Source organism: Schistocerca americana, chromosome 1 (genome assembly GCF_021461395.2).
Source record: "Schistocerca americana isolate TAMUIC-IGC-003095 chromosome 1, iqSchAmer2.1, whole genome shotgun sequence".
In the NCBI taxonomy this organism is placed as follows: Eukaryota; Metazoa; Arthropoda; class Insecta; order Orthoptera; family Acrididae; genus Schistocerca; species Schistocerca americana.
This window is the reverse complement of record NC_060119.1, coordinates 1,264,986,193-1,266,139,625: the sequence shown is the minus strand read 5'-3', so window position 1 is coordinate 1,266,139,625 and position 1,153,433 is coordinate 1,264,986,193. Positions and strand designations below refer to the sequence as shown.

The 1,153,433-nt window shown below is 44.7% G+C and overlaps 1 protein-coding gene, 6 non-coding genes and 2 pseudogenes across 7 annotated transcripts; 8 read left to right on the top strand and 1 right to left on the bottom strand.

The window, feature by feature from the left end:
- The first annotated feature begins 25,729 nt into the window (after nt 1–25,729).
- Nucleotides 25,730–25,804, top strand: Trnap-cgg. The gene has a single exon. It is a non-coding gene; the product is annotated as a tRNA-Pro (tRNA).
- A 226-nt stretch (nt 25,805–26,030) lies between these two features.
- Trnal-caa lies at nt 26,031–26,105 on the top strand. Its single transcript has one exon. It is a non-coding gene; the product is annotated as a tRNA-Leu (tRNA).
- Nucleotides 26,106–26,331: 226 nt separating this feature from the next.
- Nucleotides 26,332–26,406, top strand: Trnal-caa. Its single transcript has one exon. It is a non-coding gene; the product is annotated as a tRNA-Leu (tRNA).
- Nucleotides 26,407–26,632: 226 nt separating this feature from the next.
- Trnap-cgg lies at nt 26,633–26,707 on the top strand. The gene has a single exon. It is a non-coding gene; the product is annotated as a tRNA-Pro (tRNA).
- Nucleotides 26,708–273,073: 246,366 nt separating this feature from the next.
- LOC124552246 lies at nt 273,074–273,190 on the top strand (annotated as a pseudogene).
- Nucleotides 273,191–351,104: 77,914 nt separating this feature from the next.
- Nucleotides 351,105–1,084,021, top strand: LOC124598913. Its single transcript, XM_047136035.1, has 7 exons — nt 351,105–351,158; nt 351,404–351,450; nt 351,505–351,589; nt 372,821–372,954; nt 382,608–382,701; nt 572,621–572,671; nt 1,083,878–1,084,021. Exons 1-7 carry the CDS (start codon nt 351,105–351,107, stop codon nt 1,084,019–1,084,021), a joined length of 609 nt encoding a protein of 202 aa, XP_046991991.1.
- LOC124557149 lies at nt 462,040–462,157 on the top strand (annotated as a pseudogene).
- Trnas-cga lies at nt 669,807–669,880 on the bottom strand. Its single transcript has one exon. It is a non-coding gene; the product is annotated as a tRNA-Ser (tRNA).
- Nucleotides 797,900–797,983, top strand: Trnas-gga. The gene is given in 2 exon segments: nt 797,900–797,939; nt 797,949–797,983. It is a non-coding gene; the product is annotated as a tRNA-Ser (tRNA).
- Nucleotides 1,084,022–1,153,433: the final 69,412 nt, after the last annotated feature.

Below are 1,153,433 nucleotides of genomic sequence, written 5' to 3'. Positions count from 1 at the left end.
GATTCTGCAGTCTAGGAAGTGCAGTCTTTCTTTAACTTTACTGGTGATTTTGCTCATATGTTTAGGACTTATTATTACTAACAAAACCAAACTGTTTTTATAATTATGTCCAACATTATTCACACTCAGGTAACTTTTGGGATTAGGAATCGGATCGTAACACAGGTTATGTGACTAAGGTCGATAACAGTCTTGGAACACAGGGAGATGAAATTCCGCAAATCTATTAGCGATAACAGCAAAGGAGACCACTGATTCGTGCACTTTTACAAATCTTACGAAACAGTGCACTGTATGGAAGTTACGGTGCGTTGAGCTGCGGCGAAGGTGGCGTTGACCAGTGCTGCAGAGGCGTAGATCAGCATACAGACTGACCTAATGTACACTACTGGCCATTGAAATTGCTACACCACGAAGATGACGTGCTACAGATGCGAAATTTTATCGACAGGAAGAAGATGCTGTGATATGCAACTTATTACCTTTTCAGAGCATTCATACAAGGTTGGCGCCGGTGGCAACACCTACAACGTGCTGACATGAGGAAAGTTTCCAACCGATTTCTCATACACAAACAGCAGCTGACTGGCGTTGCTTGGTGAAACGTTGTTGTGATGCCTCGTGTAAAGAGGAGAAATGCACACCATCGCGTTTCCGACTTTGATAAAGATCGGATTGTAGCCTATCGCGATTGCGGTTTATCGTATCGTGACATTGCTGCTCGTGTTGGTCGAGATCCAATGACTGTTAGCAGAATATGGAATTGGTGGGTTCAGTAGGGTAATACGGAACGCCGTGCTGGATCGCAACGGCCTCGTATCACTAGCACTCGAGATGACAGGCATCTTATCCGCATGGCTGTAAGGGATCGTGCAGTCACGTCTCGATCCCTGAGTCAACAGACGGGGACGTTTGCAAGACAACAACCATCTGCACGAACAGTTGGACGACGTTTGCAGCAGCATGGACTATCAACTAGGAGACCATGGCTGCGGTTACCCTTGACGCTGCATCACAAACAGGAGCGCCTGCGATGGTGTACTCAACTACGAACCTGGGTGCACGAATGGCAAAACGTCATTTTTTTCAGATGAATCCAGGTTCTGTTTACAACATCATGATGGTCGCATCCGTGTTTGGCGACATCGCAGTGAACGCAAATTGGAAGCGTGTATTCGTCATCGCCATACTGGCGTATCACCCGGCGTGATGGTATGGGGTGGCATTGGTTACAGGTCTCGGTCACCTCTTGTTCTCATTGACGGCACTTTGAACAGTGGACGTTACATTTCAGATGTGTTACGACCCATGGCTCTACCCTTCATTCGATCCCTGCGAGATCCTACATTTCAGCAGATTAATGCACGACCGCATGTTGCAGGTCCTGTACGGGCCTTTCTGGATACGGAAAATGTTCGACTGCTGCCCTGGCCAGCAAATTCTCCAGATCTCTCACCAATTGAAAACATCTGGTTAATGGTAGCCGAGCAACTGGCTCGTCACAATACGCCAGTCACTACTCTTGATGAACTGTGGTATCGTGTTGAAGCTGCATGGGCAGCTGTACCTGTACACGCCATCCAAGCTCTGTTTGACTCAATGCCCAGGCGTATCAAGGCCGTTATTACGGCCAGAGGTGGTTGTTCTGGGTACTGATTTCTCAGGATCTATGCACCCAAATTGCGTGAAAATGCAATCACATGTCAGTACTAGTATAATATATTTGTCCAATGAATACCCGTTTATCATCTGCATTTCTTCTTGTTGTAGCAATTTTAATGGCCAGTAGTGTAATTCTTTTTCTATGTCCAAAGACCATACAGCATTGCACATACACACCACGCTACAGTAATCTGGTTATGCATTGATCCGATACTTTGGTAAGTAAAATTGCAGGTAGTTTAGTCTCGCTTCCACTCCTGGCGCACTCACTACGCGCCCATAACCCTTTTACTTAGGTGCTCTAACCGTCTCCCACACACACAGAGGTACCTCCCTCCAGCTTTTATTTCCCTAACAATAAATTTTTGCTTCTCAATTCCTATGCGAAAATCAGTAATAGGAGCGACGCTTTCTCGTATGTAAAGCACATTAAGATATTCATCATTTCTACAATTACTCAAAAATATATGCGTTTTTGAGTAGACAATAATACTACAGCAACAGTTATATTAATGATACAAATTTTTGGTGTTATAAAGAGATCATAGTATATGTGAAACAATAAAAAGTACCCATTGCTGCATACTTCAATGGAGGTTCATAGACTACAGATTAATTTTGTGAACGAGTCTTCCCCCCATTTCTAAATCCGGCGGCTGTTCATCATCTCCTCCACCATCAGCAACAGCAGTGCCGTTTTTACGGTCACCATTACACAGCAAGCAAAGACGATGAAGAACACGCCTTTTTCATCTCTATTAATCTAGCACCTCCTCCATGCCGTCTCCTTAAACTCTCGTCTGAGTGAAGACATTTCTTTCCCCACACTTCCGACACAACCTTGGTCTGCCTGTGTGGTACTTATTCTGTTCTTCTCTCACCTTGAGAATTTCTTTTTCTGTCAGTCGTACCGCACACACCGTCACTGGAACCACTTGCTTCTAACAGTATCGGGAAATCGATCTTCACCAACACATAGTGTATCTCGGATGTCCGTTGTCCATCCTCCTCAATTTTTAACAGGCCCGAAAATACTCTTCAACGTTCTATCGAAGAACTCTATCTGAACTACTGACTCTGCAAGTACGAGGGAGTGCTGAGTAGTAATGCCTCCCATATTTTTTATGTAAAGAATATTAAAGCTTTTTACACAAAACAAACATTACGAACAATGCACATCTTCATTCTTCATGTCTTCATATTTATTTCTCAACATAGTCACCCTGGCGACGAAAGCATTTCACCCAACGTGAGACCAGTTTGTTGATACCGTCACTGTAGAATTTTTAACTTTGTTGACAGAGCCACAATCTCACCTCTGCCTGCACCGCTCCACCACTATCAAAGTCGAGTCTTCCAAAATGTTCCTTAAATTTTGAAAAGAGACGAAAGTCGAATGGGGCCAAGTCGGGACTGTATGGAGGGTGATCGATGACGGTGAGGCCAGGGTATCAAATGGCTCTGAGCACTATGGGACTTAACGTCTGATGTCATCAGTCCCCTAGAACTTAGAACTACTTAAACCTAACTAACCTAAGGACATCACACACATCCATGCCCGAGGCAGGATTCGAACCTGCGACCGTAGCAGTCGCGCGGTTCCGGACTGTAGCGCCTAGAACCGCACGCCCACCCCGGCCGGCGGCAGGGTATCGGATTGTTGCAGATGTCGCAGCGCTCGTGTGTGTTCTGGCATTCTCTTGCTGAAGGAGAGTGTGCTCCATGTGTGAACGAACTCTTCACATACGAAACTCGGCTACACCACGCTGTTTCAAAGCACCCTCGTAGTCGCGTTACACGCTGCCACGTTGCCAGCTAGCGACAGAGGGCTTCAAAGTTGTAAACAAGGATAATAAAGATGTAGACTGCTAAGAACGTTTGTTTTACTTAAGACTTTTCAGGTACAATATTCGAAGCCATAGCTTTCAGCATTCTCTCATTTTTATAAGGGATGGACAAAAATATGGAAACGCCAACCATATTGCCATTCTTAATAGGATTTACACTAGTGGCCATTAAAATTGCTACACCAAGAAGAAATGCAGATGATAAACGGGTATTCATTGGACAAATGTATTATACTAGAACTGACATGTCATTGCATTTTCACTCAATTTGGGTGCACAGATCCTGAGAAATCAGTACCCAGAACAACCACCTCTGTCCGTAATAACGGCCTTGATACGCCTGGCCATTGTCAAACAGAGCTTGGATGGCGTGTACAGGTATAGCTGCCAATGCAGCTTCAATACGATACCACAGTTCATCAAGAGTAGTGACTGTCGTATTGTGACGAGCCAGTTTCTCGGCCACTATTGACCAGATGTTTTCAATTGGTGAGAGATCTGGAGAATGTACTGGCTAGGGCAGCAGTCGAACATTTTCTGTATCCAGAAAGGCCCGTACAAGACCTGCAACATGCGGTCGTGCATTATCCTGCTGAAATGTAGGGTTTCGCAGGGATCGAATGAAGGGTAGTGCCACGGATCGTAACACAACTGAAATGTAACGTCCACTGTTCGAAGTGTCGTCAATGCGAACAAGAGGTGACCGAGACGTGTAACGCCGGGTGATACGCCAGTGTGGCGATGACGGTTACACGCTTCCAATTTGCATTCACCGCGATGTCGCCAAACACGGATGCGACCATCATGATGCTGCAAACAGAACCTGGATTCATCCCAAAAAATGACGTTTTGCCATTCGTGCACCCAGGTTCGTAGTTGAGTACACCGTCGCAGGCGCTCCTGTCTGTAATGCAGCGTCAAGGGTAACCGCAGCCGTGGTCTCCGAGCTGATAGTCCATGCTGCTGCAAACGTCGTCGAACTGTTCGTGCAGATGGTTGTTGTCTTGCAAACGTCCCCATCTGTTGAATCAGGGATCGAGACGTGGCTGCACGATCCGTTACAGCAATGCGAGTAAGATGCCTGTCATCTCGACTGCTAGTGAAACGAAGCCGTTGGGATCCATCACGGCGTTCCGTATTACCCTACTGAACCCACCGATTCCATATTGTGCTAACAGTCATTGGATCTCGACCAACGCGCGCAGCAATGTCGTGATGCGATAAACCACAATCGCGATAGGCTACAATCCGACCTTTATCAAAGTCGGAAACGTGATGGTACGCATTTCTCCTCCTTACACGAGGCATCACAACAACGTTTCACCAGGCAACGCCGGTCAACTGCTGTTTGTGTATGAGAAATCAGTTGGAAACTTTCCTCATGTCAGCACGTTGTAAGTGTCGCCACCGGCGCCAACCTTGAGTGAATGCTCTGAAAAGCTAATAATTTGCATATCACAGCATCTTCTTCCTGTCGCTTAAATTCCGCGTCTGTTAGCACGTCATCTTCGTGGTGTAGCAGTTTTAATGGCCAGTAGTGTAGAAGAACCGCCGGTATCCTAAACAGCTTCCAGTGGTCTCTCAATGGATAAATACATGTCCTGTTTAGACAATTCTACAAGGTAACGATAATGGAGGTCCTCAAATGTGACCACTGTGTGAGATCTGGTGAATATGGCGGCCAGGGCAGATGCAAGAACACACTCTCGTGCTCAGAAAACCAGTCCTGGACGATGAGAGGTGTTTGAACGGAAACCCTGTTGCCTCGGAAAACACTATCACCATTGGGGAACAATAATTTTACCATCAGATGGGCCTTACGAGCCAAAATGATCACATAATGCATGGGAACTATACGGCGTCCCAAATCATCACCGAACTCCGCCGTGCATCACTCTTGGAATGTAAACTCGACCAGAAACTGGAAGCAATGCGCAGAAAGACTCATACAACCAAATGACTTCCTTCCATTACTCCATAGTAGAGGTTTTGTGGCTTTGGCAACAGTCTTGCAGGTACGGGGCGTTTGCATCATTTATGGGTGGCTTTGGACGTCCAACTGGGCCCGCAGTTCCCAGCTTATGGAGTTCCCTTCCTCCTCTTTCCGAATGCGACATTCTCTTCTGCAGTGACTTTTGCAGCTGTCGTCCTCTTACTTTGCGTCATAATCCTCTTCAATAACCGTAGGTCGCTATCACTCAACATACAATTTCATCCGCCTTGTGACGTAGCGGATGATGTTTTTCCAGTTTCCCTGTACGCGGTATAAATTTTCGGTACGGTACCTCTTGAGACATCAAACTCTTCGGCTCCCGTTGGCTACATAACCGCCCACCATACGACTACCAGCGACTTGGCTACATTCGACCTCACTTAACTCCGACGTAATGCACTCAAAGCTACATGTAACACTCTTCTGACTATTTCAACATTTAAATGCTGTCAGGGCTACAAAGGTGATTCTTAATCTAATACTATTTGGTACTTTCCCTTTCTTATTGAGATTTTAAAATGCTGACCTTCGTGACTCCAAGTGATAATTCTGTCCAAGTACCGCATTTCCTACGTTCTAACATTACTTTCCTGTAGACTGTTGCTTCGTCATCTGACAATTTGATAGTGTTCTCTATTCCATCTGATAAACGGTACAGGGTGTTTTGATGATTCTCCACGTTTTGGAGCCGTGAAGAACATCTGGGGGAATAATGGTGTTATAGATCATTACTTGGTTTCGCAAGTCTTTGGGTGCAGTTTTTATTTCCACATTAACCGTTAACGAACTTGCGTCTGTGGGAAACGATTTTTGTTTGTTTCGGAAATCTTATTGGACTTAACTGGTAAGGTCATCAGTCCCTAAGCTTACATACTACTTAACCTAAATTATCCTAAGGTCAAACACACACACACACACACCCATGACCGAGGGAGAACTCGAACCTCCGCCGAGATCAGCCGCACAGTCAATGACTGCAGCGTCTAAGACCGCTCGGCTAATCCACTATATTTCTGATTTGTCCCTAAAGAACTCAGTTTAAATGTTTTACCAGTCCTTCGAAGATAACGCGAGAATATGAAACACGAAAAGTGAATATGCAAAGATATCTTATAGCAAAAGGACAATCTCGTCGGAGAATCGAATGACTAAAATAGAAGGGAGAGCTAAGGGGATAGCAGGCTTTGTTAAACCACTATCATGTATTCCCATCGAGGCAGACTTGATAACAGAGGTGCTATTTAGCTGGAGGAATTTTGATGTCTCGAAAGTAGAACAGATAAAGAAGCAAGACGTTCTAATAGGGATTGCACAAGACAAAAGCCCTTAAAAAAGTTGGTAACATCCAAAAATAGAAACTTAAGAGCCGGCAAATAGAGATGATAAGCTGTGTACAGGCATGAAAGTTAGTCAGTGACAACGACAGAAACTAAACCACTAAAATGGAATCGGATGTAAAGGAGATGTGAAGACCAAGGCGACTGATGGAAGAAGTAAAGAAGAAATCCTGCACCGACTCAGCGAGAAGAAATTTCTGGTAGAGTATATAATGTGTCGAAGAGGTAGTATACCTTGGTCCATATTACGACATGAAGTATTGCCGAAAATTGTGGCAGAGGGAACGGCGGGAGGAAACAGTCGCAGGGACGTACGTATAGAGGTCGTCCAACAGCCGACAGGAACGCAAGATTGCATCAGACCAGCACTGGGGCTGACGGCCGGCACAACAACAACTTGGGTACAGCCGTGATCTGCTTGATCGTTCACTCGTTCCTTCGTGTTTCATTCGTGCCTTGGGAACAAAGGGATGACCGTTGTAGGGGGCAGTGTGTTTTGGTGCGTCGTTATACAGTGGAGTCGGGCAGTGGGCCAGCAGGTTTTTGTGTCGCCTCTGTTTTTAGACGTCAGGGCGCCGGCTCCGACTGCCTCCACTTGCTGGAAATTCCCAGGCTGCCGCTCGGCTCCAGTTCTCTACTACCACTGGAGCAACAAGAGTTCCACCGCTAAACGTAGAGCAGAAAGCAGGTAAGTGGAAGGAGCCCGTTGATGGCTTCTACAGGGGGGAGGGGGGGGGGGGAATAGTTTACTAATGTGTTAGAAGTACAAACGACTGTTTATTTGGAGGACATACGAAGAATGGATAGGCAACACTCTTTCGGTATTTTTAAAATCATCAGGAAAGTAGGTAACCAAACGGTTACTCACATTAGCACGTAGAATTATACTGGAGAATACCGTCGTACTTCATGCAGATCTCCAGCTAAACAATTCACAAAATTTTTGTATCTTTAAAGTTTTTGAAAAGCTACTTGGCACTCATCTGTACAAACAAATGGAACATTCTTGGGACGCAGGCGCTGCAATGGAGCTGCGATTTGGGCCGCATTCAGTATGAACCGATTATAATAGCTCATTTTCCCTAAGACTGTGACATTGCCAAGAACTGCCAAATGTCGTATGGCTAACAAATGCGACTGAAGAGGATGTACAAAAAATGGCTCTGAGCACTATGGGACTTAACATCTGTGGTCGTCAGTCCCCTAGAACATAGAACTAGTTAAACCTAACTAACCTAAGGACATCACACACATCTATGTCCGAAGCAGGATTCGAACCTACGACCATATCGGTCGCGCGGTTCCAGACTGAAGCGCCTAGAACCGCACGGCCACACCGGCCGGCGAAGAGGATGTACACCTTGACTGTTTTATGACATGACCAAGATATTGCAACTCAGGTTCAAAAAAATCACACTTATCCAGTCTACAGTTTAGTCCTGCATCAGACAATACACGAAACAAAGCACGCAAATTTGCAGTATGATCTTCAGGTGTACGAACTGCTACGTCAATACTGTCCAAATACTTTGGACAGTTTCGCACTTGAACAATCAGCTGTTCCAGATACCACTGGAAAAATGGCGGGTGCTGAAGCAGTGCCAAGAGGCAAAGGCAAATATTTAAACAAGCTTAAATGAGTATTCACTACACACATTTTTTGAGATTTTTCATCGAGCGGTATTTGAAGACACGCGTCGCGCAAATCAGTTTTCGAAAAGTAGCGACCAGCGCCTAATCTGTCCATGAGATCCTCTAGGCGTGGGAATGGGTAAGTATCAATCACAGTTTGTGGGTTGACCGTAGACTTAAAGTCAATACAGTCGCGAATGCAACCTTAAGATTTGGGGAGCAAAACCAGTGGACTTGCCCATTGACTACTCGTAGCTTGCATGGGCGCAATAGCTTCGCTAACTTGCAATTCTTTACGTTCAGCAATGATTTTGTCCCGTAATGCAATGGGAGCAGGTGTCCCGGCAAAATTTCGGCATAGCATTGTCTTTCAGAGTAATATGTGCAACAAAATTGTTAGCCTTTCCTAAACCTTCAGAAAAGAGTTCGGGAATTCTTTCAGCAAGCTAGCTACACTGTCTTTTCCGCGGAATGCAGACGCTGACAGCACATTGTCATGAATGTTATAGCCAAACAAATCAAACCAATCAAAACCAAATATGTTCTCACAGTCGCGTGATTGTAGCACCGTAAAAGTCACTGTTGGAGTATGCGAGCGATACATGGCAGGCAAAGTACATTTTCCGAGAACGGACGTGTCTTGCCCATTATGAGACGTCAGCCAATAGTACGCTGACGAACTCGACCCCACGACTGGAGCGGCATTTACACCAAATGAATAAAAGCGCCGCGTCTCAAAACCGCGGCCGCAGTGGAAGACAAGTCGCCATACAACGCTCATGGACTATACTGTTTTGCATGCATTGAGATTGTATATACCGAAGGACATTGATTATTTGCATGTCGCGAGTTGCTCGCGACCCGCCTTTGTAATACGCAGAATTAATTACTGTCAGATTTAACTAACTGTAATAAAGTCCATAACACGATTTGCTTAAATTGTTGTCTATCGATCCGAGAAAATAGCTTCCTAGTCGCCCTATATTAGACGAGTGGACAGGAAAATACAAGAATAACATGGGCAGGTGAAGGCGAGAACTGTCTCACAATCGACTTAACAGCTCAAAACACTTCCAAACGGTTCTTCGACCTAGACAAAGCATTACACAACGTAAAATAGTTCAGGATGTTTAAAATCCTCTTAAAGATGGGTAATATTCAACATGTCCAAGAAACAAGGCGGAATAAATAAGAATACAATGAGTGAAGTGCTGGGGTTAAAAACTATGATAGGCAAGGATGCAGTTTTTCTTCTCTTCTGTTCAACCTGTATACGAAGAATCAATGGCGTAAATAACAAAAAAGGCTCCGACGTGAAACAAAAATTCAGGGTGATAAGATATCAACGTTACGGTTCGCTGATGACATTGCTATGCTATTTGAAAATGAGGAAAATTACAGAGCCTGTTGAATGGCAAGAACAGTCAACTGAGAACAGACTATCACCACCACTGCACCATTCTTTCCCCTCGGCGTCCGTGACTGGTGAATGAAATGGGGGGGATGACAGGGTTCCCGACGTACCCTCCGCCACACGTCGTAATGAGGTACCGTGTTGAGTACAGGAGGAGGCGTCGATCGTAGTCGTACACGATTTGGGTGTTTGTGAGAGCTGTCGCGCCGTGTAAGTTCGCTGAACTCCTCGGAGGTATCTGCTATTTCCACAATGCATGACGTCACAGGAGATCGCTCATAGAGATTTGTGCCTCTCCTTTTAGACGCTGCTTTCATTAAAACGTGTTACACTGATATACAAAAATTAACAAAAGTTGTTTATAATGAAAGAGTAGCAGGTATGCTATGTCCTGAAGTTCAACTACTTCAAGCTCTTTGGCAGGTGTAAAGTCTATAGTGGTAGAACTTCAGTCTAGTTTGACGTCGTAATTTATTTATTTTGAAAGTAATTCTCCTTTTCGAGACGGAACAAGACAAAGGTAATTCTGAAACCACGTCTTACATTTTGAGTGGTTATTATCTTTATAAAGCACGTCCTTAAGATATTTGAGAAAATCTGTCACTATTTGAGTTTTGGTGAACAAATTCCTCATTTTTGTGGCCATATTGTCTGTAATTGCTTTGTGCTTTTTGAAGTTATTTTAAATTCATCTTTGTAACTAAGAGAAAATGTATATTTTGTCACCAAACGCGTTTCGTTTTACTGAAATAAAGCATCACCATTGGTCTGTCATGAAATATATATGGAATTTAACTTGATTTTTTCATCGAAAAACTAGATCGTTACAAAAGACATAATTTACTTACGGTAGTTTATGTCAGATTTTCGCTCACATCACGAAACGCCGTGTACTTGTTCGTTTTTGAGACATTCCCTCCAGTCGCACTGCTGTTTTCCACCTAATCCCACATCGCTTTCTAGAACTATACATTTCTTTACGTGAAAGACAACACAATGTGCCCCCACTGTTTATTTGCGTCCTTCTGGGTGAACATGTATCTGTGTTTTTGTGTGAGCAGCGTTGTCAACTTAAACGCCAATCTTGGTTTTCCCTTGATCTAATAATGTTCTGTTCCTCTGCTATTCGTCATATGAACGTCGTTTAATTATGTTACTCTGTGTATATTTAGTAATTTAATGTGTGAGGTGAATGAAGCAGTAGTAATACAGTTGGAGATATAATAGTGAGTAGGTGGAGGTAGGTAAAGATGAATGAACAGTTGTTCAGTAGTATATAGTGCACATAATGTCCAGCCCAACAGGTGCAGCTCTTATTTTTCGCGCTTCGATACAGCTTCCAGTGAGATTGTAACATATCTGTAGTGTTAAGTGTTTTCTCTGAGGTTCTTTTTATCGTAGCCAGTTTTTTCCTAGTTTAGTTCCATATACATGTTTGATCTTTACATATCGAATAAATTAAACTGTTGGCAGTACCGAGTTGTTCTTAGCTGAACTTTGTATAACCTCTCGCCGTTTGGAATCACTTAATTGACTACATCATGCCGCACCGCTTTGACGATGGAACCGAGGATTGGATTGTTAACATTCATATGTACATTGTCCTAGTTCTTAGCTTGACATTTCATCTCGATAGAGTTCTTCCTTCCGTTTTTCGTTAGTGCGCTGCATTTCTTACTGATGATACTTTGTCACAAACTCGATTCTACGTTGTTGTTGTTGTGGTCTTCAGTCCTGAGACTGGTTTGATGCAGCTCTCCATGCTATTCTATCCTGTGCAAGCTTCTTCATATCCCAGTACTTACTGCAACCTACATCCTTCTCAATCTGCTTGGTGTATTCATCTCTTGGTCTCCCTCTACGATTTTTACCCTCCACGCTGCCCTCCAGTACTAAATTGGTGATCCCTTGGTGTCTCAGAACATGTCCTACCAACCGGTCCCTTATTCTTGTCAAGCTGCTGAAACCTGGAGCTTGGTCGAACTGCTCCAGTGGAGTGGTCTTCGTGCATCCTGTGACTAGCCTACAGATTTCGTTAGGGATTATTTCGATCTTCTTTGCATGCGCCGACCTAGGCCAGGCAGGACATGCGTATTCAGCTGCTGAATAGCAGTTCGGAAGAGGTGGTTCTAAGCACAGTAGGCTTAGTACACCACATACTGCCAGTTAGCTTTCTGAGGATAATGTTCCTTGCAGCTACGTTATTTCGTTTTTTTTCGCAGTGATTTTTGTATGTGAGGGACCTGTGAAGCGTCACTCCGAGGTATGTCGGCTGGTCTGTGTGTTGAAGGGTAGGCCCATTCCAGTTAAAGAGCAGCTTTCTACCTGCTAGGCTTGTGCGCAAGTGGGACTTGGTTTGAGAGAGTTGTCATCGTAATATGTCGAGATAGCTTCCAAGGTATTCCCCAACTTCACCTCTGCTTCCTCAAAGTATCTTCCTTGCGCTGTGATTCACAAATTGTCAGCAGAGAGAAAGTGTCTCGTATCTTTGGGTATTGGTTGATAGTTCGTATAGAATAGGATGGGAACTAGAACACATTACTCTGAGCAAGGCCGTTCTTCTGCTTCCTCCAGCGACTTTTTTCCCTTCTAGGATGATGTAGAATTTCTGCGTAATTCAAATCGGTATAGCATCTGCGCACATAATCCAGCGCAGAACGAACATAGCGCGCATTAAGTGGAAGAGACATGTCCGTGGGGGCTCAAGTAATAAAACGTTCTTCCGTGATTCCATTCTGATTCCGTACTAATCTAGACGTGCAAGTTGTAAACACTGCTAAAGGTTGCGACTGGACATCTTTTGATTCCTTCTTGTACCGGGGGACCGGAGCGTTGCAGCTGCATCCTGTGCCGTGACGTCACGCCTGAGTCACGTGGCAACTCGGCTCCCCTCACCTCACCTCACCACACCTCGGCTCCCCTCACCTCACCTCTCCTCCTCTCTTGTTACGCCGCGACAGCTGAGCTGAGCTGCCCTTTCCGGTGTGACGGCACACTCAGCCGACTGGACGAGAGTCTGCGGTGATTCACGGACGAGGCTTCAGCAGCCGCGGTACCTCTCGTTAAGCTGTGGGAAGGACACTTTCGTGACGAGTACAAAGGCAATGCTCCGGTTCTGGCCCCAGTGGGCCTATCGGGACCGATCGACCGCCGTGTCATCCTCTGCCAATGGCGTCATCGGCTGCGGTATGGAGGGGCGTGGGGTATAGATGTGAATCAAATAAACTGAAATGAGATGAATGCGGCGATGAGGATGAAATCAGTCACGATGCAGAGCCACTAAATAATTCACTTCAAATCGTTCTGGTATGCTGAGAGAGCGATATAATAAAACAGCAGTTACAATAAGAAAAAACTATAAATTTGTATTTGTGGGGCATCTACAACTGTTCTGCAACGTGATAATGGTAAACAAATCCCCCAAAGTTGTAAAATACTTCATTGACCGAAACCTTTCACAAAAATGGTTCAAATGGCTCTGAGCACTATGGGACTTAACTTTCCAGTAAGTGTGTGTCCGCGAACGAGGAGTTTGCAATATTGGCCAATGAGCTGTTACGAGCAGCCACTGACTTCATTTCTCATTACTACAAATTTCACCCATGGGCTACCTTTTTTTATTAATAATAATTATTATTATTACTTCGTCTGAGTCATCAGTCTTCTGATGAGATGCTGTCTGCCACGAATTACTCTCCTGTGCCAAACTTTTCATCTCAGACTAGCACTTGCAACGAATGTCCTCAATTATTTGCTGGTTGTCATTCCAACTATGTCTTCCTCTACAGTTTTTCCCGTCTACAGATCCCTCTAGTATCAAGCAAGTTATTCCGCGATACCGTGACAGGTGTCCTATTATCCTGTCCCTTCTTACTGTCACTGTTTTCCATAATTCATTTCCTGGACGACTCTGCCGAGAGACTCTTCACTCCATACCTAATCAGTCCACCTAATTTTTATCGTTCTTCTGTAGCACCAGATCTCAAATGCTTCGATTCTCTTCTGTTTCGGTTTTCCCACAGTCCAAGTTTCACTACCGAACAATGCTGTGCTGCAAAAGTACATTCTCAGAAATTTCTTCCTCAAATTGAGGCCTATGTTTGTTCCCAGTAGATTTTTCTTGGCCAGGAATACTCTTTTGCCAGTGCTACTCTCCTTTTTATGTCCTTCTTGCTCCGTCGGTCATGGATTATTTTGCTGCAGCGGAGTTCCTTAACTTCGTCTACTTCGTGATCCCCAATTCTGACGTTAAGTTTCTTTCTGTTCTCATTTCTCTTACTTCTCTTTACTTTCGTCCTTCTTCGATTTACTCTCAGTCCACATTCTGTACTCAATAGACCATACATTCCATTTCACAGATTCTGTAATCCTTCTTCGCTTTCACTGAGGATAACAATGTCATTAGTGAATCTTGTCATTGATATCCTTTGACCCAGAATTTTAAACCTACTATTGAACATTTCTTTTATATTTCCGTCATTGCTTCTTCGGCGTGTAGGTTGAACAGTAGGGGTGAAAGACTATATCCCTGTCGTGTACCCTTTTTAACTGAGCAATTCTTTCTGATAATCGAATCTTATTGTTCCACCTTGGTTCTTCTAAATATTGTACGTTGCCCGCCTTTCCCTAGATTTTTCTTCAGTCTAGCTTCCATTATCAAGCTCAACAATAGAACTGCCCCCCCCCCCCCCCCTGGTGCCTTTACGTTGCCTGAAGCCAAATCGGTCGTCGTCTAACAGTTCCTCAGGTTTCCATTCTTCTGTGTTTTACTCTTATCAGCAATTTGAATACCATAATCTGTTAAGCTGATTGTGCGATAGTTCTCGCTTTTATGAGATATTATCATCTTCAGAACCTACCTTAACAAGAAATACTATACTGCCTGACTGCGTTACATAGTAACGGTTTACTATAAACTCGTACCTGTCAAAGCAGGTGCTCCACGTGTCGTTTTCGCCTTTGGATGTAATACTGCACTCGTCTCTGAACTGAGTTATGATTTGTTTCAAACACCCTGAGGTCACATCGTAAAGCCTGACAACACTATACAGTTCGCTGCTCCAGTTCTTTAGTCGCATTGACGGGAGTGCTGTTCAAAAAATTGATCAAACGTGTCTGAGTTCTTAAGGGACCAAACTGCAGAGGTCATCGGTCCCTAGACTTACACATTACGTAAACTAACTTAAACTAACCTATGCCAAGAACAACACACGCATCCATGCCCTATGGAGGACTCGAACCTCCGGCGGGAGGGGCTACGCAGTCCGTGACGTGGCGCCTCAAACCGCGCGGCCACTCCGCGCGTCAGTGCTGTTCAGTTTTGAGCTGACCCTAGACAGGAAAATCCAGAAGTGTCAGGTGATTCTAGAGGCCAAGGTACCGGCTCTCTTATTTTTCCTGTGCCTTTGTCTCGCATCGGCGTGGGGTCGGCATGGTTATGAACGGATCTGGGGTGGTTAGTTTCTAAACGGGTGGCGTGATGCCCTTCATGTCCCACTCGCTTACCCCTGGACGGAATATGTGTACCCGAACTGTCAGCGTGAAGTGTTGTACATGTGAAAGCGAGTGAAAGTTTTGTAAATGTTTGCGAATCGTGTAACTGAGGCGGGACTCGGATGCCAGCCGGTAGTCACTTAGTTGGATGTGGGAAACCACCTAAAAACCACACCCAGGCTGTACGGAACACCGGGCCTCGACGCAAATCCACAGGACGGGTTCGATCCGGGGCTGGCGCACCTCCCGGCCCCGGAAATGGCGCTTTAACAGGCACGGCTATCCGGGCGGGTAGGTAGATCAAGGTACAGGCTCTGCTCAAAGCAATCGTGTTGAGCCACAATGACGCGTTAAGGTGTCGTCCTGCATCAGCAGCAAAATGTGCTTCTGCCCCTGCTCGGGTTTATATACAACTTTTGACAGAACAAGTCCGTTATGTCGAAGACCGCGCTGTGGTGAAGTACTGTATCACTTGTCTTGTTACTCTTATTGCTTAAATTAAAAGTTTGTACGCAATATGTCAAACACCCTGTATTTAAATGTTGTGTTTCTGCGCTGGCGTATGATGGATACTTTTAACGTGCCATGCTCACAACCACCTGCATTGCGTGACTGGTAGGTAACTACATAACAACATACATCTTATTTTTGTGCTTATGTGTTTTTATTTATGTGTGTAATTCTGCAGCATCTACATCCAACAATTTTCGCCAACGCAGCTACAGACGGTATATAATACAAAATTGCTGGAAATTCCCAACATCTGGTGGTGAGCCTAGGGTGCCCCGGAAGCTGGCTGGTGACGCAATAAAAGGATATGAAGGCGCTATAAAGCCGTTGGTGCCAGTTGTCTATGTCTACGTTTTAGTATCTCTCACATTTAGGAGCAGTGCTGGCTCGTGAGTATACATTCTACGTGTTCAAAAAATGTCAGGTTCAGATAAATATGAGAGTGTGACATTAATAGCATCTGTTGTACAACAATTATCCGTTGCCAATAATAATAATAATAATAATAACAGTAACAATAATAATAACAATAATAAAATGAATAACTTTTCTGAATACAGAAAGAATGGTGTTGTGGAATTTTGTTGTTTTGTACATAATTAAGTACAGTTTAGGGAAAGAACGAAATAATGTTTAAACTTTCGCTATTCCCCGTTTCGCGTTTTTATGTAAGTGGGAGATGTCGTGCATTCTTGTTTTCGGACAAATGTTCAAGACCCCTGACATCTGTATTAGTTAAAGAATTAACTTCTGGGCTGAAAATCAGACAATCGTACACTGCACCCACACAACAACTTACATGCTTGTTATTCATGCACTTCTTTGTTAAATGTTCACTTGTAGTCAAGCTTATTTGATTTCGTCACTTTTTCAGTCAACGGAGGCCCTTGTTCTTTTGCGCCTAACTTTTCCTGGTAATTTTCTTTTCTGTTAGCACATAAAGCAGATTTAACAGAGTTCAAATGGTTCAAATGGATCTGAGCACTATGGGACTTAACATCTTAGGTCATCGGTCCCCTAGAACTTATAACGACATGCTGACACTGCACAGTAGACAATGAACTCCCCCACCGAGCGAGGTGGCGCAGTGGTTAGCACACTGGACTCGCATCCGGGAGGACGACGGTTCAAACCCGCTTTCGACGATGCTGATTTAGGCTTTCCGTGATTTCCATAAATCACTCCAGGCAAAGGCCGGGACGGTTCCTTTGAAAGGGCACTTCCTTCCCCGTCCTGTCCTAATCCGACAAGACCGATGACCTCGCTGTTTGGTGTCTTCCCCCAAACAATCCAATCCAATCCAATGAACTCCAAACACAAACTTCCTTTGCCGTTTGTGGAAACGATCAAATTCAAGTAGTATTGTCTATCAACATGGTCGCTTGACTAGAATACAAATGAAACGCCGAAAACCATAAAGGCCGAAAGCACACCGTCGTCGATCCCACGTTTAAATTAGTATCAGAGAAACCAGGTTTTCGTGGCTGTTCACGTACACAGTGCGGGCCTACAGCACACATAAACCTGACACACCATGAGGTCAACAGACGTCAGAAGCGTGAATAAATGCTACAGTCTCACAATCGACGATAATATGCTTTCTGGTTCTGAGCGCCTCAAATGGATTACTGTATGCTAAAATCTGATGCTTAATGTACCACATCTCATACAGAATCCCACAAATAGGTTTTTCTATCAGTATAACTATAACATACATTGACGTCCGAAGTAATTTTGATATATAATGCGTGAATTGGCATATCTGAGGAGTGCGCTACTGTCGAGCGGGATTAATGTCAAGCGAACGCAGATAAAAATTTGCTGCAGTAAGCTACCAGCTGGTGGCATCGACATAAACTTGTAGTTGAGTGGTAAGAGCTAACGGTGCACCCTGTGAACTGTGCACATTGTTTATCAAATCTGTTGTGAACAAAATTCCGCTATGTACAGCGCGTACACAACTTTCCCACTAGAGCGCGCCCCGCTAAGCACAACAGCGCAGGCGCAGCGCTCGTCCGTCTCCGCTCTACGAGATGGCGCTGCCATAAAGACGGACCAAATTCTGCTTCCGCCGATCCGCGTATTACGAGGGCCGTTCAGAAAGTAACCTCCGGTTGATTTAAAAAAATACACCAAGTTAAATAAAAATATTTTAATATATACATCTTACAACTACATCTTTGCACTATTTTTCTACATAGTCCCCATAGCGATTGAGGCACTTATCGTATCTCTTCACAAGCTTTGAAATTCCTTCTGCATAAAAATCACCCGCTTGTGCCTGGAGCCAGCCTGTGACCGCATCTTTGAGCTCTTCGTCGTCATCAAACCGCTGTGACCCGAGCCATTTCTTCAAATGCATGAAGAGGTGATAATCACTTGGCGCCAGGTCTGGGCTGTAAGGTGGATGGTTGATAACGTCCCACTTGAAGGACTCAAGAAGGGCCGTTGTTCTGCGAGCAGAGTGAGGACGGGCGTTATCGTGCAAAAAAACGATACCGGAAGTCAGCATACCACGGCGTTTGTTCTGTATAGCCCGTCGTAACTTTTTTATTGTTTCACAGTACACGTCTTGATTAATGGTCGTACCACATTCCATGAATTCAACCAACAACACCCCTTTGGCATCCCAAAACACCGTTGCCATCAGTTTTCTGGCAGAAAAATCTTGCGAGGCTTTTCTTGGTTTGGTAGGCGAATTTGAATGTGCCCACATCTTTGATTGTTCTTTTGTCTCAGGGTTCATGTACTTAATCCAGGTTTCGTCACCGGTCACGATTCTGTTTAACAATGGTTCTCCTTCGTCCTCATAACATGACAGAAAGTCTAATGCAGAGGCCATTCTTTGAGTTTTGTGGTGGTCGGTAAGAATTTTGGGCACCCATCGTGCACAGAACTTACGGTAACCCAATCTTGCTGTCACTATCTCGTACAAGAGAGTCTTAGAAATCTGTGGAAAACCAGTAGACAACTCCGACATTGAGAAACGTCGATTTTCACGAACTTTTGCATCAACTGTCTGAACGAGTTCGTCAGTCACCAATGATGGTCTACCACTTCTCTCTTCATCATGAACGTTTTCTCGTCCGCTTTTAAATAAACGTACCCATTCACGGACAACTCCTTCACTCATAACTCTTGGTCCATACACGGCACAAAGCTCACGATGAATAGCTGCTGCAGAATATCCTTTGGCTGTAAAAAACCTTATGACAGCACGCACTTCACATTTCGCGGGGTTTTCTATTGCAGCACACATTTCAAACTGCCACAAAAACTAAACTAGCGCAGGTACGACGTTCACTCGACCACGGCTTGATGCCGACTGACCTGTTGAGTGCGTGAACGCACAGATGGCGTCGCTACTCCCCCCACAACCCGCACTGTGACCAATCGGAGGTTACTTTCTGAACCGCCCTCGTAATATGTAACGCAGCCAATGAGATTGCTGCTAACGTAGAACCTTTTCTCTTGGCAGATCACACTCGCGCAGTGATACCTGAACGCTCGAGATATTATAACGAGTGTACAGACCTACGATTAGTCTGTCTGCATCAGTCTGTATTAGTCTGCAATAGTCTGCATTAGTCTATAGTGAAGTTTCAGTCTGCGCCTAATAAGATTATCATATTCCTGTACATAGCCATGAAGATAAATGTATAGACACTTTGTCAAGTATCAGAGATATGTGAGAATAAGATTAACGTACCAAAACCAAAGGAACTTCAGATTGTCAATTGTAAACAGCATCCAGAATCAAGTTACGTAATGTCTATGATTTTTATTATTTTAATAAATGTGTGTGAAAATTAATCAAGTTCTGTTTAAAGTTGGTCACCGTCAATCTGCTACTCTAAGCGTGCAAGTGGCATTTCTATCGTCTGACCTAACGGCAGAAGATACACACGCCACGATAAGACCACGAGGCATATTGCTGACACTCGCCTACTTCGTTAGAGCGACAAGTCAAATAATCTGATGGTGTGTGTACCGAAGGTCTTACAGTACACACACCACAAAATCCGTATGTATTTGGCCCGTAAGGCACTTACGCACGCCAGTTGCGCATAAACAAAAGCTCCTTAAAACGTGCACAGCTGAAGGTGTGTCCGCGACCCTGTTGCCAAGTTTCGCGGAGTGTACAGGAGTAGCAAAGTAGGACAGCGCGATAAATTTAGTGAGTGCGTTTCAGATTACCGCATCTACATTTCGTTTAACAGCTTTCAAAGAAAGATAACCAGTAAACCCGCAAGGTGCCAGACGTTTGGGTGTTAACACGCAGCCGCCGCTGCGCCTGTCCGCCACGGTCGGCCGCCCTTTCTCGGACCTCCCCCAACGCTGCCACCGGCGATAACGCCGCGATCTGCCACGAGAGGTGCGCCCCGGGAACAATGGCACCTGCGGGCCGTGACGTCAGCGGCTTCCGCAGACTCGCTTTCGGCGGCCTTGGCGCGCGCAGCTCGCGGCAGAGTCCTTGGCCCTGTTCCCTGCGCCCTGGGCTCGCAACCCCGTGGGAACCGCCACTTCCCACAGTAGGCTGCCTGCAGTTGCACGCAACCGCCGCCGCCTCCTAGTAGCTCTCCTGGCTTTCCAGCTCGTTCATTTTCACCTTTCTTCCTGTTATTTAACGCTCCGATGAAAAGCGTCGTTCTGTTCGAAATTTAACACTAATTAGTGCAAACAGCAAAAAGTGATACAGGCATGGAGAAGTGAATCCTTAGAGTGGGACAAGACAACTGTTGAAGAAGGAAGTGAGAGTTCCAAGCAAAATATGACAGTGGCATGCAAGTTTACTATGTTAGTACACTGAAGAGCCAGAGAAACTGGTATCGGCATGCAGGTAGAATACGGTGCTGCTGTCGGCAACGCCTATATAAGACAAGTGTCTGGCGCAGTTGTTACATCGGCTACTGCTGCTACACTGGCAGGTTATCAAGATTGAAGTGAGTTTGAACGTGGTGTTATGGTCGGCGCACGAGCGATGGAACACAGCATCTCCGAGGTAGCGATGAAGTGGGGATTTTCCTGTACGACCATTTCACGAGTCCTCCGTGAATATCAAGAATCCGGTAAAACATCAAATCTCCGGCATCGCTGCCGCCGGAAAAAGATCCTGCAAGAACGGAACCAACGACGACTGAAGAGAATCGTTCAACGTGACAGAAGTGCAAGCCTTCCGTAAATTCCTGCAGATTTCAGTGCTGGGCTATCAACAAGTTTTAACTTGCGAAACAAAATGTTGAAATGTGTGTGAATTTCTAAGGGACCAAACTGCTAAGGTCATCATTCTATAGACTTACACACCATTTAAACTAACTTAAACTAACCTGCGCTAAAGACAGCACATATACCCATGCCCGAAGGAGGACTCGAACCTCTGGCAGGAGGGGCCGCGTGCGAAACATCATTGATATGGGCTTTCGGAGCTGAAGATCCATTCGTGTACCCTTGACGACTACACGACACAAAGCTTTACACCTGAGCCACGCGGGGCAGCCGCGCGGTCCGAGGCGCCTTGCCACAGTTCGTCCGGCTGCCCCCGTTGGATGTTCGAGTCCTCCCTCGGGCATGGATGTGTGTGTGTGTTGTCCATAGCGTAATTTAGTTTAAGTTAGGTTGCGTAGTGTCTAAGCCTAGGGACCGATGACCTTAGCAGTTTGATTCGATAGGAACTTACCACCACCACCACCACCACTTCTCCTGCGCCCATCAACATCGACATTGGACTGTGGATGACTGGAAACATGTTGCCTGCTCGGATGACTCTAGTTTCAAATTGTATCGAGCGAATGGCCATGTACGGGTATGGAGACAACCTCATGAATCCATGGACCCTGTATGTCAGCAGGGAACTGTTCAAGCTGGGGGAGGCTGTGTAATGCTGTGGAGTGTGTGCATATGGGATCCATGATACGTCTAGATACGACTCAGACAGGTGACACGTACGTAAGCATACTGTTTGATCAGCTGCATCCATTCATGTCCATTTTGCATTCCGAAGGACTTGGGAAATTCCAACAGGACAACGCGACACCTCACACGTCCGCAATTGCTACAGAGTGGCTCCGTGAACAGTCTTCTAAGTTTAAGCACTTCCGCTGGCCGCCAAGCTCCCCAGACATGAACATTATTGAGCATGTCTGGCATGCCTTGCAACGTGCTATTCAGAATAAATTTGGGAAGTTGTGATATGGCCTATGGGACCAAACTCCTGAGGTCATCGGTCCCTAGGTTTACACACTACTTAATCTATCTTAAACTAACTTACGCTAAGGACAACACACACACCCATGCCCGAGGGAGGACTCGAATCTCTGACGGGGGGAGCCGCGCGAACCGTGACAAGACGCCTGAGAACCCCTCGGCTACCCCGCGCGGCTCTTCAGAAGAGAAGAGAAGAGATACCCATCTCCTCGTACTATTACGGGTTTATGGACAGCCCTGCAAGACTCATGACGTCAGTTCCTCCAGCACCACTTCAGACATTAGTCGAGTCCATGCCACGTCGTGTTGCGGCATTCTGCGTGCTCGCGGGGGCCACACACGATATTAGGCAGGTGTACCAGTTTCTTTGGCTCTCAGAGTGTATACCTCATGGAATTATTGGCTCCTTCGGATACTCTGACGTAGCAATCGACCAAGGTCGCACTTGACTGACTTTGAATGTGTTTATACAGTGTTGCCAACCTACACCTGGATGGATAATGAAAGCTAGTAGGTCTATGTGACCTACCATAAAAGCAACAGTCCCTCAAGTAACGTTTTCCATCTACTTGAAATGTGTTTAAAGACATCACTCTCTCCACAAATTTACGGGTTGTTATGTTACAAAACCAAGTTTAAATGTGTATATAATAACAGAAAATGTACACTACTTGAAGGCTAGCTCTTTCTCTTTTGCCGGCCAGTGTGGCCGGGCGGTTCTAGGCGCTACAGTCTGGAACCGCGCGACCGCTACGGTCGCAGGTTCGAATCCTGCCTCGGGCATGGATGTGTGTGATGTCCTTAGGTTAGTTAGGTTCAAGTAGTTCGAAGTTCTAGGGGACTGATGACCATAGATGTTAAGTCCAATAGTGCTCAGAGCCATTTGAACCATTTTTTTTCTTTCTCTTTTTATTTTAGAAGTAACTGAGAAGAGTTTTTATGTTGCATACGAAATCTGTTTGTATATTAACGTGATAGCAATCATACTTGAGTTCACTATCATATGTTTAAGCGGAGGTACCATCAACGCAAATTAAAAGAAGCAAAATTTTTACCACATTTAGAAGATTGACACATTATCCGTGTAGCGGCTCATCTTAAAGGTATTTTCGTTCAAATGGCTCTGAGCACTATGGGACTTAACATCGGAGGTCATCAGTCCCCTAGAACTTAGAACCTTAAACCTAACTAACCTAAGGACATCACCCACATCTATGGCCGAGGCAGGATTCGAACCTGCGACCGTAGCGGTCGCGCGGTTCCAGACTGTAGTGCCTAAGTGCCTAGAACCGCTTGGCCGCCCCGCCCGGCTATGTTTTAGTAATATTAATTCTGTCTTTGGATTACAATTGTATGTGTAAATCAACATTCTTCGTCCTGCAGGCATCTGCTGAACAAATGTTACTTTTCCAAACGTGTTTAATTGAATGTGAGTGTTACACAACAGCTTTCTTTGTTCACATGTGATATACTTTTAGAATTAATCAATTGCTATCAGTGGTCAGCTCATGGTAGCAAAATATGGGAACGTGCTAAAGTTGTTCCAACATTCGAAGTATGAATTTCTTACAGGAATTCTACACCACGAATTCGGAAAATTCGGATCAGTGATCAATCGACAATATTGTACTGTTGCCATATATTAATTCATATGGTGTAAAATGTTTGGTCAGGTTCGAAGACCGACTTTGCTTCGATAATTGGTTATGAAACTGTATCACATGCTGTTGATCGTGATGATTATGGGATAGAAAGTTTGCAGAAGTACCCGACGGCGGAGGAGTGAGCACTCTTGCTTGGTTTTTTATTTTTTATTTTATTTTATTTATTTTTGAATATTGGCTTTCGGAACGTGCCCATACAACCATAGCAATATCTCAGTATTGGCATTTCAGTGTATACATTAGTTTAAGTTCTCTTGTTTCGTTCGTAGTGTGAATTTTACCCGATCACTACCAGTAAGAGAGAGGCATGAGAAATGGCCGACATGAATAAGGATGTAAGAAGCAAGGACTGACGCTCTCTCTCCGTGGAAACCTGTTGTTAGAAGTATTCAATAAGTGGCTTTTGAAATACGGCAGTCGGCTGTCTGATTTGAGCTTTAGAGGATAGATGATAATTGGAAAATATCATAACTGACGAATGTGGGTTATTTGTCACGCCCGCCTTTGTAAACTACTTGGAAATGGAGTCGTGTCCCTGGTTTAAACATGACATTACTTTCTCTGCCATGACCTTATTACAGATGGTATGCAATGCCTTCCCTCAATTTGCGACGTACTGCCTTACGCAAACTGATATGAAAGGGCAAATCACAGTACAGCAACATGTCTGGTGTCACATTCAAAACGCAATGTCAGAGATGTAATTCGCGTTTTGCCTCATAAGATAATCTTACGAGCAACCTATAATCTAGCAAAAATCTGTTGATTTCTAGTCTACCGTACTGACGAATTAGTCCACATCTTACATGAAGCTCCAACATCAGAAACAGGAAACAATGTTAATACCGAAAGAAATCTGATTCTGGCCTAAAGAACAGCAGATTATTTATGCGCGTCTTACTCTAATATTGCGACACGACTATATTGACTACGCGTGCTGTTGTCAATGGCTGTGTAACACTAGCAGAAGATACAAACGACAGTGCTACGTTACTCATTTCCATATCCTTTCTCCATTCGACCAGCTACATGGATTCCTTCAGTAGGATATTGTGGAAGAAACTCTAAAGGATTTAAGTCACAGTAATTAATGACGGATCAGAGAGTGTATTATTTTTATTGGAATTCTTCCTCCTTGTGCGACTATTTAAAACTACACTTTTGTTTAGAAAGATCTTGTAGGTCACAACGAATAACCAAATCCTTCACACAGAAACCTCAGAGATGATAGAAACGCGGCGAAAATTAGGCTCACCATACTCTGTAGATGAAGGCAATTTTATGCATATTATATCGAAACACACAATCATACTGAGGAATCAAAGTATGAATGTGTAGCCAGATGTAGCCGGGATGTAGCCAGAGAGAGACGTCTCGCTTTCTACGGACATAGCACAAGGATAGACCACTCAAGACTGACCAGCCGACTTCTCAACTACTGGAAGAGCAGGAAGATCGTGGCACCGTGACTGATAGAAGTCAAGAAAGACATCCACAGCCGGCCGGTGTGGCCGAGCGGTTCTAGGCGCTTCAGTCTGGACCCGCGCGACCGCTACGGTCGCAGGTTCGAATCCTGCCTCGGGCATGGATGTGTGTGATGTCCTTAGGTTAGTTAGGTTTAAGTATCCAGAATGAGATTTTCACTCTGCAGCGGAGTGTGCGCTGATATGAAACTTCCTGGCAGATTAAAACTGTGTGCCCGACCGAGACTCGAACTCGGGACCTTTGTCGAGTCTCGGTCGGGCACACAGTTTTAATCTGCCAGGAAGTTCCATATCAGCGCACACTCCGCTGCAGAGTGAAAATCTCATTCTGGAAACATCCCCTAGGCTGTGGCTAAGCCATGTCTCCGCAATATCCTTTCTTTCAGGAGTGCTAGTTCTGCAAGGTTCGCAGGAGAGCTTCTGTAAAGTTTGGAAGGTAGGAGACGAGGTACTGACAGAAGTAAAGCTGTGAGTACCGGGCGTGAGTCGTGCTTCGGTAGCTCAGTTGGTAGAGCACTTGCCCGCGGAAGGCAAAGGTCCCGAGTTCGAGTCTCGGTCGGGCACACAGTTTTAATCTGCCAGGAAGTTTCATATCAGCGCACACTCCGCTGCAGACTGAAAATCTCATTCTGGAAACATCCCCTAGGCTGTGGCTAAGCCATGTCTCCGCAATATCCTTTCTTTCAGGAGTGCTAGTTCTGCAAGGTTCGCAGGAGAGCTTCTGTAAAGTTTGGAAGGTAGGAGACGAGGTACTGACAGAAGTAAAGCTGTGAGTACCGGGCGTGAGTCGTGCTTCGGTAGCTCAGTTGGTAGAGCACTTGCCCGCAAAAGGCAAAGGTCCCGAGTTCGAGTCTCGGTCGGGCACACAGTTTTAATCTGCCAGGAAGTTTCATATCAGCGCACACTCCGCTGCAGAGTGAAAATCTCATTCTGGAAACATCCCCCAGGCTGTGGCTAAGCCATGTCTCCGCAATATCCTTTCTTTCAGGAGTGCTAGTTCTGCAAGGTTCGCAGGAGAGCTTCTGCAAAGTTTGGAAGGTAGGAGACGAGGTACTGACAGAAGTAAAGCTGTGAGTACCGGGCGTGAGTCGTGCTTCGGTAGCTCAGTTGGTAGAGCACTTGCCCGCAAAAGGCAAAGGTCCCGAGTTCGAGTCTCGGTCGGGCACACAGTTTTAATCTGCCAGGAAGTTTCATATCAGCGCACACTCCGCTGCAGAGTGAAAATCTCATTCTGGAAACATCCCCCAGGCTGTGGCTAAGCCATGTCTCCGCAATATCCTTTCTTTCAGGAGTGCTAGTTCTGCAAGGTTCGCAGGAGAGCTACCGTAAAGTTTGGAAGGTAGGAGACGAGGTACTGGCAGAAGTAAAGCTGTGAGTAGCGGGCGTGAGTCGTGCTTCGGTAGCTCAGTTGGTAGAGCACTTGCCCACGGAAGGCAAAGGTCCCGAGTTCGAGTCTCGGTCGGGCACACAGTTTTAATCTGCCAGGAAGTTTCAGGTTTAAGTAGTTCTAAGTTCTAGGGGACTGATGACCTCAGATCTTAAGTCCCATAGTGCTCTGAGCCATTTGAACCAAAGACATCCGGAAACTGAAAGTAACTGAAAGCAACATTAGAAACCGAGCACTTCTCAGGAGGATACCAAAAGAAAAGAGGTTTCATGACAGATCACCCCATAAAAAGATCTCAAGTCCCTGTCCAGGCTGAAAAGTTGGATATCGTGGTCCTGAGCTGGCCCATTCGAAAGAAGAACAACAAACACACATGTCTAAACGCTTCTTTATCTCAAGAAAGCTGCCGCCCAACTGGACTGACTTTACTAAAGATTTCCAGAACCTAAGGACAAGCTGGATAGAATAGCATAACGTATTAATTATTCAGTGGAAATGAATAAAAGTGCGGGAGCACGTTGCGGAAGGTGATCCTGTCAGCGCACAGTGTGCCGGAGTAAGCTGTCGCCAGCACACCAGTCGGCAGAGAGGTTGCAAGAAGATCGATAACAGGCGCTGAATCACGTGCGCCTATCAGGAGAGGGGCCAAAGGCAGACTCGCGAGCAACGCGCCGCCAACGCCCTCTCGACCGCCAGTATAGATCGCCGCCGCGGACCGCAGAGCCCAGTCTGCCACATACAGACAGCCGAGTCGCAGTCAGAGTCTCAGTCAGTACATAGCGACCAGTGTAGCGTTTATAGCGGGATTTGTGCTTCACCAGCAGAGAGGCTAACGTGGACTATTACAGAAGAGCTTGTACCACAACACACGGACTAGTTTAAGATAAGTAGCTTCTTGTTCTTGTGAATAAGGAGTCCTGTTAACATACGTGTGCAGTTGTGTTGTAGGAAGAGGATACCGGCCACCAAACAACATCCTCTCCGTGTCTCCTCCCGGTACAACATTCTACAGTGTCAACGACAGCACTAAACACGGGAAGTTGGACGTCAGATGGCCTGAGGACAACTTGACTATAGCGCCAACGTGGCTAGACCTGCAGCACGAGGACTCATGTCCATTATAATTATTTGGGCTGTTATGCCGTGGTCGGTTGATGAAGTCTGTGTCGATTCCCAACGTTTCGTCTCCGACTGCGGGAGACATCTTCAAGGGGATCCGTAGCTCGATAGAAGGTCCAACACACCCACTGGCTCGCTACTGACTGCCGCTAAATTCCGTGTCCGCGCGCTCCCACGTCGCTGCGTGACGCCACGTGTTTTGAAAACGTCAATGCAATTGGCCGCTGTCCGTCGCCGTCGATCGCCCCGTTTAATTTCACGCCCTCCTCCTTTCGGTTGAAATTATTTGGGTGTTTAGCGATTTCGATTGCCTCCCTGTAGAGCCTTTCGTAGTATCCGCTTGTGGCCGCTATTGCTTGCGTCTCCTCGAAACGAATATTGTGGTTCCCTGGCTGGAAAGCATGCTCCGCATCAGCTGATCGTTCCGCTTCTCCTCTTCTACAATTTCCCTTGTGCTCTTCCAAACGTTTAGAAACAGTTCTTTTAGTGGTACCCACATAAACATCACCACAGCTGCATGGGATCCTATACCCTCCAGCTTTTTCCCATGGTTTGCGAGCGTCCTTGGCAGGCTTAAGGTATTCCTGTATCTTCCTCGTGGGCTTGTAAATTACGGTAATATTCCGCTTCGTCAAGATCCTCCCAATTCTTTCCGTTACATTTTTAACAAACGGCAGGAAAACCTTAGATTTTGCAGTAGTCTGTACGTCAGTATGATTTCTGCGTGGCTGCCTCAACGCACGTTTTATTTCGGCGGACGAATATCCGTTCTTGATTAGTGCATTGTGGAGATGTTCCATCTCAGCGTCGAGCAATTCAGGTTCACAAATATTTCTAGCTCTCTCCGCTAACGTCTTGATAACACCCCGCTTCTGTTGTGGGTGGTGGTTCGAATCCCGGTGCAAATAACGGTCCGTGTGCGTGGGTTTGCGGTATACTGAGTGGCCCAAACTTCCATTTTCGTTTCTAAAAACAAGCACATCGAGGAAATGTAATTTGCCGTCTACCTCCTCCTCCATTGTAAACTGAATTCTCGTGTTTATACTGTTCAGATGTTCGTGGAACCGGCTTAGTTCCTCCCTACTATGTCTCCACAGCACAAACGTGTCATCCAGGTATCGGAACCATACATCTGGTTTTTTGCTGGGAGTACCTAAGGCCTGTTCGTCGTATTTCTCCATAAAGAAGTTTGCAATTACGGGACTTACGGGGCTTCCCATAGCCACGCCATCCGTTTGCTCATAAATCTGTTCATTCCACTTGAAATTTGTGGTCGTCAAACATCACTTAAACAGTTCTGAAATATCGGCAGGAAAAATTCGATCCAGCTGTTCCAATACATCATTAAGTCGAACCATGGTAAACAGCGATACCACATCGAAGCTGACCAATATGTCCTCCGGCTGGACCACTATGCCATTCATTCTGCTGATGAAATGCGTCGAATTCTTTATATAAGAGTCCGAACGGCCCACATGTGGTTTTAACAGCGTAGTCAAAAACTTGCCTAACGAGTAGGTGGGCGAACCAATGGCATTTAGTATCGGTTTTGACGGCACATTTTCTTTATGAATTTTGGGCAATCCATAAAGCCTCGGTGGTAGCGCAACCGAACTGCAGAGACCTTTCTGTACACTCTCTTCAATGAAGGACTTTTTTATTAACCGCGACACAGTTCTGAGAACGTTGTTAGTGGGGTCCTTATTCAGCTTCCTATATGCTTGCGGATCCAGTAGATCGGTGATTTTACTCTGATAGTCGGCCACATCCATAACCACCGTTGCGCTTCCTTTGTCAGCTGGGAGAACCAAAATACTATCATCTACATCTACATCTATACTCCGCAAGCCACCTTACGGTGTGTGGCGGAGGGTACTTATTGTACCACTATCTGATCCCCCCTTCCCTGTTCCATTCACGAATTGTGCGTGGGAAGATCGACTGCTTGTAAGTCTCCGTATTTGCTCTAATTTCTCGGATCTTTTCGTTGTGATCATTACGCGAGATATATGTGGGCGGTAGTAATATGTTGCCCATCTCTTCCCGGAATGTGCTCTCTCGTAATTTCGATAATAAACCTCTCCGTATTGCGTAACGCCTTTCTTGAAGTGTCCGCCACTGGAGCTTGTTCAGCATCTCCGTAACGCTCTCGCGCTGACTAAATGTCCCCATGACGAATCGCGCTGCTTTTCGCTGGATCATGTCTATCTCTTCTATTAATCCAACCTGGTAATGGTCCCATACTGATGAGCAATACTCAAGAATCGGACGAACAAGCGTTTTGTAAGCTACTTCTTTCGTCGATGAGTCACATTTTCTTAGAATTCTTCCTATGAATCTCAACCTGGCGCCTGCTTTTCCCACTATTTGTTTTATGTGATCATTCCACTTCAGATCGCTCCGGATAGTAACTCCTAAGTATTTTACGGTCGTTACCGCTTCCAATGATTTACCACCTATGGCATAATCGTACTGGAATGGATTTCTGCCCCTATGTATGCGCATTATATTACATTTATCTACGTTTAGGGAAAGCTGCCAGCTGTCGCACCATGCATTAATCCTCTGCAGGTCCTCCTGGAGTACGTACGAGTCTTCTGATGTTGCTACTTTCTTGTAGACAACCGTGTCATCTGCAAATAGCCTCACGGAGCTACCGATGTTGTCAACTAAGTCATTTATGTATATTGTAAACAATAAAGGTCCTATCACGCTTCCCTGCGGTACTCCCGAAATTACCTCTACATCTGCAGATTTTGAACCGTTAAGAATGACATGATGTGTTCTTTCTTCTAGGAAATCCTGAATCCAATCACAAACCTGGTCCGATATTCCGTAAGCTCGTATTTTTTTCACTAAACGTAAGTGCGGAACCGTATCAAATGCCTTCCTGAAGTCCAGGAATACGGCATCAATCTGCTCGCCAGTGTCTACGGCACTGTGAATTTCTTGGGCAAATAGGGCGAGCTGAGTTTCACATGATCTCTGTTTGCGGAATCCATGTTGGTTATGATGAAGGAGATTTGTATTATCTAAGAACGTCATAATACGAGAACACAAAACATGTTCCATTATTCTACAACAGATTGACGTAAGCGAAATAGGCCTATAATTATTCGCATCTGATTTATGACCCTTCTTGAAAATGGGAACGACCTGCGCTTTCTTCCAGTCGCTAGGTACTTTACGTTCTTCCAGCGATCTACGATAAATTGCTGATAGAAAGGGGGCAAGTTCTTTAGCCTAATCACTGTAGAATCTTAAGGGTATCTCGTCTGGTCCGGATGCTTTTCCGCTACTAAGTGATAGCAGTTGTTTTTCAATTCCGATATCGTTTATTTCAATATTTTCCATTTTGGCGTCCGTGCGACGGCTGAAGTCAGGGACCGTGTTACGATTTTCCGCAGTGAAACAGTTTCGGAACACTGAATTCAGTATTTCTGCCTTTCTTCGGTCGTCCTCTGTTTCGGTGCCATCGTGGTCAACGAGTGACTGAATAGGGGATTTAGATCCGCTTACCGATTTTACATATGACCAAAACTTTTTAGGGTTCTTGTTTAGATTGTTTGCCAATGTTTTATGTTCGAATTCGTTGAATGCTTCTCTCATTGCTCTCTTTACGCTCTTTTTCGCTTCGTTCAGCTTTTCCTTATCAGCTATGATTCGACTACTCTTAAACCTATGATGAAGCTTTCTTTGTTTCCGTAGTACCTTTCGTACATGATTGTTATACCACGGTGGATCTTTCCCCTCGCTTTGGACCTTAGTCGGTACGAACTTATCTAAGGCGTACTGGACGATGTTCCTGAATTTTTTCCATTTTTGTTCCACATCCTCTTCCTCAGAAATGAACGTTTGATGGTGGTCACTCAGATATTCTGCGATTTGTGCCCTATCACTCTTGTTAAGCAAATATATTTTCCTTCCTTTCTTGGCATTTCTTATTACACTTGTAGTCATTGATGCAACCACTGACTTATGATCACTGATACCCTCTTCTACATTCACGGAGTCGAAAAGTTCCGGTCTATTTGTTGCTGTGAGGTCTAAAACGTTAGCTTCACGAGTTGGTTCTCTAACTATCTGCTCGAAGTAATTCTCGGACAAGGCAGTCAGGATAATGTCACAAGAGTCTCTGTCCCTGGCTCCAGTTCTGATTGTGTGACTATCCCATTCTATACCTGGTAGATTGAAGTCTCCCCCTATTACAATAGTATGATCACGAAACTTCTTCACGACGTTCTGCAGGTTCTCTCTGAGGCGCTCAACTACTACGGTTGCTGATGCAGGTGGTCTATAGAAGCATCCGACTATCATATCTGACCCACCTTTGATACTTAACTTAACCCAGATTATTTCACATTCGCATTCGCTAATAACTTCACTGGATATTATTGAATTCTTTACTGCTATAAATACTCCTCCACCATTGGCGTTTATCCTATCCTTGCGGTATATATTCCATTCTGTGTCTAGGATTTCGTTACTGTTCACTTCCGGTTTTAACCAACTTTCCGTTCCTAATACTATATGCGCACTATTTCGTTCAATAAGAGATACTAATTCAGGAACCTTGCCCTGGATACTCCTGCAGTTTACCAATATTACGTTAACTTTTCCTGTTTTTGGTCTCTGAGGACGGACGTTCTTTATCAACGATGATAATGTCCTCTCTGGTAAGCCGTCAGGTATTTTATCGTTTCGCCCAAGGGGGGCCAAGGGGGGGTCCCTCTAACCTAAAAAACCCCCGTGTGCACGCCACACGTACTCTGCTACCCTAGTAGCTGCTTCCGGTGTGTAGTGCACGCCTGACCTGTCTAGGGGGGCCCTACAGTTCTCTACCCAATAACGGAGGTCGATGAATTTGCAACCATTATAGTCGCAGAGTCGTCTGAGCCTCTGGTTTAGACCCTCCACACGGCTCCAAACCAGAGGACCGCGATCGACTCTGGGCACTATGCTGCAGATATTAAGCTCAGCTTGCACTCCGCGTGCGATGCTGGTTGTCTTCACCAAATCAGCCAGCCGCCGGAAGGAACCAAGGATGGCCTCAGAACCCAAGCGGCAGGCGTCATTCGTTCCGACATGTGCTATTATCTGCAGCCGGTCACACCCAGTGCGTTCAATAGCTGCCGGAAGGGCCTCCTCCACATTACGGACGAGACCCCCCGGCAAGCACACCGAGTGCACACTGGCATTCTTCCCCGACCTACCCGCTATTTTCCTAAGGGGCTCCATAACCCGCCTAACGTTGGAGCTCCCTATAACTAATAGGCCCGCCCTCTGTGACTGTCGGGACCTTGCCGGAGAATCGGCCACTGGCCCAACAGGCGAGGCATCCTGTGGTGGCTCGGAAACGATGTCATCACCACTAGGAAGCACCCCGTACCTGTTGGAAAGGGGTAAGGCAGCTGCCACGCGGCCAGATCCCACCTTCGCCTTTCGGCCAGGCACGCGCGAGCCCACCACTGTCCGCCATTCACCCTGGAGTGATGGCTGACCGGTAAGATGCCCACTGCCGGAAGACGCAGCGACATCAGGGGTTCCATGTGATTCCAAGGCCACCGAAGTAGGCATAGGTCTCACCACAGTTGCCCCAACGCCACTACGAGCCGACGCCTGCGCCTCGAGCTCGATGAGCCTAACAGACAAAGCCTCCATCTGCCCCCGAAGAGTGGCCAATTCTCCTTGCGCCCGCTCACAACAACCACAGTCCCTACACATGACTATGTTTACCCTACTCTATACGGTGACAAATTCCCAAGATAATCTTCTGATGAGCTACTCTGATAATCAAGAAACACTCACTGAAATACGAGACGCGAAAACTACGCTAGGTTTTCCCAGAAAAACTATTTAAAAGCTAAGCGCAGCAAATAAGTACAAAAACGCTTTATACAAACAGTACTCGCTGCTGCTGGTGCTCTCGCTCTGGCTGTCACAAGACAACTGCTGATTCAAGTGACTAGTGGCTAACGGCCGCGAAACAAACAAAAGACGGTTTTAGGGCGCTTTCTGTTCTAAACGATCAAGAAAACACTAAGAAATCTAACACGAAAACTACGTAAAGTTTTATCAAGAACTGTTAGTTACTATGCAGAGCAGATAAACACAAATAGAATCCCTTCCTTAGTGGAAGGTCGTAAACAAAATGCAAAATAAACGCTTTATACAAACAGTACTCGCTGCTGCTGGTGCTCTCGCTCTGGCTGTCACAAGACAACTATCGTCGTCACTCAGGAGTTTTAAAGCTCTTCTCTCACCCACAGTGGGAATCGACACAGAATTCATCAACCGACGACGGCATAACAGCCCGGATAATTATAATGGACATGATATTTCCGGCCGTGAAAGTCTACATTTTAGTAGCACGAGGGCTGCAAGAAATTGGAAAAGCCAGTGCGTATCAATTAGCAGAGAATTGTGGTGCAGTGTTCTTCATGACAACGTGGTCCGCAGAAAATAGCTAGATGACTTCAGAAAAGGGAATAATCACCGGGAAACTGGAAAAGGACAAAGAGTGGCGACTCTAGTCCAGGAATCTGATATTGCTCACAGTATCGTTCCACGTGCGTGGGCAGTATTCCGAATCACAGGCACTGCTGGGCATAGAAGAGCACGTGTTCTGCAACAGGCAAGAAGGGAACCACGTCAAACAGCGGGTACAAGTTCAGCGACATTTCAAGTACCGAAAGGCACACAATCTCACCGTCGACAATGCCGCGGCAAATGCATGGGGGTGGTCTCCTTTCCCGAAGACCAGTACGTCGTGTTCCGTTGACACCCGCAAATCGGTGGCAAGAGCACGGCCAGTGGACCAACGAGGGGTCGGGTCGCGTGCTGTTCTCGGATAAGAGCAGATCCAATCTGAGTACTGATTCCGGACGTACTCTCATAGGGCGAGAGATGGGAACACGTAATACACCCAGGAATTTATATTTACTAAGATGGTATCTGTTCTTTCGGACATGTCCGAACCCGGGATCTCCTGCTTACATGGCAGACGCTCTATCCAGCTGAGCCATCGAGGACACAGAGAACAGCGCGACTGCAGGGACTTATCTCTGGCACGCCTCCCGTAAGCAGGAGATCCCGGGTTCGAGTCCCGGTCGCGGCACACATTTTCATCTGTCCCCGTTGACGTATGTCAACGCCTGTAAGCAGCTAAGGGTGTTCATTTCATTGTAATTACACCCAGGAATATTGGCTAACGTCACAGTTTTGGTGCCGGTCACAGTGGCCGATCGGTTCTAGGCGCTACAGCCGCAGGTCGCAGGTTCGAATCCTGCCTCAGGCACGGATGTGTGTGATGTCCTTAGGTTGGTTAGGTTTAAGTAGTTCTAAGTTCTAAGGGACCGATGACCTTGGACGTTAAGTCCCATAGTGCTCAGAGCCATTAGAACCATTTTGACAGTTTTGGTGGTCCAGGTGGTAGGTGTGGGAATATTTGAACATGGTACGTTCACCGGTCATGTGTATGACACTGTATTTCTTCCTCATGTGCTTCTTTTCAGGGATGCATCCAGCCCCGACTTCATTTTTATTGATGAGAATGTGCGACTGCATTGAACAGTGCAGGAGGACGAGCTTTTGGGACGAGAGGATACTCGGCGAACGGACTGGCCTCCCGTTCCCCCGATTTCAACCCCCATCGAGGACGTGCGTGGGGAGACGTACTACAGCGTTTCCGGGTGCACCAACGCCCGCACACCAGTTGTCAATCGCGCTGGTGAACTGAACTCCCTAGCACAGCCTTGTGACCAGTACGGGAGTACGTTGCAGAGCAGCGTTTCTGTCCGCGGTGATCATTTCCGGCCTTTTGTAATATGCAGGGAACCTTCATAAGTTGCGATGACTTCAGCATAATTATTGCCTGTTCGTCTCATTGGGTTTTTCTTCAGTTGCATTCTGTACTACACTACAGCAGTTCTTTCTATGCACGGTCCGTATATCGCGCTAAGTTACTTGGTACTGACACATCATGCAAAAGTTACCTTCGTCCTTAACTTTTGCACGTCAGTGTATTACGACCAGCATTTGCGTGAAACGACAGTAATAATAATTCATAAACCATTGTCAGCAGGCAAAAATTATTTTTTGCTGTTGGATACAGCTTAATCAGCTGTTACTGTATGACTCCCGATATTCCATATGCAGTCAAACTAAACAATAACCGTAGAAAATACTAAAAATGGTAAATGATAAGACGTATGAGGTCACTGAATCCAAATCCTTATATACAGTTTTGTCCCAATACGACCTCATTGTAAATTAGACAGTTAGTAAAACAAATGTAAATGAAATGATAAACAATTTAATATTTCAATTTGAACAAAGATTTTATTGGAGCGTAATCTATTGTTACATAAGAATTATGTCTTCATTGACTTATATTTCGTTTTTTTCTTGTACTTAAAACGCGTATTACATTTTTGTCTACGATGAATTGTCTTTTGTAAATGGTGACCACATTGTTCGTATTCCAACTGCTTTGATGCAGTATTTCTGTCATTCTGACATACTGAAGAAAGCGCACACCTTGTTCGTCACAGACATCACAGAAATTCCTGACAAATATCAATCTTCTACCAACACGCTTTCTGAAGCAAGCCTCGTAGATTTACTTCGCACAGCCTGCATCTTTAGGTAAGGTTTTCATGAACTGATTCATTAAGGGCAATTTGATGTATAGACATAGTAATAGCCAATTTTAGGATCTGTGGGAAGAGCCTAAGAGCTTCTCATACAAGTTACTATTTTCCTATGTACACTAATCAGCGCAACAGCTGCCACTGAACTGTCAACTTCATATTATCATTAATTAAAATTAGATAGAAAACATTTATAACGTAATATTTGTGAAGACACGTTAGCAATTACTGAAGACTTATGTGTTTTTCATCTTCAAAACTAAAAATGGCCAGCACAAAAGCAAAGTGAGTCGATTTCGGAGTTACTTAAAGCAATTTACAGCATTTTTATGTTAACCTACTGGATGTCGTTGTGCCTGACCAATGGTGCTCTGCACTTACTGCTGTTACATGTATTAGTGTTTTCAGTGTTTTCTGCTCGCTTGAGCAGGTATTATGGCGTTAAGTATCGTTTTAACGTTTTCAATTCATCAGTCGCGTAAACTTTCCTGGTTATGATATGTGAAGTTATGACAATAAATATTCTTCGAAGTACACTTAATTTTTCCTGCTAATTCTCATAAAAATGTGATTTGTGTTGATATTCACAGTTTTCACATGGTTTCCATTTTTGTGCTAGCACTGTGAAGATGATCCATGATCGAAACCTCCAATGAATACATATAAGCTGAAGCGCTAAAAGAAACCGGTATACGCATGCGTATTGAAATACAGATGTATGTAAACAGGCAGAATACGGCGCTGCAGTCGCAAACGTCTATATAAGGCAAGAAGTGTCTGGTGCAGTTGTTAGATCGGTTATCGCTGGTACAGCGGCAGGGTATCAAGATTTAAGTGAGCTTGGAAGTGGTGCTATAGTCGGTGCACGAGCGATGGGACATGGCATCTCCGAGGCAGCGACGGAATGGGCATTTTCCCGTACGACCATTTCACGAGTGTACAGTAGATATCAGGAATACGGCAAAACATAAAATCTCCCACATCGCAGTGGCCGGAAAAAGATCCTGCAAGAACGGCACTAACGAAGTTTGAAGAGAATCGTGACAACAAGTGTCAGCGTGCGAACCATTCAACCAATTCGAAGGCCCACTAGTGTACCTTTGATGACTGCACGACGCAAAGCTTTACACCTCACCTGGGCCCGTCAGCATCGCCATTGGAGTGTTGATGACTATAAACATGCTGCCTGGTAGGACCAGACCCGTTTCAAATTGTTTCTAGCGGATGAAGTGTACAGATATGGAGGCAGCCTCATGAATCCATAGACCGAGCATGTCAACAGTGGGCTGTTCAGGCTGGTGGAGTCTCTATAATGGTGTGCCGCGTGTGCAATTGGAGTGTTATAGGACCCCTGATACGCCTAGATACGACTCTGACAGGTGACACGTACGTAAGCATCCTGTCTGATCACCTGCATCCATTATGTCCATTGTGCATTCCGATGGACTTGAGCATTCCAGCAGGACAATGCGACGCTCCACACGTCCAGTCTTGCTACAGACTGGCTCCAGGAAGACGCTTCTGAATTTAAACACTTCCGCTGGCCACCAAACTCCCCAGACATGAATATTGTTGAGCATATCTGGGATACCTTGCAACGTGCTGTTCAACTCTTACGGACTTACTTGCAGATTTCATGGTGTCAGTCCCCTCCAGCACTACTTCACACATTAGTCGAGTCCCTGCGACATCGTGTTGCGGCACTTCTGCGTGCTCGGGGGGTGGGGGGTGGGGGTGGGGGGGGAGGGCCTACATGATGCTAAGCAGGTGTACCAATTTCTTTGGCTCTTCAGTGTATTTAAAGACAGCACAGGTGTATCAAGCATTTGCTGTTGACTGTCACCTGGAAAAAGTTTTTGTTTCTTTTGAACTCACGAGGCTGAGTACACCACGTTCCAGTCCCCACACCCTAGCAGTACCAAGAAGCGATCGCAGGTCCTTCGTGTGCCGGTCGACCAAGCTGACCACGTAGCTACGGAGGTGGATGGAGGTGGCTACAGTACAGTACAAATGTCGACCACATTCCCTGCGTGAATAAAAAATGGCCCTGAGCACTATGGGACTTAACAGCTATGGTCATCAGTCCCCTAGAACTTAGAACTACTTAAACCTAACTAACCTAAGGACATCACACAACACCCAGTCATCACGAGGCACCCTGCGTGAATGTCTGGAAACAAATTTGTCTAATTCGCACGAGGTATTTGCTGATGATAACAGTAGTGCCCATTCTACTCTTCGCCCTCAAGCTTGCATTCAGCACTGCTCGCTGCTGTCTCTTTTACTACCAAAGCAACAGAGATTACTTCTTCATATGGTGTCATGTGAAGAAATTGGTTTACGGTATTCGGTCGGTCCTCAATTGGACCTGGTTGCTAAGGTTGTCACGTTATGCCAAACTCGTCGGATTCTAAAGAGTGCAGGAGAGTCGATGATGGTTCACTGTACATTCTACCGTGATCTTGGTGGTCGATATTTAGAACAATACGTGTAAGGGAACAGCATTGCATTTTTTCACGTACTCTACGCTGACAAAATAGATTAAAGACACTGTCCCAGAAGTGTACGTGTTTCGATTGATGGTTGGTGCATTAATCTGTTTGTGTGTGTGTGTGTGTGGTACGTTTTCGTTTTTGCATATCAGATACTTTTTCTCTGTTGTGAAGGTATATCCACAGAAACAAAGTTAATTTAACAAAGTGGATAAATAGTAGTTATGTCATTTGTAACCAGCCGCTGAAGTGCACTGGTCTCTTAAACGAAATATTGAGAATATGATTCCCGAACAACAATCGAAATATTCCAGACTATTATGCCATGGTCGGTTGTATTCGCATCAGAAGCCAAAGTTTCACCTCCATCTGCGGAGGACATTTTCAACGCGGCTCGTAGCTTCTGTGGTTGCCCGGCTCGCTGCTGACTGCAGCAAAATTCCGTTCACGCGTGCTCCCACGGAGTGACGTGACGTCACATGCTTTGAATACCTGGGTGCAATTGGCCGTTATCCGCTGTTGCTACCACCCCAAGACTCGTACAGCAGCGGCATCCACATGTCATTCAATTTCACGCCCTACTCCTTCCTACTGAAATTCCTGCTGTGCTTTACAATCTCTACGGCCTCTCAGTATAACCTTTCATGGTATCCGGTTTTCGCTGCCAGTACTTGAGTCGTATCAAAATGAATTTGGTGGTCTTCTGGCAGCAAAGCATCTCCTACAACAGCTTCTACAGTTGCCCTTGTGCTCTTCTATTTTTTGAGCGTTCTTTTTGAAGTACCCAAGTACACCTCGCCACATGTACACGGCATCCCATAAATTCCTGCTTTTTACAGCGGCTTGCGAGCGTCGTTTTAGGTGACCCGTATGATCCGGGTGGGTTTGTAGACTACCGAGATGTTCCGTCTTGTCAAGATTTTTCCTGTGTTCTACATCTACATCTACATCGATACTCTGCAAATCACATTTAAGTGCCTGGCAGAGGGTTCATCGAACCATCTTCACAATTCTCATATAGCGCGCGGAAAAACGAACACCTATATCTTTCCGTACGAGCTCTGATTTCCCTTATTTTATCATGGTGATCGTTTCTCCCTATGTAGGTCGGCGTCAACAAAATATTTTCGTATTCTGAGGAGAAATTTCGTGAGAAGATTCCGTCGTAACGAAAAACGACTTTCTTTTAATGATGTCCAGCCCAAATCCTAATTTCAGTGAGACTCTCTCTTATATTTCGCGATAATGCAAAACGTGCTGCCCTTCTTTGAACTTTTTCGATGGACTGCGTCAGTCCTATCTGGTAAGGATCCCACATCGCACAACAGTATTCTAAAAGATGACGGACAAGTGTAGTGTAGGCAGTCTCCTTAGTAGACAGAGGATCTCAAGTTGATTCCGTATTTCTAGATTTCCGGAAAGCTTTCGACACCGTTCCTCACAAGCGACTTCTAATCAAGCTGCGGGCCTATGGAGTATCGTCTCAGTTGTGCGACTGGATTCGTGATTTCCTGTCAGGAAGGTCGCAGTTCCTAGTAATAGACGGCAAATCATCGAGTAAAACTGAAGTGATATGAGGTGTTCCCCAGGGAAGCGTCCTGGGACCTCTGCTGTTCCTGATCTATATAAATGACCTGGGGGACAATCTGAGCAGTTCTCTTAGATTGTTCGCGGATAATGCTGTAATTTACCGTCTAGTAAGGTCATCCGAAGACCAGTATCAGTTGCAAAGCGATTTAGAAAAGATTGCTGTATGGTGTGGCAGGTCGCAGTTGACGCTAAATAACGAAAAGTGTGAGGTGATCCACATGAGTCCCAAAATAAATCCGTTGGAATTCGAGTACTCGATAAATAGTACAATTCTCAAGGCTGTCAATTCAATTAAGTTCCTGCGTGTAACAATTACGAACAACTTCAGTTGGAAAGACCACATAGATAATATTGTGGGGAAGGCGAGCCAAAGGTTCCGTTTCATTGGCAGGACACTTAGAAGATGCAACAAGTCCACTAAAGAGACAGCTTACGCTACACTCGTTCGTCCTCTGTTAGAATACTGCTGCGCGGTGTGGGATCCTTACCAGGTGGGATTGACAGAGGACAACGAAAGGGTGCAAAAAAGGGCAGCTCGTTTTGTATTATCACGTAATAGGGGAGAGAGTGTGGCAGATATGATACGCGAATTTGGATGGAAGTCATTAAAGGAAAGACGTTTTTCGTCGCGGCGAGATCTATTTACGAAATTTCAGTCACCAACTTTCTCTTCCGAATGCGAAAATATTTTGCTGAGCCCAACCTACATAGGTAGGAATGATCACCAAAATAAAATAAGAGAAATCAGAGCTCGAACAGAAAGGTTTAGGTGTTCGTTTCTCCCGCGCGCTGTTCGGGAGTGGAATGGTAGAGAGATAGTATGATTGTGGTTCGATGAACCCTCTGCCAAGCACTTAAATGTGAATTGCAGAGTGGTCATGTAGATGTAGATCTGCTACATTTTCTAAGTGTCCTGCCAATAAAACGGAGTCTTAGGTTAGGCTTCCCCACAACATTTTCTGTGTGTTCCTTCCAATTTAAGTTGTTCGTAATTGTGAATCCTAGTATTTAGTTGAATTTACGGCCTTTATATTTGACTGATTTATCATGTAACCGAAGTTTAACGGATTCCTTTTAGCACTCATGTGGGTGACCTCACACTTTTCGTTATTTAGGGTCAACTGCCAACTTTTGCACCATTCACATATCTTTTCTAAATCGTTTTTCAATTTCTTATGACCTTCTGATGACTTTATGAATCCATAAACGACAGCGTCATCTCCAAACAACGTAGGACGGCTGCTCAGATTGTCTCCCAAATCATTTATATAGATAAGGAACAGCAAAGGGTCCGTAACACTAAGTTGAGGAACGCCAAAAATCACTTCTGTTTTACTCGATGACTTTCCGTCAATTACTGCGAACTGTGACCTCTCTGACCGGAAGTCAGTAGCGTCCTTAACGAAAGGTAGGAAAACAAACTCTCCTGGAAGATACAGGATCACCTAAAGTTTGACAAGGATACATGCAAACCGCTAGAAAGAGCAGGAATTTATAGAATCGGGAGGTGTCAGCGAGTATAAAAAGAATTGTCGAAAAACGAGTAGAAGAGTGCGAGGGCAACTGGAGAAGTGGAGAGACTGAAAGATCAGCTGTTGCGGAACATGCTTTGCAGCCAAGAGGCCACCAGATTCATTTTAATAGGACTCAGGTACCGGCAGCCGCAAACGGATATGATGAAAGACTATACAGAGAGGTTATAGAGATTGTTAAACACACCAGGACTGTCAGTAGAACGAAGGAGGGCACGCAGCTGAACGACAGCTGGATCCCAGTTCTGAAGAAAATGGGTGCGATTCTTCCACTATGGGGTGATAGCAACTGCGAACGACGGTAACGCATAAACGCCAGTTGTGTGACGGTATTCAAAACATGTGACGTCACGCCACCGCCAACTCGCGTGAACGGAATTTTGCCGCAGGCTGTGGCGAACCAGTGTGTGAATCGGACGCTCAAAGAATCTACGATCTCCGTCGAAAATGCCTTCCGCAGATGGGGAAAAAACATTGGGTTTTAATGTGACATCCATCCAACCACGGCATGTCGGTGCACTTCGGGTTTGCCCTATACACCACGTCATAATGTGGAACAGAAGCGGACGTGAATAGTGTTGGAATACAAGAGACCTGCTCTCGATGACGCACTGGACGACGGTTGGAGGTGTAGTCAGAATGTCGGCCACGTCGCGGTGTGGGCCCCTTCAGAGAGCGGCCGCCATTGTGCGCGGCGTGACGTGGCGTGACGCGCGTGTCCCGCCGGCGGCTGTTACAATACGCGCCTCCGCGGCTCCCGCCTTATCTGGCGTGTTTTGTGTCGCCAGCGCTGCAGCCCCATCTAATCGCAGCGGGCTAATTGTGTGGCCGAGCTATCTACGTCTAATTGCGGCCTCACTGCCAGGCTATCAGCTGGTGTTTTCCTCTCGCTTATCGGCCGCCCCCACTGCCCCCAGACGTCGCCGCCTCCGGGCGAGAGCGCTACTCTCCTGACTACACAGCGGCGTTTGCTTTGGCAGTAATTAAAACGTGAGATCTACCTGTGTTTACCGTTTGGCATATAATTCCGAGCCCACATTCAGTGATCCGTCATACCCGCAACTACTGCGGCTATACTTAGCTCGTGGTCGCTGGTTTAGTCCACCTACGTGTTGATTTGATGTTTGAGATGATAATAATGAATGAAAAACAAACAAGAAAGAACTATACGCATTGTTTGTCGATTGATTGGTTTGGGGGAGGGGACCAAACAGAGAGGTCATTGGTTCCATCGGATTAGGGACTGATGGGAAAGAAAGTGCCCTTTGAAAGGAACTACACCGGCATTTGACTGAAGCGATTTACGAAAATCATAGGCAACCTAAATCAGGATGGCCGGACGCGGGTTTGAACTCCCGAATGCGAGTCCAGTGTGCTAGCCACTGCGCCACATCGCTTGGTGATAGTTGATTATAGTCCCCAGTACACAATATAAACACATAGCAATTCTACTCCAATATAACTGTTGTCAGTGCAGCAGCCAACACACTATTTATCAGAGTCGAATACGAAGAGTCTCATGTCATACACCGCAAGAGGAAAAAAAAAGAACGACGCACCACGAAGGAATAATCCGAATGAGAAGGAAATCGGTAGATGTGATGTACATGTACAGACAAACAAATCGTTACAATTTCAGGGAAACTGAATGCTTTATTCAAGGGAAAGAGGTACGCAAATTTAGTAAATTAGTAACGCGTTGGCCCACGTCTGGCCCTTATGCAAACAGTTACTCGGCCTGGCATTGGCTGACAGAGTTGCTGGATATCCTCGTGAGGGGTGTCGGGCCAAATTCTGTCCAGTTGTTGCGTTAGATCGTCAAAATCCTCAGCTGGTTGCAGAGCGCTGCGCATAACATTACGAACATAAAAATGGTTCAAATGGCTCTCAGCACTATGGGACTTAACATCTGAGGTCATCAGCCCCCTAGAACTTAGAACTACTTAAACCTAACCAACCTAAGGGCATCACACACATCCATGCCCGAGGCAGGATTCGAACCTGCGACCGTAGCGGTCGCGCGGTTCCAGACTGTAGCACCTAGAACCGCTCGGCCACCCAGCCGGCACGACAAACAAATTCAGTTGGGGAAAAATCCGGTGATTTCGCTGGCCAAGGTATGGTCTGGCAACCAGGAAGACAAGCAATAGAAGCAATTGCCTTGTGTGGGTGGCCAACTGTCTTGCTGAAATTGAAGACCAGGATGGCTTACCACGAAGGGCAACAAAACGAGGCGTAGAATGTCGCCTTCGGCCTGGAATCTCACTGACTGGAGTAGAGCTGTGTTCAGCAATAGGTCCAGCTTTGAACCGAGCCCCGATGACCAGTGAAGACGTGTCTGGAAACTCCCCCGGCAGCCGTGGTTTGAATGAAGGTTATGTCGTCAAGGCATTGCCCTTACATGGAAATTTATGTACACTGTCGTTGTGTGGCAGGTTTCGTATTGATAACACCAATACCCATTACCTGGATCGCCAGGTGTTCGGTTTTTTACCGAACTGTTCGGTGTTTCAGCCCATGTTCGGTGTTCGGTACCGAATTATGAGGGATTCGCTATTTTCTAGAACTCCATTCATATCACTCATTTATTTCTTGAAATACAAAATCAAGACAATAAACATTTTGTGCGCTGTTGTCAGCTAGCGCGTGACCACTCGTGAATGATTGATCGTTGTCCGTCTTTTCCTGCATTCGGCTGACGCTGCCAGCACTAGGGGTGGCAGTTATCGCATGTACCGGTTTTCGGTTACATAGTTGTTTTTTTTTAACCTGCGTGTTAAAGAGACCACACCGAGGTTCTGGTCGAAAAAAATCTATTTTCGGTTTTCATCATATTTCGATATATGAAGGTTTTATTTAAGCACTCTGAAAAGGATTTTGCTGGAAAAAATTATTTTTCGAGCATTTAAAGAGCTTTTTCCTACCACGTGTGTTTATATGCCACGCCAACTTTTCTGTCACCCAGTTTTCTACATATATTTTACATCTTTATATCTCCCACATTGCACGTTAGGATTTTTTTTTTACTCCCGAGTGTGTTGGCCATCCTTGGAATGCAACGGTCGGTATTCTTTTGTTTCTGCTGTTTGTAAACAACACGCTTTCAAACAGGCGGTTAGTTTTGTTCAGGTGTGGTTGCGAGTAGTTGTTATAATTACGTTTGCAGTGTTTGTTTACGTTTGTAATATTGTGTTTTTTGAAGATGACGAAACGTAAAGGCATTTTCAAGAAACGAAAATTTAGAGGAAACAAGTTTAGAAAGCTTTCGGTTCAAGAGGTTATGTCGCCTGGCAACGATGTTTCTAATTGTAATTCTTCAACAAGTGCATCATCAAAGAAGCTCTCACCATTCCAAGAGAATTACAATGAATTTACTGTAAGCGACAAGGGGTGCAGTAACACTATTATAAATTTGAGAATATTATCAGATGTAGTTTGTAAATTTGTACAATGTAGACAGTGTGGGGAGTCACAGAGTGTGAAAATTTGTGATAGTGCCAGTGGGAGAAAAGGCCTAGCAATTGCTTTGGATTTAATTTGCACTAAATGCTCAGCTGTAAATTCATTTCCAGATGCAAGTGGCCCTTATGAAATCAATACTAGATTAGTTTATGCCTTACGATCCATTGGCAAGGGCATGGCTGCAGGGAGAACATTTTGTTCAGTGATGAACTTACATCAACCACCGAATCAATTTGAAAAACTGACTGCAATATTAGAGAAAGCTGTATGTGAGGTCAGTGAGCAAAGCATGAAACTGGCTGCTAGGGAAGCAGTGGAAGAAAATGAGGGATGTTCGGTTATTGCAGTTGCAATTGATGGAAGTTGGCAGAAAGGAGGACGTACTTTCTGAATAGAGCAGTGACTGCCACGAGTGTAGGCACCGGTAAAGTGTTAGATGTAGAGATAATGTCTTGTAAAGTCAATGAACTTAAAGAACATAACGGTGTGGCTATGGAAATTCATGGAGTACAATCAAATATTTCATCCCTCCGTAGAAACAAGAGGCGTACGGTACACCAAATATTTGGGCGACGGTCACTGTAAGGCATACAAGAATGTGGTGAACTCTGAGCCCCATGGAGGTGCCATCATATGCAGCAGGACAGTCTTAATTAACAGTAAGTAACAAGTTTCAAAAGTTTTTTCTTTAAAGTCAATTTCCCGCAAACTAAAATTATCAGTACATATCCCCCATTACATCAGAAACTATTATAGATAAATGAATGAAATTTTCAGAGACCCTGCACAACATAAAAAGCCACCTTACGTACTACATTCATTAATATTCCCCCATTACGAAGTTCACAAAAAATATTTTCTGCAGAAAAACTTAATTATTTTTGTTAATAAATTTAAAAAAGTATTTCTTAAAAACTGTAAAATGGATAAAGTAGATTTTGGTACGGTTGACTCCATTAGCATCATGTAACATACAGTAAAAAAAATTAAGATCTTGCATTAAATACTTTTTTCATTAATGGGTCAAATACTTGCCTAAATTAACATGAGTTAGATAGGCAGGGTATGGTCCCCTTAAAACAGCTCAAAATAACCAGTTTCTGAAACAAATGATTTTCGATTTTTTATTCTTAGTATTTCTTGTAATAAATATAGAAATCGAACAAAGACGGAAGAATGTTGACTTTCTCTGTTTCAAAATACATAGAATCAAAATATGAAATGGAATAAGCAAATGAAAGAAAACTTAGTCCGTCCACCGTTCGCTGCTTTTGTCGGAAAGTGATAAGTGGTTGAATACTACAAAAAATCGCAGTATTTTGCTATTCAGTCCAATTTTTTGAAACTCTGCACAAAAGTCAAGTTGTAATCGGGGATCATACCTCAATTTGGGCATTGTAAATAGTCAGTGTTGAAGGGTGAAAACTGTTTTTGAAGACTCTGTTTTTCGTTTAAATTTCTCCGTTTTCAAAGGCTACAAGCAATTGAAGGCGTATTATTTAGACACAGTCAGCATATCAGCTACTTTCTATTTTTACTGTATACTATGAATGAATTGTTGTTGTGTTTTTATTTATTACTGTTATAGTAATTTCCTTCCTATTTAATTATTTCATAGAAATTACAGACAATTTTTTGATCTTTTACAGGAAGTGACAAATTGTTCTTTATTGCTACGTCACTTCGTAAAAATATTTCGAGACTAGGTTTGGTGCCCTTCTGCAACAATGGATGTCCGGTGACGACAGCGAGAAAGTGTCTAATATAGAGCTGGTCGAGGCAAGTCTCGCACGCTGCGTGTACTCGCCTTCCTGAAGCCACGATACACGGCGACAAGGACTGTATTGTCTCAGCAATGCTTGTACCAATTCTTATGCCGTGTGTTTGTTGCTCGTTTCTGTCGGCATCGTTATTAAAATAGCCTTTTCCATTTTCTATAATAACGCAATATTTCCAACCAATGCAAATTTAACGCATATGAGTTACGCCTTTTGTAAGAATGATTTATTTAAAAAGGAAAAATTTTAGCACGGTGCTATGTCTAATTGATATTTCGATTTTTTACTCGGTTATTAGTAATAAATAAAAAAAAATCTGTTAGAGCCGAGAGCAAACAAATACCGAAAAATACCGGCTATTTTTCAAATGGGACGTTTCAAAGTTATTGCTACAGCGCACGTTCTTCTCCCGCTTCTGATTGTGCCGTCGGACTTCCTGAAGCGCACTTCGATTCAGGCACACTCCGCACAATAAATTTTGCTCTGCTGGTGTCATTTGCCTTTGGCGCACTGCCATAAGCAGTCACGTAGAGTTAGACATGCGTTCTTCAGCAGTATTTGCACTCTCTCTTCCGATGTATGTCACAGCGCGTGGTTGTGAGGAGAGAGGCAGACCGAATATCATCATCGATAAAATGCAGAGTACCTATAAAAGCTTCTGGCTTTGAGTTAAGACGCACTTACCAATCAGTCAATGCGAGAGGTTTTATGTGCTTCTACTAAAGTGGGGCGAGGCCCTGGAGTGCAGGTAATTACTGGCAGAGTGCACGAACAGACGATACGGCCCTCCGCCACGATGTTCGTGCGGTTTCCTTTTATGAGTACTTAGCGTCGTCACAATAGCATCATTAAACACATAACAGCCACGAGTCTTGGCCCGTTGTAGGAGTACTAATCGAAGTGTACGTCACTGTGGAGAGTTTACAAGACTCCCACTATAAACATGTACATTACTATTATTGTTATTGCTGTATACATGGGAATGTGTCCTCTATATTTTCTGTAATACGACGGAAGCCCACAAGGAAGAAACACTGCGTCGTATATCTAGGGATGCTTGGGGCACTTGAAGTAGAAGTGTGTTTACTAGCAACACGACTTTCAGCCGTCCCTTTAACATAGACATTGTTATAGACTCGGAAACGGAACTAACCCATAGGACCGTATACAGTACCCACTTCTCAGTCTGTGAATGAAAGGAGCCCTGTTGAACGAAACAGAGCAGAGCAGAGTCCTGAACCACGTTCTTTAGCCCTGGTACTAATTCTGACTACCTCTAAGCGATCTCTAAAAACATATGTCTACAAGATTTCTCCAGGGCGAGGTTGGGCAGTGGCAGCAGCTATCTGCATCGCGTGAGTTGTATTTCATGGATTCCGCCAATAGCGTACGCTTTCTTGCGGAAAGAACTCAAGAACGTACATTTTGTTGGAGAGAAATACAACTGAATGACTTAACGTCAAGAAAAAGCATTGTTTTATAGTGCTGACACAAATTTTTTAGAACTTTTGTTTAAGATACTCTTCAGTGGAGTAGAAGAAGTTGACCAGCAGAAACTTCTTTATTTCAGCCTTAAACTCCACCGCATTACCCACAAGACATTTAATATGCTCTGGCAGGGTGTTGAAAATATATTCACCCATACATGTGAATCCTTCCTATATTAACGTTAAAACGTAGATACTTTTGTGGAGGTTGTTTCGGCCGTAGTGTTACTCTGTATTCTCAGAATATTGACCCTCCAAACCGAATATACCTTCTAGACGATTCTGTAACTTATTAGTGAATGTAAATGTCTAAAATAAACTATTTTATTCATTTCTAAATCACCTTTGGCAGTAATCACGCTAAATCGTCTCATCAAACTGTACGCTAGTCGCTAAACAAAATAAAATGAAGAACATTATTTAAGAGATAAACCTTCTGAACCTTATGGTCTTACTCATTACTGAGAACTTCCCTAATGGTATTCACCAAACACCTGTCTCCAAGTTGTATGTACTACTGCTTACCTGAGGCTTTATTAAATCCAGAATGAATTTTTCGCTCTACAGTTGTGTGTATCCTGGTATGAAACTTCCTGGCAGATATGAAACTCTGTGCCAGGTGGGGAATAGAACCCGGGACCTTTGCCTTTCGCGGGCAAGTGCTCTGCCGACTGAATGACCTGAGCACGGCTCACGGCCTGTCGCTACAGATTTACTTCCGCCAGAACCTCATCTCCTACCTTCCAAACTTCACAAGCGTTCTTCTGCGAAACTTGGAGAACTGGCACTCCTGGGAGAAAGGGTATTGCGGAGAAATGGCTTAGCCACAGTGTGGGGGATGTTACCAGAATGAATTTTTTTCTCTTTAGCGGCGTGTGCGCTGATATGAAGCTTCTTGGCAGATTAAAACTGTGTGTCGGGCCGGAACTCGAACCCGGGACCGCTGACTTTCGTGGGAAAGTGCTCTAGCCCCTGAGGTATCCGAGAATGATTTAAGACCCGTTCTCACACCGCTACTTGCGTCAGTACCTTACCTCCTAGTCCTGCAAATTGCGCAAGGGGAATTCCGTGAAATTTCTGTGGTAGAAGATGAGGCACTGCCAGAAGTAAAGCTATGGGGATGGGTCTTGAGTCATGCTTGGGTAGCTCGGATGGGAGGTTACTTGGCCGCGAAAGACAAAGGTCTCGTGTCGATTCCCACTCCGGCACTCAATTTCAACTACCGGTAAGTTCCACTATGTTTGATGTTTATCAGATATTTACATACGACAGAGATTTCTATAAAAAATCATTATTCGCTCTAATTACATTCTACAAAGAAGCTTTTTTTCCAATTTATTGGCTTTCGGAACGTGCCCATTCAGCCATCTCAATAATGATATCAGTTATGACGATACGAAAGTAAGAACTTCACTTGACCATTCCTCGAGCGGAGAAAAGTCTCGGACCTCCGACACGCCCAGGAATCGAAACCGGGCCCCTCCGCTGACCAGTTCCCCGCTCTGAGCGGGCACCTACCGCGACGGCCGGGCTATCTCCGCCACTTGCAGTCTTCCAGCTATAATTAACACAACCTCGACGTCACTATATCTGTTTCTGGGTTCGCACATGGCAGACCACAGTTAAATGCATAGCAATAGGTATTTCCCATTGTGCCAACCATTAGGTTTCGTTCCTGTCCCATTCGCGTACGGAACGCTGGTAGAACGACTGCTCAAATCTCTTTGTCCCTCCGCGGCAATATACACTGAAGCGCCAAAAGAACTGTTGTAGGCATGCGTATTCAAATGTTGTTGTGGTCTTCAGTCCTGAGACTGGTTTGATGCAGCTCTCCGTGCTACTCTATCCTGTGCAAGCTTCTTCATCTCCCAGTACCTACTGCAACCTACATCCTTCTGAATCTGCTTAGTGTATTGATCTCTTGGTCTCCCTCTACGATTTTTACCCTCCACGCTGCCCTCCAATACTAAATTGGTGATCCCTTGATGTCTCAGAACATGTCCTACCAACCGATCCCTTCTTCTAGTCAAGTTATGCCACAAACTTCTCTTCTCCCCAATCCTATTCAATACCTCGTCATTAGTTATATGATCTACCCTTCTAATCTTCAGCATTCTCCTGTAGCACCACATTTCGAAAGCTTCTATTCTCTTCTTGTCCAAGCTAGTTATCGTCCATGTTTCACTTCCATACGCTCCATTCAAATACTTTCAGAAACGACTTCCTGACACTTAAATCTATACTCGATGTTAACAAATCTCTCTTCTTCAAAAACGCTTTCCTTGCCATTGCCACTCTACACTTCATATCCTCTCTACTTCGACCATCATCAGTTATTTTGCTCCCCAAATAGCAAAACTCATTTACTGCTTTAAGTGTCTCATTTCCTAATCTAATTCCCTCAGCATCACCCGATTTAATTCGACTACATTCCGTTATCCTCGTTTTACTTTTGTTGATGTTCATTTTATATCCTCCTTTCAAAACACTATCCATTCCGTTCAACTACTCTTCCAAGTTCTGTGCTGTCTCTGACAGAATTACAATGCCGTCGGCGAACCTCAAAGTTTTTATTTCTTCTCCATGGATTTTAATACCTACAACGAATTTTTCTGTTGTTTCCTTCACTGCTTGCTCAATATAGAGATTGAGTGACTTAACATTCAAATAAAGAGATGTAAAAAGGCAGAATACGTCGTGCGGTCGGCAACACCTATATAAGACAACAAGTACCTGGTGCAGTTGTTATATTGGTTACTGCTGCTACAGTGGCAGTGAGTTTGAAGGTGTTGTTATAGCCGGCGCACGAGCGATGGGACACAGGACCTCCGGCGTAGTGATGAAGTTGGGATTTTCCCGTACGACCATTTCACGAGTGTACCGTGACTATCAGGAAGCTAGTAAAACATCAAATCTCCGGCATCGCTTTGGCCGGAAGAAGATACTGCAAGAACAGGACCAACGACAACTGAAGAGAAACATTCAACTTGACAGAAATGCATACCTTCCGCAAACTGCTGCAGATTTCAATGATGGACCATCAATAAGTTGGTTGGTTGGTTTGGGGAAGGAGACCAGACAGCGTGGTCATCGGTCTCATCGGATTAGGGAAGGATGGGGAAGGAAGTCGGCCGTGCCCTTAGGAAGGAACCATCCCGGCATTTGCCTGAGTGATTAGGGAAATCACGGAAAACCTAAATCAGGATGACCGGACGCGGGATTGAACCGTCGTCCTTCCGAATGCGAGTCCAGTGTGCAACCACTGCGCCACCTCGCTCGGTATCAATAAGTGTCAGTATGCGAACCATTCAACGGAAAATCATCGGTATGGGCTTTCGGAGGCGAAGGCTCACTCGTGTACCCTTGATGACTGCACGACACAAAGGTCTACGCCTCGCCTGGGCCGTCAGCATCGAGATTGGAGTCTCGTTTCAAATAGTATCGAGCGGATGGACATGTACGGTATGGAGACAACCTCACGAATCCATCGACTCTGTTTGTCAGCAGGGGACTGTTCAAGGTCGTGGAGATCTGCAACGGCGTCGAGCGTGTGCAGTTGGAGTCGGAGTGATATGGGACCCATGATACGTCTAGATACGCCTCTGACAAGGTGACACGTACGTAAGCATCCTGTCTGATTACCTGCATCCATTCGTGTCCATTGTGAATTCCAACGGACTTGGACAATTATAGCAGGACAATGCGACACCTCCCACGTCCAGAATTGTTACAGAGTGGCTCCAGGAACAGTCTTTTGACTTTAAACACTTCCACTGGTCAGCAAACTCCCCAGACACGAACATTATTGAGCATATCTGGGATGGCTTGCAACATGCTGTTCAGAAGACATCTCCACGCCCTCGTACTCTTGGGGATTTATGGACAGCCCTGCAGGATTCATGGTGTCAGTTCCATCCAGCACTCTTTCAGACATCAGTCGGGTCCTTCCGACGTTGTGTTGCGCCAGTTGTGCGCGGTCGCGGGAGCCCTACACGATATTAGGCAGGTGTACGAGTTTCTTTGGCTCTTCAGTGGATAAGTCTCTGTGGTATATTCCAAGATTCTTCACTTAGTGCTGGATCTCGAAATTTTGTAAGTCGTCATTCTTGCGGTGATTTGCGTCTGTCTTCAGATCGCGAACAGGTGACAGTTCAAGTTTTTCAGCATTTCTGATTACTTAAAGTAAGCTGGAAACGTATGCGCCACTTTGAAATCTCCTCAAAACCAGACCGAATATTTGTGCCGTTCTTTGCAAATATTATTTCACTGGCGATAACTGTATCTCAAGCAGTAAATCTGAGGTGAGTATTAATATTGTCTGACAGGCCATTAATACACGATGTGGTAGGAAAGATTCCACACTTCCTTGGGGCAACCCTAAACTACACCTATCGACGTCTCTCGATGGAGGACAACATACTGCGTCCCGCCTACAAAGAAACCCTCAATCCAATCACGAAGTTCGTTTGATACGTCATAGGATCGTACTTAAGGTAACAAGCGATGGTGTGGTGCTGAGTCAAACACTTTCCGATCTGTCCCTGACACACACACTCAGACAGAAGTACAGAGAGAGAGGAAGAGAGAGAGAGACTCATGCGGATTAACTGTAACTTGTTATCCTGTCGCGGCCAGCATCGTGATACACATGTATAGTGGCACCTGCTGGTGAGCACGCGACGGTTTGCCGGCGAATGCAGCTCAGTCCAGTCCCTCGGGGCCAGCGCTGCAGCTGGCGGCTGCACGCGACGCAGCGGCGCCCCAGCTGCGTGCAGACACGTGGGCCTACCGTGCGCCAGTCGGCACCTGACTGACTCCTCCGTCCCCACTGCCAGCCGGCTGCTGGGGGAAGCCGCGGCCCACACAGCGGCGGCACAGGCCGCCTGCCAAGTGGGTGGAGGAGCGCGGAGGGAGTCCCGCGTTTGTGTCGGCTGTTCGTAAAACGTGCTCCTCTTCTTCTTCTGCTGACATAGGTTGCCCCTCTTTTTGTCTGCCTTATTCCGTGGATGTACCGGACGAACTGCTGACCCATCTCTTGGGGGGTCCTCCAAATGGTCGTTTCCCTCTCGGTCGTCCATGTTCACAAACATTATCAAGTACTGAGGGGTCCATTCCTTCCAAATGAGCCTTCCAAGCCGCCCGGGGTGGCCGAGCGCTTCTAGGCGCTACAGTCTGGAACCGCGCGACCGCTACGGCCGCAGGTTCGAATCCAGCCTCGGCCTTCCAATTTCTTTCCCTTGTCTTCATCCAGTTATTTATATTTCGTATTCCTCACTGTTCCCTGTTGTCGACACATTTGTCCTTTTGTCCCACATGCTTATTCCTTGGATCTGTCTTGGCACCTTAGTACCTATAGTTTCTGCTGCTTATGTCAAAACAGGATTCACCATTGTTTTAGGTGCTTTTATTTTCCCTTCAGTTGTCATAAATCTGCTTCTTCATACAGTATTTTACTGGCTTTGTCACTCGATTTTTCATTTCCGAAGTTAAGTCCATATAGCTGGTGATAACAATCCCTAAATAATTAAAGCTCATCACTTGTCCAGTTGACACACCATCCACTTCTAATTTACTTCGTACAGGTGCTTTTGATATTACCATACTCTTAGTTTTTTCTTAGATAATATTTCTACTTCATATTAGCTGTTTTACTGAATTGATGGAGTAGCCTTTGTAAATTACCCTCATTATTTGTCAGTACAGCATCATTAGTATAACATAAAATATTTACCAATTTATTTGCCATTCTATGACGTGTTAACTTTATTACGTCATCGACGACGTGGACTGTTATTAAGTTGAACAGGAGAGGGCGTAATGAGCGTCCTTGTCAAATTCCTTTATCTAGTATAATTTCATCTATGAATCCTTCGTATGTTTTAATTCTCGTTTATTACCTGTATATATATATCTGTTACGATTTTCACTAAACCCACTGATACTCTCTTGTCGATTTAGCTTTGAATTATATCCTTTTTTCTAATCCTATCAGAAGCTTGTGGCAAGTGATCGAAGCACAAGTAGGCTGGGACATTAAACTGTATGCACTTCGCCACAATCTGTCTTGAAGCGAAAGTAAGATCCATTGTGCTCCTGAATCCTTGCTGTTCTTCTGGTTTTCTATATTATTCTGCTTTCTGTCACTAATTACTAATGTAAACGGTCTTAAGGCGGTATCAAGCACGGTAATTTCCCGGTAGTTATCTAATATTTTCTTACTTCCTTTTTATACACTGGAATTGTAATACTTTCTTTCCGTTCTCATGGTAAACTTCATTCCTTCATGATACTGTTAAACAAAACGTGGAGCTGTTCATATAATCCCTGCCCGCCGTATTTTATTAATTCATTATATATGCTATTTAGTCGTGGAGATTGTTTTTAAATATTTTTAGTGCAGTGCATATTTCCTCAAAAGACAAGATTATCTGGTTGCATTTTCTTTGCTTTGGTGGTTTGTTTCAATTTCCACCATTGCTACGTCTTTATACTGTAATTTAAAGTAATTCTCCCACTGAATTTTGCTTTACATTGTTAGCCGAATGCGTTCATTAACAGTCCTTCTGTTGCTTTTGGAGCATCCACCATAGTTTCTTTTGTATAACGCTCCCAGTAATCCTGTTTTGTTTCCAGAATATCCGAGTTCATGCTATAACATGTTCATGGTCAGTATCACGTCACCGTGGTGTGGACACTAGATCCAGGTTTCAACCACTGTGTGGCTGTCATCATTGCCGTAAGATGCAAGTCGTCATTATTGCTTCTCTATACAAATAGCCCCTGCTAGACTGTCCATGTCAATAGTTTAATTCGTGAAGTGGTTGTCTAGCAGGGGCTGTCCGTATGGACAAGCAATGATGATGATTTGGCTTCATCTTACAGCACTGGTAATAGTCAGACGGCGGTTGAAATCGACATCTGCGATAAACAAATGGTTAGCGACTGAGGACGCACGTCTTTTCAACTTCAAACACAGTTCCTAGGAACATCCGTTCCATAAGGAGTCGAGCCTGATCACGTAGTTAGCCTATGTCTGCTGTAATATATACAAATGAAAACTTCAGTATTCATGAATATGGTAGAGAGATAAAGGAGGAAGTTCGGTGTCGAGCCAGTAAGGACATTAGCTTATAAAAGCTTTTCACAAAATCGCACAAATTCACTCCTTACTAATATTTATGTAACATCCAATATTACTGAAAATATGTTGTTGTTGTTGTGGTCTTCAGTCCTGAGACTGGTTTGATGCAGCTCTCCATGCTACTCTATCCTGTGCAAGCTTCTTCATCTCCCAGTACCCACTGCAGCCTACATCCTTCTGAATCTGCTTAGTGTACTCATCTCTTGGTCTCCCTCTACGATTTTTACCCTCCACGCTACCCTCCAGTACTAAATTGGTGATCCCTTGATGCCTCAGAACATATCCTACCAACCGATCCCTTCTTCTGGTCAAGTTGTGCCACAAACTTCTCTTCTCCCCAGTCCTATTCAACACCTCCTCATTAGTTATGTGATCTACCCATCTAATCTTCAGCATTCTTCTGTGGCACCACATTTCGAAAGCTTCTATTCTCTTCTTGTCCAAACTAGTTATCGTCCATGTTTCACTTTCATACATGGCTACACTCCATACAAATACTTTCAGAAACGACTTCCTGACACTCAAATCTATACTCGATGTTAAGAAATTTCTCTTCTTCAGAAACGCTTTCCTCGCCATTGCCAGTCTACATTTTATATCCTCTCTACTTCGACCATCATCAGTTATTTTACTCCCTAAATAGCAAAACTCCTTTACTACTTTAAGTGTCTCATTTCCTAATCTAATCCCCTCAGCATCACCCGATTTAATTTGACTACATTCCATTATCCTCGTGTTGCTTTTGTTGATGTTCATCTTATATCCTCCTTTCAAGACACTGTCCATTCCGTTCAACTGCTCTTCGAAGTCCTTTGCTGTCTCTGACAGAATTACAATGTCATCGGCGAACCTCAAAGTTTTTACTTCTTCTCCATGAATTTTAATACCTACTCCGAATTTTTCTTTTGTTTCCTTTACTGCTTGCTCAATATACAGATTGAATAACATCGGGGAGAGGCTACAACCCTGTCTCACTCCTTTCCCAACCACTGCTTCCCTTTCATGCCCCTCGACTCTTATAACTGCCATCTGGTTTCTGTACAAATTGTAAATAGCCTTTCGCTCCCTGTATTTTACCCCTGCCACCTTCAGAATTTGAAAGACAGTATTCCAGTTAACGTTGTCAAAAGCTTTCTCCAAGTCTACAAATGCTAGAAACGTAGGTTTGCCTTTTCTTAATCTTTCTTCTAAGATAAGTCGTAAGGTTAGTATTGCCTCACGTGTTCCAACATTTCTACGGAATCCAAACTGATCTTCTGAACTGAAAATATATCAATTAGTTTTATAAGCAGGTCACGTAATCTTTTAGAAAAACCAAAGGTGAAAAAAACTGGAGACAGCTAGGCGCCAGCCTACTACACACTGTCCAGTAACTCGGCAGCTCTATCACTGACGTCACACGACGTCGTATTTTATGTTACTGTCTTCTGAAGGCATTGATCGCCTGCATGTTGCATTGTATTGCATTGTCTTGAACTGGCGACCTAGAAACGACGGAGAGGCTTCCTCCCCGCCTAGCCCTCAGTGGTACACGATCCCACAACAGGCCACAGCAGTCCACCCACCCCGCCGCCGCCCCACACTAAACCCAGTGGACCCCCCCGGGAACGTCTCATTCCACACGAGTGTAACCTCAATGTTTGCGTGGTTGAGTAATTATGGTGTACGCATAAGTGGAGACAGTGTTTGCGCAGCAATCGCCGACATAGTGTAAGTGAGGCTGGATGCGGGGAACCAGCCCGCATTCGCCGAAGCAGATGGAAAACCGCCTTAAAAACCATCCACAGGCTGGCCGGCACACCGGACCTCGACACATATCCGCCGGGCGGATCAGTGCCGGGGACCAGGTACGCCTTCCCGCTCGGGAAGCAGCGCGTTAGAGCGTACGGCTAGCCGGGCAGGCGCCCGTATGTTACTAAATGACATTTAATTACAACAAATCCTTCCAAGAACGACGCGGTTTTGGTGTTCATTGTGTCGTGGCCTTAAAACGGCATACTTTCATAATAGGCGAGTTATAATACGAAAATAACTAAATTCTTTAACCATCGACATGACGTTTGTTCGTCGTTTTACTGCAACAAATCGTACCAATATGACGCTCTTTCGAAAGCTCCTGAGTGTGCTGGTGCTTACAGACACCGTATATTTATAGGATGTAAGTCATAATATAAAACCTACCTAATAGTGGCTTCAACTATACAATATGCATCTCGAAAGTTCTACTTGTGATGCAGACAGCGTTCTTGCCTCTTAATGTGCCAACGTTTCGTAGCAAGTTTTGAAATATCGCGGAACTTATTTTGTGTTGCATGCCAGGCAGTGGCTCTACAATGTGAAAGAACAGTAAGTGGCGTATCAAAACTCTTATTGTTCGACGTCCCGTGTGAGGATGGCTTTAAACGACGTAAACCTGTATGACGGCAGTCACCGAGTACTGTAATACGCGCTATTATTTATTGCTCTAATTTCAGTTTGACTGTAATCCAAACTCTTATTCAAGTCACAGTTTATACTGTCGAACTCGTGAAGAGTCAGTATGTGAATGACACAAAGTCCAAGCGAAATGATCATCTCCGATTCTTGTCCAAAATAAGAGAGTTAATGGCTCACTCAGACGCTTTGTCCAAAAACAAACAAGTGAAGGAAACGTAGTGGCTGGCTTCCCTATGACCATGGCTCTAATGCTCGCTGGAGCTGTGTGTGACCAGAACTGGCTCCACACACTGACCTGCGTTGCCTGTAGTCGTGCTGCCCCTTAAATACTGGTGAAGTGGAAGAATCCGTGACCAGCTCACTTGCCGGCACGTGGCCAGCGCAGGAAAAATAGCGCGGAGATTTTGGCGCCGCCGGTGGCGAAGTTGTCGCCACACGTCTCAGTGGCGTCTTCCTCAGGCCAGTCTACATCATTTGGCAGTTCTCTTCGATCACCTGATGGCATTACATGACAGCAAATGACAGCATCATCTGCAAACAGTACAAGAGAACTGCTCAGATTGTCTGTTAAAGCGTTTATGTAGACTAGGAACGCCAGATACTGCTTCTGTTTTACTCGATGACTTTCTGCGAGTTATTAAGAGCTGTGACCTTACTGACAGTGAATCACGAATCCAGCGACACAACTGATGCGACACTCCATAAGCACGCAGTTTAATTAGTAGTCGCACTATCACAAACGACCACAGTCGGCGAGTATCGTATATAATAGAAGAAGTGTGCCACAAGAAGCCTTTCAATTTACGTTTAAAAAATATACAGATTATCATTCACATTTAACGGTACTAGCGGACGTTGAAAATTAAACCTGTAGTACATTACAGTGCGACCCCTCTACAGAAAGATGGTATGAAAGTACAAATCGTTTTTCCCTCTAGTGCTTAATCAGTGATCGGCATTTCTTTTTCAATGAGTCCTTTGTATTAATCACAACTGAACGAATTTGAATAAGTCCAAATTACTAAACACAAAGCCCATAAGGCGGTAAATGTGCAGCGATGACAGGCTCAGAATTCGCCGAGGCTTCCAAAAGTCTAAGCGAACTGACGTGGCAGTTTACTGCCCTTTACTGGACCAACGAGGGGGCAAATTTTCTTTCTTTTTTTCATTAGTGACGTGCCCATAAGCCATCTCAGCAGTTGGGAGTCAATTATGACGATCCCAGTGTACGGACGACACAAAGCCCTGTCGCCGAGCGTAGAAAATTTTCAATTCGGCCGGGAATTGAACCCGGGCCCCTTTTCTTAGGAATCCGCCGGGCTGGCCGTGCAGCTACCGAGGGGGAGAAGGGAAGCAGTTGAGCTCCAACAATCGCATTTTCACCACAACCCGGTGAGGAATCACTCAAAGGTCCCTTATTGCACTGGTACGATCCGTTTACATGCAAACCTCTGCAGTCGTCCAATAGAGGCTTTGGGGTATGGCCATTCCGATTTCGACCTCTGCGTGCTGCTACACCAGTAGAGACCGGTAGGGACGATGCAGAGTCTATGTGGAGTTACGTTTTGTGAAGTTATCTGTGTAGGCAAGCATCATATGGGTTGGCGACTGGTAATGAAATCTACCACTGTATTGCGAGTCGTTGAAATTGAGTTAAGACGAACTCTTCTTCGTGAAGATGGTATTGATACAGAAGATTAATCATTCGCATATTTTCTGTTATCTGTTATAGAGAAAAAGTATTATCTCCGGTTTTAAACGGAAACGAACACGCAATTACGATGCTAGTGATGACAATGTCGATCGCCAGTTCGAGAAGACGCGATGGAAGCAGTGAAAGTGAATTCCGACCTTCTCCTGATAAGAAGTTTAAAATCGAAAGTCTCATCACAGTGTTTGATGATAATACATTAGAGAACAGATACGACGATTATCACTACAGAGGTCTGAACACGTATGACAGGCCCCTGAAAAGACGCCCTGTGGCAAAGAAACGAGAAGGTAATACAGTTATCAAAGGGAATCGTATGCTGCAATTCAATATCATCAAGCAGCGTGTAATGACGAAGTTTGATGAAGAGCGATAATTCGATTCAACTGTCCATCATTGGCATTTACAGCATTTGACAATGAACGTAGCCAGAAATCTCTGAAACCAATCCAAAATCCGTCCGAACAGGCCATGAAGGTGCAACGGTACTGACCAGCCGTCGTGTCATCCTCAGCCCCTAGGTGACACTGAATGCGGATATGGAGGGGCACGTGGTCTGCACACCGCTCTCCCGGCCGTATGTCAGTTTCCGAGGCCGCAGCCAATACTTCTCAAGCAAGTAGCTCCTCACTGGGATTTACTACTACGAGGGCAGTTCAATAAGTAATGCAACACATTCTTTTTTTCTGAAACAGGGGTTGTTTTATTCAGCATTGAAATACACCAGGTTATTCCCCAATCTTTTAGCTACACAACACTGTTTTTCAACGTAAACTCCATTCAATGCTACGGCCTTACGCCACCTTGAAATGAGGGCCTGTATGCCTGCGCGGTACCATTCCACTGGTCGATGTCGGAGCCAACGTCGTACTGCATCAATAACTTCTTCGTCATCCGCGTAGTGCCTCCCACGGATTGCGTCCTTCATTGGGCCAAACATATGGAAATCCGACGGTGCGAGATCGGGGCTGTAGGGTGCATGAGGAAGAAGAGTCCACTGAAGTTTTGTGAGCTCCTCTCGGGTGCGAAGACTTGTGTGAGGTCTTGCGTTGTCATGAAGAAGGAGAAGTTCGTTCAGATTTTTGTGCCTACGAACACGCTGAAGTCGTTTCTTCAATTTCTGAAGAGTAGCACAATACACTCCAGAGTTGATCGTTTGACCATGGGGAAGGACATCGAACAGAATAACCCCTTCAGCGTCCCAGAGGACTGTAACCATGACTTTACCGGCTGAGGGTATGGCTTTAAACTTTTTCTTGGTAGGGGAGTGGTGTGGCGCCACTCCATTGATTGCCGTTTTGTTTCACGTTCGAAGTGATGAACCCATGTTTCATCCCCTGTAACAATCTTTGACAAGAAATTGTCACCCTCAGCCACATGACGAGCAAGCAATTCCGCACAGATGGTTCTCCTTTGCTCTTTATGGTGTTCGGTTAGACAACGAGGGACCCAGCGGGAACAAACCTTTGAATATCCCAACTGGTGAACAATTGTGACAGCACTACCAACAGAGATGTCAAGTTGAGCACTGAGTTGTTTGATGGTGATCCGTCGATCATCTCGAACGAGTGTGTTCGCACGCTCCGCCATTGCAAGAGTCACAGCTGTGCACGGCCGGCCCGCACGCGGGAGATCAGACAGTCTTGCTTGACCTTGCGGCGATGATGTGACACGCTTTGCCCAACGACTCACCGTGCTTTTGTCCACTGCCAGATCACCGTAGACATTCTGCAAGCGCCTATGAATATCTGAGATGCCCTGGTTTTCCGCCAAAAGAAACTCGATCACTGCCCGTTGTTTGCAACGCACATCCGTTACAGACGCCATTTTAACAGCTCCGTACAGCGCTGCCACCTGTCGGAAGTCAATGAAACTATACGAGACGAAGCGGGAATGTTTGAAAATATTCCACAAGAAATTAGAAATTTCCGGTTTTTTCTACCAAAATAGGCCGAGAAAAAAAAATGTGTTGCATTACTTATTGAACTGCCCTCGTAGTTTGAAAAAGGAGCTTAAGATAACATCACAATTTATAACTATGCCCCAAGCACGACGAAGAAGAGATGATTCAAAGAGCTCACAAATTTGTTGCTGAAGTCAGTGCGCAAATCACGACACAAAACATCCAAATAGGTTCTGTGTGGAACTGTGATCAGAGTCAGTTCAACTAAAAGCTTTCTTCCGAAAGAAATCTATCCATGAAAGGGTCTCAGAAACACTGCGTCGACGATGGTATCAGATAACAGTGAAACACACAACTTCAGGATCAATGTTGCTATATCAATGGACGGAACACTGGCAGACAAACTCTGTATATGCTTCTAAGATCCTGTTGGGAAGTTTCGACACCGACTTTCAAGGGAATCAGAAAAATGGCGCCCTCCAAATGTCTTCGTAGGTGCAAGTATCAGCGGGAAGATGCCCAAAGAACATCTGGAGACGTTTTCTCTGTCAGTTTTGAATCGACCTTTGCCGGCAAAGTCCCTACCTAATACTTTGCGATTCCTGGTTTGGACATAAGTATGAGCAATTACTACTGGAAGTCTCGGGAGGGAAATATGCAGTTTTGAAAATCATTCCACCCCAAACTACAAAACATGCACAACCTCTGGACGAGTATTTCTTCAGGCAGTATAAAATATATGCCAAGAGAGTAACAGGCTCACTTAAACTGCGTTCCTGAAAAATGCAATCAAAATTGCGTGACAGGTTCCTTGTCATGAAAATGCAAGTATACAGACCAATGATTCGTTGCGCTTGTCGCTATCTTCAAAAGCGTCACTGACTTAGTGCTCAGCTCTGATATTGCAGAATGTGGAATTATGACACGTGATCAACTTGCTTTTCTTCACTGTGCGTTTTGTGGTAATTCATATTGCTTGGAGCATTGTGTTGAAAGTCCTCACTTGCGTGTATAGCTAAGATACGTGCATTGCGCGTGATTCTACAGTGACTTCCGCAGCGAGATCTAGAGCACGCTAGCAGAGCCTTGTAGGAAAACAGTACTCAACGGTACAATGAGAGGCACGTAACCAAAATTGTAACCAAAATTTCACACAGGTATGTTCGTTCGAACACAAATACTTTCACTGTAAGAAAAAAACCTCTGAATGCACAGAATCCCCAAAACATGATACTGTGGGAAGTAATAGATTGAAAGCATGGAAAGTAAAAAGCTTTCACGTATTAATGTCAGAGTCAGTGGAGATTATCCTTGTAGTAAACGTAGTAGCAATTACGCTACAGGAAATACTACAACCAGCCACAAGTTTCCTTGAAATGATTTTATTACACCGTTACAAGTTTCGAGCCTGAGCCAACCGTCAGATGGTATCGTTGACTTCCTTGCAAATTTTATATTTGTGTCTTCCTGAAAAGCACTCGTTTATATATTGCAGAACAGAGATTTGATTTTTTTTTGCAATCCATATTGATCAATGAACTGAGTTCAGTTCATCGATCAATATGGATTGTAAATAAAAATCGAACTTCTGTCCTATAATTTGTAAAGGAGGGCTTTTCAGGAAGATACAAATGTAAAATTTGCAAGGAAGTCAACGATACCATCTGACGGTTGGCTCAGGCCCTAAACTTGTAATGGTGTAATAAAATCATTTCAAGGAAACTTGTGGCTGGTTGCAGTATTTCCTGCAGCGTTATCTACGAAAATAGCTGCGATGATTTCTTAGTAATATGAATAAAATAATGTAATAAAAATTAGTTCCTCTACAAAGTCCTAAACGTGACAATGCCTAGAGAACTTTTCAAGTAACTTCCGCCTAAGAATTTAAAATGATGTAAGTCACTGACTATCTGCTTACCAAGTGACAACAACACTTCGTTTGTTCGAGAGTTCCGAGTCAGAACTATGTGCTCAGTGTTTTGTTGCGGTTGAGGTATGTTCCCTGAAAGCCACCAACTAATCCTGTCTACTTCCAGGTTTGCTAAATCATTTACATTGCCGTCCGTGTCTTTCTGTGAGCAATATTATTAACGCGTAAAAAGATTTTTGGTGCGAAACAGCTAAATATGTTAGTCTGTGTTCCTGGCAACGGCTGAAAACTTACATCTGCCTCTGTTTCTTCATCTGTGGTTCTGAAGTCTGACGTTGGATACTATGCGTGCCACAGTCATTTTTCACTTTTTGTTCAAGTCATGAAATGTGCAGGGAAAGAACGGCTGGCGGTAAGTCGCTCAATGACTTCTTCTTTGGCGGACTTCCACACCTCAAGATATTCCCTCCATGAACTCCGAGACTTTAACTTTCTAGTCACGTATAACTGAAACACAGACATGCAAGTTTCGTGTCGTGTGTCATAACCATTAGACTCTCTTCTGTTGTATCAAAAGTTTGCTGTGAACGGCGCTAGCTTGTACTGTTACTGTGTCATTTGATACTACTTTGCCTCCTACAAGTTCGTTGTATATGATTATAGCTTTCTTTTTCTCGCGTCTGGCTTTCTTTCTCTTATTTTCTGTGCGGTTATGCAAGAGTTACTTTACTTTTTGAGATAATTAATATTCAGCGCCAGATCCTGTTGCTTGCAACGTTAACATAATGCAAATTTACTGGAGAATAATATAGATACGAGAAGTCGCCAATTACGGGCGTAATTTGTCAGCATGCTGCCCCTTCAGTACACGGAGGCAACATATTAAGGGTGTGGTGAAAACTTGCCGGAGCCGAGGCACTCCGTTATTATGTAATGCACGCAGCGGGTGGGCAATCCAAACAGTACGAAATGTATCATGTATGTAGTTCTCGCGCTACTTGGCAAACAAAAAGAAAAAAATACAAAAACAAAAAGCATGCTATGCTTCATCCGAATTAGTCTGCCAACAGTATACATAGGTGTAACGGGAGAGCCGGCCGCTGTGGCCGAGCGGTTCTAGGCACTTCAGTCCAGAGCCGCGCTGCTGCTACGGTCGCAGGTTCGAATCAAATGGTTCAAATGGCTCTGAGCACTATGGGACTTAACTTCTGAGGTGATCAGTCCCCTAGAACTCTAGAACTACCTAAACCCAACTAACCTAAGGACATCACACACATCCATGCCCGAGGCAGGATTCGAACCTGAGACCGTAGCGGTCGCGCGGTTCCAGACTGTAGCGCCTAGAGCCGCTCGGCCACTCCGGCCGGCTGGTTCGAATCCTGCCTAGGGCATGGATGTGTATGATGTCCTTAGGTTAGTTGGGTTTAGGTAGTTCTAGAGTTCTAAGTCTAGGGGACTGTTGACCTCAGATGTTAAGTCCCATAGTGCTTAGAGACATTTGAACCATTTTGTAACGGGGGTATGTGTATTATGCTTGCAGCTAATGCAAGACTGTAAGCATGATTACAACTAGTTGTAGTGACCTGTAGACTCTATGTGCAGTGGATTCTACACGTACGTGTGTACTCTGTAAGCCACCTTATGGTGTGTGGCAGTGGGTGTTTCTGAAATCACTACCTCCACCATTTCTCCTCCTGCTTCTCTCTCCCGCCTTCCTCCTCCCCCCCCCCCCTCCCCCCTCCCCGCCGTTCCTTGGGAGGAAAGGCTATCAACAAACCTCTGTATCAGGCTCAGTTTCTCTGATTTTCTGGTCGTGGTAATATCACTAGATTTATGTGGAAGGAAGTGGTATGTTGCCCGACTCTTCTTGGACTTAACGCATCCGGAACTTCAACAGTAAACCTCTCCTTGATACACAATGTCTCTGTAGAAGTAGATATCTCTGTAGGTTTTTTTGAGCGTCTCCGAAACACTCTTGCGACGGCTGATAAATGGCACGACGAAACGCACCGCACTTCTTCGTACCCTCTCTGCCTCTTCTACACGGTCCAGCCACACTGACGTGACCGCCGCCTGCGTTCCACGTCAACGTGCAATAACCACTCACACACGTGCAATAAACAATAACCACCCAGACAGCAGGTGGCAGCAGTAGCAGCGGAGGGTATAAACGTGTGTCGCGGATGCCATAAATAGAGCAGTCGTTGTCGGAAACGGAGCTGTTTGTCTGACGTCGAAAAACGCATTTACTTTCGGACCGAGGGTGGAAGCATTTCCGAAACGGCTGCTTGTAAACACTTCGCGTGCCGCCGTGAAAAAAGTATAACGTGCGTGGAAAAATGACGTAATCCAGAACCGGCGCCGATGCAACTGTAGTGTATCACTGGCCATAGAGGACAAGACGGATGCAGAGATGTGTACGGGCAAGTAGACGTGTAACAGTTGAGCAATTAAGCATCCAGATGAACCAAGGGGCTACCAGGAGCGTCTTCTCAACGAACGTTCAGTGAACGTTGCTGGCATATGGGCGCCTGCAGCAGGCTCCTGGTTCGTGCACCTGTGCTGACTATTGTTTACTGGCGAAGGAGTATGGAATTTGCTCGTCAAGTGGACGTCCACTGAGGTGGCCTTTTCAGATGGATCCCGTATTATGCTCCATCAGACGGACGGCCGTTGGCATGCGTCGCCGAGCAACAATCTTAGTAAGTTTCCAGGTCGGAGGAGGGCGAGTTACGGTCTGGGAAATGTTTTTGTGGCGTTCCGTGGGTGATCTTGGAATTCTTGAAGGCGCAATGGATGATTTATCCTTGGGGACCACGTGCACCCCTACATGTACACTACTGGCCATTAAAATTGCTACACCAAGAAGAAATGCAGATGATAAACGGGTATTCATTGGACAAATATATTATACTACAACTGACATGTGATTACATTTTCACACAATTTGGGTGCATAGATCCTGAGAAATCAGTACCCAGAACAACCACCTCTGGCCGTAATAACGGCCTTGATTGCCTGGGCATTGAGTCAAACACAGCTTGGATGGCGTGTACAGGTACAGCTGCCCATGCAACTTCAACACGATACCACAGTTCATCAAGAGTAGTGACTGGCGTACTATGACGAGCCAGTTGCTCGGCCACCATTGACCAGACGTTTTCAGTTGGTTAGAGATCTGGAGAATATGCTGTCCAGGGCAGCAGTCGAACATTTTCTGTATCCAGAAAGGCCGGTACAGGAGCTGCAACATGTGGTCGTGCATTATCCTGCTGAAATGTAGGGTTTCGCAGAGATCGAATGAAGGGTAGAGCCACGAGTCGTAACACTTCTGAAATGTAACGTCCACTGTTCAAAGTGCCGTCAGTGCTAACAAGAGGTGACCGAGACGTGTAACCAATGGCACCCCATACCATTACGCCGGGCGATACGCCAGTATGGCGATGACGAATACACGCTTCCAATGTGCGTTCACCGTGATGTCGCCAAACACGGATGCGACCATCATGATGCTGTAAACAGAACCTGGCTTCATCCGAAAAGTGACGTTTAGCCATTCGTGCACCCAGGTTCGTCGTTGAGTACACCATCGCAGGCGCTCCTGTCTGTGACGCAGCGTCAAGGATAACCGCAGCCATGGTCTCCAAGCTGACGGTCCATGCTGCTGCAAACGTCAAACTGCTCGTGCAGATGGTTGTTGTCTTGCAAACCTCCCCATCTGTTGACTCAGTGATCGAGACGTAGCTGCACTATCCGTTACATCCATGCGGATAACATGCCTGTCATCTCGACTGTTAGTGATACGAGGCCGTTGGGATCCATCACGGCGTTCCGTATTACCCTCCTGAATCCACTGATTGCATATTCTGCTAACAGTCATTGGATCTCGACCAACGCGCGCAGCAATGTCGCGATACGATAAACCGCAATCGCGATAGGCTACAATGCGACCTTTATCAAAGTCGGAAACGTGATGGTACGCATTTCTCCTCCTTACACGAGGCATCACAACAACGTTTCACCAGGCAACGCAGGTCAACTGCTGTTTTTGTATGAGAAATCGCTGGAAACTTTCCTCATGTCAGCACGTTGTAGGTGTCGCCACCGGCGCCAACCTTGTGTGAATGCTCTGAAAAGCTAATCATTTGCATATCACAGCATCTTCTTTCTGTCGGTTAAACTTCGCGTCTGTATCACATCATCTTCGTGGTGTAGCAATTTTAATGGCCAGTGGTGTAGTTGGTTTTTTCCTCTGCCCGATGGAATCCACCACCAGGAAAACGCCGTTTGTCGCACAGCTTGCAGTGTATGTGGTTGTTTCGAAGGGCACCGGGGTGAGTTTGTCGACCGCCCTGGCCGCCAGCATCCCCGGATTTAAAACCAGCCGACAATCTGTGGGGTCACTTCACTTGTGCTGCTCGCAAACGGATCCTCAGTCAAGAAACCTAGCGCAGCTGGCCAAACACTGAAGTCGACATGGTTCCGCATCCCTGGCGGTAGCTTCCTGAACAGCACGTCTGCACTGCAAAAGTGGGTTGTTAAGGCTTCTAACAGGTGGTTGTAGACTGACACTCAATATTCACAAACAGGTCGAGCACTTCTTTTACAGGAGACTTCTTTTCTTGATGGAAATGAACCTCAGTTGGCATCTGCATTTCACAATATTTTTGTGTGGTCATTGTACGTTAGGTCACTCTGGACGGTCCGAGGAATGTTACAGTAGTTACCGTTTCCAGTGACCTATCTCCAATAGCGTAATCTAACGCTAATAGCTCTGTTGCTTTATTAATCGCAATACCTTACATTTATTTTCGTTCAGCGCCACCTTCCAGTACCTGCACCACATCCTCCACAATCTTCCTAATTTCGCTAGTCTTCTATACAGACAACAGCGTCGACTGCGAACAACTGACGCAGCTTCCGACGTTGTCGACCAGACCCTTCATACATATCGTAAACACTAGCGGCCTTATATCACTCCTTTGGGGCACACCAGAAGTCACATTTATATATTTCTGTTCTAATACAATGAAACAGTATTTTGTGTTTCTTTCATGGAAATGGGTAAGGAACAGTTTTATTACCTCAAAGAATCTTTCTTCGGATAGAAAGATTGTGGCGGCTTCTGAGAATCTTCCCATCTGTTACATTATTCAAAGTTGTCAGGGTAAAAACTGTGTATATTGTTCAACCGCCTACATTAAAACCTGTGGAAATTTAAATAATCTCAGCCGGCAGACACGTGAAAAAAGGAACCGTACGTCTCTGCAGAATCCGTTTAGATAAATTCAAGAATCGTGTGTCAGGTCGCCCCACATATCTACCCATCGAGGTCGTGTAGATAAATTTTTACAAATAACAGAGTCGTTCAAGTAGTCATTCTCGCCACAGTCCGTCTGTGAATGCATGGAGAAGGAATTGTAATTACGATACAGTGAGAAGTATACTCTGGCAAACACTTTCGACTGACCTACACAGTGTAGGTGTAGATGTAGATGAAGTATGAAAACTGACTTTGCTCATCCTCTTTGTGATTAACACCCTTCTTCCTGTTCTCTGATCCTGAACGCCCGTCTTTAATAATCCTCCTTTGACAGGATATCAAACGCTACTCTTCCTATTTTCGTCTTGGAGGACTATTTCTGAGTGGCTACACCAACCAGACTTCCGCCGGACGTATGATACACACGCACACACACACACACACACACACACACACACACACACACACACTCACTTGGCGTCCGCTTCCAGATTTTAAATGACTCCCTGTCGCGTGACGTTAATATTCTCCTCCAGCGGTGCCTCCTGTCCTTGAGGCACCGCCCACCAGCATCTCTGCTTAGTTCTGTCCCGTCCTCACTCACTGCTGTGCTGTGCATCTTAACTGTATTCATCGGAAGCAAGCACAACTCCAACAATCGCTGGCCATCACACTGACACTTTTTCAAAGAGGAGTAGGCAAAGCTTTTAGAGATTTCATCTGCTTATATCTACATCTACATCGATACTCTGCAGATCACATTTAAGTTTCTAATTCTCTATTATTCCAATGTCGTATAGTGCGCTGAAGAAACGAACACCTATCTCTTTCCGTACGAGCGCTGATTTCGCTTATTTTATTATGGTGATTGTTTCTTCCTATGTAGGTCGGCGTCAACAAAATATTTTCACGTTCGGAGGAGAAAGTTGGTCATTGAAATTTCGTGAGAAGATTCCACCGCAACGGAAAACGCCCATCTTTTAATGATGTCCACTCTAAATCCTGTATTATTTCAGTTACACTCTCTCCTCTATTTCGCCATAATACAAAACGTGCTGCCCTTCTTTGAAGTTTTTCGATGTACTCCGTCAATCCTATCTGGTAAGAATTCCACGCCGGGCAGCAGTACTCTAAAAGAGGACAGGGAAGAGTAGTGTAGGCAATCTCTTTGATAGATCTGTTACATTTTCTAAGTGTCCTGCCAATAAAACGCAGTCTTTGGTTAGCCTTCCCCATAACATTTGCTATGTGTCCTTTCCAATTTACGGCCTTTAGATCTGACTGATTTATCGTGTAACCGAAGTTTAACGGAATCCTTTTAGCACTCATGTGTATGACCTCATACTTTTCGTTATTTGGGGTCAATTGCCAATTTTTGCACCATACAGATACCTTTTCTAAATTGTTTTGGAATTTGTTTTGATCTTCTGATGCCTTTACTAGCCGATAAACGAAAGCGTAATCTGAAAACAACGTAAGACCACTGCTCAGATTGTCTCCCAAATCGTTTATATAGATAAGCAACAGGAAAGGGCCTATAGCACTACCTTGGGAAACGCCAGAAATCATTTCTGTTTTACTCGATGACTTTCCATCAATTACTACGAACTCTAACTTTCCTGAAAGGAAATCACGAATCCAGTCACATAACTGAGACGATATTCCAGAATCACGCAATTTCACTACAAGCCGCTTGTGTGGTACAGTGTCAAAAGCCTTCCGGGAATACAGAAATACGGAATCAATTTGAAATCCCTTGTCAATAGCACCCAACAATTCGTGCGAGTAAAGGGCTAGTTGTGTTCCACAAGAACCATGTTTTCTAAGTCCTTGTTGTCTGTGTGTCAATAGACCGTTTTTTCGAGGTAATTCATAATGTTCGAACACAATATATGTTCCAAAATCTTGATGCACTTTGACGTTAATGATATGGTCCTGTAATCTCGTGGAATTACTCCTTCTACCTTTCTTGAATGTTGGTGTGTCCTGTGCAAGTTTTCAGTCTTTGGGTACGGATCTTTCACCGAGCGATCGGCTATATATGATTATTAAGTATGGTGCATACTTTGAAAGGAACGCGCGTAACTGGTATATAATACGGACCGGAAGACTCGCTTTTGTTAAGTGATTTATGTTGCTTCACCACTCCGAAATTATCTACTTCTACGTTACTCATGTTCACTCGACTTCTGGAATATTTACTTCGTCTTCTTTGTTGAAGGAATTTGGGAAGGCTGTGTTTAGTAACTCTGCTTTGGCAGCGCTGTATTCTATAGTATCTCTATGGCTATCTCGCAGAGAAGGCATTGATTGCGTCTTGCCGCTAGCATACTTCACACACGACCAGAATCTTTTAGGATTTTCCGCCAGGTTTCGAGACAAACTTTCGTTGTGGAAACTGTTATAAGCATCTCGTATTGAAAGTCCGCGCTAAATTTCGAGATGCTGTAAAAGATCGCCAATCTTGGGGATTTTGTGTCTGTTTAAATTTGGCATGTTTTTTTCGTTGCTTCTGCAACAGTGTTCTGACCCATTTTGTGTACCAAGTAGGATCAGCTCCATCGTTTGTTAATTTATTCGGTGTAAATCTCTCAATTGCTGCCCATACTATTTCTTTGAATTGAACCCACATCTGGTTGACCCTTACATTGTTAATTTGGGAGGAGTGGAGATTGTCTCTCAGGAAGGCGTCAAGTGAATTTTTATCTGCTTTTTTGAATAGATATGTTTTTAGTTTACTTTTGGAGGATTTGGGGTTACATTATTTAATCTCGCTACGACAACCCTGTGTTCACTAATCCCCGTAACCGTTTTGATGCTCGTTATTAGTTCAGGATTATTTGTTGCTAAGAGGTCAGTGTGTTTTCACAACCGTTTACTTTTCGCGTGAGTTCATGAACTAATTCCTCGAGATAATTATCAGTTTAGCACGATTTCAGAAAACGTTTTACGCGTACCTGCGGAATTAAAAATGTATGTTCAAATGTGTGTGAATTCCTAAGGGACCAAACTGCTTAAGTCATCGGTCCCTAGACATACACACTACATAAACTAACTTATGCTAAGAACAGCACAAACACCCATGCCCGAGGAAGACACGAACCTCCGGCGGGAGGGGCCGTGCAGTCCGTGACATAACGCCTCAAACCGCGCGGCCACTCCGCGCGGCTTAAAAATGTATTTTCACCAACGTATCGAGGGTAAATTAAAGTCACCACCAACTGTAATTGTATGAGTCGGGTACGTGTTTGAAATCGAACTAAAGTTTTCTTTGAACCTTTCAGCAATTGTATCATCTGAATTGGGAGGTCGATAAAAGGATCCCATTATTATTTTGTTCCGGTTGCCACGAGTGATCTCTGCCCATACTAACTCACAGGAAGTATCTGCTTCAATTTCGCGACAAGGTAAACTACTTCTAACAGCAACAAACACGCCACCGCCAACAGTGTTTAGCCTATCCTTTAGGAACACCGTTAAGTTCTTCGCAACAATTTCGGCTGAGCTTATATCCGGCTTTAGCCAGCTTTCAATGCCTGTAACGATTTGAGCGTCAGTGCTTTCTATTAGCGCTTGAAGCTCTGGAACTTTCCCAACACAGCAACGACAATTTACAAGTGTTATACCAGTGGTTCCTGTAACTACGTTCTTCCTGTGTTCGGCCTGGACCCTTTGTGGCTCAAGCCCTTTTTGTGTTTCCCGAGACCCTGTAGCCTAAAAAACCGCCCAGTCCACGCCACACAGCCTCTGCTACCCGTGTAGCCGCCTCCTGCGTATAGTGGTCACCTTACCTATTCAGCGGAACCCGAAACCCAACCACCCTGAGGACCAAGGCAAGGAATGTGCAGCCTAGACGGTCGCAGAACCTTCTGAGCCTCTGATTCAGACCCTCCACTCGGCTCTGTACCAGAGGTCCGCAATCGGTCCTGTCGACTATGCTGCAAATGGTCAGCTCTGCATTCATCTCGCAAGCAAGAATGGCAGCCTATACCACTTCTGTTAGCCGCTCGTAACCAGAGAGAATCTCCTCCGATCCAAAGTGATACACATCATTGGTACTGACGAGAATCACCACCTGCAGTTGGCTGCACCCTTGCATATCTTATGGCAAACACCCATTTCTCTTATAATTAACACTTAGTTGCCGTACAGTTGTCCATTAGATCCTCTAGCCAGTGGAAGCTATTGAAATTCTGTTCTCCGTACCTGGGAACGCATCGTACTGGACCCTGTTCACAGACGTGAATCAAGCAGTCAACTGGCGCATTGATTAACCGAGGTGAGTCATGATGTACGTGAATAGGAGAGTCCATTCTTCAATCACAACTACATAAATACATCCAATTAGACGTTAAATACAATGTGAAGTCAATGTGTACATGTACTTCACGTCTTGCACTGCTTAGTTAAATCTTGAACATGGCAGCAATCAACACCTGTAGAGTTATGGATACAATGGGAATCATAGAGCCAACCAGTTACACGTCAAAACCTTATTAAAACTTTTATCTAGGTTTCTAGATGGGACAGGTGGGAAGAGGGGACGGAAACCTTCACGACTCTACTTAAGCCCAACATCTCATACAATATGCACACTCCTCTATTAAAATGAAAGACACGGTTATTTTGCATTGGCAAGATAAGGATTTTAGAATGGAATTGCCAGAGGATTCTCAGATTTTTAAGCAACATTTCAACTATAGGGACTTTATTCTTAATAATCTACTACAGTTTAAAAACAGAAACATTTTCGAACTTCCAGTATGTTGGAATAACTGTTGGTCAGCAATTTCCGTTAATCAGTACAACGAAAAACCAACCAAAGTTGCAATTTTTTCTCACTCGATGACTAGTTTCGCGCGGGAACCCATTTTCAAATCATTCTACAGGGCAGAAAATCAAATTTACACGTACTATCAATTGTTTTAAGCACGTACCTAAAATACAGAATATATCGTTTCAACGTAGTCAGAAATGGTATTTCAGAAAATGCAACCACGTCAAAAATGTGGAAACGAACGGTTACAGCGCGTGCGGATATCCGGCAATCGACCATAGTTCTTCCGCTGCTGTAAGGAAACATCGGAGAGGGGGGGCCGTATCAGGACGTAGGAAACCTTTTGTATTTGTTAAAATTTTATCCCGCCATCAGAAATAGAATATTTATTGAAATGTTCTGCAACCATCAAAAATAGAATGATTAATACAATAACATTTCAAGTCAACAATGAAAGTAATACTTTTAAACTTTTTACAAAAAAAAGTCAGATGCTTAAAATTACTGAACAGTAAAACACAGCAGCGCCACATCAGGCTGGTTTTTCGTTGCACTGAGAAACTTTTCCGATGGCTTTCGGCCTGTTCTTAAATTGATGCAGCAGGTGAATCGGGTTTTATGCGATGTTTAAAGATGCTATTTTTCTCAGAGGCGGGATCTATCGTTATCCTACTTCAATGAGCGTCGTAGTTTTGTTCACCGTTAGCACATGCTTATATGCCTTTTTATGTTACTGTTTCTGTAATTTTATTTTAATGCAATTTTATTAACATGTCAGGTGTCTCTTGTGGTCTGCACCGCTTTTTATGTGACCGACACATGGACGTAAGTTTCATGCTGGCTTGTCTCTTCTATCCTGTTAGTTGTCTGTCAGTGTGTACGATGCAAAATCTGCCTTAGACTTTACACAGATCATTTTTTACTGTTGATTAATCTTGATGGCTACGCGAAAGCTTTTATATGGATCATTTTACATGTGACAGCATTATGACTTCGTTTCTCTTTTAACACAATATGTGACATGTAAATTTACATATCCACTGCATGTAATGTTTGACGTTTCTTTTTGCTGGACACATGACTTCCATGTACTGGTTATAATATATTCTAATTTTGGTTTTATTACTTCTCCTGAGGAAGACAGGTTCATATCTGTCGAAAGCTAGGCAGAGTTTTGAATGAGCTTTTGACGTGCAACTGGTTGGCTGTATGATTCCCATTCTGTCAATAAAAATAAAATCAAAAAAGTTACAAAATTAAGAGTTTCTGATAAATAATCGGGCAAAATACGAGGTGCGCGTTTGAAAGACCACACTGGCCGCTTTGGGGTACTGCAGATAGTGTAGAAATGGTACTAGGCTTCCTTCACCGCTGTCGTAGGACGTGATAGACGTGGAGTTGTGAGTCGATTGCGTTGTGTAACCAGTGCAGTAAGACGTGTAGATGTGGGTGGGGGGGGGGGGGGGGGCGTGACAGAAAGGAGCTGTCATGTCTGCACGTACTGAAGACCACACTGTGAATAAGCTGCCCGATTTCTTTGTGTGTCAATACGGACTGTCCAACATGTATATGTGACATGGCTTAAGGAAGGTGTTCGGAAAATGGTCTTCACTAACAGGCATCGGAGAAGAGTATCGCGCCTTAATAATAACAACAGGATTCATATCCGACAGGAATCGCTGCTGTCAATGAATTCAAGCCCATCCTGAAGAGTGTTGGAGCCCGTGACGCACCAAGCAATACACATTTAGAGCCGGATACCCATGACGGTGGCTAGGGAATTGTGTAGGCCTAGTCTCTTAACCATAAACAAATCAATTTTGTTAAGCAATTTGAATCCTATAATAAATCAGAGCGCATGCCTAAGAAGTCACAAACCAAGAACTAGCGCTTAATTTATCAAATGACAATGATACCGAGAATAAAAGAATAATCATTTTACAAAAGGGACATAAAGATACAAAATAAGAAAGCCTGAACCCAATACATAACACTAAATATTAATATTTCGCCCGTCTATCAAAACTTTACAATATAGGGGATACGATTTATCACGTAGAATAACACCACATGTTTCAGTAAGAGAATATAAGGACTCCCAACCAAGGATCTTGTTCCAGAAACTAATCATAAAATTCTCCCAACCAAGGCCAACACCTTACGCAAGCACCAGTTAGACTACAGAAACAGATACACGCAGTCTACAAGCACATTTACCAGATTTACATCCTATAGGAAGTCCACAAACAACAGTAACGTCAGTAAAAGGCAAACCTATCCTTAAAACACAAATCAATCAGATGAAGCACTGCTGTACAATCTCTATGGCCAACATCGGCCTCAACGCGTTTCACTAAAAATGTAGTTCAGTGAGGTAAAACACTATGCTATTTCGTCGGAAACTGAGGTTTTGAGACCGTAGCTGTTGATTCTTGCGAGGAAGAAAACAGCAACCAGCCACTATTGATAATGCTGTTTACTTACACAATTAGCGCCGTTACCGGTTTCGAACCGACAGATGCTTCTTCAGACGGTTGTACACATGCAGATGCACATTTATTTACGTTTACGTCGATTTTTGGCTCTTTATTCCCCCTTGTGCTGACCGATCCTTGGGATCGTGGTGCCCTATATTAGAAAACGATTTTAGAAATATATATCAATCAAGTAAGTGCTTTATATTCTCTCAATTATTTCGCGAAGACAAATAGACAACATTGCAACAAAATGACGCAGGATTTTTGACGTAACCAAGTAAACTATAACTACAACAAAGCGCCTTAAAAATTTGCGTACATTGTGCTTAATCGCTATTAGGAACAGTCACTTTTAAACAGGTCGCTTCTAAAATTGTTTTTCACTGTAGGGCAACACCATGCCAGGGATCTTACACCACAAGGAGAACAAAGAATCAAAAACCAATTTATACATTAATAATCGTACATGTGGACGTGACCAATGTCTGAAGATGAACTGGTCGGTTCGAAACCGGTAACAGCGCTATTTGTGTAAATAAATAGCATTATCGATCGTGGCTGTTTGGTGTTTCTTCCTCACAGGAATCAACCTGTAGATAGAGCACTGGTCTACAAATTCCAGGTGTAACATCGTCATAATGGGTACGCTTTGGGAACTCCTGTTTTCTAGTATGTCAACAGTCGTGTTCGGAGGACTGCGTGACTGTGTTCTTGGTTTGACGAACACTCAGGTACCGCAAAAATGGTTCAAATGGCTCTGAGCACTATGGGACTCAACATCTGTGGTCATCAGTCCCCTAGAACTTAGAACTACTTAAACCTAACTAACCAAAGGACATCACACACATCCATGCCCGAGGCAGGATTCGAACCTGCGACCGTAGCGGTCACGCGATTCCAAACTGACGCGCCTAGAACCGCACGGCCACACCGGCCGGCTCAGGTACCGCAACAAACGCTGAGTGACCGCTAGATCACTCGATTTTAATCTAACAGAAAACAAATGGGATTGTGCCCGTAATATATTTTCGTCTTTGATGGAGTGCCTGATGATATGAAACGTATAGCAAATTAAAACTGTGTCTGGCACACACTCAGTTGCAAAGTCAGAGAGTCACTTTGCAGACTGTTTTCTAGTCTGTGGCTAAGCCGTCTTTCTGCAGTATCCTTTCTTCCAGAAGTGGTGTATGGCAGGACAGTTTTTGTGGGCAGATCGTGATTCGTGCTCGAATACCTCAGTCGGTTGAGCAATTGGGAGCGAAAGGCAACGTTCTGGATTCGAGTCGCAGCGCGAGATACACTTTCAATATGTCAGGGGTTGTATGGGACTACTGGGAAAATGTACGCTATCTTATCAGAAGTATCGAGACACTTGTTAGTGAACGTTAAGACGGGGTAATCGACCCTTTGCCTTTATGATGGCTTGACTGTACCTGGGACGCTTTCAGTGAGATGTCTGAAAGTCTGTGCGCGGATGGCAGCCAATCCTTCCTCAAGTCGTTGTACTAGCTGTACTGCTTGTAGCATTTTAGAACTCATTCCGCTGAATTCATGCGACTGTTTTTACGAACATGCTCCGTAATGATCGACCGTTCCTGTGCGTCAGTGCCTGGGGTTTGGGTGGTCGTAGTTCAGCTGTGGTCGGTCCCTCTGTTTTACCGCCACACCAGCAACGGTCGACCAGGGCAGCTTTCAAAGGGAAGAAATACCCCTGATGAATTTTCACACAGCACACAGGTGACATCTACGGGCTAATCATGTCCGAATTCACTGAGTTGTTCTGCTATTATTGCTTCCCTACAGGCAACACAGTACTCCCCTCCCCCTTTTATGCGGCCGGGTCACTTCTCGTAACATCTAGTTCAATTCCGGTTTACATAGGGGCCCCCGGCTACTTTGAATCAGATGATCTAGCAATCAACATCTGATAGATATACCGGAATATCAGCAATTAGTGTCTTCGGCTGGATACCTAAAGAAACTGGCGAGCTCTCTTCTTTGTCAAACTAAGGCTACTATTAAGGATGGAAGTGGCTACGTGGTATCGGCGTGGTGTCTCCTTTGCTTGGTGTGCTTAGCTAGAAGGTGAGAAAACGAAGACGGTGAAATGCGAGGAATGAGAAGTGACAGAGAGACATGGTGGTGTGTTGTGTGCCTGGCCTGTAGGGTAGACAGCAGCATCTCAATGTGCAGCTACAGACTGCGGGTCGGCGGTTCGAGTTCCGATCGCGTAAATTCGATAGTTTACGCGTCTGAGGCGGACACGGCCTATACTGAGAGCTAAAGAAACTGGTACACCTGCCTAATATCGCGTAGGGCCCCCGCGAGTGCGGAGAAGAGCCGCAACACGATATGGCATGGACTCGACTAATGTCTGAAGCAGTGCTGGAGGGAACTGACACCATGAGTCCTGCAGATCTGTCCATTAATCCGTAACAGTACGAAAGGGTGGAGATCTCTTTTGAGCACCACGTTGCAAGGCATCCCAGATATGCGCAATAATGTTCATGTTTGGGTACTTTGGTGGCCAGCGGAGGTTTTTAAACTCAGAAGAGTGTTCTCGGAGCCACTCTGTAATAATCCTGGACGTGTGGGCTGTCGCATTGTTCTGCTGCAATTTCTCAAGTCCGTCGGAGTACTCAGTGAACATGAATGGGTGAAGGGTATCAAATGGTTGAAATGGCTCTGACGTTATGGGACTTAACATCTGGGGTCATCAGTCCCCTAGAACTTAGAACTACTTAAACCTAATTAACCGAAAGACATCACACACATCCATGCCCGAGGCAGGATTCGAACCTGCGACCGTAGCGGTCGCGCGGTTCCAGACTGAAGCGCCTAGAACCGCTCGTCCGCTCTGGCCGGCCGAAAGGGATCAGACAGGATGCTTACGTACGTGTCATTCCTCAAAGAGTCGTATCTAGACGTGTCAGGGGTTCCATATCACTCCACCTGCACACGTCCCACACCATTACAGAACCTCCATCAGCTTGAACAATCCCCTGCTGACATGCAGGATTCATGGATGACGTTGTCTCCATATCTGTACACATCCATCCGCTCGATACAATTTGAAATGAGACTCGTCCAACCAGGCAACATGTTTCACGTTTCCTACAATCCGAAGTCGTCGTTGACGGGCTCAGGCGAGGCGTAAAGCTTTGTGTCGTGCAGTCATCAGCGGTATACGAGTGGGTCTTTGGCTCCGAAAGTCCATATCGGTGGTGTTTCGTTGAATGGCTCAGCATTGAAATCTGCAGCAATTTGCGGAAGTGTTGCACTTCTGTCACACTTAACGATTTCTTCAGTCGTCGTTGGTCCCGTTCTTGGAGGATCTTTTTCCGGCCGCAACGACGTCGGGGATTTGATGTTTTGCCGGATTCGTGATGTCCACGGTACACTCGCGAAAAGGTCGTACGGAAAATTCCCCGTTTCATCGCTACTTCGGAGATGCCCCTTCGCCGACTACAACACCACCTTCAGACTCACTTAAATCTTGCTAACCTGCCGTTGTAGCAGTAGTAACCGATATAAGAACTGCGCCAGACACTTCTATTATATAGGCGTATTCTTCCTATTTATATACCTCTGTATTTGGATACGCCAGTTCCTTTGGCGCTTCAGTGTATATTAGAGGACGCATTAGCAGCAACAATATGGCAGCTCGCCCGAGGTCCGTTGTGGATGATGCTGGCTGCACGACACGGGCGTTACTTGTTCACCGCTCAAGGAACACCAACAAAAACGAGGCTGAGTCATCCTGCTGGGACTGATTTTTATAGACTCAGTCCGAGCAAGAGACAGCACGACGTCGAAAGATTCCATTTTCTACGGATCTTTGTACAAAAAAGAGTAGGTCAATTTTAGAAGCGTGTTCAAAGGGAACTGCACAGATCAGTTAGACTGCATTACCTGGACGCTCCTAAGCGGGAACCACCTCCCAGCAGTTGCAACCTTGTACTTATTGCGTCCTCCTTCGTACACAGTAACCTACATATCGACGACCACCAACTACGCACTACGAGATGGCGATGCCTTAGAGACGGACTAAATTCTGCTTCCGCCGATCCGCGTATTAATATATAACGCAGCCAATGAGATTGCTGCTAACGTAGAACCTTTTCTCCTCGCGGATCACACTCGCGCAGTGATACCTGAACGCGCGAGGTATTATAACGAGTGTACACTTTGTCAAGTATCAGAGATATGTGAGAATAAGATTACCATACCAAGTCCAAAGGAACTTCAGATTGTTTAATTGTAAATAGCATCCAGAATCAAGTTAAGTAAGGTTTATGATTGTTATTATTTTAATAAATGTGTGTGAAACTTAATCAAGTTCTGTTTAAAGTTGGTCACTGTCAATCTGCTACTCTAAGCGTGCGAGTGGCATTTCTATCGTCTGACCTAACGGCAGAAGATACACACGCCACGATAACACCACGAGGCATATTGCTGACACTCGCCTACTTCGTTAGAGTGACAAGTCAAATAATCTGATGGTGTGTATACCGAAGGTCTTACAGTACGCGCACCACACGGGGTCCGTCTCCGCGTTGTACGTACGTTTCCTAGAGAGAGACACGGTGCCAGGCAGGTCCTCGTGCATCGCGACATTAATATGCCGGCCGCCTTCCAGCCGGAGCTACGGTCTACGCCTACGGTACCTGCTGCGCTGTGTACCTGCGCTACTGTACGGGACTGCTCGGCGACAGGTGCGCATGCGCCGCCATATGCTCGCGCCTCGAGAACGTCCACATGGCGCGTGTTTGTGCTGGAATTCTCACCGCCAAAGTAGTCCGCTGTCTGATGAATGGGACTGGCAACGGGCCGCACGTTCTAGTACGCTGCGCGGCCTCGGGATGGCGCGTTCACGCAACGAACGCACCGGGCAGGGTTCTTCACATGTGTGTCAGTCACTGCCTGGCTGTACTTGCGGGAAACGCACGAAGCTAGCGCCGTAGTTCCCTTGTCGTGACTTTTAAGTGCACGAAACGGAGCTGCTAGACAGTAAATTCAATACAATCTACCTGAAAATGGATTGCGCAGGTTCATCGTAGGCCTACCTCGAAGGGTACGATCTATTGATACGTAATCAGCATGGTTTCAGAAAACATCGTTCTTGTGCAACGCAGCTAGCTCTTTATTCGCACGAAGTAATGGCCGCTATCGACAGGGGATCTCAGATTGATTCCGTATTTCTAGATTTCCGGAAAGCTTTTGACACCGTTCTTCCCAAGCGACTTCTAATCGAGCTGCGGACCTATGGGGTATCGTCTCAGTTGTGCGACTAGATTCGTGATTTCCTGTCAGGAAGGTCGCAGTTCGTAGTAATAGACGGCAAATCATCGAGTACAACTGAAGTGATATCAGGTGTTCCCCAGGGAAGCGTCCTGGGACCTCTGCTGTTCCTGATCTGTATAAATGATCTGGGTGACAATCTGAGCAGTTCTCTTAGGTTGTTCGCAGATGATGCTGTAATTTACCGTCTAGTAAGGTCATCCGAAGATCAGTATGAGTTGCAAAGCGATTTAGAAAAGATTGCTGTATGGTGTGGCAGGTGGCAGTTGACGCTAAATAACGAAAAGTGTGAGGTGATCCACATGAGTTCCAAAAGAAATCCCTTGGAATTCGATTACTCGATAAATAGTACAATTCTCAAGGCTGTCAATTCAACTAAGTACGTGGGTGTTAAAATTACGAACAACTTCAGTTGGAAAGACCACATAGATAATATTGTGGGGAAGGCGAGCCAAAGGTTGCGTTTCATTGGCAGGACACTTAGAAGATGCAACAAATCTACTAAAGAGACAGCTTACACTACACTCGTTCGTCCTCTGTTAGAATATTGCTACGCGGTGTGGGATCCTTACCAGGTGGGATTGACGGAGGACATCGAAATGGTGCAAAAAAGGGCGGCTCGTTTTATATTATCACGTAATAGGGGAGAGAGTGTGGCAGATATGATACGCGAGTTGGGATGGAAGTCATTAAAGCAAAGACGTCTTTCGTCGCGGCGAGATCTATTTATGAAATTTCAGTCACCAACTTTCTCTTCCGAATGCGAAAATATTTTGTTGAGCCCAACCTACATAGGTAGGAATGATCACCAAAATAAAATAAGAGAAATCAGAGCTCGAACAGGAAGGTTTAGGTGTTCGTTTTTCCCGCACGCTGTTCGGGAGTGGAATGGTAGAGAGATAGTATGATTGTGGTTCGATGAACCCTCTGCCAAGCACTTAAATGTGAATTGCAGAGTAATCATGTAGATGTAGATGTAGATTTACGTGAAATCCGCTATTTACTCAACCTATTCTTTTCAGTAGACTGTGGATATAAAATATACAGGGTTTGTAAAAGAACTCCCTAGTTTTAATGCGTCCTAGAATCTGTACAAAGTGACGTACACTATTCTAGTTTGCGGTGTTTGATTCTTCACCTCTTCAAGTTTGGCTCCCCTGCAGTTGGCAGGCCTGCTTGCCCTCGAGACCGCACTAGTGCTGTTTTTCTTCCTCTGTTCCCTCAGTTGAGTCCGGGCGTGCGTGCAGTGCAGTGTAGACGTCAGTATGGTGGTGAACCACCTGCAGCAAAAACTGTCCGTCATGGGCTAAAATCTTTCAAGGAAACGGAAGTGTTTTAAAAGCAAAATCACCAGGTACACCGAGAACTTCTAAAGATGTTGTTGAACAGATCCGTGTTTCGTGTGTTCGGAGCCCGAAGAAGTCATTAGCCAGACGTAGTGTTCAATTAGGAGTGCCTAAAGGTACTGTGTATGATGTTGTGCACAAAAGACTTTAAGTTGCGCGCCCACCACGAAGCCCGGACTTAACCTCACTGGACTTTTTTTTGGCCACATAAAAATGTTGTGTACAGTGAGAAGCTCAGAGATATCAATCATTTACGGGAAATAATCGTCGCGGCGGTTGGGACAGCTACACCTGAAATGCTGGTCAATACGTGGCGAGAAGTGGACGTGTGCAGGGCAGCAAATGGAACCCCTCGTTGCCGTCTACTAGCACTAAACAAAACTTGAAGGACTTCTGTTTCATGATATGTACTCATTGATGTAATTTTTCATTAATTTCCCCACTAAATTTATACTTAAAACTAGGGAGTTATTTTTCAAACACCCTGTATTTTATGTTGGAATCTGTCCTTTGTTAAGCCTATGTAACTTCGTACCAGGGTACGACTTAAACTTATGAATAGTATGAATTGTCAAAAACAGCTGTTGTGTAACATATCTATTGGTGAGTTGATTGTATGGGTGAGTTCTGGAAGCCAATATATAAAAAAAGCCTCGGCTTCCATATAACGTTTACGTGGTTTTTGTAGTCTCGCACAGATCCATCCCTCCAATTGGCACTTCTGTCATCAGTCAGCAGTTTTTCTAATGAAAACAAAGAGTCACTGTGCGTACACGAAGTACTTCTAGTAGGAATCCTTTTTTAAAAAATTATTAAGTACGATTTTCATGCTTCAAAGCAATTTTTCTACACCAGATTGAATCTGCCATGGCCACAGTGGAGTGGGCGCCCCTATGAAACTTCCTGGCAGATAAAAACGGTGTGCCGGACAGTGCTGGTATCGGCTGAACCATCCAGCCACGAATCACCATCCGCCATCCCTCATTCACTTCTTCCTCCATCTCTTTCCGGTAAACAGTTTTAACCAGTCAAGGATTTTCGAAACCGAGTACCCTGCTAACTCCGCTACGGTGTGAAAATTCATTCCAGAAACAATTCCCTAGGAGTATTAGTCGAGCAGAATATGCGGGAGAACTTCCGTCAAGTATATGGTAGGTGACGACGTATCTAGTGGGGACTATGAAGCTGTAACGAGCTGTTGTGAGTCGTGACGGACAGCTCAGTCGGTAAGGCCATTGCCTGGAAGTAGGGAGGGTCCGATCCGACATCGGTTACGGCACACAGCTTTAACCTTCCAGCAAGTTTCAATTTGTACTTTGTCAAAAAGTATGTCACTTTTTATCTTAATCAGAATTAACTATTACAGAGACTCATGTAATACAAGTTGTACCTTAATTACTGTGACTTTTTCTTATGCAGTAACGAATTAGCGTTTTATTAAGAGCGTCAGCCGGCAGGGTGTCCGCGACGTTTAAGGGAAGCATATTTCTCTCGTTATCCTTCATTCTGAAGTTGTAAATAACGTGCAAATGCTATAACAGCCGTGGGCGTTCTTATTAACATTAACAAGAATCGCCTGTGGAGCAGAAAATGATACAGACTATTACAGTTGTATTTCTTCATACATTGTCTCTGTTGTATCCTAGCCAGTAATGCCAACCGAGCCCGCTGCCAAAAGGTTGGCAGCATCAAAGTACGGACGCCGTCCGCATAAGCAGCGCCAGCGAGACAGCAAATCGCCGCAAGTCTGCGCGCGCCACCGCTGGCTGCTGGCTTCTTAAGCGCTGGAGTCGCGAGCGCTAGGACAGTTCTGTATTCGCCGCTCAGTTGTATACTCGCCACCGAATTGTGTACTGACTAGTCAGTTGTGTGTTCATCGCGGCAGAGTTGTTGTTTGTCGTCAGCCGCCGCTGACCTAGCCGCTCCGACTCGGACAGATTTCTGTAGACACCGAGTTCACTATTGTGTTATTGTATCTTCATAAATAAAAGATAAGTACCGACTTTTATTTAATCTGAGTGTTTGGGCTTTCATCTTTCTGTTTACTGTTCCAGCGGACCGGTCGGCCCGCTATTAAAAGTGGCGGTGACTTCGTAAGCCATTTCTACAGCCAAGGTTTGTCGCTACGAACACCGCCACAAAAGTCTCTCTATCCCACTATTGTAACCAAAACTATTTAAAATGAGTTAATAGAAATCCTGATGTTTTCAAAAATCTTACCCGGATTATTTTTAAGTTTATTAGGTAGAGCAGTGAAAATTCCATTTATGGAAGTCTCTCGTAATGCATGAATCCAGTATTTTTCCTCGTGTTTGTACTGCTAACAACCGTGGACAACAGGAGATATGTGATACCAAATGACAGCTGCTATATATTCCTGGCATTGTCGCCATGGGGCGATATGCAGTGTATGGTGACTGAAGAAAACTTTACATCCAAAGATCGCTAAAATGCATTTTAATGATTGACCGGTTTCGAGAGAGCTAAGCTCTCATTATCGGCTATTACAACACATTGTCCACCAGTGTTACAAGTCTCTTCACATTGCGTACACAGTTCCAACTATCATGAAGATCACTACAAATCAGCACGTCTGATGTAAAACCCGATGATGAGAGCATAGCTGTGTCGAAACCAGCGATCTTGGCTAGTGAAGTTTTCTTCAGTTACAAAATGACAGCGTTCTTGTATATCATTCACATATTTTACTGACTTAGAAAAGAAAATATCGCAACCAACAGAATTGCCCTTGTGACTGTGGATCACGCATATCTAAATGAAATTCAACTAAATGTCGGGATTACAAACAACTTAAATTAGGACGGCCACATAGATAATGTTGTGGGGAAAGCGAACGTAACGCTGCGCTTTATTGGAAGAACTGTTAGAAGACGAAACTAAAGAGACTGCCTGCGCTAGTCTTATCCGATGCCCGCTGGGGATTGACGGAGCACATCGAAAAAATACAAAGAACGGCAGCTCGCTTTATGTTATTGCGAAACAGGGCAGATAGTGTTAGGGATATGACACACGAATTGAGGTGCCAACAATTACAACGCGTTTTAAATTTCAGTCTTAATCTTACTCCTCTGAATACGAAAATATTTTGTTGGCGGCCACCTGCGTAGGGAGAAATTTTCAGTGTAATAAAATAAGAGGAATCTGAGCTCGTACGGAAAGATTTAAGCGTTCCTTTTTCCCCCGCTGTCGGGGAATGGAACGGTAGAGAAACAAGTCTTAACGTATTTCGATTACCCCCCTGCCCGGTATTTAAATGCGAATTGCAGAGCAGTAGTGTAGATGTGCATGTGTACGTAGGTGTACGTCACGACACGTTACGTTATGGCCAACTCTTGCGACGCCGCGCATCTCGGTGGTTTCAGAGAGAGTAAAAGTCGACAATGGCTGAAAAGTATTTATTGTAGCGTATGTTGCGTGGAACAGATGCAGCGAGAACTAAGGTTCGTAACCAAGACTGTCGGTGCTGCCAGGCGATACACGCGGAGGCGGTGCGTGTCCTGGAAATGTGTCAGGCGGCCACCAGCGAGTGTGTGTGTGGTTGGTGTATGAGTAAGGGCGGGGGGGGGGGGGGGGGCGTGCGTGGGTGGAGACACCCGCATAGCCTGCCTGCTGCCCTGTGCCACATTATGAGTAGCGGCTGGGCTGCACTCCCTGCTCACTTCAGGCAGCTCTGCTCTCTCGGCTCACTGCTGTACACTGTACAGCTTACAAGTTCCATTCATAGCTGGAGTCTTATTTGACAACAATAGAAGCATAAACACAGCACTGCGAACAGTTATGTTGTCTCAACTACAGAAGACTTCCCCCTGGTCTCGCACGTAAAGCAAGACAGAATGCAGCCATATAAATACAATGAAGTGCCAAAGAAACTGGTATAGGCCTTCGTACTCAAATACAGATATCTGTAAACAGGCAGAATACGGCGCTGCGATCGGCAGCGCCTATACAGGCTGCTACAAAAAGGTACGGCCAAACTTTCAGGAAACATTCCTCACACACAAATAAAGAAAAGATGTTATGTGGACATGTGTCCGGAAACGCTTAATTTCCATGTTAGAGCTCATTTTAGTTTCGTCAGTATGTACTGTACTTCCTCGATTCACCGCCATGATTTCATACGGGATACTCTACCTGTGCTGCTAGAACATGTGCCTTTCCAAGTACGACACAACATGTGGTTCATGCACGATGGAGCTCCTGCACATTTCAGTCGAAGTGTTCGTACGCCTCTCAACAACAGATTCGGTGACCGATGGATTGGTAGAGGCGGACTAATTCCGTGGCCTCCACGCTCTCCTGACCTCAACCCTCTTGACTTTCATTTATGGGAGCATTTGAAAGCTCTTGTCTACGCAACCCCGGTACCAAATGTAGAGACTCTACGTGCTAATATTGTGGACGGCTGTGATACAATACGCCATTCTCCAGGGCTGCATCAGCGCATCAGGGATTCCATGCGACGGAGGGTGGATGCACGTATCCTCGCTAACGGAGGACATTTTGAACATTTTCTGTACAAAGTGTTTGAAGTCACGCTGGTACGCTCTGTTGCTGTGTGTTTCCATTCCATGATTAATGTGATTTGAAGAGAAGTAATAAATTGAACTCTAACATGGAAAGTAAGCGTTCCCGGACACATGTCCACATAACATGTTTTCTTTCTTTGTGTGTGAGGAATGTTTCCTGAAAGTTTGGCCGTACCTTTTTGTAACACCCTGCATAATACAACAAGTGTCTCATTCAGATGTTAGATCGCTTACTACTGCTACAGTGGCAGGTTATCAAGATTTAAGTGAGTTAGAGCGTGGTGTTACAGTCGGCGTACGAGCGATGGGTCACAGTATCTCCGAGGTAGCGATGAATTTGGGATTTTCGCGTACAACCATTTCACGAGTGCACCTTGAATATAAGGAATTCGGTAAAACATCAAATGTCGGACATCGCTGTGGCCGGACAAAAATTCCTGCAAGAACGGGACCAACGGCGACTGAAGTGTAACCCTTGCGCAGATTGCTGCGGGTTTCAGTGCTGGCCCATCAACAAGTGTCAGCGTGCGATCCTTTCAACGAAACATCGTCGATATGGGCTTTCGGAGCCGAAGACCCACTCGTGTACCCTTGATGACTGCAAGTCACAAACCTTTACGCCTCGCCTGTGCCTTTCAACACCGGCACTGGACTGTTGGTGACTGGAAACATGTCGCCTGGTCGGACGCGTCTCGTTTCAAATTGTATCGCGCGGGTGGATATGTACGGGTATGGAGCCAACGTCATGAATCCATGGACCCTGCATGTCAGCAGGGACTGTTAAAGTTGGTGGAGGCTCTGTAACAGTGTGGGGCGTGTGGAGTTGGAGTGATATGAGACCGTTGATACGTCTAGATACGACTGTGACAGGTGACACGCCGGCCGGGGTGGCCGAGCGGTTCTAGGCGCTTCAGTCTGGAACCGCGCGACCGCTACGGTCGCAGGTTCGAATCCTGCCTCGGGCATGGATGTGTGTAATGTCCTTAGGTTAGTTAGGTTTAAGTAGTTCTAAGTTCTAGGCGACTGATGACCTCAGCAGTCAAGTCCCATAGTGCTCAGAGCCATTTGAACCATTTGAACAGGTGACACGTGCGTGAGCACCCTGTCTGATCATCTCCATCCATTCATGTACATTGTGTACTCCGCCGGACTTGGGCAGTTCCAGCAGGGCAATGCGACACCCCACACGTATAGAACTGCTACAGAGTGGCTCAAGGAAGACTGTTCTGAATTTAAACACTATCGCCGGCGACCAAACTCCCCAGACATCTGGGATGGCTTGCAACGTGCTGTTCAGAAGACATCTCCACCTGCTCGTGCTGTTACGGATTTGTGGACAGCCCTGCAGGATTCATGGTGTCAGTTCCCTCCAGCACTACTCCAGACATTAGTCGAGTCCAGGCCACATCGTGTTGCGGCACTTCTGGCCGCTCGCAGGGGCCCTACACGATATGAGGCAAGTGTACCGGTCTTTGTGGCTCTTCAGTGTACTAGGGTTGCATAAAAAGTAGTTGCCACACTTATAATTCACACCAAACTTTACTGGCAGACGTTCAACGTGTTACATGCCCGCAATATAATCGGCCCGCATCTCGAACACAACGCCCCACAGAGATGGAAGGCGTCGTACACGGTCAGCTCGTTCGCCTCTGTCGAAGTCTCGCGAGGACCACCCTATGCCATGGTTGACGTCTTTTGTTATAGCACGTGCCTCGAAGAGGTTCCTTCATTTTGGTGAACAGGTCGTAATCGCACGGACTGATATCGGGTGAATACGGCGGGTGTTCCAGTATCCCCCATCCCCACGTACGCAGGAGCTCCTGCACGGGGTTCGCCGTGTGGCGCCGCACTTATCACGAAGAACGAGGGGACGCAGCGCCAGAAGGAGCCGTCGCTTTCTCCTCAGTGCGGTACGAAGGCGATGTGGCAAGGAACAGCGGTGGTGCGCTCCAGTCAGTGACCGTCTGCCCCTGCGGTGCAACGTGGTGCAGAATTAACCCATGGATATTTTAACCCACAATAACCATCACTCTGGTACCAGCTGGTTCACAGCGCAACGTTCTGTGTACGAGGGGAACCAGGGCGCCTCCATTCATTGGACTGCCGCTTTAACCGTGGTTCGTGCGACGCAGCCCTGGTTTCGCCCATAGTGATGACCCTTCCAAGGAAATCTTCAGGCTCTCTGTGGCAGCGGTTGGGCAATTCCTCTACAAATGCTTAACGATACCAATGTTGCACCTCAGGCGTTAGAAGCGGTACCCAACGCGAGAGAAGACATCATCCGTGCCATAGGGCAGTCCCTGCGAGACAACGACAGACATGGACGAGCTAACGGTGTACGATTCCTTCAATCTCTGTGGACCAATGTGTTCGTGAATTAAATGTAATATGGAGAGGTGAACGTCTCGAGCATTGTAAAACGCCAAAATATCTTGGTGTCACTTTGTATCGCACACTGACCTATAAACATCATTGTAATGCCACAAGGGAAAAAGTCTCACCTAGAAACAACATCATCAGGAAACTAACCAGCGGATCCTGGGGTGCAAACCCAAAAGTCCTGAGAACTTCAGCCCTTGCACTCAGTGTGTCAGCCGCGTAATACGCCGCTCCAGTATGGTCGGCATCAACACACGCGAGAAAAGTTGATGTCGCGGTGAATGAAGTGGCACGGATGCATGAGGCCAACCCCAGTGTACAAGATGTACTTAATCATGGGGATCGCACCGCCCAACATACGACGTGACATCACTGCCGGAGCCGAAAAAACCAAACAAGAAAAGGACATGCGTCACCCTTTATATGGACACCAGCCTGCTGGCCGACGGCTTCGTTCGAGGAAGAGTTTCCTGTCACGTATCCGAGCCATGGAAGGGTCGGCTGTAGAGAATCGTCTGAAAATGTAGGAAATCGACCTGAGAAACCCCCATAAAGATGTAAAAGAAGAACTGGCGCCTGGTGGAGACCTACCATACACCGTCTGGAGAACCCTAAACCGTATGAGGGTAGAAGTGCCAAAGTGCAAGACAAACCTGCAGCAATGGGGTTTTGCTAAAAGAGAATGAGAACACCCTCTGTCTGTGTGGTTCTGTCCAGGATCCTCAACACCTGCTTATCTGTCCATGTTTAGACCAGCCCTGCACAGTGAATGACTTATGGGAGGCAGATGACAAGGCCATATCGGCTGCTGATTTTTGCAAGTCTGAAGTCTAGTTCCGGACACGGAAAGTAAGTAAGTAATGTGTTCGAGATGCGTGGCGATTATACTGAGGGCATGTAATACGGCAAACGTCGCATGTAATACGGTAAACGCCTGCAGTAAAGTCTGGTATGAATTGTCACCGTGTTGCCACTACTTTTTATCCAACCCATATATTTTACTATGTAGAACGTGGATTAGAGGCAAAATAAAATAAATATTTTAAAAAATGAAATAATTTGGGCCTGACAACTCCCTCTGCTTCACAGAGGGCATCTGAATAGAGAGAGAACTGTTTTATTTGGTAAAAAAAACTTTCTATAGCTAAGATCGAATAAATTCCCTAAAATGCCAATATGGCATGAGGCTCACAATGAACAAATTTCGTAAGGAAAAATTTTAAAGGTATGTGAGTGTACAGTTTCCTCTTCCATTTCTTGTAATGACAAACAAAATACTTTTTTCTAAAATATTACGTCATAAATCATAATATGTATTCCTTGTATATGCACCAGAAGATGACAGCAAAGTCTGTCTAAACCGGTTTTCGAAAATGCAAAAGAATTTATGTGATACTGGCCATAGAAAGTTTTTTAGCAAGTAACACACATCGCTCCTTCAAATTCCTCATCGCAAAAAAATGTTCAAATGGCTCTGAGCACTATGGGACTCAACTGCTGAGGTCATTAGTCCCCTAGAACTTAGAACTAGTTAAACCTAACTAATCTAAGGACATCACGAACATCCATGCCCGAGGCAGGATTCGAACCTGCGACCGTAGCGGTCTTGCGGTTCCAGACTGCAGCGCCTTTAACCGCTCGGCCACTTCGGCCGGCCCTCATCGCAAGAAAATTCATTCTGATTAGAGAGTATCTGTGTGCGATTGGGTGAGACATATTAAATTTTAATTAGTTTGGTTGAACACCAAGCACCGTCCCGCCACCTGTTTACCTCTAATAACTACACAGACAGCAAACGGAATGAAAACGGCCAATAACGCAAAAACATACTAAGTTCATTTGCGTGTTTCTAAACGAGAACTATCGCCAGTCAGCATAGTAAACCCAATAATTACAGGTTCGCTACTGGTGTAGTATGTTTCCGATCGAAAGTTATGCTCGCACGCCATTGGTGTGTGTCGTGAGGATATTCCTGGTAACGCTTCCTCCCCTTCCCTATTCCATTCTCGAAAGGCGCGCAGGAAGAAGGATTGTCGACAAACCTCCTTACGAGCTCTAATCTTCCTGGTTTCCTCACTGTGGTCATTTCGCGAGACATGTGTTGGAGGAAGTAATGTGTTGCGCGATTCATCCTGGAACGTGCGCTGTCGGAATTTCAAAATTTCGTGTTCAGCCACCCGGCGGCATGAGAAGAATTCTGAAGAAGATCCCAGCAAAGGGATCGAAACGTCAAGCATTGTAGAAGTTTGCAAAGGAACATGCAGCGGTCTAACATTTCAGAAGATTTTAGCTCAATGACAAAGATCACGAAAGCGTGCAGGCTTGTACAGACCTGTCCGTGATTCACAAAGCACCTCTTGTTGCCACTGCAACTACAGTTTGCTGAGCATCTCCGTAGCGTCCTCACGCTTACTAAGCGATCCCGCGAAGAAACGCGCCGTTCTTCGTTGCATCTTCTCTTCTATTACTCCTACATGGTAAGGATCCCAGGATGACGAGCAATACTCAAGTATCAGTCAAACAAGTGTCTTGTAAGCCCCTTCTTTCATGGATGAATTACTCCAACATTCTTCCAATCAATGTGGACGTAGCATTTGTTGTTCTTACAATTAGTTTTTGTGGTCGTTCTACTTTGTCGATCCAGACTGTTGCTCGTGCTTTTTGTTGCTTTTTTCAGTTGTTCACCGGTAACAGTGTTTTAGAACGCAGTAATGGATCTGTTCGCCTACTTACGCGGAATATGTTGCATTTATTTACGTGCTGGGTCAGCTGCCAGTCCTGCACCAATGGTCGGTCTTCCTCACCATTTCGGTGCAGCCTTCTGGTGTTGCAATCTCCTTACACGCAGCAGCGTCGACTGTGAACAGCCTCACGGAACTACTGACGGTATCCACTAACTGGTTGGTACACGTGCACAACTTCCGCGTAGTTTCGGAATTAACTACACAATTGTCAATTTTGTTTCTTGGAGATAGAACGCAAGCTGTTCTTAAAGGAAGTCCTACATCTAGCCACGAAGATGGTGCAGTACTCCGTAACACAGTAGTGTGAAACTATATAATATGGCTTCCTGAAGTCAAGGAACCCGGCGTCTACCTGGACGCATCTGTCCTCCGCAGTGGTTCGCTAGCTGCGGATAATTACCCCATGAGTGGCAAAATGCAATTTTCTGAGGGGTGAAAGCAAAAGGATTTAATTGTGGTATGGTCATGAAATAAATTTTTAAAAAATCATCACCATTATCAGTATTCCGTAAGACTGACATACTGATTACGTAAGTTACTAATCATTACATTTTTTCATTGCATGACACAATGTGTTTGAAGTTACATCTGCCGCTGGTCCCGGCGGAGGTTCGAGTCCTCCCTCGGGTATGGGTGTGTGTGTGTTTGTCCTTAGGATGATTTAGGTTAAGTAGTGTGTAAGCTTAGGGACTGGTGACCTTAGCAGTTAAGTCCCATAAGATTTCACACACATTTGAACATTTTTGAATTATAGTGCATGAAATGACTGTGTGAACAAGTTCCTCACATAATTCACCCACTACACACGTAGTTTGGACTTTGCACCATGCATCTATGACAGTAAAAATGAGACACATACATCACATGTGCTTAAATATTTCACGAAAATGCCTTTTTCGAGTTGTAGGTAGTTCCCTCTATAGACTAGAAATTGCTTTACTATTCACTTTGCAATAAGAGGTGAACTAACTGTCAGCGCAACACAACAGTAACTATATGGTGCGTGCAACACTACTGTAGGGCCTATACATTATTATTACTATTATTATAATTATTAATGGTAGTGGTAATTTCTTTCAGTTCAGAAGTAGGTAGTCCAGCAGTCAAGTGATTCACACAATATGCCTAAGTATATTACACTTAAATGGGGGCGCCGGCTGCGGGTGAAGCAGATGTGCAGCAAGTATCGTGGCTTATCGACTCTCCTCCGAGGTTCCTACGGCCACCGCGAGCTGCGCTTTGGACATCGCCATCAGTCAGGAACTCCGACGCCGTCAGCCGACAAAGACCGAGAGGTCGGTGTTATGAGCGGCGGGCACGCGGGCGCCAGTCTTCTAGTTCAGGATTACTTCTAATTGCTAGTTGGTGCCGAACGTGACCCCAGTCTGTTGATAGCCAGCTACCTCTACCGGCAAACATTCAGGGTACATACACTGACGCTCTTGTGGGGTCTCTGCTTATAGCTAGCATTCCTTCACCCACAAGCTGAATACAATATACGTATTTAAAACGCAGTTGTGTCAACTAATCTGCTGCTTGTCTGTTCAGATTCCTACGGCGACAGCTTCCACCCGCTTATTATTGGCAGCAAGGACGTGGCATATGGCTCCTCGGAACATAACTGTTACCGACTCTCATCATAACAAAATGCAGCTACGAGAATGACGTACAGAACAGACACGTTTTGTGACAAGTGTCTACCTTCAATGTCGACAGTTATCTTTCTTTTCTGAGAAGGAGTTGTAGGTAGCACTCACGATGTACTGAAAATTGCTTCATCATGCCATAACAAAAGGTTATTAGAGACAGACAAACAGTAGTCTCATTGCCTCATTAGTTCGTGTTCTAATAATACACCAAAAAAATTAAATATCATCTATTTTTAGTTAGGTTACAGATGAAAATATTGATTAAAAAGACTTGTTCATTCTAAAGTTTATTTAGGCGTTAATGTTTATGCTGGTGGTGGAAGAAGGAGGGTAATAGCTAATATTTCATTGCACTCAGCGGTAATGATTTCTAAAACGTTGTTAAAACCACTGGTCTACAGCGTTATTAGTTCACTGAGGGACAGAGCGAGCCGCGTTACGCAAGACGTATGTTTAAAGAATCCGTGCTGACTTTTATAGATTTGCAGTCTCCGGAAAAGTCGTAATGTGTAAACATAAAACGTGTTTCATAATTCTTCAACAAACTGAAGTCAGTGGTATAGGCCTATAATTACACTGACAGAAAAATCCCAATACCAAGAAATAATTATGGTACAGTAACGAAATTTCGGGAATACATTTGTCTAGGTAACATATTTGAGTGATTAATGTTGCAAGATGACAGGTTAATGTGAGCGCGAGAAAAGGCATTGCAAATATGTGTTGCCGGTACATTAATAACCGGTGTAACATCCAGAATGTTGAATGCAAGCATAGCATGCGAACGTGCATGCATCGTGTCGTACAGGTGGCGCACGTCAGTCTGTGGGATGGAGTTGATGCTGGTTGTGGACGACGCTGGAGTTGTCGAGCAATGACGTCCCATACGTGCTCGACTGGAGGCAGGTCTGGTGTTCGAGTAACACATCCACTCTCTGTACAGTACTCTGGGTTACAACAGTTGAAACATACCATTTGAAAAATTAGTGAATTACTGTGCTGATAAACCTCTGCGTTATTTGATTGTCAAACAGCTGAGCAAAACTGAACATACTCAGACATTACACTCCTTACTTATTCTGACACACAATATTTTTAGCGCAACGCAATCTGACTTTCAAAAATCCCTACAAAAGAATGGTCTTGACTAACAATAACCTATATCTCTCATGAATCATTTACCTCACAAAAATCTTCCTTACTCGAACTACTGCAATACAGCGAGCGCCACTACTGCCAGCTAAATAAAAGATTCAAACTACTGAAGGCACTAAGTAGTGATAGGCATAGTTAACAAATGAAAGATTTCGATAGAGAACAAACAATGCATTTACTTTAATAATATTCAAAAGTCATCATATATATATATATATCAGTTTATGATATACAGTATTACAAATTTACTCTTTCTGGCGGACACACGTCCAGATCGTCCGCTCTCAAAATTCCGCCATCTCTCTCCCCACATCCAGCACTGCTGGCGGCTCACCTCCAACTGCGCAACGCTACGCGCTGATAACAGCCAACTGCCCAACACTGCAATAGCAAATATTCCAACAACACAAACCACCCACAGACTTCACACAGCACAGCCAGTGATTTTCATATAGAGCGCTACATGGCGCTACCAGCATAAAAACATAAACAGCCTACTTACACAGTGGCACGCGGGAGGCATCCGGTGGAATGCGCAGCAGATCGAATCCTCAGACTGACGTACAGATTTTCAGTCAGGGTGCGTGGGATTAGCATGAAATAGCACCCCACACTATAACTTCGGGTGTAGGTCCAGTGTTTCTAGGGCACAGACAGGTCGCTGTCAGCCAATACACGGCCATGACTGGTACTGACGAAGAATCGGCTTTGACCAGAAAACGCGAGACACCTCCACTCCGCCCTCCAGTTAGCTCTCGCTTGACATCACTGAAGTCGTAAACGGCGGTGGCTTGGGGTTCAAATGGCTCTGAGCACTATGGGACTTAACTTCTGAGCTCATCAGTCCACTAAAACTTAGAACTACTTAAACCTAACTAACCTAAGAACATGACACACATCCGTGCCTGAGGCAAGATTCGAACCTGCGACCGTAGCAGTCGCGCGGTTCCAGACTGTAGCGCCGTCAACCGCTCGCCGGCTGTGGCTAGGGGTCAGTGCAATGCACGCTACAGGGCGTCACTGAAGTAAACGGTTTGTAATAGCTCGTTATGTTACCGTGGTCGCCGGCCAGAGTGGCCGAGCGCATCTAGGCACTTCAGTCTGGAACCGCGCGACCGCTGCGGTCGCAGGTTCGAATCCTGCCTCGGGCATGGATGTGTGTGGTGTCCTTAGGTTAGTTAGGTTTAAGTAGTTCTAAGTTCTAGGGGACTAATGACCACAGCAGTTAAGTCAGAGCCATTTGAACCATTTGTTACTGTGGTCACAGCTGCTGCTGCAGACGCAGTTCGACGCATCACAGCCATTCACCGAACGCTATGATCTTCCCTCCCGGTAGCGCCACGTGGGCGTCCGGAAGCCACTCTTCTTGCGGCCGTATCTTTCCTTGATCGCCGCTGCGAGTAGTCACGTACAACGTCTACACTCCTGCCAGGTATTTCTGCAATGTCGCGCAAGGAACGTCCAGCTTCGAGTAATTCTATTGGCACGACCTCGTTCAAACTTAGTTAGCTGTTGATAGAGGCATCTTCGTCGTCTTAAAAGACACTCTTGACTAACATCTACTAACTACGTCCTATCTCAAATGTAACCAACGTTTACGACCGGTACATCGCATATTTGAAGCAAACCTGGTTTGCATCCTCGTAATGACGACTGGCGCGAAATTTCAATAGACATCGTCGAGATGTAGAAATACGCCTACCATCTTTCATTTATCTTGTAGAACTTCTCGTTGGTTATCGTATTTTTTCCCTTCAGTGTACCTGCGTATGTCCTAACACTCATCATGAAAACGGGAAACAGCTGCCCGTTTCTTCCAGTTTTCCAGTTGCTAGGAACCCATGGCGATATGCTTCCAAATCTTGGTCGAAACTGCTGCAAGCGTTTCAGATCTATGCTGAAAGAAAAAGGAACGCGCGCACGCACACACACACACACGCACACACACACGCACACGCACAGAGAGAGAGTGAGAATCGTGTTGCACGATGTGTTTTGACCTGGCGCCCTACCGGGAACCAATCAGCTCTAGATGCGACGGAGCGGCTGTCAGGAAGTCATTAGCCGAGTCGAGGGCAGCCTAGGGCGTGGCCACTGTGCTGTTTGACCAGCGATTAGGGCCGCCTGTTTGTCTTCGTGATGGTGGGTCGCCTCTCCCCTCAGACTGCGGCCCTCACGGCGTAATGTTTCTTTCCCCTCGTTGAGAGTTCGGAGTACCTATAAACAGTTTCGCGAAAATTTTAACACAAATTCCTAGCATCGTTTAGTTCCAAAGGAAAGCAAAGAACGCCAAACACCAAATACTGGTCACCCAGTGCTCCCTGTACCAACTGGATGCCTTGTCAGTCCGAATTGATGCACTTATTTGATATCCCCCAACCCAGTTTCAGATATAATTCACCATCTTCAGTGGTTTCTTATTCGAAAAAAAAAGGCATTGAATTTGGAGTGTTACAAAATGCAGTCACATTAACGTGGAAATTTTGTCATTACTTCAAGCTGATATTCAGAACTTTTTTTTTCCATTCTGTAAGGTACGAGGGCTGAAAGTAACGAGAACAGTCTGTTATAGTATTCTCTTTACGTTTAATATAAATCAAATTCATCATCTCAACTTCATACTTTCTAGTACTTTCATACATTGTCTCCGTTTACCTGCACACGTTTCTCATGATTCTGCAACTTTTAAAACGATGGAATTCCGTTGTAGTTTCCCGAAGACACTTACGCTCTACTTGCCGAACATCCTACCCCGTCTTGCAGTATTGGTCTCGCACCTATGCCTTAACAGAACCCAAAGGATGTACTCGCAGGATGCCGAGCCGGTACTGCAGGGAGAATGTGCAAGAGGTTCACACCCAAATGCCCTGATCTTCTCCATGGTGACACGAGCATAGAGAGAACGTGCGTTATCCTGTTCTTCTATGATCTTCTTCCCAGGCCGTTTATGGCGCAATGCACGACCAGCTTCAAACGTATCTCGATATAGCGGGCTCCATTTACGGGTGCCCGGGTTCCCGGGTTCGATTCTCGGCGGGGTCAGGGATTTTCTCTGCCTCGTGATGACTGGGTGTTGTGTGATGTCCTTAGGTTAGTTAGGTTTAAGTAGTTCTAAGTTCTAGGGGACTGATGACCATAGATGTTAAGTCCCATAGTGTTCAGAGCCATTTGAACCATTTACGGGTTGTTGACGTTCAAGGAAATCAATCAGAATGCAGCCCCTTTGCACCCTAGAGGCTAGTGCCTATAACTTCCGAGCAGATGGCACTTACTCTCTTGTTCGACTGCGAATCCAAATGGTGCCACTACATACTCTGGCGTTTTGTTTCGGTTTCGTAATGGCGGGCCATACTCAAAATACTCAACAAAAATAACATTAAAACATTATAAAGCTAGTGGAGGAGACCCTATTAGACAAAAACTTTTAAAATGGTCTCTACCAGAAGTAAAAAGAATGAGCTAAAATTAATGTTTGAGAAAACTTGGGAAACAGAAAAGCTCCCAGGAGAGTGGCAGTTGCGTGTAACATATTTTCTAAGATTGCACTAAACAGAATAGAAACGACATTGGAAAGTAATTTGAATGAATACCGAGGTGATTTTAGGAACGGCAGATCATGTTCTGAACAAATATTTAATCTAAAGACAATCATTTGCCACAGATAACAAAAATTGTCTTTGAAATTGCATGTAGTGTATTGTACACATAGAGTATGAGGGATTTTGAAAGTTCTGTTGTGATGAGTTCACTATGAGCGAATGCTCTAAAGTATGGCAATTTGTGGACCTGGATTCGATTTATGCAAATACCAACAATTTTATATATTCCTCGCAATGTTAAACCATTAACCATAAATTTAAATATATTCAAACAGTTCAATTTATATACGTTAAATTAATATATTCAGTTTAGTTAGATAACTACCATTGTTTGTCAATCGGTTATAGGACACTACATTGTAGCACACTGCTAGAATTTTGCACAAGCCACCTCTGATTCTACCTCAAATTTAGCAGCGGCTTCAGTCACTTTGACACGCCTATTTCTCTGATGAGCTCAGGAACTCTTTCCTTGTTGCGTCCTGTGGAGGCAGTTCGAGGACGACTGCTACAAGGCTGATCTTGGATACTCGTTTTTCCTTTCTTCGAAATGTTTCACCCCCCCCCCCCCCCCTTCTAATTCCTGGCGCTCGTGCAGCCATTTCCACAGGTACATTGCAGTCTGAGGTGAATTTCAGCAGCACATTTTACCTCTTTAAAAAGGAATTCAATACAGCACGCTGTCGAAACGAAACATTGATGTGCGGCCATTTTGGAAGCTATGTCTTTGGTCACGTGATAGATGCTAATGAAGTCACAGTAAAGATACATGTGCTGTAAAGTCTGTAGATTACTATCCAGCATTTATTTTTATTGCGTTGTTGGAACCGGAGTTCTAACAAAGGGTTACTCACGACTTTCATTATGGCCCTCGTAACATTTTGTGATCCTCACGCAGCGTGTCATCATCTGAACATTAGTGTCTGTTGTTCTGAAATATGCCAAATTTCCTTCTGCTGGTAATTATTGTTATTTCGTTTGGCCTTTCAACGAGCACACAGAACTCCTATTTAGTTTCATCCTTATTCTTATCTTCCGAAAACTTCTTTATCCTCTCACAGTGCATATTCCAGAATTCGAAACCAGAACAGCTGTTAGCATGAGTGACATAAAAGTAGATATCTTAGGTTTGCGAAAGAACTCAAATCACTAAAGAAAGGCAAGTCTTCTGGTCCAGATGGTATGCCAATCAGATTCCTTTCAGAGTACGCAGACACAATAGCGCCTTTCTTAGCAATCATATACAACCGCGTACTCGACGAAAGGTCTGTTCCTACAGACTGTAAAGAAGCACAGGTCACACCAGTATTCAAGAAAGAAAATAAGAGTAACACATTCAATTACAGACCCATATCACTGACCTCAATTTGCAGTAGGATTTTCCAGCATACACTGTACTCGAACATTATGTATCACCTCGAAGAAAATGACTTGTTGATACGTAAGCAACACAGATTCAGAAAATATCGTTCTTGTGCAACACAGGTAGCTCTTTGTTCCCATGACGTAATGAGTTCTGTCGACAAGGGATCTCAGATCGATTTCATATTTCTAGATTTCCAGAAGGCTTTTGATACCGTTCCCCTCAAGCGACTATTAATCAAATTGCGTGCATATGGAGTATCGTCTCAATTGTGTAACTGGATTCGTCATTTCCTCTCAGAGAGGACACGGTTCGTAGTGATATACGGTAAATCATCGAGTAGAACAAAAATTATATCTGGTGTTCCGCAAGGTAGTGTCATAGGCCCTCTGTCGTTCCTGATTTACATAAATGATTTAGGTGATAATCTGAGCAGCCCCCTTAGATTGTTTGCAGATGACGCTGTAGTTTGGCGTCTAGTAAAATCATGAGACGATCAATTCCAATTACAAAATGATCTAGAGAGAGTTTCCGTGTGGTGCGAAAAGTGGTAACTGGCACTAAACAAAGAAAAGTGCGGGGTCATCCACATGGGTACTAAAAGAAATCCGATAAATTTTGGGTATACGATAAATCTCACAAATCTAAGGGCTGACAATTCGACTAAATACCTAGGAATTACAATTACGAGCAACTTAAATTGGAGAGACCACACAGATAATATTGTGGGGAAGGCGAAACAAATACTGCGCTTTGTTGGCAGAACACTTAGAAGATGCGACAAACCCACTAAAGAGACAGCCTATTTTACACTTGTCCGTCCTCTGCTGGAATATTGCTGCGCGGTGTGGGATCCTTAACAGGTGGAATTGACAGAGGACATCGAATGGGTGCAAAGAGAGGCAGTGATTATGAACACTTAATTGTGCAACTGATTCCTGTTTGAGCACGTGCTCATGTCCTTTTTATTTTCTTTCTATTTACCTTTTCATGATATATCTGGAGGTTCGTTGTTTACTGCTGCTGTTTAGGAAAATTACAAGCATGAATTAGCTCATTTTTATTATTACAGACTTGTTTCCATAAAACTGTCACAGTGATTTTTAACCCATGATTATGTACAAATAACAAGGAAAGTGCTTTTTGCAAGGACGTATACCCTATGTTTCTTATCTTTTTACCTTTTTATTTTTGTCCTGAGTTGTCTCATGCCTGCTGTTGGTTAAGGAGAAAATAGGAGACTGGTTGTAATCTTGTATCTATTTATAACAGTCACGTAAATATTTGTTATTGTCAATAATTTCGTGGATACTTTCCTTCATTTGCTCACACTCCAAAGAAGGTGGATGGGAAGTTGCATATGTGTTTGTCGTATGTTTGTTATAGCGGATCTATATTATGTCAGAACTGTTCCAAAAATTTTATCACATTTCATTATTACAATAAGTACTTCCAGTTCCGATACTTATTTCCTTCCTAAGAGAAATTTTAAGGCCTGTCTATAAACCCTGCACACGGAATAAGGAAGTATTAATCTTTCTTCCCCTACCTGCCACGTACACATTGTATTATGTCACTTTAGTTGCAGAAAAAAGTTTGCTTTAACATTATTTGTGTATTTTGCTGCCCAAATTTACATTTGACCATATAGTACCAAATGGTATGTTACGTCACAGCTGGTCAAGAACACTTGGTGTCTTGCAGTTATAGTTCGGTAACGTGATAACTTCACTTACAGGCAGAAAAATGTGGTAGAGGACTGTATAAAATGGATAGACTTTCTAATTCTACTTCTTTTAAATTTTATTACATTCTAGGGGAACCTACGGCATTTTGACAATGTGAGACTAGAAAATCACTAGGCGAAAGTTTTGACTGCAGCCCAAATATGTCTGTTCGAGCCGGCCGCTGGTGGCCGAGCGGTTCTAGGCGCTTTAGTCTGGAACCGCACGACCGCTACGGTCGCAGGTTCGAATCCTGCCTCGGGCATGGATGTGTGTGATGTCCTTGGGTTAGTTAGGTTTAAGTAGTTCTAAGTTCTAGGGGACTGATGACCTGAGATGTTAAGTCCCATAGTGCTCAGAGCCATTTGAACCATTTTTTTTGTCTATTCGACGCGTTATATTTTTGTAGTTTTATTTTTTCGAGGAAACGACCAATGGTTGTTTTATATCCGTACTAGCTGAGTGCCCAGAGATGCCTGGATATGTATTTATTCCAACCTCCCCCCCCCCTCCCCCGCTCTTTGTCCTTCTCCTACTTCACCTCCTCTCTGTCCACTCCTGCACCCCCTCTCTCTCCCCATCCCCTCCTTCCCCCTCGCTGTCGGTCCATCTCCTCCTACCCTCCCTTTCCCCCATCTCTCTCCAAGTTATCACGCTCACTCCAGTACGAGTCTGGTGGTTCTTACCCGAACAGTATTTCTTTCCTGATTGTGACTAATATTTATACACCAAATTTGGTTGAAATTGTTCCACTGGTTTAAGATGAGCTATTTACCCACGTATTTGCGCTCGTACGCACATGTCAAATATTTTTCACCTATGTTTAACATATTTCACACGTACTTCTACGCATATTTTACCCGTATCTCTAGCGAATTTCGCCCTGCAGTTTCATTTTCAGGCAGCTCAGTGTTTATGATGTCGTATCTCACGAAGTATTTACTGTATAATATAACTTTGCAGCTACATACAGTGGTATATGTGGCTATTTTCCAAGAAATGTGTTGTGAATAGAGTTAGTAACAAAGAAATAATAAATTAATACGTCATGTATGATTCGGCAGATGTTCACGCGTCTCAGTGTTTACGACGCTATACATCCTGAAGTATGTGCCATAACAATGATGTCATTTTGCTGGTAGTTTCAGTGATATATGAGAATACTGCCTGCAAAATGTATCGCGAATGCAATTAGTAGGAAAGAGGTAATGCATGAAAACGTAATGCTTCAAGTAGCAGTTTTTCTGCATGGACAGTGAAACTGTAGTAAGCGATAACCTTCTTTCGTTTCATCAGTTCGTGGTGTCATCAGCGAGAATAAATGTCATAAAGGTTTGAAATTATGTGTACAGTTGGTTGCAAGTCTCTAAGTGTTCTCATTCTCAAATAATAAAGTGTGGGTATTAAGGCGTCATGGGCTACACTGCTTTTTCAATCCCAGCCCCACCGCTTTGATGATTGATAGGCAATAAGTGATATGTGTACCAAGTCTGGTTGAAATCAGTCTTGTGGTTTGGGCAGAACAGTGGACCATACATACATACATAGATATATACATACGAGGGCTATTCGGAAAGTAAGGAACGATCTGTAGCTAAATGGAAACCGCACTGAAAATCAAAACTGTTTTATTTGCAAAAGTTAGCTACACCTCCCAGCTACTTATTTACGTAGTCACTGATCCGACTTAGACATCTGTCGTAGCGTTGTACCAACTTTCCAATATCCTCGTCATAGAAGGCAGCCGCTTGTGGCCTCTGTCAATTTTCTGCATTGGACTGCAGCTCATTGTCTGTGCCAAAATGTTGCCTTCATAATCAGCGGTTTGTTTGAGCAGAGATGAAAATCAGAGGGGGCTGTAAGGTGTGTGATCACCCCCTTCCCATCGAGAACGCTACCGGACCGTCCTCATTCCCTCTGCAGTGTGCGGCGGATAGCTGCCGGGAAGAAGGAGAAGCATGGCAGTTACGTTATGTGGGGCTGCACGAAATCAGGTGAAAACTTTCCGAATAGTCGTCGTACATACATACATACGTAAGTACGTCCATTTTTATAATATGTATGGCTTTTAAATATCTTACTCCTGCTATGTATTTCAGACGCTTGCCGAAACTGACGAGGTGTGGAGAACACAAATTAATAATATATTCTGATCCAAATAGCGACAGACAGTGCGGTAAAGTCTTGTCATTCAGAGCATTTGTTTTACTTGTGAACCTCTCTGTAGCTAAAATATTGCTAGGAGAGTAGTAGTCACAAAACTGAAGCTGTGATGGCGGGTTGTGACTAGCGCTGCATAACATACTAACTGGCTACGGAACCTATCAGCCGTCAGAGTTCGAATGGGTGGTCAAGGGAACTAGGTATTCGGGTCACAGTTCAGTCCCTGCACTTAACGCGAAATAGAGCTCGCGAAGTGATAACAAGAGTTTAAGGAGTCGTGAGCAGAAAGAGCAGCTGCCTCTAGACGTGGGAAGGGGGGCAGAAGTCATAGACTTCCTGGAGGCTCGTCTGTGCAGAGACAGCAGTCAGTCAGTCAACAGCCAGAGGCACGCCAGCACTCCGGGAGGGAGGCGCGCGCTGTGGAGGAACGCGGGTGAACGTCGCAAGGTCAGGAGAAAGCACAGAGAGAGAGAGAGAGAGAGAGAGAGAGAGAGAAAAGCCAAGTGGGTCGCCACGGACACGAGGGGACGACGACCGCTCTATCCCATTCTCCGTCCCAGTGGTCCACTGGGCGTATTTTCAGCGCTACATGAACAAACCCAGCCGGCTTAGCTCTCAAAGATTGACAGGCGTGCACGTTCCACACCACTGATCATTCCCTGAGCTGGGGCAGCCGCCACTGTCTGCTGATCCCACCTGCTGACGTGGAGACGACGAATGCCTCAGGTGCGAATGCGTGTTTTGTTTTAAGGCGCAAAAACAGCCGAGGTCCTACGCGCTCATGTCACAACCTTTTTCTATGCATAAGATTGCATAATGTTGCGCTGTGGTGTCCGCAGCTCCTGGTCATGCGGTAGCGTTCTCGCTTCCCGCGCCCGGGTTCCCGGGTTCGATTCCCGGGGGCCTCGTGATGACTGGGTGTTGTGTGATGTCCTTAGGTTAGTTAGGTTTGGGTAGTTCTAAGTTCTAGGGGACTGATGACCATAGATGCTAAGTCCCATAGTGCTCAGAGCCATTTGAACCATTTTTTTTGCGCTGTGGTAGCCGACTCGGTTTACTGCAGAAGGGGCTGACTTAATCTTGAGTGACGTGTCACTATGCACAAGACGGCCAGGTGACGTGGCTGAGAGAAGCCGTATCACATACGGAGGCGAAGCGAATTCCAGACCTGATTGGTCGAGAGGATTATTTATTTACTTACTTATTTTGCGGCTGGCGGTCCAAGGAATGGCGACAGTGAGTCTAGCGGGAGCGTCCGATGCTGCTGGACGCTTGCCGAACGCGGTTGTCTAAGGAAGACTTAAATATTAAAAGACGATGCGGGAAATTACAATGTAATTGTGATAATGTCGAGAGAATCGGCCTCTAGTGTGTATTAACGATAGTACGGTCTTAATGTAGTGCTTAATTTGTGTATCGGATTGCGGCAACTGGTTTGAGGTCTGGGGCACACCTGGACCAGTAACCAGCAATAAACGTGTGGTATCTCTAAAGTGATTTGTGATGTTATTTAACAGCGAACAGTCCGTTCCTTGTCAGCGCCACGAGCCAACGGCCTGTGCCACCTTCAGCAACGGAGGGACAACCATCTATACAAAATTCCAGATAGGAACTTATATAGATACACTTTATGCGAAGTGTGAGAGATTTGCACAGTTCCAACAGCAAGCTCGCATGTACGGTCTTACTAATGTAGTGGAGGCTTGCATCGCGGCGACGTGAAATTCTAAGCTTTCCAGTCGCGTCAAATGGTTAACGTCCTACGTATGAGCTGTAGCACGAGTCATCCTCGATCATCGTCAAGCGGCAACTGAATGCCGTGCCACCGACGGCCTCGTCGTTCTGTAGCCGTGCTGGCTGCTGTCACGTCACTGGTGCCCAGCACACAGCCCCATAAGGCAATATTTACCTCCTGTGCCCACTTCGTATTCGCTATTGTAAAAACTTGTAATAAATTGCTGCCCTCCTTCATAGAGGTTGCTCTCCGATATTTTCAGTTTTAATCACTTGTTGTATTACGCTGTCTCGGAAACAGTTCCATCTCATAAGGACAGTTAGCGCCCAGTTCAGTCTGGTGTCTGTTTTGTATAGCACGTTCAGCCACGTCTGATTTTTCAGGACAGAGCCACACATGAGTTGTATCCGGCGTTGTTTCACAGTGCACGGGTGCTCTCTTTGACGACCGTAATTACAGCCACACTCACAACGTATCGTCCTTCGTACACGTCGTGAGCTATTATACTTTTGTCGCGGACCTCAAATGGTTCAAATGGCTCTGAGCACTATGGGACTTAACTACTGAGGTCATCAGTCCCCTACAACTTAGAAGTACTTAAACCTAACTAACCTAAGGACATCACACACATCCATGCCCGAGGCAGGATTCGAACCTGTGACCGTAGCGGTCACGCGGTTCCAAACTGACGCGCTTAGAACCGCACGGCCACACCGGCCGGCGTCGCGGACCTCAAAACTGGTTTAAGATTATAAACGTTTTCAGTAGGTCGCATCTTGCAGCCCTCAAATATTGAAGAAAATACATTTATTAACTGTCTGGACCAAAGGTGTTATTTATTTATTGCCTGTGTAGTTTCGCGCTCTAAAACTCCTCTCGAACAGGCCATGAAGGCCAAACGGTACCGACCGGCCGCCGTGTCATCCTCAGCCAATAGGCGTCACTGGATGCGGATATGGACGGGCATGTGGTCAGCACACCGCTCTCCCGGCCGTATGTCAGTCTGCGAGACCGGAGCCGCTACTTCTCAATCAAGTAGCTCCTCAGTCTGCCCCACAGGGGCTGAGTGCACGCCGCTTGCCAACAGCGCTCGGCAGACCGGATGGTCACCCATCCACGTGCTAGCCCAGCCCGACAGCGCTTAACTTCGGTAATCTGACGGGAACCGGTGTTACCATTGCGGCAAGTATCGAGCTCTGCCCATTCCATTTTCACAAGCCACCTGATAGAAGAAACAAAATTTTATAAATAGATTCGTCGAATGTGGGTAACACAGATATCGGAAATAATGCGGTCCAGATGATAACTACTTACATATTTTATATTTTGATATTCACTCTAAGAAGAAGAAAAAAGAAAAGAAAAAAAGGCGCGCCACGGAGAACTAATCTGAATGGGATGGAAATCGGAAGGTGTGATGTACATGTGCAGACAAACAAATGGTTACAGTTTCAGAAAAACTGAATGATTTGTCTACGAGAAACAGTTTCACACACTGAGCGGTCAATAATTCGTTGTTCCAGCTCTGGCCCTTATGCACACAGTTATTCGGCTTGACAATGATTGACAGAGTAACTGCATATCCTACTGAGGGATATGGTGGCAAATTCCGTCCAATTGGTGGGTCACGTCGTCAGAATCCCGCGCTATTTGGAGGGACCTGCTCATAATGCTCCAAACGTTCTCGACCGAGGAGAAACCGGCGATAAGGTGGTGGTCAGCTCCTGTGGGACCAAACTGCTGAGGTAAGGACAACACACACACCCATGCATGAGGGAGGACTCGAACCTCCGACGGGGAGGGGGGGGGGGGGGGCGATCCGTGAAAGTACGGTTTGGTAAGCACGAAGACAAACAGTAGAAACTCTCATCTTATGTGGGCGGGTAGTATCTTCAGGGAACATAAACCCAGGATAGCTTGTCATGAAGGACAACCAAACGGGCATAGAATATCTTCGACGTACCGCTGCGCTGTCCTGCTATGAAATGACATGCCACCCGAGACTATCACCTCTGGATGTCGGGCTGTCGTCCTGTCTTCTCTCTGGGTCGACCGCTTCCTTCTTGACGCTGTGTTCGGCCATGATCCACCCACTCCTACCAATATCGCATCGCTCCTATTCAAATGTCGGGCGATTTGCCGATTACTCACTACGGCTTCTTTGAGCCCATCTACATGTCGTCTCTCTGAGATGCTGATGTCTGCTCATATTGCTCACGCGCCTGTGTCCGAGCTACAGGTCACGTCCAACTGAGTACAAGGAATGGAATTCGCGAGGACTTTGCCCTGGTATCGCGGCGTCCCCTGTTTACTATCCTTTCCAGCTGCGCTGTGAAATCGCGCTGCGGCGTCACACATTCATCAATTGCCCGACAGAGTTTACAACTTCACATTTTCCTTCGATCCTGTATGAATATCAACTGGTGACCACAATGCATAACCCGCTGGTGTTACGTCTTTTTTTGTTTTAGAATGTACAGGGTGTGTATGGTTCTGTTTATGTCATCACACTTTAGATGTAACTGAGACCTGCGATAAACCATGTTACAATTGTAGTATTATGTCAATATATGAGCATCAGGTATCTTTGTCTTAATTGTGGTGCCCTCATAATCCAGCATGATCTGATCTATTTATATATAATAGAGAATTTGTTCTTGTTGGGGTACACTGTGTGTCTACCGTAACGATCCTGGGAGCCACGGAGTCGCACTGCGTTTCTCCCTCTCCCCCCCCCCCCCCCCCACACACACACACACAAACATACACAAAGGCAGTTCTCCGCTTCGTGACGTTGTCACCAACCGTGAACACGGTAGATAGATTGGGCTTAAAGATATGAAGTAGCTGTGTATAATGATGAGTCTGGACCATATTAAAAGATCCAAGAGGACTGGAAGAAGTGAATTACTGTATCTGTCTCCAAGAAAGGAAACAAGAACAAATGCCAAAACTATAGAGCAGTAGTTTGAATTTTGCCTTCAGTAACTTGTCTGCTGTCTGCGGGAATCCCGTTCACTGATCTTTCTGTTCAACGAATTGTTTGAGAGATTTATTACGTCGTTGCAACAAAACAATATTATCATATCAAACAGGATGAAATACTGTTCAGTCCAAAGGCCGGCTTGATGCAGCTCGCCACACTAGCCTATCTGTTCAGATCTTCTTTTCGGCAGAACTACGACAACCGCCATTCATGTGAATCTGCTTACCGCAGTCAGTCCTTGATATACCCCTGCAGTTCCCCCACACCTCCCCCACCCTCCACCCTCCACCCTCTTCGTCATCCCCCCCCCCCCCGCCCACACACATACACGCACGCACGAACACACTCCCCACCATTACCAAACTGACGATTACTTGATTTTGATGACTCAGGATGTGTTCTAATAACTGATTAGTTCTTTTAGTCAGATTGTGCCACAAAGTCCTTTCCTCTGCATTTCGATTCAGTACCTCGTCGTACATGATTCGATCTACCCATGTGATCTTCAGCATTCACTATAGCACCACTTCTGAAAAACTATTTTCATCTTGTCTGAACTGCTTATCGTCCATGTTTCACTTCCACACGACGCTACACTACAGACAGACACATTCAGAAAGGATTTTGTAACACTTAAATTTATAAGCTCTGTTAATAAACAAATATTTTTCATAAACATTTTTCTTTCTATTGTCAACCTGCATTTTGTATATATTCGGCCATCATCATTTATTTTACTACTCAGATGCCAAACACCTATACTTTGCTAAATGTAAAACCATCAATTACGACTGCTTGGTTTGACAAAGACGTAATCCACACGATATCGGCTCGATTTGCTTCTGCAAACCAATAAGAGGACAGATAGGTGACACTTATTGATAATTGGATAATTGTTACAAATAACTAGTATAGCAAAATAGCTTTACCTGCGGCAACTAGCATCGCAAAATAGCTGTTTGGCCTGTTACCGTGGAGACCCTCGGAAAGCTTCCGGCTTGTCAAGAAAAACTATGAGTAGCGCACTTTTTCGTTCAGAATAAATTCAGTCGCCAGTGGCACAATTAGGAAATTTATTTCGCTCAACTCGTTTCAATAGATTAATTTAGTCATCTTCAACGTTCTGGGATATTCTATATCATCAAAAGTTGGCCATACAAATATATATACCATAAGAAGTGTATTAGAAAAACTTACATAATACTTACATAATATTGATTTAACAGATGTCGACATCTTCATCATAAATGTACTACGTAGTCGGGTAAAAAAGAAGATGTTCCCACATACAGAAGCGTAAAGTTCGAAATCCTCAAAGCCAGCCAACATATTTTCTTTAAAAACAGTGCCTTCTACGAAATCTCTTTCCTGAATATGTGTTTACATATGTCAAAATTCAGAAACATTATTTAGCTTTTGGAGGTATGAAGAAATGTGTGTAGTAAATAATAATGGAGTATGTGATAATTATTACATACAATGTGTACATTTTTTTAAATGTCATGTTATTATGCTTCTCTCATGAAGATACTGACTTCTGCTAAAGCCAATATTAAGTAAGTGTTGTAGTACACTTGTTATAGTTTATACATGTGCATGGCCAAGTTCTAATATCATAAATTTAAATTTTTCCTGTACTATCACATTAGTATAAGACTCTGTAGTTACTGTCTTTCAGGACCAATTACGACAGGTGTCTCTGTTTTGTGTTGCAGGTAAAGATGGCTGACTGTAACGGCGCGACGTTCGCTGCCTCGAACGGAAACGACCGCAGTGCGCTGTCCGGGTTCCCGTTGACTCAGCGACAGGTAATGCTGCAGCAGCAGCAGCAGCAGCTGCCAGTTTTTGCTGGAATATTTCTGGAGCGTATCCCAGTTGCGGACCGGTCTGGCGGTAAGCGCCACGCAGCGTGGCTGGAAACGACGCACGGCTTGCGATCCGGCAGCCATGATATACGTACAGGGAAGGCGAGCCATCAGCTGGGGAGACGGGGCTGATCTTCCGTCTGCAGGTAGCCTGCGGGCTCCTCGGTTACGTTCGCCTTCCTTTGCCGCGCGGGGCCATCTTGCAACACGTAAGGGACAGCATTACTGCGACGACAACTCGCTGCTCGCCACGGGATATGAAAGATTGCTGTGCCTGCCCTGAGACTAGAGTGAACGCCTGAAAAGGGGATACGAATACTGTCTTCCTTTGATTTCAGTATATTTGCGACCAAAACTGTGCAAGATCGCCCTCTTAGAATTTATGCACGCCGAATAGACTTTCGAGACACACCCTGCAGAGATTTTAGCCCATTATGGCCGGATTAAAGAAAAAAATGTGAAATGACCATTAACAAATCGTTTAATTACGCAAAGGGTAACACGGATATTTATCAGCATGAAAAAATTACAGGCATCTAAGGAGTGGTGAAAGTGGTATCACAAGCGTGCGTGATTTTCCACCTCTCATTAATACAGGTAGTAAGCTCAAAAAAATGGTTCAAATGGCTCTGAGCACTATGCGACTCAACTTCTGAGGTCACCAGTCGCCTAGAACTTAGAACTAATTAAGCCTAACTAACCTAAGGACATCACACACATCCATGCCCGAGGCAGGATTCGAACCTGCGACCGTAGCAGTCGCTCGGTTCCAGACTGTAGCGCCCAGAACCGCACGGCCACTCCGGCCGGCCTAGTAAGCTCATTCTGTTAATTGTACTACGAATCACATCGTAACAAATAGTGCTTGTAAGGAAGGACATGATGAGGAAAGAAGGATTCGGATTCAGTAGCATCTAAACTGGCTTCATTCATTTGAACTATTTTATTATTTCAAAGAAAAACTAAACCTCACTTACGTTCTGTAATTTAATTTTCAATGCACAAAAATATTTATGATAAGGTAAATTTAAACACTCATACTAAATTTACCTAACCTTGCACAGTGTTGGTCGGGATGAGGAAGCGATAGATGTGCCTGGGTTCAAACACGAGGAAACATTGACTTTATCAAACTGCTAATGGTAAATTCACACTAAGTCACTAAACTTTACCATGCACCACGTCATGGGACACAAAAGCTATGGGGGCATCCGATATCGTTTCTGCTCAAGCAGGCTTCACCTGCAAACTTAATCTTGATACCGAGCATAGAAAAGAAAATACGGAGAAAGCGATTCAAACAGAAAAAGGTGAACCATTGATACACCGCTGAAAGAGAATCGTAGTAGTTCTCTCCTGATGCTCCGAAAACCAGCGTGATTGGGTCATGTATCAAAGTTAAAGCAACGTTCACAAAGAAAATTAATCGAAAATACGAGACTCCACACGCCAGTTGCCTATCATTACGCTTATACATACAGCACACGAAATCATTTTGTAATCGTTGTGCAGCGGTGGGATACAGACAAAGGGACCACGATGTTGGCTGAAGGCCATAATACCAAAGATGTGGATCACAAAGAAAACTAGTCAAAATCACAAAAATTCACAGGGAAATTGTTTATCGTCGTGCTTATTATAACACACGCAATCATTTTGTAATCGTTCCACAGTGGTAGGAGACGGATTAAGGAGCACGTGGTTGGCTGAAGGCCACAGTACTAAAGGTGTGGATCACAAAGAACACTAGTTAATATTACGAGATTTAACGAACATTGCTACCCAAAATATAACTTACGCAGTTGTCGAAAAGATATCATGAGTCGTACTGAAGTCTGCAATTCATGAGCTTGAAACTGAAAGAAACTACGTAACGACCACCGACCTTTGTTCGAAGAATGAAGAGAGCGCTTACCAGAGACCTACACACCTTACCTGTCCAGCTGCCTAGGCTCTCTACGCTGAGGTGAGAAAAGACGTGCCTACTAATATCGTGTCGGAGCTTTTCAACCGGCGGAGCGCAGCAGCTTGACGTGGGAGTCCCCTGCAGGAATACCGTGCCGTGCTGCATCTATAGCCGTCCATAACTGCGAAAGCGGTGCCGGTGCAGGATGTTGTACACGAACTGACCTCCCCATTGTGTCCCATAAACGTTCGGTGGCATTCATGTCGAGTGATCTGGGTGGCCATATCATTCGCTCGAATTGTCCAGAATGTTCATCAAACCAGTCGCCAACAATTATGACGCAGTAACATGGCGCATTGTCATCCATAAAATTTCATCGTTGTCTGGGAACACGAAGTCGATGAATGGCTGCATATGGTCTTCAAGTAGCCAAACATAAGCATTTCCAGTGCGTGGTTGGATCTGGAGCTGACTTTCAAAATACTGCTTATTTCAAGATGGAAGCGTTCTATCAATGAATGTAATAAAATGTAGTTGCCACATCCACTGCACCAGTCAAACTGTCGCGAGGTGCCGCGCGTCTGTCGCTGGCGCCAGTATTCCTTACATCTCCATACATTCCGTGTCCTTTCTCAGTCCTTTAAACCACCCTCCATTCCTAACCTATAAAAGTCCTGAGATGTAATAATCTTACCAGGTACCCTATCTCTTCCAATGCAAATGGAGGCACCACCCTACTCTTTACCTGCACACAGTTGTAATCACAACCTCCATACCACCAACATCCCCTCAGTATTCATCCCACTCCATTTCTCATCTGTATCAAAATCCTTTGCGGATAATTTATTACCAGGAGTCCACAGTATACAGGGTGGTCCATTGATCGTGACAGGGCCAAATATCTCACGAAATAAGCGTCAAACGAAAAAACTACAAAGAACGCTTGTCTAACTTGAAGGGGGAAACCAGATGGCGCTATGGTTGGCACGCTAGATGGCGCTGCCATAGGTCAAACGGATATCAACTGCGTTTCTTTAAATAGGAACCCCCACTTTTATTTCATATTCTTGTAGTACGTAAAGAAATATGAATGTTTTAGTTGGACCACTTTTTTTCGCTTTGTGGTAGATGGCGATGTAATAGTCACAAACATATTATGGCTCACAATTTTAGACGAACAGTTGGTAACAGGTAGGTTTTTTAAATTAAAATACAGAACGTAGATAGGTCTGAACATTTTATTTCGGTTGTTGCAATGTGATACATGTACCTTTGTGAACTTATCATTTCTGAGAACGCATGCTGTTACAGCGTGATTCCCTGTAAATACGACATTAATGCAATAAATGCTCAAAATGATGTCCGTCAACCTCAATGCATTTGACAGTACGTGTAACGACATTCCTCTCAACAGCGAGTAGTTCGCCTTCCGTAATGTTCGCACATGCATTGACAATGCAGTGACGCCCGCATCTCGTGGTCGTGCGGTAGCGTTCTCGCTTCCCACGCCCGGGTTCCCGGGTTCGATTCCCGGCGGGGTCAGGGATTTTCTCTGCCTCGTGATGGCTGGGTGTTGTGTGCTGTGCTTAGGTTAGTTAGGTTTAAGTAGTTCTACGTTCTAGGGGACTGATGACCATAGATGTTAAGTCCCATAGTGCTCAGAGCCATTTGAATGCGGTGACGCATGTTGTCAGGCGTTGCCGGTGGAGCACGATAGCAAATATCCTTCAACGTTCTCCACAGAAACAAATGCGGGGACGTCAGATCCGGTGAAAGTGCGGGTCATGGTATGGTGCTTCGATGACCAATCCATCTGTCATGAAATACGCTGTTCAATACCGCTTCAACCGGACGCGAGCTATGTGCCGGACATCCATCATGCTGGAAGTACATCGCCATTCTGTCATGCTGTGAAACATCTTGTAGCAACATCGGTAGAACATTACGTAGGAAATTTGCATACATTGCACCATTTACATTGCCATCGATAAAATGGGGGCCAATTATCCTTCCTCCCATAATGCCGCACCACACATTAACCCACCAAGGTCGCTGATGTTCCACTTGTCGCAGCCATCGTAGATTTTCCGTTGCCCAATAGTGCATATTATGCCGATTTACGTTTCCGCTGTTGGTGAATGACGCTTCGTCGCTAAATAGAACGCGTGCAAAAAATCTGTCATCATCCCGTAATTTCTCTTGTGCCCAGTGGCAGAACTGTACAAGACGTTCAAAGTCGTCGCCATGCAATTCCTGGTGCACATAAATATGGTACGGGTGCAATAGATGTTGATGTAGCATTCTTAACACCGAAGTTTTTGTGATTTCAGATTCTCGCGCAATTTGTCTGCTACTTATGTGCGAATTAGCCGCGACAGCAGCTGAAACACCTACTTGGGCATCATCATTTGTTGCAGGTCGTGGTTGACGTTTCACATGTGGCTGAACACTTCCTGTTTCCTTAAATAACGTAACTATCCGGCGAACGGTCCGGACACTTGGATGATGTCGTCTAGGATACCGAGCAGCATGCATAGCAGACGCCCGTTGGACATTTTGATCACAATAGCCATACATCAACACGATATCGACCTTTTCTGCAATTGGTAAACGGTCCATTGTAACACGGGTAGTGTATCACGAAGCAAATACCGTCCGCATTGGCGGAATGTTACGTGATACCACGTACTTAATACGTTTGTGACTATTACGGCGCCATCTGTCACGAAGCGAAAAAAGTGATCCAACAAAACATTCATATTTCTTGCCGTACTACACGAATACGTAATAAAAATGGGGGTTCCTATTTTAAAAAACGCAGTTGATATCCGTTTGACCTATGGCAGCGGCCGGCCGGTTTGGCCGAGCGGTTCTAGGCGCTGCAGTCTGGAACTGCGCTTCCGCTACGGTCGCCGGTCCGAATCCGGCCTCGGGCATGGATGTGTGTGATGTCCTTAGGTTAGTCAGGTTTAAGTAGTTATAAGTTCTAGGGGACTGATGACCTCAAAAGTTAAGTCCCATAGTGCTCAGAGCCATTTTAACCATCTTGAACCTATGGCAGCGCCATCTAGCGGGCCAACCATAGTGCCATCTGGTTTCCCCCTACAAACTAGACAAGTTTCGTTCTTTGCAGTTTTTTCGTTGACGCATATTTCGTGAGATATTTGGCCCGGTCACGATCGATGGGCTACCCTGTAGTCACCCTCATAGCACGCATCGCCAACACCTCGTCAAGTTTCACATCACCGTTTTCCTTTCCGTCACTGTACTTTATGTATGTCAGCCTCATTATTCGAAGGGTGAATGACGCCGTCGCCGCATGACCGCCCACTGCAACAACTAAGTATGAGACGTGAGTTTCTCCAGGCGTATACAGTGGTGAAACAACTTACGGGAATACAGCCGGGTGACACTGTCAACAGTTTAGCCTTGAAAATGGCTCTCTCAGAAATATCGGCGTTTATCGACGACGTCTTCCGTCTGCATCCCCGTAAATTATCTGAACAACAAATAAATAAATAATTTAAAAAACTTGCAAGATACCCTTCTGGTGCACCGTGAAGGTAACGTCATTGACACAGGTTGTGCAGGCCCATTTCTGATAAAAAATGCAACCCATTCTGGTCTTTTCTGGTCAAGGTAGTGATATCTGAAAGGAAAGAAGGAAGATTGGGTTTAATGTCCCGGCGACGTCTAGATCATTAGTTCGCCATTATCTTGGATGTGTCAAGGATGGGGAAGGAAATCGGCCGAGCCCTTTCAAAGGAACCACCGCAACATTTACCTGGAGCGATTCAGGGAAATCACTGAAAACTTAAATCTATATAGCAGGTCACGGGTTTGAATCTTCGTCCTCCAGAATGCGAGTCCAGTGTGCTAACTACTACCGCTTAGTAGTAGTAAGACGTGAATCACTATGGTCCCACAGTATGCCGCGTTTGTACGTTAAAGTAATGAACTTTCCTGCCTCATTGTACACAACTCATGACTATGCCTAGAAGTCCCAGCGCGGTGGGATCTGATCGTACGTCACACATGGGCTTACGACAGTTGTTTACGTAATGTGAGCGCCTCCTTTGTTGTGTCATCATTGGGATCGATGTTGTGCGACTTGGGACGGCTGAAATTGGTAGGAGCGAGCACCTCACGAAAAGCAGCGTCCGCCTACCTTGGTGTGTGTGTGGCTTCCTGTACAGCTGCGTCGGGCCACCTGCCGACGCGACAGCTGAGCCTTCCGAAAGGCGGAAACTCGCCAGCTGTCTGCGGGCTGGGGGAGGACGGCGCATGTCGAGGCTCACAGGTACACGACAAGTACTGGTGGGTGGACCACTGTGAGACGTGTCGTACAAGATAAGGCAGAAGGTGCCACCACACGAGCTGTGTCTGAGGGGCAAGTAACGGAAGGGACGCGAAGGACGCCGCAAGGAGAGGAAGTAGGACTCGAACTGGTCGGAAGGGATAGAAGTGAAGACGAGGGAAACGAGAAGAGGTCAACACAATAAAACATAACGACAAGAACCGCAGCAACAGAGAATTCTGTGTGTGTCTGTGTGTGTGTGTGTGTGTGTGTGTGTGCGCGCACTTAAACAGAAGATAGAATTTTCGTGCTCAATATGAATCTGTTGAGACATGAAAGGAATTTTAATAAACAGGCTGCTTATCTGGTCCGAGACTCTTCATACTCCGAGGTACTGTTTTGCGTTCTACAAACTATTCAAAACGTTTCAAGAGATGATTATATAGCATCATATCGGAGAAGCAACGCGTAGGAGATGTGGAGAGCTGGGTATCCGTGCAGAGTTGATATAGGTTTACACAGCTCTTCTAATGACACCATGACGTGGGCCTGAGCTATGTACTAGATAATAAGAAAATTTTTGCCTTAATGAACAAGACACAAAACTTACCGTTGGAATAGCAAATTTATATACAGGAAGCGGAAAAAGGACAAATTACACTGCCAGCAATTTTATGACGGTTATCATAGATTATTAAATAATGTAGTTTAGGATATCTGCGCGCCAGGGAAACAGTGACAGACGACGCGGTTAACTAGAGCAGTTGTACTCTGGCTGCTCTGCCCACACGCAACCGAGTCTGCTGGTACTAGGGCGCATTACAGATAATAACTGCAGACTTACTAAGTGGCAGTGTTATGGTACCCCTTGCCTAGAGCGGCATGGAAAACCAAAACATACAACTTTCGATAGAAATTAACACCTCCCCAGGAACCAGCAATGGTTGAGACTGAGAAGCAGGAATCTTGGAAGGACTGGCCAAGATAACTTAATCGAACATCATTTACCGTGACATTTTATTAACGCAATAACTTTAAGTTGTTGTAACTGTACGGAACATTAAATGTAGTACAATTTTTTTAACAATAGCAAGTAATAAAGAGAGCAAAAATAACAATGAGGCAATAGTTAAAATTAAAACAGTAAAACAAGAACCACGAACTATATAACCGTTTCCTGTTGATCGGAGCCACCTTTGCCATGAGGACAAGACCGTAGATAAAAGAGAAAACATACACACATCAAAAAAAGTTTTGCATCATCCCAGTTCCCAGAACTCCTGAAGACAGACGTTGACTGTGGATATTGTGTCACAGACGCAGTCCTTTAACTGTTCTGAGATGTCACTAAACTCGCTCAGAGATGTAAGAAACCATGCACGAGCAGCGCCTATTAGACGGGGTGGGTACGACAGCCAATCAATTCTAGTCATTCCACCAGGAAGGAGCTGCACGGCTCGTGTTGTCTGTAGTTCAACCATGCCTAGACGACCAGTACCGCGGTTCGATCGCGTCCGCTTTGTTACTTTGTGCCAGGAAGGGCTCTCAACAAGGGAAGTGTCCAGGCGTCTCGGAGTGAACCAAAGCGATGTTGATCTGACATGGAGGACATACAGAGAGACAGGAACTGCAGATGACATGCCTCGCTCAGGCTCAGCAAGGGTTACTACTGCAGTGGATGACCGCTATCTACGGATTATGGCTCGGAGGAACCCTGACAGCAGTGGCACCGTGTTGAATAATGCTTTTCGTGCAGCCACAGGACGTCGTGTTACGACTCAACTGTGCGCAATAGGCTGCATGAAGCGCAACTTCACTCCCGACGTCTATGGCGAGTTCCATCTTTGCAACCACGACACCAAGTAGCGCGTTACAGATGGGCCCAACAATAAGCCGAATGGACTGCTCAGGATTGGCATCGCATTCTCTTCACCGATGAGTGTCGAATGTGGCTTCAACCAGACAATCGCCGGAGACCTGTTTGGGGGCAACCCGGTCAGGCTGTACGCCTCGACACACTGTCCAGCGAGTGCACCAAGGTGGAGGTTCCCTGCTGTTTTGGGGTGCCATTATGTGGGGCCGACGTACGCCGCTGGTGGTCATGGAAGGCGCCGTAACGGCTGTACGATACATGAATGCTATCCTCCAACCGATAGTGCAACCGTATCGGCAGCATATTGGCGAGGCTTTCGTCTTCGTGGACGACAATTCGCGCCCCCATCGCGCACATCTTGTGAATGACTTCCTTCAGGATAACGACATCGCTCGACTAGAATGGCCAGCATGTTCTCCAGACATGAACCCTATCGAACATGCCTGGTATAGATTGAAAAGGATTGTTTATGGACGACGTGACCCGACAACAAGTGTGAGGGATCCGCGTGGAATCGCCGTTGAGGAGTGGGACCATCTGGATCAACAGTACCTTGATGAACTTGTGGATAGTACGCCACGATGAACACAGGCATGCGTCAATGCAAGAGGACGTGCTACTGAGTATTAGGCATACCGGTGTGTACAGCAATCTGGACCACCACCTCTGAAGGTCTCACTGTATGGTGATACAACATGCTGTGTGTGGTTTTCATGAACAATAAAAAGTGCGGAAATGGTGCTTATGTTGATGTTTATTCCAATTTTCTGTACAGGTTCCGGAACTCTCGGAAGCGAGGTGGTGCAAAAGTTTTTTGATGTGTGTAAAACCGGGCACCCCTCGAACATCAAAACAACAGAATTACGGTAGCTGCAGCAGTTAATACTCAAGGAATAAGAACGAAATACAAGTGAACAACATAACTTAATAAGTCTGCACCTAACGTCGCGTCCACAAACGTTCATTCAACGCATCTGTCCGGCACAACCACTGGGTTCAAATGGCTCTGAGCACTGTGCGACTCAACATCTGTGGTCATAGGTCCCCTAGAACTTAGAACTACTTAAACCTAACTAACCTAAGGACAGCACACAACAGCCAGTCATCAGGAGGCAGAGAAAATCCCTGACCCCGCCGGGAATCGAACCCGGGAACCGGGGCGTGGGAAGCGAGAACGCTACCGCACGACCACGAGCCGCGGACTACAACCACTGGGCCACACCCACGAAACACACGTGCCGGCGTGTGACAACAGACAGCAAAACCAGGATCCCCACACAATCGCCGAGCCAGAACAGCCACAAACCGCATGACAGCTGAACTCTATAGCAAACATACGTCATCGGTTTCTATACGGGTGATAATAAAGATGATTTTCCGCACATTCGAACGCTGCATATACTCAAGGGGCAGCCTACAAGAATTTACTAGCAAAAAAGTACCCTTCAAATATATACATATGTATTTGTATACATCTCTGCGAATAAGGAGGAAGCTGTTTTGAACTGCTGTGCTCATAAGTAAATGATAAGTTGCTTATACTTATTTTAAGACTATTAGTGGGAATAACAACGAATAAGCACAAGTAACGTGTAGACAGTAGAGACAATTTAAAGCTCGTTGGTACAAGTGAGGAAAAACAACCATACGGCTCAGTGATTACAACAAATTTCTTATCACAACTCAACTAAAATAGGCTAGCCTATACTATAAAATATTCCCCTTAAGTAAGACAGTTTACAGTACAGCCCACGGTTTGATAACCGATAACAGTTTGGGACTCAAACTTTATAAAAGTGGCTTAGGGTTAACAGTGAGAGGCTGAGCCGGTACCGAAGCGGCAAGCCTCACGCAGAGTAGATAACTAGCGAGCTTAATTGGTGATTGATTTGAAGCAATCGGAACTGCCAAAGACGGCCGCGAGCAGCAATGCAGCACTAGCAAGCTGTTGTGGCCGGAAACACTCAGTCAGTATCCGCAGTTTTACAGCTCTACGTCTGCGACTGACTACAGCAGAGGGTCACTTCGGGTTGAGTTTTCAGTTCCCTGCCGAGTCGTGCAGAGCTGCCCGTCCCCCTGCAGAAGGCGGCCAACCAGCGCCACACAGCCGCAACTCGGTCTGGAAAGCCAGCGGGCTTCCAGGTGCGGCACTCAGTGGCTGCCGTCTAGGTACACTGTTTACACGAAACGTGCTCCCTGTCCACCGTCCAAGTGCTCGCTGCTCGCTCCTTACCTCGCCGATTTCAAAACCAAAACCGGCCGAGGAGACAAGACCGTGAAGGCAGGACAACACCAAAGGTATCAGAGTAAGAATCGACCGGAATATGCGAACCGCACCGACTCAAACTAGAGGAGGTTTTAATTTCAATTTCATACAAATTATTTTCATGCATATCTTGTAGAAGATCACTGATGTATAATGCTGCATGCGAGATGCGAGTAGTGAGAAACTTTACTTTCAACTGGGAACCACGAAGCAATGAAATGAAGGAATTCTAATACCACGGAAGGAAAATAACACATGACAGCCGAAGCAAGGAGGACAAAAACGGCAGGCTAGCAAAAGCAAAGAGGGCATTCCTGGTCAAAAAAAAAAAAAGTTATGCTAGTGCCAGACACCAGTCTTAAAAAATTCTGAGAACGTCTGTTTGGAGAACAGAACTAAAGCAGAGTTATTAAACACGGTTTTCCGAAACTCCTTCACCAAAGAAGGCGAAGTAAATATTCTTGAGTTCCAATCAAGAACAACTGCCAACATGAGAAACATAGAAGTAGATATCCTCGGTGAAACAAAGCAGCTTAAATCACTCAATAAAGGCAACGCCTCCGGTCCACATTCTATACCAGTCAGGTTCCTCTCAGAATATGCTGATGAAATAGCTCCATATTTAGCAATTATATACAACCACTCTCTCACAGAAAGATACGTATCTAAAGGCTGGAAAATTGCTCAAGTCACACCAATACCCGAAACGGGAAGTAGGAGTAATCCGCTGAATTTCAGGCCTATATCACTAACGTCGATTTGCAGTAGGGTTTTAGAACATATACTGTATTCGAACATTATGAAGTACCTCGAGGAAACAACCGAACTAGGTTAATAATTGGCTCCTTTTACCGACCTCCCGACTCAGCAGCATTAGTGGCAGAACAACTGAGAGAAAATTTGGAATACATTTCACATAAATTTTCTTAGCATGTTATAGTCTTAGGTGGAGATTTCAATTTACCAGATATAGACTGGGACACTCAGATGTTTAGGACGGGTGGTAGGGACAGAGCATCGAGTGACATTATACTGAGTGCACTATCCGAAAATTACCTCGAGCAATTGAACAGAGAACCGACTCGTGGAGATAACATCTTGGACCTACTGATAACAAACAGACCCGAACTTTTCGACTCTGTATGTACAGAACAGGGAATCAGTGTTCATAAGACCGTTGCAGCATCCCTGAATATAGAAGTTAATAGGAATATAAAAAAAGGGAGGAAGGTTTATCTGTTTAGCAAGAGTAATAGAAAGCAGATTTCAGACTACCTAACAGATCAAAACGAAAATTTCTGTTCCGACACTGACAATGTTGAGTGTTTATGGAAAAAGTTCAAGGCAATCGTAAAATGCGTTTTAGACAGGTACGTGCCGAGTAAAACTGTGAGGGACGGGAAAAACCCACCGTGGTACAACAACAAAGTTAGGAAACTACTGCGAAAGCAAAGAGAGCTCCACTCCAAGTTTAAACGCAGCCAAAACCTCTCAGACAAACAGAAGCTAAACGATGTCAAAGTTAGCGTAAGGAGGGCTATGCGTGAAGCGTTCATTGAATTCGAAAGTAAAATTCTATGTACCGACTTGACAGAAAATCCTAGGAAGTTCTGGTCTTACGTTAAATCAGTAAGTGGCTCGAAACAGCATATCCAGACACTACGAGATGATGATGGCATTGAAACAGAGGATGACACGCGTAAAGCTGAAATACTAAACACCTTTTTCCAAAGCTGTTTCACAGAGGAAGACCGCACTGCAGTTCCTTCTCTAAATCCTCGCACAAACGAAAAAATGGCTCACATCGAAATAAGTGTCCAAGGAATAGAAAAGCAACTGGAATCACTCAATAGAGGAAAGTCCACTGGACCTGACGGGATACCAATTCGATTCTACACAGAGTACGCGAAAGAACTTGCCCCCCTTCTAACAGCCGTGTACCGCAAGTCTCTAGAGGAACGGAGGGTTCCAAATGATTGGAAAAGAGCACAGATAGTCCCAGTCTTCAAAAAGGGTCGTCGAGCAGATGCGCAAAACTATAGCCCTATATCTCTTACGTCGATCTCTTGTAGAATTTTAGAACATGTTTTTTGCTCGCGTATCATGTCATTTCTGGAAACCCAGAATTTACTATGTAGGAATCAACATGGATTCCGGAAACAGCGATCGTGTGAGACCCAACTCGCCTTATTTGTTCATGAGACCCAGAAAATATTAGATACAGGCTCCCAGGTAGATGCTATTTTTCTTGACTTCCGGAAGGCGTTCGATACAGTTCCGCACTGTCGCCTGATAAACAAAGTAAGAGCCTACGGAATATCAGACCAGCTGTGTGGCTGGATTGAAGAGTTTTTAGCAAACAGAACACAGCATGTTGTTATCAATGGAGAGACGTCTACAGACGTTAAAGTAACCTCTGGCGTGCCACAGGGGAGTGTTATGGGACCATTGCTTTTCACAATATATATAAATGACTTAGTAGATAGTGTCGGAAGTCCCATGCGGCTTTTCGCGGATGATGCTGTAGTATACAGAGAAGTTGCAGCATTAGAAAATTGTAGCGAAATGCAGGAAGATCTGCAGCGGATAGGCACTTGGTGCAGGGAGTGGCAACTGACCCATAACATAGACAAATGTAATGTATTGCGAATACATAGGAAGAAGGATCCTTTATTGTATGATTATATGATAGCGGAACAAACACTGGTAGCAATTACTTCTGTAAAATATCTGGGAGTATGCGTGCGGAACGATTTGAAGTGGAATGATCATATAAAATTAACTGTTGGTAAGGCGGGTACCAGGTTGAGATTCATTGGGAGAGTGCTTAGAAAATGTAGTCCATCAACAAAGGAGGTGGCTTACAAAACACTCGTTCGACCTATACTTGAGTATTGCTCATCAGTGTGGGATCCGTACCAGATCGGTCTGACGGAGGAGATAGAGAAGATCCAAAGAAGAGCGGCGCGTTTCGTCACAGGGTTATTTGGTAACCGTGATAGCGTTACGGAGATGTTTAATAGACTCAAGTGGCAGACTCTGCAAGAGAGGCGCTCTGCATCGCGGTGTAGCTTGCTCGCCAGGTTTCGAGAGGGTGCGTTTCTGGATGAGGTATCGAATATATTGCTTCCCCCTACTTATACCTCCCGAGGAGATTACGAATGTTAAATTAGAGAGATTCGAGCACGCACGGCAGCTTTGGGGCAGTCGTTCCTCCAGCGAACCATACGCGACTGGAACAGGAAAGGGAGGTAATGACAGTGGCACGTAAAGTGCCCTCCGCCACACACCGTTGGGTGGCTTGCGGAGTATCAATGTAGATGTAGATGTAGAAAACGATTTATTGATATAAAGTTAGCACGGATTCAGAAAATATCTTTCTTGTGAAACACAACTAGCTCTTTAAATTCATGGAGTAATAAGTGCTATCGTCAGGGGATGTCAAATTGATTCCATATTTTTAGATTTCCAGAAGGCTTTCGACACCGTTCCTCACAAGCGTCTTTTAATCAAACTGTGTGCCTACGGAGTATCGCCTCAGTTGTGCGACTGGATTCGTCATTTCCTGTCGGAAAGGTCACAGTTCGTAGTATTAGAGGGAAAGTCATCGAGTAAAACAGAAGTAACATCCGGTGTTCCCCAAGGAAGTGTTTCTGGTCCTGTATTGTTCCTGATCTATATTAACGACATAGGAGACAATCTGAGTAGCCCTCTTAGATTGTTTGGAGATGATGCTGTCATTTACCGTCTTGTAAACTCATCAGATGATTAAAACGACTTCTAAAATGAGTTAGATAACATATATGTATGGTGCGGAAAGTGGCAGTTGACCCTGGATAAAGAAAAGTGTGAAGTTATTCACATGAGTACTAAAAGAAATGAGCTAAATTTCGATTACGAGCTATGTCACACAAATCTGAAGGCTGTAAATTCAGCTATATACTTACGGATTACAATTACAAATAACCTAAATTGGAACATTCACGTAGATAATATTGTGGGTAGAGTAAACCAAAGACTGCGATTCATTGGCAGAACACTTAGAAGGTGCAACAGGTCTACCAAAGAGAGTGCTTACACCACGCTTGTCCGCCCTATTCTGGAGTATTGCTGTGCGGTGTGGGATCCGCATCAGGTGGGACTGACGGATGACATCGAAAAAGCGCAAAGAAGGGCAGCTCGTTTTGTATTATCGCGAAATAGGGGAGATAGTGTCACAGACATGAAACATGAATTGGAGTGGCGATCATTAAAACAAAGGCGTTTAGCGTTGCGACGGGATCTTCTCATGAAATTTCGATCACCAGTTTTCTCCTCCGATTGCGAAAACATTCTGTTGGCACCCACCTACATAGGGAGAAATGATAGTCACGATAAAATAAGAGAAATCAGGGCTCACATAGAAAATTTAAGTGTTCGTTTTTTCCGCGTGCCGTTCGAGAGTGGAACGGTACAGAGACAGCATGAAGGTGGTTCATTGAACCCTCTGCCAGGCACTTTATTGTGAATAGCAGAGTAATCACGTAGATGTAGATTGTGAAGAAATGAATCATAGACTGTACCAAAACCATGAAATAAAATCGAAGTGTTTCTCATATTGCTGTAGATAACGAGGAAGAACTTGTATAGAACTTAAGGGAGACATAAAAGGTAAAAGCTGTAGGAAAAGGCAGAGATTTGGATCCATCCAGCATATAACTGAGGACGCTGGGTGCATGCACTACCCTGAGATAAGATGAGGAGATTGGCATAAGAGATCAATTCCTGCAGGGCTGCATCAAGCTAGTCTGAAGAGAAAAGGAAGCACTACATTAAATCGACAGGTCTATAGTTCGGTGCTCCTGCGACCATTATTACACACTAGAGCGAGTTTCGCTTTCTTCCTGTACTGTGTTCCGGCGCTTTGTGGCACCGGCCTACGGCAGGGGACAGGACAGTCCATTCTGTACAGAACACAACGGCCACCCCATCAGGTCCTACGACCTTGCGTACACTGACGGAAAAGCAGGTACGTCAATATACAGTCGCTACTGCCTACACTCACGGCTCAGGATTACCACTACTTCTTCTATGCTGGTTCAAAATGGTTAAAATGGCTCTGAGCACTATGGGACTTAACATCTATGGTCATCAGTCCCCTAGAACTTAGAACTACTTAAACCTAACTAACCTAAGGACATCACACAACACCCAGTCATCACGAGGCAGAGAAACCTCTATGCTGCCAGAGGGGGATCCTATTTGTGGCCCACACTTCTTGTACTGTTCTGCAAAAAATGTATCCTAGTAGCGAACAGGGTTTTGAATCCACTTAATCAGTAAACCCCACGTACGTCGCGCATATGAATGTGAAGAAATGTAACAACTGTTATATGTCGCGCATATCAATTTGATGTTACTCCAGCATAAATCTATTATTATTTAATCTGAATCTCGTACTAGCAGCTGTGTCTTATAGCATCTGAATTGCCCACTGACCAAAAGAACGAGGTGTCTTTAGTAAGTTACAAGTACGTAGCCGAACTTATAAAGAGTAGAGAACACCTGCTACAGTTAAATGTTTTAAAGGACAATGCATTATCATCCGGTCTTTGCTTTCTTTTTCTGTGATGCAACACGCTGTGGTAAGCAATACGTTGAAATGTAACAAGACACCACACGAAACATTTGCCACGTATTATCTACTGATTCAAAGTAGACCTACCCCTTCATCAATTTCCTTTACGTATAGTCTATTATGTTACGTAAAACTACAGCTTCTCATTCCACGAATAAATGCCGGCCATTACAGACCAAAAAAGTAGTTAAACTCTTACCCAATGACGCATTTTTTTCGACAACGTTTCGCTCTGCTTTATTTCGATATAAAATAAGTGGTTTATAGTCTACGATGTCTTATTTTTCTTTCAAAAATATTATACCATGACATATATCCTTCGATACTAATTATCTACTAGAATAAATGTCGTTGCTTTTAAATCTCGTTTTTGTGCGCTTCACTAGTAGCAAACGAATAATATCTTTGTGTTAATATCTTTTCTCTTAAGAACTTTTCTAAAAGTTTCATTTACTTTACTTCAATTGAATATAATTCCTTTTCTTCATTCTTTAGGGATAAAATAGTATGGTTTGGGGACAACTTTTCTTTTTCTTTAAATATGACCGAGGACTTCTATATTTGCTTTATGTGCCCCACAGCTTTATCTAAGTTGTGCCGTCGGCGATAGTGGGTGAGTGCCAGTAAAAATTTATCCCCCAGTGAAGCGATTTAACATTCTCCCCCGACCACCCAAAAAAAAAAAAAAAAAACACAAAACCCACATGACACCACCACCACCACTTTAGGCCCCTGAAGTTATACAATCAAAGCAAAATTTAAGCCTCTTCGTGTATTGGCAAATCGCAAACCAATATCTGTACCCAACGGAATGGTCACTCGCTAGTTAAGCAAACGAAAGGAATGATAATGCAGTAACGTGCCTGTATCAATGATTCCAAGAGATTACTATTTTAGTTGCAGGAAACATCTGGTCAGTTTACAGACAGTCAACATTATATGACCAGTAATGGGCACACGAAACAGTGCAATGTAAGTATCGTAAAACATTACGACCGTTTTGTGAGCATTTCGGTAATGTTTTTTGTGCCTCCATTTTCGATATTTTCACCAGTACGACAACGCTAGCATCTACCTGCACGTGATCTGAAATTCTCCAGCATCAATTCAGTATCAACTATCACAAAATGAATCACTATCGCTCAAAGCGAAATAACTTTCCACTCCTTTATACCAACAATGCACTACAGTATTCTCTCAGTGTGTGTAAATCCTACAAGTCACCAATATGAACACTCGATTCTATCAGAGTTTACGAACCACATGCACCAAAACAATCTCTGCAACACTCAGTTAATCTGAGTTTGCAGCACCGGAAAACTAGTTAATTTACGGAGCAATCTAGATCGATACGCGACCCTAAATTATGACTCCACAAGCCGGTCGTTGTGGCCGAGCGGTCAGTCCGGAACCGCGCTGCTGCTACGGTCGCAGGTTCGAATCCTGCCTCGGGCATTGATGTGTGTGCTGTCCTTAGGTTAGTTAGGTTTAAGTAGTTCTAAGTCAAGGGGACTGATGACCTCAGATGTTAAGCCACATAGTGCTCAGAGCCATTTCATCCATTATGACTCCACAATAAAGACTTAGTCTCCGCACAGTCTCCACAACAAAATACGTCTACCTCCAATAAAATGTTTAACCCTCTCTTTACTACTGTGTAGCTAGATGTCCCTCAATATTACTACAGTGGTCCACAATGGGAACCACTTAATAGTATTTCACTGATGGAATTCGTACAGACGAACAAAACGTCTCTACCCAGTCGCTGCGAGTTCTACGTCTCCGCTGTGACTGACCGTACTACAGCTTGCTGAAACTGTCAGTACGTCACCTACACCGTGAATGTCCCAGTTTGAACTTGACAGTTCAACACATCTCTACGATAACTCCCTCTGTGAACTGGCCATAGAGTCCATGTTGAACCATTTTTGGAACGATTTACACAAAAAAACATGAAGCGATGCAACTACGTTTAACAGTTAGATGGCCGCCGACTCTTCTTTCCGTGGCGGATTGTGACTCTCGAAGCAACTTTGCCGTTCGAACTGCTCCTGCCGTGCACCACCATCGTAATTACGCTCTTTGCCGCTCGATGCGTGATTACAAGTTTTTGGTTCTGCGTGGGTATTCTTCAGCATACGAGTATCGAACACAGACAAAATGGTTCATATGGCACTGAGCACTATGGGACTTAACTTCTGAGGTCATCAGTCCCCTACAACTTAGAACTACTTAAACCTAACTAACCTAAGGACATCACACACGTCCACGCCCGAGGCAGGATTCGAACCTGCGGCCGTAGCGGTCGCGCTGTTCCAGACTGTAGCGCCTAGAACCGCTCGGCCACTCCGGCCGGCGAACACAGACACATATAAGTAACATTACAATAAATAACGATTAATATTCAACGGTTATCATCCCAAATTTCCACTACTTCACCAACAGGTTAAAAAGACAAGACTACCCTGACGAGAGCAGAACTAAAACAGCGCCTTTTGACCCGTTGCACTTGCCTCTAATCGATCAATTTGAGCTGTTTTTTTAGTTTCGTGCTCTGTCATTTTCGCATAAATTAGACATTAGTATCGTGGAGGCGCGGTTTGATCTCGTTCGATGATGCGTTTGGTTGCATTACATGTCTTTTCCTTATTTACAGTAATTTAATGAAGAATTTTTGCAGCGTTTTGTGAAAACTTAGGAACAAAATGGAGATAATTCTTTCATGTGCTACAAAAATCCATTTTTCACTAGAGATTCATGAATAATCGTTTTGGTGAACATTAACCACTTTTGAACTTCACCTGCTGATGTGTGATGCTATTTACGATATTAAAGCTTGCGTACTATTCTCGAATCGTTGCCAGGGAGTAGCCTTTATACAAGTAATATCAGTGATGGCTGTATTACGGAATATATATTGTGCTGTCGCATGACAGTTTTCCATTAGGTCGAAGAAGTCCTATGTAGAAATCAGCATAGGTTTCCCAAGCTCTCTCCGGCGGTATACACGTACGTAGGTTGTGTACAACCTGTGACATTCTGAATTTCATTCGATTCATTGTACCATTAATTATTTTTCAAGTTACTGCTGGCTCATCATCAGATGAAGTGTTACACGAACATTATTCTCTGGACCACGTGAAGCTAGATGCTAGCGTAGTGGTACTGACGAAAATAACGAAAATGGTGGCCTTAGGTAACTGAAATATTTACGAAACGAAAAGGTCGGTATGTTTTGGGATACTTAAATTGCACTGCCTCGTGGTATCCATGAAAAATTAATCCCGGTATCATACATTTCAACCAGCCTACAAGCAGTATTTATTCACACGCTCTTTCACAGGAAACAAACTTCAACGTTAAGTACAAAGAGAATGAAATCACTAGATAACACACCTCGCCACATTGCGACATTTGACATGAGGTGCATTAAATTGCCGTTAGTCATCCACAGCACTGGATTTACCAGCTCTCATGTTCGTTCTTGAGATCCAGAAGAGGCTCAGATTGACGTCGCTTTCTTGACTTCCAAATCCGCTTCGACACAGATCCGCAGCGTCACCTAATAAACAAAATAGTACAAACGTACAGAATATCCGAGGAGATATAATATTGGAGTAAAGACTTCTTAGTAGGCAGAACGTAGTACACTTTTATTGGCAGACGCAGTCTGATGTATTTGTTTTGTAAGTAAAAATCACCTTTTATTGCTGCACTGTATTTTATTTCTCCCAGACACGTTTCGCCTTTTTCACTTTAAGGCATTATCAATGGGATCTAGAATGATACGGTTTCGTTTTGTTGTGTATCATTCTAAGTGCAACTGATGATTGCTAACAGTGAAAAAGGGGAAACGCGTCTCGGAAAAAGAAAATGCAGTGGAGCAAGAAAAGGCCGTTTTTATTTAAAAAACAAATATTTCTGTGCTTGCTGCGGAGGATGGCCACGCAAACAAACTCGACAGTCAGATGTGAGGACAGAGTCTAGTATACAGTGATAGGACCACCTGCTGATCACCATCACACTGATGAGGCAAAATACACTACTGGCCATAAAATTTGCCACACCACGAAGATGACATGCTACAGACGCGAAATTTAACCGACAGGAAGAAGATGATGTGATATGCAAATGATTAGCTTTTCAGACCATTCACACAAGGTTGGCGCCGGTGGCGACACCTACAACGTGCTGACATGAGGAAAGTTTCCAACCGATTTCTCATACACAAACACAGTTGATCGGCGGTGGCTGGTGAAACGTTGTTGTGATGCCTTGTGTAAGGAGGAGAAATGCGTACCATCACGTTTCCGACTTTCATGACATCTACATCTACATCTACATCCATACACCGCAAGCCACCTGACGGTGTGTGGCGGAGGGTACCTTGAGTATCTCTATCGGTTCTCTCTTCCATTCCAGTCTCTTATTGTTCGTGGAAAGAAGGATTGTCGGTATGCCTCTGTGTGGGCTCTAATCTCTCTGATTTTATCCTCATGGTCTCTTCGCGAGATATACGTAGGAGGGAGCAATATACTGCTTGACTCTTCGGTGAAGGTATGTTCTCGAAGCTTCAACAAAAGCCCGTACCGAGCTACTGACCGTCTCTCGTGCAGAGTCTTCCACTGGAGTTTATCTATCATCTCCGTAACGCTTTCGCGATTACTAAATGATCCTGTAACGAAGCGCGCTGCTCTCCGTTGGATCTTCTCTATGTCTTCTATCAACCATATCTGGTACGGATCCCACACTGCTGAGCAATATTCAAGCAGCGGGCGAACAAGCGTACTGTAACCTACTTCCTTTGTTTTCGGATTGCATTTCCTTAGGATTCTTCCAATGAATCTCAGTCTGGCATCTGCTTTACCGACGATCAACTTTATATGGTCATTCCATTTTAAATCACTCCTAATGCGTACTCCTAGATAATTTATGGCATTAACTGCTTCCAGTCCCTTACCTGCTATATTGTAGCTAAATGATAAGGGATATTTCTTTCTATGTATTCGCAGCACATTACACTTGTGTACATTGAGATTCAATTGCCATTCCCTGCACCATGCGCCAATTCGCTGCAGATCCTCCTGCATTTCAGTACAATTTTCCATTGTTACAACCTCTCGATATACCACAGCATCATCCGCAAAAAGCCTCAGTGAACTTCTGATGTCATCCACAAGGTCATTTATGTATATTGTTAATACCAACGGTCCTATGACACTCCTCTGCAGCACACCTGAAATCACTCTTACTTCGGAAGACTTCTCTCCATTGAGAACGACATGCTACGTTCTGTTATCTAGGAACTCTTCAATCCAATCACACAATTGGTCTGACAGTCCATATGCTCTTACTTTGTTCATTAAACGACTGTGGGGAACTGTATCGAAAGCCTTGCGGAAGTCAAGAAACACGGCATCTACCTGTGAACCCGTCTCTATGGCCCTCTGAGTCTCGTGGACGAATAGCGCGAGCTGGGTTTCACACGACCGTCTTTTTCGAAACCCATGCTGATTCCTACAGAGTAGATTTCTAGTCTCCAGAAGAGTCATTATACTCGAACATAATACGTTTTCCAAAATTCTACAACTGATAGACGTTAGAGATATAAATCTATAGTTCTGCACATCTGTTCGACGTCCCTTCTTGAAAACGGGGATGACCTGTGCCCTTTTCCAATCCTTTGGAACGCTACGCTCTTCTAGAGACCTACGGTACACCGCTGCAAGAAGGTGGGCAAGTTCCTTCGCGTACACTGTGTAAAATCGAACTGGTATCCCATCAGGTCCAGCGGCCTTTCCTCTTTTGAGCGATTTTAATTGTTTCTCTATCCCTCTGTCGTCTATTTCGATATCTACCATTTTGTCATCTGTGCGACAATCTAGAGAAGGAACTACAGTGCAGTCTTCCTCTATGAAACAGCTTTGGAAAAAGACATTTAGTATTTCGGCCTTTAGTCTGTCATCCTCTGCTTTAGTACCATTTTGGTCACAGAGTGTCTGGACATTTTGTTTTGATCCACCTACCGCTTTGACATAAGACCAAAATTTGTTAGGATTTTCTGCCAAGTCAGTACATAGAACTTTACTTTCGAATTCATTGAACGCCTCTCGCATAGCCCTCCTCACACTACATTTCGCTTTGCGTAATTTTTATTTGTCTGCAAGGCTTCGGCTATGTTTATGTTTGCTGTGAAGTTCCCTTTGCTTCCGCAGCAGTTTTCTAACTCGGTTGTTGTACCACGGTGGCTCTTTTCCATCTCTTACGATCTATCTTGGCACATACTCATCTAACGCATATTGTACGATGGTTTTGAACTTTATCCACTGATCCTCGACACTATCTGTACTTGAGACAAAACTTTTGTGTTGAGCCATCAGGTACTCTTAAATCAGCTTTTTGTCACTTTTGCTAAACAGAAAAATCATCCTACCTTTTTAATATTTCTATTTACAGCTGAAATCATCGATGCAGTAACCGCTTTATGATCGCTGATTCCCCGTTTTGCGTTAACTGTTTCAAATAGTTCGGGTCTGTTTGTCACCAGAAGGTCTAATATGTTATCGCCACTAGTCGGTTCTCTGTTTAACTGCTCAAGGTTGTTGTCAGATAAAGCACTTAAAAAAGTTTCACTGGATTCTTCGTCCCTGCCACCCGTTATGGTCGGATTGTAGCCTGTCGCGATTGCGGTTTATCGTATCACGACATTGCTGGTCGCGTTGGTCGAGATCCAATGACTGTTAACAGAATATGGAATTGGTGGGTTCAGGAGGGTAATACGGAACGCCATGCTGGATCCCAACGGCCTCGTATCACTAGCAGTCGATATGACAGTCTTCTTATCCGCATGGCTGTAACGGAACGTGCTGCCACGTCTCGATCCCTGAGTCAACAGATGGGGACGTTTGCAAGACAACAACCTTCTGCACGAACAGTTCGACGACGTTTGCAGCAGCATGGACTATCAGCTCGGAGACCGTGGCTGCGGTTACCCTTGACGCTGCATCACAGACAGGAGCGGCTGCGATGGTGTACTCAACGACGAACCTGGGTGCACGAATGGCAAAACGTCATTTTTTCAGATGAAGCCAGGTTCTGTTTGCAGCATCGTGATGGTCGCATCCGTGTTTGGCGACATCGCGATGAACGCACATTGGAAGCGTGTATTCGTCATCGCCATTCTGGCGTATCACCCGGCGTGATGGTATAGGGTGCCATTGGTTACACGTCTCGGTCACCTCTTGTTCGCATTGACGGCACTTTGAACAGTGGGCGTCACATTACTGTTCGTTATTTCGGCCAGAGGTGGTTGTTCTCGGTACTGATTTCTCAGGATCTATGCACCCAAATTGCGTGAAAATGTAATCACATGTCAGTTGTAGTATAATGTATTTGTCCAATGAATACCCGTTTATCATCTGCATTTCTTGTTGGTGTAGCAATTTTAATGGCTAGTTGTGTATTATGGCCACTGCTCAACGTGAGATTGAATTTGAATGGTGTGGTGGTGTTCCGGTGACGTTACATGTTGAGGACACTACATAAGCGGAGCAGAGATGATTGGGAAGTCACTATATCGACGATACGGGCGGCAAATGGGGAAACGCGCTGAAATAAGAGACTTCGATAAAGGGCAGATTGTTGCTGCCAGGCTCCTGGAAAAGAGCATCGGAAACGGCGAAGTTGGCCGGTTGTTCGTGTGGTATTGCGTGAGAATCTATGGAAAGTGGTTGAAGGACGCTCAAATCGCGAGTAGACTACGATGTGTGGGACGTTGTCTAGTCACAGAACGCTACAGTCGGACGCTTGCCTTCTCCGTCAACAGGGTACAAATCTTGTGGAGGCGCAAGTAACTCGGAACAAGATGAGCAGCGAACATTGTTGAACATAGGGCACTGGAGCAGACGGCCGATACGTGATCCCACACTGACACAGCGACGATTTCGGTGAGCACGGGATATGGCGACTGAAACTTGTATCGGAGGAAAACTGTCGTCTGTTCGGATGAATTAAGTTCCTGGTTACACTATGTCTTCGTGTCCGCCCCTGGTAGCTGAACGGGTCCGGGTTCGATTCCCGGCTGGGACGTAGATTTTCTCCGCTCGAGTACTGGGTGTGGTGTTGTCCTAGTCATCGTCATTTCATCCCCATCGACGCGCAAGTCGCCTAAGTGGCGTCAAGTCGAAAGACTTGCACCCGGCGAACGGTCTACCCGACGGGAGGCCCTAGTCCAGGGCTTAACAACTGGCCGGTTTTGAGCGCGAGTACTCGCGTCTGCTCAGGCACGTGCTCGCGAGCAGGTGCAAGGTGGTGGAGCAGGGAGGGAGGGGAAATGCGCTCGCACGTCTGAATGTGATCTCGCGTTCTTAGCAGATTTAACTAGCCATCTGAATGCTTTGAACATTTTACTACAAGGTAAAGATCTGCTAATTACTCATTTCATAGATCGAATACGAGCTTTTAAAATGAAATTGACACTTTGGATGAGTCAGCTGGAAACAGGAAACCTAGCTCATTTTCCTAAATTACCATCCATGCAAGATGTTAACAAAGACTGTGAACGTTATTCACATAGTTTAGTTGATCAGCGCTTACAAGATCTGACAGCACTAGACAGTGATTTTGATCTGTTCTCTCCATATTCAGCGAATATTTGAGAGATTCGTCCTGAGCTGCAGCAAGAAATTATTGACTTGCAGTGTGACAGAGAATACAGAGACAAATTTCAGAACAAGAAAAACATTTTGGAATTCTACAGACACTTCCCTCAGGATAGATTTCCTCATTTGCACAAACTGGCGGCTACAATAATATCAGTGTTCTGTTCCACGTATGTTTGTGAACAACTGTTCTCTGCAATGAAATGTAACAAGACGCGCCTGAGAAACGCATTGTCTGATCGAAATTTTAACTGCAAGCTGCGCCTAAAATGCACAAGAACAATTACTCCGAACGTAGACGCAATTGTTAAGGGCAAAAAGTGCAAGATAACCGAGAATCCCACACTTCAGTGACACCTTTTATTGTGTAACAGTCCACAAATTAATGCGAATGTAGAGGCATACACTAAGCTAATAAAATTACGTGGCACGTGTACATTGTCCTTTATTTGTTTCATTTGTCGCAGTAATAATTCTTGAGTGATATCCCTGCAGGTGGCCGCGGATTTACATTGACTGGCGGCAGCTGTTGTGTGCCCCACGTGACTCTCCTCACTCCCCGCTCTGGTCCGGTAGTGGGGGTAGCGTGCTCGCGCTGCTCCGTGCTCGCGCCTTGCTGCTCACAGCTTGCTCCGCGAGCACGTATGTTGTGAAGCCCTGCCCTAGTCACACCATGTCTTGTTGATGTCCGCATGCACTGGTATCGTGGCGAACGAACAGCTGCTAGAAACATTCACCGCGTTACAGAAGCAGGCCGGCAAGATCAGCATTACGTATGGACGTTATTCACCTGGACTTCCGTGGGGGAAGCCGTAGTAATCGAAGATAGTAATCGAAGCTGTGGACTACGTAAACGTTACTGCGGACCACCTGCTTCCGTCCATGTTTGATGTCTTCTCCAGCTGCGATAGCATCTTCCCGCTGGATAAATGTCGTGCCACGAGACCAGAATCGTGCTTCAAAGGGCTGTGGACCATGACAGTGAACTCACTCTAGGCCACAAAATTTGCCTGATCTGAACCCAATGGAAAACGCGTGGGCCGACGGTATAGGACGCGATCTCCGCGCCCATAAATCACTTGCCCATAATCTGTGGGAATTACGCGAGCTGGACGTAGACAACCAGTGCAACACACCTTCCGGAAGTTAACAAGGTCTTGTCGATTACAATCCAAGCCAATACTGTGTTCCAAATCTAAATCTGTCTACATCTACATGGATACTCCGCAAATCACGTTTAAGTGCCTGGCAGAGGGTTCATCGAACCACCTTCACAATTCTCTATTATTCCAATGTCGTATAGCGCGCGGAAAGAATGAACACTTATATCTTTCCGTAAGAGCTCTGATTTCCCTTATTTTATCGTGGTGATCGTTCCTCCCTATGTAGGCCGGTGTCAAGAAAATATTTTCACATTCGGAGGAGAAAGTTGGTGATTGGAATTTCGTCAGAAGATTCCGTCGCAACGAAAAACACTCTTCCTTTAACGATTTCCAGCCCAAATCCTGCATGATTTCTGTGACACTCTCTCCCATATTTCGCGATAATACAAAACGTGCTGCCTTTCTTTGAACTTTTTCGATGTATTCCGTCAGTCCTATCTGGTAAGGATCCCACACTGCGCAGCGGTATTCTAGAAGAGGACGGACAAGCGTAGTGTAGGGAGTCTCCTTAGTAGGTCTGTTACATTTTCTAAGTGTCCTGCCAATAAAACACAGTCTTTGGTTAGCCTTCCCCACAACATTTTCTATGTGTTCCTTCCAATTTAAGTTGTTCGTAATTGTAATACCGAGGTATTTAGTTGAATTTACGGCTTTTAGATTAGACTGATTTATCGTGTAACCAAAGTGTAATGAGTTCCTTTTGGCACTCATGTGGATGACCTCACACTTTTCGTTATTCAGGGTCAACTGCCACTTTTTGCACCATTCAGATATCTTTTCTAAATCATTTTGGAGTTTGATTTGATCTTCTGAAGACTTTATTAGTCGATAAACGGCAGCGTCATCTGCAAACAACCGAAGACGGCTGCTCAGATTGTCTCCCAAATCGTTTATATAGATAATCGACAGGAAAGGGCCTATAACACTACCTTGGGAAACGCCAGAAATCACTTCTGTTTTACACGATGACTTTCCGTCATTTAGTACGAACTGTGACCTCTCTGACAGGAAATCACAAATCCAGTCACATAGCTGAGACGATATTCCACAAGCACGGAATTTCAATACGAGCCGCTTGTGTGTTACAGTGTCAAAAGCCTTCGGGAAATCCAGAAATACGGAATCGATGTGAAATCCCTTGTCAATAGCACTCAACACTTCATGTGAATAAAGAGCTAGTTGTGTTTCACAGGAACGAGCTTTTCTAAACCCATGTTGACTGTGTGTCCATAGACAGTTTTCTTCGAGGTAATTCATTACGTTCGAACACAATATATGTTCTAAAGTCCTGCTGCATATCGACGTTAACGATATGGGCCTGTAATTTGGTAGATTACTGCCACTGCCTTTTTGAATATTGGTGTGACCTGTGCAACTTTGCAGTCTTTGGGTACGGATCTTTCGTCGAGCGAACGGTTGTATATGATTGTCAAGTATGAAGCTAATGCATCAGCATACTCGGAAAGGAACCTAATTGGTCTGGACCAGAAGAAGTGATTTAAGTTGCTTGACTAGTCCGAGGATATTTAATTCTACGTTACTCATGTTGGCAGCTGTTCTTGATTGGAATTCTGGAATATCTACTTTGTCTTTTGTGAAGGCATTTCGGAAGACTCTGTTTAGTAACCGCTTTCTGTTTGTAAATGTGTATCAACATGCTATCAAGCGCTGGGCATAACGTTCTGTATCATGAATGTACACAGAATTAGAGTCTCATTACCGTATACTTAACACTCCGCTATAGATGTGTGGTATATAAAATTCTAGGCTTTCTTCTTGCATCTTGTGACCATGTGTGTCACAGGCTTAACTTATAGTAAATGTGCATCTGCGGTACAGGGTAGCCTGATTTTCAGTCGCTTTTCATGCGCCACATTGTAATCGTATATGACGCGTATCAGAGGCAGTGTTTGTAACTTAACTGCGGAAAGAACTGACCGCTGAGAGGCGGCGGAGACTCTTGAGAGAGGCGAGCGCTAGCAGCAGACGAGCGTGCTCCCAGATAGCAGAGAGGGGCGGAAGCAGCCTCGCATTCCTGCTCTGCTGGACCCGGCCGCAAGGACACCTGCCCGCCTCACCTGCGCGCTTTTATCGCCACCGACTCCCGGCGGCTTTCGCTAACGCCGGCCGTCACGCCTTGTCCAGGGGAACCACAAACAGCACAAGCAAGTTCCTACCGTACAAGGGGGAGGGGGGCCACCAGTCACGATCCTAGGGTGTGTGTGGCCGCAGCGCTGGTGACGCAATTTACCTGTCGTAGTTCTGGCGTGCTCTGTCTGCACGAAGAGAGACGAGTGCAACATATTAGGGCTTAGTGTTCCGTCATCCAAGAGATCCCTAGCCCCAGCGCGGGGTTTGGAAGCGTGTAAAAGGAGGGCGCCTGTCCCCTTTCGAAGGATCCATTCCGGTACTCGCCTTATGCGATTTAGCGAAGTCTGTAAAATGGAAATCTGGACGGCAAATTAGGGATTTGAACTGCCATTCCTCAAACACGCGTCCAGCGTGTTACCAAATTGACACCTAGCTCGGAATGTCTGTCCGAGTGGAACTCACGCCAAGTCTCGACGCAGAAATTCACCGAGTAGTACGGCTCGCAACGCCATTCGTATTTCTAGAGCACGTTACAGACTTGCAACGTCAGCGACACATGCACGGTGGACGAGTCTCCAGGTGACATGAGTAATGAGTAGATAAGAAAGGCAGTTTTCAGATGGCGGCTAAACTAAGAGTTAGGCAGGAGTGCTTTTGAAAAGTTACATTGTTGGCAGGTACGAATTTTTATAGGGGGAAAGAAAAGATGTAGACAACTGCACATAAACTTCCTAACAGATACATTGATTCGTAGGACGGAAGATCTAAGCTGGTCAATCAATAACAAAACACGAGAAAATTTTGAAGTTTGTTGAATACCAGACGGAGCAAGGTTGTACAGTGTTAAGACATTGGACTCAGATTCAGGACGACTGCACTTCAAACCGCTATCCAGCCATCCTGATTTGTGTTTTCTGCGATTCCCCTCAATCTCTCAAGGGAAATTGCAGGGTGGTTCTGTTGAGAGGGCACTATCGGCTTACTTCCTCAACCCAAGTTTGTACTCCGTCTCTTATAATCTCATTGCCGACAGGATGTTCCCCCTTTTTATTCTCTCTCCACAACGATCGCGTTGAGCAGGAGAAAGGTGTCCCTAAGGGCAGTGTTTTAAATGTGAGTCTTTTCATCGCTATTAGTAGTCTCAAGTCGGTTGTCAAACCTCCTGTCCAGTATTCTTTGTATGTTGACAACTTCTCAGTCTTTTGTTCTTCAAGGCAGCCGGGGTGGCCGAGCGGTTCTAGGCGCTACAGTCTGGAACCGCGCGACCGCTACGGTCGCAGTTTCGAATCCTGCCTCGGGCATGGATGTGTGTGATGTCCTTAGGTTGGTTAGGTTTAAGTAGTTCTAAGTTCTAGGGGACTGATGACCTCAGAAGTTAAGTCCCATAGTGCTCAGAGCCGTTTCGTTTTTGTTCTTCCTCGAACATTGCAACAACAGCTCGTCTGTTGCAACTGATTCCTCGTTAGTTGGAGAAAAAGTCGGAGAGGAGGGGTTTTACTTTTTCTCCCGAGCAGTCTCTGTGCGTTTCTTTTCAACTCCTCACGTTCTGTTTTAAGCTTTCTCGAGTTGCGGAAGGGGGCACTGTTATTAATTTTAAAGACTCGGTGAGGGTTGGCCTGACAATTGATGCTAAAGTCATATGATTGCCAAACCTTAGGGACCTGAAAGGACAGCACCTAAATGCACTTTCTATTTTAAAATGTCTCAGCCGCAATTCATGGGGAGCAGACCGAGCTTGTCTGCTACAGCGCCATCGTGCGATCTCGGCTTGATTGCCAGTGCACGGCGTATGGGTTTGCACGACCTTCTTACGTAAAGATGTTGGATTTGGTGCACCGTGATGGTGCCAATGGGGCGTTTGGTACCAGCCGCGTTCCGAGCCCTTGCGCTGAGGCCCGTGAGCTTCACATCAGGCGACATCTCCCTATGGTGGGACAGGCGTATAAAAGACTGGACATGCTGTGCACATCTGCATACCGTACCACCGCCTGGCCAACAATCAAAAGGCGTTGCCATAATGAACAACGACCGAAGAGGCCGTAGGGGATTCACGCGAAGTACTGCCTTTTGCAGATGGGTGTGGCCGGTTTAAACTTTTACTTCAATGTGGGAGCAAATCTCCATCTTGACTCCTACGAAGTCCGAGATTTATTTCAGTCCTGAGGTTGTGACGCTGTTGGTTCCAAACAAGGGTCCAGGTAAGCTGTTTCCTTATGTTCCTCGACAGGGTCTTTAGTACTCGGCTTCCCGCTGAATGCACTGTATTTCGGAGCACCGTGCTATCCCGATGGCACTCGAGGAGATGAAGCGTCTTCAGGATAAACAGTTTCCATCCAGTCCGACTCCTATAGTGCCCTACTATCAATGCAGCACACGTACCCAAAAGGGAAACTGGTACAGCTAATAGATGACTAATCGTTTTTCCTTCAAGGGTGGGGAAAGTAGGTATCTGGGTATTGGGGATCTTGGGAATTTAGATCAATGAACAGGTGGGCCGAGCCGTCAAGCAGACCTGGAGGGAACGTGAAGTGAAACAAGGCGCAGGCCGTCAGTCGGAGATCAAGGCAGCTGTGGGAGGAAGGGTGTCACGCAGTGAGAGACAATAAGTTGTAGTCGGTGAAGCCAAATACCCGGCTATGGCGTTCCTCGTGCGGATCACTCCAGCGGGATGAACTGACCCTGATCTGCTTTAGAATTGTGTACCGGCTCATAACACATGGCTTCCTGGTCCAGCGAGAAGGTTCTCCACTCTGTGATGCCTGTGGCGTGCAAATCATTTTTTTTTTCTGTCCTACTCTGTGTATGAATACTTTCACTGGTGGTAATGCAGAAACCGGAGAAACGAAACACGCGGTTCCTGAAGATCGATGACTGCGGAGTTTAACGAAGTGAACGAGTAAGCAAAGCAAGTCCAAAACGTAGCAAAGTCGTCTTGTAATATTTCTGGCTTAGCCAGCCATCATATTAGGCTCCAAGAAGCTGTTCCCAGAGGAGTGGAGATACAAGAAGTATATGGATGACGAAATGTGATGTGAGGTACCTGTGACAGATGTTAGATTCGGTACCCTTCCCGTGAGAAAGACCGCCTGCACAATACTACTGCTCTGTGATTGGCTGCTGTGTTCGGAGCAAGGGCGCCAAAACGTTAAAGTATAGTTATTATTATTAGTTAAATTACTCATTGGAATGGCTTCACTTTTTAATATAAATATCTCTCAACAGCTGACTATCAGTCAGTCATTTTAGAATTATTAAAAACAATTTAAATCAAAAACAAAAGACAGACGAAATTGCAGACGAAGCACTTCGGGAACGTTCGGGTCACGCCTTTTCTGGGGTGGCGCGCGAAGTGTTTCGGGCTGTTCGTCACTCTGGATTAGGCAGTCGTGAAGAACAGTCATGTTGTCTGTCGTAGGATGTGTTTCCAATTTTTATTTAAGTTCCTGTTCGTTACTCTGTACAGTCATGTTGTCTGCGACAGGATGTGTTTGCCAGTATTCAGTATTAAAAGATTCACTCCGGTAGCTATGAGGCACAGACACGTGCCACAAATAGTGTAAAGATACATTTTCGTAAACATTGTGTTTGATCATGTACTTTGCTGTATCAGAAGGTGTTGTGTTAAGATCATGTAGTCTTCTCGTGTGGCTATATTAAAATACGCGAGTGGCATCCCAAAGAAGTGACACATTATTTCAGAACAGAACCTCGTTAAAAGTCAGTTTCAGCCTCAAGATACAGAACCTAGGACCTGCGTGCTGTTTTCTGCGCTGGGGGACATCAACTTGAAGACATCAGGTTAGTGAACTGTAACAGAACCTTCGTATTGCACACAGTGCAGTGGAAACAACTAGGAGCCTCACGTGTACTGCATGCACAGAACAAACGTGCTCAGCGACACGTCATCTGCAGTAGTGCAGAGGAGGTAAAGGAGGATGGTCGTTATTGACACCAACGATCGATTCATTCTTCCTTTCTTGCCGTAGTCTTAGGCGTATGCAGCAGACGAGGGAGCATCCCAAACCACAAACGTAAGTAAAAGAAGGTGAAGACGCTACTGTTCGATGGCGCGTAACTGAAGTCATTAGCAAGAGACTGACCGGCGTAACGGTCCTCAGCATTTAGCGGCACACGCCAGCTAGCGGCGCGCGGTCTCCGCGTGACGTACTACAGCGGGCCGCAGCACTTAGCGGCGGCTGCCGTCTGCAGCACGAGCCTCTCTGACGTGATCTGCCTCCCGGTGCTCGGGCTAGGCGGGGAAGCCGAATCAACCCCGAAGACTGTAACTGTACGCCAAGTTTTAACTTAGAGCATTTGATATTGTAACGAGGCGCCAGAAACGAATTGCGATGAGGACACGTCCTCTGTTTTAGCTAACGACGTTATGACGAGTGTGTTAGAGGTTTTATAGTTTTGTGAAGTGTCTGCACTCCAGCGTAAGCTTTCAGGCTGGAGATTCTAATGTGTTGCTTAATAGCTTGCTCACTCTTTTTGTTTCAACGATTGGCCAGCCACTGCTATTCATTATACTTTTTTCCCTTGCTTTTTCTTTTTTTCAGTCTGCCAATGTACGTGATATTCGTCATCCTCTCTCTCTCTCTCTCTCTCTCTCTCTCTATATATATATATATATATATATATGTGTGTGTGTGTGTGTGTCAGGAGAGAGAGATAGAGATTCAGAGAAGGGGGGAGAGAAAGAGAGAGAGGGGCCACATTCTTAGGGCGTTATCTCCGTTTTTCCTTGTAGTTGAAGTTTTACTCATTTGGCGCCTTTTAACTGCTCTTCTCTCATAAAATATTAGTATAGGCAATAAAAACATTGCTATCGTGCACCCACACCGACGCATCATCATTACCATCATCATCATCCATATTTCAAGATTTCCGAAAAGCCTTTGACACTGTACCCCACTGCACACTGTTAACGAAGATATGGCCGTACGGATTTGGTTCCCAGATGTGTGCGTGGCTCAAAGGCTTGTTCAATAATAGAAGCCAGTGTGCTGTCCTCGACGGCGAGTCTTCATCAGAGACAAGGGTATCGTCAGGAGTGCCCCAGAAAAGTGTGGTAGGACCTCTATTATCTCTGTATGCGTGAATGATCTGGTGGGAAAGGATGGGCAGCAATCTGCCGTTATTTGCTGGTTTGCTGATGACGATGTGCTGTTCGGGGAGGTGCCGAAGTTGAGTGACGAGTGACTGTAGGATGGTAGAAGATTAGAAGATGACGTGGACAAAATTTCAAATTTCTGTTTGGTGTTATGAATAGTAGCTGGCTCCAAACTTAGGAAAAATGTTAGCCCTTGCAGATGAGTAAAAAAAAAAGTGTATTGTTCAGATACAGGATTCTACATCTACATCTACGTGATTACTCTGCTATTCACAATAAAATGCCTGGCAGAGGGTTCGATGAACCACCTTTAAGCTGTCTCTCTACCGTTCCAATCTCGAACGGCGCACGGGAAAAACGAGCACTTAATTTTTTCTATGCGAGCCCTGATTTGTCTTATTTTATCGTGACGATCATTTCTTCCTATGTAGGTGGGTGCCGACAGAATGTTTTCCCAATCGGAGGAGAAAACTGGTGATTGAAATTTCATGAGAAGGTCCCGTCGCAACGAAAAACGCCTTTGTTTTAATGATTTCCACTCCAATTCTAATAGTGTTCTGCTTGACACAGTCATGTCGTTTACATATCAGGACGTAACGTTGCAAAGCGACATGAAATGAAATGGGCACGTGAGCACTTTGGTACGGAAGTCGAATGGTTGACTGGGAGAAATTTGGGAAACTGTGGTTCGTCTGTAAAGGAGACCGCGTATCAGACGCTAGTGCGACTTATTCTCGACTACTGCTCAAGTGTTTGGGAACCGCATGAGGTAGGATTAAAGGAAGACAACGAAGCATTTCAGAGGCGGGCTGCTGGATATGTCACTTGTAAGTTCATACAACACAGAAGTGTTAGGGAGATGCTTAGAGATCACGAATAGCAAGCCTGGGTGGGAGGCTGCGTTATTTTCGAGGAGCACTACTGAGAACATTTATAGAACCAGCATTTGGAAGCTGAGTGCAGAACGGTCCTACTGCTGCCAACATACAGTTCGCATATGGACCACAAATATAAGATATGAGAAATTAGGGCTCATACGGAGACACATAGAAAGTCGTTTTCTCCTCTCTTTATCTGCGAGTAGAACAGGAAAGGAAACGGCAAGTAATGGTACTGCGTGCCGTCCGCCACGCGTCGCACGCAGTATGTATGTAGATGTAGACCATCTTAATGTCTTCAGAACGCTGTGGGAAGACACTTCTGCACCTTGGTCTGGCGTGAGGGCTTCTGACATTTCTTTTTCTTGGAAGGCTACTCGAGACTTTGTTTCCGAGCAGGAGGAACAACTGATCAGTGCGCGTCATTTCCAGCAGATGGGTGGCACAGTTCGGTTAAACTGATGCCAGATCTGCTGCCAAGTAGTCGTCTCACAAGTCACTCACTCACTCACTCAGACACAATCCAACACATCTGGTGGTAGTGAGATGACGTCTGCCTGCCAACGTTCCATTTCTTTCAAGGTACTTGAGGACATAATAGTCAATACCTAAGACAGTGATCCTCAGGTAATACAACAGCCAAATTGCTGTTTTATTTTTAAACTCATTGTGACGTAAATATGTTAATTGTTTCAGAATATGCCATGTAATGAGTAACAGCAGCCAGCATAACTATGAGGAAAAGGCAGTCTTTCATGTCATGTTGCGTACACAACTCGTAACGCCGTTGCCCTTGTGCTAGCTTTGCACTTATATGTCTGAAGATGGAAATAACTCCTAAACGCGTCATGCATATTTTGTGATTAAAAAAGTCAATCTTCACCTGCTCTATGACTAATTATGCCACCTAGACAGCTTAACTAAGGACCTATGCATATTTACTAGAATAGTCGATAGCTTCCTATCTGAGTTAATGTCACACCTTCTGTATTAATTAGTTTCTCGTGACGAATAATGTAAAAAAGAAACATATCAGAGTAGATGGAATCGAAACGTTTGACGTGTGGTGTTAGAGAAGAGTTCTTTATTTAAAATCATCACTAAAGGCTCTTGTGCTTACACGCCTGTTGCAGGGCGTGACTGCAGCGTTGTGTGACGGGTAGTTAGTTCGGCGAAGGCAAGACCTGCGGTTCACCATCAGTTATAGCTCCTCCAAGTTTTAACCGTGTACTACACTCTTCTGTCGACAGAGTGACGACGTATTAACTGAGGTACTTCGTTATAAGCGGGATAATGTCTCGCTGAGTCATTAGTTCAAAAGCAATCTTTGGTGACTCTTTGCATGTATGTTTGGGACACACAGAGTCGCAGTGAGATAATGCTCTCTTCTTTTGCTCAGCTTACTGTATATTTGTGGCGTGCGAATGACGGTGATGCGAGGTTCTGATCTCCCGTGTTAACTTTGTGTTTTTATAGATACTTTCTTTATTTACTTACCCCTCTTATTCCTACCTTCTTTCTCTTTTCCTTTCCTTCCAGCTTATCTCTGTTTTACTTTCTTCATTCCTTTACCATTTTCGTTTTTCTCCTTCTTTCACAGTGGCAAGATTCCAATGAATAGATGTGTCGCTTTAGATGGACATGAGCTTTGTAGCTAAAGAAAACCTTCGTAGTACAATTGTTCAAAAACTGCAATGAACTGGAGCAAAACTGTCCCTTAGAATATAAGAAGTTTTGTAGTTAAAGATAGCTTTCTTAGTATAATTGTTCAAAAATTGAAAGTTTAACTTATCCATACAATCTTCCAAGAGTATCCAAAATGAATGTTAAGTCAAAATATTGAAGTATATAATCGCAAGCGCTCCTTATTTTCAGCAAAGCACTACTTAGCGATACAGGAGAATCATCTTTCATACACATCGCTAACATCGTAGGACACTTGTCATGAACCGAATGGTAGAAATACAAATTTTATAAGGTGTCCAGACGTATGGTATTTTCACGTCCTGAAATTGAACTATATGCAGTCCTTAACCGTGCAGCGATCGCCAAAAAACTGTTTGGGGCAACAGTGAGACGTATAGCGGTTTGTCGTGTACCAGCAGCACGGCTGCTTTCAATTTAACATTTTTGTTCTCTTTCCGCATTGTATCGATATATTCATCTAGATTGACTCATCCCATGTCGACAGTGAGCGTTGCAGTCCACATGATGGAAGAAATTTTCATCCTCATTATTTTGCCCCAAAAGCAGACGTTGTGGTGGCCTGTTTCTGCTCACCAAACTGCGCTTATTTCCATTTGAAGTTAATTTTATTATCTATTACAGTCTTTACATCTTTGGTGATCAAAGATATACGGCTGAATGCCTCATTACTTTCTGTACCACTGTAAAGCTAAGTGATGGGCGCTGTAATTGATTTCTCCTTCAAGTACTGTATTTATGAATGTTACTGTTGTTGTCGACCTAAGATTGATTACAGGCACGAAACATCATAAAGGAGTTCTGTGAGGCTCCAATGCTTGAAGAACTGTCTAAATAGGTTCCACAGACGACACTACATATTACCCTCATTCTCGCTTCTGTGCAGTGAATAATTTCTCCCTCAATGAAGAGTTGCCCCAAACTACGATACGCAAGACATTAGAGAATAAAATAGCGAAAGTAAGCCAGTTTTTCGACATTTTCATCGTCGAAGTGTCCTATTATCCGTAATGCAAAAGTTGCTGATTTTAGAGGTTGAGAATATCCGTAAGACGTACATTCTAGTACACGTTTTTTATCAATATAACGCCCAAGAAACTGAAATAGTCTGTTTATTTCTCTTTACCCTCACTCGTTATTTCTGAGTAGACGGCCGTCATGCAGTACACAATTTCATTCATGTCTTTGGGTAAGTTCACTGGGAGGCCATTTGCAGAGAATGAGGTAATCCTTTTTAAGAATATGTTATTTACAATTTTAGGTGTAGAAGATCTCTGTTACAACACTTACATCATTAGCAAATAAAACTACTTCAGCTTCTTGGATGTATAATGGCATTTCATTTACGTACACACGCTGCTCAAAAGAATCAGAGGAACATGACATCGGGCGTCTGTCACAAATCATTCAGCAATAACTGAGGACTGGTTGTGTCACCAAATTATACATTATCTTTCAAAATTGACGTACACAACAAAACATTGTATCCTCGTTCATTTACATGATGAGAACTGAAATGTGCAACAGGTATCTGTAACAAAATGGAAACAATCATTTATCCCGTCATCCTGAGTGCATTTTATTGGAATTTTAAAGCTTCAATAATGTGTAGATGTGTACGCTCTCCGTCAGCGTTTATCACTGCCTGACATATACTCTTAAAGTCTATGGAGGTATCCTGTGCTATCCGTTCCCCCATGACAGAGCTCTTGAACAGTCTTTAGTGAAACTGAACGACCACGAACACTTCTGTCAGCCATGTCTAACACACGCACGATGGGGTTTAGGTCGGACACACTGCTGGCCAAGTCATTATTTCAATCTCCAGGCTTCGCAAGACATCCCTGCTGACGCTCACCACATAGGCACTGGCATTGGAAGAAATTCAGAGCCACCATCGAATACAGCAGCGACCAAATGGTCAGACAGGATCCGTTCGATGCACTGTCTGGAGTTAAGGCGACCATACAAAACGACAAGATCCAGCCTCCCCACAGCATCACAGAATATTGGAAATCGGTCGATTTCCTGGACGACATTTGGCAGGTACGGCTCGCTCATCATGGGTCTCTGTACACGAACACGGCCATCACCTTGCGTCAGAGGACATCTGGACTAGCCTGTGAATAACACGTTTCGCCAGTGACGACGTTGCCAGTTGGCGTGGGAACGGCACAACTGAAAGCGAGTTGCAACAGGCTGTACTTTCGAACGAGGTACTCGAACAGGAGTTCTGGGTTACATGGTCTTTTCTCGAAAAGTGTTCATGACAGTTTGACAGTACACAGCGGCTCCTGTGGCCCCTCCGAGACCGTCTTGCAGTGCTCTGGAGTTGTCCGTATGACGTCGCAATACAGAGATGGCCAGGTGTCGGACCGATGGCCCTAGTCGTCTGGTGCCTTCAATCCCACAACCTGCCAGACATCGATCTTTACATGTGCTTGAAGTGCGCCGGCGGCCTTTTACAACTCGTCTTGTGTGCTGACCTGTAGCGTGTCCTCAACCTGTGGGTGACACACGGAGAGAAATTGGCATCTGCACCAACACGATCGAAAGTCCACCCCTTTTGGATCCAACCGACGGCCATTGCAACTTGCACTGCATTAAGATGTAGCACTGCATGTGTTTGGGTTCATACGACGTCCCTCCAAATGACAGCTGCCATCTGCGTACCTGACCAGAAAACTCTGGGACACCGGTACTCATTTCTTTCTGAGCGGTCTCCTGACACCATAATGCATAAGAAAGCCAACTGATGCAAATGATTTTACTTGTTGCCTACTTTGAAAGCGAAGATTTCAAGCCATGCAATAAGACCACGGGAACCACTTGCATCCAAATGGGTCTAACATATTGGGTGTTGATATACGTGTCCCCTGAATTCTTTTGAGGAGTGTATAACAAATGCCGATTCAATATCGATCTCTGTGGTACGTCTGTACTGATTCTTCTCCACTTCAAAGTTGTTTCGTTGAGTAGTCTCTCTGAATTTGGTAATGCATGACTCTGGATTATTTTAGGAAGATCGGATGAAAATCAGTTCTCTGATACTATAGCATTTAAACTTCTTTGATAGAAAACTGTGAGCTGTAGAATCAAACACTTCTGACCACAGCCCCTCCCTCCTCCCTCTACCAGATAAAAACAGTTGACAATGTATTATGATTTAAACTTTGTGTTATCTGATCCGATAATTCAGAAACTGCATACTGTGTGGATCTGTAGAAATCCAAAATGAGATTTGCTGATTGTTTTAGATATCCAGTAAGGATGGGCCGAAAGACAAGGAGCGTGCGGCACAAATTTAACACCGCAACTGCGAGCATCAGCGGGCAGGGGCGTGTCTAAATGAGTAAGCAGCTCGCATAACAGGGAGAGCTACAGTCGGCTGTCGACGGTAGCTGCTTATTAAAATAATTAGCGGCTAATTGCCAGAGCACCAAAGCGAGGCTGCAAGGACAGCAGGGAAAGCAATCGGCGAGCAGGGAGTGGGCGTGGTGATTAGCCGGCCGTTGTTTCGGCCGTACACATGCACACGGAACGAGGAGTGGGCAGTAAACACCGCGTACTCAAGTGTTTGATGCGTGTGTGGGAGAGAAAAGTTACATGAGCTGCCGGCTAACACAAGTATTTTGGAAGGTACACGCTGCTTATCGGGTGTTCGTCGCGACATCGATTGTAAATGGAAACGTCGATTTGTCTCCTATTACGAGTAAAAGCTTTTTCAGTCTGGAATTTCCCATTCGGTATACAGAGATTTTAAATTCGTCTTACTGCTTGGCTGTCATTGTTAATATACTTGAATTGATTATCCCACAAGACAATTACATCCGTACTCTGAAGTAGTTCATGTTAAGTCCCATAGTGCTTAAAGCCATCTGAACCACTTGGTTGCTTTTACGTCTTCTTCCGAGCTGCAGCTAGCTCGAGTCGTGTGCGCGGTCTGATTAAGTGGCGGACTGCCTTAAATATTATGGTCGACAGCGGGCCTCATTCGCGCGTAAATTTTGCACAGAACTTTACACGGACTCTACCGGACCCCGAGACCTTACTAAGTTTCAGTGATGTAAAGCCAGTTACCTTATCTGCGGTACTGCTTCTTGTTGTCTTCGAGAAGGAAGTGTTGAAGACAGAAATAAATCTTGCGGCTTTTATTTTACTGTTTTCTATGTCGGTTCCTGTCTCGCGTACAAGAGCGTGCACAGCGATTTTTGTACCGTTGATAGCCTGAAGATAAGTCCAAAGTTTTTAGGGCTCTTGAGATATATCTTGTGATAATATTTTGCAGCGGCAGTTACTGAAAACTCCACTCATTGCCCTTCTGGTAACAGTGGAAGCTTCAATTAACATCTGCTTATCTATGGATGTATGCCTTCTTTCTTTTCTTTTAAAACAAGATAAACTTTCTTATATTTTCTCAGTACCAGCAGTGATCTCTGCAGTTTTAATTATTCTCTTATGCATATATTTTCCTAGAGCTAGTTCAACTACTCGTTCGGACTTGAGCCACAGTTACCCTAAGTATTTGTGGCCTGAATCAAATGGTTCAGGCCATGTCTCGGAGAAGAGAACCTCCTTCATATCCATTTTACTGAACACGAAGACTTTTCTGCTAAACTACGAGGCCCTTTGTACCGTGGCGTTCGTTGTTGCTGCAACTGCATCGTGATCGCTGACCCCAGCGAAAATATGAACATCCTCAAGAAGATCGCGTCTGTTGCCATCAAGTCCAGTTTATTTTCGTCACGTATTCTGACGTTGGTAATTTTCAGAGAAAGAATTTATTGTTGTTGGTGTTGATGTTGTCTCTCATCCGCCAGTTATGAAGTTGTAAATTCCCCAATCCATTGTGGGGGGATAAGAACCTCCAATAATATTATTACACCATGACTAGGAGGTCTGCTTGACTGACTGCGTGCATACGTTTCTAATTAAATGGTTTATTTATTTATTTGTTTATTTATGCATTTATTTCATCTGACAAGAATAGGGCCTTGAGGCCCTCTCTCACATGTAAAGACACATCCGTAGTAAGTCAGCATTACAAATTGCAATATATAATGATAATAATAATAATAATGACAGTACGTGTAGTAGGAATAACAGGAATTTAATAAATGTCAGTCTTTTTTCATTAAGCAATTTTTTCATTACGTTCTTGTCTGACGTGAATTGTGACAGCTAACAGAAACGAAGACATCGAGTATAGATTTAAGTGTCAGGAAGTCGTTTCTGAAAGTATTTGTATGGAGTGTAGCCATGTGTGGAAGTGAAACATGGACGATAACTAGTTTGGACAAGAAGAGAATAGAAGCTTTCGAAATGTGGTGCTACAGAAGAATGCTGAAGATTAGATTGGTAGATCACATAACTAATGAGGAGGTACAGAATAGAATTGGGGAGAAGAGAAGGTTGTGGCACAACTTGACTAGAAGAAGGGATCGGTTGGTAGGACATGTTCTGAGGCATCAAGGGATCACCAATTTAGTACTGGAGGGCAGCGTGGAGGGTAAAAATCTTAGAGGGAGACCAATAGATGTCACACACTATGCATATTCAGAGGGATGTAGGTTGCAGTAGGTACTGGGAGATGAAGAAACTTGCACAGGATAGAGTAGCATGGAGAGCTGCATCAAACCAGTCTCAGGACTGAAGACCACCACAACAACAACAACAACAACAACAGCAGAAACGAGTGACAACAGTTCAAAAGGAATCAATATGGAGTAGGAGTTGACTGGTCAGAGGAAGAAAAATGGCTCTGAGCACTATGGGACTTAACATCTGATGTCATCAGTCCCCTAGACGTAGAACTACTTAAACCTAACTAACCTAAGGACAACACACACATCCATGCCCGAGGCAGGATTCGAACCTGCGACCGTAGCAGCTGCGTGGTTCCGGACTGAAGCGCCTAGAACCGGTCGGTCACAACGGCCGGCGGTCAGAGGAAGAGTGAGAAATAAAAGTTTTAAACTGACAAATGAGATGGAAGCAAAACACAAAATAGATAGCGATGAGAAGAGAATAGTTTGTTTACAAATTGAAACAGATACTTGTTTCCCGTTGGCAGAAGGAAAACACCTGGAACATGCTGAGAGGGAAGATAAACCTTTAACCCCTTCTTGGATGCAGAGATGCTTCGGATAAGGCGGAGGTTACAGGGTGATATGTTCCACAGTCGTATGGCTAAAAGGGAGAAAGAGATAGAGCAAGATTTAGTGTTGTGCAAAAGTACAGCCAAGGGGCCTGGCGTAACTGGACTGATATTGGAGTTATGGAATGGTGATAGTTATCTGATACGCGAGGAGAGGTACCGGAGACTGCACTGGCTAAGAAAAGCGGCGAAGTGAAACCCCGCCGCGTATCCAGTCGCATCTAATCTGAGTATAGGAAGAACTGATAGTATCAAACAGTGTAGCACACGTGTCTTTCGCAAGCGTCCATAGCTATATCGAGTCGTCAGGACTACAGAATGGACCTTTTCTTTCTTTTTAATTTGAGGTGCAAATATTTTACCGAATTTCTGGACTGTATTAGGCAGGAGAGTGATTTCCGGCATCCCGCAACAACTTGTTCTTTGCAATTTAGAGCCGGCCGGAGTGGCCGAGCGGTTCCAGGCGCTACAGTCTGGAACCGCGCGACCGCTACGGTCTCTGGTTCGAATCCTGCTTCGTGCACGGATGTGTGTGATGTCCTTAGGTTAGTTAGGTTGTAAGTTCTAGGGGACTGATAACCACAGCAGTTAAGTCCCATAGTGCACAGAGCCATTTTTTCCAATTTAGACGCTCATCCAAGATTACTATTAGGAGTTTTACGGCTTTTTGAAACGGTGACTGGATACTATTAAAATTACTACAGAAAATATCTTCCCATCACTTTCGTTGAAATGTGAGAATGACCTGTAAGTCTTGGGCTTAGTTTAAGTGTCCCCGTTGTGACACTGCACATAGATCGTCATTCATACCTGACACGGCAGCAGCAATATTATTAAGCGGGGACTTGGGTACTGCTGGATAACGTCAACATATGTCTGGCGGTTACAAGAGGAAGCACACTTGAAGTATCGTTGAAATACAGCGAAAAATGCACTGGAGCAAGGTCGGGAACCTCTGGGGCACTCCAAAGAGCGCGTTTCCATGATGACTTCATTGACCTGAAGACGACTCGTTCACGCCTGTTTCAGAGATAATTGTCGAAGTACAGTATTGTCGAAGTACAGTATTGTCGAAGTACAGTATTGTCGAAGTACAGTATGTTAGTAAGTAACATAAGTAGAAATCAATAGTATCTAAAGCCTTGTTAAAAACAAGCAGGGTTAAAATGGTCGCTTTACGTCTGTCAGTGGCATATTGGATGTCGTCAGTCACTTTGAATGACGTTGTTGCTTTGCCATGGTGCTTTCGAAAGCGTAATTCATGTTCATCATTGATGTTATACGTAGGTTTTAAAGTAATCTGTCAGCTTTTCGTGAACAGTGTACTCTACAGCTTTAGATACTGATGTGCTGGTTGGCCTCTAGTTGCCTGGTGACTTACGATTACGATTCATGGGTACCGGTTTAATCCAGTTTTGTAATCACTCATGGGTAATGGTTGAATCAAGCATTGTTTCCACTCAGTAGGACATCCACCGCTAACAAGAGGGACTGAAGGTGTCTAAGAGAACTGGAATAATGGTAGCGTATCGAGAACTTTTTTAATCATACCTATTGTCAGTCCGTTACTGCCGACTGCCTCAGGAGATTTTCTCATGATTACATTCCGTATTATGTATGTGAGTGGAAAGATGTTTAAAAAAAATGCATACATCGAGGAGCTGCTATTGTGTGGCTGATAATTTACCGTAACTTGGTACTTTATCGCAACTTGGGCATTGACTACTGTTGAGAAGAAGCAGTTTAAATCGCCCGCAGCACAGTTTTTTTTTTTTTCCACAGTGCTGCAGCATTCGACACACGACATTCAACAGACGGGGCATTCCTAATTTTGGCATTCTGCATGTTCTGTAACGCTTTGTTCCGCAGCTCACTGAATAATTCATATAGCTCAGGTGATGGATTTCGCCTCAGTTTCCCCTGTGCGGAGTCTCTTTTATTCATTATCTATCGTAGCTCCATAGCCAGCCATAGATTAACTTGTTTTAAGGTGCTGTAGGCTACTAAATGAGATTTTCTCTTGTGATATGGGTTCAACAGAACTATTGTACCTGGTGTGAATTGTGAAGGGTTGGATCCAGACTTCTTTTTATACGAGTCATCAGTTTTCTCACTGGTTTGATACAGCCCACCACGAATTTCTCTTGTGTGTCAGCCTTTTCATCTTAGAGTAATATTTTTAACCTACGTCCTCAGTAATCTGTGGGATGTCGTTCCCTATCAGCCGGCCGGAGTGGCCGAGCGGTTCTAAGCGCTACAGTTTGGAACCGCGCGACCGCTACGGTCGCAGGTTCGAATCCTGCCTCGGGAATGGGTGTGTGTGATGTCCTTAGGTTAGTTAGGTTTAATTAGTTCTAAGTTCTAGGGTACTGATGACCTCAGCTGTTAAGTCCCATAGTGCTCAGAGCCATTTGAACCATTTGAACCATCGTTCCCTCTCCTCTACCGCTCCCTCTGGTGCCATGAAAATTATTCCGCGATGCCTTAACACGAGAGCTATCATTCTGTTTCTTCTTGTAGTAAGTGTTTGCCATTTGTTTCTTTTCTCGCTAATTGCGAGGAGAACCTCTTACCTTATGAGTCCACCTAATTTTCAATATTCGTCTGTTGCATCACATCTCAGATGCTTAGATTTTCTTCTGTTACGGTTTTCCCAAAGTCCATGTTTCACCACCATACAATGCCGTCCTCTAAACTTACATTCTCAGAAATTTCTTCCACAGATTAAGGCCTATGTTTGATACAAGTAGACTTCTCTTGGTCAGGAATGCCCTTTTTGCAGCGCTAGTCTGTTTTTTATGTCCTCCTTTCTTCATCCATCATGGGTTATTTGCTGCCTAGGTAGCAAAGTTACTTGACTTCATCTACTTCGACATTCCCATTTCTGATATCAAGTTGCTCGCTGCTCTCATTTCTGCTACTTCTCATTACTTTCGTCTTTTTTCGATTTACATTCAATTCATATTCTGTATTCATTAGACTATTCATTCCATTCAGCAGATCGCGTAATTCTTCTTCACTTTCATTGAGGCTAGTAATGTCATCAGCGAATCTTATCATTGCTTTTGCCAGGCACTTTATTTTGAATAGCAGAGTAATCACATAAAGGTAGATATAGATCCTTTCACCTTGAATTTTAATCTCTCTCTTGAACCGTTCTTTTATTTCCGACATTGCTTTTTCGAAGTACAGATTGAACAATAGAGGCGAAAGGCTGCATCCCTGCCTAACCCCCTTCTTAATCCGAGCACTTCGTTCTTGGTCTTTCGCTCTCATTTTCTCCACATATTGTGTATTAACCGTCTTTCCCTAAAGATTACCCCTACTTTTCTCAGAATTTCGAACATCTTCCTTCAGTTTACGATGTCTAACGCTTTCTGCAAGTCGATAAAATCTTATGAACGTGATTTGAATTTTTTCGCTCTTGTATCCACTATCAACCGCAACATCAGATCTGCCTTTGCCTTTCCGAAAGCCAAACTGATCGTCGGATATTTCTAATATCGTTCGACTGGAACAGTCTCCTAAAATTCTCTTCAGAGGTAGATTCCAACTGCAGAGTTGAACTTTTGTCTCCCATAACGATTACACGCTCGTACTGTGATACTAGCGAGGAGAAATTAAGTTGAGCTTAAATCAGTTTGCTAGTCGACGAAGCAATCGAACGTATGTGCCGGGTCTTACCCTGTGAAGGCTTAGAATATCCATGACAGTAAGGCCTACAGGTTAAAAGCCAAAGGAATAACGAGTAATACAGGGTGATTCAAAAAGAATACCACAACTTAAGGAATTTAAAACTCTGCAACGACAAAAGGCAGAGCTAAGCACTATCTGTCGGTGAATTAAGGGAGCTATAAAGTTTCATTTAGTTGTACATTTGTTCGCTTGAGGCGCTGTTGACTAGGCGTCAGCGTCAGTTGATGCTAAGATGGCGACCGCTCAACAGAAAGCTTTTTGTGTTATTGAGTACGGCAGAAGTGAATCGACGACAGTTGTTCAGCGTGCATTTCGAACGAAGTATGGTGTTAAACCTCCTGATAGGTGGTGTATTAAACGTTGGTATAAACAGTTTACAGAGAATGGGTGTTTGTGCAAAGGGAAAAGTTCTGGACGGCCGAGAACGAGTGATGAAAATGTAGCACGCTTCCAGCAAGCATTTGTTCGCAGCCCAGGAAAATCGAGTCGCAGAGCTAGCAGAGAGCTGCAAATTCCACAATCAACTGTATGGAGAGTCCTACCAAAAAGGTTAGTTATGAAACCTTATCGTCTGAAATTGGTTCAAGCACTGTCTGCAGCTGATAAGATTAAGAGAATCGATTTCTGTGATTTTTATCCTTGCTCAAATGGAAACAGATGAATCTTTCGTTTCAAAGATTGTGTTTAGTGATGAAGCAACTTTCCACACTAACGGGAAAGTCAACCGTCACAATGTCTGTATATGGGGCACTGAGAATCCGCGGGAAACAACTCAGTAGGAACGTGACTCGCCTAAGGTGAACGTTTTCTGTGCCATTTCAGCCAATAAAGTTTTTGGTCCCTTTTTCTTCGAAGGTGCTACTGTAACTGGACTACAGTATCTGGAGATGTTAGAGAATTGGCTGCTCCCTCAGCTCGAACAAGAAGCACAACAATTCATATTTCAGCAGGATGGAGCGCCACCACATTGGCACTTATCTGTCCGTAACTACCTGAACGTCAACTACCCGAGGCGATGGATCGGCCGCCAGGCAGCCCGTGACGGCACTTCATCACTGGCCTCCAAGAAGCCCTGATCTTACCCCCTGCGATTTTTTCTTATGAGGGTATGTTAAGGATATCGTGTTTCGGCCACCTCTCCCAGCCACCATTGATGATTTGAAACGAGAAATAACAGCAGCTATCCAAACTGTTACGCCTGATATGCTACAGAGAGTGTGGAACGAGTTGGAGTATCGGGTTGATATTGCTCGAGTGTCTGGAGGGGGCCATATTGAACATCTCTAAACTTGTTTTTGAGTGAAAAAAAACCTTTTTAAATAATCTTTGTAATGATATATAACAGAAGGTTATATTATGTTTCTTTCATTAAATACACATTTTTATAGTTGTGGTATTCTTTTTGAATCACCCTGTATAATTGCGTCGTGGACGGAAACATAACACGGTGACGACCAGACTGTACAGTTGACAGCAGATTCTCCGCCCCACGGCTCGGTCAGCTCTGCAGTTCCCGAGGCAGCTGAGAGGCGCTGTAAGCTGTTAGCCGTCAGCTGCAAGCGGACACCCACTGACTGCGGCGCATTTTCTGCCCAGCCGAGCGCGGACCTGCCTTCTCACGTGCGGCCATTGTGCTTTCACTCACAGCACGCCGGTCCGTCACTCTAAGCGCCTGCCTGGACACGCTTCGAGTGCGCACAGCGCCAGAGATCAATTCGACTCGCTCGGCTCTCAGTAGCTGCAAACCGCGAAATTCCGAGAATCCGCGATCCTCAAAGAGTCACTACTTCCTCCAACATTCGTCCTTCCAATTGAGTCATCGTCTCGGTCCTAATGTCTTGAAATCCACAAACAACTTCCTCGCTGCTTCTACCACCTCATCGTCCGGCTGCATTTGTCGTCTGCCTCCAATCCCTTTTCATTGCAACAAATAAGTCTATAGTTGGGGCAACCACAGATAAAATAATACGATTTCTGGTACTGGAACATTCGCGCCATAATATTACGCAAGGTGTTATTCGAAAATTAAAATTAAAATGAATGAAAGCCCTTATGGGGGTACTAGCAGTTCGCTGTAGTCCTTTCAAACACTTGCGGCCGGCTTCGTACCTTAAAGGTGCATTTTTGTATAAAAGAAACACAGTCTTTGTATAACACACAGTCATAAATGATTTTTTTTAAACTTCAAAATACTTTCAGCACGGATGTTATTCTGCATAGTTATTTCCAGAGGCCATTACGTTAAATAAACTTTAAAAACTTTTGTTACCAATATAATATTTTATGGTGCTGTTGTCGTCAATTTTCCTATTCGTCACTTACAAGTAATCACTTCATGCACGATGAGCTATGAACGAAAGTGAGTGATCCTTCAATGGTTGTTATCAAACTAATGATAGACTCTTCAAGCTTTCCCAGTACATAGTCTTGACGGGTTTGCCGCCGGATGAGGTTGTGCAAATTCCACAATATTTCCTCGGGGCAACTGTCCGACATCTTCAGGTGGTTCATCCTTGCTGGTGGCTACGTGCGACTGACGGTATTCGCACGCCGACGCCCTGTATATAGAACAGGTGGGCGAATAACGCTCAGGCGCGGAAATCACGCAAGCGCAATAATTTGCAGGTAGCTGGTGCCACGCTAAAACGCCCCCTGCCGAAAATCGCAGAGCGGCTCTCCTGCGCTTGCGCTATACGCAATGTTTACTAACAATGCTGCCAGACGTCACTCACTAAAGCTCTATACTAGACCATTGTTACCAACCAACAAGGTTGAACCACCTGAAGATGTCGCACAGTTGCCCCGAGGAAACATTGTGGAATTTGCACAACGTTAACTGGCGGCCAACCCGTGAAGACTATTCAAAGCTAATGACCCGCCAGGGTAGCCGAGAGCGCTAATGCGCTGCTTCCTGGAGTCAGGTAGGCGCGCCGGCTCCGGATCGAATCCGCCCGGCGGATTACCGATGAAGGCCGGTGTGCCGGCCAGGCTGCATGTGTTTTTAAGCGGTTTTCCACATCCCACTACGTAAATGCTGGGCTGGTCCCCACGTCCAGCCTCAGTTACACGACTCGCAGTCATCTGAACATGTTCACGCTTTTCGGGGGGGGGGGGGGAGGGGGGGGTACGGAGTGGCGATAGGAAGGGCATATGGCCATCCTTTAAATTAGCCTTGCCAAATCCGACCCTAACCATGCCGACCCTGTGAAACTGGGGGACATAGGCACACGCAAAAGATGAAGATTGTTAAACACCTAAAGGTGGGCGTCCCAAATAAAATCCGTAAGCTGAGGAAATGTCGGTGTGGAAGTCCCTATAGTGAAAAAACCTGAAACGATTCATTTGTAATTACATCTTCCACTCTAATCTGTTCCCTGACGCTTTTCTCTGTTTCCCCATTTTTCCTAGTAAGTCCACGAGTCATACAGGTGGAGAATGAAAAGTTCGCTGAATAGTCTCAGAAAACCAAGGAACAAGAGGGAGAAACAAAATACTCTACCTGGCCTTCAAAGTACTCACCATTAGCCATATAACACTTGTGGCATCTGTTGTCAAGCTGTTGGAAACTGTCAGCGAACGCACCTTGTGGAACCGCTCAAGGCAACGTTTTCACGCGTTGTTGGACATCCCCATCATTACAGGAGATGAGATGTCGTGCTGCCAATACCATACGGAGACCAAGCGACAGTCAATGGCATGGTGTTCATCGTCTCCCCACCTTCCTCAGATAGCAATTCTCGATGGATCAAGCCCGGATCAAGCCCTCGCTGTCTAAAAAGGCGATCAACATAGTCTTAATTGTGGTTTATGTCAGCCGACTCTTCTTTCTTTACAAGGCGCAGAAAACGACGAACGCCGTGCCATTGACTACCTCTTGACCTCCAGGTCGTGTAGGCAGCACCAGATCACCTGCGGAGCGGATGTTTAACAACGCGTGACCACGATGCTTCGAGGGACTCCACAAGAAGTGTTTGCTGACAATTTTCAACATCTTTGCATCTGATAACATGAGTGTGTTATCACTAATGGTGATTACTTCCAAGGCCAGTAAGAGTATTTTGTTTGTAACTCTTGTTTCCTGTATTTCCTGAGACCATTCACCCGACTGGTCAGAAGCACCTTGCACAAATTAAGTAAACGCTGCAAACATCCCTCTCTTGGAACACGTAGCCTTGATCATTCAGGAGACAAAATATAAGTTTTGCGAGTTAGCATCTTGTTTTACGAACTACGAATTTAATAAAAGAAATTACGACTGGAAACTGGAAGGAATGAGATGAACAAAGTTGATCAGGTTTGAGCAAAATACAGAAAAGGTCTGTAGCTCTGCAAGCTGGCGGTATGGCTCAGAAGTTAACGGAGCCCGCGGCTAACCCATTCAGAGGCCGCCGTCAACTTTCCGCCAAAGAGAATAGTAGTTGAGAGATGGTGACAGGGATAAAAAATAGACTCCACTGCACTCAACAGATGTCATCAAAGGGAGGAAGGAAAGAAGGAAGATTAAGACTTGATTGTCTGTCGACGATGAAGTCATTAGTGGTGAAACACAAGCTAGGAGTGGAAGGCAGTAGGCCGTGTCTCTTTTGAAGGTTTTTGCGTTGAGCAATTTAGGGAAACAATGTATGACCTTCATCGTGCTGACAATACTACAATACCAGTTTACGAAGGCCAGTCCCACAACTAGTACTTGAAGGTGAACAACTAGATTTCGTCTTCTTAAGAAAAACGCTGGACAATACGCTATATAGTCGACTAATAACCACTGTTCGTCATAAGGATTATCTTGCGCAGATATGTAGGTAGTTCGAGTAATAACTAACAGAACCCACAGGCAGACGTGGAATGCTCGACAGAAACAAAATTAATATCGAGAGTGTGTTAAGGAAGAGTGACAGGACCTCTAACGTTCTCAGTACAGGTAAACAAGTTATCGGACAGGATGGGTGGCGCTGTAAGATTGTTTGCTAACTGCAGTGTCGTCTACATGAATTTATCGACGTTCGACCATCGTAAGAAAATGCAGGAAGACTTGGAATAAATTTCGTGCAATGAATGACGGCAGTCTTTAAATGTGAATAAATTTTAGAATATGCCAATAATAAAGAGAAAGAACCCAATGATATTTGATTACAAGTTTAACGACGAGCATCTTGAGGACATCACATCGTAGAAATATTTAGTATAGTGGGAAAATATATCAAATGGGTCGAACTTATTAGTCATGGAAGGCGATTTATTGGAAGTGTTCTGGTTCAAAAATGGCTCTGAGCACTATGGGACTTAACATCTATGGTCATCAGTCCCCTAGAACTTAGAACTACTTAAACCTAACTAACCTAAGGACAGCACACAACACCCAGCCATCACGAGGCAGAGAAAATCCCTGACCCCGCCGGGAATCGAACCCGGGAACCCGGGCGTGGGAGGAAGTGTTCTGGGAAATTGCGGTGCATCTGTTGAGAAAATCACAAGGAATACGTTAGAGCGACCAATTGTAATGTATTGTTCCAGCGTTGAGATTCGTTATGGAGAAGGCATGACAGCAGACATCAAACAAGTTTAGAGACACGCTGCTAGGCTGGGTCCCAGAGACATTACAATATGCGGAAGTCAGTCGTGTTTCTACCTTGTACATGCATTCGGCCTGTTAAATATAAGAAACAGTAGGCAATTGAAATTATAACACAAAACCCAACGTTCTTAACTGGCATAAGTGTCTGTGCCGCTAACGACGAAACGCAAAACTCGAACACAGAATATACCTCACTAGTAAACGGAAAAACTGACTGGTTTACAAATGTTTACTAGCGGTCTTTCAGAACGCCGTATGTGCGCCTTGTGTTCTGCTGTGAGTGCCCGTACAAGTTAACGAGGCGTTGTTATCCTGCGGGAATTCACATCCCTCTGGCTGGCTGGCCCCGCCCACTTCCTGGAATCCCGTGGGAGCTCCTCGCTCCAGGAAACTCCTCACCTCTGATGCAATCAAGAGAGGCTGTTTACTCCTCACCGGCAGAGGTCAGTTCGTCCCTGCTTGCCATAACGACCTCCAGGAGCACGAACGTCTTCATGAATTTTCGAAGAATTTTTTCTAGTGGCGTCAGAAGCGCACGGATTACTTCGGTAGCCTCGTTTCAACATCTTGCCTCCCCTGTACTACAGCATCGCATTTACAAATTAATATTTATTTATCGCTGTGGTAAGAGTTCCATGTAGTGCAGCCAGAAGACCTGACCTTAACAGCAAACAGCACATATTAATTCAGTTTTCTGCTCTATTTTGTAGAAGACGACAAATGAAGTAATAGACATCTGCATGTAGTTGTGGTTTGTCATAGATAGAATACTAGCCTGATACGGTTCGTGGATGACCTAATAGTTTTGTCGAAAATGAACTCGAATTGATAGTGTGTTTAATGCAACGGAACGCTTGCGATCTTATAGCTGTAACAGCAGAGAAACGAAAACAATACTGAGCTGATAACGTGCAGTGCAGGCGGAAATGCTCGATAGATAAATTTTGAAGTTGGGCAAGAGATAGTTTTGAGAGAGCGACGAAATTTTGCCATCTCGGAGACACAACATATAAAGCAGAATGCTGCAACAAAGACGTAATAGCTAGGATTCCACAAGAACAGAGTTTTCTATCAACATAAAAAAGCATGGGCCTTGGGACAAAAAGAAGATTCATGAGAATCTACTTTTGGACAATAACTGCTTTTTGTTTTCTGAGTCACCAGTCAGATGCGGCCCGCCACGAATTCCTCTCCCGTGCCAACCTCACCAACTCAGAGTAGACAGTGAGGAAGACAGAAAAGAAACGGTAATGAAGATTTGATATTCAATGTTACAGCAGACTGTGGAGGCTCAGACTGATTGATCGAGTGAAGTGTGAAGACGTTCTGTAACAACTCAACAAAGAAGTCTACAATACAAAAAATCTTATGACACGAAGTCATGATAAGACAAAAAAAAAAATGGTTCAAATGGCTCTGAGCACTATGGGACTTAACAGCTGAGGTCATCAGTCCCATAGAACTTAGAACCACTTAAACCTAACTAACCTACGGACATCACACACATCCATGCCCGAGGCAGGATTGGAACCTGCGACCGTAACGGTCGCGCGGTTCCAGACTGAAGCGCCAAGAACCGCTCGGCCACTCCTACCGGCACATGATGAGACATTTTATTCTTATTTACACTACGAAACACCTGATTCCTACAGCCTATATAGTCCACCATTGTCGATCAACCCGGTAAACTCCGCAAGACTTCCAGTCGTCCTTGTGGACAAGTCTCCATTAAATCCTCCTATTTCGGAATCAAACACGGGAGTATGTCACAGCAGAAACAAATCCGTGAGGAAAGGCAAATAACTAGTCAGAGACGCAACACTTCAACCCCATTCATGAGAGAAGGAAAACTCTTTTTCTGCTGAGAAAGTCTTAGTAATAATAAATATGTAATGAAGAGAAAAATATCAGACAGATTTATGATTGGATTGAGACATGAGTTAGACAAGGCAACTGATTATCTTCAGACTCGTCTCCAGTGAGACTAGGTGACGAAACATGAAGAATGGAACGTCAAAAGTAAAATGCATAGTGGATGGAAATGAGAAAATCTCATAATTTACCGTCTGTAGATTATTTAAATATACTGCAGACAGTAGCACAAAAAGAGATAGAAATAAAGAGCCTAAAAAACAGGACTGAACATATTTTCTAAGAAACAGAAGTAATGACGAACAGCAAGGCTGCAGCATAAAAATAGCACGTAGTAATGACATCAGAACAGACAAAGTAAATTAGCTAGAAGAAATCATCAGGCCTAATGAGGGTTAAAAAGAAGCTGCTATAGTACGATTATGGAAAAATGAACTTAGCACTCCAGTGCGCAAGAGATCTTATTACTACAAAATCGGTCTCTCTAAACGCAAAACTTCACCGTCAGACGACATTTGTACAGACAGTGGGCGCATGTGCAGAGAAACACTAATCATAGGGTCAACGAAATCGTGAAAAAGGATAGAATCATAGTGAGAAAGATATCGGGTAATTGAGCAACCGTATAAATATTTAAACTAACGTCAGAAGTAACAGAGAAACACACAAACATGTTGGAAAAAAATACATGAAATTAGGAAAATAAGAATAAAATTCTATGGGCTCATCCACAGGAAGTGCGTTAGTACAGTGACAGGAAAAAATTATGAACATTTACAAAATCAAAAGGCAAACCTAACCGGTTAGAAGAAAGCGGCTCAAACACGGATTTGAAGAAATAACGAAACACATATAAAATTAAGAAGTGAGGTTTGCAGGACAGCCGGCCAGTGTGGACGAGCGGTTCTAGGCACTTCAGTCTGGAACCGCGCGACCATTACGGTCGCAGATTCGAATCCTGGTTCAGGCATGGATGTGTGTGATGTCCTTAGGTTAGTTAGGTTTAAGTAGTTCTAAGTTCTAGGGGACTGATGACCTCAGATGTTAAGTCCCATAGTGCTCAGAGCCATTTGAACCATTTTTTGTCATTCTTTCCTTATTTCATATAACTTCATTATTCATGGCTTAGTTCCTCAAACACTAACGATAATACTACGGTTAGTGTACCTAAAAATATTTCTTCTAAGGAAATAGCCATAGCTTACGATACAAAAAAAACACGTAGTTAAAGAGTTTTAATGAGCGAACAACTGTTTATTTCTAAACTGATATAGCTCATTTGAAATGTCAAGGATATCGGACGGTAGTTTTGTGGATCTCCTATTTTCAACAAATATTTTTCTTTTTCCATATTTTTCTTTTTCCAAAAAACTTGGTCGGCCGCGGTGGCCAAGCGGCTCTAGGCACTTCAGTCCGGAACCACGCGGCTGATACGGTCGCAGGTTCGAACCCTGCCTCGGGCATGGATGTGTGTGATGTCCTTAGGTTAGTTAGGTTTACGTAGTTCTAAGTCTAGGGGACTGATGACCTCAGATGTTAAGTCCCATAGCGCTTTGAACATTTGAACCAAAAACCTTGGTATTTAAAAAGTTATGCACATAAAAAAATTTCGTATTCTAGAAAATTAGAATTTTAAGTAGTGCCTGTTCCCAAAATTCCGTACCATAGTTTTGCAGCCTGAATTTTTCTGATTCAAAAAATGTCCAATTTCACTAGAACAACTTATTTGTTTGTTAATTATTCAATTTGAAAAATATCACTTCGTACAAATTATTGGCGGGCTTTGGAATCCCCGTGGCGGAAGTAGAGATCAGTTCCTTAAAATAGCACATATAATTTTTCCTTTTCCTGGTTTTACAGTTTATAATTAACATGCTTGCTCTTTTGTCTATTCCAATGTTGGGTCCTCTCATTTTGCTATCTGTTGTCTTAATACTCAACACTAAATTTTACTTTAAATCTAACACGTGTCTATAAGCAGGCGTGCACGACAATTACAGAGTCAGTCAGCGACAAACAGCTAAATCGTTGACATCATGTTGCCGGTATTCAAGTGATTCTATGATGATTCTATGATGAGTATCTAACTTGAGAACATATCTCGGTCGCTATCAGTCAAAACATGTAGTTACTTTGTGTAAGTCAGTAAAAGGGTATCAATCATTCTGTCAGAATCTCTGTGTCGCTGTGATTATCCAGTTTTAAGTAGTTAACTTGATAACATCACTCGGTCAATCAGTTCTTTGTTAGGTATCAAAATGTATTGTTAATTTGTGTAAGCCAGTCTGCTCATTAACATCATATTATCAGAGAGAGCATCTGTACGTCCCTGAAACTATTGCTTGCGACATTAGCTACAAATAATAAGAAGAAATCGAAAATTAATTGGTTCAAATGGCTCTGAGCACTATGGAACTTAACTTCTGAGGTCATCAGTCGCCAATACTTCGAACTAATTAAACCTACCTGACCTAAGGACATCACACACATCCATTCCCGAGGCAGGATTCGAACCTGCGACCGTAGCGGTCACTCTCGGCTCCAGACTGTAGCGCCCACCGAGCGAGGTGGCGCAGTGGTTAGCACACTGGACTCGCATTCGGGAGGACGACGGTTCAATCTCGTCTCCAGCCATCCTGATTTAGGTTTTCTGTGATTTCCCTAAAATCGTTTCAGGCAAATGCCGGGATGGTTCCTTTGAAAGGGCACGACCGATTTCCTTCCCCATCCTTCCCTAACACGAGCTTGTGCTCCGTCTCTAATGACCTCGTTGTCGACGGGGCGTTAAAAAGAAACACTAACCTAACTAACTGTAGCGCCTAGAACCGCACGGCCACGCCGGCCGGTGAAAATTAATTATTGCAGTGTGGTGTACATTTTTTGCGGTAAGTTCGTAAGCTATTTTCGTGATAGCGAGACCTTCAACACAGAACACTAGAGCAGCTACCGAGCGCAGAATACCAGGTGTGCGAACTTACAAACGGACGATGGAATGTTGGAGAGATCATTAAGTTAACTTAGCGGCTGAAGTGTGGTCCTTCGTGCCTTATAATGAAATAAGGAGAGGGATGAATGTATTAGCGGCGTACTATAAAACGACACGCTGTGGCAGCGAGACGTGACGTCCAGATGGGGGGCCAGATGCTGCCTGCTGCGGAGGGAGGGAGGCCTCGCTGCCGGAAACCACCGAAGGGGAACGGCAGACATCTCAGCGGGATTACGTCGACCGGCGTCGATTATCGACCAGTGAGTCACCGCTCTCGGCGGGCAATCGAGGAGAGCGGCGCGGCTGACCAAACGGAAAGAGAAAACAAACCCTGGGGCTCGCCTGGGGCAGACACCACGCCGGCCTGTGGCGAAACAGCGCGCCGCCTGGCCGCAGTTTCATGAACTTCGGTCAACTGGAGCCACGGTCACGACGGTAGCGTTACCCAAAGGCGGTGAACAAAACAAAAAAATGAAGAAAAATCTAGTGGGAACACGTGCAGTGATGGGGTTCGCAGGTGGCCATCACACCTCTCTGTTTCTAAGCATGATGGGAAACGTAAGTGTCAAACATCTACATCTAAGACTCATCAGGGCATCGACATGTGTCTAAGAATTACTGGAGCATAATTACGACTTCTTAGTATCCCAGTCTTAGAGAAAGCTTTTGACAATGTTGACTGGAATACTCTCTTTCAAATTCTGAAGGTGGCAGGTGTAAAATACAGAGAGCGAAAGGCTATTTACAATTTGTACAGAAACCAGGTGGCAGTTATAAGAGTCGAGGGACATGAAAGGGAAGCAGTGGTTGGGAAGGGAGTGAAACAGGGTTGTAGCCTCTCCCCGATGTTGTTCAATCTGTATATTGAGCAAGCAGTAAAAGAAACAAAAGAAAAGTTCGGAGTAGGCATTAAAACCCATGGAGAAGAAATAAAAACTTTGAGGTTCGCCGATGACATTGTACTTCTGTCAGAGACAGCAAAGGACTTGGAAGAGCAGTTGAACGGAATGGACAGTGTCTTGAAAGGAGGGTGTAAGATGAACATCAACAAAAGCAAAACGAGGATAATGGAATGTAGTCGCTTTAAGTCGGGCGATGCTGAGGGAATTAGATTAGGAAATGAGACACTTAAAGTAGTAAAGGAGTTTTGCTATTTGGGGAGCAAAATAACTGATGATGGTCGAAGTAGAGAAGATATAAAATGTAGATTGGCAATGGCAAGGAAAGCGTTTCTGAAGAAGAGAAATTTGTTAACATCGAGTATAGATTTAAGTGTCAGGAAGTCGTTTCTGAAAGTACACTCCTGGAAATTGAAATAAGAACACCGTGAATTCATTGTCCCAGGAAGGGGAAACTTTATTGACACATTCCTGGGGTCAGATACATCACATGATCACACTGACAGAACCACAGGCACATAGACACAGGCAACAGAGCATGCACAATGTCGGCACTAGTACAGTGTATATCCACCTTTCGCAGCAATGCAGGCTGCTATTCTCCCATGGAGACGATCGTAGAGATGCTGGATGTAGTCCTGTGGAACGGCTTGCCATGCCATTTCCACCTGGCGCCTCAGTTGGACCAGCGTTCGTGCTGGACGTGCAGACCGCGTGAGACGACGCTTCATCCAGTCCCAAACATGCTCAATGGGGGACAGATCCGGAGATCTTGCTGGCCAGGGTAGTTGACTTACACCTTCTAGAGCACGTTGGGTGGCATGGGATACATGCGGACGTGCGTTGTCCTGTTGGAACAGCAAGTTCCCTTGCCGGTCTAGGAATGGTAGAACGATGGGTTCGATGACGGTTTGGATGTACCGTGCACTATTCAGTGTCCCCTCGACGATCACCAGTGGTGTACGGCCAGTGTAGGAGATCGCTCCCCACACCATGATGCCGGGTGTTGGCCCTGTGTGCCTCGGTCGTATGCAGTCCTCATTGTGGCGCTCACCTGCACGGCGCCAAACACGCATACGACCATCATTGGCATCAAGGCAGAAGCGACTCTCATCGCTGAAGACGACACGTCTCCATTCGTCCCTCCATTCACGCCTGTCTCGACACCACTGGAGGCGGGCTGCACGATGTTGGGGCGTGAGCGGAAGACGGCCTAACGGTGTGCGGGACCGTAGCCCAGCTTCATGGAGACGGTTGCGAATGGTCCTCGCCGATACCCCAGGAGCAACAGTGTCCCTAATTTGCTGGGAAGTGGCGGTGCGGTCCCCTACGGCACTGCGTAGGATCCTACGGTCTTGGCGTGCATCCGTGCGTCGCTGCGGTCCGGTCCCAGGTCGACGGGCACGTGCACCTTCCGCCGACCACTGGCGACAACATCGATGTACTGTGGAGACCTCACGCCCCACGTGTTGAGCAATTCGGCGGTACGTCCACCCGGCCTCCCGCATGCCCACTATACGCCCTCGCTCAAAGTCCGTCAACTGCACATACGGTTCACGTCCACGCTGTCGCGGCATGCTACCAGTGTTAAAGACTGCGATGGAGCTCCGTATGCCACGGCAAACTGGCTGATACTGACGGCGGCGGTGCACAAATGCTGCGCAGCTAGCGCCATTCGACGGCCAACACCGCGGTTCCTGGTGTGTCCGCTGTGCCGTGCGTGTGATCATTGCTTGTACAGCCCTCTCGCAGTGTCCGGAGCAAGTATGGTGGGTCTGACACACCGGTGTCAATGTGTTCTTTTTTCCATTTCCAGGAGTGTATTTGTATGGAGTGTAGCCATGTATGGAAGTGAAACATGGACGATAAATAGTTTGGACAAGAAGATAATAGAAGCTTTCGAAATGTGGTGCTACAGAAGAATGCCGAAGATTAGATGGGTAGATCACATAACTAATGAGGAGATACTGAATAGTATTGGGGAGAAGAGGAGTTTGTGGCACAAGTTGACTAGAAGAAGGGATCGGTGGTAGGACATGTTCTGAGGCATCAAGGGATCGCCAATTTAGTATTGGAGGGCAGTGTGGAGGGTAAAAATCGTAGAGGGAGACCAAGAGATGAATTCACTAAGCAGATTCAGAAGGATGTAGGCTGCAATAGGTACTGGGAGATGAAGAAGCTTGCACAGGATAGAGTAGCATGGAGAGCTGCATCAAACCAGTCTCAGGACTGAAGACCACAACAACAACAGTATCCCAGTTTAATTCGCACACCACTGAGTGGATGATTAAAACAGATATTAGAGTCTGTGGCGTTGAGAAGTAGCCGAAATCGCTAGAACACTGAACAAAGCACCAGGGCCCGACGGAATTCCTGTCAGATTCTGCACTGGATTTGCGGCTATTAGCCCTTCTCTTAAATGCTGTCTACCGTTGATCCCTCGAACAAAAAACCGTGCCAGTAGTTGAAAAAAAGTACAGGTCACAGCCGTCCACAAAAAAGGTTAGCACAAGCAATCTACAACGGTTCCGTCCAATATCCTTGACATCTGTTTGTTGGAAAATCTTAGGAAATATCCTGGGCTCAAACGTATTAAAGTATCTGGATCAAGGGACGTCCTTCACGCCAACCTGCACGGATTCCGGAAACATAGGTCATTTGAAATCCAACTCACACTTTTCTCACACGACATTCTGAAAGCGATGGATGAAGGCAGACAAGTAGAAGTAATATTTCCAAAAAGCATTTGAATGACTTATTGATTGGCGACTCCATAGAGTGCAGTGTGCACTACGACCATATGATAAATAAAATTAGAAGGAAGGTCAGCATTGGCCGTAATTTTGATGATTTATTAACAGGAAAATCGATTTTCGATCACATAATGATCATCTTCAGTGCTTTAGCGTACAAATTAAAGCTCGTAGGCACTGGTGTCTAGTTACTAGCAGTAACAGAAGCTATGAAACGATCACAATTAAGGCCATCGCTGACCTTCCTTCTAATGTAATTTGACTCACCATTGCATCTACGCTTGTTATTCGATCGTATGGGGTGTAGAGTGAAATTTGTGACTGAACTGATCACTTTTTGGCAGGAAGTGTAGAGCAAGTTGTCCTGGTTAGAGTCATCGTCAGGTGTAGAAGTAACTTCGGTTGTCCTTCAGGGAAGCGTTTTGGAATCCTTGATGCTCGTGTTGTATATTAATAACCTCGCATACAGTATTAAACCATTGACTTAGTAATATTTTTCCTCAAAGTCGACCGTATACTTACTATTTACGTTTACGAAAATCAGCATATTTTGAATTACACACTTTTCTCAAACGTTTTTATAGGAATTCTTTATAAATCCATCCTTTTTATTGAAATGATGAGAAGTTAAGATAATACTGTTTTAGAAGTTTTTGTTGGTGTGGTACACCAGAAAAAATACAGGCATATACTTCGCCACTAGACGTTTCTTACACTCATACCGTGTATCACTTTTCTTGCTTTGCACGCTACACAATTTCTGAGGAATTTTTTCTTGATGGAATTTGGGGGGATAAAGCTAACAAAATGTGAAAACGATTGCTTATAACTCGCACAGTATCGAAATAAATCAAATGTTTTGTACACCGCTAAATAGATCGATTTCTCAGCTTTCCAATGGTGTATAACATATTATGCCATCTATTGACAGGGAAGAAGAAGCTATAGCTGCTCGGCCCGTCTCACAGGCGGCAGTGTAGTAGCGGACTTGTGCGACCGACCGTGGGCTGGCTGTATTAGCCGATGGGTGAACAGAAACTTCAGCGCTTTCGCAGACGATGCTGCTATGTATAATGTAGTGCTGTCTAACAGAAGCTACACAAATGTTGAGACACATCGTCATAAGATTTCATAGTGGTTCGCATCTTGCTTTAACTGTTCAGAAATGAAAAATTGTGCGTTTTAGAAAACGAAAAAAATCTAATACCCGAAGACTATACTGTGAATGAGTCACGACTGTGATCGGTCAGTTGATACAAACATCTATGTGTAATGGTTGAAGTTAAGAAATGGAACGATCCCATAGGCTCAGCCGTAGGTAAAGCGTACCATATTGCAGTGCCTGTGTTATGCTGAATTATGATACAAAGTTCCTTTGGAACACGTCGTCCTGTGGCTGCACGGAAAGCATTATTGAACATGGTGGCGTTGCTGTCAGGGTTCCTCCGAGCCATAATCCGTAGGTAGCGGTCATCCACTGCAGTAGTAACCCTTGGCCGGCCTGAGCGAGGCATGTCATCGACAGTCCCTGTCTCTCTGTATCTCCTGCATGTCCGAACAACATTGCTTTGGTTCACTCCGAGACGCCTGGACACTTCTCTTGTTGAGAGCCCTTCCCGGCACAAAGTAACAATGCGGACGCGATCGAACCGCGATATTTACCGTCTAGGCATGGTTGATCTACAGACAACACGTGCCGTGGATTGACTGGAACTGATCGGCTGTTGGACCTCCCTCCGTATAATATGCGCTGCTCATGCATGGTTGTTTACATCTTTGAGTGGGTTTAGTGACATCTCTGAACAGACAAAGGGACTGTGTTTGTGATACAATATCCACAGTCAACGCCATCTTCAGAGTTTTGGGAACGGGGCTGATGCATTTTTTTTTTTTTTTTGATGTTGTAAATGAAGGAGGATATAATGATGTTTTGTTGTGTATTTTATTTTTGAAAGCTAGAGGTATAATTTGGTAACGTGCTCAGTCCTGAATTACTGCTCAATGGAATACGGCAGATGCCCCTACTTCTTTTGAGCAGTGCATTTGTTTCCCAGTGCGGAAATCACGAATTGTGCGGTCATAAGGGTTGCGACTACGTGACGTGTGGAAGCTCGGATCGGTCCTGGGGGCGTGCTCGGATAGCCGAAGTGGTTACGGCAGCCGCTCGCGGTAAGTGCGAGACACGGGCTCGAGTCACAGTCCTGCACATGCGTCACAAAACAGCTGACGTCAGCGCACAGTGGCAGGTTGCGACTCTACTTCGTGATGTTTGCCACAGCTGTAATCGTCAGTGACAGTGACATCGTATCGTGAAGGTACAGTCACTGGATAAACACAGACATTGTAAAAATCAATGGCAGAAACATCAAGGAAGGAAAGGCAGTCATCTTTTCCAGTTCCGTCGTGAAACAATTATTCGGGCGGATAAAAATTCCATTGTTTTAAATTCCCTTGCATAGCATTTACTTGCTGCAGTTTTTCCTTGAAAATGACACGATTTATACATGTCGAAGTATCGGCGATTGTTGACGACGTTTCCCGCGTGCATTATCGTAAGTCACGTGAGCAGTGCAAAATGTGTCAACTGTGCGGCGCCAGCGGTGCACACGGCTTGTGACTTGAGTGACGTCACCTGGGGACTGACAGAGTGTAGAGGAGCGGAGGCAGCGGAGGGCGACGCCTGCGGAGCTCGGCCCGCGAGCGCCGGTTGGCCCGCTTCCGGGCTACCCTGGGGCCGGTGCGAGTGTCCTGCCGTCCGTCTCGCGTCTCGGTTGGTCGGTTTGGAGAGTAAAGGGACCAGAGTACAGGGTCGTCAGGCCCTCTTGTGTCTCGTTTGGCCGGTTTGGTGTAAGTCACAAAATCTGGAAAGTGGGCTGTCACCACTTGTCACTACTAGACAGGCAGATATTTGTGTGTCGACAAGTGGCGTAGTCCTGGTTTAATAGTTCGCTCGTACTGAACAAAACTGTTGAGCGATTTGGAAGTCGAATGGTGTACAACCAAATGTTAATGGAAGTCAGGTTTTTCGAAAAGGGGTGGAGGCCGTCCACACCCGCACCGGCATGGTGGCCAACACAAAGAGCCTACTGCCATCTCTGCATATTGATTAGTTTCCAGTGAGTGAGGTGTCGCAGGATGTGGGTACCGCGATGTTTGCGTACGTCTGGGTAAGGTTAACCATTAATACGCGCTCATCTGGAGATAGATTGGGTCGAAAGTTGGACGAAGGGTAGCTGTTTGAAGGGTGGAGGAGAGGGGAGGGGGAGGGTGCAAGGCAAGAGCCAAGGGAAAAAAAACCTCTGCGACAGTTGGGTAGGGTTGTGAGGACAGTAGCTGTTTTCTTGCTGCCTGCGACTGGTAATGCACGGGTAGGCATTGTTAGTAATGGGTATCCTGCAGATGGATACCTTTGATGTTGTGCAGAGGTGTTACTCGGCGACTGCAGCTGGGTGCCGGTATTGGTTCCTCGGTCACAGTCAGCATACCTGTAACAGTTAGATTTATCATCGTTTAGTGTCCCATAGGTCATATATCGGATTCACAGTGTAGAGTAGTGTTGGCGGTGTGTTTGTGCGTTAGTGTGCCAACTTGTCGGTTTCCTTACTGTAGCCTGTTGGTCGGCTTTAATAGCAGCTGGCATATCCAGTCAATGTTGATGATCTGCCGATGCTGTCCCTTGTGGGTGTGAGTCAGTTCCCCATAGGTGGTTACGCCCTAGCTAGCAGTGGAACTCAGGTCTGCTGCCACCGCCTAATAACGAATAGCTTTGTGGTTTATGAAATCGAATACTCAGGTATTGTGACAAAGACCTTCAAGAACGTGTTCCGAAGAAGGTAGGAAATGTTACTGGAAATGAGAGCAACTGGCTGAAAATGCGTGATGTGAGGTAAATGAAGATCGTGAAATGTGTTTTTTCGTAAATAAGCCCTAAATGTCAAGGTTGAATTCCAGGAGCTTGATTTGAGAAAAAAGGGCGTGCTTGTGGAAGTTGCCGGGCGCCTGTCGGTGTGCTTTGCTCGCCGTCAGTTTGGAAGAGTTTACCGAGATGGAAAATCCGTCACGCCGGCCGCGGTGACCGAGTGGTTCTAGGAGCTTCAGTCCGGAACCGCGCGACTGCAACGGACGCAGGTTCGAATCCTACCTCGGGCATGGATGTGTGTGATGTCTTTAGGTTAGCTAGGTTTAAGTAGTTCTAACGTCTAGGGGACTGATGACCACAGATGTTAAGTCCCATAGTGCTCAGAGCCAATCCGTCACGGAAGCACAGAAGAAAAATATGGCAGTCCTGCTGAACTTTTTATCTCCTTTCCAACATCATTTTTTTCTAGGTGTACAATGTGGTCGTGACAATGTTTGAAATAGTGGCGAACAATTTGATGAAACCATGACAGCACCGAAGTAATGACAATGTCTTCATTTTAGTTTTGTGTCTTTTCCATTCCTTCTTAATAGCGTTTCTTGACTTTAAATGATTGTTTTATAGGGTTCAGTACCTCAGTTTGAAAAACAGAACCCTTACAGGATCTGTTTGTTGCCCGTCTGTTTGTCTGTCTGTATATTAAGACTCCTTTTTCTCAAGAACGGAAAGAGGTATCAAGTTGAAATTTATGTCGCAGAGAAAGCTTTACGGCTCTTTGGTGGTGTGAAAACTATAAGCTTGTAAGTCAATGCAGTCAAAAGATTCGACCATTTATGTCACATACTTCCATACTGGCAAACTCACTCGTCAAAACTCATACGGTACTTCCCATTAACCTAGAATCATAAGCAAGGTTTCACATTCCAAGTAATTTTAAACTTGTTAATTTGTAATTAAATCACAAAAAAATATTTTTTGGCCATTTGTTGTCCGTCTGTCTGTCCGTTGACGCCTCTCTCAGGAACTGGTATGGGTGTCAAGTTGAAATTTATGTCAAAATCGTACTCAAGTCTACAGTCCCTTGGGAGTATAAATGCTTTAAGCTTGTAAGCCAGTTCATTCAAAAGATACGGTCGTATATGTCACATATTTTGATACTCGCTGACTCACTCATCAAAGACATGGATGAAGTGTATCCATACATGATGGACCTGGTGCTCTAGTGGTGAAAGCGCGTGCCTCGAATCCGAGAAGCCTCGGGATCGAATATCGGTCGGATCAAGCATATTTCAAGATTCATTTTAGCCCAGCCTTCGTCTCTCAACGATGGGATGAGTTGCCAAAAACAATACCGGGTTCGGATTGTATGTTAAAGCATAGGCCCCCGTCCCCCAGTTGGATAACTGGATAGGTTAGGGACACGCAAGTCGCCGAAGTTGTGCTCGGCAGAAAAGACATGTACCAGACGACTGAACCACACGAATATGTTATCGTCTATACACAGAATCAAGTTTGTACGGAACCCTCAGAGTGAGAGTCCTGCTAGCATCTGGCCGTTTTTTTGATAAGGTTGTTAACTTTTATTTAAGTTCATCCCTTTCCCAAATGATTCTTTTTAAGACAATAATTTTTTAAAGTTTTAATTTTGAGGTGGTTAAAAACACTCACCATTAGATTTAAACATTATTTCCATGCCCTAATTTACTCAACAAATATGTAATTACGAGCTGCAAACTTTAAAGTTTCTCTCCTCAGAAAGTTGAATTTTGGACGTACGCTACTTGGCAGCCAGCCCGCCCATTTGTAATACTACTGCAGTTTGTGCGCTATTTTCAACTGAATTCGCTATAAGTTTGCGATACTGGTTGTGCCGTCTTCAGGAAGTCAACTATGACAAAACCGCTGGTAAATAATTTAATGGCTTATGATGCAGTTGTTGGGAATGCAAGAGGACGGCATACGCTATCTTCAATCAGAAAGATTCCCAACAATCAGTAATAAAATGGTATTTATTAAATATGAAGAAATACTCAACTTAAATGGGGCTGCTTTGAAATTATTACAAGTCCTCTAAAATATTAAAGTACTGCCGCTGCGCTTCTGAGCTGGCCTATAATGCCTGCGGAGACGAAGGACGGCAGCGTTTACGTCGGCGGTAATTGGAGACTGCACAGGACTCGTCGTACTGAATATGTGGTGAGGTCTTATGGAACCAAACTGCTGAGGCAGTCGGTTCCTAAGCCTCCACACTACTTGATCTAACTTGAACTAACTTATTCTAAGGACAACACACACACCCATGTCCGACGAAGGACTCGAACCTCCGACGGGGCAAGCCACGCGGACCGTGACAAGGCGCCTTAAAGCGCGCGGCAAGAGAAGAGTTATTATTGCTGCTTATCTGACAAGCTTAAACACAGCAATCATAACACGAAATAGCTACCATTCTGCAAGGAAAAACCGCGAGGGATTAGCTGAGCGGTCTAAGGCGCTGCAGTCATGGACTGTGCGGCTGGCCCGGCGGAGGTTCGAGTCCTCCCTCGGGCATGGGTGTGTGTGTTTGTCCTTAGGATAATTTAGGTTAAGTAGTGTGTAAGCTTAGGACTGATGACTTTTCCGAAATTACGTCAAGTGGCTTCTTGTCACCTTTTCGAGTTGTTTCTATTATTACTGTACTTCAGTTCTCCCTTGTTATGTAAGGTTGATGAGATACTGCAGAATCCCTGTGTTAATGCGTTTGACCTCTGCCAGCTTTTCCTGATTTTTCCACTGGAAAGCTCCATTATAGTTATTGATTGTTAATCGTAAAAACTGGTGTAACCAACTTCTACAATGCTATATCTTTGTGATAGAAGTTAATATATTATAGTCTTAAAAAACCGTCAAATGTTTCTTGATATGTGAGAACGTAGGAAATAAGAATGATTGGAGAAAAATGTAGTTCAAAGTTTAATTCAGACTCTTTAAGAGTACTAGAGGATATTTGTCAGGTGGAATTTCCATCGGTAATGGGCAAACGTTTAGAAAAAAGGAGCGTTCTTGGCGCAGGCCAGCCGAAGCAGGAGCCGCTTATGTCTGCACAGCTCCCAAACAGCGGCTGACGCAGCAGAAAGAGTAAAGAACGGCAATCCGATGAGCGTGGGGGCGATTTGATCTGCGGAAACCTTTTGTTTTAACTTTCAATTTTCACTTTACTGACACTGGAACTAAACCGAAACAACGCTTAATATATCATAATTGTTAATACAATATATTTTTACGATAAATACTGAAATCCTTTATTTTACAAATCGATTTCGGTCACTGTGTGACCATATTCAGTGTTAAAAATACATAAGAACCATCAGACATCCGGTGTGGTCGAGCGGTTCTAGGCGCTTCAGTCTGGAACCGCGCGACCGCTACGGTCGCAGGTTCGAATCCTGCCTCGGGCATGGATGTGTGTGATGTCCTTAGGTTAGTTAGGTTTAAGTGGTTCTAAGTTCTAGGGGACTGGTGACTTCAGATGTTAAGTCCCATAGTGGTCAGAGCCATTTGAAGCATTTGAATAACCACCATCAGAAAATACAAAAACAGAAAAATATATACAAATATACAGTGTCTCATACATACTACATTATTCGAACCATACAGGTCCATATCACAAATGCACAACATTTTCTATGAGATGTAATATGTACTGTGATGATTACTTCCAACTGAGATCTTCACTTTTACTGCATACAATAATTTTTAAACTTAACCAAAACCCTATCTTGTAACCTTAGCAGCTGCCGATGCAACGTACAGTGAGCCGATAGCTTACACACCCAAGAAGATACGTTCAGTATTGCAAAAGCAAGCGTCATAGTGCCCTCTATATTCCAAGGCGTGCAACACGCAGACATCAAATGCAACAAATACCATCAATTGAAAAACCAAAAATTACATAAAAAACAACCTTTAAAATTACATGACGGTTTTTTACCGTCGTAGGTAATAATAATGATCGTATGGCATTGGTGGCCGGGAGACCCCTCGCGGGGCGGTTCGGCCGCCGCTCCACAAGTTCTTTAACGCCACTACGGCGACTTGCGAGTGAATGAGGATGAAATGATGATGAAAGACACAGAACACCCAGACATCTCGAGGCAGAGAACCCGGGACCTCGTGCGCGGGGAGCGAGAACGCTACGGCAAGACCACGAGCCGCGGGCACCGTCGTAGATAATAGCAAAATATTAAAACTGTAGCACAAGCGTAATAAAAAATTACGTATACGAAAATAACTAATTATTGAACCTATGTGGAAATTGTAAAATAATTTAAAAGCGTTATTCAAACTACTTATATTGTGATTTCCCTATGTATATGCAGCTGGCAGTAACATCTATTGAACCCACAGAAATAAAGAAAATATCACCTTCCGTTACTTTTGTATGAAATGGATGACAGCTTCCGCTTCGAAACTTCCTGGCAGATTAAAACTGTGTGCCGGACCGAGACTCGAACTCGGGACCTTTGCCTTTCGCGGGCAAGTGCTCTACCAACTGAGCTACCGAAGCACGACTCACGCCCGCTACCCACAGCTTTACTTCTGCCAGTATCTCGTCTCCTACCTTCCAGACTTTACAGAAGTTCTCCTGCGAACCTTGCAGAACTAGCACCCTGAAAGAAAGGATATAGCGGAGACATGGCTTAGCCACAGCCTGGGGGATGTTTCCAGAATGAGATTTTCACTCTGCAGCGGAGTGTGCGCTGATATGAAACTTCCTGGCAGATTAAAACTGTGTGCCCGACCGACACTCGAACTCGGGACCTTTGCCTTTCGCGGGCAAGTGCTCTACCAACTGAGCTACCGAAGCACGACTCACGCCCGCTACCCACAGCTTTACTTCTGCCAGTATCTCGTCTCCTACCTTCCAAACTTTACAGAAGTTCTCCTGCGAACCTTGCAGAACTAGCACTCCTGAAAGAAAGGATATAGTGGAGACATGGCTTAGCCACAGCCTGGGGAATGTTTCCAGAATGAGATTTTCACTCTGCAGCGGAGTGTGCGCTGATATGAAACTTCCTGGCAGATTAAAACTGTGTGCCCGACCGAGACTCGAACTCGGGACCTTTGCCTTTCGCGGGCAAGTGCTCTACGAACTGGCAGAAGTAAAGCTGTGGGTACCGGGCGTGAGTCGTGCTTCGGTAGCTCAGTTGGAAGCCGGCACGGTAGCTCAGCGTGTTCGGTCAGAGGGTTACGTGCCCTTTGTAATAAAAAAACTGAGTCAATCGATCAACAACGAACATAAATGGATGTCTTACGGCGTCCGCCCCGAGCAGACACAACGAACAATTGCGAACAAAATGAGATTTAAAAAAAATAAAAAATAAAAAAATAAAAGAAATAAAATTAAAAAATGTTGGTAGTGCACTTGCCCGCGAAAGGCAAAGGTCCCGAGTTCGAGTCTCGGTCGGGCACACAGTTTTAATCTGCCAGGAAGTTTCATATCAGCGCACACTCCGCTGCAGAGTGAAAATCTCATTCTGGAAACAGCTTCAGCTTTATTGATAGGTCTTATATAACTCATAGAGGGTCGATGCCCGCTGTGCTGGAGCTTGTTTCCTGCTTAGGGTGTGAACGGCGATAGGAGGTAGGGCAGACATAGTACCCTACTTCCCACCAGCGGTCTTGTTCGTGTACTGCCGCCCTTCACACCCGACGCAGGGAAGAAATTTCAGCACAGTGGACATCGACGCCCCGTGAGATGCATAGCGGTGAGTGCCCGGCATCCACTTGATCTCCTAGTGTAATGAAGCACCTGGAGGTGGTGTAATAGAACACGGAAAATCGATTGAAAATAAAATAAAACCGACAAATACAGCTGCAGGTACATCTTCTACGTAAAGATGCATGTTTAATTTGTTCAGGGAGTTTTAAAATACTGCATTTCCGATGAAGAGTGAAAAGTTTATTCAGCAAACTAATACAAATGTGTATTCCCCTTTGAGATCAAGGGAGACAAACTGATATTCCTTGATTTTCTAAAAACATCTGACTTTCTAATGTACCGACGCTCAAAGAAGAAAAAACATACACGTGGAGTATCTTCCAGGATCTGTAAGTGGCTTCTAGAGTTCTTATTTTGCACAACTCAGCGCACGTAACTTCTATCTACGCGCATCCACAGTCGTTGAAGCAACTCATAGGTCGTGCCAGCGATGTGTGCTCATTTGTGAAGGAATCTGAGTTCCTTATCTGTGTATACGGATAGCAAGCCGGAGTAAAAACGGTTGGAAGCCCTCTGTGTGAGACCCAACTGAGTAATTAAAATATCGTGGTCGGTGTGGGAAGCCGTGGGTCACGAAGGCTGGTAGCGTTGTTTGGCGACATTACAGACAGGTCTCTGGCGTCGCAAGTTAGTGATAGCCAGCGACAGAGAAAGTTATTTCTACAGAATTTGCACGGGTGGCCAGTTTAGACCTTTAAGTGTTGCAGCGAGGAAACTGACAGGTGGAGGCACTGTATTGGACCACTGAGCTTTTAGCTAACGAGAGATGTGAGTAATGGAAGCGACGGTTCTGTCGAGAATTATTTAACGCATATGAATCACATTTGTTTCCATAGAAATCTTAAGAGTCTAAATTTTGTCGTGACTACCTACTTAGGTATAAACTGTTAATATGTTTTGATTTCGTGGAGATTTTTGCAGAAATAATAGGAAACTATGACGGTATACGATGACCAATGAAATGATAGTATCTCGGAATGTTCTTGAAACAAGTTACATTGCTTAAGTTAAACGTGTGTGTTTAACGGTGTTTCTATCCCTTCTGTCACGCTAGTAAGCCGTTTTTTAGCATGTGTACCGTCTGCACGAAACTACTGGGAGACCATTATTGAAGTCTGCAGTCACCCGCGAGGTTGCATTTGCGATCAAGGAAATCGTACTTCCTTAAATTCAGTCATGACTTGGTGAACACATTTTTATTTGTTTGATGACATTACCGGTCTGACATACGGCTGGGAGAGTGATGTGCTCACCACATGCTCCCCCCCACCCCCTCCATGTCCGCATCCAGTGACACTTAGGGTCTGAGGATGACACGGCGGCCGGTCGGTGCCGTTGGGCGTTCAGTTTAGTTTAGTTTAGTTCGATCGCATTACGATAATACGCTCTGAGACTTAAAAAAAAAGACTCACTTTGAAAGCATTGTGCAAATTGGTCACAAATTGATATTCTAAAAGATATCGACGGAAAAAGCAAAATCGTAAACTTTGGCGGCCGATGAATGAATGTGTGACGCTGCAGCGCAATTTCACCGCTCAGCTGACATGGATAGTAAACAGCGGAAATGTCAATACCAGGGCTAAAGTCTTGCAAATTTCATTATGTGTAGCTGGCCGCTGTGACCGAGCGGTTCTAGGCGCTTCAGTCCGGAACCGCGCTGCTGCTACGGTCGCAGGTTCGAATCCTGCCTCGGGCATGGATGTGTGTGATGTCCTTAGGTTAGTTAGGTTTAAGTAGTTGTAAGTCTAGGAGACTGATGACCTCAGATGTTGAGTCCCGTAGTGCTCGGAGCCATTTTCATTTCGTGTACTCAACAGTAACTAAGCCTCACAGTCAGGCGCTTGAACGATATAATCAGATGTCAGCAATAGAGAGAGAGGACGTGTAATTGGGCCCAAAGAAGCGAGATGGAGTAGGGCGGGAATTATTCGACATTTGAGTATGCGCGACTCTACTATTCGACAACGATAGCAGAAATGGGTGAACCTAGAGAGACGACAGAACTTGAGGACCAAGTAATCGCCAGAGAGGCGTTCTGAGCCCCGTATTCGTCATTATCATCGATCCGATGTGCTAGTGGTGCTTCAGTGAGCACGAGGAGCAGTAATAGGCGGCTCACAGAATGCGCCGTCTGCTATGGACCACTGTGCACCAGCAGGCCTGTTTGCAGTGGTGTGGGGCACACTCGGCCTGGAGTGGAGTCGTCTCCAGTGATGAGTCCCGCTTCGAAACGGGCCCCGATGACCAGCGAAGACTCGTCTGGAGACGCCCCAGACAACGGTGAGATACCAGCCTGACTGTCGCCCCGCCAAACGGCGCGACAACCAGGAATGATGGTCTGGGGTACCATTTCAATTCTGGTTGTCATCTGCGGCACCCTTAAAGTACACCGGTACGGAGACGATACTCTGCGACGCACTTTATTGCCCTTCAGGCAAGCCAACCTGGGCTTACATTCCCGGAAGACAATACCCACCGACACCCATGCCAAACCCTTCTCGGCCGGTGAGGTCGCCAGCTGAGAAGGTTTGGAGCATTATGAACAGCGACGATCCAACGCAACAACTGGACAGAATTTGGGCATGACATCCCTCATGAGAACACCCCAAAACCGTATCAGTCGATACCAAGCAGAATAAATGCTCGAATAGAAGCCACAGCTGGACTAACGCGTGATTGGTAATTTATGGAGCTCTTTATCTTCAATAAATCATCCAGTTATTCTGAAATTTTAATTATTTCTTTGTACATGTACATCACACCTACCGATTTTCGTTCCATTCGGATAAACTTCGTGGTGCGTCATTTTCTTATTCATTTGTTTATTTTTTTTTGTCTTAAAGCGTGTGTGTATTTCAGAGTTGGCGCAGTATTTGACTTGGCGGTATTGCGCGACTACATTTCTACTATATTCATTTCCTTTCTACTCACCATATGCAATCAGCCTATGATTTCGTAAAATGATCTAAATTTTTACGCGACTGAAACCACACGAAAGTCATACTCGGCACTTAACAGAAACGCCACGTTGCTTTTATGCCGCTTTATTCTGATGGAGCTAGAAACATGGGGACAATCGCCAGCTACACTCAAGATTGTGGACGCCTAACGTCAAATGTTGTGAGGTAAGACTACACCGGGACGACGGCATACTTACGACAGGTTTATTTGTTATCGGTGCAAAGCAGTGCCTGTTTTTAACATCTCGCGGTTCAAAGTGTGGATGGCGATGCACATTAAGTCTGTTTTATGACAGTACTGAGAACTGATTGGGGTCCACCGATAAACGTTTACTTGCTCATCAGTGGTCCAATGCGTCGCTTGATTTGTCTAGAGCACCCACATTGCCAAAGGCGTGAGGTTTCGAGCCGGGGACGCTACGGAATGTCAGAGGACCCGATGAAGGACAGTTGCAGAGTAACTCCGTATGTACTAAACATTTTTACCCTCTGACTCTTTTCAAAAACAGTAAGATTGCTGTATCGGTACTCATTATGCCACTATGGTGTAACCTGTTTTAAAATCGGCTGCCTGCAAAGGTGAAATCTTTTCCTGGATACTTGTGAACAGGCAACATCCGTCAGAAAGAAGATATTTGATTCATTTATTGCTGGTACACCTATGGGTCTAGTACTTAGAAACTATCTTTGACTGTAACTTTTGGGCCGAGCGGTTCTAGGCGCTACAGTCTAGAACCGCATGGCCGCTACGGTCGCAGGTTCGAATCCTGTCTCGGCCATGGATGTGTGTGATGTCCTTAGGTTACTTAGTTTCTAAGTTCTAGGGGACTAATGTCCTCAGATGTTAAGTCCCATAGTGCTCAGAGCCATTTTTTGTAAGTTTTATTGTACAATATATTTTGTGACGATTTTCTCTTAAATTTGGAAACCCTGTTGCTCCGCCATCAGAGGCGTTCGTCCCCTGACACAGACCTATCCGTGATCACAAGGACAGACGCGGTACCACGGCGGGTGTTCACTCATTCCTTGAGTCCTGTTCTGGAAACTGTCGCAGCCGACCACCCCATGGTCGATATGCGGTTCAGCACACGTCTACGCCTCGGTATTCTTGTGTGTACATTATATTCACGTAATTAGTTTTTATGGTGACTCGTTCTATCTCCTGGATACCTTCTCGGGTACTTAGTTAAACCTGTGCCATAAAGATGCGTCCCACACGTTGCTGTACCGAGTGTAAAAAAGATAAGCGACTAATTTTGTGGACGTGCAGATGGTATCTTCAAGAACAAATTGAGGACAGGAGTTCAGGTCTAGGAACGTCGTCCAACAACACTACAGACTGTCGAAGTTGCAGGGTTCAAACATTAGTTTGTTCTTTCCACACTCGACAGTTCTGTTGAGGCAGGCCGGCCGGGATGACCGAGCGGTTCTCCTGCCTCGGGTATGGATGTCCTTAGATTACTTAGGTTTAAGTAGTTCTAAGTTCTAGGGGACTGATGACCTCAGATGTTAAGCCCCATAGTGCTCAGAGCCATTTTTGTTGAGGCAGGCGCGGACGTGTTCGAAGTCATCTATCTACCCATATATTACTATTATTATTATTATTATTATTATTATTATTATGTGCGAGTGTACCCTGTTCGATCACTCCTCTCATTTTTTCTGCATGCGCTCTCTTTCTTTCCTCTGTCCATTTTATTCCTGCTTTCTTCGGAGCTTCGTTCACTGACTTAACTTCCCATCTCTCAACTTTCTGTTTAAATACCTTTCTGTCCAAAATATGTGAATAATTTATCTGAGCTTTTTGTAGGTCCTTTTTGACGTCTTGTATCCAGGGCATAGCTTTAAGTTCTTCTATGTATTTAAGAATTTTGTGCGTAAGTCTTGTTTTGGGAAGAAGTGCCCATAAAATTTTAATTGCCTTTTTCTAATGTCTGCTGCAAGGTTGGAAAATTTCTCAGTTGTTTGACGAGATTGTAGTCTATAACCCTCTTCTGTTTTCTTTGGTCCTATCATCTTTCTGATGATTTTACGTTCTTCCTTTAATGAATTTTCTAGGTCACATTTATGTGGACTGTCAGGATTTCACCGGCATACACCACTTCAGGTTTTAATACTGTATTATAGTGCTTAACTTCAGTGTTTTTGGACAAGCAATTTTTATTCTGCACCTTGTAAGTTCTTCCTCAGGCTCTCTTTAGGTTTTGGGGGCGAATGTTTTGTGCTGTTTTCTCTCGCCTCGTAGGTTCAAGGACTTCACCTGAGTATTTAAAATATGGGACTCTACTGATATGACCATGTTTTGTAGTCAAGTTGTGGGTGTCAGTTTTCGTGCAGTGAACTCAGACTTTAGGAAAGATATTTGCAGACCAAGTTTCTCTGCACATTCTTCAATGGTTTCAACCTGTTCAAATGCTGTTATCTCATACTCTAGTAAGGCTAAGCCGTCAGCAAAAGCTAAACTTGAAAATCTTATGTCATCCTTGACTTTTCCAGTCTGTATAGGTCTACCCATATATACAGGGTGAGTCAGGAGGGAGGGTACGTGCTTTGAGGGGTGACAGTATTAGCGATTCTGAACAAAAAACTTCATAAGGACTATGCCCTATTCCGAATGGTTTCCGAGATAGAACACATTTAATACCACTTTTGTACGTTTTTCTTGAATAACTCGAAAAACGTACACTTCATCGAAAACGTGTCGCAGTACGAAATTAAACTGTATTAAATTTCCTACTAAGAAGCCCGTATTAATTATTTTCTCTAGAAGTAATGGTTTGTGCGAAGAGAGCGCGAGAATGTTGAAAAACTCGCGTATGCACTTAAGCTTGCGTAGTTTTTGTAGGCAATTTGAGGTAGTTTCCTGACTTGACAGACCACAGGTGTCCCGTATCAAACTGTTCGTCTCAACTTGCTACCTCAATATGCTACCTCAAACTGGCCTAAAAGAAACTACGCAAGCTACAGCGCATGCGCGTCAAGCGAGCTTTCAACATTCTCGCGCTCTCTTCGCACAAACCATTAGTTTTAGAGAAAAAATGAATAGGACCTTATTAGTAGGAAATGTAATATAGTTTAATTTTGTACTGCGACACGTTCCCAGTGGAGGGTGCGGTTTTCGAGTTATGCAAGAAAAACGTACAAAAGTGATATTAAATATGTTATATCTCGGAAACCATTCGGAATTGGGCAGACGTCTTATATATATAAGACAATGTTCTGACTGGTTGACTCATCCTCGACCAGCTCAAGCTCACATTGCTGGGGAGAGAAACTTGAAACTGGAGAGTGTGTTGATCTTATAATGTAGGCACCGATCTTTCTAAATTCCACCCCTAAGGAGGTGAAATAAGGAATGAAAGATTTTTTTGAAAATATGTCGTTATTAAGGCAATTTTGAAGCTAGAACTACTATAATTGGTGTTTGGTGCCTCGGTCAGAAATAAAGAACTACGTGTTTCAGTATTTTCGGAAATTTAGCCACTACGAGGGTGAAGTAGTGAGTGAAAGTTTAATTGAAAATAAATCATTATGTAATTACTACTAAAGCATTTTTAAAGCTAAATCTATTAAAACTGGCACTTGACATAAAGAATGAACGTCGTTATGGAAGTGTCACCACAAGAACCCAAAAGACATTATTAACGGAGACCTCTGACTCAAACTACCAGAATCACTGTTTGGTCCTAAGTACATCCGCAGAAGGCCGTGCTTCTACGGCCTTAATCAACGTGAAAAGTTTAGATGATATTGCAGTTTGTGAACAATATAAAAAATTATGTTAAAGAAAAACAAAAAAAAACAATATCTGTGCAGACCATACAGTCAGTGCGAGCGGAGTAGTGGGCGCTAAGCTAGTCTTCCATAAAAGCGAACTGCTTCGAGTTTCGCCTACTCTCCATCACCGTAGAAACTCACAGTTTATTCCTCAAAGTGCCATATACAAACCGTTCCCGTTCTTCGGTATATTTCTGTTGCACCATGTATATTGCTGCACCCCTGTTTGAGCACTTTCGTGTTGAACGATATGTCTGAAGTGAATACAGCCATCGCTAAGTCGTCGACCCATTTTGTCTAGATACTTGAGGTAAGGCCCATGTCCGCTAAGAAAATGAGGGGTAACCTAAAAGCTAGACGATAACCAAGGCAAGTGCAGGGACGACAGCGTCGGAGGCGCGCTGTCTGCGAAAAACGTCTGCACCTGGAAAGCCCGCCACGGACGACCGACTCACGTAACTGTACGTCGCTCCTTAGCGCTAAAAACGTCGCGCCCCAGACTGCGACTGCTGTCTCTGCCAGCGGCTTCCTGGTGTACTTAATGTGAGCGTATGCTGAGGTCCATGTGCAACTTCTGTGGGGTAAGTCTGGGAGAGTTGGACCACTGGGTGAGACTTAACAGTGGCGTATTTCACAAACGCGCCTCTACAGAGCATCTCCCGCTACTTGTAAGGAAGCTTTTTTCTGAACACACGCAGTGAGAGATTGTTGCTGTTGTTTTCGTGTTAGTGTTGAAGAAAAATCAGATTCTCTGTTTTGGTACACCGAAAAGTTTTATCGTATAATTACACAACTTTAGTATTAAGGCTTAGTTTGCGAGATACTGATGCAGATTTTTTTACTAAAGGCTTGACAAATGTGTAAGCAGGAAAGCAAACTAAGGTGGCCGCCTTGTTCGCTATCTGCAGACAGAAGTCGGTTTGGTCCATCTCTTCCAGACAGTCGAGAGAGATGGACCACAATTAAATTTCTCTTCAATGAATGTGGAATAATCCCAATGAATATGGGCACAGTCCGAGACTATACTGATTTTTCGGAAGTTAGACTTGTGCGAACAAATGGAAGAGCAGAATCTCACACACAGCGAGACCAACCCCTTCAAATCTCATCAAAACACGTAGTGATTCCAAGCACATCGAAAGAGCAGAGTTATCTGCACGAGATAAATCCCTTCACTGACACAACTGCTTACTCCACTCCTACTAAACCTTAAACTTTCAAGATTACTGTTTCAAAATAGGCTATTCCTAAGCCAACCCAGACAAAACTTTTGGGTGAAATACGGTAGGACCTGTTCCTCTGTTGAAAAAAGTGAATTGTGAAGAAAAAGAGACATTCAAAAGGAAGGGAAACAGAAAAAAGGCACAAAAAAGATCACCAAAGGAATATAATAGCGAAGAGAAAAACAGACTGAAGCAGCTGAAAAAGAAAAATACTGCAAACAGCTCACCTATCCATCAGATGCAAAAAGCTAAGATATTGAAGACATCGTAGAAGATTACGGAAGTAGTTTTCATGAATGGGACAAAGATGAATGTGTTAGGTGTGGTGAAATATATTACGAACTAATATATAAGGCTATTGGATTCAGTTTGTTTCCTGTTCACGACGGTTACATGAATGTTGTTCAGTATTTGGTAACAAATACTGGTGAGGGAAAGACAGGCTAATGCTCGCTCATAATCAACACTCATTGGAAAAGCCAATGTTCAATCAAAATTTATAATAAACTGATAAAACAGTTTGGACTAAAATATTTAGTACCATAATTCTGTATTCATTACAAAATATTTCAAATAAAAATGCGTTGTTTCAATTGAGTAGTTTCTTCATGTACAGCCATTTTTATATGGTCCGTCTTTCCCGGTACACTGGTCCATGTCACCCATACACCGATTGGGGGGGGGGGGGGTGGACAACACAGGTATATTTTTATTTTATCATATTTCTTGTATTTTAAGTCGTAGTGTCTCAATAACGTATTGTACTTAGGTTTATGTGGCACACTATACGAAAATGTTACCAAAAGTTAAAAAAAGTTGAAAAACACCCAAGTTGCATGGTGAAGAATAAAAGTGCTCCAACGCTCCCGGCCTTACCCTACATGAAGAACAACTGCACGGTGTGTGGCGAAGGGTGCGTTGTGTTCCAAAATTATTTCCTGCTTCTCCTTGTTCCACTCGGGGACGTTGTACGGTACCGTGACAATGATATTCTTTGCATCTACAACTCAGCGGGCAACTGTACAGTGTGTCGCCGAAAATTCTTTTGGTCGACTATCGTTTCTCTTCTTTCCGTTCTGTTCGCGAATGCTGTGTCAGAAGAAGGACCGGCAGCAATATTCTGTAAGCTCTAATAATTGCTCTTACTTTTTCTCTCTTCTGTCATTTCACTAGATGTCTGTGTGAGGGAGTAACATCTCGCCGGATTCTCTCAGGAACGAATTTGGTGGTCAAGACATCAACGTGATTTCACAATCATGCTCTTCAACCACTGCAGCGTGGTTCTGACTTCGAAACACGGACAAATATACGTCTGAAGGATGACGTCGCCGTCAGGGAAGACGTCAACCATGAAGGGATGCACGTAATCCGCAGCTGAAATGATGTCTTTCACTACTACCACAGGCCCCACGCAAGCGCAGCAGAATGTTTTCCATAGCATAGTACTGCTTGCAGCAGGCTGTGCCCGCGGCGCGGTGCACGTTTGGAGCCGCCGTTCGCCTCGGTGACAGCGTTTGTGGAGACGACTATCGACCTGCTGTAGCAAGAAACCGCAGAGCCGACACGTCTCCAATGATCCACGGTCGAATCCCGATGGTCCCGCGCCCACTTCAGTCGTAAATGTCGATATCGCTGGATCGACATGGGAGCTCGTAGGGGTCGGGGGTGCCGCGGAGTTCCACGTTCTACACTCCTGGAAATTGAAATAAGAACACCGTGAATTCATTGTCCCAGGAAGGGGAAACTTTATTGACACATTCCTCGGGTCAGATACATCACATGATCACACTGACAGAACCACAGGCACATAGACACAGGCAACAGAGCATGCACAATGTCGGCACTAGTACAGTGTATATCCACCTTTCGCAGCAATGCAGGCTGCTATTCTCCCATGGAGACGATCGTAGAGATGCTGGATGTAGTCCTGTGAAACGGCTTGCCATGCCATTTCCACCTGGCGCCTCAGTTGGACCAGCGTTCGTGCTGGACGTGCAGACCGCGTGAGACGACGCTTCATCCAGTCCCAAACATGCTCAATGGGGGACAGATCCGGAGATCTTGCTGGCCAGGGTAGTTGACTTACACCTTCTAGAGCACGTTGGGTGGCACGGGATACATGCGGACGTGCATTGTCCTGTTGGAACAGCAAGTTCCCTTGCCGGTCTAGGAATGGTAGAACGATGGGTTCGATGACGGTTTTGGATGTACCGTGCACTGTTCAGTGTCCCCTCGACGATCACCAGTGGTGTACGGCCAGTGTAGGAGATCGCTCCCCACACCATGATGCCGGGTGTTGGCCCTGTGTGCCTCGGTCGTATGCAGTCCTGATTGTGGCGCTCACCTGCACGGTGCCAAACACGCATACGACCATCATTGGCACCAAGGCAGAAGCGACTCTCATCGCTGAAGACGACACGTCTCCATTCGTCCCTCCATTCACGCCTGTCGCGACACCACTGGAGGCGGGCTGCACGATGTTGGGGCGTGAGCGGAAGACGGCCTAACGGTGTGCGGGACCGTAGCCCAGCTTCATGGAGACGGTTGCGAATGGTCCTCGCCGATACCCCAGGAGCAACAGTGTCCCTAATTTGCTGGGAAGTGGCGGTGCGGTCCCCTACGGCACTGCGTAGGATCCTACGGTCTTGGCGTGCATCCGTGCGTCGCTGCGGTCCGGTCCCAGGTCGACGGGCACGTGCACCTTCCGCCGACCACTGGCGACAACATCGATGTACTGTGGAGACCTCACGCCCCACGTGTTGAGCAATTCGGCGGTACGTCCACCCGGCCCACTATACGCCCTCGCTCAAAGTCCGTCAACTGCACATACGGTTCACGCCCACGCTGTCGCGGCATGCTACCAGTGTTAAAGACTGCGATGGAGCTCCGTATGCCACGGCAAACTGGCTGACACTGACGGCGGCGGTGCACAAATGCTGCGCAGCTAGCGCCATTCGACGGCCAACACCGCGGTTCCTGGTGTGTCCGCTGTGCCGTGCGTGTGATCATTGCTTGTACAGCCCTCTCGCAGTGTCCGGAGCAAGTATGGTGGGTCTGACACACCGGTGTCAATGTGTTCTTTTTTCCATTTCCAGGAGTGTATATTGGCGTGACCATCTGTCCTACTTTGCTGAGCAAAGAAGCCTCCGAACGCCACGATCTGTAAGAGTCCTTAACGCCTAACCACTTAGCGCCTAGTGATGGTTTCACTCTTCTTTTACCACTTTCCGTAGATTCTCACGACAGTAGCATGTGGACATTCGACCAGCTTCGCCGTTTTCGATATACTCATTCACGGGTTCTGCGTGATAATAATCTGCCCTTTGTCAGAGTCGCTTATCTCAGTTGATTTCGCCATGTGCAGCGCATACCTTCTGTAGGGTGATCACCTGTCGTCTCTGCTCCGTTTACACACTCTCCTTACCTCGTCACATGCCCTGAACGCCACCAGGCGGCATCTAACGTCGCGGTGACCAGTGGTCATAACGCTTTAGCCGTTGTGTGTATATTTCCATTTCGTGAAGAACACAGTCTTACATTTTGGAACGCTTAAAGAAAGTTGCCAAACTTTTCTCCACTTCAAATATTGTCAAAATTTGACAGGATAATTGTGCACCTTTTTTCCAAATAGCAGGGGAGAGAGTTGTGGCTTGTTACATGTTTTACACTTTCGCCTCTAGCCGGCCCTGTAATAGCAGTTCAATCTATTTCTTTATTCTGTTTTTAAATCATAGCTTCCGCATTTTGTGTGCTTCAGTTTCTTTCTGACGTTACAAAAATTGCTCCGTACCTAAAGACTGGAAAGTTGCACAATTCACACCAATAACCAAGAAAAGAAATAAGATAATCCGGTGAATTGAGACTCTTATCTCTAACGTCGATTTGCTGCAGGATTTTGGAACATATACTGTGTTCAAACATTATGGGTTATCTCGAAGAAAACGATTTATTGACAAACAGCCAACATGGGTTAAAGAAAATATCGTTCTTGTGAAACACAACTAGCTGTTTATTCTCACAAAGTAAAGAGTGCTATTGACAGGGGTTCATAAATTGGAAGGCTTCTGACACCGTACCTCACAAGCGACTTCTAATCAAACTGCGTGCCTATGGACGATCGTTTCAATTGTCCAACAGGATTCGTGATTTCCTGTCAGAAAGGCCATAGTCCGTAGTAATTGATGGATAGTCATCGAGTAAAACAGTAGTAGCATCTGGCGTTCCCCAACGGATTGTTGTAGATCCTCTGTTGTTCCTGATCTAAGTAAACGACTTAAAAGACAACCCGAGTAGCATTCTTAAGGCGCGTTTACACCTGTGGACCTTGCGCTTCGCCACCGTGCGACTGTACCTGCCCCACACGCAAACAGAGACACGCTTGTAGGTTGCACGCTTCTTCCCCAACATGTGTGTGCGAGTGGATTCCATTCACACCCGTGTTCACACTCGGCGCCTCTACTCTCGTGTGGGGCAAGCTGCAGCCGCAAGACGCACCGGTGCAAACGCACCTTTAGATTGTTTGCAGATGATGCTGTCATTTACCGTCTAATAAAGTCATTACATGACCGAAACAAATTGCAAAAGCGATTTAGACAAGATATCTGTAAGGTGCGAAAAATGGCAACTGACATTAAATAATGAAAAATGAGAAGTCATTCACATGAGTACCAAAAGGAATCCGGTAAATTTCGGTTATACGATAAATCACACAAATCTAAAGGCCATGAATTCAACTAAATACTTAGGGATTAGAATTACGAATAACTTAAATTGGAACGATCACATAGATAATTTTGTGTGTAAAGAAAACCGAAGACTATGATTTATTTGGCAGAACAATGAGAAAATGCAATAGTTCTGCTAAGGAGACTGGCTATACCACGCTTGTGCGTCCTCTTTTGGAATATTGCTTCGCGGTGTGGGATCCGCATCAGATAGACCGACGGAGAACATCGAAGAAGTTCAAAGACGGGCAGCTCGTTTTGTACTATCGCAAAACAGGGGAGAGAGCGCTATGCATGTGATACGTGAATAGGGGTGGCTACCATTCAAAGAAAGGAGTTTTACGTTGCGGCATGATCTCATGAAATATCAATCGCCAACTTCTTCCTGAGAGATTGAAAATTTTTTGTCGGCGTCCACCTTTGTAGGAGGAATGATCATCATAATAAAACAAGAGAAATCAGAGCTCGAACAGAAATATATGAGTGTTTGTTTTTCCCACGCTCTGTTAGAGAGAGAGTGGAACGGTAGAGAAATAACTTGCAGGTGGTTCGATGAAACCTCTGCCAAGCACTTAGCTGTGGCTTGCAAAGTAATCATGTACATGTAAATGTAACAGTAATTCCTTTTCCAAGTGAGAAAAAGTGATGCAGGCGTTGAAGTAGAAAAAATCTTGTCAGTACTGTATTTAACCGCCTATGTGTTACGTTATTACTTTTCCACACATCAATCAGTAAGTGAAATCAAATGAAGCAGAAGTGTTGTGAGAAACCGCTACTAGTAAACTCAGTTTGAAATACTTTCTATTTTAAATTAACACAAAAAACCGTTTTCAAGACAGGTAAAGTTGTTAAGACATTGAAGAAACTCAGTTTGCAGATAACACATGCCCTGTGGTAGAAGACCTTCGGCCATCTCAACGTACCAAATGGAGAACCATCGACGAATTGCGGCTTAAACGTCCGTGAGTAAATAGTCTAAAAAATATATAGGATTTTATTCAACATAAAAAGTCCAGTAACTGACACACTAAGAGCTACAATATAATAGGACTAGCATCTGAAGATTCTATAAGAATATATAGTTCCTTTCTAAAAGGCTGTGTCACAAATCGGCTTGTGCAACTTCAAAAATTACTCGCGTTTGTCAGAAAATTCGCGTTACTGTCCTCCATTAGTTCGGGAAAACTGAGACGGATGAAAGTACACGAAGATAGAAACAGGAAAGTCGCAGCAAGCAGGCGTCCACAAACGTACCCTTTGTGGGGCCGTTGCGACTGTGTGGTTTGAGTCGTCATTGACTATGAAATATTGTCCTAATTAGTGTTAATGTATTTAAAATGTTATCTTTTCGGCTAAATCACCCTCTAAATGGGCTTGTATTTCATTCATGGGTTAAGTTGGCAATTGTAATACTACTTCAGCACGTTAGATGTCAGAATGTACTGTAGAGTTGTGCCTGTTGTTGATGGTGTGTCTTGTTCGTATTTGTTTGCCATAGGCACTCCTTTCTGCATTTCAGACATCTGAGGGTAATCTCGTAAAACTTGACAAGACTATTCAACAGCACTGAGGTTCACTTCACTTTTGAGATGACGCCAGAGAGAAAAATCCAGAAGTCAGGATGATCTTGGAGGCCAGGCTACAGGGCCGACGTATCCATCCCGGCTACATGTGCCTATGCCCCATCCTGCATGTATCATATACGCCATGCATGGACCATGGTTGCAGTTTGAGCCCAGTTAAATAGGGACTTAACCGAAAAGTTTACAAGTCAGATACGTTGTTGTTAACCGGGGCAGTACCTCATACTGCAGGCAGTGGCGGCTCGTACCACATACAGGCACTTACGTCATAAAAGGCTCAGTTGGCGGACCCACGTTTACTGGAACGTTGCTTGCTTCTGTTGTGGAACATTTTCACCCGAGGGAAGTTTTCGTTATTAATTATGATACGCTATATACAGTATATTGGTGCAGCATCCGCAACTTATTGTCGCCGTAGCTTCTTCCCGTAACGGACTGTGTCTATCAGAATTGGGCTTTGTTGTGGTGCAAGCGGCGTGACTCGCCAGCTCTCGTCGCCTCGGTGAGAATGAGGGAGTCCCGTCTGAGCCGTGGGCGGAAGCCGACCATTGTCCCCAGAGCAGGCGAGCTGCAGCCGCTGCTCGCAGAGGTGCAACTGGGAGTGGGCCAGAAGTCACGAAGGGCTTGTCAGTGGGAATAACTTTTTATTTATCTCTAGTTGCCATTGGTATTTCACAGACCAAGGATAGGAGATTGTTTTCATTTACGTGTGGAATGTGATCTCATGCAGATGTCCGCCATTTTGGACCTCACAGATACGGGCCCCGTGTAGCATATGATTCGTGACAGGGATCTACACCTCTCGTCCGAGTTCCCGCATTTCTGCACGAATATGGTCCATGCGTTCCTGTATTGTCTGTGGTTTATTCACATGCACACTGTCCCTCAGATAGCTACAAAGAAAATTATCACGCGGAGTGAAGTGAGGTAAACTTGAGAACCAGTTTATGCCAGTGATGATGCGATGGCCGAAAATGGTCCTCACAAGCCCAATAGAAACCCCGTGTGTTCTGTGGCCCTGTCTTGTTGAAACCACACGACAGGCGTGTTCTCCGCTGCAGAACGTACAACATTTTCGATATCGATCATGAATCACCGTCGTTACATTGGCTTCATTATCTTCCAAGAAGTATAGCTCTTAACTCACACTACTCCACACAAAGGACTTCACACGATTGTGCTTCATCACTGCTCAACAGCTAGTCGATGAAATTATTGTTACTTCTGGACAACTACTGTATTCGAAGTGCATACGCGACTCTTTGACGATAATATTCATGTGTTAACTGTTGCACCAGTTAGACTTTTTAAGGACAGAGACGCAAATTGAATCTCAAAATTCGCCAAAGTGACGTCCTTTCCAACCGCAGTTTGCCGCAACGGGCCGACCTCGGTCTCCCACGTCGTCGCCAGTCGCTCACTAAACGCTGTCGTCCGTAGCGTTGAATAACCCGACGGATCGTGGATTCAGATGGTTCGGTCCAGGTTGGTTGATTTGGGGGAGGGGACCAAACAGCGGGGTCATCGCTCCCATCCGATTAGGGAAGGATGGGGCCATTCCACAGGAACCATCCCGGCATTTGCCTGAAGCGATTTAGGGGAATCACAGAAAACCTGTATCAGTATGGCCGGACGGCGGTTTGAACCGTCGTCCTCCCGAATGAGAGTCCAGTGTGCTAACCACTGTTAGTATGCTCGTCCTCTGGCTTTCAAAGTAAAGCTCCTCAATTCTGGTTCGTTGAATGGCGCTGAATTTTTCCACGGTCTATTTCCCGTCCTTCCTCTGTCAGAATCTGATGCAGAAGAAAGGAGAAAAGAATAAATAAAAAAATCTTTCACGTTGATAACCCCTTCGTCTCTTTTGGTCCACCCTGTAGGAGGAACTTTGCCCCAAGTGAAACTGGTGCCCAAATAAAAATCTGTGAAATTGGCGTCCATTATTCCTGGAAAACCACCCGCCCACCACGTCACGGCCTACCTGCACGCCGAGTGCCCTCGCTCTCTATGAGTCACAGTCTATCCGGTAGTCTTCGTTAGCCCAATGGATGATCGCTTGGAACGCATGACTCTAACTTTCGTAGTGCTCAGTTGGTGCATCTTAAGAGTTTGTTGCAAGTTCGATATGGAAAGTTCATCGACCATCTTCGGTAACCCGTGTGACTACTGCGAAGATTATTCGTACATCATTAAAAAAACAAAAAACAAAGTGTATATGACTGTTTAATATTTTTTTCATAATGTGGGGGCACAGTCATAATACATTTCTTTAAAGTCAGTACCGCCATTAGACTGTCTTTTTTTATTTGCATTGTTACATTTGCACGATCATTATTTCGGCTTTTAGTTACCATTATCAATATTAAAACACTTGATAATGGCAACTTAAAGCCGAAACCATGATCGTCTAAATGTAACTCTGCAAATAATAATAAAAAAAACAGTCTAATGGCGATACTGAGTTTAAAGAAATATATGACTGTGATTTAACGTTGTTAAAAACTGAAATCAACCTCTTACGGAAGAATGCATAATATCAAATATTGTAAGGTGCCTAGCTCAAGACATTAGTGTGTATTTTTGGATGACGCTCACTTAGAAATACAGAATAATTTGGATCAGGTGAAGATAAAGCAACAGTTTTGGATTTCTAAAATGTATTCCGAGGAGCCAGGTGTCTTAAACAAGCGGCGGTGTGATTTTGTTCAAATGGTTCAAATGGCTCTGAGCACTATGGGACTTAATATCTGAGGTCATCGGTCCCCTAGTACTTAGAACTACTTAAACCTAACTAAGCTAAGGGTATCACACACATCCAAGCCCGAGGCAGGATTCGAACCTCTGACGGTAGCAGTCGCGCGCTTCCAGACTTAAGCGCCTAGAGACACTCGGCTATGATTTTGTTATTGAGATGCCAAAACACCAGTCAACGGAGAGGATATTACACTACCCCCGGGCCAAATAGCCAAATAGTGTGGAGATTGATCTTCAACCTTTAAGTGACCTGAAGATCCGGTAATAGGTAAAAATTTTGTGACTTCGTCAGACAAACAATAAAGTAATGATCGTTCCCGATCGTAAAATTTTTGGCATTACTCTTCCTGTTAGGGCATCTCCAGTCCTGTTTGTCATTATTGTAAACAAAAATGAATTACCTCGAAGAGAACGGTCTATTGAAACACAGTCAACATGGGTTTAGAAAACATCGTTTCTGTGAAACACAACTATCTCTTTATTCACATGAAGTGTTGAGTGCTATTGACAAAGGATTTCAGACCGATTCCGTATTTCTGGATTTCCGGAAGGCTTTTGACACTGTACCACACAAGCGGTTCGTAGTGAAATTGTGTGCTTATGGAATATCGTCTCAGTTATTTGACTGGATTTGTGATTTCCTGTCAGAGAGGTCACTGTTCGTAGTAATTAACGGAAAGTCATCGAGTAAAACAGAAGTGATTTCTGGCGTTCCCCAAGGTAGTGTTATAGGCCCTTTTCTGTTCCTTATCTATATAAACGACTGGAGAGACAATCTGAGTAGTCGTCTTAAGTTCTTTGCAGATGACGCTGTCGTTTATCGACTAGAAAATTCATCAGAAGATCAAAACAAACTGAAAAACGATTTACAAAAACATATCAGAATGGTGCGAAAAGTGGCAGTTGACCCTAAGTAACGAAAAGTGTGAGGTCATCCACATGAGGGCTAAAAGCAACTCGTTAAACTACGGTTACACGATAAATCAGTCTAATATAAAAGCCGTAAATTCAACCAAATACCTAGTTATTACAATAACTAACAGCTTAAATTGGAAGGAACACACAGAAAATGTTGTGGGGAAGGCTAACCAAAGACTGCGTTTTATTGGCAGGACACTTAGAAAATGTAACAGATCTACTAAGGAGACTGCCTACACTACGCTTGTCCGTCGTCTTTTAGAATACTGCTGCGCAGTGTGGGATCCTTACCAGATAGGACTGACGAAATACATCGAAAAAGTTCAAAGAAAGGTAGCACGTTTTGTATTATCGCCTAATATGGGAGAGAGTGTCACAGAAACGATACGGGATTTCGGCTGGACATCATTAAAAGAAAGGCGTTTTCCGTTGCGACGGAATCTTCTCACGAAATTCCAATCACCAACTTTCTCCTCCGAATGCGAAAATATTTTGTTGACACCGACTTACATAGGGAGGAACGATCACCACGATAAAATAAGGGAAATCAGAGCTCGTACTGGAAGATATAGGTGTTCATTCTTTCCGCGCGCTATACGAGATTGGAATAATAGAGAATTGTGAAGGTGGTTCGATGAACCCCTTGCCAGGCACTTGAATGTGATTTGCAGAGTATCCATGTAGATGTAGATGTAGATGTAGGTGTAAATGTAAAATATCACTTAATGACCCTCGGCTCTTGCACCTGCCGGGAAAGGGATAGGGGGATTAGTGGAGCTTTCTTAGACGTTTCCTGGGCGCAAATTTCACCGAAGTTGAGGGAGGTACCTCTGCCAGCCGCCACGCTGCCTACGTACAGTGCTGCTCACTGGGTGCTGGCAAAGCTCACAGTCTCAGACTTTGGAGTAGTTCTGCGTACAGGAAGTTAAGTAAATCACGAAATACGCAGCCCAGGACCGAGCGAGGCAGGCGGGGCAGTGCTTAAGACAGGTACTGGACTCGCGGTTGTAAGTCGCCGTCCGGCCATCCAGATTTAGGTGTTCCGATGTTTCCCCCAAATCCACTCAAAGCTTATGGCAGGCAGGAAAAGTCATGTAAAGTCATGGTCGGTTCCCGTCCCATGCGCTTCCCTAATTAGAGATTTGTGCTCCGTCGCTGTTGACCTCATCGTCGGCGGGACGTGCGCCTCTGATCTTCCTCCCCTTCCTTCCAGTTGTCACTAAGTGGGGCTGCTACTGACGTAGTACGACGTCGCCACGTCTGGAAGCTAACGTGGACGTCACGAAGCATTCGCGCGCGTGGAAAAAGCGTTAAGCCCTGTCGGATTTCGATAACACGCTAAACCAGTACGATGCAGTATCTTTTCCTACACCAGTTGTTCTTTCGAGTAGACGCAATATAGAAATACAGCTTACTAAAACCTAACTGCCCCATGTGGTGGTTTTTGTATTACAACTACGAAGTATCGTAATATGCTGTACCAAGGGCCTTTATATTACAGAATTTAAAAAAAAGTGACTTTTTTGGTACGATTTGCTATAGTATGTTGGGAAATAATACGTCCACGGTTACAGGGCTACCATATCTCCAACGAGGGAAGTACTCCATTTAAAACCAAATGTAAACTTTCTTAAAATACGACGCGTCTGCCCTAATTCCTATTAAGATAATTTGGCAGGTAAATCGAGGACACCCTAGATCTCGTCACTTGGTACCGTCGGGATCGGAAATGAACTACAGCTGACCAAGGGAGATCTTTAGGCGGTATAAGAGGGAGGAATTTTTCACAGGTTAAAAAAAAAAGGCAAGAACTCAAATGGGGTCACGAAGTTGCCAGTAAACATCCTCGAAAATAAGTGAACCTGAGAAATAAATCTACTTTGGTCATAAAATTGATCTATGGAAAAATAACTAAAAGGCTGGTATCCAAAGAAGAATAATATTGGACAAGGAAACGGTCCAAGGCGCTGCAGTCATGGACTGTGCGGCTGATCCCGGCGGAGGTTTGAGTCCTCCCTCGGGCATGGATGTGTGTGTTTGTCCTTAGGATAATTTAGGTTAAGTTGTGTGTGAGCTTAGGGACTGATGACCTTTGCAGTTAAGTCCCATAAGATTTCACACACATTTGAACATTTGAACAAGGAAATATTCATATAGCTTTGGTTCATCCTCACCAATAAAGTTCCAGTCAACCTCATAACAAAAGTGTACAACATCTTTTACCTACCAGAAAACTTGCAAAACTAAAAAAAAACTGGCTGTGATAAAGGAGTGTGCTCATAAATTACAGTTTGTACAGAGGCCAGTGGAGGCGCCGATGGTCTCCTGCCTCTGGGACGAGATAAGGAACGAGATCATCAGAAAAAGAACGTGAGTAATGGCAATGGAGTGTCTGATAAGATCCTAACAGTCGGAGCAATAAGTTGACTCATTGTAGACCTTGGAAATAATCATGGAAAGCCCCCAGAAGAAACGGCTCGGTGATATCAACATTTCTGCCGTAACACGATGAAAGCTGACGGCACAATACCGAGTAACGTGAAAGAATATGGAAGGGATTTCATTCTGCAGTGGCTGGATAATAAATAAGATACTTAGAGCTCTTGGTCTCAGCCACTCTCGTACACTTCACACCGTGAAACAAATGAAGTGTCTATTGCTACAAGTTACTACCTAGATAAATGTTACCTCTCAAAATAGATCGCTAAGACTGCCTTGCAAACGGATCAATGAGCCAACAGAATGATTGAAGATGGCACTGTCCCCATTTCGATATATTCCATTATTTAATGCAGTATGTGGCTTCTTCAAACTGGATGCCGAGGTATGATCACGAGCATCTCCTCCCGTGAGTCGAATTACTTACTTCTGTTACCAAGAAAAACATTAACGAGGTGCCAATGGCTTCGAAATACACCCAAATGAAGAGAATAAACAAACCAGTTTACCATACGTGACACTCCGTGTAGACTATCGTGGCGGATGTAATGAAGTCTCCTCACAATCCATTGACAAAAGTCACTGAAAATGCGAGAAACTGGTAGGCGGGCCGATTTCAACCACACATGGTACACATATCCCTACTGTTAGGCAGCAATCGCTGTGGGAGTAAGAACCAGCTATGTATCAATAGTTTAGGAGACATGACGTCATAAACAGTGAGATCCCTGACAAAATGCCGCGTCTACATTGATATCTACATTTATACTACGCAAGCAATCCAACGGTGTGTGGCGGAGAGCACTTTACCTGTCACTGTCATTACCTCCCTTTCCTGTTCCAGTCGCGTATGGTTCGCTGGAGGAACGACTGCCCCAAAGCCTCCGTGCGTGCTCGAATCTCTCTAATTTAACATTCGTAATCTCCTCGGGAGGTATAAGTAGGGGGAAGCAATATATTCGATACCTCATCCAGAAACGCACCCTCTCGAAACCTGGACAGCAAGCTACACCGCAATGCAGAACGCCTCTCTTGCAGAGTCTGCCACTTGAGTTTGCTAAACATCTCCGTAACGCTGTCACGCTTACCAAATAACCCTGTGACGAAACGCGCCGCTCTTCTTTGGATCTTCTCTATCTCCTCCGTCAACCCGACCTGGTATGGATCCCACACTGATGAGAAATATTCAAGTATAGGTCGAACGAGTGTTTTGTAAGCCACCTCCTTTGTTGATGGACTACATTTTCTAAGCACTCTCCCAATGAATTTCAACCTGGTACCCGCCTTAACAACAATTAATTTTATATGATCATTCCACTTCAAATGGTTCCGCACGCATACTCCCAGATATTTTACAGAAGTAACTACTACCAGTGTTTGTTCCGCTATCATATAATCATACAATAAAGGATCCTTCTTTCTATGTATTCGCAGTACATTACACTTGTCTATGTTAAGGGTCAGTTGCCACTCCCTGGACCAAGTGCCTATCCGCTGCAGATCTTCCTGCATTTCGCTACAATTTTCTAATGCTGCAACTTCTCTGTATACTACAGCATCATCCGCGAAAAGCCGCATGGAACTTCCGACACTATCTACTAGGTCATTTATATACATTGTGAAAAGCAGTGGTCCCATAACACTCCCCTGTGGCACGCCAGAGGTTACTTTAACGTCTGTAGACGTCTCTCCATTGAAAAGAACATACTGTGTTCTGTTTGCTAAAAACTCTTCAATCCAGCCACACAGCTGGTCTGATATTCCGTAGGCTCTTACTTTTTTTATCAGGCGATAGTGCGGAACTGTATCGAATGCCTTCCGGAAGTCAAGGAAAATGGCATCTACCTGGGAGCCTGAATCTAATATTTTCTGGGTCTCATGACCAAATAAAGCGAGTTGGGTCTCACACGATCGCTGTTTCCCGAATCCATGTTGATTCCTACAGAGTAGATTCTGGGTTTCCAAAAACGACATGATATGCGAGCAAAAAACATGTTCTAAAATTCTACAACAGATCGACGTCAGAGATATAGGTCTATAGTTTTGCGCATCTGCTCGACGACCCTTCTTGAAGACTGGGACTACCTGTGCTCTTTTCCAATCATTTGGAACCTTCCGTTCCTCTAGAGAATTGCGGTACACGCCTGTTAGAAGGGGGGCAAGTTCTTTCGCGTACTCTGTGTAGAATCGAATTGGTATCCCGTCAGGTCCAGTGGACTTCCCTCTGTTGAGTGATTTCAGTTGCTTTTGTGTTCCTTGGACACTTATTTCGATGTCAGCCATGCGTGACGTTTCAATTTAATACTTCTTTTCTAACTATGTTTGCAACACATTTTGCAGACAGTGTCCACACATGCCGCTGAATGTACCTACAAAATTGTATCATTGTGTGACACATAGATCAGGAGATATGACGTCATAAACACTGACATGCGTGAAAAAAGGCCTTGTCATGCATGACGTTTTAATACATTTATTCTTTAGTACTAAGAGCCTCCTACAGTCGAGTCATCTTAAGGGAACCCCTGACGTCTAGTCGCGCTTTTGACAGCTTTCAACTGCAAAGCGTAAACTTCTGCAGGCAAAAACGATAGCTGTCAACAGAGCTATGAAGAAATGTTGCCACAGAGACGTTTAAAAAATCGTGTGAAGACACGGGAAGCAGCTGCGGCCAGCTTACTGAAACTGTCTGGATCGTGTTGCTTAATCTGGATACTTTACGTCTACATTTGTACATTGTGTATATTTCTTTGTACGACCGTTCATAATTTTAAATGTCTTTTCGCGAATACATAGAAATGAAATTCTTCCGAAATTCCACTACAAACACAGTTATTTTTTGTTTTCGTTTCTAATAGGACACTGACAAAGTGAGTACCCGGGCAATGATGGCCTTATCAGCTGGTTTATTACGGCGTAGTTGCGTCTCTGCTGAGTCACTGTAGTACCTGGAGTCTAGGCGGAGGCGGCGAATGCGAAGCGATGGACTGCGATAAACGCAGTGAGAAACGCCAGCGTAACCTTAATTGCTGACCGTGTCGATTGCCTGTTATTATCGCGACTTCACAAGAAGCGTCTAATTACTTCGTGATTTATAAGAGAGGTCTTTGTTCTCCTCACATGAAGAATGTGCGCACAGCTGTCTACTCGCTTTCAGGCGTGGTCCACCGCAGCTGGCGAGCGGCGCGCGAACGACGAGAGGAGCCTCGCGCGGTGCTGCTAGCAAAGTGCAGAGAACAGGAGTCCACCGAATGCGGGACCCGCAGGGAACGCAGAACAACTCGCTTTCACGCTTTAAATTTGCCGTGGAGCTACTGCCTCGTGTCCCGATAGCATCATACGGCGCTTGCTAAAGGAATTGTTAGTTTCCTTTTCCGAATTTGTTAAGGAAACAATACCCTTGCTCAGTAGAATCTCTCAATCTCCAGCGTAAATGCATGGCGGACCACTTTCTAGAGCCCTACCAAAAACTACAAGCAGCAGAGAAAAGGAACTAGCACTCGTGAAAAAATACACTGCCTGACAAGAAATGTAAAGCAGCGAGAAAGGGAGATGAAATGAAATGACTCACGCTTTAGGGGGTCTGTGACGGTCCTTCAGGGATTATAAAATCGAATCACTTATCAGTATGACATGCACCCTGTAACACGCCCGGGGGTACATGGATGGAAAAACCCTTCCACTGGTCCACACCACGTACCTGATAACCCGCGGCGGTCGTACTGTTCTGCTCAACACTGCTGCTGGCTTGCCTGAAATTATCTGTCGAAATATTCAAGCGGGTTTAGGGGAGCCACTGAACGTTAGAACACAACACTGTTCTACGTCGGGTGTGAACAACTATATTCTGAGACAATAAAAGAAAATCGCAGGTTGTACTGTTTACATTCTAATTCATAAGTGTTTATCCCAATTAATGGATGATTACCAGTCCACAACATCACTCAGACGAGCGTACGCGTAACCGACACGACGCGGGTGATCGTTGATGACGCGGAAGCCGAATGATCGCACGAAAGTTCTTACGCTCGTCACGCATTCACAGATATTTGGAACCAGTCCTCCTTGACACTAGTAATAAATTTTAACACTGTTCACAAAGTTAAATTTACAGTTCACAGTTCTCACTTGTACGAGTGTGCGCGTAACCGTCGCGGCGCGGTTGATTGTTGATGATGCGGAACGCGATGACCGAACGCACGTTCTCACGCTCGCCACAAGACACTGGCACTTGACTGCACTCTTTTATGGTAACTGATTTCTACGGATTCACATTGGTTCATTCTGGGAGACCGAACACGGCGCGGATGATTGATGAACGGTGCGACACCCAACGAGAGGATGCACAAACGCGTTATCGGCGGCACTGCTCACTTTTAATTACATCATTTCACACTTTCCTCTGAATCACTTCCACATTTCATCACCTTACTGCAATAGCACTTGTAGTAACACTTGAACTTCCATAATAACAATGCTTCTCACATGCAGAGCTACACGCTACACAACATAACAGTTCCGTGTCCCAAACTCGACTCTGCAAACGCGCTGACCGCAAAGGTACTCCACAACCAAGCCAGCAATATGACAATACGCTTACAACCCTTTCTGGCCTGCATGTAAGCTCTGACTTGGTTGGGAAGCCACTGTGTCCTGACTCTCCTGAGCAGGCCCACAGTTTTTGTAACTACTATCACGAATATTGGGTCTGGGACGTGACTGATTTCTAGGTGGTCCGACACACGTTCTATTGGGGATACATCTGTGGATTGTCTGGGCACGTTGTGAAATGCCGTGTTTGAGAGTGTCAGACGTGCATCGACGGGTCCTACTGACAAGGGAACCTCCCCATCGCACCCCCCTCAGATTTAGTTATAAGTTGGCACAGTGGATAGGCCTTGAGAAACTGAACACAGATCAATCGAGAAAACAGGAAGAAATTGTGTGGAACTATGAAAAAATACGTAAAATATTCAAACTGAGTAATCCACTCCAAAGATAAGCAACATCAGGGATACTGGGCGTTCAGCAGCGCCGTGGTCCTGTGGTTAGCGTGAGCAGCTGCAGAATGAGAGGTCCTTGGTTCAAGTCTTCCCTCGTGTGAAAAATTTAATTTTTGATTTTCAGTTTATGTGACAAACTCTTATGTTTTCATCACTTTTTTGGGAGTGATTATCACATCCACAAGAAAACCTAAATCGGGCAAGGTAGAAGAATCTTTTTACCCATTCGCCAAGTGTACAAGTTAGGTGGGTGGACAACATATTCCTGTCATGTGACGCACATGTTGTCACCAGTGTCGTATATAATATATCAGACGTGTTTTCCTGTGGAGGAATCGGTTGACCTATGACTTTGCGCCCAAATGTTTTCGTTTCCCATTGGAGAGGCGCGTCCTTTCGTCTACTAATCCCACGGTTTTGCGGTGCGGTCCCAAAACACAGACGCTAAACTTATTACAGTGAACAGAGACACGGTTTTGCGGTGCGGTCGCAAAACACAGACGCTAAACTTATTACAGTGAACAGAGACGTCAATGAACGAGCGGACGGATCATAACTTTGCGAAAATAAAGAAAGTAAATATTTCACTCGATGGAAGGCTTGAACCAACGACCTCACGGTCCGTAGCTGCTCACGCTAACCACGGGACCACGGCACTCCTGACCTCGGCCTACCCTCGACGTTGCGTATCTTGCGCATGGTCTACTCAGTTTGTGTATTTTGCTTATTTTTTTCATAGTTCCACAAAACTTCTTCCTGTTTTCTCGATTGATCTGTGTTTAGTTTTTCAAGGCCTATTCACTGTGCCAACTTATAACTAAATCTGAAGGCGGTGCGATGGGGAGGTTCCCTTGTGAGAGGCAGATCGCTCGTTGCAATCCTAATGCTTAAAACTGAAGAAAGCTCCGGGACCCGATGCAACCCCCGTCAGATTACATACTGAATTTGCGGCTGACTTAGCCTCTCTTCTAACTAAAATCTATCGCAGATCCCTCGAGCAAAAAACCGTGCCCAGTTTTTGGAAAAAGGCACAGGTCACACTCTTCCCTTGTGCAAGAAGGAAGTGATCCACAAAAATACCGTCCAATATCTTTGGCATCGATTCGTTGTAGACCCTTAGAGCGTATTCTGAGCTCAAACATAATGAGGTATCTTGAACAGAAAGATGTCCTCAGTGCCAGCCAGCAGTGATGTCAAAACGTCGATCATGTGGAAGCCAACTCGCATTTTTCTTACATAACGAAAGCTCTGGGTCCAGGTACTCAGGTAGATGCACTGTTTCTTGATTTCCGAAAAGCGTTTGACTCAGTACCACACCTACGCTTACTGTCAAAAGTACGGTCATATGGGGTATGAAGTGAAATTTGTGACTGGATTGAGGACTTTTTGTTAGGGAGGACGTAGCATGTCTTCTTGGATGGAGAGTTGTCTTCAGATGTAGAAGTAACTTCGGTTGTGCCCCATGGAAGTATGTTGGGACCCTTGCTGTTCATGTTGTATATTAATGGTTCAAAAACGGCTCTGAGCACTATGCGACTTAACTTCTGAAGTCATCAGTCGCTTAGAACTTAGAACTAATTAAACTTAACCATCCTAAGGCCATCACACACATCCATGCCCGAGGCAGGATTCGAACCTGCGGCCGTAGTGGTCGCTCGGCTCCAGACTGTAGCGCCTAGAACCGCACGGCCACTCCGGCCGGCTGTATATTAATGACCTTGCAGACAATATTAATAGTAAAAATCAGCCTCTTTGCAAATGATGCAGTTATCTATAAAGAAGTACTACCTGAGACAAGCTGCATGAATATTCAGTCAGATGTTGACTGGATTCAACACGCTGCAGAGATTGGAAATTTGCTCTAAATGTTCAGAAATGTAAAATTTTGCACATCACAAAAAGAAAAAAACGTAGTACCCTATGACTATAATATCAATGAATCATTACTGGAATCGGACAACTCACAGAAATACCTGGATATAACACTTTGCAGGGGTATGAAATGGAATGATTACATAGGTTCAGTCGTGGGTAAAACGGGTGGTAGACTTCGTTTTATTGGTAGAATACTGGGGAAGTGCAATCAGTCTACGAAAGAGGTTGCTTACCAATCACTCGTGCGACCTGTTCTTGAATATTGCTCAAATGTGTGGGACCTGTACCAGATAGGACTAACAGGGGGTACAGAGAAGGGCAGCACGAATGCTCACAGGTTTGTTTAATCCGTGGGAGAGCGTCACAGAGATTCTGAAGGAACTGGACTGGCAGGCTCTCGAAGATAGACGTAAATTATCGCGAGAAATTCTGTTAACAAAGTTTCAAAAACCGTCTTTAAACGATTACTCCATACTACAAGCCCTCTACATATCGATCACATAAGGATCATGAGGATAAGATTAGAATAATTATTGGCCGGCCGCGGTGGCCGTACGGTTCTAGGCGCTGCAGTTCGGAACCGCGGGACTGCTACGTTCGCAGGTTCGAATCCTGCCTCGGGCATGGATGTGTGTGATGTCCTTAGGTTAGTTAGGTTTAAGTAGTTCTAAGTTCTAGGGGACTGATGACCACAGATGTTAAGTCCCATAGTGCTCAGAGCCATTTGAACCATTTTTTTTTTAGAATAATTATTGCACGCACTGAGGCATCCAGACAATCGTTCTTCCCGCGCACCAGACGTGTATGGAACAGAATGAAAGCCTAATATCTGGTACAATGGCTCGTACCCTCTGCCATGCATCTCATGGTGGTTTTCAGAGTATACATGTGGATACAGATGTAATTGCTTGATGAACGGAATTAATTTTAACACAGTTTGATAGTAAAGGGTTCCTGGCATTGAATCCCAACAGCCGACATTTACATAATTTTTGTGCTGATTATTCTCATGAGAAGGATCTACTAGTTACGAAATTAAATATATCGTCCAGGTGAATGTGAGTGCCTAAGCATCACACAGCCAGTTCATAGAGACATGTGTCGTGTGTGGGTGACCACTTCCCTGTTGGAAAATGGCACCATGATAACTGGAGTATGAGAGGTAACACCTGAGCATGCGGACGCCCGTGACATACGATTATCCCGTCAGAGTTCCCTAAAATACTACCAGCCGTGAAGTAAAGTCACATGTAATGGCTCCCCTCATATGACGCCAAAAGTAATATTGCTGTACCATTTCAAAAAGTGGAAGAACCACACTTACCACGAGGGGTCAGGCCGAACTTGAGGAGAAATGCGTACCATCACGTTTCCGACTTTGATAATGGTCCGATTGTAGGCCATCGCGATTGCGGTTTGTAGTATCGCGACATTGCGTGCTCGCGTTGGTCGAGATCCAATGACTGTTAGCAGAATATGGAACCGGTGGGTTCAGGAGGGTAATACGGAACGCCGTGCTGGATCCCAACGGCCTCGTATCACTAGCAGTCGAGATGACAGGCATCTTATCCGCATGGCTGTAACGGACCGTGCAGCCACGTCTCGATCCCCGAGTCGACAGATGGGGACGTTTGCAAGACAACAACAATCTGCACGAACAGTTCGACGACGTTTGCAGCAGCATGGACTCTCAGCTCGGAGACAGTGGCTGCAGTCACCCTTGACCCTGCATCACAGACAGGAGCGCCTGCAATGGTGTACTCAACGACGAACCTGGGTGCACGAATGGCAAAACGCCGTTTTTTCGGATGAATCCAAGTTCTGTTAAATGCATCATGGTGGTCGCATCCGTGTTTGGCGACATCGCGGCAAAGGCACATTGGAAGCGTGTATTCGTTATCGCCATACTGGCACATCACCCGTCGTGATGGTATGGGGTGCCATTGGTTACATGTCTCGGTCACCTCTTGTCGCATTGACGGCACTTTGAACAGTGGACGTTACATTTCAGATGTGTTGCGACCCATGGCTTTACCCTTCATTCGATCCCTCCGAAACCCTACATTTGGGCAGGATAATGCACGACCGCATGTTACAGGTCCTGTACGGGCCTTTATGGATACATAAAATGTTCGACTGCTGCCCTAGTCAGCACATTCTCCAGATCTCTCACCAATTGAAAACGTCTGGTCAATGGTGGCCGAGCAACTGGCTCGTCACCGACCTGCCGAAATCCTCCCTGTTCGCTTAGCAGCCACCAACTCCCTCGCTCTGAGTCTCAACACTCATTACCCTCTGGCGCACTGGGCGCTCGACTACCGGTACCTACTGTGACGTGTGTGGTGCAAAGATACACTACTGGCCATTAAAATTGCCACACCAAGAAGGAATGCAGATGATAAACGGGTATTCATTGGACAAATATATTACATTAGAACTGACGTGTGACTACATTTTCACGCAATTTGGGTGCATAGATCCTGAGAAATCAGTACCCAGAACAACCACCTCTGACCGTAATAACGGCCTTGATACGCCTGGGCATTGAGTCAAACAGAGCTTGGATGGCGTGTACGGGTACAGCTGCCCATGCAGCTTCAACACGATACCACAGTTCATCAAGAGTAGTGACTGGCGTATTGTGACGAGCCAGTTGCTCGGCCACCATTGACCAGACGTTTTTAGTTGGTGAGAGATCTGGAGAATGTGCTGGCCAGGGCAGCGGTCGAACATTTTCTGTATCCAGAAAGGCCCGTACAGGACCTGCAACATGCGGTCGTGCATTATCCTGCTGAAATGTAGGGTTTCGCAGAGATCGAATGAAGGGTAGAGCCACGGGTCGTGACACATCTGAAATGTAACGACCACAGTTCAAAGTGCCGTCAATGCGAACATGAGGTGACCGAGACGTGTAATCAATGGCACCCCATACCATCACGCCAGGTGATACGCCTGTATAACGATGAGGAATACACGCTTCCAATGTGAGTTCACCGCGATGTCGCCAAACACGGGTGCGACCATCATGATGCTGTAAACAGAACCGGGATTCATCCAAAAAATGACGTTTTGCCATTCGTGAAACGTCCCCATGTGTTGACGCAGGGATCGATCCGTTACAGCCATGCGGATAAGATGCCTGTCATCTCGACTGCTAGTGATACGACGCCGTTGGGATCCAGCACGGCGTTCCGTATTACCCTCCTGAACCCACCGATTCCATATTCTGCTAACAGTCATTGGATGTCGACCAACGCGAGAAGCAATGTCGCGATACGATAAACCGCAATCGCGATAGGCTACAATCCGACCATTATGAAAGTCGGAAACGTGATGGTGCGCAATTCTTCTCCTTACACGAGGCATCACAACAACGTTTCACCAGGCAACGCTGGTCAACTGCTGTTTGTGTATGAGAAATCGGTTGGAAACTTTCCTCATGTCAGCAAGTTGTAGGTGTCGCCACCGGCGCCAACCTTGTGTGAATGCTCTGGAAAGCTAATCATTTGCATATCACAGCATCTTCTTCCTGTCGGTTAAATTTTGCGTCATCTTCGTGGTGTAGCAATTTTAATGGTCAGCAGTGTAGCATCAGTGAGGATGGTGTCCTTATGTAGAATGGGAAAGGCGCACGATGTATCTGAGTAGTTGTGGGTAGTTTCAGAATGCGTGGTAATTTCATGTTACGATAGCGAAGCAGTCGCGTGTGACATCTGTGGAATAGTCGACCTACGGCAGATACGGTTGTATCTCTGAATTTTTGTATCTTTGCCTCAGTTCCAGAGCGGAGAGTTGTCGTGTGTTGGACATGGAGTAAGCTGGCAGATCTATCAGCGTAGTGCATATTGGAGGAGGATTTAGCTGAAGAAAATTGTTAGGAATTATTAATCTGATGGAAGGACTTACAAACGTAGCATTTATGGAATAGAGAGAACGGATTTCCATTGTTGTTGTTGTGGTCTTCAGTCCAAAGACTCTCTCGCAGGAGATCTTCTGTGAAGTTTGAAAGGTAGGAGACCAGGTACTAGTGGAAGTAAAGCTGTTAGGACGGGTCGAGAGTCGCGTTTGGGTAGCTCGGTTGGTAGAGCACATTCCTGGGAAAGGCAAAGATCCCGAGTTCGAGGCTCGGCCCAGCACATAGTTTTAATTTGCCTGGAAGTTTTAGTTACAACGTCACTGGCAAACCTCAAGGTTCTTATATCCTCTCCCTGATTTTAATTCCTACTCCAAATTTTTTTTACGTTCCCTTCACTGCTTGCTCAATATACAGACTGAATAACATCGGGGATAGACTACAACCCAGTCTCGCTCCCTTCTCAACTATTGATTCCCTATCGTGTCCCTCCACTCCACTGCTATCTGATTTCTGTACAAATTGTAAATAGCCTTTCGCTGCCTGTATTTTACCCCTGCCACCTTCAGAATTTGAAAGAGAGTAGTCCAGTCAACATTATCAAAAGCTTTCTCCAAGTCTACAAATGCTAGAATCAGAGGTTTCCCTTTCCTCAACCTATCTTCTAAGATAAGTCGTAGGGTCAGTATTGCCTCGCGTGTTCCTAATTTTCTCTGTAATTCAAACTGATCTTCCTTGAGATCGGCTTTTACCGGTTTTTTCCTTTCGTCTGTAAATAATTCGTGTTAATATTTTGCAACCGTGATTTATTAAACTGATATTTTGGTGTTTTTCACACTTGTCAGGCACCTGCTTTCTTTGGAATTGGGATTATTATATTCTTCTTGAAGTCTGGGTGTATTTCGCCTGTCTCATCTATCGTGCTCACCAGATGGAAGGATTTTGTCGTGGCTGGCTCTCCCAAGCCTACCAGTAGCTCTAACGGAATATAGTATACTCCCGGGCCCTTGTATCGACTTAGGGCTTTTAGCGTTGTGTCAAATTTTTCATTCAGTATCGTATCTCCCATTTCATCTTCCTCTATGTCCTCTTCCATTTACATAATATTGCCCTCAAGTACATCGCCCCTGTATAGATCCTCTGTATACCCCTTCCACCTTTCTGCCTTCCCTTCTTTGCTGAGAACTGGTTTTCCATCTCAGCTCTTGATATTCATACAAGTGGTTCTCTTTTCTCCAAAAGTCTCTTTAATTTTCCTGTAGGCAGTATCTATGTTACCTCTAGTGATATATGCCTCTACATTCTTACATTTGTCCTCTAGCCATTCCTATTCAGCCATTTTACACTTCCTGCCTATCTCATTTTTGAGACGTTTGCTTCCGTTTTCGACTGCTTCATTTACTGCATTTTTATATTTTCTCCTTTCATCAATTAAATGCAATATGTTTCGTGTGACCCAAGGATTTCTACTTGTCCTCTTTTTACCTACTTGATCCTCTGCTGCCTTCACTATTTTATCTGTCAGAGCTATACCCATTCTTCTTCTAATGTATTCCTTTCCTTGTTCTTCTCAATAGTTCCCTAATGCTCCCTCTCCATCCACGTGCCATCTCCTTAAATTCCAACATTTTTGCAGTTTCTTCAGTTTTAATCTACCGTTCATAACCAATAAATTGTGGTCAGAAACGACTTCTTTCATTGGAAATGTCATACAATTTAAAACCTGGTTCCGAAAACTGCGCTTTACCATTATATAATCAATCTGAAACCTTCCGGTGTCTCCAGGTCTCTTCAATGTATACAGCGTTCTTTCATGATTCTTTTACCAAGCGTTAACTATGATTAAGTTATCCTATGTGCAAATTTCTACCACGCGGTTCCTCTTTCATTCCTTACTGCCAGTCCATATTCACCTACTACGTTTCCTTCTCTTCCTTTTCCTATTACCGAATTCCAGTCCCCCATGACTATTAAATTTTTGTCTCCCTTAACTACCTGAATAATTTCTTTTATCTCATCATATATTTCATCAATATCTTCAATATCTGCGGAGGTAGTTGGCATGTAAACTTGTACTACTGTGCTAAAATGGGCTTCGTTCCTGTCTTGGCTACAATAATGCGGTCACGATGCTGTTCGTAGTGGCTTGTAAGCGTTCCTATTTTTTATTCGTTATTAAACCTACTTCTGGATTACCTGTATTTCATTTTGTATTTATAACCCTGTTTTCACCTGACTAGAAGTCCTGTTCGTCCTGCCACCGAACTTCACTAATTCCCACCATATCTATCCATTTATCTTTTTAAATTTTCTAACCTACTTCTCCGATTAAGGGATCTGACATTCCACTCTCCGATCCGTAGAACGCCAGTTTTGTTTCTCCTGATAACGACGTATTCCTGAGTAGTCTCCGTCTGGAGATCCAAATGGGGGCTATTTAACCATCGGAATGGTTACCCACGAGGACGCCATCATCATTTAAGCATATGTTGTTGTTGTTGTGGTCTTCAGTCCTGAGACTGGTTTGATGCAGCTCTCCATGCTACTCTATCCTGTGCAAGCTTCTTCATCTCCCAGTACCTACTGCAACCTACATCTTTCTGAATCTGCTTAGTGTATTCATCTCTTGGTGTCCCTCTACGATTTTTACCCTCCACGCTGCCCTGCAATACTAAATTGGTGATCCCTTGATGCCTCAGAACATGTCCTGCCAACCGATCCCTTCTTGTAGTCAAGTTGGGCCACAATCTCCTCTTCTCCCCAATTCTATTCAATACCTCCTCATTAGTTATGTGATCTACCCATCTAATCTTCAACATTCTTCTGTAGCACGACATTTCGAAAGCTTCTATTCTCTTCTAGTCTAAACTATTTAACATCCATGTTTCGCATCCATACACGGCTACACTCCATACAAATACTTTCAGAAACGACTTCCTTACACTTAAATCTATACTCGATGTTAACAGATTTCTCTTCTTCAGAAACGCTTTCCTTGCCATTGTCAGTCTACATTTTATATCCTGTCTACTTCGACCATTGCTCCCGAAATAGCAAAACTCATCTGCCTCTTTACGTGTCCCATTTCCTAATCTAATTCCCTGAGCATCACTCGACTTAATTCGACTACATTCCATTATCCCCGTTTTGCTTTTGTTGATGTTCATCTTATATCCTACTTTCAAGACACTGTCCATTCCGTTCAACTGCTCTTCCAAGTCCTTTGCTGTTTCTGACAGAATTACAATGTCATCGGCGAGCCTCAAAGTTTTTATTTCTTCTCCACGGATTTTAATACCTACTCCGAATTTTTCTTTGTTTCCTTTACTGCTTACTCAATATACAGATTGAATAACATTGGGGGAGAGGCTACAACCCTGTCACACTCCCTTCCCAACCACTGCTTCCCTTTCGTGCCCCTCGACTCTTATAACTGCAATCTGGTTTCTGTACAAATTGTAGATTGTAATTTAAGCATATAGTGAATCTGAATGCCCTGGGGAAAAATTGCGGCGGTAGTTTCCGCTTGCTTTCTGCCATTCGCAATAGCAGCACAGCAATGCTGTTTTGGTTGATGTTACAAGGCCAGTTCAATGAATCGTCAAGATTGTTGCTGCTGCAACTACTGCAAAGGCTGCTGCCCCTCTTCAGGAACCACACGTTTGTCTGGCCTCTCCACAGATTTTCATTATGATTTGTTTTCAAGGTAATAATTTTTGCTGGCGCATACCCATAATGTCTGTGATTCTTGCAGCAGCACAGTCCACCTTCTCACCTCAATTTAGATCATATCAGTTTAATTCATTTCAGTTTTCATAGTCGTAAAAGCATTGCCGCGATTTCTTCGTGTTGTCTGTTGCTGCTGATTGTGCTGCAATTTTTCAGTTGAGATTATTTTTATTTTTTGTTGATTCTTTCGTTTCTCATATCATGTCTCCAAACCGCAAATTCTAAGCCTTTTCTTTGCAGTTGAGATTTTTAATGGGCCACTGAAAAGTGTGTGTTTCACAGTGCTGCTATTAATTTCAGTATTTCAGTTTTTCTGGACAGTGCACAGTTTGATTTTGGTAGTGGTTTTTGAGTAACAGTTGTGATTTCCTGCACGATGAACGCCAGTTAGTTTTGTCATTATGTAACTGTGTGCACTGAGACACAATGTTCGCAACAGTAATTTCGGTTCAACCTTATTATAACAGAGGACAGTACATTCAGTTTTGGGTAGAAGAGCAAGAAAATATCTTAACGCTCGAGTCAGAGCAAATAACTTTCAAATGGCATTTTTCAGCAAGACAATGCTCCATGTCACGATGCCAGCAGTGTGATGGAGTGGTTCAAGGAACATAGTGGCGAGTTCCAACTGATGATTGGCCCCCCAACCCTATCCAACACAGCTAGGATGTGATTGAGAGCCCTCTCCCTGCAATTTAAGGGACCTAGGTGATTTGCGTAAGCAGATGCGGTGCCAACTTCCTCCAGCGACCTACGGAGGCCTCATCGCTTCCACGCCTCGACGTGTGCCGCTGCTATCCGCCCCAAAGATGTGCATACCAGCTATTAGGTACGTGGTGATAATGGTCTGGTTGATCGGTGTATGTATAGGGTGTCGTCTGGCACATTCTCCCTGGCATTTCAGCAAATATTTGTAATTTCTTTTTTGCAGTGTATAGCTGTGGAGCTCAGCCGAAATAAATACTGCTCATCAAGTCTTTTATGCGATGTCCATTGTCGACGGAAAGAGTCGGTTTGTTTCTCGTTTCAAACAATAATAATTTACAGCGGAATTTTGCATGCCCATTGGCTAGAGCGGACTCAGTTTAATATAATTTAGTTGGTTTAGCGATATTTATTAAGTATTAAAACATGAAGAATAGCCAGCCGTCTTGAGCAGCGATGCTCAGTCGCTATTGGGGTACTAGCTACTCATCATGTTTTACTCTCCCTCTCAGTCGCTGATGGGGTGCTGGTTATTCATCGTGTCTCACTGTTCCTTTTAATACACATCACTAAACCGAGTATCTAACTAGACTAATTAGTCCACTCTGTCTAATGGGCACACAAAATTCCGCTTTAAAAACCATTTTGCGTGCAATGGGAAACAAACCGACACTTTCCATGGACACTGCGTCACATAAAACATGATGTCGGGAGCTCCACGAGACTGTTCGCAAAACTGTTGCGAAATGGAGACCTACAGAGTATCGAGATTTGATGCAGGGTCTGAGAGATGCCACTCTGAATAAATAAGTATAACACATTGTGCACAAATAGGCGCTAAGGACATTTGTTGGATTACACTGTTGGCGATAAATCACTGGAAAAATTAAGAACCGTAAAACATGTGGAAGTAGTTCTCCGACGAGACCTAAAGTTACACGACAGCTTAAAAATAATTTTTTGGCAAGTAAATGAGAGGCTTAGATTCAGGGGAAGAGTCCGAAGAAAGGTAAGCCGTCCACGAATGGAATGGCTTACAGAACACTAGTTGCCCCGATTGTTAAGTAAGCGCCGGCCGCGGTGGCCGTGCGGTTCTGGCGCTGCAGTCCGGAACCGCGGGACTGCTACGGTCGTAGGTTCGAATTCTCCCTCGGGCATGGGTGTGTGTGATGTCCTTAGGTTAGTTAGGTTTAAGTAGTTCTAAGTTCTAGGGGACTTATGACCTAAGATGTTTAGTCCCATAGTGCTCAGAGCCATTTGAACCATTTTGTTAAGTAATCCTCAGCATGATGCCCTTATCGGTAGAACAATAGAGCTTCCTTTGTCAGTTACCTTTTTCATCTACATCTACGTGATTACTCTGCTATTCACAATAAAGTGCCTGGCAGAGGGTTCAATGAACCACCTTCATGCTGTCTCTCTACCGTTCCACTCTCGAACGGCACGCGGGAAAAAGAGCACTTAAATTTTTCCGTGCGAGCCCTGATTTCTCTTATTTTATCGTGACTATCATTTCTCCCTATGTAGGTGGGTGCCAACAGAATGTTTTCGCAATCGGAGGAGAAAACTGGTGATTGAAATTTCATGAGAAGATCCCGTCGCAACGAAAAACGCCTTTGTTTTAATGATTGCCACTCCAATTCACGTATCATGTCTGTGACACTATCTCCCCTATTTCGCGATAATACAAAACGAGCTGCCCTTCTTTGTACTTTTTCGATGTCATCCGTCAGTCCCACCTGATACGGATCCCACACCGCACATCAGTACTCCAGAAAACGGCGGACAAGCGTAGTGTAAGCACTCTCTTTGGTAGACCTGTTGCACCTTCTAAGTGCTCTGCCAATAAATCGCAGTCTTTGGTTTGCTCTACCCACAATATTATGTATGTGGTCGTTCCAATTTAGGTTATTTGTAATTGTAATACCTGAGTATTTAGTTGAATTGACAGCCCTCAGATGTCTGTGGTTTATCGCGTAATCGAAATTTAGCTGATTTCTTTTAGTACTCATGTGAATAACTTCGCACTTTTCTTTATTCAGAGTCAATTGCCAATTTCGCACCATACAGTTATCTTATCTAAATCATTTTTCAAGTCGTTTTGATCATCTAATGACTTTACAGGACGATAAATGACAGCATCATCTGCAAACAATCTAAGACGGCTACTCAGATTGTCTCCTATGTCGTTAATACAGATCAGTAACAATTGAGGGCCTATAGCACTTTCTTGGGGAACGCCGGATGTTACTTCTGTTTTACTCGATGACTTTCCGTCTGTTACTACGAACTGTGACCCTTCTGACAGGAAATCACGAATCCAGTCGCACAACTGAGGTGATACTCCGTAGGCAAGCAGTTTGATTAGAAGACGCTTGTGAGGAACGGTGTCGAAAGCCTTCTGGAAATCTAAAAATATGAAATCAATTTGACATCGCCTGTCGATAGCACTCATTACTTCATGAGTATAAAGAGCTAGTTGTGTTTCACAAGAACGATATTTTCTGAATCCGTGCTAACTATATGTCAATAAATCGTTTGCTTCGAGGTACTTCATAATGTTCGAATACAGTATATATTCTAAAACCCTACTGCAAATCGACGTTAGTGATATAGGACTGTAATTCAGCGGATTACTCGTATTTCCCTTTTTGGGTATTGGTGTGACTTGAGAAATTTTCCAGTCTTTAGGTACGTATCTTTCTGTGAACGAGTGGTTGTATATAATTGCTAAATGTGGAGCTGTTTTATCAGCATACTCTGAGAGGAACCTGACTGGTATACAATCTGGACCCGAGGCCTTGCCTTTATTAAATGATTTAAGCTGCTTTGTTACACCGAGGATATCTGCTTCTATGTTTCTCATCTTAGCAGTTGTTCTTGACTGGAATTCAGGAACATTTACTTCGTCTTCTTTGGTGAAGTAGTTTCGGAAAACCGTGTTTAATAACTGCATTAGTACAGTACACTGTCATCAGTGACTTCACCGTTGTTATAGCGCAGTAAAGGTATTGATTGTGGGCTGCCACTGGTGTGCTTTATGTATGACTACAATCTCTTTGGGTTTTCTGCCAGATTTCGAGACAGAACATCGTTGTGGAAATTATTAAACGCATCTCGCATTGAAGTATGCGCCATATTTCAAACTTCTGTAAAACTTTGCCAAACTTGGGGATTTTGCGTTCTTTTAAATTTGGCATGCTTTTTTCGTTGCTGCCTTTTTGGCAGCTTCTACAGTAGGACGTTAAGCAAAATGATTATTGTGTCCATTTTTCTTCACATGAGTTGAGTAAACGTTCAAGCGGTTACGACAAATTCAACCGTCACCTTTCCTATTGCTTGGACGTTGTTGTTTCGATGAACTGACTGCAAGTTTTGGAGCGTTGTGCAGTTGGATTTTGATGGACTCGAATCGTGGGTGCTTGCAGCTACATTGAGACATCTGACTGTCGAGTCCTTTTCCCTCCTGATCTGCTCCGGTGTTGGCTACTTACGCGGATTAGAAATCTTCGACAGATCCGATAAATTCTGTAGAACCCTTAAACTCAAACCATAACATTCTCTGTATTTTGATAACCACCGCTTACTAGCCACCTATTAAACATATGCTCTGTTCCTTGGGGATGCAGTTTTCTGACTTGTATGACGGTTAATCCAGAACGCAACTCCCGCATCCCAATAATATAGTTGACAACACGATACTTTATTTCAACTAATAGTACAAATGATGTGTCCATTTTTTTACATTTTTGGATGTTCAGTGTCTTCATTGTCCAATGAAAGTTTTTGATAGTCTTGTAGAGGAAACGTTGTAGTTTTGATGTTTTATATGTAGTCATATTTTCTACTTCACTCGTCTGTCTCGAGCCAAGAGATCCGAAGTTTCGTGACTTCTGTACGCCTTTTCACTTTCCACTTTATTCATTTCTTTAGGTTTTAATTTTACTTGCTTCGGTGATTATCAGAAGTTTTATTCTTAGAGGCCATGTTGGACCAAATTCTGAAACCTTGGAAATAATATATTAGCAAAAAAGTTAAAATACGTTTAAATGGCTGAATACTGAATAAATAGTTCTTCTGTTATACGAGAGGGTGATTTATCAACAGTAGGTCAGGTAATTTCACAGTAGTTATGTGTGTGAAATACTTCCTGCCAGTAATATTTGCAATAGACGTCTTGCAGAAATTCGTAGAGTTGATCAAAGAGCAACGTCAACAGCAGTCCATGTGAGTGACCGAAAATGGAGACCGATTACCGTAACGCCAAGCGTTTACTACCTCAGGTTCCTGTCTTGACACCGAAATGTGCTCTCGCAACATAGCAGGTTCTACAAAGGAATAACTCTCCAGCTAAGTAACACTGAAATATGAGAGTAATTAAAACCTTTCGAATGCGTATTTTAACGCGTCAAAAAGGCACATTCCAACAGTGATAGGATTATGTACCGAGCTTATGAGGAACATTAATAGCTTTGATGAGCAATTATTGGTGATCTGGAAAGAATACTTCATATCGTTCATCATACCCAACGCTAAACCAGAAAATAATTGTCTCAGACCAACGAGCTTTGGTTGTCTTCTGCCACGATGGCTCACTGACTTGACTGTGAAAGTATAGTAAAATTCCTGCTCCAAAAAATGTTGGATCGAAGATAACCGACTATGACCGTGAGGAAAATATGTTCTTTGCCTGTTAAGTGAATAATTAACGAAAGAGCTCAAATGAAAGTCGAATCGTTTATTCATTGAACAATCCAGCACCAACCATTTTGGTGACGGCCTCTGAAAAGTATAGATTGTACATATAATCCAATATATAATTCAGAAGAGCTATTTCATCTGATACTACTAAATAAAACACGGCTGGATGGTTGAGTTTTAAATTGTTATTGCGTACGCAGGGATTACATTTCACTTACGTGTTGTTCCTACCACGTTCAGTCAGAAAAAGGAGAAGTAAGAACGGAAGAGACAAATGAACATAAAACTTCAGATTGATCAAAGAAGATACAGTGGACCTCTCAGTCTCATCTTATTAATAAAATACATCGGTATTTAGAGTTCATTGGATCGAAGTCCCCTTTATACTTCTATCTAATTGCCGCATCTGCAGAAAAAAATTCGGTCACCCGTATTTCATTTGTGATTGAAAAGTAATACTACAACATGTTTCAGTTAGTAAATAAACTAAATTAGTTAGCTAACAGCCGGCCGGAGTGGCCATGCGGTTCTAGGCGCTACAGTCTGAAGCCGAGCGACCGCTACGGTCGCAGGTTCGAATCCTGCCTCGGGCATCGATGTGTGTGATGTCCTTAGGTTAGTTAGATTTAATTAGTTCTAAGTTCTAGGCGACTGATGACCTCAGAAGTTAAGTCGCATAGTGCTCAGAGCCAGAGTTACCTAACAATGCAGGTCTCGTAATACCTACTTTGTGTAGATAAAAGTCCGCAGCTCGTGGTCGTGCGGTAGCGTTCTCGCTTCCCACGCCCGAGTTCCCGGGTTCGATTCCCGGCGGGGTCAGGGATTTTCTCTGCCTCGTGATGACTGGGTGTTGTGTGATGTCCTTAGGTTAGTTAGGTTTAAGTAGTTCTAAGTTCTAGGGGACTGATCACCATAGATGTTAAGTCCCATAGTGCTCAGAGCCATTTGAACCATTTTTTTAAATTAAAAATGTATATTGTTTGCTTCATGCAGCTCTAAACTGAAATAACCACTACGAGTGAGCAAACCACCCTGCTTCCTCTATGAGATCCGTCACACAACACTAACGTGTTTTGTGATCTGTGTATTCCACTGACTGAGGGAGATAACATCTGTAGCGCTATTCCAGAAGACACTGCCATGCCAATGTTGCCAAAGTAGGAAACACTATTCTGGTGGAGTCATCGCATAATTAAATATCGCAAAGTGCCAATACAGCGAAATTACTTAACCTTACCCCATGTCTCACGAAATGATCACGCCGGATAATATGAAGAATTAGAGCTCGCACGTCGGTTAACTGTGCACCACACGTCAGTGGAAAAGGACAAGGGAGGGGAGCGACGGTAGTGATTCTAGAACTGCCTCGGCCTCAAGGCGGCTTCCGGAGTGTAGATGTAGATTTAGTTGCGAACAGCCACCTGTAGACAGAAGAAGTGTGTCTCGACTGGGGACACTTTTTTTCACTAGCTGCATATATTTTATGACCCACCTTCTAATTTCTTATGTTGGGTCGTATGATGCCACTTGGCCGCTGTGACTGGGTCCGGGGTCCGGAGTGACTGAGAGTAACACCACCCTGGCTCCCGTCCCCACTCACACCGTTGCCCGTCTCCCGCCACTTGGAGGCGGGCTCTATTTGTTTACATCCATTTGATATCTTTTTTTGTGCAGCATTAGAAAAACTTATAACTAATACAAAATCAAGTGAGATATTAATAAACAAAACGAAATTAAATATTTATAAAGAAGGAAGGAAGAGAATTGAATAGAGAAGAGATAGGTATAATATTGCCCGTCACCTGGTTGTGGGCGGCGGCCCGGGTCTTGGAATGACCCTCAAGACGCTGGCCGTCCCTCACCGTGCCTTTAACATCTACCATCCTAAAAACTAACTTAACTAGGAGAGATTAGGGCACGTTAAAGCTAGAAACTAAGACTAAGACCTCCATGTCCAGCCTGCTAAACTATTTACGATATACAATAGAGAGGTAACTGATTTTGTGCTTGGCTCAAAGTTGCTAATGAAAGGGTACTTGTGGTAAAAGTAATAAGGTAATGACGCTAACGGTTTGTGTTGAGCCTACAGGCTCCTAGTAGAGTACATCTGGCGCAAGCACCTCCCGGCCCCGCCGACAACACGACCTGAACGGTGGTTTTCCCCGATCTACCATAGGTATCCGTCGGGTTGGGCTCAAAAGAGAGGAACCACAATTAAGATCCTTCCATCCAGACTGTGCGCTGCCTCTTAACGGAAGGCGTAGGTCCCTGGAAGAGGTACCTAGCTTTCAGCTCTTATTAGACATGGGGGTGCTGTTAACTATTTACATATAAGGTGCAATCTGTTTTTAGGATTGTGTGTGATATGTGCACCTCTTGTCGGTTGTTCCAGACTGTCCTTTGAAGTTGACTTGGTTGACACTACGGATCATCCGCGCTGGACGCTTCAATATCTGTGTTGGTGCCCTGGTCTGTATCTGTTTCTTCTTCATCACTCGTGGTGCTAATCATATCTGTGTCCCCCTTGGCATCGTGATGTGTGTTTGGACGGACTTGCCTTCGGTAGGGTCTGTTGCGCAAGTATTCTATTTGTTAGATCTTCGAGATTCCTTCAGTTAGTTTGTTGAGTTCAGTCCACCTTTCCAGGTAGCGTATTATGGCATGTAGTTCGTTCCGTGTGTTCAGGCGATTTATGTGTGCTGTGTGTCTTGTGTTCGTGCGTTGTCCGCAGAAGAAGACAGTATGTTCAGGGGAACCTTCTTCCCCGCATGTGCATCTGTCAGGGGAACCTTCTTCCCCGCATGTGCATCTGTTAGTCTGCTGCAGACTCACGCGGTACAGGTGCGTGGGATAAGGGCCATGTCCTGTGATGAAATGTACCATACCGCGGCTGGGATCGATATGTTTTAGTTTTAGTCTTTCCCGGATGTCAGGGAAGAAGTTGTATACACGGCGGCCCTTATCGCTGGGGACACGAGCCACTTGTGCGTCCTGGCCAGCAGTCAGCCGGGCTGCCGGCTCCTTCCTGCGTAAGGCGAGGCGTGGGTCTGGTGCAGCCGCAGCGCTGACCGCGGCCAGAGTCTCGCCGCTAACGGGTCCACGTCCGCCGGAGTCTGACCCTCTGCTCCGGTACGCGACCTCCTCCCGTACCCCGCACAGCTGGCCGTCACCACACTCACATTATTGGCACTGCAACAGCATTCGTTGACTAATTGGGTCTTCTTTCAACTCTTCTGAACGAAATTGTGGATACATAATAGCGTATGACAGCGAAGCCTTCCGCCGCGGCTCTGTCGTATAAAACGTCCTCTGACTTCTTACCGCGTCAGTTCAGGGTAAAACCTCGAGCTTTCGACGATTACATCAATCGTCTCCGTCAGGAGCAACGGACTGTCAAAACAGCTGCCGTGGTGGCCTTATATAGCCCAAAGACTGCTTCTGATTGGTCGGCAATTACGTCGTGCTATCGCAGAAGGTGTCAACGTCTGCGCCGCTGGTGCCACCGTTCTCGCCAGAGCGTAAGCACTGGGACGAATGTTGGGTTGGCAGAAGAGCCAACACCGTGTTACTAGAGGAGGCCGAAATGCACGCGTATTAGCTCAAGCAGGCTGGCGTGAGGAGGGACGAACCATACTGACGTGAGGTCTGGAACATAACAAGGAATTAGAATTCAGAAAGCGGACGTAATTAGTTACATACTTAACTTTAATCCATTAATGATGAACGTCGCTCTTGACGGTACATGATTCACAATATTGTCTGTTCAGAATAGTAACTGAATATGGCACCTTGCTAGGTCGTACCTAATGACGTAGCTGAAGGCTATGCTAAACTGTCGTCTCGGCAAATGAGAGCGTATGTAGACAGTGAACCATCGCTAGCAAAGTCGGCTGTACAACTGGGGCGAGTGCTAGGGAGTCTCTCTAGACTAGACCTGCCGTGTGGCGACGCTCGGTCTGCAATCACATAGTGGCGACACGCGGGTCCGACGTATACTAACGGACCGCGGCCGATTTAAAGGCTACCACCTAGCAAGTGTGGTGTCTGGCGGTGACACCGCAACGAATATCTCTGGCTGGGAGAGTGCAAAAAAAACAAATAATAATAAAAAAATAAATAAATAAAATAAAATAAACGGAGTGGGGGGGGGGGGAGTAAAAAAACGTCGACGTTCTGGTATGTTGTAATGGCGCCGCAGAGCGTCTCCACACACGTCATCTGCCTGGTAGAATCTCACTGACTGGAGCACAGCTGTCTTCATTGTCAAGTACTGCTTCGAAATGACCTCTGATGACCAGCGAAGGTGTGTTTGGAGACGCTCCGGATAGCAATGGGACTGTCGTCCGCTATACGGTCCGACATCCACAAATGATGGTCTGGGGTGCCATTTCATATCACAGTAGGACCCCTTTGGTTGTCATCTGGTGCCCTCTTACAGCACAGCAGAACATCGATGACATTCTACGCCGCCATTATGTTGCTCTTCAGCAAGATAATGCCCGCCTGCATAAGGCGATAATGTCTGCTGCTTGTCTTCCCGCTTGTCACACCCTGCCTTTGCCAGCAAGGCCACCGGATCTCTACCCAACTGAGAACATTTGAAACATTATGCGCAGGGCCCTCCAGTCGGGATTTTGACGATCTTAAGCGCCAGCTCGACAGAATTTGGCACGATATCCCTCAGGAGAACGTCCAGTAACTCCCTCTATCAATCAGTGGCAAGCCGAATAACAGCTGGCATAAGGAACAGCCGTGGATCAATGCGTTAATGTCTTGCTCAAATTGTGAAGCGCTTTCTCCTGAATAAATCATCGAATATTTCTGAAATTATAATCATTTGTTTTCCTGTACCTGTACACCACATCTACCTATTTTCGTCCCACTGGGAGAATTGCTTCGTGCTGCGTAGTTTTTTTGTTCAAACGGCTCTGATCACTATGCGACTTAACGTCTGAGGTCATCAGTCCCCTAGAATTTAGAACTACTTAAACCTAAATAACCTAAGGACATCACACACATCCATGCCCGAGGCAGGATTCGAATCTGCGACCGTAGCAGTCGCTCGGTTCCAGACTTTAGCGCCTAGAACCGCACGGCCACTCTGGCCGGCAGCTATTTTTTTTTTTTTGTCGTAAACTCTATTTCGACATAAAAACGTTTCGGAACAGCTGAAGAGCGTCACATGTTCCGCTGTTGGTAACGGCGTTGCGACCTACGGCTTCCACGAGGCGGCACAGTGGGATCGGAGTGGGGTCTGCTGCAGAAGACGCACAGCCGGGAGGAGACGGGGCGGGCCTGGCCTATTGTCTCGGGGAGGCAGCCGGCAGCGGCCGCCGAGTACGGAGACGCTTCCGGCCGCTCGTTATCGGAGCGGGTTGCGAGACGCGACGGGAAGCACGCCTCATAATTCCGGGGCAGCTCGCTTTCCCTCCCCCTAGATGCGGGCTGCTGGCCTTTCCGTCTCTAAGGAAAAAGAAACACAGAGGGAACAAGAGTATATGCGAGGTCAGCACCTGCAACGCTATGTTTACTCTTCAAAGATGTAACAATTAGGGGAATTCAGACATGCCTATTACGCAAGCAACTTTTTCACTGTCCAAATATGTTTCGCCACAATGGACCATCATCATCGCATTGTTTTACTCGGAACTTAATTTCTAAGATGTTAGCTCTCTACGACATTCATTATTATTCACTGCAGGAAAAAACTAGTACACGATTTTAGAGGTATCTGATTCACTCAAGGTTTATTATAGCGTAAGTTGTATATGAAAGGAGTACAGGTGTAGGGCAATAGCAAAAGCGGTTCTGAGGTACCAGGTGTCGAACCGTGCTGAAACAGCCATATTGGTACTGGTGCGGCCTGCACGGATGGCAATGCGGGTGCCGATTCTGGCCTCCAACCGATCGTACAGGTGGCGAGTACAGTTCTGAGCTAACCTTATGCCACGCTTACTCTGCCTGTTCACGCAGTACAGAGCAACGGCCTTGCCGCAGTGGATACCCCGGTTCCCGTCAGACCACCGAAGTTAAGCGCTGTCGGGCGTGACCGGCATGTGGCTGGGTGACCATTCGGGCCACCGTGCGCTGTTGTCATTTTTCGGAGTGCACTCAGCCTCGTCATGCCAATTTTGAGGAGCTACTCGACCGAACAGTATCGGGTCCGGTCAAAGAAAACCATCACAACGACCGGGAGAGCGGTGTGCTGACCACACGCCCCTCCTATCCGCGTCCTCAGCTGACGATGACACGGCGGTCGGATGGTCCCGATGGGCCACTTGTGGCCTGAGGACGGAGTCTTTTTTCAAGTAGTGCGGTAAGATAAATTTAAAACTGGGGCAGCCACAGTTAAAGCACTCGTACATGACTGACTGACAGTTCATGGAGTAGAATAGGTATTTAAATACGGGTGCTGAAACAATTAAAATATAAAATTGAATTAAACGTCCAGTAGTCCGCTATAGCTGTATTTATTTTCGTCTACTAGAAACACACACAACCGGTTTCGGTACTTTTACGTTGATTTTCTTTGTGTATATGAATACTATGTCATATGGGGTAGGGAATTGTTACAGAAAGCCGCAAAGTAACAGTTGGCGTGGCTAGGCAAAGTTCTCAGTCTTCCACAATCAATAAAAACTATAACCAATAATGAATGTCTAGTCTGGCTTAAATTGACAAAATATCGTCACTTTACAGCTTAAAATATGCTCCTGTGGGTCTGCAGCTTGGCATCGTCTGTTGCTTGACACATGGGGCCATAGGCGCATAATTTATACCTTATAGTGATGACAATTCTTGATTTTAACACAGATTGCACATTTTTATTGCTTGTGGAGGTCTGAGAATTTTGCCTAGCACGCCAACTGTTACCTTGGGGCTTTCTGTAACAACTCCCTGTACCACATGACATAGCATTTATATACACCAGAAAATACACTCCTGGAAATTGAAATAAGAACACCGTGAATTCATTGTCCCAGGAAGGGGAAACTTTATTGACACATTCCTGGGGTCAGATACATCACATGATCACACTGACAGAACCACAGGCACATAGACACAGGCAACAGAGCATGCACAATGTCGGCACTAGTACAGTGTATATCCACCTTTCGCAGCAATGCAGGCTGCTATTCTCCCATGGAGACGATCGTAGAGATGCTGGATGTAGTCCTGTGGAACGGCTTGCCATGCCATTTCCACCTGGCGCCTCAGTTGGACCAGCGTTCGTGCTGGACGTGCAGACCGCGTGAGACGACGCTTCATCCAGTCCCAAACATGCTCAATGGGGGACAGATCCGGAGATCTTGCTGGCCAGGGTAGTTGACTTACACCTTCTAGAGCACGTTGGGTGGCACGGGATACATGCGGACGTGCATTGTCCTGTTGGAACAGCAAGTTCCCTTGCCGGTCTAGGAATGGTAGAACGATGGGTTCGATGACGGTTTGGATGTACCGTGCACTATTCAGTGTCCCCTCTACGATCACCAGTGGTGTACGGCCAGTGTAGGAGATCGCTCCCCACACCATGATGCCGGGTGTTGGCCCTGTGTGCCTCGGTCGTATGCAGTCCTGATTGTGGCGCTCACCTGCACGGCGCCAAACACGCATACGACCATCATTGGCACCAAGGCAGAAGCGACTCTCATCGCTGAAGACGACACGTCTCCATTCGTCCCTCCATTCACGCCTGTCGCGACACCACTGGAGGCGGGCTGCACGATGTTGGGGCGTGAGCGGAAGACGGCCTAACGGTGTGCGGGACCGTAGCCCAACTTCATGGAGACGGTTGCGAATGGTCCTCGCCGATACCCCAGGAGCAACAGTGTCCCTAATTTGCTGGGAAGTGGCGGTGCGGTCCCCTACGGCACTGCGTAGGATCCTACGGTCTTGGCGTGCATCCGTGCGTCGCTGCGGTCCGGTCCCAGGTCGACGGGCACGTGCACCTTCCGCCGACCACTGGCGACAACATCGATGTACTGTGGAGACCTCACGCCCCACGTCTTGAGCAATTCGGCGGTACGTCCACCCGGCCTCCCGCATGCCCACTATACGCCCTCGCTCAAAGTCCGTCAACTGCACATACGGTTCACGTCCACGCTATCGCGGCATGCTACCAGTGTTAAAGACAGCGATGGAGCTCCGTATGGCACGGCAAACTGGCTGACACTGACGGCGGCGGTGCACAAATGCTGCGCAGCTAGCGCCATTCGACGGCCAACACCGCGGTTCCTGGTGTGTCCGCTGTGCCGTGCGTGTGATCATTGCTTGTACAGCCCTCTCGCAGTGTAAGGAGCAAGTATGGTGGGTCTGACACACCGGTGTCAATGTGTTCTTTTTTCCATTTCCAGGAGTGTATAACGTAAAAGTTGCGAAACCGGTTTTGTGGGTCTCTAATCGGCGTAAATGAATAAAGCTGCAGCAGACTATTGGACTTTTAGTTCAGTTTTATATTTTAATAGTTTCAACACCCTGTATTTAAACACCTGTTGTACTCTATGAATTGTCAATCAGTCATATAGTTCTGTTATAGATGTTGGTTGACGGGTCGCACGAGTCACTTCTCGTTCCATCACATCCCACACGTGCTCGATTGGAAACAAGTGCGGGGATCATGATGGCCAGGGAAGTTGCTGCACGTCTTGCAGAGCACACTGAGTTTCACAGACACTGTGTGGGCGAGCATTGTCCTGTTGGAATGACAAATCACGGCAAAAGAACAGGTCTAACAATATTCTGATTAGCGCACCCTCCAAAAATTCTAAAGAAGACCAACAGGTCCATCTTATTGCACCCGAGACTATAAGGCCTGGAGTGAGATCAATTGCGGCGGTGCGGTTCTTTCCGTCCCTTTACAATGAAACCTGCACCTAGCTGTGAACATTGTCTCAGTATATCATCAGTAGGGAAGCCGAGGAAAACCTACCGTACTTCGACGTGAACCAGGCTGCAATTAAAGTCATTAATCTACGTTTCGGGAGAAAGTTTCCACACGAAATGCGAGGTTGGAAATTTTGCCCTTAATTCATGTGTTCTGAAACTTAGGTGAACAAGTATCACTACCAAGCCCGTGCTAGTCCTAACACAGTCACTCACAATCCCTTTCACTCACGTTAGCAAGTTTATGGTGTTGCATTTCCCGAAAACGTAATAGCTACAAAAATACTGATTGTTTTTGATTGAGAATGCTCGCCAAATATTAAGTCTGTCGGTACCAAATGCAGTCACAGTTTTTAGCCATCGACCTGCTCAATACGCCACGCAGAATATGTCTTTTCTCGTCACAACATTCACTTAAAAATTCCGAAATTTCTACACGCCCATCGGAGTAATTAAGCCGTCACTTTACAACACTTTTGATGTATGAAACACTGTTAGATGCGGCAACTTATTGTTTCCATCGGAACTAGTGCTACACACGTCCGAACTGTTTCATGGCTAGGCTTCGAGTCCTCCCTAGAATACTCTAAGTCTTCTCTACCAGTAGAGAAAGGCGCGCGAAGAATATTGCTTTACCATTGGTCAGTTTACTCAACAGCCAATAGCAAAACAACACTCTCCCGCGTCAGTCCGCGCTTTTCATCCATAACCAATCGCAAAATAGTAAACCTAACGACCGTACTTTTTACCGACGTAATTATCTAATATGCTGAAGTTTTGATTATGCATAAAGTTATTTACTATTGTTATTTATACCTGAATTAACTTTCTCTTTACCATAAACTTACTTTACAAATCTATTCTACAAAAATCCCGTTTGTCTATAACCATACTCCTTCGAAATGTTCCCATACTAAATCCTACTACATAACTCGTTAAACAATTATCTACATATTAACCTTAAACCACACTCACGCGTCACTCATACTGCTAAAACACATTTACAACATTTTACATACACAAAAATACATAACAACACTTTATGAAAATACTAGAACAGTTTATGAAAAACATTCTATTACTTTAGTGCACTCTAGTGGGCACAATCGAAACTAAAATCCCAGTCCCCTATCCAATACTGTCCTCTATCGGCTGATAGATAAACTACGTCCAGTCTGGCGTCACCATCTGTCACTATCCAGCTCTGAGACACATCTCCCACTTAACCGCCTCCAAGGCAGGATCGGTATACGGCGCTACACCTTGGACTAGTCCACTCTACAAGAGAGCGCACACCAGGTCCACGTTGTAAGCGCAAACAATCATCACTTTGACGGCAGCAATCTAGCTGTGCTCGTACAGTTCTGCGGAAGGACCATCCCGCCACTCGGAACGCCACCATTTGACCCCTTTCAAACTTGCTCACTTGGCTGTCGGAAGTACGATTGCGTCTCCGAGGCGTGGTAGCCTGCTTGCTTCACACGTCTGCACCACACTCTACCTTCTGGCTGTGAGCATTCCCTATTAATGGGTACACACAAGAAATGATTTCCAAGATGGAGGAGAGAAGAAAATTGAAAAACACGAACACTGAAGATGCAAGAAAGATATATCGAAGGTTAAATAACGAACTGCGAAGAGAAACAGAGCAGGCTAGGAAAAAATGGCTAAAAGAGGAATGTGATGAAATTGAAGAACTGGACAGGAAGGGAAGATACGACTTACTATACAACAGAGTAAAGACTATGACATGGGAGCAAAACAGAGCAGGAAGTGCTACTATGGAAATTTTGAGTAAAGACGAAGAGGTAGTGTACAAAGATCGTGACGATGTCCTCCAGAGATGGGAAGAATATATAAAAGAGCTATATGACACAAATAGCAAACCAGAAACTCTGGAACTTGAATCACACAACAGTGTAAGTGATGAAGAGAAAGGACCGACCATCATAATGGAAGAAGTAAAGTCTGCCATTGCTGCAATGAAAAATGGAAAAGCAGTAGGTACAGACACAATACCGGGAGAAATACTAAAATGCTTGAACCACAATGGAATAAGAGAAATATTGAGGTTATGTAATAAAATATATGACAGTGGTGAATGGCCTGAGGACTTTTTGACAACAGTAATGATTCCATTACCGAAAAAAGAAGGAACCAAGAAATGCAGCGAGCACAGGACAATCAGCCTCATTTCACATGCAGCCAAAGTGATGTTAAGAATAATTAATAAAAGACTTGAAAAAGTAATAGAGGAGAATCTCGGCGAGGAGCAGTTTGGCTTTAGACGGAATACGGGCACCAGAGATGCAATAGGGCTCCTACGAATCTTGGGAGAAAGGTTTATTGAAAAAGGAAGAGACCTATATAAGTGCTTCATCGATTTAGAAAAGGCATTTGACAATGTGGTTTGGGACAAGCTGGCGACTATTACGAGGGAAAAGAGAGTGGACTGGAAAACCAGAAGACTTATAACCTCATTATACCTTAATCAAAAAGTTTCAGTTAAAGTGAGAGGAGAAAGTACAAACTGGATCAGACTAGGGAAAGGAGTAAGACAAGGATGCTGTTTATCACCTACTCTTTTCAACCTGTACTTGGAAAATATGATTGACCGATGCTCATTAGATGACAAAGGAGTAGAAATTGGAGGAAGAAGAGTAGGGTGCTTGAGATTTGCTGATGACATGGTCCTTCTAGCTACAGGGGAAAAAGAATTACAGGATTTGGTGGACACCATTGCAACTAACGGAAAAAAATATGGAATGAAAATTAACACAAATAAAACAAAAGTACTGGCAATAGGAGGAAAAAATGGAAATAAAAATTGTGCTGAATGGAGAAACACTAGAACAGGTGCAAAATTTTAAGTATCTTGGAAGCAGGATAGACACCGACTGGAAGTGCACCACAGAAATTAAAACAAGGATAGCAATGACAAAAGAGGCGTTTTATAAGAAAAGGAGAATCTTCTGCAGCGGTCTGGACAGAGAACTCAGAAAGAGACTCATAAAATGTCTTGTATGGATTGTTCTTCTATATGGCGCTGAAACATGGACTATGAGCAAAAAAGACAGAGGAAGGCTGGAGGCTTTTGAGATCTGGACATGGCGGAAGATGGAAAGAATAAGTTGGATGGACAGAGTAAAAAATGAAGACGTACTGAGAAGAGTGGGAGAGAAAAGGCAGTTACTAGATGTAATAAAGAGAAGAAAAAGAAATTGGATTGGGCATATATTAAGAAAGAATGACGGACTGATAAAAACAGTTTTAGAAGGTTATGTAGAAGGGAAAAGGAAGCGAGGAAGGAAGAGATTCCAGATACTGGATGATATGATGGACGGTACAACATACAGCAGCCTTAAGAAGGAAGCAATGGATCGCAGAAAATTGAGAGGCAAAGGACCTGCTAATATAGCAGATAACTGATGATGATGACAGATGGTACTTTGGTAGCTACGCCACTACGCTATCTGTTGGCGGACGACGTTGAAGCCACTATCCGTACAGCTACTACCCCCAGGTGACATATGCTGTCATCGGATCAAAATCTTTCCACGTGTACTGGCTTTTACCGGTAGTACGTACAGGGTTATTACAAATGATTGAAGCGACTTCACAGCTCTACAATAACTTTATTATTTGAGATATTTTCACAATGTTTTGCACACACATACAAAAACTCAAAAAGGTTTTTTAGGCATTCACAAATGTTCGATATGTGCCCCTTTAGTGATTCGGCAGACATCAAGTCGATAATCAAGTTCCTCCCACACTCGGCGCAACATGTCCCCATCAATGAGTTCGAAAGCATCGTTGATGCGAGCTCGCAGTTCTGGCACGTTTCTTGGTAGAGGAGGTTTAAACACTGAATCTTTCACATAATCCCACAGAAATAAATCGCATGGGGTTAAATCGGGAGAGCGTGGATGCCATGACATGAATTGCTGATCATGATCTCCACCACGACCGATCCATCGGTTTTCCAATCTCCTGTTTAAGAAATGCCGAACATCATGATGGAAGTGCGGTGGAGCACCATCCTGTTGAAAGATGAAGTCGGCGTTGTCGGTCTCCAGTTGTGGCATGAGCCAATTTTCCAGCATGTCCAGATACACGTGTCCTGTAACGTTTTTTTCGCAGAAGAAAAAGGGGCCGTAAACTTTAAACCGTGAGATTGCACAAAACACATTAACTTTTGGTGAATTGCGAATTTGCTGCACGAATGCGTGAGGATTCTCTACCGCCCAGATTCGCACTTTGTGTCTGTGCACTTCACCATTAAGAAAAAATGTTGCTTCATCACTGAAAACAAGTTTCGCACTGAACGCATCCTCTTCCATGAGCTGTTGCAACCACACCGAAAATTCAAAGCGTTTGACTTTGTCATCGGGTGTCAGGGCTTGTAGCAATTGTAAACGGTAAGGCTTCTGCTTTAGCCTTTTCCGTAAGATTTTCCAAACCATCGGCTGTGGTACGTTTAGCTCCCTGCTTGCTTTATTCGTCGACTTCCGCGGGCTACGCGTGAAACTTGCCCGCACGCGTTCAACCGTTTCTTCGCTCACTGCAGGCCGACCCGTTGATTTCCCCTTACAGATGCATCCAGAAGCTTTAAACTGCGCATACCATCGCCGAATGGAGTTAGCAGTTTGTGGATCTTTGTTGAACTTCGTCCTGAAGTGTCCTTGCACTCTTATAACTGACTGATGTGAGTGCATTTCAAGCACGACATACGCTTTCTCGGCTCCTGTCGCCATTTTCTCTCACTGCGCTCTCGAGCGCTCTGGCGGCAGAAACCTGAAGTGCGGCTTCAACCGAACAAAACTTTGAGTTTTTCTACGTATCTGTAGTGTGTCGTGACCATATGTCAATGAATGGAGCTACAGTGAATTTATGAAATCGCTTCAATCATTTGTAATAGCCCTGTAGCTTGCCATATTCTTCTTGTGGTTCGTGTCCTCATCTGGAGACGCAACAGTTGCAGAAATAAGCTATACAACGCAGTGCATGTGTAAGGGTTTTATGAAATCAACGTTTTTACCTTGCGTGTGTGTCTCGATGAGAAACTGCGAACCGTGTTTGTGTGAATATTCCTGCTGCAGGTGAACGGTCAGACGAAAACAGAAAGCACAACAAGAATATGGCGAATTAGGCAGTAGGGTAAAGAAGGTCCTACAGAAGCCAACATCCCAGAGATAAAGCTTCGGTTAAAACTATCCACTGATGATAGTCCAATGTGCTGATACATGTTCGGGCAGCAAAATTAGTTCCTTGCATAATGGGCTCATCTGAATGCCCACAATTGTTACCTCTTTTAACAGTAAGCCTAATGTTGCAGCTGTTGATGTTGCATATTTTCTTTTTCATTCTATGTTTGTTTTTCTTCTGCCAATCTCATCTCTGCAGAGTGTTTCAAAGAAGTGTCCTACATTGTTACAAGAGACACTACTACTCGAACTGGAAACAAAGTTCTCTAAACACACGCCTGGAGGAAACACCTGCTGAGATGCAGGAGACTCTGTCCTATGATAGCCTTCTCTCTCTGTTGTCTCTGCAGGAAGAGCTTATTGTCGTTTCCAGTCATTCTTCCACACCCTCCAGCTCTCCTTACCAAAGAATAGCTATGTGGTACCAGCTGACCGACCGCTCTCGGAATGGCTCGCATGCTGGTGTAACATCGATGGATATAGAACATGGCTTCTCTTTAAAATGTCCCTATAGTTGCAAAAATGTGGAATCAGGGTTTGGTAAACAGGGAGGACATGCTGCAGGATCTCCATTATCAACCGACACTTTATTAAAAGTTTTTCTTCGGTATTTTCGTACGAGGCGTACGAACTGAGGTTGTGCTCCGTAGTGCGTAAAGCACAACCGTCGTCTTCCTGCCAGGGTAACTTTCTCCAATGGCTTGGGTAGTTTTTCGTGCTGAAACTGGTGATAAACAGCTCCTGTCAATTCATCCGCTAAAGTGGTACGGCCCCAGAAGATCTACGGCCCATTACTCCTGTCCACTCGTTGCTGTGAAAACGAACCAGATGCCTTGCTTGTACGATTGATCCATCGAGCACGTGCAGCTACCTGCTAATGGTAATTGCGGTGATTTATTATCCCACTCGGTGTAAATCCTACCTGATCTAAATATATAAAACGCAATGTCATGACAGATGACCCATCATCGCCCAATCCAAACCACTAACGACAGAAACTTGAAATTCGGAGAGGCTGTTTATGTCATACCGTAGGGGTCGTTTAAGATGAGACTTTTTGAAATTCGACCCCTATGAGGATGAATTAGGGATGGAAGGTTTTTCGAAAATATGTCGCTATTAAGACAATTTTGAAGCTAGGCCTACGAAAACCGGGATTTGGTTTCTCGGTCAATAATTAAGATGTACGTGTTTCAGCATTTTTGGAAATGTAGCCCCTACTGCGGTGAAATAATGGGCGAAAGTATTTTTGAAAGTAAATCATTATTAAAGAACTACTAAAGTATTTTAAAGATACATCTATGAAATATTTGACCTCTCCGTTACAAATAAAAAAAGCTAAATCTATCAAGAATGTAATTTGACTACTTTGTTAGACATAAAAAAATGCTTTTCTCTGTTTTTGGAAATTCGACTGCAAAGGAGATGAAGTAGGCCCAGACTGATTCACTGCCTCATCACCGCCCAGCCCAAAGCGCCAAGGATGGGAACTTGAAATTTGGAGAGAGTGTGGATCTTGTATTGTAGGCATCATGTAAAAGGAACTGTCCGAAATTCCACTTCTAAGGGGATGAAAAGGGGATGAAGGGATTTCTGAAAATAGGTCGGTATTAAGGCGATTTTGAAGCCAGGGCTACGGAAATTGGTATTTGTTTCCTCAGTCAGAAATAAAAATATATCATTTTTGGAACTTCAACCACTAAGGGGATAAAATTGTGGGTGAAAGTTTTCTAAAAATAAATTTTATTAAACAACTACTAAAGCATTTTTAAAGGTGCATCTATGAAAATAGGTATTTCAATTCATGGGTGGAAATAAAAGAAAGGCGTTTTTCAATGTTTTTGGAAATTCAGTCCCCAAGGAATTAAAACAGTGGATATAAAGTTTTATAAAATTATTTTAATGTGTTAGTATTTTCAAAGCTAAGTGTATGAAAATTTGTATTTGGCTTCTCTGTTAGAAGTAAAAAAAACGCCTTTCACCGTCTTCGGAAATTCAACCCCTAAGGGGGTGAAATAGGGGATGAAAATTTTTAAGAAAATATTTCGTTATTTTTAAAAAGTTTTTAAAGAAAATGTATGAAAATGGGTATTTCACTTCTCAGTTAGATATAGAGTTACGTGTTAGAGAATGAAAGTTTCTATTAAATATTACCACAAGAATGCAAAAGGCATGATTAACAAAAACTTTGGACTGCAGCTACCAAAACCGCTTTTTGGTCAGAAGTACATTCGTAAAAGACAGTACTTATATGGCCTTAATTAGCATGAAAAGTTTATAAGGTGTCGGAATTTGTGAACAACATAATTCGATTAAAGAAAAACAAGAAAACATCTTTGCAGACCATAAAGTCTACACGAGCGAAACAGCGGGAGCTAAGCTATCCCGTAAATAAAATGCGCCCTATGAAATAGAGGTTCACTGCTCTGCAGAATCCAACGACAAAACAGTAACCTACCATGGTAGTCCCGTATCTATGAGGATGCACACGCTGTAAGTGATACGAAAGATGTACCCTCTTTGCTGTGGAATAGACATCGCAAGAGTGGGGTCTGTGGCTTCAGCAGCTCCAGAACACACATGTTTCAGCGATCATCTTCCACCCGTCCCAACACTCGCTCCTCAGTGTCCGGTGTGCGATCTGTGCGAGGTAAACAGCGATCGCTTGTCTGTTACGACTGATACCATGTCTGCAAATCATTGGATCAACCTCCTCCTCCTCCTCCTCCTCCTCCTTCTTCCTCAGCCTAGCTCGGTCCCTTGCTGGATAAAGGCCTCTTCCCTGTGTTTCCATCGTCTTCGGTTTTAAGCCACCTGGTACTGTCGTGTTCCAACCACGAGCTTCACGTCATCACGCTATCTCTTGTGCCGTCTTCCAAGCCTCTCCTGTGTTGCCGTAGCCTCCAGAGAACAGTTCCAGTGTCCCTCTGCAGTCATCCTGTCGAGCCTCGTGTCCGACCCATTCCCACTTCAGTCTTGCAATTGTTACCTTTGTTCTCTTTCTAATGTACCGCGATCGAGCCGTAGCCCTGAGGATGATTCTTAACCTCTATCGCTCCACTGCTCGTTGTCTGCGCTTTAGCCGACGAGCATCTGCCTTAGTCAGAGTCTCGGTTTCCAGATCGTAGGTTTAACTCGTAGTGTGTACATACACTCTGATACAAAAAAAGATACACCACGAAGGGATTATCCGTATGGGACTGAAATCGGCATATGTGACGTACAAGTACAGACAACTGATCACAGTTTCAGACAATGTCGACGATTTACTCTAGAGAGAGACCTTCACAACTTGAGCGAGTCAATAACGCATTGGTCCACGTATGGCTCTTACGGAAGCAGTAATTGGGCTCAGCTTTGTTTGATACACTTGTTGGATGTCCCTCTGAGGGATATGGTGGCAAATTATGTCCAACTGGTGCGTTAGATCGTTAAAATCCGGATCGTTGTAGGGCCTTGCCGTTAAGGCTCCAAGCGTTCTCATTTGGGGAAAGGTCCGGCGACCTTGCTGCCCGAGGCAGGGTTTTGGCAAACACAAACACAACCAGTAGACGTTCGAGCCCTGTGCGGGCGGGCATTATCTCGCTGAAATGTAAGCCCATGGTGGCTTGCCGTGAAGGACAACAAAATGGGGCGTAGAATATCGTCGATGTTCCGCTGTGCTATAAAGATGCTGCGGAGGGCTCTTGCTGTGAAATGAAATGTCACCCGTGACCCTTACTCCTGCCTAATGGCGAGCGACTGTCACGTTGATGTCTCACCACTGCTGAGGGCGCCTCCAGACACGTCGCCACTGGTCGCTGGGACTCAGTCCGAAGCGAAGCTCGTCACTGAAGAGAGTTCTTCTCCAGTCAATGGAATTCCAGGCCGAAGGTGTGTGCAAAAAAAAAAAAAAAAAAAAAATGCGCTATGAAACTGGCTTCTAAACCCTTCTACATATGAAGCTATCATCCGCCATTCTTTTCCCTTGTGCCGCGCGGGATTAGCCGAGCGGTCTCAGGCGCTGCAGTCATGGACTGTGCGGCTGGTCCCGGCGGAGGTTCGAGTCCTCCCTCGGGCATGGATGTGTGTGTTGGTCCTTAGGATAATTTAGGTTAAGTTGTGTGTAAGCTTAGGGACTGATGACCTTAGCAGTTAACTCCCATACGATTTCACACACATTTGAACATTTTTCCCTTGTGACTGTTTTGAAGTAATAATGTTATATTATTTATAGCCGTGAGACCTGAGTTTCTCCTGGCGTATACAATTTTCAAGCAACTTACGGGTATTCAGCCGGGTAATATTTTCAGCGACCGCCGACATTTCGGCGGGAGTACACCCCGCAGTTTGGCCTGAAAATGGCGGGGTGTACTCCCGCCGAAATATCGGCGGTCGCTGAACATATTACCTGGCTGAATATCCGTGAGTTGTATGAGTATTTAGAACCGTTTCGCCTAATACAGAAGTCCTATTGAAAACGGCGTACTGCAGCTGCTTGGTACTCTTTCAGATACTGGGTCGTGAAGACGTCTCGCAAATGTGCCCGGAAATAAAGAAAATGAATATAGGATCCTATTGCAACGGCACAGGCCACATTACCCGCTTGCACACGGAAGATTCTTTATTATGTAAGCCTTCACGAAAATGCATGTGGGTCCTTTATATCATTTTCTTTTTCATTTAATATATTTGGTGTGGTACCTTAAAATGTGTAAGTGGTAAGCTACTAGTAACTATGATTTGAGGAAAATTCAATATCCCTGTGAGTGGTCACTTTACCTCCCCTCGCCACCTCTCCCCCTCCTTATCACGACTTATGAATTCCGAGGTGGCGCACTGCAATGTCAGTATTGGCTCTTGAGCCAAGACGTTTCACTATCACTGAATTATAGTAATGAGGGTACGGCATTGGTGGCCGGGAGACCCCTCGCGGGGCGATTCAGCCGCCGCTCCACAAGTTCCTTAACGCCACTACGGCGACTTGCGAGTAAATGAGGATGAAATGATGATGAAAGACACACAACACCCAGTCACCTCGAGGCAGAGGAAATCTCTGATCCCGCCGGGAATCGAACCCGGGGCCCCGTGCGCGGGAAGCGAGAACGCTACCGCAAGACCACGAGCCGCGGACACTGAATTCTAGTGTTACGGATAGAATAGAAGAAAGCTCGGATGGTTGGGCATGTAAGACAATGATCAGAGTGCTTTCATGGGAAGCTCCTGATAGAAAAAGAAGATGCAGGCCATGGAAAGAGCAGCCATGGGGTATGTAAAAAGCGTTGGAGAGAAGAGGAAGAGAAGACGACCAGGAAGAATGGTGAGATCGAGGCGTTTGGCGACAGAGATGCGGCATGCGGTGACAGTCGTGGAACATCGGCGACGAGAAGAAGGAAGAAGTTGTCTCTAGAAAATTCATTCGCATCCAGAATCCCATCGGTGCTAGCATGGTAGAGGTGTTCTGTTCGGCAGCTAATGACTGTCTAGACTCGAGGAGGTGCCGCTTTTGGGGGACCTCCGGGGTCACACGACTGGCCGTTCCCAGGGCGTGGCCGCTGCTCGGCTGGGCCCGCGTGACGTCACGGCGACCAGGGGCGCTTCCTGCCAATGGGGGCGCCGGAGGAGAAGAACAGCAGAGCTGCGGCGCGGCTGGGCTTCATTTCCGCGATGGCCGGAACCGCTCGGCCCCAGGCCTTCCTGGCGTGACGTCACAACGCTACCAGCGCGGCCACGCCCCTCCACTGTCATTTCCAGAAGCTGTTTGGCCTAACAGCCTTGATAGCTGCGCTTCCGGTGTGCCCTGTTTAAAAGTTGCGGCATTTTCAGGAGACCCCGAATTAACGGGTAATTTCATTGCGTCATTTTTCCAATATGGTCTTTCCGCTGACACAACACGTATAAAATGAAGGCGGACATCATTCGGACTTCCGAAATTGCTGTGCTGAATAATGTTACGACACACATCCTGCTTTCTATCGTTACACGATTTCCACAGAGCAGACTATGTAATAAATAAGGATCGTAATGACAAAAACTGGTAGGGTTCCCGTTACATCTCAAATCTTCCACAGCTCTCTTAAACTGTAACTCTAATACTGGATTCCCTATGTCTTCCTTATCGACTACAGTTTCTTCTTCTGTCAAGTCATCAGACAGTTCCTCCCCCTCACACAGACCTTCAATGTACTCTCTCACAAATCCGCTCTTTTCTCTGCGTGTAACGAAGGAATCCCCACAGCACTCTTAATGCTGCCTTCATTGCTTCTAATTTCACCGATAGTTGCTTTCACATTTTTATATGCGGAATCAGACCTTCCTTGCTTCTAATTTCACAGATGGTTCTTTTCACATTTCTGTGTGCTGAATCAGACCTTCCTTGCTTCTAATATCATAGATGGTTCTTTTCACATTTCTATATGCTGAATCAGACCTTCCGACATTCGTTTCTTTTTCGATTTCTTCACATTTTCCCTGCAGCCCTTTCGCCTGGGCTGCCCTGCGATTTCTGTTTATTTCAAAAAATGAGTGTGAAATCTTATGAGACTTTTTCAAGATTTTAAACATGGCTGCAGCAGCAACTGTTGAAATTCTTCACGATAATGATATGAGACTTAACTGCTAAGGTCATCAGTCCCTAAGCTTACACACTACTAAACCTAAATTATCCTAACGACAAACACATACAACCACGCCCGAGGGAGGACTCGAACCTCCGCCGGGATCAGCCGCACAGTCCATGACTGCAGCGCCTCAGACCGCTCGGCTAATCCCGTGCGTTTCTGTTTATTTCATTCCTATGTGATTTATATTGCTGTATTCCTGTCTTTCACTGAGTATTTTTGTACTTCTTCCTTCCGCCGATCAATTGAAGTATTTCTTCTATTACCCAAGGTTTCTTTAGAGTTTCCTTCCTTGTACCTAAGTCTGTCCAACATCTGTAACTGTCCTATTTAGAGATCTCTACTCCCCTTCAGCTGAACTACTTCCTGTGATATTGCTTATCGCGGTGTCCACATCCATAGCACACTTGAAACGCATCTCATGATTTCTCACTATTTCAGTATCCCACTTCCTTTCTCACAGGTCCTTTCATACGATTGATTCTCTTAAACTGATCATTACTAAACTATGATCTGAGCCTGTTTCTGCTCCTGGATACGCCTTGAAATCCAATATCTGATTTCGGAATTCTGTCTGACCATGGTATAATCCAACTAGAATATTCCAGTGTCTCTGGTTCTAAGAGGTGCCATGCCTGTCATTTAATGTGGCACAGTATGGAGTGATCTTAGAGACCTTAATTTGTGGTTCTAGTTAAGAATAGGCAAAAATGGAACTTGAGTATGTTAATTACCTTTTTTATAACATCCTGTGATGCTGGTGTCGTACCCCATAAGGGCAATTGCCACACTGTCGTTACTAAAGTAGGAGGAATTTCTGCCCTCTAAGCATGTAAAACAATTACTTTGCCCTGACGCAATTGATTTTATAAGATTGTGTGTGATTCTACGTGCTGCAACAGAGATAAGCACTGCTGAGAACAAAGAACAAGAGAGACTGTTGTTATTACTCATTCACAGAAATTCGCGATACTGATACACTGAAAAGTTCGTTAACCGATTTGCACTGGACAAGAGCACAGCAAAAAAAAAAAAAAAATGATGCTAATTACAACCATTGACATAAGAGAACGAGCGCCCTGTTCAACCTGAAACGGGACGGTGTACAGAATTTAGTTTACGACTCACGTGACAGAGATTCAGCAATTCTGAAAGAATTTGATACAAAGAATTGTGACTACTGAGAAGCTCTGATCGAGATATAACTACCGATATGCCAACAATCAGTTGCACAGTGTCTCATCAATATTGCCTCGCGGTACAACTTCACTGCGTGTTTCCATCGACCAATAGCATCTCAAACGCGTCCAGCCTGTAGCACGCGAGGTCTTCGATCACGCGCTCGCTCCAGTACACCCGGGAGAGGACGCAGACGCACTTCCTGGCGCTCCTTCCGGACAATCGAAGCTCTAGCTTCAGTGCGCAATATGACCGCCCAACCGGCTCGCGTCTAAAGCGCGCCATTTGGATTCCTTGTCCGCGCGTTTTAATGGACAGGCTATCTCGACACTTCTACTGCGAACTCCAGTGACCAATGGAAACACATGATCACGAATTCGACGGAAAGATTGCTCCACCTGCGTGCCCCAACTCACGTACGCCAAGACAGAGGGGGCTAGTGTCCCGTGCCAGCATCTCTCTCCTTGTTCTTCGGTTCCTCTCCCTACTACTGTCCTGTGCATTCCAACGTTTCAACCCTTCGTTTCTAAGGTTGGAGAGGCAGTCTTTTAAGAATTCCATACGATAAATAATAAATACTGATTAACGACATTGATTTAAGCAAGAGCTGCAACACAGAGGCGTAAATTGATAGACGTTTTCGTTTCGGAAGTTGGCCTCGGTAGCAGGGAGTTTACCGGAGTACTCTAACTAAGGAGTATAAATATTTGATGGCAATTCGAAAATTTTGCTTTTAGGCTTGTAAGGTAACGGGGCCCAGCAGCGAACACGTGGTGCCGAAAGTTAGCCGGACAAGAGGGGTGGCCCCAGCGCATGGTCCAGGCCGAGCACGTGGCTGGGAATTCCCTAGTGACGCTGTGTCAGTGAAAGATACCTGTATGCCAGGAGTGCCAAAGATGGCGGACTTTGTGAAACCTTAATGGCAGACATTTCGCAGTTCGTATAGAATTAATAGTAGCCAGATGAATCATGATACCTCAAAAAGAAACATGTACATTAGCATTATTTCCACGACGATTCTGAAGGTGTAATCAGATTTTCAATATCTTTATTGGTTCAAATGGCTCTGAGCACTATGGGACTCAACTGCTGAGGTCATTAGTCCCCTAGAACTTAGAACTAGTTAAACCTAACTAACCTAAGGACATCACAAACATCCATGCCCGAGGCAGGATTCGAACCTGCGACCGTAGCGGTCTTGCGGTTCCAGACTGCAGCGCCTTTAACCGCACGACCACTTCGGCCGGCTATATCTTTATTAGTTTAAAGTTTAGTCTGAGGGTAAATTATACAAGTAACACCCAGCAACGAATTTCCAAAATTTAAACGCTTCATCCGATTTCGTAGAAAGCTATTAGTGTAAACCTAAATTGGTATAAGTTACAGGCATCAGTTATTGGAGGTCAAAGCGGCCGATTACTATCGATCGCATCAGGGCGTAAGTACTCCACAGTTACACGAAAAAACGGTAGCAGCATGCTTATAAGTATATTTATTCATCTGTGTCTTTGTTTATATCCGATATATGCTATTCATGAAGAAATTGGTTAAATATTTACTGTGTTTTAGAAAGCGCAGAGACATTAGGCTGCTGGCGTACTTTTTGTTTCTTTTCCTTTGGTATATGTTTTATTTAATTTTCTTATATACTTAATAATGTGTGTTAGAGCGTGTTTATAGTCCAGCAGAAGGAATATTTATTTAATTTCAAGTTATTTAAATGTAAATCCAGTATTTCGAATGTGTTTCGTTATATTTGCGTGGGTGCGTTGGTTTGAAGACACAGCAGGAGCGCTCTAGCCAATCACAGCGTTCTTTACTAAGAGAGACGAGACGTATGGAGGTTGGGGAGGAGCACGGAGCATGGAGCATGGAGCATGGAGCATGGAGCATGGAGCACGGTTTCCGGAGAGGACGCGGGTGGCTCTGTGCGGTGCTGGACAGGACACGAGCAAGTGCTGGACTTGGCGGCGCGACGGACGCTCGGTCGCGGCAGAGACTTGGAGAGTGTGGAGCGGCCTGCGTGTGGTCGCGGCAGATAGAAATACTTTGGAGTGCCGACTTGTGCACTTGTCAGATTTCCGTGGCTCCTACAGTGAAGACGTTGTGTGCGTTCGGAAGCGAATGTCTCGCGACCTGTTGTGTTGTTCATAACTAATTACGTGCTGTAGAAATCTGTTGTTTCCCTGTTATTCAACTTATATTTTATTTAACTGCAGCACCATCGACACCAATAAGTGTTTTGCAGAAATGCACCGCATTCTCAAAAATACTTCTGCTATCGTACTCATCATTTAAAGTCGTTAAGATAGTACCTGCAGATTTATTTAATTGCAATCTTTCATTTATTAATTTATGTGGTACTTTCACAATTCGCAATTGCCGAGTGATGGAAACCTTCGACTATTCGATTCATGTGTGTATTCTTATCGTATACTGTACACTCAGCAGTATTTGGCCTGTAATGCAGCAACTACGTATCCCATCCCCTGGGCAACGAAACCAGCCAAAACTTTTAACATTTCAACTCTGAGTCTGAGGGTACGAAGTTATTGGAAAGCCCGCAGGCTTCATGTACAAGTTCCAGTCACCCATACATCAGGAGATTTACTTTTTTTATGTTTTTCTGAGCATATTGCCTGGAATTGTAGTACAGATATCTTGCAAAATGATTACTTACCTTCATTTCCCTGTATTCTACATGCTGGGAACTTTTGCTAAATGATTGGCAGTGTGTAATTTCTATTCTATCACATATTAAATGTTTCTTCCTTCTCCGTTCTAATATGGGACGTGGGAAGGACGGCCGGTTGTACACCTCTTTGGGAGGTGTTGTTTTATTCTGATGCTGCCTGTGCTTTCCATGTGGAATAGGTACGTATGCAGTGGAGAAAAATTCTTAGTTTCTGCGATGAAAGACGGTTCTGAAAGCTATTTTCAAGTTTGTTCTCAAGACGTCTTTCTGGCTACTGTCTACCAGTTACGGTTCTTCAGTGTTCCTGTTACTCTCTTTCTTGTTTTGAGGTATCAGTCTTCTGACTGGTTTGATGCGGCCCGCCACGAATTCCTGTCCTTTGTCAACCTCTTCGTCTCAGAGTAGCTCTTCCAACCTGCGCCCTCAATTATTTGCTGGGTGTATTCCAGTCTCTGTCTTCCTCTACAGTTTCTGCCCTCTACAGCTCCCTGTAGAACTATGGAAGTCATTCCCTGATGTCTTAACAGATGTCCTATCATCCTGTCCCTTCTCCTTATCAGTGTTTTCCACATATTCCTTTCTTATCAGTCCACCTAATTTTCAACACACGTCCGTAGCACAACACCTGAAATGCTTCGATTATCTTCTTTTCCGGTTTTCTCGCAGTCCGTGTGCTCCGAAAGTACATCCTCAGAAATTTCTTCCTCAAATGAAGGTCTTTGTTCGAGACTAGTAGACTTCCCTTGGCCAAGAGTGCAATTTTTACCGTTGCTAGTCTGCTTTTGATGTTCTCCCTGCTCCGTCCGCCATTGGTTATTTTGCTGCCTAGATAGCAGAATTCCTTAACTTCATCTACTTCATGTTCATCAATCCCGATGTTAAGTTTCTCGCTGTTCTCATTTCTGCTACTTCTCATTACTTTCGTCTTTCTCCGATTTACTCTTAATTCATATTCTGTACTCATTAGACTGTTCATTCCGTTCAGCAGATCATGTAATTCTTCTTCACTTCAGAATAGCAATGTCACCAGTGAACCGTATCATTGATATCCTTTCACCATGAATTTTAATTGCACTCCTGAAACTTTCTTGTATTTTCATCATCTGTTTTTCGCTATAGAGATTCAACAGTAGGGGCGAAGGACTACATCCCTGTGTTACGCCGCTTACACATCTTCGACCATTTTACGTTGTCGAACGCTTTTCCTGGTCGACAAGTCCTATGAATGTGTCTTGATTTTTCTTTAGTCTTGCTTCCATTATCAACCACAACGTCAGAATTGTCTCTCTGATGCCTTTAACTTTTTTTAAAACAAAACTGATCCTCATCTTGTACATTCTCAATTTTATTTTCCATTCCCCTGTATATTAGTCTTGTCAGCAACTTGGATGCATGAGCTGTTAACGTGATTGTACTATAATTCTCGCACTTGTCAGCCCTTGCAGTCTTCTTAATTGTGTGGATGATATTTTTCCGGAAGTCAGATGGTATGTCGCCATAATCATACTTCTATACACCAACATTAATAGTCGTTTTGTTGCCACTTTCCCAAATGATTTTAGAAATTCTAGCAGAGTGTTATCTATGCCTTGTGTCTTATTTGATCTTAGGTCCGCCAAAGCTCTCTTTAGTTATAATACTGGATCCCCTATCTCTTCTAAATCGACTTCTGTTTCTTCTTCTATCCCATCAGACAGATCTTTCCCCTCATAGAGGCTATCTATGTACTCTTCCCACCTATCTGCTCCCTCCTCTGCATTCAGCAGTGGAATTCGCGTTGCACTCTTAATGTTACCACCCATGGTTTTCATTTCACAGAATGTTATTTTGACTTTCCTGTATACTGAATCAGATCTTATACTGAATCAGACTTTCCGAAAGTCATTTTTTTTACCTCTTCACATTTTTCATGCAACCATTTCATCTTTGCTTCCCTGCGCTACCTTTTTATTTCAGTCCTCAGAGAATTTTATTTTTGTATTCCTGAATTTCGCTGAACATTTTTGGGCTTCCTTCTTTCATAGATCAGCTGAAGCATTTCTTCTGTTACCCATGGTTTCTTCGCAGTTACATTCTTTCTATTTATATTTTTCTTTCCAACTTCTGTGATTGCCCTTTTTAGAGACGTGCATTCCTCTTCAACTATACTGGCTATTGAGCTATTCCTTAATGCAGGATCTGAACTTCAAGCGTATCGCGTCATCCCTTAGTACTTCCGTATCCCACTTCTTTGCTTATTGGTTCTTCCTGACTAATGCCTGAAGCTTTAGCCTACTCTTCATCAATACTATATTGTGATCTGAGTCTATAGCTGCTCGTGGGTGCGCCTTACAGTCCATTATCTGTGTCTGACCATGACGTCATCTAACTGAAATCTTCCCGTACCACCTGGCCTCTTGACAGTACACCTGCTCCTCTTGTGACCCTTGAAGAGAGTATTCACCATTATTAGCAGAAATTCATTGCAGAACTCAATCGGTCTTTCTCCTCTCTCATTCCTTGTCCCAGGCCCACATTCTCCTTTAACCTTCGCTTTTACTCCTTCCCCTACAAATGCATTCCAGTCCCCACGACTATTAGATTTTCATCTACCTTCACGTACTGTATTACCCTTTCAATATCCTTATATATTTTCTCTATCTCTTCATGTTTAGCTTGCGACGTCAGCATGTATACCTGAACTATCGTTGTCAGTGTTGGTTTGCTGTCGATTCTGATAAGAACAACCCTATCACTGAACTGTTCACAGTAATACCTACCTTCATGTTCATAACGAATCCTGTTCCTGTCATACCATTTCCTGCTGCCGTTGACATTACCCTAAACTCATCTGAGCAGAAGTCCTTGTCTTCTTTCCGTTTCATTTCACTGACCCCTATTAGCTAGATTGGGCCTTTGCATTTCCATTTTCAGATTTTCTGGCTTCCATACCACGTTCTCGCTTCTGACATTGCACGCCCTGATTCTTACAACGTATCCTTTCTTTGGTTATTCAGTCTTTTTCTCGTGATCACCCCCCCACCCCCCCACACCTTTGGCAGTTCTATCCCGGATATCCGAATGGGGATTAGTTCAGATTCTTTTGCCAATGGAGAGATCATCATGACACTTTTTAATTACAGGCCAGATGTCCTGTGGATACACGTTATGTGTCTTTAATACAGTGGTTTCCATTGCCTTCTACATCGCCATGCCGTTGATTATTGATTCTTCCGCCTTTACGGGCAGTTTCCCACCCGAAGGACAAGAGAGTGCCCTGAACCTCCGTCCGCTCCTCCGCCCTCTTTGACAAGGCCGTTGGCAGAATGAGGCTGACTTCCTTGCTGAAAGTCTTCGGCCGCAATTGCTGATTACTAATCAAAATTAAACTAACGTTTACTTTCTTCATTACCGAGCGAGATTCCCTTAATAATAAGAAACTAGACCCGTGTTCGGGGCGGTTCAAATCGGCGTTCGGGCATCTAGATTTAGAATTTCCGTGACTTCGCTAAACCACTTGATGCAGATGGTGGAAAGGTTGTATTGAAAAGGTCTGGCCGACATCCTTTGCCCATTCTTACCCAATCCGAGCTTGTGCTCGTCGCCGTCGAAGGGACGTTAAGCGGTAATTTTCCTTCCCTTTCGCTTGTTAATCTACTGGCCTTTAAAATTGCTACACCACGAAGATGACGTGGTACAGACGCGAAATTTAACCGACAGGAAGACGATGCTGTGATATGCAAATGATAAGCTTTTCAGAACATTCACACAAGGTTGGCACCGGTGGCTACACCTACAACGTGCTGACAAGAGGAAAGTTTCCAACCGATTTCTCATACACCAACAACAGTTGACCGGCGTTGCCTGGTGAAACGTTGTTGTGATGCCTCGTGTAACGAGGAGAAATGCGTACCATCACGTTTCCGACTTTGATAAAGGTCAAATTGTAGCCTATCGGTTTATCGTGTCGCGACATTGCTGCTCGCGTTGGTCGAGATCCAATGACTGTTAGCAGAATATGGAATAGGTGGGTTCAGGAGAGTTATACGGAACGCCGTGCCGGATCCCAACGGCCTCGTATCACTAGCAGTCGAGATGACAGGCATCTTACCCGCATGGCTGTAACGGATCGTGCAGCCACGTCTCGATCCCTGAGTCAACAGATGGGGACGTTTGCAAGACAACAAGAATCTGCACGAACAGTTTGACGACGTTTGCAGCAGAATGGACTATCAGCTCGGAGACCATGGCTCCGGTTACCCTTGACGCTGCATCACAGACAGGAGCGCCTGCGACGAACCTGGGTGCAGGAATGGCAAAACGTCATTTTTTCGGATGAATCCAGGGTCGCATCCCTGTTTGGCGACATCGCGGTGAACGTACTTTGGAAGCGTGTATTCGTCATCGCCGTACTGGCTTATCACCCGGCGTAATGGTATGGGGTACCATTGGTTACACGTCTCGGTCACCTCTTGTTCGCATTGACGGCACTTTGAACAGTGGACGTAACATTTCAGATGTGTTACGACCCGTGGCTCTACCCTTCATTCGATCCCTGCGAAACCCTACATTTCAGTAGGATAATGGACGACCGCATGTTGCAGGTCCTGTACGGGTGTTTCTGGATACAGAAAATGTTCGACTGCTGTCTGTGTAATGTCCCTTGCAGCGGTCTCTCCGCGATATTTTCAGAAATTTTATAAATTATATAACTCAGTACATATCGCGAAATATCTGTTCTTATCTTACCGATTTCTAAACTTTAATATTCGATGATTATCAATGCAAAGTAGTTTCAAGCCCTATTATTCCTTGGAGCGTCCATTTACTCCATGGAATAGCTTCTCTCCTATCTATGTTTTCTCTTATGAAAAGAATGAATGCTTGCCGATTAGCCGTGAAAGAAGGAGGAGGTGTATGTTTGTATTGTTGAGCTAGTCGCCATCTTGATGAGATGTGTGTTCGCGTATTATTTAACGGATTATTATTATTGACAGTGTCTGCTTACTACGCTGTGTTGTACGGGATCAGTGGGGAACGTTTGATTTACACTGGACGAACCTGCCGTTTTGAACGCTCAAGATATCCAGTTACTTCGAATAAATAGGCTAACACGGTCTTACCAGCATATCTCCAGTCTTCCCCTTGTGATCACCGAAAGTTAATAATTATTGCAAATGTTTTCAGGAGATCGACTGACAATTTTCGTCGCATCGAGACTTCGAAATTGCTTCACTGCCTTATGGAATTTAAGTTAAGCTCAATTTAATCAGGACAGAACAGTATTGAGCTGTGTGAATGTGAAAAGCCTGCTTTGTGAATGAAAATTCCCTTAAAATACGCATGTTTTTACTATCCTGATCAGTGAAGCTAAATCAGGCCGGTGTGAGAGAGGTTTTTAAATTTTTTGAATACCACAAAAAAAAAATATTAAACCTGGCCGGCACATTCTCCAGATCTGTCACCAATTGAAAACGTCTGGTCAATGGTGGCCGAGCAACTGGCTCGTCGCAGTACGCCAGTCACTAGTCTTGATGAACTGTAGTATCGTGTTGAAGCTGCACAGGCAGCTGTACCTGTACACGCCAGCCGAGCTCTGTTTGAGTCAATGCCCAGGCGTATCAAGGCCGTTATTACGGCCAGAGGTGGTTGTTCTGGGTACTGATTTCTCAGGATCTATGCACCCAAATTGCGTGAAAATGTAGTCATATGTCAGTTCTAATGTAATATATTTGTCCGATGAATACCGTTTATCATCTGTATTTCTTCTTGGTGTAGCAATTTGAATGGCCAGTAGTGTATTATAGCCAGATTTCGTTGAAATGGTAAACGGCGCGCCTCTCGACACGCTGCGCTGTGGATATTCGCTCTCTGACAGCGCACGACTCGCTCAGCAGACGCATACGTCAACGTGTACTCGCTGGAAGCAGAGACTGTCTTGTGAGCGCCGCGGCTTCCTTGGTATGTGTTTTGTCGAGAAGATCTCGCCGTGTATGCCTCGCGCGCTCCCGTTATTTATGTGTGTCTGAGCGAGGGAAAGAAGTGTATCATATTTCACGGTGACGTAGGGACAGTGCCTGCACGCCACGCCCCGTGGTCCTGTCACGGCGGCCGCTTTGCTGGAGGCGGAAGGCGGGACGCCGTGACTGAGGGGCGGCTGCCGCGCCGCTGCGATACCAACTGAGGAGGGGGAGGAGGGAGGCAGGCCTGTGTCCAAAGGGCGGGGGTCAGGGTACAGGGGGGGGGCTAGAAGTAGGGAGGGAGACTGCTGCCCCTTTGCTTGTTTATTTCTTCTCAAGTTCTTTGCGAAAATCTGAGCCAAATTAACTTGGAACAGTCAGTCACTGCGTGTATAGGCTGCTCAGAAAGTTTTGAACCACCAGAGTATCTGTCAAGTCGTATGGGCTGACATAAAACCGGAGTGGGTCAACGTTTGAATATGCCTAAAGAAAAAGGAATCTTCGCTGTGAACTAGAAACAAAAACGTACCAAAATAAGTATGCAATATTTATAGTTGCACATTAATGACGGCAAAACATATTGATAGGTAGCACTCGGTAGGCTACCATTGCGCTGGGAGCAACCGAATGAAAACTACACTTTCGGTCTGTTGTTAGAATAAAATCGACGCTTTCGGTTGTAGGTTTACATCTCGCTTGAATTCTTCAATCCTTCTTTTGAGCAATCGAATGAGAACAATCGGTTCAATAACTTGCAATTTTGCGTACACGTAGGACTATTATTCTTTAATTGTTTCGTGTGATACCAGTCTGTGGGACAAACCCAATGAAATCAGACGACACAGTCCGGAGCAATTGGTTCTGAGCGGAAACATTCGATCGTTCTGGCATTTTTAAATCGTTATTGTTGACTGCACTCTGTTATCACCTGTTGTTACTGTTATTGCCGTTCCGATATTTGCTTCTTATTGAGTTCCAGTAAGTAGCTTTGAGTTCACTTTTTCGTCCAGACTTATACGAGTAGGTGTTTTCTTATCAGTGAACTTTCCATCTGGATCAGGATGCCGAAACGCACAGTGGCGTGGAGATGAAAGAAATCATATGACTGGATGAAAAGGAATCCTCCAGATAAAAGCCTTGCGATGTACCGTATCGGATAAGATGATTCCTATTCTGAAACTGTAATAATTAAATGAATTCAAGAAAAAGTAACGAATGATGACAAATTTCTCGCGGAAAGAAAGAAAAATGCTTCCGACAAGTGGCAGCCTATCCTTCAATAGCGAGTGATCAAGGCACCAGAAAATGTGAAAAAATCTATCAATTATAGGCTTTCTGTTCTCCTCTCCTTAGCATTTATCTAAAGAGAATTATAGATGCCGGGTGCAAACCAGCAGAAGTATAGAGAGACAGAGCTGCAATACATTTAAATAAAAAAGCAAGAGTTCATTTATTTACACGCAAATTTATGATGTGGCATTGGTTATTAATGTTTTGACACCAACTGGAAATCCATATTTAACGTCAAAAGTACGAAAAAATCGTATTCAAGTGAAGAAATACATAAAGTTTGAAAATACATCAATTCTAGAAATATTCTTTTTATTCACCTCACATTAAAATAAAATACTTTATTTGCCTATATAAAATCTGGCAACCCTAGTCATGGTTCACATATAACACGGAACGCTAGAAAGTATGTAAGTGAAATGATCCAAACCCAGAGGCTGAGCGAAAAAAATCGTATTACTGACGGAACTGTCAGAGACTTGAGTCAGTCGATCATTTTGTGGATTTTCAATCGAGATTTTAGAAAACTTTGCTTTATATCGACTTCTTGCCAACTGTATCCATCAATTAGAGCGAATAAAAATCTGTCATAAGCGGATGTGACATATTTCAAGATCCTTTACATGTCCTACTACTTCTACGTACTTAGGCAACCAAATACTAACAAATGTAACCTGTTGTACACCTAAGTTTGTTCTTCATTTTGTAATGGTGTTATCATTGTGCTCAGTGGCCAAACTCAACGAACAGGTACTTTCTGAAGGTAACGAGCATTGCACTCGCCGGTCTTGTACGGTTATGAATTATTCAATTGCGTACAAGAGTAGTTTTGATTCACCCTTGGTTTACAGCTTTTTTGTGTTCGCTATACGTTACATTTATTGAAGTTAACTGCCAGAGCCTGTACTATTTATCAATCCCTTGTAGGTCATTCTGCGAATCGGTACCGTCTTCTGGTGTTGCTACTTTTTTACAGACAACCGCATCATCTGTGAACAGTTTTAAAGACCTTCCGACGGTTTCTAGTAGATCATTTATATACTACAAAATGTAACGGTCCTGTCACACTCCCTTGCCGTACTCCGGGAATTATCTTTCCGTCTATCGAATTTGTTCCGTTAAGAGCGACTTGGTGTGTCCTATCTACAAGGAACTGTTGAATCCAGTCGCAAATCTGGTTAGATAATCTCGTATTATTTTTCACTTAATGGTCATGCGAGACGGCGTTAGATACAGTCCTGAAGTCTAGAAAACGGCATCAACCTCAGCGCCGTCTTCTACGGTGTTATGGATCTCACGGAGGAATTAAGAGAGCTGAGCTTGGCAGAAGCTCTGTTCGCGGACATCAAGTTGATTTTTATAGCAGAGATATTACTTCTCCAAAAATATCATACTTCTTGAGTATGGAATATGTTCCGTAATTCTACTACAGACTGACGTCAACGATGTAGGCATATAATTATGTGCATCTGACCTATGACACTACTTGAAAGCCGGCCGCTGTGGCCGAGCGGTTCTAGGCGCTTCAGTCTGGAACCGCGCGACTGCTACGGTCGCTGGCTCGAATCCTGCCTCGGGCATGAATTTGTGTGATGTCCTTAGGTTAGTTAGGTTTGGGTAGTTCTAAGTTCTAGGGGACTGATGACCTCAGATGTTGAGTCCCATAGTGCCCAGAGCCATTTTAACTTCTTGAAAACGGAAACGACCTCCCTTTTTACAGTCACGAGGTGCCCTCTGTTGCTCCAGCGACCTACTATAAACTACTGCTAGAAGCAAAGCAAGTTCTTTCGCAAAATCTTTGTAGAATCTTATAGATATCTCATCTAGTCCTGATGCCTTCCAGTGCTAAGCGATTATAGTTGCTTTTCTCTTCCGCTATCGGTTATCTCAATATCTGCCATTTCGATATTCCTACAATGACTGAAAGGAGCCACCATGTTACAATCTTCCGCGATGAAACAATTTCCGAAGTTGGAATTCAGCATTTCGGCCATCTCTCCGTTATCTTCCGTTTTATGGCGGTATGGACAGCGAGTGACTGAATAGATGATTTTGAACTTCTTACCAATTTTACGTTAGAGAAAAACCTCTAACTGTTTTTAGTCAGATCGACTGACAAAATTTTACTTTCAGAGTCATTGAACGCTTGTCTCATTGCTCTCTTTACGCTCATTTTCACTTCGTTCAGCTTTTGTTTGTCAGCTAGGTTTTAACTTCTCTTGAATGTGTGACAAAGCTCTCTTTGTTTACGCAGCAGTCTTCTAACAAGTGTGGGTCTTGCCCGTCCCTTAAGACCTAGTCTAAGGCACGTTGAACAGTGCTTGTGAGCTTTTTCCATTTGTAATCTGCATATTCGTCTTCAACACCGAAAGGTTGCTGTTGACTACACAGAGACTAAGCAATTTGTATCCTGTCACTCTTGCTAAGCAAAAATATTTTCCTACCTTTCTTAGCATTTCTTGTAGTACCCGCAGTCATTGTTGCTATCACAGCCTTGTTACCACTGATATCTTTCTAGACGTTAACTGAAGCCATACGTTCAGGTCTGTTTGTAGACGTTACCTTCACGATTTGCTTTTCTAATTATCTGCTCGAAGTAATTTACGGACAAGACGTTGACAATATTGCCACGAGGGTCCCTGTATGTGATACCAGTCTTGATAGCATGACTGTCCCAGTCAACCAGAGGCAAGTTGAAGTAACCCCCTGTTAAAACGGTACGATCAAGAAAATTATTAATGATACTATGCGAGTTCTCTCTGGAGCGCTCTACCACTACAGTTCCTGGCTCAGGCGGTCTATAAAAGCGTCCGACTGCCATTTTCTGACCGACCGTTGATGCTTAACTTCATGTAGATTAATTCACATCTGCGATAACATGGCTAGGTATCATCGAAAGCCTTACGGCAATAAATACCCCCCCACCACTGGCGAATAACCTACCCTTACAATAAATATTCCAATCTGAGCTTATGATGTCGTTGCTATTCACTTCAGGTTTCAACTATCTTTCTGTTCCTAATACTTTCTGAGCGTTATAACCTTCAATAAGCGATATTACTGCTCGGATCTTTCCTTGAATGCTCTTAAAGTTCAGTATTGTCATATTAACCTTTTCTGTATCCGATCTACGGGGACGAGCATTCTCTGAAAACACTGTGGCTGATGTGTTTCCTATTTTGGCAGGCATTTCATCTCTGATCCCAAGATGGCGCCGAGGGGAAGGGAAGGATGGGGGGGGGGAGAGGGGGAAAGGGGGGAGGGGGAGGGGCTGGCAGGGCTTAAAAAAGCACCCGTATGCACGCCTCACGTACTGCGCTACCCTAGTAGCCGCTTCCTGCCCGTATGGTTTCTTCGGAAAGGGCACAGCTAGTTTCCTTCCCTTTAATTCCTCAACGGGATCTTGTCCTCAACATCTAACGACACTGACGTCAACGACACGCTCAGACATCCTTCCTTCTGCGAGCAGCATGGATTCAGTGGATATAAGGTGAGGAAAGTTACAGTGTGTGAGTTTCGTAGTCTTGAGAGGGCGCTGGGTTGAGAAGGTGTGTGTGTGTGTGGGTGGGTGGGTGTGTGGGTGGGTGTGGGTGGGTGGGTGTTGTGGGGCTTCCTGCGGGCCTTCCCTGTCCAAAACAAGGGCCAGCGTCTTACCAAACACCGGGAGCTGCGGCGCACGTGCTGCTAGGGGGAAGTCCTACAGCGTTCGTAAATACGGGCGCAATATTATCCAGGCGGTGGAGGTGTCGCCACTGAAGTGATCTGCTGTCAGAGAGGAGGGCTCATTGACTGACCTACCGCCATTTATGTGTGATGTCACTTCGGGCATGCGATACTGATGTAGATATTGAGAGAAAAGAGGAAAAAGCTAGTGAGGTGAAGAACCATCTTCAGAAATCTCTCTCTCTCTCCGTGTAACTGCATTATCCGTGCTCAGTTTGTTGTAACGACTCCCTCAAGTCGGCAGCCGTCTGTTTCAGCTTCGACAGCCTCATTTAACAGCAAGTGGGTAGTGCTGCCTTGTAGATTCCTGTCGTACATGAGAACTGGGCCTTGTCTGTTTCGTTGTGGGATGTATTCTGTAGATTTTTTGATGTCTTAACTAAACAGTGAACAGTTCCTAAGATAACACAGAGTAGGCATTTGGCACCAAATACAACTCGAGCAGATATAGCTAAAACACATTTGTCATTTCACAGCACTTTTTGACACGATAACTCTTCCTTTTCCTAGAAAACCTTACTCCAAAGATATGAGGAGGGTAACAGTAACACCTTATCCGCTTTATCAGCTCAACGTATTCGCTGTTATGGAAGGATGCAGACTTAGTTCTACAGGCTGCCAAGGGGATGTTCTGATAGAGAAAATGGAAACCAAACATCAGATTCATGATCCCGATGTCAGGTTATAGTGCTTGTAGTGAGTGCAATTATCGCTGTTAAGGGATGGATGTAGAATGTAATACAAGAATTTTATCTTAAGAAATAACTTCTTTGCAAGAATTTTTAGCAAAACAACATTGCGCTGTGTTAAAAAGACTGGCTTTGTTTTCTTGAGGACTGGCAGCCAACTACCTGTCCCAGTCTTGTCAACCTAGACACGCATATTAATGTCCACATATATGAATTTTTTCTTGTTCTTATACTGTAACATTTGATATAGCCCTTATCCTTGTAAAAGAGACGTAGAGATAAATTCATCTAGTGTTATTACTACTAAATGGCTCAATGTGTGTATGTTCTCAACAATGAAACGGAGTTTTCGGAAACATTAGATTATCACGGCTGCTAATAGTGTAGACTTTTAAAACTGGGCATACTTGAAGTCAATATTCTGACAGATGGACTGATAGTGATGCAACCCACATGCATCGTACGCATTGCATCTGAACCTTCACTTCCTCTGTTAGATTGAGGCGATTTCCTTATAGGGCTTGCGCGTCACGCAACTATACGTCACAATGATGACGTGGATCCTAGGTCAAATATTGTGAAGTTTCACGTCAGCGTGAAGGCTAATATCTTGTAACAAAATGGTTCAAATGGCTCTGAGCACTATGCGACTTAACTTCTGAGGTCATCAGTAGCCTAGATCTTAGAACTGATTAAACCTAACTAACCTAAGGACATCACACACATCCATGCCCGAGGCACGATTCGAACCTGCGACCGTAGCGGTCGCTTGGCTCCAGACTATAGCGCCTAGAACCGCACGGCCACTCCGGCCGGCCTATCTTGTAACAAGAAAGGCTGATACGCCAAAGACTTCTGGCTCGTAAGTAATGCAAAACTACTTATAAGAAAATGATTGAACCAATGTGTTTTGGAAATGCTAGTAGAAACAGCTTTATAAAAGAACTACAAAGATATAATTAAAATGTCAACACAGTATAGTTCCTATACGTATCTAAGAATCTCATGTAGTGTGAGGAACACTGTGCCGAAGATTAATTTCGGCCTTGCTACTTGTATGTGGAATCATTAAACTTGGTGTGGTGATATTTATTGAACCCCGTATTAATTAAAATGTATTTATTCGAATCCAGTTGATCGCCCATACCAAGATATTTAAACACCGATTCGGCTGTAGTAAGAAGACAGCTGCCGCGCGGGATTAGCCGCACGGTCTGAGGTGCTGCAGTCTTGGATTGTGCGGCTCGTCCCGGCGGAGGTTCGAGTCCTCCCTCGGGCATGGGTTCAAATGGTTCAAACGGCTGTGAGCACTATGGGACTCAACTGCTGAGGTCATTAGTCCCCTAGAACTTAGAACTAGTTAAACCTAACTAACCTAAGGACATCACAAACATCCATGCCCGAGGCAGGATTCGAACCTGCGTTTCCAGACTGCAGCGCCTTTAACCGCACGGCCACTTCGGCCGGCTCGGGCATGGGTGTGTGTGTTTGTCCCTAGGATAATTTAGGTTAAGTACTGTGTAAGCTTAGGGACTGACGACCTTAGCAGTGAAATCTCATAAGGTTTCACACACATTTGAATATTTCGAACAGGAAGATAGCTATGATTATAAAAGCAAAACAAAAAGCACGTATGACGTTGCTCGAGGAAAACAAGCTTCTTTACAAAAAAAAAAAAACAGCTCGCATAGAAAAACACTTCTATAGAACACAGCTATCTTTTTTCATACCCGACACGCTGCAAATAATTGGTGAAGGTGAACGGGTAGATTCTGCCTTCCTAATTTCCTTACGGCATTCGACACTGTACTCATCGTCTACTGCTAAACAAGATACGATCATACGGAATGTCTTAGCAAATGTGTGATTGGCTCGAAGAATATTCGATTAATACACTGATGGAAATAAAATTGCAACACCAAGGTAGTTGGTAGACGTGTTTCTGCTTCTGAAAGATGACGTTTATTCACATTTCGCGCCAGTCGCATAAGAGCGGCGCTAATAGCACCATTATTAGGCTGCAGATTAGTTTTGCATTGAATACGTGGTGTAACGGTCGTGAGTGTTGGTTACCTTTGAGATCTGACGTGGTGAGTTGATGCTGGTCAAGAATGCCTTCAACGCGAGAAAGACGCCATTATCAACAACTCGCTGAATTTGAGTGCGGTCGTGTAGTATTGCTACGAGAATTGGAATGTTCCTTCTGCGATGTTGCAGAAAGTCTTGGCAGGAATGTGACCACTGTACGTGATTGTTGGCAGAGGTGGTCGTGAGAATTTACGGCTGCGTGGGTCTACCGAGGGGGAAAACCACCGTGTCGGCGCCACAAGGACACAACGAGCTGTTACAAATCTGTTACCTTCAGGACAGCTCCGAGCCAGACGAACTGTAGCGTGCATTCCACTGACCCCAAACCATTGCTATTTGTGACTTCAGTGGTGTCAAACGAGAGCTAACTGGAGGACAGGGTGGAGATTTGTTATGTTTTCTGGTGAAAGCTGGTTTTGCCTCGGTGCCAGTAAAGGCTGTGTGTTGGTTAGCCTGGGGGCCTGCAACCAGTCTGTCTTCGTTCTAGACACAGTGGACCTACACCTGGAGTTATCGTCTGGGGTGTGATTTCGTATGACAGCAGGAGCACTCTACATCTACAAATACATCTACATGGATATTCTGCAAATCACATTTAAGTGCCTGGCAGAGGGTTCATCGAACCACCTTCACACTTCTATATTATTCCAATCTCGTATAGCGCATGGAAAGAATGCACACGTATATCTTTCCATACGAGCTTTGATTTCCCTTATTTTATCGTGGTGTTCGTTCATACCTATGTAGGTCGGTGTCAACAAAATATTTTCGCAGTCGGAGGAAAAAGTTGGTGATTGGAATTTCGTGAGAAGATTCCGTCGCAACGAAAAACGCCATTCTTTTAATGATGTCCAGGCCAAATATTGAATCATTTCTGTGACACTCTCTCCCATATTTCGCGATAATACTACACGTCCTGCCTTTCTTTCAACTTTTTCGATGTACTCAGTCAGTCGTATCTGGTAAGGATCCCACACCGCGCAACTGTATTCTAAAAGAGGGCGGACAAGCGTAGTGTAGGCAATCTCCTTAGTAGGTCTGTTACATTTTCTGAGTGTCCTGCCAATAAAACGCAGTCGTTGGTTAGCCTTCCCCACAACATTTTCTATGTGTTCCTTCCAATTTCGGTTGTTCGTAATGGTAATACCTAAGTATTTACTTGAATTTACGGCTTTAGATTAGACTGGTTTATCGTGTAACCGAAGTTTAACGAGCTCCTTTTAGCACTCATGTGGATCACCTCACACTTTTCGTTACTTAGGGTCAATTGCCACATTTCGCACCATCCTGATATCTTTTGTAAATCGTTTTGCAGTTTATTTTGATCTTCTGATGACTTTATTAGTGTATAAAGCGTCATCTGCAAACAACCGAAGACGGCTGCTCAGTTTGTCTCCCAAATCGTTTATATAGATAAGGAACAGCAAAGGGCCTGTAACACTACCTTGGGGAACGCCAGAAATCACTTCTGTTTCACTCGATGACTTTCCGTCAATTACTACGAACTGTGACCTCTCTGACAGGAAATCACAAATCCAGCCACATAACTGAGACGATATTCCATAAGCACACAATTTCACTACGAGCCGCTTGTGTGGTACAGTGTCAAAAGCCTTCCGGAAATCCAGAACCCTGACTGCGAATTTGTGTGTCAGTCTGGTGATTCATCCCGGTGTGCTGCCATCCACGAAGAGCACTCCAGGAGGTGTTTTCCAACAGGATAACGCTCGGCCACCCAACGTGCCCTAAAGAGTGTGGACATGTTGCCTTGGCCTGCTCGATCACCAGATCTGTCTCCAGTCGAGCACGTACTGGACATAATCGGCCGACAACTCCAGCGTCATCCACAACCAACATAACCGTCCCTGTATTGACCGACCAGGTGCAGCAGGCGTGGACCTCATACCGTAACAGACATCCGGCATCTGTATAACACAATGCATGCACGTTTGCAGGCTTGCATTCAACATCTGGCAGTTACACAGGTTATTAATGTACCAGCTTTTCATATTTGTAATGGCTTATTTTGCCTTTACATTAACTTTTGATCTTGCAATGTTAATCACTTAATTATGTTACCCGGACAAATGTATCCCCGATTTCCATTACTCTACACTATTTTTTGATGTTGTAATTCTTTTCCGTTAGTATATAAAGTCGTACTTAAAATAGTAGAGCAGCCGTAAGTCGGATACAACATTCCTTCCACGTGTTTCATTCTTCAGACGTGAGCATCTTCAGTAATTTAGCAGCCAACGGCCACACGTTAAATATATCTGCTGTGTACAGCACCGGCTATGACTGACGTAGCCGTTATACACTGCCAGATATATATTTAACTTGTGGCCGCTGGCTGCTAATTTCTGAAGATGCTCACTCCTGATGAGTGAAGCATGTCGATAAAGGAAAGCTGTATGAACTGGAAACTCTGAGAAAACTTTTCTGACTATAGGATCTGGTTTAAAACGAGCCAGAGTAAATGCGATTCATCACATGTGAGACGACTTGGTTTCGAAAAGGACTTTCGACATAAAGAGTCGAAATTAAAGCAGCGAGCTGTTTATTGAAACGTGGATCTGTACGTATTACGCTATCAATAAATGTTTTCGAAGTGCTGGTGTGGGCGAGTTTGGTCAAACTGTATTGTCGGTCATTGACGAACTGTTGTGATAGGTAGGGCGCTGACGTATGCACGTGCGGCGTGTGACAGAGCTCCATTTGAGAGAATGGCGGAATGTCCCCTGTTATCGCACCCCCTTCGTGTTCCTTGAGTGTAAACACGACGTTGCTGCCACCCTGTACAGGTCTTCAATTGGCTTTGCCGAGTAATAAATCGGATTTTCAAAACAGAACTACGGTACGTCTGAATGAAAGCTTACCATCAGCGTACATTGCCAGTTTTGATTTACATCAGCGAGACATGGAATTTTAATGAGAAAAAATATTCAAAAAGAGAGATTTGCTCAGCGAGATATGAAGAGGTGCATGCTGCGAGTTACTAGGAGAGACAGACAGAGTTAGGGAGGAGAGTGGAGTGGAAGAGGTAACTACACTCTCTAATGAGAAGTACACGCACACCTATCCTTATTAAAAGACGTTCATACGGAGTGTATCTACCCTTCGCCTTTACGGCGGCTTAAACTCTACTGGGGACTCACGTTTGTGAATAACTGTGGAGAAATGGCGACCCCTTATTCCTCAAGATGCGAAACTACAGAAGGTAGTTACGTTAGACGTTGAGGTTGGAACGACGTCCGCGTTCTAACTCATTCCAGAAATGTTCCATTTCTCTTAGGACAGAACTATAGGCAGGCCAGTCCATTTCAGGAATGTTATTGTCCGCAAACACTTGTCGCACAATAGCTTTATGATTTGTCATGCTGATACAGACTATCATCGTCTCCGAAGTGTTCCTCTACTGTATGAAGTACACAATGGTCTAAAATGTGTTCATATCCTTCCGCATTTAGCGTTTTGTTGAGTGCAATAGTCGGCCGCTGTGGCTGAGCGGTTCTAGGCGCTTCAGTCCGGAACCGCGCTGTTGCTACGGTCGCAGGTTTGAATCCTGCCTCGGGCATGGATGTGTGTGATGTCCTTAGGTTAGTTAGGTTTAAGTAGTTCTAAGTCTAGGGGACTGATGAGCTCAGATGTTATGTCCCATAGTGCTTAGAACCATTTGAGTGCAATAAGGGGAGCACACTCTAAACACGGGAAACGTCGCCATACCATAATGTCACCATTTTTTTACTCCCTATACACAGTCATTGTTACACACTGAAGAGCCAGAGAAACTGGTTCACCTGCCTAATATCATGTAAGACCCCAGCGAGCACGCTGAAGTGCCGCAGCACAACACAACTTGGCAAGGACCCGACTGATGTCTGAAGTAGTGCTGGAGGGAACTGACATAATGAATCTTGCAGGGCTGTTCATAAATCCGTAAGAGTACTAGGGGATGGAGATCTCTTGCACGTTGCAAGGCATCCCAGATATGCTCAATAATGTTCATGTCTGCGGAGTTTGGTGGCCAGGGGAAGTGTTTAAACTCAGAAGACGGTTGCTAGAGCCACTCTGTAGCATCCTGGACATGTGGGGTGTCGAAGCGTCCTGTAGGAATTTCCGAAATCCGTCGGAATGCACAATGGACATGAATGGATGCAGGTGATCAGAAAGGATGCTTACGTACGTGTCTCCTGTCAGAGTCGTATCTAGATGTATCAAGGGTCCCACATCACTCCAACTCCATACGCCCCACTCCATTACAGAGTCTCCACCATCTTCAACAGTCCCCTGCTGACATGCAGGGTCCATGGATCCGCGAGATTGCCTCGATACTCGTACAGTCCATCCTCTCGATACAATCTGAAACGAGACTCGTCCGTCCAGATAACACGTTTCCAGTCATCAACAGTCCAGTGTCGGTGTTGACGGGCCCAGGCGAGGCGTAGAGCTTTGCACTGTGCTGTCATCAGTGGTACACGACTGGGCTTCAGCCCGAAATCACATATCGATAATGTTTCGTTGATGATGTTTCGTTGTTCATGGCCCGGCATTGAAATCTGGAGTAAGTTGGGGAAGGGTTGCATTTCTGTCACTTTGAACGATGCTCTTCACTCGTCGTTGGTCCCGTTCTTGTAGGATCTTTTTCCGGCCGCAACGATGTTGGAGATCTGATATTTTACGGGATTCCTGATATTCACGGTACACTCGTGAAATGGTCGTACGGGAAAATGCCGACCTCACCGCTATCTCGGAGATGCTGTGTTCCTTAGCTCGCGCGGCGACTAAAACACCGTGTTCAAACTCACATGTTGCCACTGTAGCAGCAGTAACCATTTAACAACAGCGCTAGACACTAGTTGTCTTGCATAGCTGTTGCCGACTTCCTCTTTACATGTCTCTTTATTTGAATACGCACGCCTGTACTAGTTTCCTTGGCGCTTCAGTGTAGCCGCACTGCTGGTACCACTTTCGGTCTCACGAGTTATTCCTTCCACTGATTACGAGCGACTTTTTACAACCACCCTCTGCAACGCTCGTCGGTTTCTGTACGTCAATGTCTGAGGTTTGCCTCGTCTGGATTAAGCCGCGGTAGTTCCTTCACGTTTCCACTTCTCAGTCACATCAGCAACAGTCGACTTGGGACTGCTTTAGAAGGGATGAAATGCACCTGGTGTCTCGTGTGACATCCAGTGATCAGGTCACTTTGGAAGTCAGTGAGCTCTCCCGACCCACTGGATATGCTGTTACTGATTCTCTACTCATAACACAACATTTACACCCAGAGCCTCCTTTTGCACTGGCGAGTTCGCCTCTCGTGGTATCTAGCGGTCAATTCCGCATTACATAGTGGTTTCTGGACGGTTTTGATGAGATAGTATGTGACTGCTGTGTAAATAAACTTGTAGCCAGGCGATAATAAATGCACCATACTTGAGAAAAGAGGGGGACGACGAGTAGCCAGTGGGAGATGCATAGAGGACATTGCAGAACACGACGGAGCGACGTGGACAAGTGTAACTAAAGAGCGTGCGTGATACACGGGGAAGTCTACCAGCGGCTGTGGAAGGGCGGCTGCTTTTGCTGATGATGATAGGCATTCAGTTTTTAGGGCACTGTGATTAATAGGTCTACTTCACTATTCCTCAGATCCCAAACTAGTTTCATAGCCTGGAGTATTACACTTTCGCTGGGTGAAACATGAATTTCTCGTACTTTGTTTAGTCTCGTGATTCGCAGGACAATTTAAAGTTTTCGTCTTCCGCTCGGCTAGACATGCCCTTGAGCAGCTATGTCCCTGCTTCCGCCTCGGTTTTATTTGACAACAGAGAAGAGGACAGTGGAAAAGTGTTACTCCACTGCTACTCATTCCCACTCCCGGTGCAGTCGCAAATGGCGCTTGGAGAAACGACTCTGCTTTTTTATTGCCTCGTTTTCGCGGTCCTTACACGAGATGTACGTCCGTGACAGTAAATTCATTGTGTAGTCTGTCAGAAATGCCGTACACTAAACTTCCTCAATAGTGTTTCACGAACAGAACACTGCTTTCTCTCAGGGACTCTCATCCGAGTTTCACGGGACATATCCCTAATAGTCGCATGTCGAACGAACCTTCTGGTAACAAATCTGGCAGAACGCCTCTGAATTGCTTCGATGTGTTCCTTTGACCCCATCTGGTGAGGATCCCAAACACTAGAGTATATAACACTGTCGGTACTACTAAAATAGTAATATGCCAATAATATTATGCATGTGAAAGGATTTTTAATTTTGGGACACTGACTGTGTGTAATTTTAAGGCATCGGACTAGTTTTGTTCTCGTAAAGAAGGAGAAAGGAAGCAGTAGCAAGACAAATAAGAATGGAACCAAAGTTTTATTAGTTATCAAGCAAAATGTAATTACGTAAAAAGATACAGTCGTCAGTCTCATTAGGCAAAGTTGTACCAAGTACTAACTTGATGAGTAAAGAAAGTTAACTGTGTGCGTTGACTTTACTTGACACTAAACTTCAGTTTCGCTGATAAGATACAAGACAGTTTCACAATAGTAATGTATCAGTGAATTGACTTGTACTACACAGGAGGAGTATTAAGGCGTTAAGGCAATAACTGCCTCAAAATAACACTTAATATCTGTACATTACACTAGGAAGATAATGATAATTATTGGTAAAATGCTTTCTAATGGTAGACACTACTGACTTTGACATAAGGTTCTTTTGTTAGTTCAATTATAGGGAATTATTACTATTGAAATAGTTACTAAGTAATTGTATCTTTGTACTGATTACTATTTGCATTCTCAACAAAAATGCACTATCTTATATTATTTAGATCAAGTGGAACATGTGATACCTGGATCTGGTGTAGTATGAGTATTTGTAGCCAGTTGCTTACTCCTGATCGCTGCTATTATAATATGACATTTAAATCTGGCTCAACTGTTAGCAAGGGGACCCAGAAAACAAACTATCGGTAGACTCAGATCGAGAGTGAACACTTTAGTTCAATGTAAAATGGAAAATACTGCTAACTACAAGACACGAGAAATTGCAAACACTGTTACTTCAATAAAAAGAATCTTTGAACTACATACCGTAAGTCTTATCGTAGTAACTGTTCTTTGATGGAACTGTAACTGTTCGTTAATGCAAACTACGTGGAGTATTTCAAGGCTTATTCTCACTAAATAATTATGTACTTAACAACTCCAAAAAGTTTATTAACTTTTGTTAAAGAGGATAACTTCTTTTCAGTCCAGTAAAATAGTATACTCGGATTCATCATAGCGTTTGGGATAGAACCCTGTCTAGGTAAATGACTAAGGATAAAACACGGTGGCTCAACATAAAATTTACCCGAACACAAAATTATTATTGAAAACGAAACCAGATAACTGGTCTATGTAATTATACAGTAGTCGCCAGATAAACTGACATGGAGGTGGTGGCAGTGTGGACCTCCTGCGCTATTCAAAATAAGGTGACAAAAGCACGCACGGCTTTTCGTGTGTAGCAAACTCTGAAATTTCTCTTCTTAGCGTCGGATTTTCATAGTACGGAGCTAACCAAAGTATGCCACGAATAACAAGCGCATTACTTCCGCATCCGAGGCTGTATTATACAATATAATCTCGCAGTCCTTCTCGCCACTTTCAGTTCACAAGATGCGCACTCCTTGCCTGTTAGCCACCGACTGGCTCATCCCACACAGGATACTTGCAGTTCGACCGCCAGATCCATCTTTTCTATTCCCGCCCAGCCAATTCCGTTGCGGAGGGACCTCCCTCCAAGTATTATGTTAATATAAGTTTACTTTCCCCATGCCGGCCGATGTGGCCGAGCGGTTCTAGGCGCGTCAGTCTGGAACCGCGCGACCACTACGGTCGCAGGTTCGAATCCTGCTTCGGGCATGGATGTGTGTGATGTACTTAGGTTAGTTAGGTTTAAGTAGTTCTAAATTCTAGGGGACTGATGACCTCAGATGTTAATTCCCATAGTTCTCAGAGCCACTTCAATCATTTTTACTTCCCCTTTGGATGAAGAGGTGTTATAATTAAAGTTTTGATTTTTACATTCGTTACAGCACATTACTTTTGAAATTATATCCATAGATTAATTACAGTTACATGAAATATCATAAATAATGAATAAAATATTTACATGAATTTTACATCAAAGAGCATAGTTATGGAGAAGTCACATTAAATAAAAACAGACAAAGAAAATGCTTCAAATGGCTCTGAGCACTATGGGATTTAACTTCTGAGATCATCAGTCCCCTAGAACTTAGAACTACTTAAACCTAACTAACCTACGGACATCACACACATCCATGCCCGAGGCAGGATTCGAACCTGCAACCGTAGTGGTCGCGCGGTTCCAGATTGTAGCGCCTAGAACCGCTCGGCCACTACGGCCGGCACAGACAAGGATGTTAGATAAGACCATTATAGGTAAAATCGATAATAGAGTTGCAACCAGTACTGACAAAAGGATCACGCAAGTGTTCTGTTTTATAGAGGAGCTACACTTCCCTAGGATTTTCACAATAAGCCGAACTTACCACTCCTCTTCCCTATAACAGAATTACGTGGCCGCAGCGTTTATGTCACTTTGCAAATGAAGGAAGATTGCCATGCTTACAGAAAGGCAAAAAGAGGAGGTGCCAATCGAAAAATCACTCCGAGAGGAAGACTAGGTAAGAAATTGTAATTCCTGAATCGCACCCAGGGGAAAACGCGACGGTGTTGGGTCGATATGTCTCCCTTCGCCCTTACGGTGTCATCTGGAGGGGCATGAGGTCGTCGCACGCCTCTCCCGGCTATTGAGAGCTTCCCAGACCTTACGACCACTGCTTATCACTCAGGCCGCACGCCGTTCTCTCCCTCCAACAGACGAAAAATCCGTGGCAGTGCCGGGAACTGAGCACGGGTCCTCTACATGGCAGTCGGAGGCGCAGTGCAGGGGCGGCCGAAGAAGAGTAGGAAATGAGTAATCTGGTACGGTTCAGGTTTTCTTCGCCCAATACTGTAATTTTGCTCGCGCACCCACGGCTGGGTGAGTCGTGGCAGAGCGTACGCACCGGTCCGCGTCTTTGCCACTGTGACGTCTGAAGCTGAGGACGACACGAGGATTCTGGGAGAGGCGAGTAGACAGAAGCTGGCGAGCAGCGCCACACCACACCCGTGTTCGGCAGTGCGCGCCCGGCCGTGAAGGGAAGAAGAATACGGCGGGACTGCCGGCCGAAAACCGAGCGGCCGTAGAGTCGGCTGGGCGTGACGCAGCGCGCATTCCGCGCCGTGGCTGCCTTCTTGCGACACCGCCGGAGCAGCCGCTCGAGCGTAGCCGATCTGCAGAATGCCGGCACAACTCTTCCTGTGTGTCCGCTGGCAAAAAGACGGGCCGGCGGCTGGGAAAAGGATCCTCAGAAAGGGGGAAGAGCCTCACAAAAACTACTCGCTTCTTCAAACGTACTCTCCCTGTTTTTGTAGAAGATGCCTCCTGTATGGTTTCAGATAGACAGCCAAATTCGAGGGTACATTGGCAGTATAAACTTTCACGCGCGAATAAGACACTTACCAAATAACACTGTCGTTTCACAATCAAACGAAAATTTAAAAAAAAGATTAACTTTTAGTATTAGGGCTACAACTTTGCTTCCGCCGTATTCCAATAGATGGCAGTATATCTACATCTACATCGTTAATCTGCAATTCACACTTAAGTGCCTGCCAGAGGATTCATCGAACCATTTTCGTACTACTTCCCTACCATTCCACTCTCGAATGGTGCGTGGGAAAAAGGAATATCTAAATCTTTCCGTTCGAGCTCTGATTTCGAGGCTTAACATCTATGGTCATCAGTCCCCTACAACTTAGAACCACTTGAACCTAACTAACCTAAGGACAGCACACAACACCCAGTCATCACGAGGCAGAGAAAATCCCTGACCCCGCCGGGAATCGAACCCGGGAACCCGGGAACCCGGGAGCGGGAAGCGAGAACGCTACCGCACGACCAGTAGCTGCGGACATTTCGTAAATAGATATCGCCGCAAAGGAGACCGTCTTTGTTTTAGTGACTGCCACCCCAACTCTCGTATCATATCACTCTCACCCCTGTTGCGCGATAACACGGAACGAGTTGCCCTTCTTTGCACTTTTTCGATGTCCTCCGTCAATCCTACCTGGCAAGGATCCCACACCGAGCAGCAATATTCCGGTAGAGGACGGACAAGTGTAATGTAGGCTGCCTCTTTAGTGGGTTTGTCGCATCTTCTAAGTGTTCTGCCAACAAAGCGCAGTTTTTGTTTCGCCTTCCCCACAATATTATCTATGTGGTCTTTCCAATTTAAGTTCCTCGTAATTGTAATTCCAAGGTATTTAGTCGAATTGACAGCCCTTAGATTTGTGCGATTTGTCGTATACCCAAAATTCATCGGAATTCTTTTAGTACCCATGTGGATGACCTCGCACTTTTCTTTGTTTAGTGCAGATTGCCACTTTTCGCACCATACAGAAATTCTCTCTAGATCATTTTGTAATTGAAATCGATCTTCTGATGATCTTACTAGACGGTAAATTACAGCGTCATCTGCAAACAATCTACACGGGCTGCTCAGATTATCACCTAGACCATTTATGAAAAACAGGAACAGCAGAGGGCCTATGACAGTACCTTTCGGAACGCCAGATATCACTTCTGTTCTACTCGAACAGTAGGTGCAAGCGGTGGTGGATTTGGCTGGTCGTAAGCGTCATCCAATAAGCTTAGACATTTTTAAACATGAAACAATAAAAAATTATTCGATTTGTGATTGTATCACAAAGTTACTCTCTACTGAAATTGTCAACTTGCGAGCCTAGTCCTCGTCCTTCGCGGGGACTTTTAATTTTCTGCTTTACTACGAGGAAATGTACGGCTGAGGCTAACGAAACAAAATTCTGGGTAAGACCTGTGGTGGGGCAACTGTTAGTGCAATTACGTGCAATCACGGGAGATCGTTATCGAAAGCAATAGATGTCCCTGAGCCCAGCACTGGAAGGCAAACGGCCTCAGTACAGCAACATGCATCAAAAGGTGATGTTTCAGCATGACAGTGCTCCACCCCATGTCGCAACACCCGCCAGAACCCGCTTGGAAGCGTTGAAATGGGAAGTCCTACACCAGCCGCCCTATTCTCCGGACACTGCTCCTTCTCTGCCATCTTTTTCGATCAGTGGCTCACGGCCTGGCTGACCAGCACTTCCGGCCATACTAATAACCGCAGAATTGGATCGGTTCACAGCCAGCAGATCATGTGAGCATGGACGAAAATCAGAGGGGGCGAAGTCCGGGCTGTATCGTGGATGATCAAACACTTCCCATCGAAAACGCTGCAGGAGCAGCCTCATTCCCCCTGAAGTGCGTGGCCGAGAATTGTCACGAATAAGGAAATGCATGACAGGTACGTTCTGTGGGCCGCAAGAAATTAGACGAAATTTCTCAGAAGCACTCATACTTTGCCAGAGAGACTATTTTCTGGGTATCTTTACGTGCTCACCGTGCGCTCAGAGCTGAAAAGAGCGATGTGACGCAATGGACTGGCATACTAGAGACCCTGTTGAACAAATCAACGCAAAGCTTCATCCGACTGTGCTTTCCATATTATGATCCATCAGATATTAGTTTCCGAATACACCTCGTGCTTTAGTAAACAATCTTGATTGTTTGGTAAAAACTAAACTCCATCCGAACAGCCAAGTGAAGGGCCAACGGTACCAACCGGCCGCCGTGTCTTCCTCGGTTACAGGCGTTACTGGATGCGGATATAGAGGGGCATGTGGTCAGCACACCGCTCTCCCGGTCGTACGTCAGTTTACGAGACCGCAGCCGCTACATCTCAATCAAGTAGCGCCTCAAGTTTTCCTCACGAGGTCTGAGTGCTCCCCGCTTGCCATCAGCGCTCGGCAGACCAGACGGTCACCCAGCCCGACAGCGCTTAGCTTCGGTGATCTGCTCTGACGGGAACCGGTATTATTACTGCAGCAAGGCCGTTAGCCTTGGTTGTTTTATGCTGTCTTCTAAATGATATATCCACACAAATGTAACTGTATCATACACTACTGGCCATTAAAATTGCTACACTAACAAGAAATGCAGATGATAAACGGGTAATCATTGGACAAATATATTATACTAGCACTGACATTTGATTACATTTTTAAGCAATTGGGGTGCATAGATCCTGAGAAATCAGTACCCAGAACAACCACCTCTGGCCGTAATAACGGCCTTGATACGTCTGGGCATTGAGTCAAACAGAGCTTGGATGGCGTGTACAGGTACAGCTGCCATGCAGCTTCAACACGATACCACAGTCCATCAAGAGTAGTGACTGGCGTATTGTGACGAGCCAGTTGCTCGGCTACCACTGACCAGAGGTTTTCAGTTGGTGAGAGATCTGGAGAATGTGATGGCCAGGGCATCAGTCGAACATTTTCTGTATCCAGAAAGGCCCGTATAGGACCTGCAATATGCGGTCGTGCATTATCCTGCTGAAGTGAAGGGTTTCTCAAGAATCGAATGAAGGGTAGAGCCACGGGTCGTAACACATCTGAAATGTAACAACCACTGTTGAAAGTGCCGTCAATGCGAACAAGAGGTGACCGAGACGTCTAACCAATGGCACCCCATACCATCACGCCGGGTGACACGCCAGTATGGTGATAACGAATACACGTTTCCAATGTGCGTTCGCCGCGATGACCCCAAACACGGATGCGACCGTCATGATGCTGTTAACAGAACTTGGATTCATCCGAAAAAATGACGTTTTTTCATTCGTGCACCCAGGTTCGTCGTTGAGTACACCATCGCAGGCGCTCCTGTCTGTGATGCAGCGTCAAGGGTAACCGCAGCCACGGTCTCCGAGCTGATAGTCCATGCTGCTGCAAACGTCGTCGAACTGTTCGTGCAGATGGTTGTTGTCTTGCAAACGTTCCCAGCTGTTGACTCAGGGATCGAGACGTGGCTGCACGATCCGTTACAGCCATACGGATAAGTTGCCTGTCATCTCGACTGCTAGTGATACGAGGCCGTTGGGATCCAGCACGGCGTTCCGTATTACCCTCCTGAACCCACCGATTCCATGTTCTGCCAATAGTCATTGGATCTCGCCCAACGCGAGCAGCAATTTCACGATACGATAAACCACAATCGCGATAGGCTACGATCCGACCTTTATCAAAGTCGGAAACGTGATGGTACGCATTTCTTCTCCTTACACGAGGCATCACAACAACGTTTCACCAGGCAACGCCGGTCAACTGCTGTTTGTGTATGAGAAATCGGTTGGAATCTTTCCTCATGTCGCCACCGGCGCCAACCTTGTGTGAATGCTCTGAAAAGCTAATCATTTGCATATCACAGCATCTTCTTCCTGTCGGTTTATTTTCGCGTCTGTAGCATGTCATCTTTGCGGTGTAGCAATTTTAACGGGCAGTAGTGTATAATTTTAAGTTATTCTTTAAATTTCACAAATGGTTGTGAGTGTGAGTTAATGGGTTGTTTCAAATTAGTGAGATTCGTAATTCTTGTTAGTGGCGTATCTACGCATATGTAATCTTCCGTTCTTCCATATCTTTAATAGTAGATGCCGAAAGTTAGTCATATAATAAGAGAAAACTCTGTACTGTGTACGGAACAATAGTCTAAAAATCGTGTATCGCATGCTTCAATACTTAATCTAAAGCTGTTACGTGACACCACCAAGAGGGAGTGAAGTGTAATTGGCGCCCCGGATCCGGCGTGACAGGTGAGAGACTTGCGGCCGTGCTGGCAGAGTGCAGGGGAAGGGGGGGAGGCAGCGTCCGCTGGGTACGGATCCGCGCCTCGCAGCTGCGGAGAACTCGGCGGCCGGCTGCTGCTGGCGGTGGCGCACCGTTAGCTGCTCGCCACACGGCGGTGTTTTTTGGCGCGCCACCTGTTCTGCCGCGCGGCTCTGAAGACTCGCCTGGCAGCGCGCGGCGCGCCTCCACCTGCCGCTTCCTGTCTCTCACACTGCCAGGCACGCACGTCGCTGATCCAGCGGTCTGGAGGCAGAGGCAGAAAGCAATGATTAGTCAGTACTATAGCGGAAATTAGTGCAGATGAGGAGCTGCAAAGATAAGGACCTCTTACTCTAATGGAGACAATCTTCCATCCAGTGCACTTGTTTGTGCAGTTCGTATAATCTGAGATAACTCTGGACCATATTTATTTCTTTCATTAACAGTACAGAGTATCCCACCGCCATGAAATGTAAGGTGGGTCGGATGCTTCTGAATCTAATAGCAAAGACTTCTCATTGTCACAATCTTATTGGTATACAGTTGTTAATGCTCTTTTTAATAATATAAAGAACACAATATATAAAGATTTCTCTGAGGTTACAACGAATTAATGCTTAACAATTGTTAATGTGGTTACATATAATTTAACTTACATAATGCAAATGTCAAAGAAAAATAAAAAAAAGTAACACACTCAGCACAGTGAAAATAATTTGTAGTATGTAGAGTGAAGTGGCAACGGCCGTGCCGCAGTGGATACACCGGTTCCCGTGAGATCACCGAAGTTAAGCGCTGTCGGGCGTGGTCGGCACTTGGATGGGTGACCATCCAGCCGCCATGCGCTGTTGCCATTTTTCGGGGTGCACTCAGCCTCGTGATGCCAATTGAGGAGCTACTCGACCGAATAGTAGCGGCTCCGGTCAAAGAAAATCATCACGACGACCGGGAGAGCGGTGTGCTGACCACACGCCCCTCCTATCCGCATCCTTATCTAAGGATGATACGGCGGTCGGATGATCCCGGTGGGCCACTTGTGGCCTGAAGACGGAGTAGAGTGAAGTGATATGTTGTACTTGGATGTGTAATACACTCCGCCGGACGGATTGGCCGAGCGGTTCTAGGCGCTACAGTCTGGAACCGCGTGACCGCTACGGTCGCAGGTTCGAATCCTGCCTCGGGCATGGATGTGTGTGATGTCCTTAGGTTAGTTAGGTTTAAGTAGTTCTAAGTTCTAGGGGACTGATGACTTCAGCAGTTAAGTCCCATAGTGCTCAGAGCCATTTTGTTATACACTCTAAGTAGCATGTTGATTAATAATGGCCTATTTCTACCTATTTCAGATTAGGTCTCGGTACAACCTCGAGCTATTTTCACCTGAAATGGTTTGCGCTAATGTATGTTTGCACAGATTATATAGATTAAATGTTGATTGTGCACTTCACACATGGAATACATGAATTTTAGCTTTACATGAGAAATACATTTATGTTTCTAACTTGTTAATAGAAACAGAATATAGTTCATTCCTACTTGAATGCTTTATTCCTTAAATAACTTAATACATATCTGATATATGAAATTCATTGATTGTAGCTTTGAATAGAGAAGATAATATACTTCCGTTTGCACACAATAAGACGAGCAATACATTACTGTTTTTGTGCAGAATACTTTAAAACAGTATGCAGGATGTCACTGGGGAGTAGGAGTCTCGGAATAAAAGTTCTTCCAGCCTTCTCCTCCCAATTACAGTCTTAGTATGTGGTGCTGGTGTTTATTTGTTTTATGATTGTTGTGTTGTTTGTGACTGTTGTGGCATGCAGTGTCACGTACGGTTGGTTTTGGTCCCTTACATGTTGATCCATTCTGAGTCATGTTCACTTAGTGTTCTTTCCTCGGTTTCGGAATCTGTGGTCGTGTTTGTGTTTTCCCATGTGATTTGTTGTGTTGTTTGTGTTTGCCTACGTCTGCTTCCATATGGGTTTTCGCCGTGCAGAGTGTTCGATACAATAGCGGCTAAGGTATTTATTGTGTTCCAGTCTTCGGGATTACGAATTATTCTGGCGATGTCATTGTCGTTCTGTATAGTTCTCACTTGTACTAGCGTGTTCCACAGCAGTGACTGAACCATAACTGAATCCAAAAACTGTGGGATCTGCGCACAAAAAAAGTTTACTCTGAACTGGTAAGAGTTAATCTGTACTGTGTGCTAACTGCGCTGCTGCATTTGCCACCAGGCTGCTGTACAAGTAACTTGCCCCGGAACGCTAAGCAATCACGTAATAAAAAATGATTCTCATTGCATTGTGAAATGTACGAGATATTTCTGCTTGCCTGGACAGTTGAACACGGGATGCAGTCATTCCGTGGCTTACTGCAGACCGTGAGCCCACACACTGATAAGCCGCAACATAACGACCGCTGCCGACATCGACTGTGTCGCTGCCAGCACGTGGGGCGGTAACAGAAGTGTGCAAGCGGAGCAAACACGGACGGGGGATCACCCTGGCGAAAATGTGTGCTGCAGATGGGGATATCCATTGAGATAACCGACTTTGACAAAGGGCACATTATTATTATTATTATTATTATTATTATTACGCAGAGCCTGTGAACCAGTATCTCGAAAACGCCGCCGATCACTGTGGCTTCAGTCTGGAACCGCGCGACCGCTACGATCGCAGATTCGAATCCTGCCTCGGGCATGGATGTGTGTGATGTCCTTAGGTTTGTTAGGTTTAAGTTGTTCTAAGTTCTAGGGCACTAATGACCTCAGGTGTTAAGTCCCATAGTGCTCAGAACCATTTGAACCATTTAGAAAACGCCGAAGGTGGTCGAATGTTCACGTGCTACTGTCGTGACCATCTAAGGAAAGAGATAAACGGACAGTGAAACTACCACTAGGCGCTAAATGCTTGGGCTTACACGACTCTTAACATAACGTCGAGTTCGGAGGCTTGTCTGCTGTCTAAAGCAGAATAGATGGTGATCTGTGGAATCTCTGCCGAAAGAGCACAACGCTGGTGCACGCAAAATATTTCGGAGCACACCGTCCATCGTACCTTGCTGAACACGGAGGCCCGCAGCAGAGCACTTCTACGTCTTCACATGTTGACCCAGCGTCATCTCAGTTACCATTGCAGTGGGAACGGGAGCATCGGGATTCGACTGCCGATCAACGGAAACGTTTCGGCTTAATCACATTTTTGCTACACTAGATTGATGGTCGCCTCCACAAACATCATCATCGAGGTGAACGGCGGCTCGATACGTATAGCACGGCACGGACGCAAGCTGGTGGGAGCAGTATTATGCTATGGGAGACTTTCTCCTGCGCTTGCATGGGACCTGTCGTAGTAATCGAAGACACGCTGACAGCTGCGAACCACCTGCATCCCTTCATGCTTGATGTCTTCCCCGACGGAGATGTCATTTTTCAGCTGGATGATTGTCCAAGGCTCGGAAACAGAACCGTGCTACAGCGGTTTGAGAAGCGGTATAGTGAACTCACGTTGATGTCTCGGCGACCGAATTCGCCTGATGTAAATCCTGTGCAACCCATCTGGGTCACCATTTGGCCCATCACCACGTACGCAAATCAGCGGCTCGTTATTTATGCGAACTATACGACCAGTGCGTAGACGTCTAATGCCACAGACCTACACAAAGTACCAAGAAACTATTGGATCACTGATACACAGAATGAGTGATGTGGCTCTGAGCACAATGGGACTTAACAACTGTGGTCATCAGTCCCCTAGAACTTAGAACTACTTAAATCTAACTAACCTAAGGACATCACACACATCCATACCCGAGGCAGGATTCGAAGCTGCGACCGTAGCGGTCGCGCGGCTCCAGACTGAAGCGCCTAGAACCGCTCGGCCTCCCCGGCCGGCATGAGTGATGTATCTCGTTCCAAAGGCGGATATACAAGATGCTAAACAGGTGTTCATAATGTTTTGGCTCATCATTTTACAGGATACACGAACAGTGCTATAATAGAAACTAACTGACTGTTACTGAATGAATGAGATAGAGATTTAGTATGTAGCATGAGCAAGGATGACAACGGCATTTATGGATACTGCGATTCCCACGAGCACGCGACACAGAGCCGTCCATGAAGAAACTAAGTCCGTTTTCAGTCTCAGTGGCAAGTAATGGCAACATATATACTTTACCTAGCCGCGACGTGGGATAACAAACTCGTACTACGTGAAAGAAGGCGATTACATTTGCAAACTGTTGCTTAACTCGGTAGCATGTAGCGATGTCACCAACAGATTTGTAGCGGCGTGATGTGAAACGGCAACCTGCGACAGCATGACCGGGCCGAACCAAGGCCAGAACAAATGGCGTGTAACTCACGAGCAACTAGGGCAACTGGAAACCGGGTCCACGCCACGCCGAGTCCAGAACGATTTCTCGTGGCACTTTTATGACTGGATGCCGCAAACCAAAGAACATGACGCGAGACGTGGCATGCATCTGGCATAGCCAAGGAGCTGGGCTAAGCAGTGCTCCATCGTTAGCGACAAGTAAATATGCGTCCTTCTTTGCGTAAGACAGGGTAGTATTATGTTAAATTACCTGTAAAAAAAAAGACATGAAACGCGTTTGAACCTACGCTGCCGGCAAAAAAGATGCAACTTCCTCAACAACATAGTCGTTTTATTGACAAGTGAGGTGACGCGTCATTGTAGGAGTACATGATACGAAATTCAGACCAAATGAGGTACAGGTGTCACGGTAGAGGTCGCATCAACACGCTGTGTACCGTGCTCTGGCGGCAACGCAGGAATGCATTCTCGAGTACAAATGATCGTAAAGGTGCAGACTGTCATTCGGCGATAGATTGTCCCAAACATCTTGTGTCTTTTGTTCCTGGAGAACGAGTAAGTTGGCGAGAGATTTGGTGATGTTTGCTCGCCAGGGCAGTTGTCGTCCACCCCCTACAGCACGTCGCGTGGCAGCAGCCGTATGTGGACGGCCACTATCCTGCTGAAGAAGCACGTCACCCTCCTGTCGAAGACGTAGCAGCAGCATCCGTATAACAGCCTGTGCAACGTAGCGGACACTGATTACTTTACTATGCAGAAACACCAAGTGTGGCTGCGAGTCGTAACTTATCTTCCCGCGGCACCTTGTAGCCTCGGATAGGACGTGTGAGTCGTGGGCGAATGCGTTCTGCAATAGGCAGCTCATCAGCTCTCCGCCATATGCGTGTACGTCCATCGCTCACGTACAGTCAGAACTACTCCCACCACTAAAGGCCACAGAGCGCCATTCCATCCTCCAGCCGAGTCCTTCAAAACACCAGTGTGGCCACGCTTCTACAACTGCGCCTTACATGACTACTCTGCAATTGACACGTAAGTGCCTGGCAGGATATTCTTCGAACCACCTTCGGATTACTTCTCTACCTTTCGCCTCTCTAACAGCGCGCGGGGAAAATGACCACTTAAATCTTTCTCTTAAAGCTCCGGATTCTCTTATTTTATTATGGTGATCATATCTGCCTATGTAGGTTAACGGCAATAAAATATTTTCGCATAGCTCGGAATCGAAATTTCGCGAAAAGATCTCGCCACACCGAGAAACGCTTTTGTTTTAATGATTGCCATCCCATCCCGCATCCGGCCAAAGTGGCCGAGCGGTTCTAGGCGCTTCAGTCTGGAACCGCGCGACCGCTACGATCGCAGGTTCGAATCCTGCCTCGGGCATGGGTGTATGCGATGTCCTTAGGTTAGTTAGGTTTCAGTAGTTCTGAGTTGTAGGGGACTGATGACCTCAGATGTTAAGTCCCATAGTGCTCAGAGCCATTTGAACCATTTGAACCCATCGCGCTTATCATATCCCCACAGTCTGTCCCCTATTTCGCCCTTATTTGAACTTTTTACTCGGCGGTGTCGTTGTATCAGTGTCAGACTGCCCAGAGACACACGTGATCTTAATCCTGCTGCTACCAGATGTTTCCCATTGGCCCCTGATTAAGCACCAGGAGAAACATGTGCCCGGATTTCCTCAATGGTCGGTGTTCGCTCGGCACCCTGCACTACGCGTACGGCCGGCCGAAGTGGCCGTGCGGTTAAAGGCGCTGCAGTCTGGAACCGCAAGACCGCTACGGTCGCAGGTTCGAATCCTGCCTCGGGCGTGGATGTTTGTGATGTCCTTAGGTTAGTTAGGTTTAACTAGTTCTAAGTTCTAGGGGACTAATGACCTCAGCAGTTGAGTCCCATAGTGCTCAGAGCCAATTTTGAACTACGCGTACGTCGAGAACTTGGTCTACAGATATTGGAATGTTCCTGGGACCCCTGTAGAAAGCAGTCACATACCACCGATACATTGTGGCCAACATGTGTATCAATCCGTAGACCAACACTGAGACCCCAATCAAGTGGCTGAAGCTGTTCAACAGGAGGGGCGTGGTTGCACTCTGCCGTGAACGGTGGAAATACCGTTCGCCTGTAAACTCAGCACAGTCACTGCCTGCAGAGTCAGACCAGAGGGTGCACAGACAGGCTGCCGGAGCCCAGTCTGGCAGCCGATGACCGTGACAGATGCACCACCAACACTTCAGTCCCTCGGTACGCACACATTACATCCTGGTGCCACTGAACACGGTCCGTGAGGGTGTTGCAGTTTTTTCTTTTTTTGCCAGCAGTGTACTTTTACACTACTGGAGATTAAAATTGCCACACCACGAAGATGACGTGCTACAGACGCGAAATTTAACCGACAGGAAGAAGATGCTGTGATATGCAAATGATTAGCTTTTCAGAGCATTCACACAAGGTTGGCGCCGGTGGCGACACCTACAACGTGCTGACATGAGGAAAGTATCCAACCGACTTCTCATACACACACAGCAGTTGACCGGCGTTGCATGGTGAAACGTTGTTGTGATGCCTCGTGTAAAAAATGGTTCAAATGGATCTGAGCACTATGGGACTTAACTTCTAATGTCATCAGTCCGCTAGAGCTTAGAACTACTTAAACCTAACTAACCTAAGGACATCACACACATCGACGCCCGAGGCAGGATTCGAGCCTGCGACAGTAGCAGTCGCGCGGTTCCGGAATGAAGCGCCTAGAACCGCTCGGCCACCACAATGCCTCGTGTAAGGAGGAGAAATGCGTACCATCACGTTTCAGGCTTTGATAATGGTCCGATTGTAACCCATCGCGATTGCGGTTTATAGTATCGCGACATTGGGTGCTCACGTTGGTCGAGATCCAATGACTGTTAGCAGAATATGGAACCGGTGGGTTCAGGAGGGTAATACGGAACGCCGTGCTGGATCCCAACGGCCTCGTATCACTAGCAGTCGAGATGGCAGGCATCTTATCGGCACGGCTGTAACGGATCGTGCAGCCACGTCTCAATCCCTGAGTCAACAGCTGGGAACGTTTCCAAGACAACAACCTTCTGCACGAACAGTTCGACGACGTTTGCAGCAGCACGGACTATCAGCTCGGAGACCGTGGCTGCGGTTACCCTTGACGCTGCATCACAGACAGGAACGCCTGCGATGGTGTACTTAACGATGAACCTGGGTGCACGAATGGCAAAACGTCATTTTTTCGGTTGAAACCAGGTTCTGTTTACAGCATCATGATGGTCGCATCCGTGTTTGGCGACATTGCGGTGAACGCACATTGGAAGCGTGTATTCGTCATCTCCATACTGGCGTATCACCCTGCGTGATGGTATGGGGTGCCATTGGTTACACGTCTCGGTCACCTCTTGTTCGCATTGACGGCACTTTGAACAGTGGACGTTACATTTCAGATGTGTTACGACCCATGGCTCTACCCTTCATTCGATCCCTGCGAGATCCTACATTTGAGCAGGTTAATGCACGACCGCATGTTGCAGGTCCTCTACGGGCCTTTCTGGATACAGAAAATGTTCGACTGATGCCCTGGCCAGCACATTCTCCAGGTCTCTCACCAACTGAAAACGTCTGGTTAATGGTAGCCGAGCAACTGGCTCGTCACAATACGCCAGTCACTACTCTTGATGAACTGTGGTATCGTATTGAAGCTGCATGGGCAGCTGTATCTGTACACGCCATCCAAGCTCTGTTTGACTCAATGCCCAGGCGTATAAAGGCCGTTATTACGGTCAGAGGTGGTTGTTCTGGGTACTGATTTCTCTGGATCTATGCACCCAAATTGCGTGAAAATGCAATCACATGTCGGTTCTAGTGTAATATATTTGTCCAATGAATACCCGTTTATCATCTGCATTTCTTCTTGGTGTAGCAATTTTAATGGCACATCTACACAGAAAGAAGTATTAGGTTTTAAAGAGGCAAAAGAAGCAGCTGGCCCCGCCGGGAAGACGGCGCCGATGCACGGATGTCGGGAGGTTGCCTACGTTGCAGGAGACATCCCACACTTGCCCGGCCGGCTCCCGTGCCGCCGCTGTGGGGAGCTACGGTCCGCAGTTCCACTGAAGATAGCTTTCCAGACGATATTCTACAGCGTTCTGCACTTTCAGAAAACGACAACGCGAGTCCCAACCCTATAGCGCCTTTATAAACACCAGAAAATATTCATTTTGTAATGCGTCTATTATAATCATCAAACGTAACGAGCGATATGAATTAACTCTTTTCCTCCGCTTTGAGGATGGAATACTTTTTGCTAGCTTAAGTATGCGTAAGTCTTTGCTACACGATATATTTAATTACCGTGTCGAACTTAGACTATTCTGCTGTTTGCAGAACGCCTTCCGCACACACTATTCTTTGAAGGGTCGAACCGCCACCTGTGTGACGTGTCTCCTAAACTATGAGTCATACAATCATATAATTATGCAGGTGCGTTTAGTGGTATAAGTGGATAATATTTGCAAAATGTGTGGCGGATATAGTTCGTAGTAAAGAATTAATAAATTGAAACTTCATGCCTGATGTTGATGTTTTACAACATGGATAGGGAAAAGGTAATAAACAATTTTTTTTTCATTTCATTATTTTGTGGGAGCTGTCAGCGGGGAAGAGTTTCAGAAAGGTTTGAAAATATGTGTAAAGTTTGTTACGAGTGCTAAGCACTGTCGTTCTCAAATACTGGATGAATAATGTCTGAGTAATTTGCGCATCACGAATTACGCTGCTTCAATGCATGTACAGAGCTCCTATCTTCAATATTTAACTTACAGTGTCAAATGTTTATCCTAAGATTATATTTCTCAATGATTAGATCATGACAACATTTTAAATTTCTAAATTTGGTCAACAATTATATGGAACCCTGAAAATCAGATTTTTATTGCCCTTGGAAACAGCTAGATTGGAAACGTGCAACTATGACAGGGTGATCGGGTGACCGCAGCTGTTTAGTAATACACTCGTGCATGTTCATTGCCGTAAGACCTTTCTTGTTGATACACATCGCCATGGCAACCTTGATTAATCCACGTAACATTTGATTGCTTGCTTCACACCTGTAAAGTGTCACCGGAGAGAAGGCCAGTATTCAGGGATATGGGAGGAACGGTCGTCTGAAGCGGAAAACTTCGTCACATGCCGTATTAAAAACAGTTTCCGAGCTAAAACACATTTAATGTACAATGTTATTCATTTTCTGTATTATTCGATACATTGTCAAGTTTACACAGACACAAGTGTCAGAATGCATTAAGGGACTTAACATTTGAGGTCATAAATCCCCTAGACGTAGAATTACTTAAACCTAACTAACCCGAGGACAGCACACACATCCATGCCCCAGGCAGCATTCGAACCTGCGACCGTAGCAGCAGCGCGGTTCCGGACTGAAGCGCCTAGAATTGCTCGGCCACAGCGGCCGGCACGAAAGTGTATAACAGCAACATCACAACAAGCGTATTACTATCAATTGAAGAACATTTATTTTCAGCACATTGATCTTTAAGCACTATCGTACAGGTGACATTAAAGTAGGGTGTCCATTTCATTTTCATTGAAGAAGGGGACATTGAAAACAAATTAGAAAAAAAATCCTGTGACAATGAAGAAAAAAACGGGACATAAATATTGTATTGACTAAATTTAATACACATACAAGTTTACCTTTACAACGTGCACTCAGATGACCCCAAATCACGTTTTACAATTATTCTGCCCCACTATCACCGTACTTTTCACCTTTATGTACTTTATCAAGAAGTGCGGTGGTGGTGGTGGTGGTTAGTGTTTAACGTCCCGTCGACAACGAGGTCATTAGAGACGGAGCGCAAGCTCGGGTTGGAGAAGGATTGGGAAGGAAATCGGCCGTGCCCTTTCAAAGGAACCATCCCGGCATTTGCCTGAAACGATTTAGGGAAATCACGGAAAACCTAAATCAGGATGGCCGGAGACAGGATTGAACCGTCGTCCTCCCGAATGCGAGTCCAGTGTGCAAACCACTGCGCCACCTCGCTCGGTCAAGAAGTGCATTTCCGTTTGAAATTGTATCATAAAAGTAAGTATACGATACACCATTAAAGTGTGTTTTGACAATGAGCAAGGCCCTCACTGTTTCAACTTTCATTCTGTCTTTTTCATCTGACCACAAAGAGTTAACTAACGAAAACACACGTTCCACAGCAGCATTTGACCCAGGAACTGCCGGACAAAACTCCACCAAATGAATCGCGTTTTACATGTTAATGTTTTTACTTTTGAAATAAGCAAATATTTTACACCACGTTGCACTAACACTTTCTTTGTCTCCTTCTTCACTTTTTATGCATTTTTGTGCACATGAAAATTCATCGAACAGTTCGTTTTCATCAACAGGAAAATTTGGTACACTACTTTTAACAAAAACAGAACGGTCCAGCGTATCCTTCCACTGTAGCTGCTCCTTTTCAGTATTAACGCAGTCAAATGCTTTAAAAGGTCTGAGAAGTGGTAAACACCATTCTTTAATATAGAAGATGTCAACATAAATATGAAATTGTTCTACAGTAGTTTCACTCTCTTCTTCCAGCTTTCTTAGAGTCTCATGTACAAAGGATGTGAGAAATCTTTCAGATTTTCTACATTGTAATTTGCCCAATAATTTGTTTATTTCTTGATAAACTTCCCTACTGTGATTTCTTGTTTCTCAATACTTTTAATTGTTGTGGAGAAATGTTTTAGCTGCCTAACAAGAAAATGTAGAAGAACAGGACTCAGGGTTATCAAAGAATTGATTAAGGATAACAAAGCAGGAAATATCTCTGGAATTCTTTCCAATGCTGGTAGCAGAGATAGCCACGTGGTCTTGCTGTGCCCAAGTACAGTTTTGTATTCAGTTTCAGTAAACTTACAGAATGATTTCAGAGATTCAACTCTTACTGTATGTATGTGGAAATGCTGGTAGATTTTGTTTACAATTAATTGGCAGTCGATGGGTAGGCAATCTGAGCCAATGTAAGGAATTGTGCACCACATGTGCTGGGCACCTAACACCTACTATATTATTCACTGTGTTCTGTTGCAGTTTATAGAACAAATTATTTTTTTCCTTTCCTCTGCTTACCACCAAAATTGGTGTTAGTGTTGTCTGCAATCACCTTTCCCTCAAGATCATATTCTTTAAAACCTTCAGCACATAATTCTGAAGTAAATCTCAAGTTTCTCCAGATAAATTGACCAATTCGAGCACTTTCACCGTGATGCCATTTTCAGGGTGAAAATACCTGATAAAGAGAAGAACCAACTTCAAATCCAGATGATTGGATGTATCAATCATTACAGAAATGAATGGAGCACTTTTCAGTTCATTTAAAACCTGCTGAGCTGCAGACGGTGCAATAACATTTGAAATGATTGCATTACATTTTGTGTGCCCACATGTGAATTTAGGATTGAAAAGTTTTTTAACAACTGCTGCAGTACAGTCCATTGACTTAAAGCTATGCTTATGCATTGCACTGTGGTATGCAAACGTAGCTTCTTGTGCTGCCAACTGCCTATCCATTTCTGTTACTGATTTTAAGTTTACATAGTAGTTACTGACGCATTTATTTGCTCTTTTCGTTTGATCACTCATGCGATGTTTCTTCGTCTTAATGTGATTCACAATGTCAGACCTTCCACCATGACCAATAGCAAATTTTAATCTGCACAACGTACAAATGGCTCTGAGCACTATGGGACTCAACTGCTGAGGTCATTAGTCCCCTAGAACTTAGAACTACTTAAACCTAACTAACCTAAGGACATCACACACATCCATGCCCGAGGCAGGATTCGAACCTGCGACCGTAGCTGTCTCCCGGTTCCAGACTGCAGCGCCAGAACCGCGCGGCCACTTCGGCCGGCTGCACAACGTACATTCTACAGTTTCTACACTATCAGTGATAAAAGGAAACTCGCTTTTTATATTGCTGTTAAAATTACACTTTCGTTTTGGCATAATGACACAGTGATTCCACAGTGCAAAACATTAATAGTGTGGTGACGAAAGCCAGAGAGCAAGTATCAGTGGTGCAGAGTATCTCTGGACCGAAAGGACGGATTCAGTGGATCGATTTAGAAGAGAAGAATCTTCGTTGTTATTCGTAACCTATAGTGCGTTTAAAATTACTTGCGATTTTTGACAGTTCGGTACATGTTTGGAGTATGCTGAAAGTCATCACACGCTTCCTAGCGTAAATAATTGCGCAGTTAATAGCAAGTCAAACAACCAGTAGCGTAAAATACTCTATCCAAGCGGAATCATAAAAAAACGGGACATTTGAGCGTCCCCAAAAAAACTTTCGGGAGAGCGGGACATTTTGGTAAAAAACGAGACTGTCCCGGGAAAAACGGGACGAATGGACACCCTACATTAAAGCTGTTGTGCAGTTCTCAATAAATGTTCGAATAACGCACAGTCAACTCGACTGCATTTGTGCACCCGTGGCAGAACACGTTCTGCTGTTTGCTGAGTGCTCGGGCACATACCGCAACGAGCGCAGCAGCGTTCGTGATGCGATCAAGCAGCTCATCTCGCGCGTTCACCATTCGTTTGTACACATCAGACTTCATCCGACCCCATGAACCAAAATCTGCTGTCGTAATGCCTGACGGTGCCGATGGTCAGTTAATTGCAGTGCCACGACCAATCCAACCGTTCGCATAAGTGCATTTGAGATGTTCTCTCGCACATCTGGTAAGATGTGTAGGGGTCCCGTCATGCCGAAGGTGCACTGCAGTCCGTGTGGGCAGAGGAACGTCCTCAACAAACGAATTTCCCAAAAAATGTAAGTAATTCTATCTCCTTTATTCGGTCTTCTAATATGCTTTGACCTATAGACATGTTACTGATCGTTATTGTAGCGCGTCGATTTTCGTGCTAACATTGACGATTATTTCGTGCGTGGTCGATTCCATTCTGTGTAAACGTGGCTTCATCAGTGAACGAGTGGCCTACTGGGACCATTCGACCGCCGTGTCATCCTCAGTGGAGAATGCGGATAGGAGGGGCGTGGGGTCAGCACACCGCTCTCCTGGCTGTTATGATGGTATTCTTGACCGAAGCCGCTACTATTCGGTCGAGTAGCTCCTCAGCTGGCATCACGACGCTGAGTGCACCCAGAAAAATGGCAGCAGCGCATGACGGCCTGGATGGTCACCCATCCGAGTGCCGACCACGCCCGACAGCGCTTAACTTCGGTGATCTCACGGGAACCGGTGCATCCACTGCGGCGAGGCCGTTGCCCTCAGTGAACAGTAGTAATGGAAGCAAATCTACATTAAAAGTTTTCCATTTCGGAAACCATTCTGAATAGGGAATATCTCCATATGAAGGTTTTTTTCTTCAAATAAGCGTTCCTGTCGTATTCCTGGGACGCCTTGTAAGCTTGGAGCAAGCACTGAACTGTTACCTGGATTAATCAAGATTGCACGACGATGTGGATCAACAAGAAAGGCGTTCCGACATCAATATACGAGGCAGTTCAATAAGTAATGCAACACATTTTTTTTCTGAAACAGGGGTTGTTTTATTCAGCATTGAAATACACCAGGTTATTCCCCAATCTTTTAGCTACACAACACTATTTTTCAACGTAATCTCCATTCAATGCTACGGCCTTACGCCACCTTGAAATGAGGGCCTGTATGCCTGCACGGTACCATTCCACTGGTCGATGTCGGAGCCAACATCGTACTGCATCAATAACTTCTTCATCATCCGCGTAGTGCCTCCCACGGATTGCGTCCTTCATTGGGCCAAACATATGGAAATCCGACGGTGCGAGATCGGGGCTGTAGGGTGCATGAGGAAGAACAGTCCACTGAAGTTTTGTGAGCTCCTCTCGGGTGCGAAGACTTGTGTGAGGTCTTGCGTTGTCATGAAGAAGGAGAAGTTCGTTCAGATTTTTGTGCCTACGAACACGCTGAAGTCGTTTCTTCAATTTCTGAAGAGTAGCACAATACACTTCAGAGTTGATCGTTTGACCATGGGGAAGGACATCGGACAGAATAACCGCTTCAGCGTCCCAGAAGACTGTAACCATCACTTTACCGACTGAGGGTAAGGCTTTAAACTTTTTCTTGGTAGGGGAGTGGGTGTGGCGCCACTCCATTGATTGCCGTTTTGTTTCAGGTTCGAAGTGATGAACCCATGTTTCATCGCCTGTAACAATCTTTGACAAGAAATTGTCACCCTCAGCCACACGAGGAGCAAGCAATTCCGCACAGATGGTTCTCCTTTGCTCTTTATGGTGTTCGGTTAGACAACGAGGGACCCAGCGGGAACAAACCTTTGAATATCCCAACTGGTGAACAATTGTGACAGCACTACCAACAGAGATGTCAAGTTGAGCACTGAGTTGTTTGATGGTGATCCGTCGATCATCTCGAACAAGTGTGTTCGCACGCTCCGCCATTGCAGGAGTCACAGCTGTGCACGGCCGGCCCGCACGCGGGAGATCAGACAGTCTTGCTTGACCTTGCGGCGATGATGACACACGCTTTTCCGAACGACTCACCGTGCTTTTGTCCACTGCCAGATCACCGTAGACATTCTGCAAGCGCCTATGAATATCTGAGATGCCCTGGTTTTCCGCCAAAAGAAACTCGATCACTGCCCGTTGTTTGCAACGCACATCCGTTACAGACGCCATTTTAACAGCTCCGTACAGCGCTGCCACCTGTCGGAAGTCAATGAAACTATACGAGACGAAGCGGGAATGTTTGAAAATATTCCACAAGAAATTTCCGGTTTTTTCAACCAAAATTGGCCGAGAAAAAAAAATGTGTTGCATTACTTATTGAACTGCCCTCGTACATTACCAAATGGCCACCCCGTCCATCTGCAAGTTACCAGTCTAATGACATCCAGGAAAAGTAAAAATTTGATTTACAGTGTTTCACATAATTTATGTATTATCGAATTACTAGTAGGACTGAGTACGACTCTTCCAAGGTTACATGGAACAGGATGTCGGCAGTTGGGTTCGGCTTGTCAGAGGACCTGCTGGGCAGGCCAGGCGTGCCGCGCCAACTGCTTTCCGCCGCTGGTGACTGCCGGCGGTGCGATGCGCCACTGACGATACGTGCAGAACTGGCAGTGATGAGCTTTACGTCTCCGGTTAATTTATTTGTTATTGTGTCAGGAGTACAAAGTATGTAAGTAGCAAAAGGAAATCGATAGCTGACGTCAGTTTATACGTCGGTTGACCAGAAATCGGCCACATCGAGTGCATTCGGTGTTGTCCTCATCACACCTCCATGGTGCACGGGGCTAGAGATGAAGATCGCTGTACTAGATGGCTGCTAGTCTGCACAGCACCGCACTAGCAGAAGCTGACCGAGGCCCCACTCCTCTTACATCGCGCTGCGTCAGAGCGCAGTCTGTTGAGAGGTTCCCATGTTGTCAACATTTCCGCAGCTCGTGGTCTATTGGTTAGCGTTGCTGCCTCTGGATCACGGGGTCCCGGGCTCGATTCCAGGCCGGGTTGGGGATTTTCTCTGCCCGAGGATTGAGTGTTTGTGTTGTCCTCATCATTTCATCACCACCATTCGTGACAGTGGCTAGATTGGACTGTGTAAAAAATGGAACTTTGTACAGACGCTGAAGACCGCGCAGTTGAGCGCCTCACAAACCAAACATCATCATCATCATCACCATCATCATCATCATCATCATCATGTTGTCCACTTGTTCGAATATGGCGGGTGGGAGCTCTCCCTTCAGAACCATCCACTTCTCCAAAAGTTGGCGTTTCCCCCGCCACTCTGAGACACTCGCTAGCTGTGCTGTCGCTGTAAGAGCTTCAGTAGTTGCCAAGAACCTCTTTCTCTGACGAGGCGAGCAAACGTCGTCTGTCCCGCTAGTCGGGACGGGAGCTCTGCCCGCAGCAGGTTTTTCCTCGCTAGAGCTCTGCCGGGCGAGGGAACGGCACAGGATGGCTGCTCTCTTGTACTGGGTCGGCGAAAGGAACGACAGCGAGACGGGGGGGGGGGGGGGGGGGGGCGAGTGGTGCAAAGTCATCCGAGGAGAAAGACGCCACTGTGTCGCGGGAGGCAACAGTCATCTTGTCTTCTTATGCTACGAACAAAATAGTGCAGGTCCAGTTCCTTATTTACTTGTTACCACTGGTTTCGGACGAATTAGGCCATCCTCAGATCTGTAACTAAAAAACGTGACTATGTTGACTCCACCGGCGTCCACTGATGCGCGTCTTTCAACTGAGAGTTTTTTCTCAGTGCTTTGATGCGACCTATTACGAATTCCTCTCCTCTGCCAAACTTGTTGGATGTATTCCAGCCTCTATCTTCCCCTTCAGTACTCAACCTCTGCACATCCGTGTAGTATCATGGACATCAAACCTACTTCAAGGATGGGATATGGTTTGTGCCGCCCCCCTCCCCCCCCCCCCTCCTTGCAACAAATTCATTTAGAGATGGACATGATCTGCGGGCAGAGCCAGCGGTAAAAACTGTGCTGTACTTCACATAGCCTATTGACATAACAATCAGATATAGAGCAGCAGCGTACTGGCTGAGGCGGGGCCAACATCATAAAGTTCAGGAGGTAAGTCACGGGGAGATCCTGACCACATGCGACTTAAAATGATGGCAGGCGCGTACATGCGTTTTTCCTAGTACTGAAGAGCGCCTAAAATTGAGACATGGTGACCCAAGTGCAGGCACGATGAATTTTGTTACGGACCATACCAGTCTCTTTCAACGGTATAAATCAGGACAGAGCCGCCAGTTGCACATGTGAAAACCTGGGCACACCAGAGCGTGTTGTTCTCCAGTGCAACAGATACGACCCAAGTGAGGAACACCGACTGCTACAAGAGGACCTGAAGCGAGCGCTACAGGACCCCGATAAATGTAAGTTGATCAACGACAAGGCGGACCAAGTGTGAAGGGCCCTCAGGGAGGAGTGCAGAAGAGAGACGCAGCGCCGGGCTGCGCAGTTCGGACCACAGCAACGACAGCCGCGAGAGGACGACAGCGTCAGCGAGGAAACAGAGGCAGGCGGCACGGACAGAGCTGCTACGACTAGTCAGACCTAGATTTGTAAGGTTTTTACGTTCTGATAGCATAAAACAGCATAACAAGTGTATAGTGTCAGCCACTGCTAAGGGTTCACGGTTACGTCTTTCTACTTTTTACTTAGATCAATATGGACTCGCATTCGGGAGGACGACGGTTCAATCCCGCGTCCGGCCATCCTGATTTACGTTTTCCGTGATTTCCCTAAATCGCTCCAGGCAAATGGCGTGATGGTTCCTTTCAAAGAACACGGCCGACTTCCTTCCCCGTCCTTACCTAATCCGATGAGACCGATGACCTCGCTGTGTGGTCTCCTTCCCCAAAAGAACCCAACCCAACTTAGATCAGTATAGCCTCAACGCCATGATAGCGTAATAATTGTACACTGTTTGTCACTGCTGAAATTTTACAGCTGTGATGTGCTAATTTTAAGTTTTATGAACTAACCAATTGTGAAAGTTTTATGAATTGACGTTATAGTAATACATAAAGCTTTTTAACTTGAGTATGTAAGATTTCAAGTTCCTGACTGAACAACAACAAACGTATGGTGTCTGTCAATGTCAAGTTCTATACCCATTACGTCCTATATTGGTAAGGTTTCACTGTATACAGTGGAAGTAACAACTGAGTGAACAACCACATACATACGGTGTCTATCAGTGTTAAGTTTTATACCTTTAACATTTTAGATTGCTAAGATTTCAGTGTGTATAGTGGAAGTAATAACTCAATATGAGCACGAAATAAGTCGATTTCATTTAGAAGTCCAGAATCCTGATAAATGAACTGTATAGTGCAAGCAGCAGTTAAGTCGAACGAAATAATTGCATGCTTAAGACATGAGTATCAAAATTATTAATTCAGTTTCTCTATTATTTCATCAACTTTGAAATTAATTACGAGTATTTAACTCTATAATTAGTTTGTCGTATCTTTTTATATTCATTTTCAATAAGTGTGTATGGCTGCAAATAAATACTCAGAAAGAGGGCATAGTGGTCCACCTCCACGTTGGTGGGACACGGGCAACGACACACACACAGTGTGTGGTCGCGTCGCTCTGTGTGTCGGCCAAGAGATCAGCGCATCACGTTGGAAAGGACCCGTCTTATGTACGAGCACGGAGGGTTGTTACAAAGAGTAAGCAGCAGTGAAAAAAGAAAAGTGCACCGCAGAAAATGTGTGCTTAGTAATTTGGTTACATCAATTTTTACTTGTAGCTGATTCTAGCTATCATATCTTTGAAGGTAGTGTCTGTCAAACTATGTCATACGTCTTAAAACTCCAGTTACATTCCGTCCTGTGCTCTCATAAGTTATCGCGAACGAACAGAATATCTTTTACTTGTAACTGATTCTAGCTATCATATCTTTGAAGCTGGTGCCTGTCAAACTACGTTAAAAGTCTTACAACCCCAGTTACATTCCGTCCTAAGCTCTCACAAGTTATCACGAACGAACAGAATATCCTGTGAATCGGAGTCGTTTGTGTCTCATCCACGGCTACGCGGCTACAGAAACGAGCGACCGCGTTACCTGTTATGACCGCATTAGTTCCATCCCCATTGTGTGCTGTCCAGATTTGGGTTTCCCGTGAGTTTCCTAAATCACTCCAGGCAAATTCCGGGATGGTTCCTTTGAACGGGCGCGGCCGATTTCCTTCGCCTTCCTGACACAAACCGCGCTTCTGCTGCGTCTCTAATTACCTCCATGTCGGCGGGACGTTAAAAACCAATCGTCCTTTCTTCCTTCTTTGCTACTGTGTGCAGCAGAAGGCATCAGAAGGAAACTGCTTTCTTAAACAAAGGTCTGTAACTGAAAAAAGAGTTACAGAAAAGGCCGAATTACACGGGAAATTCTTCATCGAGAGCCTGTGGCAGTTATTCAGCAACATCAAAATAACACAATCATGACCGCCCAACTCGAGCTGTATCTGCTGGTCGATCAGGGTGAAGTTGGAGGCGTTTTTCACTCTTGTTTTTGGGTTAAACAGGAAAGCACTTATGAAACCATCATTGGCAACCTCATAACACTTCTAAATGAGAGGGAGAACGATCTACCAGAAATGAAGGCTCTGGCTGATGCGACGTGGCACTTGATTTGCACCAGTGATACAAAACGAAATACTGAAAGTTATGGCTCACGTCGTTGTGCAGGAGATAAAAAGTTCTCCATTTTACTGAATTATGGCAGATTCAACGACGGGCATGGCTAGCCAGGATCAGGTCGTTCTTTGCACACGTTGGTTCGACCCTGAGACGCTCGAAGTAAAAGGACGTTTAATGTGTTTATGCAATGCGCCGGACCCCTGCGCACAAACGCTGGCAACAAAAATATCCTTCTAAGACTCTCACCCGAAAATGAGTTTCTATGCGCCCACTATTTCGATGGTGCAGCCAGTACGTCTGCGCGGAACAAAGGTGTGGAGAAAATACTTCACGAAGACCAGCCAAATATTCTGTCACAACCACTACAGCAAATGTTGTTCGGACCTCGCCTTACAGGTAGTTTCAAGAATGTGTGATCTATTGTGCAATGTCTTGGTAATTTTGAAAGAAGTCTCAAATATTATTCTGGTATCCACAAACAGGAAAAATGTGTGTGCAGATGTTGTGACACGAATTCGAAGAGACGAATCCATATCTTTAACTTCACCAGCTATCAATGTGTCCGATCCGACGAGGCGTAGAAGACAACTTACTGCTGCAGATGCCGGGGTTAAACGACTGTTTCAGGGAGTTGTATGGGTGGCAGCTCCGATTTTAACAGTTCCAGTGTCGTTGTCGTCCTCCGAGGGGTCATTAAGAATCTTGCGAGGACTTAAAAACTTGCTCAACAATTCCTGCTCCTCCTCCATGTTCATACAGACTGGGAAGTGAATTAATCTTATAGGTGTCATGAAACAATTTATTTCACCCAAATGTGGAAAGAAAGCTGTGTTCGGAAATTGTATGTAAAGTTTTTGGATTTTAAAAAAGGAAAGAAGCCTTCACTTTCAAAGAAATTATCATGTGATGCACAGTATTTCTAAAATAGTAGTAGTAATAATTATAATAAAAGTATTATCAATAGCTGGTTGTCTTGCTGTTTACATCAAATTCGTAAGTGGGCTCAGAGAGGTGTAAAACCAGTTACTTCACATCTACCTGCTGTCTTTCTCAAAAATTAAAGTAACCAAATTATTTCCAAGAAGAAAGATCTTTGAAGCTGGGACCATATTTACGACTTATAATGTTAATGACATTGACTTTGAAGAACACATCCTACTGACTCCTAATGCCTTCCCGCACAACCGATGTACATATCTGCTTAGCGCTTTGGCGGAAAGATATAAGTGAAATTCACATTAGGCGACAGACGTGAATAGATTTGCTTGCCCCTTCCCAACAGCCTGTGCTGCCTCCCCCTCCCCACAAAAAAGCAAACTGTCAGGTCGCTACTGCTGCATGACCTACCAACCTGTCCCTCCTTCTTACTGTTTTGCATATGTTCGGTTCCTCACTAATTCCACCGAGAACTGCCTTATTTCTTAACTTACCAGTTCACGTAAATGTCACCTGAATTTTACAACGTTTTAAAACACGGACTGTGGGAAAACCGGAACAGAAGAAAGTCGGAGCATTTGAGATGTGGTGCTACAGACGAATGTTGAAAATTAGGTGAACTGATAAGGTAAGAAATGAGGAGGTTCTGCGCAGAATCGGAGAGGAAAGAAATATGTGGAAAACACTGATAAGAAGAAGGACAAGATGATAGGACATCTGTTGAAACATGAGGGAATGACTTGCATGGTACTAGAGGGAGCTGTACAGAGCAAAAACTGTAGAGGAAGACAGAGATTGAAATACATCCAGCAAATAATTCAGGACGTAGGTTGCAAGTATTACTCTGAGATGAAGAGAAAAAACAGGCACCACAACAGTTGAAGGTGTGTGAGCGCTGGACCACCGAAGGGGAAGCTCTCCAGTCAGCATCCATGCAGTCCATTGCAGGATTATGTCCTAACAATAACAAATTAAAAATGGGCCCTCCTTCTTGCAAGTACACAAATTAATGTTATGTTTATCACTCAAACATGTTTCACCGCAGTTGTGGCATCTTCAGAAGTTTCTTTATTATTTTCCTGAAATACATACATACAGGCTATTTTTAGGTTAAGAAATACGATACATCAGATGTTGTCATTTAAATTGTATGTACTCTTTACTTCGTATTTTACATTGTGTATGTTCTGTGTCTGCCAACCAAAATCAGCTACCGGTCCAAATTAGCACAGCATGTCATCTGCCAACATGAGCGATGACACACAAAATGACACACAAAATGTAAAATGTAAAATCTGATGTATCACATTCCTTAACCTAAAAATATCTTGTATATTCCAGGGAAATAATAAAAAACACACACAGGAAGCCACAGCTCTGGTAAGACATATTTGGGTAATAGAACAAAACAATAATTTGTGTGCTCGCAAGAAGGCGGACGCATTCTTAATTGATTATCATTTTTCTGCAGGCACGGAAACCGAGTTCAAAACTCCATTATGATAGTTACACCGTAGTTATCAGGTAGCGAGCACAGAAGTGGTCCCAACACGGCGCCCTGTGGAGCAAATACACGCAGCTTACAGAGCCGGCCGGCCAGCCTTCCCACCACGGTGTGACGTCACCGTCCGCGACCTGCCCCTCCTTGCCCCCCCCCCCCCCCTCTTAGGCTTTCCTGCCGTCCTTGACCGCCAGACTCAGCGTCTGCGTGGGCGGCGCCTCCCACCCAAACGGTCCCGCCGGATCCTCCAGACAACTGTGGCAGCACTGCTCCCGTCTGAGTACTACATCTGCATATACTCTCACAGTGCGTGGCGCAGAGCACTTTGTACCAGCATTCGCACCTAGTTGAAGACTGTCGTCGTTATTTCGAGTTCTTGGACGTCAGTTTCTCCGGTGGCTCATTCAGGTAACTCGCCCTTTTGTATTACTCTTTACGTGGCACTGGATAATGGGGACTTCAGCTGTGACGTTAATTTTCCACTCAGCTGCAGCCACTTTCAAAGTCTTTTACGTCTTCACATTCAAGCAGTTAAGACACATTTATCGAAACGAAACCCTTGCAAATATTATTTATTTATTTATTGCCTATTTAGCCTGACGAGATTAGGGCCTTAAGGCTATCTCTTATTTCTAGTCAGAACAACACATACCAAAGATATTACAAAACATTCACAATAACAATAATAATGGCACTAATAATGGTAGTTATGTGCATTTAGAATGTTATAGATTAGATGACCACACTTCAAGCCATGTCTAGTGTCGTCAACAATGGAATGGGTAAGGAGAGAGGAGCCGACTGAAATGACAGTACACAGTAGACAGTCGTACAATACTTTTTAAATAAACACACCGCCATCTGACTGTATTATTGTTTATTTAATTACGACGAAGGTTTCGACCTTTTATGCCATTTTCAAGTGATTGAGCTTATGACATAAACTCCATCACTTGAAAGTGGCATAAAAGGCCAAAACCTGGGTCTTAATCAAATAAACAACAATATAGTCAACTGGCGGTGCGTTAATTTGACATGACTGTGACAGACTGTTAGGAAAGAACAGAACATAAACAGAGAACACTGCCGGCAAGGGGCAGGGAAAAGTTGTCGGGGAGCGGGACTGACGAGAACGGGTTGCACAGAATATGGGAGAGTTGGCAACTATGCTAGAAAGTTGAGCATTAGCAGTCATTTGAAATTTGGAAATTTAAGCTTTGAAATTAATTGCAATAGTGTAGATCGCAAGGTACGTTTATTTAATAGCATCAAGCAACTGGCGAAGATGGTCGGCTGTGAAAGTATGCACGCGCCTGCTTCGAACGCAACGCGTGTTTACTGGGACACACAGCCTGATCTGCGAATTGACGCCGCACCATTCGGCGTTGCTGATGGCGTAAGATTTGGTGCGCTTGCCGACCTCAAATCTCGTATCAATCATAGCAGAAACAGTCAGCCATTTTTTAGTTAAGATGGTTTCCAACGTTTCGCTTTTGGAATATTCGACCGGCCGAGAAAACTTCATCCAATCCTTATAGAATCCCATCATCTTTCGTTTGCATCCAGGATATTATGAATTCTTCTTCCGATATTTTGCCTTACAACCTACAGCCATTCTCAAGGTGGGTCTCTTGCAAGATTTTTAAATCACTTTACGAAATACCGTTATTATTATGTCATCCGTAATAATGAATGACATACTCCGTAAACGCTGTGAATGAGCTGACTTAAAGTTTTATCTCTGACTGACGATCTTGTTACCACCTCTGACTCCATGGTATTTTGTAAAGAGTAAAGTGATTTTAAAATGTTTGAATCGACTCACCTTGACAATGGCTGTTAATTTGCCAGCCGAAATATCGGAACAAGAATTAATAATATCCTTCATGCACGCCTGAAAGGTAATTGAACATTTAATTTATTTTCAAATGAACACACTGCCATTTGACTGTATCGCTGTTTATTTAATTACGACCCAGGTTTCAGCCTTTTAAGCCGTTTTCAAGTGATTGAGTTTATGTCATTAACATATATTGCCTCCTTGGTGGCCGAGCGGCTCTAGGCGCTTCAGTCGGAACCGCGCGACTGCTACGGTCAGAGGTTCGATTCCTGCCTCGCGTATGGATGCATGTGATGTCCTTAGGTTAGTTAGGTTTAATTAGATCTAAGTTCTAGGGGACTGATGACCTCAGATGTTAAGTTCCATAGTGCTCAGTGCCATTTGAGCCAACATATATTGCAGGACATCAAGCTCAATATATGATAATGACACAAACTCCATCACTTGTAAATGGCATAAAAGGCCGAAACCTGGGTCGTAATTAAATAAACAGCGGTACAGTCAAATGGCAGGGTGTTCATTTAAAAATTATTGTGTGTGTGTTGCTCAGCAACATAAAAAACTATTTAATTCATTGCTTGAGTGTTGTAACTTTTTATTTCCTTCCTGGCTATACGACGAGTAATGTGAAGGTGCTGGTGGGTGTCGTCCCATGTTGTGAAAGACTAAATCGCACTATATTGTGTTTTAAGTAGACAATATATAATTATTACAGTAATTTACTGTTTTCTGTTATGTGTTTGTGGTCTTCCTCCTGTCCCCTTTTTTCATTTCATATGGCTGAAACACCTGCTATAGGTTCTGTGTCCATTGCTGCCAAAGTCAGAGACAGAAGATCTTCAGGTAAGATAGCTTGTTGCTGGAGATAGGGAAGCGATAATAGACAGGGCAGCAAGTCCAATTAATTTTTCTCGTGTAGTGTGACAGACTCGCTACGTAATGAGATTTTCACTCTGCAGCGGAGTGTGCGCTGATATGAAACTTCCTGGCAGATTAAAACTGTGTGCCGGACCGAGACTCGAAATCGGGACCTTTCCCTTTCGCGGGCAAGTGCTCTACCAACACTCCGCTGCAGAGCGAAAATCTCATTCTGGAAACATCCCCCAGGCTGTGGCTAAGCCATGTCTCGGCAATATCCTTTCTTTCAGGAGTGCTAGTTCTGCAAGGTTCGCAGGAGAGCTTCTGCAAAGTTTGGAAGGTAGGAGACGAGGTACTGGCAGAAGTAAAGCTGTGAGGACGGGGCGTGAGTCGTGCTTGGGTGCTCCGTGGGTAGAGCACTTGCCCGCGAAAGGCAAAGGTCCCGAGTTCGAGTCTCGGTCCGGCACACAGTTTTAATCTGCCAGGAAGTTTCATTTTGACATGTTCATTATCAGTTCCATAAGCCTCATAATATGACCTCATATACCGAAGTTTTAATTTTTATTTTTAGATCTTAAGGTGGCTGTTCGAAACTTCGAAATCAGTCATCCGTAAAGCTAATTGTGTCGGAAATTTTTTTAAATAAAAGTTTTACCTATTTTAGCTATCACGGCTACCTCCAGACAATATAATAATAGCGTCGTGCTTTGTGAAATCAACATAGATTGCACAATCAGCGATAATCTGAAACCTACTTCGCTCTGTTCGTCCACAACACGCATAACATGGCAACTGGATACCGGCGCCAAGTTGATGTCGCCTTACTTGACTTACGATAGACTTTCAATAAAGTTACGCGCTGTCGCCTAAAGAACGAAATATAAATATGTGGAATGTGAGACCTGTTTTTGTATTAGATTTGAGAGTTCCTAACAAACACAAAGTAGTATCTTAATGTTGAAGGACAGATATCATCAGGCATAAAAGTAGCTTTGAGTGTACTACAGCGGACTGTTTCAGGACCAGTACAATTGATATCATACCAAAATAACCTAATGGGTAACACATAGCTCCACAAGATTTATCAAATATGTTGCTATCCTATACAGAGGAAATGAAACGTGAAATGCAGGACAACATGCAGACGATCGAATCTTCGTGCAGAGACTGAGGTTGACCGTGAAGTGTCAACATAAACAAATGTAATGTAGTAGGCAGAAGACCTTTTAATGTTAGATTACGCAATAGCCGGACAGTCACTGGACAAAGTCACACATACTAAATACAGGGTGACAATTAGTGAACTACATGAAATAAAATCTTCATAACTTCTGAATGGTTTGTGTTAGGGCGTTCAAACTGCACGGTTGGAATTAGTATGTGCATTATGACTTGGTTTAGCGACGAAGCCCACTTTCATTTGGATGAGTTCGTCAAGTATCAAAATTGGGGACTGAGAATCCGCATTTCGCGATCGAGAAGTCTCTTCACCCTCAACGGTGACTGTGTGGTGTGCAATATCCGGTCACGGAATAATCGGTGCGATATTCCTTGATGGTACGGTGACTACCGAACTGTATGTGAAGGTTTTGGATGATGATTTCATCCCATTATCCAAAGTGACCCTGATTTCGACAAGATCTGGTTCATGCAAGACGGAGCTCGACTCCATCGAAGCAGGAAAGTGTTTAACGTCCTGGAGGAGCACTCTGGATCTGGAGTACCGAGAGGCCACTGGCATGGGTCTCCATTGGCTGCCATATTCTCAGTATCTGAATACATGTGGGACTATATTAAAGACAAGGTGTACAGCAATAACCGCAAAACCATTGCTCAGCTGGAAACAGCCAGTCAGGTCGTCGACAGCATCGATATTCGGACACTTCAGCGGCTCATGCAGAATTTCACTATTCGTCTGCGCCACATCAATGCTTATGACGGCAGGCATATCGAACATGTCATAAGCTAAATCCGAATATCTGTAGGGACGTTTAAATGTTGAAAAGTGTGTGCACGCCGTAGTTTGTAACTAATTAAATTTTTTTCCCATATACTTCAATAATAGTCACCCCTTTATCTGGGAGTATGTATACGGAACTGTTTAAAGCAGAACGATCACATAACACTATTCGCAGCTGAGACCGATGCCACAGAGTCACTGGTAGAATATTCAGGATGGGTTTTCCTCCCACAAAGGAAGCAGCTTTCAATAACCTCGTTCGACCGATATTTGGATATTGCTCCCGTGCTTGGGACCCTTACCGGGTAGAACAGATAAAGCAAATGTAAAATATCCGAAAAAGTGCAACGTTATTTCTCACGAGATGGTTTACAAAGAGCGAAAGAATCGCGAAGATGCATGTTCAAGTCCAGTGGCATACATTACAAGAAATGCGTTGGGCAACAAGGTGTGCTCTCCTTTTAAAATTCCGAAAAAGCGCATTCCCAGGAGAGCAAGCAATATTTTGCTTTCTCGTGCACCCTTCACGAATGGAACAGGATAAGGGGGGGGGGGGGGGGGAGAGTGATCAGGCATACGAAGCATTCTCTACCTCACGCCGTAAGATGACTTGCCGAGTACGGATGTAGATACTTTGCCCTTCCACCTAGTTGATTTCTGTTAAATGAAACAGACCAGGATTGGCCGTCAGCCCTCTACATTTCCTGTTCATTAACTGAAGCTGAGCGGCGTGTCGCGCCACACGCGGTCACTACCAGGATGGCCCGGTTCGTCTGCAGGCGCCATCGGCCAGCAGCTTCGTCCCGTGGGCGCTGGCGGCGCCTTTAATTTACGCCGCCGCGCGAGGAGTTCATCCGGCGCCCGCTAGGTGCCTCCACAGGGCCTCGCGCAGGTCTTGTGTATATCAGATATTTTGTACAGCGTGCGAGAAAGATTCCCCGGTCATGTAGATGTGAATGTAGATCACGCCACGTTACTGTCGCCTACAGTAGACATTTTCCTCTAGATTTCTATTTATTATACTCTGGTAGAGGTACTGTTAACTGTAGACCGTAATACATGCTGTAATTTAGAGAACGCCGTTTGCCCAGCAATGGCTGTCGAATTGCTGCTGTTGATAGTGATAACGTATACGGGCCGCTGGCTCGACGAAACATCGTCATCTGTAAGGTTCCACCTCGAAGGAAAATTGTGCACCATCCTACATTACATCGTCCTGTTGGTATATACGTCACGAAAATCTTTGAAATTCCGTTATTTTATACTAATTCAATACGTTTTTCTTCCATTTCAGCTTACTATAATTTATATTGAGAATATTCAGTTCTTTCCATGTTCGATGACTTCTTTTTATCCAGAAAAGTATAGCCTATCGCAGATCATAAATGTAGTATAGCCTATCGCAGATCATAAAGGTATCATCTCTAATCTAATTCATTAACTTTCGTTCTCGCTGTCGTATGTTAGCACGATCATCGCACATCATAAAGGTATCACCTCTAATCTAATTCATTAACTTTCGATCTCGCTGTCGTATGTTAGCACGATCATTGCTACCATTACCTCATAAAATTATGTGTTTGCTGACTTCTGGGTATACTTCTGACAAACTTAGTTCCCTCTAGTTTTCCGCACAGTCTCCACTTGATAGATAGGTAGGGGGATACTTTCTACACTTACAGACGGCTCTCGAAGTTTTCGAAGCAGGTTCTCGCGACATATGCGGCGTCTTCCTTCGAGCGTCTGCGAGTTGCAGTTTGTCAGCTTTTCTGTTTACGCCTCTCCTCGTCAGCCGTACAAGCTTGTGAGTGCTGGAACCAATACTACTTCGCATACACTCACTGCCTCCTGCTTGTCCTGGCACTGTTCAAGTATGGAACCTACAGGCGTTTAGCATTACATTTCTTTTGAAAGCAGAATGCATTTTCTGAATATCCAGTCGACGACTCCTACGTCTAAGCTTCTGTCAGCCTTCCTCTTCTTATAACTACACACTGTTACTCGCATACACACTGATGTACAAAACATAAGGATGAAAAAAAATTTCGCGTGAAGTCTTACTGCCAAATAACATGGGTCGGTCCGCAGCTCGTGGTCGTGCGCTAGCGTTCTCGCTTCCCGCACCCGGGTTCGATTCCCGGCGGAGTGAGGGATTTTCTCTGCCTCGTGATGACTGGGTGTTGTGTGATGTCCTTAGTTTAGTTAGGTTTAAGTAGTTCTAAGTTCTAGGGGGCTGATGACCATAGATGTTAAGTCCCATAGTGCTCAGAGCCATTTTTGAACATGGGTCGATGGAATTTGAACCCCACGTAACAGTTCTTTCCACATATGGTCCAGGTTTCATCGAGCTGTATTACTTAGCAGTGGCATATCATGCGAATGCTACTTTCGTCTTTAAGTTCTGGACAGTAGTGCAGTTTTGAGTAATGACTTATTAATTCTGAAGTGAACAGATACCACAGATTTACGTTTCACAAAGATCTCGCGTCAGCATTTCCCTGTGTTAAAAGCTAATCGCTAGTCCTTAAACCAGACAAATATTACTGAGGTGGATCTGGATTTTTCCCGGTTAGCATTACCTCTCACGTAGGCTGCCTGTATCAGACGCGAGAAGCCTGTGATTGCAAGTGATGTTACCCGTAAAAATCACGACCGTGCAGAGTGTTTTAAGTACAACGAAAGCAAAGCGTATGACTTTGCACGAGACCCACTACCGGGGAGACGAGGCAGGGACAGCCTCCAAGCGCTGCGTGTGCCCTGGCCCGTCCCTCGCACTGTGGCGGCTGGCGGACGTACCCAGACCACTTAGGAGGGGCCTCGGAAGAAGTCTCACAAAACCGTGGCGCCGTTCAGCACTTCAGATTACTGTGTCAGCAACAGCACCTGCTGTGCACGAACGCAAACTGAAACAGTGCAAAGCAAGGGCAATGCATCTTACTGCGCAGTTTGATCTTGAAATGCTCCGTTTCCCTTACGATTATGAGTAACAGAAAATCTTCATCAGCTGCATCAAGACCCATCACGTGGTGTCATAACATCGGTGTGGTCTGCAGCTGGTGCCACACGTATTGCTGGACCTATTTTTTTCCAAGCTATCGAAACGTCCACCTCAGGAATAGTGACGCTCCAAGGAAATTACGTGTCTCCTAGAATGAAATCCTCTTGGAATATTCTTTTACCCCAAAGCACCTAACGCTCGATTGCTCTCTCGCTTTTGGAACACACTGCTTGAACACCAAGCGTAAAATCTGGTCAGAAACAACATTCTGAGGAAGCTGAGAGGTACAAATTGGGATGCGAAACCACAAGTTTTCAGAACCACACCACTGGCTCTGTGCTACTCTGCTGCAGAATCTATGTTCCTGTGTGATGTAGGACAACCCATGCCAGGACTGCTGATCCTTCCTTGAACGAAACTCGCTGCTTCATCACCTGATGTCTAAAACCCGCCATTGTTGTAAAGATATACTATTTTCTGGCATTATACTTCCACGGATACGTCGAGAAGCCGCTGCTGATCTAGAACGACTGAAGATCGACGATGAAATCCCCCCCCCCCCTCCTCTTCCCAGTGATTGGTCATCAACAGTCTCAACCTTGGCTGAAACTAGCGAAAACTTTCCTCCAGACATCAAAGCCTTTGGAAGTGCCTCCACATAAGGCAAGACCCTCACTGTCGAAAGCTAAACACCAGTACTGGATGGAGCCACGTGTACAGCTTCCTACTAGTTTCAGCGAATACTGGGATGTTTGGAGGTCCATTAACCGAATAACAACTCTTATCGGCCCGAGTCACTGCCTTCACGTCAGAAGACAGCGAGTGAGAGTGTGGCCAAGAGCAAATACCCTCAAAATGGTTCAAATGTCTCTGAGCACTATGGGACTTAACTTCTGAGGTCATCAGTCCCCTAGAACTTAGAACTACTTACACCTAACTAACCTAAGGACATCACACACATCCATGCCCGAGGCAGGATTCGAACCTGCGACCGTAGCGGTCACGCGGTTCCAGACTGAAGCGCTTGGAACCGCATGGCCACACCGGCCGGCTAAATACCCCTGAGCCACATGTCTTAGTGCCCTCCCTCTCTATTTTTATGCCCAGAACAAGATTTACTGTTTTCCAATGACAACGCCCTACAGGTGGCTCGGTTGTGTAGTAATGCTACCTGTAATGCAACCTGTATACATATAAATATGACTTATGTAATCATGTATGTATTTCACTGTACATACTTAGCATGCTTCTGCCATGAGTAAATGAAATAAGTAAGTGAGCTGTATAGTGCAGCATTACCTTTCAGACGAGTAACACCCGCCCCTGCACTGTAATGTAATAGCAGACGTTGCCAATGCGTCTCTGACTTTGTTACGAAGTGCTTTCCGTTGAGATGATGCTGGGCATCGCGTTACATACCTGATGAATAGCATCTCTTTGGGCTGACTACATCTAGACACTGCAGCAATAAATAATATATCTTTTAACGTCCCCCTTTACATAATCGTCTATTGCGAAAATATGTTTGGCCGTGTTCGTATGTGGCTAACGAAAAGTAAAATTTGACAAGGATATCATTTCAGAAGGAAAACGTAACACCGAATAGTGAGGGAGAGGTTTACATCTTTGAGGACAACTTATTCCGTCCACTCCACTTTCAGTAAAATTTAGTTCAATTATCAAAAATTTTGCAATCATTCACGGTTTGTTCCAACGAAAAGGGGTACCACGGGACTCAGGATACAAAACAATGAACTTAACGTAATACTTTTGGAATAAATTAAAAACGGTCGGCAGCACTATTTGTTCATTTAGTAATTAAAATTGCAAACAGCAATGAGTAAGCTATAATTTGAATACGCGGCAACAGAAGGCTACATGCACTTCTGCAGTAACAAAACACGTCACGAAATAATAGTGAGAAAAAAATCAGTTATTGCTACGCTCGTTATTTAACACACTGAAATGAATTTTGAATAAATAAATATGAATAACTGGAGGCTGCCTACTGTTATGCTAAATAGTAGCGCAACCCCATAGTGGCGTTTACTCCCTTTCGATTACTAGAGAATTGGCAATGAAAAACGAAAGAAGTAAATGACTTAAGAATCATTTAAATAAAAGAACTTCCATTGAATATCAGCACAACTGCAACGCCGAAATACAAACCAGCCCAACAAACAAAACAGTATCACAAGTTTACTTAAAACTAACAAGTATGAATAACTGTTTTCCTTTCAATATAATCCTTAGCTGCAAGTGGCAACAACCTTGCCACAGTGCATACACCGGTTCCCGTCAGATCACCGAAGTTAAGCGCTGTCGGGCGTGGCCGCCACTTGGATGGGTGACCATCTGAGCCGCCATGCCCTGTTGGCATTTTTCGGCGTGATGCTAACTGAGGAGCTACTCGATCGAATAGTAGCGTCTCCGGTCAAAGAAAACCGTCATAACGACCGGGATAGCGGTGTGCCGACCACACGCCCCTCCTATCCGCATCCCCAGCTGAAGATGACACGGCGGTCGGATGCTTCCAATGGGCCTATTGTGGCCTGAAGACGGAGTGCTTTTCTTTTTAGTTAGAAATGCCAGGCATTAATTTCAGACGTCCGCTGTGGCCGAGCGGTTCTAGGTGCTTCAGTCTGGAACCGCGCTGCTGCTACGGTCGCAGGTTCGAATCCTGCCTCGGGAATGGATGTGTGTGATGTCCTTACGTTAGTTAGGTTTAAGTAGTTCTGAGTCTCGTGGACTGATGACCTCAGATATGAAATCCCATAGTGCTTAGAGCCATTTGAATAATTTGAATTAATTTCAAGACTAGCTTTGCCTCTAAACAATATTCATCTCAACAGTGAAGTTACTGAGATGCATTAATAATACTTTAGTTCTGTTTTCAAAGTTATTAAAAGATATGGAAAAGAACTGGCACTGAAATTAATTTTTTTAATATGTTTCTTTATTTCCAAATAAACGACACTCGGATTGTTTCAGTAAGAGGAATGGACATGGGACCTATTGGTAATAATGACTTAGGATAATTACTAGGTTAGAGTTTCTAAATTTTTGCTGTAATTAATATTAAAACTAAAAGTTCACCAATATCACTGAGTAACGCTGATACATTTCTAAGAAACGTGAACTAAGTGGAACAGTCTTGCAGTCGTTCGTTGTTGAAGAGATGAAGCCGTAGCTATCGTCGACAGTGCTGTGGTAGCTCCAGACAAAGTTTGCGAGCAGAGATTTACTTAGCTGTGACCACTGGCGGGTGAGGAGGGTCTTGATGTGAGCGGAGCTGCCCTTCCACCTGCCCACGCTCGTCAGTAGCTATCGTGCCGCTAGTTAAAACTTCTCCTCACACTGAGCTAACTCGCAGCTCGCGCATCCCATCACATCAGAGTCCGCAGCGAAGTTCTTGTGAAGCGCGCGTTCTGACGTCACATCACTCGCCGCTACACAGCGCGTTTTAATTTTAACTCTTTGATACATATCCCTAAAATTTCCCTAACCATCAGTGACCCTGTATAAATTACAATTATTTTCATTATTATTTACATGGATCAATGAACATCAAGTATATTTTAAGAGTTACAAGAAAATCGAGATACAATAGTTATAGTACATTATATGCAGGGTGATTTTTTCCACCGGGTACGAACTCTGGGGATTGATCGATGAAAGGATACGGAACAAAAAAGGTCTAATGAACTTGTGTCCGGAAATGCATGGCTTTCTTGCTAGAGATCATTTATTCTCTCAGACTTTGTTACAGAGACTGGGGGATAATATGCGCTACAGTTACGGTACACATAGCTTCCTCCTACAGGGTGGTACACTTCCTCATACGTCACGCCCTATCGCCGTCCCCTTTCATAGTAATTGGTCGATTCATTTCTCTTGCTGACTCGTCTGATAGCGGTTGTCATACAGCGTTGTGCGCAATGGTTCGGTATTCGAATCGAGAGCTTGCCGACATGGTGCTTACCTTTTTTTTCTGAGTCATCAGCCTTCTGACTGGTTTGATGCGGCCCGCCACGAATTCCTCTCCTGCGGCAACCTCGTATTTACTGAAAGGCAAGTGGCTACGGTCGGCGGGCAGCAAGGTCGTATGAGGAGACCCATCCCCACCGATAACAACCACGCCATTCATTGTTTGCAACAGTGTTTCGCCGTTTGTCTGAGACAGCATCGTTTCAGGGAGCAGAAAATCATGAAGGACGTACTCGAAATGTTCGGACTGCAGACTTGAAGGAATAAGTGATTAATGCTGTGGAAGGCGACCGCCGTGTCAGTAGCAGGCAGTTGGTCCGCCAGTACAGGATAAGCCAGGCGACCGGGTGGAACGTTCTCCGTGACAGGTGTAAGTAGGCTGCTTAGGTTTTTGTGTAGGCAACGCCACGTGGTGCTCTGTATGAAAATCACTGGCTGTGCTGTGTGCAGTCGGTGGCTGGTTGTACTCATTGTTGGAGTATTCGCTTGTGTAGTGTTGCGCAGTTGGATGTGAACAGCGCGTAGCGTTGGGCAGTTGGAGGTGAGCGGCCGGCAGTGGTGGATGTGGGGAAAGAGATGGCAGAATTTTGAGAGGTTATTATGAGCGGACGATCTGGAGGTGTGTTCGTCAGTAAAAAGAAATTTGTTTAATTGGATGTCAGAAAATTATATATGTATTATGACTTTTGAACGCTATTAAGGTAAATATATTGTTTGTTCTCTATCAAAATCTTTCATTTGCTAACTATGCCTATCAGATTGACCCTTATCACTAACAGCGTGTGCAGTGCTTACTAGCGACATACTTTCCACATCATCTACATCTATAACATCTACGTCATACTCCGCAAGCCACCTAATGGTGTGTGGCGGAGGGCACTCTCCGTACGAATATTTATTCCCTCCAACCCTGTTCCATTCGCGAATAGTGCGTGGGAAGAATAATTATCGGTAAGCCTGTGTATTGGCTCTAATTTCTCTAATTTTCTCCTCGTTGTCAATAGGCGAGATGTATGTGTGTGAGTGTGTATGTGTGTGGCGGGGGGGGAAGTAATATGTTGTCCGACTCCTCCTGAAAAGTGCCGTCCAGAAATGTCAGTAGTAAGTCTCTCTGTGATTCACAACGCCTCTCTTGTAACGTCTGCCAGTGGAGTTTGCTTAGCACCTCCGTAACGCTCTCTCCCCAGCAAAACGATCCCGTGACGAAACGCGCCGCTCCGAGTCGGAACTTCTCTATCTCCTCCATCAGCCCTACCTGATAGGGATCTCAGACAGATGAACAATACTCAAGAATCTGACGAACAAGCGCCTTATAAGGCACTTATTCCTTGGATGAGTTACATTTCCTTAAGATTCTTCCGATGACTCTGAGTCTGGTGTCTGCTTTCCCCACTATCGGTTTTATGTAGTCATTCCACTTAAGATCGCTCTGGATAGTTATGCATAGATATTTTAGGGCAGACACTGTCTACAGTTATTTCCCATCAAAAGTGTAGCTGTACAGTAGTGGATTTCTTTTCCTATGTATGCGCAATATGTTACATTTATTTACGTTGGAGGCAACTGCCAGAGCCTCCGCCATTCATCAGTTCTCTGCAGGTCGTTCTGCAAATTCTCACTCTCTTCTGGCTTTTCTAGCTTGGTGTAGACAGCGGCGCGGGGTAGCCGCATGTTCTGAGGCGTCTTGGACGGTTCGCGCGGCTCCTCCTGTCAGAGGTTCGAGTCCTCTCTCGGGTATGGGTGCGTGTGTTGTGCTTAGCGTACGTTATTTTAAGTTAGATTGTGTAGTGTGTGAGCTTAGGAACCGATGACCTCAGAAGTTTGGTCCCATAAGGTCTTACCACAAATATCCAATTTGGTATAGACAACTGCATCATCTGCGGTTAGCCTTAAGGAGAATCCGACGCTTTCTACTACATCATTTATGTATAATGTGAACAGCAACGGTCCTATCACCCTTCCCTCTGGTACTCCGGATATTACCTTTACATCTGTCGATTTATTTCCGTCAGTTCTGTCTGCAAGAAAGTCGTGAATGCAATCGCAGGTCTGCTCCGGTGCTCCGTAAACTCGTATTTTTTTCATTAAGCGGCAATGAGGGACGGTGTCAGAAGCCTCACTGAAGCCAAGCAACACGGCATCAACACGAGCGCCGTTGTCCACTCCTCTGTGTATCTCGTGGAGGAACAGAGCGAGCTGAGTTTCGCAGGACCTCTGTTTGCCGAATCCATGCTGATTTTTTTAGAGAAGATGTTCATTTTCCAAAAGCGTCATAATTCTTGAGCATAAACATGTTCCATAATTCTGCAACAGATTGACGTCAGTGATATAGGTGATTGTACGGATCTGTCTTACAGCCTTTCTTGAAAACGGGAATGACCTGAGTTTTTTCCAGTCGTTTGGAGCAGTTTTGTCACTGGTTTCTTCATCAGGGAATCACGATTCCGTGATTTGTGTCATCTATCTTATTCACAGATGGGGCCACCTTTACGCGGAGTGGTATCTTCAACTCTCATAACAGTCATCTGTGAGACAGTACGCAGAACCCTCATAATATGGTAACAGCGAATCATCAGCACCGGTGCAGCCGGAATGTCTGCGCCAGGGTAAATGGCGACCGTATTTTGGGACCAGGCTTCATTCCACGTCGCCTGACAGGCCACAGCGATCTGCGTTTCCTGCGGCTGACTTTGCCTCCCCTACTGGAAAAACTGCCATTTATGATTCGAACGGTTACGTGGCTGCTACATGATAGTGCTCCAGCGTACTTGGCCGTTAACGTCTGGACGCATCTCAGTCGTGTCTTCCCTGGTCAGAGGATCAGACGAGTGGGTCCAGCTGCGTGGCCTGCTCGCTCACCGGATCTCGACCCGTGCGATTTCTGGTTATGGAGCCATCTCGAAAGTATCGTGTATGCAGAGCACTGTCCAGATATGGAAAAACTGGAGCAACATATTCGCGCTGCCTTTGACACTGTTTGTATGGAACCTCGCCGATGTGAACGTGTGAAACAGGACATGCTACGGCGCGTACACGCATGTGTTCAGGCGTATGGAAATCGTTTTCAACAGATACTCTTAACAGCAGCTGCATGGTACAGCGCGTATTAGACCGCAGTCTCTGTGACAATGTATGATTGAATAAATGGTCTCTAGCACGGAAACCATGCGTTTCCGGACGTAAGTTCATTAGACCTTTTTTCTTCCTTATTCTCTCAACGACGAATCCCTAGAGTTTGTACACGGTGGAAACCATCACCGTCTATAGCGAAAGACTATAAATACGTACATCTATGCTACTGGCCATTAAAGTTCGTACACCACGAAGATGACGTGCTACAGACTCGAAATTTAACCGACAGGAAGAAGATGCTGTGATATGCAACTTATTAGCTTTTCAGAGCGCCCGCATCTCGTGGTCGTGCGGTAGCGTTCTCGCTTCCCACGCCCGGGTTCCCGGGTTCGATTCCCGGCGGGGTCAGGGATTTTCTCTGCCTCGTGATGGCTGGGTGTTGTGTACTGTCCTTAGGTTAGTTAGGTTTAATTAGTTCTAAGTTCTAGGGGACTGATGACCACAGATGTTAAGTACCATAGTGCTCAGAGCCATTTGAGCCATTTGAGCCTTTTCAGAGCATTCATACAAGGTTGGCGCCGGTGGCGACACCTATGACGTGCTGACATGAGGAAAGTTTCCAACCGATTTCTCATACACAAACAGCAGATGACCGGCGTTGCCTGGTGAAAGGTTGTTGTGATGCCTCGTGTAAGGCGGAGAAATGCGTACCATCACATTTCCGACTTTGATAAAGGTCGGATTGTAGCCTATCGCGATTGCGGTTTATCGTATCGCGACATTGCTGCTCGCGTTGGTCGAGATCCAATGACTGTTAGCAGAACATGGAATCGGTGGGTTCAGGAGGGTAATACGGAACGCTGTGCTGGGCCCCGACGGCCTCGTATCACTAGCAGTCGACATGACAGGCATGTTATCCGCGTGGCTGTAACTGATCGTGCAGCCACGTCTCGATCCCTGAGTCAACAGATGGGGACGTTTACAAGACAACAACCATCTACAAAAAAAGTTTTGGAGCAGCATGGACAATCAGCTCGGAGACCGTGGCTGCGGTTACCCTTGGCGCTGCATCACAGACAGGAGCGCCTGCGATGATGTACGAACCTGGATGCACGAATGGCAAAACGTCATTTTTTTGGATTAATCCAGGTTCTGTTTACAGCATCATGATGGTCATGCGTGTTTGGCGATATCGCGGTAATCGCACAGTGGAAGCGTGTATTCGTGATCGCCATACTGGCGTCTCAGCCGGCGTGATTGTATGGGGTGCCATTGGTTACACCATTCGCATTGACGGCACATTGAACAGTGGACGTTACATTTCAGATGTGTTACGACTCGTGGCTCAACCCTTCATTCCATCCCTGCGAAACCCTACATTTCAGCAGGATAATGCACGGCCGCACGTTGCAGGTCCTGTACGGGCGTTTCTGGATAATGTTCGACTGGTACCCTGTCCAGCACATTCTCCAGATCTCTCACCAATTGAAAACGTCTGGTCAATGGTGGCCGAGCAACTGGCTCGTCACAATACGCCAGTCACTACCCCTGATGAACTGCGTTATGGTGTTGAAGCTGCAGCCGGCCGAAGTGGCCGTGCGGTTAAAGGCGCTGCAGTCTGGAACCGCAAGACCGCTACGGTCGCAGGTTCGAATCCTGCCTCGGGCATGGATGTTTGTGATGTCCTTAAGTTAGTTAGGTTTAACTAGTTCTAAGTTCTAGGGGACTAATGACCTCAGCAGTTGAGTCCCATAGTGCTCAGAGCCATTTGAACCATTTTTGTTGAAGCTGCACAGGCAGCTGTACTTGTACACGCCATCCAAGCTCTGTTTGACTCAATGCCCAGGCGTATGAAGGCCGTTATTACGACCAGAGGTGGTTGTTCTGGGTACTGATTTATCAGCATCTATGCACCCAAATTACGTGAAAATGTAATCACATGTCGGTTCTAGTATAATTTATTTGTCCAATGAATACCCGTTTATCATCTGCATTTCTTCCTGGGGTAGCAATTTTAATGGCCAGTAGTGTATATTAAAGTGCTGCTGTGTGACGCTTCACCAGGGAGATAGCGGCCTGGGCACTCTTACGAGGGACAAGCGGTGTACGGACTGCGTCACGTGACCTGTGGGCAGCTGCGGCGCCTGCGCCACTGTGCGCCGTGGGCGGCCAGGCACGACCACGACCAGGTCGGGAGACGCCCACGCCGGCCGGCGGTGGCTGCTTTTCAGCGGCCGTCCCCGCACCCCGGCCACACTCTCAGGCGAGGACAGCGCAGGTCGTTAATCACCGGCGATGCAGTCGGTCCTCTGCGGGGACCAGGCGGCGCGCATTGCTGAAACCCGCGGCGCACGCCTTCAGTGGGAGCCGTCCCGCTGCGAGGAAGATCGTGCCTCAACGCTCCGTCGACGACGAGGTCATTAGAGACGGAGCACCAGCGCCGATTGCCAAAGGAAAAGGAAAGAAATTAGCCGACCCTTCTATCGCTTTAAACGTTTCAAGAAAATCACGGGGGACTTAAATTTGAATGGCCAGGCGGTAATTTGAACCGCCTGCACTGCGCAAACTTCCCGTATTAATTTTCGCCAAACAAGTGTAGAATTCAGCAGTAACATTAAAAAGATGTCCGGCTGCGAGAAGGGCTCGAGCTCCCCCTGCAGGAAGTTGTTGTTGTTGTGGTCTTCAGTCCTGAGACTGGTTTGATGTACGACTAGTGAGGGTTCCGTACCAAATTAATTGTTTAAGGATTTCGACGATTATTGTCTGTTTTCGACATTGATTGTTCAAATGGTTCAAATGGCTCTGAGCACTATGGGGCTTAACTGCTGAGATCATCAGTCCCCTAGAACTTACAACTAATTAAACCTAACTAACCTAAGGACATCACACACATCCATGCCCGAAGCAGGATTCGAACCTGCGACCGTAGCGGTCGCGCAGTTCCAGACTGTAGTGCCTAGAACCGCTCGGCCATCACGGCCGGCCTTTCGGCATTGATTCTGGCAATACATCGGTCCCAGGGATTTCAAGACTTTCGAGAATGTTTTAATTTCGTCTGAAGCCGGATAGCAAACGACAAAAGAAATATTTTTTCGTATAATATACTAAAAATACTTTGATTCTTTTTCATTTAATTGTGTTGTCAAAGCTTTCTTCTTGCCAAATTTAATGATTCCACGTCAAGGGAAGTAACCTATAGGTTCTAATGAGTCGCTTTGCGGCTGTCAAAGTATGTGACGTAAATGGCCGCATCTTTTGACTGTATTGACTTAGAAGCTGACGTTTATTATTGCGCCGAGGGCCCAACAGCCTTAGTACGTGACATAAATTTCAGCACGGTACTGTAGGTCTACACACTCCTGAGAAAAAGGGCGCTTAACAGACTGACGGACTGACAGACAGTCTCACATAAGTGACAAAAAAACTTTATCGTGTGATAAAGTTACAAATTAACAATTTTGAAATTTTTTTCTTTGGTTGTCTGAAACCTTGGTTCTTAGCAGATTTCAAGAGTCTAGGACAATGGGACGTACACTGTACGTTCTGATGAACGAGCTTTCGAAACTCAAAATTTTAGAACGTAAATGGCCCATCTTTTACATCGCTCAGGAACAGTAGATCTTAGTATGTGACATAAATTTCAGCTTGATGCATTTAGTTGTTCCTGAGAAAAATCGATCGGAAGGAGAGACAAACGGACAGCCTGACAACAATATAACCCCACAGGGATCCTTTTTTAACGATTGAGTTACGGAACCCTAAAAATAACCTAATTTTAACGATTTCTCCCGGGAACGATGGTCAACATCTAGCGATATGACAGAAATTACGTCTAGAAAACACTTCTTCTAAAATGCATACCTTAAAAGCTATGAGCACTTTTTCATCTTCGATACTGTGGAACGAATCTCTTTGCTTTCCATATTTTCATAGGTGATAGCATGGACTTAAAAATAATTCCAGTAAACATGGCTTCCAAAGTGCATACATTAAGAGCTATAAGTACTTGTCCATCTTCGATGCTGTGAAATATCTAGCCGGCCGCTGTGACCGTGCGGTTCTAGCCGCTTCAGTCTTGAATCGCGCGACCGCTACGGTCGCAGGTTCGAATTCTGCCTCGGCCATGGATGTGTGTTATGTCCTTGGGTTAGTTAGGTTTAAGTAGTTCTAAGTTCTAGATTAAGGCCTATGTTTGATGCTAGTAGACGAGAGCCGTGTTATCGATCGATCAACGAACACAGCAGAACAGTAATGAGACATTACTGGCTCTAGTCTGATTGCCTTAGCAGCCCGGTACCGTTGTGACTTCGCGCAGTTTGTGAGCTAAAGAGATGTTGCATTTGTATCCCTCATTTAAAGTTAACGAACAGCATTTGTTTCAGTATTGCATTGTCTCACTTGTGGGGTCGTGGCTTTTGTGAGCGGGCAACGTTCCACCGTTACCGAGCGATTAGTGGCGACTGTGTGGGTGTACGGACGTCCAAAGTCAAAGCAGACAATGACAGAGGTAATGAGGGCGTTTAGAGATCGGTGTGGCAAGTCGCTAGTCGTGAGGAAAGGCTGCTCCACGACGGGAAACGTACTTTTGTTTCGGTCTCAAAGACAGGCCGCGGCAGTGGGAACGTGCGCCCAGTCAAGTGAGCAGTGACTGATTAAGTCCGCTCACAAAATAGCAGCTGAACGTCAACTACAGTGCTCAACACTGCATGTTCACATTAAAAAAAATATCTGAAAATTAATTTAGTTACTCTCATGTCTGTGAATAAGGTATCTGCTACAGAGTTGCAGCCTGCCGAGATTTGTCGGCACAGTTTCCTAATCCCGTATCTCGCTCAAGAGTGTTATTTTCTGTCGAATGCGCTGCTATTTGGGGAGCAAAATAACTGATGATGGTCGAAGTAGAGAGGATATAAAATGTAGACTGGCAATGGCAAGGACAGCCTTTCTGAAGAAGATAAATTTGTTAACATCGAGTATTGATTTAAGTGTCAGGAAGTCGTTTCTGAAAGTATTTGTATGGAGTGTAGCCATGTATGGAAGTGAAACATGGACGATAAATAGTTTGGACAAGAAGAGAATAGAAGCTTTCGAAATGCGGTGCTACAGAAGAATGCTGAAGATTAGATGGGTATATCACATAACTAATGAGGAGGTATTGAATAGAATCGGGGAGAAGAGGAGTTTGTGGCACAACTTGACAAGAAGAAGGAACTGGTTGGTAGGACATATTCTGAGACATCAAGGGATCACAAATTTGGCATTGGAGGGTAGTGTGGAGGGTAAAAATCGTATAGGGAGACCAAGAGATGAATACACTAAGCAGATTCAGAAGGATGTGGGTTGCAGTAAGTACTGGGAGATGAAGAAGACTGCACGGGATAGAGTAGCATGGAGAGCTGCGTCAAACCAGTCTCAGGACTGAAGACCACAACAACAACATTCAGGGGAGAAATGTGGTTTTCTGGTTAGAGAAAAACCCTATTCGTGGAAAAGAACCCACCTCATATTACGATATGGAGTGGTTGAAGCAGGAGGTAGCTGGTTAGGGAGTAGAAAAGTACTGAGACCACAAAATAAAGTCTATTTGAACAGCAGTTTAATATCAGAGACAAAAATCTTTACGAAGATAAAATACACAAGTTGATAATAGGAGCACTGATCACTAATGAATAAGGCAGTTAAGATCAAGGATCACCACATAAATAAATACAATCCTTCGAATGCAAGATGATTATTTAAAAAGAAATCGAAGATCGCGCACGTTGGCGGGTCAAAATAAAATTTTATGAATGCGTGGTGTCCGTTCTTTCGGACGAGTCGTGTAACTGATTCGCCTCGACGGCAAATGACTCGACAAGACAGCCTGCAGGGCGGACGCACATTTGCGTTCAGTCTCCAGCGGGAATCTGACATTGGCGAGCACGGGTGACGTGGAGTGAGGCTACCGCCAGGTGGGGGTGTGTGCCGGCTGGGGAACACGCCGGTACAGTCCGAGCACCTGCGATAAACACCGTGTCCGGCTGGTGCAGTGACTGATGCAGCTGTGTAATAAGCAGGTGGCGCCAGGTGGGGGTGTGTGCCGGCTGGGGAACACGCCGGTACAGTCGGAGCACCTGCGATGAACACCGTGTCCGGCTGGTGCAGTGACTGACGCAGCTGTGCAATAAGCAGGAGAGCCCGAGTGCGAGTCTCCGCCCGGCAAACATTTTTTATTCGTCGCTGCTGATTCCGCATAAGTCCCACGGCGGCTGGTGTCATTAGTTTCTTTCCTTTTATTTTTCCCCTCTCCCCCTTGAATTTAGACAAAACAAAATTGCCAAAAAAATTAAATTACTTAGCAGTTGCAGTAAATTTATTAATTGCCGTACGGCGTTGCACATTATCACACAATTACGGGTTCTTCACCCGATCAAGGAAGTTTAGCAACTTCACAGGCGATTTAAGGCCCAAAGTTAAATGCCTGTTACGGCGCAGCTACTAAAATTTAAAGTACTAAGCAGTTACAGCTAGACTATAAAAAGGAAATTACGTGTCAAAAACACCAGTTAATGATATCAATAACTTCGCTTAATAACTGCACAAACGGCCTAAGACCCAATCGGTAGCCGAGCGGTTCTAGGCGCTTCAGTCCGTAACCACGCGGCTGCTACGGTCGCAGGTTCGAATCCTGCCTCAAGCATGGATGTGTGTGATGTTCTTAGGTTTAAATAGTTCTAAGTCTAGGGGACTGATGACCTCCGATGTTAAGTCCCATGTGGCCATCAGTCCCCTAGCCTTAGAACTACTTAAACCTAACTAACCTAAGGACATCACACACATCCATGCCCGAGGCAGGATTCGAAGCTGCGACCGTAGAGGTTGCGCGGTTCCAGACTGAAGCGCCTAGAACTGCTCGGCCATTCCGGCCGGCCCGACAGGATTGTGGAGCTACGCGGCATTAGATGTCTCCGTACAGGTCATGCAATTCGCGTAAATAATGGGCCGCTGATTTGCGTACGCCGTGATGGCGGCCGATACCGAGTTAGATGGGTTCCATAGAATTGACATCAGGCGAGATATCAGCGCGAGTTCACTATAGTGCCCCTCAGACCACTATAACATAGTTCTGACTCCGATGTATGGACAGTTATACTACTGAAAGGCTACATCGCCGTCGGGGAAGACATCAAGTCAGGACGTTCCCAGCTGTCAGCGTGTCTTCGATTACCGCCACAGGTCCCATGCGAGTGCAGGGGAATGTCTCCCACAGCATAATACTGCTCGTACCAGCCTACCTGTATGTCCGTGCCGCATTGCGTATTTAGAGCCGCCGTTCACCTTGATGACGGTTTTTGTGGAGATGATCATCGACCTTACTAACTCCTCCCCAACAGGGTAAGAAGGCCAAACGGTACCGATGGTACCTAGTGTAGCAAAACTGTGGTTCACCCAAAGAGCCGACACTTTTCCGTAGATCTACGATGAAATCCCAATGGTCCCGTGCCCACTGCAATCGTAATTGATGATGTCGTCGGTTTTTCATGTAAACACATAGGAGTGGTCCGCTGCATAGCTCAATGATCAACAATGTACGATGATCGGAGTGCTCCGAAACTCTTGAGCGTGCACCAGCACTGTGCTCTTTCGGCAGAAATGCCACACACCACCATCTATCCTACTTTACAGAGCAGACAAGCCTCGGACGCTACGTTCTGGAAAGAGTCACGGACGTCCAACCGCTAAGGGCCTAGTGGTAGTTTCCCTGTCCTCTGTCTTTCCGTAGATGCTCACGGCGATAGCATGCGAACATTCGAACAAATAATCTTCAGCCTAACTGATATGATTACCACAAAGCCTGGATCTTACCATTGCACAAACTCATTATATGGAATAACCAAGTGGCAGATGTGTCAGTGTCCGTACAATAACAATAGCAGTGTGGTATGGCACCAAGAGCTGGTGCAAGTGTTTAAATAGGACGCCATTTCTGCGACTTGCGTGTCCTTTAGCCAACGGCGCCCCGGACGGTCACCCACCCAAGTATCAACCAGGCCCCGTATTGACATCTTGGGTTATCGGGTGTTCTGCCGGATATCAGCGTCGTACTTGCACGATATTTCGGTCACGTAGCTCGTAACCTTCATCAGGTGCGACCTGAGACTGCTCCTCGAGTGGACCTGGTCCAGTATTTATGCCTATGGCCTTCCCCCTCCACCAACGGCTGCAGGCGCTTCCTCTGTGGTCCGCGCCCATTCCCTGCGACCTGCTGGAGCGTTGCTGCTCCGTTTTCCGTCCGCTGCGGTTCTAGGTGTTCCCTCTGCGGTCCGCGCCCACCAAACCCGGTCCTGGGGGTTTCATCTACGGTCTGGGGTACCAAGCGTTTCCCCTGCGGTCCGCGCCCGCTCACCACGACCTGTTGGAGCGTTGCCGCTCCGTTTTTCGTCCCAGATTTTGGGACAGTGTTATAAGAGAATCGATAGAAATTAAAATGGCTGACGATCTTATGAACCATGACACAGGGTACCAGCTAAGCAGAGCCTGGGATCCGGCTCTGGAATTGTTAAAGGAGCAACGGGGCCAGCTGCAACACCACACAAACAGAAGAACCACAGACATGGAGATGGAAAACGAGCCCCTGACGGACTGGCAGGCGCACCAGACCGAAGATGGAACACCCAGAAGTGGGACTGGTGGGCGCGGACCGCAGAGGGAACATCCAGAGCCGCAGCGGACGAAAAACGGAGCGGCAACGCTCCAACAGGTCGTGGTGAGCGGGCGCGGACCGCAGGGGAACGCTTGGTACCCCAGACCGTAGATGAAACCCCCAGGAGCGGGTTTGATGGGCGTGGACCGCAGAGGGAACACCTAGAACCGCAGCGGCCGGAAAACGGAGCAGCAACGCTCCAGCAGGTCGCAGGGAATGGGCGCGGACCACAGAGGAAGCGCCTGCAGCCGTTGGTGGAGGGGGAAGGCCATAGGCATAAATACTGGACCAGGTCCACTCGAGGAGCAGTCTCAGGTCGCACCTGATGAAGGTTACGAGCTACGTGACCGAAATATCGTGCAAGTACGACGCTGATATCCGGCAGAACACCCGACAACCCAAGATGTCATTAGATCGCCGGGAAAGCCTGAAGAGTTACAGTCCCAGTATTGCTTAAATTTGGTGGGAACCGGTGTTGTCAACAAGACAAGGCTGTTGGCCAAGAGGCTAATGAAGAGTAAAGAAGTCACAGCTCCTGACATGTTGTCCAAGGTATAAAGGAGGACAGGAAGACGCATAGGTCTCTGTGTGAGGCACGATGGTGTACATACAGATCCACTAGATTCTGTGATACGCGTCGCGCATTACACTGTTTGACCTGAAGTTGAGGGGACTCGTCGGGCACACCAAGTCGCACGTGATTGAGTGGCCGCCCGTTTCGGGTGTATACACGGAGCTGGCCGGTGTTTGCGGCCGCCCGCTGCTCCAGGAATAGCGCCGCCTGCCGTAGGAGGCGCGGGCAAGGTCGGGGCACGCCTACCAGCCAGGGGCAACCAGCGGCGTAACCAGGGGCGCCGCCGACACGAGGCAGCGCCACAGCGGGCTCGTCAACACGCCGCGCCAGTCCGCTGTTAGTGCACTGGAGCGCCAGAGAAACTGGTATAGCCATGCGCATTCAAATACACAGGTATAAAAACAGGCGCAATACGGCGCTGCGGTCGGCAACGCCTATAGAAGACAAGCATCTGGCGCAGTTGCTAAATTGGCTATTGCTGCTACAATGGCAGGTTATCAGGATTTGAGTGAGTTTGAAAGTGGTGTTACAGTCAGCGCACGAGCGATGGGACGCTGCATCTCCGAGATAGCGATGAAGTGGCGATTTTCCCGGACGACCACTTCACGAGAGTACCGTGAATGTCAGGAATCCGGTAGAACATCAAATCTCCAGCATCGTTGCGGCCGGAAAAAGATCCTCCAAGAACGGGACCGACGACGACTGAAGAGAATCGTTCATCGTGACAGAACTGCAACCCTTCCGCAACTTACTCCAGATTTGATCAAATGTTCAGATGTGTGTGAAATCTTATGGGACTTAACTGCTAAGGCCATCAGTCCCTAAGCTTACACACTACTTGACCTAAATTATCCTAAGGACAAACACACACGCCCATGCCCGAGGGAGGACTCGAACCTCCGCCGGGACCAGCCGCTCAGTCCATGACTGCAGCGCCCGAGACCGCTCGGCTAATCCCGCACGGCTACTCCAGATTTCAGTGCTGGGTCATCAACAAGTGTAAGCGTAGCAACCATCCACGAACCATCATCGATATGAGCTTTCGGAGCCGAAGGCCCAGTCGTGTGCCATTGATGACTGCACGACGCAAAGCTTTACGCCTCACCTGGCCCCGTTAACACCGACCTTGGACTGTTGGCGACTGGAAACAAGTTGCCTGGTCGGACGATTTTCGTTTCAAATTTTATCGAGCGGATGGACGTGTTCAGGTATGGGGACAACCTCATGAATGCATGGACCGTGCTTGTCAGCAGGGGATGTTAAAGTTGGTGGAGGCTTTGTAATGATGTAGGGTGTGTGCAGTTGGGGTGATATGGGACCCCTGATACGTCTAGATACGTCTCTGATAAGTGACACGTACGTAAGCATCCTGTCTGATCACCTGCATCCTTTCATGTCCATTGTGCATTCCGACCGACTAGTGCAATTCCAGCAGGACAAGGCGGCACCCCACACGTCTAGAATTGCTACACAGTGGCTCCAGGAGCACTCTTCTGAGTTTCATCTCTTCCGCTGGTCACCAAAGTCCGCACACATGAGCATTATTGAGCAACGTGCTGCTGAGAAGAGATCCACGCCCTCGTACTTTTACGGATTTATAGAAAGCCCTGCAGGATTCATGGTGTCAGTTGCTTCCAGCACTACTTCAGACATTAGTCGAGTCCATGTCACGTCATGTTGCGGCTGTACCGCGTGTTGGCAGGGTCCATACACGATATTAGGCAGGTGTACCAGTTTCTTTGCCCCTTCAGTGTAGGCAGGTTAATGATACAAGAAAAGAGGGGTAGTAGACAGAACACAGGGCGGGGAGCAGCTCAAAGGGTGGAAGGTATTGAACATTTACGCCTGGGTCAAGAAACAAATAATTAAAAAATTACCGTTTCATTACTCATCGCGGTCGCGTTTATGAAGAAGTGACTACTCTGACCGTACTGAATATGTAGGCATGTCATAGATACACTATGTGATCAAAAGTATTCGGACACCTGGCTAAAATGACTTACGAGTTCGTGACGCCCCCATCGGTAATACTGGAATTCAACATGGTGTTGGCCCACCCTTACCCTTCATGACAGCTTCCACTCTCGCGGGCACACGTTCGATCAGGTGCTGGAAGCTTCCTTGGGTAATGGCAGCCAATTCTTCACGGAGTGCTGCACTGAGGAGAGGTATCGATGTCGGTCGGTCAGGCCTGGAATGAAGTCGCCGTTCCCAAACATCCCAAAGGCGTTCTATAGGATTCAGGTCAGGACTCTGTGCAGGCCAGTCCATTACAGGGATATTATTGTCGAGTAACCACTCCGCCACAGGCCGTGCATTATGAACAGGTGCTCGATCGTGTTGAAAGATGCAATCGCCATCCGTGAACTGCTCTTCAACAGTGGGAAGCAAGAAGGTGCTTAAAACATCAATGTAGGCCTGTGCTGTGATAGTGCCACGCAAAACAACAAGGGGTGCAAGCCCCCTCCATGGAAAACACGACCACACCGTAACACCACCGCCTCCGAATTTAACTGTTGGCCCTGCGCACGCTGGCAGATGACGTCCACCGGGTATTCGCCATACCCACACCCTGCCATCGGATCGCCACATTGTGTGCCGTGATTCGTCACTCCACACAACACTTTTACACTGTTCAATCGTCCAATGTTTCCGCTCCTTACACTAAGCGAGGCGTCGTTTGGCACTTACAGGCGTGATGTGTGGCTCATGAGCAGCTGCTCGACCATGAAATCCAAGTTTTCTCACCTCCGGCCTTACTGTCATAGCACTTGCAGTGGATCCTGACGCAGTTTGGAATTCCTATGTGATGGTCTGGATAGATGTCTGCCTTTTACACATTACGACCCTCTTCAACTGTGGGCGGTCTCTGTCAGTCAACAGACGGGGTCGGCCTGTACGCTTTTGTGTTGTACGTGTCCCTTCACGTTTCTACTTCACTATCAAATCGGAAACACTGGACCTAGGGATGTTTAGGAGTGTGGAAATCTCGCGTACAGACGTATGACACAAGCGACACCGAATCACCTGATCACGTTCGAAGTCCATGAGTTTCGCGGAGCGCCCCATTCTCATCTCTCATGTCGGTGATATGGAGTACCTGGCAGTAGGTGGCAGCACAACGCACCTAGTCTGAAAAACGTTTGTTTTTGGGTGTGTCCGGATACTTCTGACCACATAGTGTATAACTGTACACTACTGGGAACGGTTCAGGTATTTGTCTGGTTCCCCACTCCCTCTCCCCCCTCTCCAACCCCAATCGTAGACGAGCATGTAAATTTCAAACGCAACCGAACGCTACCTAGGAGCACCATCGAAATAACTTGAGAAATGAACCAGTTGCACTAAGCTCTGTCCACAAACCACAATGCCTTCAACAGCCTACCTCGTACCACGTGTATCGTTTAACAAAGGAAAATTCGGTAATATTCAGTAATAATTATAAGCGAATAACAATGGGAAAAATTTGGATTGAGTTTTAATTGAGTTTAGCTGGGAAAAGCAGATCTTACCAACATGTTTAAACCTACATGACACGACAGAGATCCGCCTACTACCATGTGGTCACGATCACAAAGATTCATCTTAGAATTCAATAAATTACAATACTGAAATGTAAAACAAAAAAAACTCTTGATAAAGTCTGATCAAATTTAATGTGAAATAAATTAGAAAATTGTTAAAGACACTTACCTGACCTCACCTCCTAACAAAATTCACAGCACTGCCGCAGCTCCCCATCGCCCGTCCGCCCTGGGTCAGACCTCGGTGAACGGCGCCCGTCTTTCCCGCGTCGTCCGGAACCCACGCGACCGGAGCGCGCCAAAATTCCTAAAAATTCCTAGCGATCGCTCTGAATCATGTGATGACTACCAATATCTGCTGTTCAACGAAGAACGTATCGCTTCTCTAGCCTGCAATCCCTTTGTCTACCCTGAGGACCAAAGATTGACGTTTTTAAGCACACAGCAAATAGGCGGAATTTTCAAGACTATTCACTGATTTACATACCATTTCTACAGCCTAAGCACATAAAAAAGGCGGTATAACCATGCCACCTGCTTACAGATGTGAGGCATGTCTTTTTTTATACATCGTGATGCTCTTTACAAAAACAACTGGAGAGTTAATCTTTCATCTAATAAAACGACTCTGCCCAGACCTTTTCAGTATTATACACGGTTTACATTGTACAGTGCTAAAACCGGAAACATAAGGATAGGGGTAAGAAGTTAAGTTCGAGAAAGTAAGAAATAGTTGGATATTTGGAACAAAAGTGGATAACAGAAGAATTGAAACGGAGAGGGATACAACACCTGGGGAACCCCTACAACAAAAGACTGGGGAAAAAAGATTTAAACGGTACGGGTGTTTAAAAAAATGGAGGAAAACGCGGTGCCCAAGCAGATGCAAGATATGAAGATGAAAGGCAATCGGAGGAGAAAACTGGTGATTGAAATTTCATGATAAGATCCTGTCGCAACGAAAAAGGCATTTGTTTTAATGACTGCCACTCCAATTCGCGTATCGTGTCTGTGGCACTATCTCCACTATTTCGCGATAGTAGAAAACGAGCCACCCTTCTTTCAACATTTTCGATGTCATCCATCAATCTTACCTGATGCGGATCCCACACCGCACAGCAATACTGCAGAATAGGGCGGACAAGCGTGGTGTAAGCAGACTCTTTAGTAGACCTGTTGCACCTTCTAAGTGTTCTGTCAATGAATCGCAGTCTTTGGTTTGCTCTACCCACAACATTATCTATGTGATCGTTCCAGTTTAGGTTATTTGTAATTGTAATCCCTAAGTATTTAGTTGAATTTACAGCCTTCAGATCAGTGTGACTTATCGCGAAGTGAATAACTTCACACTTCTCTTTATTCAAGGTCAATTGCCACTTGTCGCACCATATAGATATCTTATCTAAATCATTTTGCAGTTCGTTTTGGTCGTCTGATGACTTTACAAGACATCTGCAAACAATGTAATAGGACTACTGAGATTGTCTCCTATGTCGTTAGTATGTAAGTACTCGTAGATCAGGAACAGTGGAGAGCCTATGATGATGATCATGAGGGTGATGATGGATGGATGACTGATGAATAATGAGGATATGGGTGGAGGTGATGATAATGATGAAGAAGAAGATGATGGTATCGATAATGATAATGTGATTCATGCTGCATTGGCAGGCTGCAGACGAGTGCGAAACGCCAACTGGTCACTCAGCTTTTCCATCTTCATCAACACGTACATCTTCTATATTTGCATCCACACTACGCAAATCACAGTGAAGTGCATGGCAGAGGGCACTTACCATTTTACTATGTATTAGGGTTTCTTTCCGTTCCATTCGCTTACTGGGCACGAGGAGATTAAACACCCCTGTGCATCCTGCAATTAGCCTAATTTTGTCTTCACTGTTTCTGCGAGAGCGGTATTTAGGGGGATGAAGAATGTTTGTGTACGCCTAACTTATGCTGGCTCTTGAAATTTTGTCAGTAGACTTTCTCATGATAGTTGCGTCTATTTTGAAGCTTCTTCCATTCCAGGTTTGTCAGTGTCTCAGTGACGTTCTTCTGCGAGTTAAACAAACCTGTGGCTACTCGTGCCGTTTTACTTAGAATAAACTCAGTTTTTTTTTTTTAGTCATATATCTTCTGACTGGTTTCATGTGGTCTCCCACGAATTCCTTTCCCCGTGTTAGATTTACTTGGTGTGGGTCCCGCGCATGGCGGACACTCTTGGATGGGTAGCACAAGTGTTTTGTAAAGACCCTCTTTTGTACACTGAGTGCATTTTTCCAGTTTACCAGCAGCTTTTGAATTATTCCCATGAATTATAATATCCACGTATTAATTTGATCAGTTTAATATTTCATTAATTCGATCACATTAAATCGTGAATTATATTATGAATACATGCACCCTTATTGTAAGTGAAAGACATATACCTGCATCTACATGATTACTCTGCGATTCACACAGTGTCTGGCATAAGGTATACAGAAACACTTTCCGACTATTCCTCGACCGTTCCGTGCGATATCTGATTTATTTTATTACGAGGGCCATTTTTCGCTATATACGATGGCAGTTCAATAAGTAATGCAACACATTTTTTTTCTGAAACAGGGGTTGTTTTATTCAGCATTGAAATACACCAGGTTATTCCCCAATCTTTTAGCTACACAACACTATTTTTCAACGTAATCTCCATTCAATGCTACGGCCTTACGCCACCTTGAAATGAGGGCCTGTATGCCTGCACGGTACCATTCCACTGGTCGATGTCGGAGCCAACGTCGTACTGCATCAATAACTTCTTCATCATCCGCGTAGTGCCTCCCACGGATTGCGTCCTTCATTGGGCCAAACATATGGAAATCCGACGGTGCGAAATCGGGGCTGTAGGGTGCATGAGGAAGAACAGTCCACTGAAGTTTTGTGAGCTCCTCTCGGGTGCGAAGACTTGTGTGAGGTCTTGCGTTGTCATGAAGAAGGAGAAGTTCGTTCAGATCTTTGTGCCTACGAACACGCTGAAGTCGTTTCTTCAATTTCTGAAGAGTAGCACAATACACTCAGAGTTGATCGTTTGACCATGGGGAAGGACATCGAACAGAATAACCCCTTCAGCGTCCCAGAAGACTGTAACCATGACTTTACCGGCTGAGGGTATGGCTTTAAACTTTTTCTTGGTAGGGGAGTGGGTGTGGCGCCACTCCATTGATTGGCGTTTTGTTTCAGGTTCGAAGTGATGAACCTATGTTTCATCGCCTGTAACAATCTTTGACAAGAAATTGCCACCCTCAGCCACATGACGAGCAAGCAATTCCGCACAGATGGTTCTCCTTTGCTCTTTATGGTGTTCCGTTAGACAACGAGGGACCCAGCGGGAACAAACCTTTGAATATCCCAACTGGTGAACAATTGTGACAGCACTACCAACAGAGATGTCAAGTTGAGCACTGAGTTGTTTGATGGTGATCCGTCGATCATCTCGAACGAGTGTGTTCGCACGCTCCGCCATTGCAGGAGTCACAGCTGTGCACGGCCGGCCCGCACGCTGGAGATCAGACAGTCTTGCTTGACCTTGCGGCGATGATGACACACGCTTTGCCCAACGACTCACCGTGCTTTTGTCCACTGCCAGATCACCGTAGACATTCTGCAAGCGCCTATGAATATCTGAGATGCCCTGGTTTTCCGCCAAAAGAAACTCGATCACTGCCCGTGGTTTGCAACGCACATCCGTTACAGACGCCATTTTAACAGCTCCGTACAGCGCTGCCACCTGTCGGAAGTCAATGAAACTATACGAGACGAAGCGGAAATGTTTGAAAATATTCCACAAGAAATTTCCGGTTTTTTCAACCAAAATTGGCCGAGAAAAAAAATGTGTTGCATTACTTATTGAACTGCCCTCGTACATGTGAGTCACCAAAATATGTTCGCATTTGGAGGAACAGGGTGGCGACTGAAATTTCGTTACAAGGACAAACAAGATTCCATTATGTGAATGGATCCCACACGATCTGGTTATCACACTCAAGTCAGCCTCTCCCCTGTTCCGCGGCAGTACAAATGAGTTTCCTTTGCTGAACTTTTCCACGTCCTCCGTCAGTCCTGTCTCGTAAGGATCCCACACCACGTAGCAGTACTCCAAAAGACGACGGACAAGTGTAGTGTTGGCAGCCTCTTTAGTAGATCTGTTGCATCTTCTAAGTGTTCTGTCAATGATACGCAGTCTATGGTTCGCCTTCTCCACAACATTATTAGATGATCGTTCCAGTTTAAATTTTTCGTAATTGTAATCCCTAGATATTTCGCTTAGTTGACAACGTTTAAATTTATATGATTTATCGTGTAAACAGAATCAATCTATTTTTTAAACCTATATGAAGGATCTCGCACTTTTTATCGTGTAGCGTCAATTGCTACTTTTAGAATGATATCGATATCTCGTCTAGATCACTTTGCAGTTAGTTTTGCTCTTCTAATAACTTGACTAAACGGTAAACGGTAGCATCATCATCAAAGTCTAACAGCTGTGCATATTGTATCTTAAATCATTTATATTTATTAGAAACTGCGGAAGGCCTGTAACAGTACTTTGAGAAACCCACTTCGTGGCCTTCCTCTATTACTACGCACTGTGACGTTTCTGACAGGAAACCACGAATGATGTCACACAAGTAAGAGGATACTCCATAGCCACGCAGTTTAATTAGAAGCCGCTTGTGAGGAAGGGTGACAAAAGCCTTGTGCAAACCTAGAAATAGGAGTGAAGATCCCCTGTCCTACAATCCTTCAGTTCGTGTGAATAAAGAACCAGATGTGTTTCACAAGAATGATAGTTTCTGGTCCTGTGCTGATTATGTGTCAGCACATCGTTCCATTCGTGTTGGAACGCTGTACACGTTCAAAAATCCTACTGCAAATCGATGTGAATGATAAGTGTGCGTAAATCAGTGGATTACTTCCATTTTATTCGTTGTGTATTAATGTGACCTGTCTTTGGGCTCGGATTTCTTGCCTAGCGAGCGGTTGTACATGACTGAAAAAAATGGAGCTGTTTAATCAGCATACTCCGAAAGGAAGCTAGCTGGTATGCAGTCTGGACCAGAAGACTTGCCTTTATTAGGTGACTTGCTTCGCTACAGCGGGCGTGTCTCCATCTAAATGTCTCATGTTGGTAGCCGTTCTTCGTTCGAATTCTGGAATGTTTGCTGCATGTTCTTCGTGAAAGAATTTCAGGAAACCATGAGTAACACCGCTTTAATGACACTGTACCAAGAAATTATGTTTATATAGTAGAAATTTTAGGGACTCATCCTTGAAAATACAGTTCAGTCAAATAATTGTAGATAACGATTCAGAATTGCACTTGTTTGAACCTCAGCCTTGGTCAACAACAGTGTTGACGCAAAATCCTTTTGACTCGTGACTGATCGTGTAGATAGTAATGTTGTTTAAATAGAACGACTTCAGACGGAAATACGGTAGTTGATGAGCTCTCGTATGAAGCAGAGTGTGTTTGCTTTTGCTGACCACTATACGACTTGCATAAAAGTTTTAAGTTGACAACGTGTGAACCATGTGGGCTTTTACTGCAAGTGATATTTGTTGGTTTACTAAGCAAACAAGTAATAATTTTACAGTGCTTTCCAAAATTAAGAGCTGAAATACAACTAAGAAGTAATTCTCATATATTGAACTTGAGAAGTTTCTATCGAGCAGAAGATTACTGTTTCCATCTTTTCCGCAAATGGACGATCCTCACTTGTGGACTTTGTCATGAATACTGCGGCATAAAAATTGTTGAAACTGATGAAGAACGTCATAAAGATAACCTGGCAAGGTGTGTCTTGGGTGGTACGGCAGCGGATGTGCCACGTGTTACAGCCTGAAGAGCGTGAACCTTGTCACAGATGAGCGTGTTTGGCGCGGGGTGGAGTGACCTTGTCCCTGGGGAGTAGCCGGCACACACGCCGCTAATGTAAGCTCACCGGACAAACAATTAGTCACCCCTAGAGAAACTATCAGAAGCATCATTTAAAAAACCTGTAATTGTGCCCGTTAGGTAAGTGTCGAAGTTGAATGACTGTAGGAAGACACAAAACGACTTACACGGGATTTCTAGTTGGTGTGACGAATGGCAGCTACCCCTCAATGTGGAAAAGTGTAAGTTAATGCGGATGAGTAGGAATAAAAAAACCTGTAATTTTCGGATACAGTATTACTAGTCTCCGGCTTGACACAGTCAAGTCGTTTAAATATCTGCGCGTAGAGTTGCGAAGCGACATGAAATGCAACGAGCGTGTGAGAAGTGTGGTAGGGAAGGCGAATGGTCGACTTCAGTTTATTGGAAGAATTTTCGAAAACAGTGATTCACCTGTAAAGGAGACCGGATATAGGACGCTGATGCGACCTATTCTTGAGTCTGTTCGAATGTTTGGGATTCGTACGGTAACACCATACCTTACACACTACGTACCTTTTGTTGATTCATTTAGCTTTCTGTTGTGTTTAACGTCCCATCGCTGAACTTCTGTAATTAGTGTATGATTAATTCGATACTGTAATGAAGTGTAATCCCTGTAATATGCACAATATGAGCAAATGATATGTTTTGTCTTTCTCACATAATCTCTTTGGTTACCTTCAAGGTTGAATAATATTGTTTAATTTTTTTGTAGAAATGTATATATGTGCTAATGTTCTGTTTTATTTAATGTTTGGTTGCTGTTATGTAAACTGCTGATCTTCACTTAGGATTCTTAGTTATTTCGTATGTAAAAGGTGTTGTGGTTCCCCTCGGGAACGGAACTTCGTAGCGCGCGCAAAATGTGGTTTGCATAGGTAGAAAAGTGGAACAAAGAGTCAGTCAGGGACGAGCTACCAAACTGTCCGCTGCTCATGTAAAAGTTGTGTATCGTGCTGGTGCCGAGAGGTGCTTTTCGTGCCGCTTTCCAATGCCTCGGATGGACGGATAAAGAGCTGGAACTATTCTGGAATTGGTACCTATCACCGCCACCAAGAAATGACAGAGTCCAGCAATTTTACCTGCAAATCCACCTACCAACATGTACTCGCCACCACATTGCTCAATCACTGTAACGGAACAGAAGAATTATAGTAATGTACAGTGAAGGATCAGCTCATTGGGTAATTTAGTGCGTTCAAATATAAGGTAACTTATAACTGAATTTATGTACCTACCTCGATTATTTCCTTATCACAACACCTCTCAGGTTCCTCTCCGTTTGAACTATGATTAGAGAGTGTTCTTGTTGTGGAAAAAATGAAAGCCTCAAAGCCAAGCAGTTAATTAAATAATGTTGTTTGATATTTGGTAAGAAGGGAGTATTCAGATTCACTGTGGATTTGGTAAAATTGTGGGAGGTAGTAATTGCAGCTTTGTGAAAGCCTCCCAGTGACGGAAACAGTCCAATTTAAAGTTTTGTGGACTTTCAAAGTTACTTTTTTAATCACTGACTTGAAAGTAGAAGACTGTAGTATTAAACACAATTTGCTGTTACTTTTAAAAATTAAAAGTTCTTAAAACTGAGGCTTATAAAGTTTTGCATAGTTAATGATCATAGTGCTGCCTGTTGTAAATTTTAAAATGTGAGTCAGTTTTTTACAAATTTGTCAATATTGTATCTCACTGCAGTAAAAGTCGTGAACTGCATTTGTGGAAAATTATATACTCATGTTTGCTAAGTGCTTGTCTCTCTTCTGTATTGGAAGTGCATGTTAATAGTGTAACAGGATCCACAGTTTGTCTATTGTCCTTATGCTAGGTAACAAGTCACAGAAAGACCACTATCTATGAAAACAGTAACTTCTATTATTCAGGGAAAAGTGAGAAATATTTTGCTAATGAATTTTTCCCCATGTCAGTTAGAAAAGTAATTGGCAAAAGAAAGATTAAACCTATGGCAAATTTATAATTTTGCAGCGAACTTTATTCACACCTCACGCCAGATAGGAAAATGTTCGAAAAGTGAGACTAAACCTATGCGTAATTGTATTTCCTAAAGTGCACTTCAATAGTAATATTATTGAAACCATTCAATTTGACCAAGCCTTGAAGGCAAAAGTGTATGTCATTTTCTGTTGTCCTTATGCAAATAGCCTTGTTCTCCTATAACTGTTAGCACTTCCTTTAACGTCAACATCTGCTAGTGACGAGTTCATTGCACTCTCGTGTAATAAAGTACAGTCTGTATCTGTCCATTAAAGTTACTCATATCTATTTTCTTGAACAAGAGTGCTAATCATTCTGTTGCCTAATTAGGCTGGCAGAACAGTGTGGATAGATAAAATATTGTTTATTACTGTTTAATTATTTACGTAATTCTGACTTTCACTTCCGATAAGCCACCTCCGTTAGGTACAACACGGCCAACACAATTAAATTCCATCAGAGGGTAACACTACTCTGCTTCTTTATACTGTAATTGCTTTAGTAAAAATAATTTCATTATACAAATTGCCTCCAGCTTTGTGGTTATAGTATAGCAGTAGCAGACAGTAGTGTTATACAATCGCACCAAAAAGTATTGGCACACGTGCGTATTTATCGTTGCTGGTTACAAACGCCGCACTTTCCGGTACACAGTACATGTACGTGCTACCTCACATACCAGACATGACAATTCTGCCCATAGTGCCTACCATTAACAAAGAAATGCAGTGTTATGGGCAAACACGTATCTCCTCTGCACACAAAAGGTATTGGCACAGAGCATGGCATCTCGGTATATTGCTGGGTTTTCAGGTACCGGAACGCCATCTGCTGACACATTAGACACTGCGTGTTGTTGACGGCCCGGTCGCCAGTATGTTGCTGTAGTGCGCGATAGTGGTCAGCATGGGGCCGAAGAAGAAGGAACATTCAGTGGCGTTGCGTGAGAGAGTGGTATTGCTCCATTCACAAGGGAGAAGCTATCGACAAATCGGAGCAGAGGTGTCTGTGAGCTACACCACGGTAAGAGCCATCATTCAGAAATATAAAGAGACTGGAACAACAGTGAATAAGTGTCGTCCTGGACGTCCAAAAGTGCTTACAACCCGAGAGCGTCGCCATATCATCGCACTTGCTCGGAAGGAACCTGCTACAAGTGCAGCAACTATTGCTGAGATTGTTCAGACAACGTCCGACAAGACGGTTAGTGTTCAGACTATACGAAATGTGTTGAATGAGGCTGACATGCATGGACGTTCTCCCAGGAAGAAGCCATACATTTCGGAAATTAACCGGCAGAAACGCCTGCAGTTTGCCAAGGACTACATCAGCAAGCCGATGGAGTTTTGGAACACTGTGATATTTAGCGACGAATCGAAGTTCAATGTGTTCGGATTTGATGCAAGAAAGAAAATTTGGCGCAAGCCGAATACGCACCTCGACATCAAACACATGCATCCCACAGTCAAACACGGTGGGGGCGGTATCATGGTCTGGGGCTGTATGGCGGCTTCCGGCGTTGGAAATCTAGCTGTAATTCACGGCACAATGGATCATATGAGATACATTGACGTGTTGCGAGGTAATTTACACGCTAGTGCACAGAAATTGGGCCTTACTGGGGTGTTTCAGTTCCAGCAAGACAACGACCCAAAACATACCGCCATGAAAACCCGGGAGTGGTTACTGTACAATGCCCCCAGAAGGGTTCTAACACCACCTCAGAGCCCTGATTTGAACCCCATTGAGAACCTGTGGGCTCATCTTGACACACAAGTCAGAAAAAGGCGTCCGTCCGGTAAAAACGACTTGGAGAAAGTGCTCCTGGAGGAATGGTCGAAAATTACCCCTGATATCACCCGGAATTTAATACAAAGCATTCCTAGGCGTTTACGTGCTGTTATAGATGCTAAAGGGATGCACACTAGCTATTAGATGGTGAACATCAATGAAGAAAACGAACACACTGTCCGATTCATATGCGTGTGCCAATACTTTTTTGGGTGCAGAAGAGCGATGTTTTTTTTCATGACACTGTATGTTACTTTAAGGACAGGTGATTTTGACATATTTGTAAACTATGTAATGTAAGGTGTCACATGTATGGGTTCTGTTCTGAAATATATGTTTCGTTTAACCTACAACCACTAAAATGTAACTGTGCCAATACTTTTTGGTGCGATTGTACGTGGCTTTTCGGTGACAGGACTTTTTGTTCTGTTGGGGCATAGTACGTAATAAACCAAACTTGGTATTTGATAGCACACGCTACGTAAATGCAGTTGCAGTGCTGTAGTACCAGGTAGGGTTAGAGGAAAACATTGAGGCAAATCAGAGGCGGGCTGCTTGATTTATTACCGGTAGGTTAGAACAACACGTAAGTGTTATGGTGATGCTTCGGGAACTCAGGGAATCTCTGGAGCGAAGGCGACGTTCTTTTCGAGGAACACCATTGAGGCAGTTTAGAGAACCGGCATTTGAAGCTGACTGCCGAACGATTCTACTGCCACCAACGTACATTGCGCGTAAGGACCACGATGATAAGATAAGAGAAATTAGCGCTCATATGGGGACTTGTAGATAGTCGTTTTTCCCTCGCTCTGTTTGCGACTGAACAGAACAGGAAATGACTAATAGTAAGACAGGGTAACCTCCACTAATAGTAGGACAGGGTACCCTCTGCCACGTACAGTACGGTGGTTTCCGGAGTATCCATGCAGATGTAGATGTAGATGTAGATGTAGGAAAGGAACCTACGAGGTAGTACAGGCACGTCGCGTCCAGACTGCCAACTCGCTGAGGATTTGATCGCAAAGTTCCATCGAAGTGCTGAAGTCGGCGTTTTACCTGCTGTTCCAACATGTCCCGCGGATTTTCTGTGGGTGATTATGCAGGCCTTTAGAGACGTAATTGTGGGGAAGGGGGGGGGGGGGGGGAATGGGAAGTGTGAGTATTGAGAAAACCAGTCACAGATTCTTCCAGCCCGATGGACTTTGCTGTTGTCGTCTTTATGTGTGTGTGTGTGTGTGTGTGTGTGTGTGTGTGTGTGTGTGTGTGTGTGTGTTTGTGTGTGACCAGTGGCCTCTAGCGAGGTGATCGACTCCAAATGTTGATTGCATGGAGTTCCAGTCGAAGTGTCCTCTCGCTAAGAGTTGGAGACGGATCGTCATTCCCTGTCTGCCGCAGTCCCTATCAGGTTGGATGTGATTTTGATTCACATGCAGTGAAACGTGTCTCCGGTCCCTCAGATTCCGAGGTCGTGCTTCGGGGCCACGTGCGTTACAGCACTGCTTCTAGGCACACTGAAAGCCGCCTGTGGACACAGTGGACAGTCCGCCGCGAAATACCAACAAATCCAGCGACTTCACTCACCATATAACCATGGGCACGGCCAAACATGACTGCCTGGCTTACTCATGTTTACGTTCAATGTGCACGTGGAACATAAACGTCCCACTGACCGCTATTGTCTTACGCTCACGTAGAGGCAGTGCGCACGCGGCCGGGGTCGTGACTCGATCGTTGCGCCATCTGTACAAACTACTCACCTGTGCGTGCGCATTGGGGTGACTTAAGTTCTTGTCCGGTGATCTTATTACCAGAGGCCTGCAATGCGTTTCTCAGAAACACAGAACGTCGTTTTCTCGAAAAGGAAAACTGACTTTTCTGTTGTTGACGTGGGCTCTTTTCTACAGGTACGGCGGTCTTCCAACTTAATTATGATTTTATTTCAAGTCCACTATGATAGGGAACAAAGAAGTTCCTGAGATAGATAAGATGCTAATACACCAAACATATTATACATCAGCATTTTTCTACGCTGCAGAAACATGAGTCGCGAAAGAGTGGAAAAGGAAAGGTGCGAGCAGGTGAGATGAAGTTTTTGACATGTCCAGTATGTGTAACAAAAATAGGAGCGATGAAGGGTTTACGAGTAAATTTGTATGTTTATCGTGTAATCGAAATTTAACGGAAGTTTTTTACTAATATAGTGAATAGTTGTACAATGACTGAAATGAACAGTGGTCTTCAAAACATATATATTTTCAATTTATGCATCTTATTGCATGGACTAGGGACTGTAGCTTATGATATATATGAGAAAAAGTATCACCACAACTGAATCTTGAGAACGTTTTTATTCTATCACACGACACCCGACGTCGTGTTGTTGTCGATTTCTGACAAAAGCTCGTCCACGCGTGCTAGTAACAAGGATCCCACAGTAAACGCGCCAAGGAAATCAAATACACTTTTGGCATTGCTGGGGCCTGAGGATGGCGGTAATGTGCCGCCGAAACTAGTCGTGTGATAGATAAAGACATTCTAAGGTACACTGTGGTCGTAATTTTCCTCATAGCTATGTTTTCGGTGGCACCCATCTTTCCTCTCATTCACCCCAATTCCAGCAGGAAAACCAAGACCTGTATTGGAGAAGACCTGTATTGAAGAAGGTGACTCTTTCGACTTTGTATTACGCATTCTGGAAGTGCTTTCTCTCCGTACCTCTAACAAGTATTTATATCAGTTTTATATTATGTAGGTTAAATATCGTCCCTTGCGAGTGTAATAATAGTCTTATTAAGTCCAATCGCGTTTCATTTTATTTTAAAGTATCTTCAGTGATCAGATTTATTTTGTTTCTGACGTCAAAAATGTGTGTGAAATCTTATGGGACTCAACTGCTAAGGTAATGAGTCCCTAAGCTTACACACTACTTAACCTAAATTATCCTAAGGACAAACATACACACCTATGCCCGAGGGAGGACTCGAACCTCCGCCGGGACCAGCCGCACAGTCCATGACTGCAGCGCCTTGACCGCTCGGCTAATCCCGCGCGGCGTTTCTGACGTCGTTCTTCCTGTTCTTATACACATATGTGGTAGATTTTAGCGCACAGCACTTTCGCTAACACTAAATACATTCACGATTTATTGTGGAGAAGAACCACTGGCATCTCGCCATTTCGTCTGGTCTTAACAACACCTTTATTACAGTCGCAAAAAACTGTATTTAATCTATATCACTTGTACAGCTGCGACTGCGTGAGAAAAGAAACCTTGACGCGAAGAAGATAACAAGTACATTCCTTTTGCTTCTTGCTGTAGTGAACTATTAAGTGAGTTTCTTAAGTAGCCACTCGTTAGCATACTGGCGCCAGTGGGCGAAAACCTGGCGCGCCACGCGAGTGGGCAGTCGCTGAAGTCTTGTCCGAGGCATCCCACCTCAACAGAAGTTAAACACTTTGCACTATTCCCCGCGCCCTTTGCTAGTTATATTCTATTGCATTTCTCTCGAGGCCTGCACAGCTTGGCATTTAAAGGTAGCTGCCAAATACGGGATACTTCAATTAAAAAAAAAATCGTGCTAACAGATTATGTACGTGTATTGAAAAAATTAAACATCGCAGTAAATGGAACCAACCAAATACATAGGTAATCGATGTTTTGAAAATAAAATGGATTCCTATGACTAAATATCAACATGTTACTTTATTTTCGAGTAAGGCTTATGTTGCGAGTTGTAAGAAAACGAAAGATGCCTTATCGAAGAGCAGCATTACCGTAATGTGTTTCTATATCACTTTTTCAATAAAGAAAAGAGTTAAAGAAGAATTGTCCAGTAACTGGCCACAACAAAGATAGAAAAGGAAAGAGTTTTCTCAGTTCAGCTTGTCATCCCCCGAAAGTTATGGTTTCAGGAGATGACTGACAGTAAACTGCATATTACATCCTTCATTAGGACAGGCCCAACACACGAATGTTATCTAAGTAACCTGTCTTCGCTAAAGGTTAAGATAATCCCTATTCCCCCACGGAAGATTTTCAGATACACGGCGATAACCACATCATTCGCTAAGTAAAAAGAAGTGTATGAAAGAGCGAGACGAATTATACAGGGAACTCGGAGAAGTGAGTCACATTTCTCATTTCAATATTTGTTTTGTTACGTGGGAACAACAACAGCTTACACACAAAAATTAGTTACCAAATTGTTTAGGAATGTCTGTTGAGAGTCTAGTCCGAGATGTGCAGAAGGTTGTGCTGACGGCTACTGAACGCACTGGGTATACCCGTCTGCAAATCTACATCTACATCTACATTGATACTCCGCAAGCCACCCAACGGTGTGTGGCGGAGGGCACTTTACGTGCCACTGTCATTACCTCCCTTTCCTGTTCCAGTCGCGTATGGTTCGCGGGAAGAACGACTGTCTGAAAGCCTCCGTGCGCGCTCTAATCTCTCTAATTTTACATTCGTGATCTCCTCGGGAAGTATAAGTAGGGGGAAGCAATATATTCGATACCTCATCCAGAAACGCACCCTCTCGAAACCTGGCGAGCAAGCTACACCGCGATGCAGAGCGCCTCTCTTGCAGAGTCTGCCACTTGAGTTTATTAAACATCTCCGTAACGCTATCACGGTTACCAAATAACCCAGTGACGAAACGCGCCGCTCTTCTTTGGATCTTCTCTATCTCCTCCGTCAACCCGACCTGGTACGGATCCCACACTGATGAGCAATACTCAAGTATAGGTCGAACGAGTGTTTTGTAAGCCACCTCCTTTGTTGATGGACTACATTTTCTAAGCACTCTCCCAATGAATCTCAACCTGGTACCCGCCTTACCAACAATTAGTTTTATATGATCATTCCACTTCAAATCGTTCCGTACGCATACTCCCAGATATTTTACAGAAGTAACTGCTACCAGTGTTTGTTCCGCTATCATATAATCATACAATAAAGGATCTTTCTTTCTATGTATTCGCAATACATTACATTTGTCTATGTTAAGGGTCAGTTGCCACTCCCTGCACCAAGTGACTATCCGCTGCAGATCTTCCTGTATTTCGCTACAATTTTCTAATGCAGCAACTTCTCTGTATACTACAGCATCATCCGCGAAAAGCCGCATGGAACTTCCGACACTATCTACTAAGTCATTTATATATATTGTGAAAAGCAATGGTCCCATAACACTCCCCTGTGGCACGCCAGAGGTTACTTTAACGTCTGTAGACGTCTCTCCATTGATAACAACATGCTGTGTTCTGTTTGCCAAAAACTCCTCAATCCAGCCACACAGCTGGTCTGATATTCCGTAGGCTCTTACTTTGCTTATCAGGCGACAGTGCGGAACTGTATCGAACGCCTTCCGGAAGTCAAGAAAAATAGCATCTACCTGGGAGCCTGTATCTAATATTTTCTGGGTCTCATGAACAAATAAGGCGAGTTGGGTCTCACACGATCGCTGTTTCCGGAATCCATGTTGATTCCTACATAGTAGATTCTGGGTTTCCAGAAATGACATGATACGCGAGCAAAAAACATGTTCTAAAATTCTACAAGAGATCGACGTAAGAGATATAGGTCTATAGTTTTGCGCATCTGCTCGACGACCCTTCTTGAAGACTGGGACTATCTGTGCTCTTTTCCAATCATTTGGAACCCTCCGTTCCTCTAGAGACTTGCGGTACACGGCTGTTAGAAGGGGGGCAAGTTCTTTCGCGTACTCTGTGTAGAATCGAATTGGTATCCCGTCAGGTCCAGTGGACTTTCCTCTATTGAGTGATTCCAGTTGCTTTTCTATTCCTTGGACACTTATTTCGATGTCAGCCATTTTTTCGTTTGTGCGAGGATTTAGAGAAGGAACTGCAGTGCGGTCTTCCTCTGTGAAACAGCTTTGGAAAAAGGTGTTTAGTATTTCAGCTTTACGCGTGTCATCCTCTGTTTCAATGCCATCATCATCCCGTAGTGTCTGGATATGCTGTTTCGAGCCACTTACTGATTTAACGTAAGACCAGAACTTCCTAGGATTTTCTGTCAAGTCGGTACATAGAATTTTACTTTCGAATTCAATGAACGCTTCACGCATAGCCCTCCTTACGGTACCTTTGACATCGTTTAGCTTCTGTTTGTCTGAGAGGTTTTGGCTGCGTTTAAACTTGGAGTGGAGCTCTCTTTGCTTTCGCAGTAGTTTCCTAACTTTGTTGTTGTACCACGGTGGGTTTTTCCCGTCCCTCACAGTTTTACTCGGCACGTACCTGTCTAAAACGCATTTTACGATTGCCTTGAACTTTTTCCATAAACATTCAACATTGTCAGTGTCGGAACAGAAATTTTCGTTTTGATCTGTTAGGTAGTCTGAAATCTGCCTTCTATTACTCTTGCTAAACAGATAAACCTTCCTCCCTTTTTTAATATTCCTATTAACTTCCATATTCAGGGATGCTGCAACGGCCTTATGATCACTGATTCCCTGTTCTGTACATACAGATTCGAAAAGTTCGGGTCTGTTTGTTATCAGTAGGTCCAATATGTTATCCCCACGAGTCGGTTCTCTGTTTAATTGCTCGAGGTAATTTTCGGATAGTGCACTCAGTATAATGTCACTCGATGTTCTGTCCCTACCACCCGTCCTAAACATCTGAGTGTCCCAGTCTATATCTGGTAAATTGAAATCTCCACCTAAGACTATAACATGCTGAGAAAATTTATGTGAAATATATTCCAAATTTTCTCTCAGTTGTTTTGCCACTAATGCTGCTGAGTCGGGAGGTCGGTAAAAGGAGCCAATTATTAACCTGGTTCGGTTGTTTAGTGTAACCTCGACCCATAATAATTCACAGGAACTATCCACTTCTACTTCACTACAGGATAAACTACTACTAACAGCGATGAACACTCCACCACCGGTTGCATGCAATCTATCCTTTCTAAACACCGTCTGTACCTTTGTAAAAATTTCGGCAGAATTTATCTCTGGCTTAAGCCAGCTTTCTGTACCTATAACGATTTCAGCTTCGGTGCTTTCTATCAGCGCTTGAAGTTCCGGTACTTTACCAACGCAGCTTCGACAGTTGACAATTACAATACCGATTGCTGCTTGGTCCCCGCATGTCCTGACTTTGCCCCACACCCGTTGAGGCTGTTGCCCTTTCTGTACTTGCCCAAGGCCATCTAACCTAAAAAACCGCCCAGCCCACGCCACACAACCCCTGCTACCCGTGTAGCCGCTTGTTGCGTGTAGTGGACTCCTGACCTATCCAGCGGAACCCGACACCCCACCACCCTATGGCGCAAGTCGAGGAATCTGCAGCCCACACGGTCGCAGAACGTCAACACAAACGACGTCTCGTGCGTGGGTTCAGAGCCCATCCTCTGTTCAAACGGGTGCCTGCCTCCATTGGTGAAAACAGCTATCCTCAAAAGCGTTGTGCAAGCTGAACTAACTTCCCGCAGCATCTTTTCCAGATCCAGTGGTGGTCTTCTGGGGGGTTTATAGCAGAAATTCCGACCATTCTTTGACTATCTTTCAAGTCAAATTCTTGGCTTCTCCTGAGGGATAGAGAATTGTAGGACACTTCTTAATAGGTGAGTCGCAGCTGCTATTGTCGCGGAGTACGTGCAGTGCGCACAAGATGTAAGCTGTCCCTCCACAGGCCCAGTAAATTACGTTCTGATTTCGCAGAGGGGAGAAATCAACCTCATTAGTTGCAGTGGATAGCATTCGTCATGGTAGGTCGGAGAAACGGTAATGGCAATGACAAGGTCGAAATACTAAATTCTATTTTTTTTAATTGTTTCACTGAAGAAGACTGTCCATAGGAATTCTCCTTTCAGTCGTCGCAAGAACACTAGGATGACAACTATCGAGATAAGTGATAAAATCTTCGCCTGAAGATGGCAAGTAAGAAACTTGCTGAAACGTTGCTGGAGTAGAACACATTGACTCGGCCGTCAAACCGAGAAGATTTTATCATCGAGATTCGTCGAGAAAGCCTGCATTCTCGTATATCGAGATAAGTGACTGCGGGATAAAAAAAAAAGAATATCACTCCACAGATGAGAGGTTACTGTATATGATGGAGCACCTAAACGATTGTAAAACCTATTTTTAAGCTGTACTGAGCCAACCATGAGAACGATGTCCACTTTCGCCTTCGGCTGGGAAAAAATTAAAGAGCATCCACTGTTATCGATTTCCTGTCGTGTGAGAAAGAAAACAGACAAGTCAATAATGTCGAAAGGATCTGCGACATCAAGGATCTCAGACGACGTTGTACCAGGACAGACGGCAGAGCTGTCGCTATAGGGAGGGGTTCACCGCCACCGCAGGCCCAGGGCAGCCGCTTTAAGTCTGTCGACCACAACAAGGTCCCACAATCCCGGAGGTCCCACAATCCCGTCAGTGGTCTACAGTGAACAGCGGACAAACTGAATAGCAGCCATGGTGGTGGTAAACGTACGTGCGAAATCTCCTGTTGCTAGCGTCTCAGGGTCTGTAAAGTTCTGTACTTAATATATGATAGACCCTATGGTTTGCAAAAGTAATATACCTTCCTTTGTATGTGTTTCGGAAAACGAGATAGATGAAACAGCATCATCTTTTAGCCTACCGAAATCTACGAAGTTCGCCCGGAAACAATTTCCCTCGAAATGAACATACAGTAGAAAACGGTTTTCTGTCGGCCGGAAAGCTTATCTTCCGACAGCATTTACCCATTTTTCTAAAAACTTTGTAACAAAAGAGCTTCAATTAAATGAACGTTCACTTTATTACACTCCTGGAAATGGAAAAAAGAACACATTGACACCGGTGTGTCAGACCCACCATACTTGCTCCGGACACTGCGAGAGGGCTGTACAAGCAATGATCACACGCACGGCACAGCGGACACACCAGGAACCGCGGTGTTGGCCGTCGAATGGCGCTAGCTGCGCAGCATTTGTGCACCGCCGCCGTCAGTGTCTGCCAGTTTGCCGTGGCATACGGAGCTCCATCGCAGTCTTTAACACTGGTAGCATGCAGCGACAGCGTGGACGTGAACCGTATGTGCAGTTGACGGACATTGAGCGAGGGCGTACAGTGGGCATGCGGGAGGCCGGGTGGACGTACCGCCGAATTGCTCAACACGTGGGGCGTGAGGTCTCCACAGTACATCGATGTTGTCGCCAGTGGTCGGCGGAAGGTGCACGTGCCCGTCGACCTGGGACCGGACCGCAGCGACGCACGGATGCACGCCAAGACCGTAGGATCCTACGCAGTGCCGTAGGGGACCGCACCGCCACTTCCCAGCAAATTAGGGACACTGTTGCTCCTAGGGTATCGGCGAGGGCCATTCGCAACCGTCTCCATGAAGCTGGGCTACGGTCCCGCACACCGTTAGGCCGTCTTCCGCTCACGCCCCAACATCGTGCAGCCCGCCTCCAGTGGTGTCGCGACAGGCGTGAATGGAGGGACGAATGGAGACGTGTCGTCTTCAGCGATGAGAGTCGCTTCTGCCTTGGTGCCAATGATGGTCGTATGCGTGTTTGGCGCCGTGTAGGTGAGCGCCACAATCAGGACTGCATACGACCGAGGCACACAGGGCCAACACCCGGCATCATGGTGTGGGGAGCGATCTCCTACACTGGCCGTACACCACTGGTGATCGTCGAGGGGACACTGAATAGTGCACGGTACATCCAAACCGTCATCGAACCCATCGTTCTACCATTCCTAGACCGGCAAGGGAACTTGCTGTTCCAACAGGACAATGCACGTCCGCATGTATCCCGTGCCACCCAACGTGCTCTAGAAGGTGTAAGTCAACTACCCTGGCCAGCAAGATCTCCGGATCTGTCCCCCATCGAGCATGTTTGGGATTGGATGAAGCGTCGTCTCACGCGGTCTGCACGTCCAGCACGAACGCTGGTCCAACTGAGGCGCCAGGTGGAAATGGCATGGCAAGCCGTTCCACAGGACTACATCCAGCATCTCTACGATCGTCTCCATGGGAGAATAGCAGCCTGCATTGCTGCGAAAGGTGGATATACACTGTACTAGTGCCGACATTGTGCATGCTCTGTTGCCTGTGTCTATGTGCCTGTGGTTCTGTCAGTGTGATCATGTGATGTATCTGACCCCAGGAATGTGTCAATAAAGTTTCCCCTTCCTGGGACAATGAATTCACGGTGTTCTTATTTCAATTTCCAGGAGTGTATAACAGTGTAGACATATTTATCGGGCAAGTGCATTAACATTCAAAACATCTAAAAAGATCCACCTATCTATGAAAGGCAATCAGTTCGTTTCGCGGATTTATTTATGCATTTAAGGGCTGTGCAATTCTTCACCAGTTTTCTGCGCGTTAACTCGAATGTATAGACAACACAATTACAACTAACAAGTAATGAGTATATCTCTCCCATAAGTACATAATGATCGATATGTGTCCTTAAAAGCCACACTATATTCCTACTTAAGAGACTCTTACCACCACAATGGCGTCCAACCAAAAGTTCAAAATACCCCGTAACTGCGGCGCCCTCGGGGAGTCTAGTTACTTTTATAAGATCTTTAGTCTGCCATGGCCAATACAGCTTCCGGCTTTTTCGAGAGAGTGGTCAATTTCCGCTGCATTTCTCTTTACCTCCCAAAACTATCCAACAAGAAACATGTTACTAACCGAAGCGTGTTACTAACCCAAGCGGTCGTTAGACACACTCTTAAGTGCTGTTCCTATACTACAGAGTCAGCAGCACACACGACTAACACTTGCAAAATACTTAAATTCTCACAACAGAGTTAATGAATGTACTAAAATCAAATAAATAAATAGTTACTGTTGTTTCTATTAAAAAGCAGGTGCAAACAATGTATACGACCTACACATGGGGAAACCCACTGATATAAGCGACTTTGACAAAGGACAGAGAGTTGTTACCCGACGTCTGGGAACAAGCATCTCAGAAACAGTGAAGCAGGTCGTCTCTTCACTTGCCACTCTCGTTATCATCTGTGGAAAGTGAATGAAAGACGCTGAACCCACGAGGCGACAAAGTGTTAGAAGCCCCTGCTTCATCACAGAACCTGGTGGTCGGAAGTATGTCCACTCTGCAAAGCAGCATAGGCGGCGATTTGTAGCTCGTCTGAAGATGGAGTGCAGTGCTGGCACGGGCACACGTGTTTTGGAGCGCAGAATTCAGAGCACACTGTTGAACGGGCGGTTCTTTAGCAAACAACCACTGCCTGGTCGCATGTTGACCCAATGAAAGAGTCAAAAAATAGTAACGACCATCGGATCATCGAGATTGTACCGTGGATCAATGCTAGACGTATCGCCTCGCCGAGTAAACCACGTTCCTTGTTGTACCAGGTCGGTGGTCGTGTCCAGAGAGGCCGTCATCCAGGCGTACGTCTATTCGAAACAATCACCGCGCCACGGACGCGTGGCTATAGGGGCAGTATTGTGTTTTGAAGGGCATTGACTGGACTTCCTTCATTGGATCTGTGGTAGTAATGGAAGCCACCGTAATAGATGCGGACTATGTGAACTTCATTGCAGACCACGTGCATCTCTTCATGCTTGGTGTCTTTCCTAACAGCGATGGCGTCTCCCAGGAGAATAACTGTCGGTGCCACAAGGTCAGAAGCGTGCTGCAGTGGTTTCAGGAGCACAACGGTGAACTCACGTTGATGCTGTGGCCACGAAATTCGCCTGGTCTGAACCTGGTGAAAGACGTCTCGGCCGCTACTGGGCGCCAGCTGCACTCCCTGCAATCTGGTGCTACACAAGGAGTTGTCGAATGTACAGCCCACAGAAGCGCTGCTGCATTCCAGTTCACAGGGGGAACAAGAAGGTGGCGCGTGGTTAGCACACTGGTTTCGCATTCTGGAGAACAACGGTTCAAACCCGCGTCCGGCCATCCTGATTTAGGTTTCCCTTGATTTCCGTAAATCACTTCAGGCAGATACCTGGACGGTTCCTTTGAAAGGGCACATCCGCCTTCCTTCCCCATCCTTCCCTTATCCGCTGTTTGGTCTCTCCCTCCAACTCAACCAAACAACTAACCGGTGGATCAAAGCAGTTGGTTGACTGCTTGATTTGGGCGAGAGGACCAAACAGCTACGTCATCGGTCCCGTCGGATAAGGGAGGGATGTGGAAGGAAGGTGGATGTGCCCTTTCAAAGGAACCCACAGAATGAGAATGAAGAAGACCAGGGCTCTGCAGCTGCACTCCTCAGCCGCCGCAAGCTCAGAAGCCATAATATCATCGCGGAAAACAGGTCCAGCCACCCACTCGCGCCCATATTGGTCATCGCTGCTCCCAGTATGGCCGGTGCTGCTGCGTCGTATCGTGTGGCCGCCGTCATTTCCCTCAAGCGCTGGGTTGCTTCCAAATGCAGCATTTTACGCAGACTTGAGTCTATCAGTGTTCTTATGTAACTTCAATCATTTTTATTTATATGTCATCGCTTACACAAGTGTACTATTCTTGTATTTTGATAATGTCCTTCAATTGCGTCCACCGCCTGTATGAAATTACAAACTGGCATCATTTTTATTTTATTTGGCTACAATAATAAAAAAAAATGAGGACGCCGAGCAAGGCGCAAAAGAAAAGTTTTCAATCTTCCGACATGGGGTGGAGATGTTGAAGATACTTTGGACTGACAGAATATCAACCGAAGAAGTGCTTGAGAAGAACAGCAGAGACGAGGAACCTATTCAGGTCTGTCACTAGTGGCAGGAACAGCAGGGCACGGTTAACCGCCTACTCCGTCATTCGTCCAGTTTCCCCCCTGATTGAAAGAATGATGGAACGAGGAAGACAGAAAGGACTACCGAGACATGAGTTTATCGACGAAATTAAAGCCGACCGGACAGACGAGTATCACCAACAACAGGGTGGGCGTGGGGAGGGGGAGAGTGGGGGGGGGGCGGGAGTAAGAGCGTGCGTTTGTTGCCGTTTTTGACATTCAGCATTGCGTTTTAGTATAAAGCACATCGGCCGAAATTTAGAATAGGCTGAGTTACAACAGATCTATACAGCACGAATGAATAATACGAGTTTTGGTCCTGTTTGTAACGTTATCTATGCTTGACATCGATAAAAAAAGTTTGAACTGCCATTCGATATAGCACCAGTACTACACAAATTCGCCTCGTGGATGTCATCAATTTAATACGATGGAATTGATGGCTGAACTAGATTGCAGGTTTAAGTCCTGTGCTGTCAGGTTTTGTAACTATGTGCAGAGTAAATATAGATTAATAAAAGATGTATTCGTAGTTCAGCAGTTGCCTTATAAACAACTAAAAGAAACCGAGCGAGGTGGCGAAGTGGTTAGGACACTGGACTCGCATTCTGGAGGACGACGGTTCAAACCCGCGTCCGACCGTCCTGATTTAGATTTTCCGTGATTTCTCTAAATAGCTTCAAGCAAATGCTGGGACGGTTCCTTTGAAAGGGCACGGTTGACTTCCTACCCCATCCTTCACTAACCCGATCGGACCGATGACCTCACTGTTTGGTCCCCTCCCCCAAATCAACCAACCAGTTGATACAGATCTCTCATGACCATGACTAACATCGGACTTTCATATACGCTGTTGCCAACCTACATTTAGTTGGAATCCACAAAAACTGAAAGTGTTTCAGGCCTACTTGACCTAGCACAACATCAGCTTACCGGCATCCCAAAATGTATTTAAGGACATCCTTGTCAGTTTAAGGGAGGTGGTGCCACAAAACAAAGTAAACAAATATGTAAAACAACAGATTTAGGCTACCTGAAGGCAGGCTCCATTTTCATTAATATTATGTAGTGTTAAGTTACAACAGCTTTTCTGTTGCATATTAACATTTGCTTCAGTGTATATTAATGCGATAGTAATATTACGTGAGTCCACTATTACAGCCTGAATTCTGTCACTCATGGTAGCAAAATAAAATTAAGTGAAATTTTAGGAAATTTAAAGGGACTGAGAATTCATGTATAAAATGTTTCGTCTTACGCGAATTTTTATGCTGATTCCAAAAGTGCTCTTAGATTTTTAGAGTCCTTAATATTTTCGAAGTTAAGGAGAATTTAACATTCATCTGAGCTTAGACTGCAGCTATATTTATAAATTACGATCTTTTGTCCTGTAGATCCGCTGAATATGTTACTTCTCAAAACAGTTGTTTAACTGAACGTGAACACTGCGTATAGCTTCCTATGCTCATATATGACAAAATTCGGGAATAGGCGAAATGATATCGTCCCAGTGAAATCTGTTTTCATGCTACGTTTTTAGCTGCTTTCTATCCTCGGTCCATGGTATCAAAATACGCGGTGGCGTGTTAAAGTGGTTTCAACATTCGAAATAAGCGTTTCTTACAGGAAACCTAAAATACAATCTCGGAAGCATTATATGGTACCAGTGGAATCACCAAGTAGTCAGCAGTATTGTGCTGTAGTAATAAATAAGGCTGATGTATAAAAAATAATCCATGCACGTTGATTAGATTCAAAGAGTCTGTTGTTTGCCATCGTGATAGACTTTGCTTCGATAATCGATTATGATATTTAGCACACGTTGCACATAGGAGTGTTGTTGCTTAGCTTTAGTGTACGTAGCAGGATTCAACTAGTGAAATAAAATTGTTCAACGACAGTCACACAAAATTTTTGTCATATTTTCCTTCATAAAACAAAGTTAACAGTGTCCTGATCGAAAGAAATCACAAATTACAGTGCATCATGTCAACTTTCACTTGCGTAGGACAATCATGAGACTGTATATCGTCCCGTACATAATATTAGCAATAAATATTGTTCTAATGTTCACAGCCAGATGAAATTTAATGGTCCCTCTAAATTTTACTTGGCTTCCCATTGGAGTTAACGTGAGAACAATGTCTGCTTAGAGAACCCTCCACAGATCAACGCTTTTCGAGTCATCAGTCTTCTGACTGTTTCGTGCAGCCATCCACGAATTCCTTTCCTGTGCTAAACTCTTCATCTCAGACAAGCGACCTACGTCCTCAATTATTTGCTGGGTGTATTCCAGTCTCTGTCGTTCAAAAATGGTTCAAATGGCTCTGAGCACTATGGGACTTAACATCTGAGGTCATCAGTCCCCTAGAACTTAGAACTACTTAAACCTAACTAACCTAAGGACATCACACACATCCATGTTCGAGGCAGGATTCGAACATGCGACCGTAGGGGTCACGCGGTTCCAGACTGAAGCGCCCAGACCTTTCGGCCATACCGGCGGGCCGCCTCTGTCGTCCTCTACGGTTTTCACCCTCTTCAGCTCCCTCTAGTACAACGGAAGTTATTCTCTGATGCCTTAACAGGTGTCCTACCATCTTGTCCGCTCTTCTTGTCGGTGTTTTCCACATATTCCTTTTCTCTACGATTCTGCGGAGAACCACCTCATTCCTTACTTAACTAGTCCACCTAATTTTCAACATTCTTCTGCACCACCACTTCTCAAATGTTTCGATGATCTTCTGTTCTGGTTTTGCCACTGTCCATGTTCCACAGCCATACGATACTGTGCTCGAAACGTACATTCTCGGACATTTTTTCTTCACTTTAAAGCCTATGTCTGATGCTAGTAGACCTCTCTTTGCCAGGTCCGCTCTCTTTGCCTGTGCTAGTCTGCTTTTGATGCCCTCCTTGCTTCGTGCGTCATTGGTTATTTTGCTGCCTGGTTAGTAGAATTCTTTAACTTCGTCTACTTCGTGACCATCAATCCTGATGTTAAGTTTCTCGTCTTTCTCATTTCTGCTACTTCTCATTACTTCCGTGTTTCTTCAATTTACTCTCAATCCATGTTCTGTTCTCGTTAGACTGTTCATTCCATTCAGCAGACCATGTAATTCTCCTTCACTTTCCCTCAGGATAGCAATGTCATCAGTAAATCGTGTCAGTGATACCCTTTCCGCTTACTCTCACTCAAAGATATTAGTGTTTCTCCAAGTGAGAGGCCTTACACTTCAGTATTCCGGAAGAGTAACAATATGAAAAGCGCTAATCTCTTACCACGCCTCTCACAATCAGCTGATTTCGACCTCTGTGGCCATTTTCAAACGATCAATAAGTATATAGATAACTAAGAAACACGTACGCACATATATTTGCATCTGTAGACAAGCCGTTGTCTCCAGAGTCTGATGGTATGCAGTTAACGTGTCCGTTACACGCGCATCAATCTCACTTTTAAATTTTTAGTGAATGTTCAACATTGTTTAATGAGTTGTTATTTCTTTAAAAATAGTGTGATGCAGACGAATGAGTTCATATATATTGTTCCATGAACAGGTTTTATTAGTATCTGTCATCACTTCCAATAAAGATTATTGTGTTTAAAAATTTCTGTGATGTATTTCTTTTTGCCGTGTGTGAAATTGCTTCAGTATGCTGTTATAATCCAGTACCACTATATTTGTGAAAAAAAGTGTCAACACGTGTTATTTATCACTTTATATTTGCAGTTAGTTTCATTTTCACTTGAATAATTGATATAAAATAGTTTTACAAACGTAATTGTTTTTCACCATGGATTCTTTGCATATGTATGGTTGATTTGATTGTTTTGCCATTATGGAGGATCAAGAAATTACAGAATAATAAGATTATCTTCTTCCAAGAACATTTCCCAATGTTTATTACTAACTTTTAAACACGAATGTGGCACAATTGGGATTCATTTATTGTGACGTCTCAGATTATTACACTACTGGCCATTAAAATTGCTACACCAAGAAGAAATGCTGATGATTAACGGGTATTCATTGGACAAATATATTATACTAGAACCGACATGTGAATATATTTTCACGCAGTTTGGGTTCGTAGATCCTGAGAAATTAGTACCCAGAACTACCACCTCTGGCCATAATAACGGCCTTGATACGCCTGGGAATTGAGACAAACGGAGCTTGGATGGCGTGTACAGGTACAGCTGTCCATGCAGCTTCAACACGATACCACAGTTCACCAAGAATAGGGACTGGCGTATTGTGACGAGCCAGTTGCTCGGCCACCATTGACCAAACGTTTTCAACTAGTGAGAGATCTGGAGAATGTACTGACCAGGGCAGCAGTCGAACATTTTCTGTATCCAGAAAGGCCCGTACAGGATCTGCAACATGAGGTTGTGCATTATCCTGCTGAAATGTAGGCTTTCGCAGGGATCGAATGAAGGGTAGAGCCACGGGTCGTAACACATCTTAAATGTAGCGTCCACTGTTCAAAGGTCCGGCAATGCGAACAAGAGGTGACCGAGACGTGCAACCAATGGCACCCCATACCATCACGCCAGGTGATACGCCAGTATGGTGATGACGAATACACGCTTCCAATGTGCGTTCACCGCGATGTCGCCAAACACGGATGCGACCACCATGATGCTGTAAACAGAACCTGGATTCGCCGAAAAAATGACGTTTTCCCATTCGTTCACCCAGGTTCGTCGTTGAGTACACCACCGCAGGCGCTCCTGTCTGTGATGCAGCGTCAAGGGTAGCAGCAGCCGTGGTCTCCGAGCTGATAGTCCATCCTGCTCCAAACGTCGTCGAACTGTTCGTGCAGATGGTTGTTGTCTTGCAAACGTCCCCATCTGTTGACTCAGGGATCAAAAGAGACGTGGCTGCACGATCCGCTACAGCCATGCGAATAAGATGCCTGTCATCTCGACTGCTAGTGATGCGAGGCCGTTGGGATCCAGCACGGCGTTCTGTATTACCCTCCTGAACCCACCGATTTCATATTCTGCTAACAGTCATTGGATCTCGGCCAACGCGAGCAGCAATGTCGCGATACGATAAACCACAATCGCGATATGCTACGATCCGACCTTTATCAAAGTCGGAAACGTGATGGTACGCATTTCTCCTCCTTACACGAGGCATCACAACAGCGTTTCGCCAGGCAACGCCGGTCAACTGCTGTTTGTGTATGAGAAATCGGTTGGAAACTTTCCTCATGTCAGCACGTTGTAGGTGTCTCCACCGGCGCCAACCTCCCTCGTGTGAATGCTCTGAAAAGCTAATCATTTGCATATCACAGCATCTTCTTCCTGTCGGTTAAATTTCGCGTCTGTAGCACGTCATCTTCGTGGTGTAGCAATTTTAATGGCCTGTAGTGTAAGAACTTTATGAACTCCCACCAGAATCAATTATGGTTATAGTAACAGTTCAGATGTTTCAATTAGACCGCTTGTAACGAAGTTGTGGAAATTACGAAAATCACTACATCAATTTGGCTCCAGAAAGCTCGTAATAAATTACTTCTGCGTCATTGTATGCATGTCGACGTTCAGTTTGTCTAACCTTTGCTAGCGTATCATAATTTGATAACTCCCGCTATAGAAGGATAAGTATTTAATTAACCCATCCGTAATGTAGATATAATACAAGAGATAAAACGTGGTGGACGAGATTACATATTGAAATTTTGTTACACCCTCAACGACAACGTAGGAAAGAAAAACATAGTTTTGTGCCAACAGTAGATAACGAAAATCGGCATTTTGAGCGAGTTGTATCAGACTTTTCCGTGACTTTATGCGAACAAGTCAGGTTTTCGGCAGTCAAGTTAAATGGAGTAGTTGTAACAGCGCCATATTCGTAGCACTGATGCAAAGGCGGTTGATGTCTTCAGTTCAGTGAGTGTGAATCTGTCGTCATTCCTGCCTGAATCAACGGCCCTCCCTCACTGCTAAGCTTCTTAGCGACTTCTCTTTCCGGCGACTACTGCTGTCTTCACCCAGAAAGCAACGACAGTCTACGAGAACCTGTTAAATTGTAATGCCTACGATGTTTTGTGTGAAAACTTTTCAGCTTTTCTAAATAAAATAAACTCTCTTATCATTCTATATCTTTATCGTTCACGTCTACGTAATTATTTCTCAGTATAGTCATACTGACGACGAACGCATTTCTACCAATCAGAGACCATTCTGTTGATACCGTCACTATAGAACGTTTGACAATGTTGACGGAGCCACAACCTCAGCTCTGTTTGCACGGCATCTTCACTACCAAAGTGAAGTCCTCGAAGGTATTCTTTAAGTTTTAGAAATAGACGAAAATCGGATGGGACTAAGTCGGGACTGTATGGAGGGTGACCGATGTCAATGAACCGAAGACGTCTAGTTGTCCACGTATCGTACGCCTGTGTGTAATCTTTCGTTGTCATGCTGAAGAAGAGAGTGCCCCATAGGTGGACGAACTCTTCGAATGCGAAACTCGATTAGAGCACGCTGTTTCCCAAGCACGAATATAGTTACATCGCAATGTCACACACTACAGTTCGGAGTCCTCTGCAGAGGACTGCAGGTATGTAGACATGAATAAAGGTGCAGAATGTTTATAACGTTTGTTTTATTTACAGAATTGTAAGAACTTTCACATAAACAATTCAACGCATTATTTGTAAGCACTTCGTCGTACTTCTCTGACAACAATTTGGCACTGTATTCGTTATTTACAGCGCTTGAATTTGCAGAGGTTTTTAATACAATAGCATTTTTCCTTTAACAATGCCGACGCGCATTTTTTATAGAAAAATATGCAACATCATTAAACTTGAATACGTAAGTATCGCAATTTCAAACATGACTCTCTTCAGATTAGACATGATGAAAGCATTTAGCATACAGAGGAAACAAAGACAAAGAAATTATATTAGACATTATGTAAGAGCTGTTTTAGAAGCTACGCTCGTTGTGTATTATTCTGACAGAGCTGGTATGCCATCGCAGTGAATGCAGAGTTTCTCACTGCACTGACGAGTCCTCACTACGACTGTTGACGGTTGTGTTTCTTTCGTGTGTTGCAGGAGGCAGCACCATCGCCGCCGGCGCCCGCCATGGAAGTGGCCGCCGAGCCGGAAGCGGAGGGTGGCGGGGGCGGCGGAGGCGGCGGAGGCGGTGGGGACAGTGGGGGTGGCGAGGGCGTCTGCCGCACCGTGGACAAGCCGCGAGATCCGGACCGCTCCAGGGATCTATTCGGCGTCCAGCTAGAGGTGAGCGACACTAGATATGTTCTCTACATTTCGCGAGATAGTCGTGGGACGAAGTAATATGTCGGATGACTTCTCGGGGCGTAAGATCTTGCAGTTTTAAATATCTCGCGATGTTGTGGCGATGGAAATGAGCGTTTGGCGTCATTGGCCGGGAGGCCCCTCGCGGGGCAGGTCCGGCCGCCATATCGCAGGTCTTATTACATTCGGCGCCACATTGGGCGACCTGCACGCCGGATGGGGATGAAATGATGATGAACACAACACAACACCCAGTCCCTGAGCGGAGAAAATCTCCGACCCAGCCGGGAATCGAACCCGGGCCCAGAGGACGGCAATCCGTCACGCTGACCACTCAGCTACTGGGGCGGACGTTGTGGCGATTAAAGCCTCACTAGCAAATATTAAAATAAATTAAATATACAAGGTGTAAAGAAACCGCCACTGAAGAGGCTTAACCTATCACAGTTTGACAGTGAATTTGCCAAAATATTTAACTCACAACCGTAATGGAATAACATTCAATCACTTCAGAGCTATCAGAACCACTGTAACTTTCGTAATTAGTAGGAGACAGTGTTCTAACTTGGTACACCTTTAGTACTTCCGCCTCTAGCCAGCCAGATAATAAAAGTTTAATATATGTAGTACTTCATTTGTTTTAAAATTATGATATTCACTTTTTAACTGTTGCAGTTTTTGCTGAATTTACAAAAATTACATAGAAAAATTAAGGTTCTTCCAAATGTGAAAGGACCGAACGGGGTGGCGCAGTATTTAGCACACTCGACTCGCATTCGGGAGGACGACGGTTCAAACCCGTCATCCTGATTTAGGTTTTTCGTGATTTCCCTAAACCGCCTCAGGCAAATGCTTGGATGGTTCCATTGAAAGGGCACGGCCGACTTCCTCCCCCATCCTTCCCTAATCCGATGGGAAGGATGACCTCGCTGTTTCGTCCCCTGCCCCCCCCCCCCCCCCAAACCAACCAACCAAATGTGAAAACATGTTCGAAGGTACAGCATGGTCATATACCTAGGAACAAAGGTGCACGACTGAAAAAGTATGGCTTAACTGTCCACATGTTATATAAACAGTCCTAAAATATATATAGCATTTTACTCAACGCAGTATTCTGTGCCTGATGAATTAGTAGTATACTCCAAATAGCTTTAATAAATTACACAACACTTAAACATGTCGAACGTGAATATTTACAAATGCTGTGCAAACACAACCTGATATCTGACCAGAACAACAACTGTAGATGGTGGAAGAAACTGATTATGTCAGTCTCTAGTGCACAATCCCTCATGTGCTCATAAAATTAGTCACTGAATTGAAGTACCGAGCAAGAAACATCTTGTGTTCCTAGGTATACTATCCTCTGAGTACAACACTCTCTCCAATACAAAAGCGAAAAATTAAATAACTAAAATCCCATGAATACTTTCGTAAAAATAAGTGAAGCAAATGGTAGTATTAATGAAAGTTAAATACAAAAGTAAGGAAGCTCACTTACGAGTTCAGAAATGCTATATTATAACGCGTACCAGAATGTAAACTAAGTTCCTGTCATCGCACCGCGGTCAGGCTTAAAATTCCCGCAGTGTTTAGATCTTACACCAATGACAAGTAATCTCCTTTATTCTGACTGGTCGAAGCCGGAAAACTAATGGTGGACGCCGCCTTTTCTACACATTTTGCCAAATGCAACATTGAGACACGTAAAATTAGTTAATAACGTCCCTGAACACTTGTTCACAATGCAAAAGGCTGAAATTAACAGTACAGATATTCTGCAAAAACCAGCGGAGCCCTCTAACTTGGGAGGTATCAAGAATGGTGTCCCACAGGGTTCAGTCTTGGGCCCCTTATTGTTATTAATATATATTAACAACTTGCCACACTACATTCATGAAGATGCAAAGCTACTCCTTTTTGCTGGTGATACAAGTATAGTAATCACACCAAACAAACAAGTGTGTATATTGCTGAGAAACTGAATTGGAAGAAACACATTGATGATCTGCTGAAAAGTGTGGATTCAGCTACTTATGCCATTAGAGTTAGTGCAAATTTTGGTGATAAACATAGCAGTAAATTTGCCTACTATGACTATTTTCATTCACTACTTTCATATGGCATCATATTTTGGGGTAATTCATCATCGAGAGAAAAAGTATTCATTGCACAAAAACATGTCATCAGAATAAAAGCCAGAGCCCACCCAAGATAACCCTGCAGACATTTATTTACGGAACTCGGAATACTCATAGTACCTTCGCAATACATGCATTCACTTATGAAATTTGTTATTAACAACCCATCCCAATTCACGAATAATAGGAAAGAGCATAGCTACAACACTGGAAGAAAGAATGATCTTCACTATTCTGTATTAAATCTGACTTTGGCACAAAAAGTGACGAATTATGCTGCCTAGAAAATCTTTGGTAATTTGTCAAACAGTATTAAAGGTCTGACACACAGTCAAATAGCATTTAAAAACAAATAAAAAGAATTTCTGAATGACAACTCCTTAGATTCAATAGATGAACTTACTTCCCCATTTTAATTTCAACTGAATCAACTATTGCTTCTTGTTAAAACATCCTAAATTAACTAAACAGAAACGTTTTTTTGCCTTGTTTCATAATTTTATTATTAATATTACTTCACAACGTTGATTTCGGGTTATAAGTACATTACTGATTCCCAAAGATGATAATGCAGCGATAAAACTTGATGACAAGGCGAAGATAATCATCTCAACTTCTTAAGGTATCGATCCACAGCTTAATGTACAACTACGTCAATGCCCATTTTTACTAAATTACATACATTATAACACAATTGAGCCATTAGGCTTAAATGACAGGACGAAAGTTATGCATAAGCCACGAAATTTTTAAGTCTCATGCACGGGGCCCAAAGTTATGCTTCTATCCTGAAGTTGGATGAGCTCACCACTTCTGAGATATCATTTACTTTAGCGTAAACAGTAAGTTAAAAAATTACTTAAAATAACATTATCATCACTAGAATGTTGTTCTGTGTGTTTGATACTGGAAATTCTAAGAATAATAAACACAGTACTTGTAAACTTCTAAACATCTGCGAGTGGTACAAATTAGTAATCTGGTTTCCAAGTTTATACCAGTGGGTTCATAAATTGCACAACCCTCATAAACTATGACCCTGACCTGAAAGATATGTACTACTCTACGTTCAAGGAATTGTTCCATATATTTGTTCTTACAACACCATTTGTGGGCATTTCAATATTACACATATCACAAGAAAATTTGCAGCACCTCGGTTCCGAGAGTTCCCGAACCTGTACAGAAAACTGAAATAGAGATCAACATAAACATCATTTCCGCCCTTTTTATTGCTCATGGAAACCAAACATTGCATGTTGTACCACCATACAGGTCAACTTCATAGGTGGTGGTCCAGATTGCTGTACACACCGGTACCTCTACTAGACTGTAGCACGACCTCTTGCAGTGATGCATGCCTGTATTTGCCGTGGCATGCTGTCCACAAGTTCATCGAGGCACTGTTGCTCCATATAGTCCCACTCCTCAATGGCGATTCGACGTTGATACCTTACAGTGGTTGGTGGGTCACGTCGTCCGTTAACAGTCCTTTCCGAATATCCAGAGCATGTTCGATAGGGTTCATGTGTGGAGAACATGCTAGCCACTCCAGTTGATAGATGTCATTATCCTGAAGGAAGTCATTCACAAGATTTGCACGGTGGAGCAAGTATTGTTGTCCATGAAGAAGACTGCCTCGCTAATATGCTGCAGATATGGTTGCACTATCGGACGGAGGATGGCATTCACATATCGTACAGCCATTACGACACCTTCCATGACCACCAGCGGCGTACGCCGGCCCCACATAATGCTAACCCAAAACAGCAGGGAACCTCCACCTTGCTGCACACTCTGGACAGTGTGTAAGGCGTTCAGCCTGATCAGGTTTCCTCCAAACACCTCTCCGACGATTATCTAGTTCAAGGCGTAGGCGATACTTATCGGTGAAGAGAACGTGATGGCAATCCTGAGCGGTCCATTCGGCATGTTGTTGGGCCCATCTATACCGCGCTGTATGGTGGTGTGGTTGCAAAGATGGACCTCGCCGTGGATGTCGGGAGTGAAGTTGCGCATCATGCAGACTACTGCGCACAGTCTGAGTCGTAACACGACGTCCTGTGGCTGCACGAAAAGCATTATTCAACACGGTGGCGTTGCTGTCAGGGTTCTTCCGAGCCATAATCCGTAGGTAGCGGTCATCCACTGCAGTAGTAGCCCTTGGGCGGCCTGAGCGAGGCGCATGTCATCGACAGTTCCTGTCTCTCTGTATCTCCTCCATGTCCGAACAACGTCGCTTTGGTTCACTCCGAGACGCCTGGACACTTTCCTTGTTGAGAGCCATTCCTGGCACAAAGTAACAATGCGGACGCAATCGAACCGCGGTACTGACCGTCTAGGCATGGTTGAACTACAGACAACACGAGCCGTGTACCTCCTTCCTGATGGAATGACTGGAACTGATCAGCTGTAGGAACCCCTCCGTATAGTAGTCGCTGCTGATGCATGGTTTCTTACTCTTTGGGCGGGTTTAGTGACATCTCTGAATAGTCAAAGGGACTGTGTCTGTGATACAATATCCACAGTCAACGTCTATCTTCAGGAGTTCTGGGAACCGGGGTGATGCAAAACTATTTTTGACGTGTATACTTTTTCACTGCTTTCCCCACCGCTGCACACTTTGCAGGAGCCCACATTGTGTATTTCATGCATTTGATTATTTCTTCCATTCGATCCTCCTGCACAATGAGCGACACTATTCCTGTGTTTTGCGACTGAATTTCTATGATGACTTTCCTGCAGATCTCCAAAACACTTCATTTTTATTCGTGAAGCTGTATCCTACGCGATTTCCTCTGCTTAGCTTTTTTTTAACGGCTGCTTCGACAGCTCACAAGCTCCTACGCCAGCCTTCAACGTATTGTTTGGGATCATTTCCTTCGGATTCGGCGACATTTGTTGCACATTTTCTGCCATAGTTTTGCCCGCCATGGCTTCATGTGCTGTGAAATTATGGGACAATCGGTTTCGTTCCGGAATGTCGAAGTCAACTTTTCTTACATTCGACATGCTTAAATGGAGCAGCTTCGTCGGAAATCGACTGCAGCCGAAAATGTTTATATCCCCGTTGCCTTTCTTTTATTTTCAGCGTAATTTTTAATTATTCTCTTAGGCACATGTTGTATACTTGCAAATATATTTGACCCATGATCTCCACTTAAAAATGGCGTTACAGCTAAACTCAGTTCATTTGTGCTTCACTTTACTTAACGACTTTCTGTAACCGGACTCTAACACAAAATAATTTTATAACTTACTATAGAGTATTCATTACAAAATTCAATTCATCATTTCTGAAGATTATGTTGCACTAGTAATGTTAAACTAATTTACGAGAACGTTCATTAAATTGTTGTTGTTGTTATTGTTGTTTTGGTCTTTAGTCCTGAGACTGGTTTGATGCAGCTCTCCATGCTACTCTATCCTGTGCAAGCTTCTTCATATCCCAGTACCTACTGCAACCTACATCCTTCTGAATATGCTTGGTGTATTCATCCCTTGGTCTCCCTCTACGATTTTTACCCTCTACCCTGCCCTCCAATACTAAATTGGTGATCCCTTGATGCCTCAGAACATGTCCTACCAACCGATCCCTTCTTCTAGTCAAGTTGTGCCACAAACTTCTCTTCTCCCCAATCCTATACAGCACCTCCTTGTTAGTCATGTGATCTACCCATCTAATCTTCAGCATTCTTCTGTAACACCACATTTCGAAAGCTTCTATTCTCTTCTTGTCTAAACTATTTATCGTCCATGTTTCACTTCCATACATGGCTACACTCCATACAAATACTTTCAGAAACGACTTCCTGACCCTTAAATCTATACTCGATGTTAACAAATTTCTCTTCTTTAGAAATGCTTTCCTTGCCATTGCCAGTCTACATTTTATATCCTCTCTACTTCGACCATCATCAGTTTTTTGCTCCTCAAATAGCAAAACTCCTTTACTACTTTAAGTGTCTCATTTTCTAATCTTCCTCAGCATCACCCGAGTTAATTAGACTACATTCCATTATCCTCGTTTTGCTTTTGTTGATGTTCATCTTATATCCTCCTTTCAAGACACTATCCATTCCGTTCAACTGCTCTTCCAAGTCCTTTGCTGTCTCTGACAGAATTACAATGTCATCGGCGAACCTCAAAGTTTTTATTTCTTCTCCCCGGATTTTAATACCTACTCCGAATTTTCCTTTTGTTTCCTTCACTGCTTGCGCAATATACAGATTGAATAACATCGGGGAGAGGCTACAACCCTGTCTCACTCTCTTCCCAACCACTGCTTCCATTTCATGCCCCTCAACTCTTATAACTGCCATTTGGTTTCTACACAAATTGTAAATAGCCTTTTGCTCCCTGTATTTTACCCCTGCCACCTTCAGAATTTGAAAGAGAGTATTCCAGTCAACATTGTCAAAAGCTTTCTCCAAGTCTACAAATGCTAGAAACGTAGGTTTGCCTTTCCTTAATCTAGCTTCTAAGATAAGTCGTAGGGTCAGTATTGCCTCACGTGTTCCAATATTTCTACGGAATCCTAACTGATCTTCCCCTAGGTCGGCTTCTACTAGTTTTTCCATTCGTCTGTAAAGAATTCGCGTTAGTAGTTTGCAGCCGTGACTTATTAAACTGATACTTCGGTAATTTTCACATCTGTCTACACCTGCTTTCTTTGGGATTGGAATTATTATATTCTTCTTGAAGTTTGAGGGTATTTCGCCTGTTTCTTACATCTTGCTCACCAGATGGTAGAGTTTTGTCAAGACTGGCTCTCCCAAGGCCGTCAGTAGTTCTAATGGAATGTTGTCTACTCCCGGGGCCTTGTTTCGACTCAGGTGTTTCAGTGCTCTGTCAAACTCTTCACGCAGTATCCTATCTCCCATTTCATCTTCATCTACATCCTCTTCCATTTCCATAATATTGTCCTCAAGTACATCGCCCCTGTATAGACCCTCTATATACTCCTTCCACCTTTCTGCTTTCCCTTCTTTGCTTAGAACTGGGTTTCCATCTGAGCTCTTGATATTCATGCAAGTGGTTCTCTTTTCTCCAAAGGTCTCTTTAATTTTCCTGTAGGCAGTATCTATCTTACCCCTAGTGAGATAAGCCTCTACATCCTTACATTTATCCTTTAGCCATCCCTGCTTAGCCATTTTGCACTTCCTGTCGATCTCATTTTTGAGATGTTTGTATTTCTTTTTGCCTGCTTCATTTACTGCATTTTTATATTTTCTCCTTTCATCAATTAAATTCAATATTTCTTCCGTTACCCAAGGATTTCTACTAGCCCTCGTCTTTTTACCTACTTGATCCTCTGCTGCCTTCACTACTTCATCCCTCAAAACTATCCGTTCTTCTTCTACTGTATTTCATTCCCCCATTCCTGCCATTTGTTCCCTTACGCTCTCCCTGAAACTCTGTAAAACCTCTGCTTTAGTCAGTTTATCCAGGTCCCATCTCCTTAAATTCCCACCTTTTTGCAGTTTCTTCAGTTTTAATCTACAGTTCATAACCAATAGATTGTGGTCAGTGTCCACATCTGCCCCTGGCAATGTCTTACAATTTAAAACCTGGTTCCTAAATCTCTGTCTTACCATTATATAATCTATCTGATACCTTTTAGGCTTCTTCCATGTATATAACCTTCTTTTATGATTCTTGAACCAAGTGTTAGCTATGATTAAGTTGTGCTCTGTGCAAAATTATAGCAGGCGGCTTCCTCTTTCATTTCTTAGCCCCAATCCATATTCACCTACTACGTTTCCTTCTCTCCCTTTTCCTACTACCGAATTCCAGCCACCCATGACTATTAAATTTTCGTCCCCCTTCATTATCTCAATAATTTCTTTTATTTCGTCATACATTTCTTCAATTTCTTCGTCATCTGCAGAGCTAGTTGGCATATAAACTTGTACTACTGTAGTAGGCGTGGGCTTCGTGTCTATCTTGGCCACTATAATGCGTTCACTATACTGTTTGTAGTAGGTTACCCGCATTCCTATTTTTTCATTCATTATTAAACCTACTCCTGCATTACCCCTATTTGACTTTGTATTTATAACCCTGTATTCGCCTGACCAAAAGTCTTGTTCCTCCTGCCACCGAACTAATTCCCACTATATCTAACTTTAGCCTATCCATTTTCCTTTTTAAATTTTCTAACCTACCTGCCCGATTAAGGGTTCTGACATTCCACGCTCCGATCCGTAGAACGCCAGTTTTCTTTCTCCTGATAACGACGTCGTCCTGAGTAGTCCCCGCCCGGAGATCCGAATAGGGGACTATTTTACCTCCGGAATATTTTACCCAAGAGGACGCTATCATCATTAACCATACAGTAAAGCTGCATGCCCTCGGGAAAAATTACGGCTGTAGTTTCCCCTTGCTTTCAACCGTTCGCAATACCAGCACAGCGAGGCTGTTTTGGTTAGTGTTACAAGGCCAGGTCAGTCAATCATCCAGACTGTTGCCCCTGCAACTACTGAAAAGGCTGCTGCCCCTCTTCAGGAACCACACGTTTGTCTGACCTCTCAACAGATACCCCTCCATTGTGGTTGCACCTACGGTACGGCTATCTGTATTATTAAATTGTATCGGTCCTATATTCGAAACAAGCAGTGTTATATTACAGAGAACACCGTCATTTTGCTGTTGTCATTTTCCTATAAAAGCACCACAACGAATACAGATCCACTACTGTCTGAGTACTAGGATAATGTCATTTATATTCGCACATAAATAAATCGTTATATTTGCACTTAGAGTAGTAATGCTTTTCGCAAGGTACACAAAAAGTTGGATGAAAACTACGAAAAAAATCAACTTTTGTCTTCCGGTGATCTATTCCTCAACACACAGAAATCATAGATGACAATACAGTTCCGAAAAGTACTTACTTCAAGCGGAGCTCACTGAACGTGAGATAGTAAAAGAGACATGAGTTTTATAGTTGTGGTAAAATTAGGAGCCGGTAATACATATCCAACTATACTCTAATAGATTACGCGTATAATTAATATTGGTTTGCACTTTGTGAGATCAGCGTCGCTGCATCTCGATCGCTACGAGAACACGTACAACCTCCGTGAAGTGCGCCGACGTGTGGCTGAGGAATTCAGTTGCTTTGAGCGTAGGCGAGCCCGCCATTATTTAAAGCGGTGTCTATAGACATCGTCGGTCGGAGGAAGCAGTTGAATAGTAACGGAGTAGAATACTGAATTTTACGGCCCATTGTCGGGTGGAGTGTAACAGAAATACTGAACAGCAATATGCAAGTAGCGAATGCCGTCCAAGATTGATGCACTCATGTAGATCGAAGTACGATTTAAATCTCGTGGCATAATTTTGTTGTCTTAATTCAAGAATCGGTCCCAACAAAATAATAAACTAAAGCAGCAGTGACTGTACAGTCAAACGTGCTTAATGAATTTCACCCAACGTATCATAAAACACTGTAATGATAATCAAGAAAGCATCAGTAATTGACAGGAGAGTTCATAAACAAAATGAGCAAGGGAAGAGTTCAGAAAGGGAATAAACCATCTGCCACAGTTAAATGTAACCACTTAACCCATGTTAAGCGCAGAAGTGGACCTAGTATGAAAACCTGAGGAACACCAATGACTTATACTGTTACTCCACTGGGACGCTGGCTTATTTCGTGTTACGTGAATCGTTCCGCTGCTTCCCACAGCTCAGATGCGAGCCTGGCGTGGAACAAGACGGCTGTCCGCGCATGCGCAGTCGGCACGGCGTGCCTGATGTTTATCTATATGTGTATAGTGTACAGTGGTCGCTCCAGAGAGAGTGGTCAGCGACCGCCGTACAAGGCAGCTCACGCCTGTGGCCTGGACTGGACTGGACTGGACTGGGCTGGGCCAGTGAAAGTACCCGCGGCCGCAGCACTCTCTGGAAAACCGCGGCACACTCAGGACAAGCGACTCGACACGAATGTTCTTTCATCAGGTCTTTACGTCCTGGAATTCCTGATTCACTTGAGAACTGAAAATGATAAGTAAAGAGATAAGGTTCTGGAAGGCCCCTAGCATAAAGATTAGTACGATATAGCTACAGCATCCTGAAATACTTACGTTGGCGCTGGAAGGAGCAGTAAAGGGGAGGAATTAAAATAGCAGGTAGAGACAAGAATATGAAGAAAAGAGTGCCAAGTATGATGGGTGTAATAGTTAAGTACGGGTGACAGGAATGACGGGTACAGCATCAAATCAATCGATAGTCACATGTGAAAAAGTAAGGGGTAGAGGGTAAAGCTGTTTGAGATGCAGCTTATAAAAAGGTTCACGATGGGGCTAATTTACCAGATAGGAATTGTTACTGTGGAAACGGAAGTGTTTCAGTTTGCTCTTACTTCTTTCTCTTTTGGTGAGATTGCCGAAAACATTGCAGAGAGGTAGTGGCATGGTGGAAGCGGATTTGCGTTGTATGTTCACGCTCCAGTGGGCGGATCTTGAACTTGTCTGAGTGTAATCACACACCTAAAGGGCAGTTATCAGTTTACCAGTTGTCCGTATAGCTGTAGAATAAAACGGTTTCGCTAACTTAGCTGTGAAGTGCTACGATTTGAAATGGATCTAACGATTGTGTAAATGTTGTGTACAGATTTTGTGGAGTGCTTCGTCTAACCGAATATTATTTGCCTAAAGATAATGAAAATTTTCAGCTGTAAACCAAGCGAAAGAAGTCCATAAGTTTGACTGCCGAAGCTACTCGGCGAACTTCACCGAGCGTAAGCTGTATGTTTTCGAGTGGAAAAAAATTACGGCGACATTTCTTTGCTTACTGAAACGTCATCTTGTATATACATGGGAATTCAATCTTCTAACTGGTTTACTGATCTGAATCGGTACCCACGCCAAAAGTTCATTTACTTCGTCTACTGTGTGGTCCCCAATTTGGGTAGTAAGTGTATCGCTAACCTCATTTTACTGGTTCTTAATACTTTCGTCTTTCTTTGATCAACTCTCAGTCCATATTCTGTCTTCAGTACACTGTTGATTTCATATATCGTCAACTACTCAAACGATAGCAATGTCATCAGCTAATATTATAATTGACCCTATATTTTAATCCCACTTCTAAACCTTCATTCCTCACATGCTTCTTCGACATACAGGTTGAACGATAAGGAGAAAGACTACGTACCTACCTTACACCAATTTTAATCCGAGGAAATCTCTCTTCGTTCATTCTGTTCTTGGTTCTCGTACAGATTGTGTATTACCTGTCTTTCCTTGTAGTGCATCCTTAATTTTTGACGATTTCAGGAATGTCACACCACTTCAAAAAAGCGAACGTTTTTGCTACATCGACGAATGGCAGGGTATTACGATGTTGTGGACGAATAGGCCGCATAATTGTTATTAGAGTTGGTAGGAAATGTGGTACCTCGTTATTAAAATGGTAAATGTCTTAATAACATCGTGAGTATTTTGACTATCTTTCAACACGTTTGTGTAATTTATGAAGAAGAACACTTTGTGTATTCGAACTCGTTTTGATTTTCGCCTCTAGCAAAGCCTGAAAAACGAAACATCTCTCGGCGTTGATATATAATTTAAGTAATCGATATAGATTATTGAAGTAAACACCTTGCAACAGACTCTCAGATCCTAACCTAACTTGATGTTACGTTAATTCTATTTTTGTTATGACAAGGCATGTTTCCAAAATGGTTCAAATGGCTCTGAACACTATGGGACTTAACATCGGAGGTCATCAGTCCCATAGAACGTAGAACTACTTAAACCTAACTAACCTAAGGACATCACACACATCCATGCCCGAGGCAGGATTTGAACCTGCGACCGTAGCGGTCGTGCGGTTCCAGACTGTAGCGCCTAGAACCGTTCGACCACTCCGGCCGGCGCATGTTTCCAGAACGAAATTTTCTGCAGCGGAGTGTGCGCTTGTAGGAAACTTTCCGACAGATTTAAACGATTTGCCGGACCGAGACTCGAACTCTGGATCTCTACGTTTTGCGAGCAAGTGCTCTACCCACTGAGCTAACCAGACACGGCTCACAACTGTACGACCGCCAGTACCTCGTTTTCTACCTTCCAAACTTCATAGAAGTTTGCAAAATTTGCAAAGGTCCCGAGTTCGAGTCTTGATCCGGCACACGGTTTTAATCTCCCAGGAAGTTATAAGACACGTTTCTAAAATCAATATAACATATCTGTCTGCTGACTCCGCAGATGCCAAACAAACCCACTGAAACTGTATTTTCAGATCCATGTAAGAGATCCATATTTCGAATGCTAAAACCAGGTAATATCCATTACCCAACATTCTGCCACCATAAACTGAGGATCTATAAGAACGAAAGATCACTACAAGATAATAGATTTCAAGGGGGAACTACTTCTTTGGCTAAATACAACATTGTAATACATATTAACAAGGAAATTTGCTATACAATATCAAAATTCAGCTAAATGATTTCTCAAAAGTTCATTCAAATAATGTTAAAGGGCAAAAGATAATTTTTACACATTCAAATGAATCCCAAAAACAACAGGAGAATTAATGTCAATAAAATATTAAGCATAATATTAATTTCTCCATAACTTTGTATGTATTAGTCTCACAAAATCTAAAATGAGTTTTGGAATCAGTTCAACAATCCTTTAAGATGAGACACTTCACACATAATTTCACTGACTTTCTGAAGTTCTTAAAAATTACTTTTTTTTAAATTTACTAAGATGGCAGAACGAGCTATGAAAGGAATGGCTGCCTCTTATTGCTGCTACTACATTTGTTAACATTATCACTGGTTTAATATGCAAGTGACAGTCTCTTGCGTGTTAAAAGTATTAAAAATTAATATGGTGCTTACCAAAAGGCAGCTTCCTTCTACTACGAAGGTTACAAAGGGGCCTCATCTGCCCCCAGATTTGATATTCATATTCTCTCGCTAGCTGCGCGCAAACTATTAGTGCTACAGAAAAAATGAACAAGACCTTTTTGTAGGAAATTTAATGTAGTCAAATTTTGTATTGGGATATGTTTTCACTGGAGGTCAGGGTTTTCGAGTTATTCAAGAAAAACGTGTTTGAAAGTCACTTCTGTACGTTTCGCGTGATTAAATCGAAAACTGCGGCCTCTGCCGGGAACGAATTGCAGTACAAAATTTAACTACATTAAAATTCCTAACAAAAAATCTTTGTTTTGTCTTTAGGACTATTAGCTCGCACGTAGCGAGCGAGAGAATATGAAAATTTCACACTTAGTTTTTGGAGGCATTACAGGTTGTATAAAGCCTGTATGTAGTGTCAGCTGAATCACACTGTTTATATTTACTTCGGTTTTTTGACATCATTCCCCTAATATGGTAGGGAGAGGCATCTGTATTTATAGATTTTTAAAGGATGCCACAGGCTGTTCTGAGTGTAACGATGGAGCAGGTCAAGTGACCAGCAATATGAGCATTCGTGATTGCTGCTTTGGTAGGCAGTAATGAAAAACCATTGACGATGGCAGTTACTTTGGATTTGACAGTTATGATTTCTGTGAACTGCGTCTACTAATAAACCGCGTACGTAGAATTAATGATTCCATTTATTTATTAATTCGTGGAATGTAACGCTTTTACAACTCAAGAACCAGTCTTCTAGTAAGGAATGTGGCCAGTTCATTTCACCGCTGTTATTGATATGATCCATTTTATGGATTGTGGCCTGATTTAATTTTTATAGGCTCAGAGTTTAATTGTTTATAGCCGTCAAGACGATCATCAACAAAAGCGAAACGAGGATAATGGAATGTAGTCGAATTAAGTCGGGTGATGCTGAGGGAATTAGATTAGGAAATGAGACACTTAAAGTAGTAAAGGAGTTTTGCTATTTGGGGAGCACAATAACTGATGTCGTCGAAGTAGAGAGGATATAAAATGTAGACTGGCAATGGCAAGGAAAGCATTTGTGAAGAAGAGAAATTTGTTAACATCGAGTATAGATTTAAGGGTCAGGAAGTCGTTTCTGAAAGTATTTGTATGGAGTGTAGCCATGTATGGAAGTGAAACGTGGACGATAAGTAGTTTGGACAAGAAGAGAATAGAAGCTTTCGAAATGTGGTGTTACAGAAGAATGCTGAAGATTAGATGGGTAGATCACATAACTAATGAGGAGGTGTTGAATAGGATTGGGGAGAAGAGAAGTTTGTGGCACAACTTGACAAGAAGACGGGATCGGTTGGTAGGACATGTTATGAGGCATCAAGGTATCACCAATTTAGTATTGGAGGGCAGCGCGGAGGGTAAAAATCGCAGAGGGAGACGAAGAGACGAATACACCAAGCAGATTCAGAAGGATGTAGGTTGCAGTAGGTACTGGGAGATGAAGAAGCTTGCACAGGATAGAGTAGCATGGAGAGCTGCATCAAACCAGTCTCTGGACTGAAGACCACAACAACGACAACAGCCGTCAAGTGGGTAAGAAACGCCACGTCGTTCAAGGGGCAATATGATGGCAGCGCCGTTTGAGTGGAGGACTGCAACACCGCCTGTTTCCTCGGTACGTCCGGATGCCGCCTCGCGTGGCGGCAGGCGTTTCGGAGGCCAACTGGACCACGCGTTAGACGGATGGACACGCCAATAGCCTAAGAATATCAGTCAGGTGCCCTAACGCGAGAAGGCAGTGAAGCAGCCATGCAAATCACTAATTAGAGCATTCGTCTTTGCGGATCAGAAACGGTACTAATTAATGCTGGATAGTTCACGGTATCGTCCCAGTATTTGCGTTACTCATTAAAGCTTATAATGTCCACTTTGTGGTAGGCACATAAATATGGCTCGAACCAGAAGGGAACCGCACCAAGATTCAGAATTGAATATATATCACAAGGATTAGACTAGACGCTAACGGTCGCAGCATATATACTGCCCTAAGGAAACTGGTAAAATCTAGTGACGTTATTATAGTTACCAAATGCGGGATTATCAAGGGCGAAAATAAACATCAAATTGGGTCAAACATGGTAACAGATTCTTGATAATTCCGCATTTGGTAACTATAATAACGTCACTAGATTTTACCAGTTTCCTTAGGGCAGTATATATGCTGCGACCGTTAGCGTCTTGTCTAATCCTCGTGATATATATTCAATTCTGAATTTTGCATCTGCATCTGTTTCGGTAGAAAACTGAGGAAATGTCCCTGGTAAATTCCCATATCGCAGAATTGTAATATTTCACCTTCAGTTAATTACTAACAGCTAGGAACGGAAACATGAGTCAAAGTTTGACATTTTTCATTGCCGAGATTTCAACTTGCTGGCTACAGAAGGGACAGTACAATAACAGTAAGTACAAGATTCAAGAGGAACAGTAGTAAAGAAAAGAAAGTATATTTACTTAACAACTGTGATAGGAAAGAAAGTTTAAGTTATCTGCGCACTCAACATCAAGCATTTACTTCAGGACAGGAAGATGTGTATCAATGGTTAACATCGAAAGCGTTGTACAATATCCCCTAGACCAGTATGTGCTAGACAAAATTATGAGGGATAGGGAAGACCTGTCGTGGCTTAATAGCCGAGTTAGAAAGTCGTTACCAAATCAAAGAGAGCTTCATCACATATTTAAGTGAAATCAACGCCTTGTTGGCAGAAGTTAAAATGAGAGTGAGGAGAACAATGCGGAAAACGTCCAGTGAATTCTAAATTAAAATTTTGACGACCAGTATGACTGTAAATCTGAAGACATTATAGTCTTACGCATGGTCATAAATTAATCAGTATTACGCTATCAAAACGGATTATGAGAGAGGAAAGGGAGTTATACTGAATTCCATTTGCCGAAAGTGTTTCGCTGCAAAAGACTGTAGTACGGATCGCAACGTTTCAGACGCCACATGCACGCCGAAATGGCAGATATCGAGATAAGTAATCGTAGAATGGATAATCGACTAAAATATGTCAAAAGGATGAATGGTATGTAGATCTGGCGCGATACTTGTATGATAGCATACATTTTAAGCAAAATATGTTGCTACTCTTGTAATGTCCCTTGCTGTTTTGTAGCTGTATCTTCCATTAATCTCTTAATTAATCTTTACCACCTGAAAGTGTTGTGTGGTGCCAGCAAACATTCGCGACCTTGCTACGCCACTGAAGTGTTACCACGTAAGCCACGGATGTTAAATGTCTTGCAGTGAGACTGTGTTGACGATCACCTTTAATGAACACATTACTGACACAAGAAATACTCTAACGACTTTAATTTTTTCGAGAGGGTAACTATGACATAAAACTTGATCAAACCACTAATATGGCTATGTGTTATCTGAAGCATCTAGGATAATAAAGTAGTGGTTATAGAAGCACTTTTCACTATCCCTTCACTGCTTACATGAGTTATCTTCAAATAATTTTACGCTATCCATTAAACAACAGTGCCAAGATTCACAGCTGGACGGGAACCAGTACAACTTTACCTTTTTAGTACAGCCTTTCGTGAAAACGTTAAATAATGAAACAACGGTCGGAATTCGCGAAAGGACAAACAAATAAAAGCCTCTGCGTCTTGACAAAAAAGCTACTGGCTGGACTAGGCAGGAGACTCGGCCCGTTTACTTTAGTGAGAACTGAGGTGACTGAAGTGATCACAATTTCAATACTTCACACCCAGAATTATTAAGCCTTTGATAACGAAAATGTGAGAAAATGGGAAACTTCAGCCGATTCACGTTGTTCTTCCAAGCTGTTAGTAGTTAATTGACCATAACACTAATACCCCTGGAACTATTTTTCATAATCGAGCAAGTTAAGATTTACAGTTCCTTTACTGGAGTCATAGTGTAGCAAATGGAATACAGATTCATCTAGGCACATGTACGTTAAGCAACATGCAGCCTTTTAGTATCAATGTTGCACAATAGTTGCTGTACTGCACCAATAAAGGGACAGTCAAGTACAAATGAATCAGATGGTAAACTTGCAGGTAAACTATGTATTATTTCAAAAGTAGTCGCCATAACTGTTAATACATTTATCCCGCTGTGAGCCAAGACGGTCAATGCCTTCGTGGAAAAAGTCTGCTGTTGGCTACGGAACCTTGATTGCACCCAGGCGTACAACTCTTCGTCTGAAGTAAATCAACGCCTACGAATATCCGGACTCCAAAGATATGGAAATCGCATAGGAAGAGATCGAGACTGTGTGAAGGACGTGTAAGGGCTACCCAGAGAAACATCTTCAGCGTACTCGAAACAACTTTGGCAACATGAGGGACTCCCCAAGATTGTTTAGATTAAGTACTGCATATCGCATATCGACTGAAACTGTGGACATGAGAAACTGTGGGCAATAAAGGTGGCGCGTTTGTTCACAGTGGAACGGAAACAGCGTCGTGAATATGTACAAGTCGACTTATTGGTGACTTTGTGGTGCAATAAAACTGAGTCTTTGCATCAGTCCATAACCGTGGATGAAATGAGGGTCCATCACTTCACACCTAAGAGAAAGGGGCAGTCAAAACAGTGGATTGAAAGGAGAAAATCGCTCCAAAGAACGCGATGACAGTTCCATCTGTAGGCAAGGACATGGCTTTAGTACTCTGGGAAACATGTGGGGTAATTTTCATTGATTATCTTCAAAAAGGAAAGGCAGTCAATGCCGAATATTGTGCGAAGTTATTGCAGCGCTTTGGTTATGAAAACAAGCAAATACGGCCTTATTTAGTGAAAAAGAAAGTAGGCCAAAACAAAAAAGATTACTTGATTTATAAGTGGAGACCTTAATGCACGTCTATGGAACTTCCTGTACCTGGAACAACAGAAACCTTAGGAAAGCGGGTCATAAATAACAATGGATACGAACTACGCCACTTTGTAACATATAACGAACTGATAATTACCAACAGTTTCTTTAGAAAAAAGGATATTCGTATATTCACAAGGAGTGCAACTCGGAGGACTGGTAAAAAGTGTAAGAGTACATAGAGGTAGCGACATAGAGTCAGAGTATTTCCTGGTGATTGCCAAGTAAACTTCATTATTAGATTGAAGAAAAAAACTATTACGAATACAGTATAAGAGGTCTATAACAACAGTGACTCACGCATTATTTACAAAATAAATCTACAGAAAACAATACAAGTACAGAACGTGAAAACATAAAACCATGTGTAATCTAAGCAGAAACAAGAGGGAAGAAAAAGAAATGTGGGGAGGAGAAAAAGTGTCAAAATATGTAATAAAGACGTAGCAAATGCAATGAAAGAGAAACAAAACACCTATGTTACAAATCTACAGGACAATATAGACGAAAAGAAAGCGCAGTATAAATTAAAACGTAAGTATGCTAAGAAAATAGTGAAAGAAGCTCATCAAGAATCTTGGTATAGAAGGATATCAAACATTGAAAATAATCTACACAATAGACAAGAGAGTGCTCATAAACTCTTGAAATTACTTAACTAACAGGAGAAAGACTCTGCACAATTACATGCAACTGACAAAGAGCTATGGGAGATTACAGGAAGAAAAAAATGATGACATTGATCTAACTAAAATAAACCAGGAGAAAGAACAAGGTGATGAAATATAGCAAGGAGACAACATAACATTGGAGGAGATACAAGAGGCATTCAAGCAGATAGCTGTGGCCATCTCCACCAGGCATCACGGCGCCTGGAGTATCGGCAACCGAACTGACAGCCTGCAGCCGCGGGTTGCCCGCTTCACAGGCACACCAAAGCGCTACACAACCGACAGGCAATATTGATGAACGGCCACAACAACAACAACACAGCAAAGACACCAGCGGCCACCAGGGGCCACTATTGGCCCACATCAACATAAGGAAGAGGTCGCTGCGGATCCCGGAACTATTTTCACACGTCAAACCACGTGACGGAAAATATTTCCGAGGTACTCACCGCCGAAGCGCTATAAAGGCCGGCACTCGGCTGCACATCGGCAGGTCATCGACTGCCAGCAGACGTGGATAGCTGTCACCCCGGCAGCCCGACTTGGATCTTCTCGCTGATCTCTGGATTAGGCTCGGTATATCGGAGAAGTCTCTGGCGGAGAGTAGTAGGAAATTATTTCAATTGTTTTCTATATTATTCTTGTATGTAGTTGTGATTCGAAGACGGATCACTGTTTTGTGTTGGTGTTATACTGGGAGAATTTGTTTTGGTTAATTGAACAGTCCAATAAATTGTTTTCGGACTTTAATCGTTAGTTTCTTTTGCTTACGCAGACATATCACAGATGAATAATAGAAATGCAGCAGGACACGGTAATATAAATGCAGAACTTACCATATCTGGAGGTTTAATGATAGAACTGAGACTGTTACATTTATTAAATGCATGTTGGAAATCGAGGTTACAAATGCTTGTAAAAACTGTACAGGAATAAGTCTATTGAACAGTGGCTATAAACCATGTGCACAAATAATTAACAACGGACTGAAATAATAGCTGACGCTCTCTTATCGGAGGTACAAGCTGGTTTTAGAAAAGGACAATCATGCAGTGAGAATACCACAAGAGTGCCGCATATGAATGAGAAGAGAGGAGAACACAATCTGGAGACCCATATTTCATTTGTGGACTATAAAAGAGAATTCGACAGAGTAAATAGGTATATGCTGCGGAATATAGTGGAAAGACGAGGTTATCCGAAACATGTAATACAATTCATAAAAATTCTGTATTTAAAAAACGAAATTTTAGTTAATACAGGCAAGGAGAGCAGGCCCAATAGCAAAAACTTAGGAGTACTACAAGGTTGCAGTCTTCGCCCACGTTATTTAATATACATACTGACGACATTGTTAGTCAATGGAACCAAGAAGTCAACCCAGGAATAAAATAAAGCCCTAGAAACACACATTTAAATAATGTGCTCTATGCTGGTGATCAAATAATTTTACAAAAGACAAAAGATAGTTCACAATTTGCTCTACATCGTTTGCATTCAATAGGTAAACTCAATAACCTGAAAATATGAGAAAATAAAACGAAAGTAACGGCTTTTAACGTAAAATACAGAGTCCGTTTTAAAATGATGCTTAACCAGCTATCTTACTTCCAACTATTAGCATGTGATGTAAGATATGGATATGATAATGACATCTCCAATAAGTTAAATAAGTTTCAAATGATAAGTGGTGCTGTATAAAGAACAATAGCTAATAAACCAAGAATGACACGAAGACAAGACTCTACAATGTAATGGCAACAACTATGCATACATACGGAAGTGAGACCTGGACAATAACTAAGAAAGACCAAAGAAGAATACAATAAGCTAAAATGAAATTTTTAAGAAAAGTAGAAGGGTGTACCCTGAAAGATGACATAAATAATTCTGAAATAAGGAAAGAATTAATTAATATATTCTGCACGAGTGAAAGAATACAAAAAAGGTAAGAAAATGGAAGAGGCATATTAAAAGAATTGGGACAGGAAGAACAGTCAGACGTGCCATAGACTGTAGACACTCAAGAAAGAGACGTGTAGGAAGACCAAGAAAAAGGTGACTTTTGTGAAGACAGAAGAGGCTATAAGTCTATTCCTTTAAGTGAAGAAGTATACGAAGTCATCGCGACAGTGCATCAGTTCAGACATCCATTATCGCCATGGGAAAAATCAATGAATTAAAGCTCTAACTGCTTTCTCATGCATCGTATTCTCCAGATTTATCCACCTCTGATTACTTGCTGTTTACAAACTTGAAGAAATGACTTGGTAGAAAAAGATATGCCGAGAATGAGGCGGTAGAGTGTGCACTTGATGACTATTTTGCACAGCTCGACGGCTCTCATTACAAACGGGATATCAAAGCTGTTGAACATAGCGGGGAAAAGTACATCGAGCTGAAAAGGGTCTGTAGAGAAATAAATGTGTTTTTTCCCAAAATTTCGTCAGGTCGGGTACTTTCGGTACAGCCCTGGTGTGTGACATCAAACGTTATTGTCACATTCATGCCCCCTATTCGTTTCTATCGAGCATTCACCGTGCAGTACAGAACTTGACAGGGCCGCTGGATGCTTGCGGCTGTGCCTGGTGGTGGTGAGTGAGTGAGCTGGTGGTGTGTTGCAGGTGACGAGCCTTCTGCTGGAGGCGGAGCGGCGGAAGCTGTGGGTGCTGCAGAGGGAGCTGCAGACGGCGCTGGCCGAGGGAGGATCCATCAAGGCCAAGGAGCACCAGCGGCAGGAGCTGCTGCTCGCCATCTCGTGAGTACCAGCACCTGCTCAGTAGCGTCTCGGTCCACTCTAGGAACGCCTCACACAGCGAACGCCTCTCCTGTCTCAGCCTTTTCATCTCACAGCAGCAACTCAAACCTACGTCCTCAATTTCTTGCTGGATGTACTCCAATCTCTGCCTTCCTCTGTAGTTTTTACCGTGGAATTTATTCCCTGATGTCTTAACACATGTCCTATCATCCTGTCCCTTCTACTTGCCAGTGTTTCCCATTACCCATATATTCCTTTCCTCGTCAGTTCCTTACCCTGACAGACACCAAAAGAAATAACTTCCGAAATAAAATCTTTAAAAACAAAGCATTCTAGTGGTTATGACGAAATGTCAACAAAGTTAATTAAGGCATGTTCTTGCGAGTTTAGTACAATTCTAAGTTGCTTGTGTAACCAGTCAATTATAACTGGGACATTTCCTGACTGGCTAACATATGCAGATGCTAAGCCTCTATTCGAGAAAGGGGATAAAGAGATACCATCAAACTACAGACCGATTTCACTTTTGCCAGCATTCTCAAAAATTTTAGAAAAAGTAATGTACAGGCAGCTTCTCAACCATCTGACGACAAATAACATATTATCAAGAATACAGTTTGGATTTCTGAAGGGTTCTGATATCGAGAAGGCTATTTACACCTACAGTCAAAATGTACTTAATTCATTAAATAACAAGTTACAAGCAGCAGGTGTTTTCTGTGATTTGTCAAATTGTGTGAACCACAACATCCTTTTAAATAAATTGGAATTCTATGGTGTCACGGGCAGTGCTGCAAAATGGTTCAAATCATACCTCGCTAACAGGAAACAAAGGTTGTCAGTGCAAGGGACTAGTGAATTAAGTCGTCAGTCATCATCAGAATGGGAATAAATTACATGAGGTGTCCCACACGAATCCATTTTAGGGTCATTGCTTTTTCTTATGTACATTAATGATCTCTCATCAGTTACACTGCCAGAAGCAGAGTTCGTTTTGTTTGCAGATGACACAAGTATTGCAATAAATAGTATGTCGAGTGTAGTTCTAGAAAGATCTGCTAATGATATTTTCATGGATATTAATAAATGGTTTAAAGCCAACTCACTGACATTAAACTTCGAAAAGACTCACTACATGCAATTCAGAACCTGTAAGAGGTTTCCACCCAGCATATGCATAAAGTATGAAGAAGAGCAGATAGAAGAGGTTGACAGTCTTAAATTCCTGGGATTACAACTTGATAATAAATTCGGTTGGGAGGAGCACACCACAGAACGGCAGAAACGCCTTAACAAATCTGTATTTGCAATTCCAGTGTTAGCAGACATAGGCGACATAAAAATGAAAAATCTTGCATACTTTGCCTACTTTCATTCCATGATGTCATATGGTATAATATTTTGGGGTAACTCTTCAAGTCAAACAAAAGTTTTCAGAGTCCAAAAGCGTGTAATACGTATTATTTGTGGAGTAAATTCACGGACGTCCTGTAGAAACCTCTTCAAAGTACTGGGTATACCAACTACTGCCTCTCAGTATATTTACTGCATAATGAAATTTTTCCTAAATAATATATCTCTTTTTACAACAAGCAGCTCAGTTCATACATACAATACCAGGAACAAAAATGATCTGCACAAGGACTTAAAAGCACTTACTTCAGTTCAAAAAGGGGTCCACTACTCAGGAACACTCATCTTTAATAATTTGCCAGCAAACGTAAAAAATTTAGTTACAAATAAAGATCAGTTTAAAAGGAGCCCAAAAGACTTACTAGTGGCCAACTCCTTCTACTCCATTGACGAATTTTTTAATAGAAACAAATGATGTATTGTATATATTCATACTCTCAGTATTGTTATTTCAGCTTTAAAAAAATTGACATGTTCCACATCCACGAGGAGCTCCTCAGCACGGATCTATGGAACGAAAAACTAATCTAATCTAATCAACCTAATTTCCAACATTTTTCTGTAGCACCACGTCTCAAAGGTTTCGATTCTCTCCTGTTCCGGTTTTTCCACTGTCCACGATTCACTGCCATATAGTCCTGTACTCCAAACTGTATTCCCGCAAATTTCATCCTCAAATTCAGACCTATGTTTGATACTAGTAGACTTCTTGTAAAGTGCGCGTGGGGCACACACAATACTCGTTAAAGCCTGTACTATGGTAAGTGAGCGGGGTTCACTTTATGAGAAAGGATTTTCGTATAGATATCGACCGCGTGTACCTGAATGATGGCAAATCAGACTTACACCCACTCTGTAATAACAATGATCCGTCAAGTAAGTTCGAAATGCAATTACACGTCAGGATGGACCAAAAGCAACACTGAAGATGCTACCAATTTAATAATAATACGGTCGCCAGCCTAATTAGGCATTAACTGAGTTTCTTCCCTGTACAAGTTGGTATATATTCATGCAAAACAAGAAGTTGTAACACTGCATAATATAGTAGAATTTTAGAACCAGAAAATCTATTGATCTGATAGTTTCATGTTCTGTACTGATATGGAAAACTATGAATACATAACACTACAGTATAATGTATACTAAAAAACTTTATACTGTCTATTAATCTGATTAAAATCGGGCATAGGTAACCCTAGAAATTGCACTTTCATGCCACACACAAAATGTCAGTTTTGATAAAGATAAAACACTGATAAAGTTTGACTTTTATATTGACTTTAACTTTTGCTGGTCAAACCAATTTAGAACACTACAGAAATCAAATGAATAAAAAAGGGGGGGGGATGACCGTGAAACTGTTATGATCGCTGTATTAAAAAAAAGTGATTACTGAATTTATTATGCGTTCAAGATTTCCAGTATATAAGTTACTACTCTTTTCATCTTATTTACTGCTCATTTAAATACCTTTATATCTGTCTCGAAATAATTAAACTTCAATACTATATCAATATTAAAGTTATCTTTCAACTTCGTTAGACCTTCGTTATTCGTTTACTGGTTCATTAAAGAACTGTTTTGTTAAACACCATTCTATCATAGCTAGGTCTGCAAGTAATTATTATTAACACAAAATTTAATTTTTCATTTCGGGACACTCGGATTGCACAACATTTGGAAAGGACCCTGTCTAGGTTAGTTGTAAGGATAATTAAATGATGGGAAAGTTCTGGTAAAATTTAGGTTATTATTGCACAGTTCACTCTCTGATCCATACGAATACAGTACTAAAAGTTTCAACCTGCTAGTATCGTTGCGGCGAGATGGCGAGGCACAGAGCACACATACAACCACAGCTATGGCTCTTGACGTATCGGCACTTTCATTCTTCTTTGCGTCGCAATACTTTTTCATTTAGTGCCTATGGACTTTTGCCATGCTGTGTGGGCGTTGGAACGGCATACCCGAGGCTCAGTGAAAGTACGTCTTCCAGGAGAGCCTCCTCGCTCCAGAAGGTGTTGCTCAGACCAATGCCAAACTCCAACTACTACTGCTGAGCCCGTTGTGCCGTGCAGCGCCCGCGTGCATTTTCCCGCGCTCGCCTGCCATCCACCTTTTACCGCTCCCTGACAGACTGGGTATTCACCCGAGGTTTTGCATTCTACATATCCTAACACATTGCCTACGTATGGACCAGACGCACAATTACAATTTTAAACATCTTACAACAGTTCCAACATTAGTTACATTTCAATTCTATTACAATATTGCTTGACATTTGACATAAACATTAATATTCACATTGAAACTTGTTTACAGTTTTCTTAACACAATGACAAGAAACAAAAAAAGAAATGAAATCAGAACATCAATTATCGAAAAATCAGAAGAAAAACATTACTTATATGTACAATAGTACAGCGTCGTTGTTGTTACATTCTCTTGGCCAGGGATGCCCTTTTTGTCTGTGCTAGTCTCATTTTTATGTCGTCCTTGCTTCGTACGTCGTGGGTTATTTTGCTTCAAGGTAGCACAACTCCTTAACTTAATCTATTATGTCATCACCAATTTTGACATTAAGTTTTTCGCTATCTGCTACTACTCATTATTTACTCTTAATCGAAATTGTGTACTGAGTAGGCTGCTCATTCCATTCAACAGATATTATAATTCCCTTCGCCTTCGCTGAGGATAACAGTGTCGTCAGCGAATCTTTTCATTGATATCCTTTCCCCCCGAAATTGTATTCCACTCTTGAATCTTGTTTTATTTTCGACATTGCTTTTCGGAGTATAGACAGAAGAGTAGGGGCGAAAGCCTGCAGCGCTGCCTTACACCCTGCTTAATACGAGCACTTCGTTCTTTGTCTTCCAACTTTATTGCTCCCTCTCGGTTCTTGTCTCTATTGCATGACACCTGTCGTTCCCTGTAGCTTACGCCTTCATCTACATCTATACTCCGCGAGCCACCTTACGGTGTGTGGCGGAGGGTACTTATTGTACCACTATCTGATCCCCCCTTCCCTGTTCCATTCACGAATTGTGCGTGGGAAGAACGACTGCTTGTAAGTCTCCGTATTTGCTCTAATTTCTCGGATCTTTTCGTTGTGATCATTACGCGAGATATATGTGGGCGGTAGTAATATGTTGCCCATCTCTTCCCGGAATGTGCTCTCTCGTAATTTCGATAATAAACCTCTCCGTATTGCGTAACGCCTTTCTTGAAGTGTCCGCCACTGGAGCTTGTTCAGCATCTCCGTAACGCTCTCGCGCTGACTAAATGTCCCCATGACGAATCGCGCTGCTTTTCGCTGGATCATGTCTATCTCTTCTATTAATCCAACCTGGTAAGGGTCCCATACTGATGAGCAATACTCAAGAATCGGACGAACAAGCGTTTTGTAAGCTACTTCTTTCGTCGATGAGTCACATTTTCTTAGAATTCTTCCTATGAATCTCAACCTGGCGCCTGCTTTTCCCACTATTTGTTTTATGTGATCATTCCACTTCAGATCGCTCCGGATAGTAACTCCTAAGTATTTTACGATCGTTACCGCTTCCAATGATTTACCACCTATGGCATAATCGTACTGGAATGGATTTCTGCCCCTATGTATGCGCATTATATTACATTTATCTACGTTTAGGGAAAGCTGCCAGCTGTCGCACCATGCATTAATCCTCTGCAGGTCCTCCTGGAGTACGTACGAGTCTTCTGATGTTGCTACTTTCTTGTAGACAACCGTGTCATCTGCAAATAGCCTCACGGAGCTACCGATGTTGTCAACTAAGTCATTTATGTATATTGTAAACTTGTCCCAGAATTCCAAACATCTTACATTTTATATTGTCGAATACTTTTTCCATATCAACATATCTTATGAGCCTGTCTTCATTTTTCTCCAGCCTTCCTTCCATTATTGAGGGCAACTTGCTCTCCTCCTAAAGCCAAACTGATCGTCATCTAACATATGCTCAGTCTTCTTTACCATTATCCTATATATTGTTCTTATCAGCAGCTTGGATGCAAGAGCAGCTTAGCAGATTGTGGGATAATTCTCGCACTTATCGGGTCTTGCTATCTTCGGAATTGTGTGTGTGGTGTTTTTCAGAAAGACTGACGGCGTATCACCTGTTCCAGCCGGCCGGAGTGGCCGAGCGGTTCTAGGCGCTACATTCTGTAACCGCTCGACCATACGGTCGCAGGTTCGAATCCTGCCTCGGGCATGGATGTGTGTGATGTCCTTAGGTTAGTTAGGTTTAAGTAGTTCTAAGTTCTAGGGGACTGATGACCTCAGAAGTTAAGTCGCATATTGCTCAGAGCCATTTGAACCAATTTGAACCTGTTCCATACGGTCTACACACCTGTACACACCTACCGGAACAGTCGTTTTGTTGCCATTCCTCCCAGTGATTTAAGAAATTTGATGAAGTTTTATCTATCCTTCTGCCTTATTTGATCTCAAGTTTTCTAAAGTTCTTTTAAATTCTAACTCTAATATTGGATCCCCTATCTCTTCCATATCAACTCCAATTTACTCTCCCATCACGTCATAGGACAATTCCCCCTCTCATAGAGGCCTTCAGCCTACTGTTCCCACCTATACGTTCTTTCTTCTGATTTCAACAGTGGAATTCCTATTGTGCTCTTAATGTTATCGACTTAGCTTTTAATTACACGGAAGGCTGTTTTTTCTCTCTATATGCTGAGCCACTCTTTCTGACGACCATTTTTTTTTTATTGCTTCATATTTTTACCGCCGCCATTTCGACTTGGCTTCCCTGTTCTTCCTATTTGTTTCACATTGCTGTATTCCTGTCTTTCCTTGAAGGTTTTTGTATTTCCTTCTTTCGTCAGTTAATTGGAACGTTTCATCCGTCACCCAAGATTTCTTCATAGTTAACTTCCTAGTAATTATGTTTGTCTGTCCAACATCTGTGATTCCTGTTTTTAGATATGTCCATTCCTCTTCAACTGAACTGCCTGATGTGGTATTCCTTACCGCAGTATCCGCATCTTTAGTGAACCTCTGATGCGCCTCATCATTCGTCAAGACTTCATTACAGACTGATTCTTACTATTCGCTTGAACTTCAGTCTCCTCTTCACCGTTACTATATTGTGGTGTTAATCTGTATCTTCTTCTGGGTAAGCCATACAATCCAGTATTTTATTTCTCTGTCTGATCATTATGTAATCCAAATGGAATTTTCCCTTATCTCCGAGCCATTTGCAAATATATCTTCCCCTTTTGCGATTTTTGGACAGTATATTTGCCATTCGTAACTCAATTAGTCTTTCTCCTCTCTCATTCCTACTAGCAAATCCAGTTCTTCCTTTCTTCTATTCCTGCTCCTGCAACTGCATTCTAATCCCCATGACTATTAGACTTTTATTTCGCTTTAAATACTGAATTATCCTTTCAGTTTCTTCAAATACATTTTCCATCTCCTCATCTTCTGTTTGCGACGTCGACAAGTATACCTGAAGTAAAATGCTTCATTATTCCAGTCTCTGATCACAAATGAATTCTTTAGACGATGACCAGTTTCAGTCTGTAATGACCATCTAAGATATATAAATATTTACATCTGGTGAGCAGTGTGTCTTTTTTTTTTTTTTCTTTATTGTTATTTTTCACCTCATACAAGGTGGGCTGGCAGCAGATAAATCTACTCCGCTCTTCAGCCACAAGCATTACAATAAGAGAGAAAATGAAGACAGAAAAGTAACAGATGGGTGGTTAAAAACAGTAGTTACAGTAATTAAAAACATGAAGCCGTTCACACTCGACGAAAAAAAAAAAACCACGAAGAAACTGTCGGCTCTGCGCACAAACACTGATGATTTAGACGGTACAGGTGAACGAAGGAGCGTGGCGGCGAAAAACACTAAATCAGAAACATGACGGCACACATATAAGAAACTGATGGCGATGATCTCTGCCGCGAGAATGTCCACTTAATCTGTGCGAGTCCGGGGACCTGCCAGGAGGGGAAGAAGGTGGTGGGGGGGGGAGAGGGGAGAGCAGAGATGCCAATGCCAGAGGAGACGGTGGGAGGAATGAAGGGATGGGGGTACGGAAAGCCCGGGGGAGGAGGGGGGAAGGGAGGAGGGAGGGAAGGGGGAGGGGAGGGAGAGAGGGTGCCCCAAGGAAAAAACACAGGAAGTGGGAGGGAGGATCAAAGATGGTAGGAGGGGTAGATGGAGGGGAGGAGGGCATCATCAGGGAGGGGGAGCTGGCGGAAGCCACCTCGGGAGAGGGTAAGGAGGGTGGAGAGATGTAGGCCGGGTGGGACGTGGGAATACAGGCGCCGCAGCGGGCGGGGGTGGGAGAGGATCGGGGAGACGAGCGGGTGAGGGGATGTACGTTACGGGAGGTGGAGAGGAGCTGTATCTGTTCGAGGAAAAGGAGGAGGTGGGGGAACGGAATAAGGTCGTACAGGATCCGCGTGGGGGAGGGGAGACAGACGCGATAGGCGAGGCGAAGAGCATGGCGTTCTAGGATCTGAAGGGATTTGTAAAAGGTAGGGGGAGCGGAGATCCAGGCAGGGTGGGCATAGCAGAGGATAGGGTGGATGAGGGACTTATAGGTGTGGAGGATGGTGGAGGGGTGTGTCTTTTAACATAAAACAGCAATATGTATCACAATATACTGTCATACACCAGGGAAATGTACAGATAAAATACAGTATAACATACCTTTTTTACACCGTGTCCTAATGTGATACGACCATAAACATCGTCAAAACATATAAATTTAATCAGCACAGCATCGTCACTTAGATTTAAAATATGGTGTAGAATAGGCCACATCGTACACATAGTGATTATTGCCAACTAGCTACTGGAGTACAGCAGCATCCAGAAACCTGTTCGCCTACACCTTCCCTAGATGTCGCTACTGTGGGCTTGCTTATGTGTAGTCATCATTTACGCAAAAACATAATCTGATAAAAGCATATTAGATAAAATGCATGTAGCAGACTTATTAAAATTGATGACTATCATAGAAACCAATTGTGATTCTTTAGAAGATGAATGCAGTTACCTATGTAAAATTATTAAAAGAAAATATATGAAGAGTAGCCCGACACTTTTTACATGGTGAATTTATGGTCAACAGTTAATATAGCGTAATACATTGGCTGTGGCTACCTATAAAATGCTTATGAAAGATAAAATGTATATATGACAGCTGAAAAAGAGACAGATCAATGAACCGCGCCCTCTGTTGGGTCGGCCGCTAGGATCCTATGTAGGCGCGCACCGATCGTAAGAACTTAACCAATAGAGAGCTTTACATACATCGTGACATGTCTCCCACAGAAAAAATTTTAAACAACATATAAGCAGTCAATAAAAAAAATTATATAGTTTGGCTATACATTCCATGAGTAGGTAGGAGACAATCAGTTACAAGATTAGAGCGACTACTGTGCGGAACTAAGGGAAATGTCTTCTGTTCTAAACATAACTCATCAAGTAAGGCTAGGTATAAATACGCGAGGCATTATTTGGTTATCGTAGTATGTTATCAAACAAAGCAAAGTAGGCGTTGGGTTCAAAATCGCTTTGTCCACTGAGTACCCTGGTGGGCTCATGCCTTTTGGCTTTGTAAATTTCTATCTCCTCCAACCAGTCGAGAGCGCGATCCTTCTCTGCTCTGCGTAAAATACGCATACAAATCTTGATATTGTCTACAGTGTGGCCGGTTTCTGCTAAATGCATTCCTAATGCAATACCTGTAGTGTTTTCGTCAGCGTTGGTTTGTTGTCGAATCTGTTGAGGGTAACCTTGTCGCTGAGCCGTTCACTGTAGCTCACACTTTATCCTAACTTCCTTTTCATAACGATTCCTACTTACTTCATACCATTTTCTGCTTGTCCGAACCACCCTGAAGCAACACATCTCTCGTAATGACGCACAGCACAAGTTCTGCAATGCTTACAGGTGACACAGCTGCCGTAGACTGCCCTTAAGCCCCCACACTTTAGAAACATGTACTCTTTCCGCTAGAAATACATTGCAGACAAATCAGTGTATTCATATCATAACGTATTCCTGGATCACAACGTTCAGTGTTAAAGTTTCAGCGATATGCAACATTCACTTTGACCACTGTATAAACATAGTTTACACAGCTATGGCTCCATGTTATTTCACGTTTACAATATTATAGTTAATGTCTAGCCGGTGTTTGCTTTCGAATGCTGAGGCCTGTGTTGTGCGCAGGCGCATCCAGGCGCAGCACGACCACCTGGAGAAGGAGTACCAGCAGCACGCCATCGGGGTCCTGCGCTGCTCCAACACCAGGGGCTCCGGCAAGGTGAGTCAGCTGCAGCTTGCGTTACACGGGTCCGACAATCTTCTCAGGCAGCCAAGGCAGCGTAGTTTGTCTTACCTCTGCCGCAAGCGTCAGCTGCACAGCCTCGAGCAACACGACCCGATCACAGCAAATTGAGAACGGACGACGGTCGACTAGACGTAAAGCGAATACAACTGGCCACTTAGTGCTCTGCTGCCGCCCGCTTCAACGCACAGCTTTCATGGCACGTATGACGCTGTTCCTCGTCGCTCCGACTACTGCCTCGTCGCTCTCTTCTAACAATAATCGTGTACATCGGTTGTCTGAACCGTTTCTCGTCTGACGATGATCAGAGCAAATTTAAAAGTACTCGACCAACAACTTGCACTTCCCTGAAGAAGAAATACATGTATCACATACAGGACGTGTTACATAAAATCTACGGGCATGATAATGTAACACTCCTGTTCCCTTCTTTGTCGTGCAACCGCCAAAGTACACATATGGTTGTCGGAACCAAAGCGAAAACGTCGAATGCGCAGCAATGCGGTAACGACGTGAGTGAATACTCTGACTGTATTCCGATATATCGTGATTGTCGGAGCACTCAGTCGTGGTAGCTACTGGGATCCCGCATGTTCCACATGCTTTCACATTTTCGCCGATTCTGCAGAGGGAAAGTGGCTAAGAGGCTAAGACAAACCACCAAGAATGTATTCACAAAGATTACAGGAAGGGCTTTTTCAATAGTGGTACTACTCCATTTTTGTTCATTCTGAGATACAGAGTCCTAAAATTAAATGGGGGCTGAAAAATCTGCAGTTGAGATACCAGAAATATGCAACTATACACACTTGAATATTTCTGATATCTCAGCTGCAGACTTTTCAGCGCTCATTTAACTTTAGGACTCTGTATCTTAGAATGAACAAAAATGGACATGTACCACTATTGAAATAATATACACTTGAATATTTCTGATATTTCAACTGAAGACTTTTCAGCGCTCATTTAACTTTGGGACTCTGTATCTCAGAATGAATAAAAATGGACTTGTACCACTATTGAAATAAGCCCTTCACATATATTCAAGTGTTTGTAACCTCCCTACACCTCTCGGTATACAAGCGTTCTACCGTGATTAAATGTACCTAAATATCGGAGAAGGCATCATTTCCAAAGATTATAATCGAAACAATGTAGGAACGTATACAGGTAATCGTTATTGTGGGACGTACATACGTTGACTTAATAACGATCGAATGCAGGTTTTTTTAATTATGGAGATTACTTTTGATTAGTTAGCCGAATTTGTTGCTATACATGAAACGGCAGTTATGTGAAAACTAAATTCTTAAATGAAGTAAAATGTTCGTCGGTACTAAAATTAACAATAGTTTTGATATAAATTGTGCTGGACTGAATTTAAACTTGTAACAATGATACGTACGTGGGCGAGAACGTCATCACATGCTTGGGAGCTCAACTGAATATGCGAACTATCACAGACTTCAAATGTTCAAGTACTAGTACATCCAAACCTTTCGAATCATGTGAAATCGCAATTAACTGACTTACTGCCTCAAATGACTCGGTAATCATTAAGAAGTGTGACGTCTAGATAAGGCTCACTGTAACAGTATTTAACTTACTTTTCAGAGTCAAACTTCACTACCAAAAACCGTAACAATTAAGTGTAAATCACGCCACAGTTAGCAGCAATATAGTGAAGCAACGCCGAAAATGCCTGAAAGCCGAGATCGACACAGAAAATCACTAAATACATGAAACTGATTAGCATATTTTAATCATAAAACAAAATTTAATATAGTTATGTCAGATTCACTACTAGCAAAAATTACTTATCTTCTGTTCTCAAAAGGTCATTAAAATTACTAGAGTACCAGATTCACCCCTAGCTTTGATTAACCAGCAAGAGTCACTTTATGACAAAAGATTTTACCTTATTTCTTTACACATTTCATACTCTTAAATTACAGGCTTTTTCTTTTTCTTAGTGTAAACATGGTCCGTAGTAGGCAGTCACGCGATATTTATTTAATTGTGCGATTAGCTAATTTCGACTAAGCGGTATTCTCAAGCGTATTTGTATCACCTGAATTTCATGCCATTTTTCCGATTACTCGTAATTACAATTCAAATGTGATACACAGTTGCTAGAATAACAACAAATGAGTCCCGCTTACGGTAATCACGACTTAGGTGAATAAATTGCATAGGGGTAGGGTTAAAGTCTTACACAAGCAATATATTGTCCGACAAATGATTTTACGTCAATAAGTCTTCTAAGTTTTAATCGTCTGAAATGGCAAACAGTGTTAATCGAGGTGAAGCTGTTGGTGTGACGTAATAGTTTGGCGGCAACAGTAACTGAGCGAAGGCTCTCCTTCCAGTTGTGTATTCTTTGGCCATACGGTACTGTTCTGTTTATAACTCTCTTCAAGCGTCTTCTTTAATATTCCTTGTACTGTGGCCCGCAGACTGCACGCCCATCACATCCACAAAGAATTGCTTCACACTTTGTCACCACGCCGTCGACATACATTCATTTGCTCGCGCTTTTCTTGGAGTCATGTAGCTTCCAAACTCTTTCAAAACCAACTTCCGTCTGTCTACTCGCTCTTGCGTGAAGGCCACAGCTCCTGTAATACAAAGCAAGGTTCCTGTACGCGTCTCTACTTGCAATATTTATAAAATCGTTAACAGTCCTCTACAAGAAAGTCTTTTCATGCTATGACCGTTGATTATCTTTGACAATGAAACAGCACTGACAAAGAAGGGAATAAAGTTTAGCTGTTGTAGACTTATATGCTGTTTTCAAAAGACCGTGTGCAGAATCGCGGTTGGGGGGGGAGGGGGGGGGCGGCATCTTGGTGCTCGGTTTCTATTTGAGCTAGGAACATGGAGTAAAAAGTCTTAGCTCTAGCCCGGACCTGATGTGGGTTGGTTGTTTTGGGGGAAAAGACCAAACAGCGAGGTCATCGGTCTCGGGAAGAACGGGGAAGGAAGTCGGCCGTGCCCTTTCAAAGGAACCATCCCAGCATTTGCCTGGAGCGATTTAGGGAAATCACGGAAAACCTAAATAGGGTGGCCGGACGCGGGATTGAACCGTCGTCCTCCCGAATGCGAGTCCAGTGTGCTAGCCACTGCGCCACCTCGCTCGGTCCCAGACCAGAGGCCATTTATGTTGCAGTATATTAAGCAAGGCTTGAACGATGAACCGGAGCTGGTGCCCAGGCAAATTGTGCCAATCGATTAATTCCTTTTGCTACAGATTTTAATTGGGCTGAAATTATTGCTCAACTAATGGCACCATTTGTACGTGCACCGTTCGGATTTTACGTGAAAAAACACTCATTCTCGTTTCGGATTTTACGAGCAAAAACAGTCTCCCTTAAATAACTCCGGACTGGGGCGGAAGTGATGGTTCACTTGTGCATCGCACGTTGGTCTAAGGTACGTTCTAATCGTTTGAAAAAATGGGATTCTTTTGAAGCGCGCCACTTCTATACCTTAAACTTTTACGAATCGGTTCAAACTATGCACGAAGATTGATAAATAGATAAAGTCAACATGAATTTTTTTGGTCCAATCATTTTTATCTAATGTCATGATACGATGGTTTAAAGTAGAGCTAAATGTAGCACGTAAAATTCGTTCTTAGGTGAAATGAGTGCGCGGTAACGGTTTAAAGTGAATCACATAAATGAAAAAATGCATTCTTACGATAATATTGAAAACTCGCTTTCAAAAATTTTCTGTCTTAGAATTTTAGGCGCAAAAAAATTGTGAGCTTGTTACGCATGCCACTTCTAAGTTTCAAACTTGTGCGAATCGGTTCAAATTTTGTCAGAAGGTAGACAAAAAATAGACGTAATTAATGGTTGGTCTGTTGTTTTGTGAAAGTTTTATGCGTTGGCACGATAAAAGCAACTTGGTTCTAAAGACAATAAAAAAACCTACACCTGATCAGTCGCCGCCCGAGTATACAAAAATCTACATCGGTTGCCAAGCTATGGAGGTCTAATATCAAAATTTTGGTACAGTAAAGTTAGGAACCAGAATAAAAAAAAATTCTCCTATCGTAGCACAAAAAAGGCGAATATGTCCTGGACAGAGTTAGGGACGTAGAAGAAGGGAACTAACTTTTCGACTCATATGACAGCTTCAAAGACATTTAAATCAAAACATGTTGACATATCCGCGCTTTTTTTACTTTTCAGGGTTAAAAACCCATGTCATGTAATACAATGCATCGTTTCAAGTAAAGTAACATGACACATGATGTCATGTGTGCTATGGCTGGCGAATCTTCTGGATTTTGGGCCAGAATCAGCGACTTTAACGTATAAATTGTAGGGAGCAAGTGTGCCAACACCTTGCAGCTAAGAGATCTCACTGCGCTAAGGAAGAAGGTTTAACTCATAAGTATGTCAAGATGTTTTGATTTAAACGTCTTTAAAGCTGCCAGATAAGTCGAAAAGCTAGTTTCCATCTATTATATCTCTAATTCTCCGCAGGATATATTTGCCTTTTTGTGTTATGATAGAAGCATTTTTCTTTCTGGTAAAAGAAAATTTTGGAATCACTGTGTAAGGTTTCTATATGTTTCTTGCCATTGTAAATAATTCACCTTTACTGTACTGCGACAAAGATGCTTTAGCGCGCTGCACGAGTAGTGGATAAGATGGTTCATTCTGTGTTTGACGTAAAGTATGGAGTGCCTGGTCGCCGGTGAGTTGTGCAGCGGTGGGGCATTCTTATTAAAGGCATAGCAGCGAGCAGCTTTTTAGACAAGGAGATCTGATACTTGTGAACCTGGGAGAAATTGTCTGGAATATTTTATTACGGAAATGAAAACTTGTTTATGAAGCTATATTATTGATTGTATTGTTGGAGAAGATTTAGAAGGAATATTTCAAGGTAACCCATGCACGCGCAAGAATGAAATGTTCGTTTGTCATAAATGTCAATTCAGGGAAGTCTTGGTCCCTTAGATAACTAATAATATTCATGACTTGTGTTAGTGTGATCTCTTTCTACATCTACATGGATACTCCGCAAATCACATTTAAGTGCCTGGCAGGTGGTTCGCCACCTTAGCCGCGCGGAGTGGCCGCCCGGTTAGAGGCGCCATGTCACGGATTGCGCGGCCCCTCCCGCCGGAGGTTCGAGTCCTCCCTCGGGCATGGCTGTGAGTGTTGTCCTTAGTGTAATTCTAGGGACCAATGACCTCAGCAGTTTGGTCCCTTAGAAGTTCACACACATTTAAACCAACTTAACAATTCTCTATTATTCCAATCTCGTATAGCGCGAAGAAAAAACGAAAACCTATCTTTCCATGCAAGCACTGATTTCCCTTATTTTATTATAGTGATCGTTTCTCGCTATGTATGTCGGCGTCAACAAAATATTTTCGCATTCGTAGGAGAACGTTGGTGATTGAAATTTCGATAGAAGATTCTGCCACAACGAAAAACGCACGTTCATCCAAAATCCTGTATCATTTCAGTGACTCTCTCTCCGGTATTTCGCGATAATACAAACCGAGCTGTCTTTCTTTGAACTTTTTCGATGTACTGTGTCACTCCTGTCTGGTAAGGATCCCACACTGCACATCAGTATTCTAAAAGAGGACGGAGAAGGGTAGTGTAGGCAGTCTCCTTAGTAGGTCTGTTACATTTTCTAAGTGTCCTGCCAACAAAACGCAGCCTTTGGTTAACCTTTCCCACAACATTTTCTATGCGTACCTTCCAATTTAAGTTGTTCGTAATTGTGATACCTAGGTATTTAGTTGAATTTACGGCCTTTAGATGTGATTGATTTATCGTGCAACCGAAGTTTAACGGATCCTTTTAGCACTCACGTGGATGACTTTACTCTTTTCGTTATTTAGGGTCAACTGCCAATTTCTGCACCATACGCCTATGTTTTCTAAGTCGTTTTCCAATTTGTTTTGATCTTCTGATGACTTTTCTAGTCGATAAACGACAGAGTCATCAGCAAGCAAACTAAGACAACTGCTCAGACTTTCTCCCAAATCGTTTATACAGATAAGGAACAGCAAAAGGCCTATAACACTACCTTGGGGAACGCCAGAAATCACTCCTGTTTTACTCGACGACTTTCCATCAATTAGTACGAACTGTGACCTCTCTGAAAGGAAATCACGAATCCAGTCACATACCTAGGACGATAATCCATAAGGACGCACTTTCACAACAAGCCGGTTGTGTGGTACAGTGTGAAAAGGCTTCCGGAAATCGAGAAATACAGAATCAATTATAAATCCCTTGTGAATACCACCCAACATTTTGTGCGAATACAGAGTTAGTTGTGTTTCACAAATACGATGTTTTCTAAATCCGTGTTCACTGTGTGTCAATATACCGTTTTCTTCGTGGTTTTGTGTTTGTATTATATCGTAAATTACGTAACTGGTTGGAGTGTCTGTAATGATTTAACGAAAGAATTTCGCAATTCGCAGAGTCTTCTAATGCTTTACAGTCTTTTTTGACAACAATCAGAGTTTAATTTTCCAAGATCGCTTTTCATTAAAGTAAAACCCTCCTCCTTAATTCTTAGTAAAGATTATATTAACTTGTCGTGTGTGCATTGCACCCTACGCCTCAGGCAACCACAGCTTGTATCTAACAAGCAAAGGAAGTTTAGTAGTGAGTAGATTATTTTTCTTTAGCTGCTGAATTTGCTGATTTCAGTTTACTTCCTAGAACCGCAGTACGCCAGACAGAAAACAACGTGCTGAGCAAGAAGCGAGATCTCACTTTACGTTCTTGTGAGCAAACGGTACATGGTGTTGTACGAAGTAAGCCGCAGTATGGTGAAAGTTACGGTGTTATCCTGACGCATTACGTTCCTGAACGGCAGACGGTCAATGTACACTATTACTTTTCGTTTTTGAAGCACCACCTGCGACCAGCTTTGCGGCGACACTTTCTGCGCGGGCTCATACAGCGCAAGCTGTGGCTGCTCTGTTCGGTCGATCAGACTGTGAAGTACTCCCCGGACTTACGTCCTTGTGACTTTGATTTGATTCCGAAGATGAAGGAACCACTTCGTGGCATTCGCTCCAGAACTGTTCCAGAGATTCGACAGGCAGTAGACCGCTCCATTCGCACTGCTAACGGTATACTACGCCTTCCACATCGTTGGCAGCGAGTTCTACACGACGCTCGTGACTACTTTGAAGGACAGTAACAGGTGCAAACATGTAACTCTTTTGCATCGGTTGTGAATAAATAGTTGCCACTATTTAAGGTCCAACCCTCGTAAATAAGACTCAGGTTGCAAACCCATCTAAAACAAATTTAAAAGATTTTTTTTAACAACAAAAGCTGATTGAACATCTTTAGAAACTTACAGGAGGTAAGGAATGACTTAAAGCTAAAAAACAAGAAATGGAAATACGAGTGCACGTTAAGTACCGCCGGCAGACTGTGAACGGAACATTTGAGATACAAATTTACCACTCCAGTCAGTGACCCATCTAAGTAAACGTTCATATAACCCGAGACTAACCCGGAGGTTGTAACAGCCCAGCTGCCCGTACAGCACTTCTTGTACACACACAAATAAAAGTCACTAAGCAAATCAGAAAATTTACACTCGTGACTTCAAATAGGATACATTAATTGCAAGAATACCTTATCTTTCAAACTCCACGGGCGAGGTTCACCGAGGGAATAAACGCAATATTCAACATATCTTCTTTACTATTACGGGCGCCATCATCCAAACTGCGAGCGGCGGGAACATTCCAGAAGGCAAATTGCTGGTGTACTCTCTCTCCAAAGCCCATAAATCAGCCTCAAAGGATCCTATCGTGCATACGGCAGCGAATACAGCAAGAGTCCCCAAGCAACTGGCCGCTCCGTCGACATCTACTGCCGCCCGTACCCACAACCCCCCCCCCCCCCCCCCCCGCTCTTCCTCACTCGCAAACTGCGATAAACCGAGCGAATCAGTGGGCCACTCGCGCCTCCCCTCCCTCCTACCGAGACGCCAGTCAACCAAAAGTAGCACAACGCCGCCACAGCTCGACGACGATAACTTTCAACGTACAACCTCACCCTGCTCTAAGAGTATGCTGGATATCACCCTGACGGAAAACAATATCCACTTTTTCGACTGTCCTATATGCTGTGAAATTCTGAAAGGCTTAAGGAGCAAGTTCACGGAGTGCTGTAACAGTAGGGCACAGAGCTAGTGAGCTTCGAAGACACGAACCGTAACCGTGTCACGTCTTCGCTTTCATCTGGAACAGCAGGCGTTTCTGCGGACTCTCCACCTGACAGCGGGACAGTTGGAGGAGGGGGAGGAGATTGGTGTGTAACGTCCGTCCACAACGAGGTCTTTAGAGGCGGGGCGCAAGCTCGGATTAGGGAACGATGGGATGGGAAATCGGCCGCGCCCTTTCAAAGGAACCAACCAGGTATCCGCTTGCCTGAGGCGGTTTAGGGAAATCACGGCAAACCTAAACCGGAATGTTCGGACGCAGGTTTGAACCGTCGTCCTTCCGAATAGGAGGCCAACGTGGAACAGTTAGATTTCCCCTGTTATGCTTCACACATGGCTTGCAGGACATCATGTGAGAAAATGGAAAGCTAAGTTTCGCATGAGCGATACTTTTTAAAACCCTGCTGATCTGTAGACAACATTTTTCCGTCTTAAGGAAATTTGTTATATTGGAACTCAGTGTTCAGTGTACGTTCAAGAATTCTGCTGCTAGCAGATGTTAGGGGTTGTAATATTAGTATCTGTTTCGATAGCTTAAACAAAATTACATTCGATAATCTAACCATGCAGGCTCATAAAAGCCATACAATTTGTGTAAAAATTTCTTGGATCGTCGCTGAGCAGCGACCTCTTGATATTTCAAAGAATACCTTACGCGCCACAGCGCAGAATACGAATTGTTGATAAATTGTATCGATAGAGATATTTTGTGTTTCTTATTTTTTGACAGCTGAAGAATTGTAATCCTCTCCTGTTACCACAGTCCTGATATATTTTTTAAAGACGGCGGACGAGTATGTGGCGTGGCCCGCAATCACTAATTAGTTATTATAAAATATTACTATTGTGCAGTGCTATGTAAGAATTTATGAGTGCAGCTAAGATGAAATGTCGAAAATGTTAAAGTACTTTATTTAAAGAAACAGCCAGCAAGATATAAAATCGAAATGTTACGGAGCCTATTGTTAGCAATACTGACTAAGGTAATTAAACTGGTTATTGTGCTCTCAAATGCTGTAGCGCCTGCTTATTACTTAAAGTATTTCTATGCTATCCATCTCCTATTAATGACGGCAGAAATAACGGTATTTTTATAGTTTTCATACAGCTACCAGGGACCGGACTGCATGTCGGCAAACGCCGTAGTTAAGGCAGAAGGCGCATTGCCATTTACCTTCTTTGTGATTTAAATCAAACTTCTTTTAATGTGTGGTGTGGTATAGCAAAGAATTTCCACCTCTCTCTGGTCCCTTAGGTTTCTCTGTTCGTAGTTGCTATGTCTCATATCCAGTCGTGGTCGAACATGATCACGACACAAGTAAATTAACTGGCAGTGCGAACTATGTTCTTGATTTTGAGAACGCTACGCCTTCTGCAAACGATTTCAGGTGACATATAAACTATCACATACGCTACTTAAGTTTTTTGAAAAGTCTTTGCTCTTCCCGCCAAGACGTGGTGCATAACTCACAACAGATTTCTGAATCTTCAGATGTGAATAATAATTTAATCAAAATATAATTAAAAAAAAAAAACCACAGGGTATTGGTCTGTAATTTTGCGGCTCCGTTCTTCTACCCGTCTTATACACAAGATTCACCTGCGCTTCTTTCTATTCGCTTGGGACTTTGCGCTGAGCCACAGATGCGCGATAAATGCAAGCTAAGTATAGGCGCAGTGCCATGGAGTACTTACTATCTGTAAACCGGGATTGGAATTCCACCCGGAACTGACGATTTGCTTGTTTTCAGCTCTTTCTGCTGCTTCCCCAGCTCACGGAAGGCAATTTCTATGTCTTTCATACGCGAGTCTGTACGTAGGTCAAACGACACTACATTTGTACGAGTCTCCTGCTTGAGTGATTTCTTACATGCGAAATTTAAAATTTCAGCTTTCCTTTCGGCGACGTCTATTTTCAGACCACACTGTTCGACGACTAACGGGATAGAGGACTTCGACTTGTTTAGCGATTTCACTTAGGACCAGAATTTTCTCGGGTTCTCGGCAACATTTCTCTCTAAAGTATGACGGTTGTAGTTGTATGCTTGTCACATCCATCTTCTCATAGACGCACGAATTTCTAATAACTCTTGCTATCCATATTTGTCGTGACCTTATTATTTACATAATTTATCTTACATTTTGCTTCCTTTCCCAATAACACGTGTCATCTACAGAGAGAACAATTTTTCTGTCACCTGTTATTTAGTGGCGGATCATTGATATATGGGTTTATATATCAATGAAAGCAATGATCTCAGAATAGAATCCGGTTGTACCCCTCAGTTTACATGATCTTAGTCAGATAAAGGTCTGTTTGCTCTTTGTTGACACTGGGAGGTAACTTTCTGCCTCCGTCTTTCCAGATGTGAAGTGGACCATTATATCTTTTCTTCCTTCTCCCATAATCTTCCAATGTACGCAAAAGTGTTCTATGGCCCACAGAATCAAATGCTATTATTAAATCAAAGACAATAGCTGCTGTCTTTCTTTCTTTTTTAGGGCGAGTAGCATAATATGTGTCAGCTAATGACTTTATTATTAGAAAGATGCACCAAAATAGCTGCTTATAATAATTAATCTTTAATAACGACAGATTGTTTCGGCACTAATCGCTGTTACCTAGTACCTGCGAATAGTATTTTGATGAGATCGTGTATAAACGTGAACGTCATTTTTATTAAAATGACAACATTCTGTTGACGTCTAGAATGATGTGATGTCTATATTACTCCGCTAGTGTACTGTCTTACAGCCGTCAATGCTGTGATTACATGGCAACTGACGTAAATATATTTAAAATATATATTTGACAGTAATAGTCAGTTCTCCTCTTACGACGGTATGTGTTCACCAAGATTATGCGGATGACAGCGATGTTACTTTAGTAACTTAAATTTTGTCATGATTATCTTTGGTTGTTGCACGCGTAATTTCCGATTTATCTTTCTCGTGTTTTAAAACATCAGCAAAGTATTTGAGGCACTATTTGTTTTTCTGCACTACTGCTTCAGTCATGGTGTCACATACATAGAAATGCCCGAGAAGGCGGAGTTAGCTAAGCGCTTAGGTTGTGTTAAAAGAAACTGTTCATCTCAAATAAAAAATAAATAAAAATGAAACAGCCAACGCTGGAAAATGATTTCTGTTAAGAAATTTAAAACGACTATGCATAAAAACGACTGTTTATGTATGGAACGAAATGTCGACATTCAAACATTTAACAAAATGGTATGGAGATGGCCAGATTATGAACGCCGAGATGCCGACAGTGCTGCCCTGTGCGGCGACACGCGGAACCTCGCGAAGGGGTGCGCGCCCCGGAGGTCTCGGCGTCGCCGCCAGGTGGCTCCGGAGTCGCGCGCGCACCAAAACAATCCAGCGCCGGCCCGGGCGGTCAGTGCGCGCCACGACGCCGCCGGCCGCACACCGCGTCACCGCGCGTCGCGACGCCGCCCGCCGCCACCGCGACGACCGCCGCGCCCCGCCGGGAAGAGGCGGCGAGCGCCGTGCGTCCTGCCGCGCCGCGTCCGCAGCCTAGTCCGACGCTGCGCGCAGCCGTCGCCTGTGGTGCCGCCAGCAGGCGGCAAAGTTTGAGCCCCTGAAAACGTGACACCTCGGCAATGGGTTAAAAACTGGCGGATACATGCTGCTCCTACTAGCTTTAGTAACTGATTCCTTTCGTTCCTGAAACGACGTTTTTTCCCAAAACTATTTCTGCTAATTTCGGAAAAAAAAATTACCTGCCAAAACACTTTAAACTGGCCAGCGCCGTTACAAAATACCAGCGTAAAAACAGCAACTGCATTGCTCCATTTAAATAACAATAATAATATATATTTAATAAGTGGCTTACAGTTTGTAAGAATTTGTTTCAGAATAAGTAAAATTGAAAATTCTGTACGAGGACAGTCGTTGATATTGGCTCAGACAATTAAACATTATAGTGCCGTACTGTCTAAGCTTACTGGCAACTGTGCCACACATTGTAGCAGCAAAGTGTCTGTACATCTCTCCAGCCTGCAACTTTATAGACAGTGTCGTACACTGAAATTGTAGGAATTTAGGTCAGTCTGAACAAAGTTGAAATTCTGTTTGTCAATATTCGTCGAAAAGTGTGTTAAACAGTTTGTTGCCACTGTCTTGCCAACAGACTTACTGACAACTGTGCTAAGAATTCCAGCTGGGCAGCGTCTATAAAATTCGTTTCGTTTTACCCAGTATCGTATTAAATAATCCACATTAGATGTTGCTAAGGCCAAATTTGCCTTGTAATTGGTGTTCCTATGTGGTAAAAGCAGTCAATTAATTATCTGTCAGTTAGGGAATTCGTGTGCACTAAAAGAAAGAAATGTCAGTGCTAGCTCTATTTAAATAGGATCTAAGCATAGAGTGTACAGTGTGGATCATCGCTGAGCACTCCAGGGAAGAGAGTTGCCCCAGTCACACAGGTGGTTAAGTTTAGGAGACCATACCTGAAGAGCAAAACTGTAAATGTGCATGACCCATAGCGACAGAGATTTTATGTCTGTCTCAGGTCGCTTAGGTTCGAGTTGTTGCACGTGGAGGCAGGAATAGCAACACCTACAGTGCCAGTGAGTGTGTGGTGTTCCCGGTCAGTGTTTAGCACAGCCTCAGGTGCATCAGAAGATATTACTTTACGGCTCAGTTGATAGCTGAAGAAAAGTGACATTCTAGCGCTAGGAGGCTACAGGTTTTCGTTCTGCAGTTTTCCGGAGTGTTGTGTACGTGCTGTTTCGGCGTGTGCTGTATCTGTGTCCTGAGGAAGACGGGAGTTGACAGGTGGTGCCTGTAGGGGCCGGAGGCAGAGACAGTGTGGGTGAAGGTGGGGTTATGTGAGCCGCCGGCACGGTGTGGTTCCCCGGCTGCGGCGCGCTGCCCCTGCGCGCAGACGGCCGCGCCGCCCCCGCCGGCCAGGGCGCTGCCGCCGCCCTCGCGCTGCGCCTCGCCGACCCGCAAGCCATGCGCGCCGCCCCCTCCGCCCCCACGGCAGCCGCTCTCTCCTCCGCCTCCGTAGTCGGAGCCACGACCCTCGTCGAAGACCGCCACCGGCCTCCTTCGCCGTCTCCGCCCGCTCCGCCCCCACCACCGCCCCCGGCCGCCGGCGTAGTCAGCGTCCCCGTCGTACGACGGCCCCCGCCCCCGCCACCTCCGCAGCGGAGTACCGGAGACACCTCGCCACAGCCGGCGGAGAGCCGCGCGCGGCCGACGCCCCCGGATCCCGCACCGGAGGCGGGCGTCGGCGGTGACGGGCCGCTCCGAGAGGCCACTCCGCCTCGGAGCCCCGACAGCACCACTCGACCGCGTGTGAGTACCTCCACAGAGGAGATACGTCCGGCGATCCCTCAGCGACCGGTACGGGTGGAGCAGCCCGCACGTAAGATCCTCTACGACGTAGCCCCGATCGGGGCGAGCGAACCTCACAGCCCGAGGGAAATCCCGACCGACGTCTGGGAGCTGTTGCCGGAAGCGGACATCCCTCCGCCCCCGCCGCCTCCCAGGGCTTCCCGGCCCTCCACTCCTCCGCCGCCCACCACACCTCCGAGGCCCGTCTCGCCGGGCCACCCCCGCGCCAAGTCCCCGGGGGCGCGCCCCAAGAGCGTCGCCTTCTCCCTGGACTGCGAGCAGCCGTCGCCGGCGGAGGCGGCGCTGGTGCAGGTGGCGGGCGTGCTGGTGCCCGGCTGCCGGTGCGGGGGCGGCGTCGCCGAGCTGAGCCTCAGCTGCGGCGCCTGCAAGTCTCCGCTGGCCACGTCTGCGCTGCTGCTGGCCGGCGCCGGCGGCTGCTGCGGCTGCGGGATGGGCGCCAGCGGCGGCGCGGCGGCGCGCGGGGGCGGCGCCGAGGCGGGCGGCTGCGGCGCGGGGGCGGGCGGCGCCTGCAGGAAGCTGCTGTCGCGCAGCAAGCAGCAGCAGCAGCAGCAGCCGCCACCAGCACCACAGCCCAGGGCCTCCACTTCTCCCTCTGCCTCTGGCAGCGCCACGGGGCCAGGACCCGGCGGCACGCAGGTCAGTCCACAGGTTAAACAGCTCCCACTTCTCACCGAGGACCTTTGGAGGTGTCTCTAGGCACATGCCGATACTGGAAATCCTCTCCCAAACATTCGCAAGTCAGATCCTCTCTACTCCACAACTAGATCACCTGGTGTTGGTTCAAGATGAGATGATCGTATGGCATTAGTGGCGGGTACTCACCACCTGAGTTAGTGTAGCCGTCGAGTTGCAACACTTCTCATCTGACGCATCACTGGGCGACTTGTTTGTCGATGATGACGAAATGATAATGAGGACAACACAACAACGAGTCCCAAAGTGGGGGGACGACGGTTCAATCCCGCGTCCGCCCATACTGATTTAGGTTTTCCGTGATTTCCCTAAATCGCTCCTGGCAAATGCCGGGATAGTTCGCTTGAAAGGGCACGGCCGACTTCCTTCCCCATCCTTCCCTGATCCGATGAGGCCGATGGCCTCGCTGTCTGGTCTCCTCCCCCAAACAACCCAACCCAACCAAAAGTGCGGGAGATTTTTTACCCGCCCGGGAATCGAAACTGGGCTCACTGCATGGCACTCAGATGCGCTGACTACTCAGCTAAGGGAGCGGACTGGTACTGTTGAAAGGAACTGGATTCCGTCCTGGCTCATGCACCACCTGTGGAGTGCAAATCACTGACTTTTGGCTCTCACACAAATAGCTACATGCAAACGACAATAATTTTCACTGGTACTCATTTATCGAACTAACTAAGCAATATAGCACCAATGTTTCACTTCCAGTTGAGGTTTTTCTGGGCTAAGGCAAGGGATTGGGTGACTGAGAAAAATTTCTCGTTGGTGTGACGAACAGCTGCTTCCTCTAAATGTAGAAAAATGTAAAATAATGGAGGTGAGTAGGAAAATCAATCATTAACGTTCGAATATCGTATAAACAAGGTGCCGCTTGGCACAGTCACTTCGATTAAATATTTCGGCGTAACTTCGCAAAGCAGTATGAAATGGAATGAGCATGTCAGATTGGTAGTAGCGAAAATGAATACTCGGCTTCATTTTATTAGGATAATTTTGGGAAAGTGTATTTCATCCACAAAGGAGACGGTGTATATGACGCTAGTACGACCAATTCTTGAATACTGTTCGAGTGTTTGGTATCTCCAGCAGGTTGAAGCAAGTTAGAGGTGGTCTGCTACATATATTACTGGTAGCTTCAGAATGGTTCAAATGGCTCTGAGCACTATCGGACCTAACATCTGAGGTCATCAGTCCCCTAGAACTCAGAACTACTTAAACCTAACTAACCTAAGGACATCACACACGTCCATGCTCCCAGGCAGGATTCGAACCTGGGATCTTAGCGGTCGCTTACTGGTAGGTTCGATGAGAGCACAAATATTACGGAGGTGCTTCGTGAATTGAAATGAGAACCTGTGGAGCGAAGAAGGTGCTCTTTCCGCAAGACACTATTTCAAAAAATTTAGAGAACCGTCATTTCAAGCCGACTGCAGAATGGTTTTGCTACTGCCAACACACATTTCGCGTGAGGAAAAGAAGATAACATGCTAAAAATTAGGTCTCGTACTTTTGCGAGTGGGACAGGAGAGGAAATGACTAGTAGTGGTACAAGGTACCACTGGATCGTAACGTGGTTTGACGCGTAAATATGTAGATGTAAATATAGCATTTTGTAAGAGTCCAGGGAAAAACTTCGATAGTACTACAGGGAGCTGTAGAGAATAAGAAATTGGGGACTGGAGAGAGAAGGATATACCATATACACTCCTGGAAATTGAAATAAGAACACCGTGAATTCATTGTCCCAGGAAGGGGAAACTTTATTGACACATTCCTGGGGTCAGATACATCACATGATCACACTGACAGAACCACAGGCACATAGACACAGGCAACAGAGCATGCACAATGTCGGCACTAGTACAGTGTATATCCACCTTTCGCAGCAATGCAGGCTGCTATTCTCCCATGGAGACGATCGTAGAGATGCTGGATGTAGTCCTGTGGAACGGCTTGCCATGCCATTTCCACCTGGCGCCTCAGTTGGACCAGCGTTCGTGCTGGACGTGCAGACCGCGTGAGACGACGCTTCATCCAGTCCCAAACATGCTCAATGGGGGACAGATCCGGAGATCTTGCTGGCCAGGGTAGTTGACGTACACCTTCTAGAGCACGTTGGGTGGCACGGGATACATGCGGACGTGCATTGTCCTGTTGGAACAGCAAGTTCCCTTGCCGGTCTAGGAATGGTAGAACGATGGGTTCGATGACGGTTTGGATGTACCGAGCACTATTCAGTGTCCCCTCGACGATCACCAGTGGTGTACGGCCAGTGTAGGAGATCGCTCCCCACACCATGATGCCGGGTGTTGGCCCTGTGTGCCTCGGTCGTATGCAGTCCTGATTGTGGCGCTCACCTGCACGGCGCCAAACACGCATACGACCATCATTGGCACCAAGGCAGAAGCGACTCTCATCGCTGAAGACGACACGTCTCCATTCGTCCCTCCATTCACGCCTGTCGCGACATCACTGGAGGCGGGCTGCACGATGTTGGGGCGTGAGCGGAAGACGGCCTAACGGTGTGCGGGACCGTAGCCAGCTTCATGGAGACGGTTGCGAATGGTCCTCGCCGATACCCCAGGAGCAACAGTGTCCCTAATTTGCTGGGAAGTGGCGGTGCGGTCCCCTACGGCACTGCGTAGGATCCTACGGTCTTGGCGTGCATCCGTGCGTCGCTGCAGTCCGGTCCCAGGTCGACGGGCACGTGCACCTTCCGCCGACCACTGGCGACAACATCGATGTACTGTAGAGACCTCACGCCCCACGTGTTGAGCAATTCGGCGGTACGTCCACCCGGCCTCCCGCATGCCCACTATACGCCCTCGCTCAAAGTCCGTCAACTGCACATACGATTCACGTCCACGCTGTCGCGGCATGCTACCAGTGTTAAAGACTGCGATGGAGCTCCGTATGCCACGGCAAACTGGCTGACACTGACGGCGGCGGTGCACAAATGCTGCGCAGCTAGCGCCATTCGACGGCCAACACCGCGGTTCCTGGTGTGTCCGCTGTGCCGTGCGTGTGATCATTGCTTGTACAGCCCTCTCGCAGTGTCCGGAGCGAGTATGGTGGGTCTGACACACCGGTGTCAATGTGTTCTTTTTTCCATTTCCAGGAGTGTACAACAAATACACACATCAAAAAAAGTTTTGCATCACCTCGGTTCCGAGAGTTCTGGAACCTGTACAGAAAACTGGAATAGAGATCAACATAAACATCATTTCCGCCCTTTTTTATTGCTCACGAAAACCAAACATTGCATATTGTACCACCATACAGCGAGACCCTCAAGGGTGGTGGTCCAGATTGCTGTACACACCGGTACCTCTAATACTCAGTAGCACGTCCTCTTGCGTTGATGCATGCCTGTATGCGCCGTGGCATGCTTTCCACAAGGTCACCAAGGCACTGTTGGTCCAGATTGTCCCACTCCTCAATGGCGATTCGGCGTTGATCCCTCAGACAGGTTGGTGCGTCACATCGTCCGTAAACAGTTATTTCAATCTATCCCACGCATGTTCGATAGGGTTCATGTCTGGAGAACGTGCTGGCCACTCCAGTTGATAGATGCCATTATCCTGAAGGCAGTCATTCACAAGATTTGCACGATGGAGCACGAATAGTCGTCCATGAAGATGACTGCCTCGCCAATATGCTACCATTGTGGCTGCACTATCGATCGGAGGATGGCATTCACGTATCGTACAGCCAATAAGGGGCCTTCCATGACCACCAACGGCGTACGTCGGCCCCACATAATGCCACCCAAAAACAGCAGGGAACCCACACCTTGCTGCACTCTGTGGACAGTGTAAGGCGTTCAGCCTGACCAGGTTGCCTCCAAACACCTCTCCGACGATTGTCTGGTTGAAGGCATATGCGACACTCATCGGTGAAGAGATAGTGATGATGCCAATCCTGAGCGGTCCATTCGGCTTGTTGTTGGGCCCATCTGTACCGCGCTGCATGGTGGTGTGGTTGCAAAGATGGACCTCGCCGTGGATGTCGGGAGTGAAGTTGCGCATCATGCAGACTACTGCGTGCTGTCTGAGTCGTAACACGACGTCCTGTGGCTGCACGAAAAGCATTATTCAACACGGTGCCACTGCTGTCAGGGTTCCTCCGAGCCATAATCCGTAGGTAGCGGTCATCCACTGCAGTAGTAGTACTTGGGTGGCCTGAGCGAGGCATGTCATCGACAGTTTCTGTCTCTCTGTATCTCCTCCATGTCCGAACAACATCGCTTTGGTTCACTCTGAGACACCTGGACACTCCCCTTGTTGAGACCCCTTCCTGGCACAAAGTAATAATGCGGACGCGATCGAACCGCGGTATTGACCGTCTAGCAATGGTTGAACTACAGACAACACGAGCCGTTTACCTCCTTCCTGGTGGAATGACTGGAACCGATCAGCTGTCGGACACTCTCCGTCTAATAGGCGCTGCTCATGCATGGTTATTTACATGCTGGGGGGGGGGGGGGGGGGGGGGGGGGTTAGTGACATCTCTGAACAGTCAAGGGAGTGTGTCTGTCATACAATATCCACAGTCAACGTCTATCTTCAGGAGTTCTGGGAACCGGGGTGATGCAAAACTTTTTTTATGTGTGTATAATATACACGCAACTGAAAGGAAATTTTCGGTGTAGCGGCATTGTATGTAATCCCAGTAGATAAATGTGTTTCCACTCGCACGTTATCTCCACCGGTGCCAGGATTTCGGCTGTGGAGGAGCTCCTACAGACGAATACTCTGATCACCACACGTGACATTACCGTTGAACTTCCTATAAGCAAAGGAACTGTGCATCGCATAATCCACGAGAAGTTTCGTTACGGCGAAGTTTGTGCGCAGTGGAGCCCAAGCATCTTGCAGAGAATCACAAGACGGCGAGATCGCGCGTTTGCCTGACCCGTCCGTTGAGATACGCGGGACGAGGGAAAGACTTCATTGCTCAGATTGTGGTGCGTGATGAAGCGTGGTGGTGTCGCCACTTCGATCCTTCCTCCAGACGAGTGAGTATGGAGAGGCGGCATCCCGGTTCCCCTCGTCCAAAAAAATATCCCTCTCTGCCCCGAAGGAGGACCTTTACTCATCAAATGACTACCACGGGGTGCAACAGTTAACACCGAGCGGTAATTCAACACCTTGCTGAGCCTCAAACAGCTTGTGCAGGGGCAAGCTCTCGAACTGAGAAGTGCTTCTCCAGGATAGTGCTAAGCCACTTGCCGAGAAATCCACAAGATCCTTCAGATATTTCCATGGGAGATCCTAGAACATTCTCCTTATAGTCTTTGTATCTCTTTATGCGACTCGTTTATTTTTGACCCCTTAAAACAATCTCTGGAAGGTCAGAGGTTCACCTGTACCAAGCAAGTGCAGGACACCATTGAAAACTGGATCCGTCAACAACCAGGAGTGCCTACACTGAAGCCATTCACTCCCTTCGTATACACTGGTATCGATGTTTCTTTATCAGTGGCAATTATTACAGTTGTACTATTCCACACGAACTCTCATTACAATATTGTTATTAAAATTTACTTACATATAACTGTAGTTTCCTTTAATTTGGCATGTTGTGTGTAAGCACTACTCTGAGATGAAGAGATTGCCACAGAAAGGAAAATCATGGCGAGCTACAACAAACCAGTCAAACGACTTAGGGCGCCCAGAAAAATAAAACCATAATGGGACTGTCTCAACTGTCCCAAATCACTTCCCACTCCCCTACCCTCCTGAAATACAACCACTTGAAAACTTCCCAGTGTGAATCCCACTCCAGAGGGCCACAGCATCTCCTGTAGCGATCGTGAAAATCGCTTTCAGCTGTGTCCATATCTCTAAGCGCTGGTCTCATAGACCACGTGTTCTGTGTACCATAAAGTTCCATGCAACTTCTCTTACACTTCTTTTCAGTTTTGCAGGCTTTCGCTAAGAATATAATAGTTGAATCTTCGCCAAACAGAAACAACCTTACGTAGACAAGTTTAAAAGAAATATTGATATTACTTTCTGGTTGGTTAGAGAGAGCAAGACTGTCAGTGAAATTCTGTGGGCATTTTTGACCAAGCTCGGTTACGTTTTTTATTGCTTCAAGTTAAACTTAGTATCAGGGATCATCTGCTGTGTTCGCTGAAATGTCGCTCATCACAATTTTCGCTGCTGAAACCTACGTAGGTTGGAACTTAAATAGTGGCAACACTGCTGTGGAGACACTATGCAGTGGGATCTGCTGTTATTGTCGCTGATAGCACACGTTGTTGACATACCTACCTCACCTCCGAGCAAATGGACTCGCCCGTCCCACGACACCGGCGTGCGCGCAATCGAGGGAAAAACAGTCACTTGTGAGCAAGCGGTCTAACGTAAGGTAACGGAGATCCTCGTGTGCGACTGGTGTGGTGTTATCCTAACTCAGTACGTCTCTGCACGGCAGACCGTCAATGCTCAGTATTACTGTGTGCATCACCTGCGACCAACTTTGCGAAAGATGCGGCGACACTTTCTGCGCTACCCACCCATCGTTGTGCACGACAATGCGCGGGCGCATACAGCGCAAGCTGTGGCTGCTCTGTTCGGTAGATGCAACTGGGAAGTACTGTACCATCCACCATACTCCCCGGACTTAAGTCCTTGTGACTTTGATTTGATTCCGAAGATGAAGGAACCACTTCGTGGCATTCGCTTCAGAACTGTTCCAGAGATTCGACAGGCAGTAGACCTCTCCATTCGCACCATCAACAGAACAGGCTCTGCTAACGGTATACTACGCCTTCCACATCGCTGGCAACGGGTTCTACATAACGCTGGCGACTACTTTGAAGGACAGTAACAGGTACAAACATGTAACTGTTTTGTATCGGTTGTGAATAAATAGCTGCCACTATTTAAGTTCCACCCCCGTATAAAGTTTAAATGTATTTTGTTGCACAGGAACTGGTAGCTATAAATTGTTTATAGAAAAAAATAATGTGCAGTCTCAAGTCAGCGGACGTCCTGCAAGTTATTCCATAATCTTTTTGTCACATACATTACGGAGTAGCCATCTGGAATATTCCAGCTCAGTGGAATACTGCCTTTCTTCAAATATTCCATCAACCGGCAAATCTTCAAGAAACACATACTGCAAGTTGTCTATCCTGTTGTCTTCCACTGACCAAAATACAAAACTCACCAACTGGTTGTACGACTTACGTGTTATTTTCTTTTAGTTAAGAAGCTCGCGTCCCACCTTCTCCATTTTCTTGGAGACGTACATTATCTGCAGGGAAAGGCAACGATAAAAATTATGCAGCATGTCAACATATAAGCGGTTAGTATTTTGTTGACAGTAACTCTCGGCTATGACTGAATCAAACTGCGGTGTCTCTAAAGAGCAGGCCCCTGTGGCCGAGCGGTTCTAGGCGCTTCAGCCCGGAACCACGCGGCTGCTACGGTCGCAGGTTCGAATCCTGCCTCGGGCATGGATGTGTGTGATGTCCTTAGGTTAGTTAAATTTAAGTAGTTCTAAGTCTAGGGGACTGATGACCTCAGATGTTAAGTCCCACAGTGCTTGGAGCCATAAGAATTTGGTCTCTAAAGAAAATGCTGAGGTATTAGTGTGGTGTGATGGTATAAGAAGTTGCTTAAAATCCGAAAACCCATGAATATCTAAGGACTCGAACTCCCGTATATAAAATATCTTCAAACGCCTGATTACTTTACAAATGAGTTAATGTATTAAATATTTGACTTAAAGTTTGCAAGCGAGAAAATGTTGGAAAATGTTCGAAATCATCCTTAAGATTTGTTGAAAGGCGCTAAGTGCCCTCATTATGAAACACTGGGCGATTATAGTCCGGGTAATTTACGCTCCATTTTAAACAAAAGCGATTTTTTCATGCATCTAAGTGTTGATGACGTGATATGTCCTGAACTATGTGTACCAGACTGATATAATTTGGCAGATACATTCAGTGACGTATGTAGATACTATCTGCAAAGCGTGTTGCAAAAATGCTCAGCAATAAAGAATTAATAATTTAAAACATCGTGCCTGATAATGAAGTTTGACTGCATCAACTGCACAAACGCAGAATTTGTTGCCATTCATGATTTCGTGGAAGCTGTCGGCGAAAAGAAGATTCGTGAAAGTTTGAAAAGATATGTGAAGTAAAGTTTGTTGGAGCCGCTAAGTGCTCTCTTTCTCGAACACTGGACGAATAAAGTCCGGGTCGGATTCGATTCCCGGTCGGGAAGGAGGTTTTCTCAACTCGCGGACTGGATGCTGTCACTACATTCGTGTCGTCATAACTCACATTACTACAGAAACAGCTGTATAAGCGCAGCCTGAAAGCCGATAAATTGAAAAATAAATAAAGTCCGGATATGTGCGCACCCTTACTTACGCAACCGCAAGACAAGTACGCAGTGTCTAATACTTGTCTTGAGCGTTTAACGTAAAATTATACCTCTTAATGAGTGTATTATTACAGTATTTGAAATAATTAAATTAGGTTAATAATTATGCGAAGTATTGAAAGTCAGATCCCGTGGAAACCGGTAGATACGCAACCTGCTACTTGATCTGGGTTCCCTTATAGCGATACAGTAATGTAGATGAGAAAAGTAGGTCATATTTTTGACATTTTCATCTTCAAAGTCCGCTGTTAGCTGTAACGTAAAAGCTGTAGAGCTTAGACTTTTGAGAATGCCTGTAATATGTGACATCGATTTCAGAAAATTTTACGTATAAAATTCCGAGGAATTTAAAATATACTCTTGTCTATCTGGTAGTGCTATCACGCTTCGTGCGCAGTATACTGTTGGTGTTTCAGACAGCTGCGAGTGCTGAAGGGCACGGCTACGCGTGAGCGCGCGTGGTGTGCGTGAGTGCGTGTGTGCGAGCGTGCGACCGTGGCGGGCAGCAAATTGGCCGCTGCGCACCTCGCCGCCCCGCCCATTAAGCAGACTGCCTGTTAATTGTCCGGCACCCTCCCGCAAGTGTTTACGCGGTGCGGGGAAGCTTAGCTCTCCGCCTGTCTCTTGTCACCGTGGTCGTACACAGCAGGGTGCGTCTTCACTGTTGCCTGTCCGTCAGCGCTACGGCGGCACACCTAGTCTGCGCGCTGTCCCCCGTGTGAACCAGGGCGCAGGGAAAGAGCTTCCGTCACGCGTAGCTTCAGAAGCATCGTGCTCGATACTACTTTGTACTCGTGAATCAACCTGCGAACTGTTATACTGAAGTTGTCAGTGAACAGAAAGTAAGTCCTGCAGCTGTCATAACGCAAAAAAAAGGTAAAGCACCCAGAAGGTGAGAAGGAAAGGAAGTGTAACTTCAGGGGTTGATTGATCTTTCGCTGATTACAAAATCGATCAAAATTTACGAAGTACGTCAAATAAGTAATGCAACAGACATTTTTTCTCTGCCAGTTCTCTTAGAAAAAGGCGGAATTTCTTGTGGGACATCGTGGAATATCCTCTCTTCAGGTCCTGTGGTTTCATGAAGTTCCGATAGGTGGCGGCGCTATACGTAACTTTCAAAATGGCGTCTGTAAAGGAGGTGCGTCCCACGCTGAGAGCCGTCATTGTGTTTCCTCTGGCGGGAAACCAGAGCACCGCAGATATTCATAGGCGCTTGCAGGATGTCTACGGAGATCTGGTAGTGAACAAAAGCATGCTGAGTCGTTGGGCGAGGTGTCTGTAAACGAGGTGCGTCCCACGCTGAGAGCCGTCATTGTGTTTCCTCTGGCGGGAAACCAGAGCACCGCAGATATTCATAGGCGCTTGCAGGATGTCTACGGAGATCTGGTAGTGAACAAAAGCATGCTGAGTCGTTGGGCGAGGTGTCTGTAAAGGAGGTGCGTCCCACGCTGAGAGCCGTCATTGTGTTTCCTCTGGCGGGAAACCAGAGCACCGCAGATATTCATAGGCGCTTGCAGGATGTCTACGGAGATCTGGTAGTGAACAAAAGCATGCTGAGTCGTTGGGCGAGGTGTCTGTAAAGGAGGTGCGTCCCACGCTGAGAGCCGTCATTGTGTTTCCTCTGGCGGGAAACCAGAGCACCGCAGATATTCATAGGCGCTTGCAGGATGTCTACGGAGATCTGGTAGTGAACAAAAGCACGCTGAGTCGTTGGGCGAGGTGTCTGTAAAGGAGGTGCGTCCCACGCTGAGAGCCGTCATTGTTTTTCCTCTGGCGGGAAACCAGAGCACCGCAGATATTCATAGGCGCTTGCAGGATGTCTACGGAGATCTGGTAGTGAACAAAAGCATGCTGAGTCGTTGGGCGAGGTGTCTGTAAAGGAGGTGCGTCCCACGCTGAGAGCCGTCATTGTGTTTCCTCTGGCGGGAAACCAGAGCACCGCAGATATTCATAGGCGCTTGCAGGATGTCTACGGAGATCTGGTAGTGAACAAAAGCATGCTGAGTCGTTGGGCGAGGTGTCTGTAAACGAGGTGCGTCCCACGCTGAGAGCCGTCATTGTGTTTCCTCTGGCGGGAAACCAGAGCACCGCAGATATTCATAGGCGCTTGCAGGATGTCTACGGAGATCTGGTAGTGAACAAAAGCATGCTGAGTCGTCGGGCGAGGTGTCTGTAAAGGAGGTGCGTCCCACGCTGAGAGCCGTCATTGTGTTTCCTCTGGCGGGAAACCAGAGCACCGCAGATATTCATAGGCGCTTGCAGGATGTCTACGGAGATCTGGTAGTGAACAAAAGCATGCTGAGTCGTTGGGCGAGGTGTCTGTAAAGGAGGTGCGTCCCACGCTGAGAGCCGTCATTGTGTTTCCTCTGGCGGGAAACCAGAGCACCGCAGATATTCATAGGCGCTTGCAGGATGTCTACGGAGATCTGGTAGTGAACAAAAGCATGCTGAGTCGTTGGGCGAGGTGTCTGTAAAGGAGGTGCGTCCCACGCTGAGAGCCGTCATTGTGTTTCCTCTGGCGGGAAACCAGAGCACCGCAGATATTCATAGGCGCTTGCAGGATGTCTACGGAGATCTGGTAGTGAACAAAAGCATGCTGAGTCGTTGGGCGAGGTGTCTGTAAAGGAGGTGCGTCCCACGCTGAGAGCCGTCATTGTGTTTCCTCTGGCGGGAAACCAGAGCACCGCAGATATTCATAGGCGCTTGCAGGATGTCTACGGAGATCTGGTAGTGAACAAAAGCATGCTGAGTCGTTGGGCGAGGTGTCTGTAAAGGAGGTGCGTCCCACGCTGAGAGCTGTCATTGTGTTTCCTCTGGCGGGAAACCAGAGCACCGCAGATATTCATAGGCGCTTGCAGGATGTCTACGGAGATCTGGTAGTGAACAAAAGCATGCTGAGTCGTTAGGCGAGGTGTCTGTAAAGGAGGTGCGTCCCACGCTGAGAGCCGTCATTGTGTTTCCTCTGGCGGGAAACCAGAGCACCGCAGATATTCATAGGCGCTTGCAGGATGTCTACGGAGATCTGGTAGTGAACAAAAGCATGCTGAGTCGTTGGGCGAGGTGTCTGTAAAGGAGGTGCGTCCCACGCTGAGAGCCGTCATTGTGTTTCCTCTGGCGGGAAACCAGAGCACCGCAGATATTCATAGGCGCTTGCAGGATGTCTACGGAGATCTGGTAGTGAACAAAAGCACGCTGAGTCGTTGGGCGAGGTGTCTGTAAAGGAGGTGCGTCCCACGCTGAGAGCCGTCATTGTTTTTCCTCTGGCGGGAAACCAGAGCACCGCAGATATTCATAGGCGCTTGCAGGATGTCTACGGAGATCTGGTAGTGAACAAAAGCATGCTGAGTCGTTGGGCGAGGTGTCTGTAAAGGAGGTGCGTCCCACGCTGAGAGCCGTCATTGTGTTTCCTCTGGCGGGAAACCAGAGCACCGCAGATATTCATAGGCGCTTGCAGGATGTCTACGGAGATCTGGTAGTGAACAAAAGCATGCTGAGTCGTTGGGCGAGGTGTCTGTAAAGGAGGTGCGTCCCACGCTGAGAGCCGTCATTGTGTTTCCTCTGGCGGGAAACCAGAGCACCGCAGATATTCATAGGCGCTTGCAGGATGTCTACGGAGATCTGGTAGTGAACAAAAGCATGCTGAGTCGTTGGGCGAGGTGTCTGTAAAGGAGGTGCGTCCCACGCTGAGAGCCGTCATTGTGTTTCCTCTGGCGGGAAACCAGAGCACCGCAGATATTCATAGGCGCTTGCAGGATGTCTACGGAGATCTGGTAGTGAACAAAAGCATGCTGAGTCGTTGGGCGAGGTGTCTGTAAAGGAGGTGCGTCCCACGCTGAGAGCCGTCATTGTGTTTCCTCTGGCGGGAAACCAGAGCACCGCAGATATTCATAGGCGCTTGCAGGATGTCTACGGAGATCTGGTAGTGAACAAAAGCATGCTGAGTCGTTGGGCGAGGTGTCTGTAAAGGAGGTGCGTCCCACGCTGAGAGCCGTCATTGTGTTTCCTCTGGCGGGAAACCAGAGCACCGCAGATATTCATAGGCGCTTGCAGGATGTCTACGGAGATCTGGTAGTGAACAAAAGCATGCTGAGTCGTTGGGCGAGGTGTCTGTAAAGGAGGTGCGTCCCACGCTGAGAGCCGTCATTGTGTTTCCTCTGGCGGGAAACCAGAGCACCGCAGATATTCATAGGCGCTTGCAGGATGTCTACGGAGATCTGGTAGTGAACAAAAGCATGCTGAGTCGTTGGGCGAGGTGTCTGTAAAGGAGGTGCGTCCCACGCTGAGAGCCGTCATTGTGTTTCCTCTGGCGGGAAACCAGAGCACCGCAGATATTCATAGGCGCTTGCAGGATGTCTACGGAGATCTGGTAGTGAACAAAAGCATGCTGAGTCGTTGGGCGAGGTGTCTGTAAAGGAGGTGCGTCCCACGCTGAGAGCCGTCATTGTGTTTCCTCTGGCGGGAAACCAGAGCACCGCAGATATTCATAGGCGCTTGCAGGATGTCTACGGAGATCTGGTAGTGAACAAAAGCATGCTGAGTCGTTGGGCGAGGTGTCTGTAAAGGAGGTGCGTCCCACGCTGAGAGCCGTCATTGTGTTTCCTCTGGCAAGAAACCAGAGCACCGCAGATATTCATAGGCGCTTGCAGGATGTCTACGGAGATCTGGTAGTGAACAAAAGCATGCTGAGTCGTTGGGCGAGGTGTCTGTAAAGGAGGTGCGTCCCACGCTGAGAGCCGTCATTGTGTTTCCTCTGGCGGGAAACCAGAGCACCGCAGATATTCATAGGCGCTTGCAGGATGTCTACGGAGATCTGGTAGTGAACAAAAGCACGCTGAGTCGTTGGGCGAGGTGTCTGTAAAGGAGGTGCGTCCCACGCTGAGAGCCGTCATTGTGTTTCCTCTGGCGGGAAACCAGAGCACCGCAGATATTCATAGGCGCTTGCAGGATGTCTACGGAGATCTGGTAGTGAACAAAAGCATGCTGAGTCGTTGGGCGAGGTGTCTGTAAAGGAGGTGCGTCCCACGCTGAGAGCCGTCATTGTGTTTCCTCTGGCGGGAAACCAGAGCACCGCAGATATTCATAGGCGCTTGCAGGATGTCTACGGAGATCTGGTAGTGAACAAAAGCACGCTGAGTCGTTGGGCGAGGTGTCTGTAAAGGAGGTGCGTCCCACGCTGAGAGCCGTCATTGTGTTTCCTCTGGCGGGAAACCAGAGCACCGCAGATATTCATAGGCGCTTGCAGGATGTCTACGGAGATCTGGTAGTGAACAAAAGCATGCTGAGTCGTTGGGCGAGGTGTCTGTAAAGGAGGTGCGTCCCACGCTGAGAGCCGTCATTGTGTTTCCTCTGGCGGGAAACCAGAGCACCGCAGATATTCATAGGCGCTTGCAGGATGTCTACGGAGATCTGGTAGTGAACAAAAGCATGCTGAGTCGTTGGGCGAGGTGTCTGTAAAGGAGGTGCGTCCCACGCTGAGAGCCGTCATTGTGTTTCCTCTGGCGGGAAACCAGAGCACCGCAGATATTCATAGGCGCTTGCAGGATGTCTACGGAGATCTGGTAGTGAACAAAAGCACGCTGAGTCGTTGGGCGAGGTGTCTGTAAAGGAGGTGCGTCCCACGCTGAGAGCCGTCATTGTGTTTCCTCTGGCGGGAAACCAGAGCACCGCAGATATTCATAGGCGCTTGCAGGATGTCTACGGAGATCTGGTAGTGAACAAAAGCATGCTGAGTCGTTGGGTGAGGTGTCTGTAAAGGAGGTGCGTCCCACGCTGAGAGCCGTCATTGTGTTTCCTCTGGCGGGAAACCAGAGCACCGCAGATATTCATAGGCGCTTGCAGGATGTCTACGGAGATCTGGTAGTGAACAAAAGCATGCTGAGTCGTTGGGCGAGGTGTCTGTAAAGGAGGTGCGTCCCACGCTGAGAGCCGTCATTGTGTTTCCTCTGGCGGGAAACCAGAGCACCGCAGATATTCATAGGCGCTTGCAGGATGTCTACGGAGATCTGGTAGTGAACAAAAGCATGCTGAGTCGTTGGGCGAGGTGTCTGTAAAGGAGGTGCGTCCCACGCTGAGAGCCGTCATTGTGTTTCCTCTGGCGGGAAACCAGAGCACCGCAGATATTCATAGGCGCTTGCAGGATGTCTACGGAGATCTGGTAGTGAACAAAAGCATGCTGAGTCGTTGGGCGAGGTGTCTGTAAAGGAGGTGCGTCCCACGCTGAGAGCCGTCATTGTGTTTCCTCTGGCGGGAAACCAGAGCACCGCAGATATTCATAGGCGCTTGCAGGATGTCTACGGAGATCTGGTAGTGAACAAAAGCATGCTGAGTCGTTGGGCGATGTTTCTGTAAAGGAGGTGCGTCCCACGCTGAGAGCCGTCATTGTGTTTCCTCTGGCGGGAAACCAGAGCACCGCAGATATTCATAGGCGCTTGCAGGATGTCTACGGAGATCTGGTAGTGAACAAAAGCATGCTGAGTCGTTGGGCGAGGTGTCTGTAAAGGAGGTGCGTCCCACGCTGAGAGCCGTCATTGTGTTTCCTCTGGCGGGAAACCAGAGCACCGCAGATATTCATAGGCGCTTGCAGGATGTCTACGGAGATCTGGTAGTGAACAAAAGCATGCTGAGTCGTTGGGCGATGTGTCTGTAAAGGAGGTGCGTCCCACGCTGAGAGCCGTCATTGTGTTTCCTCTGGCGGGAAACCAGAGCACCGCAGATATTCATAGGCGCTTGCAGGATGTCTACGGAGATCTGGTAGTGAACAAAAGCATGCTGAGTCGTTGGGCGAGGTGTCTGTAAAGGAGGTGCGTCCCACGCTGAGAGCCGTCATTGTGTTTCCTCTGGCGGGAAACCAGAGCACCGCAGATATTCATAGGCGCTTGCAGGATGTCTACGGAGATCTGGTAGTGAACAAAAGCACGCTGAGTCGTTGGGCGAGGTGTCTGTAAAGGAGGTGCGTCCCACGCTGAGAGCCGTCATTGTGTTTCCTCTGGCGGGAAACCAGAGCACCGCAGATATTCATAGGCGCTTGCAGGATGTCTACGGAGATCTGGTAGTGAACAAAAGCATGCTGAGTCGTTGGGCGAGGTGTCTGTAAAGGAGGTGCGTCCCACGCTGAGAGCCGTCATTGTGTTTCCTCTGGCGGGAAACCAGAGCACCGCAGATATTCATAGGCGCTTGCAGGATGTCTACGGAGATCTGGTAGTGAACAAAAGCACGCTGAGTCGTTGGGCGAGGTGTCTGTAAAGGAGGTGCGTCCCACGCTGAGAGCCGTCATTGTGTTTCCTCTGGCGGGAAACCAGAGCACCGCAGATATTCATAGGCGCTTGCAGGATGTCTACGGAGATCTGGTAGTGAACAAAAGCACGCTGAGTCGTTGGGCGAGGTGTCTGTAAAGGAGGTGCGTCCCACGCTGAGAGCCGTCATTGTGTTTCCTCTGGCGGGAAACCAGAGCACCGCAGATATTCATAGGCGCTTGCAGGATGTCTACGGAGATCTGGTAGTGAACAAAAGCACGCTAAGTCGTTGGGCGAGGCGTCTATCATGATTGCAAAACAGTCGCGCAAACCATTTCGATCCCCCACGTACCGGCCGGCCGCACACAACTGTGAATCCTGCAATGTTAGAACGTGTAGACACTCTCATTCTACACTCACGTTCTTAAATTAAGGATAATTGCAGAATGTGGTGCCACACAACGTGGTACTAAACAAAACTGGCGCTAATAGCTTAGGCACATAGGGAACACACACGACACAGATCTGTAAGACCATGGTATTGGTGATAAGTTGAGAAAACCGCCCCGAAACACCTGTGCTACAAAACGCCACTGTTTCCTGCGCATCTACCCCGACATCAGTATGGGATATGATCACCATGCACACGTACACAGGCCGCACGACGGGTTGGCATACTCTGAATCAGGTGGTCGAGCAGCTGCTGGTATATATCTTCCAGTTCTTGCACCAGTGCCTGTCGGAGCTCCTGAAGTGTCGTAGGGGCTTGAAGACGTCCAGCGATACGTCGACCGAGAGCATCCCAGACGTGCTCTATGGGGTTTAGGTCTGGAGAACAGGCAGGCCACTCAATTCGCCCGATATCTTCTGTTTCCAGGTACTCCTCCACGATGGCAGATCGGTGGGGCCGTGTGTTATCATCTATCAGGAGGAATGTGGGGTCCCACTGCACTGCACACACCTGACCTGTTACAGTTCCTCTGTCAAAGACATGCATGCGTGTACGTGCGCCAATCATAATCCCAACCCATCCCTTTCAAGGACATTAAGGGTTTGGTATCTGGTTCCTAGTTCAAGCCAGATGAAAAACCGGCGAGAATCACTGTTCAGATTATACCTGGACTCGTCCCTGAACATAACCTGTGACCACTGTTCCAATGACCGTGTACTGTGCTCTTGACACCAAGCCGTACGGGCTCTCTTGTGACCAGGGGTCAGTGGAATGCACCTTGCAGGTCTCCGGGCGAGTAAACCATGTCTGTTCAGTCGTCTGTAGACTGTGTGTCTGGAGACAACTGTTCCAGTGGCTGCGGTAAGGTCCCGAGCGAGGTTACCTGCAGTAATCTGTGGCCATCTGCGGGCACTCATGGTGAGATATCGGTCTTCTTGTGGTGTTTTACACTGTGGACGTCCCGCATTGTAGCGCCGGGACACGTTTCGACACTTTTCCTGTCTGCTGGAATCGTTTCCGTAATCTTGAGATCACACTTTGTGGCACACGGAGGGCCCGTGCTACGACCTGCTGTGTTTGACCAGCCTCCAGTCGCCCTAGTATTCTACCCCTCACAACGCCATCAATATGTGTTCCTTGAGCCATTTTCAACAGACAGTCACCATTAGCACGTATGAAAACGTCTGCACACTTACTCGCTGCACCGTACTCTGACATGCACCAACACACTTCTGCGTATGTGGACTGCTGCCAGCGCCACCACGTGACGACCACAGGTGAAATGCACCGCACGGTCATACCCCGAGATGATTTAAACCCGTAAACCGCCCACCAGAGCCTTGTTTCGCCATGTATCAGCATTATCCTTAATTTATGAGCATGAGTGTCTGTGAACGACGGATCGAAATCAGACACCTCGCTGCTCAACTGGACGTCGAGGTTGGTAGCGCTGACACTCTCGTCCACCAGTTGGGTACTCAGAGGTGTGAGCCCGCAGGGTTTCTCAGCTCCTAATATAAGACCATAAAGAGCAACGAGGGGACTATCTGTGCGGAATTCCTTCTGCATTCTGAGGCTGATCGTGACCTTATTTTTTCCGAACGTCGTCACAGGCGATGAAACATGAGTTCATCACTTCGAACCGGAAACAAAATGAACCGAGCGAGGTGGTGCAGTGGTTAGCATACTGGACTCGCATTCGGGAGGACGACGGTTCAATCCCGGGTCCGGCCATCCTGATTTAGGTTTTCCGTGATTTCCCTAAATCGCTCCAGGCTAATACCGGGATGGTTCCTTTGAATGGGCACGGCCGACTTCCTTCCCTGTCCTTCCCTAATCCGATGAGTCCGATGACCTCGCTGTTTGGTCTCTTCCCCCAAACAATACAATCCAAACCAATTCAGTGACGTCACACCACCTCTCCTCCGAAGAAACAGCTCCGAGCCGGCCGGTGTGGCCGTGCGGTTCTAGGCGCTTCAGTCTGTTCAGTCTGGAACCGTGTGACCTCTAGGTCGCAGGTTCGAATCCTGCCTCGGGCATGGATGTGTGTGATGTCCTTAGGTTAGTTAGGTTTAATAAGTTCTAAGTTCTAGGGGACTGATGACCTCAGAAGTTAAGTCCCGTAGTTCTCAGAGCCAAAAGCTGCAAGCTGCTCCCTCAGCCTGTTAAGTGAAGCGCGACGGCCTTCTGGGACTCTGAAGGAGCTGTTCTGTTTGATGTCGTCCCTCGTGGTGCAATTATTAACACTGGAGTGTATTGCGCCACCCTCAGGAAACGGAAGAAACGACTCAAGATCTCACACAGCACACAGAGCTCACAGCACCTCATTACACTCATCCACGCTATAGGGCAGACCTCGAAGCTCCCGACTTCCACCTGTTTTGCCCAATGAAGGATGCATTCCGCAGGGAGCAGCACGTGGATGACGGAGAAGTTGTTGATGCAGCGAGGCGTTGGCTCTGGCGACGGCCAGTAGAGTGGTACCGTGCCGGCATACTGCTCCTACCAGTAAGATGGTATAAGGCCGTCGCATAGAACGGAGGTTATGTTGAAGAAAAAGGTTTTAGAGCCAAAAGAATGGGGAATAATATGGTGTATTGGAATCCCAAACAAAACGAACCTACTTTCAGGAAAAAATAATTTGTTTTATTAGTTATTGAACGTCCGTCGAACAAAGATTTTTGGCAGTACTTGATCACTTATCAGTAAGACGTTGCACCATCTCTGACCTGCATGCGTGCCCTTACTCTACTGACAAGGTCGTTGTATTCTCTGCTGAGACGAGCTTGCCCCCAATGTTGTAACTGGTCGTTGATACCCTGGAAACTGGTGCTGGGACGGAGCTGACACCCGAGATGGTACCACTCACGTTCTGTCGGGGACAGATGTAGGGATCTCGATGGCCACAGGAGTTCCTTAACATCACCCAGGAAGTTCAAAGAGACAAGCACCAAGTGTGACGAACATTAAACTGTTGAAAAATGGCCCTCAGTCACTACCAGACGTGACCTGAAAATGTATGTGCTTGCCACGGCATGGCGCCAGGAATAACACCACTGTGTCTCCCCAAATCATTGGAAGATGTGACTTTCCCTCGAGTCGCCGCCTGTCATCCAGCTTGTTGCAGAACCAGGATTTGCTAAACATCGTGCGACGCCATTCGTGAGCTTTCATGCGTCCATGACACAGTGCTGTTTGTTTTGTGATGTTAGCGGTAGCCTATGCGTCAGGACGGAAATTCCGTTGTCCGGCTGCTGCTAGTCACAGAATGTTGCAGCGAATCCGCTACTTGTTCTTGAATAGCAGGGGCAGTGTGAAGGGGTTAGGATGTGCTGAGTGCACAATTGGCGATCCTCCTTTGTGGTGCTCAGAGGTGGTCGACCAGTATTCCTGCCCCCACGATTCCATGCAGTCTGTCATCGAGCGACTGTCGCATCCAAATGCACCACAAATCGGGGTGTTGGACGATTCGACCAGACTGCCCAATGTGGTCCACATTTGTTGGTCTGTCAGGTGCTGATACCGCTGTCTCACACGAGCAGTAGACTTCTTCACAGTCATCAGCCGGCCGGTGTGGCCGAGCGGTTCTAGGCGCTTCAGTCTGAAACCGCGCTACCGCTACGGTCGCAGGTTCGAATCCTGCCTTTGGCATGGATGTGTGTGATGTCCTTAGGTTAGCTAGGTGTAAGTAGTTCTAAGTTCTAGGGCACTGATGACCTCAGAAGTTAAGTCCCGTAGTTCTCAGAGCCATTTGAACCATTTTTGAACGGTCATCATGCAACGCCTGACGCTTTTGACGCCTCTTTTATATCGTACAAGGTCTTGTAACAACACTAAACACTACCAACTCCAAAGCATTCTGGAGGTCCTTCTACCTATCACAGAGAACTGCAACTAATCATTTACACTCTCAGCGGTAGTACATTCATGTGAGAAGTCACACTAATATCCGACCGTGTCTTGTGGGTACTTGTGAAGTATCTGCAGTGATAAGCCGGAGCGCTATGACCACTGCCCACTGCGACGTTGGAAACCGCCCGGTCGCGTTGCAGACATGTGACGCGGGAGCACACACTGATGGGAGATAACGCTAGCGAAGACAGGGGCTGCAAATGGAGAAATCCTTTGAGATAAGTGACTTTGACGAAGATTAGGTTATTATTGCGCAGACCCTGTGAACGACTATCTCGAAAATGGAGAAGCGGGTCGAATGTTCACGTGCTACTGTTGTGAGCATCATGGAAAGCAGCAGTGTTCGGTTTGCAGTAGGGTTTTGGAGCATATACTGTATTCAAACATTATGAAACACCTCGAAGGGAACGATCTATTGATACGTAATCAGCACGGTTTCAGAAAGCATCGTTCTTGTGCAACGCAGCTAGCTCTTTATTCGCACGAAGTAATGGCCGCTATCGACAGGGGATCTCAAGTTGATTCCGTATTTCTAGATTTCCGGAAAGCTTTTGAAACCGTTCCTCAAAAGCGACTTCTAATCAAGCTGCGGACCTTTGGGGTATCTTTTCAGTTGTGCGACTGGATTCGTGATTTCCTGTCAGGAAGGTCGCAGTTCCTAGTAATAGGCGGCAAATCATCGAGTGAAACTGAAGTGATATCAGGTGTTCCCCAGGGAAGCGTCCTGGGACCTCTGCTGCTCCTGATCTATATAAATTACCTGGGTGACAATCTGAGCAGTTCTCTTAGATTGTTCGCAGATGATGCTGTAATTTAACGTCTAGTAAGGTCATCCGAAGACCAGTATCAGTTGCAAAGCGATTTAGAAAAGATTGCTGTGGCAGGTGGCAGTTGACGCTAAATAACGAAAAGTGTGAGGTGATCCACACGAGTTCCAAAAGAAATCCGTTGGAATTCGATTACTCGATAAATAGTACAATTCTCAAGGCAGTCAATTCAACTAAGTATCTGGGTGTTGAAATTACGAACAACTTCAGTTGGAAAGACCACATAGATAATATTGTGGGGAAGGCGAGCCAAAGGTTGCGTTTCATTGGCAGGACACTTAGAAGATGCAACAAGTCCTCTGTTAGAATATTGCTGCGCGGTGTGGGATCCTTACCAGGTGGGATTGACGGAGGACATCGAAAGGGTGCAAGAAAGGGCGGCTCGTTTTGTATTATCACGTAATAGGGGAGAGAGTGTGGCAGATATGATACGCGAGTTGGGATGGAAGTCATTAAAGCAAAGACGTTTTTCGTCGCGGCGAGATCTACTTACGAAATTTCAGTCACCAACTTTCTCTTCCGAATGCGAAAATATTTTGTTGAGCCCAACCTACATAGGTAGGAATGATCATCAAAATAAAATAAGAGAAACCAGAGCTCTAACAGAAAGGTTTAGGTGTTCGTTTTTCCCGCGCGCTGTTCGGGAGTGGAATGGTGGAGAGATAGTATGATTGTAGTTCGATGAATCCTCTCCCAAGCACTTAAATGTGAATTGCAGAGTAATCATGTAGATGTAGATGTACAAGGACAGTGAAACTACCACTTGGCGCTAAATGGTTGGACGTGCACGACTCTTCACAGAAAATGGTGCTCGGAGGCTTGTCTGCTCTGTAAAATAGGACAGATGGTGGTCTGTGGCATCTCTGCCGAAAGAGCGCAATGCTGGTGCACGCACGGTTGTTTAGGAGCGCGCTGTTCATCGAACATTGTTGAACGTGAAGCTGCGCAGCAGACCAGCGCTACGTGTTCACTCCATGATCCAGCCCGTAGCATGATACCGCTCCCACCAGCGTGCGTCCATAGCGCGCTACACGTTTTGAACCGCCGTTCACCTATGAACCGCCGCGTGGTCTGGGACACCTTGACATGGTTCGCGCGGCTTCCCCCGTCGGAGGTTCGAGTCCTCCCTCGGGCATGGGCGTGTGTTGTCCTTAGCGTAAGTTAGTTTAAGTTAGATTAAATAGTGTGTAAGGTTAGGGACCGATGACCTCAGCGGTTTGGTCCTACAGGAACTTACCATAAATTTCCAATGTCCACCAAGAACGCTAAGTGTGGAATGCCCTCAATACGTTGCAAGTGTCGGTTATGGTCAGAACAGGGTTTGTGTAGTCGTGAGCGTACTAACTCGGAACTAAGTGAATCCGGACGGGCCAAATTCTGTGTGCATCGGTAACCAAGATATCTGAAGAGTTTGGTGTTTCAAGAGGCACAGCATGGATATAACCCATGCAGGAAAATGGGAAGACATCATCCACTAAGACACAATGCTGATCAAAGTGCTTGTTGAGAGATCTTGACAGACGGTCAATGAAGAAGGTTGTGAACAAAAATAGGATGACGGCAGCTGCAAAAGTCACCACTGGACCGAATATCGCAGTCGGGACCACTTTTGGACGCGGAAGCTTCGGAAAGGACGTGGCTTACTACAGGTCACTGATTAGTGTATAGAAGTGTCTATTTTAACCTCGTCTCGTGGTCAGACAGAGGCTTTTGACTCTTATTTGGCTTGTACGCAGAAGTTATTCAGGTCCGCCGACAAACGTTTCAGTGTAAGTCTACGGAGCAATACATCGCGTGATCTGTCTCGCTGTCCGTACGGGGCACATTGAACAATCAAGAAAATTTACTGATGTCTGATTGTCGCGAACATAATTCATCAGCAATCAATGTTTATGCCAAGTGTTTCAGTGAATCTAAACAGTTTGCGTAAATACAGCATAGAAAAGTTTTTGCAAAGAATTCAAATGTTTTGTGAAATGATTTGTATAAAAGTATGAAACAAAATAGCTTAGGGAAACATCTGAAGTACCTCATTCGCTCTATGATTTAGAGCCACATTTGAAGGCACGTCAGATGTTTCTCTAATCATTTCACAAAACATTTGACCATTTTTTTATTTTCAAGTTTTATATGTGTGGTATACATTTCTTCGAAGATGTCCGCCGAAAGAACAGACATCACACCATCATGATTCCACAGCCGTATGTATACAAGATGAAGGAGACATACCTATGTCAGCCGCGTGATTTATTCACAAAGCATGATGTTATTGACAATTCGTTTGCCTTCCCACAACCTTCTGTTCTCGAAATGTCCTACTTCTAGTATGTGATTCGAGGGAAGCCTTTTTTACAGTTAAATATCACACCAGTGTATCTTTTTATGCGCACAATAAGTAGGCCTCGGAGAGATGAACTTTTTGACACCCCATTTACATAGCTAGCAGCAACTGTTCGCGAAATATATCACTGTTCCTTCAACTCACTAAATTTTTGTTATTTACGCTGACTGCTTTCAAGTAATTAATTATTTTTTTTACAAAACTAGGCCTCACACTGGTTAATTTGAGACCCTATTTGTTGATTCCCCACTCTTCGTTCGGCTATGAAAATTCGGGCAATAACCCGTCGGGTAATTTATAGGAAGTCTTATTTCCGCTCCAGTCAAACATTTGACCAAAACATTCCGGGTGTTAATCATAAACGAAATACGTGCTTCCTTTCGCGCTGTCATTTGCAGAAAACTCGTTTCGTTATCTTGAACCGCTTACGAAATATGACGATTTCTATAATCACGTGATTCCCGATATGCAAGGACAGATTTGGACACGTTACGCGCAACCTGTCTGCCAGATGTAATCTCGAAAGGTAAGAGAGAAATCGTTGTGATATGAACTTTAAATACAATTTGCTCATGTTAGCTACGTTTCATACGCTGATATGTATGACCTAAAATGAACTATACGTAAAGTCTACGCAATGTGTTTTACCTCTGCAAATAAAATTTCATGCACTCATTTACTTAGTTTCGTGCAGCACAGTAACTACATCAAACACCCTTAAATTCTTCTGCTTTGTTAGCTACAAAATTCCATGGAAATCAATCTAAAAGTTCTGTTTATATGCGGATTACATCAATGAATTGTAAAATTTTCCACTGCGTATTTTCAACCTATTAAAGAGTACGTTATTTTTATCTTAACTTACGTCATAAATAATATTTAAGTAGATAAGGAGGGTCAGACGAGAATGAAATGTCACTGCCACATCACAAAGTAATTTAGTTTACCTAATAATTTTTGTTTCATTATTTGCTATCAGTGGTACAATTTGTTTATTCATTAACTTTATTTGGTTTTCTATTACTCATATTTGATTTATAGCAACTGTTTTGATATTCTGTAAAATGAATATTCATCCACGACGCTTGTAATAAAAAACTGTTCTGTGAAGAACAGGAAAATTAACATCAGTTTCTTTTCTTTTTAAGGCTACAGATTTCTATCACTTCATATTGTTTTACGTGCGTATTTGTCTCGATTTCCATTTTCTCATATTCTATTTTTGAGCAGGAATGTAATTTTAATTCGCAGGTAGCGATGCGAAAGCGTTTTAGCCATTAAATATTCATGGCGCTTTAGGTAATTTCATTCAAATATTCATAACTGAGCGAGTACAGATCACTAAATATTTATGCCATTATATAGAGAGGCTATCCATCCGTTAATAAAATCCCGTGATCGTGCTTCTACTAGCCAGTGTTCAGTATTTCACTTAAATATTGAATACTGCTATAAACAAACATTGATAGAAGACATTGTGTCAACTACGATCATTGTTTCTATGACGAATTTACTGTTCGACCACTTATCTGCAAACAGAAAGTACTGATAATTAGCATATCGTCAAGACTTAAGTTGAATTGACAATATTTGCCAATTATTTGTACTTCATATAGACAAAAGAGACGACACATTGAAATCGTTAACTTGTCACCTGTTCTACACAGGATCTTACCGTCGGTGTGCTTTATTATTCGTTTGTCAGGCGTAAAAAGTAAAAAGCAGAGCTCCGGCGCTCTGGCCTCAGACGGGCCAGTCGGGACCGGCCGACCGCCGTGTCATCCTCAAGCAGTGGCGACATCTGAATGCGGTAAGGAGGGGCAGGGGTGGCCACGCCGCTCTCCGTGCCGTTGTCGGATTTGCAGACCCTGGACCCGCCACGTCTCAAACTAGCTTTCATTTTGCCTTCACGAGGCTGAGTGAACTCCAGCCCATTTCTCCCACCAAGTGAGAATACCTGGCAGTACCGGGAATAGAACTCAGGTACTCCGTGTGCAAGGCAACACTGACCATTCTTCTACAGAGACAGACATTTTTCGTGCGTAGTTCGTTTGTATTCTTACTTTTTTTGCCTCATAACCTAAGACGTGTTATATGTTTTCCTATGTTATTTTTTCAATTTTCAGTGCGCAGACGTTTTCAAACGTGCTAATGGTGACTGCGTGTTGAAAATGGCTCAAAGAACACATATTGATGACGTTATGAGGGCTAGAATACTAGGGAGACTGGAGGCTGGTCAAACACAGCAGGTCGTAGCACGGGCGCTCTGTGTGCCACAAACTGTGATCTCAAGATTATGGCAACGATTCCAGCAGACAGGAAACGTGTCCAGGAGCTACAGTACGGGATGTCCACAGTGTACAACACCACAGGAAGACCGATATCTCACCATCAGTGCCCGCAGACGGCCACGGAGTACTGCAGGTAGCCTTGCTAGGGACCTTACCGCAGTCATTGGACAGTTGTCTCCAGACAGACAGTCTACAGACGACTGAACAGACATGGTTTACTCGCCCGGAGACCTGCAAGGTGAATTCCACTGACCATCGTGGAGGAGTACCCTGAAACAGAAGATATCAGGCGAATGGAGTGGCCCGCTTGTTCGCCAGGCCTAAACCGCATCGAGCACGTCTGGGATGCTCTCGGTCGACGTATCGCTGCACGCTTTCAAAGCCCTACGACACTTCAGGAGCTCCGACAGGCAATGGTGCAAGAATGGGAGGCTATACCCCAGCAGGTGCTCGACCACCTGATCCAGAGTATGCCAACCCGTTGTGCGCCCTGTGTACGTGTGCATGGTGATCAAATCCCATATTGATGTCGGGGTACATGCGCAGGAAACAGTTGCGTTTTGTAGCACATGTGTTCCACGATAGTTTTCTCACTTATCACCAATACCATGGACTTACAAATCTGTGTCGTTTGTGTTCCCTTTGTGCCACATTCTGTGGCACCACATTCTGCAATTATCCTTAATTTATGAGCGTGAGTGTACTTGTACAAGTAACTGATATGATAATTTTTTAGGGTCATGAAATGCAATGATCACATAGGCTCAATGGTGGTCAGTGCAGGTAATACAATACCACTCAGTCTGCAAAAGAGATTTATTACGAAAAGCTCGTTCAAGCAATCCTGCAACAATGCTCAAGTGTGTGGGACCCGTACCAAATAGGTCTAACAGGGAACACAGAACGTATACAAGGAACAGAATCACGTATGGTCATAGCTTTGTATCACTCATCGGGATACTGAACTGGCGGACGATTGAGAATAGTCACCAGCTACTCTGTGACAGCAAATTACAAAATTTTGAGAGTTAATATTAGATGAGGAACGTAGGAATATGTTTTTGTAAGGCTTGACATGGTCGAGAATGTGGAGAAGCGGTCAAATACTCGATCGTACAACATGTGTGGTGTTAAATTCTGTAATGACATTTTATGATCTAAAGATGACTGCTAGCACAATCGAAACCGGTCGTATTTTTTAATTTGCGATCGAGACAAAAATGTTTAGAATGTGAAGAAACATTAACATCTGGAACAATTTTAACTAAGCTTTACACTCATAGGATGCTCAGAGAAGAATTCTCTTTTTTGAGAGGTGGTAGTATGGACCGAAAGAATAAATGCTGCATGACTTGTTCATCTTCACATCTGTGAAACACATCTCTTTAACTTCAAATTTCTTTGCTATTACGAACGACCTACAGAATGCAGTAAATAAATAAGTAAATGAGAACACGTTATGTTACTGTGAAACAGCAGAGGTTCTTATGTAATCTCCTTCCTACTACATACAGTCCCCGCTTGTGAGCCATTGCTAAAGGAGGTGCTCAATATATCCTTTCGTAGTAAAGTACGCTTCTTTCCGTCGTTTCTGTAGTGTTTGTACATCATTATAAGTCTTCATACACCAAAGATTTTAAATGTCTCCACAACCAAAAATCCAATAGAATACAAGCAAGACAACGAGCTGGCCGACGTACATGACCTCTCCGACCAACCCATTGCTCGATAAATGTCTGTGAGGTTTTCTCGGACATTTCGGAGAAAATGAGCTGGTGCTCCATCATGCATTGAACCGTATCTCTAGCGGTTGAGCGAACGGTACGTACTCCAGCAATTGTTTGACATGGACTGAAGGTACCTTGCACAACTCAGCTTGTTTCGTTATATGTCAGGCGCTATTAGTCTATCGCCAATAACTATTGCACATGCATTAATTGGAAGTCGGCGTTTATGCCTTGCTCGTTCAGCTGTATGTGAATCTGCATCAGTCGACACTTCGTTACGAAAACTAACGTTGGCATCTCGGCCAAAACCAGCCTCTGTGAACAGTATCTTTGTTGCGGAAAGTGATCTTCACCACACCTTCGCAACAGCAGCCGTATGCTGTACCCGTGGACGATAACAGACGAATGTGACCTCATTTGTTTGCTGTATTCTGTAGGTTGTTCGTAATGGAAAAGAGCTTACAGTAACAGAGACGTGTCACATAGCATAACTGAACAAGTGCTCATAACTCTTAAGGAACGCATTTTAGAGCCGACGTTTACAGGACTTTTTTTTATTGTTTTCGTCCATACTACCACCGCTTAAAATATGGAATACTTTTTTTAACACCCTGTATGCGTAGACGCAGAATGATTGCATAGGGTCGATGACTGGAGCAAGGATCGACAGTTGACAATGCAAATGACTTCATTTTATTAACTGCTGTCAGTGTTGCTTCCATGACTATATTACTTTCGAAAACTAAAAAAAAATAAAAGATCGCCTTCAGTCACGATCCTTTTCGTGCCCTTGGGGACTCACCTTCAGGTGCTGGATCGGCCTACGTCTTTTTTCAAATTTAAGTTTGTATTCTTTCTGTTAAGGTTACGTAAATGTAATTACAAAGTGGCACCTTGTGAATACAATTTTTTACAAAACTAAGACATCGGAAAATTACTTACTACTTCCAGTAGTGATTATATGGTTTTGAAGGACGAGGTGGGTAGTCATACGTATGTAGAAATATGCACTTCTCGTCCTACAGCTCATTTGTGAGCACAATTCAAAACAAATCAAAGAATATCAAAATGTAAGGATCCTACGTTTCTACATACACACAGGGTTTCTTATTTTAATAAAAATAAAAATTTCTTACATTATTATTTATGCATAAATTCGATTCGTAGAGGAGTTTTTTGTATGGATATCAGAGGCGACTATTTGTTATGAAATGCTTGCACTATTAAATATTTGTTTGCTTAGGATAGAATAAACTTGTAAAATCTCTGAAAATACTGTGGCTGTTAAATGGCCACAGTTTTTTTCAGTGTTCAAAATGGTTCAAATGGCTCTGAGCACTATGGGACTTAACTGCTGAGGTCATCAGTCCCCTATAACCTACAACTACTTAAACCTAACTAACCTAAGGACACCACACAGATCGATGCCCGAGGCAGGATTCGAACCTGCGACCGTAGCGGTCGTGCAGTTCCAGACTGAAGCGCCTAGAACCGCTCGGCCACCACTGCCGGCCTTTCGGCTTTTTCAGTGGTCTCGGAAAGATCGGACAACATATTATTGACGCTTACATCTTGCGAAATGACCACTACTGGACAATCTGAGGAATGAGATTTCATACGGAGGGTTGTCTTGACCGTCGATCTCCCCGCTTGCCATCCACGATTTGAATAGAAAAACAGGTTGAGATGGTAGTGGGACCAGAAGTACCCTCCACTACACGCCGTGACACGGACAAGAAGTATCTTCTACGACACGCCGCAATGTTGGTCGCAGACTTTAGACGCAATTGCAAAATTCGACAGCAATTGAGAAAGGATGGTTAAGAATCGATGAAAATCAAGAAACAGAAAAGAGCTATTACAAAGCGTTTTTTTACAGGAAAGGTATTCCACTAAGTTTGCAAGGTAACTGTGTAAGACTCAAAAACCCACCACACCACGTAACAGAGCATCAACGTACGCAGTACAAGAACCGCTGATCAACTTGCTCTTCAGTTCCGCCGTGAACCGCCGCCTCCGGTAAGCAGCCTGGAACTTTTCCTCAGCTCGCCCGTCGCCATGACGCCTGTTAGCTGCGTCTCACACCGGCGCCCATTTCGTTCCCGCGACGTCCCATTACAACTCACTTTCCGCCGACCACTCCAAACTTCTCTGCAAAGACCGCTAACGACGTCATCTTTTCATAGGCCTCTCGCCAAACACATAATCGAACTTGTAATTGAAGACGCCGGCGCTCCAACACGCCCCAACACCTGCTCCTCAGAAGTCGTCCTTCACCTCAGCGCCGAACACACAACCGCACAGGTACCTCCCGCCACTCTGCCACAAACCTGTTTCGATAGTGATACCCACTGCGACCTACCTACTGTTTATTGCCAAGTACTCCGAGACCACATCAATGTAAATACATAGATCGACAAATCCACAGCCTCCGTCTTACATTTATCTTTTAAATCCTTCATCTTGTTGTTTCATCTGAAGATGTTTTCCTACGCCTACTCTTCAGTTTTCGACATTGTTTCTCTGCTATGTGGCGAACGAATAAATTAAATTAAAATTGTACTTAATACGTATTTTTACCGCTTCCAGTCATAAATAGACTATAAGATTTTTCGACTACGGAAAATTAAATATGGCCGACCTCGCTGTGTCCTGCATAAATCTGAACAGGTGGATAGTTACATACGCAAGTTCAACATTCATCGTTTCTCTGTCTGTAACTGCCACACGTCGGCTATCTTCATCTGTGGCAGATTCTTTTAACTAATGGCTATTAATACCATTGTCACAGGTAGAAACCAACTATAGTTCATAGTGGCGACATCACCCTTAACTGAGTTATTAATAAATTTATAAATCTTCCATCGTTGAAGGAATGGCGGAAACGCAGTTGTAGGGTAAATTGAAAGTACGAATCAGTTTGACTCGGGCTATAAGAGTGGTTGGTTTTAGTAACTGTTACACAACCTATTTGCTATTACATCATCGCACAAGACCCATTTTTACATAATTTTGCCTATGACCGTCTAGTCTATGTAGTACTACTGCTGCAAAGCCCAATATAATTTCACTGCTCATCTTAATTCAGACACTTCCTTAGGAAAGCCTTTTGTAGCAACTGAGGCGTCTCTATCGAAGCATGAAACAAAAATATAGCAATCTTAACAGCTAGTTTTACGTAAAAGAGGATTTGGAAATACTAATGATTAATTAAACGTCGATAAAAGTGGATCAGTAAACCAGGTAATACTTTCTTTCAACAGTATCCAATTTTAGTTTCGTAACCCTCTGATAAAATGCATCAAAATAACAGTCTGTATGATATTTATTTTGGCATTTTTCTCTTAATTTTTATTTTTATTTGTTTATAGCACTTCCACGTTCCCATTTTACTCAGTTCCATCAGTATACACTGCTGAGCCAACACACCTGCTTAATACCTTGTTTCTCTGTCTTCGGAACGAAATACATACCCGATTCTGCGTATCAGGGATCCGACAGTTTGTTGGTAGGTTTGTGGTGGTATGTAGCATTGAATGTCTACACACGGCCCACGGAGTTCGCGTAAATAACGGGCCGCTGAGTTGCGTACGCGGTATGGCGCCCCATAGCGACCCACATGGGTTCCACAGGATTTACATCAGGCGAATTTGGTCGCCGAGACATCAACGTGAGTTCACTACAATGCTCCGAGACACGGACAATTGTGCTGCTGAAAGGTAAGATCTTCGTCGGGGAAGACATCGATCATGAAAGGATGCAGGTTGTTCGCAGTTGTCAGCATATCTTCGAATACTACCACGGGTCACTGCGAGCGCGTGAGAATGTCTCCCACAGTATAACACTGCACCCATCAGCCTGCGTCCGTGGCGGGCTGCACATTGCGAGCCGCTGTTCACCTCGATGACTGCGTTTGTGGAGACCACCAACGACCTAACGTAGAAAAAATATGGTTCACCTGAAGAGCCGATACTTTTCCGTCGATCGATGGTCGAATCGCGATTGCCACGTGCCCACTGCAGTCCCAACTGACGACGTCGTAGGGTCGACACGCGAACGCGTAGGGGCCGTCTGTTACCGAGCTCCATGTTCAACAATGTTCGATGAACTGTGTGCTCCGAAACATTTGCCGTGCGCCAGCACTGTGTTCTTTCGGCAGAAATACCACAGGTCGCAGTCTCTCCTACTTTACAGAGCAGACAAGCCTGTGACCGCATGTTACTTGAAGAGTCGAGGATGTCCAACCATTTAGCGCCTAGTGGTTGTTTCACTGTCCTACCTCTTTCCGTAGATGCTCACGAAAGTAGCACGTGAACATTCGACCAGCTTCACCGTTTCCGAGATACTCGTTCACACAGTCTGCGTCAAAGTCGCTTGACTGAACGGATTTCCCCATTTGCAGACCATACCTTAGCTAGCCCCCCCATGAACCATGGACCTTGCCGTTGGTGGGGAGGCTTGCGTGCCTCAGCGATACAGATAGCCGTACCGTAGGTGCAACCACAACGGAGGGGTATCTGTTGAGAGGCCAGACAAACGTGTGGTTCCTGAAGAGGGGCAGCAGCCTTTTCAGTAGTTGCAAGGGCAACAGTCTGGATGATTGACTGATCTGGCCTTGTAACAATAACCAAAACGGCCTTGCTGTGCTGGTACTGCGAACGGCTGAAAGCAAGGGGAAACTACAGCCGTAATTTTTCCCGAGGGCATCCAGCTTTACTGTATGATTACGTGATGATGGCGTCCTCTTAGGTAAAATATTCCGGAGGTAAAATAGTCCCCCATTCGGATCTCCGGGCGGGGACTACTCAAGAGGATGTCGTTATCAGGAGAAAGAAAACTGGCGTTCTACGGATCGGAGTGTGGAATGTCAGATCCCTTAATAGGCCAGGTAGGTCAGAAAATTTAAAAAGGGAAATGGATAGGTTGAAGTTAGATATAGTGGGAATTAGTGAAGTTCGGTGGCAGGAGGAACAAGACTTCTGGTCAGGTGACTACAGGGTTATAAACACAAAATCAAATAGGGGTAATGCAGGAGTAGGTTTAATAATGAATAGGAAAATAGGAATGCGGGTAAGCTACTACAAACAGCATAGTGAACGCATTATTGTGGCCAAGATAGATACGAAGCCCACGCCTACTACAGTAGTACAAGTTTATATGCCAACTAGCTCTGCAGATGACGAAGAAATTGAAGAAATGTATGATGAAGTAAAAGAAATTATTCAGATTGTGAAGGGAGACGAAAATTTAATAGTCATGGGTGACTGGAATTCGAGTGTAGGAAAAGGGAGAGAAGGAAACATAGTAGGTGAATATGGACTGGGGGACAGAAATGAAAGAGGAAGCCGCCTGGTCGAATTTTGCACAGAGCACAACATAATCATAACTAACACTTGGTTTAAGAATCATGAAAGAAGGTTGTATACATGGAAGAACCCTGGAGATACTAAAAGGTATCAGATAGATTATATAATGGTAAGACAGAGATTTACGAACCAGGTTTTAAATTGTAAGACATTTCCAGGGGCAGATGTGGACTCTGACCACAATCTATTGGTTATGACCTGTAGATTAAAACTGAAGAAACTGCAAAAAGGTGGGAATTTAAGGAGATGGGACCTGGATAAACTAAAAGAACCAGAGGTTGTACAGAGATTCAGGGAGAGCATAAGGGAGCAATTGACAGGAATGGGGGAAATAAATACAGTAGAAGAAGAATTGGTAGCTTTGAGGGATGGAGTAGTGAAGGCAGCAGAGGATCAAGTAGGTAAAAAGACGAGGGCTAGTAGAAATCCTTGGGTAACAGAAGAAATATTGAATTTAATTGATGAAAGGAGAAAATATAAAAATGCAGTAAGTGAAACAGGCAAGAAGGAATACAAACGTCTCAAAAATGAGATCGACAGGAAGTGCAAAATGGCTAAGCAGGGATGGCTAGAGGACAAATGTAAGGATGTAGAGGCCTATCTCACTAGGGGTAAGATAGATACCGCCTACAGGAAAATTAAAGAGACCTTTGGAGATAAGAGAACGACTTGTATGAATATCTAGAGCTCAGATGGAAACCCAGTTCTAAGCAAAGAAGGGAAAGCAGAAAGGTGGAAGGAGTATATAGAAGGGCCTTAAAAGGGCGATGTACTTGAGGACAATATTATGGAAATGGAAGAGGATGTCGATGAAGATGAAACGGGAGATACGATACTGCGTGAAGAGTTTGACAGAGCACTGAAGGACCTGAGTCGAAACAAGGCCCCCGGAGTAGACAATGTTCCATTGGAACTACTGACGGCCGTGGGAGAGCCAGTCCTGACAAAACTCTACCATCTGGTGAGCAAGATGTATGAAACAGGCGAAATACCCTCAGACTTCAAGAAGAATATAATAATTCCAATCCCAAAGAAAGCAGGTGTTGACAGATGTGAAAATTACCGAACTATCAGCTTAATAAGTCACAGCTGCAAAATACTAACACGAATTCTTTACAGACGAATGGAAAAACTAGTAGAAGCCAACCTCGGGGAAGATCAGTTTGGATTCCGTAGAAACACTGGAACACGTGAGGCAATACTGACCTTACGGCTTATCTTAGAAGAAAGATTAAGGAAAGGCAAACCTACGTTTCTAGCATTTGTAGACTTAGAGAAAGCTTTTGACAATGTTGACCGGAATACTCTCTTTCAAATTCTAAAGGTGGCAGGGGTAAAATACAGGGAGCGAAAGGCTATTTACAATTTGTACAGAAACCAGATGGCAGTTATAAGAGTCGAGGGACATGAAAGGGAAGCAGTGGTTGGGAAGGGAGTAAGACAGGGTTGTAGCCTCTCCCCGATGTTGTTCAATCTGTATATTGAGCAAGCAGTAAAGGAAACAAAAGAAAAATTCGGAATAGGTATTAAAATTCATGGAGAAGAAATAAAAACTTCGAGGTTCGCCGATGACATTGTAATTCTGTCAGAGACAGCAAAGGACTTGGAAGAGCAGTTGAATGGAATGGACAGTGTCTTGAAAGGAGGATATAAGATGAACATCAACAAAAGCAAAACAATGATAATGGAATGTAGTCTAATTAAGTCGGGTGATGCTGAGGGAATTAGATTAGGAAATGAGGCACTTAAAGTAGTAAAAGAGTTTTGCTATTTGGGGAGCAAAATAACTGATGATGGTCGAAGTAGAGAGGATATAAAATGTAGGCTGGCAATGGCAAGAAAAGCGATTCTGAAGAAGAGAAATTTGTTAACATCCAGTATAGATTTAAGTGTCAGGAAGTCATTTCTGAAAGTATTCGTATGGAGTGTAGCCATGTATGGAAGTGAAACATGGACGATAAATAGTTTGGACAAGAAGAGAATAGAAGCTTTCGAAATGTGGTGCTACAGAAGAATGCTGAAGATTAGATGGGTAGTTCACATAACTAATGAGGAAGTATTGAATAGGATTGGGGAGAAGAGAAGTTTGTGGCACAACTTGACCAGAAGAAGGGATCGGTTGGTACGACATGTTCTGAGGCATCAAGGGATCACCAATTTAGTATTGGAGGGCAGCGTGGAGGGTAAAAATCGTAGAGGGAGACCAAGAGATGAATACACTAAGCAGATTCAGAAGGATGTAGGTTGCAGTAGGTACTGGGAGATGAAAAAGCTTGCACAGGATAGAGTAGCATGGAGAGCTGCATCAAACCAGTCTCAGGACTGAAGACCACAACAACAACAACACCTTATCTAGGGTGTTCGTTCCGCTTACACACTTTCATTACCGCGTCACGTGCCGGAAACGCCAGTAGGCGTCATCCAACATCGTGGTGGGCAGTGGTCACATAATATTTTGGCTGATCAGTATGCAGTGGTGAGCAAAACTTAAGGTGGAACGTAAATTTATCATGATGTGTTACCGCCAAATAACATAGCTCGATGGGTTCAAATGGCTCTGAGCACTATGCGACTTAACTTCTGAGGTCATCAGTCGCCTAGAACTTACAACTAAATAAACCTAACCCAAGGACATCACACACATCCATGCCCGAGGCAGGATTCGAACCTGCGACCGTAGCGGTCGCCCGGCACCAGACTGCTGCGCCTAGAACCGCACGGCCACTCCGGCCGGCCACAGCTCGATGAAACTGGGTCTTTACATAGAGAGAGTTGCTAGAGTATGGTACAGAACGTAACTGAAAGACAAACGCAATGGGCGAATGGAAACGAAACTTGTAGTTAAAGATAATAACTACACCCAAGTCACCGCCATTTATGATAGTCCCTGGACATTAGGAAAGGAGGGACGTTGCTCTTAATAGGGAATGTGATCATCACGGACACAGTACATTTTTTTCAACGTACTTCTACGCTGGCCAGAAGGTTGGTAAGGTGTTTTGTTGTAAAAAATGCACCTTGTTTAAAGAGTTGGAGGTCAGGACGTCCATGTAACATTATGATTCGCCACACTGTAACACCTGGACCACTAAACCGATAATGTTCACTTCAGTCCGGAATCGCGCTGCTGCTGCGGTCGCAGGTTCGAATCCTGCCTCGGGCATGGGTGTGTGTGATGTCCTTAGGTTAGGTTAGGTTTAAGTAGTTCTAAGTTCTAGGGGACTGATGACCTCCGATGTTAAGTCCCATAGTGCTCAGAGCCATTTGAACCATTTGATAATGTACGACAATGTTCCCGCCTCTCGCCATATGAGGGCACATCCAGTGTAGTAGTTTTGGTGGTCCACGTGTAATGGTGTTAGGACAGTAAATGCTGCATGGGCATATTGATCTCCAAATCTTTAAACACGGTACACTCATCTGTCAACGTAATTGTGGCGCTGTACTCTTTCCCATCTGCGTCTTTGCTGGGGTGCATTCGGTCCTGACTTCATTTGTATGGGTGTCAATGCGCGACATTACAAAAGACAGGACATGATTCTTAGTAGGGTGTGTGATAGCCAAGGTCGTATTAAACAGCGTAGGCGGAATAACTCGTGGAAGGAGAGGGTATTCGGCAAATGGACTAGCCTGCCCATTCTCCCGATTTAAACCCCACCGAGCACGTGTGGGATGCACTACGGAGGCCTATTGCAACACGTCCACGTATACCAGCGACCATCCCGCAGTTTCCCAGGGGTCCATCATAAGTCGCGGTGACTGCAGTCTAATTATTGTACTTGAATAACAGTATAATATTTATTCGTCTCATTGCGTATTTCTTTCAGTTACTTTGTGTGCTATACTCTAGCAGATCTCTTTCCAAGTTAGTGTTATAAACACAGTTTGCATGCAATCTGTGAAGGATTCCGGACGAAATTTTTTTGCACTGAATTATCCATGTAATTGTTGATCAATACAGCTTAAAAACTATAGGAAGCTTAGTATGATTCGTAAGACAGATCGTAATTCTGATGTAGAACTTCTATGACGCCACAGGAATGATGTCAACAGCCACTAGAAAAAAAAAAGCCAGGTGGGATTAGCAGACGCACTGAGGGTTCCGTAAAATTATGGATATAGAGAGTTCATCCATTCTGGGAATCGAGAAAGTCGACTATTCTTGTCTATTATCGACATCGATCTGACAACATATCGATCCCAGGGATTTCAAGATTTCCGAGAATGTTTTGACTATAATACGTACCCCGATTAGCAAAAACATCAGGGTACATAGTATGGTGAAAACATTCTCGAAAATCTTGCAATCCCTGGGATCGATATGTTGTCACAATGATGTCGATAATAGACAAAACAAGGAAACAAAAGAAAAATTCGGAGTAGGTATTAAAATCCATGGAGAAGAATTAAAAACTTTAAGGTTCCCCGATGACATTGTAATTCTGTCAGAGACAGCAAAGGACTTGGAAGAGCAGTTGAACGGAATGGATAGTGTCTTGAAAGGAGGATATAAGATGAACTTCAACAAAAGCAAAACGAGGATAATGGAATGTAGTCGAATTAAGTCGGGTGATGCTGAAGGAATTAGATTAGGAAATGAGACACTTAAAGTAGTAAAGGAGTTTTGCTGTCTGGGGAGCAAAATAACTGATGATGGTCGAAGTAGAGAGGATATAAAATGTAGACTGGCAATGGCAAGGAAATCATTTATGAAGAAGAGAAATTTGTTAACATCGAGTATAGATTTAAGTGTCAGGAGGTCGTTTCTGAAAGTATTTGAATGGAGTGTAGCCATGTATGGAAGTGAAACATGGACGATAAATAGTTTGGACAAGAAGAGAATAGAAACTTTCGAAATGTGTCGCTACAGAAGAATGCTGAAGATTAGATTTGTAGATCACGTAACTAATGAGGAGGTGTTGAATAGAATTGGAGAGAAGACAAATTTGTGGCACAACTTGGCTAGAAGAAGGGATCGGTTGGTAGGGCATATTCTGAGGCATCAAGGGATCACCAATTTATTATTTGAGGGCAGCGTGGAGGGTAAAAATCGTAGAGGGAGACCAAGAGATGAATATACTAAGCAGATTCAGAAGGATGTAGGCTGTAGTACGCACTGGGAGATGAAGCAGTTTGCATAGGATAGAGTAGCGTAGAGAGCTGAATCAAACCAGTCTCAGGAGTGAAGACCACAACAACAACAACAACAACAACAAGTCAAAACAATATGGCCATAGCCCACTGCGACGTTCGATGCCTTCTGGTGGCGTCGCGGGCACGTGACGCCGTAACGGAAGTGTGTAAGCGGAGCAGACAGGGGCGGATGATCACCCTAGATTAGATTAGATTCAGTTTTCGTTCCGTAGACCCATTCTCGTGGGCTGCAAATGAGGAAATCCATTGAGATAAGCGACTTTCACTTAGGGCAGACTGCAGAGCCTGTGAACGGGTATCTCGGAAACGGCGAGGCTGCGGAATGTTCACGTGCTACTGCCGTGAGCATGTTTGAAAAGAGGTAGAATGACAGTGAAACTACCACTAGGCGCTAAATGGTTGGATGTCCAGTACTCTTCACATATTCACATAGTATGGGGATCAGAGGTTTTTTCGCTCTGTAAAATGCGATCTGTGGCAACTCTGCCGAAAGAGTACAACGCAGGTGCACGCACAAATGTTTCGGAGCACACTGTTCGTTGTACATGGTAGTACATGGAGCTCCGTAGCAGACGTGTTCATGTGTTGACCCAACGGGATCGTCAATTACGATTGCAGGGGACACGGAAGGAGTACCGCGCCACGGACGCCGGCTGTTATGGGAGACATTCTCCTGCGCTTGCGTTCGACATGTGGTGGCAATAGAAGACATGTCGACAGCTGCGAACCACCTGCATCCCTTCAAGCTTGATGTCTTCCCAGACGCCGATATCATCATTCAGTGGTATAATTCTGCGTGTCTCGGAGGCACAACCGTGCTACAGTGGTTTGAGGAGAGTTATAGTGACCTCACGTTGATGTCTTGCGACTAAATTCGCCTGATGTAAATCCTATGGAAGCAATCTGTGTCGCTGTCGGGTGACATCAGCGCGTGCTCAAGTCAACGGGCTGTTACTTACGCGAATTACATGACCGACGCGTGGACCTCCACAAACCTATCAACAAACTCTCGGATCCTTGACACGCAGAACCATTGAAGTACTTCGTTCCAAAGACGGAGAAACAAGGTATTAAGAAGATGGCCATAGTGTTCTGGCTCATCAGTGTGTGTGACATAAGATCATGCAGGAGGCAGGCGACCATTACTGTAATAACCAGCATTTCTGCATTCGGGCTGACGGGGTCGCAATGGTTAAAGTCAAACAACGCACAAGGAAAGACTTTATAGCTCACATGTTGCGTTCCGGAATTTATCCATCTCCATATACAGGGTGTTACATAAAGGTAAGGCCAAACTTTCAGGAAACATTCCTCACACACAAAGAAAGAAAATATGTTATGTGGACATGTGTCCGGAAACGCTTACTTTCCATGTTAGAGCTCATTTTATTACTTCTCTTCAAATCACATTAATCATGGAATGGAAACACACAGCAACAGAACGTATCAGCGTGACTTCAATCACTTTGTTACAGGAAGTGTTCAAAATGTCCTCCGTTAGCGAGGATACATGCATCCACCCTCCGTCGCATGGAATCCCTGATGCGCTGATGCAGCCCTGGAGAAAGGTGTATTGTATCACAGCCGTCCACAATACGAGCACGAAGAGTACCGGGATTGCGTAGGCAAGAGCTTTCAAATGCCTCCATAAATGAAAGTCAAGAGGGTTGAGGTCAGGAGAGCGTGGAGGCCATGGAATTGGTCCTCCTCTACCAATCCATCGGTCACCGAATCTGTTGTTGAGAAGCGTACGAACACTTCGACTGAAATGTGCAGGAGCTCCATCGTGCATGAACCACATGTTGTGTCGTACTTGTAAAGGCACATGTTCTAGCAGCACAGGTAGAGTATCCCGTATGAAATCATGATAACGTGCTCCATTGAGCGTAGGTGGAAGAAACTAAAATGAGCTATAACATGGAAATTCAGCGTTTCCGGACACATGTCTACATAACATCTTTTCTTTATTTGCGTGTGAGGAATGTTTCCTGAAAGTTTGGCCGTACCTTTCTGTAACACCCTGTATACAGAAGCGATTACTGCACGTAAATATAGTGTTTCGCCATCAACTTGAAATGCCATATCTACCTGCAATAATCGCTCCTGGATATCTGATAATGGTTAAATTCCGAAACGCGTCAAATGAACAATTAAGTCTTTCCTTGTCTGCTGTTTGACTTTTAGCATTGCGGCCCAGTCAGCCTGAATGTACAACTACTGACTGTTTTAATTTCAACTTTGACGTCGGATAACAAGTATTTTTTTCCTGCGGTACAGTTACAAGTTAACAATTTTTGGACGGATTTCTTCTGTGGTATCGATAGCTACGATGCCACAACGTAGGTGCGCCCTCGTAGGTTGGCACTAGGAGAGCAGACGAACAACGGCGACCACAGCGGCCTCTAGCCGACGCGACGCTGTGGAGCTGGACGATCGCCGCTCCACAGTCAGCCCATCTGATCAAGAGCAGACGACCCACCAACTTGGCTTCTACTTGTGGGGGGGGGGGGGTACCCGTCATAGATTTTACCTTTGTAACTTCTAGTAACTGTTCGCTTCGATACGTGAACCAACTTCGTACCTACGTGCTCATCTGCACCAGATGTTAAGTTATGTGTTTGTATCTGTTCATACACCAGTAAAGGTGCTGTAGCTTTACTTTCAGTACCGATGTACTTCACTTTTCCCTGCTCCTACTCGCGTCCTTCATTCTCGGCGTATTTGTCAGAAGCAGTTCACAGGAGCAGATCCACGCGCCGCCTATCCAGGGGGGCTACAAAATCTTCCTTTACTGGTAGTGTGAAATCTTGCTTCTTGCCAATTTTTTTCCTTCTAAGTCAACGGGAAGAATCCTATAGGTTTTGATGACTGAGTTTGTGAGTGTTGAAATGTGTGACATATACACTGCTGGCCACCGTGAATGCAACACCAAGAAAGACAAGAGGTAGCACAACAAAATTTATTTTGTAGATAACATGTTGACCAAGTATCAAATGATTACGTTTACAGACGTCTGTGACATGTGGTTCCTTCCAGAATCAGTAGCCAGAGTAGCCGCCATTGTTGGAGATCACCGCTGCCACACGTCTCGGCATTGAGTCAAAGAGACGTTGGATGTGTTCCTGGGGTACAGCAGCCCAAGCAGCTTCCACACGTTGCCAAAGATCATCTGGTGTGGCAGCTGGGGATGTAATCTGGGTCACTCGTTGAGCAACCATGGACCACACGTTTTCTATCGGCGAAAGATCCGGAGAGCGAGCCGGCCAGGGAAGCAATTCAATCTGGTTATTGACGAAGAACCTTTGGACAATGCGTGCCACGTGTGGTCGCGCATTATCCTGTTGAAATATGGCTGTGGCCGAGCCCTGAAGGTAAGGAAGGACAACTGGCTCCAGCACCTCGGATATGTAGCGCCGGCTATTTAAAGTACCGGTAATGCGTACTAGAGGCGTAGGAGAGTAATATCCAATACCGCCCCATACATAATACCCGGTGCAAGACCAGTGTGGCGGTGCATAATGCAGCTGTCCAGCATCCTCTCTCCACGGTGTCTCCACACTCGAATCCGACCATCGTGGTGCTGCAGACAGAAGCGTGCCTCGTCAGTAAAGACAACGTCATTCCATTCTGCCGTCCACATCCGTCTTTCATCACACCATTGGCGACGGAGACGTCTGTGGTTCTGCGTCAATGGTAGATGAAGCAATGGACGTCTTGCGGACAGACCACTCTGCTGTAAACGGCGTCGAATGGTACGCGCAGACACTGGATGATGCGTTACAGACGCAATGTGCTGTGCTATGGTTCGGGATGTCACTGAGCGATCCGTCACTGCCATGCGCACAATTTGCCTATCAGCACGTGCAGTGGTGCACCGAGGTGAATGCGATCGACCACGTCGGTCCGTCGTACCCTCCTGCATCCAACGGTCACATATCCGCATTACAGTTGTTTGGTTTCGTCCAACACGACTAGCGATTTCTCTGTATGATAATCCACAATCTCGGTAAGCCACTATCCTTCCTCTGTCGAACTCGGATACTTGATCAAACGATGTTCGCTGTTGTCTACGAGGCATAACCGATCGTCTTGTGAAACAACCACAAGGTAAACACACGTACCGAACGTACACTCGTCGAAATCGCCAAGCCTTAAATGGCGCTATGAGGTGGCGCCACAGGCGCGCGTGATGTGCGTCTGCGCTGAAATTCTAATCAGTTGCATATCTCATCGCTGCAAACCCATGGTGTAAATTTCACTTGATTCGGATGCTTCCTTCAGGGTGTTGCATTTACGGTGGCCAGCAGTGTATAACCGCCAGCGAACGAAAGACCTTAGTATGCGACATAATTTTCAACATGGTACGTCTACCCTTTCTAGAGAAAAAGTGGTCTCAACAGTCGGACGGATAGATAGACAGAGGAACAGGAAAGCTATCCTACAAGTGTTCCGTACTTACCGAGTGAGTTACGGATCAGCCCCAGCTGTGGTTGGGCAGTTATGATGCGAGTCGCGGCCCGATATCAGCGGAAGTAGCAAGCAGGCGCGTTGACGGCTGCAGATGCGCACATTTTCAACACAGTGCTGTGACGTTTCCTGCGTAGCGCGATGGTGTTGATACTGGTGCAGCGAGATAGTTCTGTGCATCTTACTTGTCTTATTGTTTAGTCATAGTAACCAAATAAACAAACATGTCGTAAAGTTTATGTTAATTACAACAAACCTCAAATATCCTTTGAAACACAAAGTGGATCCTCAAACCTGTAATAATAGACAACTAATGGCCACAAGATAAGTACTGTGTCAACATTAATTGGCTCTGAGCACTATGGAACTTAACATCTATGGTCATCAGTCCAACATTAATTCAAATGGTTCAAAGTACTATGGGACTTAACATCTGAGGTCATGAGTCCCCTATACTTAGAACTAGTTAAACCTAACTATCGTAAGGACATCACACACATCCATGCCCGAGGCAGGATTCGAACCTGCGACCTTAGTAGCAGCGCGGTTGCAGACTGAAGTGTCTAGAACTGCTCGGTCACAGCGGCCGCCTGTGAACATTAATAAATCTGACAAACAGCAGTGACGGATTCCTGACTGGGAGTGGAGGTAAAAAGTTCGTATGAACATGTGTCGGGAAATGGACGGAGTGAACGCAGCGACAACAAATCATTCCGGAGCTACATAGCATCCACATCACAACATATGTTCAAAGTGGCCTCCGTGGGATGCAGTTCACGCGTTCACACGTCGCATCACGGATTACCGCACTCTTTCGCACGTTGCGGCCTCTCCCGGAATAGCGTCACAGCTGTCGTGTACACGCTATTGAAGGTTCTGCACATCAGGAACTACTTCAGCATACCCACCCCTTTTCAGATATCCCAGAGGTAAAAATCCGTGGGGTTTTAAGTACGGTGGTCTAGTAGGCCATGCCAAGGGCTTCCGCATCCTATCCAGCTTCCAGGGAAGATCTGTTGCGGTGTCGGTGAACTGTAATGTGGAAGTGCGGGTGCTCCGTCATGTAGGAACCACATGACACCCCCTGTCGTACTCACAAAGGCACAATCTCAAGTAGGCCAGACAAATTCCAAGTGCGTTGTGGAATAATAACCGGCCCAAGAATGTGGTCGCCAAGAATCCCTGTCCACAAACGGTGAACCGGTGCTGATGCGACGCCTCGGGGACTGCCTGTAGTCCACAGGTGGCGATTATGCGGGTTGGTGATGCCAGTTCTTGTAAGGATAGCTTCGTCGGTAAAGAGGACTGATGACGGAAATCCCATGATTGTCATGGTCTGGTGCAAAAATCAACGACAAAATCCTTTCCGTAAAAGGAAATATGCTGCTGATAATCCTTGCACACCTTGCAGGTGACAGAGATAGTAGCAGTCGTCATGCAGGTTACACACAATCGTACTTTCTAGACCCGTGGTCTAGGGGTAGCGTCTTTGATTCATAATCAAAAACGTCTTCGGTCCTGGGTTCGATCCCCGACACTGCCTAAATTTTGATAAATAATCAGCATTGGCGGCCGAAGACTTCCGGCATAAGAAGTCAGCCTCATTCTGCCAACGGCCTTGTCAAAGAAGGCGGAGGAGCGGATAGAGGTTCAGGGCACTCCCTTGTCCTAGGGGTGGGAAATTGCCCCTAAAGGCGGAAGAATCAGCAATGATCAACGACATGAGGATGCAGAAGGCAATGGAAACCACTGCATTAAAGACACGTAACGTGTATCCACAGGACATGTGGCATGTAATTGAAGAAGTGTCATGATGATCTCTCCATTGGCAAAAGATTCCGGAATAGTCCCCCATTCGGATCTCCGGGAGGGGACTGCCAAGGGGGAGGTTACCATGAGAAAAAGATTGAATAATCTACGAAAGGATAACGTTCTACGAGTCGGGGCGTGGAATGTCAGAAGATTGAACGTGGTAAGGAAACTAGAAAATCTGAAAAGGGAAATTCAAAGGCTCAATCTAGATATAGTAGGGGTCAGTGAAGTGAAGTGGAAGGAAGACAAGGATTTCTGGTCAGATGAGTATCGGGTAATATCAACAGCAGCAGAAAATGGTATAACAGGTGTAGGATTCGTTATGAATAGGAAGGTAGGGCAGAGGGTGTGTTACTGTGAACAGTTCAGTGACCGGGTTGTTGTAATCAGAATCGACAGCAGACCAACACCGACAACGATAGTTCAGGTATACATGCCGACGTCGCAAGCTGAAGATGAACAGATAGAGAAAGTGTATGAGGATATTGAAAGGGTAACGCAGTATGTAAAGCGGGACGAAAATCTAATAGTCATGGGCGACTGGAATGCAGTTGTAGGGGAAGGAGTAGAAGAAGACGTTACAGGAGAATATGGGCTTGGGACAAGGAATGAAAGAGGAGAAAGACTAATTGAGTTCTGTAACAAGTTTCAGCTAGTTATAGCAAATACCCTGTTCAAGAATCACAAGAGGAGGAGGTATACTTGGAAAAGGCCGGGAGATACGGGAAGATTTCAATTAGATTACATCATGGTCACACAGAGATTCCGAAATCTGATACTGGATTGTAAGGCGTACCCAGGAGCAGATATAGACTCAGATCACAATATAGTAGTGATGAAGAGTAGGCTGAAGTTCAAGACATTAGTCAGGAAGAATCAATACGCAAAGAAGTGGGATACAAAAGTACTAAGGAATGACGAGATACGTTTGAAGTTCTCTAACGCTATAGATACAGCAATAAGGAATAGCGCAGTAGTCAGTACAGTTGAAGACGAATGGACATCTCTAAAAAGGGCCATCACAGAAGTTGGGAAGGAAAACATAGGTACAAAGAAGGTAGCGGCGAAGAAATCATGGGGAACAGAAGAAATACTTCAGTTGATTGATGAAAGGAGGAAGTACAAACATGTTCCGGGAAAATCAGGAATATAGAAATACAAGTCGCTGAGGAATGAAATAAATAGGAAGTGCAGGGAAGCTAAGACGAAATGGCTGCAGGAAAAATGTGAAGACATCGAAAAAGATATGATTGTCGGAAGGACAGACTCAGCATACAGGAAAGTCAAAACAACCTTTGGTGACATTAAAACCAACGGTGGTAACATTAACAGTGCAACGGGAATTCCACTGTTAAATGCAGAAGAGAGAGCAGATAGGTGGAAAGAATACAGTGAAAGCCTCTATGAGGGTGAAGATTCGTCCGATGTGATAGAAGAAGAAACAGGAGTCGATTTAGAAGAGATAGGGGATCCAGTATTAGAATCGGAATTTGAAAGAGCTTTGGAGGACTTACGGTCAAATAAGGCAGAAGGGATTGATAACGTTCCATAAAAATTTCTAAAATCATTGGGGGAAGTGGCAGCAAAACGACTATTCACGTTGGTGTGTAGAATATATGAGTCTGGCGACATACCATCTGACTTTCGGAAAAGCATCATCCACACAATTCTGAAGACGGCAAGAGCTGACAAGTGCGAGAATTATCGCACAATCAGCTTAACAGCTCATGCGTCGAAGCTGCTTACGAGAATAATATACAGAAGAATGGAAAAGAAAATTGAGAATGCGCTAGGTGACGATCAGTTTGGCTCTAGGAAAAGTAAAGGGACGAGAGAGGCAATTCTGACGTTACGGCTAATAATGGAAGCAAGGCTAAAGAAAAATCAAGACACTTTCATAGGATTTGTCCACCTGGAAAAAGCGTTCGACAATATAAAATGGTGCAAGCTGTTCGAGATTCTGAAAAAAGTAGGGGTAAGCTATAGGGAGAGACGGGTCATATACAATATGTACAACAACCAAGAGGGAATAATAAGAGTGGACGATCAAGAACGAAGTGCTGGTATTAAGAAGGGTGTAATACAAGGCTGTAGCCTTTCGCCCCTACTCTTCAATCTGTAAATCGAGGAAGCAATGATGGAAATAAAAGATAGGTTCAGGAGTGGAATTAAAATACAACGTGAAAGGATATCAATGATACGATTCGCTGATGACATTGCTATCCTGAGTGAAAGTGAAGAAGAATTAAATGATCTGCTGAACGGAATGAACAGTCTAATGAGTACACAGTATGGTTTGAGAGTAAATCGGAGAAAGACGAAGGTAATGAGAAGTAGTAGAAATGAGAACAGCGAGAAACTTAACATCAGGATTGATGGTCACGAAGTCAATGAAGTTAAGGAATTCTGCTACCTAGGCAGTAAAATAACCAATGAAGGACGGAGCAAAGAGGACATCAAAAGCAGACTCGCTATGGCAAAAAAGGCATTTCTGGCCCAGAGAAGTCTACTAGTATCAAATACCGGCCTTAATTTGAGGAAGAAATTTCTGAGGATGTACGTCTGGAGTACAGCATTGTACGGATAGTGAAATATGGACTGTGGGAAAACCGAAACAGAAGAGAATCGAAGCATTTGAGATGTGGTGCTATAGACGAATGTTGAAAATTAGGTGGACTGATAAGGTAAGGAATGAGGAGGTTCTACGCAGAATCGGAGAGGAAAGGAATATGTGGAAAACACTGATAAGGAGAAGGGACAGGATGATAGGACATCTGCTAAGACATGAGGGAATGACTTCCATGGTACTAGAGGGAGCTGTAGAGGGCAAAAACTTTAGAGGAAGACAGAGATTGGAATACGTCAAGCAAATAATTGAGGACGTAGGTTGCAAGTGCTACTCTGAGATGAAGAGGTTAGCACAGGAAAGGAATTCGTGGCGGGCCGCATCAAACCAATCAAACCACAGTAGACTGAGGACCCAAAAAAAAAAAAAAAAATAAATAAATAAAAAAAAAAATCTACATTTAGATCTACATGGTTACTCTGCAATTCACACTCAAGTGCCTGGCAGAGGGTTCATCGAACCATTTTCATACTACTTCTCTACCATTCCACTCTCGAATGGCGCGTGCGAAAAAGGAACATCTAAATCTTTTCGTTCGAGCTCTGATTTGTCTTATTATGATGATCATTTCTCCCTACGTAGGTGGGTGTCAAAAAATATTTTCGCATTCGGAAGAGAAAGTTGGTGATTGAAATTTGGTAAATAGGTCTCGCCGCAAAGAAAACCTCCTTTGTTTCAGTGACTGCCACCCCGTATCATATCAGTAACACTTTCACCCCTGCTGCGCGATAACACGAAACGAGCTGCCCTTCTTTGCACTTTTTCGATTTCCTCCGTCAATCCTACCTGGTAAGGATCCCATACCGCGCAGCAATATTCCAGCAGAGGACGGACAAGTGTAATGTAGGCTGTCTCTAGTGGGTTTGTCGCATCTTCCAAGTGTTCTGCCAGCAAAGCACAGTCTTTGTTTCGCCTTCCCCGCATTATTATCTATGCGGTCTTTCCAATTTAAGTTGCTGGTGATTGTAATTCCTAGGTATTTAGTCGAATTGAGAGCCCTTAGATTTGTGCGATTTGTCGTATACCCAAAATTTATCGGATTTCTTTTAGTACCAATGTGGATGACCTCGCACTTTTCTTTGTTTAGTGCCAATTGCCACTTTTCGTTCCATAGAGAAATTCCCTCTAGATCAATTTGTAACTAGAACTGATCGTCTGATGATTTTACTAGACAGTAAATTACAGCGTCATCTGCAAACAATCTAAGGGGGCTGCCGAGATTATCACGTAGATCATTTATGTAAATCAGGAACAGCAAAGGGCCTATAACACTACCCTGCGGAACGCCAGATATCACTTCTATTCTACTCGATGATTTACCGTCTATCACTACGAACTGTGACCTCTCTGAGAGGAAATCACGAGTCCAGTAACACAACTGAGACGATACTCCATATGCACGCAATTTGATTAATAGTTGCTTTTGAGGAACGGTATCAAAAGCCTCCTGGAAATCAAGGAATATGGAATCGATCTGAGATCCCTTGTCGACAGCACTCATTACTTCATGGGAATAAAGAGCTAGGTGTGTTGCACAAGAACGATATTTTCTGAATCCATGTTGGTTATGTATGATTAAGTCCTTTTGTTCAAGATGATTCATGATGTTCGAGTACAGTATATACTCCAATATCCTGCAGCAAATTGAGGTCATTGATATGGGTCTGTAATTCAGTGGGTTACTCCTATTTCCCTTCTTGAATATTGGTGTGACCAGTGCTACTTTCCAGTCTTTAGGAACAGACCTTTCGTCAAGTGAGCGGTTGCATATGATTGCTACGAAAGGCGCTATTGTGTCTGCGTACTCTGAAAGGAACCTGCACCTTGTTGTCGGGCCACTTGACTGCAGCTTGTACTAGGGTTTGTGTCAGTATTCTGTAGAACCCGGTCCTTCAAATCTGGTGTACGCAAAATCCGCCGCCTCCCTGCACGTTCGTCTGTCTGAAGGGACACACGATCACACAAACGCCCAAAAAGGGCTTCAAATGTTACGTGATGTTGTTGGTGTATGTGGGGGCACTTGTTTTGGTGTAACCATGCTGCTTCAGCATATGGTGTCCGTCGACTGTTTCCATCTGCTTGGCCGTAAACAATTTCGACTTGTTCCCGACACGAACACCGAACCATCCTGTTTCTTACAGAACATTGCGTCGATCGTACAGCCTGTACCACACAAGGACAACACGGCACGTGGTCGGAGGAACTTTCATTCGTCAACGCCATATACCGTGGCAACGATACATTTCCGGACACAAGTATCTAGGGCATTTTTCCCTCCATTTCTAGTCAGGAATCCATCCCTGTTATCTGTCGATTTTATTAACTTTCACCCTGTATACCCGCGTGAGTTGTGGGTCAGTGTGGACTTACTTTAATGCTGTTTCAAATGGACGTAGGTAGACGTCAGTACACGTGCGCTGCTGGGTTTCCTTACTTCAGCTGCAGTGCTACAGGAAGTGTGCGCCACGTGCGGCCCCCAGCCTGGCGCTTCCTGCGGAGGCCGCTGTGCAGGTGGCCCAGCCCGGCAGCCTCCCCGCCGTTGCCGGGCAACGCCGCCGCCATTGATCACGTGCCGGAGAGCAGCCTGTGTCTGCAATTATTCCGGTCACGACGGCGCCGCGCCACCCAGCTCCCGCCCGACGCCGCCTCCTGCGCGCCCACTCCCCGCCTCACGAGGGCAGCCGTCCGCGCTTTCTGGCTGTCCTGCCGTGAAAGCTGCGAGTGATTCTTCCCCAGATACGCTTCCCATACATATTACAAAACTGTACTGTACATCGTTGTTCTTCTACTTCATTTTCTTCACTATTCCGCATAGGTGGAAATAGCACATTGAAGACGTCTGTGAGTGGGTCGAATTCTCAGATGATGTGATCTACATCTATACCTATACTCCGCAAGCCACCTGACGGTGTGTGGCTGAGGGTACCTTCAGTACCTCTATCTGTTCTCCCTTCTATTCCAGTCTCGTATCGTTCGTGGAAAGAAGGATTGTCGGTATGCCTCTGTGTGCGCTCTAATCTCTCTGATTTTATCCTCATGGTCTCTTCGCGAGATATACGTAGGAGGCAGCAATATACTGCTTGACTCCTCGGTGAAGGTATGTTCTCGGCCGGCCGAGGTGGCCGTGCGGTTCTAGGCGCTGCCGCCTGGAACCGCGAGACCGCTACGGTCGCAGGTTCGAATCCTGCCTCGGGCATGGATGTGTGTGCTGTCCTTAGGTTAGTTAGGTTTAACTACTTCTAAGTTCTAGGGGACTAATGACCTCAGCAGTTGAGTCCCATAGTGCTCAGAGCCATTTTGAAGGTATGTTCTCGAAACTTCAACAAAACCCCGTACCGAGCAACTGAGCGTCTCTCCTGCAGAGTCTTCCACTGGAGTTTATCTGTCATCTCCGTGACGCTTTCGCGATTACTAAATGATCCTGTAACGAAGCGCGCTGCTCTCCGTTGGATCTGCTCTATCTCTTCTATCAACCCTATCTGGTACGGATCCCACACTGATGAGCAGTATTCAAGCAGTGGGCGAACAAGCGTACTGTAACCTACTTCCTTTGTTTTCAGATTGCATTTCCTTAGGATTCTTCCAATGAATCTCAGTCTGGCATCTGCCTTACCGACGATCAACTTTATATGGTCATTCCATTTTAAATTACTCCTAATGCGTACTCCCAGATAATTTATGGCATTAACTGCTTCCAGTTGCTGACCTGCTATATTGTAGCTAAATGATAAGGGATATTTCTTTCTATGTATTCGCAGCACATTACACTTGTCTACATTGAGATTCAGTTGCCATTCCCTGCACCATACGTCAATTCGCTGCACATCCTCCTCCATTTCAGTACAATTTTCCATTGTTACAACCTCTCGATATACCACAGCATCATCTGCAAAAAGCCTCAGTGAACTTCCGATGTCATCCACAAGGTCATTTATGTATATTGTGAGTAGCAACGGTCCTATGACACTCCCCTGCGGCACACCTGAAATCACTCTTACTTCGGAAAACTTCTCTCCATTGAGAATGACATGCTGCGTTCTGTTATCTAGGAACTCTTCAATCCAATCACACAATTGGTCTGATAGTCCATATGCTCTTACTTTGTTCATTAAACGACTGTGGGGAACTGTATCGAACGCCTTGCGGAAGTCAAGAAACAAGGCATCTACCTGGGAACCTGTGTCTATGGCCCTCTGAGTCTCGTGAACGAATAGCGCGAGCTGGGTTTCACACGATCGTCTTTTTCGAAACCCATGCTGATTCCCACAGAGTAGATTTCTAGTCTCCAAAAAAGTCATTATACTCGAACATAATACGTGTTCCAAAATTCTACAACTGATCGACGCTAGAGATATAGGTCTATAGTTCTGCACATCTGTTCGACGTCCCTTCTTGAAAACGGGGATGACATGTGCCGTTTTCCAATCTTTGGAACGCTACGCTCTTCTAGAGACCTACGGTACACCGCTGCAAGAAGAGGTGCAAGGTCCTTCGCGTACTCTGTGTAAAATCGAACTGGTATCCCATCAGGTCCAGAGGCCTTTCCTCTTTTGAGTGATTTTAATTGTTTCTCTATCCCTCTGTCGTCTGTTTCGATATCTATCATTTTGACATCTGTGCGACAATCTAGAGAAGGAAGTACAGTGCAGTCTTCCTCTGTAAAACAGCTTTGGAAAAAGACATTTAGTATTTCGGCCTATAGTCTGTCATCCTCTGTTTCAGTACCATTTTGGTCACAGAGTGTCTGGACATTTTGTTTTGATCCACCTACCGCTTTGACATAAGACCAAAACTTCTTAGGATTTTCTGCCAAGTCAGTACATAGAACTTTACTTTCGAATTCATTGAACGCCTCTCGCATAACCCTCCTCACACTACATTTCGCTTCACGTGATTTTTGTTTGTCTGTAAGGCTTTGGCTATGTTTATGTTTGCTGTGAAGTTCCCTTTGCTTTCGCAGTAGTTTTCTAACTCGGTTGTTGTACCACGGTGGCTCTTTTCCATCTCTTACGATAGAAGAAGATGCAGGAGCCGACGGCGAAGAGATAGGAGATGCAGAATTTAAAAGAGCATTCGATGATTTGAGATCAGGCAGAAGGGACAGATAACATTTCATCAGAACTTCTAAAATCATTGGTTGAAGTGGCAAAAAAACGGATATTCACGTTGGTGAGTCTGGCGATAGAACATCATCCATACAGTTCCGAAGACAAGAGCCGACATGTTTGAGAATTATCGCACAATCAGCTTAACGGTTCATGGATCCGAACTGAGAGGAGAACAATACACAGAAAAATAGAAAGCAAAACGCAGAATCTGGCAGATAAAGATCAGTTTGGCTTTAGGAAAGGTAGAGGCACCATGGAGGAAGTTCTGACGTTGCGCTAGGTAACGGAACCAAGACTGAAGGAAAACCAAGGCACGCTCACAGGATTTGTCGACGTAGAAAAAGCGTTCGACAGTGCCCAAAGTGATGAAAGATATCGAAAATAAAACAGTCACGGCTGCAGATCCGGTAGTCAGAGTAACTAAAAGGAAATGTGGAAACCTAGACTTCCTTTTAATTATTCTGACTGCCGGATTTTCACAAAGACGTCTTTTTGTGTGTGTAGCCGACGTAGAGTATTGGTAGCCGGCGCAATGAACTTGTGTTGTTGACAGTTATAATCAAATTTTTGGCACAGCATTACAACTACCCGTTATACTGTTTATAGAATAGTAACACCGAGCGAGGTGGCGCAGTGGTTAGACACTGGACTCGCATTCGGAAGGACGACGGTTCAATCCCGCGTCCGGCCATCCTGATTTAGGTTTTCCGTGATTTCCCTAAATCACTCCAGGCAAATGCCGGGATGGTTCCTCTGAAAGGGCACGGCCGACTTCCTTCCCCGTCCTTCCCTGTTCCGATGAGACCGATGACCACGCTGTCTGGTCTCCTTCCCCAAACCAACCAACCAACCCACCAACCCACCAACCAATAGCAACAATATGGGGATTGTGAGTCCGCCTTGATGCAAAACACTTTGTTATTTGTTCAAACAGATTTCGGGCTTGCAGCCGGTCGTCGTTCAATACTTCGCACGATATTTCAACTGGGCACCTGCCAGTCATCTTCAGGTGAGCCGTCGCAGAAGTATTCAACGACGACCGGCTGCAAACCAGAAATTTGTTTGAACAGTCAATTCGCCGGGAAAAATTGAGAATTCACACTTTGTTATTTGTTTATTTATTTATTGGTTCAAAAGGCTGTGAGCAAAAATGGTTCAAATGGCTCTGAGCACTATGGGACTTAACTTGTGAGGTCATCAGTCCCCTAGAACTTAGAACTACCTAAACCTAACTAACCTAAGGACATCACACACTTCCATGCCCGAGGCAGGATTCGAACCTGCGACCGTAGCGGTCGCACGGTTCCAGACTGTAGCGCCTAGAACCGCTCGGCCACTCTGGCCTGCTGGCTGTGAGCACTATGCGACTTAACACATGAGGTCATCAGTCCCCTGGAACTTAGAACTACCTGAAGCTAACTAAACTACATCACACACATCCATACCCGAGGCAGGATTCGAACCTGCGACCGTAGCCGTCGCGCGGTTCCAGACTGAAGCGCCTAGAACCGCTTGGCCACTCCGGCCGGGACTTACCCATTCCCCAAACTAGTTTCAGCGACAAATGTCGCCATCGTCAGTGGGTTCTTTAAAACTAAAATTTTCAGGAAGTAGCACAGTTAAACAAATACTGTAACACATTATTACATTTTTACTGTTCGTTTTTTTGAAATATAGTTTTCCGTCCCCAGATCGAATCTGCCCGGCGGATTAACGACGTGGGTGGGTGTGCCGGCCAGCCTGCATGTAGTTTTGGGCGGTTTTCCACATACCCCTGGATGACTACATGGCTGGTCCCCACGTCCCGCCTCAGTTACACGACTCGCACACGTTTGTAACACGTTCACACTCTTTCATGGCTTACACTAGACAGTTGGGGTACACTAATTCCGACCCGGGCAGCATGGTATGGCGGCAGGAAGGGCATCCAGCCACCCCTTTCAATTAAGCTTGCCAAATCCGTTGTATCCTTGCCTATCCTGCGGGACAAAGGCAAAAAGCTATAGTGATAGAACTCTGTTTCCGTTTTTCTCGCCATACATGGTGTCATTTGCAACTGTGTGACGGGCTATAAGTAAACAAATGCTAAAAGGTCAACTTAAGTATTTCAGCATTACACACTTGCGTTTGCGGTAGGATGTGGATGCAGTTTTCGTGTGCACTGAACTGTTACTTACTTTGTTGTGTGCTCAGTTTTATTGGACGGCATGCAGCGAATTCTATACACAGAAACGCAAAACTTTCGCACTTTGCTTAAGATCCAAAACATTACGCCATCTTGCTGTTCGGGACTGACATAATGTTCGCTCGGCTGTGCAGGATCGTATAGCCATCTCTCGTACCTTCTGTCGGGAAATGTGCTTGTCTGCAACAGGATAAGTATCCATACGGTTTGTATCAGCATGTACTCAAATACTGCATTTTTGAATGATTTCACATGCTTATGATATCATTCTCGCCAACCGAGGTGACGAAAATTGGTCCCCGTGCTGGTAAAATCGTTTACCCAGTAACGGATTTAGGTTAAGCATCCACACTATCGGGCCTTACAGTAGGAGAAGCGTCGTCATAGAAACCAATATTTCAGCAAAACTGCGAAATTTAAATACCTCGATTCCTTCCAGCTTCAGACAACGAAACGTTCCCAGACATTCGAGCACAATTTAATGCTGCATGGCTGAAATGAAGCCACAACGCTGAATGCTGTGTCACCTGATACCTAATCACCGTAAGGACACAGGGTACCTTTGAATGATGCAAAAATCTATTTTTTATAACTTTATTAAATTTGTATATACATTATTACGTTTACCGTGAAAAATGACAGCTAGGTCTTGTAACGTAATGAAGCCAGTGATACATTAGGAATCCCACGACACCATCTGGTGTCGGTCTCTTCGTTTATATAAAAAAAATTGTATTAGAGTTGTGTCCATAAACAATATTTCGCATCTAAATATTCATATTTAATATATTTAAAACAATGTTGAATTTTTAACAGAAAATGTTGTAAGTTTAGTTCCATTAGTTTTGCTGAATATATGCCAGTGGTTCTCTCTGACAAAGATGTGAATTCTTTGCTTTGTGTAGTATCTCTGTTGTTCAGTTGCATGTTCGGACTTCGCTGAAAGCGGTTGTAGATGAAAGTGGAGTCGTTTTGTGAGGCTACACTAAGAAGATGTATATTTGTTTTGTTTGTTCAAATTGTGTCGTCATAATATATGAAATGTTGCAGAATACAAAAGTTGGAATGTTCAGATATTTAATTCATTCAGTATTTCGAGAATTACGCTGTGTTCACAATCCTTTCATCAGCTAATTTTCTCTGTACTGGAATAAAACCTGCGAACATTTCCATGCCCCTAAAGAAGAGAACGAAGCAAACATCACAATAATGAGCCAAGTAAATCTTCATACCCACATGTCTGGATGTGTCCTTCAATGCAACTCACTTCAAAATAATGACTAACGTCCTGTCAGAGGACGGGTCACTGAATATGCAGCGTTGAAGAGGCGGTTTACATCCTACAGAGTAAATTTTAGAGTGAGAACCGTCACACTTTTACGTCCACTTTACTTCAATTATAGGAAACGGTCACCAGCATGTGTTAATTTTAATGTTTGCTCATGTTTAGCTTCCTTTTGGTCAAGTGTTTTCTTAACATCCTACTGAAAATCTGCTGCCTCAAATTGCTGCAGGTATTTGTAGGTGTAGATACTCTTTTTGAATGTAGTTACATGTTTCGATGCAAGAGTGATAGCCAGATTGGAAGTGTTTAGCGGTCTGAGGATAAAATGTGACTCTAATACGAAATACCACCGGCTTGCCCGTGACGGACTACCGGTACCGGAAACTGAAAGAGTCGATCTCCAAATCACCAAAGAAGCGACAAGTGGTAAAAGAAGTGCCAAGAGGAAGCCTGAAGATGAAGAATCGCACAAGAATGAAGACTATTCTTAGAAATGTTCTGAGACACAATTTCATACGACTCATACCTTCATTCGCAATTTTCCACTAGTTGTATTTTTCGGAGTTTAGGCATACATAACTCCTAAAGTTTACAAACCACTGCACAAATTTTTTTCGTTTATACCTATCTAGTAAACCTAAATTTTATTGCAATTTTTTATTGCAATTTCAACTAAACCATAGAGAAATAAGATTTTTAATTAGTAAAAAATTCTAAAAATTGAAATATATGATATACAAAATATTTTTCCTGGTTAATGTACATAATGTTTGGAAATGACTGGGCCTAGTATCTCAGTAATCACATCACACACATGTGGTAAAAATTAGCCTTCTACACATGTGTACTGAGGGATTAGACGGTACCTGAATTTGAGGAAGCATTTTAGAAATATTCTGTGTATCAGTTTTATTGTTATTGTTTATTATGAATATCAATACGTAATAATATAAAATTGTAAGTATTGTATAAAGCATTCTGGATTAACTATGATAAACTACAAAACTGTAAAACATACACAAAATAAATAGTGCATGAAAGAAACAGGTCCTGGTTTTCACATAATATGTAGCCGAAAAACTGTCCTGTATCCTTAAGAGTGGATGTTAAAAAATTCAGTATTCAGCTGGTTATCGCATGTGGCCCACAATAACATGCAGCAATAATTTAAAAAAAAAAAACAGGCATTGAAGGCAACGGAAATTAAAGAGCTGCGTTGGTCCATGTGTGTCACATGGCTGGATGATATGAAAAATAATCACCTGAGGGAACGGATGAGTGTGACAGCAGTTCGCGACAAATTAAGAGTACTCCGCCTTAGGTGGAAAGGACACATTACAAGGAGTGACGACAAATCCATGACATAAACAGTCCACACATATGGTAGTTGACGCTGTGACCGTACCTATAAATGATGGTTAGGGCGCGCATGTGACGCGACTCAAAGCAAGGAACGTGCTCGACAGAAAGTTGTCATAGAAAGAGAACCACGCAAGTGGACGCCGCATCAGTGTACGACACACGCTGGGAAATAACGAGTAGTTTAGCAGCACGTGTTACGGCTTAACGCGCCATGTTCAGGTACCCATAAGTTGTTTACATATCATGACGTGTCTTCGGTGCGTGATGTGTTTGCACGGCGTGCCAATTTAATTACGTGGCAAAAGTTTTCCTATATGATAAGTACATAGCTTCCATATTTGACTCACACTGACCCTACAGCCGAAAATACATTGACGGATAAAAATCGACGCATCAAAAAGTAATTACTGTACAGTAGTGAAATTTCGAGAATGCAATTGTCTACGTAACATATTTAAGTGATTAACATTGCAGTATCACAGGTTAATGTAGGCGCGAGATAAGCCATTACAAATGTGAATTACTGGTAAATTAATAACCGGTGTAACCGCGCGAATGTGGAATGCAGGCATGCAAACGCGCATGAATTGTGTTGTCCACGTGCCGTACGTGATTTTTTGGGATGGACTTCCATGCCTGTCGCACATGATCGGTCGATGCAGGGGCGGTTAGTGCTGTTTGCGGATGGCGCTGGAGTTGTCGTCATATGATATCCCATATCTGCTCGGTTGGAGACAGATGACACGGAATGTGGGCCAGCGTTATCCTGTTGGAAAACACCGCCTGAAATGATGTTCATTAATGGCAGCACAACGGGTCGAATCAGGAGACTGACGCACAGATTTGCAGTCATGGTGTGTGGAATAAACACGATAGCGCTCCTGCTGTCATACGAAGTCGCTCCACAGACCGTAACTCCAGGTGTGGGTCCGGTGTGTCTAGCATGCAGACAGGTTTGTTACAGGCGCCCACCTGACCTGCTTCTAACCAACACTTGGTCGTCACTGGCACCGAGACAGAACCAGCTTTCATCAGAAAACACAACAGACATCACCCTGCGCTCCAGTGAGCTCTCGCTTGACACCATTGAAGTAACAAGTAGCGGTGGTTTGGGGTCAGTGGAACGCCCACTACAGGGCGTCTGTCTCGGAGCTGTCTTTGAAATAACCGATTTGTAACAGTTCGTTGTGTCACTGTGGTGCCAACTGCTGCTCAAATTCTTGCTGTAGATGCAGTGCGATGTGCCAGAGCCATACGCCGAACACGATGGTCTTCCTTCTCGGTAGTCTCAAGTGCCTGTCCAGAGACCGTTCTTCTTGCGACCGTACAAGTTCGTGACCACCGCTGACAGCAGTCCTGTACAGTGGCTACATTCCTGCAAAGTCTTTCTGCAATATCACAGAAGGAACATCCAGCTTGTCGTAGCCCTGTTACACGACCTCGTTGAAATTCAGTGAGGTGCTGATAACGACGTATTTGTCGCCTTGAAGATATTCTTGACTATCATCAACTCACTATGTCCAATCTCATAACTAACGCTCATGACCGTTACAACAGTTAGAAGGAAAGCTGATTTGCGCGACTGGCGCGAAATTTGAACAGAGATTATCTTTGAGATGTAGAAACACACCTACCAACTTTCATTTATGTCGCACAAACTGTTCTTGATGTTCTGATTTTTTATGTCAATGTATTTCGCCACGTGATAAAACTTCTTACTAAAGGAATTAACTTTGTGATATCAGTCCGTGATCATAATAAACTTTCTTGAATAATGACGTCTAGATCATTAGGTCTTTTTATATTAAAACCTCATGTTTAGTACGTTTGGCTGTTGCATTAGTGAGGCCCAAATACATAATAAATCAATAGGCCTTTCTGTATACAGACACTGTATTGTATTTCGGAGGTTCCAAATTTAAGTTTGGAGATGGTAAGCGTTACATGGAGTAATGTAACAAATAATTTAAAAAAATAACAGCAGACAAAACGAAACATTGGGTTCAAATTACTGCATACCACTAATGAAGATGTACGAGGGGAATCCCAAAAGCAAGGTCTCGTTTTTTTTTTAAGTACAGAACTCTGTTTGTGTGGCAGTTGGTCACACTGTTATGAAGAGTGCTTCACGCGCTGTGTGTAAACATGCGCACGCCGCGGTAAGACGCTCAGACTTGGCTTGGCAGCCGTTGAGAATGGAGCTCACCTTGGATATTACCGCCAATAGCGAATTGCGCGCAGTTATTCGGTTTCTGAACGCAAAGGGCACTGCGCCGATTGAAATCCATCGCCAATTGACGGAAGTGTATGGTGAGTCGTGCATGGGTGTGAAAAATGTTCCTAAGTGGTGTAGAGAGTTTGCAGCTGGTCGGACCGAAATTCAGGACCAACAAAGGAACGAGAGACCGTCAATTTCTGAGGAACAGTGTAGAAGGTTGAGCAAAGCGTGCGTGAAGATCGGTGGATGACCCTGGATGATCTCTGCACATTCGTTCCTGAGGTTTCCCGAAGCACCGCTCACAGAATTTTAACGGAAACATTGAACTATCAGAAGGTGTGCGCAAGATGGGTGCCACGCATGATGACAGGACCACATACGGCAGTGAGTTGGTGTTTTCTGCGCATTTCTTCACTACCTTGCCTTTCAGCCGAACAGGACAACTTTCTCTACTTTATTGTCACGGGTGACGAAACCTGGGCATACCACTTTACACGTGAGACCAAGCAACAATCACACCAGTGGTGGCATCTTTCTTTGCCAAAGCCGCGGAAATCGAAACAAACACAAGCTGCCGGTAAAGTCACGACAACGGTTTTTTGGGATCGGAAAGGGGTATTGTTGGTCGATTTTATGCCCACTGGGACCACAATTAACGCTGATAGGTACTGTGAGACTCTGAATAATCTCAAATTCAGAACCGGAGAAGAGGAATGTTGAGCAAGGGCGTGCACATTCTCCATGGCAACGCACGCCCACACATCGCTCGGCAAACCGTTGCTCTCCTGCAACAGTTTCAGTGGAACATAATCACGCACCCACCCTATTGTCCTGACTTGGCGCCCAGTGACTATCACCTGTTCCCCTAAGTTAAAAGAACATCAGGCCGGAAAGCGATTCAGCTCCGACGACGAGGTGGAAGAAGAGGTTCATAACTTTCTGAACAACATGGCGGCGAGCCACAGCGTCTACAAAAATGCAACGACATAAATGGTGATTGTGTCGAAAAATAGCTAAATGTTCAAGCTGTAAACTGATGTAAACCATTGTAGAAAGAAACAGGTCTATGTAGTTTAAAAAATAGGAGACTTTACTTTTGGGGTTACCCTCGTATTAACACAGTCTTTCGCCGTATCAGTTCCCCTATTTTTACTTCCTTCACATGCCCCGTTGGAGTAACTCTAGTTGCTGTGTTGGGGAATCGGAGGCGGAAGAGTAAGGCCTGGACTTGCGGGCTCAGATAGCCAAACGTTACGGGGAATGCTCACTAAAATGAGAGAATCTCGAGTCGAGTCCCGGCCTGTCATAAATTTTCAACTGTCACGGCATAGTCATTACCCTCTGGGTTTTGCATATCTGATCGGTTGGCTCAAACCTAATTTCGTTGACGTAGTTTTCCGCGAATTATACAGTGCAGCGTTCGATAGCGAAGCATCTTCAGTGCAAGTGGCTCCAGAGAAGCTCAGGATGAAGTGAACTGGACGGAAGCCTTTGCTGGCTCTACTATTTGCTTTGATTTACAACTAATATATGAGATAAAATATGTTGCTACGAAAAGAGCCACGATGCTCTTAGTGATGCTGTGCTGTGACTTTCTTTGGATCGTTAATTTTCAACAAAACAAAATAGATTATGTTCTTATTGTTCTGGATGTGGCTTTCTATTAAAGGAACATTTTTTTCGTTACTGTAACTCGCCATAAAGTTCAACATATCTTCCTGACTTTACAGTTATTGAGAAGGTTACTGAAAACTATTTCGTTATCAATGCTGATGTTACAGTACGCAATGTTTGTTCAACATCAAAATTTTGCAGTGCATTTTTGTTAACAGTAAAACACCAATAAGTACCACGACTAACACGAGAACATGAGACTATTATCAGAGAAAAAGATGTTTTTACTTTAAGGTTTGCCAGACCAGAACTACGCACAGCAAGATTTCTGTTATGTTATGAAGGTAAATTATCTTTTTGCAGTGTTAATAATATATTATCAGCAGCCCGCGTCAACCTGTAAAACACGTCATAAAATCTGCTGCTCTGCTCTGCAATTCCGAAAGCTGAAAGAAATAATTTTAGTTCCCTTTTACCTGCCCGCTTCTTTGCGGTATGATTGGTTTCATTTAACGCAGTTTGAATGCGCCGCGGCAGCGCCTCGTTCGTTCGTAGCGCAGCTCTGCACCACGAATAATATTTAAATAGCTGAAAATGTCTTAAAGGGATGGTATAAAATGCCAGGCAAGCATTATTACAAATCGTAATTCAAGTTTTCACTAAGTAACTCTATTCAAAACATTTAAACAAATTAAGTTATTACACACCTTTCCAAATCAATGTCTAATGGCGTCCCTCTCTCAGTCTTGACAAAAGAATGCTACGCAAGCGTACAATATAACGTCACAGGCTCTTCCTACTCATGTAACTACAAGAAGACGACAGAGAAATTAATGTTCGGTGATTACTATTCATGCTAGTCACATATTCTCATCTTTGTTTGATATCTATTAAGTATCGTCTGTGGCGGTTTCAGTACTCGCCGACACAGATATTATTAAAAAAAAATCAGTACATAATTCTATACAAGAACAAAACTTGACACATAATGCTTTCTCTTTATTACATAAAGTTCACAGAATCGTTGTCCACGCAATTACAATCATCCAGTTCAATTATTCTTTTCTCCTTTTCTCTTTTTACCACATATAATACGTCTTTTGCTAAGAGACGTTACAAGCCGTCGGTACATCGACTGTTAGTGCAGCGCGGGGTGAGAGGATGCACCTGCAGGCGACTGCTAGCGAGAGGGAGGGGTGGCACGGGGTCGCCGCGCAGTAGCCGCGGCCGGAAGGGCTCGGCAGTCGCCCCAGCCTGAGGGAGCCGCGAGCCGTTCCTGCCTCTGCTGCTGCTTCTGTACGGCGCCTCGGCTCGCCGGGACTGCCACCGGCTAATCGATAGCGGGGGTGGCAGGGAGGCGGGCGGCAGGGGCAGCGGAGGGCACGCGAGCCGCACGCCTCCCTCGTCACGGCGGGGGTGGCCGGCCCGGGGTCAGACACACGCGAGCTGCACTGGGCGGCCCCAAACAACACCGGAGCACGCCCCAAAACAACACGGATGGGATAGGTGTAGCAATTTCACACAAAAGCGTAAGCGTTTCGTGGGGGAGGGGCAAGGTGATCAGCCCTGGGTTAAGACTACTGTTAGCCGTGTGAACGCAGACTTGGGCAAGCTGCTGCTGACATTCGAAATCTCGCATCAATACACTGCTACTACAATTGGGATTGTAAGTAGGCTGTTTAAGTTTGTATGTTGGTAACGGCACGTTTCTGAAGAACAGAAATTTGTTAACATCGAGTATAGATTTAAGTGTTGGGAAGTCGTTTCTGAAAGTATTTGTGTGGAGTGTAGCCATATATGGAAGTGAAACGTGGACGATAAATAGTTTGGACAAGAAGAGAACAGAAGATTTCGAAATGTGGTGCTACAGAAGAATGCTGAACATTAGATAGGTAGAGCACATAACTAATGAGGAGATATTGAATAGAATTGGAGAGAAGAGAAATTTGTGGCACAATTTGACTAGAAGAAGGGATAGGTTGGCAGGGCATGTTCTGAGGCATCAAGGGATCACCAATTTAGTACTGGAGGGCAGTGTGGACGGTAAAAATCGTAGAGGGAGACCAAGAGATGAGTACACTAAGCAGATTCAGAAGGATGTAGGTTGCAGTAAGTACTGGGAGATGAAGAGGCTTGCACAGGATAGAGTAGCATGGAGAGCTGCATCAAACCAGTGTCGGGACTGAAGACCACAACAACAACAACAACACGTAGCGCTCTGTATGAAAATCACTGACTGTGCTGTGTGCAGTCTGTCGCTGGTTGGCATTGTTGGAATATTCGCTATTGTTGGAATATTCGCTATTGTAGTGTTGGGCAGCGGCAGCTGGATGTGAACAGCGCGTAGCGTTGCGCAGTTGGAGGTGAGCCGTCAGCAGTGGTGGATGTGCGGATAGAGATGGCAGAATTTTAAGAGCGGACGATCTGGACGTGTGTCCGCCAGAAAGTGTAAATTTGTAATACTGGATATCATGAACTGATATATATATATATATATATATATATATATATATATATATATATACACTCCTGGAAATGGAAAAAAGAACACATTGACACCGGTGTGTCAGACCCACCATACTTGCTCCGGACACTGCGAGAGGGCTGTACAAGCAATGATCACACGCACGGCACAGCGGACACACCAGGAACCGCGGTGTTGGCCGTCGAATGGCGCTAGCTGCGCAGCATTTGTGCACCGCCGCCGTCAGTGTCAGCCAGTTTGCCGTGGCATACGGAGCTCCATCACAGTCTTTAACACTGGTAGCATGCCGTGACAGCATGGATGTGAACCGTATGTGCAGTTGACGGACTTTGAGCGAGGGCGTATAGTGGGCATGCGGGAGGCCGGGTGGACGTGCCGCCGAATTGCTCAACACGTGGGGCGTGAGGTCTCCACAGTACATCGATGTTGTCGCCAGTGGTCGGCGGAAGGTGCACGTGCCCGTTGACCTGGGACCGGACCGCAGCGACGCACGGATGCACGCCAAGACCGTAGGATCCTACGCAGTGCCGTAGGGGACCGCACCGCCACTTCCCAGCAAATTAGGGACACTGTTGCTCCTAGGGTATCGGCGAGGACCATTCGCAACCGTCTCCATGAAGCTGGGCTACGGTCCCGCACACCGTTAGGCCGTCTTCCGCTCACGCCCCAACATCGTGCAGCCCGCCTCCAGTGGTGTCGCGACAGGCGTGAATGGAGGGACGAATGGAGACGTGTCGTCTTCAGCGATGAGAATCGCTTCTGCCTTGGTGCCAATGATGGTCGTATGCGTGTTTGGCGCCGTGCAGGTGAGCGCCACAATCAGGACTGCATACGACCGAGGCACACAGGGCCAACACCCGGCGTCATGGTGTGGGGAGCGATCTCCTACACTGGCCGTACACCACTGGTGATCGTCGAGGGGACACTGAATAGTGCACGGTACATCCAATCCGTCATCGAACCCATCGTTCTACCATTCCTAGACCGGCAAGGGAACTTGCTGTTCCAACAGGACAATGCACGTCCGCATGTATCCTGTGCCACCCAACGTGCTCTAGAAGGTGTAAGTCAACTACCCTGGCCAGCAAGATCTCCGGATCTGTCCCCCATTGAGCATGTTTGGGACTGGATGAAGCGTCGTCTCACGCGGTCTGCACGTCCAGCACGAACGCTGGTCCAACTGAGGCGCCAGGTGGAAATGGCATGGCAAGCCGTTCCACAGGACTACATCCAGCATCTCTACGATCGTCTCCATGGGAGAATAGCAGCCTGCATTGCTGCGAAAGGTGGATATACACTGTACTAGTGCCGACATTGTGCATGCTCTGTTGCCTGTGTCTATGTGCCTGTGGTTCTGTCAGTGTGATCATGTGATGTATCTGACCCCAGGAATGTGTCAATAAAGTTTCCCCTTCCTGGGACAATGAATTCACGGTGTTCTTATTTCAATTTCCAGGAGTGTATATATATATATATATATATATATAATGACTTTTAAACACTATTAAGGTAAATACATTGTTTGTTCTCTATCAAAATCTTTCATTAGCTAACTATGCCTATCACTAGTTAGTGCCTTCAGTAGTTAGAATCCTTTATTTAGCTGGCAGTATTGCCGCTCGTTGTATTGCAGTACTTCGAGTAACGAATATTTTTGTGAGGTAAGTGATTTGTGAAAGGTATAGGTTATTGTTAGTCAGGGCCATTCTTTTGTAGGGATTTTTGAAAGTCAGATTCCGTTGCGCTAAAAATATTGTGCGTCAGTTTAGTGTTATATCAGAATAAGTAAAGAGCGAAATGTCTGAGTACATTCATTTCTGCTCAGCTGTTTAAAAATCAAATAACGTAAGGGGTTTATCAGCACAGTAATTCATAAATTTTTCTAAGGGGACGTTTCAGGATCCGGGGCAGTACTAGACAATGCCTACCGAGGCAGCAGCGGAAATGTTGCGGCTATGTCACGCCAGTCCAGACGACTTCATTAGCCGCCTCAATGACATTCATTCAGGGCATGTTCAGCAATATTATTCATACGGCATAAAATGGGATGTTCTCCACACAGAAACTAAAGGCAGAAATCTAACATTACACGAAAGTCTGGTCATTAACAAACACCAGTCACAGAATACTGCCAACGGCCTTGCTGCAGTGGTAACACCGGTTCCCGTCAGATCACCGAAGTTAAGCGCTGTCGGGCTGGGCTAGCACTTGGATGGGTGACCATCCGGTCTGCCGAGCGCTGTTGGCAAGCGGGGTGCACTCAGCCATTGTGAGGCAAACTGAGGAGCTACTTGATCGAGAAGTAGCGGCTCCGGTCTCGCAAACTGACATACGGCCGGGAGAGCGGAGTGCTGACCACATGGCCCTCCATATACGCATCCAGCGACGCCTGTGAGCTGAGGATGACACGGCGGCCGGTCGGTACCGTTGGACCTTCATGGCCTGTGCGGGAGAAGTTTAGTTTTCACAGAATCCTGACCTGGTCCTTAACGACCAAACACAGTTCCATTACCCGCCCCTTCTAAAGTAGCAGCCAGTTATTATTTCTCTCAGCATCAGATAATAAGCTTGTTATAACCGTTAAAAATCCACATTCCGTAGATTTCTTTCTGCTTCCCCTCCAGCCTTTCTTCGGCCTGTTCATCGCATTCAGCAGTTTTTCCCACATGACATAGTAGCCTGAGCCATTGATCACTTCTATCACATATTTGTAGTTTATTTTATTTATTTATTTATTTATTTATTGTTCCGTGGGACCACATTTAGGAGAAGTCTCCATGGTCATGGAACGAGTCAATACATGAAATTATAACACGATTGTAGAAACAGATAAAATGAAATATAAGAAACATATTCAGGCGACAAGTCGTTAGTTTAAATAAAGAAAATCAAAAATGTACACTGGAATTTGCTTAACTTTGTATCTCTTCCAGGAGCTCCTCGACAGAATAGAAGGAGTGAACCATGAGGAAACTCTTCAGTTTAGACTTAAAAGTGTTTGGGCTACTGCTAAGATTTTTGAGTTCTTGTGGTAGCTTATTGAAAATGGATGCAGCAGAATACTGCACTCCTTTCTGCACAAGAGTCAAGGAAGTGCATTCCACATGCAGATTTGATTTCTGCCGAGTATTAACTGAGTGAAAGCTGCTAACTCTTGGGAATAAGCTAATATTGCTAACAACAAACGACATTAAACAAAATACATACTGTGAGGGCAATGTCAAAATTCCCAGACTATTGAATAGGGGTCGACAAGAGGTTTTCGAACTTACACCATACATAGCTCGAACAGCCCGTTTTTGAGCCAAAAATACCCTTTTTAAATCAGAAGAATTACCCCAAAAAATAATACCATATGACATAAGCGTATGAAAATATGCGAAGTATACTACTTTTCGTGTTGAAATGTCACTTATTTCAGATACTGTTCTAATGGTAAATAAAGCGGCATTTATTTTCTGAACAAGATCCTGAACATGGGCTTTCCACAACAGCTTACTATCTATCTGTACGCCTAGGAACTTGAACTGTTCCGTCTCGCTTATAACATGCCCATCCTGTCTGATTAAAATGTCAGTTCTTGTTGAATTGTGGGTTAGAAACTGTAAAAACTGAGTCTTACTGTGATTTAGCATCAAATTATTTTCCACAAGTGTACAAGTGTACAAGTAGTACACATTCATACAGTTTTAATATTTGAATATACTGTAATATAAGATTTATTTGTTCAGATTCTCTTTGGTATTACATTAAGCATGTGTTTTGTATCGATGTAATGACAAAATGTCACATATACCTGTATAACAACTCTCGGTGAACTTGTGTGGACCATCTGTTTAGTCTTAACTGACGATGGGCGAAGACTGGTTCATAACGAACTATTAAATAAATGTCATTGTGGACCATTAGAACTGTCTATTCAAATTTTTAATATGTTTATGTTCCTCCAAGAACCGACGGAATATTCCGTAAATATTACTGCATTTCCTTAGGTTCATCCAGTGATCACACTTCCCGACACAGAAGAGTGACTGCGTTACTGACCCAGTCTGGTGAATAGCGTGTGTGTATTGGGAACGTCGCAGGTCATATTAAACTTGTTTGGTGCACCCCTTGCCTACCCATCCCTCTCCACTAAATTGCTTTGGCATACGTTGAATATTTACTGCCCAGTATACCGTATTGGGATCTGTCACTCAAAAACACATTGTACCAGTCGCGCACCTTTAACGATGCTCTGTGGGATTGTATCTTCGTTATTAGCTGACAAAGTGCCACAGTTTCTAACGTGTTGTTTTTCCTGGACATTCAATTAGTTACCTGTCTCGTAGTTCATTTGCGCTTTACAGGGTATGCCCAAAGGTATGGAACACGAAAAACACTACACATTACCGAGTCGAATACGGTGCAGGAACCCATAAGCTTTCAAATCGGCTTCAGACCTTCTCGGAATGGATGAATGCAGATCGTTTATGATTTTCTACGGAATCTTGTGTCATTCTTCCTGCAAAACAGTGGCGAGTTCAGGTAACATCGTTGTAGATGGGTAGCGATCACGTACGCTTCTCTCCAAAATCAGTCACAAAGGTTCAATAATATTGAGATCTGGTGAGAGTGGCGGTCAGGGGAGACGCGATAGCTCATCTACGTGCTCAGAAAACCAGTCCTGTACGACGTAAACTGTTTGAAGAGAGGCTCTTCCGTTTTGGAAGCCAGCATCACCACTAGGAGACAAACACAGTCAGTCCCGTGGGATGGATGTGATCAGCCAAAATCGTCACACAGTCCTTGACAGTAATGCGACGATGAAGAGTAACCACAGGGCCCATGGAGTGCCGCCATACGGCTGCCCAAACCATCACCAAACCCCCGCCATGTTTCACTCTAGGGACGTCAACGAGGCCGGAAGTTGGAAACAGCGTGAAGCAAGACTCGCCAGGTCAAATTACATTGTTCTATTGCTCCATACTCCAAGTTTTATGGCTTCGGTATCACATTTTCCTGTTACAGGCATTTGCATCAGTGATTGGTTCTGGGATTATAGCTCGCTCTGCAGTTCCCAGCTTCTGGAGTTCCTTTTCTGTTGTTTGGGCGCGACAGCATTTGCGAGTGCGGCATGCAACTCTGGATTGACTTTTTCAGCTGTCGTTCGTCACAGTCCTCTTTAGTGACCGCCTTCATTATCACTCAACACACTTTCGCTCGGCATTTCCCGGTTTCCTCGTATGAGATATAAATCTTCGGTACAGTGCCTCTTGAAACTTCAGCTACCTTGTTTACGGGAGCAGACACGTTCGAATGCACTGAGCTCTCCGACATGATACACTCTCAACTACACAGAACCCTGTTCTCACCACGACGGACACTTTCAACGTACTGAGGACGCTGCACATCTGCCGTTCATGATGTAACACATCAGTCTAACTGCAGGCTTGTCTACCATCTGCATTTATGTTCATGCAAGCGTTTCACGTAATGTTTCCACATTTTTGTCCACTCCCTGTAGTTGTAATGACGTGAAACAAGTTAATTAACGTAGTATTAATTTGTGCTTAAATATGGCTGTACGGTGAGCATTTACACGCGAGAATACATAACAGAGATAATACTTCGATTATGTGTCGCAGTAAATACGTAAAACTTTTGGACAAATTAAGCTACTAAGGTATAGGTAAAAACTACTAAAAAAAACTTTTTAGCTTGGTATGAAATTCAGTTCTTACGTAGGCTAGGTATTTAATATCAGTGAATAAGGGATCAAATATTTTTATAGCAGCATTATTTAGCCTTTCCTGAGAATACTATCATGAATACATAAGCCGGCCACTGTGGCCGAGCGGTTCTAGGCGCTTCAGTCCGGAACCGCGCTGCTGCTACGGTCGCAGGTTGGAATCCTACCTCGGGCATGGATGTGTGTGGTGTCCTTACGTTAGTTAGGTTTAAGTAGTTCTAAGTCTAGGGAACTGATGACCTCAGATGTTGAGTCCCATAGTGCTTAGAGCCATTTGAACCATTTTTGAATACATATACATACACATATATAAGTATGGATATATGAACAGCCATTCGAGAATGGCGCGTCAAGTCGGGAATTTGGGCCGGAGGGGAAGCGAGCACGGATGGTCGAAACGATTAAGGCGAACACTCGCGTAAAGTGAGGTATCCGGTTTCGAGTGCTGGTCCGGCACCAGTTTCCGCTTGTCGCCATTGATTTGTTTCAGTGGCCTCTTGTGGCTGACGTCGTTATTTCACTTTTATAATAGTGACAACATCTGCTCTTGTTTGACGCCTGTCAGAGTAATAAAGAAAGCGGCCGTCTGTTCTCATACAGAAAGTCGAATCTAGGTACAGGCTACTGAAAACATCTATGAGATGGTCAGGAATTGCATATAGGCTTACAATATTCCAGAAAGTTTCTCGACAGATTGTGGAGAACAAGAGATAAATCTAAAATCACGCAGCAGATGTGTTTCGGTGACTGGTAAACATTTGCATCTCAGAAGACCAGATCAGCTTTAGCAAAAACCGGGGAACGAGAGAAGGGATGTGGCTTTCACAATTAGCTGTAGAGAAAGATGTGGAAAGGAATTTAACAACATTCGTCGCTTTTGTAGATGTACAAAAAGCGTTTGATAATGTGAAATTGGAAAAAAAAATTTTCTGAGGCACTGAAGAAATAGGAAATGTTTACAGAGACTGGCAGCTGATGTGGCACCTTTACAAAAACGTGACGCCTGTTATTGATGGGCGATCAACACAGGAAAAAACCACAGATTCTGGAAGGAATTCGGAAATAATGTACGATACGTCCGATTTATTTTTAATCTGTACGTAGAAGTGACGCTGAATACAATCAGAGAACAGATAGAGGTAGGTGTGGCAATACATAGAAAAGTAGTAGGTATGCTGAAGATATAATTGATATAACTGAAAATTATGAATACCTTTCATATTTGTTAAGTATATGTATAAAGGCACAGACAAAGAATATACATAAAAGTAAACGAATCTGAAATAAAGAAGGTCGTTCGTGACAAAAGAGGGAAGCGAAAAGGCCAGTACGTTCACGGGACAAGGTGATGCAAGAAGTTGAGTCATTTACTTATTTAGGGAGCAAGACCACAAGACCACTCACGACAGGTGAAAGGAGAGAAGTAGGAGACAAGAGTACCCAAGCGAACTGAGCCTCCGATAAAAAAAAAAGAAGAATATATTAACCTCACTAAATATAAGCCTACTAATCTGGTTTCCTAAATTACATTTATGGAGTGTGCAATGCTGATTAAGGGCCTCAGCGACACGGGCCAAGCTAAAAGGAATGCCAGAGACGCTCCAACTACAAGATTTGTATACCACAGTTAGTAGCAGACGCTTGGGCGCCAACCTGAGAGGGGAGCAGGGGCTCCCGAGTTCAAAATTTGTGTGCAGTGCGGATAGTAATTAGAAGCGAGAACTGACACGGGTGAAAGTCTTCGTATAAAGAACGGGTGGGGGCAGTTGGTTAAGTTTGCATGTGTGCAAAATTGTTCTCGAACCGGCTCTGGGAGAGTGGCACTATATCGCGGTGAGACTTGGACGTTAGGTGCTGAGGGTAGGAAGAGGGTGAATTTTTTTAGTCCCGTGATGTCACAAGCACGTCCTGAAAATCGCAAGTGCCGATAAAATCACCAATTACAGCGTCCTTAAATGAGTGGAAGAGAGGATTAGAGTATAGAAGACTATCCAAATAAACATGTAAATGTTCGTTTGTTCAAAATCACGTGTCTCCGAAAGTTCTTGACTGATTGCTTTGGAATTTTGGCACAACGTTGGATTCTAATACAGGCGTGTTTTTAAGTACCTATTTCTTTAGTATATGATACGTACAGTATGATATATTTACTTTTTGAGATTTTTGTAAGAATGTTTCCATATTATTAAATTTACAAAATATTATATATTAGATGTATTTTTTTTAATGGTATGTAAAAATACACGTGTAATCCAGGGCAGTTCCGGCCGGGGTGGCCGAGCGGTTCTAGGCGCTACAGTGTGGAACCGCGCGACCGCTACGGTCGCAGGTTCGCATCCTGCCGCGGGCATGGATGTATGTGATGGCCTTAGGTTAGTTAGATTTAAGTAGTTTTAAGTTCTAGGGGACTGATGACCTCAGAAGTTAAGTCCGATAGTGCTCAAAGCCATTAGAACCATTTTTTCCAATGCAACGTTGTGTCAAAATTTCAAAGCATTCGGTCAAAAATACGGACATTTGCGATTAGGAACATCTACAATTTCTGTATAACTAGAAACTTCCTCCAAATATCAAATCCACAAAAGTTCTTCATGGATTGCTTTGAAATTCCGACACAACGTTCAATTCTAATACAGGCGCGGTTTAGGTACCTAAACACAAGGGAAAACACTGTTGCCAAAAAACTCAAAATGTACCTTCCCGATTTTCTTCCAAACTTCACGCATTACTCTAATGAACGTATAAACATTTAGACAAATATAGACTATATACTTTTTAAGATATATAACAATAAACAAGGCTCAAGTTCAGAGAGGAAGAGGGAAAAATGAAACAGACTGGGGGGGGGGGGGGAGGAGGAAATGGACATAGAAAACCGGAAGTAGGAGAGGGACAGAGAGAGGACAGGAGAAGGTGGAGAGAAGAAGAAGGAAGGAGCAGATGGGAAGAGAAAGGGGGCGGGAGGTGATAGACAGAGAGTGCGAGACAGAGCGGGCAGGACGAGATGCGGAAAGGGGGCAGGGGAGGAGAAGACGGACAGAGAGAGGAGAGAGAAAGAGATTAGGACGTATATCAAACTCTCATACATATAGGAAAAGTGTGCTTTCTCTTTTCTTTCTTTCCCATTTAACCAGACTGAGCGATAGCAAAGCATGGCCTGGGACAGCTAGCAGTAAATCCATTGAGCATGCGAGTTTCTTGAAACAATACAGGGAAAATGTACTAAAGGACAGCCACAATTCAGGTGCACAGGTCACTCTAAAGAAAGAAAGTGGAGTATAATTTCAACAGGCATTAGTCAGTCTCTTAAAGGAACTGTTTTCGCTTTCTAGCGCTGCAGATCCTGTAGACTTGGTAGCAGGTGGCCGTTTAACTTCCAGAGCGGGCGTGAGTCATGTCGGGCAGCTAAGTGTTGTGAATGTGGCAATCACCTGTACGGAACCGGCTCTGGAAAATGTGTCACGGAGGAAACGTTGCAAACTGGCAGAAAGGAACTACCAGTTATGAACGTTCCCATGACCATGGATAAAATTTGTCGATTTCTTGGTGTATGAATGCTGACTACCGAATATGACTGCAAGGAATCGTGTACCACTCGCAGCCATGTAACACGGCCTATGAACTGTGATCGTAAAGAGATACTACACAGAGGCACCACATACGAGAGCTACTCCTTGACAGTGACAATGGATTTCAAACCGGACAGGAATTGCTGCTGACGATGAATACAGGTACATATCGTCCAGTTTCTCAGAGACCATACCGAAGGGATCTGCATGCAGTACTCAGCTGCAGTAGCATTGCTTGCAAAAGGCCATCGATCTCAGTGGTACGTAAAGCTCCGTGTCCTTAATAGTCCAAACAACTTAGAATATGCACAGTATGCTTGTAGTATGGTCCACCGAGCAGGAATTTTGCATCTTTTTCAGTGGTGCGTGTCGTCGAGCACAACGACGCCGCAGTGAGGCGTTAACCCGTAGTCTGTCGGGGATGTGGTTCAATCTGGAGGTGGGTCTGTGAAGTTTCGGGCATATTTTCGGTACCACGACTTGGCTCCACTCATTCAGGTGACCGTGAACTTCAACCAGTATGTATACTTCAGTATTCTCGGGAAGTCAGCGTTGTCCTGTCTTGTACATGTACTTTGAGAGTATGTTATGGAGGCTCCCGCCTTCCGGGAAGACGACAGCCGTATTTACAGCAATGCACGCATACATTACTTGTTCGACAAGCATTCAGTCACCCTATGTCACCTCTGCTGGTCCACTAAATCACTGAATCCCACAGGTAACCTGTGGAACTATTTGGGCCACGGGTGACACATCTCAGCAAATTATATACGGAATCTAATCGTCAAGGAGTAGCTTCAGCAGGATATGACGTACCTGACGAAACTCTGCACAAATATTGACTAAGCCAATTTCTTCAGAACCACTCATGAGTTCGTGGGCTCGTGTTGCCGGTGCCATACGACAATGCCTCAGCCGCCAGGAAGACGCGTAACTACAAAAAATACTAGACAGCTATCGCATGCCAGACCAGAGAGTACAAGTTTCGAAGACACGGTACTATCGTATACTACATCGAGACAATGAACAGTTCCAGAAATACTATCCTAGGTTCATAGAATTTAAACATTATTTATACTGCATGACCCAGGAGAAAAGATACATGCTTTGAGGGTGATGGTATTAGTGACTCTGAACAAAGCTTCATATATGTCCTATTCCAAACGGTTTCCATGATAGAACACGTTTAATAGCGCTTCTACATGTTCTTCTTGAATAACTCAATAAGCGTATGCTCCAATGAAAACATGTGGTAGTACAAAATTAAACTACCGTTTTTATGGACTATAAGATGCACTCTTTCTTCGAAAAATTGCCTCCAAACTCCAGGTGCGTCTCATACTCGAAATTAATGTAAAAATGTCCAATGTTTTATTTAATATTCCCGCGTCATAAAAATGGCCATATTTCGACGCCGCGGGAAACCACCTCTATCTGGCAACATTGGATTCACCGATGCGACGAACATGAGTCGCGGAGATTCAGAAGCTTGTTAACACTGCCATCAACAGAAAAAACTCCTCGCGATTAGTGGGCTAGTAAAGAAGAACTGAAAAAAAATTAGGAAGACTAGACGTGCAAATAGAGGACTGAATGCAAAATGTCCAAAACTAGAAGATGACACATTGAAATAGATTCGAGGACGCCGTCAAAATGGCAATGGAATTAATATAAAAATGGTTCAAATACACGCTCGTGAGCTAGCGCTGCAGTGGAACTTAACAGACTTTACGGGTGATGTTCGCTGGTGCTACAGATTTATGAAGCGTCATAGACTTAGAGCATGCGAACGAAAACCAAAATATGTCAGAAAATGCCACAAGAGTATGAAGAGAAAGTATTATCTTTCCGTCGCTTTATTATTCAACACAGAAAGAAAACCCGCGAGCAACTACGCCAAATAGCGAATATGGATGAAATTCTTCTGACAATAGCAGTGCCGAGAAACAGAACTGTAGCGATAAAAGGTGCTAAAACTTTAACTATGAAAACAAGTGGACATGAAAAACTGCACTACACTGCTGTTTTGACGTGTGGTGTAATTGTGTGTGTGTTGTGTTGTACAACTTCAGCAAGATTACAATAACATTAGTTATTTATTATTAATGTAACATGAGGTATTATTTAATTACTGCTTTTCCCGGCTAATGAACGTTATTTTGTTAAAGAAGTCTCCGCCTGGGAACGTGTAACAATGTTGTCTGTCAAGCAGTTAAATTTAAGTTCATTCACAAAAGTAATCATTTATAACCGACAAACAAGCTAAATGTATGATGACTAATCTGAACTAAACAAGATTAATGATTTTTAGTAATTTCAGTGCTGTTATTTAAAATACTCTTTGCTAGTTGCAGATCGTTTATCAAAAGTAACGCTACTGTTATCTCGAGGTGGCAACACATTTCTTTAAGCAAAATGAACAGTTTTGTCATACAATACCACACGTAGACAACACTAACGTATTTTCCTGCCAAAATATTTCACAAAAGTTGTTACGAAATTACCAGGTTTCATTCATCAGCAGATAATAATTTATATCACTTAAGATGCTGTTTGCATTCATAGCAGTTCGATGTATTCACTGTCTAACTGGAATTTATTACCTCAGAATGGGTCCTCGGCCACTAGTACACAACTATTGTTGCAATTATACCCAACAACATTTAAGTACGTGTAGAAATTCAATTTAAAACTGCCGCTGCAATATTTCACTAAGATGGCGGCTAACATAAATCACTTATCGACTCTGCTTCAGACTGCGCTTTACCCGTAATAAATAATCTATATTAAATCTTTTCTCACCTTCACTATATTCATTAACATTAGAAAATATTTCTCACCGTTACAAGACTTAAGCTACTAATATTCACCATTTACCAATAAACTGCGCTGTAGATCAATTGCGCTAATGGCTGCGCTCTTATATGGTAGCTGAGCAGAAAACTCCAAATAAAGAAGATTCATTTCGATATCATACAAACTCTGCTATCAAATATCGGTTAGCAACACAGCAGTATTTTAGTACAGATTTTTACAGACCTCTGTGTTACGTCCTATGAGTACAACAGTTCGAACAAGAAGTAGTAAGATTTTTCTTCAAAATCATAGATAATAAAAGATTAAGATTTTCATTATCTTTTTACGTGGGTATTGTCTGAGATACAATTTTTTCATAACATTAAATTATGTCGCGGTCAATAATTGTTTATTATGTTATTAACGACGAGGTGCTTTTTTTTAGTATTACGAGAATTGGATCAAAGTTCAGTCACATTCCACACACAATGCTGTCGTGAATATTATTTTGAGTAAAATACAGGAGTGAATATCACACTGTCCTTTCATGCTGTGCTGACGGTACTAAACTTAACCCAGTGATCATTTTCAAGTGCAAAACGATGCCAAAACCTTCTGAAGTATCTCCAGGTGTTGTTGTTCGCGTATATGACAAGTGCTGGATGAGGCTGGTATGATACTATGAAGTGTAGGAGAGAAGGACGGTGCTTCATTGAAGAAGAGTTCCCTTATTGTGCTAGATCAATTTAGTAGCCATTTGGAAAGTTCTGTGAAAGAAAAATTGAGATAGGAAAATGCAGAGCTCTAATAATAAAAATCGTAAAAATGTATTTAAAAAAACTACTTAAAAATTATGTATCTCTTATACTCCGTAGCGTCTGTCAGTCCGTTTCCCGACTTCATAGATCGCAAATGTCCTGTATGAAATTGTTCGTCTCAACTTCCTCAACACTACTATTCTACGTTGTAAACAGTGACAATGTTTGCATAATACAGAAAATAAATAATGATGTACAGTAAAGTATATCTCGGAAACCATTCAGAATAGGGCGTATGTCCATATGAATTTTTTGGACGTAATCATTAATTACATCACCCCTCAAAGCGTGCACCATTCTTCCAAACTCACCCTGCATTGGTACCACACCAATAAAGTATCACAAAATTTTCATGGAGGACTTTTTAAATTCACCAACTTACGTTGTTTTATTGAGTAGCTCCTTAAAAGGAGAAATAGCAAGTCGAAAATTTGTCTCCAGCTTTGTTAGAGCAGACAATACTATTTGCTACAAAAGATAGAAATGACCAGGACTCACTCTCGAGAATTCGTATTGAAAGACCTGATGGGGAACCACAGTAGTGCGAGGGATATTCGGAAAGTAAGTTCCGATCGGTCAAGAAGTGGAAAGCATTGTGAAAATCTAATAAAGGTTTGCACATATGCGTTCGACAGTGTCTGTAGTATGCCTGGTGGTTACATCACTTCGCTTTCTTCAGTTCTGAGCGAACGGTGAGCACATAAAGATGCGTAGAAAATAGTGTCTCCCGCCAAGTATGAGGTCTTGGTGAGAGATTTCGCCTGATGTTATGCAGCCCATTATACGGAACTGCCATAAGGTTCCTACTTTGCGACAATTTTCGGTCGCAATCTGCAGGGGCAATGAAAATGCTCCTGCAGCGTTTTAGATGGGAAGTGTTTGATGACCCGCACTACAGCCCATAACTGGCTCGCTCTGTGTTTCATCTCTGCTCACATTAACTGCTGGCAATGAAGACAATATTTTCGAACAGACAACGAGCTCTAGATGAGCTTATCTATATACACGATTTGGGAGACAATCTAAGCAGCCGTCTTCTGTTGTTTGCAGATGACGCTGTCGTTTATCGACTAACAAAGTAATCGAAAGATCAAAACAAATTGTAAAACGATTTAGAAAATATATATGAATGGTGCGAAAAGTGACAGTTGACCTAAAATAACGAAAAGTGTGAGGTCATCCACATGAGTTCTAAAAAAGAACTCGTTAAACTTCGGTTACACGATAAATCAGTCTAATCTAAAAACCCTAAATTCAACTAAAAACCTAGATATTACAATTATGAACAATTTAAATTGGAAGGAACACATAGAAAATGTTGTGGGGAAAGGCTAACCAAAGACAGCGTTTTATTGGTTCAAAATGGCTCTAAGCACTATGGGACTTAACATTTGAGGTCATCAGTCCCCTAGAACTTAGAACTACTTAAACCTAACTAACCTAAGGACATCACGCACATCCATGCCCAAGGCAGGATTCGAACCTGCGATGTAACGGTCGCGCGGTTCCAGACTGAAACACCTAGAACCGCTCGGCCACTGCGGCCGGCTGCGTTTTATTGGCAGGACACTTAGAAAAAAAGTAACAGACTTAGTAAGGAGACTGCCTACACTACGCTTGTCCGTCCTCTTTTAGAATACTGCTGCGCGGTGTGGGATCCTTACCAGATAAGACTGACGGAGTACATCGAAGAAGTTCAAAGAAAGGCAGCACGTTTTGTATTATCGCCGAAATATGGGAGAGAGTGTCACAGAAAGTATACAGGATTTGGGCTGGACATCATTAAAAGAAACGCGTTTTTCGTTGCGACGGAATCTTGTCACAAAATTCCAATCACCAACTTTCTCCTCGGTATGCGAAAAAATTTTGTTCACACCTACCTAAATAGGGCGGAACGATCACCAAGATAAAATAAGGGAAGTCAGAGCTCGTACGGAAAGATATAGGTGTTCATTCTTTCCGCGCGCTATAGGAGATTGAAATAATAGAGAATTGTGATGGTGGTTCGATGAACCCTCTGCCACGCACTTGAATGTGATTTGCAGAGTATCCGTGTAGATGTAGACGTAGAGAATTGGCGGGAGGCACAGGCAGCTGCCTTCCATGACGAGGGTATTGGAAAGTTGGTACAACGCTACGACAAATGTCTAACCCGGAGTGGTGACTATGTAGAGCAGTGGCTGGAAGCTGTAGGTAACTGTTTCAGATAAAATGTTTGTGATTTCCAAAGTGGTTTCGATTTCGCGATCAATCGGAACTTACTTTCCGAATAGCCCTTGTATGTTCGGTATTTATAGCGTTGTACGGGTGCAGTTTCCTGCGCTTTAAATAATTATACGTCACAGTTGCGATCTCTTCAGAAAATCTCGTTATTGCAACTGTAACTGGAATAGTAATGTGATTAGTGCTGTGTTATTACTTGTATGGGGAGTCGCAGCGTATATTGTGTCGTTCCTGTGGGAACGCGAGTGTCGCACTTACAGGGTGTTTCGAAAATGACCGGTATATTTGAAACGGCAATAAAAACTAAACGAGCAGCGATAGAAATACACCGTTTGTTGCAATATGCTTGGGACAACAGTACATTTTCAGGCAGACAAACTTTCGAAATTACAGTAGTTACAATTTTCAACAACAGATGGCGTTGCAAGTGATGTGAAAGATGTAGAAGACAATGCAGTCTGTGGGTGCGCCATTCTGTACGTCGTCTTTCTGCTGTAAGCGTGTGCTGTTCACAACGTGCAAGTGTGCTGTAGCCAACATGGTTTATTCCTTAGAACAGAGGATTTTTCTGGTGTTGGAATTCCACCGCCTAGAACACAGTGATGTTGCAAGAAGACAAAGTTTTCAACGGAGGTTTACTGTAACAAAAGGACCGAAAAGCGATACAATAAAGGATCTGTTCGAAAAATTTCAACGGACTGGGAACGTGATGGATGAACGTGCTGGAAAGGTAGGGCGACCGCGTACGGCAACCACAGAGGGCAACGCGCAGCTAGTGCAGCAGGTGATCCGACAGCGGCCTCGGGTTTCCGTTCGCCGTGTTGCAGCTGCGGTCCAAATGACGCCAACGTCCACGTATCGTCTCATGCGCCAGAGTTTACACCTCTATCCATACAAAATTCAAACGCGGCAACCCCTCAGCGCCGCTACCATTGCTGCACGAGAGACATTCGCTAACGATATAGTGCACAGGATTGATGACGGCGATATGCATGTGGGCAGCATTTGGTTTACTGACGAAGCTTATTTTTACCTGGACGGCTTCGTCAATAAACAGAACTGGCGCATATGGGGAACCGAAAAGCCCCATGTTGCAGTCCCATCGTCCCTGCATCCTCAAAAAGTACTGGTCTGGGCCGCCATTACTTCCAAAGGAATCATTGGCCCATTTTTCAGATCCGAAACGATTACTGCATCATGCTATCTGGACATTCTTCGTGAATTTGTGGCGGTACAAACTGCGTTAGAGGACACTGCGAACACCTCGTGGTTTATGCAAGATGGTGCCCGGCCACATCGCACGGCCGACGTCTTTAATTTCCTGAATGAATATTTCGATGATTGTGTGATTGCTTTGGGCTATCCGAAACATACAGGAGGCGGCGTGGATTGGCCTCCCTATTCGCCAGACATGAACCCCTGTGACTTCTTTCTGTGGGGACACTTGAAAGACCAGGTGTACCGCCAGAATCCAGAAACAATTGAACAGCTGAAGCAGTACATCTCATCTGCATGTGAAGCCATTCCGCCAGACACGTTGTCAAAGGTTTCGGGTAATTTCATTCAGAGACTACGCCATATTATTGCTACGCATGGTGGATATGTGGAAAATATCGTACTATAGAGTTTCCCAGACCGCAGCGCCATCTGTTGTTGAAAATTGTAACTACTGTAATTTCGAAAGTTTGTCTGCCTGAAAATGTACTGTTGTCCTAAGCATATTGCAACAAACGGTGTATTTCTATCGCTGCTCGTTTAGTTTTTATTGCCGTTTCAAATATACCGGTCATTTTTGAAACACCCTGTACAAGCGTCGCCCCGCACAGCCTTCATTGTAACATGCCGTATCGCATACGGTAAGGTCTCAGTGCGACCCGCTCCTCACAACTCTCTTCGTCGCGGCATAGGGTCATTTCATGGCTAGAGGTGGTGTTACATGGTGTTAGTGTGACGTCTCCTGTGAGTCCGGATTGCTTGATTTGTTTCAGGCTAGTGACACTCTCCTGAAATTTTGTTCTTGTACCAGTGTAATGGTACAACTGCCGCATGTTGCTAATAGTTACGTAGCCGCAAAGAAGTTTGCGCAGTTGCGGTTCTTTCGTTGTCATTACCTCGTCGTTGTCCGCCGCGGACCGCTGTTCGCATTGACGCCCGTCGCGCGTGCGTGCCGGCGCGTCCTGCGTACGCGCTACGCACAGCGAGGCGTCGTGTTTACCGGCCGGCGGGCAGAGGACGGAGTGACCGTTGCCATGGCGACGGCCCTCCACGACGCCCATCGATCAAGCGGCGGCGGCCGCAACAGCCGCTGGCGGCCGCTACGAACACGGCTGCTCACGCCGAGACACCCGTACCCACTACACCGTCCTACTCGAGGAAAGCGAGATTCTCTCAAATAATAAGCACCGATTAAAAAAACCACTCGTATCAAACACAGCTTGCTTACTCACGCACGGCATCTTGCAAGTAATAAATTCAGACGAAGAGGTAGATTCCGCCTTCCTAGATTTCCGGCAGGCTTGTGCACTGAAACATATTGTTGACAACTAACCGACATACGATCGTACGGATTATCATAGCAGTTATGTGTCTGGCTCGGTGATTAACCGGCCAGTGGAACCCAGTGCGTTATACTGGGCGGGGAATGTTGCACAGAAACGAAATTAATATCGATGTGCGCCAAGGAAGCGTAAATTTACCTCTAATTTTCTCAACATACGCAAATTATTCATGAAATAGGATCAGCAACAATAAAAGACTGTTCGATGACGATCCAGTTGTCTACAGGAAAGTATCGTTGTTGATCGTCGGTAAAGAAATGCACAAAAAATGTAAATTAATAAATGGTGAAGCCTATGTCGTGGATAGAAAAACTTCAGCACACCGCTTCGTGTAAGTACAAGGGCAATATTTTTTAGGCTCCGATCGGTCCCAAAATTAAGCCGTATTGCAAATCCAATTCAGGTTTGTGCAGATGTGTTGCACTGTGTTTCTAGTCGGCCCGTCGGTCACGGCATGTCGCATTTTTCAGTTCTGAGTGCACGTTGGGCACGAGAAGATGTCGAAAATAACAGTGTGTCCTGGCAAGTGTGAAGTGCCTGCCGCCTGCCGCCTGTCGCCATCGATTTCTTCATACTAATGGGTGCCGCCTGAATTCATGCAGCCCGCATAACGTAACTGTCATGCGTGCAGAAACTTTGAAGAAAGACGTTCGTGATGCTGGCGGTCAGTGAAGGAAGCGTGTGTCAACTGATGGTCTCGTTCAGCGAGTGAGTCAGGCGATTCTAGATAATCTTCTAAGATGGGCAATTCAGAACAAACGAACACAAACGTAATAATCGGGCATTGTTATTGTCCTTCTTCGTGACAATGCTCGGCCGCTCATTCCACCTGCAACAAAGACTGTCCTGCAGTGTTTTCCGTGGGGTGTTTTCGATCACCCACAATACAGCCAGACTTACCTCCCTATGATTTTCATCTCTTTGCTCACATGAAGTGCTGGCTATGAGGACAGCATTTTGGCACAGACAACGAGCTGCATACCAGTGTAGAGAATTGTCTCAAAAGCACAGGCGGCTGTCTTCCATGACAAGGGTGCTGGAAAGTTGGTGCAAATGTTTAAGTCGGAGCTGCGAGTACGTATGAAGAAGAAGTGGGAAGGTTTAGCTAAATGCTAAAAATAAAACATTTCTGATTTTCGCGATGATTACCATTTCACTACCGATCGGACCCTGGGCAGAAAAAAAAAATCCTTGCATTCCGGTTAATACCAAGAAGAGATCTGAAATTGAATCATCACGTAAAATCAGTGTTAAGGAAGGCCTATCGAAGACTTAAATTCGTTAGGAGAGTCTGAGAAAGTGCAGTGCAGCTGTAATGGAAATTACGCGAAAGACGCTAGTGCGACCAATTTCAGTTTTGTTACAGTGCAACACTTATCAAGAAGGCATCGAGTGGGTTGAAAGACGCGCTGATAGCACCGTAGTACATCGGTATAACTCGTAAGCAAGTGCAACATAGATGCTCTGGGAGTTTAAATGTGAATAATTTGAAGAAAGGCCACGTAGTTCTGTCGGAACCCCATTCGGTGAGTTTACTGATATCCGGAGAAGACTGAGCGTCCACTTTGCTGCCACCATTGTATATCTCGCGGTCATGACAAAAAATAAGGAGATCCGGCTTATACAGAACTATATTGACTGAACAGGAAGGCGATAATGTAAGTGCAGCATACTGTCCACTGTGCAGCGCACAGTGGCTTGCTGAGAGTAGATAGATGTGTTTAGATGCAGGTGGTGGGGAGCCTGTCCCAAACTACATTCTGGTTCACGTGCCTTCTGTAGAATGTGTGGCGCAACTCAAAAAGATCCTCACTTGCCTGTTTTCTGTTGATCATTATGTTTGGTCCCCACCCACCTACCCCATCATTTCCTGCAGACGGAAAAAGGAATATACACTTACTGAAAAGAGATTTCACTACAACATAAAAAATTTGATAGTATAATATACCTACTTGCATTGATTCCATTGGCTATGAGAAAATCGTTTGACAATGCGAACAGAGCCAAAAAATTTCGAGTCTCACTGGACAAGTCTTCTGGCGCATTTTAATAAGAGTAGTACGTAGAATGTACGGCAGACATTTATTAAAATTTAATGGAAATGTGGAAACGTCGCAAGATGAAATAACGCAATAACTAAGACAAGGCTGCCTGACAATATTGTAACCAACTGGCACAAGACCAACTGATTTTTAGCTAAAACTGAATATTATCTACATTTTCACTGTATCTGTTTGTGAAACTAGCAAATGAACATAAATCAAATAACTTTGTATCACTGACTAACGTTATTGTATTTACAGTACGTTAAGCGTTTTGGTCCACAACAGTAATTAACAACAATACAACAGAGTAAGATGACATTTTTGTATCTTGGACGTGAGATTACTTTCATATTAAATGATGATGTGAATAGGAACTTGCAGTATTTCCAGTAGTAAATAAAATTTTAGAGGTAACGAAACAGATATATTTCTAAAATTATACAGGGTGTTACAAAAAGGAACGGCCAAACTTTCAGGAAACATTCCTCAAACACAAATAAAGAAAAGATGTTATGTGGACATGTGTCCGGAAACGCTTAATTTCCATGTTAGAGCTCATTTTAGTTTCGTCAGTATGTACTGTACTTCTTCGATTCACCGCCAGTTGCCCCAATTGAAGGAAGGTAATGTTGACTTCGGTGCTTGTGTTGACATGCGACTCAATGCTCTACAGTACTAGCATCAAGCACATCAGTACGTAGCATCAACAGGTTAGTGTTCATCACGAACGTGGTTTTGCAGTCAGTGCAATGTTTACAAATGCGGAGTTGGCAGATGCCCATTTGATTTATGGATTAGCACGGGGCAATAGCCATGGCGCGGTACGTTTGTATCGAGACAGATTTCCAGAACGAAGGTGTCCCGACAGGAAGACGTTCGAAGCAATTGATCGGCGTCTTAGGGAGCACGGAACATTCCAGCCTATGACTCGCGACTGGGGATGACCTAGAAAGACGAGGACACCTGCAATGGACGAGGCAATTCTTCGTGCAGTTGACGATAACCCTAATGTCAGCGTCAGAGAAGTTGCTGCTGTACAAGGTAACGTTGACCACGTCACTGTATGGAGACTGCTACGGGAGAACCAGTTGTTTCCGGACTATGTACAGTGTGTGCAGGCACTATCAGCAGTTGATTGGCCTCCACGGGTACACTTCTGCGAATGGTTCATCCAACAATGTGTCAATCCTCATTTCAGTGCAAATGTTCTCTTTACGGATGAGGCTTCATTCCAACGTGATCAAACTGTAATTTTTACAATCAACATGTGTGTGCTGACGAGAATCCGCACGAAACTGTGCAATCACGTCATCAACACAGATTTTCTGTGAACGTCTGGGCAGGCATTGTTGGTGATGTCTTGATTGGGCCCCATGTTCTTCCGCTTACGCTCAATGGAGCACGTTATCATGATTTCATATGGGATACTCTAACTGTGCTGCTAGAACACGTGCCTTTACAAGTACGACACAGCATGTGGTTCATGCACGATGGAGCTCCTGCACATTTCACTCGAAGTGTTCGTACGCTTCTCAACAACAGATTCGGTGACCGATGGATTGGTAGAGGCGGACCAATTCCATGGCCTCCACGCTCTCCTGACCTCAACCCTCTTGGCTTTCATTTATGGGGACATTTGAAAGCTCTTGTCTACGCAATCCCGGTACTAAATGTAGAGACTCTTCGTGCTCGTATTGTGGACGGCTGTGATACAATACGCCATTCTCCAGGGCTACACCAGCGCATCAGGGATTCCATGCGACGGAGGGTGGATGCATGTATCCTCGCTAACGGAGGACATTTTGAACATTTCCTGTAACAAAGTGTTTGAAGTCACGCTGGTACGTTCTGTTGCTGTGTGTTTCCATTCCATGATTAATGTGATTTGAAGAGAAGTAATAAAATGAGCTCTAACATGGAAAGTAAGCGTTTCCGGACACATGTCCACATAACATATTTTCTTTCTTTGTGTGTGAGGAATGTTTCCTGAAAGTTTGGCCTTACCTTTATGTAACACCCTGTATATGGAGATGGATAAATTCCGGAACGCAACATGTGAGCTATAAAGTCTTTCCTTGTGCGTTGTTTGACTTTTACCATTGCGACCCTGTCAGCCCGAATGCAGAAATACTGGTTATTACAGTAATGGTCGCCTGCTTCCTGCATGACCTGCATGCACCCTGTATAAAGTATTACCGACTTTACTGAATAAACATGAATATTGGACACGTTCAAAATGTTCAAATGTGTGTGAAATATTATGGGACTTAACTGCTGAGGTCATCAGTCCCTAAGCTTACACACTATTAACCTAAATTATCATAAGGACAAACACACACACCCATACCCGAGGGAGGCCTCGAACCTCCACCGAGACCATTGGACACGTATTAAACGACGCATAAAACGGGTAGTGTGATGGTACGGTGATACATTTAGTGCATTGCGATCATTGGATAACATCTTTGCATCATGGAGGTTGTTGCCGCACACTCTGTAACTCACTATAAATTTAAATTAATTCTCACTGTTGTGCATAAACACTAAAGATATCTGTTCAAAATTGATTCAAATGGCTCTAAACATTATGAGACTTAACACCTGAGGTCATCAGTCCCCTAGACTTAGAACTACTTAAACCTATCTAACTCAAGGATATCACTCACATCCATGCCCGAGGCAGGATTCGAACCTGCGACCGTAGCAGCAGCGCGGTTCCGGACTGAAGCGCCTAGAACCGCTCGGCCACAGCTGCATTTATGGACACTGCGTGTAAATGAGCTTACGCAACAACAAGATTAATTACAAAAATTGCCAATATTTATTAATCGAATACACAAATTCGCCGGGGATTGCTGAAGACCTAATTGCTATCGTTATTTTGACTTAGATATGACTCGAGCCACCATACAGCTGTTTGAAAATCACTAAAAATTTAAGTAAATACTGCTTGTATCCGCCCATTGTTGTGCCAGAGTTGAAGTCGCAATTGTCAGGCAAGTAATTCCACCTTGTCTTGCTAGCGTTAAGGTTCCAAATCATAGCAAAATAATTCAGAGTCCAGACGGACTCTACAGGTAAATAACACAACTCCAAATGACCCATACCAAAATAATTCCAAGCCCTGACGTCTACAGACGCGAAGTCCGAAAATCGAGCGACTAAATCGCCACCGAGATGTAGATACAGATCTGGCCTCCTCAGATGCATGCAGCAGACTCACTCCAGGCCAAGATGGCGGTCTTATTTTATAGACAAGACCTGGATTTCCTGTCAATTGCGAGCAATTATTAGGATCGTTCACCAGTCCGAATTACAACTTTTTATCCATATAAGCATCTTAAAACTAGAGGTGCTACAAAGTACGCACTGGAACGCTGATTATAATTATACGTTACAATAAATTTTTGGATGAGTAGTTCGCACACAATCTTAATTGAAGTGACAACATTTTTCGCTTAATAGAACATCAAACTTGAAGGAAGCCAGTAACTCCCCTATCCTTTAACTCCCATTTACAGGATGATTCACGAAGGTATGCAAATATTTTAATATGTAATTCTACAAGTAAAACTAAAGACAAAATGTCATACAAACGTAGGTCCACAAATGTTTAGTTACGGAGTTACGGTTAATAAAAGATTTTGCTTCAAATTTAGTAACTTCGCTAATATGAAGCCATCGAAAAACTACGAGGTTAAAGTAAATCACGATTTCCATTTATTTTGTAGTTATTTGTCTGGTGAATCTAATAAAACATGTCCCAGACGTGTATTTGCAATCTCCCGTAACATTCGAAATACTCCACTAATTGTTCGTGCATTCCGAATCCTCCTAGTTGGATAACGTATTCGATATTCGTTAACTGCATCCGTAGCATTACCATCACATCTGCCATAAATAAACACCATATCGGCGTATTCCTCTGTCGTAAATTTGCAAGGCATCCCTATTTCATAAATAATCTACAAACTACAACAGTTACTATGTGGTTTCACTTAAATACACTGTTGTTATTATGTTCTTTCGCTGAACAATACAGGAAACTAACTCCTTCGAGGTTAGGAAACGATTGAAACAACTCAATAACGGTTGCCAACAATGACATAAACGTTTCTACATTCTTAATCGAAAGTAAACAAATTTTCTTGTGTAATAATCCCTGCTTCTCTGGGTGTTCTGGAAAACTACTGCAGATACGCGTCTGGGACATGTTTCATTAGATTCACCAGACCAATAACAACGAAATAGATGGAAATCGTGATTTTCTTTCACTTCGCACAGTTTTGCGATGGTTTCATTTTATCGAAGTTGCTAAATTTCAGAAAAAATCTTTTATTAGCTCTAAATCCGTAACTAAACATTTCCGGACCTATGTTTGTACTGATTTTTTTCTTTAGTTTTACTTGTAGAATAAAAATATTTGAATATCTTCGTAATCACCCTGTATAAGACAACTTATTACTTTACAGATGAGTTAGTACTAAATATTTGACTTAAAGCACGTAAGCGAGAAAAAGTTTAGGACTGGTTTGACATTACCTTTAAAGTCTGTTGGAAGTCGCTAAGTGTGCTGATTATGAAACAATGCATCAGTGGTCGTCAAATTTCGGCCTCCGGACCTCATGTGACCCGAATCCAGTATTCAAATGAATCAAATGGCTCTGAGCACTATGGTACTTAACTTATGAGGTCATCAGTCCCCTAGAATTTAGAAATACTTAAAACTAACTAACCTAAGGACATCACACACACCCATGCCCGAGGAAGGATTCGAACCTGCGACCGTAACAGTCGCGCGGTTCCAGACTGAAGCGCCTAGAACCACTCGGCCACAACGGCCGACGAATCCAGTATTCTTGCTGTCCCTGGTTCTCAACCGTATTCCATAATACTGGGTGTTTCAATACAAATATACAGGATTTAAGCTTCGGTAGCATTTATTACATTCAACTTATAATTATCAATAACACATCAAATGAAAGAGCAACTCAGATTTCTATGTATACCCGTGTGTAAAGGGAAGAGTATAGAACGACCAATAATGAATGACAAATATCTTGAACGAGTGAGACTCTGTCAGGCGTAGTCTCAAGAAATCAGTACGTCCTTGTCGTTCGCTGTTGTTACAAGTTCTGAAGCCTACATACTACGGTTTACCTGGACTCGCATTCGGGAGGACGACGGTTCAATCCCGCGTCCGGCCATCCTGATTTAGGTTTTCCGTGATTTCCCTAAATCGGTCCAGGCAAATGCTGGGATGGTTCCTTTTAAAGGGCACGGCCGACTTCCTTCCCCATCCTTCCCTTATCCGATGAGACTGATGACCTCGCTGTTTGGTCTCTTCCCCCAAACAACCCAACCCACTACGGTTTACGAGCCAGCTTTGCAAACGAAATTTTCCTGCATGAGATGAAGATTTTCTGGATCGTGCCGGCTCCAGTGGTGAGTCGATATTTCACCTAAATGGAACGGAAATGTGAACACACGTAATGTGTGTGTCTGGTGTAAGGAAATCGCCACAAGATGGTACAGTTACAACGAGACTCCTCTCGACTTCTCGATGAAGCAACTGTAACTGGCGTTTCTCAGTGGCGAAATGGTGCGCCATCTCACTGGCATAGCTCAGCACGCGACTGGTTAAACTACGTTGTACGCGAGCGCTGGATGACAGAGTTAGTTTTATATGATCATGTTCACACACGATCTGCCCCCTGCGACTTTTGCCTCGGGGGGCGGGGTTCATAAAGGATAATGTGTATATGTCTCCGCTACCAGGTGATCTATCATCCGACTTCAGAATCAGCAATGTTGCAACAATTACTGTAGACATGGTGATCAAGGTTTTGGAAAAACTCGCCTGTCGACTCGATGTGTGCTCACGTTGAACACTTTTAAGAAAAACTGTTGTAGTTGCTCTCTCATTTGATGTTGTTGTTGTTGTTGTTGTTGTGGTCTTCAGTCCTGAGATTGGTTTGATGCAGCTCTCCATGCCACTCTATCCTGTGCAAGCTTCTTCATCTCCCAGTACCTACTGCAGCCTACATCCTTCTGAATCTGCTTAGTGTATTCATCTCTTGGTCTCCCCCTACGATTTTTACCCTCCACGCTGCCCTCCAATACTAAATTGGTGATCCCTTGATGCCTCAAAACATGTCCTACCAACCGGTCCCTTCTTCTAGTCAAGTTGTGCCACAAACGTCTCTTCTCCCCAATCCTATTCAATACCTCCTCATTAGCTACGTGATCTACCCACCTTATCTTCAGCATTCTTCTGTAGCACCACATTTCGAAAGCTTCTATTCTCTTCTTGTCCAAACTATTTATCGTCCATGTTTCACTTCCATACACGGCTACACTCCCTACAAATGCTTTCGGAAACGACTTCCTGACACTTAAATCTATACTCGATGTTAACAAAGTTCTCTTCTTCAGAAACGCTTTCCTTGCCATTGCCAGTCTACATTTTATATCCTCTGTACTTCGACCATTCATTTGATGCATTATTTATAATTGTAAGTTAAATGTAATAAGTGCTACAAAGCTTTGAAACCCGTATTTTCATTTTGAAACACTCTGTAACATGCATCCCGCAACTACCAGCCGAATACAAATAGCCAACTAACATTCAGAACTGCTTAACAGTGTAATTTTCGTGCTCAGTATGTTATAAACAAGGTCATATTTTAAGAAGTACTTAAGTTTAGCTGACGTTGGTGAATTCGGCTGAGGGCTAACTAAAGTTGCTGCTCACCTCAGGGGCCGTGGCTGAGTAGCGCGAACAACGCGGGGGCGGGAGGGGTGTGGAGGATTTGAAAGGGGGGGGGGGGAATGTATTATTGTCTGGTTACCAGTGCTGACAACTCAAAAAATGGTTCAAGTGGCTCTGAGCACTATGGGACTTAACTTCTAAGGTCATCAGTCCCCTAGAACTTAGAACTGCTTAAACCTAACTAAGCTAAGGACATCACACACAACCATGCCCGAGGCAGGATTCGAACCGGCTACCGTAGCGGTCGCGCGGTTCCGGACTGTAGCACCTAGAACCGCTCGGCCACCGAGGCCGGCGTACTGACAACTGAGGCGCGTGTGCGACTCATACCAATCAGCTGATATGGTACAAATTTCAGAAGGATGTAAGCTTATTTGTGAGTGCGCATTATAGAGACGGTTGGCTTCGAACATGGTAAATATTTGTAGTAAGGAATGTGAGGCTAAATTAAGACTGTTTAAAACCACGCAATGGACAGAAGAAAAACGACATTCAGACCACTTAGTAAACATCTGTGATCGTGAGTCATATTGCGTAATGCGTTTAAATGTAGGTAAAATCACTGTGGTTAATCAACCAATCATCCGCTCCCTCAAGCAACATAAGGAAACTTTGTCAGGAAATACGGTTTATAACGTTATGGTCCCTGAGAGTGGCAGGAATCTGAAAAAGAGACGATTGGAGGCGAATTGCTCCATGTGATGTCAACTGTAAACGGTCGGTATTTGGGATCCGACGACCAACTTAACACTCCCTTAATATAGCTAGTCTAGTGGGGGCTCATAACGTACTAATTTACATAGGTTACTAATTAATAATAAGATCGCTACGTTTGCGTGCCCGGGTGCCTCCCCACAATGTTTACATTAGCTCTTAAGAAAAAACGTTTGAGGACCACTGCCGTGGATGAATATAGTGTGGGTAACCTGCACTTCATTTTAAACAAAAGCAAGTTTTTCGTGAATCTGTGTGACGTCACATCTCCTCATCTACAATGATATAATTTTGCAGATACATCTAGTGCTATATGTAGATACTGTGTTCAAAGTGTGTTGTCAACATATGAGGTAGAAAAGAAGTAATAAAATAAAACGTCATGCGCGCTTGATGCTAAAGTTTGACTGAATGGGCAGCGAAAGTGTAGTGAGTGACAAACTTTCTTCCTTTCATCATTTTATGGGAGTGCATCGGCGACAAAAAGCTTCGTAATTGTTTGAAATTATGCGTAACCTTTCAAAAAATGGTTCAAATGGCTCTGAGCACTATGGGACTCAACTGCTGAGGTCATTAGTCCCCTAGAACTTAAAACTAGTTAAACCTAACTAGCCTAAGGACATCACAAACATCCATGCCCGAGGCAGGATTCGAACCTGCGACCGTAGCGGTCTTGCGGTTCCAGACTGCAGCGCCTTTAACCGCACGGCCACTTCGGCCGGCGCGTAACCTTTGCTGGAAGTGACCAAATGATCTCATTCTAAACTCTTGGATGCATAAATTCCGTGTATTTGCGCGCCATCAGTTACACAGCTTCTTGTCCCATTCTGTTAAACTTTTAACGTAAGATTTTAGAAATTTTTAAATTCGGTCGCTTATTAAGCGAAATAATGACAATCAATTTTTTGTCGCCCCTGGAGGCCCTCAGATAGGCAACTCGGTTGCTGGTTCATCGTACTCCTTGGATGCGGTCCGTGTCCTGTCTCCTTTCACCGGTGGCCGCTCCTTCTTACTTGGGAGGAAATGGCGTCTTCCTGTCACTGCTGTGGCTCCAGAGCTCTGCTATACTTGCGGAGGTGCTGCTCTCATTTCCTCTTTGACTAACGCAATTGTAAGTTATAAGAGCGCAATGACTCTTGTCACTCGTTCAGTTCGCGTGTAATTGTGCTCGAGAGCCAACAGAAAGTTACCCGTGTCATAATAGACGCGGTCCGTGTATCACAATAAAACTGCGCAGATATTTACACGAATCCCGCCGTACAGCGGATCTTGTTACTGCCATAAACGGCAGTCGGACTATTAACAACGCGATTTGATAATATTGGACGCTACACTCGTCGTAAGAGAGAGACAGAAAACTTGGTAAACAGATAATAAATCATGAAACTTCACCACCAAATTTTGAAAAGCCCCGTAGAGAGAGAGAATTAATGGCAATGACATGCTGACAACACATAATCAATCATCACCCTCAGAAAAAAAAGCATCGTTGGTCGAGCGGAAGCTGAAAAGAATTAAAAGCTGTTTTCTCTCACTCTCTGTGTCTCTCTCTCTCTCTCTCTCTCTCTCTCTCTCTCTCTCTCTCTCTCTCTCTCTCCCTCTTCCCCTCCCTCACCGACTCTGTCTTTCGCGTCAGAAAATTCGTGTACGCAGCACACAGGTTGATAACACGGTCACGACGTCCACATTAATAATAGGGGATTCACTAAGCATGATGAATCTTTACTGTGCAAGACCACTTTGTATTGGTGTATTATCGAGTCACTATGCCGCTGCTTTCAATATCGGCCGACGGAGTGCGCCAGTTTCGTGCACTGTGGCTGACAATGACTAACCAGACCACAGTGGAAATTATTAATTTAGATATTCTGTTAAGTAATTAAGTTGGGTCTGTAGAAACAGCGCTTATCGGTCCCTGAACGACAGTGCTCGGCACAAATATGTCGCAAAAAGCCGCGCTCGAAAATGCTACTGTCAGGCCTATTTCCGGTTCTGCTGATCGCCGCGATCAACGATCGAGTGCTTTGGATATCCTTTGCCTTTGTGTAACTGTCTGGAGAACAGGCGTAATGTAGCTATCCTACAGAAAGGGTCAAAATTTAAAAATCACGCATTTCCGCCAGCTAAGACAAATTGAGCAAATCGTTTGGTTCTTTTGCATTAGGTGTGGTCTGGAGTGGACCTTCGGAGGCTTATAACACCATCATCCACCATTTGTTCATGGCGGTTCCTGAGAAAACCCCTAAAAACCATATTTTTTTGATACAAATAGTTACAGTCGTTGGGCTGGCCACTTCTATAGTTTCTATTCAGGTCAAACCGCGGAAATTTTTGCCATATGTTCTTAAGGTGATACTTTCAGGGAACATGGAAACTTTTTTCGATATTATTATCCGAGACCCAGAGGTCCTAAGTTATCGTGCTTATGAAAGTAAAATCTTCACATAATATGCGGTCAGAGGCGTGAATGTAATGTTAACTGACGTAGTGAACGCATGTAAACGGTACTAGGGTCGTCCCAAGGATTCTGAGGTCACCAAACTATTTTTTTTTTTTTTTTGTCAGCATTTTTTTGGTAGGGAAACTTTATGGCGTGCTGCCTGTGTGATGGGCAGTTCACGGCTGTACAATTGTGCCCAGTATGATACTGCAGTGACAAAAAATGGGCTCAGAAGGGACTTAAAATACCTGGAAACTTAAAACGACAGTCAAGATTTATGTAAAACTGGAAAGACTAAAATTCAGTAAAATATTTCTAGTAACTTTTTTACTCTTTTAAGATACAAATCATAAGCCAGGCGTTTTCGATAAATTGCGATCGATTAGCAAAGTATCCAAAAGAATCTAAAGGATACGGTTTTGTGTTGACCTTACATTTTACCTACTTACTTGTTGCTTGTCGAAGTATATAAATGTGTACGCCCGCCCGGTTGGCCGTGCAGTCTAACGCACTGCTTTCCGGATTGGGAAGGAGCGCCTGGTCCCCGGCACGAACACGCCCGGCGGATTTGTGTCGAGGTCCGGTGAACCGGCCAGTCTGTGGATGGTTTTTAGGCGGTTTTCCATCTGCCTCGGCGAATGCGGGCTGGTTCCCCTCATTCCGCCTCAGCTACACTATGTCGGCGATTGCTGCGCAAAAACAAGTTCTCCACGTACGCGTACACCACCATTACTCTACCACGCAAACATAGGGGTTACACTCGTCTGGTGTGAGATGTTCCCTGGGGGGTCCTACGGGGGGCCGAACCGCACAGTAACCCAGGGTTCAGTGTGGGGCGGCGGAGGGGTGAAGTGGACTGCGGTAGTCGTCGTGGGGTTGCGGACCACTGCGGCTGCGATGGGGACGGAGCCTCTCCGTCGTTTCTAGGTCCCCGGTTAACATAACATATAAACGTGTCGAAGCGTATAAATAAACTTTCAACACTTCATTGACCTATAAAATTCGTTTTATATAAGCAGTACATTATGCTGTAGTAGGGAAAATAAAACAAGTACCGAAAAAGACAATATATTCGTCTTTAAAACACTGGCAGAAAAGCGAGGAACCAGCTACCTTAATCCTCATTTCGCCTTTCTCAACAAAAATTTTGGTATCCCCTTTTTTGCGCTGGGAGGAAGAAGCAGAGACACAGTGGCAGTGGAATAAAGAGGAAACAGTGCTGGTGGGAGAGAGAAAGTGGCAATGAAAGAGAAAGGAAGATGGATGGAGGCAACAGAAGCGGGAGCAAAAGAGAGAGGAAATATCTGTATTTAATGAGAGACAGTGGCAGTACAATAGAAAGTGAAATGAGTGGAGGTAGAAGCGGTGAGAGAAAAAGAGAGAAGACAGTAGAAATGAGAAATTGCGGATGAGTGGAAACCATACGTAGGATTTGGGAGGGGGGGGGGGGGGGGGGTCTGGACGCTCTCAGACCGGCGGTCTTTAACACGTGGGTATGGGGGAGGACGCATTTTGGACCGAAATTTTAAACATGTGAGTATAGGGGAAAAAATAAGTTGAGTGTGAAGGCGTGACTACAAAGAGAGACTGGATAGTAGTATTTAGAATGTTCTGTGTTGAAACAGCTCGAATATGTTCGTATACCAAAAGTTTTGGCAAGAAAGGCGGAATGAGGATTGAAGCAGCAGGCTATACAATTTTTTTTCTTTTTCCAGTAGTCGTATATATGTTACAGTTCACTGTAAAGTATGCTATGTTTTTGTTGTAGTCATCAATCCAAAGACTGGTCAGATGGAGCTCTCCAAGCTACTCTATCCTATGGAACCCTCACCTTGTATAACTATTGCAGCTTAAAACCATTCGAGTCACATTACTAATGCCTTGGCCTCCACTCCAGTTGCCCCCCCCCCCCCCCCTCCACACTTCCTTCCACGTTTATCGTATAGATAAGAAGAAATGTTATCCTTATTTTGCAGTTCGATGTTTATTTTATTTCAATCAAACATGTCATATTTCACCTGTTCATTTAGGGCAGGGTTTTATGTTTCCTGTTCTTTCCGCGTCTGCATTGGTTCCTGTGTAGGCACTACAAACAAACAGTGAAGTTGATAGCATGGCACAATGTGCATCATCTCTTATGGTTTCTTACTGTAGAGCAGCAACTGAGGAAGAATGCTGCAAGTATTAACAATTTTATTGCTTCTTGCCTCAGGTGACTCCTGTCAATCGGTCCCTCCTTTTAGTCAAATTGTGCCATCAACTGCCTTACGATTCGATACCCCTACAATAGTCATCCGATCTACCCATGTAACCTTCAACATTCCCCTGTAGCACCAAGTTCCAAAAGCTGCTATCTCTTGTCTTCTGAGCTATTTTCGTCAACGCTTCACTCCAGATAAATGCCTAGGTAAAAGACAAGCAACCACATAAATTTAGATTCAACAAAATTCTGTTATTCAGAAACGTTTTACTCGCTATTGCCAGTCAGAATGCATACGCTCTCTACTTCGACCATTGTAACTTATTTTGTTGCCCTACGGCAAAACTGATGTTCTTCTTAGTGGAAAGAGCAACGTGCGATGGCGCCCGTAATTACAAAGCAGCAGAACCGTTGTACAGGGTGTGCATAAAGTCCGGGAACACTTTCAATTACTTATTGCGGAAGAACCAAACATTGTACAGATATCATACATATGTCATTTTGAAGAGAAACCCTGAAAGTTTTTTTTTTTTTTCATTTATACCGCCACAGCGTATTTGGTAACTTGCCGATAGTCAGAGCTAGTCGCAAACATGGCGAGTTCAGGTGCGGAGCAAGCTTTCTGTGTGTTGGAGTGCGACAAAAAAGAGTGTGCTACAGCTGTTCAACGGAGGTTTAGAACCAAGTACGGTAAGAAGCCACCAACAAATTCGCTACGACGGGTTGCTTGTGCTCGGCAAAGAGAAGCGGGCGTCCCTATGTGAGTGAAGTGAATGCGGAGAGCGCATGAAAGACATTCATAAGGAGTCCAAAGAAATCGGTGCGTCGTACATCCCGTGGACTCTAAATGGTTCCAGTGACACAGTGTGTGCAAATTGATTCTCATCGTGAAGTTCGTGGGTACCTGGACACGGAGCCGCCGCATCGATGGATCGGCCGTGCTACAGAATGGGACAGCTGTTTCATGAAGTGGCCTCCCCGATCACCAGATCTCACGCCGTGTGATTTTTTCTGTGGGGGCACATTAAAGTTGTGGTGTATGTACCGCCTCTACCACAGCTGCTGGAGAGAATACGGGAAGCGACCGCCACAGTCGACGATGCCATGCTGGAACGGGTATGACAAGAATTCCGTTACCGTATTGACGACTGCTGGGACATTCGTGATTCGCCTATCGAATGTTTGTAAAAAAAAAAAAAAACTTCTAGAGTTTCTCTTCAAAATACAGTATCTATGACATCTGTACAATGTTTAGTTCTTGTGCAATAAATAATTGAAAGTGTTCCCGGACTTTATGTACAACCTATATAACAGTCACGTATGTGAGATTGTACGCACTGAATGAAAAACTTAAAAATCTCATGTATTGTCACCACACCTGCGTATCTAAGACATTAAAATAGGTTAGTATCATTTTAGAACAAAAACACACATGCCGCCGGCGACGTGCTGAAATCTTAAAACTGCAGGGGCACACGGAGGTCTGAAGAAGTTTCAGGGAAGATATTACTTCCTCCCACATCCCTCTCGCTAAAGAATCACAACGAGAAAATCAGAGGAATTGGAGATTATGCGAAGGATTACGGACAGTCTTTGTCCTCCCGCATCATTTGCAAATGGGACAGTGAAGGACTAACGTAATAACGGTACGAGAAATAACCTCCAGCGTACAGGTGATTTGGAAAGCGTAGATGAAGATGTAAATGTTCTAAAAGAAGGAACACTGAGCGTCTTTCGATGCAGAGCGATTTCCCTCTGTCGCGCCAGCCAGAGGTTCACACAGACTGCACAGTGAATCAGAGCCTTGTGTCATAAAACTCACCTCTTCTTTGAAGGCTGCGAAGAATGTCAGTGGAGCGAGAATTGCCTGTCCCCAGGCGGTGGTGCCTTTGTGACGGCATCGCGAAATCATCTCCACGCGTTCCTCGCCGATTGTCGTTTTAGTCGCGGCATTAGTCCCGCATCTGTGGCTTTTCACAGCGTGAACGTCCTGAGCCTGCAGTATGCGTTTCGTGCACTGGATCTGACAACGTGGAAGTCGCCGCTGGCGCTGGCGAGGTGTCGAGGTCAGCCTGCCTCTTCGGAGCTGTTATTTTCCTCCACTGCACCTGCTCGTTGTGTGTAACCGTAACAGAGATGACTGGGGAATCGTACTAGTAACAGTAAGTGCCGTAAAAGTGGAAATCGGCTGACTTCAGCGGCTGTTACAAAGAGCACAGTGCTACGGCTTAGCGCATGGGAATGAGCGTCTCGGAATCGGCGTAACTAATCGGCTGATCACGTGATACAGTCACGAGCATCTACGAAAAGCGCTTGTAGGACGGTGAACCAACCAGGAGCAACGCTGGACCAACATCAATCGCTATGTGCTCCATGTAATTAAGTTAATCTATCAGTGTGAAAGTGAACATAAACGTGTCCAGTTATTGTGGCTCAAGGGATGGTCTGGTACGCCATTTAATGAGGTGGCGGACAACCTCGCTTAACAAAAAAAATGATTCATATGGCTCTGAGCACTATGGGACTCAACATCTGAGGTCATCAGTCCCCTAGAACTTAGAACTACTTAAACCTAACTAACCTAAGGACATGACACACATCCATGCCCGAGGCAAGATTCGAACCTGCGACCGTAGCGGTCGCGTGGTTCCAGACTGCAGCGCCTATAACCGCTCGGCCACACCGGCCGGCGCTTAACAAAATGTAACTGTTGGCCAACCTTACTACACTTGCTTTCCACATAAGGGTTTTGTTGCTGCCGTAAAGGAAAAGGTCTATCTAGAACGGTCGCAGACGTGGGAGATCTCACAACAGTCCGTAGAAAGACTTAGTGCCGCAATACAGCCGAGTATTCCGCGAAAAACCTGGTTCTCCCAAATCAAGCTAACCAGACCTCATACCACCGCCATAATGCCCATCCGGCTAGGTCGCGGCTGTTATTCTTCACATCTTTATAACAAGAAAGTTCAGCTATCTCCATACTGCAGAGTCCACTTAACTGAGATTTCAGACCTAAACCAGGGTGTTCACGCAATGACAGACAACGCCGCAAGTTTCTTAAGGCCGTAATCAGAGCAGAAATTCCCCAACCTACATCTGCGACGGACCTGTTTCGTCAGCTGACCACAATTGACTATCTCAGTATTGCCTGGTTTCTGTAAGAAGCGGATATCGAGTTGTAAGTCAGACACAAAGATTCCAGCGTAAGAAGTTGTGCTTTTGAGTGTGTGAAGATACAAAGTGTACCATAGACCTTACTTGGAATTAGTGTAGCTTTAATGCTTATGCTGTGTATATCAGTATATATTACACTGTATACCAAACCTGTAATTATTCACTTATCTGGCTGAATGGTTAATGCCAAAGGTATATATATAGGGTGGTCCATTGATCGTGACCGGGCCAAATGTCTCACGAAATAAGCGTCAAACGAAAAAACTACAAAGAACGAAACTTGTCTAGCTTGAAGGGGGAAACAAGATGGCGCTATGGTTGGCCCGCTAGATGGCGCTGCCATAGGTCAAACGGATATCAACTGTGTATTTTTAAAATAGGAACCTCCATTTTTTATTACAAATTCGTGTAGTACGTAAAGAAATATCAATGTTTTAGTTGGAGCACTTTTTTCGCTTTGTGATAGATGGCGCTGTAATACTCAAAACATATGGCTCAATTTTAGACGAACAGTTGCTAACAGGTAGGTTTTATAAATTAAAATAACGTAGGTACGTTCCAATGTGATACATGTACCTTTGTGAACTTTTCTTTTCTGAGAACGCATGCTGTTACAACGTGATTACCTGTAAATACCACATTAATGCAATAAATGCACAAAATGATGACCGTCAACCGCAAAGCATTTGGCAATACGTGTAACGACATTCCTCTCAACAGCGAGTAGTTCGCCTTCCGTAATGTTCGCACATGCATTGACAATACGCTGACGCATGTTGTCAGGCGTTGACAGTGGATCACGATAGCAAATATCGTTAAACTTTCCCCACAGAAAGAAATCCAGGGACGTCAGATCCGGTGAACGTGCGGGCCATGGTATGGTGCTTCGTCGACCAATCCACCTGCCATGAAATATGCTATTCAATACCGCTTCAACCGAACGCGTACTATGTGCCGGACATCCATTATGTTGGAAGTACATCGCCATTCTCTCATGCAGTGAAACATCTTGTAGTAACATCGGTAGAGCATTACGTAGGAAATCAGCATACATTGCACCATTTAGAGTGCCATCGATAAAATGGGGGCCAAGGTCGGGTTAATGTATGTACTTGGGCATCATCATTTGTTGCAGGTTGTGGTTGACGTTTCACATGAGGCTGAATACTTCCTGTTTCCTTGAATAACGTAACTATCCGGCGAACGGTCCGGACACTTGGATGATGTCGTCCAGGATACCGAGCAGCATACATAGCACACGCCCGTTGAGAATTTTGATCACAATAGCCATACATCAACACGATATCGACCTTTTCCGCAATTGGTAAACGGTCCATTTTAACACGGGTAATGTATCACGAAGCAAATACCGTCCGCACTGGCGGAATGTTACGTGATACCACGTACTTATACGTTTGTGACAATTACAGCGCCATCTATCACAGAGCAAAAAAAGTGGTCCAACTAAAACATTCATATTTCTTTACGTACTACACGAATATGTAATAACAGTGGAGTTTCCTATTAAAAAAAAAAAAAACGCAGTTGATATCCGTTTGACCTATGACAGCGCCATCTAGCAGGCCAACCATAGTGCCATCTGGTTTCCCCCTTCAAGCTAGACGAGTTTCGTTCTTTGCAGTTTTTTTCGTTTGATGCTTATGTCATGAGACATTTGGCCCGGTCACTATCAATGGACCACGCTGCATATAAAGAGTAGGCGACAAGTTGGCGGATGCCTCGTCACAGAACGTAGATGTCGATGGCTTGTCCCCTCTCTAAAGCAGGATGGGTGGCGATCTGTAACAGATGTGACCACCATGTACAATGCTGGTACAGACACAAGTGTTCCGGAACACACCGCACAGTGAACTGTGCTGAACAAAGGGTGGTGCAGCAGACGAGCCGAATGTGTTCCCACTTTGACGCAGTGACATTGACAATTACGACTTCTGTGGCCTCGGGATCATAGAGACTGGACCGTGGATCAATGAAAACATATCGCTTGGTCGGATGAATAACTGTTCTTGTTACACCGCGTCCGGGTATTCCACCATTCAGACGAACGTTTGTCTGAGACGCGCCCACACCACGGACGCAGGGCCGGCTGGGGCAGTCTCATGCTATATATAGGTGACATTCACGTAGGCTTCCATACCAGCTGCGATAGTAATCGAAGGCACCGAGAGAGTTGTGCACTACGTGAGAATGATTGCAGAGCACCTGCATCCCTTAATGCCAGATGACTTCCCCAGGGGCGAATGGCATCTTCCAGCAAGATAACTGTGTCAAATGGCTGTAGCAGTTTCAGGAGCTTAGTAGTATACTCACGTCGATGTCTTCTCCACCAAATTCGTCTCATCTGAAGCTGATGGAACAGTTCTGGGACGCGATCTCCGTGTCCACAAACTAAGATCCCATAAATTCGGCCAATTGCGTGACCTGTGCGTTACATCTGGCGCGAAGTACTTCCAGAAACATACCAGGGACGTGTCTAATCCATGCCAGGCAGAATAGCTGCCGTATTGCGTTCCAAAGATGAACCAACACGCTATTAAATAGGTTGTCTTAATCTACTGGCTTATCAATGTACATAAAGCACAGTTTTAGTATAGTTCTACGTAATACACTGTGCAAAAGAATTAAAGGGTTACGTTTTTAAAAATCTCGTCATTTTCCCCACTGCGACGCAGAACTTTGGAGATGCCCACAAGCTTCCTCTGCAGCAGTGTAAATGAGTGGCGCCCTGCGACGTCAGCCTTGGCGATGCTTCAAACAGCGAAGTGTGGACACCTGCGAAATTTAACACCACAGCTAGAAACTTCATTTGAGGTGTAATGCCTGTTAATTTATGAGACTGACACCATATTTCACCACAGTTCTGCCTAACACGATGGAAGCTCATCACGCTATGTCTTACCTAAATGTCACCCCTTCTCTCGAGCTTCCACGATGGAGGCCAGAACCGCATCACCCATCGCTGGAACACGCGGTATTCTTATGGCAGGCCGAGTAAAACATTTCAGACACGCTGGCGCTCGGAATCGACACAAAGAGGCCTCAGGGTGGAGCAGAAGGGCCGCCAGTGGCACCACACCACCCCTTCATTTCCGCGCGATAGTTGCACATTTCGCGGCAGAAGACGACATTTTGCAGTGCGACTTTCAACCGAACGACGTGCTCGACAACATTTGTCACTGTCGACACTCCTCGGATGATTCATCCCTTCTCTGAGGACGCCATGGGCTGCAACTCCACTGATAGTGATCTGACCACAATTTTTGCTGTGGTGTACAAAATGGAACCACATGGGATCCATTAAACCATTCGACGAAATCTGAACGTGAGTGTTCATGCTTTTTGAGTCCTGTTTGTCGCGATCCTCTAGCGTGATTACGAGGTGGTGCTACATTAACAAGCGTACGAATGAAATGGCAAAGACCCCGCAGTTCGGCAATGCCTTTGGTGCCACCCGCGTAGCTTTATTGAGCACTTTAAAAATATATCTGTTCCACACACGTCCAAGAAGCGTATTCAGCTGTGGACTAACACAGCACTAGCGCACATGTTCTACGGTGCGTGGGTACCTGTTAAGTGTTGTTTCTGGCAGACACACTCTGTTTTATGTTTTTTGTGGGTAATTATGAGATTCCAGACTCCGACAGAGTTCAAGAGTAATTCCAAATGGTTCAAATGGCTCTAAGCACTATGGGATTTAACGTCTGAGGTCATCAGTCCCCGAGACTTAACAACTACTCAAACCTAACTAAGCTAAGGACATCACACACATCCATGCCCGAGGCAGGATTCGAACCTGCGACCGTAGCAACAGCGCGCTTCTGGACTGAAGCGCCTAGAACCGCTCGGCCACAGCGGCCGGCAGAGTAATTCCTTCCAAAATAATTTGAAACGTTTTAACTGCTAGATTGTACTTGAAGTACACAGGAAGGATTCGGCTTCAGATGATTTTCATTACAGTAAATGGGAAATTTTCCCAGAGCATTGGATAAGGTTTGTTCGACCTTTCCATAACAGTCGGCGTGAGCAGTGGTTGCACAGTCATTAGCATAGATTGGTATTTATTGATATGAGGAATGATAAATACAGAAGGAACAAAATTAAAATTTTAATATGCCATTGCTGTACCTATATGGAAGTGAGTCATGGATTCCTAACAAAAAACGTGATAAAGTTGAACTACAGCAGAGAAGTGAAAGGCGTTACCAGGGAAGACTATATAGTAAATGAAGATATTAGGAATCCACTAGATATTTGTGATGTTAATAAAACGATGGAAGAAAATAAACATTGTGGAAACGTCCCCTAGAAAGAACGAGAGTACGTATAATCCGACGACAGGCCGCGCTGTAGAAGCTAAGAGAACGGTCGTACGTAGGAAGACATAGGTGGCAGCGAAAAGTGAAGACGGAGCAGGCAGGAGAATCTGGCGAAGAGAAGAAATAACAGAGGACGTTGGTGCAGGTACCACTCTGGGACCCTGGCGCAGCAGAGTGTGTCATGACAGTCCGAACAGTGAGGCCCGAAGTTGAAACAGTGCGAGTGACTTGCAGAGCTGAGGAGAACTTGCGACTGCCGTGCCCGCGGCTCTTTTCGCTACGGGTGGAGGGAGGGAGGGGTGAGTCACGCCCCCTGCCGTACTTGAGCGACGGAGTGCCCTCAGCCACCCCGGCGAGGGCGCCGTCCCAGGCTGGCCGGGTCACAGCAGCCGCCTGCGTTCTCACAGCTACTGTGCGTGCATCCAGACAGGCCTACCACCCGGCTGGCCGGCGGCAGTTGCAGACCGATACGTGTATAAGGCCAGCGTGGTCGTACACTATAGTTTGCTGATGACGCTGTTCTTAGGTGGCCTCTAGCTGGTCAATAATATTGCACACTAATATTGTGCAGTTTTATTGACGTTCTCCGTGGAGTCCTCAATAATAGTGTCAATTATATTGACGCCAGTACTGCATAACAGTACTGTGGTTCGGAATGTTGGACTGTAAAGACGCTGCTGCTGTCATAGTACTCCTATTTTATTGCAAGCAGAAAAAAGGTGGATGAAAGATTGGTTCAAGGAGCGTCATACATCACTCACAAAATCTTGTTGACAAAATTGACGTTGAACGGAAAAAAAGAAGAGATTATCCTAACCTTGTTTGTCTTGCTGGTACGACATTTGATGCCAACGGCCTTGCCGCACTGATAGCACCGGTTCCCATCAGATCGTCGCAGTTAAGCGCTGTCGGGTTTGGCTATCACTTGGATGGGTGACCGTCCGGGTCTGACGATCGCAGTTGACGAGCGGGCTGCACTCGGCCCTTGTGAGGAGCTGCTAGACTGGCAAGTAGCGGCTCCGGTCACGAAAGCCGACAACGGCCTGGAGTACAGTGTGCTGACCTCACACCCCTCCAAATCCGCGTCCAGTCACGTCAGTGGCCCGAGGATGACAAAACGGTCTGTCGCTACCGTTCGGCCTTCCGAGGCCTGTTCAGACAGAGAGTTTAGTTTTAATTATAACACATATACATTACTGTAAATTGTTCTCCTCGTATATTGTCGCCCCCATACATAGGCGTTTGGCCCCGAACCCTCCTCCTCCGGATAAATTTCTGCGGACGTCTATATCCCCCTCATAAAAAAGAGGAAAAAATGCAATGAGAGACGGAGTTCCACCAAGTCCTCACGTATCTATTACGCTACGATACCTTGCTACGGGCAATCTATCGCAGACTTGAAATTTACATGTCCAGTTTCAACTTACAGTATTTCAAACATAATTATGGAAACGTGTCATGCAGTAATACGCGCACTAACGGATTACATTCGGGTAAGAAATGTGTACACAGTGATAAATATCGATGTATTCTTTTATTCATAACTTCGCATTAATTACATTTTTTTAAAGAAACATCTTCCTTCGTGACCGTTCCCTATATTTTGTAAGCAACAAATCATACGATTCTTCATTCTTGATATTTCTGTTTTTGTACCCATCTGCCCTAACATCCCACAATGCCAGCAATGATTTATCTACTTCGATGTACTCTGAAAATAATGCTCTCACTTTCCGCGCAAGAAGAACTGACCTAACCTAATCTAACCTTATAGACTCTCAAGGATATTGTCAATACTGTCCTCGGACGGCACGGGCAGCGCAATATATTTCAAACGTTTTTGATGGTCTCAATATTATCGCGAAATTTCTCAATGTCTTCCCCACACTTTCAATATGACTGCGCACCAGGAAATATTGTGCAATACTATTGATCGAGTAGACGAAGATTTACTGAAAAAGGGAAGAATCCTACCTGGGCAGTCCTGGAAAGAGATGTGCCATTCAGAAAAGCCAAGAAGTTGTTCATCTCAAGTAAAATGAAAATAAATGGATAAAAACTCAGCGAATATTACATAGTCCCAGCAAAAACGCATGCCTGAACCATGTAGAAAGTGTAAAATTTCTAGGGTTTGGATCTGATCGAAAACCTTCACGAAAAGGCACAGTGAATATGTACGCATGTACGAGGAGATTGAAAAGAGTAACTGCAGACCAGTATCTAATAATTACGTGTGTGTTCCGCAGCCATACTGCACATGGGCTGCAGCTGTTGGGTCATTGATCAGACAACAAGGACATGCTGTTACTACAAAATGGGGCAGTGAGAATTACCACGTCGAACAGTAAACACCAGCAATGCAGGCCGGTATTCATATTATTGAGAACACAGCAAATTACATATAACTGTATCTCATGCATGTTAAGGAAAACCTGAGTACATTCAGCAAGAGGCCTGAGATACATAACCACAACACTCGAAACAGAGGGACCTTATGGCAAGCCTAACAAACTGTCGACTGCCGAAACTACGTATGGCTTTCGGCGCTCGCCTTGAGAACTTTGCTTTTCAGTACCACTGGAAGTACAGATCTTACCATTGGATTACAAGGTATCTAAAACTACGTCTGCTATACTGACTAGGCGAAATTTTTTAACTCTGATGACAGCGAATGGCTCAATTGAACTTTCTCAGAGTAGGTAAATTTATTAATGAAACATTTGTTTACCAAAAATATATTCTACTGTACATTCAAGGATTTACTTTATTTAACTTTGTTGTAATGTCGCACATAACGTGTTTTGCAGTTTATTAATATCATAGATTTCACGCAGTCTGTCTAACCACGGATGGTTTTTGATGTAGGCTTAGTAACAAGTGGTAATAAAATGAGATTCATTGCTGTTGATTGCAGAGTGTATGCCCTGTCAATGTAGGCTAGGGAGCAAGCACCTTATGGGACTGCCAAAGGGAAAAGCCACCAACAGTCATACTGCGTTGTTAGCTGCGAGCCGCGAGAGACTTTTTACCCACCAAACTGGAAAGGGCTTCCTCTCTCTGCACGTTCAATGGCCTGTTCCACATGGTTTATGACAATTGTCTCTTAACTGTATCTGTTGTTTGTGTGAGGTACAAACATCTCTTTCACTCAGCTACGTCACTTTATGTTGTGACAGGTGAAGTTACTGTTAACTTAACACTCACCTGAATGGTCAGGTTCTGAAAAATAATAACGTCCAACTGAGAGCTGTAGTGTAACTGAATTATTGCTTATAAGTATTACACGTTATAACGCACACACTTGTATGAATATATTGAAAAATAAAGGAGGATACGCCACTGACTGCAAATTATAAGGATATTTTTAAAAAAGAAAACATTGTCCGTTATAAGGGCTGAAAAGTTCTCAGTTTATTTGGTATCGACAACATACAGATTATTTCTAAGCAACATGCCGCGACAGATGTTACATAAAAATGAATCCGTCAGTGCAAATGTGAAACCGCACAGAAACATTAACATGATACGTATCGAATTTGAACAATCAGTTTTATGCGTCACTGTGTGGAATTGGAACGCGGTCAATAAGCTGTTGAGACAAGAAGAGAATAGGAGCTTTTGAAATGGGATGTTATTAAGAGTGATGGAAATTAAATGGCTAGATCGAGTAAATAATGACAAAACGCTAAATCGAACCGAGGAAAAAGGAAATTTATGGCACAACTTGAGTGAAAGAAGGTCTCCACTGATAGGAGGCGTCAAGCTTTAGGTAACTCGGTAATGCAGGGAAGTATGGGGGACAAAAATTGGAGGCCTAAGGATGAAAACAACAAGCAAACCCAAACTGGTGTAGGTTACACTAGCTGAAGAGGCTGGCATACAATAGACTACCATGGAATGCTGCATCAAACAAGTGTTCTGACTAAAGACCACAACAGCAACGTTATGCAGAACACCGAAAGTTCCACAGACGCGTAACAGAACCCTCACCGTATCATCATACAGAAACTATTTTCTTATAGGTTCCGCTCCACTACAAGAGTATTCACTGACAATGCTGTGTGTGTACAGGAAGGTTGCATTGCTGAATGATCATAATGAAACGCGGAAAGACCTGGTCAACATTTCCACTTGGTGAAATGAACGGCAGCTCTCTGTAAATTATAAATGCAAGATTACATTTAATAGAGAGAGAAACAACCCAATAACATATTGAGCACAAGTGGATGGGAATTCTTGAAGAAAAGCGACATAGTTGTAAAGATGCTCTGCTTGGTCGATTTGGAGAACGAGTATTCGAAGGAGACTGTGTTACTATTTTGCTTCCACCATCTGATCAAGAGAATAAGAGAAGAGGTATACAGTCATTCCTTCGACGCTCAATGAAGTGGGAACGAAAATCGATAATGTTGTTTGAAGTAACCTACGATGTGCACACTACAGTTGCTTGCGGTTTCTGCACGTATATGTAGTAAGAATGTAGATGCTACGCCGACCTACCTTCGTGTCCTCTCCCGCCAGTGGCGTCATTTGGATGCCGGTGTGGTGGAGATTGGGGCCATCTCAGCACTCTCATGCCCGCCATCATGAGCCAGTGGGCACCCCGTCCAGTCCTCTCCCTAACGAAAATCTCTGGGATTGAACCCAGCCCCTTCTCACGGTGGTCAGACATGCTGCCTGCTCGGCTACTGACGAGGACTGCAGTAGGTGTAGGGAGAGGAACGTAACGCCTGCCTCGCCGTCCAGGTCACCTGTAAGACAGTGTCAAGCTACCCGCTGGTGAGTCCTGTGTTTGTGGAGGCCCACTTTGCTCAACGAACTGTCCGTGACTCCCTGCTACTAACCCAGGTGGCAGGGGGCAGGTGCCTCCTCGAAGACGCTGCCATCACTTCTCCGGCAACAAGTGTTCACCCATCTCTCTCTCTCTCTCTCTCTCTCTCTCTCTCTCTCTCTCTCTCTCCCTCTCTGCCCCTAACGACGCGACAGTATGGCGCCGAGCCAGCCGCCAGCCGCCGGGTCAGCCAAATGAAGCGGAAAACAAGCGCACCCCCACAGCCCTCTGTCCCAGCATGAAACGTTTCTGTCAAATGCTGCTCGTCTTCAGTTGTTCGTTCCCAGTGGGCTTCTCCTTCCAGATCCAAGCATTGTGTCCAAATTCCATGCATATAGTGCCGGACTCTGCGGTGTTCGCGGCGACTAGTGAAGTGTTTTCGCTTCGATGTTGAGTCACTGCACAACAGAGACCAGAAACGGAACGAGTTCGTGTCCGATTTTGAGTGCTGCATACAACAGATCGAGGCGCCGCAGTTACGTCAGGACCCTATCGACTGCCTAGCTTCCCATAGTAGTTCCGACAGTATGACGAATCGCAGGACGACGGCATTGCGGTCCCTTCCTTCTCGTCGACTCCTTCCCTCTGACTCAAGCCTGCAGGCGTGTAAAGCCATAACGTAGCCCGGAAGTTGAGTGCACAATCTTGTGGGTGTGCGGTAGCACTGACAGGCCAAGAATGAACGCCTCTCGGAATCAGACTGCCTCTGGCGAAGCTACAGTATGAGAGATTGAGAAGGCTGCGGCTAATAATGCTATACTTCTCCTTTTACTAAAGCAGCTCGCCATATACACACACATCAAAAAAAGTTCTGCATCACTTCGGATCCGAGAGTTCCGGAACCTGCACAGAAAATTGAAATAGGGTTCAACATAAACATCATTTCCGCCCGTTTTATTGCTATGGAAAGCACACATTACATGTTGTGCCAGCATACAGCGAGACCTTCAGAGATGGTGGTCCAGATTGCTTCGCACACCGGTACCCCTAATACCCAGTAGCACATCCACTTGTACTGATGCATGCCTGTATTCGTCGTGGCGTACTGTGCTCTAGTTCATCAAGGCACTGCTGGTCCAGATTGTCCCACTCCTCAACGGCCTTTCGGCGTTGATTCCTCAGAGTGGTTGGTGGGTCACGTCGTCCAAAAACAACCCTTTTCAAACTATCCCAGGTATGTTCGATAGGGTTCATATCTGGAGAACATGCTGGCCACTCAAGCCGAACGATGTCGTTATCCTGAAGGAAGTCATTCACAAGATTTGCACGATGGAGCACGAATTGTCGTCCATGAAGCAGACTGCCTCGCTAATATGCTGACGATATGGCTGCACTATCGGTCGGAGGATGGCATTCACATGCCGTACAGCCGTTACGGCGCCTTCCATGACCACCAGCGGCGTACGTCGGCCCCACGTAACGCCACCCCAAAACAGCAGGGAACCTCCATCTTGCTGCACTCTCTGGACAGTGTGTCTAAGGCGTTCAGCCTGACCGGGTTGCCTCCAAACACGTCTCAGACGATTGTCTGGTTGATGGCACATGCGACACTCATCGGTGAAGAGAACATGATGCCAGTCCTAAGCGGTCCATTGGGCATGTTGTTGCGCCCATCTGCACCTCGCCATGGACGTCGGGAGTGAAGTTGCGCATCATGCAGCCTATTGCGCACAGTTTAAGTCGTCACACGACGTCCTGTGGCTGCACTAAAAGCATTATTCAACATGGTGGCGTTGCTGTCAGGGTTCCTGCGAGCCATAATCCGTATGTAGCGGTCATCCACTGCAGTAGTGGCCCCTAGGCGGCCTGAGCGAGGCATGTCATCGACACTTCCTGTCTCTCTGTATCTTCTCCGTGTCCGAACAACATCGCTTTGGTTCACTCCGAGACGCCTGGACACTTCCCTTGTTGAGAGCCCTTTCTGGCACAGAGTAACAATGTGGGCGCGATCGAACCGCGGTATTCACCGTCTAGGCATGGTTGAACTACAGACAACACGAGCCGTTTACCTCCTTCCTCGTGGAATGACTGGAACTGATCGGCTGTCGGATCCCCCTCCGTCTAATAGGCGCTGCACGCGTTTGGTAGTTTACATCTCTGGGCTGGTTTAGTGACGTCTCTGAACAGTCAAAGGGACTGTGTCTGTGGTACAATATCGACAGTCAACGTCTATCTTCAGGAGTTCTGGGAACCGGGGTGATGGAAAACTTTTATTGATGTGTGTGTTATGTTCCTTTATCTATCTTGCCCTTTCGCCCTTAAGTTTTGTTGAGCAGTCTGCAACGCTAAATCTGTAATCATGCTACGTCTGCGTGATTCAATGTCACTGCAAAATCGTGTAGAACATTAAGGAAAAATATTAGTCTACAAATACTTTAAAATGTAGACCTTGACATAACTTTCATGCTTCACACACGTCACATTAGTACAAGAGAAATTATTATCTTAGTGGAAAATCATAATGAAATCTATGTTTATTATCCTGTTTAACGGTTTCGTTCTCATGCACAAAGTATTCCCTGACCTAAGACTAGTGCTCTAAATCGCAGTTCTTTCGAAAGTTTGAGGATGTTTCAACTATTGCCCATTAAGAGTTCACTAAGTTTCTGATGTAGTGTCTTCTCTTTTGTCCTTCTGAAAATAATCGTGTCATCTATATAGCACTTAAAACACACCACCTTCTCAAAAAGCACTTGTTGGTTGTAAAATAACTTATTTTCTACTTGATAATGGTCTTTGGCCGAAACCAGTCGCATATCTGAGAGTAATGTAAAGAGCACTTTAAGGTGTTCAGAAATGTCATAAAAGGTTGTGTTTACATTAATTCGTTCTTTATCATCTAGGTGGCCAAATCATTCACTCGAACTGACCAGAACGTTCTTCAAAACAATCGCGAATAAATGTGGCCCCGTGAAATAGTGCACTGTCATGCACAAAGTTTCTATTGTTGTTTGGGAACATGAATGGCTGCAAATAACTATTTCCAGTCAGTGATAGATTCAGTTGGACCAGAGGACTCAGTACGTGGCCGAGCGGTTCTAGGTGCTTCAGTCCGGAAACACGCGACTGCTACGGTCGCAGGTTCGAATCCTGCCTCGGGCATGGATGTGTGTGATGTCCTTAGGTTAGTTAGGTTTAAGTAGTTCTAAGTTCTAGGGGACTGATGAGCTCAGATGTTAAGTCCCATAGCCATTTGAACCATTTTTGACTCAGTACGTTCCATGTAAACACAGCCCACACCGTTGTGGAGCCACCACTAGCTTGCACAGTGCCTTGCTGACAGTCTGGGTCTACGGTTTCGTGGGGTCTATGCCACACTCTAAACGCACCATCAGCACTTACCAAATGAAAGTGGGACTCACTTGAGCAGGCCACGGTTCTCCAGTCCTCTATGGTCCGACCGGCTTGGTCACGGGTCCAGGAGAGGCGCTGCAGGCGGCGTCGTGCTTAGTGAAGGCACTCGCGCCGGTCGTCTGCCGCCACAGACCGTTAACGCCGAATTTCGCCGCACTCTCCTAACGAATACGTTCGTCGTATGTCACACGTCACATGGATTTCTGCGGCTATTGCACGCGGCGTTGCTTGTCTGTCAGCACTTACAAATGTACAACTCTTCTCTCGGTTGTTGAGTGAAGGCCGTCAGCCACTGCGTTGTCTGTGGTGAGAGGTGATGCCTGAAATTGGGTATTTTCGGCTCTCTCCTGACACTGTGAATCTCAGAATATTGAGTTCCCTAACGATTTCCCAAGTAGAATATCCCATATGTAAAGCTGCGACTACCATTCCATGTTCAACATCTGTTAATCCCGTAGTGCGGCCATCGGCCATAATCACGCCGGAAACTTTCTCACACGAATCACAACTCCGCCAATGCATTGCCCATTTGTACCTTGTACACGGTACTACCGCCATCTGTATATATGCATATCGCTGTTCCACAACTTTTGTTACTCAGTGTATATCGAGAGAATAAGTTGATGTTCGTGGTTTAGTTGATGTGGTTTCTTAGGGGACGGATATTAAATGCCTACTTAAGTTACATTGTACGTGATTCTCGCGCATTATTACAAACGCTCTTTTCCTACTCGATACAGATCACAGTAATGCATAGATACGATAGAATGTATGGGAATGTACATAATGAATATACGAGAGCAGTTTGATAGACATATGATTGACTACATAGCGAAGTTTATGTCTGGCTGTGGAGTGCGCTCGGGTAGCCTTATGGTAAGGCGACCGCTCGCGTTAATCCCTGGTCCGGCGCAAATTTTCATTGACGTCATTCTGTTATATTGCTGATGGTTGTTCATATTCGCAACTGCGAATACACTTCACGTTTCAGTGCTTAGAGGTATCCGAATGTAAGTGCTAACCGGTATCCTTTTTCAGATTGATAATTCTGCCATTTAATGTGTTGTTATAGAGGTTTTTTATATATATTTTACGCGTTATCTTCTTCGTTTGGTATGTTTACGGGTAGCTCCATAATGACTAAAAAGTTGAAATTGGCCAGTAGCAAATATACCAAAAATTGTACAGCTGATAACGGACATGTTTTCGTTTGAAAATTACATCGAGGCTACGGACCACGTGCAAACAAAATTATCGAGAAGGCATGTGGAAAGACCGAGGACAAAATAGTAAATCCGGAACTGGCTGCCCCAGCCTAAAGCTGGCAATTCAGAAAACGAAGAAGCAATATTTACGAGAAACGGTGGGTGCTGACTGAGAAACTGCAGCCTCTACATCTACATCTACATCCATACTCCGCAAGCCACCTGACGGTGTGTGGCGGAGGGTACCCTGAGTACCTCTATCGGTTCTCCCTTCTATTCCAGTCTCGTATTGTTCGTGGAAAGAAGGATTGTCGGTATGCTTCTGTGTGGGCTCTAATCTCTCTGATTTTATCCTCATGGTCTCTTCGCGAGATATACGTAGGAGGGAGCAATACACTGCTTGACTCGTCGGTGAAGGTATGTTCTCGAAACTTTAACAAACCTCTCAGCCTCTTTGTTCTGCTTCATAGGCATGCGTTTTCCGTGTGTGCGACACAGAAGTGGGCGAGCAGGAGAAGCAGAAGCAGGTGGTGGCGGCGCCAGTACAGAGAGCAGCAGCGGAGGCGTCCCGCCCGCTATCGACCGGCTGGCGCCAGCTGATACCCGCCTTGGCTGGGCCGCTCCTGGCCTCTTCTGCAACTCCTCCCACCCCCCACCCCCACCCCGTCTGGCTGCAGTCCACTCCCAGACCCCGCATGTCTTCCACGGCACCTAAACCACCAGAACATGAGAGTCACTATGTACACTACTGGCCATTTAAATTGCTACACCACGAAGACGACGTGCTACATACGCGAAATCTAACTGACAGGAAGAAGATGCTGTGATATGCAAATGATTAACTTTTCGGAGCATTCACACAAAGTTGGCGCCGGTGGCGACACCTACAACGTGCTGACATAAGGAAAGTTTCCAACCGATTTCTCACACACAAACAGCAGTTGACCGGCGTTGCCTGGTGAAACGTTGTTGTGATGCCTCGTGTAAGGAGGAGAAATGCGTACCATCACGTTTCCGACTTTGATAAAGGTCGATTGTAGCCTATCGCGATTGCGGTTTATCGTATCGCGTCATTGCTGGTCGCGTTGGTCGAGATCCAATGACTGTTAGCAGAATATGGAATCGGAGGGTTCAGGAGGGTAATACGGAACGCCGTGCTGGATCCCAACTGCCTCGTATCACTAGCAGTCGAGATGACAGGCATCTTATCCGCATGGCTGTAACGTATCGTGCAGCCACGTCTCGATCCCTGAGTCAACAGATGACGACTTTTCCAGGACAACAACCATCGGCACGAACAGTTCGACGAAGTTTGCAGCAGCATGGACTATCAGCTCCGAGACAATGACTGCGGTTACCCTTGACGCTGCATCACAGGCAGGAGCGCCTGCGATCGTGTGCTCAACGACGAACCTGGCTGCACGAATGGCAAAACGTCATTTTTTCGGATGAATCCAGGTTCTGTTTACAGCATCATGATGGTCGCATCCGTGTTTGGCGACATCGCGGTGAACGCAAATTGGAAGCGTGTATTCGTCATCGCCACACTGGCGTATCACACGGCGTGATGGTATGTGGTGCCATTGGTTACACGTCTCGGTCACCTCTTGTTCGCTTTGATGGCACTTTGAACAGTGGACGTTACATTTCAGATGTGTTACGACCCGTGGCTCTACCCTTTATTCGATCCCTGCGAAACCCTACATTTGAGCAGCATAATGCACGACTGCATGTAGCAGGTCCTGTACGGGCCTTTCTGGATACAGAAAATGTTCGACTGCTGCCCTGGCCAGCACATTCTCCAGATCTCTCAGCAATTGAAAAGGTCTGGTCAATGGTGGCCGAGCAACTGGCTAGTCACAATACTCCAGTCACAACTCTTGATGAACTGTGGTATCGTGTTGAAGTTGCATGAGCAGCTGTACCTGTACACGCCATCCAAGCTCTGTTTGACTCAGTGCCCAGGCGTATCAAGGCCGTTATTACGGCCAGAGGTGGTTGTTCTGGGTACTGATTTCTCAGGATCAATGCATCCAAATTGCGTGAAAATGTAATCACGTGTCAGTTCTAGTATAATATATTTGTCCAACGCCCGTTTCCCAATTTTTTTCAATATTGTTCCTCGAAAAGAGTCGCCTTTCGTCCAGGAATTCCCATTTTTGTTCCCGAAGCATGTCCGTAATATTTGCATGTTGTTCGAACCTACGGTAAGAAATGTAGCAGGCCGCCTGTGGATTACTTCAATGTCTTCCTTTAATCCGACCTGGGACGCATCCCAAATACGCGAGCACTACTCAAGAACAGGTCGCACTAGCGTCCTACATGTGGTTTGCTTCACTTTCCCAACATTCTCTCAGTAAACCAAAGTTGACTATCGCTTTCCCTACCACAATCCTCACATGGTCATTCCATTTCATATCGCTTTCCAGTGCTACACCCAAATATTTAAAAGATGTGATTGTATCATGTAGGACACGACTAATGCCGTACCGGAACATTAGCATTAATTGTTTATAAAGACTTTCCAACTACAGCTGATGATATGCGAGAGAGAATTGTCAGACCATGCACTTCTATAATTGCTGAAGTGATGAGGAATACCACTCAATCCATGATAAGAAGATTGCGGCACTGCATTGATACCAATGGTCATCACCTCGAACACCTTCTGTAAATGGACGTTCATGTCACCTTCGTTGACATTCAAACATCTTACTGTTACGCATCATTGGATTCGTCTCCATAGCCGCTATGAGAAAATAAGTACCAAACTATAGCATCCCATTTAAAAAACAAAGTTGACCATATCTCCCACACAACCCCACGTAGCAACAAAAAACCAACGTCATATTATGGCCCCCGTTGTCACACGCAACAAATTTATTTTTTGTGTGTTGTGTTCCGAATAGCTCTAAAATGCATTTCCGGAAAATGTAACACTCTCAAGGACTGTGTTCAACGGTAGGAGGGCGTAATGTGAACATGCTCAGGGATTACAGTGTTCATGACTGACTTGTCAAGGTCATGGGCGATCAGTTGGCGCTCTGGAGGCCTATCCGTGCACAGTCTGTTTTGACCCTGCAGGCAGAAAACGTGTTGAGTTTACAGGTGGAGAGCGTGCGCGACATTCATTCTAAGGTACAATTATAGCCCACCGCAAATACGTGCTCCTGCTGAACAGCTTCAGCCATGTAAACGGGGTCGCATGTTCAGCCTGTGGTGAGCTGCAGGGACATGTCGGCGGATTGTTGCACATGTTGGGTACATTGTGTCGGCGGCGTGTTGCTGCTTTCAACAGTGCTCTGTGGAACATAACCCACACGTCTAGACGAGGTTCTAGGCGTCGGCGTATGCAGACGCATTGTGGGAACAGTGGTGGCCGCGCGCACATCACCCGAGGAGGGAACCCGGCCATATGTATCACCTGCCACGTCATCGTGAACCATTGTTTGCAGCACGATTAAGATAACGACCACGGCACCACAAAGGATGGCTACTCTGGTGTTGTGAAAAAGTCGACTGCAGGGTGCAGTGTCGCCTTCAGTGGTGAGAGTGGGTACTGTCTGCATGCGAATGGCGGACGAACACGTGTGTGGCGCAATGCAGGTGTGCTGCCTGTTCCCTACAGCGTCTGGTCACGACGCACAGGACTCGTCTCAGACTTGATGGCGCAGAGGCCATCAGGTGCAACTAGTGGTCACATTTGGTTTTTATGCAGGATGAAGTAACCGGGGCCCGGTACATTGCACAGGCTGCTATCTTGGTACTACTGTCATTTCTTAGACACAAAGATGATGTGCGTTTTCAGCAAGACAACGCACGTCCACTTACGGGTGCTGTGTCCCAACATTATATTCGTGGCCAGCAAGATAGCCAGATGTCTTGCCATTTGAAAAGGTATGGGGTATGACGAAGTGGAACGCACTCGTCCTCCAGAGCCTGCAAGAAACGTTGTCGAATTGTAACAAAAGGCGCAAGATACTCGGGACTACCTATAATAAGATGCCATGCGGCACATTTGTGATCATTTGTGAGGGTTATACGTTTGCATTACCGACAGAGACAAGTAGCCTGTGTATTCATACTAACGTTTGGCTACCCTTTACTGTGTTTTTCATTTGGTGTGAATTTATCATTACTACTACTGCACTGATGAACTGCCTGTCACCTCACTTGTCAATGAAACGTTCTTTTCGGCAGTGTACATGAAGAAATGTCGCATCATTAAAACATGAACGGGATTCACTTCGTAGAATTGGGTACGACAGCCTCAATAAATTCCAAGGAAAACTACTCCATTTCTGCAGCAGCTATTTGGGTAGAATGATTACTTGTATTTTATTCTACACTAATCACTGATTTCGGAGTTTGAATAATTATAGAGTGCACGTGGACTACATTGTCCTTAAAGTAGGGCACGTCCAGAATAAAATCATAAACTCTCTGTACATAGTTGTGCGCTGTCACTAAATCGTCTGTATAACGGTACAAACGCTGATGCTCGAGCGAAATGCGTCGATATCCACTGTGCGCTGGTGACGGTCACTAGCGCCCTCTACTCGAACGAAGGTGACCTTCCTCCTTCCTCATTGTTTTTTGCGTGCTAACTCGTGGTGTATACTTGCTCGACATCTACGATTCTGGGATCCTAAGTATTTTCAGAGTTCGAACTCCTGTTTAATGCGCGATGAAATGCAGTTCACCGTAATGGTGTGCTTTGTCTTGTGAACGTCCTTTTGTATGCCAATTTTCGTTACTTTTTCGAAACACATCTCTAATTTATCATTGAATACAGAGCATTCAGCCCCAATGGATTGTTGCTGTCCTTCAAATATCAATATAATTTTTCGGTCTACGACGGGTTTCAGTTCAGGCGTTTAACATATCCTCTACTGCTTGAGGAACTGAATTAGGCATGATGCAGTACAATTATTAGGTAACAAAGCATCCTTCTGGAGGAACGTCCGCAACTGAGCATTATAGCAGTGACTGAAAATACCGCTTCAGTTGTAAAGTTGTTTTATTATCACACGACCGATGTCGGGCTCTTGTAAGTCCATCTTCAGGTGTCGTAACTTGGTGCTGTGACCCCCGAGCGCCGCGGTAGCCGTGTCCCAGGCGCGGCATGCTACCTGTTCTGCGCTCGTAGGCAGAACACCGCGCCTCGCACACGGCTACCGCGGCGCTCGAGGGTCACAGCACCAAGTTACGACACCTGAAGATGGACTTATAACAGCCCGAAACCGGTCGTGTGTCAATAAAACAACTTTACAACTGAAGCGGTTTTTTCGGCCTTTGGTATTAGGTAACAAATATAAAGAAAACGTAACGAAAGATCCACTTACCACTTAAGCACATTTATTTGTATTAATACTTAAATATTACATGTTTACATTATTCCAAAACTAAAAAGAGCCCAGCATACTGTACATATAGAACGTAATGTTTAAGTGTTAATGCGAAAAAAATATGATTAAATCATCAATGGATGTTTCATTATGTTTCTTTTCAAATTGTTACCCAGTAATTGTACTGCTTCACACCTAATTCAATTCCTCAAATAGAAGTGGACGAGTTAAACATCTGAACTGACACCGTCGTAGAACGGAAATGGTGCAGTTTCGGACTTGCGTTCCTCTTCAAAATACTATGTACTCACTGTTCTCTACAAGTCCTAGAAGTTTGTAACAGGAATTTCCGAATACGTGTAGTGTGTGTGTATGTGCGTGTGCGTGTGTGTGTGTGTGTGTGTGGGTGGGTGTATATTTTCCTATCATTTATTAGGAGGACCGCATCATACCAGTCTTCTGAGTGTAGACCACAACAACGCTATTTATTTGTCCCCAGGTATCTTCCCACGTGGATCAGCATATAGTATTAAAATACCCGGCAAATGAGCACAGATACATCTGACAGGGAATACACAGTAAACTAGCAAGCAGCGTTCCATTATCGAAATGGGCGCAGCGCGGCCATGTTGACGTGCAGGTCAGCCCATTAATAACCCGCTGATGCGACTCGCAGTATCGACGTTCCCGTTAAAATCAGCGACCCAAACAAGCGCAGCAGCTGACTTCATCGCGACTGCCCGCGCTGTGTGGACCGCAGACCCGCCGCCGCTGACGGATCAGCCGAAGCCTCAGACCGGTTCATTCCTCACGACGGCAGGGGGGGGGGGGGGTAAACAACGCGCTCGCAACACTGTTCTAGGTAACATCATTTGCTGTTCTAATTTGATCCATTAACTTTTTGGTTCAGAAATGGAAAATCTTTGACAAGTTACTCAATGGTATTAACTGACTGTCAAATAACACACCATGTTCAGAAAAAAACATGAACACCTTGAACGACTAGAGTTAAGACGTTCATATTTACAGCACTTGCAACCACGGGTTCAGTGTCACTACGGATATCACAGCGCAACACCATGTACCGGTCAGACGTGTCTGTGGCTCTCGTTGTCGCTATAAACCGGAGGTTATGGATCAGCGTGACTCGAGCAGACTTGAAGGGTGCCTCGCAGACGTATGCACGAACCGTACCGTCAAATCAGTGAATTTGAAGCAGAACACATTATTGGAATGAGAAATGTGATGCATCCATCCGGGAAACCGTCGCTCGTGTGGACGAAGAGTTTTGGCAGTGCATCGAATGTGTGCATAATGGTTCAAGGAAGACCGTAGAACACGACTAGACGGGTCCGGTCGTACAAGCCAGACCACCCCCCAGACAAGATCGACATATCATCCGAATGGCTTGCAGGACAGGTCGGCGTCCTCCTCGGCTCTGACGCACGAGTGGAACAGTGTGACACGTCGTACACCATCAGGGGTGACAGTCCGTCGCCGTTTGTTACGGCATGGGATACGTGCGTGTGATCCACTTCTCCGCCTACCTTAGATGAATGTGTAGAAAGCCGGCCGCGGTGGCCGAGCGGTTCTAGGCGCGTCAGTCTGGAACCGCGCGACCGCTACGGTCGCAGGTTCGAATCCTGCCTCAGGCATGGGTGTGCGTGATGTCCTTAGGTTAGTTAGGTTTAACTAGTTCTAAGTTCTAGAGGACTGATGACCTCAGACCTTAAGTCCCATAGTGCTCAGAGCCATTTGAACCATTTTTGAATGTGTAGAAACATCCTATACGGCAATGGTGTTTGAAACGACGTCAGTGGGGCCAGCCATGACACCAGAGACTGTTTTCGGACGAATCCAGGTTCTGTTTGTTTGAAAAATATGGCCACATTTTCGTTCGCCCCATGGAGGTACAGCAGCATCACAGCGACTGCAGTCGCACAAGACATACAATACCAGCTCAAGGCCTTGGGGTGTAAGGTGCTATTGGGTGCGATCACAAGTGACAGTTGTTGCGTGTCCAGCGTACTGTGACCAACGTGACCTCCGCGAATGGCATCCTGCTGCCCGTGGGGATGCCCTTTCCGCACAACACTCCAGACTCCATTGTTCAGCAAGACAATGCACGACCACGTGTTGCAGCACGAACATGTGGCTTCTCGGTGTCACAGGAGGCCATCTTTTTGCCCTGGCCTGCCAGATCACCAGACGTGTCGGCAATCGAAAATGAGTGAAATATGGTGACACGACTGGTGCAGAGCTGTGACCAGCTGCCAGCCACCACACATCAACTTCGTGACGAGGTGAGTGCAGCCTTATATGCGTCGATGCCATCAGGCATGGAAAATGTTATGAGGGCTTGGTTCAAATGGCTCTGAGCACTATGCGACTTAACTTCTGTGGTCATCAGTCGCCTATAACTTAGAACTAATTAAACCTAACTAACCTAAGGACATCACACACATCCATGCCCGAGACAGGATTCGAACCTGCGACCGTAGCAGTCGCGTGGTTCCAGACTGTAGCGCCTAGAACCGCACGGCCACTCCGGCCGGCTGTTACGAGGGCTGATGGCGGATAGGCTACAGGGCACATGCTGAACCGAGATGAAATGCAAATAATTTCTGCAAAACATGCTAATGTTCATGTCCCGTGAATATGAACGTACTATCTGTAGTCGTTCAAGGTGTTTTGATTTTTCTGAACATGATCGTACAAGTAAATGGAAGGTGTTCTAAGGAAATGTTTGCCTCTTGGCAACTCATCTACAATTAGGTTCATGTGGTGGAGAGTACATTGTACCACTAAGAGTGATTCCCTTCCTCGTTCCACTGGCAAATGGAAACGGACCCTACTGGCTGCAGAATTTTTCGGCTGTCAGCCGGTTCTCTAAATTTTCTCAAAAATGTTTCGTGGAAACGCCGTCGTCGTCCCTGCAGGAATTTCCATTTCACAGAACATTTACGTAACGTTAGCCTGTTGATAGAACGTAGTGGTAACAAATCTAGCGGCGTGCGTTTGAATTGCTTCAGTATCTTCCTTTAATCCGACCGGGTTTGGATCTCAAGCAATCTGGGAATATCCAAGAAACGTTCGGAGTCGTTTGCTGTATGCGACCTCCTTAATAGATGACCTACCCGTTTCTAAAATTCCCCCAATAAATCGAAATCTACCATCCGCTTTCCCTGCTACCGACCTTAAGTGCTCGTTTCATGGCACATCGCGTTGAAACGTTACCCTTACACGTGTAAACGCCGTGAATGTGTCAAGCAGCGCGCGTCATTAATACTGTGTTCGAACATTACAGGAATGTTTCTCCTACTCTTGTGATCATCTTGCACTCTTCTATGAACGGCAGCGACAGAAATATAGTAAGTAAAGTCTTTATTATTTCAGAAGTAATCGCCATATCTGTTAATACATTTATCCCACTGTGAGACAAACCAGTAAATGCCTTCATGGAAAAATGTTTACAGTTTCCTATTGAATCATGATTGTATCCAGGCGTGCATATCTTCGGTCGAAGCAAGTCGACGACCACGGATGTGTTTCTTCAGGTCTCTAAAAATATGGCAATCGCATGTGGAGAGACCAAGATGGCCGACTGTGCTGCAGAAGTTTCGCTTGGAAGCCTTGACACGCCCTCCATACAGACCCGGTCAACATAGTCCCCTCACTTTTATAGTGCTTGAGTATTTTTGGTGCAGATGTTTGACACAGATAGTTCGTATGCTACTAACTGGTCCCCTATGTAAGATTATACTTACTGCTCTCCAAACGTCATTACCAGAGACCACACTTTCATAAAACTTAATGTCATAGCACTAAAGACGTACATTCATTAACCATTTAAGAAGCAACACTAAATCACACAAGTATAACAAATTTTAGTACATTAATTACTTAACGTAATTTATGATCGCCAGGAAGGGGCTGCTTGCAGAATTCCAAAGCAATATGTCCGGTTGAGTACGTTTCCAGCATTTCCTTGACGCCCAGTACCCGTCAACCTGCCAACAGCACTTTTATTTCTCTCGTAATACTGAACCAGCGCTATCCCCGCCTTTCCTGCCCCAACGGTCCAGACCGAGAACTAGTGTTTGTCAATACAAGAGGGCTCACCTGCAACAGAGACAGCTGCCTCACACCGGATGATTGCGCGTAAGCCTCCTCCTACCCCAACACCATACAAAAGAACCAGTGTTCCGACCGACTATACAGTTTATACTTCTATGGATATGGTGTCTAGCAGGCCGGAGTGGCCGAGCGGTTCTAGGCGCTACAGTCTGGAACCGAGCGACCGCTCCGGTCGCAGGTTCGAATCCTGCCTCGGGCATGGATGTGTGTCATGTCCTTAGGTTAGTTAGGTTTAAGTAGTTCTAAGTTCTAGGCGACTGATGACCTCAGAAGTTAAGTCCCATAGTGCTCAGAGCCATTTGATATGGTGTCTGTTCTTTCGGACATGTCCGAAAGAAGTAAGTATATAGTTATAGCCGGCCATGACCTTCTTCTTCTGGTAAGAATGTCTTCCATGAGTAATGAGTGTGTTGGGTAGGGACACTACGAATGTAGTGTGTGGACATACGAGGTGAGAATGTGAGTCTCGCGGGAGGCGTGCGCGAGATAGTCCCTGCAGTCGCACCTCCCTCCGTGCCCTCGGTGGCTCACATGACTGCCGGCGGGGTAGTTCGCCGTGTTCGGCCAGAGAGGCGCTAGCCCTCTGTAATAAAAAAAACTGAGTCAAGGAAATTACGATCAACTTGTACAGATGTCCTGTGACGTCCGCCCAGACCAAACGCAATGAACGATACTGGGAAAAAAAAATGGGTAGAGCGTCTGCCACGTAACCAGGAGACCTGGGTTCGAGTCGAGGTTGAGGCATACATTTTCACCTTTCCCCGTTGATATATATCAACGCCCATCAGCAGCTGAAGGTATTAATATATAATCCTAATTTCGACTATACAGTTTGTTTGAACACTTCCAACAACCGGATTCGTGCAAGTACACTATACGCAAACCAGTCGCTAGTATGACCGTTCTGCAGAAATGTGTAACAACTGCGGCAATCTTCTTTTACACTTTTATTTGTAAATACACACACTGTACGTCTGCTTCCCTGCCCTACGTAGCGAGGGTTACACATAAATACAGCACATGAGCGTAACTATCCGAAACCCTGTGTCAACAAGCACCTAATGACCAAGTCTTGCCCTGACACATGGATATTTCAGAGCATAGCTGTATAATTCCCGAAAAAAAAAAATACGAATGATAAGCCGGCAAATACTGCTCAAGCGTAACAATAATGGCAAACTAGAATCCTCAGAATTAACATACCTTCGCTGCACCTTCAAATCGGCCTAACAGTAGTAATTGAGAATAAAAATTCATTTCACACTACAATCATCATTAAATACCAAAATACCATTAAAGTCATTAAACTCAGTGCTACTTTCCCTTCGCTTCTTCGTAGGAATCACCGGGTGAAGAATTTCTCGAGTAGTTGCAAACAGAGCAAATACTGCAAACTTCTCAGGCAACGAACACGAGTCGTGGCCACCGTTACAGCTCAGGTTTTCACACACACGTCGTTTTCTGTTGTCACTAGGTGGTCCCCCGTCCAACTGCCAGCGCCGGCTGCCACTCCAATCGCTCTCGCAATCGACTCTCAAAGCTAATCGATCCGTTCTAGCTATCGATTAACAAACTCGTGCCAACCAGCACAATTCTCAGCGCCATGGATTTGTCCTCCATACGGGAATATGTGCGACAGTCTAACAACGGTAAATCTGTATGATCCTTGTACGTGAATGATTTTTTAAATGCGAATTTTGAAATTTTAGCTTTCCCATGCCTTCTTTTCTCACCACACCAGACTTGTCGACGAGTGACTTGATGGAAGTCTTCTACTTGCACAGTGATTTTATGGGGGACCAGAATTTTCTCGGGATATCGGCAATATCTTTCGCTAAGGTATGACAGCTGAACTTCGGTTCCATGACAGTTCTGGCTAGACAGCACAGGAGCTTAATACATGTGGTGTACCACTGCAGGTGACGCTGAATAGACTTTCCTCCACAGACAATCGGACACTTAATTGAAAGTGATCGCATCAGACTTCTAGTCGCCATAAAAGTCCAGTGATGGTTTGCGGATACTTTTGATCAGATAGTGTGCTTCTGGGTTCTACTGCACACTGACCTGCTCAAGAACACTGTTCCACCTCCTTTGTCACGCTATCATTTTCCCAGGTCCCGAGGCCTCCACATACACAGTGCTTGCTGCTCCAAACACGAAACTCCTGGGCCACCAAGTACAGAATGTACCACTCTAAATAGGCTCACTTCCAGCACGCTACCGTCTTGCTTTTCAGACCAGTTTAAAAATTCAGAAAAGGGCCGTGTTTTGAGTGAAGACAATCGTTACATTAAAGAGTACTACGACAGTTATTTCGACTTCCCATCCCGGCCGTTTTGAGACTTTACAATCGATTCTATATCTACCGCTTCTCTTTCATTCACAAAAATAGTAAACGAATCAATCCAGCCAAAATGCATCACACAAAGAAATCATAACTAAATATTATTGGATTGATTAATACGGCTTGTCACTTTGGATCGGTTGTAGGTGCCATCATATTTCACATTTTTCACACCACTTTGAATATCAATCACTTTTATTGATCACCGTATCACGTAAACGCTCATCTCACCATGAAGTCAATTTTATAGCTAATTCGTCTCACATCGCCGAACCGCTGAACGAATCAGCAAGACATTTTGGTGAGATGTAACTGCTACATAGCAGTCATCTGACGTAGCTTACAAGCCTGTTGTTATGCGAATGTAGAACCAGTTAAGGTCCTGTTGACTAGTCTGATGGTGTATTTAGCTAATACGCCGTAACTTCCCGAGTTTTCATTCTCCAGACTGTTTGAAGTATTAATGAGTGTCAGTGAGTTCGTCTCACTGATACGAATAAAAATTTGATGTAACAAGTAACATCATTCTACATTTATATCTACATCTTCATGGACACTCCGAAAATGACGCTTCAGTGCTTGGCAGAGGGTTCATCGAACCACCTTCACAATAATTTTCTATCATTCCAATCTCAAACAGTGCGCGGAAATTACGAAGGCCTATAACTTTCTCTAATTTTATTATGATGGTCGTTTCTCTCTGTGTAGATAGGCGTCAACAAAATAGTTTCGCATTCAGAGGAGAAAGTTGGTGATTGAATTTCCGTGAGAAGATCCTGTCGCATCGAGAAATGCCTTTGTTTTAATGATGAGCACCTCAAATCCTGTATCATTCCAGTAACACTCTCCACCCTTTTTCGCTACAATACCAAACGTGCTGCTGTTCTGTGAACTTTCTCGATGAACTCCGTTTATCCTATATGGTATAGATTCCAGACAGTGCAGAAGTACTCCATACCGAGCGAGATGGTGCAGAGGTTAGCACACTGGACTCGCTTTCTGCAGGACGACGGTTCAAAACCGCGTCCGGCCATCCTGATTTAAGTTTTCAGTGATTAGACTAAATCGCTTCAGGCAAAAGTCGGGATGGTACCTGTGAAAGGGCACGGTCGACTTCCTTCCCCATCCTTCCGTAATCCGATGAGACGCATGACTTCGTTGTTTGCTCCCCTCCCCCAAAATCAAATAATCAACCAACCTGTACTCCAAAAAATGGACGGACAAGCGTAGTGTAGGCAGTGTCTTTAGCAGATCTGTTGCATTTTCTTAGTGTTCTACCAATAAAACGCAGTCTTTGGTTTGCCTACCCCACAACATTTTCTATGCGTTCTTTCCAATTTAAGTTGTCTGTAATTATAATTCCTAGGTATTTAGTTGAATTTACAGCCTTTAGATCTCGCTTAGTACAGTTACCCTTTCACAAGCTACAGCTACCAACGGTCGAAGTTCCATCCGTAGAACTCGTGCACAGAATACTGTCTTCTCCTGCCGGAAAGGTCCAGCTTCACATGCAAACGTCGACTCTCCGGGTCCCGTCTTCGGTGCCCTGTGCCCCACATTCTGCCGGTTGCTCATTCTCCGTGTTCCATGCCCCACAGTGAGTCTGATGACAAACCAGTTTGTTGTTTTATCTGCTGTCACTGGACGTCAAGTCACATGGTCAAGCAAAAACAGGTATCACTGTGGCCACGTCACTCATTTTAAAACGATTGTAATGAAATGTTAAATAACGCACAACATAGTTATATATAACTGAAAATATTTTGTTTTACTGCATGAGAGAGACAGCGAGTCAGACATGAGTCACTTACTTATTGCCTCCTGTATACTACTTGATTCACCACTAATTTACTGAATCAGTTACAGTGGTGTGTACACATATATTTGAAAAACGACTGGTGCTAGTATACAAGAGGCGTTTGAAAAGTCCGTGCAAAGTCCGAGAGATGGCACCACCGGCGTGCATCGAGGTCATGTTTAGCTAGTAGCATCTTTGGAAAGAACGCACACAGGTTTCAGCCACATTTGTCTATTTCTATGTGTTTGCCATTCGTGTGAATCAACGAAGTCGAGTGATTGTCAAAAAATGGACGAAAAAGAATTTCGTGTTGTGATTAAACATTACTTTATGAAAGGCAAAACGCCTCAGGAGACTAAAGAGAAGCTTGATAAACATTACGATGACTCTGCACCTTCGATTAAAACAGTTTACAAGTGGTTTAAAAATTTTCAGTGGCCATATCGGCAGAAGTGATGCTGAACGTTCTGGACGCCCTGTGGAAGTTTCGACTCCAGAAATCATTGATAAATTCCGTGATATGATGATGAATGACATAAGAGTCAAGGTGCGCGAGATTGCTTGTGCTGTGGGCATCTCGAATGAACGGGTGCATAATATTTTGCATAAACATTTGGACATGAGAAAGCTATCCGCAAGATGGGTTCCGCAGTTGCTCACGCTTGACCAAAAACGGAATCGTGTGAAGTGTTGCAAGGATGGCTTGCAGCTGTTCAGGACGAATCCGCAGGACATTAAGCGTCGTTTCGTCACTGTGGATGAAACATAGATACATTACTATACTCCTGAGACCAAAGAACAATCTAAACAATGGGTTACCAAGGGAGAATCTGAACCAAAAATGGCGAGGACCATTGCCTCGGACGGAAAGGTTATGGCGACTGTCTTTTGGGATTCGCAAGGGATAATCCTCAGCGACTATCTGGAAAAGGGTAAAGCTATTGCAGGTGCATATTATTCATCGTTACTGGACCGTTTGAAAACCGAGCTGCAAGAAAAACGCCGACGATTGCACCGCATAAAAGTCCTTTTCCATCACGACAATGGACGAGGACACACCTCAGCAGTCGTGGTCGCAAAATTAATGGAAACAGGGTTCCAAGTCTTTTCACATCCCCCCTATTCTTCTATTTGAAGAAATGGCTGGCGGGACAAAGATTTTATCGAAACGAGGAGGTGATTGCAGCAACTAATAGCTATTTTGCAGACTTGGACAATTCCTATTATTCAGAAGGGTTCAACAAATTAGAACAGCGTTGGACGAAGTGTATAAGACTAAAAGGAGACTGTCGAAAATTAAAAAAAAGGTTTACCCCAAACACGTAAGTAGTTTTTATTTTTTCACGGACTTTTCAAACGCCCCTCGTAAATCGCTGAGGAAGTTAGAATTTTGCTCACGAACAGCCGCACATTGCCTGGAAGTCGACCTCAGTGCAATCCGCAACTTTAAACGCGGTGCCGCTGAAGAACTCTTCGGAAGAGGCTGCGACGTCCCCCGGGGTCGGGTGACACAGGAGTCTGTCTGCTGCCGGGCAACCAGTCGGGAACAAGTGGTGCCACAAAGACGCCGCTATCGACTGCGCGGGGTGGAGGGCGCGGCTGCTCGCACGCGTCGCTGCTTGAAAACACACACACACACACACACACACACACAGGGCTGCGCCGGACTCTGGGATCGATACGACTCCGGTAGGTCCTGCATCCCACCTCCATCCACCCACACGCCATCCTTCCCACAAATCGGTCACAGCCTCCAGCGTCTTGGCCTTCGTGCAAGACACCAGGGAGCCGGCTCTCAGCCAATTGAGGTTACAGCCTAATTATTCGCTGCCGGTCTCAGTGAATCACGCCCTATCGTAGGGAGACTAGCCTTGAAAAGTAATTTCGATACCTCGAATATGACCTTCACTTCACCAGCCCATATAATGACATCGTCATCAATATCAGCATTAGGTCCTGTAGGCCTGCTCCAAATCATTCCTGGTTCTGACTCATGTCATATGTTTCCATTGACCTACTTTTTCTTCTTTCCATCATTCTTCTGACTGTTGTGGGGCGTCGCAATTTCGTGTGTTAATCTCTTAATCTCAGAGTAACAGTTACTCCTAATGTTCCCATCTGTTTGTTGGGTAAGTTTTCCAACCGCCATCTTATCGTACACTGTTGACCGTCTGCAATACTCTCTAGTACTGTGGAAGTTGTTTTACTGATGTCCTCGTGTCCTGTCATTATCTCTCTTCGTCTCTCTGATCCTGTATATAACTTCTACATTTCTTACTTCATTCCAATTTCAGCATCCTTACGCAATACCACATATCATGGTCCGCCGCCGGTAGCTGAGTGGTCAGCGCGACAGAACGTCGAATGTTCGATTTCCGGCTGGGTCGAAGATTTTCTGCGCTCGGGGACTGGGTGTTGTGTTGTCCTAGTCATCGTCATTTCATCCCCATCGACGCGCAAGTCGCCGAAGTGGCGTCAAGTCGAAGGACTTGCACCCGGCGAACGGTCTACCCGACGGGAGGCCCTAGTCACACTGTAGCCTCCCCCTCACTTATCGTCCTTAATGACAGTGAAAATGGAAATTTGGGAAAAGCAATCGTCATCGAAGTTAATTTGTCGGTAAAGAGGGAGGAAGGGGTTACATCTAAATGAAAGGAAAAATGCAAATGAAATTGATGGAAATTAATTTTGAAAAAAGGTTAAAATTAATAATGAAAGTAAATGTGCGGTCGTTACGTTAACAATTAATTGGCGTTAATTAGATGTTTGAGGTTTGGGGAAAATTACGGCCGCCAGTCCTATGGACAACTATTATAATAACTGAAAAAGAAAGGTTATAACACACATAATTAACACTAAAAGCGTGGCAACTGAAGGTTGACACGTGTTGTGTGAAAACTGAATGTTTGTCAGAAGTAATAAATTTCGCTACACTCTGACTTAATTTAGCAAAAGAATTAATAAAACCGGAAAATTGTAAGTAAATTTAGTGACTGAAATTAATAGTGGACTTCGTTTCTGAAGCACTACGAAATAAAATAAAATAAGGTTAGTCTTGGGCTACCTCAACAATCATTTCAAAAGCTACTTGAATCTACGCAATTTAGAAATAATAGATTTAACTTTTAAGTTGAATTAAATGATTCTGAACAATTAACAATAGTAAAATTCAATAAGTACCAAGCTGAGCTGCAGTCACAGGTAAGCTAAAATATGGTAACAAAAATCGCACTCTTAATTTGTGCTTGTGTAATCTAAATATTGTAGCCAGCTATGAATACTTTAACTGAACTTTGAAATTAAAGCAGTGAAATGGAATAATATTACTTTAATGCTGGTGTTTGAATTTCAACGACACTCGGGTTCATCCCGGAAAAGGAAGGGACCCTGCTTGGTAATGCAATTGGGACAATGAGCAACAAACATTCATGCTACGTTGGTGTAATTTTGTGAAACTAATTGAACAGTTTGAAAAGCTGAGGTCTGCCATACAGTTCTAAAACTTTACGTGCTTCCAGTCTTACTTGTTGGTTGAATGAAGATTTGAAGTCGTCGGTCGTGGAGGTGGCGACAGTCACTCATTGTCGGCCGTCGCTGTTGCAGAAGCTGGATGTTGGCGCACCTTCTTCTCGACACGGTCACCAGGCGAAACGGGCTCTTGATGTGCGCCAGCTAATGCTTCCCGTCCGCGACACCGTGTCAGAAACTATCATAGCAAGTCGAGCGCAATTACATGCTGCCAAACCCCGAAAGCGCGGCAACTCGCGAGAGCGCCGCACAACACACCTGCTCCACTGCACTACTCCAGCCAGACTCTATCTCTGCTCTGCCCGCGCTCCACGCGGCAGAGTTAACACTACCAAAGATCTTAAACACTTTGGTTCTCCACACGACCTATCGATGTAGTCGTTCGATAGCATAGCTTTCCCTAGGCCAGACCCAGCTTATAAATACAAATAATATTCACAAAACAAACCAATTATACATTGACATAAATGCATATATATATATATATACCAATAGTAAAACAATTACAATATACAAAGGCACAGAAACGTCATATCTTCAGGTAACAAAATAAGGAAAAAAAATTTATAGTACAATAGATGGAAATAGGAGGATATGCATTTCCGGCGTTACAACACGACATTTACATTTATCACATCTCACACCCTTCGGTTCTTTCCGGTATTCCCACACTGCATTACTTCTTTACCCAGAAATCCCTTTGACTAATTAAAACCCACGTTGGATACTAATAGGCATGTATGGCAAACACTGCCCTTTTTGACTTGTGCTAGTCTGCATCTTATATACTGCTTGCTGTGTCCTTCATGCGTTATTTTGCACAGTTCGTTCGTCGACTCTGTGGTCACCAGTTTTGATGGTTACGTGGTCACCAGGTTTCATGCTTTAGTTTGTCACTAATCTCGTTTATTGCTGCTCCTAAATGCTTTCGCCTTTCTTTCGGTTCCTCTCAGTATCCACCCTATGTTTAGTGGAATCCTCATTCTATTCAACAGGTATCTAATTCTTCCTCAGTTTCACGTAAATACAGCAACATCAGCAACTACGTGGCGTACAGCGAGTAATCAACGCCGGGTTGGACGCAGTTACTGTACTGTTACCCTATATATAAATAGAAACCAAAAAATGTATTATATTTTTGTTATTTTTGTTTCCAAGACCATCTCCCACAGTAGCAGTCGTAAATCAATTGTTATTCTTTTTTTCGCATTAAGCGTATTGCTGAATGCAGTGCAGGTGACATATCTACTTAAAAACTTGTCAAATAGACACTAACCTTCACTGATGGTGCTTTGCAAATAAAAAAGAAACGTCTGATGTAAAACACTTTTAAACTGCAGTACCCGTAAGATGGAAAAGAATAGTTGACAAAAAAATGGACGCTTTTATTCAGAAAAACTGATTATGAACCACGTAACTGAGGGACTGTAGATCCAGACATGAAGTATTCTTCAGGCGTCTGTCACCAGACATTAGTGACACGATATCGATAAGCGTTTGGAGACCACCAGGCGAGGCTACTTTGTACGATTGTAGGCAGAATTCTGGAGCTAATCATCCGTTAGCGGGCATTGAGGATGGAGCGAAAGTCCGTAGAGTTGCCAGAAGGCACCGTGACAGAGAACGGCGGGTTGCGTAGGCATCTGTAGAAGGCCGGCCTATGGTAGCAGCCTCAGCTCCGTTACGCAGTCCCACACGTTGCCCTCCCGTAGGAGGTTGGCGTGACTGACCATAATGATAGACATATCCCACCGCCCGTTGCGGAGCTGTCGAACTGACGTCATCAATGTTTTAGATATCCTTAACTGGCGGAGAAGTCTGACTTATCATTGAAATCCTTTCACCTCAGTTTTAATTTCGCATCTGAATCTTCCTTATGTTTCCTTTACTGCATCGTCTATATACACATTGAATTGTAGAAGAGTAAGACTGCGTCTTTGCCTTACGCCCCTTTAAATACAGTACTCGGTCTTCGATTCCTATCATTTGCACTTCGCCGTCGACCTACTGGTTACTAGAACCAAGCTATTTAGCTAACATTCAGGCAGGTACTGCAACCAGATCCTTGTTTTATCTCGCTACTGTCCCATTAACACTCAGAAAGTCTCACTCTCCCATGTTTTTTCACTCCTTTTATGCTCAAGCCGAGAACAACTGATCACGTGTAGCGAGCACTTCATTTCGATCGCCTCTGTTTCACGTCGCATATAGCAGAGTCGAGTTTTGAATCAAATGCAGAATCAACAATACTGCAGTTACGTTATATAATATAAGGAGCATTTTTTTTCTTTCTTTGTCGCTCAGCATTCGTTATAGTGTTACCACGAACTGTTTCAATCTGGTTGGTTCGATTTACAAGTCCTGCGAATTCCGTTACGTCATATAACACTCCAAATACATAAACTCAAACACTTGCTCAATCATTTTGTTGTCGATAGTAGTTTTTTCCCTGACCAGTTTTTGACGATGAAAGGCCAGTATTTTGATTTTCTCCGTCGATATATTCTCTGACAACGTGATTAAACGTGTACGACACTTCCTGCATTTCATGTACTGTACTATAATGCATCGATAAGCTGACCATTCACAGATTAAGTTATTGATTTAATCAGATATTTATCACTGCTACATTTTCAAATTGGCTGAAACATGCTTTGGTTTAGAAAAAATATACAGAAGCACCATGTTATTTCCTATCAATTTCACTTTCACCTGCATTTTCCAAAATTTTAGAAAAAGAAATATGTAAGCGTCTTATTAACTGTCGGACTATAAGTAGCATATACTCGAAATCACAGTCTGGATTTCTAAATGGTACCAATTTTAGCAAGTTTCTCTACACATACGGTGAGAGTGTACTTATCCATTAGACAATACATTACAGATTATAAGTATATTCTTTACTTTGTGAAGGGCGTCTGACTGCGTACAACATAATATCCTTTTGAGTACAACGAAATATTTTGTCATCATAGGAAACTCAGCTGAAAGTTTCTAGTTATGTCTGTCTATACGAAACAAAGCATTTCAGTAGGAAAGAGTTTTGCATGAAGGTATTAGACTTCATCGGACAAGGGACTGCTTTCGACTGATATTCCACAAGATTGTATTTTTTTGTGTTTTAAAGGCCTATCATCGCTAACGGTGCCAGCTGCATAATGTCTCCATTTCAATTTGATACGAACATGGTGACGAACAGCAAATCAAGTTTAGTTTTGGATGGATCTGTTAACAAAGTATGTATGAATGTAAATAAATGGTTTCTAACTAGTTGACTGTTATTAAACTTTGAAAGACCTCACTGTGTGTAGTTGAGCGTCTGCAAGATATTCCTGCACAACTTACGAGGCTGTGCAGATTTGAGAGCTTTTCGGTGTTCTGGTCTTCAGGTTACAATCTGATGACAAAATCCTTTGCGAGAAGGATACTTCAGAACTGATGAAGGGCCGTAACAAATCTTTGTTTGTGAAATGAATGCTGTGTGACGTTGAACACGCAGAAGTAAATAGTGCTGCACTTTTATTCTGTAATGTCATAAAGTATAACATCCTGGAGTAAATCATCAAGCCAAGCTAAAATTTACCAAGTATGATGTGGTTTCAAGAGTGTGTTACAGACAGCTCTCAAAGATTTGGGTGTACTATCTACTGTACACATCAGAATTATTTCTCAATGAAATTACTTGTTATATCAGTTCAAGATATCATTTTCAAGTACGAGAAACCAAACGAAGACTAAAATCGCGTTGACCCTGTAAAGTATGGATTATTCAGTAAAAGCCACAATCAATAAGTTGCCGGTAATCACCAAAAGTTTACCTACTAATGGAGCACAGTTTAAAAGAAGCTTAAAGATTTACTAGTGACCAACTCTTACTATTCTGCTAACGACTATGAGCAGAGCCATTCAATGCCTAGAACGTTCTGGCAAAGCGTTTAATTTAATTTAAAACGATACCTTTCGTGGGGAATATACACTGAAGAATCAAAGCAACTGGTACACCTGCCTAATATCGTGTAGGGCTGCCGCGAGCACGCAGAAGTGTCGCAACACGACGAGGCATGGACTCGACTAATGTCTGAAGTAGTGCTGGAGGGAATTCACACCCTGAATCCTGCAGAGCTGTCCATAAGACTACGAGCGTCTGGAGTTCTCTTCCGTACAGCAAGTTGCAAGGCCTCCCAGATATGCTCAATAATGTACATGTCTGGAGAGTTTGGTGGTCAGCGGAAGTGTTTAAACTCAGAAGAGTGTTTCTGGAGCCACTCTGTAGCAATTCTGAACGTGTGGGGTGTCACACTGGCCAACCGGAATTTCCCAAGTCCGTCAGAATGCACAATGGACGAGAGTGGATGCATGTGATCAGACAGGATGCGTACGTACGTGTCACCTATCAGAGTCGTACCTAAACGTATCAGGGGTCCCACATCACTTCAGCTGCACATGTTTTCAGCCATCTAAAGTCCAATGTCGGTGTTGACGTGCTCAGGCGAGGCGTAAAGCTTTGCGTCGTGCAGTCATCAATGGTACACGAGTGGCCCTTCGACTCCGAAAGCCCATATCGATGATGTTTTGTTGAATGGTTCGCACGCTGACACTTGTTCATGGCGCAGCATTGAAATCTACAGCAGTTTGCGGAAGGACTGCACTTGGGTCACGTTGAACTATTCTCTTCAGTCGTCGTTGGTCCTGTTCTTAAAGGATCTTTTTCCGGCCACAGCGATGTCGGAGATTTGATGTTTTACCGGATTCCTGATATTCACGGTACACACGTGAAATGGTCGTACGGGAAAATCCCAGCTTTATCGCTACCTCGGATATGCTGTACCCTATCGCTCGTGCGCCGACTATAACACCACGTTCAAACTCACTTAAATCTTGTTAACCTGCCATTGTAGCAGCAGTAACCGATCTAAGAATTCCACCAGACACTTGTTGTCTTATATAGGCTTTGCCGACCGCAGCGCCGTATTCTGCCTGTTTACATATCTCTGTATTGGAGCACGCATGCCTATACCAGTTTCTTTGGTGCTTCAGTGTGTAAAATGCCAAGGTGTTTAATAAAATGCGAAATGAACACAGCAAAGTATAAAATTTACAATGAGATAGCATATTCAAACTAGAAATTTATATATTTCTTAAAAGTTAAATTAAAACGTGAAAATTGTCGGTAAAAAAAGTTTTTAACAATTGTTACAAATGTATAATACCTGAGTCTGAAATTTCCATTTTCATGTACTCCGAAGCTGCACTTCCTATACGCGTTATTTACTGCAGCAAGCAGAACTCAAATGACATTCTGAACTGCAAATAAGTTTTCTTTCTGCACAAAATGACCTGAGGTTGTGGCATTTATTTCTGCACGTGCACTTCACAATTCGTTGCCCAATCGCGGTGGATTGCTGCTTCGCAGCTAACCTGAGAGATACTTCTTTTTCCATCGGAACATCTTCGGACTTTAGGAGATATTCCCAAGTGCAGACATCATTTTAGCGAAACGGGCCTCTGGAATGAGATGTCGTGTGGCTAGGGCCTCCCGTCGGGTAGACCGTTCGCCTGGTGCAAGTCTTTTGAGTTGACGCCACTTCTGCGATTTGCGTGTCGATGGGGATGATATGATGATGATGATGAAGACAACACAACACCCAGTCCCAGAGCGGAGAAAATCTCCAACCAGCGGGAAACTGAACCCGGGCCTCTTTGCGTTGTATTCCATCGCCCTGACGACTCAGCTATCGAGGCGCTCTGATACAATAGACCTCCAACCGAACTGGACAGCCGGCTGCTGTAGCCGAGCGGTTCTAGGCGCTACAGTCTGAAACCGCGCGACCGATACGGTCGCAGGCTCGAATCCTGCCTCGGTCATGGATGTGTGTGATGTCCTTAGGTTAGTTATGTTTAAGTAGTTCTAAGTTCTAGGGGACTGATGACCTCAGAAGTTAAGTCCCATAGTGCTCAGAGCCATTTGAACCGAACTGGACAGCAACTGTTACAAACATTGATGTCTGTGGCTCTTGTAATTGTCGATATATTTGAATTATCTTTCTTTCGTATTCTGCCTCAAACGCAAACGGTGTTCTATGAAATGCTTAGGCAAAATATTAAATAAGATGCATTTCATACCCTGCCTACTGATTTCTGGTATTCCGTATGTTACTTTAGCGCTACATAGCATACGAATTACACAGCTTGCCTGTAATACACATATTATTACCAATATCATTTCTTTTCTGTACCTGTCTTCCGTGTCCGTGGATCGCAGGAAGCTCATTTCTACAGAGGCTGTAACGTTGAGAGAGTCCCGCATTTCATGTGACCGCTTGACTGCTATAGTAGGCCGTTTCGGCACACGGCGCCGGTTAACAGGACAGCAGCGGTTGAGGACATCTGCCGCCAGCTCAGTCGGCAGCAATTCGTCAGTGTGGGCGCAGTGTGTGTTGTAGGTTGGTGCGGCGGCTTTCATGTAACACAGCAGCGTGTAGGCACAAATGCAGATGTCGCGAGCTGTCATTGCAACCGTTCCAGCTGACGTCACCAGCCTTTGATCTCACGTTCCAATTGCGTTGTTCGGAAAATTCCGACGAGATTTCATTTAACTATTCGCCCGAAAAAGGAAAGCGACAGAGGGAAGGAATTTGTTTGTAAACGGAATGCCGGAGAGATATTAAAACGCGATTATTTGCCCGCGGCGCGGCGCGGCGCGTGTCCCTCTGCAGACACAATTGGCTTTGCGAGAGCCGGTCGGCAGAGCTGGAAACGAGCCAAGGATCTCGTCAGCGACCGGCCGGCGTTCTGTCCCTGAGGCAACCAGCCGTGCGGGGCGTCGAATTCGCTCTCGGACAAATCTCCCACTCGGAGCGCTAGCGGCGTAACGTGCATCGGCTGTAAGCTGTGCCGCTTCACCATCGTGACACTATGAATGTAATGTGATAATGCCGATTCTACATCAGGATGTGACTTGGATTCGGACAATGGAGATTGTCTGACTCTCAACAGATCAGTACTGTATATCATTGGTTCATTCAGATCATACAGAAGCAGGGAGAGAGAGAAACAGACAGAAATTGGCGCGACAGAAACAAACACCACTGTAAAACTTGACAGTGTTGGCACCAAAACCATAATTTAACTTAGTAGTTTTCTTTCCGGTGTCATTAAAATATCGGAATTTTTCCGCAGCGTCCCAAGTCAAAGCAATGTTTACCTAACGCAGTTGAAATGTGCAGCTGATATGTTTGGATTAAATTAAAAGAAAAATAATGAATATTCATATGTGGGTGACCTGAAGATACTAGCTTCACCAAAACAAGCTGTCTGTGAATAAGAATACACGACAAAAGCTTCCAGTTGTTCCATGATTGTGGTCTTTGAAATACCAAAAGAAATACGTATTTTACATTTGCAAAAAATTTATTCAACATATTTATTGTTAATATGATTAATGGGACAGGTAAAACTTTTTCTCTACACAGCTTCTCGAACTGCATGTAGCTACCACCATTTTCTGTTCCACGTTAATTTTGCCTCGACGTTTGCTCTCTATTACAGCGACTGTTGAAACAAGTGCTTCGCAGACATTGGATTTTGAACATGTTCGTTCAACTTTAGCGAATGTTCTCCTTTTACTGGTATACAAAAACCATATATCTCCATACTATCAAATTTTGTCTCCTATATGCTGCCGCATGACCATAAACTGCCATTCTCTTCTAAAGAAGTAAGTTCAGATGGGGCTGAGGTTCTAAGAGGATCTTGAATCCACGGAAACCAGTCGATGTTATCAAACGGTTCAAATGGCTCTGAACACTATGGGACTTAACATCTGTGGTCATCAGTCCCCTAGAACTTAGAACCACTTAAACGTAACTAACCTAAGGACATCACACACATCCATGCTCGAGGCAGTATTCGAACCTGCGACCGTAGCGGTCGCGCGGTACCAGACTGAAACGCCTAGAACCGCTCGGCCACAACGGCCGGCTGATGTTATCAGCTTTAAAGCGTTTTTCGAACCATTTGACAAGCTGGTAATAGGTGACCTTTACAAACAGATTTTATACTGCAAGACTGGTGCAACGATGGGAAATAATTATTGATATCGTTTTCATCAGTTTCTTTTTCTTATTCTTTTTTTTACATAGGAGAATTTTTTTCCCGAATGTTGAGATGTTGCCTGTGAAATTTAAAGTACGAAAATTATGTCACTGTAGGGACAAATTTAGCGCTTTTAAGTTGGCTAGTTTGGTCTTCCTACGGGTGGGTCGCGACTTGAAGTTGTGGGGTTTGACGTGTCCTCGCTGCCGCAGAATGTTGGTGGTGTTGTCGCGCTGTCGCACTACCTGGCTCCCAGCGAGCGACTACTTTCACGTATTGCGTCAACTCGAGGCAGTGTTTGGGGACAGTCTGTGTTGTATTCGCAAGCAGCACGACAGTTAATACAAACTACTTTCACCTAAATGTCAGCAGCTAGTGCCCATTTCAGACTCTTGATCACGGGGCCCCGGGTTTGATTCCCGGCAGGGGTGGGGGTTTTTTCGCTCAGGACTGGGCGTGTTTGTTGTCCTCATCGTCATTTCATCATCATCGACACCGAAGTCGCCGAAGTGGCGTCAAATAAAAAGAACTCCACCAGGCGGCCGAACTCTGCGATGGGGGAAGTTCCGGCCAAAAATGCCATACCCTGATTTCATTTTCATTTCACCTAAATGTCATGACCGTATGAGCAAGTGACGACCAGAAAGACTTTCACGTACTTGAAGCAACAAGAAAATAGTTTAGCTGCTCGACGTGTCCAACGCAACAACCGACCGAAGTGACACAGTGGTTAGCATATTGGACTCGCATTTTGGAGGCCGACCGTTCAGATCCCCGTCCGGCCATCTAAATTTAGGTTTGCTGTGGTCCCCGTAAACAGCTGAAGGGAAATACCGGGATGGTTTCCTTGAAAAGGCACAGCCGAGTTCCTGCCCCATGCTTTCCAAATGCGAACTTGTACTCCATCTCTAACAAGCTAATTGTCGACGTAACGTTAAACTGTAATGTTCCCTCTTTTTTTCGAACGTGATGAACGTGACACGCGCATCAGCTACGCAAATACGTTTGTAGGTGGCCGTAAGCGCAACCTGCCCAGTAGTGTCACGGCTGTCTCTTCTAACAGTTGCCAGGCAAATTTCTCAGGTGTTTCGGCAGATATTTGCAATTTGATTTTCGCAATGTGTAGCTGAAGTCGACTCAAACAAATGCATCGAGTCTTTCATGCGACACCCACTACTGACGAAAAGCGTCGGTTTGTTTCTTGTAACAAACAAAATGATTCTTGAAGCCAAATTTTAAGTGCCCATTCTATCGATCGCTCCAATATTTGTCTACCACGATATTTATTTGATTGGTATGTATTAACATGGACAGTAAAAGACGAAGACTAACGGGTACTCCAACAAGGACTGAGCAGACCTTACCGTCTTGTAAAGTCATCAGATGATCAAAATGACTTGCAAAATGATTTAGATAAGATATATGTATGGTGCGAAAAGTGGCAATTGACCCTGAATAAAGAAGAGTGTGGAGTTATTCACATGAGTACTAAAAGAAATCAGCTAAATTTCAATTACGAGCTAAGTCACACAAATCTGAAGGCTGTAAATTCAGCTAAATACTAAGGGATTACAATTACGAATAACCTAAATTTGAACGACCACATAGATAATGTTGTGGGTAGAGCAAACCAAAGATGGTGATTCATTGGAAGAACACTTAAAACGTGCAACAGGTCAACTAAAGAGACTGCTTACTTTACGCTTGTCCGTCCTATTCTGGAGTATTGCTGTGCGGTGTGGGATCCACGTCAGGTGGGACTGACGGATAACATCGAAAAAGTACAAAGAAGGGCAGCTCGTTTTGTATTATCGCGAAATAGGGATATAGTGTGACAGACATGGTACGTGAATTGGAGTGGCAATCATTAAAACAAAGACGATTTCCGTTGCGACGGGATCTTCTCATGAAATTTCAATCACCAGTTTTCTCCTCCGATTGCGAAAATATTCTGTTGCCACCCACCTACATAGGGAGAAATGATCATCACGATAAAATAAGAGAAATCGGGGCTCGCACAGAAAAATTTATGTGCTCATTTTTCCCGCGTGCCGTTCGAGAGTGGAACGGTAGAGAGACAGCTTGAAGGTGGTTCATTGAACCCTCTGCCAGGCACTTTGTTGTGAATAGCAGAGTAATCACGTAGATGTAGACGTAGACGTACCATGGCGGTATCAGTCAGCGCGGGTCTGGGCAGTGCTGTCATTGCTGCAGTACTGGCTATTCTTAGTGTGTTGCTGTCGCTGTTAATACATGACGATAAAACGAATATCGCTCTAGACTGATTCGGGACCGCTCTATCTAACGGGCACGTAAAATTCCGCTTTAAAAATCATTTTGTTCTTAATGAGAAGCAAACCGACGGTTTCCGTCAGCACTGGGCGTCGCATGATAGACTATCTGAGCTGTATTTGTTTGGGCTGACACCAAATACACAACGCAAAAACTAAATTGCAAATGCGGAAACAACAGAGAAAATGCGCCTGACAACTGTTGGGAGAGAATCCTTGCACACACATGGCCCAGTAAAGGTCATTCTGCATAATAGAACTGACGGCCTACGGTGTTATTTTTATATAATTTCATAATTCAGAAAAGTACTAACTTTATCGTCGGCTTTCATGTTCTAGTTGCATCGTTAAACCAATAAATCATTCGTGTTCGAGATAGGGAAGGAGAGGAGCAGGGGGCTCACCATTACACGTTCTGACGTCGTTCTGACCTAATGAGGTGGGCGCATGTAATTCAGACAATGCGCTCGTGTTCGGAATAAGATTACCGGCGTTCACTTCCCTGTCTGGCCTTTCACCGTGGCTTTCCTAAACTACCTGTGTAAATACCGGGATGGCTATTTTGACGCACGACTTCCTATGACCCTGCTTTTCTCGGTTCATTCTGAGCGTAGGGTGTCGGTTGTGCTATTTTGCATAGCTCTTTAACGTCAGAATCCGATCTCTGGTGACCTGCCGAGAAGGGAAGCACCCCATATGGTTACGCAAATTAATTGAAGGAATGCTGCGTCGGCTACATGAGCTGAGACCGTGCCGTGGCCTCTGAACATTGTGGTCTAGCCTGTTCCTTTCAAGAAGACTCTTACATTTTGTTAGCCAGCTAGTAGGCTTTCCATTCTGCAGTCCGTTCGTCGTACTAAAAAGAGAAGTGAATAAAAAGCGATAAAATACTGAATCTAGCTTGCAATTGTTATGCAGCGTCACAGATCTACTTCATTGGTCAAGCGAACGATCAAAAAAATGTTGTGAAATATGATGCCGGACAGTTTAAAAAGAAAAATGGCCACGTAACATGAGCTTGAGCTGCCTCCGCAATGGTCTCGTCCTTATCGTGACCTTAAACATATTAAACTTTTTCGGCGAAGCACGCTACCGGTCGCTCCCACACCATCGCACGGTACGCGCTTCTCATATACCAGGAAACAATACCAAAGAAATCGCTTTTAAGGCGTTCTTGAGACCCTTCCTGAAGCACCAGTCCAGCGCTTGGAGTTTTGTTAAGCGGGCACACATCAAACGAGTTCAGATGGGCACAGCCCGTACGAAGGTTTAACACAAGCACTCGTTGTCGTTATCTGCTACAGTGGAAACGCAGTCGCTCTCTTTGTGGGTCCCATCAGTTACAGTTCCGTTCCTACTGGATCGCCAGACAGCTGCTACCTTAACCTCTGTTTGTCATCACTGTGTTTTCATTGACGCATTTGTATCAGGCCAGCCCTAAACTCGTGTTTGCTAGGCTCCACTCGTCCGAAGTCATATAACGCAGCAGTCTTCTAGACTCGTGAACACTGAGCAAAGCCCGCTCTAGGAAGACGGAAGTAATACCAGTCAGGAAACAGTTGTTAATATGATGATGATGATGTTGAAGTCCCATACTCCGAGGAGCGTAGGGGACGATGTGGGAGACCCGCACCCCCGTACTAGGCAAGGTTCTAGTGGAGGTGGTTTGCCGTTGCCTTCCTCCGACCGTAATGGGGATGAATGATGATGATGAAGACGACACAACAACACCCAGTCATCTCGAGACAGGAAAAATACCTGACCCCGCCGGGAATCGAACCCGGGACCCCGTGCGCGGGAAGCGAGAACGCTACCGCAAGACCACGAGCTTCGGACGTTAATATTATAAGTACCAAAAAAGGCAAGGGACCCCTCGCAGCGACCCGAGACTCGAAACGATCACACTTGGGATAGTTCCGTGATGGAAATCCGTTATGCGGAATGGACGACCTGTCCCCATTTCCCAAGGACTCCATGCTTTTTGAATAGTCAGTTTTCTCGGCGCCAACCGTATGTGCAACAAACCTGTGACGATCTATTTCCGACCACTGATGTAGAACTTCACATTTTCGCATGTCGCCTAGCTCAGCAGTTAGCACTTGAATTTTCTGTATTGTCCCACTGCACTACTTGCGCACTTCTTGTGCAGTTGTTTATGCTCAACGACCGAAAATACTACGGAACTTCAGCGTAGGTTCAGTGGGATTTCCTTTAGCAGAAGATTTCCTCAAGTAGATGAGTCCAGGACAGGTCTCCCTACCAGAGAACATTTGTTGTCGACGTGGTGGTCTTTAGTCCGGGGACTGGTCCGATGCAGCTCTCCAAGCCAGTCTATCCTGTCCTTGCAGCTGATAGGCGTTGATCGCTGACAGTGCCTAAAAGTGACGCACAAACCGTCCGGTCATAACCTCGGGGAACTTATACGCGGGAACCTTTGGAAGAAAGACGAGGTAATTCTCGCGAAATTCTGTTGGATGAATGTTGAGAACTTGTATTCGAAAATGATTATGCGACTATCCTGCAACCACTGTCGTATATCTCGCTTGGGGCGGCGTAAATACAAGGGTGATCAGGGCTCGAACACACGCTCTCAGCTTTCATTTTACCACTCTGTACATGAACGGAATGGAACGGTATATCATTACCACTGATATGAAGTACCCTCCGCCCAGCTCTGTACAGCTGCTTACGGAGTATAGATATAATCGTAGTTTCCAAACAAAACAATTCGCGCCGGGCTCTGGTCGAATCCCTGCACTCCCACTTGCGTCAAACTGTTTTAATAACTTGCCTGCGAGTTCCGGGCAATTACTCTTTTCCAGAAATTGTTCAATATTAGGTCTTTATCTCTATTTCCATCCACAGCTTTTTTCAAATGTATCGACCATACTAACTGGCGCTGCTCCTTCGTACCCTAATTAAACGTTTTTACTTGACTGTGCCATGTCCCAGAAGCTCTTAATGCTACAGTATATTATAAATGACCCTTGTCACTGTGGGAAACTTCCGGCCGCTTAAATCAGCAAACAGTTTTTTCCGAAAGCACTCTCCATTTTCTGGCTACTGCCCAAACCTACGCAGACGCATCGGTATTGAACCTCATCCGATCCAAAATAAGAGCAAGCTCCGTAACCGTGAAACTAGCACGGGAAGAATATCCGAGCTCGGACACGAGATACAACTGGAATTCGTTCTGAGAATCTGTGGTGTTCCACGAAGAAAACCGATAGAGTATAGTGTCCCTGCTTTCGGCTATACGACACTTTTGATGAGGAAATTTCACTCATGGCATCTCTGCCATACTGTTCCAGGGTGACGGGTAGAAACGGCTGCGTACAGACCGACCAAGGAAAACAGAAACGGCAACGAGAATCGAAACCAAATCACAGTATCATCGGCTTACCAAATACCACGAACTTCGGTCGAAATGACATGACGGTCCTGAAATTAATCGCAATGGCACGCTGAAACTTCCGCAAAAATCGGTCGTGGATGAACACACGTCGAGAGGCGTGGAACATAGGATAAAATTCTGTGGAACTGCTGTTCTGTCGGTGGAAAGAAATTCTAGCACACGTTTGTTCCATAAATGTGCTAAAAATATTGGAATATTGGTCATAATCAGCAAGTGGGTTCACTTCAAGTGTGCTAAGAATGACTCACATTACGCTCGCCATAACTGAAAATGAGACAATGAAATTTAAAATTTAGTGAGTAAAGCACCTGACAAACGTGGTTTGTCATTGCCATGTTTAATTCTTCTTAAAGTAATCAGATCGAAATTATTCGGACACCTTTTAAGCACGGACACACCCCATATTAATATACAGGGTGTGCCCACTTTTTACTTTTATGACGACTTGAACTCTGGTAGGATCACTTTCAGCGAGGTGTCCGAATAGCTGTGCAGGAATGACATCCCATTCCTGCTCAACAGCCGAAACCAGAGAAGGTAGTGATGCTGGGCGCTGAGTTCTGGAACTAAGTCAAAATTCTACCCCTACATCGTAGTGCCACGCGATATAGCGTGATTCGTCATATCAAATCGTTCGCTTCCAGCTATCCAGTATCCAATGGCGTCGCTCTTTACACCACCTCAAGTGTTGCTCAGCACTGACTGTAGAAGTGGGTGACTTACCTGGAGCCGCTCGTACACTGCACCCTACTCCGTCTGACTCCATATACAGTCGCTACGCTAGCTGGCCCAGCAGCACTTTGGAACCCACGAACGATTTCTTCCCGCTGACTTCATACGATAGCCGGCCGAAGTGGCCGCGCGGTTCTGGCGCTGCAGTCTGGAACCGCGAGACCGCTACGGTCGCAGGTTCGAGTCCTGCCTCGGGCATGGATGTGTGTGATGTCCTTAGGTTAGTTAGGTTTAACTAGTTCTAAGTTCTAGGGGACTAATGACCTCAGCAGTTGAGTCCCATAGTGCTCAGAGCCATTTGAACCATTTTTCATACGATATTTTACAACCACCCTCCGTCAGCGGGCCTACATGAGGTCTGTGTGGTCTTTGTTTCGCTGTGGCTGTTCCTCTGCGTTTCCACTTCGGAATGACGTCACCAGCAATCGACCAGGGACAACTTTAGAAGGGCCGAAATTTCCCGGATAGGGGATTTTTTACTCATGTGACGTGCAGTAACCAGACCACGTCCGAAGTCACTAAGCTCTCCTGAAAGACTCATTCTGATGTTACTTCGTCTCTTCTGACAAAACAATATTCACCTCTTCTTTTATAGTGGCATATACGTTTCTCGTAACATCTAGTTGACAGTATCGAATTACTTTTGATCAGATAGTGTGTAAACTTCAGGGTACCATCCATATTAAAGATCCACATAAATAAACCAAAGAAGGCCGTCACATCACGTCATTATACCACAGTAAATAATTCGTAACAACCTACCCTGTAGCTGTAACAACCTACCCTGACCTTACTGAGAGACGAATACTAACACATCGGTTTCTCTAACCCTATTTACCACAGTACAAATGCTCGACAAAGATAAATAGAATACAGAATGTACAGAAAGGTCTACTTTTTCAAATAGCCTCACTACAGATACTTTCCAAAAAATGAGGTATTTGTAAAAAATTTACCGAAGATTGGAACGACTACCTTACTCTCCTGTAAATACAACCTCTGCCCTAGAGGTCTGCTTGAGTCCACCACGACAAGTGGAAGGTAATTCTTTGAGTGGTCCGGGTGGAACGTTAATTCTCAATTAAGTCGGCCGAAGAAACAGGAATCTACATCTGCATCTACATGGATACTCTGCAAATCACATTTAAGTGCCTGGCAGAGGGTTCATAGAACCAACTTCACAATTCTCTATTATTCCAGTTTCGTATAGCGCGTGGAAAGAATGAACACCTATATCCTTCCGTACGACCTCTGATTTCCCTTTATTTTATTGTGGTGATCGTTCCTCCCTAAGTAGGTTGGTGTCAACAAAATGTTTTTGCATTCCGACGAGAAAGTTGGTGATTGGAATTTCGTAAGAAGATTCTGTCGCAACGCCTTTCTTTTTATGATGTCCAGCCCAAATCCTGTATCATTTCTGTGACACTCTCTCCCATATTTCGCGATAATACAAAACGTGCTGCCCTTCTCTGAACTTTTTCGATGTACCCCGTCAGTCCTATCTAGTAAGGATCCCACACCGCGCAGCAGTATTCTAAAAGAGGAAGGACAAGCGTAGTGTAGGCAGTCTTCTTAGTAGGTCTGTTACATTTTCTAAGTGTCCTGCCAATAAAACGCAGTCCTTGGTTAGCCTTCCCCACAACATTTTGTATGTGTTCCTTCCAATTTAAGTTGTGCCTCCAGGCATTATGTGGGTGTGGAAGTCTCAATGATTACAAGTATAATAATACTTGCAATGCGCTGCGAATGCATAGAAAGAAAGATCCTTTATCATTTAGCTACAATATAGCAGGTCAGCAACTGGAAGCAGTTAATTCCATAAATTATCTGGGAGTACGCATTAGGAGAGATTTAAAGTTGATCGCCGGTAAAGCTGATGCCAGACTGAGATTCATTGGAAGAATTCTAAGGAAATGCAGTCCGAAAACAAAGGAAGTAGGATACAGTACGCTTGTTCGCCCACTGCTTGAATACTGCTCAGCAGTGTGGGATCCGTACCGGATAGGGTTAATAGAAGAGATAGAGAAGATCCAACGAAGGGCAGCGCGCTTCGGTACAGGATCATTTAGTAATCGCGAAAACGTTACGGAGATGATAGATAAACTCCAGTGGAAGACTCTGCAGGAGAGACGCTCAGTAGCTCGGTACGGGCTTTTGTTGAAGTTTCGAGAACATACCTTGACCGAGGAGCCAGCCAACCAGTATATTGCTCCCTCCTACGTGTATCTCGCGAAGAGACCGTGAGGATAAAATCAGAGAGATTAGAGCCCTCTCAGAGGCATACCGACAGTCTTTCTTTCCACGAACAATACGAGACTGAAATAGAAGGGAGAACCGATAGAGGTACTCAAGGTACCCTCCGGCACACACCGTCGGGTGGCTTGCGGAGTATGATGTAGATGTGGACGTAGAATACTGACGCCATATTCGGAATCGATGTGTCACACCCTTGGAGCGATACGCCGTGACGACAGGTGGTGTTCCCGGGCACCGCGCTGCCCCCGTACGGGCCGGGCTGGACTCTGGAGGGAGGGGCGGTGGCTGCGCCGAGACGGGCCCTTAGCGCTAGGATTTCACCCGGAACAAGTCCCGCCCATTCACCCCCCTCCACGCCTATCCATAGTGTAAGGCCCTCCCCTAAACGGCCGCCAGTTCCGCAAACTGGAAGCTACAACAAAGTTGTCATCGTCGCAGTCCAACACGTGTTATACTGTGATGAAATTCAGTAACGATAAGAAATTTAAGCTTTTCTGGATAGTAATGTAATATGAATCTGCATTGTTAAAGAAATAAAAATATTTATAGAGAATTGAAAGCGCGGCCGGCAATAGAAAACAAAAAATAACGTGATGTTATTTAAGGGCAATAAGGAGAAATTTTCATTAACTAATTCACTTACTATAATACGTTTATTTGAGGGAAACAGCAGAGCAAACATACAATGCGAAAACAGTGGTCTTGAATCTGTCATGTCGGCAGTAAAGCCACGGATGCACTCGAATAACTCTGTTGTCTAAAATATAGAAATAAGTGAAGGTTGTTTTGTTCATGTAGGCCCTCATAGTAGCTCACGAAAATTAAAGAATATAAGAATGTCATAAAGTAGAAATGCCTAATGAAAGCAGTAAGATATTTGCATGTATGACATATTTCGTTAGTATTTGCGTGGGTAATGGGTAAATTTTAACTTGTAAATTCTTCCAATACCATACCTGCGCATTATAAACGAGGTTACAAAGAATTGTAGCTGTTTCTGTGTGATTAGTGACCTATATGCTGTTGCAAACGTCTCAGGAAAATAATCTGTCGTTATTCTTTGTTCTGTCTGTTTTTAACCAAAAGATTTATTAATTTCGTAAATGCCATTCAAACCATTTAAAAAAAATAATAATGTGATGTTTATGTTTGTCACAGAGCAGTTATGGAGAAAATATATGCTGCGGTGTTTCATGGCTGTAAAACTTCCTTCATGCTGTGCTATTTCTTCTTTCATCCCTACAATTTTTCAGCAAAACTATTCAGTGAATAGCACGCGAAATCAGCTTGGATCGATCTAGCAACAACAAAGTAATTTTGATGCCCTCTGGAAGTATAGTGAACATTGGTGCTTGTTTCATATATACCGTCTGAGTTCTGAAACTTAAGTGTCAAGTATACTGTGGTTCCTCTTTCTCCAAACAAATTATTCTTTGAGGGTAGGTTTTTCCTGTTTTTAGCTTTGGGTGCTTTTCCTCACATAGAAGTATGTTTCTTCATAGGCTATTCATCTGGATACTGAGTTCTCGTATTTAAAGAATTCAGTGCTACATTGTTTTCTGTTATGTTTGCTGTGGAAGTACCTGGCACAGCTGAGGCCAATTGTGTACGTTTCTTGTAATGTGTCTTTTAACTACCTGGGAAAATTTAAGACCTAGCAAGATATTAATGTAACATTCACTCCAAGTGCAGCCGAACGCGGTAAGCCACGTGGGTCGACTGAAACGATGCCCAGGCGCCGAACAAAGACCGGGAAAACCGGGGGTGAGTGGGCGGGACTTGTTCTGGGTGAAATCCTAGCGCTAACGATTCCTTGCGCCGAGCACTCGCGGGGGTCGCTACGGCGGCGCGCCCTGCGTGCGGGGACACGGCCGCGCCCCCGCGCTGCGTGGGAGAGGGACGCACGCCCCGGCCCGAGCGAGGCGTCCGGCAGGGGCCGCGACGGCAGAGAGGCAGTTCTAGTGTTAGGCTTAATAACAAAAGCGAGCCTTTCAAAGAAATAAAGCGCTTCACAGAACTCTCGAGTTAGAAAAAGCTTTCCGCAGTTAGAGAAATATTAGGCATACGCCATGCAGAAACGCGGGTAATATACAGTATGTACTACAACCGAGAGAGCGATAAGGCTGGAAGAAATAAGTACTCTCATTAAAAAGAGCCTAAGGCAGGGATGCCGTCGTCCTTTACTGCCTTTCAGCCCGTACGTCGATGGAACAATGATAGCAACAACAGAAAGTAAACTGGGAGTAGTCGGAAAAAAAAGCATCAAACATGTTGCAAATGAAGATTTAAAGGAATCCTTGATGTAGGTTTCGACAGTTTTAAAATTTTCATCTTTCAGAAGGTGTAATGACCGATAAAAGAAATGATTATAATACTATATTAAACAGAAACAAAGCAACAACTGTTGCCAAGAAATCGGACGATGTGAGTAATGAGTATTCACTTGTTACACCAGATGCTGATTAAGTACGCTGAATGAAGCCAGACGGCTCTTGTCGCATTTGACTCCCATCTTGACAGCATAAATAATCTCAGGCCATGACATAGGATTGCAGCGCTATAGTATCACAGGTCGAATGCCAATCGTAGTGTCTCGTTAACACATAAGGGTCTAGTCGACGTAAAAGTTGACTTGTATGCAACAGAACACAGTGATGTCACCTGGGGGAGCAGTATTTATAAAACAAACAGGAAAAGTGAACTACCCAAATGTACAGGCTCTAGCGATGATGTAAGCTAGCTGCGGACGGCACTATATGTGCGCACATAGGAAATGCGCGTAGACTGCTTTGTCTATTTTATGTAAATATAATAGTAAAAGAAAGGAAAATCGTGTCTTCTATAAGGTCACTGTTAATTTAGATGGTACAAACTTAAAAAAAATTTTAAAAGTGCGTATGAAAATGGAATGCGAAAACATTCTTGTAACAGCTTAAGACAACAATAATATTTCACCGCGCATGTGCTAAGATTATTGTTAAAAGTAGTAAATATTGTAAAGAAGGGGCATTCTAAATTCATTAAACCTAATTTCTATAATGGAGAAACATTCGTTTAGCGTTAGAGAAGTTTATGAACATTATCTTATAGGTAGCAGAATTGCAACATTTCGCCGTGTGTTCAGTAAGTTGTAATGTGAAAAGTAATAAGTATTGTAAATGAAGGGAAGAAATATTTGCAATTTCGCTTTCTGTCCTCCCCAGGCGTCGAACGTGAGACTTGAGCAGAATTTATTTGGGCTGACTCCAGTATATTGAACTAAAATTTCTTAAAAACTGAAAGTAAATGTCACACAGCTGCTGAAGTTTGGGCCGTGTTTAAGATTTTCAAAAAATGAAAGTTTAGAACTGAGTCTAAAATTAGGGAGAAAGGATATACGATTCATTGAGTTGCTATCGTCTGTGAAAATTACAAGGTCTGTTAGTGGAATGAACGGTTAATAAGGAGAGAACGTGCACTGAAAGTAAACCAAAAAAGAAATACTGAGCAGTAGCATATCTCAAATTAGAGATAAACGTAACGTTAAAACTGGGATGACGTAGAAGACAAAGCAAAGGAATTCTGCTACCTTGGAAGCAAAATAACGCGTGGGGGACCAAGCAAGAGGGACATAAGAAACAGATAAGCAAACAGAAAGCGGGCTTTCCTCGCTAAAACAAGTCCACTAATTACTAGAACAAATTTTCGACAATCTACGTTTGGACCGCAGCATTACATCAAAGTTAATTATGGACTCTGGGCAAATGTTTCTGAACGATACTGAAAATAAATGGATGATAAGATAAGAAACGAATGCTCCGCAAAACTGACAAGGCAAGGAACTTGTGGAGGATATTGATTAGAAGAAGGGACCGGATGATTGGACAAATTTTGTGAGACCAGTGAATAAATTGACTGGTACTAGAGGTACCTACAGATGTCAAAAACTGTAGGACAAGACAGAGATTAGAAATCATCAGATACTGGAGTACGGTGGAAGTTCTACTCTGAGATGGAGAGATTTCCACTGCAGAGAAAGTCGCCGCTGACCGCATCAAACCAGCAGAAGACTGATGACGCCAGAAACAAATGAGTGAGTAGCAGTAATGCGCCCAGTAGACGGTACGAGATAGGCTGAAATCCCACACACGTCTCACTTTGGTTTCCAGTTTTGTTCACCAGTGGCGAACGCCAGGATGCAGGATGGTTCGTTCCGCCCTCCTCATCCAGATCAGCATCAGTTGAAGTCCCCCTGCTTTCTTGAACAGAATCGTGCATTGAGGCCTACCTGCTTCGGGCAAGTTATCTGATAATGGAACATCCCCGACCGCATGTTATGTTTATCTTCCAGTTAGTAAGCGCTAATGCAAGACTTAATATAACGGAACTTTTACGCTCTACTGTACACACTTCGAACAGGATCTTATTTCAGACAAAGGTTTTTGACAATTTAAACAATAAATACGGAGCACACTGAAGCAAACGCTTGAGAGAAGTTTCATCCTAAGCAAATTTTATTATTTTTGCTTTTCCCAAGCATGTTCCCACTGACGTGTTGTCTTCAGTGGATTTTGTTTAGTATTCTGCCTCACATGACGCTATGAACTATTTTGTGCTGTTAGTTTCATATCTGTCATATATTCAACATCTTGTAATGGTTTATGACGTTGTAGCCTTGCTTCCTGTTGTTGTAGGCCGGCCAGAGTGGCCGAGCGGTTCTAGGCGCTACACTCTGGAACCGCGCGACCGCTACGGTCGCAGGTTCGAATCCTGCCTCGGGCATGGATGTGTGTGATCTCCTTAGGTTAGTTAGGTTTAAGTAGTTCTAAGTTCTAGGAGACTGATGACCTCAGAAGTTAAGTCCCATAGTGCTCAGAGCCATTTGAACCATTTGAACCTGTTGTTGAAGACGTGTTAAAACACCTGTTTCCTATGCTGTCGTCTATTACACACGCATTTTATTTGTTTTACCACACGACACAATAGTGAAGCAAATTAACCTGCGAAATACCCGTATAGTGAACCAGACGCACATTAGAGGATATCTAATCACCGCCATTGTCCTACTCCACCGGTGCCTCCTGTTAGACTGGCAGTGTGTTGTCGCAAGACGGACGTCACGTACCCACAGTAGCGTTCAGAACTTTAGCGTGTTGCAGGCTCTGCGCGGAACTGAAGGAAGTATGCTTCAATCCCTTATAACTGAAGTACCTTGGTACAGCACGATATCTTTGTACAGCGGCCGCTGTTCACTTACATAACGGCCCCTTCACAGACGACAAGTTTAAAGCATGGCTCCAGTGTTACGTGGGTGATACCATACGAGGGGGTCAATACCAAAACTGAATATATCCATGTTAAGGAAAACAGATAAAACGACTAGTCACTTTAGACCGAAGTTTTAAAAACTCTATGAAAAATAAATTAAACTCAGAAAACTATTTCTAACAGAAATTAAGTTGTTGCTGTACAACACACTGCTATTTTTCATAATCAACAGCAAAAGTTTAATGGACGTGCTGACTTGTGGAAAGTACAAGAAAAAAATGTTTGGTTTTCGACCAAAAAACGATAAAATATGAAGATTTGTGGAAACTGTAAAATGTTTTTTAAGGAATCTGAGACGTGTTTCCATTTTTAATATAATTATACAGCAATTACATGAAGAAAATAATTCCCATTCCCATTCTGAATTTTCAGCAGTTTGAAAAATGCCTTCGCACCCAGTTTACGATAGCAAAATTCACTGAGCCACTTATCTTTTTAACGCAACATTCCTTGGTGTTTTGGCTCTATGAATGCGTTCTTGCAACTCATAACATTTTGAACATTTGTCCGTAGCCGTGTCCTGAAACTTACGTTGTATTTAGTGCTAAGGAATGTTGTAAAAGGAGCCATATTACTTTCATTTCAGGATTTTGTGCTGCATTGTACTTCCTCCACACGTTTTTAGCGGACAGTTCGCTTGGCAGGTACTGGCGCTTTCAATGATCACAGCAATAATATGACTCAATGGATGTCAAGAGACTGAATGAATTTTTTTTACACCATCTGTTTGTTTCGCATAATAATTTGAACGTTTGTCAACCGCTCTCCTTCCTCATGGTGATAATCCGGTTCTTAACTGATCTTTACCAAATTTTTGAACCCTAAATTTCGAAATTCCCAAAATGGAAGCAAACGTATTCTGGCACGCATTGACTAATTCTCTTTTCAGAAATAAATTTAGGTACATAGTGTCTTAATGTGACAATTCTTCTTTTATCTCTTTCACTCATTGTTGGTCTTAAACGCTGTGGAGATTCTTGCGTCACGTGACGAAGAATGAATGAATCTTAAAATACTTTGTTGTGAAACTCATAAAATGACTGGTGAAATTTTCTGATGTCTTACATCCCAAAATCATTGCATTTACAGCCACACCTTTGATGGCCATTACAATTTGATTTCTTTGAAAGATATCTGGACGAGTGTCTTGAAATATTGAAAAAATTGTATCTGTAATTTTGACTGTTTAATGGCATTGACGAGGTATAACTATGGGTTAAAAACTCAAAGAGCAGCAGCAGTAATAAGATTCCATTATTTAATTCGAAAAATCGGAGGCTATGCATAAACTACAGGTAATTTTTGTAGGAATGAGATATTTCAGAATCACTTTTACCTCGCTCGTTTCTCTTGGTTTTTCTTCCATGTAAGACATCTTGTTTCCTTTTTGCTACTGCGACCTAATTCAGTGGCAGTGACAATACTTTAACAAGCTCTAATGCTGGCTTCCTCTGCGTCCAATTGATTCTGCATCATTACAGTTATTGTACTCAATAATGCTGCATAGTATCAATTGGACAAAACCTATTGCAGAACTACATTTTTTTTTTAAGTGTTTGAATTGTTTATACTGATTATTGCCAGATACGTCTGCAAAGATTATGGAACGACCGCTATCTCGATTTTCTATTTTTTTGGACATAATGAGTTTTTGAATTGATCGCCTCTTATGTAAAGAAATAATGTGAATGTAAATAGCTTTCAGTGGTCGCAAATCGATTTCGCGAATCGTATTTGTGTTATGTGCACTTTCCATGAACTCAAATAAGCAACGATTAGGAGCTCCCAATTGGAAATTACACAGGAGAGCTTCTGTAAAGCTTGGAATGTAGGAGACGAGGTACTGGCAGAAGTAAAGCTGTGAAGAGGGCGTGAGTCGTGCTTGGGTAGCTCAGTGATAGAGCATTTGCCCGCGAAAGGCAAAGGTCCCTAGTTCGAGTCTCGGTCCGACACACAGTTTTAATGTGCCAGGATGTTTAACATTTATCTGGGTTGACTCCAGCTACACAGGGCAAAAACGAGATTACAACTATCTGCTGAACACCACAGATAATGCACCTAACGATTCCCAGGAGAGACATCTTGTACAAGATTTCTTATTGCGTTTTATTATTTACTTTTAATATTAATAACATCACTCTCCCTCCCTCCCTCCCTCCCTCTCTCTCTCTCTCTCTCTCTATCTCTCTCTCTCTCTCTCTCTCTCTCTCTCTCTCTCTCTCTCTCTCTCTCTCTCTCTGTATGTGTGTGTGTGTGTGTGTGTGTGTGTGTGTGTGTGTGATAGAGTGATCGACTGAGACAGGCACAAACACAGCGAGATCTGAGGAGGCAAAGTGTTGACTCATAACTGTTACCTGTGTATTCGTAATCACAACAGTGATTTCGCATTTGAAGTTAATAGAGTTGACAGTGCATTCTGTACCTGTGACACTACAGAAGTCTTGCATCATATCTTCCCGTAACTCGGCACACACACGTGAGCACCGACAACTTGGGAAGCGCGTCGTTCGTCACGGATCCACCGCCCTTAGCGTGGGTGCGGAAGCGAGACTGCGGCTACGGTGGATGGCCGAATCGAGTTCTGGCGGTAACGAAAGCTGTGCTGGCGCGGATTAGCGGCCGGGATTAATCACTGGGCTGCCGGCGAACAGGCTTTCGTGTGCAAGGCGGAGATAATGGAGCGCACGCGATCCGGGGATGTACTGTGCTGTAAGTGTGCTGTGCCTGGCTGGTCTCCGATGTAGGGTGTGCGCAGAATAACGTGGCCTGTAGCTGCGCAATGGGCAGGGCACGTGTTGGGAGAGTGGCTGTGGTGGGGGTCGCGGACAGATACTGGAGGGGAAATGCCGAGCGCTGGAGGGGAAGTGCGGTTTTAAACTCAAGCCTCGGCTCACGTTTTTTGCAAATATTAAGTGGAACCCCTCCACGCCCACACTTGCGTGGTGACCATTCAAAACAAACCGTCACCTCTGCTTTGGTTAGTAGTTAAAAGGAATTCCGCTGAAAATGAAACAATAGCAGTGATTTATTTTCGCCTGGCTTGTTAATCACTTGTAACTTCCAGATAAGCATCATGAGTTGCAAAATTTGAGTAAAACCTGCATTTCTCTTCGTGCCATATTAAAACTGCCTTCTTCAACCAAAACACAATGGAGTTTATACATCACATCACTAACATGCAGTGCAGATGCAACTGAGAGAGAATTCTGAAATAGTAGTTTATTAAGTGAGGAACTGAGGAAAAGTAAATTAAATATCTTGTGAAAAAGCAGATCTTCAGCACTAAAATTAGCACTAGTTGAAAACAATCTTGGTTGCAATTTTAGTTTTTCTTTTTTTATTTATCAACTATGCGTTTCACCTTATTTAGGCATCTTCAGGCTGATCTACATAGAAAACAGAGAACAAATACATCTATTTAAGGATCACGATCACTTTGTGCAGACACGGATAACCTAAAAGCAAGTATAAACAGATCAAATACTTAATTTGGTATTTCTTTCTTTCTCCGTTTCTTCTTCTTCCTTCTTTACTCACGTCCATTTAGGAAGTATTTACTGAGATTGATGAAGGTGATGTTGACCTGATGTACTCGACAATGCCCTTTAGCTACATTGTCTAAAGGATCGTTCTAATAAACACCAAATTAAGGTATTTGCTCTTTTAGTACTTGATCTGTTTATACATGCTTTTAGATTATCCAAGTGTGCAAAACGCGATCGCGATCCTTACATAGATGTATTAGTTCTCTGTTTTCTACATAGATCAGCCTGAAGATGCCTAAACAAGGTGCAATGTGTAGCTGATAAACAAAAACACTAAAATTGCAACCAAGACTGTTTTCAACTAGTACTGCTAAACACCGGCTTGCTGATTCATCCCACAGATGGATTGGACTAAAATTAGCTTTTAATGTCTTCACTTAAATTGTTCCAAAACTCACAATATTTTTCGTTTCACCAGCTATCGATGGCCCTTAAAAACAACATTCCTTCATCAAAAAAGTCTGTAGTTATTGGAATAACATGGCAGATAATGAAGTTTTGCATAGTAATCATATGGCAAAATAATCTTTGCCAAAATTTGATTTTGAGATCTCAAACCATTTAGGAAATATGGGGAATGTTGTAGATATTTTATTCTCACATTATCACTGGCGTATACAGTCGCAAATGAATGTGTTACCTAAGATCAATTTGCAACACCAGAAGGACAGTAACAATGTAATTTCACTTATTGTGCTTGCTTATGTAGTACAGTAAGAAGACTTCATAAGTAAATTTGTAGGTAGTTTGGTGTTACACAGGGTGCGAAATTTTTTAGACAGAGCTGCTACGTGTGGCTCCTATTGGGCTGGGTATTATAATCGGTCAACTGAGCGAGGTAGAAACGAGAGTGTGTGTGGCACTGTACACGTCCTAATGCCTCTTGTCCTAAACACGCGACCCCTCCGCGAGACATACATTGCTAGTGGCAGAAACGTTACAACGTCTTTCTCGAGTACAAGTTCTATAACTTTACTAAAAATGATGGTGGTAGATTTCTATGGGACCAAACCGCTGAGGTCGTCAGTCCCTAGGCTTACACACTACTTAAGAGGGAGGGGGAGGGGGGGGGGGGGGGGGGTAGCACGTCAAACGGACCGAACTGGAGCGGGAGAGGCACCACAGGACATTTTAATTTCCACTGTCTATACTTTTACAAATAAATTCATAAAACTTTCCCAGCATGGCCAGGAAGGATTCAGGATTCACACTCATAGCAGTAGAAGTTCAAAAACAAACAAAATAATTTTTTTTACAAGTGAAATTTCATTTTTTATTTACTTACTGTTGGATGCATTTGTTGCTACAGGTACACTTCTCTTCATACGTAATTCTTCCATGAATTTTCCACAAACCGTACTTACAGGTGTATGAAACTCTATAATTTATTTAATTTGTGAAAAAATGAATGAGCTGTTACATTTTAAACATGATGTTTAGAAAAAACTCAAATTTTATAGTCAATTATTTCAATTTTTACCGCAGTTTTTAACATCTTTGGAAAATTCTTAAGTTTTGCATTAAGGAGTTTGTATTTAATAAGCATACCAAATGGGCGCTAAAATTTCTGCTTGCATTTGTCATTCTTTTAGAACTGTCCAGTACCACAAGCACGTTCTTTTTCATTTTCTAAATCAGTTTTCTTCCTTTTCACATTCATATGATGCACTCTTCTAGATTCTATCACGTCCAAAAATGATTTGTCTGCTTTCACTACACGCTCTCTGTCTATCGCATACAAAGCTTTGATGCAGTTCACTCCGGGCTTAATTCCCACTTTATCTATAACGTATTTCCGCTTTGCACACCATCATTAAAACATGCAACTGCATCATGAACACCAATAGCAAGTGCTTTTCTTCCCACAAAAATGGTGTTTGGCAATCTTTTCCATACACATTTGTTAAAACTTTCATTTGGGTTTTGGATACCGCCATGAAGACATTTCTTCAATATGTTTTCATTTGCAAAGTCCCTGAATATAGGTTTGATGGCTTGCATTACAGCAGTTGGTAGAGAACTTCTGTGATGATATCCTTCACCACCAGAAATTGACCTTTGGTAGCCATTTCATGATTCCCTTCGTTTTGGGCACAAGTTGTGGATAGGGCTATTGTCTGTGGACATTTTGTGGAAGTACTCGTATAAGGCCCAAACTGCTTGCTTCATATTTTTCATGTCCCCTGTGTTCCTTTTTATTGCCAAGGATAATATGTCTGTAGCCTGTCAATTTCTTCATCCGCCTGTCGCCATCTCCCTTTTATTCCCTTCACATCAGATAATTTTTTCCTGCCAAATCTTGTCTCAGCCTTCTAAGACTAATGCCAAGTCTTTTCTGTACGTGTCCCATACATTCTAACTTCTGCACAACAGTCTCAGCCCCATATGGAGCAGATTTTTTAACCCCAAGGAGAGCTTTACTATCACCATCACCAGCATCTTGGTACACTTAAGACGAAATAACATGCCTTATAATCTCTCAAATGTATATGTTTTGTACATCAAAATGTGCGCTACAAAATAGGCATATTTTTGAAAAATCAATTTTTTTTTTAATTTGCCCCTCAGGCCGCGCGGCTTCCCCGCGTGGCCTAGTGAATATGGTTTCGTCCAAACAACATCTCACTTTTTCCAAAGGCTTGTCATTAAGTTCCCCAAACACTGTCAGATTCTGCTGTGGACTGGGTCACACTGTCATAATAACGGTGACCGTACGAGCGCCTTTGTTTAGCGCATCCCAGCCCACGCTCTTTGTACGCTTCGCTATCATAATCAAATGGAAAGCGACCTGCCCTGTTCAGTCGACCATTTTCGGCAGTCGCAATTCATCTAGGTAATTAGATTGTTTGTTTCCAGTACAGCCCAACTGCTCGCTACATCACAATCAAGTGGAGTGATTCAGTTACACTACAAAGCCGTCCATTTTGTAGACAGTGGCGAATATCGTGAAAAGTAGTCTCCTTTTTTAAAAAAAGTTATTGAAACTTCACTTGTATTCATTGGTATGTGCAGCCCCTGAGTAAATATTAGTAACAGCTACTGCGTATACATAAATTATTCCATGATAGCAGAGGCTCAGCACCGCGTCTGTTTGTTACATATAATGTCCAACAATATTAAAAGGTAAGTATAAGTTTGAAATTTCGTTCAAAGATCCCTACAACCTTTCTGTACAATTCCTGTAGGTCCATTAAGGCCAGGAGACATCGGCTGGTACGTACTTTTCAATGTCAATAAACTGTACCAACAACCGTACACTTTAAGGTGTCTTATTTTGTTCTGAAAGGAACCAGTTTCGGCAATTCATTTTGCCATCTTCAGGCCCCTGCATAATAAGGGAGTATACATGCAGTAATATAAGGGTGTACAAATCAAGCTTACAGGAAGTGACAGGTAATCATAATACCTCTTAAGCTTAAAAATGATGAAAGTATTGGCGTTAAATTAAAACTATGTGTACATCCAGCACAGTAGTCTAAAACATGTGTATATATTTCTTAGTAGCGTAAACCAAATCTCTGTGTGTATACAGTACAATAGACTAAAACATGTGTTCATCTTTGTTAGTCATAAAACTATTTAACATCACAGATTTACAAGGTAAGATGTAAATTCATTGAAAATATCAGCACCAGACAGTGTACAATGAAGAGCTCCTTAGAAACAAAACTCGTCATTTTCTATAATTTTTTTACATAACAAAATCCTATAAAATTCTTTCAGATGAGGAACTGTCTAGTATATATGAGTGGCAATCTTCATTGAAAGTAAAATGTCACACAGTAAGCTACAAAATGCAATAGTATGCATATTTACAGGCTAGGCAATATCCCAGATAGTAAGGCAAGTAGTTGTCACAGCATCAAACAACTTGAAGCAAAACGCAACGTCAGTCGACATATTAAGAGAGTACAGCATGCATAGCGAACACCAAGGATTGACACTTATAGGACTTTCTTATTAAAAAGAAATAAATAAATAAAGGAGAAAATGACGATCTTTGTTTCTAAGGAGTTCTTAATTGTACACTGTCTAGTGCTGATCTTTTTAATGAATTTATATGTTCCCTTGTAAATCTGCGATGTTAGATAGTTTGGTAACTAACAAAGATGTGCACATGGTTTAGTCTGTTGTGCTGGATATACACAAAGTTTTGGTTTAACGCTACTAAAAAATGTATACACATATTTTAGTCTACTGTGCTGGATGTACACATAGATTTGATTTAACACCAATACTTTCATCATTTTAAAGCTTAACCTTATAATGATTACCTCTCACTTCCCGTAAGGTGGATTTCTACACCCTTATATTACTACATGTATACTCTTTTATTATGCAGGGGCCTGAAGAAGACAAAATGAGTTGCCGATACTGGTTGCTTTGAGAATAAAATTAGATATCTTAAAGTGTGCGGCTGTTGGTAAAGTTTATTGACATTTCTCTACAATGGCGCAAAAGCGTGGGGCATGTGGTCAGCACACCGCTCTCCCGGCCGTATGTCAGTTTCCGAAACCGGAGCCGCTACTTCTCAGTCAAGTAGCTCCTCAGTTTGCCTCAAAAGGGCTGAGTGCACGCCGCTTGCCAACAGCGCTCGGCAGATCGGATGGTTACCCACCCAAGTGCTAGCCCAGCCCGACAGCGCTTAACTTCGGTGATCTGACGGGAACCGGTGTTACTACTGCCGCAACGCCGTTGGCATTTCAGACGCAATGCCGTCCAGAATCGACAATAAGAGGCCTCCGGAAGGGGAGGGGGGGGGCGTAAAGGGCATCACTGATCGCACCCCTTCCCTAGGGGCGTTGACTCCCACACAATCCGCGGTCGAAAACAACAGCTAGCAGTGCGATGAGCGACAGGACGACGTTCGTGACAACGCTCGACGCTGCTGCCACCCCGCGGGCGTTTCAGCCCTACCCTAAGGACATCGTGGGGCTCCAGCCTGTAACGGAACCTATTAAAGGCTTTACTTTACCGAAGTATGCGATACCCTCCAAATTCAACCAGTTTAACGAGTATTTATGATTATAGAAAAGTTATTGTGTATGTTAACAATGATTGCATAACATGTCTCCATAAACAGTCAACCCGTTAAATTATACTGAATAACTGATCCACACAAAAGTTAATATCACTTGATCACTGATACAGCAAATGTCATCATGTAAAAACACTAAGTTCATCTTAAATAATTAATATGAAGTACGAAAAATAGCGGCCAACTTACGTATTTTGGATCTCCTTAAATAAAAATCACCCAGTGAAACCTATTTGTTCACTAGGACCGTTTCACTCAGTATTCACGTAAACACTCCTATTTTAGACGAAAACCAATGTAATTCTTAATAATTCAAGTTATTTATTTATGCAAATTAGAGAAGTCAATTGACAAACTTCTAAAAAACGGCCTTTTTGTAACAAAGAATTATTCTGTCAAGTCAACAAATCTGTCAGTCATTTTAATAATCTGTTAAATTATGTCACTAGATATAAATTAATAACTTTTCTGCACAAATTACGCTAACAGATGCACATGTGACTTATAAACTGTATCTCTTGGTAGTAGTTCCTTGACAAGGTTATAAATACAAGCAGCAAGAAGGGTCGGGAGCGGAGTCTGAATGTCATTTTCGTAACGTGTATGCGTGTTATTGTTCAAGGTGGATAAACATTGCAAAGAACATGTAAAAGAAGTGCTACTTTGTGTTGTGTCATTGTCTTTGGTGGACACTGGAATTAAGATGGCCACCAGAGTAATAAATATTTGAAGTTTAAATATTTGTTGGTTTCGTTCATTATTTATCATCAAAAGCACATCAAAAACATGGGACCTCATCTTTTTACCCCTAGACAACCAGATTTAGAGCCAGCATTAGCATCGAGAAACAGCCGCGATCCAGCAAGCAGCAGCGATTACCACAATGCATTTTAATGGCGCCAAACTAACATCAAGTGCTAACAAGCTCCGTGAATGGGAGTGAAATAGTGCGATTATAGCAATATCTACGACTATGTGACCATTATAAGCCCCACTGAACGCGACCTGACACTTCTGGATGGTAGCGGAACCGCAGTTTCTGCACTGGAGTGAGATGTACCCCTAGGGACTGTTCAAAACCATTTGACGAAATTGGAACGTGGTCAGAAGCAGCGACGTGTCTCTATGCTTTTTCATCTTCCTATTTCGAGCCCTCCTGCGGTGTGATCACACTAACATGTGCGTGAGTAAAACGGCAAAATGCCCCTCTAACATCCCCCATATCGGCAACACCTTCACTGCCACACACACAGCTTTGTTCAGCACCTGTCAGAAACTTGGACACCAGTTCAGCCTCATGCTCGCTCTAGCGCTTGAAGGCGGGCAAACCCTACCTATGCAGTGTCCAAGGAGTTGCGTAACCCTCAGGCGCTAGGGCAAACACGAGGCTGAAATGTTCTGACAGGCACATTTTTAACGCGCTCACAATGGTGAGTGGGTGCACCGACGGTGTAGCCGAACTGGGTTTCTTCGAGGAACCTTTTGTCTTTTTATTCACACACATATTAATGTTGCGCTCCACCTCCGTCACTACACAGGAGGGCTCGAAACAGGTGGACGGAGAAAGCGCTTTGCTGCTTCTGATTACGTTCAGACTTCGTCGAATGGTTTTGAACAGTCCCTAATGGTTCCACCCTGTAGACCAGAGCATAAAACTGCGGTCGCTCTGCGATCCAGAGGGGTCAGATCACGTTCATTGTGGTTGCAGCCCCACAATGTCCTCATAGTTTGGTTAAAACGCCCAGGAGATGGCAGCAGTGTCCATCGTCGTCCTGTTTCCTATCGCAGTGCGAACTGTCGTTTTAGGCCGCGAAATGCCTGGAAATCAACGCCCCCTAGCGGAAGGGTGGTTTCATTGACGCCTTTCATACCATCGCCTGAGGCCTTTCCGTATCGCTTCAGAGCGGCGATGTGTCTGAAGAAAACCGCATGACTTCCACACTGGGAGCCACGGTTCTGGTCTCCATCGGAGAAGCTTCGAAAGAAGGGTTGAGATGTGCGTAACAGGGGGCGTAACGACCTTCCCATCGTGACACGCTGGGCAGAATGATGGCGGAATTTGATGCCAATGTGACGTCATTAACCCACCTTACATCTCACGTGAACTTCTGTGCTGTGGGCTTTATCTTCCGTGTGACGACACCTTACTGTATGAAGAGTCCGAGGGGGGCGTCGCAGCGCCCCGTGCTTTTGCGCCATTACATAGGTGGCTGCGGCATCTTTCAGCCAAACTTCAAACTTATGCGTCGGAACGGGAGGCACTTACGCGGCTTCGAAAAAGTGTGACTCGAAGAAATGCAGCAACCTGTTACTTTATTTACACCAAATCGGCCAGACAGGAAATGTTTCACCGCATCACTACAGCAGGAAATCTAAAGCTGGGTGTTATGCACATAAATGTGAAAAAAGGATAAAAGTTAGCTGTAGCGTTAACAATGTGATCAACATTGACGTGGTAATGACGAGGGTACAGGTTGGGCAAATAAAACTGGCGCAGAAAATATTTAATGCCCCTTAAGACAGTGTACCCAACTTATATCAGTACTGAGAACGTACGTTGGGTTGCCTGTCTGAGGGGCATGAAATATTTTTCGCGCCAATTTTATTTTGCCCACCCTGTGTAAGTGTATTACAGTGATTGAAGACCCGCTGAATGGCACCAATTGTATTAATTTGTCTACACTCGCACTTTCTGTATAGAAATCCCTTTACAGGAAATGAGTATGTATCTGCATGTGCCCTGCACCAGCCACCGCACGGTGTGTGGCAGAGGGTAAGGTACGTAGCGCAGCTGTATCGTTTCCCCATCCCATTCCATTCGTGGATGATATGAAGGAAGAGAGGCAGTCCGGCCACTCCTGTCTGATAGCGAAATTTTTTCGTCGAATTCATTTCGTGAGGTGCAAGTTGCAGCAAAATGCAAGTTTCTTAACTCGTTTCGTAAAGTTGAGTGGGGTCAGCAGCAAGTGATTTCAGTTACCTCGATAGATACTGTCTCTTTCTTGAAGATGAAATTTGTCCAGAACACCATTCAGGAGTGCTTGGCTTGCTGCTTTCTTACGTCTCTACGTTGGTCCTTGTGTTTGAGGAGAAATTACGAGCTATAAAGTGACAGTCTGGTTATGAAGGTACTTCGTGAAAGTTCATTGTGGTCACGGTATGTTTCATAGTAGAATATGTACCGTCTCTATTTGTCTTTTATTTTGCTGTCCTATTCAATCGTAAGATGAGTGTGAAGCCTCAGCTCTATCAAGCTTACGTTGTCAATAGATAATTTGTATGCATGCTTGTGAACTTTCATCTGTCATTGTTGTTGACTGCAAACATTACATTACGAAACACACACACACACACACACACACACACACACACACACATACACACATATGTTCCAGTCATTCCACCAGGAAGGAGCTGCACGGCTCGTGTTGTCTGTAGTTCAGCCATGGCTAGACGGTCATTACCGCGGTTCGATTGCGTCCGCATTGTTACTTTGTGGCAGGAAGGGCTCTCAACAAGAGAAGTGCGCAGGCGTCTCGGAGTGAACCAAACCGATGTTGTTCGGACTTGAGGAGATACAGAGAGACAGGAACCGTCGATGACATGCCTCACTCAGGCCGCCCAAGGGCTACTACTGCGGTGGATGATCGCTACCTACGGATTTTGGCTCGCAGGAACCCTGACAGCAACGCCACCGTGTTGAATAATGCTTTTCGTGCAGCCACAGGACATCGTGTTACAACAAACTGTGCACAATGGGCTGCAGGATGCGCAACTTCACTTCCGACGTCCATGGCGAGGTCCATCTTTGCAACCACGACAAGCAGCGCGGTACATATGGAGCCAACAACATGCTGAATGGACCGCTCAGGATTGGCATCACGTTCTCTTCACCGATGACTGTCGCGTATGCCTTCAACCAGACCGTCGTCGGAGACGAGTTTGGAGGCAACCCGTTCAGGCTGAACGCCTTAGACGCACTGTCCAGCGATTACAGCAAGGTGGAGGTTCACTGACGTTTTGGAGTTGCATTACGTGGGGCCGACGTACGCCGCTGGTGGTCATGGAAGGCGCCATAACGGCTGTACGATACGTCAATGCTATCCTCCGATCGATAGTGCAACCGTATCGGCATCATTTTGTCGGGGCATTCGTCTTCATGGACGACAATTGGAGCCTCCATCGTGCACATCTTGTGAATGACTTCCTTCAGGATAACGTCATTGTTCGACTAGAGTGGGGAGCATGTTCTCCAGATGTGAACCCTATCGAACATGCCTGGGATAGTTTGAAAAGGGCTGTGACAGCGTGACCCACCAACCACCCTGAGAGATCTATGCCGAATCGCCGCTGAGGAATGGGACAATCTGGACCAACAGTGCCTTAATGGACTTGTGGATAGTATGCCATGACGTGTACAGGCGTGCATCAGTGCAAGAGGACTGGGTATTAGAGGTACAGGTGTGTACAGTAATCTGGACCAGCACCTCTGAAGGTCTCGCTGTATGGTGGTACAACATGCAATGTGTGGTTTTCATGAGCAATAAAAAGGGCGGAAATGACATTTATGTTGATCTCTATTCCAATTTCCTGTACATGTTCCGGAACTCTCGGATCCGAGATGATGCAAAACTTTATACATAGATAAACCACGCATCACGAAGGAATTATCCGAATGGGACGGAAATATGTAGTACATGTACATGTAAGGACAAAAAATTCCAATTTTAGAAAAATTTGGTGATTTAATCAACTGAGGAAGTGAATAACGCGTTGGTGAACCTATGGTCCTTATGCGAGCAGCTATTCGGCTTGCCATCGTTGGATAGAGTTTTTGGGTGTCCTCCCGAGGGACTTCGTGCCAAATTCTGTCGAACTGCCGCGTTAGATCGTCCTAGCTGTTTGGAGAGCCCTGCTCATGATGCCCAAACATTGTTAGTTGGGAAAGGATTCTGCGACCTTTGTGGCCAAGGCGGCGTTTGGCAAGCGCGGGGACAAGCAGTAGAAACTCTCGCCGTGTGCGGGCGGGTATTATCTTGCTGAAATGTAAGCCCAGGATGGTTTGCAACAAAGGGAAACAAAACGGGTTGTAGAATGTCGTCGATGTACCGCTGTGCTGAAAGGGTGCCGGGGATGTCAACCAAAGGGTTCCAGCCATGAAATGGCATCCGAAAGCATCAATTCTGGTTCTCGGGCGATGTGACAATCAGATTGGTTCCCAGCGCTGTCCGAGGCGTCTCCAGCAGGTGACGGGGGCTCAGCTAGAAGCGGGACTCGTCACTGAAGACAAGTCTGGTCCAGGCAACGCGGTTCCTTCTCATAGCTGCGCCCATCTGGTTGCCATCCGCGACAACGTCACAGCTCAACGGCACGTCTACGATACGCTACGTTCCGTTTAGTTGCCCTTCATGGAAAGCGATCCTGGGTTTACACCTCAGCAAGATAACGCCGCCCGCACACTGCGATAGTTCCTAATGTTTGTCTTCATGCTTTCGAGACCTTACCTTTGCCAGCAAGGTCACTGGATCTCTGCCCAGTTGAAAACATTTGGGGCATCATGGGCAGGTCCCTCCGACCATTTCGGGATTTAGACGATCTGACAGCCCACTTGGACAGGAGGACATGCAACGACTCTGTCAGTCAGTACCAACTCCTTGCATAACGGCCGGAAGTGGACCAACGCGTTACTCGCTCAGTTTCTCAAGCTCTTTGTCTTGAATCAATCATATAGTTCTTCCAGAATTGTAATCATTTGTTTGTCTCTTCATATACATCTATCGATTTCCATCGTATCCGGAAGATTCTCTGGTGACATGTCTTTTTTGTTATATATAATTTTTACGGTGGTTTCTGTCTTAATTTTTATTTGATTGTCTTGAACGCACAGCTTTTTGAGTAAAATTCTTGCCAAATTCTGTTAGTAGGTACGGTTCATTTACTTTTTCTGGATTATCATGGATCCTCGTTCCTTTATATCAAAGCATTTAAAAAATTGTTGATAACTTATCGGTGTTTAATTCAGCACTTAGGTAAGTAAAAAGACGTTCAAGCTATATTTATTCTTATCTAAAGTTGAACTTCATTGCATCTTTCATTCCCTATTCGAGTCGGCCCGATAGATCTCTCTCTAGTTTTTACTCTGAGTTGAGGCGACGAGAAGACAGATCACGCTTTATTCGTGTGTGCTGTCATAACTGACTTTGCTCCCACTGTACGCGCTTCATAAAAATTCAGTTGGCTTACACTGTAGCTTAATTTTGGGACACATTTACCGTCCGCTTCTTGCAAAGTTAACTGTAGTGGAAATATCGGACTTTGCACTTGCGTGTTGAGTAAACATTGCTCTGTAAATACCGCCCGCTGTTTTGTGTAACGCGACATGCGAGCAAACAGCCGCCGTGGCGCCGGCAAATCGCCACATCAACTATACGCGGGCCGTGCGTGCGTCACTGCTTTACTGCGCCTCTGTGGACGAATTTAAATTACGAAGCACGCATTGTGATGGCGCGCCATTTGCCGGAGGCTGTCTCGCACGTCTGCACTTTGAAAACTGCCGAATGGTATAGGAAGTGGGTGTACAGCGTACCGGTGTAGTGTTGTGCACTTTCGGTCCCGTGTGGTGGGTGGTAAGGGTGATTGCCACAACCCCACTGGCCAGGCCTCGGCTTCTCTCACCCTTGCTGCTGCGTGGGTGGGCATTATGTATGATGTGCGTGAGAGGAGGCAGCATAGACAGGTCTGAGGACCCTGTCCACTACTGATAGTGTTTCGACGTCACGCCTTCTTCATAAGAAGCTGGGAGCTACTGCCGCTAGCTGCCTAGCAGGACCAAGAAAGAAGAATCTCTGGCATATCGCATCTTTCCCACCTGCGACCGTTACCCTCAGCTCGTTTCGTGTTATTAATCCACTTCAAGTAGATCCTGAGGTTTTTCTGGCTCTCATGCGATACAGAAATATTCAATGATACGTTTGTTTATTCACCTGTATTTATGGCACTTGTAGATACAGAAAAAGCTTTTCGAAATGAAACTTCCTGGCAGATTAAAACTGTTTGCCGGACCGAGACTCGAACTCTGGACCTTTGCCTTTCGCGGTCAAGTCCTCTACCAATTGAGCTACCCAAGCACGACTCACGACCCATCCTCACAGCTTTACTTCTGCCAGCACATCGTCTCCTACCTTCCAAACTTTACAAAAAGTTCTCCTGCGAACCTTGCAGAACTAGCACTCCTGAAAGAAAGGATATTGCGCAGACATGGCTTAGCCACAGCCTGGGGGTTGTTTCGAGAAAGAGATTTTCACTCTGCAGCTGAGTGTGCGCTGATACGAAACAATCCCCAGGCTGTGGCTAAGCCATATCTCCGCAATATCCTTTCTTTCAGGAGTGCTAGTTCTGCGAGGTTCGCAGGAGAGCTTCTGTAAAGTTTGGAAGGTAGGAGATGAGGCACTGGCAGAAGTAAAGCTGTGACGACGGGGCGTGAGTCGTGCATGGGTAGCTCAGATGGTACAGCGCTTGACCGCGTAAGGCAAAGGTCCCGAGTTCGAGTCTCGGTCCGGCACACAGTTTAAATCTGCCAAGAAGTTTCATATCAGCGCACACTCCGCTGCAGAGTCAAAATCTCATTCAGCTTTTCGAAATGTTGACTCGAATACATTCTTTGAAATTCTGAAGGTAGCAAGGAGAAATGCAGTGATCCATGTCTTCAATTTGTACAGAAACAAGACTATAAAGAGTCGAAGGACATGGAAAGGAAACAGTAGACGCGAAGGGAGTGAGAAGGGGTTACAGTCCATGCCTTCATGTTATTTAATCCATACAGTGAGCAAGCGACAAAACAAACCACGTAGAAATTCTGTCATTTGGCTTGGAAGTTCAGGGAGGACGTTTGTGGATGACTCGCCAATTTTGTCAGAGACGGGAAAAGGTTTGGAAGAGCAGTTAAACGGAACAGATACTGACTTGAAATGAGGTAACAAGGTGAACTTCAACATAAGTAGAGAGTATTGGAGTGTACTAGAATTAAATCAAGCGATGCCGAAGGAACTATTCAGGAAACTAGACAATAAAGAAAGTAAATGAGTTTTGCTATTAGGGTAGCAAAATATTTTAAGATTGCGTAAGTACAGAGGATGCGAGAAACAGATAACCAGTAGAGTAACAAGAAAAGTTTTTCTTAGAAGAGAAATTTATTAACAACGCATATCAGTGTATCTCGTAGAAAGTCTTTTCTGAAGGTATTTGTTAGGAGTACAGTATAGTATGGAAGCGAAACTTGGACCATTAAATAAGGAGTGAATATAACCGCTTGAAATTTTTTGATATAGGAGAATGCTGAATGAAGACGTACAGCAGCGGACGGTGGGGGGCGAGGGGGGGGGAGAGCGGGGGGGGGACAGTGGGGGGGGGGGGGGAGGTACCGACCGATAAGAGTATAAAGGGACACAGCGATGGACTGACCAATCATTCCTCAGTAGTCACCAGTCACCTGAAAATGGCAACAAACGTCGTTGCCGAAACTTTGTGCAGAAACAGCTACATATGCACATGGCTGATCTCCCTAGGTAATTTGCATATGCCAACAAAATGCTGCTAGAAATCTTCATTTTGCTCCAACTAGTTCCGACTAAATCCCCAGTAGCTGCCAGCACTAAGTTCCACCTTCCTTCCTTCCATTTCAAACTCATCCAAAACATGACACTACAATTTCTCGTCGCAGCGACACATTACCTTAATACCTTGATTACATTAGCCGTATTCTATGGTTCACTTGGAGAAGGATCCCGAATAAGGAAAGAGTTAAGGATATAAAATATCCTGACAGATTGAAACTGGGTGCCAGACTGGGACTCGAACCTGGGACGCTGGCCTACCGACTAGCAGTACTCACATCCCGTCCTCGCAGCTTTACTTCGGCCAGTATCTCATCTCCTACCTTCCAAACTTCACACACAAGTTCTCCTGCATATCTTGAGCAACTAGCACTCCTCAAAGAAAGGATGTTGAGCTGAAATGGTTTAGCCACAGACTAGGGGATTGTTCCTACTTGTTAGATAGCTTGTTCGGCAGGGCACTGGCCCGCGAAAGGCAAAGGCCTCCGGTTGGAGTCTCAGCCCTCCACACAGTTCTAGTCTGCCAGGTAGTTTGAGACCAGCGCGAACTCTACCGCGGAGTGAAAATTCGTTCTCGATAGTAAAGGATGTACATTGCTTTCATGTTAAGTGTGACATTATCTAATGAAGTGAATATTACTTGCAGAGTAATATCAAACATTAAGTTTAAGACTTTCTGTGAACATGCTCTTTAATTTATTTTCTCCCTCATTAAGTTTGTTGTAAATAATTCACTGACCTTCAAAAGGAACGGTAATGTACATCATTACAATACCAGAAGGAAAAATTACATTCATTACCCCACATTTAGATTGCCTTTAGCACAAAAATGGGCACGCAAAGCCGCAACAAAAATTTTTGATCACTTGTCCAGTGATATGTCTGACATACAGCAAAGTAAAATTTTAAAACAAACTGAAAAATTTCTCCTTGTCAATTCCATCGATACCGTAGAAGAATTTCGTTTGTAGTAATATTTAAAAGGTGGTGGGTTAGAATTAACAACTCACATCTGTATTTTTTTAAAAGAAATATTCAGCATGTGACAATTTTTGGTAATTAATTTTCACTGTGAATGTAAAATGATTCGTTCCACACCATTACGATTTATCATTCAAAATCATTCGTGGAATGTGAAACTAACTGACTCAAGCACAAGAAGTTGCACAACAGAAAATTCGTTTATTGAGCCTAAAATCCACCACGTTACCTACAAGACATTTAATACATTCTGAGTAGGATGTTGAATACACGTGCACCCATGTGTCTGACTCCTTTCCGCACTTACGTTAACCACTTTAAGCCTCTGTAGAGGTTGTTACTGATCTTAGTGTTATAGTCTTGTTTTGAACAGTTTTTGAGACGTTTTATATTCTTGTTTGTACAGCTTTTCAGATATGAGAAATGTTGGTAGTGCCAAAGGACGATAATGGGTATATGTATTGTGTAACAGCAGTCAAAATTCCAAGTTATAAATTCTCTGTAGAATGTTCTAGAACTGACAACAGATATACAGTCCTTACTGCACGCGTAGGTTTTCTGAGAATACTGTCCCTGTATGTTCCGTTTCTCCAAAAAATTATTTCCCTTCTCATCAGTGAATGGAAATGAGCAGAGTAGATCAGTTAGCTTCTTTAATTTGGAATCACTTGTGATTCTGCTCACACGTATTTTGAATGTAACTTGACTAAGATGACCAGTAGTTCCGTTTATCCAGTTAACGTTGAGTTCTATCTAGGAGAGGCGTTCAATAAGTAATGCAACACTTTATTTTAACAGTTGAATTTATTCGGGTTTCCAATACACCTCATTGTTCCCCAATCTTTGGGCTACAAAACCCTATTTTAAGCATAATCTTGGTTCAACAGGACTGCCTTACGCCGCCTTACTGGGATGGCTCGTATGCCCGCATGGTACTACTCGGTGCCAACGTCTTGCTGGAAAAATAACCTCCTCATCGTCCATATACCACTTCCCGTGTAATGCATCCATCATTGAGCCAAACAGATGGAAGTTGGAAAGTGTGAGATCCTGGCTGTAGGGTAGGTGGGGAAGACCAGTCCAACGAAGTCTGTTGAGCTCCACTCCTGGGCGCAGATCAGGCTCATGCCTCGCGTTCTCATGGAGAAGGAGACGTTCAGTTGAATTTTTGTGCCGACGAGTACACTGCGGGAGCCACAGCTGTGTGCAGGCGGGAGGTAGGACAGGTTTGCGCGACCTTGTGTCCATGATGAGAGGCGCCTCGCCCGACGACTCACCGTGCTTTTGTTCACTGCCTGGTCCCCGTAGACACTGTGCAAGCGGCTAAGATCATTTGTGATGCTTTGGTTTTCTGAAAATAGCTACTCGGTGACTGCTCTCTGCTTGGAACGGACCTCCGTAACAAACACCATTTTGAATGCCAGGTATAGCGCTGCCACCTATCGGATCTTCGTGAAACTATGGGGGCTGTAGCTGGTATATTACACGATGTCCCACAATAAATTCCACAATTTTTGAACTGAATTTGGCCGAGAAAAAAAGTGTGTCGCATCAATTATTGAACGCCCTTTGTAAAATCCCAAAAACCTTCACGGATTTCGTCGTTTGAGTAAACTATTCTTACAGCTTGTGGGCTTCTATGAGAAGAACTGACTTCATGTACAGGCTCTTGTCATATTGAATCGCTAATTCAACTTGGAAAAGAAGATTAGAGTTACACGGAAGAGCGGAGGGCTTCCCAACTACAGAAACGAACTCATTAAGCTAGCCCAGTACGGAAATCACCGAGAACCTGGACTGAGACCAGGAACGCGAATAAAATCAACTTAGCAGTTTAGTGATTACTCCAGTGTAGCCTCTGACAACAGGCGTATCCATGGCGGGGCTAATAGGCGGCACACTATGGGCTGGAGATTGCTCGCGTACTGCGTTAATTACGGCACAAAGCGGGCGTGGCTGCCGTAATGAAGTCGGCGCGAGCGCCCCGGGGCGGTGTTATGTAACGTGCAGGAGATTACGTGCTGCCCAATCAGACAGGGGCGTAAATACACGGCCCACCCACACTGACTGCCGCGCCACGCAGGCGGGGAAAAAAGGCTGCCATTAGCGCATTCTGGGAGGCGGCGTAGCGGAGCGCTGCAGGCGTAATCTCCCTCACCTAGCAGCGGGCTACCGTACGTCGCTGGAGCAACGAAAGGCCTCAGGACACTGGAAAAAGACGCCGGTCATTTCCGTTTTCAAAAAGTATCGTCGGTTAAGTACACACAATGAAAGACATAATCATAAAGTTTTAATTAGTATCTAGTAAAAAGTCCAACTGCGACCATGAAGCTAGTTGCTGTGATGGATGGCAGCTTGCTCTAAATGTGCGAAAATGTAAGTTAATTCAAATGAGTATGAAGAAAATCCCCTAATGTTCGAATACAGTATTACAAGCGTGCGGCTTGGCACGGTAACGACGATTAAATACACAGACGGGAAAGAAATCGCAACGTCAAGAAGGAGTTGTGCGACATAAACGAAGCTTGCAGGCGTGTTTCTACAGCTCAAATATGACGTCTATCCAGATTTCGCAAGTAGCGCCTCTACAAGGATGCAAATCAGGTTTCCATTAACCACTCGTTGTAACGGTGGTGAGTGTCAATTCCCTTTGAAAAAGAGAGCACAAATTGTGAGTCTCCTGTAGGCAAAGTTCTGCAGTTAACAGGTGGGTAACAGCGTGCGGGTGAAATGACGAGGCAAGTGGAAACGCATCACTCGTGCGAAACTCAACGGCCCTTTTCTCACATGGGATACTGCGAACTTAGGGGGAAAGGGAACAGGTCGTGCCCATATTTCTAGATTTCCGGTAAGCGTTTGACACGGTGCCTCATTGCAGGCTGTTAACAGATGTACGAGCATATGGAATAAGTTCACAGATATGTGAGTGACTCGAAGACTTCTTAAGTAATAGAACCTAGTGTGTTGGCCTCGACGGCGAGTCTTCATCAGAAACGAGGTTATCGTTGGGACTGCCCCAGGCAACTGTGATACGTCCACCTTTGTTCTCTATAAGTGATTTGGCGGACAGGTTGAGCAGCAATCTTCGGTTGTTTGTTGATGACGCTGTGTTGAGGTTGAGTGACTGTAGGAAGATACAAGAGGACTTAGACAACATTTCCAATTGGTGTGATGAATGGCAGCTAGCCCTAAATGTGGAAAAATGTATGTTAATGCGGATGAGTAGGAAGATCAAACCTGTAATGTTCGGATACAGTATTACTAGTATTCTGCTTGACACAGTCAAGTCTTTTAAATATCTGGGCGTTACGTTACAAAGCGAAATGAGGTGGAAGGAGCGTGTAAGAACTGTGATAGGGAAGGCGAATGGTCGATTTATGTTTATTGGGAGAATATTAGGAAAGAGTGGTTCACTTGTGAAGGAGACCGCATATGAAACGCTGGTGACACTGGTGCGACCTGTTCTTGAGTACTGCTGGAATGTTTGGGATCCGTAGCACGTCTGATTGAAGGAAGACATCGAAGCAATCCAGAGGCGAGCTGCTAGATTCGTTACCGGTAGGTTCGAGCAAAACGTATTGTTACGGAGATGCCTCGGGAACTCAAATGAGACTCGCTGGAGGGATGGTGATGTTCTTTTCGAGAAACACGGTTGAGAAAATTTGGAGATCCGGCATTTGAGGCTGACTGCAGAACGATTCTACCGCCGCCAACATACATTAAGGACCACGAAGATAAGAGAAGAAATCAGGGCTCACACGGAGGCATATAGACAGTCATTTCTTCCCTGCTCTATTTGCTAGTGGAGCCTTGCGAGGTATCTGTCTAGATGTAAATGTACTCCAAAGTTGAAGTACGCGGGATAATACAATTTTTGTGGGCAAAATGTCTAAACTTCACACAAATTCACTGCGATATTCTGGCAATATATGAATCAAATGCAATGCCGCGTCCAGCCGTAATGTAATGGTGCCAGTAATTTGGCTAAGGCCTCACAGACGGGAATAATGCTTATCGGAAAGCAGGGCCTTGGAGATCACCCACAGATGACAGTTTGTGGAAGTCCATCGTTCTCGTGGACAGCGACTGATGGTATAAGTATAGAAATGAAGGAGTACAATCGTACCTTCAATGAACTTTATTTCAAATGACTAGTTTCGGCGCAACGCTTACGGCATCTTCAGGTCCACTATAAACCAAAAGAGTACTTGCATTCTTTGGCCCATATAATACTACGTAGTTGTCTTGGATTGCATACATTAGGGGTGTGTGACCTAGAGCGTCTTATCACCACTGTCACTTCAGAACACGTTGTAGAGTATACTCTTCCGGTGTACAAAATCCACGACAACTAGTATTTATTGGCTGTACGATAAGAGTGGCCAACGAATGAAAGTGCTCTTTTGGTTTATAATGGACTTGAAGATGGCGTAAGTATTAGACCAAAACTAGTCCTTTGAAATAAAATTCCTTGCTTATACGGCAAGTGGGAGTAGACTCACGAAAATCTGAAAGCAACAGTTACCGAAATACAGTCACTGGTAACACCATTAACACGTTACCAAATATTTGATGTATTCCCTTTCGTACTGACAAACTGTCTACGATGTACGTACGCGAACCAAACCGAGCAAGGATAAAATCTTGTACAGTGGTGGACTGACAAGTCAGTGAGTGATTCAGAGATGAAGTGTATGACAGATTTACATAACTGTTGACATATGTAAAGAAGACAATCAAGCTGATAACTCAAACTTTGCGAGAACAGCGTCTGTGGATTTGGGTAAAATGGGTAACAGAAGAAGCAAAGCTAATGTTACAACAGAAACATGAATAACTGGTTAAAAATACACAGTTCTGCTCGACAGCGTATAAGAAAACTACATAGAGTAGTGACCATATACGTGTGACATTCCACGCACTCTTACGCCTAGCGTAGGTAATTCCCCAAATTTTTTCTCCACAACAGTGTATGTGCGTTAGGAGGGAATCAGTTTTGATCGTGTACCTTATTACACATATGTTTGATTCTTCAACGTCTCTGTCTCAGTAGACACTTCTTGCTAAAAAATGTCGTTCCCCAGTATTAAATTTTGCTGAGGTGAGAGAGGTGGTTGTTTTGTCTTATACGAGTAAAGTGTCCAGGTTTTCTCCAAGCTCAACACAGGATAAATTGTTTTCGCACGAGTCTACAAACTAAGTAGGAAAATAAGTCGAAGAAAATTTCAAAACACTGCTAGAAAATGTTTGCACTAAGGCTGCCTTCATGTGTTCTTCCATGTCAACAACGTATCGCCACAAGAACACCCCATGTCCCTTTCATCAGTGTTCCATATACCTTATAATGACAGCCTTTCAAACAGCAAATGAGGGTATTAACATGGGAGTGTAAATGAAAAAACATACTTCGCCGAGACCTCATAGGTCCTGTTGGAAATTCTTCCGTAGTCTTACTTGGCTGGTAAACAAAAATCACCAACTAATATACTACTAACTGCAATTGATACATATGTAATTGTGTATAATTATTTCAGTTTTTATTACTATTGAGGAGTACTTGCACACTGTCACAAATATTTCTGTAGTCTTGTTTATAATTTTTCAAACATCTGTTATAACAGACTGGTTGATTTAAAGCTTTTATAAACAGTCAGGTAAGCAATTTAATACACATATTTTAGACATAAGATATACAACTAGTATTCCCTCCAGCTTCAGAAATATTGTACAGATTTAAAAAACTCTAACTTAACTGTGAGGTTTATGGTACTTTATAATGAAATTTTATTTTCTTAGTTTCATAAGAAATTCATTTTTGTATTGTTATTTGGTTTTCATTGATTTCACATTTCCGTCCAATAATGGATACTTACATGAATTGTACTCTGATTTTGCTGTTAGTAATATTCAAAATACCAACGGCCTTGCCGTAGTGGTAATACCGGTTCCCGTTCAGATCACCGACGTTAAGAGCTGTCGGGCTAGCCAAGCACTTGGATGGGTGACCATCCCATCTGCCGAGCGCTGTTGGCAAGCGGGGTGCAATCAGCTCTTGTGAGGCAAACTGAGGAGCTACTTGACTGAGAAGCGGCGGCTCCAGTCTCTGAAACTGGCATACGGCCAGGAGAGCGGTGTGCTGACCACATGCCCCTCTATATCCGCATCCAGTAACGCCTGCGGTCTGAGGATGACACGGCGGTCGGTCGGTACCGTTGGGCCATCCAAGGCCTGTTCCGACGGATTAGTTGTATTCAAAATACATATTTACTGAATTTCGTGTTGACGCAGTGATTTTCTTAATAAATTAGATTGCTATAGCAAATTTCTGTCTGTTGTTTATTTTCTTCTTCTGATCCCTGAATTCCAGTCCTACCTAAAATATATAGATCTACTTATTTTCTGGAGGACTGTTTGATTTTATGAGACCAGTTAGTTTTGTGAAATTACAAAACGTGTAACGTCACGTGCTTCCTGTCTGTACTTGCACTGACACGTGTGTGTTTGTTGTGTTGCAGAGCAACCGCAGCCAGCCAGCCATCGGGCTGAAGCAGACGCCCAAGGCGCGGGTGAGTACGCCCACGAACCTGCTCAACGGCGCATGCGCAGAGCAGGACAGCCCCGTGTGCCGCGCACAGCCGCGCTGCACCCCTCTGCAGCCTCGTCTGCCTCCCGCAATCCCAGCTCCAACGAAGTCTTCCTTTGCGTGTCTGACGATCTGAATCAGTATTTAAATGATGGAAATCGCTCTTTTGCCACAGCTGTTTGGTGTTGCAATTCGCAGTGAAGATCAAAAAAGTCCGTGTAAACGGCGTGCTTCGCTCTGCAATGGCTTACGAATACATAATCTTTGCTCGTCCAGCACTGCTTAAAAACAAAAATATTTATTAATGACCCAGCACATCTATCATAAGAATAAATTCTGTAGCTCATTGGTTTCAGTAACATCAGAAAGAAGTTATGACTCTTGTTCATATAGGGTAATATAAAGCTTATAAGCAAAGTGTTTTGAGCGTTCACGATCACGTAATCTAAAAACCAAAAAAGGTGAATAGATATCGTTATCAGTGACATTTCCGATTACTGTGCCAAAGAGTAGTTCTCCTATTCGTGAAATGCCGTCGTTTTTTTACTATCCGATTTATAAACATTTTTCTTTTTCCCACTCTTTATCTACGAAAGAGTGACGTATTTCTGTTGCCTTGCCTCTCGTGAACTTCGGCCAACGTCTGTTTAATGATTTTTCTGACTTTTCGCTACCACGAATGTGTGGTATTATAAAAAATTCGCGCTATTTGGCAGTGTTAGCAGTCGCTCTGTCGAAACGTCAGAAAAATCACTAAACAAAGGACGGTCTAGGAGATCAAGATGATAGTCGATAGCTAAAACGTCATTCTTGCGTAGTTACAGGCTCTACGTCAACAAGTGGCCACAAAAGCCTCAGTAATTTTTTACTAAGGAAGATTTTCAGATCATCACAATAAAACGCGTAGAACTCCTAACGCATGAAGGGAGGACTTTGGAAATATAATTATTTATGGCCTTCAGTTCTGTTATCCCTATCTTCTACAACATGATAAGGTTTGCTTCGGATCTTTTTCTAACCGAAACTTCCCTAAGATAACATTTTGTCGCAGAAAATTCTATATGATGAAATGAGAAAGAAACTTTTCCTCAATAAAAGTAAAACATTTACTGTAAAACTAACACTCTAAATCGCCATTTTCATTACTTTGCTTAGAATAGTTTTATAGACAGTAATGAAAAATCTTTTTCAGTAAGACGTTATTTCCCTTGAGCTGAATAGAGTTTTTAACAAACACACACACAAAGTTTCATCAAGCAATACTATGTAGGTGAAGCTAATGGTAAATATGACCAGCTACTAACAAACCACATATTCCCAGTATACTGTCACAAATTTTCGTTTTTTTATTGTGGGTGGATAAGTATCTACATTACTGACTTCTACAACGCTTATGTTGTGTTCTGACTCGAAATTTATTCCGGAGAATGCTACCAAAAAATGCACCGAAGTTTCCAAAACTTCAGTACACAATTATAATGGATGTGATTGTCTTCACATATGGTAGCATCTTCTGTATATATATACAGAAGATGCTACCTTTCTTTTCATTGCCTATCCTAAGACAGTGCACCCATTACCACCTACTACATTGTGGTCCTGTTTGTGTACAACATATGCCACTTTTATGAGCTATAGTTTCTATACATGGTATTCTTTCCCAAATTTTCCTGTAACCAATTTGAGAATTATCACCGAGTGTAACAGTAAAGATTTACTCCTTTTAATTAGGTTAATACCCTTATCCAATTACTTTAACACATTAGAACAGGAAACGTTATAAGTACTGTGTTATACAAAAGACAATATATGGCCAGCTGAATGTGTTCATACTAATAAGCATTCTTGGAAAATAAATTCAGACGTTTGCTGAATATGTGCCTGTCATGTCACATATGTATTTTTTCCTATGTGTCTAATTCCTCATTATTCTGGTATGAGAGGTCCACAAATATTTTCATGTTTCATTGAATTTTTCGTACCATTTTATTCATTCATATTGCATTGTTACAACGTTCATAAATTTAGGTTGTACAACACAATGTGTTCGAACAAAATCCATGCAAGTCCACTGTTCTTGTATCTACTGTATATCCACCTACGAATCTGCTTATATGTTAGACACCATTATGAAAAATGTGTATACACTGCGTATTCTTGTGTAAACACTACATAAAAGACTACATAATTTTTTGTATTATACGATTAAAAATGTGTTGACATGTACATTTAGAAGAAAAAATTGTAATAAACCAAATTAATGTAATTCTTAATATTTCACTGCTAATTTATTATAAGAAACAAGCTAATCTAAAAATTTACTATTTTGAATTTTATAGACAAATAACTTGTGCCTATTACTGAAAGTAATTGCTTTGTAACTCATCTACATACACTACTGTTCTTCTTATTTATCTGTTTTCAAAACAGTGATTAGATAAAAATCAAAATTCTCAGTTTCAAGCTTTTGTTGCCTTTCTGTTGAATAACATTACGTGTGTCCGTGGTCTAACCTGATATGCTGTGCGGGTCAGTCTACTATGCCCCTGCTGCTGGAGCTCCGCCTGGCAATATGGTGATATCAATGACAGGAACTCAGGTAGTAGCTAGTTAGGGTCTGACGCTGATACATGAAAGACTGTGTTTTAGATAACATCATATAAAACTTACAAATACTCATTGGCATTCAAATTAAAAGTATATATGAAGTAGTAAAGGGACACAAGGAAAAAATACGAAACAGGAATTTAAATCGAGGGAAAAGGATAAGATTTGCCAGTAATACTGTAACTATGTCAGGGACTGACACCAAAGGTTGTGAGACCAAAATGGATATCATCCTGAAACTAGATATTAACATGGACATCATTTACCGCAAAACAAGGGTAACGGAATTACGGCAGCTAACGCTAAATGATTTAGTTTAGAAAATGAGACACTGAAAGCAGTAGATGGATTCTATTAGTTGTGGAGTAACATAACGAACGTTGACAAAAGTAAACAGGATACAAAATGCAGACTGGCAACAGCAAGAAAAGGTTTTCTGGAAAACAGGATTAAATTAATACTGAATAACAATTTCAGTGGGGAAACCACATTAAGATGCTGTTTGACACTGATTTTTCGAGAATTTTTTGGGTGTGATGAATTAATTAGTATTTAATCTAATTTTGATATCATTTCATTCATATTTAGAACAGTTTTTATGAATTTTTTTGAATAATTTCAGCCAAAAATAACAAAGTTACGCTGTGATGCCCGCTGAAGATTTGTGAGTATAGTTCTCCAATTGGGTGCAGTGTAGCCATTCCGATTTTCATCTGAAATCAAAAAGGTTTTGATTTTATATTAATAACTTATTTTCTAATAATGTGAACCTCAATGTTGGTGAAAATAATGAAAATTAAAAATTTTGCAGGCGTTGGAACGATTTACTTCGATTGCCATGATCTTTTTTCTCTAATTATGCAAAGAAAAATACCCTTAAAATCATATCATCTCACAAGTTGGTTCATATAATTCGTAATTTTATAAAGAATCATACAATGAATTTTCATAATGATACGTTCTATACTTTTTGCAATAGACTGCAGGCAAATGTGAAAAAAATCATTTCGAGATAAACGCGTTAGAAAAATAAATTCTCGAAAACTAGAAACTCAAGGAAGTTAACAATAATGTAAAATGCTTACCGATTAATTTGCGATTCCAGCACCGTGTAAAATCCTTCTTCTTCTTCAAAGGTTTCGTTTCGCTCTTGCAGCAGTGCTTTCCGACCTTCCTTCGATTTCAAAGACCTGCGTCGATTCTGCCGGCTCACGCGCTGGTTATCCATTTGTTTGGCATAAATGAAGCTTTGCGTGCCTACTACAATTCCTGCCTCGTTCATGACCATCAGAAGGGATGAATTTCCATCATTGAATAAGCCCGCTGCTAAATACGGTGCCAATTCAGTGACTTCTAGTCCGGAGTGCAAGTGTTTAGGAGCTAATCGCCAAATACTGGAGTTAAAACTTTCATTCGCATTTTGTGTGTGGCTTCCTAAACATCTCTCCAGTAATTCATCCCCTGATAAATCTTCATATATTGGAGAACTTCCTTCGGTACATCGGGGTGCAATGGAGTAGGATGCGGTTCACGTTCCATTCCAAGGGCTGTTCGTCGCACCAGCTGTGTTCTGCCTCTGGACAGTACTCGTGTCGAGGATTTTCATCCGCGTAAACCATATGGTAGTATGTCGCCAAATTGCCTTTTTACCGATGTGCACTCGGTTTTGTGTTAATAAAATCTAAACGAATGCGAATTTCGATTTGAAATTTTGACAGCGTATTCTTGGATAGTTAAGCTAACAATTTATGCAATGAAAAATAGGATATTTTGAATCTCCTAATGCTGTTTGCCCCCTTAAGGCTAATAAAATCTTTTCAGAAAGTATTTACCTGCAGTGTAACCTTATATGGAAGATAAACAGAAGAGACATGAAGAGAACAGCTTTTGAAAACCGGTGATGCAGGATAATGTTAAAGGTTATATGGGGAGATCAAATAACTGCCGAACTGTCATAAATGGACTCAAATAAGAGAACAGTAGCTAGGACACATCTGAGGTATGAAGGAACAGTTAATTTAGTAACTGAGGGCAGTATTCGGTGTAGAAGTTTCGGAAGACTAGACTTGACTACAGAAAGCAGTTTAAGCGGATGTATGCAGGGACGAAGAGACAAGCGTCGGATAGAGAAGCGTAGGAGAGACCTTCACATTGGAGACAACGCGATACTCTGCAAGTTGTGGAAGAAACTGCAGGTTCATCAATTCAACAATAAGATTCTTGTAACGATTCACACTTGACTAAAGGAAGATACTCGGACGGAAAAAATGGCAACAACAAGAAGGAGTTGTGCGACACAATGGGAAGACTTGTTTCTACATCTGAGAGACGACGTCTGTTCAAATTTCGCACCAGTCGCGTATGAATGGCGCTAATAGCGGCGCTGTAAGGATGCAAATCAGGTTTGCTTCGAACACTCGCTGTAACAGTCGTGGCCGGTAATTGCCTTTGGACGCGATGAGATGGCGACGAAGACACCATTGTCAACACCTCACTGAGTTTGGACGAGGTGGTGTAATAGGGCTACTAGAAGCTGGAAGTTCCTTCTACGATACTGAAGAAACACTTCCAGGCATGTAAACACTGTACACGATTGCTGACGAGGTGGTGACGAGGGTGTACCGTCGCAACATCAGACTCCTAACGGCCACCGAGAGGGAAGACTGTCGCGTTCGGTGTACGGGTCTGACTCATGTTACTGCATCTGCAGTACCGCACTGGCACCACAGTGACATAAATGTGTTACTTCAGGGACAGCTCCGACACTGACCCCAAACCACAGCAGATTGCGACTTCAGTGGTTTCATTGTAGGGCAGTGTGGAGGTCTGTTGTGTTTTCTGAAGAAAGCTGGTTCTGTCTCAGTGCCAATGATGGCCGTTTGTTGGTCAGAAAGAGGCAGGTGTGCGCCTGCAACTAACCTGTTCACGGCCTGGATACACGGGGCTTACACCTGGAGTTATGGTCGAAGGTGCCATTTTTTGAGACGGAAGGAGCGTTCTCGTGGTTATCCCACGCAACCTGACAGCAAATTTGTGCGTCAGTCTGGTGATCCGAACTGTTGTGCTGCCGTTAATGAACACCATTCAAGGAGATGCGGGGATGCTTTCCAACAGGATAACGCTCGCGCACGCACCGCTGTTGTATCCCAAAATGTACTGCAGGGTGTCGACGTGTTGCCTTGGGTTGCGCAGACACCAGATCTATCTCCTATGGGACATTCTCGTTCAATTCCAGCGTCATCCACAAACAGCATTAACCGCCCCGATCTGACTCTCATACACGAAACAAATTGCGTTTTAATGCAACACGCATAGAATTCCATCCCACAAATTGATATCCGGCATCTGTACAGCAAAATGCATGCACACCTACGTGCTTGCATTCAACATTGAGGCATTCACACCGGTTTTTAATGTATCAACACTTAACATTTGCAACAGCTTATCTCGCGTTTGCCTTAACCTGTGATCTTACAATATTAATTGCTTCAGCATGTTAGCTAGACATGTGTTTCCTGAAACTTCATTACTTTATATTAATTATTTCTTGATTTTGTGATTTCTTTTCCCATTAGTGTATATTTTGTACATCCATCCTCAGTCTCAGATTTATAGTGGGGCTATAGCTGATGAATATATGAAAAGTAACGGAAACACTGTCAGCTGTGTGTCCGTATATACTTAAATTGGACCAGATTCGGAGCCAGTGATGTCGTATTTAGTGTGGTAAAAGGCGGGTTTGGTTGTTGATCCGATTAAAATTTTATCATTTTTTTGCCATGCATAACATGAGGGGTTTGTATTGGTTAACAATGACGGATGGCGTCGTAATGGTCTTTCATGGACTTTTTTTTTTTTTCATTTCTGTTCTATTTCACTTTTACTGCAGGTTTCTCTCTTAATACGTTATTCAATACTTCATACGATGCTTTACTTACTCTTAATAGGGTACCTTCTACATGAGTGTAATGACCACGGATTACTGATGCATTTGTCATGAGCAGGGGTCGTCACCTTTTTAATTATTTTGTTAACTTTTGAGGTTATGGTTTTTACGTTTATTGCATAGTTAAGAACTCTAATTTTTTTTTTGCTGTACTGGAGAGAGTGTGTTGAAATTACTATATATATTTCACTGTGTTACGTGCTCAATATATGCGATTGGGCTCCTCTTATTGAGCAACGCACCTGTTGTTGAAGTCGTTTGGGTTTCAGAAGTATATAAATTATTACAGAACAAACCTAATTATGGTTACTTTATGATTTCATCACCTCGCCGATATTGTGAATTTATGCAAGTGACTTGTTTTATGTTCTGTTTATTAACATAAATTTGTTTGGTAACAGTTGCTTTTAACATTATGATCTTGTATTTATTGAACAACTAATGCTATTGTCATATTTTCTGTACACATGCACTTAATGACAGTGGATTGGACCATTTAAATAAACAGATACAGACACACGGCTGACAGTGTTTACATTTCTTCTCACAAAAGAAGATATAGGCTGGTAGGAGACCAGCAGACTTTTGCAAGCAAGATCTCCGAAAATCATCAATCATTCAAAAAATGTCTGACACTGAAGGGTGCATAGGTAGAGGAGGACACTAGATATCGTCAGAGTTCTGGTAGCAGCTTCATTTTTTTTTTCAGCGTGATAGTCGCTCCTCCTTTATAAAGTGAAATGACGTGTGAATCACTGTGCAGTATTTGTGTGTGAACACAGCTCGGTCTGGACCACACGTTATTTCTTACCATAGCCTTGTGTAATCTACTTCCTCCCGCTGCCTCTCTACAGGAGCCGGCAGCGGTCTGTACATATTTCAGGAAGGGGCCGTGCTGTGTTTGCTCTCTGGTGTCTTTGCTCCTTTCCCTCTCCTGCAACGTTCCTTTTCCTTTCATTTCTTCTGCTGCACCTCAGCCGCCGCCGCAGGCAGCGCTGGTCTCTTGCTAATGAGTAGAAGCTGGCAAAACTTCATTTATAACTTCCGACTTGGCCAGGTTTCACTCAAAACTAATTTCATTCCGCGAAACTTCCAACCTTAATATTCGTATTTTAATTTCATCTATTACAGTTCCTAAACTGCCAACTTCTGTCCTGGATAAAACGGCAAGTTTCCCAGGAGTGTCCAGCGAAAGCAGACTTTCCGCAAATCTCTGAGGCCTTTCTGTGCTGTGTGTGCTGTGGTCTCCACCACGAACGTCCGCCATCATCCAGCAGGTCAATACCAAACTCCATTTGGGCTCGAGTGTCAGCCTTGTTTTCTACTATTGTTCGGAAACATCTGAGGTACTTCTTTTGAGGCAAGATATCAAAATGCATTGATGAGACACCTAGTTTCTCGTTCAAAACGATGCTATACTATAATTACCTGACACTGTCAGAAGGAGAGTACCTCTTTATCCGCGTAAAAAAAGCTATCAAAATAGAAGTTGTATTGCCCAGATCGCAGGTGATACATATCCTGATTACTAGTTTCAGTAAAATTATATTGCCGTCTTCAGATCATCGGCATTTATCCTAAATTAACAATATATCAACTAATCACTGAATTGTAATATCGTCGTTATGACGTACGGCTCGACTGACTCTGGATCAATGACGTCACAAGCTATTTGTTAAAAGACACTACTTCAGCTGAAGGTGGTGGGTGTGTGGCAAGTGAACATAGACACAAACTATGTGAGTCACCTGTGTAACTATTTGTGTATTCGTTTGTCACAAATCTTAGTCGCATTTAATTATCTTGAATATATGCTTGGTATTGTTCATTTAGGAGCGGAAACTAAAAGAATATACTAACCATATCTTATCATTTAATTTATTTCTGAAATATCATCATTTGCGCACTGCTGTATTGACACTTTGTTAAACAACTAGTTTCGGTCATAAGGGGTATGTGGTCAGGTATTTTCAATACATGAAAAGACAAAAAATTAGCCACAGTTAGTAATTACAATAACAATCATAACACACAACTCATCTCACTCGACCTGTTGTGTACTTACAATGTGATGTCATTAATCAGATGCATGACAGATCATAACTATTGACAATCACCATGCCATAAACGAACACGCATGACAAATCATAACTATTAAGAATCACCATGCCGTAAACGAAAATGTTAACTCCAAATGTAATACTAGAGTATATACAGCATACAACAGATAATATGGCAAATCGCATGTCAAGATTAGTGGCATGTGATCTTCAGTCATTAAAAAGTCAGCAAAGATGGTAGAATCTTAACCAAAGATGCTACACATAAAAAATGAATATTCTTAGAAATTACATCTCAGGAACCAATTCGACATGCAGTAACCTTCATATGATTGACCCAGTCATCAGATCAATAGGACTAAGTGAAACAATTAAGACATTGTTATACCAACAAGAAAACTGAAAGTATCATTTTATCAAGCTAAACAATTTACATACAACTTATGGCCGTATTACATCATATCATTATCTAAAATAAAATGGTCAGAAGACCGAACATACTGTCTTGCAGGTCTCACGAATCTTTATAAACGGCTTATAAAATTTTACATTATTTTATTCTTATAAAATACGAGATACCTAATGGTGCGAAAACTGAAGACAATGATTATTCAGAAACATACATCATTACAAAAATTACAACATCTTGTATATCCACTATGAATTTATTGCATATATAATTTATTTAAACGTAAAGTAGTGGTTATCTCAGAAAGGGAAGTGCATCTTTCCCGGCGTCAAACACCATTAAAACCTGCACCTCTAGTAGAAACAACGAGCTGAAAGATTTGAATGAGAAGTACATCCGCGAAAGTTGTGGGTGTTTCGAGCTCGTATTCATGGGTGCCCGAAATATTTGCCACGGAAGTGCAAGAGACGGTATTTATTTTTTCCCTGTGAGGGTAACTGCTAAATAAGAAGCTATGCCCCATCACTGCAACCACCTTCTCTATTTTGTGTCGTCCTCTTGATTTTTCGTTATTTTTGAGCTACTATACCTCCAACACATACTCTCCTATCTTCATCCTTGCTTATCTTTCCTAAAACGTCGCATTCCAACATATTTGTTCTAACAAAATGTTCTAAAAGTTTCGTTCTCGTTTTTCTAAATAGTTGCAGGGTTTCTTCACTCACTGCAACACAGCTTCACTGGACCTTCTTTGCGTCCAGCTGGTACCTGTTAGCCTTCTCCATCACTTTAAATCACTTTTGTAAAACCACTCCACTAGCGCCACCAGCTCTCGCAAAAGTTGGCAGACGTCACACAAGTTTCTGTCCTGACTATGACCTAGGCATCACTTCCTCTCGTATTTACAGGCGTAAGTAAGTTTGGCGTCTCAGTCACTTTGGTTATGATCAAGCTGCTAATTGTGAGGCGGAGAAATCGAAACGCTACAGAAAAAATTCGTACAGAGACTAAAAGAAGCAGATGTATTGAATAAAACCATCAGACACAGATACATGAAGTTGACTACATCAGTTGATGTGGCAACACTGAAAGGAGTGCTAAGTTGTGCTTCAACTGTTCAACTTACGCGGGATACTGGACCAGCTGCCACAGCTCGGTCAGCAGCAGCCAATCACACACGCAGAGTCTGAGATAAACGACAAAATGAAGGCGAGCAAAAGGGAGAGATGATGTTACACTCACAATAAAACTTTTATCATTACCGAGTGGCAGCATGGATGACTCCAAGCTTCTGATGCGGTTACACTTTCTAGCTGTGGTCGAAACATTTCTAAATCACGTCGTCACAAAGAGTGAGCGACATGACTAATACATAATTCCAGAATGAAATTTTCAACTGATATGAAACTTCCTGGCAGTGTTGTTCGTAAGTTCCTCCAGAGTTCCAGAGGATGGCTGTGTGAAAACTACAAGGCGTACATACAATAACACGTAACATCAGCCCGCTCTAGAAATCTATTCACTGGGTTGCCCATATGCAGATGCCGCAATACGAAGCAGGTAACTCGTGTACGTGTTGTAAGAAGCCTGACCCTGTTACCAATCTAAACTGGAGGGTTGCGCTATTCATGGACATGTTTTTCTGTATGTCTTGTAATATTCGCACACTCGTATTCTTAAACCCTAGAGGTATTTAGAAATAACCCTGTGTAAAGGTACTGGGCTTCCAAGCGAGGGAGTTCGTATATTTCATTTAACTCATTGTGGTGGACAGCCGAGAGATTTATATCATTTCAGCTTGCCGAGAAAGAAAACGAGATCATAACTAGCAACAAGACGCTGAAAATGCTTTGTTCCAGCACTGTGGAACACTGCTACAATACGGCGCCTAAATTGCTGGTCCATATGTTGCAGGGGACGACTGTATCTGGCGTGGAAGTGCGTGTTGACTTCTTCACTGCTGTCCAACCCACAGCTCGCTTTGAGTACTTTTTAAATCCTCTACCACTAAAGAACTCAGTCGACAAACCAAAGTGCCACAGCTAACATAACTGTCAAAAGTAGATTACAATTTCAGAAAGCTCTCCATTGTCTTTAGTCTAAGTAATTCTAAAATTTTGTCGCCTTGCACTGACGGTATGCCATCATGCTTTTGTAGGCCTTCAGTGGTGACCAGCTTTCACAGCCAGACAGGAAGAAAATCTGGGTGAACGTCTTGACAAATTGTTTTTCCTTTTCTGTACTAAACGACTTGATCACTTTCTCTGATTGTAAGCGTATTTTTCAATTATCAGCCTTTTACTACTTAAATGTCCGCCCCCGGTAGCTGAGTGGTCAGCGCGACAGAATGTCAGTCCTAAGGGCCTGGGTTCGATTGCCGGCTGCGTCGGAGATTTTCTCCGCTCAAGCCCCTGGGTGTTGTGTTGTCCTTATCTTTATCATTTCATCCCCATCGACGCGTAAGTCGCCGAAGTGGTGTCAAATCGAAAGACTTGCATCCGGCAAACGGTCTACCCGACGGGAGGCCCTAGTCACACGACATTTACATTTATTACTTAAATTCCAACGGTAATAAAGCTGCATGAATCACAAATACAACCATAAGATGTAGACATCAGATAAACACATTTGTAGGTGTCGACTCTACACAAAAACAAACATACTACGAGTAAGAAGGTGGAAATGTGTGGGTACAGTCTGTGTGCAGTGGTGACACGATGTCTTAGTGTTGTGTATGGAAAGGATCCACAAGAAGAGCAGTAAAGGTATATGTGAGAGACACAAGCAAACACAAGGTGCGCGTAATAAAACGCGCACGTTAAGCGAGAATGTGCCGGGGTTAACGATGTTTGTAGCTTAGAACTAGAGTGGCACTTTATGTAAATTAAAAATACTGCATTTAATTGAGAATGTATTCATACTTCAGGTGACTGAAGACGTCGCAATAAATGAAGGCGACATGTGTCTCCCTTTATTCAGTAGCACATAAATAGACATAATCAAAAAATTATTACACGCTGGATGCTGGTGGGCTTCGGTTGATAGTGTTTACTAAATATCGTACTAGTAACGTAAAGCGTGTAGAGCTTAAGTCTCAGGAGATAGGCATGGAATGTGCCAGCCAGTCAGAAGCTGACATAAAAACCGCCCACGCTGCCGTCAGAAACACCCTGGAGCGTCCAGCAACACTCTAAAAAATATGAATGTGTAACTTCTGAAAGCCCCATTTGAAGATTTGTTTCAAAAGGCACGAAATTTAGTAAATCTAAATAAACAGTATTTCGTAAGTTTTGATGTCGGATGTCCCCCATGCAGGAAAAAAGATCAGGAGCGTCTAGAATAGCCTTGGTACCTGCCACACGTTCGCGGTATTAGGGAAACTGGGAGTTGCCATTTGTTCGTGCCTTGTACCCGCGTCCCTGCATTACCTGCGAACAGAGGAAAGGAAGCAGACAGAAGCTGATCCGTTTGGTTTACCTTTTGTAGACGCTGAAGTTCTCCTGGTCCAGTCAGCTGCGGGCCTTGGTCAACTGAGAGCCGCTTTTACTACACAGATCTCTTCCCCCCCCCTTCCCCCCTCTAATCCCCACGTCTCCTCATTCCCCTTTTTCTCCACCTCCCCCCCCCCTACCCGCCAGAACACCCTACATCCAACTGGCGCGTGTTCAGCTAATTGTACGCCTCTGCGGCCTGCTTTTGTTTTTTGCGTTTTTGGCGAGCTAGCAGGGATCGGCTGCCGTGACACAAACACGCAGCCTACGCGGCTGGCACGAGCGAAGGGAAGCAACCAGCGGCTCCACTCACCACCTTCCGACTCTGCCAGACTCCGGTCCCGACTACAGAACCATAAGTACTAGTTTTCCAGAGCCAAACACTGTTTGCCCCTACTTCTTATTGCTCCACCGTCCCACGTCTCAGTCGTGGCACAGTACCCCATTCTTCAACTGACACAGAAAATTTGCCTGGATCGCAATGTGCTAATTACTCCTTGTCAAGTGTGTCAGTCATAGAAGTTATTAGAGGTACACAACGAGAAGGGTAACATGCATGGAACAGCTCAGTGCCAGCTAATACGGCATCCAGCGACACTACAGAGCGTACCAGTACCTGCTGATGGATATAAATTCGACAGCAAACGCCAGCTTGTACATTCATCCAACCGTGTTTAGCAGTCCCGACAATGTCGCTCGGACAAGCTTGGATGCGCGAGGGTTATTCGGAGAGTAAGAAACGATCGGTCGCGAAATGGAAACCACAGTGAAAATTAGACGAAGTTTTGCGCAGCTGTGTTGGGCACTGTCTCTAGTATGCCAGTTGATCACGTTACGTCGTTCTTTTTAGTTCTGAGCACACAGGGAGCACATAAAGATACCTAGAACAATAGTGTCTCCCTCCAAGTACCAGGGCCTGGTGAGAAATTTCGCCTGAAGCTATGCATTCAACATTACATAACTGTCGTGCGTTTTCTTCTTCTCAGCCGCATTCTGCAGGGGCAATGAAGATGCTCCTGCATCGTTTTCAGTTGGAAATATTTGATGACCCACAATATAGCTCGTAATTGTCTCCTTCTGAGTTTCATTTCTGCTCACATTAACCGCTGGCTATGAAGACAACATTTTGGCACCGACAACGAGCTGTAGGCCAACGTAGAGAATTGGCGGGAAGCACTGGCGGCTATTGGAAAGTTGGTACTGCGCATCGACGACTATCGAGATAAGTAGCTGGAAGTTGTATCTAACTGTTGCAAATAAGACAGTTTTTGCTGTGGTTGCCATTTCGCGACCTATCGTTCCTTACTTTCCGAACATCCCTCGTATTCCAAGGCGTATAACGACCTAAGCGTCTCACTTGTAGTTTGTCAGCGTAAAAACTCACGTTTGCCTGACCTAGAGGCAGCCGATGCTCCAGAGCCGTATGCTGAAGTGACACTGCGCCACAGCTGCCCCCCCCCCCTCCACTTCCCGCTCTTCCATAATTTTTTCTTTGTAGATTTAGCAAATTTACGATTTTGCACGTAGATTTAGTAAAATCGAAGCACTGATGAAACAATACTATCTAAATGAACAACAAACAAACACCGTCCGAACAAAACTTAAAGGCCCAACGATACCGACCGGCCGCCGTGTCATCCTCAGCCCTTAGGCGTCACCGGATTCGGATACGGAGGGGCACGTATCCAGCACACCACCCACGCGGCCGTTGTCAGTTTTCGTGACCGGTGCCGCTACTTCTCACTAAAGTAGCTCCTCAATTGGTCTCACAAGGGCTGAGTGCACCCCACTTGCTAACAGCTGTCAGCAGACCCAGATGGTTACCCATCAAAGTGCCAGACAAGCCTGGGAGCACTTCGCGATCTTATGGGAATCGGTGTTACCACTGCTGCAAGCCTGGGGACCACCTAAACGAACCACGCTGATACAAAGTGTTTCTCACAACTAGTTAAATGTGTCATTGCAGCAAATAAATTGCAAGTTGCACAAACATTCTAAAACAATTGAAAATGAAATAAAATCTATGTCATTTGCTTATGGCAACTACTGTTCATCGATTTTAGTATGATTCTCGTCCCCCTCCCCCCCCCCCCCTAATTTCACTTGGATAGTACTAAGTATTTACAGAGAGAAGATTTGTTGAAAGTATATACTGATGTACTCAAAACTTCCTCGAAAATCAGTCTGCCTATTATTAAAAACCATATCAAAATACCCACGGTAGTTCGTGAGATTAGCCTTCACCTGCAGACAGGAAAACGGGGAACGGGGGTCTGATTTATAATATCTATTGGTATAAAAAGAGATTCTATTTATTCCTCACAAATGTCTAATAGTGCATAAACTATTAATTAGAAATGAAAGAAAAGTGGCTACCACTGGGACTGAAGAAAATACCCGTTTCCAGGTATAGTGTTTTATTATTCTTTTACTTTGCATATCGATGCTCTGAAAAAAGTAGTCTTGCTGTGTCACTCAAGTCAAGTTTAGCAGGTGTGTGGTATTTGAAAAGGGAGCTAAATTTGACATTCTGCGTATCCCCTTACTTGACCTTAAGCAGTTGTTCATCATATTTAATTTTCTGAAACCGCATTTACAAGATGCTACAGTCACTGGAACTGTCATAAATAAGCGTAAAGCTGTTTCATTACTTGTTTAACTCTTGAGCCACACTTTGAAAAAAAAATCAAAATATATAAATTGGAAATCGTGTCAATGATCTTCAGTAACTAGTTCTGCTGTATCAATATCTCTGTTACATTTGGCACCAAAATCAGTTGCACGTTTTTCAACATATTATACAGAGCTTCCAGTTAAGGCATTTCCTGATAGGAAATAGATTAAATGACGCGATTTATGTGAGATCTGTTTCCATTTTACTTATTATTCTATCATACACTGTAGCTCAAATAGTCTCGCTCCAGCCCTCACTCGACAAAAACTGGCAACATTCGGAAGTCTTATTTGCTTCACCATCCGTTCCTCGATCTCTCAGGTTCTACAATATCGTTGCGAAGAAGCAGCAAGAGCTGCAAAGCTGAACACTAGCGAGCCCTGTGAACGAAGTTCCCTATACACAGACCACGTTAGCGACAGACATCCGTCAGGTGGTGGTCGTTTCTTTGTGATCCTTCTTGGACGAAACGCCACTGTAGAGATGACATTGTGACAACAGCGCGCGTTTACAGTCTCGAGCCGACGGAAAGGCTTCTTCTCACACGCAGAAGATTCGAATGCGAGAGGAAGAACAATACAACTACCTCTCCCAGTTAATTATCATTCTCTAGTAATTTTTTCGGGTCATTATTGTGCTACCCTCTGTGCGTGCGCCCTTCGAGGAAGCCTCTCTCTCCACCCCTCGGTACGGCCCTGCTTTGGTCCCAACAACTTCGTCATTCTGTAGCGTCGTTGAAAGACGAACTTATGTACGTATCTGATAATCCTGGTTGAATATTTTGTGTATCCACTGCGCACATGAGCATTTCTCTGTGTGTTCATGCTTTTCACAATATTATTGAGGTATAATAAAATGAGTGAAAAGTTCCATTACAAAATGATTTACTCCCAAAATGTATTTTATGATTAATTATTCTGACTCCAAGTGATTACATTTCTGCTGTTCGTCTGTGTGCTATGTGTGCTAGTTTCCACGGTTCACGCGGCTTCCCCCCCCCCCCCCCCCATCGGAGGTTCGAGTCCTCCCTCGGACATGGGTGTGTGTGTGTGTGTGTGTGTGTGTGTGTGTGTGTGTGTGTGTGTGTGTGTGTGGTCCTTGGCGTAAGCTAGTTTAAGTTAGAAGTAATCTTAAGTAGTTTGTAAGCCTAGGGACCGATGACCTCAAGCAGTTTGGTCTCATAGGAATTTCCAAAAATCATATTAACGCATCTTCCGTCACTTCTTGGTGGAAAAATTTCTTTCTTAAGACTGAAAGAACAATGCGCAGTAATATTTATTACGAAGCGGTTTCCGAATTATTAAACCGTCATCAAGTATCAAAATGTCATGCCAGTGCTTACTTATCCTTGTGGTCTCTGGCTACTCGTATGATGATGCGCACTCGCGAAATTCTGTTCTGTAAAAAGATAAAAGATCAACGTATATATGTCGCTCAGTAACACATTACTGCCTCTAGGTTTAGCAACTCAAAAGCGACTGAAGACGATCACAAAACTGTAGCTATAGAATACGGGAAGAAATAACATAATGACTTGTTTCTGTTCCTTGCAAGGGGATAGCCCAAATATTTGGTATTTACAGTTATTCAAACTTCCTTGCGGAGTACAACTGCGTGTCTGTCGAGACTCGATCTCCGGAGCTGCTCTGGTAGAGCATTTGCCCACTGAAGGCAAAAGTTCCAAGTTCGAGTCTCTGTCCAGTACACAGTTTTAATCTGCCAAGAAGTTTCATATCAGCCAGACTCCTCTGCAGAGAGGAAATTTCTTTCATTTACAATCATTGTTTGTGGCCATCTAAATGTTTGTCTAAAGGCGGGAAAAAATGTACGCTGGACGTAGAATTGAAATTTGGTAGTTTCGTACAGTAACAAATCACGGATAAAACACAAATTTCGAATGCAAATTGCCACCCACACGATTGCCGAGGAATAATTCATTACTAATTCTTTCTCCAGTAATGGAATACATAAGCATAGACGCGCTGCGTTTTGCACGACCTGACTCGGCTGCAAATATTTGTATACGGGACAGTTAATCACCGCCCCAGCTGGCTGCGAGTTGATTAATTCGCGGCGCCTGCCGCCCGGGCTCCCAGCCGCACGCGCACCACGAATGCAGGAAGTGTTGCCTAAGCTGCAGGGGAACACAGCAGCCCGCGGTAAATGGCTATTGTAACAGAAGAGCAGAGGAGAGCAGATCGATATATCGCCGGCACTGCGCCCGCGCACAAAGGCCGCCGCCGTCAGACGTCTGCCGTTGTGATTCTGCTGCGCTTCTTCCTGCCGCTCCACATCACACGGGCAGCAATCTCTCTCCACTAGTCACAGGGGCTTCCCGACTGTGAACCGGAGATGAAGGCACTCTTTCATTTGGATACACCTCGCACGAAAAATTGTCGTATAGCGCCTAGTGAATTATACTTCTCCCTTCGCCCTGCTCTTGGCACGAAGTTGTCGACCGCCTCTACAGCCAACTGTTCTTAATAGAATTGCAGTACCTGGGGTTATTCTGCGACCATGAAATTTTTCTTCTTATTAGAATTGCAGGACCTAGGGTGATGAAATTTTTCTGCCAAGGAGACCTTATGAAATGGCTCTCTTTTATTTTTTCAAACTTACGCCATTTGAAGGCGAGACATCAATTTACCAAAATAGGAAGATGCATTTTTTAGAAGCACTCCAAAAACTGACTTGGAACATTTGAGGAGCATCGTTTCAAAAGGTGTAAAATGCAGCCGAGGTAAAAATACAATTTGATGAGTTTTCATCACAACTGTGGTAGGCTCTTTGACGTTGGTGATTCAGATCGGGTAATTTCGTATTTTTTCTCATAGTAATTTAGTATTGAACAACATGAATCGGATAAAATCGTATTATGTACACCGCAGACGAAGGTTCAAAATGTATTACGTTCAGCGAGAGCGTGTCCCAGCGATGCAAACAGATGATATTCGGACGGAGCCAAGTCTGGAGAATAAGCCATATGCCCTACTATTTCCCAACAGAACGGCTCTATTGTTTCCATGACACGTTTTGCTGTGTGTGATGGAGCGTTATCATGGAGCAACATGACTTTGTGTTGCCTTCTTTTCCAGATTCCGGTATTTTTTCATGTAATGCTCGATTTCAGTCGATTATTTGCTGTTGGTAACGATCAGTGTTAACTGTTTCGCCAGGTTTTAGCAGCTCACAGTAGATGACAACGTTCTGATCCCACCAAACACGGAGTATTGTCTTCTTTCCGAAGCGATTTGGTCTTGTTGCGGATGTGGATAGTTTTCCTGCATTCACCAATCATTTACGATGCTTAGGATTCTCAAAATATATCCATCTTTCATCACCTATCACTATTCGATGTAGAAACTACTTTTATTTCTATCTGGCGAGCAGGATTGCACATGTAGTGTTTCTATTTGCTTGCTGTCAGTTCATGCGGAACCAATTTTCCCACTTCTTGCACCTTCCCCTTAGCTTTCAACCGAAGATAAACGGCATTGTGCGTCACATTCAATTGTTCCGCGAGTTCCTGTTGAGTCTGAGTGTCATCTGCATAGAGTAAGGCCTGCAATTCGTTGTCTTCGAACTTTTTCAGTGGTTTCCCGCGCTCGTCGTTTTTCACATCAAAATCACCACTTTTGAATTTTTCGAACCACTCGAAACACTGTGTTTTCCCAAGAGCATGTTCGCCGAAAGCTTCGACAAGCATTCGATGCGATTCTGTAGCAGTTTTCTTCAAATGATAAGAGAAAACCAATGCTGTCCGCAAATCGTAGTTGGTAGGGACAAAACTCGACATATTCACGGGTTTGAAACAGATACCGATGTATGGGACGTGAGTTACTGTGTGTTGACATTCGTCGTAAGCCGTTAAAGGAAGCAGGTGGCGCTGTAGACACGGTCTCACGGGCCTCTACACTGACGGCCAGCTCCATCTGTATGGAAATTCCGGTGTCATACTTCTACACTCGGTAAATTATTCGGCGACGTGGTAGGCAACAATCTGCGGGTGTTGGCTGATGATGCTGTGGTGTACGGTACGACGTCGAAGTTCAGTGACTGTAGAAGTATACAAGATAGACGAAGTTTCTAGTTATGTGATGAATGGCAGCTAACTCTGAATGTGCGTTAATGCGGATGAATAGGAAAAACAAAACCACAGTATTTGAATGCAGCATTAGTTGTGTGCTCTTTGATACAGTCACGTCCTTCAAATATCTGGGCATAACGCTGCAAACCGATATGTAATGAACCGAGCGCGCGAGGATTGTGGCAGGAAAGGCGAATGGTCGAGAATACAAGGGAAATATGGTTCATCTGTAAAGGAGATCGCGTATAGGAAGCTACTGCGACATGTTCTTGAGTAGTGCTCTGGTGTTTGGGATCCGTACCAGGTCGGATTAAAGGAAATCGGAGCAATTCTGAGGCGGGCTGCTAGATTTGTCACTGGTAGGTTTGAACAACACGCAAGTGTTACGGAGATGCTTTGGGAACGCAAGGGGGAGTTCCTGAAGGGAAGCCGGTGTTCTACTCGAGGAACACTATCGAGAAAATTTAGAGACCCGAAATTTGAAGCTGACTGCAGAACGATTCTGTTGCCTCCAGCACACATTTTGCGTAAGGAGCGCGAAGATAAGGTACGAGAAATTATGTACGTGCCGTAATGTGGATTGCGGAGCAACGATGTAGAAGTAGATGTAGATGCAGCGACAAGACATGACAGGACAGGACGGAACAGGAAACTTCATTCTCTCTCCCTCACACACACACACACACACACACACACACGCACACACACACACACACACACACACACACACACACACACACACACACACACACACACACTTGCGTGCTTCCCGCACTAGGCCGCGACGTGGTGGAGAGAAACTGCTATGAAGCTGCGCGTATTCTGTTGGTCGCAGACACGCTGACGCCCTGACGCTCTAAGCCGCGGCTTTCCTCACACACGCGCGCGTCGTAAAAAGACATGCTTTCTGCACTCAGACGCGTCTGTAGCAGCTGGCGCGCTGCAAAACGCCGCACGTTTATACGAATCTCCGTCTCCCTTTGAGACAGCTTTACTGTGTCCACCTAGCAGGGCTTGAGTTGGGCTGGCGAGTGTGACGTCCGACCTGGTAACGCCGCAACAGAGGAGGCTAATTTAGAGACGTCCTTACAATAAAAGAGAACTAGGGCGCAAGAAAGCCCGGAAAGACGTAATTAAGAAAGCATTGTACTTGTATCATCAGTCTGTCGTCTACCTTAATGTTGTCCTCCGTCTTTTACAGTTTTCTGCTAATCTTTTTATCTCTGTGTAACTACGGCGCGCAACATACTCTACAATCAGTCTTGCATATTCTAGTCTTTCTCTGGCAGAGCTATATTCCGCCATCCCTCTGTTCAACCTTCCAGTGCCAGGACAACTACGCCAGGATAACGTATCAGATGTCCCACTGACCTATCGCTTCTTCTGGTGTATCTCTTCAAGGGCTTCAAGGTCTTACGTATTACGAGAATGCATCTCGTACTTTTCCTGACAACTAAATTTTTAACATTCTTCGGTAGTATCGCTTTCAGTTCCTTCTTTTTCCATCTCTCGAACGACACATGTCTCATTTCGTAACAATCTTGATCTCATTATTCTCGACTACTAAATTTATTCTAACTTCAGCTGTAATTGCAGTTTGCTCTAAAATAACGAGCTTGCTACAATGTATTGAAAGTTATTCATGCACAAGAAACGCAACATAATTTTATTTAGCATCTGACTCGATGTTCCCAATGATTATTGATTGTAGTGATTATGTTAGACGCCTGGATTTTTTCTTTTTGTGGAACTCGTGATTTTATGAAGTAATTTCGTTTCCATGTTTTATCGATGTATTAATGTATTTACAAGTTATTGCATTCCACTACCCAACACAAAGACCATGAACTTGTCCTCACACTGCCTCTGCTTGCACTCAACCTCTCACAGTGCTTCCGATGCTGCAACTCCCGCCAAAACCCTCTACACATTCTAGCACTATACAAAGACATTAACTTACAGAGATAATGAAATACAAATGTTTTCATGAATTGACATAAAATCACACTTTTTGTCCAAGTGTTTCGTATATTCATTACCATAATTTAAATTGATAGAAACTAATTTCTTAGGAATCAAATAATTATTTGAAACCTTTTAATTTTATACTTTAATGAGAGAAAATAAACAAAAATGTTGACATTGTATTTTGGATGTGACAAGGTCACCTTCATAATTTTTTTAACAAACCGTTACTGCAAAAGTTAATCTATATTTATTTGTGTGAACATTGCGTACAAAACAAATAAACTGAGAATCGATATTGCGGCACAGAGACCGATACCCGACGAAACGAATTCCAATAGCTCAAAAAACATTGCTGCTTTCCAGTAAAGCTGTGTTCTAGACATACGCTTTTTCTGAAAAAAAAGTCATCGTTATTTCTAGTGTACATCTGATTGCTTCCTTGTTACGAACAACCTCTGTAACTTTTCTGCCTAGCAGGACGAATTCTTTCATGTTTACAACTATTCTGCCGTTCCCCATTTTAATGTTAGGTAAGTCATTACTTTCCTATCTAGTGCTCTTAACCATCTTCATCTTTCCCTTGTTCATCATCGAGACATTTTCTGTGCATATTATGTGGTCCACTGCTTTTAACAGGTCTTCGAACTCTTTCTTACAAAGCATCATGTGCATATATAGAGATTAAAAATTTTTTGGAACTTTATTTCTAAAAATAAAAAAATAGAAATAGACGACCGGTTTCGATCTTCTAAGAGATCGGCTTCAGATCTTATATTCCTTGATGGCTGTAGGAATCGTTGGCTTGGAGCAGGTCCATCTGCCCAGCAGTGTTCTCCATGCCTGCACAGACGGACCTGCTCCAAGCCAACGGTTCCTACAGCCATCAAGGAATATAAGATCTGAAGACGATCTCCTAGAAGATCGAAACCGGTCGTCTAAAAATAAAAATGTCAAACGCAGTCATGACTGTGTGCATTGAAATAAATTTTAAAAAAATACTGTGGGTAATCAGCATACAAGGAAAATTCTAATATACTGAATAGCAAACTTCCTAGCTTCCAGTGCGGACTGGAACTCTAACTGTGAACATTTGCATTTTGCAGAAAAATGTTCTGACGACGGAGCTCCGCCGGTAGGGCACTTTTCAGCGAAAGACAAGGGTTCACTATATTCCCCACTCCTTTATATAAGCTTTTCAAAATGACAGGTGAAACTGGTTTTGCTTTGAGAAACACAGTGATTTGCATTGCGGAGGAACCACAAATCACGCATTGCTTTCTTCAGACGTGGAGCACACAGACGAAGAGAACATTCACAATGACTTAAATCTTCCATTCAGTTTGAAGCAGGTGCACTTACAGACATTGCTTTGTCATGTGGTGCAATTATGGCTCCTCTTGCCGCACTGCCCTAAACTACATATTTGTATGTTCTGTCCTTGCCTTACGTCAAGTGTATGGGGTGGGGTGCTGTGTTATAGTTAAAATATAATGAAGATATGTATGAAGAGCTCATTGTCAAAAACAGACATTTCTCGCGAAATTTGGTTGTTAAAAGATTCAAGTAGTACTTGGCAATTTGAATCTAATTATAATCTTCTCAAGCATTGCCGGCCGCGGTGGTCTAGCGGTTCTAGGCGCTCAGTCCGGAACCGCGCGACTGCTACGGTCGCAGGTTCGAATCCTGCCTCGGGCATGGATGTGTGTGATGTCCTTAGGTTAGTTAGGTTTAAGTAGTTCTAAGTTCTAGGGGACTGATGACCACAGATGTTAAGTCCCATAGTGCTCAGAGCCATTTGAACCATTTTTCTCAAGCATTAAAAACGAACTGATACGTGTTAACACGAATGTGAATTGTGAGCTGTGGAAAAAAATTCGAACGAGTCCATTAAATTTCTGCTTTATATTCGTCCAACTACAGCAGCAGCCAATAATATGAAAGGAATGCCTGTCTGGCGTCCCCATATCACAATGCGCATGCAATATGGCGGAACCTCTTCCGCTGTAAGTTTCATATTTTCAGTCATATGTTACGGTATTGGTGATAGCTGTCAATCAGAGGACATTAAAGTTACTGGGAAGAAACTAGAGTGGATAGAACTGGAGAGAGGAGGCAGCAGCTGTAGTAAAATCAAGCATAAACTCGTTTTCAGCTGTCATAGAGTGTAAAAGGTTGATTCAAAGTGGCCAAAATGTAGTACAAATATTCTTGTCAAAGAAAACTGAATTGCAACGTCGACAGAGGAACTCCGTTAAAAAGTCTAAATCGTTTCTGCCTGTCAAGTCCACACCGATTTCAGTTGGCTGCAAAATCAACTCTCAGAAAGCTAGCGATACCGTAAAAGTGTTGACGAAACACTGTGGTGCAAAGCGGCAAGACATTCAGACGATGCAGTGATCGGAAATCATGCTTAAGAAGAACTGAGCACAATGTCAGCATGAAGCTGAAAGGGGGCCCGTAGTGAAAGTTCTGAATGCGAACATTTGCAAGGTTTTGATCATGACGGCTTTATGATTGGCAGTATTAAGTAGCTCATCAGCAACACAAGATTATCGATTTCTTGCAAATTTTTATGATGTTTGAGTAAATTTTACGAAATAAAAGAAGGTCAAGAAATTAATAACTCTCCCTGTTTTTGCTTTGCATACGTAAGGGTCTCGTACTATAGGCCATTTTATGGGCCATTTATTTTTTAAACTTCAGTTTTGTTACTATCAAAAACTGCTATAAGAATCTAATTTTCTTAATAACATGTCAAGCGCACTGATTTCAAAATTGCACAAGTGTGTTAAAACTGTTTGAAACTTCAGTTTCAAACGCAATCAGATCATCACATGTGCAAGAAAATACAAATTTTAACTTTATTATTCACTCTGTATTAAAGAAGTTAAATGTACTGTTAAAGCGTCGTACAAATGATGCGTAAAATATTCATTACTCTACACCATATATTATTTTTTGGTCACTCTTATAAAATAGTGATTAGTGGAGTTGTCCATCTTTGATAACGAGCTCCTCATATACTGGACTGTTGGAGGATAGTAGAAACATAATTCATGACTGAAAAACAGACTGGCAAATACTGAATGTATGCATTTATTATCGCAATTCCACGTTGTATATACACTCCTGGAAATGGAAAAAAGAACACATTGACACCGGTGTGTCAGACCCACCATACTTGCTCCGGACACTGCGAGAGGGCTGTACAAGCAATGATCACACGCACGGCACAGCGGACACACCAGGAACCGCGGTGTTGGCCGTCGAATGGCGCTGGCTGCGCAGCATTTGTGCACCGCCGCCGTCAGTGTCAGCCAGTTTGCCGTGGCATACGGAGCTCCATCGCAGTCTTTAACACTGGTAGCATGCCGCGACAGCGTGGACGTGAACCTTATGTGCAGTTGACGGACTTTGAGCGAGGGCGTATAGTGGGCATGCGGGAGGCCGGGTGGACGTACCGCCGAATTGCTCAACACGTGGGGCGTGAGGTCTCCACAGTACATCGATGTTGTCGCCAGTGGTCGGCGGAAGGTGCACGTGCCCGTCGACCTGGGACCGGACCGCAGCGACGCACGGATGCACGCCAAGACCGTAGGATCCTACGCAGTGCCGTAGGGGACCGCACCGCCACTTCCCAGCAAATTAGGGACACTGTTGCTCCTGGGGTATCGGCGAGGACCATTCGCAACCGTCTCCATGAAGCTGGGCTACGGTCCCGCACACCATTAGGCCGTCTTCCGCTCACGCCCCAACATCGTGCAGCCCGCCTCCAGTGGTGTCGCGACAGGCGTGAATGGAGGGACGAATGGAGACGTGTCGTCTTCAGCGATGAGAGTCGCTTCTGCCTTGGTGCCAATGATGGTCGTATGCGTGTTTGGCGCCGTGCAGGTGAGCGCCACAATCAGGACTGCATACGACCGAGGCACACAGGGCCAACACCCGGCATCATGGTGTGGGGAGCGATCTCCTACACTGGCCGTACACCACTGGTGATCGTCGAGGGGACACTGAATAGTGCACGGTACATCCAAACCGTCATCGAACCCATCGTTCTACCATTCCTAGACCGGCAAGGGAACTTGCTGTTCCAACAGGACGATGCACGTCCGCATGTATCCCGTGCCACCCAACGTGCTCTAGAAGGTGTAAGTCAACTACCCTGGCCAGCAAGATCTCCGGATCTGTCCCCCATTGAGCATGTTTGGGACTGGATGAAGCGTCGTCTCACGCGGTCTGCACGTCCAGCACGAACGCTGGTCCAACTGAGGCGCCAGGTGGAAATGGCATGGCAAGCCGTTCCACAGGACTACATCCAGCATCTCTACGATCGTCTCCATGGGAGAATAGCAGCCTGCATTGCTGCGAAAGGTGGATATACACTGTACTAGTGCCGACATTGTGCATGCTCTGTTGCCTGTGTCTATGTGCTTGTGGTTCTGTCAGTGTGATCATGTGATGTATCTGACCCCAGGAATGTGTCAATGAAGTTTCCCCTTCCTGGGACAATGAATTCACGGTGTTCTTATTTCAATTTCCAGGAGTGTACATCAAAGTCACCTGGGTGGAGAAGAATCCAGCAAAAGCTCCCGAAAATTACATCAGAGAAGTTATGTGAGTCAAACCGTTGAAAGACGTGCAAGATTATTTACCGTAACAAACCTAAGATCTTTCACAAAGGCAGTTGAGAAATATCTGAATCTTGGACAGCCCCTACATCTGGCAGAACGAACTGGTATATCGCCAAAACGGGTGTCACCTGGAAGTTCACCGCTCCTCGAGTTGCTTGATGGGGAATCTGGAGGGAAAGATGGTTGGCAGAGCATAACGATGCCATTTGAAATTACTCGGCCGAAGCAGAGTGGATGAGTGGAAACTTCCAAATGTTCTTGTAAGCATCGAGACGTAGCTACCAGACTTACGACAAAGTGCTCATGTTAGCGCATTTCTAGTAGGGGGATTAGGGATAGGGGAGTCTCACTAATTTACCGAGAGATATCGAGCCCGCGAAGTCAACTGACGTAGAGAAAGAATTGGAATTCCCGCTGAGATTAGCAGATGACTCTGGAATCGTTGCAGTAAAGACTACTTCTAGATGTTCAGGCACTTTCATCAAATTCAGAACACCGTCAGAAGCCGGAAGGTCAGAATCGGCGACAGCGTCCTTCTACAAGAAGACGTCTTACCCAGTCACACGTTGAAAAAGGCAAAAGACTTACGGATCGGCCGAGAAGGAGTTTGTCGGACTGTTATCCTCGCTGCCCCGAAACGAAGACAGATTATCTGTCTAATAGAATTGGTTGTACCGTTAGAGGTCATTCAATGTCGGGAGAAAGTCGCCGTGCATTAAGTAGAACTTTATATTATAATGTCTTCGTATGACTGTGTTTTTTTCCTCTTTCGTATAAACGTTGTTTCTTGTTGGCGTGAAAGTAAACGGTGCGTGCGTCTTGCTTTTGTACTTGGAACTACATGGAACAACACATGTCTATTTTCCAGGGATGAGGTTAGTCCAAGTCAGATATCTGGAGTCCACGCCATGTGCTAGTCTGAAGACATAAAATTCAACGAAAACAAAATGCGAGTGGTCTGCAAGTGCCTAGATCGCTTCAATATGAATTGTGCAAGATGATTAAAACAGCGTTTAAACCCTAATGACGCTTATGTATCTGACCCTGATTGTCCCCAAGTTAGCATACTTGCGATCCGTGGATGATCGATTCAAAAATTTTTGAGAAATTGACTAAATGAATCTTTTGGTGTAATACGACCGACTGTAAACAACAAGCTGAACAAGGCGCGTCAGCTGTCAGCGCGGTATTTGTCAGTTCAAATCGTTCAAATGGCTCTGAGCACTATGCGACTTAACATCTGAGGTCATCAGTCCCCTAGAACTTAGAACTAATTAAACCTAACTAACCTAAGGACATCACACACATCCATGCCCGAGGCAGGATTCGAACCTGCGACCGTAGCGGTCCTGCGGTTCCAGACTGCATCGCCTTTAACCGCACGCCACTTCGGCCGGCGGTATTTGTCAGTCCGCAGCCGGCCGCGGTGGTCTAGCGGTTCTAGGCACTCAGTCCGGAACCGCGGGACTGCTACGGTCGCAGGTTCGAATCCTGCCTCGGGCATGGATGTGTGTGATGTCCTTACGTTAGTTAGGTTTAATTAGTTCTAAGTTCTGGGCGACTGATTACCTCAGATGTTAAGTCGCATAGTGCTCAGAGCCATTTGAACCATTTTTTGTCAGTCCGCAACACATCCTGAGCCTACACAGCGGGCTATGCTGAACCTGCCACACCCCGCAAACAAATGTGCCACTCCCTATGCAACCTCTTTAGCCTTTAGAGCAGACAGCAAAAGATAATCTTACTGCTTTCGCTATAGCCGACATACATGTCGCAGGAGAACAGCAACTCCATTGATATGTATAAAACAACGCTCATCTATTGTAGAGTCTCAGCTGCACATTTTTAAATATATGACGTGTTTCGATCTCATCTGATAATCTTCACATCTGTATAGTAGCGCCAGCAACTCGTCGCGTCTGTGTCACAACTCTAGTGTGGGGTTTTGACACTGGATGACGGATTGCCGACGCTACTTCGTAGATCTGAAAATGATCGGATGACGTCGAAGTACGTCACAAATTGAAAAATGTGCAACTGAGACTGGAGAATAAATGAGAGTTATCTCAAATCTAATGTTTATTACTCTCGCATCAAAGAACTTTGTTCGCTAACGACCTATTTGTCGCAACATGTGAGAGACAGGTCTCAAGCTGCAATTTCTTTGTGGTGGTGATGAAAGACGAGGAGATACACTGCTACACCGGACGGATCATCGTGACGTGTGTTTATTCAGATTCCCTGGCTCTGAGTGACGTCACCGTTCACAGTAGGCCAGGTCGCAGCAAGTGGCGGTACGTTAAATGTCGTGCCTCGGCATTTAGCTCGGCAGTCAGGTTAGCGCGTACCAATGGACTGCCCTGCTGAGAACGTTCCACACCTGTAATGCCACATCTCTACACTGCAGTATCAATGGCTGTGGCGTCTTTATGAAGGATAGGAACTTTTATAGCCATGCTACGAAGCATGAGTGTGTAATCATTCATTTCTTTGTTCTGTTCTCCACCTAAATGTAATAGAAACATTTTAAATCGTTAACAGCCAGACATGTGGTAATGGAACAGCATTAAAACTGGACAAGGCTCCAGAATTTTCAGTTGAGTTACCCGCTCTTTTAACCACAATGAATCATAGATTCTTTCAATTAAAAAACTGTGCCAAGTGTTTGAAACAAAGCACACGTCACACCCATCAACGAGAGTGGTAGTGGAACTGAGCCAGAAAATTACCGTTCTGTCTCACTGGCGTCCACCTGCTGTAGAATTCTACAGTACATTATGTGCTCTTGAACAGAATAACTTCTTACATGCCAATCGGCATGGTTTCTGGAGACATCGATCACGGGAAATACATCTTGCGCTTTTTTCACGTGATATCCTGAAAGACATGGATCAAAGCAATAAGGTTGATACAGTAGTTCTTGAACCCCAAAAAGCATTTGAGTCAGTACCATACACACAATTATTGACAAAAGTGCAATCATATTGGGTCTCAAGCAAACTTAGTGAATGTTCTGAGGATCTCTTGGTAGGGAGGACACATCATATTGTCTTGGATGGATAATCATCCACCAAAATAGAAGTAACTTCAGATGGACCCCAGGGAGGTGATTTGCGACCCTTTCTGGCAGACAATACTAACAGTAACGTCAGGTTTCCAGCAGATGATACACTTTTGTGTATGAGGTACTATCTTTAAAAAACTACAAAAATATCCACTGAGCTCTTGATAAAATTTGAGTGTAGTGTAAAGATGGTCTACTTATTTTAAATCATAATGAATGTAAAATTTTGCGTTTGACAAAATCCAGAAAGTAGTATCCTATGAGGACAACATCAGTGAGTCAGAAATGCAGTCAGTCGAGTCGTACAAATATATGTGAGATATGAGATGGAATGATCACATACCCAGTCGTTGGTAAGGCAAGTGGCAGAGTTGGGTTCCTTGGCAGGACTGGAAAAATGTAGTTAATAGCTTGCTTAAGGATACCAGCGCAAATAATTGCAGAATATTTCTCAAGTGTTTGGGATCTGTATCGAATTGAACGTATACAAAGTAGAGTGGCAGGAATGGTCAAAGGATTGCGTGACTCGCGGAAACACTCATCGAAACTTCATAAACGCGAACTGACATACACTGGAAAGCAGATGTCATCTTTCCGTCAAGAGGTTCCAAAGTTCCAAGAACCAGTACCAAGTGAAGGATTCAGAACTGTGCGTCGCCCTACATACAGGGTATAAGTGCAGATATTCGTATCGGTGACTGAGGACGGCGTACTGAACAACATTACATCAGCATTTACGTCATTTGCAGACTAATAATAATTGCCAATACAAATGGTATGTTTTTAGGCTGGTTTTAGTACCTCCAAGTACATGTTGCAAGAGCAAGACATTAATGCTTATTTTTCATTGGGAAGCAGGTGAGATGTTTAACTGTGAACGCAAAACGGTTAGTGAATACTGAGATACATAGTACAGTTAGTGGTGCAGAAAACGTCTAGTCGTGACGTGTTTGTGAGAAAACTATTCGACGCAGAGAAAAAAACAACCAACACTTTGATGTTTGTACACATTAAGCACAACGTACAAACACGCCTACACTTATAGGTTTTACGTGCTGTATAATTCTCGTGGGGACCGTGAAGGCAAGACTAATTACACGACACACACAGGCACTTAAGGTTGGTTGGTTGATTTGGGGGAGGGGACCAAACAGTGAGGTCACCGGTCCCATCGGATTAGGGAAGGATGGCGAAGGAAGTCGGTCGTGTCCTTTCAAAGGAATCATCGCGGCATTCACCTTAAGCGATTTAGGGAAATCACGGAAAGCCTGAATCAGGACAGCCAGACGCGGGTCTGAACCGTCGTCCTCCCGAATGCGAGTCCAGTGTGCCAACCACTGCGCCACCTCGCTCGGTGGCGTTTAAGCAGTCATTCTGAGGCATCTCGCGTTGATGATCCATAGCTGCACCCTGCAACACAGCACAACCAACAAGACCAGAACAGTCTAATAAAAATGAAAACGCTAAACACGCCAATGAGCATTAAGCACCAAATTGTATATATGTACATATCGGCTAGGCAGTGGAAAAGTAGGCATAGAAGAGGGAATCGTGGGTGGTTAAAGTTCATTCCAAGATCCCGGCCGCCGCCCACAGCCTGGTGGCGGGAACCTCTACTCTCTGTCCTTTCCTATCTTGTTTTTGTTCTTCTTAATCATCAACATTTTGAATTTCACTTTCCAATTTCAATTGTATTAAATTTAAGATTTGTAAAATGCTGCAAACGAAAAAAAAGGAAAAAGAAATAAAAGTGAAAATAGCCCGCCTCCACGTGGCGGGACGCGGGAAACGGTGTGAGTGGAGGCGGGAGCCGCGGTGGTGTTACTCAGCCACCTCTGACCCCGGACGCCGTCACAGCGGTCAAGGGGCTCTTACAGACCCATCATAAGCAACCAGAGGCTGGGTCGTTAAATAAATGGCAGCAAGTGAAAAAAGGTCACTATTTCCTCGCCTGACATGTCGTTAGAGGGGGAAGCTCATGACGCTGTGGTGTGCAGTGAGGTGTCGAAGTTGTGTCGCTGTATGAGGTTACACGATGACAAAACTTCTAGTTGCTAATAAATGGCAGCAAGCTCTAAAAGTGTAAAACTGTAAGTTAATGCGGATGAGTAGAAAAACAAACCTATAATTTTAGGATAAAGCATTAGTAGTGTCCTGTTTCACATAGTCACGTCTTTTAAACGTCTGGGCGTAACGCTGCAAAGCGATATGAAATGGCACCAGTATGTGAGGATTGTCGTTGGAAAAACGAATGGTCGACTTCAGTTTATTGGGAGAATTTTGAGAAAGTGTGGTTCATCTGTAAAGGAAACCGCATATGGGACGCTACTGCGACGTATTCTTGAGTACTGCTCGAGTGTTTTGGATCCGTACCAGGTCGGATTAAATATAGACATCGGAGCAATTCTGAGGCCGGCTGCTGGATTTGTTACCGGTAGGTTCGATCAGCACGCAAGTGCTGCGGAGTTGCTTCGGGAACTTAAATGGGTATCCCAAGAGGGAAGGCGATGTTCTTTTCGATGAACGTTTCTGAGAAAATTTAGAGAAACGGCATATGAAGCTGACTGCCGAACGATTCTGCTGCCTCCGACATACGTTGCGCATAAGGACCACCAAGATAAGATACGAGAAGTTAGGGCTCATACGGAGGCATATTTTCCGTGTTCTATGTGCGAATGGAGGAGGAAAGGAAATGACGAGTAGTGGTACAGCCTACGCTTCGCCACGCCCTGTAAACTGTTTTGAGGAGTATGGATGCAGATGTAAATGTAGCACATGGTACCATCTTATGCACTCTCTGCCATACACTTCACAGTGGTTTGCAGAGTATGTTTGTAGATGTGGATTGACAGATAGCATTTTAAAACACTCCTTGACATGAACGAGGGACATTAAAGATTTGGCGACACATGGCCTTTGGTTGCGTGTAACTTCTCTAGCGACCACGACGTCGACAGACTTTACATCACAGTCTTCCTTCATTTTTCTTCATTGTGTGTCTCGACGACTTTGCTCAGTCGCTGTTATTTGGGACCGGAAACCAGAACAAGCCCCTTAAGTTAAATAAGACAATGACGGTGTCAATCACAGGGGTCGTGCACAAATCGACCTCACCAGGAAACCTAACAGAGACAAGCTTTCCTGCAGTTCCTTGGCGAGGGACGTGCGTGCAGAGACCATTTGGGTTGGCAGCATTGGAGGATGGGTACAACACAACCTTTGAATACAACCTTTAAACAAATCCAACTGTTTTCGTGATCCAACAGAATGGCTCTTCTAGAGGGGCAAACTTGGGGAGCATATATGTTGCCGGACCGTCTCAGCGAAAGACGATCCTCTGCTTCAAAGATTATTTGCGTAGTTTCATCAGCTAACAGTATTTCCACAAAGAAGCGGCAAATCCCCGTACGCACTTACTGAAATTCCGGAAATATCCGTGCCTCGCCCGTTGCTACAAACCATGCTCCACAGAGGTCACTATCGCCATAGCAGTGCCCGCTGCTGTCTTCAACTGAACTCTCCGTGTGTTGCAAAACTCTGGCGTAACTGTTCCTCTGATTTTCTTCCCACGCTCAGTGGAATTTTGTGTCTTTTTCTCATCACAGCTACGTCATATCAAATTGTTAATGATATGAGTAGTTTATCAGGCTTCCAGTGTTTATAAGTTCGTTTCCATAACCAGCCCATTTAACACATTGCTTGTCGCATTCCACACGCCTGTTGATCTACGAGGGTTATTCGGAAAGTAAGGAACGATTGGTTGCGAAACGGAAAAAACAGTGAAAATCTGATAAAGCTTTGCACAGATGCGTTCGGTACTGTGTGTAGTACGCCCGTCGATCGCATCATGTCGCCCTTTTCAGTTTTTAGTTCACAGTGAGAACGTAAAGATGGCTAGAAATTAGCGCCTGGCGAAAGATTTCGCCTGAAGCTATGCAATCCACATAACATAACTGTCATGCGGTTCGTTCTACACGACAATTCTCGGCCGCACTCTGCAGGGACAATGAAGATCCACCTGCAGCGTTTTCGATAGGAGGTGTTTGATCACCCACAATACAGCCCGTAATTGGCTACCCCTGAGGTTCATCTTTGCTCAAATTAACCGCTGTCTATGAAGAAAATAATTTGACACAAACAACGAGCTGCAGTACAGAGCAGAAAATTGTCAAAAAGCACTGGCGCCTGTCTTCTATAACGAGCGAACTGGAAAATTAGTAAACCGCTACGACAGATGTCTAAGTCCGAGCGGCGACTGTGTAGAGAAGTAGCTGGAAGGTGTAGCTAATCGTTTCAAATGAAACAGTTTTGATTTTCACTGTGGTTCAAATGGCTCTGAGCACTATCGGACTTAACATCTGAGGTCATCAGTCCCCTAGAACTTAGAACTACTTAAACCTAATTAAGCTAAGGACATAACACACATCCATGCCCGAGGCAGGATTCGAACCTGCGACCGTAGCGGTCGCGCGGTCCCAGAATTTTCACTGTGGTTTCCATTTTGCGACCTATCGTTCCGTAATTTCTGAATAGCCCTCGTAATCTACTGCTCTGAAATCGATCAACGGAGACAATATTGCTTTTCAGCCCTGAAATTAGGATCGAGCTAAAGCTCTCCATTAAGAGCGTGCTTCTAGGAATATTTTGATTAATGGAGTGGTTTCACTTCCGGAGGAAAGGTCGAGCGACATTAATCTGACGGCCGTGTATCATTCACTTTGTCAATGAGGCACACGCTAGTGCCGGTCAAAGTACTTAACGAGCCATGCGCTATTAATTACGTGGGGGTGGGGGTGGGGGTGACGTCCGTAACCTTTAGCGCCAAAACTGTGAGACCCAAACCGCGCTGACTGCCGGCGGCTTCAGTGGGAGCGAATGGGCGGCGTCCGGCGGTGCCAGCGGTGTGTGCAGCAGCCGGTGTGCGACCAACAGTGACGGAATGCTGTTGTTCGTGAGCCACTGTTGACATTTACTTGAATGTGTGCTGCTGTTGGTCACACCTAATTTCTAAATAAGTCAGTAAGTATGGACAATGTAAAGGTGCACTCTAGGTCTACTCTGCAAACCACACAGAAGTGTATGGCGGAGGGTACTTCACATTTCACCAAATATTACTGGTTCTTCCCCTCTCCAAACTTTTGATCATTCGTGTCGCACTTCCTGGTATATATGATTTTACGGTTTGGACATCCACAACTTAGGTATGATAAAATATTTTTAAAAATTTATTAAAAACTATTAAAATCTTCTAAAAAAACCTTTTGATAGCCGCATTAGCCCGTTAGCATTTCCTTTACTACAGGATCACACACAACCGGTTTCGTAATGCTTTAATCGCATCTTCAAGTGTTTACACGTACCTAATTTAACATTGGTTCGATAAAATACATGGTCTCACAACGTTCAGATGGCGTTCGAATTGCCAGAATCGCCTAAACTGGATGATTACAAGATGAACCATCGTAAATTACAGTGGGTAGGAGTGGCCACTGTGCCTCAAGCAGGAAGGCCAGACTACCTGACAGCCCGGCTGACGTAATCTTATTGAAACTTGTACTGTTCAACATCCCCTGTTAGACTTTTCTGGTAAGCGTCCCACAGTGTTTACAAAGCAGTCTCCTCTGTAGGCAGACAAAATTTTTTCAAGTGTCTGACAACAAATCTAAAATTTGTTCTTGTGGTTTACCGGAAATTTTTGCAATATTACAGAAGGGCTTGTAAAGGGACATCCTCCTCTAGCGTTACCTTTCCTCAACAGCAGTTATCGCTACCAGTATTATTTTTCAAATTTTGGACAGGTCAGTACTATCTCAGCTGCTTTTCTGAAAACTTTCATATAATTTTATAGACATACATTATATTACAAGCTAAAATTTATGAAAAGGAATTACTTTATTTTCGATGTTACAATCTATAAGTACTAACTCTGAATGTACAGTTAAAATTATTTTCTAGAAACATTTGAAATTACGAATTATTTGGCACACTTAAAATTTCTATTATCAATTAGACAATGTGGTACTGTTTATTATGTTTATTTCTGGATTCATTTACGAAATAATAATCGAACTTAACAGAAATTCATTTGTCAAGAAAAATTGTAAAAGCTTTGGAATACTGTTATTACCGCAGCGTCAGGTAATGCCTCTAATGTGATCGGACGTATTTTTGTATTTTGGGTTAACAATGTAATTTCGGCTTTGTTAATGTGAAAACTCAAAAGACTGTATGATATACTAAAATGTGAAAAAATATATTAATGTAACAACAGAAATTCTGCAACAACAATCTTCTGATCTGTTTACTTGAATTCAATCATGGTGACTTAAAATGTGAGAATTTCAGCTTCAAGAATCAGACCCATAGACAAGAAGAAATGGAGCCAACCCTACACGAAACGCTAAGTAAGCTAGAAAGTATGTTGTAATCTTCGCTCCTCTCAAATTTTTCGTAGAAGACTTTGCTTGTTGTGCGCAAATATGTGGAATAAGGAAGGAAGTGGTGGGGGGTGGGGGGATAACAGGCTTTATACAAAGTGATTCAGCTGCCCCGGCTGCTAGGTTTTATTCAACTCGCAATGCCGTCAAATACCACGCACAAGATTTTCATATTCTCTCGCTCGCCACCAGCAAACTATTAGTCCTACAAAGAAAAATGAAAAGGATCTATTTCTGTGAAATTTAATGCAGTTACATTTTGAAGTAAGTATTGAAGGAAGTATTGAATAGGATTGGGGAGAAGAGACGTTTGTGGCACAACTTGACCAGAAGAAGGGATCGGTTGGTAGGACATGTTTTGAGGCATCAAGGGATCACCAATTTAGTATTGGAGGGCAGCGTGGAGGGTAAAAATCGTAGAGGGAGACCAAGAGATGAATACACTAAGCAGATTCAGAAGGATGTAGGTTGTAGTAGGTACTGGGAGATGAAAAAGCTTGCACAGGATAGAGTAGCATGGAGAGCTGCATCAAACCAGTCTCATGACTGAAGACCACAACAACAACAACATTTTGAACCACAATGTGTTTTCGCCCGGTATATAGCCCGCACTGCAGGACTCGGAACACAGTTTATATAACCACCCGGTATAATGTTCAGCATCCACGGACGGATGCTCAGCAGAGGTCGGCAGGGAGCCTGTTAAGCCACGGACCGCAGCATTCTCAGAAAACCGCGGGAAACCTAAATCAGGATGAGATGAGCGGAAAATGTGTAGCTGCCTCGCGCAAACTGACGAATACAGAGCACCACCGTCCCGTTTCATGTTTCGCCGTCAAATTTCCGAGGCGCGGGATCGGCGGCCTTCACAGCAATCCGCTCAACAATATGCAGATTGCCGGTGCGAGCGGCTCCGCGGACGCTACGCACGCCGGCCGCTGATAGTGTGTGTGGGTGAGGGGAGGGGGGGGGGGGGAGGGGGGTGGCACACTTTGGCCGCTTAGGCAGAGGGCGCGCTAAGAGCCTGGGGGGCGAGTAGCCGGGCGGGGTCAATTATGTAAAGTGGCGGCGGCCGCTGATTTAGCTGGGGGCTGGCGGCTGGAGCTGCCTCCGCCATGAATACTGCACGGTGCGGCGGGGCGAAGCAAAAGGACTCACGCCCCCACGTGGCTGCTGGAAGCAGGTGCGATTCTAAGTCAATATTGCAGAGAATTCTGTCATGTACCTATGTTTATTGGAAATGGCAACGGAAGGACTTCCACTAATAACAGAAAATCCTAATCCACAACATGTTCCATTAGGGGACATTAATATGGGGTGTGGCTACCCTTTATGATGGCATAAACTCTGATAGAGGGATGCTCGTAAAAAGGTATCTAGAAGTCTGTGGAGGAATGGCAGTCCGTTCTTTCTCAAGAGCCGAATGTATAAAATATTGTGACATTGGACAGTGGCGGCTGGAGTAAAGTCGATGTTATAACTCATTCCAGAGGTCTTCCGCTGGGTTCAGATCGGAACCCTGGGCAGGTCAGTCCAGTTCAGTAATATTACTGTCCACAAACCGTTGCCTCGCAGATACTGCTTTACAACAGGGCACGCTGTCATCCTGATGCAAAAAGCCATTCTCTCCGATCTGTAAGAAGTACAAGTTTTCTGCTGATTGGTTGCTTTGCGGGAGTGGACAAACAGCGAGGTCATCAATGCCATGGGATTACGGAAGGATGGGGAAGGAAGTCGGCTGTGCCCTGTCAGAGGTACCATCCCGGAATTTGCGAGAGGCGATTTAGGGAAATCGCGTAAAACCTAAATCAGGGTGACAGGACGTGGGTTCGAACCGTCGTTCTCCCGAATGCAACTTCAGTGTGCTAACCACAGCGTCGCCTCGCTCGCTCAGTTCTCTACTGTGAGCAGTACACAGTACTGCAGAATGTAGTCATATACGAGGGTTGTCCAGAAAGCAAGTTCCGATCGCGAAATGGAAACCACTGGGAAAATCCGATAAAGCTTTGCACAGATGTGTTGGGCAGTGTCTCTAGTATCCCCGTCGATGCTGTCGCGTCGCTCTTTTCGGTTTTGAGTGAACAGTGAGCACGTAAAGATGCGTAGGGAATAGCGTCTCCCGCCAAACATGAGGGCCTGGTTAGAGATGTCGCCTGTGTCATGCAGCCCACATAACACAACTGTCGAGCAGCTCCTTCTTCATGCCGATTCTCGGCCGCACTCTGCAGGGGCAATGAAGACCTCCTGCAGCGTTTCCGATGAGAAGTGTTTGATCACCCACAATACAGCCCCTGATTGGCTTCCCCTGAGTCTCATCTCTGCTCACAAGAACCGCTGGCTATGAAGACAAAATGTTTCCACAGACAACGAGCTGCGGACCAGTGCAGATAACTGGTCGAAAGCACAGGCGGCTGCTTTCTATGACGAGGATATTGGAAAGTTGATACACCACTACGACAACACTCGAAATTGGAGCAGCAGGTGGAAGGTGTACCTAACTGTTGCAAAGAAAACGTTTCTGGTTTTCGCTGTGGTTTCCATTTCGCGACCGATCGGAACTTACTTTCTAGACAACCCTCGTACTTCCGCTTTTAGAGTTGTATTGAGGTGAATAAGGGAAGCAAACCGAAATGACAAAAACAGCCCTATCCTGTAACGCCGCCTCTACTGTATTTCACTATTGCCACAACACACGATGGCAGCTGGGGTTCTCCAGACATTCGCCAAACCCAAAAAGCTCCATGAGATTAACGAAGGTATATTGTGATTCATCACTCCAGATTACTCGTTTCTAGTCGTCCACTATCCAGTGTTATTTCTCTTTGCACAACGTCAAACGTCACTTAACACTGATACAGAAACGTGTGGCTTGTGAAGACCTGTTCAAATACTGTGCCCCATTTTTTTAACTCCCTGCGCACAGGGCAGTCATTACGCTAGCTGTCCTGTTGGTGCCTTTTGGATCTTGCGAGTGATTCCTTCCGATGATTTTTTGAGATATTTTACAGCTACCCTCCTTATCCGTCACCACATGAGGCATGCCTGGTCTGGTTTAGTTGTTTCCACTTCAGAATCGAATCAGAAACTGTCCACTTGGACTGTCACTCAAGTGACATGCAATAACTAGTTCAAAAGGTTCGCAGGAGAGCTTCTGTGAAGTTCGGAAGGCACGAGGCGAGATACTGGCACAAGTAAAGCTGTGAGAACGGGGCGTGAGTCGTGCTCGGGTAGCTCAGATGGTAGAGCACTTGCCCGCGAAAGGAAAAAGTCCTGAGTTCGAGTCTCGGTCGGGAAGTTTCACATCAGCGCACATTCCGCTGCCGAGTGAAAAATCTCATTCTCAATGACTAGATCACGTTGTAAGTCTGTGATCTCCGATACATTCTGCAGTTACTGGCTCTGAGCACTATGGGACTCAACTGCTGAGGTCATTAGTCCCCTAGAACTTAGAACTAGTTAAACCTAACTAACCTAAGGACGTCACAAACATCCATGCCCGAGGCAGGATTCGAACCTGCGACCGTAGCGGTCTTGCGGTTCCAGACTGCAGCGCCTTTAACCGCACGGCCACTTCAGCCGTCTCTGCAGTTACTGCTACTCTACTGACAACACAGAAATCCCCACCTCCTCTTATACTAGCGGGTCCGTCTCTCGCGAAATCTCGCGGTCAATTCTGCATTGCGTGGGGGTATCTGCGTACTTTTGATCGAACAGTGTACACGTATGGGGCAGTAATTTTGTGGCGGGCGGAAAGGATAAGACTGTATCCTTATGAGTTATGGTGCTGGAGGCGAATGTTCAAGATATTGTGAACCGACAGTGTCTCAAACGAAGAAGCACGTAGAAGAGCAGGGGAGGTAAGAAGCCTAAGCAAATTCGTCACCGCTGGCGGGAACCACATGGTCAGCCAGCTACTCCGCCGTTCGTCTCAGTTCCCTCCTCTGATCGAGGGAACGATGAAGGGCAGAATGCAGAGAGAGAGGTCTTCACGAGTGACATACCAGCTGGCCGAAGACTAACAGACCATCAACAAGGGAGGAAGTAAGATCGAGCTCACCAACTTTCGACTTAAGAAGACAAAGAACTGAATCCATGGGTTCCACAATACCACAATTAGTGGGCGGAAAACCTACATTTCTGATGTAGAATTGTTCTTGACCAATTAGCAAAGTACTAGCTTTCGACACGTTCTTTCTTGTGATACTCTGGAAAAGATGTTACTCGGCTGATTTTTGAAGAAGAATTCTACAATGCTGTTTTCTACGAAAGTCTGAATTCGCCTGCTCTTCTGCTGACGGCAGAAATATCAGGGAAGACGTACAACGTTGATTACAAAAGACAGCAATGAAAAGCGTTTTAATGACAGTGGCTTGTTGTTTTCAGTGTGCTGATTCCTAATGTCATAGGAAATATGCAGCTTCATCCAACATTCCTTTACAATTAACACTCAACATTTACTCGCAAATGCGGTTTTAGTTGTTTTTGCCGTGTCTGTGGTGAATTGCTCATTACGAAATGTCAGAGAAACATTACAGGGTTCCTAAATCACGTACACTTCTCAATCTTTGGAAATAAACATAGTGGTCAGAATAAAATAATGTTCAATTATCGAACATTTTACCAAAGACGATTGTGAGAAAGAAGCTTGGGTATCATTCTAGAGGGCTGTGAGTCAGATCTTAGGTAACGAAAACGACCCACGCTGTGTTTCTGTTGTATCCAGCGTGCTGGAAAACGAAGTTGTTAGGCTGTTTCATGAACCTCAAGATTCGTTTTCCGTACAGTAACCTTGATTGTTTTACGTGAAAAGTTGTGTAATGTTAGTGCGGAACAAGATGAGAGCTTTCATCGAGACGTTAAACTGGTGGAAATACGATATCAGATTAGGTGGAATGCCACTACAATTGAAGACTAGTGTTGGTCGCTTCACTGAGAAGTATAGCATAGCAGGAAAAGTTGTATCAGGAGCTTCTAGGAGAAGAGAGAAATAACCGTGTTAAATCCGTTAATAACAAAGCCTATCCAGCACCGATACTGGACAAAGACCGAAAGAAAAGAACAAATCGTGTTCTCCACTGCTGTATTGAAGCTCCACAGAGTGGTACCGCCTGCTTTTCCACCACGCCTTTATTTGGTCGCTTTATTGCCTGTCTGCCAGTTACGTACAAATTTTTCAATTGATTTTATACTAACTTTCCGATAAGCTAGAGACTTGAAATTGTAAACATGGTTCACAATTGGATGACAGTGCGGTATGAACTCGCGCTCTTGTCTGCTTTGTGGTGGAGGGTACTTTATTTACCTCTGTCCTTTTCCGATAAGATACGGACTTTAACTTTCATCGTAGCTCATAACTGGGCGACAATGCAATAGTAACCCGCTTTCTTGCCTGGTGTATGGCGGAGGGTACTCTGTGTAGCACTGCCATTTCCTCATTTTCCTGTTCCAATCGCGAATGGTTCTCGGAAAGAAGGTTTCCTGGTAAGCCACCGTGTGAGCTCGAATATCTCTAATTTTTACCTTTACGGTATTTTCGCGAGCCAAGTCATGTGAGGAGTAATTGAAAGACACCTGAAATTTAACACATGTCTCTGCTGTATGCTCATCAAAATATTTGAAATATAATAAAAAATTTCACATACACAGGACTAAAAAGCAAAAAATAATTATTTAAATAAAATTGAATTTTTAATATAGCCCTTTTTGAAATCGAACTAAAAAGTATAAAATAATTTGTCTCAGACTCCAATACCATATAAATAGTCCTCAAAATTTGTGATTGTGTACTTTTAATAGTAATGGAAATATACGTAAGATTAAAACGAAAAAGATGGGAAGAATGCAATACATAATTGATGCGTGAATAGTTCACCTCCCTACTATTACACTACTTTGTAATTGGCGCATCAATAGTTCAGCTCGTTGTTATTACCTGGTGCATGCGCCCCATGTTTTCAGTTTAAAATCTTACAAGTATTTTCATAGCTATTAAAAACTCACAATCACAAATTTTCAGAACTATCTGTGTGGGATTAGGATATGGGGCTAGGAGAAATTATTTTACACTTTTTAGTCCGATTTAAATGCGTGCTATAGGCGAAGTTCAGTTTTAGTTAATCACTTATTTGATTTCGTGTCGCGAACTGTGTTATTAAGAAACCACACGTATAAGAACACTCGGACAAATATTTATAGTGTACTCTAAGGAAACTGACGCATTCGTCTGCATTTCTTGTTCCTTATGCTTTGTCTTCTGCAGAGGATAACTGTGTAGTTGGCGAATTACACCATACACCAAAAAGAGATGGTTAAAAATAGCGTGCAACATCCTAGTCAAAGTTCATCACTGGTAGAAAAACAACAACAACAAAAAGAGGTCTCCCGCCAGGGGTAACAAAAGTATTCTGAAGGCGAGGGTGTCATAGTGACGCAGTACGGAACATCGACAGCTCATTGTTCGATCCGGCTGCCCAAATTCATCCGCGCTATTCTGTGGGGGTGCACCCGTAAAATTTTACAGTCCCCGCTCGCCACTAAAAATTCACGGCACGCTCGTGTCCCAGAAAGTAGAGCAGCAGCTGGGACCTGCCTATGCAGCTCAGTCGCGGCAATTCCCACGTGTCGCAGCGTCCGCCGAGCGGAATGGAACCCAACTCACGGAGGACTTGATGAGGACGCGTCTGCTGCTGGCGGAAATGTACGGCAGTCGTAACCGTGAAGAGCTGCAGTCCGCAAAAGCACGCAGCTGGTCGTTGTTCGCTTCTACACAGAGCTCTTCTCCAACCACACCGTTCGGAAAAGGAAGGAATGGACTGTCGACAGCGTGGTCGTTAGAGACGGATACTGTGCCTATACCCGACTGCAGTTTATCGCGGTTTCGCTGGAGCAATGAAGGGTTCCAAGCGATTAGAAAATGGAGCACGTAATGAAAGATTTTTAAACAAAACTTGTGAACAGGTCCACCTAACTGAAGCGTGCGCGAGTATGGGGGGGGGGGGGGGGGGGGGGGGGGGAGTGGGGGGCGATCTTCCCGAAATTTACAGAAGCAGGAAAAATACTTCCGGTGCTGAAAAATTAATGACAAATCAATTATTTAGCAACATCTCTCTAATTGTTATAGATACTCTTGGTGCAATGGGTAGAACTGAGCTTAAACTTTCAGTATAGGAAGCATATAGCTAACCGGTTGCGTAAGTTTAATATAAAAACATTGACCAAGTTTCAGCACCAATTAGAGTCTCTTCTTCAGAAAGAAAGTCACCTGTAATGTTTTAAACATGTAATAAAATAAACGCCTAAAATACTTAACACTTGACAACATTGAAAAGAAGAACATGGAATAAAACTGGTAATTACATAAATTACCGGCCGTTAACATTGTAAACATACATGATGAGCTAAGTAGCTCAAGTCAGACAGCAGAAAATATGGAAAAAAGCCTTCCATGGAAACAATAAAAGTTGTTTCACTCGTTAAAAGAGCAGATATTGGACTGAAAGTTTGGCAGCTAGTTCTGATACCAGGTAAAAATGGTGTAGAGCTCACCTCCTTCCTGGCGCTATTAGAGTGATAAAAGCTCAACTATGTGAAATACTCAACTGCTACAGTAATACATCAGTATGATACATCTTTAGTTGCTTTAAACAAATTAACTTGTACGGAATATGTAACTGTTACAGAAAGACATCAGTATGATAAGTACTTAGATGTTTTAAACAAATCAACTTATATATCGTATAAAACAAAGTTCGTGTAAAGGATACAAAAGGAATAACGTAGTTTTTATTAAAGGGACTACGACAATATGTAGCAAAAGCGAATAAATGGTTAATTACAAGTAGCAGCGTTGTTACAGTCTAGGGACACTTCACATATGTTGGCCACCGGTGGGATCGTGTATTCGACTGGAATTAACCGCTCAGCGTCACTTAAGGCCTGAAGATGGTGTACTGAGACCTCGAAACTGGTAGCGACATAATACACCACTGGCCATTAAAATTGCTACACCAAGAAGAAATGCAGATGATAAACGGGTATTCATTGGACAAATATATTATACTAGAACTGACATGTGATTACCTTTTCACCAAATTCGGGTGCATAGATCCTCGGAAATCAGTACTCAGAACAACCACCTCTCGCCGTAATAACGTCCTTGATACGCCTGGGCATTGAGTCAAACAGAGCATGTATGGCGACTACAGGTACAGCTACCCATGCAGCTTCAACACGATGCCACACTTCATCTGGGATAGTGACTGGCGTATTGAGAGGAGCCAGTTGCTCGGTCACCATTGACCAGACGTTTTCAGTTGATGAGAGATCTGGAGGATGTGCTGGCCAGGGCAGCAGTCGAACATTTTCTGTATCCAGAAAGGCCCGTACAGGACCTGCAACATGCGGTCGTGCATTATCCTGCTGAAAGGTAGGGTTTCGCAGGGATCGAATGAAGGGTAGGGCCACGGGTCGTAATACATCTGAAATGTAACGTGCACTGTTCAAAGTGCCGTCAATGCGAACAAGAGGTGACCGAGACGTGTAATCAATGGCACCCCATACCATCACGCCGGGTGATACGCCAGTATGGCGATGACGAATACACGCTTCCAATGTGCGTTCACCGCGATGTCCCCAAACACGGATGCGACCATCATGATGCTGTAAACAGAACCTGGATTCATCCCAAAAAATGAGGTTTTGCCATTGGTGCACCCAGGTTCGTCGTTGAGTACACCATCGCAGGCGCTCCTGTCTGTGATGCAGCGTCAAGGGTAACCACAGCCATGGTCTCCGAGCTGACAGTCCTGCTGCTGCAAACGTCGTCGAACTGTTCGTGCAGATGGTTGTTTTCTTGCAAACGTCCCCATCTGTTGACTCAGGGATCGAGACGTGGCTTCACGATCCGTTACAGCCATGCGGATAAGATGGCTGTCATCTCGACTGCTAGTGATACGAGGCCGTTGGGATCCAGCACGGCGTTCCGCATTACCCTCCTGAACCCACCGATTCCATATTCTACCTAACAGTCATTGGATCTCGACCAACGCTAGCAGCAATGTCGCGATACGATAAACCGCAATCGCGATAGGCTACAATCCGACCTTTATCAAAGTGGGAAACGTGATGGTACGCATTTCTCCTCCTTACACGAGGCATCACAACAACGTTTCACCAGGCAACGCTGGTCAACTGCTGTTTGTGTATGAGAAATCGGTTGGAAACTTTCCTCATGTCAGCAAGTTGTAGGTGTCGCCACCGGCGCCAACGTTGTGTGAATGCTCTGAAAAGCTAATCATTTGCATATCACAGCATCTTCTTCCTGTCGGTTAAATTTCGCGTCTGTAGCACGTCATCTTCGTGGTGTAGCAATTTTAATAGGCAGTAGTGTAAATAACATCGAAAGGACGGCTGTAGGTGTTCCATTTTATTACGTAAGTGAAGTGCCGAAGCCACTCAAACACTCAATTAGAAGGATGGAGAGTAACTGATTATGCGCGTCGCAATATAGCACTTGTTTTACGATTCCACTCATTAATTGTCAAAAAAATGCTTGTGTACTCGTCGACTGGTTCTCTTCCACGCGATACAGTACGGCCTCTTCAAGTTCGGATGTGTGGCGTCTCCTTGGAGCACCACAGTCCCGCATGCTGAAGGTGAATGTAGCCTTTCTCGAAAGCGTTGCGTAACTGTGGTGAATAGGGTGTCTGATGGAATCGGACGTTGTGGAGAACGATCTTGATAAAGGCGACCAGCAGCTCTTACATTATCGTGAGTTTCGCCATTCGGAAGCATCATGTCGGCGTGTTCTGCAAACGTGTACTCAGCCATGTTGCTCTGACACTAACAGACACGTGAATGAGATCGAACCAGATCAGAGAGATAGGGTGGAAGTCAAATAACATCAACCGATCCGACGTAGGCACCCCCCCCCCCCCCCCCCACCATAATAGCCCTGCTACGTACCGTGTTTTCAAACGGCTGTAGCCCGTTTCCGGATATGGGTTTCAGTTCAAAACATTGTCTACTCAGTCCCCTCTACAATTCTTAGAAGTTTGTAACGGTACTTTCCGAACCCTCTGCATACAGTTTACTTGAGGTACTGAAACAAATTCAACTTGAACTGTAACCATTCCTCAAAAATCAAGAAAAGTAAAATGTTTTGTCTGGCTTTAAAATCCATGAAGCAACAATTGGGCGACTTCAGGGATGGAAAGATTATAAGAATGCGAAACGTGAAATTAATGTCCGAGAAAGTAAAATCCGAAAGTGCAATATAAAATGAAAAATAATCTCAGCTTTTAAAGACTGTCATACACAGGCCAAGACGTCAGTATATTTTTAAAGATATTTCAAAATACACAAAAACCTAAATTTGCGAAATAATTCTGGGTGTGAGCACCATGCGTAACGCTAAACAAACTGGTATAAAATCACAAATTCTTATTTAAGCATTAGAGGTTCGTTTTCTTTTGATATCAGAACCATTTTTCCTTGTTACTTTGGTCCCATGCGTTACCTCGGGATGCTGAGACCCTGCTCCCCAGGTGGACCCCTAACAGCCCGGGAGGCGAGAGAGTGCTCGTTTTCTGACCGTTGGAGGCTCAGTTTCTGCGCCCACGCCTCCCTCCCTGTACAGTTGGTGAAGTGGTGAGTCTCGTTTCGCAATGAGTGGAAAGCAAGTTCCGCAGGTACAGCGGGCTGTAGCTTTCCGCTTACAGAAACAGTAGCTCCTATCCCCAGGGCGGGACGCCCTGTTGGACGCTATTACAGTAACGCAGCCGCCCGCGGGAAATTAAAACGCGGCAGCCGCGCAAACTGCGAACTCAGGCCGGCCGAAACACGCAGGGCGAGGGGTGCGGGGGGGTTCGCGAGTCGCCGCCGCTGGTCGGGGAAACACTTTGGACGAGGCGGCAGAACGCTCCGCGACACAGTGGCCACCTTATTGCCGGCACACTCCTGAAGTGGCGGCCCACTCCTGCGCCAAGTTGGCCACTTAAGCTCGCAAGCCATCGCTAAGGGGCTGTTCTTGCCTGAATGCAGCGCCGTGCTGCCTCCGTTCCGAAATCTGCTCTGTAACTGTTAAAAGAAAAAAAGAAAAAGAACTCCGTACAAGTTGTAGTGGTATGATTCGCTACACCCTATATTGGGCACACATACACACTGAGCAACAAAAGTAAAGGATTACTTTTAAAAAAAAACTGTGACTCCCACCCATTGCGACGCTTAAGTTTGAAATTTGATTCAAAGGTGCCTACAACCTTCCTCTGTAATACATGAAATGTATTCACATTAGCGAATATGGATAGCCATCAGCTGTACAATGGAATGACAACAATTAAAATCTGTGACGTACTGGGCTCTAACCCGAATTTCCCACTTACGGCGATTGGTCGCTTTACCTTTTTTTACGTTCTACACGACTTTTTTTGTAGGAGAAACAGAAACCTTTATTATTCACAAAACCATAGTACGCCCTTATACATTATAACTGTCCTGGAAGGAACCTCGCTGCCGTCCCACCATGCAGCAGGAAATAACAGCCATTAGAGTATGGAGCACGGTTCACAGCCAGACACTAACTTAGGCCACAAAGTTGAGGCCACCTCTCGCGATGAACGGAAAGTACGGCTTCGAGTCCCGGGCCGGCACACACCTTCGCTTACCACCCACATTTTCGCTACACACGCAGTCAAACTTTAGCATAAGGCAAGGCGCTTTTTTTACTTATTCCCTGCAAACTCACGGAACTTCAGCGTTATCTGCTAGGTCACATACGTACAATCTACGACGGACAGAAAACGAAGCACTGCGAGGAAATTATCCGAATGAGACAGAAATCGGTAGATGTGAAGTATACATACATAAAAATGATTACAGTTTCAGAACATTGGATGATCTATCCAGGAGGAAGGGGTTCACAAATCCAGCAAGTCATCTACGCTCCAGCCACCTCTGGCCCTTATGCAAACAGTTATTTGGGTTGACATTGATTGACAGAGTTGTTGCCTGTCCTCCTGATGGATATCGAGCGAAATCCTGTCCAATTAGTGCGTTAGACAGTCAAAACCCTGAACTGGGCGAACGGCCCGGCCTGTGATGCTCCGAACAATTGACGAGAGATACGGCGAACTTGCTGGCGAAGGTAAGGTTTGGCAAGCGCAAAAACAAGCAGCGGAAACTCTCGCGTGCGCAGGCAGGCATTGTCTTGATGAAATGTAGGGCCAGGACGGCCCGCTATCAAGGGCAACAAAACGGGACGTAGAATATCGTCGACGTGCCACTGTGTTGTAGAAAATGTTCAGATGTGTGTCAATTCCTAAGGGAGCAAACTGCTAAGGTCATCGCTCCGTAGACCCACAGACTAACTTACGCTAAGAACAACACTCACAACCATGCCCGAGGTAGGACACGAACCTCCCGCGGGATGGCCGCGCAATCCGTGAAATGGCGCCTCAAACCGCGCGGCGCTATGTTGTAACGGTGCTGCGGACGGCAATACAATCGAATAGTAAATGGTGGCGTCGCCCCTATTCAAAAGTCGAGCAATTCGCCGATTAATCCAGCGGGCTTCTTTGAGCCCACCTACACGTCATCCTTCAAATGCTGACATCTGTGCATATTGTTCACGCGCCTGTCTGCGAAGCACAGTTCCTGCCAAACTGAATTGACGGAAAGAAATTTGCAAAGACTTAGTGCCCTGGTATCGACGTATCCCCTGTTTATTATCCTTGCCATCTGCGTGGTGAAATTGCACTCCAGCGTCACACATTCATCCATCGATAGAGAAAGTGTACAATTTTGCATTTTCCGTCGATACCTCTATGAATATCAGTTTGTGACCTATTTGCGTAACTCCTTCGTGGTACGTCATTTTTCTAGGGCGCGTATTGTGAAAAGTAACGTTCTTTATAGGACCACACGACCGAAGTTAATTTTACGTGTGGAAGAGTCCTCTTCGTTCAGAATGACATGCTGTCTTCTGTTTGCTAGAAACTCTTTAGTACAATAAGACAGCGTGTCTGATATTCCGTACGCTCATATAATGTTCATTAGGCGGCAGTGCAGAAATGTCTCAAATGCATTCCGAAAGTCGAAGACATCTACATCTACATCATTGCTCTGCTATTCAAAATAAAATGCCTGGCAGAGGGTTCAATGAACCACCTTCAAGCTGTCTCTCTACCGTTCCACTCTCAAACGTCACGCGGGAAAAACGAGCACTTAAATTTTTCTGTGCGAGCCCTGATGTCTCTTATTTTATCGTTATGATCATTTCTCCATATGTAGGTGGGTGCCAACAGAGAATGTTTTCGCAATCGGAGGAGAAAACTGGTGATTGAAATTTTATGAGAAGATCCCGTCGCAACGAAAAACGCCTGTGTTTTAATGATGGCCACTCCAATTCACATATCATGTCTGTGACACTATCTCCCCTATTTCGCGATAATACAAAACAAGCTGCCCTTCTTTGTACCTTTTCGATGTCATCCGTCAGTCCCACCTGATACGGATCCCACACCGCACAGCAATACTCCAGAATAGGGCGGACAAGCGTGGTGTAAGCAGTCACTTTAGTAGACCTGTTGCGCCTTCTAAGTGTTCTGCCTATGAATCGCAGTCTTTGGTTTCCTCTACCCACAAGATTATCTATGTGATCGTTCCAAATTAGGTTATTTGTAGTTGTAATTCCTAAGTATTTAGATGAATTTACAGCCTTCAGATTTGTGTGACTTATCGCGTAATCGAAATTTAGGTGATTTCTTTTAGTACTCATGTGAATAACTTCACACTTTTCCTTATTCAGGGTCAATTGCCAGTTTTCGCGCTATACAGATATCTTATCTAAATCATTTTGCAAGTCATTTTGATCATCTGATGACTTTACAATACTGTAAATGACAGCATCATCTGCAAACAATCTAAGACGGCTACTCAGATCGTCTCGGGGAACGCCGGATATTACTTCTGTTTTACTCGATGACTTTCCGTCTATTACTACGAACTGTGATCTTTCTGACAGGCAATCACGAATCCAGTCGCACAACTGAGACGATACTCCGTAGGCACGCAGTTCGGTTAGAAGACGCTTGTGAGGAACGGTGTCGAAAGCCTTCTGGAAATCAAAAAATATGGAATCAGTTTGACATCCCCTGTCGATAGCACTTATTACTTCATGAGTATAAAGAGCTAGTTGTGTTTCACAAGAACGATATTTTCTGAAACTGTGCTGACTATGTGTCAATAAATCGTTTTGTTCTAGGTACTTCATAATGTTCGAATAATGTATATGTTCCAAAACCCTACTGCAAATCGACGTTAGTGATATAGAGCTGTAATTTAGCGGATTACTCCTACTTCCCTTTTTGGGTATTGGTGTGACTTGATCAATTTTCCAGTCTTTAGGTACCGATCTCTCTGTGAGCGAGTGGTTGTGTATAACTGCTAAATATGGAGCTATTTTATCAGCATACTCTGAGAGGAACGTGACTGGTTTAGAATCTGGACCGGAGGCTTTGCCTTTATTAAGTGATTTAAGCTGCTTCGTTACTCCGAGGATATCTACTTCTACGTTTCTCATATTGGCAGTTGTTCTTGATTGGAATTCAGGAATATTTACTTCGTCTTCATTGGTGAACGAGTTTTGGAAAACCGTGTTTAATAACTCTGTTTTAGTGGCACTGTCATCAGTGACTTCACCGTTGTTATCGCGCAGTGAAGGTACTGATTGCGTCTTGCCACTGGTGTGCTTTATGTATGACCAGAATTTCTTTGGGTTTTCTGCCAGATTTCGAGACAGAATTTCGTTGTGGAAATTATTAAAAGCATCTCGCATTGAAGTACGCGCCATATTTCGAACTTCTGTAAACCTTTGCCAATCTTGGTGATTTTGCGTTCTTTTAAATTCGGCATGCTTTTTTCGCTGCTTCTGCAACAACGATCTAACCCGTTTTGTGTGCCATGGGGGATCAGTACCATCACTTATTAATTTATGTGGTATATATCTCTCAATTGCTGTCGATTCTATGTCTTTGAAAACGTTCCACAACTTCTCTACACTTACATGATCTCGTGAACAAACAGAGCGGGCTGGGTTTCACAAGACCATTGATTTCGGACCCCATGTTGGTTCCTACACAGGAGATATTAGATCTCGAGATATGTCATAACATACGAGCATAAAACAAATGGTTCAAATGGCTCTAAGCACTATAGGACTTAACATCTGGGGTCATCAGTCCCTCTAGAACTTAGTACTACTTAAACCTAACTAACCTAAGGACATGACACACATCCATACCCGAGGCAGGATTCGAACCTGCGACCGTAGCAGCAGCGCGGTTCCGGACTGAAGCGCCTAGAACCGCTCGGCCACAGCGGCCGGCAGCATAAAACAGTTCTAAAGTTCTGCAACAGAGCGACGTCAGAGGTATGAGCACATAGTTTTGTATACCTGTTAAACCACCCTTTTTGGAAACGAAAATGACTTGTGATTTTCTCCAATCATTAGGAAAGCTTCGCTCCTCTGGAGACCTACATATACAACTGCCAGAAGAGAGTCAAGTTCTTTCACTTATTCCGTTTATGTTCCCACGTGGGTATTGTCAGGAGAATTCGAAAAGGCGCTGAAGTAAGTCAGAAGCGGAATTTAACAAAATCAACTTAATACTTGAATGAATGAATGTCGTGTGACTAGGGCCTCCCGTCGGGTAGACCGTTCGTCTGGTGCAGGTATTTCGATTTGACGCCACTTCGGCGACTTGCGCATCAGTGGGGATGAAATGATGATGATTAGGACAACACAACACCCAGAAAAATCTCCGACCCAGTCGGGAATCGAACCCGGGCCCTTAGGATTGACATTCTGTCGCGCTGACCACTCAGCTACTTCTTTTTTTAATCTTATTTTATTCGCTTGTATTCGTTTCATTTGCTCGGGGCGGACGTCGTAAGACATCCGGTTAAGTTCGTTGATGATCGATTAACCCACTTTTTTTTATTACAGAGGGCACGTAACCCTCTGACCGAACACGCTGAGCTACCGTGACGGCACTACGGGGGGCAACTTTAAACTGAATCATATGCCTTTGCTCAACAGCTTCAGTGATTATTTGGGTTATAATCGAACAGCTGTATATCTGTAACAAATTTGGACACATTTTATATGGAATGTTTTAATTAGTCTGTACCTCGTGCTACCTCCTAATTATTGGCTGTCCTTCAGGGAACATCCTGTATTTGTTGATCCCACCAAGAGAAAACAGTTAGTACCGCTACTATCAATTGTCTTGACGATTGCTAGACACCAGAATGAAAGCGAACAAACAAGCATCAATTTTGTACACTTGGGATAAGAAAAGGAAAATCAGCAAATAAGGATACACGTACTTTAGTAGATTCCTCCGTCATTGCTTGACGGGAAACGACAATAATATCACATAGGAAGCTCTCGCCTGATGTTGTGTAAAGGTTATTCTTTTGATCTCCGTCATTGACAAGAAAACATACTACTGCTGAACAATGGGGCAAGACAGACGAACGCTGATTCGCTGGGGAGGAGATGAAACAACTAAAAAGGCGATATTGCAGTGGCTCTATTATTCCGAACTGAGATGCGGTGTTCCTTCGGACACGCATCGGCACCACGGCGACAACAGCCGTCACGGAATACATTAGATGTCTCCTCTGTGAGGGAATATACATAGTGGATGTACGAGGTTGTAGACACATGGATGACGAGATACAGAAGTTTGGGTGATGTCGTGAGTCGTTCTCGAATAGGTAAATGGTAAGGCGACCGACCGCGGTAAGCGGAAAACCCGGGTTCCAGCTCCGGTCCGGCACATATTTTCACTGTCGTCATCCCAGTTACAGCCGATGGTTGTCCATGTTCGCCACTGTCAATACATTTCAACTGCAAAGGGTCGGACGTACAAGTAATAAAGGGATTACGTGTTTGATGTCGCGTATTGCTGATCCTGTTCGATGAATGCTTAAGACGTGTGGATGAACTTTCACCCACTGACGGTGCTCGCCAGCCGATCGACATGAGTCATTTTCCGGTGGAGTTGCTGACACAAAGACTGAAAGTGATCGCCGCCGTCTGGTTCACACGTTTAAGGCCTCCGCAAAGTGGACAATGCCACGTGAGTGATATCGCAGTGGAGAACTTAACCTTTTCACCACAGGCGATGCAACTCCTTACTCAACTGCTCTGATTACACAGAATAACTAACGTTTAATTGACAACTGTTTCATTACCTTGTTTCATTGGAACTGTAAATTATGTTTTAATGTTTCCAGAATGAGATTTTCACTCTGCCGCGGAGTGTACGCTGATACGAAATTTCCTGGCAAATTAAAACTGTGTGCCAGACCAAGACTCGAACTCGGGACCTTTGCCTTCCGCGGGCAAGCGCTCTACCATCTGAGCTACCCAAGCATGACTCACGCCCCGTCCTCATAGCACTTGCCCGTGAAAGGCAAAGGTCCCGAGTTCGAGTCTCGCTCCGGCACACAGTTTCAATCTGCCAGGTAATTACATGTTTTAATGTGTTTATTAAATAGAAAATACTTCCCTAATGTTCTTTATTTTATATATATATATATATATATATATATATATATATATATATATATATATATATATATGTATGAGCAAGGTTTCTACGGCTGTCGCCTCCTCTCGCATCCCAATCTCCATCGTTCACGGTCATTGATGTGGAGTCCATTGCCATACACATTTTGGCAATCTTGTATCTGGCATACGCTGTAAGTGACCATACCAGAGTAGGCGCTTCCTTTCTATGTAGTCTAGGATTGTGCTTCTGACATTCATAACCTCTCTGATTTTATTTCTAATATGATCAGGCCTAAATCCACAACTCCGTCTCCAGAAATCCATCTCGACAGCCAGCAGGCGATCTTTCTGCCTCTGAGTTTGTTCCCACAACTCTGCAGCGTAAGTTTATTTTATTATTTATTTGTCCATGAACGAGATCACAGTTCCGTCGGGCATTAACAGGTGACAACTGGATGTTGCAATCACAGATAAAACGGCGGATAAACTGCACTGATGTGGATCCAAAAGATGGGTAAAATGATGAAATACGCAATGTTTACGAATGAAAGTATTAATTTTTTTACGGACATCGTGACCTTTGATGGGAATGAAAAATACAGTTGGATTCACTATTATATTATAACGCTGTCACGAGTAAAGCTTAAAACAAGGAGAAAATGAAGTTGCGTTTGGTCTGTGGAGAGTGCATCGCCTGCTACATTTTATGCTTGCAGAGTCAACACTCTGATTCTTCGCGCTGCCTCTGAACTGCAAGCAAACGATAGATGTAGATGCACCTTCCAGTCTTACGATTACGTGTTGTAATCGATCGCTTTGAAGAAATAGATTGAATTCACACACGACATTTGGTGACTCCCCGAGTCTCCGAATCGCGCGCCGTAAAGATCACATCGCACGCCGGGAAAACTGAACCGCGCGTTAGAAATATGAAACGCATCTCACGTAAATTTCGCGTCAGCCGCTGCGCGCAGAACCACACGCGAACAGCCGCGTCGCGTAGTCGACGCCCACCACGACGATCACACAGAAACCGGCCAGCACTGGCTGGCCAGCGGCGAACGTGACCCTTAGGCCGATTGCGGTGGAACCCCGCCCATCTGGTCGAATAATCCGGTATTGTGGTTCGCCCAACTTGACAGCCAGCTTGCCGTCAAACATCGTCAGGCTTATAGCTTCGACGTATTCGAAAACCGAACTCGAAGTGGCGCTATACTGCGGCGTATGAACGCCACAGAAGACGACCTACCGTTAGGCAGATTTTCGCATACGAGCCGTTTCCTCTCTCATCCAAGTCAGCTACTATTCGACTTGTGAAGATAGCATTCGTTTGGTCAAGCATCGAAAAAGATTACATCTACATCAATACTCCGCGAGCCACCTGACGGTGTGTGGCGGAGGCTATCTTGAGTACCTCTATCGGTTCTCCCTTCTATTACAGTCTCATATTGTTCGTGGAAAGAAGGACTGTCGGTATGCCTCTGTGTGGGCTCTAATCTCTCTGATTTTATCCTCATGGTCTCTTCGCGAGATATACGTAGCAGGGAGCAATATACTGCTTGACTCTTCGGTGAAGGTATGTTCTCGAAACTTCAACAAAAGCCCATACCGAGCTACTGAGTGTCTCTCCTGCAGAGTCTTCCACTGGAGTTTATCTGTCATCTCCGTAACGCTTTCCGATTACTAAATGATCCTGTAACGAAGCGCGCTGCTCTCCGTTGGATCTTCTCTATCTCTTCTATCAACCCTATCTGGTATGGATCCCACACTGGTGAGCAGTATTCAAGCAGTGGGCGAACAAGCGTACTGTATCCTACTTCCTTTGTTTTCGGACTGCATTTCCTTAGAATTCTTCCAATGAATCTCAGTCTGGCATCTGCTTTACCGGCGATCAACTTTAAATCACTCCTAATGCGTACTCCCAGATAATTTATGGAATTAACTGCTTCCAGTTACTGACCTGCTATATTGTAGCTAAATGATAAGGGCTCTTTCTTTCTATGTATTCGCAGCACATTACACTTGTCTACATTGAGATTCAATTGCCATTCCCTGCACCATGCGTCAATTCGCTGCAGATCCTCCTGCATTTCAGTACAGTATTCAATTGTTACACCCTCTCGATGTACCACAGCATCATCTGCAAAAAGCCTCAGTGAACTTCCGATGTTATCCACAAGGTCATTTATGTATATTGTGAATAGCAACGGTCCTACGACACTCTCCTGTGGCACGCCTGAAATCACTCTTTCTTCGGAAGACTTCTCTCCATTGAGAATGACATGCTGCGCTCTGTTATCTAGGAACTCTTCAATCCAATCACACAATTGGTCTGATAGTCCATATGCTCTTACTTTGTTCATTAAACAACTGTGGGGAACTGTATCGAACGAAGGCATTTGTTCGCCAGTGCAATGCCTGTGCAAAATAAATCGGTACGTTACTGCTTCTTTCAGTTCTTTCATCCCTACTCTGGTGATGATGATGATGATGATGATGATATTTGGTTTGTGGGGCGCTCAGTCGCGCGGTTATCAGCGTCCGTACAAATTCCCAATCTTTATACAGTCCAGTCTCGCCAATTTCCCGAATTATGATGATGAAACGATGCGGACAACATAACACCTAGTCCCCGAGCGGAGAAAATCCCCGACCTGGTCGGGAATCGAACCCGGGACCCTGTGTCCAGAGGCAGCAACGCTAGCCTTTTTTTTAATCTCATTTCGTTGGTTATTGGTCGTTGCATTTGTTCTGGGCGGACATCCCATGAGACCAGTTCAAGTTCATCGTTGATTCGTTCATTCAGCTTTTTAATTATAGAGGGCAGCTAACGCTCTGACCGAACAACAATGACCGGTTTCGATGTTGTTATTGTTGTTGTCTTCAGTCCTGAGACTGGTTTGATGCAGCTCTCCATGCTACTCTATCCTGTGCAAGCTTTTTCATCTCCCAGTACCTACTGCAACCTACATCCTTCTGAATCTGCTTAGTGTATTCATCTCTTGGTCTCCCTCTACGATTTTTACCCTCCACGCTGCCCTCCAATACTAAATTGGTGATACCTTGATGCCTCAGAACATGTCCTACCAACCGATCCCTTCTTCTGGTCAAGTTGTGCCACAAATTTCTCTTCTCCCCAATCCTATTCAATACTTCCTCATTAGTTATGTGATCTACCCATCTAATCTTCAGCATTCTTCTGTAGCACCACATTTCGAAAGCTTCTATTCTCTTCTTGTCTAAACTATTTATTGTCCACGTTTCACTTCCATACATGGCTACACTCCATACAAATACTTTCAGAAATGACTTCCTGACACTTAAATCAATACTGGATGTTAACAAATTTCTCTTCTTCAGAAACGCTTTCCTTGCCATTGCCAGCCTACATTTTATATCCTCTCTACTTCGACCATCATCAGTTATTTTGCTCCCCAAATAGCAAAACTCATTTACTACTTTAAGTGCCTCATTTCCTAATCTAATTCCCTCAGCATCACCTGACTTAATTCGGCTACATTCCATTATCCTTGTTTTGCTTTTGTTGATGTTCATCTTATATCCTGCTTTCAAGACACTGTCCATTCCATTCAACTGCTCTTCCAAGTCCTTTGCTGTCTCTGACAGAATTACAATGTCATCGGCGAACCTCAAAGTTTTTATTTCTTCTCCATGAATTTTAATACCTACTCCGAATTTTTCTTTTGTTTCCTTTACTGCTTGCTCAATATACAGATTGAACAACATCGGGGAGAGGCTACAACCCAGTTTCGATAGAATTTCTGTATTCATCAGATCTACAATGTACCAAAAGTTAAGCCATTCCAGTGACAACTTATCACTGTATGTTAGTCCGTACATCAAGGATAAGAAGTACATAAGCCCAGTAGATCACGAGCTGCGGACCCATCCCAACGAGTCGACGCTTTGTGCATGTCCACATCGATATCACCGTACCTTTACCACTGTCGGAAGGGTATCAACGCAACCTGTCGGTGATTGAACACCTCTCGTTGGCCTGAAATCAATCCATGAAAACTGCAGCGGTAGCAGCGTTATCCACGACCTCCTTTCGTGAGAGGATCCCACGCTTTGGCATTCCTCGCCGCTTCATTACCGACAAGGGCAGACAATTCGAGTTACGTCTCTTTAAAGACTCTCAGCATTGCTTGGTGTGAGCTATATTCGAACCTGTGCCTACCACCCCGCAGCTAACGGTCTCGTTTAATGGCTCCATCGATAACGCCTCACTCAGATGCCACACCACAGAGCATTGCACTGACAGCTTCTCTACCGTCCTACAAGACCTACGGACAGCTTCCAAAGAAGACCTGAACGCAACAACGGCTGGTGTATGGACAAACACATCGACTACCGGGATATTTCCTTACTGACACATCAAACAGCATTATTGAAGCTTCGGACTTTGCGCAACGTGTTCGCTAGCAGATCCGCAAGTTCTGTCGCGCCATTTCAAAAGGATATTCTACCCAGCCACCATTCGTTCGCTGCGACCTACACTCTTGCAAACAGGTTTTCGTGCGACACGGTGCCATTCGGAAACCTCTCCAACCATCATTCAATGGTCCGTACAGAGTAAGGCAAGTCACGACAAAACGTTTTATGTTGACAGTAATGGCGCTTCCGTCACGATGTTTATCGACAGACTCAAGCCAGAGTTACACCGGTGCAGACAAAGCAGCCAACAATGCGACGCTACCCACACGTGATTACACGAGGACACCGGAAACACTCATTCTTCCACAGCCACGGACTGTGCTCCAAGTTACAAGGGCTATTCGGAAAGTAAGGAACGACAGGTCGCGAAATGGAAATCACAGTGAAAATCAGACATCAGACATCTGTTTTACCAAATTTTCAATTCCCTCGTTATAGACGACAGCCGCCAGTGCTCTTCGACAATTTTCTGTTCTGGACTGCAGCTCGTTGTCTGTGTCAAAATATTGTCTTCATAGCCAGCGGTTAATCTGAGCAGAGATGAACCTCAGGGGTAGCCAATTACGGGCTGTATTGTGGGTGATCAAACACTTCCCATCGAAAACGCTGCAGGAGCATCTTCATTGTCCCTGCAGAGTGCGGCCGAGAATTGTAATGTAGAACGAACCGCATGACAGGTATGTTATGTGGATTGCATAGCTTCAGGCGAAATCTTTCACCAGGCCCTCATACTTGGCGGAAGACGCTAATTCCTAGCCATCTTTACGTTCTCACTGTGAGCTCAGAACTGAAAAGAGCAACATGATGCGATCGACGGGCGTAGTAGACACAGTGCCCAACGCATCTGTGCAAAGCTTCATCAGATTCTCACTGTATTTTCCATTTCGCGACCGATCGTTCCTTACTTTCCGAGTAACCCTCGTACAGCTCGATTTGGGCGCCAAGTACGTTTCAAGTTTTTGTATGTTCATCCTTCTGATTGAATGTCTGAGTGACTTCGACAGTTCACTTACATAATAAAACGGTATACCTGCACTTGTCCTTTCGATGTTATTTATTATGTAGCTACCAGTTTCGGAGACTCAGTACACCATCTCCAGGTCTTAACTGACGCCGACGTGGTTAACTCCAGTCGTATACACGATCCCATCAGTGGCCAACATACGTGAACTGGTATCCGTGGACTATAACAACGGTGTTGTGTCTCCAACCATCAACTACCAACTCAGTTGACGATTGGAGGCTCATTTTATGCGTGCAATGTAAACTACAAACATATGATAGGTATAGATGCTCCTTGCAGTCCTACAACTATGCGTTTTAATTTATCGCTTATGTTGTGTTGAACAAATAAACAGTATTTACACACGACATGTCATTTAAAACTAAGCATGTATGTGTGATACCTTTACTGATTTTAAATATTTCCGGTAGTGTCATATTTCTGCTGTTGTTAACTATATGTGAAACATTGCAGTCTACATCGATTAGCTCGTTTTCAGTTAAAAGATCTTATGAAAAGGTTGAATCTGTCTTTCCTTGCTTCCAGCTTCTCTCGTGTTCCCATAACCTAACTGCCACAATTCTGCCTGACTGCCCGATATATTGTTTTCCACAGTTCTTACTGGTGATTTAATACACACCTCTCTGTGCCAATGTTTCGTTGTATCCTAACTATTGAATAATAACTGAGGTGTGCTTAGTATGTAGTGCGCTCCAACGTTTTTGCATAGCTGAAATTATACCGACGTATCGAATAGTGCATAATTACGCATTTAATTAATACAATTATCCGTTTATCTATCAGTTAACAAATTAAATTCAGTTTTGTTAAATCTCAACATTCCCACATAAAAATGCAATGCTTCCGTTTGTAAACATTCATTATCTCATAATTTTATGTATTTTCTGAGTCTGCATCAGTAAGAACTGCGTAATTTCCACATCTATTGTTCTGACATTCAGTTGTCACCTGACGATGGAATAAGAAGCCGTAAGTCATCAAACGCATAATATTTGTACAACATCTGGAAACTGTTTCTTTTCTAATATTTACATCAAAAGCAATGTATTATTTATTTAATATTTCACTAAAACATGGAAATTAAACAACTACGGAGCACATCTATAGAAACACTTTTTCTGGGTGGATGATGATTTTATATTAGCTGTTTCGCCTGCAGCTGCGTACATAATTTACAAATTTCTGTTAAGTGTTGAGTAAACAGTGATTTCACCTACGACTGAAAACTACGAATCTCTCTCATATTTTAAGACTCCTTCTTCAAGGTTGTAAATGTGTCAGGACACTGGACACCCGTCGTCTCTGTGGCACTAAGTTCAGCTCAGAACACCTGGGCTGAATGGAAGATTTTTGTACGCTAATTAATGCACTCCTGACTGAATATGCATACATAAATTACAAATTGTAAAAAGAAATATTTTAGACCACGTAGTTACCAACAGATTGTGTTCTTTGAATCTGCTACACAGGTCTCCCTGCTTTCCTAGTAGCTGTTTAATATCATCGTCCAACCATAGTTGGTCCTTCCAATCCGTCACTAGCACCAAGTTGTATGGCCTGCAATGACTATCTTACACACTGCACATTTTCTCGTCGAAGTTACTCGTAAATGATTATTGTGGACGTAGGTTCTCATCGTTTTCTTGTTGGACTTATTAATCGGAAATATGTTTCCATCTTCCTTAAATTTTCGTTCAGCATCACCCACTAGCGATGCCATAACAACTATATGGTCACTAGTACCTACCTCTACGTTCAGTGAAATGAAAATCTGGCCCTGTTTGTTGCAAGTACATCTACTAAATGGGGTGCTCCACCAGCTGTTTAAATAATTTTCGGAAAATACATCTAGCGCAGCGTGACAAGGTTGTTTGTTTCCATCACCCATCCTAAACACGCATGTCTTCCAGTCTGCTGATGGAAGAGAACGATAGTGACAGCTGATTAATGTTTAACCCCGACTTTGGCGCTGATCTTCTTCCAGATTGTCTCTCATACTTTCTCGGGGGACATTGTGTAGTTATTTACAACAAATACGTCTCCACCATTTGCACTGTTTTTTTCACTGTACTATGCACGCTTGAATCGGTCCCCACTACCTAGTGGTGCAACGTGAATTGCAGAATAGCGACAGCAATCGCGTGTGCCCGCTTAACGTTTGTGTAATCTGTGAATGCGGGTCACAGCTACAGAGAGGGCTGCCGGCCGCTGTGCGTGCAGCCAATTTCTCGCCGAGCTGTTCCGGGAATCCCCGTGAGCGGCCGCCCGCAGCCCGCCGCCCGCCGGCTCGCTGGTGCGCGATCAATTGCCGAGGGGAGCGCACCAGGCACGGCCGCCATCTCTGCCGGCCGCCGCGCCGCCGCCATCTGTGGGCGTGCGGGTGAACTAGCAGCGCACATGTAGTTCCGGGACGCTCCGAGAGTGGCGCTGCACGGCGCGCCAATTTCAAACGGGTGTCACCTAAACGTCAAAGTGCGACACACTCATGTAAAACAAACTGAAAGAAATTTCTGCCGTTTCACTATAAATTACTATTCATTTATTTCACACAAACATGATTTCGTCTTTATAGTCGTCATGAAATAAAAAACAGTATTGGTCGCGAAAGTGTATTTTTTAAAAACATTTATTTATCCTACAATGATGCGTTTCACCTTATGCAAGACGTCTTCAGATTGGCCTACGAGAATAAATACAACCTTTCATACAAAACGCATGACCCCAATTTAGCTAACTTGGACTAAAGAGAAAAAATAAAACAACTTACTGGCAAAATACAGTGTTCAGCACATAGGATGCTGCGCATACGAATGTCCCAACAGGAAACCGCCGTGGTCAGAATTTGAAAAAGCTTTATGCGATGTCCTATAAGACAAGAACATAGTATATCGTAATACGGCCGATAAAATATTCAGAAGCCAGTAAACGGTCTAATACGCTGAAAACTCAAAACATACTCAAACAAAATTTAAGAATATGCTTATATATAAAACAACTTGCTGATATGGAAGATACTAAACAGGACGGAAAACCACACGTGAAACACATGAAAGCCCCAGCAGGTAGTTGTCCTCGCCAATGTTTTTAAAGGCCTCGCACGGTGTTCTACATAACACATCAACTCGACAATAGCCAAGAAGTAGTCAATAAAAAATAACCGGCTTAGCCTCATAAGAAGTACATACATCTGTATAAACAGAACCACATTCCCTTGTCAGGTATGGGACGGCGTTCACATGCACTAAAACGGGATCAAGCGTACATAGATGCATCGCATAGTAAATACGTAGGGGGCGCAGTTCCTCATGTTCCTGGCTGTACACTTAGTACCGAGCGCAGTAACGTACAAGAAGCATACGACTTGTATACGCAGCCCACAGCAGATGGCTCATGGACGCAATGAGTTGCGACATCTGTTAGGTTTCCAGATATGATCACAAAGAGAAGCCATGACAAACAGCGAAGCCGTTTGCTTAAAACTACACGTTAAATGTTTATGCAAATGAGTCACAATAACGAAGAACAAAAAAATTTTTTTAAAATAAAAAAGCACAAAAGTATATACTGCTATGGCGCAAACGAATAAAACCTGCTGGAGGGAACCAAGAGAACTAATTCCTGAGTGGGCCAGACAGGATTATGACTTAAAATCATTTCGTACACTTTCATCCCCTTCAGTCAAATTCAGGCCACAGACGGCTAAGTAGCGTCATTCACGAGTAATTGCATTATTCCAACGTCGTCTTGTCAGCAACAGCAATATAAGCTTAGTTTCCTCAAATTGCCCAGGTGGTAGGGCTGCCCCTATGTGACCTAGCCATCGATGTACAGACTGAAAGCCGTAAACACATTGCTGTTATGAATGCTATGGCGCTTCCATTATAAAACACTGCTTATGAGGCTAAAGTGTCTAAAAGTTATGTCAGCCCTGTAAACAAAATTTCTGATACGGAAATTCGTATGTCGTTGTGGTCATCAGTCTGAGGACTGGTTTGACGCGGTCCTCCACACTGCTGTATCCTTTGCAAGCCTCTTCATCTCTGGATAACTACTGCGGCCTTCGTCCATTTCAACCTGTTCACTACATTAATGCTTAGCTCTCCCTTTAAAATTCTGACCCACACATCCCTCCGTTACCAAATCGACGATTCCTCGATGCCTCGGGACGTGTCTTATCAACTGATCCCTTCTTTTAGTGGAATTGTAGCATAAACTTCTCTGTACCCCAGTCATATTCAGTACCTCCTGATTAATTACTCTATCTACCCTGTAATGTTCAACGCTTCGAAGGTTCTGTTCTTTCCCTGTCTTAACTGTTAATTGTCATCGTTTCACTTCTTACAAGGCTATTCTCCTGACGAAAACTATCAGTAAAGACTCCCTAGCATTTAGATACACAGGATCGACCATTTTAATCCGTAACGATAAATAGCTCGGGATAGAATTGAGATACAGCAAAATGGTTTAGATAAAAGATGTAGGTAACCAATTGCTACTATTGGCCGTGAACTTAAACGGGATTTTCGGGGTGATTTGGAGGTTAAACTGATTTTTTAAAATGAGGATCTCAATATTTGATTTAAGATTTGGAAAGAGCGCCAAATTTTACACATAAAATGATACGTTATTCAAGGTATGGCAAAGTTCAATGAAGGTCAAATAAGCAAATATGTTTCCAGTTCCAGTAGGGATTAACGCGGTAGAGAGGAAGAATACAGCAAAATTCAGTGTTAGACACAAACTGGAAAGAGCATAAGGTGTCACATATCATTACCAACAAACATGATCTTAAAGGTAGTTATCGAAGGTAATCGGAATGTTGAATTTTGTTTCATTCAAACCCCTATTTGTGACGTAGAGTTTGGAAAGAAAGAAGACAATTTCAACTTTAAGATTTCATTAACGTGCTTATTGGCAAAAATAAATGTATCACGAAGTATTAATGTTATTTTGACACTTGGAAGACAGAACAAACATAATAAAACTTAGATTATTGATTTACAAGCCGTTGAGTCAATCCCCTCACCTCTCATTCCTCGGGATGCTCCTTCCAATTTGTATCTAACACCGTATTTTACTGTATCCCTCCTCTTTTGCGAGTTAATCCCTACTAGAACTAAAAACGTATTTGACCTTCATTATCCTTGCCATGACCTCGAATAGGGTATCATTTTATACGTAAAATTTGCGGCTCGCTTCAAATGTTAAATTAAAATTAGGGTTCCCATTTAAAAAAAAAAAAGTTAACCTCCAAATGAAAATGACGTTCATGGTCACGGCCATTAGTAGCGGAGCGTGGTCCTCTTTGCCACCTCCCAAATTTTATCTAAAATATTTTGCAGGATCTCATCTCTACCCCGAGTTATTCCCCGTTATGGTTCAAAATGGTCTTCCCTGTATATTCGATGTTAACAACCCTCTTTCTTACAAATTCTTGTCTTGCTACTGCCAGTCTGCATGTTATTAGAAAAGTGAGGTTCTCCGCAGTATCGGTGACGTAAGGAATACGTGGAAAGCGTCAGGAGAAAGGACGGGATGGTGGGACGCGGAATAACTTCCGTGGCACTGGAGAGAGCATTATAGGATTATAGGGGAGACTGAGAAGGAATGTATCCAGCAAGTAACTGAGGACGTCTGTTGCAAGTGCTACGGGTTAGCGAGGGAGAGGAAGTCGTAGCGGGCCACATGGGACCAGTCAGAAGACCTTCCTCCTTCTTAGCTGAGTGCTCACCATGTCTGGCTGTCATGCGGAGGGCCCGGCTGCAATTCCCGGTACTGCCACGAAGTTTCTTCTTATGGCGGGTTCATTATTTCTAACACGTTGCCAAAGCTGTCCGTATATTTGGCACATGTCGTGGTTTTCAAGCTTTAGTCTTCAATCCACGACAAATATTCGTAACGTGTTGCTGCTCGGCGATGTTTTATACGTAACATCCCAGAAATGTTGCGACTAACTTTCGGAGGGCATCACGAGGAACGTATCGAGGATAGGAATCCGTGTCCCGAAATGTCATCCAAATGCGCTTCAAAGCGTCGAAGTTATGGGCGCCGGCGCCTGGCAGTAGGCAAACGTCACTTTGTAGGCGAAACGTCTGGCAGTGTTTGTTGTTCAGTGATCCCGACTGACTGCCACGGTCGCCTGTGGAGAAGGTGGGGCCAGCTGCGGCGTAGAAAGGCCTCGCGTCCTACGGATGCGATGCTCTGTTGCCCTGGTGGATGATGGTTTCAGACACGGGTTTCCGTCCACAGTTCTCTCTTGGAACCCCTAAAATTTCCAGTGTTATTGTTATGCGCGTACGGGAGAAAAAGAAACTGCAGATAGAAACCGGAGTCGGAAACCGTGTTCCAGCACGGCGACAGAGTGACACGTTCACGGGAGACAAAGGCTTTCTACGCAGCAGCTGGCTCTCCCACCTTCTCCCCTGGCGATCGTGGCAGTCAGCAGCTGGCTCCCACCTTCTCCCCTGGCGATCGTGGCAGTCAGCAGCTGGCTCCCACCTTATCCCCTGGCGATCGTGGCAGTCAGCAGCTGGCTCCCACCTTATCCCCTGGCGATCATGGCAGTCAGCAGCTGGCTCCCACCTTATCCCCTGGCGATCGTGGCAGTCAGCAGCTGGCTCCCACCTTCTCCCCTGGCGATCGTGGCAGTCAGCAGCTGACTCCCACCTTCTCCCCTGGCGATCGTGGCAGTCAGCAGCTGGCTCCCACCTTATCCCCTGGCGATCGTGGCAGTCAGCAGCTGGCTCCCACCTTCTCCCCTGGCGATCGTGGCAGTCAGCAGCTGACTCCCACCTTATCCCCTGGCGATCGTGGCAGTCAGCAGCTGGCTCCCACCTTATCCCCTGGCGATCGTGGCAGTCAGCAGCTGGCTCCCACCTTCTCCCCTGGCGATCGTGGCAGTCAGCAGCTGGCTCCCACCTTCTCCCCTGGCGATCGTGGCAGTCAGCAGCTGGCTCCCACCTTCTCCCCTGGCGATCGTGGCAGTCAGCAGCTGGCTCCCACCTTATCCCCTGGCGATCGTGGCAGTCAGCAGCTGGCTCCCACCTTATCCCCTGGCGATCGTGGCAGTCAGCAGCCGGCTCCCACCTTCTACCCTGGCGATCGTGGCAGTCAGCAGCTGGCTCCCACCTTCTCCCCTGGCGATCGTGGCAGTCAGCAGCTGGCTCCCACCTTATCCCCTGACGATCGTGGCAGTCAGCAGCTGGCTCCCACCTTATCCCCTGGCGATCGTGGCAGTCAGCAGCTGGCTCCCACCTTATCCCCTGGCGATCGTGGCAGTCAGCAGCTGGCTCCCACCTTATCCCCTGGCGATCGTGGCAGTCAGCAGCTGGCTCCCACCTTCTATCCTGGCGATCGTGGCAGTCAGCAGCTGGCTCCCACCTTCTCCCCTGGCGATCGTGGCAGTCAGCAGCTGGCTCCCACCTTATCCCCTGGCGATCGTGGCAGTCAGCAGCTGGCTCCCACCTTATCCCCTGGCGATCGTGGCAGTCAGCAGCTGGCTCCCACCTTATCCCCTGGCGATCGTGGCAGTCAGCAGCTGGCTCCCACCTTCTCCCCTGGCGATCGTGGCAGTCAGCAGCTGGCTCCCACCTTATCCCCTGGCGATCGTGGCAGTCAGCAGCTGGCTCCCACCTTCTCCCCTGGCGATCGTGGCAGTCAGCAGCTGGCTCCCACCTTCTCCCCTGGCGATCGTGGCAGTCAGCAGCTGGCTCCCACCTTCTCCCCTGGCGATCGTGTCAGTCAGCAGCTGGCTCCCACCTTATCCCCTGGCGATCGTGGCAGTCAGCAGCTGGCTCCCACCTTATCCCCTGGCGATCGTGGCAGTCAGCAGCTGGCTCCCACCTTATCCCCTGGCGATCGAGGCAGTCAGCAGCTGGCTCCCACCTTATCCCCTGGCGATCGTGGCAGTCAGCAGCTGGCTCCCACCTTCTACCCTGGCGATCGTGGCAGTCAGCAGCTGGCTCCCACCTTCTCCCCTGGCGATCGTGGCAGTCAGCAGCTGGCTCCCACCTTCTCCCCTGGCGATCGTGGCAGTCAGCAGCTGGCTCCCACCTTATCCCCTGGTGATCGTGGCAGTCAGCAGCTGGCTCCCACCTTCTCCCCTGGCGATCGTGGCAGTCAGCAGCTGGCTCCCACCTTCTCCCCTGGCGATCGTGGCAGTCAGCAGCTGGCTCCCACCTTCTCCCCTGGCGATCGTGGCAGTCAGCAGCTGGCTCCCACCTTATCCCCTGGTGATCGTGGCAGTCAGCAGCTGGCTCCCACCTTCTCCCCTGGCGATCGTGGCAGTCAGCAGCTGGCTCCCACCTTCTCCCCTGGCGATCGTGGCAGTCAGCAGCTGGCTCCCACCTTCTCCCCTGGCGATCGTGGCAGTCAGCAGCTGGCTCCCACCTTATCCCCTGGTGATCGTGGCAGTCAGCAGCTGGCTCCCACCTTCTCCCCTGGCGATCGTGGCAGTCAGCAGCTGGCTCCCACCTTATCCCCTGGCGATCGTGGCAGTCAGCAGCTGGCTCCCACCTTCTACCCTGGCGATCGTGGCAGTCAGCAGCTGGCTCCCACCTTCTCCCCTGGCGATCGTGGCAGTCAGCAGCTGGCTCCCACCTTCTCCCCTGGCGATCGTGGCAGTCAGCAGCTGGCTCCCACCTTATCCCCTGGTGATCGTGGCAGTCAGCAGCTGGCTCCCACCTTCTCCCCTGGCGATCGTGGCAGTCAGCAGCTGGCTCCCACCTTATCCCCTGGCGATCGTGGCAGTCAGCAGCTGGCTCCCACCTTCTCCCCTGGCGATCGTGGCAGTCAGCAGCTGGCTCCCACCTTATCCCCTGGTGATCGTGGCAGTCAGCAGCTGGCTCCCACCTTCTCCCCTGGCGATCGTGGCAGTCAGCAGCTGGCTCCCACCTTATCCCCTGGCGATCGTGGCAGTCAGCAGCTGGCTCCCACCTTCTACCCTGGCGATCGTGGCAGTCAGCAGCTGGCTCCCACCTTATCCCCTGGCGATCGTGGCAGTCAGCAGCTGGCTCCCACCTTATCCCCTGGTGATCGTGGCAGTCAGCAGCTGGCTCCCACCTTCTCCCCTGGCGATCGTGGCAGTCAGCAGCTGGCTCCCACCTTATCCCCTGGCGATCGTGGCAGTCAGCAGCTGGCTCCCACCTTCTACCCTGGCGATCGTGGCAGTCAGCAGCTGGCTCCCACCTTATCCCCTGGCGATCGTGGCAGTCAGCAGCTGGCTCCCACCTTCTACCCTGGCGATCGTGGCAGTCAGCAGCTGGCTCCCACCTTATCCCCTGGCGATCGTGGCAGTCAGCAGCTGGCTCCCACCTTATCCCCTGGTGATCGTGGCAGTCAGCAGCTGGCTCCCACCTTCTCCCCTGGCGATCGTGGCAGTCAGCAGCTGGCTCCCACCTTATCCCCTGGCGATCGTGGCAGTCAGCAGCTGGCTCCCACCTTCTACCCTGGCGATCGTGGCAGTCAGCAGCTGGCTCCCACCTTATCCCCTGGCGATCGTGGCAGTCAGCAGCTGGCTCCCACCTTTTCCCTTGGCGATCGTGGCAGTCCAGTCGCGGTCGTGAGTAGCACACAACACTGCGATACGGTCCGTCAGCGTACTAACTGACGTCTGCTGTGGAAGGGGTAGGCTGGTGGCAGGCGCCGGCGGCCGTAACTTCGACACTTCGCAGCGCATCTGGATGACGTTTCCAGACACGGCTTTCTGTCATCGATTTGTTCCTCGAGACACTCTGTATAACCCCTCGAAACTCGCCGTAGCATTTTTAGGACTCCCTGTATATGTTGCAGTGTGCAAAGGAATCCAGACTGCAGCCCTGTTCTCTGTTCTTAGGTATTCAGTTACTTCTACAATTGCAGGAGTCGTCCTGACAATTTCTGACAGAGGAAATTCCACATATAACCTGCGTGTGCGCGAGTAAATCTGTAATGTATCGCCCGCCGGAGTGGCCGAGCGGTTCTAGGCGCTACGGTCTGGAAACGCGCGACCGCTACGGTCGCAGGCTCGAATCCTGCCTCGGACATGGGTGTGTGTGTGATGTCCTTAAGTCAGTTACGTTTAAGTAGTTCTGTTCTAGGAGACTAATGACCTCAGATGTTAAGTGCCATAGTGCTCAGAGCCATTTGAACCATCTGTAATGTGTCAACATTTTTACATGTAACGCAGTCATCGCTCTCAGATGTATTTTGTGGAGCTTTCTTCGGTCGTGAATTTGTCATTGACCATGGCGCATCATTCAGATTTCACTGACGAGATGAGGTGAGCGTTGTGAACGCTTCTCCAGATGATGTTCCATTTCAGTCGAGGATGTTTTGCTTCGATTCGGCTACAGAGAGCATGCGGTGTCAGGATATTGTACAAGTCTGTACTGGTAAGTAATTTTAGTTTGTCCGCTTTACCGTTTATGTAACTAAACTCATGGTAATGTATGCTGATGTGCTGATATAAAATGTCAATTCCTGCTAGGTTTATCTGTGGCACGGTATTTTCAAACTTTCATTTCAGTACTAGATTTTGGATTTGACTTGGATTTCGCTTTCTTACTTTTTTCTTTATGCCGTTAAATAAAAGTGTCGGGAATTTATACCTGAGGCTCACAAGATTAAGCCTCGCTTTGCAAATGGTACAGTCAGCATGTCGAACTGTACATTACTTCTAGATACATTACTTTTAGATAGTAACCAGCAGAAGGTCGTTGAGTATTGTTGGCCAGCGGGTCTGGAATAGGCAACATCTGTCCCATTTACCATAGTTTACTTGCTACTGGTACGTCACTGTCTTCACTTTGTGAAATAGTCTAGTTTCCTGTCAGAGTGAATTTTCGAAACGGCTTTTATTTTCTTTGATACTTCTCTCCAGTTGTAGGTTGTCATCCGAGCTGGAACTGCATTTGGGAAGAGACCAAGTGACTTATACGATGTGCCAGTTTTGTAGCCGTCCATGCTGTCAGTAATGTTGATGCCTTTCCCAATGTTTGAGTCGTTTACTCTGTACTGAGCTTCTACCTGTGGCTGTTGAGAAGTATCTGAGGATATGTGCCGACTTCGTGAGGTCTTCAGGCGATGAGACAGTTACACAGATATCGTGACCGTTCGCACCTCCTTTTCGTGGATACCCTCGATTCCCCCTGTTAGTCAGAGCTGATATGGGTCCCACATACTTTAGCAGTATTCAAGTGTGCGCCAGACAAGTGTTATGTATGCAGTCCCTTTTGTACGCAAACTGAACTTTGCCGGTATCTTCATGGTGAACTGTTCTCCGCCTATTTCTTTATCTAGAACTCAGCTCACGTAGACTTTATCCTCCATGTTTCCACGCATTGCTACTCACAATTATTTGTGTGACACGTCTAGTTCTTTTCGTGACTTGGACAGCTGTGCTGTGTTTTGTGTAGCAGCTAGCTGCCGGTATTAGCTCTGAGTTGATCGATTCTGTCGAGATGTGACTGGCTAGTACTACAATTTTTACTGGACAGAACTTGATCACAGTTAACTGCATGTTGTCTTTTGTCATGGTGGCCATAGTGTGTGAGTTTATAAGCCCTGCTGGTTCCTGGCATGGGGTGCGGGACATGGGGTCAGCAGCCCCATTAGACGACGCACGATGGCTCTGGCATGAGGTGCAAGGCGGCAGGTAGTCGATGTCCTCATCACCACTTCTCCTCAAAACGCGTGCACATGTGACGCCGATCAGCAAGCCTGGCCTGGTCACAAACCGACATCTACAAAGGCAGGTATTGTGGCACTCAAACTCGTAGCACCAGCAAACCAGTTGTTCCATGATGTTTAGATGTTACTGGCGGTTAGGCTGTTTCCGTAAAGTAATTTCTTAAATTATTTTAAGAATCTCAGGCGCGTCATGTCAGGAAGAAATTGTGCGTGTAAGGAGTGCGAATCCAGCCGGAAAAAACACAGCGGTGAAATTCTTTCTGTGAAAGACGAGGAAAAGCACCTTGAAACCGCTTGTATTACTTTAGTTCTTGATGCATTAGGCATAACTTATTATACTACCTGAACAGGTATCTAACCTTTAGAATCTTTGTACTTTTCCTCTCCTCTTTTTATCAGTGACGTTTTTCGTATATTTCTAGGGACGAGTCTTGACACACATTCACGTATTCCGTAGGCTTAGTCTGTTACTATGAATTTAATTTCCTATGTTCAGATATCAGGGCCATTACAAGTTAGCATTGTATTCGTATGTAATATGTTCACCAGCGAGGCCAAATACACTGATGAAAAAAAAAAGTTATGACACCTGGAAATACGACGTCGATTTTAATCCGATGGCGGCATATGCCACCTGGAAGATAGTAGACATATCAAATACACTGATGAAAAAAAAGGTTAAGACACCTGGAAATACAACGTCGATTTTAATGCGATGGCGGCATCTGCCACCTGGAAGATAGTAGACATATAATGGTTTCAACGTCGTCCGCCAACAGGTAGCGTAGTGGCATGGCTACCAGAGTGCCGTCTGTGGTTACCCATTAATAGGGAATGTCCACAGCCACCAAGGCCCAGTGTGGTGCAGACGTGTGAAGCAAGCAGCCAACCACGACACGGAGGTGCACTCGTGTTTCCTACAGCCAAGTGAGAGATTCTGAAAGGGGTCAAACTGAGGTCTTCCGAGTGATGGGATGGCCCTTTCGGAGGATGGACACACAAACTGGACGCGTTGCGTCAGTTGTGCAACGGTGTTGGTATCAGTGGTCACGTGAACAGTCTCACACTCGCAGCCAGTTCTGGACGTCCACGCAGCACAGGCGTCCTCCAGGATCGCCGTAACGCAACGGCAGCAGTGGCAGATCGTACGGCTACCACGGCACAGATAAGGGGGCCAGCAAGAACTGTTGCCAACCTGTCATTAACAGTAGGACTACAAAATGGTTCAAGTGGCTCTGAGCACTATGGGACTCAACTTCTGAGCTCATCAGTCCCCTAGACTTAGAACTACTTAAACCTAACTAACCTAAGGACATCACACACATCCATGCCCGAGGCAGGATTCGACCCTGCGACCGTAGCAGCCGCGTGGTTCCGGACTGAAGCGCCTAGAACCGCTCGGCCACAGCGGCCGGCTAGTAGGACTACGGGCACGCACGCGTCCAGCCCGTCTTCCAGCCACCCCACAGCACCGACGTGCGAGGTTCGACTTTTGCCGTCAGAGGATCACTTGGAAGACGGAATGGCGCGCCGTGGTACTCATTGATGAAAGCAGATTCTGCCGGCACGCGAGTGACGGTCGGTTGCGCGTGCGACGTACATCCGGTAAGCGCTGCCTCGTGGAGTGCATCTGTCCACGTGTTATGATCTGGGGTGCGATAAGCTGCAACTCTCGTTCACCTTTGGTGTTTCTGACAGGGACACTAAGTAGCGTTCAGTACCTCCTAAATGCTGCTAGCCCCGTTCTTTTGCCGTTCTTAAAATAGGAAGCTTATGTATTGTTCCAACAGGATAACGCTCGCGCAAATACTGCCTATGAAAACCAACGTGCTCTGCAAGACGAGCGGCAACTTCCTGCCCAACACGATCTCCGGACTTGTCTCCAACAGAAGATGTGATGGGACGAGCAGTGGCTCACGCCACTCTTCAGCCAACAACTGTTGCAGGAGTACGTGAACCGGTGGAGCAGCCGTGCCACAGCGTACCCCAGGGCAGTATTCGCCAACTGTACGATAGACTGTCTGCCAGAAGCAGTGCAAGCATTGCCGCTGCTGGTGGCAACACCACCTACTAACCTGGTACCTCAGCATCGCCTGTGACATCGATCTTTAAATGTAATCATTTCCAGCACTCCATGTGCAATGTTGCATTAATAAGTCTCGAATGAACTGGAAATCTCCAAAAGGGTGTGCTATTTTTTGCGGGATTGTGTATTAATTAATTTGGTTCAGTCTGACATGTAATAATATTAGTTTTTCCAAATGGGGTCAAAGAAGTCGCTTTAACTAGCGAAGAGTTTTGTTGATAACAGTGCAAGCCCCAGGGTTGTCAACCTTTACGCTCAGAAACGAAGCAGAAGCACTCTGTAACATTACTATTTGGCGCTTGAATCTCAGATACGGATTTTGCTCGTTATATGTTCTTTAATGTAGGGAATGAATGCATTTTTGACCCTACACCACTGTAAGAAAGAATACGCTCTTAATACCATTGAGACATTGCAAGCTAATCAATCTCTCAATGTACTAGCGTACTGCTGCTGTTGGTGTTGTGGTGGTATTCCCCAGCGCTGAACACTAAGGCGCGCGGCCGCAGGCGGAGGATGGGATTTCCCGAGTGAGTCCGGCTCTAACGGTGGTTAAGAATGTATGGCCGACGGTCGAAAGTGTGGCTCTGCAGTTCTGCAGTATTACACACAAATATTACGGGAAGTGTCGCTTTGCAGCTACGGAACATTTCTCGCAGGACAAATACTGAAATTACATCCAACGGACCTACTTAATAAATGAGGGTATCAAGTTGTGCATCTTGACATCCCGAGGTCAGTGCAACATTGCCTGAAGCTGTATGAACTGTAGCTTTTAAGTGATATTGATTTTTATGAACAATGATAGCAAAAGTTCTAATAATACCATTGGCAAGCAAATACCGTCACATTCATAAACAATTTGTCAGATTGGAGCTGAATGTCCAGTGGACACGAACTAACCATACAGCTTACCTCGAACTTAGCTCGATCCAAACTAATGTCAGTTAAACTGACAAGAGCTACACGTAGTCCACAAAATGGTTCAAATGGCTCAGAGCAAAAAATGGCTCTGAGCACTATGGGACTCAACTTCTGAGGTCATTAGTCCCCTAGAACTTAGAACTAGTTAAACCTAAGGACATCACAAACATCCATGCCCGAGGCAGGATTCGAACCTGCGACCGTAATGGTCCTGTGGTTCCAGACTGCAGCGCCTTTAACCGCACGGCCACTCCGGCCGGCGGGCTCAGAGCACTACGGGACTTAACATCTGAGGTCATGAGTCCCCTAGAACTTAGAACTACTTAAACCTAACTAACCTAAGGACATCACACACATCCATACTCGAGGCAGGATTCGAACCTTCGACCGTAGCGGTCGCTCGGTTCCAGACTGCAGCGCCCAGAACCGCACGGCCACTGCGGCCGGCCTGTGTGATATGATCCGTTTGTGTATCCACAGAAGTTTACATGTGTGTGAATTGCTAAGGGACGAAACTGCTGAGGTCATTGGTCCCTAGATTTACCCACTACTTAAACTAAATTATACTAAGAACAACACGCACACCCATGCCCGAGGGCCGATTCGAGCCTCCAGCAGGAGGGGCCACGCTATCCATAACATGATGCCTCTAACCGCGCGACTAGTTTATATGTAATTTCTTGTTGCAAAAGTTTGCATGATAGCGTTGTATTTTGATTCTGACTTAAATGTGTATGTTGGCAGATTTTGTAGTGTTGGAAAGTGTCGACCTTCAGTCTGCTGCGGGAACTGAGTCCGTTTCCGTGAGCAGTAGTTAGTGGGTCTCTGTAGTATTCGACAAGAATACTTGGTTTCTGAGCGGCAGTCCAGCAACAACGTTTGAAAGCTTTAAGATTTTGCAGGTGATACTGAGCAGCGCGATTTATCGCTGTTCTCCAGTGCTGTATGCCTTCGTAACGCGACAGCTTTAACCTGGCAGAAGTGTCAGTTAATTTCGTGATGAACAGCAGTCAGTAAAGGATCGTCATTGCTAGACTTTTACAGTACCGTGTAGTCGGCGCGAAGGCTTTGATGTGCTGTCACGGTAGCTGATTTACCTGAGGGATGTGCCAAATATTGTTCACCGTTCCACGCAATCTTAACTGCTCTTAGGTACACTTTTGAGTCATTAATTCTACATGGAAAGTGGCAAGCGTTTAACAGTTTTATATAGGCACATGATATTTCTTCCCATGTTTTTCTGCAAATATAATATGCAACAGTGAACTACCTTCACCACCCTGTTGTCTACATTATTTACTACTTTATTTCCAATGAATTCATCGTTCTATTTAACTTTTATTTTTGTTCATGAATAGCTACGATATATTCTAGACTTCACGTGTTAAATCAGTGCCTTCCTCACAAAATCTGTTATAGACAGCTTGGGCTGTTTATTATGACAAAAACACAGCGGTGGACAATCCACTCCTATGACTGTACAACCACGCCTTGTCATAAGGATCCTTCACTGGACCGGATTCCAATATATCTTGCAGTCAATTGACCACACAGAAGCATACCGTCGTGATTATTTTCTCAGCTGGAGGGGAGTTTCCCAAATGCTCGCTGCTCCCCCCGTCGGAGTTTTGAGTCCTCCCTCGGGCATGTGTGTGTGTGTGTGTGTGTGTGTGTGTGTGTGTGTGTGTGTGTTGTCCTCAGCGTGATTTAGTTTAAGTTATGCAAGTGGCTATTCCTGGCAAACCGAGACATATTGTCTCTTTATAGGACAGTTACTATAGCGGCATAGTATTACTTCTATTCGGTCAAGAATACCATCATAGCGACTGGGACAGCGGTGTGCTGACCCCACACCCCTCCTATCGGCATCCTCCACTGAGGATGATACGGCGGTCGGATGGTCCCGGTAGGCAACTCGTGGTCTGATGACGGAGTACTAAATTATTTCTATAAAGGCAGTAGATGGGTGTTATTGTTAAAATATTGTAAAGCCTGGGATTGCAATTAATATTAGTATGTCATTCATGTGTAACACAAACAGCGACGCTCGTGCTAAATTTCCCTGTGGCACTGAATAGCCCGTGATTGCAATTAATATTACTATGAATTCGTGTAGAGCACGAAAAGCAACGGCCGTACTGAGCTTCCCTGTGGCGCGCCAGCGCTTGTAGATGACTTTCCACCCGGGGGTAATGTGTTGCGTCCTGTCATTTATAAAACTTTCGATCGACTCACAAATCTGATAAGTTGGACCATCTGCACGTATTTTCTTAAGGCATAGCCGATGTGGTGCCGAATAAAAAGCTTTTAGGAAGTCCATAAACGCCGTATTAGCGTGGCTGCCTCTATCCGCGGCACTAAAGATGAGATGCACGAATCGTATGGCTCGTGCGATATTTCGTAACACGGAACGCATTGGCTCCCCATACGGCGTGATCCAGTGATGACTGCAGCAGTTACGCAATGGCGGCCGCTTTTTACGCTGACGCTGACGCAACGCTCGCCGAGCGCTTTCTCCAGACGGAACCGGCCGCTCCAGCGCCGCCGCCTCGCCCGCTGGAGGGCAGCCGGCGGGCCAGCGCAGCGCCCTCCTCGCTGTCGCGCCCTCCGGGGATCCAACGGGTGACTCCGATCTCCGGCTGATGCGCGACATCTATCTGGCGAGAGCTGCGGAACGAAATTTGGGAACAATTTCGGGAGAAATTGGGTGCTAAGCGAAAGGCGAACGCCGAGACGATCTCATCTCGGTGTCGTCCTCGCGAGGGACCGGCACTAAGGTCACAGGTCACAGGGCGCGGCGGCAGGAAGTGGGCCGGCCGGCTGCACTCAAGGCCGCGGCCTGGGAGGTCCGCAGAGGCGCAAGCGGCCGAAAGTATATACATATATATATATATTTGGAAAAACTATGATTTGGCTCAATAACAGAGCGACACCTGTTTATTAAAAGAGTTTCTGTAAAACAACATGCAGAGGTATTGAGAACAACAGTAACTGCAGGTCATGCGTCCAGACATGACAGTCTTGTTATCTAAGTGACCCGCAAATAATTTTGTTTATAATGCCTGTCGTTCGAGAGAACCTGTTAGTGTTCCAGTAAAGAAGTGACGCACAGCTGTTGTCCCAAATCATGGTTTTTCAAAATTATTTAAAAGCTGTAAACCACCGTCTCCATAAAATTTGTTTCTTCGCCCATCTGTTTTGGACTGGTCTGATGCGATTTCCTGTCCTGTGTGAACATCTTCGTGTCAAAACAGCACTTATAACCAACGACTTCAATTTCTTGCTCCGTGTATTCCAGACTCCCTCTTCCACCTACAATTTCGTCCTATACGGCTCCAACTACTCCGATGGACATTATTCCCTCGTTTCTTGTCCTTTCTCCTTTAATTCTGCCCTTTCTTCTTATCACTTTTATTCGTAAATTCCTCGGCTCACTGATTCTTCGGAGACTCTCTTTTTACGTGTTTCAGCCACAAAATTTTAAACATCGCCACGTCTCAAACTCTTCAATTACCTTATTTTCTTGTTTTCCGACAGCCCAGTATCTAGTTCCATATTTTTTCTTTATGGAACATGCTCCATTACAATGTACGATATTTGAAGGTTAACTTAAAATTTCATGTGTAGAATTTTAGATCCACGAAGATAATACATCTCAAGCGGTTACGTCACGTGCCTTAGTTTCCAAACACAAAATTAGGATGTGTCAAAACTTACTAATCAACTTACATATCACACTCATATCTACATGTACAGATCTGAATCTTCAAGATTTTTCAATTTATTTATATATATTACTGGCCATTAAAATTGCTACACCAAGAAGAAATGCAGATGATAAACGGATATTCATTGGACAAATATATTATACTAGTACCGACATGTGATTACGTTTTCACGCAATTTGGGTGCATAGATCCTGAGAAATCAGATCAACCACCTCTGGCCGTAATAACGGCCTTGATACGCCTGGGCATTGCATCAAACAGAGCTTGGATGGCGTGTACAGGTACAGCTGCCCATGCAGCTTCAACACGATACCACAGTTCATCAAGAGTAGTGGCTGGCGTATTGTGACGAGCCAGTTGCTCGGCCACCATTGACCAGACGTTTTCAATTGGTGAGAGATGTGGAGAATGTCCTGGCCAGGGCAGCAGTCGAATATTGTCTGTATCCAGAAAGGCCCGCACAGGACTTGCAACATGCGGTCGTGCATTATCCTTCTGAAATGTAGGGTTTCGCAGGGATCGAATGAAGAGTAGAGCCACGGGTCGTAACACATCTGAAATGTAACGTCCACTGTTCAAAGTGCCGTCAATGAGAACAAGAGGTGACCGAGACGTGTAACCAATGGCACCCCATACCATCACGCTGGGTGATACGCCAGTATGGCGATGACGAATACACGCTTCCAATTTGCGTTCACCGCGATGTCGCCAAACACAGATACGACCATCATGATGCTGTAAACAGAACCTGGATTCATCCGAAAAAATCCTGTCTGTGATGCAGCGTCAAGAGTAACCGCAGCCATGGTCTCCGAGCTGATAGTCCGCAGCTCGTGGTCGTGCGGTAGCGTTCTCGCCTCCCATGCCCGGGTTCCCGGGTTCGATTCCCGGCGGGGTCAGGGATTTTCTCTGCCTCGTGATGACTGGATATTGTGTGATGTCCTTAGGCTAGTTAGGTTTAAGTAGTTCTAAGTTCTAGGGGACTGATGACCATAGATGTTAAGTCCCATAGTGTTCAGAGCCATTTTTTTTTTTCTCCGAGCTGATAGTCCATGCTGCTGCAAACGTCGTCGAACTGTTCGTGCAGATGGTTATTGTCTTGCAAACGTCCCCATCTGTTGACTCATTGATCGAGACGTGGCTGCACAATCCGTTACAATCATGCCGATAAGATGCCTATCATCTCGACTGCTAGTGATACGAGGCCGTTGGAATCCAGCACGGCGTTCCGTATTACCCTCCTGAACCCACCTATTCCATATTGTGCTAACAGTAATTGGATCTCGACCAACGCGAACAGCAATGTCGCGATACGATAAACCGCAATCGCGATAGGGTACAATCCAACCTTTATCAAAGTCGGAAACATGATGGTAGGCATTTCTCCTCCTTACACGAGGCATCACAACAACGTTTCACCAGGCAACGCCGGTCAGCTGCTGTTTGGGTATCAGAAATCGGTTGGAAACTTTCCTCATGTCAGCACACTTGTACACAGAGCTCACACTGTCTCGGATGTCGATAGTTTGCCCAAAGAGCTCGCCCACCAAAAGACAGTGTTCAGAAAAGATGGCTATTCCACCCAGCAGATTAACAGAGAGCTTCCAATTAAAATAAAAGAATCAGAAATTGGATAAAGAGGAGAACACGTCCGCAAAATCTTTAGCTTTTTCTCATTTGTGAGCAAAATTTTGTTTAAAATAGCAAGAATCCTCTGTAAATTTCAGGTGAAAGTCACTTTCCATCCACCATCTAAGATAGCAGACCTTTTGGGATAAGTGAAGGACGACTTGTTATTGTGGAAGGCCAGACTTCACACAATACGCTGTTAATGTGGTGTGGCTTACATAGGACAGACCACGCGCACCGTGAACGAACGCTGCACTCAATATCGGCGTTGCAGTCTCCTTTTGCAGCCAAGCAAGTCCGGTGTTGTCGAACATTGTCTTTGCACTGGACATTCAATGGAGTATGATAGAACTATTATTCTTATCAGTGCAACATCTTTTTGGGACTTCATTATCAAAGAATCCGTGGAAATACACCTGTAGGAAAGCCTGATGAATCGTGATAGTGGCTACCAGTTCGACAGTGCATGGGACCCCACCATCTCCGGGAAGTGTCGGTTGTCTGTCAATCTGATTCTGACTCATCCGCGGAATACTCCCAGCGCGCTTTGTGGTGTGGAACGGAGCAAGTGTTCTTCAGTCTGCAGATGACTAGGTGGTGCTCAGTCAAAATATCGTGCAATCAATTAAACGACTATCGCGTGCGACCTCGAAATCTGAACATTCAATGCGCAGGGATAAATTTAAAATTCACATTTAAACGCATGATCTATCATCCACCATACAGCGTGATTTTGCTTGTGGAAAACACAGATGTAGATGACCCCGTGCGACTATACATTAAGCCCTTCCAAACCACCTAACAAGCGTGTCATCACATTAACATGATGCTGCCAGGTCCGGTTTTCGTAAACCAATTTCGCAATACAGTTTCTGGCTGCCATGAAAACTCTCCGATTTTAAAAGTGCTGTTATAGGTGCTTAATTTCATCTTCGACAACCAATATTCGCTTTCGCTACTGTTTTTGAAACGTGCTTGTCAGGTTCCTACTTGTTTTTTTTTTGTTTTTTTTAAATAACGGTGAATGTAGACGAGCGATTTTATGTGCAGTGGAGTATTCGACAGAGCAGAAGCTTATTCATTTCCTTTGTTTCATTAAAGAGAGACCAATTTTGTCTTTATATTTGTGTCATTAGAAAAATTCAGCTGACTGACAATAAACCCACATTTTGCGTGGCTAGCTAATTTGTAACTCATATACAAACACTTCATTTTGATGACAAAGGCTGTCGTTCACAATTAAGGACTGGTGAGCAAAGTTTGTTAATTCTGTGTCCAGGTATATAAATGTATCGTAGCTCATTCAGAAAATTTCTATTCACTCCAAGTCTCAGAAAGATCGATAAGTGACCACATCGCACTTTCCCATAACGTGCGTAATTTGGGTGGGTTAATAAGTTTCGAACTCATAAAGTGGCAGGGATACGATTTTTGACCATCGTCTCTTTTACAGTCTCCCGTGTAAGAGTTAATTCACATTCATAAGAAAATCGTACTCTCTGTTTATTACAAATCAGTAACCCCACCTCCTACTCTTAAATAAACAATCGAATCACTCTGTTTTAAGAAAAGCCAGTTTTTCAGGCGTCTCAGTGTTCGTGATATCGTATTTTCCAAACTATGTGGCGTACATAATAAACTTTTGCAGGTACGTTCAGTAGTATATTTGAAAACTGTATGTAAAATATGTTTCGAATAGAGGTAGTGGCAAAGATGTAATAAAAATAAACGCCATTCCTCATGTCTAAATATTACTGCAAGAACAGCGACGGACTTTTTTTCTTTCATTGTTTTGTGGGGGCTGTCATCGAGAGAAAGTATCTAACAGGTTTGAAATTCCGTGCAAACTTCGTTGGAAGTCGCTAACTGCTGTCATTCGCAAATGCTGGATGAATACAGTCTAATTAACTTGCACTCCACGCGTTACCCTTCCTCAAAACATCTATACAGTTTCTCACTTTGTCTCACGCTATTAAGCTTTTACTGTAAAACTGTACTTGTTACAAAGTAGATTATGACAGCATTTTAAACTTTTTAATTTGGTCAGTAATGAAATTTTTGTGCCCCTGAAAACTGTTTGACAGGCAACCTGCAACTGAAATTTTGCAACCGTTTTATCTCGTTAGTAACGAACCGGCCGGTTGTAATTGAACTGTCGGTGCTCCAAGCGCTGCACTGCGGGCAGTATACATCGCAGGACGCTGAGGCATCGTAGGTGTGTTCATTAATCGTCACACTTGCAGAGTACAGTGAAAAACAAAATATAGTTCCTCTTTACATCACCAGGTGAAAATATGGCGCTGTAAGCAGTCAGAATGTGAAATGCTTCCTATTTTGACGTCACTATGTTTGTCGCCTGGCCACGCGTATTGGTTTCTTTTGTGACGACACTGTTGGTATGAAGTTGAATTTTCCGTACGAAACGCAATGGCTACTGAGAAGAAAACCCAAGTACTGCAGGTAAAGTTGTTTTATCAGTCGGCAGCAATAGCAGGGCTGGATTACGAAGGATCGCCGATAGAAATAGATGTGGAGAGACCCCATGTCAAAGAATATGATCAAGAAATTGGAAGATACAGGTGAGTTAGGTAGTGCAGCAGATCGAGGGAGGCGGCTAATTCCCATGGCAGTTTCTTAGTAAGTTGCGGTAGCTAAAGTCGACCGTGCAGACACGCCTCATGTTTTGCAGCCAGTGCTCGAGCTGTGACACAGGAATTGTCTCTGCCCTGGTCAACAATTCAGAAGTTTTTGAGGCGCATTTTACACTGTTAGGCCTTCTGTTTTCAAAATGTACACCAAACGAAGGCCAGCACCTTGACTTTTCTCTTCGTTTTTTGACACGCACGAAAATGGATGGCACGTTGGTGGGGAATATTCTTTGGATCACATTTTACTCTGCACGATGCGTTGAATGTTCAGAACTGTCACATAAGGGGTCAACACGCCACACGTTGTCCGGGTACATCCACTGCACACAGCTAATGTGACTGTGTGGTGGCGCTTCACAAGCTCCTTCATTGTCGGTCAGTTCTTCCTGAAGGAGACGACGGTTCGGAGGCCTGTTAGGTGTGCAATGACATCTGCCTCGTGCAACACGTGATTCCAGCTGTGCAAGAACGCAACTGTGTCTGCACCACTACCCTCATGCAAGATAGGGCAACACCATACGTCGCTTGCCAGGTGAATGATTTGTTTCGAGAGATCTTTGGTGAGGCCACACCATCTCTAGGCAATTTCAAGATGTGTCGCTTTCCAGAAACCCCTACCTAAGTCCATGCGACTTCTGGTTATCTGCAAGGTGAGGATATCGGCAAGACCGTCAGCATCTTGGATATATCTGGGCTCTTCCTGATCTGAAGTACAGCATACGATGACATACCTCTCCTCCACTTTTCCTGTACGCACATCACATTCTGACTGCTACAGCGCCATGTTTTCACCTGGTGGCAGAGAGCTGAACAATTGTTTTTTTTTTATTTTTTTATTTTTTTCCAGCACAGTCCGCCTGCGCACCGATTAATAAACGTATCTATAATATTTCAGCGTCCCGTGATGTCTACAACCCACAATGCAGCTCTCGAAACACTGTCAGTTAAATTATAACCACCAAGTGGATATTACGAAGATACCAATAACCTCGCTTCATCGTGCAGACGTGATATATTGGCACCATTCCAGCGACATAAGAGGTGCTCAAATAACCGATATATGATCGGACAAGGAAAAGGGACTTACGATCCAACTTACGAACACAACACAAATAAAGGTTTAAGAAAACCGGGTTTCGTCTTTCTAAAATTGTGTGGTTTAGAAATGTAATGTGTGTGTATGTATGTGTGTGTGTGTTTGGGTGTCGAGCGGGAAGTGTACCAGCAGGTGCTGACAAGCCTGGTTCGGCTGTTACAAGGCCATATACAGGGTGTACAGAAGGAAGAACGACATCGCTCAGTACTTATTCCGGGCAGCAAGCCGATTATTTTCTAAGACGGAGCCCCTGCGTGAAATGAGTAGTTTGGCCAAGTTAGGCGGCGGCTCGGATGTTCCTTCCACGTTTCGTTAAGCCAACAGTAGCGTTTGTCTGTGCAAGACATTGTAAGATGGGTTGAGAGTTTTGAACTCGGACCACTGGAGGCTGACGCACGCGGTGCAGGAAGTGCACCTGTATGGTCAGTATTTCGTCACAGCGTGGATTCCTGCAGTGAGGTCCTCCTTGGGTATTACGGCAGTCACATACACCTTAATCTTCGTAGTGCACCACAGGAAACGAGAGGCGGAAGAGACCTGGTAACTGTGGTGGCCATGCTGCTGGTGCTCCTCTACCAGCCCGTCATTTGGGGCACCTGATTGTCAGATGGTGAGTTGCACCTCTATCGTTTTGCAGCCCCGTTACCTGAGAAAGCCGCTGTCATACCTAGGAATACGGTAGGAGGAACGTATCTGAGAAAATTGAAGGATTGTCAGCCTCGTTTGGTTGGCATTAGATACAGTTTTAAGATCCGAGCACAAATTATCCCAGCCAATACGGTCACATTGACCTAGGTTGCTTACTTGCGCAAGGGTATTTTCGTCTTCTCTAGCATAAACGTTATGCAAGTTCTCAAGGCCTCTCAAGTGGACGTGCATTCAACGGTGAAGATCACCAGAGTCGGGAATTGTAGTCGGAGCATTTAGAGGTAACTGTACTCGTCGTGGTTAGACTCCAATGCTACTTCAAAAACTTTTTGCAGATGCATATATATATATGTGTATATATATATATATATATATATATATATATATATTTTTTTTTTTTTTTTTTTTTTTTTTTTTTTTTTTTTTTTTTTTTTTTGCGGAATACTCTCCCACGTCAGCAGCGGATGTGCCCAACACTGGCGCCACTTTGCGAGTGCTAGTAGAATGTTTCTTAACGAAGTATTCCATAACGAGCTCTCCAAGAGCATACCTTCGAACAGATTGCGGAAGTGCGTTATACGTTTTTGACATAGAATACCGGACATAAGTGCAGAATAATTGATACAATATTCACAAGGTGATGCTGAGGGAATTAGATTAGGAAATGAGACACTTAAAGTAGTAAAGGAGTTTAGCTGTTTGGGGAGCAAAATAACTGATGATGGTCGACGTAGAGAGGATATAAAATGTAGACTTGCAATGGCAAGGAAAGCGTTTCTGAAGAAGAGAAATTTGTTAACATCGAGTATAGATTTAAATGTCAGGAAGTAGTTTCTAAAAGTATTTGTATGGAGTGTAGCCATGTATGGAAGTGAAACGAGAACGATAAATAGCTTAGACAAGAAGAGAATAGAAGCTTTCGAAATGTGGTGCTACAGAAGAATGCTGAAGATTTAATGAGTAGGTCACATAACTAATGAGGAGGTATTGAATAGAATTGGGGAGAAGAGGAGTTTGTGGCACAACTTGACTAGAAGAAGGGATCGGTTGGTAGGACATGTTCTGTGACATCGAGGGATCACCAATTTAGTACTGGAGGGCAGCGTGGAGGGTAAAAATCGTAGAGGGAGACCAAGAGATGAATACACTAAACAGATTCAGAAGGATGTAGGCTGCAGTAGGTACTGGGAGATGAAGAAGCTTGCACAGGATAGAGTAGCGTGGAGAGCTGCATCAAACCAGTCTCAGGACTGAAGACCACAGCAACAACAACAACAACAACAACCAGTACCGGGAATTTCTCAGTATCAGTCAACACAACTGCACATACAGGTGAATGTAGAAAGCACAAAAAAATGCTTCGCTGTACGTAACGCCGCAGTTCCAGAAAAGCTCCAGGCGATAAACATTTTGCCTACTCGCAACTGTGCAGTCTCTCGTCGTTTTTTCTCCCAGCTGCTGCCAATCTTCTGTAACGTACAGCACTGCTGTAGGTAAAGCTTTCTGCAGGCACTCTGGCGGCGCCATCAGCTTCGCCGTATGCAAGCAGCATACACCTCGTTGTGGTACACGTCGTAATTCTGTCAGCGAGGTCACTGCAGTGATATGCAACTACCCACTTATAACGAGAACAATGGACTATGGGAAGCAGTGTGTTCACAGGAGAGCTGTTAGGCGTAGGCCGTGAATCCATCTTACACTGATGTCTAACAGGTTCCATAGCTAATTAGGATACGAAACACAACTCGGAAAAACTTCGACGATACCGGACTAAAATTTCGACTCTCCTCAGGACGCAACTGATATCTTTCTGAAGAGGTCTTCCTGTCTGAAAAACTACCACTTTGCCGTCCCGCAAAATACGCTAAGGTTGTCGGTGCGGTGTTGTTTATAACCTTTCGTTTGTTTCAAATTTCTCGTAATTAGAGACAAACAGGAGTGTTTCGTAATTGCTTTGAAGAAAATTTAACAGCTAAGATCGCATTACTATTTATTCCTGACGATCGATTCCAACACTTAAGACTGTCATCTTTTCATCTGTAAAGTGATGCATTAACGTGGAGTACATGTACGATCATTATTTATATTTGCCATTACAAAAGAGAAAATAGGAATTCTACATTTTCATACCTTTAAAAAAAGCTTCTGTTAGACGTCATGGCATCAAAAACATACCATGATGACATTATAGTGGATACTATGTACCGCATTCCACACTTGTTTGTTAAAAATAAAAATAAAAACCGGTTTGATACAGATAAAAACAAACCCGTTGAAAAGCTCCTTGTGTAGCTAGGTATGTCCACACACACATAACATACACTTGTTTTCATCTCACTTAAAATTACAAACGTCTTTGAGAGTAGTTCTTTAACATTTGATAACTATACTGTTTTTTTATGTAATAAGATTTTATACATTTCTATAACACGTCTTTATTTACAATATGATTTATAGACACCATAGGATTTTAGTATTTGTCTTTGTATATTATGTTACTGTATTTCGTCCGTTTGCTGCACGGTATCCTCACAAAACATGTAAGACAAGGCATAAGTCTTGACAGACAGGAACGGTTTGGGAGGTTGGGGGAGGGGCGTAACTGCACACAAATAACTCGAGCACTGCAAGCTGTAAAGTGCAGAGTCTACTAGACGTAGGAAGAAAAGGGGGTTTAGTGGAGGAGGAAGGGAATAAACTAGGTTGTGGGTGCGGGGAGGGGGGGGGGGGGGGGGGGGAAGGCCCTTGTTTATAGCTTGGGCGCTGCAAATCGGTGATAATATATAATCCATGGTTGACTAAAGCTAGGGGTACATAGCTGTATATAAGGTGGTCCATTGATAGTGACCGGGCCAAATGTCTCACGAAATAAGCATCAAACGAAAAAACTGCAAAGAACAAAACCCGTCTAGCTTGAAGGGGGAAACCAGATGGCGCTATGGTTGGCCCGTTAGATGGCGCTGCCATAGGTGAAACGGATATCAACCGCGTTTTTTAAAAATAGGAACCACCATTTTTATTACATATTCGTGTAGTACGCAAAGAAATATGAATGTTTTAGATGGACCACTGTTTTCGCAGTACGCAAAGAAATATGAATGTTTTAGATGGACCACTGTTTTCGCTTTGTGATAGATGGCGCAAACGTATAAGTACGTGGTATCACGTAACATTCCGCAGTGCGGACGGTATTTGCTTCGTGATACATTACCCGTGTTAAAATGGACCGTTTACCAATTGCGGCAAAGGTAGATATCGTGTTGATGTATGGCTATTGTGATCAAAATGCCCAACGGGCGTGTGCTATGTATGCTGCTCGGTATCCTGGACGACATCATCCAAGTGTCCGGACCGTTCGCCGGATAGTTACATTATTTAAGGAAACAGGAAGTGTTCAGCCACATGTGAAACGCCAACCACGAAATGCAACAAATGATGATGCACAAGTAGGTGTTTCAGCTGCTGTCGCGGCCAATCCGCACATCAGTAGCAGACAAATTGCGCGAGAATCGGAAATCTCAAAAACGTCGTTGTTGAGAATGCTACATCAACATCTATTGCACCCGTACCATATTTCTATGCACCAGGAATTGCATGGCGACGACTTTGAACGTCGTGTACAGTCCTGCCACTGGGCACAAGAGAAATTACGGGACGATGACACATTTTTCGTACGCGTTCTATTTAGCGACGAAGCGTAACGTAAACCGGCATAATATGCACTACTGGGCAACGGAAAATCCGCGATGGCTGCGACAAGTGGAACATCAGCGACCTTGGCGGGTTAATGTATGGTGCGGCATTATGGGAGGAAGGATAATTGGCCCCATTTCATCGATGGCAATCTAAATGGTGCATTGTATGCTGATTTCCTACGTAATGTTCTACCGATGTTACTGCAAGATGTTTCACTGCTTGACAGAATGGCGATGTACTTCCAACATGATGGACGTCCGGCAGATAGCTCGCGTGCGGTTGAAGAGGTATTCAATAGCATTTTTCATGACAGGTGGATTAGTCGTCGAAGCACCATACCATGGCCCGCACGTTCACCGGATCTGACGTCCCCGGATTTCTTTCTGTGGGGAAAGTTGAAGGACATTTGATATCGTGATCCACCGACAACGCCTGACTACATTCGCCAGCGAATTGTCAATGCATGTGCGAACATTACGGAAGGCGAAATACTCGCTGTTGAGAGGAATGTCGTTACACGTATTGCCAAATGCATTGAGGTTGACGGACATCATTTTGAGCATTTATTGAATTAATGTGGTATTTACAGGTAATCACGCTGTAACAGCATGCCTTCTCAGAAATGATAAGTTCACAAAGGTACATGTATCACATTGGAACAACCGAAATAAAATGTTCAAACGTACCTACGATCTGTATTTTAATTTAAAAAACCTATATGTTACCAACTGTTCGTCTGAAACTGTGAGCCATATGTTTGTGACTATTACAGCGCCATCTATCACGAAGCGAAAGAAGTGGTCCAACTAAAACATTCATATTTCTTTACGTACTACAAGAATATGTTACAAAAAATGGGGGTTCCTATTTTAAAAAAACGCAGTTGATATCCTTTTGACCTATGGCAGTGCCATCTAGCGGGCCAACCATAGCGTCATCTGGTTTCCCCCTTGAAGCTAGACAAGTTTCGTTCTTTGTAGTTTTTTCGTTTGACGCTTATTTCGTGAGATATTTGGCCCGGTCACGATCAATGGACCACCCTGTATACGACAGTAATGCGGCTTCAAGCGGAAATAAACAGCGGCGGTATCACACATTGCAGATTTTATCCATACAGGAAAGATCGTCTGAAAAGTAAGCGTGTCGCGGTATGTTTATCGTGTCAAAAATCAAAATGCGATACAATCTGAGTAAAGATAAGCTTAAAAGGCGAGTCAAAAATTGTAACCGAATCTTTTATCGCCCAGCAGCATCAAATCTTGAAGTACTTCTGAGAGAGCTTGAAAAATATCGCACTTAAATTCCCTCACACTAGTGACATGGCGAGATTTCAATGTGTCATAATCTCAGCACATTTTAATTAATAATCGTGCTTTCCTAATGAGCTTTGTTCAGTTGACTAGGCAATATACTCGCTACGTGATCGTTTCGGAAGTGCTGACAACAAAAACGCCTGAAATATACGATTCAGTGAACTTACAGACGTAATTAATGACCAAAAGGCTACTAAAGCATCATTTATCGCTATTATTCCAAGAAACTTTAAAAAACATAGGGAGATATTTTTTCTTAAGGTGGGGGACAAGAAATTGATTAGAAACTACCTGAGCAGCCAAAAGCAAACAGTCAGCTGTGGTAGACTGCTAGAAAACTTACGCTGTCGTTCATGAGTTACATACAGTTGTGCTGTGTGCGTCCAGTGTTGTGCAGAAAGCCATTCCTCGACAACAGTACAGTATTTAAAATCCACAGCAGACGGGGCAGCGTAGCATATTAAAATGAAGCTGAATCCTCACTAAGAAGCTAAGATTTGCTAATGAGATGGGAATTCTGCCAGAGACTTCAAAGGACGCGGAAGAGCAGGATTCGAATAGATAGTAAAATCTCTAAACAATGATTATAAATTTTAAGTATTAGAATTCTTTTATGGAAGTATCTGTTTGAAAAATAACTCAACATGGATCTGAAACAGTTAAGGCAAAAATAAATTCAAAACTTCTGAAATGAGGTGCTACAGAAGAATGGTAATTAGATAGATAGAACGAGTAACTACAGATGAGGTGCAGAATCGAAATAGAGACAGAAGAGTTTTGCACCACAACTAGGAAGGGAGAGATTAGTAGAATGCATCCTAAGGCATGATGGAAAAGGTTACTTGGTTATGGAGAGAAGTAGTGGAAAGTCAGAACTGTAGAGAGAGACATCGAGGACTGAGTACAGTAAGCAGACTCAAGTGGATGCAGGCTGCATGCAGCGGCTACACAGAGATCGAAAGACTTGGACGGAAGACAAGCGTGGAGAAAGGCAGCAGAACAGCCCACAGTCTGAAGGCCACAGAAGTCTACAAGTTGTTTTTAATGCGGAGGAATCGTCGGATGTGAAAGTAGCTTGGTGGTGGGAATGTTAAGGGTCCCTTACTGTCGATAACGGTGATGATGGTGATGATGATGATGATGATGATGATGATGATGATGATGATGATGATGGTGATGATGACGATAATGTCGTGGGTAACGTCAGCAACTTCGTAGGGTTGTTCGTGGATATCTCTGTTGTACGTAACGACGTCGCAGTCTCTGCAAATTATACCGAAATAAAGGAATATCTGCAGATAATCGGCTGTTGGTACAGGGATTACTAGATGTTGACCCTTGTCTGTTATCAACTTCACAGACTTGAAGCACAGATAAACTGTGTTGTGAAAAGCGCAGTAAAGTGCAAAATCTGTGATGGTACTATAATGCACATATGTTTCTACAGTGTATGGAAAGTTTCATTCTGATACGTCTACTCAATTTTCCAGCATCGAAACCGAAGATAACCGCTTACCGATAGAATATAGATAGTTACAACCTCATCGCTCTCGCACGAGTGTTTTTCACTACGTATAACAGCATTCGAAATTAAAAAAATGGTAATGAAGCAGAATCTCAGTGTAGTTAACCGTAATGTTGAATGCCAGAATTTAGTTTGAATGAATTTAGACTGCAGAATAAGACGGTTGCCAGCTCCAAAAAGAACAAAAATTTACGTTTAGTAAATGACAATAATGACTTTGAAACCACGTGAATATCGTGTGGCAAAGTCAAAACAGCCACTTGACAAAATACACACGCGTTAGCTTACATGTAAAAGACACGTGTACCGTGAAGACAAAAGAGGTTAATTTGGAATGCAATGAGTTAGTTACCATAATGATCACCAATAACAGTCAATGTCTAGCAACATTTTATGGAAACTGCTCTGTGTTACGTAACTAACGATAATTCTGTCTGCTTGAAAATATGTTTAATCGTGACAGAAAGTGTTTATCATTCTTTAATTATTACTTTGCAGATGACTGCTTTTCAGATTAATGGCGTAATAACTTTCACTCATGGCAACAACTATCTTTCGGTATTAAAGTTACGTAGACACGCACACATAGCATCATTTACAAAACATAACTAAAATTCTGAAACTACGTTGACTACATGAAAGCCGTTGTGCCCTTGTCATAAAATAAGAATTTCAATTTAAATCACTTTTGATTTGAACTGATTGTCTACAATACTAGTGCAGTACTGTATGAGCAACTATAGTTGCCATTACCTTCTATTACAGCAATCACTCTATTGAAAGTTCACTGTTAATGTAATTGGATTTGTCTTCTATTGACTATTTCTTTCAGTTGTGACTTTCTCGGAATTTATGGGGAAGGAAGGAGGGACCCTGCTATTCATTAACGACTCGGGTCAATGAAGTTTCTCTCGACAAATTGTTCATTGGCTAAACACGCTACAATGTTCAAGAAATTTCTCTGACATGGCTAGCGTGTTTACTACGGTGATCTGACATCAATAATTCTTATTTATCCTCTCAACGTACACTACATTTCATGAATAATTACTCAGAAAATTAATTAATCGTATACGGTACTTACAACAGATGGTTATAAACTCAATAAATCAAGTAGCTGAAAAATGCGTCAGATGTTGGGTTGTTGTGTTACAGTGCAACGTACAAGAAGTCAGTGCACCTGATAACAGAAGCAAATCAAAGTAGAACGAGTTGTACAAATAACGACGAAGTAGTAAGTACCCGAAGATGGGCCTTCACAACCTGAGGTGCATCACGCTTTTTGCGACAGGAGTGTAGTGTTTTTTCCTCTCTATTCCACGAGTGTAAATCGTTCACGGGTCCAACAGCAAATGTTGTTGTGGTCTTGAGTCCTGAGACCGGTCTGACGCAGCTCTCCATGCTACTCTATCCTGTGCAAGCTTCTTCATCTCCCAGTACCTACTGCAACCAACATCCTTCTGAATCTGCTTAGTATATTCATCTCTTGGTCTGCCTCTACGATTTTTGCCCTCCACGCTGCCCTCCAATGCTAAATTTGTGATCTCTTGATGTCTCAGACCATGTCCTACCAACCGGTCCCTTCTTCTAGTCAAGTTGTGCACACAAACTCCTCTTCTCCCCAATTCTATTCAATACCTCCTCATTAGTTATGTGATTACCCATTATATCTTCAGCATTCTTCTGTAGCACCACATTTCGAAAGCTTCTATTCTCTTCTTGTCCAAACTATTTATCGTCCATGTTTCACTTCCATACATGGCTACACTCCATAAAAAATACTTTCAGAAAAGACTTTCTGACTCTTAAATCTATACTCGATGTTAACAAATTTTTCTTCTTCAGAAACGCTTTCCTTGCCATTCCCAGTCTACATTTTATATCCTTTCTACTTCGACCATCATCAGTTATTTTGCTCCACAAATAGCAAAACTCCTTTACTACTTTAAGTGTCTCATTTCTTAATCTAATTCCCTCAGCATCACCCGACTTAATTCGACTACATTCCATTATCCTCGTTTTGCTTTTGTTGATGTTCATGTTATATCCTCCTTTCAAGACACTGCCCATTCCGTTCAACTGCTCTTCCAAGTCCTTTGCTGTATCTGACAGAATTACAATGCCGTCGGCGAACCTCAAAGTTTTTATTTCTTCTCCATGGATTTTAATACCTACGCCGAATTTTTCTTTTGTTTCCTTTACTGCTTGCTCAATATACAGATTGAATAACATCGGGGATAGGCTACAACCCTGTCTCACTCCCATCCCAACCACTGCTTCCCTTTCATGCCCCTCGACTCTTATAACTGCCATCTGGTGTCTGTACAAATTGTAAATAGCCTTTCGCTCCCTGTATTTTACCACTGCCTCCTTTAGAATTTGAAAGAGAGTATTCCAGTCAATATTGTCAAAAACTTTCCCTAAGTCTACAAATGCTAGAAACGTAGGTTTGCCTTTCCTTAATCTTTCTTCTAAGGTAAGTCGTAGGGTGAGTATTGCCTCACGTGTTCCGACATTTCTACGGGATCCAAGCTGATCTTCCCCGAGGTCAGCTTTACCAGTTTTTCCATTCGTCTGTAAAGAATTCGCGTTAGTATTTTGCAGCTGTGACTTATTAAACTCATAGTTCGGTAATTTTCACATCTGTCAACACGTGCTTTCTTTGGAATTGGAATTATTATATTCTTCTTGAAGTCTGAGGGTATTTCGCCTGTCTCGTACATCTTGCTCACCAGATGGTAGAGTTTTGTCAGAGTCTCCCAAGGCCGTCAGTAGTTCTAATGGAATGTTGTCTACTGCCGGGGCCTTGTTTCGACTCAGGTCTTTCAGTGCTCTGTCAAACTCTTCACGCAGTATCATATCTCCCATTTCATCTTCATCTACATCCTCTTCCATTTCCATAATATTGTCCTCAAGTACATCGCCCTTGTATAGACCCTCTATATATTCCTTCCGCCTTTCTGGTTTTCCTTCTTTGCTTAGAACTGGGTTTCCATCTGAGCTCTTGATATTCATACAAGTCGTTCTCTTATCTCCAAAGGTCTCTTTAATTTTCCTGCAGGCAGTATCTATCTTACCCCTAGTGAGATAAGCCTCCACATCCTTACATTTGTCCTGCAGCCGTCCCTGCTTAGCCATTTTGCACTTCCTGTCGATCTCATTTTTGAGACGTTTGCATTCCGCTTTGCCTGCTTCATTTACTGCATTTTTATATTTTCTCCTTTCGTCAATTAAATTCAATATTTCTTCTGTCACCCAAGGATTTCTACTAGCCCTCGTCTTTTTACCTATTTGATCCTCTGCTGCCTTCACTACTTCATCCCTCAAAGCTACCCATTCTTCTTCTACTGTATTTCTTTCTCCCATTTCTGTCAATTGTTCCCTTACGCTCTCCCTGAAACTCTGTACAACCTCTGGTCTAGTCAGTTTATCCAGGTCCCATCTCCTTAAATTCCCACAGCTGATACTAGAGTTAAAAGTCAGAATCCAACTACCTGTTATAATAAAAAAAAAAAAAAATCAGGTTTTGCCTCTTCCAACCATTTAGCAATTCTCTCGTCAGCAGGAGTACAGAAATATGAGCCACCCGCCTTACTTGAGATTTGTTGTTTTGGTGATAGACCAGACACTGAGCAGATGGGCGGCGTATACTGGAACGGAGCGCCGTCAGCCAGCGTCGGCCACTTGTCGCGCTGCGCTGTTGGCAGCCCTGCGTGCGCGAGCGTGGCTGCGCAGTGGCAGCGCGCCCGGCCCGCGCGGCCAGCAGTCGCGTGCCAACTGCCGAGGAGTGCGGAGCTGCGGAACGGCTCCAGTGCGCGTGCGCGGTGCGAGACGTGGCGCCCGTGTCTGTGTGTGAGTGCGTGCGTGCGTGCGTGCGCCACGCGGGTCGATACCGCAATTACTGCGCGCCGCGATGGGGAGCGAGAGAGGCGGTCATGCCGGCGGCAGTCGCGCCGCGCCGCCGCCAGTGAAGTGATGTGCCGCCAGTGATCAGTGCGCGCCAGCAGCCGCCTGCCAGCCAGCCAGCCCCGTGGTCCTCTGTCTGCCTGCAGCCGAGCGCAGCGCCGCCACACCGCCAGCGGCGCGGGCCGTCGTCCAGCAACACCGCACACTACTCGAGGTTGGTGGCCGCTTTCCTCGGCTGGTCAGCTGGCGGCGGCGCTGGTCTGTCCCGCCGGCACCTGTTAGCCTCGCTCACTCCACTCCACTGGCCTCCTATCGCCGCCCCGCGAGATTAGATACGGACAGGTGTTGGCAGAGGTGTGCTCCGCCCGGCAGACGTGCGTGTGTACGCCGTGTTGTTTATCAGCGCGCTGGCGCCACAGAGCACGTGGGCCCACGGCCTTGACACGGCGCCGTCGCTTCTTATTGCCCAATTGAGCGCTGAGTAAGGCGGTCACGCCACACCTCGTGCTACCCGCCAAATTTTATGCCGTCCTGCCATAGATGTGCATCACTTGTTACTTACTAAAAGAATGGACTGTTCATCAAGATAGTACAACTACAAAATCAGCAATTTACTATTTAAGTCACTTTTTATTTTGAACTCCACAAGGCGTTTTCGTTGTCATGCCATAATGATCAGGTGGACTTCATTTTTATTTACATCATGCGTTGGACTTGTGGCACGCACGTGTGTCCCCTGTTTGACAGTTCACACACATGTGACTAGAAAGTTACACACGTCTTGCATCAACGTTTCTGCAACTTCAGTAGGTGTACAGCTCTGACGTCCATATAGAAATGTGTAAAATACCTTTCAGTGGTGCCCTGTTTTAACAGTTGCAATGAAGTCCTTGTCATATCGTCGGCAGACACGCAGATGACACATTAAGTGTACCACAAGCACGTTACACGATGTAAAAAAGAAAAGTGTAAAACGTACTTGATGATGACAGTATGGTCGTCGAAACGCTTCTGGGTCATTAGCATAAGAGGTGACTGAATTAGTACAATCATGGTTTTTTACTTAGTCTCAATCTTAAAAAGAGCATATAAATAAGTACTCCGAGACCATATGCAGCAAATACGATACACGCGTTTGCTGTTAACATTTTAAAGTGATTGCAGAACGTTAATACGAGACACAGGAGAGGAATTCATGGTGCCTGTGTGTTAAGACGCTTGAAGCCTGGAGCGACGCTCAAGCTAAAGATTTTGAAAGAAAAACACGGCACTAATGTAGTTGATCACATACCGTAATAAAATAGAAAGACTTAAACACGCCTCAACAGACCGTTCAGATGAAATACAATTTTAATTTGATAATTTTTTAGTGTTTAATCACTCACACAGTGTGTGTAACGATTTTGAGGATGCATAAAAGACACATTACCAGAAAGTTTGTATGAAATACGTTTTGAATATGAAAGCTTTAGGGTTTTTGACCCAGACATCGATTAGGCCAGCGATGCGTTGTTTATGATGATAATTTGCTAATGTAATACAGGGAACGGTAGACTCGTCTGCTGATATTTTCCCTAACTAGTGAAGCTGTGCTAGAATGAACTGGGTAAGGAATTTGTTCTAAACACGTGGTAGAGATAGCTGCTTAGTCCGATAACACCCTCTGCTGCACCTCTAATAGTGGAATGCAGAGAACACATGTAGAAACTGTACTTAAATCGCTTAATATCGCAGTCGGCACCTGCATGTATGTAGGATCAACATGTACTACAGTGCACATTTCTGTTCACTCTGTTGCGTCGTAATAACACTTCAGAAAGCATTTTTTTTTCGGTGCTGCTATTTATGCACAAGAGAGTAGTCGCCGCCGGTGTTTCTGTTAGACAGGGCGCCGTGTTGACGGCACAGTGAGTTCAGTGTTGTGACGCCACGGCCTGCTGCGGCAGCGTCCTTGTTTACACAGACAGACCAGCGCTGCCACCATGCCGTGTTGTGTTGTGTTGTGTTGTGTTGTAGGGCAGGGGGCACCCACCCTGTTTTGTGTTTTTGAGCCCCTTTCTGCCTCCTGGAGAAACCAACGAAGACGCACTTAGCCACGCTCTCTGGATAACTACGCAGGACAGCTAAAAAGATAAATGTCCACCCGTGTTGCAGATTATTGACGTAGCACCATCTTACACTGGCGATACGTGTTTTTGTTGTGCAGTGATTCAGAAAAAATACTGTTTTCATTCTGGTAAACAAAACTCTTGGACGACATCTACAGCCGGAAAAAAACATCGCCCACGCCAACTTAAGAGAGGAACATTAACAGTAAAAATGATTTTTCGTCTTGTTGGCCATCTTCAGAGGTATTAAGGTGAAAAATTTCTTTCACGGAGATCTAAAAGGCATTTTACTCAACTAATAAAGACTCAATAACCTTATCTTGGAACTCTTCCATTTTGTCCGTCTTTGCATAAAAAAAACAGTAATATCAGAAATTGAGTCCGCCTTGATGCTAATCACCTTGTAATGCGTTTATTTCTTTATTCTCTTGCGAGAATAAAGAAATAAACGAATAACAAGGTGTTTTGCATCAAGGCGGACTCAATTTCTGATATTACTGTGGCAAAGTCTCATTTGATTTACAGTAATTCCAATCTCCATTGCGTTGTTTATCACACTTGTTTATTAGCGGACATTCTAAACTCTTGATACACACATTCAATAATTAAAAAAGGCGTGTAAAACCTAAATATAAAGAAAAGAGCTCGGAACAAGTCGCTAATAAGGTAAAACAATGGTGTCATTATGGTAAATAAATATTATTACCCCTGATTTATGACGCGGTTTTTTGGTGTGTGTGTGTGTGTGTGTGTGTGTGTGTGTGTGTGAGGTGAGAGAGAGAGAGAGACAGAGAGAGAGAAATGATGTACGAAACTGAAACAATCCTGCCGGCTCTGTTGTTAGAGCACAATTCTTTGAACATCGTCGATACTATTATTTGTATGAATGTACCTATACTTAAGTTAAAACTGTCGTCTTCTAAACTAATTGGAACAGGCGGTATAGGCATAATTTGTTAAACGAGAATCCTTTTTCCAGCTAGGAAGAAAAAATAGTCACACTCCGCGTCTATTTTACGTGGTATAAAAGTTATTTCGATTTAACTGAAACATGAGGGACGCGTAGCTGTTTCGTTTTCTGGTTCATATGCTCTGAGATATTTAGTTTTGTTTACTTAACAATTCAAGTGTATGTCGTGTTTGTGATAGTATTACACTCACAATTTGCGCAGTTGGGCGTCATTAGCAACATGTGCAACGTAACGTCATAACCCGTAACAGTGTGTGTGTTGTGGGGACAGGCAGGCTCAGTCCGTGCGTTGCAGGAGTTAATCTGTGCGCAGTGAATTCACTTTGCATTTGAGCGGTACCTGTTGACAGATGCTGTTAACTGGTGCACAGACACGTCCCTTATTCGCGAGCACAACACAGCTGCCTGCCAACCGACGCGGCGAATGCCTTCGGTTGAGCAGAGGACACTCTTGTGACCTTGGTTAGGTGAGTCAGCCGGTATGCGGTGATCCGCGTTGAGTATCAAATACAGTCACGTGAGCTGTGAGCTTCCCGTGCCATTATAGGTTATGTCGACGGAGCTGGGCTTGACAGAATTTGCGAATAACTTGAATTTGTCGACCTAAATCAGTAGGAATTACAACGGAAGATTCAGCGAGCTCCCTATTATCCGGTTTGCTAATTGTTCGTACATAATAAGATTTTCACTCTGCAGCGGAGTGTGCGCTGATATGAAACTTCCTGGCAGATTAAAACTGTATGCCGGACCGAGACTCGAACTCGGGACCTTTGCCTTTCGCGGGCAAGTGCTCTACCACTGAGCTACCCAAGCACGACTCACGCCCCGTCCTCACAGCTTTACTTCTGCCAGTACCTCGTCTCATACCTTCCAAACTTAACAGAAGCTCTTCTGCAAACCTTGCGGAGACATGGCTTAGCCACAGTCTGGGGGATGTTTCCAGAATGAGATGAGCTTCTGTTAAGTTTGGCAGGTAGGAGAAGAGGTACTGGCAGAAGTAAAGCTGTGAGGACGGGGCGTGAGTCGTGCTTGGGTAGCTCAGTGGTAGAGCACTTGCCCGCGAAAGGCAAAGGTCCCGAGTTCGAGTCTCGGTACAGCACACAGTTTTAACCTGCCAGGAAGTTTCATATTCGTACATCGTTTGGCGGTGATGTTTGGAAGGAAAAAAATTCTGAAGTGTTCTGCCATAATTCGAACGAGCTATTTGTTTAGAATACATTATCACGCATGTGACTCATGTTTCACCGCCAGATGACGATGCAGCGGCCACCCCCATCCCCACAGGGTATGCCTCTGAATGGATTATACCAATGAGGAATGTGACGCTGTTACTTGCTTGACGAATCTTCTGACACAGATTTCTGGTTGTGTAGACGTAGCTGGCGAAAACATCTGCGAGCGGTTAAACATCGATGCCAGTGAACGGGCCTCTGACCAACGAACTGACGCGGACATCGTAAACAAAAGGGCGATCGTCGTGGACGAAGAGAGAGAAGATAAGACGAGCGAGGAACCCGGTGTCGCTCGCATCGAGGCATTGAAATGTGTTGATGTGTTATCAGAGGTGTGCGGGACAGAATCCATTTAACTACTCCAGCGTTCTGTGTCTTCCAGATAAGCAATATCAGGGAAAAGGTGAAAGAAAACAAAAACAGAAAAAGAAATATTTATTTTCCTACATTAAACTGAAACCAAATGATACGGATAACGGTTTGTTTCAAGTGTAATATTGTAAATAATTTGTCGTTTTCCAGAGAGTAGCCGCGTATGTAATACAGTGGGCTTTCAAATGTGGCATGTGAGCTATTTTGTAAATACGGTAAGGAGCAGTTTTCGGTAAAAAAAAAAGTATTTTTGATTACACGTACTTTTTCTTTATCCGTGCAGCCTCGGGTCCATAGTAAACTCGTGGGAACTAGCTGTGTGTGGACTGATAAAGTAAGGAATAAGGACGTTCTCCACGGAATCAGCGAAGAAAGTAACATAAAGAAAACACTGGCAAGAGGAAGCGACAAGATGACAGCACATATGTTAAGACATCAGGGAATAGCTTTCTTGGTACCGGGGGAAAGTGTAGGAGGGTAAAAAAACTGCAGAGGAAGACAGAGATTGGAATCCATCAACAAATAATTGAGAACGTAGGTTGCAAGTGCTACTCTGAGATGAAGAGGTTGGCTCGGGAGATGAATTCGTAGCGGGTCGCATCAAAACAGTCAGATGGCTGAGGACTAATAATTGGATTTATTCTACATGACATAATTCAGGAAAAATTTACATTCTGTCCATAGAGAAACTTGATTGACATATATTATACAATGGTCTTTATTTATTGTAGACAGAATCACAGTAACGCACTTTTAATTGTCGCCGGTTTTAACCACACATCGGTGATCTTCATAAACTACAGAGAAAAAAGGGAGGAAACTGTACACCAAAAAATAAAAATTTAACATTTTACGCTTCTGTATACAAGTTGTTTAACATTAAAAATAACCGCAATTCGTGATCTTAAGTCTGCAGTAAAACATCATGCATACAGCCGTAATGATGTACTCTGTAAAGTGTAAAGCATTGTGCACTGCGTGGCAAGTGGCTTCCCATTGTAGCTTAGGGCTTCTTCATATTCCAGTCACGTATGGAGGAATGACTTTAAGTGCCTATGTGCGCGCTGTAATTAATCTAACCTTGTCCTACGTGAGTAACACGTAGGGACTTGTATGTTTTTACATTCGTCATTTAAAGCTGATTCTTGAAACTTTGTAAGTGATATTTGTCGGTATGGTTTGCGTCTCTCCCCAAATGTCTCCCAGTTCAGTATGTGAAAGTTCATGCTGATTAACGCAACTAAAAAGGTTTTTGAGTGGAGACCAACTGAAAGAAGACAGAGAGGAAAGCCACGAAGGCGGTTCTTAGACGATATGGAAGCAGATATGAAATTGCTGAGGATGACTGAGAGCCTCGCTGGAGAGAGCAGAACAGAGGAAACTTGTTGGGGGGGGGGGGGGGACTATGAGCCAAGCACGGTTGCAATACAGTGAGAAGAAGAAATAGCGAGATACAATGATCGCGATATTAACGGAAAGGTCTGTCTGTCAACCCACTTTCTGTCGTGACAACAGACGAGGATAGTCATGTTAGGAAGAGAAGGATATCTCAATGGCAATGTTTTGCGGATTGCAAGCTGTACACCTAAAATGTCTTTAGTAAATAAAGCAAGAAACGTACCAAGTGTTGCTGATGTACAAGGTGATTCCATGATGTTTTACAAACTTTCAGCGATGATGGAGAAGGGTAAGTGTATAAATTAAAGATAAGGAAACCTGGATAGAAAACGACCGTGACGAAAGTTACAAGCGAAGATCCTTCTGTTACCTCTGAAAATGGAATGCGTGTACTGGTAACGTTGGTACTAAGATTAAAGGGTAGACAACTTACAGCAATGGTTTTATGGACCAAAACAAGAATAAAATTTCCAGCAAACATGATCTTCAAAAGAAATTCCTATCTTAAGAGCTGTTTGCGTTCGCTCGTTTCCGACATTGTGAAACACATCTCTTCCCATCATCACGAGATCACGCTATATAACTACTGACACAATAATACCAAAGCGTGTCTGGGTACAGTAAAACCGAGAGAAATAGTTTTTCGCTGTATGTGGTGTAGGGATTTTGGCAAACCGCGACGTCTGGTACGGATGCTGAACATGGCCGCTCGTCTGCCTCTCTATCACCCGCCTCACGTCGTCAGAAAAGTGCGCTCAGAGGGGACTGCTACAGGCTACAGCAGGTGGCCGAGGCAGCGTCCAGGCAGCGGCAGCGCGTCCCGCTTACGCAATGGCCGCCGGCCGGTCTCCGAGGCGCCGGTTTTTTGCTCCAGCTGCAGGCTCCAGCCTCCAGGCTCCAGGCTGGTGCTGCGGTCCTCCGCCGGCCAGATTCCACGCACTCGCGCTCTCGCTCTTTGCGCTGGCCTCGGCTGCTCCCGAGGTGTGCCTCTGTCGTTTAGCGCAGATTTTATTTTAATATTTCCAGTTCGAAACACTCGTGACTTTGACTCTGTACAGATTCCAGTGAAAATACCTTTGTTTCAGTGACAAGTTTCGTTGCGGGCAGGTACAGATACAAACATCACTGAATCGCTTACCGAAAACTGCCTTATTTAATTAATAACAGTATAGAAAGGGAAACATTCACCAATGTCCAGCAGTGAATCGCCCTGAAGAAGACCGCAGCAAATCGGTTGAAACGTGGGCAATTTATCTGTTTTAGTAGTTACAATGACCTGGTCCTGTACGCAAAATTATTTTATCCAAAATGTCGTAATTTGTGTTTATTCGGATAAGAGCGTTTTGAAAACTGAATAAATTTTGTAGTGCCGAAATCGCGGATATCTTTATTCGTATAGATGATTGGTTTCGGCAATTCTCTGTTGCCATCTTCGGATCTGTGTTTACATCTCCTCCTTCAGTATAGTCATTGATGCTATTCAAGGTATGTGCATGCTGGTATCTATAGCTACGCTATAAATTGGCATGTCAGTTTTAAAATAACAGCTGTGTTAGGATAATGGATTGTAGCCGAATTAAATCAGGTGATGCTGATGGAATTAGATTAGGAAACGAGACAATGTAGTAGATGAGTTTTGCTACTTGAACAGCTAAATAATTCATGATGGCCGAAGTAGGGAGGATATAAAATGTACACTGGGAATGGCAAGGAAAGCGCTTCTGAAGAACAGAAATTTGTTATCGTCGAATATACGAGTAGACTTAAGTGTGAGGAAATATTTTCTGAAGGTATTTGTTCGGATTTAGGCACGTACGGAAGCGAATCAAGGACGATAAACAGTTTAGACCAGAAAAGAATAGAAGATTTTGAAAAATGGTGCTACAGAAGAATGCTGAAGATAGGGTGGGTAGATCACGTAACTAATGAGGAGATACACAACAGAAGCGGGCAGATAAGATAATTTTGGTACAATGGCACAACTTGACTAAAAGAAGGAACCAGCGACAGTATACATTCTAAGACATCAAGGAATCTTCAATTTACTACTAGAGGGATGTGTGTGTGTGGGGGGGGGGGGGGGAGGGGGGGGGCAAACTAGTCTTTGGACTGAACATCACAACAACAACAACGCACATAGTTGGTATTTTAAAACTGACATGCCAACTTCTAGTGTAGCTCACGATACCAGCATGGACGTCCACTGTATAGCACCACTTACTGTTCTGAAGGAGGACAGTATGTAATGGTGTAAACATAGATCCGAAGATGGCAACAGAACATTTTCGCGATCTTGGCAGTTGAAAATTTATTCAGCGTTTACAATACTACAGATCGTCCCCACGCCCTGACGATGTCAAAAGTGTATTACTGGGGAAGACTTTACAGTGAGCATCTTTTACAAAGGATGCAAAATTCTCCACTGTTAGGAAAATTTATCAGCGCCAAGAGGGCCCGTTGCTGTTCTGGCTTAACAACTTAAACGTGGTCCGGTTTTTGCACTGGCGTACAACTTGTACGACCATTACATCCGATCCTAACAAAGCCTTGTCATTCCTAGGCCCGATAGCCGACTGCTACAACTAGGTAAAGATTTGATTACTGTATTTACTGAAAGGACTTGTTTACAAAATTTACCCGGTCCTCCGCTAGGTTCTACCGTCACTAAGTTGCGGTAATTGCGCCGACCCAGAACAAACATCTAAACTACTTCAGTTATAAGAACCACTCGTCAAATACAGATGTTTCGGTTAAGACATTATTTCAGAAATGAGATTAATAGTCGATGCCGATTTCGACAGAAACTCCAAGAACCAACAACACTTATTACACTTAAAGTACTTATACAGGGTGTTACAAAAAGGTACGGCCAAACTTTCAGGAAACATTCCTCACACACAAAGAAAGAAACTATGTTATGTGGACATGTGTCCGGAAACGCTTAATTTCCATGTTAGAGCTCATTTTATTACTTCTCTTCAAATCACATTAATCATGGAATGGAAACACATAGCAACAGAACGTACCAGCGCGACTTCAAACACTTTGTTACAGGAAATGTTCAAAATGTCCTCCGTTAGCGAGGATACATGCATCCACCCTCCGTCGCATGGAATCCCTGATGCGCTGATGCAGCCCTGGAGAATGGCGTTTTGTATCACAGCCGTCCAAAATACGAGCACGAAGAGTCTCTACATTTGGTACCGGGGTTGCGTAGACAAGAGCTTTCAAATGCCCCCATAAATGAAAGTCAAGAGGGTTGAGGTCAGGAGAGCGTGGAGGCCACGGAATTGGTCCGCCTCTTCCAATCCATCGGTCACCGAATCTGTTGTTAAGAAGCGTACGAACACTTCGACTGAAACGTGCAGGAGCTCCATCGTGCATGAACCACATGTTGTGTCGTACTTGTAAAGGCACATGTTATAGCAGCACAGGTAGAGTATCCCGTATGAAATCATGGCGGTGAATCGAGGAGGTACAGTACATACTGACGAAACTAAAATGAGCTCTAACATGGAAATTAAGCGTTTCCGGACACATGTCCACATAACATTTTTTCTTTATTTGTGTGTGAGGAATGTTTCCTGAAAGTTTGGCCGCACCTTTTTGTAACACCCTGTATAACAACTCCATTACTCACAGCTATTTGACAAAGTAAGACTCACATTTACAACCAGTGCCTTTTTGACAGCGATTTGTACAGAGCTCACATGACTCAAGACACGATGTGATGATACCGTCGCCACGCGGTTTGAGGCGCCATGACACGGATTGCGCGGCTCGAGTCCTCCCTCCTGCATGAATGTGTGTGTTGTTCTTAGCATATGTAAGTTTAAGTGGTGTGTAAGTCTGGGAACAGATGACCTCAGGAGTTTTGTCCCTTAGGAATTCACACACATTTGAACGCTTTTTGATGATACTGTCGTATTTAATCTGTACCTGTGGCACTCACAAAGGGAAATGTGTACTATGGACTACGATAACGAATTACTCATTCTTCCTTTCACTGAATGGACTGGTTTTAACAACCGCAGATTTTGCTGTGTGGCGTTAATTGTACATTGTTACCCTAATTTAGTAATCACAAAACCATTTAATGAGTAGGCAAACAACACCATTTAATGAGTATGCAACACTATTAGCACCGGGTTTCAATTTTCATTCCCTATCCAAGTGAACAGGCCGGTAATTTTCCCGCGTTTAGCACAGTTTTTGTGCCGTTCATTTCATTATCTTCCATGAAGGGTAGAACAAACTCTTTTAAATCCGGCCCAGGCAAAAATATGAAAGCCGCGCGCGCACACACGTGTGTGCGTTTGTGTGTGTGTGTATGTGTGTGTGTGTGTGTGTGTGTGTGTGTGTGTGTAAAGTAAATAAATTCCCTGTGTGTAAATAACTTCCCTGACATGTGTAGGCATGTACATCAGAGTTGCACTCCATCTAACGGAAAAGACAATTTTCCTTTATCGTCATTACTGTTATTATTATTGTTATTATGATTATATTTCATCCTCCACTCCGAAATATAATGTGGACTATTATTTATTTTTTAATTAATTGATTAATTTTTCCCAGCCAGAAACCAACGAACTAGGAGCGGGACAGATCACTTTCCAATTACGAACTGTAAAGTTTGGAAGACGCTTACCTGTTCCGGCAGTCGTCTTCCTACCGAATAAAACGTCCCGAAAACTTTATCGGAAACAGAGGATCGAGCTGTTTTGAAACTATTCCTCTTACAAAAGGCTACTGAAAAAGAGAGGTGACATAAAGAGAGAGAGAGTTTGTGATGGTACAAGTTGGAGAGTGTGGGACACATTGAAGGCGAGACACGGTGAGGCCGACGACGGCTCCTTTGCTTTCTTGCGATTTATCAGTCGAAGGAAGCGTAGGTGCTTGCATGTAGTGTCACGGAAATTGGAAATTTGTGGTAAGTTCCTATGCGACCAAACTGCTGGGGTCATCGGTCCCTAGGGTTAGACACTACTTAATCTAACTTAAACTAACTTACGCTGAGGACAACACACACATCCGTGCCCGAGGGAGGACTCGAACCCCCGACGGGGCAGCAGCGCGAACCGTGGGTAGGCGCCCCAGACCTCGCGGCTACCCCGAGTGGCGTTATGTCACGTCTTGACTGTGAGAACGCACGTAATATATGTAACAATACAATTGCCAAATTGTTTTTAGCTCAACCGTACCACAAATCGTTGAGTGTAGCGCATAAAATACGACTCTTTTCAAAGTTTGATTCTTCTCCTTATCGCGGAATGTTTCCTGTCTGTTTGTTTGCATGGCGTGGTCGTCATGTAAAACTATGGTCGATGCGCAGTTTTCGTCTTAGGTGGTACTACTTCGCCAGACAACAATATGACGCAGCGTGGTATTGCCAGTTCGAATAGTAAAACTTAAATTTAATGTTTTTCCCGGATATCCAGGCCCGTCAGAGAAGCTAAAAAGACTTGTTGTGAAATGTCTAGGCAAACTGTCCATGCAGTAGTTATGGAATCGGATGAGGTCTATACAAAATGAGCAACCCTCGTCACAGCTAGTATTCGACATATGCATGTACTGCAGTTTCGATTAAGTAGCGCTACGGAGCAGTTAGATCGAAAATCGATTACAAAAGAGTTTGCCCATAGATTTTCCTCGCAGCGATAGAAATTTTCTTCGTTGGAACCACACAGCGTCAAATGGTTCAAATGGCTCTGAACACTATGGGACTTAACAACTGAGGTCATCAGTCCCCTAGAACCTAACTAAACTAAGGACAGCACACACACCCATGCCCGAGGCAGGATTCGAATCTTCGACCGTAGCAGTCGCGCGGTTCCGGACTGAAGCGCCTAGAACCTCTCGGCCACCGCGGCCGGCCCACACAGCGTCCAAAATATATAGTACCTCCGTGGAAAATAACCATTTTGCCGTCCCGCGCTACGTAGCGTTGCCGGTGTTTACTTTCTGTAAACAGCTTGTAGAGAGGCGTGCCTGCTGTGGGCAGCCATGCTGTTGCCGTGGCAACCGGTGCCGGCGACCGCCCCCCGGGGATTACGTTTTACGTCGGGTTACATGCGGGCCGCTTTGAAGTGCCGCGCCGCCCTTTGTGGGCCGCTAATCTCGCGCACTCCCCCTGCCTGCTGCCACGTGCCGTCTCTGTTAGGGACAGGATACGCGCAAAATGCTTACCCGTTTGTGTACGACATATTTTCAATACGCTCCGTACTATAAACCTGGGCCGCTCCAATCAATTAGTAACCGAGGGAGTCACCACGCCCCTAGGTAGCTTCTTACCTCACTGCGAAAATATAGCCCCTTCACACGTGACCGGCTCGTTACATGTTGGGCTACAACAGCTTGGAGTAGGTCTGGCAACGATATACCTTCCTAGTGGATCGCAGGGCTGTTATTATTACACAGCGTAGATCGGTCTTTTTCGCCTGGCCTGTGGACGGTGCTCAGAGACTGCAGCGTGGCGAGAGTTTGTTGTTTACCAGTGTGTGTAGTGTGGGCTGGCCAGAGGGCGTGCCGTGGAAGTGCGCTCCGCTGGTCTCGGGACACGCTTCCTGCCCAGCCTGGTCCGCCGTGGAGCCCGACCGCTCGGTCGCCGCGGATCGAACTGCTGTGCGGAAAGACGTGCAGGTTGACAACTTAGTTACAAACTACGGCGTGCACACAGTTTATTCAACATGTAAACGTCACTACAGATATTCGGATTTAGGTTATGCCATGTTCGATGTGCCTGATGACCTCAGAAGTTAAGTTCCGAAGTGCTCAGAGCCATTTGAGCCATTTTGAGCCCTTGGCTGTAAGGTAAATCCCATCCCAATGTGGCGTTCGCTGTTTTATTCAGTGGTTTGGTATTTAACTAATTTGTAAATGAAAATGTTAATCTTATTTTATTACATTGAGTAATTACTAAATAATTTTTCTCCCGGCTAAGGATTTGGTCAAGTTGCTAAAGAACTCCAAGTTAACGTCGTGTTAAAGTGTTGTCTGTAAGTTGTGTAGGTGTCACTAAATCATAATTCATACAATAGATTCTATACAACTATTGATTATGATGGAAGCAGTTATCTCCAGCAAAATGATCATTAAAACCACTGAATATCAGCCGCGTACAACACTCACGTATATTACCTGAAACAATATTCTTCGCAACTCGTGCTTAATTAATTTCGGCTCCATACATCAGCTAGAAAATTTGATATAACGATCGTGCTATGAGCACTGTTTCTAAAGAACCGATCTGATTCGAATTATTTTCATTAAAATGAGTTCGGGACCACCGGTGCACATTTATTTTTACATATTTGTATTACCTTCGGCATTTATGTCTGCAGAGTTGCGTAATTTGAATTTGCCGCTGAGATAATTGTTAAGATGGCAGCAGATATTTGATAGAGACTTTCAGCGGTTCTATGCGCGCAGTCCGGAACCGCGCGACTGCTACGGTCGCAGGTTCGAATCCTGCCTCGGGCATGGATGTGTGTGATGTCCTTAGGTTAGTTAGGTTTAATTAGTTCTAAGTTCTAGGCGACTGATGACCACATAAGTTAAGTCGCATAGTGCTCAGAGCCATTTGAACCATTTTTTTTTTATAGAGACTTTCTATTGTTAGAGCAAATAAGATAAGTATTTGAAATGCTTATTGAACTTAACTTTCGTATTGTGCACTATTTAGACTTCATGAAGCAAACATTTGATTTTTTTCTAAGGAAAACACAGACAAAAAACGCAATACAAATCGCTATCATCAATGGCTGCGCTCCTTGCAGCGGAAAGAAATAATTAACACAGATAATACTTATTGAGTGAGGAATTAAAGTTACAAATAATTATTCATTCATATTTATAATAATAATGAACTCCGTTATCAAGTAATAATTAACCAACAATTACAGTTTCTTAAGAGACCTCAGTTTGATGTGCGTCCGCAACCTACAAAAGCCAACCAACAAAAGGTAAAAACAAAAGAAGAAAAACGCAGATCATAAAAGGAATTTACAATTATCATTGTCTTTGTATGATACACATCGATATGTCCAGTTACATCATAAAATATTATATAAGTAATTAATATTTATCATCGTTTTCACTGTTTTTTTATATGTCGAATAGATAATGTTTATAACTGTTAGAGGCATAATTTCCTCTCGTCGCACTATAGCTAAAATTTATCTCGTGGATGTTACACCAAATAAACAAATAAACCCGTTTGGGACGTCATCTACCCCACATCCACCTCTTCTGATACTTGACTGAAAATACCCCGACTCTCTGATGAGCATAATTCACAATAGCCGCTCTACTCTTTAGGGGTGGAGAATGTAACCTACCATATATTGGAAAAAAATTGTCTCCCCCATTAGCTGTGATGAGGGTCAATATGGTTCAAAATGGCTCTGAGCACTATGCGACTTAACTTCTGAGGTCATCAGTCCCCTAGAACGTAGAACTAATTAAACCTAATAACCTAAGGACATCACACACATCCATGCCCGAGGCAGGATTCGAACCTGCGACCGTAGCGGTCACGCGGTTCCAGACTGAAGCGCCTTTAACCGCACGGCCACACCGGCCGGCCAGGGTCAATATGGATGGGTTTGAGATCGCAGACAGGATTTTGTGACACTCGTGCGCGGATGGAATGTGTTGACATTCCTGCGGGGTCCAAGACACTGTAGGTAGTTTTTTGATCTGACTTTCCTAACTCACAGCCAACTGCCGCATTCCAACTTAACCTAGACCTTGTCTGAACCAAGTCCAACCACCCTGACGCTGGTAAAGACAAAATAAATTACCATACAAGAGTGACTGCCAGCAGTTTTCCCCCCTTTCGACGCATCTGAATTTTTCAATAGTCTTGATTGTAATAAAATACAAAATCACAATTTGTTGATAACTGGTTTCGGGTGATTTACAACAATCTTCAGACGCCAGCGCACACTCCGATGCGGAGTGAAAATTTCATTCCGGAAACATCCCGCACGCTGTGGCTAAGCCACGTCTCCGCAGTATACTGTCTTCCACGAGTGCTAGTTCTGCAAGGTTTGCTGGGTAGCTTCCGCGAAGTTTGGAAGGCAGGAGACGAGGTACTGGAGGTAGTGAGGATGGGTCTAGCCGAGCGGTCTCAGGCGCTGCAGTCCTGGATTGTGCGGCTGGTCCCGCGGAGGTTCGAATCCTGTCTCGGGCATGGATGTGTGTGATGTCCTTAGGTTAGTTAGGTTTAAGTAGTTCTAAGTTCTAGGGGACTGATGACCTCAGAAGTTAAGTCCCATTAGTGCTCAGAGCCATTTGAACCATTTGATAATAAATGTAAACGGAAAATGGATCAACAGGATCGCATATGCTGGCGATGCTATCCTAATTGCCTACAACAGGTCAGTGTACGTCATATTACAATTATCAGCACTAACAAACAAAATGCATGACCACCTCAAGTAAGATGAGTTTCCTTGAAAACTGCGACTTGACGTAGAAACACACGGCCAATTTAAGTATCTGAGCACATGGCTTACTTACAATGAACACCTGACAGCACATGAAATGCCGCAGTGTACAAGACCGAGAGGAGTACTTAAAAATTAAAAAAAAAGAACTGGTTCAAGTTAGGTTTTTTACCTGGAATTGGAGACTTGTAAAACGTTACGTGTGGTGTATACCCCTTAACAAGCCTACTGTGGAAGGCGAGGATAAGAAATGAGTAACTAAGCGGGGCACTGTACCGTTAATTAAGTAGAGAAAGACGACTGTTTAGGACGAATAATGTGAAATCAAAAATACGTTCTTGCAGTTGGTACGAAACAGAGAAGTCACGGAAAACGAAATCAAAAACTTCCATTACTGGATATGCATTAGAAAAGGGAGGAGGAGAAAAAGAAGAAGAGAATTAGTGAGAATAAAAAGGCTTGGCTGGTTCCATGTATGAATTTTTGCCGTCCAGCTACACTTGAGCTTATCGTACTCCGTATTCTACGCTTTAAGACAGCAACTTTCTTTCTAGGTACAGTCGCGAAACTTGTAACAGCTAACAGCAACCGACCAGCAACTGTCTGCGGACGATTACGGAAGACGATAATCACACGCGCTCACGCGATGGTGAGCTGCAAGAGGCTGTTGGATGGCTGTCCATCCTCGTCGTAGCTGTTAAAGGTTTTTGCAACTGCAAAAAAAGGAGTTGTTTGTGATGACTAACCATCTCTGTAACTCTGTCATACTATGGATAATTTTTTTGTAAAACAGGCTATGACACATCTTTAACATTCAGGTAATATATGAAAGTGATTACTGTTTTAGAAGTGAAATTTTCAGTTGTTATGGTGAAAGTTAACGTTTCTGTTTATGAGAAATCGGCGGACAGAATTTGTATCGTGAGCAAGGACTTTCTGCTGGCGAACACACCTCATTAACAAGTGGCAGCAGCGTGAAGTTTACCGGTATCAAGCGCGCATACCGCTCCGGGAGTACCGCTGAAATGATTGTGGACGATCGTGAACCAGAGGGGTTAAAAAAAAAAGAAAGTGGCTCTGATCACTATAGGACTTAACATCTGAGGTCATCAGTCCCCTAGAACTTAGAACTACTTAAACCTAACTAACTTAAGGACATCACACACATCCATGCCCCAGGCAGGATTCGAACCTGCGACCATAGCAGTCGAGGGGTAAAAGTGCGGCAGTGAAAGCGCCGGGAACTAGCTGTGACTCTACCGTTCCCTGATCTGATTTACATCAACTGGTTATTAGTGTTTGATCGCTTGACGATTCAGTCGCTTTTGTGTACATGTCTACGTAAAAAACTTAGAGAGGGATTGTATGATTTATTTAAATTACTCATCAAGTCATTTAATACCTAAGAGCATTTTAAATTTTACTACAGTAAGAGAATAATTTTAGCTGCGGTAAAATTTCGTAAGCGCTACAACCGCAGAGTTCGCAAACTGTTCTAATTCATTGCTCTTATTTCGTGTGCTCGACTGGGCAAACGGCGCGTTCTGTCGTTGACGTCTCGCCCTTGTGTCCGCTTTTCTTGTAGAGACCAGGCCGCTATTCCGGGAACATACTAGATTATGTCTGTTAGACATACAAACACACACACATACACAGTGAGCACGTGAGCGCATTCCAGGAATCTTCCGACGCTGCGAATGTCTGTTTCTTTGTACGTCTGCAGCTTTTTGTTCATGATGAGGCATGCGCGCAATCAGTGTTTTTGGCCCCCCGACTGTCAACAAAAACTGCTCTTTCTACACCAGATTACTGCTGTGAGTGTGACTAATGGTGAGCACACAGTCTCCTCTCCGCCGCTCATTAAAAAAAAAAAAAAAAAAAACTGGCGTCCTCCTTGTGGCTGTTCGCGCGTTATCGCTTTCGTAGAATTCCTCGAAAAAGTAAATGAAGCTCCTTTAGTGGAGTAATTAGACGGCTGAGATTGTCAAAGCAACTCTCGCCCCTATATTAGTTGGTTTTTGTACAACAAAATCCTTCCAGGCGAGGTAGGTGCTGGAAACCAAATTATTTGTCGGTTGTATGTTAAACAAACGAAAGTCGGCCGACAAGCGCCTATCAGTACCTGATCAAATCAAATTTGTTTCTGAGCATTTGGTAGTAAAGTGTTGTCCGTTGGGAGCACACACAAGAGTAGATTCACAAGAAAAGTTTTTTTTTTTTCGCAAATCGATATTTTTTCCATGCGCGTTAAGTGGAACAGTTTATTATGCTTGAGTACCGTGTTATGTATGACGCTTTATCACATATGGCTACCGTAACCATAAGTGTGTCTGCTGCAGGGTTTTTTTCTTACTGATGATGAGAAAGGAGACGGTGAAATCCAGTGCCAACATGTAGCCTCCGAAACCGCCGAAGGGACATCCGAGCTTAAGGATTCCCGAAGGTTTTCTCCGTGGTTAACATTTGTCCACGATTTTGTTATTATTAAGAGTCGTCATGTGCTCTTATATAGCGTAAATCTCGTTGCACACGACCAATTTTGTGCTCAGAATCGACTGCGCCTTTGGTACACGCGTGTAAACCAGCAACAAACCACGACACGAGTGTGTCTGTGACGTCAGTGATGTGCCAACTGTGTTCTAAATCTGCGAGTATACTGCTCACTACGCATGCGCAGAAATAAGGGAGTGTAAGGCGCGTGGTCTGCCAACATCGGAAGTCAACCTGATGTGGTCGAGCTCCTTTTATAAAAATGAAACGTGTTTTTTTGTGTCTTCTTAATCTGTATTGGGGTGCATTGTGACACAATGAAAAGTTACACAAGGTCCTCGTACTTTTTTTCCTACTAGTGTTCTCCTACAAGAGATACGACATATCTGAAACCAGAAAAGTTATTTTCTTTTTGCAGAGAAAAGGCCTACTCCATGGACAACTAAGAACTTAAATAGATAAACTTGTTCATGAAAATTATTTCAACAGGGAAAAGGTCAGAATTATTTGACTAGGAAAATAATTTTCAATGTTGTTTAACACTTAGGAAGAAAACAACATATACAGTATAAAGCAAAAAGGCGCTGTTCGCTACATTCTAGGTATTGTCTGATATGTTCGAAAGTATATATTTTCTCGAGCAAATAAATGTTTATCCTTCTCAGATGTGTGGATAATACTGTTGCTATTCTTTCAGTTCTCAGGAATGAAAAGAATTTACCACACGACTTTTGATAAGAACTTCTACCAGGAAATCTGCTTCGGTCATTATCATCGCTTGTTCGTACATTTTGTTGCTATATTTCTATTTCTCCGTAAAAAGGGTAGCCCCTCATAATCTCACTTTCACCGTTCGGATGCCAAACGGGGTAGCAAACGGTTTTCACAGCATACATAATTTTGGAGCTGTCGTGTAAACGAAAACGGCCACTGGAAGCATACAAGACGCAGTACAGGAATGATATCCCGGGGCCGCTGTAACAGACTCACTCGTCTTGAACAGTCATCTGAGACAAGAAAGTCAGTCGTGTAAAAGGGGCTTAACGCGCAGCTTGCGAGACAGGAAGGCGGGCTGGACCCGGATCGAATCCGCATGGCGGCTGGTAAGCGAACCAGTCGGAGTATGGTTTTCAGGCGGTTTCCCAGGCTCGTTTGGACAAATGTTGGCCTGGTCCCTAACATCCATCTCAACACAAACAGTTAAGAATACGGTAACAAGCAGAACAGAGTTTACGTCATTCCCATACGAAGGGCACACACGATTTCCCTCCCTTAGGATGCTGTGACGACGGTCAGGAAGGACATCCGATCACGAAGTTAAATAATAAATTAATTTTGCTCAAAGTTGAAAAAGCGGACCCCTTACCAGCCGGATGAATGCTAGGAGAAAAGAATCGTGTGGGGTTGTCTCAATGATATTTTCGCAGTTTACCCGTTATTTTATTCCTTCAGGAAACTATGTTGCAATTTCAGCATTGTAGCCGTTTTCGAGTGATTCTGCAGTGAAGACACATATTTCACCATTAGTACATTATTGCAACGTTAAGTTTACGCCATAACAAGTTGTACCGCATATACTGTCAGTAAACAACATACCATTATTGTGAAATTAACTATTCTTGATATAGTAATACTTGTTGAGAACCCGATATTCATTATTTGACCATACGGGGACGTCATTTTAATATCTCTTTCAATGATGTGCCGCACTACGAAGTAAAAGTAAGACTTAAATTTCAAACATGTTCATTACGTACGATGTCATTGTAGAATAGTTCTTCTTCCTGGCGTGAACTTATTGACAAACGACATGATACTTTGACCCTAGTTCGTACCGTCACACACCATATGCAGTGGATAAACGTAACATAGCGTAATAAGGCGGTAAGCTGGTGACAGTAGTGTGGTAGGAGCCTCAAGTGGCACGGGTTACAGCACGTTGCAAGGCATGCCAGATGTGCTCAGTAATGTTCATGTCTGTCTGGGGAGTCTGGTGGCCAGCTCAGAAGAGTTTTCCTGGAGCCACTCTGATGCAAATCTCGACATGTGGGGTGTCGCATTGTCCTGCTGGAATTGCCCAAGTCCGTTGGAATGCGCAACGGACATAAAAGGATGGAGGTGATCAGACAGTATGCTTACGTACGTGTCACCTGTCAGAGTCATATCCACACGTATCAGCGGTCCCATATCACTCCAACTGCATACGCCCCACACCATTACACAGCTCTAGCTCTGAGCACTATGGGGCTTAACATCTGAGGTCATCAGTCCCCTAGAACTTAACTACTTAAACCTAAGTAACCTAAGGACATCACACACATCCATGCCCGAGGCAGGATTCGAACCTGCGACCGTAGGAGCAATGCGGTTCCACACTCAAGTGCCTAGGACCGTTCGGCCACCGCGGCCGGCTCATTACACAGCCTCCACCAGCTTGAACAGTTCCCTGTTGACATGCAGGGTCCATGGATTCATGAGATTGTCTTCATACCGTACATGTCCATCCGCCCGATGCAATTTGAAACGAAACTCGTCCGACCAGGCAACATGATTCTGGTCATCATCAGTCCAATGTCGGTGTTGACGGGTCCAGGCGAGGTGTAAAACTTCTCTTCATGCACTTATCAAGGGCATACGAGTGGGCCTCCGGCTCCGAAAGCCCATGTCGATGATGTTTCGTCGAATGGTTCGTACGTTGACACTTGTTGATGGTCCAGCATTGAAATCTGCAGAATTTGGGGAAGGGTGGCACTTCTGTCACGTTGAAAGATTGTCTTCCGTTCTTGTAGGATCTTTTTCCGGCCGCAGCGATGACAGAGATTTGATGTTTTACCGGATTCCTGAAACTTAACGGTACATTCGTGAAATGGTCGTACTGGAAAATCCCCACTTGATCGCTGCTTCGGAGCTGCTGTGTCCCATCGCTCGCGGGCCTACTATATAACTCCATCTTCAGACTCATCTATAATTTGGTAATCTACCATTGTAGCAGCTGTGACAGATCTAACAACTGCGCCAGACACTTGGTGTCTTACATAGGCTTTGCCGACCGCAGCGCCGTATTCTGCCTCTTTACATATCTCTGTACTTGTAAACGCATACCTGTCTTTCAAATTGTGAAGGTCGCAGGGGTAAAATACAGGGAGCGAAAGTCTATTTACAGTTTGTACAGAAACCAGATGGCAGTTATAAGAGTCGAGGGGCATGAAAGGGAAGCAGTGGTTGGGAAGGGAGTGAGACTAGGTTGTAGCCTTTCCCCGATGTTATTCAATCTTTATATTGAGCAAGCGATGAAGGAAACAAAAAAAAATTTGGAGTAGGTATTAAAATCCATGGGGAAGTAATAAAAACTTTGAGGTTTGCCGATGACATTGTAATTCTGTCAGAGACAGCAAAGGACTTGGAAGAGCGGTTGAACGGAATGGATAGTGTCTCGAAAGGAGGATATAAGATGAACATCAACAAAAGCAAAACAAGGATAATGGGATGTAGTCGAATTAAGTCTGGTGATGCTGAGAGAATTAGATTAGGAAATGAGACACTTACAGTAGTAAATGAGTTTTGCTATTTGGGGAGCAAAACAACTGATGATGGTCGAAGTAGAGAGGATATAAAACGTAGGCTGGCAATGGCAAGGAAAGCGTTTCTGAAGAAGAGAAATTTGTTAACATCGAGTATAGATTTAAGTGTCAGGAAGTCGTTTCTGAAAGTATTTGTATGGAGTGTAGCCATGTATGGAAGTGAAACGTGGACAATAAATAGTTTGGACAAGAAGAGAATAGAAGCTGTCGAAATGTGGTGCTGCAGAAGAATGCTGAAGATTACATGGGCAGACCACATAACTAATGAGGAGGTATTGAATAGGATTGGGGAGAAGAGAATTTTGTGGCACAACTTGACTAGAAGAAGGGATCGGTTGGTAGGACATGTTCTGAGGCATCAAGGGATCACCAATTTAGTATTGGAGGGCAGCGTGGAGGGTAAAAATCGTAGGGGGAGACCAAGAGATGAATAAACTAAGCATATTCAAAAGGGTGTAGGTTGCAGTAGGTACTGGGAGATGAAGAAGCTTGCACAGGATGGAGTAGCATGGAGAGCTGCATCAAAGCAGTCTCTGGACTGAAGACCACAACAACAACAACCTGTACCAGTTACTTTGGCGCTTCAGTGTAGATGCTCTGAGGCTACTGTGACGATGTGCTGATGGACTATACATTTTTCGCCTCGACACCTGCACACCACCCAGTCGCCCAGACCTAACTAGCCGCATTGCTGCGCCTTCGGCAGCCGAGCGCCTGCCCGCTACGACGCCTCGCTGGCTGAAGCAGAGCGCGTCCTCAGACGGAGTGACCCCAGAGAGAGGGCGCGCTGTCCGCGGCCCACGCGCCTCGCCGTTACGTTATGTGGGTCGGCTGCCCACAGCTCAGCTGTTGCGGTCACGCTCTGCGGTTCCTCCGCAGTTTCCGGACGGACTCCACCGCTTCTGCCTCTTCACTGCGTGTCGTTCTCAACCACAACCTCGCGCAGGCTGCAGCCAGTAGAAGCACGTGTCCAGATGCATAAATGGCAATTAATAGCGCAACTTACACCGGTGAAAGTACGCAATATTAAGAGGGGAAAACGGTCCAGTAAACAGGGCTTCACAAACAAGCAGTATGCGTCTTTTGCAGAGTAGCCAAGTAGATGAAGATGCAGATCAACATTCACGTCACTAAAAGCGATGAGAATAAGACATTTCATTACAAAAGTTTCTCACGTGTAGGCCGTATTTTCCGCTAATCTAAGAGCTTCCTAAGTTTTCTATATCGCTAACGACAATGAAGTAGCGGTGGAGTTCCGTTACACATTAAAAAAAAAAAAAGATGCTCTGAACACTATGGGACTTAACTTCTGAGGTCATCAGTCCCCTAAAACTTAGAACTACTTAAACCTAACTAACCTAAGGACACCACACACATCCATGCACGAGGCAGGATTCGAACCTGCGACCGTAGCGGTTGCGCGGTTCCAGACTGTAGCGCCTAGAACCGCTCGGCCACTTCGGTCGGCGTTACACATTCAATTTACGTTCAGGAGATGCAGGGTTCAAATCCCAGTCAGCTATTCAGTTTCTTCTTTCTCCAGGCGAATGCCGCCTTGCTTCCTCAATATGAGGCGCAGGCCCAACAAAAAAAAATAGCTCTGAGCACTATGAGACTTAACTTCTAAGGCCATCAGTCCCCTAGAACTTAGAACTACTTAAACCTAACTAACCTAAGGACATCACACACGTCCATGCCTGAGGCAGGATTCGAACCTGCGACCGTAGCGGTCGCGCGGTTCCAGACTTTAGCGCCTAGAACCGCTCGGCCACCTCGGCCGGCCGCTGGCCCGACACTAATAATATGCATCTTGACGGGACCCATAAAAAGGCAACATACGCCTCGTTTCTTGCTATTCCCGGCTCGTAGAGTTTTGTGTGTGTGTGTGTGTGTGTGTGTGTGTGTGTGTGTGTGTGTGTGCATATATGTGTGCGCGCGCGGTTGGAGGGGTGGGGGGGTAAGTCTGCCGCCACGTGCACAACAGCTGCGTGTTTTGTTTCGCGACTGCTCTGACGTCACGCTGTTCCCCATTCAGCTTTGGCTGTGTCGTAGTGGACGCGTTCATTATCCGAATGAGTCAGCAGGTTCTGCACTGGTCACCAGTGCGAGAGAACGTCGACATGTGTCCAATCCACCACGGGGCTCGCTTCTACACGTGTGTGCTACCGCGCACCGAACTATATTCGTTCTCGGTCTTTCCACGTTATTTCCTTCTTCAGTCACCTACAAATATTCTGTAACTGACGTGCAGCAGTATTTCTAACACCACTGGAAGCAACTTCCTTTCGTTTTACATCGTCGCCATCTAATCGCTACTCCATTTACGTATTCGCACCCAAAGTTGCAGTTCTTAGCCTTACATGTACTCTGCAGTCCGCAAAGAGATTTTAGGGCACTAGTATCGTTTCTACCCTTGGCCTGTTCCAGTCACTTTTTGTCCAGGAGAAGTACAGCTGTCGCCAAGACTGGCTGTGACCAGGAATTTTTGCGATTGGGTACTGATAATTTCACAGGATGGATGTCGAACTTCCGCTCTCCAGATTTTAACATGAAACCACTGTGTAGTGTCCAATGTCTTTCTTGTGTAGTCTGCCACGGCTGTCCCGTAAGCAAACCCATGACGACACTTGACTATTTTCCTCATGTATCCTTTATTAATCATGCCTGTTACGGCTCCCAGCTAAGCAATGCTCAAGTATCAGCGGGAAGAACTTTCTTTCCAATAAGAGATATGTTGTATAAATTATTTTATTGACATGTATTCGTTTATATTATTATTATGTCATTATTAGCTACCCGCTGATTGACCTCATAGCTTAAACTTATTCCTCACACGTCGGCTTTCTCCTTCAACTTGTAGCTTTGTATCTTCTTCTTGGTATACAAAAGTGTTTATGTTCGACCATATCTATATCAATGTAGTATTTCTGTACTGTCTATACTTTGTACGTATATTACGTACAATCTGTAAGTTTCTAAACTTATTAAATGCTCTACGAACATCATTATACACCAGCGCGATCTGGTATTGATCATGAACACCTAACTTATCACAACTTTATGTTTAAGGAATATTTTTATTATTACCAACTTGATACATGAACATTTGTTATTCGATATAGTATGATGTTCAAAAAATATAAATTTATTTTGTAATACCATAATATTATACGTATATCATAACAGCCATGCGGTAAATGCCATCTCTTCCCTCTCATGAGTACATTCTAACCAGTTTACACTTACATCTTACGACATTAGGACTAACGAGAAACTGTGTATCTAATACATGGGACAGATTCATTTTGCTCTTTGTTGGCCCATAAAATATTGTGTGTCATATAATTGGAAACTGTTAAATTTCGTTCACTTATCACGGTGTATTTACTATAATACCCGATTTGTTGCAGGTCCGTTGAAAATGGCGTAACGCCGAAACGTGTAGGGTGCAACAAAATCAGCAAAAACTGTGCTCAAGACAAAAGCGTTATTATAGTTTCCATTATGATTTTTACGATTATTCGCCTCTATAAGGCAATTGGCTATTCAGCCGCTTATGCTGCTGATCAAAAACAGACAGAGAAACAATTGTTTTATTATTTTTTAAATGTTTATCATTTGGTATGTTTTAATTCAAAATCACAGGCAAGTAGTTGATGCAATTTATACAAAATAAGGTGCGCAAATGTAGTTTGAGAATAATTTTAAAGTCGCATGGGAATAAATTTCATCGGAATAACAGTAGTCACCAACAGTAATGAAAGGGATACATCACAAAAGTTTAAACTCTTTCGCTGGAACGGGTCTCGAACCCGGAAGTCTGCTTGCCAGCGCGCAGCCAGTTGAGCTGACCGACCACACTCTACTGAAGCCTTCGACTTGCCACTTGCCTTCCTCACCGCAGACCGCGAAAATGTACCACGGAGCGGATAATCTAACGAATTAATGATTTCTTCTTATAAGACTGAGAGTACGTCGTCACCTTTTGCTAGCAGAAAGAAGGAAGGGCGATTGGGGTTTAACGTCCCACCGGCGACGAAATCACTAGAGACAGAGCACCAACTGGGGGGGGGGGGGGGGGGGGGGGAGCAAGGAGGAAATGGGACGTGTCCTTTTCAACCATATCAGCAAGTGCCGTCACCGGTATGGGGAAACCACGGTAACTTTAAATTTCGGTGATCGAATAGAGATATGAACCGCCGTCTTCCCGAATACGAGACCAGTGTGCAGACGACTACCCCACGTCGGCCGGTTACATTTGCATGTTATCTTGAGGTTAAAATTTAGAGTGGGCTTTATACTTACTGTAACTGAAGACTGAAATGTTATAAAATGTGTGTGTTACACTGGGCAGATGGAACCTAACCATTGACGTCTCCAAACATCTTGTTCTGTACAATGATGTCTTAAAAAAGTGCTTTTTAAATATCGTAATGTTATGTACCGCTATGCAACTAATTGAAGGCAGTTTGCTTATTGCCATATAGACGGTACATACCTCCTCGAATTTGAAACAACTAAGGGAAAGATGGAAAACAGAAAAAAAATGACGATGGTAATGTTAGAGTGTTTCTCGGAGTATGCCGCGTACGGTCGATGTTCTGGCAAGCGCAGGCCTTGTTACCCTTCCCGCGCTGCATTGTACCGTCACGCAGAGTTTCGTCAGGGCCCTGTCCTACCCTCTGCTGTTACTTGTTGCGGCAGCCTGCCAGCGGCGACTGCTCTGCTGCGGCAGCTGGGTTCGCCTCTGCCTGCTCCACCCGCTCCCCTCCCCCCCCCCCCCCCCTGTTCCTCTGCCACTCCCCTTCCCCCCATCGGACCCAACTGACTGCTCGCAGCCGTGACGTAAGCGCCGCACGTCCCAGGCCGCACCGCCCGCGTGGTGCACGGCTGCCAACATTCCGACGCTTCGCTCCCCCGCAAAGCGTCGGCCTTCTCTTCTTCCTCATTCCTTTTTTCCCTGGCTCTGCAACTGCGGCAAAGCAGCACGGCGCATGAATTTTCTGATCTGTAGAAGTCTCTCACAGCGGTGGCAACTGAGTTACTACATGGGACAGTATTTGAAAAGGACGCTTACAACGATTGAATGGGTGATCAGAATGTAAATAGAATAAGTGATAAATCGAGAATTCCAAAACTAAAACATTCAGAAAAAGTAGAGGAAGAGATGTCACTCCAGGAATCGAGCCCTGACCCCTGTCTTTCATGACCAATCCTCTTGTTTGTGGATTTCCGGGGCGAGCCTCAAAACCCGGCGCAGTGTTTTCCACATATTCCTATCCTCTCCGATTCTATGCAGAACCTCCTCATTCCTTACCCTATCAGCCCAGCTAATTTTCAACATTCGTCTGTAGCACCACATCTCAAATGCTTCGATTCTCTTCTGTTCCGGTTTGATTCACTACTATACAGTGCTGTACTCCAGACGTACGTTCTCAGATATTTCTTGCTCAGATTGCGGCCTATGTTTGATACTAATAGACTTGTATTGGCCAGGAATGCCCTTTTTGCCATTGCTATTATGCTCTTGATGTCCTCTTTGCACCATCCGTCATTGGTTATTTTACTGTCTAGGTAGCTGAATTCTTTAACTTCATCTACTTCGTGACCACCCGTCCTGATGCTAAGTTTCTCGCTGTTCTCATTTCTGCTGATTCTCATTACTTTCGTCTTTCTTCGATTTACTCTCAATCCACACACACTACTTAATCTAACTTAAACTAACTTACGCTAAGGACAACACGCACACACATGCCCGAGGTAGGACTCGAACCTCCGACGATGGAGCTACGTGAACTGTGCCGCGCGGGATTAGCCGAGCGGTCTAAGGCGCTGCAGTCATGGGCTGTGCGGCTGGTCCCGGCGGAGGTTCGAGTCCTCCCTCGGGCATGTGTGTGTGTGTTTGTCCTTAGGATAATTTAGGTTAAGTAGTGTGTAAGCTTAGGGACTGATGACCTTTGCGGATAAGTCCCATAAGACTTCAAACACATTTTTGTAGCTCCTTCAGAGATGGAATGCAGTTTTCTCACGCTCTCTGTTAGACGACATATGTTGCGGGTGTAAACAGATCACAGCATACAGCGAACTGGGTGCGCAAAAAGAAAATAGGGTGAATACTTTTCTCCGCAACCCCGCAGGAGTGGTGCCGCAGTGCAGAGGCGGCTAGAACAGCCCCTGTGTTCCTGGTGTCTGTGCAGACCCGAGCTACTAGCTAGCCAGGCTTGGCGAGCGGCCAGCCGCTGACCGGAAGGAAGCGACCCAGCTGCAGATGAAGATGCAGCTCAGGCGCGTCCCGTCCGCTTCCTAGAGCTGCCTGCTGCTGCAGCAGCAGCAGCCGGAGCACCGGCCGGCTACCTTGAGCCTAGCGCCCGCACTGTGTCACAAACGCTTCTTGCAGGGTGATAATTGTCGAACTCTATGCAAAAAACTTAAATTAGCTACAAACTACGACGTGCACACACTTTGTTCGACGTGTAAATGTCACTACTGATATCCCTATTTAAGTTATGACATGTTCGATACATCTGTCATCATTGGCGATGGTGTGGCGCAGACGAATAGCTAAATTCTGCATAACCTACTAAAGTGTCGGAACCTCCTGAATGGCTGTTTTCAGTTCAGAAATGGTTTTGGGGGTATTGCTGTACAACTTGTCATTAATATAGCTCCAGAAAAGGAATCGCGTGTGTTCAGATCGGGAGAATATGGCGGCTAATAGAGGCCCTTGCCAGTGGCCTCTGGGTACCCCAGAGCCAAATGCCGTCACCAAGGTGCCCCTCCGGGACATCACTCTCCTGCTTCGCTGGAATCGAGCTCCGTCTTGCGTAAACCACATCTTGTCGAAACAAGGGTCACTTTGGATAATGGGAATGAAATCGTATTCCAAAACCTTCACGGTAGTCACTGTGCCATCAAGGAATATCGCACCGATTATTCCGCGATTGGACATTGCACACCACACAGTCACCCGTTGAGGGTGAAGAGACTTGTCGATCACGAAATGCGGATTCTCAGTCCCCCAGACGGCGCAGTCGGACGCCGGCGTTGAGCGTGCCGAGGTCATCGCGCTCCTGAACGCTCTGGAAGTCAGCTACGGTGCGCGTGTCAGCGCAGTATAGGCGGCCGCAGCGCGCTGCAGCGGCGTTTGTCCGCCGTATCTGGCTCTCTAAGCACACAGTTTAGTTTCGAAACGCACGGGCATAAAATCACTACGTCAGCTCTATGAAAATCACACTTCCTGCCGTGTCCATATGGCAGTCATGTTGTTCTGGCTTACTATACATAAATAAAAACTTCGATACCTATGATCACGTTTTGCGGCAAAAGGGAAAGTCCCGTGTAAAGTCAGTCATTTTATAAATGTACCATTACAAATTGTAAGATACATGGTTGACATTTCGGAAGTGTAACCGGCGCTTCTCGATCAATGAGGCTACATTTCCTGTACGGAAAACGTACAAAAATTACAACGTGCGTTTGCATCTCCACTAGGGCTGGTAAGTAATTAAATAGTGTGAAATTAATCACCAAATGGTTCAAATGGCTCTGAGCACTATGGGACTTAACTTCTGAGCTCATCAGTCCTACGAGAACTTAGAACTACTTAAACCTAACTAACCTAATGACATCACATACATCAGTACCCGAGGCAGGATTCGAACCTGCGACTGCAGCGGTCGCGCGGTTCCAGACTGAAGCGCATAGAACCGCTCGGCCACAGCGGCCGGCAATTAATCACTTGACGGAATCAATTTGTTGCTACCTGTCTATGACGAGTACACGATCTTACATTCGTATATGTCACATCTGTACAAGAGGGATCTGGTCATGTATTGTTACTTTAAGCCCTTATAGAAGTATCGGTCTACCGTGAGGCACATTAATTTACCGGAGAAGACCAAAGGAAATTTTATATGACATAAGTTAATGAATGGATCAATAAAATAAAGGATATTATTAAAGGAATGATCCCTTTAAATAACTGTGTAGCGTAATCACGAGATCAGACTTTACTACCAATTTATTCAATCAAGTCACAAAGTTACCTCGAACGCTCGCCTCACAGAGGCTGATACCTACACAGTAAAGAAGTAAGAGATCAAATAATTGACTTAGCAGAGTAAGAAAGCATTCAGAGGGAGTAACAAACGTAAGCCAAAGGCATTGTGTGTTGCACCAAATCACTCAAAGTAGATTGAATTCCTAGAGCTCAATTAGCTGATTCAAGGCTCTATGCAATTTCAATTTGGCAAAAGTTCAGTCACTGAGAACGTTACTAGCGCTCATTTCAGAGTAAAAAATGTTCCGAAGTCTGTTATTTAAAATTTACTATCGGAGAAGTATTGCTGATGTACTAAGAAATGTTTTGCTTTCGACAGTTGCTTTCAAATGGTCAGAGATACTGCTTCAAAATTCCGGCGTTTGTCCTGCCGCATGAATTTTCCTTTTAAAAGCCGCGCCGGATTAGCCGAGCAGTCTAGGGCGCTGCAGTCATGGCCTGTGCGGCTGGTCCCGGCGGAGGTTCGAGTCCTCCCTCGGGCATGGGTGTGTGTGTTTGTCCTTAGCATAATTTAGGACAAGTAGTGTGTAAGCTTAGGGACTAATGACCTTAGCAGTTGAGTCCCATAAGATTTCACACACATTTGAACATTTTTTCCTTTTATAAACAAAGTTTTCCGAGCTAATATTGGCTACCTTTTTCTGCTGCTGGTGATTCGAGATCAGTTGAAAGCTACAGAAACGGCAACACTAGTTATTTGAGCTTTTCGCTGTTGCAGGAACTGCGAAATCTTTCGCTATCACTGTTACTCAAAAAATGGTTCAAATGGCTCTGAGCACTATGGGACTTAACATCTATGGTCATCAGTCCCCTAGAACTTAGAACTACTTAAACCTAACTAACCTAAGGACAGCACACAACACCCAGCCATCACGAGGCAGAGAAAATCCCTGACCCCGCCGGGAATCGAACCCGGGAACCTGGGCGTGGGAAGCGAGAACGCTACCGCACGACCACGAGATGCGGGCTATCACTGTTACTGGACGTTAGTATAACGAAAAATGAAGTCTTACCTAGTCGAAAAACAATTTGTTCGTCACATTATGCTTCCATTTTTTGTTGCTGAACGTTCGAGATGTTCATTTTGAAATTTGTGTTGTACATCAGCAATGCTAACGTAAATACCTCGTAGCGTTAAACGTGTGGGCAGCAGAACGGTAGACCGCATACGGCAGGCGCCGGTAAACTGGCCGTACTTTTTTTATACAAATCTTCAGTGTGAAGCGATTAGCAGAGTCCCCTGGTTGCACTGTACTACAAAGTGAATGGTCTCAGCAAATAATGGAAAGGAGAGTTACAAACAAAATACGTTTGAAAGTAATCAGCCTCGGCTACAGCACGCTTCTGACATAAGGCTGTTGGAATGGCTCGAAGCACGCATTGTTGGATATCCGCAACGTTTGCAATAGCGCTTACACTGTCTTTGCTTATCTTCAACTCTTCTGCTCTCATTGTCAAAGGCAGCAGCCACTCATTTGCAAGCATCCGTCGTACTCGTGTCACTGCAAAACGCAGTAGCGTGGTGACTTGAAGTGTGGTGTCACAGCCAGACACCACACTTGCTAGGTGGTAGCTTTTAAATCGGCCGCGGTCCGTTAGTATACGTCGGACCCGCGTGTCGCCACTGTCAGTGATAGCAGACCGAGCGCCACCACACGGCAGGTCTAGAGAGACGTACTGGCACTCGCCCCAGTTGTACAGCCGACTTTGCTAGCCAGAGATGGGTCACTGATAAAATACGCTCTCATTTGCCGAGACGATAGTTAGCATAGCCTTCAGCTACGCCATTTGCTACGACCTAGCAAGGCGCCAGTACCAGTTATTATTGCTATAATACTTCTGTATCATCAAGAGCGATGTTCTACAATTATGAATTAAAGTTAAGTATTCCAGAAGCTATGTACTATTTTTGGCTACTATAATTCCTTGTCATTTTCCAGACCTCACGCCAGCCTGCGTGAGCTTAAGCGCATGCCTTTCGGCTACCCGTCCTAGTGGATTGGCTGTCGGGTCAGTCCACTACATGAAGATTTGCTTGGAGTTAGGGAAAACGTCGACGGAGGCTTAATGCAATGTTAGGCCAAGTGGACGGTGTTGAAGCACTGAGTAAAAAGTGCTTGTCTGGGTGGTTTAAACGCTGCGGAGACGGAAAGGTGGGAGTGGAGTGTGCGGCGTTCGGGTCGATACACGCAGCACCAGACAACGTTGGACAGGGGCGGTGGATGCTTGCGATGATCGACGCTTGTCTGAGAGCAGAAGAGATGAAGATAATCCAAGACTGAGTTAGCACTGTTGTTCACGAATACTCGCAGGCGTTTGGCATATCCAACCACAGTGCTTCCAGCATTCCACAGGAAGTGGATGGTGACAGTTTTCAACAGCTGTACAACCTATTTCAGAAGCGTATTGTAGTTGGTGGTGATTACTAAAGGTACGAGAGAGGATTGGAAGGTAACGCACAAGAATTTTTTCTCCTGTAGTATTGCAGCTGGAATGCTGAAATTTCGCGACAATATAAAGTTTACGCTACAGAGGGTATTTTATTTTCGTGTTCAGCTCTAGCGAGAGAAGCCTGAACTACGAAACAAACACGGAGCGGATGTTTCTGTCGTCAAGTTGTGAAGAGTAGCGGAGTGGAGTTCGGTATTTGTGGTTAGTGTTAGGTTAGTGTTGTTTTTAACGTCCCGTCGACAACGAGGTCATTAGAGACGGAGCGCAAGCTCGGGTTAGGGAAGGATGGGGAAGGAAATCGGCCGTGCCCTTTCAAAGGAACCATCCCGGCATTTGCCTGAAACGATTTAGGAAAATCACGGAAAACCTAAATCAGGATGGCTGGAGACGGGATTGAACCGTCGTCCTCCCGAATGCGAGTCCAGTGTGCTAACCACTGCGCCACCTCGCTCGGTGGTATTTGTGGCCCAAAGGGTATAGAGCGAGTGAAATTTATAGAGACATGCGTGGCGTGTATGGGGACGACTGTATGGAGAGCGTAGCAGTGTCTCCAGATGGTGTGCATTCTTCCTAGAGAGCCGTGTGAGCCTCGAGGATTCGCCACGCTCCGTGAGGCCGGTAACAGCTGCCTGCAACCCTGCAGAATGTCGGAGGCACTGAGGCAGCAATTTTGAACGACCGGCGTGTTACAAGTTGGGAAAAAAATAATAATAAAAGAGAGAGAGAGGCAGCGGCAAACTAGGGTGATATACACGTGCGGACGATAAACCCCTTCCCACAAAAATATATCTTTCTTACCTCCCCTGTCTTACCACAGATGACGCGTCATTGATCTCATTTGTACTAAGATTGCAGTAAACGTGAGGTGCCTACTTGCTTCCACCGCCCTGAGTGGAATGCATAAGTTCTGATAAATGTTCACCAACGTGCAGTCTTCTACAATTGTTGTCCCCTGCACACAAAACAGTACGTAGGTCGTGAATCCATTATATTGAGACTGTAAGAAACTCTTAGAAATAATTAACTTTCCAATCAGTTTCTTTATACGGGATACCACTCGCTTTTCATTAGGAGAACACGAGAAACTGTACAACTGTATTCCACTCCAGAGTCACAAATAGTTTACATTCTTCAACAAATTAATGAACTGCGCATTTCTGCAGTTACAATCACACTGTTCTCAACAACACGTCCATGTAACCATACATTGCTAATAAAGTTTTAACCTGACTACGACAGCGGCAGACAACATGTCTGTCCTCCGAGGCTTCCCGACCACCTCTGATCTTATAGCCGAACCACTTTGCCCGCCATCCAAGTTAGGCGCCATCCGAAGATCACCGAACTACTTCGTCTGCCTTTTCGTTTAGCAGTTGTTTATTATTCTGCTGGTTATTAAAACTTGTTAAATAATGGAATGATAGGGCGCTGTTGAGAGACGCTTTAATTTGAAATGCAAGTAAATAGGCTGCTTATTTTGTCTAATGTTAATAACAGAAAATTATCATTTTGGCGAGCAACTTCCGAATGTAGGAGCCAATCGCGGAGGATCACAATTTAGTCGGTCTTTCTCACGATAACCGCACTTAACAAATCATGTGTTATCAGTAGCTCACACCACATTACGTCATCTTGTCACTGATGCCTTCTCAAATGCTTTGAGAAGAGCTTCTTGTACCTCAATATGATGGCTGGCAAGCCAGAAATATTACAGTGTGTAATTGCGAACCTCATTGCAGGATTTCAATATTTCATATGGGGCGGTGTACGATATTGTTCGTGATGCACTGAAATTTCGTAAAGTTAGTGCTCACTGGGTGCCGAAGAACTTGGCAGACAACCGCAAGGACAAGGGAACGGTGACAGGCGTGGATCATTTAATGCGTTACGCCGCAGAGGGGCGTGACACTCTGAGAGCAATGATCTCTGGGTGATGAGCGACGGGCGTACCGCTACACAACCAGGCTGGCCTCTGCGGAGTGCAAACGTGCTGGTTCCCTAATACGAAATAAATTCGAACTGACTCAGTCTGCTAGGAAAGTGCTGGTGACTGTTGGGAGATATGGTTGGTGTGCTACTGGTGTACTTCACAGAACACGGGACCACTGTGAATGCTGCAGCCTACATTTAAACTTTGGTCAAGTCGCGTCGTGCCCTTCGACACAACATGACACAACGGTGTCGAAGTTGTCCGTGACAATGCTCTCCCCGTGTTGCTGCTCCTGATCGCAAGAAACTCGCCCGATTTGGACGGGAGGTGCTCCAGCATTCACCATACAGCCCCGACCTTGCGCCATCGGACTTTCATCTTTTTGAATGAAGCGATAAGTAAATCAATACTCTAAGCTTCGACAGCCGTTGATATACATCAACGGGGACAGTTGAAAATGTGTGCCCCAACCGGGACTCGAACCCGGGATCTCTTGCTTAATGGCGAACGCTCTGTGCATCAGAGCCACCGAAGGCACGGAAGATAGCGCGACTGCAGGGACTTATCCCTTGCACGCTCCCCTTGAGACCCATATTCCCAACTTAATGTCCACACACTACATTCGTAGTGCCTCTGCGCATTACACTCATTACTCGCGGCAGACAATCTTACCGATGTGTGTGCATCCAGCACAGAAGAAGGAGGTCAATGACTGGTTAACCTTAACTATATGAATGTGGTATCTATTGTTTCGGACATGTCCTAAAGAACAGATACCATCTTCATATATTTCATCTCTTTCGTCCCGTGAAGAAATTTCTGGCCGGCCAGCGCTTTGCAACAGATACAGAAGTGAAATTAGCAGTCCGCAGGTGGCTCACTCCAGTCATACGGACTTCTACGAACAGGGCGCATTGAAACTAGTGCCGCGAAGGGAGAAATAGCTCAGAACGTTGGTGACTATAGAAAAGTACGTAAATGATGTAAAGTCATTTGTGATTTCTTTTTGCTTTATTACCTATTAAATTGTTTGGTAATAAAATTATCGTTACTTACCGATCTTTCATCGTATGCTATTGTTTATAACTGTTGTTTCCTTCATTTTATGAGAACAAAGTAAGAGCATATGGACTATGAGACCAATTGTGTGATTGGATCGAAGAGTTCCTAGATAACAGAACGCAGCATGTCATTCTCAATGGAGAGAAGTCTTCCGAAGTAAGAGTCATTTCAGGTGTACCGCAGGGGAGTGTCGTAGGACCGTTGCTATTCACAATATACATAAATGACCTTGTGGATGACGTTGGAAGTTCAGTGAGGCTTTTTGTGGATGATGCTGTGGTATATCGAGAGGTTGTAACGATGGAAAATTGCACTGAAATGCAGGAGGATCTGCAGCGAATTGACGCATGGTGCAGGGAATGGCAATTGGATCTCAATGTAGACAAGTGTAATGTGCTGCGAATACGTAGAAAGAAAGATCCCTTATCATTTAGCTACAATATAGCACGTCAGCAACTGGAAGCAGTTAATTCCATAAATTATCTGGGAGTACGCATTAGGAGTGATTTAAAATGGAATGATCATATAAAGTTGATCGTCGGTAAAGCAGATGCCAGACTGAGATTCATTGGAAGAATCCTAAGGAAATTCAGTCCGAAAACAAAGGAAGTAGGTTACAGTACGCTTTTTCGCCCACTGCTTGAATACTGCTTAGCAGTGTGGGACCCGTACCAGATGGGGTTGTTGGAGGAGATGGAGAAGATCCAACGGAGAGCAGCGCGCTTCGTTACAGGATCATTTAGTAATCGGAAAGCGTTACGGAGATGTCAGATAAACTCCAGTGGAAGACTCTGCAGGAGAGACGCTCGGTAGCTCGGTACGGGGTTTTGTTAAAGTTTCGAGAACATACCTTCACCGAAGAGTCAAGCAGTATATTGCTACCTCCTACGTATATCTCGCGAAGACACCATGAGGATAAAATCAGAGAGATCAGAGCCCACACAGAGGCATATTGACAATCCTTTGCCGGCCCATGTGGCCGAGCGGTTCTAGGCGCTTCAGTCTGCATCCGCGCGACCGGTACGGTCGCAGGTTCGAATCCTGCCTCGGGCATGGATGTGTGTGATGTCCTTAGGTTAGTTAGTTTTAAGTAGTTCTAAGTTCTAGGGGACTGATGACCTCATATGTTAAGTCCCATAGTGCTCAGAGCCATTTGAACCATTTTTTGACAATCCTTTCCACGAACAATACGAGACTGGAAAAGAAGGGAGAACCGATAGAGGTACTCACGGTACCCTCCGCCACACACCGTCAGGTGGCTTTGCAGAGTATGGATGTAGATGTAGAATCTTCCAGACGCACCTCACAGTACACAACGCCACCTGCGGCTCGCGATAGCCGCTGCTGCTGGCAGTTCCAGAGCCGGGCTGGCCGCTCTCCAGCCAGGGCAGTGAGCTCGTTGAGAGTCCAGTGGGGCGGCCTGCTAGCGCGGCCGTGCCGTGTCGCCACTTCCGAGAAGCGCCACTTCAGGGAACTCGGGGCCAGCCAGCCAGGCCAGCGAGGCGAGCCGTCCACCTCGGCCGGGCTGCTTCGCTGCCGGTCAGTGGGTCGCGCGGAAGTCCTGCCCAGTCTCTCGGCAGACGGACACCTAACCTGTCCTCACACGGGACGTGAGCCTCATCGCGAAGCTCGCTAGATGTGGTGTTCGTCGAGGCTGCTGCACGCAACGAAGCGCCTTACTACGTCTCACGGAACGGAACGCGCTCCCCATCGTGATTTGTCGCAGCACCGCTCTCCACTCGCAGTTGCCGGCTGCAGCTGGCGCGCAAATCACACAGTTCGTTTACGAAAATGGGCGCGCGTGAAATAACTGCGTCGACTCCGTCGAAGGAGAGCGGAGAAAATCGGGGGCGAAGGTTTTGGACTCGTCGATGGGATGAACAGCGAAATGTTGGTAGAGGAACACTGCATAATGCTGTACATACTAGTAGAAGTTATTCGTTAACTTACTTGAATTCCATCTCAGTTTCCGTTTGAAATCGAATATTCTTAGTTCAAATGGCTCTGAGCACTGTGGGACTTAACATCCGTGGTCATCAGTCCCCTAGAACTTAGAACTACTTAAACCTAACTAACCTAAGGACATCACACACATCCATGCCCGAGGCAGGATTCGAACCTGCGACCGTAGTGGTCGGGCGGTTCCAGACTGAAGCGCCTAGAACCGCTCCGCCACACCGGCCGGCTGTTGTATTTCACATGAGTTTCAAGACTAGGAGTCGTTTCATAATTTGATTCGAATGGAAGAGGAAATTTTTTTCGAAGCTCCTCATCGCTGCTGAAAAAGATACCTATCGGCAGATACAAACAAAACGCCGGCCGCGGTGGTCTCGCGGTTCTAGGCGCTCAGACCGGAACCACGCGACTGCTACGGTCGCAGGTTCGAATCCTGCCTCGGGCATGGATGTGTGTGGTGTCCTTAGGTTAGTTAGGTTTAAGTAGTTCTAAGTTCTAGGGGACTGATGACCATAGATGTTAAGTCCCATAGTGCTCAGAGCCATTTTGAAAAAACAAAACGCAGTCCATAAATCAAAGATGTATATACTTTACAAGAAGCTTCAATTTAAGATCCCCTAGGGTATCTGTTACACTGTCATGGGGCTACACCGACCTGTTGCGATCCCAGCAGCACATCTCTGAATGCGTCCTACGTCTGCTGTCGTCTGTACTTGACAAGAACTATGATTATTGGAACAGCATTCTAGGGCACAGTTGTCAGAGTCATCAGATGTTCTTCGGAAAAAAATTGTCTTATGCAAGTTACGTTAAACTACATTCAGATGTCTACTTAGCTTTCCAGTAAAGCTTTTTATGTAAAAAATTAAAAACCACGGCTTTTAGAATCACAACTGTTCCATTATGCAGTCTTTCTGATTTGATTCTAAGAGAACTATTCGGTAAAAGAAACTATTCGTATAAAAAGATAGGGATCTTTTTGTATTTTATAGTCCCACATCAAAGGCCGGCCAGTGTGGCCGAGCGGTTCTAGGCGCTTCAATCTGGAACCGCCCGACCACTACGGTCGCAGGTTCGAATCCTGCCTCGGGGATGGATGTCCTTAGGTTAGTTAGGTTTAAGTAGTTCTAAGTTCTAGGGTACTGATGACCTCAGATGTTAAGTCTCATAGTGCTCAGAGCTATTTTGAACCCACATCAAAGACCGATAATGAACTGGTTTTCTTTTCGCTATTTCCCACAGTTATTGTCATATTTCGTAAATGAGTAAACCAGCAGGCGTATTTTGATTGAAAAGTTTACAGTGAACAATGTAATCGCTGGCCTGTTTACGTTTGGTGCAGTTTATGTTACAGACTGCTGCACACGAAATACAGCTAACATATCGAAATAGTTGTTAACAGTCGAAACAGAATGACACCCCTTTCCATTCTCGAGAAAATACCTGAAATATGTTCGAGGGTTCCGCAGTGATGTTACCAACTACGCGCCACAAGTAATGCCGTTCAAGTAATGCCGTTATCTCCTGCTATGCGGAGTGAGGGAAAAAAATACAGAAATGGAAGGACACAGGGAATAACCAGCCGATGATGCTGACTGGACGTTTCTCCAGTCTAATCTCCCAGATTTCCGACAACTTTCTGACAGGCATAAAAGAGATATGAAAGCTAAATTCCTGCTGAACGAGCAGCTTGATAAAGCCTAGGAGGACAGGCTAGGATTTTTCGTACCATCATGGGCTTCTTGCATTTCTTCAGCCACATTGTCTAGCCCTACACAGAGTTCACTGCCCACTGCTACACCGTCGATAGTGACTGGTCTCACTTAAAATGCAACAACGTTTCTTCTGAACACTCCTCAGGCTGAATGATATATTACTTTGCGAAATTGCACTAACACATCCTAGCTGTATTAACTTTTGACCATTATTTATACATGAATAAAGTACCGTACTAGATGGCCTTACTAAAAATAAAATTTTCATAGTGCCATTTTAACGTCATTCACAGAATTCACCGAGTTACCTATTGTTATCAGTGGCTTCTCTGCAGGACGAATAGTAAGTCGAAAATTTGTGTCCCGCTTTGTCAGAATAGCTGATAGTAATTGCTTCAAATAATGGAAACTGGACTCATTCTCGTGGAATTTCCGTTCGCTAGAAATCGCAGCCGAACTATGTTCGGTGTTTATAGTGTTGTGTGGATGTACTTCCTTTTCTTTTTCAGTTTTTTGATTGTCACATAATGATAAACCACAATAACGTCCTCTTTCGCATTCGGGAGGACGACGGTTCAATCCCGCCTCCGGCCATCCTGATTTAGGTTTTCCGTGATTTCCCTAAATCACTACAGGCAAATGCCGGGATGGTTCCTCTGAAAGGGAACGGGCGACTTCCTTCCCCACCCTTCCCTAATCCGATGAGACCGATGACCACGCTGTCTGGTCTCCTTCCTCAAAACCAAACCAACCAAACCAATAACGTCCTCTTCAGAAGAGCTCATGTCTGCAACAATCTGAGACAGAAACGTATTTCGCGCTACCGTGTTGTTTGTTTTGTGTCACGAGCCTCGTAAAGGAATCGTATCGCATATTGGAGAGCCCAAGGGAGGGCACGATTGTCGCAACGATATGCGTTGCGTCGCGCGATCTCTGTAGCAACGTGTCGCATGGCCTACGCAGCTGCGCTAGTGTCTTCCAGTGAGCTCTGTTACGTGCCCCACGAAATCGCCACCGGTCTTGTACTCCAGTACTGTCCGTTTCTTTCTCTTCGTTTTTCAGCGCGGAATGGCCGCGCGGTTTGAGACTCCATGTCACGGATTGCGCGGCCGCTCCCGCCGGAGGTTCGAGTCCTCCCTCGGCCATGGGTGTGTGTGTTGTACTTAGCGTAAGTTAGTTTAAATAGTGTGTAAGTCTAGGGACCGATGAACTCAGCAGTTTGGTCCCTTAGGTATTCACACACATTTGAACATTTCTCTTCGTTTTATGAATTATTTTTCAGTTCCCACATTTAAGCGTAGCACCAAGTGGTATTTTTTCTGAATATTTCTTCACTTCCTTACGATCTCGCGACTACGGTACTTTCCCGTAGAGAGCGCTATCCTCAGCGAACAATCTGACAGCGATGCTGACGCTAGCTGATAGATGCTTCTGACTTCTCTGACGTTTTTTGAAAAACTGATGCACTGCCACCTCTAATTTGAGTGAAGTGACAGGGGATATCGAGTGAGTACCATGAATTCCGGCGAGAATTATGGCTGACCCGTGACGTTAACATGGTGTTTCCGGCCACAAATATTCTAGCGGTAATTTTTCCGATGTCAAAGGAAGCTGCAACAGTGGGACAGCCTCTGCCGTTTTGTAATAAGAACATCCCATCACATTTTATTCCGGGTTAGGATCGGCTATGGACCTAGTGCATAAGTACAGGTATTTTTTTTTTTTTTTATTACTTTTTACTTTCACCCTTTTCTTCCTATAGCATTACTGCAGCAAATGATTAAATTCTTGTCTTATAAAAAATTTAAATTCTCTCTCATTTTTTGTAAGCCAGTCAGAGGTTTCAAAGACCGTAAATCCCCGAAGTCGTGATATTTTCTTATATATTCTTTTAACTTTTTGTCAAGATCTGTGTCTCTTCCCATAAAAAAAGGGGAGGCAATGGAAAATCTTTCTTTTGGTACCAGATATCGCATTTACAACTTCCTCCTTCAGTTTATTTATCAGATAGTATATGTTCGGATGTTTCGGATTTATTAACGAATTTAGTTTCCTGTGCCAACTTTCGACAGCATTCGTGGTCCTGCCACGCCGGTTAAAAACGCCCCACATTTCTCTTGGTATACTACGGTTTTCCGCCATTGATTGACTATGTAGTCTGCTAATTTTTTTGAACTTTCTTCATTGGGCATTTCTTCCATTATTACCATCAACGTTTCATCAGCATTGTTTGGCGGAAGATGCGCTACTGCAGCACACATGCGGCAGAACAGTCGGACTTGTTCTCTATCCCTGTATTCCTCCGTTTACTCCAGTGCTTGTATTTTCTTTCACAGAAAATTCAAGTGAAAATTTCAACTGGGGAGGGATGTTTCCGGAAACACTGGTTTCATTGCTTTAACTGTAGCCATCTCAATGTCTAGCACTACAATTGTCGGCCACCACATAGACACCTTACTTTTCAATCCGGAAATAAGTCTTTCATACGTAAGTTGTATAGGTTAATTACTGCCTTTTGCAACTGTAACGGAAGTCGTGTTATTTCATTACAGTTGCAATACACAGTAATTGATCTGTGCAGTTTGTATGTAACTGCGGAGAAAAGAGACCAAAAACACAAAGAAGTCAACGTGGATCTTTCGCATGTAAACACCTTCGTATCTTCTTCTGTGCTTCCGGTGTCAACGTGTATGGCGTACAGGTGTTTGAATTGTTTCGGATGTACCGTACATAAGAACCCATTTTCACACAAAGTTTTGCCCGCTTCTTCATTTCCGAATGCCAGGAGTCTTGTCACTTTGCAGACCCGTCGTCAGTTTTCAAAAAACTGTTACCTTCAGCTGATTTCATAATTTCTTCACTCGGCTGAAATTCGGAACTAGTGTCATGGTTCTTTGTTGCCCCAGTAAGTCCCATTCTTGCTTTACACAGTGTAGTATTGGAATTCTCGAAATTTGTCATATTTGCAAAGAAATCTAAACCTTTATCTTTCAGATCTAGAAATACCTCTTTAGAAATTTAGTAAACAAGCACTGTCTTTATCTCGTGGACTCTTTTCGTTGTTTATTCGTTTCTTAATCTGCACACCTGTTTCGCCAGGTGGGTAAAAATATTGCTTTTCAGCCATGATTCTGCCATTTGCAATTTTAAAAGGCCTCGGTACTTATTCCGTTCGGAATTCATGCACAACCGGTTCGTATACTCATCACATCTTTTGTATACCCGTTGTCGCTCACCACCCTTGAGAAAACACGGCTTGTCTTTCGTTTCAATTCTTTCCATTAGTTACAGCGTACAGAACTCAAGCAGCTTAGCCTTACGAAACTGTACAGAAACGAAGGCTGCTGTCAAGGGCACTGCCTGACGGACGATGACAACACATTCACTGTCTGAGAATGATTGGCTTAAATTAGCAAAGGGACAGGGGGGGGGGGGGGGGGGGGGGGAGCGGGTTGCCTCCGGTCGGAAAGCACACGGCACAGAACTGCTTAGTCGGAAGTCCCACAGTACCTACCAACCGGTGGGAAAGCCCACGTGGCCCAAAAACAAACTGAACCACTACCGGACTCACACATCACGGCGAAACTTGTAGCTCAACGTGAAATACACATCATGGTGCAACGCAAATGAAAATAAAACACAATCTGAGTTTAGAGATCCGAATCTTTTTAATTTGTTGTCTGACACTTAGCCACGCAACTACCAGGATGCCATAGCTCTAACTGAAACCTGTTAAGAAAATCGCAAGAACCGGCTTTCTTTGTAGCAGTATGATAATTCCTTAGCCCCACTGCGTACCGATCGTGTGGAGGTCGTGAAAAAAGACGAAGTAGTTATGTAGATGCGGATAGCCACCTTGTCGTGAGAAACATAAGTTTACGATAATTGGCTGTTTCGGCTTACCGTATTACAGTTTAAGAAATGCTACATTTACAGCAGATAAAATTAGGCAAATAACAGTTCGCAGACTGTCGTACGAGCGATCGGGCTGCCTACGCTATATCTGCGAATGGAACGGGAGGAAAGCCTAATACATGGTGCAATAAAAAGTACTCCACTCCACTCACTTTATAGTTATTCGTAGAGCATAAATACAGATGCAGGAGTGGAGCGTGGCAAGAATCGGAAGGCCACAAAAAGATTTTCGTAAGTACTAAAGAAATGCGCCCACAAAAAGGTGAAATAAAATTTTCAGTGTAAAAAGTTTGGATGTGCTGTGCACATTATTCCTAAAATGTATTGTTGAAGAAGATACGAATACAGAAGACTGAAGCAAACATGGACTTTGTGACCATGTCTATCACCGAAGTGCTGTGTAAGTTGATTTCAGAGTGGTATGTCATTTCTTCCTTCCGATGTTACTATGAAATTACTCATTCGGCTCCTAGGAAACCAATTACAGTTCTTTACTCCCACAAAGTGCTTTCAGATATGAAAGTGGCTGTCAGTGACAGAGAAAAAGGTAAAAACTAGGACCAGCCACGATTCGATTCCCAAGTTTTTGGATTTCTGTTGCGAAAATTGTCAGCTTACGCGTTAGAGGCGCTCGTAGTTCATGTATCACTTGAAAAAATTTAATTTCCTACCTCAGGTTGTTTCTCATTCGAAAAAAAAAAAAAACATTTTGCTTAGTCGGAGATTAGCAAATTTAACTCCTTTGAGCACTACCAGGCACCATCACACAGAAACTAACATTGTATGTTTCCATTTGTCGGCATGTTATCTACACAACAGTGTAAAGAAATCAACATTTAATGACATCCAGTATCCCCGGCCGAATAATGTAAGGAGTTACATTCACAGAAGTGAGGTTCTACACCTAGAAAGAAAAAGTAAATCACGTAAACGAATTAGTAACTGCACCTTCACAAACAGTCCACTGAAATAGGTCAGCATAGGCTTGAAATAAAAACTCACACAGCGTGGGCATCACCTTCAAATAACATTACGATATTTACGCGTTTTGGCGGAAATAAGGAAAACCAAAACATGGTGAGACGCGTTTAACCCTCAGTGTTTTGCGGATGATGACATTGTGACAAAAGGAAGCAGGTAACGTATTATTTATTTAATGACGAATTTCGGTGTCATTTATTGCCATTTTTGTGTTGTTTCTTTGCAAATTTTTGCTAAGTTTGGTATTAGTTTCTAAGAGCTTATTTTCGAAGTACCATACGTCTTCGTTTTCGTTTTATTTCATTATTTACGTTGAATCTAATCTGTTCAATTAAAGAAAAAATAACTGCTCACCTATATTCTTGGATATTTCTGAAGAAAGCGTTACCTAGTGACATATTATGAGGCCGATCCGCGAACGCTTTGGCTTGCATTTATTGAAACATACTGGCAACTGCTAGGAACAAATGTAACACCGTATATAAAAGTAAATCACAATATAAATGGTTGGAACAATGACTTAGGATTAGTTTACAGAGCCTATGTAGCGACAATCCTTAGACACCAGACCCATTTCCTGCTGGCATGAAAAATTTCATTTTCCACGAAATAATAAAAAAATGTTTGTGTCCTTTAAGAATATTGATACGACTGAGTCCTACCTTTCCACATACACGTATCTGATTCATTGCTATCTCAGCATTAAACGCATTCGTCGTTACCATCCTGTGACCGAACAGGTGAACGCAGACTTGCATGGGCGCTACGGTCGCAGGTCCGAATCCTGCTTCGGGCATGGATGTGTGTGATGTCCTTAGGTTAGTTAGGCTTAAGTAGTTCTAAGTTCTAGGAGACTGATGACCTCAGATGTTAAGTCCCATAGTGCTCAGAGCCATTTTTGAACTTGCATGGATTTGTGACCATAAGAGTTGTTAGCCTACCTTGAAGACGCAAACTGGAGTGCTTAAATGCTTCCATCGACTCCACCTCAAATATTCGTCCTTTCATATTTCTAAAAACTTGCTGGTTTCAGAACCAGAAAGTCATTATCCTTCAGTAGCGAAGCAATTTAACTCGAAATAGAGATACCAGTTTTATTTCGCTGCGTCACATTTCCTGATATTGGTGTGAAACGAATCGTAGCAATACCGACGCATTTTTAAGAGACGTGTAATGAGATGCATCAATTAAACTGAATATCTTCGTAGTACACAAGTGTAAAAACGAAAACTATCACATAACAGAACTTTAGCTTCTCGTGCGTGTACATCAGCATGTGCGAATGAAAATTTATTCAGTATTATTTTTAACTAGCAAATCTTGCGGTTTGTAAAGTCATAAACCATGAAACTTTTCCGTTCCTAACTTTTCGTCCAGAGCCGCGCGACTCAGTGGAAGCACGAGCGTCTCTGGAGATGTTGAGCGCAGCTATGGAGAACATCACGAAAGGAGAAGGTTGTTGGACCACAACCATTCAACCTGGAAAATTTAGCGGCATCTGAAACATCCTGGTGATCGCATGATGCATTGCCTAGCATCAGGTCTCGCTTAGGTTGATAACTGATAATGTGGTTGTCACGTGATTCGATAACAGGCTATATACTACTTGTGCAGTATAATTTGAATTCTTCCGTCTGCCATGTGTGATGAGGGTGATGTGGTTGGTTCATAGCAGCAAACCGAATAGATGCCGTATTGACTTACTGCTAGCACAGCTTAATTCCGAAATTGGTGGTCTTCATATTTATAATTGCACTCTACGAAACAACACAGTTAAGTGATTTCCGATTAACTGATACGCCACGTCGAAGATCTCCCAAAAACGTGCCATTTTTGTTAATTTTTACTGTCCAAAAACGTCGCGGAGTATGATTTTGGCGACAGAAACTATTACGAAAATGGAGTTCGTTGACTATAAAATATTTTTCGTCAAATGTAATGTCGTAGTATGCGGTAAATGGTCAGTTTAAGGTTACATGCAAAACTCAATCTCGAGAAAAAATCAAAATCCTATTTCTATTTACACAGCGGTTATCAGTGTAAGCAAACTGTTACCTTCAGATTAACAACGTTTTCAGACGTGAATTCGTGTCCCAACTTACACCACGTTGAATAAAACAGCTCTCCTCCTTTTCATCGCAGTTGACTAAAGTCGGACGACGTTCGTGCTTGGAAGAATGGCCGACCATGTGCGAAACGAAGCCATGACGTCATAGAATTACGTCAAGGATTGTATGCGAGAACGTTTGGTCGTTGCGTTGGCGTAAGGCGACCGTCAAATCCAGTGCGGTCCTCTTTTCAGCGAGGGTCCGGTGTTGACTTGTTCTTACCGCAGTCTGACACGTTGAACCATCTTGTGTTTTTGTTGTTCATTATTTTTTTTATTTCTCTCATACACGTTTCCTGTCAGAAGCCTCATAAAAATCCAAGAACGATTGTAGCTAATCTTACAGAAAATTAACTTCTACACTCACAAACATTAAGACTTCTTTAACTATAGATTACTGTGTTTAAAAATAGTATTCTGCCATTATGGCTGCCTCGTCTGTCGCCGACCTTAGATCCTTCGTGTCGCATTCCACCTTCACACGCGGGAGCAACGTCACCTTGTGTAGGCCTAACACAGGTAACAACACTGTATCTGGATCTGCCGACTTGAGTTCGCAATAGGTTAAAGATTGTACAGACCGACAGACCCTGTTTTTATCATCGTGAGACAATTACTTGAACAGGTTCCATGTTGCACAAGATTGCTTTTCGTTGGCCCATACGTTCGTTCTCTGGTGACTGCACATCTTGGGCGTTCTTCATAAAAGTTGTCCTTGACCCTGCAGAGAATGTGTTCATGCGGAGAGATGCCAAATGTGTTCGCAGTAATTTTTAAACCCCACATCATCACAGACTTGCATCGTGCATAATTTACTCGCGAAAGACAGCTGTCGCTACACTTTTAATATTTTCTGACGAGGAAAATTATACCTAGAGAACTGCTAAATCAAATTTCACAATAGCAGACTAGGAAAAGGCTATGCTACACGTGAAGAAAAGTTTTTTTCGTGAATGTCGCCATAACAAACTAGCGACTGCAAATCAGAGGGAAAAGCCAGTTTTTATGTTATATTTTAGTTACGAACAAACTAGGTGTCAAAGAATAGGGAAAAGCAGTGTTGTCATTTGTTTGTTAAATATTGTGCTCGTCTCTGCTTGTGTAAATGTTTTCTAGATCGAAAAATATAGATTTTCTGGCCCCTTTAAATATTAGTGTAACTCTTTTCCCCATACAGTTCTTTCGAGCAGAATTCACCTTTCGAGTTTTCTCGAAAATTCCTTTATGAATTTGACTTTCTATTTTAATAATAAAAAAAGCTACCGCATCGCTAATTCTGTAACACAGGGACAAAGTCTCAACTGTCTGCACACAATCAATAATAGCGTAACAGTCACGAAGCTTGACGCCTGATGTTAATGAAGTATCAGCTGTCGTGGTTCACAGAGTAAATCGGCTTGAAAGGCCCGTGTTATGACGTCTGATGGAGCAGTGAAGGACTGTGTGGGGAGTTTCATCTCCCACCACTGCCCCACACGCAGCATCCCACCACCTGCAGCTCGACAACCTACTCACGTTGCTCTTCTCGGTACGCAAGGCTAGGCATATCACGCAGCTGCAGTCGCGGTCGATGACGCAGTGGAACTTCGCAATGCCAGCATCATGTAGGCGGACTCGTTTCACGGCGACGGTAAAATCTGTGGCGTTAAATCGCGTCGTATTCCTGTTCAAACTTCTTAAGTACTCGATGTTTTGATCCCTCTGCTGGGATCTTCTTCAGAACTGGTGTCCCTGGGTGAACTGAGACTTCGCCCATCCAGGAAAATCAATGTAATCGCAGCAGAAAGATCGAAACGTCGAGTACTGAAGTCTGGACAGGAATGCGACGCGACTTTACGACCTAGATGATGGCACCGTAAATGACAACGGCCAAAAAAACTCCAACATTTATCGTTTCGCTTTACTTGAAAGTGCTGAAAACAGCGCGTAACGACTCTAGACATGGACTGTAAAACGAGACGTATTTTTTCCGGATCCTGGAAATATGGTCGTATATTGTGGCCGTGAAGCGTGGTACAGGGCCATAGGATAGACGATGAATGGAGCGGTTGATTGAGTTCAGTGACATTTATACAATTCACTTTAATGTACACCCATTTCATATAACAACACGATTCGGAGTAGTATCATATAGATAGCAAACAATTAGAAAACAACCATTTTACAGAAAACAATGGCTCAAATCTACAATTCAGCACAATAGCAAAACTAATTTAAATTTTAGTAACGCGTGACGCTTATCGCATGCGTTAGACTGAGGTAAGAAGTGGGTCCCAGATTGAAAACCCCTTAAGCAACAAATACAAAAATGAGCACTGAGAATACAATTCAAAAACAAGTGAGAAGTCTCTTAATTAAAAAGAGTAACAAACTACCTCATACCAAAGTTCTACCTTCAAATTATTTAATTCTGACAATTGTCAAATCTACTGTAGTTAAAAGACTTAATATTGGCCACTTGTCAGTTTTACCAAATTAAAAAGACAAACAAAAAAAAATTAAGAACTACTGACATCTAGAAAACTTTCAGCCTTTTCTTAAAAGCAAACGTGGCAATTATTAATTTTAACCAGAGCAGAACTGCAATTTTAGGCTAATATGTTTTCAGGCAATGCATAACAGGCAATGTTTAACAGGGAGGGCATAACCAGTGCCTCAATAACATTACCAAATATCAAAGGCAATAAGAAAGGGTTCTTTCTCTTTTTTTTTTTTTTGGATCCCTGGCGTCACTCCTTTACATCCAGGCTTTTCATTTCTCTGTGCAAAATACAGAATGTAGCAACCCCTCAAACCGCATCTGAAACAGGCCAGTGCTAGGCACAAACGACACACAATATGGTGGCGCAAGCAGTTCAAAGAACAAATAACGGATCAGTTAGCGCAACTTACATCAGTGTCACAATACAACATCGCCTTAACAGAAAGTGTTGGACACCAGGATCACATTAACTAAAAAAAAAAAAGCACATTTTTACCCTCGAACTGAGGCCACAGAACCGGTGTACTCCCGCGGAATTCGTATTACATAAAAGCACGAAAGGGGTCAATCAACATTTAGCGCCGCACTATAGGTGAACGAAATACAGAAATCGTTGCGGCGTGGCCACCCGTACACAGTACCCGAGTAACACTGCACAATCTAAATGCAATAACGCGGCCGGATTTTCTATCCGACGGGATACTTCACGTGTATTGCACAGGGAGAGGCAAATAAAAGTGGCCCGGAGAACAGAATTCCAGGGTACAAAGAAACACAACAGCGGAAAGTAAATACAGTTCTAACCTGACTATAACAGACGTTGAAGCGAAGACCACTGCCGGCCGGAGTGGCCGAGCGGTTCTAGGCGCTACAGTCTGGAACCGCGCGACCGCTACGGTCGCAGGTTCGAATCCTGCCTCGGGCATGGATGTGTGTGATGTCCTTAGGTTAGTTAGGTTTAAGTAGTTGTAAGTTCTAGGGGACTGATGACCACAGCAGTTAAGTCCCATAGTGCTCAGAGCCATTTGAACCATTTTTTTGAAGACCACTCATGCCTTGGTACTTTTGTGCGCTGGTCAGCAAGTTTATGAAGGCGGATCCAAGCTGGACTGCTGTAAGTGCTGCAGCCTCATCCGAAATGATCTGCTGCAGTGCTTGAAGACTGTGAGGGTTGCTGCGGTACATCTGAGACTTGAGGGCTGCCAACACAAAGTAATGGCACGCTGAGAGATGGGCTGACCTGGGTGGCCAGCCAGACTCACCTCTGCTAACAACTCTGTCAGGCGTGAAGGTTGTGTAAACGTGACCCAAGGCCGGCTCTGTGGGTAGTTGCTTCATTCTGTTAGAAGTAGCCAGGTCTTTTCCTCCTCACAAATTAACGTCCAGTCGTCCGGGCCACTTTTATTCAGCCCACGCTGTATTTTCATGCACAGTCTGCTCTGCTCCAACTATCCACCACCATGCGGCGCGCGGCAACCAAAACTTCTCTTCGCACGGGCACGACAGCAAAACGACTGCCAATTAGCCGCGCCGAGCAACAACCCGACGGCCAGCGAGAACTTCAGTCTCTTAGAACCCGCGGTCACCTCACTCGCCGTGTTGGTTTCACTCTTCGAGCCCCGCAATCTGCCAGATAAACCACTCCTAGCCAGAGAGGTCGCAAACACAATCGGCAGGAAGTACGGCCAACCTAGGGGGCCAGTGCAAACCTAGGTTCATAGTGCCGTATACAGTCGTTGCGAAGACGACAAGAAATAGACTCTGTTATCCTATATACTCTCCAAAGAAACGGCAGGGAACGGGCGCTGCTTCGGTATGGTACAACTAGAATTATTTAGTAGAGTCGTATCCAGAGAGAAGGCTTCCAGTGAGGTGGATTTTGTAGTTCTGGACAGACGCTGGAGAGGCTGCCTCTCCAGCTATGACCGGGCCCCGCGTCCAAGCTGCGCGCGCTAAGCGGATTGTCGGCAACCCTAGCTAGCTGCCGGGCTCTGAGGGATTAAGTTTCTACCCGCAGTGCGTGCCAAGCTGGCGGCTCACACAGGACGGAGCGAGCCGGGAAGGACGAACGCACTACCAGCAGCACCAGTCTGGCCGAAGGCGGCAGCTCTGTGCTTCACGTCTGCGTAGCGCCAGTGCCGGACAGTGCGTGAGACCCAGAGGGCACCGGGGGAGGGGGGGGGGGGATGTTTTATAGAGACCCTATATACGTGATGAAAGGAATTATCAAACTGTTAAATCTGTTACGTTCTCTAGCAGTCCGGTGACTATGATACGAAAACAGAAGTGAGAAACGAACGACAATATATCTTAGGGCGGTTGTCTGCGCACGACAGAAATGTATTTCGGTGCTAGAAACACAGAAGGAACTGTGCTTTGTCGAAGAGAAGAAGCTGTAAATTGGAACATATCGACCAGCAGTTGTTGAGCTGTTCCCACGACGTTCTCTTCGTATCGACGCTTTTCGATAGAGTTTCCCGGCAGGGAAGTCTGACACCGTAGCTGTAGCCAGAGACTTGATCAGTGGACCCTGAGACAGGCTTTCCGGAAAAGCGATTCATTTGAAACATTTAATTTCATAGCTAGTTAATATGACAGCATCACGTATGTCGCCGATGCTAAATTTGAGACAAGATTCTGAATTTAAAATTTCTGAAAAATTATCGTCGATCACTTGCCATTATGGCCACTCAAAATGCAGTCGTACAGAAAACGAACTCTCAGTAGTACTATAGATTTTACTACAGAAAAATTAGGATACCTGTAAGAAAGTGGATGATTAAGATTTTTTTAATTTTTTAAAAGTAAATTTGATATAGTTTTACAGTAAACGTAATTTATCTTGTATAAGATTATTAGTTATTGATGTTTGTTTTGTTTCATACGATTTGTATAAGAGGTGGAAAAACTGAAATAATGTTAGATGATTTTTGGAGGGAGCCCGTGTTTTCTGACGCCGTTGGCATTGGCATCCTTTAGGCGTTATCTGTAAACAGCTCAGGTTTCACCCTGGTCAGACGGGTGAGGTACGCCGATTAGATTATTCACTGATACCGTTAATGATTTGACGTAAGGATAACTGTTGTTTCCTCAACACGTAGCAGGCAGCTCCGAAACCAGAGACATGTTTCGTTCACGTTATTTCTTTTGAAAGGTTCTGGGTAAGTGTATTGGCTCTGTGAAAGAATCCGCATACGAGATGCCACTGCGACCAAAGTACTGCAGCATCCGGCAAGGGCAGCTCTGATCTGCGGTGAATCGCGTGTCCGTCCTTTTCAATCATGTTACGTATTTTTTTATAACAATAACAGATTGTGGTCGACATTCACGAAATTCATTGCCAACAGAAGCACGCCCAAGGCGAAATCCCACAAACAAATAGTCAGCAAATAATTTAGTTGCAGCAATTTGCACAGCCGTGATAAACTTCTTCAAAGAATGAAGTTTCCTACAGTAATTGTTATTCTTTTCAATTATTATTTTCGTTTTGGGTACTACGACAATTCAGTGCTGTAGCCATTCCCAAGTAAAATGCTTAACCCCCTTAACTATAGCGCCTATATGTTTTGGGTTACAGTCACTTTCACGGGCAGTCTGCGGTCTCCCACAGCTGTGCGCTACTGTTGGTACTGCACCGCCCATCACGGCTGCAGCATTCAAACGTGGCCAAGCACGGACTGCCCGTGAAAATTACTGTAATCCAAAACATATGTAGTTAACGGGTTACCACATTTTGCTTGAATGGCTACATAGCCGAAACGCCGTAGTATGCAAAATGAAAATAAAATGGAAACGAATAACGCGGGATTCAGGATACATACTTCTTTCCATAAGCAGTCTTTTTCTCAAGCTGAGTCATTAGTAAGAGTTGAAACTATTCCTGAGTCATAAGTTTACAAAATTCGCTAATAACTCATCCTGCGAAAGTCTTCACGCGAAATTTGTAAACAAACTACTAAGCCAATATCTGAGCTGTCATTCTTTTAAGAATAACAAATGCTAAATTTAAAAATAGGAGAAATAGAAAAAAATAAAGAAAAGTAGAAGGGAATATTTCGAAAAATTCGAATTAAGAAGCAACAAAGAACTCTGTCAAAAAATTCCCAAGCTGTTACACACGGTCCTGAGAAGGCGGGTCTATTTGTTTGAACGCGTAGAGAGTGCATATTAACTAAAAGAATCACCCAGTACTTCAGTAACAGAAAGAATAAATCAATGGAACAGAGAACTCAGAAACACTCGGAAGAGAGAGAAACATAACTGAAATAGATATTCAGAGAGTAGTATCGTAGCTAACGGATACTGCCAGAGACGGATACCTCGAAGATTCTTGCGGGTGCCACGAACAACGATTTGAACGTGGCCGCCAATGAAGAACGTCCAGGCTGCCGACGGGACGGTGTTATAAGCGGCGGACACCTGGATATCGGTCTTCCAGGTCAAGATTACTTCTAGTTGCTGGCGAATGTTACTCCGAGTTGTTGACAGTGCGCCCTACCGGCAAACATTCTGTATATACAGGAGCACGCCCGCGTGGCGCCTCGGTTGTAACAAGTTGTCAACAGTGAAGCTGTTCCTCACAATAAGTTGAGTACAATATATTTATTCAAACTGCATTTGGGTCAACTAATCTTTTGCTTTTTTTAATGATTTCGTGACGCCTTCAGCTGTCATTCTCTTTATTTCATGTACGATTCTACAGTTTCGGCCTTAGTCCATTTTCAGCTATCTAAAACGGATGCATTATACATCGGATTCATTAGTGACACATGTGATTTTTATTTAGGAACAAGTCATATCTGTCGATATTGTAAGCACATTACAACTTATTTTATGGCTGATCTTTAGTAGTAAATTTTGCCATGTACGTCGTTGCTCCTATGAATCCACGTAATGCTCACAAAATAAATTAGAGAACAGAATAAAAGAACAGATATTTAGAAATCATTTTAAAGAAATTATATACAGTCATATTGACACCAATGATGAACGATAATTAAATATAATTGAGAACAAAAGCATATGCAGGCTAATTTACAAATTTCTGTAAAATAATTATAATCTTCCTAGTGCTAAGTACGTTAAAACATGACCTTACATATAAGAGCTTTGCAAAAACTGCTCGAAAGTAACGTGCTCCTGAAATAGTGTAAAACCTTCCTAATTTATTTTACGAGCATAACGTGGAGTCAAAGGAGCAACGACATATGTGACATAATTTACTACTAATATCATTACAAACAATCCTGTTGGTGGAGCATCCTGAACTGAGCGTTATACCAGAGCTTGAAAATACCGCTTCAGTTGTAAAATTCTATTATTATCACACGACCGGTTTCGGCCCTTATAAACCCATCTTCAGGTGTCGTTACTTGGTGCTGTACTACTTGCTCTGCGCTCGTAGGTAGCACACCGCCCCTAGTAGACGTCTACCGCGGCGCTCGGGGGTCACAGCACCAAGTTACGACACCTGAAGATGGGCGTATAAGAGCCCGAAACCGGTCGTATGATAATAAAAGAACCTTACAACCGAAGTGGTATTTTCAACCTCTGGTACCAAAATCATTCACAAAGTAAGTTATAATGCACCTAGTATATGTACACATACGACTTGTTCCTAAATCAAAGTCTTGTGTGTCCCTAATGTACCCAATGAATAATACTTCCGTTTTAGATACTTGAAAATGGCCTGAGGCCGAACTTGTACAATCGTACATGAAATAAGGAGAAGGGTAGCTGAAGGAATCACGAATTCATTCAAGAAAATTCATCGCAGCTGCAAACCCTATCGCGTTGAAAATTATAGAATCTTTTGCTTATCTGTCCACATTCCTACGGTGACAGATTCTTTGGTCACAACTTCGTTTTTTCTGGAAGAGGCATGAAACGTGGGAATATTCACCTAGAAACAAAAACAACAGTAGAGCTACAGAATGGAACATTAGTGGGAAGACAGGAGGAAGAACTTCACTCGAAAGAACATGTCTTTGTGTTCTACAGTTGGCCGGATTCGACGCAGGAAGTAGTGAAGTCAGATCCCATCAGTGCCACGTGACGGTCGTCTGTTAAGCCTCAAAGGACGGCCCTTGCAGGTGGCTCGGTGGACCTGCTTCCAGCAGAGTGGCCGGCACCTGCTCCCGCTTCTGTCGAGCACGGCCTGTGCGCTGCGTAACGCACTGCGTGCCGCTGGCGGAGGGTGGCTGCCCGCTTATTGCGGGGCCTCATCAGTGGAGGGGCGCAGTTTTCACATCACGAGGGGAGCCCGGCCCCCACGTCGCTCTCTGCGGATTGCCTATCAAAGTTGCATGTGGCCGCAGCCCCACCCCACATACTGGCCGCTGGCAACCACAGGGCATCCGCTGCCCACAGCTTACGTGTGCTCTCCACTTGTTCTCTGCGTTAACTTACAGCCCACAGCGATGTAACGTCAGTGTGACGGCTCACAGGTTACTTTCCAGCAAGACATCTTATTTCTTCATACTATCGTTTGTCTTTTTTTTCTGTTCGGGTACTAGGACGCTGACGTTGGAAACTCAGACATCACACCCGCATCAGATTTAGTAGTAAAATGGTCCAGTGGATTGTCCGTCAGAAGTAGAACAAGAATGAAAACTAGACCTACAAGGAAAATAGAAGGAGTGAACGGTCCAAACTCAAGATGCGAAACACTGCGTGCGCTGCAAGGAGAACGGCGTCGTGGCTGTGTGGTCTTGGCGTTGTAGTGCAAAGCGGGAAATCCGTATTCACATCTCCGTCGTACCAGTTTCTATTTTCTCACAAATTTATGAACTTTCCGTCCAGTCATTGACGTGTCTGTTCTTGTTCTGTAGTCTTGGCAATTGTCATACTATACGCTGGTTACAGATTATGAGTCATGTGTTACTTTCTCAAGTAAATGTGATGAATAGTGACGGTAGGCGAGTTGCCCCGTAGACCTGTCGCAGAAATGAGTACAACAAATAAACGGATGTAAACTGTGTTGCAACAAAGGAATTCAACTGTCAAAAATTCCAAAACGGAACGCGGGAGACATAACGTTATGGCGTTTGTGTGGAAGAAAGTGGAGGTACGTACGTCTGAAGGTTCCTTCCTTACTCCTCGCTGTTGCAAACAGATGTTACATCACAACACAGGCACAAATTTGGATACAGCGAACAGACACGTCAGTGAATCGACGGACGGTTCATAATTTTGTGGTAAAAAGAGACACCGTGGGGATTCGAACACGAGTCTCTTCTTTCGCATTCCAACCGTGACCACATAACAACGATCCCCCTGTCTATTCAAATCTGCTCTATGTTGCATATCTGACTTGGACCTTCGCTGTTTCGATTTTGCTTCTCTTTTTCACAGTTCAGTACGTATTATTCCTGTGCTCGATCTGTATTCAGTTTTTGACAAGTTTTTCACTGAGAAATTGTAGCACTAAATCTCAGGGCGGTGCGGTGGGAAGTTCACCTTGTGAGTGATGTAAGCCGGTCCCGCTTGTCACCGGATTGAACCGTCTCGACTGTAACACTTTTTTTACAATTTTGAAGCCTGATAAGATGACTTCTAATGCATGCATGGCGTTTTCGACCCATATTATTTTTACATACTTATGACTTGTTACTGTGCAGCAGAATGAGAGGTACATCGTGTTTATATTACACAGGGTGTTCGAAAATTCCCGTTACAAACTCATAAGACTTTTAGAGAGGAGAGAGAACACAATGTGCTGAATAGGAACCCAAACGGTTCGATTCAGATGCGTAACACATCCACTGTTGCTTGAGGAACTGAATTAGGCATGACGCAGTACATTCATTAGGTGACAATTCGAAAGGAAACATAATGAATCGTCCATTTATCACTTACACACATTTTTTTGCATTAACTCTTAAACATTAGGTGTTTACATTATTTCAAAATAAAAAAGAACCCAGCATGGTGCGCGTACAGAACGGTACTAATGCATTTCATCAGTAGTCCGATATGGCGACCACCAACGTTGTTGCAGGCATTGTACGTACGAAGCATGTTGTGGTGCACACCCTCCATCCCACCTGCTGTCGCTCCAACTTGTGGTGCAGCGGCCAGAACTCGTACCAGCAGATCTTCCTCTGTCTCTACAGGAGTCTCGTAAATTAAACATTGCCCACGACTCCACAAGAAGCAGTCCATAGGAGTTACATCCGGCTGTCGCGGCGGCAACTGTTAGACCACCTCCACCTGTCCATCTTTCACCATATCGTCTGTTCAGATGTCTCCGAACCCCACTTGAATAGTCAGGTGGAGCGCCATCATGCTGGAACCACATTTCCTGGCGGCTATTCAACGGCACAGCTTCCAAGAACGGATCCAATGGCTTTTGTAGGAAGATCAAGCATGGCTCAAGTGTGCAGCTTAAGTGGAAGGAGGTACGGCTGAGTCATATGATCGACCGGAATACCTGTCCACACGTTAATGCGAAACTAGTGCTGAAATCCCTGAACATTCGTGGCACTAGGGTTTTCGTCTCCCTAGACAGGCCCGTTTCGCGAATTCAGAACACAGTTCTTAGTGCGGTTACATTCACCTGTGAACAGAACTCGACGTGTGATGACAAGCGTGTCGATACAGCGCTGCTGGAATCACGAGCAGTAGGCAACGGTTGTGGAAAATCGGCTGGACCCACAACGTGTACCCTTTGTAACTGGTAGGGGTGTGTACTCGGAATTTTTGCTGCCTCAGAATAGTCGAGCAATACTGTGACTAACATCCTTTGCATGAGCAATTGTTCGAAGATGGTGCGTTTTCTTCAGCGCACTGCAGTACATCGTCTTCAAATTGTAGGGTGCTGCGTTGCCGTGGAGCACCACAGCCCTGCCTCTTCACGGTGAAGGTAACTGTCTCTCAGAGCCGCTGCGTAACTGGGCAAATGGTCTGTGCGATGGCGTCGCTGTGTTGAGGGAAACGTTCGTGATTCAGCCGACTGTTAGATCCTCAGCTACGTCGAGCTTCGCTTTACACAAGGAGCGTGTTTGTGTATTCCGAAATCATACGAACAGCCGTTGAATAGGTCTCGCAGCACGGCGGACATTAAGTGACATCAGGTCTGACGTGGCAGAGGTCATCCTGTCTACGGTGTTACTTACCAACTCTGAGACTTTCCTCTTTCCCTCAGCTGGCGTGGACGCCTTATGCCTCTGAACTGAGACCGCCTTAGAGTGGAAACGGTGCGTTTCGCGGCATGGGTTCCTATTCAAAATATTATCTATTCACTCCACAAGTACTAGAAGTTTATAACGAGAATATTCGAACACCTTGTATTTTCTGTTCTTTGTTTTTAATCTCTTATTGTAGTACTGGGCGTCCAGTGAAGAGCCCCGATTTCAGAATTACATATCTCGAAAACTGAGATCGATAGACGAGTCCAACAAAATGTTTGTGTACTGTGAAGGCCGTAAGGATTTTACGCGAAGCTGTACAGAAGTTTCGAAATAGGAAAGCTACTAACAGATGCCGTTGTATGCTGTGCAGCCCGTATAATATCAGCGTGCGTAATTAAACTAGTACTCTGCATACAGCCTTTGCAATCACATCACAATCTTTTCTAAATGCCAACCGCTGGCAGTATGTAGGCGGGGCAAACGAACAGTGATATACCCTGTAGCGTTTCACCGGAAATGAATTCATGAATTCAGATGCCACCCAGACGACCAATTAAAGCTCGTCCGGTGCGATGGGATGGTTCTGGTTGACAGTGTCTTTCAATGTCCCCCACAAAAATTAGACACAACGAGGATAATGTTTCAAGAATCCGACGCAATGACCCTATTCCCGAAGTATCTATCAAGGAAGCGTCATAGAAGGCAGCCGCCTGCGCTTTCCGCCAAATCTCTACGCTTGTCTACTGCTAGTTGTCGATGCCAAAATGTCGTCTTCGTAGCCTTCATATGAGCAGATATGAAACTCAGGACGAGCCAATTACGTGCTGTGTTGTGGGTAGCCAAACACTGCCCATCGAAACCGCTGCAGGAGCTTATTCATTGCCCCTGCAGAATTGTCATGAAGAACGAAACGTATCACAGTTGAGTTATGTGGGCTGCATGACATCAGGCGAAATCTCTCATGACGCCCTCATACTTGGCGGGAGACACTTTTTCTAGGAATCTATGTTCGCTGTCGTTCGGAATTGAAAAGAGTGCCGTCCCGCTTTCGACGGGCATACTAGAGACACTACCCAACACATCTGTGCAAAACGTCGGTTGATTTTCGCAGTGGTTTTCATTTTGCGACCTATCGGAAGTTGTATGTATGTATGTATGTATGTATTGAACTGGGGAACTAGAAACGACGGAGAGGCTTCGTCCCCACTGTGGCCCTCAGTGGTTCACAATCCCACACAACAGGCTACAGCAGCCACTTATCCCATCGCCGCCCCGCACCGAAACTAGGGTTAGTCTTCGGTTCGGCCCCCTATGGACCCCCCCGGGAACGTCTCATTCCAGACGAGTGTAACCCCAATGTTTGCGTGGTAGAGTAATTATGGAGTACCCATACGTGGAGACCGTGTTTGCGCACCAATCGTCGACATACTGTAACTGAGGCGGAATAAGGGGAACCAGCCCGCATTCGCCGAGTCAGATGGAAAACCGCCTTAAACACCGTCCACAGTCTGGCCGGCACACCAGACCTCGGCACTGTAATCCGCCGGGCGGATTCGTGCCGGGGACCAGGCGCTCCTTCCCTCTCGGGAAGCCGTGTCAGACCGCACGGTTAGCAGCCCGAGCTTATCGGAACTTACTTCCAGAATAGACCTCGTATTTTTCATTGGTTATATGACGTCCAGAGTAGTCAACATTTTTTACTTAATCGCAGCACCGGTTGGATGAAAAATACGTACCACCGGCGTGGATCCTTTGGTCAATTTCAAATGATCGCAAGTGAACAACAGCGGCCCTTTGTCAGCTGGCGTACACCACGCACAGTGGCTCCGGTAGACAGACAGTTGCGCGTAGTTCGGGTCTCCCGTCGGGTAGACCGCTCGCCTGGTTCAACTCTTTTCGTCTTGTGTGACGCCCCCTAGACGACTTGCGTGTCGATGAGGACGAAATGATGATGATGACAATACCCATTCCACTAGCAGAGAAAATTTCGTCCTGGCCGGGAATCAAAGCCGGGCTCTTCGCATAGCATTCTGCCGCGCTGACGACTCAGAAGGCCGTCAAGAAGCGTCAGCGTGCGAACCATTCAACGAAACATTATCTTTATGGACTTTCGGAGCCAAAGGCCCACTCGTGTACCACTGATGACTGCGTGGCAGAAAGCTTTACGCCTCGCCTAGGCCCGTCAACACCGACACCGGACTGTTGATGACTGGAAACAAGTTGCCTGGTCGGACGAGTCTCGTTTCAAATTGTATCGAGCGGATGGACGTGTACAGTTATGGAGATAACCTCATGAATCGGGGGACCCTGGATGTCAGCAGCGGACTGCTCAAAGTGATCCCGGCTCTGTAGTGGTGTGGGGCGTGTGCAGTTGGAGTGATATGGGAGTCCTGATACGTCTCGGTACGACTCTGACAGGTGACACGTACGTGTCTGATCACCTGCAGCCATTTATATCCAGTGCGCATTCCGACGGTCTTTGGAAATTCCAGCAGGACAATGCGACACTGTACACGTTCAGAATTACTACATAGTGGCTCCAGGAACACTCTTCTGTGTTTAAACACTTCCGCTGCCCACCAAACTCTCCAGACATGAACATTATTGAGCACGTCTGCGACGCCTTGCAACTTGTTGTTCAGAAGAGATCTCCGCCCTTCTCGTACTCTTACGAATTTATGGACAGTCCTGCAGGATTCACGGTGTCAGTTCCCTCCAGCACTATTCCAGGCATTAGTCGAGTCCAGGCCACGTCGTGTTGCGGCGCTGCTGCGTGCTCGCGGGGGCGTTACGCAATATTAGGCAGGTGTGCCAGTTTCTTTGGCTCTTCAGTGTAAACACGAATTATGACTGTAAGTTGTCGTCCAGCACTGCTAAACACTTATATTCTGCTTAGTATTGCTCTAGAGTGCCTCAGTGCAGACTTCATTTAATTTGGTCAGAGACAAGCATTTTGGTCCCATTTAGAATAATTCTATCGTCATGTAGGAATAAATTATATGTAATTATTTCACCTGGAAATTTGGTGCAATCGTTCAGCTTCTGTACTTGTATTTGAGAGAAGGCGAGTTCAAACCTCGCCCGACGACCCCCATCTACGCTCTGTCAAGATTACTTAATGAACCTCACGACAATGTAGCAGATGTTCATTCAACAGTCCTCGTCCCATTCCTTTCCGCATTCTCCTCGTGCCGAGCTTGGTGACCTCATTCCTAGGCATTGTGATCGATGTCGACCTGCGCTGGCACACCTACACACGAGTAAATAATCAGGCCCCGCAGCTCTGTCGGCTCCCCGCCTAGGCTTCTCTCTCTGTGTGTCGCCGTGCAGGCGGGCTCGCTGACGTACTTTGCACACTCTCATTAAATACTGTCCTATGGCACAATCCGCTGCGCCACTGCAGCTAACGTCATGAATGTATTTATTCTGTAGGCACGCGCAGTAAGAATATTATTTATGTAGAGTGATAACCGAACATGCCGCTGCAGGGGCCTTTGGAAATTCTCATACAACAATAAAAGTGCTACTTTACCCCGATATGACGTGAAGGTGTGTTGTTATTGTGACTTTTCCAGTACCGATCGGAGGATGACCCCTGAAGTTTGTAAGCATACATATAGTTGTCATTAGTTCTACCTGCAGGTAGGAAGTCGCATCCAAATGGGTTGCAGCATTTCAGTTGAAAGTAAGTATGTGTAAGGGCGCATTAGAGACGTGTGGACATGCATCTTATGAAGGTCCACATCGTCACCTCACGCGCAGGAGAACTACTCGACGTGTGCACCGGTGTCAAAGTGACGCGGTGCCGATATGGAATCGGTCTCAACTGACAGGTAACGTTGAGAACACAACACTGCACGGGTCCTCCACGTTCGACACGTACACGGCGTGATCAGTAGCTACGAGTTCTGAGACGAAGGGGCCGAATGTTCCGGAACTGAATTCGGGGTTCGAAGGGGCTACAGGACGTCATTTGTGGCATCAAACTGTAAGCAGACGATCTAACGATGCAAATCGCCATTCCGAACGACTATGGCGACCACCACGACGTACACCTCAACACCATGGACTCCGTCACAGATGGTTAGGAATTCATGCAGAATAGAAGACTCAGGATTGGTACCGGATGTTTTTTAGTGACGAATTTCGGATCACTTTGTTCCCTGATAATCACAGATAGCGTGTTTGGACACAATCTGATAATATCGAACGCATCCATCACTGACAAGCTGCCTATTTGCTTCTGTCTCGGCTTCTTCGGCCGACGTTCATCTAATGATTTTTCTGACGTTTCGCCAGCACGAGTGGCTGGCATTGTCAAAGCTTCACCCTCCATTGCCGGTGATGAACTGGAGCCGACCTCGCGGGCGCAGACTATATGTACGATACCTGGCGCGCCAACGTCCGAGGGCTTCTCCGCGGTCATTTCCGGTGAGGTTCTCCTCTTGCTACCTGCGACGGTCGTTCGCTGCAGTACGGGAAGCCAGGATCCGTTTACCTTAAGGCTTTCCTCTTTCTTGTTCAAACTGTTCGCGTGTTTTTGGATTTCTACAGCTTCTCTGAACAAGCGCGTGTGATAGTGCTCCTCTACAGCCAGAACTTCCGTGTCGGCGAATTTTATTACGTGGTCGGTCTCATTCAGTGCGTCCTCTGCCACGGCCGATTTCTCCACCTGCCCCAACCTGCAATGTCGCTTATGCTCTTTGATCCTGGTGTTAATTGATCGTCCAGTCATTCGGACATAAACTTTTCCGCATGTGCATGGTATACGGTATATTCCCGACATTGGAAGTGGGTCTCTTTTCTCCTTCGCCGATCTAAGACACTCTTTGATCTTCCTTGTCGGTTTGAAAATCGTCTTTACGCCGTGTTTGCGCAATATGCGGCCGATTCTGTCCGCCACTCTGGGAATGTATGGCAGAAAGGCCGTACCCGACATTTCTTTTTCTGGTTCCTTACTTCGCCAAGTGTTTGGCTCTGTTACACTTCTAATGTAATTTGTGGAGTACCCATTGCTCCTCAGAACAGTTTCCAGGTGTTGCATTTCTCGTTTGAGGTGTTGCGGCTCACATATTCGTCCTGCTCTCGTTACGAGCGTACTAATCATGCCTCTTTTCTGGCTCGGGTGGTGGTTTGACAGTTTGTGCAGGTATCGGTCCGTGTGTGTCGGTTTTTGATAGACGCTGTGTCCCAGGTTTTCGCCGTCCCTTGTGACCAGCACATCTAGAATGGCAGTTTCTTGTCCTTTTCTACTTCCATGGTAAATGTTATGTTGGCATGGAGGCTGTTCAAGTGCCTTAGGAAGTCACCGAGCTGTTCTTCACCATGGCTCCACACCACGAAAGTATCATCGACGTACCTGTACCACACCTCAGGTTTGCAAGTCGCCGAGTCCAGTGCCTGTGCTTCGAGTTGTTCCATGAAGAAGTTGGCCACCACTGGACTGAGAGGACTACCCATGTCGACACCTTCCAGCTGTTCGTAGAAATCGCCATTCCACGTGAAATAGCTCGTGGTGAGACATGCATGGAAGAGCTTTCTGATGTCTTGCGGGAACATGGAACCGATGTGCTCCATAGCGTCACTGAGTGGCACTTTTGTAAATAACGAAACAACATCAAAACTGACCAGGATGTCGTTTGGCGCAAGTTTCAGTTTCTTCAGCTTCTCAATGAAATGTCCTCAGTCCTTAATGTATGTGTCCCACACGTGCAGCAAGGTGATGATGGTGGTGATGGTGTTGGGGTGATGTGACGTGGAATTACATGGGGTTACTGTGTACCTATGGTGATTTAGTGGTTGTTGAGGGTACTCTCACTGCTCCAAGGTACAAGAACGAGATTCTCCAAACTGATAGTGGGTCGTTATTGCCAAGATTGTAGCGACGGTTTCAACTTGATGGCTGGTAACTCAAGTTACCAGCGTGGTGTTCTCGTGAAAACGTTCCTTCTGCAAGATCACCAAAATGGAGTGGCCGTCCATTGCCCCAGTGTGGAATCGACTGGAACGAGCTATTTTTGGCCGTCGATAACGACCGTATTCTTTGCGTGACTTACGCAGAATGGCCATGAAGAGTGGGACAGTTTGGAGCACGGTTAGCTTGATGGTGTCATACATGGTATGCACAACGAATTCAAGCCTGCATCCATCTGAACACGGGGACGTTCCAGCACGTATGGACGCATTACAAATAAATATTGGTGTATTTTTGTTCCTTGTGCCACGAATATCGAAATAAAAGAGTGATGCAAAATTCTGTTGCATTCCCCTGCTGCCTTACGTTATTTGTGGTTAATAACAAGAGTAAACTTTGAAGATCTGTGAAATTTACAACCACAGTACTAGAAGTAAGATAATTCCAACATCGATCAGGGGTTCCTGTGTAGCTAATGTTCAGGTGTTAAAAAATAAAACAAAAGAAGTGCTATTACCAGAATGTTTCAGGGTATATGGTCTCGGTGACGTTAATTTTTGTCAGCGCTATTGTTCATACTAGACAAGGTGTTAACATTCCAGTAGACAGGTAGCTGGCAGAAGTATCTAAAACCGGGAAAGATAAGTAAATTCTTAAACTGATGTAGAAGTAATACCATAGTTATCAAAGTGAGTAGGTTAGTACTAATCATGATTTGTTGTTAGTATACAGACATAGCCTGTACTGGCTTCTTCTGCCTGTTAATGTGTAACTCGACTAGTTCCACATCACTGCAAGCTCTTCTACATGATAACATTTACAGAAAAGGGTGTGCAAAATAATGGATAAATGTTAAATATTTTTCGTTCATTCCTCAGCAATCAGATTCTTCTCTAACGCAGCAGCTGCGAACCTCCGTCTGCGTGTGACGAGCTTTTAGAGAGGAACACGCGCAGCTTGGTCGGCAAGACGCTGCAACTACTTGTGGCCGCTCTGACGTCACGTGTCACTCAACCCGATGCATTATTCAGAGGGCGCTAGGCGAGGAGGCGGCGGCGGCGGCGTTGTTTAAAATGCAGATGCGTGCGACTGCGACTGCGTGTGCGTGTGCGTGTGTGGGCCACGGCTGGCGCCGCCCAGCAGCTCAGACCGTCCAGTCGGCGGACTGGAGCGGAGGTCAACCACCTGTCCGGCACCTGCACCAGCTGCAGCTGTTTTTGCCTGCACTTTTCTCAACAGGGAATCACTGCCGCACCTCACAGATCAGAAATGAGCTCCGCATACTCACTTTCAACTCGCCAGCGGCCCTGTGAAGCAATGTAAAAAATATAAGGGAGTACACGAGTTTGCAAGCAGCTATAACCTAGGACTCGCTGCATTGCCGCTACATACGCAACCGTTGGGCATGACAGTTATTCTATACCAATAAACTGTGTCATCGGTTAGCAGTGAATGTTGTTCCGATTTTATATATCTGTTTGCTTGATCGGGTGCGCGTGCGTGTATACGTGCTTACGTATGTATACATGCATGCGTATGTATATATGTATGTGTATGTACCTACCTATAGGTGTTACACGTACGAAGCTTTTTGAGAGACTGGTGTAAATTTGCTTTAATACACTGCTCAACAAAAGTATGTGCGTTACTTCATCACATCGGAAATCTTGTTATTCCATTCACAGCGCCATCCCCCAGTGCAATCAGACTTCTTATTTGTGCCACCTATACTTGACTTGCTTCACACAAAAGAGAAAGACTGTACGCGATGAAGGCTCAAAAAGAAGAAAGGCTCCTTCACACAGTGAAAGTAAAAGTGTGTTCTACTACAGTTTCAAAAAAACAATTCCAAACATGTAGGGAAAATTGCGAAAAAAGTTTAGAATAAAACTGTCGATATTCAATATTGCAATTCCAATATCTACCGGGTGATCAAAAAGTCAGTATAAATTTGAAAACTGAATACATCACGGAATAATGTTGATAGAGAGGTACAAATTGACACACATGCTTGGAATAACATGGGGTTTTATTAGAACCAAAAAATACAAACGTTCAATAAATGTCCAACAGATGGCGCTTCATCTGATCAGAATAGAAATAATTAGCATAACAAATTAAGACAAAGCAAAGATGATGTTCTTTACAAGAAATACTCAATATGTCCACCATAATTCGTCAATAATAGCTGTAGTCGAGGAATAATGTTGTGAACAGCACTGTAAAGCATGTCCGGAGTTATGGTGAGGCATTGGCGTCGGATGTTGTCTTTCAGCATCCCTAGAGATGTCGGTCGATCACGATACACTTGCGACTTCAGGTAACCCCCAAGCCAATAATCGCACGGACTGAGGTCTGGGGATCTGGGAGGCCAAGCATGACGAAAGTGGCGGCTGAGCACACGATCATCACCAAACGACGCGCGCAAGAGATCTATCACGCGTCTAGCAATATGGGGTGGAGCGCCATCCTGCATAAACATCGTACGCTCCAGCAGGTGTTTATTCTGTAACGTATCGGCCTACCTCTCGCCCGTCCCGGTAGCAGTTTTGCTGCCCAGCGCCATCTGTCGGACATTTTGTGAACTTTTCTTTCTTTTTGCTCTAATAAAACCCCATGTCATTCTAAACATGAGTGTCAGTTTTTGCCTCTCTATCTACATTATTCGGTGGTTTATTGAGTTTTCGAATTTGTACTGATTTTTTGATCACCCTGTATATATTGATGTATCGGGGGAAAAGTATCGCCGATATATATCAATATTTTTTGGAAAAAAATATCGATGTATGGATGTAGATATTTTAACAACAGCTCTAACTCCAAACAGTACCCAAAATATCGCTTATATTGTAGAGTGTTTTGTTTATTCTGAAGTGGTCTCTACCCAACCAATCCAGCATAAACAAAACACTGTGCAATGTAAGCGATATCCAGCGGCACCGACCGAGGGCGGCTACTTGCTACCCTTCTCGCTTCTCGCACAGGGCAGCTCGAACTTCAGACGTCTGAACTTGTCAAGGCCGTCGGTGTCGTAATGGACGTCGGCTGAGGAACCTCGGAAAGTGCTTCCCACAGGTGTGGGATAACAATGCGAAGTTAATGCGGTGCAAAATTAACAGGGCACGCGCCCGTCCGGCCGCCAGATTAGCGTGAAATGAAGTTACGTGCAGCGCTTCCAAGGCAGCCGGCTCCGTTAATTGGCGGCTGGTTTACTGTGCGAGGTAAGGCGGTCGTGACGACTGGTCGAGAACACGGAGGCAGCTGGAGCCGCGCTGGAAAACGAGGCTGTCCAGAAAGTCTTGTCTACAGGGATCGTGTCACCACCCAGGTTTATTTCGGCCATCGCCACAACCGTCAGAGGCGGTGCTCGGGTCCGCGACAATGATTATGACATTGAATGCTGTCTTACTGCCACTGAAGATTTCTGACAGTGTATATGTGCAAGAGCTGGATTCAAACCCGCACCTTTGTCGTTGTTGGACAGCACCATTTATTAATCTATTGAAGAACACGTTACGAAGCTCGTCGAACTTGAGTTTTCCAGAATCACACCCTTCATTTTTCACAACAGCATTGCGGTTAGATTAGTTGTCACTCGTAAACTGCTCGAAGGGTGGGTAGTGTGCTAAGGATCGATCATGTACGACAATCAAGTGAGGAAAATTAGGGTTTAATGTACCGTACACAACGAGGTCATTAAAGACGGAGCACAAGCTCGGATTTTTTTACGGATGGGGGAAGGAAATCGGTAGTGGCCTTTCAAAGCAGCTATCGAAGACATGAAATTACAATGAAATGCAGACCTTTAGCTGCTTACAGGCGTTGATAAATATGAACGATCCACACGTTTTCATCTGTCCTCGTTGATGTTTATCAACACCTGTAAGCAGCTAAAGGTCTGCATTTCATTGTAAGTTCATTTAGAGAAATCGCAGAAAAACTAACTCTGGTTGGCAGGAGGCGGATTTGAACCGTCGTCCTCACCAACGCGAGTCCATCTCGCTAACCACGGCGCCATCACGGCTAGGAAACCCTAACCCTACCGCAAAATATAACTCGTTGGATGCCGACAGGAAAGCCGCGCGAAGAGGTGGAAGGCTATCGCCTCAAAACCAAAAGAAATCCAGCATACACAGCTAGAGAAACACTGACAGTTTAAATTAAGACGACGTAAACGTACTGAAAGTTAAGGAATATCACCAAAATGAAAAGCGTAGTAAAACATACGAGTTCATGAAACTTCCTGGCTGGTAAACTGTGTGCCGGACCGCGATTACGACACGGGACTTTTGCCTTTTCCGGGCAAGCACTCTACCGACTGTGCTATCAAAGCTCCCCCTCTTTTTTTTATAAGAAGTGGCTAAAGTAAACTATAACAAAAATGCATCTTAACGTGAACGAGCTGTCTGACAGTGAACATGTCGGTTCGAAACCGGTAACGGCACTATTTATGTAAATACAGCGCATTATAAACATCTACATCTACGTGATTACTCTGATATTCACAATAAAGTGCCTGGCAGAGGGTTCAATGAACCACCTTCAAGCTGTCTCTCTACTGTTCCACTCTCGAACGAACGCGGGAAAAGCGAGCACTTAAATTTTTCTCTGCGAGCCCTGATTTCTCTTATTTTATCGTGATGATCATTTCTCCCAATGTAGGTGGGTGCCAACAGAATGTTTTCCCAGTCGGAGGAGAAAACTGGTGATTGGAATTTCATGAGAAGATCCCGTCGCAACGAAAAACGCCTTTGTTTTAATGATTGCCACTCCAATTCACGTATCATGCCTGTGACACTATCTCCCCTATTTCGCGATAATACAAGACGAGCTGCCCTTCTTTGTACTTTTTCGATGTCATCCGTCAGTCCCACCTGGTGCGGATCCCACACCGCACAGCAATACTCCAGAATAGGGCGGACAAGCTTAGTGTAAGTTGTCTCTTTAGTAGACCTGTCGCACGTTCTAAGTGTTCTTCTAATGATTTGCAGTATTTGGTTTGCTTTACCCACAATATTATCTATGTGGTCATTCCAATTTTGGTTATTTGTAATTGTAATCCCTAAGTATTTAGTTGAATTTACAGCCTTCAGATTTGTGTGACTTCTCGCGTAATCGAAATTTAGCGGATTTCTTTTAGTACTCATGTGAATAACTTCACACTTTTCTTTATTCATAGTCAATTGCCACTTTTCGCGCCATACAGATATCTTATCTAAATCATTTTGCAAGTCATATTGATGATCTGATGACTTTACAAGACGATAAATGACAGCATCATCTGCAAACAATCTAAGACGGCTACTGAGATTGTCTCCTATATCGTTAATATACACTCCTGGAAATGGAAAAAAGAACACCGTGAATTCATTGTCCCAGGAAGGGGAAACTTTATTGACACATTCCTGGGGTCAGATACATCACATGATCACACTGACAGAACCACAGGCACATAGACACAGGCAACAGAGCATGCACAATGTCGGCACTAGTACAGTGTATATCCACCTTTCGCAGCAATGCAGGCTGCTATTCTCCCATGGAGACGATCGTAGAGATGCTGGATGTAGTCCTGTGGAACGGCTTGCCATGCCATTTCCACCTGGCGCCGCATTTGGACCAGCGTTCGTGCTGGACGTGCAGACCGCGTGAGACGACGCTTCATCCAGTCCCAAACATGCTCAATGGGGGACAGATCCGGAGATCTTGCTGGCCAGGGTAGTTGACTTACACCTTCTAGAGCACGTTGGGTGGCACAGGATACATGCGGACGTGCATTGTCCTGTTGGAACAGCAAGTTCCCTTGCCGGTCTAGGAATGGTAGAACGATGGGTTCGATGACGGTTTGGATGTACCGTGCACTATTCAGTGTCCCCTCGACGATCACCAGTGGTGTACGGCCAGTGTAGGAGATCGCTCCCCACACCATGATGCCGGGTGTTGGCCCTGTGTGCCTCGGTAGTATGCAGTCCTGATTGTGGCGCTCACCTGCACGGCGCCAAACACGCATACGACCATCATTGGCACCAAGGCAGAAGCGACTCTCATCGCTGAAGACGACACGTCTCCATTCGTCCCTCCATTCACGCCTGTCGCGACACCACTGGAGGCGGGCTGCACGATGTTGGGGCGTGAGCGGAAGACGGCCTAACGGTGTGCGGGACCGTAGCCCAGCTTCATGGAGACGGTTGCGAATGGTCCTCGCCGATACCCCAGGAGCAACAGTGTCCCTAATTTGCTGGGAAGTGGCGGTGCGGTCCCCTACGGCACTGCGTAGGATCCTACGGTCTTGGCGTGCATCCGTGCGTCGCTGCGGTCCGGTCCCAGGTCGACGGGCACGTGCACCTTCCGCCGACCACTGGCGACAACATCGATGTACTGTGGAGACCTCACGCCCCACGTGTTGAGCAATTCGGCGGTACGTCCACCCGGCCTCCCGCATGCCCACTATACGCCCTCGCTCAAAGTCCGTCAACTGCACATACGGTTCACGTCCACGCTGTCGCGGCATGCTACCAGTGTTAAAGACTGCGGTGGAGCTCCGTATGCCACGGCAAACTGGCTGACACTGACGGCGGCGGTGCACAAATGCTGCGCAGCTAGCGCCATTCGACGGCCAACACCGCGGTTCCTGGTGTGTCCGCTGTGCCGTGCGTGTGATCATTGCTTGTACAGCCCTCTCGCAGTGTCCGGAGCAAGTATGGTGGGTCTGACACACCGGTGTCAATGTGTTCTTTTTTCCATTTCCAGGAGTGTAGATCAGGAACAATGGAGGGCCTATAACACTTCCTTAGGGAACGCCGGATATTACTTCTGTTTTACTCGATGACTTTCCGTCTATTACTACGAATTGTGACCTTTCTTGCAGGAAATCGCGAATCTAGTTGCACAACTGAGGCGATACTCCGTAGGGACACAGTTTGGTTAGAAGACGCTTGTGAGGAACGGTGTCGAAAGCCTTCTGGAAATCTGAAAATATGGAATCAGTTTGACATCCCCTGTCGATAGCACTCATTACTTCATGAGTATAAAGAGCTAGTGGCTGGTTGCTGTTATCTTCTCTGCAACAATCAACCTGTATTTTGTACACAGGCACGATCTCAAAATGAAAGTCTTCGACAAAATAGTGTGAAAAAAGAAAGCATAATAAAATCTTCAGCAACGAGAGGGTGAATCCGAATTCAACCGAAAAAATTTAGGAGATTGTCCAGGAATATTTTCTAAATGTTTCGGTGTAAGGGTCAGTGTCTCATTACAGCGTAATTGCATTTCCTGTAGACAGTACGCGCACTGATGAGCCAAAGCGTTATGACCAGCAGCAGCTTAGCAGCGTGTGCGTCTAGCTATAGAACACAATACGGTAGCAATTGTGCATGCAATGAATTCGATAAGTCTTCGGTAGGTTTCCGCAGGTATGTGGCAGCAGAAGTTTAACGACAGATCACTTAGTTCCTACATATAACGGGCCGGTGGTTTGTGGATGCGGAGCTGGTGCTCGATGCCTTCCCACATGTGTTTCGTTGGACTCAGATCATTAAAGTGACTTCACTGACGTGCTCCTAACGCCTCTGCAGCACGGCATTGGCCTTTTGGCACGAACAGTAATCCCGCTGGATAATACCGTCGCAGTCGGGGAGGATGACCGACGATAAAGGGACGCAGGTGGCCCGCAATAATGGTCGTACAGTTCACAGCTGCCACGGTGTCTTCGATTATCACCACAGATCCCGTGAAATATCCCCCATAGCATCACATTGCTCCCACCGGCTTGCGTCCACAGCGCATTGCATGTTTCGAGCAGCTGTCTGCGTGCATATCACACGAATACAGGCTTGGTGTAACAAGTTACAATGATTCGTCGTACCATGCGTCGAGCCTGGTAAACTAGTGGTAAAGCGCGTGCCTCGAAACTCAGAGGTCATGGAGACGAATCCCGGGCGGACCAAAGAAATTTTCAGTCTGCTTATAATCTTCTCTTCACCTCTCAAGCACGTGAGAAGTCGCCAGGAACGACACGTGATTCTGCGAACTGCTGGTAACTGCTTGAAGGCCACGTCTAGACTGACGCTCAGGCGGGGACTGTGGGATTTCCAGAATCAGTCGGAAATATCCGCGGCCCATCGCTAAAATTATCTCGTGTGAGGCCAGCTAGTGATGGAGACAAAAGAAGTTCAATGAACATGACCGTGTGCAGCCTAGATGGCTACGTTACTTCATGAGATCCAGAACGCAGTAGATATCATAACTAAGACTGACGTCACATTTCTTGATTTCCAGAAAGCTTCCATGCAGTTCCATATATTCGCCTAGAAAAAAAATGTGAATACGGAATATCAGAACATACAACCCAGAAGTAGCATGTAATTGAGTACGTTATTTTGCCCGCCAGGTGGGGCTTCTGCGACGGGTGACGTCTAGAAAGTTCCCCCGGCTTTCAGGTGACAGCAAGTTGTGCTTGCTTAAGCTACGCTGAAGGAGTGGACCAATGACCATATAAAAACATGTGCAACTCTACTGCGAATGACCTTTTCTTGTGGAATTGCCAGATGAACACTACACGAACTACAATATTTTTTAAAAAAAAGAAAAAAACACGAAGAGATGATTGAAACATTTTTAGGCGGTATTTCAACTGTGGACTCAATTTCAACAAAATGTAAGCTACAAAATTTGAAATGAAGTTTAAGAAAAGATGCAGAACAGTGGAAGAAGTTTGGTGACGGGGGGGGGGGGGTGATAAATTGCACAAACCAATAAAAAACTGCTTGCAATACGTTCACTATTCTATGTTATGCTATTCTGTGTTATGTCCATTACTTAACAGCTATTACGGATTACTTTACTTTGCAAAGGATCGTGAACGCCCTCATCATAGCGTATCGAACCTTGACAATTTTCAGACGGATGCTCACGTTTTTTAATCAGATCCATACGTCTGGAATGTTGACTTCCGACAGTTCATTTTTATACCCATTTTGTGCGAATTTTCTTTCGCGAAATGTACGGGTACAAAGCGTACAAATCACTGTCGACTGCTAAAATTTTCTTCGAACTATCATCCATATTAAGTTCGTAACAACGATATAATGGTTTCAAAATCCAAAAATGTGCTACAGTAAAATTATCTCTAAGAACGGCGGAGTGTACAATGTATTTTTTACGAGATGCTCCGCAACCACTGAAATCTTTCGCTGTACTGGCTCCGCGGGTGAATCACGGAAATCCGCCGATTTGGGCCACACGCGAAGGGACACGGCCTCTGAGCCCATCTCACAGACTAAATCCGACAAGTGGAATGTGCACATTGAGGTAAACGACGGAATTGAGATTGTCGGGCCAAATTCGTCAAAAATACTCGTGGAACCGGCCCAACGTTCTAGTCTTTCGCAGAACTCCGCTCCTGTGTGGCCAGCTAATAACGCCGCTTGCTCCTGCGGCACATCAGTGGCCACGTAGCGTGCCACGAGAGATAACCCGACTATTTCCGTCGTTGATGAAGCTTGTACGGCATAAATCAAGAGCTGCAGGGTGATATCTGTCATATTTGCAGCAGGGAAACTTTGTCTCCTGCTGAAGCTGGCGGCGGCCGCTGTGGCGGTCAGCTGAGCGCAGGCCCACACCGTGGGCTCTCTGCAGCTCTTCCCCACCAGCAAGTGACTGTTTTGGTACTCAGGTCGTCAGCGTTGCTCCCAGAGGAACAAGGATGTCGAAATTTGTAGAAACGTCTTGACTTTTTCAGTTTTACTTCACTTTATAAAACTCGTATTTAGTGTCGAGTATCCCCACGGGCTACTGCCACATCTCGTTCCTCAGTTAAGCGCCGGGGTTCAAAGCAACCGCCATGTACGACTCTTGTGCTTAAATGGTTACCGAAAGTAAGGTCGTTCAGACGGTAGCCACACTGCAAAAATTAGTTGAATTTACCATTTTCCACGTGCAAACAGATATACAAACACTCTGTGGCCCTTCAGATTTTTGTCTGGGACCAGTTGCTCTTTAGAAATAACTTAAAGCCGAGCGGTGTAGGGCGCTGCAGTCATGGATTGTGCGGCTGGTCCCGGCGGAGGTTCGAGTCCTCCCTCGGCCATGGGTGTGTGTGTATTTGTCCTTTGGATAATTTAGGTTAAGTAGTGTGTAAGCTTAGGGGCTAATGACCTTAGCAGTTAAGTCCTATAAGATTTCACACACACAATAACTTAAAAATATCTCAAAAATCCTCCGGTCTGGATCAAGATTACGGAAATCCGGAATCCTCCCAAATATTGTCCATTGAGTATCCCTCCGTCCCCCCACCCCCCACTCCCTCCTCGTACCCTGCTTGCCCCATATCTGGTTGCGGAGCACGACTAGGACTTCAACATACGTAAAGAGGAAGACTTAACTTTGAACCTTTTTCGAAAAAATAAAGCTTAAAAATTTTTGTCGCGACTATATACTTTGTATGATCATTAGTATTTAACGAAGTTCGCAGCCACCAAGTACGTGCTTAGTTTCAGAAGAGCTCTAGATCTGTGGATCGAATCTCGCTGCCCCGGGGTTCTGAATCTAGACGTTAACTGGCTCATCTGCAGACTTCCTGAATACCAATGACGTATAAAGTACACTGCTTCCGAACAGGCGTCTAATGGCCCAACGGTACCGACCGACCGCCGTGTCGTCATCACACAACAGGCGTCACAGGGTGCAGCTATGGAGGGGCGTGTGGTCACCACACCGCTCTCCCAGCTGTTGTCAGTTTTCGTGAACAGAGCCGCTACTTGTCAGTGAAGCAGCTCCTCAGGTGGCCTCACAAAAGCTGGGTGCAGCCCGCTTGCCAACAGCGCTCGGCAGAGCCGGACGGTCGGCCATCCAAGTCCGACAGCGCTTAACTTTGGTGTTCTGACAGGGCCACTACCACCACTGCGGAAAGTACACGGTGGTTATAATTAAGCTTTCGCTGCTTCAACGAGCGTAGACGGAAAATTATTTACCGTAGGAGTACACAATTTTATGGGAATGATGTTCAGACTGGGCGCAGTTAGTCGTGTTAGTGTCGTGTCGGTACTGGTACGCAACTCGCGCACAAAGGATCAAGGACATGCATAGTGAGTGGCACATGTCAATGTGATCTGCTCCGTCAACGTGCGACCCTAGCGCTACAGGGTGACAGGGGCTTTGGACTGAGCTGTTTTAACGGACGATGGAGCTCCACCTCACGTTGCTCGTGAGGTCACTCGGTTACTCTTGTAACACATTTAGAGAAAACCGAACCATTGGCCGACCGTTCCAAACAGCGTTGCCACCAAGCATACTAGATTTGAACCCCTGTGATTTTTGGCTTTGAGGTTACCTGAAGGACAGGGTTTATCAGCGGGACACTCCAAACGTTGGACGTTGAAGATAAGCATAGCTATGGAGGTAGTCAGAGGCCCATTGCGCTGTTTTGGGCAGCGGTAGAGAAGCCTCTAGCGCGTTTCCAGGCTCTCGTGGATGCAGGTGGTCGTCATACAGAGCAACGTTGGTAACCTGGTACACAATTAAGAAAAGTCTGCTATATCATGTGGAAATCAAAATTTGTTTCTTTCAATGGTTTATTAGTCTGCAAAAAGTTTCATTTCCCTCCGAACACTTGTATTTCATGGAGGCCGTCTCAAATAGCGGAAGTTTAATTACAACTACCCTGTATATAAGCGCGCCTAAAATATTCAAACTCGATTTTCTCTAAATTGTCGACAGTTACCTTTTCCTGTTTACACATGTTGAAGTCCTAATTGTGATCTATGCATTCTATCAATATGAATAAAACTGGTGAGAGAAAGTACCTACGGTCCCCACGTGAGAGAGATGAAAGCTACGTAAATGGTCGGATGTTATCGCAGCAATTGCGCAGTGTTTCTACCTACTTTTTATGTACTATCCTACGATTGGTGTCTCACTTGGTAACACCTCAGAAGTATAGAAAGACCCTCTTATAAGTTAAGAAGGGGACAAAAGTCAAAGTAGTCCCGTACTCAGGGGACAGAAGATGCAGGAATCCTGCATCGTCGATCTAGACAAAGTCCTAGTGGACCTAATTTGCTGTTACCTTCCTCCGCCCTGCTATGAAGTGTTAAGTGCGTATCTGTGTCGTGGGGATGTCTGTGATGAGCGCATACACAGTGTAGTACTGGGATTGTGCTTTGTTGGGTGGAGGGAAGGTAGAAGGTGAAACGCAGTGCTGGCGCATCGCCTTATTCCTCTCGAATAGCAGCAAGGGGGGCCGTTCAACTTAACGTCCCGATCTGACAGACAGATCACGCGCCCTCGCTACATAAGACGGTGCAGACAGTTCTGAGATTTAATCCAGGAGATGAAGACGGGTGATGAAAAACTTTACGGCACCATCTCTCCATCACATGCCTGCCAAATACTGGCACTGAGCGTGTTCCACCAGCGGGATTCGAACTCGCGTACCTCCGAGGCGAGCAGCACACCACAAGCGTGCATTAGCGATCTCGGCTGCGGAGATGGGTTTGGTAACCGACACGACGTCTGAAATTTGTCACACTTGGTGACGAAATCACAGTTAACAGTAGAGCTTGAATTATTTGTTTTACATGTTAAACTGTGAAATCTACGAAACTGATCTTATGATTTTATTCTTCGCCTTAAACCGCATAAACCATTGTTTTACAAAGGAAACTTCCAACTTGAATCTTCGGGCAAACACAAACAAAATTCTCAGCGGGAATGGAGGTAACGTCGGGAAATTTCGCTCCAGAATTATTCCCGAGTTTTCTGTCAAGTAGCACCTTTGGCCTTATGTAATCGTTATCAGCATTTTCTGGAGCTACAAAACTGCGAATCTGGATGAAAGCGTCAGAAAATACGGGAAGTTTTCGCTATGAATGAGTCTTTGCCCTTTTTTTAAAGACAAACCTGTAGATATAAAAAAGACAAGCAAGTTCTGTCGCGGATTGGTAAGGACAGAGTCCGGATTACGTTCCATGGTTCATCAACTGCGAAACATATACTACCAGACAGCAGTCACTCGTAAGCCAAATTCATAGTCGAGGATGAATAAAAACTCAAAAAGGCCTCGGTATAGAGAAGCTAGTAAACTGCGATACACTCCGGGCTGTCAACTCAGCCATACGTACTCCCCAACGTCATAGGTGGTTCTCTAAAACCATTAGGGCGTCAGTAAGTAATGCAACACTTCGGCCAAAACGGAATTGCTTTCCAACCAGAGAGCTGTCGTCGAGTTTCTTTGGTAGAAAACCAGAGCATCGCAGTTATTTACGGGCGCTTACGGAATATCTAGGAAGACCTGGCAGTGAACAAAATCACGATTATTCGGACGAAGTGCCTTTCGTTATCGCAACAAGGGCGCGCGAACCTGTCTGATGTCGTGTGTGTCGGCCAGCCACATAGAGCTGTGACTCCTGCAACGTTGCAACGTGCGGTAAAGTTACGGCGACGGTCTTACGGGACTCTAAAGAGATTATTCTGTCTGATGCCCTCCCTCACGATGCAACCATCAGTTCAGAAGTGTATTGTACTACACTCAGGAAATTGGGAAAAAAAGTTTTAGTGTGAAATCTTCACGGAATATCAGCCAAGTGGCGTCGTCTTCTAGTCGCAACTTTTCAGGCCTGAAGATGATGGATACGCAATCCATTGAAACGTTGCGGCTAGAAGACGGCGCCACTCGGCTGATAACCCGTGAAGATTTCGTAGCTGAAATACACCGAGAAGCGTGCAATCGCATATAAAGCTTCAGTGTGTTCGGCGCCACAAAAATGGAAACGAACTTCTGCGTTTCCTTAACAAAGCAGGATCTCACACAAGTCTGTGCACTCGAAGGAACTCGCAGAATTTCGTCCACCCTACAGCCCGGATCTCAGACCTTCCGACTTTCACCTGTTTGGCCCAATGAAGGCTGCACTCCACGGGAAGCAGTACTTGGATGACGGGGAGGTTACTGGTGCAGCGAGACGTTGGCTGCGACGTCGGCCAGTAGGTTGCTACAATGCGGGCGTACAGCCCCTCCCAGTAAGATGGCGTAAGGCCGTCGTATTGAACGGATATACGTTAAAAAATAGGGTTTTCTACGAAAAGAATGGTGTATAATATGACAGATTGGAATCCTGAATAAAACCAACCACCCTGAATTAAGGCAACCTGCTTTCAGCTAAAAAGTGTTGCATTACTTATTCAACGCCGCTCTTACATAGGCCTGGCGATCACAACAGAATTACCCCGGGAAATACCTGTCAGAGTAGGAGAGCTTCCGCTACTAGTTAGCTACTTGCCTCCACTATAGAGACAGCGGGTTCTGCCAGCTTTTCTAGCTTTCGCCGGCCTTCCCGCGCTGCCAAGAGGAGCAGAAAGAGCAAATCAGAGCGTGGCGACCAGCCAACCCGACTCTCTCTCTCTCTCTCTCTCTCTCTCTCTCTCTCTCTCTCTCTCTCTCTCTCTTTCCCCCAGCTGTGCCGACGAAGACTGCAGTTGCATACAGTTCAAGTGCCAAGTGTGACCTCAGCGTATTGCCAACGTCAACAGCGTAAATACAGGAGAAGGCAACCAGGTGCGGCAGTGGTGAGAACCACGCAGTGTCTGTGTGGGAGTAGAGCAGTTTTTAATATTGAGTTTCCAGCAAAGATATGGAACACTGTAGAGCCAAACGAACTGCAGGAAGCCAGTTTCTCCCTTCTAATGAGATGCAATGATAGAAAAAAATAGTAAAAAAAGCTTAGGAGCCTGCAAAATCTCCGCTTTCTTCGGTATGTCGTGGGACAAGATTCACGAAGCCGCCACTTTATATTAGGAAGGCGCGCTGAAAAGTAAGGCCTCCGAACTTTTTATGTGGAAACTCTTAAAGCTTTTTAACCCTTTCGTGGGCAAAATTATTGAGTAGTTTTTTTTAATGAATGGAAAGCAGATAGTAGTTAACAGATAGGTATATTTATCATACAGAATATCAAATTTGCTCCAACTGTGAAAGCGAGGTCACACAACACGGTGGGAACTATTCTTCCCACTGCCCTTCCTTGGAGTTAAACAACTTTTTCAATATATGTCATACTTATTTGATAAATTTACTTCTCTTGTTACAATGATTGTTCACAGTTACTTGCCATGAAATTTTCTGAAGCATGGGTCCATGCAAAGTGGTATTTGACAATGTGTACAAACACAGCGAGTGCTCTTTTCCGCAGCTTTGGTACTACAATGACGGCACGTCCAGTAGGTTTCTCCTAAAATGGATTGATGCTCCCCTACAGCCACATGACAAAAGTCTTCAGGTACTTTACCCCTTTTTGCCAGAAAGGCAGGTTGTTGTCCACGCCTTTTTTGGGATGAGAAGCCAGTGATAAATTGTCTAACTAGATAGATCCTGTACTTGAGCTGATCATGCTGTCCACTTTCTCTTTTACTTATTTTCCACAGGATAAAACTGTTCGCTGCAGCAACGTCCACCAGGAAATAAAATATTCTGTGCCACCATTTTACACAACGTCTGCCAATAGCATACCTTTCTTGTAATTGATAAAACTTATCGACACCACCCATTATTATGTTGTATTCTGCCACAACTTCAGGACAAGAAATCTCTGTACTAGTAGCATCCTTATTTTTCTTTTGCACTGTGACTGCTTCTCATGGGTCATGAATTGAGAACAGGAAAGTGACTGGACGGTTATCCATCCATTTTACTGCATAAATGGCTCCTTTTGTTTCAAACTGGAATTCTCCTCGTTCCCATTTTACGTTTTCCTTCATAAATTTGGGTAAATCAAAAGCATTTACCTTATACTATAGCTTTGAGGAAAAAATCACAAAATGTCACGCAAACAGCACTGAAAGGCTCCTCTACAGAGCAACACTCAACTATACAATGACTCTGCGCGAAGGTACAGCAAAAACGGCGGCAACTTCCGATTGGAAGTAGTACCCTATACTGTTCACTAGGTGGTAGCACCGTACAGAGGTGGGAACTGTCAATCCCACGGGACTAGGAGCCAGTTCATTGTAGTGGGAAGCATGTTTCCCACGGCTCACGAAAGGGTTAAATAAAACAAACTCTTAACATTCTGCATCTATATTCTTCATGTCTACATATTTATTTCTCAGCCTAGTCACCCTGGCGACGAACACACATTGTTGATACCGTCACTCTTGAATGTTTGACTTTTTTTGACGGAGCCACGACCTCACCTCTACTTGTACCGTACTTCAAAGTGAAGTCCTCGAAGGTGTTCTTTAAGTTTTAGAAACAGATGAAATTTTCATGGACCCAAGTCGGGATTGTATGGAGGATGATGGATGATGGACAGTGAACCGAAGGCGCTCGGCATTGTCGTCTGGCATTGTCATGCTAAGGGAGAGGATTCTCCACATGTGCTTCCTACAGGTCTCTCACGCACCGACATAGTCACGTCACACACCGCCACACTGCAAGCTACACTTGGGAGCCCTTTACCGGCAGAGGGCTGCAACTTTCGTGGAAGACTTTATGGAAGACATATCAACCGATATTCAGAACACAACAGACATTCGGAGGCATTAATTTTCAGAATGCCCTCGTATTATTTCCTCTGGCCTTTTAGGAGCTGTGATAGAACTTTTAGTTAAATGTAAACTACAGGGAGAGCGCACGAAATGTGTTACCATTTTGTTTTTGAATATAAACTTTATTGTCAATACAAATTGAAAGGAACATATACTATAATGAAGAGCCCCCCATGGAGATTTGTTCTAACCCAGCACATGCTCAATATGTCCACCATTTCGTTTCCCAACTTCCTTCAAACGAACACTGAAGTTATTGATTGCCCTACGGCACATGTCTTCCGTAATTTCACTGCAAGCTTGAAGAATAAGTCTTCTGAGCTCCATTAAATTCCACAGCTTCTTGCTACTGCCTTGCCCTTCAACACGCAGTGGTTCATGCAAGATGGAGCAAGGCCACATACTGCAAACACTGTGTTGGAGTTTTTACACGGACATTTCGACATGCGGATCATTTCACTCAAGGTTTCCAGGTCGCTTCAATGACGGACAAAACTGGCCCCCAACAGTCCAGACCTCAATCCATGTGACTTTTTTCTTTGGGGATACCTAAAGGAAAAAATTTTCCCGAAACGTCCACGTGATCACTCAACAACTGACGCTGTTCAGACCGTGTGTTACCCTACCAGTCCTGGTCTCAGCAGTAGTGCGCTCTGGTGGCCGTTCTACCTCTCACAGAGCTGCAACTGTAAGCACTCACACACCTGCCAACAGTGTGTACGTGTAGGGACTATGACATCCGACCACGTCTTCTGCGTGCTTCGGGTCCTTCGCGTCATTCACGTCATTAGCGCCTCGCAAATCTACACGTTTCATGCAAGTCCCAGTGCTGGTACCGGGCGACACACATTCTGTGTGACCAGAGGGTTGTGATCTCTCTCTGTGAGCCATCAGTGTGGAGCAGGGCCTGCGGCTGCGACTGCCCTGGGGTGAGTCAGCGCGGAAACACAATGGCGGGCGTGGTCAGGCCGGCCGCTTCCACCTCCCGTCCCGTCCCGCAACCACGCCAGGGCGCCTCCCCTGCCTCCGGTACATATACATACAAGGCGAGCAAAGCTGTGGCGTCTGTATGGCAGTAGACGAATGCACTGTGATTGTGTAAACGAGGTACGGGCAGGTGAATGTCAAAACTGTTGGACTGTCAGTCTGATAAGTCACGCTTTTAAGCCTTTGACCACAAGAACATACACAACAACAGAAAAAAGACTTTCTATGTACTGGACGATGATGAGGTTGGTTTACACGGGAAGCAGGGTAGCGGGTATTAGAGAATCAATTCTGACAATGTACGTATTAATGGAAAGCAGACTGAATAAAGACGACACACCTCCCTAGTACCGAACGAGGTGGCGCATTGCGTAGTAGGCTGGATTCGCATTCAGAAGGACGACGGTTCAAACCCGCGTCCGACCGTCCTGATTTAGGTTTTCCGTGACTTCCTCAAATCGCTGCAGGTAAATGCAGGGATGGTTCCTTGGCACGGCAGACTTTCTTCCCCATCCTTGCCTATTCGGATGAGACCGATGACCTTGCTATTTCGTCCCCTCCGCCGAATCAGTCAACCTCTCTAGCATTCTTACACCTGCCGAAAGCCTTCCACCATGTGAGATGGTAAGATGTACATAATCCTTAGAAGATTATGGCTAAAATACACACACAGACGAATAACGAACCATATTATCAAAATATAAGTGGGAGTATTGAAAGAGGACGCTCTAGGACGACAAGATCGTTTTAACAACAGTGTAAGGTATCGGACGTAACTTGTCGTCACCGCCCTTCAGCTTCTACGTAGAAGAAACAGTAAACTAAGACAAAGAAATTACAAAGAGGAAGGAAGGTGCAAAGGAGCAACACTGGAAGGTTTGCTAAAAACATTCAACAGCCAAGATCGCAAAAATATTTCTTTACTTAAGACTACCGCTTTCAGCCGGCCTAAGTGGCCGAGCGCTTCTAGGCGCTTCAGTCTGGAACCACGTGACCGCTACGGTCGCAGGTTCGAATCCTGCCTCGGGCATGGGTGTGTGTGATGTCCTTAGGTTAGTTAGGTTTAAGTAGTTCTAAGTTCTAGGGGACTGATGACCTTAGCCATTTCAACCTACCGCTTTCAGCAGACTTCGCAGTCATCTTCAGTTCTGTAAGAAACTGCATATACATGCAATATGTCTCATAAGATATACATTAATCGTTTAATGGTTTAATGGTTCTTAGCAGTTAAAAGAGATCTCTCTGTGATTTCCTGTCAGAAAGGTCACAGTTCGTGCCAGTGGCTGGTTCAAATGGCTCTGAGCACTATGCGACTTAACTTCTGAGGTCATCAGTCGCCTAGAACTTAGAACTACTTAAACCTAACTAACATAAGGACAGCAAACGCATCCATGCCCGAGGCAGGATTCGAACCTGCGAACGTAGCGGTCGCTCGGCTCCAGAATGTAGCGTCTAGAACCGCACGGCCACTCCGGCCGGCTCGTGCTAATAGACGAAAAGTCATCGAGTAAAACAGAATTAATATTCGGCGATCCCCAAGGAAGTGTTGTACGCCCTCTATTGTTCCTGATCTATATTAACGACATAGGAGGCAATCTGAGTAGGCGTCTTCGATTATTTGCAGATGATGCTGTCATTTACCGTCTTCTAAAGTCATCAGAGAACCAAAACGAATTGAAAAATGATTTACGTAAGATATCTATTTGGTGGGAAAAGTGTCAATTGACCCTGATAAGGAAAAGTATGAAGTTATTCACTTGAGTACTAAAAGAAATCCGCTAAATTTCGATTACGTGATAAGTCACACAAATCTATAAATTCATCTAAATACTCAGGGATTACAATTACAAATAACCTAAATTGGAAAGATCGTACAGATTATATTGTGGGTTGAGCAAACCGAAGACTGCGATTCATTTGCAGAACACTTAGAAGGTGCAACAGGTCTACTAAAGAGACTGATAACACCGCGCTTGTCTGCCCTATTCTGGAGTACCACTGTGCGGTGTGGGATCCGCATCAGGTGGGACTGACATCGAAAAAGTACAAAGAAGGGCAGCTCGTTTTGTACTATTGCGTAATAGGGGAGACAGTGCCACAGATATGATACGTGAATTAGAGTGGCAATCATTAAAACAAAGGCATTTTTCTTTGCGACGGGATCTTCTCATGAAATTTCAATCACCATTTTTCTCCTTCGATTGCGATAGGGAGAAATGACCACCACGATGGAATAAGAGAAATCAGGGCTCGCACAGAAATATCTAAGTGTTCGTTTTTCCCGGGCGCCGTTCCAGAGCGGAACGGTAGAGAGACAGCTTGAAGGTGGTTCATTGAACCCTCTGCCAGGCATTTTACTGTGAATAGAAGAGTAATCACGAAGATTTAGATGCAGATGTACTCTTAAAATGAGAAAATTCAATCTAGAAGGCTTTGCAGACGACATAGCCTTTCCGGCTGGATGTAAGAATCACAGAATTTGGCTTAAGGACAGCAACGAGGAAGGCGATGTAGGGATGGCAGTGATGGCTCAAACAACTGGTTTTCGGTTTTTCTTTCACACCAGTTTAACCTGACTGTCAAAACCGTTCAAGATAACTGGTTTCTGAAATAAGCGTCTTTCTGTTTTTTGGGCTTATTATTTTCTGTAATAATCGTAGAAATGGAACAAAGATTGAAAATTTTGACTCAGTAACTCGCTATTAAGATGTTATTTATTTGTAACGCCGTTTTGATTTCTGCCATCATCAGGTAACGGCAAGCTTAGAACTTGCAGAACAAGGTTCAGTGTCGGTACTGAAACCTCTACCTCATTGGGGCGTAATTTCGAAGATAGTAGTCTCGTGCATTTCTTCATCGACGGATTTATCTGCCGACGTTTGAGAATACAAAAAAGTGTTATAGTATCCGAAACACAACACAATTTTAGAATCCAATACACGGCGAAAGTGCATTATGGTATTCGGTGCACGGCCTAATTCGTTTCAGTATTTCTCTATGATGTCTTGTGTGTCCCAGGAGAGTGTGATGGGACCGTTGCTGATCATGGTACACATTAATTACCGAGCTGATAGTATCAACTGCAGTGTCAGGCTTTTCGCAGGTGCGGTAGGTATTGCTGTGGTATTCAGTTACACCTAGGCGAAATATCAGCCTGATGGTGTCGACACGGCCAACTTGCTCTTACTGCAGAGAAATGCCAAGATGCACCATTGACGAATGGTGGTATCGTTCAAATATAGGATTAATGAATCGCACGTACATATACTCATATCATACAAACACCTTACAGTCCGTAAAGGTAGGAGTTGCAGCTGAGGTTTGCTTGCAAAAGAGAGTGCATACACAAAGCTTGTATCATTCATAGCTGAATGGGAGTTACATCAGATCAAATAAACAAGAGAGATAGAGTGTATAAAAAGAAAGTCAGTTGGAGCAGCGATTTTCAACCAAGATCCACAAGGGACGCAGAATCGGTGCAAATCCGTCAAGAACGCTGCCACGGAGTGCGTCGTGGGCAGCGCGCACATCGGATAGACAGCACACAGCCAGCACCAGGAGTCGACGCTCGGACCCTTATCACCAGAACAGGTCTGGCCTGTCTCTTCTCTTCTGGAGGCACGTGACTGGTCTCTACAATACTCCTACAGTAGCAGATGCTGTCGTCCAGTAGCTGTGAAACAGGACAGTCCACACGGACGCGATACTTCTCCCGTTGATGTCGAGTAAGAAATTCTTTGAAACTTTGACGAAATAAATCTCGGGTGAACATCCTGGTATGAGTGTGCGTAGGACAAAATGTTTCGGCAATCGACCACGTTGCCATTATCAGCGCACCTGATGATGGCAACGTGGTCGATTGCCGAAACATTTTGTCCTACGCACACTCATACCAGGATGTTCACCCGAGATTTATTTCGTCATAAAATAAGCCTGGAGAAATTGAAGAATCACATCTTTGAAACGTTGCTTCAACGCGACGCTGCTACTCAGTCGGCAACCAGTAACCAGCGGGTGAGGCTGCATTCTCTTACAGAAATATACGTGCCTAGCAAGAAGCAATTAGGTTGCCAACTGTGTGTGGGACTCTGCCGTGATAAATGGTTCTTCGCCTGAGAGACGTGCTCTGTACATGGCGGAGACTTGGAGGTAGACTGTACCACGGGCCACCTGCCTCGTGAAACGTTTTCCGTGCTGTCGCGGCTGAGCCCCGTGTGCTGGAGAGACCATCCCTGGCAGAGCGTGTAGGGAGCGCAGGTGGGTCTGCCTGGACAAACAGCGGCCGCCCCCGCACAAAGACAACACGCCAGAGCGGGCCCTCCGTCCCTCCCTGTGCTATATAGCAGCAGGCGGCGCTGCCTTCCACTGCACACCACCAGCCGTCTCCTTCATCCACATTTTACACGTACAATTACCAAATCTCGTCCTCATATCCAGCCTTAACAGACACTGAATGTCACAGAGACCTAAATCAAGCAAATAACTCTTACGGAAAACACACACATCAAATTTCCTGAAGGATTTCAGCACAATTCCCTCACCTACATATACACTCTGCGAACAAGTGTGTAGCGAATGGCAGAGGGCGCTTCTCACTATAGCAGTTATCACGGTATTTTATGTTCTATTCACGTACGGAACGCGGAAAAAATGATTGTTTGAATGCCACTGTGCCTACTGCATTTAATCTAATCTTACCCTCACAGTCCCTATGGGGACGGTTTGTAGGGGGTTGTAGGATATTCCTAGAGACGCTATTTAAAGCCGGTTCTCGAAACTTTGTCGGTAGCCCTTTTCGGGATGGTTTCTGTATATCTTCAAGAGTCTGCCAGTTCTCCCGCAGATCAAACAAACCTCTGACAATTCGTGCTGCCGTTCTCAATATACATTCAATATCTCCTGCTACTCCTGCTTGGTGCAGGTGATCCAAATGGTTCAAATGGCTCTGAGCACTATAGGACTTAACTTCTAAGGTCATCAGTCCCCTAGAACTTAGAACTACTTAAACCTACTAACCTAAGGACATCACAAGTATCCATGCCCGAGGCAGGATTCGAACCTGCGACCGTAGCAGTCGCGCGGTTCCAGACTGTAGCGCCTAGAAACCTCTCGGCCACCCCGGCCGGCGCAGGTGACCCACACCTGAACAATATTCTAGGATGGGTCGCACAATTTATTTGTAAGCAATCTCCTTTGTAATCAGATCGCATTTCCCTGGTGTTCTACCAGTAAAACGAAGTCTGCTACGTGTTTTACCCACTGCGGAGCCAAAGCTATCGTTCCACTTCATGTCCCTACTACGAGTTACACCCAAGTATTTCTATGATTTTACGGATTCCAACTGTAACTTAATAATATCATATTCATAGGATACCGTGTTTTTTTTTTCGTTTTCTAAAGTGCACAGTTTTTCATTTTTGAACATTTAAAGCAAGTTGCCAATCATTGCAACACTTTGAAACCCTATGAAAGTCTGACTGAATATTTGTACATCTTCGTTCGGACAGTTCTTTGTTGTAAATAAGTGCATCACTGCGAAAAGTCTGAGATTACTGTTAATATTGTCGGCAAGATCGTTAATATACGACACGAATAACATGGGAGCCAATACAATTCCCTTGGGCACTTCCGAAGTTGCTTCTACCTCCGTCGATGACCCTCCATTCGAGATAACACGCCGTGTCATCCCTACCAAGACATCCTCAATTCAGCCACAAATTTCGTCTGATACCACATATGATCGTACGTTTGATAATTCCACGCAGGAGCTTAGCGAACGAAATACAAACTAACGGAATATTGGCCCAGCTTTATATTCTGCATGTAAAACGTATTAGCAGATGTAAAACTCGCCATTTCTTAGTAATGTGACGTCTTCAGATGTAATCGTGACTTCGGGAGTACCCCAAGGAGATATTATTAGGCATGCGCTTTGCAGTGTTTTGCATCGTATGGATGTACACGTAGATGCTATTGACTGTGGTGAAGTTACTACGCCAGAAAATGACAGCGAAATACAGCAACAGCGGCAGAAAACCGACGCTCGATGCAGAAACTGGCTGCTTGCATTTATTAAAGTTAATGAAACCCATCAGAAATACGAGGAAACATACATTACTGTCAAAATTATCGAGGGCGTACGTTCTGTCCGGCAACACATATTTCTTCTTCCCACGTATGTCTTGCTAACTGATGACAGGAAAATAAAAGACGTTAGAGAACTGTCGTCGTTCCTACGCAAAATTTGCGGATGCACGGGCAAACAAGGACAGTGAGAATCGTATCAGAGGTAACTGTAATTGGTATGGTGTGTTGCCAGGTGGCACAATAAGACGAGGATCCTAAACCCAAGCAGCCTGTGATCCCCCCCAGGTTCATCGCCGAGGTGTTGGCCGACAGGGCGCAGCGCAGGGTGTGGCCTGAAATGATATAACCTGAGTAAACATTTCATAGGGTGTTACTGTGGGACAATTTTTCTCCCTGTTGTTTGCTTGCGCTGTGACAAGTTTATTTTCAAATCGCCATGACTTGTCTACATGTCACCTGTGAGAAGCTCTGTCTTCCGTCTAATGCATATGCAGCGAAGCTCCAACGAAATTGATATAGGCATGAGTATTCAAATATAACGTAAACAAGCAGAATACAGCGCTGCGATCGGCAAGGCCTGTATAAGACAACAAGTGTCTGGCGCAGTTGTTGGATCGGTTACTGCTGCTACAATGGCAGGTTATCAAGATTTAAGAGAGATTGAGCGCGGTGTTATAGTCGGCGCACGAGCGATGGGACACAGCATCTACGAGGTATCGATAAAGTGGAGATTTTCCCGTACGACCATTTCACGAGTGCACCGTGAATATCAGGAATTCATTAAAACATCAAATCTCCGACATCGCTGCGGTCAGAAAAAGATCCTGCAAGAACGGGACTAACGTCAACTGAAGAGAATCTTTCAGTGTGACAGAAGTGCAAGCCTTCCGCAAATTGTTGCAGATTTCAATGCTGGGCCATCAACAAGTGTCAGCGTGCGAACCATTCAACGAAACGTCATCGATAGGGGCTTTCGGAGCTGGAGGCCTATTCGTATGACCTTGATAACTGCACGACACAAAGTTTTACGCCTCGCCTGGGTACGTCAACACCGACATTGGATTGTTGCCGGCCGGTGTGGCCGTGCGGTTAAAGGCGCATCAGTCCGGAACCGCGTGACCGCTACGGTCGCAGGTTCGAATCCTGCCTCGGGCATGGATGTGTGTGATGTCCTTAGGTTAGTTAGGTTTAATTAGTTCTAAGTTCTAGGCGACTGATGACCTCAGAAGTTAAGTCGCATAGTGCTCAGAGCCATTTGAACCATTTTTTTGGATTGTTGATGACTGGAAACATGTTCCCTGGTAGGACGATTCTCGTCTCAAAATGAATCGAGCAGATGTGCCTCATGAATCAATGGACCCTTCAAGTCGACAGGGGACTCGTCAAGCTGGTGGAAGCTCTGTAATAGTGTGTGTGTGTGTGTGTGTGTGTGTGTGTGTGTGTGTGCAGGGGGGGGGGGGGTGAGGGGGATGCACTTTTGGAGTAACATGAGACCCCTGATACGTCTAGATAGGACTCTGACAGAGGATGCGAACCTAAGCATCCTCTCTGTTCACCTGCATCCATTCATGCCCACTGTGCATTACTACAGACTTGAGCAATTCCAGCACGACAATGCGACACTCCACACGGCCGGAACTGCTACAGAGTGGCTCCAGGAACCCTCTTCTTAGTTAAACATTTACGCTGGCCACAAAACTCCGCAGACATGAACATTATAGAGAACATCTGGAAGGCCTTGCAACGTGCTGTTCAGAAGACATCTCCACCCTTTCGAACTCTTATGGATTTATGGACAGCCCTGCAGGATTCGTGGTGTCATTTCCCTCCAGCATTACTTCAGACATTAGTGGAGTCCATGCCACGTCGTGATGCGGCACTTCTGCGAGCTCGTGATGGCGCTACATGATATTAGGCAGATGTACCAGTTTCTTTGGCTCTTCGGTGTATTCGCTTGTACCACTTATGTCTGATATCGGTACATTATAAAACAGGTGGTGTTAATGTGAGTTCTAGTTCTTCGGCGTCGAAATGGGTCTGCCAATCCAGTCTTTGTTTAACTCGGCAGTGACTAATTCGGATGACAAAAGTCATGCTTCGCGCGACACGCCAACGAACTGAGGCAGTTTCGTTGTAAGTATGTCGGCTGTACACTTTCCCTGTTGTTTTTAACTGGAGTTTATCTTTAATTTTCCTTTTTATTCCGAATATTTTTCAGATATAAATCGTTTTTGACTGCGGGACGCCCTGACACTCAATACACTCAACAGTGGGTTAGTAGGTCGTCTTGTAATATTCGAAACTGATAATGGCTAAAATGGTTTTTATCTTTAAACATAGGTTATTGAATCAGCGGTCGGTGAGAGTTTTCAAACATATCGTATCATTTAAGGTTAAATGTATTTACCTCAATACGTCACAATGTTAATGTATTGTATAACATTAATCTGTTTCAAACCACCAGCGCATACAGAACACTTAAATATTATTTTTGTTGCAAAGAGTATTAAGTAGATTATCGTTAGCTCATTGAGTTGCCAGGGTCCTCATTAAGTCTGGATAGTACGACTTCAGTCCGAAGACTGGTTTGATGCAGCTCTCCATGCTACTCTGTTATGTAAAATCAGCACAACTACTGTAACCAACATCACTATTTTTACGTAGATCTGTATCTGCAATTTTTAACACAGCCCTCCCTTTCCCCCGCCACCCATGCTTTCCTCTGTTACCGAATTAACTGTTTCTTGATGCCTCAGGATTTTGTCTACAAGCGATTCCATGTTTTAGTCATGTATTGCCTTAAACTTCTTTTTTCACCAATTCTGTTCTATACCTCCTCGTTAGCTATTCGATCTACCTAATTTTCAAAGTTCTTCTGTAGCACCACATTTCAAAAACTTCTAGTCTCTTCTTGTCTGAGGTGCTTTTTGCCCGCGTTTCACTTCCGTACTACTCTCAGCTCCAGACAAATACCTTGAGAAAGTACTTCCTAACACATAAATTTATGTTAGATGTTAACAGATACCTCTTTTCAGAAATGCTTTTCTTCCTGTCGTCAGTATGCATTTTACATTCTCTCTGGTTCGGCCATCGTCAGTATTTTGCTGCCGAAATAACAAAACTCATCTATTACGTTTAGTAAATCATTTCATAATGTAATTCCCTCAGCATCGCCTGATTTAATTCGACTAAATTTCGTCATTCTTTTTCTTGCTTTTGTTGATATTCATGTTATAACCACTTTTCAAGACACTATCCATTTCGTTTGTTCTCCCTAAACAGAACTGGAAAATATGTATGGTATACTGCTTGGTAAAAATTTGAGTCACCGCCAACACTAGAAGCTGTTGGTATTTCGCCACCAGTACGTTCGTATAACGTTTATCGGCTAACAGTTGATCGTACATTTTTGTGCCATCAGCGAGGACGATGAGGTCGCAACGAATGGATGCGAGAATTCGCGCCGCTGGCCCTATCACCACCCTCTGTTTGTAACGCCGCGAAGCTCTGTGTACGGCGCTGGTTCGGAGCGTCGTCCTAGATCAACAAGAAAGCCGTTGGAATTCGCCCAGAATAGTCGGCACGGTTTATTTGTCCCAAATGAGAGGTCTGTTAGTCGCAGATGCGGAGCTTCGCTCGACAAAGCCGTTGCGGACGCGCCTACTGTTTTAATGGCCCCAGCGAAACAGCCCGGGTTTATTTGGCGCAGCGCTCACACCTGCTGTCCCGAAAATGCCCGCTGGTAATTCGGACGAGCACATACTACATCTACAAACCATCGATCACTTGCTGCTTGAGGCGTCACGGAACGCTTAAGTTCTATTTTCAAGATGTCAGCATTCTGATACCACCGACATTTAGAAGCGACTCAGGAGTCACAATAACTTGGCGTCTACTTTCACTCTTCAAGTTTCGGTACGACGCGCGTCGAAGGGGTGGACAACACATCAGAATGTCCTCCCATTCTGCTTTGCTCTACTATTCTCCCTGTGAAAGCCCCAGTGTCTGTAACTTTACTGTCGCGCTTGCTGCTCACCACTCCCCAACGTTGGTTTGGTGCAGCTCCCCATTCCCATCTTCTGTCTTCACTTGAGCATCTCTGCTGCCTCTTACATCAACACGGACCGTCTTGTATATTCAAACCAACCAGAAAATTCTCCTCTCGGAACACAAAAAAATGCCAATACGTTCCTCTTTGTTTAAAAACCTCTGACTGAAAAGTGGGGTATCAGCTACCTCATCCTACCATCCTCACCATCTTTAAAAATTTTCGTAAAACTTTTGGCATGTGAATTAATGTGCAACTCACCTGAGAGTCCCAAAAGCACTCCTAACTATAAGTCGTTCACACCGACTAGTCCATGGCTGTAAGTCGCTAAAGGCCTCCATAAGTCCCATCAGCCCCATTGTAGACCACATAAAATGCAAAAAGAACCAACCGATTTGCTCGTTTTGCCTAAGAGAAGTAAGTGTGTAATATTCATACTTCGACCCTGTATTCCCAGTTGCCCTTTCCCACATCCTCATTCAGCCCAACTGATTGTTACTATCTCTTGTGTCTCTCTGTCATTGTTGCCAGTGTCTCAGCCGCAGTCCCCTCCCTTCTATCCTACAGCTACAGTTTCCTCTCATTTTCATTATCTCCCTCTTGCTCTCTCTCTCTCTCTTTCTGCTAATATCTCGTTCCTTCCTACTACTGCTGTCTCTTGTGTCACTATCTCTGTCTTCCTCTGTGTCTCATTATCACTGTCACCCACTTCCACTTTCTCTCCATTCCTCTAACCCCCCCCCCCTTCACCCCCTCCCCTCGCCAGCTGTCAGTCTCTCCTACACTCTTTTCCTAGCGCTGTTCTCTCACTGTCAACTACGTTCTACTGCTACTGTGTCCCTCTCTTTCTCTCGCACTGCCATTTTATTCTTCGCATTGTCTATAACACTACCACCGTTTACTATCTTCCAGTATTTTTTACCTTTCCGTCTCTTTGTCACTGCCACTGTCTTCTTCTCTCTCAGCACAAGAAAGGGCGATTATGTTCGCGTACCACAATTTTTGGGAAAATTTGTAAAGGTGCTAAAGAAGGTAGAATGAAGCAGCCGGTACCCCCACTTTTCAGTCAGAATCTTTTGAATAAATAGAAACATTTTCGCATTTTTTGCGCTCCGATTGGAGCGGTTTCCCGCCGGTTCCTTCTTTTCCCTACCTAAGCAGGGCACGTAACTCAAATGAAAAGAAATGTATTGGTCAGTAAAATTTAGATAGTTCACTTATGTGAAATTGAAAAAAGCAATACTTATTTTACACCTCAGACCGGATTTTAAGTGAAAAAAGATTATGCATCTGCTTCAGTAGAACAACATGGGGTTCCCAGATGACAACGGAGACACTTTACAGCCCGTTTCTCTGTGCTAAGTCACTTCATAAATTATGTTTTCGTCTCAGACCGAATTTTACGTGTACAAGTAGGGTAACGTTGAACGTCTGTATTTCCGAAACGGATGAAGATATGAAGAAAATTTTCAAGGTTGTTCGAGATCGGCATCTTACGGATACGTCGTAAATATTTCAACTATTTGCTGTGTATAGCCGTCGTGGTATCCTCGGTTCGGTTTTGATCCCCCCTGCTGACTGCGAAAACGTAGCAAAAAAACAAAACTAAATCCTTTTCTTGGGATTTCCCGAGGAACCACCCGTGATGTAATGGTGCCTCCATAAGTCCCATCAGCCCCATTTGGACCACATCAAATGCAAAAGGAACCAACCGATTTGCACCATTTGCCTGATAGAAGTAAGTGTGTAATATTTATACTTTGACATTGTACTGTAAGATAGTGACACCAAGACGATCCATCTGTTGGGTATACAAATGGTGCGTGGCTTAAGGGCTGTCTAAAACACTTGACCGTACCATTTTATCACCAGTAGATCCCGAAATATGAGTACAGGAATTACCGCTTTTATGGGCGGCGTTTTGGAATGTATTAGGTACGCATGATGTCGCATGCATACTCTTCTAGGCCTGTCCCTGCGACTTCATCCCTTCTGCCGTAGTTCTGAAATGGCTCTGAGCACTATGGGACTTAACTGCTGAGGTCATCAGTCCCCTAGAACTTAGAGCTAATTAAACCTAACTAACAAACATCCATCCCCGAGGGAGGCTTCGGACCTGCGACTGTAACGGTCGCGCGGTTCCCTACTGTAGCGCCTAGAACCGCTCGGCCACCGCGGCCAGCAGTAGTTCTCATCGACAGGTCTGCTCTCAGAGCAGTAGCAAGAGCCTCTAATACAGAACGTTTTGCTTACTGTTTACTAATTATCTTCCCAGTGCACGCAATTGCAATACGAACTTGTCTGCAACTTCACGTCGAGATGCCGCCTGCAACTTACACTAAAAGCCAAACACGCCGCCGCCACTGACCCTTCTCGTTGCTCGCGGTTCTCTGTCTTCCTCGTCTCAATTCCGTAGTGTCTTCCTAATTACTGAAATGTATTCATGTTCCAACCTGAATGGATATTTCACTCTGCAGGGAGTTTGCGCTGATATAAAAGTTCCGAGCGTATTAAAACTGCGCGGAGGACCGAGAATCGATGCCGGGACCTGTGCCTTTTGCAGGCAAAAGCTTTACCAAGTGAGCTACCCGAGGACGGCGTTACTTCATTTTTTCCAGGAGTGCTTGTCCCACAAGTGTCGCACGCACTGTGAAGTTTCAAAGGTACTGGTGGAAGTAAAGCTGCAAGGCTGGCTCGTGAGTCTTGCTCGCGTGGCTCAGTTGGTAGATCACACAGTTTTCATCTGTCGGGAAGTTTCATGTCTCAACATGTGTCGCAGGATCGGATTTGAAGCTACTCTTTCGAACACTCGCTGGAGTAACTAGTAGGCAAGTTACGCGGACCGCCTCTGATGTTACTTCAGCACGCTCTTAGCATTTTCAGCTCTCTGGTTGCACTTCTGAAGCGTATGCACGCCTCACAATAGAGAACTCACACTTTGCACTTCAGTTTTGTACGCAGAGCACTCCTTAGTCTCTGCTCTCCACTCCAGTTAACTTCGTTACTTTTATTGACGGCGCACGGACAGTAGGGGGGCTCTCTGTGGAGACGTTAATTTGCGTGGACGTGAGCTGAAAATTTTTATGAGTTATAGCGCCACTTGTAGGAGGTAGAAAATTCGTCTGCGTGTATATTCTCTTTTACACAGGGAAGAATTCAGTTTTGATGCTTCTCGGATTCGCCACTTTCGGTCTACTGTAGTGTTCTTACATATTCATTTTACTAAGAAATAGGAATCAGTTGACATTTGAGTACTCAAGGCTATTTAAAATCTATCGTAGCTTTTTTTTGTGGCCACGACATTCGCTTCCCAAACTACCCTTCACATAGCTATCCATGTCCTCTTTCGCTGCTTAGAAGACTATTTTTCTTTAAATTGTTATTATCTTTTGGCTACACTCAGCAGATATTTGAATATATTCGTCACACATTGCGTATACTGACGTCGTCTCTTTGGCAGTTTCGGCTGTTATGCTCACGTGTGATTATTTTTTGGAGAACGAACAAATCAACCGCCGGTAACAGCGTCGCTTCTGAAGGCACCGATCGTGTAAACTCCCACCTGCTGTGTTCGTTCGTGAGATCCAGAAGGCAGCAGATGGTGGAACACAGGTTGATGCCGTGTTTCTTGCATTCCAGGAAGTTCTCACTAAAGTTCTGCATCGTGACTAGTAAACGAGATACTCGGAAAAAACTTTAAATATGCAAGATCGTATTAATTCGTCTTTATTTTTGACAAATGGTTTCGACAAATTTGTCATTTTCTTGTCGTCAAAAAACGTTTGTTAAAAAATGTGTTTATTATGAATTAGAACCTCATGCCATGTTGTCATTATCGTGAGTAAAATATAGCACATTATGCAGAGAATTGTCAGAAATAAAACCTTTAGAGTTTAAAAGCGCCTTGCAGACATGGCCATGTGCGTATACGTAACGCTCACAGATGACTGTCAGTTCTTAAAAATGACAGTTACACAGTAAAACGCATATTTGCACTTCTGTATACGATTGCGTGACATATTCCATACATCGATATTGTGTCTTGGACGACGTATGTGGTAGACCCTCATTGCAGCATACATCTCGTCTAAGGTAGATTCTCAATCTAAGGAACATGTCACGCACACGTAAACAGATGCGAAAATATGGACTTTACTGTAAATTGTGATTTATATGTGACATAAGTGTAAAAAGGTGAAGCTGCAGGTATACAGCTAGTATAGAAATAAAAATTTTATTAAAAGTCATACAAAAGTATTTTAATATATTTTTTAGGAATGTATCACTTAAACAAACATATTATTAGTAGGTAGATAACACTATTTTATTCCACATATGATCAGGTAAAAAGAAACTGAAATAAACCTGAAATTTAACACATGTCTCTCTTATAATTCGTCAAAACATTTAAAATGTTTTGACGAATTTAACACATACACAAGACTAAAGAACAGAAAATAATTATTTGAATAGAAATAAATTTTTAATACAACACATTTTTAAATTGGGCTAAAAAGTACAGAACAATTTGTCTTAGACGCATACACATACGTAACACTCATACAGATAGTTATGAAAATTTGAGATTTTTCACTTTTTTTAGCTATAAAAATACTTGTAAAGTTTACAGCGAAAAACGTGGGGCGCGTGCAATACATTACTGATGCAATAATTGCTCACCTCCAGTTAACTGTTGGAAGCATCTCATAGTTTTCGTCATAAATCGTACGATTACCTTCACAGTTACTAAAATTTGAATACTAGAAATTTTCGTAACTACCTTTATGGCGTTACGAATATGAATTTATTTGTATTTAAATATTGTTTGCTACTACAGACGCTATGTGCAGGTCTTGCTGCCTGCAGCTGTCTCCGTCTTTCCGGACAGGACTGCTGGCCCTGCCCAGCTCTCTGGCTGTACTTGCGACGTGCTACAGTGCGGCAACACGCGCTCTCGGCTTGCGGCAGCCTGTGGGTCGTGTCCCAGGGATGTGTCTCGGCGCCGCTGCCGCTGCCGCCTTGTTTACGGCTCTGGCCAGCGGCCAGCACCTCCTCGCCCTCACAGCCCACCCTGTGCCCCGTCCAGAGAGTTCGCCAGCACCCCATTGTGTCCCGTCTGTTTACTAACACACCGGCTCTTGTCGAACACGACAAGGACACGCTGCGCGGTTTGTGTTTATCGCGACTTTGCAGCTGGCAGTCGGTAGACCCCGATTCTGAATGTCGGCCGTCACCATCGGCTTCGGAGCGATGGTAGCGCTAAAACGCTGCCTCCCGGATACTGACCCAGAATATGATCACCGGCGAAGGTAGGCGCGCAAACACCACTTCTCCGTGGTGGTTCGTTAGTATCAGGAATACACTACTGATCATTAAAATTGCTACACCAACAAGAAATGCAGATGATAAACGAGTATTCATTGGACAAATATATTATACTAGAACTGACATGTGATTACATTTTCGCGCAATTTGGGTGCATAGATCCTGAGAAATCAGTACCCAGAACAACCACTTCTGGCCGTAATAACGGCCTTGATACGCCTGGGCATTGAGTCAAACACAGCTTGAATGACGTGTATAGGTACAGCTGCCCATGCAGCTACAACACGATACCACAGTTCAACAAGAGTAGTGACTGGCTTATTGTGACGAGCCAGTTGCTCGACCAGCATTGATCAGACGTTTTCAATTGGTGAGAGATCTGGAGAATGTGCTGGCCAAGGCAGCAGTCGAGCGTTTTCTGTATCCAAAGAGGCCCGTACAGGACCTGCAACATGCGGTCGTCCATTATCCTGCTGAAATGTAGGGTTTCGCAGGGATCGAATGAAGGGTAGAGCCACGGGTCGTAACACATCTGAAATGTAACGCCCACTGTTCAAAGTGCCGTCAATGCGAACAAGAGGTGACCGAGACGAGTAACCAATGGCACCCCATACCATCACGCCGGGTGATACGCCAGTATGGCAATGACGAATCCACGCTTCCAATGTGCGTTCACCGCGATGTCGCCAAACACTGATGCGACCATCATGATGCTGTAAACAGAACCTGGATTCATCCCAAGAACTGACGTTTTGCCATTCGTGCACCCAGTTTCGTCGTTGAGTACACCATCGCAGACGCTCCTGTCTGTGATGCAGCGTCGAGGGTAACCGCAGGCGTGGTCTCCGAGCTGATAGTCCATGCTGCTGCAAACGCCGTCGAACTGTTCGTGCAGATGGTGTTGTCTTGCAAACGTCCCCATCTATTCACTCAGGGATCGAGACGTGGCTGCACGATCCGTTACAGCCATGCGGGTAAGATGCCTGTCATCTCGACTGCTAGCGATACGAGGCCGTTGGGATCCAGCACGGAGTTCCGTATTACCCTCCTGAACCCACAGATTCCATATTCTACCTAACAGTCATTGGATCTCGACCAACGCGAGCAGCAATGTCGCGATACTATAAACCGCAATCGCGATAGGCTACAATGCGACCTTTATCAAAGTCGGAAACGTGATGGTACGCATTTCTCCTCCTTACACGAGGCATCACAACAACGTTTCACCAGACAACGCCGCTCAACTGCTGTTTGTGTATGAGAAATCGTTCGGAAACTTTCCTCATGTCAGCACGTTGTAGGTGTCGCCACCGGCGCCAACCTTGTGTGAATGCTCTGAAAAGCTAATCATTTGCATATCACAGCATCTTCTTCCTGTCGGTTAAATTTGTCGTCGTCTTCGTGGTGTATCAATTTTAATGGCCAGTAGTGTATATTTGAGGTTGAGACTGTCGACCGTCTTCCTGATTTGCCGAAAGGTGTTACAGACGACTCGACATCATAGACTAATAACTTACATCCAACCATACGGAGTATCTTTGGAAATACGTGATTCGCCTCAGGAACATATTTCTAGGAGCACCCAGTACGCTATAGTGGAACAGCGAATATTCCGCAGAAACGAAAGTAACGTCGGGAGTGTCGCAGGGGAAGTTAGCGCGGTCTGTGATTTGCTCAGTGCACTTCTTCATAACTATAGTTCACAGTCAAGTGAACCATTTGTCCACCGTTCTACTGACGAACAGCGCGCGAGAGACACCAACACTTAGATCTTACCGTGCTCTTATTTTATTACGATAATCATTTCTCCCTATGTAGGTCGCAGATAAAATATTTTCGCGCTCGGAGTAAAAAAATTGGTGATTGAAATTTCGTGAAAAGGTCTCGCGTGCAAAGGAAAACGCCTTTGTTTTGATGATTGCTGCCCCAACTCGGTTACCATATCCGTGTCACTCTGTCCACTGTCTCACGATACTACGAAACTAGGCGCCCTTCTTCTAACTTTTTCAATGTCCTCCTATTCTGCCTGTTACAGATCCCAATAGACGCACCAATACTCTAGCAGAGGGCGAACAAGCGTAGGCAGTTTCTTTACAAGATTTAAACGAACTGACAGCCTTTAGATTTGTGTGATTTATCGCATAATCGAATTTTGACGGATTAAATTTAGCACATCACACTTCTCATTATTTAGGGTCAATTGGCACATTTCGGAGCATACAGATATCTTTTCTCAATGATTTTGCAGTTCGGTAACCACCTGCTGCAAAGAAAACAAGAAAATCATTGCAGTGTGTATATCTATTCTGAAGGCCGTAATTCGGAAACAAAGCCTTTCAGGACACATGCGATCATGCACTTTTTCGCTGTCTACGTAAGTGGGATATGTAGGAGGGAATCTACCTGAAATTATGCTCTGTATTTTAGAAAGACTCTTCCTTAATTTGAGGGAGAAATTTCTGAGAAAATGCGTTTGGAGCACGGCATTGTATGAATTTGAAACATGAACTGTGGGAAAACCGGAAAGCAAGAGAATCGAAGCATTTGAGGTGCGGTATTGCAGAAGAATGTTGAAAAGTACGTTGACTGATAAGGTAAGGCATAAGGTGCTCTCGGCAGAATCGGAAAACATTGACAAGAAGAAGGGACAGGATGATTGAAGATCTCTTAAGACATAAGGGAATAACGTCCACGGTGCTATAGACAGCTGTAGACCGTAAAAACTGTAGGGCAAGACAGAGATTGGAATACACGAAGCAGATAACTGAGTGTGTTGGTTGCAAGCGCTTCTGTGAGATGAAGAGGTTGCCACAGGAGAAGAATTCGTGGCGGTTCGCATCAAAACGCTCAGAGGACTGATGGCTCGAAAACGTTATACCGTGGTACGTGTAATGGAAAAATATGTCAATATGTTTGACAGTGGATGTTTGCTGGTTATTTACTATTTTTTGCTATTTTTCGCCAAACTGCCTTGCAATTGAGATGATATTTTATTTTCGCTACCACTTTCGACAGTTTATTATGCCATCTTCAGGCCCCGTACGCACCTCTCAAAAATAACCGATATTCGCATACCGTGGCCATATGTTTCTGGATGTCGTGAATTTGTAGCTCAAGTGCTTCCTTCGAAGACCTGACTGCTTAGAAGGAAACACTTGAGCTACAAATTCACGACATCCAGAAATAGAATATATGGCCTCAGTACGCCGATATCGAGTATTTTTTAGGGCAGCGTATGTGGCCTGAGGATGAATAGCCGAAACTGGTACTGAAAATAAAATAAAATAACATCTCTATTGCTCGGCTGCTTGCTGAATTTCATTGCTAAATATTTGACTATCCGCTGCCCCATGTCCACAATGGATCAACATAGATTTTTGTCTGTGGCTAATGGCATATTAATATTAAGGACTTGATAATGGGACCACCTCGTCCCGAAGCACGTTATGTTAAATAAATCATATACTTCGACAACTGGTGCATCTTACTTTGTACTGATGTTCCTATGTACTTAAATGTATAATTTGACGTTGATACCTGCATCAGAATATTTGATGATCCGAAGATGACAGTCGCCTAAACCGCTAACAGTAAAGTGTAATAGTTTGTGTAATCAAGGCGGACCTTTAAAATTGCCACAACAGTATCACGGACTCATTTTCAGACTTAATGTCTTCAATTGTAACAAAGATGTTGCAAACTCGTAACTGGCAGATGGTCGAAAAAAGTTTTCGTAGATCTTACAGTAAACTGCTTAGAAAACTTCAAGAAACTTTTCTCACGTCAAAAAGTATAAATATTCCTCAGCCTGCTACGTATCTCTCTCGTTAGTGATGTAGTTCCCTCGTAGGAGCCTTGAGAAGATGCCCGCGCTCCTATAGCGTTACTGCCGGAGCCATCGGCTAATAAATTATGTGGGCTGTTGAGATGATTTAAGTGTCGAAACCGGTTTAGCTCATAAACAGTATATTCGAGCACTGAGTGACAGCCTCTGTAGTCGAGCATATACAATCAGGCAAATAACAGCTCGCTGAGAGGTCTCCTTCTATCCAAATTCCATTCTCAGAAGAGACCGAAAAACATGCTACAGTAAAAAATACCTCCCACCATTCACTTCTTTGTGATTCGCAGAGTAGTAAGTAAAGGAAGGGAGGAAGGCTTCGAAGACCGGGGTCTAAAGTCCCGCCGACGTTGGCGCAGGTGTTGCTCGGAAACCGCCCTGAAATTCGCGTCAGCCTGTTTCCTGATACGGCTTCAGTGTCTTCAGCCACCGCGCCCTTTGAGACTGCTTTGGCAATTAAAAGCGACAGCGGCAGAACAGCTGGTGTCCCACGAGGCACGAGCGTAGCCTGTGATGTCCCGCGGCGCATCTGGTTTCTTAATGGCAGTGTCTCACAGAAAAAAGCCCGGCGCCCTGGAAGGCAGAGGTCTGGAAGCTAGGCCTCTCCAGGCAGCGGACTGGAGGGAGCGCCAGTGTTTTGTTATCGGATAACAGAGCCCAAAAATACGCGGCGTGTCCGCGCCGGGTCAGCGACCTCCGCATCGCCGATGGCTGCAGCCGCTGTCCGCGCCCTCGCCTCTTGCCGGACGGTGAATGGTGGAGGGTGCTGTCAGCACGTCTCGCCATCCCACATCGCAACGTATGTGGGAGACAACTACTCACTTCGGTTTGGTTTCGCTGTGAACAGACACAGACGTCTGTTAGTATCAGATACACGCCATAACTTCAGAATTTCTGACAAAGTACGCCTGGAGCACAGCACTGAATCGAAATGTAGGAAAATCAGAAACAAGACAAGCTACACCTTTGGGATGCGGTTTTACAAAAGGGTGCTGAAAATGAAGTTGGGTCATAAGATGTGAGATGGCTCTCCGAAGGGGAAAGCGGGGTGTACAAACAAGATAAATGAATGTGTGTTAAGACGTCAGAGAGTAACATCCTTAGTGCTGTATTGAGTCATAAAGGTGGGCGAGCAGGTGCTGCTCGATTTTGGAACCGATATTCACGATTTTTTCAATAAAGTAACAAACAAATTACATAACGGACTCGAGACCGTTATTATACACCCTTAAGACTGAATTAGGTATTTTTAAGTAAAAAACGAGCACCCAGAGAACGCTACACGACACTCCTTCGCGGAGTGCGATGGTGGTTGGTGGGAGCTCTGAAGACCACAATTTTCAGCCAAGAACAAAATTTCAAAAACTGCTTTGAAACTGATGATATTGTCTAACGTAGTACGTAGGGACATGTCAGAAATTGTTTTTAAAACATGTCGGCACTCTGAAAGAAATGTCAATTTTTTCGACAAAAAAGTCGTTATACAAATGTACAACAACAGTCGAAACTAAAAAATATCGCAAAAATCCTATGTACTGCTGTGGGAAAGAGGCTGGTGTTACAAAAAGGTATAATGTAGTTGCTAGCATATTTCATGAGTTACAGCTGAAAAACGTCGGTTTGGAAAACAAGCGTTTAGAATTACAACTTGTGTTTTTTAATACTGAAATCCAACGAACCTTCAGTCGACAATGCCAGCACCGAACAGTTGGTCTATTTTTCGCCGGTTTCGAAACAGTCTCATTTTGACGAAATTATATCGATTAATTGGCTTCCGCTTACCAGTCGACGCGTTTCTTGCACGGTTCGGATTGGTTTCCGGACCTTTCCTACCCCTATAAATACGATTGTTTGTCGTTTTCAAACACTCGCGTTTTACTACGAATAAAAACGTAGCAGACGCGAGACAAGCCCGTGGTTTCAGGCTGCCTACGATGAACGAATCATGTTACGAAGAGGACGCTTATTGAGAATAGTATTTTAGTTGATACTAACGCCCTCTGTGGTACTATGCGAAAGGACCCATATTCCGTCAGGAAGTATTACAGTGTTACATCGGTTGCATTCGAGTGGTCGGATGCGCTAGACCCCCATGCAGTAAACCGCGGATTTCACATATATGGCCCATTTATGGCACACTTTATATGAACGAATATTAAAAATAAACTCTCTAAGGAATATTTTTAGCGAATAAAAAATTAAGCTCAGAAACAAAATTTGTACCCGTTGAGGGCTAGAGAAGTGAAGAGTCGTGAAGTATTGTGCTCGGAGACCCTGAGTAGTAGGTTTGACGCCTAATTGGAAAGCATTTCTTTTCGCCGCTCAGAATGGCCGATTTCATCGCGGTATGTGTCAGTTGGGAGTTGAGCGTAACTGTTGGGTGTGAGTGAGTGCCATGGGTGTGTGGTAGTGTGGCGTCATGCCTGTGTCATGGGAGAAGGAAGAAGGGCGAACCCTGGTGCTGGCACACAGTCTGCTCGAATAGCAGCAATAGTCCGCCGAGCTTAACGTCCACATCCGTTGGACTGACAAATATCAACGGGGTCATATGCCAGCAGGCCAAGAGACATCGTGTAGAGGTTTGAAATTTAATCCAGCTCACTGGCGCAAGGTCTGGTGGTCAGGAACTTTAAGCTACAAGCTCTCCTTTCCGTATAAGTACGGGTACTGGAAATTCTTCCCACAACCAAGGTTCGAACCCGCTGGCTCCGAGTCAAACGCCAGCGCACAAGCATGCGGCAGAGACCTCTGCTACCCAGGTCGATAGAAGACGAAAATGTTAGGGATTTACAGAGATTGGACGCTATACAACTAAAAAAAAGTAGAAAGAAACTGTACATAACAGTTTTCTGCGTACCCTACCTCGCTGCAATGTGAAAAAAAAATCGTCTTTGACGAAACACAAGATCAGAGCAGCCATAGAAATAATAAAACTCCCTAACAACATGGAGAGAGAGGGTGCAGACTTGCCCCATCCCGGCTGCCAGTCCACAGAGACGCTACCGGCTGGTAAGCGCCACCATGCGGCCTGCCTCCAGCAGCAGGAAAACTGGAGCCCACGCCTCATTCGCCTATCAGCACCAGTAATAGCAAACAATGCAGGAAGCAATGGTCTATGATAAATTTCGCCCACCTTCCGCCTCAAGTGACCAATGATAATAACCTTTCTAAAACTGTGACGTAACGTCATGACCAGTTATCAGCAGCGACGAAATATAAGCGACTCCTCACAGCTACGGCACATCAGCACACCCACTGTGACCGTGGCCAAAACGTTGGTTTCCCCAGTAGCCTGTGGTGTTCCTTTTTTTTACACTCGGTACGATACGCAGAAAACTTTTCTGACAATTGACTGGCCGCGAAAGCCTACGCGATTGTATTAGAAAGAAACTTGTTTGAAGTCCTGGTAGCTAGCGGCATCTTTCGTTAAGTACTATTATCGAGAGCAGAGAACTATCAATGGAAACGCCTGGATTCTGTTATTGAGGCTGATTGTCTGGAAAGACAAAAGGTTAAATAATTTTGCGGAGCGGTAGCTTGCGAAATTCGTCAGTCGATCTAATAAATCACTAAGCTACATGAACACACATACACGCACACACAAGCACACTATTCACACAGTTATGCGGGTTAGCTGTTGCTTTAAAAATTCAGTTCGGTCAGCATTATACGAAACATATACTGTTTCGGATAGCACATTCCTGCTTCGAATACATACTTCGCGATATCATTCTCGTTATCTCCGTCATCTCCTTCCTCAGGCTAGATGCTTGATCGACGTTTCTTCACCCGCCAGAAGCCCACGCCACTTCTCAGATGGCGGGCCATCTCCGTGCCCCGTATGATATTCGATCCAGGGAGATTCGAAAAGATTGGATTCGTAGTGATGGTATCGATATCTATACACTGACACATATTCCACTCCTGTTGTCGGGTCTCGCAAACTTCCTACAAGGCCTTCATTTATTGACTTTATAGTAATGAGAAGTTTAACCCTGTTTCGCGGGTCAAAGTGAGACTGGCGACCGTTATTTAGAATGATACTACGTGTGAAGCAGTGCAGGTAATTAATCTCGGTCTGCCATTAAACGTCTCCGGCTATATCCATGGGACAGTGCGTTGTGCAAATCGTCTCGCCAAGCGTGCATACATTCTGGAAGTTGCACGTCACGAGGAGCGGGCGAATGGGTCGTTTCAGAGATTCTGCTCGGTAACTGATTTTTTGCAGCTTGGATCAGCTCCTTTTTTCACGTAAACAGTACAGACGTGACTAAGACACAGTGTGACGTGACGTGTTTCTCGTGACTGAACAAAAAATCTTTAAGCTGTTGGGGAAGCGCGGTGTGAGCAGACAGACGCTGCGTACTGTACGTACAGTGCAGCGGGCGCCGGCGTCCCCACTGCGCCGCCGAACCCACCACCGTGCTGCAGGCTGCCTGGCTGCTCTCATTTCACTCGTTACGGCCACTCCACACCTGTAAAGCGCCGGATGTACTCGCCACTGACTGCTGCAGGGCGGTTACCGCTTGTACTTTCCTGTCCGCCGCGACTCGTGTACTGATGTCTGCGCTGTCACTCATAAGCTGCACGCTGAAGTATTTAAAAAGAAGTCAGGCTGCCCATTACACGACATCAAAACTTCAAAACGGCAGTGTACATATTACATAAACAACTTATCCTGCGAGCTTCAAAAGAACACTGTCGTCGTAAGTCCTGCAATTTTTATACTTGCGCTGTTTTGTCGTAGAAGTTTGTGAATTGCAGCAACGAAACAATTTTGCAAACAAGAAAAAACAAGTCTTGCATGAATTTCTTTTACTTTGAAACGGATTTGGAAAATAAAAAATAGGGTATGAGTTGAAAATTTAGTGGGGCTCTTGGGCTCCTCAGATTCGAAACTGAAATGGCACGTGCGTACCAGCATATGACAAATCACTTGCGCTGTTTAAGCGATTAGTGTTTAGAACAATATGCAGGAGTTACTCGTTATTCTACATTCGTGTAAGTTTTTCCCCAACTCTGGTGGTAAGCGAAGCACACCGCGCATGCGCGCCCTGCAAATCTGCAGCCTGTGTGCAAGTGAATGCCAGCCTCTGATACCCGCGTGGCCATGAGCAAGCGCTCACGCGACTTCCATTGGTCGAAATAGCGTCGGTAATCTTCGATCATTTCCGCCACAGTATCCGAAGTGTATTAGCGCTCTCTCTCTCTCTCTCGCACAACGTAGCTGCGTGAACGCCACGAGGACAGGACGCGCGCTTACTGTACTGTAGTTGTCGGCACATGTATAAAGGTGCATCAGCACACTTCCGTGTACCTGCTCGGAAACACGTTGCACGAGTATTCGACAAGTGCCTCGCCAATATCGTGGCCTTCCAGATTTCCCGACGTGAATCCTTTGGATTTTCTGGTGTGGACATACTGATAGCCTCGATGAATTCCAGCCCTGTTGATACCGCCGATTAAATCCTGAAGTTTATCGAGTACACCAGGACCTGTGTTAATTAGTATTATTTGTTTTTTTCATTGTCCTCTACTCGCTACTTTCGTTTTTACCTATAATAGTCAAACATTCTGTATATAATTTTTTGTATATAGCATATCGAAAAGTAATATTAGCCTTTGTTGTACATCCTCTGTTGTACATCATTGGAAGTTTATTTTGTTCCTAATACGCTGATCAACATTATGCCCCCGGCTATTACACTTCGTTTATGCCGGCCAGAGTGGCCGAGCGGTTCTAGGCGCTTCAGTACAGAACCGCGCGACCGCGACGGTCGCAGGTTCGAATCCTGCCTCGGGCATGGATGTGTGTGATGTCCTTAGGTTAGTTAGGTTTAAGTAGTTCTAAGTTCTAGGGGACCTTCGCTGTTAAGTCCCATAGTGCTCAGAGCCATTTGAACTTCGTTTATCATCGTTCCAGGTTGTCCAGTGTATGATTTCCCAGCGTTTGTTTCTGGATGGTCCCATGATGTCACCTACAGAACGAAATGCTGCACCGCGAAGGCATTGATCAAAATATCTGGAGGGATAATATACAAATCCCATGCAGCAGAATTCAGATCTTCTTCGTCTTCCTTGTACCGCCCTAGGAAGTTGTTTCGTTAGCCACCACACAAGATCTTTATTTTCCGCCTTCTCCATTTGAACACGTGGCATTCTTAGTCACAGGATTTGATATTTTGACGTTCGCTATTTTAAAAGAATATTATCTGGAATGCATTTTTTAAAAAGAAAATATGACTGTGAGATTCGTCACATCATCACCATCAGTAGCACTGCAGCCAAATGACACAAGTTGATGGATAAAACTGCCCTGGAGAATTTTCCGCTCATTGCGGTGTTCATTGATATCCGCCCTACATGTTAACTAACGATATCCACCCGCACTTTTAGGTCTTCGTCTCTCTGTTTTCTTACCTTAAGGAATCTGTCAAAAAAAAAAACTTCCGTGTGTCATCAACCATCCATTCACCTTGCTGCATATTCACATGTCCTTGTCATTTATGTTGTAGTTATAATTGAATCTTCCGTTCAACTTCCGTGATCCATTTACATATTTCTTTCCTGACTTTCCTACTAGTTCCCATCATGCTTTTTTCCGTTCCTCCAAAGTTCGCGTTTGTTTTAGTTTTGCATTGAAAGTCTATGTGTTATTGCATAATGAAAAATGGTAACACTCAGTGACTGTAAGCTTTCCTTTCTAGCGATATCGAGGACTGACCTTGAAACAAGTAACCTGAAGATGATCATAAAGTGACCAAAGTCAGTTGTTGAATAAAGAGAAAGTACGGCTCTGTAAACACACAGTGAATTTTCTCAGGTACCTTAAGGTTGCCAGTGGCCACCTATACAGAATGCTAGTTTGCATGTCATAATTTCCATTTCGGATTAGGTACTTACATATGCTACCTTTTCGCTGGAATCATATAATTCAGCACTAGATAAAGTGTAAAGAAATACCTCGTGCTGTTGAAGTTGACGGGAGGGCATCGGTTTACACTCTTGTCGAGAGGCTCAGCACGGCGGGAGGAGCTGGGTGACAGCAGTCGAGAGCTGGTCGACACGCATCGTGCGTACAAACACCACCCCCACCCCCACTCCTTACGCACTCAGGGCGTGATTTACGCATGTTTTAGAAATGAGTCAGTCTGCGAGCGCAGATAAAAAGCCTCCACGCAGCACACAGAGCTGACTCACACCCGAGTGCCAGCGGCGTCTTGGCTAGCGGTAGGCGTCACACAGTCAACCTGCCAGCGTCACTGCTCAGATAACAGTAATTGCCTTTCACTCGTAGGCGGCACCGCCCACTAGATCTGGCCTATCGCGGTAACCTTCAAATTCCTCACCCCTGCCCGTGCCACGGGGAAACTGCTTTCCTGTTCTAGATCTTTTTTCTGTAATTCCAGTCCCTGATCACGAAAAAGTTGTTCTCAGAGTGCAGAATTCGGTCTGTAATGACTACCTTCAGATCTGCAAGGAAAAGGAAAACCAAACACAACTACTTGGGCCGTGCGGGATTAGCCGAGCGGTCTAAGGCGCTGCAGTGGTGGACTCTACGGCTGGTCCCGGCGGAGGTTCGAGTCCTCCCTCGGGCATGGGTGTGTGTGTGTTTGTCTTAAGGATAATTTAGGTTGAGTAGTGTGTAAGCTTGGGGCTGATGACCTTAGCAGTTAAGTCCCATAAGATTTCACACACATTTTTGAACAACTGCTGGGCTGTATACGTCTTGCGAACAATGAATTATAAAATAATGAAAAATTACTAATTTCATATTTTCTATAAGAGTTTAAAAATGTTATTAAACACAATTAAAACAGAAGAAGCCTTTCATTAGTCTAATAAGAGCATGCCGAAGCGGCATCATCGAAATATATAAGCAATATTAGTGTGGCATGACTGAACAGTTACACTAATGTAGTGTAAACCAGGTCACACTGCTGGGAGAGCAGATGTTCGGCATCACATAGTATCACTCAACCATCTCCTCCTACAACTTAAAGCAATTAATTTCATTTACCTATTTTGCTGTGTCTCAGGTTTTATTTCTGTAACGACATACCTGCTTCTAAATCTACATCCACATCCGGTAAGCCACATTACGGTGTGGGGAGGAGGGTACTTCTAGTACCGTTGCCTCTCTCTCCCTCCACACCCTACCAACTTTCCTGTTCCAGTCGCGATTGGTACACAGGAACAACGATTTTTGGGAAGCCTCCATGTGAGGTCAAATGTGTCTAATTTAATCTTACTGGTCATTTCGTGATATATGCGTACGAGGAAGCATAGTATTTGTTGACTGGGAATTTTAGCAGTACACCATACTGTGACGCAGAACGCCTCTCTTCCAGCGTCTGCCCTGTAGTTGGCTGAGCATCTGCATGCCGCTTTCGCACTTAATAAATGAACCTGTAACGAATTGCGCATCTCTTCTTTGGATGTTTTCTAATTTCTCTATCAGTCCTATCCAATACGGATCTGATTACCGAGCAGTGTCCAACTCTTGTTCGAACGAATGCCATGTAAAATTCCGCCTTTGTGGCTGTGCTAAATTTCCTGAGTGCCTGTTTGACATCTGTCTTACATGCGATCACTTTTACGGTGACGTTCCGTACACATACACATTTAATTTCCAGAATAATATTCTTACGCTAATTGCAAGTTTTTGCTTAATTGTTTGCCAGATATGTGTACGATAGCTGCACCTGACGAATATACGTCACAACCTGTTTTCTATCTTCTTTTTTTTCCAACTGCGACCTATTAATTATGACCAGCAGCAGCGTTGACATTATGATTCTCCGCGCCCACGCGATGTTAGTACACCTATCCGACAATACGAAGCCTGCATCTTATGACGATTCCACTTTAAGCGTATTTAGATAATATAAGGCTCTGTCGGTTTCGTTACTTTTTGAAACTCATCTGTTTTTGACTTCCCTTTTCCTGAAAGATCTGAAGATGATCGTTACGGACCGACATAGACACTATGATGACAATTTGTTTGTGACAGACAAGAGATCTGTGTGGATCACTTTCTTAATTCTCCACTATGTCGCAGCTTGTGAAATTAGTTTATTTTTAGGATCGTTTGAGGCGACCAGCCGCAATTGCCCCTCCTGTGACAATCTCTTCATCTCAGAGCAGCAGCTACAACTAACGCCCTCAGTTAGTTGCTGTCTCTGCCTTCTCTGCAATTATTGCTCTCTAATTTTCTGTGTAAGTAGTACCGTGGAATGTATTGGTGCCCACGTCTTATCATCCTTTCTTTTACTATTCATTGTCTTCACATACGGTGTTCCTTTCCTCTCCGATTTAACGTATCCCTTCCTCATTTGTTATTTTATCCGCTCACCTAATTTTTCACATCCTTCTGTAAAACCACGTCTCAAACGCTTCGCTTCCCTTTATTTTCCAGTTTTCCCATTTTACAAAAAAATCTTTCCGGCTGGCTTGCTGCTAATTTCCCCCCTCAGTTCCACGTACCAACACCTGTATCACCGAACTGTACGTACCAGTACAATATGGTTCTCAGTCTCTCCTGTTCCATTAGCAGGTGATGCACTAGAAAAAATAATCCATATAAGGCAACAGTTCGCTAATCATAGACTTGTGTTCAGAATGAGATTTTCACTGTGCAGAGGAGTGTGCGCTGATATGAAACTTCCTGGCAGATTAAAACTGTGTGCCGTACCGAGACTCGAACTCGGGACCTTTGCTTTTCGCGGGCAAGTGCTCCACCATCTGAGCTACCCGCGAACACAGTTTTAATCTGCCAGGAAGTTTCATATCAGCGCACACTCCACTGCGGAGTGAAAATCTCATTCCGGAAACATCCACCAGGCTGTGGCTAAGCCATGACTCCGCAATATCCTTTCTTCCAGGGGGGCTAGTATTGCAAGGTTCGCAGAAGAGCTTCTGTCAAGTTTGGAAGGCAGGAGACGAGGTACTGGCAGAATTGAAGCTGTGGGGACGGGTCGTGAGTCGTGCTTGGGAAGCTCAGATGGTGGAGCACTTGCCCGCGAAAGGCAAAGGTCCCGACTTCGAGTCTCGGTGGGGCACACAGATTTAATCTGTCAGGAAGTTTCATAGACTTGTGTTGTTCAAAGTCCACATTAAACTGGTAGCTTCCTTTATAACTGGCTAGGCGAGTCAAATCCCAGGCCAGAACAAAGTAAGGGCGTACCTCCTTAAACCGGACCATGCCCTGTAAAGCAGAGAGTTGCTCAAACCGGCTTTCTTGTTGAGGACGTCTTTACCTTACTCTCAAGATCCAGCAAAGGTAGAAACATGTTTCTTCATTTGTCTTCGACCGGTTGCTGTCTGAAATCAGCGGTAAACCTTTCCATAGCCATACCCACCAGTTTTTTCGAACACCTCAACCACTGCAGGTTGATGAGTGTGTGTGTGTGTGTGTGTGTGTGTGTGTGTGTGTGTGCGCGCGCGCGCCTTGAAAACTGTAGGGCTGAGGAGATGGACGGAAAGCGCGTGGCATTTTGCCTCAACGAACTTTACACAGTCACGAAGGATTAGGAAGACAAAGGTTCAACGTCCCGTCGACATCACGGTCATTAGAGGTGGAGCTCATGCTCGGAATGTTCTCAGGGTGTGGAAGGAAATAGGCCGTGTTCTTTCAAAGAAACCATCCAAGGAATTTGCCTGGAGCGGTTTAGGGAAATCACGGAAAACATAAATCGGGATGCCCGGCTGGCAGATCACTTCGGACTCCCCTTCCATTGGCTCTGCTGTCTACGCGCGCCGCTAGTCATTACGAGTGTCTACAACTAACTAACTAGTCGATAAGCAACAGTGGCTCGCCGCGCTGACTTCTGGGAACTGGCAGAGACCATCTTCCCCCCTCTCCCCCCTCCTCTCTCTCTCTCTCTCTCTCTAGCGAGAGCAATTTTAATGTGTCTTCTTATCACGACGCGTCTGAGATGCCGGAAGCTAGCCGGCGCAAGGAATTGCGGTCGTAACGCCTCGTCAGATTAGATAGCGCGCTACTCAAAATGGTCAGCCCCTGCGGAGTGCTGACGATGACGGCACACGGAGGGGACGAAACGTCGATACTCTGTCATCTTGACCCCCACTCCATTCTCCGGTCGCTTTAATGCGGCAACACGCCCCCGCCATATATCTGCAACCGCACTGATTTGTAGTGGAACGCCCAGAGTTATCGTACTGTGAAGAATCGCGTACAATTGGTCAGTGCAGGCCCTTGCCAAACTGCGGTAAAGCCATGTGACACTGTCGGCTGAAAGATGCTAACCTGTTTCAAAGGATTCCTTCCTTCAGGTACATTGACACCTTTCCTTTTCATGTGTAGTACACTTATTACACATGACTTTTATTGTCAAGTTTTTGTTTTTGATAAGATAAAAGGGAGAGACTGAAGTTGTTGCCGGCACACAGCCCATTTTAAAACTTCCTGGCAGGTTAATTTCCTGATTAGAACTCAAACTTGGTACCTTTGTCTTTCACAGGCAAGAGTTCCACTGACAAAGCTATCCAAGCACTGGCCACAACCAGCTCTCACAGCTCTGCTTCCGCCAATACCGCATCTTCCAAACATCACTGTTCTCCTGCATACGTTCCGGGACGGTTGCCACAGCCTGCGAAGGACGAATTTTCACTCTGTGATCAGCGCACACTCCTCAGCAGAATATTAATTCATTCCGGAAACAGTCCCCAGAGAAAGACATTACCAGAAAGATGTGGTTCGAGGAATGAAATGCCAGAATGGAGAAGGATGTCGGTAGCGTCCTTTCACCAAAGGAACCATCCTGGCATTTTCCTTTCTGGAGAAACTATGGAGAACATAACCCTGGACAATAAATACCGTGGTAGCACGAAGCGACAACAAGTAAGCTATAGTACGTTGTGTAAGATGGGTGGCCATAAAGTTTTGTTTATCGCCTCGAAAAAATAAAGTAACATAATAATTTTTTTCTTTAATTCCCTTCCATAAATATAAACATATCTGACAGTAGTGTGTGCGCTCTATCTTATATCTTTGAAACCTCTGTGCCTTACTGATACAATTATGAGTCATATGTAAGAGCTTTGTAATTGACACATCCGATGATCTAAAGATGGTTATATAACTCTACTGGAGCTAGTAATCTGGATATGTCTCAACTGCGACCTGGGGAATATAACTTTTATTTTGGGAGCTTTTTTACAGTGATTTTCTTGTTGCTTGGAGGTAAAGGTGTGGAGTCCTGGAACGCATAAAAATCCCCGCGCCAAAATACCGTAGCGTGCCGCTACAGGTTCCGTAACTGCAGACTCCTAGCTGCAAACGAACAAAAAATTAATTACGTGGTTTTAATTTTCCTAAGTGATAGCTAAAACTTTACTTCTACAGTCTCGCTTGCACTTTACAATTTATTGACGAGTGATTTAGGACGGCAAGAATGCATTATGAAGTTTTAAATAGTGATGAGCCCGGATCATGCGTTTCAGTACGCCAGCTCCTTATGTAAATATTTAAACGATATGGCGAACACTAACTGTTCACCACTAATCTTGTAATCGGATAGTACCAGGTTCTTTCTCTTTGTTATAGGCGTTATATTTATCTACATTCGTAGAGGTTTCCCATTCGTTGCATTAAGTGGAAATTTCGTCGAAGTGCTACGAGAATTCGCTACGATTATGAAACGACTATACTTTCCTGCAGGTAACACTATCATTTAGCAAACAGTCCGACACTGCTGCTGTTCGTACATGAGAAATCTTTTACGTACAGTACACTGGAAAAAATTGATCATGTTGGACATCACAGCTGACAGCTCTTAATAAGTAATAAAAACCACCTCAGCTGGTACAACTACGCATTTATTGCGCTATGACCGGTTTCGTTGTCAGAACACCTGCAGGTTGCCTACAGTTCAAAACAGGAAACTGGACTAAAGCAATAGCTACTTAAGAAATGAAACAAGCAACTCACACCGACAACAGTCGTATATTAAATCACCGAGCTGTGTTAAAAACGACGGCCGGAGTGGCCTTCCGGTTCTAGGCGCTTCAGTCTGGAACCGCGCGACTGCTACGGTCGCAGGTTCGAATCCTGCCTCTGACATGGATGTGTGTGATGTCCTTAGGTTAGTTAGGTTTAAGTAGTTCTAAGTTCTAAGGGACTGATGACCTCAGATGTTGAGTCCCATAGCGCTGAGAGCCAATTTTTTTTTTTTAATTGTGCGATCGTAATGTTAAGTACAGAACTGATATTAAAGAGTAAAAACCACAACAAAATTAAAACGATTGAAAAATAGATACGAACAAAGATTAAAAATACAATTAAGCACAACAACAACGAAACAGGTGACAGTGCTTACGCCAAACACAATCATTTGACACGTCTAAACAGTAAGTGAATAATTTTAAAATACAGTTGCAAAGTAATTATGTAAAATGACTTGCACCAGAAACTTTAATTAAACTTTCACAGAACCATAATAAGTCATGAATAACGTAGCTACAAAAAAAGTTATTGAAAATGTAAAAGTGTACCTGTCAGGCTTGCTTGTGGCGCACCACAGCCCAATTCCCGGTAATTTGACTCTCCCGGAGTTGTTCACTCTATTGAGCCATCGGTGTACCGTGACATAAACATCGCACATTCGTAAGAGACGGTGGTTTCATCGGTTTTTATTGCCGAGCATGCGGGTTCTGCCGCCTCTCGGCTGCGGCAGGTGCTTCCCGCTGTTGCCGCTCGCAGTCAGCCTCCAAATAAGGACCCCTGTCTGGTCTTGTCCTGTCCTTGTCCTGTCCTGTCCTTGTCCTTGTCCGTGCCCTGTCTCGTCTGGCTCTTCTTGCCCCCACTCCACTCGCAGGCTCACTCGCTGCCAGCCGCAAAAGATAGCTGGCCTCCCTAACGACACGACGGGTCGATCCCGGCCTGTCCTAACGATCCATCGATAGCGGCGTGTTGCGCCCCATTAGACGGCAGGTGTCCCCTTACACCGCAGCCTGGCTTGCGGCCGCCGCATTATACTGAAGACTGTAGAGTGTAGACAGTCTACACATCAGCCGCCGACTCGTCGCTGCACGGTCCTCGGCGAAACTCGAGACGCGGCCTCCGATTAGAGTTTCACCCGCCTAACGAGTCCGCCTCGTGAATAATAACGCCTCCTCCGGCCGGGCGGCCTTGATCTTGTAAAGCGCCGAGCGAGCTGCTCACTCGACACCAAAACAGCCGCTGCCAGCTCCGGACTTTTATACACACGCATACAGTCCAGATAAACAGATCCATTAAAAACAGGGCCACTTTTTCAGTTTTCTTTATTTCGATTCTTTTGATGCACACCCCCTTGCCGTGCACCCGCGAATCCCCTCCTCTAAAAGGCAAGAAGGAATACAAAGGTCTCAAAAATGAGATCGACAGGAAGTGCAAAATGGCTAAGCAGGGATGGATATAAGACAAATGTAAGGCTGTAGAGGCTAATCGCACAAGGGGTAAGATAGATACTGCCTACAGGAAAATTAAAGATACCTTTGGAGAAAAGAGAACCGCTTGTATGAAGATCAAGACCTCAGATGGAAATCCAGTTCTAAGCAAAGAAGGGAAAGCAGAAAGGTGGAAGGAGTATATAGAGGGTCTATACAAGGGCGATCTACTTGAGGACAATATTATTGAAATGGAAGAGGATGTAGATGAAGATGAAATGGGAGATACGTGCGTGAAGAGTTTGACAGAACACTGAAAGACCTGAGTCGAAACAAGGCCCCGGGAGTAGACAACATTCCATTAGAACTACTGACGGCCTTGGGAGAGCCAGTCCTGACAAAACTCTACCATCTGGTGAGCAAGATGTATGAAACAGGCGAAATACCCTCAGACTTCAAGAAGAATATAATAATTCCAATCCCAAAGAAAGCAGGTGTTGACAGATGTGAAAATTACCGAACAATCAGTTTAATAAGCCACAGCTGCAAAATACTAACGCGAATTCTTTACAGGGAAGAGCAGTTTGGATTCCGTAGAAATATTGGAACACGTGAGGCAATACTAACCTCACGCCTTATCTTAGAAGAAAGATTAAGAAAAGGCAAACCTACGTATCTAGCATTTGTAGACTTAGAGAAAGCTTTTGACAATGTTGACTGGAATACTCTCTTTCAAATGCTGAAGGTGGCAGGGGTAAAGTACAGGGAGCGAAAGGCTATTTACAATTTGTACAGAAACCAGATGGCAGTTATAAGAGTCGAGGGGCATGAAAGAGAAGCAGTGGTTGGGAAGGGAGTGAGACAGGGTTGTAGCCTCTCCTCGATGTTATTCAATCTGTATATTGAGCAAGCAGTAAAGGAAACAAAAGAAAAATTCCGAGTAGGTATTAAAATCCATGGAGAAGAAATAAAAACTTTCAGGTTCGCCGATGACATTGTAATTCTGTCAGAGACAGCAAAGAACTTGGAAGAGCAGTTGAACGGAATGGACAGTGTCTTGGCAGGAGGATCTAAGATGAACATCAACAAAAGCAAAACGAGGATAATGGAAAGTAGTCCAATTAAGTTGGGTGATGCTAAGGGAATTAGATTAGGAAATGAGACACTTTTGCTATTTGGGGAGCAAAGTAACCGATGATGGTCGAAGTAGAGAGGATATAAATGTAGACTGGCAATGGCAAGGGAAGCGTTTCTGAAGAAGAGAAATTTGTTAACATCGAGTATAGATTTAAGTGTCAGGAAGTCGTTTCTGAAAGTATGTGAATGGAGTGTAGCCTTGTATGGAAGTGAAACATGGACAATAAATAGTTTGGGCAAGAAGAGAATAGAAGCTTTCGAAATCTGGTGCTACAGAAGAATGTTGAAGATTAGGTGGGTACATCACCTAACTAATGAGGAGGTATTGAATAGAATTGGGGATAAGAGGAGTTTGTGGTACAACTTGACTAGAAGAAGGGATCGGTTGGTAGGACATGTTCTGAGGCATCAAGGGATCATCAGTTTAGTATTGGAGGGCAGCGTGGAGGGTAAAAATCGTAGAGGGAGACCAAGAGATGAATACACTAAGCAGATTCAAAAGGATGTAGGTTGCAGTAGGTACTGGGAGATGAAGAAGCTTGCACAGGATAGAGTAGCATGGAGAGCTGCATCAAACCAGTCTCAGGACTGAAGACCACAACAACAACAGGTTTCTTTTGTGTATCCCATGCTCTTCTCTTGACCTCTGCACATATAGTCGTACCCCTTGAGGACCTCTGCACTTCTTGACACCAATGTTTGTATAAAACGAAACCTTTCGCAAATCACGACGGGTATGTTTGTTGGTTGGTTTGGGGACACAGGATCACACAACGAGGTCATAGATCCCATCGGATTAGGGAAGGATGGCCGGACGTGGGTTTTGAACCGTCGCCCTCCCGAATTCGAGTCCAGTGTGCTAACCACTGCGCCACCTCGCCCGGTACGAAGTAATGAACGAGTTGTAATACAGGACTACGTTGAATCAGAAATAATACACAGTAGATGCCTGAAACAACGTGGGTTACGGGGGACTTGCTTTGCCCCCGCTATCAAACAATATAGGGCAATGTCATACTGAACTATTTATTCTACAGTAAAGTTAACGAACATTTCAGAGCAAAACATTTAAAAAATTCTAAATACAGCAATTAGATAAATTTCACTCACACGGCGTCTAAACACTAACTATACAGTAGTTCCAATTATAAAGTTGAGCTGCACTAAGGTATACTATAAAATAGACTACAAAATACACGACTACTTACAACACTGTTTGCAAGCTTCTACAGTTTAATTATCCCACTGCTTTAGAAAAGTCAGCTTTGTTTTTCTTTTTTTATGGGTAATTTCACACATTTTCGACTGTGGGTAATTGTTCTATATTCATCAGCTGCAACAACTGAATGTCGATTGATTCACTTTGTTTCTTCATCCACTTAATGAGTTTGTTTTTATTATCGTACTGCAGTGCTTCACAATTGCTAAATATGTATGGGAGTTAGACAGACGTAGTCTGTGATATCTGCGGGACACAGATTTCAGCACTTCGCCTACTTTGCGCGTGTGGAACTAACAAATTACGATAAATCATAATCGTTCTCATTGTTTCTAAGTTTCTTATTCGGTGTGGTAAGAGTCCGAACTGGTTTTTTGAACTGTCACTTCGTGAAAGGGCAGCATACAACTGAGCGTGCGAAAAATTTGCCTACTTCTTTAAATGCCCTTTTCAAACAGATTGTTAGGAAGAACAGCAAATCTATACTTTTAGATTGATGTGCGTGTTAACTACTGCTTTAAAAATATATGTAGCATGTCTCCTAACAGTTCTTGTTTTTGGTACACTGTGTGGCAAGAGTTGCTGAAAGGGAAATATTGTTGACTATGATAAAAACACGTGGGTCTTAAATTAATTCCAGAGTATCAGAATGTCCGACCTTGAGCGTTCGTTATTGTTACTGCCAGCGGAACCGCGATCCTTTTAAACTGGATAAATGAGGACGGTGGCTTCAGTGATACTATTTCGCGTTGTCTTAATACGCAGTGGGTAGAATTACGAAGTTTCGGACGATTCAGATTGCGTAGTAGTATTCAGATCATAAGTTGGGAAGCCATAAATACAGCTTTCCTAATCCACAGGTTTTGTGTTAAATCGACTTCGAAGAAGAAAGCAAAACAGCACATTGTTAAGTGTACATAGTTTATTAAATATTATCTATAGGGAGATTGTAGTGGCGTGGCAAGACAGCCAAGCCACTCGGAGGTAGCCGAAAGGCACGCGTTAAGCTCACGCCGATTGGCGTGAGGTCTGGAACGAGGTAAAGTAATTATCCTATAAAGAAAAGAACGTAGTTCTTGGAATACTTAACTTTAATCCACAATTGGAGAACATCGCTCTTGTTTAGACATTATTACACTGAATATAAACTGGTAATGGTGTCTTGCTAGGTCGTAGCAAATGACGTAGCTGAAGGCTATGCTAACTATCGTCTCGGCAAATGAGAGCGTATTTGTCAGTGAACCATTCCTAGCAATGTCGGCTGTACAACTGGGGCGAGTGCTAGGAAGTCTCTCTAGACCTGCCGTGTGGTGGCGCTCGGTCTGCAATCACTGACAGTGGCGACACGCGGGTCCGACGTATACTAACGGACCGCGGCCGATTTAAAGGCTACCACCTAGCAAGTGTGATGTCTGGCTGTGACACCACAGAGATAGAGTATATAAATAGGAGAAACAATTCAATGACGAAAGGGATATTCCAACATCAGCTGCAATCGGGCATTGAAATAAATCCAATGGTGAGAAGTGAAAATTCGTGCCGGACCAGGACGCGAACCGGGATTTCCCGCTTACCGAAAGTGGTCGCCTTATCCACTTGGGCTATCTGAGCACGCTTCCCGTCCAACCCAAAATCTCGTATGTCTCACGCTACGTACGACCCGTCCATTACCCTCGTTGCTCTCAACCTCATTTGATTCCCGCGAGAGGTCGAACGGAGTGTGCATGCGCACTGAAGGTGTCATCGTTTGCCGCCAAGGCGCACGTATTCGTGTGCGCGGTGTCTGTCCTTTCACGTTCTGTACACTGAAAGGCTCCAGAAAAAGTAACTTTTTAATACAAACGATTTTTCGTGATTTACTTGTGTTAGGCATAAATACTTGATTTTAGACACACAACAGCAGTCGTTGTGATTTCGAACATGAGCTTCATAGAATGCGTTACAGCTTTGGAGCACCGCCTGTACTCAGGAAGTATTCTTGTGTGATTATAATACGTAAACAAGTACTAGACGGAACCACAGTACTGCCGTTGTTGCAAGAGTCGGCAAGGCAGAGTGCACCCCACCCTGTTGTGTTTGGCACGACACATGAACACCTCTGCCCCCCGCGCTTCCACCATAAGGGCGGTGGTGATGGTAGCCTGGTGTGTGTGTGTGTGTGTGTGTGTGTGTGGTCTGGCGCAGGTGCAGCAGTCACAGTCGGGCAGCGGAGCGCGCAGTAATTGGCGCAATTAACGCCAGGAGGCAGCACGGCTCACGGCACGCCCTCATTAACAGCTCGCGGGCGGAACTCGGGTCGTGTTGACTTGCAGTTAGTTCCCCGGTCTAAACGCAGGCCACGTCGGAATACTTTGCAGTGCTGGGGTGGGGAACGGTAAAAGCAAAGCAAAGCAAGCGCCTGTGGTGGGGAGAGGAAAACGCCGAACCGCTTACACCGCAAAGGAGACGGGCCTTAAAAAAGGCCATGTCAGCTGCCCAAGGAAGCGGCTGAAATGATGAAAGAGCGTAATGAGACAATGCGTTGCGTCGCGGAATTCTTTCACGGAGGAAGAAAGTGCTGAAGACCCTGTCGACGAAGACACCACGACGGATGGAGAAAATGCTCCGATTACGCAGATATGGGAAATATGGAACAAGAAATCGATTTTGAACTTTTGAAACGAACTTGTAGTTTGTCACTAAAGGGTATGGAAATTTTAATATAATACTAGATCCAAAATATAAGGGCACTTTGCTGAGTTGAAGTGCAAGTACTGAATAATCGAATAGGTTGTTAATTAAAAAGTTCTGTAATTTGAGTAACTATTCTCTTGCGTCCAGGAGATGAGTGTGATCATGTTACTGGATTTCTTTGGATGCTTTTAATTTTGATGTGGCTCCTTCCAGTTTGCAATTATTAATTTTCAGATACATATTAACGTCAGAGACGTTCGTTTGTTTAAATGAGGATGTAATGAAAGCAAGGATATCTCCGCCAGCGATTAGGACCAGCCAAATAATGGCTTCACAACTGACCCGTAGACAACTAACTGGCTTGTTCGAGTTTCGCAATCTCCTCCACCAAACCGGCTGTTCTCTTACAATCCCACAGTTAGATCTGTACGTACATTAAAAAAAAAAGTTAACACTAGAGGCGAAGCGTTATATATCTCCTAGTACAGGAGAACGGGCTGCATCCAGTATAGATGCTCACAATACAATACTGTAGGCCAAAGGGCACACAACAGGCGGGTCTTAAAGACATCTGATTGCCGTAAAAGCTGTAGAGGACGAGAAGTGTAGCGGGTATTGCGACTGACCCCTGTAAGGTTGTGGGAATGAATGTTAACCTCCTGGCTGATAATGATTTTATGGATGCTCAGTGGAAGGAATGACTACTGTCTAACTGATAGTACGCCAGCCGCGACATAATATATGCAGTGTCAAGATGTAAGGGGCTTTATGATTTCAAATAATGACCTAAATGGTGTTTGTGAATTATCATCCATCCATGGTGTTGATGGTATGCTTTTAGATGGCACTCTTGTGTCGGGACTGTATCAACCCATAACATTATCCTATGTGAAATGAAGGGATGAAAAGGCAAGTGAAGATAGAGTAAGTTCATGTCAAGTACTGAGAGAGAATAATATTCTGATTGTAATGTAGGTCCAGGAATTAAATTATCAAGTAGTAACTGTTCAAACACTCCATGTATCTTGTCGATATAAATCTTACGAATTTATACTCTTAGCTAATTAAACGAAAATTACGGTATTTAGAGGAAAACAACATTTTATAGAGCAAGTATCGAATTTTAAGTAGCTCTTCTCTCACAAAAGTTTTTATAATGATGAGGACAAAGAACAACAAGTGGGCCATTTTCAAGCTGTATGCGGAATCATTCAAAGAACTTTGAAAAAAATTCGTGAGAAAATGAAATCTTTTGGGGTGACAGCTTTACCCATATTGCTTTACGGCAGGGTGGCGACTCAACACCAATTCTGAAACAAAACTACAAAAATAAGGTTTCTAAGGAGCGTTAAAGGATGAACGAGGATGGTTTGGATACAAAATCAAGTTATTAAGAAATAATTAAATGTAGAAGCAGTACGTAATGAAATATTGAAAAGGAGACAGAATTGGAGCATGGAGTTACATGCTAAAGTGAAGAAGAGATCGAGGACCACCTAGGTCACGCTGGAGATAACTTGTACACCGGTAATGGACAAGAATACGTAATCCATGAAGTGGAGATGAAGAGTAAGTAAATGTAGATGGGTTCAGCTTCTGCAGAAGGTCATATTCACTCCTTGAGTGCTTTGCGTCTCTTTTCACTCGTTTGCTATCCTTCACTCTGCTAGTTATGACACAGTTGGAAAAGAGCAGATTATTAATCATACGAGACATGTGTGACTCACAAATGACTTTTCTCAACTTAGTACCTGTGAACTAGAAACTGATTGCTTGCAGTACATTATCTGCACTGAAACTGTAACAGATAAGAAGCCCTCTAACACGCTCTGGAAATGAGGAATAAAACTGGTCCAAGAATGTAGCCCTGTGGAACGCCCCTCGTAGCCGCCCACGCGGCGTCACGTCCTTGCCGGCGGTCACCTTGCCGCCTACCAGGACACCTGCCTCTGGCCCTCCAAACGCCCCCACATCATGAGCGGTAGAGCGTGCCACGCTGCTAATAAAACCCTCGTAGCGTGCACTCATAAATCCAAGGCGAAGAATCAGTGGAGCCCAAACCGTTAGAGGGAAATGTAATTCCTTAGCGAGTCCGCAATGATACAGTGCGAACACGCACAAATCGGGGAAGGAAGTTGTAATCTCCCCCTCCAAAAAGTGGTTCAAATGGCTCTAGGCGCTACGGGACGTAACTTCTGAGGTCATCAGTCCCGTAGACTTAGAACTACTTAAACCTAACTAACCTAAGGACATCACACACATCCATGCCCGAGGCAGGATTCGAACCTGCGACCGTAGCAGCAGCGCGGTTCCGGACTGAAGCTCCTAGAACCGCTAGGATACAGCGGCCGGCAATCTCCCCCTCCCTCCTTTGTTGTTGTCACTTTTACTGTCGATCGTAAAGTCTTCTCAAAAAAATGCGAGAGGAGTAAGACAAACAATAAATTTTATACTTATCTTATTTTCTCGTAGTTGGTCCCAGTTCTTCATGTCTAGGGGTCTGATTCTTGAAGCTGAAGTTTTCACATTTTAGGTTCTCATTTTCCAATTGACGCACATTGTCTTTTGAATTTTCACATAAACAAAGCCGACATTACATTGTTGTTCCAAAATGTAAAAACACGTCCTATCACATCAGATGAACGCCCACTACTACTTTCTCAGTCTGCAGTAATAACAATATTCCAAAGCGTTCAGAAATTTTCTTGACAAATGAATTTCTATTAATTTAAAAATAAATCCAGAAATAAACATAATAAACAGTACCAGATTGCGTAAGTAATAATAGACATTGTAAGTGTGCCAAATATTTCGTAATTTCAATTTTTAAAGTAATTTTAACTGTACATACAGAGCTAGTACATATCGATTGTAACAATGAAAATAAAATAATTCTATTTCATAGTTTTTAGCTTGAAATATATTTTGTGTAAAATTCTACGAAATTTTTTAGATAAACGGTTGAGATAATATTGGTTCTGGTATCGACTACTTCTGATGAGGAAAAGTAGTGCTAGAGGAGGGTGTCCGTCCACAAAGTCGACCTGTGGTACTTGGCATACGCCAGCTCGCTCAAATCCGCGCCGGTTCCCTGTCCAAAGGAACCGATTTGTTTGCACAGCTATGACGTACGTGTACACTTTCGAGCAATTCTGCCCAATCTTCGTACTCCGTACGTGACGGAGTTATTACATCCGTGCAGGTCTGCGGTTCACGCGCAGCGATTTGTCTGTACTGCGGCGAGCTGCGCAGACAAATCACAGCGTATGGACCGATCTACAGAGTGGAACCGCTCGTGTCGGAACGCCGTCCGTCAGTTTCAGCGGAGAAGCGACTGTGCTGGGTGACGTCATCGTCTCGACCTACCTCCTGTCATTCCTGGACGGAACCCGGACGCACCAGGAAGTGCGCTGGGCTGTGTCTGAGTCTGCCTCTGCCTGTTGTTGACACCCACGCCTCACTCCCGCCTTCCCTTTGCATGACTCACAGGCCTTCCCGAGAGGAAAGTCGCGGCCCAACTCGTTACTTGCGGTCGCGAACAGTTGGCCGCAAACAGCAGAGTACATTCGGTTCCGTCGCCTGGGAGAGCTCTGTTTGCGTCCCGTAAATACAAGTGCCTGCTCATCACATTAGCGCCTGGGATCCATTTCTGGACATCCACGCTTGAGTATGTCAACACTGACACTTCGGACGGCTATACTTATCCATCATAGCAGTGTTACAAGATCCGTTACAGGAGATTCGGACGCACAGTCCTTAATGTATCCCCAAAGGAAATGAATGCTACATTGGTGTGCAATAAGAACGCGATTGCCACGCAGAGGGGCCACCAAAGCATATTAAAGTGTGGTGTAAATGTGTGACGAAAAGTTCTCCCTTATTTCTGGACATCATGTGCTTTGCTCGGTATCCTTAATTTAAAAGGCGTGACCTCACTATACATCCTTTTGAAATCACGTTTCATTGTTTATATGTAACTTACAACGTAATTCTTCACAGCTCTAAACTAATATTTTTACGTCTCAGCATACGGAAACCTCAAAACACGTTAGCAGGCAAACTTGTAAGCGCTGCTACAGTTACATGCAGCCATCGAAGGTCTTGTAAAGGCTAGGTAGCTCCCGTTATTTTCATGATAGCAGTCTCGCTTATGTAGATTAGTTCAACTTATTACATGGCAGCCTTAGGGAATCGCTTGTTTCATTGGATGCCTTTTACTTTTATGTAGCCGAGCGGTCTCAGGCGCTGCAGTCATGGATTGTGCGGCTGGTCCCGGCGGAGGTTCGAGTCCTCCCTCGGGTATGGGTGTGTGTGTGTGTTTGTCCTTAGCATAATTTAGGTTAAGTAGTGTGTAAACTTAGGGACTGATGACCATTAGCAGTTAAGTCCCATAAGATTTCACACACATTTGAACATTTTACTTTTATGTGCTTCAGCAATGTATTTGTGTTGTGTATTACATTCATAAACAATACACTCGCAGACAGGTGGTAGGTGAATTGCTTTTATTTTGCAATCAGTTTCACTGTTTCAAAAATGTCACCACAGAGTAAACCTGTTCACATTATGAACATCCATACATTTTTATCAATTTAATCTGTGTCAGAAGTTACTTAGGGTCCCATTTGAGCAATGGGAAGCCTCAGACTGAATATTTATAAACTTTTGTTCAAATGCTGTTTGAAGGGGCTTTTGTCATAGGCAGGCTTCATTAAATGTTCGTAAATTGTAACGTGCACACGAGTGCACCTTGATGATGTTTCTGTACCTGAAAATAATACGAAACACTAGAACTGGTTGTAAAGTAAAAGCTGCTCACGTAACAGCTGCCACTGTGTTTGTATACGTTAAAGAGTTTCGTACAGCGCTCACCAGCTGTGAAGAACCACTTGCCAACAATATTTCTGTAGTTTATCTATGTAGTGTCTTCGTATGTCTATACGTTATATAGATACTCTTCTACATCTGCATTTATACTCCGCAAGCCACCCAACGGTGTGTGGCGAAGGGCATTTTACGTGCCACTGTCATTACCTCCCTTTTCTGTTCCAGTCGCGTATGATGATATGTTCGTCTTCAGTGCTCGACGTTTCGATCCCTCTGCTAGGATCTTCTTCAGAAATTCATTGGTGTTGCTCGATGGGCGAACACGGGGCAAATAAAAGTGGCCCGACGAATTTATACGATTGGACGTGAACGTATGCGTGTAACCCCGTGACGCGCACAACACGTTACAGTTACCTCGCCGGCCGGGGTGGCGAGCGGCTCTAGGCGCTTCAGTCTGGAACCGCGCGAACGCTAAGGTCAAAGGTTCGAATCCTGCCTCGGGCATGGATGTGTGTGATGTCCTTAGGTTAGTTAGGTTTAACTATTTCTAAGTTCTAGGGGACCAATTACCTCGGAAGTTGAGTCTCATAGTGCTCAGAGCCATTCGAACCATTTTTTTGTTAAGTCCCATAGTGCTCAGAGCCATTTTTGTTGTTCAAAAATGGTTCAAATGGCTCTGAGCACTATGGGACTTAACATCTATGGTCATCAGTCCCCTAGAACTTAGAACTACTTAAACCTAACTAACCTAAGGACAGCACACAACACCCAGTCATCACGAGGCAGAGAAAATCCCTGACCCCGCCGGGAATCGAACCCGGAAACCCGGGCGTGGGAAGCGAGAACGCTACCGCACGACCACAAGCTGCGGACTTTTTGTTGTTATGCTTCCTCCGTTATTCCCTGATAGTTGTTTATGTTCCTTACCAATGACGGCGGCGATAGAAGCCTGCAGACGTATTTTTAATACCACTAGGAAGGCCATGAAAGCCATTTAGTCACAGAACTATTTATTATAGTTTCGCCGGTAATAACATTTACGGTTTGTGACGACAGTAGCTAGCAGTGAACTCGGCACTGGCGTAACAAGCACGTCTAATGTTTTTATAGCAGACAAATCTCCGTAAAAACTGGTTAATACCGTAACATTATGCAGGAGGCACAGCCAGTCTGTCGCTTTTGGCATTAATAGTTTTCACTGACTGAATTGGTAACTGGAATATCCTACAAAAGAACAATTTAACTCTTAGTGCAGTGGCGTGCTGTGATGCGGTGCCTCCCCTAATAAGAGCCGCTATATCCACGCTCAGCAGAGAGGAGACTGCACACACGCGTCCCTTTGTTGTCTGGTTGGTATCGAGCGCGACGGCCGCGGCTGGCCTTTCACATTTTCCGTCCCTGTGGCGCTCATCTCCGGCCACTGACCTCGGCGTACAATCGAAACCACCCGTCGGCTTTAATAGCAACGGTGCGTCCCAGTTGATCCTTTCGAGTGCAGCAGGTAACACTTACTGTGTAGACGTAGTGAAAGATCCGCCGTGTAGCGGAATCCGTTTAAACAACTGAAATGTCCAAACTGCCTTCTGAGCATCTAGTTACTGAGCTTTGTCAAGGCTATAGGCAACAGCAGGGCAGCCATGCAGCGACCTCAAGTTGTGAAATTACCAGCAACTCTCGGGTTCCGTTATAACAGGTTTCAGCTCTTCTTACCATTCTGCATTAGTTGAAAACGGGACTGGAATAAAATAACTTATAAGTACGACGAAAAGAAAGATCGACAGCTGTCAAGTTACAATAGGGAAGCGAACACGGTAGCAGGTGGATGTGACGTCACACACTGGGCGCGTGAAGGGCTCTGCAGGGCGAGCGCCGCACATTCTGTGTCTGGCGGCCATCAGAGTAACGTCTGTTGTACAGCATAGTAAGCTATAGGTTTCAGTCAATGCTTTCACTGCAAGCGGCACCTCTGTTTCAGCCTATCACGACAAAAAGCCGCTACTTAAATCTATTTTCCAGACAATTACCTCTAAAACTGTGATAGGATATTTATACTGCTACGTCTTTCCCGATCGAGATCCGTTGCGTCAGTCACTTTGCTACTGTAGAATCGCTGAGTAATCGAATTTACTCTGAGCAGATATATACCGTTCCATATATGCAAAGCAGTTTTCATCTGTGACGTGTTGTCCTAGAATTAAGGTTAGCTCCTATCACCGGGTACTGACTAACGTTTACGGGAGGACTGCTTTGGTTGCAAGGCAAATGCCGGAACTGGAAAATTCTCTGTTATATTCCCACTACGGACTCCTAGTGCCAGATTACCAGCTCGCCTGATATTTGGCTGAACAGTCCCTGAATTTATATCTTTATGGGAACATTGGAAAGAAATTGACAGGTAACATAATATATCAAGTCTTTAAGAGTTTAGTATTATAACAAGAAAGAGACATACCGTAAAACTATCGGGGGCAGTTGCATGTTTTTATCTCGATTCTGTTATTATGATATCGCTTAATAGACACTTGCAGGTTGACAATTATTGAACTATATGAAAAAATGTAAATTATTTACAAACTGCGAGGTTCAAATGGCTCTGAGCACTATGGGACTTAACTTCTGAGGTCATCAGTCCCCTAGAACTTAGAACTACTTAAACCTAACTAAGCTAAGGATATCACACACATCCATGCCCGAAGCAGGATTCGAACCTGCGACCGTAGCGGTCGCGCGGTTCCAGACTGTAGCGCCTAGAACCGCTCGGCCACCCCGGCCGGCCAAACTGCGAGGTGCACACACTTTATTGAAGATGTAAACGTCCCTACAGATATTCGGATTTAGTTTATGACATGTTCGATGAGCCTGCCATCATTGAGGATGATGTTGCGCAGACGAATAGCGCAATTCTGCATGACCGGCTGAGGTGTCGGAACACCGATGCTGTCGATGACCTCCAGACTGGCTGTTTTGGGCTCAGCAGTGGCTTTGGGCTTATTGCTGTACATCTTGTCTTTAATGTTGTCACTTGGCAAGACAGCCAAGCCACTACGAGGTGAAGCCGAAAGGCACGCGTTTAAGCTCACGCAGGCTGGCGTGAGGTCTGGAACAGTTAAGGGAATTTATAGTAGCAAAGAAAAGTAACTACTGGAATACTTAACTTTAATTCATAATTGGTGAACATCGGTCTGACGGTACATGTATCACATGATAAATAGCAATTGATAATGGCGCCTTGCTAGGTCGTAGCAAATGACGTAGCTGAAGGCTATGCTAACTATCGTCTCGCCAAATGAGAGCGTAATTTGTCAGTGAACCATCGCTAGCAAAGTCGGCTGTACAACTGGGGCGAGTGCTAGGAAGTCTCTCTAGACCTGTCGTGTGGCGGCGCTCGGTCTGCAATCACTGACAGTGGCGACACGCGGGTCCGACGTATATTACCGGACCGCGGCCGATTTAAAGGCTACCACCTAGCAAGTGTGGTGTCTGGCGGTGACACCACATTTGATATAGCCCCACAAAAAGGAGTCGCATGTCCTTAGGTCAGGAGAATACGGCGGCCAATCGAGGCCCATGCCAGTGGCCTCTGGGTACCTCAGAGCCAGAACGCGTTTTCCAGGAGATCAGACACTCTCCTGCTTCGATGAGACCGAACTCCGTCTTGCATGAACCACAACTCGTCGAAACTGGGATGAAATCATCATCCAAAACCTTGACATACCGTTCGGTAGTCACCGTGCCATCAAGGAATATTGCATCGATTATTCCGTGACTGTAAGTTGTACACTACACAGTCACCCGTTGAGGGTGAAGAGACTTGTCGATCGCGAAATGCAGATTCTCAGTGCCCCAAATTTTTGCTATTTGACGAACCCATCGAAATGGAAGTGGGTTTCGTCGCTAATCCAAGGCGCGTACTAATTCCCGTGATGGCTCGTGGCCAAGCATGCGGTTTGAACGTCCTAACGCAAACGGTTATGACGGTTATATTTCATGTAGTTCAGTGATTGCCAGCCTGTAGTTTCTAAGTGGGGCAATCAAGCGGAGCTTGCGAAACAGCAGACGGGAGACATTGTAAAATATTACAAGGAAGTGCACCACTACAGTTTATAATGTGTATAAATGATCTACTAGCAAACGTCGAAGGCTGCTTAAGACTGATGCGGATGTTGGTAACCAAATGGCAACGCCAGAAGACAGTATCGATTTGCAGAATGACCTGCAGAGGACTGATGAATAGCGGAGCCTGTGGCTCAAATGGCTCTTGAGCACTGTGGAACTTAACTTCTGAGGTCATCAGTCCCCTAGAACTTAGAACTACTTAAACCTAACTAACCTAAGGACATCACACACATCCATGCCCGAGACAGGATTCGAACCTGCGACCGTAGCGGTTGCGCGGTTCCAGACTGAAGCGCCTAGAACCGCACGGCCACTCCGTGCGGCAGCTCTACAGCAGACTGGCCAAATTGAAGACGGCCACACCGGCAGACCAGGCTGTGGCAGTTGACCCTGAACGTAAATAAATGTATCATACTGCGCATTCATACGAAAAGAAAGCCACTACTGTACAGCTACACTATTGATGAGAAACTGCTGGAAACAGTATCTACCGTAAAATATCTAGGAAAATCTAACCAGAGCGACCGTAAGTGGAATGACCACATAAAACGAATAGTAGGAAAGGCAGATACCAGACTGAGGTTTCCTAAGGAAACGTAACTCACGATGAAGGAAGTGGCTTATAAGGCGCTTTTTCGACCGATCCTTCACTATTGTTCATCAATATGGTATCCTTACCAGATAGGAGTTATAGTAGAGGTAGAGAAGATCCAACGCAGAGCGCCACTTTTCGTGATTGGACCGTTTAGTCGACGCGAGAGCACTACCTAGGTGCTCAAGAAACTCCGCTGCGAGACATTACAAGAGAAGGGTTGTGCGTCACGGGGAGGTTAACTGTTAAAATTTCCGAGAAGAGTCGGACGACTTATTGCTTCCTCCAACATACATCTCGCGTACTGACCACGACGAGAAAATTTGAGAAATTAGTGTTATTACAGACGCTTACATAGAATTATTCTTCCCACGCACTATTCGCGGGGAAGTCAGATAGTGGTGCCGGAAGTATCCTCCGAGACACATCATGGATGTAGACATAAATGTACAATACTACAAAGGGATGGCAGTGTACCGGCCGCTGTGGCCGAGCAGCTCTAGGCGCTTCAGTCCGGAACAGCGGTTCTGCTACGGTCGCAGGTTCGAATCGTGCCTCGGACATGGATGTGTGTGATGTCCTTTGGTTAGTTAGGTTTAAGTAGTTCTGAGTCTAGGGGACTGATGGCCTCAAATGTTGTCCCATAGTGCTTGGAGGCATTTGAATTTGATGGCAGTGTCAACATCACTTTGAGGAAGTGAACTTTGGGACGCAAATGAAACTGTAGACCAGAAGAGTAAAAAGGAAGAAAATGAGGCCTCTTTGAAGGATGGTGGGCTCTACATTTACATATATACCCTCAAAACCACTCTACAGTGCACGGCGCGCATTGAATGACGTAAAAATGAATGACTATATGGCTCTAAACGTGCCCAAATTTCGATGTTGTGCTCATTATCCACGCACGAGATACGTTATGGTGGCAGCGTAGTGGCCCAAAAGCATTCTTCGAATACTCGTTCTCTAAATTTTCCCGAAATGGTTCCGCGAGAACTACGTCGCCTTCCTTTCATGGGTTCCCATTTAAGTTCTCCGACGGTTTCTGTTACACTTTTTTACGGGCTAAACCGACATGTTACGATCCTCAGGGGCTGTCTCTTGTTCCATCATGTCTACTTGAGAAGCATTCCAAACCCTGGAACGGCACTTCAGAATTTGTGGCACGGCGTTCTGTGCGATATTCCCTTACAAATGCATCGCCCTTTTGCAGAACCCTTCCAATAAATGAAAGTATTCCATTCGCCTTCGGTAGTACTTGATTTTACGTGATTCATTTCTAATTGATTCGTAGCGTTACTCCTCAGTATTACACGATGTGGCGCGCTAAACATGTTCAGAACTACTCTTAGAGTCGGATACTAGCGGGTTCGTTCTCCTTGTTGTGGGCATTATCTTACATTCACACATATTTAACGAAATTTGTCACTTATTGCACCAAATGGAAATTTTGTCCCACTCTTTCTGAAGTTTCTCACGATCGTCTTATGACGACACTCTCCTATCCACAACTGCATCGCCAGGAAACAAACCTGTAGTACTGCTTATGCAATCTGATAAAACCTTGAAAACATAAGGGATAAAATTTCGCTTCATTGAGGCACTCCTATGTAATTTTTATTTCTGTGGAACGTATTTTGTCCAGTATAAGGTACTGGTTTTAGTAAAAGTAGCAGTCTAGATCGCACAAAAAAGAAAAAAAATTCAGCCTTTCGGCCTTTAAGACGGGTCAGTACACGAGGCCTCCGTGTAGCTCCGACTGGTACCTATCACGAACAGGTGACATGTATGTATAATTAGCGAAACTGTATTATCACTCTCATACCTGCGGAGGTACTCCGTATGGCCGTACGTGTCTAGCGTCAATCGAAAATGTAGAGATCGTAATGTACCTGTTCAATGGCATCTTCTGTTTGCAAGATGTCTAGGGAAAAAAAGGTTGTCCCAATAGTAGTGGATTTTCCTAAGGCTGTGTTGATTATCCGAGAGAACTTCTTTTCTTCCACGAACGTCACAATATTTGAATTTAGCACTTTCTAGGCTGCTGCAATAGAGAGGTGTGTAACTCTGCGCACCTGATGTTGACTCTCTCGGTCACCTTGACACGGACTGTGAATTACAAATTCCGTATGCAATGTCGAGGTGTAAAACAGAGTCCGGAGGGCAGATTAGCTTTTGGCCGCTGAGAGAGACAGCGGCGGCTGCAATCCGGACGCGCAGCTGGAGTGCACACAATAACGCGTCGTGTGGCGCTGCGCTGGCGCCAGTAATTGCTGCGCTGGACGCACCGTGTTTTTTTTACACCTCCAGCCAGCGGCGTCAGCGCTCGTAAAGCCGCGGCGGCGGCGGCGCGAATCTCTGCGCGTTGCCGCCCTGCGCTCTTTTATTGCAGGCTGGACCCCAGGGAGCGCTTCCAGGTGAGCCCGTCGACGTCGACGTTATCACTGCTGCCACCGCGGACGAAGTCTCTTTCCCCGACGCAGCTCAGATTAACCGTGCCTCAACGGTTACCGGAGGGGATTTGGACCGGATCTACATGGTCCACTGATGATCATCGATCGTGCGGCAGAGACGATATCACCCTGTACATTTTTTTTTTTTCCTAAGCGACGTTCCGTAATGTATCAAAAACCCAAATTTTAGATCGAACCTCAGTTTGCCTAACTATGATCATACCCGCCTCTGTAAAGCATATCAGAACTGCTAAGAAAGTGTGACTCATTCTCGAAAGTAGTGGCCAACGAAAACCGCGTACATACTATTTTTGAGTGATGCTCGTCATTATGGGATCCTTATGAGGTAAGGTTAATAGAGGAGACAACGTTAGAAGGGCCGGCCGGGGTAGCCGAGCGGTTCTAGGCGCTACAGACTGGAACCGCGGGACATCTGCGGTCGCAGGTTCGAATCCTGCCTCGGGCATGTATGTGTGTGATGTCCTTCGCTTAGTTAGGTTTAAGTAGTTCTAAGTTCTAGGGACTGATGACCTCAGAAGTTAAGTCCCATAGTGCTCAGAGCCATTTGAACCATTTTGAACGTTAGAATGGAGTCTTAACAACCCCCAGAAGAAGACACTAAGACAGAGCCGCTGTGCATCAAGGGAAAATACAGTATTGAGAGCGTGCTTCGCAAGCTCAATCGGGCAACATATTACTTGAGACTTCTCTCCTCCTCCTCCTCCTCCTTCTTCTTTTTCTTGCGGATTATAGGCGGCTGGTGCCGCTCCTTCGCCACCAAGCGCTGTCTTACTTTGTCCCAACTTTCCTCACCCTTTGTGCCCCTTGTTTCCATTTCCTCTTCCACATCGCCTTCCATTGCACTATCCTATTTAGCATCTTGTCTTCATTCATCCTATTCACATGGCCAAACCACCTCAGCTGTTTTTTGCCGGATGTCATTACCTTGTCGTATTACGTCATTTTTATCCAGTCCAGCTTCAGTTTTGTCATAAGTAATCCATCTCAGTCACAAACAGTTTATTATTCCTGCTAATGTATCAGGATTTCCAGTTCCATACAAAAGTGTACAAAAGTGTACTCTGAACTATAGCCTTATGCATCCTCTTCTTCGTTGCCTTTGTTATCTTTTCGTTCCAAGGAACACAGTTCATTGCCCTCGTTACAGCTCGGCCTTCATTAACCCCACTAATGATTTCATCATGCCCTGTTAATTAAACAATATCTCAACATATTTTGCCTTTTCCACTCCTGCAATTCCTTCTCAATTTCAATTTGTCTACAAATTATTTAATTTTCCTGTTCCATCGGCCAAGTACTCACACCTCTTCATCTTCAGGCCAAACTTATTGTATTCCTCTTTCATCTGTCTCATCATATTGCTCAGATCATTTTCATCTACTGCTAGTACAATCTCATCATCAGCAAAATACAGGCTAATTACCTTGCTGTCCTCCGCTGTCACTCCCATAACCTGGTATTTTCTATGCCAAGCCTGCAGGATTGCTCCTAGATACAGCTTAGAGAGGTTCGGTGACAGCCCACGTTCCTGCCGCAGACCCTCATTAACCTCGAATTCTCCTGTCCAGCCGCGCGGGGTAGCCGTGCGGTCTCGGACGCGTTGTCACGGTTCGCGCGGCTGCTCCTTCGGGCACACACATCGTTGCTTACTCTGGGATTCGAACCACCACCAACAACAAAAGCGAGAGGGGAGACTGACAGATCATCTGTTGCGGAACATGCTTTGCAGCCAGGAGACCATTGCATTCATTTTGACAGGACTCAAGTACTGGCAGCCACAAACGGACACCATCAAAGGCTGCACAGAGAGGCCATAGAGATTGTAAAACACCCCAAGAATTTCACTAGGAAGGAGGAGGACGTGAAATTGAATGACATTTGGCTTCCAGTGCTTAAGAAGATGTGTATCAGTCTTCCAACATGGGATGAAAACAACAGCGGACGACGGCACTCGATAACGCCCAATTGGTATCGTGTATTCAAAACATATGACGTCACGCCACTGCTGTAGTCAGTAGCGAGCCAGGGTGTGAATGGGACATTCAAAAAAGCTGCGATCCCTCTTGAAAATATCCTCCGCAGATGGGGACGAAACGTAGGGCTTTAAGGTGAAATCCATTCGACCATGGCATAACAGCCCGGAACATTTTACTAATTGTGACATTTCCGGTAGTGAAAGTTTACATTTTACGTAATAAAGTTTAGCCTTCTTTGATCCATTTCTGTTTCTTTCAGCGTTTCCCCACCGATTTTTGGTGGGTACGTATTCATATGTTCTCTCTAGGTCAGTCACTACAACGTGTATCTCCAGTCTAACTTTTGATCGTTTTTCACATATTAGTTTTAGTCTGGAGATGTTGTCCAGTACCGACGTTTCGTCTTACTCTTCTTGCTGCTTGTGACTTGTTTCTTTCACCAACAATGTTTAATTACCTTAGAGTACAGTCTTCCAACGAAATGGATCACTGCCAATACCCTGCAATTACTTGGGTCATTGGAACTTCCTGGCAGATTAAAAGTGTATGCCAAACCGGGATCAGGACTCGAACCTGGGACCTCTCTCCCACGACCCGCCCTACAGCTTCACATGTGGCAATACCTTTGCATTTCCAGCGGAAGACAAAGTTGCAGGTTCAAACCCACAGTTTTAATCCGCCGCGACATTTACAGAAAGTGCACACTTCACTATGCAATCAAAAATTGTTTCAGAAATCAGTTCCGTAGCCTGAGGATACGCCATTTCACGGGGGTATGTTATCTTTCAGGAGTGACAGCTCAGCAAGGTGTGCGAGCGAACTTCTCTGAACTGTGAGAGGTACTGGCAGAACTGAAAGTCTGAGATCGGATCGTGAATCGTGCCTGGATAACTCAGTCGGTAACAGCTGTGCCCGCTAAATTTCACGTCCTGGCTTCGAGCCCTAGTTGGGCACAGTTTACATTCCGGCGCAGACTGATCCTGGAAACATATCGTGGAACGGACACGAGGAGAAAATTGGAAAAATTGGAAATCATACGGGAAAGGCGGGAAATTATAGTGGTAGAAGTATCCTCCGCCACACTCCTTAATGTGGTTGGCTGTGAGTAAATGTAGTTACAGTCAGCAAAAAAAAAAAAAAAAAAAAAAAAAAAAAAAAATTAATAATAATAATAATAATAATAATAATAATAATTGCTGAAGCTGTTTTACGAGATATGTTTAATTTGCCTGTGCTTCCTCCCAACTCATTTACCAATCTCATAACTCGTAGAATTCCTAAAACTCTTTATCCTTCAAGTAGACTGAAATTTTATAAGCCCCTTCTCATTCTCATTTACGTGCCTAAGGATTTCAATCATCATTTTCAAGCCGGCCGAAGTGGCCGTGCGGTTAAAGGCGCTGCAGTCTGGAACCGCAAGACCGCTACGGTCGCAGGTTCGAATCCTGCCTCGGGCATGGATGTTTGTGATGTCCTTAGGTTAGTTAGGTTTAACTAGTTCTAAGTTCTAGGGGACTAATGACCTCAGCAGTTGAGTCCCATAGTGCTCAGAGCCATTTGAACCATCATCTTCAAATCTCCGAAATACAAGGTCGCAAGAAGATACCTCACACACGGGAGCACACAGAAACATGAATGAATGCGAACAAACTAGCGACGAATTTTAGGGGAGCCAGACACCACTAACTGAGGACTAAACAAACTAGCGACGAATCTCAGGGGAGCCAGACACCACTAACTGAGGACTCGAACGAGAACAAATTGCGTCCACAGTGTTGATCTCGTGCGGCACGCTGTATATCAAACCATAGGTTGAACAGTTTACTACTGCTTTGGAATCTCATTTGCGGAGACTACGCGCTACGGTGTTAGACTTTTCCGTCTGTTTTCCAGAGACACTCGGCGTGTGTGGCCATAAGGATGAGCTCGGGCTGGGACTTTTTTTGGGTGCAGGAGGAGGCGAGCCTCCGTGGCAGCGGACGTACCGTGTGCGTCTGCGGGTGACTCACGGCGCGCATTTCCAAACAATGGGCTGGCTGGCTGCGCGGCGCTCGTGAGCTCCCGCTACCGGCCGCAGTCACGGAGCCGGACGGCCGTCCACTACAGCTGCAGGCCGCGGGGGGTGGCGGCGGGAACGCCGGGGTGGTTGCTTTATACCAAGGCCACGGCCGCTCTCCTTCCAGTCAGTCGCCGTTCGTAGCTGGTGTCCCAGGCGAAGGCGTATTTTATATTTAAACCTTTTGGTTATACATTGTTAATCATGTATTGCGCAGGTACACCTTGTAAGTAGGCTGTTTAGGTTTTTATATTGGTAACGCCACGTAGTGCTCTGTATGAAAATCACTGGCTGTGCTGTGTGCAGTCTGTGGCTGGTTTGCATTGTTCTAATACTCGCCATTGTAGTGTTGGGCAGTTGGCTGTTGACAGCGCGTAGCGTTGCGCAGTTGGAGGTGAGCCGCCAGCAGTGGTGGATGTGGGGAGAGAGATGGCGCAGTTGTGAGAGCGGACGATCTGGACATGTGTCCATCAGAAAGAGCAAATTTGTAATATTGGATATCATGGACTAATATATATATTATGACTTTTGAACACTATTAAGGTAAATACATTGTTTGTTCTTTATCAGAATCTTTCATTTGCTAACTATGCCTATCAGTAGTTAGTGCCTTCAGTAGTTAGAATCTTTTAGTTAGCTGGCAGTATTGGCGCTCGCTATATTGCAGTAGTTCGAGTAACGAAGATTTTTGTGAGATAAGTGGTTCGTGAAAGGTATAGGTTATTGTTAGTCAGGGCCATTCTTTTGTAGGGATTATTAAAAGTCAGATTACGTTGCGCCAAAAAATATTGTGTGTCAGTTTAAGCACAGTCATGTATAATTTTTCTAAGGGGACGTTTCATAACCTGATCTGAAATAGAATAATCCATCCCAACACGTCGTCGTATTACAGCTCAGGAGGCGATATGCAAAGGCCAATTTGTAAAAAAAAAAAAAAGAAAGAAACATACGGAATGGAACGGTACACGCAGCATAAGCAAAATCTGAATACGTCATGCAATTTAATAGAAATCGAATATGTGCCATGATACGAGGCTGTGAAAATATGTGGTTCAGGACAACCACGAACCTGTCCACATACAGACACGTTTCGTGCAAAGAACTAGTTCGTTGCCGTCGATAGGAGACGCTGATTCCACTTAACACGATTTCCATTCCAGTCAGGGCCAGACGTTCCCACGCACAGCAGCTGTTAGCATCAGTTTGTGCTTCTGTGCTCCTTCGTAATAGTACTGCGTAGTATTAATGCTAATAATTATTATTACAGGGCACAGTTACTGATCTACTGACCGCATTTTCGGTAGAGAAACTTGTACGAAAAAGGGCAATAGGGCCTACCAGACAGTGGGTGAAGTAAGAAACCTTGCTGAAGATTAGACAGTGTTAGACGTGAAATCCCTATCTAAAGGTCTACGAAATTTAGATCACATAATTGAAATGAAACGAATTCTCGTGCACAGGTACGAAGCTGTGGGCAACACTGCTTTCTAGAGATCCCAGCAAGATGTACAACAGCGGTAGTCCCGTCAGAAACGCGGATCGACCACTGCGAAACTCTTTTTTCGTAACCATTTGTTCAACACGGAGGTAAAGGGAATTGATTGTGATTGTTTAGAAGATGCTTCTGCATTGTACGTTTAAGTGTTAACAGTTACCTCAAAAAAACGTTCTGATAATAGGTAATATTATTGCTACATCATTACTCTGTTATGGTAGTATGAAGCAACAATGAAATCAGAACTTTCGGCAAAACACTTAATGTCAATATTACAGTCGCCATTTTAGAATTTTTCCATGATATCACATACAAAATTGTTTCAAATGCGGGCATAACAAGTATTTTACAATTAGATATCAGTTACTTTCAAAGAACAGCATATTTGCTATTGAAAATAGTTCAAAACCGAACATGCCCAAATGGATCAGCCAAATGAGAACATGTACTTTTTAAAGGAATACTTTCATTTGATTTACAGATATGAAATGCATTTTGACGCATAAGTAAAGGCGTTTGCGTTGCAATATGTTACTTTCATTCATATGTATGCCTGAAATAAATTTTATGTTGACTCAGAATAACTACATTTAGTGGGCATGTTCGTCTTTGCATATCACCTCCTCAATTGTTCACGTGAAATTTCGCTGCTGCGCGAAGAGCAGCCTTCCGCGCTTGCCGAATCTCCGCGAAGTACATGCAAGAAAATAAGCACAAAAAAAACACTTTGTATTTTTTAATTAAATAAGTTTTTGTGATAAAATCATTAACTTTATTAAATAACGTGCTATGCATTGCACTTTGGTATCTGACGTATAGGCGATGAAGTCCGCGGTGGTACAGCGTAAATTCTGTATTCACCCGATGACATCGTATTGATGGCAAGCTAAACAATAACATTTCTTGCTACGTCTTCAGACCGCACGGGATGTAAGTGCGTCTACACAACATGGTAACAAAGATACACTCTAAGACAAGACAAGAAAAGAAAAATACGCATGACGAAGGAATCATCCGAATCGGACGGAAATAGGTAGTTGTGATCTACATGTACAGACAAACAAATGATTACAATGACGATGAGTAACTGACATTGTCAGATCTATTGGAGGCGATTTCAGAATCTAAACACGGTTGTTGTTCTTGTTACAGAAATTTCTTCGCCCAGATCGCATAAAAATACACAAGGATTACTAGTTTCAACAAAGTTAAATCGCAATCTTCAAATAATTTGTATAGAAAAACGGATTGGCCCTGTAAAAAAGAAAACAAATTATTTGAAGATGCCGATTTAATTCCGCTGAAACTATTAAATGATTATACTCTCGGAAAAATTGGATAATTGCTTCAAGCGAAAGAGATTCACAAATTGAGCAAGGCAATAAGGTGTTGGCTCGTCCCTGGCCTTATGCGAGCAGTTATTCAGCTCGGCAATGATTGATAAAGTCCAATTGGCGCGTTAGTTTGTCAAAATCCCGATATGGTTGGAGGCCCCTGCCCGCAGTTCTCCAAACTTTCTCAATAGGGGAGAGACCAGGCGACTTTGGTGGCCAAGGTAGGGTCTGACAAGCAGCAGAAACTCTCGCCATGTGCGAGCTGGCATTGTCTTGCTGAAATGTAAGTCCAGGATGGCTTTCTATGAAGGGCAAGCAAACGGAGCGTAGAATATCGTCGACGCACCTCTGTGCTGTAAAGGTGCCGCGGATGACAACCGAAGAGGTCCTGCTATGGAAAGAAGTGGCCATCAGTTGTCGTTGTCATCAAAGGTTGCCCAGGATGTTCTTGAGGAATGTCTAAGGAGCACGCTTCAACTCTACCACACTGCCGTGAAGTACGCTGGACGTCACATTCCTGTAGCAGTTTCTGATCTTTCTGTTTGCGAAGAAGCTTCAGCGCAGTCAAGATTTTCGGTGTGCTGGTATCTTCTTCTACTTGCGTTACGACCTCTGTAGAACCACGGGTAGCCCCTTCGTGGACTACATTTTCCTCTTCTTCTCCCAGAACCTCTTCATTCTTTCTCTTCTCCTCTCCCGCTCTTCTTCCGAGATCTTCAGTTTCCGTTTCTCCCGGCGGCTCGACTGGTGACATTCTAATCTTTTCCTGTATTCTTCTCTGTCATTGCTCTCCGGCATATTTGTCGGTGTATATTTGTTCCTCCAATTTTCCTTTCCTTCGACCTTGATCCCCAATTCCAACCAGTCCTTCCGAAGTTCAACAATCCACTTGGTTCCTGTCTTTCCCCTTGTCCTCCGTGTTGTTTCCCACGCTCTCTTCGTCATTCTGTCCATACTCATCCTAGCTACATGTCCAGCAAACCTTGCCCTTTTGAGTCTGGTTTCCCCGGATATTGTTCTCATGTTCCGGTACAATTCTTCCCTAGGGCTTCGCATCCACCTCTCTCCACCTCTTTTGGGACCTAGTATTTTTCTCAGCATTTTCCTCTCTTCTTTCTCTAGTTGCTCTGCCCCATTTCTTCCTAGTGCCATCGTCTCAGTAGCATATAATACTGCATTCCTCACTGTTGCCTTGTAGTGGCTTATCTTTGCCTCTTTTTATTGTATACCTCTCTCGTCATGCAGAAGGCTGACCTCATCTTCTTCATCCTCTCTGTTATTCCCTCCTTGCTCCTGTTCCTTCCTGTTATAAATTCTCCCAGGTATTTAAATTTGTCCACCATTTGTACAGTGCCTTCCGGTGTTTCCCAGTTTTCAGTGGTGTTTAAATTTCTTTGTCTTGTTATAGGCGATCCTCAGTGCCACCTTTCTGGCTACCTTACTTAATTTGTCGAGTTGTGTCTTTGCGTCTTCGTCCGTCTCACTTACTATTGCTATGTCATCTGCAAAGGCTAGGCAGTCCACTTGAGCCCTGTTGTCCTTTTTGTCCCCCACATGGGTCTTTGGTATTCCCATTTCCTAGTTTATTGCTCTCCACTGCCTGATCACTTCGTCCAGTGCTATATTGAACAACAATGGTGACAATCCATGTCCCTGTTTAACACCAGTCTTGATCTCAAATTCTTCTGACAGTGCTCCTCTGAATCTCGCCCTTGCTTTTGTGTCTGTCAGAATTTCTTTTATGAGTTCTTGTGTAGTTCCATCAAGTCCTCTGTTCTGTGCTGGTATCGTGTTTACTGGGCGGCTGTGTTGGAGATTTGGTGTAGACGGACTTTGGCATCCACTGTCCCAGCTTGCCCGCACACTCGCGGACAGCTGGCTGTCGCGGCCTCGCCTGTGCAGAGGCGAGTTTCCGCCTCCCACGCGGCCGGGGCCGATATCTGCCCAGTATGGGCCGGCGAGTGCGTGGGATCGCCGCGCTAGATCCGCCGACACTGGCCGCGCAATAGCGGCAGCTGCAGGGAGGGCCCCACGTGTAAGGCGGGCGGGCTCCCGCGGCTGGGGCGTCTGTGCCGCTACTTGCGTCTCCAGCCAACCGTCACCAGCGACACAAACTTCCCAGCGGGGCAAACGTCTCACCGTGACGCAGGTAGGGAGCGAGGTGATTTGGGCAGTGGTACACACTGGACCGCCATCCGGAAGTATGTTGGTTCAAATCGCCGTCCTGCCACGCGGTTTGTGAAAAGTGAAACTGCATTCCCAACTATACGGCTTGGAAACCAGCACTCATTACCCTCCTTCCTGCACTGACCTTGTCTAAAGCATAGATTTCGACTCCTGCTACAGGCGTAATTGGAACTTGCCTTCACAATCACAGTAGACGGATTGACGGCGAAAGGGGTATCATAACTCTACCCAAATAATTTTATGTATTTATAGAATGAAGTGGCGAGTGAAAATTTGTACCAAGACAGGGAATCGAACCTGGTTCTCCTGCCTACTAGGCAGGTGCGTTAGCCACTAGGCTACCTTGGCGCAGAGGTCCACACAACTGCGCGTATTACCCTGGCGGGCCTCCCTCCTCTCGCTGCCGCCACAGTGTACCTCAATTCCACCTTACACTCGGTTCTCGATGTTGGTACAAATTTTCACTCGCCACTTCAGACTGTAAACACGTAGAATCGTATCTGTGTGAGACCAGTAAAGGCTCTGAAATTGTGTAATTTCATTTGTGTAAGTACCTGTACTTGGGTTTCAGGCTGGATCTCCCATTTCCGTTGCATGCTGAGGTGTTTTTCCAGGACATGGGGGCCCTCGGCAATTTTGTTCAGTTAAATAGGGTACAACAGGGACAGACGGCCATGATTTTTTTAAATGCCAGGATCATATCTTAATACTCAGAAACATTGAGAAATTTGCTTATATTGCTTTACATATTTATAAAAAACAAAATAAGACTTCGTTTCCGAAAGTAGGCCAAACTTCAAACCAACTACAATTTTTTTTTAAATTATGTAGCACTTGACTATCGCACCCGTGTATCAGGGTTAGAAGGCCAGAGATGCAAGGGATTGATGATCAATTGGAAAAACACTTTAAAAATAAAGAGGAAATCGCATTTGCTGAATATCCAACAATCTTAACTAGCTTTTATTGAACAACTTGTTACGGGTTAAGTTTTGTAGATGAAACTATAGGAAAACACGCACGTCGTTAGTCAGTTGCTAAATCTGGGTCCATTGCGGTTTTTGAATCACAGTCGGTTTTCATATTTCGCTCGAGGGTTCTGCTTGGACTATTAAACTCTAAAGAATCTTTTCTGGATGAATAAATATAATTTTTTTGCATCATTAGTAGCAATTTGGGGTCTTCTTCTCTCCATATGCCTTTAGTAAAACCAATCTTGGTTATAGTTTTGTTTAGAAATAACTTTTCTGCTACAAGTCGTGGGAATTCTCAATGTATACTGTGCATCGAAAGTTGTTTCTGATGTTTAATATGCAGACTGCACAAATGGACCATAAGAAAACTTAAAAGTCAATAAAAGAAAGGAGAACCTCACACATCGAAAACATTATGTAAAAATGGTATATTTCCACAGTCGCAGACTTTCAGAACAACATATATAATGGACAAAATTGGACCATCTTGATAACGTATTTAGGTGGCATCTGGCAAAACAAGTCAAATAAAAAAAATAGAAAAAATTTTTGCGAGGTGGCTAACTATCCCAAAGATTGTATGGCCATCTCTCCCAATCGGCAGATAGAGTTGGCCTTAGCGCGTCGTGAAACATAGTGGACGAGAAAGCAAAGAGAAAAACGTGAGTAGACGTATAAAGCCATGGAATGTAACTGTCCGCAGTTACTAACAGCTTAAGTTACGGGAAAAAGGAAAAGTATTGGCATGCTATATAATGTTTAGATGCATTAAAAATTAAAATCATGAAAACTACTTACTTTTTGTTGAAATAAAGAGTCAAGGGAAGCATTAGAGAGTCACTCTCGACAAAGAGTATCAACTGACCGGTAGCGCTGTAAAGCGGTTTGTTGGGGTTTCCCCCGTATGGCTGTCTATCCCTGCTTTACGCTATGTATGTTTTCATAGAGCCACACTTATACTAACAAAGAACTTCACATATTTAATAGCGTAAAAAGGCAATAGGAAATAGGTTGCAAACTGTGGCAGACAACAGTCGATCAATCAAAAAAGCAACTGGAATCACTCAATAGAGGAAAGTCCACTGGACCTGACGGGATACCAATTCGATTCTACACAGAGTACGCGAAAGAACTTGCCCCACTTCTAACAGCTGTGTACCGCAAGTCTCTAGAGGAACGGAGGGTTCCAAATGATTGGAAAAGAGCACAGATAGTCCCAGTCTTTAAGAAGGGTCGTCGAGCAGATGCGCAAAACTATAGACCTATATCTCTGACGTCGATCTGTTGTAGAATTTTAGAACATGTTTTTTGCTCGAGTATCATGTCGTTTTTGGAAACCCAAAATCTACTATGTAGGAATCAACATGGATTCCGGAAACAGCGATCGTGTGAGACCCAACTCCCTTTATTTGTTCATGAGACCCAGAAAATATTAGATACAGGCTCCCAGGTAGATGCTATTTTTCTTGACTTCCGGAAGGCGTTCGATACAGTTCCGCACTGTCGCCTGATAAACAAAGTAAGAGCCTACGGAATATCAGACCAGCTGTGTGGCTGGATTGAAGAGTTTTTAGCAAACAGAACACAGCATGTTGTTATCAATGGAGAGACGTCTACAGACGTTAAAGTAACCTCTGGCGTGCCACAGGGGAGTGTTATGGGACCATTGCTTTTCATAATATATATAAATGACCTAGTAGATAGTGTCGGAAGTTCCATGCGGCTTTTCGCGGATGATGCTGTAGTATACAGAGAAGTTGCAGCATTAGAAAATTGTAGCGAAATGCAGGAAGATCTGCAGCCGACAGGCACTTGGTGCAGGGAGTGGCAACTGACCCTTAACATAGACAAATGTAATGTATTGCGAATACATAGAAAGAAGGATCCTTTATTGTATGATTATATGATAGCGGAACAAACACTGGTAGCAGTTACTTCTGTAAAATATCTGGGAGTATGCGTGCGGAGCGATTTGAATTGGAATGATCATATAAAATTAATTGTTGGTAAGGCGGGTACCAGGTTGAGATTCATTGGGAGAGTGCTTAGAAAATGTAGTCCATCAACAAAGGAGGTGGCTTACAAAACACTCGTTCGACCTATACTTGAGTATTGCTCATCAGTGTGGGATCCGTACCAGATCGGTCTGACGGAGGAGATAGAGAAGATCCAAAGAAGAGCGGCGCGTTTCGTCACAGGGTTATTTGGTAACCGTGATAGCGTTACGGAGATGTTTAATAAACTCAAGTGGCAGACTCTGCAAGAGAGGCGCTCTGCATCGCGGTGTAGCTTGCTCGCCAGGTTTCGAGAGGGTGCGTTTCTGGATGAGGTATCGAATATATTGCTTCCCCCTACTTATACCTCCCGAGGAGATCACGAATGTAAAATTAGAGAGATTAGAGCGCGCACGGAGGCTTTCAGACAGTCGTTCTTCCCGCGAACCATACGCGACTGGAACAGGAAAGGGAGGTAATGACAGTGGCACGTAAAGTGCCCTCCGCCACACACCGTTGGGTGGCTTGCGGAGTATAAATGTAGATGTAGAAGCTAAACAAAAGTAATCAGATGACACAAAATGAAGAAACAAAACAAGTAACTGAAGCAGAGAGACCAACCTGTGGTCGTAATGCGATCTTAATTACAAGCTGATATCGTATTTTCGGATAATCTCATTTTCGCAACTGGCGAGCAACAAGTCATTAACTGTGTGAGATCTAGAGTTTCTCCTGGCGTATACAAGGTTAAAATAACTAATGGGAATGACGCCACCGACAACCGCCTATATTTCGATATCCTGAGGGTTGGTCAGCTGAGTTAACCCCTCGTGACGTTACCTTCCGTCAGAATGAATGCGGTGAAAGACGCACCAGACGTGCGTTGCGCTATTGGCCAGCTGTGCACCGGCTGAGTGATGGTACCACGGTCTACGGCAGTTTCAAACGTGGCGCCGGTCCCTCACGCTACTTGATGTCGGTTGGTCCCGCGGGGGACCGGAGCTGCTATGAGCTGCGCAACTCACCTTCCGCGCACACGTCGTTTCGGCCCTCTCTGATTCACACCAGAGATTGCAATCGTGATTATACAGGGTGTCTCTCCTAAGAGTCGTCAGGCACATTTTCTCCGTTGTTCCGTTTTTGGTATGTGTAGTAATGCAAATACTGTTCATCACGTCTTTCATGCGACGTCCCGTGTGGACAGGAAGCGTCGGTTTATTTCCCGTAGAAATAAAATGATTTTCAAAGCGGAATTTCCCGTACTTTTTCGCTAGAGCGGTCTCAAATTAGTCTAGTATCCCGGTCCGCGCTGGTCAGTCGCTGCCGGCGTACTACCACTTATACTTCGTGTTTAACTGTGTCTCTTATTTTTTTGAGTCTTCAGTTTTCTGACTGGTTAATACGTGTCGATAATACGAATATCACGCAGACTAATAAAGGCCGCGAAGTAAGACTTTGCGTGATCTTCACACATAACACTGGTCTGAACAGTACTGTGCTTAACATAGTGAACAATGATTGAAAAAGTGTACAGTGTTAACAGAGAATCTCTGTAAAAACCAAACACTTTAATTACACTCCTGGAAATGGAAAAAAGAACACATTGACACCGGTGTGTCAGACCCACCATACTTGCTCCGGACACTGCGAGAGGGCTGTACAAGCAATGATCACACGCACGGTACAGCAGACACACCAGGAACCGCGGTGTTGGCCGTCGAATGGCGCTAGCTGCGCAGCATTTGTGCACCGCCGCCGTCAGTGTCAGCCAATTTGCCATGGCATACGGAGCTCCATCGCAGTCTTTAACACTGGTAGCATGCCGCCACAGCGTGGACGTGAACCGTATGTGCAGCTGACGGACTTTGAGCGAGGGCGTATAGTGGGCATGCGGGAGGCCGGGTGGACGTACCGCCGAATTGCTCAACACGTGGGGCGTGAGGTCTCCACAGCACATCGATGTTGTCGTCAGTGGTCGGCGGAAGGTGCACGTGCCCGTCGACCTGGGACCGGACCGCAGCGACGCACGGATGCACGCCAAGACCGTAGGATCCTACGCAGTGCCGTAGGGGACCGCACCGCCACTTCCCAGCAAATTAGGGACACTGTTGCTTCTGGGGTATCGGCGAGGACCATTCGCAACCGTCTCCATGAAGCTGGGCTACGGTCCCGCACACCGTTAGGCCGTCTTCCGCTCACGCCCCAACATCGTGCAGCCCGCCTCCAGTGGTGTCGCGACAGGCGTGAATGGAGGGACGAATGGAGACGTGTCGTCTTCAGCGATGAGAGTCGCTTCTGCCTTGGTGCCAATGATGGTCGTATGCGTGTTTGGCGCCGTGCAGGTGAGCGCCACAATCAGGACTGCATACGACCGAGGCACACAGGGCCAACACCCGGCATCATGGTGTGGGGAGCGATCTCGTACACTGGCCGTACACCACTGGTGATCGTCGAGGGGACACTGAATAGTGCACGGTACATCCAAACCGTCATCGAACCCATCGTTCTACCATTCCTAGACCGGCAAGGGAACTTGCTGTTCCAACAGGACAATGCACGTCCGCATGTATCCCGTGCCACCCAACGCGCTCTAGAAGGTGTAAGTCAACTACCCTGGCCAGCAAAATCTCCGGATCTGTCCCCCATTGAGCATGTTTGGGACTGGACGTAGCGTTGTCTCACGCGGTCTGCACGTCCAGCACGAACGCTGGTCCAACTGAGGCGCCAGGTGGAAATGGCATGGCAAGCCGTTCCACAGGACTACATCCAGCATCTCTACGATCGTCTCCATGGGCGAATAGCATCCTGCATTGCTGCGAAAGGTGGATATACACTGTACTAGTGCCGACATTGTGCATGCTCTGTTGCCTGTGTCTATGTGCCTGTGGTTCTGTCAGTGTGATCATGTGATGTATCTGACCCCAGGAATGTGTCAATAAAGTTTCCCCTTCCTGGGACAATGAATTCACGGTGTTCTTATTTCAATTTCCAGGAGTGTAGTTGATATATTAATGCATGGCTCAGGGAAGTGGGGTGGTTGTTCTCTCAGCTCTGAGAAAGGGAACAAAGTTAATCAGCTATATCAATAATCACTCCAAACTAGCTGCGCAGTGCTGCAGTCGTACCTCGAACTTCTTCTTTTAAAATAATAAAATTATTCAAAATTTATATTCTTTTCGACTTCCAGTGTATACATCATATTCATCCTTGCTGTCCTTAGCAATAAATCATTTTTATCTAACAGATACCATCACAAGTTAACACAACACTAGTGAACACGTCGATCACCGACCACACTTCAACGAAGACTGCACAGAGGCAAACACTGTGCCACAAGACCAGAGATTCTGTAACAGTAACATAATTTGCTCTCTCTCACTGACGTGGACATCTCTGGCGTACAAAATGAGGTGCCCACCTTACAGACGTTGAGGCCAGGCGTTGACTGAGGCAGCATGCTGCGTCCTTCCACACACACATACACACACACACACACTGACATACACACATGACCACGACGAGGAAATCAGGGAAATAAGACCTCTTAAGGGGATTGGCCGATAGTCGTTCTTCCCACGCTTCGTTTGCGAGTGGAACAGGAAAATGCGAAAAATATAATCGTACACGAAGAATATACCTCGGTGTGCCTTAGGGTGCACAGATGTAGATTTCAGTATAACTGCATAATAAGGGAGCGCATCGAGATGTGCTGTCACCTTTTCTGCTGGCCGGTGTGGCCGAGCGGTTCTAGGCGCTTCAGTCTGGAACCGCGCCACCGCTACGGTCACTGGTTCGAATCCTGCCTCGGGCATGGATGTGTGTGATGTCCTTAGGTTAGTAAGGTTTAAGTAGTTCTAAGTTCTGGGGGACTGATGACCTCAGATGTTAAGTCCCATGGTGCTCAGAGCCATTTGAACGTACGGACTCGCTAGTGCTAGTGTGACGTACCGTCCGCTTTGTACTGCACATTGCTTTGCGGAGAGCGGATGATCTGGACGTGTGTCCATCAGAGACAGTAAATTTGTAAGAGTGGATATCATGAACTGATAAATATATTATGACTTTTGAACACCATTAAGGTAAATACATTTTTTGTTCTGTATCAAAATCTTTCATTTGCTAACAATGCCTATCAGTAGTTAGTGCCTTCAGTAGTTAGAATCTTTTATTCAGCTGGAAGTATTGGCGACGCTGTATTGCAGTACTTTGAGTAACGAAGATTTTTGTGAGGTAAGTGATTCATGAAAGGTATAGGTTATTGTTAGTCAGGGCCATTCTTTTGTAGTGATTTTTGAAAGTCAGATTGCGTTGCGCTGAAAATATTGTGTGACAGTTTAGTGGTGATCAGAATAAGTAAAGAGTGAAATGTCTGTGCACGTTCAGTTTTGCTCAGCTGTTTGAAAATCAAATATCGTAAGGGGTTTACCTGCACAATCATTCATAAATTTTTCTAAGGGGACGTTTCACATTCTCGCACACAAACGTTCGTAAAGGATACTAAATGGAAAAAATTATTCATTTGTACAGAAAAAATTTATGTAGCCAGCATACAGCCATATAAAATTGTTTTCGTTTTGTGTGCGTGTGTGTGTGTGTGTGTGTGTGTGTGTGTGTGTGTGTGTGTGTGTGCGTGTGTGTGTGTGTTACGTTTTTTGTGATGACACGTTCCACATCATAAAGTTTATCGTTTATCCACCAAAGTGTGCCCGAAGTGGGAGCCACTTACACGTTCCGTTGCAAAAATAGTGTCTCAGCTCTGGAAGGTGAAAGGAGATTAATTTTCTCCGTCAAAGATAATAAGCATACCATTTTTCCCTAAGTTGCGTGAAAAAAGTGAAAATACATTATGTATAGACATCAACGTATCATACTTTTTTTCCGGACTAGAAGCCGCAGTGCTTAATGTGCTTCGTTTGCTTTCGGTAGTATGGCAATACTATGCCAATGTTATTTGTGGCTTCCCTAAATCTTTAAAGGAGAATGCAGAGTTGGTTGTTAAGGACACGCCATATTCCCTTTCTTCTTTCTACCCCTATCCGAGTTTGTGCTCCGGCTCTAATGACCCCGTCTTTGGCGGTACTTTGCCCTAATCTTCTGTGCTTCGTTACATTTCTGGCACCCCCTTGTCTTGTCGCTACGCACCGCCGTAACTGTTACTGAGAAGCGACCCCAGACGTCTGGCCCTCCCACCCCGACACGGAGAAGAATGCTGCTGGTACGAAGTACCCTGCGCTCTGCACCGAACCGCTACGGGAAGAACGTGCGAGTAGACGAGGGTGAATGCGACGTGTGTCAGAAAGCGGCTGGCCGTTACCGCGACCGTTGTTTGGTCGGAGTAGCGGCTCGCAGGAAATTGGTGGAGCAGCCGAGAAAAGGGAGGAGCGATTAGCCAGCAAGTTTGTCCGGAAGCAGCGGGAGCCGTCTGGAAATAGCCCCCCTTCCCCCTCCCCTCTCCTGTCCCCTTACTGGCCTCCAGAGCACGGACAACTGCCGCCGCCGCCCTCGTCTCGCAGACGTGCTCCAGCAGGGCCCAACCGCTGAGGTCTGTCGTCCCACCGTAGCCAACTTCGTACCAGCGGCACTCACTGGTCCCCTTCTGGGTAATTTACTTGTAGACGGGGACGTTCCGATATTACTGATACGAGCAAGTAGCGATGCTTTCACTTCCATGCCAACCAGTATGTATTCCGAAAACATCGATCTAGTGAAACCCACCCAACGCCTTTCTCACGTGACATCCAGAAAGCTATAGATCAATAACATCTGGTAAATGCAGTACTTCTCGATTTCGGAAAAGCATTTGACGCCACGTAAGCCTGTTATCAAAAATACTATCCATGGGGTACCAAGCGAAATTTATGACCAGAATGAGGATACCTGAGTAGTGAGAACGAAGCATGTTGATAAAGAGTTATCGACAGATGTAGAAGTAACTTCCTTTGCGCCCCAGGTAAGTGTTTGAGAACCTAGCTGTTCATGTTGTACAGGGTGTTCGAAAATTACCGTTACAAATTTCTAGGACTTGTGCAGGGTAATAAGTACATAACATTTTGAATAGGAACCAACGTCCGGAGACGGTTTCAATTCAGACGTATAACTCATCCCCTTCCGCTTAAGGAATTGATTTAGGCGTGACACAGGTGTGTTAGGTAATAGTCGGGCAGGAAACATAACGAAACATTCATTTGTCACTTAAGCACATTTGCTTCTACTAATACTTAAACATTACTTTCTGTACGTGCAGTATGGTGTGCTCTTTTTTGTTTTGGGATAATGTAGACACACAATGTTTAAGTGCTAAAACAGACAAATGCACTAAAGTGGTAAATTAACGTTTTGTTGTGTTTCCTTTCGAACTGTTACACAATAATTGTATTGAGTCACACCTAATTCAATTCCTCAAGCACAAGTGGATGAGTTAAATGTCCAAACTGAAACCGTCGTAGAACGGAAGCGGTGCGTTTCCGGGTATGACTTCCTGTTCAAAATATTGTGTACTAACTTCCCTCTGTAAGTCCTAGAAGTTTGTAACGGGAATTTCCGAACACCCTGTATATTAATGAGCTCGCAGACAAAAAATGATTCAAATGGCTCTGAGCACTATGGGACTTAACAGCTGAGGTCATCAGTCCCCTAGAACTTGGAACTACTTAAACCTAACTAACCTAAGGACATCACACACATCCATGCCCGAGGCAGGATTCGAACCTGCGACTGTAGCAGCCGCGCGGTTCCGGACTGAGCGCCTAGAACCGTTAATCTCGCAGGCAATATACGTGGGTTGGAACTTTAATAGTGGCAACTATTAGTTACAGCTCGTGCAAAATAGATACGTGTTTCAAATTTTTACTGACCTTCAGCATTGTGTATAACCAGTTGCCAGCGATGTGGAAGTCGTAGGATACAGTGCCAGTTGTGTTGGCAGTTCGAGTGGCGCGGTCTATTGCCTGACGAATTTTTAGCAGTTCTGAAGCGAATGCCGTGAAGTGTTTCCTTCAGTTTAGAAATCGAGTTGAACTCACGAGGGCTTAAGTCGGGGGAGTGCAGTGGGTGGTGTAGCACTTAACAGCCCCATCAGACAAACAAACCAGTAACAGCTTGCACTGTACGTGCTTGACCATTCTCGTGCAAAATGATGGTCATGTCGTGCAGAAAGTGTCATCACTTCTGTCTCTAAGCTGATCTAGGTTGTGTTCCAAAAATAAACAGCATAGAGACAGAAGTGATGACACTTACCTATTTTGACACGTATCTATTTCGTACGAGCTGTAAATAAATTGCCGGCCGCGGTGGTCTCGCGGTTCTAGGCGCACAGTCCGGAACCGCGCGACTGCTACGGTCGCAGGTTCGAATCCTGCCTTGAGCATGGATGTGTGTGATGTCCTTAGGTTAGTTAGGTTTAAGTAGTTCTAGGTTCTAGGGGACTGATGACCACAGCTGTTAAGTCCCATAGTGCTCAGAGCCATTTGAACCATTTTTGTAAATAAATTGTTGCCGCTATTAAAGTTCCAACACTCGCAAATAGTAACGAATTTTCGGTGTGATGCAGTTATCTCTGATGGGATACTATCTGAAAAAGAAATTGCTGCACTGATATTCAGTCGGAGCTTGCTCTGATTTGAGTGTGGTGCTGTGTTTGGCAACTTGCTTTAAATGTTCAGAAATTTGAAATGATGCACTTCACAAAACTGAAAAATAACTACAGTTTCAACGAGTCGCAAGTGAATATCTGAGTGTAATAATTTTTAGGCATATGAAATGGAACGATCTTACAGTTTCAGTCGTAGGTAAAGCCGCTCGCATATGTGAGGACAAAATAGTATTACGTAGAGCGCATATACTCGTTTAATGGGACGGGAAGGACCCTGAATAATTAGTGCAAGTAACGCCTGTCATGCATCTCAAAGTGGTTTGCAGAGTATGGATGTAGTTGCGGATAGCTGTTACCTCGTTAACGATGCCAAGAATGCGATAGTTTCATAGTGCCGCAAGAAATATCAAAGTATCGGTAGCAGAAGTACCGAATAGTTTTGGCGAAATTAGTAACCTGCCATTACAAGTTATTGAGAATTCAAATGTGAGCAGTATCCAAGTAGAATACTATAAACGCAAGTGTACTATTGAAAGTTGTATACCACTCGCCGTCTTTAATTAACATATCAGAAAGCAGCAACATATACCAGTAATGTCAAACGTGTAGGTACTATCTTGAAAAAGTGGCTTGGCTGTTTACTTCACATTCAAGTTCGTTAAAGCAAATTTTCCCCTTGTATTGAAAATGATCTGTGGTTAATAAGTGATTTTGTTAAATAGATTATGGTAAACGAATGCTTTTAAAGAAAAGCTCGTAATAGTGCTGTGTAACAGAAGCATATATGTTTAGATGTCAAGGGTTATTATTTACGTTTGTTATTGTTCCATGAAAAGGTAACATAATTATCATATTTTTCCTTGTATTCCTTTGGTTTTCAACGAAATCTTGAACATGCGTAACCGATCAGTACATATCTGTACTTCTAGTATAGATGCTTCTAGTACGCTGTTACAGATACAACTAAAAAAATGGTATCGATAACAAATATCATGTCGAGTCTGACACTGAAACGTCCCTACTTTTTTTCCATTAATTTATTCGTGTGTGAGTCCACAGCCTCGACGAACTTTGCTGCATCGTGTATTACATCCCTGGTCAGCATCGGCTATTATGACGTCTTGTGTTCATGACGTTCTTCATCATTCTTTAATGAAAATGAGATCGTGTAAAGGCCAATATTTCAGTCAACATATCCCAGAGTAATGGAACTACTGTAGTGCTATTTTGTAGCATATGGTGTAAGTACGCTATATCACACCCAATTTCCGTCAGTGCGGTTTTTTTCTATGACGATAATGTTGTTTTGTCGCACTGATAATAAATTTTTTAAAGGCTACTCGTAAACGAAAAATATTTACGGGAGTTAATGACCTAAGTATTAAGCACCCCAAACCCAAAGACGACAACAAGAAGCTTTTTTCATATTTGAAAGGGTTACTGAGAAGGAGCGACAGGATATTGGATGAAATACGTACTAAATTTTGCGATATATTACAAATAGGAAGCTAATGATAACATTTAATAGTTATTCCGGCACTACTGGGGCAGATTAAAAACGTTGCGAAAAAATGTTGTGGCACTGAAGCTGAAGCACGCAACGAGAGCTGAAGTTGGAGCAGAGCAGGGAGCACTTTCCTCCGTGGCCGCAGAGCGGTTCTCCAGCCGCTAAGAAAGGCCGGCGCGGGCTCGACTTATTTTGCTCTCCCGCCAGGGGACGGCCAAACTTTCTCTAGCGGTCTGGCCGCCGCAAAAACTGCAGATGGCCATTCTAACAAAGGGACCAGCACAATGGCGGCTCCCACCCACCGCCTGCCAGAGTTCGCCTGCAGCCGCCCACAACCGAGTTCACTTCATAAAAATAATGGCCGCCAGCGTTCTCCTCTTCCGCCGTCTGCTTTAGTCATTACAATTCCAGCGACGGCGTATTACCAAAGAGAGGACTTTGCTAATGACCGCATAGCGACGATGTTGTCAGAAACATGGGTTTTGGAAGCATCTTCATTACTTTTTATTTTCACAGACAATTTTGATTTATCATTGGGTCATTCAACACCGAGTGCACCAGTGGTCCCCACCTGACCGTCTGCAATCTGAATTAAAATTTTACTGAGATGATACTTATAGAATGAAACTAAGTATGAAAAATTTGAGCTCAAGGTATAATACATGTGTGATGTTATAAAGACAAAGAGTCGTGTTAGCTCTACAACAAATCGTTCAAATGGCTCTGAGCACTATGCGACTTAACTTCTGAGATCATCAATCGCCTAGAACTTAGAACTTATTAAACGTAACTAACCTAAGGACATCACACACATCCATGCCCGAGGCAGGATTCGAACCTGCGACCGTAGCGGTCTCTCGGCTCCAGACTGTAGCACCTAGAACCGCACGGCCACTCCGGACGGCAGCTCTACAGCAGACTGATCAAATTGAAGACAGCTTAAGTTGAAGGTAGTTGTAATCAAAAAGTGACGTATGTATCAGATGTACCACTTTTTATGGGCAGCGCACTCTTAAAATTTGCAGAAGGTTCGCAGGAGAGCTTCTGTAAAGTTTGGAAGGTATGAGACGAGGTACTGGCAGAAGTAAAGCTGTGAGGACGGGGCATGAGTCGTGCTTGGGTATCTCAGTTGGTAGAGCCCTTGCCCGCGAAAAGCAAAGGTCCCGAGTTCGAGTCTCGGTCCGGCATACAGTTTTAATCTGCCAGGAGGTTTCATATCATCGCACACTCCGCTGCAGAGTGAAAATCTCATTCTGGAATTCACGAGACCTTTTTCACCAAAAAACAGCTTGAAGAACCTACATATTAACAAACTTGGATCGAGTAGTTGAGAAGAACTAAAATTTGAAGACACGTTACAATGCGATAGTGCAGCGAAGACTATTCGGAATAATTTAGCAGGCTATTTCGTCAGCAATAGTAAAAAAAGCGAATATCAGTATTCTCGAATTAAAGTCTGAAACATTGTACAGATAAAGGAGCAAAATTTCCAACTTAATGTCCTCACTTAGCACGCGAAGAGCTACAGTAGGTTGTACAAGTTACGCATGTTTCTAATGTAAATACCCTGCTGAAGATTAATAAAAATTATTACAAGTACTCAACTATCATGTTCTCCTCCGGTGGTGCCAACTGGCCGGATCTCTGTTATACGATCAACATATTTAATGACACGCTTCAGTATTCAGTTTGTTTGCTTGGTAAGCTGTGCCGCAGCGCCACAGTACTGGCCTGCACTGCACTTCCCCAACGAAAACAGCCGATGTTTTCACGCGTCGTCAGACAAGCACAGGAAAACGAATAGCTAGTGCTGCACCTCTGGTTGCACAGTCTCCCCGTCATAGGGCACTAAGGGTCTCTCGTACACGTCAGTAGTTTGTGGTGAGCGGCCAGCTGCGTGCGACTATACATAGCGCAGCTGCCTGCCGCCCGCTCAGCTATTTGGGGGCGGACACCCCTGCGGCCAGGTGTTGTGGGGCGGGGGTGGGTGTTGGTGCTCTCGCCAGTGAGTTGCCTCGCCTGGAAGTTTCTCGCTTCTGTAACCGCGGAATGCTCAAGAGGAAACGCGTCAGCTCCGTATGCTCAAACTTTGGGAGAAACAACTGAAAATGTACAAAAGACCCGCGACAAGTACTGCTCTGCAGAAAAATATTGCCTGGCTTACCTTTTACAAACAATCCAGTGCTGCGTCATGCCTGGCGCAAATCACGCCCCACATTTCATCGCCAGAAATTGTAGCGAAAGCAGAAGAGGTGCAGAAGTTCGATGCTTGTGCAGGGATTGGAATTTGAGCTTAAACGTATTGATCAGCATATTTAGGAACAAACAGAATATTATTCGATTATAATATTTACGATAAATCATTGAAAATAGCAAAAATATTAAAACAACTGGAAATAACGATCTGGAGGTACATCAAGTGAAGTGAATAGTTGTACGAAAATGACCGGCGAGTGTAAGACTCATTCGAAGACTGCTAAGGGAATGTGATTCATCCACGAAAGAAGTGTCCATGAAAGCATTGATTGGCCCGATTCTGGAGCACTGATTGCCTGGGATCTTTACCAGGTTAGGTTAACGGAGAGTGTCACGGACATGATACAGGATTTTTGGTGGAAATCATTAAAACAAAGGCGTTTCTCACTCTGTCGGGAGATTCTCACGAAATTTCGACCATCAACTGTCTCCTCCAAAAGCGAACCTGCATAGGGAGAAACTATCGTCATAATAAAATAAGGGAAATCAGAGCTCCAGCGGAAATATGTAGGTGTTCGTTTCTTCCGCGCGCTTTCCGAGAGTGAAATAATAGAGAATTAGTTTCAAAGTTGTTCCAACTTACTCGTCATTAGCAGAGTAACCGTGTAGATGTAGACACACAGCGGGGACGTAGTCACGGATATCTTTACTAAGAGAGAGAGCGTTTCGGAGAAGCTTATCACAGTTCACTTCCCGACGCTGCAGCACAAGCAGTGTGTATTATGAGATGTATCTGTTGAAATTCCGAGTGAGTTCGTTCCTAGAAGGGAGAAAAACACACACTTCCTCCAACATGCGTCTCGTAGAACGAGTGTGACGGGATAATCAGAGAAGTTCATCGTCGGTAGTTGTTCCTCTTAAGCAGCTTTCTTAGAACGGGAAAGGAGAGACAGGGATGGTAGTTGTACCAGAAGTATCTTCCGCCTCACTCCGTTAGGTGACTTGGGGTATATACATATAGATCAGCCAGAACATTACGACCGCCTGCCTAATAGCCAGTATGTACGTTAACCTTTGGCACGGACAACAGCGGCGACGCGTCGTAGCGTGGAGGCAGTGAGGCCTTGGTAGGGCGCTGTAGGGAGTTTGCACCGCCTCTGCACGCACAAGTCACCTAATTCCCGCAAATTCCGGGGCGCCAGGTTCAATCAGAAGCCAAGTGCGTTCGATCCGGCTCAGATCTGTCGAGTTGTGGGACCAACGCATCAATTGGAACTCGCCACTGTGTTCCTTGAACCACTCCAACACACTCCTGGTCTTTTGACATGGCGTACTATCTTGTTGAAGAATGCCACTGCCGTCCAGAGACGTGATCGTCATGAAGGGGGGGAGTACGTGGTGTGCACGACTCTCCTTGGCCGTCATGGGGCTTTGCACGACCTCCACTCGATCCGTGGATTCTCACGTGAGTCTTCCCCAGAGCATGACGGAGCAGCCGCCAACTTGTCTCCGACCCGCAGTACGGGGGGGTGTGAAGGAGCCGTTGCCCCGGAAGATGACGGATTCACGCTCTCCCATCGGCATGTTGAAGAAGGCATCAGGAGTCATCAGACGATGCAATGCTCAGTCAGTGCACGCCGCATTTCAGTCGTAGTTGCCGACGCCGTGGTGTTAAGGTTGCCACACGCATGAGTCGTCGTCTGCGGAGGCCCATTGTAAGGAGTGTTCAGTGCACGGTGTGTTCAGACACAGTTGCACTCCGCCCAGCACTAAAGTGTGACGTTAGTTCCGCCGCAGCTCGCCAGCGGCCCTGTTTTACCAGTCTGCCAGCCGGCCGTGGTGGCCGTGCGGTTCTAGGCACTTCAGTCCGGAACCGCGTGACTGCTACGGTCGCAGGTTCGAATCCTGCCTCGGGCATGGGTGTGTGTGATGTCCTTAGGTTAGTTAGGTTTAAGTAGGTCTAAGTTCTAGGGGACTGATGACCTCAGCAGTTAAGTCCCGTAGTGCTCAGAGCCATTTGAACCATTTGAACCAGTCTGCCCAGCCTACGACATCCGACATCTGTAACGAAGGGTGGCCGTCCAAACCCACATCATCAGGAAGTGGCATCACCTTGCTTTCGTCACACATTGAACACACTCACCACAGCACTTGTCGAACACTGGACAAGTCGTGCAGTTTCCGAAACATCACAATCTGCCCTCGGTTAAACTCAGATATATTGCGCGCCTTCCCCATTCTCCTCACGGACAGCACGGTCGCTAATACTCCATGCAGCGTGCGTGTGTCTGACTGGCAGCCATTCCACACCCGGAGGAGTTTATATCGATTGTAGGTCGGTCGTCGTAATGTTTTGGCTGATCGTGTGTTATTGAACACAGTTTTCAGAAACAGCGTCACCAAAGAGGATGTAACAAATATTCCACAATATGAATGAAGAACAACAACGAACGTGAGTTAATCAGAACTTGATTCCCTTGGTATAGTAAAGCAAATTAAATCCTTCTATTAAAGAACATCTTGTGATCCAGTTGGTGTACCAATTGAAGTGCATTGCATGCAGTTTTAATGAAAGATGCGTGCCGGAAACAACGACGGGTAATGTCGGCACAGGAATAAGGAAACATACATAATCGGTGCAGTTGTTGGGTATCTCTTATCGTCTTTAGCGTGGTTTTGAAACATATTTATGTTGATACAAAATAGGGTTAAGGGGGTTAAGTTTCTGGGAAATGTTGGCAACTGACAGATACTGATGAAACTAAGTACGACGGATTCGTAGAACGTAAATATTAGGTTGGGGCGGGGATAGAGGCCGTTTGGTACCAGACAGAACCTCCGTTACTCTTCGTAAGCTGTCTTACTGAATGGAGGCGTGCTGTTTCAGGTGTCTGACACACAACCAGCCCTGTACGATATCGCACGTTGCATAAGAAAAGGCTGTATAAGTAGATCCCTATAGGCACGGGCGCTCCCAGCTGTTAGTGCAGTTGGGGCTGACGGCAGATGGGGGTGCTGGCTGGCCACGCCACGTGGCAACGGCGCCTCCTGCCGTGAAACCCTACCCTACCCTGCCCTGTCCTGCCCTATACAGCGTGGGCTGCACCAGCTGCAGGCTGCAACTTGCTGCACCCACTGCGCATCACAGCTGTCTTCACACACACAAACAAGGAGCCAATGACCACCTGCTACATAGCATGTTGGCCCACATATGAAAACTATACAGCAGTAATTCCACAATAACATTCACATAGCTCACAGCTGTCTATGTGCCTTCGATCATGAGTCGCGTAGAAGCGCGGGTGAATATCCTCCACAGTCGACAGTATAGTACTCGCGTCCGGGAACGATCCTAGCAGCTTTTCGCCTGGATGACGTCACACGATCACCGACCTGCCGACATACTTTCATTGAGCAGCTGTCCAGTCTCGATGCTGCCGGGCCCACTGCAGTCGTGGTTGACGATGTCGTTGGCTCAACAGGAGAGCACGTAGGAGTCGTTTGTTGCGAATCGTCATGTTCAGCAGTGTGCGCTGAATGGTGCGCTCCGAAGCGCAGACATTCTGCTGCACTGGCACACAACTGTGTCGTCACATCTGCCGCAGATCGCTACTCTAGTGCTTTATAGAGCGGCTGACCCTCCAGTCTGCACGTTAAGTGATGAGGTGTGGACGTCCAGCACTATGTCGCCTGCTACTCGTCTCACCGTCCTACAACCAGTTTCCACAGATTCTCACGACAGCAGGTTGCGAGATGCTCGTCGACAGGCGTCGCACCGGAAAGACCTGTCGCTTGTCATAGTCTCTTATCTCAGCAGGGTTTCCCATTTAAGGGCCAAGTCGTCGCTATACAGAGTCCTCTTTCGTCTGTGCTCCGCTTGCGTACATTCCTTACAGTATCACGACTCCACAGTATGTGTGTGTGTGTGTGTGTGTGTGTGTGTGTGTGTGTGTGTGTGTGTTTGTATGTGTGTGTATGTGGCTGTGTGCGTGTGTACATATTAAAGTAGGTCTACAGAAATTTTCAGGTAGCTGCTCTCCATTTTGTATTTCAAGCCTTCGTAATTTTCGTTTCCTCAACATTCTAAAAAATCTATGTTGCTTCGTTTCGAAAGACTGAAGATTTCATAATCGTAAATTCAGACAGACTTTTGAACAGAGAGAGAAACCCCCCCCCCTTTTTTTTTTTTTTTTTTTTTTTTTTTTTTTTTTTTTTTTTTTTTTTTTTTTTTTTTTTTTTTTTTTACAGACTGTTCCAAGTTTGTGGAGTAGGAGAATTGGTGTGGCTAGGAATGTTTAAGACCTGTTTCAAAAGAGCTTATTTATTGCACTAAATACTAGAGAACGGTAATTTCAGAATTATTGCAACTTGCTCAAATCCCTTTTACTTCAAACAATGCGTTCGTTTTCTTTCATTGCCAAGCCGTGACAGTTCAAATATGAATTCAAGGAAGCTTTGCAGTGAAGCAAATGTCCAAAATTTTAAGTAAGCTTTACAAAAAATACAAAAACACCAAACACTCAAAACTTTCATCTTTCAAAGGCTTCATAAAACTAACAACTTCCGAACAGGCCACGAAGGCACAGCGGTACGGACCGGCCGCCATGTCATCCTCCACCCTTAGACGTCGCCGGGCGCGCAGAGTGGCCGTTCGGTTTGAAGCGCCATGTCACGGCCTGCGCGACCCCTCCCGCCGGAGGTTCGTGTCCTCCCTCGGGCATAGGTGTGTGTGTGTGTGTTGTTCGTAGCATAAGTTAGATTAAGGTAGTTCAAGTAGTGTGTAAGTCTAGGGACCGATGACCTCGGCAATTTGTTCCCTTAGGAATTCACACACATTTGAACATTTGAAAAAAAAAAGCAATGAAATGGCAAGTAGCTAATTCGTTTCACATTGTGTGGAAATCAGGCACCTTGTTTCGAAAAAGAATCCCGTTGCGTGACGGCATTGACTACAGATTGGGCCTTACATCAATTTTAGTAATACAGCTTCAGCACATAGTAATAGCAGGAGCTGTTACAACTGTCAAGCACGTACAATAACCAGGCAACGTGAATAAAATATTTGTAACGTTGAAAGCACCAGTGCTTGGCGTAATTAACAGATTTCAAGCAAGGGATTTAAGTTACTAAGACTGTTGATTGCTAATAACAGAAAGACCTAGATGGGGTACATAAAAAATACACTAGAAAATTATCTAAATCACCTAGCGTACGGCACCCTTTAAATTTAATTGACGGTCTTCATGTCGCGTTACTACGTGAACACTGAAGCTAAATATATGTCTGGTAACCAGGATGACGAACTTCACACAGTCTTACTTTAACACCTATATTCACAGTAGGGTACCGCTTACCCGCAAGTAAACTGTCAATGTGTCCTTCATCGCTGGTGCTGTAATTCCGTTCGCCACACACTGTCGGTAGTAAATTGTTCAAAGCTATATCGGGACGGTGGCTTCAGTAGGAAACAAACGGCAACTGCATTTGCCGCGCCCAATGAAGACACTGAGACACTGTCATTGAGCCTGGAGGCACCGAGCACCGGCACTTAGGACCGACGGTCCATACAAGAGACAACACAGCCCGCCGAGCACGGCTACTTGCACAGTGGCTCCACCCCTGCTCTCGGCAAGGAAGTACTCAGTCTCCGGCCACTCTCTCGCCTCAGCACCGCCTCGCTCCACCTTTTAAAACCAGCCGCTCCAGAGTTCCTCTAGTAATCAGAGCTTCAATGTAGAGCGAGATATCGAACCAGGATGACCACTGAAGCAAGGTCGACCGCGCCGCGTCTCAATTACTCCACTCCACAAAAATATCGATTTTCCCATTACAAATACAGTAATATACTCGACAGACTTTTCCAAAAAGAGTCTTTGAATGCACAAAACTTCGACGCACCACGACACCATAAGGAATTATCGAAATAGGACGAGAATCGGTAGATGTGATGAGAGGAGGGGCTCAAATGTACTAGATCTGTTCCGGTTACCACCAAGGAAGTCGCGGAGATGCGACTACTGCTTCTCTCCCCCTGCCTCCCCCCCCCCTTCCCTCCTTCCCACCAGGCATCTCGGTGCTACCATGGGACGCGATGAGGAAGCGCACGAGGCGGTCAGTAGAGGAAAAGGCAACAGACGGACACTGGCACTGTGTGTTCTTATGTTCATTTCGAGACACAAAATAGACCCGCCACGAAGGAATTATCCCAATGGAACGGAAATCGATAGATGTGATGTACATCTACAGAAAAATGAATGAGTACGATTTCAGAAAAGTTGGATGATTTATTCAAGCTGCTCATCGCGACTCAGTTCGAAGCGGGACTCATCACTGAAGACAATTTCACCCCAGGCAGTGGGGTTCGAGGCCGAAGACGCGCCTGGAGACGTCCGGACCAACGGGTTGGACACCAACCTGACTTCTGTCAGCCATACGGGCCGACAACAAGGAGTGGTGGTCTGGAGTGCCAGCGCATTTCACAGCAGGACCCCTTTGGCTGTCATCCGCGGCGCCCTTACAGCACAGCGGTACGTCGACGATATTCTACGTCCCGTTTTGTTGCCCTTCGTGACAAGTCATTACAAGGGCTTACATTTCAGCAAGACAATGCCCGCCCGAACACGGCGAGAGTTTCTATTGCTACTTTTCGTGCTTGTTAAGCTCTGCCTTGGCCAGCGAGGTCGCCCGAACTGTCCCCAAAAATGGTTCAAATGGCTCTGAGCACTATGGGACTCAACTGCTGAGGTCATTAGTCCCCTAGAAGTTAGAACTACTTAAACCAAACTAACCTAAGGACATCACACACATCCATGCCCGAGGCAGGATTCGAACCTGCGACCGTAGCGGTCTTGCGGTTCCAGACTGCAGCGCCTTTAACCGCACGGCCACTTCGGCCGGCGACGAACTGTCCCCAATTGAGAGCGTTTGGAACATTATGGGCAGATCCCTCCAACGTCGGGAGTTTGACGATCAAAAGCACCAGTTGAGCATAATTTGGCACGACATTCCTCTGGAGGATTTTCAACAACTCTGTTAATCGATGCCGAACCAAGTATCTGCTTGCATATCGGCCACAGGTGGACCAACACATTATTGACTTACTCAATTTGTGAAGCTCTCTCTCTTGAATAAATCATCCAATTTCTGTGAAATTGCAATCATTTGTTTCTCTGTGCATCTACATCACAACATCATATCTACCGATTTGCATGCCATTGGGATAATTCCTTCGTGGTGCGTCGTTTTTGTTTTTTTTTTTTTTTTTTTTTACGCACAGTGTCAATGTCCACCTGCTACATTTTCTTCTACTAATCGCCTCATCCGTTTCCTTATCGCGTTCTGTGTTCTGTGATAGCAACGTAGATACCTGTACCTCGTTGGAAGGGGGGAGGCGGGCGGTGAGAGAGTAGTAATAGCAGGATCTCCGACTTACTTGGCGCTAACTGGATCAGCTCTAGCAAATTTGAGCTCCTCCAATATCGGTTTCGCTACTGCAATAAAAATGCATCATTATGGCGGCAGTCAAAATTGCTCGCTTCATTTTATATTTCTGTTGGGCCGGGGGGGGGGGGGGGGGGTAGGGGCGATAGGAGGGCATATGGTCTACGATGAAGTGTTCGATATCTAGCGCCTTCAAGTCCTTTATATTCTATCGCTTAGCCGCATCAGTCGGATAGATCTAACTTGGGTGTTCGCACGTAACAGCCTCCAGTTTAGTGCGTGGGCAGTTCTGTAGGCTGCCCTAGCGACGGCCAGCCGAGTGGGGAGGGCGTTATTTGGAGCCCCGGGACACGCGGCTCGGCTGACTGGTGGGCGACGCGTGGGGAACGGCCGCCGGTCACGCCGGCCCTAAAGACGCCTCCGTGTCCCTGACTGGCGGGTCGCGTGCGACGGCCGCCGAGGGCCGATGCCATCGCGAGGGCAGCTGTGTGCGCTTCCTGAGGCCGGTGGCGGCGCTGGGACGAAGGCAGGGCCATGTCTGTCGTGCAAGCCTGCTGTAGGGATGTGGAGCGGCGGTGCGGCCGAAACGGACGCCGCAAATGAGGCGGTTAACGCAGCCCCGCAGTGCGAGCTACTCTCCCCCACTCAGCTGTCTGGCAAATGTCACGAAGGGAGAAGGGCTGAGGCGAACATAACGGGCGTGGAGGACTAAGGTACTACTGAGACACTCGCCAGAAAAACCGTAAGGAATTGTTATTGAGCCACGTAGAAACTCTCTTAAAACCTGTCCTTCGACTGGTTCTTGAGTAATGTTCTTCCCTTTTGTACTCTTAGACGTTTCCGCAGCTATAAATCGACAAATGTTCACCGCCAGCTGTTGGTCGGCAACGGGAGTAGAGGTGGTGGCGTAAAGTTTCTGCTCGCCAATCTTTGCACCAGCGTCATGATTAAATTCCATATCCCTCTAAAATATCTCATGGAATTATGGCAAACGACACTATTTGCAGTGGTTTGTACGTGGGAAGGCTGTATTAAGGTCGGTGCCCTTACTGCTGTTCGACAGGAGCGTGCAATGTTGTCTACAAAAGCGGTGAGAACGATTTAGATATCTAAAATGTGCGAAAACTGGCAACTGACCCTAAATAATGAAAAGTGTGAGGTCGTCCGTATGAGTGCTAAAAGGGATCCAATAAACTTCGGTTACGCGATAAATCAATCAAATCTAAAGGCCGTCAGTTCAACTAAATGCCTAGACATTACAATTACGAACAACTTAAATTGGAAAGAACAAATGGGAAATGTTGTGGGCAAGGCGAACCAAAGACAGGTTTTTATTGGCAAAATACTTAGAAGACGCAACAGACCTACTAAAAAGACTTATCCGTCGTCTTTTGGAGTACTGCCGCACGGTGTGGGATCCTTTCTTACCAGATAGGATTAACAGAGTACATAGAAGAAGTTCAAAGAAGTCCATCAAGTCTTGTATTATTGAGAAATCGGGTAGTGTCACGGACACGACATACGATTTGGGGTGAAAAATCATTAAAACGAAGGCTTTTTCGTTGCGATAGGATCTTCTCACGAAATTTCAGTCGCCAGCTTTCTCCTCCGAATGCGAAAATATTTTATTGACGCCGATCTACGTGGAGAGGTAAGCCACAGCTCTCACGGAGAGATAAGGCTGTTCGTTTTTTCCGCGCTTTGTACGAGAGTGGAACAATAGAGAATTAGTGCGAAGGTGGAAGGCACTTAAGTCTGATTTGCCGAGTAGGCATATAGGTGAAGAAAGTCCTAGGATATTACTCATGTGTGTGGGACCCACAGCGAATAAGTTTCAGGGGACGCTGGACTATGCAGCGAAGGGCAGCACAAATAGCGGCAGATTTGGTTGACCTTGCAGAACGTCACGGAGCTGTTGCTGAACCAGAACTGGCAGAGTCGTGAAGAAAGGTGCCAGGCATCTCGAGAAAGCCTGCTAAGAACGTTTCAAACACAAACACAAACTACACTGAACAAGCACTCATCGCAACCATCCATCCTTACGACACTGGTACACAGCTCACGCTTGATGACAGGTGGGAAGAAGACAACGGCAAACCACACCCTCAGGACCTTACACGGGGCGTCAGTGTGAGATTCCGGCGTTCGACCCCAACCCTCATTTCTGATACTGATTGCCTTTTGGTACTGTTGCCAAATTGTACTAATGAAAGAAGGAAGACTAGGGCCTGCTTGAACTTCCCTACAGTGACGTCATTAGAGACGGAGCACAGTACACTGATAGAGAAGGGAATCGACCATGTTATTCATGTCAAGTGTTTTCGAGAAACCACGGATGACGCGTATCTAATTGGTCCCATCCCCTCGACTGTGAGTTCAGTATACATTTAAATGTAATAATAGTATTTTGCTGTATTGTATTTAGGCGGTAGGACAAACATCAGCGTTTCATTCGAAATAACTTTCATTCATTCATAACGTCTATCATCCGCTAGGAACGCCATTTTCGGTGAAATGCGTTCCCTCTCGAGGATGCTCCTTAGGATGGCTTCGCAACGACACACAGACTTTTGCTATGGATTCTCGCCATCTGTTCCTGGTAACGCGAAAATCCGTAACAAAACCGTAGAAATTAAGTCAATATTGATTGGAAGAACCACGAACGTACTCTCTTTGTTGTCAAATGACCCTGGAAGCTTAGGCGATACGACAACCTCCGCTGTATCTGCTCCACTGGGAGAGGTTAAGTGTGGTGTGGAGCTCGCGAGCTTCTTGCGGGAATGGGCCATGGACACGCAGGAGGCAGACGAAGGGCTTCTCGCTCTCTGTATGGCCACATTGCGTGCCCTGCGTGTCGCACAAAGAAAGAAAGAAAGTCTGCGTGTCGCACAGAGAAAAAAATAAATATGCCTGTCACACAATACTGTTGCATCGCAGTGGGTCTAAAAACGTTCTCTTATCGTAGCCTGTTGGCTCAAAAACTCTGTGTGTTGATAAAGTGAGGCTGCTAGTTATTAAAGTAACGGCTGCTCTGCCAGTCGCTGGACTTAAACGTCATTATTGTGGATTTGGTTTAACATGTTTTGTTTCCATCGCTGAGTAGAAATGAAGACTTTGATTCTTAATTACAAATCCTCTTCTCAGTCGTTGGGGGATAAGAGTGAATACATGGCAGTATACTGAATTTTAAATATAAGCAGTTCATAAACTGAAGACTCGGTGTCAGGAATAACAGTAAGTCATCATATTTAATAGCATTATGCACAATACCACAAGTCTCTCGAATTACATAAAAGTTAACGAAAGCAAGCGTTTCGTTTCAAAGAGTTACAGTGACAAAGAGACAAAAAATGCTTTTACGGGTAGTTGGTGTGAGGTTTCTTTGAAGAAATAATTTATTAGTAATTTGCTATTTTAAAGTCACAGTTGTGTGCACTGTGGAGAGTTAAATTAATTTTAGTAATTTCTTTAAATACTACTTGAAAAGTATTTTTAACTATGATTTGCATCTTTCTAATGTGTACGATGATTTCAATTAAGGCCACTAATAGCGTAAGCTAGATTAGCTTTTGTGATATATTAAACATTGCTTGAAAAGTGGTTTTTTTTTTAAATTTGTGATTTCAACTTTGTATAAAACAGACGATAGCTTTAATCAAGGTTCAATGCAATACTGATATGGTGATACACAAAGTATCTAATATTACAGATAATTCTAGCTCCACCTACATTTATTCACTACGTATTTATGCAGTTGTTGGCAGTTTCTGTGTAATAATGTCAAATCACCACTGTGTAGTATCGGTCCGCCGGTTGGAGTGGCCGTGCGGTTCTAGGCGCTACAGTCTGGAGCCGAGCGACCGCTACGGTCGCAGGTTCGAATCCTGCCTCGGGCATGGATGTGTGTAATGTCCTTAGGTTAGTTAGGTTTAATTAGTTCTAAGTTCTAGGCGACTGATGACCTCAGAAGTTAAGTCGCATAGTGCTCAGAGCCATTTGAACCATTTTTTAGTCTCGCTCCTGTAAAACTTCACGATTTGCAGTGAACAATTTTTATCTTGATAACAGAAGAACAAGGAATGTCAACTTTTTATTGTCAAACAACTGTGACGCCGTAATCATAGCAATACACACATCGCTAAACTCGATTTTCACACTGCAGATAGTAGACTACCAACGCTGCGTTGCAGATTAATGTCTTATGAAAACAAGTTAGGACCTGTCATTGTGTAAAATTTGTTGCTCTTTATGTGTATGTATGGATGTCTGTGTCTGTGGGCACCCGTTGGTCCATATAAACACATAAATGAATAAAACTTATTTTTTCGCAGATATAAATGTAAGTACAGAAAAATGACCTTATATCCGCCACTAAAATCAAAAGGTCTTGAAGCCATAACGATTCACCGAAAACACATCGTGCGCGGATGGTAGGAGATTTTCAAGGCCTCGTCTCATCGCTGATCAGTATCCCGTCAGGAAAAATAGTTTCAGTTTCTCTGATATTAAACACAGGAAACTTCGTAATCATCAATCTAAATGTGTGATGAATTTTACACTAACTGTGCAGTTGGTCGCAGATGTACTACGCCCCATGTCAGATTGTTTAATGTCTACTCAAACACACAGCCATACAGCAATGGCGCTGCCTGTAGCTGCTCTCAGATAATGGAAGTGCTGCCTCGGTGTCTCTTACGACGTCCACGCATTGTTACAGTCTGCAGGCAGCTGCATTTGCGCTCGCTATGTCTGCTGATTATGCACCCTGAACACACACTTTCTGCACAAGGAAAAGAGAAAATCGCGCAGTCGGACTTCATATCGCGATTCCTTGCCTACTAGCGATACAAAGTTGGCTTTCAAAATTATCGTCGTGTTCATATTTCCAATATACAATAGGAATCGTCATGAAATACTATATTAAGACCGCTGCCCAGCTAGCAGCTAGTACAGTGAACAGAATTTTGCTTTCTGATATTGGAGATCGAGTTAGATTTTTTTTTTATTTTGGACTGCCTAGAACGGTATCTGACTTTTTATCCATTATACAGCCGGCGAATCAACTCCTTGTACTGAAAATGCAGAGTTTCTTGATACTAAAACAGAAATGAGACTGCAGTCGTTTTTTATTCCGTTTTTAAGGCGTGTGTTGTCTTTAAACGTCCAGTCTGTCCTATCGCCATGCACTGAACCCCTGCCCCTCCCCTTTCGTCCCCTTCCTCAGTTCTTTCTTGTCCATTATCAGCATTCTCCCCTCCCGTTTTCAGTTACACTGCTGCCCCCAAATTTAAAAAATAAAAACCGCCTCTACTCACCTCCCTGTTTGGTATACCTCTGTTTTCTTTGTCCTTCACGACTGAAACCGTAGCTCTTCTAGGTATTTTCCCTTCAGCGATGCACACCACTTGACGAAATCGGCTACGTGTGCTGTTTAGCACTGCTTCATGTATTACATTCGAATTTGGTTTCCGGTACACCGTCCTACTATTGCCTGCACTTATTCGTGCAAACAGTTCGAAATAGTTCAAATGGCTCTGAGCATTATGGGACTCAACTTCTGAAGTCGTTAGTCCCCTAGAACTCAGAACTAGTTAAACCTAACTAAGCTAAAGACATCATACACATCCATGCCCGAGGCAGGATTCGAACCTGCGACCATAGCGGTCTCGCGGTTCCAGACTGCAGCGCCTAGAACCGCACGGCCACACCGGCCGGCGTGCAAACAGTCACGCTTGCCACTTTCATGTCCGTTGCATTTCTTTGTGACATTACGTCACCAGTAGTAACTCACTTAACAGTAAACGTCAGACGTGTAGTCTGACCTTTTAGTAAGCATGACGGCGCGTTATTATCGTCGTCGTCGATGTTATTAGGGTTTTCAGCCTGAAGACTGATCTGATGCAGCGCTAGTCTATCCTATGCAAGTCTCTTCATCTCAATAACTGCGACCTACATGAATTTGAATCTGCTTCCTGCATTCATGTCTAGTTCTCCCTCTACAATCCCCCCCCCCCCTCTCCCACCCAATTAAATTTTCCATCATTACCAAAGTGATTTTTCCTTCACGTCTTAGGTTGCGTTCCTCTAACCTTTCCCTTCTTTTTGCCAAGTTTTGCCTTTTTTTCTCCCAATTCGATTCAGTACCGTCCCACCTACGCATCGAATTCTGCAAATTCATAAGTACCATTTCATTTGAAAAGCTTGTATCCGTTTCTTGTACGAAGTCCTTATTGCCTACGTTTCACTTCCGTATAAGGCTGCACATCAAACAAATGCCTTCAGAAAAGATTTCCTAACAATTATTCCTATTATTATTACTATTATTCTTGTTGTTCACGTTTGGGCCTTAAGGGACCAAGAAATGTGCAACAAAGCGCATATTCAGACTTCTGTTTTACTTTCTCTTTCTGCCCAAATCACTTTCATTCTCTCAATATGGGCTATTTACCGGTATTTGGATCAACCCGTCCCGGTCGGTCTTCTTCCGCTTTTATGCCAGAAGAACTGTCCAGTCGTGAGTTTTCTGTCTAAAAAAGTTTTTTGTCTGCTAGATCTTATTATTCCTGATTTCTTCGGGTGCCCTTTTACGGCTCTAATTCATTTTTTTCCTTTTTTTTTTGAGTGTTGGCTTCACTGCTACTTTCGTAAAAATTCCGCATGCTGTATAGTTAATAATAATAATACTGCTCGAACAGTCCACGGGTATACTGCCGGTTCATGGTGTCCAACGGGCACAATATTTCGGCGGTCAGACATGTCGCCAATACACCCGTGGACTGTTCGAGCAACAAATACGCCGGGAGAAACTGAAGAATCACAAATAATAATACTAATTATTATTATTATTGCTAATACTATTTACTATTATTATTTACATCTAGGCCGGCCGGTGTGCCCGTGCGGTTGTAGGCGCTTCAGTCTGGAACCGCGTGACCGCTACGGTCGCAGGTTCGAATCCTGCCTTGGGCATGGATGTGTGTGATGTCCTTAGGTTAGTTAGGTTTAAGTAGTTTTAAGTTCTAGGGGTCTGATGACCACAGATGCTAAGTCCCATAGTGCTCAGAGCCATTTGAACCATTTACATCTAGAGGAACTTGGGAAGTCTTGTTTATACCTCTAGACGAGATAGATTTTCATGATTGGAAATGCAGAGTACAATAATGATGAAATTAAAAAAAAAAAGGTACACCTTGACCCAGTACTGAACTGTCTGTCTTGAATATCCGGACAGACAAAAGTGTCCGCCACATTAACTGGGCAGCAGTTTGTGCTGTACTGAATGAAGATGTTCGTCGTGCTTACGATTGCAGTGTTGGCAGTTTGGCATTCTTTGACGTCTATTTCGTGCTTAAATTATGCACACGACGCCAGTTTTGTTTCAAGTTTTTTTGTATTGTTAATACACAGGCAGTTTCGCTGCGAAGTCTGCGCCAGTTTTTGTCCGTCCTGTACGGGAGGTGCTGCCCCGGCGGTCCGCAGTGTGTGTGTGTGTGTGTGTGTGTGTGTGTGTTCCTCCCCACGCATCGCTGCGTGGCGCGACGCAGTGCGTATCGGAAGGCGGCCATGTTTCATCCCCCAGCGGGGTGCTGGGGAGGGGCCGCAGCCGGACAAGTGAGCCGCTGAGTCACAGGCTGGAGGGGGCAGCGAATTAGGGAAATTAGAAACGGAACGCCGCATCATCCCCGTGCTGACCGCCCCATCTGTCCTCCGCTAACTGCACCACGGCCCCCGTGCTCATCCTCATTCGCAGGGACGGCCATAAAACTCACCACGTTTTGCAGACGACACAGTTTTCCGCTCCACTCTCGTTTCGGTATTGTTATTTACAGGGGTTGGACGAAAATATGGAAACCGCGGCGAGAAATACTTGAACATCACTGCAGATGCTGGCTTAGCCTGCCAGTTTCGCCGCTTTATTTGACCAGGAACGGCACCTCTGCAATGTCCTCAATTCGCTGGAAGTGTCAGCCGTGGTCAGAAGAGTGTACTGTGTAATTGTGAATGCATTATTTCGGAGCAGAGTCAATTCGAACGTGATGGTGTTGGTATGCTGCGTGATTCAGTAACCAAAGTAGCCGGATTGTTTGGTGTTTCAAGAGGCACCGTATCGAACATTTATACTGCATACGGGGAAAGCGGCACAACGCAGACGAACTTGTATGTTGACTCGTCGTGGTACGCGATCATTGAAGAGGACTGTTACAGAAAATACGAGGACGACAGCGGCCAAAGTCACTGCAGGACTGAAAGTCGCACTCGCGAACCTTGTCAGCATCAAAAGAGGGAACCACAGAGTGAACTGGAATTTCAAAACCATTCAGGAATGACGCAAATGCCCATAATAGGAGACCACCGTGCCTAAGCCAAACTATGGAGCAATAGGAGAACGTCATTTGGGTGGATGAGTGTTGTTGCACACGATTTTCTGGTCCCCTTTACGCCCAAAGAAGCAAACATGGCGGTGATTCGGTGATGGTCTACGCAGCCACATCGTGGTGTTCGGAGGGTAGTCTGCAAGGCCGCAACACTTGCAAGGACTGTCTGATCGTTCTGGCTGATCAGGCCCACACCACGGTGCATCGTTTCTTCCCTAATGTTTATGCTGTGTTCAAAGATTACAGAACCCCATGCACACAGCTCGCATCGTACAGGATCGGTTTTGTGAGCATTTCCCCCGGTCGCGACAGTCGCCGGGGCTCAACGTCATAGAGCTTTTCTCGTCTACTTTGGAGAAAAGGGTGCGTGTGATCGCTATCCACCTGCATTAACGTTCGCTCAATTTGTCACTATTTTCCAGAAAGACTCATACAGGATTCGCTTGAAAACCATATAGGATCTGTACTGATCCATTTCCAGACGACGCGCGGTCACGGGCCCCCTGCCACGATTCGCGCCGCTTCCCCCGTCGGAGGTACGAGTCCTCCCTCGGACATTGGCCCGTGTGTTGCCCTCAGCACAAGTTAGTTTAAGAGTTGGTTTAAGTAGTGTGCAAGCCCAGGGACCGATGACCTCAGCAGTTTGGTCCCATAGGAAATTACAACAGATTTCCAAATTTCCATTTCCAGACGACTGGAAGCTGTTTTCAATGCCAACGGGATTCCGACGCCGCATTAAAAATGATAATGTGTTGTGTATTTGGTGTTTCCATATTAACCTCCCCCTCCCCCCCCCCTCCACCTTCCTCCATAGTTTGGCACGACGCATTTACCATTATCAACAGATCACCTACAAACTGTACATTAATTTGCCGGATTACATTCGCTATAAGGAACGTTATCAGACGTCCGGATAATCCCGGACATCATATCGTCAACATCACTTGCCTTGTAGCTACAGTTACAGTTCTCTGCTTTACGCTGTCAGTTTATTGACATGCTTGACATTTTGTGCCTTCAGTAGATCTCTTTCCTTTCTTGTCGTTTTCTCACATTTTTGTCAAAGAAGACGCTGTTGGCGCTCCTATCTTCTGCAGTTTTCTTCAGCGCTCTGTTTCAGGACAGTAATTCGAAGAACGCAGTTCTTTCTCTTCCCTTTTTGATGGTTGCCAGGAGAAGCAATCTCTTTGGTACTTATGTTTGATGAGGGGTCATCTCATAAGGCTCACAAACACTCAAGTATGTTGTGCGGATGGATTTCCTAGTCGTCGAACCATAAATCGTTGTTAAAAGACTTGATACCATGTATCTGATTGCCATTCCTTTTGTGAGTTAGCTGATTAATATGGCTAATTGTTTATTCTTTATGGACTATTTCGTTACTCGGTATGTTCAGTGTGTTTAGGAACTAGTCATCCGATGTTGGCCAGCGGAACGTCGGTCGTTTCTTTCGACGTAATGGCGTCCTTGAGATAGTGAAGGCCTGAGCCATCACTCCCTGTTATCTTCCATATTGTCTGCTGCCTGCCTTGGCTGTTTGGCTCCATTCACAGAGAACATCATACCATTACTTTTCTCTGCCGTTTCTCTGTATCATTTGTACAACTGTGTCTGGGGTCATTACGTGGCAGTAGCAGGCTATCTACAGATAGGGTAGATAACTTGGGCTTTTGCGCATTCGGTTCGCCATAAGAGATCGCGCTGCCTTAAACAAGGCGAAGTCCACGCCAGCGACTGCGGAGTAATCTGACGTCCGCCGGCCCCACGGGGGTGTCTGCCTGTCTGCGGGGGTGGCGGCGGCGGGGGCGGCGCCGGCGGCGGCCACCCTCGCCTCGTCTCGTCTGGCGCCGGGACAGCCGCTTCCAATCAATAGTGGAGCCGGCACCTCTCCACCCACACCTGGCACCTGATCAGGTGCCGTCAACAAACCACTGCCGCGGCCATTTGACACGAAGGTACTTGCGCTGTAAATGTGACGGCTACTAATAAACGTTATTATATTTATCGACACCTGCTCTTGTCTGTGATTAGACATGTTAATTAAAGTCGGATTGAAAACAACAGACAACAATGTTATTGTTCAAACATGCAAAACTGTTATTTCTGAAATTTTTCACATCTCTTTGTTAATAATAGGTAAAAGAGGAGAAATAGACAGCTCTTTATCGATAAAATATTGGTGCAGCTGCACAGTTGACTACTGAAATAGGAGCACCGTAAAGAGTAGCGTCGTCGTCGTCGTCTCACATACAGGGACGAGATGTCTGTTGCACCTCCACAAAGGTTATGTCCATCGTTTCCTTGGTCGACTTTTCAAGAAATACTTGTTTGCTGCAAGGCATAACATTCAGGAAATGGGGCCTCAGGGGTAGCACACGCTTTCGGAATGGTCAAGGATTTTAGTCAGTTCGAGTAGCTGTCAAATTAAAAATAGGCATTACAAACGATTACAAGCTCATTAATACAATATGTATGGAGTGGAGGCTTGGATTACTAATCTGTAACACTTAAAAAATATTGCAAGCATTAGAAATGGACTTTTGGAGAAGATCAGCAAGAATTTCTAGAAAAGAGAAAGTAAGAATCAACGAAATAATAAATAGAATGGATGTAAGAAAAAGAATGCATGACGTGGTGGATAGAAGGAAGTTACAATGGTACGGGCATCTAAGAAGAATAGAGGAAGCCAGAATACCGAAAATGATCTTGGAATGGGAACCGGAGGGGAAGAAAAGAAGAGGACGCCCTGTGACCGCCAGGCTCCAAAATGTACGATTGGCAATGAGAAGACTTGGCGCAGAGGAAGAAGGTATACAAGATCGAAACAGCTTATGTAACAGCTGCAATAACTTCCCGGTATTTGTTATGTTGGAGAAAAATCTTTGTATAGAGGAAAATCTCAATAAATAAAAAAGTAAAAAAAACACAGAAAGACAGATGAAGAATATTTTTAATATAATGCACTGTAAAGAACCAACTGTACCAACACACCTTAATTCTTTGCAACAAGCATGTGTTGGTACAGCTGGTGGTTTACAGTGCATTATTTCAAGTACTTCACACTTGTAGATTGTTGCTTCGACAAAACTGTAAAGAACAAATAAGTGTTGGGCCAGATGTTGAGATTCAAAGAAGAGGCTGAAAAATGGAGATGTTACACTGTGGCAAATTAACTTCATTGGTGGAAATTGGGGGAAAACCATGCAGAGAGCTGGATCGGTGCAGGGTAATAAGGCGAACGCAGAGTAGCGTTCGTCGCCGTTCCGTAGAAAAAACGGCCGTATCCTGGGTGCTGCCGCAAGCCGGCCCTGTCCGCACGTCGTGAAATCCGGCTGACACCTGGTAGTGGGGCACGATTTGTGACGTCACAACATGCAGTCTACGTTGCGAATTACTCTCGTTTGTGAACAATGCATTATGTCACGTGGAATTTCGGAAGTGTCCTACGAAATTTAACGCACGCCACAGGCTGAATGGGGAAGACGCCGTATTGGAGGACAGCTTAAGAACCTGAAGTGCCGAATTTGATTGCTTTTGTGTTAGAATGTGCGAAATTCGAAAATATGCTGTTTCAAAGCATCAACATCTTGAAATGGAGATGAAGTCCCACGCTTCTTTACAGAGCGTTGGGGAACGATGCGGGAGACCCGCACCGCCTTACTAGACAAGGTCCTAGTGGAGGTGGTTTGCCATTGCCTTCCTCCGACCGTAATGGGAATGAATGATGATGATGATGATGACGACACAACAACACCCAGTCATCTCGAGGCAGGAAAAATTCCTGACCCCGCCGGGAATCGAACCCGGGACCCCGTGCTCGGGAAGCGAGAACGCTACCGCGAGACCACGGGCAGCGGACATCTTACATGCAGACAAAAAATGTGCCGTTTTCTATGTACTTTCTTGAAAGAAAATGTCGGGAAATGATATGTCAGTCGTTAAAAGCTCTACCTTACCTCTAAAAGAAACGGTATAAATGGTAGTATAAACTTCACCAGTTGTTTCACTCAACCAATGTCTGTGTGCCCCTCCACTGATCACATAGAAATATGAAAACTGCGATGGAACTGGATGTTACTGAGTTAAACAACATTGATAACATTCCTATTTTGTTGTTGTTGTTGTGGTCTCCAGTCCTGAGACTGGTTTGATGCAGTTCTCCATGCTACTCTATCCTGTGCAAGCTTCTTCATCTCCCAGTACCTACTGCAGCCTACATCCTTCTGAATCTACTTAGTGTATTCATCTCTTGGTCTCCCTCTACGATTTTTACCCTCCACGCTGCCCGCCAATACTAAATATTCCTATGTTACAGCATTTTAATTGTCGTCCCGTTGCCGGCCGAAGTGGTCGAGCGGTTAAAGGCGCTACAGTCTGGAACCGCACGACCGCGACGGTCGCAGGTTCGAATCCTGCCTCGGGCATGGATGTGTGTGATGTCCTTAGGTTAGTTAGGTTTAAGTAGTTCTAAGTTCTAGGGGACTTATGACCACAGCAGTTGAGTCCCATAGTGCTCAGAGCCATTTGAACCATTTGTCGTCCCGTTATTAATGATATTTTGTCTAAGAGGAAATACAATATAAAAAAAAAAAGAAAACTTTTCAGCGTGTTAAGCATGTGTGGATCCATTGACAACTCTGCAAAGTTCTTCGGCATTTTCTCTGTGCATTTTGATGAATCGAAGTAAACGCAAGTATTTCACACGTCCGCATTTTCAAAAGCAAAAACGTGTGTGATTTGTGCGCCAAATGAAGCCGGCAGCTGCCTCAAGAGAGTGTTGCAGCCGAAGGTGACGTGTGTAGGGCGACGCGACGCCCCGTGTGTTGGTTCACAGTGCTCGACAACCACGTGCGTGTAGCAGTTAGCTTTCACTGCCATGTGAGGACGGGTTTATTGTAGAACTGATGGGTGTGGGGTGGCAATTCTAGCTAACAGAGGTAGAGGGGCGGTGGGGGGTGGGGGTGGAAATTGTAACTCCGAAAGTGGTTACGTTAGGGGAGGCGAGGCTAATTGTTACCAGCTGCGGGGTACTAAAAATTTATTAGCCCGACCATCGGCGCCGTACGTGGTGTGGAAAGAAGGAAGCTCCAGCACTATTTTCGATTAGAGGGATGAAATAATTTAATAAGGGACGCACACGAAGGGGACTCAATATGTAACGCCGACAAGTGAGAACAAATTATGTTTCTCTTTTATTTCCTACATGAGGCGGGTTACGCGGGCTGTTGTAAAACCGTCGTTTCTTTCAGCGAGAGCTCGGAGCTGCAACTACTTGTTTACAGCCGCGACCAATCACATAATGTGATTATTCGCGAGTTTTTAATGGACATATGGGGGTTTCAGGACGCGTTGCCCATCATCTGGTGCCTTAGTATACTGATGTTTAACACAGAACATGTCTGTGCACTGACAAAATAAAATGTGTCCTAATTCAACGTGTCATGGCAGTCTGCTCTCGCTGAAGCCTATCTTTTGTTTGGCTGCGTTTTGTTTATCAGGGGCTGGATATTTCAGTTCGGTGTAACGGTACTGATGCTATATGTTACGGCAGTACATCCTGTCGCCGTCAGTAAATCTGCAGTTCGCCACAGCTCGTGAGGAACTGAGTTTGCCGTTGTGAGGATGCTGTTAAAACCTAAGAAGTTCTACCAGAGACTTTGCACGTGAAACAGCTGTTGGCCCATACAAGAATACTTCTCAAGTCTGTTGCACACATGAAAAGTTGTTGTTGTAGTTGTGGTATTCAGTCCTCAGACTGGTTTGATGCAGCTCTCCATGCTACTCTATCCTGTGCAAGCTTCTTCATCTCCCAGTACCTACTGCAACCAACATCCTTCTGAATCTGCTTATTTTATTCATCTCCTGGTCTCCCTCTACGATTTTTACCCTCCATGCTGCCCTCCAATACTAAATTGGTGATCCCTTGATGCCTCAGAACATGTCCTACCAACCGATCCCTTCTTCTAGTCAAGTTGTGCCACAAAATTCTCTTCTCGCCAATCCTATTCAATACCTCCTCATTAGTTATGTGATCTACACATCTAATCTTCAGCATTCTTCTGTAGCACCGCATTTCGAAAGCCTCTATTCTCTTCTTGTCCAAACTATTTATCGTCCATGTTTCACTTCTATACATGGCTACGCTCCATACAAATACTTTCAGAAACGACTTTCTGACACTTAAATCAATACTCGATGTTAACAAATTTCTCTTCTTCAGAAACGCTTCCCTTGCCATTGCCAGTCTCCATTTTATATCCTCCCTACTTCGACCATCATCAGTTATTTTGCTCCCCAAGTAGCAAAACTCATTTACTACTTTAAGTGTCTCATGTCCTAATGTAATTCCCTCAGCATCACCCGACTTAATTCGACTACATTCCATTATCCTCGTTTTGCTTTTGTTGATGTTCATCTTATATTCTCCTTTAAAGACACTATCCATTCCGTTCAACTGCTCTTCCAAGCCCTTTGCTGTCTCTGACAGAAGAAGTTCTGCAATAATATATAATTTATGTTCTGTTGAGCGCGTCTAGCTGTACAAAGACTGTTATTTATAAAGGTGTATGACATTTAAAGATTATGCATCTATACCAAAAACACAAAACTGTAATAATTGACTTTTACGTGGGTACAAAACGTTACGTAATGATCAGCTGAATGTTTTAGACTCTACAGATACATGTCCGTAAACTAAATGTTTGACTGGCCTAAACATATTGAACTACACAAGTTTACAGAGATTAGTTAAAATCTGTAAACCACATACAAGCTAATATTGAAATACAAACATGGAACGTATTACCGATAAACCGTATATTACAATGTACTCAAAGATTAAAGGTATTTGAATGTAAACGGCAAAATAGTACACCAAGTTATGATTATTCCGATTAATAATTAACTAATTGGGCCGAGCTAGTAGAATATTGTGCTTGGACTTCGTTTAGGTCGTGCCGTTGCTCAGTGCGTGCATTACGACGCATGTTTTCTTTGCGTTGAGGCGGAACGGAACTCGAGAGTTGGACGTAATTTTATTGACAGTTGTGGGGTAGTGGATGGAAACAATGCGAACGGGGGAGGTGCAGAACGGTTTGGTTCCGTGTACGTAGCCAGGACATTAGCACATTGTACGAAGCAGCACTTGAATGGGGTCTGCCTGCGGCCTTCATTTTAATATCGAACAACTTGTGGCGTCGTTAGCAGACCGGTCTGGGTGCAGAGCGCCGGCTGGCTTAACGCGCGCTGCGAAAACATGCCATACACGTCTCAGGGCTACCCGCTGAAGAAATAATTTCATTCGAGACTATAAAAAAAGGTTTTACAATTCACTGTGGGTTTTCGTGTACTATTCGTAAACAAGGGAGTCAGATATACACGTATAAGTACATTCTACAGTGTAAAAACAATGGGAAAGGGCACTTTTTATGTACCACATAATGGTTCCCTCTCGTTCGCTCCATGGACGCAGCGTGGGAAGAATGAGTGCTTTTACGCCTTTGTGTGAGCTCTTATTCGCTAATTTTATCTTCCGAATCACACGTGGAGCGCTGAATAATATTCGTAGTTTCCGCTGCGAAAGAAATTTTTGAAGTGTTCTAAATACGTTCTCGTGAGAACCAAGGCATTTTTCGTGCCTGCTAGTTAAATTTTACAGCACTCCTGTTGCTCTCTGTCGCCTGTCAGACAAGACTGTGACCATTCGCGCCGCTCTCCTTTGTACAGAGTATCTTCCCTGATAGTCCGACCCCACGTGAATGCAACAGACTTGAGAAATATTCTTGTGTGGGCCTTACAACTGTTTCATGTGCAGAGTCTCTGGTAGACAGACTGCGGTTTCACAGTCCACTGTCAATGAAGCCTAGCCTGCCGCTTGCTTCACCTGCAACTGAGCCTCAGTCGTCGCTCCACTATGTATCTCTGCGCACTGTTATCCCCATAACTTGCTGATTCAGATTGTAACTCGCTATTCCTGAAGTCCAGACGGTGAATAATGATGACGTAGACTGATTGTTATATCAACAAGAAAGGGAATAGTGTGCATTATATCGCAAATGGGATCTAAAATGTAAACTCTCATTGTGTTCTTGTTCCAATGAAAACAAAAGTGGACATTCTGCTTCGCTACAAAGTACGGTGTTATGTAGCATTTATTAGGATAACGTAGCCTTTCATTGAGGGATGCAGTGCAGGAATAATGATTGATTATAAACCAAAAGGTTTGTGTAAATAAAATTTTTCGTCATGTTCTTATGGAAACGTGCGAAAATAACTGAATAATGTTGACATATTGCACCCTGTATATCCAGTGTTATTTCGTAAGTTTTCACGAGACGTTACACGCTTTTCTGCGATTGTTTGCCGTCTGAGATACCTGTGGCCTTCCCTTATACCGCCTCGCAAGGTAAACGAGTGGTGGAGATTGCGCTGTCCTTATTTGTATTCTCTCGGATTCCCAGCTATTACGACAACCTGAATTGGATCCCAAAGACTTCAGCAGTATTACGAAAGGAAAGAAGGAAGACTGGATTTCACGTCCCGTCGACATCGTGTTAGTCAGAGACGGAGCACAAGTTCGGATTGTGTCAGGGATGGGGAACGAGCCTTTCCAAGGGAACTATCACGGCATTTCCCTGGAGCTAATAAGGAAAATCACGGAAAACCCAAATCAGAATGGCCGGACGCGTGTTTGAACCGTCGTCCTCCCGAATGCGAGTCCAGTGTGCTCGCTCGGCGGCAGTATTCCGATACAGAACATTCAAATGTAAATTTGTAAGCAATGTTTTTCGTAGAAAATCTGTAGTTTACCAGCGACCTCTCAGTAAACCAAACCAGACCTCTTGATGTCCTTGCGCATTGTTACTCTCAGTATTATTTTAGGTTACGTTGTGCGGGATTCACTAATTGTGTAGTCCGCCCCCGGTAGCTGAGTGGTCAGCGCGACAGAATGTCAATCGCAAGGGTCCGGGTTCGTTTCCCGGCTGGGTCGAAAATTTTCTCCGCTCAGGGACTGGGTGTTGTGTTGTCCTATCCATTATCATATCATCTCCATCGACACGCAGCCTAGTCACACGGCTAATTGTGTAGTTAGGCACTAATACTTTTTACGTTTCGTGAGGTCAGAAACTTCAGTGTCTAAATACTAAGAGTTGAGTGTTTATACCAGTTTGATATTTTATTCATATCCGCCATGGGCTGCCACAGTTCTATTCGATAATACTCAAATCATCCTCGAAAAGTTTGAGACTGTAACCGCTCCTATTAAATTCAGCAAATTCGGCAGCTGAAGTTGGTTGTTCTTATACTCATACAGTGAAGCAGCAGTCTTGTGCAGGAGGCGCACTGCTGTTCCCGATTACTAAATGCCTCTGACGCGCAGCAGCCAACAGATCGAAAAATTGCTCTGCACGGCATGGCGTGTTCTGCTCTGTGGTACGTTGCTCTCTTGCTGTTATGCATTGTTCCATTAAAAGTTTTCTTTAGCTTTTGCGTTCCATTTTCCAGATTAAAATCTCATAAAAATAAATAATGGCCTCGTACAGTTTCTTTTTCTCGTTTGTGTCTTGTGATGTATCTGCTCATCGCGTGACAAAACTACACTGCATTGGGAAAAAATGAAAAAAGAAAGAGGAAAAGGTGTAACAGGAGTTGGCTCTTAATCACATGCAGAGTCATGTCTCTGTATCACGCAATGTGTATACTTAACAGCTATACGTAAGTATTCGAGAGAAACACTGCAATCGTCCATTCGGATGATGACCTGTTTTCGGTGTTCAGATGGGTGCAAAACGTTGGACTGAAACTAAGTGCGAAGAAATCCCAAGTAATTTTAGCATCTCATCAGAAGTTGATTAGTACTGAATTCCTCAAACAACTGTACCCTTCCCTCCCTCCATCACCCCTAATGCCATGCAAGTCATACTTTTGTCAAGTGTTTCTATCCATCCAATCTTAAGTTATGTATGTGTAGCTAAAGATTCTCGTCTATTGTGTCCACGGCAGAGCAAGATACTTAATTTCGAGATGTTGCCTATTCTGCTTGCTAATAAACTGCAGCGCGAGTCTTTTCTCGGCTGCAGTTTTGGTATCTATTTTTGTGTGCCTCCATAGTGCAGGGGGTGAGTGCCAGAGTAACGCCCAAAGATTCACATCCTGATCCCTCAGGATTTTCTATGTCAACTGCCGCTTCACTCACCCCTGGCAGAGATATTTTCATCGTGAAAAATGCCAAGTTGCAGTGCTTCGGAATGTACGTTATGCCTCCATACGTGGCTGGTTAAGCCACTCCAAAGGTCGGAGAAAGGCGGGAGCATACCAACATCATTAGGTCAGCGTTTAGAAAAGCCTTCGAACCAACAGCTTTACCTTTATTGAAAGTTATATAAATGTCATTTCTAGCTTTTCTCTCTTCATCTGGAGTAAGCTGTCGATTACGGTGGCTTAGCAACCATCGTTTAGAGCTGTCTTGAAAGTAAATAGTTGTTGGTCAGAATCAGATGCGAACTTACCAGATGCTGTACCAGAAAACAGAGTCTAGCATATTCATAGGGAACTGGTTGCTCAGAAGTAGGTGGACGAAGAAGTCTGCGAAAGTGTCCTTCGTAGTATGTGTTGTCCAGTTGGCTTTCTGCTCTGTTTTTCCTGGTAATGTCGTCCTGAAGATAAGCTGTCTCTGGAAACGTACATTTCTTTATTGCGGCTGTGCTGAGAAGGAGAGCAGCCGGCTGACTCCAGACCTGGCGGTGACAACTTGGCGGCCACCACGTCACATCATCTTAACCCCCCCCCCCCCACATACCCTCCTGTCAGCGCCGGGTGTCGCTGACAAAAAAGCCCGCTGTCTGCCGCGACGCACCAAATGATCCTCAATTCAGCGTGAAACGCATCTGAGCTTCGTTAGCAGCCACTACCACCGCATCCGGCACGCTGCATCTCCCAACACGAGGCTTAAAGCAGACCCGCTCGTGCCTAATTAAACGGGGCGGGACACGAACGACGTAATGTCCGTTTCATTCCGTCGACGATTCTAGATATCGGACCGAGGAATTCGGCAAATAACAGTCCTCAGACGTTCACGTAATGTCCTTCGAAATTCGTGAAACAAGATGTACCTTACGAAGCCAAGGGCTTACATAGTTTTTGACCCACCATTACAAGGTCCAGATATAAACTTCCTGGCAGTTGCACGGCTTAATATGCTGTTGGCAATAAATTTCTGGGTATTTTTTAGCTGCATGAGATGTGCCTTGTTTACAGTCATGGAGAAAAGTATTTCTACGCCGTTGTCCAATGTATTCATTCGTATTAAAGGTCACAACCAGAGATGTTATTTGGCAAGCTAGCTTTATCGGCTTTCCTTCCTAATCTGCACATATAAAAGGATTAACTGAATTAGCCTGCTGCAGAAAGTAATAAAGTATTCTGTACCGGCTAGAGTTAAGTAATGGGGAAAAAAGTATTCATACCCACAAAGAAAACTGCGGAGTACGTAAATATAATGGCAACGATAGTACTTTTCCAGCATTCCTCTTCTACGTATCACTTCTGTTAACATCTCTGGCATGGACTGAACCTGTTTTGGTAGTCTGAGGTAATATTTTGCCATTCATCGTTAAGACATTGTTTCAAAGCACACTTACTTCGTATTTCATGTTTCCTAATAATTGTTTCAAGCGCACGCCATAGATTTTCAAGTGGATTATGGTCTGGGCTCTGTGCTGGAAAGGTGAGAACATGGTAAGTATGGTGGGACAACCATAGACGAGCAATTTGCGCAGTATGCTTAGTGTCATTGTCTTGTTGAAAGTAGTATTCTGTTCCTAAACCCCAACTAGCAACACTTTTTTGCAGATTTGCCTTTACGATATTTAAGTGCTGACATCTGTACGTGTTACCTTCAATGAAAATCGTTTGCCCACCGCCAGATGTTGTCATACATGCGCATACCATAATTCCTCCAAAGCACTAGTGTAGGCTGGATGTGTGTGTTTGGTCGTTCCCACACCAAAAGTCTGCCGTAATTTACCAATAATTACTAGTAAATGACGTGGATGACGGAATGAACACGGCATCGTACTGAACGAGACAGGCACTACAAGATCGCATTTACCCGCCAACATCGGCCAGGTTTGAGTCTGGCCGTGAAGCTTGCTCAGGTAGTCCATTAGTAAGGCGACCGCTCCTCGCCATAAGCGCGAAATTCGGTTTCGAGTCCCGGTCCGGCATATTTTTTCACTGTCGACATTCAGTTCTACAACTGATGGTTGTCCATAAACACAACTGCTAATTATTTCATGCAAATACTTTTTATCCTTATTCAACCAGCTGTGTAACACAATTTTGTAATACAATACGGTAACAGGTTTTGCCGAACAAGCTCCGTTTCTAAATTCCACAGTGTTAATTCATATGCACTACCTTGTATTTTCAAATCTGTAAAAAAAGAAATGAGCTAAAAGTTACAGCATCTTTTACCGTTTCCCTGTTATAAATAGTACATGCTCACTACAAAGTTCAAAAAATAAGCGCTTTGCAGCCTCACTCTATTGTTGGCCACGTATGTAACTTTGAAGGGACGTCAATGGAGTCTGGAACTCTACGGTTTTCACAGTAGGCGCAGCTTCCGTTCTACCGTGTGCCGTATGAAGCAAACGCTAAAGCTGTTGTTAGCTTCTGCTCTATTTGAAGTACGGTTACTGCACACGGAAAAAACAAAAACTACTGGAAGAACTCGTGAATAATTAAAAAGTTAAACATATTCTAGCTATCTTGTCTATCTTTCTACAAGCTGGCGGCTGCTCACTACAGGTAAGAATACCCTCGAAAACTTGTTCCGTTTGGCTCCGCCTTCGTCGTGTGCAGAGCGCAGGTCACGAATTGTGCCTGCCCCGGCGTGTTTCACTTGGGCACGTAGACGTTTTTAATTAGGGCCCAGATTTCCGCCATGAATATTTTCTCCGTTCATTCCGGTCCGTGAAAGCACGAGGACGTGGCGCCCGTAGGGTGCGGACTGGAGGGATGCTGACGGATTGCTGCAGGGGGAGAATAATGCGGGGTGCTCGTCGGGCATCGGCTGAAAAGAAGCGCCCAAGGGGATGTTCTGCCGAGCCACCCCCTCATCACGGCGCACCCTGTACACGGCGCCGGGGAAATACCCCAGCACCCCCAAGTTTCCCGTATTCCGCCCATTGCTGCAGGCGTTTATATACAGGTCTAATACAATTGGTCTTGTCATACGCGGTACCGCATGCTCGTGTAAATAGTTGCGGATGATATGGTGTACTTTGCAAATAAACAGGCAGCTCCCTCCCCCCGTCATATTAGCAGCAGACGCGAATAATTTTAATTCAAAGTGTGGGTAGATAATACTATCTCAGGTAAATAAATGCACAATTTCTACATAAGTCTACGTAGAACTTGTAGTGATGGACCTCCACAATCTACCGAACAGCACCTCCTCCGCCGCCGCCGCCGCAGCCGCCACCACCACCACCACCACCACCACCACCACCAGCAGCAGCTGCAACTGCATCATCATCATCATCATCGGTACATGACTTGCGAAACCTGTCTCGGTAGCTGAGGTCGCTAATGCGCTTTAGATACGACGCTCTTTAGATCTCGAGTTGGTCGATTCGACTCCATTGGGTAGAAGGCATTTTCATCACCAGAATGTGGGCAGCAAGAATGATAGAGGCTCGTCGGCGTACAGTTTGTGATGACGACGCAGTATTTCGAGCAGTTGACGATGGCATCAGTTCATTAGGGATGTACGCTAAACGCAGTAGCTCCGGTAGCGGTATTTGAGGGTCTGCAGTGTTTGTTGACATGGGGCTTCACTCTCGCGTTTCCGTACCCACGACTCACATGCACTCTGCGCCACCAAACACTGCACTACACTAACTCTCTTCGGAGCCGCCGACATGCCGCAGATATACGGGGTGTAACAAAAAAGTATGGTCAAACTTTCAGGAAAAATCCTCCCATTGTAATGGAAGAAAATGATTCAAATGGCTCTGAGCACTATGGGATTTAACTTCTGAGATCATCAGTCCCCTAGAACTACTTAAACCTAACTAACCTAACGACATCACACACATCCATGCCCGAGGCAGGATCCGAACCTGCGACCGTAGCGGTCACGCGGTTCCAAACTGAAGCGCCTAGAACCGCACGGCCACAGCGGCCGGCGGAAGAAACTATGGTGTATGGACATGGACGCGGAAACGCTTTATTGCCACGTTAAAGCTCAGGTTCTACATCTCTTCAACATCTTAATCGTAATTTTGAAACGAAGCCTTATCCGTGAACAGCACATTTGTACTAAAGTAAAGGTCTCATACACTGTCGAATGAACCAGTCGTAGAAGTGTACCCGTGCAGGAAAATCAGTCTCTGTTAGTGCATGCACACACTGTACACAGTACGGACACAGGACGTTGTCGTGTAGCACTCTGCAGACAGTCATGTGATCGACATTACTTGTTGCAAATAATTGTCTTGACTCACACTAGGATTGTCGTCAACTAGCGAAGGAGTTCCTGCTTCACTTGAGGTGTCCTCGTCCTTCTAGTCCTCCGCTAGTCGTGAGTAGTAGGCTAAGACCAGTGAGTAGCAGCCTGAAACGACCCATGTTCCCTGAGATGACGATCAGTTGCTTCAAGGGATCTCCTGTGTGGGCGCTGTCGTTCTGGAAATCTCTGCCGATACAAACGTTGGGCGCCACAGACACGACCATCTACTTATCTGTACAGCATATGGGCATCTGCCATCTCCGCATCTGAGTACACTCTCATTGCACTGTATGGGAAACAAAGTCCACGAAGGACACCAGATAGTTGATGGTGCGTGCTTGATGGTAGTAATGCAATGAAGTTCGTCGCATGTCAACACAAGCAACGGAGTGGGTTACATGTCAACATTACCTTCGTTCAATTGGAACAACAAATATTGCCGTCGAACATAAGAATTGCAACTTACTGTGCATTCTAACCAAACATAACCAAGAGCCTATTTTGGACATCCCATGTAAGAAAACGTTTCATGTAATGCTGGTACGTTCTATTTCTGTGGTTACACACGATTAATGTGATTATGAAAAGAGAACATAAGCTAAAGCATGTCCGTAAAATGCAACACTTTCTTTTTATCGGCCAGTTTCCATTGCAAAATGCAGAATTTGTTGTGGGACATAGTGGAATATTCCCGCTTCAGCCCCTGTAGTTTCACGAAGTTTCGATAGGTGGTGGCGCAATATGTGACGTGCAAATCGGCGTCTCGACCGGAGGTTCAAGAAGAGAGCTGTCATTGAGTTTCTTTTGGCGGAAAACCAGAGCATCACATATATTCACAGGCTCTTGTAGAATGTCCACAGTGCTGTGAACAAAAGCACGGTGACTCGTTGGACGAGGCGTCTATCACCATCACAACAAGGTCGTGCAGAGCTGTTCGATCTCGCACACAGTCGTGCCACCTGCAGTGCTGGGACGTGTGGACACTCTCATTCTAGGTGCTCGACGGATCACAATCAAACACCTCGCTGCTCAACTAGACGTCTCAGTTGGTACTGCTGACACACTCGTCCACCATTTGGGGCTCTAAATGATGTGTGCCCGCTGGATTCGTCGTCGGCGAGCAGAAGACTTCCATCTGTCTGGCACAATCAAAGATGCGCTCCGCGGGAAGCAGTACGTGGTTGACGGGGACGTTACTGATGCAGAAAGACGTTGGCTCTGACGTCCACCAGCAGGGCTGGCATACGTCCCTCCCAGTAAGGTGGCGTTAGGCCGCGGCATTGAACGGAGATTATGTTGAAAAACAGGTTTTTGTAGCCAGAAGAGTGGAGAATAATATGGTGTATTTGAACCCTAAATGAAACCAACCTGCTTTCAGAAAAAAAAGTGTTGCATCTCTTAATGAACGCCTCTCATATGTGTGTGTGTGTGTGTGTGAGGAATATTTCCTGAAAGTATCTTTCTGTTACAGCTTGTATGATTGACACACTACGGTGAAAAAGGACCTGTTTCACGGTATGTGGCGTGTGGCATTGTAACTGCTTTCCCAATAAATTGACTATTGGTCGCGGTCGCTTGTGTAGACAGGTGTTCACAACCTGACAATCTCACGCGACACGCGTGTTGTCCTCGGGCAGCGTTACGTGGCTGCAGACACACAGGGAGCGGCAGGCGAGATATAATGGGGTCAGCGCAGTGACTGGACCGCCCCGTAGCGCCAGCTTCCACGTGTCGCTCTGTTCCGCCAATCCGCCGACTTCACGGGGCGGCAGTGGCTGCTCGGCATTTCAATGTGATCGCGCCCGAGTCTACTTCTACTATAGGGGCAGTGTTGCGATAGTGTCCATTTGCTTCGGCTCCAGCCGCTTCAAAAGAGCCTTTGTACATCGCGAACTGATTCACCGCACACTGGACTCGCATTCGGGAGGACGACTGTTCAAACCCGCGTCCGGCCATCCTGATTTAGGTTTTTCGTGATTTCCCTAAATCGCTCCAGGCAAATACCGGGATGGTTACTTCGAAAGGGCACGGCCGACTTTCTTCCCTATTCCGATGAGGCCGATGACCTCGCTGTTTGCTCTCCTCCCCCAAACAACCCAACCCAACCCAGTTTTAATGACGAATTTGTCGCTAATAAGAGTTTTGTTTCTGTTCAATATTTCACCATTTTTTCTCTTTCCTGCCAATTCTTATACTGCTCTCAATAGACTGTTAATCACATTTAAAATATGATTTATTTCTTCCCAATTTTCACCGGGGATAGCTAGTGTATGATCAGCGAATCTTATCATTGATGTTCTCTCATGCGCAATGTTATTCCCACTTATGAACCTCCTTTAATTTCGTTCATTGCTTCTTCGTTGAAAAAGCCGGAACAATAGAGGAGGAAGACTAAATTGTTATTTTTCGAACTTTTTATCCGTGCTGCGCTGCCTGGATCTTTAATTATTACCGAGCCCTTTTGGTTAATGAAGATATTGCATATTACTTGCCTTTCCCTGCAGCGCTCACCTGACGTCTTGCCTCCTTTGCCAGGCGTAACGTCAGAGCTGCCCCTCTGGTGCTTTTACATTTGCTAAAGCCAGAGTGTTCGTTATCTTGAAAAGTCTTTGTTTTCTTGTCATTTTTCTGCTCATTACTCTGATCAGCAACTTTGTAGCATGAAGTATCGAGCTACTTTTGAGACGATTCCCACATTTATCTGTTGCTGCTGTCTGCGGGGTTGTGTGAGTGGTGTTCTTATCGAAGTCCGATGATACTCATCTACCCTCGTACATTCTACCTACTGATTCTAGTGATGTTTTGATTGCCTCTTACGCTTCCTACCGCCCTCCCCGTCCACTATCTTCCAAAGTGCCACAGGAATGTCGGGTCCTCCAAAACAATGTCACACGAACACCGGATCTCTTACATCTTGCACATCGACGCCCATTGCTCTGTTCTCGTGTTAGTGGCGTAGCAAACAGGAAATTAGGGATTCTTTTTACCACTAATTCCCTCTACAAATCAGCGTCAGGTACATAATTGTCTTTTCGGAACGTCTGTCGCTCCTGGCACCAGTCCTTCGACGGTGTGCGATACCCACGTGCGAGTGGCCAGTGTAGCTCGCCTCCGGCCCCTCGTGCTGAGGCGATGAACGCCTGGCGTCGCGACGCCGCTGCCTGCCCCTGGCCGCCCAGCCGGCGCCTGGGGGCGCGCACAAACACAAACAGCTGCACAAATCACTGCAAGCACTCGGGGGACTATTTAGATCAACAAACTTATCATTCGTGGCCAGATTCGCGCGTTTGATACCCATCGTTAGGGGGCACACATCTCGTTCCTTACATAAAACAAATAAATCGTGTATCTTCCACCGATAGCTGTAAAAAATAGTGAAAACCAGCACAGGATGCTAAAATAAATCTGATAAACTAAATAGTGAATGGTTGCTATAATCCTTCCACTAATATACGATTGTACTATTGGCAGCAAATCACTGTAAACAGTAATTACCATTCAGTGCCTAGGAGCAACTAGCCGGAGCGACCTAAAGTGCAGTGACTACATAAAATAAATTGTGCGAAAAGCAGATACGGGGCTGAGATTCGTTGGAAGAATCTTAAGGAAATGTAGTTTATCCACAAAAGAAGTAGCTTACAAAATGCTTGTTACCGATTCTTGAGTATTGCTTATCAGTCTGATCCTTACCAGATATTGGGCTAAGAGAAAAGATAGAGAAGAAGCAATGAAGTGGCTGACACTGAAAGAAAGGTGTTGTGTATTACGGATAGCGTTACTTTTCAAATTCCGAGAGAGTACGTTCCTGGCGTAGGCCACGTATTACTCCCCTCCACGCACGTCTCCCGATGTGATCAAAACGAAAAACTCAGAAATTTTCAGTTAATACGGAGGTTTACCAACAATCATTGTTCCCGCGCGTTATTCGTGAAAGGAACAGGGAAGGGGGATCACTAATGGTGACAGAAGTACTCTCCGCAACACACTTCCTGAGTATACGTGTGGTTGTAATATACGACACAGTCGCGGCTTTCCCCATTCCTTACATTTGTACGTAAGTGCCGTCATGTTGGAGTAGATGTAATTCAGCATTAAGTTGCTACGACACTGATAACAAGTCTTGCCCACCTTTCCCAGATAGTAGGTCCATCTATCTCCTTCAGGGGCGTGGTAAGTGACGGACTGTACGTAACTCGCCTACATACTTCGTAAAATGAAATAGAAACTATTTTTTTAATAACAGTAGCTAGGCATAGCAAAATTTGGAACCCCTTATTGTACCTTCATATGGGGTAACAATTATGTAAAAATCAAAAGTAACGAGAAGTAGTTCCTTAATCCACTACTCGAGAAAAGTCATATTGGCACCGTCGCTGTGAGTCGGTCTGTGTGCTGGGCTTTTACTGTCCCCAAAGACTGACTGAAAAATGTTGCAGCAGCATTCAGTATACAGCCATATTACACAACCTTGAAATCCCCATCATGAGCTGTCCACTGTTATCCGCTACTTTTACACGCATCCATGTCCCGCCTTTATTTTTTCTAAAGTCATCTGCGTTCCTTCCATTATCGTCTAGATCTATTCTTAAGGTAAAAAAAAGGAAGCTCTGCAGTCAGGCGCTGAACACCGAACTATAGTCGACCGACCACCGCGTCACCCTTAGTTGTTCATCATCGGATATGGTATGGACGGGCATTGGGTCAGCACACAGCACTCCCGGCCATAGTCGACGTTCGTACCTTGGAGCTGCAATTCGTAAAAGAAATCCATTTATACCACCTACTTACTTCCATCTCATTCTCATTATTGCCATTGTTACGTCTTACATTTAAGTCTCATCCCTGGCGCATTTCTTTGTTTCCCTGTCTCTCCCAATCCCAATAATCGCTAACCGACCTCTTCTCATGATCACAAAAGATATCTCAGTTTTTTGGCATTTAAAGTCTTTATTTCATTGCCGAACAGCTGGCCAGTGTGGCCGAGCGGTTCTAGGCGCTACAGTCTGTAACTGCGCGACCGCTACGGTCGCAGGTTCGAATCCTGTCTCGGACATGGATGTGTGTGATGTCCTTAGGTTGTTTAGGTTTAATTAGTTCTAAGTTCTAGGCGACTGATGACCTCAGCAGTTAAGTCCCATAGTGCTCAGAGCCATTTGAACCATTTGAACCAATCACTGCCGAACTTCAGAACTGGTACTATACAAACATCCTTAACATTCCTTTAAAAATGCATCGGAAGTTTAGTTTGAAACCCGTATTTTTACCTGAAAAACACTGCGGCCCATTTTTTCTCTTCTTTACTATCCCTCCAGTCGCTGTCTGTATCTAGCCTGAACACACAAAAAAATTATCGACTGGTTTATTTGTTCATTGTTAAAATGTTCAAATGGCTCTGAGCACTATGGGACTTAACTTCTTTGGTCATCAGTCCCCTAGAACTTAGAACTACTGAAACCTAACTAACCTAAGGACATCACACACATCCATGCCCGAGGCAGGATTCGAAACTGCGACCGTAGCGGTCGCGCGGTTCCAGACTGTAGCGCCTAGAACTGCATGGCCACTGTTAAATTGTGACATTTTCTTTTCGATATGCAGTTTGTGTAAGTATTGATTGTCATTTTAATTGGTTTTTGGGCCTAATTTCAAATTTGATCTGTTAATTCCGTTCGTTCGCTGCTGGAGGCAAACGATATAATGCGATTGCCAAAACAAAGGTGACGCAGTTACCATAACACATTACGGATCTGTAAACGTTCTTTGAAACTGCTGACAACAGTTTCGTTGGTGTATAACGTCCTTGTCTGATTTATCTTCGAATGCTGAATTCTCGGCTATCCTGAGTTGCGGTGGAAGCTGCAGCCCCCGGTGTTTGTATTGTTGAGAGCACTAAGTTGAGTGAGTGCCACTAGCAGGCCGTTAAAATTAGTATAGCGAATGTCCAATGCCCTCAGTAGTTGGCGCTTTACATGAGAATGCACTTTTGTAGTGTCGACCTCTGCTATTTCGGTATAGCGAGTCTCAGAGGCATTACTTTGCATATATCCTTTGAAGCACTTCTCCCTTGCACTTTACCGAGGGCGTTTTTTGTGTTCTCCTTTGTTAGGCGTGCCTGAAGTTCCTCCGAGAGCACGGTCCGGCTGCAGTGGCCAGCTCTCGAAGGTAGGACGGCAGGGGCTGGTGGATGCCGGTAAGCCGGCGTTTCGCTTCCAGTCCTTTTCGGCTGGCTAGAGCTCCGCTGCCGAGTTTTGCGGGGGAGGCCATTGTGCCGCCGGGCTGGGGGTGGGATGGGGTGAGGTGGGGTGGAATAGGGGTGTCCACCCCTGCACATTATTAGGCGCGCCAGTCTGGCGGCGGACAGTCGCTGCTGCTCGCAAAATATCCTCTGTCTCCCCCTGTCTACGGCAGGCGCGTGCGCTATCATGGCAGGCTATCCCCGTACTGAACCAATACCGGGCAGTGTAAGACGAGACACGCTACAGAGAAACAGTCGTCATTTAATTTATAGAGGCGACTGGTATGTATAAGCAGAGAAAATGGTAACCAGTCACTTACTGGAAAGATTCGTTTGTCCCCCTTTAGAGGTTCATCTTCAGATGGTGCAGAAGGAAGGCACATGTTTATATACCCAGTGTACAGTTGGATACTACTCTGTGACAAGATGATACGACAAACTGTAATGTAGCCCTGTGTGGCCGGCCGTGGTGGCCGAGCGGTTCTAGGCGCTACACTCTGGAACCGTGTGACCGCTACGGTCGCAGATTCGAATCCTGCCTCGGGCATGGATGTACGTGATGTCCTTAGGTTAGTTAGGTCTAAGTAGTTCTAAGTTCTAGGGAACTGATGACCTCAGAAGTTAAGTCCCATAGTGCTCAGAGCTACTTGAACCATTTTTTGTTACCCTGTGGGTGAAAATAAGCACCTTTTTTATACGGCCCTCATTAATTGAGATTTCTGGTTTTTCCAAATTCATTTTCTGTTTCCTTTTCGTCTTTCTTTATTCCAAAAATTTATGGTATACGGTTGGTACAGTACTGTGTATGTCCATCAAACCTGTACACAGAAGACTGCTTCTGGGTAAATTAAATGAAGAAGACGGACAAGTTGGTGTGATTTGTGTGCATTGAAATTGGTAAATATCAAAGATGTGATCTGTATAGTTGCATCTTCTTAAGATCAAGTTTCTGAGCTGTCGATTCTGAAGTCATGGAAAACAGTAAAGCCTGCTTTTTGTGATTCCGCCCTTGAACTTTGGGAAATTGTAGACGCCTCTCCCTTCAGCAATCTATCCATCTTCGGCAACTGTAGTTGAATATATCGAAATAATCAGCAGTCAGTTGCATAAAGGAAGTTTAATTTCCTTAATAGGTTACGGGCAGTTAGTGTCCTTCTTCAGAAGTTCATAACTATCGCATTATTTGTGTCAATAGGACGCATCCAGCATGTTGCTGTGATCTGAGAAAGGGTGCTAAGTGCCGGTAACCGGTTAAGGAAATTAAATTTCTTGTATGTATCAGATTGCTGGTTGTTTCGACATATGCCTCTCACTTCCTTGAAATGTTAGGAAACATTCGCGGTTGTTTCAATGAGGACTGCCTTGTTGCAGAATGACGCTGATGCTGGCTACGGCGTGATGAATGACGACCGAATCACTGACAGTGAGAGTGAAGTGGGCAGAAAAATGCTTCATGCAGAGGCAACGGCACTCCTGGAGAAACTGACGGTTTACCTACAACTTCAGCCGGAAACAGCGCCGGCCTAACTGAAGTTAGTGACAAGTCTGCGTTATTGTGCTGCTCTCTAACGCCACCCGAGTAGCACACTGCTGCAGTAAACAAAACGTGAGTAGGCTATATGGTCTGAGTGCCAAAATAAATGGTTTCTTAGTTGGTTGGTTGATCTGGGGGAGGGAACCAAACAGCGAGGCCATCGGCACGGTCGCCTTAGGTAAGGATGGGGAAGAAAGTGAGCCGTGCCCTTTCAAAGGAACCAACCCGGCATTTGCCTGAAGTGATTTAGGGAAATGACGGGAAACCTAAATCAGGATGGCCGGACGCGGATTTTGAGCCGTCGTCCTCCCGAAAGGGAGAGCAGTGTGCTTGAAACGTGAGACTTATGGAAAGCAGGAAAGGTGTGGACGGGGCGTAATCAGTTACCGTTAGTTGCACTGGTCGAATATCACGGTCGATTCAACTAAAATCGCTGAACCCGGTCGTTGACGTGGCCTTGCACTCTCGCGACCACATCCTTCCGCGGGACAGTGCACGTGTGTCGCCAGCGGTCGGGCGACTACTGGCTGTCCAGACGTCACTGCTGCTCCGTCCCAACTCAACTAGCTCGACGCACGACGACCCGGAAATACTAGAGGCCGCTTCAAAGATGGTACCACAGTAGGCGCTATCGATATGCGCTGCTGCTGCCACTCACGGACAGACAAGGTGAGCAATCGTAGTGTCGCCAGTGAACACACTAGGAAAACGAGACGCCACTATCGCTCTTACAAGATGCCGAGCTGTGAACGGCATCAATGCGAGCCGCACGCGGCTCAGTGCGAACCACTGCGCCAAGTACATGTTAGGGTTCTGCGTTTAGAAGAGTATTTCCAGATTTTCCGTATTTTTGGTAACCCGGATTTCATCCGGTTTCAGCTAATCCGGATAAAGCTAGGTTCTTGTATAGTTAAATGACGATATGTGTCAAAAACACGAATTGTTTTATCTACAGGTATACACACTTCCCTCTGTTACCAAATTAACTATTCCTTGATGTCTGGGATTGCGTTCTGTCTGTCATCTTCTCCCTTGTCTTAGTCGCTTTGTACCACAGACGTCTTTTCCTGCAAATTCGATTCAGTAACTCTTCATTATTATCTACGCCGCTAACGTTCAGCATTCCAGAACCTTACGTTCCTACAGTCTACACAAATAGTGTCATAAAACGACTTAAATCTGTAGTAATAGACGGCAAATCATCGACTAAAACTGAAGTGATATCAGGTGTTCCCCAAGGAAGCGTCCTGGGACCTCTGCTGTTCCTGATCTGTATAAATGACCTGGGTGACAATCTGAGCAGTTCTCTTAGGCTGTTCGCAGATGATGCTGTAATTTACCGTCTAGTAAGGTCATCCGAAGACCAGTATCAGTTGCAAAGCGATTTAGAAAAGATTGCTGTATGGTGTGGCAGGTGGCAGTTGACGCTAAATAACGAAAAGTGTGAGGTGATCCACACGAGTTCCAAAAGAAATCCGTTGGAATTCGATTACTAGATAAATAGTACAATTCTCAAGGCTGTCAAGTCAACTAAGTACCTGGGTGTTAAAATTACGAACAACTTCAGTTGGAAAGACCACATAGATAATATTGTGGGGAAGGCGAGCCAAAGGTTGTGTTTCATTGACAGGACACTTAGAAGATGCAACAAGTCCACTAAAGAGACGGCTTACACTACACTCGTTCGTCCTCTGTTAGAATATTGCTGCGCGGTGTGGGATCCTTACCAGGTGGGATTGACGGAGGACATCGAGAGGGTGCAAAAAAGGGCAGCCCGTTTTGTATTACCACGTAATAGGGGAGAGAGTGTGGCAGATATGATACGCGAGTTGGGATGGAAGTCATTAAAACAAAGACTTTTTCGTCGCGGCGAGATCTGTTTAAGAAATTTCAGCCATCAACTTTCTCTTCCGAATGCGAAAATATTTTGTTGAGCCCAACCTACATAGGTAGGAATGATCATCAATATAAAATAAGAGAAATCAGAGCTCGAACAGAAAGGTTTAGGTGTTCGTTTTTCCCGCGCGCTGTTCGGGAGTGGAATGGTAGAGAGATAGTATGATTGTGGTTCGACGAACCCTCTGCCAAGCACTTAAATGTGAATTGCAGAGTAATCATGTAGATGTAGCTGTAGTAGATGTTAACATACAGATCAGTTTTCAAGCAGGTAGGCATGGGAGGAGATGCAGTAACAAGCGAGATGTTAGGATCGAGTCAGTGAGGAGTGAGAGGGTCAACTAGGAAACGCGATGCGAGGAGAGTTGGAGAAGCTGACGATCGTGGTTGGGAGGAACTAGTGTCCTGATACGGTTGGTAGTTAGGAAAGCAGAGAAACAGCAGGGGGGGGGGGGGGGGAGAGTGTTTAGCCGTCGCAAGCGGTTACGCGGTTATTCGCACGTGTGGGCGGCAGCGGCGTCTACTTTGCAGCCGCCCCGCCACCAGATGTCGGTCCAGATGGCGGCGTCTTGTGGCCGTTCACAGCGGCGGCCGTCTGGCCTAATGGACGGCTGACAGCCCCGTGTCGAGAGCAGAGCAAACACCTAGCAGCTGATGGGGTTTTAATCGCGGCCAGCGCGGGAGAGGGCAGCTGAGATGTGCGTACAGGGGTTTGGGACCTGCTCTGCGTGCCTGCTGCCATTCAGTCTTCGCTCTTTCCCAAAATCGTCCACTTGCGAACAGTGTCGTAGTACTACAGTCAAAACAATTTGTTGAATCCTCCCGTCCATTTTTGTAGTTCCTAGGAGCGTCTATAAAAAAAGTGGCGTGTTTTGCCCAACACTACAATGGCAGCCAACAATGCAAACTAGCCACAGACTTCACACACCACAGCCAGTGATTTTTATACAGAGGTGGCGTTACCAATAAAAAAACCTAAACAGCCTACTTACAAACGTTAGGGAATTCAAAATTCCGACATCCACATTGTCGAGAGTGTACGGAGAATACCAAATTTCGGGCATCACCTCCCACCACCGACAACGACCGAGAGCAGCAGCGTTTGCGTAGAGTTGTCAGTGCTGACAGACAAGCCACACTGCGAGAAACAATGGCAGAAACCAGTGTGGGACGTACGACGAAACGACGAACGTATGCTTTAGGACAGGGCGGCGAAATCTGGCGTCAGGGGGCTGTGGCAGCAGACGAGCGACGCGAGTGGCTTCGGTAGCAGCACGACGTGCTCTGCAGCGCCTCCGCATCTGTTGGACCCCAGACGACTGGAGAACCGCGGCCTGGTCTTGCTAGGTGGGCAGTAGAACTGAGTTATTTATACGGGATTGTCAGAAACAGTCTCAAAAGCTTCTAAGGGTGCTGCAGGCTAGGTTTTACTGACAAATAACTGTTAAGAAAAAAATTCGATAAATTGCGCCGTTTTCTATTTAATTATCATCGACGTTGCCAATCAGGTCGTTGCGAGAGTGAGTTACCATTTGTTCAAAGGCTCATTACCATTTCACCCTTTCGTGACCAGTGGGACACACAAATTTAATTGCCTGAGTCCACAGGGATGTGAATATCCCACGTCTGTGTGGTGCTGCGGTCGAGCGTTCAATGTATCTAAGGTGTATGGAGCTAGTAAACTTATTGTCTGGCACTTAATGAGCGAGATGTCTCTTAGCTGATTCAGGTGTCCATTGTATGCCTTGTGTTTTGGCGGTTTTATGTAATTTTTTCCCTTTCGCTAAAAGATAGACTCAGTAAAGCTATTTATTGGCTTTTTTACACTGTTTGCTAGAAATATACAGATTTGTGCGGATAGTTCTCGATAAAAGACTTTTAAATTCGTTTTACGGTTTACCTTATGGCCAGTGTATGTAGATGACCAGTCTGGTGGAGAACTTCTTTTGATGCCTTTTGTTCACATTTGTGTCTAAATTTTTAGTAAGTATATGATACTCCGTGCCGTAATCTTATTTTATATCCCTTGATTTGATATGAAGCGGAAAACTGCACAACTCCTGGTTTGTGTTTTGTAATGTATGCTTTCATTCCCCCTGTCTTTGAATTTCTCTCAGTTGAAAGCTGCGTTACGAAAGCAAAGTGAAAAACAAGTTGTCGTATTTTCCTACATTATTACAGTTCCACATGATGAAACTGTTTACTATTACAACGTCCAAAAGAAAATAAGAAAGACGATACCACCATTTGAGTGATCTACCACGATTAGCATATCTTCCTCTCCGCTGGTCGAACCAGTCTGCAATTCTCCATACAGCTCTGTACTCTTCTATGGACGCAGGGCAGAATGTAGCTGAGGTTGTACCATCTCTATTTTTCTTGTGGTGAATCGTATATCTTTCAGGCTCCGGGAAGTTGACAAAACTGTAACTGGTATATTATCGTGGAATTTGTTTGACATAAGGATGGTACTTATTTTTCTTCTTTTTACAGATGCTAATTCATGGTAAAAAATATTTTAAACACGACGTATCATTCTCGCTGGACTCGAGGAGGAATAAATTCAGGGAACCATTTAGTCCCCTTGAGTCCAATGGAACATATACCTCCCGCTTAAAAATAATTATAAAACTAAAAACAATCGAAATTTAGAAACTTGGCGTCACTCAGTATTCATTACAAAAGCAGAAAACTAATTTTTCAATAATATGCGAAATTTTAGTTAATTCGGTTACGAAAGAGTTAAACTAGGTGAGCAAAAGCTAAGGTTGTTCACTTTGAACAAACCAAACGAAGAGCACGCTTGGTGACACTGTCTTTGGGGTTGGGTTGTTTGGGGGAAGAGACCAAACAGCGAGGTCATCGGTCTCATCGGATTAGGGAAGGATGGGGAAGGAAGTCGGCCGTGCCCTTTCAAAAGAACCATCCCTGGAGCGATTTAGGGAAATCACGGAAAACCTAAATCAGGATGGCCGACCGCGGGATTGAACCGTCGTCCTCCCGAATGCGACACTCTCTGGGAGGCTGGATGAATTAGTGTGCGCACGATCTGACAGGCTAACTTCATCGCTAATTACATCGGAAACACCGCAACTTATCGAAATTTTTTCTCAAAAATTATTTCTCAGTACAACCCTCTTTACAAGTCAATAAAATTCTTCTGTGTCTGTGAGTAAAACTTCTGGCGTTTCGGCCAATATTGAAAGTGGCTTTCCTCAGGGTGTTTTACTTGCAATAGTAGCTGAAACGTAGGAAGTTGTACACACTGACAGTTCGTTTACAGAGCCAAAAAAATTTTACTGACTGTGACAATGGCCACGGGAGCCTACGCTTATCCTTACAAGCTTTCAAAAAATGTTGAAATGTGTGTGAAATCTTATGGGACTTACCTGCTAAGGTCATCAGTCCCTAAGCTTACACACTACTTAACCTAAATTATCCTAAGGAAAAACACAGACACCCATGCCCGAGGGAGGACTCGAACCTCCGCCGGGACCAGCCGCACAATCCATGACTGCAGCGCCTCAGACCGCCCTGCTAATCCCGCGCGGCTACAAGCTTTCCAGACTGTTTCTGACCGTCCTGTATACATCTAAAGAGTCGTAAGGCTCCAGTGGAAAGTGCGAGGTTAGCCAGCCACCAGCTGTAGGAGACGGCTACACAGAACACAGAGTACGGGCGCTGCTGGGGAGGGGCCAGCCTCGCACAGTGGTTTGACTGAAGTCGCCGCCACAGCGGCGGCTAGAGACTTATAAATATTCAGCAGGCGGCCGCGGCTGGTGCTGCGCCCGCGCCGACGCCGGCTCCAGATAAGGCGGGCCGCGGCTACGGCGGTACTCTACCCCAACCCAACCGTGCCGGGGCGGCCAGAAAGGCGGCTAATCTGCGCCGTAAATACCGGCCGAGGGCGCCTGCTCCCGTATCTCTCCCGGCACTCGCTGACCCGCTAATGTGGCCGAGCGGGCGGGCATTACGCTCGCTACGTAAAAACAAACACACCAGCCATTTGCTGAGGCTTCTCGAGCTTCGTGCCACCTGAAACAGCGGAAGCCGTTCGTCACTGCCTCGGCCCTTGGCAGGTTCCCACACGCCTCTACGTATGTTCAGATACAGTGTTAGTCAAAATTATTAACACTCAAATGGTAGAAACAGTTTATAAACTTTACATACATCTGTAAACGAAATACACTGATTGTGTTGCGTGATATGCCGCAAGTGCTAAATACCTGCGAACGTAACCTGTTCGTCATTACGTTTTACACATAAAAAGCAACGATTAACAGTGACATTTATAGACCGTACACACATTTCTCTGGGAATGGATGATATCACATCTCCTATACGGTCCTTTCGGTCATTGATGCCGCGAACTTTCCTCCTGTAAACGTGTTCCTTTACCATGTCCTATAACCAGAAATCAAATGACATGGTGTTAAGTAGGCCAGCACAGTGGTCCGCCGGCCGGTGTGGCCGTGCGGTTCTGGGCGCTTCAGTCTGGAACCGCGTGACCGCTACGGTCGCAGGTTCGAATCCTGCCTCGGGCATGGATGTGGGTGATGTCCTTAGTTTAGTTAGGTTTAAGTAGTTCTAAGTTCTAGGGGACTGATGATCACAGATGTTAAGTCCCATAGTGTTCAGAGCCATTTGAACCATTTTTTGTTGGGCTTGGCTAACAGTTGAATGGGTGACCGTCCGGGTCTTCCGAGCGCTGTTGGAGAGCAGGGTGCCCTCGGGCCTTGTTAGGCAATTGAGCAGGTACTTGACTGAGAAGCAGCGACTCCCGTCGCGAAAACTGACAACGGTCAGGAAAGCGGTGCGCTGACCACGTGCCCCTCCATATCCGATCAGTGACGCATGTCGCTGAGGATGACACGGCGGTCGATCGGTACTGTTGGGCCTTCCGAGGTCTATTTCGACGGGGTTTTTCACTACTACTGCATTTCGGCGTCCCGTCCAACACTGTGGGACTTAACATCTGAGGTCATCAGTCCCCTAGAGTTAGAACTACTTAAACCTAACTAACCCAAGGACATCACACACATCCATGTCCGAGGCATGATTCAAACCTACGATCGTAGCAGCAGGCGGTTCCGGACTGAAGCGCCTAGAACCGCTCGGCCAAAGCGGCCAGCCTCGGCATCTCTTGCTCCACTTAGTATTTTCTGTTACCTTTGAGACACGATAAGAGGGAGTGAAGTGGAGTGATGCGGAGTTGCGCCAGTGGCAGGTACGTACAGCAGGTAGCGGAGAGGCGGCGTGCAGAGGCAGAGCGGGCTGGAAGAGCAGAGGGCAGGCCGGCGGGTCGATGAGGTCGAACTGGGCCAGCGAGCAGGTAGGTGGGCGCCCGGCCAGCAGCTGCGAGTCTCGCCAAGGGATGGGAAGGGAAGGGAGGGCGGCCGTGCCCTGCATGGCGAGCAGCCGACCAGCTGACGGGGCACTGAACTGCACTCGTCTGCCAGCACCCACTGTCCCAGCTAACAGTACACTGGGGCAACTGCCCGACACGCCTTTCTTGACCGCACCGTGGGCTCGTCGTCTCGGCTGTTCGGGACGCAAGGGCTATCTAGGATGAGGCATCCGGTAGTGGGGGACTCTGTCCAGGGTAGAACTGATGTTTCCAAAACCCGTCCAAAGAGCTTTGAGCTCAGAGGACTAGTGGCTTTATATCGGCACCTGTTGGAAACAGACTTTCGAGGAATCCTGGTGGGAAACAGCATTTTGGTGAGTAGAGCTAATGGTGGGAGTAGCAACTGAACATTGTCCGAAAGGCCTGAAGAGCAAAACAACGTTCTGACACTTGTAAAGGCCGACAACCTCCACCGGTTGGGCCAGAATCCATCCTGAAACTTCCTGGAAGATTAAAACTGTGTGGCGTACCGGAACTCAAACGTGGAACCTCTGCTCTTCTCGGGCAAGCGCTCTAGCAACTGGGCTATCCAAGCACGACTCAGGAGATGCCTTCATTTCCTACTTTCCAAACTCCACAGAAGTTCGCCTTCGCAACTTGTGGGACTAGCAATCAGGAAAGACAGGGTAGGGACACGCGGCTTAGCCACAACCTAAGGGATTGTTTGCAGAGCGAATTTTCACTGTGCAGCGGAGTGTGCGCCGGACGCTGCTAGTACGAGTGAAAAGTTCTGGGAGGAGCCATCCTGGTTGAAAGAGGTAGGGTGTGTGCCCCTGTGGTGGAAGTAGTGATTAAAAGGGTTTAACAGTTTAACGTATTGGAAGTAGACAGTTTATGCTCGTTATCGATCAACAAAGCTATTTTCAAATGCAGAAAGACAGCAAGAATATTTGAAAGCACATTCCTATAGCCACGAGTGAATTTCTACTTAGTTGCTTTTCCTGTTTTCTTGGCGAGTGTTCGGTTTAGTCAGTGTGTACGTGCTTGACAGGAACGGATCTCATACCAGATTGTGGGCAACGTGCCTCATACCAAAGTGTGTGGCCATTAGCTAGATGGAAATAACACGTGACAACAGAGATGGGATTGGTGGGATCTGTTTGCTACCAATTAATTACATTATTTACATGGAAAACTGAAGTGTGGTGTTACAGTTGACTCACTGAGCTTTAACTTGGTGGAGATTGACGGTGGCAGTTGCTAGCAACCAGCGGCAGGCGATGTGTTGACCGGTAGCGGCGTAATTTTTCCAGTGCAGTGGTCGAATCTCGTGTTGCTTCTGAATAGTCGGCTGCAGTCAGCTCATTCGTTTTAGAGCAGCGACAAGATCAGTCGTGTCTCGCGGGTCAAGTGAAGCTCTTCTTCTTCTTCTTTCTTTCTTTCTTTCTTTACTTTTCTTTTCTATTTCCCGTTTTTCTACGGTGTCGGCGTTTTTATATGAATTTTAGCAGTGTTCGCGACATATAGTGGACGGATGCCTTTGCTGACGCCAGCAGAGTCCTCGGGATGCAATTTGTGTACCCCATCTCTAAATCCCATGTCAAGTGTGAGAACCTCGTAAATGTTGGAGTAGCGTGTATCTGAGGCAGGACGTGAGTGCCAGCCCGGTATCCACACAGTTGAATGTCGGAAACCACCTGAAAACCACATCCAGACTGGTTGGCTCAACCTCAGTCGTTGTCAGACCGCGACGCGGATTCGATCCAGGGCAGGTTGGTCAACCGAGATAATACCGTGTTATGAATTGATTCGGTTCCACTAATGGACACTTCCTTTTTTGAGTCATCTGTCTTCTGACTGGTCTGATGCCGCCTGTCAGGATTTCCTCTCCTGTGCCAACCTTTTCCTCTCAGAGCAGGAACTGCAATGTACGTCCTCAATTTTTTGTTTGAATTCCACTCTCTGCCTTCCAATACAGTTTTTACTCTCCACAACTCTCTCTAGGTTCAAAAAAATGGCTCTGAGCACTATGGGACTCAACTGCTGTGGTCATTAGTCCCCTAGAACTTAGAACTACTTAAACCTAACTAACCTAAGGACATCACATACACCCATGCCCGAGGCAGGATTAGAACCTGCGACCGTAGCAGCAGCGCGGCTCCGGACTGGAGCGCCTAGAACCGCACGGCCACCGCGGCCGGCTCTCTCTAGGCCTGTGGAAGTTATTCCCTGACGCTTTAACATATTTCCTATCACCCAGTCTCTTCTTCTTGTCAGTGTGTTCCATATGTTCCTTTTCTCGCCGATTATTCTGAGAACTTCCTTACCTTATCAATCCATTAATTTTCAAAAAATGTGTTCAAATGTGTGTGTGAATTCCTAAGGGACCAAACTGCGGCCCGCATCTCGTGGTCGTGCGGTAGCGTTCTCGCTTCCCACGCCCGGGTTCCCGGGTTCGATTCCCGGCGGGGTCAGGGATTTTCTCTGCCTCGTGATGGCTGGGTGTTGTGTGCTGTCCTTAGGTTAGTTAGGTTTAAGTAGTTCTAAGTTCTAGGGGACTAATGACCACAGCAGTTGAGTCCCATAGTGCTCAGAGCCATTTGAACCAACCAAACAGCTGCTGCCATCGGTCTCTACACTTACACACTACTTAAACCAACTTACGCTAAGAACAACAGACACACCCATGTCCGAGGGAGGACTCGAACCTCCGGCGGCAGGGGCCGCGCAATCCGTGACATGGCGCCTCAGACCGCGCGACCACTCCGCGCGGCCATTAATTTTCAACTTTCTACTGTAGCACGACATCTCAAATGCTCCGATTCTCTTCTGTTCCGGCTTTCCAGTAGCCCATGACTCACTACCATACAATGCTGTGCCTCATACGTTTCCACAGGTATCCTTTGAAGCAATAAATCACTTAATTTTTCTCGCTCTCCGAGACAATTAGATTCTAGGCGGAGGCACAAATCAGATATTTCGCCATACGGTAACTGATGAAGTGCACAGATTAACCGACATATACCTGTGTATTATAGTAATGCCTTCTAGCCAACGACAGATAAGTGACGATGAGTACATTATATTCAGAAAGTAATATTTATCGAGTTTCTCGGAGTGGCCATCTTCCGCAGCAGCTGCATAATTGTTTGTCAATTTAAACGCCTTTCACTTCACATGCTCCAACGTATTTAATCACTCAGACGGGTTTCACTTTTATTAACAAGGCAGCATCGGTGGGTGTACTCTAATGTTACATTAATCTTTATATTGATGTATTTATTTCCTCGTATTATACTCACAAAATAGCTGTCGGTGGCAGCACACTTTACTGCCCCTTATTAAGCCCCGCACTCTTGCCTGCTATTTGGCAGTCAGGCCGTAATTCTGTAATCGTAATACCGGCCCAAGTGACCGGATTAGGCAATGTAGGAAATACGGAGATGATCTTGTCTGGTATTACGGGGAAGTTGTGTAGCTCATTAGGGTACCTCTTGCAGCGGCGTCGCTTCCTGAACGGAATGCCACACACGGAGAGTTGCTGGATCGTTTAATGAGTAGAAGGTCGCAGGCAGAGAGCAGAGAAGGGCCACCGTCCTGGACGCAGGGCTTTGTAGGGCCACGCTGTAAGTTCACGCCTTCTGCCTACCAAGCGGGCCTCCATTAACTTGACAACGCCGACCCGATACTAATATCGTTTATGGTAATACGGTAATCGTTGGAGATTCATTTACATAATCAACTTAGCGGCATTAATTAAAAGGATTAGAATTAACGCACGCGCCACGGGGAGATAGTCTGAGCCGTGTGTGTAAGCAGACAAACTCTGTCAGTGTACGTAGCGCCTTCCTATTTTATAACGATAATTCGGGCGGGCTTCGCGAATACCTCGGTAAAAGCGATATGCAAAGAAGCGGATCACAACGGATGGAGTATTTAGAAGCTCCCAGGATACAAGAGAGAGTGTAGTCCGTGTTGATACTGACGGCCAAGTAGTGTCATTTCGTTACCTAGCGACCGCTGCAAGCCACCACACAATGGCGGCTGCGAAAGAAAACCCGCACGCATTTGAAACCGAACAGTGAGATTGGTCCATGTAACTGGTATATCTGCTTCTACCTACATGGTATGCAAAGCACCTTCAATGATTCCATGCTCACTGTATTTAGTCTTGACGGAGACTAAGGGGTAGAAGGAGATAACTGGAGTCTTCACTAAAGGTATTGTCGTTTCCCTTTCCTTCACTTGAAACCTAATTCTTACTTAATTTAGTCTTTAGTTTTTGGAGATTTATTCACTTTTAGTTCATCTCAAACTACATAAATGCGAAAGTAGAACGGCGAGTGCTTATTTATTGATTTATTTAACCTGGCAAGATTAGGGCCATCAGGCCCTCTCTTACATCTAACCAGGCATTCTACTTATTTTACATTCATATGTTTTAGTAGGCATGTTAAACTACATCTAGTACAAAAAGTGAAATAAACAATTAGAAAGGTAAACCTGGAAAAATACATACATATAGAGTTTATATTCGTAGATCATAAGTACTGTTACAATTAAACATTATTGAAGAGAGAGACTTTAGATAGGAGTGCTGGCAGCAGGGAGTATGAGGGAGACTCATGGTGAAGGGAGGAGAAGAATAGAGAGACATGATGAAACATAATTAAGGAAATATAAAGGAAAAGAAGATTGCGTGGCTAATAGAGATAGATGAAGAGGAAGGCATCTCAGGAGCAAGATAGGAGACGCTAGCTTTGCTATTTGACAGATGAGAGGATTGGCCCTATACATTAATTTTGTGGAGAACGTTATGAGGATGATAGTAGGAAATGCTTCGAAAAAAACTTCTTCTTAAAAGGAGCAGGGGATTGAATTTTGCGCAAGGTAAGGGGCAGTTTGTTCCAGAGGCGGACAGCGGCAACTGCGAAGGAGTTTGCAAAAGTTTTTGTTTTGTGAGTGGGCACAGTTAGGATACCAAATAAGAGTGACCTCGTGTTTCGATTATGATGGCATGACAGGTTTTTAATCTCTGAAGCAAGGTACTGGGGTGCTTGCGCGACGAGGAGTCGGTGAAGTAGACATAGAGTGTGGTAGTCACGCAATTTGTCCGGCCGCAGCCACCCTAGCACGGAGTATGAAGCACTAACATGATCATATCGGCGAATGTTGCAGGTGTAACGCACACAGGCATTCATGGTTAGATCTAGCCGTCGGTTGTTTTCACTAATCATGCCTTGCTGAATCACATCACAATAGTGGAGGTTCGGTAGAACGAGTGCTTGCACGAGCTGGCGTTTCAAGTCCTGCGGAAATATGTTCCGAAACTTTTTGAGAGCATAGAGACAAGCAGACGTCTTCCGGCACACTGCGACTGTATTCTCCGCCCAGTTGAGATGCTCATCCAAAGTTACACCCAAGTTCTTAACTGTTTTCTGATATGGTATTGGAGTACCGTCGAGCAGAATAGGAGGTAGCCGTTCGCGGAAATCTGAACTTATTAATTTCTGATGGGCTATTAAGATTACTTGCATCTTTCTTGCATTTATTTTAAGCCCCAGGTTTTTCGCCCATGTCACTACTGAAGACAGATCATCATTCATCTGAGCGATTGCAGTATTTAAATCTTCAGGTCTGACGCTTAGGTAGAGCTGCAGGTCGTCGGCATAGAAATGATATTTACAGGAGGACAGTACCGACGAAATATCGTTGACATATAAAGAAAACAAAAGTGGTCCTAAGACTGTTGCTCAGGTCGTAAATGTGTGTGCAACAGCTTTTAAAATAGGCGAGTACACTTTTGTAACGACAGTGTAAGATCACTACAATTTAGATTGCGGCAGTCCATCTCGCTGCGATTACATTTGTCTGCTTATAATTGTCAATCTATTGATAGATTATTCTGTAACTCTTCAGCAGTCAAAATATTTATCATTTGAAATAAAGACTGCAAATGTTCAATAATATTACAAAAGTAGTTTGCATTTCGAGTGTGAAGTACAAGATGCGTCTGAAAAGTGCTGTAAATGGTCTCAAAAAATAAAGAAAACAAGATCTAGAAACGAAATACCTTTACCAGCTAACAAAATAATCGCCGTTAGCTACAGCACACTTCTGACATCAGTTGTAAAGCTGTTGAGTAGTATCATGAAACGCTTCTTGACGTTGTTGGTTATCCGCATCATTACAGGAGATGAGAGCTGCTCCTACCAGTACGATGTGGAGACCGAGCGACAGTCAATGGCATGGTCTTCATCGTCTCCCCTTGAAAGAAAGTCGGCTGACAGATCCAACGCCGGCCGGAGTGGCGTTGCGGTTCTAGGCGCTACAGTCTGGAACCGAGCGACCGCAACGGTCGCAGGTTCGAATTCTGCCTCGGGGATGGATGTGTGGTATGTCGTTAGGTTTAATTAGTTCTAAGTTCTAGGCGACTGATGACCTCAGAAGTTAGTCGCATAGTGCTCAGACCCATTTTGAACAGAACCAACATTAAGACGATGCTGATCGCCCATTTTGGCAGCAAGGGCTTGATACGTCTTGAATTTCCACCAGAGGGAAGCGGGGAACATCGTGAACACTAAGCCATTGTCTGTCGCTTAGTCTCCGTATCATATTGGTAGCACCAGGCCTGATCTCTGGTAATGATGCAGATGTCCAACAACGCGTGACCATAGTGCTTCGAGCGATTCCAGAAGAAGTGTTTGCTGACAGTTTCCAATAGCTTTGCAACCGTCCTTAGAAGAAGTTGTAGAGAATATGATTACTTTGAATGCCAGCAAAGGCATTTTGTTTGTATCTCTTGTTTCCTTTATTCTCTGAGACCATTCACCGAACATTTCAGACGATTCTTGTGTAACAACGAAAGATATTTCAGCTTAGCAGATACAGAAGAATTCTTGAGCGTACATTGAGTTGACAAATGTCGCGGGATACCTCGTAATATCGTGTCGGCCATCCTTTTCGCCGGAGCAGTGCAGCAAGTCGACTTGCTGTGGACACTCAACAAGTCTCTTTAAGTTCCCTGCTGAGATACTGAGCCTTGCAGCCATCCGTAATTGCGAAACTGTTGCCGGCGCAGGATTTTGTGGACGAATGACCGCTCGATTACGTCCCATTAATGTTAGGTAGGATCCTTCCCGGTCATTGTGAGTGGCCAAATCGTTCGCTCGAATTCTCCAGAATGTTCTTCAAACCAATCACGAACAATTGTGGGCCTGTGACATCATTATTTTGGAATGTTAAGTCCATGCATGCATATGGTCTCCAAGCAACCGAACATAACCATTTACAGTCAATGATCGGTCCAGTTGGACCAGAGCGCCCAGTCCATTCCATGTAAACACAGCCTACGCCATTACGGAGCGGTTACTGGATTACACTGTCTACATCTACATCTACATCCATACTCCGCAAGCCACCTGACGGTGTGTGGCGGAGGGTATTCTGAGTACCTCTATCGGTTCTCCCTTCTATTCCAGTCTCGTATTGTTCGTGGGAAGGATTGTCGGTATGCTTCTGTGTGCGCTCTAATCTCTCAGACTTTATCCTCATGGACTCTTCGCGAGATATACGTAGGAGGGAGCAATATACTGCTTGACTCCTCGGTGAAGGTATGTTCTCGAAACCTTAACAAAAGCCCGTACCGAGCTACTGAGCGTCTCTCCTGCAGAGTCTTCCACTGGAGTTTATCTATCATCTCTGTAACGCTTTCGCGATTACTAAATGATCCTGTAACGAAGCGCGCTGCTCTCCGTTCGATTTGCTCTACCCCTTCTGTCAACCCTATCTGGTACGGATCCCACACTGCTGAGCAGCATTCAAGCAGTGGGCGAACAAGCGTACTGTAACCTACTTCCTTTGTTTTCGGATTGTACTTCCTTAGGATTCTTCCAATGAATCTCAGTCTGGCATGCTTTACCGACGATCAACTTTATATGATCATTCCATTTTAAATCACTCCTAATGCATACTCCCACATAATTTATGGAATTAACTGCTTCCAGTTGCTGACCTGCTATTCTGTAGCTAAATGATAAGGGATCTATCTTTCTATGTATTCGCAGTACATTAAACTTGTCTACATTGAGATTCAATTGCCATTCCCTGCACCATGCGTCAATTCGCTGCAGATCCTCCTGCATTTCAGTACAATTTTCCATTGTTACAACCTCTCGATACACCACAGCATCATCTGCAAAAAGCCTCAGTGAACTTCCGATGTCATCCACAAGGTCATTTATGTATCTTGTGAATAGCAACGGTCCTGTGACACTCCCCTGCGGCACACCTGAAATCACTCTTACTTCGGAAGACTTCTCTCTCTTGGTGACAACCTGGGCCCATGGCTTCGTGGGGTCTTCAGCACACTCGAACCCTACCGTCAGCTCTTGCCAACTGAAATCGGGACTCGCCAGGCCAGACCACGGTTTTCCAGTCGTCTAGGGTTCTACCAATGTGACCACGTGACCGAGAGAGGAGCTGCCGGCGATGTCGTGCTGTTAGCAGAGGCACTAGTGTACTGCCATAACCCACTAACGCAAAAATTTTCTGCCCTGCCGTAACGGATACGTTATTTCGTCGTATGTGCCACGCTCATTTCTCGCAGTGTTGCATGTGTGTTAGCAATGACAACTCTACGCAAACGCCGCTGGTCTCCGTCGTTAAGTGATCTAGGCACACTCTTGTCACTGTGGATCTCGGAGTATTAAAGTCCCTAACTATTTCCGAAATGGAATGTCCCAAGCGTCTAGCTCCAACTACCTCTCTAAGTTCAAAGTCTGTTAATTCTTGTCGTGTGGCCATAATCACGTGAGGAACCTTCCCACACGAGTCATCCGAGTACAAATGACAGCTGCGCCAAAATACTGTCCTGTTATACCTTGTATTCGCGATACTAGTGCCATCTGTGTATGTGCGTATTGCTGTCCCATGACTTTCGTCACCTCATTAAAATGATGTTGTTGTTGTGGTCTTCAGTCCTGAGCCTGGTTTGCTGCAGCTGTCCATGCTACTCTATACTGTGCAAGCTTCTTCATCTCCCAGTACCTACTGCAACCTACATCTTTCTGTATCTGCGTACTGTTTTCATCTCTTGGGGTCCCACTACGATTTTTACCCTCCAAACTGCCCTCCAATACTAAATTTGTGATCCCTTGATGCCTCAGAACATGTCCTACCAACCCCCTTCTTCTAGTCAAGTTGTGCCACAAACTCCTGTTCTCCCCAACTCTATTCAATACCTCCTCAATAGTTATGTGATGTACACATCTAATCTTCAGCATTCTTCTGTAGCACCACATTTCGAAAGCTTCTATTCTCTTCTTGTCCAAACTATTTATCGTCCATGTTTCACCTCCATACATGGCTACACTCCATACAAATACTTTCAGAAACGACATGCTGATACTTAAATCTATACTCGATGTTAACAAATTTCTCTTCTTCAGAAACACTTTTCTTGCCATTGCCAGTCTACATTTTATATCCTCTCTACTTCGACCATCATCAGTTATTTTGCTCCCCAGATAGCAAAACTCCTTTACTACTTTAAGTGTCTCATGTCCTAATCTAGTTCCCTCAGCATCACTCGAGTTAACTCGACTACATTGCATTATCCTCGATTTGCTTTTGTTGATGTTCATCTTATATCCTCCTTTCAAGCACTTTCCATTCCGTTCAACCGCTCTTCCAGTCCTTTGCCGTCTCTGACAGAATTACAATGTCATCGGCGAACCTCAAAGTTTTTATTTCTTCTCCATAGATTTTAATACCTACTCCGAAATTTTCTTTTGTTTCGTTTTCTGCTTGCTCCATATACAGATTGAATGACATCGGGGAGAGACTACAACCCTGTCTCACTCCCTTCCCAACCACTGCTTCCCTTTCATGCCCCTCGACTCTTATAACTGGCATCTGGTGTCTGTACAAATTGTAAATAGCCTTTCGCTCTCTGTATTTTACCCCTACCAACTTTAGAATTTGAAATAAAGTATTCGAGTCAAAAACGATGATGAAACTGTAAATATATTTGCGCATACAGGTACGACGTGATTTTTTTTTTTTTTTTCCTTCGCCCCCTCAGTACGCGACTAATGCAGTCATCTGTGATCTACTGGTAAGAAGCGTTGCTTAGCATGGTCGCTTGAACAATCCAACAGGCCCTCCAGCGAAGCTGTGCTCCTTCTACTAGGAAATGCGTTCGATGAATCGACAGAAAACTAACGGCAGTATGGCACTGCAGATACTCGGATCGGTCTCCCGAAGACGCGGGTGTATTCGGATCGTCACCAAACCCCGTGGGTAAAGATGCGCCGCCGAAACGGGGACAAATGAAGCGAGAGAATGGAATATATGATAAAATTTAATTTCCGGCAGCGAATTTTAATCTTACGCGGTTATTGTTTGCGGATATTAAAACTTGCTGTGTCATCAATTCAGAACGGCATTGCGAAATTGCAATGTTGCCGATACTAAAAAAATAAGCGGGGAAAAAATTTGCCTCGCGAGCGACCGGTGCAGACAATGCGGTGGTGGCGCCATGTGGCCGGCAGAGACAATGCGTGCGCACGTGACGGCAGCCAACACACGCACACGCACGCGTGTGGCCAACCTCCCACCCTCCTTGGCTGCGCGCCCGCGCGCGCCACGAAGCGCTGCGTTACGCAACTGGCATTCCTGTCAGGGAGCGGTAATGGGTGGCGGCGACGGGCGCGATGGGAAAACCGCCCTGTGGCTGGCTCCGCAGCTCAGGCGAGCAGTCTGGAGGGCAACCCGCGAACTACGCTGGTGCAAAATGCAGACACAGTACGACCCTAAGACAACAGTTCTGTGCGAAAGAATGGACACCACATTCGTCTGATTGATTCGCCTCAATGGGCAATAAATCCACAACCCTCAGTGTGGATGCGCAGTTACGTTGGAACTCCACCGGGAATCTAATATTAGCGAGAATGGAGGACTTGGCCGAGGCGGCGCGTAGGTGACGCGTAGGTGGGAATGTACAGAAAGTAAAGTGCCCTCCGCCACACACCGTTGGATGGCTCGCGGAGCTGCAGTAAGCCCTGTGTCCGGGTGGCGCAGTGGTTACCGCAGCAAACAGCCAAGTAAGAGGGAGATAGCAGGCTCTAGTCCCCGTCCAGCACACAGTTTCACTCATCGCTGCTGATTCCGCATAAAGTCCCTATGTAACTGATATCATTAGTTCCTTTGTTTTCCTTTCCTTTCTCTCCCCCCCTCTCCCGCCCTCCCCCTCCCCTTCAAATCGCTCTGAGCATTATGGGACTCAACTGCTGTGGTCATAAGTCCCCTAGAACTTAGAACTACTTAAACCTAACCAACCTAAGGACATCACACACATCCATGCCCGAGGCAGGATTCGAACCTGCGACCGTAGCGGTCGTGCGGTTCCAGACTGTAGCGCCTTTAACCGCTCGGCCACTCCGGACGGCCCCACCACCTTCAATTTACTTAACACACACGGGTTGTTGTCGGAGTGCATCATACATTGATTACCCAAAACGTTACGACACCTTCCTTAATTCTGTAACCAACGTCATAGCATTTGTGAGTACTTTCTTTTGGTATGAACTTACAAGTACCATTTAATATAAGCCCGTTCTTGTGGGGCATAGGTGACCCATACCAGTTTCTTAGCTTGATACATAATATTTTCTTCCATGCCAGTATATCGATTTGCTGTTTTAAATTTTTTGGTTTTAAATATAGCTTTTTAAAAGAATCAGTAATGTTTATTTGAAAAAAATTCCATTGCTTTTAAACATTGGATTATTATAGAAAATGAGAAAAGAAGTCAGCGCTATTTTAATGGCAATCAGACGAAGCGGTCAGTGCTATTTTGATAACAGTCCGACAGTCAGAATATGTATGAAAGACTTGGTACAGCATTGCTCAGATGATAATGTAGCTGTTGACATGTGACGTGACCTAATAGATGATATGTGTGCACGCGCAGCGTTCAAGACGTGCCCACAGCTGGTCTGTCGTTGCTGGAACAATAATTCATTCATCTCAGAGTAGCACGTACAACCTACGTCCTCAATTATTTGCTTGGGGTATTCCAATCTCTGTCTTCCTCTACAGTTTTTGCCCTCTACAGCTCCCTCTTAGTACCATGGAAGTCATTCCCTCATGTCTTAGCAGACGTCCTATCATCCTGTCCTTTCTCCTTATCAGTGTTTTCTACATATTTCTTTCCTCTCCGATTCTGCGTAGAACCTCTTCATTCCTTGCCTTCTCAGTCCACCTAATTTTCAACATTCGTCTATAGCACCACATCTCAAATGCTTCGATTCTCTTCTTTTCCGGTTTTCCCACAGTCCATGTTTCACTACCATACAATGCTGTACTCCAGACGTACATCCTCAGAAATTTCTTCCTCAAATTAAGGCCGGTATTTGATATTAGTAGACTTCTCTTGGCCAGAAATGCCTTTTTTGCCATAGCGAGTCTGCTTTTGATGTCCTCCTTGCTCCGTCTGTCATTGGTTATTTTACTGCCTAGGTAGCAGAATTCCTTAACTTCATTGACTTCGTGACCATCAATCCTGATGATAAGTTTCTCGCTGTTCTCATTTCTACTACTTCTCATTACCTTCGTCTTTCCCCGATTTACTCTCAAACCTTACTGCGTACTCATTAGACTGTTAATTCCGTTCAGCAGATCATTTAATTCTTCTTCACTTTCACTCAGGATAGCAATGACATCAGCGAATCGTATCACTGATATCCTTTCACCTTGTATTTTAATTCCACTCCTGAACCTTTCTTTTATTTCCATCATTGCTTCCTCGATGTACAGATTGAAGAGTAGGGGCGAAAGGCTACAGCCTTGTCTTACACCCTTCTTAATACGAGCACTTCGTTCTTGATTGTCCACTCTTATTATTCCCTCTTGGTTGTTGTACATATTGTATATGACCCGTCTCTCCCCCTACTTTTTTCAGAATCTCGAACAGCTTGCACCATTTTATATTGTCGAACGCTTTTTCCAGGTCGACAAATCCTATGAAAGTGTCTTGATTTTTCTTTAGCCTTGCTTCCATTATTAGCCGTAACGTCAGAATTGCCTCTCTCGTCCCTTTACTTTTCCTAAAGCCAAACTGATCGTCACCTAGCGCATTCTCAATTTTCTTTTCCATTCTTCTGTATATTATTTTTGTAAGCAGCTTCGATGCATGAGCTGTTAAGCTGATTGTGCGACTATTCTCGCACTTGTCAGCTCTTGACGTCTTCGGAATTGTGTGGATGATGCTTTTCCGAAAGTCAGATAGTATATCGCCAGACTCATATATTCTACACACCAACGTGAATAGTCGTTTTGTTGCCACTTCCCCAATGATTTTAGAAATTCTGATGGAATGTTATCTATCCCTTTTGCCTTATTTGACCGTAAGTCCTCGAAAGCTCTTTTAAATTCCGATACTAATACTGGATCCCCTATCTCTTCTAAATCGACTCCTGTTTCTTCTTCTATCACATCAGACAAATCTTCACCCTCATAGAGGCTTTCAATGTATTCTTTCCACCTATCTGCTCTCTTCTCCGCATTTAACAGTGGAATTCCCGTTGCACTCTTAATGTTACCACCGTTGCTTTTAATGTCACCAAAGGTTGTTTTGACCTTCCTGTATGCTGAGTCTGTCCTTCCGACAATCATATCTTTTTCAATGTCTTCACATTTTTCCTGCAGCCATTTCGTCTTAGCTTCCCTGCACTTCCTATTTATTTCATTCCTCAGCGACTTGTATTTCTATATTCCTGATTTTCCCGGAACATGTTTGTACTTCCTCCTTTCATCAATCAACTGAAGTATTTCTTCTGTTCCCCATGGTTTCTTCGCAGCTACCTTCTTTGTACCTATGTTTTCCTTCCCAGCTTCTGTGATGGCCCTTTTTAGAGACGTCCATTCCACTTCAACTGTACTGCCTACTGCGCTATTCCTTATTGCTGTATCTATAGCGTTAGAGAACCTCAAACGTATCCTTCATTCATAGGTTAGAATTAAAATAGAAAGTGACTGATCTGCTGTCTGCGACTAACCTACTCTTATCTGCTTGGTGCCTTGGAAACGGACAACTTAACACAAAAGGTAGAGTTCTCCAGGCTCACCACTGACTTTTCATAATAACAAATAGGAGAATAACGATGTTGTTTTGTAGTATTCAACCTATCGTTACTTTTCTAGAAAAAAAGCGAACGGTGGAGGGGTGGGCTTTTATTTACCTATTTCGTTTGAGAAAAAACTGAAAATCGTGTATTTCACAAACCGGTTATTTTGAGTGGCTTTGACAGTCAGGTTAAAACGAACTGGTATTACTGAAAACCACTGGTTTCAACGATAACAATGAGATAGGGATGGTCATTATCGTTGAAATAACCGGTTTTCAGTTGTACCTGTTTTTTCATCTCTGGTGTATCCCAATTGTTAAAACTGCTTAATTTACCTAGTTTCTGAAATAACAGATTTTCATGTTTTTTTTTCCCTAGTATTTCCAGCAGTAAACGTAGACTTCGAACGTAGATTGAAAAAATGTAAGACTCCGTCAGATTTTTGCTTCGTACGTTACAAGATACATCGAATTAAGATATCAATTAAAACTAATGAAACTAAGTCGATCCACTGTTCGCTCTTTTTCTTGAAAAATAATGATGTTTTGAATAGGACATTCACCAGTATTCTCCTACTGATACTAAAATCATTTTACAATCGAATCCCGTATCTCTATTTCGGAATTACAAATATTCAATCCTGAGGAGTGCAAACTGGTACTGGAGTACTCTACTTTTCGCGGTAACTTGTCCATTCTGAAGGGCTACGAGCAGATAAAGGTGTGTTGTAGAGACACAGGCACCAGATAAGCTGTTTTCTGTTTTTTTTGTCAACCATTAATGAATTGTTATGACAGACAAATAATAAGTTATCGTGTAAAATTTGTATCGCTCTTTTTCTTTAATTATTTAGAATGAGAAACTCGTTTTTAGTGAAATATATCTTTCCTTTTAATGGGAGTATGATTACAATTGTTTTTTTTAATTGAGAGAAGCAGAAATGCTCATTTAAAAAAATCAGGTGAGCAGTTTACACGGTTGACAAAATATAGCGTTTACCATCCACAATGGCGTGACACTGAGTACAGCTTCAGCAAGGAATTAATCCACCGGCCAATATTTACTGCCCAATGTGCTCATAACTACTCATTCTGTGATGTGCTGATCTGTAAGCGCCGGCCGCAGTGGCCGAGCGGTTCTAGACGCTACAGTCTGGAACTGCGCTACCACTACGGTCGCAGGTTCGAATCCTGCCTCGGGCATGGATGTGTGTGATGTCCTTAGGTTAGTTAGGTTTAAGTAGTTCTAAGTTCTAGGGGACTGATGATCGCAGCGGTTATGTCCCATAGTGCTCAGAGCCATTTGAACCATTTTTTTTTATCTGCAAGCTGACTTCTTTCATCAGCATCACTGAAAGACGATACGATTCTTAGAGGAGTCACGGAACTTCCAACGAAATCCAATTTTCTTAAAGTTTTGTTTAAGAAACAAAAATTTTAGCACCACTGCTATGTGAATTTGATATATTGGTTTTGCTTCTGGCTATAAGCACAACATAAAAATAACTATTACTAGCTGACCCGACGAACTCCCTTCCGCCTTAAAGCCAATAAATAATCAGATTTTGGATGTTAAGTTCAATTTTTTATTAGGAAATACAAATGAAAAAATTAAGTTTTGATTCTTTATTCTTTATGTTTTTTGGTGCATAGCTTCCACTCTTCAATTAAGTACGTTGTGATACACGACATTTTGTTTTTAGTGTCAGGCGCAAGAGCAAACAACGCAGATGGTCTTCCCACTCGTGAACATGCCACATATAACCGACCATGTGAAAAACATGGATATTCCAGATTTAAACCACAACCTTTCAAGGATTGGCGTTGTGATTTTTAATGGTCATGGCGAATCCAAGACGGATCGGAAATGGAAGTCTTTTAAACTCAAACGGCATATCGGTTGGTATCATCGGGATCCTCTGAATGAGAACTTCCTTACCTTCGAATTTTCCTTCGAGTATCGTCGCGTAAATAACATTGTTCATCAATTTACTTACCATCAAACGCGTACCGTTGCACAGTTTTGGTTGGTTTATGTTTCGAAGCATGATTACTACGGAGCCAACTTTTAGGCGTAAATTGTGCGGTGGTAAGCCAGGCACTTCCAAGGAGTTTAAAAATTCAATTGGATAGTTGGTGGCTTCATCTTCATTTGTTACGCAGTCAAGGGATTGAAATGAATGCATTTTACCAATGATCTCATTCCGAATTATGTAGTTTAGGTCATCTACATCTTTATTCTTAGCCGCTAAAATTGCTCGCTCACTCAACCATTCATTACTTTTGTAGTTAGTAATGATGTCTGGGAATACTTTGTTGATAAGTTCGTCTTTCGATGAGACAAAGTTACAGAAATTATGAGGAAATGAAATCAATCCGCTCGATTCTGCGACAGGTACTTGACCATTACCGATAGTCAGCAATGGTCGCGGCATTGTTAATGATGATTCAAAGAAAATACAAATTATTTCTTTAAACTTTTAATTAATGATATATACTGATACTTAACCATAGACGTTTAGTTGACATTTGCGTTTTGTTATTCCATGCCAGATGCGTTTTTGTTATACCGCGTTTTATAGCTGTCGAACGGGATAAAAGGTATCCTATGTCCGTCTCCTGGTTCTAAGCTACCTCTCCACCAATTTTCAGCCAAATCGGTCCAGCCGTTCTTGAGTTACAAATAGTTTAAATAATACGACTTTCTTTTATATACCGGGTGATCAAAAAGTCAGTTTAAATATGAAACTGAATAAATCACGGAATAATGTAGATAGAGAGGTACAAATTGACACACATGCTTGGAATGACATGGAGTTTTATTAGAACCAAAAAAAAAAAATACAAAAGTTCAAAAAAATTCTGTCAGATGGCGCCTCATCTGGTCAGAATAGCAATAATTAGCATAACAAAGTAAGACAAAGCAAAGATGATGTTCTTTACAGGAAATGCTCAATATGTCCACCATCATTCCTCAACAGCAGCTGTAGTCGAGGAATAATGTTGTGAACAGCACCGTAAAGCATGTCCGGAGTTATGGTGAGGCATTGGCGTCGGATGTTGTCTTTCAGCATCCCTAGAGATGTCGGTCTATTTCGATACACTTGCGACTTCAGGTAACCCCAAAGACAATAATTGCACGGACTGAGGTCTGGGGACATGGGAGGCCAAGCATGACGAAAGTGGCGGCTGAGCACACCATCATCACCAAACGACGCGCGCAAGAGATCTTTCACGCCTTTAGCAATACTTATTTTTCGGTTTTAATAAACCCCATGTCATTCCAAGCATGTGTGTCAATTTTTACCTCTCTACCTACACTATTCCGTGGTTTATTAAGTTTTCAAATTTATACTGACTCTTTGACCATCCAGTATATAGATAACCAAGACCAAACAAGCACCGAAAAGTACCGGTTATTCGGAACTAAAACGCCGGTGTCGGTTTTAGCCGGTATCGGTTTTCCTCATCCCTACAGCGGAGCCCAGGCGGGGCGGTTGCTAAGCAGCAGCAGCAGCGGCGCTGGCTGTGTCCTTGGCCCAGCGCGCCGCCGCTCGATACCGGGGCAGGGCGCAGCCGCGGCCGCGGCCACGCCGGGTCGCTGCCCCACAGCCGCCAGCTGGCCGGGCCGCCACCGTCTGGGGGGTGGCCAGTACCGACCCGTACCGGTGTTTCAGCTCTGAATAGCCGATATTTTTAAGTACTACGAGGGTCGTCCAGTAAGTAATGCCCCACCTTCTTTTCTCTCACGACGTATTTATTGTTAAAGAGTCAGAATTTGGTGCCAATATACATCAACCTGTCTTGCCCACGTCCTATTTTTCTACGTAGTCCATCACGTTCTGTGGCCGTACGCCAACGTTGTCGAAGAACATGTATTCCCTGCTGGTAAAAGCTCTTGTCCTGTAGGCGTAGCCATGTTTTCAGTGCATGACCGACACTCCCGTCATGCTCAAAGTGTGTTCCCCGTAGAGAATCTTTAAGCAACTGAAAGGGATGGAAGTCCGAGGATACCCCAGGTCTGGACTGTCAACGAATGGGTCCAAAAAGGGACCTGTCACCTATGAACGAATTCCCAAAGATGAACATTTTTCCCCGTCTCTACTCTGCACCTTTGCTCACCTAACAACATTGTCGTAAAAGCACTTGGTGTCGCCGAAACGCTGCAGTACTTGCTCTTTGTACGGGGGAATTAGTGTAGTTTCTCTGGCTAATGGCTCTGAGCACTATGGGACTCAACTGCTGAGGTCATTAGTCCCCTAGAACTTAGAACTAGTTAAACCTAACTAACCTAAGGACATCACAAACATCCATGCCCGAGGCAGGATTCGAACCTGCGACCGTAGCGGTCTTGCGGTTCCAGACTGCAGCGCCTTTAACCGCACGGCCACTTCGGCCGGCTGTAGTTTCTCTCTGCTCGGTTCCACAGCCTCCAAAAATCTTTCGAAGGGTAAATTCTTTTCTTGCCCAACTTTGCTGCTTCGTGCTTCAATTTTTTGGCCTGCAAAAGAAGGCAGGTACTGACAGGTGTGAATATTAACCAAGCAACAGTTTAGAAAGTCATTGTTTAAGGAACAATGACACGAATTACTTACAGAAGAACTGCAAATCTGATACAAGCGTTCAGCTCCTCGCACCTAGTAGATACTCACAACTCCTCCACGCTAACAGATGACTTGGTGTACAGTATTTAGTGACATCAAGGACATACAATGATCAAATGTGAGGCGTTAAGAACAGCCCAAAATGTATAAAAATTATTCTACAAAATCCATTAATCACATGAAAACGGCTGAGGAACATGGTAACCATTGTAATGAACCACTGCGATTTGTAATCTGCTGTAAACCTTTTTGTATGCTTTCATATTTTGTATTTTCACTAATGATGCACTTTTAGCGGAAACTATGCAGCTGTAATTCAAATGTGAACGTAACCAAGAAGATGCAATAACATTATATTAAGTTGTCAATCCTTCTGCCAAAGCAGTGTTCGAAGTCCATAACTTTGAATGTCAGAGGGTTATCTCTGAGGAAATTAATTTGCATGCAGCCTTGCACGTTAATGAAAAGCGAGATATAAACAATCCAGAAGACGAGAAAATAGAGGTATTTTGAAATGTCCTGCTACACGAGAAAGTTGAAGAATAGATGGGTAGTTCGAGTAACTAATCATGAGTTACTGAATCGAATTAGGAAAATAAAAAATTATGTCATGACTTGACTAAAAGATAGGATACATCCCGAGGCATTAAGCAATCGTCAGTCTGTTATTGGAGACTAAAGTAAACAGCATACAGGGAGACCAAGGCTTGAATTTGGTAAGGAATTTTTATGAATGCAGGTTGCGGCAGTTATGCAGTGATGAAGACACTTGCAGTGGGTAACCCATCATGGAGAACTGCATCAAACCCTTTCTCAGACTGAAGACTGCAACAAAAACAACAACAACAACAACAAGTTGGTCTATTGTTACTTCAGAACTATGTACGAGGGGACTTCAAAAAGTAAGGTATACATTACTGTGGCACGCACCGTAACCTTTGATTGCTGCACTCCACTTCAAAGAGACACGGATACAAACACATTATTTCTCGACACATTCTCCAAGTCTTTATAAATAACAGACTGAACGTTTCACCATTCCTTCACTTCCTCGATGGTAGAAATCTTCTCCTCTGTCACGGAGTCATTCGTGGACCTATGTGTGAACTTTGTCATCATTGGGAATTCTCTTTCCCCGCAAACATTCTTTCAGCTTGTCGAAAAGAGGGAAATCGCATGTAGCGAGATCTGGTCACCCAAGTCTGTGCGGCCTCGGTCAAATTGTTGGAGCCATTTCAATATGGTTGGGCACGAACTGCATTTGGTCCATACTTCGCCAGATCTTCACGGTGAATCTGTGTGAAATCTAAACGTTTTGCGCACAAGAATTGTACTGTCTCGTTTATTTAAACTTCGGACCACGTTTCCCATTCCCACGTCATTTCATTCCCGGACTGTGATGTATTTGTTATCCGTACAGCAGCAGAACTGTCTCTGCAGGGAACCAGGAACGTTGTCGCTTGCGACAATACGCTGCTGTTCTTGCGCGGTGGTCTCCGCGTGGGACGACTTGACTTGCTTTCCGAGGTCACTACGCAGTTTCAGCTTTCCGGCTACTTTCAGATGATACAGGGTCACGTGCATGCGTCATTTTTACAACAAGCCAAACAACCGCATGACGATACGTCGAAGTCAGACAGAAAAAGCGGGCGAATCCATTATGAAGAGTCATATCACGAGAGGCGTCCAATAAGCAATGCAATATTTTTTTTCTCTCGGCCAGTTTCGACAGGAGAAATACTGAACTTGTAGGACATCGTACAAACATTCCCCTCTCCATCCCCTACATAGCTGCATGAAGTTCCGAAACGTGGCGGCGCTATACGTAACCTTGAAAATGGCGTCCTTGAAAGCGGCGTCTGTAACAGAGCTGCGGTCCACGCAGAGCTCAGTTTCTTTTGATGGTAAACAAGAGCATCGAAGATATTTATAGGCGCCTGCAGAATATGTACAGAGATCTGGCAGTGAACAAAAGCACGGTGAGTCGTTGGGCGAGGTGACTGCCGCCATCGCGCAAGCCTGTCGGATCCGCCACGTGCCGGCCGGCCGCACACAGCTTTGACTGCTGCAGTGCTGGAACGTGCGCACACACTCATTCCAGATGATCGACGGATCACAATGAAATACCTCGCTGCTCAGCTGGACGTCTCAGTTGGTAGCGCTGACACACTCGTCCACCTGTTAGGGTACTCAAAGATGTGTTCTTACTGGGTTCCTCGTCGCAAATAGAAGACCATAAACAGGAACAAAGGACCATGTGTGCAGAATTGCTTGCGCTGATAGTGGCAATTTTGTGTCGAACATCGTCACAGGCGATAAAACTCGACTATAATCAGATACACCTGTCTTCCGAAGAAAATGTACAAAGCCGCACCCTCAGGCAGTAAAGTCGTGGCGACGGCCTTGTTGTGTTTGATGACACCCTTTACCATGCAATAATCAACTCTGAAGTGTACTTTCATGAAAACTTCACTGTGTTTGTCGTCACAAAAATGCAAACGAACTTCACCATGACAACCCAAGGTCTCACACAAGTCTGTACACCCGAGAGGAGCTCACAAAACTTCACTGGACTGTTCTTCCTCGTCCACCCTACAACCCGGATCTCGCACTTTCCGACTTTCATCTCGTTGGCCCAGTTAAGGATGAAGGATGCGCTCCGCGGGAAGCAGTACGTGGATCATGCAGAGGTTATCGATGCAGCGAGACATTGGCTCCGACGTCGATCAGTGGGGTAGTACGGAGTAGTACCATGCGCGCACATGACATGCCAGTAAGGTGGCGTAAGGCCGTCGCATTGAGCGAAGATTATGTTCAAAAATAGGGTTTTGTAGCCTAAAGAGGCGGGGGGGGGGGGGGGGGGGGGGAGGGAGATAAGATGATGTATTAGAATCCTGAATAAAACCAACCTGCTTCCTAAAAAAAAGTGCTGCGTTCCTTATTACCCTCGTGTGATCACACCACCTAACGTATTAGATAAGTGTTTAAAGATCACATAACTTTGATTTTGCAAGTGTATCACTGAAACAGTGTAAGTGCGTAGACTTTAGCAGCTGGAGTCAGTTAATAAAGAAGTTTTTTGGATGTAAAAGCAACTGTGCTGGGGTCACTGATGGAAAAGTTTTTTCGTAAGTAGACCCAAAGGAGCCACTGCAACGTGGCTGAACCGTTTGTTTTATTCAGTGACATTTGTTTCAAAATATGTCTCGGTGCTTCACCCAGAAAAACTTCTGTCAGCTAACTCCAGTCGCGGAGGGCAACGTACATACTTTGCCTATTTCAGTGCTGCATTGGGAAAGTCATAGTCACCTCTGTTAGCTAATAGTTTATTGCTAGTGGCATTCAAAGTCAGCATCAGTCCCATGTCAGCCATTGGGCACTGCTAGCAAGACAACAGCCTCACAGTTTGTCGTGGCAATGGCGCTGCTGCTGATGGTTTCGCCTCCGACCTGTTGTCAACAAGAGTGTGGAGAGAATGACGGCTATGGGCGGGTCTCCTGGTGCAGCGCGCCGCTGCGCAGAGTCCGCTCCGTGGGGACAGCGGCGGCCTGGAACAGCGGACGCCACACGATTAGCGCAGAGGCGCCAACTGCGGCTAACCACTTGGGAAAGTCGGCCTGTGGACAGCGGTGGTGTGTCTCCTCTCTAGGCCGCCGCAACTCGCGCTTCCTGCCTTTCGAACCGGGCTGCCCAATGTCGGCGTCCTATCTTTCTTTTGTAACTGGCACCTATTTCGAATTCCAACGGTTATTTCAACTTCGGACATGGTCCACCACCTTAATCATTGATATGCACCTCATACTATAACGTAACGCCTTGTTTTCCGAAGTAAGGTTTGCAATGTGTGCATGTATTTCTATTTTGCTTCCGTACAGACACTCGTTGACCAATCTGGTGTGTCAGTAGAGAACAGTAACACGAAAGCCGAAGTTTTAAATTTCGCGTTTAAGAACTCGTTCATGCAGGAGAATCGTACGAACATGCCGCCGTTTCACGACGCACACAGAACCGTATGACCAGATATTAATAAGCATCCCTGGCATAGAGAAACAACTGAAACAGTCGAAAACAAATAACTGACCAGGTGCGGATGGAATCCCCGTCCGGTTTTATAACGAGTACTCGACGGCACTGCCTGCTTACTTACCTTGCATTTATCACGAATCTCCTGCCCAGCGCTAAGTCCCAAACTACTGGAAAAAAGCGCAGGTGACTCCTACATGTAAGAAGGATAAAAGATCGAACCGGTAAAATTACAGACCCATATCCTTAACGTAATTAAAGAACATATTCTGAGTTCGAATATAATAAATTACATAGAGGCCGAAAAGCTTATGTCCACGAATCAACACGGGCTTAGAGAGCATCGCTCGTGCGAACCTCAGCTTGTTCTTTCCTCACATGATATACGAGGTGTGGCTAGAAAGAAACCGGACTAGTACTGGTGAAACAATAAAACGAATGCAATAAGGCTGAAAGTCGCGTGGCCTGTCACGTGACTCTCGCTCCGCCTACTGCTCGAGTTTCATCTGCCTCCTGCACTCAGTCTGCCCGTGGCGTCTGTTTTAAGTAGTTGACGTTTTGTCTGTGCGTCGGAAAATGTTGAGTGTACAGAAAGAACAGCGTGTTAACATCAAATTTTGTTTCAAACTAGGAAAATCTGCAAGCGAAACGTTTGTAATGTTACAACAAGTGTACGGCGATGATCGTTTATCGCGAACACAAGTGTTTGAGCGGTTTAAACGATTTAAAGATGGCCGCGAAGACACCAGTGATGACACTCGCACTGGCAGACCATTTCAGCAAAAACTGATGCAAACATTGAAAAAATCGGTAAACTTGTTCGACAAGATCGCCGTTTAACAATCAGAGCAGTGTCTGAGTTAATAGGAGTTGACAAGGAAAGTGTTAGGCAGATTCTTCATGAAAGCTTCAACATGAACAAAGTGTGTTCAAAAATGGTTCCAAAGTGTCTCACAATTGAACAGAAGGAACGCCGAAGAATGATTTGTTCCGACATCCTGGAAAACATTGAAAGTGATCCCACCTTCTTACAAAATGTTATTACTTGCGATGAATCGTGGTTTTTTACTTACGATCCCGAAACTAAACGCCGATCGATGCATTGGAAAACTCCTGGTTCTCCACGACAAAAAAAAGCACGAATGTCAAAATCGAAATTCAAGGCAATGATGATTGTTTTTTTTGACATCAAAGGGATTGTGCACATTGATTGGGTACCAGAGGGACAAACAGTGAATCAGCATTACTACATTAGCGTCCTGGCTACCCTACGTGAGCGAGTACGGAGAAAACGGAACGATTTGTGGAGAAAAAAGTCATGGACCCTTCACCAAGACAATGCCCCAGCTCACAGTGCGTTGTCAGTGAAGACGTTTTTGGCAAAACACAACATTCCCATCTTAGATCATCCACCCTACTCACCTGATTTGGCCCCCTGTGACTTTTTTCTTTTCTTTAAAGTCAAGTCAGCTTTGAAAGGAACTAGATTTGAGACTGTTGAAGCAGTAAAAGAAAAAGCGACGGAAGTAATGTATGGACTTACCGAAAATGATCTGCAGCATTGCTATGAACAGTGGAAAATTCGTATGGAGCGGTGTAGAGACCGAGGAGGAGAGTACATTGAAGGAGAAAACATGAAATTGTAAATAATTGTAAATAAATGTTTTTTCCAGCACCAGTCCGGTTTTTTTCTAGCCGCACCTCGTACTGCGAAGTATGGATGAAGAGCAACGGGCAGATTCCGTATTTATAGGTGAGAGAAGCATTTGACACGATGCCCCATTGCAGACTGTTAAAGTAGGTACGAGTGTATGCAATAGTTTCTCAGGATGTGTGAGTGGTTCGAAGACTTCCTAAGTAATAGAACCCGGTATGTCGTCCTCGACGGCGAGTTTTCATCAGAGACAAGGATATCGTCAGGAGTGGCCTAAGGAAGTGTGGTAGGACCGCTACTATTTTCTCTGTAAATAAATGATCTGGCGGCGGACAGGGTGGGCAGCAATCTGCCGTTGTTTGCTGATGGTGCTGTGGTGTACAGGAAGGGGTCGCCGTTGAGTGACTGCAGGAGGAAACAAGGCGATTCTCACAAAATTTATAAATGGTGTGATGAATTCCAGATTGCTCTAAATGCAGAAAAATGTAAGTTAATGCGCAGGAGTAGGAAAAACCCATCGTATGTTCGGACACAGCATTGGTAGTGTCCTGATTGAAACAAACATGTCGTTTAAACATTTTGGCGTAGCGTTACAAAGCGATATGAAATGAAATGAGCATTTGAGAATTGTGGTAGCAAGAACTTTGGGTAAGTTTCGTTCGTGTGTAAAAGAGACCGCATTCAGGACGCTAGTGCGACCTATCCTTGAGTGCTGTTCGAGTGTTTGTGATCTGCACTATCGATTAAAGGAAGACATTGAAGTAATTCGGAGGTGGGCTGCTAGAATTTTTAGCGATAGGTTCGAAAAACATGCAAGTGTTGAGGAGATGATCCGGGAACTCAAAATCGCAGGAGGGGAGGCGACGTTCTTTTCTAGGAACACTGTTAAGAAATACTTTAAAATTGTATTGTAAACAGTCTCGACCCGAAAAGCATTTATTTCGACGGTTGATGTCCGTAGAGTGACAACACCCTCTCCATTCACCGCCACGGCGTACCATCATGCTGTGAGAGTCTGAGGATGGATTACTGTGGAGAAAATTTAGAGTACCAGCATTTGAAGCTGACTGCAGAACGATTCTGATGCCGCCAACGTACTCTTCGCGCAAAGGCCACGAAGATAAGAAATTAGGGAGCCTAGGGAGTCGTTTTTTCCTCGCGCTCTTTGCTAGTGGAACAGGAGAGGAAATGACTTGTAGCGGAAGAAGGTACCCTCTAATAGGCACCGTACGGTGGCTGGCAGAGTATGTATGTGTTGTGGCTTGACAAGGCAGCCAAGCCACTATGAGGAAGCCGAAAGGCACGCGTTTAAGCTCACGCAGGCTGGCGTGAGGTCTGGAACAGGACAAGGAATTTATAGTAGCAAAGAACGTACGTAACTACTGGAATACTTAACTTTAATTCATAATTGGTGAACATCGCTCTTGACGGTACATGTTTTACACCATCAATAGTAACTGGTAATGGCGCCTTGCTAGGTCGTAGCAAAGAACGTAGCTGAAGGCTATGCTAACTATCGTCTCGGCAAATGAGAGCGTATTTTGTCAGTGAACCATCGCTAGCAAAGTCAGCTGTACAACTAGGGCGAGTGCTAGAGTCTCTCTAGACCTGCCGTGTGGCGGCGCTCGGTCTGCAATCACTGATAGTGGCGACACGTGGGTCCGACGTATACTAACGGACCGCGGCCGATTTAAAGGCTACCACCTAGCAAGTGTGGTGTCTGGCGGTGACACCACAGTATGTAGTAGACATGTATGGATTTAATAAAGCTCGTTGAGTTTGCAGTCAGGTGCCTGAGAAGAGATCCCAAGGGCCTTGCTTCGATCCTAGTCATCACGGGATTCTTTTATGTAGTTTATCACGTATTTCTCCACTCGCAATGGTCTATTGTCGTGAACTGTCAAGCTGCACCGTGGTTCGGAATTTACTTTAAACCATACACTGAGGAACCAAAAAATTATGACCATTGAAGCGTGACACGCGGTAGGGAAAGTACATAAGCGAATGAGAGACGAATGAGGAATGGTTCTAGCCGCAGATGCGAAAATCCACCGAGATAAGCGACACGCCGTAGTTTGTTACGGCACAGTTCCATGGAACGAGGAACCCGAAAACGGCACACCTTGTCATCTGTTCGCGTGACACTGTCATCAGCACCTACGGAAATTGGTTGAAGAGGGTTGAAACCAAGAGTAGGCGACATGGCGTTGGACGTTAATGCTCCTTCAGTGAACATGGAGATCGGGCACTTGGTCGCTCTAAAAGCAAGATGGACGGCGATCTGCGGCAGATCTGACGACAAATTCTGGTGCAGGCATAAGTGTTTCGGAGAACATCGTTCAGCGAACATTGTTGAACATGGGATCCACAGCTGATGGGACCTACGTGTTCCCACGTTGACCCAACGACATTCTAAATTACAATTGCATTGGGCACGGGACTATTGAAACTGGACCATGGATCAATGAAATAGTGTCACCTGGCGAGATGCGTCACAATTTTTTGGTACACCGTGTCGATGGACGTGTCCGGATACATAATTTAGCTTGAAATATGGACAGCGACACAGACGTAGTCCAATTGGGGTAGTACTGTGCTACGATGACATGACTTCCATGGAACCTTTGGTAGTAATTAAAGACATGGCAACTCTGGAGTACATGGACATTACTGCGGGCCTCCTCCACCCGTTCAGACGTGATGCCTTCTGCGACTGCGGTGGCACCTTTCACCAGGATAACTATCCATTTCACTACGCAGCGCTTTGAAGCGCATGATAGTGAACTCACGTTGACGTCTTTGGCCACTAAATTCGAATGTTTGAACACCATGGAACGTGTATGTGACGTCATTGGGCGCAAGCTCCGCGCCTAGGAAAACCGCCCATGCAGACACAAGGTGGCAGACGTTTCTGGGAACGTAACTAGCACGTGTCGAATGCATGCCATGCAAAATCGCTGCTGTAAAGCGTTCCGAAGGCGAACCAAAGCTTTATTCAGCAATTAGCCAGAATGTCTTGGCCGATTGTTGTAGGCCCCCTGTAACTGACTACGCAAGTGAGTTGAAAGGTCGCAGAGAGATAGGGGAATACCACCTCCAGCAAAACCTCGGCTTTTGAACTACCGCGGTTTTCAAACGAAACTACGGGCTTTAATAGTGTAACGTGTAGTAAATGAGAAGTTACAGCATGGAGTTCTTGCTGAGAAGACCACCCTCACTGCGAGCATTACGTGTTTGGGCGTGGTCAAGGAATACGTTGGCAGGGGCATCCGGAGGTAAATGTGCGACCTCGGCGTGCGCAGCCTCGTTGTCGGGGTGTGCGCACTTCTCATCGGCCTTGTCTGCGATCAAAATTATTGCCGAGTGCTGTGTAACGTCCCAAAACGCGAGCTGGAACGTATAAAGTGGTATGCGCCGCGTTGTGAGTGCGAGAGCAACACTGGCGTCTGGTTGAAGGCGGAAAGGGTTCTCACAAGGGAACCTCCCCATCGCACTCCCCTTAGATTTAGTTATAAGTTGGCGCAGTGGGTAGGCCTTGAAACAGTGAACACAGATCAATCGAGAAAACAGGAAGAAGTTGTGTGGAACTATGAAAAAAATAAGCAAAATATACAAACTGAGTAATCCATGTGTAGGATATCCAACATCAAGGGTAGCTTTACCTCAGGAGCGCAGTGGTCCCGTGGTTAGCGTGAGCAGCTGCGGTGCTAGAGGTCCTTGGTTCAAGTCTTCCCTCGAATGCAAATTTTAATTTTTTTATTTTCAGGCAATTATGAAAGTTCAGGCACTTACACATAATCGACTTCGCTTTCCAAAATTCCAGGACATGTTCAGATTTGCTTGGACATATGCAGGATTTGACGGTCTACACACGGAAAAATTTGAAAACGTTAAAAACATATGTTTTGACAGAGCACAGTGAAAACTGTGCGACTGTGAAACTGTTGCATTCATTTGTTGCAGTTTATGTCACAAACTCTTATGTTTTCATCACTTTTTTGGGAGTGATTATCACATCCACAAGAAAACCTAAATCGGGCAAGGTAGAAGAATGTTTTTACCCATTCGCCAAGTGTACAAGTTAGGTGGGTCGACAACATATTCCCGTCATGTGACGCACATGCCGTCACCAGTGTCTTATAGAATATATCAGACGTGTTTTCCTGTGGAGGAATCGTAAGACCTTGCTATTAAATGTTTTCGGTTCCCATTGGAGAGGCACGTCCTTTCGTCTACTAATCGCACGGTTTTGCGGTGCGGTCGCAAAACACAGACACTAAACTTATTTCAGTGAACAGAGACGTCAATGAACGAACGGACAGATCATAACTTCGCGAAAATAAAAAATAAAATTTTTCACCCGAGGGAAGACTTGAACCAAGGACCTCTAATTCCGCAGCTGCTCACGCTAACCACGGGACCACTGCGCTTCTGCGGTAAACCTGTCCTTGATGTTGGATATCCTACGCATGGATTACTCAGTTTGTATATTTTGCTTATTTTTTTCATAGTTCCACACAACTTCTTCCTGTTTTCTCGATTGATCTGTGTTCAGTGTTTCAAGGCCTATCCACTGTGCCAACTTATAACTAAATCTGAGGGGGGTGCGATGGGGAGATTTCCTTGTCAGGGTATTCTCCACAACGAGAGCGATTTAACGTGCCGCGGCAGCTGCTACGTTTGTAAACGAGCCAGCGAAGTGATGATAAAACTGAGCGTTAACTGCTGTTGTACTAGTGCTGCGGTAAGTTGGCCGGGGAGATTCTAAACACGGCAAAGTCGTTATGGTTCATGTGTACCGTGGCACTGTCCGCTGTGGCCGCACTGGTCAATTTCTTACAAATGCACTAGTTTCCAGTCGTATCTGATTACGTGAACAACCTGAAGGTGCGTGAAGGAGGGTGATTCTGTTATTACTACTATTTATCCTCCTCGAAAAAGCAGCTATTAGCTGTAACGGAGACGTCTGTGATTGATAAAATTCTTTTTGAAATGGTACGTTGTGCGGCTCAGTCATGCAAACCTTCGAATGGAAATGACTAGCTTGCGCTGTCAGTCGACTGATTTCTGTTTCTAACTGAAGATAGCTTGTGACGGCCGAAACTCGTACTTTCCTTTTGAAGGAAGCTATTTTAAAACAAATACCTCCCCATCCCGTTCGCGAATGGCGCGTCGTGGGAACGAGTGTCGGAAAGCTTCCGTATGGGTTCTTATTTTTGTCTCATTTTACCGTCATTGTCATTTCGCAAGATATCTGTAGCAGGCAGTAATGTGTCACCTAACTCTTCTTCTAACGCACGTTCCTGTAACTTCAACAGTCAACTTCTCTGCGGTGCTAAATCCCTCTCTTGTAGTGTGTACCATTAATGTTTAATTAGCTTCCCTATAACACTCTCGCACTTGCTAAAAGAAGCCGTCACGAAACGAACTGATGGTCTGCGTTTTCTCATATCTGCTCTATTAATGCTGTATGGTAAGGGCTCCTGAGTGACGAACAATATTCACCAGTAGATGAGTCCGCCTGCTTAGCTCGGTGAAAAAGTGCTCGCCTCCGGTGCAAGCGGACCCGGGTCCGACTCCCGGCCGGTTTGCAGATTTTCTCCGCTCCTGGACTGGGTGTTGTGTTGTCCTCATCATCATTCCCTCCTCACCACCGGCGAGCAAGTCGCCCAGTGTGGCGTCGAATGAAATAGGACTTGCACGTGGCGGCCGAACTTCCCCGGATGGGGCCTCCCGGCCAATAATGCCATACGTTCATTTCCATTTTACCAGTAGATGGAACGACTGTTTCGTCCCTTCTCTCGCCAATTAATCACAGTTCCTTCGGATTCTGGATTCTTCAAATGACTGTTGCCAGACATCGCTCTTTTTTCTTCTTTTCACATAGACACAGTGAATCAATATCGCCCTCTCTCACACAGCACTTGCAGGACAGAGTAGCTAATATTTGGTGTGTTTGTACCATTTTCACAATTACTAAACAGTATTCTTAAATGCACAAAACCCATGAATGAGAGACGTTCGTAGACAATGGTAATGTGCTAGCTGTCTACGATTGTGTAGCAGAAGCATGCGCGTTGGAGCATGAAGGAGGCAGTGGGAGTTGAGATGCGTGACGGGAGCCCCCGCCGTGTGCTGGGTCAGTGCTCTGCTCTGCTGTGGGTGCCGCCCTCCGTGGGTTGCGCCGCCCACACCCGGTGCCAGGTGTGCCCCCTGCGCGCCACCGCCGTGTTTGGTTACACACTGAGAGCTGGCTCAGCTGGGCTGCCCCGAGGTGCTGATTCAAATAACCAGGCAAATTTCGCGATGGTTCCTAAGAAACATCGTGCCTAATGTCTACATTAACTGCACCCCATCCCAGTGACACTCGTGTTGATGTGGCGTCACATGCAGATGATGTCCGTAGGCATCCATTTTCCTGTCTCTCTTCTTTCCAAATCATCTTCTTCCCCTGCTGCCTGTTAGGTTCCTATTCCTCTGATTTATTTTGCCCCTCTTCCTCTTCAACGTTTCCTTCGCCTGTCCCCCTTCCCCGTTTTCCCTCCCCATCCTTCATTCAGCTTCCTTACCTCCTCAACTTCCGTATCCTCCATCTGTGACATCTCTTCCTTTTTCTCTGTCTCCTTCTTCCCCCTTCCTCTCTCTACTGTTCGCATCTTTTACCTTACAATCACTTTTGACCTGTGCCGCTCCACCCTAACATCCTCCCCTCATCTTTACCTCCTTCCTCATTGCCCAACATGCTTCCTCCTTATTTCATGCCATTCCCCTCCTTCCTCCCCCCCCCCCTATTTTTCACTTTCCGTATCCTTCCTTATCTCTTTAGCCTTCATTCCCATACGTATCTACCATTTCATCCGTTACCAGCGTTTTGTCCCCTCTTTTCTCTGTATCTGTATACATACTCCGTTAGCGACCATATGGTGCATGGCAGAGGGTACTCTGTACCACTGTTAGTAATTCATCCCCCCCCCCCCCCCCTGTTCCAATCTCAAATGAAACGAGGGAAAAACGATTGTCTATACGCTTCTGTTCAAGCCCTGGCTTCTCTTATCTTGTCATCGCGGCTCTTACGCAAAATGCATATTTATGGTAGTAGGATCGCTAAACTTTCTCAAGTGTTTCGCAATAATAGTATCTTCTTCTCTCCAGAGAACCCGTTTGAGGGCATTCTCTTTCGTAGTCGTCTGCATTAACTTACATTTTCCCTCATTAAGAGGAAGCAGCCGGCCGTAGTGGCCGTGCGGTTCTAGGTGCTACAGTCTGGAGCCGAGCGACCGCTACGGTCGCAGGTTCGAATCCTGCCTCGGGCATGGATGTGTGTGACGCCCTTAGGTTAGGTTTAATTAGTTCTAAGTTCTAGGCGACTGATGACCTCAGAAGTTAAGTCGCATAGTGCTCAGAGCCATTTAAGAGGAAGCAGCCATCCATCAAACAAAATAGAAATTGTATCAAAGTCATCCTATATCCTCCTGCAGTCACTTAAAGACGGCATTGTCCCGTACATTGCATCGTCATCAGCAAACAGACCAAGATTGCTGCTCACGCTATCTGTGAGATCTTTAGTGTTCCTGTTCATCTATCTCTTCCTCTAGTTACCTTTCTCTTCCTCTTCTCCTTCTCTACTTTTTCCTCTTTTTCTTCTACTGCTTCTTTCTATTGTTCTTCTCCTTCTTCTAACACTTCTTCTTGTACTACTTCTCTTTCTTCTTCTTCTTCTTCTAGTACTGTCTGCTCTACATTTTCTTTTCGCTCCACCATATTATCTTTGGCCGCCTGTTTATTTTTCCTTTCCTCTTCATCTTCTTCGTCCTCGTCGTCTGTGGTTTGTTCTTCATTTACCTCATATTCTTCACTTGCCTCGTCCTCTTTAGTTACCTCTAGCTCTTCATCTACCTGTTTCTCTTTTCCTTCCGTTCCCTCTTATTCACCATAACCCACTGGTTTTCCATCACTCACTTGTTTTAGTGTGAGGCAGATTTAAAAATATTTGTTGTTTTAACGTTTCTTGTGCTCATAGGTCTGCGACAGAAAATTGTTTAAAATATACAGGACTCACTTCTTTGATAAGGAATTTGCTAGAATGTGTATATGCAGCTTTTACGTCATAGACAATATGGGAACACCACAAACACAATACCTTTACGTGGATCATGTGGTCTAGGAAACCAGTGAGCTTTTCAGAGCGCTACTAGTTGTCTCGGAGTACACTGTATGGTTGTCAAGGGAATATTCCACCATTCTTCGTGTAAAATAGTGGCAAGTTCAGGTAAGGGTGATGCTGGGCGCGATGACGTAGTCTTCTGTTTTAGGTAAAGTAAAAAGGCTCAGTAGGGTAAAATTGAGATCTGGTAACTGTGGTGGCCATGAGAAATGCGAAAATCCAGCCTAACACTCACAAAGCCAGTCCTGGACGATGCGAGCTTTGTAAACATGGGCCCTGTCGTCTTGGAACACAACACTACCATTGGTGAACAGACGTTGTACCATTGGATGGGCGTGATCTAACAAAATGATCACATACTCCTCGGCGAGAAACGACCTTGCAGAGTAAGTTGGAGCCCACAGAATACTAGAATATGTCGGCCCAGATCATCACCGAAGCCCCACCACGTTTCATCGTGGAACGCAAACTGGAAACAATGTGAAACATGATTCATCCGACGACATGACGTCCTCCCATTGCTGCACAGTCCAGGTCTAATGGCTTCGGCACTACGTTCTCCTGTTTCGGGCATTTTCGACACTGATGAGTGATTTTGTGATTCGAACTCGCCTGTAATTCCCTCCTTATGAGCTCCCTCCGTGTTGCTTTGGAATGCCAGGGTCCGCGAGTGCGATATTCAGTTGTGCAGAGGCTTTTGCAAGTGCAGTCCTCTTAGGTTTCGTCACAGTCCTCGTCTATGACCGTCTGCCATGATCACTCAACGCACGCTTTCGCCAGCACTACGACTAAGCGGATGATGCTTTTTTCCGATTTCTCTGTACGCGAGCCGCGCGGGATTAGCCGAGCGGTCTCAGGCGCTGCAGTCACGGACTGTGCGGCTGGTCCCGGCGGAGGTTCGAGTCCTCCCTTGGGCATGGGTGTGCGTGTTTGTCCTTAGGGCAATTTAGGTTAAGTAGTGTCTAAGCTTAGGGACTGACGGCCTTAGCAGTTAAGTCCCATAAGATTTCACACACATTTGGCCATTTTTGATTCTGTACCCGATATAAATTTTCGATACGGTGCCTCTTGAAACACCAAACACTTAGGCTATCTCGATTACAGAAGCACACAACATAGGATCACCAACAATTTGCCCACGTGCGAATGCACTGAGCTCCGACATAATGCACTTGCTCAGAACACTTCTCTGACATTGAATGACACTTGCACTGCACACGTGCCGTCCGTGGTGAAATGTAACAGCGCAACCTGCAGACTTGGCTAGATCCTACATTTATGTTGAAGCCATATTTTTGTACAGTCCTTGTACTTCACTAAGTGAAACACAGGATTTGCACGGGCGGTCGTACAGAATCTGTAGGTCCCGTAGTACATCTGTGTACTAATGGGAGAGAGCCGTGGCACGGAGACGAGGCCCAAATGTCGACATCGCAGACGGCGGAAGTCGGCGCCTGCTGTGCGTGCAGAACGCTGGCGCGGCTTCTAAACAGAGCCCGGCGCGACCTTGCCGCTGCTGCCCGAGTTTCGCAACGCGGCTTCTCACGCGCGCCGCTTCCTGGTCGCCGCCGCACTGGAAGTGGCAGCAGTGAAGACAGAGCAGGCCGTCCGAGGAAGGCGGGCCGCGGCGCGTTACGTCACACCGAGCGAGATCCGGCACACGGGCCGTGCTTTCGGACGCTAACGTCGAGCGTGCCACGTCCGATGTGCTACCGAACGCTCAGAAACGATGCAACTTGAGCGTACGGTGTATGTTCTCAGTATGGTATACGCCACGGTTCCCAACCTGGGGGTAATTACCCTCTGAGGGGTAAAATGAAATTTTCTGAGGGATCCTACTACTTATCTTAGAAGTTAGATTTAAGCCGTCGGAACACGGACCGTGCATCCGAGCGTTGAGCGTTGAGCGTTGAGCGTGCCGAGTTTCTGACGTCATTGCGTGGAATAGCACGTTCGGGAGTCTTTCCGAACGTGCAGAGCAATATCTGGCATGTCAGATATTCTGAGCGTGCGTCTGAGCGTTAACCAATGAGATGGCACAACGCCACCTACGTCACACACACGCCATCACCCTTCAGTACAGAGTTGTGAGGCGCCATATTGGCATTTATTTCAAGCCTTTGTGTATACTTGCCGTTTCTGAACACCAGCAAAGTGAGAATCACTGGAAAATCCGTTGTTAGTTGTGTGATTTGTTCCAATAAAATAATGAGAAACATCATATTCGTTACAAAAGAATTCTTGTAACCTGCGTATTATGAGAAAAGGCTGTTTGAAGACAGCGACACACTGAAGATCCACCGAAAACGTATTATTCTTGGTATAATTTGTTATAATTAAATTTCATAATAATGTACGATTAACGTTTATAGCACGGGTAATACTATATGATTACACACAAGGATTGTGTGGTAGGATTAGCGTAATGAGTAGCGTCTGCGAACGTTACTGTGATTTAGTTGGGGCGGTGGTTCGCGTCATAACACTCCCAGATTTTTTTTCCTAACATTCGCGTTTGTATTAGGTTCTGATACTCTATTATTAGTTTAATATAAGTAAATGCTATAATTTGATGTTATGTAAATATAAATTCACCTTTTTTGGGGGGTGATTTTGTTCGATTGGCTTAATCTACAGGACAGCTTTGTTCCTTTTTCTTTTACGCTTCGTAATTCACATGTCGCAAAGATAATGCTGCTGGGTAGTGATCAAGTAGGGCTGACCTTGCGGTTTTACTAAAATGTGGGAATGATGAAATAATGTTTATCTTATGCGGAGAAGTGTTCCAAATTTGTACCGCACTGTATGTAATGGAACTTTTATAAGTCTGTGTCCTTATTGATTGGACATGGTAATTTACATTTCGTGGGCGATGGAGGAAATGTGCGTTATAATAGAGCTAACGTGGGAATTTTACGCGCGTCCGTTGAGTAACCAGTGTGATTTACGAACTAGAAACATCCCTCAACTGCCGCTGAAGCGCGTTGCGATCGCGTATACCGGGTTGGGGCCCACGTACCGTATCCACAAGTCGCATCGTTCGTGAGCCTTCAGCAGCACGTTGAACTTCGCACGCTCAACGTTAACGTTCGACAGCACGGTCCGTGTGCCGACGGCTTAAGGAAAGGCAAACCTACGTTTCTAGCATTTGTAGACTTAGAGAAAGCTTTTGACAATGTTGACTGGAATACTCTTTCACATTCTAAAGGTGGCAGGGGTAAAATATAGGGAGCGTAAGCCTATTTACAATTTGTATAGAAACCAAATGGCAGTTATAAGAGTCGAGGGACTTGAAAGGGAAGCAGTGGTTGGGAAGGGAGTGAGACAGGGTCCCAGCCTCTCCCCGATGTTGTTCAATCTGTATATTGAGCAAGCAGTGAAGGAAACAAAAGAAAAATTCGGAGTAGGTATTAAAATCCATGGAAAAGAAATAAAAACTTTGAGGTTCGCCGATGACATTGTAATTCTGTCAGAGATAGCAAAGGACTTGGAAGAGCAGTTGAACGGAATGGATAGTGTCTTGAAATGAGGATATAAGATGAACATCAACAAAAGCGAAACGAGGATAATGGAATGTAGTCGAATTAAGTCGGGTCATGCTGAGGGAATTAGATTGGGAAATGAGACACTTAAAGTAGTAAAGGCGTTTTGCTATTTGGGGAGCAAAATAACTGATGATGGTCGAAGTAGAGAGGATATAAAATGTAGACTGGCAATGGCAAGAAAAGCGTTTCTGAAGAAGCGAAATTTGTTAACATCGAGTATAGATTTAAGTGTCAGGATGTCGTTTCTGAAAGTATTTGTATGGAGTGTAGCCATGTATGGAAGTGAGACATGGACGATAAATAGTTTAGACAAGAAGAGAATACAAGTTTTCGAAATGTGGTGCTACAGAAGAATGCTGAAGATTAGATGGGTAGATCACATAACTAATGAGGAGGTGTTGAATAGGATTGGGGAGAAGAGAAGTTTGTGGCACAACTTGACTAGAAGAAGGGATCGGTTGGTAGGACATGTTCTGAGGCATCAAGGGATCACCAATTTAGTATTGGAGGGCAGCGTGGAGGGTAAAAATCGCAGAGGGAGACCAAGAGATGTATACACCAAGCAGATTCAGAAGGATGTAGGTTGCAGTAGGTACTGGGAGATGAAGAAGCTTGCACAGGATAGAGTAGCATGGAGAGCTGTATCAAAGCAGTCTCAGGACTGAAGACCACAACAACAACAACAAAAGCTAAAGGATTCGATTCTGTTTCAGTCACGAAACTAAATTACTTTCAGAAGATCAGTACAATTAACACAGTGTTGTAATACTCTAATATTGATTAGTCCGCAGCTCGTGGTCTCCCGGTAGCGTTCTTGCTTCCCGAGCACGGGGTGCCGGGTTCGATTCCCGGCGGGGCCAGAGATTTTCACCTGCCTCGAGATGACTGGGTGTTGTTGTGACGTCTTCATCGTCACCATTCATCCCCATTACGGTCGGAGGAAGGCAATGGCAAACCACCTCCACTAGGACCTTGCCTAGTACGGCGGTGCGGGTCTCCCGCATCGTTCCCCTACGCTCTGTCAAGGAGTATGGGACTTGATCATCATCAATATTGATTATATAAGTTACCAGTAATTACTTTCTCTTAATTAGTAGCATTAATGCGATGGAGATTACAGGTTCCTCGCATAGTCCACCCACTACACAGATATGTTGTGCTTTGTCCCGTTCGTCGCTGTAACAAATAATAAATATCTGAAGAAAATGTCTTCTCCAAACTGTGGATAGTACCTGCAGTAGTCCAGAAATCGCTACATTACTCGCTTCCGAACAGACACATGAATTATTTGACAGGACGACACAGTGGGAAGTACATATGGGCTACTATAGTGTTGTCCACAGGATTATTATTATTATTATTACAATTACTATTAGTGGATGTGCTCAGACAAACAGCATTAACAACCAGAAGTTCTCCAACTTGTGCCAGTTCGGAAGTAAGGAGTGCAGAATCAAGTGATATACGAACACTAAGTACAGTACACACATTTGATCTTGGTAGATTGTAAATGGGGTTGCAGTGTGTAGAACAAGCGACTGCCGCAATGGAGAAGAGTTATGCAGAAGTACATTTTGTGTCAAGTGTAGACCATCCCTGTGGATAGTTTGCTGTCTTATCTAAGAAGGAGTTGTGAGTATCACTTGTGATGCAAACACAGATGTATTCGTCATTCACACACACACACACACACACACACACACACACACACACACACACACTAAATGTCATTCATCTTTCATCATTTAAAAGATAGAAGTGTTCCAAGAAAAGTCTTTCATTCCACAGTTTAGTCAGATGCTAAAATTGGTCACAATGTGGGTGGGAGTGGAGGCAAGAGGGGAGTACTAGCTAATGTCTGATTGCACTCAGGCGGAATGGTAAAAGCAACGTTGGCAGCCACTGGTACACGCGATCGCAGCGCGCTCCAGCGGCAGTTGTCGGCTGTCTGTGGCTCGCACATCACACTGTTTGCACAATGGACGAACGTGAAATTCCTGCGTTAGCGCTATTAAAATGCACATTTCTTCTCTTTTCCATATACTAGTCATGTTGTTCTGCCTGTAGTATACATAAATAAAAACTTCAGCATCCTTGGACGCGTTATAAGGCAAAAAGGAAAGCTCCATACACAGCCTGTAAGAACATCAGCTTACAAAAGTTTCATTACAAAAGGTGCGATACAAATTGACAACAGTTCTGCACGTAAAATAAAGGATATTTCACTATTCTCAGTTTTTAGCAAAATCCAAAGGTCAGTCTTATTTGATCATTGTTCATATTCACCAGCACGATCTTTACAACATTATAAATACAAGACCTCAAGCAAGAAAGTGCGAAATATTTTACTGCAAGCCGTGTAGGCTGACTTGTACATTAAGCCAATTACTCTTCAGAAAGAGCGCGCTTATGTTTACATGACAGCGAATATTCTAGAATATACTTTTATTAAATTAATAAGAAATTATCAGAACATGTTAAAAAACGGGAAACCTAATAAAAAAAAAGTTTATGAATGCACTCGAACGCCAACCAGGAAGACACCACCCGGTACCTGACAATTCTGCGACTCTGTTCATTGCGCTATACAGACAACAAAGACCACACTTTTCATCTTACAGTCTCCTGAAAACTTAAATCGTAGATGTGTTATTAACTGACATTTAATTACAACAACAAAAATTGCACCAAGACTATTGCATTCCTTAAGGATCCTCTGTGTGTAGTTGCCTTGAAACGGCATACTTTTACTAAACGCAAGTTACGACAGTTCTTTAACCACCGATATGACGTTTCCCATCGTTTTATTACAACAAATCGTACAATTAACGACGGGTTTTCTTGCTGGCGCATAGAAATGGCATTTATGCATGGGCTTCAACTGAAAGCCAAAATGGCGACTCGCGACTCTGTACGGGAGAGAGATGGCAGTGGCGTCGAGGGACGGGCCGCGGCCTGCAGGTCACGAATGTGGGCCGCAACTCGCTCGCTCATCTGAGCAAACAAAGCCGTTAACTCGCAGATGGGCGTGTACATACTAACAAGAATTGCATCTTCTACTCGAATCTGCTTTTATGAAGTCTTACTGATCAACTTAAGATCAATACTCGATATAAATGGTATAACGTCTTGGGTTGGATTAATTTGGTGGAAGAGACCAAACAGCGAAGTCATTGGTCTCGTTGGATTAGGGGAGGACGGGGAAGGAAGTCGGCCGTGCCCTTTCAAAGGAACCATCCCGGAATTTGCCTGAAGCAACATAGGGAAATCACGGAAAACCTAAATCAGAATGGCCGGACGCGGGATTGAACCGTCGTCCTCCCGAATGCGAGTCCAGTGTGCTAACCAATGCGCCCCTTCGCTCGACTTGTTTATAGCATTTACTCTCTTCTGCTTAACATCCTCATTTCATACAAGAAATGGAACCTTACGCAACTGATAATCATTTTGGAACTATTTTAATTTAATTGTACCCCAGTACAGGCCTATGGACTTCCGATCATTGTAGGACTAATAGCAGTAAGACTCCACAATTAACGTCTGTCAATGGAAGATGTAGTTCTCGTTTGTGCATGCGCACCCATTTACAAGTTAGCAGCTGTAGAAACGCAGTTTGTCTGCTGAGTTGAGCGAGCGCAGGTCTGCATTCGTGACGTACGCGCCGCAGCCTGTCTTTCTCGTAGGCCTCGGATGACGTCATGTGACGTAGGCGGCATTCTTCCATCTCATTGGTCAACGTTCACACGCACATTCAGAATATCTGTCATGTTAGATATTGCTCCCCACGTTCGTAAAGACTCCCAAACGTGCTTTATCCACGCTATGACGTCAGAAACACGGCACGCTCAACGTTCGAATGCGCGTTCCGTGTGCCGACGTCTTTACGAGTGCCAGCAGCCGTCTCCGACGGGGAGCCGGTAACTGTTTCAGGCGAATTCAATGAATGTTACCTGCGTGTTTAAATGCATGTAAGCTCTCGATAGCGCACGACAAAGTGAACACCTTTACTGGATATCTTTTCATTGACGTATTGATTTCCCGTGGGCGCTGCACGGAGCTGGGTGTTCGCGAAGTATGGTGGAGAAGGCGAATACTGCGACGCCATACGCTCCTTGCCGCGGCGGGGGGGGGGGGGGGGGGGGGGTCATATTTGTCGTGGCCCCCCGAGAGCTATCCTGCTGACGTCACACATCGCGCCGTAGAGTGCGCCATCGAGCCTGATGAGAAACGCAGCCACATCTCCAGACGGGAGCTGGCTTCGGCGGCCAGTGCGACGAAGGCGAACATACCTCACCCTACCTCACTGGCTGTTATTCTACGGTGACTGCTTGTTGCGTTTTTAGGAGACGCGCTACCACACACACTTCTAGCTCCCGCAGTTTTAAAAACCTAAATTCAAATAAAGTTTTAAACAGGCAAGTATAAATTATTTTGGACCAAATAGACAGTTCCAAACTTGCGGAGTAGGAGACGTGCTGGTACAAGTAATGTTGAAGCACAAACTTAAAAGAACTTATTTATTATGCTAAATACAGAGTCTGGTAATTTCAAAATGACAACTTGCTATAATGTCATATATTTTAAGCATTTCGCCTAAGAGGTTATAAAGTGACAGGTAGCACCCTGATCGAATAACCAATAGTGAATTCGAACCAAGCTTTGTTTTGAGTGCTACTTTGTTTGAAGTGTTGGTTATTATTTATTTATTTTTTACCCACAGCATAGTTACTGACTGAACTCATTCTCCCAAAAATTATTTTAGATGAACCTCGGCCAGTTGTTGATTACAGTGCATAACGTCTTGTGTTTTACTCAGCTTGTAAACAGAAATACGAATATAGAATGAAGGCCCAATTTACGTGAGCGGTTATCTTAACCCCTTTCCGTATGTCATCGTTCCTGCATCACAACCTTTACTTGTACACACAAGGTGCTGGTAAACCTTTCTGAATGTGAGGTCGTGGTCCAAGAAACTCTTCCGTTCCTGAAGTTTCGTCCAGGACTGTGCTGGACGTCCTCAGAGGCGCTCCTCCGCCGAGCCGGCAATTTACCCGCCGATACCGGGCAGCGACTTTCAATTAAAATGTCCTCCCTATACGATAATTACATAATGTGTGTACAAGTAAAGGTTGAGATGCAGGAGCGAAGACATACGGATGTTTGGCTGCGAGTCGTGCACGGAGCCAACGGGGTTAGTAAAGTGGAAAATTCGGGTTCTAGTCCCGATCCCGTATAAATTTTCAGTGTCGTCATACCGTTCTACAAGTGATGGTTGTTCGTGTTCGCAACTGCGGAAACATTTCATGTGCTTCCAATAATATAACTAGCTTCAGGGTGTAGTGAATTTTTCGTAAGACAAATTTTAGTTTGTGACTCTAGGATATACTAAAGCAGCATAAAACAAGGAAGTGAGATGAAGTAGTTTAGAAGGCACTCCACAACGGTTAAGTGTGGGCGCTCGCGGTGGCTCATAGTAGGTGACGACGGCTTGTCTGCGCAGCGTGTGGACCAGGGTCTGCAGCTGCAGTGTCGCCAGCGTGTGTAGACTCTCTGACAGGCGTTTACGGTGGAATGAAGTAAATAGGAAACCCCTCTCTCCTTCTACACCCGATGTGTGGTGCAGTGTCGCGGTACACTGAGATCCAGGAGGAGCCTGGAGAAACAGGCAGCTGCGGCCCTAGAGGAGGGCTGGTAATCTGGCAGCCTTTATGCTCGCCCTCTGGACACACAAAGGCTGGACGCGGGAGGAAGCGGAGCCGTGTTTGCCGCGCTTTTGTCGCGCCAAATTGCAGGAAACTCCGCCAAAGGAGTCGCCATCACTGGTGATGCTCCGTCGCGATAGCGGGATGGAGGGGGGGAGGGGTGCTCGTCGCTTTCCCCGACTCTCGGAAGGCTGCCCTCCACCGAAAAACGAGGAAAATGCCGAGATACCGTTTTGTCTGTAGACAAACAGGAGACGAAAATGCACATGGGAATAAGGACACTGGTGGTTATTACAACGGCAACTCCGAGAACTAAATCGTTGTAGCTCTGAAATAAGAGGCATTAACAACTGTCTTTTTCGTTTCTTGATGCTGACTATTTTCTGACACCTATGTCCATTTTCAAACCAACCTTACTTTAAGTGTAACAAATACAGGCGGTAACCTATGTACAAAAATTCTCCCTGCAGTGGGGCAGTTTCTGTACATAGGCTACCGCCTGTATTTCTCACACAATACGGTTGGTTTGAAAATGGACGTAGGTGTCCGAAATTAGTGACCATCAAGAAATAAAAGAGATGCTTCTTAACGCAACGTAGGACGGAGCGACAACCATTTATTTCAATTATAAAACAAGTTGCGGACATAATGTTTACCTGCAGCGTGCTAGAGGTTCGTGAAATTTTACTTGTTCGTAAACAGTGTAGTAGCAAGAATGCATGATTATGTACACAGGTTGAGTTAATTTATGCATTATAGTACACAGAGCTATCACCCTCTGTGCTCTGGCAGCAACAGCATATCTCGGCTGGACATCAGGCCGAAAAAAAGGAAATTCGTATGGCACGAATGTCTGCGAGACACCGAAGAGAGGGCTGAGCCGCCTAATTGTAAACGGTTTCTCCTGTCTTTCGCGCCCACAAGTAACCTTCCTCCGCCAAGGATGAGAGGCGAGTGTGGAAGTATATCTTAAGCGTGGACGACAGTAATGTGTGCGTGTGTGCAGTGTAACGTCATATTCGTTGTGGGGATGATACAGAGGGGAGAAGGGGAAACTCGGTGCACGAAGTGGACTGCCTGCCTTGACGTCCCCATTCACCATCAACTGTTGTAGGAATGCGTGGTATCTGTTCTTCCGCACATGCCAGAAAGAACAGACACCAAGGATTCGTGTGATTGATTCGTCTCGGTGGGCAATGAATGCCCAACCTTCAGTGCGGATGCACATCGACGTTAGATTTGCGGCGGGAATCTGAAATTAGGCAGCTTGGAAGACACGGACGGGCACTGTGCATGGGTGGCTCCAGGTGGGAGTGGCAGTCGGCTGAGCGCGCCGGCATGGTCCGCCCATCCCTGTGTCCGGGTGGCGCAGCTGCCTAGTTAGCACGTGATCCCGGGATCGAGTCCCGCTGATTCCGCATAAAGTCATGATGCAGCTGATATCGTCAGTTCCTTCCCTTTCCTTTCCTTTCTCTCCCCTCCACCTACAATATCCTTAATAACAATCAACAGTGCCGCATGCCCACTCTTCATGAGACACTGCGGACAGATTTGGAATTTGATCCAGCACATTGTTGCAAAGACTGGTGATGAAGGACATCAAGTCGAACAGAACTTAAATCCTGGATAAGGGTACGTTATTCCGGGCTCGAGTCATCAGCCAAAGTGACTCGCGAGGTACGGCCTGCCAGGCTCTCGGCAACCCACGACCAGATTTTTCCAGTGGGTAGACATGAGCAGAAAGTACTGGCCAGGAAAACTGCCGAACGTCGTCCCTGTCGAGGTAGGTCAGTACAGAAGGAGCTTGTTGAAAGATAACTTCACGGAGACCTTGTAGATAAGGCACAGCCACCGGCCTTAACGCGACGGAAATGTAGCGGCTTGAGTTGTGTACCCAGTGACACACCAGGCCATAACGCCAGCTGCTGTGCCCGTATTACGATAGCGAATGCAATGTGACAACGTTCGCTGTCCTCCGAACCTTCATACGCGACAACGTGAATCGTGACGCTGTACACAGAACGGGGAAACGACACGGTACCAGTTCTGTGTGTCGAGTATTGTCGTTGCGCCTAACCCTGTCGGCGCGCCGATCTCCGCTGCCGCGCCAAGGGAAGCCGCAACAATGACGGCTGTGCAGACAGCCCTTACTGCTGTAGATGACGTCACACTGTCCGCATGGATACTTGTGCTGCAAAGAAGCGCGTTACGTGGACTCGCGTGATGCGGCTATACGATCCTGCGCATCCGCGCTAACAATACTACTGTCCTCTCGGGCGCTAGTCGCTTGCGGCCGTTAAGATACTGCACGGCGTTGAGTATGTCCATCTTGAAGCCACGATTCCATAGTCACACTTCCATACACATGGCTTTCGTGGGATCGCTACCAAAAGAGGCAAAAAATTGTGAAACGATAAGCCCCCTGTCGATAGGGCACCATACTGCGACTGTCGAATTCTGATAAGTGCAGGTAGTCCTTCTTCCTTCTTATAGAAGAAATAACATGATCTGCTCACAAACAAACAACGTTCGTAGCGATTTCTGAATGAAAAAAATCCGTTGCGTCACCTTTTGTTATACACCGAGTTGATGAGATAACGATATGAATATACACAGCTGGTTGTAATATAAAGGACACGAAGTATAAAAGGACAGCGCATTGGTGAGGCTGCCGAGTGTACTCAGGTAATTCATGTGGAAAAGTTTCATACGCGATTATGGCCGCACGGCAATAATTAACAGACTTTGAAAGCGGAATGGTAGTTGGAGACAGACGCATGGGACGTTCCATTTCGGAAGTCGTTGGGTAATTCAATATTCCGAGATTCACAGAGGCAAGAGTATGCACAGGATACCAGATTTCAGGTACTGCCTCTCACCATGGGCAGTGCAGTGGCTGACGGTCTTCACCTAACAACCGAGGGCAGCACCGTTTACGTATGCCAGTGCTAACAGACAAGCAACACTTAGTTAAATAACCGCAGAAAGTGCTGTGGGACGTACGGCGAGCGTATCCGTTAGGGCAGTGCGGCGAAATACGGAGTTATTGGACTGTGACAGTAGACGACCGAGGCGAGTGCCTTTGCTATCAGCACGACATCGCCTGCGTTCGTGACCGTATCAGTTGGATGCCAGACAACTGGAAAACCGTGGCCTGGTCACACGAGTCCCCCAGTTTCAGTTGGACGCCAGACAACTGGAAAACCGTGGCCTGGTCACACGAGTCCCCCAGTTTCAGTTGGACGCCAGACAACTGGAAAACCGTGGCCTGGTCACACGAGTCCCCCAGTTTCAGTTGGACGCCAGACAACTGGAAAACCGTGGCCTGGTCACACGAGTCCCCCAGTTTCAGTTGGACGCCAGACAACTGGAAAACCGTGGCCTGGTCACACGAGTCCCCCAGTTTCAGTTGGACGCCAGACAACTGGAAAGCCGTGGCCTGGTCACACGAGTCCCCCAGTTTCAGTTGGCAGGAGCCGACGCTAGAGTTGGAGTGTGGCGCAGGCCCCACGAAGCCACGAAGCCAAGTTGTCGACAAGGCAGTCTGCAAGCTGGTGGCGGCTCCGTAATGGTGACAGGGAACCGTCTGGGTCCTCTGGTCGAACTCAACCGATCATTCACTGGAAATGGTTATGTACGGCTATTTGGGTATCAGTTGCAGCCATTCATGGACTTATGGCCCCCAACAACGATACAATTTTTATGCATGACAATGCCCCATGTCCCCTGACCACAATTGTTCGCAATTGATTTGAAGGCCATTCTGTACAGTTTGAGCGAATAATTTGGCCACCCAGCTCGCCCGACGTGATTCGCATCCAACATCTATCGGACAAAATCGAGAGGCCAGTTCGTGCAGAAAATCCCGCACCAGCAACACTTTTGGAATTATGGCAGCATATCTCAATATTTCAGCAGGGAACTCCCGACTTGTTGAGTCCATGTCGCGTCCAGTTGCTGCACTACACCGGGAAAAAGAAGATCCGACACGATATTAGGACATATCCCATGACTTGTCACCTCAGTCTACACAGAATGTAAGTGGCCTAACTCTTAACTAATTTCTTGATATTATGATTTACCAACAGCCGTATGTATTGTAGAAATTTATTTTATGAACTTCTTATATGCAACCAGTTTCGGCATTACATTGATGCCATCTTCAGGCCCCTGTACAATGAGTAGAAAAAATGTACTATTATAAAAATATAGGACATACGTTAACAATTAAAAGGTATCTATGTTAACTGTGTAAGTGGCTCAAAGGACATATTGTACATCATTAAAACTATGTGTAACATTAGGGCAAATATGCTTCTGCCTGTGTCATACTGTTGTTAATAGTTTTCACTGTTTTACTCGAATATAGCATAATAGATGAACATATGTATACGCTATCATTGATAAATCCGTACCACACAGTTGTAATAGGCCATACATGACTACAATCAAATGTACTTCATATAATCATACGCCCAGTGGAACAAATTTTTTTAAAATAATTAATTAATACAAATGAATAATAAAATAAATTAAAATACAGTAAAATGTGACATAACGATGTCAGAATACATAAGTTACGTATGTGTAGCCTAGGTCGTGTTATGTGTGGTACGATAAATAGCTGCCGCAATATTAACGATAAGATGCATAAAAAAGTTTGTCTTAAAACCCAACTGCATTCACGAATTAAACCAATGCAAGCGTACTATAAAAATCATAAAACACCTGGTCCCGTAGGCACCGCATTGGAACCCCAATGTAAGACCACCTTGCAGTGTGCTCAGTGGATTAATGCAACGAAAGTAGCTGCCTCAGGGGCCTGAAGATGGCATCAGTGTTATGCCGAAACTGGTTGCATACAAGAAGTTCATAAAAGAAATTTCTACAATACATACGACTGTTGGTAAATTATTGTATCAAGAAATATACGTCAGCCGTTGTCCCACAGTCGATAATGGATCAACAAAGACTTACCTAATTTGTGCCGTTGATAGAAATGCTAATCATTTGTGCATTCAAACACTATTACTTCATATCCATAAGAAGTTTAGTTCGTTGTGTTGCAATTTTAATGGCCAACTATGCGTGTGGCAATCCTTTATTTCCGTTTACTAATTAAAGTAAAGGAAACGGTGAATCCTGAACCTTCCACGTCACTTCCCTTTAGTATGAGGAATAGTACAGCGCGTACTGAAATATGGGATGAGCATAAAGTCTGCCTCTCGAAGCAATAATTTATTTCCAAGCAATTACGCTAGGTACAGCTATGCGGTTTGTTGCAAAAGTTATCTTAACTCATAAGGTTTTTGTGAATATACTTTAACAGAATGAATCCGTGATGATTTACGATTATTCAGGGACGATGGAGTAGGGCAAATATATCAATTTGAGGTCAGAGACCCTCGTGGTTAAAGGACCGAGTCGAAAAATAGAAGTGAAAGTCGTTGTGATGCTTCTGACAGTGAATCTCTTCTACGGCAAGTTCTTCTATGTTTAGGGAGGAGATAGTGTGGTCGAAAAGAAGGAAAAGTTGTCTAGTAAACATGGGCTCCAAATGCATACCTGACGACTTACGAGCACCTGTTCAGTACAATAGATGTGTTCCGTAATCGAACAAGGGCTCATAGATCTTAAGCTATGCACTTTAGATCGCATGTGTACTGAACTTGTTTTTTCGTGATTTGATCCATATTACGACCTCTCAAAGTATGGAAAGCAAAGAGCTTGCAGTAGGCGAGGTCCAGTGTTAGAGGTTTCAGAACGATTTTCGCTTCTAATTTTCGACTCGGTCGTTTCTGGAGCAGGGTTTCTTACCTCAGACTGATACAGTTACCCCTTTTGTACAATCCACGGAAGTTTGTCACATCATAAGGGGATCACCCTGTGTATGCGCTGCGACATTTTGTTATGCTTTGATGCAAAATCACTATGTGATTTTCAGTGTTGTAACAAGCATGTATATATAATAATGTTACAAGATCCGATGACTACAGCGTAGATCTATCGAAACCGTGGTCAGACAGAGATTCCAGAATCAGATACTGGATTTTGAGGTGTACTCAGGAGCAGATATACACTCAGATCACAATATAGTAGCGATGAAGGGTTGGCTGAAGTTTAAGAGGCTAGTCCGAAGGAGACAGTCCGCAAATAAGTTAGATAGGGAAGTACTAACAAACGACTATTCGTATTGGTGTGTAGAATGAATGAGTCAGATGATATACCATCAGGTACTTAGGAAAAACATCATCCACACAATTCCGAAGATTGCAGGAGTCGACAATTGCGAGAATTAATGCACAATCAGCTTAATAGCTCGTGCATCCAAGTTGTTGACAAGAATAATATGCATAAGAATTGAAAAGAAAGTTGAGGATCTGTTAGATGACAATCATTTTGGCTTTAGGAAGATAAAAGTACCAGAGGGGGCAGTTGTGACGTCGCGGTTGATAATGAAAGCGGGACTAGAGAAAAATCAAGACATGCTCGTTAGATCTGTGGACCTGGAAAAAAAGCATTCGACAATTTCAAATGGTACAAGATGTTCGAAATTCTGAGTAAAATAGGGATAAGCTGTAGGGAAAGAAGGGTAATATACAGCATGTACCTCCAACAACCAAAAAACAACAATAAGGCTGGAAACAAAGAATGAAATGCTCGGATTGAAAAGGGTGTAAAGCAGGGATGTGGACTTTCATCTCTATCAATCTAGACATCGAAGAAGAATGGAAGTTCAAGAGTGGAATTAAAATTCAAGGTGAGAGGATATCAGTGATAAGATCCGCTGATAAAATCGCTATCACCAGTGGAAATGAGCGTACGGCATTGTGGGCCGGGCGTCCTCCATTCGGGGAAGTTCCACCTTTGAGGGCAAGTAGTTACTGCATTCGATGCGACATTGGTCGGCTTGCGCGTCGGAGATGGGGATGAAATGATGGTGAGGGCAACACAACACCCACTCCGTGAGCGGAGAAAATCTCCTGCCCCAGTCGGGAATCGAAACCGGGCCCCTTGGCGTGGCATTCCGCCGCGCTGACCTCTTTTTCTTTCTCACTTTTTTTTCTTTCTTCTTCTTCTTCCATTTTGTTCGATATAGTTCGTTACGTCTGGTCTGGGCGGACGTCACAAGACTTCCGTTCGAGTTGAACGTTGATTCCTTGACTCAGTTTTATTTTATTACCGAGAGCATGCAGCCCTCTGACCAAACACGCTGAGATACCGTGTCGGCAATGAATTTAAGGAATTCTGCTTCCTAGACAGCAAAATTACCTATGACAGACGGAGCGAGAAGGGCATAAAAAGCAGACTAGCACTGGCAAAAAGAGCATTTGTGGCCAAGAGAAGTCTACAACTATCGAACATAGAGTTTGAGGAAGAAATTTCTTTGATTGTGCTTTTGGAGCATGCAGTTTAATGGTAGTGAAACATGGGCTGGGGGAAAATCGGAAAAGAAGAGACTAGAAGCGTTTGAGACGTAGTGCTACAGAAGAATGTTGAAATTAGGTAGACTGATAAGGTAAGGAATGATGAGGCTTTCCGCAGAGTCGGCGAGGAAAGGAATGTGTGAAATACTACAAGAAGCGACAGGCTGGTAGGACAGCAGTTGAGACATCAGGGAATAACTCCCATGGTACTACAGAGAGCTGTAGAGGGCAAAAACCGTAGAGGAAGACAGAGATTGGAATTCATCCGGCAAATAATTGAGGCCGTAGACTGCAAATGTTACTCCTGAAATGAAGAGGTTGAATTGGGTCGCATCAAACCAGTCAGAAGAGTGTGTGTGTGTGTGTGTGTGTGTGTGTGTGTGTGTGTGTGTTTGCTCGCCAGCGGTAGTCACCTGTCTAGGAATTGTGGCGCGTGCTGTGGACAAACGAAAGCCCGCACCGCGTCACTTTGGACGGGCCGGGTCGGGCTGCCTACCTGTTTGGCGGGGGCGGTTCGCAGCTGCCGATACGGCGGCGGCAGAGAGGAGTAATCCGCACCGGCCGGCCATTGTGTGTCCGGAGCGGCGAGTAATGAACACCGGCGGACCGCACAATGGCCGGCCGGCGCGGCTCTCTTTGCGCCCAGCCCAGCCCTGTCCTGTCTCACCTGCACTGCCAGCAATACGAAACCCCTCCCCTGTCTGCTGACGGCTCGCTCGTCCATCAGCACTGCTGTTTATCCTCCTGGTAATGCTGCGACTGACTCGTCGCGTTAAAGAAGCACAGAGGTCGCTTCGGAGAGGATCAGATGGTACGGAACTGGGGCCAGACACTCGTGTCACCCTCACTGCTGACGTAAAGCCGTCGGCACGCAGGCCGTGCATACGAACGTTGAGCGCTGAGCATGTCGAGTTTCTGACGTCGTAGCGTGGAAAAAACACGTCGGGGAGTCTTTCCGAACGTGCAGGGCAGTACCTAGCACGTCAGATTTTCTGAACGCGGGTTTGCACGTGAACCAATGGAAAGGAAGGATGCCACATACGTCACATCAGATGACTCCATCTCACTTAAGTACAGAGTCGCGACACGCCATTTTGACCTTCAGTTAGAATAGCGGAACAAACACTGGTCGCAGTTACTTCTGTAAAATATCTGGGAGTATGCGTACGGAACGATTTCAAGTGGAATGAGCATATAAAATTAATTGTTGGTAAGGCGGGTGCCAGGTTGAGATTCATTGGGAGAGTCCTTAGAAAATGTAGTCCATCAACAAAGGAAGTGGCTTACAATACACTCGTTCGACCTATACTTGAGTATTGCTCATCAGTGTGGGATCCGTACCAGGTCGGGTTGACAGAGGAGATAGAGAAGATCCAAAGAAGAGCGGCGCGTTTCGTCACAGGGTTATTTGGTAAGCGTGATAGCGTTACGGAGATGTTTAGCAAACTCAAGTGGCAGACTCTGCAAGAGAGGCGCTCTGCATCGCGGTGTAGCATGCTGTCCAGTTTCCGAGTGGGTGCGTTTCTGGATGAGGTATCGAATATATTGCTTCCCCCTACTTATACCTCCCGAGGAGATCACGAATGTAAAATTAGAGAGATTCGAGCGCCCACGGAGGCTTTCCGGCAGCCGTTCTTCCCGCGAACCATACGCGACTGGAACAGGAAAGGGAGGTAATGACAGTGGCACGTAAAGTGCCCTCCGCCACACACCGTTGGGTGGCTTGCGGAGTATAAATGTAGATGTAGAGCCCATGTACATAAATGCTGTTTCTGTGCGCCAGTAAATTGTGGATCTCCCGAAAACCCGTCGGTAATTGTACGATTTGTTGTAATAAGCGACGGGGAACGTCAGTGGTGATTAAAGAATTATTTCAAGTTGTTTATTATGTAAGTATGCCGTTTCAAGGCAGCGGAATATTGAGGATCTATCAGAAACGCATTGTTTTTGGTACGATTTGTTATAGTTAAACGTCGGGTAATGATATATCTATGATTAAAGCTTTGAGGAGATGCTGAGACGCAGGGTACAGTCTGCGTAGTCTAATGAGTAGAGATACAGATTAATAATGAAACAGATGATTTGTTGCTGGTTCGCGTCTCATTGCATCCAAATTTTTTTTTTTCCCTAACCATCGCATTTTCTTATAGGTTCTGATACTTCCTTATCAAAAAAAAAAAAAAAATGGTTCAAATGGCTCTGAGCAATATTGGACTTAACAGCTGAGGTCATCAGTCCCCTAGAACTTAGAACTACTTAAACCTAACCAACCTAAGGACATCACACACATCCATGCCCGTGGCAGGATTCGAACCTGCGACCGTAGCGGTCGTGCGGTTCCAGACCTTCCTTATCACTTTAGTAGAAGAATAGTCTATAACATTCGAAATTGTATTATTATAAGTGCGTTCTTTCTGGGGAGTGAGTCGTTTCATCGCGTTTATCTACAAGACAACTTGCACTAAGACATTTTGCACTTTCTTGTTTCAAGTTTTGCATTTCACGTGGTGCAAAGGCTCTGCTACTGAATGAGAACGGTGATCAAGTAAGAAAGACGTTAGGGTTTCACTAAAACGTGAGAATGAGGAAATAATTTCTATCTCACTTGGAGAATTATGGTATATTTGCATCGCACTATTTGTAATGGAACTTTTATAAGCCGATGTCCTTATTGACTGGAAATGGCGCTTTTCTTTCTCCATTATACCCTGTTCACGAACACTGAAATTGTTATTTACGTTATTACACACAAATGAACATGACTAGCATATGACAAGGGAGGAAACGGGCCTTGTAATAGGCCTACAGATAACGTAAGAAATTTATGTCTGTCTATTTGGTAAACAGTGTGATTTGCGAGCCAACTACAGCCGACAATATTGTCGCTGAAGGGCCTGCGATCGTGTATACCACGTTGAGGCACACGTGCCGTGTGCATAAGCCGCATCGTTTCTGTGCATCCATCTGCACGTTGAACTCGGCACACTCAACGTTGACCTTCGGAAGAACGGCACGCGTGCCGACGGCTTAAGTCGTGGCAGGGAAGCGGTGCGTATGTCCCAGTCGGTTGTATGGAATCACCGTAGTAAGGCGGGTCGTCGTGGAGATACGAGAGAGTGGCAGAAAAATCTTTCGTATTTGGAACACCCTGTGCATAAGGTGTCGGGTACGTTGATGTATCAACGCAGACTGTTCAACGTGTGTACAAGAAATGAGGTACCACTCGCGGCTGTATGAAAACTCCGCCCTGTGAAATTTGCACCCGCACAAAAATCTATGAAACTTGCACCCAGTATTCGTAGAAACTTCCTGCTCGATACGTCATTGCGTATGTGCACTCCGAGAGTTCTCGTCCACCGGAAATGCCCCTATGCCCGGAATGAGTCGCTGTGTCGCCCTGTCCGAGCTGCGCTGACATCGCCAAGTAAATTACTTGTTTCCGGATGAAGGGTGTCAGAAATGGACGATATAACATGCTACAATATTCACTTTTACGTACGCACTGGTTCTAGTGCAAACCCTGCTTTTCCTTCTTTTTTTATGCATATTCTGTCCCAATGCGAAACATCGTTATGCACTGTCACCTTAAAAACATTTCGTTACTAAGTTAAGTTATGTTATGTCTCTCACCTTTTAAAATATCTCTTACCTAATACACAGATGGCAACAGTGATATGGGTACGAATTACATTAATAAAGAAAATTATTTTCGTGTTTTGAAGTCACATGTAAAGGGCGCGCGCATGTAGCGCTAGAAGTGTACAGCCTACGTCGTCTATTTAGGTGTATAACGCTGGTCTTTTAAGTTTCTATGACAACGCATGTTACTTACATCACGATTACTATAAGCTGGTTCGCAGGTGTAGATCATATTTTACTTTGAAGTATGCTTAGTCAATAAGAAGAGATATAGTTTTTCAATCCCAATTTTGTAATTTATTTGTATGTTTTCCATCGTAGTTTCTGCAGATGCAACCATAAGTAAAAGTTTAGTGACGGCATTCGAAGACCTGAGAAAGGTCCCATTCTGTCAATGTTCTGGAGACGCACTGCGGAGTTATTCCTGCGTTATGGAGTGTGGAATTATCAGGTACGTCTTAATGTGATTGGTGGTAGTGATTTAGGGAACTCTGTCAGTCACGGACACCCTCCGTCCACATGTGCTAGCTGTCATGCGACAACATTGTGTTGCCAGTTTTCCCCAAGAGGACAATGCTTGTCCGCAAAGGGCACGTATATATAGATGAAGGGTCCGCGTGATGTTGATGTACCCGTGTGGTCTGCAAGATCTATCGATCTGTCACAAGAGAACATATTTGGGTTCAGCTCGGACCTCAAATTCGCCCCACTACCTGTATCCAGCATATCAGAGACTGGTTACAACAGCTGTGGGACATCTTAGCTTAGGAGAGGATGCAACGACTTGGCTCTGTGGCAGCCTTCCCAACCCAATCAGTGCATTTAACCAGACCAGAGGGGCTTCAACGTGATACTGATAAGTGTTTTAGCCTCCTAAGTCGTTAGCACTACCGGATTTTTATCCAGCGTTGCTGTTTTCTACAAAAAACGACATGTCAGACAGTGGTAATGCAATCGAGAAAGATTTGGATAAACTTTGTGTAATGAACGTCAGCTGTCTTTAAAATAGAAGTTGATTTAAGTGACACAGAGAGAGATCGCGCTGATATCCGATTACTAGAAGAGTGCGAGCGCGTCGCATTTACAGCTGATACTCACGTGCGATGGGAAATGAGACGAGTGGACAGAATCTGAACCAGGGAAAGCGAACGGGAGACTCAGGTAGGTTGGAAGAGCTTTGGGTAAGTGCAGTGTATCTTGAAAACACAACGCGTACAAAAAAGCTAGTGCGACCGATTCTAGAGTACTGCTCCAACTTTGGAGTTACCATCAAGTTGGTATGAGAGCAGACATGAAACGAATTCAGGGACGCTGTTAGACAGTAACCGGTCAATATAGCCCACACGTAAGTGTAACATAGATCGTAAATGAGAACCTTTGGAAGAACGGCGTCGCTTTTCTGCGGAAACCTTGTTGAGTAAATTCAGAAAACCAATGTTCGAGAAGACGGTGCGACAGTTCTGCAGCCAACAACGAACATTGCGCGCAGAAATCAGAATAGACGGTCATTTTTCGGTTATTCAGTATGCGAACGTAACATGACAGAAAAGATTATCAACACGCACTGCGCTCTGGCGTCTGCTTTAAGAGTGTATTTGCTTGGAGAGTTCCATCAAACTAGTTTTCTTCCAGACCGCCATAAACTGAACTTAAATATCAGTATAGTGCGCATCATCGAGGTGTTACGAAATTCGTCGCACAATATGTAGAAAAATAGGATAAAACCTTATGGCCTACATATATGCGTGAAATGCATTTCGCGGGGCTCGCGCTTGAGGTTTAGCGACTGGCGAGACGTCACGACGGCGTCTTGGCGAGTGCAGGGAGCTGCAGTAAAAACACGGCTGCTGACGCGGCGCCAGAGCGGGCGCGCACGTGCGGCCACGGCGAAACAGCGTTTCGGCACGTCTGCGCACGTCTTCAGGCGCAACTGCAATCAGGCGGAAGTGCGCCGCCAGTCCAAGGCCGCGACTCTTCCGCCTGACTGTGTCGCCGCGAGCGTTAAACAACACGTTACGCCGCTACTCTGTCGTTCCGCTGTTGTCTCTCCAGGAGATTGATAACTTATAGTAGAATCACCTCTTACGTCAAATAATTTTCCGAAATAATCGAAATTGACTAAATCGTTTGGTGTAAGAAATTTACGTATTCCAGTGGCATATTACCGACTGATTTAATGTTATTTGGCTACACATCAATGGTATTGTGATAGAACTGTTCTATGTCGTGCATCTGTAACTAATAACTGTGATATCCTGTGAGCCGTAGGACGAAGAAACTGCGCTAAATCCAACGTCTCTCTGCAACCTGTCAGTAAGTGACAGTATAGTAAAATGGTTTTGTTTTTAGTTGTACTTTGTACAAAGTACTATACTTGGTCTCTCGTATAAACAAAGTTATAAATTTATAGATAAAAGTGGATAATACTGAAAGTGATGACTTGGGTGAATGCGGACGTGAGCTTCAAGTCTAGTTTCAGATACAGTGTAAAACCAATGGTACAATTAGTTTCCAAATGTTTCCCAAGTATGTAAACAGGTAAAGAAGTGTATAAACATAGCCATTGGAAGTGATACTGTGTTATAAATCAGTCCAAAATACGCGAGCTGGTTTTCTGGCTTTCCTGTAAAAAGAATTTTCAAACACTTGACCGTCTTTACAACTGCACTCTTCAAATGTCTACTGAAAACAGCATTTCGGGAAAGAACGTTGCCGTTGGTCTGCAGCGACAGATTACTGCTCCATTATTGGCGCGGAGTTAAACCAACGAGGCAGCATTTCGCCTCTTTTTTTTTTGTATTTGTGGATTCTAGAGTAATGACAAGCTATTACATTCTCATTAGATGGGGCAAAAACAACGTTTTTGGTGGAAATCGACCGTTATCGGTACCAAATTGGCGACAGGCTGAATTACTGCCAGAGCTTTCTGTTCAGCAACTCTACAGACGATATCATATGGAAAGTCTTTTTTTATGTGTACAGGAGGATAACAGGGTATACAAAATTATTAAAGGACATCTTTTATGCTTCATTATGTTGTAATCGTTAGGCAAAAGTCTTTATACGTAACACAGCTAATTTCACCCACTATGGCCATTTTCAAATGATCGATACGTACATGTAACTCGCAAAAAATGCTAGCTGCATCTGGATCTGTACACACATATAAATGCTGATTGCGCAGATGTTGAAATGACGACGCTCACATAACGAGAAATGTGTACTATTAACAAGAAACATGATTCTGCGAAATAAAACTCAAACAAAAAATGTCAGACTAAACAAAAAATACGATGTCCACCTACGAATCTGAGAGATCAGAGTGATGGCTACCAAGCGGAGGAACCGAGTTCGATTCCCGGTACTGCCAAAGATTTTCCCTTGGTTGGAAAGCCGGCCGAAGTGGCCGTGCAGTTAAAGGCGCTGCAGTCTGGAACCGCAAGACCGCTACGGTCGCGGGTTCGAATCCTGCCTCGGGCATGGATGTTTGTGATGTCCTTAGGTTAGTTAGGTTTGTTCTAAGTTCTAGGGGACTAATGACCTCAGCAGTTGAGTCCCATAGTGCTCAGAGCCATTTGAACCATTTGAACCTTGGTTGGAAGACATACGGGATGTACTCAGCCTCGTGATGCCAATTTGATGAGCTACTTGAGTAAATTGCTGCTGCAAGATCTGGAAAGTCGGTGACCACATGCCCTTCCATACCGCATCCGAATGACGTCCTACTGCAGAGGATGACACGGTGACCGGTCGATACCCCCACAGCCTGCACCAGGAGCTCATCGTCAAAAAAATATGGCAATAAAAAATTGTTCAAATGGCTCTGAGCACTATGGGACTTAACATCTGAGGTCATCAGTCCCCTAGAACTTAGAACTACTTAAACCTAACTAACCTAAGGACATCACAGAGACCCATGCCCGAGACAGGATGCGAACCTGCGACCGTAGCAGAAGCGCGGTTCCAGACTGAAGCGCCTAGAACTGCCCGGTCACAACGTCCGGCAAATATGGTAATAGAAAACGATTTAGTGACCATACGGACGGGGCAGGAAACGCGCTGCACATCGTTGGATTGAGAGCTCAGGCTGAGAGGCTGCTCGCTTCTCCGGCCCTAGGCGTGGGTGCGCTGGCCGCCCACAATCTGGCGGCACCACGCCTGCCATTGTGACGCCAGGACACCACATCCGGAAGCTGTGCAGCCCTTCCCCTGCCAGCCTCCGGCGTCTGTTGTCACCCAGGGCCGTTTGATTCCCACAGGGACGGCGGTACGACCGGGGTGGACGGTTCACACGTCGTGATCCACACTACTGAACGCAATGGCCGACAAGGTGTTGTGTGAAAAGACGTACGTGTTGACTTAATGTTCGTTTATGTTCGCAAGCAAAGTTTTTGCAGCTATATATGCGAGAAAAAGTGCTCTGAAAGAGACCGCCCCCTGCTATTTTAACCCGGTATCGGTACTTTTAATCGATTTACGTAATGTAAAAGTAAAGCTGTCCTCATATCGAATGCTCTACATTTACGTACATACACTGTAGGATGAAAGGTATCCGGACACACTTATCTATTGCGGAACTGATCACCTGATGTCACGAGAGGCGGACCCGTCAGTATAAAAGAGAGGCTAGGAGTATCCTGGACCAGAATGGGGTAAGGCCGAATCACTTCACATTTAGTCCTCGACTTTCGGCGGAATTACAACTTCTACGAATCTCAAAACATACCGCTTATAATATGAATGTGTCTAATTATACCGCCGCCATTTTTTGTATATAGAGAAGGCGTGACAAACTGATCAGCAGATTGTATGAGCGTCGCGTCCTTCCTGACTACTGCACCGAGTCGATCATCAGCTTTCTTCAGGACAGGATGATAACGGTTAAGATAGAAGGACAACGCTCCAGTCTCTAACAGCTTTCGGAAGGCATTCCACAGGGATCAGTTTTGTCACCAATTCTCTTCGTCATCTATGTTAACGACCTCCCAGCTCTGCCGCGAGTGGTGCGTTCCCAGTTTGCTGATGATACGGCTTGGTTGACGAGTAGCCGACGTGTAGCTGCCATCATCAACCGCCTCCAGCGACAACGGACATTAACTGAACAATAGGCGTTGGAAAACTGTATCAAACACAATGCAAAAAAGATGAACGCCGTGATGTTTCCACGACGACGACCTGATCTCCGTGATCGCCTGATTCTGCACACTCGACCACTGAACTGGACGGACAGAGTTAAAAATCTTGGTATTATCCTGGATAAGAAGCTACTTTTTAACACACACATACGAGAGAAACGAATCAAGCCGCTACACATTCTCCACCAGATCTATCTTACACTCGCCAGCACGGAACTACGGACGTGGACCAAGCTCCGCCTTTATTCTGCAACAATCCTCCCTGCGCTTCTTTACGACTGCTCGACATGGGGTACAGTTTGCCCCTCACGTCATCTAAGCAACAGACACGTGAGGGTCATTTCAAACCTTCTAAAGCTTCGTAATCTGACTGTGAAGTGGATACGCGAAGGACCAGCCACAGCTAGACCATGTAGACCTCACTTACTAACGGACAGGGGCTGTCTAGCATTGGTGGTTGCAAAAAGTCTCGTGGAATGAATGGAAGCAATTACTCGAGAGGTGTTAAGTGCTACCAGAAGTCCAGCTAGCACAGTGAATGTGCACAGGGAGTCAGAAACGAAGGGATACGATTGTCGAGGAGCTCATCATAAGCCACACACGTGTGGTCAGTGCTAAGCTACGCTTGAGGTGATGCAAAGAGCGACACCAGTGGATAGTGAATGACTAGAAACGAGTGATTTGGACTGATGAATCACGCTACACCGTATTGCAATCCTGCGTTAGGGTTTGGGTTTGCCTTATGCCTGGAGAACGTTACCTGCCGTTATGTGTAGTGCCAACAATGAAGTACTGAGCAGGACGATGTGTTACGGTACGGTGTTGTTCATAGAGATCAAAGTGCGGTACCCACATTGCTCTCAATAAATCGCTAAAGGCTGAAGAACATGGGCACGTTGCACAGCGCCATGTGCATCACACAGTAGAGAAACAGCTCGGAGATGATAATTGATTTTTATCGGCATGGCAGTGCACCCTGTCATAAACCAGCACCTCTGCGACAGTGGTTTGTGGGCAATAACATTCCTCAAATGGACTGGTCTCCTCAGAGCAACGGCCTGAACCAGTGGAACACATTTGGGATGAATTCGAACGTCGACTTGGCTCCATACCCTAGAGTCCAACACCATTACCTTCTTTGGTTTCGAGTCTTGAGAAGGAATGAAGTGCTATTCCTCCACAGACTTTCACACAGCTCATTGAGGTTATCCCCGGCTGAATCCGAGCCGTCATAAGGTGAAAGCTGGACACGGCCCATATTAATGTTCACTACAGGTGTCCGGATACTTTTGACCAAGTAGTGTACTCCGCAAGCCACTGGACAGTGCTTGACGGATGGTACTTGGTATCAATATTCGAACATTTTCGTCTGTATTGAATTCGCATAGGCCACTCATTGGGGGAAAATGGCTGTCTACATACCTTTTTTACGCTCCCTAATCTCCCTCCATCTTATTTTGGTCCCTGTGCGATGTATACCGTAGCACTGTCTTCCTGCAGTTCCGCTTCTCTGTATTAACCGAACACGGTTTCCTGAGAAAAACGTCGCCGTACTTCCGAAGATTCCCGTTTAAGTTCGCCTACCATCATTGTTTCACTTTCGCATTGGCTAGACCTACTTTTGCACGTCTTTGAAGTCGTTCGATGTCTACTCTCATGTATGGTATATATTGTAAACGAATCGTCGATAGAAAATAAAATAAATCAATTTTAAAAAAATGCGAATTGGCCTCTTGTCTACGCTTTCTGGCGGATTTCTGTCAAACGACAGTATTCAGACAAAAATGGCCACGTTTAGAAGGCAGCGTTGGTAGCATCAGCGAAGTGATAGCTTACACCAGGAACCAGTCATCCGTGCAAAGTAAACAAGTTGTTAACCTTGGAGTTGTTTATAAGGTGTTTACGCTACACGGTTGATCGGTACCACGTATAAGGCATTACTTCGCCCCTGCTGCCAACTCCGCCTTCTCATCATGGCCGTTTTGATGTGAAGGCTGAATTTCACCGAAAAGAAACTTCGTGATTTTTTAAGATTATTTTATGGTAATCCGTCGCCATAAATCCATCGACGCTATGTCTTACGTTTCATTAATGACTTCCGTGATGGGTCTTAGGTTAAGAATGTAATTGTTGCAGATTCAAAAAACAAATGAAGCGTGTCCCTTACTATCGTTATTTATCAACTGCACTTTGCTTTCTAGGTTATCAACCCTCATCTTTAGGTGTGTAGTTTTGTTGCGTTACAAGAATAATGTTGAATATTAGCACATTTTTGAGTATTTGCCTCTGCGAGTATTACAACAAATAGTTATCGGTGCTATTTGTGACGTAAAGACATATATAATATACAGGTGTACTTTTTGTTTTTCGCTTATAATGCGTCACAAAAACATTTCAACTGCAACAACCTTTTCCTCGTATTGATACGAGTAAAGAACTGTTACGTGCTACAGATTCTATAAACACTGATTAGCTTTAATATATTCCGTAAGTAACTGCATATGCTTACGATAGCGAACGTAAAATGAACTGCGGTAGTTACAGTGACATTGAAAAAAAAATTGAAAACGTATATTGTAAAAAGAGACGATGTACTGGCAGAAGTAAGGCTGTGAGGACGGGGCGTGAGTCGTGCTTGGGTAGCTCAGATGCTAGAGCACCTGCCCGCGAAAGGCAATGGTCCCGAGTTCGAGTCTCGGTCCGGCACACGGTTTTAATCTGCCAGATAGTTTCATATCAGCGCACACTCCGCTGTAGAGTGAAAATCTCATTCTGGACGTATAATGTACTTTATACGTAGTACTTACATAAGGCTGATTGTATCTGCATGAAAAGAGAGGTAGCGGCGATGGAGTATGTTTTGTCCTATGTGGACGTTATATTCTGTGATGTGTAAGTAAACAACAAACGATTTTACGATATACGCCGATCAGCCAAAACATTATGACCACCGCCCACTGCGACGTTGTATGCCGCCTGGTGGCGATGTGGACACGTGACGCTGTAACAAAAGTATGTAAGCCCGGTGGCGATGTGGACACGTGACGCTGTAACAAAAGTAGACTATGTAACCGGAGCAGACGCGGACGGGAATCGCCCTAGCGGTCTGCAAATGGGGAATTCCATTGAGATAAGCGACTGTGATAAAGGGCAGACTATTATGACACAGAGCCTGTAAACTAGTATCGCGAAAACGGTGAAGCTAGTGGAATTTTCATGTGCTACTTTCGTCAACGTCTACGGAACGAGGTAGAAGGACAGTGAAACTACCAGTAGGCGCTAAATTGTTGGACCTCCACCACTGTTTACAGAACGTGGGGTGTGGAAGCTTGTCTGCTCTGTGAAGTACGGTAGATGGTGATATGTAGCATCTCTGCCGAAAGAGCGCAATGCTGGTGCCCGCACAAGTGTTTCGAAGCACACCGTTCATCACACATTGTTGAACACGGAGCTCCGCAGGAGACCAGCCCTACGTGTTCACACGTTGACCATCGGGATTCGACCGTCGATCAATGGAAAACTGTCAGCTCCTTGGGTGTATCACATTTTTGCTGCACTGTGTCGCTGGTCGTCTCCACGAACGGCGTCCTCGAGGTGAACGGCAACTCGAAACGTGTAGCGCATCACGGACGCAGGCTACTAGGAGCAGTATTATGCTATGGGAGACGTACTCCTGCGCCTGCATGGGACCTGTGGTAGTAACTGAAGACGCGCTGGCAGCTGCGGACCACCTGCATCCTCTGTCCGAACACGCCTTCAGGCCTTACTCAAACTGCCACTGTTAGTGATGCTTCCGTAAGTGAACGAATTAATTTCACAGTTTTGTCGCAAATTTTCGTTTGTCGTGACGTACTCGTAAGATTACAAGTCAGCGTCTCTGAGAGTTTTTCTTCAACATCGCTGCATGTCGTTACATCTGCATCAATTTCACAGTTTTGTGACGAACTTTAATCTTCATTGATTTCATCGGCATGCATCCATTTACTTCAGTGATTTTGACTGAACTGTAATGTTACTACAGTTGGTACAAGTCTTACTCGTTACGAGTAATAATTGTTCGGCATAATACATGTAATGACAAACAGGCAACACTTCACAGAAATTCTTGTAGTGCTGCATGCTGTCCAGGTGAAGGTCAAGGAGTAAAATCCTTGGAAGGCTTCGTGATGCTAATAGACAACAATAGTGACTGTGTGAAGCACGATAACGAAATATAGGCTTTTACGGCGAATATTTACATCCTCCGTGCTTTCAGTTTTATGGGCATGAGGTCGCGATCCAAGGCACGTTTCTGTGACCAGCCTTTCATCCCCCCATTGCGAGAGCCATCGTCAAAGGCTATAAAGGCCAAAACTGCAGAGGTTTTACTACTACTTGTTTATGCATGGGCATGACGTCCTACTGCTGGCAGAGTGCTGTGGTGGTGTAATGGTTAGCGTTTCTGACTACTGCTACATTTCAGATATACCGGATGATGGGACTTAGTCCCTGAAACCGAGGTTTTGTATAGCTACTTCTTTCGTGTAAGACTTCGGTCAATAAAAGTATTTTACAGCTGTGGGGGACTTGTTTACCACGAACATATTGCAGAACAGTTGTGGGTGCCATAAGTAAAAATTTATAAAAAATATATCGCCATTTTAGGCATGGATACGTCATAGATGATTACATTGTCTGTGTTTGGATGCATATCTGAAGCACATTCTATTGTGAAGATACAGGCACTGAATAGACCGAGCGAGGTGGCGCACTGTTTAGCACTCTGGACTCGCATTCGGGATGACGACGCTTCAAACCCGCGTCCGGCCATCCTGATTAACGTTTTCTGTGATTTCCCTAAATCGCTACAGGCAAATGTCTGCGTGGTTCCTTCCAAAGGGCACGGCCGACTTCCTTGCCCGTCCTTTCCTAGTCCGACGGGGCCGATGACTTCGCTGTTTGGTCCCCTCCCACAAATGAGCCAACCAACACAGGATAGACACACACATTGTAACCATCAGTGATTTCGTAAATACACCACCGCACACATAATGTGTCTCCACACTTCGTTATTTATAGATTAAAAATAGTACTGTGCGCCTTTTTTTTTCGTAAAGAAACACTGCTTTTAATCCATAACTAGCAATACGTGGAGAGGTATTGTGCATACGCTACTATATTTACAAAATGAACTTCTCAGAAGATGCTTTGTAAAGAAAAGCAAATCGCGTATCGTGAGAAACACCCTTAAACTGGAGTAAGCTTAAGACGGAAAAACCAATAATAATTGGTGAAACTAGTGTATTCATGTTACTGTGTTTTTCCTAACTGACTTGTCTTTTTTAGCAATTTTTGCGAATTCACAAAGACGGAATGTAGCGACATAACTCTTGCTGAAATCTGCCATCAGCAGCATTGCCAGTGGCCAGCTGTGACGTGGTCCGGCAGTGTGTTGGAGACACACAGCCACTCAGACAGCTGGTGCTGTGTGCGCCGGCTTGGCCAGCGGCCAGAGGTCGTGGCAAGTATGCTGCCGTCGGCCGGGTTAAACAGCCGGCGTGTAAACACACGCACACCGACAAGTCTTCTCCCACAACGCGCTCTGTCCAGCTGAAGCGTCACGCGAAAGCCACTTCCCTCGCTTCGTGTGACACTTCAGTACACCAGTTTGAGATCTGTAACTCGGTGGCGGTGTTTTTGTTGACAGTCGTGGTGAGAGCTTTTGCGAGAGTTGTCCGTAGACTTCTCTGTCGTCGACGTTCTTATTACTGCCTCATGTCTGCACACTTGATGTGCTGCTTGTTATCTTGTCCTCGCTCCACGTGCCCTACAGAGCCACTAAAATCCTTCCATAACCTTGAACACTGCAGAGTACTTCGCAGCACGTGTTGGCAGCCCCATGCGAGCAAGACACGCGTGCACCATCCTTAGCCGCAAGGAACGTGCAGGCTATTTCTGCGGGACGCACACGAAGCAAGGACACGTTTGACTCAGCGAAACGCACGTGGACTGACTGCTTCGCCGGCACAATTTCCCACTTCTTCCACTCCCATAAACAAATGTTAGTTCATATCTGTTAGATCTTACGGAAGATAAAGCGCAGGTAGGCACAATATTAGGATCCTGGTGCACCACAATAATCAGAGGACGCGGTGAGAGAGAGATAGAAAGAGAGAGAGAGAGAGAGAGAGAGAGAGAGAGAGAGAGAGTATGAGTTTGGGAGGGGACAGAGACATCGTCCATCAGACAATTCAAGAGTAGTCTTTCGTATTTTTCTTTTCCTCTCCGCTTTTTCAAATGAAAATCGTATGCCACACCTGTCCATGAACTTTGTTCTGCGTGTTATCGTATTTTAACGTTGATGTACCGTATTCCCTAAGACGGAATTTGTGGACCATACCAGCATTTACCTAATCGAGCTTGAGAAACCACCAAAAAACGGCACTCAGCGTGGCCCGTACATCAGTCCACGTTCGTTAACCCGCGGCGCGGATTCTATCCGGGTCTAGCTCACCTCTCCGTGCGGCTGGTCCCGGCGGAGGTTCGAGTCCTCCCTCGGGCATGGGTGTGTGCGTGTTTGTCCTTAGGATAATTTAGGTTAAGTTGTGTGTAAGCTTAGGGACTGATGACCTTAGCAGTTAAGTCCCATACGATTTCACACACATTTGAACATTTTTTTTCTAGCTCACCTCCCTGTCTCGCAAGCTAGCACGCGGCGCGTCACAGTATATGAGAAAGTCCAATTCAAAATCAGTCTAAAGATTCGCGTACTGCGATTTTTTGTGTGGTAGTTTTCATTGGACACGTTAAATACGTAAAGTGTATCCTGCTCGCACACGGATTGTGTCTTTTTCCTCTGTGTGTTTCGTTGTGGCGTTCCAATATTGTGACTGGTGACCTCCTTTGGCTGTGTATTTATGCACCTTACCACATCTGATGATGCGAGCTAGCCTACTGAAATTAAGTGCGGTAGGGGTTCAATATTAATATTAATGCTGCTCATGCTAAACGTATCGCATAGGAAGTCACGAGTGGTAGCTCAGTTGACCTACAATGTTGCAATTAAATAGACACAAACGAGAGTATGTTAGGAGTAAAGTGGAACTTTGAAAGAAAAAGGTTAGAGTGCTAGACAAACATAAGCTGCAGCTGGCGAACTGAGTAGCGCCTCTACACCCCAGTTTGCTGCTGAAGCAAATATCTTTACAAGAGTTACAAAATAAGGTCATTATAGTCCTTCAGAATTTATCCATCAATAAATAAGCATAATTTTCTTGCACAAGCTGCTCTTCAGTGTTGCTGAATAGTAAATATGGATGCACCGTGAAATGCACTTGGTCGCCCGTAATATAACAACGCGCCGAATCCGCATAATGTCGTATACACGCTTACATCAGCTGTCAATTTCAAACAGAGCGCGCGCTGCAGTTTTCGACCAATCATACGAAGCACGTTTTTGATAGGTAGGCCCCGTACGCCGTATAATGGCGTTTCAACGTTGTTCACTTCGGAAAGTTATTTATTTAGTACACGAGAAATCAGAATTTGCGAAACATGGCAAGTAGACTGAGTGAAGAGGAATTTATGTGACAACTACTGTACAAATTAAGAAAAGATTATTGTAGGGAGGGAAGTGAAATAGACTACATTTAAATGGTAGTATTGTTGCAGTGGCAATGCTGTAAATTTAAAGAGCATATTACAAGTAGAACAACATTCTATTTTTAAAGAAAAAATGCGTAATAGATGACTATAGCAGCTGACAGCCTGATCCCGTTTAGCAGTATGTTTCCAAATTCCCCGTCTCGGGTGCACCTCACCTCGTTGCAGGGTTTCGAGAGATTGCGGCACCGATGACGCACGATGTTGGTATTCGACAATTCTGGATTGAAAATAATGTCTGCAGATTCATTATATATCTGTTGCAGGTAAGTATAAAATTGACTGTCGCAGTTGACGTCGAGAGCTTGATGCCGTGGGATTGCTATTCCAGAGCGTGTACAATTTGAAGTACGCGGCACTGATATATTTACGGAGTATATTTTTCTATCCAACGTCGTACTTCGTGGCACCCGCGGAAAAGTTTCACTTTAATGGGTGGGTATTACACAGATCAAGGTTTATTGTCACCGAATCACAGTCTTCGCAATGTTAACGCTTGATATCGAGAACGCGCACAGTTTCACCAGGGACCCGCCGATCTGCGTCCATTGCAGCGCTATCTTAGTTTATCCACGAATAAAAGCGCAGCGGACCCTCGCACACTTCACAGCTCGCTCCAAATGGATGACTGCCTTTGTAGACTTCACATTGAAAAGTTGAATATACTAATTTAAATGCTTCATTCGTGCCCTCGCTTAAAAAAATTAAAAAAAAAACTGTCTTCACTTCACTGAGTCTACCACTCGATTCCCGAGTTTCGGCACTTACAAATTGGCTCTCGTATAGCAGAGATTCATGGGGATGCATTACAATACTTATGTTAAGATAGTCGTGTTACTTGAATGTACTGATATTTGTTACTAAACGTAATGAATGAACAAAACAATAAAGGAAAAACAGTATTTAGGCTCCTGAGAGATATGTGTATATATATACAAATGGCAGAAAACAACGTTTCTATGTTCTTTAATAAGTCAAAATCGGCTCATCCCCAATACTAAAAATCGTAGAAAAAACGGCGAACTACGTTGAGATCTTGGGTGGGGGTGGGGGTGGGGGGGTACAATGGGAGTTACATAAGCAGAGTGTTGTCCATATACTCTATACTCTTAGGGCCGTAGCAATCACCTTTTAAAGCACCTTTCGACGTTGCGTGTTAGCCACGCTCGCGTGTTGATGGGGCAGCTACAACTACTTGTTGCCGAGAATACAAAATAGCCCCCACACGGTACCATGTTACCAACGCAACACATATCAGCTTGTTATTCCGAAGCGATGCTGTCGATGAGGTGGAAACACTACCAGTTTCCTAGAATACGTTAAGTCGGTCCATGTAACAAAACATGGCCCCGAAACTACGAAGCAACCTGTTAAGCAGTATTAGCTGCATGGAAAAATTGGCTCTGAGCACTATGGCACTTAACATCTGTGGTCAATAGTCCGCTAGTACTTAGAACTACTTAAACCTAACTGACCTAAGGACAATTATTGTTGAGGCCGGCCGGTGTGGCTGTCCGGTTCTAGGCGCTTCAGTCTGGAACTGCGCGCCCGCTATGGTCGCAGGTTCGAATCCTGCCTCGGGCATGGATGTGTGTGATGTCCTTAGGTTAGTTAGGTTTAAGTAGCTCTAAGTTCTAGGGGACTGATGTCCTCAGAAGTTCCATAGTGCTCAGAGCCATTTTTGAACAAAAATTATAGGCCCAATTCTTTTCGCTGTTAACTTACGTGTCTCTAAATTCTTAAGGAGCTGTGTTACCTGTGCAGGAAAAATTATTAAACGAACCGTTTCGGATGTCAAACGCCTCCACTCTACACCGAAGTGTTCGATCTGTTGAAACTTCCTGACAAAGTAAAACAGATTGCCGGGTCGATTCTTGAACCCAAAACCTTGCTTTACACGTGTAGACCTTCGAGCCACCCTACGGTGTGTGGCGGAGGCTACTTTCTGTAACACTGTTACTTTCCCATTTCCCTGTCAAAGTATGAATGTTCGTGGGAAGATCGAAGCCTACGTGTGAATTTTAGTCTTTCTAATTTTACGTTCATATGTCTTTCACGTGTTATATGAGTATGTAGGAGGAAGCTACTGTTCTAGAAATGTACCATCTCAGAATTTTAACCGTAAACCACTCCGAGATGCAGAAAGTTTCCCTTGCAGCGTCTGACCCTCAAAATGGCTGAGCATCTCCTTGACGTTTCCGGCGCTTACCAATTGATAACGCACTGCTGTTCTTTGGCCCTCTAATATTTCCTTTATCAGTCCCATCTTGTACGAATCCCAGATGCATTGTTCAAGTATTGGTCGAACCTCCTTTCTGTATGAGACTGAATGTCAGTCTGGCATCTGCCTGACCCGTGTTTAATTTTCTGTGGTCATTCCACTTTAAATCACTTCGTGAGTATACTCATAGATATTTTATGGAAGTAACCGCTTCCAGTGATTGTTTTGCAATAGTGTAATCATGCAACAATGAATATTTCTGCCAATTTACACGCAATACGTGACAGTTTTTTATGTTGAGGGTTAATCACCAATCCATGCTCCGGGCCTTCCTGCATTTTGCTACAATCTTTCACCGTTGAGACTTCTATGTACTCAACAGCATCAACCGAGAAAAGCGTCGTGGAATTTCCGACGTTATCCACTACACCATTTATATATGTTGTGAAAAGCAATAATGTTTATAACACTCCCGTTGGTTACACCAGAAGTTACTTCTCTCCGTTCGAATGACATAGTGTTCTATTTAGTAAAACTCTTCAATTTAGTCACACAGTTATGTAAGAAACTGGAAGCACCTACAGTCGTCCTTATGATGTCATTTACTGTGTTGTGTTCTGCCCACTCGTCTAAAATAGGGTGCCTAGGAAACCTGCTTTGTCGAATAGCTAGACAACAATTCAAGCAGATTGTATTAATGAAGTTTATTACAGTAAGATAAATGACAATACTTAACTTTGGATATTCACAAAGATGTGTCGCAAGCAAATTGCGACATGCAAACAATCGATATCCTTAAGTATATACAATTCCAGTACAAGTAAAACAATGCAACTCGTAAGTCAGTGTTGCAGCGTTCGTGGGACGGCTCGTCTACAAGTCGGCCCGCGGCCAGGCGGCACGGCGCTTATACTATAAAAAAAAAAAAAAAAAAAAAAAAAAAAAAAAAAAAAAAAAAAATTCAAATGTGTGTCAAATCTCATGGGACTTAACTGCTAAGGTCGTCATTCCCTAAGCTTATACACTACTTAACCTAAATTATCCTAAGGACATACACACACACACACACACACACACACACCCATGCCCGAGGGAGGACTCGAACCTCCGCCGAGGCCAGCCGCTTAGTCCATGACAGCAGCGCCTTAGACCACTCGCTTATATTCTCTTCGGGTAGAACCGCTTCTGTCTCGGTGTCGTCCTAGAGAGGGCTTGGTCAGCGTAGTATTGTCTGACGGCCCTCTCTGCTGTTACGTTCCTGGCCGACGCGCCGGCGCTTGACGTTATGCCGGAACATATTGTTTGGCTACCAGTTTCGGTGCTTCAGTGCACCATCTTCAGGCCTTTACTGAAGGAGTTAACACCATCCGTATACACGACGCATCAGTGGCCAAAATAACTGGTTGATGCAGACTACCTCTAACTGTGATGTTGTCTCTGCACTCATCAACTGTCAACAGTTGGCCACTGAAGCGACGTGTATACAGGTGGTGTTAGCCCCTTCAGTAAAGGCCTGAAGATGGTGCACTGAAGCACAGAAACTGGTAGCCAAACAATAAATGACATCATAAGGACTGCTGTAGGTGTTTCATTTTCTTACACAGACCTCCAGTCACAAGGACGGACGTAGAAAAGCACACAGTTGTTCTTACATTCCGTCCGCTTGTATGTTTTTCATTAGGAAACAGTGCGGAACTGCATCTAACACTTTCCGGAAGTCACGGAACACGGCACCTACCTGGGCGCTTGTATCTATTGCTTTCTGCGTCTCGTGGGCGAACAGAGCGAGGTGGATTTCACACTATCATTGTTTTCTTTACCTATGTCGATTCCTACAGACGGGATTTTCGATCTACAGAAACGGTATAATACGCGCACAAAAACACGTTCCAAAATTCTAAGACAGGCGGACATGAAAGATATAGGCCTATAGTTATAGTTTGTTAGCGACTGAGGTATCCAGGCAAGACTCACCATCTTCTCCCGCAGCTTCGCTTCTCTCTTACTTTTCAGACTTCGCAAAAGCTCTGCGGCATGTCTTTCCCGAATTAGGACTCGTAAATGAAAGGGTATTGCGGGGAAAGTGGGAGGGGTGTTAGCGAGAGTGAATTGTAAGTCTGGATAGCTCAGTCGGTAAGAGTATTGTTGACTGATGCCATGAGCTCGAGTTCCGGTCCGGCACAAAAATCTGGCGACAAGTTCGAATGCATCTGCAAGTTTTTTTAGCTTCGTTGCATTCGAAACCAGTTGAACAAATTTCGCTGTTTCGCTATGTCCTACATAGCTGTCTCTTTACTAAGTAGGCGTCGTAAATCGAAGCGAAGGAACAGCTGCAGCATTCTCTGGGCGTATCAGAAGACCCGCCGCAATGACTCCGAGCCGGCGACAGCACGGCACGGCTCTGCCGGCCAGCGCCGATGCGAGCACAGCCGGCCGCACTTTGGCAACGCACGCACACCACAGCACGGGCCGTGTTTGGCCCCCAGACAAGGCGCTCTGTGGTCGCGCGCCTCTAATAAGGATGTGTTTGTTTGGCCGACACTCTGCGAGTCCAGTTCCATCTTGGCGGCTGGCGGCGCCAACGCCCCCGCTATCTCGCCTCGATGGTGACGCGTCGGCCAGCAACCGATGAACGAGTTGGAGCGGACCCCGTCACCTTCTACCTACGTAATGACGGTTTTTACAGTCACACCGTTTCTAGTGCGTAATAAAAAAATTAACCGGTTTATTATCAATTTTTGGTTATGTCCGTTATGCACCACTGATTTTTTTTTTCCAGGTACGTTTCACTTTGGTCCCTGGCGAGATCCCTTTCACCTGAGTGCACCAATACTCAGTCTATAATAACAGTTTAAAACGTATTCTGTTGTTTGAACTGGTTCTGTACAAATACTGCTTTCTTGTGTAACAGCCACGGTGCCTGCTTTTACCTGCCTACTGGTTGCCTCCCAATCTGATACGGCTTCGCGATTAGTACTGCGAATTAGCCGTATGTGTATTAAAACGATTTCCGACGCTGCTAGCACGCGCAGCTGTTACTCGCTCTTGTGTGTACGCCAACTGGTTTAGGAGTGTGTCAGCACCATCAACAGAGACGCCCAGTTGTGCAGCGAGATGTTTGATTGCAGTCCGCCGATCGCCTCGAATGACAGTGACCGCATTTTCCAACATTGTAAGAGTCATAGCTACGTGTGGACTGGTGGTACACGTGAGACCGGACAAGTTTGCGCGATCTCGTTGCGGTGATGACAGATGCCTCGCCCAACGACTCACCGCGCTTTTGTTCACTGCGAATGGGAGTGTCCGCACGTTGCAACACTACAGGAGTCAAAGCTGTGTGTGGACGGCCGGCACACGAGAGATAGGACAGGTTTGCGCGACCGTGTTGCGGTGGTGACAGACGCCTCGCCCAACGACTCCGTGTGCTTTTGTTCAGTGCCAGGTCTCCGCAGATATTCTGCAAGCGCCTGTGGATATGTGCATTGCTCTGGTTTTCCGCCAAAAGAAACTCAGTGAAAGTCCTATGCTTGGAACGCATATCCGTTACGGGCGCCATTTCGAAGGCTACGAATAGTGCCGCCACATATTGGAACTTCATGAAACTGTAGGGGCTGAAGCGAGAATAATCCGCGATGTCCCACAGCAAATACCCATTTTCCCACCGAAGTTGGCCAAGAAAAAAAAAATCTGTTTGCATTACTTATTAAACGCCCCTCGTAGTAACTTTTACACTCATAGACTGACGCTTCTGGTCTACCAGTAGAAAGAAACGCACGACATCGATGTTGCACAACTCTACTGGTACGTCCCCTCACTTTGCGAACGCTTGCGACATCTTGTTGTGGTACTCGACGTTGTAGGAAATGTGAGTACATTTCTGCCATCTAAGAAACACACTCTAATTTGCCTAATCAAAATGCCGTCATTATGACTGTAATGGGACGCCTCTGTAATAACGCGAGCAGAACGAGTTCCGTGTTGTTGTTGTTGTTGCTGGCAGCGGGTTAATGTGTGGCAGCGCTGACAGGCCGTCGTATTGTGTCGTTTGATTAATGCGTGCTGACGGTGGCGGCGCGTGTGGCCGACGACGGAGGGCGGCGAGTGTCGCCGGAGCCGGCGCGTGTGTCACCTCGGAAGGCTGCCCTCTGGAAACACGCACGTTTGCTTCGAGCTTGCATTTCGTCGGACGATGTCACATTCGAGGCCCCGGCTGGCATCCACACACACTTATCGAAGCGTAGCACGAGTACTGCTCCGAAGACTAATTCGAAAACGTTTGTTGGTAGACCTGGATTAATTTCCTTCACCGACACACTATTAAAATCACTTTAAATATGTTACATCAGCCTCGCTTTGACCTGCGAGGCACTGTTACAGCTTACATTACTCCAAAACCACAGATTCATGTCGAACGACTGAATTAAGAAAGATTGCCATATGCACTTACTGGATTGTTTCCCAGCAAGTTACGACAACTTACAATCACAAAGACAGCACAGGATACTGCCTCAGAGTAAATACCCCAAGTTCGCAGAAAAACATTTGCACACAAACAAATATGATTTATTGACGTCACTCACATCTCGAGAAAAAGTTCATCTCTTTAATTAAAAGGAACCTCCTGATAACTAATTCCTTCAAACTCTGGTATGAATCTTCGTCCGTCACTCACATAGAAAAGGAGAAAATGACTCTTTAGAATTCTGCCAGAATACAGGAATGCACACGTGAATTTTGATAGGATTTCCATATTCAAATATACAGTGAGGGGACAGAATTTCTGGGACAGCAATATTCACTTATACAGGTAGCGATAGTATCGCGCACACCAAGTAGAAAAGGGCAGTACATTGTCGGAGCAGTAATTTATAATCAGGTGGTCCATGTGAAAATGTTTTCGATTTAATTAAGGCGTCACGAAGGGAATTAAGAGACGTTGAAAGCCGAATGGTAGTTGTACCTAGACGCATGGGACATTCCATTTTGAAAGTCGTTAGGGATTTTAGTATTTTGCAAATGGTTTTGATCTTCCGACGCTTTTGCTAGAATCCTCTGTAAACAGTCTAAGGTGGCTGCTCAGATTATCTCCTAAATCGTTTATATACGGGATTAGGCTTTCCCTATTTAACACGTTATAACACGGAAATTAATTACCGTACGAGGACCAAACTTGGTAAGATTAATGTCAAAGGCGAGGGGAAGAGAAATAAAGCAGAATCAGTTCAATTGAAACACTTTTAATGTGCTGCTACGGTACGTGATACCATTACATACCGGCACCATTACCACTGCGTAAGGGGCTCAGTATAGCGCCCATCAGTGTCCAGAAGAGTCTGAAAGTGCAGGACTGTATTCTGGACAACATAACGAAGCAGTCCATAGATATGGTGGCTACCTCTCTTGATATGCTGTGCCTCAGATCAGTACACGTGTGAATGTTCCCCTGGTAAACCCTGTCCTTCAGGTAGCCCCATGACCAGGAATCAGGAGGGAGTGAGATCAGGTGATCGTGCCGGACAGGAATTTGGAAACGATCGGCTGAGAATTCGATCGTTTCCAGATGAGTCTCGGAGAAGCAGGTGAACTTCAACAGCTGGGGCCCTATCTAGCACGAAAACTGTTGAGTTCAGTGCGTCTGTCTCCTGTAGGGAGGGTATGACACGCTGGAGAATCATATCGCAGTAACGCTGGCCAGTCAGACTGCACGTCTTTGGTCCTTGAGCACCAACATATTCAAAAAAGAATGGGCCAATGATGAACGCACCCATGGAGCCACACCATACGCTGACACGTTCACCATACAGAGGAACTTCATGCACAGTGACTGGAGGCGAAGATCTCGACACTCGGCAACTCTGTGTGTTCACCTCACCCGTCAAAGAAAAATGAGCTTCGTCTGTCCTTAGGATGGTCCAGGGCTGACCCACGTCAACTTGAATCCTCGTGGGAAAGTGGAGAACGAAGTCAACACGTCGTTGTGTGTCCTGTGGTGCTGTACGATATAGATCTTGTACGGATACCATTTGAGAATGCTTCGAAGCACCTTCCGTTCAATGGACCAACTGTCCTGCCACAGCACGCGCACTGCCTGAGGATCGGGGATGGCGCGCAGCCTTGTCTACCATAGCAACAGCGATTTCATCAACCACTCGCCTCTTTTCGGAGCGACACCCAGTTCTCCAGTTGATTCGATGTACTTCGTCATGCTCCGCACAGCAGGTGGAGCAAGCGGACCCTTCCGTAATCCTTTCAGCCGGAGATATTCTCGAAATACAGCCGCAGCATTACTGTTGTTTTGAAAATAGAGCTTCACCAATAATGTCCTGCTCCATTTGTCCACACTCATGTTGACACGTCAGCAAGTGCGCTGTGACTGGTCAGGCGTTTGTGACTAAGAATCACGATGACTGTTCACAGCAACTTCTGGCCGTAGTTCGAACTGGAGGCTGATGTTGTGACACGTGGATATCATGCACCCCTTACTCTGGACATTAATGCTACCAAGATTGCTACTCTTATGGTAATTAGTTTTCGTGTTATAAGGTGTTAAATAGTTGTTGTTGTTGTGGTCTTCAGTCCTGAGACTGGTTTGACGCAGCTCTCCATGCTACTCTATCCTGTGCCAGCTTCTTCATCTCCCAGTACCTACTGCAGCCTACATCCTTCTGAATCTGCTTAGTGTATTCATCTCTTGGTCTCCCTCTACGATTTTTACCCTGCACGCTGCCCTCCAGTACTAAATTGGTGATCTCTTGATGCCTTAGAACATGTCCTACCAACCGATCCCTTCTTCTAGTCAAGTTGTGCCACAAACTTCTCTTCTCCCCAGTTCTATTCAGTACCTCCTCATTAGTTATGTGATCTACCCATCTAATCTTCAGCATTCTTCTGTAGCACCACATTTCGAAAGCTTCTATTCTCTTCTTGTCCAAGCTATTTATCGTCCATGTTTCATTTCCATACATGGCTACACTCCATACAAATACTTTCAGAAACGGCTTCCTGACACTTAAATCTATACTCGATGTTAATAAATTTCTCTTCTTCAGAATCGCTGTCCTTGCCATTGCCAGTCTACATTTTATATCCTCTCTACTTCGAAAATCATCAGTTATTTTGCTCCCCAAATAGCACAACTCCTTTACTACTTTCAGCCCGCTCGCCGTTAAACCCAAACTAATTTAAATCGGGCAGTGCACACTGTAGTGTGGTTATACTCTGCGAAAATTCGCCGCCTTCGGACTAGGAGTGGCTGCTGCGTGCTTTTCTCTTCTGGTGCGGACAGAATGGAGTTACCATATTGCGAAACCAGCGTGCTGCCAGCTGCTTCGCGACTTCAGCCGTGTCAGAGCTGGTGGATGACGTCACGCGTTGCGGTCTATTGTCGGCCTCCCGCACACTACCGCAACACCCAGCCAAGGAAAACGCCCAGATTCATACGCCAGACGTACCAACACGTGTCGCTGTTATTTTACACCTAAACACTCCTGTGCTTCCCAGAATATCCTCACCAGGCATATTTCTATCAACAGTACAAACGCCAACTGGAAGATAGCGTTAGTGGTCTATACGGCGACCTGGATAAAACTGGCCCAGAGAATATCTCAGACGGAATAAGGTGCCACAGTTAATAAAGAAAAAGTCTGTTTTCGGAAGGTTCTCGAAACAATCATTGGGTCGTCTGTGAAGCTGTGTGTGCTACGTGCTCTCTCTCTCTCTCTCTTCTCTCTATCTCTCCCTCTCTATTTATCTATCTAACTCTGTATCCATCCGCTCTTATATAAGCCTTCATTAAGAGTTTTTCTGTCTTTGTATCTATCCGCTCTTATACAGGGCTTCATTAAGAGCTTTACAAAATTCGCTTCACTTAAAATGGATTTGCGTATCATTTGACTGACTTTTAATTTTTGTTATTTTTATTTTTTAGTTTTTCTTTCAAAGGGAAACAATCTACTAAAAACCTACAATTTTTCCCCGGACTTTATTTGCGGGCCTTTCTCGGAAAGTTCGTTTCTACTATCAGTGCTAGATGATACGCCAGGATGACGCCAAGACATCTCGCGGCACTGTGAGTGGAAACAAATTTCCCTAAAAAACAGTCGGCAAAATTAACGTCTGTAAAAAATTGTAGGTGTTCCACTGCGTCGAGCTGTATCGAGAAAATGTTTTACTGGTTAACGGCGCTTGGAACCAATGGCTAGGGGCGGGTTGGTGGTACGCAGATGCTTCGTTAGAGTCCACAGAACGACCAATGAAATCTACGATTCGCATGTGACAAGTAAAACTAGAGAAGGAGTCGAAATATCATGAAAACAGAAAATTCCAAACGCAAAAACTTGACAGTTGTCAGTTTCGTCGAGAAAGCTGTAAGAGATAACACCATGTCTAGCATCTTTCTAGGACAGTACACGACAGACATAATCCATGTTTGCTGAGTAAACAGCGTTGAGTTCAAATTGCCTTGTTTAATTCTCGTTGTTACGTCCAAAAACGTAAACAAATACGTAAATGAAAAAAAAAAGCTGGAAATAAGCAGAATTGTAGCATACGTTGTGACTTCAGAAAATGAGTTACACATGACGTCTCACGCTAAGACCATTACACAACGAGAGTGGCTTATTGTCGGAAGAGAGTAAGTGTTCCAGGTTTTCTGCAATCTGTGCGAGTGAAATGGCGCAGCTACAAAAGTACTCCGAAGTTAAAATTGGTGTTGACGTAAGACACTACGAGACATGGTTCGTTTTCTCCCTGACAGATCTGTCTCGCCTACAAGAAGCAACGTTTAAATGGAAATTGGGAAATTCGACATTGACCACTTTTTTCCTGAAGCGTCCATATCTACCAGACAAAAATAATGAAAACATAGTACGAGTATTCGTGAAGGCACATTTTTTTTTTGTGCCAGAGTAAAGTCGATGGCTTACTCGCCGTGCGCGGGTATTTCCTTCCTTTTAATACTTTTTAGTTGCTGTCCGTAACGGGAGAGAGGGCTGTTTCGAGTAATGGCCCATCGTAGAGCCTAGAATTTTCAGCCAAATACCTGTCTAGATGATACCGGGGCAGAAGAGCGGCTGTCACTGGAGCGGGAAATTTACAGCACACGTAACAAGCGATGCCACGTGTAAATGCCACCTGCGAGGAACGTGCAGCAGGGACAGAAAGAACCACCGCTTAAAACCGATACGGATATTTTAGTTCTGAATAACGAGTATCCGTCGGTATTTATTTAGTCGCGATTATAACAGGTCTTTTCTCCATTTTTAATAATAACCGGGTACAAAACCGGCATATCAATTTGCCATAGCAACAGTGCTAAAACTTTTGTTTGTAAATGAAACTTTTTTTTTAAAAACGACTAATGTTTATTCAGAACAATTCCACTGCTTTGAAATATTGGTTTATTACTGGAACTAGGAAAAGCGATCATCACTATTTTTTAATAACAATGCCTGCCGTTAGAAACTAGCAACAAACAGATGACATAAGAATCGGAGCAACATTCTAGAAACAACGAAGTATCTGCCGCCGTGTAGTGTGTAGTACCGGACGGTACGCGTGAACGTGCAGTGGCTTATACAATATCTTCTCGTTGTTGTCCTCGGACATCAGTTGTATTGCATAATGGTACCACCCGTCGTTCTGAAGTATTTCACCATGTGGGCTAGCAATGAAGTGCAATGCTCGATTGGTTTTAACAGATTAGAAGCGGGAGGAGGCACAACAAACATAGATCAGATACAGAGAAAACAGCCACATTGTTCCTTGGAAGAGAAGATATTGACGTGCTATAAACGTGGAATAATAACTGAACGCTTAATTTTGTGGTTTATCAGGGTGAAAAATTGACAGCATCCAAAAGTGAGGGTGTAGCGAAGTCGTCAACTTGTGACCTTTCGCTCTGGCTGTCGTCGTATCCGGATCGTTCCCTTCGCCATCTTTGCTGGAGACAATGAGACCAATTTCTGCCGCAGCCTCAACCCCATATGGATCGTGATCTATTTCTTCACAATCCTGAGGACACTTTCGTTCCGTCGTTACAAAACTACAGGAAAATGCGTAATTTTCACACCAGACGCGTTTCGCTTTATTGAGGTAAAGCATCAGCAGTCCTCTGCGACTAAAGTTATTTACATTTTGATTTGTTTTTAAGATCGAAAAACAGTGCGTTAACAATTTGTTGGGTTTTAGTTACTGCGATTTCTGCTCGGTTTCTCGCCTACATGAGGAAAAGCACTTCTTTGTATCTTAATTTATCTCAATAAAGCGAAACGCATTTCCAGATCTAGGCGAGAAAGCAAGCAGCAATCACCGTAAGAACCAACAAACTGTTAACGAAATGTACTTTTTTTTTTTTTTGAAAGATGTAACCGACATTTGACTGTACAACAGGTTTTATTCCACAATCTGTCCTTAGGCTATTATCAAGTGTTCAGCAGAACACGGACATTGCCAAATATGTATCGTCGGTTATATAAATCAATTTAGTCAAAGGTAAATGCTAGAAGATTTGTGTAATAGGCTAATTTACTGGAAATTAGCATGACTTCTTCATTTGATATGGTTGAGGAATAAAGTAGAAGACAAAATCACAGGTTTTAAACTTCGCTACACTGTGTCTAACACAATGGCTGCTTAGATACAATTTAGCGACGTTTAAAACCTGTGATTTGGTCATCTATTGTAATCTGTATTCCACAACCATATAAAGGGAGAAGTCATGCTAATTGACAGTAAATTAGTCTATTACATAAATGTTTTCGCATTTCTTTTCGATAGAATTGGTTTATATAACCGAAGAAAGATTTTTTTTTTTTTTTTTTGATGACTTGTATTCCACTCAAGGCTATTTTTTTTTTAAACACGCGTTAATGGGTTACGGTCGGGTCGAAGTCTAGACTGTGAAATAAAACCTGTTGTACAGTCAAATGGCGGTTAAATCTTTCAAACAGTTTCACATGACTGTGGCTCCATACCAAAGCAAAATCATGAAATGTTTTTCGATCTTAAAAACAAATCAAATTGTAAACATCTTCAGTTGCAGAACGTTGATGATGCTTTACCTCAATAAAACGAAAAGCGTCTGGTGAGAAAATCACGCTTTTTCTGGTATTTGTAAAGACGAAACAAAAATACTCTCAGGAACTACGGACAATATGGCCACAAAAATGGAGAATTCTCAATATTTATTAGATATTTTTAATATTTATTCGAAGTCTACGCTTATTTTAGGGAGTAATAGCAATAAAAAAAAATACCGAAAGTCGGTTACAGCAGAAACTGATTATTTTGAGCACTATTAACAGTCAGGTTAAACTGGAGACGAAAAGAAACGGCGAAACCGAAAAACGACAACCGCCATCCCTAACGCGCAAGGCTTGGGTCGCAGCCCGTGGTCTGTGGGTGCAGCGGACGGAAAATTCCGCGTCCACGTGCGTAGTGCGGGGTGCGGGGTGTGTGCCCCTCCCACCCCTCCAGCGCCGGTGAGTGCGCCATCCATTCAGCAGTGGTGGCCCCTTCCACCCCGGCTGGGGGAGCGAAGCACTCAGCGCTAATCTGACGGCGCCGGCAGTGTGTTCCAGCGCAGAAGACTGGAGACTGGAGGCGCAGAGCACGATGTGGAAAGGGCGGGGTAGGGTGAAGGGTCAGTTATTGAGGCTTACAACGCAGTGCTGAGAAGCTGCCGCACAAAGGCGTAGCGACGCAGGACGGAGGATCAGAATTTTACGGCCCGTCGACGACGGTATCATTAGAAACGGAGCACAAACTCCAGAAGGGCTAGAGCAAGGAAATACACCTTGTCTTATTTGGGAGGAACTATCACGGCATTTTTCCTCAAGCGATTTGGAGAATCTGTGGAAAGTCTAAATATGAACTCTCGGAAACGAGTCCCCTTGTAACATATTTCCCAGACGCACCTGAGTACGCATCCTGTTTGCTATTGTCGACACTAGACCACTCAATCGTACAGTTGCCGTCTACTTGCTTACAGCGTGTTAAATGCTGCCGATAACGTGAGGTGATTAAGCACGTGCGTAAAATGGTTATGTATCATTGGTCTTTACACTTAATGTTTCTTATACGCGATCCTTGCCTACTTCAACATACAAAAGGTATGAAATTACGCAAGCACGACATAAAAGAATCTGTGACGAGTGGAGATATTTACATACAGGGTATAGTGGATGCATTTCTATTAGTGCCTGAAGACAGTGTTTACATCATTTACACACTAATAGTTATGGCCATTACAGTTGTATGTTTTTAGGTTGGTTAGCACCTCTGCGTATGTGTGGCGCGAGCAGGCCAGCTCTAAGGGCAGCAGGTATGGTGCTGCAGTATCGACGCATGGTTGCAAAACGGTTAGTCTATACTGACAGACGCAGGTCAACTAGTGGTCCAGTACAACCACACAAGAAACATAAGGATGTAAAGTTTGTGACGTGGTAGTGGGAAGACTGTTCGATACGGAGAAGAACAACCACGACACCGATGTATATGAGAATTAAGATGCCCCATGTAAAAATATGATACTCCGCAAACCAGTTGACGGTTATGCAGCCAAAATCCTCCACATCGGTTCGAGACTTGTTCCTAAATAATTATTCGTTTGTGTTTTTTCCACTGTTGGTAACTTTATTATTTTATACGTTGTTTGCGCTTATTGGAGTCTAGACGCCACCTTTACAAAGCGCATGCGATGTTGTAAGTGATGTACGCGACCGAAAAAGGAGCCTGTGCTCACTAGAGGTACTTTTACTTCCACATTTACATTTTATTTATTTTTGCAATCGAAGACATCCATAAAACTATGAGCCATGTACTGAAACAATGCTTGGTTTGCTACTTCTAGACGGTGCCACACGTTACGCCTAATTCGTAAACACAACACACAAATTTGTTTTTTAGGGCTCCGAATCTGAAATAGTAAAAATGGAACCCTTAGGATTACTTTCTTGTCCGTCTGTTAAGAATTCTTTCTCTCGGGAACGGATAGAGCTGTCTAGTCGAAATTTACGTGAAATACAAAGCCCTGTGGTCCGTTGGCGGTGTAAAAAATTAAGCTTCTAAGTCAAGATACAGCCATTACAGTCCCATATTTTGATACTCATCAGAACATGTAGATGAAGTATTTACATACATAATGAAGTTTGTACTGGGCTCTCAGAGCGTGAGTGTTACTCGGATTTGTCCCCCCGTCACCCGTCTGTTGACTGGGATTTCCCTGTTCGTCGGCCTCATATCGTGGATGTACTGGATCAGCTACTGTTCCATCTCTTGTTGGTCATCCAGTGGTCCCCCTTCGGGTCGTCCATGTTTACAACTTTTAACTATTCTTGGAGGGTCCATCCTTTCCATATGATCCAACCAATTTCGTTTTTTCTTGTTCATCCATTTATTTTTATCTTGTATTTCACAATGATTCCTTATCAATAGGTGTGTTATTAATCAACATAAATTCACCCCATAGTGGAGGTTGAAATCTCTGAAGCGTGCAGTGGTAACTGGTAATAGGAAACTACTAATTTGAGTCGACCCCAGTGACAGTCATGGGAAACATAAGCTGAAATTTTAAAATTTTTTGCATAGCTGGAGTAGCAACCGTGGAACGACATCTTATAGAAATAGTAAACAGCGAAACAGTTGCAAATTGAAAGGATTACTAAGGCCCCTTGACCATAATTTCAATGTTTACAATAGCGTCTTCTTCGGAAAGAAATATAGACAGGTGAATTACATGTTGTGGCTGAGGTACGTTAAAATATAGCCGAAAGGCGTCTGTCAAATATAAAACTTCACCTCCATAATAATTTAAAACACGCACAACACGTTTGATGTCATATGGTATTTCCTCACCAATGTGTAAGTAGGCTGTTTATGTTTTTATGTTGGTAACGCCACGTAGCTCTCTGTATGAAAATCACTGGCTGTGCTGTGTGCAGTCTGTGGCTGGTTTCCATTGTTGGAATATTTGCTTTTGTAGTGTTGGGCAGTTGGGTGTGAACAGCGCGTAGCGTTGCGCAGTTGGAGGTGAGCCGCCAGCACTGGTGGATGTGGGGAGAGAGATGCCAGAATTTTGAGAGCGGACGATCTGGACGTGTGTCCATCAGAAAGAGTAAATTTATAATACTGGATGTCATGAACTGATATATATATATATATATATATATATATATATATATATATATATATATATATATATATATATATATATGTTAGTGCCTTCGGTAGTTGTAATCTTTTATTTAGCTGGCAGTAGTGGTGCTCGCTGTATTGCAGTAGTTCGAGTAAGGAAGATTTTTGTGAGGTAAGTGATTCATGAAAGGTATAGGTGATTGTTAGTCAGGGCCATTCTTTTGTAGGGATTATTGAAAGTCAGATTGCGTTGCGCTAAAAATATTGTGTGTCAGTTTAGTGTTGATCAGAATAAGTAAAGAGCGAAATGTCTGAGTACGTTCAGTTCTGCTCAGCTGTTTGAAAATCAAATAACGTAAGGGGTTTGCCAGCACAGTCATTTATTAATTTTTCTAAAGGGTGGTTAAAATGCTGTGCACAGTGTAACAGCTGTACATTAGCGACGAAATGCCATATGACAACAACCGTGTTGTGCATATTATGGGGGTGAAATATTTGACTGACGCCTTTCGCCTATATTTTAACGTACCTCTGCCACAACATGTAATTCAGTTGTCTTTAGTTCCTTCTGAAGAAGTCGTTTTTCTAAACGTTGAAACCATGGTAAAGGAATTTTAATAAACCTTTCAATCTACAACTGATGGGCTGTGAGACCTTAACTTTTCGCGGCGAATCGAATGTTCAAATAACTTACGGGTTTGCTGCCGGGTGACGTTGTCGAACACCGCCGATATTTCGACAGGAGCACACCCTGACATTCTCAAGGCACAAATGCAAGGAACAAGAAATGTGCAAGCAAATTTAATACCTCGGTTCACAGAGGAGAAACAAGGAAGACACCACACACAGAATAAGTGTCAACACAAACAAAGATAACCAACGTCAGAAATATCGATAGTTACTATTAATCAACAGGTGAGGTAGCACTAATTCTGTCCCTCTGTTTTTTTATGAGAGACGGAGCCGGATTCCAAGCAGCATTACACTAAATGATGGTGGATATTGTTTAAATGTCTCTCATCAAAAAACAGAGGGACAGAATTAGTGCTACCTCACCTGTTGATTAATAGTAACTATCGATATTTCTGATGTTGGTTATCTTTGGTTGTGTTGACACTTGTTCTGTGTGTGGTGTCTTCATTGTTTCTCCTCTGTCACACTTTTTCTTCCTTGCATTTGTGCCTTGAGAATGGCAGGGTGTGCTCCTGTCGAAATATCGGCGGTGTTCGGCGACGTCACCCGGCAGCAAACCCGTAAGTTATTTGAACAACTGATGGGCAGTTTGCTATTTTCTACACGAAGAATAACCTGAAATGATGGCGATAAAGGATAAGGTGAATCGACACTGCGGGAGTCCGCGTCGCACCTGACCAGGTACAGCTGTGTCGCCTGCGGAGCGGAAAGGCGGATCTGTGGATGTGGGCGGGATCGACGCAGGCTGGAGGCGTCGGCCGACTCCCAGAGGGCAGGGCAGGGCAGGGCAGCGGTGATGGCGCCGCCCGGAAATTGGCGTCTGCTGAATGGAAGCGGGCGGGCGCGACGCGGCGCCGGAAATTGTGTTCCGCTGCGCAAACCACGGCGGCCGGGTGGCCAGTGGACGGGTACACACGGTACAGGGCGCTGCGGGCCGTGTGATCGCCGCGGCGGCCCGCCGGTTCCGCCCCCACTTCCGACTGCTCGCCCGCTCTGCAAGCGACGCCTCGTGTCGAAATTCCGAAAGTCCCAAGCTACATCCAAAAAACGGCGAAAGGTATTTCAGCATCACGTCGAAGAAAAACGGAAGTGATATCTGGCGTTCCCCAAGGACGTGTTCAACTTCTCTGCTGTCCCTTATCTACCGGGTGGTTACAATTAAACTTTCCCTATTTAACACCTGAAGAAACGGCAAAAAGGTGGGAATTTAAGGAAATGGGACCTGGATAAACTGACTAAACCAGAGGTTGTACAGAATTTCAGGGAGAGCATAAGGGAACAATTGACAGGAATGGGGGAAAGAAATACAGTAGAAGAAGAATGGGTAGCTCTGAGGGATGAAGTAGTGAAAGCAGCAGACGATCAAGTAGGTAAAAAGACGAGGGCTAATAGAAATCCTTGGGTGACAGAAGCAATATTGAATTTAATTGATGAAAGGAGAAAATATAAAAATGCAGTAAATGAAACAGGCAAAAAGGAATACAAACGTCTCAAAAATGAGATCGACAGGAAGTGCAAAATGGCTAAGCAGGGATGGCTAGAGGACAGATGTCAGGATGTAGAGGCTTGTCTCAGTAGGGGTAAGATAGATACTGCCTACACGAAAATTAAAGAGACCTTTGGTGAAAAGAGAACCACTTGCATGAATATCAAGAGCTCAGATGGAAACCCAGTTCTAAGCAAAGAGGGGAAAGCAGAAAGGTGGAAGGAGTATATAGTGGGTCTATACAAGGGCGATGTACTTGAGGACAATATTATGGAAATGGAAGAGGATGTCGATGAATATGAAATGGGAGATACGATACTGCGTGAAGAGTTTGACAGAGCACTGAAAGACCTGAGTCGAAACAAAGGGAGTAGACAACATTCCATTAGAACTACTGACGGCCTTGGGAGAGCCAGTCTTGACAAAACTCTACCATCTGGTGAGCAAGATGTATGAGACAGGCGAAATACCCTCAGACTTCAAGAAGAATAAAATAATTCCAGTCCCAAAGAAAGCAGGCGTTGACAGGTGTGAAAATTACCGAACTATCAGTTTAACAAGTCACAGCTGCAAAATACTAATGCGAATTCTTTACAGACGAATGAAAAAACTAGTAGAAGCCGACCTCGGGGCAGATGAGTTTGGATTACGTAGAAATGTTGGAACACGTGAGGCAATACTAACCTTACGACTTATCTTAGAAGAAAGATTAAGAAAAGGCAAACCTACGTTTCTAGCATTTGTAGACTTAGAGAAAGCTTTTGACAACGTTAACTGGAATACACTCTTTCAAATTCTGAAGGTGACAGGGGTAAAATACAGGGAGCGAATGGCTATTTACAATTTGTACAGCAACCAGATGGCAGTTATAAGACTCGAGGGGCATGAAAGGGAAGCAGTGGTTGGGAAGGGAGTGAGACAGGGTTGTAGCCTCTCCCCGATGTTATTCAATCAGTATATTGAGCAAGCAGTAAAGGAAACAAAAGAAAAATTCGGAGTAGGTATTAAAATTCATGGAGAAGAAGTAAAAACTTTGAGGTTCGCCGATGACATTGTAATTCTGTCAGAGACAGCAAAGGACTTGGAAGAGCAGTTGAACGGAATGGACAGTGTCTTGAAAGGAGGATATAAGATGAACATCAACAAAAGCAAAACGAGGATAATGGAATGTAGTCAAATTAAATCGGGTGATGCTGAGGCGATTAGATTAGGAAATGAGACACTTAAAGTAGTAAAGGAGTTTTGCTATTTAGGGAGTAAAATAACTGATGATGGTCGAAGTAGAGAGGATATAAAATGTAGACTGGCAATGGCAAGGGAATCGTTTCTGAAGAAGAGAAATTTGTTAACATCGAGTATAGATTTAAGTGTCAGGAAGTCGTTTCTGAAAGTATTTGTATGGTGTGACTTATTAAACTGATAGTTCGGTAATTTTCACATCTGTCAACACCTACTTTCTTTGGGATTGGAATTATTATATTCTTCTTGAAGTCTGTGGGTATTTCGCCTGTCTCATACATCTTGCTCACCAGATGGTAGAGTTTTGTCATGACTGGCTCTCCCAAGGCCATCAGTAGTTCTAATGGAATGTTGTCTACTCCCGGGGCCTTGTTTCGACTCAGGTCTTTCAGTGCTCTGTCAAACTCTTCACGCAGTATCTTATCTCCCATTTCTTCTTCATCTACATCCTCTTCCATTTCCATAATATTGTCCTCAAGTACATCGCCCTTGTATAAACCCTCTATATACTCCTTCCACCTTTCTGCCTTCCCTTCTTTGCTTAGAACTGGTTTGCCATCTGAGCTCTTGATATTCATACAAGTGGTTCTCTTCTCTCCAAAGGTCTCTTTAATTTTCCTGTAGGCAGTATCTATCTTACCCCTAGTGAGATAAGCCTCTACATCCTTACATTTGTCCTCTAGCCATCCCTGCTTAGCCATTTTGCACTTCCTGTCGATCTCAGTTTTGAGACGTTTGTATTCCTTTTTGCCTGCTTCATTTACTGCATTTTTATATTTTCTCCTTTCGTCAATTAAATTCAATATTTCTTCTGTTACCCAAGGATTTCTATTAGCCCTCGTCTTTTTACCTACTTGATCCTCTGCTGCCTTCACTACTTCATCCCTCAAAGCTACCCATTCTTCTTCTACTGTATTTCTTTGCCCCATTCCTGTCAATTGTTCCCTTATGCTCTCCCTGAAACTCTCTACAACCTCTGGTTCTTTCAGTTTATCCAGGTCCCATCTCCTTAAATTCCCGCCTTTTTGCAGTTTCTTCAGTTTCAATCTGCAGTTCATAACCAATAGATTGTGGTCAGAATCCACATCTGCCCCTGGAAATGTCTTACAATTTAAAACCTGGTTCCAAAATCTCTGTCTTACCATTATGTAATCTATCTGATACCTTTTAGTATCTCCAGGATTCTTCCAGGTATACAACCTTCTTTCATGATTCTTGAACCAAGTGTTAGCTATGATTAAGTTATGCTCTGTGCAAAATTCTACAAGGCGGCTTCCTCTTTCATTTCTTCCCCCCAATCCATATTCACCTACTATGTTTCCTTCTCTCCCTTTTCCTACTGACGAATTCCAGTCACCCATGACTATTAAATTTTCGTCTCCCTTCACTACCTGAATAATTTCTTTTATCTCGTCATACATTTCATCAATTTCTTCGTCATCTGCAGAGCTAGTTGGTATATAAACTTGTACTACTGTAGTAGGCATGGGCTTTGTGTCTATCTTGGCCACAATAATGCGTTCACTATGCTGTTTTTAGTAGCTAACCTGCACTCCTATTTTTTTATTCATTATTAAACCTACTCCTGCATTACCCCTATTTGATTTTGTATTTATAACCCTGTAATCACCTGACCAAAAGTCTTGTTCCTCCTGCCACCGAACTTCACTAATTCCCACTATATCTAACTTTAACCTATCCATTTCCCTTTTTAAATTTTCTAACCTACCTGCCCGATTAAGGGAATTGACATTCCACGCTCCGATCCGTAGAATGCCAATTTTCTTTCTCCTGATAACGACGTCCTCTTGAGTAGTCCCCGTCCGGAGATCCGAATGGGGGACTATTTTACCTCCGGAATATTTTACCGAAGAGGACGTCATCATCATTTAATCATACAGTAAAGCTGCATGTCCTCGGGAAAAATTACGGCTGTAGTTTCCCCTTGCTTTCAGCCGTTCGCAGTACCAGCACAGCAAGGCCGTTTTGGTTAATGTTACAAGGCCAGATCAGTCAATTATCCAGACTGTTGCCCCTGCAACTACTGAAAAGGCTGCTGCCCCTCTTCGGGAACCACATGTTTGTCTGGCCTCTCAACAGGTATCCTTCCGTTGTGGTTGCACCTACGGTACGGCCATCTGTATCGCTGAGGCACGCAAGCCTCCACACCAGCGGCAAGGTCCATGGTTCATGGGGGGAGGACAGCAACCATCTGCACGAACATTTCGGTGGGTTCAGGAGGGTAATACGGAACGCCGTGCTGGATCCGAACGGCCTCGTATTACTAGCAGTCGAGATGACAGCCATCTTATCCGCATGGCTGTAACGGATCGTGCAGCCACGTCTCGATCCCTGAGTCAACAGATGGGGACGTTTGCAAGACAACAACCATCTGCACGAACATTTCGACTACTTTTGCAGCAGCATGGACTATCAGCTCGGAGACCATGGCTGCGGTTACCCTTGACGCTGCATCACAGACAGGAGCTCATTGGTTACACGTCTCGGTCACCTCTTGTTCGCATTGACGGCACTTTGAACGGTGGACGTTACATTTCAGATGTGTTACGACCCATGGCTCTACCCTTCATTCGATCCCTGCGAAACCCTACATTCCAGCAGGATAATGCACGACCGCATGTTGCAGGTCCTATGTGGGCCTTTCTGGATACAGAAAATGTTCGACTGCTGCCCTGGCCAGCACCTTCTCCAGATCTCTCACCAATTGAAAACGTCTGGTGAATGGTGGCCGAGCAACTGGCTCGTCACAATACGCCAGTCACTACTCTTGATGAACTGTGGTATCGTGTTGAAGCTGCATGGGCAGCTGTACCTGTTCACGCCATCCAAGCTCTGTTTGACTCAATGCCCAGGCGTATCAAGGCCGTTATTACGGCCAGAGGTGGTTGTTCTGGGTACTGATTTCTCAGGATCTATGCACCCAAATTGCGTGAAAATGTAATCACATGTCAGTTCTAGTATCATATATTTGTCCAATGAATACCCGTTTATCATCTGCATTTCTTCTTCGTGTAGCAATATTAATGGCCAGTAGTGTACTTAAGACAGCTGCTCAGTTTGTCTCCCAAATCGTCTATATAGATAAGGAACAACAAAGGGTCTATAACACTACCTTGCGGGACGCCAGAAGTCACTCCTGTTTTACTCGGCGGCTTTCCGTCATTTACTACGAAGTGTGACCTCTCTGACAGGAAATCACGAATCCAGTCGCATAACTGAGACGAATTCCATAAGCAGGTAATTTCACTACAAGCCGCTGAAATACGGAATCAATTTGAAATCCCTTGTCAACAGCACTCAGCACTTCTTGCGAGTAAAGAGCTAATTGTGTTTCACAAGAACGATGATATTTTTCATCATCAGGGAGCCACAAACTCGTCCTTTCTTGGAGTAAACTTACCAGTTTCTCGCAGTCCATGTTTCGTGTGTAAGAAAGTCGGCCGATTCGACCGAAGAAAACCGATGTTTATTTCACGGATTGGCTTCCGACGTCTGTACGTTCGAGAGATGAGATCGGGCGCAACATAACCGCGCACGTGATGACGTACTGATTTGAAAAGGTCGGCCGTCGGCGGAACGACCCGCTGTGACCGCACTCTGAAAGTGGGTGTGCAGCTGAGGGTATGTCACTGCACGTTGGGGTAGGGAGGGAAGGGGGATTTCACTGGCGGAGCTGACGCCAGTTGTAGAGAGAGAGAGCGAGCTGTGACGCCAGCTGGCGCTTCTCCTCTGTGCCCGCCTCGTCAGCGCAGCTGTCGCGCGTCCGGGACACGACGCTACTGGAGACGCGCTCTGTGCTCCCCTCAGTCCTGGAACACTTCCTGCGGGGATCTTAATAGTCTTCCCGGCCACAGAGCACAATGGAGGCTCGAGCTGTGTGTTACCTATTGCTCTCCTGTGCTTAAATTGCTGAATCGAACGACGTGAAAGGGACGCAGTACATCTACGTCTACAACTACAAATTCCGCAAGCCACAATACGGTGCACGACGGAGGGTAACTTGTACTGCTGCTAGTCGTCAACTTTCATGGTCCGCTGCCAAACGGAGCGAGGGAAAAACGACCGTCCCGCATTTTACGGACTATAAGACGCACCTTAAATTTTAAATCTTTTATTTAAAATAACATTTTTACCACATTAATATCAGATTGCAAAGCCAGACTAAAAAATATGACCTTTAAACCTCCTGAAAATTATCATCTGAACTTTGTTCTTGTTCTTGTTCTTCTTCTTCTTCCTCTTCGTCTTCTTCGTTGTCTTCGTGTATAAGATGGCCGTCACTGCCATCGAAAGCGTTGCTTATGCCGCACTTTTTAAAATAATTCTCAATAATGGTTGGTTGGTTGTGTTGGGGAAGAAGACCAGACAGCGAGGTCATCGGTCTCATCGGATTAGGGAAGGACAGGGAAGGAAGTCGGCCGTGCCCTTTGAAAGGAACCATCCCGGCATTTGCCTGGAGCGATTTAGGGAAATCACGGAAAACCTAAATCAGGATGGCCGGACGCGGGATTGAACCGTCGTCCTCCCGAATGCGAGTCCAGTGTCTAACCACTGCGCCACCTCGCTCGGTTCTCAATAATGTCTTCTCTTACTGTAGACCACGACTTTTGTATCCACTGACACACTAGTTTCCTTGCAGGTCGTTTTAAAGCTCCCTACGGCGCGAATTCATCTTTGGTTTCATCCATCATCCATTTGTTTCATTCTTCTCTCATATACACTTTACATGGTTTATTTATCGAGCCGTCAAGAAGTTGCATTTGTGAAGTAAGCCCTCCCGGAATAACAGCAAGCTCTGTATTCCCCTGTCTCAGTTTCTCTTTCTCAGAATTTTTCAGATGACTACTAAACTGATGCAGCGGAAGAAGAGAACTCTTCTTCAATAAAGCACCTTTCTTTCTCTCTTAACACTTTATTAATCCATAATTTCATACCAGTCTCGTTCATCCAACACCCGGCGGCATTTCAGAAGGTTTTGGTAATGTTTTGCGGTTGAAAATGATCATTATATTAAGTTAGTACCGTCAGCGCAACATGAAAGGACAGCAGTGTAGTGCATTTTTTTATGTCCATTCGTTTTTATAGTTTTAGCACCTTTCACGGCAACGGTTTTGTTACTCAGCTTTTCAAGTGTCAGAGGAGTTTCGTCCATACTCGCTATTTGGCTTATTTCCACATTGGTTTTCTTTCGATGCTGAATAATAAAACGATTGTAAGATAATATTTTCTCGTCATACTATTGTGGCATTTTCTGAGATATTTTGGTCTTGGTTCGCATGCTAAGTCCATGATCCTTTATAAACCTGTAGCACCAAGCAGCTCCACCCTTAAAGTCTGTTAACTTCCACTGTAGCGCCAGCTTACGAGCGTGTGTTTGAAACAATGTTGTATTAATTCCAGCGCCATTTTGACGGTGTCCTTGAACCTATTTCAATACATCATCATCTAGTTTTAGCAATTTGGCATTCAGTCCTCGACTTGCACATTTAGTCTTCCTCATTTTTCCAGAACTTCTTTACTAGCCCGACAGTCGCGAATGCCTCTTTATGTTGGTAGAGGAGCGAAATGTTGCTCAGCTGTCCACTTTCAATGTTCTTCTGCACGAACTATTAACTTCAGTGGTAGCTCGCATCATATGAATACCTTTTATTCTTTTAAATTACGAAACTAGCTACTAACAAGAGAAAGTGTTGCCGAGCGGTTCTAGGCGCTACAGTCTGGAGCCGCGCGACCGCTACGGTCGCAGGTTCGAATCCTGCCTCGGGCATGGATGTGTGTGATGTCCTTAGGTTAGTTAGGTTTAAGTAGTTCTAAGTTCTAGGAAACTGATCACCGCAGAAGTTAAGTCCCATAGTGCTCAGAGCCATTTGAACCATTTGAACCTGCCTCGGGTATGGATGTGTGTGATTTCGTTAGGTTTAAGTAGTTCCAAGTTCTAGGGGACCAATGACCTCAGATGTTAAATCCCATAGTGCTCAGAGCCATTTGAACCATTTTTGAACTACCGACAACACAAATCAGTTTCAATTCAAGTTCACTGCACCGTAGACTGCGTTAGTGTTCTGGGTTTGTGATGGCGGGGCAGGGGGAGGACAAGTGAATCCCCGTGACTCATGTTGGTCTCATCTGTGCACTGCTGCTGCCAGTTGAATACAGTGTTGCCAGATAGAGATACGTTTACCACGACATCGAATATATGGTTATTTTTAAGACTGGCGGGAATTTTAAATCAAACACTGGCCATTTTTATATCAAATTTTTCATTTGTGTGGCCACATTGTCCGTAGCTACTTTACAATTCCTGAGGGTATTTTCGTTCTGTCGACGCGACTACAAGAAAATTTTATATTAATTTCGAGTAGAAAACGCACCTGAAATCTGGAGGCAATTTTTCAAAGAGAAAAGCGCGTCTTATAGTCCGTATAATATGGTACATGTTTACATTTTTTTTTTTTTTTTTTTTTTTTTCCTGAGACTGGTTTGATGCAGCTCTCCATGCTACTGTATCCTGTGCAAGCTTCTTCATCTCCCCGTACCTACTGCAACCTACATCCTTCTGAATGTGCTTAGTGTATACATCTCTTGGTCTCCCCCTACGATTTTTACTCTCCACGCTGCCCTCCAGTACTAAATTGGTGATCCCTTGATGCCTCAGAACATGTCCTACCAACCGATCCCTTCTTCAAGTCAAGTTGTGCCACAAACTTCTCTTTTCCCCAGTCCTATTCAATACCTCCTCATTAGTTATGTGATCTACCCATCTAATCTCCAGCATTCTTCTGTAGCACCACATTTCGAAAGTTTCTATTCTCTTCTTGTCCTAACTATTTATCGTCCATGTTTCACTTCCATACATGGCTACACTCCATACAAATACTTTCAGAAACGGCTTCCTGTCACTTAAATCAATACTCGATGTTAACAAATTTCTCTTCGGCAGAGACGCTTACCTTGCCATTGCCAGTCTACATTTTATATCCTCTCTACTTCGACTATCATCAGTTATTTTGCTCCCCAAATAGCAAAACTCCTTTACTACTTTACGTGTCTCATTTCCTAATCTAATTCCCTCAGCGTCACCCGAATTAATTCGACTACATTCCATTATCTTTTTTTTTTTTTATTTATTTATTTATTGTTCCGTGGGACCACATTTAGGAGAAGTCTCCATGGTCATGGAATGAGTCAATACATGAAATTATAACACGATTGTAGAAACAGATAAAATGAAGCAAGTCGTTAGTTTAAATAAAGAAAATCAAGAATGTAACACTGGAATTTGCTTAATTTTTTATCTCTTCCAGGAGCTCCTCGACAGAATAGAAGGAGTGAGCCATGAGGAAACTCTTCAGTTTAGACTTAAAAGTGTTTGGGCTACTGCTAAGATTTTTGAGTTCTTGTGGTAGCTTATTGAAAATGGATGCAGCAGAATACTGCACTCCTTTCTGCACAAGAGTCAAGGAAGTGCATTCCACATGCAGATTTGATTTCTGCCTAGTATTAACTGAGTGAAAGCTGCTAACTCTTGGGAATAAACTAATATTGCTAACAACAAACGACATTAAAGAAAATACATACTGTGAGGGCAATGTCAAAATTCCCAGACTGTTGAATAGGGGTCGACAAGAGGTTTTCGAACTTACACCATACATAGCTCGAACAGCCCGTTTTTGAGCCAAAAATACCCTTTTTGAATCAGAAGAATTACCCAAAAAAATAATACCATATGACATAAGCGTATGAAAATATGCGAAGTATACTACTTTTCGTGTTGAAATGTCACTTATTTCAGATACTGTTCTAATGGTAAATAAAGCGGCATTTAGTTTCTGAACAAGATCCTGAACATGGGCTTTCCACAACAGCTTACTATCTATCCGTACGCCTAGGAACTTGAACTGTTCCGTCTCGCTTATAACATGCCCATTCTGTCTGATTAAAATGTCAGTTCTTGTTGAATTGTGGGTTAGAAACTGTAAAAACTGAGTCTTACTGTGATTTAGCATCAAATTATTTTCCACAAGCCACGAACTTACTTCATGAACTACATTATTTGATAATGTTTCAATATTACACACAAGATCTTTCACTACCAAGGTGGTGTCATCAGCAAACAGAAATATTTTTGAATCACCTGTAATACTAGAAGGCATATCATTTACATAAATAAGGAACAGCAGTGGCCCCAGCACCGACCCTTGGGGAACGCCCCATTTAACAGTGCCCCATTGGGACTGAACATCATTACCACTCTCAATATTGCGGAGGATTACCTTCTGCTTTCTGTTCTTAAAGTAGGAGGCGAACCAATTGTAAGCTACTCCCCTTACTCCATAATGTTCCAACTTCTGCAGTAATATTTTGTGGTCAACACAGTCAAAAGCCTTCATTAAATCAAAGAAAACACCTAACGTTCTCAACCTTTTATTTAATCCGTCCAAAACCTCACAGAGAAAAGAGAATATAGCATTTTCAGTTGTTAAGCCATTTCTAAAACCAAACTGTACATTTGACAGCAAATTATGTGAATTTAAATGCTGCAGTAACCTTGTATATACAAGCCTCTCGATAACTTTAGCAAACACCGATGGCATAGAAATAGGTCTATAATTGTCAACATTATCCCTGTCTCCCTTTTTATAAAGTGGCTTCACTACCGAGTACTTTAATCGGTCAGGAAACCGACCACTGCTAAAGGAAAAGTTACAGATATGGCTAAGTACTGAGCTAATATACGTGGAACAATACTTCAGTATTCTGCTAGATACCCCGTCATATCCATGAGAGTTCTTGGTCTTTAGTGATTTAATTATTAACTCAATCTCCCTCTTGTCAGTATCATGGAGGAGCATTTCAGGTAACAGTCTCGGAACACTTTTTTCTAAGAGCGCTATATGATTCCCTGTTGGGACTAGGTTTCTATTTAGTTCACCTGCTATATTCAGAAAGTGATTATTAAGTACTGTACATATATGCGACTTATCAGCAACACGGACATCCCCACTACGCACTGATTCTATATCCTCGACCTGTCTCTGCAGACCAGCCACTTCCTTTACGACTGACCATATGGTTTTAATTTTATCCTGAGACTTAGCTATTCTATCTGCATACCACATACTTTTTGCCTTCCTAATAACTTTTTTAAGCACCTTACAATACTGTTTGTAATGGGCTGCTGCATTTAGATTTTGACTGTTTCTAACGTTTTGATATAATTTCCACTTTGTTCTACAAGATATTCTTATCCCTTTAGTCAGCCACCCAGGCTGCCTGTTTGTGCTAGTACCCTGTTTTAAACGTTCTAACGGAAAGCAACTTTCAAAGAGCACGAGAAAAGTCTTGAGGAAAGCATTATATTTATCGTCTACTGTATCAGCACTATAAACATCTTGCCAATCTTGTTCCTTGATAAGGTTTACAAAAGTCTGTACAGCAACTGGATCAGCTTTCCTAAAAAGTTGGTAACTATATTTAACATGTGTTGAAGCACAAAAATCTTTTAGACTTAAAATTTGTGCATCATGATCTGAAAGGCCATTCACTTTTTTGCTAACAGAATGCCCTTCTAATAATGACGAATGAACAAAAATATTGTCTATGGTTGTTCTACTGTTCCCTTGCACTCTCGTTGGAAAGAATACGGTTTGCATAAGATTATATGAATTAAGGAGGTCTACCAGCATCCTTTTCCTTGCACAATCACTTATACAATTAATATTGAAGTCACCACATATAACTAACTTTTTGTATTTCCTATAAAGTGAACCAAGAACCTCCTCTAGCTTTAGCAAAAATGTTGTGAAATCGGAGTCTGGGGATCTATAAATAACAACAGTAAGAAGTTTAGCTCCACTAAATTTAACCACACCTGCACAACATTCAAACACCTTTTCAGTGCAGTACTTTGAAACATCAATTGACTCAAATGGGATACCGTTTTTCACATACATGGCTACTCCCCCACACCGCAAAGAGCTCCTAGAAAAGCTGCCAGCCAACCTGTATCCTGGTAAAGGAAGCCTCTGAATTATCTCCTTATTTAAGAAGTGTTCAGATATACCAATAATTTCAGAGTCAACATCTATAAGCAGTTCACTAACTTTATCTCGAATACCTTGTATATTTTGATGAAATATACTAATTCCCTCATTAATCGGATACCCAAGCTTTGTAGAAAGTGGTTTCTTTGTTAGAGAGACTTCCCTTAAGCAGGAATACCTATCAGCTGACTTCAATCTAAAAAAGGTACAGCTCTAACACCCACAACTACCGGAATTTTCCCATGAGTGATCCCACCACCCCCACCTATACTGTCACCTATAAGTTTTGCCAACCTCCCCTTCCCATACCTGTTGAGGTGCAGGCCATGTCTAGTGAAACCCGTCCTACTGATAGACTCCACCGACACCACTGAAATGTGACTCATGCCTTCTGTCATCAGCGCACCCCCAAGTCTCATGTTATTACGCCTGACGGCTATATTAAGATGAGGCCGATCGTGACGCTGAAACAGTTCCACGAAATGCACATTCGTGTTGCCAGTCTGAGTGGCTATCTTTTCCAGGTCACCATCTATGTCATACTTCCCATCCCTATCAATACTATTACCAGCCCCACCCACAATCACTACCTGATCCTCTTTAGTAAAATCCCTACATAACCCCCCTATGTTAAAAGTCACCTGAGCCAATCCTGCATTAGGCTTCACAATGCTGGTGACCTGGTACTCACTCCCCAAAACTTCCTGCAACTGCTGGCCTACACCTCTACCATGAGAACTACCTAACAGCAGAACCTTCTTCTTTCTCTTAGACTTTGCAACTGTCCTAGCCACCGTAACTGCTGAGGTCTGCTGCATACTTCCTACATCTACAGCTACTAGAGATTCCTCTCCACTAGACTCTGACAGTTGGTCATATCTATTACAAACACCAATAGTAAAACTATCTGAAAATCTCCTTCTCCTAGCAGATCTCTTGCCAACAGCCAGCTCCCATTCCCCAACCCCCTTCTCCCTCCTCATCCTATCTAGCTCCTCCTGTGCGTTTTTCAACTGCACCTGAAGGGCACAGATCTTACGCTCCTGCTCCTCTATCAACTTACTCTTGCTACATAACCTGCAGTTCCAGGAGAGGATCTCACCAGAATGCCCACTGGCTTCCCCACTGCATTCCCCCCAGTGAAAATACTTCGAACAAGTCTCACACCGCAATCCACTACTCACGAACCTACGGCAAAGCCCACACTTCTCACTCATGGTAAAATTTTACAATTATTGAAACAAGAAAACAACTTTATCTAAGTTCCGCTACTACAATAAGAAGATGTTAAAAACTGACTACAATTATCACAAACTTGCTCTACAAGGGAAGTAACTACTATTATTGACAGTATTAATCAACAACAAATGAGAATATAACAAAATACTAACACAGAAAGAAAATCAAACGTCTAATGACAGTAACGAAACTGAAAGCAGTTCGCAAAAATTTCTTCTGAAGTTATTTCACCGGAAAACACCAAGAACACCGGTTGAAGACCACTAAAGTTCCTAAATAAACTACTATACACAAACAATTAATTAGTACTTAGCTTTCGATGCGCCGCTACAGCTGCAACTGGTCAGCGCGGAATGTAAACACGGGTAAGAGGTTAAGTTGCTCGATACGAAACACTCACAAATATCAGGCCACAACACACGAAATGCAGAGGTGAATGAAGAAACCACTAATAAGTCACTTATATAGTAAATATTATCACAAAAACAGTTAAAATATATATCTGAAAACTAACTTGTTTTGCTTTTGTTGCTGTTCATCTTATATCCTCCTTTCAAGACACTATCCATTCCGTTCAACTGCTCTTCCAAGTCCTTTGGTGTCTCAAAGTATTTATTTCTTCTCCATGGATTTTAATACATACTCCGAGTTTTTCTTTTGTTTCCTTCACTGCTTGCTCAGTATGCTTACATAAGAACCGAAATTTGTTTTGTCTTCGAGGCGCATACGCGAAATTTTTTCTACGCCGTGACAGTACGATCGTTCTGCAGTCTTTCGCTATTGCTGGTTCCCTAAATCTAGTCAATAGTGTTTCGTGGAAAGAATGTCTTCGGCCTCCAAGAATTCAGTTTCCATTTCACGAAGCTGTTCCATAATACTCGCCTGTTGATCGAACCTACCGGCAACAAATCACGACGCTTCTGAATTGCTTCGATATCTTCCTGCAATGCGACCCGGTGGGGGTCCTAGACACTCGAGCATTAGTTAGGAGTGGGTCTCCTGTACTCAATCAATTGTGTGTGAAATCTTATGGGAGTTAACTGCTAAGGTCATCAGTCCCTAAGCTTACACACTACTTAACCTAAATTATCCCAATGACAAACACACACACACCCATGCCCGAGGGAGGACTCGAACCTCCGCCGGGGCCAGCCGCACAGTCCATGACTGCAGCGTCTTAGACCTCTCGGGTCTCCTGTACTGATGAGATAAAATTTCCAAGGAGATTCCCAGTAAAACGCAGTCGACCATTTGCCTTCCCTACAACCGATCGTTTAGTGTCGCTTTGCAGCGATGTGTACTAATCAGTATAATTAGTATGTTTGCCTTTAAAAGCCGTCTTTATGATACTGGAATTCATGGCATACTCTTCATATGAGACGTGGCCATTATTTTATTAATGACAGATGTGCTGTGGCCTAAACTGTTTTAACCTTAACCCGCTAAACTTCCTTCCTTCCTTTATTTCTCCTGTTTTCCGAGACCAACGTATGTTGAGATGGTTCTCCACACAGTAGCCGCGCCCCTCAAATTAACTGCTTGCTGTTCGAAAGAGAAAGTTTTCGTGAGCTGTGTGCTGGGTAACCACCCACCCACCCGCCACCTGCGTGTGGCTGCGTGACCCCCTGACCTGGCATTTGGAGGCAGCGCATCTGCCGCCCCCTGACCTCACAACACGGCCAGCCGGTGTCTGCGTTCCAGTCCCGGTGCTCAACCGGCGGTAAGTGCATTACAGAGCCGGGAGGTGACGTCAGAACTCGAAGGGCAATGTTTGCTGAGGGGCGGATTTACTGCGTTGCATTTGCTGCGAAACAAACTTGCTACGTTTGAATTTATCCACAATGGATATGAGATCGTAGTTGTAAGAATCAGTCTTAAAACGTTGGCTTAATCACCTATTTAGAGCATAAAAACCTTAGAATTTACGCCTTTCGACGGTCAAGCCTTTATCTTCGGAATATGGTAAAACATAAACAGGAAGTCGCTTTCAGAGTTTGTTGCGCGGTTATTGTGAGAATGAAGGCTCGATCTTCGATGAATAGTTAACTACTTCTTAGCAGCCTGTTACTTCTTTGGTAAAGATTGTTATACATTTATGTCCCCGGCTGTGGCTTTAGTATCTAGACCACTCACAGCAATTTGAGTGCCAGACGTACGAATTACTGGGTTACGAAACCTACACGACAACAAAACCATTCGGTACCGTTTCGTTGCCATCTACGAAGTTTTGTCCGCTAGAGTGATTTGCGTTTTGCTAGTGGTGTATGTGTTTTATATTAGATTAGACTAATTATTCATTCCATAGACCCATAAAAGAGGGAATCCTCTTGGGTGTGGAACATCTCAGATAAACACATTACAAAAATGTAATTAGAAAAACCTGAGTTTCCTTAATTTTAATCATCCTTAGTCAATAAACAGTAAAATTATGTACAAGATTTAAAACTAAACTTCCACTATTTACAGATTTAAGACTTACATCTGCTTTCCATACATCCATCATTCACACAATACGTAGTTACTTGGCTGTTACAACCAAGTATTGTCAAAAATTAAAGTACAATAAATTTTCATTAAAATGGTCTGCTGCACTTGTTGAGAAACTCATGGATGGAATAGAAGGAGTTGGGCACCAAAAATTCTTTTAAATTATGTTTAAATTGTGCCTTGTCTGAAACTAAACTTTTAATGGTTGCTGGTAACTTACTGAAAATAAGCGTTGCTGAATATTGGACTCCTTTCTGGGCAAGAGTGAGTGATTTTAAATCTTTATGTATATTGTTCTTATTTCTAGTATTGATACTACTGAACTTTGTCGCAGATTCAAGAAGCAGCAGATACTCGAATAATGATATTGCTGAGAAGCTACAGTTCTTTACTTATACAACTACAAATTAATTCCGGCCTCAATTTTATTCTCTGACAATGATGTATCATCACAATTCCCTTTTTTCGTAAGAGATGTATTTGTGATGGAGTGAAACCATATCAGTGATACATCGAATGTTAATAAATCGAAGAGCTTTGGAGAGAAAGAGAAAACGGGCAAGCACAAGAGAAAATATTGCCCTAGCCGCAAACACAGTCTTTCACAGGCGCCACTGAGAAGCGCCGGCCTAAGTGGCCGAGCGGTTCTAGGCGCTGCAGTCTGGAACCGCGCGAACGCTACGGTCGCAGGTTCGAATCCTGCCTCGGGCATTGGTATGTGTGATGTCCTTAGGTTAGTTAGGTATAAGTAGTTCTAAGTTCTAGGGGACTGATGACCTCAGACGTTAAGTCCCATAGTGCTCAGAGCCATTTGAACCATTTGAACCACTGAGAACCGCGACAGACCAAACGAAGAAGTTGTGGTGTCTCTCATCCAACGGCGATCGGTGGTCGGAGCTACTCTGGTGATGTGTTAGTCATTGATCGAGGCGTTTGCAACCGTAGCTTGGGAAACACGTGCCGTAACTGAAAAGTTAATATAAAGTGGGTTTTGGGGGCTAGAGAGCTGTGTACCTACAAATTGTGTTGTAGGTTTTTGGGGAGGCTCCAGAGAACTGTAATGAACAACTTCTACAATCGCTCCCAGGCTCGCAGAGTACAGTTACAGACAGCCACTGTACAGCTGTGTCGGGTTGTCTGCGCGCCACGGGCGGACTGCTCCAGAAATGAGGTGCGCCGCACACTCTGCGGCAATTTGGCAGCCGCAGCTGTGACGTCACGAACAGATAGCCGGCACCTTCTGGCACCGTCTGTTTCGAGCACGAGTTGCACCAGCGACTTTCTTGTCAAAATCGACTGCACGAAGTGATTGCACCCTTGGTGCCTGCGCGTAAACCAGCAGCCAAGCACGTCGCGAGTGTTTGTATGACGTCAATGATTTATACATTGTGCCGAGTATAGCGTTCTAAATTTCGGGGTATGCTGCACACTGCAGATGCGCACAAACAGGACATAGGCAGAGTCTGCTTGCATCAGAAGTTAACCTGTCCTGTCCGTGCTCACTCCTGTTATATAAATGGATTTTGTGCTTTCGTGCCTTCTTAATCTTTATCGTATTGTTTCCTTTGTTTTCGTCCCACGTTGCACAATATTCTGGTATTTTGCCTACTAGTGTTACCCCACAAGAAAGACGAATTATTTATGTTCAGTTCTCAGCAAGGACGAGAATTTACGAGACGACCTTTGACAAGAACATCTACTATGAATTTTGCTTTGTTCATTAATAAACTCTATTATCATAGCTCTTTCGTACATCGTGTTACGATATTCCGATTTTTTTTCGTAAAAAGATAATACCTCATGACCTCAGTTTCCACGTTCGAGTGGTAAACTACAGACGAGACAGCTGTCACAACACACGCCGTTTTGGTCCTGACGTGTAAACGAAAATGAGATATGAGAGACAAGAATAAACCGCCAGGAGTGCTGCAGTAGTCTCACTTTACTCGAGTGGCCAATTGAGACGAAAAAGTCGATCGTGTTAAAGAGATTTAGGGGCCAGTGATCCAACGCCAGGACGTGCGATCTGTCCGAAGATCTCAAGGATGCCGGTAAATCGCATATCGCAGCGATCGATAGCTGGAATGCCCGGGATTCTCATGCCATCTTGTGAAACGTAAACGATGCACGGCAGTATAGCTTACTGGCTTCGACTCGTTTCTCCAATTAATAATGGTGGCTGTGTGGTTTTGTTTCCTTTCGCTACGCCCACAAGAAGTAACAACATACTCGGAATTGACAGTTGTCCAGGGAGCACGAACTACTCAAAAAAGTGAAGTTGAAGGCTGGATTACCACTAATACTAACAAAGAATACCAATACTCTTACGTTTTGCAGTGAGCAGCATTTTGAAGCTTTTACTGTAAAAGTAGGAAAACAAGGGTCTAAAGCAGTTATTTTTTGAAACAGCCACGCGCGTTTTTAAAGTTTTTAACTCCCAGATTAATTCAAATTTTTGGACATACCTAATCCGAAGCCATATTTAAGTCCTCATTTTGTGTAATCTGACTTTTCTTCATACAGTTCAAAATAAAAGTCCTGGAAACCAGCAGAGCTACCATTGATAACTTCTACAGACACATCGAGATTGCAAATCGATTGCCTAAATGCTTGTAGTTACACTAAAACGCTAATAAATGAAAAACGAAATTATGAGTTTAAAATGTATTTGCGAAATACAACCTGGGAAGTTATACACGACGCACCTTGTGACAAAAATGTAGTGTTTCTTGAAATACAGCCTATAGCTCCCCCTACTTAAGTCTGATAAGGTTGGATTGTCACATTATTTATTTTAGTTTGTGAATGCGACCGACCGTTTGAATTCTTTGTATCTTAAGTTTCTGTGAATACAAATTGTGTACGGTCACTGACATCTATAAAGGAAGCTGAACGCCAGTATTCTCTGCGCTGTCAGGTCTGGCTTAATTGTGACCTGCCTGGTGGCTTTCTTGTCGTGACCGTGTCGTAGGAACCAGTTTTCAGTTCCTACTGGCAGGCGTTATTAACTCCAGACTTTTCCTGAGTCACAGTTAAAATGATTGCAGCTATGTGTGTAAACTCAAATAAACTGATAAACTATGTCACCAGTTACGTACATACAGAAGCTCAGTCTTTGACAGATGTAATCACACAGAAATAGCTGGCAAAGACTGCCTGAGTTGTCCAACATGAACATAGAGTAAATTCTACGTCTACGACTGTACTCTCCAAACCATTTTAAGTGGATGGCAGGGGGTACATCCTGTTGTGCAAGTTATTAAGATTTTGTCCCGTTCCATTCATGTTTGAAGCGGGGGAAAAATGATCTATTAAATAGCTCTGCGTGTGCTGTAATTTCTTTAATCTTGCCTTCGCAGTACCTGTGGTAAAGATACGTAAGGGGTTGTAATATAACGTTCATAGACTCATCACTTGAAGTTGGTTCTAGAAACTTTATAAGTAGGTTTTCATCAGATGGTTTGCGGTTCTTCAAGCGTCTGGCAGTTTATTTCTTCAGCATCTTCGTGGCTCTCTCCCATGGGTGAAACTAACCTGTGACCATTCGTGCTTGCTGCCCTTTTTGTATCCGTTTAATGTTGCTTGTTAGTGATGTTTTGGTGCTCTAGGATGGGTCACACGATTGTTTTGCATTCTGTCCTTGAATGATTACTTTTCTCCAGTATTCTGTCAATGAACCTAAGTCTGTCACCTGCTTTTCCTGTGCGCTCATTCCATTTTATATGCCTATAAAATGTTACACCCAGTTATTCGTACGTTGGCCGATTCTAACTGTGACTCAGTGATATTATAGTCGTACGATACTTACTACCTTTTTTTCATTTTGTGAAATGGAAAATTTTACATTTTTGAACATTCAAAGCAAGCTGCCAATATTTGCACCACTTAGTAAATAATTCGGCAGTCATTACCGAATTGGCTGGAAAATACAAACCACTTTAAAGAAAGACAAGATAAAGAGCGGGCGATAAAGATATTGTCTAATAACCGTAAAGTGTGAGTAGAAACTTAGTGTTAGCTGAATGGCGGCGCACCTTGTGGGTTGTTGACGGTCGTGCTTCCTTGTCGCTATTATTTAGCTAAATAAGGCTTCACGACCAGTGCGCAGTAAGATGAATAAAATGGTGACTTACTGGAAATTTGTTGCCTTCAGCACGCAGATAAACTGCTACAGCTGCAGCTTCATGTGGTCAGACACGTGTTTTGTTCTGGCAGAGAGCAGCTAAACAGCTGCGAGTGTTCTTCTCGGGCCCTGCTTAAAACCTCTTGCCCCCCAAGTAAAAATGGTCGACTGAATAAACTGGCACTAATTTTTGTGGCCAACCTAACTGGGTTTTTGAGGCAAGTTATGACATATTAAGTTTACAAGCTCCGCGATGTGTCCTTGCGCGTGAGGGCATGCTTTTATCCCAGGACGGGTTTATGAAAATCGCCATCTTGTAAATAAATTGTAATGTACAAACGCCGTTATGTATCGATTCACACAAACCAAGGAAAAATACTAGCGTACCTGCGGAATATCATTACATAGTCTCTCGGTCACTCTCGAAACACACACAAAATTAATAAGAAGATTTTCACGGTCATTAATTAAGCACGATTTTTCATTTATTCTTAGCCTCAGTGGCTTCTCTTAGTCAATTTTACTTTATCATGGATATCGATACCACCACCCCTTGAGGATGTGCACCATTCTCTCACCCGTGTCAAAACTAGTGAATTAATAATGCCATTGCTGAGAACGACAACTTTCCGTGATCTCCAGCACCTGACGAGTTCCATGGAGTTTGCAGCTGTGCTTGCTGGTCTGACGTGATGTAGCAGACATAGCATCACTCACCCGGGGCAGTTCCCTACAGGGGATTCTCGCGTTGGGTCCCCGGCGAGCAAGGGCAGCCACTAAATTCTCTCTCTTTCTCCCCCTCCCCCCCCCCCCCCCTCTCCCACCCAGTATCGCTATCCGACATGCGTGCCCGACGCTGACATTTCACAGCCTTCCACGAAAATGCCACCACGGTGCGTGATCCAGCCACCTCCCCCCTCCCTTCCCCCCCCCCCCCCCCCTTTCGCCAAAACGCTCGCCCCATCCCTCAGTGCTGGCGGAAATTCTGGTACTCCAGTATCTTAAGCCGCCGATATTGAGACGCCTGCTGTTCGTAACGACTATTAATACCAGCCATACCCTCACGAGAAGTTTTCGTTCTACAGCCTTGACCAGCTCCCGGAGTTTCCGTCTCTATGCTTCATATCTAAAGCCCGATTGCGCTCACAGAGTTTAGGCACAGAAAAGCCGCGAAATATTAGGCATTATCACGACTCTTATCTTGCTCCCGGGATACACAAGTCTTCGCGCAGTTATTCGCCACTGATTACTTTTATGTTTAAGTGTGAAATGCACCTTTAGTCCATGCCACAGAGCTTCTATATTAATCAGAACGCAATGCTAAATAAATCTCTGATAGGTAGAGAGGACCTGCCTTGAAAAATCTGTAAAAAAAACGTCAGGCGTAAATGTGCGATTTTTGTAACACTGGTTGACCAAACTCTCAACTAGGAAAACTGCAGGTATATTACACGGAAGAGCCAAAGATACTGGTACTCGTACCCAATATCGCGTAGCAACCCCAGCGAGCAGTAGCATGGACGCGAATAATGTCTGGAGTAGTGCTGGAGGGAATTCACACCAAGAATCCTGCGGGGCTGTCCATAAATCCGTAAGAGTGCCAGGGCGTGGAGATCTCTTCTGAACATCACGTTGCAAGGCATCCCAGATATGCTCAATAATATTCATGTCTGAGGATTTTGGTGGTCAGCGGAAGTGTTTTTACTCAGAAGAATGTTCCTGGAGCCACTCTGTAGCAATTCCGGTCGTGTGGGGTGTCGCATTGTCCCGCTGGAATTACCCAACTCCGTCGGCATGCACAATGGGCATCAATGGATGCAGGTGATCGGAGAGGAAGCTTACGTACGTGTTACCTGTCACAGTCGTATCTAGACGTATCAGGGGTCCAATATCACTCCAACTGCACACGCTCACACAATTACAAAGCCTCCACCAGCTTCAACAGTCCCCTGCTGACATGCAGGGTCCACGGATTCATGAGGTTGTCTCCATACCCGTACACGTCCATCCGCTCGATACAATTTGAAACGAGACTCGTCCGACCAGGCAACACATTTCCAGTCATCAACAGTCCAATGTCGGTGTTGACGTGCCCAGACGAGGCGTAAAGCTTTGTGTCGTGAAGTCATCAAGGCTAAACGAGTGGGCCTTCGGTTCCGAAAGCCCATATCGATGATGTTTTGTTGAATGGTTCGCACGCTGACACTTCTTCAGTCGTCGTTGGTCCCGTTCTTGCAGTATCGTTTTCCAGCGGCAGCGATGTCGGAGATTTGATGTTTTACCGGACTCCTGATATTCACGGTACACACGTGAAACGGTCGTACGAGACAATCCGCTAAGACGCCGTGTCCCATCGCTCGTACGCCGACTATAACGCCAGGTAGAAACACTCATAGCCTGCCATTGTAGCTGCAGTAACCAATCCAACAACTGCACCCGACGCTTGTTGCCTTACATAGGCGCTGCCGACCGCAGCACCGTATTCTGCCTCTTTAGATATGTCTGTGTTTGAATACGCATGCCTATACCAGTTTCTTTGGCGATTCAGTGTAATAAGAGTTACTAGAGTTATTAATACACTCCTGGAAATTGAAATAAGAACACCGTGAATTCATTGGCCCAGGAAGGGGAAACTTCATTGACACATTCCTGGGGTCAGATACATCACATGATCACACTGACAGAACCACAGGCACATAGACACAGGCAACAGAGCATGCACAATGTCGGCACTAGTACAGTGTATATCCACCTTTCGCAGCAATGCGGGCTGCTATTCTCCCATGGAGACGATCGTAGAGATGCTGGATGTAGTCCTGTGGAACGGCTTGCCATGCCATTTCCACCTGGCGCCTCAGTTGGACCAGCGTTCGTGCTGGACGTGCAGACCGCGTGAGACGACGCTTCATCCGGTCCCAAACCTGCTCAATGGGGGACAGATCCGGAGATCTTGCTGGCCAGGGTAGTTGACTTACACCTTCTAGAGCACGTTGGGTGGCACGGGATACATGCGGACGTGCATTGTCCTGTTGGAACAGCAAGTTCCCTTGCCGGTCTAGGAATGGTAGAACGATGGGTTCGATGACGGTTTGGATGTACCGTGCACTATTCAGTGTCCCCTCGACGTTCACCAGTGGTGTACGGCCAGTGTAGGAGATCGCTCCCCACACCATGATGCCGGGTGTTGGCCCTGTGTGCCTCGGTCGTATGCAGTCCTGATTGTGGCGCTCACCTGCACGGCGCCAAACACGCATACGACCATCATTGGCACCAAGGCAGAAGCGACTCTCATCGCTGAAGACGACACGTCTCCATTTGTCCCTCCATTCACGCCTGTCGCGACACCACTGGAGGCGGGCTGCACGATGTTGGGGCGTGAGCGGAAGACGGCCTAACGGTGTGCGGGACCGTAGCCCAGCTTCATGGAGACGGTTGCGAATGGTCCTCGCCGATACCCCAGGAGCAACAGTGTCCCTAATTTGCTGGGAAGTGGCGGTGCGGTCCCCTACGGCACTGCGTAGGATCCTACGGTCTTGGCGTGCATCCGTGCGTCGCTGCGGTCCGGTCCCAGGTCGACTGGCACGTGCACCTTCCGCCGACCACTGGCGACAACATCGATGTACTGTGGAGACCTCACGCCCCACGTGTTGAGCAATTCGGCGGTACGTCCACCCGGCCTCCCGCATGCCCACTATACGCCCTCGCTCAAAGTCCGTCAACTGCACATACGGTTCACGTCCACGCTGTCGCGGCATGCTACCAGTGTTAAAGACTGCGATGGAGCTCCGTATGCCACGGCAAACTGGCTGACACTGACGGCGGCGGTGCACAAATGCTGCGCAGCTAGCGCCATTCGACGGCCAACACCGCGGTTCCTGGTGTGTCCGCTGTGCCGTGCGTGTGATCATTGCTTGTACAGCCCTCTCGCAGTGTCCGGAGCAAGTATGGTGGGTCTGACACACCGGTGTCAATGTGTTCTTTTTTCCATTTCCAGGAGTGTATTTTTGTGTTTTCACGGTGTAGCTTGGATACCCGTCAGTATGTTGTGAAAGATTGGCAGTCGAGTGGTTAACGCCCTAGATAATCAAATCGCTGCTCAGTGTTTGATTCCCGGTCGTGGCTTCCTTTTTTTGTTCGATTTTTTTTGTGTGTGTATCTGGTAATACTCGGATAATTGAATAACTTTTCTCTGCATTTTTTTGCAGTAAAACATCGGCATGTGTGATTAATAATCAAATAAGTATATAAAATGCAAGTGCAGTTATTGTGATCGTGATACATAGTAAAAATAAATACCTAAATTCTATTATTGCGTAGTCCTAACTGATCCTCCATTCGTGAGCGTTCTCGCAATCTGTGGGGTGAAACTTATCATAGAAACAGACAAAACATAAATATTTCTCGTAACTTGCGCAAGACACGAACGAAATCTCGCCACGTTGACATGTTTTCAGGTACATCGTTCGTGGAAAACATACCTGTTTCACGTTGCTAAAACCAGATCTATCTGATATCAATTTCGATGCTTACCAAGCGTATAAAAAACATATGAAAAAATTTTTGTAATTCTCTGCGCTGCTGTAATGTCGCATAATTTTAACGTGGTCTGATGAAATTCTTTGCACGTCGAAAAAAAGTGAATGTTAGACGGTTGACAAAGAGAGGTACATTTCGGTGGTATCAGTTTTACAGTGCACGTGTGTTGAGCATCATCAGTACGACAGTGCTGTCGTAGCGCATCGTGTACGACGATGAAAAGAGCTGTCAGTACATTATATATACTTTTTGGATTGGTAGTCACACCTCCAGATGTTTTACTTAAAAAAATAGAAGCTGGGTAGTCTCCTCATCAGAATATTTATCAGATACACCGAAAAAATAACGAACCAAAAAAAAGCCACGACCAAGAATCGAGCACGAACCATCGGTTTGGTAGCCTTGACCGCTCGACCACCGAGCCGGCTCCGCTTTGAAGGTGAGGTTTGGGTATCCTTACCCAAACTACAACAATAAAACACAAAAACGTTAATAACTCAAACATTATTAATTCGGGCACCCGTAATATATTAATAAAGAATGTTTGTTTTTAGACGATCTTTCGATATGATGATGAGGAGGTCCCATACTCCGGGGAGCGTAGGGGACGATGCGGGAGACCCGCACCTCCGTACTAGACAAGGTCCTAGCGGAGGTGGTTTGCCGTTGCCTGCCTCCGACCGTAATGGGAATGAATGATGATGGTGATGAAGACGACACAACAACACCCAGTCATCTCAAGACAGGGAAAAATCCCTTACCTTGTTGGTAATCGAACCCAGGACCCGGTGCGCGAGAAACGAGAACGCTACAGCAAGACGACAAGCTGCGGACTCTTTCGATATACAGCTTTAAAATACGAGTTTCCGTCATCAACTTTCTCCTCGGTTTTTTCAAAAACTAAGGAATGCCTAGCAAAAAGCCGAAACACGTGCCTCTGTGTTTTCTGTATAGAACTTCTCTGCAAAACTTGATCAAAATCGGTGACCCACACGTCAGTCCCTCCACTTGCAAGTCGTAGAATGAAGCCCACGTGTGAGGTAGAGAACCAGTGTGAGTTGCTGGTGGTAGCTGCATGTAGACGGTCCCTGGCTGGCGCCACACGTGTGTGTATCGAACCGGACGGTGGCAGCTTGAGAGCCGGCGATGAATATTGATGTGGCGCGGCGTGGAGTGTACAAAGAGAGAGAGAGAGAATAGAATGGCCTTTTGTTGCGGGCGCGTGGCGGCGCTTCCATTAGCGCTGTGATTGCTACCCGGCGGCGGCGGCTGCCACTCTCCAGGTGTTGGCTCGGTTATCAGCCCGTAACGCGGCGCCACTCGTTCCAAACACGACGTCCCGTGAGGCGCCGAAACCACCGCACAACCGCGCACTGCGGTCGTCATCAGTTACTGCAAAGGGGAGTTAGCCAGTCTACAGGGCGCTGCCTTCTAGGAGGAGTCGCGGCTGTCACTGAAAAAACCGCTTTTCGGTTATATAGTTTTTTTTTTCAACGCCAGTTTAACCGGAAAACCTCTCAAAACAACCGGTTTCCGAAATAAACGATTTTCGCCTTTTTGTTCTTATTATGTCTTATAATCGCAGAAATCGAACAAAGGTCGAACAATTTTGACTTCCGCAGTTTCAAGACACATGGAATCGAAATATTAAATTAAATAGGCAAATAAAAGAAAGACATTGCCCATGAATCGTTCGCTGCTTTTCTCGAGAAGTGATAAGTGTTTGAGTGCTACAAAAAATCACCACTGTTCTCCTATTGATTAGAATGTTTTTAAACTCTGCTCAAAAATCATGTTGTAATCGGGGATCAAACTACTGATTGGCAATTACGAACAGTCTGTGCTAAAGGATGTAAATTGAGGTTGAAGAAATCTATTTTTGGCGTTAATTTGTCCTCTTTCAAGGCCAAAGGTAGATAAAGGGACGTTGTATACACAAAGGCAGCAGATTAGCTGTTTTCTGTTTTTATAGTAAACGATGAATGAATTGTTAAGTTTTAAGTTTGCTCCTTATATGATGTCGCAAGTTTGTTGCGGCTCCTCCCGTTTTTAATGTTTTAAAGCAAATGGATTACTGTACTTTACTGATACCTCACTTCGTTGAATACTTCCAGACTGGGCATTGTTCCATTTTGTAACAGAACCAATGTCCAACGATGACAGTGAGAAACTGGGACACGGACCAGGTGGAACAAGTGGTGCATACTGCACGGTACACGTGAACCATCTAACAGACCGCAGCCGCACCACAGGTACATTCTTGTCTCAGCAATGCTTTACCAATTATTATGCCGTTTCCAGAATGAAAGTAAAGTTTGGAAGGTAGGAGACGAGGTACTGGCAGAAGTGAAGCTGTGAGGACGTGGCGTGAGTCGTTCTTGGGTAGCTCAGATTGTATAGCACTTGCCCGCTAAAGGCAAAGGTCCCGTGTTCGAGTCTCGATCCGGCACACAGTTTTAATCTGCCAGGAAGTTTCAACTTTCATTAAGCCATTTGTTTATCGCTCCTTTCTGTTATTAAAATACCTGTGATTGCTTTTCCCATTTTAAACTGTAACACATTATTTCAAACTACTTCAAATTTAACGAATAAGAAGATTTATTCAAAAAACGAAATCTTTTAACACTGCCGCAATGGCTTACTGATATTTCGGTCTTTTACCCGGTAATTAGTAAGAAATAAAAACACCTGCTCTAACCGAGACAAAACGCATACTGAAAAATACCAGTCATTCAGAACTGAAATACCGGTATCTGTTTTAGCCAGTCGGTTTTTCCGTCCCTGTCTTGTAGTGGACTGACAATCACAGGAACAAGGCAGTCCGTAGCACACACTCGGCTCTCACTGGTTAGCAGCTAGAGCTGGGCATTGTACTCGAGGGAATTGAAGCGATCTCGGCGAATTGCACTGATGAAATTTTCTCGGGTTATCAGCCGATCGCGGCGTTGTGTTGTCGCAATATTTCGACGAGTTTCCTGCTCGTCATCTTGAGGCGAAGTGCCGAGTTCATGTCCAGTCCGATTCCTTCCCCCCGCCCCCCCCCCTCTCACCATCACGTCCACTGGCCGCGAATGTCTTCCGGAAGCATGCGATTGGCCTACCCGTTCGGCTCTTGCCACTGGAATCTGCGCTCCGGCAGCTACAAAGTTACGAACTGTACATGAACCCAGCACTTAGTCTGAAGATTCGTTAAATTTGAAGTAGTTTGAAATAATGTGTTGTAGTTTAAAATGGGAAAAGCAATCACAGGTATTTTAATAACAGAAAGGAGCGATAAACAAACTCGTCGAAACGTTGCGACAACACGACTCCGGCTCGGCTGATACGTGCGAAGATTTCATCAACTGTACTCACGTCATAACTTCCGGGATTAACGACAACTACGAAACAACGTAGCGTCCAACTAAGTCCGTGAGACGGGCCAAGAAACAATGTGAGCCGATGTAGCGCAGAGTACCACACCCATTGCTACTCTCGTATTCTAGCGACAAAATACGCGGCAACATGCTGGTCCAATCTCTATCCGTAAATTTATTTACTATTACTGGTTCATATACAGGGTGCACATTAATAAAACCGATAAACTGCAGGGACGAATTCCTGACTGAAAATGGAAGAAAAAAGGCCCGATGAACATGTGCCCGGAAATGCATCGCTGACGAATGAAAGTTAATCTGACCACGCGCCGTGTCTGTTGCAGGCCGTGTGATTGATGCAGCCTACTGTGAGCTGCAGAACAGTCCGGTGTTCATGTGTGGAACAAGCCGAGATGGGTGAAACGCCCTAAACAGACTTGAAATGTTGTGTGACGTCGTCGGTGTCTGTGAGGGTACTCGTCTTGGTATAGCCCTGCTGCCTCTTGACCGTTTCCATCTGGTTCGCCTTACACCATCTCGGCTTGTTACCGACATGAATACCGGACCAATCTGCTGCGTCTGTCACACAGCGTGCAACACACAAGGAACGCACGGCACTTGGTCAGAGGAACTTCCATTCGTCAGCGCCCTTTACCGTGGCAACGCTGCGTTCCCGGACACATGTTCATTCTGCCTTTTTTTCCTCCATTTTCAGTCAGGAATCAGCTCCTGCAGTTTATCAGTTTTATTAATTTTCGCCCTGTACATGAGGTCAAAAGAAGAAAAGAACTATTTCCTATTTAATATATTAAAATATCTTGAAGTTTCATATTGCAATATCGTTTTACTACAATCTGTTGCTGCATTTGTCTTCAGAAAGTTAACCGATGATGATCATATTCGAAGTACGCTGCTGCCCATTAAAATTGATACACCACGAAGATGACGTGCTACAGAAGCGGAATTTACCCGACAGGAAGAAGATGCTGTTATATGCTTTTCAGAGCATTCACACAAGGTTGGCGCCGGTGGCGACACCTACAACGTGCTGACACGAGAAAAGTTTCCAACCGATTTCTCATACACGAGCAGCAGTTGTCCAGTGTTGCCTGGTGAAACGTTGTTGTGATGCCCGGTGTAAGGAGGAGAAATGCGTACCATCACGTTTCCGACTTTGATAAAGGTCGGATTGTAGCCTATCGCGATTGCGGTTTATCGTATCGGGACATTGCTGCTCGCGTTGGTCGAGATCCAATGACTGTTAGCAGAATATCGAATCGGTGGGTTCAGGAGGGTAATACGGAACGCCGTGCTGGATCCCAACGGCCTCGTATCACTAGCAGTCGAGATGAAACGCATCTTATCCACATGGCTGTAACGGATCGTGCAGCCACGTCTCGATCCCTGAGTCAACAGATGGGGATGTTTCCAAGACAACAACCATCTGCACGAACAGTTCGACGACGTTTTGCAGCAGCATGGACTATCAGCTCGGAGACCGTGGCTGCGGTTACCCTTGACGCTGCATCACAGATAGGAACGCCTGCGATGGTGTACTCAACGACGAACCTGGGTGCACGAATGGCAAAACGTCATTTTTTTTCGGTTGAATCCAGGTTCTGTTTACAGCCTCATGATGGTCGTATCCGTGTTTGGCGACATCGCGGTGAACGCACATTGGAAGCGTGTATTCGTCATTGCCATACTGGCGTATCACCCGGCGTGATGGTATGCGGTGCCATTGGTTACACGTCTCGGTCACCTCTTGTTCACATTGACGACACTTTGAACAGTGGATGTCACATTTCAGATGTGTTACGACCCGTGGCTTTACCCTTCATTCGATCCCTGCGAAACCCTACATTTCAGCAGGATAATGCACGATCGCATGTTGCAGGTCCTGTATGGTTCCTTTCTGGATACAGACAATGTTCGACTGCTAACCTGGCCAGCACATTCTCCAGGTCTCTCACCAATTGAAAACGTCTGGTCAGTGGCGGCCGAGCAACTGCCTCATCACAATACGCCAGTCACTACTCTTGATGAACTGTGGTATCGTGTTGAAGCTGCATGGGCAGCTGTACCTGTACACGCCATCCAAGCTCTGTTTGACTCAATGCGCAGGCGTATCAAGGCCGTTATTACGGCCAGAGGTGGTTGTTATGGGTACTGATTTCTCAGGATCTATGCACCCAAATTGCGTGAAAATGTAATCACATGTCTGTTCTAGTATAATATATTTGTCCAATGAATACCCGTTTATCATCTGCATTTCTTCTTGGTATAGCAATTGTAATGGCCAGTAGTAGTGAATCATCAGATACATCAGGGCAACCCTTGATTCTAATGTACTGTATGCAGCCTCCATAAGTCATTAATCTGTCAATAGTTAGTAACTTACATAAGCATCGGTTACGCGCTAGAAATGTATTATTCCGTATCGCACACGCGCAGGTTAGTTCCTCAACGCGGTAACGTTGTTCGTGCTGCCCGCTCGAGCGCCGCGCCTCGTTCGCTGGCTTTGTGCGGTCTCTCAGCAATGAAACGGCGGTAGTGAACAGTCAGTGTACCGTAGACTCGTCACACAGGCTACTACAGGCGTCATGGCGACTTTGTGACTTGTAATATACGTTGCGTTACTCGTGAGGGCGTGATTAAGTTGACACTCCAAGAAACCGCCGCTGTTCTTGTGCAACTGTTGGTTGCGTGTGTATTGTGGTGCCCGCATAATTTTCCTCCTTTCTCTGCTCCGTGACTGGATTGAAAGAATGAAGTAATGAATCATAATTCCTCTTATTGTCTCTTCTTGGTTATTTGATGAGTTATGTGTGGGAGGAAGTAATACATCGCTTTTCACTCTTCACAGAAGTTCCGCTCTTGGAGTGAACTTTTTCCGTCCATGGAATTTGTGTTGCAGTTTTACTGACACAATCGGTTTCGGGTCAATTACCTGTGTATGCCAAGGACAGCACAGCCACATAAGAAAACGTGTCAGCTCGTATGAAGCGCCATTTCCAGCTGAAGTATAATATTTTGTATGCAGTTTATTCTTTGATTATTGTGATTCCTTTTGGTTTTCCAGATTACCGTACAAAAGAATCATCCAAAATTATACCTACAGTATATTCTTACCACATTGAAGTAACGTCTGTCTGTAACTACAACGTAAATCAGAACAGTCTCTTGTGATTCAAAATCCAGTTTCCTGTTGTTAAAAATTATTTTCTTCAAGATCTTTACGAAACTGAACGTGAGGCAACTACTTCTGACAAATACTTGAGCAAAAACTAAAATTACCATCATCCGCAACAACTGCTTGTTTTGACAATGACGAAGAGTGTATTTTTACTACTTGGCTACAAAAACATCCTTTATCATTTTAATGACAATTTTGTGTAACTAACGAAATGACGGTGTTGCCGGCTTGTATTCCTTTTTTTTTAATTTTTTCACTTGGTGGTTCAAACACTTTGCTGTAATGAATTATTTACGGTAAGTAGTGTTAACATGGTTTATTTACGCAATAGAACGCAAATGTTGATTTATCTTCTAGCGCAAGGGTTGATTTATCGTCTAGCGTTCTTGTTTTTTTTTTATCAGCATGCGACTTTCATGTGTTGAAATTTTTGATTGCGTGTTTTTGTGTGTGTGTGGAAATTCTACGATGCTTATAAGCACTCTCGAAACACAGTGGGAGCGTGTTACGATTACAGCAAGCAGCCGGAGTTGATGGTCGCACTGTCGTCTTCTGTCGCGCTTCTGGAGATTACAGACTTTTTTTCGAGATCATCAACCTCTGCCTGTTCCATCCGACAGAATGTAAGTCCTCGCCTCAGCATCGGCTGCCGTGCGGGAAGTCGCGATTTCTGCTGACACGGCCACAGAGAGCGCTACCCACAGCAGGCGTCTTACAGACAATGACATTCTGCGTCATTTCTAGAATCCGAATGTATACGAACGTTCTGTTTTGAAATCGTCCTAGCGAAACAGATACCGCCCAGCTTGCAACAGTTTGTGCCGTAAGTGACGTCATGCTACCGGCTTTTCTGAATTGCTGCTGAAACCTCTTGTTAAGAATTATCCAGAGAGCGTGGAGTGTGCAAAAGGGTTACAAAATTTCGGACCCATCGGAACCGCAAAAAAATGCGGCGTCTCGTTTCTCCAGGAGGCGGGAGTTCGGGATAAGCAGTCGCAGTTCAGAGGTGAGTGTCAAATAATTTAAGTCGTACTAACAATAATTTAAGATATACTAATAATTTTAGACCTAGTATCAAACTAAAAATAACGATTGATTATTAAATTGATCTTAAAAATCTGTCCAAATCACAATCCATTTCTAATTTCTGTTGGCCTGAGGATGGTTGAAAAACCGAAACGATTACCAAATACAAATGAAATCGTGATTTGGCCTATTTTTTAAAGTCAGATATCAAATTATATCCTATCCGCTAAGTTATTTATAGTATTTACTATGTTTAGAGTAACAAAATGGCCATGCTTTTGTTGTGCAATACTTACATTTATCACTTCTTAGTATTATTTCAGTGAGATTAGGTGGAAGTGTGCTACACCACCCTATCTAAGACAGAATTTTCATGTTTGTACCCCAGTCCAAGTCACGATACGGTAATTTTTATTTGCTTGTGTCATCAGTCTTCTGCCCCATCAGAAGCGACCCACACCGACCGAGGTGGCACACAGTAGTTGGCAATTCTGTATTCGCATTCGGGAGGCTGGCGGTACAAATACCCTTCCGGTCATCCAGATGTAGGCTTTCCGTGATATCCCGGTCGCTTCAGGATAATGCCGAGATGGTACCGTTGATAGGTGGTGGCCTATTTCCATCCACCATTCTTCCATAATCAGAGCTCGTGTTTCGTCTCCAATGACCTCGTTGTCGACGGAACGTTGAAGCCTATTCTTACTTCTTGAAGCGATTCGTTACAGTTTCCTCTTGTATGGCACCCTCTTAGTCTCAGAGTATTAGATACTGCCCAACGTTGTCAACTGCATGTCGTATACTTTCCAATATTTGTATTCCCCAACGGTTGTTACTGTCTACGGTTTCCTGTATCAAGGACGCTATTCTTAAAATACACGATGTCTAATTAAACAGCTTTCAGCAGCCAAGTTTCCAGACTTGTTTTATTTGGCTACCAGTTTCAGTGTTTTACTACTCCATCTTCAGGGCCCTGACCGAAAACAGGGGCCAGCAACACTCGTATCAGTAGATGTTTGCTATGGCGATCACTTCAATCATCATCTGTTGAACAGCGCCAGGTCTCAGAAGGTTGAGATGCTCTTATTTTCTTTTTTCCAGCACTGGTATGTTCCAAACGCATATTCTCGGAAATGTTTTCCTAAAATTGAGGCCTATGTTTCATACTAATAGATTTCATTCGTTTGCATTCGTCTACTACTTCCATCTTTTATCTTTCGTCTATAGTGCGTTTTTCGTTTTTCAACAGTATGCTGCCTGGCAAAAAATGTGAAGCATCCAGCAGGGAAAGGAAACGAAATGGAACTTCACTGGTTGATGTTTTCGAAGTGATTCGAAATTCGAGTCATATTTATAAAGAACTTGTCAGTACGAGCCCATATCTGAATATAACGTTGCATCCATTCCCTGGCCAGAGCGCACGCAGTGATTCGGTTGGGAAGGCCGTCGTGTAAAGACGTGTCCTCTCCCGAGGCAACTTTGCCCTCAGCTGTTGCAGCAGGTCCTCGATCCCTGGACAGTGGCACTGGTAGGGGGTAACGCCGGAGCGGGTCCGACACACGTTCTAGCGACTACATATGTGGACGTCACGCTGGCCGCGGAACTGCCTCAGCATCACGTGTGCTGCTCAGAGACACTGCCACGTGTGAACGAGCATTGTCCTACTGAACACTGGCACCACGCCACTGTCGCCTGAGACGCTGCAAGATGTCCTTAACACACTGTTGAGTCTTCACAGTTCCGCCAGCCGTGACCAGCAGTGACAGCCGATAGTTCCTCACACCACGACGCTAGGAGCAGCACCAGTCTGACCCTCCAAAATACTGGAACAATCGGATCTCTCCCCAGATCGCCCCATGCTCACAGACGATGGTCATGCGGTTTCATAGATAAACACAACTCGGCGCCGTTCATCAACACTCCGTGCTTCCCGGTCAAAGCACCACTCCAACAGCAGCCGTGTTGTGTTGTGTAATTAACAATAGCCTACGTACTGCACGGTAATCCACCGGTCCGGCTACAGCTTTTGTACGACCAACCGTGCGAGATGACAAAGAATGTTGCCAAGACATCGTCACTCTTTCTCGGATGGCAGACGCAGATGTCAGCTGTTTGCGACGTGCTCGCTGCACAATACGGCAGTACTCACATTCCCATACCGGCCAACATTAGGCCGCTGTCACATCCCAGTGCACCTCAAATCTTGATGTTGCACGATTCGACCAGCCGGCCAACTGGAGATCCACAATATGACCCTCTTAAATTCTTTCATTTGCTGTTTCATACGAGTACATGGCGACTCTGCGCCCTTCACAGTGATGACGTAACATCTTGGTTATTCGCTCTCATCATAATCCTTCCCAGAGCTGGTAACAGTATAAAACATTGACGCAACACGAATGGACTGTACGATTTTCCAGGGCCCGTGTTATTCTGGATTACGATCGGTCGCTTTACCATTTGGCTGTCCGCAACTGTGAATACCCTTTATGCATTTCGTAACGGCTGTAGTCGCGGCAGTGCCTCTTCCTTCGGACATTCGCGCATATTCTAAGCAACTATGCATCGTAATCCGGAATAACGAAGGCGCTTCAGTGGCATATTTATCCACCGGCACCGGGCAGGCGACTTTCGAGTACAAAGCCTCACATGTACGGAATATGCATCACGGATGTGCGCGTATGGCTGAAGTTTGGGTGTGGCGGTGAGACGTGCACGGATAGCCAAGTGGTAAGGCGACCGCTCGCGGTAAGCGGCAAATCCGGGTTCGATTCCCGGTTCCGCACGAATTTTTGTTGTAGTCCTTCCATTCTACAGCTGATGGTTATCCACATTCGCAGTTGAGAATACGTGTAATGTATTAATGGACTTTGATAGACGTTTCGCGTGCCGCAGAGAATGGTAACTGTAATCGTTTACATGTACCAAGTTACTTTGACATCCGACAATGTCTTACGGGTGTTTCACTTCCTTGTCAGAGAGTGTAGGAAATCTCGTTCCCCGGTTCTCGATACTGAAGCTCCATCTCCTTGCCGGTGTTCAGATAACAGCAAGTGTAAGGTGGAATAGGACGCTGAAAATCATTTGAAGTCGCAGGAATAAAAGTGAAGCGTCAGGAAAGACAGGTAAGAGCTAACAAGCGTGTGAGGCAGAGTTTCAGTTCATCGCAGCTGTTGTTCAACCTATGTGTCGAACAAACAAAGAAGGGAGTGAAAGGAAATTTCGATTTCTTAGTTTTTTCACTACTGTGTGGTTGCCGGTGTCCATGTGGGTCTCTATTCTCCTTTATAGCACTCCCCGTCGCCTTGGGGTGATCCGATATGATTTTTTAGTAACTTTCAGTGTCAGAGTTGCGAGTAGCTGGGTGCTGGTTTCACGGATCACAAATGCGGCAAGCCCTCCACTGCCCCCGCACGAGCCCGGCGTGTCTACTGGCTCTGCTGTTTGGTGTGTGCCGTGTTTGTAGCGAGCGGCTTGCGTCTGACGTTGAAAGCTGCAGAAGCGCCAGGGCGCCGCAGTCGTCGCCGCGCATCCAGCAGAAAGCCTGACCGCCGTGCAGTAGCGGAAAACTGCAGCAGGCTGGCTGCGGGCCAGGTGGCAGGGCTGCGGCAATCACGCACACTCCCGTTACTTTAGCAGAGTTCCCCTTCAACGGCACTAATAACACAGCCCATCGCCTCAAACTTGCATTCGCTTTCTGAAAGACGGCCATGCTCAAAACTAAACGTTTCTTTCACGGAATTGCTACAGGGAGAAAGGACGAGATTACGCGCAAGCTACAAACTCAGTCTCAAATTATTCAGGCCAACCGTCTCAGACAGATACTTTTGATTGCTTGTTAGAAGAGATGTTAGGTTTGATACTACGCGAACCTCTATGAGTATCAGATGAGTCTTTACTTGACATGAATTCGGAAGCAGGCGTACTCAGGGAGATTCCTGTCGTCGTGAATCCTCAGAAATTCGAAAGGACTGAAGAGACGATAAGGGAATATGCTCGACGTACTACAGTGCGATAAGCGCTATAGGGAATGCCTCGCGTGTAATGTGGCCATTTTCAAACGCAGTTACGCAGCTTTCGCAGCTGGTGGTCTAGTGGCTAGCGTTGCTGCCTCTAGATCACGGGGTCCCGGGTTCGATTCCCAGCCGAGTTGGGCATATCCTCTGCCCGGGGACTGGGTGTTTGTGTTTACCTCATCTTTGTATCATCATCCTTTGTGACAGCCCCTAGATTGGAAACAGAGAAGAACAGAGATATAACATAAAAACGAAAGAGTTTACATTGTTGATGATAAGAACAATGCTCTACATTAATTCGAACGTGTAGAATATGAGTACTTAAGAATCAGATAACAGTTTTTGTTATTACGTATTTATCTCATGTTATTTACACGGGTGTGATCAAAAAGTAACGGGAATTTTTGTTTTTCTTCAAGAACCTTTATTTATTCATCAACATGAACTTTGTCCCCTTCAATTTAACCAAAAAAATGTTCAAATGTGTGTGAAATCTTATGGGACTTAACTGCTAAGGTCATCAGTCCCTAAGCTTACACACTACTTAACCTGCAGCGCCTTAGACGGCTCGGCTAATGCCGCGCGGCTTCAAATTAATCCACGTAAGATATAATACACGAGTGCCAGAGCTTTTTACAATCTCGGAAGCACTTCTGGAAATGAATTTTCGTTGTGGTGTTCACCTTCTTCAACGTTTACGTTTTCATCTAATCACTCGTCACAAAACGACGTCCTTTCGAGGTTCCTTTCAGTCTCAGGAATAGAAAGAATTCGCAGGGGGCTACGTCTGGCGAGTATGGTGGCTGGGGCAACATAAAGATTTTGTTTTTTCGTCAAAAAATCACAAACAGGCATTGAGGTGTGAGCGGGAATATTATCGTCAGTCGACGAGGGGTTTTGCCAAAATTCTGGTGATTTCCGTAGCAGTGCTTCAAGCAAACGGCGCCTAACTTGCAGGTAGTATTCCTTATTGGCCACAAGACCGTAACGCAAGAACTCATGACGCATTACCCCTTTGTGCAAAACTGTGAGAATAACCCTCACATGTGGTCGAGCTCGTCGAATTTTTTTCAGTGTTGGCTCTTCAGCCAGTGTCCATTGGGACGATTGGGCCTTAGTTTCGACGTCATACCTGTATACCCACATTTCGTCAGTTTTGTAACCTTCTTTAGAAGTTCTTGGTAGTTGTCGACTTCATTCAGCAATTTCTGAGCGAAGTCTATGCGGCGTCGTCTTTGGTGGAAATTAGACAATTTCGAAACAGGCTTTGCTGCTTTCCAGGTAGTTTTCCTTACTGACCCTACGACGGTAAGCCGGGAACTCATGATGCATTACACCATTGTGATTAACAGTAAGAAGAACCTTCACATGTGGTTCAACTTTTCGAATTTTTTTCAGTCTTGGCTGTTCATCCAGTGTCCATTGGGACGATTGGGCCTTGGTTTCGACGTCATACCTGTATAGCCATATTTCGTCACTTTTTATAATCTTCTTTAGAAGTTCTTGATCGTTGTCGACTTCATTCAGCAATTTCTGAGCGAAGTCTATGAGACGTTGTTTTCGGTGGAAATGCGAGAATTTCGAAACAGAGTTTGCTGCTACTTGTCTCATGCCCAAAACATACAAACAAAACAAACAAAAATCGCTAGGCTTGAGCCAAGGGATGTGCCGAAATCATCAGCAACCTCTCTGATGGTGACTGGTGATTCGGCAAGTTTTCAGAACAATTTTCTTCAGTTTTCCCGCATTTTCGCCAGTAATTGATGTGCTAGAGGGTCCAGGGTGGTAGTCGTCTTCAACCTCTTCTCGATCCTGTTTGAAACGTTTTTACAATTCGTAAAATCATCGTAGATTTGCCGAAAGCCACAGTCAGTATTTCGAATGCTGCGCTGCACCCTATTCCATTTTTCCAGCAAAGTGTAATGCCCATTCTTTGGTCCACATTTTTTAAAAGTAAAAATTCTGCTTGCACTCGGGGACGTGTGTAACCTTTTGGAGTGACAGCAATAAACAAAATACTCAAACCAGCTGAAAATGCAAACACACACCAACAACAAGTGTACCAAGAAGTTAAAAAAATTGAAAATCGGAGGTATAATGCCCTCGGAATTAAAGATTTTCGTTAATTTTTGATCACGACTCGTGTATAACAGAAGATACCGATACCCTCTGGTATCGTAAGATTCTTATTGTAACATAGGCCTAAGTGTACGGGAATTAGCGCGGTAGGTGATCGCGCGTGTGGCGCCCGCTTGCAGATGGACGAGGAGCTGCAGGAGACGGTGGAGTCGCTGCTGGGCAAGGGCGCCACGGTGGTGGACTGCGAGAAGCGGTCGTGCGTGCGCGAGGAGGAGGTGCTGCTGGTGAACGGCGTGCCTGTGCCGCTGGAGGGCGCCGAGGGCGCGGCCATCCGCGAGGCGCTGCTGCGGCGCGCCGTGCCGCACTCCGAGCTGCTGGGCCGGCTGCTGCTGCGCGCCGGCGTGCTGCGCGCGCCCGTGCACCTCGACGCAGAGCTCAGCGTCAAGTCGTCCGTGGTGACGCGCGAGGAGGTGACGGTGGCGCGCGCCGGCCGCGTCGTAGACGAGCGCTCGCGCGAGACCAAGGAGGACTCCTTCTACACGTCGTCCACGTCCGAGGTGTGGGAGCCCGCCGGCGCCGCCGCCGCCGCCCCCGGGCCGCCGCCGGCCACGAGCGACGCGGCCACGTCGCCGCCCCCGGCGCCGCCCCCGCAGCAGGCGCGCGCCTACTTCTTCCCGCCGACGGTGCTGCGCGGCGGCGCCGGCGGACTCGACCAGTCGTCCGCAGAGTCGGTCTCCAGCGCCGGGGACTCCCCGCTGCGCGCCGCCGTGCGAGGACTCGCGCTCGCCGAAGGGCTGCCGGCCGTGCCGGGCGTGCAGGCGACCACCTCGGCAGTGAGTAGACACCCTCCCTACTCCCTACTCCCTACTCCCTCTCCCTCCAGCTGGTACGTCTGCTGTAAACGTGAATGGTCTGTAAGCAGATGGAAATTACCAATGACCCTCCAACCTCTAATTCTTTACCTCGTTGTCGACGGGACGTTAAACACTAACCACCACCACCACCTAATTCTTTAACTCCTTCATGAATTAAAAAAAAACTAAAAACAATGTCAAAGTTTTGAACGTGGCCGCGTGGTCAGCGACCGTTTACAAAGTAATATTAAAGAAATAACAGCCTTCCGTTGCAAAAAAGAGAAGTCTTTCGACCCAGGTTTCGGCACTGCTACGAGTGCCTTCATCAGAAGTAAAATACTCAAACTGGCCTATCACGCCGGCCGGAGTGGCCGAGCAGCTCTAGGCGCTACAGTCTGGAAACGAGCGACCGGCAAGGATGTGTGTGATGTTCTTAAATTAGTTACGTTTAAGTAGTTCTATGTTCTAGAGGACTCATGACCTCAGAAGTTAAGTCCTATAGTGCTCAGAGCCATTTTTGGCCTATCACGTAACTACAAAATTATAGGGAAAAAATCTTAAGTGTAAGTACTACCTAGCAGCACAAAAAACAAACAGTACTTACATGTCACGTATAAAACTTAATATCAAGCGATAAAGCTTTACTTACAACATTTTTAAAACAGAAAACATAGAAGGCAAGCCACTATGCGATTCTCACGCGTGTCGATCTACTGTAGCGGTGGGCGCCTTAAGCTGATGCTACCGTAGCTCGACAAGTGTGAGGAGCCCGTAGTAGCTTCCCTTTTATGTTTCCTGTTTTAAAACTTTTGTAACTAAAGCTTCATCGCTCGATATGAAGTTTTATACGTGACCAGTAAGTACTGTTTCCTTCTTGTGCTACTAGGTAGTACTTACACTTAAAATTATTTTCCTGTAATTTTGTGATTATGTTACAGGCCAGTTTAAGTATTTTACTTCTGATGAAGTCACTCACAGCAGCGCCGAAGCCTAGGTCAAAGGATTTCTTTTTTGCGACCAAGGGCTGCTACTGCTTTAGTTTTATTTTAAAAATAACGTCGTTATATGAGGATCCAAAACACTCAGGAGACGCCTTTACATGTTAGAAGCGTTGTTAGCCCCATCTACCTATCGGCACTGGCGCTCAAAGACAGTCAGATTTCCACTTTACTAGCGACACACTGATAAGACGCGACTTCTTCACACTCGACATTAAAGGGCTAACCTACGATTTAAGTTCCGACGACTTATATCCCAAATGTAAACACGATCGCCCGGTTTTCGAGACATTGCAAGATTCAATAAATTGGTGCGGCATCGTACCAATCGCGCACGACTTACGAAATGTAAGTACATATCTAAGAACCACCTGGTTTAGTTTTCTGAAGCTTATGATAAGTAATTGTAACGTACTGTAATCATTGTCTTAGAAATGGCTCTAAAGATTTAGTATCAATCAAGATAATATAATTTAAATCAACACCATTCATATCCAATTTCCCAATACATTCACTTTTACAGAACTCAAAAACGCAAATCACTTATCTTCAAGGATGTGTATCGTTCTAAAAATAACGGTAATTTTAATGGAACTTTGAATCTCTTGCACTCACACGTCGTTTCGCTGTATTTTCTATTTTAATTGCAAACTTTACGCAGTCTTGATTGCGTTGCGTTTGATGCTGTTGGGCAGGTATGCATAGGAAAATGGGCCTAACGTTTTCCGTGCTGCCTTTCTGGTAAATCTCCGTACGTTACTCATCTTCTTCCTTTATAATCTGGTTTTGGTATTCTCCACTAATGATTCGGCTATTTCAATCCTATAACCAACGTAACTCTGTTTTTCCCGTTTTTTTGCACAAAAGTACGAATTGAAGAAACCATTATGAAGTAGATAAGAATCCATCACGAGCCCGTAATATGCTGTATGTGGGCGGCACAACACAAGTCGCGACCGTTGTACCATGTGCAAAGCCCTTGATAATCACATTTGGCCCGAATACCAGACCACGAATCTCACACGCAGTTGTCGGTTAAGGGGCTCAAAATTCGAAATCTCATTTATTAATATCACTCAAAAAGAAATGAGCCGCAAGCGGCAAAATGGAAACCACTGAAGGGATCGTAATGTCATTGCTTGCGGAAGTAGATGTGGCCCTAAGGGCGCTGTGGTCCCAAACTCGCCGTTTGAGGGAAACGGACGCAGACGATAGAGCGGCAAGTGCGTGCTTCGACCGTCCACTGCTACATCGCCAACTTGATCTGCAGTTTTAAGGAGAAAAAAGCACGCCTACAAATTATCAGCCCCAGCATTCGATTTGGGTCACAGTTCTGACAGTAAGAGGGCTATTCGGAAAGTAAGGTCCGGTAGGTGGCGAAATGATAACGACAGTAAAAGCCCTATTGAATCTTTGTGCAGATGTGTTGTGCGGTGTCTCTTGTATCCCCGTCTATCGTGTCCCGTCACACATTTCGGTTCTGAACGCACAGTGGGTACGTAAATATGACTAGGAAAGAGTGCCTGCTGAGAGGTTTCGCCTGATTTCACGCATCCCACATAACGCAACTGCCACGCCTCTCCTTCTTGGTCGCAATTCTTGGCCCCACACTGCGAGGGCAATTCATGCAGAATTTCCTTTGGGAAGTGTTTGAGCACGCACCATTCAGCCCTCTGATTTTCGTCTGTTCACTCACAAACCACTCTTACAGACAACGGGCTGCAGAACAGAGTAGGGAATTGGCGGAAATCACAAATCACAGGCGGTTGCCTTTTGTCACGAAGGTATTGGAAAATTAGAAGCTCGCTACGATAAATGTTCTAAGTCATAGCGGCGACTGTATAGAGAAGTAGACGAAAGGTGTAGCTAAATGTTGCAAACAAAGCATTTTTTATTTTCACTGTGATTTCCGCCAGAGACGGTGATTGACTTGTTGGTTCAAAAATGGCTCTGAGCACTATGGGACTCAACTGCTGAGGTCATTAGTCCCCTAGAACTTAGAACTAGTTAAACCTAACTAACCTAAGAACATCACAAACATCCCTGCCCAAGGCAGCATTCGAACCTGCGACCGTAGCGGTCTTGCGGTTCCAGACTGCAGCGCCTTTAACCGCACGGCCACTTCGGCCGGCAGATTGACTTGTTGTAACTATTGTTTTTTATTTTTGACTCATTTACGAAGCAGTTATAACCGCTTTCGGCCTTCAGAGACCATCTTCAGATGACATAACGGCATTTGGTGAACAAGTGTTCAAACGTTGACAGCGCTTGAACACTCGTTCATGAAATGCCGCCCAGAGCATCAGAAGATGGCCTTTGAAGGCTGAAACCGGTTACAATTGTATCGTAAAAAAAATTGTTGAGTCAAAAATCAAGAAATCCCGTTTATTATTGTCATTAGAAAAGAAACGAACGGGAGGCTGAAAAATGAGCGACGACGAAGGGATCGCAATGCCATTGTGTACAGAAGAAGATGTGGTCCCTACAAGATCGCTGAGGGCACAAACTCGCCGCTGGAGGAACATGGGCGCACATTCGCGTGGCGACGGACCACCACGTGTACGAGTCGGTCGTCCTTTGCACTTAGTCGTGCTGAAAACAGAGAATCGGCGGATTCAAAAGAAGAGTGTAGTGCGTTTCCGGGGACAGCGGAAAGATCTCGGGCAACAGAAATTCATCAAAGAATGTCACGAATGCATGGAGATCACTGAACGTCCATTGCAGTTCCGACGCTCAGTCCGATCCCTGGGGCACTGGATAACCCCTAAACTCGCCAGTCTTCAGTGATGAGGGTATCCACCAGCTGAACAATGACATCGGCAATGCGATTTAGCGTTCCATGCCGTGCGTCATCACCAGCGACATCCGTCCTTCCTTGCATCGTTGTGCCATTATTTGATGGATTTCCGTTCCCCACACTCCATCCTCTGTGAGGAATCGCACCATACCACATTGCTCATACTCCGAAGGCCTCATTTTTCTGTTTTCAGCACCACTGGTGCTCGCTCTGCCGTCACGTGGAGTCAATGAGTTACAGTATTAAACATTTAGTAAGCGATAAACCTTTTCCCTTTTATTATTTTGCGGGGCTGTGAGACAGAAAAGGTTTAGAAATGATTTTAAGTTACGTTTAAAGTTTGTCGCAAGTAGCTAAGTGCTCTAATTCTCAAATACTAGATGAATATACTCTGGGTAATTTTCTTGCCGTGAGGCCGGCCGCGGTGGTCTAGCGGTTCTAGGCGCGCAGTCCGGAACCGCGCGACTGCTACGGTCGCAGGTTCGAATCCTGCCTCGGGCTTGGATGTATGTGATGTCCTTAGGTTAGTTAGGTTTAAGTAGTTCTAAGTTCTAGGGGACTGATGATCACAGTAGTTAAGTCCCATAGTGCTCAGAGCCATTTGAACCATTTTTCTTGCCGTGAGACACACAAACATAGTTTCAAACCTCATTATTTGCCTCATTTGGTTGAACCTTCAATGCGGCATTGTATTTCATAATCAGTAGATTATAACAGTATTTTAATTTTTTTTAAATTCGATAAGTCATTTATGGAAGACTGAAAATCATAAATTTTGTTACCCCTGCAAGCTGTTAGTTAGGCTACCCTTAACTGAGACCGAGTAGTGGGAGTGACCTTTTAGGCGTTTTAGTAATACCAATATTTACAGCGATGGATGGGTGACCAAAGTTCTTAATTATAGGATCTGATTATGGCAGTACTCAAAAAACTTTACGAAATAGTACAATGAAATTTAAAAAAAACTAATGCAGACAGTGTTACTCGCAAAACTTCACAATGATTGAGCTCACGTTTGAGAAATTTATTTCCTTCGTTAATAACGACGAAAGAGTGTCGTTCTTCAGATACCTATTCCTAGCGGTACTTAGCTGTATGTCAAAATTTCATTTTCCTTTCTTCTCCATTTTTAAAGTCATTTAATTCTCTCCTGGCAGGTTGACCAGAAGCACATTTTGTACTCTTTCGGTCATATAGTTCTTTTTTAAATGTATCGCAATTGAAAACAAACAAAATAAGATGAAAGCCACACACAGAGTAGAAGCAGTATCTATGGAGCGAGCACAACGACCTGCGTATATCTCCAGCATCAAATTGTACAGTCACGTGACTTTGATGGAATGCTGTTTGTTTGTTTTGCATTAAGACCGAAACGTGAGTTGTAGGCGTATTTGCCGACTTTTATTCGTTAGTTCCTTAGTGACAGCAGTGATGAGTAAGTGTTGCTGTCACGGAAGCGAAACACGTGAAAGGGGAAAACGGTACTTTTCATAGGTATGTACCTCAAAGTCCCATTACTTAGAAAATAATGTTGTTGGCGTTCTGCGCATCTCAATCCTCACTCTACAGCTTTTCCTACTCATTGCGCAGTACAGATCCTGATATGTACGATTCCCTCGACATATAAATGATTCCGTGACATTGTTAGTCACCGCAGCGATCTACGGACATCGGGTAGTTTTCCCCTACATATCATGGAACATGCAGACGATGTAATTAAAAACAGATGACCTTGATGTGGAGATGACGATTTGCAAGGTGGCCGTTGGAGCACTGACGTATGTTCGTTGCCACTATTGGTACTACCATAGACAAACTCCATATAAAGAGGTGTGTATAATAGTATCTGACACGTACCCTTGTACGGGAGCGATACATGAACATGAGCAGTTGGCAGTAGAGGAGACTAGAAGCTTTTTAAAGATAGTGTTAAGGTACAATATGGAGATCAGACTGGTAGATCGAATAATTAACAAAGAGCGTTGTTGGACCTAGTATCGGGTTTGGAGACCACCGAACAAGATCTTGTATACCGACCTCTGCACACTGGCATTTTTCTGGTGAAAATATAGTGTGAGTAATACGGTCGACACCAGTTCCAAAATGGATCAGACACTAGGGTTCCTCTCTTTCGTGAATGTATGCAACAGCTTACAAAGACAGCAGCTAGTGTCCTTTTTTGTCCCAGTCCCTTTGCCTCATATCGGTTCACCAGGAAAATTAACTGAACTTTATTCGTGGGTTGGTCCCCAGAGATCTGCCTCACAGTTTGCTTGCTCTTTCCGCGAACAATAACAAGCAACTCTGTACCTGACCATTATATCGGCAGGATACATTCCAAATGCTTTTGTTTATCTTAGAAGTGCACCTCGCTGCATAGGTCTGAGGAGTGCTGTCGTGCGGACAGTAGCTTATTGCTGTTCTGTCGTTTGAGAGTGGAGTTTGCAAACCGGAATGGTGTTTAGTACACTATTGACATTATGAGTGTACTGACGTCTGTTTGAAGTTGGAGCTGCAGGGGGAGTTGTGTGTGGTTCTTCTGTCTCCCCTGAAGGCGGTTGAGCGTAGAGCTCGCCTCTCTCTCTCTCTCTCTCTCTCTCTCTCTCTCTCACACACACACACACACACACACACACACACACACAGTCCTGGCGTATTGTAATGTGATATGCACTCATTCAATATAATTGACAACTCTAGTTTGCGAAACCTTCGATATATTAAAGCGACCCTCACACAGTCAGTAGTATTGTAAATTATACGAATGCGTGGTGTCTGTTCCTTCTGACTTGTCCGAACGAACAGATACCACGCGAAATCCGCAGCAGTGATATATATTATGTAAACTGAAGGTGGAGCAATCATAACATGAATGAGTGCCACAGTTTTTACAGACTGTCAACATAATTTATCGACGATATGATAACAGCATCTAATTCATAGTTTTATCACTTGATATTAATGACTTTATATTTCGCCTAACATGATGCTGTCAATACTTTTATGAACCCGATGATGGTCAGTCAACCGAAACTGGTTGTGTAATTAAAGAATTTTTCCAGTATCTCAAGGCGGTAACATATTTTTTTTTTCAAATAACCTGTTTCAACAGGTTTGTTACTAATACAGAAAATCACGTAATATGCGACCATTATGACTGTTTAATAATAGGCCCAATGCGCTCACAATGAGACACAAATTCTCTTTCTGTAGCAAAATTAAAGTGTTCACGCCAAAGAAAACGCTTTGACCAGCAATCGGGAAAATCAAGCATTCTGAAACAATTGCGCGGTAATAACTGAAATTAGTACTCACTCGAAACCTCGTCACACACATTAAAACTTATCTTCACAGACTGCTCTACCGAACTCTCACTAAAATTGCTTTCAGTGCACTATTCAGATACAAAATATGAGACAACACGGGAATACTGTATACTAACTTAATTCACACACTCCGAATGTGGATTGTGGTTATAGCAGCCATAATACCGATAGAGATTACTAAACGTAAAAATCGAAAGAATATCAACAAGGAAAATAAGTAAATACCAATATCGTAGGGGCATCAAGCATTAGAATGAAAATTGTACACACGGTGGAGGGTACTTTAGTTTAGCCATAGATACATTTAATGTGGAACCAAAACACCGCATTTACATTAGAATTCATCACAATTTTTACGCATATAAGCCGTTTACCTTGTTTTTAATTTAATGCGGCGTTCGATTGGAGCCACAAACGCAACTGTGTGCGTTGTCAGTTACATGTCAATAGTTGTCCAGTTTATGTAGTGACGACAGAGGGAAAGTATCAGAAATTGAATCTGCCTTGATGCAAAAAACCTTGTTATTCGTTTATTTTTCCAAACTAGTTTCGGCGACAAATATCACCATCATCAGTGGGTTTTTTAATCTAAAACATGGTTATACAAAAACAATGGCACATTATTACATTTTTACTATTTTCAAAAACATGCTGTAACATACAATAAATAAGGTAGTATGAAAGTATCCATAGAAAACTATATTTCAAAAAAACGAATAGTAAAAATGTAATAATATGCCACTGTGCATGTATGTGATTAAAAAACCACTGATGATAATGATATTTTTCGCCGAAACTAATTTGGGAAAATAAACAAATAAACGAATAACAAAGTGAGTTGCATCAAGACGGACTCAATTTCTGATACACGGACCAAATGCAAGTGTTCCATTATTGTGACGACAGTGGCAAAGAGTGCCAGAATGACATCTCCTGAGACGTTTGTGTGACTAAAGGCCCAGAAAAGATTAGTCGATGATGTCACACCCGCGAGCTCTAGACGAATAGTAAACACGCATAATAAAGAGCCTCGTGGGTGGCTGACGCTTAGCAAAAGCTGTGTAAGGCACGTGGCTGTAATGCTTATTGGAGCTCGCTCTCGCATGAGTCATCTTTCATTCACTACTCGCGCGGTTATCTCGTCGCCGCAGGGGAAGCGCTGCGCTCTAGCGGCGAAACTCTGAAGCATTTGCAGTTTCCAGCCGTGCTGCCAGGTATCGCTGCAGGCGGGATACAGTTGAAGGGAGCGCCGCTAGATGGCAGACGGGCTGCGTACGTCTTCATATCCGAGAGACGCCCCGCACAGACATATGGAACATTTTATTCTGTTACCTAAAACGTTTCTTCCCTGGTCACTTCTCACTACAGCTTTCTGTCTGCGAGTTGTCACTGATGTAATGAGAAGTAATATCCCAGAGGCCGAGGAATGTACGCAATATCCGCCTGCAAGAAATTATTCCTTATATTTCGTGGTAGATAAATGGGCGCGATAGTGTACATCTTTCAAGCAAGTGTTTGCCATTTTCCTTTTTCCCACCATTTACGCTATCGTACATATATATATATTTGTCCCTACTTGCAGCGTTTCTAAATATGCTGACACAGATACACTGTCTTGTAATTAACGGTATTACGTGGCATGCCTGACGTCTTTTGTGGTTGTAACTATAACCTAGGACTACCACTTTTTTTCCTTGTGTCAAATGCACGACTTGACATTTGTAGCTGCCATTCATGTAAACAGTCAACACAATACTTTCAATATCTCGCGGACCTGCAGGGAATAAGCATTGTCCTCAATTTATCTTATCCATTCTAGACGCTGAATATTGCGATTGTGGTTAAAATTTTTTGGATTAGACAATCTTAGGAAAGATCAAAAAGGGCTCCAGTCTCAAAGGGTTCAGGACAAAGACACGACGAGAATCGACCAAGCAACAGTCGGTATTGTAGTTGTAAATTGTCGTAGCTGTATTGGAAAAGTACCAGAGCTTCAAGCGCTGATAGAAAGCGCTGAAGCTGAAATCGTTATAGGAACAGAAAGTTGGCTAAAGCCGGGGATAAATTGTGCTGAAATTTTTACAGAGGCGCAAACCGTGTCCAGGAAGGATAGATTTAATAAAGTAGGTGGTGGTGTGTTTGTGTCTGTTGGTAGTAGTTTATCTTGTAGTGAAGTTGAAATAGATAGTTCCTGCGAATTACTATGGTAATTACAACAGCCATACCAAAATAATAATTGGCTCCTTCTACGGACCTCCCGACTCAGATGATATGATAGCTGAACGCTTCAAAGAAAACTCGAATCTCATTACAGATAAGTACCCCACTCATAGAGTTATAATTGGTGGAGACTTCAGTCTACCCTCGATTTGTTGGCGAAAATACATGTTCAAAGCCGGTAGTAGACGGAAAACATCTTCCGAAATTGTACTAAATGCTTTCTCTGAGAATTTCTTTGAACAATTAGTTCATGAGCCCACACGAATTGTAAATGGTTCCGAAAACACACTTGACCTCTTAGCCACAAATAATCCTGATCTATTGGAGAGCATCATGACGGATACATGGATTAGTGAACTCAGGGTCATTGTAGCGAGGCTCAAAACCATATCAACCAAAACCACGAAAAATAAATGCGAAATATACCTATTTAAAACAGCAGATAAAAATTCGCTTGATGCCTTCCTGAGAGAGAGTCTCCATTACTTCCAAGCTAATTATGTAAGTGTAGACCAGATATGGCTCAAATTCTAAGATACAGTATCGACAGCAATAGATACATTCATATCGCGTAAGTTAATAAGAGACGAAACTGATCCACCATGGTACACAAAACACGCCAAACACTGTTGCAGAAGCAACGAAAAAAGCATTCCAAATTCAGAAGAACGCAAAATCCACAAAACTGGGTAAGTTTCACGGAAGCTCGAAATTTAGTGCGGACGTCAATGCGAGATGCCTTTAATAGTTTCCACAATGAAATACTCCCTCAAAATATGGTAGAAAACCCAAAGAGATTCTGGTCGTATGTAAAGTACGCCAGTGGCAAAAAACAGTCAATACCGTCACTGCGCGATAGCGATGGAAATGTTACCGATGATGGTGCCACTAAAGCGGAGTTACTAAATACAGTTTTCCGTAATTCCTTCACGAAAGGAGATGAAGTAGATATTCCATAATTCGAAACCAGAACTTAAAAGTAGATATCTTAGGTGTTGCGAAACAACTCAAATCGCTTAAGAAAGGCAAGTCTTCTGGTACAGATGGTATACTAATCAGGTTCCTTTCAGGGTATGCAGACACAATAGCGCCTTTATTATCAATGCTATACAACCGCTCACTTGATGAAAGGTCTGTTCCTAAAGACTGGAAAATAGCACAGGTCATACCAATATTCAAGAAAGACAATAGGAGTAACCCATTGCATTACAGACCCATATTACTGACCTCAATTTGCAGCAGGATTTTGGAGCATATACTGTACTTGAACATTATGAATAATATGTAATAAAAATGGGGGTGCCTATTTAAAAAAACGCAGTTGATATTCGTTTGACCTATGGCAGCGCCATCTAGCGGGCCAACCATAGCGCCATCTGGTCTCCCCCTGCAAGCTAGACAAGTTTCGTTCTTTGTAGTTTTTTCGTTTGCGCTTATTTCGTGAGATATTTGGCCCGGTCACGATCAATGGACTACTCTGAATACAACAGTTATGAATATATTTGAAATCATGAAGTTCAGTTAACTATGTCAATATCTTCGTAAATACGTACCACTCAATTTGATGATAGCTATTTTTTCCCGTAAAGACATATCTGTTTGTAACCATTAATTATGACAAAGGAAGACGAAAAGTTCTTTCACACACAGATAAGCAGTTATACCGTGGCTTTCAGTAAAATTATTTCCATAGACGATTAATTAGCTTTCGATTCTTTAAGTCCCGCCAACTGGGCAAACTTTGCCAGATGACACAAGTTAGCCGGTTTTGGAAATCGATTACATTTTGCTCTCTGCCAAGTTCCTCAACCAACCAAACAGAGACGCCACTGTTTGCATCACAAGCAGAGAAAATTTAACAATGGCTATTTTCCGCGTTTTGAGCATAGTCACGTGTTTGCAGATGTTTGTCAGTGATTTTGGTTTCATCTTGGAGGAGAAAATGTGTTGACACGGTCTCGCTCCTTCATTTAAATGTGAGTGGAAACTACTTGTTTTGCTTAATAGATGACACAACTGTCTTTCAGTAACACTTTTCGATTTGAATATTGTGTTGCTTTCAGGATTAATAGTATCAATTGGCAGTGTTGGACTAGGAAGTTTGGAGGAAATGCAACAACTTTGCCATTATAGAATTTCATAATTTCTCAACTTTTTTTTGTTTATGGAGTAAGGCATTTCGACCAATGCTTCACATTTTATTTATTCCCTCAGTAAGTTTGTTGTAAATAACTCACTATAGTTGGAAAGGAACAACGACGTACATAATTACAACATCAGAAGAAATAATGATGTTAATTAGTCCACATTAAGGCGTTTTGAGCACAAAAATAGGTGCACAATACTATCACCAAAACTTTTGATCAACTTACCCAGTGCTGTAAAAAGTCTGACAGACAACAAAGTTAAATTTGAAAACAAAACTGAAAAAAATTTTTGTTGATAACTCGTTCTCTTCTATAAAAAAAAAAAAAATTCTACTCATATATCATGTAAGCAGGAATTAGTAATGCACATCTGCATTGAAAGAAAGTGTGTATATGGAACATGTAGCGATATTTATAGCTGAAAAGCGTAATTTGGATGCAGAATGAATCGTTCCACAACATCGTTATGTATGGTACACTACACGGACCTGTCTCACTGAGCGGCGTCTTCAGCGATGTCTCGATTGTCTTTACTCATGGAGAATCGACAGTGGCGTTCGTTTTTCACTGACAAAACTGTCTGTATGAATTTTCTGGCAGCGCAGTTGGTTTCTCCCACCATCTTTACATCTTGGGCCTGTTGCTCTCTCGTTCGTTGACACTACGAAATTCCTGGGGCTCATGCTCGATAGGAAACACTCTTGGTCCTCCCGTATGTCTTACCTGGCAGCCCGCTGTACGCGGTTCCTCAATGTCCAACGTGTCCTCAATGGTACTTCGTGGGGTGCAGATCGAACCACCCTTCTCCGTTTGTACCGGTCCCTTGTCCGTTCGAAACTAGACTATGGGTGCTCTGTTTATGCATCTGCACGTCCGTCTTTCTTACGCCGTCTTAACACTACCCACCATCATGGCATCCGTTTGGCCACTGTCGCCTTTTACACTAGCATGGGGCGCGTCCTTCTTCTCTGTTACCTCCTGGAGTCCGCTTTCGACACTTGCTGCGGCAGCTTAACTTCACACTACCTGCAACTTTCCCGGTGGGTGTGAACCCTTCACCACCTTGGCTTCGTGCAGCGGCCGGTGTTCACCTTGGCCTTCATTCGCTTCCTAAAGTCACTACTCCAGCCTCTCTCTATCGCCTTCAGTTTCACGACCTTCGCTTGGAACTTCGCGATAGTACCTTTGTGTACACTCATGGCTCTAGGACTGACCGTGTTGTCGGGCGTGCCTTCGTCATTGGCGCCGACTTTTTTCGGTATCGGCTTCCCGCACACTGCTCAGTATTTACAGCCGAGCTCTTCGCCCTTTATCAGACCACGGAGTACATCCGGCGACACAGGCTTTTCAATTATGTCCTGTGCTCAGACCCTTTTAGCGCCCTTCAAAGTCTCTGTGCACTGTACACCGCCCATCCCTTAGTGCAACGAGTCCAGGAAAACTATCACTTGCTCACTCTTGATGGAGCCAGTGTGATGTTTCTGTGGGTCCCTGGTCAGGTCGGTCTGACAGGAAACGAGGCTGCAGACGCCGCTGCCAAGGCTGCAGTCCTCGCACCTCAGACCACTAGTTCCCATATTCCCTCCTATGATCTCTGTGTTGCCCTCTGTCAGGAGGTGGTGTCGCTTTGGCACCGCCATTGGTCCTCCGTTTATGGAAATAAGCTCCAGATTTTTAAGCCTCTCCCATCGGCTTGGGCGACCTCCTCACTTTAACTAGGTTTAGGGCACTGCCTTTTTAGCCATCGCCATTTGCAAGTGGCGGTCCCTCAACACTTCGTGCGCGTTGCGCCCAAATTTTAACTGTCCTCCAATACCTGACAGAATGTCCATTTTTTAATCGTTCGCGTTCCCACTTGGGTTTGTCGTCTGAGCTATCGGCCGTTTCAGCGATCTAGGCGCGGGTTGTCGACCGCGTTTTACTTTTTATCCGTCGTAACAATATGGCGAGGGACATTTAATTTTTAGTTCCGGACCTCCGTTTCTCTACGGTGCATTTTATAGCCCTTTCTCCACGTCCCTGTTTTTAGCTGTCTTCTCTTACGTCCATTGGGACTGACGTGTAGTCGTTTTTTACCTCCCCTTTGTCGTCGTGTTCTATAGTTTTTGCGCCCTAAAACAAAACAAACAAACAAATAAAACTTCTGTGGAACTAGAAACTAACTAACTTTACTTCTTCTTCTTCCTTCTTCTTAACTGTAGCCTTGGACTGAAAGACCATATGCATTCTCTGCATAGCTCTACCGATACTTTGGGTTCCTGCCTTTCGAGGCCCATTCCCATTTTATTTGTTCTGTCGCCTCCGTATCCCTGTTGATCTCTTCCTTTCATCTTGTCGGTAGCCCTCCTCGGCACCTCCGGCCCTCCACAGATCCTGAGAATACTACCCGCCGTTGTCTTTCCTCTTCCATGCTAATTAGGTGTCCTGTCCACCGCAATCTTCTTTTCTTCACCCTTCGGCCAATATCAACTTGTGGGTATAGCTGTACCAGTTCCTATGAATGTTTGTGACCCATATAGAGCTACCGGGAGAATTACACTCTGGTATAGTCTGATTTTAAAACTTCTCGAAATGTCTCTAATGCACAGCACCCTCCTAAAGCCAAAATATGTCGTGTTTTCCACTGCGATCCTTGCCTTAATCTCAGTTTCCATGCTAATCCGTTCCCTAAAGACGCTTTCCAAATATTTAAATGTGTCTACTCTTTTAAAAATGAATTTAGCATTCGTAACCCCGGTTTCCTTGCAATATTTCGGTAAGAGCTTGTCATGAGTTGTAGCTTCTCTTTACTAACAATTATTAGAACAACATAACCAGCATATGAAAGTCGATTTATTTTGTTATTATTTTAATAATTTTTTATTCTCTTATTGTTTTTTATAAAATAAAATTAAAAACTGTCGGAGATAATGCGTCTCGTTGTTTAAGACCATTTCTGCCTTCAGAATGCTCTGACATTTCTGTACCGATCTTTACTGTGCAATAGATTTTCTCTAAAAATGTGCGTAGTACACGAAGAATATTTGTGGAAACTGAAGGTCTTTCAAAACATTGGTGAGTGAGCCCCATGTATGCTGCCATAAGTTTCTTTGAAGCCAACGGAACACATGTGAATGTCAGCATTATGTTCCCAACATTTCTCGCTTACTTGTCTGAGAGTAAAGAGCTGGTCTGTAGTTGATCTATTCTTTCTAAAGCCGCACTGGTAGTCCCTTACAATATCTTCTGCAGTTGGGATCATTCTCTTCAGTAGGTATTGGGACAGAATTTGGTAGCTTTTATTAAGGAACGCAATCCCTCTATAGTCATTACTCATCAGGGGAGATTACGGCCATTTTCTAACCGACAGGCAATATTCTGAAAAATTCCTTAAGAGTTTCGTCCCCTCCCGTAATTTGATCTTCGCAGTAAGCCTTATTATTATTATTTAGGTTTTTGATTACTTGTAGTGTATTTCTTCGTCATTGGGGGGTCTCTACTTTGCTGTCCACTATGTGTGATAGCTCACATGGAAGAGACTCAGTAGTGTCGCGACAGTTTAGTGGCATTCTCCCCAACGCCGTTCTACTGCAGTGTCATTCGTGAGGATGTCCGCCAATGTGTCTTTAGTAAATGTTTCATTTTTCTTATACTCCTGTGTTGCTTTCTTTACTTCTTGGCATATTTTCCTTGTTCTGCGACGGAAACAAATCTCTGTCTCCTTATAATACTGCATTTCCGCTTCTCCTGGCTTAGTATGGTTGCTGTTTCTTTCATTATTCTGGTATACTTGTCTGTTAGCTCCTCGTCCCTCAGATGTTCTAGCCACATTTTCCTGGCCAAGCTTCTTTCTTCAGGTTTTTTGCTGGTGCGCTATCCAAACCTTATGTGACCTCTACAGTCTGACTAGAATGTCGGAGGCTACCCTGTTTACTGTTTCCCTGCTTGTCTCGTATTTTCTATTCATGTCTGTCTCTTTTACCCTTAGTATATAATAATGTGTAGTCTGCGTATGTTTTCTACACACGATAGATTGTATATTCAGTTATCTTTGATGCTGTTTGCATAACGCTTCTGGATGCATAGCAGGTCTGTATGGTTTTCCCCTATGGTGCCATCCATGTCCTTTTATGTATGCTCGTGTGTTAAAGCCGTGTACTATTATTGTGAATTAAGAAATTGATGAAAAGATTGCCATTGTTACTACTCTAACGACACGGACTTGAATTACCTATCACCGGTTTATAAATGTCTTCTTGGCTTCGGCGTTGAAATCACCCAATACTATTTTAACGACTAGCTGTACCAGTTCCAGTTTAGTGTAAAATTCTTCCTTTTACTCTGCATGTCGTTAAAATCCCGAGACGTGGCAGGACGAAGCTGGGAGGCCACGGGTGCCAAGATCAGGGCGGTATTGCTCCGCACATTAGTGTGCCCACACAGGTTAGGACGGAAATAAGTAGTGGAAAAGCGGATGAAAAATATACTATTCCGCTTAGAACCACTGAAAATGAAGTACCGTGATTCCATTGAAAAGCAAATTAATTTCTTTAATGGATTTATACCAAGAATTTAAAAAAAATATTTGGTCAGTTATTGCAGAAAACTGAAATAATGTTTCGTTGTTAGTTGGTAATGAATCTTTTTTAGACAACGGAGTCGCAGTCCTCCATTGTTGAGCTTAGTACTAGACTTCCGAGTCAAAAATTTCTCATAGTTCATTACTAGAAACTCTTGTATTATTTGTGCTTATAAACACTCACAACATTGACGACATCCGGTCGTACTTTCTCAAGAACCACTGTAATATCTCTAGTATCAGTCGCTTAAAAATTACAGTCACTAAGCAATGTCCAACAGTTCTCAAATCTGTATAGGAAAGCTCAATCAACACCGTTCGCAGTTCTGTAAAATTCTTGTGCGCGCTTGCTGCAGGTGTAGATTCTGCTGATACTCGCTGTGTGCTATCAGCGACGATAGCGCTGAAAAAACCGTAATCTACACAGAGCCTATTACACAGGGTGCAAACAGCAACTATTAACAGCGTACTACAATGGCGTTGGGGAAGTCAGGACGAACAAATTGATATTGAACACGTGTGGTCCACCAAGTCGGGAAACGGCCTCAAATTGGCCTAAAAACTCCAGCTAAGCTACAGCGCATGCGCGACGGGCAAGATTTTTGACTAGATCGTCTTTAAATATCAAAAACTTCTTGTTCTCGAACGTACAAAGGTAAAATTGAGGTTTGTGCATATTATCTCAAGATATTGTGCATTTGAACAAGTTAACAGTGAAACAGTTTTGTCTGTCTCGACTTACTTCTACGAAACTATTGTGCTTTTAGGGGTTAACCTCAGACCGAATTTTAGATATAGTTAGTTTTTGCACGAGGTTTACAAAAGCTTTTTTTTGTCTTTCATTCCCATCACGAGAAAGTTTAATGTTAACGAAACAGCCGAGAAGCCGGTGCAGTAAGAGAACCAGAGGCTACTCAAAATCTCCCGAGGCGAGGATGGACTGTTTTGACGCGGCCCGCCACCAATTCCTCTCCTGTGCCAACCTCTTGATCTCAGAGTAGCACCTGCAAACCTACGTCCTCAGTTATTCGCTGGATGTACTCCAATCTCTGCCTTCCTCTACAGTTTTTCCCCTCTGTATCTCTCTCTAGTGATGTCTTAATAGATGTCCCCTCATCCCCTCCATTCTTCTTGTCAGTGTTTTCCACATATTCATTTCCTCTTCTATGCTCCGGAGAACTTCCTCATTCCTTACCTTATCAGTCCACATAATTTTCAACATTCTTCTCTAGCGTCGTATCTCAAATGCTTCGATTCTCTTCTCTTCCGCTTTTCCCACAGTCCATGTTCCACTACCATACAGTGCTGTGCCCCAAGCGTACATTCTCAGAAATTTCTTCCTCAAATTAAGGCCTATGTTGGACACCAGTACACTTTTGTTGGCCAGGAATGATATTTTTGCCAGTTATAGTCTCCTTTTTATGTCCTCCTAGCTCCGACCATAATGGGTTGCTTTGCTGCCTATGTAGCAGAATTCCTTAATTTTATCTACTTTGTGACCACCAATCCTGATGCTAAGTTCCCACTGTTCTCATTTCTGCTACTTCTCTTTACTTTAGTATTTCCTCGATTTACTCTGTCCATATTCAGTATTCATTAGGCTGTTTATTCCATTCAGCAGATTCTATAATTCTTCTTCACTTTCACTGCGGATAGCAGTGTTATCAGCGAATCATATCACTGATATCCTTTCACCTTGGTTTCTAATTCCAATTTGAACCTTTCTTTTATTCCATCATTGCTTCTTCGATGTATAGATTGAACAGTAAGGACGAAAGACTACATGCATGTCATACTCCCTTCTTAATCTGGGAGCCTAATTCTTGGTCTTCTGCTCTTTATTATTCCCTCTTGCCTCTTGTAAAAAACTAAAAACTCAGCTCCTCCCGAACAGGCCATGAAGGCCCAACGGTACCGACCAGCCGCCATGTCATCCTCAAATGGTTGAAATGGCTCTGAGCACTATGGCACTTAACATCTGAGGTCATCAGTCCCCTAGAACTACTTAAACCTAACTAACCTAAGGACATCACACACATCGATGCCCGAGGCAGGATTCGCCCTGCGACCGTAGCGGTCGCGCGGTTCCAAACTGAAGCGCCTAGAACCGCTCGGCCACACCGGCCGGCTGTCACCCTCAGCCCATACACGTCACTGGATGCGGATATGGAGGGGCATGTGGTCAGCTCACCGCTCTCCCGGCCGTATGTCAGTTTCCGAGACCGGAGCAGCTACTTCTCAATCAAGTAGCTCCTCAGTTTGCCTCACAAGGGCTGCATGCACCCCGCTTACCAACAGCCCTCGGCAGACGTGGTCATCCACCCAAGTGTTAGCCCAGCCCGACAGCGCTTAACTTTGGTAATCAGACGGGAACCGGTGTTACCACTGCGGCAAGACCTCTTGTACATGTTGTATATTACCAGTCTGTCCCTACAGATTACTCCTATTTTCTTCAGAATTTCGAACATCTTACGCCATTTTACACTGGCGAACGCTTTTTCCAGGTCGACAAATCCTAGGAACTTGTCTTTATTTTTCTTTAACTTTGCTTCCATTACAAACCGCAACGTCAGAACTACCTCTCTGGTGCCTTTACTTTTCTTACAGGCAAACTGATCCTCATTTAGCATACCCTCAATTTTCTTTCCCATTATTCTACAGATTATTCTTGTCAGCAACTTGGATGTATGTGCTGTTAAGCTGACTGTGCAACAATTCTCGCATTTGTCAGCTCTTGCAATCTTAGGAATTGTGTGTGGATCATGTTTTTCCTAAAGTCAGATGGTATATCGCCAGCCTCGTATATTCTACACACGTACGTCAACAGTCGTTTTGTTGCAGCTTTCGCCAATGGTTTTAGAAATTCTGATGGACTTGTTATCTATCCCGTCTGCTGTTTTTGATCTTAAGTCTTCCAAAGATCTTTCCAATTCTGAATCTGACACTTGGTTCCCTATCTCTTCTATGTTGACTCATGTTTCTTCTTCTCCTGCAGACAGTTTTCCCGTAGCTTCCCTGTACTTCCTATTTATTTAATTCCTAAGTGACTTGTATTTCTGAATTTCCCTGAACATTTCTGTACTTCCTTCTTTCGTCGATCTACTGAAGTATATTTCCGTTACCCAGGGTTTCTTCGCAGTTATCTTATTTTTACGTAGAGTATCTTTCCAACTTCTGTCACCGTCGGCACCCTGCTCTCTATGCGCGACGTTTCGTCGCCATCGTCGCAGCAGCTGACGGCGCTGGCGGCAACATACGGCGAGTTTCGGCAGAATTTGCAGCGCCGCTTTGTGCACATTTTCGGAGCTCTGAAGAAAGACATCTGTGTCGGTCGATTTGTTTCGGACGCAGAGGTACACACTTGGATGCATTCATCGTTCCGTAGGCACCGTAAACATTTTTCCATGAGTACGCTGGCCGTCTTGTTTCACGGTGGGACAAGTATATTAAAAGTTATGGCGATTACTTTTGAAATAATAAACAGTTTACGTACTTTCTCCATTTTTCTTTCTTTCATTTGCTGCCCCTTATAAATTATGTATCCTACTTAGTTTTTATGGTGTAATAAATTTGAACAATAGAAGTTGTCAGTTGCTATGATTCTAGAACGAAGAAAAAATGAATTGAATGCACAGATAATGAGGTGTAGTTGTGTCATGCGATTTCCTCCGTTTTGGAGGATGGTTCATAATGTATTACAGCAAGGAAAGCAGAATAAGATATAATTTAAACACAAGAAACAAAAATAAGAGCTAGAACATCGGATTACCAGTGAAATACATGTACTGGAAAAGATATCGAAGTATTGTGGGGAAAACAAAAGTTTCCATTCCGTCGCAAACTAGGATGTGGGGGAATATTAAATTTGTTCAGAAAGATTATACGAAGAGTTTTACTGCGCACTCAGTTGTTTTTGGCATCTCTGACCTGAAGACAGCCTATTCGCTTATTAGGCTGATGTACTATTCATGTGAGTATTTCCATTTGTTGTAAATGTATCAAGTTGTATTTCTTTGGTGTACTTGGAACATTCTTTTTTTTCCGACACACTTCTTGATCGATACTCTGCTCACCTATTCTGTATCGAGATGTTAGTTGTGATATTTGATTTCTTTTCCGATCTAGCATTAAATCAAGATAAATAAATACCGGAAAACGCACAAAATCAATGAAAATTTTTGTAATGAACGCATATGTCTGATTGAGCAGCATTTATTGCTCATCATTATCAGAAGCCGTAGCTGCATCGGAAAAAAAAAACAGGACAAATTCTTCATGTAGGATGATAAACCAAAGAGGTATGAACAAGCACGGTTTAAAGTTTACACTGAGAGTAATTTTTCAGAGCAGAGCATTATGAAAGCAACCGAACGCAAATTGGCTGTTGGGAAGTTCATCACTTTGGAAGACCGCCTTTGATCGTGAAACCGACTGTAGTAACTAACACTCAAGGTAAAAGGAAATTTAACAACTTCAGTGCTCGAGACAGTGAAGGAGTTTTGCCAAAGCCCACGGGAATTTCCATGCTTGAAGATAGAGCTGCTGGTGCAGGTTCCTACCACCCTTCACAGATGGCAGTTCCGTCGCCTGCAGCGCCAGCGCAGGCAGGATGCGCTTCGCTTTCTGTCCGCCAGATGGTCGCTAAGCGCAGCGTTGCCAATACAGCAGGACACAAATCAGAATATAAAGTTTTCTGTTGCAGCATCTGTCATATAGTATTTATGTCTGAGCTCGTATCCAGTTCTCAGGAACAATAACTTCTTTCCAGCGCTGAAAATAAGTTGTAGTTTAACATTTCGAAGATTCATGACACCAATTGGGACCGATAGCTTCCGCGTTTCTTTCTGTTCTGTTTTCAATTTTTCAGCGTATGTATTTGGTTTTTGGGGACACCTCGTCTTTCTGACATTTATCACATATTTTTTTTTTGTTTTGTTCGGGTGCCGTTTACATTCGCTAGCGCGTTTCAATCGGATTTCGCTGTTTACGAGTTGCTCATGAAACGAATATGAAAGTTTTTGATTGCAATCTACCGGTCAATGTTAACGACAGCTGACGACGAAGTACTTCCAGATATGGTTTTTTGTGCCAATACTTCCAAATAAATTGTAAAAGATGGTGAACTGCAGCTATGCTACTACAAAATCTCTTATAACTGTGACTGTAGATATTAACTTATAGTGTAGGCACGAGGAACTCGTGGCTGATCACTGTTGCATGTTTTTTTTTTTTTTCAGTGTCTTACAGCTCGTTTCGAAACTTATGTTCCGTCCTCAGGTGATCTGCAGACTATGAAAATCCTTTACTGAATACCAGTGCGTCAGTTACTGCCACTATAAGCCACAGTTTTCTTTTTGCAAATGTTTGAAAACGGGACTCCCTTTGAAATTCCACATAGAACATTTTTCCCGAACGAAGAGTGCGAAATGGAGAGATGTATGAAATTGAAGTGTGATATCTAGTTTCACAAAAGGAAAAGAGAGAGACTGAATTGCTTGAAAGTAATGAGAGTGATGTGAGAGAAAACTGAGCTGCTGCTGGCCGTATAAAGGAATTGTGAAAAAGCTCCTTCCTTTAACGCCTAGCTATTTTGCTCTTAAAATGTCACATTGGTGTGATGTTTAACTGCCAATAAAAATAACTGAACTGCAGAATTTTGAAAAGGAAAAACGTCAGATGTTTTGTGAAATGATCTGTCTCAAAAATGGTTCAAATGGCTCTGAGCACTATGGGACTTCTGAGGTCATCAGTCCCCTAGATCTTAGAACTACTTAAACCTAACTAACCTAAGGACATCACACACATCCATGCCCGAGCAGGATTCGAACCTGCGACCGTAGCGGTCGCGCGGTTCCAGACTGAAGCGCCTAGAACCGCTCGGCCACACCGGCCGGCAAATGATCTGTCTGAAAGTATGAAGTGAAACAGATTAGATGACCATTTGAAATGCATTTGAATTACTTTAGAACTTATGTACAGCCAAAGACGTGCCGATTGAGAATTTAAAGTTCAATGTTTAACGTATGATCTTAGAATATTAAAGAGTACTAGAGGATACGTGTTGAAACATCCTCTAAGGAAAATTAATGAACTACTGTGCTAATAAACCTCTTACGTTATTTGATTTTCAAAGAGCTGAGCAGAACTGAACGTACTCAGACATTTCTCTCTTTACTTATTCTAATCAACACTAAACTGACACACAATATTTTTAGCGCAACGCAATCTGACTTTCAATAATCCCTACAAAAGAATGTCCCTGACTAATAATAACCAATACCTTTCATGAATCACTTACCTCACAAAAATCTTCGTTACTCGAACTACTGCAATACAGCGAGCGCCAATACTGTCAGCTAAATAAAAGATTCAAACTACGGAATGCACTAACTACTGGTAGGCATAATTAGCAAATGAAAGACTTTGATAGAGAACAAACAATGTATTTACCTTAATAGTGTTCAAAAGTCATAATATATATATCAGTTCATGACACCCAGTCTTACAAATTTACTCTCTCTGATGGACACACGTCCAGATCGTCCGCTCTCAAAACTCCGCCATCTCTCTCCCCACATCCACCACTGCTGGCGGCTCACCTCCAACTGCCCAACGCTACGCGCTGTTCACATCCAACTGCCCAACACTACAGAAGCGAATACTCCAACAATGAGTACAACCAGCCACAGACTGCACACAGCGCAGTCAGTGATTTTCATACAGAGCACCACGTGGCGTTACCAATATAAAATCCTAAACAGCCTACTTGCAGTGTCTGGTGGATTCTGTAAACTGTCCAGTCTGATTTGCTGGACATGATTTCGAACATTATTGGAAGGCGTGTGAAATGTATCTCTCATCTGTTTTATTTCGTATTTTTAGACGAATCATTTCACAAAAAAATTGGCCGTTTTTTAAATTTTTTTTATTCTTACTGTTCAACATATAAAATCACCTCGCCCCCTTTTTATAGTAATATCTACAAACACACATACGAGGGCTTTATTATGTGATGACTCTTAAAGCTTTTTAAATAAAACAAACTTTATTAACATCTACATGTTCATTCTTCATGTCTACAAATTACTTTCTCACCGTAGTTACCCTGGCGACAAGCACATTTCTCCCAGCGAGAGACCAGTTTGTTGATACCGACACAGTAGAACGTCTGACTTTGTTGACGAAGCCACTACCTCACCTCTTCTTGCACCGCTGCATCGCTATCAAAGTTTTGGAAACATATGAAAATCTGATGGGGCCACGTCGGTACTGTGTGGAGGTTGATCGATGACACTGAACTCAAGGCTTCGGATTGTTGCAGATGTCGCGGCAATAGTGTTTGGTCTGACACCGTCATGCTAAAAGAGAGGGTGCTCCGTGTTGTGGAAGCTTGGAAGTTCGACCACAACACTCTGTCTCTCGCGCACCAGCACAGTCACGTTACACGATACAATTTGCGTCCCTCTAGCCCCAGATGGTTGCAACTTGTCTCAGCTAAGTGGGAAAGTCGATCGAGTAATATGCGAGAGTATTGTACCTCAACCGACAATGACAATAGACTAAAATTAAAAATCGGAAGCATTACTATTCAGTACTCCCTTGTACACCTATGTGCGACGGCCTTTCGCAGATGACGTAGTTATCTGTGTGGGAAATCATGTACCCTGAAAATTGCAGTAATGGGCAGTTAGATCTTTACAATACGGAGAAAAAACACTCAGGTAGCGCATGATGTTGAAAATATAAAAGCTGTGCACTTCACGAGACGTAACACAGAGCCGTCCACTGGCTACCTCATTAATTACAAATTGTAGAAGGTGACATACTTGTGCTTGGCAATAACACTTGAGTAGATCCATCGTGTGGGAGGTCCACATAGACTTAGTTGTAGGCGAAGCAAGTGGAATGCTACGAATCATTGGCAAGACACTGTGAAATTGTCGTAATTTTACACGAACCTGTACAAGGAAAGACACTGCGAATGGCCACGGGCAAGAGTTCGCCGTAATGGCAAGTTTGGAAAATTCTAACTTGCAAACAGGTGTAGGAGGACGGCGTACACCTCGCGAGAGCGTACTTAGGCACTTTTAGCACTGTCTTCGCGGCAAAAACTTTTTTCAGACATCTATGTATCTGTATCGTAAGGATCGCGCTGATAGCTTCGGGCAAATAAGAGGCCGCACACACACGTACCAGCAGTCTGTCTTCGCACGCAGCATCCGTGAATGTAACGGGAAGCCAGACAGAATCACAAGCAGCCGCAGTGATTTGCAGAGTGTAGATATAGATCACACGTTGTATCTTCGCAGGTATTTAATTGACTAATAGAACCCAGTGGATTTCACTGGATGGCAAATGTTCTGCAGGAGTGAATGTGACATTTGGGATGCTTTAAGGACACGCACACTCCTGTTCAGGAAAAAAGAACACCTTGGACGACTAGAGAAGCTGAAATTCTACCGTCGCTCATGCGCAAATAGAATTAGAAAGAAAATCGATAGCATTAGTTGGAAGTACCCTCGACTATACACTGGATATCACCTGAGGATAGCGAACAGAATTCCAAACTTTACGTTACGGGGTCAGCGAGGCAGATTGCTTACCGAAGGGGTCCGGGTTCGATTCTCGGCTGGGTTGGACAGTTTCTCCGTTCGGGGACTGGCTGTACGTTGTCTCTACATTAGTGTCGTTATTACTGATGCGGAAGTCGGCTCGAACATACTGTCGTATCATCTTTCCATTATCGGCAGAGCTGCATGGGCAAATCCTTATGCTTACGTCCATTATCGTCTCGGCTCACAGAGTTCCAGTGCGTTTGATCCTATGGACAGCTAGTCAGTGCCTACTTCTCCTGCCTCTGCTGGCAGCACGGAATACTTTGTGAGCGAGGGTGCAGTACAGTCTACCCGTTCGTGTCTTTTCCTGCGATGTCTCCAGCACTGCTACCGTGATCCTTACCCGTCGCTCGTAAAGCCAGACATTGCTACCCGGCCCTATTAAGACCAGCGAGGGAACTTTACGCCGGCGAGGTAACGTAATAATTGTAAAGCGGAATGAAGAAGATAAGCTTATGTTCGGCACCGAATGAGGCCCTAAAACAGTTACGGCGCCTCGCTTTCTACCGGAGAACTGCCCCTCTCTGTTAAAGCTCTAGATGGCGGCGGCTCCAGCTCTCGGAAATTACAGGAGGCTGCCAAAGGGCTAGAAACACAATATAGGCTGCACGATTAACAGGTTGCTCGACCGGCCGTAGCAGTGATTTCTCCCGCGATGGGCAGAGTTCCGATTCCCACTACTGCACTCCAACTGAAAGCTACCACGTACACTGTCCACTAACTCTTTACAGAAGCGAACAAGCCCGTGTCTTGAGAATTTTTCGTGTGTCCTTAACGCCTGACAGCAACTGTGTCAAACTCAAGGCCTTACCCGCGTCAAAAAAACGAGATTAACTCCGTGTGAGACGAAAAAATGGCTTTCATGGAAATGAAGATACACAACTAAAATACTCTACGTACCACTTTTATTGGAAATTTCGATGATTGTCAAGAATCTTTACGTTAACTAATACCATATGGTTGAGACAGAGACGTACTGAATTGAAAGGGCTGAAATATATTTCTTTACTTGTCATTGCTAGTATGCGGTTTATATCCTCTCTACTTCCACCATCATCAATTATTTGCTGAGCGGATGACAAAACTCATCTACTATTTTTACTGCACGTTTCGTAACCGATTTCCCTCAGCATCATCTCATGTAATTCGACTGCATACCATCACCTTTGTTCTACCTTCATCTAGTCTTTGTTTGAAGATACTATTCATTCCCTTCAGCTGCTCTTCCAAGTCCTTTGCCATCTCTGAACTACAGTGTCACTGATAAACCTTAAACTTTAATTTCCTTTCGTAAATTATTTTGATTGCCTTCACTCTTTACTCAATATACATACTGAATAACATGGGGGACAGGCTACAACCCTGTCTTATTCCCTTCTGTCACGTCCTGCGGTTGTTATAGCTGCAGTGTGGTTCTACTACAAGCTGTAAATAACCTTTCAGTTTTATCAGTGTTACCTCTAGAATTTGAAAAGAGTGTATTCTACTCAACTTTCCCAATAGCTATCTTTAAATGTCCTAATGTGTTATCGTAGGTCGACAGGAAGTGCTAAACGGCTAATCAGGGATGGCTAGAGGACAATGTAAGGATGTGGAGGCATATATCACTAGGGGTAAGATAGATATTGCCTACAGGAAAATTAAAGAGACTTTTGGAGAAAAGAGAACTACTTGTTTGAATATCAAGAACTCAGATGAAAAACCAGCTCTAAGCAATGAAGGGAAGGCATAAAGATAGAAGGAGTATATAGAGGGTCTATACAAGGGAGATGTACTTGAGAGCAATATTTTGGAAATGGAAGAGGACGTAGACGGAGATGAGATGAGAGATACGATACTGTGTGAAGAATTTGACAGAGCACTGAAAGACCTAAGTCGAAACAAGGCCCCTGGAGTAGACAACATTCCATTAGAACTTGGAAGAGACAGCCATGACAAAACTGAATCATGTGGTGAGCAAGATGTATGAGACAGGCGAAATACCCACAGACTTCAAGAAGAATATAATAATTCCAATCCCAAAGAAAGCAGGTGCTCACAGATGTGAAAATTACCGAACTATCAGTTTCATAAGTCACAGCTGCAAAATACTAACACGAATTCTTTACCGACGAATGGAAATACTGGTAGAAGCTGGCCTTGGGTAAGATCAGTTTGGATTCTATAGAAATGCTGGTACATGTGAGGCAATACTGACCCTACGACTTATCTTAGAAGATAGATTAAGGAAACGCAAACCTACGTTTCTAGCATTTGTAGACGTAGAGCAAGCTTTTGACAATGTTGACTGGAATACTCTCTTTGAAATTCTGAAGGTGGCAGGGGTCAAATACAGGGAGCGAAAAGCAATTTACAATTTGTACAGAAACCAGATGGCAGATATAAGAGTCGAGGGGCATGAAAGAGAAGGAGTGGTTGGGAAGGGAGTGAGACAGGGTTGTAGCCTATCCCTGATGTTATTCAATCTACATATTGAGCAAGCAGTAAAGGAAATAAAAGAAAAATTTGGAGTTGTAATTAAGATCGATGGAGAAGAAATAAAGACTTTGAGGTTTCCCGATGACATTGTAATTCTGTCAGAGACAGCAAAGGACCTGGAAGAGCAATTGAAATGAATGGACAATATCTTAAAAGGAGGATATAAGATGAACATCAACAAAAGCAAAACGAGGATAATGGAATAATGATCTTTCCTGACTCAGTCCCGTTATTTTCATTACTCTATAAATAATTCGTGTATGTGTAATTGTTAGGTAACAAAAAATGAATTTTTTAATAAAAATATTTACTTTGATAATAACGTACTGTATACTAAGTAACTGCACAAATTAATAAGTCAAAAGCAGATAAACGTATTGTTGTTGTCCACGGAAAGCAAAGTATTTCCTGATAACAGACATCAAACCAATGAAACAATAAATATGATAACATCAATAAAATCGTGAATACTGTTCGTAAGAGATTGATGTTGAAAACAAATATTTTAGCCGATCGTTTCACGTAAGTTGATCAGTAAAGTGAGTTCGCAGCGCAACCGTCATTGTCAAATTCTTGAAACTGTCATATTCTATTTATTCTCCGTCATGACACCTGTAAATTTAGTACCATTTGTTTTGATAAAAGCATGTAAGCCTTCTGATGGTGAACATGTAAATTTGAAACGAGTACTGCGCTTTATCGGCATAGTAAACCAAAACCAAATTGAGATTGGCTGCTGCTGTGCGAATATAAGTATACTGAACCACATAACAGCCACGATTCCCCGATAATGTCATTGTTTGACGAAATAGAATCAAACGACGTCCTGTTTTTCGGCATCTGCATGCATCATAACAGTGGCCCTACATGCAGTAACTTCAAAGAAAAATGTACAGAATGTTTTTTGTTAGTTGTACAGAAGGGGCGCCAGACAGCGTTCACTGTATATTGAACGGTCAGTTTTACAACATATACGCATATCTGCACGTGTACAAAAAACACGTTCTTCCGCTATCGATGGCTGGTGCGCGAAAGCATTCGCGAGTTTGACACTCGTGCCTTAGAAGATGTGGTTCGTAAAAATTCACATTGTAAGTCTTTCTTAACACGCGTTTTTTGGAAATTGGACGAGGCACATTTTGAGTCATACGCATTACAGCCGGTAAAGAAGAGAATCGAAGCTTCTTAGATGTGGTGCTATTGGAGGAACGCTAAAAATTAAGCGAGTAGATAAGATATTAAATAAGGAAATTCTCCGCAGAATCGTCGAGGAGAGGAATCCGTGTAAAAACATTTGCAGGAAGAAGGGGCAAGATCACAAGACACGTTTTGAGAAATCAAGGAATAACTTTCTTGCTGCTACGTGAGAGGTGTAAAGGGTATATATTGTAGGGGAAGACAGAGACTGGGACACGTCCAACAAATAACAGAGGACATTAAGCTCAAGTGTTACTCTGAGATGAAGAAGTTAGCACAGGAGAGGAATTCATGGCGGACACACAAAGCCAGTCAGAAGAGTGATGACTCAGAAAAACGTACATTCTGAAGCTAGTTTGTTAGGCGGTAAATGAAATAAGTTTTCTAGTTCAGTCACTTAAGTATTTTAGGTGATTATATTACAATTAAACTTCTTTTAACAAAACACGTACCTTTTTACGGTTTATTGTACGTATGAATTAATCTGACGAACTATCTGAACCAGCATTTCATTACTAAACACATTTGAAAGGAGTAAGAGATGTACGGCAGGTTTCAGGTGAAGAAGCTGAAGGTTCCGTGCAAAATCCCAACAGTAACGAAATGAAAACTTTGCCCCAGATTGGCAACGTACGAAGAACAGGAGCTCTTCGAGTCCATCCGTTCTCAGGTGACCTAGCTGAGACCACTCAGCTTGCAAAAGGGTCACCATCGGAAAGGTTAGTTGTAGTTTGAGAGTTGTTGTCCACTGCTTCAGAAAGATACGGACAATGTAATTCTACACTGTAGACTTCGATTCCGGAAAATGTTACCTCAAAACCAAGGCCAGAGGGAAAATCTTCTGACAAAAGATGTCTTCAATCTGTTTGTCTTGTAATCTTTTCAGGATAACATACATGCAAGAAGTAAATAAATCTGTGACTCCCAGAACTATTAGAAATCTGGTATATTACTATTCCCATAAACATACAGTTACTCTCAATGCAAATGTTAAACGAGTTTTGCAAACTGTGAGCAATTTCGGATCGTTTTCGAAAAAATATGGGGCAGTACTGTAAAGTTGGCTTATGCGGCAGCAGTTTCAGGAAAGACTGACTCTACCTCTGCAGGGACTCAGAAAAAAAAATATCTAAGTACAAAATAAAAGTCCGGTACAAATTACTCAGGTGCTTGCTGGAAAAATTCCGCATTGAAATGGAACCGGAGGAAGTGTAAAGCAACGCACTACCACCAATCTTGCCAGGTCCAATGAATCTGTAAATATTTGTTTTTTACTTCCATTTCCGTAAGCAGAATTTTGAACTACATCTATTGGAGATTATGTTATCGTGTTGGGAAGACCTCGTAATTGAGGTATTTTTTAAAAAGACAATGGGGAAGATAAGTGACAGGTAACGAAAATAAAGGTGGACCTAATATGGATCCATGCGGAACAGCAGTGGCGACTGGCCGCCCCGGCGAAGATTTGGCGCTATGCGGGAGCCCGTCACCAGGGGCTAACCCTCGCTGTCCACTTGCCGGCACGGAGTCCCGCCGTGAATAACGGAGGCCCATTTGCGGTCGCGATTTTCTGCCAAAACCGCGGCTGCTGGCGCCACTTAGCCCTGCCCCAAATTGCCGCTAATGGCACCTCCTTCCCTGCTGCACGTGCCGAGTGCCGCTATGTGCTCGCCGCTCTATATCCACATCTGCACTTCCCGAATTATCTCTAGTCACGTGGGGTGGGGGACCTTTTACGGTAACAGTACCGGTACCGTACGAATTATTTCGTATGCCGTGCAGTGATTGCTTCGACAAGCTGTGATTTATTTAATGTTGTCTGAAAATTTGTACTGGCCTGGATGTAAGAGACAGCAGAGTGTTCACAATTTCATCCCTGGCAGATGGTTTTTACAGTACTTCCTCTTCCACATGGGTCATCATCAGCAACAGCAGCAGCCTTATCGCCTTCGTTGTCGTCATCTTCATCATCATCATTGTCGTCGCCATCACATCATGATGATCATCATCAGATTTTTTTCGCCCAGTGTTAGATAAATTCCATATACGCTGGAAAAAAATTAGTTTTAATTTTGGCCACCAGGTGCAAATCTGGCGTTGCACAACGTCTCGTTGACGTCTCCGGTGCTCATATTGAACAAACTGTGTAAGCCGCAGTCAATAATAAAATAAATTTACGCCTTTCTCACTTGTTCGGCCTTTGTTACCTACGTCCCGCTCCTAATCCAGTACATATGGAAACATATCTACACATCTTTCTTCCATTCAATATTCCAGAGCCGGCCGGTGTGGCCGAGCGGTTCTAGGCGCTACAGTCTGGAACCGCTACGGTCGCAGATTCGAATCGTGCCTCGGGCATGGATGTGTGTGATGTCCTTAGGTTAGTTAGGTTTAAATGGTTCTGAGTTCTAGGGGACTGATGACCTCAGAAGGTAAGTCCAATAGAGCTCAGAGCCATTTGAACCAATATTCCAGATCTGCGCCTGGTGGCCAAAACTGGAACTATTTTCTTTCCAGCATAAATCGGTTCCGCGTTAGGGCATTAGACTATCAACCAAGCCTCGCTGCCATATGATAATTACAGCTCACAATGGACCTTTATGATTAGCCGCACCTTAATTATAACAACCCGCAATATGACAACCCGAGTATTTAAAAGTGAATATTGTTTAGCCTGCTCCGTGTCTACCCCGTAGAGATCACGCTGATAAATTAGAGCGTAACTGTTCCCAAGGTTGCCACGTGAAAGGATGGAGAACAACCTTAATGTCAGCGTCATTCAAACATAAATCGGAATATCGTATCACAGCTTCTTTTCGGTGACACATACCACTAGAAATTTAATGCCCTACTTTTCTAAGTAGTTTTCATCAACAGAGTAACATTTTCTACATGGGATAGGAAGCTTTCTGATTCCTCCACAGAAGAAAGAAGTTGACTACCCAAGTAGCCAATTTTGCACACAGTGTTCGATCGCGGCGTTGGCTTCAAAATTGTTCCCCTTCTAACGCATTCTCCTGGAGACCAAACATGTGGTTGTCACATGGGGCGCATCTGGACTGTGAAGGTGATTGTTCGGGAGAAGGTCATTGTAGCTTACTGATTTTTCGCGAATTAGAGCATCTGTATGCGGCCGTGCGTTATCGTGCTGGAGGCGGCCATTGCGTATTAAGTCGCTTGTTTCAATAAGCAGTCTCTGGATCATCCAGCATCTAGTACTAGAAGGTCGCTTTCACCGTACTTCGCCTGCGCACTTAGTCAGCAATTGTACTTTTCAGTCCAAAACGCTGTTTCTCCGGTGACAAATGAGTCTTGGCCTTGACTGGTGCTCCTCTTCACTTCAGTCCGTACTCTTCCTCGTGTTCTCTTGTGCATAGTGGTGGAATCACTTTTCGTTGACGGTCACGATACGGTCCAGAAAAGCCCGCCCTGCCTTTTCTCCTCCGCCTCTTCCGCCTCTTCCTGAGCGATTCAGAAGTCGTTGTCAGATGTCTTTCTCAAATCCTTTTGTGTCTCAGCGAGAAGACTTGGAACCATCTTGCCAACATTTTTTTTTGTATCGTAGTGCGTCCGATAAAATGGTATGGACACTTCCAACACGTCTCCACCCGTGATGCAATCTCGGCAAGCTTGGCTCGGATCGAATTTTGCCTTCATTGACGTTGATCGCCGTACGCCATTTATGGCTTTGAATTTTCACTTAATCACGCCCAATTCGGTACTGAAAACAAGAGTAGCATCGCCGAACTGCGCTCGGAGTCTCTTCAGAATGACACACGACTTCACGTCTTAATTGGTTGGCACTTCTTGTTCATCTACGGCGATTATGAAATGGCGAACATGAGGTGTGCGCCGTGTACTTGGAGATCCCATTTACCTCTCCATTCCCTTGCAAGCGACTCCCTAGGGCGCCAGACTGCTTGCGTTACACTCCGAGTGAAATGAAGGAATTAGATTAAAAACAGCCGACCCGTTGCAAAGGATAAAGTAATCTTTACCTACGTTTCGATAAGTTTAAACCTATCTTCTTCAGAAGTCGGCAGTATTATATTAACATGGAGTGATACGTCATTGCCATTTTTACAAACATCTCCATAGCTCCATTAGTCAAAATCAAATATAGCCCTAAGAGTAGGGTTTGTCAGATAAATAAAATTAAGTTCATGGAAGTTGGAGAGCGCATAAGCAACTGAATGAAATGAAGGAAGTTATTTTTTGTTTCTGAACGACGTTTCACAGTGATTCGCATATTATAATATAGATATAAAAGATGTCTGTACGCTTTGCCGCCACCCCAACATCCATTAGTTCGTCTTCTCTCAGCCCATTAGTTCGCCTTCTCTTAGCCTCAAGCGGGCAAGTATTCCGAATTTCATTTCTGTTTCGATAATGACTACGTTTTCCGCTCTAGTCTGTTCGGTGGCGCATTGGTTATTATTGCTGCTTTTCAAGTTCTTCCCAACCAGCATCCGGCAATTGCTCGCTGCACAGCCATCAGTTTTTGATTGGTTTTCGGATTAAACATTCATATCTCGCTTTAAACGAGAAATGGTAGCACACGCTGACTGTAATCTTTCCGTTTCAGACACAGTTGCGGATTTGTATACGTTGGTCATCTTCGCTTCTCTTTGAGCTCCTTACTCTTCATCATTTCCTTGTTTTCCTGTAATCGAACTGTGAGTGAACGCAGTGAAATGATTTCGAATGGTATTTGCTCATAAGTGAAATGGAATGTAGTCGAAGAGACGCTACGCTTCAAGTATGAAAGACCTACGAAAATAATTTTTTGACATCCACCTACGCAGGGAGAAATGATAATCGTCATAAATTACGAGAAATCGGAACTTACATGGAAAAATTTAAGTATGTGTTTTTCCCTCGCGCTTCTCAGGAATGGAACGGTAGAAATAACGTGAAGATGGTTTGATGAACCCTCTGCCAGGCACTAAAGTGTAAATAGCGGAGTAGTAATGCAGATGTACGCATAATCTTGATGCATTAAAATTATTTTTCTTTTTTTTTGTGTAATTAGAATGAAGGTATTATTAAGATCAAGAACGGAACGGAGGTCATACGAAATACAGCGAATTTCGAGAGCGCAAGTAATTTTAACTGATATGTGGTGTATGAGTCGTGGGGTCGCTAGGAGCATACAAACTGATTAGAAAGAGGCTGAGAAGAGAATTGATATCCTGCTTAGGAATAGGAACTTACGGTCACGGAAATAATCCTAGGCCAGTGAAATCTTTAGAATGCCAAGAAGAACAACGACAAGCAACGCCCGCGTGCCGTAAGTTCAGCAAAGATAATTTACTGTGAACGCAACTAGATGGAGAACTCGCACACTTTTCTGCGCATGTACGTGACGTATTCAGTGCCACATATTCAGGCATTGCAGCGGAAGTTGAGATCCAATTACGCTGACGCCTCGTGTACATGACACTAGTTCCCGACGAAGAAACAGCTTTCGTGAGCACACCTGCAGCTCTGATGAGGTTCGTGCGCGGTGCATGGTGTACTTGGTAGAGGGAGCACCGGTATTTTCTACGGTTATGCTAGTACTGAATACCACTGCCTTCAATTTGAACACTCCCTGTAAGTTATCTTTCAAGGCATTTATCATCCTTGGTGTTCCTGCCATTTCAAAGCTTTGACTGGCTCACGATTACTTCCAAGATCGTAGGTTCCTATTACAGAGTTGTTGTACCTCGGCTCCTGTATCAGCTCCTTCGACTTGTGTGCAAGCTTTTGAATTGCTCTGTGATACGACGCGCAGACTTGATTTTGACGAAACTTTTTCTGTACTCTGACGACAGCTGCTGTGGTACTGAGAGAGGCCATTCCCACTGCCATCGCCCGCTACGTACCTTTGTGGGAGACGCGACTGTACGAGGGGCGTGTCCCAAGAAAATAAAAGTGGAGGAAAGCTCACTTGACAGGCAGCAGGTGGGTCTCATAAAAGCGAGACAGCCGAGTGCCGCCATTGGTGGGGGGACAGCGGCAGCAGCGGCACGAGACAAGGAGCTGCAGGAACGCGTGACGCCGTCAGCTGCAGTCTGAGGGGGGGGGGGGGGGGTGACGCACAGCCTGCGTGCCGTGGCGGTGCGTCGCCTTACGCACCCCCCCCCCCCCCTACTCCCCCTCCTTTTTCGCTGGCACGTAATTACGCCCGCCGCCTGGGCGGCTCATCCTTAATTAAAGATGTTATCTGCCGTAATGGAGGCGCAGGCGCGCTTCTTGGCTCAAGTCTCGCCGCTCGCTGGCCGCCGTGCGGGCAACGCCACAGATTCCTCCGCAGGCAGCCGCTGCTGGTCTGTTACCGCGCGTCCGCATGCGTAAGTAGTGCACTAGTGCTGGCTAGCGAGGTGGGCGCGTATGGGGGATGAACACCCTACCCACACCACCTTGCGCGCATTTCCCGTCACCGTAACAGGAAACAGGAAGACACACTCGATGCTGCATCGTGCAATGGCGGAGACTGTGACGACCACTTACGGGGACTCGTTCGTGAACACAAGTGGAAATCTGGAAAAATTCCATAAAGTGCAGCTCAAAAGAGTTGTAAGCCCAGGTAGATGCCATTTTCCTTGACTTCCGGAAGGCGTTCGATACAGTTCCGCACTGTCGCCTGATAAACAAAGTAAGAGCCTACGGAATATCAGACCAGCTGTGTGACTGGTTTGAAGAGTTCTTAGCAAAAACAGAACACAGCATGTTGTTCTCAATGGAGAGACGTCTACAGACGTTAAAGTAACCTCTGGCGTACCACAGGGGAGTGTCATGGGGCCATTGCTTTTCACAATATATATAAATGACCTAGTAGATAGTGTCGGAGGTTCCATGCGGCTTTTCGTGGATGATGCTGTAGTATACAGAGAAGTTGGAGCATTAGAAAATTGCAGCGAAATGCAGGAAGATCTGCAGCGGATAGGCACTTGGTGCAGGGAGTGGCAACTGACCCTTAACATAGACAAATGTAATGTATTGCGAATACATAGAAAGAAGGATCCTTTATTGTATGATTATATGATAGCGGAACAAACACTGGTAGCAGTTACTTCTGTAAAATATCTGGGAGTATGCGTGCGAAACGATTTGAAGTGGAATGATCATATAAAATTAATTGTTGGTAAGGCGGGTACCAGGTTGATATTCATTGGGAGAGTGCTTAGAAAATGTAGTCCATCAACAAAGAAGGTGGCTTACAAAACATTCGTTCGACCTATACTTGAGTATTGCTCATCAGTATGGGATCCGTACCAGATCGGGTTGACGGAGGAGATAGAGAACATCCAAAGAAGAGCGGCGCGTTTCGTCACAGGGCTATTTGGTAAACGTGATAGCGTTACGGAGATGTTTAGCAAACTCAAGTGGCAGACTCTGCAAGAGAGGCGCTCTGCATCGCAGTGCAGCTTGCTGTCCAGGTTTCGAGGGGGTGCGTTTCTGGATGAGGTATCGAATATTTTGCTTCCCCCTACTTATACCTCCCGAGGAGATCACGAATGTAAAATCAGAGAGATTCGAGCGCTCACAGAGGCTTTCAAGCAGTCGTTCTTCCCGCGAGCTATACGCGAGTGGAACAGGAAAGGGAGGTAATGACAGTGGCACGAAAAGTGCCTTCCGCCACACACAGTTGGGTGGCTTGCGGAGTATAAATGTAGATGTAGATGTAGTTGATATCTACATCTACATCTACATCCATACTCCGCAAGGCACCTGATGATGTGTGGTGGAGGGTACCTTGAGTACCTCTATCGATTCTCCCTTCTATTCCCGTCCCGTATTGTTCGTGTAAATAAAAGATTGTCGGTACGCCTCTGTGTGGGCTCTAATGTCTCAGATTTTATCCCCATGGTCTCTTCGCGAGATATACGTAGGAGGGAGCAATATACTGCTTGACTTCTCGGTCAAGGTATGTCTTCGAAACTTCAACAAAAGCCCGCACCGAATTACTGAGTGTCTCTCTTGCAGAGTCTTCCACCGGAGTTTATCTGTCATCTTCGTAACCCTTTCGCGATTGGTAAATGATCCTGTAACGAAGCGGGCTGCTCTCCGTTGGATCTTCTCTCTCTCTTCTATCAACTCTATCTGGTACGGATCCCACACTGCTGAGTAGTATTCAAGCAGTGTGCGAACAGGCGTACTGTAACCTACTTCCTTTGTTTTCGGATTGCATTTCCGTAGGATTCCTCCAATGAAACTCAGTGTGGCATCTGCTTTACCGACGATTAATTTTATACGGTCATTCCATTTTAAATCACTCCTAATGCCTATTCCCGGATAATGTATGAAATTAACTGCTTCCAGTTGCTGACCTGCTATATTGTAGCCAAAATGATAAATGATCTTTCTTTCTATGTATTCGCAGCACATTACACTTGTCTACATTGAGATTCAATTGCCATTCCCTGCGCCATGCGTCAATTCGTTTCAGATCCTCCTGCATTTCAGTACAATTTTCCATTGTTACAACCTCTCATCATCTTGTAACAGACATTTTGGGAACAATTTTATGTATGAACTACAGATTTTTATCTCATAGTTTTTTCTGAATTGTATTTTGATTTGATAGTGACATAAAACATGTTAATTATTTATATACAGCCACAGACACACTGATCTCGAAATAAAAGCAAAGTACAAGCTTGATATTTTTTTCTGGAAGTCCTTTACACTCTTACGTTTAACGTACACTTTTAAATAGAAGTTGCCGTCATAAATACTGTCCCGAAAATATTTTTAATAATGATTATCAAAAATTTCACTAATTGACTCATAACGTTTCTTTAAAAAGTCTTTAATTTTCAAGTTTAAGTCATTAGAGTAGTCTGCTTTTCAGTTAAGTATGTTTTAAGATAGTGTACAAAATTTCTGCAGTCTACCTTTAATAGTCTTAACCAGACTCTACCAGGACATGAAGAAAGTGAACTTCCGGGAAATTCAAGTTAAAGGTTGTTTCTCTACTTACGCTACATGACACTAATGAATCCTAGGGCCATATTCATCTTGTTTCTGGTGCTGTTATCCCACCATTTTCATTTTCAGACTACTTCTTCTTATTCTTGCTTCTTCGGTGGCCTCCAACACTGATTTATCCGCTTCGTAGAGTCTCCTGCGGTCAATGGTAATTAAAGTTTGTTGCATATTTAGTCCACCAGTCCTATCAATTGCAAAACCCTAAACCTTGACACTGCACTATCAGTGAAACATAGCACAGCCTGCAGCACATCGATTTTCTGAGTATTTATTCTTACCAGAACAGATTTTGATACCCACTTTTTTCAGCTATTAGAACTCTCATTCGGATTTTGAGTCTTACCATCCAATTACTTTTCCAATAATCTTGTGCCACTAAGACATTAAAGACTGAAAAGTCATAAAAAACAAACAACTGAGAACAAAATTATGTTTTTATGACAGCTGTCAACGTGACATGGGGACGTCGCCATGTGTGCAGACACTTTCAAATTCCTCCAATTTTAGGGCTTTCTTCGATGCATTTTTCTCCAGGTAAACTTTTCATTATTGAGAAAACTACAGAGAATTTATGAAGACAAAAAATTAAGAAGTTGGATTTTTTACACTTATACACGTACTGTCCTTAAAACAGGAAACGAAAGAAATGATCAGAAGTAGGACTAAAATTAAAGCTGAAGGAATATCAGCCATAAGCCGATGACATTTCTGTACTCGGTGAAAGTGACGAAGATTTTCAGGAGTTTTACAATAGAATGAACACAGAATAACGACTGAGAGTTTAGGAACTCGCCCATCTTTTGTATCCTTTGCTTTAATTTCACGCACCTGCTTGATGGTTCAAGGTAGGCTTTAAGTATACTTTTATTACAGCATCAAATTATAGCCACTTTCAACATAGAACAACAAAACAACTGAGAGTCGTGACGCAATTCACAAATTAGCGAACGAATTTTGTGAAGCGCGAAGTGTTCATGACAAGAAGCCTAAACGGCGACGTACAGTGCTCATAGAACCTCATCTCGATGGCACTGCGTACCATCTGAAAATTTCCCCTAGACAGTCTCTTAGTCGTCTTAAACAGAAAACGCAAATTTCTTGCACCTGTATTCAAACAGTTGCTAAGTTTCTTGGACTAAGGCGTTATGAACTAACGTAGTGGAGAAACTCAAACCTGGCGATCCCATGCACAGGGCTAGGTTTTGCGGAAGGCTTTTGAAGCAAATGTGTGAGTCTGAAATGGATTCTTACCTCACTCTGTTTTCAGATGAGGATTGGTTCAATTTACACGGGTATCTTAATTCCCAAAACTGTCGACGTTACAGCGCCGATAGACCTATTCTGCTTTATGAGGAACCTCTTCATGATCAGAAAATTAGGGTCTGGTGAGCAGTTAACAGTGACAAAATAAGAGGCCCAATTTTTTTAATGACACAGTTAACAGTAAAAGATATGTTCAAACACTCTGCAACCGTTATTTAATGAATTGGATGAAAGAAAACGAAGCTTTGCGTTTTTTCAAAGAACTTTCTTTCCACGCAACTCACGATGTGTTCCATGACTGAGTCATTAGCAACAATAACTAGCCCGCTCCAAGTTCCAATCTTATCCAGTCCGATTTATATTTGTGGGGAACTCAACTATAATACCTGTAAGTCAATTAATTCAATTTCTCAAATAGATTACATTGTGTCATGAGTAATTTCTTGAGTAGATGTGAGAAATGTGTGGAAAACAATTGCAGGCAGTTAATGTATCGACTTTCGTAACATGGATGAGCACAAAATTTATTTGCGTGTACTTTTAAATTTAGTGGACGGGCGATATGGCATCTGATTCGACGGGCAACGGAGCGCTCGTTACCCAGCATATACTGCGCCGTGCGTGGCGTCATCAGATAAATGGAACGCCTTGTGCATGCGATTCTGCCTTGAATTCATTGACAGTATGATGCGCTTTCCTTAGTCAGCACTGTGTGTGTTTACTTGAACTTCATCGCATGCTTCTAATAACGGCCAGGTGCAACAATATAGTGGTCGGGTAGTGCGATGGCGATGCACTAGCGAGGAACAATCGTCACCGAAGGATGAGCGCCTGCGAGCCAACAGCTGGCTTCCCGCAGGACGCGGAAGTTGAGCGGGAAGCTGCAGTGGTCGGCGACGGAGAGATACTACACAGAGCAAAAGAAAGAAGACGAAAGCGTCGAGGAGAGCCTGTGTCACGAAACGGCCGGGTCATGGTGAGAGAAACTCCGATTCAGGCCTTGGTGAAAGCACATTGAAAGACTCATCAGTTAGATATGAAGAGGACGAGGAGCGCATTTACTGCGACCAACTGTGGTCAGCTGATAGTTCTAAAGAGATTAAGGGCATCGGTCGCTTTCGCTCGTGCCGAGGGCTCTGTGCAGGTATCAACGATGATGCTTAGAAAGACTTTAAGTGTGACTTCTGTATCAAGAAGCACGAAGACTGAACATTTTTCTTGTTATGACTGAAAAGTCTACAGAGTAGCCGTCAATTATAGAGCATCCTTTACTTTTGGAACAAACATTTATTGCGAATGAAGTCCATCTATTTCATCAAATTTTATTGTTTGATTACAACCCGTAACTAGGGAACCCGAAAACCCAGAATTAGGTATCATATTTTCCGAAGGTAAAAATTACACGTTTTAATTCTTTGTCGTGCTGTTGTAGAACGAGATTTTTTTCCAAACGCATTATTTAAATAATACCTAGTAATAGCAGAGCAAATTTTTTTCATAACTTAAAGACCGCTAGTTTGCTGATATTCCCAAATTAAAAAACTGTAGCCAGTGATAAGGCACGTTCTCCTACTTTTTACATTTTTCGATAACAGCTGACTAATGGGTGTTGCACGATTACTTATTTATTGCAGTGTTATAAACTGGGTGTGCAAAGGTGTCGGGAGAGTTGTCACACTAGAAGATGTGCATTGTATAACGCCAGAATCTTGTGGCTGATTGCGGGAAGTGCCTCGAGTGTGTAACCACACGATATTTGACCAATCTGCTACTGACATGGGTGCAGTGCACATTGCAGAATTTTCAGAATTTACAGATTCTGAACCTGGAATGATAATCGGCATTCGGTCGTAGCGTATCGGAAGTTACACAGTTTTGTGTTTCCCTTGTCAGCAGAGTCTTGTACAGATCAACACCAGCGCTGAGACAATTCCTTCACAGGCGTAAATCGTGGCATAGGATGACCGCAAGCGTTTGTGTAACGGCAGTTACGTCGCCTCCGCAGATTCCGATCGACGATCTACCCTGAGTCAGATGACTGTCTTTCCAAAACGATTCCTGCACCTCTAGGATTTTCTCTGCTCGTGATGACTGGGTGTTGTGTGATGTCCTTAGGTTAGTTAGGTTTAAGTAGTTTTAAGTTCTAGGGGACTGATGACCATAGATGTTAAGTCCCATAGTGCTCAGAGTCATTTGAGCCATTTGAGCCTGCACCTCTAGAGACTGTGCCTCGGCGTGTTTCTGTAGTCTTGAGGGCTCGTGGAGGAACGACTAACTATCGACGTCACTTCCAGTACCTTTCCGTGATTTTTCGTCACTCAGTGTGTTAGATATGAAAGTAAATGAAATCTTATGAATGAAATATAGACAACACTGTTGTAGTGTTCTACCATATTTATTATTTGTTACACGAACCGGCTTTCGGCTGTTAGGCCATCATCAGGTACATCTTTGTGCCTGATAATGGCGTAACAGGCGAAAACCGGTTCTTATAAGAAGTAATAAATATGGTAGGATACTACACCAATGGTGTGTGTTTCATTCATAGAGTATAAAATACTCTACCAAGAACCGACAGAACTTTCAGTCAATGCAACTAAATGGAATCTGTTTGTGGTGAAACAAAGTTTATTGACACCATTTTAAATTGTAAATATTACATACAAATTGTTACAGGTGTTCCAGAGAAGCGCATACACATCACCAGTTTCTCAATCCTTCCCTCATAAATAGGAAAGCTAGAAGACGTCAGACTCACAGTATATTTTTCTAGATACTAAGTCATATGCGTGCTAACTTCGGTTGAAACCTCTGCGTGAATTCTAATATTATGGTTACGTGTTACCTGATTCCTTCTGCTCCACTAGCAACATTAGTAAGGATGCAAGGGGTGTTTAATTCCAGCACCGTATTTTAGAGGAAGAAAAAGTCATAATGTGCCATTTTTAGTTGGAATTACTCCAGGCGTTCCAGATCTGTGCTGTATAAAAAAGTTAATTCATTTCCTTAACTATTTGTGGTATATGTTCCAGTTTGACTTCTCCTACAATTTTCATCAGATGTGGCCGTCTACAGCTCCGTTAAAGTTGCTTCATGTTGTTTCACTACGTGTCCTGTTATCCTGCCCCATCTTCTAGTTCCTGTTGTTTCACTACGTGTCCTGTTATCCTGCCCCATCTTCTAGTTTCTGTTGTTTCACTACGTGTCCTGTTATCCTGCCCCATCTTCTAGTTTCCGTTGTTTCACTACGTGTCCTGTTATCCTGCCCCATCTTCTAGTTTCTGTTGTTTCACTACGTGTCCTGTTATCCTGCCCCATCTTCTAGTTTCCGTTGTTTCACTACGTGTCCTGTTATCCTGCCCCATCTTCTAGTTTCTGTTTTACATACATTCATTTCGTCGCTACTTCTCCGGAGAACGCTTCCATCAAACGCTTCTTGTTTGCCGATCATGATTCGGTACGATTCACTTCCGTACAATACAGTGCTTCAGACGTACATTCTCACAAATTACTTTCTCGAGTTAAGATATATGTTTCATGATAGTAGAGTTCTTTTGGCGACACATGCTGTTTACTTGTGCTAGAATATCAATGATAAGATTCGCTGATGACGTTGCTACCCTCAGTGAAAGCGAGGAAGAATTACACGACACATTGTAGGAAATGAATAGTTTGTCGAATACTGAAATGGCTTGGAGTAAACCAAAGAAAGATGAAAGTAACGAGGAGTAGCACATACGATATGCGATTAACTGACCAACAAAATTGGGTGTACGAATAGGCAAGGTGAAGGGTTCCGCTACCTTGGAAGCAAAATTACATATTATGGACGAAGGAAGGAGTGGACAAAAACCAGTCTACCTCACGGATTGGGGGCATTCCTAACCAAAAGAAGCCCACTGTATCAAACATCGGCTTTAATTTGTGGAACACATATCGGAGGATGGAGAACTACATGCAATTGAATTATGGAAAACCCGAAAAAGAAGAAATCGAGGCTTTGAGATGTGGTAATACAGAAGGATGTTGAAAATTGGATGGTCTGATGAGATAAGAAAGGTTCTCCTCAGAATCGACGACGAAAGGATAATGTGCAGAACGCTAAAACGAAGAAAGAACTGGATGATAGAACAATAGTTAACAAATCAAGGGATAATTTCGATAGCGGTACATGGGTGTCACAGTCTAGGTATCAGAACGATTTTCTCTTATAATTTTTGATGCGGTCGTTTCCGGACCAGGGTCCCTTACCAAAAAAATTGATAATTTGCCGTACTCTGTTATCCTTGAAAGTTTGTTGCATCATCACGGAATCACCCTGCACAAACAATAATGACCCTATAACATACTCTTGGGATTTATGCGGTAACTTGTACCGGTTCAGTCACTTTTTTACTAATATTTAATTAGCACGAAGCGTTTCGGCAGTATGCTTCTATCATCAGGTGCATTTCAGTTATTTGTTCGTTATATTAGTCTGAAGTGTGAACAGTTTCATTTTGCTGCGTGTGCCAGAACATTTGTGTGTCGAAATAGAGTACTGTACACAAAGATACATATACTAAAAGTGTGTACAGGATTCTATTTCGGCACGTTACCTCACTGGTACACAATGCATATGATACTAATCACATTACCACATTTCAGATTCATATAATGTACATATAACCGGGATTCACCTGATAAAGGCAGTATGTTGCCGAAACGTGTCTTGCTGATAAAATATTAGTATGACTACGACTGAAGCAGTAGAAATTATTTTACAAATTTGCAATACAATCGCAATCCTCAAAATATTCCATATAACATGGGCAAATTGAAGTTCTCTTGGTGTACTACGGAACTTAGGCCCTACCATTACATCTGTCGATTTCGTCCCGTTAAGAATAACATATTGGGTTGCTTAGAGAGTACTGAATCCAGTCACAAATATGGTCAGATACTGGGAAAACTCGTATGTTATTCACTAAATAACAGTGCGGAGCTGTGTCGAACATCTTCCGGAAGTCAGGGACGCCTTTGTCTACAATGCTCTAGATTTCGTGGTCGAACTGAGCGAACTGTATTTCAGGATATCTCTGTTTACGGAATCCGTGGTGGTTTTTACAGAGATTTTCTTTCTCCGTGGACCAGGTTCCATAATTTTACGACAGGTCTACGCCGGCAATACAGGCCCTTAATTATGTGCCTGAACTCGAGAAGCAGACGCCTCAGTAGTTTCCAGGTCTTCCTTTCCAAGTTTAATGGAAATACAGTTCATTGGCGTGCTCCAGGAGAAACGCTGATGAGTGGAAGGTAGCACTAGTTAAGTTTCACGGGGTCAGACGCTCAAAGTTCACAGCGTACGGTGGGAGCAATTGCATACCGGAGTGGGGCATTCCGAGTCCACAACTACTTTGCTTTGCAGATCTCTTTCCCTGCAACTCGTGAATATAGCAGCACAAAGACCCATTTCAGCGCACTCAGTTTGAGACCCAGAGAATGAGGAAAATGCGGAAAGCCCGCTCGTCTAAATGTACGGTGCTGGTGCTGGGCGTGTTTTGCTCCGGCTACCGCCCAGTCCGCTTACATTCTTCGGCGGATCTGGGACAATCGCCTGTGAAGTATCGTTCTAATTTCCTCGAACCATTGTGGTTTCCTCACGGGCCTCAGAGCAATAGATGTAATTCGTGCTGTCAGCCAACTTCCTGATAGAACAACACTGAAAAAAGAACCAAACTTTACACCAGGAATTTCTAGACCGAGGGAAAGCTTTTGAGGCGGCTTTTAAAAGTAACTGAATGAGTTAAAAACCATTAATTTGCCAGGTCCGGAAGGAATACCAGTTGGATTTTACAGAGAGTGTTTCTGACACTGGCACCTTCCTTAGCTTGCGTTTATCGTGAACCTCTCGCATAGCGGAATGTCCCAAGTGACTGGAAAAAAAGCGCTAGAGTCCACTATGTAAGAATACTATAAGAACAGACCCGTTACACCGGAGACCAATGTTCTTAACGTCGGTTTGATACAGAATTGTTGAGCATATTCTAAAATCGAGTATTACAAGTTTCCTTGCGAGAGAAAAACTTTTATCCATCCACAATGAACGGAGATTCAGAAACCATCGTTCGTGCAAAAACCAAATTGTCCTTTTTTTCGCACGATATCCTGCGATTCATGGACGAAGGATAACAGGCAGATTTCATATTCCTAGATTTCCGGAAAGCATTTCACACAGTGTCACACTGCAGAATATTAATGAATTCTCGAATGTACATAACAGGTTCTCAGGTATGTGAGTGACTCCGATACATCTACATCAGCATAGACACTCCACAAGCCACCGTGCGACGCCCGGCGGAGGCTCCCCTGTACCACTACTTGTCATTTACCGTCCCATTCCACTCGCAAATAGACCGAGGGAAACACGACTGTCTGAACACCTCCGCATAAGTCCTAATTTCTCATATCTTCGTGGTGCTTGCGCGCGATGTATGTTTGCGGAGGAAGAGTCGTTCGGCACTCAGCTTCAAATGTCGGTTCTCTAAATTTTCTGAGTAGTGTTTCTCCCAAAGAACGTCCCCTTCCCTCTAGGGACTCGCTTCTGAGCTCCCGAAGCAATTCTTTAACACGTTTTGTTCGAACCTACCGGTAACAAATCTCGTAGCCCGCCTCTGAATTGCTTCCATGTCTTCCTTCAATCCGACCCGGTACGGATCTCAAACACTCTAGCAGTATTCAAGAGTAGGTTGAACCGGCGTCGTGTGTGCGGTGTCCTTTATAGGTTAACCACTCTTTCCTAAAATTCTCCCCATTAACCGAAAACGACCATTTGCCTTCCATACCACATTTGTCACACGCTCGTTTCATCTCATATCGCTATGCAACGTTACGCCCAGATATTTAAACGACATGACTGTGTCAAGCAGGACACTAGTAATATTGAACGCGAACATTGCAGGTTTGTTCTTCCTAGTCATCCGCATTACCTTACATTTTTCCACATTTAGGGCTAGCTGCCATTCATCACACCAACTGGAAATGTTGTTTAAGTCGTCTTATATCTTCCTAGAGTCACTCAACTTCGAGACCCTCCTCATACAGCACAGCATCATCAGCAAACAACCGCAGACAGCTGTCCATCCTGTCCGCCAAATGACTTATGTATATAGAAAACAGCAGTGGCCTTGTCACACTTCCCTGGCGCACTCCTGACGATACCCTTGTCTCTGATGAAGACTCGCCGTCGAGAATAACATACTGGGTTCTATTATTTAAGAAGTCTTCGAGCCACTTGCGTACCTGTGAACTTATTCCATATATTCGTACCTTCGTTAACAGCCTGCAAAGGGGCACCGTGCAAATACTTTCCGGAAATCTGGAATCTGCCTATTTCCCTTCACCCATAGTTCTCAGTATATCATGTGAGAAAAGGGCGAGCTGAGTTAACAGCATCGATTACTTTGTTCTCGACGTAGAGTGTTCAACAGAGACAGAGGTATCATCAGTAGCGCCCCAAAAGTGTGTGACACAGTTTACGGAAAAGTAAGAGGACACGTGACGACCTGGACAGGATTTCTTTTTGTGTGGTGAGCAGCAGTTTTCTGCGAAAAAAAAAGACGCCACGGCACAACGAAACACATTACTGAGAAACTGTAGTCGGTGTAGGCACGCGGTCTATTTACAGAACGGGCATCTTCCTTACATCTTACGTAAGCACTGCGGAGACATGATGAGAAAAATCTGTGTTTGTACCGAGGCGTAGCACCTGTGTTAATTGCGCCTTGCGACTATTCTCTGTGCGACTGTGCTTGCCCAACAAGCAAGCGGAGACACCTGTGTAGGTTGCACGCCTCTTCCTCAGCATGTGTGTGCGAATGATTCCATTCGCCGATCAGCTGCAAGGCCCACAGGTGGTGTAAACGCATCTTAAGTAGTAGCTTCAGAAAATAAGTAGTGGTTATCGCATGACAGATGCGCTCTGATCTAGTTTCTAGCTGCAAATGGTTACGACCGTCGCCCATAAGTATCAGCTCCTTACGGACTACGAAATCATCAAGTAGTTAAAACATGTTTTGGAAACAAAACTTTAACTGTTGTGATTACTGGAAGACCGTGATTAATTTTGCAAATCTGTTTATTAATGTGAATGATGGTGTGAATTGAAAGTAATATATTAAATGAATATTGTTGTGTCTATTAACTGAGTACACGTTAGCGTGTGAACTGTTATTGTACAGAGAAAGTGAATAACACTCTCATGGGCGGCTTAATAATAATATCGGATTGGCTATGATGTGTGTCATCCCATCAGAGGACAGTACGTTCACACGTACTGTGTTGTACGTGTGAGCTAAAGAACTGCTTTGTGATGTCTAAAGAGACTGTTTGGAGCTCAGCCATTATCATGTTCGGATGCGGATGAAGGAGCTCTGAATAATTGGGATAATTTTGCAGAATAATGGCTAAAATTTGACCATGGAGTGCCGCAGAGTGGACGTGAATGTGTGATAAAAACGAACGCGTGAAATTCGGGTTTTTAATATGCAAACTGTGACTTCGGATTAACGAAAAACCACGTGGCATATTATACAAGCCGTAACTGCAAACTTAGCGTTCATAGTGGTCGAACTGTGTAACATTTGAGCGAGCAATATGTCACAGTCCGCATCTCGTGGTCGTGCGGTAGCGTTCTCGCTTCCCACGCCCGGGTTCCCGGGTTCGATTCCCGGCGGGGTTAGGGATTTTCTGTGCCTCGTGATGGCTGGGTGTTGTGTGATGTCCTTAGGTTAGTTAGGTTTAAGTAGTTCTAAGTTGTAGGGGACTGATGACCATAGATGTTAAGTCCCATAGTGCTCAGAGCCAATATGTCACAGATAATGCATTTTGTAATCCTTTTAATAACGGGTTCGGTTGATTACCATAAGCTGGCTATGATGAATAACTGTGATTGCGTGTGCGTGTGCTGAAATTGTAACTTCAGACTGACGCGGACTTGGTGGTGTTTTTTTATCAAACAACTGACAATTTATTGAAGTTTTCACTCGCAAACTATCCGCCGTGTAATGGGTCAACTAATCTGATGCTAACAAAAAATTTGTTGCACTCGTTGACCTCGTGTAATGCTACTGGTTCTACTACAGCTTTACCAGTAGACACATTATTCTTTTTTAACAGGGGAGGTGTATGGAATGGACTGCAGAAGAACAAATCGCAGCAAGGTGAGTGAACATTATCTCTGTAAGACGACTTCACAGTAACCGTGACGTGGCAGCACGGAAGCATGTAGACAGTCGTTCTCCCCTCACGCCATAGGTACCCTCCGGCATGCACCGTATCGGGGATTACACTGTATCTATGTAGGTGAAGATGTAGATGGTCCCTAGGAAGCTCAGCTGGAAAGCGCGTCTTCTTCATAACATTCCAGAAGCCTATACTGCAGTGGTTCCGAAATGGGTTGCAGGGGGAGGGGTTTCAAAAAATGGCTCTGAGCACTATGGGATTTAACATCTATGGTCATCAGTCCCCTAGAACTTAGAACTACTTAAACCTAACTAACCTAAGGACAGCACACAACACCCAGCCATCACGAGGCAGAGAAAATCCCTGACCCCGCCGGGAATCGAACCCGGGAACCCGTGCGTGGGAAGCGAGAACGCTACCGTACGACCACGAGCTGCGGGCTGGGGGAGGGGTTTTGCTTGCGGTGGTGGCAGGGGAGGGGGATGAAACTTTCTGAGAGATGAAAGAAAGGATCCTGACGTAGGCGGTGGAGAATTTCGTCGAAATCTCGGGAGAATGTTTTGTGCAAGAATGTCGTCGCGACCTACCTCGATCTCGTACGAAGCGTGGTGTTGCTTGACGGTAACGAAACAGATATACAGCAACTAACTGTCCTCGAGCAGATGTTTGGTTCATTTTTAAAATAGGGAGTACGAAAGTGACAAAACCGGACACTGTGCTGGTGGAAGGACACAGAAGCAGCCAGAGGGTACGTACGCTGCTGTGGGCAACTCCAAACCCGTTCGGCTGCGCGTTTCATTAAATGTCCAGCGGCGGCCCACGGCGCGGGATTGCAATTTCACGGCGGAGGATCAGAGGACGTTTGAAGCGGTGTGATCAAACCCGGCAGCCGGGCCAAATGGAGCGTGTGCTCCAGGCGCGCGACAAGTGACGTGGCCAGCAGGAAATTACCTCGCGAGCCCGCTCCTGTCGTGTTCCCGTTCCCAGCGAAACACGTTTTCGTTTTTTGAAATTTTTGTCATCAGCGCGCGCTTAACACTGTATTTTGACGATACAGTAAAACAAGCATTTATCTGAATAAGGCAGTTTCTGCTGCAGTGCAGACGCAAATATACTAGACATTCGGAATAAGAAAATTCGTCCCAACAGCTAGCCAAGACAGCCAGTTGAACTAGTCTGTCATTTTTGTTAGGAAATTGCTTATTATTATTAGATTGGTGGAAAAATTCGCAGCGTTTTTCTATACATTTAGTAAACACAACAGACAAACTTGACAGAGACTTTAGTCATCAATAATATATTCTCCTTCACTATTTACAACAGCCTGCTAATGCTGGGGTAACTTTTCGATTCCGCGACTGTAGAAATCACGTAGTTTTGAGGAGGAGAACTCGTGGAGCGCATTTCCATCCAGAAATGAAGTTCCTTGCAGGTTGTCCGATAGAGAGCGGCAAAGGTGAAAGCCAGAGGACGAAAGATCAGGTGAGTAAGATGAGTGCGGAATGACCTCCCAACCCAACCCTTGTATAGTGTTTTTTGTCATTCTAGCAGAGTGCGAGTGGGCATTGTCTTGGAGTACAATTACTTCACGGAGTCTTCCTGGTCATTGTTCTTCGAGTGCGTCTGGAGGACGTCTCAGTTGTGACAGTAAGTTCCAGCAGTGATGGTCACACCTCGGGGAAACAATTTGTAGCACACCACACCGTCATTGTTCCACCAGATGCATAACATTATCTTTCGCAGACGTTCAGGTCTTTGTACGGGGATTTGGTGCTTTGTTTCGGCTCAATCATTCCTTTCCTTATGTAGCATAAATACTCGTTTCTCATCACCGGTAAAGGTACAGTAGGAATGGTCGGTGTTGTTCATTAATCAATTGATGGCGAGTAAGCAGAGATTCACGTGTGGCCACTCGCAGAATTTTGTGATTTTCGCTTCGAGCGCACGGTACCCGTACACCCGATTTTCGAACCTTCCCCATTACATGCAATTGTCGCACCGTGATGGAAAGATCACAGTTCATCACATTTGCCAGTTCTAGAGTACACTAATGTGGATAACTGTCGATTAATGCGTTTAAACGATCTTCTTCAAACGCCTAGGGGCGTCCTCAATGTGGGGAGTGATTGACGTTGAAACGATTCTCCTTAAAACGAGAAAAGTACTTTCTTGCCGTTGTTTGCCCAATGAAATTATCCTCATACACGATCCAAATGTTTCTGGCTACCTCTTCCGAATTTTCATAGGAAAACGAAATGGGCCATCAAACTGACTAGCGTGAGGTCTAGTTGTGTAAATTAAAAAAAAATTAAATAAAAATTGTTTTCGATAAAGATAGTCAGATATTTCTTTAGATGAATTTGTATCAACGTAAGAAATCAAACAGATTAGAGAAAAATTTGACGCTCCTTTGAATGATAGGCGAAATCATATAGAGCAAATGACGTACCGAATGAGAATTTCCAGTTCCACCTAAAAATAACACGTAGTACGCCACCTCTATAAAATTACAAGATTATAATTTGAACATTAAATTCTCGACTGACACCTCAGTTGCTGTACATGGTTTCGAGCATCATTCAAAGGTATGTCAAATTTTTTTCTAATCTGCTTTATTTCTTATTTCTAGACAAATAATTTCAGAAAACACTTGACCTTTTTCTGAAAAATTCTTCACTGTACTTGCATCTTGAGTGACATTTTATGTGTAATTCCAGTCCAGGCAGAACATGGTGTCTTTTCTAAAATACTGTAGGGCTGTCGACCCTAGCAAGGGAAAATAATCCTCAATTATTTGTTGGATGCCTTCTGATCTATGTCTTGTCCTACAGTTTTTGTCCTATACGGCTTTCTGTAGCAACATGAAAGATGATGCTGATGATGATGTTGTTGGTTTGTGAGGTGCTCAACATTGTGGTTATCAGCACCCGCACAAGTTCCAAATCTTTCCATATCCAGTCTCGGCACTTCCCGAATGATGATCAGAGAATGACGACAACACAAACACTCTGTCTCCGGGCTGAGAAAATCCCCGTCCCGGCCGAGGATGGAACCCGGGACCCGGTGATCCAGAGGCAGCAACAGTAACATGGAAGTTATTCCCCAAAGTCTTAACACATATCCTACCATCCTGTCCCTTCCCCTAGTCAGTATTTTCGTTGCCTTCAGTTCCTCGGCTCTTCTGAGGAGAACTTTCTCATGTCTTTATCAGTTCACTCACATTTCTGATCTCTTCTGCAACACCTCAATCATTTCTGTTCTGTCCTTTTTCTGATTTAGACGTACTGCTATATAGAAGAATAAACAGTGGGGTGGATGTAACTGTTGATGACTCCTTTGATCGACCCCCAATATCTGGAGTGGAAATACCTGCCCCCTTCAGTGGCAGCTGTAAAGAGGAGGAGACTGCAACAGGAGTTGCGGCTGTTCTTGACTCCAGAAAGCGATGGGGATGCTTGTTGTTCCCACTGGCAGGTAACTATTCCATTGTTGCCCTGTGTGGGTGTCAGAGTGAGGGAGGGGGGAGGGGTTTCTAGTATAGGGCTGCCTTGATGAAGGCAGCCAGCATTCGCAAAGAAGGCGTTATAAGTGAAGACTGCACTCCACAAAATGCTCTTACACGTCAGTTACCTTTCTGTCTGCGGTGTTAGGTTGTTTAGATGATGAGATGTATTTCACTCTGTTACTTATTCGTTTTCAGGTATTCGTTTGAGTAATGCACTACACGACAGGAATCATGTATGAAAATATATACTTACTTGATTATATCCTGTAATTTTATATTTTTGTAAATGTTTTTACAATGACAGTTTGTTTATTACTGTTTTACGCCCATATTACAGTCAGATTTCTTTGACAGAGATGTATGATCAAAGTTTTTTTGTTAAATCTTTGACAGTGTACTCGCGGAGATTTTATAAAAGATATCTTTGATCATCATAGTTCAAAATTAAAACATAGTCCTAGCTTCGATCAAAGTTCGTCATATTGTATACGTGTTTGAGTCGCTTCGTTTCTCTTTTAACTAGTTGAAAGGAATCAGAGGTTACTTGGTGTAAGGCTACTACTACATGATAATTTCCAAGTATGAAGAATAGAAAATTCTTTATAACGCCAAGCACACTGATCATAAAAACAGTAATAAGCGATTAGACTCTCATAATAATGTAGCTGCAGCCATCAAATGTATTCGAAAGGAGAACACTGTTGATGACGCGAGAAAGAAACTGAATGGGCTAAAGACTCGATGGGCCCTATTCTTCCTTAAGTGGTCCACATAATGCGTCACATTTTTCTGGAAAGTACGTGAAACGGTACACTGTGTCATTGGTGTGCTATATTGTGCTTTACCGTAAGCACAAATACTTTTCTCCTGTTCTTAATAATCTTAATGTAAACTTGAGACGATTCTTAACAACAATCGCATATCATAAATGGCTGTCTTGCATACAGATATTATGGTCTACTTTCATAAGAACAGGCTGAAATGTTTGTTCATCCATTTTCGTAGCTCTTGTGTCCTCGCACTGTAGCTCACGAAGCAAATTCTGGATAACTCTTGCAGCTTCTCTTCTCGTTATCCAGGGTTTCACACGCTACAGTTTCCTTTTCTCTTTCTCTTTAGGCAATGCGTTCGTCGCCAAAATTACATTATATGCTGTTGCATAGACGATTAACTGTTCGGCATCGAACAAGTGTAACGAAAAATTTGACGATAGTTTGATAGCTCCATTGAAGTCCTTTGGTCACAGAAGCTCGATAAAATCTCTGGCAAAGAAGTTTGACATTGCAATACAGGCCTTGGCTAAAGTTAGCATAATGACGGATAACGATGCTTTTATTCTGCGTGTTGTTTTGCGAGATGGTCGAAGAAATATCAGCTCTTGGTAACGCCTTAGAGGTCCTTCATCAGTTACATCATCTTCCTAAAAAAATGCATTTTCAACTATTGGAACTTTTGAGGCACCTGTTACAAGTCGTATCCGCGTGTTTTCGTTTTCTTCCACAATGACTTGTCAGACGTCGTGTAATCCAGTTTGCTCTCTTAACGAACTTGACAGTTCCGTCGAGCAGAACGTTCGCAGACGCCGCTGGCTTGATTGGCGGCGACAACTTTGCGTCCGGTTGTGGTGCAGTGGCGGCTGGCGCGTGCGGCCAGAAGTTATTCGTTCATAATTAATGCAACAGGTGCGGCGGGGTGGCCAAGTTGCCGGCGGCAGCGGACACGTATGCAAACAGAGCGGCTTTCCTTTTTCATTAGGCCGGGCTGAGTTATGGCCAGCCCTGGGTAAACGTCGCCGCGGGTCGAGTGCGACCGGAATTTAAATTGGAAAAGTTGCGCTGCAGCCGCGGCGGCAACGCCACAGCGGATATTGATTCCTCGCCGGCCGAGTTGGCCGGGAACAGCACGCGGCCCTCTGCTTGTCTTACAGTCGCACCTCTCCTCTCCTTCACAACTTCTCTCCTTTCTAATTCCTCGCCTCCCACATTCGTCTTCAGTAACTGCCTCACTCTCCATGAAGTAGGTATTCGTTTTTCTTACGATATTCTGTAGTTACACACGTGCTAATTAAAAGACGAAGTGTACTCGTTACACGTTGCACTGTTTTCGTCTGCATCTACGTCTGCATTCCATAAGCTACCTTACGGTGAGTGGTGGAGAGTGCTTATCAATTCTTCCATTCGTCATTCCATTCGCAAGTGCTATGTGGGAACAATTATCGTCGAGAAACGTCCACGTCTATTCTACTTCCTCTGATTTTGTCGTGATGATCGCTTCGTGGCACATACCGACTCTTTCAGATATTTTTCTCTGGACCTTACAAAATAATAAGTGGATGGAATAATTATGCAATAAAACACAGTTTTCTGCTACAGTAGTTTAGTGTTTTTATTGTAACTGATACATTTCGGCTAGATTGCCATCTTTAGACCATCTGCGACAGTTACATAATATTTTTTATTATATTATAATTTTGGTTAGTCGTATTTTCAGATCTACAGATTTGGTACTTAACGTCCAATATCATTAGTCGTTGCTGTCACTCTTTATTGTCTTACAACCTGGTGTAGGTTTAGGACTCTTACTTTAAAAGCAGTTTTGTGGTCTGGTGCTGTTGTTAATCGTCCTCTTTGTAATTTTTATAATTTCACGTTTTATCGTCAGATTTTATTGAATTCCTAAAAAAAAAGATAATGGATAGACACAAACGACTACCTACGGACACACCGATTACAAAGTGCATTCGTACGTCCCAAAATGATAGCACGTCATAGCGACTGTAGCCATATAGCATCTCTGGCGAACTGTCACAACTATCAGTCTGTCAAATCTGACGATAAAACGTAGGTGGCCGAGCGGTTCTAGGCACTACAGTCTGGAACCGCGTGACCGCTACGGTCGCAGGTTCGAATCCTGCCTCGGGCATGGATGTGTGTGATGTCCTTAGGTTAGTTAGGTTTAAGTAGTTCTAAGTTCTAGGGGACTGATGACCTCAGAAGTTAAGTCCCATTGTGCTTAGAGCCATTTGAACCATTTTTTTGATAAAACGTTAACTTATAAAAATTACAGAAGGGAGGATTAAAATGAACAGCAAACCACGAAACAGCTTTTCGGATAAGTGTCCTAAATCTGCACCATGTTGTAGTACAATAAAGAATGACAGTGGTTACTGATGATGTATGGACGCAAGTACCAAACTTGTGTATCTGAAAATACGATTAACCACAATTATAATAAAATAAAAAATATTGTGTTACTTTCGCCCGCGATTCGCCGAAATGAATCCATCACAATAAAAACATTTAACTACTATTGCAGCAATCTGGGTTTTATTTCATAATGTCTCCAAGCGACATCTTCAACGCTGTGGGCCCTGTGCCCGTTGTATCGTAAAGGAAATATTTATCTGTATACAGCATTCATCTTAAGGTTGAAACTCTTGTGTCTATGTTTGCTTAAAGATAAATTTGTGGATGGGTGGGATCGGCCTTGAGCAACAATAATTTTTCTTCTTTTACCCACACATATTTGGCTGAAGTTACAACATTATAACTTGCTTTTCTTTAATTTTCTTTCTATTGAATAACATGTAAAACGCTCTTTACGATCTGTGCACATGTATAAAAATGTTGCTTTTAAGAAAGTATTCACAAATTTAAAAACAGAGAACATTTTTTGCATATGTCTTGTTACCAAATGCTGTAGTTTTTGTGGTTTTCTATATTTTGCGGTACGGTTGTTTTTCTTTCACAGTTTGTCATCTGGAACCGTAGGGACATAAACACAATGCAGTCAAAAATAAAATTCACCCTAGAAACAGATAATGACAAAAAATTAAACTTCCTTGACCTCACAATACACACATACAATAACCAACACCGTGGCTCCGTAAACTTCCCCGGCGTCATAATTCATTGAAACTTCCTGGCAGATTAAAACCGTGTGCCCGACCGAGACTCGAACTCGGGACCTTTGCCTTTCGCGGGCAAGTGCTCTACCAACTGAGCTACCGAAGCACGACTCACGGCCGGTACTCACAGCTTTACTTCTGCCAGTACCTCGTCTCCTACCTTCCAAACTTTACAGAAGCTCTCCTGCGAACCTTGCAGAACTAGCACTCCTGAAAGAAAGCTGTGAGTACCGGCCGTGAGTCGTGCTTCGGTAGCTCAGTTGGTAGAGCACTTGCCCGCGAAAGGCAAAGGTCCCGAGTTCGAGTCTCGGTCGGGCACACAGTTTTAATCTGCCAGGAAGTGTCATATCAGCGCACACTCCGCTGCAGAGTGAAAATCTCATTCTGGTTATAATTCATTGTATTCATCCCAATATTTCGGCGGTCCACCTGCCCACCATCTTCAGGTCAGCAGGCCATCGCACTCTCTCCCCGGAAACTGAAAGGAGCCGCCGCGGCTTGTTTGACCTCAGTTTCCTACGAGATAGTGCGGCGGCTTAATCACCTGAAGATGGCGGCCAGGTGGACCGCCGAAATATTGTGTCTAGATGACGAGATGTTCCGGCTGGAGACCCGATATGTATACAATAACCAACACCATTTCTCTTTAGTCAGGAAAGTCACCACCACGAGCACTACAACCACAACCACCACAAAGCCTGAAACCACCTTATTACTCACAAACAAGACGATTTCCAATGAACAAACTGATAAACAAGTAGCTGTGGAAAATGGATACGACGCAAACACTACAGACAAACTGAATCAGAAAATTAAATCAAAAACGAAAGCGCTAGCATACAAAAGAAAACAGATTATCACGATCATACTAGCACGCACGCACGCACGCACACACACACACACACACACACACACACACACACACACACACAGAGAGAGAGAGAGAGAGACAGAGAGAGAGAGAGAGAGAGGGGGGGGGGGGGAGAGAGAGAGAGAACGCAAACACACACAGTGCACACACAAGCACACAGGAACAGCAAACGCCCACGATCGCAACGATCAGGTGGTACATACTCATTGACAGCAACAAAAATGTTCAAATGTGTGAGAGTTTGCAAGGGACCAAACTGCCGAGGTCATCGGTCCCTAGACTTACGCTGTACTTACAGTAACTTATATTAAGAACAACACAACTCGAACCTCCAGCGGGAGAGGCCGCGCAGTCCGACACATGGCGCCTCAAACCACGCGGCCACTCCGCGCGGCTCACAGCAACAAAGCAACCCACAAGATAGGCATCTCGAGACACGTCTTCGGCCTGGAATGTTTCGGCTGTAGTAGAACTGTCTTCATTGATGAGTCCAGCCTCGAAGTGAGCTCCGAAGACCTGCGAAGGCGTGTCTGGGGACGCCCCGGGCAGCGGTGGCGTGTATCAACCTGGCTGTGGCCCGTCATACGGCCCGACAAACAGCTACAGTGGTCCGGCGTGCCTCTCTTTTGACAGCAGGACCCACCTATTTGTCATCCGCTACATCCTTACGCCACAGCGCTACGTCGAGGGTATTCTACGCTCGGTTTGTCGCCCTTCGTGGCAAGCCGGGATGGGCTTACATTTCAGCAAGATAACGTCCGCCTCCACACGGCGAGTGTTTCTACTGCTTGTCTTGGTGCTCGCCAGACGCTGCCTTGGCTGACAAAGTCGCCGAATCTCTCCCCAGGTGAGAACGTTTGGGGCGTTATCGGCAGGGCTCTCCAACCAGCACGGGATTTCGACGACGTAACGCGCCAGTTGACTGTGGAGCGATGTCCCTCAGGTACACATCCAACAACTCTGTCAATCAGTGTCAAGTCGAAGAACTGCTTGCATAAGGGCCAGAGGTGACTCAGTGCTGAAGTTGTGAAGCTCTTTCTCCTCAAGAATTCATCGAATTTTCCCTGAAATTGTCATCATCTGTTTTTCAGTACATGTACATCACATCTACCGAATTCCGTTCCATTTGGATAACTACTTCCGTCTTTGACTATTTGAGTATTGCATTTTCTGAGGTAGGCATCGGGAACCAACCCAGAAGTTGCCTAAACTAGCGTGGAGAACCGCCTAAAAACCACACTCAGACTGGCCACTGTACCAGACCTACGGATGTTAACCCTCTGCACAGATTAGATTGCGGTTAGACTTACCTCCCTGTCTCAGAATTTAACGCCTGTGTGGTTACCAATACCGGAAAGTCACCATGTATAAAAGATATGTTTCTCTATAGAACCGACGAGGAGAGAATTTTGGGGAAGCACTAAGTAGGGAAAGGTACGGGGCGATAAGAAATGTTTTGAGGTATTAGGCAATAGCATGTTACTAGAGAGAAGCATAGGGGCAAATATCGTCGCGATGCACAAAGATTGGAATGTATATAGTATAAATAACTGGAGACATTGGGTTTTTGTGTTTCTCTAACATGAAGAGCATGGGGTGAGAAAGGGTACCGTGGTGGGTCGCATTAAGGCGGTCAGAAGGCTGACGGAAAAATAGGCTGGGAGGTAAGAATACCTCTACTTTTGCAGTCCTTGTCCCCTGTTTCTTTCTTCTTTGAGCAGTTGCATTCAGAGCGTACATCGGAAAAGAACTGGTTGAAGATGTACCGTAGATACGAAGTCATTAGCGAGGGAGCTGTAATTTTTTTCCTGGTGTATCGTCGAAATATTTGCGTGTGCGCGTGTCCTGCAGGCGGTAAGGCGCGCAAACAACGGCGCAGCGCTCACTCCGGGCTGGGGGCGGGGGGCTGCAGCGGGGCCGGCCTTTTGAAGAGACCCGGAGGCGGGAGGCGGCAGATTACGTGCGATGCGGGCCGCGCAGCGCCTCGCCGCGGGATTAGCGGGGGCGGGACGCACTTGATTAAACTGGCCGCTAATGGCAGCGCGCGCCGCCCCTGGCCTGCAAGCCGCCCCCGCCGCCTCCGCCGGTGCTGCATTAGCGCGACACGCGGAGGGCGCGCCTGCTTCCCGGTGGCGGCTTGGAATTCCTTCAGACCCACAACTGCGCGCGCTTCTGCAGCTCATGAGAAGGGAACAAACATCTGAGAGCCATGCCATGCAGTCAACATATATCTCTTGAAGGTCATAATCTTCACAAACACCATATGCGTACAGCAATATATTTTTATTATAATTCACATTTGGTCCCTATAGATCACGCAATGTGCAGTACAGGGCATTTGAGAATAGTTTTTAGCCTTCCTGTGTGTCCATATTACTTCTTGTGCGTCTTATTTTTCTTCTTTCATTATGGCGTTTGTATAACTACGATTAGACACCTTACGGATTGCGTTTTCTTTTTCTCCACGCAGTGTCTAATCATCTGTTCCCTTCTTCCCTCTCACTCTTCTTTCGAGCCGGCCGCTGTGGCCGATCGGTTCTAGGTACTTCAGTCTGGAACCGCGCGACCGCTACGGTCGCAGGTTCGAATCCTGCCTCGGGCATGGATGTGTGTGATGTCCTTAGGTTAGTTAGGTTTAAGTAGTTCTAAGTTCCAGGAGATTGATGACCTCTGATGTCCCATAGTGCTCAGAGCCATTTGGTTCAAATGGCTCTGAGCACTATGGGACTTAACATCTGAAGTCACCAGTCCCCTAGAACTTAGAGCCACTTAAACCTAACTAACCTAAGGACATCACACACATCCATGCCCGAGGCAGGATTCGAACCTGCGACCGTAGCGGTCGCGCGGTTCCAGACTGAAGCACCTAGAGCCATTTGAACCATCTTCTTCCGACATCTTCTGTATCATCTTCTTTTCCCCAGTTGTGAGTGACACTCTATCATTAACCTGCGTCCTTCTCTGTCGTTGAAATGTGGTATATAGGTCGGTGCGCATTCGCTTCTCCACATTTCCTTCCGTACCCCATTGATACCCACTCTGACCAGTTGTTTCCGATTTCAACAACCCATTTCGATCCTGTTTTCCTGCTTTGCTACCTGTTTTCTCTCATACTCCGTCAGTCATTCTGCTCATATTCATCCTTATCACATATCCCGCCTCTTTGAGTATGATTTCTCCTGATATTGACCTCATGCTGCAGTAAAGTTCTTCCCATTGATTCTCACAAAATGGCCACTTCTTCCGAGCCTCGGGCCATCTGGTTCCTATCTTTCTGCCTAGCCAACTGGCCAGTTCTTTTAAGGTGCAGTTCAAAGTTAAATAGCGTTTTTTTTGCTTCCAAATAAATGTTGGTGTATTTCGATTTTCTTATTTGGTTTTAATCTCTATGCTCCTTCTGTGTATTTTGTAACTAATATTATTCTGTTTATTTTTTGTTCTCTGTTTTGGATACCTTTAATGTCTCTCTTTTTGATAAGTGTATGTATAAATTTACTTTCAGCCACAAAATAACTTCATTGAAATACCCCACTTCGCCATTTCACATCCTGTGGAGGCCTATCCATTTTCAAGTGCTTCTTTTCCGGAATTTAAAGATTCATCTGAATTACCGCAGTCTCTTTTATTCCCATCCTAATGGATGAGATTAAGTGTCTTTTTCTGTTAAAAAGTTTTGGAACGTCATGAAGGCATACTGGTTTTGTGGCCATGTTGTCTCCATTCCTTGTGTTGTAAACGTCTTGTTATTTATTGATACGAGGCATATTTCAGAATAAACGCAATCTCAGCCGACAGAACTGTAGCAGAGTGATAACAAGCTCATGAGAAGCGCTCTAAAAACGTCACAGCTAAGTTCAAAAACACGAGCGCTGAGAAAGTACTCCATATTAGCAGAATTAACTGTCTTCACTTGCAGACGTCATAATACTGTCGTTTAGCGAAATCGAACGTTGTCGTATTGCGCGAAACACAACCTGCCACACTTAGGTGCTTTTCATTGAGTGCAAGACACCACTTTCGATCTGTTTGTCTACCGATCCGCATTCGAATAGCGCGTGGCAACAATCAAAACATAGATCTTTCAGAACGATCTCTGATTTCTCTCACTTCATCGCTATGGCTGGGAAGCAACAAAGTATCCTGGGATATTGAGGAGAAAACAGTTGACAGAAATTTCGTGAAAAGATAAAAAAAAGTCATTACTGTTATTATTCCCAGCTGCTACCACTATCGTGACACCCTGTCCCCTGTTTGGTGAGAATGCTTCTCCTGTAGTAAGAATTAGTAAATGCACGTACGGCTTTAAAATGCGTAAATTTTCAGTATACAACAGTTAAGAAGTACTCGTTCTATGAAGTTTGTATGTTAACACTGTTAATTCGCTTAAAACATAACCAGAAACGGAAACAAATAGAATACTGATACGGTTACTTAGTGCTCCCATACTATGTGAAAAATTATCTTGTTGAATCCGTGTCACGTATTCTTTGTGATTGCCGAAATAAGAATGCCTCTCACATAGCATTCGTAGACGACTTGTACGATTTCAGGGAAATGACATTCTTTGCACGGAAAACTGATTGGAAAATGGTTTAATAATGCTTTGAAACCGATATACAAATACGTAAAATTTCGTTAAGTGCATGATTAGCTTTCCTCCCTTTATACAGTGAATATGTTGGGGGCATAGCGCGTTCCATTAATGCCGAAAATCCTCAGGTTAAAAATAGAAGAGAATAACAAACAAAACAGATGATTCATTTTGCCTTTAGAAGATAAAAGCACTAGAGAGGCATACGCTTCATAATAAAAGCGATGGCAGTAATTATGAAATATCGTGATTTTCATAGGATGTTTTAACCAGCAAAAAGCGTTTGAGAACGTAAAGTGCTGAAATTCGCAAAAACAGTAGGTATAGGCTATAGGGAAAGACGTGTAATATACGATGTGTACAAGAACCAAGAGGGGATCATTGAGAATGGAAGACAAGTTTCCAGGTTATAAAAGGCATAAACCAGGGATACGGTCTTTTTCCTCTGTGGCTCAACCTCTATACATCGAAGCAATGAAGGGAATGGAATAAAGGAGAAAGGGTATCAATGTTAAGGTTCGCTGATGACAGTGCTATCCTCAGTAGAACTTGGGAAGAATTACGGGACCGGTTGAATGGAATGAACGGTCTTGTGAGCACAGAATATGGAATGGGAGAAAACAATAAAGACCAAAGTAATGAGAAGCAGCAGAGACGAGTTTAGCGAGAAAATTATCCATGCGTAAATCTGTACTCCGCAAGCCGTGTCACGGTAGGTGGCGGAGGGTACTTTGCGTACCACTGTCGTTTCCCCCTTTCCCTGTTCCATTCACGAATGGTTCGCGTGAAGAAAAATTGCTGGTAAACGTCCGTGTGGGCTCGAATCTCTCTGATTTTATCTTCATGACCTTTTCACAAGATTTATATTGGAGACAGCAATATATTGGTTGACTCTTCCATGTATGTACGCTCTCGGAACGTTAATAGTGAACCACACCGTCACGAAGAAAGCCTCTCTTCCATTGTCTCCCACTGGCGTTCGCCGAGCATGTCCGTGACGCTTTCGCGCTTACTGAATGAACCTATCACGAAACGTGCTTCTCTTCTCAGGACCTTCTCTGTTTCGTCTGTCAGTCCTATCTGATACGCTTCCCAGACTGAGAAGCAGTACTGAAGGAACGAGAGTTTTGTAAGCTACTTCCTTCGTTGGTGGACTCCATTCCATGAGGCTTCTTCCAATGAATCTCAGTCTGGCTTCTGCTTGACCCACAGTTAATTTTATGTGTCGTTTCCACTCCAAATCGCTCCTTACGCATATTGATGTATGGATGTTTTATGAGAGTAACTGCTGCCTGAGATTCTTCCGCGATCGTTTAATCACACAGTATGGGCCTTTTTGTCTACGTACACGAAATACGTTACATTTGTTAATGTTGAGGGCCAGTTGTCAGACTCTGGAACAAACGATGAACCTCAGCAGGTCTTCCTGCATTTCGCGGAAATTCTGATGTTGTTTACTGTGTCATTTACGTATAATGTGAAAAGTAATGGTTCTTGGTTGGGGTACGGCCGAAATTCCTTTTACGTCTGAGGACTTCTCTCCGTTGAGAACGGCATACTTTATTCTTTTTGCTAGAAACTCTTCAAGACAATCACACAGCTGATCTGATATTCCGTATGCTCGCATGTTGTGCTTTAGGCACCACTGCGGAATTGTAACGAACGCTTTCCAGAAGCAAGGAACACAACATCTACCTGTGGGCCTATATCTACTGCTTTCTGGGTCACATTGACTAACAGAGCGAGCTGGGTTTCACCCAGTCCTTAGGGACGAAGTGGTAAAGGAAATGAAAGTGTTCTTCTCCAATGGAGAAGAAGTGACGCTTCGCGGACGAGGCAAGAAGGGTGTAAGAAGCAGACGAGCAGAGTCAAAGAGGGCATTCTTCGCCAAAGAAGTCTGCTAATCTAAAAAAAATGGTTCAAATGGCTCTGAGCACTATGGGACTCAACTGCTGAGGTCATTAGTCCCCTAGAACTTAGAACTAGTTAAACCTAACTAACCTAAGGACATCACAAACATCCATGCCCGAGGCAGGATTCGAACCTGCGACCGTAGCGGTCTTGCGGTTCCAGACTGCAGCGCCTTTAACCGCACGGCCACTTCGGCCGGCGCTAATCTCAAACATAGGCCTTAATTTGCGGAAGAAATTTCAGAGAATGTACGTTCCGAGAAGTGAATCACGGTTTGTAAGGAAACTGGAAAAGACTCGATGCCTTTGAGATGTAATCGTACAAAAGAGAATAAGGTAGACTGACAAGAAATGAGAAGGTCCCCCGCAGAAGCAGCGGGGAAAGAAATTTGTGGAAAACACTTAACTTGAAGAAATGAGAGGATCTGTGTTAAGGCATCACGGACTAACTTCCACGGTACAGAAGGGAGTCGCAGAGGACAATAAACTAAAGGGGAAGACAGCGTTTAGGAATTGTGGAATAAATAATTTAGGATATCTGGTACAACTTAAGTGCTTACTCTGAGATGAAGAGAGGAGAGGAAGATATGACGGTCCACATCAAACGGAAGAGAAGTCTGATGATCCTAATAAGTGCGGAAGTAGACGTTCGCGGATTCATCTACCTGTTATTAGTTGAAAGATTCGCCACTGACCTCCCTCACAGTATAAATTTTTCAATGAGATGGTGTGGCCCTTCAGCTATACAAGTCGCGATGTTCGCCTGGCTTTCTTGTTCATTAGGCTGCGTTCACACTGCCGGCCGGGCCGAGCCGAGCCTGGCCGGGCCGCCGCCCGCTTCGATATCAAACACATGGTTTTGAATTGCGGTGTTCACACTGGCGGCCGGGCCGCGCCGACACGGCGTGAGCCTCCCGGAGCCGAGCCGGCGACATCCCGAGTGTTTAATATTGCCGGCGCGAGCCGACCGCAGGCGCGAGCCTGTGGAGCAGCGCTACAGCTTCTGCAGTACACGCATCACACGTCTCCCTTCTGTGAGATTGCACACGTCTTTTATTTTAAGATGTTACCTCACATTTCATAACCAGTGAGGAAAAATTACGTTTATTATAATGATACATGCGAAATTACTTTTATTTCATTTATTTAATCTACCGTATTTACATGCATTTACAACAATAGCTTGCCAGCAATCGCGGCATTGCCGCCACTGAATAGTTCGCATTTACTTGTAAACGGAGACAGATATGAGTGTCACTGAGGGACGGAAATGTGTCCCTGCCAGATGATAATGCATTGTAAAGTCATGCTGTGGCAGTTCCTTATCAGTGGAAATAGAACCATTGAGTCAAAGGGCATTATCTCAAAACTCTTCGCCTATCAATCTGTCTATCTTACAAGGTAATGAAAAGAATTCTGTGAGGTCATCAGTGGCTCCACATGATGAACCATCACCACTGCCAAGCGCTGCATCATGAAGAAAAAAGTTGGAAAATTCTGAAGGAGTATTTCTGCGATTCTTCGTTGAAGGCACAGGAAGACATTACCCAAAATGACGAAGCTAATTACTTCCTAATGATTCTCAGGAGTCCTATAAACTCTCTTCCCCTCAGAGGTAAGCGTTTGTGAAATTTAAAATACAGAAGCACGACTACAACTAATTGGAGGTAGTGAATGCTGTACAAAGTTCTACTGCAAACCAAAAAGTGTGTACTAACGAATCTTACCTTATCGTTATACACAATTTTTCTTCTGCTGTTATACTTCTGCGAAAATTTGTGTTCTGTTTAGAAATTTTGTCTTGAATGTTCTGCAGCACATACTGAAATGTATTATGATTCATTCTGTAATTTGAATAAAATTTTTCAGGATAGTTTTTAAGTTCTTCATATAAAGAAAAAAACTCTCCTAAATGTCTGTCGCTATTTATGGGATGAATCCATAACCTCCTAGTTCTTCTGTACTTCAAAACTCGACGAGTTACTGCAGAGTCAAAACAATACCAATAAAAGAGTGAAGACATTGTTTTACACGACAGCACACTAGCTAAAGGCGAGCAACTGTTGACTGCAGCTGCGTTTTCTACTGACTTGCTTGTCAGCTGTCGAAGGGTGGGAATCTTTTTAAATTTATTTATTTGGCCTCCGGCAGCTAACAGCCATTTAGCCAAAGAGTGGGGATTACCTTGCCAGTGGAGCGCAGCCCGCCAAGGAAGAAAAAAAACAATGAAGAACAATGAAACGCACATCTGTGCCGATCTACAGTAGTTTCATTAACTCTAACAATTATTTTTTCTGTCAAAGTAGACAACGAGACTACAGAATTGCGCTTCAGTTATCTTTTAGTTCGAAATACGAAATGTACATCATACTAATTGTAGGATGTTGATGACAAATAATTGTTTGTCTTTTGTGATGCAGCGTGTGGCTAATTATAAAAGCATAGCGGATGATTGTCCAGTAGCCGAGGAAAAAATTCTTATACATTTGGATTTATCTAGAGAATGAGACCATTAAAATATTAAGAGGGACCGGTACTAGGTCTGCGCTGATCACTAGTAATTAGTTTTTTTCTGTCCTGCATTATATGACTTCACTAAACCAAGCTGTAACCGCGCGAACTCCGTGGCTTGCGGACGCGGCACTGACGCTACTGAATAGCTCGCATTACTTGAGACCAGAGACAGATATCAGTATCATTATCATTTCAAAAACTTTTTGGTACTTTTAGCTACATTTCATTCCCAACAATGTATGGTCTAAAACGGATCTAACAGTAAGCTACCCGCTACGTAACTTTTTCAGTACAAGATTTGTAAATCAAGTGCACAACGTTGACAAATAGCATCATTTCACAATGACTGTTAAGAAATATGGTAAGATAAATGATTCAATACGGAGCTAAGACGTTGCACTACCACGTGTACAAAAATCAGATTCTTTAGCCGCATACTTTCTTCAAAATCGGTTGGGAAGCGTTACGAAACTAAGAAATCACGCGAAACGAAAAGTAGACTTTTTCTTTTTTCACGACGTAAGTAACGCTTTTAAGGAAAAAATAAGTTCATAAAACGATGTGGCGAAGTCTTAAATACCGCTAAGAATTTTTAAAACATGAAAATCGGAGAAGTGGATTTTCCCCCATTTCGCCGTCCCGGCTCGGCGCGGCGCGCAGTGTGAATGCACTACTCGCCGGCCTGAGCTGGCTAGGCACGAGCCGAGCCAGTATGCGTCAGCCCGGCCCGGCCCGGCCGGCAGTGTGAACGCAGCCTTATGAACAGACGAATACCTAGACTGCTCTACAGAAGTCCTGATCACTCTCGTCGAACAGCTCCCCATTCGTGTGATCCCACCTCCGCCAAGGCCGCCGCCAGCGCTCGTGTGGCTTAACTTTGTGCGGTCCACTCGGGCGGCGAACAATAACAAGGGCCGGCCGTTCGGCCTGGCTGTCAGCCCTAGGTGGCCCGGCAGACAGGGGAGCCTTAGCCCTACTCGAGGTAATTAGGGGGGAGGTCTGTTTTGCCTGGAGCGGTACAAGCCGGGCCGTTACTCACCCCCGGCCATTCTCCTCCGACAGGCGGCCAACATTAGCCGCGCCATCCATCTCGCCAAGTTGGCAGCCCTGCTGTCCCGAGGACAGCTCAGGAACAGCCGCAACTTGCGCGCAGGTCTGGGCACTCAGCTGACGCGGAAGGGCGCCGCTCTGGCCGCACTCTCACCCCGTGTCTGCTGACACCTGCGGCTGAAGTAGCAAAACACTCACTCAGCTCCCTGTGTACTTATCACCACGCGTTTCAGCAGTACGGCGTTATCCTCAGCTGACAATCTCGATCTGTCACACGAACATAGAACTAAGATGATTTCGTTCATGTTGGACTGTAACTTAAAATTGAAACTTCGTCTTTCAAACTGTAATTCCGGAATGTAGTTGATTAACGCACCTTTTGTGAGATGGTTCAAATGGCTCTGAGCACTATGGGACTTAACTTCTGAAGTCACCAGTCCCCTAGAACTTAGAACTACTTAAACCTAACTAACCTAAGGACATCACACACATCCATGCCCGAGGCAGGATTCGAACCTGCGACCGTAGCGGTCGCTCGGCTCCAGACTGCAGCGCCTAGAACCGCACGGTATTCACAATACATTTTGATTATATTCAAACAGAGTGCACACATAATTCTTTTATTTTTTTACTGGATACAAAACTCTGGTACAATTTCTGACGAAACTTTTTAATTAACATCTCAAGCTGAATAGCATAATAAATGTGCCAGTACAAAAAGTAACTTTAAAGAGTACTGCTGTCTTTGATGTTGTATCGATATTGTACTCCTTACTTGTTGCTCGCGCCTGGAACTTTCGAAGCCGAGCGCGCGTGTTTTCTGAGGGAACACCATCTCGTTGTATAACTACAACAATGCAGCGTCGTGGTGTGTGAAAGAGAGTCGTTGTTCAGCTTCAGTGGAGAGCAATCGCGGATAAATAGTATGAAGTATTTAGTAGAAAGGTAATCAAGAATTGAAAGTGTTATGTAGCATCGTAGAAGAAAAGTGTTTAAGGAGTTCAGTTATTTCGCGGATACGCGCTGTGTCAAATATCAGATTTATTGTTGAATCAGTGTCGTGGAGGAACATGTTGATAGTAGAACGTAAATGAAAAGGCTTCCGTGGTTAGTGATTACCTGTTTAATTAATGTGTAAACGGAACTTAGGCATGGTTATTTCAGTGTGAATGTGAAACAAGCATAACTCTTTAACACGAGACTAGACGAGCGCCAACATTATTTGGGATGTGCGTTACCTGCTAAAGGGACAATAAAGCAAAGTAATCTGACTTGTGCTGTTATGATTTCAATGTGACATTTTCCATTTTTCAACTGAGTAACTTTAATACTTGAAAAGTATAAGAGACAAGTATTCCATAAAGTTTCGGGACTGCAGCCGGATGAAGTCCACTTCTTGTCACGATATTTCGGCTGCAACCAGTCGTCTTCAGGTGAGTACTCGAGCACTCGAGATTGCTAATTGTTATTGTTATTATTATTTTAGGTTGCGGTACAGAGTCACCGGTGTAGAGCGGTACAAGTGTCTTGGTGTAGGAGTCATATCTTTCAGTGATATCATCGCAGTGGCATTGTATTGCACGTCGAAGGTGTGGCGTCGAGATTGCTAGTTCACGTCGCTACCAAAAAATGTCGCTATATCAGCGATCTCTGTCGAGTTTCCCTCCTTCTTCGAATACTGCTCCACGTATGGCGCGCAGGCGCATGGGTAATGGTGATACCATCTGGTGCGCTGTCTGTCGGAATGAGGGATAGCGCAGTTAAAATTCGGAAGTAAAATTAACTTTGGCTAGACGTGTTACTAGTCATGAAACGTTTGCTTTCCGTACATACTTAAAAACCTCACCGGGTGCAATGTGTTTTCCAGTTGAAAGCCGCCATCAGTATCAATAAGATCATCCGCCAAACGTATTCCCACAGATTCCTTAATAATTGAATCACAGAAGGATCTGGTCGAGGCCAAGATTTCAATGGCGGAATAATCCGTGGAATGTCCTGTGGAGTTACAATGCTCGGTTATAGCTGACTTAGTAGGCTGCGAAAGGCGAATGTGGCGATCATGTTATTAATCGTGATGGCGGCTATCGACGGGATAAGATGTGGGACCCAGCGATTTCTTAAATATTTAGAAAAGGAAACATTCTATGACCAATGGCACTTCTAGCGACACTTAATTTTATCAGTTTGACGTCTGAATTTTAGCTCCACAAAGATTCCGACAGAGAGCGCACCTGTGGTATCGCCATTACGCAGGCGCCCGCACGCCACGGGCGGAACAATATTCAAAGAGGCCGCGAAACTCGACAGAGGCCGCACTCGCACGTGTAGCGGCTGCCTTGCGCCCGTGCGCCATTTTTTTTGGTATAAAGTTAGCGACGAGAACCACCAATCTCCTGATACGGCCACTAACAATGTGTGTTTTATTACGGCCCCTCATTCTGTGCAATTCTTGGTGCGCCACCACTTTAATTACCTCTGGAGTTGTATCACATCTTATCAGCAACCTTGAGCTCACACCGTCGTAAGGGCGGCATGGGGCTTGAAGTCTCACTGCCACACCTTCAACGTGCAGTACAATAATTTCATTGTGATGCCGTCATTGTAAGATAGAAAAACTTTACTCCGCCGACAGCACAGTTGCCGGCCGCTGTGGCCGAGCGGTTCTAGGCGCTTCAGTCCGGAACCGCGCTGTTGCTACGGTCGCAGGTTCGAATCCTGCCTCGGGCATGGATGTGTGTGATGTCCTTAGGTTTGTTAGGTTTAAGTAGTTCTAAGTCTACGGGACTGATTACCTCAGATGTTAAGTCACTCTTGTTTAGAGCCATTTGAACCATTTGACAGCACAGTTAGAGGCTGAACAACAACGGAAAAGAAATAAAAAATCTCCAGTGCTAAACACTCGCCTGAAGATGGGTGAATGGTTGTCAGTCGAAATATCGTGCCAAGAAGTCGACGTCATCCGGCTGTAATTCCGAAACCTCATGCAGTACTCTTTATGCCCGGAAAATTTCAAGAATCGTATGAGAGACACATGTTCGTATTAGGTACGTGGTCAGGTTTATTTCGTAACGCAACGTGTTCTCTATATAGAACTCTCATACTCGAGTTTGAGAGCCCAATAGCAAGAAGATAAATCAAAAATTAATAGAAATGGGGCTTACAGGGGCTTGACAAGATGGCAACGTGAGCGTAACAAAAAGCAGCGCTATGACTGCAGTAACTGGAGTATTTCACGTAGTCATCGCGAGAATACATGAGAGAAAAGGGCTCATACGTTTTAGGATAAGCAATGGCTTGGAAGGATGAATGGTCGACTTCGGGTTATTTGGAGAATTTTAGGAAAGTGTGGCTCACCTGCATAGAGATCGCACTTGGGACGGTAGTACGACCTATTCTCGATTACTGCTCGGGTGTTTGGGATTCACAACAGGTCAGATTAAAGGAAGACGTCGAAGCAGTTCAGAGGCGGGCTGCTAGATTTGTTACCGGTAGGTTCGAGCAACACGTAAGAGTTACGGAGATGCGTCGGGAACTCAAACAGGAATTCCTGGAGGGAAGCCGATGACCTTTTCGAGGAACAGTATTGAGAAAATCACGGGAACCAGTATTTGAAGCTGACTACGGAACGATCCTAGGGCCGCTGAGGACCACAACGATACGATGCGAGAAATTTAGGCTCATACGGAGGCACGTAGGAAACAGGAAAGGAAAAGACTGTTAGTGGTGCAGGTTATCAAAAATGGTTCAAATAGCTCTGAGCACTATGGGACTTAACATCTAAGGTCATCAGTCCCCTAGAACTTAGAACTACTTAAACCTAACTAACCTAAGGACATCACACACATCCATGCCCGAGGCAGGATCCGAACCTGCGTCCATAGCGGTCGCACGGTTTCAGACTGAAGCGCCTGGAACCGCACGACCACACCGGCCGGCTTGCAGGTTATCCTCCGCCACGCAGTGTACGGTGGCTCGCGGATTCTGTATGCAGATGTAGATGCGATATGGGTGGACAGCACAGTGCACAGTATGTCGCGGAGTGCAGCTGAGGTGCAGAGGTGTGGCCAACTGACGAGGCCGGGCAACCATCCAGCCACCTTTCCATCTGGCGCCTGAAGGGCCAGCCTGCAGGTGGAGGCAATTAAATTTTCATTTAGGCGGCGCGCCTGTCAGATGAATCCCGAGGGGACAGCACAGCAGATCAATCTTCCTGTGGCGGCAGCTGGCGAGCGTTTCGCTTTATATATCCAGGGGAGACCACAGCCTGCTGGAAGCTCCCGCCCCCACTCTCACACCTGCGCTATACACTCCGGGCGGCACTCCATACTATAGGCGATCGCTTCATTCCGTGTCTCTGGTGACGACAAAACGTGTAAATCCGTCTTGTGAGTACTCCGTTATCTTATTCTTAACGCATATACCCGAAATACACTAGTGATACATTGGAAACGGTCACAATCCATCGTAATTCACCAGACAACATTTAGCGGGTGGGGCAGCAACTTTCTTCCTGCGATTTAATAGCACTAAGTAACTACGAGGGTCTAAAGTCACTTTTTAATTCAGATCCAGTTGCTGTAAATCCCAAACACTTGATCTTCTGAGCTGTGGCCTTTATTTCGCATGTGTCGACACTCATGTTATGTCGAGCCCGAGGGTGAGGTATCATAGCCCCACGGTTTCGCACCTTTACAGAGGAACAGATTTACACATGTTATTTTAGACAAGTGTCCTGGTGTGCCTTGAAGGTGTCTGGATGCAGAACGTAAGTAGGTCGTACTTTTACAGCCCATTGTCAATATTATGCCCAAATGAAAAATTGAGATCTATGGGCACCGTTGCACTCTGCTTCAGGATCTGGAATTCTTTCACTAACATTGTCTGACTTCATTGCAGGGCTGCCACAATGGCTGGCTTGCGATATGTGAGACTGCTTAAAAAAGAAGGAAGATTAGGGTTTAACGTTCCGTCGACGTCGAGGCCATTAGAGGCGGAGCTCAGATTGTTTCAAGGATGAGGAAGGAAGTCGGTCATGACCTTTCAAACGAACCGACGCAGCACTTACCTACAGAAATTTAAAGAAAATATGGGAAACGTATATCAGGTTGGCACGAGGCGGATTCGAGCCGCGTCTTCCAGAATTTGAGTCCAGTGTGCCAAGCAGTGCGCTAGCTCACTCGGTGCGCCTTTTGAATTGAGGGGTTTCTGGTGACCTAGGAGCGGTTACGTCTTAGCTAGTAGTATGCTCATTCTGCTCCTCCAAAAATATGCTTTGGTAGCCGTGTAATGTTCACATTCGTGGAAAGAAAAACCTGCATCTTGTTTTTTAAAGGGTCCAAGTCTATAACGAAAATGGAAACTACACAATAATTTGCGAAAGAGTGAGATTTTCCACAAACTGTAGGTGCTATGGACGGGAAGCACGACGTATTACAAACACTCATCAACTGAGGTACAGCATATTGTAACTACCAGAATTTTTTGAGCATTGTCTTACATGCTCAAATGGAAACAGATTACGGTTTTCCGTGTGTAGGTGTTGGCTGTCAGGGTAGAAGATCTGATGGCGGTGTGTTCAAATCACCAAATTGTACAACAAAAGCTGAGAGGACTCTGACTGTACTCAAAGTACCGTGTGTAACTGAAACTTCTTACTTCGCCTTGGCTGACAGAGCATTCGCATTAAACGAATGTACCACGAAACCATTTACAGACAACTCTGATAAAGGTTCTAGGGAAAGAATGGTCAATTAAGTATTGTCAAGAGTACGTAGAGGGGTAGAAAATGCGTTTGGTGTTCTAGGTTCTCTGTTTGGCAATTAAAGAAACCAATTTCATTGAAAAAAAAAAAAAAAAAAAAAAAAAAACGGTGTTAGGCAAAATTTCAGCTTGTCACCATCGTTGTTTAACTTGAACTCCGAAAAAGTAATGAAGGACGCGGAGGAAGATTTCGGCAGGTGGAGAAAAGTGCGAAGGGAACAAATAGCAGTGGTAAGGTTCCCAAACAACACAGACGTTTTTCCCGAAGTAAGGAAGACGTGCCAAGGGTCTTGCCGCAATGCTAACACCAATCCCCGTCAGATCATCGAAGTCAAGCGTTCTCAGGCTGAGTTACTTCTTTGGATGCGTGACTGTCCCGACCGCTGAATGCTGTCGGCAAGCGGCATGCACTCAGCCCTTGTGAGGCAAACTGAGGAGCTACTTGAATGTGAAGTGGCGACTCCAGTATTGTAATGTGACGACGGCCGGGAGAGCGGTGTGCTGACCACATGCCCCTCCGTATCCGCGTCCAGTGACGCCCATAGCCTGAGGAAGACATGGTGGTCGGCCGGTACTGCTGCGACTTCCGAGACCACTTCGGACAGAGTTTAGTTTTAATTTAGTAAAGAAGACTTGCTTAGCAGGGAAGAAAAAAAAAAGATCTGCTTACCACACAATATGACTTAACGATAAACAAATAAAAGACGGAAATGATTAACAGCAGCAGGAAAGTGAATAAAGAAATGTTTAACTTTAAAACTGGGAAATAGGGGGATTTCCTCATCTAGGAAGTAAGATTACACAGGATGCTGAAGGCAGGAACATTCCAGAAACAGACTGACACAGGCAAAGAAATCTTTCTGCAGTACAGTATCAGATAACGCGGATGAAGTTTCAGTAATTGCACCTCCGGAGAACGGCATTGTGCCGAAGTGAAACACTGTAAGCACCTCCTTTATTTTATCACTAGACATTGGTGTTGTTTTTATTGTGATCATTCGACCACGCTCTCTATACGTGTAAGTGACGCATTATGAAACTGTGTATCCAAACAGATTAGGACTCAGGTTATATCAGCCACTCACCTTTCGACGGTACATCGGCTGCAGCTGTCCACTCTCCACACAGCAACAGACGGTAACTGAGTGTTTTAATTACGTAGTTAGCAAGGCGTGTTTCGTATAACGTGCCACAAACACGAAAAGACGCTAGCGTATATTCTTCAGTGCAGTTCCACTTTACATTTGATTGCGGTTAGTCATACGTGAGTGGTAAGAACTAATTCTTCATTGTACATTATCGTAGGAGTAATTTCAAAATATCTTTGTGCACTGCAATAAAATTTGTAAATACTGGCGGCGCACTGCCGGTAAATACGTTTATAAACAAGAAGCACAGTTCAGTTTCATAATGTTACTGAAGTGCCTCACTTATACAGTCGCAGATATGTTGGTTCGTATGTACGCTAACATTGGGAGCAACAATGCTTCCCAATAATTATTGAATACAGGACATGTCTATAAAAATACTTTCGTTCGATTCTGTACAGTATTCAAATCGCATTTGCAATAAAACATTAGAATAAACTTTAACGTTTTCCACAAAACGTGGTTCAAATTACGACACCGTACACTCCAGACGCAGATGCGGTTCTCGGACACAAGCTGCTTGCTTCGTGTCCGTGTTGGCAACAATGACAAACTACGGCGACAATGCCTCAAACCAAATTACAAGCGCCGGCGCGCTGTTTGAATGTTCAGATACTGCATAAGATGCGACGACAGTACGCTCAAAACGTGGATCATGGGGTGTAAGGAAGGGAAACAACTTCAATGCTTTGGAAGTGTGGTTCTACTAAGGAACGTTAAATATGAAGAAGCACTAAAACGAAAAAGAGAAGGAACAGTTTAGTGGGACATTTGAAAAGTTAAATATTTATTACATGGGGCTGCAGAGGCGTATAAAACGGTAGAGACAGACCAAGACTGGAATATGCTAAACAGACGTGTTGTGCGTAGTAATCACGTGGAGATGAAAAGATTAGCTCAGAAAGTCGAGCACACGTTAGGAAGAGATGGACAGCAGTCAAACCAGTCCGAAGGCTGACGGCTTTAAGAAAGTGGCGGCTAGCACGACTTCATCATTTCTGGAGATCATCCTGGCCTTACGAAACTGTCATAAGATAATGGTTCGATCCACTCGATTTTTGCTACCTACGTAACTGAAAGTAGATGAAGTTGTAGTGAATGTACTTTACAAAAATTAGTTTTCAACAAGTATTTAACTGGTTCAGTACAAGTATTAAATAGTTCAAATGGCTCTGAGCACTATGGGACTAACATCTCAGGTCATCAGTCCCCTAGAACTTAGAACTACTTAAACCTAACTAACCTAAGGACATCACATACATCCACGAGCCGAGGCAAGATTCGAACCTGCGACCGTAGCGGTCCCGCGGTTCCAGACTGAAGCGTCTAGAACCGCTCGGCCACACCGGCCGGCAGTACGAGTATTACAGCCGGCCGTTGTGGCCGAGCGGTTCTAGGCGCTTCAGTGTGGAACTGGGCGACCGCTACGGCCGCAGGTTCGAATCCTGCCTCGGGCATGGATGTGTGTGATGTCCTTATGTTAGTCAGGTTTAAGTAGTTCTAAGTTCTAGGGGACTGATGGCCTCAGAAGTTAAGTCGCATAGTGCTCAGAGCCATTTCAACAATTATCACCTTATCAACGTGAGCACTCCTTTAATAGTTGCCAGTAGCATGTTTATAACGTTGGTGTAGGGGAATAGCTCCCACTAGTTGAGCACGGGGGTCATGTGACTCTAGCTGGCTCTAGCGACACATCAGGGCTGTCCCTCAGGGCCTGCTTCCCCTCACTTGGGGTGAACACTACAGAATGTGAGTCGCACGACACCACAGCAAGCCGATTAGACAGTATCGATTCTTGCGGCGTCGATAAATTAACCAGCGCCTCTGTCTGACGTGCTGTGACAGACTTCGCCGGCTCATATAAATGCAAATGGAAGAAGCTCACAGCACACACCACCTCCACTTCACACACACACACACACACACACAAGCTGGATGGTCTCGCGAGGGTGCGAGGGCGCCAGTCCACGGGTTTGTTTTCTATGGTTTTCAGGAAAACCACTCCTCAGTTGCATTACGAATGGGCACACATCTTATCTGTTATTCCTCCAGGCTTAGTGAAATTTTTATCTTAGATTCTGGTGAAAGTAATTTCGTGTGGCTGAATGTCCTGGTGCGAGTCTTTCAATTGGACGCCACTTCTGTGACGTGCATGTCTTTAAAATATGTATTTAGCCAACTGCGGAAAGGGGACCTACAGTTTAAAGTGGAGTCCGAACCACGCCTTGTTTCTGCCGAATTTCCACGTCATTGATTAAAAGGCAAACGAAGAACCCCGTGGTCAAACCTTTCGGTTTCCAGGTCCTACATAGATTCTGCTAAACTTTCGTTGCTCCCTGAAGCTGTTTTACTTTATTGATTTTTCCACCAGAAACCTCCTCCTCTGTGTTCAACCGACTCGTAGCTCCTGTCACTGGCACGAGATGTCACTCCAGACGTAAATATGAAACAGGTAACACTCACACTTATACACGGTTATAAATCGTGTACACAAACCTACCTGGTAACTCACTGTATTAGTGAACATCGTATCAAGATCCCTACAGTAGTTTCCGATATTATCCCGAACATACAGACAGAAACCCAGCCCAATGACGTTAATTTATTTTATATGTAGAAGATTTGCAGCAATTATCGAGATGGTACTTCGCTATTTTGTATGGTCGCTGGTTAACCTCGAATGCCACTCATTTTACACCTAAGTCTCTACTCCGCAAGCCACATTGTGGTGTGTGGCGAAGAGTCCTCATTTTTCGACTTCCTATCACATTCGAAAATGGTACGCGCTGAGAAATACTGTCGGTATCCAATCTGTCTGGGCCATAATTTCTCCCATTTTAACATCGTGTTCAACTTACTCCAGATGCATGCTGGAGTAAGTAGTATATCTGCAATTAAATAACCGCACCAGCTGCTCTTTTATTTTCACACGATATTATTAGACAGTACTTTGCTAATATAAGACAATGGCACTAACGTAAAACATGTAAAACAAAGAGTACGATATGGAGTGCAAGACTTTTTGAAAACGGCGTTGGGCATTCCGGGCAGCCTTATTTACAAAAATCCAAGAAGTCACCTTCCAAAACGAAGCTATAAATAAACTGTTATCCTGTCCAACTTCCAGATCTTGGAATCAAATAACAGCACCGGTGGGACTATTAGTATCCGTTGCTACGAGCGGTATCGGCCACCAAGTCCATCATGCAGTGTAAATGAGTCTAGAGCCGCGCGGGTACAGAAAAGGCCTCCGCCTGCGAACTCCGACGAGAATAGACTCATTACTGCTGGATGATGGACGTGAGGGCCCCAACTGCTTGTCGTGAACGATAGTAAAAGTGTCACTGGTCCTGTATTTGATCCCAAGTTCGACAGATGCACAATCGTGTTCAACATGCTCGACAAGACGTAGTACATTTATTGCTTCGCTCTGGACCGTGGTTTCTTGGATTTCTGTAGGTAAGGCTGTTCACAGCGTGGACCGTTCTTTTGAAAAGTCTTGCATTCCATTCACGTGCTTTGTTTTATCTGTTTTACGTTAGTGGCATTGTCTAATACTAAAGTGTGTTCACTATGCAAAATAAATAATAACAGTAAGACAACACGTGGAGGCAACTAGTAGACCTAGGACGGAGTCCTGACGTCTCTCTGCTGATCTGGCCGCATCCCTCGTGCCGGGTGGTTATATACGTGGTGTTTCAGAAGTGATGGTCAATACTCACGGATATGACAGCAATGACCATTCGAAACAAAAAAGTCAAATAAATATGGACTCTAAAACGCATATTTTAATGGCTGTGAGCAATCCCTGATCTTCGGTACAGTGAAACTGATCGCTTCTACTCCAAGCTCTTTGCCTTCCATATTTTGGGAACAGGTGGTATAGACGAAAACTAGAAACAATAGTCAGTAAACATGTGCTCTAAAATTCATACCTTAAGAGCTACGAGTGCTTGTTCTCTAATGAACAAGTGCACAAAACGTTTAAGGTATGCATTTTAAAGCCCATATTTACTGGACTGTTTTTCTTGTTTTGGTCCATACTACATCTTTCCAAAATAGGGAAGGCAAAAAGCATGTAGTCGAAGAGATTTGTTTCACGGTAAGGATTGCTCGCAGCTCTTAAAATATGCTTTTTAGAGCCCATATTTATTTGACTTTTTTGTTTCGAATGGTCATTCCTGTCATATCCCTGAATATTGACCATAACTTCTCAAACACCCTGTGTAATTAAAATGCAGCTATTCATGGCGGTCCGGTGTGGGCTGAAATTATCGTATCCCAGAAAAACGTTGTAGATATGCTTATGCGTTAATGCGCAACCGCCGGCCGATGTGGCCGAGCGTTCTAGGCGCTAGTCTGGAACCGCGCGACCGCTACGATCGCAGGTGGGAATCCTGCCTCGGGCATGGATGTGTGTGATGTCTTTAGGTTAGTTAGATTTAAGTAGTAGTAAGTTCTAGGGGACTGGTGACCTCAGATGTTAAGTCCCATAATGCTCAGAGCCATTTGAACCATTTGAATGCGCAACCTATTTATGGGCCGGCCGGAGTGACCGAGCGGTTCTAGGCGCTACAGTCTGGAAGCATGCAACCGTTACGGTCGCAGGTTCGAATCCTTCCTCGGGCAAGGATGTGTGTGATGTCTTTAGGCTAGTCGGGTTTAAGTAGTTCTAGGTGACTGATGACCTCAGAAGCTAAAACCCATAGTGCTCAGAGCCGATTTATGCTGGAAAGAAATTAGTTGCAATTTCGGCCACCAGGTGGAAATCTGGCGCAGTATAGCATCTCGTCGACGTCTGCGCTGCTCATATTGAAGGAAATGTGTAAGCAGCGGTTGATAATAAAATAATTAGCCTGTCTCACTTGTTTGACCTTTTCTGCCCACCTCCCATTCCTAATCCATTACGTGTGGAAACATTTCTATACGTTTTTCTTGCATTCACGGCGCCAGATCTGCGCCTGGTGGCGAAAATTTGAACTAATTTTTTCCTCGTAAATTGATTCCGCTTCAACACATTAGAATATCTACCAATTTTCGTTGCCATACGATAACAACAGCCCACACTGGACCTCTTTGAGAAGCAGCCTTAACAACCCAGTACTTTGAACCACAGATATTGATGGCTGGCTAGAACTCGTCTTCTGGCTAAGAAGTTATTTTTCTGAGCCTCAATACTTTGCGACATGAGCAGTTGTCTTAATATAGTTGGAGAGGCAGAATTCATCTTCGAGGTCGTCCAGTTTTACATGCCATCTCCGTTCTTCACAGACACTCTCCCCTAAAGCGTCTAACGGAATTGCGGACCCAAGCGAGAGCACCTCCATTCTAGTGCGACCTTTTGCTGCCCTGCGATAACCGACAATGACTTCATCGCTCGCCGGCGGCGGCCCAGCAGCCATTTTTGAAGCGCAGCCGCCAGCCGCACTCCGCCGCTAATGGTTTACGTTGCGGATATTTGTCGCCGGGCTATAAAAATGGCTGCGCTGTTTTACGTCCCCCAGCAGCACTGAGAGCCCTCCAGAGCTGAACCGTGAAAAATGCGGCGGCCGTGGCTGGAGCCGCCGGAGTGGTTGGAAATTGCGGGGCTGAGTGGCTGCCCCTCCCCCGCCACCGCCCTCTCAGCCATTCTACGTTTCGTCACTTCCGCAGACTGATCTCTCTGGTCGCGGCCTCGGTGCCGTCTACAGCAGGCAGCCCGGACCACGGCTGGTGGCGCCCCGCCACACACTTATCTGCAGCATCGAGTTTATTGCTTATTTATCTTCTGCTCTCCAGGTTTTAGACAAAATTGCCTGTTGCAGTACGCATCCTCTGTTTAGTGAAGGTGTGACAAAAGTAACGTAACACGCTGGCGACCATTCTAGTGAATATGAGTACATCTCTAATTAAGCTGGCTAGGTTGCATAAAGAGTCGTACAGCTGGTGAAGAATGATCTTCCAAGTATTGGTCTGCTTTCCACCGCCTTACTGGGAACCGCCCCACCTCCCAGTACCCTCTCCTCCTTAATGAGCGTCCCTTTCCTGACAACCTCAGTGAGGCCCACCACTTTGCCTCTCACCTCTCCGATGTTTTTTCCATTCCAGATGATCCCCACTTTGATTATTCCCTCTTCCCTGACGTCTGCTCCTCCACTTGCTCCTAGCTTCCAGTACTTGGGACACACACCACCATCTGCACTCAACACTCCCATCTCTCCACAGGACATCAGCCTCACACTCCGCACTAAACGCAACACTGCTCCTGGCCACGACTGCATTACCTACCGCCACCTCAAACACTGCCCTCCCTCCTTCCTTTCAATCCTTGCCACCCTCTACAATGTCATCCTTGCCACTGGCTTCTATCCCGACCTGTGGAAAACCTCCCTTATCCTGATGTTCTCCAAACCCAACAAGCCTCCATCTGATGCCTCTTCCTATCGTCCTATCTGTCTCACATCGGTGTTCGGCAAGCTCTCGGAATCCATCCTTTCCCGGCGCATCAATCACCACCTCCACCAAAACCACCTCCTCCCTGACACCCAATGTGGCTTTCAACCTTCCTTCTCTGCCGATGACCGACTCCTCCGCCTCACTCATCTCCTCTCCCTCCAGCTTAACTCCCGTCGCTCCGCCATTTTTGTCTCCCTGGACCTCGAAAAGGCCTACGACCGTGTCTGGCATCCCGGTCTCCTGTTTAAGCTCCAAACCTACGCCCTTCCTATCAACTACATCCATCTGATGGCCTCCTTCCTCTCCTGCCGCCCCTCCTATGTTACCACCCATAATGCCAATTCCCACACCTTCTACCCCTCTGCAGGTGTGCCCCAGGGCTCTGTCCTCTCCCCTCTCCTCTACCTCCTGTACACGGCAGATATGCCCCAACCCCCCCCCCCCCCCCCCCTCCAGTACACCTCTTGCAATATGCTGATGACACCGCATTCCTCGCCCTCGCTCCTACCCTCCAACGGTCTCAACCTTGACCTTTTTGCTGCATGGTGTAACCAGTGGCTCCTGAAAATCCGTCCTTCCAAGACCCAGGCAATCGTCGTAGGTCGTATCACTCGCTCCTTCCGGCTCCTGGATTTCTCCCTTACTGTCTGCGCCCGTCCTGTCCGCCTCACCCCCACCCTCACCTACCTTGGCCTCACCATTGACCGTCACCTCACCTGGATCCCTCATCTCTGCTCCATCCAATCCAAAGCCCACAACCACCTCCGACTCCTCAAACTCCTCTCTGGCCGGACATGGGGGTTGCACCCCTCTACCATCCACCACACCTACGAATCCTTAATCCATCCCATCCTCTGTTATGCCAGTCCTGCCTGGATGTCTGCCCCCCCCCCCCAAAATTCTATAAGTCCCTCCAGATCCTTGAGCGTCATGCACTCCACCTCGCCATCTGTATACGCCTCCCGTACCCCACGCGGATCCTCTAAGACTTCATTCCTTTCCCCCATCTGCTCCTATTCCTCGAACATATCCGCATCCTCTACACCTCCCGCCGCCTTGAACCCCGTCACCCCCTGGTTGCTCCTCTCCTCTCCCCTGCCCCTGCCCCCTGCCACGTCTTCACTGTTGTGTCCCCCCTACCCTCCATCTCTACACCCTTCATCTCCTTTCCCAAGGTGGCTTCCATCAACTCCCCCTCCTGGATGATGCCCTCTCTCCCTCCATTTATCCCTCCTATCTTCTCTGATCCTCACCCCCCTCCTTTCCTCCGTCCTTTCCCTGGGCTCCCTCTTCCTCCCCCCTTCCATCCTGTGTTTTCTCCCTATCTCCTTTCTCCCCCCCCCCCCCCCCGAGTCCTTTTGTATTCCCCTCCTCTGCCTTCCCCACTCCCTGGCACGTCTGCTCAGCACCCCCTACTCCTCTTATGGATCCTCATCTTCCATTGGATCCTTTCCTCCTCCTCTCTTCACTTTTCCTCTCCTTCCCCCCTTTTTTTCCCGTCATCTGTCCAGTTTCCCCCCACCTGCTCTCGGCTGTGGTATGTCATATTTGTGCCAACTTTTTAGTGCAGTGTTTAAGTGAGTGTTCAGTGTTGTGCGTCTTTCCACAGTGTTGCGAACAGAAATCATGCTGTCGCTGGGTGTGCATTTTATATCTCTTGCGAACAGACACCAGACTGTCGCCGTGTTTTTTAATTGTCTATCTATTATTTTTCTGCTTCCTGTGTATTATATTAGCATCATTAACCCTGTGTTTTATGTTTTACGTTCCAGAATTTTCTGCCATTTTACCTTTAAGTCACCGATTTTATCGCCAACTGTTATTTTTTATTATCTTCATCTTTTTAAAACAAATTCTGTAGGCTGAAGGCGGCGTAATAAGCTGCTGCCAGCCCGCCCTCTTCAGGGGGAATCGAAACTCAATAAAGGGAAAAAAAAAGTGAAGAATGACTTCAATGATCACCAAGAAAGCATGACGCGTCTCGGAATTATTTCCATCTACATAAATCCAAGTACGAATTTCATGCTTCAGGAAAGTCATTCTTTACCTACTGTTTAACTTTTTGTGCTACCTAGCCAGGTTAACTGCATATCCACGCATATTTACTTACTCTATGTCTTCTTCCTTGTCACGTACAATTTCTAGCCTTTGAAGGGAGTCCCTTATTCTCCATTCTTTCTAGGAGTTCGCTCCATTTTCTTCTATAACCTAGAAATTTATCATTTCAACTAAACATTTTTAGTTCTCTCAAATCTTGATACCTTATTCCGTATTCTATTGTGCAACCCTTAACTCTTCTCAAGAATTTCATTTCTTGTTCCTGAATACGACTGTCTTGCTTTTTGGTAATCACCTAGGTCTCGCTTCCATAGAGCAGTGTGGGGACGAAAACAACAGTTTCGTAGAATTCTAGTATATTTCTTGTTTTCTTTTTTTAACGTTGCTGTTAATTGTTTCACACACTCGGCTGAATTTACTAGGCTTAATTTACATATCTTTGCTGTACACTTGCCACCTCACATCATAGGCAATTAAACTGGTTTATATGTTCTAAAAATATTCTGATCTGTCACTATTTTTGTTCTGATGCGTTCTTTCCTTGTGAAGGAAGTTCTGGTAGGTTTTACTGTTGACATCTGCATCTCAAATTTCGCACGTATTTGTTTCAATAACTAAATTCCTTTCTGAAGCTCCTCTTCTGTATCTGCTAGCATCACTGCATCGTCAACATGCATTAAGTTATTTAGAAGAGTTCTGTCTAGGTGTTTACCTTTTAGAAATTCTGTTTTCCGTATAGGCATTACTTTAAGCATGCAAATGCTGGACAGGGTTGGGCAGATACAGGAGCTTTGTCGTACTCCTTTCTAAGCTGGTATCTCATGAATAATTTTCCGGTTAAGTGATAATCGTGTGCTGATATAAACTTTTTATCGTATTTATTAGATGTTTCGGATATTACGAGTCGTCATCATCTTGTGAAGCTTCTTTTTGAAGATCAGTAAAAGCAATGTGTGTGTGTGTGTTTATTGATGTGTTAAAGAGCCCTCCTAAAGAATGCTACATGTTAGAAGAATGTTATAAAGGTGTACGTCATTAAAATTGTTTAATTACTTCTGAAAAAGTGCAACTAACAGCACTTTAAAAACTCGAAATGTAGCGGAAGATAAAAACAGAAACTGACAGTACTTTAAAAACTTGAAATGTAGGAGCAGACAAAAACAAAATCAGGAACTAACAACTGCAAACCAAAGTTGAGAACATAAAATTGTTCTACTCTTCGAGAAGAAGCTGTTTATATGAGTGTTCTGCAAAAGGCGTCACGTAGACAATGATTACCCCGACACCAGAACATTACTTCGGATCTTTTTTACTCGTCAGCAGCTCCGGGACATACGCCTATTTAATTTCTCCAGCGGTCGTGAGCCCTGCTCAATGCACAAAATCTCCACGTCTCCAATTCTTTTATCTCGCCAGCATATTTCGGGCTTTCTCAGTGGTCGCGTTTGGCAAATATTTTATAAACAAAGCGCTGCGAGCATTGCTTCACGGATTTCTAGTAGTGTCTTGTCCGCTGTAGTGCTTTGCTCAACGGAATTCTGTTTAAGGTCAATGCTTTCAAGAGTTTGTAAGAGCTCCCTGTTCTTTCTGATCTTCCACAACTCACTGTCAAATACTCATTGATCCCAGACTGATCTCTTTATCGGTCATTTTAGAAAATATTAAATTTGATTTTTGTCACCATGTAAGTATCGGTTTCCGATCGTTGTACTGCCGTCCGGTTGCTGATCGCAATAATCGTAATACAGAGTGGCCCAGGCGGAATGGTCAGCATTCAGGAGTATGACAGGAATGATCATTCGATGCAAAAAAACAATAGTAAATATGGTCTCTGAAACGGATACCATACGAACTGTGAGCACTTCCTCATCTTTGATAGTGTGAAACACATTTCTTCTACTGAAAATGTTCTCATAGCTCTTAATGTATGCATCTCTGTGTAACCTCCCCCTCACTTACCGACCTTAATGACAGTGAAAAATGAAACCGCGTGTACCTAATGGGAGTTTTGGAAAAGCAATCGTCACCGAAGTTAACCTGTCGGTAAAGAGGGAGGAAAGGGTTACATCTAAATGAAAGGAAATGTGCTAATGAAACTGGTGGAAATTAGTTTTGAAAAGGGGTAAAGTTAATAAAGAAAGTAAATGTGCGGCCGTTACGTTAACAATTAACTAGCGGTAATTAGATATTTGAGATTTGGGGGAAATCACGGTCGCCAGTCCTAAGGACAATTACTATAGTAACTGAAAAAGAAAGGTTATTACACATATAATTAACACTAGAAGCGTGGCAACTGAAGGTTGACACGTGTAGTGTGAAAACTGAAAGTTTGTCAGAAGTAATAAATTTCGCTACACTCTGACTTAATTTAGCAAAAGAATTAATAAAACCGGAAAATCGAAAGTTAATTTAGTGACTGAAGTTAATAGTGAGCTTTCTTTCTGACACATCGAAATCCAGTAAAATACGGTTAGTCTTGGACTACCTCAACAATCATTTCAAAAGCTACTTGAATCTACGCAATTTAGAAATAAGAGATTTAACTTTGAACTTGAATTAAATGATCCTGAACAATTAACAATAGTAAAATTTAGTACGTACCAAGCTGAGCTGCAGTCACAGGTAAGCTAAAATACGATAACAAAACTCGCACTCTTAATTTGTGCTTGTGTAATCTGAATATTGAAGCCAGCTATGAATACCTTTGAGATTAAAGCAGTGAAATGATGTTACTTTAATGCTGGCGTCTGAATTTCAACGATACTCGGGTTCATTCCGGAAAAGGAAGGGACCTTGCTTGGTAATGCAATTGGGACAATGAGCAACAAAGGTTCATGCTAAGTTGCTGTAATTTTGCGAGGCAAATGGAACAAGATTAAAAGCTGAGGTCTGCCATACAGTTCTAAAACTTTACGTGCTTCCAGTCTTCCTTGTTGGTTGATTGAAGGTTCGAAGCCGTCGATCGAGGAGGTGGCGACAGTCACTCATTGTCGGCCGTCGCTGTTGCAGAAGCTGGATGTTGGCGGGCCTTCTTCTCGACACGGTCACCAGACGAAACGGCTCTTGATGTGCGCTAGTTAATGTTTCCCGTCCGCGACACCATGTCAGAAACTATCATCGCAAGTCGAGCGCAATTACATGCTGCCAAACCCCGAAAGCGCGGCAACTCGCGGGAGCGTCACACAACACCTGCTCCACTCGCTACTCCAGCCAGACTCCTCCTGTTCTGCCCGCGCTCCACGCGGCAGAGTTAACACTACCAAAGATCCTACACACTTTGATTCTTCACACGACCCATCGATGTAATCGTTCGATAGCAGTTTTCCCTAGGCAAGACCCAGCGTAAAAATACAAATAATATTTACGAAACAAACCAATTATACATCGACATGAGTGCATAAATATATATATACAAACAGTAAAACAATTACAATATATAAAGAGACAGAAATGTCATATCTTGAGGTAACAAAACAAGGAAAAAAAATAATAGTACAATAGATGGAAATAGGAGGATATGCATTTCCGGCGTTACACGTGCCCCACATTGTCTGAGGATGTTCGTGTAACGTAAACAGACTCAGAAAATGTCCCAAAAAAAGAAACAGCGGAAATGCATACGCTCAAAACATGAACAAAATTTAGCATTCGTCTAATTAACCATAAATCAATTTTTTAGACCATAATAATTGAGTGGGGACACTCCTAATCTTATTCCACTCTGTCATCTTGCACAAAATAAAACAGGTTGACAACATATTAAAATTCATAGAGGATATAGAAAATGGTTTAGCTATTCCAAAATCATTAAAATTCGTAACACTATGAGAAATGGAATACTATTTGCAAAATTAATCAGAGTACATGGTCATAAAAACAGGTAGATCAAAATACGCAAGTTAATAATTAATTACATAGAATACACATTTTTACATAACCTTTTCATAATTAATATCTCGTCATGAGATTCCACTTAACGCTAAACAAGAAAATAATATTCAGTAGATCGAAAAAAACATAAATATTGACAGCAGAATTCTTTCACATCAGCTGTCCGGGAAGAAAAACTATTCCGCCTTTCGTACTCGCAAGTACAAAGAATGCCGACAGCGGCACAAGAGCCAACAGCGGCACAAGAGCCGACAGCGGCTCGCCTCGCCAGTATTGTTGCGCCCGCGTGTGCGGCACGCTTGATCTCACTCGCCCTTGTGACGGCGTTTCCAGAACGTCCGTTTCACTGAATTCTTTAGGAAAAACTCACTCCCGAGTAATCTCAAGGAGTCCCTTAATACTATCACAGTGGATAACTCAACACTGTCCATCATCACACGCATGTACTAGCCTGAAACTTAAAACAGCGTCTAAGTACATCGGCAATGACTAGTAAAACACATATTCATGAAATCTTACAGCTAGTTACAAAATCATATTTACGTTGCTTAATCTACTGTGACTCAGCTGAAAACTTAAATTAGCAACTTGGATTTTTCAATTGGTAAATAATCACTCTCTCTTAAATCATTTAGTCAAAATTAATTACTTATTAATTACAACTTCTTTAATGTCCTCTTGGTCAGTCAAAATCATGGCAATCTAGCAAATCTTAAATCTTACACTCTATATTTACATATTGTACAAATTACCCATTGTGTGGTATTAATCGATCCTAGGTTGGTACAATTTCAAATCTATTATATTTCGTATACCTAACAGCTTTCCAGAGCTTGGATACTCTAAGCAATAAGCATTTGTGTGAGGTATACCAATGACTTTATATGGTCCATTATAAACAAACTTAAATTTAGAGATTTCATTGTCTATCTCTCTCGATTTCTCATGAGCTTTTACAAGTACTAAGTCTCCGATCGCAAACTTAGCAAAACGCGCTTTAGCGTCATGACGACGTATGCGAGCATCGGCTTTAAGCTTCATTACTTCTCGCAAACGATCTTTTTTCACACCAATACTAATGTCAATCCGTGGAGGGAATTTGATTATCTCTTCCACTAAACTTTTACTTCTGTCATCCAACAGGATTTCCTCTGGAGAAAATCCCGTCGATTCATGTCTCAAGGTGTTCATAATTCTCTCAAATACTGCTACATATTTGCCCCATGCCCTATGGTTGTGATGGCAATAGGTACGGCACAGTCGGCCTAGCTCGCGCATATACCTCTCAGCGGGATTCCCAGCCGGACAATAAGCTGAAATATGGATCACCTCGACCCCATTACTTTCCAAGCCTTCATTCCACAACTTAGAAGTAAATTGTGCCCCATTGTCTGATAGAATCGCCTTGGGCTTACCAATATGAACAAAATAATCGTTCACAAGCTTGCTATAGACTGCTTTGGCTGTAGCTTTCCTAATCGGGTATAGTTTGATGAACTTGGAAAAAGCTTCTAGCACTACTAAAATGTAAGCAAAGTTTCCTGATGACTTGGGCAAAGGTCCGTACAAGTCCACGCACAGTAACTCAAAGGTGTCGTTAGGCCTTATACTTTGCATAGGACCACGACTCGTACAGTTGGTAACCTTCACCTTCTGACATAAATCGCAAGTTTTCACTCTGTCAGTAACTCGTTTTAACATGTTGTTGAAATGCACTACTTCACTCAGCTTTTCCGTACATTTCTTTGGTCCACAGTGACCATACGCCAAATGGTAGTAGTCTATTATTTCCGTGACGTATTTGCTGGGCCAGCATACCCGCCAAATATTACTATCTTCACCCTTACGTATGTACAAGATATGATCGTATATCTTGTAATACTTCCTTAATTTCTCTCCTTCTGGACTCTTTTCATCATATCGGGTTTTCACCATATTTAAACAACCATCCTCGTTCTGATGACGACGTAGATTCTTACAAATGTTCATTATTAATTTACGTCCCTCAACTTCTTTAAAATAGTACAATTTGACCACTCCATCTGCCTCATCTTTCAATAGACCTTGATTAGACTCGGGCAACCGCGACAGCGCATCCGCTACGCAATTGTCGGTCCCTTTTACGTAACAGATGTCATAGTTAAATTGCTGTAAATACAGCGACCACCTAGTCAGTCTTTCGTGAAGTAGTTTACAATCCTTCAGATAAGTGAGCGCCTTATGGTCCGTATGAATAATCACCTTACGGTCCCATAGGTAACCCTTGAACTTCTTGAATCCCCACACGATAGCGAGACACTCTTTCTCAGAAATCGTGTAGTTTCGCTCACTTTTTGATAAAGTTCGACTCGCGAACGCTATCGTCCGGTGTTCCTTATCCTCTCCTTTACCAACTTCTTGGAACACTTCTACCCCCACCCCGTAATTCGACGAATCCGTTCCCAGATGGAAGGGTAGCGATAAATCAGGATGAAATAGTATGTTAGATCTTAACAACTCGTCTTTTAATCTCTCGAAAGCGGTCTGACACCCGTCAGTCCACACAAACGGAACATTTTTGCGTAAGAGGTTATTCAAATTTTCATCATTAAACACTTGTCCTTTTACAAATTTACGGTAAAATCCTGTGAGCCCTAGAAAACTTTTTAACTGTTTCCTAGACTTGGGTGGAGGACAATTCTTTATTGCCTCTAGTTTCTCTGGGTCTTTCGTAATACCAGCAGTGGTAATTACATGCCCTAAAAATTTCAGTTCCTGCTTCACAAATTCGCATTTCTTTAGCTTTAGAGTCATTCCGCCACGGCGCAATGCTCTAAAAACTTCATCTAACAGGTCACAATGGTCATGCCAAGTGGCATTGGCCAACAATAGGTCGTCAACATATACAGTTAATCTTGAACTCAAAGCCGGTCCTAGCACTTTATCTAGGGCCCTGATGAACACGGACACAGATATATTAAGTCCAAACGGCAGTACTCTATACTGATAACACCTGCCCGCAAACAAGAAGGCGGGGTATGGCCTAGATTCTTCTTCGAGTTCTATTTGCCAGTAACTAGCTGTCAGATCGAGGCTAGTCATGAACTTAACGTCATGAAAACGTTGCAAAATCTCTTCCATACTCTCTGGTCTGTCTGTTTCACGTTGAACGACCCTATTCAACGTGCGTGCGTCAATCACAATACGCACACTACCATCCCGTTTTGCTACAATGACCAAACCGTTATTGTATGGACTTGTACTTCTTTCAATCACTCCCCATTCGATCATCTTATCTATCTCCCGTTGCACTGCTTCCTTTTTGGACAGCGGTATAGCATACGGTCTCACGAAGAATGGTTCGTGCGGAATTACATGCAACTTGCATTTATATCCTTCCACAAGACCCGGTTTGTCTGAAAACACACTCTTATTCCTCATTATTACTTCATACAGGCCTCGTCTTTGTTCGTGTGTTACGTTTGACACACCGTCTACAATACTTTCCAATTCACTTTCTACACTATTGTCAATGCCGAGATTCCTCACATTACAGTAGTTCAAATTCATACCTACGTCAATACCATTCGGCCAGTTAACAATGTGTATAGGCTGGTATTGCCTATGCACACCGTCTCCTGCCTCGTCAAAACTAACTACTATTGTTTTATCTTGGGACGTACATGTCAACGTTTTGCTTTCGCAGTTAATCACTGCACGGTACTTTAACAGCCAATCTAACCCGATAATTACTTCCGTAGTTAAGTCTGGCACGACGACAAACTCTTGTTCAAATCGTGCCCCACATATCTCGAAGTTGACAAAAATCTGTTTTGTGACCGGTTTACTGGCCTTCCCAGTAGCACCGATAATTTTCACTCCTGTTACTGGCATAACTACGATGCCAGGCCTGTCTTTCAGTAACTCAAATATTTTCCCAGATACAGCACTCAATTCTGCACCGGTGTCAATCAACACGTTTAGTTGTAGGTCGTGCATATTATCAGACACTACTATCTGTCTACACTTGTCCTCGACTGTTTCTTTATTTTCCCACAGTAAATCCTCGTCTATATCCAGGTCATTCCAGAAAAAACCATCCGGCTTTGATCCTAAATCCGGCTTATCTGGCGGCTTTTTCAGCCTCTGTTCACATACAGTTTTAATTTCAACACGTTTGTCCTGAGGCTTAGTCTGTAGCTCCGCCTCCAATACCGAAACCTTTTCCTGTAACTCGTCAACTAGCGAGCGTTGCTTTGCTATCAATTCACTAATTGTCACCTTCGTTGATTCCTCTTTAATCAGATTGATCTCATCTGCCAATCTACCTGGAGGAATGTGCCCAGCCGCATCTGAAATTACTTCCTCTGGATCTGCGCAACCCACACTGCTACCGTCTGACCGCATAACGTCAGCTCTAACCTCATACACGCTGAAATCTATGTGCTTTTCTACCAATTGTGTCCGGCTATCACTAAAATTTTCGTAATCTTTCCCCTTAATACTCTCGCAATGTTTAAACTGGAGGTTTGCGTCGGATGGGTCGGCTACTTCTACCACTATAACTTTCGGTAAAGTCTGCCGGTTAGGGCCAGAACTTTCCGTTACTCCTTCAACATCTAACTCCTGCGGGACGAAACACGACGAATCTTGCTCGTGCTGCCCATTAACATCAACTATTTCTGGTAAAGTCTGCCGGTTAGGGCCAGAACTTTCAATCACTTCACAAATACTATCTTCCTGTGGGACGAGACGCGGCAAATACTGCACGCGCTCCCCATAAACACTTCTCCCATACAGACCCCTATAATCTTTTAGTTCGTCGTATAAGCGACCGAACTGCCTTAACCAGACCTCATCCCTCTCTGCATCCCCTCGCTCGATGACGGACGTTTTATCCGACATCTGATCTTCTCTCAACAATTGCGAATCATTCTTAAACTCAATCTCCAGTTCCGCTGTGGGTATTACAGCTGGCACCTTACAATCGATTTCCGGAACACTACTTAAATTGTTCTCACTGACAGTGAATGTACCTTCTACTGCCGTGTATACAGCTGATCTACTACTTGTGGGCGCACTCCTTTCTCTTAACACTGGCACACTCTCCCGCCGTTGATTATTCCACACGGAATTTTCATAACGACGACACCTGGGTTTTCTCCTGTTATTGGGCCGCCAAAATTTCTCCACGCCTGGTCGGCCCCTCACCGGCGCGGCTAATGGTTTCCCTGTCTCGTCCCAGCAGATACGCTCCCCGGATGCTGCTGAGGCGGCTGATCACACCCTCTGGCGTTATTACTATTCTGTGAAGCCCGTATCACGTTAGTATGATACTGGTTTCCGTCATTCCTGTTATTATTTGCATTGTACCGATTGTTATTACGGTCCGAACAATTATTGTTATTGCTGCCATGGTTGCGGTATGCATTATTCCCGTGGTTATCGTTGTTGTGGTTGCTGTGGTACCCGTTGTTGTTACCACGGCCTCTGCCACTGTCGCGATTATTGCGCCAATAGTCCTCGTCCTCAACTCTTCCCAGGAAATCATTGATTGTCCTGTGATTGCTCCCTACGTAGCGTTTTGTATCATCTGGAAGCTTTTTGTAGAGTTCCCAGACTATTTCGGATTCCGAGCGGCGGTCACGCAAATATTCCAACTTGCGGATCCAGCCCTCACAAAACTCCATCATCGAACCGCGCGAATTCGCATCGAAAGGCCTCGATACGACAAATTCGCGCCAGACACTTTGCTGTTTTCGCTCTGACCAGTATTCAGCCAGAAACAAATTTTTAAATTCGTCAAAAGTCAGGTCCGTAATGTTGAGGTTTAGGCCCCAACGCTTGGCATCACCAGCCAACACATCAATAACCGCATTAATTATTCTCTCATTAGTCCATGATCTGGGTAAAACTCTTTCACAATTTTTAATGAAATCCGTCGGGTGTATACCGCCTTTTTTCAAGGGGTCGAACCGCTCCTCTTTCGTCAACAACTCCGAACTATGTGCACAGATTGGCACATAGCTCTGTTTTTCGTCAAGTTTCCTTTCTAATTCCGACACCCTCGTAATCACTTGGCAAGTGGTTGTCGCAAGCGTTTCCACTTCCCTCTTTTTCTCTTCGCAGGTGTTAGCCTGCTTCGTCACTTTGGTATCTACTTCGGATACTAAAGCCTTTAAAGTTTCCACCTTCTGTTGATCCTCTTTTCTCACTAATTGAATTTGTTCCGTCACCTTATTCTCGATGATCGGAGCAACTGCGTCTCCTACACTTTTCTCGATTCTGCTAATTTCGGAATCAAAACGAGTAATTATGCTCGCAATTTCCGCCTGAACGCCTATCATTTCCTGTTTAAGGTTACCGATTTCGGTATTAATCACGACGATATCGTCTTTGATTTTATCAACTTTTGTGTTAACAACTTCTACATTGTTGTTAACAACATTAATAGCTTTGTTCTGATTGTCTAGCATTCGTTCAATTTTTTCAGACTGAGCTACTTGCTTGGCAGCCTGAGCTGCTTGCTCGGCAGCCTGAGCTTCTTGCTTGGCAGCCTGATCTTTAATTTCTGCCGATTGACTCTTGATTTCGTTAATCAAAACATTCAATAATTCAGTTAAATTCCCGGAAACCACCGGTTTTACTTCCGTAGCGGCTTCCTCTTTAATTGTCCCCCCGTATTCGTCATCAAGGGATTCAGATTTGATTTTCACTTCCGATTCCGAAACATTTTCTACAGTCTGGAATTCCATTTCTGCTCTTTGTTGCGTTTCGGCGGTCGCATCTTTCATGCTAGCCGCCTGCCCCGGAACAATGGGTACCGCTGTGCGCGTTTCCCACTGTTCGACCGATTGTTCCGTATCTAAGTCTACCAAATTTTGGTAATTGTTGCCTTCACTCATTTTAATAATTTTCAATATAAATGCAAAATCTCAACTCTAATTAGGATTCCTCACACGAATATTCTCGCTGACGTATCGACCATTTCGTAACCAGTACTTTCTTACGAGATTTGCACAATGCAAAATTCGTGTCCAGAACAACCTCAAATTTGAAGATTGTCCTGTCACGGTCGCCACGTGTAACCTCCCCCTCACTTACCGACCTTAATGACAGTGAAAAATGAAACCGCGTGTACCTAATGGGAGTTTTGGAAAAGCAATCGTCACCGAAGTTAACCTGTCGGTAAAGAGGGAGGAAAGGGTTACATCTAAATGAAAGGAAATGTGCTAATGAAACTGGTGGAAATTAGTTTTGAAAAGGGGTAAAGTTAATAAAGAAAGTAAATGTGCGGCCGTTACGTTAACAATTAACTAGCGGTAATTAGATATTTGAGATTTGGGGGAAATCACGGTCGCCAGTCCTAAGGACAATTACTATAGTAACTGAAAAAGAAAGGTTATTACACATATAATTAACACTAGAAGCGTGGCAACTGAAGGTTGACACGTGTAGTGTGAAAACTGAAAGTTTGTCAGAAGTAATAAATTTCGCTACACTCTGACTTAATTTAGCAAAAGAATTAATAAAACCGGAAAATCGAAAGTTAATTTAGTGACTGAAGTTAATAGTGAGCTTTCTTTCTGACACATCGAAATCCAGTAAAATACGGTTAGTCTTGGACTACCTCAACAATCATTTCAAAAGCTACTTGAATCTACGCAATTTAGAAATAAGAGATTTAACTTTGAACTTGAATTAAATGATCCTGAACAATTAACAATAGTAAAATTTAGTACGTACCAAGCTGAGCTGCAGTCACAGGTAAGCTAAAATACGATAACAAAACTCGCACTCTTAATTTGTGCTTGTGTAATCTGAATATTGAAGCCAGCTATGAATACCTTTGAGATTAAAGCAGTGAAATGATGTTACTTTAATGCTGGCGTCTGAATTTCAACGATACTCGGGTTCATTCCGGAAAAGGAAGGGACCTTGCTTGGTAATGCAATTGGGACAATGAGCAACAAAGGTTCATGCTAAGTTGCTGTAATTTTGCGAGGCAAATGGAACAAGATTAAAAGCTGAGGTCTGCCATACAGTTCTAAAACTTTACGTGCTTCCAGTCTTCCTTGTTGGTTGATTGAAGGTTCGAAGCCGTCGATCGAGGAGGTGGCGACAGTCACTCATTGTCGGCCGTCGCTGTTGCAGAAGCTGGATGTTGGCGGGCCTTCTTCTCGACACGGTCACCAGACGAAACGGCTCTTGATGTGCGCTAGTTAATGTTTCCCGTCCGCGACACCATGTCAGAAACTATCATCGCAAGTCGAGCGCAATTACATGCTGCCAAACCCCGAAAGCGCGGCAACTCGCGGGAGCGTCACACAACACCTGCTCCACTCGCTACTCCAGCCAGACTCCTCCTGTTCTGCCCGCGCTCCACGCGGCAGAGTTAACACTACCAAAGATCCTACACACTTTGATTCTTCACACGACCCATCGATGTAATCGTTCGATAGCAGTTTTCCCTAGGCAAGACCCAGCGTAAAAATACAAATAATATTTACGAAACAAACCAATTATACATCGACATGAGTGCATAAATATATATATACAAACAGTAAAACAATTACAATATATAAAGAGACAGAAATGTCATATCTTGAGGTAACAAAACAAGGAAAAAAAATAATAGTACAATAGATGGAAATAGGAGGATATGCATTTCCGGCGTTACATCTGAATCAAGTTTACTAGACATTTTTTTCTTGTCACGGTTCATACTACCTCCTCCAAAAACATGGAAAGCAAAGAGCTAGCAGTAGAAGACAATTGTTTCAGGGCATCTAAGATGAAGAAGTGCTCATAGCTGTTAATGGACGCATTTTAGATCCCATGTTGAACTAGTCTGTTTTGCTTCGAATGATCGCTCCTATCATATACCTGAATAATGACCATTCCTCCTGGGACGCCGTTGTGTCCTCTTATTGGTGGCAACCTTGATGGCTTAGCTTCAACTGTACCGTAAAGAGTAGAAAGGCATTCTTGTCATGTAACAATACTTGACGTTCGTTTCTTCAATTTTTTACTAAACCTGGTGCCAAATATTTGTTCCATCTTCGGCTTCATAGTTGGCGAATCTCTCATTGCGTCTCAGTTTTGTGCAGTCATCAAATTTCCAACACTTGACCGGTGTTTCTCTCCTTCAGATGCTTAAAATATTCTGTTTTTTCAACGTAGATGACCAGCCCACTCTTTCTGGACGACTTTCCGTTTCGACAAAGGTGCTAAACCTGAACACTAAATGGAAATCTGCATCTGGTCCGATATGGGCAAATCTGTCTATAGCGTGAAATAAAACGGAAAGGCTAACTGAAAATGAATTACACTCTAAGGCAAGCGCTTAAAGGTCGCTGCAGTTGCTAAACACTAATAAATGCCTGACATCGTAAATTATATAAATTTTAACAAGATTGTTCCTTCAAGCAATGGAATGCTGGATGTGATAGTATTTGAAATACTGAAAGCAGAACTTTGGAATGCTTTACGAAAATTGATTCAATTTGTTACTTAAAATAAGAACTTATGTACGTAACATGTTAAAAAGAATGCAATAAAACTTAAACACCCATGTCGGACACCCATTTATTTACGAAGGTTCGGGTGCAACCATTAACTCTATCTAAAATTATATACTTCTGTCGGGAAGACAACTATAGAATTTTTGTGCACCAGGCAGCCAACGTCGTCTTAAAAAACCGCGCTTTGCCTCGATACGTTCTATGGTAACATTCTCACTGCCATGCGTTGTATTTTCAACTGCCCCTTGAGCTATGCAACCCCTTCGTCGCGCTTGGCCGCCAGCTTGCCGCCCCGCGCCTAGCAGCTGCCTGTCTTGACATCCTGGTTTCTTGTGTGTTCCAGCCCACCATCTTCGGCACCGTCGCCTCGGACCAGACGCCAAAGGATGGCTCCAGCAGAAGGGTGAGTACCTCAAGCTTTTATCACGACACTTCGTGCCTGCATCATTACAAGAAAGTCTACGGATTTGGAGCTCCAGCTAAGTGAAATGTCGGGTAGACCTGTATCTTGGTGCAAGTCTTTTGAGTTGACGCCACTTCGGCTACCCAGCTTTTCGTTCGAAACTCTGACTCCAGGGCATGTATTCTCAGGTTGCTGCGAAGGCGGCGCTGTTGTCGAGTTCCACTAAATAACGAAGAAACAAATCATTTCATATGACATGAAACGGCTTTTTTTGAAAGCAGCTTTTCTTCACCGAAAAACCACTAATACGTCAAAATTTTCAAATTTCGGCTGGAAACTTCCTGCCAAGTTGAAACTGTATGGCGGGTCGGGACCCGAACCCGGTACTTTGCCTTTCGCGGACAGTGATCTTACCGACTAAGATATCCAGGCACGAGATTTGATCCTCCGTCACTGTCTCAACTCTTTCCCTAGCTCTCTCGTAATCTATAGATTTCACAGAAATGTTATTGAAGTAGACAGTCAGCTCTCCAAGAACAAAAGATATCGTTGAGTAATGGCTCAGCCACACCAAAGAAGTCAAGCTCCCTGTTTCGAGTCCTAATCTCGCAGTCAGTTCTAATCTGCAGGGAGTTTCGAAACAGTGTCCATCCTGATGGAGAGTGAAAGATTATTTCTGACAATTTCAACTAGTTTATTAGTTTCAAATAAGCTTATGTAAAATATCAATAGAAATACAGCTGAGAATATAGGCCTTAAAGCAATATCAAATATTTACTCGTCTTACAAATGCCATAATTAAAACATGATTTTGGGGTAAACGAGTAACTGAAGATCATTCTCACTGGTGTACAATCAAGCGTCTGCTTGTAACAAGATAAATGATCCAGAAGGTAAAGAGGAGTCCGCAGCTCGTGGTCGTGCGGTAGCGTTCTCGTTTCCCGCGCCCGGGTTCCCGGTTTCGATTCCCGGCGGGGTCAGGGATTTTCTCTGCCTCATGATGACTGGGTGTTTTGTGATGTCCTTAGGTTAGTTAGGTTTAAGTAGTTCTAGGCGACTGATGACAATAGATGTTAAGTCCCACAGTGCTCAGAGCCATTTGAACCATTTTTTGAACCATTTGGTAAAGAGGAAACGAGATGGAACTCCACAGGTTGAGGCGGTATGTGATGCGATTTGAGTGATTACTAAATCGTGTCAAATTTACAAATAACTAGGTTACTCTTTTCAGTACGGCGTTGCATCCACCGCTGCCCTGGATGCATGCACCGTATCGTTTGGGGAGGCTGTCATAAAGCCATCGCATCCTTTCCTGAGGTAACCTAGTCCACAATTTTTATAACTGATCCTCGACGTCGTGGATATTGACACTGCGATAGAGTTGATGTCCAAGCTAGTCCCACTAATCTGTTGTCGGGGCCAGATCGGGGAATCTTGTCGGCCACGGGGTACCTCAACATCAGGAAGACATTTCGTGGGGAGACGTGCCATTTATGGACGAGCAATGTCACATTGACAATTGGCAACACAGGAAAGACACATGAGAGGTGACACACGAGGAGGCAGGACGTTTGTGATGTGCCTTTGTTCTCTCAGTCACTTTCAGCCGCAGACTGAAGTCATATCCGATGACTCCCCACTCCAGGAAAGAATAACACTCCAGCAACGGAAGAATGGAACCTCTCCCTAAGCTTTAGCCACACCAGCCGATGATGATCATCTGGAATACTGTAGAAAGGCGATTCATTTCTGAGCACAATGCGACACCATTCAGCAGCAGTTCAAGCTTCCATGTCACTCTGCCATTCAAGAAGGGTCGTCGAGCAGATGCGCAAAATTATAGGCCTACATCTCTGACATCGATCTGTTGTAGAATTTCAGATCATGTTTTTTTGCTCGCGTATCATGTCATTTCTGGAAACCCAGAATCTGCTCTGTAGGAATCAACGTGGATTCCGGAAACAGCGATCGTGTGAGACCCAACTCGATTTATTTGTTCATGGGACCCAGAAAATATTAGATACAGGCTCCCAGGTAGATGCCATTTTCCTTGACTTCCGGAAGGCGTTCGATATACTTCCGCACTGTCGCCTGATAAAGGAAGTAAGAGCTTACGGAATATCAGACCAGCTGTGTGGCTGGATTGAAGAGTTTTTAGTAAACAGATAACAACACGTTGTTCTCAATGGACAGACGTCTACGGACGTTAAAGTAACCTCTGGCGTGCCACAAGGGAGTGTTATGGGACCATTGCTTTTCGCAATATATATAAATGACCTAGTAGATAGTGTCGGAAGTTCCATGCGGCTTTTTGCGGATGATGCTGTAGTATACAGAGAAGTTGCAGCATTAGAAAATTGCAGCGAAATGCAGGAAGATCTGCAGCGGATAGGCACTGGGTGCAGGGTGTGGCAACTGACCCTTAACACAGACAAGTGTAATGTATTGCGAATACATAGAAAGAAGGATCCTTTATTTTATGATTATATGATAGCGGAACAAACACTGGTAGCAGTTACTTCTGTAAAATATCTGTGAGTATGCGTGCGGAACGATTTGAAGTGGAATGATCATATAAAATTAATTGTTGGTAAGGCGGGTACCAGGTTGAGATTCATTGGGAGAGTCCTTAGAAAATGTAGTCCATCAGCAAAGGAGGTGGCTTACAAAACACTCGTTCGACCTATACTTGAGTACCCGTACCAGATCGGGTTGACAGAGGACATAGAGAAGATCCAAAGAAGAGTGGCGCGTTTCGTCACAGGGTTATTTGGTAAGCGTGATAGCGCTACGGAGATGTTTAGCAAACTCAAGTGGCAGACTCTGCAAGAGAGGCGCTCTGCATCGCGGTGTAGCTTGCTGTCCAGGTTTCGAGAGGGTGCGTTTCTGGATGAGGTATCTAATATATTGCTTCCCCCTACTTATACCTCCCGAGGAGATCACGAATGTAAAATTAGAGAGATTAGAGCGCGCACGGAGGCTTTCCGGCAGTCTTTCTTCCCGCGAACCATACGCGACTGGAACAGGAAAGGGAGGTAATGACAGTGGCACGTAAGGTGCCCTCCGCCACACACCGTTGGGTGGCTTGCGGAGTATAAATGCAAATGTAGAAGAAGCAACCCTTTGTGTTGCGGCGTTAACGGCAGTTACTTTAGTCCGGCTGCTGCTAGCCTCCGACCAATTGAGCAGGAAGACTAAGAATGTTGCAAGGAGTCCATTATTTGCTCTCGGGTGGCAGAAGGAGATGTTAAGGGGTTCCGATGGACTGAAGAGTGTGGCGGTGCTTCCTTGTGGTGGTCTGACGCACTGATGTAAAATGCCTGGCCATTTATAATGTGGCGCCAATTCCCAGGATAAAAGCCTGGGAAAACGCCCAACATTCATGAATGCCCGGCCATTTACGCATTTAAAAGACTGATAATCGGCACTTGTAAAAAAAAAAAAAAAAATTAAGCTGGCATTCTGTATTGGAAAAGCTGTTTTGCAACACTGCGTCTGTAGTGGTTGAGTAACCAAGTTGAAGAAGTTGCTTGAGAGTAAGGGAAGAGTTATCAGGAGAAATAACTTGGACTCTAAACATAACTACATATTTTTAATGAGGTCAGTTCTTTGGGTAGTACGTAGTAAAAAGACTGAAGTTTAAAAGCAATTCTTGAAATAAAGTGTAGCAGGTAGTACTTTTACTTATACCATACTACTGCAAAAAATGAGACAAAAAACGTTTATCCATATTGATTTTAATTAGTGATGATTCCCCGAGTCCAAGAATCTCTGGGAATCGAATGGTACTGGAATCGAACGATTTCAGCGTCTTGGGCATCGATTGTTTGTCATTAAAACTTTTCTATGTTAGTGTTCACATTTTATCTTCACAGCAATGCAAATATACGAATGTAGATAAAGGAACTGAGTAGAAAACGATGTCTCAAATATCGCTGCATCTGACAACAGAGCAATTTTTTTCACTGAAAACAGTTTAAAATTTAAGAACAAAGTTATTAACAAGAAACACATGCCAGCTGTTTAATACAATCAGTAGTAATTTTTCTCGAACAGTCCACGGGTGTACTTCTGGTTCATGGTGTCCAACGGGCACAATATTTCGGCGACCAGACATGTCGCCATCGTCAGTTGCGCTGACGAACTGCGGGCGGCTCTCAGGAGCTCAGTTCGTCAGCGCAACTGACGATGGCGACATGTCTGGTCGCCGAAATATTGTGCCCGTTGGACACCATGAACCAGAAGTATACCCGTGGACTGTTCGAGCAACAAATACGCCGGGAGAAACTGAAGAATCACAGTAATTATTTTCTTATCAATAATCATTCTTCGGTAATATTCAGAGATTTGACACGCATAATAAAGTGTATTAAATTACAAAGTGATGACCTAAGGACAACTTTTTTTTATATTGGTTTATCACTACAGAGCTGTTCAACACGGTGTGTGTGTGTGTGTGTGTGTGTGTGTGTGCGTCTGTGTCTGTCTGTGCGTGTGTGTGCGCTTACGCGAGAGACGAGGAGAAGAAGAGGAAGAAGCAGAAAGAGAGAGAGAGAGAGAGAGAGAGAGAGAGAGAGAGAGAGAGAGAGAGTGAGTGAGTGAAGAGATGAACTGGTAAAAATAAAAAGGACATTGCAAATGATAAACAGCTATCAGTAACACGCGCCGTTCCGTGGTACAGCAAGTTTGAGTGCTAGCGGAAAAAAAAAAACAAAAAAAAAATCATGCTTCTCTCTTCTTTCCTTTCGTTCTTAGCAATGAAGGCAATGAATGACATACGTATAAGTGTAAACATTTACTAACTCCTAATATTGGGAGTATCGTTCCATCCCTTATTTTAATTGGTAAATTAAACAGTCTAGCAGTAAAAACTTTAAAAAGTACTTTTTTATAAATTCCCAGATTTTGGGCATTTAAAACTGCTTTTGGCAAATTCCCGGGAAAATGCCCATTTACAAATGTCCTGCCCAGTGGCAATCTGCCCGGCCCACGTCACTAATCAGGCGCAGAGTACTAAAACCTTGGCGGCGAGTGTGCCTGCCGCCACATTCCCGTGCAACTCAACATCGGGCCATTGACACATCAGAATGCCCCACAGACCTGGATGTTGTACGATTCGACACGCCGGCTCCATTCGAACTCTGCCAGTTGCTGAAAACGCTGTCTCACACAAGTTCGCAGCTGCTCCGTGTCCTTCACAGTAATCGCTCAGCACCTGATAGTGTTCACGCCCCTTATGCAACCTTAGAGACGGGCGAATCGTGTGTACGAGAACGAAGTTTCATTGACATCCGACCTTGTCTTCCAGGTGCTTCACTATTTTTATCGTGCAATGTATCAGACATTGGTATTGTTTTCAGTTCGAGTTTCACAGTTTTATTTTTATCGTTCTTTTACGTATGTTAATTTGACAATGACAAAGTAGCCGAACCTGGCCCAGCACGTCTCAGAAACAGTTTTTTTTTTTGTTGAATGTTGTTGAATTTAACAAGTCGCTGAACGCAATCACAACGAATGATTATTGCATAGAGCGAAGGAATGAAATACTTGGGTTTCCAAGTAGTCATTAAGAGAGAATAAGGGTATTAAGAAGAATAAAGAACATCCCCGTGTGAGGTAAATTTCAATTCTTAGGAACCGCCGCTGATTTTAGAATCGAGATGCAACCCACTTCACGAAGACCGCACAGATATTCGTGACGCATGCTTTATGGTTTCGAATATTTCGGTACTTTGAGGAACAGGAAATTACTGTTAAAACGGTGACTGTTTCATTGGCAGTACTGTTCAGCCATGATAGGAACCTGTTTGTCTCATTTAATTGTTACAGAACAGACCTGGCATTTGCGATTGTTCGGTGCGACAAAGTACCAACAGACTTCTAGTTATCGGATGATTTACAGTCCACGTACATAAAATAATGATTAATCTCGGGCAATTAAATACATTTATCAAAATTAGTTGTACGCGTTCAACGACTATCCTCAGATCAAAGTACTGTAAAAGGAGGTCCATGCAATTCCACAGAGTTGGCGACTACGCACGATCGGCTTTTGCATCACATTGGTCTGAGGGTGACCGTCTGACACGGTCGAAATTGCCGATTGTGTCTGAAAGTAAAAATAGTATTAACTTCACAATTTTAGAAATAGGTGCGTTTAAGGGAAGAGCTGTGTACCTACCTGTGATAAAATGACAGAACGTGTAAAATTCGTTGATGAGGTGGTGCATTTGGTTGAATATGAACTATGGCTGAGCAAAGTGGTGGAAGATATAAGTACAGCATGCCAAGGTATGCGATGAGGTTTAATGGTAAGATAACGAAGAGAACAGTTGTGGTGGAAAGGAAACGAAGACGGCCATAAGAGTAGTAAAGAACACAATTATAATATTTCAAACATTTAGTTACTTTTATAAAAGAGGATACGAAATAGTGAAAAAAAGAAACGAACAGTCTTGCTGTGACTAAGCAAGGAGTCAATAGAAAAAAGGAGCTAGAATATAAAAAACTATAGACGGCTGATGAAAAATATTGGTTAAATGCTTTATTTGCAGTGAGGTTTTGAGTGGCGCGGAAATGTGGAAGATGAGAAATGGGTTGAAGGCTTTTGAAATGTGGATATGGAGGAGTATGGAAGAGATAAGTTGGATAGAAAGGATTAGGAAAGAACAAGTGTTACGAAGTGTTATTGATAAAAGGGTAATTATTACAGGAAATTTTAACGAGAAAAAACAGAGAATGGTTAGGGCACAGTCTAAGGAGAAATCTGCTTATTTACAGATGTTTTACAAGGAATGGTGAAAAGAAAAGGAGGAAGAATGAGGAAAATTATCAGGTGCCGGATAAAGGAAACTGAAACTCAGTTATACATTGATAAAAATAATGGTAAGAGAACAGTGACAGACGGAGAGCCAGTATTAAGCAACGACCTACGTAACGAGCAGAACACTAAAATTCTAAATAAAGTAAATAATTTTATTTGAAGGTCTGCAAGGGTTTTTTGTCTTTTTTGCGCAACAATCGCCTTGGGGGTTGGGCGAAGGCTGACGGCCTGTGTACGCAGTGGAGCAGAGTGGCGTTCGCGACAGCTCCAGCCAGGCTCCAGAGGACTGGACTCCCGCGGCACGGTGTCGCCGGCTTCCGGCCTGCCTGCGCCGCCGCTGCCCATTAAAACGCCACCTGCGGGGGCGGCACGCAATCTGCGGGGGCGGCCTTGCAGCGCGTGACGCGCGTGCTGACGAGCGCACGCGCTGCGCATCCCCAAAGTCGGCTCTCCCGCCGTACCGGCACCCCCAGACCTGTGGAATACAGAACACCGCCCTCCACCAGGGCACTTTCATAACGGAATTCCGGATATTAAAAGGTGCCCATCCCGATACCTCTCAGCTGATCGTCATACAATCAGCTCTCTCTTAGACAGCCATCTTCATCATTGTTATCATTAGCAACAGCATCAGTCATTTCTATAATCAGATGATTTGCTTTTCGCACGACCTAGACACGTTTCGGGATAAAGTTAGTACTGACTGACAGAAAAGCCGCAGTATGAAAACAAGTTCGTGAAAAGCACTGTGTTGAAATGTTCGTGGTTTCTTGTGTAATATGGTTTCAGTGTTGGGACGGTGCTCTGCTACTGCCGATTTGTCAGGTTGGCTGTGGCCTGTATGTTAATCGTTTTCAACATAGCATTCTTGCACAATCCGAACTGTGTGTCGGATGAAAGACGACCCACATTGGCATAGAGTCTATGGCGTCGTAATTTCTATTTTACTCGTGTGTGTAATGTGTCGTCATATGCTCAGGTAAGAGAATATTAATTGAATGTAATAAAAGAAGTATCTTTTTTCAATATTGCAGGAGGACCGACAGTCAGTATTACTGTCTAGCTTCATCTCCAAGTATGATTCAGGTCCGTTTGATTTAATTCCGCTGGCAAGCGAGGATTACTATATAACCTCTCTCGCAGCAGCAGCGGTCGTCTTTAGATTATTATCTCAACACTATAAGACAAACTTACGCAAATATGGATTACTTCGACAGGCCGGATTACAGGAAGACATCGAAGGAATTCAGAGGGCCTTGCAAGATTTGTTACCAGTAGGTTCGATCAACACGCAAGTGTTACGGAGATTGTTCGGAAACTCAGATGGGAACCGCTCGAGGGAAGGCGACGTTCTTTTCGGGAGCGCTGTTCAGAAAACTAACAGAACCGGCGTGTGAGGCTCATTGCAGAACGATCCTACTGCCGCCGACATACATTTCATGTAAGCACCACAAAGATCAGAAAAGTGAAATTAGGACTCATGCGGAGGCGTATAGATAGTGTTTTTCCCTCGCTCTGTTTGTGAGCGGAGATGGAAAGGAAAGGACTAGTAGTGGTTGAAGGTACGCTCCGCCACTCACCATACGGTGGCTTGCCGAGTACATATGTAGATTTAGATAACTAAAAATAACAACGAATTTCTTCTTTACCCTTTTTATAATGACATGGCGTGTATTTTTCAGAAATGTGAACAAATTCAGAACTCAAATCGACTGTCTAATCATGCACTCGTACGAGAATAGCAACCAGAGGAGAAGCAGATTTGACGAAAGATGGAATAACCCCTAAAACAATCCCTGCGATATGGACTAGCACCGGTAATAGTTTCTTGATCGATATGACCAGGGATTGTATAAAGCAATATAAAAATTGGTCAATAAAGAAATAAAAACTACCATTAAAAATTCCACAAATGTAAACAAAACTGAAATAGATGCTACAAATCTTACTATACCTTATAATTCTCCTTACTCTTTCTATTTAACCAGACTGAGTTGATATTTAATCGTGGTTTTCTCTAACGATGAGGCTAAATCAATGCTTCAGAGAAGTACAAACATCGAGAACAGTAGTCAAGCATAAGCCACACATAAACTCGAGGACATCTTTTTACTCAATCTCAATGTCGCCAGTCCAAAGTAATCGACAATCGGTTTTCGTAATTATTCTTAAAACTAATTTTATTGTACTTTTATTCTAAGCAAAGAATATTATTAAGCCGACTTTGGTGTACGTAAAGTCATGTTAACCGACAGCGATAATAGCGTTAATGACACAATAAAGAAATTTTCAGAGAAACGAAATATTCTTGCATTCATTTTTAATGCAAAATTTTATAATTGCAATGTCATGATTAAACTGAACATTTTAATCAATTCAACGACACCTCACAGTAATCTATACTGTTTGCAGATAGCCTATACACCCATCTGTATGAAGAAGCACATTGGGCAATGATTATTTTTGTTCAGTACTGTTGACAAGAACATAAAACGTCGATAGAATACCATATTATTCCAACCCAGACAGACATAATAAACATACATTTACATATAGCGAATTTAAAATAACGGTCTCTGTGACTATTGGTTTGTTAGATGTTCTCTGTTTTATTTACAAGAAGGACGAATTCCTTTATATCAGATATTTCTATTATTAATTTGTTTGAAATATATCTCTCTCTCATCGGAAACGTTAATGTGATACTCAGTGCGTTTAAGGACGAGGTGAGAGACCTCATATGGGTAATATGATTGCGTTTAAAAATTGATTTGCAAAAGTTAATTTAATAAGTATATTAAAACAGAAATAAATCCACTGGCTTATCCTTTTACAAAACTAATGACGTCACAGTAGCGTTGGTTGCGATGACGTGCGTGCGGTGTGCGGCCGTAAGTTTCGTCTGAGGTGTGTTTACAGCGTCTGCTACTCACTGACAACAGGAACAGCTGGCGACGTCAGCGACATTGTATGATGGCCACATTCCTCCAGCCCCTGAGCCTCTGCGTAGTTTAAATGCTGAGCCCTTCCACCAGTTTCATGACAAGAAAGCAGCAAGAGAGCAGTGAGAATAATTAGTGGTGTTCACCCAAGGACGTCACGTAGGCTCCTTGTCAAGGAGTTAGGTATTTTAATTGCACCATCAGAGTACACATATTCGCTAATGAAATTCGTTACAAATAATCCATCTCAATTCGCGAAGAATAGTGATGTTCATACGTACAACACTAGAGGGTAAAATGACCTTTCCTGCCGGCCGGTGTGGCCGTGCGGTTCTAGGCGCTGCAGTCTGGAACCGCGTGACCGCTACGGTCGCAGGTTCGAATCCTGCCTCGGGTATGGGTGTGTGTGATGTCCTTAGGTTAGTTACGTCTACGTAGTTCTAAGTTCTAGGGGACTGATGACCACAGATGTTAAGTCCCATAGTGCTCAGAGCCATTTGAGCCATTTCAGCTTTCTTATCCGTTATTGAAGCTGTAAGTTGCTCAAAAAGGAGTACATTATTCAGCAACAAAAATCTTTGATCATTTTCCCGACAACATAAAGTGTCTGGCAGGTGCAGATCAAGTTTTAAATCTAGCTTAAAATCATTTATTTTGGACAACTTCTTCTACTCCATGGACGAGTTTCTGTTTCAGAAATGGTAAAAAAATGTACCTCTTAATGTAGTTGCTTGTGTAGAACTAAAAATTTCAGTAATATTAATATTAGCACTAGTCATGTGTGTATATATATCTTGTAATCTGACTTGTTCCACATCATATCGATAAAATAATCGGGAAAATGATCTACGGAGCATGATATAACTAAAACAAAAGATTTTGGCGCTCTTCGAACAGCCTCGCACTTTTAGTCAGATGAAGCGCTGCCGTCCGAAACGTTAACCGCACGCTCTCTGCTCACCGAGCCTCGCTAACTTCCCCTGAGGCACGTGGTTCTCCGTCTGTCTGCTCTGTCTCTCACAGTGTAGTCACATAACACAAGTTAGATCTATCAGACCTGAAAAAAGTACTAGCGGCAATTATACAGGGTGTTTCAAAAAGGATTTTACGACTTCAAAAATCTCATATATCATGTAGAGCTGGGAAACACATCAAGTTTTTTTACTTTAAACTAAAGATGTTGTATGGCTTCCGTTTGTTGTCCTTCACAATCCCATAGAAAGTCAATTTCTTCCCAAACTCGCTGTAGCATCGCAGGTGCATCTCGTCCAATGGCGTAGTAAATTCTTGCTCTTAGTTGCAGTAGAGAAGCCAGCACAGCAGATACAAACACGATATCCTACATGAATTCCCATAAAAAAAGTGGAGTGGTGTCAGGCATGGGGAATGTGGGGGCCATGCAATTGGCGCATCACGGCCAATCCATTGACCTGGAATGCGGTCGCTGAGAAAATTCCGGACGTCGGCCAGGTAGCGGGGTGGTGCACCATCACGCATGAAGTAGACATTTCATTCTTGGTCATTCTCATCGATCTGTGGTATGAAAAATTGTTGTAACATATTCAGGCATACTATCCCGTTAATGGTTCTCTCAAGGAAAAAAAGGGCCGTACACTTTGCTCTTGCTCAATGCACAAAAAACATTTAGTTCAGGGCTGCCCCGAACTTGCTGCAATGTTTGATGTGGATTTTCGCTGCCCCAAATCCTACAGTTGTGTGTGTTAACCGAGGCACTTAAGTGAAAGGTCGACTCGTCAGAAAAGATGATTTTGTCGAAGAAATATTCATCCTCATGTAATCGATTTCACATATCCGCACAGCAGTTGTTGCGAGCAACTTTATCAGTGTCTCTTATTGCTTGTACGATCGTCAATCTGTACGGTTTCAAATGCAAACGGTTTCTCAACACCCGCCAAACAGTCATGCGAGGGATTTGCAGTTCGCGACGTGCACGCTGGGTCGATTTCGTAGGGCTGCTGACGAAACGTCGTCTCAGTCGCACAACGACGTCGTCAGTCGTGCTTGGACGACCTGATGATCTCTCATGTCTTACCGAGTAACCCATTTCTTCATAACATTTATACCACTCATAAATTGTAGACCTGCAAGGAGGGTCTTTAACGTACTTGGTACGGAAATTACGCTGAACTGTTGTCTCCGACTTCGATTCTTCAAACCAAAACACACAGCTAGGACTGTCGGGTCCAGTGAAGGCAGCCATCTTTAACCCAACTGCCGCTAGCGTCCCTTACGGTGCGATTCGGCACTAACGAACTACGTGAGACAAAACTTTATGTATTTCCTTAGAAATCGACACTAAAATCACCTCTGTAGGTACTATGAATTTATTTGTATCAATTTTCAGATTTGTAAACTCCTTTTTGAAACACCCCGTATATTCACAATTGGATTTTTAAAAGCAAGAAACTTCACAATATAAAATACTTTATGCACATACTTAAAATTAATGACAATCATTTTATTTCAAACAAGTAAAAATGAGACGATTACTTTATTGGTAGAAAGTGCGTAGCTTCTATTTGTGCTACAACCTCAGCAGGCCACTGTGAGAGCAAGACAGTTTACTTTGCGGAAGGGTAAGCACAAGTTAGTGGTGACGTGGATGGAGACTACCCACGAAACACTGAGATAAAATAAGGAACAGACGCAGGTAGAACACCGAAAATCTCCTACTCGTCGGTGTAGGGGGACACGTGGCAGTCAGACAGAGCGAGTAGTTTTAGTGGGGTGGACTGGGCCGTTGTTCGTAGTGCACGCGCAGCCATCCCAGTGTGGCCTGCGCTAATTAATGCTCAGCGCGACCTAATCGCATGCGCCGCTCCGTCGCGCGGAATAACCCGACTCACCTGCGCAACACGTCACAGCACGTCACTGCCCGCTCAGAGCGCCGTCAACCTGCTGCTTCTACTGTGCTTCTTTGTCCTGCGCAACACGTCACGGCAACGGCACGCCATTGCCCGCACAGAGCGGTGTCATCCTGCTGCTTCTACTCTGATACTTGTTCTCGTCTGTCCGCCGCTCTTCCAAAAACCATACACTCCCACTCGGTTGACGGGCTCTGTATTAACTGCGCTGCCAGTTTATCTGGCACCAGCAGTGTCAACATTGTGTCTCACGCGGGGAAGCGTAGTTTAGTGATTCGTGTCTGCTACATTCTGGTACGTAAAGATGGTCTCATATGGTGACTGTCTACGACAAGGTGACTTTACAAGGTGCGACAATAAAATAATGAGACTGATTTTCTTTGCAAGCCCTGCAGGCTTGCGTAGGCACAATATCTTTGACCTTGGTCTATAAACTGCTTCTAGTCTAAGCGGCACATCTATGCAACTGCTCAGTCGTGTGTTGTGCTGTAATAAGTTAACACGTGTTTGTGTCTCTCGTCACAGAAATGGAACCGCGTAATATTGCGCAACGGTATGCCATTTTTTTTGGGGGGGGGGGGGAATTTGGGTGAAAACGCAACGACAACTTACGGTAAGCTTCAGATGGCTTTTGGAGAGGAGGTTATGTCAAGAGCTGAAGTTTTTCGTTGGCATAAAATGTTTAGTGAAGGCAGAACGAATGTTGAAGATGAAGGCTGCAGTGGACGACCATCGACCTCACGGACGGATGTCAACTTGGCCAGGGTGCTTGAACTCGTACGACCTGATCGAAGATTACCCGTGTCAATGATTGCAGAAGAACTGAACATCAATCTAGAAACGGTTCGTCTAGTAATAACTGAAGATCTTGGTATGAGAAAGATTTGTGCAAAAATGGTCCCCAAAAATCTCGCACCACAACAGCGATAAACACGGAAAATGTGGCAGCCGATCTGTTAGAGCAAACGGAAATCAATCCATAATTGTTGAGTCGTCTTATCACTGGTGGTGAAAGTTGTTTTTTTCAGTACGATACAGAGACAAAACGCCAAAGTTCGCAATGGTGCTCAAAGAGGTCACCCAGGCCAAAAAAAGCTCGCATGTCAAAGTCAAAAGTGAAATGCATGCTTGTGTGCTTCTTTGATTTCAAAGGAATTAAAGAGTGGGTGCCTCCTGGACAAACAGTTAACCAATATTACTACAAAGAAATTTTAGTAAGACTTCGTAAAAGAGTTCTTCGTGTCTGTGCCAACGTTGCTGATAATTGGATTCTGCATTACGATAATGCTCTGTCAGTACAGCAATTTTTAACCTCAAAACAAATTTCACTACTATCACAGCCACCGTATTCACCAGATATCGCTCCGTGCGATTTCTTTTCTATTTCCAAGAGTCAAAACGGCGGTCAAGGGACACCATTTTCAAACAACACAAGATGTCCAAAAAGCTGTGACGTGGGTCTTGGAGGATATTACAGAAGATGGCTTCCAATAAGTTACCATCAATGGCAGAAGCGCTGGAAAAAGTGTGTGAAATTAGAAGGGAACTACTTTGAAGGAGACAACACTAAACTTGACTAAAACGGTAGCAACATTTTTTTTTTCACATCAGTCTCATTACCTTTCTGCCGCACCTCATAAACCTGGTACTAAACCAGAATAGAGACAAAGATTGGTCGTGGATTGCTTCATGGTGACGTTTGTCCTAAAGTGATTTATCAATTTTTTTTTAAGTTCGACATACTGTCATAAAAGAGTGTGACTGAATGAAATTTAAAATGTTTATTTGACACCGTACACGTTCGTCATGGCACAGTCACTAAAACAATAAAAATTGTAAATGGTTGCATGCATTTAGTCATTTGTCAAATGTAATAACAAACCTGGAAAATCGCATTAATAATTGCAACCACACTTCTTTCAAATATTACGAAAAATACACTAAAACCAGTAATTAGAGCAAAGGCAGCAGAAATGGGTCGCAAGACGTCTTGAGAATTTTTGGTTGATCAGTCTTTTCTTACTTTATCGCAGTGTAGATGAAAACTGCATTGGAATGAAAGGTATTGTGTTCTCTTGCGCTACGTCCTGCAGTGATGCAATGATCATTTTGCAAATAATGGCTGACACGTCTGAATATATTTATTTATTTTCCCTTTGTTGAGTTTCGGTTCCCCCCAGTCGTCGGGGGGGAAGGGGGGGGAGGGGCTGGCAGCAGCTTAGTACGCCGCTCTTCAGCCTGCAGAATAGTTAAAAACATAATAGGAAGATAATAAACAATAAAAACAAGCGATAAAAAATATTGGAAATTTGTGATAAGCTCTTTGCGACCAAACTGCTGAGGTCATCGGCCCCTAGGCTTACACACTACTTAATCCAACTGAAACTAACTCACGCTAAGGACAACACAAACACCCATGCCCAAGGGAGGACTCCAACCTCCGACGGAGGCAGTTGCGCGAACCGTGGCATGGCGCCCTAGTCCGAACGGCTACCCAGCGCGGAAGGCGATAAAAACGGTGACATTTTAAAACTGTAAAGTGGCGGAAAGTTGTGGAAGTTAAAATATAAAAGCAAAGGTTTGGTAATGCTAATTAAGACACACAATGAGTAGACAGGTACAATAGCATACAGACAATTAAAAAACATGGTGACAGTCTGGTTTCTGTTCGCAAGAGATAAAAAATCACACCTAGCGACAGTATGGTTTCTGTTCGTAACACTCAAAAAAGCACAACACTTAACACTCACTTAAACGCTGCACTAAAGAGTAGACACGAAGATGACACACCACAGCTTAAGGCAGATTGGGGGGAGGGGAGGGGGGAGGACCTGGATAGATGAGCGGAAAAAGGGGGGAGGAGAGGAAAAAGCAGAAGGGGGGAGGAACCGATGGAGGGAGAAGACACACAAAAGGGGGGAGGGGGCAGGGAGGATGCGAGATGGAGTGCGGAAGGCAGAGGAGGGGAATGCAAAAGGACTTGGGGGAGAGAACAGAGTCAACGAGAGGGTAGGCGGGGAAAAACAGGATGGAAGGGGGGGTCTGAAAATTATTATTTTTTCTTTATTGTTATTTTTAAAGCTTTACCAAAAAATGTAGGCCAGTAGCGGCCTATCTATGCTGCTCTTCGGCCATAGAGAACACATACAGTAAACAGAAAGACAGAAAAACAAACAAACATGGTGGATAAAAACGGGAGACAGACATAGAAAAAGAAATGAAGCCATCCATGGGCGCACTGTTTGGATAAAAACGTGAACGGAGGAGCACAAACGGAGAGATACTGAAGCACCAGTGCGAAGACAAACACAGTCACTGGCGACGATCTCCGACGCACGAAGATGCACTGTTCACACGAAGAAGCCGGGGGCCTGCCTGAGGGAAGAGGTGAGAGGAGGGGAGCAGGGAGAGAGGGAGGGGTTGGTGCCAGTGTGAGAGGAGAAGGGAGGGGGAGGGGAGAGGGTAGGGGGGGTGGAACCCGAGGAGGGGAGGGGGAGAGGAAGAGAGGAGGGGGAAAAACACAGAGGGAGGATCAAAGTTGGTAGGAGGGCTAGACGGAGGGGATGAGGGCTTCAACAGGGAGGGTGAGTTGGCGGAAGCCTCCTTGGGCAAGGGTATGGAGATGGAGAGCGGGTGGGATGTGGGAGAACAGGCGCGGCAGCACATGGGGGTGGGGCTGAAAATTAAAAAAAATAAAAACAACCTGGATTTAACTAACATCATGGCAAAAGCTGCGATGAGATAAGTAGTTATCATGGCCTCGCCGTAATCCTATAACATGCAACAAGCCCAATACTAGAACACAGCTCGCAATCGCACTGTGTTCTGCTAATGAAATCTTATACAGCTGATGCACTCCCATTTGGAACTAACAGAAGACTAACCTGCAAGCATCACATCGCTTCAGTTGCCTGGCTGCACATCATCTCACTGGAGGACATAAGCGTATCATAGAAAAGCAGAACACACAAAAGGGATCTACACAGAGTTTACAATAGCAAGCACCAGAAGGCGACACTGTCAAATTTGTATTAACATGTCTCTTGCTAAAACGTGAACACTAACCACAAGTGCTATGGCTCTGAGCACTATGGGACTCAACTGCTGTGGTCATCAGTCCCCTAGAACTTAGAACTACTTAAAGCTAACTAACCTAAGGACATCACACACATCCATGCCCGGGGCAGGATTCGAACCTGCGACCGTAGCAGTCTCACGGTTCCGGACTGCGTGCCTAGAACCGCGAAACCACCGCGGCCGGCAACCACAAGTGCTATTCATTATTTACAACCTATTAAGAGGTAGACAGAGTGCATTATCATAGTATTTAACAGCTTACAGCAAGAAGTTTCCCTACAGTGCAGCACTATGGCAACCTAAATATTGTTATAAATACAGCAAAAAGTGATAATACTATGCTCGCTATTCTGCTGCCATCTGTTGTTCATTATTACATAGATATGTATAGAATAAGCAATTAATAACACCTGTAATGTACTGTGTTAATACAAAAGCACGTCCATCACGTGTAGTAGGAAGGGAAGGGTTGGGTGTGTGTAGGAGCAGACAAGCCATTCGTACTCCGTTTTTGTTTTTGATTAAACTGCGTACAATGTATAGAAAGCATGAAAATAATGACTCAGTGCGCCGAAACTACTGACGTAACCTTTTAAAAATTTTATTGTTGTAGTGACTATGGCTTGACGACCGATACTTGTTTACGAAACAACAATTACAGAACCAAGACACTGAACAGCACACAAGACTCATAAACATTTATGAGAACTATACTGCAGCTAAATCAGTGTGGCTGCACAGGAGTTTGAACCGTTCTTGCTGTCGTACCTGGTGGTAACTGCACATCTGTCCTCCTTGGTGGTACTGCCAAGGACGAGCTAGTAAACAGTACGAATACTGGCTGTGGAAGATACAAACGAGACAAGTCTTTATGACTACCTGCTTAATAGGGTGTTGGCCCACGTTTCGAATGCACTGCAGCAGCGATTATGCGTCCGATGGATTCGACAAGTCCTTCGTAGGTTTTTGGAGCAAAGTGGTAGCAGATATCTACTCAAAGGACGCGCACTTCCGTAAGTTATAGGCCGGTGGCGTGAGGACGCGGAGACAGCGCCCGACAGCAACTCTTCCGTACGGTTCGTAATTTGGTGGCCAAGCCACTATCGTCAGTTCATTATCATGCGCCTGAAACCACAAAAGCACGATTATGGCCTTCTGGTACGGTGGTTATCCTGGTGGAAGATACCATCGCCTTAGTGGGAGACATCAAGCACATAGGAATGCACAGGGTCGATAGTAACGTTCTCTTCGTCCACAGATGTCACCGTGCCTTCGATTACCGCCACAAAGTGCGCGTTTTTTGTATTGTCTTTCTGACTTTCATCCACCACTGCCAGTTCTACTTGATTTATGTAGAAACACGAAGAGCGGCGAATCTGTAAGAGTCTTGTGTGCTGTTCAGTGCCTTGGTTCTGTAATTTTTGTTTCGTAATCAAGTATCGGCGCTTATTTACCACACCTCTCTCTCTCTCTCTCTCTCTCCCTCCCTCCCTCCCTCCCTCCTCTGTGACCTCCCGATAGTATGGCCAACACAGGGTGCCGAGAACTTTGGTCTATGGATTTGCAACTTTGCAGGAGTTAATCTCCCGTTACTAATTCCGCAGCCGCTTGGGTCGACGAGGGAATAATAATGCGGTAGCGAGACTTGGGCACTCAGAAAAACTTGCCCTCTTTGACCGGGCCCACGCTTCTCCGAGGCAGAAGAAATGCGTCTCTCTCCCCGTATTATCTACCTTGTAGGTCTGCAGAAACTTTCTGATAGTATGGAATTATGTAAAATGTTTTGTATGGCAGTTTGATACCGACTAAAGGAGTGGAAGAGTAGTTAGTTTTCTGCATGCGAGGCAGGCTGAAGTAGCCTGAGCGCTGACGGAATGATAGAAGAGGCAAAAATAAAGAAATATGCAATGTCGAGTTGCTAATTGTCGGAGCTCCTATCTAATTTGCATGTCGAAGAAGGGATACTTAATGAGAAAAGTAAAACACAGTCATAGTGTGGGAGTCGCCATGATACACTATGTGATCAAAAGTATCCGGACACATGGCTGAGGCGGCCGTTGTGGTCGAGCGGTTCTAGGCGCTTCAGTCCGGAACCACACGGCTGTTACGGTCACAGGTTCGAATCCTGCCTCGGGCATGGATGCGTGTGATGTCCTTAGATTAGTTAGGTTTAAGTAGTTCTAAGTTCTAGGGGACTGATCACCTCAGATGTTAAGTCCCATAGTGCTCAGAGCCATTTGAACCCTTTGAACACATGGATGAAAATGACTTACAAGTTCGTGGCACCCTCCAGCGGTAATGCTGGAATTCAATATGCTGTTGCCCCACCGTTAGCCTTGATGACAGCTTCCACTCTCGCAGTCATACGTTCAGTCAGGTGCTGGGACGTTTCTTGGGGAATGGCAGCCCATTCTTCACGGAGTGCTGCACTGAGGAGAGGTGTCGATGTCGGTCGGTGAGGCCTGGCACGAAGTCGCCGTTCGAAAACATCACAAAGCTGTTCTATAGGATTCAGGTCAGGACTCTGTGCAGGCCAGTCCATTACAGGGATGTTATTGTCGTGTAACAACTCCGCCACAGGACGTGCATTAAGAACAGGTGGTCTAGTGTTGAAAGATGCAATCGCCATCCCCGAATTGCTCTTCAGCAGTGGGAAGGAAGAAGGTGCTTGGAAAATCAATGTAGGCCTGTGCTGTGATAGTGCCACCCAAAACAACAAGTGGTGCAAGCCCCCTCCATGACAAACTCGACTACACCATAACACCACCACCTCCGAATTTTATTGTTGGCACTACACACGCTGGCAGATGACGTTCACCGAGCATTCGCCGTACCCACACCCTGTCATTGGATCGCCACATTGTGTACCGTTATTCGTCACTCCACACAACGTTTTTCCACTGTTCAATTGTTCAATGTTTACGCTCCTTACACTAAGCAAGTCGTCGTTTGGCATTTACCGGCGTGATGTGTGGCTTATGAGCAGCCGCTCGACCATGAAATCCAAGTTTTCTCACCTCCCGCCTAACTGTCATAGTACTTGCAGTGTATCCTGATGCAGTTTGGAATTCCTGTGTGATGGTCTAGATAGATGTCTGCCTATTACACATTACGACCCTCTTCAACTGTCGGCGGTCTCTGTCAGTCAACAGATGAGGTCGCCCTGTGCGCTTTTTTGCTGTACGTGTCTTTTCACGTTTCCACTTCACTATCACATCTGAAACAGTGGACCTAGGGATGTGTAGGAGTGTGGAAATCTCGCGTACAGACGTATGACACAAGTGACAACCAATCACCTAACCACGTTCGAAGTCCGTGAGTTCCACGGAGCGCCCCATTCTGCTCTCTCACGATGTATAGCGACTGCTGAGATCGCTGATATGGAGTACCTGGCGGTAGGTAGCAGCACACTGCACCTAACATGAAAAACGTAAGTTTTGTGCGTGTCTTGATACTTTTGATCACATAATGTACGTGTCACTAAAGAGACATAGCAGTAGTTTCCAAGAATGAACCGGAATTTCGGCATGTCCTTCATGAAATAAGGTGGGTGCTTGATTACGGCTACAATACGCTCATACGCAAATACAGAAAATAAAGAAGTGGTGTGAACATAATGCGGACCAAAATTTGAAGCTCAGACAAGAATCTCTTGAAGATCTGATAAGTAAAGATTTGATGTTTCGGGAAAACTCTGCCACTGTTACTATAATGAAGTAAAACGTCGCCTGGATGATTTTTGTATTACAGGTTTCGATCTGATGAACAGCAAATGGTTTATTAACACACCAACAGGAATCACGGTTTTCCAAGCAGATGATGTCTTCAGATCTAAAATGTTTCTTTTGTCAAGAGGGGGGAGGAACTAAAAAAGCTGAAAAAATGAAGTTTAAAATGGCGGGATTGAACACGAAAATTAAATTTAACGAGATATTTACAGCATGGTGTAACAAAGAGAATATTCAAAGTGATACGCGTATTTCAAGCGACAGTAAACGAAGAAGTGCTCGTAAGGGTTAATATGCAGATCAGAGTGCAAAAGAAATAAAGACTTTTTTAATAGTATTACATGGAAACTGGTAAAAAAAAGATGTCTTTCATTTTTGCTCTTGAAGAGGTAGGCGAATTTTGCTGTGTCGGGAGTAGAAAAGATGAAGATGACAGACATAGTAGCAACGTTGATAACTCGTGAATGTGCACACCTCTATTGCTCCAAAATTTATTACACAGCAGGTTCTAGTCGTTAACGGACTGTCTTCTGATATACACTGAAATCTTAATCTATGCGGTACAGCTTATAAACATGATAAATCATTGCCGCACAAGCCACTCTCCCCATTTAATCCAAAAACAAAAGCAGACACAGTGTCTCATAATTTCGTGACTAAGCGCATCACAGAAATGTCTTCCTGACTTCCATGTCGGCAGCGAATCTTGTCGTTGACCTTATTTCATCCTAAATTTTAGACTCAGTTCTAAGGTTGAATTTCCTTTATCGGTTTGTATAATACACCGATTGAATAGAAGGTGAAAAATACTGCTTCCCAGACTAACGTCATTTTTTGATACGAACACTAGTCTCTTTACTTCCGTTCTTATTGTTCCTTCATAATTTTGTCGTTATTGTATTTTACTCATCTTTACCTACAGCTTACCTGTGTAAGTATTTGGCTGAGACTTTCAAACGCCTTGCAACATTTTTCATTGTTGAACGCTTTTCCGAGATGGACAAATTCTACGAAAGTGTAATGATTTTTCATAAGTCTTACCGCATTTATCAAGCGTAACATGGAAATTGTAACTTTGGCGCCTTCATCTTTTCCAAACCGATCGTCATTTAGCTGATGCTGAATCTTTGTTCCATTCGTTTTATTTTTTTATTGTTTAGACGAGTGTGGAGAATAATGTCACTGTGTATTGTCGGTGGCTAAGAGGCGTCCCACTTCTTACAAGTAGGCAACGACAGCGGGAAGTGTACTGCAGATGACGGAGTCCCCACGTGATGGAAGGAGTAGCATTGACAGCGTCACGTGACGTCCTCCGTGACACACCGAAGGAGGGACGTAATTAATTCACAGCTGAAATTCACAGCCTACATATAAAAGCGAGCATTCTTTTAATGAAACATGCTTCAGCCTGTAGTGAAATTTCATTATTCTGACTTCTTTGTTTTGTAGCCCGTAAAAGGAAGCGTGGATGCGTTCGCATAGTCGTGTCAGGAACCTTCTAAGAGGAATTTAATTTGACACATACCGCAGAAGCTGCGTGTCAAACGGTCGTTTTATTTGTTTGCTGGTGGTACCAGCCGCCCTACCTAACTCAGTTCTTCCTCCCAGCAGGAACCTTGTCGGTGAATGCTCGCCTCCGCACATTTTCATTGAATTTCATTGCGTCTGCCTCTACACTTCGCAGGCCATCATAGAGGGTGTGGTGGAGAGTGCTTCTGGCACCAATGTTTACGCCCTCCTTCCCTGCTCCATTTGCGAATGGTGGGAGATACGACTGTCGTTATGCTTCCGTATCAGCTCTGATTTTTTTTTTTCAATCGTTGTCTTTTCGCGCGGTGAATGTGGGATCTGGTTATTTTGTTTCCTACATATCCCATAAATTATTCTCACAATAAAATTTATGATGTGGTATATATATACAGGGTGGTCAGAAGTAGTTTGTAAAACTTGTGAGGGTGTTGCAGGGTAGGCTGTACTGTGAAACAATTGTTGCGTCGTTCCCGAGTTAATTAGCACTGAAATAAGCCAATTAGATTGTTTCACGTGCAAACTGAAGCGGCCTGCCACATACAATTAGTGGAAATTTGGAAATTTGTGCTAAGTTCCTGTGGGACCAAGTTGCTGAGGTCATCGGTCCCTAAGCTTACACGCTACTTAATCTAATTTAAACTAACTTACGCTAAGGACAACACACACCCATGCCCGAGGGAGGACTCGAACCTCCACTGGTGGAGCCGCGCCAACCGTGGCAATGCGCCTGAGACCGCGTGGCTACCCCGTACGGCTACAATTACTGTCAGCTGTTCTCAGCGCACGAGACTGCTCGGGCTTTAGTTCGGGTTCAGTCGTTACTACCGCCCCGTGTCCAATATCTCTATTGCTGTGTTGTTCGGTTTCAGGAAACCGAAAGAACAACACGTTTGGTGACACCGTCTTTGGCGGACCGCTTGAATCTGTGCAAGCAGCGCGCTGATTGGCTAACACTTCACTGCCAGCGCAAAGTGTCGACTTTTCCTCTCAACAATTATTCCTACCCTGTAACACCCTTACAAGTTTTTCAGACCGTTTCTGACCACCCTGTGTATACTAAGGTGACAAGGCATGGGATAGCGAAATGCACATATGCGTGGTGGTAGTATCGCGTACGCAAGGTATAAAAGGATTGGCGGAGCTGTCATTTGCACTCGGGTGGTTCATGTGAAAAGGTATCCGACGCGATTATGACCGCACTACGGAATTAACAACAGACACTGAACGCGGAGTCGTAGTTGGAGCTAGACGCATGAGACATTCCACTTGAGAAATCGTTAGGGAATTCAGTATTGTGAGATTCATGTGTGAAGCGTGTGCCGAGAACACCAGATTTCAGGCATTACCTTTAACCATGGGCAACGCAATGACCGATGGTCTTCACTTAACGACCGAGGGCAGCGGTGTATGCGTAGAGTTTGTAACACCTCCGTTTATTTTAGCCGACCTGATCTGATCTGGTCGAATAGCAGCCCAATAATTATTAATTATGTGACCGTGTACCTAATGGGGCTGGCAATCGGAATTGACTGCTACGGAAGTTGTTACTTTCCAGTTCGTCCTTCACAAATGCTGTAATAATGAAATGTCTGGTAAGAAGAAAAACACCAACACGGTTTCACTAATTACGAACCTATATTCGTCTCAAAAACACAAAAAGGAGGAGACAGCCACTGCCTTCGTCATACATATCTAATTACGGCTAATCTCCGCACAGACTTCTTCGTTTTTCATTATCGTCACACGTTAATCCATCACTGCAATCCATCACTGCAATCCAACACTGCAATCCAACACTGCAATCCCAAGAGATGCCGGCGCGGTAGACGCGAAACCAAAATATCGGCACTAGAATGTCACTAATCACTTTCGTATCAATACTTCTTCACTTTCCCGGTATTATTCTAGCACAAAGGGGTTAAACCACGGCGATGGCAACTCCCTTTGTCGTTAAAGCCTTGCATTACAACAACCGGCCTCCACACACCTCTACCCGCAACATGGCACTCACACAACTCCACACTCGCTCTCGCAACACGGCACAATCAATTGTTCGCCCTATCGACCTGTGCCGAGTGCAAATTTGTAGTAAGGGCCTACGGACCCCTTACAAGTTGTCAATGCTAACAGACAAGTAGCACTGCGTGAAATAACCGCAGACGATAACATCGGTTAGCACAGTGCGGCGAAATTTCGCCTTCGTGGTCTCTGGCAGCAGACGACGGAGGCGAGTGCCTTTGCTAACAGCACATCACCTGCAGCAACGCACTTGGGCCCATGGCCATAGACGCCTTGAAAACCGTGGCCTCTTCAGATGAGTCCCGATTACATTTGGCAACAGCTGGTTCGAGTGTGGCGCACACCCCACGAAGCAGTGGACACTGGTTGTGAACAAGGTACAGTGCAAGCTGGCTTGCCTGCGGAAAATGGTGTGGATCCAGCTGAACCGATCACTGACTAGAAATGGTATCGTTCGGCTACTCGACGATCATTTGCAGCCATTCGTAGACTTCATGTTCCCAAACAACGATGGTATTTTTATGGATGACAATGATTCGTGTCAGAACATTCTGGACAATTCGAGCGAACGATTTGGCCAGCCAGATCGCCCGAGATGAATCCCATGGAAAATTTATGGGACATAATTGAGAAGTCAGTCCGTGCACAGCATCCTGCGCGGGCAACACTTTTGCAGTTACGGACGGCTACAGAGGCAGCGTGGCCCAGTATTTCTGCGGGGTACATCACCGTCTGGGTGTGACAGATCACGTCATGAGCAGCGACCTGTGTCAGAGGCTGTGCTCATCGACGCTTTCTGGCGACGCTGGGTCGCTTCTTATAGTATTCACTGGCCCTGGACCGACGAGGTTTCACCGAAGTAGCTGCATCTGCTAACCGGCTGTGCACCGCCTGGATGCAGTAAATTGATAGAACGATTCTCAGCAAGAAAAACGTTGGAATGAGTGTCTGCATGCGGGGAAGATATTTCAGAAGCGTTAATTTTGCTCGGTCTGCGTCCTTTCACGGAGTGAGAGATGACTGGATTATAGGCAACACAGGTTACGCACGCACATCACACAGTTCGTATGCCCTGCCTACTTGCAGGGGCACAACATGTAAGGAGAAGACACCTAGCTTTGCCGGGAAGCTTCAGGGAGCATTTTGTCTCTAACAGATGCTGTTCCTTATGACATATCGAGCGTAGACAATTGTTGCAAAGGCTTTGAAACGCCCTGTACATGTTTGCCCTTTTGGGATTGTAACTGATTGCTCATTTCTAATCAGCAATTCCACAATGTTGAATAATAGGAGTTGCTAAGGAGAATGAACTTCAATTTACGTTTGAAAATGCTTGCGCTCTTTTATTGTTTTATTTTCGTGGCGTATTGTCAGATAGTTTTACAACAGTGTATTTACTGTCGGTGCCTAAGACCATCTAGAGATATTTTTTGAAGAGAAGCGTAAATCCTCTTCTCTTCTAATGGCTTAACAGCAAATTTCATTCGTGAATAAACCTTAAGGCTGTGGTTAAAATTCTCAGATGTTAAAACAAATAATTGCAATATGTACGTGTGTGAATTCTACACGTAATTCCAATTTTTTCTTTTGTGAAGTGTCCAAGTATGGAAGCCCAGAATACCATTTCGTAGCTCATTTATGAATGAAAATATGCAGATTATATCAATTTACTGGTTTTTATCTCCCCAAAGTAGGCAAGTAATAAGTTAACTGACTCCCATTTCGAACGTACTCTTGCGGAGTTTCGTTAGTACATCTCTCCATGATGGAGAAGCCCTCTGCTGTAGCGTCCTTCACTGGAATTTGTTGAGTGTCGCCGTAACGCTCTCGCTCTTACTGAACCAACATGTGACTAAAGACGTTGCTGTTCTTACGAGCTTATCTATTTCTTGTATTAATTCTAATTAACAAGGATTTCGGATTTACGAGAGGTAGCAAAGATTGCTCGATCGAGTATTTTTTAAGCTGCTACTTTCGTCGCTGAATCACTACATATGATTATGAGTCTTCCAACGAATCAACACGTCGCTTTTCCAAAAAGGCGTTTTATGTGATCGATCCTTTTATGTCGCTCTGCCTACTTGCAGATATGTTACGGTTAGTTACCGTGGAACGTTGCATTTTAGCTCCGCACCAATGTTGGAAATTTGTGTTCCTCTTAAAATACGTGCCAGTGACATTTCGTCAAGGACGAAATGGAATGTTCTTGGAGCTATCTCTTTGACGTATTAAATGCCTTTGTATCCACTGGCGCCGGCAAAATATTTTCTGTGGTTCTCCCTGAGCATCTTGGAATTCACTACTGCACTTGACGTCGCGGGTGTTCATTTTAGCAAGCGATATCTGCATTTCAATAAAATTCTTGTGGATTTGTGACTGTCGCATGTGACAAAATATTGACATTTCGGTTAACATTGCTCTTAGCCCTCATCAGCTATCAGTTTGATTGTAGGATAGGTAATAACACCAAAGAGCTTAATGGCGAAGTCACTTTGGATTGTGGAAGCAAGACTTGAGAAAAATCACAAGAAACTGTCATTAGGGTATCGATGATACATGACATTATCACAATGAAGGGCAGAGTGACCCGTTGTACAATATTTATAGAATATTAATAAGCCTTGGGACACGTAACAGAGTTTTGTTATGCTTTTACACCCGTTGACGGTACATTGAGCGACGTGGCGTAGCGGTCGGCACACTGGACAGTCGGGAGAGCAACGATTCCAGTCTGGAACCGGCCATCCGGATTCAGGTTTTCCATGGTTTTCTTAAACCACTGCTGGAAAACGCCGGGATAGTTCCTTTGAAAGGGTATGGCTGGTTTCCCCCCCCCCCCCCCCCCCCCCTTGAGCACTATCTCTAATGTCAGAACTCTCAGACTACTGAACACGGATCGACATGAGGTTCGTGAGCTTACATCACATATTGGTAGAACCGCCCGTTTCTCAGTTTTTTGAATCAGGAGAGTTACCCCAAAAAACAGTACCATACGTCATAAGCGAATGAGAAAAACCAAAGTTGACTACTTTTCATGTTGAACTATCACTTATTTCTCATGATAAATAAAGCAGCATTTAATTTTTGAACAAGATCCTGAACATAGGCGTTCCACGACAGATTACTATATATCCGAACGCCTAGTAATTCGAATTGTTCAGTGTCACTAATCATGCACTCGACTTGTGTAAGCACATAGCCCACCCACTACTCACATGCTTTGTACTTTACGACGTGCTTCTACTGTAAAAGTGAGACATATTCATCACACATTCTTAAATATGTCACGAGAAGGTCTTCTCCGAGTTGTGCGTAGTTCCTGCAATATACGAACCATTGCTTCATTATACACTTAACACCAGAAAAACGAACTAGCTGACTGCAGAATACAACAGTAACTATGTAATGGTCACTACATTGGTGTAGGAGCTACACAGTATTATTATTATTATTATTATTACTGTTATTACTACTACTATTACTTCTTTTACCGCTGCTACTACTACTATTATTATTGGCATTGGCACACAGCAAGTGATTGGAAGTCTGAAGTCTTCCAGTTTCCGTCATTCAAGCAACCAAATGACGTACAAACTAAAAATAGTGCTCACATTTAAACTTGACTGAGATTAAATGGGATGGTACAGGGTGAGGTGAAGCAAGTATCGCTAGGGAAAGGAATGGTCCACAGCAAGCATGTCTTTTCTCAGTAGTTGTAGGTAGCACTCGCAATGCTCCGAGAACTGCTTCGCCATCCTGTTAAAAGAGATTGCAGAAGTAAACTGTAGCAAGTGTCTCACTGATTCATTTGTCTAATGAAACACTTACAAAATATAAAAACTCGTATCATCTATTTTTAATCGCCCCTCCTGCCTCTCGAAGGACTGCCATCCTACGTCACCGTTCTGTGCCTCTACGAAAGCAGGACTGACATAACGATCATAAGCACCGCTGATTCCTTTTGTCGTGGTGAGAGTCGCATTCGAATCCCATTAAGCATCAGGAGTAGTCTCTTCAACTGTTTCTTATTTCAAAATAAGAAAAAAAAGAAAACAATCCATGACACGGAGCAAATTGGAGCACACGAAGCATTTTGCAATGGCTACAGCATGAATGTTTGCTACGGTTGGCAGTGGTAGTTCAGGACCGACCTCTACCGGTATCTTAGGCAACCGTAGCTCAAAACACTCCCCAGCTAAAACCGCCGCGATGTAGTGTCCGCATAATACCACGTCGCGGAATGCGGTGTAGTTCCGCGCGCGACTCGCAGAGTGCGCTGGGGTGCTCACACAGAGACCGTCCCAGAGTGGCCCTGAGACCTACAACATCAACAGGAATCGCTTCTAGGCTCTTGGTAAGATCAATGTGTTCTTGTTTTGGGGAAAGGAATCTTTGTGAATGATATTACAAAGTCGAATCACGGACAAAATTTATATTTTCACACACAGCATGACCCTTACACCGAACGTAAACAGCTTCATCCTGGTCACCGTATGGTGACCACGTGACCTAACAACAAAAAGCATCGTAAAATAAAAGTAACATGTACCAGTTACCGAGGAGGCGTCCTGGACTCGCATTCAGGAAGACGACGGTTCAAAGCAGCGTCAGCCCATCCTGATTTAGGCATTCCGTGATTCCCTAAATCGCTACAGGCAAATGCCGGGATGGTTCCCTTGAAAGAGCACAGCCTACTTCATTCCCAATCCTTCCCTCATCCGATGGGACCGATGACTTCGCTGCTTGGTCCCCTCCCCCGAATCAACTAAACAACCAAGATGTACCAATATTTTTATTGTGAAATTCAGCAATATTAAAAATACGGTAAGTAATAATGTCACGATTATTAATACTTTCAAGGCCACCAATGGCCTTCCCACAGTGGTAACACCGGTCCCCATGAGTTCACCGAAGTTAAGCGCTGTCGGGCTCCACTAGCCCTTGGTTGGGTGACCATCCCATCTGCCGAGCGCTGTTGGCAAGCGGGGTGCACTCAGCCCTTGTGAGGCAAACTGAGGAGCTGCTTGATCGAGAAGTAGCGGCTCCGTTTTGTGTACCAAGGAGGATCAGCTCCGTCGTTTGTTAATTTATTTGGTACAAATGTCTCAATTGCTGCCGGAACTATTTCTTTGAATTCAAGCCACATCTGGTCTACAGTTATATTATTAATTTGGAATGAGTGGAGATTGTCTCTCACGAAGGCGTCAAGTGAATTTTTATCTGCTTTTTTGAATAGGTATATTTTTCGTTTATTTTTGTAGAATTTGGGGAATACAATATTCAATCTCGCTTCCACAACCCTGTGTTCACTAATCCCTGTATCATTTTTGATGCTCGTTAGTAACTCAAGATTATTTATTGCTAAGAGGTCAAGTTTGTTTTCACAACCGTTACTATTCGCGTGGGCTCATGAACTAACTGCAAGAAATAATTTTCAGAGAACGCCTTTAGCAAAATTTCGGATGATATTTTATGCGTACCTCCGGAATTAAACATGTATTTTCGCCAACATATCGAGGGTAAATTAAAGGCACCACCAATTATAATCGTATGAGTGGGATAGGAGTTTAAAATAAAACTCAAGTTTTTTTTCTTTAACCTTTCAGCACCTGTATCATCCGAACTAGGAGGTCGGTAAAAGGATCCAATTATTATTTTATTCCGGTTGCCAACAATGACCTCTGCCCATACTAACTCACAGGAAGTATCTACTTCAATTTCTCGACAAGTTAGACTACTTTTAACAACAACAAACACGCCACCGCTAACCGTGTTTAGCCTATCCTTTAGGAACACCGTTAAGTTCTTCGCAAAAATTTCGCCTGAGCTTTATATCCGGCTTTAGCCAGCTTTCAGTGCCTATAACCTTTGAGCATCAGTGCTTTCTATTAGTGCTTGGAGCTCTGGTACTTTCAATCACAGCTACGACAGTTTACAACTGTTATACCAGTGGTTCCTGTATCTACGTTCTCCCTGTGTTCGGCCTGCACCCTTTGTGACTGAAGCCCTTCTTGTGTTTTCCCGATGCCCCCCTAACCTAAAAAACCGCCACGTCCACACCACACAGACCCTGCTACCCTTGTAGCCGCCTTCTGCCTATAGTGGACACCTGACCTATTCAGCGGAACCCGAAACCCAATCACCCTTTGGCACAAGCAGAGTAATCTGTAGCCTACACGGTCGCAGAACCGTCTGAGCGTCTTACTCAGACCCTCCACTCGGCTCTGTACCAGAGGTCCGCAATCGGTGCTGTCGACTATGCTGCAAATGGTCGGCTCTGCTTTCATCTTGCAAGCAAGACTGGCAGCCTTTACCACTTCTGTTAGCCGCTCCAAACCAAAGAGAATCTCTTCTGATCCAAAGTGACACACATCATTGGTACGGACGTGAGCAAACACCTGCTGTTGGTTGCACCCTGTGCTCTTCATGGCATCCGGGAGGAGCTTTTCCACATCTGGAATGACTCCACCCGGTACGCACACGGAATGCACATTGGCTTTCTTTCCCTTCTTTGAAGACATGTTCCTAATTGGCCTCATAACGCGCCTAACGTTGGAGCTCCCGACTACCAATAACCGCACCCTTTGCGATTGCCCGGATCTCGCAGGCTGAGTGGTTCCTCTGAAACAGGACAGGCGACAGCATCTGGCTCAGCGACAGTGTCAGCCACAGACAGCATCTGGAACGTGTTTGTCAGACAGACCGGGGAGGCCTTACGTGCGGTCGCCTGGAAGTCTTTGGCCGCCTGCTTCACCCTGGGGCAGCCTCCCACTCGACCACAGGTGAGGGGTCGGTCTCAGCGCGAGCAGTACCTGGGTTGGCCACCGGCGAGGACCCATCGGAGGACTCTGACGTGCTGGGCGATAGATGGATCCCCACGGCCGGCCCACAACAGTGGTGCCCATCCCCTGCAGCCTCAAGCTGTGTAACTGAAGCCACCGCAGCCTGGAGCTGAAAGCAAAGTGTCACCAACTCGGCTCGCATCCGCACACAACAATCGAAGTCCCTGACTGTGAAAAACTAAACTATGCACATAAACGGACTATCGTCTCGCGCTACAGAAATCTACTGTAGACCCTGACGAATACGCAGGAACTTTGTCTAATAACACGCAGATATTAAAAAACCTAACTACCGAAGCACTCAGGTGAAACTAGATAATTCGCCCCCGATTAGGAACTTGTAATATATGATAAAATCGGTTTACTTTGCGACGCAAACGAAAACGCGAGAACTATGGCTATTAGATATTAAATTTACACGCAGAAACTCAAGAAACTAAACTGTTAAAGCACACAGATGATATTATAAAATTCCCTCCTCGTTAGGAACTCGTAAATGTCACAAACGCGGTTACTTCCCTGTTGCTGCTTGCGTCTCCGTTGGCTACTACTGCCATAAAACAGCAATTAGTCTAAAACAGACACAAATACCATTTACACTCCTGCATATAAACAAAGTTTTACCAACGGACCCAACAACTAAAAAAAAAGGAGGCAAACTTCCTTGGTCAGATCTAGGAGATCCCTACCACCCCCCGTTGTCAGGGCCACATTCCCCTCTCCAACCTTCTCCACTCACTTCCTAAGTCTTCGTTTGGAACCGCATCCCTCTCCACGTATCCTCCACCCCTTCTCCAAACATCCACGTACAAACCCCCTCCTACGCACTATCTTTAAATGCTATGTTTCCCTGGTATTTCCGCTCAGCTCTTCACTCATCCATGTATCTCTTTTAATATGTTAACACATCGGCCTTTCTTGTACAACTGCCTATCTGTTTTTGTATCTTTGAGTGCGACATTTATTTTAAATTCGTCTGGGTCTATACTTTAATTAATCACCCAGTCAACCTTTTATACAGAGTGTTACAAAAAGGTACGGCCAAACTTTCAGGAAACATTCCTCAGACACAAAGAAAGAAAATATGCTATGTGGACATGTGTCCGGAAACGCTTACTTTCCATGTTAGAGCTCATTTCATTACTTCACTTCAAATCACATTAATCATGGAATGGAAACACAGCAACAGAACGTACCAGCGTGACTTCAAACACTTTGTTACAGGAAATGTTCAAAATGTCCTCCGTTAGCGAGGATACATGCACCCACCCTCCGTCGCATGGAATCCCTGATGCGCTGATGCAGCCCTGGAGAATAGCGTATTGTATCACAGCCGTCCACAATACGAGCACGAAGAGTCTCTACATTTGGTACCGGGGTTGCGTAGACAAGAGCTTTCAAATGCCCCCATAAATGAAAGTCGAGAGGGTTGAGGTCAGGAGAGCGTGGAGGCCACGGGATTGGTCCGCCTCTACCAATCCATCGGTCACCGAATCTGTTGTTGAGAAGCGTACGAACACTTCGACTGAAATGTGCAGGAGCTCCATCGTGCATGAACCACATGTTGTGTCGTACTTGTAAAGGCACATGTTCTAGCAGCACATGTAGAGTATCCCGTATGAAATCATGATAACGTGCTCCATTGAGCGTAAGTGGAAGAACATGGGGCCCAATCAAGACATCACCAACAATGCCTGCCCAAACGTTCACAGAAAATCTGTGTTGATGACGTGATTGCACAATTGCGTGCGGATTCTCGTCAGCCCACACATGTTGATCGTGAAAATTTACAATTTGATCACGTTGGAATGAAGCCTAATCCGTAAAGAGAACATTTGCACTGAAATGAGGATTGACACATTGTTGGATGAACCATTCGCAGAAGTGGACCCGTAGAGGCCAATCTGCTGCTGATAGTGCCTGCACACGCTGTACACGATACGGAAACAACTGGTTCTCCCGTAGCACTCTCCATACAGTGACGTGGTCAACGTTATCTAGTACAGCAGCAACTTCTCTGACGCTGACATTAGGGTTATCGTCAACTGGACGAAGAATTGCCTCGTCCATTACAGGTGTCCTCGTCGTTCTAGGTCTCCCCCAGTCGCGAGTCATAGGCTGGAATGTTCCGTGTTCCCTAAGACGCGGATCAATTGCTTCGAACGTCTTCCTGTCGGGACACCTTCGTTCTGGAAATCTGTATCGATACAAACGTACCGCGCCACGGCTATTGCCCCGTGCTAATCCATACATCAAATGGGCATCTGCCAACTCCGCATTTGTAAACATTGCACTGACTGCAAAACCACGTTCGTGATGAACACTAACCTGTTGATGCTACGTACTGTGATGTGCTTGATGCTAGTACTGTAGGGCAATGAGTCGCATGTCAACACAAGCACCGAAGTCAACATTACCTTCGTTCAATTGGGCCAACTGGCGATGAATCGAGGAAGTACAGTACATACTGACGAAACTAAAATGAGCTCTAACATGGAAATTAAGCGTTTCCGGACACATGTCCACATAACACCTTTTCTTTATTTGTGTGTGAGGAATGTTTCCTGAAAGTTTGGCCGTACCTTTTTGTAACACCCTGTATTTGAACTTATGCAACTGACGATCTGTCTCTTTATTGTACAAAACGTTTGTTTTTGTCAAACTCCATGTCCATATTTTATATTATGTTTTCTTTTTTTTTTTTTATTTTGCCTCTCATGTGGTTGACGAGCGGCACGCGACGGCCCAGCGCTGGAGAAACCGGGAAGACGCGAATCTGAACATCGCCGTTCGAGTTAATGAAGCTAATCCAAGACTAGTTGCGAGTGTCAGGCCACGCCGCTCCGTGGTCGGCCGCGTCTTTCTGTTGCAGTCCGTCGCAAACGGCTGGTAATGAGCCACTTGCTGGCCAGCAGACTTCCATTAGCAGGGCTGCCGCCGCCACCCTGAGGGCCGGCCGGCCCTTCCGCGGACCCTTAATTGCCCCGGGGCGGCGCTGCTTATTTACCGCGCCCATCCGTCATCGTCAGCGCGCGCGACGTGAAAAGCTGCCCTAAAACAGAGCGCGCGCCGGCGACGTGAAAAGCCGCCTTAAAACACAGCCGCGCGCGGCCCTCCCACAATGGCCGCCGGCCGCTTTCAGCTGCCCTAAGCGGTATAAATTGTTATACACCGCCCACCATTTGGCGCCGAAAATAAATTTACACCCGCAGCGCAGCGCAGCGCTTCGCGGGGGGCAGGCACCCCCCACCGACCACCTCACCCACTCCCGCGCAATAAATCATTCCTTATTGTGGCGCGCCGCCGAACCTATTATGCCCTTTTGCGAACCATTCATATGCAAAAGCTTTTCGCGAAATTTACGTATTGGGAAGGTTCGGGGCCGCGAGAGATGTGGCGCAGGCGCGACATTGGTAGCGCGCTGAAAAAGAAAGAGAGGGAAAAGTAAAAAAAAATAGAAGAGGGGGAAGTATCGCGGCGCTTTAAACTAGGCGGTGTCACTTTCTGCGCGGATTAGCGGGGATATATTTCCAGCCGGCGCGGCCCTCCGGCGGCGCGCAGTTACTGCCGCCCGCAACAATGGTCACACCTGCAGGGGGATTCCCCGCGCTCTTTGTGGCGCAGCGCGGGGCAGCCCCGGCTTAGGGCGCCACCCAGCTGTTCACAGCTACACTGGCACACTGGCTGCCGGGTTTCCTCCCCACATTTGCCGGCGAATAAGTGTTCGATTGCTGCGCGCATTATCGATCTCCTATGCAGCAGTGCGAATTACGAGTATCGCTAGACTTTCTGTCCAGTGTAAGGTCGGGGCGATGCTAGTAAAACTCATTGTCCCCCCCTTCAAAAATGGCTCTGAGCACTATGGGACTTAACATCTATGGTCATCAGTCCCCTAGAACTTAGAACTACTTAAACCGAACTAACCTAAGGACAGCACACAACACCCAGCCATCACGAGGCAGAGAAAATACCTGACCCCGCCGTGTCCCCCCCTTCCCCCACCCCATCACAGTCCCCAAAAAGCGGAAAGAACACTACAACGAACCGTTCCACAATTTCCTTATTTAACACTCACAATACCAGGCGGAGGGGGCTACTGTAAACCCGCCTTTTGAAAATGTTATAATGTAGTCCTATAGTTAATATTTTAGAAGATATTTATTATTTTTAATATTTTCTTATACCAGATATTGTAATTTTTGAATTTTTGGTAAAAAGCCCAAAAACTAAATATTTAGTGCTGAAGATGACTTATCGCAGCGGAAGACATATTCATATTTTCAAGCTCAGGACTTTTCTTCCACGTCTATATGTATGTCTTGAACAATACTCAACGACAGTTAACGAAATTTGTTTGTTTTTTTAAAATTTTGTGGTGGTTGTAAAGTTCCCTTCCTCTCCATGTACACATTAATGAAAATGAGTTGATGTGAGTAACACTGTGCTAAAAGCTATTTTGAGGTCCAGGACTCTACTTATACGTCAGTACCCATTTAAAAAATATTTTGTTAATAAAAGTTAATAACACTTAACGAAATTTGTTTTTATTATTTTATTTTTTTATGTTTGGCACAAAGTATCCCCTCCTTCTCTCCCTTTGCTAGAAATTGTGGAAATTGTGATGATATTGCTTGAGGTTAACATTACGTTTTAAAATTAATGACATTGCTGTAGACACAGCTCTCACAGATTAGCGCCCAACGCGCTCTCCTGGGAAATGAGAATATGGGTTAGACCCAGACGGAATTACGTGTCTTCGATGAGCTATACCAGTCATAATCAGTGAGGCATTTAGGCTGTTTTCCACATTCCTCTAAGCAAATTTCGGGCTAATTCTCCTATATCCGACTCAGAAACGTCATACACCAACTTAAAATATACCAATATGCGTAACAGGTCACACACATACTGTTGACGTGTACAACTTTTCCACACGACATGCAGGTTTTTCTTCTTACAAAGTCTTCAATCTTTGGATTCGTTTGATGCAGCACTTCTCTCTCTCTCTTGTGCTAATACTGCTACTTCCAGCACCCCTTGTAAAATGTTTTTGATGCTCCAGTCTCCTTTTGGCCCTAGTATTTTTCCGATCTTCTACTCCTCTCAGCAAAATGTTAACTCTTCCTGTAAAATATCTTCCTACTGTGCCCCTTCCTCTCCTATTTGTTTCAGTATCCCTGCATTTAATAATTTATCTACCTGCCTAGTTTCCGGATTCTTTATGGTCCACATTTGCCTTCCACACGGTCCTCGTACACTTCTACATCTACATCTACATCTACATTGATAATCCGCAAGCCACCCAACGGTGTGTGGCGGAGGGCACTTTACGTGCCACTGTCATTACCTCCCTTTCCTGTTCCAGTCGCGTATGGTTCGCGGGAAGAACGATTGCCTGAAAGCCTCCGTGCGCGCTCTTATCTCTCTAATTTTACATTCGTGATCTCCTCGGGAGGTATAAGTAGGGGGAAGCGATATATTCGATACCTCATCCAGAAACGCACCCTCTCGAAACCTGGCGAGCAAGCTACACCGCGATGTAGAGCGCCTCTCTTGCAGAGTCTGCCACTCGAGTTTGCTAAACATCTCCGTAATGCTATCACGGTTACCAAATAACCCTGTGACGAAACGCGCCGCTCTTCTTTGGATCTTCTCTATCTCCTCCGTCAGACCGACCTGGTACGGATCCCACACTGATGAGCAATACTCAAGTATAGGTCGAACGAGTGTTTTGTAAGCCACCTCCTTTGTTGATGGACTACATTTTCTAAGCACTCTCCCAATGAATCTCAACCTGGTACCCGCCTTACCAACAATTAATTTTATATGATCATTCCACTTCAAATCGTTCCGCACGCATACTCCCAGATATTTTACAGAAGTAACTGCTACCAGTGTTTGTTCCGCTATCATATAATCATACAATAAAGGATCCTTCTTTCTATGTATTCGCAATACATTACATTTGTCTATGTTAAGGGTCAGTTGCCACTCCCTGCACCAAATACTACAGCATCATCCGCGAAAAGCCGCATGGAACTTCCGACACTATCTACTAGGTCATTTATATATATTGTGAAAAGCAATGGTCCCATAACACTCCCCTGCGGCACGCCAGAGGTTACTTTAACGTCTGTAGACGTCTCTCCATTGATAACAACATGCTGTGTTCTGTTTGCTAAAAACTCCTCAATTCAGCCACACAGCCGGTCCGATATTCCGTAGGCTCTTACTTTATCAGACGACAGTGCGGAACTGCATCGAACGCCCTCCGGAAGTCAAGAAAAATAGCATCCACCTGGGAGCCCGTATCCAATATTTTCTGGGTCTCATGATCAAACAAAGCGAGTTGGGTCTCACACGATAGCTGTTTCCGGAATCCATGTTGATTCCTACATAGTAGATTCTGGGTTTCCAAAAACGACATGATACTCGAGCAAAAAACATGTTCTAAAATTCTACAACAGATCGACGTCAGAGATATAGGTCTATAGTTTTGCGCATCTGCATCTTCATCCTCATTTCCACACCAGTCACTGATGCCAGTACCCTTTTACTCAAGAACTCTTTCTTGCCCTGCACCGATCAACGTCTGGCAAGTTCTTCGGTAAAACAGTTCAAAGTCCGGCGAGAAGGGGTTTGTTTCCCGCGAGGCTTTCCATTGACCTCTGCACTTTTATTCCAATCCCGAAATTTCATTTCGATTCCTTCGTTGCTTGCTTGACGTACAACCTGAACGTTAGTGATGATAAGCTGCAACCGTGCCTCGTACAATTTTTATCACTATCATTACCAGCAATAGAAAATTATTACTTTCGTATCCAGGCGATGCGATTTTCCAGCCTGGGCGCACTCTGAAAACGTGAAAGCGCTGGGAGAAAGGAGACACTACGGACGGAGCTACAGTATTTCGAGACAACGAAATTGTCTTAGCTAAATGGGAATACATTCTTCAGCGGGACCTTCAACGGGTAACGTTTTTCGGTATCGTTAAGACGCTAAATTAATAACATCCGAATGAAACCAGAAAGGGCTAAGATCGTTATTTAACAATTCAAAAAATAAAGCAGATCAACGAATTCTTCTTTTTAGAATGTGAAATTAAAGAGTTCTTGAGTTCTTCTTGTGGAGTAGCCGCATATCCGTAAGTCCATTCTGTAAAGCCAAAAAACCGTTGTGCGTTTCTTCATTTTACAGAATGTGACATTAGTTATTTTCAGATAATATCAGCAAAACAGATCTCCAAAATTTCGGTACCCTGTAACACAGTAGGACCTATACGAGCATAGGGTTTTGCGTAATTCTTATTACAAACTTCTAGGGAACGTAGAGGGGACATATTTGATAATGTTTTGACAAATGACCCATGTCCGGAAATGTACCGCTACAGTATAAAATAAGTTTTAAGATCGGATTACCTTCAAATCTTCCGTTTCACGGTACGATACATGATGGCGAAGGTACTGCGAACGTTTTCCTATCGCCTCAATCCATCACAACACCATTTTCGTCCTACTAGAACAACGGCAACGACAAGGTGCTACGATCGCAACTTGGAGGGTTGGCTGTGGTTGTCCACGGACGAGCACCAGCGTTTGTAGACAGTGTTTATGGAGGCGTGCATCGCAGATACGCATTTTTCAACGTACAGCATCGACGCCACGTCGAGCTGGTCCTGTAGAGCACACAGGTCGGAACTCACGTGTCCGGTAAGTGTGAGCTGTGGAGTGGGAGATTTGAAAGTGACACGATCTTTAAACTTATTGTACATACAAGCTGTGCCTCTTATCAAAACTTTATCTACGTAGTCGCCTATACAAGCTGTTACAGGAATCACGAACACCCTGTACGCACTGAGGTGGCAAAGTCATGGGACAACGATAAGGACAAATGTAGATGGCGTTAGTATCGCACACGCAAGTTACAAAAGGGCAGTGCATTGTCAGATCTGACATTTGTACTCAGGTGATTCGTGAGGTTAGGTGTCCGACGTGATTACGGTCGCACGACAGGAGGTAACACACTCTGCAGGCTGCAGCTAGACGCACGGGACATTCCATTTCGGAAATAGTTCGGGAATTCAATATTCCGAAATCCACAGTGTCGAGAGTGTGCCGAGAACACCGAGTTTCAGGCGTTACTTCTGACTACGGCCGACGCAGCGGCTGACGGTTTTTACTTAACGACTGCGTAGAGTTGTCGTTGCTAGCAGACAAACAACACTGCGTGAAATAACCACAGAAATCAATGTAGGACGTACGATGAATTCGCTCGTTCAGACATTGCTGCGAAACGTAGCGTTAATGGACTGTGACAGCAGACGGGCGACGCGAGTGCCTTTGCTAATAGCACGACATCGCCTACGTGCCTGTTGCAGGCTCGTGGCCATATCGACTGGACCACAGACGACTGCATAGCCGTGGATGGTCAGACGAGTCCCTATTTCAGATGGTAAGTGTTGTGGACTGGCAAGACAGCCAATCCACAGTGACGGGTAACCGAAAGGCACGCGTTTAAACTCACGCAGGCTGGCGTGAGGTCTGAAACAGGATACGTAATGAATGCTATAAAGAAAATGTACGGAGCTGCTGGAATACTTAACTTTAATCCACAATTGGTGAACATTGGTCTTGTTGATACAGTATATGCGTCATTAGATACATAGCAAAGGATAATTGGCGCCTTGCTAGGTCGTAGCAATTGACTTAGCTGAAGGCTATGCTAACTATCGTCTCGGCAAATGAGAGCGTAATTCTCAGTGAACCTTTCCTAGCAAAGTCGGCTGTACAACGGGGGCGAGTGCTAGTAAGTCTCTCTAGACCTGCCGTGTGGCGGCGCTCGGTCTGCAATTACTGACAGTGGCGACACGCGGGTCCGTCGTATACTAGCGGACCGCGGCCGATTTAAAGGCTACCACCTAGCAAGTGTGGTGTCTGGCGGTGACACCACAGTAAGAGCTGACGGTAGGGTTCGAGTGCCGTGTAGGCACCACGAAGCCGTCGACCCAAGTTGTCAACAAGGCTCAGTGTAAGCTGGCACTGGCTCCGTAATGGTGTGGGCTGTATTTACATGGAATGGACTGGGTTCTCTGGTCCATTTGAATTGGTCATTCACTGGAAGTGGTTATGTTAAGCTGTTTGGAGACCATTTTCATCCATTAGTGGACTTCATGTTTCCAAGCGAAGATTCGCCGCGTCACCGGGTTAGAATTATTTGCGATTGATGTAAAGATCATTCTGGACTTGTGAGGTAACGGGCGAATCGTGGCGCCCACAAGATATTCTAAGTTGGCGTGGTGGCACAGGACGCCCGTCAAAGCCGCGGCCCGGCAGCATGCACCACGTGGCCCTGAACGTTAGCTTAGCAACCGCGTAATGCCGCACCATGGCCGGACCAGCCGCGTGGCTGGGAATTCCTTGGTGACGCTGTGCGCCGGGAGGGACAGTGATGGCGGACTTTGTGAAACTTTAATGCCAGACATTGCACAGTTCGTATAGAAACTAATAGTAGCCAGATGAATCATGATACCTCCAAAAGAAACATGAACATTACCATTATTTGCACGACGATTCCCATGATGTAAACAGATTTTCAATATCTTTATTAGTTCAAAGTTTAGTGTGTGACTGTAAATTATACAAGTAACACGCAGCAACGAATTTCCAAAATCGAAATGGTTCCTTCGATTTCTTCGATCTACGTGTCTTTAGAAAGCTATTAGTGTAAACCTAAATTGGTATGAATTACAGGCATGTAACTTGTACGTAAGTTATTGGAGGTCAAAGTGGCCGATTACTATCGATCGCGTCAGGCCATAAGTACTTCACAGTTACACAAAAAATCGGTAGCAGCATGCTTATAAATATATTTATTCATCTATGTCTTTGTTTATATCATGAAGAAATTGGTTAAATATTTACTGTGTTTTAGAAAGCACAGAGACATTAGGTTACTGGCCTACCTTCTGCTTCTTTTCTTTTGATACATGTTTATTTATTTGTTTATGTATTTAATAATGTGTGTTAGAGCGTGTTTATAGTCCAGCCGTAGGAATGTTTATTTAATTTCAAGTATTTAAATGTGGGTCGAGTATTTCGAATATGTTTCATTATGTATGTGAGTGTGCGTTTGTTTGAAGACGGGGCGGGAGCGCTCTAGCCAATCACAGCGCTCGTTAATGGCAAGACTGTGCGGAAGTGGGGCAGGAGCATCGTTTCTGGAGAGGACACGTGTGACTTCTGGACAGCACGGCATGGGTCACGGGAAGAGCCGGGACGGTACGGCGCGAGGGACGCACAGTCGGCGGAAAGACTCGGACAGTGGAGCAGTTCGCGCGTGGTCGCGGAGGATAGAAATACTTCGGAGTGCCGACCTGTGCTCTCGTGTGATTTCCGTGGCTTCTGCAGTGAAGACGTAGTGTGCGTTTAGAAGTGAATATCGCGCGAGCTATGTTGTTGTTCATAACTAATTACCTGCAGTAGGAATCTATTCTTTCCCTGTTATTCAGCTTATATTTTATTTAATTGCTGGACCATCCACGCCAATAAGTAATTTGCAGAAATGTACCGCATTCTCAAAAGTACTTCTACTATCGTACTCCTCATTCAAAGTCGTTAAGATAGTACCTGCAGATTTTATTTAATCGCAATATTTCATTTGTAAACGTCTATGTTACGTTCAAAATACGCAATTACCGAGAGATAGGAACTTCCATCATTCGATACTTGTCTCTATTCATATTGTATACTGTTGACTCTGCAGTATTTGGCCTGTAATGCGGCAACTACGTATCCCAGCCCCTAGACAACGAAACCAGCCAAAACATTTAATATTTCAACTTTGAGTCTGAGGGTACGTAGTCGCAGTTATTTGAAAGCCCGCAGACTGTTCGAGCGAAGGATCTGGTCACCCAGGTCGCCCGACGTGATTCCCATCGAACGTTTATGCAACTCAATCAAGAGGTCAGTTGGTGCACAACATCCTAGAACAGCGCCACCTCCGCAGTTGTGCACGGCTGTAGAGGCAGCAGTACGCAGTGTTTCTGCAGGTGACTTCAGGCGACTTGTTCAGTTCAGGCCACCACGCCGGGCAGAAGGAGATCCGACACGATGCTAGAAGGTATTCCATGACTTTTGTCAGCTGAGTGTAGTGTGCGCACTCCACTTAACCAGAACCCTCCTGTTACACTGGAGTCGGCCATTTGATATGCCTACAGTTGACGCCATACGCTCATTGCATTTCATGTCGCTTCAGAACGCTGCGCGTAGATATATAATATACGTGAATAAGCCCAGCACCATACCACTAATACTGTATTTGAACATTACAATATAATTTCTCACTCCCAAACACATTAACTTACATTTATCAGTATTTATAGCAAGCTGCCGTTCATCACACCAAACAGAAAGTCCTTTCCAGGTTGTCCTGAATCCCCACCCCCACCTTGCACTAGGGCCACTCAACAACGACACTTTCCGATACACAACACCAAACAGTCTCAGATACTACCCACAGTGTCCGGCGGCCTCTTTAGAAATGGGATACAGTATGTACTTGCAGAAGATTTAGTTATTCCTTCCTGGAAATCTGAGATGATCAGCAGAGAGAGTGGCGTGTGTACCTCGTGTCCCTCATCACGACGATACAAAGATGAGCTCCGTGCGATATTCAAGCCGACGACCAGGTCTTATTACGCAGCTGTGATAATCCTACCTTTCCGTCTTCTGTCCAGAGGTCCATATTTAGCATGCAAATGAAAGGGTACGTGAAACAACGAAGCTGACGACATAGAATAGCGACACACTCGGAGCGTCCCACACAGACACACACACACACACACACACACACACACACACACACACACGCCGCCCCCATTTATCACGTGGCAGCGGGTGTCGGGCTGTCGCGACGGCCAGAAATTGCTTTTCCATGGCGGCGGCGGCGGCTGCGTCATTTGACACCCCCCCCCCCCCCCCCCACCCGCGCCACGCGAGGACACCGCCGGCTGCAGGGCTCCAGGCTCCAGCCAGCACGTGTCTGCTGGAACTGTAGCCGCCTGCGCTCCTAGTATGACGCTCGGGGCCGAACAGTGGACTCCCATGCATGCTGCTTCCAAATGATCTCATTTGTTGACATTACTTCGAGATGCTGGAGAGCTTTAATCCAAAGAAGACTGAGTCAGGAGGTAGTTAACGAAGACCCTATGGATAGACCTTAAACATGTTGTTGGAATTGTCTTTAGTCCAAAGACTGACATATGAAGCGCTGATACAGATCTCTATGCTAATGTATCCTGTGGAGGCCCCTTTACCTCGGAATAAGTACTGCAGCCACCCTACATTTGAACCTGCTTACTGTATTCATCCCTTGGGCTCCATCTACGAGTAGTCCCATTCTGTTCTCCATTATCAAAGTGTCCATTCCTTCACACTTCAGGATGTATTCTATCAACCGATTCCTTCCTTTATTCAGGTTGTATCATAATTTTTTCTGTTTACCACAATTTTATTGAGAGCACCTCATTAGTTACTCAATTTACCAAATTAATTTTCAACACTCTTCTGAAGCAACACAGTTCAAAATCTATTTTTTTCTTGTCTGAATAGCGTGTGGTCCACGTTTCATTTCCGTTCAACGGTACACTTACGACAAATACCATCAGGAAACGCTTATATTTGTATTAGCTGTTAACAGATTCCTATTTTCTCGGAATTCGTCTTGCTTAACAACCAAACGCCGCTGGCATTAAACATAGGATGCATAAAAATCACTGAAGATGTATAAAGCAATTTGGCGAAACGACGTTTGTTACGACACAAAAATTATGTTTAATCACAGGAGGCGAGTAATACCTATTCTTGCCCACAAGAGAAATAGCACTGAAAAGGTATCATCAGCGTTAATTTTGCCAGATTTCTGATGAAAGTAGTTGTATCATAATGAAAAAGACCGATTCAGGTGTATGATAAATAAATCGTCAATAAATCATAAATAAGTATTTATCACACAGCTGAAGCGGTTTTTTATCATGACACCTGTGGGTTTCCACAAACACAAAATATGCTGCAAAGAGGCCTTAAGATATTATTTGTGGCGAACGCTCGGACTTAGCATAGAAATGCAGCAGAGCCCAGTGCTAGCAACGTTTTTTCCAGAAACAATATTCACTCTGCAGCCGAGTGTGTGCTGATTTGGAACTTCCTGCCAGTTAAAACTGTCTGCCAGTCCGGGACTTGATCCAGGGATCTTTTTCCTTTGGTGTGTAATAGCCCTACCACTTGACCTCGAAACGTAAAAGTTCCAGGTTCGACTTCCGGCTTGGCACAGAATTTGAATCTGCCGTTAAGTTTCAAGGTCTTTTCTGTTAAGTAATCAGCCTTTCTACCGATCTGATGCTGCCCTCCATCCTTACACGCTTCGTGCTATGTGTGCTGCGCCGTTGTTGTGCTCTACTGCTCTTACCAGCGTGTCCCACTAGCCTGCCCCGTCATCTGGTAAGGGTCTTCTGCAGACTACTGTCCCCGCTTATTGTTTTTTGCTATTCTGTCATTTCGTACTTCGTCCGTCCACTTAATTTTCAACAGTCTTACGTATCTCTACTTTCGAAATGCTGCCAGTTTCTTCTTCTGCAGATTTTAGATGGTTCACGTTTGACCTTCATGCTATGCTGTATTCCATACGTATATTTTCGTGAACTTGCCCTCGTTTCCCCATCTACATGTGCTATCATTGGTAGTCTTTTACTGAAGAAAGCTTTCTTCACCTGTGACAGCCTGCGACCAATACTTTCTTGCTTCACCCATCCCATGGAATCTTGCCTCCTAGACAGAATAATTGTTTCACTTGTTCCCTACTGTGTCGCCCCAATAGCGACGGTAAGCAGTAAGCAGATGATATATATTTTTTTAATTAGTCCACATCGCCTACACTTTGTATCTTTACGTCGTCGATTCATTTTATCAGGTCTAGGTCTTCCTTACAACAATCCACAAGGACTGTGTCATCTTCGATCTCCACCGGTGGTACTCGTTCCCGTCGTAATTTCATTCCCCTCCCGAAACTCTCACACACATCATCCATTCTTCTCTGTCGTATGGGATGGAGCAGTGCCGCTGAGCTACAGGCCTCCTGTTGTAAAGCCACTTCTTCGTCAATCGGTGTGCATGTTGACGACAGCCTGCGAGGTACCAATGATGTTTCTGTGCAGAGACGCTACTTCTAACAAACGATATGAGCCACGCATACGTATAAATACTACATCTACTGAAGTAACTACCAATGTCTGTGTTCTCCCCAGTGTGTACATGCTCCGTGGTGATGTCTTGCGTTGTCGCCGGGCTGATGATTTCGTGTCGGATTTGTCGCCAGCGAGCGTGCCTAACAGGTCGGTGCTTCGCGACAGGTGGACTGCGACGGAAATGCTGAGCTCGGTGGAAATGGAACTGCCCTTAAGCCGCTGATGGCGGCTCGGGTCTCGATTTTCGTAGTGATATGAAACTGCGCACTATTTGTTCCACATGGTTACTGACGTGCAACAAACATAGTTCCTGTCACACAGGCGACCTCTCGAATTGATAGCGGTGTCGGTCCGCCTGGCGTGTAGGCAGCCCCTGCAACCTGCATTGCTCGAGGGAAGGCTAGCGTGCAGGGCAGTCGTGACTATGGGATTCGCAATGACGACGTCTGCCGTACAGCCTTCTCAACACGAAATTGTCATTCTTTATCTTCAACTTCCATTACCACCACTTGAGTTTTTAGCTGTTGTAGATAAATCGCCTGCGTGAAATCCCGCTGCAGGCCACGGAATATGGTAGGGTACGGCCGAGCTAAAATTGCATCCACTGTTGTTCTGGACACCACGCTTTCGCTAACCCTTTGACCTCCTTACGATGATCTTTGGGTGCGTGTAAGATTAGTTACAGTTGAATTGGTTTCTAGATTTGTTCGCCTCCGAAACAGAAAACTGCCCAGAAACTGACGGAATCACAACGTACGAAATGCCTACTGTGCATTTAGAGTAGTTTCATGTTCTGCAAGCAAAATACAAACCTGTCAGAATGACTTTAAGAGTACTGATGAACATAGGATACGTGTCATACTGTTTATAAAAAAATCGTAAATGGTTGTAATAAGCGTGGGGCACTTGGTGGCACTGATGATGAGTTCTCTGCAAGCGGGATATGACATTAACTCATATTTATTTAATCTTTGCAGATGCACCTTAATGCAAACAATGCATTTAATATTTGTAACTGTCACTGAAGGCTATCAATTGTTCCAAACATAGCTGACGACATTGAAAGATTGTAAGCAGCGCATACCTGAAAATGACAGTTGACTGTACTCGCTTTTCTGTGACTAGTACTAGTGGTAAAGATACGCAAGAAATTTTGGGAAAATGTATCCGCAAACAGTTATTCTAAAACAACGTACAGCTACCTACCAAACAACGGCGGACGGAAGTGACTCACTTCTTCAAACTAATTGTTTCTTACGTTACGAAGTATCTTTTGTTGAGTACTTTTCCTCTTTTAATATTTGCTTTTCTATTCCCTGAGATGGTTGGACCGATTTCGTGGTCGACAAACTAATGTTTTCCGAGCAATCCGTGGAGAAAGTGCGGAAGTTAATCAAGATGATCCATCCGACTGGAAATCGAGACTTAGTGTAATTACAACTGAGACATTTACAGCATGGATGAAACTGGTCTACTTTTTAAACCTATTTCAGAGAAAACACTAACAGTGAAGTGCAAAGTGGCAAAACGGCGAAACAAAGATTAACGGTTGGTCTTTGCGCTAATCCCTACCATGAAAAGGAAGAATAGCTAGTGACACATACAGCAATTCGTCCACAGTGTTTCAAAAACAATGTCATTTCTTTGTTTGATGTCTTTTGACATGCAAATGAAATGCATGGATCACTTGTGACTTCTTCGATCTTGGCTGAATAACTTAAATTCAAAACTGAGTATTCCGAAACGTAAAATCCTATTTTTGGTAGGTAATGCACCATGTCATTGCAGCGAAAATTTATGAAATGTGGAAGTTTTTTTTTGGCAGATCAACATCGTGTGTTCAGCCTCTTGACCAAGGAGTGATCCGATCTTCTAAATCAAATTACCAAAAAAAACTTCTGCGTTCCCTAGTTACGAAAATGGACGACGCCACATCCGTGTATGACCCAGCTAAGTCTGTGACCGTAGGTGATTCTGTCGGGTGGATTAAAAGTGCGTTGAATGAAGTAAAAGACGGTGCAATTAGAGAATGCTTAATTAACTCTAGTTTTCAGTCTTCACTAAATGTTGACGCTGGGGAAGAAGAAGGTAGCGATGAACCAGTAAACTTCCTCAGTCACTCATGCGATGCTGCCAGTATTGAGTCGGACCTTTCTACAGTGAACGAAGAAGCTGAATGCTTCAGTAGTGGTGACGAAGAAGGAATTTCTACAGAGGCAATCCAGGCGATGCCGGCCGGTGTATTCGAGCGGTTCTAGGCGCTTCAGTCTGGAACCGCTACGGTCGGAGGCTCGAATCCTGCCTCGGGCATGGATGTGTGTGATGTCCTTAGGTTAGCTAGGTTTAAGTAGTTCTAAATTCTAGGGGACTGATGGCCTCAGAAATTAAGTCTCATAGTGCTTAGAGGCGTTTAAACCATTTTTTTGAATCCAGGCGATGCCTTATTTAGTATTGCTAGACACAAGTCGTGTCCCTTGCTTTAGAGGTTTCTAACCAGAAACAGCTGTACTTACTGCCTGAGGTGGAAAAAGAATATGAGAATGTAATTGTAAACAAACGTATGAAAAAGTGGATGCAGATGCCAGTTTCCGCGTATTTTACTATGTAAACGATTAGGTACGTACTGTATTAGTATTACGTTTACTAGTACATCATAATAGCTTGTTTTTCGTTGTAGAAGTTTCTTTTATTAATTGTGTTTAAATGATTATGTTCAGCATCACATATTACCGTAATCACCCTTTAAGAAGACCACCCCTCCGGACGACCACCTTCTCACAAAAATTCAAGCGGTCGGCTTAAAGAGACTTCGCTGTATGTATTTGCGCCATAATTCGTACCGGAAATGATGCCTTGAACTGCCAGGGCTGTACGCCGCACTCTGGCCGTGCAGTGGGGTAGAGCCAGCCGCAGGTCTCCTCCCACGTAGGCCTCGCCCTGCCGACCCCGGCCGCCTCCAGTCGCCGCCCCCAGCCGCCTCCAGTCGCCGCCCCCAGCCGCCCCCGGCCGCCGCCCCCTGTCCCTCCCGTGCAGCGAGCGTCCGCTGCACGGTCCGCCTCCTTCATTAAATTCAATCGCCGGAGCTGGAGCCATAGTCGGCAAATAAGAAGCAAAAGCCGACTTGTTTTTCCGGCCGCCCCTTCTGTTTTCCCGAGCCGTCTCCCCCAATTTCCGCGGTCGCCCGGATGTGTCTCCTTTTTCATGCGGCGGGGCGGAAATTTGCCGATGCCATCATCTGGGTAGGGCCACGGCCGCCTTTGATTTGCGCAGCCCGGGTCGCGGTGTAGAGGGACGGCGCCCGCTGCTGCGACTCAGCCACGACCCGGTTACCAGGCAGACCATCTCAATCCCAAACACTCTGCCGATCTCCTCTCACGCCTGAATGCCCTTCCCGCTGTCTCTACACAATCCGAACAGCCACTATGTAAACCAGAGCTTGGTTTATTCACACACACACGTCTTGCAAACATGCGTTGCAGGAGAACAGGTCGATTCTGTCTTCCGAGATATCCGAAAGGCGCTCGGCATTGCAGCACAACGTTCACCCCTAAACATGATACGACCATGCGGAGTATTTCGGAGCTACTTGACTGAGTTGATGAATACACTGCTGGCCATTAAAATTGCTACAGCAAGCAGAAATGCAGATGATGTACGGGTATTCATTGGACAAATATATTATACTAGAACTAACATAACATTACATTTTCACGCAATTTGGGTGCATAGATCCTGAGAAATCAGTACCCAGAACAATCACCTCTGGCCGTAATAACGGCCTCGATACGCCTGGGCATTGAGTCAAACAGAGCTTGGACGGCGTGTGCAGGTACAGCTACCCATGTAGCTTCAACACGATACCACAGTTCATCAAGAGTAGTGACTGACGCATTGTGACGAGCCAGGTGCTCGGCCACCACTGACCAGACGTTTTCAGTTGGAGAGAGATCTGGGGATTGTGTTGGCCAGGGCAGCAGTCGGACATTTTCTGTATCCAGAAAGGCCCGTACAGGGCCTGGAACATGCGGTCGTACATTATCTTGCTGAAATGTAGGGTCCGCAGGGATCGAATGAAGGGTAGAGCCACGGGTCGTAACACATCTGAAATGTAACGTCCACTGTTCAAAGTGCCGTCAATGCGAACAAGAGGTGACCGAGACGTGTAACCAAAGGCACCCCATACCATCACGCCGGGTGACACGCCAGTATGGCGATGACGAATACACGCTTCCAATGTGCGTTCACCGCGATGTCGCCAAACACGGATGCGACCACCATGATGCTGTAAACAGATCCTGGATTCACCCGAAAAAAATTACGTTTTGCCAGGTTCGTCGTTGAGTACACCAACACAGGCGCTACTGTCTGTGATGCAGCGTCAAGGGTAACCGCAGCCACGGTCTCCGAGCTGCTACAAACGTCGTCGAACTTTTCGTGCAGATGGTTGTTGTCTTGCAAACGTCCCCATCTGTTCGCTCAGGGATCGAGACGTGGCTACACGATCCGTTACAGCCATGCGGATAAGATGCCTGTCACCTCGACTGCTAGTGATACGAGGCAGTAGGGATCCAGCACGGCGTTCCGTATTACCCTCTTGAGCCCACCGAATCCATATTCTGCTAACAGTAATTGGATCTCGACCAACGCGAGGAGCAATGTCGCGATACGATAAACCGCATTCGCGATAGGCTGCAATCCGACCTTTGTCAAAGTCGGAAACGTGATGTTACGCATTTCTCCTCCTTACACGAGGCATCACAACAACGTTTCACCAGGCAACGCCGGTCAACTGCTGTTTGTGTATGAGAAATCGGTTGGAAACTTTCCTCGTGTCAGCACTTTGTAGGTGTCGCCACCGGCGCCAACCTTGTGTGAATGCTAATCGTTTGTATATCACAGCATCTTCTCCCTGTCGGTTTATTTTCGCATCTGTAGCATGTCACCTTCGTGGTGTAGCAATTTTAATGGCCAGTAGTGTATTTGACAGAACTGACAAGGAAGCCCATAAGTTGGCTCAAATGGCTCTGAGCACTATGGGACTCAACTGCTGTGGTCATCAGTCCCCTAGAACTTAGAACTACTTAAACCTAACCAACCTAAAGACAACACACACATCCATGCCCTAGGCAGGATTCGAACCTGCGACCGTAGCAGTCGCGCGGTTCCGGACTGAGCGCCTAGAACCGCTAGACCACCGCGGCCGGCTTTCTTATGTACTACATAGTCATATTGCTGCGGACGTATTCGAAATTTGTTCATAATTTTTTATGTTTTATTATTTTTTTTTCTATGCTGCGGGTTATCATTCATGTACATAACTATGTTCAGTATCCGCTACTTGGACAACGATTGTCCTTTACTGCGTTTCATTGGAGACGGGATTTGTGGCTCTTGTTGAAGAAGAGTGATGAACTACGTGGCTCGGCACCTGTCTCCACATAACTTTCACTTGTTGAGCACGTACCGTCACCATTGTACTCGTCAAGTACACTGTCCGCACAATCGAGCGTGTATGACGTCACACATTCCATTGACTCATTGCAGAAACGGTAATATTTCATCTGCAACTTTTTTCTCACTCTGCAATATTCCTTGTATTGATTTCTGAATAATGAGAACTTCGGCAACTGTTGCTGTAGATACAATACAATGTTCGCTTTTTTTATGGTAGCCACTGCTCTGCTTTGTATCAACACCAGTAGCACTACAGCACTGTTGCGACTTACTTGTCGACTAAGCAGTTCAACTACGCTCCGTTGCGTCATAGTGTGCTCACCATTGGATACCTCCAGCCTCGCCCCCTGTCACCAGTAGCAGCCAATATTGTGGTTGCGTGGAAGACAATAAGTGAGTCGTCGAATACCGTAAGCATCACTGCCCGTTTGCGACCTCGCACTCGAGGGGTCCCTTGTAAGACATTCTACTCAGACAGCGAATGTAATTTCCGCCGTACCTCAAGGAAGCGTAATAAGACCCCTGATGAAATTTCCTGGCAAATTAAAACTTTGTGCCGACCGGTAGTAGAAGTCGGGACCTTTGCTTTTCGCGGGCAAGTACTCTGCTGCCAGAGCTACCCGGGCACGATTCACGCCTTACTTCCGCCAGTATCTCATATCCGACGTTGCAAGCTTCACTTTCGCAGGAGAACTTCTGCGAAATTTCAGTTGCCAAACGTCCAAGGTTCGACTCTAGGTCCAGCACCCAGGTTTGATCCGCCAGGAAGTTTCGTATCGGCGTACTTTCCACTGCAGAATTAAAAAACTCGGTCAGGTGCCCTTGTAACCGATGTGTGAGACACGAGCAGTAGCGCTCTTGTGCACAGGAAAGAATCGTCGCTGAACGATCGAAAGGAATTTCAGACAGAGTTGTGTGAGCTTTATACAGTATCTGAGCATTTAAGTAGCGCGCCGACGCGCTAATAACTGGATGTGAGGCATTGTCGCCGGAGCTGGCCTCTGTCGCCAGCACGGACTTGACGTGATCAGTGTTTGTCGGGAACCGCGTGAGCAGCTGGACAGAGCGGTATCGTAACGCAAACCGCGCACTGCGGGAAGTGTTAACGCTTCTACTAAAGTTTTATTGCAGCTTGGTTCGAAAATTATGAAGAATCGAACATCAGTATTTTTATAGAAATGTACTTTAATCACTAACTGACGGGAAATGTTGTTGCTCGCAGTGTGTATGTAGATGTGAACGTTAACTGTTTTCAAGATATTTATGAGTGTATCGCTGACGAACATTAGTAACATTACTGAACTGAACTATGTTTCTTGCGTACAAACGTGTTTGCCGGCACGACGCAAGTCCTTGTGAAAATTCACTACAGTACTAGTTCGCCAAAAATATTCTGAACCTACTCGTACAATAATGAACAATCAAGAATTATCCTGTCCACACACGTGTGTTTAACCGTAATCAAATGTGAAGTGTAACTGTTCATTTTCATTGAACAATTTTCATAATACACGTGAGTGTATTTTCGAGTTACTGGGAACTGACCTTGTAACTTACGTAGTTAAACTTTGATGTACAATCAGTTGCAGAGTGGATAGTGAACGGTTATAGCCGATATAACGTCGTAAGGCGTATGACTGATATAGACACCATCGTGCTGTGATTGGACATTAAGAAATATACAACTGAATCAAGCGCTTTTTATTTCGTAATGCGCCCTGGAAGGCCTACATGCATAGGTAACACCTTCAAATACAATACCGATATACGGAGATAGTACGAAAGGCGCTTACACTTGCACATAAGTTGCACTTCGCTTAATTAACGGTAATGTTATCGAATGTGAGAGAATCTACGATATTTCTCGTAACAGAGTAAGAACAAGATAGTATCCACTTTCAAGATTTGTGGAAACATTTTGAGTGAGTCGCATCGTATAAATGTTTAGGTGCAGAACCGGCATGAAATAGATCAGTCACGTAAAATCGGACTTGGGGAAGGGTAATAGAAGATTTAGATTTGCTGGAAGGTATGCGGACCAGACTCGAAGAAGACCGGGAGCTTCTCGAGAACCTGCGGGGTCTGGTCAACTGGCGCCTACAGCGAGCGCCAGAGGGTAAACAGACCGGTGGACGACAATGAGAGAAAGGCAGGAGACGGCGACGGCACGACGAAATCACCAGTCCAACGAGTAAACAATGATCAAAAGCCTAAAATGTAGCGAGATCAATAGAATAGCGCAGTGGAATCACAGCTGACTGAGCGCTCCTTGTTTTTCCTTTGTTGTCATTTCATTCCCCTCGGAGCCGAGCGGTCTAAGGCGCTACAGTCGTGGACTGTGCGGGTGGTCCCGGCGGAGGTTCGAGTCCTCCCTCGGACATGTGTGTGTGTGTGTGTGTGTTTGTCCTTAGGATAATTTAGGTTAAGTAGTGTGTAAGCTTAGGGCCTGATGATCTTAGCAGTTCAGTCCCATAAGATTTCACACACATTTGAACATTCCCCTCGGCCCATAAAGGGCAAGTGCAGTCAGCTTCAGCCATATGAGAATACAAGTGAGAACGTACTATAAAATTGAATACGGCGGTTTGCAAAGCGGATGTTTAATTAATAAAAAAATATAGATTCAGCTGCATAAGCTAAAATATATAAGATCGGGTATGTTGATGAAGTAAAAGATCGATACAGGTGACATGGCAAATGAATGTCTCACAAAGTATAAAAGACAGAGCGACAGTTGCGTAAGTTAAAAAGTAAGAAGCCAGTGTGTTGACTGATTGATGAAGAGAAATGATTAGTGGACCTAGGCAGTCAGGAAGAGGGATATCATGAGAAGGTGGCAGTTGGGGTAGTGTGTAAGAGAGAGTTTGTGTGGGCGGATGATTGGAAGAAATGTTCGCGGGAGTGGAGAGGGATGGTGTTCCGGACGAAGCCTCAGGATGTGAGTGGTGAGGACTGGAGACTAAGGGAGCCCTGATCGGGGCAGGTGGGGTGCATTCTGTTTTCATCTGGTAGGAGGGATACATATCAGGGCGGATTTCACGGTGGGATAAGGGAAGACGATTAAAATTTCGTTAGGAGAGAGCGTAGAGAGTGTGGAGATGTAGTGTTGCGGGAATGGTGGTAGAGGCGCGGCCGAGTACCACGAACAGTGGGCAGTGGGGAAACTAGTGGGTGCCTAGTGTCGAGTTTGTTGGTAACATAGGATATTCGGAGGTGTTCAAAATGGAAGAAGTGGGAGGAGTTGGTAGCGGATGCGGGTGGGTGAGGGTAACCGAATCCGAAAGGCTAGGCGGAGTGCATGGAATTCGAGAATCTGAAGGGCGTGATTAAAGGAAGGAGGAGCGGAAGTCCCTGCCCCATTTGTGTAGCAGAGGATATGTTCGACCAAGAATTTATAGGTGTGGAGGATGTTGGAAGGGAGTATTCCCCACCGAGCGGCTTCGCTTGTGGCTTTAAAAGGCAGCCGCGATCGTTGATAGGCTGGTGGGATGGGCGTGTCTGCTGAACTGTCGCTGCAGCGGCGACAGCAGCGCTCGCAGGTTGGAGCGGAGCGATGTGGCGGCCGTCGTGGAGGCCCGTGCCTTTCCGGCGGGCTGGGTCTAGGTACCAGACAAGGGTTCAGGAAGAGGCAACGCATACAAGATGCTAGTGAGACGAATATTCTAGAGAATCGCTCCAGTGTTTGGAATTCCTGCCAAGCAGGCATCACAGCAGACATCAGACGATTTCGAGACGCGTGACAGGTTCGTATACCCCACACAAAAGTGTACAGAAATTCCTATGGAAATTAAATCGGTGTCCTTAGAGCAACGACGTTCTTTCTGGGAAACCCTGTTGACTATATTTTAAGAACCTGTATTCGAAGAAGTTTGTGCGACAATTATGCTGTCATCACAGCATATCTCGCGTAGAGATCTTGAGAATAAGAGTATGAAGCGGGTTCGTCCAGAAAGTGACAATTATTGAACTATATGAAATAAAATTGTCCTAACTTCTGAACGGTTTGCATTATGACGCTCAAACTGCACGGTTGGCCGCGGGGCACGATGGGAACTAATATGCGTATGAATGCGTGGTTTAGCGACGAAGCCCATTTTCATTTGGATGGGTTCGTCAGTAAGCAAAATTGGCGCATTTGGAGGGCTGAGGATCCGCATTTCGCGATCAAGAAGTCTCTTCACCCTCAACGATTGACTGTGTTGCGTGCAGTGTCCAGTCACGGAGTAATCGGTGCGATATTCCTTGATGGCACGGTAACTACCGAACGGTACGTGAAGGTGTTGTAAGATGATTTCATCCCCATTATTCAAAGTGACCCTGATGACGACAAGATGTGGTTCATGCGAGACGGAGCTCGAACCCATCGAAGCGGGAGAGTGTTTGATGTCCTGGAGGAGCACTTTAGGGACCGCATTCTGGCTGTGGCGTATCCATAGGCCACTGGCATGGGCCTCGATTGGCTGCCATATTTTCCGGTTCTGAACACATGCGACTCCTTTTTGTGGGGCTATGTTGAAGACAAGGTGTACAGCAATAACCCCAAAACCACTGCCGAGATGAAAACAGCCTTTCAGAAGTTCGTGGACAGTATCGATGTTCTGACACTTCAGCGGGTCATGCAGAATTTCATTATTTGTCTGAGTCGCATCATTGCCAATGATGGCCGGCATATCATAACCTAAATCTGAATATCTGTAGTGACGTTCGCATGTTGAAATAAAGCGTGTGCACGCCGTAGTTTGTAATTAGTTTACGTTCTTTCTTCATATAGTTCAATAATTGTCACCCTGTATTTTCTCCTCGCTCAGTCAGTATGCGAGTGGATACGACAAAAAATCGATAATATTTATAGGGAGTAAACTTCACCATGCTCCACACATTCGCTTGCGGAGTGTGTACTTACGTAGATGTTGCAAGTTGCCTCTTTCATTTATTGGGCAGAATATTTCGTTTCTTAGTTTCCTTATTAGCGAATAGTGGGACAACATATGAAATACCTCATTTTAAAATATGGAAGACGAAGTGATTGGTGGCTCTGGAACTCAGGATGGAATGATCGGCGAGATGTGGATAAAAGGCATCGAGCGAGGTGACTCCGTGGCAAGACACAAGACGGTGGTTCAGATCGCCTTCCAGCCGTCCCGACGTAGCTTCTCTGTGGTTAACTCGCTTAAGGCGAATACCGGGTTGATTACTTTGAGATGGGCGCGGCCACATTCCTCTCCCACCCTTCCTCAGTCGAAGCTTGTGCTCCGTCCACAATGACGTCGTCGTCGACGGGACGTTAACTCGATATTTGTTTCTTTTGGAAGTGAGGTGCCACGGGTATTTTCTGCGTGTAGCTGCTGTAGTAGGAGCGCTCCGAGGAACTGGCAGATAAGCTGGGCTCTCGGATAATCCACGTGGCTTTGTGAGTGGCTTAGCGAGTCCTGGAAGACCTAACAAAATAACAAGGAGCCGGGATAACGCGCCAGCGGCAGCAGGTCACCTTGGGTGATCGAGCACTGGCGTAATGGGACACAGATAACAAATTCTAAAGTAAGACGAGTGATTCTTATCCAGATAGCTTCCTTAAACAGGGTGAAAAGTATTTAAACCGACAAACTCTGGGACGTTGTAGGGGACATCAAAACAAATATTTTTCCCTAGTGTCATTATTTAAACCGGTGGAGGCTGTATTACGCTCTTCAGTTGTTAGAGGCTGTATTAAGATCTTCAGTTGTTGGAGGGTGTATTACGCTCTTCAGTTGAAGGCAACTGCAGCAGAGTTAAACACGGTAGAATCGAGATATTTGCCTCACATGTGCGTTTCTTTGATGACCATTTGCTACTAAAAATATGCGCGGGACGAAATTTGGGAACAAGAAACGTGGAATGAGGGGGGCACTGGAAATAGGCTCAGCGACACACCGTAAGTTGGCTTACAGAGTACAGCTGTGAAATGATGGAATGCCCACATAGTTGCCTAGATGGGGTTGGAGCGTCGGGTAGAAATGATGTCTTTGTGTATTTCTACCGAGAAAGAGACGATAAAAAACAGAGGGTAAAGGTGTGCGCAGGCACGCCACTCCGCTGAAATAAATTGACGTTCCCCGAAGAATCACTCTTTCGAAAGAGAATGTTAAACTTAATTTTTGTAGATAGATGGAGTAGTCGTGCAATCTTTAAATGAGAATGCTCTCCTCCATTGAATGAATAATTACTTTCTCTCTTTCTCTCTCTCTCTCTATTCCGGCCCTTCGTGCTAAATGAGGTGCGAAATCGACAGTTTTACGAGCGCCGCACTTCGCACAGTCATATCTGGAGGTGGGAGTGGATCGTCGCCGGTGGGGGTGGAAGTGGGGGCGTTTTATGGAGGCAGCGCCGCCCCCATCCCCACCCCAGCCTCCGGCAGGCACATAAAAGTGAGTCACGGGCGGCGCGCGAATTTGCGGGGGTGGGGACGGAGGGAGCCGCCGCGCCGCGCAGCTTCCATTTCAATCGGCGGCTGAAGTTTCTGTGGTAGGGAACGTAGGCGCGCAGCTGTTTACAAGTGACACACCACAGGCTCACAGGGGCGAGGAAGATTACTCGAGTAATGCCGGCCGAAGTGGCCGTGCGGTTAAAGGCGCTGCAGTCTAGAACCGCAAGACCGCTACGGTCGCAGGTTCGAATCCTGCCTCGGGCATGGATGTTTGTGATGTCCTTAGGTTAGTTAGGTTTAACTAGTTCTAAGTTCTAGGGGACTAATGACCTCAGCAGTTGAGTCCCATAGTGCTCAGAGCCATTTGAACCATTTTACTCGAGTAATAACATTCCATTCCGCGTTTAGAAATAATTTATTTGTCGACATTGTTGTGGGTTTATTTAAGCACACTCTGCTGACGTCATATTTTTTTGTATCGTGGAGAATATTTTAACCAGACGGACGGCGTCGCGATGAGAAACCGATTAGCTTCAGTTGTCGGCAATCCGTTTGGGGAGAACTTGGAGGATATCACCCTGGACACATCTGCCGCGAAGCCTAGTTGCTGTTGTTACATCAACAACACGTTCGTTGCATGGAAGATTCTTGGATCACATCAAAAATTTCCATCAGAAATCAACTTTAAGATAGAGGTAGGGACAGATGGTGTCTTGCCCTTCCTTGACGTCCGCGGATGCGTATCTCATGTACAGTGTTCATCGGAAACCCAGCCACATGGAAAAATATCTGATCGCTACCAGCTACACAATTCTAAAGGTTGCAAGACCCGAGAAATTCGAGAATCATCGTACAATCAGCTCAACAGCGAATGCGTCAAAGTACCTGACAAGAATAATGTGCAAAAGAACAGAAAAGAAAATTAGAGCTCTGTTAGATGACTGCCGGTTTGGCTGTAGGAAAGGCAAAGGTGCTAGACAGGCCGTTCTGCCATTGCGGTTGATAACGGGAGGAAGACTGAAGAAAAAACAAGACACTACATGGGATATTTCGACCAGCAAAAAGCGTTCAATGGTGTAAAATGGTGCAAGATGTTCGAAACGTTGAGAGAATATGGGTAAGCTATAGGGGAAGACGGGTAAGATGCAATAAGTACAAGAACCATGGAGAACAATAAGAATGGAAGACCAAGACTGAAGTGCTCGGATTAAAAAGGGTGTAAGACAGGGACGTTCTCTTCCGCCCCAACTGTTCGATCTATACATCGAAGAAGCAATGACGTAAATAAAAGAAAGCTTCAGAAGTGGGATTAAAATTCAAATTGAAAGGATTTCAGTGATAAGGTTCGCTGATGACGTTGCTATCCTGAGTGAAAGTGAAGGAGTACAGATTCTGCTGAGTGGAGTGAGCAGTCTCATGAGTACAGAATATGGATTGAGAGTAAATAGGAGAGAGGAGAAAGTAATGAGAAGTAGTGGAAGTGACAACAGCGAGACACTCAACATCAGAATTGGGGATCACAAAGTAGACGACATTAAGGAATTTTGCTACCTAAGCAGGAAAATAACCCATGATGGACGGTACGAGGAAGTCACAAAAATCAGACTAGCATTGGCAAAAGGGGCGTTCCTGGCTGAGAGAAGTCTACATAGCTCTTAATTTGAGGAATAATTTCTGAGAAGATGGAATAACGTAGTGAGAATGTACGTTTGAAGCACAGAATTGTATGTAGTTAAAAATGGACTGTCAGAAAACCGGGACGAGAAACAAAGCATTTCAGATGTGGTGCTACACAAGAGTGTTGAAATTAGATGGACTGAAGAGGTAAGGAGTGGAGAGGTCTCTTCAGAAGCGTCTGAGAGAGGAACATATGGAAAACACTGACAAGAATAAGGGACAGGATGATAGGACATATTTTAAGACATCAGGGAATAACTTCCATGGTACCATAGAGAGCTATAGAGGGTAAAAATTGTGGAGGAAGACAGGTTGGAATGCATCCAGCGAATAACTGAGGACGCAGGTTGCAAGCGCTGCTCCAAGATGAAGAGATTGGCTCAGGAGAGGAATTTGTGGCGGGCCGCATCAAGCCAGTCAGAAGACTGATGAACCTGCCCCCCCCCCCCCCCCGCCCTCCTCCCAGAGAAAAAGGCTACCACCTCCAGTTGCAGAAATGTTCTGTTCGGAGGACCTTGGTGCATCGGGCGGAAGCATTGTCAGGCGCTGAAAACCTGCTGAAGGAACTGAGCCACTTACGAAAAATATTCAAGCAAAATGGATGCAACAGCCGCCAGATTTCATAAACCCTCTTTTCCGAAAACACGTAAGTAGAAGGCCCTTTGATGAAGCTTGAGCTTTTGCCTTTCCGTGGCTCAATAACAGGAAATACTAGCACGCTCCTAAAGAGGCATAAAATCGATTCGCTCTCCATCATAAATTCGACAACTCATGAGGCCTATGAACGACTTTCTACGCCTAAAAGCGCAAGGATTGTGGGTTTGGACAGTTTTATGTCGGACAGACTGTGCGTATTATTGACACCGCTGAGTTCGCCTTCGGTACCCTGAGAAATCAGCGGTAGCAGAGGATGCACGAGAAAACGGACATGCTATTTCATTCGATGAGACATCTGTTATTACTCTAGTTTTTGGGATAGCGTCGTAAAAGAAGAGATGGAGATAAACGTTTGTGACAACACCCTCAATAAAGACGGCTTGGGAACAGGCCATCGGAAGCTCGAAACGGGCGCGGTGGACACGAAACGAAAACGTTATCTTTGATGGCGCTGTAGCAGGCACCAGTGACGTCTCAGAAGGCAGCGCGGCTATATAAGGACGGCAGCATCAGCCGAAAGACTGTCTCCACTTGACAATGGCCGAGGAGCGCTGGGCCGGAAGTTCGTGGATGTTAGACGGAAGCTGGAGAGAATTTTACCTGTAATTTTTTTTCTAATTTTGGGTTGCCTAGTAATCTGAGACATACTACCTTCCTGAAACGATACATATCCTGACTCTACTGTTTTTTAACTTTCAACGTAACAAGTACCGTCAGTCATGTAACAGATATTCGTGAAACATAATAATCTCTTAAAAATAAATTACCTTTCTTACGACAGAAATAAATGCAAAACTCATCAATGTGTAGATGTCAAACAAACGAAATACTTTCAGTAAGAGCGACCTGTTTCAATATTTTATAGGCACTGTGTTACAAACATAAGGCTGCTCAAACAAACCTCTCTGCATCTCTAAACGTTTTGCAACTCTCTGGATCATGTTTACCAGAATCTTCAAAGTGTAGGTGCATTCACAGTTAGATGAAAAGCATGTTAGTGCCGTTAGAATATCTTACAAATTTATCGGCGGACTAGAATAGACGGTACCGTAACAGTTTCTTAATTATCTGCACTGAGGATTGCTATCGCTACTGAAGACGTAATTTTCTGTGGAAATGTAATCAACGAGTGGGAAGCATAACAAAGTACTGCTGAAAACGGTCGTCAGTTCAAAACAAATATTTAAATACGATCTTGGCTCTGAACTATTTCTTCAGATGTAACATAATTGGTGGGCTAATCTGTAGAATCAGTGGCAGAAGGATATGTTGGTTGCTGAGTTCGAATGTAGTTCGTGAATCAGTACGAAAAAATAGGTGATGTAGCTATGTGGTCTGCGCGGGGAGAAGTACCTAGGATAAAAAAATCAAGGATAGGCCAAACAGGAGAGTGATGGAGTCGTTTTCTCACTTTTGGGGGAAGGGAGTAAAACAAAAAGTACGCAATTCTGACAATAGACCGGAAAACATGGTGGTGGCGTAGTGCATAGAAGAGGAGTAATCGTTTAAGGGCAACATATGTGTTTAAAATTGGAACAAAAAGGATTGTGCTATAATTTCTATGTGCGTTAAGTAATTGCACGCGTTCTGTGCAAGACATGTAACTGCCGTACATGTAACGATTAAGACGTCTGTTACTGTATCACGTAGCCTAAAATTAAATCAACTAAAAAGGTTACCTCTAGACCTGGTATCCAGCTCTCGAAGTCTAGCGCTCTAATGCAAAACTCGCCGTATTGCACTGAGCGAGCACCACAGTTACAATATTGGATTGAGAGTGTTGTCGGACATGTTAATACAATGTCGCCAAATTCGGACGGGACGAAATTTTGAAAGAGACATTTTTGTACCGTTAGTATCCGGGGTACCGCCCTGTGACGTACGAGTGCGCCAGCTTGGGATCACCACATATACTGGGTGATTCAGGCTGATGGAGAAGGGCAGATGTCTCAATTTGAGGTAAGGGGCCCTGGTCCAGAAAGACCGAGTGGAAAGTTATAACAAAAATCGTTCAGATACCTCTTCACAGTGGAATACATGTACCGGTACTGTTGTTGCTGCGATTGCAAGTTAGGCAACTTACAAATATTGTAATGTAGACCACAGCAAGGAAAAAGGCATACCTCAAGAGTTGTGAGCACTTGTTTGACACACGTCTCTTCTACTCAACAAGTGTCCATAGTTCTTAAGCTATGCATTTTAGACCCCAAGTTGACTGGACATTTTTGCTTTGAATGATAGTTCCTGTCATATTCCTGAATATTGACAGGTCCTCCTGCGACACCCTGTGTTCGATAATAGCTCTAACTGTTGTTCACGGCCGGCCGGTGTGGCCGAGCCGTTCCAGGCGCTTCAGTCTGGAACCGCGCGACCGCTACGGTCGTAGGTTCGAATCCTGCCTCGGGCATGGATGTGTGCGATGTCCTTAGGTTAGTTAGGTTTAAGTAGTTCTAAGTTCTAGGGGACTGATGACCTCACATGTTAAGTCGCATAGTGCTCAGAGCCATTTGAACCTTTTTTTATTTGTTGTTCAAGCAGTTGTTTGTCGCCCGTGGCACAGCTGATGCTTTGGCGAAGCTTTTCGTCTGCAACTGATAAAGATTTTTGTAGATTACATTTCCTATGCTGAACGAAGTGTCAGGACTCTAGGTAAAAAAAAAAAAATGGCTCTGAGCACTATGGGACTCAACTTCTGAGGTCATAAGTCCCCTAGAACTTAGAACTACTTAAACCTAACTAACCTAGGGACATCACAAACATCCATGCCCGAGGCAGGATTCGAACCTGCGACCGTAGCGGTCGCGCGCTTCCAGACTGTAGCGCCTAGAACCGCTCGGCCACTCCGGCCGGCCTACACGTCAGTAATGACAAACGCTGATGAGTTGCAGTCGACGAACAGTAGTGAATTATCAGCTGCACTGCAGACGACAAGGAACTACATGAGCAGGAGTATATCAAAATGGTTCAAATGGCTCTGAGCACTATGGGACTCAACTGCTGAGGTCATTAGTCCCCTAGAACTTAGAACTAGTTAAACCTAACTAACCTAAGGACATCACAAACATCCATGACCGAGGGAGGATTCGAACCAGCGACCGTAGCGGTCTTGCGGTTCCAGACTGCAGCGCCTTTAACCGCACGGCCACGTCGGCCGGCAGGAGTATATCCTCTTAAGGTATATAGTTCATTAAAATGTCATGAACATAATGACCATGCTGCTATTTACCTGTTATTTGACACACAACAACGTAAACGCATTGTTTGCTCAAGGTTGCAACCGTTTTACAAAACACATTTAGTAAATGAGGACACTGGATTTGCGTCTTACTCTGAAGAGGTCGGAAACAGCATCAGGCCGCACCAAACCATCGCAAGACAGAGGGGGCAGTGGATGGTCGTGTAGCCGAAACACGTAAGTAGCGATTTCACCCGTGTTAAGATCAGTTTTACGAGCGCTAGAGAGTACACAAGATCTAGCTAAAGGTTTTCCTTCATGTGACGCTGAATGAGAGCGTGCCCAGTTGTCAATAATTTCGGTCACCCTGAGTGCGTGTATGGAGCGATAAAGATGTACTCGGAAGTACCCTCTGACATGTGCTGGACGAGTCTTTCACAACAGTACGTATGTAGATGTAGAAACAAATGCAATATGAGCCACATGGCACTGTAGTGTAACTTGAGAGTGTTTCTCTTCTGGCGGCGAAAGCTTTTAGTCAAATGATGTTTGCGTAGTCTGTGGAGGGACATTAGAAGAAAACAAATAAATCACCCCTCTATTGTCTTGTGAGAGGAAGGCCCAGGATGGCAGTTGCGTAAAAAGAGGCGGTGTTAGCTGGTCTGCTGCGTCATGTTGGCGGGCCTGCGGAATGTAGGCGCCTACGGAGTGGAATGTTCGGCGCGGTATTTGGAGTGGGGGGGGGGGGGGGGAGTTAAGTGAGAGAGGGGGAGGTAGTGACGTAAGTTAACGCCGCAAAACAGGGCGGGCTGGCACTCTGGTAAATGTGAGCCGTCTTTGCTCTCCCCTGAACAAGGTGTTAACAGTGCTGCAACACCTGTGCTGCGTAATATGAATAACATCATCCCACATCCGCTTCAGTATATTGCGAAAAGTTTTCGGCGACAATGTCCAAAGGACTAACCTCTTCGGTAACGGCTCATATTCGTATCTTCATAATCTGCACTTACTGCGAAATGAAACTATGTACTTTTATTAACGGCACTTGGTAGCATACGAAAAGAAGAGTACAGCTGCATAACCATAGTCTAGGATGAAGTGAAATATTTCGCATAAACAGAGACAGCTTGTAATAGTCCCAGGTTGTCGGAACAGCGGTTTCACTTCCATTGCCACATAAGCGTATACTGTGTGGTTAAAAATATTATACCCTGTTCCTATTCTCGTTTCCTTAAATTTTTGACTCATCGTTAATACCTTCCTCACTCCATTTAAGATTTTCTTTTCTTTTCGGTTTCTTTGTACCTGCAAACTCTTTTGTTATTTGTAAAAGTACTTTTGTTAAATAGCTGCCCTTGTCGTGCATATGTAATTAACATTTTGCCAGATGTCGGACACGTAAGTTAATTTAATATGGTATACGTCGCTGCTCGAAGACAGATTCTCACGGTCTACATTTCAGGATTCCTGTCTGTTGATTCTGTTTGCTCCTAGACTTCTATCCAATTTTACTCTGTACCAGCTGATTATATGATCACTTGCAATTCATAAGTGGTAGAGGACCGAAACATCCTAAGCAATTTTATTTACTATGAAATAAATGAAGATTTGTTGTAATGTTCCCATGGTAAGTTGCAATTGATTTGTATTAGGCAATGCGTACTTTACATTGGCCGGCCAGTGTGGCCGAGCGGTTCTAGGCGCTTCAGTCTGGAACCGCGCGACCGCTACGGTCGCAGGTTCGAATCCTGCCTCGGGCATGGATGTGTGTGATGTCCTTAGGTTAGTTAGGTTTAAGTAGTTCTAAGTTTTAGGGGACTGATGACCTCAGATGTTGAGTCCCATAGTGCTCATAGCCTTTATTTTTAACTTTACATTGTTTTTTCGTTAGTTTATTGAACGCAGCAGATAAACATAAGAAATAAGTCAATAATCAGCAATATACTTGTAGACTCTCATATTATCTAACTTGCGAGCACTCATCCACATGTTTCGTTTCCTTCACATGTTTTTGAGTTTTATTTTCTGGTCATTGCGCAACATTTCCTTCCACAGTTTGCTTTTCTGATCTGATATAAAAGCTGATATCATTGTGCAGTATACCAGATTCCATCATAGTCAATATGATTTGTATACAGTAGGAATCCATGGAGAACTTAGAACAACTTTAGGCACTCAGTTAGTTTATAAATTTACAGAGACCAGCGATTGTTCAGACTAGTTATATATGTATGTTATTATCAGTATGTTGGGAGAAGGGGACTATCTATCTCCCTCTCTCCCAGTTTTTCCACGGTCAAATTACCATGCCTGCCCTCTCTGTAGCCTGACCATCGTACAAGTTTCGCTGCGAGTCGATTATTTTTACGCTTCGGCGGGAATCGTCAATGGAAGTTATGCATAGAATTTGCTCCCAGACCTGTTCATGAATATTTTTCATTCGTTCGGTCGTGTTGCGCAGGGAAACTCTGCAGCACACGAGAGTGGCATGTCAGTGGTGTTCTCGCATCAAGAAGCGCACCGTGTTTTGTTCCCTGCAAAACGGAGGCAAGCTTAATAAGTTTGTTTGAGCGGGCGCCGATTCGAACGGCTAAAACCGAATGAAAATGGTTGTGAAATACGGACACGCGCTTGCGTCACCACCCGTCACAACATTTATATGGACACCTCTGCATTTTTGTGTACGGTCGACGTCCGAAGGTGGACTAATCTAAAGAGTACAGTCGCACCCGAGACGTTGAAGAAACAGTATCATTTAACAGACATTTAGGACCACGAGATCGACAACATTCATAAATGAAGGGTTATTCGACAAGAAGGTAAATGGTTGCGTCACACAATATGCGTTAACACATCCGTTATTTAGAAAGTCATATTTATAAAGATATTATGGTGTCTGTTCTGTCGGACATGTCCAACAGAACAGACACCATGGAATATTATATAAATATGAGCGAGGGATGCTCTAGGTACTTTCAATGCTGATGCACCATGTCTTCCGAACCCCAGCGGGACTTAACGAATGCGGTGGGGCTAATGGATTGGGGCGGTATTGCACTTGACAGGTCGAGAATTTGTATTGGACGGGATGCGTTCGCGGATTGCCTTGGCGACTATGAACAGATACGAACCATCCAGGTTCAAGTCCCGGTCCACCACAAGTTTTCAACCTTAATCATTGATTTACGTCAATGCCTGTAGGTTGCTGAAGTCCTCATTGGTCATCATAAAGTAATATTTCGCAAAACAGAAGTTACTGTGCAGTTGTAAGTTTCTACTAGTCAACAAAGTGAAAATGTGTTTTTAATGAATTGATTAAAATACGGGAGAATGGAATAGGCCGTGGCAACGGTCTGGGTAATTCTATTTCTGTGGCTCCCTTGTGGTTTGTGTTTTATTGAACACTTCATTAAGATAATTTTTATTCGGTTGAAGACGGTCGAGCTGAAATACTTACCTTTGCACTGTAGACAGGCGTTCGAAAGAATTTTTTTTAATCGTTCATAGCAAGAAGTATCGACATCTTCCCTGAAATTTCTGCGGGGACTCATGCGATAACGGATAAAAGATGCGGGCTCTAGGAGACTGGTGAAAGGATGTGCACACGTTACAATATCGGAACGGAATGCCGCCACCGTGATGCTGTACTATGGAGCAGGAAATGGGAAAGGTTATGATGAAACTTGGACGAGAAAACCACAGCGAAGAAAGATGTTAGGAGACCACGGCACTGCATGCTGCAGCTATCCGAGCGAGGTGGTGAGACAGTGGAAAAAAATGGTTCAAATGGCTCTGAGTACTATGGAACCGCGTCTATGGTCATCAGTCCCCTAGAACTTAGAACTACTTAAACCCAAATAACCTAAGGACATCACACAACACCCAGTCATCACGAGGCAGAGAAAATCCCTGACCCCGCCGGGAATCGAACCCGGGAACCCGGGCGTGGGAAGCGAGAACGCTAAGGCACGACCACGAGATGCGGGCAAGATATCCTGCCTCATTCATCTCCAACCAGTGCTTAAGCTCCTCATCGTCGACGGGACGCTAAACACTAGTGGCCTTTCGTTTTCATACAGTTGAGCTTAAGGAAGTTGTTCCGGAACGGCAACATAATTTAAAGGTATTTACTGCCGAATATGCATTGTCTGATCAAATGCATCCGGATGCCTAATGGTGGATATTAATAAGGGGTGTGCGTCCACCCTTCGCATTTATGGCGACTTGAATTCTGCTGGGGACTCTTTCAATGAGTTGTCCGAATGTGTAGAAATTACAGCGTAACCTTGACAAGAGCCGAGCCCATAGAAGATACTAATGTTGGACGCAGGGCCCCGGGGAGAAATCGATATTCTAACTCATGCCAAAGATGTTCCACTGGGTTTAGGTGGGACCTTGGGCAGGCCAGTCCATGTCAGTAATGCTGTTGTCAACAAACCCTTGCTTTATGGTAGGATGTACTATTATGCTAACACAGCCATCGTCTCCGAACTGTTCTTCTTCTGTACGCAGTACAAAATGCTGTAAAATCTGTTCACGTCCTTGTGCAGTTAGAGTTTTTCAAGCGCAATAAGGAGACCACATCCTAAGCACGAGACACACCCCAATACCGTAACACCGCGTGCTGCATACATCATTGTTAGCAATACACGTGACGGCAGACTGACCCTCCCATTGGAATGCCAGAGGGAACAGCGTGACTCGTCATTCCAAAACGCCTGCTTCCAGTCATCCACTGTGCAGCGGAGTCGCTCTCTAAACAACGTCAAGGGTGGCTCAGAAATGTGTGGGCTGGGAGGAGCTGCTGGACCACCGCACCCCCTTCTCTCAGTCTCTCAACGCACAGTCATTGTGCTGACTGGCCTGCTGGTGGCACTTGGCAGCTCACGAGTGAGGCCTCCCGATCATTTTATGCAATTTTTTAAATCCAACATCCACATCCCTGGCCGTCAGCACATAAGGTCCGCCTGGTCTCAGTTTAGCTGTGGTCGTTCCTTCACATCATCAGCAGTCGATTTCGGCAGCTCTGGAAGGGTTCAAACATCCTCATGTGTTTGTTACTCGGGTGACGTCCAGTGAGTTGTCCAACTGACATCTCGAGGCCGACCCATTCTACTGTACTGCTTCTCTGGTGACAACATAGTACTAGCCCCATTCTTTTTATACTGGGAGCTGGGTGGTCATTCCACAGTAGTGTCCGGATATCTTCGATCAGGTGGTGAAGTGCTACAATAATTACTGAGGAACATGGTTAGTAGTACCTTACCTAGTCCTTACGATATACAGGGTCTTACAAAAAGGTACGGCCAAACTTTCAGGAAACATTCCTCACACACAAATAAAGAAAATATGTTATGTGGACATATGTCCGGAAACGCTTAATTTCTATGTTAGAGCTCATTTTAGTTTCGTCAGTATGTACTGTACTTCCTCGATTCACCGCCAGTTGGCCCAATTGAAGGAAGGTAATGTTGACTTCGGTGCTTGTGTTGACATGCGACTCATTGCTCTACGGTACTAGGATCAAGCACTTCAGTACGTAGCATCAACAGGTTAGTGTTCATCACGAACGTGGTTTTGCAGTCAGTGCAATGTTTACAAATGCGGGGTTGGCAGATGGCCATTTGATGTATTGTAGGGAAGCCGCCTACTCACGCTGTAGTAAATTCACATCAGTTTCCATTGTGTGTCAGCCAGTCTGCTGTAACTAGCTCTGACGTCATAAATGTTGCGCAATACCTTAAAAATCAAGCGAATGAACTAAAACTTTTCTAGCATGTCGGAAATAATACTAAATTAATGTGTGTTAAATATCAGTTCGATAACTTCAGCCATTTCCGAGATTTGGACGTTTTTCTGGAAAAATCATTGGCGCAACAGAAAAGAGCTAGAGACTTCAAAATTTATATTTAGATTCATCTTTCATAATGATTTAATAAAAACAGTACTTTGGATGTCACAAATTAAGACTTTAGTGGAAATTCATGATTTTCTGGTTTTCGTCTCAAAACTGAAGGAAGCAAGATAGATTAAGTAGGTTAATAAATAAGGCTAGGATGTTTAGATTTAAATAGGTTGGAGGTCCGCTATGATTATGAAAATGTGTAAAGTTTCTTTTTAATACCTATAAAATTATAGCGATAGCGGATCTCAACAGGGCCAGTTCAGAGCTCATCTAGTGCGTGCAGGGCAATTAAATTAATTCTCTCGCCTAAAGTATTTAACTTAGCCACGTCAAAATTTTATTATCAATACTTACATGCGTGCTGAATGCACGTTTAAATTAAGAGCTTCTTCGGCCATCAGCCAAAGAAGCTATAAATTATTATGTAACTTGAAGTGGTGCGTTACTAGCCCAGCGGCTAGTCGAGAGAGCCGGAAAGATCAGGCGTTCCCTTCGCCGTCCGCACCGCGGCTTTATATATAAGAACACTGCGCGAGGAAGGAAGGCCCCAGTTCTCTCCAGACGCTGAATGACACGCCATCTGTGTCGGTAGTCGCGTCGCATCAGTGTATCTGCTACAAACAGCCTCGGGTGCCGTATTAAGTTACTAGAGATATGCGGAACCATGAAAACATTTCATGTGAAGTGTTAATTCTGGGATGATTTTCATTATCTAGCTTCAGTTTGCGTACTGTCGTATTTTCACGTGCCGTCGCGGGACAGACATTCTACCAAAAATTTAGCGTGGCGTTTGATGAAATATTTTCATCAAATTATGGCGAGCATTCTTTTTAACATTTGATTCGGACATTTATAGTTGCATCAGCGCATTAGACTCTGAACTGTTCTGTTAGTTAGGTTGTAGGGATACTTGTGGTTTTTATTAGTGAATTTCAGAATATACTCAACTATTTTGGAAAACCGTTTTTGATTAGAAATCCCGGACAATCTCCTAATTCCTCAGAGCTATAAGCTGCAGCTATAAGAACATTCTCAGGTAAAGTGGGCACTAGGATATCTATTTACTGGCTCCAAGTTTTATTAAATCACTTTCTGGGGGTCACGGAGTAAATAGAGAGCCAGTGTTGAGAACGGCAAAAG

Bases quoted from the DNA above. Each gene is read 5' to 3' on its own strand.
- LOC124598913 (XM_047136035.1), top strand. From the start codon at position 351,105: ATGCCGACGCGCATTTTTTATAGAAAAATATGCAACATCATTAAACTT. The intron at 351,590-372,820 runs GTGAGCGACACT...GGTGTGTTGCAG, and splicing joins TATTCGGCGTCCAGCTAGAG to GTGACGAGCCTTCTGCTGGA. The intron at 572,672-1,083,877 runs GTGAGTACGCCC...TGTGTGTTCCAG, and splicing joins AGCAGACGCCCAAGGCGCGG to CCCACCATCTTCGGCACCGT.